The 1153433-nt window shown below is 40.0% G+C and overlaps 10 protein-coding genes, 3 long non-coding RNA genes, 1 other non-coding gene and 5 pseudogenes across 43 annotated transcripts; 11 read left to right on the forward strand and 8 right to left on the reverse strand.

Moving 5' to 3' along the window:
- Positions 1-3918: 3918 nt before the first annotated feature.
- VPS13C (vacuolar protein sorting 13 homolog C) lies at positions 3919-153828 on the reverse strand. Of its 4 annotated transcripts, XM_016126853.2 has the most exons (85): positions 153656-153828; positions 144671-144714; positions 142528-142570; positions 139094-139189; positions 137582-137683; positions 133275-133337; positions 126864-126929; positions 126476-126585; positions 124090-124149; positions 121626-121685; positions 120730-120810; positions 119821-119878; positions 118254-118381; positions 116722-116828; positions 116008-116179; positions 114762-114824; positions 106915-107044; positions 106261-106355; positions 100772-100914; positions 99767-99959; positions 98430-98544; positions 97633-97769; positions 96570-96693; positions 95081-95198; positions 92481-92610; positions 91607-91685; positions 90780-90919; positions 89287-89440; positions 87669-87748; positions 86437-86496; positions 85088-85247; positions 84217-84333; positions 83209-83312; positions 82837-83004; positions 82073-82377; positions 80403-80550; positions 79581-79689; positions 77873-78009; positions 76033-76189; positions 74934-75013; positions 74424-74483; positions 73604-73760; positions 71724-71840; positions 70271-70374; positions 69705-69872; positions 68220-68524; positions 67066-67213; positions 64681-64831; positions 62469-62581; positions 60802-60971; positions 59356-59606; positions 58015-58244; positions 56529-56621; positions 53948-54313; positions 53485-53571; positions 51945-52100; positions 51517-51781; positions 50725-50885; positions 49707-49828; positions 48911-49205; positions 47089-47478; positions 45684-45788; positions 44769-44933; positions 43114-43242; positions 42705-42838; positions 41182-41308; positions 39270-39505; positions 33013-33154; positions 31916-32056; positions 30775-30856; positions 30584-30653; positions 29864-29975; positions 29632-29745; positions 27556-27695; positions 25869-25950; positions 24804-24917; positions 23945-24020; positions 23127-23290; positions 21866-21911; positions 19743-19866; positions 19118-19232; positions 14231-14319; positions 7601-7724; positions 6198-6281; positions 3919-5882 (listed from the first exon to the last, which is right to left on the reverse strand). In XM_016126853.2, the coding sequence occupies exons 1-85, from the start codon at positions 153753-153755 to the stop codon at positions 5781-5783; spliced, it is 11262 nt and encodes a 3753-aa protein (XP_015982339.2). In that variant the 5' UTR covers positions 153756-153828; the 3' UTR covers positions 3919-5780. The 4 variants fall into 4 exon arrangements, with proteins under 4 accessions (XP_015982339.2, XP_015982340.2, XP_015982341.2 ...); XM_016126854.2 differs by lacking the exons at positions 126864-126929; positions 133275-133337; XM_016126855.2 differs by lacking the exons at positions 3919-5882; positions 6198-6281; positions 7601-7724; positions 14231-14319 and adding an exon at positions 16271-18394.
- Positions 153829-159381: 5553 nt separating this feature from the next.
- On the forward strand, positions 159382-161276 carry LOC107501084 (C2 calcium-dependent domain-containing protein 4A). Its single transcript, XM_016126857.2, has 2 exons — positions 159382-159502; positions 159986-161276. The coding sequence occupies exon 2, from the start codon at positions 160034-160036 to the stop codon at positions 161165-161167; it is 1134 nt and encodes a 377-aa protein (XP_015982343.2). The 5' UTR covers positions 159382-159502; positions 159986-160033; the 3' UTR covers positions 161168-161276.
- Positions 161277-164523: 3247 nt separating this feature from the next.
- Positions 164524-164642, reverse strand: LOC118600656 (annotated as a pseudogene).
- A 59516-nt stretch (positions 164643-224158) lies between these two features.
- On the reverse strand, positions 224159-225674 carry LOC107501070 (C2 calcium-dependent domain-containing protein 4A). The gene is made up of 2 exons (XM_016126823.2): positions 225568-225674; positions 224159-225373 (listed from the first exon to the last, which is right to left on the reverse strand). The coding sequence occupies exon 2, from the start codon at positions 225331-225333 to the stop codon at positions 224215-224217; it is 1119 nt and encodes a 372-aa protein (XP_015982309.2). The 5' UTR covers positions 225334-225373; positions 225568-225674; the 3' UTR covers positions 224159-224214.
- A 116028-nt stretch (positions 225675-341702) lies between these two features.
- TLN2 (talin 2) lies at positions 341703-722406 on the forward strand. Its single transcript, XM_036239383.1, has 59 exons — positions 341703-341822; positions 412557-412646; positions 501694-501764; positions 548558-548729; positions 550410-550507; positions 551732-551861; positions 552654-552806; positions 554736-554878; positions 556821-556948; positions 570323-570386; positions 571406-571510; positions 580822-580977; positions 585331-585432; positions 586107-586183; positions 588711-588891; positions 589722-589835; positions 592203-592311; positions 593060-593268; positions 593800-593898; positions 597430-597597; positions 598798-599092; positions 601818-601984; positions 604942-605070; positions 606142-606255; positions 608158-608271; positions 610722-610856; positions 612735-612863; positions 614950-615052; positions 623754-623962; positions 625028-625147; positions 626194-626391; positions 627510-627649; positions 633378-633471; positions 635384-635473; positions 637452-637574; positions 638881-639024; positions 640647-640808; positions 646645-646785; positions 647238-647419; positions 648500-648632; positions 650922-651023; positions 657141-657311; positions 665076-665222; positions 669301-669402; positions 671833-671952; positions 678775-678921; positions 682065-682231; positions 683128-683311; positions 685195-685320; positions 685522-685638; positions 687881-688066; positions 691912-692019; positions 702043-702148; positions 703027-703151; positions 715243-715368; positions 717450-717512; positions 717604-717786; positions 720609-720734; positions 721363-722406. The coding sequence occupies exons 4-59, from the start codon at positions 548594-548596 to the stop codon at positions 721489-721491; spliced, it is 7629 nt and encodes a 2542-aa protein (XP_036095276.1). The 5' UTR covers positions 341703-341822; positions 412557-412646; positions 501694-501764; positions 548558-548593; the 3' UTR covers positions 721492-722406.
- LOC118600661 lies at positions 600214-600332 on the reverse strand (annotated as a pseudogene).
- LOC118601159 lies at positions 654078-654199 on the forward strand. The gene has a single exon (XR_004950244.1). It is a non-coding gene; the product is annotated as a small nucleolar RNA SNORA53 (small nucleolar RNA).
- Positions 722407-728839: 6433 nt separating the features above from the next.
- On the reverse strand, positions 728840-730729 carry LOC118600407. 2 transcript variants are annotated; one of them, XR_004950059.1, is made up of 3 exons: positions 730583-730729; positions 729786-729919; positions 728840-729695 (listed from the first exon to the last, which is right to left on the reverse strand). It is a non-coding gene; the product is annotated as an uncharacterized LOC118600407 (long non-coding RNA). The 2 variants fall into 2 exon arrangements; XR_004950058.1 differs by lacking the exon at positions 730583-730729 and adding an exon at positions 730013-730164.
- A 43-nt stretch (positions 730730-730772) lies between these two features.
- On the forward strand, positions 730773-864132 carry LOC107508998. Its single transcript, XR_001596423.2, has 6 exons — positions 730773-730843; positions 767464-767559; positions 769713-769841; positions 779847-779964; positions 843064-843245; positions 854633-864132. It is a non-coding gene; the product is annotated as an uncharacterized LOC107508998 (long non-coding RNA).
- Positions 755722-755840, forward strand: LOC118600972 (annotated as a pseudogene).
- On the forward strand, positions 771660-771778 carry LOC118600862 (annotated as a pseudogene).
- Positions 864133-871902: 7770 nt separating the features above from the next.
- TPM1 (tropomyosin 1) lies at positions 871903-899371 on the forward strand. 20 transcript variants are annotated; one of them, XM_016141127.2, is made up of 10 exons: positions 871906-872108; positions 872901-873026; positions 884803-884936; positions 886955-887072; positions 888346-888416; positions 889197-889272; positions 889726-889788; positions 890073-890142; positions 891618-891696; positions 893143-893340. In XM_016141127.2, the coding sequence occupies exons 1-10, from the start codon at positions 871995-871997 to the stop codon at positions 893144-893146; spliced, it is 855 nt and encodes a 284-aa protein (XP_015996613.1). In that variant the 5' UTR covers positions 871906-871994; the 3' UTR covers positions 893147-893340. The 20 variants fall into 20 exon arrangements, with proteins under 20 accessions (XP_015996610.1, XP_015996613.1, XP_015996606.1 ...); XM_016141120.2 differs by lacking the exons at positions 872901-873026; positions 889197-889272 and adding exons at positions 873216-873341; positions 888675-888750 and having other exon boundaries at positions 893143-893246; XM_036218056.1 differs by lacking the exons at positions 891618-891696; positions 893143-893340 and adding exons at positions 873216-873341; positions 898029-899371 and having other exon boundaries at positions 871908-872108.
- Positions 899372-932880: 33509 nt separating this feature from the next.
- On the forward strand, positions 932881-941967 carry LACTB (lactamase beta). 3 transcript variants are annotated; one of them, XR_004949978.1, is made up of 6 exons: positions 932882-933297; positions 933724-933790; positions 935279-935469; positions 935736-936084; positions 937291-937452; positions 941136-941273. XR_004949978.1 is itself a non-coding variant. In XM_016141116.2 (6 exons), the coding sequence occupies exons 1-6, from the start codon at positions 932938-932940 to the stop codon at positions 941665-941667; spliced, it is 1665 nt and encodes a 554-aa protein (XP_015996602.2). In that variant the 5' UTR covers positions 932884-932937; the 3' UTR covers positions 941668-941967. The 3 variants fall into 3 exon arrangements, 2 of the variants coding, with proteins under 2 accessions (XP_015996603.2, XP_015996602.2); XM_016141116.2 differs by having other exon boundaries at positions 932884-933297; positions 937287-937452; positions 941136-941967; XM_016141117.2 differs by lacking the exon at positions 941136-941273 and having other exon boundaries at positions 932881-933297; positions 937291-940083.
- Positions 941968-956546: 14579 nt separating this feature from the next.
- Positions 956547-959639, reverse strand: RPS27L (ribosomal protein S27 like). The gene is made up of 4 exons (XM_016141115.2): positions 959516-959639; positions 958519-958627; positions 957759-957869; positions 956547-956741 (listed from the first exon to the last, which is right to left on the reverse strand). Exons 1-4 carry the CDS (start codon positions 959519-959521, stop codon positions 956713-956715), a joined length of 255 nt encoding a protein of 84 aa, XP_015996601.1. The 5' UTR covers positions 959522-959639; the 3' UTR covers positions 956547-956712.
- Positions 959640-967058: 7419 nt separating this feature from the next.
- Positions 967059-981320, forward strand: LOC118600368. Its single transcript, XR_004949969.1, has 3 exons — positions 967059-967196; positions 970463-970594; positions 980280-981320. It is a non-coding gene; the product is annotated as an uncharacterized LOC118600368 (long non-coding RNA).
- A 549-nt stretch (positions 981321-981869) lies between these two features.
- RAB8B (RAB8B, member RAS oncogene family) lies at positions 981870-1036610 on the forward strand. The gene is made up of 8 exons (XM_016141114.2): positions 981870-982075; positions 1022055-1022115; positions 1024889-1024949; positions 1028674-1028751; positions 1029757-1029846; positions 1031077-1031142; positions 1033228-1033278; positions 1034078-1036610. Exons 1-8 carry the CDS (start codon positions 981952-981954, stop codon positions 1034168-1034170), a joined length of 624 nt encoding a protein of 207 aa, XP_015996600.1. The 5' UTR covers positions 981870-981951; the 3' UTR covers positions 1034171-1036610.
- Positions 991569-991687, reverse strand: LOC118601376 (annotated as a pseudogene).
- Positions 1036611-1046374: 9764 nt separating the features above from the next.
- APH1B (aph-1 homolog B, gamma-secretase subunit) lies at positions 1046375-1065453 on the forward strand. Its single transcript, XM_016141112.2, has 6 exons — positions 1046375-1046574; positions 1047989-1048159; positions 1052784-1052854; positions 1053673-1053795; positions 1061056-1061183; positions 1062125-1065453. The coding sequence occupies exons 1-6, from the start codon at positions 1046462-1046464 to the stop codon at positions 1062290-1062292; spliced, it is 774 nt and encodes a 257-aa protein (XP_015996598.1). The 5' UTR covers positions 1046375-1046461; the 3' UTR covers positions 1062293-1065453.
- Positions 1065454-1074127: 8674 nt separating this feature from the next.
- On the reverse strand, positions 1074128-1121414 carry CA12 (carbonic anhydrase 12). Of its 5 annotated transcripts, none has more exons than XM_016141110.2 (11): positions 1121175-1121412; positions 1116934-1116954; positions 1093929-1094108; positions 1092941-1093083; positions 1089747-1089842; positions 1088776-1088839; positions 1088388-1088545; positions 1086922-1087048; positions 1078221-1078253; positions 1077257-1077344; positions 1074128-1076508 (listed from the first exon to the last, which is right to left on the reverse strand). In XM_016141110.2, exons 1-11 carry the CDS (start codon positions 1121257-1121259, stop codon positions 1076433-1076435), a joined length of 1071 nt encoding a protein of 356 aa, XP_015996596.2. In that variant the 5' UTR covers positions 1121260-1121412; the 3' UTR covers positions 1074128-1076432. The 5 variants fall into 5 exon arrangements, with proteins under 5 accessions (XP_015996596.2, XP_036094740.1, XP_015996595.2 ...); XM_016141109.2 differs by lacking the exon at positions 1074128-1076508 and adding an exon at positions 1076907-1077135; XM_036238847.1 differs by lacking the exon at positions 1078221-1078253 and having other exon boundaries at positions 1121175-1121413.
- Positions 1121415-1153433: the final 32019 nt, after the last annotated feature.

Consider the following 1153433-nt stretch of genomic DNA (forward strand, 5'->3'; position numbering starts at 1 on the left):
CTTCTCTCTCTCTCTCTCTCTCTCTCTCTCTCTCTCTCTCTCTCTCTCTCTCTCTCTCTCTCCCCCCCCTCCCTCCCTTTCCTCTCTTCTCTGTCCTCTCCCTTTCCTTCCTTCCTTCCTTCCTTCCTTCCTTCCTTCCTTCCTTCCTTCCTTCCTTCCTTCCTTCCTTCCTTCCTTTCTTCCTTCCTTCCTTTTCTCTTTCTTTCCTTTCAAATTTACTTACCGCCTGGATTTAATAGATGTCAACATTTTGCCTTTTTTTCACCAGCAATCACTTATTTATTTTTAATTAACAAATCATTGTAGATATACCTAAAGTCCATTCTCCTACTATACCATTTCTTCTCTCATTCTCCCTTCCCAGAAGTAATCAGTGTCCTAAAGTTGCTATGTATAATTTTCATGCACCTTAAATTTCTTGCAATTTGTTCTTTTCACTCAAGGTTTTTTAAAGTGTGTGTGTGTGTGTGTGTGTGTGTGTGTGTGTGTGTGTGTGTGGAGAGAGAGAGAGAGAGAGAGAGGGTTCAATTCTTATAGATGCTAGTTTAGTATTTTTTTTGCATGCTTCTTAATCTACTACTGATTTTTTCCATATTTTGATTTTATTTAAAGTATCTCAGTGACTACCCTTGCATATTTACTTATTTTTGACTTTGCTTATTTGAGTTTCTCCAGGTTGGATATGTGGAATGGAACTGCTGTTTCATATGCCTGTGCTCGTCTGTGGTAAGTATCGCCAAGTTGCCCTCTCAAGTGACTTTGATTTCACCAGCAATGTTTCACTGTCTGCATGTCACCGCATCCTGCGAGACATCAGACATACATGTGTTTGACAGTCTGACAGATGTAAAAGGACATCTGTTATGATTTGCATGTTCCTGACTACTTTTCAGATTTCCCTTTCTGTGAATTGTCTGTTCACAGCCTTTGCCCATTTTTCTATTGGGTTGTTGTCTTTTTCTTACTGCAATGAAGTTCATCAGATATTCTCAATAATAACCTTTTGTCAGTTGTACAGGAGAGTCGCAAATATTACTTCTTGTTTTATGGCTTGTCACTTAACTTTTTAATGGCTTTTTCTCTCACAGAAAATTCTACCTTCTCAAGACCACAAAAATATTCCCCTGTATTTTCTTCCATGATGCTATTTTGCCTTTAGATCTCTAATAGTCCTGTTATTTGCTTTTAGTGTGTGGTATCAGGAAATTTAATTTTACATTTTGCCATATGAATACATCAATTTCTCGAGCAATATTTATCGAATAGTTTATTCTTCCTGACTGAAATTGGTGTGTGTGTGTGTTCTGGGTACATTTTTTATGTTTCACCAGTAACATCTATAACTTATTTTCTTTTTAAGGCTCATTTTCAGGGAGAAAAGGTGGCTAATGGCTTTTCCTCCATATGAATGTGGAAATGTCCGGGGGATTTAAAATCAGTGCGGAGAAATAGAACCAGGGAATATGGAAAGAAAATGCCTTTATGTGTGGAAAGAGCAAAGCAATCTTCGCCTAAGTGTTGAGAGGACAAGACGGAGTTAGCTCCTGAGAAATTCATCAGAATGCAGAGATTTAAAATACGGTTCCAGTTTTCAAACTACTACATAATAGAATGTGACTCTGGGTATTTATCCAAGTTTGAAATTAAATTCTGGTCCTTGCTCATGTATAAAGTCCAGATTATTTCATTCAATGAGATAAAGAAGTATTTGGTCTGAACTCTCCTTTCTCCCTTATCTTCTCCCTCCTTCAGATGGTGTCCTGTCCCATGGTGGGTGGGGGCATTTAGTTCCTAGGTCTGTAGTCAGTCTGTCTAATTTGTTCAATTTACCTATTTCTCTGAAAACATCAGTTTCAATTACTACAGCTTCTTTCAGTAAGCTTTAAAGTCTGAAACTTTTAAAGTTTCAGGCTCTCCACTTGACCTTATTCCTCAACCCAACTTGATAATTTCGGGCCTTTCACTCTTCCATGAATTTTTGAAACAGCCTTTCAAGTTCCACGAAAAAATAAATAATGGAATGATTAGAATTGTTTTGAATTTATGGATGAGTTTGACTATGATTACTCTTTAATGAGTCTTACCATTCATGAACATTGTACAGCTTCCCATTTAAAAAAACTTACATTTTGTTTGAATAGGATTTTATGCACATTTGTTGCTATTTAAAGTGGTATTTTAAAGTTTACCAATTTCTTTGTTCCCATGGCTTCTTCTATTTCATCCCTTCTTTCTGAGTTCGACTTCCAGTTTTCTGAAGGTCATCCTTTAGTAATTTTTAAACAAAGGATCTGATTAAAAATAACTTGTCAAATGGTTGGCTTTTTCTCAATAATTTGTAGATACCCCATTGTCTCCAGAGCATGATTTTGGTTGAGAATTCTGCTGTCAATCTAATCGTTGATACTTTGTCAGTAATGTTTTTTTTCCTGGTTGTTTCTCAGTTTTTCTCTTTGTGTTTGCACAACTATCGTTTCAATCAATGTATGTTAGGTTTGGATTTATTTTTATGTATCCTGTTCTGGGCTTACTTTGTTTCCCACATTTATCAAATCATAACTTTCATAAATTCTGGAACACATCAACAATTTCTCTATTCTCTCCTTGTAGGCCCTGGATTAGATGTTAGACATTCTCATTCTGTCTCCTGTGTTGTTTCTCTATTTTCCACCTCTTCTATCTCCGCCGCATTCCAGGAAACGTATTGAGTCAGTTCTATTGTCCAGAATTCGCTAATTCTTACTTCAGCTATTTTTAATTTATTGTGGCTGTCCATTTATTATTTCAATGATATTTTTCATTTCTAGAAGATCTTTTTGATTCTTATTTAAATTTGCCTCTTTTTCATACTATCTTGTATTTACTCCTTTTTAAGCATATCTACTTAATATTTTTATTAGCTATTTCTTTTCCTAATTTCTTGGCATTCTACTCCTAGCAGTGACCTACCTTTTTCTGATTTGGTAAATTAACCCATGCAAATTAATCCACATAGTTAACATTTGCAATCCTTTATTCAAAGCAAAGACTCCAACAACATTTCAGATGACAAGCCTAGCCAGCACGGGAGTCTTTTAGGAGAGGGAGACTGTCTTAGTCCACTTGGGCAGCTATAACAAAAATAACATAAACTATGTGGCCTATAAGCAGCAAACACTTCTCATAGTTCTGGAGTTGGTATTTGTAGTTCTTCAAGAGTTTGATTATTTTAAGTACAGAGTGTTACTTTTTAGTCCTAGCTGTACCTTAGAAACTCATGTGGAACATTAAAAATTCAGATTTAGGTGGCACCAGATCAATACACTTAGAAGCCTAAAGCACCAACAAGATGATAGTGTCCTCCCTCACACACAATTCAAAACAAAAACAATACTAAATCACGAAACACATGTAAGGAAATCTATCCACTGATCTCTCAGTAGAAGGAGACGGGGTCAGACCGAAAAAGAGACACAGAGACAAACTGGGTAGCAGTGCCCCAGACTGCCATGCAGTCTAAGAAAGGTTCTGTAAGGCCACTGTAGAGCCTTCAAGCCAAAGCTAGCTGTCAGCAGAGCTGTGCCTGCCCTGGTATCCTTGCCATTCACGGTCAGTGGCTGACAGAAACCATACAAGGCATGGCCTCAATGCAAATCTACTAGGCTTTCAAAGTGTGGAGCTGGGCTGTTGGTCAGATACTTTCTCTGTATTCTTCCTGTATCGAACATCTGTGCCACAGATCTCTAGGGTGGAAAAGGCGCTCACTATCCCTAGGAAAACCTTTCCCTGACTAGCGCCTTACAAAGCCCTCCACAACTACCAACTACTAATCTAACTTCTCGCTATTATAGGACTGGAAGAAAAAAAGGGGAAGACATAAAAAGCAAAAGTAAACATAACCTGTATATTTAACACAAACCCACAAAGTTTTCACACCTGTAAACAATGCACCAAATGTTTTATTTCTCTCAATAGTTCATATGCAAGTTATTGACCCTCAAAGCATTTTAAAAACACAAAAGACATCACACTTTACCAATGAGTTATTTCTGTCCCAAATGATTATATCAAATTAAAATGTCACAAATATTTTAAAATTTATTTTTCAGTCAACTTGAAATTTCTATAAATTTCCCTTAGTTCAATGTTTTGTACATCCATCAGTACAATATAATTTCTTAAATATTTAGGATATTGTTAATAGTTGTGATTCACCTGAAAATAAAATTAGCTCAAATTCCTGATTAAGTCAGTTTTAAAGACACAAAATACTAGCACACTTGCTATGAAACTGTTGGTAATGTTCCTTTTAATAAACTGCAATTAAACGCTGATGAAATTGTTTAAACCTAGAAGTTTTACATATATTTTTCTTCACAGAAAAAATAATAATGATGTTGAAAAGGCAAAGACCATTCATTATGCAGTAACAGAGATCAAATACTTAGGGGATTAGTTATTGTAGCCCCTTTTTTGTAAACTAGGAAAGTATAGTAAACTAGGAAAAAATTTTCAAGTTTTAAGGCCAGTTTTAAGAAACACGAATAAAGATAGTAGAAATATTACCACATATCAACAAAAACAGCAAACCAAATGTGTCCACATCTTCATTTCACCATTAATTCAATGATTTAAAATAAATGTTATGTTAAGAACCATGAGCAAATTTAAAGATTCATCCAAGGACATTAAGTACTTATGAGAACTTTTTAAAAAGCTTTAGCAGACAATACATCTCTGATCAGCACAAGATGCAGAAAGCACAACAAAAATAATGCTGCACCGAACTAATCCTCGTAGTCCTGCTCCCTCAAAAAACACACCTACCAATTATTTTCCACAATGTTGTTATATATGCCTTATTTAACTTATAGATAAAGCACTAGAGATTTTTCATTCTTCCTAATAAGTATTTAAAATACATTTCTAGGTATGTATTACAATTAAGTGTTAGCTTATGATGCCCTTAAAATTCTTTTGACTTATAAAAAACAATTACTGGGAATATAAAAATATTAAATTTTTCATATTTCTAAGTCTTAAAAATTTAAAGTGCAATATTTTCACATACCAACAAGTTATAATTGTGTCATATAAATTCATCTTGAAAGAACATGTAAATAATTCCTAAAACTTTGTGCATGGTACATTCCAGAAAACTCTAGAGTACTAACATTTTAAGGTGTGACTTTCTATATGTTTTTATACCATAGTGCAAGGAGAATAAATAAGCACCAAAGTAAAACATGTTTTTATGAGAAGAATGTTTTCATGAAAAGAAAATAGGAAATGCCACTTCTCCCTTTAGTGACTTTTCTTGAGTCAATTACCTAGCTTACCAAAAACGTTATCTTAGTTCAGTTATTGAACAAATTGTCTTAAACAAAATATCCAGTATTTGTCCAAAAATTTGTCTAAAACTTCTCAAAAAACATTCCTCATTCTAAGCTCCTTTCTTATTCTTTAGTAAGGACTGTAATTAAAAACCAGCCTATTGCCCTTTGTTTCACACTTTTAGCATTAACAAAAATTCTGTTCTGAGTTTAAAATGATATTTCTTTGAGGGTCTGACCCATTTGGGTGGCACTGTAGAATGGATGACTAACATAAACATGGTTATAAAATTAGAGACAAAACTAAAGAAAAAAAGTGGAAAACCTAATACTAACTATTCTAGACAAAAATTCTAGAATTAAAGGATTGCTTGAAAAATTCTTTTTAGTAAGATAAAAAAGAGCTATTATACACAAGACTGATGATTCGTTTTTCTCCCAGTAGCAGCCCCATCATAGAGTATGTGATTAAAATGGCATTTGTGGCCTGAGAAGTTTCAATGATGATTGCTTCATTAATTTTTGCTGGTGTCTCATTGACTGTGCATCCTCAATGGCACGACGTGCTCTCTGTAAAACAAAATACTTATTATAAGTGGTAAATAAAAGTACAGGCTCATTTGGTGGAGGGAACAAAGGACAAAAGCAAGAGATGGAGCTTTCCACATAGGCCTAAATAGCTAAGGACAAGAATACAGTCTGTACATGTAATGCAAAATAAGACTCTTATAAGTGCACAGTATATTATTATAAGCTCATATAGTCATCCAAATATAAATGGAAGACCTTTGAGGAGAAAAAAATGGGTACTGTTAATTATAACAGATTAAAAAATATATTTCAGCTAAAACACTGAGGGGACATTCTTTAAAATGAATTGTTTACCTCTGCTGTGGTAGCGTTCTGCAGATAAATTTTCCGGAGAAAGGCTTGATTGGCACTGTCTTTTTTGTGGAACAAACTCTGATCCTATTTAAAAAAAAAAAAAAATCGGTGACAGAAAAGAAATTATTCTGAGGAAGGTAAAAAAAACCCGATAATCTTTAATTGGATGCTTAAATGTTAACTCTATCTTATAATCTGTAGACTAACCAAATATATGTAGTCAGGTGTCATAAGAAATAAATCATTTTGCTACAAGAACAGCATTTCCATATGTGAGTTGTTAGAATTTATGAGACTGAATGAGTATACATCTATCTGTATAAAATAATGGCTTTTTGCGGGCTATGATAAATAGCCTACAGAGACACTACTTGATAACTCATCACATTTGACAAATCAAAAAAAAAACCTTCTTTCATTTCCCTGGTTGATAGATAAAATTCTTATATAATGTAAAATATATTGAGTCAATTTCCACCACTGATATGAAAGAAAGGTGATACCTGAGGAAACTGTAATATATATGCATAGTGACACCGGCTTTCCTAGCTTGAAACTATGTTTCATATACTAAGGTACTTTTTAAATTTTGACACTCTACAATGATGTAAGGCTAAAATACGAAATGAAATGGTTTCATGGTAGTTTAGAAAAAAACATAAATTAAAAAAGAACAGTACTTGCATCTCTATTAAATTTAATGATAAATGGTTTTTAGATAGTTTTAGTAATAAAAATAACATCATTACTGTTTAGGAAAAAATATACTATAGAAATTGCTACCTTTAGAATGAAAATTTTGTTTTTTTTAAAGAGGTGAAAACAAATTTATAATATATCATATATAATAAAAATTATATATTTCAAATTTGAGTCTGAGAATTAAGCAATATATGGGGTATCATTTTTGCTAATTACTTCCCATGTAATTAAAAGTTCTTCCTTAGAAAATGATAGGGAAGAAAAACATGAAAGTATTATTATATACTTATGATGTATTAGCATTCTGTAAATGCCAAATATCATAAAACATGAATGTTTTACATATAAAATTTATAATAGTCTCCTAAAAGCCTTAAAAAGAGAATCTTCCAGAAGTATCTAAGATTATAGCAAAATAGGTATCCATATGAATTTAAAAACAACCTTCTATTTACTAATGCTTTATTCAGCCAAAATGGACGTATTAGCATCCAAATTCCTTCAGTGGATAGAAATGATATTCACTTGTACTGCAATTAAAGTGCAGTACAAAAACTGATTACATCTTTCCTTACATTTCAGTTAATAACTATCCTCCAAACACCTTGTGTAGTTAACTGTAAAACACAGAGTCAAATACATCGGTTTCAAACTCATTTGACAAACTCCTGACTCTAAAAATGTGATTCATGCTTTCTTACCTTAACTGAGATGTTTAGCAGATTTCCATTAACACTAGGAGGAGATACGAAATCTTCAAATGGACACTGCCAGTCTATGGACATAAGGTTGAGGATTTCAACTTCCTTTATACACAACACTCGCCTGTTTGGAAAAAGAAACAAAAATATACAGGTAGTGATAAAAATAGTCAATGATTATCTCCAATATTTCACTCTGCTGGATTGCACAGGTAGTACTCAGTAAACAATATAACCTGGCATTAAAAATAATATGCTTCATATAAAAAAAAAAGTCTAGATGGCTGTCAAATAAAGAGCAAACATGGCACCTACCAATTAACAAAGCACACTTTCACAAATTTCGCTTCTGCCAATCTTGCAAAATTCGCGTCTTTTTTTTTTTTTTTTAATTAACCAAAACACTGAAATCATCTTTGAAACACATAGAAACAGGCTGTACTGTCATCTTGGAAGTGATAAAGACAGAAGCTCCTAAAAATGTCTTACTTCGAAAATTATTAATTGCTCTTTACTGTCAATCACTGATGCCTTCCAGTTAAGAAAGAATGTGCAGAAATGTCACAAATCTCAAATGTCAGCAGATTCACATTAGGCCTACTAATAAATATCAGGTTTGAGCACTGTAACACTAATGTAGCATATCACAGAGTAAGTATCCCATTTTACTCACTAGCAACAAAAAAAATTACAGAATCCTTAAAGGGTATCCATATTGATTTCCTAGTGTGTGATTCAGAATAATTACTGATATAACTATACTAGACTAAAGTTTCTCTCACAGAAAGCAAAACTAGGAAAAATAGAACTGTTAATCCTACAGCTATGCAGGGTGCTGGAAAATAAAGAAGAGAGGGCTTCTGCTTGAGGGGCATTCGGCGGGTAGGAGGGGAAATACGCACGTAAATGCTACAGCACAGATAAGCGTGATAGCAGAGTGCCCAGGAACACAGGAGAAGGGAGCTGACTGTGTTGGTAAAGTGGGTGGCATAAGGGCTGATTCTTGAAAGGAAGGCGTTCTCTAGGGGAGAACGGGAAACGACAATCCAGACAAAGGGAATTGTTCAGTGAATACATGGAGGTACAAAGAAGGGAAGATTGAAGGAATGTGGAGGTCTGTAGCTGGAGTACCAGGTATATACGGGGGTGAGAAAATAGCTTAGTGCCAGATCTTGAAGGAGATATTCTTTTTGCCGCTTTAAGGGATTTTGACTTTAACCTATAGTCAACGGGAAATGACGTGATGATGTTCCTTATTTCAGAGTCAGGGCTCCAGTGGTCACGGAGGAGAGGTGGGACAGACAATCAAGGTAGAATGTTATTTTAAAAGTCCTGTCAGGCAACCATGAGAGCCTCAATTAAGGCAGTGGCTGTGAGAAGGAAAAAGCTAGATTCCATATGTTTAGAAGGTAGAATTATATGAACTTGGTGACTAATGGAGTGGGGGGACTGAAATATATTTCTCTATTTCCCAGTAGAGTTGCTATTGAAATTTTGGGCCTGTTTGGGACTGTGTCGTGCACTATAGGAAGTTCTGCATCTCCAGCCCCAGCCTACGCAGTGCCCTCCGATCACTGTGGCAATATCCAACACCCCTCCACATTCCAATCGGTCTCTAGGAATTGGGTTCCACTGCCCCAGTAGAGGATCAGATGATAGAGCTAAGAGTTAAAGATAACTTACAAATCACTCGTGCAAATGTCTAGTGCAAGTCACCATTCCAATTGCTTTAAAACTGTCTCTCCTCTCGACCACACCAATAATATTATTGCTCTTCTACCACCTGAAATCTCTTTCATTTCCTTCTTCCGTGTTTATCAGAGCTCAAATCTTGGTTGTCTTCTGTTCGACACACTCAGGGTGGTCTCCGAAATCTCAACTCCAAATCTTTATTCAAAGATTACTGAAGTATCTTACTTTGATAGCTCAAAGCTACAGAGAAGTCAGTCAATTCAAATACAAAAACAAACAAAAATCATCATCTCTTCCTTCAAATTACTCTAAATCGTAATACCACCTACCTTGGTACTCAAGCCAAACACCAGAAAGTTATCTTGTATTCTAATCTCTTCCACATTCAAGCTGTCACTAAGCCCTGGTCTTTTAAGGTTTCCTCCCTTTATCTATCCTCATGTTTTCAGTTTTGGTCCTCATCACTTCCTATCAGGATAAATGAATTCTAAGATGATCCCCAAGATTCCCCATCCCCTGGTATGTAACTTTGTATAATTCCCAGGACTACAAATATGATGGACTTTACCCTCATGATTAGCTTTTTTATAAGGCACGGATGACTTTAAGAAAAAAGTTTATCTAAGTGGGCCTGCCCCTTTAAATCTGGGTTAGAGGCAGAGAAGTAAAAGATTCAGAGTGCTGTTGCCGGTTTGAAGAGGGAGAGAGCCACATGACAAGGAATGCAGGCAGGCTCCAGGAGCTGAGGGCAGCCACCTGGCTGACAGACAGTGAGGAAACAGGAATCTTGGTCATTCAACTATAAGGAACTGATTATGCTGATAACATTAAATGAGCTTGGAAGGGGAATCTTCCCAAGAGTTTCCAGAAGTTGACGCCTTGATTTCAGCCTTGTAAGACCCTGAGCAGAGAAGCCAGCCCTGCAGCACCTGACTCCAGACCCACAGAAACCGTGAGATAATAAATCTGTGTTGTTTTAAGCTGCTAATTTTAAAGTAATTGGTATGCAGCAATAGAACACTAATATAGTCTTTAACTGGTCCCCTTGCCTCCATTCTGATCCTCCTCCCATCCAGCATCCAAAATGCTGCCAGAGATCTTTCTGGACTACAAACTTCATATTACTCCTTCTTTAAAAGCCTTCTGTGGGAAAGAAAAAAAGAGACATATCTATGTATGATGTGTATATATACCTGTGTGAAAAGCTGCAATACTGAACGATAAAATAAGTCTATACTTTAAACAAAAATAATGAGCTTCCACCACATTAACAATGAAGCCTCAACCCTTCAGATGGTATGAGCAGACACCTATGACTCTGGCCTCATCTCCCAACACTTCTCTATGAATATCCTACTACCCGAGCATTCCAAACTGACCTTACTGTTCGAAGTGCCATACTGTTTTATGCCCCTGCTTGCCTCTTGTTTTCCTGTGTGACAACTCCATACTCTACAAGACTCAGTTCAATTACCTCTTCATGGAGAACGCCTCTGTAAAACCTTCCCCATTATACCTTGGTTCCCACCTTACTGGACCAAAAGTTTTCCGCTGTCTTTGGGGTCTCTCTGTCACTTCATCTTAGCATTTATCGCATTGTGATGTCACTGATAATTTGCAGCTCCCCTCTTTAGATGGGGAGGACAGAGAAGATGTAAATTTCATCTGTGTCCCTATATCTGCCACACACTGATGGTGTAACAGACTGAATGTTTATGTCGCCCCCCCTCCCCAAATACATACATATTCGTATATTGAATCTTAGCCCCCAGTGTGATGGTATTTGGAGGTGGGGCCTTTGGGAAGTGAGTGGGTGGTGGGGGATAGGCCTCTACCAAGGGTAGGCTCTAAGCACCAAAGGGAAGAGGCAATGTGGAGAGGAGAAGCCCAAGTGGAAAGGCTGGGCTTAGAGGTCAGGCACCAGCTCTGCTACTTTTAGCTGTGTGATGTTTATGAGGCACTTCCCTACCCTGACTCTAGTTTCTTCACCTGTTAATTTAGGAGGTTTAATTAGATGTGCTCTGGGATCCTGTTTTATGTTTCTAGGTCTCTTCTGGGTATTTACTCAAAAAATTTAAAAACATTTATCCATAAAGATATATGTACCCTAATGTGCCCTTGATAGATGATTAGATAAAGAAGTTGTGGTACACGTATACAATAGAATATTACTCAGCCATAAGAAAAGATGAAATACTGCCATTTGTGACAACATGGATGGATCTTGAGACTATCATGCTAAGCGAAATAAGTCAGACAGAAAAAGTTGAGAACTGAATGATTTCACTCATATGTGGGATATAAAACTGAAAGCAACAATCATGGCAAACGAACAGAGACTCAACAACAAGAACAACAATTTAGTGGTTACAAGAGGGAAGGAAGGGGGAAAAGGGGGAGGTAGATAGAGGTAAAGGAAATCAAATATATGGTGATGGAAGGGAATTCAACTTTGGGTGGCGAACACACAATGCAATATACATACGATGTATTATTGAATTGTACATTTGATACTTATATGATTTTATTAACCAATGTCACTCCAATAAATTTAATTTAAAAATTTTTCTTCACAACTTTTAAATCAGCAATCACACTGATAAGAATTTATCCTAAGGAAATAATTATAGAAAAAAACATTGAGCTGAAAAGATGTGTTTAAAATACCATACTGGGAAGGAGAAAACTGAGTGTCAAATAGGCAGCATTTAAATAAATTATATAGTACATCCATAAATACAATATTATGCAATCATTAAAAATCATATTGTTAAATAATACTTAATGGTTTGGGAAGATGATCACAATATATTGTTAGGTAAAAAACCTAGGTTAGTTAAATGCACATATTGCATTTTTTGTACATAGTTTTTATAAAATGTATATACTGCAAAAATCTGATAAACCAGCTAATATATATGGATGGCAGGATTGCTGATAAAGGCTATTTTTAGCAGCTATCATATAGCTTATCATTCAAATCAGGACATTTTTAAGAATTAAAGGGATAGCTACTGATAATTACATTGGAACAAAAAGTAAAAACCACCTCTGTCCTAGGCAAACCACAGCTTTAGTTATTTTCATCTTCTTAATTATTATCTATATCAAGAGTGGGCAAACTATGGCCTGTATGCCAAATCCAGCCCATAGCCTGTTCTGGTAAATAAAATTTTACTGGAATACAGCCACCCCATTCATTATTTACATATTGTTTATGGCTGTTTTCCCACTACAAGGGCAGAGTTGAGTAGAGGTGAGAAACAGGAGATGGCCCTTGATGCTAAGTGATTATGATTTGGCCCTTTAAAGAAACTTGTTGACTCCTGATTTAGATTATCTACAATGAATAAGCATAACTTTAGCAATAAAAGTGTAATTTCTTAAATGTTGATTTTGGAAGAAATCCTATTTTATGTAACATTAAAAGTCAAATAGAGCAGCATAAAAACTATCTCAAAGAAATCCCTGTTAGAAAGAATCTACTAAAGCTACAAGGAGACTAAGACATTGTATTGGTCAGGAATATTATTTTTCTAATTACCTCCTGAAAAGCTCTGTAACTGAATAATTTAAAATTACCGTGATTTTTCAATTTACTTGAAGAAAACCTAATGTAAAATGCAGGGGTCCCCAACCTCTGGGCCATGGACCAGCATAGGTCTGTGGCCTGTTAAGAATCAGACTGTACAACAAGAGGTGAGAGGCAAGTGAGCAAGCAAAGCTTCACCTGTATTTGCAGCCAATCCCCAGTACTAGCATCAATGCCTCAGCTCCACCTCAGATCATCAGGCATTAGATTCTCAGAGGAGCACCAGCCCCTGGTGCCAAAAAAGGTTGGGGGCCACTGAATAATGCATTAATGCATCAAGTAATATTCCCCCAAAATGCCTAATCAAACAAGTACTAAAGTATTTATGACCAAAAACAAACAAATAAACCCAAACTCAAAAACCTAACTGATTTCCATGGCACAGTGTTGAATAACATAAAAGGTACACAATTTTAAAATGAATTAAACACGTGGCTATTGCAGCTAAGTACAATATATAATACAAATAAACACTATTTTTAGTTTAATCTAATGGATATAAAGTTACAAGCATTAAAAATAAATGGTTGCATGTCAAATCTGCAAAAATTGCTTTTAGATTGTTTTATGACTATTTTCATTTCTTAATGGGTAAACAGATAACTGGTTAATGCTCTATTTTAAAAAGTGTGTAAGTCTGAATCCTGTCCTTTTAGCTTTCCTTTCTCTCCTTCCCATTCAATGCATTTAAATGTAGTAGTAAAGAACCTAAAGTAGACTTTGCCTACTTTAAAAACTTCGCCTTGGTCCTAGAAAAATACTTAACTTAGAAAGTCTTAAAAATTATTAACCTATAATTGTAATTTTGGATTAAGTGATGTAGGATAAACGTCAGGAAATTAACATGGTTCTTTTATTCGGAAAAATTAGTTAATCGAAGTTCTTTTATTTGGAAAAATTATCTAACACTTCCAAAATGCTTAGAAAAAAATGGAAAAAAAAAAAAAGAAAGAATATCATTCTTTTAAAAAGATATGCTAATCATTCAAAATAAAACCCAGTGAGAAAAAGTGATTCACGAAGTCACCCTCCATAACTGGATTTGTAATTCACATATAATGGTATCTCTACTGCACTTATGAAGTCTATACTAGATCCTATTTCTTAGTTGTGAATCTTGGATAAGCCCCTTAACCATGCTGAGTTTCAGTTTTAGCATTTCCAAAATGAGAGCGTGGGATCAGATGATCTCAAAGAGCTTATCCAGATCTGTGTTTTTGTGATTCTATGATGATAAACATTTTACAGCTGGAGTATAGTTCTCCACATCCTCTGCCATTTTAGTCTCCAAAATTCTTAAGATCTATACAATCTGCAACCAGGAAAATGTCACTCAAAGTTAATACCTATTTGTAATCACAAGGATTGTCCTCTTGCTTCCAGAAATAGCACAGTGGTATTGGTAAGTCTCTCCTTCTAACTTTTTGATATGATTCTGAAAAAACAAACAAAAAACAAGACTCAAGATTTGGGTAGTACATGCATCCAACTAGTATTTCTAATACTCTATGTTAGCTAATTATGATAACAATGTTAGGAAAAATATTATGAGAAACAAAAGCACAAGTCTACATAGTCACACATGAAGCTAGAAGAATATTCATAGCATGATTATAAATTAATTTCTACTGTGCCTTAGAAGACAAATAGATGTACTAAATGCTTACTAAGGGATTTTCTAAAATACATTTTGTTCTCTAGTAACTTAGAAATTTTAGAATATCTCCCAGAAATAATCCCACATTTTTATTCATGAGAAAAAAAAAAAAAACATATACTAGTATTAAACTGGGACATTAACATTACAGGATTTCTTAACCTGGGATCCATGGAAACACACTGGGAGGGCTATGAACCACCTAAAATAGAATATGAAAATTCGGAAAAGTGGTTTTGCAACTTCTTTCAGAAGATGGTTCATATTTTTCATCAGAGTTTTTCAAAGGGTCTGAGAGCCTTCTCTACAGTTAAGAACCACTGATTTTACACACAGGTAGATATAAAAATTCCAAGATAACTAACATTTAATGTTTTTGAATAGCCTTATAGATTAAACATGAATGAGAAGTATATGTATGTAACAAATTACGTTCCTGATAGAAATGAAAATTTAATGATAATAACACAACCATGAAGAATTTTTAAGATTTCAAATCGCTGGTATAATTTATTGCTAAAGACAATTACAAGCATAAAATAATTCAAGTATAAATAGTAGCACATTAAAATATACTTATTAACTATTCCAGCTATCTCAAAACTTTTGTGACTTGAATTAGTAAACACATTAAAAACCAACAAAGTAGTTATTTTTTATAATGAATGCTAATAAAACATTATTGACATTATCTAGAATGCATATATGAAAACAGAACACAAATGTACCTAATTAACAAGACCGTACATTTTATAACAAAAACTACAATGCCAATATTACTAAAAGGATAATATAATCAATAACAGACAAAGCACACTTGTTATTATTTCCATGTTTAAATACATGTTTTTAAAAGGTCCTTCTTTTACAATTATGAACAAAGATGAATACCCAACAAACTGGGGTCTCATTTTCAGAATGAGTCTCAGAAAGAAGTAGAGTTGAATAGTCACCTGTTTTACACCTTGCCTGTGTAAGTTAGCTAAAATCTTAACATTGTTAACTTAATTTCTTTAATAAGAGAAAATGGGAAATGAATATAATAATTCAGCACATTTATTTTCAGCTTTGAAATTTAAATCTGTTAAAATGTTTATATTTAAGATGTATTGTACAAGAAATACTAACCACTTTCCATCTTTAATTAATTTTTATTAGTTAGGCTGTTGTGATCTTTAAACCATTGAAAGCTCTTAAAGTATAATTTATCACCATAATACACGATAGAAACCTTGTTTTCAGTACTACTAACATCCACTATACTCTGAGATTCAGATTAAGATATTCAATCACTGATGGCAGCAGGAAACCAGATTAGTTAATAAAATATTCACTCTTCCTTCCCAAAATACAACTTGAAGAATTTACAATGTTTAGCAAAAGCATTCAATTTTCTCAAATAAATTCTAAGGAAATAATACAAGATATGAAAAAGTAATGTTTAGAATGATGTTTACCACAGAATTATTACTGTTATTAAAATAACAGAAAAAACTTTAATGTGAAGAACTAGGAATGGTTAAATACATAACATAAGGTTACCTCAATAAATGGTAATGCAAGAATTAAGAATGAAACATTTCTATAAACATGAAAAAATATAATTAAAACAAACAAGCAAGAAATAGTATTTTAAATATTAAATGATCATAAGTGAGAAACAAGATGAATATTAAATAAAAATTGGCAAAATATATATACACATATATATGCATATATATCTATATGCAGATACATATACACACATATAAAAAGTAATTGTCCTAGGAGAATAGAAGGTAAACAGAAGAATATAGTCTATAAAAAAACACAGTATATGATTTAGTAACTTTCAAAGCTGAGCATTAAATTAAAGAATACAGAGCAATACTCAGGAGAAAAAGAAAATGGAGGAAATCAAAAGATTCTCAAATAAATTATTTAGGATGTATCCACATCCCAATAAAGGCTAAGAGGATATAATTTTATATTCTAGTGCTCTAGTGTAAAAATATTTACACTTTTTGTTATACTTGGTCTCTTAAGGAAAGAAGTCTTCTTTCTTTTGTATATCCAGAACAGTCTACATAATCAATAAATACATCATACATAACTGAATATAGCAACTTGGGCAAGGGATGAAACAGCTTAAATTTCTTAATTATCCATGCCTACCCTTGTCATCCATAGAAAAAAATTACCAAATCCTCTCATTAATCTACGATCATTCTATTTCTTCTGGTAACTATAATAATGTATTAAAGTTTAAAAGGTTGTATATCTTAAAACAAACTAATAAATCAGACAAGATATATTTAGCTAAAATAATAAGAAGCTTCTTAAAGTTTTGTGCTTAATTACAAGCACTTCTAAAAAAAGAAAAAAACAGAAGGAAAAGGTTAATAACATAAAAGGGGTAAACAAACAAAAGTAGACAATATAAAAGAAAAAAATTTTAACAAGTTATATAATTTCTATATATCCAAGAAAAAAAATCACTACTTTTACCTAAGAGGGAAGAGTAATTATTAGGGATGATTTAAGACAGCATCTTGAATTAGCTATGGTGTTTGATTCGTATAGAAACTATACATGCTGTGACATTTTTGCTAACCTCCAATTATCTAGGCACAAAGAAACATTTGTCAGCTACAATTTTAGGCTGGTCTTTGGATGTCATTCCTTTTTCTTTAAAGGGTTTAGTTTAAATATGAAGCATTTAAATTATTCTTTTAATAACTATGGTTATAAAAAAATATAATCCAACTGACCCACTGTATGTTAAGTTTTATTCTCTTCAAATGTACAAAACATTAAATCTAAGTTTATACCTTGGTTCCCTCTTTGGAGGGAAGAAAGAAAGCTGCTAGATAAGATGCTGCTAAATCAAATTAAAATTTCTGTCATTTATAAAAAAATCAAAACATAACTTGTTTTGAAAATTAACTACAGGCACATTAATTTCAAAATAATAGTTTATAATTATTTTGGTTCTCATTAAGATAATGAATCCTCTCTGAGGACTTAAAAGCAAAAAGGGTTGGCTTTTAAAAATAAAGACATTTATACATTCAAGTGCCATGTAAGAAATTTGCCAATTGCATGTTCGACTTCTATTTACACTATTTAAAACAAATATCATTGTGAAATAAGCATAACCAACAAGATTCAATTTTTGAAAAGCACAAATGTTAAAGGTTGAGAATGTCTATAACTATAAAATTACTGCCATTTATCTAGCAAGAGTACCGAGAGGTTAAAAAAAAAGAGATTAAGGGAACATATTCTCAAAATTCATGTGCCAACTCTTACTTGAGGTTTAAGGACAGACTAAGAGCAACTGAAACTTCAGTTATAAAAACGTGTTCCAGTTGACAGCACTTTAGCTTGAGTAAATTTAGGGTGATTTGTGAAACATGATTATGTAATCCCATCATTAGGACTCACGAAAACAAGAATAAATAATAGATTGGACATAATAGCTTTCTTTTTTTCCCCCATTTTACTTGAAATGTACAAGAAAGGCATTTAAAAGGATAAAATTTTCAAAATAATAAGAGTGTCTGCTTCTGAACTCAATAAAGTTTTTACCAACTCTAGCGAGAAGGGAGTTGATTTCCTGCATCCTCTAATATTTTATATTTATCTCTTATTCCTGTATAATTACCAGGAATACCACCATTTTTATTTGTAGTCAAGCTACTACAATGAAAGTTCAGATACAGGCGAGAGTTATAAAGAAAAAGTCATTAAAATGGACTCTCAATCTAAATAAGTCAAAGACAGTCAATTAATACCACAGTTTGTTTTGATTTTTAAGGATGAAATCAAGTAGTAGTATAGGAGACATTTACTCCTGTATATCCAGTTCTTGCTGTGTAGGCAGAAAAAGAAAGAAAATAAAGTTAGAAGCATGCAGAAAAATAAAATGTAATCACACATAATAAAAGCCACAGGCTAATAACAATGAAGAGTCATTTTATTTTAAAGTCAAAGTAAGAAAACATTAATAAATTTATTTTTTGGGGAAAGCTAGTCATGGAAGCATATTTACATAGGTACATATTATTTAAATACAGTAAAATTAAAACTAAAATAAAAGCCAAAGGAAACCCTTACAATTTTTTTAAGGTTTAAAAAGATTATAATTGAACATAATCTTTTTTTCCTCTCCTCCAGCTTCTGTTTACCTGAATAAATATAGATTTACGGAGTAGTCCAAATAAATTAATTTGGTTGGGAGAAAAGGAAGCAGTGAAATTCCAATAATTAGCTACAAAGCAGGAGACCAAATTTAACAATGTTAACTAAATGAGCTACCACACAAGTAGTAAGAAAGCCTATGACTTCTTTTAACATTATCCTTTCCGTACAAAAAAAAAACCATTGCACCTGTGCAGAAAAAATTTACCAGTTATTCCTATTTAACACGTTACACTAAAATAAATAATCGAATTCTACTCTACGAACCATGTTGCCTGTGTAATCCCTAAGGAAGTTCATGAATCAGGAACTTTAAGAACCACCCATGAAATCCTGATCCTAGAAATCTTTAAAATTGCATTTCATTCATGACCATGAAGAGCAGATTTTATACCTCAAATAAATCATAGCCTTCAGATTCCCGTCTGTCATATGGACGAATGATTCCGTCCTCATGGATCAGGCGAGGGGGACGGAGGCTGGACACTTCCTCAGTTGATTCTGCTGCCCTGTACAAAGCAGCAGAATAAGTATAAGAAATATGTGAGGATCTTTCAAAGTAATACATATATATGTTCACTAAACACTGTACTATATTCCACATTATGTCAATATTTACTGAAAATCAGATTAATTTTAAACAACCTTCCCAAAATAATGCAACTAGTATTAAATCTAAGTCTGTCTGACACCAAGCTCCCTCAACTGTTTTCAAAGAAACATCAAAATAATAAAGGCAGAGACTAGGTCGCCCGCTTTCTATATACTTAGTGTCTAGCACAGTGCCTAGCATATAGCAGGTATCAATAAATATTTGTTGACTAAAAGAGAAATTGAGACATAAAAAATGTCTCTTCTTACTCCTTTCTGGTGGCACTCTTACTTTTGTGAATCTATTGTAGCTTTCAATTAGACTTTAAGATCCTTAAGAGCAGACAAAGTATTTAACCTATTTATGTATCCTTAGAAACAATTAGCACACAGACACATACCTTTCATATAGTATATACTTTAATTACCTCTGAATTCCTTGGAAGGTACTGCTGGCCATATCTATGATTCCTCCAGTGGGAGCAGCCACAGCACCCACAAGTCCTTTTCCAATTCCTTTAAAGAATCCAGCAGCTCCTTCCTTTTTGGCACCTTCATAAAACCAAAGACCGTGAATGTATGAAGATATTTTAAACTTATCAAGTTTGAACACAACAAAGGCCTGAGCTAAATGCTTTACTGTTTTAGCCAGGAGGCTTCTAGTATTTGGCTTTTTAAAGAAGTTAAAATTAATCATAACATGATAAACAGTGGTTCTCAAAGTGTGTTAAAAATTCAAATTATTAGGCCTCATCCCAGACCTACTGAATTAGAAACTGGGAGTGAGGCCCAGCAGCCTGTGTTGTTATAAGCCCTCCAGATACTCCTGCAGCATGCTCAAGTTTTACAACTAATGCTTCAAGTGCTTAGTCAGTACCTGTGACTAGGTATAAGAACTAACCAGAAACTACCTTCTTTTTTTTTTTTAATGCCAACCATCAGGAGATTTTTCATAGTGTACTATTTTTTTAATATAAGAACTTTACTGAAATATAATTAACATGCCATACAATCTACTCATTAAAGTGTATAAATTAAAAGGATTTTAGTATATTCAAAGTTGTGTGACCATCACCAAAATCAATTTTAGAAAACCTGTATCATCTCAAAAGAAAACTTATGCACAATAGCAATCATTCCCCATTTCCCCCTAACCTTTCCCACCCAACCCTATGCAATTTACATTCTTCCTCCCCAACACCAGCCTAGGCAGCCACTAATCTACTTTTACCTCTATGAATTTGTCTACTCTGAACATTTCCTACAAATGGAATCATACGACATGTGGTATGTTTAACCAGCTTTTTCCACCATGTTTCGAACCATGTTTCAAGGTTCATCCACCTTTTATTTGTATCAGTATAAACAGTCCCCAACTTACAATAGTTCGAATTCTGATTTTTTATTTTATGATGGTACAAAAGTAGTACCCACCCATTCAGTAGAAACCATACTTTGAATTTTGATCTTTTCCTGGGTTAGCAATACGCAGCATGAAGCATAATCTCTTATGATGCTGTGCAGCGGCAGTGAGCTGCAGCTCCCACTCAGCCATGTGATCACATGGGTACATAACAGATATGATACTCTACAGTGTAGCACTAAATGCATTTCGACTTGTGATATTTTCAAGTTACAATGGGTTTATCAGGACATAACCCCATAATCAAGTCCAGAAGCATCTATACTTGTTTTCTTTTTATAGTTGGATAATGTCTCATTGTATGAATACACCGCATTTCATTCATGCTTGCATTAGTTGATACACATTTGGGTTATTATTACATTCTGGGTATTATCAATAAAGTTTCTCCATCAAGATTTAAGTACAAGTTTTTGAACAAAATAAGTCTCTTGTGTACATAAGTAGGGGTAGAATTGCTGGATTATACATATAAAGGCTATGTTTATTTCCAGTTATCCCAGTATCATTTGTTAAAAAGGCTATTCTTTCCTTATGGAATTACATTGGTACCCTTGTCAAATGTCAACCGACCATAAATATAAGGTTTCATTTCTGGAATCTCAATTCTATTCCATTTATTTTTATGTCTATCAATATGCCAGTACCCATACTGTCTTAGTTATTGCAACTTTACAGTAAGTTTTTCAAACTGGATAATGTAAGTCCTCCAACTTTGTTCTGTTTTTTCAACATTGTTCTATTTAGAATCCTTTGATTTTCCATATAAATTTTAGAATCAGCTTGTCAATTTCTTCAAAAGAAGCGACTGGGATTTTGATAGACATTGCACTAAATAATGTGTTTTTTAAGATAGGATAAACAATGAGTCAACTGCTATCAAAAGCCCAAAGGAATCTAGTTTTAACTATGGACTTGCTGAAAATAGCATTCAAAGTCTGAATTTCAGTCTACTACTCAACTTCTCTACTTTTCTGAGTAAAGTATATTCATTAAATAACAATTTAGGACTATGAACATAAAATTAGTCAGAAATTTTCTTAAATATTTAGTAGAAGTAACATTTATTATGTTTACCATGCATCAAACCTACAGACTTTGCACAAGAAGGAAACATTCTCAACCTACCTTCCATAGGTTTTGTTATTATTCCAGTCACTCCACCAACCACTCCCTGAAAGAGAAATCATCATAAAGTCAAATCTGAATGGAAGGAGCTAAATTTTAAATCAACCACTAGAGGTCTCTACAGACATACTAGAAGAAAAAAAAAAAGTTCTTATTTAATAATGTGAACATATACACATGTAGGTCAATGCCACGATTTTTAAAATATCGTATCATAGCACCATGTAGAAGTAAAATTTATATTAAAAAGAATAGTAAAGCAGATGAAAAGATTCTACATACAGCTCTAGAACCAGCCATGGGAAGCTGATTTCAATCTTATCTTAGTTTCTGTATCAGCAAAATGAGTGAGCGGAGCCATATAACCCCTAATATCTACTTATAAATTTTAAGGATATTACTTTATAATTTAGTGAAAGTGTGGGAAATTGACAATGAGAAGACCTCCGAAGGATAACAAATAACCTGACGAAGCACTTTAGAGGAGACAATATACATTACAAATCACTGGCACAAACACAGGAGTTAGTTCCCTGAAATTATTTCCAAAATTAAAATAGTAATATGTTTATACATTCTTAATAATTGTTGAGTAATGGTAGTAACTAAAACTACCTGTATATTACATAAACACATAGAAAAAAATCTGAAGGATATACACACTATTGAAATTAGATACCCCTGGGAAGAGGTGAAGGGTAATCAAAGAGTACTTTATAGCCTTACCTGCAGTGATTCCATTATTTACTAAAAGGAGAACTTATAAGTTCTTATAATTACTTATAAGGAGAATATTCATATATTACCTGTATAATTAAACAGTATTCATACACTACCTATATAATTTTTAAAGTACTGAAAAGCAGTGAACAGCAGTTCTTGGTTTATAGCATTTAATTTCTATGCCTCCCTTCACAGAAACGGCGAATTGACAATGACTTGAAGACCTCCTCCTCCCTCTAGTTACATTACCATATTTCTCTGCTTTATTTCTTCCCCTTCTACATTGGTGCCAACCTACCATTATTATGGAGTTTTCATTCCAATTCTGGAGCCAAACTAAGTCTGAATTTTAGGGGACAGATCTAAAGATGATGGGGAAGGAGAGCAAAAAGGAAACAGAAAAGTCCATAATTTATCACTACCATTACTCTTACAGACCTTTACTCAAGCAGTATTCCAAGTTTCCCACAACCAGCTAGAGGACATATCCTAAAGTGCATAGAGAAGTGAGGGTTTCTTGAAGATTCAGGAGACTTACACGCAGGAAGCCCTTTCCTCCTCTGGCCAGGCTGTCTCCAAAATCTTTAGGCTGTCGACCCATCTCTTCTCTTCTTTTTTGCTGATATTCCTTGTCCAGCGTAATTGCTGCCAAACCTTTTCCAACAGAGCCAGTGATTCGAGATACAACTCCCGCTGCACCACCTAACAAAAGGCCCAGAGAAGTCACACTATTTCTTTAAAGAGAATTAGCACTATACCAGCACGCAACTGCTTTAAACTAACAGGTGTTTACAATTCTCTCATATATACAAAAAGGCAGAAATTTATTTTTATCATTTCTCATTTATCAAGAAGAGAAATAAAACTATTTAAAGTACATGGAGGGTGGCTCCATAGTGTAGTGGTTAGCACATCTGCTTTACATGTAGAACGTCCTGGGTTCCCACCCCAGGTGGAACCACAGACCATACCCGAGGTGTGCTAGACCCCGGGTGTGCCAGACCCCAGGTGCTCCAGACCCCAAGTGCACAGTGCGAGCATGTGAGAGGAGATGCCCCACCTTCAGAGATCCAGTTCTTAAAGGGAAACGGCAACGTCCATGGGTCAGGGGTGGAAGTGGAAGGGAGAGGGGGAAAATAAATTTTAAAAAAAGAAAGTACAGGGAGTCAACACACCACAAAGACAAATAAAAAACCCAGCAAGTCAGTGTTAAACTACTGTCCATTAAAGAACAAGAGAACACATCTTCTAAAAGGAAATATCAGAAAAGTGATCTTTTTATAAAATGTTTCATAAAAAATGTATTTTATAATAATTACAATAAAATACACATATATACAAATATGTGATACATACCTACTGTGTGTCCAAAGAGACTTCTTACTCCAATCACTAACCCCTCAGCAAATTCTTCAGAGCCTTGAACAGCACCCTGCCCCCCCCAAAAAAAATTTACTATTTAAAATTTAAATAAGTTTAAGACTTTTAATCTACTATTTCAGGGTTTCCATGAAGATATAGAATCTGTAAAGATCCATAAGCATGATGACAGCTTTTGCCCTCTAACCCAAATACTGATGGAACATCTACTGTGTTTGAAGATATTTTCAACCCACATAATCTCAGCATATCATTTAAGATGACAAAAATTGGATAGAAGTAAATCACTAGCCTCAGTCACAATCTGAAGTTGGCCTCCCAGTACCAAATCGCATTGACTGATAAGGCAAGCTACACTGGTAACAAGACTAAGAACCCACATAGCATTGACTCTCTTGTTCTCCATTTTCTCTTTTGTCCCAAAACCCTCACTACTTTGTGCTCTTGGATCCTTTACATGGAAGAGAAAAAGTTAGAGTAAAGCTTGAATATAAAACAAAGTCAGCTTTAAATGCCCCATTAGTCCTCTCCATTATGGTGAGATAGTCTTGAAATGGTCTTAATCTACCTAGCACCCTTCCTTACAACTACATTAAGTCCTGGAAAATGTGAGCATGTTTTATTGCCCAGACTCTAGAAGTGCTCAAGTAATTCTAAAATAATCTTTTAGTGTCATCTCAAGTAATTTCAAATAGAAATATAAACTAGACATATTTTTGTTATTTGACTATTATCTAGTTCTCAGATACAGTTAGGATATAAATTAATTGGTCATTAAAAGAACAGAACATCTATTTTTCTATAACTACACTTAGAATAAGTGAAAGACCAGTACCTGGAAGGGTTCATAGAACAAAGCTTCGACTCCTTCAGACAGACCTCTAAGTAATCCAAATGGGTTTCCAAGCACGTCTAAGCCCAATACAAGGACATACATCTGTTTTAAGAACTGGAAAAAAAAAAAAAAAAGGTAAATTAAGGCCTTTGCAAGTGTTGGAAAAAAACATCATGATGTAATAGGAAGAAAGGGGGCTAATAATTAAATTAGGTTGTTAAAGAAGAACAATATAGAATAACCACCACTATGTTCCTTCACTATGCACCAGGCATTATACTAGCACTTTATATAGGGCTTTAGATAAATTAGACAGAACTAAGTTGAGGCAGAGTCTGCCAATCAGCAGTTATACAATTATGGACAAATCATTTAGTCTCTAGAGGCCTCAGTCTTGTATCTGTAAAATGAGAGGCATATTAGACTGACTTTGCATGACTGAGGATCATATTAAATTCAGTAATTGTTACTTAACATTGTTATTATCATTATTACTATGAAATTAGATGGGGGAATAATAACCAAAACAAAAAACAAAGAAAATATATGCTTATCTGAACATTTAATAACCACACTGTCTATACACACCATGGCGAAAGGACCTTCCAGCAGAGGAGGGGAAGGCCACCCTGAGTACCAGGGTACAGCATGGTACTCTAGTGCCCTGAACCAACTACTATGTCTCTGTGCACACGGAGTGACTGAGGCGTGGGGAGAAACCTGGCTTAGAATTCCTCTTGCAATTCTACTAGACTGTGCTTAGAAACTATAGTCATTGAAGAGATAAAGTGTAATGACTCTTAAATCACTCTTCTTTCCCAAAGTGGTAAATATGTAATTGCAAAGGGGAAAAGGCACTGGAAGAAACTAAAACTTTAATACATAGGGGGAAAGAATTAAAAAAAAATAGAAATTAACCATTCAAGAAAAATACTAATTAATGAGATTGCAAATTGAAGTAAATTAGGTAAATATTATTGTACACTGTACAATCATATACAAATGGTTTGTTTTGCATTTTATGAAGAAGTATATTCCTTATGAGCTATTATGATAGAAAATTACCTGTTCACTGTAATGTCTAACAACACTCCACATGAGCTGATCTCTCTTGTAAAACTGGTATCGAATTTCATAATAAGCAAGCCTGGGAGGAGAAAGATTCAAAGGTACCAATATTACATTGTGGGGAAAAAAAGACTTAAAATTTCAACAATCAATTGATCATTGCTGATTCTTTCACAATTAAATTTATACATCTGCCACATACAGATATAATTTATGTTTGAGATCTTAATATCATGGTAGCAAATTATTATTAAAATAGTGAATTCTCATACAAGTCTTTCTTAAATATATAAAGAGTAAAAGGTTTTAAAAAGTCAACCATAATCCTACCACACAGATTTTTAAGTTTTTTCTTCTCGTCATTACCACATTGAATCCTTTCTTTTCCACGCAATTGAAAAGTATTTAAAACATTTTGTATGTATTTTTACACTTAACATTGCAGACAAGTATTTCTCTATGCTATTCAAAATTCTACGTAACTGTTTTTAATGGGTGCACAGCAATCCATTATGTGGAAGTGTCATAACAATTTTTTCACTGTCACACATTTTCAAATTTTGGCATAATTAGCTTTGCCATGTGTATCTTGAATACAACTCTTTGGTTGAATTTCAAGATTATTTTTGGACTGAATTCCCCCAGAAAGAATTACTAAGTGAAAGACTATAAAATCATTTAAGACTATTATTTATTTCCCTTTCCACTCAAAGTTTTTTAAAAGTTTCCGTTTCTCAGACCCACTCCCCTAGTACTAGGATTGCTATTTTGAAATCTTTAATAATTTGCTTTAATTTTCATATATTCTTTGATAAGTAATAAAACTGAATATTTCAAATATCTATCAGCCACTGTATCTTCCCTTTTGTAAATTATGACACTGGAATCTTTAGGTTTTTCTTATCAATGTTTAATATTAAGACTCTTTATCCTTGCTTTGTCATATTTATCATTATATTTTCCCAATTCTTTGTGTTTCTGTTTTCATTTATTTCATTGTAAAATATTTAATTGTTATGTAGTCAAATCTATTTTGTATTTTCCATTGGAATTTTTCCCATTGCTTTTAAACTTAGAAAGATTTATTTTATTCAGAGATTTGATAACACTTAACTACTATTTTTTCTTAGTTTTCTTCAATATGAATTATTTAATTCTTTGAGTCTTATAAAATTTGACAGTTTACAAGTGAGGTGAAAAGGATATAAATGATTTTTCCCCCCAAGGTAACTACTTCTTTCAATACCACTGATAAATATTCAATTCCATTAACATTCATGTGTCTGCCACACATAAATATTATAATGTTAAATGTAGCAAAGAGTTATCTATATTTTACCATATGATTATACTGAAATCTCACCCTCTTAATACTTATTTCTAACTATAACTCTGTTTTAAACATGGTCATTGTTAAATACACTACTAAAATAATTCAATTTTATTCTATATTGATATATTATCTAGATATGAATAACTGAAAAGAAAATTACTCTTGCCTTGATGAGGAAAATGTACCAAATAAATGTACCAAAAGAGAATGCTTAGACAGGGACCACACTCAAGTACAAGTAGTAAAAATTATCATTTTTCTAAGCTAACATTCAAGCACAAATGGAGAAAATATTCAAAAACATAACCTTGGTACAAAAAGCCTCCCAATATATTTTAACATAAATCTTACTTGAATATAAGGTCATCCACATCAGTTAGAGTAGCACCTATGCTTTTCAATAGCAGATTGACAGAATGAATTGCAATCATTTCCTGTTTTTCTTTGTCTGACTCTTCACCTCCAGAACTCAAAGACAGACTCAGATGTAACTGAAAGAAAAGTGTTCAATAAATGAAAGCTAAAAACAAAACCAAAAATTTACATATAGGGGAACCAGATCTTTTAGATACAAATGTTGTATCTTTCACTAGAATCCTAGACAAGATATTATTTGTTACTCTGTACATAACATAGAATAGCTCAGTCCTGATTCTCATATTTAATTTTTGATAAAATACAAATGAGTCTGTTCCAAAGTTAAAGCTATAATTTTATTCAAAGTATGTAAATACTATTGTGTTTATATGGAGGGGCCCAAAAACACTGTAAAAATACCATAATCATTTAAGAAGAAAAATATGTCAAATGTCACACAAGTAGTCTACCAGTCAAAATAATAGATTATCATTTATTTTCATCCAATTAAGGTAAATAACATCTGGCAACAATGAAAGATAACAATTTTTATAATTATACAATCATAACAAGTAACAATAACATGACAATTATGGCAACAATTAGCAAGTTGCTAAAGAAAAAAGGTTTTCAGCTGCCATAGACCTCTTCAACTCACTACTTAAATAGGAGATTTTCACATTCCCATTTTGCTGCTTCTACTTTGTGCTGTATCATCATTAGTGCAATGATGCCAGGAGACATGGGCAAAAGTTAATTGGACCTGTGTAAATAGCACTAATAACTCTTTCTCATTTTGCCATTCCGTAGGCATTTTACATAACCAACATAGAGCTCAACAGAGCAGACTTGAGGTAGGGCCAGGAAAAGCCTGGCTGATGTGTTTTTTCTTTGATGTGGACTTTTGACCATGCAGAGTCAAGAGAGTGTTCAGTTCCAGGAAAGATAAGCTCAGGTAGATAGAAATTCAGCCTTTCTCTAGGGCAAAGTCACCAGGAATAAGAAAATCACTATGGTCCATGATCTCAATTATTCAACTTCATGGCACAATTTCTGGTGTGCATAAAAACATGAATAGGTAAATTACCAATTTTTAGTGCCCCCCCCCCAGATTACAAACTCCATGAAGTCGCTTTATACTTCCCACAGCAACTCTGAAAGTAGGCATTCAATAAATATTTGTTGAAGGTATTATTCAACCTCATAAATTACTGATTTTCACTTAATGAAAAAGAAATTGTGTATGACAACGCAAAAAACAATATCCATTTTAAACCTAACACTGAATATGTCTAATACCACCAAACTAATACATCAATTTAAAATAATTCCATTTTATAAATACCTCATTCCATTTTATAAATACCTCACTTAGCTCAATGGATTGGTAAATGCAATTGAAATAAATGTGCTGTAAACAGTTTTTGAGAACGTAAAGGATCATCAATATTTTAAAAGAGTTGTTTAACTGTAAATCTGGCCCATTACACAAGCATAGAGCATTATGGTTGATAGAATCTGTGTATTTCCTAAGCAGTCACCTTCTCTTATAAAAGCTAAAAAGAACAACAAAAGGAGAAGAGGAAATGGGTTCATAAAGTACAAAATCAGGCAAGTGAAAGGTATCCAATTTTCCACTCCTTTAGTTACACTCAAATGCTGAAAGGGTAAAAAACAGCACATCAACAGTATAATACCTACTTCAGCGTTTTTACATTCTGGTAAGGGCACCCATTATAGCTTTCTGTTTAGACAGTGATAGTAGTTACAAAGTGCGCCAAAACATTAAACGTTGGCGAGCACTTCTTTGCTTAATTAAGAAGTGCTTTTGTCAGCTTCTTCCTTGAATAAAAGGGTTATTAATTCAAGACTAGAGAACATGCTCTGGTGGTTTCTCTCTGGGAATTATGGTTGCACATATGTTACAGAGAACTGTCTTAATTATTTCAATTAATCAAACAAAATTCCCACCAAGTATGTGATGCAGCAAATTAAAACCCACGTTTGTACAGACCCTCCAAAAGTGCTATAAAATTCTACCAAATTTTCAAAGTAATAATTATAACAAACCTTAACAGGAGAAATATGGAAATGTTCAAAGAAACTAAGAATTGACATATCAGTCATCGAAGTCTCCATTAATTCTGTGTTTAGAGCATCAATATCTTGCTGAATTAACTTTGTCTGAAAGAAATTAAATCAAGAATTTCTATTTTAATTTTTTTCTCTATTACAATTTTAAAAATGGCTGTTTTTTTTGTTTGTTTGTTTTATAATTTTCCCAAGAAATAAAAATTGTTACCCGTTTTCTTTCTGCTTCAGGGTCAGTTGTTGGGGTAAATAGTGCACTTATAGCTCCCAGAAAGCCCTGATCAACTTTTAAGGCCATTTCCTGAATGAGGACCATAAAATACCTAAGGAAAAAAAAATTTAAGGTAGAAAATGGTTTCTGTCCAACTTAGTAATTTTCAATGTTAAAACTTTGACTTTGGCCAAAAGCCACAGTAAGATCTTGTTCCTTCACCTTTTAAACAGTGTTAATGTTAACAAGATCAAAGTCTCCTTAAACTGAGAATTTTCAATTCAAGTGAAGATTTTACTAAAGGTAATACTGCTGCATTAACACTTAGCATTTAAAGTCCCAAATCCTACAATTATCATGTTATACAAGAGACAAACACAACCAGATGATGTACCATGTATTATCCAACTTTTGAAGTGCATAGCAGTTGCTTTGAAGAACACATCTCACAAATACATGTCATTTATAGTTCACTATTTTGCACTTGTAATTGGAGTTACAAAGGAGAGAAGGCGGTTGAAGGAATTTTATACTTTAAAATATGTAGAAGCTATTATTTAAAAAAGTTTCAACATAGAAAATTATTTGAATAAAAGTACATTACTATGTTCAGCTGGAAATAATTTTTAAATAGAAGTCACTTTCAAAAGAGTAAAATTTATTTTCAAAGTAGATTCTCATTTTAAATTCCTTTAGGTGAACAGGGGAGTATTTACTTACTTGAACTGTAAGACTTTACTGTACTCATTAAATCTTGTGATGATACTCACATCAATAAAAGGTTTGGGCTCTAAGAGGAAGAAGAAAAACAATAAAAAGGCAATCAAGCTGTATACTAGGTCAAAACAATATTTACTTAATTTTTATAAACAGAGAATACCTCAAATTATTTTTGCTTTTTATTTTTTTACCTGAATCCAAAGCAATAGATTTTGGAGGGGCTACAGGATGAAATATAACAGGGAACATTGCACCTGGTAACTGATTATCGACCTGGAAGGGGGAAAAAAACAACTAACTTACAATTTAAAACAATTTACATTTAAACTCTGAGACAATGTTATATAAGATATCACTAATTTCATCATAATTAAGTGGCTGTATGTACATGTGATGCTATTAAAAGTTTTAGTTTAAATCTAAAATTCTTATATACCTCAGCAAGGGCAAAGTTTTTTATATAAAGAAATATATAAATACCATCATAGTTACATTAACATTGTACAGCATGTACACCGCTAATGGAAATACTTGTATCTATGGATCATGTGAGATTTCAACTCTCTGTAATTTAGATAAAATTTAAGTGGAGACTGGATATGAAATCAGAGGATAGGGAGAAAGAAGAAAAAGAATACCAATGCCCTAAATAATATTTAGTACTTAAAAGAAAGATGGGGAAGAAGGGAGCAAGCAAACAACCTCCAATAAAGCCCTGCTCATTCCCATGTAGAATGACGAAAGAAAGTCTTATTTGGGGATCCCAAGACAAATTTAAAGGAGAATCTAAAAATAACAATTCCAGTGCAAGAAAACACTCTTGTGAGTAACTGGTCAAATTAAATAGCCTCAACAGTCACAAAGTCTTTGGACTAGGGTGGTTAAGTATGTTGAATCCACCAGATACATTGAAGGGGAATAAACATACAAACGAAAAGAAAGACATCAATCCCAACACATGCTAAAACCTTGGGGAAAAAAAAATTTCATCCCCAAAGTGCCTAGATACAGATGCTCATTCACTGCTAGGGGGTTATGTCCCAATAAATAGCCTAAGCCGAAAATACATTTAATGCTGCACTGTGGAATATCAGTTGTTTACCCCGATGGCGTGACTGGCAGGGAGCTGTGGTGCATTGTTGCTGGCCAGCACCATGAGAGAGTGCCCTAATGCATATTGCTAGCCTGGGAAAAGATCAAAATTCAAAATATACAGTTTATACTCAATATGTATTGCTTTTGCACCATTGTAAAATCCAAAAATTGTAATTCAAACCATCCAAAATTGGTGACCATCTGTATTATCTATTGAATTGAGGATGACAGTGTTACCTGAAGCCAATACAACCTGGCCCGTAAACTTCTCTGGTGAGGAGACTGCTTAAATTCAATCTGAATTCCTGATAAAAAATCTCGCTTTATAGGACACCGAATAGGGAGGCGCATTTCCATTGGAACTGTATCAAAATTGACCTAGGAAAAAAACCACATGCTTTATTGAGATCTTTGAAGCAGAATTATCACTTTTCTACCAATGTTATGAGGAAAACAAGAAAACGATGGGGAAACTTTTCAATTATATAAACTGTACTTAAGGAAAATAAGTCATGCTATATATTTTTTTTAAATGTCAATAGTAATAAATAATTCTCAACTTTAACAAAGTTAAACAATGAATAGTTGATAGCTTATTTATGTCTGACACTAATGTACAGTTGCTATTGTTTTCATGTAAGCATGGCCAACATTTATGTAGGTGGGTATGAATGTAGGGAGCATATCTGGTGATCAATGTAAACATTTCAACGATGAGATATTAAAAACAGAGTAACCAAAATGGCACGGCTGAACCAGAACGAGTTTAAAATTAGTCCAGCTTCTGGGGTCTTCTTGGAGCAAAAGTCAATTTCAGTTTCAACACTGTAATGGCCTATGTCGAATATATCTTTATTTGGTATGTCCATGTCCAACAGTCATTCATATTTAATGAATTTAATTGAGCAAGTTTTCTATAGACTTTGCATCACTGAAATATACCATTTTTCACAGCATTTAGCAACATACACTGGTATCATTCAAAATATGAGAATATTTTAACTTCTTAACTTCTCCATAATCTTACTCAATACAAGTTTCAATCTTAACTTCTCCATAATCTTACTCAATACAAGTTTCGTGAAACTATCTGCTTTGAAAAAAATTATAAAAATGCACAAGTGAAATATATTTAAATAACATTTCATAATATGATTTAATAATATATTTTAATTTAGAGTGTTAATATTAGTCATGCTATTCCTACTAATAAATGTTTATTTACTAATAAGTTAGTTTCTACATACACATTACTTGTACAGTGAAATTTTACTTACTACCATGACCACAATATATACATATATAAAAACAAAAACAAAAAAATTTTGATATACCTCAAAATTATTGTCTAGTTTAACCCAGCCACGTTCTCTTGCTACTTGATATTTCTTATAGGCTTGTTCAAGTAAGATTATTTGCTTTTGACTAAAAGTCTTCCATTTCTGTTTTGGTTTCATCTCCCAAACAACACCAGAACTAAAATAAAAGAAAATTGAATTCAGAATACATATTTTGGTTTATAGAACTGTCATTCAACTTCAAATTACTGCAACTATCAATTGCCTATGAAAATTATATTTATATGAGAGGTATTTTTAAACATCAAAATATACATGTGTAATAAAAGAACATAAGAAAAGATGGCGAAAATGTTTTTCTATCACAAGCTGACATCAATCAATTAAAGAATTGGCAAACATTTTTGTAAGGGCCATATAGTAAATATTTTAGGCTCTGTGAACTGAAACAAAATGGAGGTTATTATGTAGGTACTTAAATAATAAGAGAAAGGGAAAAAAAGCCTCCCACAAAACTTTAATTGAAACTCAAAATATAAAAATAATAATTGAATATCATTTTAAAAAATACAAGTCTATTAATGAGAAAAACACACATTTTCACATTTTAATTTTTCATTGAAGTATAACTGACATAAAACATGTTCATTTCAAGTATATAACATACTAGGTATTTGTATATACTGTGAAATGATCACCCAATAAGTCAGATTAACATTTGTTACCATATATAGTTACAAAAATTTTTTTTAACACTTCTTTTATGGCATGACATTTTACTTAATTAGGGCCCAAAGTCAGTATTCCCTATTATCAAAATCTATTGCAAATGTTAATGCTGGTCTGCAATGAGCATCTTTAAAACTGTCTTTTCACACAGACTGTACTACCAAATACCGATACTGATCTATAAGAATATTGTTTTCACTGAGTATATATATTGTTTAAAATGCATTTATAAAAGTCTATTTTCTATTAGAAAATTCTAAAGTTCTATTTCCTACTCTATTATATGCTCTTGATAGTTGCCTTTAAGCATGGCAATACATTACAGATCAATCACTTCCATCCAAAATTTAGGCAGAAATTCTTCCATTACACAGTTAAGTGGATTTTGAAATGTGGAAGCCTCCTTTGCTCTTTCATTGAGGTTGGAAAAATGTTGCTGGTACTGTAGTTGCAGGTCATAAAATATATCTGCTCAAAACTTGTGTGGAGATGGAAATCTTACATCTTGTTTCAACTCTGGGCAGCACAGGAAGTATATAAAACATTCTGACATTACCTGTGACATTATAATGTTAGTTATCATCAAAATGACTTACTGCAATGTAAGTTTTGCATATAAGCGATGTTTTATCTTCTGTTTTTACGTTGAATTCATTATCAAGTCTGCAGCAAAAGCTAATTTCTAAAGTCATTCAGTCTTCAACAATAGTGGTTGAGGGTAGTTCTTTTCACTCAGAAATTTTAAATTTTGGCCCAGGACTCAAAAAAGAATAAATAGTATCACTGTTAAGCTATCTGACTATGTGTGGTCAGGACATTCAGCTTGTATTTCTGACAAAAATTCACCAAACTAATGATAGTTAAGTCTATAAGAGTGAATAAAGTTCACTATTTGACACTACTGATTTGATAACACATGATCAATTCAAACGTTTTCCACAAGTGCTGCTGATAAACAATAAAATGAGTAACCATAAGCTTTAAACATTATATTTTCACAAACTTTGTAAATTTGTCCAATTAAGTCTTTTTGTTACACACATTTTTTCCATCATCATTTGTAATATATCTTTAAAAATTCCACTTCACGTTTAATGAATTAATTCCTTCAACTTGTTTAAAAACATTCTCACCTGTGGTTGTTCTATGTCAACTACTCATAGAGGCTCATTCTTCAGTGACTTCACACTCAGCACTGGCTGCTCAAAATACAGCTGAGCAGTATTCGTAACATCTGCTGACTCATCAAGAGACACAGAAAACCCCTCAAAATCACTGGCCTTGTTCTTTAATTGACTATTGATGCTGTTCTGAATGTCCTTAATTCTTCAAGCAACTGTTCTCACCAAAAAGGTAATGGTCCTGAGTTTGTTTTCTATGGATGCATTTCTTTAGCTGTTACAATCATACATTATTCAATTAACTCACTATTGGTAAAAGGCTTTCCTTTGCTTGGCTAACAAATGAGTTACTCAGAAACTAACATTGGTTACACAGTCTCATCTTTAGTTTATTTTTCTGAAGGAAATCTGCCGTGATTAGATATTTTATTTCAAATTTTCTGATTTTTCTGGCCATTGCTTTCCTGTGAGTTGGGTATGCTTAATTTAAAGATGCTTAATTTAAAAATGTCATTGCACAATAAACTGATGCTTTGTCATTTCATTTGATAACTATTGCTTATGAGAGAGACATTCAAAGTTCGCTTTTCTCTTATTTTGACATGATGAGTATGCATTAGTAATAAAAAAATAAATAAGTTACAATACAGTAGTACCCCCCCCCCCACCCCTTATCCACAGGGAAAATGTTCCAAGGCTCCAGCAGATGCCTGAAACCACAGATAGCACTGAACCTTAATCATCTTCAACTCTGCTTGAGTGGCAGCGGCTTCTTCTTTAGGAGATGCAGCCTTCCCGGTAATTTTTATGTTTTTCAGACCAAACCTATTCCTGAATCTGTGTAATTGTCCCTTACTTGCAGCAAGTGGCTTGGTGTCAATCATTTCAGGAGATTCCTTGCTAAAGTCTTCACGTAGGTTCAATATGTTCTGGAGCAAAATGTTGTGGTCATTCAAAAACGTCAACAGAACACATTTTCTGTTCATGTCTTCCTCCTATAAAGTTAAATCCTTGTCCATCTTCACTAAGCATTTATGCACTGGGGCTATAACTTTTGCAGTTTGAGGTACAACAGCAAAACTAGCACAATTTCTTTTTCTTTCTTCAGAATCTCACAGGTAGATGATTCGTTCATAATGTAGCTCTTGGTAACCTTGGCATAGGATTTTTTTGTTTACTTGCTAAGTCAAGAACTTTCACTCTTTCACTTAAAAGCAGCACTTCATGACTTCTCTTTAGCGTAGCAGAATTGGCAGCATCACTATTCTTGTGCTCTGGAGCCATCATTAAGTAAAATAAGGGTGACTTGAGCACAAGCACTGAGATACCATGACAGTTGAACTGGTAACCAAGATGGCTTCTAAGTGACTAACGGGTGGGTAGCATATACAGCTTGGACATGCTGGATGAAAGGATGATTCACATCCAAGTGAGATGGAGTGGACGGTGAGAGATTTCATCGCATTACTCAAATGGCACAGAATTAAAAACTTATGAACTATTTATTTCTAGAATTTTCTATTTAATATTTTCAGACTGATATTGACCACAAGTAACTAAAACTGTAGAAAGCAAAAATGAAGATAAGGGGGCACCATTATATAACTGCATGTGTGGCATTCAAACACTCTCAAGTTATAACTACATCACTGTCATCTGCTGTGCACTGAGCGGCAGTGCCAAAGGAATAAGCAAGACTGTGGTCTAAAAAAGCTTTACTAAAGGGCAACAAACTATGAATCTCATGAATTTTTTGTGTTATGAAATATTCTTTTGATTTTACACAACCATTTAAAAATATTAAAAAATCATTCTTAGATCAAGGGCTCTACAAAAGCAAGCAGCAGGTGAGATTTGGCTCATGGACTATATTTTGCTAATTCCTGATTATACTATTTGCATAATGATAAACTATAACTCCATAATATTTTCATCTACATAGCTTGTTGCTATTAGTTAGTTAATCATATTGTTAACAATGTCCTCACTACATAATGTGTTTAGGGGACACTAGTCAATGAAGGTAATGAAAAAAATATCTACTATAAATTATATAAATCCAACACCTATTCATGACAAAAAAAAAAAAAAAAAACTCTGCAACAAACTAGGAAGAGAGAGGAACTTCCTTAACTTGATAAACAACATCTTCAAAAACCTATAGTTAACATATTTAATGATGAGAACCTAGATGCTTTCTTCCTAAGAACAAAGCAAGGATGTCCACTCTCACCACTCCTTTTCAACATTGTACAGCAAATCCTAGAGAATGCAATAAGACAAGAAAATAAAGTAAAAGGTACAGAGATTGAAAAGGAATAAAGGTGTCTTTATCCATGTTCTCAGATGACATGGATGTTGATGTAGGAAATACCAAAGATCAACCAAAAACTCCTGCAACTAATAAGTTTTAAGAAACTAGGTTATATATAAAAGAAGTCAGTTGCTTTTCTTATACACCAGCAATGAACAACTGCAATGTAAATCAAAAACATAACATTTGCATTAGCACCAAAGATATGAAATACTTAGGTATAAACAAAATCTAACAAATTTGTACAAAATCTATACAAGGAAAACTACAGAAGTCTGCTGAAAGAAATCAAAGATCTAATTAAATAAAAATATTCACGTACATAGATATAAAGACTTACTATTGTTAAGATATTGGTTCTTCCCAAGGTGATCTATAGATATTATGCAATTCCAATCAAAATCCTAGCTAATTATTTTGTGGATATTGACACACTGATTCTAAAGTTCACATGGAATGGCAAAAAACTAAAAATGGCCAATACGATATTGAAGAAGGAAAAAGTTGGAAGACTGACATTATCTGACTATAAAACAACAGAAGTCAAGACAGTGTGGTGTAGATGAAAGAAAAGACACAGATCAAGAGAACAGAATTGAGAGACCAGAAAAAGACTCAAATAGTCAACAGACCTTTGAAAAGAAACAAAGGCAATTTAATGAAGAAAGGATAGTCTTTTCAACAAATGATGATATAACAACTGTGCAAAAAAATGAATCTAGATAGAGATTACACAGATCACAAAAATTAACTCAAAATGGGTTATAGCCCTAAATATCAAACACAAAACTATAAAATTCCTAGAAGATTACATAAGAGAAAATCTAAGTAACTGAGTTTGGCAATGACTTTTCAGACACAACACCAAATGCACAATCTATGAAAGAAAAAAACTGATGTTGGACAAAATACTATAGTAGCATATATAATATTAAAGTAAAAAATAAGTCTTATCAAAGAACGAGAGTACATAAATTTATATGATTTTAAAATAATCTTCATATTTAGTTTTAAAAAACAATCGTGAAATGTATACCCCAGAACATATATTTCTCATATATCCCTAAATGTATTAATATTATATTAATAGTATGTATAAAACTATTTATAGAACCCTTAATCTATCAGGTGTTGTACAAAGTGCATTACAATACATCATCTCTTTATTTACTCAATTTTACTCTACTAAACACATAAATATTTATAGATCCTATGCTTATTATATATAATCATTCTGTTAGCCTCCAAAAAAATAAGTCTTTTACAAAAGTTAGTGTAATTAAAAAATCAAAATAAATAAATGCAAATATTTTTCTTATAGAGATACAAACAGAACTGGGGAAAATAACTGGTTCCATCACTATTAAAAAGTTCTAAGGGTGGCTCCATAGTGTAGCGGTTAGCACATCTTCTTTACATGCAGAAGGTCTTGGGTTCATGCCCCAAGTGGAGCTATAGACCATACCCCGGATGTGCCAGGCCCCAGGGGCACACCACGAGCATGTGGGAGGAGACGCCCTGCCTTTAAAGATTCAATTTCTAAGGGGAAATAGCAACATCCAGAGGTCAGGGATGGATGGAAGTAGGGGGGGAGGGGGAGGCGATTAAAGAAGGGGAAAAAAATAAAGGTTAAAAAAAAAGTTCTAAATAACCACTCATTAAAAATTATGTACCCATGTCAAACACCACCTCCTTTATGAACCTTTCTAATTTATCTACCCACTGTGTTGGCTTTCACTGACCCATGCCAGTTTCTCCAACCTCTACTGCATGAAACAAGTTAGTTGCTTCTACCTCTGTATTTCCATTGCATGTGTGTATACGTCTTTGCAGCATTTTTCAGGTGTTTTTATAATTCACTTAGAAAACTACATAAAACAACAAAGGAGGAAACCTCCTTCTTCCCCACCAACTGAAGATGAGTATCATAGGCAAAGATATTATCTTACTCATCTTTCTATCTTATGAGTTTTTCAACTAACAGTGTAAACAACCGTTCAGTAGTTTTTCTGAAAGAATGTACAGTATATCAAATTCAGAACAGGTATCTGTTCACTCTCATCAAGTTTGATACTATGAATTCAATGTCTTTTAAAGATCTCTGATACTTTATCTTCCTTCTTCCATACCTGGTTATTCCAATATATGAAACTTCCTGCTTTTTTTCATTGTTAACCAGTGAAAGCCCAAGGCTGTGGAGAGACAAGGTTATTTCATGATCAGCCTGCTCCATTTCCTCTGCTTGCAGGGCTTTGGAAACCAAGGCAACATCATCAGTGAAAAGCAAAACTCTCTGGCGCCCGTCTAGGAATGACACCCAGTGTATCTGGATGTTTGCATCATATGGAAACTGTCCACACTCATCCTGAAGAAAAGAGAGACTTTATATTAAAACTGCAAACAGAGAGTTTTTATTGTATAAAGCTCAATTACAGTAACTGAGAAAGTTTAGAAATGTTAAAACTAGAAAAATCTAACCATCAAAATGAAATAAATTAACTAAAGTTATACGCTATTTCAAAACATCTTGTCAATTTTTTCAAACAATAAGAAAGATTGACAGTGCTCCATTTTTTTTATACCTTAGTTTGAGTACCCTTCCATGGCACCAATGCCATACAATGCTTACGAGTCTCAACTGACAACAGAATGGTTCAAAAGTTTATTAGAAAAGTAACCTTAGGTAAAACTAACCTAGCTTATTTTTATGTTTTAATATTTTAGACATTAAAAATGTTTATATAAATCACATTGTTAAATAGTCAAAAAATGATCAGTTTGTACTTGGTTTCACTAAGAATAGCCTTTTTGGCTGAAGGTCTCAGATAGCACTTAAAAATATGAGGCTTGCTTTGGTCAGTGTTTTCAGAAATTAAAATGATTTCTCTTCATTCTGGGCTTAACATAAATATAACCACAGTTAATTTCAACAAAGAGTACAAGTACCTACTATGTGCTTTTCATCTCATGCTTTCTTAAAACAAAACCCGAAAAAAAAAAACAAATAAAGGATGTTACCAAGAGTATAGGAATAGTTGAGTTTTAATGTTGTTTAAAATTTATCTATTGCTTTTAAACATGTATCAAAGTAGCCTATCTGATTTTTTTTTTTACTCTAACATGCAATCAAATTTTGTAAATGTTTTAGAGAGATATTAAAAAGGTGAACTCTTTGTTAACTATAAAATTTGATATATATCTTGGTTCAATCTTACTTATTATTTGAATATTCTCTAATTCTACTTATTTTTTTATCCATTCGATGTGTTAAAAATTAAATGAGCTGTGTTAAAATATCCTTAGGTAATTGTGTTTCAGTTGACTTCCAGCATTTTAAGTTTTAAATTTTGATGCAATGTTATTCTTTGCATAAAGGTTTACTTATAGCTATGGTGCTTTGTCATATTATCATATTCTATTTAATGGTTTTTGCTTTGAATTACAGTTGTTCAGAAATTAATATCAACCACTTTGCTTTCTCTTTATGTGTTTCGGCCTGTTAAATTTTTGCTATCCCTTCATGCTTACAACTTTCCATGTTAGTTTAGTTAAGATAGATCTCTTCTAAGTAGCATATAGTTAGATACTACTGTTAAATTAATCTGAGTGGTTTTTTTCCTTTTAATAAAATAATTTAAATCATTTTCATTTATTGACATAACTGACAAAAAGGAAGGTTTAGTGGGAAAAGTCCATGACTATAAAGTCAGACAGATCTGATATTGAATTCTAACCAGCAGTTCTAAGTTCTAATCATAAGAATTAGTGATAATATATAAAAAACATTAATATGTGATAAATAATCAATAAAAGGTACTTGCCACTTATATATTTCCTTAAATTTGCATCTTCTACTATAAGGGCAAATTTATTTTCATTTTCCTCAATTGTTTTAAAAGTCTTTTATCACCGATTTTAGTTTTATAGTTTTTTTATTAAATCATAATCTTTTATGTATATTTCTCTAATTAAAACTTAAGATTAAATGATGTATATACAGTATGCACACAACACACTGTTTTTTCATGCCCTAAATGATACCTTTAATAGATCATGTTGTCCAATATTTGCTGCATATGTCCATGTAAGTTTTCTGGTACCAGTAGGATCTGCCCAGGCAAAAAGTCGAGCTTGTCTTGGCAGCAATTCTACTTGTTCCTGTGACCCACTGAAAACAACCAATGGAAGATTAAAATATTTTGGAATTGAGAAACCCAGATTTGCAGTTTATTGAGATAAGGACTGGCACAAAAATCTTATAAAACTGCCTTTGTTGATAAAACATAACTCTGCTTAAAAATAAGTATCCTAAAATGTCCAATTAATTAATGATTTTGAAGCTTGTGAAAAGAGAATATTGCCTTTTCTGAAGTTGCAGTAGACAAGATCACACCAATGGAATTCATTATGGTCAACAGAATGGTATGTCAGTGTCCACCTGTAGGAAAGGCTGTGAACAGCACAGAACTTCACTAAGTCCTTAAATTTAAGCTTTTTAATCAAGTGCGATACATAAGAAATATGCATTGAAGAAAAAAAAAAATAGGTCCACGATGTTGCCACTCTAAGTGTGGTCTCTGGACCAGCAGCATCGGCATCATCTGAGGGCTTGCTGGAAATGCAGAATCCTGGGCCCCACCTAAAACCTACTAAATCAGAATCTGCATTGTAATAAGATTTTCAGGAGATTTTAAAATAAAGTTTAAGAAGTATTGGTTCATGTAATATTAAAAAACTTTCCAGAGAATTAAAAAAAAAAAAAAAAGGGAACCCAATTAGGTTTCCATCCCAATTTACGATTTAAGCCATGAAAGAATTGGTATATTTGTAAGGCATTATTTTATATTTATATACATACGTACTTACTTATATATGTAGAAATATTTTATATAAAATGCCTTGCAGATTCGTAATAATAATTCTTTGCAAATATATATTATCTATTGTAAGGGTTTAAAACTATCTGTTATTCTGTTATATCATTATACAATGGCATCATAAAAACCAAATGACAGCACAGGCAAGACCAACAAAATTCCTATCAGCCTGTACTATATATTTGATACCACTATCTACTCAATTCCTCCCAAAAAACCACCCTACTCTACCCCCAAAAAACTAGATATGGATTTATAGGGAGAGGTTCACTGAGGATTATCAGATTACAAAAGAATAATAATGTTTAAACAGGTTTACAATTACTTATTACTTATATGCAATTCTGATGTTTAAAAAAGTCCAAAGATTTTTCTATAATTTTGGCATTAAAGGCACTTGGCAGAAAACCTGATCTGAAATGATATGAGACTGTTAGTAGTTTTTATTTATCCAAATGTGTATGAATATTCATAAGTTTTGCTGCAGAAATATTAATGTGTTTGATAACAGAGTACTATCTCAAAACCTACCGAGGGTATTAGTAATATACGGCATATGCTTCATATTGCCTTTCTAAAATCTGAAAACATTTGGAATGTGAAACACAGCTAGTCTCAAGTATTTCCTAGAAGGGACTGTGGACTAGTAAAAGCAAGTCAGATTATCCATGAACCTTTTTTTCATACCTCTGTTTATATGTGAGAGTGTCCCAAGGTGTATGGTTTATTATTAGGGCAGGTGCAGATCCCTTGTGGTAATCAGAGAAGGTTATGACAGTTGAATGTTCAGCAATGTTTACATCCACCAAGATACCCCCATTCTGTTAAAAGGAAAAAAAGTATGTTTGAAGTACTGGTTTAACCTGCACTTACATTTGAAATTTCAATCAACTATGTAGACATAAAAAGTCTGTTGACTTAAATTCTTACTGAAAAGCACACTGGCTGTGATCTCTTATGAATATCTGTATGACATTATATACTGATATAGTAGGACATTCAAATAACTAGTAGATTTTATGGCATATTTTAATAAAATACTTTTAAGCAAATTTTAAAAATCAAACACATTTTATTTTAAAATATGAAAACTTACCAGATCTTCTAAGCTTAATAAAGTGCCATTATCCTGTCGGTTATAAAAGAATGGTTTCGAGGATCCTTCGCAGCCTACCACTCTCACACAAAGTTTGCCTGACAAATTTTCAGGCCAAAATGGAAGGCACTAAAAATATAAAAGTTACTATCAGTCTTAAAACAATACTGTGGTATAAGCAAGATGGTAGCTAATTAAGTTTTCAATTCTAAATCTGATCATGATTCAAATTATTAGTATATCTTAAAATATTCCCTCCATATCGCATATTAAGATTGTTGACAATATAATGACTATTTATGAAATCAAAGAAACTCTGTCAGAAGAATATAAACATATTAGTCTATATGTCTGTATGGCATAATTACAACTGGAGAAATCGAAGACCTTACTGCTTAAGAATACCTCGAATATTTTAAATGTCTTAACTATTTTAAAACTATATTCTTAATAACATTTGCATTGTGCATACTCCACTTTAATTCCTTAATGCACTATGAATTCTTTCAGAATATCTTATCCAAGATTAAGCAGAAGACAACTGAAGACAGAGAACATTGCTGATTTTGCTGGAAGCACTGACAGTATTTTCCGAGCTCTTTGATGATCTTAATCAAATCGCATACACCGCTTTGGGCCTCAGTTTTCTTATCTGTAAAACTGAGATTTTAGTTCCTAATACAAAATCTCTCTGTTATAGAACAATGGGTAAATTCTATTTCTGAATAAAAATACTACTGTTATCAAACCAATATCAAAGATAAAAAAAAAAAAAAGTAAGCATTTATCTGTTGCGAATCTATGGAGATCACTCCAAGTGCTTTGGAGAGCCCATGTCTCTTAGAACTCTAACTTTGTTTCTATAATAATTGCAATCCTTCCTCTTAAGCTTTTTGCTAAATGTGTTTTAAAATAATTTTAGAATCTTTTTTGAGATGTCTAGAAGAATGGTTCTATCCTTAAGGTCAGCTGGTTTGGTTGAAAACTCAGGCAAATTTAAGCATTAATGCTTGTCTTTACACCTTTTCTCTCTTCAACTCTTTCCCTCATTCTCTTCACCTCCTCAAATCTTTTTGAGCCTGTAAAGATTAGTTCAAATCCCACTTCTTCTATGGAACTCTCCCATCTGATCTAGAAACAACAATGATCTCAACTTCTAACTTTACTAACCTTAGACAAGTGTAAGATTCAATTTACTTCTCTGTAAAGTGAGGGGGCTGAATCTTAGGTAATTTTCAAGGAGACTTCCAGCTCATCTCTTCAGAAATTCTACAATCATTTATAACTTAGCATATATTATCTTCTCCATGTGTTAATTTGAGTCTTAAGCCCTCCAACAAGATTATAAACTTCTTAAATACAAAGACTTTATCTTGAGTACTGAGACAACACACAGCACATTACTGTATGTACTTTTCATAGCACATATCCACATTCTACACATATAGGAAGAAAGAGGGAATTAGGGTTAACCATCGAGAATGGGCTAGGGGTAAATATCAACAATTTTTTAACATATGAAAAATGTCTTTCAAAGTTGGCTGTCATATTTTAACACACAAGTATAGTGACAAAGTGAGTATGAAGTATATACAATTCTTACTTATATGTCTATATTTATTTTAGGAGCCAGTTACAGTAAAGGAAAATTTTACCTCTGAAGAAGCAATATAGTTCCACTTATTCGTTGGCATTGAGCCATCAGATGCAATTTCACCGACTTCTAGTTCTAAAGATGACTTGTTTGCAATGGTACAGAAGGGAGTCAGAGTAACTATTCGTGTAAGATTAAAACTGCTCATTTTGATGCTAACACCAACCTGTGGAAAGGAAACAAACAAGCTTATCCGTTACCAGTATTTTATACAGTTTTTTTAAAGCATGCACACACACATACACACACATGCACATACATATACACATACATCATTCACACAGACGTCTTAAAATATTTTAAAGTAAGACTTCTTAAGTAAAGTAAATACTATGAACCATATTCCACTAATGATTGTCTTCTCACTAATAAAAAAAAAAATCTTGGTTTCTTAGTTTGGTTCCATCAGAAGTCAATTCAAGAAATACTGACTGGTAATTCAACTAATGATGAAATGTAATAATAGATTTCATTTATTTGTATTCTTTACTTTTTAACATAACAAGTTGTTTTGTAATTAGTGTAGAGGCTCAGGTTTTTCTGCTTCATTATCTCTACTGTTAACAAGATAAAAATTTCAAAGTGATACTAAAACAGTTCAACTGGCATCAGATTGTTCAAATTTTCCGTCATATTTAAAATTTAAGAAATGTTTGGCAGGAGTTGGTATGGAATGAGGATTCTAGTATACGCTAAATATTTTACTCAGTTGCTTACTTGGATGGATTCAACTCTCTGTCCTAAACTGTGACAAATTCTGGTTTTGCTTTGATATTAGGGGCCTTAGAGAAATTTGTAGAGATAATAGTCATTCACGTAACACTTTGAATTCAAATTTCTGTACTCCTTAATCCAGCTGGTTTACTGAAAAAAAATGTGAATAAAGCTAAAGGCAAATAAGCAAGCAGAATCTTACCAGGTATTCCATATTGTTAGCAGGACACTTCACACACCCATAACTTCCTACTGTGTCCAATGAGAAACTACTGGACCAACCACTAGTTGAAATTTTTAATTGTACCTACACCAAAGAACACATACCATTACATAAGAAACAAAAAACTTTATTACTTTTATTTGATAGAAAGTTGCTAGACCACTAGAAATTTATTTAGCATCGTGAGACACAGAAAAAACAATCAAGCCATATTGCAAACGGGTAACGGAATCGCAGAAACTCTAGGAGCCAATACCACACTGTTCTCACTTTCCCATTCACCCATGCAAAGAGTATAGTACATTAAAGATTTATACCAATGAGACCTTCTGATGTTTTAAAAAGAATTATAACATAAATGCTCCTGTGTCAGACTTATGATATAGAGCTAAGCTAAGAAATAAAGTTTTAGCACACAGAGAACTTATGCCTTTAACATTATTCAGCAAATGCTACATGAAATGCATTGTGATCAGCAGAAGACAACAGAACACAGCTAATGTCTTCAATGAGCTTCCAAATAAACAGAGAAACAGGAAATACATACTAATGATTATGACACAAGACTCAATGTGATAAGATCCATATAAAAGGTACCAAATGCTGACAAGGAAAGAATAAGTTTACTCCTGGCCATGGAATTTAAAGTTTAAGCTCTATCCACCCAACTAGATTATAAAAAAATCTGAGGACAACCAGATGTTAGATGCATAAACAGGTAATTACAATAACATATGTGAATATTAACCAATACTCTAAGTGGTTCTCAATGTGTGGTTCCTAGACCAACGCCATCAACATCCCCTGGGAATCTATTATAAACGAAAATTATCAGACCCTACTGTACCCAGTACACAGATCTACTAAATCAAACTATGGAAGCATGACCCAGTAATCTGTTTTAAAAGCCCTCTAGGTGATTCTAATGCATGCTGAATCAACATGTAAGTCTGAAAAGGAAAAAAGGGACCAGAGACTAAAGGACCAGGCTTAGGCATTAGATTTCTCTCTCAAAGTCCTGGCCTAGTGCTTCATACATAGAAGGCCTCAGTTAATATATACCAAATTCGAATGTTCTCTCTTTTGAAACGCTATTTCATCACTGGCAAACTACATAAAATCAAGCTTTCTACCTGACACTACTTCAAGAACAAAAGTAATTCTAGGTCACTAGAGAAAAGGGTAACTAATTCAACCTTGGGAAACCGTTGTTAGTTCCTAACATCCCACTTGATTATGTATTCCTTAAAAGTCTCCTTGAACCTAATTCATATCAATGACACTTAGCAAATAGGTAAGCATGGTTCTAGGGAAGGCTAATAACTCCTCAGTTTCCAAATTGGGAATTTATCTATTTTAACTTGTTACATCAACAAAAACGTACCTTATTTTTACTAAAAATGTTCTTCTTCTTGAAAGAGAATAAGATAATATCCCTGAAATCAGCCGGATGTTTCACATGAATATCTTCTGAACGATACTGGAGAACCCGAGAAGTCTTGTTGATTAGCCAATAGGGGCTAAAGACAGATAGCACCATCCGACTACCAATTCGTCTAATGTGTACTGACAGGTCAACTGTCATCACTTCTGCTGAGTCAGAAGAAAAACACACAAGAAAGAATTCGGGAAGTGTATCACATATACGGAAATGTCCACTCCAGTTTTTGCCCTGATATTTCACCAGAACTAATTCCATTATTTCTCCACTGATTCTCGAATGTAGAACATCAGCAGCACTGCCTTCTGCTAGCTCGTGAGTTTCTGCTGTTCCCTAAAAACAAACAAAAACTAAATATGCTTAATGATTTAGTAAAAACCTTTGCAATAGCAACATCATATTTTATACAAATGTTAAATAACCTACCAGATTCAGATCAACTGATAAGTCTTCAATACACTACCATATTTATATATTATGAATGTCCAATAATCACTAGGGACTAAAAAGAAAACATTACATCATAGCCTAAGGCAGAAATTATCTTTTAGCCATTTGTAGGCCAAAGACCATAAATTTTGAGAAAAGTCAGATCTATGCCAAGAATCAAAAGCCAGACTTAGGAATCCTACTGCTGTCCATTAAAAGCTATGTCATTAAATGAACCATTTAGCTCCCGGGGCTTCAGCTTCATCCTCTATTCATATACTATATCTAAGGTTCCCATATACACAGACTAAGGAAAGTGGTATCAAAATCTATTTTGACAAACTAAGATATGATTACTTTCTAAATAAATAATAACATAATAAATTAGGCTTTCTTACTAAATGTTTCTCTTGTATTTTATACAATTTTGTTCATTTAATTAATTTTAGTCTCCAAAAAGTCAGGTTTGGCTCACTGTCAGATAAAGAAAAGAATTAATTTAGGTTCCAAACACTATCAAGACTTTTGTATTTTAAAACATGTGGCACATAGAAATTTAAAAATATTTATCATGCTTCATTGCTAGAAAATGTTCCCTATTATTTCTTAAGATGGACAGTAATTATTATTTTTAAGTTCAATAGAAACTTGGAACAAATAATCATAATACTAACTTTAAAATAAACTTTAGAATAAGTTAAAATAAAATATTTTCTCACTGGCTTTTTTATGACCTTTAGCTAATGGAATTTTACCTAACTATAGTCAATAGTATGTAATAACTGTATGGTGTCAGATAGGTACTAGACTTATTGGAGTAATCACTTCTGAAATTATATAAATGTCTAATCACTATGCTATACATCTAAACTAATATAATATTGTATGTCAATTGTAATTTAAAAATAATTAAATTATAAAAAAGGAAGAGATTATTGTGGTTCTTAATTTATAGCAGATGCAAAAGAGTTAGGTGGTAGGGAGCAAGGAGCCAAAGTAACTGTTCAAATGGCAGCTCTACTACTTATTAGCTGTGGGGTTTTGAGCCTGTCAGTTAACCCCTCCCGGACTCAGTTTCCTCATCTGTAAAATAGGTCTAATAATAGTACCTATTTCAGGAGGTTTTTGTAAGAATTAAATGTATTAATACGTGTACACCACACAGTATGGTGGCTGGTACATAACAGATGCTATACCAGATTTTGTTGCTGCTAATATTACTGAAGCATTATAAGCATGTTACATAAAACACTAACCTCAACTAGAAATACCATAAAAAAAACCTAGAATTCACTCAGTGCAATAATAAAAATCAAACAAAATGCAAGAGACATACCTCAAGTAAATATCTGAGGGAATATGGGAGAAGATTTCGCAAGGTAAGGGTAGGATAAAGATGAATAATATAAGCTGGATCCCAGTCTTCCCCATGTGCATTTATATAGCTTAATTCATCAGGCAGAGCAACTGTATTGACTATGAGAGGTAAGAAGTTGACTTCTACTGATGGACACTGCAGCATGCATCTGACTTCCCTGCTCCTATGGAGTTCTTCCTTCCAGGAAATGTAAGTGGTGGATTCTTTGTACTGATTCTCTAAGATACCAGATGGCTGAATAAACAATTGACATCTACAGAAAAAGAAAACAAGGTAGGAACAAAAGTTTTATTGAGAGCTTAAGAAAAAGAAACTCATCAAATCTTCTTGATAATTTTACAAGGCAAGTACTATTATCCCTATTTTTACAGATGAGGAAACCAAGGCTGAGAAAGGTTAAAAAACTTGTCAAAAGTCACAATGCTAACAGATAGAGGAACTTTGTGGGGGAAAAAAATACTCTGTGAACAATGACAACTTAAAAAAAAGTAATTTCAAATATAATCTAAATAAAACATATCTAAGAAAATTCTAAAACAGCAAATATACAGCAAGAAATTTTTGTCTGGTAAATTCAATGATAATATAAATGTATTTCTCTATAACTAAGCACATGCCTTAAAGCTGGCTTTTATAGATCTTTAGATAATAAAAATATGAGGTTATCTTTTCTAGAATATAAATTGCCAATTCACAGAATTAAAAATATATATTATGAACCTTTAAAGTTTAATATATTCAAAGAAGTATCTACCTATATGAATCTAAAGGAACATGGAACTCCTCTTCAGGTCTTGCTACTCCAATAGGCTCCAGTAGCTTAACATTCTTAACAGATTTATAGATGATGAATGCAATAGAGAAATGGTTTTTAATCTGTTGAACAAAAAGACATACACTATTTGAAAAGATGTAGAAATTCAAAAGAAAAATGTGAGCTGCACACAGTTACTTTTAGATATAGTTTCAAGCCCAATATTGGAAGATATTTTTTATTGGTAATTGAAAATGTTTAGAATATTTAAGTTATATATTTATGAAAATGTTTACATGGCAGTTGAAAATTATTAGGATATTCACCTGCTCTATACATTAAATGTTTATTGTTACTGTATAATGTTATTTTTCAAATAATACATATTAACCTTTGAAGATTTCAGCCATATTATTTTCTCCATTACAACTTTTTCTCAATGCACTACATGACTATACAGAAAAAAGATAGCAAGGGAAATATGGGGAAAAGTAGTACAATTTTCTTTACTACAATGTGATACAGGTTGAAACTAATAGCAAACTGGGAGCTAACAATGGCCAAAATTTGAAATTCTTTCATTTTTATTTGACGTTACAAGCAGGAAGAAATTTCTTTTGCTGACCATAAACTGAAACATGAAAATGGACAAAGCCATAAAGGTGGAAAATAAAATATACAGAATTAGATTTGAAATTTGGGGGGGAGGGCGGGGGGAGATCATGCTAATAGTCATTCTTTCACAAACACTTGAAAAGTTTAATCGCAATTGATATACAAAGAGAATGGAATGTTATCCTATTTTGTAACCAAATAATATAATATTGCTCAGTTCTGAATCTTTAAAGGAATAGATAAAGAGCTTCATTAATTTTAAACCCAGGAGGAAAGAAAAATTGGCTTTAAACTAACAAGATTGTTTTAATCAGACATTTAAAATAAAGAATACTATATTCGGCTAAATAATTTAATACTACTTGATATACTTAAAGGTATACAGTTCACTTTAATGTATTACCTGAAGAGGAGAGCGAAGGGTGATTACTTTATTCCCTTCAGTTGCATCAATCTGTACCAAGACTGAGTCAGAATGACTGGCATTGGGATTCCGTACGTTGTACAATCGCCGACCAGGTCTGGCAACAGGGATTTTTGCAACTTCTGTATATCCATGAGGTACTAATGCACGGCATAAGTGAGAAGCATCCCTAATGTTAATTTAACTATATTTCTCTAAGACAGAATGATCATCAGTGCTTTAAAATAATGACAAGGGTATTCTCCCTCATGCCAAGAAATGATTAAAATGACTATACATTATGCTTGTTTAAGACACTAGAAAAGAAAGGAAACTAGTTATTATTATAAATATTCTAGACCCAAAACAATTTCTCTTGGGCCTCTGAATATATTAAAATGAACCAACAAAATCCAACTTATTCCTTATTCCCTCAACTACATAGGAACTATGTTGCCTTTTCTTTGTAATGATGGTAATTGCTGTCAATATTTTAGGATATCTGATTATAGTTATTTTTCTCTTCTCATTGAACGAGCATCCTTTTTGAAGGATGCTCTGTACTGCTTAAAAACATAAAAATAATGTCATTTTCTAAGGTAATTATTAAATCAATCAAGTTTATTTTCTCAAGTTTAGAGGAAGAAAACAAGATGAGTTTATCATTTCAAGCCTTTAGAAATGTTGTCTCCCATGGAATCTGCAGCAAAAATTTTTTTTCATCTTTTGTCAAAAACAGGCCCACACCAACAGTTCCAAAGATGCCCTCAAAATAAAATAAATACAGCATACCAAAGGTCAGAGCGAAGAAGGAGCTTTCTTGACGGTTCAATATAGATAGTTTCCCTTGACGGGAAGGTTCCATGCTGGCGTATTCCAATTCCAAGTTCTGACCAACATCAACATCATAAATATCACCTTTCTCACAGGAGCCCATTAGTCTGAAATTATGATTGGTCTGTACCTTGACAGGAACACCTAGGGCATTTTTTACTGTAAAAGGAGCCTTGTCTTTTAAAGAGTAGTCAAAAGTAGAAGCAGTGCCCTCTGAAAAACCCTGGAAAGGAACACATCACAATAAAATTTTTGCAAAACACAAATTTAAAAAACTACACTATGACTACACATATCTCAGAAATTTTGATTTTAAACAAAAATAATCCATACGTGTTTCAATTTAAAATATAATTTGAAATATTCTAAGGAAAGACCAAACATACTTTTGCTAAATTGTTGAAAACACTGAGACAGCTTTTGGATATTGTTATATTCATTGTATCTCCTGAAGATATATGAACTGCTGTTTGTGGCTCAGGGAGAAAAATAAAATCATCTCCTGGCATCAAATTTTTATCCTGGACTGGATTCTTCTTTACCTAGGAGGATAAATAACACAACAAATTTTTAAGTTATTAGCCAATTAATAATAAAATTAAAATATTCTCAATAGTTAAATTCTCCTAAACTGGTCACATTTTATTAAGGCTCCCCAAGTATCATTTTCAAATATATTCAGTGCTTCACTTGGATTTAACTCAGATCAGCATTCTTTCTTTCAGTGTGTAGTCACTGTGTAGTAGTGTGGAGTGTGTAGTGTGTAGTGTGTAGTGTGGAGAAAAGTTTATAACTGTATCATGAAAGCACTCGAAGCCAGCTACAATATTTGTCTCATGTGCATTTTTCAGAGCAAGCTATTACTCAGTGTCACCTGACTGACTGGTCATTATGTGTAGATAAGCAATCTACGATGTCCCTGAAATGTAAATTGATCCTTACTGGCATTACTATCTAGAATTCCTTCTACTTTTTACCAGTAACTCCTATAAATAATATAAGCTTTCAACCAGCTGTCAGATTCCATCACAGCTTTCTGTTCTAATAGCATTTGAAAAGCCTTATAAAACATTCTTTGTTAGCGTGCTTATGCCAGAGAGAGGTAGGTCAATATATTACTTCTACTTTACTGAGAGGAAATTGGGACACAGGCTAAGTGAGTTCTCATCTTTAAAATAAGAATCTGTTGAGTCCATTTCAGTGTCTCACACCTCAGTCAGACTGCCTGAGAGAGGTGTGCTGTGATAATTTGTTAATGGTATATAATTCGTGTTCCTATTAATCTAGAAAAATGTACTACAGTATCTAGGATTTTGACATCTCAAGATGTAACATAAAGAGATGACACAAAAGAATTCATCAACCAGAACAGCAGTTCTAAAATTTTTTGGTCTCTTAGTATTAATGAGGATCCCAAAGAGGTTCATTTTATGTAGATTATATTTATCAATATGTACTCTATTATAAACTAAAACTTATTGCTTCTTGGCCTCTTGGTTAAGATCAAGTATAGAAATTAAAACTGAGAAAATTTTAAATATTCACTTAAAAATAAAAATTACAAGTTAACATACATAATATTTTTAACAAAAAATAACTATTAAAAATATATAGTGAGAACAGGGACATTTACATATCTTTTTAGTGCCTGCCTTAAGAAAAGACTGGTGGATTCTCATTTTGCTTCTGTTTTCATTCTGTTGCAATATCACAGAGTCTCTGGAAAATTCCATCATATGCTCATGAGAGAATGAGAATAACAGTTGGTATGTAATGTCTAAGTATCATTATGAAAAGAGTTTTGACCGCATAAACCCCCTAAAAGGGCCTCAAGGATATTAAACATCTTGAGAATCACTTCATTAAAAAATAAAAAGCAATGTGCATAGTACCATTCTGCACAAAAATATTTTACGATTTCCTTACATCAAGCCTTAAATTCCATTGTTTCTTCCCCTCCACTCTCTCAATCAATGGCTCCCAAACGGCATGGATCTCATTGTAATAGTGAACCTGCAAAGGTACAGAATTATCATAAGAGAGTCTTTCAACTTTTACGACATATTTCTATAATCAGTAGGTAAAAATATTAAGTAATTCATGTTATTTTTCAATAGCCATTTTAATAACACACCCAAAGACACAAAGAACATAAAGAGGGTGTATTTTCCTTTAGTCTCTTACTTTACTGCCATAAATAAATTATTTAGCAAAAGAATCTTTAAAAAATAATGACCGAATAACACTACACATAAAAAAATTAAATGTTAGACTCTATTCACATATATACTTGTTGCGGCTGTGAACAAATAAAAAAGGCTCACATCCTAGTTCTGCAATCAAACTTTTGAAAAGTGGATTCTGGAGGTACTAAATGAGGTGCTCATACCTCTAGTGTCATGTCGGCAGCAGCAGCCATTAGGGAAGTCCAATTTTTAATATTTCCTGAAAACTTTGACTCAGCCAATAATAAAGGTACAGTTCGATGCCCAAGTCCACATTCTAAGGTAACCTGAATTGACTCTACAACAATAGCACAATTTTCCTCTATCGATGGGTGTTCAATGTCTTTGAAATTTTCTGTTATTTCTGTTGCCGTGTCAACACCAAGAAACCAAGAGTTATAATCACTAATAGATTTGACACCCCACAGATTTTCCATTTCCTTAGAAGTATCTTTGGATTCATCTTCTTTTGTCTTTGGAGACATAGCAGCCATGATTGTCATCACAGTATTAAGAATTATGGGTGAAATCTTTAAAAAAAGTCAAGAAAAAATTTTAGAATAAAATCTCAGATGAAAATAATACATAATGTAAAAGTTTTAAAGTAGCTAATTAAAAACATTAAATATATTAAATTCACAACTCAGGAAAACAAGAGGGAACACACATAATTTTGTGTCAAATCAACTAACCTCATAATGATTATTTCTGCTCAGGTTAATTTGAACTTAAGTAACTAATGTTCTATGTCAACTGTCAAAACCTGAAGTTACCTTGATCAATTCGGAGTAAACTAATGTTATATGACCAAAAAAATGTAGACATACAATTGAAGTTTTAATTTTTAAAGCAGCTGTATTAACTAAACCACTGTGTGTGATCCTCCTCAAGATTTATATACATGGTTTTCATTTGTTTTATTGAAACGAGAAGCCTGAGAATCACTATGGACCCGCTTTCACTTACCCCGAGATTATAAATTCTACCTTCTATTTTATTTATTTATTACTTTTTTTGGATAGTATCTTTGCTCACCTGTTCATTTCTATCTCTGAGCCTTAGTTTTACACTGATGATGTCTTCTATATCCAGTCAGCAACCCCTCAGTCTGCTCTCCACATTCCCACCAGCATGATTTTTCTAAAACCCATATCTGGGCATGTCATTCCTATACTTAAAATCTTCAACAACCTCCCATAACTTTCAGGATAAACTGAAAACTCCTTTTAGCTTAGGACACAAAGCTCTTTGTGACCTGATATCTAATCAATTAGCTAGTCAGGATTTCCCAAAGTTTGTGTAATACTAGGTTAAATAAGTGAAACAGATTTCTTCATTGTTCATTCTCACAACTCTTTCTTGTTTAATATGCTGAAGAGATAAGATTATATCACCAAAAGAAGGATCTAGTATGCAAACGTACATGTCCAACTCAATTCTTTTTTTCTTTGTCTTATTAATGTCACCTATAATTAGGGCTCTCAATCCTACAACTCCACCACATCATTCCCTCTAGCCACGTGGGCACCCCTCTAAGTCCTTAAAGGATTTTTCGCACTTCTGCCTTCATGCATATACTGTTGGTTCTCTGTGGATAACCCCTTCACTCCCCCTCCATATAACCTCCCTCAGATTTTCAAAACTCTGTTCAAGTAGCCCCACTACAGACGGCTTTCCCTGATGTCCTGGTCTGAGGTAGAGGCCCCTTGCCTGTGCTCCCAACAGCACCTTGTACATGCCTCTAGCACTGAAAACTGGAGTCACTGGTTTACTTCTTTCTCATACATCACTAAGTTTTTTGAAGGCAGGAACATTTTTCATATATAGTAAGAACTCAAAAAATGTTTACTGACTAAATAAATACACTGATATACAAATAAATGAAAAGATAATCCCCCAGCACCTTATCCTAGTGACTTAGACAAAGTGCATGCAAATTCGTTTTACTCTTGTTTACTACTTTTCGTCAAAAAAAAAAAAAAAAGTAAATCTGTTAACAAAATGCAATCTAAATGGTTTAGTATTTTAAAATATCAAGAGAAAACTGCATTTTTATTTACATGATAATTCAAATGATATCAGTTTCAGCACTATTGGCTATTCACCTATATAGTAAAGCTACTATCAGTTGGTATTAGCTATCTCAATTTTGTGTCCTTTAGACAGAGAGAGAAATGAATTTTGGAAACCATTCTCTATCCATTTATAACTGGTCATGAGGTAATAAATAATATGAATGCCACTGGAGGAAAAGAGATTGCTTTTCCAATACTTTGAATGTAAGACATTAAAGAAAAGGCAAATCCTAATAATTTATTTCTAGCATACATTTACCATTACAAATATTTTATAAACCAGTCACATAATTCTTAAGTTCAGTCAAATTATATATAAAAGCCTAAAAATAACTTACTACAAATAAAATAATAAAAATCTCATTTTTCCATCCTTTCTTCCCCTTCCCACGCCATCTCTGCTCTCCCCCTGAAACCCAATGTCCCCACCACACGCACACGAACATAACGGATAAAAATTATCCTGATAATTTGTAGATATTTAAAAGTACTCTTTCAAAGAACAGAGAAGCAAATATTTGCACTAAAGAAAAACATATTTTAATGTCAGAGGTATTTACTGATTACTGAATATATGACTAGCGTAACGGTCTAGTTATGGGAGACATCAAAAGATATCATGAGAAAAATAAGAATTAATTTTCAACCAAATAATATAACAGGCACTAACCTTAATTATAAAGTCACCAAATATAATATTTATATTTTGTTTTCCTGAATCCCATGTACATTTTTCCATAAATAAAGAACAGGGCTGTAAGACCTAGAAACGAATAGATGAAATTCTCATTTCCTTTGTAATAGAACCGTTCTATACATAACACACGCAAGAACATGCCTTACTTAATTTGAAATCTTTAACCATAGCCTACTAAAAGCAGAAAGACAAATTAAATTAGCTGAGAATCTCTTGTCAAGGCTCTTCTAAAATATGACAAGTCTACGAACATTGTTGAAGGACTTTAAGCAGTTCTGATCAATTGCTTTATGTCAGCTTCTTAACTAATGTTGTGCATGAGAAGTTTAAAATGTCTCTTTTTGCTAAAATATCTTTTAAATGATGTCCTCTATAAAACATACTTTTAAGATATCTATAAAAATGAGCTAAGTCTTTTCTACTAAGAAAAGACTATGATAAGTCTTACATTTGTAAAGAGGTACATGAGGAAATGAATTTGGTATGTCATTATAATTTTTATGGCTGCTAAATCACTTCAAATTGTTATTTCAACAAAGAGTTTTGTTAATACCTTAAAAAAAAAAAAAGACTATGATAAGGTAGATAAAGGAACAGTTTCCAGATTGCTTAACAACAGGTCCTTGTTGGAATAAGTTTCAAATCTTCAAACTCAATTTATTAAAACTATGAAGTCTAAATTTTCATATATCATTAAAGAAAGAAAATAACCTGCATAAACTTTCATTTTAAAAACATTAGGATGAGCTTTGAATGGTGTGGTTAATAAAGCTTTGTGATATGTCAAAAGATCATCCTGCTAAAGAACATTTCATGATAATGCATAGACAAAGTCAAGCACTGCATTTCTTTATGCAAGTCACTTTGCTTACAAATATTTTTAGTTCAAAACAACACTGCAAACAAGTCATACAATATAGTGATCTTCTTTAACATAAAATTATCAATTTAACATTAAAAAACAATTGATGTGGTAATTAAATTATTAAATTAGCTAAATAATATTTTTCAGCAATAATGTCAAAATATAATTGAAGATAATGTTTAATACAGCAAAACATAATCTCTTTTGGTCATATGACACCAGCTGAAATTTTGTTACAAGCTTCAAGATTTTAATATTCATTCACTGGATATATCTTGATGAACAAAAGAAAATGATGAAAAGGAATGTCGATTTATATTAAAATTCAAATATGGTTTAACAGAAGATGATATAAAGGAACACACCACACACACACACACACACACACACACACACACACACGTAAGCAGGTAGTCCCTAGCAGCCATGGCTAAATCATTTAACATCTTTGGAACTCAACATCCATATCTGTGAGACCTCAAGTTTATAGTAAATAATCTTTGAAGCCCTACGGAGTTCTCACATTCTAAGACTCTATGAATCAACCATTTCTGCCATTTTTCAATCTAAGCTTAAAAATCAGGTAATTCTTACTGTGGTAATGTTTTTTCTTCTCTTTTCTCTGAGAAAAGGGCAAGCGAGCACTTTAAGATCTTTCACAGAAGCTTCCATCTTCTGTTCAAGTTTGGATGTTGATAGAGAGAGATCACATTGGAATGAGGCTGTCAGAGCAGGAGCATCAGCCTTTGTCAGGTTGGCAACAAATACCACTTCTGGATCGGTGATCTTGGCATTTAAAGTCATATTTGGTCTTATAGAATCATCTGAAGAAACAAAAATAGGAACCAAAAATGCTGCAGTAATATAAATCTTGTCTCTTGATCACACGTTATCGATTATTAAATTGTTTCTAATATCCTGTTTTAAAGGATATGGTAAAATTAATATTGATAATTGATAAATACCAATGATGAATGATTATTAACGAATGTAAATTGTGCAGGATAATGCATACTGACCCCTATCAAAGAAGATCATTGCCACTTTGACCTAGTAGGAATATTATTGAAGTTCTTTCTGTCAGAATTACAGTGAGTGCATGTATATAACATACACGGTGTGTATTAGGTTATGTTGCAGGGGCAAAAAGGGAAAAATAGGAGTATTAGAAGAGGGTAAGTAACCCTGATAAAACAGACAGACCATTATCATTTGTTTACGTTGATTTTGCCATAAAATACATAGTCAATGTCATACAATTTATGGTATAAGTACAGGGATATTAAATATGATTACTGTTTAAGAAAAGTATATGGAAAAATAAAATTTTGACCTTGCCAGTAAATGGTAGTTTCTCAATCTTGCTGAGTTATACATTAGAGAGAGAAATGCCTGACCTTAAAAAATTATAACTTAACACAGAAAATCATGAATCTACTTGAAGAAACAATTTATGGAGCAGGGAAGTGGCTTCAGCATACACCAAGATCAGACGTTTGCAAATGCTCCACTGAGTTAAAGGAGTCTAAGGTGATGTCCAGAAACATTGTGCTGTCCTCCAACATCCCAACTTCTGTTTTTATCTGTTCAAGTACTCTCCAATGTTATAATTCTTGCAAATATTTTCTTTGAATAAAAGATTCCCCTCCTATAAAACCAGCTGCTAACCACAGACCCAGATTAATTCTATTTCTGAATGAGTAAAATAATGTTAATGCAGAGTCAGAGCCAGAGCAGAGGTTTCCCGGCCCCTCATCCTTCATAAATTTCTACTCTACTTCTCTCTTAAAAATCTATGCTTACTAAAATCTTTCTATAAAAAAAGTTTAAATTTGAAATTTTACATTCTTAAAGTCCCCATTTCTTTTTTTTCTACTTGTAATTTTTGTTAAAATATATAAAAATTATCATCTATGACAGATAAACTTTGCTAACCTTTCTCTATCTTGATTTTTGCTGTAGAAGTCTGTCGTAGTGAAACCTGTACTTCTTTTGCTGTATTTTCTGGATGCTGAGGCATTGCTTTGATAAAGAAATCTGCCACAGTCATCAGAAATTCCACACTGGCACAAACATACAGCTTGTCAAGAACAGCATCAATATGACTTCTTCCATTTTTGCCTTGTTTGTAACTTATATCAATCATAGAACTGTTGTTATCTTGGTCATTCTTCTTATCAATCATTCTGAAAAATACATATACATTCATTATTTTATTCCTGTTAAAATAATTAAAGATGAAAAATGTCCTATATATCTTAAAAACCTTTCACCTTTTAGTTTCTAATCTGAACAGAAAACAGGTCAGTGTTAACTGAAGTCTAATTACCTACTTAGCATCCAAGATATGGTCTCTCAAACTCAAGAGCAAGATTCATGTTAAGTAATTTCAGAACATTTTATAATTATAAATGCAATACTATAAAACAAATCAATGACTGCTCAAAGAAATTTAGGCAATTAATAAAACACATTAATGTGGTTCCACAAAATTTAAGACACCCCCTTTACATTATTTTACAAAATAAAACCTCCTTGAAGGAATTTATCTCCAAAGATCATCCTATACAGGTTGAGTCCAAAAGTATTCACTAAATTCTTATCAGTCACTATTTATCAAGTGTCTACAATGAAAGTTACCACACATCTTTACGTGTGCTAAAAAGAGCAGACTACCAAGCAGATGGTGACCTTTAGTTGCCCTTGCCTAGAGAGTTGTAGACAGCTATCTCAAACATGAAGTGTGAAAACTAGAAAAACTGACTGCACTCATTTCTCATTTATTCATCTCTTAAAAAACAAAGGACTCAGAAGTATCCAGGACGTATTCAATGGAGAAGCACAGTTTTTCTCCAAAAAACATCAAGGTCAAAAATATTATGTGTCTCATTATTTGGAAAAGAAATAAAAATATAATTAGGCTATTGAAGTTCTTTCATAAATGGGTTGATAATGTGAAAATGCTAGGGATTCCATTTCTATTAAAACTTTGAAAGAAATTTCAGAGAAGTGTTTATAGACAAAATAGGACAAAGGAAAGATCTATAATTTTAAGGCTTTAAAAAAAAGATTCTGCCAATGGGAACAACTTGGAAAAATATATGATCAATGGGACCAACCACATGTCGACTTAACTTAAAATTCTTACATTCCCTTGGTCATGCTTTTAAGACAGTACTCCATTTTATTATTAAACTCTCCTTTAACTCAAACTTTAAAACAATTAAATCTGACTGTAGCATTACTTCTTAATACTCTTCAAATAGAAGTATGACCAAAGATTTCTTTTGATAATCCTAAGCCTAGCAATCAATGCCTGGCAGCAATGCTAGATGCAATGCCAACCTTAAATAATGTACAGGAAATTCAGTGATGACAAACCTTGATGTTGCTCTCTCTATGCCTTCTCTGAGATCATCAAGGGTGCATGTCCTAAGTTTAACGCCAACATTCATTGAGCCATCCTTAAACATCTGCCCTGAGGAGGCCATAAGATGTAGTCTGAGTTCACCAAGCCGGAAACTGTCATTATGAAATGAAAGTTTGGATTCCTGTAGTAAATTTTTCAAGCAAAAGAATTAATTATCTTTAAATGTAATATAATTACTTATAAATAAATTTCTTAATTAAGAGATTAAAAATAAATCAATATTACAAATTTTTAAAAGTATGTGTTAAAACACAAAAACGGAACAAAAAATAATATGAATGTCTGTGAGTATATATGTACATACAAATGATTGCATATGTATGTGTACTGATCCTCAACAATAGTTAATACATTAAAATTTATCTGATTTACAGTTCAATGCAAATAAAAATAATCAGGACTTTTTTTGGTCAATCTAATAAATATTTAATGACCTCTTTGTAAAAATCACTGTGATAGGAACTATGGTCTTTATGAGAAAGGATCAGGTATGGTAGGTGAGCTTATACCCTAATTGAAAAAAACAAAATAGAGATACATTAGAGGGACCATCACGAGGAGATGCTAGAAATGGAAAATGATCAAGAAATGACATGTAGTCATTTATTTACTCATACTTATATCCTCCCATATTCCACAAAGAATATTAAGTGATTAGGTAAAGAATATAAATAGCAAAAGTTCAGAGAGTTAAAGAGATCACTGTGAGCTGGGGAAAATTCATGAAGAAGGTGAGAACTTAATTGAGCCTTGGAGACTCAGTGGAATCAGATATGCTAAGAGAGGGTAGAAGACATTCCAGATGAGTAAAAAACATGAGCGAGCAATTTCAAGATGCTCTTAAGGCACAAGGTACAGGGTGCTTACTTAGGCTTGACTATTCCAATTGAAGACTAATGGGGAATGAGGGCTGGAAATAAATATAGAAGTCTAATTAAGGTCTCAAATCCTAAACTATTTAAAATTTGATCTATAGGAAAAAGGACCTTAATCTTTATTTCACCAAACACATAAGAGTATTACATGACATAATTAATAACCAAAATATTGATTAAAAGACACTATGTACATAATAAAAAATAGCTTTCTAAAATACCACGGTATATTATTTAGTACAAATCATTAAGCTACTAGACCTTGGCTTTGGCATTCATTAATCAGTATCTTGACTACATATCTACTACATACGAAGTTTATTCAGCAGAAACATAATTAATGCTTATGTATCGTGGATAATCGTGAATTTAAAAATGATCCTCTAAGGTTCCAAAGTCACTACTCAATTGTTCTCCTTAAATAGTTATAAATGCATCTAGCTATGTAATAAAATTATGTAATTAATTACTCATAGATTAGATTCTTCTACTAGTGATGGATCTAAGTGTTTTAGTGCTAATGTTACTTGGAAAAAAAATAAAATCTCTCCTTAGCCTAGCAATATTAGAAACACTAACAAAGTAAAGACAGAGAGCAAGACTGATGTATGTTTTGTAATCCAAATAGAATTCACAGACATATTAATTTTGCAATGAATAGCCACATCAAAAAATGTCAACATTCTAAAACTGAATATTAAGAACTGAGGATTTATTTCTAAATATAGAAATTTACTACATACCTGGCTGACATCATTGTTATAAAGGACAACAGAAAGAGATTCAAAGTGAAAGTCAAACTGGAGAGTGACATTCTGGTCCATAGAAAGCTTTGAGTCTACCGAATCTTCTTGTTCTGATGGTTCAAACATAAATACAAAATTAAAAAGCTTTTAAGTAGGCACACGATTTTATATGTATTTTAAAACCTGAGGTAATAATTATTCTAAGTTTATATCATACTTTCTAGAATTCTTTAAATTATATTATGAGACAACTGATAAAAATGGCAATGATTTATTCCATATCTATTTAGTATAGGGCAAAGTGACAGAGGTAGATCATGTATATAAACAAACAAAAAAACAAACATGAGTGGCCTTGAAAAGAGTATCAAGACAACTTTTTTTAAAAAGCCTTCCAGAGCAAGACCACTTGTTATAGAGAAGTTTATAGTTATCAAAGCATTTTATCTAACTTGTTATAACCCATTGTCAAGCGAATATGAAATTGCAAGCACAGAAAAGTAAAATACTTTGTCTTAGAATACATAGGTAGTCAGTAACAGATCCTCTGCTAGCACAGTGCACTTCCCACTATCTTTAATTACCAAATCACCCAATCTATGATCTTTATAAGAACAGAACTCAACAGCAGAGTCAGACAGAGGTCAAATATAATGTGGGGCAGGGAGCCTTTCAAATTCTGAGGTGAAAAAGACTTCAAGAAGTACTACAGTTTTTTCCTTTATCTTTAGGCTGAAATTTTTTAGGCAGATAAAAATTAATATTGCTTTTGATCTCTCTTACAAAGTGATTCTATAATCTCTTTTGGAGATTGATTCTATTTTTTGGACACTTATAGGAAAGTCTGTTCTTAAAGTGACTGTAACAGTAAACACTGCATAACTTTAATCACATGAAGCCTTCTCCATGTTAGAAAAAAACACTGGGGTTTTGTTTTCTTACTTTTTTGAAAACAATTTACAGTCTAATCTTTACCACCTTTGTAGCTTTTACCTGAACACACAGGTTTTTCAAAGTACCACATAACCAAATAGCCAGAGCTAGATATACAAACGAAACATGAGACCATTAATTACACAAAGCTTGGCTGCTATAGATTACCCATATGAACATGACCAAAACGAAACATGAGACCATTAATTATACAAAGTTTGGCTGCTATAGATTATTCATATGTACATAGTTCTTATCTAATCACAGCAACGGCCTGCTTGAATCTAGCATTTTTCTTTATGGAGGCGCAAACTCAACCTGGGGAGAAGATGCTGGCCTCACCAAGCTCATGCAGCACTCATAACTATCCACCTGGACCAAAAACCTTATTTTATGCACTGCTAGAATCATTTGTTTTGTGATCTCAGAACACATGGGTCCCAACGGTAGCAGAAGCAGTGTTAGTATGCCATATGAACAGGCAATTTTACAGACTGCTGTCAGCAGTAATAGCCGATGATGTGAGCATTATAAAAGCTTGGCACTCTCGGGCCATTTATTCTAAGAGCAAAAAGCAGTTCATCTCTTCTTAGCCATGAAAATACTAATCCATTCCCAGTCTAATAAAACATAATATTCACATCAATGACTTAAAATGAAAAAATGTGAAATTATATTTTATACAACCACTTAATAAAGCCAGAAGGAACTTTATAGTTTAGAAAAGTTATCTTTTAAAAATAGTTGAATTTTAAAAGCTTCAGTGCCTTTAAAAGATTCAATTTTAATAATCTGGAAAATTCCTTATGTGTCTGACCTCATCATTCTCCAATAAAGTCAGATAAGCAAAGCTGTTACTATACAAGAATACTTTCCCTTTCACATGGGCCAGTCATCTGAGTATGATACCAAAGCCTTTGTCTTTCTCAATTATTTAGGGACTTTACTATGCTGCAGGCCTCGTTTTCTTTTTCTCTCAAGGTATACCACCTCTGTGCCTTTTGAGTTCAGCACATTCAGCTTTCACAAATAAAGAGTAAACATGTATCATGCAACCAACAACAGATGGCCTCTCCCCTTAAAACAGACAATGAGCATACCTCTTTCACCGAGGAGCTTCAAGGCAGTGCCAGACCCAACCAATTTTCCACAGTAAATAATACAATCCTGAATCAGTTCATACCACATTATACTAGACAACTAAAAAATACTAAATATAAATATGGCATCAATGCTAATATTTCTCCATAATCATAGCAAAAATCTTCATCAATACCTTTGAGGTGGTCAGGTCCACTCAAAACATCTTTTCTTGCTCTTACAGTCTCCTGGGTAGATTGCATAGCGCTTGGCTGTGAAGAAGCTTCTCCAAGATTTTCCAGCAAAATTTTCATTAACACTGTTAAATCATCTTCACTGAGAGCAACCTAGAAACCAACAATAATTTGTTAATAGAAAGCAATAAAAAAAATGCAGAATGTCATATCTACATCTTAATGTACGGTTCTTCCAATTAACTGTTTATCTAACTTAAAAAGGGGGTGGAGGAGGGGTAGGTAGTTAGGACCATAAATACCAGGAGAGAAGTATTTCATCTTGTGTAATATAAGACATTCTCCCTGTGTGTAAACACACTTCTGACTCCACCCATATACACGACTCTGCACTCCATCACTCTTCTGCCTTATCTGTCATCCTCTATCTCCTCACCGTTCCTAGAACTGTGCTTCTCACCCATCACCTTAGCTCCTCATCTCCATTCTGCCTCTCTCTCCTCACCTACCATCAGCTCCTTCCTCTACATTATTATTTACTTCCCTCCGAACTCAATATAGGAAGAGTGCTGTTCGGTTTCTGAACTCTAAGAAGTAACACAGCTCTTATCCTCAGTACATGTTCATTTGGACATACATAACATTGTTTACTTTATCAAGAATAATGCCTCTTGGAAGAATAACAAATGCATCTACAAAGAATTTTTAAAAGCCAAAACACGGACCAGGAAAGGAGTATCTTGTTCATTTCCTACCTTCATAAAAGGGGATGTGTGGCAAAAAGAAAAAAAGCAAGAACTTCTGAGTCAGGCAGAACTGTACCAATTCTACTACTTTCAAACTGTTGCCGGCCAAATTTCTTAGCCTCCTTAACTCAAGTTTCTTAACCTTTAAAATAGGAATTACATCCTCTTCCTCATAGGTGGCTGCAGAACATGAAGCAGAACAAATGAATCTGCTAAGATCCATTAAACAAATCTGGCTGCTAAGAATCATTAAACCTTTTAATCCTTCTATCTTTTATACATTTTTCCAAAAACAGAGTGGTCCAAAAGGCCTGTTTCATTTACTTAAACACAAATTCACACAAGCATGCAGGCATTCACAGCACTTTGTCCTCTGAATTCCACAGTACCCTTTGTTCACCCAATTATCACCGGGGAAACTGCCTGATTCCCAGACTAAATAAAAATGGGGAGATATTTTAGCATGAGATAATAACTAGGGATTTCTTGTTTGCTCTAAGCCCCAGTCCTTAGATAATAGATGTCATTTTAACTCCTTAGAACTTCCCTGTGTATTCATTCCCACTTGTGATACCAAGGTATCACAGTTGCCTGAAGAGCAGCTAATTTTACCACCTTCTTTGGTTTCCCATTTTCCTGTGCATAGTTCTAGTTCACTCACTTTATCTACTTGTAATGTCTGCTGTATGAATATACCATAATTAGATCCACATTCTCTTACTGATAGACATTTAGGTTTTACTTTCGCTTTCTGCAAACCTATAACCATATAATCTTTGAAAGGAAGGAAAATAGGTCAAATATTAGGCCTGAGATCTAATCTCTTAACAGTAAGAAAGTAAGAGTCCCATACTCTGGAATTTGAGAAGTCTCTATGAATACCCTAAACAGACACTATTCCTCACATATCTACTCGGACTATACACAGGAACCTTCCTACAACAAACTTCAATTTTAACTTCTTCCCTTAGAACTCAGCTCCTTTGATCCATTCTGTTTTATCTTAGAACTAGCTCTGAAATAATCACAGAATTCAAAAATTATTAAATTCCTCAATGTTTATTTGTTTTGTCCGTCTCTCCCATCCTATATACCCTACTGTTTGGCTTCAAAAATTTCACATACAGGCACACGAGAATCATAGGATTCTTACACTTTCATCACCACCTTCAAATCAACTAGTGTCATCCTTTCCTGTACGCCTACACGTAACCTGCTAACTAAAATATTAAAAATGTGTTTGATATGCTTATCAAACACATTCGCCTATTTAACTGTCCACTTTCCTAACTATAAGAGTGCTTTTATGCATTAAAAATACTACTAAGGTGTTCCTAATGTAGTATTTAAATATCACTTTATACTGTCTTAAAATTTAACTGCCTTAAAACTTTAACAGAATCTTTCAGAATTACTAATACTTTCGGTAGACTCCAATAGGTTTTATCTTGGACTTCTGGCTGGCTTTATCAAGTATTTGACTAAAATGAAATAAAGAAAAATATGGGAAACTAGGACGACTTCAGTTGCAGTTAGTTAACAAAGTATTTACTTTTAATGTGTCATCACTTCTGATGTGCACTAGAAATGTGCTATGATCAACAATAAAAGCAATTTTCATATATTTATATAAATACGTACCTGCATAGGTTTTAGTTTTCCTTCTATCTCCATCCCTGGAATTTGCACATACCATGTTGCTGCTAAATTTCGCTGTACGGACAAAAGCATGTTGACTGGTTTTAAAATTTCAATGTCATGCTGTGGCAAGCCAGCCTGCAAGATAGTTCTGAAAGATAAAAGAGAATTTATATTTTTGGAATTTATATTTTAAAGTGAAGACTATCTTATTATGTAACAGTTTCCACATAGCATTTTCTTAAACACTGAAGATGGGTATCAGATTCTTTTAGAACATGTTTCTTTTCATAAACCAATCAAATCAGAATAAATCAAGTTTACACGCAGAGCTACCTAAAACAAAGCCTATATAATGCTAACTTCCAAGATACAAATTTCACAATGTATGACTATTGCTCTATTAACTATCTTTCACAAGAATTATTTAATATTAGCAACTAGTGCAATGTCATGCAAATGAATGTTACATCCTCTTGAAAATGGAGGACAAAGTGATAGTCTAACTCACACTTTAGTTTTATGTTATTGGTATTTCTCCAATAATCAAACCCAGAAGTTAAGCCAACATATGGAAATAAGTCATTTCTAGCTTGCCTGCCAACAACCATTTACACAACCAAGTAAGTACTCTTGTTATTCAACAGAGCCAACACGTTCCCGTTTGGATTCAATAATCTTGTATACACTTCATTGAGAATTCTCAAATGAGACGAGATTTAGAAACGAGAAATAAATCTTAAATTTTGTTACATTTTAAGTTTTCTCCCATTTACATAAAATAAAATAGTTTGTGCAAAGTTAAATAGATAGATAGATAGATAGATAGATAGATAGATAGATAGATAGATAGATAGACAGACAGATAGATTAGATAGATAGATAGATCTGAATTAAGTATTATGAAGTAAACTGTACTTTTCTAATAGGACACTTTATAGACTGGAAAAAATGCATTATAAATGTAGCAAGACAAAATTCAGATTCTATGATGTGGACTGCTATTAACCGCTGACCAAACACCAACAGTCAAGGTTTCATAATTAGAAAAATAAGGAGTGAGAACCACAAATCACTAGAGTATTTTACCTCTAGCAAACGGTCTATGAAAATTTTATTTATAATAAGTAATACACAACTAGATTATATATTTATACCTGGAAAGCTTCAACTGAGTGAGCTGAATATTCATTTTGTCAATGACTGGGGGAAGAGAACAATGTTCCATAGGAACTAAGCTAAATTTGTTTTCAACTCTGATTAAACCCAGATCTGCTATAACAGCATTAGGTGATACTGAAGACTGAGGAATGATAATAACTGGTGCTTTCAAGTTGATATCCATCAAAAGGCGGAAACTCTTTTGAGCCAAGTCTTTCATACTGGAAGCAGCTCTTTCTGCAGCCTGTACTGTGGCTGCACTCAAAGCTTCTTTGGCAGTTTGGAAATTGTTGAGGAAGTTCTGTTGAAAAAGACTGATATTTAGAGTTCCCAAAAAAAACAAGATTTATTTTAAAAAGAGAAAATTTTAAAAATTATTTACTTTAAAAAGAAAAACTAAATAAAAAGTAAAAGACATTATTTACGATTGTGTGTATGGACAGAGTAAAGTCTAGAAAGACACTCTGAGATATTAATGACAATTACTTCGAAGAGTCCTTTAACTTCCATTTTATATACTCAGAATTACTTGTTTCTTATCACAAATTTTGGTAACAAATTTTTTAAAATCGTCTTTTTACTCATGAATGTGATTTTAAACTCAAATTTAAATAAAGAGATTGAAGAGAGCACTTTACTTCTCCCCAAGTAGGTTTAATTTTATAACTCAAGATCATAGGAATAAAATTTATTCTTAGAAACCAAGGTTTTGCTGGCTTATTTCTGAAGATTTTCTTTAAGTGTAGAAGATGCTTCCATGTTTACAATCTCGCAATCATTAGTAAGTGTCAAAACTTCTTTATTTAGAATAAGATGCATTTCATCCCAATTTCAACCAAAAACAAAGATTTTTCCCCATGAAGAAATGTCATTCTTAAAAGTATTATTTTTGATGCTCACCTGTTAATAATACAAAGCAACTTAAACTCTTCCCACTCCAAATAAATTACTTTCCAGTAAAATAAAACACGATAGTTTAGGTAGAAATTCATGACTTGTAAGCTTTGATTTACAGCCCTGCTAAAAGGCACAGGCAGATCCAAACTCTGCAACCCACACTTACATGGAAAGACATAATTAAAAGCAAAGACTTTTATGCCTTGTTGATCACAATTATAATCAAAAACTGTAAGGTCGAATATTAGTCCTTCAAATGCCTGATAAGTTCTTTAAAATTTTCTTTTAGTTCAATACCTTCAAGGGTTTTTTCATAAAACAATACTGAATTGTCTTATTTTTTTAAGTACTTTTAAAATATATAACTATGGAAACATTAAAACATGATAGCTTATATGTTCAAAAACAATAAGAAAATTCACTTGGTTATCCATCATGTAAAGATTTCCTTAACTATATAATATTTTGTTCACCATTTGGGTGTTTATCACACAAGTAAATATTTTGACAATCTAAGTTCAGGATTATAGGCTAAGATATTTAGGCCTCAATGAGAAATAAATATATTTTAAAGATAAACTTACCAAAAGAGACATGAAGAATTTATGAACATAAATAATTTGAATACAACCCACTTTGAGACTAAGTTTGCCATCTACTTTAGACATATCGGCATAGGCCTTGCCTTCTGTGGCATCTGGATAAAGAGTCATTTGGAACCTAAAGACTTCATCTCCCAAAATGGAGACAGCCTAAAAGTATTAAATTAAGTGATTATTACAACAAGACAGCTGTATCAGTGTATTATAAATAAGTTTCCTTATTACAGAATCCTGATATACAAAGAAGCACCATTTAAAATCAACTCTCAATAAATTACTTAAAAACCTTATACTTGGCAGTAAGTTTTTCCTATACCCACAGAAATCATTTTATCAAAGGAGATATCAATCACCTAATTGGTTAGAAATAACTTTTACAAATCACCTAGGCTATATACAATGTGAAAGCAGACTAGGACCATATTTGTGTCCAATCTCTAACAAAGTACCTGACATATGACAATAAATATATACTGAACAAATGAATAAAGGTGTCTCAAGCCCAAAGAACAAAAATAATTTCAATATAGAAACTTATTTTTGATTACCTTTTTGTGAATGGACAGCAAATCAACATTAGTAACTATTATATCCTTAAGTCTGGCAAACATGTCAGTCTGCTTTGGCTTCATAGAAATAGAGGCATCCATTCCTGTAGGAAATATAACATTTACAAACTTTTTACCCAATCCAAGTGAACCAATTCAGTGCTATTTAAGTTCAATAATATACTACCAAAATAGAGAATGAATAAAAATTACTCACTATTAGACATATTAAAGATATCAACTTCTATGTATGAGATACCTAAGATTATATCCTTAAGAACTACAGTGCTTACGGGCATCTCATACATTAAAGTTGTGGAAATTTTAAAACAAAAGGGGGTAAGAGGGAGACAAATAAGGGTAACAGATTATCGAACCATAAACTTGAAACCTAAATAATTTTATTAACCAATGTCACCCCAATAAATTTAATTTAAAAAAAATGATAAAGAAAAAATTTTCAAGGAAAATTAATCATAGATCTCTAAACACAAATATTCTGTGCACTGGCAAGGTCAGAAGTGGGCATTTTGGAAAACAAAATGTTTGTTAAACAGCCACCTCACAAACATTATGAAAACTACTGCTCTCATAACTAAGCATAAATGAATATAATTTGATGAATAAGTACTATATCTAAAATGCATATTCTCAGATTCTCTCCAAAAGTTTTTTGTAATTCTCCTAATTTCTAAAGGCATAATGATTTCTAAAACTGCTTCTCAGTACAGAATGCCTGCAGCTAAGACCTACTAATGACTCCAAACCATTACCATGTCATCCATAAAATACTCGGTAATATTTGTTGAATGGAACTGATTTATATAACCTTCTTTAAAACTATTTACTATGTACCAGGAACTTTTCTAAATATATGTAAATGTGTAAACTTAATCCTTACAACAACCCCATGAAAAGGCATAGAAAGGTTAATTAAGTTGCTCAGAGTAAGCCAGTAAGTTTTAGGGACAAAATTTGAATCTTGATAGGCTGGCTCCAGAACTCATGGTATAATGTAAACTCATCCTTATGCCAAGCTGATGATGGGTAAAGCTTACAAAATTTATTTTGGAAACTCCCTTTCCTGATGCTATATATGCACAAAATATAAGGACAATAGGATAATGACATTTTCTTTACCCAGTGAGATGTTATCATGATATTCATTTAACAGCTGAAAGTTATATTATTCTGAAAATGCAAAAAGAACATAAGAGGTCAAGTCTTAGACTTATTCTGAAATTTTTTTAATGCATAAAGAATGTCTCATGTCAGCTGTGAATCATAATAAATTTACTCATAACACTTTAAAGTACATCTTTGAAAAGTTTGCACAAGTCTTCAATATAAGTAAACCAAAAGGAGACTCAGGATAAATCTGTCATGCACAAGTTCATTCTTCCTGGAAATCTATATAAGGAAACAGAAATACCTATACCGAGAAATTACTCACCATGTATTCTAATATCTGCAACGTTACACTTCTGATCACAGACCAAGATATTAAATGAATTTAATTCAGCTATAATTTTTAAATCAAACACATCATTTTGAGAAGTGTTGCTGGATACTGAAAAGTAACAGAAATATTGTGATTAGCAAAGAGCAAAGATGATATACAAAATAATCTCAAATCCACTAAAAGTCCTTTATAAATTATGAAGAACCAAAAAAGCCTCCACTAAGATTACATATAATTAATATTGATTTTGAATCAATTTTCAAATGCCAATTAGACAAAAACTATCATGTTCCCCTCCAAATTAAGACTAAAGGCAACCTTTAATAGCACTTTGAAAGTCCAATTTCCTAGATGAAAACTTCATTATAATTTTTCTTCTGGGGGAAAAAAAAGTCCCTCTACATTAGAATTTTAAAATTCTGTTGGAACCAAATTTTGATTTTGAATTCCTTTCAATATCATATATTAGATAAAAGAATATTTCATGAAAAACTGAAATAGTGATGGATAATTAATAAAATACATTTAATTAATTGTGCCGCATATAATACATATTAACTATAGAATTAATTTCTCCAGATTGTACTCTGTTTATCCATAAAAAAATCCTAAAATAAATTCCATGAGAAATGAATATAAAGGGCTAAATTTTAAAAGAATACAAAAAAAATTAATTTTTTATAAGTGCATAAGAATCACAATCAAATGGATTCCCTTAAGCTGCTTTAGTCCAGGTTCTCATTGATAAATTTAGGATATGTTTTCCTAGAGATCTGTGTTGCCTAAGAGAAACTGATCCTTTCCTATAAAACTGTAAAAACATGGGGATGTCCATCCCTAACCACCAAGATGATGACAGATTATTTTCCCCATAGGATTTAGAGTAGCATAATCAAACCATAAAAACTGACTACACAGCATAACTGAAAGACTGTTTCTTAGGATTAATTTCTCTGTAGTTTATTGTGAACTTAAACATTGCTTTTTCATTTATTCAATTATGTGTGTATGTACATGTGTATGTATATGTTATATAAATATTTCCATAGATATTAATGAGCAAGTACATTAAAGACAAAGCAAAACTCTTTTACTTGAGTTTATAGCAAAAGTATTTTTCTGCTCCCTAGTTAAAAAAAAACCTGTAATTCTTGTGTCAGATCTAATATTACTAATAGTTTTATACTTTAAAGATTCTAGTAATACAGGTATAAGTTCAACTGGAAAAAGGTCTAGAAATTAAACTACTAAATGTTAGATAGTCACATCATATGATACAAAAGAAAAATAATTAAAATAGTATATGGCTTAAAAACAGGCAGTTGTTTATGTAGTATACATCATTTCTTATATTTCAAAGCACAAGTCATATGCTTGAGGAACATGTTCCCATATCTGTATGTGATTTAAATACAGTTCTAGGTAAAAACCAAAGTGAGTCTGTCTCTCCCATGAGTCTTCCTTTTGTGTCCCCAAAGCACTTAAAATTGTTGAGCACCATGTAGGTTTACTTGACTGACTGACATGGGCCTCTGTTACTACACATGATTGTATTCATATTTTAATTTCTTCCTTTCTCACTTTCATGGAGTGAAGGCTGCAGAGACATCAATGCAAAATATATACAACCTTTCTTATGTAAAAGCTAGACAGTGAAATCAAATAAAAATACATGATTAATATTAAACATTTATTTAAAATCCCTCACTAAATTACCCTATAATACCAAAAGATAAAACTTGCTTTCTTTTAAAACTAGCCTAATCTCTCAGAGCAGCTGTAACATTAAAAGTGCTAAATACTCATCTTAGCTTGAAAATACAAGTTATTACAAGATTATTAAAGTTAGACCATCACTCAAAAGTTAATACCAGTTTTGACAATGATACTTCTGGACTCCCCCACCAGTGGTTTCAGCTCAGATTCCTTCTCAGATGGTTCAGAGGATGGAACAGCAGATGATAGAATACCCATGAGGGACAGTAAAGCTTCCAAATGAAGTACTAAGTCTAAAGATGAAAATGAAACCTAAGGTAAAACAATTAGAGAGACAGATTTCAGATATGGTAACATTTTTATGTTAAGCTTTGACATACACAAGTAACACAAGAATAGTTCAATTAATAACCTTTTTTATTTTTTAAGAAAGAACTCACTGTAACAGTGTCAATCCTTATTGTATTTCTAACCTCAACAGAATTTGATGGGTTTTAATTAAAGATAATAAGAAGTATTATCAGGCCTTAGTTCGGTCACATTACATCTAATTCCAAGACTGACTATATACACTCAAATGGACTGTGGACAATGTCTGTGCTGAACAATGCTTCGGCCTTGTCCTGACATTTATTCTAATCCAATATATAATTCAAATGTTTTATGCTTCCATCAACACTATGCCAAATAACCACAGTAAACACAATTCCCTTAAAAAATGTATTATCTGTGTACTTAACAAGTAATCATTAATTCATATCTGGAAAACAAATAACCTTTAGGAAATCAAATCAACTCTTTTAAGAATTTTATTTCAACTCTACATCCATTTCTTTTATCCACAAGATTAGATCTATTATTATTGCCACCCTTATTTTAATTTTAGAATTTACAATCTCACAAATGAAGATGGCTATGAAGCTAGGTTTACTCATTAATATCACTCAAGCTTACAGGCAATTAGAAAAGATTTACCTTCAGTCTCTGTTTGGTATTGTCATGAATGGTTTTAAATTCCGGTCCATCACTGTCTGCCTACAAATAGTGGAAGGTTAAACCACTTGGTTACAAACACTAAAAATTATGTTTTCTTTATTTTTTATGGTATGCTATGAAAATACTATAAATATATTTCTTAAAGGAAAAAAAGAACATGCCAAAAAAATTGACCACATAAGTATTTTTTCAGACTCTACAGAAGTAAAATCTCAAATGCAAAAGGTAAGGATTCAGAATGCTAGTATATTCAGATTACAATAAACTTTGCTTTGAATTACAATGGAAATTTAGATGCTCCCATTTATTTGAAAATATAAGGTAAACTCAGAAGGTTCTTGAAATTATCCAGGATTGTGATATGCTTAAAAATTCAGAATAATCAACCAGTTTTAGAATTAAAAAATTTAGGGGAGAAAATTGAAATAGTAAGTATGAGGGAATTACATAACTTCACATATAAAGAATGCTAAAAATGAAACTAGGTACCTTTGTCAATAACATTTTCAGAAGGGGTTCATTGGTGACATTAGAAGAGTTGATAATGTGAATAGGTTCTCCTTTAGAGTCTAAAAGAGAAAAGAGAGTGTAAATCCATTAAGTCTTTTAAACATTTCAAACATATTTTAAAACAGAGCAGTCAGTTACACAAATGTATGTTTGCTAAAACTCATACAGCTATATACTAAAAGGGTAAATTTTCTGTATATAAATTGTACCTCAATAAAACAGAATTTGAAAAAAAAAATTCCACAAAAACAAGAACAAAAACAAAACCCAGCACCAGTCAATTACAGCTATTGTAATATTTGGTACTACTGGTATTAGTTATTTGAACAAATCAGAATATAGTAAAGAACAAAGCTATAAAATACATAAAGTAGGGTCATTCTCAATATAAAATTGTTTTTTTATTTCAAGTTACCCCAAAGAGTTCCAATAAACTTTAAGCACCCATAACAAATTGAAAAGTTGGCTTGATCCAATTTAGAAAGCAAACTTGAAAGGTTGAAGATATTCACTAAAGAATAACTTAGTATTTATTTGGGTAAAGAGAGTAAGACTACAAGGAGATGCCTAATTGTCCTCTATACATTTCTGTACTGTTTAATTTCTATTTTTACACATATATCAATGTCATTAAAAACAAAAATCACTGATGTAATTGAAAAATAAATAAAAAACAAAAAGTTACTTCCTAGTAAATTAACTCACTTTTTAAAAAAGGGTCGCTGGGCCCTATATTTGGGTACTATACTTGGGTTGATTTCCTAATATATCAGTTCTCATAGCAGAATTATAACGAAATGTTGCCTTTCACAAGTACTGAAGTGGTATGTATAGACAGTGAAGACAAATGCACTTCATTTTTTAGATATATTCTACTTCATGCTAAATACAGATATATTTAGAAAGAATCTTATTTATGATAACTACATAAATTTTTAAATATCAAATTCCTTTATATTAATGTAATACATTTAAACTAATTATGGTGACTCTAATAAATATGCTTAATACTGGTAAAAAGGTAGGGATCATTTGCCTAATACATAGATAATTTATACAGACAATACTTCACACTTACCAGTAAATTCAAAGCATCGCATACTAATTTTTTTTAAATAAGCTTCAGCTGTTAAGTCATAGGTTTTAACTTTAGCTTCCACTCCAAGCTGGAGAACATTTAATTCATGTAAAGGCCTTCCTTTCTTTTCTGCTTTTTTCATCAAAGTAATCACAACCTAGAAAAAATTACCAGTATTACCACAAACAATATCACTAATTTTCAGTGAAGGTAAGTCAACACTTTAATAACCATGCAGAGTGATATAACCCCAAAATTCATATAATGTAAAGATGTGTATTATACCTAGAAACTGCCTAGTGCTATCTACTCTGGAAGCTACATTTACTTGTTTAGACTTTTAGAGCACAGCCACTATATTCTAGTAGTTTCCAAGGTAAAGTTAAAAAAAAAAAAAGTATTTTTGCTTAATTCCCAGAAGTCCTAGTCTGACAGACAGATGGTCTTTCATCTGAAAGTCTGTGAGATAAAGTTAATTTTTACAGTACTTCTAAGGCAAGGTTTTTCAATCTTGGCACCACTGACATTTTGGCCTGGATAATTTTTTGTAGTGGGGAGCAGTCTTGTGCACTGTAAGATGTTTAGTGGCATCCTAGGCCTCTACCCACTAGTTGTCGGGTGTCTCCCCATATAGTGACAACCAAAAATGTCTTGAGACAATGGCAAATATCAGCCTGAGAGCAAGCGTGCAAATTGCTTTACCCTGCCCCAATTACTCTCCTAAGAAAAGGGAACTACAGTAATATGTATTACAAAAGATTTTAAAAAGGACTTACTGATTTTCTATGTACATATGTTAATGAAGTCCGTTTGCAAACAGAATGATTCATCTATCAATGTTTTAATCATCATTCATCTATCAATGTTTCGAATACCAAAGCTTAAAAATCTTAACTCTAAATATTAACTAGAAAACCAGCAGACATCTAAAATGAAAAAAGTTAGTCTTGAAACATATATTTCTGATCAAAAAAGTAGTATTTATTATTTTTAATTATTAAATTTATTATTTTTAACTCAGAGAAGAACATAACCTCTATACAATTATTTAATTATGAAAGATTTTGGAAGAAGTCTTACAAGCCCCTGTATTTCACATATTTCCATCTTTAGTTCCTCTTTGTACCCTGTCCCAACCCCTGTCTTGATCTCCTTTTCTCAGACTGTATCTTACTCTTTAAAAACTCAGCTCAAATGTCACTTGCTCCAGGGAATCTTCCTTGACCCTCCCAGACTGCTCAGATACCCTCTCCCTACCATCATCGCCACAAGCTCCACTGGGCGCATTTTTACAGGAACTAACAAAAATTTTAATTGCTTCCTTGTTTGACTTCAGAGTCTGTGCCTTTACCTCTGTATCCTTAGCATTTAGCACATGCAACGAATATCTGTTAAACAAGTTATTACAGAAGAGGAAAATAAATTTAATCTTTACTCGAGTTTGCAGATGAAAAGCAGATAATGGTAATGAAACATTTTTAAATATGGACATATTATGTTTTATTCTATTAAGAGTTTTTAAATTTGCAAAGGATTTCTGTCATGTTTCCTTTCCTGCTTTTCCTATATGAAAGCCAAAGCAAGCCACATTCCAACTGTCCTAAAATCCTTTGAAAAGCAGTTTACAAGACATGCTACCATTTTCTCTATGAAATATTATATCCCTCAAATACAACTCATCTTTAACAAACTCTCAAGTTATAAAACAGTACCGATTATAAATAGCCTATGTAAGATTTTTTTCATTCATATCAATAATCGACAAGTTTATTTTAGTGAAGGTAATTCCAAATGTCCATAATTTAGTCACCTTACTTTATGAAAACATGAAATTACAAACCTCTTTGATTTCGAAATTCAGCAGAATATTAATGATGTCTACAGATCTAATTTCTTCTACTCCAGCTGTTGAAGTACCTTGTGAAATATGTGCATCTTGTTGTGATATAGAGATTTCAAGTGGCTCTTTAATTTCACCTACAGGTGTTTAAAAGAAATTTATTCACTTCCATTGACACATTTCTTCCACAAACACTGACTGAGCACTTATATGAGTACTCTGCAGGCACTGAAAATCCATAACTCAGTAATACACAGCTCCAGCCTTTAGAAAGCTCATGGCTTAGTAAGAGAGACATCTACATTTTAAATACAAACAAAATAAGCAGGTTACACTTAATCACGCTAAGCAAACATGTTAATAACCTATATAAAATACGCAGAGAGCACAGAACTAGGCATGATATTGTTATGGGAGGTCAAGAAAAGTTTAATAGGGGAATTATCATTCCAGTAGAGCTGAAGAACCTCTTCATACAGAGGAGAAATTCCAGGAATAAGATAAAAGGCTATGGAAAACCACAGAGATACTATCAGGTAAACAAGATTTTTAGAAGTAAAAATATTCAACGAGATACCATTTTTCATTTAGTGAAATGGCAAAAATTTTTTAAATCTGATAATATGCTATATTGAAAAAGTATATACAAAAAAAAAATCTGGTGGGAGTACAAAATTAATACCAGTGCTATGGGAGAGGTGGTGGCAAATGGAAAGATCTGTCAAAAATAAATTAATTTTATTAAATGTTTTAATAAGCTTTTTAATTAAACACCTTTAATCCAGCAGTTCTGGTATTTTCCCTACACGTATACATGCACTTGTAAAAGTGTATGTACAAAGATATTCTATGTAACAAGAATGAAAGATTGAAAATAACCCAAACTGTGTATCAACAGGGACTTTCTAAATAAATTATAATACTTCCACAGAATTCAATGCCAGGCAGCCATTAAAAAGAATGAGGCAGTTCTATACATAGGATATACATACAGTTACAGATATAGATATATAGATATGAAGCCTGAACACCAAGATATACTGTTAATTAAAAAATAACAGTACAGAAATATATATATACACATACTCACACACACATATACATACATAGGATGGTACCATTTGTTCAAAAAATAAAGATTACATATGTATATGTATGTATACATACATATAAAACAGCTTAAAAAAATAAGTCTAGTAGTTACTTTGCCTTTAAGTCAAACAAGCTGTTATAACTAATTATTTAAATTCTCTTTGCGTTTTTATTGAAGTACACATTTTTCAGTATCTTTGAGTGGAAATCTATCAACCATTTCAATTCTTACCGAGCTTTTACTACTAATCCTTATTTAAAAATCAGAACAATTATTCTGCCATAACTTAGTGCCAACTTAAAATGTTTTTTGCTATACATACAAATTCAATAATTATTCCAGGTATCAACCACCAGTTTAAAACCCTTTTTTATGACCTCTTAATTTATGCGACTTAGAAAAAAGTCTGAAATTGACTACTTGCTTAACTAAAAAAGAAATTATGCCTTTATTCAACAGCATCTTGTTTCCTTGATAATACAATAACAATCTGCAAATAGATGTTTAAAAATAAATATCTTTTACAAAAAAATATCATTTTGTTGACTGGCTCCCCCTACCTAAATTGTAAAATAGACACAACATATACTATGCCATATACCGTCGGCTTCTTACCTGTCTCTTGTATTCTTGGTTTCACTTTATTTAAGTCCTCAGTAGCCTCACCAAGATTTTCTGCTAGTATTCTAAATAAAAGATTAAGATCTTCTTGATTTAGACTGACCTGTAAAATGTTAAATTAAAAATTAAAAATTATTTTAAAATTTTAATAATTTTAAAAATTAAAAATTAATAATTTCATTTTCAAATGAAACAATTTAAATACAGAGGACATTAAAAAACAGAATACTTTGAACACTGACTGAAAAATTACATATTCATCGCCCACTCAAATATTCATTCCTTATTTCATGTTAAAACTTTTATTTTCAAAGATAAGAAAGGATTTAGGGAAAAAATGCGATTTATGAGTCAGTATGAGTTTCATCTACTTAATTTATATGATCTTTAGTGAAAGTTAATGATTAAACAAATCTAATCATTTTTTTAAAAAATGACAAATTAAGAGAAGCATAAATTCTACTTTTTAAGCAATAACCATCTGAATGAAATAGATTACCTTCAATATAAAAACAGGCATTTCCCTCAATGCTATAATGATCTTAGTTGTAGATAGATATCCATAAAAGTGTGCATATACATAGAATGAGATGTAATATATTAATAAATAATTTACATACAGTCTCTGCTAATGTGTACATATAGCAAATTTAAAAATCAAGTAACGACTAAAGATTAAATTCTACTAAAAATAATATTTTGTTGGATAACATACTGAAAATTTTCTTATATCAGTAAAAATTTGACATGTCACTTGGATTTATTTATACTGAATCTAAAATTTCAATAACGAAGTTTCTTCACTCACATACTTACATTCATTGACTCAAGATGTCCTTTAATTTCCACAACAGGCACCTTGTGGTACCAGGATGCAGCTAGATTCCGATTTACAGAAAACCCTAAGTTAATTGGGTGTAACAGTTGAATATCTGGGTGGGAGATGCCAGGCTGGATTACTGTCCTAATGAAAAATATAAATAATAGATATACATAAGCATACAGGGGAAATGCAACACATCATTTAAAAAAAAAACACATCAAAAGTTGTTGCTCTCAACATTGATTTGAAACAACGCTGTTTTCTAAATTCAGAATATAATTAACTTACACTAGCAGAGACATATCAAAATATATGATATATAATTTACAAATAAATCAGCCATTAAGAAACTTTTTTACTTTAAAAATAAGTGGCAATCAATTTTAAAAAGAAATTCATATTGCTGAAGATACAGAGGAAGGAATCATGAAATACAATTGTTCAAAAACTGATATGTGCATGGTACAGAGATAAAAGAAAAAAAAAATGGCCAGATAAACAGCATTTCCTAAGAAGCTCAATAAAGCTTTTTACCAGGATTGTTTTTTGGACCTGCTTTATAATCATTCCTTTTTTATTCAGGATAATTAAATCTCTTTGGATAGGGTAGAAAATGATTTTAAAATGAATCATGTACAGACTTTCAAGTGTTCTCTATTATGAGCCCTACCAATACATTACTTATACAGTATTCCTACTAAATCATGAAGAATCACTAGACAAAATCAAATTGAAAATCATTCCATGAAACAACTAGGCTGTATTCTTTAGAACTGCCATCAATCATAAAATACAAAGAAAGGCTGAAGAGCTATTCCAGAATACGTGTGCATCAGTACAGAAATCCCCTCGGTAGTATAAGACACTATTAAATGCCTTATGTGATCCTAGATTGAGGGAAAATTTATGATAATGGACATCTTTGGAACAACTAGTAAAATCTGAATATTGACTGCAAATTATATAACAGTATTATGTCAATGTTAAATTTCCAAAACTTAGCTGGAATTCACACTGTGATTATGTAAGAAGAGAAATGTCTTCATTCTTAGGAAACACGAGAAAGTATTTAGGGCAAAGGGTAAAGATGTCTATTCTCAAGTGGTTTAGCAAAAAATGTTTCAATTTCATTATAAAAAAGGTAAATCCTGGGGACATAATGTACAGCATAGTGACTGTAGTTAATAACACTGTATTGTATATTTGAAAGTTGCTAAAAGAGTAGATCTTAAAAGTTCTCATTAAAAGAAAAACATTTTATAACTATTGTGGTAATGGATGTTAACTAGACTTACTACATTGATCAATCACGCTGCAATACATACAAATATTGAATCATTATGTTGCACACCTGAAACAAATATGTTGTGTGTATTATAGTCAATAAAAATTTTAGAATTTTTTAAATGTGTTAAATGATAATAATATGTATGTATATAGAGTTAAAGCAAATATAAACAACTGGTTATCTAGGTGAAGAATTGTGGGCACATTCATGGTACTATTTTTGCAGTTTCTATAGATTTGAGATTTTTTAAAATAAAAAGTTGATTTAAAAAACTATTCTGTGCAATAGAAGTATGTTGTGTATGCATTTCGGTGGTCATAAAATTTCATGGAAAACATTAAATAATACTTAAATTCATAATTACTGAAAGTTTACCTAGAAAGCTTAAGCTCTGTTAGCTGCACATCCATTCTATCAATTACTGGAGGGTTTAAGTAGTCTTCCCCAGACACCAGACTGAAGTGGTTTTGAACTCTGATTAACCCAAGATCTACCACTACTGCATTGGTAGAAATGGAAGACTGTGGGATGACTATAACTGGTGCTTTCAAATCAATATTGATAGAAACACGAAAACTCCTCTGGGCAAGATCTTTCACACTTGTGGCAGCCTTTTCTGCAGCCTGGGCAGTGGCAGCACTCAGAGCCTCTTTGGCTGTCTGGAAGTTGTTCAGGAAGTTCTGCGGATACAAAGTACAAAAGGAGAAATTCAGAGGACAAGCACATCATCTGTTTATTTGTACTAATTTTTTTCCAACAGATAACTTTCAGCTGAGTCCTATTTTTCTAGCATTAGAAAGGAATTACTGATTACCATCCATATTTATGAGCCACCTGTGAAGAGCTAATTGTAATTATAGTTATACGATTGAGGGATGGAGAAAAAAACATTTTTAATAGTTTTCTTACTTGAAAACCTGGTTTCATTACGTCCTTACAAAAATAATTTCAGTTTTAGACAAAAATCATTAAATAATTCAACTCAAAGACTGGATTTGATCTCTACATTAATACATAAATACCATCTATAATAAGAACAATACATACTCTACAGTACGGAGTCTGTAAGATTTGCAGTCATAATTATCAGACCTATTTAAGTATTTGTAAGTTGAATAATGAATACATAGTGATTTTACCAGAAGTGACATGAGGAACTTATGAAGATAGACAATCTGAATACAGCCAACGTTCAGTGAAACCACACCATCGACTTTGGACATGTCAGTATAGGAATCCCCTTCGGTAGCATCTGGATACAAATCCAAATTAAAACGGAAAACTTCATTTCCCATTATTGACACCGCCTGAAAAGCAGAGATTTGAATGTACTCCATCCAAGAGGATAATAACAAAATAAATCCCATCTTAAAAGGGTTCATGCTTAAAATCATTAAAGAAACATTTTTCTAACACAGTATATTTCATTAATATTTTTTAAAATAAAGTATATTTCAAAATAACATCTCATTCTCAGTCATCAGAAATAGTAACTATTTATTATCACCTACTTTTTTATGAACTGTCTTAGGATCAACATCTGTGACAATAATATTTTCCAGTCTGGCAAACAGAGACTGTTTTCTTGACTGAAGGGAAAGGGAGGAATCGAGTCCTGAAAGAAAAAAATTTATTATAATTTCTATAGACCTAACAAAGTAAGATCTTAAGATGTTTCCTTCCTTTGCATAATTTTATTTTGGGGGTGACATTTTTATAAATTTAGTAATGTCTGAACTCCCAATTGATAAAGAGGTTGTGATGTTAGATATTTTTAGTTTATAAACAATGGAACCTATAAACTCATTAAAAAATAATTATCTGAATTTTTGACCTTCTAAAATAATTTCATCTAATGCAAACAAATTATCTTGGGATTTCAGCAAATCCTTTACGCATCAGAGCTAGCCATTTATGTGGAAGCTATGAAAGTTTCAAAAATTAAATTCAGACTAACACTGCCAGTTTGGAAAGAACACAGACAAAAATCCTAGTTTTCTGTTTTTTTTTTAAGTTTTTCATAAGTTTTTCAAGAATAAACATATTCTTTACCTTGACCAGATCACATTGAGCTGGTAAAGACAGAGTCAGAGAAAAAGCTGGATTAGTTATAGCAGCTTTTGTCTGAAAGAACAGAATAGGCTTATAGTTTCTGGTTTCATTATAAGGCTTCTTTGCATTTGTACTAAGATAAAGCATATTCATAAACCTTTACCTAAATTTTAGATTGACACTTAATCTTGGTTTACCAATAGCAACCCTACATTGATATTAGTAATTCTTTTCACCTCTGAGACGACCCTCAGAAAAGTGCAAAACATCAGTATGTATGGTTCAATTTGATGGTCAGAGTCTGACCAACAACTACATTCCAAAGAGGTAAGTAAGGACGCAGTCCAATTATATTGTAAAATAAAATTATCCAGTTTTCACAGTTCAGAGCCCTCCATTTGTATATTCTTTATCATTTAAAAAAAGAAAAAAACTTTATCTTTTGAACAACCTGTAAGAACTTTTACCTTGAATTTTGATTTCAGCAATATTGTTCTTCTCTTCACAAACATTGACACAGAAAGCATTCAACTTGGCAAACAGCCTGAAGTTGGTAACATCACTATCTTTAGAGGGTACAAGCACTACAAATAAAACAAAGCATTCTATTACAGTGAAATACTGGTAAATAAATTCTATTAAGGTTTCTTCCCTATATTAAGTGACCCACAGCTGTTTTTTAAAAATTACAAAATTCTCAAGTTCGTAAATATTTCAAATAATTTTTTGGTTTTATATATTCTGTGGAGTTTACATTTTTAACAGTGAGAAGTGTTACTTTTGTAATTTAAAAGCGCAAAAAACGGAACTTAAATATGATAAGGACATTAAAACTTGGAGAAGTTAAATAATGTGCTTAATTAAGGTCATGCTTTCAGTAGCACTCAGGACTTGAACTGAATTATCTCTGATCCAAAATCTGAGCTCTTGAGCAATTAGATGCTGTCTCTGCACTCCTGCCCTCATGTCTATGAATCCTGATTTCCTTATTTGTAAAATGGAAGGGAAGGCTAACCCTCTATCAAGCCCCTTTAAAGAGCCACTAAGAGGGGAGGCAGATCTAGCTTAGTGTAAATACAGGTCTGTTTTCCCTCTTACCTACCTAAAAGGCATCCCCTGCCACTGTCAAAATGAGAACAAAACCAGACATTTTTAAGAACAAAAGTATTAATTACATTTGCCTTACGTATCAGGCACCTGTGTATGATTCAGTTTGAAGAAAAAAACAGAAATAACTAAAATGGCATGTAAATAGCTGAACCAGATGGTCTCTAAGATTGCCCATTTAGCTCTACAATTACTAACAAGAAAAAAAAAAAAAAAACCTGTTTCTCATACCTTTCTGTAGAGCTGAATTTTTCTGCTTTTCAGTTGAAACATGTACTTCTTTGGTTTCATCTGTCTTTTGGCCATCTGATGGAATAATGGTTGTCAGGTAATTAATAGAAGAGAGAAGAGCTTGTGTTTGCAGCAACAGATTTAAAGATGAAAAAGCCACCTAGAAACGTTTAAAAAAGAAAATTAGTCTCCCAGGCCAGTTACACCAGTAGTCTCCACATGAACCCGAAAGACTCCTAGCTAGGCTTGTCATCGCTGCAAGAAAGAGCTAGGAGAAGAAGATTCATAACCCACACTCCTTAAACAGGGATATATAAAGAATAAATTACACTTATACACTTTAGGGGTTCATTCGAGTAACCTAATTACTCCATTTCTCAAGCATAATTATCATGGAGCCTATAATCTACCTGTCATGGCCATCCCAATACTGGGCATACATATGGTTTTTTAGATTTTTCTATTGACTATTTATTACTATTATGTAAAATATATAAGTTACAACATGAAACTCCAGAATCACCTTGTGTAACTACTATGTCAAGAAATGATTTCAAATGTGACATTCGGGAGATTTAAATATAAAAAGTACAATTATAAGTGAGTTCTCAGTAACTAAATAATATTTTAAACTACAATAAAGGTCCCATTGTTCAAAAACAAAGTATATATAACATAGAAAAAAGTATCACATTTTTTAAAACAATGACTCTAGAAAGCTAAGGCAGCAACACAAATGCTTTCAAGAATGTGATTTTCTAAGAGAAAATTAAACATTTTAAAAATCTGTTTATACAAAGAAATTATTTTCATTGCTTCAAAACATTTAAGTGAATATAAAAATTAGAAAAAGGAAGTTTCCCAATAGTCATGATTCTCACATCTCTCAAAAGGGTAGTCTAAAACTCATTTCTCTCATTTTCTTTTTAATGTAACCCACAACTACACTTTGCCTCTTCTTCCTCTGCACAACTACCTAAGTGTGGCTCCAGAAATACTCGACATCTCCCCTTGCTTGTATTTTACATACTTTCTCAATCTTGCATCAAATAATCATAGCTAGTTTGGTGTGTGCAGAACTCTGTTCTTTGTAAATCAAAGTTCCCTCATCTATACAATTCGTTTCTTTAGAAATAATTAGGATGTGATACAATAAGGCAAAACAAAAGCTTTACTACACTGAATCATGAATACAGAGCACGGTAGGTAAATAGGAGTTTAATTTATAACTTTTCTTTGTTCTTGACTCTTTCATCAAATTACCCAGTCAATATTCCTTAAAGGATCCTAGAGACTTCCAAAGTAGGTCATTTTCAAATAAGATATATTCTTTTGATAGAATTGCTTACCTTCACTGTTTGCTCAGTTTTTTCAAAAGTAGTTTGAAAACTAGGTCCATTCTTATCAGCCTAAAAAAAAAGAAATAGAAGTTCTAAAGAAGAAATTAAGACCAAAGTAAATAAATCACTTATTTGTGATCTCTAGTTAATTTATTTACATTGTTATGACTGTATTTTTATATACATTATATATTTAATGTTATTGTCATTTTAATGTTATATCCAAATCATTTATTTATATAATAGTGCAAATATATTCTTCAAACAGAGGAGAGCATGACAACATTCATTTCTGGAAACTGCAGCTAGGGATCAGAATTATAAACCGAAGGTTGGAAGGTTTAGCAGTCAGTCATCTAGCCCACCTATGAACTAATGCTTGAATCCCTCTATAAAGTCTTTGGCAAGTCTATTTTATGATATCTCCAGTGAAAGAAATATAATTTTCTTACAAATTCAATCTTTAGAAAACTATGATTTAATAAGGTTTTCACATAATCCAAAATCTATCTCCCATCATAATTACTCATAGGTCAAGTTCTGTCCCTGGGAATATGCATAGTAAAATCAATGTTTTACCCTGTGTGAGAAGTCTTATGCCTTCTTGTCCCCATCATGCTTTGTGCTCTTCTTTATTAATCAATCACATTATATTTTAATATTATCTCCCTACTAGTCTAGAACTTCCTTGAGAACGGGAAAAAATTTCATCTCTGTATCCCAAGTGCCTAACAGAACCTGACATATAAGACATTCGACAAATAGTTGTTGAATTATTAAACACATCAACCTATCTTAAATGAATCTATATACAATCAGTTCCTACAGCATTCCTCATATGATATATTTTTAAGGCCCTTCCCAATCCTGGCAGTTCTCTATTGAACCCAATCCAATTTGACTTTAATCTTTTTGATGAGGCATACTCAGACAAATGTCGCCTATATATACAATGATGCAGGTAGGTGACTATGCCTCAGAAGTTAGGAGTAGGACCTGCTTCATCCCATGTTTCCATCTTTGGAGACAAGATGTTTAGTGACCTTGTAAAACTCCTAGTCTAGTCCTGTACTTGTATAAAAAAGAAAGAAGGTATATGAATGTAAAGAGAAATAGTAGATATCCCAATGATTAAAAATCTTATGATACACATCTAGAGCCTTTAGTAATCTGTCATCTTTTTCCTTTCAGAGGATAGTTTGGAATATACAATAAATACACCAATATTCTATGACCCTTACCTTAATATACTCTACTTTTAAAAGATCTAATCCAGGTTTGTCAGAAGAGCTAATCAAGTGAAGGGGCTTCTTTTTGGATCCTAGATTTAAAAAAAGAAAAAGTATTTCAAATAAATTGGTCTTTAAGTTTAAAAATTTTTAGATGTCTTCTTTTAAAAAAAATTGTTAATTATGCTTTATAAGACTATCTGTACATATTTTTATGGTTATTAAATACTAAGGTCATCACTAGTGAAGAAATAAATCAATCCAAACCCTGACCCAACCTTTATTATCTGCCTTGCTTAAAAATATAAATATTTGTTTTGATTTTATATCTGTTAAAAAAAATAAGCAAAACTCTAGATATTTTAGTCATATATGTATTTGTAAGACAATGGAAAGACTACAAGTGTACAAATAAGGAAATATGAATTCTAGTTCACCTCCTTTACCAAAAGCTATTTAACTTCAGTGTTCTCAACTATATAATAGGGAGATTGGACTAGAAAAATAAGCAATATCATATAGAGCTCTAAAATTCTATGAGCAAATATTTTATTCCTATTTTTAAAATGTAAATAATTTTTCATTTAGACTAAGACAAGGCTTAGTTAGGACAGATTTTTTAAGGAAGGGGTATTAAATTTCTTTTAATTTAAAAACAACAGGTACTACCAGATGTCTTCTATATCCTTATGTAGATGTACAAAGGAACTGCCTCAAGAAGCTATGGAGGGAGACGTGATTTATCTACCATTTAATCTATCTTTTATTTGTCGTCCCATAACTCCTATTTCTGAAACATTTCAGAATTTTCCCTTGAAATAATTTTCCCTAAAGGAAAAAATAGCCTAGCAGATTTATTAGTGTTTTTGTTCCTTAAGACAATAATATAAACTCCATCTTAACACAGTGCTTTTAGAAACTTACTAACACATAAAACATTTTTCTTCTAAACTCAGATTTTAGTTTCAACTATTTTAAAAAATAACAAAAAAGTAAGTCTTTAACTCATTCCTTTATTCCTTGTATATCTCATGATCACACAAGATGAATACTAAAATAAACTATAAGCACTTCTAAAAGACTGAATTTTATGCCCCACCATTTTGATTTTTATGACCTGGTACTGCTTCTGATATGTGGACACTATTCAACAGAAAGAATAAGAACTTCAATATTATAAACCCAGAAATAAATGTTAGGTTTTGCCATTCATAAGATACATTAACTTGAGTAAACCACTTAATCTCTTTATATAACCTTTGTTTGTAAAATGGGAATAATACACCCTATATAAAGAGGATTTATTTGGAATCTCTGAGGTAGCAGACCATGGTATATAAGTATACAGACCTAGAGCCAGACTTCCAGGATTCAGCCACTAACTAACAGTATGACCTTGGATAAATTACATAAATAATTTTTGCCTTAGTTTCCTCATATATAAATTGGAGACAATAGCATTGGCTTTTTCAAAGCAGTTATAAGGATTAAATGGGTTATTATTTGAAAAATACTTAGAACGGTGCTATTATTTATTATAAATATTATTAAATAAATGAAAGTATTTCAGATACTCATGAATGGTTTTATATTTATTATTAGTTATCATTTCTATTTTTATGGCTATTACCTTGAATTTCATGGTAATCCAAGCTGATTTTCTTTAGGTAAGATACTGCAGTTAAATCAAATGTTCTCACTGTAGCCTCTGTTCCCAATTGAGTGACATTAAATACTAGAATTGTATCTTCTTCTTTCTGTTGTTTAGTAAATTCCAAAATCACCTAAAAGAATCAGGATAAGTAAATTGAATCATACCTTTTTTCATCATGAGTAGAAGTTTGCTGACACTCCTCTACTACCATATCACTATTTACTATGATTGGAAATTATCATCTTAAATCCTATTATTGAGACTATAAATATATGTGTGTGTGTGTGTGTGTGTACATATATATGTATAAATCATGGTTTAATTTTATATCAATAATTTAGATTTTAAAATTTAGTAAAAATAGAATGTATGGATTCTTCTTTAACATGATTTTCTTAAACCTGTATCTCAAAACAAAAGTCACATTTGGTGCTACATGAAACAGAAACATTTGGTCCTATTTAAGTAAAAAGTAAGACAAAGATGTTCATTATTACACTAATATTCAAATTTATTCTAAAAATAATAGCTAGTAAGTATATTTAGCAGATGAAAAATATAACGTATATGTGGCAATTTTTAAAACATGTAAGTTCTTTGATACTCCATTAAGAGAGTATTTAAATCAGGGCAGGCTTGTTATTGCCTTAATTAATAGAGTGCAGAGGAAGTGATACAATAATGACTTCCAAAAAAGACCACGAAACTCCCATCTGGAAATGTTCACTCTGAGAAGCTAGTCGCCATTTTCAACTACCCTGAGAACGCCATGCTTGGGAGTCAATGAGTAGTTATCAGTCAAGAATCCCAGCTAAGCTTCTAGCCAACAGCTAGTATCAACTACCAGCCTCATGAGTGAGTCACCTCTGAGCCCCTCTGACACTTCAGGTCACAGCAGCATCAGTCAAATATGTAGGCATGTGAAAGACTATATGCAAAATTACTAAGCTAGGCCTTTCCAGAATTCCTAACCTACAATATTGTGTTTGTATGATTTCTAAATGGAATCATAATGTCCTTGGTATCATAATCTCCTTTTTTTTTTCAAATAAAGATATATTGTGAACATCTTTGCATGGCAATGTCTCCTTTTATTATATGATTTTTAATGGCTTTAAAAACATTATAAAAATTTAGGTTGTTCACATTTTTCCAAGTTAGAAGTTTGACAATGACTGATATTACTTGGGTTAAAAGTTAAAAAAATGTTATAGAAATTTTCTAAAGACAATCCGAATTAAGAGTCTTGAGCTTTTCCAGAATAGATTACATATACTTTATATCACTCTTATATCAGCTTTTACAAAATAACATTTCATTTTCATGGAACTGTATGTGTGGATGAGTGGAGGGCAGCTAGGGAAGACAGAGTAGTACATTTTTAAATATACCTAATGTTTGGATCTAGCGTGAGATAGTTTGCAAAAACAGTGATAATATATTTGTTTATAGGCAAAAAATGGGCATACCTCTTTAATTTCAAACTTCAGTAGAAGATTAATGAGCTCCTCATTAGGGGCCTCTGAAACTTTCTTTCGTTCTGATCCTTTCATACTTTTACCCATCTGTGTGTCTCCATCTTCAGCATCAAAATACTCATCATCAGATTCTGAAGGAAGAAGACATTCATTTGACTTAAGAGAATATCCACTGTAAGCTGCACAAAACACTGAAACTTAAATCTCTCAAAAGTAAAATTCACTTATCAGATACAAACTTCATATTCAGAATCAGAAGATAGTTTCAATGTGGGACTTTTTCTAAGTCTCACAAAGTGACTCAATCTAGCCAGTGAAAAGCACAAATAAAATTTAACTGCCCTATTTTTAATTCAATAATGCTGTTTTTCACTTTAAATCATTTAATATTCAATAAAATATTTCCTAGGTATCATCTATCATATATCAGTCTGTACCAGCCACTAAGAACACCAGAGTGACAAGGACAGACATAATCTTTGTCCTTGTGACACCTATATTCTAAGGCAAAATTAAAAGAGATCAGTTATGCCAGAGCTAGACAAAAAGATCAGGTAGTAACTACAGCAAAAGAAAAAAAAGTAGCTTATTTAAAATCTTAAGCATTGTCATTCACGAAAATCCTTTTAATCTAATGAAGGAACTTGGGCTTAAAAAAAAAAAAAAGACTCAAAATCACAGTGTTGGTTAGAGCACAACTAGAACGAAAACCAATAAATTACTATAACACTTTCAAAATTCCTTTACTCTCTGAAAATTTTATCTCTACATACTAATTTATAGGCTTGATTTAATAAAGAACTTATTACTTTCCTTACCTGATTCCACTCCATCTAGCAACAGTGATGTACCAAGTAGTTTTTCTGTCTTATCTGAAATAATGGGAATTGAGGATACCTAGCAAATAATACAAAAATTTTCTTAAAATGCTCATTTAGCAGGATTAAATGTACATAAATGAGACATACTGAAAAAGTAATAAGAGAATAGAAAGATGGAAAGACATGTACTCACACAATATACAACTCTTCCATTGAAATACATTATGCAATCTACTAAATAATGGTTGGCTGAAGTTTATTATTAAGACTACCACCTGCAGTTATAAGGGCAGAACTATGTGCAATCTAGTAGATGAGTCTACTTATCATTGTTGCCATTTAGTTGTTATCTACTACATTAACTGTACAGCTTTTTTACAGGTTCATGGAAAATAATATAAGTATTAGTTGGCTCTCTCAAATTTCATTTAGAAATAAATGAAAATCGATCGTTTATTTTAGGTTGTAAAAATCAATTCCAGTTAGTGTTCTAAAATTTTTAAGTCTAATATATAAGTAAATTTTATACTAATCAATATTTCTAAAATTTCTGTCTAGTTTTATTTAAAACACATTTCATAAATTTGAAAGACATTTTTCCTTTCATTTATGTATTTCTGTTCCCTTTATTCCCTAAAACTGATTTCTACCACCACTCTAAAAGAGCAGTAGTGAAATAAGTTACAATCTTTATTTATTCAATGCTGTAAGCAGTTTGTATAGAATCAACATTAAACCTCAAAAGTGTGTCAAATAAGTGAAACTGGCCCTAAAAAATACTGAAAGGTAAAATAGCTCACAGAAAGATGAAAAAGAACTCACCATAAATACAAATGTAAAGAGACTTAGCACTTTTCTTATATCCATTTACCTGTCTCTCAGGAGACTGTACAGATGATTTCTGTGGCAAGGGTATACTGTTAATCAAACATAGCACATCTTTCATCTTCCGATCCGAAATTCTCACATGCATCAAAGGAAGCCCTCCTGATACTTTAAATCTAAAAATACAATTCAACAGTAAGCTTTCAAGGTCCAGCTCCTCTATATTATAGAGGGGGAAAGGGAATGGAGAAGAGGCTACATTATGGGGTTGAAGTTACCATGGACATGTTTTAATTTAATATCTCGTTTAGTCAACGCTATAAGCAATGGGAAATTCTATGTAAGCCAAGTTTCCAGATAATTTAAATACATCCTTCTTAAACAGCCAACCATTCTTAATTAACTAATTTTTATGAAAACATTTTCAAACATAATTGTCTACTTTGTAAAACCAAACACACTATATGCACTTTAACTTTCCTAGTATCAAAGATTTCTCATTATAAACATCAAATAGTATCTGCCCCCATCACTCTATCCCCTTGCCTTGCTTTATTTCCTCTTGTAGAACTTGTCAACATTTGACATGTCATATGCACACTTGTTTATTTTATGTCTCCTCTGATTACAATGTAAGTTCCATACGGACATCTGTTTTACTCACTGCCTAATCACTGTTATGCCTTCTTCAGTTGCTTACTTTTTGGCAGCTGCGTCTATTCTGCTTCCCTCCTCAACCTAACTGCCTAAGTTTGTCTCAACAGCTTTGTGGCAGCTATTTGCTGCTCATAAAGCTCTTTCAGGTTGTTGCGTATCTTTGACTTCCTAACTAAGCTGCAAACAGCTCAAGCTGACAGATGCCTACCAATAAATGAAGAATTTTTCTGTATCATGCATAAACCACTAATGTTCAAAAGAGTCCAGTTAGCTATTCCTACCTCAAAAGACTGAACTTTCTGCCAAAGTACTCTGTAAATTTAAAAGCACCATAAAAATTTATGATGCTTCTTCATTACCTCTGAAATATTACATAAAATTAAAAGTATTACAAATAGAGGGACTAGATTAACCTTCCCACCTAAAGTAACTAAAAAAGTAGACAAGACATATCAAACAATAATTTCAAAGACACTGGACATGAGTAAACAAAGGACAGCTGAAATACGGGAAGCAAATGAGGAAACATCTACAAATACCCAGCTTATTGACTGAAGAGTTAAAAAATGTGTGGGGTACAGTAAAGCAGTATCTCAAGGAAAATTTACAGCACTAAATGCCTACATTAGAAAAGAAGAAAGGTCTCAAATCAATGGTCTTACCTTCTACCTTAATAATCAACAAAACTGACAAACTTCTAGCTAGACTAACCAAGAAAAGGCATAAATTATGAATATCAGGAGTGAGAGAGAGCATCACTATAGAGTCTACATGTACTAAAACAGTGGAAATATGAACAATTTTATAACAATATACTCAACAACTAAGATAAAATGGACAAATTCCTTCTTTAAAGGACAAAATACTAAAAGAAATCGCTCAAAAAAAAAAAAAAATCAGATACTTTGAATAGCCCTATACCAATCGAGAAATTGAATTAGGTAAAATCCTTCCAAAAAAGAAAACTCCAAGACCAGATGGTTTCACTAGAAGAAATAATACCAATTCCACACGACTTCTTCCAGAAAATTCATTCCATGAGGCCAACATTACCTTGATACTCTGGTACCAAAACAAGTAAATAAAAGCACAGACCAGCATCCCTAATAAGATGTAAAACTTCCTAACAAAATTTTAGCAAACCAAATGCAATATCTTAAAAGAATAATACAGCATTACCAACTGAGGTTTAACCAGTAACGCAAGGTTGGTTTAAAATCCATTAGATAAAAAGTTTCAGTGAAGTACTGACATATACAACATGCATCAATCTCAAATTATGCTAAGAAGCCAAGCAAAGAGTTAAAACTGTGATTCTACTTATATAAAAAATTCTAGGAAATTTTAACAAATCTATAGTGTCAGAAAGCAGATTAGTGTTGTCCAGGGATTGAGGAGGGAGGAGTTAGCAGGTAAGGATGGGAGGGAGAGAATATAAAGGAGCATAAGGACTTTGAGGGATGATGGATATGTTCATTATCTTGACTGTGGTGAAGGTTTCGTAGATATATAAATAAGTTAAAACTTATCAATTTGTATACTTTAAACAGACATACCCTACTGAATGTCAATAATACTTCAATAAAGCTGTTTTTAAGAAGGCAAAATATATTTCATAATTACATAAATTTAAAATTCAGTTGCTACTTTTTATTCCCTTAGATTATTCTCAAGAGTTTATATGAGCTCATAATCAAAAGAACCTCTCATTTTTTTGATATTTTATTTTACTGATATTAAACCTTGGATTTGATGCATTCAAAAACAGAGATAATCAACTTTTATAGAATGTAAAAGTCTAAATACTTCTGAAATAAGAGAGGTGATATATAATTGAAATAAACATTTTCTTAAAAATGTATTTCTGCTATAAAACTATCATTTTTTTCTGTCCTTCAGAAAATTAGCTTTGCTTTCTTAAAATCCAATAACTGATACAGATATATTTCACCTTTTTGATTTATAATATAAAGAAAACTCATACATTACCGGGCCATTCTAATGTCTTTTTCTACCATTGCTTTGGCCAATTCAACATGAAAATCCATGGGTTGCAAAATATGGATAGTTGATGGATGCTGAAATCGACACTTTTTCCAGTTTTCCTCTTAAAAAAAACAACTTTTAATTAAACAACTAGTTTTTCTTTATTAAATAATTATTTTTAGATCAGATATGGAAAAGTACTCTAATATATTAGAAAATAGTTAATAAACATATTCAATGAATATCAACTTTTACTTCTTTCAGCATACAAGTTAAATAACCAATATTGTTTTTAATACAGATTGACAGGATTCAAAGACTGTGATGTACAAATAATTTTAAATATTTATTTGGAGAATGTTTATATAACATCTCGCATTTTTACGCAAACAGGAAAAAACTCAGGCATGTGTTACCTCGATAACAGAATTAGAGATCGGGGTGGGTTGTTGAAGTGAAAAAATGAAAATAGAAAAAAATAACAGAAAAAAAGAGGTTTTTGGGGTTCCTAAGTGCAAGTGGTTTAGCACACAATTCTAAAGCAAAAATCACTTTTATCAAGCAAGATTTTATGACGAAAAAAGTGTAATAATCGTTTTCCTTCAAATAAGAAGGTCCCTAAAACAGACTTAGCAATGACTAACAGAATCCTACACAGATTTTAACTAATGGCAATGACTGAACACCATTTATCACTTATAATTCCAGAAATTTTTATTGAGTACATACAAATGGCAATTTTAATGGTCTGTGTAGGTACTTCACTTTAAGGCATTAATAGGCTCCATATATAAAAAATCTATATATTTATATATTTACATTTTAATAAAACTCATCACTCCTGCTAGAGTACACATTCTGTACAGAGATTATGTCTTTTCCTCCAGCAACCTACTATAAAGTGATATACTCAAGAATAGAAGCAAATATTGCTTCTAGAAACTAAACAAGGATAGAAAATCAGCACTCTACTTAAGCAGTAAAAACAAGAAAGTTTCTGGAAAATAATTAAATTAATTACTTTTATGGTTTTAAGACTAATCCACACTTCTCAGATATTTACAAAGGTAGAAGATGTAATACTACTGAAATAACAACTAGGCTAATATAGTAAAATATTTAAAAATGAAGGCAGTAAGGGAAAACAATACAGAAACATCTCAAAACACTACGACAGAGGAACGTGAGCCAACTGCAACTTCTATTTTGTATTCTGGGAAGTTTCACAGTCACATTACAAAAAAAAAAAATAGATAATAACTGGACTTAGATTAAAATGGTGATAAGTACCTTAAGAAAAATAGCCAAATTTTAAATCTCTATTTGTAACTGTGACAAGGATTTGCACTGATAGGCACCTGTTTAGCTTTCTTAAGTGACCAACGGGATATGTGTTCCAATGTCATCAGGTTTGACATACATGCACACACACGCATATTCACCAAAGCTCCTTGACATAATTTCGGGTCCTAAAAGCTGAGCAACATATTACCTGCTCTTGCAAAAAGTAGCTGCACATTTTTTATTTCAACATCAAACTTATCATATGCTTTATCCATGATTTCCTCCAGAGATGAATTATTAGTCTTCTGCAAACCTTGATCTTTACTGTTAAGCTAAAATGGAGAAAAAATTTTTCAATTTTTTAACAGTAAAGTACATACATCAACATACTTCAGTTGTGTCTTCTTAAAACCTAACTGAAATGAAGACATTGCCCTTAATGAATTCACATATTGCTTGATTTTCAGATAACTATTTGTAAATATTTTATTAGGAATGTAATATTTCAGCCCATATCTCTATTATGTTTTGGCAATATGTTACAGCACATCTGCATTAACAAGGAGATTAGCCACACAGCCGCCTATCTCAAAAAACCTGTCTACACATCCAAATCTTTCTGGTTCTCAGGAGTTATTGCCATTTATGGCTCCCTATCCTAAAATCTTTACTATGAAAGAGCAAGTTTTAGTCCTTCTTCTCCCCACTACATCGCTAGGATAATTAGTCCATTAGAATCTAGCCCTCATCTCAATACTTCCTTTTTCCTCTTCCCAAAGAAAGCGAAAATCAATTCAGGACTGTATTTTCTGGAATCTTCACCTTTTTTCAGAGGCTTAGATTTCTACAGATTCATCATCCAAAACCTTAAGAGTTCTCTTACTCTACTTAGTTGCTGACAACAGTTTAACAAACACATATTCATTTCCTATTGTCAAAATATGTAAATGAACAAATAACATTGTGTAATTAAACTCTGAAAGCTATGAGTGCTTGAAAACTAGAAATGCTTCTCTTCAATTAGGAAAAGACAGCAAAAATCTGGTCCTCAATCTTGAATCAAATGCCATTACAAAAAATTTAGTGTTTTTCTTTGTGTGTGTGTTTTTTTAAGAGCCATAAAACATATATAAAATAATCTGAGGGCTTGACAAAATGCTAAGAAGAAATAAATCTAGGTTTAAATAAATTTTAGGGGAAAAAAAACAAACTATCACATAGCTAGCTACCAAGCTGAGCAAAAATGGGCAGACAAATGCTTATACACCTACCTGAAATGTACCAAAATCCAAAATGAGAAGATCTGACTTTTTGTGGTAGAAACCTGTCTGTGGAACTATTAGATAAGATGGTTTCAGATTTATCTTTAAATCAAGGACTTTACGAGTTTCGATAATATGTGTAAGTCCTGAAAGAAGGAAAAGAAATAATGAAAGATCAGAGAGTCAAGTTGAAATATATAATCATATTATTACCGAGAATAAGAACATCACTTTAAAAGTATTATGAAAGAACGTGAGTTCTCACAGATTACATTTTCAATTCAGCATGTAAAGTGAAATGGCATATGGTAAATGAGAAGTGATCAATCATATCATTGCACAGTACAGTAATCTCAGCAGAGCCAGTAGTTTATCCAGAGATAGAAGAATTCATTATTTCTTTAGTTAAGCAACCAGATAAAGTAGTTGGTTTCAGTTCACAGGCCATGTTGTATAAAATTAAGTATCTTATGTATCACATGATATGGTGAATAGGTTCTTAAGAACTGAGACAGGAATGTTTTCCACCTCAAGCTATCTCTGAGACACAGGTAATGTAATGAGACACAGGTAAAGTAATGGCAGACAGAACCATCTATGCTCCATATCATTCTCTTTCTCACCAGCTATAATTTGGTTTTGCGTAAGCCATGTACACACAATTCGACACCACTATATAATATTGCCTGAATTTAAAATAAAGAAAAAAAAAGCAGCCTATACTATTTTAAATACAATATTTACATAAGAATAGAAAAACTTTTGAGAGTTTAGTCGATGCTTAGGCAGACAGGCCAATTCTTTACCTGTAGCTGTTCTCTCTTTAATTTCTTCCAGCTTCATCAATGTAGCTGATGTTATTTGCTCAAGATCTAATCCCTTATTTGATTGAAAGAATTCAACCACTGCATTAATTGTTTTCTATAAAATAATTTAAAATGTAAATGTTATACATAGTACTTTTTACCATAAATTTTAAACTTTAAGCTTAATTTTAAATAACTGAGCTTAGAACTTATGAGGTACCGCCAAAGATATTCTACCCTACTGCATCTACTTCCAGAGTGAAAGAGAACTTGAAAAAAGGAATAGCCCAGGTAAGCTTGCTAAAGAGGCAACAAACGTGTGCATATCAGTAAAGTAATCTTATGTTCTATGGTGTCATGTTGATGTAGCAATGGATATTATTTATAGTTCTGGCCTCCAATTAGCCAGAAGGTAAAACTCTACTTCTTTATACTAAAGTTAAATTCCCCTACACTTTGGAGTTTAGAGAGGAAATTAGAATGCTATTGAGTCCTTACTTACCTTCAAAACAAACTTAAAAAAACAGATATTTTGCAAGATGGAATGAGTTCTGGAGATTAGATGTCAACAACATGCATGTACTTAACACCACTGAACCACACACTTAAAAATGTCTAAGATGGTAAATGTGTATTTTACTACAACTTAAATTTTTTTTTTTTAATCAGAAAATATAATGAGTTCTGGAGCCTTTATACAAGGACTCCTACCCACACGTGAATCCACTTCTAAACTGTAAACTAAAATTAAGTCAGGGATCACACCAGGGTGAAGTCAATTCACAAGTGATGGAATAAGTAGTGACCCATGCCCATCCCGCTTGCTAGCTTGAGATGAGATAAAGAGAGTCTGAATAAAAGATAAAGCTATAGATAAAGAACTTGAGCTAGCCTTTTCAAGAGTATCTAAATGCTGATTTTTTTTCTTGTGGGAACAATATTCAAAATTCTTTCAATTACTTCTTAAGCTCTTGGAACTGGTTCCAAACATTGAGGAGGAAGGGAGAATAAGCAAAAACAAACTACAGTAGGAAGTCAGTGTGTAATGACTGGGAGTAGCTGGTACAGTAAACATATACTTTTTTAACAGTATATTAGACTTTTTAAAATTTGACATAAGCATAAATATAAATACATCTTACAGCAGAAAAAAATCTGTAGCATATAAAAAAATCAAAATTAATTGCTAAACATGTACAGCTTTTAAAACAAGAAAAGTGTTAGTAAACTGGATTGCTAAGTAAATAAATGTGAAATATAAAAGAGAAAAAATAAGAAAACCATTATCAGATGTACAAGAGACGTTTAATAAAAATTCACTTTTTCTTTGCACTTACAGCATCATAGATGACCTCCACAGGCTGAGACTGGACGATCAGAGTCTGGTCAGCAGTGCTATTCTCTGGATTGGTTTCAAATTCAATTTTAAGCAAGGATGATGCAGTATCACCAATTGAAGCCACAAGTGATGGTACAGTATCCTGCTGTCTCAGACCTGTTATATACCAGTGTTCCAATTTTGCTTCAACTCTATGATTCAGTGGGGAAAAAAAGAAGTAATATAAATTAAGATCCTCTGTAATATAATGGTTTAAAATACATATTTTCCTTAAAAAAAAAAAAAACAAAACAAACAACTCTATTGAGAACTAGGAACACGCCCATTATCCAGAGTTGAAGTCCAAACTTCTCAACCTAGTATTTAATTACCTGCAGTCTAGTGTTTCGATTTTTTTTTTTTTTTAATTTTGGTTTGGCTTTTGTTCTCATCTATATGAAAAACCAACTTTGGCCAACTCCAGAACATTGCAGAAGTTCTGATTACGATGGTATGAATACCTCATCCCTGCTTCTCCTAGTCCTTTCCATTCAGTCTAGCATAAGCCGCAATTCTCCTAGACCAAGTTTTCCTCTTGCACAACTGAGCCTGTGTAGCATTAACTAGAAGGTATTTAATTTTACAGCACCTTCTCATTTATGAGCTAATATATTATACAGGTCTTAAATTATTAAATTTTTGAGTATCTTCTTATCAACTACAGCATAAACTTCTTGAAAGCAGACACTTGTTCTTATGGCCTTCACAGTATTAAATCTATAAATTAAACAGTATCCAATAAATAACTATAAAAGAAAGAAAAAAGGGTAAAACTAATGATGAGCTTTTCACATAACTTCATAACAAAACAAACTCAAATATAAAAAGACTATCTTGATACATACACAAAAAAATTAAGAGAAGAACTACTATTAATCTTTTTTTTTCTGCGAAGTAACACTATATTTTCGGGGACTAAAGTTATACAAAGAAATAAAATGGAAATAAGTTTTAAAAAACTTACTTAAGTGCTTGTGCTCCTGGTCGCTGAGATACCTGGGTGCCCAAACCAATTATTTGAATTTTTAGTATTTCTGGAATATTTGTGTTTTCCCTTATTGTAATGGAGGTGCTTACTAACTTCAGTGTCATTATATGAGCAACATACTAAAGAAAAAAATGAATAAAAATCGTTAAAAGTTTAAATAATTATTGCTTTCTTTAGTATTTTTTTCTTATTTAAATTTGTTGAATTGGAGTGATCTAAAAAACAATACGGTAGATTTCTGTATCAATATGCTCACTGTAAAAAAATGATTTTGCTTGCTTAAACAGGGCCTTTACTAAATCCAAAATTAATTTCTCTTAGTTTTAAAAGTCATAAAAACAAAAATTGATAAAATATTTTGTGGCATAACAATTTAAGTCAGCAGCTTTCACTAAAGCAGACCAATCCTTGGGCTCAAAAAACTGGACAAAATATAATGAACATATATGCTTGATGGCTTTGGAGAGTTAATAAGACATTGAGAAGAAAAAAAATCCTGACCCAAAAATTGATGTCAAGACTAGAAGTAGGATAGAGAACTAGGGAGATTATGCTTATTAAACCACACAGGAAGAAAGGAAGAGAAGAAAGGAACAAATTATCTACAAAACAGTTGGAAAACAATCAACAAAATGGTAAGAGTAAGTCCTTACTTATCAATAATTAGTTTGAATGTAGATGGACTAAAATCTCCAATCAAAAGACAAATGGCAGAATGATAAAATTTTTTAGAGAATAAAAGAATTTTGAAAGTGTTATTGTAATTTAAGAAGAGAAAACGAGACTCACTTTAGCTTTAAGGCCGCACACAGACTACAAGTGAAGGTATAGAAAAATATATTTCAAACAAACAGTAACAACAACACCACCAATGAACAGGAATAGCTATACTTATATCAGAAAATATAGACTGTAAGTTATAAATGGTCCAAAGAGATAACGAAGGTCATTATAAGGATAAAGGGGTCAATCTGTCAGGAAAATGTAACAATTGTAAATACTTATGAACTTACTGAAGCACTACAGTAACAGAACTAAAAGGAGAAATAAACAGTAATACAGTATTAGTTGGGGACGTAAAGAGCCCACCCTCGAAAACAGACAGATCATCCAGACGGATCACTAAGAAAACAATGGATGTGCACAAAGGTATAGGTCAAAAGAACCCAACTGACATACACAGAACATTCCTCCCAAAAGCAGAAGAATAAACATTCTTCTCAAGCCCACATGGAACATTTTTTAGACTATATAATATGTTAGGCCACGAAACGAGTCTCAAAAAAATTCAAGAGTAAAATACAAATTATGTACAATATGTTTTCCAAGCAAAATGGAATGAAACTAGAAATCAACCACAGGATGGAAAGCTATAAAATTCACAGATAGGTGGATTTTAAAACAATACTCCCAAACAACCAATGGATCAAAAAAAGAGAAAGAGAAATAAAAAAATGTTGTAAGACAAACAAAAATGAAAACACAACATATCAAAACATATGGGATGCAGCAAAAGTTCAAAGAGGAAAATTTATAGTGATAAAAGCCTAGAGCAAGGAAAAAGAAAGATCTCAAACAAAAACCATAACTTCATTCTAGTTTAAGGAACTAGAAAAAGAGGAACAAACTATGCCCAAAGGTAGAAGAAAAAAGAAAATAATAAAGATTAAAACAGAAATAAATGAAATAGAGAATAGGAAAACAAGATAAAAACAATTAACAAAACCAAAAGTTGGTACTTTGAAAACATAAACAAAACTGACAAACCTTGAGCTAGACTAAACAAGGAAAAAAAGAAAGAAAACTCATATAAATAAAATTTAAAAATGAAAGAAGAGGCATTACAACTGATATCACAAGAAACTATTATGGACAACCAATCCACCAACAAATTAGACAACCTAGAAACATACATTCTACCAGGACTGAATCATGAAGAAATAGAAATTCTGAGTAGACCAGTAATAAGTAAGGAGATTCAATGAGTAATCAAAAGCCTCCCGACAAAGAAAAGCCCATGACTAGATGCATTCACTGGTGAATTCTATCAAATATTTAAAGAAGAATTTATCCCAATTCTTCTCACAGTCTTCCCAAAAAACTGAGTTGGAGGGAACACTCTCAAACTCATTTTACAAGACTAGCATTATGTTGATTCCAAAGCCAGAAAAGGACACTACCAGAAATGCAAACTACAGGCCAATAACACTGATGAACATAAATGAAAAAATTTTCAGTAATATTTCAGCAAACCAAAGTCAGCGGCTCATTAAAAGGATTATACACAATAATTGAGATTCATCTCTGGGATGCAAAGATGGTTCCATATGTGCAAATCAGTAAATGTAATATATCATATGAATAAAATGAAAGATAGAAATCACATGATCATCTCAGTAGATGCAGAAAAAAGCAACTGTCAAAATATAGCATCCATTCATAATAAAAACTCTCTCAATAAATTGAATATACAAGAAATGTACCTTAACATAATAACTGTCATATCTGACAAGCCCAAAGTTAACATCATACTCCATGGTGAAAGATTGAAAGGTTTTCCTCTAAGATCAGGAAAAAGACAAGGGTGCCCATTTTCACCACTTCTATTCAACATAACTTTGGAAGTGATAGCCAGAGCAATGAGGTAAGAAAAAGAAACAAAAGGCATCCAAATTAGAAAGAAAGAAGTAAAAATGTCTCTGCTTACATATGATGTGATCTTACATATAAAATATACTAGACATCACCAAAAGTTAAAATTAATGAACAAATTCAGTAGTTACAGGATGCAAAAAAATCAATATACAAAAATCAGTTGTGTTTCTATTCACTAAAATGAATTAAGAAAGAAAACAATCCCATTTACAATAGCATCAAAAATAATAAAATGCTCAGGAATAAATTTAACCAAGAAGGTAAAAGATCTATACACTGAAACTAAAAGACACGCATGAAAAAATTAAAAACAAAAATAAATGGAAAGCCATCCTGTGTTCATGGCTTGAAAGAATTTAATATTGTTAAAATTTCCATACTACCCAACATAATCTATAGATTCAATGCAATCCCTATCAAGATTCCAATGGTATTTTTTATGGAAATTAAAAAAACAATCCCCATATCTGCATAGAACCACAAAAGACCCCAAATAGCCAAAGCAATCTAGAGAAAGAAGCTGGAGGCATTGCACTTCCTGATTTCAAACTATATTACAAAGATATAGTAATAAAAACAGTATGGTCCTGAAATAAAAACAGATACACAGACCAATGAAACACAATCAAGAGCCCAGGAATAAACCCATGCATATACAGTCAAGGGGAACCAAGAATACCCAATGGAGAAAAGATAGTCTCTTCAATATATGTGTTAAAAAAAAAAATTGGATATTCACATGCAAAAAAATGAAACTGGACCCCTAGCTTATACCACTCACAAAAATTATCTTGAATTAACTAAAGCCTTCAATGTAATACCTGCAACCACAAAGCTCCTAGAAGAAAACAGAGAAAAAGCTCTTTGACACTGGTCTTGGTAATGATATTATGAATATGATAGTGCGAGCACAAGCAACAAAAGCAAAAATAAACAGATGGGACTACATCAAATGAAGAAGATTCTGCACAGCAAAAAAAAAGGGGGGGGGAAGGGAATGAACAAAATAAAAAGGCAACCTACAAAATGGGAAAAAATACCTGCAGACCACATTTGTGATGAGGGGTTAATATACAAAATATATATTTAAAAAAATTTGTGCAACTCAATAGCAAAAAAAAAAAAAAAAAAAATCCAATTAAAAATAAGCAAAGGACCTGAATAGACATTTTTCCAAAGAGGATATTTAAATAGCCAACAGGTACATGAAAAAATATTCAACATCACTAATCATAAGAGAAATGCAAATCAAAACCACAGTGAGGTCTCACCTCACACCTATCAGAATGTCAGAATGGCTATTATCAAAAAGACAAGAGATGACAAGGCAAAGATGTGAATAAAACAGAACTTTTGTACGCTGCTGGTGGGAATGTAAACTGGTATAGTCACTTTAGAAAACAGTATTGAGGTTCCTCAAAAAAATGAAAAGTAGAACTTCCATATGATCCAGCAATTCCACTTCTGGGTATATATTTGAAAGAAATGAAATCACTATCTCAAAGAAGTATGTGTACCCCTAAGTTCACTGCAGCACTATTTGCAATAGCTAAGACCTGGAAACAACCTAAGTGTCCACTGACAGATGAACAGAAAGAAAATGTGAAATATTCTTGCCATTTGCAACAACATGGGTGAAACTTGAGGTAATTATGCTAAGTGAAATAAGTCAAAGAAAGAAAGACAAATACCATATGATCTCACGTATATACAAACTAAAAAGACCAGACCCATCAAAACAGAGAACAGATTGGTGGCTCCCAGGGTGGGGAGCAGGGTATGGAGGTAATAGGTAAAGGTAGTCAAAGGGTACAAAATTCCAGTTATAAGATGAATAATTTCTGTGGATGCAATGTAATGTAATGCATATGTAAAGAGTTCCTACAAACCAATAAAAAAAGACAATCCAATAATGAACAAACTATACTTCACAAAAAAGGATATCTAAGGACCTATAACTATGTGAAAAAGTGAAAAACTTCTTTACTCATCCAGGGTTCACAAATTAAAACCACAATGAAATATCACTATATACTCGCCATTTAGAATGGCTAAATTTAAAAGATTAATAATGCCAAGAGTTACTTAATAATGCCAAGGATACGGAGCAATAAGAATCCTCAAGTACTACTGATGGAAATACTTCCACACTGTAAAATCGTGCAGCAGAATCTATTAAAGTTAAATATATCTATGTCCTATGACACAGCAATTCCACTAACAATATAATTAGCAGAATATATCACATATGCCCACGAAAAGACATCTACAAAAAATTAATAGTAGTATAACAACCAAAAAATAGAAACACCACAAATGCCCATCAACAAAAGTATGAATAAATAAGTTGTGGTATCTTCAAACGAAAATACACAGAAATCAAAATGAGCAAAATACATGCAGTGAAAGAACAGGGATAAATCTCACAACTATGCCACATCTACAGCAAGATCTGGATCTTAACCTTGATGATTACATAGCTGTTCCTTTGGTTTTGCTCACTCTTTTTTTTATTTATAAGTCACATTTCACAATAAAAAAAATTTTTTAAGACAAAAGTTTCAAAAGATTCAATTTTATTTTATAATAAGTACTTTTTATCAGGTTATTTTTAAATTTACTAAAGCAACTAAGTCTAAAGTTGGAGAGAGTTTTAATTGCTAAGGTCTGACTAAAACATTTAACATACAATAGTAAAGCAGAAAGAAATAACATCTCTTTATTACTTTAAAAATCAATAACTTGTTAACCCAATTCAAGATATACAGTAAAAGGAAACAAAATACCTCTTAGACCACCTAAATAATTACCTGCTTGGGTAAAGTTAGGTTATGGGTACTCTCACTATAACCAATAGCCGTGAAGAGTTTATCTTTTTCCTCTGGAGTCATAAGGTCATCAATAGCTACAATGAAAAGACAATATTTTAAGAAATCAACTTCTTCAGTTTTACAGATACAATTGAAAAATCAAACCAAACTAACAAGTGCTCTAAAATCAATATATATAAATGCTAAAGTAAAAGAAGCTAGGCAATTCCCTCCACTATACTACTTGAACTAGTTAAAACAAACATAATGTATGTGCTTGTTTAGGTCAAGAAAAAGCAAAGACACCATTAAGGGAATTCAGGGTCTCATACATGGATTTTAGAAATGCCAAAGTGTTTTAAAAATTAAGTGAAACTTCTAATTAAATATCCATGCAAAGTAACAATGATGAATACTAAATGTGGCAATTTCTGAATTTCAACTTTTTAAATTTCACGAATAATTTTTTTCAAAAAAATCCAAGTTTCATTTTAATTTGATAAACACAGGAATGTGCCAGCTTAATGTATTTACCTATGTTTACTACGCTGAGCTACTTTTATTTCAAAAGTATTATGTAATAAAATTGAATTAACTGGATAAAATACAGTATTGTCTTATCATGTACAATAAATTATCTCACTTGGGACTTACTTTCAGGAATCAAAGATTCTTCATCTTTTTTCTTAGACTCCTTCTTACCCCAAAATCCACTAAACCAACCTCCACGTTTTTCACCTGTGTCGGTAGACTTTTTCCTTAATTTTTGCCCAGACCGAATCACCTAAAAAAAAAAAGTCAAAAAAATGTAATTAAAGAGTATATGCCCTCTTCACTTTTAGGTGTAGTCAGGTAAGAGCAATGATTAAAAAATTTTCAACACTAATTAGGTTAAAAACAGTCAAGAAAACCTTTCCTTCTGAAATGACCCTCAATGTGATGTGGTTAATGTAGTCTCACAATTAACAGAATTTACTTACAACACCAACTGACAGAATTTTGCTGCATTTTGTCAAGAATATAGCTGAGGGTTCAAGCGAAATTTTTCTGAGTAACATCTTCCAAATTGTTAAAGAGCCACTAAGACTGAAAGGAAGATGCTTCCACATTCAAGGTATGTTTAAAACAATCCTATTTCAGAATTCATGTACATCACTGGCTTGCTAATGATGGACATGTTGCAGGGGTGGAATATAAATAAAACTAGATAGTCCTCAACTTTCACTATATCCTCTTTTCTCAAAAAATCCTGCGTGATTTATGCTGCCCCTTGCCTTTGTCGACTTTTCAGTGAAATATAGATGAATAACCAAAAAGTTGAAAACATAATAAAGAGAATAAAAAGAATAATTTAGAATCTATCTTATTCCCTGAATAAGTAAACTTTAATAATTTTACCACTTAAAATTTAAGATATTTTAAATTGGTGCTGAATTGGTAACATATTGCAAGCCTCTGTGTGTACCAAAAAAAAAATGAAATAATCCAAAATGAAAGTTAAAAGTTGAATTCTATAGTAAAGAAAATAAGCTTGATAACTCAGTTTAAACTAAGTTAAATAAATTTTCTTTAATCTATAGACATAAAGAAATAATAATAAATCTGCCCACAAAACTATTAGTTATATCTCAGTTGTAACCATCTTTTGTCAAATTTATGAATATATGTTCAGTAGTCAGAAATGTAATAGGTAAAAAAAATATATATATATATATATGATTGGTTTATATTTTATATGAAATAACATTTAAATTTATTCTCTAGGCACAGAAGATTAGCGTGCTTTTTTATTTTTCATGATAAGTAGAACTTAGATGATTTAATGTCTCTATAACTCAATTTCCTGATATAAACTGAAGATAATTGTCCATTTCTCAGAATTGACAGTACCAGCAAATTACACCAAGAAAATGTTAGCTACTATTTTCATCATTAAACTTTCTACTTAAAAATTCTTATGAATACAAAGCTTCAGCAAAAGCAAATCAATTCTTAGCCACCAATATTTTGAGTTTATTTCAGACAGGCACACTATTGTTCATCCGTGTGCTGCTGTGTTCACCTGTAGTCTTGAGATACTTTTTAAATGGAACTAACACCCATCATGTCCTATAATTATAGAAGTTGTAAGGGCTGAAGGGTTAAGGAGAAGAGGCACTTAAAATAAGAAATGAAGTAAGAAATAATAAAAATTTGAAAGTGGTTTCAAAAAATGTCAAAGGTAGTATTTGGATACAGGCTATATAGTTCAACAGTAGATATGAATCTTTAAGACAAAGAAACCATGCAACCTGTGAAAAGGGCTCTACCTTTCAAAAATGGTAGTGATGAAAGAGCACTATTACACCATTAGTAACTTAGCGACTAGGGTAGTTAGCATTTGAGAATGTAAAGACTAAATATGGGAAACACGTAAAATTTCTGTCACGAGGCCTAGATGAGTGAATACATTCAAGCCCCATTTGAATTTGGAAACTGAAAGGAAATGACAAATGGGCGATAGTGGATAGCGTAGCTCAGTGGCAGTCATTGCTGCACTCAAGAATTATCATAAAGTTAAAAAACAAAAACAAACCAAAAACAATGCCCAAGCCCTACCACACACCAATTAAGTCAAATCTTGACGGAGTGAACTCCAGGCATCAGTATATTTTTAATTCCCTAGGTGAGTCTAATGTGCAGCCAGGATTTGGAACCACTGAGGTGACTATAAAAGAGGTCATCAAGCAGGGAGTTTCACTACTTGAACAGTTCCACAAGTAGATGGAACAGCTCTTTGGAAAAGACACCCAATTACATGTATATCATCTGGGCTTGTAAGCTTTAAAGAGACTCCTAAAAATTATTTTAGGGAAAATTAAACCAGAGGCTGAAAGTTCAAACCACTCTCAGTTACTTAACTTAATAGATGGATTTATGAACCATTCTTATAATATAAATCTAAATACAGGTATAGTCATAGAGTATTTGAGTATTTTATTTAAATATTTTTAACTAAACTGTAAAAAGGGCTGGCATTAAATATTTTTAAATTGTTACCATATTTTTTTATCACCTATAAAAATTTTTATGATAATAGATAACATACATGCTTTTAAAGTTTCAGGGAAAAAAAACACTTTAATTTGAAAAATAAATTTAGTCATTAGGGAATTAACAATGTTGAGACATTAAAAATAATGTAGTGACCAACTCCAACATTCAACTTGGCCTGCTGCCATATTGCTACTTAAATTTCTAAAAATAACTTAAAAAAAATAAAGATAAAGCCATTATCAGGACTGAAATCTTGATAAAAGGTGTGCTCAGTATGTCACTGTCAAGGAATTTCAAAATAACCTGAAAAACTTAGAAAGACCTAATAAAAAGACAAATGAAATAATTAGAAAGAACTAATAGAGAAAAGGCAGAAATTAATTAGAAAGCACGCAAATAAAAATACTAATTTCAAACAGTGATAAAGGCTATGAAGAAAATAAAGTCAAAAATAAAAAATTGAAAAAACTTTCCAATATGCTGACAGTTATCATTTTTAAAATACATCTGAAAATGAGAGCTGACACAGAACTATATACACACATCATATCAATGCCTAATTCTTGGTTTTACATATGTCAGATGTTACCACTGAGGGAACTAAGTGAAGGGTACACAGAATCTCTGTAAACTACATTTGTAACTTCCAGTGACTCTGTAATTAATTCAAAATAAAGAATACATACGCAACCAAAAATTAATAAATTAAAAAATATATAAAACCTAATATGAAGAAGGATGCAGAACTCTCTCTTTTTTCCTAAATACCCTCTCTGCCTTACTTCCTTCACTGTCCAGCTAAGAGTCCATGGTAAATAATTTCAGCCAATCTTCTGCTTATATTTTAAGCGCTAGCCCTGTGGACTTTCCCTTATAATGAAAAAACATCAATCTTGGATGAATATAATTCTCTTCATGTACATCCATCCTTCTTCGTCCACAGCATCTAATAATTAATCCTCTTCAATTTTCAAGCAACTGGTAACTAGTATTAGAAAACATAACTAAACTGAAGCAAATTAATGTAGAGAGGATTGAAATTATCTGTTTCTTCCAGCAAATCATTCCTTTAATTTATAGGGACAATCCTATGAATCATACTGCAAAGTATCATAGTAATGTAAAGTATCATACTGTCTATACTCACTGTTCCATTTCCTACTCTCTCATTCCTATTAGGTTTCTACACACACTATTCTATAAAAACTGTTCTTCAAATGACTTCTTTATTGCTAAATCCAATGATGAACTTTCAGTTCCATTGTGGCATGAGCACTCTACGATCTAACCTTAATGATGATTACAACTAAAAATTTTGGACAAAACAAAAAACATCTACCATAAACTGAAATATAAGCAAAGCAGCAGATAATAGAGGGAAGCCAAAACTTGAAGAGGTGACCTTCACAAGAGTGAGTTTCCCATTTTTCCCCTATGTTGTACCCCACTCTATAATTTCTCCCTCCTGATGTTCATGTCCTTGGGTAGTCCCCCTCTTGTTTCTAACCAAGAGAACATGGCAAAGGTGATAATATATACACAATTATGTGCATAAAATTGTAGTAGCTGTCTTGCTGGTGTTTCTCTCTTCCTTTGAAGAAGCAAGCTACATGTTATGGGTTGTCTGTGTTAGGAGACCCATTTGGCAAGGAACTGAAGTGATATTTGATATTTATGACCTGAGGGCAGCCTTTAACCAATAGCTGGCAAGAAATTGAAGTCCTTCATCCCACAGCCACAAGGAGCTAAATTCTAACAGCAAAAGCAAATCCTTCGCTGATTTTGCCACAGATTAGACCACAGTTGCAGCCAACATCTTGATTGCATTATTTTGAGACCTTAAGCAGATGACTCAAGAAAGCCATTCTTAGACTCATGGTCCACAGAAATTCTGAAATAATAAATGTACATTGTTTTAAGCCCCTAAGTTTTTTATGCAGCTACAGAAAATTATTTCACATGGCTCTACCCTGAGAGGGCCTCGATCATGGAGCAGCACAGAGCCACCGGCAATTAAACCTCTGAGAGAAACTCCAGTCAAGTTATGAAATGAGAAAATGCAGTCCATGAAATCCAAAGTGTCAAGAGGGAAATCCCAGAGTGGAGAGCCAGAAAATAGGGTATCTGTGTATGAACTGGCACACATTTCAGGGTCACATTTCAGGGTAACCCAAGTTCTGTATGTATGAAACTGACCTAAATCAAAGGAGCAAAGGTTTAGAGACCTGAACTGAGATATGACTATCTGCACAAGTCTCAAACTCCTATACTATTCATGTGCAAAATAGACCCAAGCCAACATAAAAAAAGTTGGAAAAACTGAATTGAGATTTGAACCATTATCCACAGAAGGCAAAATACAAAATTAGAACTTAACCAAGTCATGTGCTAAGACAAAGTATCAACATTTTACACAAGATAATAAGATCCAGAGACTACATAATAAATATTCACAATGTCCAAGATACAATCCAAAATTACTTGACGTGTGAAAATAAAACAGGAATATATGACCAATTCTCAAAAGAAAAGATAATCAACAGTTGTCAGTGATCAGATAACCTAGATGTTGAAACTATCAGAAAGACATTGTAACCTGTGTTATATGAGATAAAGGAAAATACACTTAAAAATATTGAAAAGATTAGGATTTTTTAGCAGAGAAATAGAAACTAAAAAGGAACCCAATAGAAATTTTAAACATGAAAAACACAATATCTGAAACAAAATACTCCTGGTGTGGGCTCAATAGTAAAATGGAAATGATAGAGAAAAGAGTAAACTTGAAGATAGATCAATAGAAATTATTCAATCTGAATAATAGGAAAAAACATTGATTAAAAATTCAACAAAGCCTCAGGGACTTGTGGTACAGTATCAAAAGGTCATACTTATGTACTTATTCACATGTGTATCTATGTCTATATCTATCTATATATAATTAAAGTCCGAAAATGAGAGAAGAAATTGGAAACAGAATGTTATTTGAAGAAATAATGGCTTAAAATATCTCGTATTTAGAAAATCTAATGGTCATTCTCAGTCCTCAGCTAAGTTGACCAATCAGACACATATGTCACAGCTATTCACTCTCTCTTCCTTGAAATTCTTTCTCCACTTGGCTTGGAGGATATTACATTCATAGAGCTTCCCACCTACATACATCTCTGGCAACTCCGCCATGGTCACCTTTGCTGGCTCTCATCTCTCTGACCTATAAACAATAGAATGCTTTGGGTCTTTGGCTACTATTCTCTGACTACTCTAACTTCTTAGGTGATTTTACCCAATGTCACAGCTTTAAGTACCATCTCTATGCTGACCCTTCCTAAACTTATATATCCAGCACAGACTTATGAAAATTCCATATTCATGTATTCAACTGCCTACTCCATATCTCTACATTAATGTCCAAAAGATGGCTAAAATGTAATAGTTCTCAAACTGAACTCCTGATCTTCTCCCATCTCACCCAAACTTGTTCCATCTAGTCTTTCCCATCTCACTTCAATTCCTCCCAATTGCTCCAAGCCAAAATCTTTAAAGTCATCTCCTATTTCTTTCTTGTACAATACGTACCTAATCAGTTGGGAAATATTGGCTCTGCCTTCAAAATATATCCAGAATGTGACCCTTTCTCATCACTTCCATTGTAACCATCCTCTCATCTCAAATTATCTCTCGCTTCAAATATTTCAATAGCATCCTAAGTTTTCTCCCTGTTTTCAGCCTTGTCCTCCCTCTTACAGTCTGTTCTCAAAAGAGCAGCCAGAGGGATTTTTAAAACCTAGGTTAGATGACATCAGATGATATCAGGTATTTTCAAAATGGTTCCCTAATTCAAAATAAAAGACAAAATCCACACAATTGTTCAAAAGACTCTACACAGTCTGGCATCCCCCCAACTCTAACAATCACCCCTCCCACTCCACTACCTTACTTCTCCGACCTCATTAACCACACTCTCTCCTTTCTCTCACCATTTTACTTAGTTCCCTCAGTGAGCCAGAGGTGCACCCACCCCACAACCTTTCAATTTCCTATAATCTTTCTGCCTGATACATTTTTCCCTCAGGTATCTTTCTGGTTGGCTCCTCACCTTCATTAGGTCTCTGCTCAAATATATCCTTCTTAGTGAAAAAGTTTCCCCTGACCATCTTATTTAAAACTGCAACTCGTTACCATCACTGCCTAGTCTCGCACTCCTTATATCGTGTTCTGTTTTTATTGATGTTTTTATTATAATTCTTCCTATTACAACGTAGGAGATTTTTGTGTGTTCACTTTTGTATGCTAATACAAATGGTGACTGCGATAAAGAAAAAAGGTCATTTCTTTAGTAATTACTATATCCAGGCACATAATAAACTAAGTGCTTTACATCGATTATCATGCACTCCTCACAACAACCCTATGATGTACATGCTATAAATCTTAGTTTACAAATGAGGAAACTTAGGCACAGAGAGGTTAAAAAGCCAACCTTAGATCACACAAATAATAGTTGGCAAAGCTGGGATTAGAATCCATACCACCTGATTCCCAGGTCCATGTCTTTAACCATAATGTTACTACAAAAGGCACTCAATGAGTATTTGCTAAGTAAACAAATGAACAAGTGTATATGCTTCAATTCTTTCTAAAAACATGAGTATGTGGATGGAGCTTTATGAACATAAAAAAGACTAAAAGAATATACAGAAAGGTACCAAGAACAGTTATGTTTGGTATGATGTAATCGATGTTTCTATTTCCTTTTTTAGTGGATCTATATTTTCAAATTTTTCTATAGTGAGCTGTATTGCATTCGTAATTTATTAATTACCAAAAATGTCATGTTACAAAATAATAGAAATGACATGAAACAGTGTAGATGAGTGAGATAAATCAGCAATTACAAAACATTATAAATAGATTGATTCTAATTTGGGGGAAAATGAAGAGAAGAGAAAAAAGAGGGGAAGGGAGGGGGGAAGGGAGGGGGAGGGGAGGAGAAGAGAGAAGATAGCGAGAGACAGAAGAAAAAAGATGGATGAATGGAAGGCAGAGGAACGAAGGGAAGAGGACAGACACAAAGCAAAAATAAAGTGGAAGAAATGGGGGATAAGAAGCATAAATAAGTAAGTACACATTGATGGGAGAAAGACTAAAGGCGTGTTTGTCAAACTGCTAACAGCATTCTGTGTTATTAGAATTATGGATGACTTTCATTCACTTTCTTTAGGGAGAAGGGTTCAAATTTTTCTTACGAAACTTTTAAAAATGTTTCCCCTTAATGTCACTGTTTTTTTCGCCAATATTACAATATTTTTTTTCTCTAGAGACTAAATTAAGCCATGAAAACTCAACCTTTATTTTTAACTGAGTAAATCTCATCAACTTCCCATGAAGATTTCTTGATCCTAGGCGTAAAGTAGTAGTATTAATATGTTTAAAACACAAAATCGGCTAATAAAAATAATTACCTCAGCTTGTGCTTGTTGCCTTGCTAAAATTATGTTAAAAACATCTAACGTCTTCTCCAAATCCTATAAAACAAAGAAACATTTGTAAACAAGGAACATGATCATTAGATAAGAAAAAAATATTCTTTTCCTATGATTTCTAGGCTTATCTAGTCCACAAACAGTATTTGAGATGCAACAGAAGTTTAAGTATAAATTTGAATTTACACTTGGTTTTTACATTTTTAACTTTTGCAGTATAAGTTTTCTAAAAAAATAAATCCTCACTGAAAGCAAGATAAAAGAAAGAATTTTAATGAGACCATTACAATATACGGATAGCCATATATGAAAACAGAAACAAGACTATTTAGAAGGGAGACTTGTTTTAGGTATTATCCTTATGGTTCTTCTGACTCCCTCTATTCTACATTATTTTATAATCACTGCACTAAAGACACCATTATAAAGCACAAAATTTTAAATGTAAAATTCTGCAAATCATAAGTAATCTCAAGAAGAAATTGATTTGGGGGATTTCCAGAAAAGTATGTAAGAGGAATCTAATAGGTACGGAGTGACCTGTGTGTCAGGTGCTCTACGTGTTATCTCATGCATATCTCACAACTATGTAAGACAGATACTGTTTCCATTTTATATATGAGAACACCGGACCTGAGATGTTGAGAAACCTGATGCTTTTTCTAACATATAATACTAGTGATTAACACATATTTCAGAATAATAGAAATTCAATTAACCATTTACATTACAAATTTGTAACAGAAAGTTATATATAATAAAGATCAGATGATACTAAGCAAGTTATATATTCTGTGTAGTGTTTTTCTATATTTCAAAAGGGGGTAAATAAGACTCCTCCTGTCTTGAGAATAAGAGCTGTTTTTTATAAATAATACTTAGAACTCTCTTTTGAAAAGCTACTAACAAAACCAGTAATATACGCTTAGCTAATATTAAACAGCTCTGATACTGATTTTCTAACCGTTGTTGTAAAAACCAAACACATTTCTCCAAAGAGTTTACAGTAACCTCATTTTATCTGATACTAAGATAAGTGGGAAAGGCTTTTAAAGAAGGAAAAAACTGGGAAAAAATACTGTGCATTTTCTCATTAAATTTTCTCAAAAAGAAATCAGTTCTGTTCTTTCTAAAGTTACATTTTAATTCAAATTAAATTTAGAACAATTAACCCTAACAGATGATTTAACAAACAATACCTTTCATCAATATATGCAAGATATACCTGAATTTGTTTCTGTATTTCTTCAGAAACTTTACTCTGGGTTAGCTTGTTTTTGTAGGCACTTTTATAACTCTTGAGCAACTGCCTGTGCTTTTTTATGTTACTCCATGACCACATCTGTGTATACCTTCTTACGTGAACTTCAAGAACAGAATCAATTGCATATTTCCACCTGCAAATCAAATTTTTTAATACATATTTGAATTTAAATATTAAGTAAAAGCATGAAAATAGCTTTACCTTTTTAGATCTACATTGTTACATTTTTTGGTAACTGTTTTCCTTCAAGATTTCAGCAGTAATATTTTAATTCTCTAGTACAATTCTCTGACTTAAATAGATTATGTAATAAACAAACCACTCAAGGAAGAGGGATTATCAAAGGCATAAAACAACACATCGTGCAAAATTAACAGTACCAATATGGTTATAACGCTGAGTCCATGTAGATGACTAAATTTGGGCAATAAAACCGAAATATGTTCAAAGTCTGGAATGCTAAGTTAAGAATTTGGGAATAATCTAGGAACAGAAGAAAAAAAGAAAGTGTTTATTTTAAAAAGTAACAAAGACACAGTATAAAATATATCCCTCTCATGTCTATGTAAAAGAAATAAGTGACTTCGTTACATGGGTTTAAAGGTGTCTTAACTCTCGGAGTCCCTCCCCATATGATTATACGTTTCTCATTAAAAAAAAAAAATTCTGACTTACCATTGTCTACCATTGGTATGAAGTGGTAAATAAGGTTTAAATTTTCTGTAAGGGACATTTCTAACCATATAATCCACTGACTCCAAAAGGTCAATTATACTTAAGTACTATTAAAACAAAAACAAAGTTACAATGATTATATTGCACACATGAATAAACACCAAATTTTATTATTTTTTAATCTAATTTGACGCCAAATCCCCTAAACAATAAATATCATAGCTGCCTAGTAATGCAATAATATATTTCACTGAATTTAAGATATCATTAATTATAAGCTATAACATAATTTTTAATTTTCACTATGAAAGAGTGCTGCCAATTAAACTGTCATACCACCAATAATAACATACATCCTATTTTCAAATACCTTAAAGTGTGCAATAAATATGCATCTTAGATATAATATACTAATACAATAATACTGACACGATGAAATACTGGATCAGTAACTACTGACATAGAACATACTTGTTCCTAAAACTACACATTTTCCTATGGACAATCATTATAGCAGCAGCTATCTATTAGCTGATTTTCAAACTGCTCCAGAAAATTACTGCATAACTCAAGGAAGATAAGCTACTTAATTACCCATCTTACCATCAATAAAAAAAAAAAAAAATCTGTGTATATCTGGTAAATAGCTCAAATGGAGGAAAACACACACACACATGTAACATAACTATAGATAAGATAAAGAAAGGGACAAATGCAGCTTCTTACTATTTTGCTTAATGCATTTCTACTTAAGGGTTATCATATGGCTATTCAGCACTTAAAATGTGGATAGTATAAACTTAAATGGGTTGTAAGTAAAACATACCTCAGATTTCAAAGACTTAAGAAAAAAGAAAAGTATGTAAAATATCTTAACAATTTTTTATATTGATTACATAGTGAAAAATATATTTTGGATATGTTAGGTTACATAAAATGCTAATAATTTTATTAATTTCATCTTTTCTTTCTACTTTGCTGATGTAGCTACTAGAAAATTTTAAATTACACATATAACTTGCATTATATTTTTATCAGACTGCACTGAGCTAAAAGCTCAATTGGTTAAATCCCCTGTCCTTATATCACCTCCAGTTCTCCAAGTCTATTATCCAAACTCCCTGGGCATATAACCAAACTTGAGAAATAAATGAGAAAAGAAAAAAAAAAAGCTCCTAACACAGCTGTTCTAAAAATATAAGTAAATAATATTTAATATAAAAGTATCTGCCATTAAAATTTAAGAAAAAACACATGAAAATCTCCATTTACAATTTGGAATTAAATGAAAATAATGCCATTCACCGTAATTCATTGTTTTTCTACCAATAAGAAAAAGATCAGATAAAACTATTTCTTAAATTTGATATTCATTTTCTTTTTAAAAAATATATACAGTATATCTATTTTTAGGAGTCAAATCTCAACATAAGAAATCAAAAGAACCACCAGAACACTGGAATAATCACGAAGGACAAAAGCAGTTCAGATTCAAGGTCACTCAAAGTTAGAAATATCCAACTGAATCTTACCTGAGGTTTCGTCAGTTCAATGGCAATATTTTGTACTTCTATGTTCCAATCAAGTTTGGGTGTTTTGAGCTCTGTTTCTGCATAAGGATTCATATAGAGTTTTGCAGAGGCTGATATTGGCTGGAAAACTGTTATTGACATAGGAAGACATAAGATATCTTTATTTGCCCTTATATATGAATAATAGTAAATGATTATTATAAGAATACTGTCACTCTTAAAGAAAAAATGATCAAAAATATATTTTAAAAATCACTACCAAAAAATATTTAGGTATCTATTTATCTGCATAATACTATTTATCTGCATAATACCAACTGTCAAGCTCGTGCGTAAAGTGGAATCTCCAAGAAGGAAATTGGAGTCCCATGCTTCTACGTAAGAAATGTATAAAATAGAGATAATCTACTCTTGGTAATTCATTTTCTGTGTAAAATTAGGCTTCTCCTTGCTACAAGACATTCAATGATTTTGTTAGTCATTAAAAATACTAATACTAGGTAGGAAACAAAATTTGATTAATTTCTTGTTTAATCTGCTTATTTAAACAGAATTCAGAAACAGAACAATGAATGAAATGTATAATATGCAGAAAAAAATTACTATTTTACAATTTTCAAGATGATCATTACATATATAATCCAACAATAAAGAAAATATTCTTGAAATTGAGAAGTAGGAAGAAAAGGTATCTGAGGGAAGATAACAGAGCACAATAGTGTTAAATTTTTACTACGAATAGTATTAAAATTATATAAATTGTGATACCATAAAGTATTTACAATTTGCATAAGATTGTATAAAAATTTTAACTAATTTAGAAGTTATTTATAAGTGGAAGATGCCTCACAGTGAAGACGTAGATTTTTCTGAACTAGTTCTCTCATGAATGAAAATGCTTTCACAAACTAGCAGCACATGAAAACATAATTATAGTGACAAAACAGAAAACCCTTTATTATACTCTCATATAATGGCAATTAGCTATCGAAGGACATGAAGCAAACAATAGTGAATTAGAGTACAATGGAATATGGAAGAACATGAGCATGAAATTTGAGAATAAACATAAAGGAGTATACTAAATATAAATAAACCAATAACTTCTTTAGAATGAATTAGAAATAAAGAAAACAGATGAGGTAAATAAATAAGCAAGTAGCTTTGTTAGAGATCCATTTAAAAATAAATAAAAGTGAGGCTGCCAAGGAAAGCTCACTTAAAAAAATTTCTACAGTGGTTGGTTTCTCTTAACACTATAATAGTGACATGCTAGGGATGACCTGAATACCAAGATCTGAGAATTAGTTATTAAACTAAGCAAAGAAAATCTAATCCCTAAAACACAGAAGATGAAAAGAAGAAAACATGAAAGCTATGGCCACACTGCCCTTCTCTTTCCTACTCTCCAGCAGTGTGCATGTTATAATTCAAATATGCTGTATCATAAAACTAAGGTATAAAATTAATACTTTCTCTTTGTCAAAGTAACTTCACAGAAAAAATATATTAAAGTATTTAATGCCAGACTTTCTATAATAGGAAATAAACTTTTACCATTACTTACTATATTGATGGTTGAGGGGTATGTCGATACTTGTAAGAATTTCACTTTTCAGATGATCCTAAACAAAAAATGTGAATTATACGAAAATGAAAAATAAAATGCACACATATTCAAGCACACATACAAAAAAAAAGTATCTTTATTCCCCTCTTTGTAATTAGTAATCTATTAAAAAACAAACACTGAGCATTATCTGCAGGTCTATTTCTTTATAATAACATATAGAAGTAGATAATTTTAAAAATTCTAAATATCTAAAAACATTATAACATTGTGTTCCCCCCAACTTTAAAAAATATATATCTAACAGAAATATCCATGAACTAAGATCTCAAACACTTTCTAGACAAAGGTAAATTATTTGTTACAGTATCTGAGAAATAAAAGATAGAATCTTCTAATTAATTCAGTTCCAAAAATCCAACTCTCCTTTTCTCCTGTAAGTAAATAAGCAAGACTAAGATTGGCTCAGCACACTGGAGTTTTAAATTAATCTTTCGCTGTTTAGAAAGTCATTATCACAAATGCTTAATACATTTCCTAATGATAGATTCTTTAATTCTGAAAAGTATCATCTTTCTTTATAATAATCTTCAACTAATTGTTCCTATACTAAATACCACAAAGCAACCAGATGCTATCAAAATCAGAGTGTAAAAAACCATAAACACAGTTTTGATTTAATAGTACAGGTTCTTGTCTTGCTGTCTAGTGAATGATTTCACAAAGATCTCCAAAAACAAAATTGCTTTCTTTTAAGAAAGTGGCTCCCAAAACCCATGCTTCGTACTTCTGATTTAATTATATGCAACATGAAAAAGGACTGACATCCTGTTCTCATTAAGGACCTCTTATGGTGAACCAATTTAAAGAGTTCAGTTATAGCTTCCACATATGAACTGAAATTACCAAGATCTGTTCCCTTGACCCCTGGTAGGACATGCTGCAGTTTACGTTCCAGTAGGCACTAAGGCTATCGAGTCGGATAAGCTATAAAAGAAAAATGAAAGAGGTCAAGCAACTAATACATTAAAACTATGAATCAATATTAAAAAATTGTTCTCATGTTCAGTACCCCAAAATTATCCAATTGCCATTTTGAACTTTTAAAGTAAATTAAATAATGCAAAAATGGGGGGAAATACAATCATGTTTTTCACAGAGTTTATTAATCCAACATCTGCTAATTTGTGCTTCTAGGGATAATGTTTCCAAGGAGATTCATTCATTCAATTATCAAATATTTACTGAGAATTCAGTGTTTAACAAACCCTGTGACTATTCCATTAAATAAAAAAGACAATATTCCCCCAGTGGATGTGAACGGCTTTTGAAGGAGGGGTGAGGAGAGAGGAGTCTACAATCAACTAGGTGGGGAAAGATCCCTCTTGAATAGTTACAATTTTTATTAGTATATATAAAGTATTGTTAAGTCCTGTAGTTTAATACAAAGTGAAATATACTTGTTTAACTATATACAGTTTAATACCTTAGTAAGCAATCTTACTTGACCAAAGAATACATTTTCTACGAATCTAATAATAGCTCAATTAGTTAATGCTCCATAAAATACAATATGGAATGTATTAATTTTATCCAGTTTATTTATACGCTAAAAAAGCTAAACCTCAAAATAGGTAAGTGCTTATAAAAGGTCAGACAGATAGTAAGTAGCAGCACCAAAACTAGACCCTAGACATTGAATTCCCACTCCGATGGCATATTCCATCAAAGTTTCTTCAAGAAAATACATTATTTGTACCTAAGAAAATAACAAGAAATTTTTAATCTAGTCTAATTAATACCTTGTATATAATTTTATCTGCTTCATTTAATATGCATGGAGTCCAGTGTTCATTTGCAGTCTAAAAGAAAAAAAGAATAACTGTGAAATGAAGTGTATTATTCTACATATCACAAAACAGTACTCTAATATTTGTAAACTGTAACAAAATAACTTAAGAAGAAAAGACATTTGGCTAATGTTGGTGATTTGTTTCTTTACATATCTATATGACAAAATTGAAGGAATAGTGAAAATAGAATTGAGGAGGTTCTAATTTAACTGAATTTATTCATCCAGAAAGTAATTATTGAGCTACTATCTGTCTGAATCATGGAAGCAATTGAGTATGAATAAAAACAGAAAGCTAGCCTATATGCTACTAAAGAAGTTCTACAGTCTTTAAAAAAAGATCAAATAAATAATTATTGCAAAACGAGAAGAAAACCAGGATATGTAAATCACAACATGAGTATATTTCCAGAAAGTCAGCATGATCAGCAATGTCAAAACGCTGCCATGAAATAAACTAAATTAAACTTATTTAGCAGCCAGGATGTTACTGATGAACTTAAGAACCGTTTCAGTGGAGTAGTAGAGTCAAAGCACCATGAGTAAAGAGCAGCAGAAGGTGGGAAAATAAAGACAGCAAGATAGAACATTGTCACATAAAGTTTAGTTAGAAAGATGAGAAAGAGAAGGCAGGTAGTTAAGTGGGGCCTGGGTGAGGTGGGAGAGGGTTAAGGAGAGGCTTTTTAATTTTGTTATAAAGGACAGACTAGAATGTGTTTAAATGCTTTTAAGGAGTGAGGGAGGGATAGAGTTAAAGATTTAAGAAAGAGAAGGAAATTGATGGAAAAAAAGGAAGAAAGGAAGAGATGAAGGAAGGAAAGCTCCTGAGGACATGAGGGAGGATAGGATCCAGATCAGAGGTGGGAATATTCCCTTAGATATAAAGTTTGATTACAATTGGAAAGATGAAAGAAAGGAATGATATGGATACAAAAAAGAGTAAGTCTGCTCTTGTTATAATAGTCAATGTAATAGCTGAAGCAGGAAATAACTGAGCTGGCCATTGTGCCAAGTGGTTTATACATATAAACTACCTCATTTAATCATCACAAAAGCACTATAATTTATTTTATACTGTATCAGTGAATGAATGGAGGTTAGAGAGAAAGAGACCAATATGGTAATATGTTACAAGTGCTTTGATAAAATATAATGGGGAGCATTAAAGAAGGAATGATAAATTCTAAAAGGGAAATAAAAAAAATAAGAAACACAAGGTAATATCTCACACAAGTACTAAAACCTGAATAGACTGCCAAGCAGACAAAGGAAAGAGCGTAATACAAAAACAGTATGAAGAGTCTGAGCAAAGATACAGAAAATCCAACAACGGCATATACTTAGGAAGCTGTGCATCATTCTCATGCACTAATACACCTGTTATCAGTTAATGGCAGGTATTTTACTATTCTGCATTTTTCATTTTGTCTGCTAGAAGCTCAGCCTTAAACACTGTGCTCACTTATGACTGATGATGTGAGTCTAAAGTTTCTGGAACAGGTATCTCTCTGCTTTTTAAAACACAGATTCTGGTCTCTTTAAAGGTGTTACTGTGTATTTCTTTATTGAAAGCTACTTCAAATTCATTTTGGAAACCCAAAAGGGATAAACAGCATGTTAAACACTAGCTTCCTGACTCCCTATTCTTGTTTCTCTAGTTCTTATTCTTTAATGTTTCTGCTTTGGTCCTCAACTCAATATATATCTATACTTTTCTGTATGCATGTATCATTCTTAAGACCTCCATGAAAATGTCCTTTTTCTGTTTCTCTGACAGTTCGCTTCTCTTTCATTTTTCTTCTTTCCCTACTAAGGCCTTATCCATATAACTAATCATAAGGCAAACATGTACTGAGTATAACAGTAAACTGTCCTTAACTTTAACACATGTTTCATACCACTCAGTTGTCCATAACAGACAAAAAAAATGTCTAACCTGGATATACACATTCTTTATCCTTACAGACTTTTAAGAAAAAAAACAAACTGCATTATGAAATACTTAATTAAAATAAATTACCTTACAGACATCTCAATATGATACACACATGTACATACAAACCTATACACACATAGAAGCTATTTGGAAAGTCTGTCTACCTTATCAAGGATGAGAACATGACTCTATAGAAATTTATCTTTCCCTATTTGCCCACATTTCAGAAACAGCTTTTAATTCTTTCAAAATGTTTGATAGCAATATTTTTATATTATAAAATTCAAAGGTGAATTAAAATAGAGAATATAATAATAGCATTACTAGAAATTTTGCACTTCTATTAAAGCTGTAGAAAGATTATATATAAAAATAAAATAGCTATTTGTAGCAATAGTTGATTTTATACAATTCACCCCGTGACTTGGGAATAATATTTTATAGGTTCTACAAATATTTAGAGTAAGTCAAACATTACCAATAGACTAAGTTCTCCCAGTGTGACACCAAAGGAAAGAGGCCGCTTTGGATCAGTGATCTATCAAAAAAGAAAAGGTGATATTAAAATATAATGATGGTGAGAATGAATTCATGCTCATTCTTTACAATAGGCAACACAGGGCAATTGGATTACAAATAAGTCACACAACCCATATGGGTCTGTGGAAAAGAAAGGGGAGGAAGGAAATAACATGGCTGGGATTATCTATATTTTATAGGCATGACACTAATATGATATTTTCCTAGTGGAACACTTTTCTTACTAGAAGTGAGAAGACTCGCTAATTACAACTAAACAGATTATTGTCTAGATAAGTAAAAAGAGACAATCTCTTTACATATATGATTAAAGATGTTCTTCATAGATAAATAAAACAAGGTGTCACAGATTATAACACTGCCACTCAATTATTTTGAAACAGCTAAGATTTTCACACTTAAGAAATGTGAACTGTCTCTTTAAGCTTTAATTTTCTTGACACTGCAAAAATGCTTTGTTAGGTAATGCCCAAAACTCTTACCATGTAATTTCCTCCATCTCTTAACCCAAAATTTGTAAACTTTTGTTCTATTTCTGATCTTTAACACCTAAGTTAAATTTATACATAGTGCTTAAACTGTACCACAATGTTTTTGTTTTAGACATCTTAAAAATGTCCAGAAGTCATACAGTTTTTTGGTTGTGACAAAATCTATGAAAACTAGAGAGAGGAGAAAACACATAATGGTCTCAATCATCCAACAGAGACTCCAGAGTTTAGCCATATAAACCCTTCTCAAATAGGAAATATGCATGCTCTGGTATAGCTGAAAAGCACAAAAAGCTTTGTGAGCTTCATTTTTAATATCAGCTATATTATAATTGTGGTAATATATTTTCCTTTATTCCTATACTCACCTTTTTATACCTACAGATAACTAGCTCAAAATAATTTGTAGCTCATCAGAAGGAACTTTAATAAAACACAAGTCCTCAGTTGCCAGCGTTCTACCTACAAACTACTGCTATCATCCAATGAGCATCTTTCTGATAAATTATCATCCTTTCCTTACCCCCACTACCTATACTGTATTTTACATTATCCTTCTAGATATAATAATTAAGGTTGAAAAATTAACATGGAATAATAAAACAAAGATCCCTTTGTATTTTTTAATTCTCTTCCTTTTAAATTATGTTAATATATCTTGTCACTGGCACCAATATAAATGATGTTATTTATTCTACTTCTGTGCATTTCTGTATTTCATCATTAAAGAGAGAATAATGTCCCTTTCTAACTGTACTTGTTCAATAAAAAAGTTTAGTTTAAGTTCAAACTGAGGTTCTAATTCATCACCATGCCATTAGTTTTAAGAATAATTCTCTCACTTCCATGATATGTTGGGCAGATTTCATTTTGCTAAGTTTGTTTTAAACAAGGGCATTGATGAGTTAGGTTTTCTTAGACATTTATTTGTTACTAAAATTGAGTTTAAGGACTACATTAAACCAAAAAATAAAGTCAGTATAAGATAGAGATAATATATCTTGAAAAACTACAAGTGTGTCTTACTAAACATCTACATAAGAAATTTATCAGGAAAGTAAATTTTCTATATATCAGTATTGCTTTAATTCAATTCAAATTTAAAGCAAATTAAAAACAAAAAAGATGCTAACTCAGTTTTAGAAGAGACAGAATAACATTTCCAATTTCTTAAATGAAAAAATTCAAGGTTTCTTACATATGTTTCAAACTTTAAAATGAAGCAATATTAGTTCAGCCTATTTGTTACATAAGTAATCAAATTAATTCAATTAATAAAATCAGTAAAAAGTTCTTAATCAACTAATATTTAGCTTTAGGTTATAAATGAAGTTTTTAAACATATTGTTGCACATGTATGCCAGTAGTTTTGGTGTTCAATCCACCTGACAAAACATAAAGAGAATGTGACTAGCAGTCAAGTGACCAGGGTTTTAGCCCCTTCTCTACCATCTACCATTATAATTGATTATTTCATCACCTCTTAGAATAATTGTTCTGTCAGTATAAAAATAAAATTAGTTCCGTAAGGTTATAATAGAATAAGTCTCAAGGCATTAAACAAAATTTAAAGTAAATATAGAAGACAATCTGAAAATCTCTTATATTAGCTTTAGAAAGGAGCACATATGATGCTTTTATAATATATTTATAATCCTAAATGCCCCATAAAAAAGCCTAACACAGGAAAGGAGAAATGGTAGTGTACTCATCAGAAAAAAATCAATCTTGTATTTAAAACTGTGTACAGATAAACACACATAGACAAATCAAAAATTAATATAAAAGACATATTTAATTACAAACTTAATTGAGTAACCTAAAATTACTTACGTCATCTTCGTATTTAATGTGAATGTCTGTGATTTTTACTTGTACATTTTTAATCACTTGAGTTGCTAGTTTTTCCAAAAATGTATCCTTTTTAGCTTCTTTTGGTTTATCTATAAAAAATAGAAAAATATAAGCTCAAGAGTTGAAATTCTCACGCACTTCAAAATCAATGACCAAAGGATAACTAAGTCACCACTCAATGGAAATTACAGCCTTTTCCAATGTCTTTGATTTATTTTAGATTTATTTTAGATTTTAATAAGCATTTCCAACTTAAAATTTACTTTTGAAGTTACACTATAATTTAACATTAATTTTACCTTTGAAGACAGAAATCAAGTAGCAATGTGTATAAATAACACATGGCATAAAAACTACATTTACCTACCTTTTGAGCGATCAAGACCTTTAAAAGGTTTCTTAAAATGTTTTTTGTGCTTTTTACGCTTACGTCCTTCTCAGTGGAAGCATTTTAGTGAGAAAAGGATAAAATTCAAGTTAGCAGACTAGAGGACAGAAAAGAAAACAAGAGAATTCTTCCTGACAGCAAATTTAGGCACAATTCATCTTACTTTATTCTAAGCTGGCCTGTTATTTCAGTATAAACAAATTCACCAACCTTCTTTAGTCTAGAATTACCTTCTTTAATCTAGAAAATAACTTGGCAGATACAATTATATAAAAATTGGGTAAGCTATCCATACACAATACCCTTTGTAATATTTTTGACTTTTCACAACAGAAAGTTTAACTTTAATGTCAATGTTCCCAAAATATTGGAAATGTAATAATGATGGAATATAAAACTTTAAGATAAAAGTTTCAATAAATGTGTGATAGGGACAAAGGAACACACATGAAATGAAAGGGTAGGTTACTGACAATGACTTCCTCTAGATGATACGTCTCACAAGAAAAATACTTTAATGACTTAAGGATATAAAGAATATAAACAAGCGTAAAATGTATACTGAGCTATATACATTGAAACTGGCTTAATAATTTCTTTAAAACCTCATCTTTTACTTGGTACTCCCTCACTTTATGGCATTAACCAACAACTAGCTAATCCAAATTACAAATCTTTACATTCGACTAGACATAAACTCTAGTCTGTACTCTTAAGGTAGTCTCTGCATGGTCTCACCTGCCTCTAGGCTACATTCCACCACAAAATGTCCTTCTATACTACCACCAGACTGATATCTCCTAAAATACTATTCACAGCCTGTTAATTTCCTCCTCAAAACTCTCTGCAGCCTTTCAAAGAAAATAAAAAGTGTTTGCATGACACAAAGGTCCTTTCATGATCTGACCCCATCTCCCTGTCCTGTTCCATCTCCTGCCACTCATCCTTGCATTTGATACTTCGGAAGTACTACTTATACTTTCCAAGACAAAACAAAAATTTCTAATGCCTAAATACCGCTAGACGTGTCATTCCCTGAATTTAGGTTGCCCTTCCTGAAGTTCGTCACCAGGCACACTCCTAGGAGGCATCCAAAACTCAGGTACTACTGCCAAATCTCAGCACTATCGCCTACGTGAGCCTTCTTTATTCCAAACAGCTCCAGGCCATCCACCCCTACACCAGACTTCCGTTAAGTAGTGATGACACTTTATTTAAAGTGTTTGCACAACTGTCTTGCCGCCAGGCAGGAGTTTTCATTAGGAGAGAAATTATCCTAATATCTAGGCACAGAGCACATATCTCTTTAAAAGAACAAACAAATGCACATCTGAACATTATAATGAAATATATAAGCCTACTTAATGTTATATATATTTGGGAGAATATACAAAAAATTTAGCTTGAAATTTACTTGTTTTCCTTGATATTGTAAAAGAAACTGTCCTGCCATTATGAAAGCTAAGAATTAAATCCTGAATCACAAGACTAAAACCTTGTGTTTCTTGAAAAAAAAATATTTAATAAATATATGGTAGAATCTGGACTTTGTTATTACCAGTACTTCTTGCCATAGTGATGGACCCTGAATATTTTTCATTCATAAATGAAACATTTAGAAAAAGACTAAGTTCTCAAAGAAATACCATTAGAAAGAAACAGGTAAGAAAGCTAGAGTGGCCCTGAAAACCATCCCACTAGGCTAGAAAAGCTTCAGAGACAGAGGTTCAGCTGACTGCATTTAGATTCTACCATAACTCACTCTTCTTATTTGACCTCCTATTATATTTTTGATTTCACATTTGTTCTAGCACCGTGTGCTGCCTTTCACCTCAATGTTAGATGTGCCACATTTAAACCTCTCCAAATAATTTCAAAATCTAATCTGAGTGCTACACAATTCTTTAGAGAAAGATTCTATTTGCTCTGATGAATAATAAATGTACGATTCTCAATCACTCTCTAAAGTGATTCTCAAATATTTTGGTCTCAGAGCCCCATTTTAATACATGTAAAATTTTAGAACCTTAAAGATCTTTTTCTCGGTATGGATTAGAAGTACAGATTTTTACCATATTGAAAATCAAAACTAATAATTTTTAAAAATATTAACACATAAAAAAACTACTACATGATATTATAGGTAACATGGATTTATAAAAAATAACTATATTTTCCAAACAAAAAGTTGTAGTGAGAAAAATAACATGGTTTTACATTTTACAAATCCCTTTAATGCCTGACTTAATGTTTGTCTTCTATTAATAGAAGACAGCTGGATATGCACATGAAGAAAATCTGAAGTAACTACATCTATGTAATAGTAAAAAGGAGAAATATCTTTTCATGTGTTATGGATACTTCACCCAAACTCAGCAAGTGGTAGTTCCTTTTTTTTCTTCTTGTTTTCACAACAGCATTAGTAATACAAGTTTATTTGAACAAGTAGCAGTTTCTTAAAAGCTAGTTTCATCTTAGAATCTGAAGCTCTATCAATAAAATTTTCATACAAATTAAAATTAATTGGTCTATTTTGCATTTTAAATGAACTTTTACACACATCTGATTTGTTACCATTCATTGGTAATATGGAAATATTACTTCACTGAATTATGCAGATCTTCCAAATGTTGAATCATTTCATTAGTTAATATCAAAAAAAAAAATCACATTTGTTAATATCACTGCCAATCTCATCAGAAAAGTCTTTAAGTACTGGGAAGCTGTCATGCTCAAGGTGGCAGTATGAGTTTCCCAAAATTCAAATTTTTACTCAAAAGCACAAACCTTATCATGACGACAAACATTATTGGTTGTTTTCCTTGAAGTTGTTTTGTTGAAGTATCTACCAGACATCCAAAACTGAATATATCTGTCAGTCATTCTTCCAAGTAAAATAGTTTTTCATGAAAAAAGCTACTAGTTCAGCTGCTACACAACAAACAACTACACGAGTACTTTTCCTTGAGATGATTATCCTACTTCCATGTGTGAAAGTGCTTTATGTATACTTTTTCTTTGCCACATGAAATATTAATGACACATGTACTCTGTCACCCCAATAATCTTTAGATACGAAAAAAAGAAAAAGAAATAAAGACAGATGGACTTAAGAAGTTAAGTTTAATAAAATATTCCTACTTCATCAAGGACATTCATAAGTAAAACTTATGCTTTTTAAATTTAGTTTTATTTTGTTTTTTTATTGTGAATGCATGGTGGTGGACACTACAACATCTACTAGCTATTTGGTGCCACTGCCTTGATTCATGCTAATAAGGCAGCCAGAAATTTTACACCACATTACTTTTGTACTATTAGTACCAATGTCAACACAGTGAAAAATCAAATCATGTCTTAGTATTACTATGAAAACAGTTCTGACTTTTCGAGAACCGTAGCTTTAGAAGACAAAAGATGACAGAAGGTAAAAAAAAATGAAAGGATCATAAAGTACACATAAAGCTGTAGCCAAATGAATGAAGATAGCCTCAACAAAATTAACTATTCTGATTTCAGAATCATTAATACTCCAGGTCTAGTTTTTTACCCACACTAATGTACCTTTTTTGAAAAACACGGGAAACACTGAGAGAAAATTACAGACTAATATCCCCGATGAACACAGTCACAAAACTCCTCAACGAAATATTAGACCAAATTCAACAATATATTAAGTGGGATTTATTCCAGGCATGCAACAATGGTGCAACATCCACAAATCAATCAACACCTTACATTAACAAAATCAAGAATAAAATTCATATGATCATTTAAATGCGGGAAAGATATTTGACAAAATTTCATATCTATTTATGAAAAAATTCTCAATAAACTGGGTATACTTCAACATAATAAAGGCCATATATGACAAGCCCACAGCTAACATCACAATGATGAAAAATTGAAAGCTTTTCCCTTAAGATCAAGAATAAGATAAAGATGCTCACTCTTGCCAGTTTATTCAACATAGTATTGAAAGTCCTAGCCAGAGCAATTAGGCAAGACATAAAATAAAAAGCATCCCATACTGAAAAGAAAGAAGTAAAACTTGCTAATTACAGAGGACATGTTTTTATAGACAGAAAATCCTAAAGACTCTGCCAAAAAATGTTAAAACTAATAAACAAATTTATTAAAGTTGCAATGTACAAAATCAATACATAAAAAATCTGTTGTTTTTATACACTAAAGACAAATCCCCAGAAAAAGAAATTAAGAAAACAATCCCATTTACTACTGCATATCAAAGAGAATAAAAAATCTAGAAATAAAACTAACCAAGGAGGTGAAAGACCTGTACAATGAAAACTATAAGACACAGAAGATATTCCATGCTCATGGATTGAAAGAATTAACATTGTAAAACTGTCCATATTACCCAAAGCAATCTACAGATTCTACGCAATCCCTATCAAAACTCTGACGCATTTTTCACAGAAATATAACAAACAATACTAAAATGTATATGGAGCTATGAAAGATCCCAAATAGTCAAAGCAATCTTGTAGAAGATGAAGTATCATGTTCCCCGATTTAAAACTATGACAAAGCTATAATAACCAAAACAGTATGGTATTGGCATAAAAACAGACACATAGATCAATGGAACAGAAGAGAGAATCCAGAAATAAATCCAGACACATATGGTCAATTAATTAACAACATAATGGAGAAAGGACAATCTCCAAATCTGGACAGCCACATGTAAAAAAAAAGAAAGAAAAAGAAAGAAATTAACAAGTATCTTACATTATACAGAAAAATTAACTCAAAATGGATTGACTTAAATGTAAGACAGAAACCATAAAACTCCTAGAAAAAAACATAGGTAGTAAGCTCCTTGATACTTTTTGGTGATATTTTTTGGGGGTCTGACTTGAAAAGCAATGGCAACATGAACGAAAATAAAATGGGATTACATCAAATTAAAAAGCTTTTGCACAGTGAAGGAAACCATCAATAAAATAAAAAGGCAAGCTACTAAATAGAAGGAGATATTTGCAAATCATGAATCTGATAAGGGGTTAATATCCAAAATATATATAAAATTCATAGTTCAATAACAAAAAATAAACCATCTGAATAAAAAATGGGCAGAGGATCTGAACAGACATTTTTCCAAAGACATACAGATGGCCAATAAGCATATGCAAAAGTGCTCAGATTCACTAATCATCAGGAAAATGCAAATCGAAACCACAATGAGATATCACCTCACACCTTTCAGAATGGCTATTACCAAAAGGACAAGAAATAACAAGTGTTGGCAAGGATGTGAAGAAAGGAGAACCTTTGTGCACAGTTAGTGGGAAGGTAAATTGGTGCAGCCATTACAGCAAACAATATGAAGGTTCCTTGAAATTAAAAATAGAACTACCAGATGACCTAGAATATTTACCTGAAAAAAAATGAAGACACTAATTTGAAGAGATATATACATCTCTCTGTTCATTTTAACATTATTTACAACAGCCATTTAGATTATATGGAAACAATCTAAATGTCCATCAATGGATGAATGAGTAAAGAAGATGTGATATATACACACAATGGGACACTACTCTGCCATAAAAAGGAATGATATCTTGCCACTTTCAACATGGATGGACCTTGTGGGTATCTTGCTAAGTGAAAGAAATCAGACAAAGAAAAACAAATACAATATGATTTCACTTATATATGGAATCTAAAAAAATAAAAACAAAAGAACAAAACAAAACTCATAGATACAGAGAACATATTGCTGGTTGCCAGAGGGGAAGGGACTGGGAGGGGTGTGAAATGGGTGAAGGGAATCAAGAGGTGTAAACTTTCAGATATAAAATAAACAAGTCATAGGGATATAATGTACAGCATGGTGACTATAATCAACAATACTATACAGCAAATTTGAAAGTTGTTAGGAAAGTAAATCATAAAAGTTCTCTTCACGAGAAAAATAATTTTTTAAAAACTTTGTAAGGTAACAGATGATGCCTATAATTATCATGCACACAAATGTCGAATCACGTTGTACACCTGAAACTAATGGAATGTTGTAGGCCAGTTATACTTCAATAAAAAAGATCAGGAAAAATTTAAAAACAGAAAATTATCTACAGATCAAATTTTAAGCTTCACAAGGTCAGTGGATCACATTTGTTTTAACCCATGAACATTCGGCATCCAGCATAGTGCTTACCACAAGAAGATACTAAATATTTAGTGAATGAATAAAATGGCTGAGGAAGGAAGAGAAAAGGAAATGATGGTAATGAGGGGAAACATGAATTACATTTCCATATTTTTTAAAATGATGGTATGTCATTAAATGGACTCCATTAAAAGCACAAGCATGGAGAATATAACTTTTTACACAGCTGAATGTAATTAACCACGCATACCCACCAGGCTTGATGTCCTTGTAAACAAAGTTTTCCAAGCCACATATGAACTCCCCTGAATGTGCGCCTGCATCCGCATGGCAGCAGTAACCAAAATGCAAAGCATTTAAAAGACATCTTTAATTTCACATGTAATATTTGTCTAAACTTAATTCAAAGAATTAGAAACCATGTAACAAAACAAGTATTATTTAGTGACACCAAAGCAATTTGTTTCTAAAGAAATATTTAGTGACTCCATTGTCATTATTTCAACATATGAACTATTTTCATGAAATTAAAACGAAAACTTTTTAATAATTAAAATCATAACAATAATTTCAAATTAAGTAAAGCAGTCAAATATCAATTATGGCTAATGTATCATTGAATTACTTGACAAATTTTCAAACAGAGCAAAAGTCTGCTATTTGATTCCCTTTTGACTACTGCTTTGCCCATTTTCGGAATGAAATATCGTTGTGATATTTACACTAATTTTAGAGGCAGCTGAAATGAACTCAATTTACTTTAGTCTGATCTGTTCCCTTTAGGTATACAGTCTGAATCCTTTGTATCCATTCTGGCTAATGATAGATAGATAGTACCATCTTCCATTTCCCTCCCAAATCCAGCCTAGACACCACAACAAGTTTAACCTTCCTAAAACAGAACTCTCCCTGGATCAGATAACTCCCTGAATTTTTAAAAAGAGAAAAGAAAAAAGTTACTGTCTCCCCCACTAGCTAAGTTAAAGTCCATTATTCACAGTTAAAAGTATAGGGCCTAGAACTAGACTGGACAAGTTATTTAACTTTCGGCTTTCTCAACTGTTAAATAGGAATAACAGTCCTTATATAAAATTATGATTATTATATGAAACAATTCCTATAAAGCAGGGCCTCCTACCCCCAGGCCATGGACCAGTACCAGTCCAACAGGGCTGCACAGCAGGAGGTGACTAGCGAGCAAGCAAGTGAAGCTTCATCTGTACTTGCAGTGGCTCCCAGTGCTAGCTACCATCACCACCAGCTGCAGCTCACATGATCAGGCATTAGATTCTCATAGGAGAACCGGTCCCTGCTGCCAAAAAGGGACTGCTGCATTTTGAAGAGTGACTGGCAACCAGTAAGTGCTAAATAAATGTTAGCTGCTATCATTGTCATCATTATGACATTCAAATCTCTTAAAATTGACCTAACCAACTAAAATCTAACTACTATCAAATTCCCGATTCTTAGCTATTCCCCATACATGCTCTATACTTTTCCACCTTCATGTCCCTTCTACCTAGAATGTCTTCCTTTCTACATATTCATCCTTCAGATCCAGCTCAAAAAAATCCTTCAGTGTCTGCCCTGATCTCTATAGCTAAACACAAGTCTATTCTGAACTCCCTTAACCCTCTATCTGTACCTCTTTGATGGGACTCAACACTTTCTCCTGTTTATCATTACGCACAACTTATTTTCCCAGCTAAAATGTAAAGTCGTTGACAGGAATTTTCTAATTTTTGTGTTTCCAACAATGTGTTAAGCAGATTGGCATCAGTCTTCTCAAAAGTACCTGCAAGCTAAAAGATATTACCTTCAGAATTCTAATTTTAAAAGATACTACCTTCAAAATTCTAATTTTAAACTTAGAATTCTATCTCCAGCCCAATCAAACAAGTGTGGAAGTAAAATACAAAGACTTTCAAAGTTGAAAGGATTTTTAAAATTATATCCAGCGCATTCTTTCTTAAAAGCTTTCAGTTATGTTTCAACAAAACAACAACAACAAAAAAAACAAAGAACTAAAGGCAAGGGACCAAGGAAACAATAAATTAAACACAGAAGACCAGTCCCAGGATGACAACTGTGTAGCAGGACTAAAAAAACAACCAGTGCAATGGGACATCTCCATGAGAAAAAGAGGCATAGGGGAGGGGACCAACAGATGAATTTGGGCGATTGGAAAATAACATTGACAGTCATAGATAGATTTCAAATAACACATGAAAAGAAAAGTTAACGTAAAGGACTAAGTCAATAAAAAAAGAAACATTTACAAGTTCAAGAAAAACAAAATGTTGCCTAAGAAAATATAATCATAGTACATCATTTGACCTATAAAGTAAATAATAATTTTATTCTCATAAATTGTGACTAGCAATTGGCCAAAAATGATATAATTAAAAATTATGATATAACCATAATATGAGGAGACAAAGAAGGGATTTCATGGTGAAAAGAGATGATGGTAAAAGAGGCAAACTCCTTGTCTGCCGTCAACGGGAAATTCTAGATAATGCCTTACATTAACAAATTAAATAACGACAAAGTGTTAATATTTCTAAAATGATTCCTTCTAAGGAGTAGGTCTAAAAGGTCGAGAAATGTGGAACAGAGAACTGACGTTTTTCATCATAAATCTTTTTGGCAAAACTATTTCATTATAGTGTATATATCACTTTGATAAAATTAACATTTTAAATACAGAATCTATAGTATTTGAGAATCTTTTGGACTAACTAGGAATTGAATCTTTTCCTTTATAATAATAACCTTTCTAGGAAAATAAACTCACAACAATGAAATAAAAGGAAAATATCAAGGGTTTATTTTTACAATTATGCAAATTCTCTAAAAATGATTATTTCAATTTTCTTTTTCTCCTACATCATAGCAGACAGCATTCTATCTATCAAATGAAACCAATTAAGTAAAAAATACTTTTTTAAAGCAGATCAGCATAAGGACTTAGTTTTCATTTTTATCATCTACTACTTAGAATTGAACCACTTCCTCTTCTCATCTGAGTCTATACATGTTTAATGGTGCTTTTGTGCTTTTAAAATCAAGAAGTGGGAAAATAATGTCTGAAAAATAAAGTATGGTAATTAAGTGATGAATATTAATTAATAATGGCAAAATGTAAAGCATCTCAAGGGCCAGGTTTTTTATCACTCACATGAATAATATAGAGGATGTGACCCATATTCATACAAACTAGAGAAAATATTTATATGCACTCAAGATAATTAATGTATTCCCTGACAATGAAGGAAAACCAGTTTCTATTGACATATTCCCCAATTATTAAATTCATCTTTTACATACTTGAACATTTTTCCAACAAACCTAACATAATATAATGTTAAAACTGAGTTTTACTTTCTGAATTTTAGTTCTATCCCAACAAAACCTAAATTTTATCATCTAAGAAACTACGCAGTAATTATTATATTACACGAGCCTCACAGTTCTATCTACACAAACTTAACACTACAGTTGTTCATCTCCTATAGATACATTAAATCACCCTTAAAAGCCCCTCTGCCACACTTAAAAACAAGATTCCTAAGCACTGAAGATTCAGAAGGCAAAATCTCATTGGCACTCAATACAAAATGTAGAGCAGGTATCATTTTACCAATTAAGCTGTTAGCTACTAACACAGGAGAGACAATACCATGTTTTTCTTACAGTTCACTAGAAACACTCAAATATTTATCTAAGTATATGTCGATATACCTATTGATGAATATGTGTAATTACATATGTGTGTTAAGAAAATACATTTAATGTGAACTGTATCAAGAATAATGAATTCTAGTATTCAAGTCTTTCTCCTCATTTTTATACTATTTCCACATATACTAATTAACCAAAAGTGAATAAAAAGAAACATTCACACTGAATTGTCATAAAACAAAAAAACATTCCCACCTTACTTTATCTGGCACATAAAAGTAATAAAAATAAAGAAAACTTTTCGTAAAAATGCAGACTCTTACTTAAGCTTAGCAGAAAGACAAAACATGCTTATGTATGAAAAGAGAAAGGGAAAAAAATGTTTCAGCTTTTTTTATTTCTTCCATTAAGACTGCCTCTGTATTTTAGTAATTTTGTGTAAAAGAATCAATATTTCTGTATAAGAGAAAATCCTTGAGGCAAAGAGAATTAGAATCATTGATAAAAAATTTTAATGAGCAAGCTATTTTTAAGAGATTTCTTATTGATTCAATTAAATGTCGAAAGCTTAAGCTAAGAAAAGAAATCTTATATTTAAATATTTCTGTCATTCCTAACTTAACATTTGCCATATCTTTTAAGAGAGATCAAAGAGAAATGCCTTAGCAGTGAGATAAAACGATTACAGAAAAAGGCAATGATTCCTAAATGTGAGACATTAAAATATTTATAATCAACTTTTAGAGATGATTTTAAAAGAAGATTCTCTTTTTGGAATAGCTTATGAAGGTTTATGAAAGTTTCCTCTTTAGAGTTCATTAAATATATCTAAAATATAGGTAAGTCTAAGTTTATCTAAAACATAAACTTATTGCACCTTTTTCTGCTGCTTTTTGAAGGGCTTCTTCGATTCGGGATAGCTCCTTCTGTTTAATATCCTGCAGAGATTTTTCTTCTTTTTCAGCATCATATTTAATACCTAAAATAGACAGGTATTTGTTAATTCACAAATAAAGAAATGCAAACAATAAATAAACAAATAGGAAAAGTTCAGCCTCATGACTGTGTATGTGTAGGTGATGTGATTCATTTTTTCATAAGTCAAAAATAGATATATTCTTTAGATTAGTTTTACAAAAAGTTTAAACATAAATGATTCCTATTTATTTACAAAGGTTACATCAAAAAGGAAAGAAGGGAAGAAAGGAATTAAAAGGGAGAAAGGAGAATATGAAAGGCTAAGAGGATGAACAGAATGGATAGATGTTAAAGAGGATGAAAAGGATGAACAGAAAAGTAAAGGGAGGAAACAGAGGGATGGCAGAAAATACATCAAAAAATTTCCAGTTATTATATCTATGGTAAAATTTTGAGTAACAAATAAAAGTTTAATCCAATATCAGCTGGTATCCATATAGATTGATTAAAAGATTTTTGAAAGTAATTCAAGTATATTGACAATAATGAAATATACATATCCTTTTATCTAGTAATCTCATTTTAATAATGTATCCTAAGGAAATAACAGCAAAGAATAAAAAAGATATCTATAAGAAGGAGGTATTTATAATGCTCACTATAATCTAAGGAGGTATTTATAATGCTCACGAAAAACAGTAGGCAACCCACAATGGAATCACACAGCCTTTCAAAATTGTCACCATCACCATTAAAACTATGAAACACATCAAAAATATAAGGTGAAAAATATAAGGTGGTAAAGACTCAAAATATAAAAATAAAAACTGTGTTTGTTTTATGGTTGAGAAAATATAAGTAATTTTTCCCTACGACAGTCAAATTTTTCTTAACATTATATTGTTCTTAAAACTGAAAAAACATTGGTAATGAAAAGTATTACTTAAATAAGCATCACTGCTTTAAAACATTCATTAGAAATTAAAATATTATAATTTATAATGAAAAAATTACCTATTTTACACACAGTTTTGAGAGAAAATTAACTCAAAATCAGAAGCAACAAAATGGGGGGGTAGGAGAGTGGAGATTTCCGATCCTGAAATCTGTAGATTAGCACGTCAGTACATTCTTAAAAACTTACTTCATTTCATTCCCCTAAAATAAATCTGCCTAATGCATATCGACTTACTAGGAAGGCTTAGTTTCAAAATAATTATTCATCCAGAATAGAATACATTTAACAAATGGCTGAAATTATTCTTTCCAACAATAACATTAAATATTTTATATACGAATGTGGCAATATATGTGGGTATCTATGTAAAATGTATATGTATGTGCATATACGTATCTGATTAGTTTATTTAAATTATCTTCTATTTCATTGAACATATTAAAATAGTTAACTCAGGTAACAATTTAACTTCACTGTGATAATACTGAATGCTTACAACCTAACATAACATACTTGCTCCAGGAACAACAAGCAGGTATAATCCTTCCAGAGTTGCAACAACTGCTTCTCCATAAAGGTTCTTCCAAGGAATCTTCAAAGTTAATTTATCTGAAGAAACATAATTTCAACCTTAAATTCTTATATGGCTGCTCAAGAAGATATACATTTCTCACTTACTATTAAGAAAAACCCTTCATACATATAGTAGTAGACCACTAAAGAAAAAAACAAAAAAACTCCAACACTAAAATTTACAAAGATCTTTACCATATGATATTACTAGTAGAAGTAACTATTCACATTGTGCTTTATACTTTTCAAATTTTTGGATAACTATTTTTTTATTAAATATTCTCAGACTGTAAGAAAAATGGGACAGCTATATTTCAATTTTTAAAAAAGGAAACTCAGTCCCAGAGAAGTTAAATTAATAGCTTAATTCCACGCAAGTCATCAGTGAGGATACGGGAACCAGAACTGGTACTCTTCCTCACCTAACAGTTAGCTGATGGTCAGAATGCTGCACGTGCTGTTTTATACACACTAACAACTACAACTCTACAGATAATTATAAAATAATATCTGTACAGGATCCCAGGAATTGAAGCAGCAGCACAAAGAAGTCCAAAGGAAAAGAACTTTGACAATATGCCAGTTGCTACATCAGAAAAAGCCAGCTCTTAAAGCAAAGTATACTGTTTATGATTAGTATTATTATATACAGGCAGTTCAGACAAGGTATAGTTCAAATTTCTACTTACACATCACTCAAAAGACAGAATACATTTTCTCTCTTAGAAACAATGGTATCAGATCCTTCAGAGACTAGTCGGCAAAAACTTGTTCACTCATAATATAGATGAACTATAGCCCTAATTGTCACTAAACCAAGTTTGGGGTTTTATGGGAAAAGGCTATGCAGAGCAGGAGAAAGGAGACAAAAAGGGCATACTCTGAGCTAAATTTTGTAATGCCAAAATCTGGCTTTGGTATCGTTCCACATTTCTTCACTCTTTTCCCAATCGCTAGTCTACCCTCTTCCCAGGTCTCCAGGCAGCCAATGTCCCAATCTGCCCTCAATATTACTAGAGCAATTCTATCCAAACCTTTTCTAATCCCTAAAGTTTTCCATGTTCCCAAACAAAATGCTTTCTCTCATCACAATTTAAAAAATAATAACTCTATAAAAGCTATAATTCTCTCGATGATGCTGATCAAGCCTCTTCAGAGAAATAAATCTGATTCAAATAAATCATGCTAGTATGTAAATCACTGAGCTACTTACACCACCGAATTACTGGCACTTTTAAATGAATATGCTCAAAGTTCAAAGAATTGTTAAACAGTATAACAAGCTAACTGAGAAATAAAATAACGCAGTGTAAGGAAAGATAGTTTGATTCACCTAGATGGCTATTTAGGCAAGCCGGTTCTTCCTGGGAATCTATTTCTGGGGTTAAAATCACAAATTACTTCCCCATTTAAATTTTTATTTTTCTTCAGCTTGTAAATCTAATGAATTTCTTAAATGGCTTCCATATCAGGGAGTCTAGAGGTAATGCCAGTAGACCTATGGATCATTCCTAAGTCTGATGATTTTATAGTGAGTATCAACTATATTTATAACAGATACTGTTATATTTATAAGTATCTCATAAACTCCTAAAAAAATTGATTTGATTGCTTTCTTAGTGAGCAATAAACTAAAAAAGTGAGAAATGCCCCTTAATTAGCATACCAAAAAGGAATTGTCTGTTCCCTAAACCTTTTCTTCTCTCCATTTATCCTAACCCATTATCTTCCCATCCTTCATTATCCTGAATTCCACTGGAATCCAGTTAGTTATATTACTGCCTCTCTTATAGATCAGGATTTTTTACATTAATTTTAAAGTAAAAGGAAAATCCAGGAGCACTCACGAATATGTCTAGCTCTTAAAAAAAAAAGCAAAAATTCTTGAGCTTACTTAGCCATACTGATTCTACTAGGTTAGATATAATATTTTAATCTAACGTAAATTTAGTAACTAATGTAAATGCTATATTAATATAAAGAAAATATGTTTTGCATCCAAATATGTGAAGGGTCTCTCATAATTCAATGAGTAACCCTAAAAAAAGCCATAGAGTTCTTATAATACTTTAAAAGCAAAAAGAATAAATTCTGAACCATTAGAAATTCTATTCTAAAATATAAACCTAGCTGTAATATTACAAAGAATAATATAAAAGTTCTTTCGGCAAATCTAAGTCATCCCGTACCCTGGAAATGTGATTTCAATACTGTATCCTAACTTCATATCTCTGTAACTTCCTTGAGGATAAAAATATATTCATCTTTGCCTTTCCAATAGGTACTTGTGTAGTCTCATACAGAGCCTGCGTGCATACTGTATCTCGAAGGTAAACGAATGAACGAATGTCTATAACATCACTCTAGGATTTCAATTAAGCATGTAGGGTCACAACAATATTTCTAGAACACTACTAAACATCACCACCTCACACAGCACGAGACTGTAAAACGGACAGAAAAGGATGATGGGTGTCCTAGGGATGCTTTCAATCTAAGGGAGTTTCTCCTATTTCAAAAGACAAAAACATGAAAATGTTACTTTGTAGTAAAAGGAACATATATAGGTAATATAAGGTGGACTCAAACAGAAGTATTCAAGCAATTGCTAAGAGATGCTAAATAGTGAAAGACAATGCCTTCCTTGGATATGAAATAATGAAGGAAAGCAACGTGGTGAAGTAGCAGGGTGCTGGAGGTGGAAGAAAGGATGGTGATATAAGTAAAAATTTTAAAGTAAGACCACCTAGGGTTGCAATTTATAGTTTAAAAAAAGTAAAAATCAGGTAGTATGGGCTTGCTGTGAGGACTTTGCAGATTAAAATTCCTACTGAAAAATTTCTTCAAAAAAGATGTATGTTTAGTTATGGATGATCTTAGTGTAAGAGTTTAGCTGCAAAGAAGGACTCTCTACTTACCAAAACATATCCTCCATACCACATTGCTGCATAATATATCAAGCGAAATGGTTGAACAAAACATGAGGGAAATAAGCTACACTTAAATTTTATTTACTACAGTTTTCAAATTATATTACTTTCACATATAAAGAAAAAGCACAGAATATTTGGATATCAATTATGAAAATTAAAGATACATTTTGTGCAGTGGAACCAAAACCTGAAAAATATCACTGCAGTTCAATATCCTTCCAATTTAGAGGGTAATTCTCTACCCTCCTGTCAAAAACTCTAAAGTAAATAGGTATTATATATAATATACATTAGATTTAGAACTCTAAAAGCTCTAATCAACACAAGTCAAAAACATCACATTTTTGTTCAAGCTAAAATAGATATTTTAGATTAAATACAACAGAAAAAATAAAAACTAAAAGGACTAAAAATAACTCAAATGAAGAATGAAGTACTTACCAATTTGGCCAGCCTTGACTTTAAAAGGAACATCCAATTCACTCTTTAGAAGGAAGAAAAAATTTAAAGGACATCTGAAATTATTAAGTCCCCCGAAATCGCCCTTGAATCATCATTTAAACACACAATCATCTCTAAGGAAAAACATGAAGCAAATTTTCTGTATTTGAGTAACTTATAAAGGATTATGTTTTATGGCTAAAAATGAGTTTATATTAAATTAAACTTCGACTCTGAAGAAAGAATTCACAAGAGAAGCAAAATTATAAAAAGGAATAACAGAAAAGAGTCTGTAGTTGAAGAAAATAATTAGGATAACTGGTTGTTTTAATAAACCAAATCAAGTTGGATGGAAATTCCATGAATTTTTTAAATAAAAGATGGATACACTTTATATGAAATAAGAAAAGGAAAATTCTTTTCACATAAATAAGTTAAAAACAATAAACAACAATTCTCTCTTAAGTAAAATGTTTAAAATGTTTAGTAAATGAATAAATGAAACACTCTTAAAAGCCAGGTTCCCAATATATTATTTATCATCTGATTACTCAAACATTCAAAATATTAATAGCTTTTGATAAAAACTTTTTTTAGAGCAAAAAAATTAAATTCTCACTGATGATAAGAGAGCAGCTCTGCCCCAGGGAGGGGGAGGTATTAATGCAAGGATCTTCATATTATACAGGATACAAACTATAAACTATAAACTTCTAAAAGTGTAGTCTCATGCTCATCTTGATCTCCATGAAGTAATTTTTTCACACAAAGAACCTATATCAAAGTAAAACCTCACCAGTAGGTTTAATTGTGGTTTGAATTGATGGAAAATATAAATAACAAAATATTTTAACAAAATTTATTATAGTTAATTATAACCAAAGTTTAAATCAGGTTTAAATTATAACACAGAGTTTAAACAATTTGTCTTCTATATATACATTAAATATATATCCCATCACAACTTTATACTGATTTCCTTCTAAAATATTTTCATAAGTAGAGAAAAATAAGCTTTATTCCAATCTCTAGCAACAGAATCTTAAATTCTAAATTTTTGGATAAAATTAAAAAGTTGTAGTTTAACTACATACAAGGAGGGAAAGAAAATTTAAATATTTCAAATGCCCACTACTTGCCAGGCTCTACTTTTTATTTTATTCAAGCCACAGAAGCAGAGATATTATATTGTTTTTTATTATTAACTCCACTTAAAGATGATTAAACTAATGTTCAAATAAATAGAGAAATTTGCCAAAATCGCATAGCTGGTAAAAGGCAGAGCTAGCACTCAATCCTAGATCTACCAGCCTACAAGGTCCATGCCTTTTCCACTATTCCAAACTTTTTTCACTATAACAAAATGAAATGCTACTCCTTGTGACAAAGTTCTACTCCAAGGATCTTCAATATCCAAAATTGGCTTTCCTGTATACAATGCTCTCGTTTTGTGTATAATACTCTCCCTAATGATACAGTTCATCATGCAACAATCCAACCAGAAGTCAAAGGGAGGGTTTTAAAACATACTGTAGGTTAATTAGAAATATGACCTAGTACTTAAGGAATAAACTCATTCTTAAGTGATTTCATAAACTCAAATTAAGTCCAAAATATTGGCCTAAACTTAACAGGGCTTGGAGACAGGGTGAATGGGAAGAGCTGTTTTGTTTTCAGTTCAATAGTAAATGACACAAACTACTTTCTGGAACTAGAGTCCAAAAATATCTGTTCTACCTCCTAATATTACCATAATATTATAAGGTTGGACTGTCAATATATTTGCAAAAATAAAATTATTCATTAGATAAATCATTAAAATCAAGCCCTTATTTACCTGAAAAATATATAAAGATAATTCTGAAGAAAACTTTTTCAGTAAGACAAATGCCTGGTACAAAGCTACAGTCAAATAAAATCAAGGAAAACAATCCATTTCCAAGAGATACTGTTTTTATCATCAAGAAAAATAATTTCTAAATAATTATTCTCAGATTTTCCTGCAGCAAACAGTTAAACAAGTAATCATTCTCTGAGTGACTCAACCACTTTATCTTGTACCTGGTACGGGATAACCTAGTAACCAAGGGTTTCTAAGCACTTACCAAATTAAATGAGTAATCGACAAAGTTTAAAAACTTACCAGAGCATTTTCTTTTATCTGGAGATTATCTAAAGCCACATTACCTTTAAGAAGAAAAAAAGCGAAAAAATATAAAGTTAATATACCAATAAGTAAAACCGGTCATATTGCAGTACACAACGCAATACTAAGTGTTAAGAAGACAATGGTGAGCAAACATCAAGAACTTAAAGAATCTACTGGCATGAAAAAGTTGCATTTCTGGACAAGAATGATTACCTGTAGCATACTTTAGGTGAGCCCAATGCAAAGGAAATTATGAAATATTTAAACTGTCTAACATTTAAATATACAATGAGAAAGAATCTGGAGACTCAGACTGAAGGACTTTAGAACCAAAGAAAGTATCCATCATTTTGAATAATTAAGCCAAAATCTCAAAAGACAGACATAAAGAGATAACTATTAAAACAGATCAATTATCCTATAACCCAGGATTCCTTCCTTAATTATGGTGCAAATGAATGTTTCCTATCAGAATATGATTTTAGTCTTCTAAAACTCCAAACATCCTAACTTCCCAACGGTTGTTTACAGTTCTAATATTCTTTAAGTAATCCAGCTTTTCTTAAATCTATTCAGATGTTAAATTATAAAAACTGAAGCCATAATGATACTGTCACATGACGAAAATTTTAAACATTGTGCCTACATTTGTTGATACACCATATTTAAATATTCTTGCATACATAAAACTTAAGCGAAAATTTTCAATTCACTTGAATTTTCTAAAGGTTAATAAAACTATAGTTTCAACATTAAATGGAATCAGAAATTCTTCAATTATACATTTCTTAATCACTCATGACACATTTATTTTTAAAATCACTGCTTCCTATGTTCTCCATAAATATTTTTCGATCAAGTAATTTTTCCTCGTAGTATTTTGAAGTGAGTTTAAAATGCATATTTAATTTTATTATGCCATGTTAAAGATTTGCTTTTCCGCAGATCTCAGATTTATCCAAACATTTACTAAGCACCTACTATGAGTCAGGTGCTAGAAAGGGAGAAACGATTAAAATGACCACCCTGCTGTCGAGGAATTCACAGGCTAGCAAAAGAGACTAAACTTCCAAAATTTTGGAAATATTCTATCGGCATTCTGACAGAAGAGTACACAAGATGCAAAGGTGTAACCACCTAACTCTGCCTAGGGAGGGAGATCAAGAACTTCACATGAAAGTTCAGGCTAGAAAGCTGAAGAAATATTTACCAGGTTGATAAGAATAGAGGGCAAACAGACATACATGAGTAAGATACATTTTAGAAACCTCATGTAAGGTCTGGTGTGGCTGGAGGGTGTGAGAAAAGAATAGGAGATAAAGTCAGAAATGTTGGAAGGAGCCAGTCGGAGTTTTTAGGATGAAAAGTTCAGACTGGTCACAACAGAGATGAAATATGTATAACGTGGATGACAAAATCAGAGCTGTATTTTAGAACCACTGCTCTACTATCCTATGAAATAACCATGGAACTGTCCAAACAATTTAGCTACAAGAATATTGCAAAATTGGTTATAATAGCAAAAAAAAAACAGGTGGATGAGAAGGAGGGAGGACCTAAAGAACTAAATGTCCAGGAAGAAGACATATATCATAATAAATCCATTATATAGAGGAAAAAAAAAAAAAAACAAGGAGACACACATGGAAACATGTTCACAAAATATTATGTTTTTTAGAAAGGTTAAAGAATGCCCAGATTGATCCAATTTAAAAATTATACATATGCATACATACACAAAAAACAAACTGTAAGACTAGATACCATAACGATCAGAGTGGTTATTTCCAAACAATAAAGTCCATTTCCTATGTATATGTACATTTTAAATTTTCTAAAATAAATTGCTGAAAACTGCAATAAAAGGAGAGGAGATAAGAAGCCTCATAAGTGAGAATAAAATACTACAGAAGGAAAGGGAAATAATACAGGCAGTTAGGCAACTTCTACAATACACTGAATAGAAATAAAAAGCTGAAATAGGCAGTAACTTCAGGGTTGAAGAGGTGGTAAGAGCAAAAAACTATTTTGTAGGTAGAACTGCAATGTCATCACTGACTAAATTTAGAGATAATAAAGTAGTCATGGAAAACTGACATGTGTTTGGGAATTGGAAAAAAATTCCTTGAGAAGTATCATATGTTATAAAAATTACATAAAGTGGAAAAATATTCCTGGATTTAATTCTTTCAGACAGTGAATTATGTAAAAATTACAACTGGGAACTCTATTCAAATCAAAATTAGCGATCAGCACAGACACTAGTGCATATCTAAAGCAATCCAAACTAGTTTAAGATATAAGGCCCATATGGAGACTTGCAAACTTGCTCATAAATTTTGACTGTTCTATCCAGTGATTCTCAACTAGTAGGTCAAGTATCACCAAAAGTGCTCAGACATAATGCACATTAAGTGTGAAGCATTTTTTTAAACAATTGTTCAGGCACTAACATAATGTGCATAAAAATATAAATGTCATTATAGAAAGCGGGCTGTTTCTACCACAGTGGTTCTTTAATGAATAAACCATATTTAAGATGTAAAATACTGAAAACTACCAATATGGCTAAGAGAGTTAAATAAATCTATTTAGAAAGACAGACCAGAAGATAATATTGCTAGGATGTAGGATTAAGGATATTTTGATTAATGTTTTTCAGTATTTTCTAGTTTTTATAATTATTTTTATGTTACAATTACTATATTAATTGTAATAACACAAGAAGAAACAAAGGTAAATTCTAATGTCAATATGACCTCAATATGCTTTTACAAATTTCTTCTGTATCTCACATCTACCTTACCTACAGACCAAAAAAAAAAAAAAAAATCTATTTCTACAACTTAGCACCTAGCAAACCAATGCATACTTCCTCTTTGAAAAATGTGAATGTTATCTAACAGTAAATATAATGATGAAATAATGATGCATTCTATAAATTATTTGCACTGGAGGAGCCATTAGTTCTAATACAAAAAAAGAAGGGGAGGAACAGTTTCATATTTTTGATTACATCAGGGTAAAAGTGCAGTCATTCAACCAGTATCTAGGTAAGGCACTGTGTTAACAAGTACTCACTCTTCCACTAAACTACACGCTTTTCTGCAAACGCATAATGTAGGAGGTTCACTATCCTACAAATGTCAGAAATTCTGGTTAAATAAAAATAACTTATAAACTTAAGATTAAAGCAGACCCCTTCCCAAATACCAACTGGTTAATATTTAACTGAATACTGAGAAAAAGGTTAAGATTTAGTTTTCCACTTCAACATCAACAGAACTACGTAATTCCAAACACATGCAAGTAACTTCACTGCAATAGCCAGATTACCTTGACTAATAACATATAGAGGCCAAAGGAAGTTCCTGCGAAACCAGAGGAAGGGTAAATATTTGTGTCTAATATTAAAAAAAAAAAAAAAAAAAAAAAATGGCGGGGGGAGGAGGGGCGAATGACTAATAATTAGAGATGGATAAACTTAACTCTGCCAGCAAGAAAGGCCTTAAAACCAATCTCGAAATCAGGTATCTCTCATCCCACGAAGTTCCAAAGAGACCAAGGTGACAGGCAAGTAAGGAGGTTCTATGAAGTGATTTCCTTCTATGATGGACTGACAGGCCTAAAGAAGTAAGTTTAGTCTGTGCTTCAGAAGTTTCTGATTCTGACCCTAAATGATTCTCAGTAATAAACCAGAAACATTTTGGATGAACACTCACGGCTAGAGTCACACATAAAGTTTTAAAGCCAACCTTGAGGTATATTTTAATAAGTACCTTACAAGGATAAATTTTGGATCAAAATTAATCTATTAATATCAATTAATGAACCAGAAGATGAAAATCAAAGTAACTTCATTAAATTAGCAAACGACACTAAGGTAAGCAGAGTTGGAGTCATCTCAAAAAATACAATAGAAAAATGGTTGCTAAATTATAGAAAATGATCAAGTTAATGTATTTACAAATAATAATCAAATGCTACTGGCATAATATGGAACAAGCATGCCTACATAATAAAGGTAACAGCCTACATAATAAAGGTAAGATATACAGCAATAAGTTTAAGACAAAAATAATCTAGCTGAACTTTCATTCCTTATTGAGTCTCCTCACAGTAGGTACTCAATAAATATCAACTTAATTGATGTAGAATGCATGTTATACTGGAGTAGAAACAACAACAATATAAACCTTTATATTTTAGAAAACATTCTCAGATGAATTACATTACTTGATCCTCACAGCCTCCTGGTGAAGGAATAAGGACATACAATATTAAGCAAAAGAAACTGAGGCTTAGAGAGGTTAACTGACTAGCCTGAGAAAACTATGTCAGCCTAGTAAGTGATGGAGTCCCCTCTCACTTATACATGAAGAAAGTAAAGCATAAAGAGATTAGGTGGTTTATTCAAAGTTATAAAATTTGCAGTACTGCTAAGAATAGAACCTAGGTATCCTGACTCTCTGATCAATGTTCTTAATACAAAACATTGAGATTAATCCAAAACTGTGATTAAAAACAAAAAAAAATGAGCCAATGAACAAAAATGCCATGTCCTAGCCTTGAAGCTAGCTTTACATATTGTCGAGTAATGAAAAAATAATATGTAATCCTTTGCATTTATTTTTTAAGAGTCCCTATGTGTCTATAACATAAAACACTCATTTATCTGAAAGCATATCAAAATATTCAGAAATTCATTTTCCAAGGAAGTGAGCTAAAGTAAATGATTGATCAGTTTTTTAAAGCATAAATCCAATTATTTTAGTAACTAGTGTTTTAGCAAAGAATACTGAAAAAAAGATTGTAGTGATTCATTTCAATTGAATGCAACTATTCAACCCAAATTAAACACTTTTTAATAATAATTCACGATGACTTTGTCTTGGGAGGGAAAGATAGGGAGGAAACAACTGACTCTCACTCTTTCCATTTCCCTACTAAAACAGGAAGTCTTGGCAAAGAAAGCTGGAAAGCTGCCTTGTTACCACTGAACTTTCTCCCTTTCAAGTACCCTTCAGGGATCTCATAATGACTAGTGACAGAGCTTCCTAGGCAGAATGGTTGCCAAAGTACCAACTTTCAGTTTCGTTTCTAGGAAAGGGCTGAATTTTAAACATATAATGCTATTTTGATATGCAGAAAAATGTTTACGATTTAAATTTTTAAGCATTGCTTTAATTGATAACAACTGGGCCTAAATATATTAACATTAAATATTTAACTTTTTGTTGTTTATTTTACATGCTATAAGACAAGCTAATGAGAAATGTGGCCTTCACTTCACCAAATGTTGGCTGGGAGGAAAGAACTAAAAAAATTCCTCTGTAAGTTTAGAAATACCTCGGTACTGCTGTACTTTATGTGTCGAAGTAAAAAGGCCTGTTTGTTCTTGCATTCTCAAGCTACCCTACAACTAGCTATCTATTAAGACAATGTAATATATTAGATCTGGATTCTCAATTATCAGCAAGAGGCTGGAATTTATCTTCTTTTATCCTGTCATATTTCATGACTGTGGCTCTTTGCTCATCAGCAATGAGTTAAGAAGAAAAAAGAAAGATACATTATTTGACTACCATTTCTCACCAAAAAGGCAGAACAAGTGGCAGTACAACTTACCTACTGAAGGAGTTCATGCTGCTCTAACTTTGTTCACATCACAGAAGCTTAAAGCCAGAAGAGCTGACCTTGTCTAACCCTCTCATTTAAAGATAAGAAACTAGTGGTCACTGGTTAACCTGCCAAAAGCCACACACCTAGGCAGCTAGCTGTTGAGGGTGGAATTAGATCCCAGGTTTTCTCCTTCCTTATGCTGCTCTGCTCAAACAATACCTGATAGCCAATAGAAAAGTGTCAAAGATGAGGTGAAGGATAGTTCTGTAATCAGCATAGGTTCGCCCTGGTTTGAAGAGCTACAAACTCTGACACCTACTCCTGGTCACTGTAGCCACACCCGACACATCATAGCCTCATCGTATCTACCTGTCAAATAGAAATTAGAGCAGCAGAATTCTGATTGGAGGATTTTCCTGCTGACTTTCCACAGTAAATCACTTCAAAAAATCAAACTGACAAAGGTTCTATATAACATTACTACTACTTAAACCAAATTGCAAAAGATCTGATGTTTCAAAACACCTTTTCAAATATTTGTTACTCTTAAAACAATTATATCCTGGACACACCTCAAAATAGCCAAGGGCTGTCCAATTTATCTCCTGTGGTAGTAGTTTGTGGAAAACAAAAACCTAGATAATCCTTCCTATGGGGCCTAATATACCAATCAAAACAGACTTAAACCAGCTAGCAGGTAATGCAAGTATTGGAAGCATACATTCAAATGCAAATAGTTTTGTTTCTTTTAAGAAATTTGTTTGGAAAATAAGAAATGTTTAGCTATGTGGCTTTAACTTTACACAGTTATCACACTACAGAATATAAAAACCTTGAAGTTTATACGAAACATTTATAAAATTTTTAAAAGCATGCTATTTTCCATCACTTAGCTAGGTTTATTATCACTATTCCTATCCATATTAAAATTTAACAATTATAATTACAAAGGATTTTCACAGTATACTTCTTGACTCTAGACATCAAATAATTTCCCCCATCCTTCTCACTTTACAACTTATTGTTTACTGTGCATTTCATTTTGAAATCCACATGCCTATATATGTATGAATGTATGCACAGCACAATCTATTTCAAATTATGTTAACACAGCGTTCTGATTCTTAAAACTATTTTCTGGTATCATCCAAAGATTATGCTATTTTATTGACACAATATCTATCAATCATTTAAGACATGTTTCTCTTAGTTATAAATTTCATGAGGCGTACACTTCCTCTAAGTCCTTTTTTACTTCTCTTTACAACATATTCAGCACGCTGAAGTTTTCCTATAAATGCAAAAGACAATCTCAATATTTTCCTTAGACTAATATTTTAATTCAGCTGTGAAAAAGTTCAAAATCCTCAGGAATTATGTTTTAAATTTTAACAGTAAAAACATTTACATTAGTATCAAAGAGTGTTGGCACTGGAAGGACCCTTAGATGTAACCTAGTCAAACTGCTAATTAAAAAAAAAGAAAAAGGAAAAGATTCAGTAAGGAAAGGAATTTTCCAAGGTATCCATAAACTTTACTTCTCTATTAAAAAAAAAAGTCTGCAGTAACTAGCAAACAATGTTATGAGTGACTCTGAGTAGTGAACATATAGGAATATTATCTGGCATCATTTTTTTTTATTAAAATATAAAATAAGATGAAGAGACTAAGGCCCAGTAAGGTAAATGTCTTGTCCAACACAGCATCCTAGAACCCAGGTTTCCTGTTAGTCTGGTGCCTTTTAGGATTTCAAATATTTACAAACTAGGAAGAATAATTAGACAGTACTATGAAGCAGCACTTAATCTCTTCAGAAGGCACTGGACATTTAACTCCTTAAATGTCTCCTTTACTTTGCTCTCTTGCATTATACTTAGTGTGGGGGGAGGGCATGTAATCAAAGTGTGTACTGTTAGGCAAACCATACTGAACCAATCAAATGATCAGTAACTTATTAAAAGCAGCCTCCTTCATAATTAAGGGCAGCACTCCTGGTTTGATTAGCATTGCCCAATATAAATATACGGGTCACATGCGTAATTAAAGTTGACTCTTGAACAAGGCAGATTTTAAAAATCCACTTATAACAGGACCTGAGTAGTTCAAACCTGTTCAAGGGTCAAATTTTAGGAGCCAGGTGTCTTTTAAAAAAGTAAACCGGAAATAACTCCAATAACATACTGCATTTAACCCAATATAATCAAATATTATTATTTCAACAACTAATCAACATTAAAAATTCTGAGATATTACTCATTCTCCTATTTATTTTCAAAACTCAATGTATATTTTATACTTACAGCACGTCTCGATTCACATTAAACTGTATTTCAAGTGCTCAACAGCCACAGTGGCTAGTGGCTACCCTATTGAACAGCCCTGGTCCGTAACTATTTGTTTTGACTGAATTAAAAGCAGTTCCATTCCATTTGAGCAATTCTTTGGATTTCCATCCAAATTTGACAAAATTCCCGTCTACTGTAAAGTCGGAAAGTACCCCAATGTCCCCCAAACTTAACATGTAGTGAAAATAGAGCTTTTTGAGGAATATGCAAACATATTACTGTCTACTACATACATTTACCCCCTAGGATAGAAATGGTGTAAACTCTTAGGCATGCACCTAATTAATGATGCTTTGAATTCCTTTCTACCACTCCAGAACAAAACTAAAATCCCCCTTCTTGAAAAAAGTAAATGAATGGAAGGAATCACTTTTCTCCGAAACTGGAAGTATTAAAAGTAGCCCTACCGACATGCCTTTGGTAATGATCTTGCCCTGCAAATCCCTTCCTATAGCGAAGGAAGCCAGCCCCGGGTCGTTACAAAATGCCAGAGAAGATAACTGCATAAACCAATTTCCTTTTTCTTTTTCCTTGGTGCCACTTTGAGCCCACTTATTTTGAGCATGTGTGACCACGCAGCCATCCTCACTCCACGCAGTGCGCGAGCAGAAAGGTTTTTTTACGCTGTCAAGCCAAAGGGGCCACGCTGAAGACTGCAAGAGAACCCTCCCCGCCCCCGCCCCCTCGCCCCAAGGTAGGCAAGGCGGGACAGGACAGAGGATTGGGCCTCAGAGACGCGAAAGGTGGGTATATTCAGGCAGCGCGAGCGCGACCCTGCCGCACGTCCCCACCCCCGGCAGGTCCCCGGGACCTAGGGGCGGTAGATGTCGTCACAGGCCCCCCGGCGCCCCGCACCTGCCGCCGGGAGAAGGGGTACGGCCGAGCGCCCTCCCGGGAGGCGGAGTCTCGGGCTGCGAAGGGAGCAGGGCCCGGGTTAAAGCCGGGCGAGGAGCCCGAGGTGTGGGCCCCTGAGCTAGCACCGGCAGCCCGCCGGCCGCGCCCTCTCGCTTACCGCCCCAGATCCCCAGCTTCAGCTGGGACTTGTTCAGGTTTTCCACATAGTCTCCCAGGAAGCGGTTCAGGAGGTCCGCGACCACCGACTCCAGCACCATGGTGGGGCTGAGACGGCGGGAGGAGGAGGAGGAGGAACCGCCCCGCGCAGCTGAGGGCGGCGACCCACGCCGCAAATGACAGCCCCCAGGCGCCGGCACGCCCCCACGCCGCGCGCGTGACTCGGCCAGTGCGCAGGCGCCCCTCCGCCGCCGCCGCCGCCGCCGCCGCCGCCGCCGCCGGGGACAGGGAGCTTGCTGGACCCAGTCCCAGTCTTGCTGTCTTCTGGCTGCTGCAGCCCGGGCCTGCCAAGGGCTGGCGGTGGAGCGGTGGGGAAGCGGTGGGGAAGCCGACCTCAGCAGCCGTGCCCGAGTGTCTTGCACCAAAGGAAAAGGATATTAGAGAAAGGGAGGGCAAGAGTTACAGAGCACAGAGACATCTTTGTGGCTGCGCTGCTTGCCCGCGGTCGCCTTCTGTTGACCTCAGGTCAGCGGAGCGCTACCATCACGGGCTACAGCAGCTCCTTGCCAGGAGCCGACCCGAGGAGCAGGCGCTTCCCACGCGGAGTCCAACCTGAGCATCTCCTAAGCGACCACCCCCCTTCAGGTGGGGAATAGGGGGCCGTGCACCCCTGTTGGGCTATATGTCAACTCTGCCTGGGGCTAAGTGTCCGTTTCTTTTTGCTTCCTGAAAACACTCTAATAAATTAAAAGTGGGAGGCGGGGGAACAGAACCAGATGCCAGACAAAATAAGAACCGAATATGTATTTTGTTCTTAAGTCATTCTTTTACTTCCTTCTGTTTCATTCGCTCTTAACTCAGCCACTTAATCTACCTAATTACAGAAGTAAAGAATGAAACATAGTACTTCCTTTTTTTTTTTTTAAGTTTATATGTGGGTTACCTGTTATTTATACATCACTTTCTTTCATGCTATCATTGGACTGTCTTTGATGTAGCAAGACATTGACAGCGGGACTTTTATAATTAAAGGACTTGCTATATTAGTGAAATTTAATTACCCTTTGACAAAAAGCTGTTGAGATACAGTTAACAAACCTAAGAAATGACGGATTATTTGTTGTCCCACGCATTTATTAAATGCTTTGCTATTCGTCACATCTGAAAAACTGAACTGCTCCTAAACAACTGCTATAGACTGAATATTTACTAAAATTCATAATTGAATTCTAACCTCCAAGGTGACAGTATTAAGAGGTGGAGCCTGTGGGAGGTAAATAGGTAATTAGGCAGAGCCCTCATAAAAGGGAAGTACCCTTAAAAAAGTACCCTAATAAAAGGGACCTTAGCTCCCTTCCTCTTCTGCCATGTGAAAATACCACAAGAAGACTCCGTTTTCTGAACCAGGAAGTGGGCCCTCACCAGACACTGAATTGGTTAGCACCTTGATCTTGGCTCTCCCAGCCTCCAGAACTGAGAGAGAAATCTGTATTGTTTGTAAACCACTCAGTCTATGGTATTTTGTTATAGCAAGCTGAAAGGACTAAAATAGGATCAAAAATAAAAATCATTTCTTAAATTCAAAGTGCACTAGAGAAGAAAAAAGTCAAAATGTCTACAACTGGTATTATGTAAAATGGATATAGAAGAACCAATACTAACTAGTACTATCAATATCCACCTTCATCCTGCATTCCTGCACATAGAAAATAAATTCTTCAATTCTTATTTTTCCTATCTCAGTCACCCTGACAAAATACCTAAGAGGCACTTTGCACTTGTTTCCCCACCATCCACCAACAGCCAAACCTGTCCTGCTTTTGTCATATTTCCTAAATTCTCTGTCTCACCTGGACCATGTAATCAAATCACCTTCTAAGTGGCCTCCTGGCTTTCAGTTTTTCCCTTCTCCATCTATCTACACTGCCACTGAAACTATTTTCCCAAAGCACAGGTGAGCTCTGGTTAGTCACCTGCTCAAAAATACCCAGTAACTTTCCAGTGTTCAGAAAGCCTAGTAGTACTTCTCAGAGATCTTACTGTGAAAGGTTAATGACAAAATAGAAAATCTCAGGGTGGAAAATTCAGCTCAGAATTGTTAGTACAAATAATGCTATTACCATATAGTATTAAAATCTTATAAATTTTATTTTCCTTTTTAAGTATGTTTTGAGGGATTGGTTATGTGCCCCCAAATCTTCCATACTTCTTGAAAATTTAAGAAATGTACAGTCCTAATCCAAAACAAACTATAATGTCAAGAAACACCACTGCACTCAAATGTATAGCATAATACCAAAAGGAATTTGGATACAGGGGTTATCTAAAGAAAATGAACATTCTAGTAATTACAGTTCTTAGACTAATTCTGGCTTAGAACAATGAGAAGAACAATGAAGGCAACTGCAGAACTAAACTGCAGTGAGGGATCGAGCAATAAACAAATGAGCAAAATATTTTTTTCTGTTAAAAGTTAAAATTAGTGACACTTTAAAAAATAACTCTTGCTTAAAAATTGAAAAATAAGAAATTAAACTTCACACTATCCACTACCCACACACAATCCTGCAACCGTGGAGTTTGTCGAGAAAAGCAAAAAGGATTTGGGGGGAAAAAAAGGAAATACAGAAAGCCGGAGAATAAGCATAACACTATGGACTGTCAAAAAAGTTAGGAAGGTTAACTGGGAGAAAGCACAGGAGTGGATCACAGAATATTAGAGCCAGAAGAAAACAAATATCATGTAGTAAATCTAACTTTCTTATTCGACAGATGGAGACACAGAATGCAAGAGAATTAAGGGACTTAGGAAAGTCCCATAACAAATTAGTGATTGTCAGAGCTAAAACCTAAGTGTCATGAATCCCTGGTCTCTGTTCTTTACATTACTCCATACTCTAGTTTTGTTGAATGAGATGGATAAATCAGAACGCCAGTATTTTATTTGGTTGTAAATTCTCTTCTCGCTTTCCTTGATACCCAACCTCCTATATATTATCGTTGAACTCTGCTTTAAATTGTTCTGTTTCTTTCTTCTCCAAGAGCACCTCTGGCCTCAATGATTCATGATCTATTTATGTTTACTTCATAGAATTGTTTGCCAGCTCCATTACCAGCCATTCTCATGGCTATAGGCGTGAGCTTGGAACAGCTACAGACTTTCTCTGGGTAGACCTATGTGTTCCAAGCACAGGGCCTCACCTTATTACACCATCCTTCCAAGTACCACATAGCTCATGCTTCCAAAGTAGGTTATATACATAAGGCTTAATGTGGTCACAGGGGTCCAGCCATCTCTGCTGTTTTGAAGAAATCTTATACAGGAAATGCTTCTAATGTGTTATTGATGAAGGTGAATTGTTAACAAAAACAAAGCAAATCTATTTTGTTTGGCCAAGAAGAGAATTGTTTTTAAAGGAATTCACGAGTGAATCAGCTAAGCCCTGGCCAAGTAAACCTGTATAATAATAATAATAGCTGTTAGCCAGCACTTACTGCGTGAGAGACATTTCATGCAATTTTAACCCTTACAACAATCTTGTGGTAGATAGGTATTATTACTTCTGTTATACAACATGGCCTCAAAGAGGTTAATTAACTTGCCTATACTCCCATAGCTAAACAATTGCATAAAAGATTTGAACCTAGGCCATATTAACTCCAAAGTATATATTTCTTCACCCCTATATTGTTTCTCATGCCCTGGTGCTTTTTTCTTTTTTTCCACCACAACATAGCTTTGCTTAACAACTTCTCAGCCAGCTTCTCTGATTGCAAGCCTCACCATTTTAACCAAGGGCTCTCTGGGCTCTCACTTGCAGAGCTAATAGCATCTTGCCTCCTGAGGAAAGTTGAGTCAAAACACATCCACATGACCCTCGGATACATAACTGGGTAATCATTCTCCCATAGATTTAGCACTGGCCCAAGAATTTTGACCAGTAGTGGACATGGTATAAAGATGAAGTAGCAGCTAGTCAAGGTCATGGTCAACCCAGGCCAACCCAGGAACCCACCAACCCAACCCCCCAGATTAAATATATGAACAGTGTTCAACATTTTCTTCTCACTCTTGCCTTAGCCATGTGGAATTCAAATATTTTACCCTCATCATTTTATTATTCTTCTGATATATGTACACAGCTGATATAATCTTGTACAGCCTGGATCCACTTGCCTAGCAAGTGGCTGGAACTCAGGAAGCATTCAGTAAATACTGCTTTGAACAAATAAATGAATTAATGAACATTTGCTCTCATCTGTCATAACAATAAATATAATATCTGACATTGCATATGTCACACTCTATGCTAAACCCTTTATATGCATTATCTTATTATACACTCAAACAACCCTATAGGTAGATACTATTATGATGATGATGATGGGTCTCTCTTATAAGGTCACTAATCCTATTACCTCCCAAAGGCCCCACCTCCTAATTTTACATTTGATACTGAGGCTTAGAAAGGTTAAGTAACTTGCTTAGGGTCACATAGAGAGTGACATCGTTCTAGAATCAAAACCAGATCTGATTTCAGACCCAATTTTCTTAAACACTACATTCTACAACCTCTGTTCTATTTTTACTAATAATAATGATCACTGCTTCTATTTATTTAGCACTTACCATATTCTAAGCATAGTGCTAAGTATTTTACATTATTAGATTCATTTAATCCCCAAAACAATTTATCTTCTATTTGCATTACTATATGAATGTGGGTAAGTTACTAAAAGTAATCATAATTTGCAGGATTTATGTGACAATTCTAGAGACTATATCAAGCACAGTGCCTGTGTATGACTATCCTGGGGGAAAAACGCACATGCCCCATCCTGAAATCACCTATGCATGTATTCAATTTATTAAATATTGCTTGGAGAAGCAATTAATTTGCAAGGTCATATCTTATGCAAAAATAACATACACACAAATACTGAACAAAATGTCTCAGATATCTTTCAGCCTGAGATGGCTGGAAGTAGCTCTCTCACAGAGTGAACACAGGTCAGTTTCAAAAGGAAGGAAAGGCCAAATGTGGTCAAGGTGCTTCCCAAGAATGATTTCACAGCCTATCTGTATTCAGGAGTATATTTTTCGAATCCGAAATCAGCACACATGGCTTAAAAAATGGGTTGTGATTTTTTAAAACGGAGGTATCAAATACATACAATCTTACATGTAATCTTAAGTGTATGCTAGATGATTTTTTTTTTTTACGTATGGATACACCCCTCTGACCTCACCCAGATCAAGATATGGAATATTTCCAGCGCCCCCCTCCCCAAAAAAAACTTTTAAGATCAGAACAGAAAACCCGAAAGCAAGTCAAGGAATTTCAAAAGCTGGGAATGGAAAGGCTTGTTTGGGGAGAGGGTGTTAGCTAAGAAGACAAACCTGACTTTTATCTTCTTTTAGTGGTGGCTGTACAGTATTGTGCATTCACATTCGTTATATCCATTGATCTTCACAATGACTTTGTGACGTAGTAAAGGCATAACCTTCTTTTGCACCTGTGGAAATAGAAACTTGTTCAGGGTTTCTGAGGATAACATGCCCACCCCAAGCAGGAGAGAAAAATAACTGGGTTTCTTGGGTTTGTGCAGCGGATCCAGCCACGTGGCAGAAGGAAGGCGGGGAAAGGCCTGAGTCAGGTTACCAAGGAGCTTCGCTCCCTTCTGCTTATTGGCGGGAGTTCTAGGTATAAAGGCTCAGGCCAGCTGTCCTGGAACAGCGGAACTAAACCCCACCGCGTGCATTTTGAACTTACCAAAGGCCCCGCTCCGTCCCCGGTGGGTGTTCCAGGAAGAACGGTGCAGAGACTCATCTAACGCTGGACCTCAGGTACAGTAGATGAGCCACATAGCCCTGCTTAAATTCCCTCGGGGACTTATCTTAGGTAAAAAGGAAAACCAAGCCAAAAGTCCCAGAAGGGATAATAATTATTACTTTAATTCTCTCTGAAGACTAGAGTGCAATAACCCAAGGATTCAGGAAACGACTGCACAAGCAAAGTGCCTGTTGGCATCGAAGACAGTGCGAGGCCAACATTTTTGAATATTTCCCTTTGAGAATCTGTCTTAGGCCAACGAGGGCGGATCGAGATTAAAGCAATAGCCCTAAAGTGTACAAGACTACGTAATGAAGACAGGAGAAAAGAAGAGCGATAGTTTTTCATTCGCTGAAACAGAGTTTGCAACAGCGGCGTGAGGGGCAGTTTGCCTTGTCCCAGGGGAGGAGGAGAAAGCTCTACAAAAGTGGAAGAGACGGGATTGCTGCGCCCTGCAGATTTCACTCTGACGATCGTTGTGCGCTTGTGCATTGCAGGCTGACCAGCTCCAGCAGAGGTCGTATAAATTCGCCACCTGCCGCCTGATGTGGTGGCTGGAGAGGCTCTACTTGGGTCCTAAGCGCCTCCTGCGGGGCGTGAACAGGCGTCTCCAGTGTCGGACCCGCCGAACCACTGCCACCACACCCGTTGCGTGCGCAAACGTGCTCACCCCAGACCGCATCCCCGAGTTCTGCATCCCCCCGCGGCTCGCTCCCTGCCCGGCCCTGGCTACACTCAGGGACTTCTGGGATAAAGAAGCAGTGACAGACGACGGCGCGGGGCGTACGGACTCGGACCCGCGCTCGCAGGCCGCGCTCTCGCTGCCGCACCTGCCCCGCGCGCTCACCGCCTACGGCTTCTGCGCGCTGCTGGAGAGCCCGCACACCCGCCGCAAGGAGTCGCTCTTCCTCGGGAGCCCCGGCGCCGCCGCGCTCCTGCAGCCGCCCGCGGCCCAACGCGCGCCCCGCCCCCGGGCCCACACCTACGGCGGCGGCGGCGGAGGCTCCGCTCCCGAGCCCCTGGGCGGAGCCCCCGCCGCCGCCTCCACGGTCCCCGGTGGCCTCTGGCCGCCGCGGAACACTCTCGCCTCGCGTCCCCCTGGATCCCGACTCCTGCGCGCCCCCGAAGGGCTGCTGAGCCGCGCGCTGCGGGCTCGGAGGAGTCGCGGCCTGGCCCGCGCCCGCTCCTTGTCCAGCGGGGACGAGGACGAGGAGCGCGGCGCCGGCTTGGGATCCCCGGCCCGGGCCCCCTCCGCGTCCCCTCAGGCGCCCCCCAGCCCGCGGCCCGACCGCCTGGAGGCCGAGGGCACCGTGACTCTGGACCGCGCCGGCGGCGCCCTGCGCCTGGCCGTCGAGTACAGTCGGGCCAGCGGGCGCCTCCGCATCCGGCTGCTGCGCCCCGAGGGCCAGGCCGGAGGAGACGCCGAGCCCCGCGCCGTCGGCTGCCGCGTCAGCTTCGTCCTGCAGCCGCCGGGCAAGACGCGCCAGCAGCGCGGCGCTGTGGTTCGGCGGAGCCGCAAGGCCGTGTTCGACCAGGACTTCTGGTTCGACGGGCTCTCGGAAGACGAGGTGCGCCGCCTGGCCGTGCGCGTCAAGGCGGAGAACAAGGGCCGCGGGCTGGAGCGGGGCCGCCTGCTGGGCCAGGGCGAGCTGCTGCTGGGCTCCCTCCTGCTGCTCTGAGGGCGCACAGCCCTGCCCCCGGGGAGCTTCCTGCCCGCTGTGGACTCTCAGACAGACAGTCCATTTATACAAAGTAAACGTGGATTTATTATTCTAATGAGGCATTCGTTTCAGCCCAATATTGGTAGAAATGATAAAGGATTAATTATCACACAGAAGTATGAGATATTTTGTGTAGATACTTTCACAGTTCTTTTCAGCAAATGGTATGTTCTGCAGTAGGATTTCCCCCTGTGGGTAGTCTATTGCATTTCATCTGTTCCTCATAGTCAGGTTGGGGGTAATGAATTACATAAAGTGGTAAAACTAGAGGGTGTCTTAGCCATTTGCTTGTGCCAATCTCATTTTGAAGTTTGTTCATTCCACAACATCCATTGAGACCATCTTAGAGTATTTATTAACTTTGAAGCATTGTCTAAAATCCTGGATAAGAAAATGAGGCCAAGAGAAGTAAAGCGACTTTTCCATGGTCAATAGTGAATTATTAGTAAGAACGCCAAGGTGATACTCTTGGCTACATCTTGTTGAAAAAGAATTGGAGGAATTTAAACCATTTTGGTATTCTAAGCTTAAATAATTATAATAGTTTTACAAGTATTGTCATGCTTAACACCACTCTTAAGCTAGCATCACAATCTCATTTTACAGATGAGGATACTGAAGCACAGGATAAAGAGAGTCAAGATTTGCACCTAGGCAATTAGTGCTGTACTCATTGCTCTCTATAAGTAATGCCACAGTGTCCGAAGGGCTGATCTCACTAGGGTGAGAATGCAGTTTATATCTGAAATTGTGAACTCTGAGGTTAGGGTCACCTCATATTCCTCACCATCTGGTGGAAAAGCAAATTGGTTGAAATGAGTAATTTATTATTTCATGCAAATGACTTCAGGCATTGAGATGACCCGGGTCTAAGGCTCTGATAATGAGGAAGCTAACTAGCCTCCACAGGAAAAGGGATGCCAGCTTTATTGGCACCAGGTGAGCTAATGTGCCAGGGCAAGGAATCAAAGATGTACCTGTAACATTGCTATAGCTCTGGCTTCTCATAATAATAATTGGTTAATTATGTTTTAAGGATGATTTTCCTTCGAACATCACATTCCAGCCAGACATATTTCTTCCTCTCTTATGCACATAGGAGGAAAATGTGTCCTAAATGAGGAATGAAAATATTTAAATATGTGGTGCGGTGTTAAATATGACTCCATTGTCAGTCTCAATTCAGAAATGGTTTCTGCTTTCACTAAACTGTTCACAGTTTTATCTGTTGGTGCTCATAAAAAAAATGCTATTTAGAAAAGAGCTTTAGTTTCACTCACAACTCAGGCATACACTGAAAATAGGTTATTGTGGTGGGTATTTACAATGACAATTATTGAACAAATATGAAGAATAACTGTGAATTCATTGACTCAAAATCAACCACATGCAGAAGCTAGTAGTGGTTGACCAAATGAATGATGACAACAGTAGCTCAGACCTATCATGTGCTCTTCTATCCTGTCGCATTCTTTTCGGCATTCAAGCCAACAATTAATTTTTAGAATAATTAACCATGATTTTAAAATTTTGGTAGAGTAATACTGAGTTCACATATGGCATACTTTAAAAGGAAAATAAATTGACAGTGAAAACAACTTGGCTATATATAAGATTATTGTAAGGTTTCAGTTATCTTTTTTTTTTCCCCCCAAATAGAAACGAACCATTCTGATGGCTTGTAAACTTTTATTTCAGAAAACATTGCAATTACTGTTGTCACTAGATTATATACAAGTAATAGTTTGGGGGCAGAAGTATTATTTTATTAAGAAGTAAATCAATGCATTTCAGGGACCTAAATTTTCCATGACATAATGGTGGGTATTTCCAAACAGATCTCCACTAATGTCAAGCTATGGTTGGTCAAATAATGAAAGAGCCTAATCAACATGCTTTTAAAAGGACTAAAATAAAATCATAAATCACAAAACCATGGAATTTTGAAGTTGAAAAAACATTAAGAACCATTTTGTGCAAATCTGTGTATCATAGAAAAAGACTATAGAGGCAAATTGAAGATTGCCTCAAATCATGATTAGTAAAAGAGCTGAGACTAGAACCAATTCTGTTCTCATTTTGCTCTTCAACCTTGGACCAACTACTTCCAAAAAAGGAAAACCATTCGCACATAAGTTATTTTACATCACCGAATTCATTTGGACTTGTTACATTTAAGAAATCTTATTTGCAAAATAAATCTATTTTGTAGCAGTCTTTCTGAGGCAAATTTAAATTTAGTTTACACTTTGCTGCCCTCTAGTGGCTTCCTCGTGTGTTTTGTAAGTGGGTCTCGGACCATTTCAACTAAATAAAGATAGATCTAATGCCAGAACCCAATGACCTTGAAGATGTGTGCTAATATAGCTAAATACAGCTACTTGAGTATAGAAGGTGCCAAAAAATATTTTGTGTAAAAAAAGACAAAAAACTTTTCCCAGCAATAATGAAGCTGGGAGTGTGTGGCAACAGAGCGTTGATTGCTTTAAGAGTTGTCATGTTTCTCATCAGATTTTAGGTGTGCATATCTTTTCCACAAATGAAATGGCACAATCGTGCCTCTTTGTAATTTAAATATATGAACATATTCAAAGAAAAACCCTATACAACAGACCTGCAATGTACCAGTTTAAAAAACTTTGGTTAAGTATGAATTTAAGAATCAAATCAACAGCTTTGTCACTTGGTTTTACAAAGAATGCATTCTACATCTAAAATACTATCTTTAATATGGCTCAAACATGCCTAGAAGATTATTTCTTTAGAATCTAATTTTCTTTTACACACACTTCAGCAATTCACAATTATTTTCCCTATATCCATTCCCAGGACTCAGGTCAAAATACTAATTTTGGCAGATGTTTAAAAGAGCAAAAAGTGGGCACCAATAATATTAAAGCAATAACATACAGTATATAGTATAATATATGATATATGGCATAATATGTGGTAAAAGGGTACAAACTTTTAGCTATAAGATGAATAAGGTCTGAGGCTCTAATATATACCATGGTGATATAGTCGATAATACTATATCATATAATTGATATTTGCTAAAAATAGAACTGAACTGTTCAAAGAAGAAGAAGGAGAGGGAGGAAAAGAAATCTGCGGTGATGGATGTATTAATTAGAACAGGGGAAGCAATATAAATAAGTGGCTAAAAAGGCATTCTCAACGTTCATTTATTTATTTAATTTTAACTTTTTTTTTTTTTTTTTTTTTTTTTTTAGGCAAAGCAACCCTTGGCTGACTTCACAGATTGCAAGGACCTTGTCGGCTCATGATCCCTTATTATTATTATTATTATTTTTTACCTACAGTACCTGGTCTTCCTAGGTGGTCTTCCAGCCAAGTACTAACCAGGCTTGACCCTGCTTACTTTCTGAGATCAGATAGGATCAGGCTTGTTTAGGGTGGCATGGCCGTAGACAAGGTTCATTTAGAACATGTATCATGGGGCAAATGCTGTTCAAGATTACAAACGTATAGCTGTAAATAAAGACACAAAAGCTCCTTGCTCTTATGGAATTAAGTTTTCAAAGGTTGGGAAAGAGACAATAAACAAATAATTTCAGAAGTGTTTCAAAAATATGTAATATTGAGAAAGAGCATGACTAGGGTGAAGGGGCACCTTAGATTGGATGGTTAAGAAAGGCCCATGTGAAGACCTGACTTGACCTCTTCTCTATGTTTACTTATATAGTCCTATTGTGATTCAATCAATGTGCTGATGGGGACTCCTGGCCTCCCAGGTGACCTGGCAAGTACTTTCCTAGGAATTCTACTAGTACCTTCTCATTCTAATGGAAAATACTTCCTGTGTGTGTTAGCCATGATGTGTAGACATTCTTCTGCATCTAGGCTATGAGCTCAACAGATGGAATAGACTTGAGGCAGCCCATGGAATTTAGAAACCCACTTTTTACTATTTTGCATATTAACACAGCAAAATCCCATTAGCTAAGAATTTTATTATGATGCTATAATGGCTCAGCCAGCTCTGAACAGCCTATATCCCAAATTTGGTCCATGAGACAAATACAGTCCTTACTCATTTTAGCCATTGTTGAGTTTTCAAATATATATGAACGCAATCCTAACTGATATAATATTCATGTTACAGAGGACACTTTGATTCAGAAGAGTTAAATAAGTTGCCTAAAATCATGCAGCAAATACATCATAAATTTAACTGCAGACCTCTCAGATCTCCATGCTCACTGCTTTTGTCACAGCTCACTATAAGCTATTTTTTAAAAAAAACTTTCCTTGAGGTATAATTGACATACAATACATTGCACTTACTTAAAGCATAATTTCATGAGTTTTGACATACATATGCACCCATGAAACCATCACCCCAATCAAGACAATGAACACATTCATTGTTCCTAATAGTTTCTTCACGCCCCTTTGTAACCCCTCCTGCTACCCAATCACCTCCCCTCTCTGGTCTCCATATAGCTTTTCTTCTGCTTTCTGTCACTATAGATTAGTTTGCACCTTATAGAATTTTACATAAATGATGAAAGTATATATTCTTTTGGGTGGAGTCTGGCTTCTTTAACTCAGCGTTATTCTGAGATGTATCCATGTTGTTGCCTATATTAATAGTTTCTTCTTTTATATTGCAGAATGGATGGCTATTGAATGGATAAACCACAATTCTTTTATCCATTCACCTGTTTGTAACTGTTCTCTATCCCTTGCATTTGTTATTTGATTCTTTTTCCCCTTTCCCTTCTTTTCTGCCTTGTATGGTTTTAATTGAGCATTTTATATGCTTCTATACTTCTATTTTTCCTTCCATCTTAGCATATCCATTATACTTTTTTTTAAAATTTGTTTTAGTACTTGCTCTAGTATTTGTTGTATACATTTATAATTTATCTAACTCTGCTTTCAGATAACACTATACTATTTCACAGGTAGTTCAGGTAATTTATGAAAGGGTATTCCCAATTTATTCCTCTCATCTTTTATTGCATTGTTTTCATTCCTTTCAATTATTCACATACTATAATTATCCATTATGTTATTACTATTGTTACTTTTAATAGTTACCTATTGAATCAATGAAGACTAAGAAAAGTAAAATACCTCATTTTGCCTTCCTTTATTCCTTCTCTGACATTCTCTCTTTCTTTATGTAAATCCAAGTTTGTGAGCTATATTATTTTTCTTCTGCTTGAAAACTTTCTTTTAAAATGTCTTGCAGGGCATATTTGTCAGCAATACGTTCTCTTTTTTATTTGAGATAGTATTTATTTCTCCTTCATTTTTAAAAATAATTTTATTGGATCTAGAATTCTACTGTAATTGTTTTTTTTCTTTCAATACTTTAAATATTTCACTTCAATTTCTTACTGCTTGCATTTTTTCTAATAAGAAGTTTAATATAATTCTTATTCTTTTTCCTCTATAGGAAATGTGTTTCTTTCAAGATTTTCTTTCTTATTTATTTATTTTTTTGGTTTTCAGTTTGAATGTGATATACCTAGGTATAGATTATTTTTTTTTTTTAGTATTTATTTTGCTTGGCGTTCTCTAAGTTTCTTGGATCCGGTCTTTGGGATCCACCATTCATTTAGGAAAATCTTCGGCCATTTTTACATCAAATATTTCATTTGTTTCATTCTCTCTCTTTTTGACTCCGGATGTCCCAATTAGTCATAAGTTATCCCTTTTGAAATTATCTTACAGTACTTGGGTACGCTGTTCTGGGGTTTTTCTTCATTATTTTTTCTCTTTGCATTTCAATTTGGGAAGTTTCTATGGACATATCATAAAGCTCATTGATTCTTCTGTGGCTGTTCCCAGTCTACTGATGAACTATCAGAAGCTTCTTTCGTTTCCAGGGTTTTAATTCGAGCATTTCCTTTTGTTTTTTTTCTGTCTTTGTGCTTACATTACTCACCTGTTCTTGCATGTTGTCTACGTTTTCCATTGGAACCCTTAACATATTAATCAGCTATTATAAATTTCTTGTCCAATCATTCCAAAATGGGTGTCGTATCTGAGTCTGCTTCTAAATGTTTGTTTTGTCTCTTTTGACAGCTTTTTCTCACCTTTTAGCAGGCCTTGTATTTTTTTTTTAAGTTGGATTTTATGTATTGGATAATGGTAACTGAGTTAAATATACCTTCAGCATAAGAGTTTATTTTGTCTGGTAGAGTTATGCTTTGTTTATTGTTCGTAGCTGTAGGTCTCCGAGGCTTCAATTTCCTTTAATGTCCTTATTTTTGCGTGATCTATAGTCTTTGAATTCCCTAAGAATACTTTCTCAAATGGAGTATCTGCCTTGAAGCTCTTCCAGCTGTTATCCACAGGTATTACGTTGGAGGCCTGTTGGTGTGCTGGAAATAATGGGGAGGGGAAGCATTCTATAAACCTATGATGAAATCTCAGTCTTTTCATGAGCCTTTGTCCATGGGCTGTGACTTTCACAAACATTTTTTGCTTTCAGTTTTTTGTTTGTTTGTTTTTACTTTTTCCTCCCTAGATGAGATGGGAAGGACAGAAAGGTTGGAGTTGGGTAAATTACCCTTCTCCTCAAGATAATGAGACTTTGGTAAAGTCTCTTTCCCTGTAGAGAAGGCTTTGGTATGAAGAATGCACTGGGAGTATTTCAAAATACAGCTAAGGTTTTTGCTTAGCTCTTCGCCATAAGAACCTGTGAAATTCTAGAGGCAAACCTCATGAAAATATTCCACCCACAGCCACCCCACCCATGACCCCACCCAGTAAGACTATTGAATCCAGGAGTATGTCACTCTCATATTAGTCCACACTCAGGTCCAGCAATTTGTCAAAATTACAATTTAAGTATTCCTATCAGTTTATGGTGCTGGCAGCTTCTATACTATACCAGCTGATTTTGGATGTTATTCTTTACATTTTCCCGTTGGGGGGGGGAGAGTAGTTTGTTCTGCTACCACAAATCTCTCATGAATAATTCATTAAGTCATTAATTTTCAGTTTATTTAGCTTTCTTCTTACTGTAAGAGTAACTTCCAAGCTCTTTACATATTGGAACTCATTCCAAGCTAAAGAAAAGAAGCTGACCCAATCATGAAGCTAGACTTCCAGAATCAGTACCATTTACCTATTATTATGTATTTAGGTCATTTCCAATTTTTTACTATTATGAATAAAGCTGCTATGAATATTCATGTATAAGACTTCATGTGGTCATATACTTTCATTCCTCTTGAGTAAACATCTAGAGTAGAATGGCTAGATCATCATGTAATAGGTGTAATTTAACTTTTCAAGAAACTAGTAGACTCTTTTCCAGAGTGGTTGTACCATTTTCTTTCCCACCAAGAGCATATGAGAATTCTGTTTGCTCTATATTCTTGCCAATGCTTGCACATACAAGGACCTTTCAAAGGAAACATATTCAAAGTTACTAACTTTTGTTACCTATGTGTTATTACACCCATGTACTTTGATTCTCAAGAATTTTGACCATCATTTTGCTTTATTAATTAAAAGTAGAAATAATGATCAGGCAAAGGCCACATTTACAACAGCATTTTAAAGCAATGTAATCATTATTTTCTTGTTATAACATGTCCATAAAATTATCTTGGTCATTAAAAAATCCGATATCAGAATTTGAAAATATTCAATGTTTATTATAGCTTTACAGTTCAATAAGAGTCATTGAGTTTCTTTCCCAAAGGCATTAATTCAGTCATTTAAAACCAATATAGATAAAAGAGATTTTTCATGGAGCAGGATCAAATTTTGTGAGTCATTTAAAGGAAATACAATTATATCATCAGAGAAAAATCTGAATATACTTGAGGCTTATAGGTACTCTTGCTTTTCTTCTAGGTAGGTTAATAGGTATCGTCTCTTTTAAGGAGTCAACAGTCTCTCTGTATCACCCTGGCAGCCTGCATCCAGTGGAGCAGAAATATGAGCTCTTAGTGACATCTTTAAAACACTGCTACAGAGCAAGTTTCTAATAGTCATTAGTCAAAAAGCCACGTTATCTACAAATCTGGTATTGGATGATGGGCCCTGGGAATTCTGTAACAACTCTGCAAGTGTTGGTCGTTGATAGGAAATTCATTTTTAAAGACAAATTTATATTTAAACTTAAAGGAATGTGGGTTCCAGATCTCAGCTGCCTTTTCTATCTGTGTCTCTTGGTCATGTCAAATAGCCTTTCTGAATGTCATTTCTTCAGTCATTTCTTCATTAGTAGAGAGGAAGAATTCCACATGAGATTTTTTTTTTTAAGATTAAAGGAGATAAAGTATTCAAAGTCCTCAGCACAGTACCTGGTATGTAGAACAACACAATAAATATTAGTTCTATTTTGAGCTTCCTCATGATGGACGATGTTACTAAACTTTCCCCTAAGCTTCTAACATGTTCATTAGATGCTCCTCCTGTAGCTAGGATCCTACATCTAAGAGATTTAGATGAGGAGTTATACTTGTATGAATCATTTGAGAAACATTACAAAGTACCAAAGTAAGTTACAGACAATGGTACTATAGACAAGGATTCTGATAAGAGGGAATTGGGAAATGAGAAAGGTTCTGAAATTTATTTAATACCAAACTCCCAACATTATAATAGAGTCACATTAAGTGTTAGATCTCTTTGTAACACAGCTCTGAGGAAAGATTATATGAGTAAATCCTGATGCTCAGAGAAGACATATGATCACACAGCTGGTAAAAAGGAAGACAGAGATTTGGAACTGTGTGCAGATGACCACAAAGCCTCTGCTAGACCTTGGGTACCCAAGAGGTGGGCTGGATTTCTCTAAAGAGAAAAGAGAGAAGGGTAGCCTATGAAAAAGAACTAAGTTTTAGATCCAAGATAAGTGAACTATGTCCTGGAAACACTGCTTCTTTTGGCCCCAACAACCCCTGGGATTACCTTTGGTGATCTCTAACTTGCTGGCTTTTTAGTCCATAAAACTAAAATATAGATATCACTGTGCCTTGCAACAATTAGAAGACGGCAGCTCATCCTGTGTCAACAGTCCTGATTTATTTACTTATAATATCACATTGCACTTGGATAACACTATCTTCCCATCTTTTAAAGAAATTTTATTGCATGGTTAACTATGTAATAAGCACCATGTTGGAAGTATGAGCTTTTCTGATAAGTAGATCAAAGCTTTATACTCAAGAAAAAAATGACTACTTTTGAGTCAAGACAGAAATATTACTTTTTATCTTATGTAACTCATTTCTCTAAGCTTGAGACTGAGGCTTGAGAGTTCTTTACCAACACCTTGCAATTTGACAAATATTTACCATTCTTAAACAGTTTAATAAATATTTTCAAACATCAACTTAAATAAAGAAGAAAGTCCATGAAAGATAATAGAATTTAAAACTACAAGTCGACTTACAAAGAAATTGCTCAGTATGCTCATTTTATAGATGAAAAAAGTGAAATCAGAGAATGAAAGATTTTGCTAGGGTCATATTGCCAGTTAGTGACATTTTCTGACTCCCAAACTAGAGCTCCTTCTGCTTTTGTATGCTATTATACTAACTACACTGGGGACCTATTAATTTTTGTGTATTATTAAAGAACATCTTGAAAACTGATCACCACCAAAATAAAACCATTCTCCTGCCGCTCTGATCTAAATTATTTTTTGTCTTTGTCCACAATGTACTATACAGTCTTTGTTCATAAGTATACCTGTATTTACACAGTTCCAAGAACAGCATATAGACACAGATCAGTTTTTTTCTATTTTTTATTTATAATTATAATTTAAGAGGTGTTTGTGTTCCTATTAGCTTTTGGTATCATAACCCTTGAATTATATATATAATAATTAATATATCTATTTCTCAATTTTTGAGACTGTTTCATTCTTCCCAATTTATCTTTTTCTTCTTCTGATTTTTTTTTTCTCAGAATAAATTCTAAGTGATAAGACTTCAGGATCAAAGACTGTGAACATTATTATGACTCTTAACACACAATGGTAAGTTGCTTTTTCTGATTGATTATAATTTCTTTTACAAAGTAAAATGGAGAAAGGCAGGAGTGTGGGGGAAGGGAGAAAAAATTCCTAAATTTAATGGATTGTGTTTAAAGAAGTAAACCTGTTTGTAGAAGGCACAGTATCCCCAGAGATAACACAGCAAGTAAAAAGGAATGAGGCCAGCTTGGTTGCTATGGTAAGTAAGACTATTGTTGTTATATATTAATGGGTATTAGGGACACTTTCTGAAAGATTTGCTGATCTAAGTTGCTTCTGAGCAAGAACCTCCCAGCTCTTCCATATCAGGGTCTAGTTTACACAATAGCTTTCAAAGAGCAAGAGTGCTATTTGCATTGGGTTTAAATAGTAGGTAGGTAGATAGATAGATAGATAGATAGATAGATAGATAGATATTGCTTTTGATTACTATTTTGGTTAAGTACTCACTTAAGTGCCTAGAGCAAGAATCAGGAAGAATAATTAGATCAGGTGCATCAAACTCAGTCTTAAATAATTTGAGGAAAATAAACTAATTCCATGCAAATATGATTTTAGACTTATGCTTTTTAAATCTAATTTCCATCGTAAATGTGACCGATGTATTTTTCCATTGCCATATTTAACTAGGGAGATTTTGTGCAATTACTGACTCTTTCCATTTGTATGAATGGTATAGATTTTGGCAATTGGCGAGTGGGGGGTTGTACTTGAACAAATTTGGGATCTCCTTGGTGGACCTCATCGTAGAAGGAAAAGAGTTTGAAAACTACAAATCTGAACCGAAATGTTAGATAATTCACAATCATGAATTAAGCTTCCCTCCCCCCTAGGCTGACCTGACAATATTAAATTACAATGTCAATAGTGTTGTGCAAAAGCTCTGCTTTGTAAATAGCTGAGTCAACACAGCCCCCAAAAACGATGGTCATAGGTGTTTGCTGAGCTCCCAGCATGAGCTCAGCAACTGTGTCAGGCACCCGTGGGTATACTAACAAAACAACATGTTTAGGGACACTGAAGAAAGAATGGCAACAAGGAATAAAAGACACTGGTTTGAGTTCTGGTTCTGTACTCCATGAGCAAGTCACTCTCTCTTTGGGCCTTAATTTCCTCATGTGGAAAATGACAGAGTTACAGCAGGTCCAGGATAACAAGTATGTTTTACCTCAGATGTAACCTACAGTGAAGGTACAGTGGCTTCCAGGAGCGTGATGGTGGAAAGAATACTAAGATCTGGGCTTGGGGCAGGGAGGGAGAAAGAGCTTTGTGACTGATTAGCTGTGTCTATATACGTTCACACTGGAATGTGGCTACTACTTATTGACCCTAGACTCTTGAGCTCTCTGGCTCTGATATTCCTTGATATTAATGAAGATAAGATTCTTGCCATAAGTACTTTGCATTAGTTTGGGGAAATAAGACCGACGACCAAAATTTACAGTGAATGAATCAAGATAGAATAATTATTAGGGCTAATTTTGTGTGGTATACATGATATTTGTTAAAATCCAGAGAATAGAAAAACCAATAAAGACTTGGGTAATCAAGGATATTTTCTTGGAGGATAGAACATTTGAGTTGGGTCTTGAACAGGGCATGATAGTAATAATATACAGAGGATCTTATAAATATTTAAGATTATATAGTGCTTTAGAATTCACACACCATTTTGGCATCTATTATCAAATTCTGAGAGGATTTTAAGTGCATTTTATGTTGTCAGGATGTCTATAATTTACAGAGCTTTCACAATCATTATAGCATTTAATCTTCACATTTAATAATAATTCACATTTAATAATCCCAAGGAGCCTGAAGTTTAGTAAATTTAAGTGACTTTTTCAAGAAATGTCACAAAGTTAATAAGCAGCATAGTGAGAAATAGACCTATAGTCCAGACCTAGACGAAGGTAGGTGTTATCTCTTAGGGTTGGGCATAAAAAAAAAGGAATTCTCATTAACTTAGGAAAAGACTGATTGTTATGTAACCATGGTAACAAGAGGACACCAAAAGCGGTATTAAACATGTTTAACTGATCAACAACTTGCTCCAAGTGAACATGCTTTTGCAAGTCAACCCAGTCAGTGTCAACTTTCACTTCTGAAAGATGGTCAGTTAGGAATAGACTCACTTTGATAAACATATCTGAGTGACAGTCCATCAACAGTCAGGTGAGTAACCACGCTTCTGCAGATAACTTTGACACATTTATGCCCCTAAAAGTCCTCCGATCCCTGAACTCCACACTTCCCCAGACTCCTATATCATATTAGCAGACTGCTCTACTCAGAGAGAATGTGCCTATTCGGCATAGCTCTCTTTTACTACAGCAAATAGTAAATTCAGCTTTTTTTTTTTTTTTTTTTAAATTTCAGATATCAAGTGGTTCTTCTAGATCCTTTAACATTTCTGGAGATACTGTTAAGATCATTTTGAAAATTGACTTGGCAGTGTTCCGGGGAACCAGCAAATCAACACAGGCACTTACTGGGTCCCCTGTGCCTGAATCCCATTAGTCTTTTAGAATCATTTGCCAGGTGAGCCAGTCTCAGTAACGATCTAAGTGCTGACTAGTTTCATGAGCTCTCATTGCTGATTGTAAACCAAGTAGGTCTGTCTATAAGATCACTAAGCTTAGGTCTTTGTATTAAATAATTAAACCTCTTGGTTTGGAGGTACACCCTATGGTAAATAATCAGACTTAGAGTTTTGTATAAAGTCACGAAACCTTTGCTTTGAAAGTATATCATTTGATTAATATTTTTACCATGAACCTTCTTCCTCTGTTGTTATTTGCATTGTTTTTGCTGATGTGTGTCTACATGCACAGTCTTGTTTCATGTGTTTTTGTTTTGTTCTAGATTATCTTTTTCCATTAAATGTATAGGAAAATGGTCCATGAAGAAGAGATGCAGGTGTTGGCCTGAGAAGTCCATAATACAGGAAAGACCTGAGGACTGTGGCTGGAAGTCCTCCAGATAATTGTCCAGTTTCCAAAAAAGCTATTGGTCAAACTTTGCCTCAGATCCCCTACAAAACCTTTATGCAGACATTCCTTGTGCTGTAAATTCATGAAACAAGGTCACTGTGCTTGGTCTTTATCTGAGACCAATGATTGCTGAGTTGTTGATCATATGGCCCTTGGCACGGTTGGGACACGGAGACACTGGCGACAAACACACACTGTTGGCTTGGCCATAGTGGCCACCCTCTTTTTTTCATGATGAGTTTTTCTATATCAAAGTCTCACTCTCCTCTTGAAAGAGCTTTTGCTTCTTTTATAAAGCTATATTCTTAAGACTCTTACATTTTCCTCAGTAAAGGAAAAACATTTTGACTTAGAGTAACCATGGCTGTCGTGGTGAACTTTTGACAAAAAATCAAATAGTCACTATTTCCTTCTTTAATTGGTATGCTCAGGCCTCAAAACAAAAGCCTAACTTCCAAACTTCTCAAAGCTTTTGTAACTCTCTGAAACCCACATTTGCATTTCCCTCTTTTTCTATTCAACTTTACCTGATATCCTTAATGAACTAAACTTCTTCAGGGTTTTCTCAGGAAAAGAATAATCTCATCCTAAAACTACTAGGCCAGAAACAGATTTATAGAAGACAAATTAAAACCTTTGTCTAGAGCAAAATCAAGGGCTATAATTAAGACGTTTCCTAAACTTCAAAACACAGGCAAAAGAATGCTACAGAATGCAAACATTGTTAGATACTTATTGTCCTGGACTGCAGAACTATATAGACTAATTCAATTAATTTTAGCCCCTTAGGTGGAAAAATATATTTAAAATCCTCAGCGTGAAAAAGAAAAGATATAAATAGCCCAGCTATGTAAAATTTTCAATAAATAGGAAAATATACTAGATAAGGTAGTTTAAGAAGTTTAAATTAGATTAGATTAAAAATTGTAAAGTAATGTAATGTTATGTGTTTGTAACTCTAATTAAAAATTAAAAAAATTGGTAACCTATTAAAGATGGAAATAGAGTGCGCATAATTTTAAACAGTATTCTGGGATAAACAATACTGAAGTAAAAGGGAACTTTGTCCTCTCTTTTTGTAAATAGGCTTAAACATGAATTAAGGGATTTAATCAGATAAAATAAAGTTAAATTGACAATTAAAAAAATTCCTAATATGCGGATAGACATTTCAATAGCCTTATTGAGCAAACAAGAGAGAAACTGATATAATTTACAGATCTCTAGATAAAACAACCAAAAGGGCCTCTCTTCTGTAATATCTGAGCCTATAGATAACAAGACCTAGAAGGAGGGTCACCATTATAATACTGTGTGACCAGCATCATGAGATAGTCTTTTGTGACATTTTTTCCTTTTTCTTTTTTATTTAAAGTTGGAAACAGGATAAAGTTCACTCTTTGGATAGATTGGCCAACTGCTTCCCCTTTAAGATGCTATAATGGAGAAAAGAAGAGGGGGGAAAAAACTTCTGGGGAGGAAAATCCAGAACAGATGGTGATATTTACCACTTCATTCACCTTTGCATATGTGAGAAATGCTTGCGAAATTTCTAGGAACTGGGTGTTACCAGAAAGAAAAAAAAAGAAAGAAAAGCTAATTATCAGTAATAACAGCATCAATAAACCTAATCACACCTGGAGTGGTTGAGCTAGAAATAGAAAACCCCGTTTATCACATACTTGCAAAGTTGTCACTTGTAGTGATCAGAGCCTGTAGAAAGGGAGAGGAACTTTTCAGAGCACAGCTCCTGTTACTATTTCCTAGCAGTGAAACTCTTGATTAGACCAATTGAGAAATGCTGTTTCTCTAAAAGCAGATGTCAAGATTTAAAGCAGGAGTAGGAAGGGTATTTAGGTGCAAATGACGTGTGTGAAACAGACCGAGAAAGGCTGAGACTAAATCAGGAGAGATGGATTTCTGCCAGTTCTGTTCTACCCGGATATATGGCTCCTCTGGGCCCAGGCTCCCCCATCTGTGTAAGAGAGGATTGGACCAGAGCAGTGGTTTCTGAATGGATATTTTTGCTGCTAAACCTTTTATTCAAATGGGATCTTTTGCAGAAGCCTTAACATCACAGTGAATTTTAAAGATGAAGATTCTAAAAGATGAAGTTGTGTGGTTGATGAAGAGGTGATGAACCCAGAAACCCATTCATTCATTTATTCATTCATACACTAATTTAGTAAAATTTTTGAACTCCTATTATGTGCCAGGTGGTGTTCTAATGAGTTGGAAACACCAGTGAACAAAACAGACAAATATCCCTGCCCTTATGGACCTTACTTTTTAGCCCTGGGGGCGGGGTGGGGGGCAGAGAAAGGGGAGAGAAACAATTAACATAGTAAATCAACAAATTATATGGTATGTTAGAAGATGATACATATATCAGAAACAAAGAAAAGTAAACCAGAAAAAAGGAAATCCAGAATGCCGGGTTGGTGTTGGGGAAACCGCTACAGAGAAGGAAGTCAGGGAAGGCCTCACAAGAAAGTGAGGATTGAACAAAGACTTGAAAAGAGAGTGAGGAAACCATGAAGCAAGGAGAAGAGCATCACAGGTAGAGAGCAGCATGAGCAAAGGCTCTCCATGGAAACATACCTGCATGTTGCAGGGATAGTGAAGACAGCAGGGTGGCAAGAGCGCAGTGAGCGAAGAGGTAGGTAGTGGGAGAGGAGGTTGGTGAGGTAATGGGGAGGGCCAGACTGTGCGAGGCCCTGAAGAGTCTGGTCAGGAATGTGGCTTTTATGCTGAGTGAAATGGGGAGCCACCAAAGGGTTTTGAGATAAGGAGAGGCCTGATGTCACTCTGTTTTAATAGGCTCACTCTTGCTGCTGCGTTGCGAAAAGACCAGATGGCAATGGAGAAATGAGCAGAGACCAACTAGGAGGCTATCGCGTAATTCAGGCCAGAAATTCAGTGGCTAAGGCCAGGGCAGTAGCAGTGGAGGTGTTGAGAACTATGCCCAGGTCCCACCCCTCAGTCTCCTTCTCACTCCCACAGTTGCTTCACGGGTATTTCCTGGAACTCCTCCGACTTCTAGGAGCACAGTTTGCAGGTCTATGGGCATTCTGACCTGAAAGGCTCCCTACTGGCTCTGGCCCCCATCTTCAGGGGAGCTAGAACACTAATGTTCAAGCAGATACCTAGAACATGGTATGATCTGCAGCCAACAATTTTTTTCCAGCCCAAACGTTTAAATTTCGGATAAAGAGAAATGTTTTGGCTTATAAGTCATCACCAAAGTCTACCTCAGCCCACCTTCATGCCAGTAGTTCTGGCTTCAAAGACAGTCTCATGTGCCTCACTGCAAGCAAGTGGTCCCCCTTGTGCATGTTCCATCCTTCCTCCTCCTCTGTATGATAGAAAGGAACCAGCATTCACTCGTCACCTCAAAGCCCAGATCCCTCAATAGATTGCCTCTGCGCATTCTGCACTCTTATTTGTGATGTCTGTGTATTACATATAGTGAATTCTGAAAGGAAATTTATTGTAGTGACTCATTCATACCTATAGTTCCACATAATAATATTATAAACAGCAAAATTGCAGCCTCAAGGTAGATGGATGTTTGTTATTGCCCACTTCTGTCAAAACTTATAGGCAGCTAGCTGCTTGTGATATCATCTGAGGAGCATAGAGGGCCCAGATGCCTAAATTATGTACCCCATAGGCTTCTATTATTTGTGGAATTATCAAAATTTAAGCCAGGATATCAAATAGGATTTATCTGAAATACCAAATGTAATCAATATTAAGCCTACCTAGAGCAATGTGTCGAGAAAGATAGAAAAGCCATATCCAGGTTCAAAGACAAGGAAAAAAAGAAGTAATTGATTGGTAATATCTGCCATGGGCACAGGGTGATAAGATATTGTATTGTCACACATTTTATCTCTGTGTTAAGCCTTTCTTTTACATTAAAATCCCTGTATTTAGAAAGCACCAGTTAAAGCACAAACATAAACAGAAAATGTTACCAATAATTAAGCCAATTCAATGTTATGTGTGTTTTTGCAGGGCAAACTCCATTCCTTAGGTATGTATCTGAATCCTTAAATTGAATGTAGCCTGGCCCAAATCTACTTGATTAAAAAATAATTATTGAATGCAACACAGGTGATGCGCAACCCTGCCATTTTGTATATTGCCTTTGACCTCATCTGTTTCATGAAATTTGCTTTTTGAGCACTCAGTATTTGCAAGGCACAGTTTAGGTGCTTTTCGTATATTGTCTCAAATTCGAACAGAAATCTAGAAAAGTAGGTGAGACTTATCTCCATTTCACATGAAAGAGTCTGGAATGTCACACAGGCATGGGTGGCAGATAAAGGTTCTGAACCCAGTTCTGTCCACCTCCAACACTTTGCTCTTTTCCTCTTTTAAAAATTTGGAATTGGCCCTAGAGTTCGTGCACAGCCTCTTGCAGAGGGAAATTACCTACTGATAGATGTCGCCAGCTGACAAAGGAAGCTGTTCATCTCAACAATGACTCTAGTAGCTTAGGCTTGGTGATCTTTGTGATTTCACTAAGCCCAGGAGGCAATTAACACCGATTCAATAAAGGCCACAGAACTTAACCAGTCATTTGTTTGCATCTCTTCAATAAAGTGGAAATGTCAGCTGGATGTGATATGCCTCATTCTGCCCGTGATATTTTGAAAGAGATGACTGTTTTCTCAGAAGTCACATTTCCTCTCTGGCCACCTCCCTTTCCCACTCTTCCCCAAGTCACCTCCTGTTGGAGTGGTTGCTGGGAAAAATGTCAGATTTCCAAATGCTGAGTCGGGAGTATGAAGTTTCCCAGAAAATGTGTCTGATTTTCAAATACACATTTCTGACCTTTATAGGCTAGAAATATTTGTCAGTTTCCACTGACATAGATAATATTTAAGGAGTAAAATGAAAAGGTCCAAATAAGCATTTTTGCTTTATGCACCTTTAATAATGCTTATGAGAGGGGACACTGGATCCAAACATGGCAGGCTTCATCCACAAGCATTTAAGCAAGTGCCTGCTTGTGAGATCCCTACTACACCAGCCTCTTTAGAGGATGCCAGGAGAACATGGGACCCAGTGTTCAAACAGGTTAAACTTTACCTGGGGATGCAACATAGACACCAAAAACATTTGGAGAACATCAGGACAAGAGCTGATGCTTACAGAGCTATTTTTTACATGACAGATCCTACTCTAAATGCCTTATATATATTAACATGTTTAATACTTGCAACAACATCAGGAGCTAGGTAGTATTTTTATTTCCATTTTACAGGTGAGTAAACTGGCATTGAGGTCACACTGTTTGTAGAAGGCCAAGCTAGAATTTGAACCCAGACTCTTGACCATTATTCTGTACAGTTTCTCATGTTAACCACTTGGTGAAGTGGCTGTAAGTATTAATAAAGCTGTGACACAGGGAATTCAATGTAGCAAGGAGGAATTCAAGGAGGAGGTGTGAATTCCTGTGTCTGCATCTCTCTGGCATTGGAAGCTTAGAAACCTGACTGAGGCTCTGGGGTCCAACTTCTTCAATTTGAATCCCAGCTCCACCTCTTACTAGCGTTGTGACTTTGGATATAAAAGACTTCTTAACCTCTCTATACCTGTTTCCTCAACAATAAACTAGGAGTAATGAGTGAGCCTATAAAAAGTCCGGAGTGGTTGTGAGAACAAAATATGACACTGAGAGTAAAGGGCTTAGCAACTTATACAAGCTCAATGAGTATTTACTGTTACTGTTATTACTATTACTATTTATGATTGAGTACAGAGTATGGATAACAGTCGCCATACACTGGCAAAGAGGGTGCACAAGGATATTGTCAAGCAGGTCAGGAACTTGGTTGCCATTGTAATGAACACCATGGTCTATGGCTCTGTCTCTTCATCTTCTCTTCTACTGTGATAAGGCTTTTTCCATACATTATTGGGAAGAGGAGTGGAGACCATGTCTGTCAACATTTCTAGAATATGTCATACTATCCAAGTGACCCCAGAAGAAAGAAGAGCAGCACAATCCCTAGAGAAGACTTTGACTGGCCCAGTTTAGTCATGTGTCCTTCCTGGGACAATCGCTATGACCAAGGGTACAACTGTTGGCAGTGGTACCAAGTGGAGGGGCAGTTCCTCTCAGAAAGAGGATGCTGTTTAGGAAGGAAGAGCACAGGGACGTGAGACAAAAACAACAGATGTTAGTCCTCCAACACCCACCCTTAGTACATAAAAACAAGCTTACTTTGCCACACCTGGGTACATAACTTTAATAACCAAATAGCTTTGTTTGTGGTGAAAGAGAAAGTGCTTCGTATATTAACTCGAAAGCTTAAAATCAAAAGCAACAAAAAAGTAAAGATATTCTGGTGCCTCGATATTGTCTTGGCTTTTTATTTTTAATTGAAGTATAATTGACATACAACATTGTATTAGTATTAGGTGCACAATATAATGATTTGATATATGTATATATTGCAAAATGATTACCACAGTAAAGTTAGTTAACGTCCATCACCACACATACTACAAACTTTTTTCTTATAATGAGAACTTTTGAGATCTACTCTCTTAGCAACTTTCAAATATACAGTACAGTAGTGCTAACTGCAGTCACTGCTGTACAGTTGATGCCTAGGACTTATTTGTCTTACAACTGAAAGTTTGTTCCTTTTGCCCCCCACACATCTCTAGCAACCACCAATCTGTTCTGTTTCTATGAGTTCATTTTTTTTCAGATTCCACATATAAATGAAATCATACAGTATTTTCCTTTCTCTGCCTGATTCATTTCACTTAGTATAATGCCCTCAGGGTCCATCCGTGTTGTCACAAATGTCAGGATTTCCTTCTTTTTATAGTTGAATAATATTCCACCATAAACACACACACACACACACACACACACACACACACACACACACACAGAATGGACTATTATATGTTACATATATATGTTACATTTTCCTTATCCATTTATCCATTGATGGACACTTAAGTTATTTCCATGTCTTGGCTATTGTAAATAATGCTGCAATTAACATGGGAGTGCAGATACCCAGAAGAGGAATTGCTGGATCATGCAGTAATTCTATTTGTAATTTTTTGAGGAAACTCCATACTGTTTTATATAACAGCTGAATGAATTCATATTCCCAGGTCTTGGGGCTTCTTAAGCAAGGAAAATGCTGTTTAGGTGATATGGCCATTTTAACAATGTTAATTCTTCCAATCCATGAACACAGCATGCATTTCCACTTCTTTGTGTCTTCTGTTTCTGTCAACCATGTCTTGTAGTTTTCAGTACACAGATCCTTCACTTTTTTCTTTTTGTCAAGTTTATTTCTAGGTATTTTATCCTTTTTGTTGCAATTGTAAATGAGATCATTTTCTTTTTCTGATATTTCACTGTTAATATTTAGGAATGCAATAGATTTTATGATTTCACTCATACGTGGGATATAAAACAAAAAGCAGCAAATGAATAAATAATACAAGCGAACAAAACAAATTTATACAGACAACAGAATAGTGGTTACTGGGGAGGAAAGGGAGTCAAATACAAGGTAGCAGAAGGAGACTAGACTTCAGGTGGTGGGAACACATTAGAGTGTACAGTACATACACTGATTTTCCAAGAATTACAACTATAATAAAGTTGTACATATCAAATTTATTTATTTTTATTAACTAATGTTATCCCAAGAAATTTAATTGAAAAATAAAATAAGTTTAAAAAGACATTTATTTCCAAACATAAGTTCCTGGTGAAACATAGCCAAAATGCTACTGGGACTTTTAAAATATTTTTTAGAAAAAAAAGGATGAAGATTTTAAAAGAGATGAAGGTTAAAGTAAGATAAAATAAATTCATGTTTCAATAACTCTCCTTAGTCATTCCATGAACAAAATAAATGTTTGTCTGCCTTTCATGGTCTTCCCGTTTCAGAATTCTCTTGCACTTGAGGTTTAGTAGGGTACAGGGCCTATCTGTCATCGCAGAAGCTGAAAAGACCAGACTCATTTTTCCAGCCTCTTTTGTAACTAGAGCAAGAACCCATGACCTTGGTGTGGCCAATCAGACATCTCCAGACATGAACTCAGAGAAGCATGGCCAGGGTAATGGTAGTACAGACTCTCCATGGCACTGGGGGCAGTGGCAGTAGTGCCAGTATTAAGGCTTATAGTGGTGCATCAGCATCTTCATTTATTGGGGCCAACTGAGTGGAAAATGTGCCTGGGCTCTTGTTCTGATTACATAAATTCTCTTTTCCCCACCGAGTTCCAAGCCTGATTTTTCTGCCTTCTTAGAAATCCCATAAGAAATTAATATTCTGTCCATAAATTAAGTTGCTTGCAACCAAGAACTTGACTATTACAGAGAGGGCTCTCATGCCAACCTTCCTAAGGACTTTTGCATGGTTTGCTTGTCTTCCTATGATGGGGACTACTTTATTAGAGTCTTTGAATCATGAAAGCAGTCTTGAAGAGCTCATAAAGGAAAATATGATAGTTGCATTTATGCCAAAAGAGTAATTAAAACCATCAATTTTTTCTTATTACAAGCTTGTAGCTTTCCCCGAGAACGGAACATCCTATTGCATTATCAGCTGAAAAATAAAAGAAACTCACCAGGAAATTACAAGGAGAAAATGCTCGGTAGACACTCTAAAAAGTGATATGTCTTTGAACTGGTCTCAAGATAAAATTGAGTCTCTTAAAAAGCAAGAGGTTATATTTTTCTAGCAAGACTCAGATTCTAAGGCAGTTGTGCGTACGTAGAAGGAAATCACGCCTATTTTCTAAATGTCTAAGTTGCCTACATCGTTCTCTAAATCCTCATATTTCACACAATTACAAAGACATTGGTAGAAGACCTGTTGAATATCTATTGTAAAGCTATTTGCAATGAGGTTAAGAAAATCACCTGACATGAAGTTGCTGACCAAAAGCAGTGGCCAGGGCAATATACAGAACACTTTCTTTTCGCAAACTTAAGTTATGCCTTTCTTAAGGAGTCATGTCGTGATCCCTTTTATATTTACTTCCCAGTGCAGAGCACAGAGCCTTACACATAGTAGGTAATTAATAGGTACTTATTTGTTTAATTCAGAATCAGAACAATTACAATCAGCAGCCATGGCCTGAATCATACAGACAGAAAAGGCCATAGCAACCTCCAGAGCTGGACAGATTTTAGACTGGGTGATGGGCTTGGGGAATATCCACACTACAGACAGTACAGTTCTGTGGATTTATTGTGACAAAATTAGCACATTATGACATTTTCTTACAGAAGTTTCTAGGATGGCTGCCTTATAGGAAGGTGCCATCACCACCACAGTATTATGGGCTGCCAGCAGCCCGGGCAGATCTGGATGGTGGAATTGATGGATAAGCACTGAACCTGAAAGAGATCTCAAACCCTTAAATCACTGGGAGTGGGGGAGGAGCGCAAGCAGAATTCTGCTGAAGAAGCAGTTGTTATATTTGTGGTGCAAAGTTTTGGAGTCAATATATTGCATCATCTCAGTGGGGTACATAATAGAAACCTCTGTTCCTCACTCTCGCTGGCTCACATCCCAGTCAGTGGACTCCATGCCACCTGCTCCTAGAGGGAGGGGGTAGGTGAGAGAGTGGGCCATTAATGACCTGAAGAATCACAGCAGCTGGGTCACATCACAGGAAAGCCACATCGGCCAGGTGCTGGGCAACAGCCAAACAGCCATCAGCTCAGTCCCTGGGGTCCTCCTGGCATGAGACAGATGGGCTCTTTATGGAATAGCTGGAGAACAGGCATATTAGATCATTTTGTGGCTTACAGCAGTGGTTCTCGATGGGGTGCTATCATACCTCAGGGAGCATTTTGGTAATTTGACGGAGGAGTTTTTGGTCAGTCAGTGATTGTAGGAATACTGTCCACATTTGGCAGGTAGACTGGCCATGCTAAAGGCACTGCATTCAGTAGAACAGTTGTCCCATACAACAAAGAATTGCTTCATATCTGGCTTAATTTTTGAATGTTCCACCTGGTAGTCACATAGTGGAAAAGTCTTTTTAGGATTATATGAGCCTAGAACCTAGTTCTGTTTTATGTATAACATGAAATAGCTTCTTCTTTTGGTATATATACTGATTTTCCAGGAATACAACTATTATGCAAATCAGAGGATGTTTGCACTTTGTTTTGTTTGGAAATATACCGAGCAATGATCATCATTGCAGAGAGTCATGCCACATGCTCATTGTGTACTGTACACACCTGGGCTAGTCTGTACTTATAGTTGTCCCATGTAAAAACTATAACAAAAGAGATTTTATATTTAGCAGATTCTTTAGCTGATTTAGATCCAAATATTATTAAAATATGGATATACATTAAGTGTAAGAATCTCATGGCATCTTATTAATAATTTTGTTTAATATTTACAATTTCACCATCGTTTATTTATAATTATTTAGAACAATGATAAGAAATCTAGTATTGAAATTATACATCTATTTCAGGGTTGCCAGTTTTTTGGGTTTTTTTTCCATTTTACACTAATAACCCTCGGTGTCTACTCCTGAATGACTCCTCTTTTTATCCAGGCTCCCCATATTCTCTATCATCTATTGAAGTAGATGGTCCCCAAAGTCTTTTTAAGGAGAGGTGGAATTAAAAAATCAACGACAACTCCACACATGACAAGAGTTCAAGATAGGAAGTTTGTTTTCCATGAAACTCTGTCACTTCTCAGACCATTTCCTATCAAAAGCAATAACTGAATGTATGCTTATAAATAAGTCCCAGCTCATTAGTGACACTCTGTCATACTTCCTTATTTTCTCCACTATGTCAGTATGTAGTTTATCTTGGCATGTTATCTCTATTTCAGTTAAGGTTACTTCCCGCTTTCTCTTATCACAGATAAATAATTCTGGTGTGTATATTATGTATCTTGACAGTAGTTTCTATTTCAGTGTTATTTACTGCTCTTTTACTCTCCTTTACATCTTGACTATTGAGTGGAATCTTATCTGCTTCTCTTAAGGCCTAACTCATTATGCACAAGTACAACCATCTGACCAATTCATTATGTCTTCTAGTGAAATTGACCTTGCATTGACATGTTAAAATACATTTTTATCATTATTGCATTTATTTTATTTTTCAATGTATTATAGTTGTGGTATTATGTTGCTTTTTTTAAAAGTTATAAGCATAGGTAGGTTTTAGTATTTATGAATTTTATTTAAGAATATATTTAATATGTTGTAAAATCAAAAGAAACAAACTGCCAAGGCCAGGTGAAGAATATACTTTGGCTAAAAACTCCGGGGTATCCTAGGTCTCTGTCTTTCTTACAACCAGGCGAGACCTTATTCTGGCCTACGGTCAGTCACTGGATAGGAATTAACATATGTGACAGTAGAGGTGGTGGTAGAGTGCTTTCTTCCTTCTCCATTGTTAGCGAGCCCTGTGCTCCAGGCAGTGATGGGAGTCCACTGCATAGAATTGGAACTGGAGAGCAGTCGTGATGCTGCTGTAGAAATAAGTGATCCAAGATCCAGAGCCTACATTCTCCTTTAAACTAGCATCTTAGTAGTTTCTCTGACACTATATAGAAAGAGCTCCAAGCGTTTAAAACCACATCATTCAAATAAATTTAATTTAAAAAATTATAAATGACAAAGCACAGTGCAACAATAACAACAATAAAAAAAATAAAACCATGTGCTTTAATGCAGGGATCAAATTATACAGGTGTCAGAAAGGCAAGGAGCCAATTTAGTTTGATGAAGGAACTCAGACATTAGCAACAGCAAGCAAGCACCATGACCTCTAGATGAGGGACAAATAGAAGAAACTGGAACTATTATGGGCCTGTCCAATAGGAGCTGGAGCCACAGGAGAAATGCAGCTGTTGCTAGAATGCCCCCTGAGTTAGAGGGAGCTGAAGAAATACTCCAGGTTTTCTCTTCTACCTGTCAATCTTCCTTCACCAGTACCTCCCATTGATAGCAGTCAGCTGATGTGGGAGCTTGAGAAACACACCTGCAAGAGTCAGCTACTTTTGCTGGCCTCCCTACTCTGCAGCTTATGACCCTCTTTCTCCATGATACAGAGGTAGGAAGAGGAAGAGAATGAGTAAAAATTTAAGAGCAAGTAAGTCCAGGGTAGGTAAATCTACCCTGGCATCTCCCTGCATGTATTGACAAGGAGGAAGGGAAAAAATTAGAGCTGGAGATGGTGGTTTATCAACCCTCTAAATTAAGGAATGTATGAGCTAGCAAGGGATACTGCTAGGATTTGCCATGACATAGTACTACTTTCTCAGTAAATAGAGCTACAAGTTGGCCCTGGGTGATTTCATGTACCAGAAATTCCTCCAAGCATACAATGTTAGGGGCACCTTTCTCTGGTTTCGGAGCTGATAAGGAATGTCTCCTATTTTAATCTTCCTTGGATCATTTGAGCCAGTTTTCAGGCAGCTGTACTTCTATTCTTTTGTTTTTGTCTTTTCCAGCATTCTCCCGATAGATCCAGATCTTTGTGTGTGCAGGGCAAATTCCCCAGAAACCAAGTCCAAAGCATTCCTATCTCTGTATCAGTCATGGTCCAACCAGGGTCAACAGATTTTAAGAATGTCTTAATTATTCTTTCATTAAAATGCTGTATTTAATAATATTTCATTAAATTGCCATGCATAAGGTAAAGGAGGTGGGAACTAAAGTGAGATATTTGCAAATGGTGTGATGTTGGACATATCAATGAACAATTTTAAACCTTGGATTCCTCAAAGCTAAAATAGAGATATTAAACCTTACCTTGGAAATAAGTTATGTGAAGCCTCTTCTACACTGTTAGGGGTATAGTATGTATGCATTAAATAGTGGGTATTATTACCAAAATGAGCTGTGACAATATTTAATTTTCACTGAAATATTTGTGGTAATAGATGAAAACAAATATTTGCTATTAACCACCTTAAAAACAGAGAAGTCCTCAAACCCTGTGGCTTTCTATTTTTTTAATCATGACCTACAGTAAGTGATACATTCATATCATAATACATTTCATTTATGAAACTAAAATAAATGTTGCATGGAACATCCCTTACCCTTACTACATGTGATAGATGCTGATATTTTCTATTATATGCCATTCTATTCCATTTACTAAAAAAAATTAAATTTAATCCTGGTCATGACCCAATATGTTCCACATGAATGGAACATCCTCACTCATTAGATTCTTTTTAATAATGTGTTTAGAAAGAAGTCTTCCTAATTCATTGACGTCAGAGGAAGTCATGCAGCCATGGACAACTCAAAAGGAAATGATTGGTCTCCAGGAGCTTAACATAAATGTAAACCTTAACCTTAGCTACAGTTATTGGGTTTTACCACCAGAACACGAGTTCTAAATCATGCTTTACAAGTGCTTGTCATGTAACATTCGGGCAAACTCGGACAAGTCCTATTGACATTGACTTGTTTCTGGCTGTGCCTTTAAAAATGGCATATGTCCCAACATTCTATTTGCATCCTTCAGGAGGGTGTTAGTGATTTTTCTATTTTAAGCAGCGAAAGGTGTGCCTTTGCATTCTGAGGCAATTTCTGAACCCTCTAATTGCCAATGGGTTTGGCGCAATCGGTAGGCACTTAGTGAAGTCACATTATAAAATGAGTTGCTCAAATATTTAATCAGCTGTACGTGGGTTTCTTCTGTATAGTATTCTATCCGCCATGGCTAGGAGTTGCTATGTGTTACAGCTCTCCTGTCAAACAAGAAAAAGCTGGAGTTAGGAGATGAGTTCCATTAATGGCTTCCTCTTGACTGAAGAAAGACTGACACATAAGACTCTTGGCCCAAGAGTCCAAAAGTCATGGATTCTTGTCACATCTATTCTTAATAGTTTTTTGGGAAATCAACAGGTTTTTTTTTTTCCAGCTTTATTCACTCAGAAGAAAAAGCATATATTCTGCACCAAGCATGCGATGGGAGCTTATATAAATGTTAAAATAATTTGTCCAAGGATGTCTATTTCAGCCAGTGAAACAACTGAGATTTCAAACCTAAATCTGTCTAGCTTATTTTAAATGTCCAAGCATTGCTGGGGAAAATGCAATATAAGCAAGGTGTTTTGAAGGAATTTGAAGTCTAGAGGGGAAGATAGATCCATATACATACTTACATAGACTGAGAAAAGGATTACCATGATTGCAATGTGCAAAGTACCATGGGAAATCATAAGGCTGAATGACAGTCTGTCTTCCATTTCCGTGATCTATCTGTGTAGATGGGGACTTCCCCATGGTATGGGAGGTTTGCTAAGTGAGATAAATAAAAATTATAAGTCACTCTCAGGGGTATAGTAGATATGTATTAAATAGTGGGTATTATTATGCAATTAAATAGTGAGTATCAAATCTCATCGAATATGAAATTTGTTCTTTAGTAATGAAATCTGATTATTAACTTTTAAGAAGAGCCCTCCCAACTTAAACATTCTATGCATTAAATGTGGCTTGAAATAGGTCATTGGTTAATATTTATAAACTTTTTTGGCTATAAAGACACGAGGTTGTCTTGCCCTTGGCTGGGCCCATCATTCACTTTTAAAGGTCAAGTATCTGGATCTCTTCCCCTTTCTAAGAGAATTAAATTCAGTTTTTAATTCATCCTCTTCAGTTCCCTCTTAGTATCTTCTTTGGCACTAACCTTGACGTCAGTCAGTTTAACAATGGAACATGAATTCCCTTTCCCCAAATATTACAAAGGTAGGAAAAAAAGGCTAAATTTACCCCAATTTCCTTCCTCTCTTCACAGTAGCTCGCGTAGTCCTGCAACCCCTTGGACACTTTTAACAATTTTTTCAGACCTCACACCTTCTCAGGAAAGAGCAAGTTCCCCTTCCCCAAGTTTCAACAAAAGATTTATTGAATATAGTGGACTCTAAGTCTCATGCCCATCCCAGAGCCAAAAGTGATGGCCAGGAGGAATGCAGTGTATTGCTGGTCTTGGGTATGGGGAAATGTGCTCCAATCCTGAGTTTCAGACGTCGATGCCATTTAACTACATGGACAATAAAGGGGGAGAGGAGAATAGACCAAAAATACTGTCAGTAGAAATAGGGTGAATAGATGCTGAGCGACCCTAAAACAACTACCATGAGTATATAAGACCATACCCAAGTATTCCAGAAACCTTGGGGAAAGCATTTTACATTTTATGAAGTCTGAAACAGGAATTTGAGTCAAAGTCTTATATAGATCTTAAGAGGCAGGGAGACATGATCTAATATGCAGTGTATGTTGGAAAAGGACTGAGATAAGAGGTAGATCTATCATGAAACTAATGAAGCTTAAGCTGTCCATATTTGACAATAATCCTAAAAAGATTATATAACATTACCTCTAATGAGTAATGATGCTGAAACAAGTTTCTCTACACTATCAATAATAAAATATTTTAATCATCCATCCCAAGGGAAAGACTGTCTTTTTGTGCTCTCTATAAAAATGATTTTACTACATTATTGTAATCTTAAAAAAATGATCAAATTGTATGCAGCCAAAAACATGGGAAAAGTACTTTAGAGATGTGTCTGATATTAATTAATAAAAATGTTGTACTGTTTACCTGGATTTTGTGATATTTATGGTGTTTGTCAGGTCTTTCCAATTTATAATTTGTTATGACTTCTTTTCTCATTCTAATTAATTCACATTTAAATTTACTTATGTATTTGTAATCAAGTGTCCACTTTCTTGAAGAGAGCACCAAAATTGTATAAGATGCAGCCTTCGCAGAACCTGCACCCATCCCTACATTCTTTTTTTGGCAGAGTCCAGAGGGCAATCTATTTGTCCCAGCAATTCCTGGCCATCCATCCTCCTACCACCAATCCAAGGAGAAGGAGGTGTCTGCATTCCTGCATTCCCAGTTTAAGTCCCAAGTTACTCTTCTTGAACAAATTTAGTTGTCTACCCCTTGATCCAACCATCTTGTGGAGAAGGGATATGTTGGCTGGTTTAAGCCAATCATGACCCATTTCTGGAGCTGGAGGTAGGATTGATCTCACCCAAACAATATAACTAAGAATAGAGACAGAGGAGTTATTTTCTAAGAAAACTTAGCATACTGGTACCAGGAAGGAAGGGAATAAATTCTGGACAGAAAGCAATAGTTATCCCAGAGCTAAGACTCATCTCAGGTGTGAGATTTACAGGGGCATCAAAAACTCAACAACACGTTCAATAACATTTTATGCAATATTAAAAAAAAATGGAACTGGTAAACTATAGGCTATAGAGCTGCTGTCTGTTTTTATAAATAAACTTATTATGGTGGTTGAATTCCCTCCTTTGGGAGATAGGCTCTGCCTCATCACTGCCTACAAAACTGTTGATGAATTACAAAAAACCGTTTGTGCCCTGGGGCCTCTTTTAACCTAAGAATTGTGGATTTTCTTCTCCTATGACTCTTCTCTAAATTGGCCTCCTGCTTCAGAGAGATGTGGGAAAGCAGAGGATGCTCCATTTCACTAACAGTTAAGATCATCCCCCATATTAATAGCATAAGCTATCCACTAATAAATGATTTTGAAGAAATAGGAATGGCGTGGAGCCTTGGACTTAAGCTAACCCTCTGCTCAATATTTCTAGCCCATTCTCATACTGCTCCACCCCAAGCTGATGAGGTTGGGTTCAGCCAGCTTGCTTGTGAGAGCACATGAGATCTGCTAGAGACGGATGAGCAAAGAGGCAGACCCTATTCAGGTTGCTACCAGCCCAAAGCAGGCCTCGTTATTCTCTGTAGGTACATTTTGGCCTCAGTTACAGGCTCCTCTGTGAGAGCTCATAAAAAAAGTCACCCCACTGTCATGCTGTCAAAAGCTCGATATCTAGAAATAGCCCCAGATTTTGGTGAAAAGGAGAAAAACACCTTCCTTCTGCTTATATGTATGACCAGAAAGTATTTCAGTAACAGGACCAGAGATAACAAGTGGAAATGACTAGTAACTTATACATTATCCAAATCTGTCATTTAAAATAACAGTGTCTAGTTCATTCTAGGAAATGCATCCCTAGAATTGCCAATAACAACCATTTATTTTTCAGCTCTGTGACCCTAGGTGAGTCAACTGGACACTTAACTGTTTGGATGTTCAGTCTCCCCAGGTATGAGGAAAGGGGCCCACCTTGAGTGATCATCTCTGAGGTCCTTTCTAGCTCTGACATACTATAATTCTACCAGATAAGGGTCTTTTCCTTTCCTCCCTTCCCAAGGAAGGCAGCCCCAAAACAGCTCTGGTGCCCAGAGGGTCAGGACAGGAAGTACAGTCAGGTAAGGAAACCTGTCTATACTGGCAAAATTTATTTTGCCAGTATATGTCCAAAATAAATTAGGGCTTATTAAAAAAAAAAAAATCTATCACCTAGTTTCAGAATTTATTTTTAAATAATCTCAGGAATATATTGCATTTCCAAAGAATTTTTTTCTTCACATGTGTGATAATTTTGGTCCTCTTAGATGCAAATGCCAAGATGGGCCTACATATGCAAGCGATTTCTTGAGGGGGACTTCTGTGAGGGAAAGGAGTAGCAGGGAGCCAAAGGAGGTGGAGAGAGCCTTCAGGTCCCAGTGCAGGTCTCCCACCTGTGAAAGGAGAGTGGGGAGGAAGAATATGAGACTGCAACACAGTTCTAAGAACGTTTTCTAGGACTGTCATTACAAAGAACCATGGACTGTGTGGCCTAAGCAACAGAAATTTTCTCACCGTTCCGGAGGCTCAAAGTCTAAGATTAAGATGTTGGAAGAATTGGTCTTATCCTGAAGTTTTTCTCCTTGGCTCTGTAGGTGGCTGTCTACATCCTCTGTCTGCACATTATCGTCTCTCTGTATAGGTCCATCTACTAACCTCCTCTCTGGATAAGGACACCAGTCATATTAGATGAGTACCTACCATAATGACCCCATTTTAACTTAATTACTTCTTTAAAGACCCTATTTCTGAATATAGTCACATACTGAAGTACTGCAGGTTATGAATTTTGGGGGACACAATTCAGCCTATAACAGGCAGGTAGGGAGGGTGTCCTCAAGCCAAAGCCGAGTCCTACATCTCACAGCAGTGGGACTCCACAGAGTACCACTCCTTCCCCTCCCCCCGCCCCCGCTGTGTTCTGTCACTGGCCGGAAGCAGCTCACAAGAAGCGTGGCCTTGTGCAAACACAGGGCGGGGGTTCCAAAGGGGTTGCAGCTGGGCTGCCAGTTAATTAGCTTCCTGCCAGCAGGAGTGGCACATTTCCATGGTCATTGCACATTCAATTTTCATTTACTAAATTGCTCAAGAAAAATAAATTGACCACCTATTAGGTAGTATAGGTAAGTGAATCTAAACCCTGATTATATTACAGCAAAATTACCAGTGGAGATATGGGATTTTTTTGTTGCACTTTTCTGGGCCCCATCTCTGCAGGAAATAACTGTGCTTGAGCACTGATGTGCCAGGTGCTGGGAGTGGGTAGGGTGCTGAATGGGGCAGCCTCTGCCCACCAGGACATGACGTCTTTAAAGCCTAGTATATGGAATAGCAGCTACATAACATTACCACACCCTGGTTCAATCAGTAACTAAAATGAGCTGGATGCAGAAAAGAGTTGTTGTGACTGTTAGCAATCAGTAACAAATATAAAGTTCTGCAAGGATATGGGTTCAGAGACTCAGACTCATCTTGCTTTCTCCCTCAGGTTTTCTTTCTCAGAAGTTTAATCTATACTTCTTCAGGTGAAAACTAGGACATGTGACTAAGATCAGGGTGCAGTGTGATTCCTTGCAAAGGCTGGACCTTAGTACTAACGAGTTCAGTCCTATAGTACATACCTTGCTGCCTCCAATTTCATCTGGTGGCTATCCTTGGCTGTGAGCACAAATCTCCAGTGTCATGGCAAGCACAATTTCCTCTGAATTGCAGCAAAAGGAAGAAATAGGGCTATAGGTTCTGTCCTTTACCCTAACATGGAAGGAATGTGAAGCAAAGACCAGGCTTTTTATCCCCATTTGTCTATCAGGCAGATCTTTTAGAACAAATTATTTCATTTCTCAACATCTCAATTTCCTCATTTATAATTTGAAAATAATAGTAGCTACCTTGCAAAATTATGAGGATTAAGAGATTACACATGTGAGAATGTCCTCTGGCATAAGTTCACAGTTGGTACTCTCTAAATACCAAGCCCCCTCCCCACCCAGATCATGAGGAAATTATCTCCTCTAGAGTTAGAACAAAAATTCTATTGTCAAAACCGTTGAAGAAATCAGAAAACTCCAGTTTCCGTTGTCCTTGAATTTTCCTTTTCTATCTCATTTTCGTACCCAGAGCCTCCATGGCAGTCCAAACGGACTCTAATGTCAATCTTTTGACCTTGTGTGAATTTTTACTTCTCTGGACATTTCTTCCAAAAGCACGGCATGATAACTATTCAGCATCATCATGTAAAAGAAAGGCTTTACTTCTTGGTAAAGAAAATCACATCAATAGCAAGGACCCTTCTGGTGGCCCCAAATCACACCAAACAGGTATCCCCCTCTTACTGGGGTGGCCTCAGCTGAAATGATAGTAGAAGAAGGAAGGCCCATCCTCCTGGAGAATGCAAACATTTTTAGTAGGAAACAACTCTCTTCTTTTAAGCTAAATCTTACCTTGGATCCTGATATTTGTAAAACAGAAACATATCATATTTTATTAATATAAATTTATTTTCCTTTAAACTGATAAGTTTTGCTCATTATAACCTTAAAAAGTATGAACAAGAGACTGTTTGGGAATTGGGACATTAGATGAAAGTTACATTTTCTATCAGCTTCAATAACTTGTTGTTTTGGTTGCTCAGTTTCAAGAAAATCCTGCTGCACAGGTAAGTAACTGTCAATGGTTTCAGTCTTTAAACAGTTCTTCTGTCAATCTTAGGAGATACTTTGATAAAACTGTCCTTAAAGCTTGAAAATTATATGCCAATAAGGACTCAGAAATCGTAATACTGCTTAAATTATCTATAACATAATATTTTCATATTGCAACATGTTTGGCATTCTAATTATTGCACGAGTGAGAATTACTTTGTAATGAGAGTGAGTGCCAAGCAGACGTATCTGAGCTTGACATAGCCTTGAATCCAGGGTGGCACAGAGAAACTTTACTAATGCATATGCACGGCCTTATTTTAAGATAAGACCTGTGAGGACTGGAAACCTTCCAGATCAGTACACACCTACAAGATATTTAAATATATTCATAGGAGCAATGTCTGGGCAAGATTTTTTCTAAAGCCACAGAGTGAGTTGACATGAAATACAAATTAATGTGCTCATATCTCCTATGGATAAAATTAGAATGTAATCTATTTGATTATTCTTGCTATCTTATTAATGATGAAAGACATCTTGATATTTTAATAAGTTTGCAGATTCCCCTGAAGCATCTCTGCAGGATGGTTTGAAAGTCTCCAATCCCTAGCTAATCTCAGCTCAATACAGATGGAGAAATAAGGTCCGGAGAAGCACAGAGTTTTGCCCGGCTCACACAGCCCATTAGTGGCAGAACCGCAAGGAGAAATTTAACCTTCAACCTCATTGGTCAGTGCTCTTACCACTACCCCAAAGTGCCAGGAGGCTCCCCACACACCACACACAGTAAGAGCAGTGACAGACATCAGCATGCAGCCAAGCATGGAATTTTTTCTCATGTGAGAGAGTAAAGTCCCCAAATCACCAGGGGCCCTTATGACTCAGCCTGTGCTGTGGAGCATGGAAAAATAATGATTTGTTTGGTTTTGATTGGTGTTCGAGAAAGAGAGAAGCCAAAATAGATCACGCAAAGGTGTAGAGATCCCAGGTTTGCACCAGAGAAGTCCCTCAGTAAATGTGGGGAAAGAATGGTGCCTGCTATGGCCTGGGGTGAAAGGGGCTGGGTTGGGGGCCAGGCCTGAATTTGGGCCAACAGAACAAGGGCGAGCCCAGGAGGCCTACGGCAGCAATCTCACCATCTGCCAGATAGTTGCAACAGCTATTCAAAGCGCTGGCCCGAGGCCAGCCTTTATTGATTTCAGCAATAAAATTACATGTTCCAAAGCTCATGTGTTTTTGACTGTAAATGACAAAAAGGCCTATTACAGAATGTCAGATTTGTCCCTGTGTTTGGGATAATGTCCTTGGATTATTTGTTTGGTCTCTACAAATGATTCATTTGGGGCAGCAGAATTATCGAGTCATTGTCAGAATAATTTACTCACATTTTTCTCATTATCATTATATGTTCTCTGCTAGAGCCAAACACTATTCATGTTTCCCTTAGTACATGTTAATATTAAAGTCGCCAATGAGCTCTGTTTTCTCTCTGCTAAGCTGAGACATGGTAAACATGAGAATGAAATACAATGCATTACTAATGGTTGCAAAGCCCTGTTTTCAAAGGGTAAGCCCACGTGTTCTAATTATAGGACAAAGGAACAATTATCAGACTTTGAATTAACAAATAAATTCCACCTCCGTCCACACCTCAACTATTTAAAATGTTTTTCTAGTTTTTCAGTGAAACCAATATTCCCTTCCTGTCCAGAGGCACCTACTCACTGCTGCAAACTCAGGAAGCAACTCTGCACCTTCCTCTTTGCTCAGACCTCCCTTTCTTCAGGTAAATGCTATCATCTTATCCCTGTGCAACATAGGGGCCTTAGCTAAGGAACGAAGTAGAGAAACACTCTTCGACTAGCCCAACAAAAAACAAGAACTGTATTAGAAGGAAACTGGGACATTTCTTAGGAAGCTAAGCTCATGAGGAGACTGGACATACCTGGGGAAGCAAGGTGCATCTTTGACAATTTAAGGAGACGTATTGGTAGAAGGGTCATTCAGCTTATGCTAAAAGGCTAGAGGAAGAAGGATGATACAGAGCTTGCTGTGTCTAACAACTGATACACCAGTGGTCAGATCTGTGACTTGTAGAGAAGGTTGTCAAACTGTGACATACAGTGTACATACATCCACCCACCAGTCCTGCCCTCAGCTAGGCCCCAAGCTCCCCATCCAGACACCCAGGGTCAGGATTATTAATGTGTTGATGCTCCCCAGGGTTAGAATGTGGCTATGCTCTTGCTCTAGTAACTCCCAAACTCCCCAGAATTCAGCTTCTCCCTTTGCTTTTCTAAATTATTTCTTAAAAGCTTGCCACATCCTAATAATTGTTGGGGATGATTTTATGGCTTCATGTACAAGTATTCTCGCTCTATATTGCCCGCCAAATAGAAGCCCTAAAGCTTGTATAGGATGAGGAAGAAGCTTTCCGTCACTGACACGATGCATACCAATGCTGCTGTGGTGTGTTCCCTCATGCTGAGAGGACTGACCTCTACATATACACTGGAGTTAAGGTTTTAATTTTTTATCATTTCAAAAGCATGTTTTTTTGAATTTCTAAAAGGTGTGTATGTTTTCCCAAGGCATTCCTAGAAATATAAACCAAGAATGTCCATGAATGAAGGAGAGCAGTATAGATTCCTGTCTACTGGACAGGGGATGTGGGGACAGTCTGACAAGAAAGGGCATGTGGGAAAGGCAGGAAAGTTGGCTCATGTGGTTGCTACCAACAGGAAGATGGCTAATGTCTAGAGACACACCTTTCACTGTGAATAAGAAAGACAGACAAATCTCATTCGAACTGACTCCCTGGTGCTCCAGGTAGTTTCTTTAAGGGGTAAGGAATTGTTCAGTACACCCACAAACTTGCTAGAGACTATATTCCGTCTCTTGGACAAGGGGATAGTCTATTGAAATAATGGTCCTGGAAGGATAGCTGGTGGCCATGACCTTCCAGCCCCAGAGCTGTCAACTCTGGCCCCACCCACTCCATCAGATTTTCTTATAGGATTGTTTATCCCAACCCTGCTTAGAAACAGGGCACTGCATTCAGCTTCGAACAAACGAAAAATAAAAAATGAGAACCCACTATTTCTCTGCACATTCACCTCTTGAGGTAGTGCTATTGTCCCTTTCACAATAGAGAGGATCAAGAATTTAAATAACTTGCCTGAGGACACACGGTTGACTAGTGGCAGGGCCAAGATTCAAACCTGAGTCACTTTGACTTCAATGTTTGTAAACCCTAGTCACTGTCTCTACTCTAGGGATTATCTCATTTCTCTTATCTGACTGTCAAGTGGTAATTAAATTTGCAATTCCCTCGCATCTCACCCTTTCAATTGTCATCACTCTACATGTTAACACAGACCAGGCCCTGCTACCTCGTAGTCAGCAGTCACTCTCTCCCTATATATGTCTGCCCCACTATTTGTCCTTTAACACAGTACACCATCCACGCATCCCACCCATTCAGCCCATAAGGTGTCCCAGACCCTCTCTTGCTCCCATCCACTTTTCCTCTGGTCCCATCTCCACTGAACTCCCAACTCTTGGCTCTATGGCTCCTTGCCCCCATTCCCTCCAGACCGGGTATTCAGACCTGGTGACCTTCCTAGGGTTCGGATCAAGTTCTTCTCGAGACTTCAGTTTGGTACATGCCTCTGGTCCTCGAATCCTTGCTGCCGTGGACCCTGGTCCTGTCATGGTTGCCTGACCAATTCCCTGCCCTGTGAGGAGCGATGCAGCCTGGTTCATCTGATAGCTCCAGTGACAGCGAGCTTACTAAATGCTTCCATTGCCAGATAGCTCTTACCATCAGAACACCCGGTGATGTTGTCTTTTACTTCTAGTCCTGACCTGCCCAGCTTCATGAAAATGTCTCTCATTTTCCCACAGGTCTTCACCTTTACCAGCTAAGCGTTTCCAGGACCTTCGATAATTCCTCATAGAGTGTGTTTGGGGCCTCAGGCCACCCTAGTTTCTGTCTCTGGGATACCCACCAGTGTATCAAAGTCACTTCTAACTCGCAGCACCTAAAACCGAACACAGTGCTCCAAACGTTGTCTGTCTTGCAGAATGAAGGTTGGAATATTTTTTATCTAGACACGATACTCTTATTTTTTAATGTCATTTATTATTTTCTAGTGATTAGATACTAATAACTTTCAACAAGATTCTGAAGTTTAAATTCAGTTATCTCATAGCTAGAACATACTGTTGGCTGTCCCAGAGCTAGTTATCAAGTAAACCCCTAACTCACTTGTACATGGCCTGCTCTTCAGCCTCGTGACTCCCATTCTCTACTAAAACAGTTAATGTTTAAAACCTAAATGCAAGACTTTAAATTTATATCCATGACATTCTACCTGGTTGAAATCAGGCTGCTGTTTCATCTTGATGAAATTATTTTGGGCCCTAACTCTACCGTCAAACTCGCATCATTCATCTTTGTATAAAACTCAAATTTGATAAGACATATAGTGTGCATACAACTAATTGATATGAATATTGAATATGACTGTTCAGATCAAAGCTCTACAGAATTTATCAAGAAATCTTCCAGCCTGTCACTATTCTTTAGTCAATAGTATTTTAGTTTCCACTTTTCAAAAAGTTACAGATTAATCTCTCTCATTCAATCAGCACATCTTCATTTTGTCCCAAAATAATTATGAAAGAGTCTGTTTAATGCCTTCTTACAATCCAGACATACCATGCCTATTGCACACCTCTTATCTGACCTGCCCATAGCCCCATTTAAAAGGGAAATAAAGATCACTGGATATGACTTACAGTGAACCACGTGGGCTCTTGGTGACTTTGAACTCACTGAACTAAGAAAGAGGTCATAAAGCATTCATTTAACAATTAGCTGTTGAGTTTCTAGACACCACCTTCTTTTCTTTTTTGACAAGTAGGGCAGTGTTTTCCTGTCTCCAATCTTGTAGTATTTTCCTGTTTCCCGTAATCCCTCAAAGACGATTGACAGGCATTCTAATCCATTTTCATGTAATTCGTCTGAACCAGGATATGAACTTATTCTAAACAGTTAGGTGCTTTTTTCCCATTCTATCTTGGGCTTTCATTTCCTGGTCCTATGTTTTTCATTCTTCAGATATCATTCTTCAGATATCAAGGTAATCTTGATAGAATGGCAAAGTTAGAAAAACAGCAGTATTTTCTTTTTGTCACCCATAAACATTACATCATCTATCCCAAACAACAGGCTCATGTTTTTACAGTTTTTCCTGCTCTGAACCAAATAAAAACAGCAGTCATTATTATAGCTCTTCAAGCCTAAGTTTATCCTGCACTTAATCATCCTGACTCAATCTTTACAAATTTATTTGTCGATTCATCCATGGTACAAATTTTTATTAGGAAATCTACAATGGACCAAGCCTTGCACTGGAAATACAAAACTGGATAAATTATAGCCCTTTTCTCAAAAAGCACGGAGATAGAGTCTTACATTTAACTTGCTCATAATTCAATCGGCATTTCTCTGTCTTATCCCCAATTAAGATAATTAAGGTAGTTATATCCTAGTGATGCATTCTCCTTTTGCCAAATTTGGGGATTTGCACATTTCCTTCTACACATTTTCTCTGCAACCAGAGAATCACATATTACTTCTTTGGATATACTTAGGGAAAACAAAAAGGTTGCTGGACAAAAAAAGGATGGTAACTCATACGACAGGAATAAAGATATTTACAAAGCACCCTGGGGAGAGGTAAAGAATGACAAGGAAAAATAAACCCTGGCATTATAACTGCATTCCCCCATTTGTGAGAAGGAAGAGAGTTAAGACATGCATTTAAGTGGGTTTCTGGGATAAGATGGGTGCCGATGACAAAAGTCACTAGCTTCAAGCTGTAAAATCAGACAAGGGCAACAAAATATCTCTAGGTTTCTATATAAAGTAAATGTATATGTATATGTATATATATATATATGTATATATATATATATAGACCTCTCATTGAAACTTCATCGGAGGCAGAATCTGAAACATTTCTAAGGAGTTATTACTTAATGTATGTGACACTATTACTGATGGTTTAGTAATGGTATAGCTCTTATTATTTTATTTTGGTTAAGTGTAAAAATAAAAACAAGGTCGTTTTGTCCTGTGACCTCGGCATCTCCAATTCTATGTTTCCCATAAGGTCTTAAGTTATTTAACTGCAGATTTTTCCCATCTCAAGGGTTTCAGTCACCTAGTCCATGGGCTTAAGGAGCCACTGGTGTGTCTACATCCAAGAGATGGGTAGGCACGGTGGTTGGAGGAACTAACAAGGGCTGGGTGAGTGAAGGAGCTGTAGCATTTGAAATAGACCTTCAAGGATAAGTGGGAGATGATGGGTTAGGGGAAAGGGCAATCTGGGCAGAGGCCCTGGATTATGCTAAGGTACAGAGGGTAACATGTATGGCACATGCAGGGAAAGGCTGAGGGCTGAACTGACTGAGGAAAAAAGCTGCAGGAGGGAGGCCAGGCAGTGAGCCGGGCCAATCTTTGAAGGGCCTCCAATGTTACAACAGGGAGCCTAGGATTTCTCCTGAAAGTAGAGAGGAACTAACAGGATTGGTAAGCAGGGTAGTATGCCCTGAACCAACTTTCTACTTCAAAAGACAGGGCAGGAGACGGTTTGCAATATGTGCTCTCTGGGAAGCAGCTTTGGATGAGGTCATCCTCTGTTTTGCTTTTGTGTACCTTTTTTGTGTATTATTTTTAAAATAACATTAACAACCTATTAGGCTAGGCCATTAAACAGGAATTTCTTCAGTTCTGTCTGTTGGAAACCAGGAATCACTCTTTCTGGCTGCAGTTTCTCTGTTCATTCAATCAGGCCACAATAGCTCCCCCAGTTGCCTTCCAGCCAAGATCTACCATATTTTTGACATCTTACTGTGCGCAGGTAGTGCGCACATGCAGTACCTCATTTAATCCTCTTAACAACCTTCGTGGGCATGAACAATTAATATCCCCACTACGAAGATGAGGAAACTGAGATTCAGGGAAAGGATGACTTCCTTTAGGTCTTACAGGTGTAAGTGGCATAGCCGAGACTCATTAGCTATATTACCCAGTAATTGCAGGGGTGATGATTGCGAGGCTCCACACCCGTTGGAGTATAGGTATTATTGTGGTTGTAGGAAGCAGTGCAAAAACTCTTTCATCCTCCCAACAAAAGTTCTCCACTATGTGCTCCTCTTCTTTCTCTTATCAAGCTAGAGCTGCCACGTTATGTTTAAAAACTGGGGTTACAAATTTTAATTGCAGCCCGTCTCAGGTTTCCCCAGAATTCATCAGTTTGGAGAACACAGTTCAGTTCTCACCTTCATCAGTACTGTGACCTCGCTTGCCTTCTTTCCATTTATTCATCACAATGATGATTCAGAAACGTGTCGTTCTTATGGTAATTTGCACTTGTGCTACTATGTACAGGTGTAGGCGCTGACTTCCTGTTATGCACTGCTTTTATATTTACCTGAATTGAGATTAAATGACTGAGCCTATAGCCAAAGTAGAACCAAAAGTCCCTGAACTCTTGGGGCGGAATTGGTCATATGGTTTTGAATTTATGGTGTTTTCCTTTGATGGAAGATAAGGTAACATAATAACATAATTAAGAGGTCACTGCGGTGCATTGGAAAAAATGTAAGTCTCCTTATAGATGACCAAATCTCCTCCCAACTTTCTGCTGAATTTGGGGTTGTTTTTGTTCACCGAGATCTAATTCACATACCATAAAATTTACCCAATTGTTTTTACATATTCACAAAGTTGTGCAACCATCACCACTCTCCGATTCCAGAACATTTGCTCCACCTGCACCCCCCCCCAAAAGTAACTCCATACCCATTAGCAGTCACTCTCTGTGACCTTTACTGTGTGTCAACCTCATCTAGATTTATTTGCTCCTTCTCGCCTTCTCTGTCCTCTCCCTCTGAATCTCCCAGCTGTCACCAGGCTAGTCCCAAATATGAAATCCCTCTGGCTGAGCACAATAGCAGGGTCATTGTCATTTCACTAAACATAAGGATGGCTCTGCCCTGCAGCACAGTATCGTTCCTGACTGAGAAGCCCCATCACGTAGCTACAACTGCTATGGTGAGTAAATAGGTATGTAAGCAGTCAGAGAGGGATGGAAAGCCCTAGATGTGAGCTGCTCCTGACTGCTGCATGGTTCTCTGTGGCCCAGTCGTGCTCAAGAAATGGGCTCTTTAGGATATATAAGGTTAGCCTGAGAGATTAGGACCACTGCAGTGCCCCTCACCCAAGGCACAAGTGCCACCCTGTGATCTCACTCACATTTCCTGCCTCTTGCATTGCTCCTGTGGAAAAGAACAATTAGTCCCCAGTCCCAGTCTTCATGGAGAGGAAAGAATTCATGCTCCAAGCCTAAGGAGTCACAGTGTGTAAGATACACCTCTCTCTAGCCTCTCATTCCCTCCTCCCCGGGAAGAAGACTCAGCACTCCTTAAAAATATGTAAATATAATATGTGATATATTGTATATTATATACTATAATGTATATTATATACTTAAGTCTTTGTTTTTGTCAGTTCCTCTATTAGAACATAGTATCCATGAGAGCAGAGAGTTGGCTTATTGTCTTCACTGTTTCACCTCTGGTGCCTAGAATTGTGCCTAAAACAAAACAGATTCTCTATAAACAAAACAGTGCTGAATAAATGAAGGAGAGAGGGTCAGGGAAGTAGAAAACTGCCATGAAGTCAAAGGCCAAAATTCAATACAGAAGAGTTTGTCACTAATGTGAGAGGCTCTGAATGTCCAAGCTTACATTTCTTTAAAACTTATATTTTCATCATGTTTTAAAATTTTGTCCTTCACAGGCACTTGGCACAACAGAACCACCGTTTGGTGAACCCAGCCATACAGCCAGAGTTGGCTGCTCTTCCATTCTTAGCTCCCGGCTTTCAGTCCTGCCCATCCATACTCAGCTGGCCCTGTAAGCCCTCAGAGGGCCCCTCCTATCTGGCAGCTGAGCCAGCCTGCAGACTCAGAGCAGGCATCCTGGCTTTTTCCTTCTGGCATTAGTGGTTCTCCCCACAGCACAGCAGGAATGAGCCAGCCCCAGAACATGTTGCCCCAGGACAGTCTCTGTAAGGGGCACTGGAGCCCCACCAGAAATGCAATCTAATTACTGCAAGTCCTCTCAGTACTGTATGTAGTTATAAGCTGCTTGATGGAGGGTGTAAAACCCCAAGGGGTGTGCTCTGGTAACAACAGGTAATAAATACATCAGCTGCCTTTGGACTACAAGTTTGGATCAGAGCTGAATTGCCCAGGTCAGAGAAGAGAGGCTCTTATTGGGGACGTACCTGCTTCATTTCTTTTCTCCCAGGCAGGCGGGTTCTTTAAATGAATGCTCAACTACTCTTTGACGGGGCATAAACGGTTATCTTGCCCAGGGTGCCCATGCCCATCAGTCCGCTCCCACCCTCTCCTCCATACTGTACCCTACAATGCACCATTCTTCCTAATCTATCTTAACTTCCAGTTTTGTCCCCAACTCCAAGTGGTTTCGGGCACTAAGAGCTATCACTGGGTAAAATGACATTTGTTTTAGCCAAATATCTTCGAAATAGAAAAAGAGTCCAATCTACCTCTGATACTATCCAAGAATATCTCAGGCTCAGCCACAATTTTATTTCAGGGTTTCCTAATGAGCAATTGGACAATTCATACCAATTCGTTTACCCAATGGGATCTCTTTCTCAGCATTTACAGTAACCCAATCAATCCAACTAGAAAAAGAGAAAGGAAAGGCAATGTGAAAACTGGGTCAGCATTTCTTAATGGTGTTGATTCAACACAGAATCTAGGTCAACGACAGTTTGCCATGCCCACATTGAGGTAGGTCCTTTAATTAGACATGGAGCTCCAGGCAAGTTTGAATGTCTTGACCTTTCTAAATGAACACATTTCCCTTTGTCCCTGCCAAAGGGAGTGGAAAAATCATTTTAGAAGTCAGTCTACCGACATTTATCTTAACACACTGGACAACCTACTTGGCATTGGGTTTCATTAGCCACCAGTTGCCCAAGGGCATTTGGATCATTGGTCTGCAGCCACCATGAGTTCATTTATAATCTGAGGTTTTCAAGATAGAGGCTCCTTATCTTTACCCCTTACCTAAACAACAGAACAGTAACCAGAGTGTATTTAACAACAAAAGAATGAGGGTAAGCAAATTTGATTTTAAGTCTATGACGTCAAACAGGTTAAAGCTTCAGTTTGATCTTGCATGTGGTTTCAAGCAGGTTTGAGTCATATGTGGTTCACCCAGCATCAGACTGTGAACTCCCTGACATCAGTCCTACAGACACACAAGTTGAGTCTGTTATACTAGATATTTGCCCCTTGTGCAAATGTGTAAAATAATCTGCTTCTGAAAATGTGACAGTGGCAAACGTTGCTTTGTTCCACCAGTTTTATAGCAGGTAGCAACATTATCAGGACCTTCCCTTAACAAAACCATGTGGCAATTATAAGCAATTTTTTAAAAAGTAAGTTCAAGTTCACAAATATTTCATCATTCAGAGAAGCAACTTCTGGTTTGCCAGTGATGGTTACTAATATTTTCAAGAATCTCCTGGTTATGAGGTTACTTTTCCCCTGAAGACTCAGGTCAATCGGCCTTTCTGATTCCTGTCCCTCTGGGTAGAATTGAACACTTTGTTCCCTACAGTTCCCTGCAGATGACTCTATTGAAGTGCACACTGCCGATGTGCCCATTTTTGTCAATGTCTGTCTCCCCTACTGTTTTTGAGCTTATTGAGAGTCACTATTATATTTTGATTATCTTATCTTCTTAGTGCTTAGCGTAGTGCCTGGTACAAGGCTGGCATCACATACATGTTTGTTGAATAAGTAAGCAAACAAAATCTCCTTGAATGGTCCAAAATATATGGTTTCTGCAGTTGGCTTAATTGCTTCCATTACCCAGACCATGACCAATAATCAAGACTGAAAAAAGTTAAAATATTGACAAAAACTTCTTATTTCCCATTTTCTTTGACCCACAAATTTTTCTTCCAAGTACCCTTTTCCTTCAAAAAGCATTTATTTTTAGATCCTTTTATGGATTTATATTATTTAATGCTATAAATTATATGGCAATGGGTATGGTCAACAATGCAATAAGAGACTGTATTTTTGTTCAGGTGCTGACACTAATCAATAGTGTCACATTAGGAAAGGATTCTGGAAAGATGCCTGTCATGGGTGCTGGTGAAAAAGAATGATGGAAAATAGGCTAGATATTTTTCATCCTGATATAAATAATCTCCAGCATCCCTTTCAAACTATAAACTTCTTTTAACATAATATGTATGTTATATATGGCCAGGATGCATTCCATGTTTACTAGATCTTGGCACCTTACAAAGTATTTTGCATAGATTGTCTCATTTCATTCTTACAACATTGCTATGGGGCCTATGCTACTATTATTCACATTGTACAGATGAGAAAACTGAGACCCAAAGTTGTATAGCTTGTAAGGTCATATGGCTTTATAAGTGAAATCAGGATCCACACGCCAAGTTTTCTCCAGTAACTGTGTTCTTAATCATTACATTGAGGTAGCTGTTCCACTTAGGCTTCTTTCTGGACAAAAAGATAAAGTCTAACATAAAGTCTGCAATAGAATAAAAATAAACATATTAAAGAGTTAGTAAACTGCTTGTATTTTGCTAAAAAACAATTATTTGCAACTTTAAGTACTACAATGGTAGAACAAATATTGACTATTTCCGAGTCACTAATATTATAGGCAAGCCATTTGAAATACATGCTTCCTTGGGAAAATTCAGACCTATAATCATTTTTTTTTTCCAGTAGTACTAATGGGTTAAAGAATTTGCGATATCTTAAGTAAAATGAAACAGACAATCAATCCTTATCTCTCTATTATATAGAGTGTTTAAAAACTTCAGCTGGGGCCTCGATGCAAATAGGCAATTCTCTCAGGTCAGCAATTTCTCCTGTGACACACCATCTTCAGCCCCTCTCTGTTCCATACTCCCTGACGCTCAGCAGATAATCTCTTGTCTAATGTGTCCATTCTGTTCCTAGTCCCTTAGGTCGAGTAGTCTCACCCATGCATTATACTCCTGCCAGTTGGTAAAGGCAAGGCTAACTTGCTAGTAGATTTTCTAGGCTCATATTAAAAGAAGCTTTGCAGAATTCAGCATGAGGAGTTGCCAGAGATGACTACATAGGACAAGTTTCCCAAATTCAACTGACCAAGGGGTGAGACACGAGAACAGATAACATTCCCTTTCACATTTCCTTTTACTGTAAGTACTCTCCCCTCAACCTTCAACCTGTAAAGGTTAGAAAAAGGCATTCCCATTGATGCCTAGCAGGAAAGGATGGGCAAGCTACTTCACAGAGAAAGATGCTATATTTATACATTTATTTTCTTGCATCCTTACTCATGATTTCCCCACTTATTCCTTTTTTTTTTTACAGGATTAATCCTTGTGTCATCTATGCTCTGGATCTCATAGTTTAAAGGAATTTACTTCTCTTCTATACTGGGGGCCACAGCTTTAAATTCATTTCCAGTTACTCATTCACTACACCAATCAATCCTCTGTTTAAGAAATTAAGATATTACGGATAAGGCTAAAGTCAGATAGATAGGTGAAAATATGGATCTTGAAGGAGAGGTCTGGAAATGGTAGCTTAAGTGGTAATTGAAGTTGTAGTCCTCGATAAGATTCTGGAGATAATTTTCTCCTCTATCATAAACCGTTTTTAAAGTAGTTCCCCCTCCCCCCCCCCCCGTTTCTCATAAATAGCCTTAAATCACTCTCCAGAAACAAAACCAACAAATAAAACAAACAAACAAAAAAAAAACCCTCCCTTTTTCCTAATCCTCCTCTAGTTATCACATTTCTCTATTCCTCTCATTCACTCCTTTTACGATTTTCTCTAAATCGTCTAACTTCTGCAGTTTCACTACAATATATTTTGCTTTCATTTATCTTGGGTTAGACCTAATAACGAAGGGCATTCACTAAGTGGTTCAATAAAACTCAAGCGTACTTTATAACTGGCTTTTACTACCTTTGATTCAGAGAGCTGAGAGTAGGACTAGGGAAGCCAGAGGGAATCTGCACCATTATACCCATCCAGCTGTATTCTCAGCTAGACTGACTGCAGACCCCCTAAAGATGAGGAACAACTTCTTCCCACTAGGGGACATAGAACATTTTCTTCTGGAGTTCTCAGCATAGTCAGCACTCCACTGAGCGGTCAGCACAGCTGGAGAGCTGGTCATTGCTAAGGTAAGTACTTCCTTTGTCAAGTGCTTATCTGGATGTAACTGTGATTACTACCAGAAGTACACAGCAGGCTCACTTCTCTGCATCATTCCAGTCAATCAATCATACTTATGTGTTCACTCTTGCCTCATCACGTAACATGTAAACATAAAATTGTTTATATTTTTAAGCCTAAGATCTTTCTAGTTTATTCTGGTGACCCTCTACAAAGGAGCTTTGACGCATAAGTATTAAGCCAGTAAATCCCACTTGGGAGCACAGAGGAGATTTCAAAGCACTTTTGGGTCATAAAGAGAAAGTTAACAGGTTTAGGAGAAGGGAAGGGTATGTCAGGCAGGGACAAAAGGGATAGAGACATAAAAGGGTATCTGCAAGATCAGGGAATGACGGAGCGAGAAGGGCATGTGGCTGAGGGTACCTGTGAGGTGGTGGGCTAGCTGACGAATGACTGACTTTGGACTGAGACCAGTCAATAAGAGAGGTACAGAGTCTGTGTCTAGAAATTGGCCCTTGAAGCCTTGGGGCCACAGCAAACCCTTACCTGGGCCTTTGATTGGCTGTTGCTGCTAGTTCACTGAAGACTGAAGAGAGGAACATGCCTCTGCCCTGATACTTTCAGGGCTCCTCCTGCTTAGTTTTATCTCAGCAAAAGCCCAACAGAACTGACAGGGCCTCTGCAGCGCCCGAGTAACCTCCTCAAGTGAGTACAATCTGGCCTGAGGGCTTGTTCCCTCTGCAGACTTTAGCACTATAGCGACAATCAGGAGACTTTGGGGATTTTCCTCGGTGTTAAAAACACTTCAGTTTTGCTTAGTGCCAGCACTTGCCAGGTCTCAAAGTCTAGAGCCATCCACAAACAAGTTCCGCTCAGATGCCTGACATGAGCCCCTTGCCTCCCTTAAACTAACAAAAACACTCTTATCTCCCAGCCAAAAAAAATAAAATAAAATCCCCACCAATGTCCAAATGCACCAACTTCCTATTTTTCCTGGCCTGCTACCCCTCCTTCTTCATCACCTCCTCTTGGTTTCCCAGCAGCAACCAACATCCCCTGCAACTTGAGCAGCAGGACAGGCAGGTTCTACCCAGGTGTGCGAAGGACACAAAGCGTGGGAGGAGACGCTGTGGCGGTTCCTCCGAATTCTCCAAGAGCCAGAGGCATTTAGAGGGCTGGCCTGGGGAGTGAGCCTGCTCTAATAAACATTTCGAACCTTGGCTGGAGTCACCGCAAGTCACATGTGTTCAACACTTCAGGATTTACAAAGCTATTTTCATACCTTGTACCTCTGTTCATTCTCATGACAATCCCATGAGGCAGGATCTGATTTTTGCTTTAAAAATGAGGAAACCAAAACTCAGAGAATTTAGCTGGCTTTCCCCAGATCAGCTGGCAGAGTCTGGAATGAAATTTACCACTTCTGACTAAATCCTGTGGGCCCCTCCCTATATTTGGCATCACAGAAAGAAAAAAATAATGGCTTTGAGAAGCCCTAGGCGATGTATTTGAGTGCACACACACGTACAACACACACGCAAACTATCATGATGCCTATTCCACTTTAAACTCCTAGGAATGAACCAAAGCACTTAGCACAGTGCCTGATACCATACAATGCCTCACTAGGAAGAACATCACTTTAGTATCAGGTAGATTGGGATTCTACGTACCAAGTGGAGATGCAAAGGCAATATTGAGACAAAGAGGCATCTTGAAGTGAGTAGGAGAGAGGCCCAAACTGAAAAAGGGCAGAGCTGATGGGCAATGCTAAGAAGGAAGTGGAATGATAGCACCTGGCCTGGAAAAGAAAGAGCTAGGTGATTTGTCCCAATTCATTAAGTTTAATGGGGGCCCTTCCATTGCGGTTTGGTTCTATCTGGTTCCCTCTTACTGCACAGCATCCTGAAGATGTGTGATGAAGCCCTTAGGTAGGAAGGAAGACTGGTATGAAGAGAAAGGACACTACGACTCTTGATAAACCCTTCAAATTGCCTTTTGTATTGTGGTCTGTCCTATCTTCTTATGGAAGTTTTGGAAGCAATCAAGTGAGTGGGAAACTAAACAATTAATTTTTAAAAATAGCCAATTCAGAGCAAAGTAGAATATAAATGAGTCTCACCTTGCTAGGTAACTAGGAAATTCATTACCATTTTTTATCTCATTTTAAGAAAATAGGCCTCTGCTGCTTGCTTGGATAATGAGACATCATGGAGGCATTTGTAATAAGCACCTGAGACAAAGCTTTCTTATCAGCCAGGGACCCAGAAGGGAATAGCCTCTGAGAATTTCTTGCAGAGCACCCAGGAAGGTCCACCTGGTGAGCAGGTGTGCCATTCATCTGGCACAGCCCAGACGAATGTTGGCAATGGAGAAGTGCTGCTGCTAATGTGAAACTGTCAGGACATCCCAACCAGTGAGTGGAGCCTGGGACACATGAGGGCTCAAGTTTGAGACAGGCAGACATCTCTCCTCGAGTTCTGGGTCTAAGTCCCAAGAAGAGAACAGGGTTCTGGGCAGTTTACTATCAGAGAGTTTTAGATCTAGAGTTCAAGGTCAAGTCTCATATGAAAAAGGGGAGGGCACTTTCTCATCAAGAACGTCTCAATGCCCAAAACACAGAGCCGATGCTGGTTGTAAATCACCTACCTCCATTTGAATTGGACCAGATGATGGGAGGTGAAGTGAGTTTTGTGTGGAGGAATTAAGTGATCCTCAACTATGGAAGGAGAAGGAATTATGGAGGCTGGAGCTCAGGTAGGATTTGACATTATTGGATGATTTCATAGTTTCCATTGAGCTAAAACTCATTTGTAAAATTAGGTTAGTGCTGACTTACTTGTCTTCCCAGAATTAAAATTCTCCCATGGAAGCACAGAAGATGGAAATGTAGAGACACTGGAACAACTGCCTCTCACGGTCTCCTTCCCTGAGGCCACCAAAGAGAAATGGAGGCGCTGATAACACCACCTTCCATTGCACCAGAGGAGATGAAAGTCCAAACAAGATTAGACTGAGAAGAGAAACTCACGCACTTTAACTCGAAGATAGTCAGGAGACCAAAGTGTGGTCGAAAATGGACTGGCTTCAGATTACCCAGTCTTACACCTGACTCGTGGGCCAGGAGTGGTGATACACTGATGTCAGTCTCTGTTTTGGCTGAGATTCCAAGACAATAGGTGCTCGTCACTCTCACATTCCAAAATGAAATACTAGACAGCCTATGTAGGGTTTGAGGAAAGAAGATTCAGAGACAAAAGCGTTTAAGAAAGAAAAGAAGTTTATCTTTAAAGAAGTTCCAGGGAGTCAGACTTCAGAAGGACTGGTAGGCAAAAAGAAAAAATGAAACAAAATCCATGATAAATAGTAAAGGAAAAAACCCCTCAGTACTAGCAAGGTTACCTAGTTTACATTAGCCTGCCATGGTAGAAAAGCAATGACTTTCTCACATGATTATCATTTCCTCAAAGTCATAACATACGGTCAGATGTCAGCATTGCCAAAGTCAGGGTAGAGTTCTTGGGAGAGTCAGGTAAAAGTCAAATGGCAGCCCCCACCCACATGGGGAGAGAAAGGGATTACAGAGGCTGGAAACCTAGCCTTGCTGGAGAAGGTCAAGGCTTTGTTTGTTTAGGGAACCAGAACCAGACATTGTGAGTTTAATATTTTTGTTTTACCTCCCAGTTCAATCTGATTTGGATCCCCCATCCACATTGTGACAAAATGATGTACATGTTATTTGAAACACAAAAGGGCAAAGTGTCAATTTTGTTTTCAAAGGAGGTGGCTGAAACTCTGTTACTATTTGCAAACCGAAGAGTTGAAGTCAGAGAACTGGAGGGAATTTGGAGATTAGATTATCTATTTAGAGAACTACCAGTGTGCTGTGAGTCCCAGAGCTCACTCCAAAGAGGAAGGTATTTGTGTGTGGTGTGTGGTGTGGTGTGGTGCGGTGTGGCGTGTGGTGTGGTGTGTGTGTGTGTGTCTGTGTGTGTGTGTTGTGGGGTGTCTTCTTTCCCCGTCAAGCCCCATCAGGGCCAAGGAAGGCTTGCTCAGAGGGTTTTATTTGTGGGGCAGACACTTAAGAGGAGAGGTTAGTGGAAAACAGCCTGGAGCAGCAGAGTGGGCCACAGTTAGGGTATAACTTGCACTGTTGAAGGTCTAAGGATATATTGTTGTTTGCTCAGGACCACATGGGGACCCTGGCAGAAAGAGCTTGCTTGGCAACCTTGAGGTACCACCCCTGGGAGTCACTTTGGAAGAAGGAGAGCTGAAATGCACTGAGAGACAGAGGGGTAGAGGGGGGAGGTACTAAGTAACAGGGCAAAGGTTCATATTCACTCCCAACAAAGGAATGGCAAAAAAAAAAAAAAAAAAAAGGATTTTCATCTACAAAAGAGAAAATCATCCTTAAACACTTTCAGGTCAGAGAAAACTAAAATGAGATAAATGCATTCAGATAAAAAAAAAAAAAGGGTCATTTAAGACCTTTCCTGTCTTTTGCCTTTCCTTCCTCTCTTCACTGCAGCTCTTAAAAATTCTAATATGCCTCAGTTTATCTTTTAATAATGGGTACCTAGTAGATGTTGAATTAGAAAATTGAGGCTCTGACTTTATAGGTTTGGCTCCCGGGCAAAACATGAAGACAATTTTTCGTTTGATTAAGAAGCGATTTGGGGAAAACAAGAATTCCTAGGGGGAAGAGAAAGCTGCCAAAAAATTGCTAAAAAGAGCACAAAAGCTTTGATGTTTGTAGAATTATAATTTTTTCTAAGTGGTGGAGTCTCTAAAATCAATACTTGCTATAATTAAACAGTACGGTTTATATTTTCCCTCCCGAGCTTTGCTTTTTTTCACTTGGCAATATATACTGAATTTTTAAATTTAAAAAAAGAGCTAATAAAGTATTTTTTTTTAATAATGAAGAAATCTGAATATGTTTGTGAGACAAGGGGAAGATGCCAGTGAAGAAAGCAAAAAACAAAATGTGTCCTTTAAAACTATAGTTATGAAGACTGTTACAACGTGAAAATATATACCACTATATGAAGCGCACAACTGTAATTTTGAAAAGTAAGCAAATAGACAAAGATGGAAGGATATATGAAAAGACTCTGTTGTGGGAAAGACATCTCCCCTCGGTTTTGAACTTTCAGAAATGTTAGCATAGTCTTCAAATTAAAATAATTTCAGTAAGTTATTTTTGATAAAACAGTACAGATAAAGGTATATATTTACAATTGGGGACCCAAAACTTCTGATCCCTTTTCTTAAGCTTTTCTACTGGGCATCATTTCCACTATTGCTATCTTAATTCTTAAAATTTTTAGTAGGACTCCTGGTGCTTTTATCAGATTTCTCCCTGGTGTCACACTTAAACTTTTTTCTCATTCAGGTTTACCTATCTCTTTAAGAACTGTTTTTATTTTAATTAGTAGACATCTTCTGTCACTCTTTTCAGCATTTTGACAGTTTGTGATTAAGCCCTTGAAGCCCCTATTTTATCACAAATCCCCACTTTGCTCTAGGTCCATACTGTTAATACTGACTGCACAAACTATGTCATCTGAATTCTTTGAAACCTTTGTAGTTAAAGATACTATTTACAAAATACTAAAGCAGTGGAACCGTAATAAGATTATCAAGATAATTAGCAAAAAATTAATAACAACAGTAACTCCATTTCTCTGGACGAGCAGAAAGATAGTTTGGTTGAGAAATGTGATTCAAGTAGCATGTTATTAAGACCTGGAAAGTCTTTTTTTCTGTTAAAGCACATGTCCATTAATCTCTGGTGGAAATGTAAATATCTTCTCAGGAGACTAGGTTCTGCTCATAGGCTATCAGACATTTCATTGGTGTCTTTCTTTACCTTTTATAATGTAGCCTCAGATGTCCTACTGTTATTGGACCCAAAAGAGAAGAACCAAACAACATGTGAAATAAATTTAAAATATCAGTTTTTTGGATATGACCTGCGTGCTTAACAAACCATCCAAATCCACATCTTTCCATAGTTGTAGAAATAAATAATTATGACCCTCTCTTACAATGATTTTCACCCTTGAGCCTAAGAAATGTCTTTACCTACTTTATTCCACCCAATTCTCACAACATTGAGAATATTGTTATTGTCCTTTTTATAACTACCTAGACTGAGGCTCGGAGAAATAAGTGGCTTTATGGTGAAGAGAAAAGGCCCCTTGAATTCCAGCTGGGATTCTCCATGTCGCCACACTTGGTATAGGTAGATATTATCATGGCAATAACATGGAGGCTGTAAACAGTAAAAGAATCAATGCAGGTGTAAATCTGAAGTGTTTTTTCAGATTCTGCACTGCAACTTTCATACAGCTTCTTTCCACCTACTAATGATAGAAATATTTCAAAAGTGAACCATGATCTTGGCCTTTGATCCAGCCAACTCATCTGATTAACCCCACCCTCCTTTACAACCCTCATACCAATTTTGGTTTGACCTCAGGCTCTGCCTAAGACCCACTCTCATTCTATGATTCCTTCTGCCTCCAGAGGTGCCCATCAGCTCCCCTGGACCTCCACAGCCTGGCTCTGGAATTTCTGGCTGTGGCCCCTACAGGGGCTTCAGAGGGGAGGCCAGCAACAAATCTTTTGGCCTTCCTGGGCCTGAATGGACAATCTATATCTCTCCCATTGTCTCTGAATCATGACAAGCCAAAGTCTAAATCGCCCTTACAATGACAATCATGGAGAATTAAGAAGGATTTCTGGACCTTGTCCTATGCACTCGAGCTGGTGGGATTCAAAAGTTCCAGTGTACATGGAGTGTCCTTGAGCATGGGGTTTCTGAGAGATGAGGCACATGGAGTATTTAGTGAGCAACACCTAAAATGAAAGCTCAGGTGCCATGACTGTAAATGTTGGAGACTTGAAAAGTGGTGCAGAGCCTGGAGTCCAGAGAAACTGTGTGGCAGGGAAGAGTAAGAGCATCTCCAAAGTGTCTCTTATGCTTTCTGACTTGAACACGAACCACCTTGTCTTATATATTTCCCTTCCTCAGTGAGACCTCCTAAATCCTGCTTCCAGCTCCATGATTATACTGGGGGGGGGGACTTCTTTTCATAAAGCAAACTACCTAGAAGGTGATTTTTTTCAATCTTTTTTGTAATTTGAAGGCACCAAGGTCCATCAATGCATAGCATACATTTACTGAGCATCAACCAAAAGATGAGTACAGTATGCTTAATGGAATGAAGTGTGCAACATGCTCCCTACCCAGTCTTGGGGCAATAGGACACAGAGGCATATGGGACTCTTTTATCATATTGTTATATTGCAATTCAAGGCAGGAGATGCTGGTACAGATTCTCGGACCCAGCCTGTTTCCTGGCCAAAGCTGCAGGATCTGCACCAGCAGGATCACTCTTGCTCCTAGTTCCCTGGCCCTATCTTGTCTGATACAAAAAGATTTAACTAGACCAGCCACACCTTGTGGAGTTTAGTGTAAAGTCCTCTTAGCAGTTAGTTTAGCCCTAGGTTTAATAACAGCTAGTGTCAACCAGTTCCCTTTTGGGACACCCCAATTCTTGCTCAGGTCTCATTTCTTGTATATTTATTTCCCATTCAGCTCTGAGGCCTAGAAGTTTCTTTCATCCCTAGACTTCTATTCATGCCACCCAGCTGTCCTTCTGACCTCCTGAGTGTCCCCAAACCCAGATTCCTTGTCAACATGTCTGCCTATAGCTGAACAAGGCATCTTGGGGTGTTCTTGTGGAAAAGCAAGAGCAACAAAATGATAAGGTACAGCAGCTGCTGAGACCCAAGGGTCTCATGTCACCCACGTGAGCATCATAAACCTGCAGCAGCTGCATCTCTTTGCCCTCAAAGTCATAACACTTCCATTGAAAACAAAGCCAGACACTAGCTTATGTAACCCAATCCTAGGTTTTCACCTTGGCCACCTGCTTCTCTAGACACTGCCAGCTCAGACTAAAGTTCGACCCGGTTATAATTCCAACAAGCAGCTGCATTTCTGATAAATAATTAGTTATCAAATTAACTATGACCTTGGCACCTGCTAGGCCAAACCAATTCATAAGATTTTTAGGGAGTACATGTTTTAAGCTTTTATTTTGCTACCCATGTTATTTTTGAAATCACATGATTTTAAAGACTTGACTTTAGATATCATAAATTCTTTTGTTTGGCAGGATTCCTGCAGATATTGTTTTGGGTTTAGGGTAATTCAGTAATTCCATATTTAAATATGGTGAATTCATAGTTTAAATTCAGTCAGTTCAAGATTTTCCACCTTTCTCTACCTTTCATCTTTCTCTCCAATGGGTAAGTGTCTGGCGAGAGCCAGTATCAGGGAGTCTGGCTCTGCTGAGCAGTGTCTTGGTGGCCTTTATCTGTATGAACTGGCCTCACTGCAGTTGGTCATACTTCACCACAGCTTCTGGCCACTGAGCCCCCTCACTCTGTTTCTTCCTAGTTCTGATACCAAGCCTTTCTGGGTGGACCAGCTGACTCTCAGCCACTTCTGAGCCCTTCTTTGGGTGCTATTGGGAATTCTATGATGGTTTCTTGTGCCTCCCAAGGCATGTTACATGTAGTGAGCTTTCCCCAACTCCACAGGCTGGCACTCCTCCGTCAGCCACTGTAGTCCTCCCATGCAGGCCCCACATTCAGGCATTCATTTATCTCTACTTAGTGGATTATCAATGTTGTCAGAGATGTAAAAAGAATGGATCTATATTTAAAGATACATAGATATTATACATAGATAAAGATACATAGACATTGCTTTCCTAAACAGTTTACTTGAAATAATCCGACTACACATTTGTTCATCAGGAAATATTTATTGAGTGCCTACTATGTGCCAAATAATATTCTAGGTACTGAAGATACAGTAATAATAAAGACAAGACATGAATCCTGATCTGGCGGAAATTAGACTGTAGGGTATCAGACAGAAAATAAATAGGATTTTGTTTCACAGTGAAACCTGAGCTTATTTTGATTCTTACATCCAAACAACTCATGAAATATTAAACTTCACCCCAAACAGGATATTCCTGAAAACTTTGTAAGCTCTGAGCAATTCTCACGATATAAGAGTTACAAATTCCCATGATTTTGCTGTGGGTTGTTTATCAGGGTGTGAAAAAGTAGAGAAATGACCTCTGTGAAGACAACATAAATAGTTATCCATTAACGAGTACTTATTATGTGCCAAGCATCATGCCAGGGTCTTTGCATGTATTATCTCTAATTCTTAGTGCAATCCTAAATTAGGTAGGTATTATTGCTATTATTATTAGCCCCATTTTACAATTAAGAAAACTGAGGCTGAAATAATTTAATTACCTGAGGTCACACAGGTAAATGAATGAGCCTATTAAGGACTCAAATGGTCTGAATCACTCTACCTCCCTACAAATAGTAGAGAAATCCATAAAAAGAAAAGCAAGTCATAAGCAGGAATTCTTGGAGTGTTCTTTTAAACAAAATCCTTACCTTTACATTTAAGAGTAATTAGGGAGGAGGTTGGCTTGGGAAAGAGAGGTTAAAATAGAGAAAGTTTATTAAAGCTTAAATTTGTGAAAACAATTGAGGTCCAAGCAGAAATGATGAAACATCTTGCAAAACATAATGTAGCAAGTCATAAAAATAGAATCCACTTTACAAATATTCAGTTCCCATATAATTTTCTGGGAACAGATCTTGAGGAGGCAGGGGAGGAGATAGGGAAGCAGACCTGGTACAACCATTCTGTGGGCTTAAATCCTTCAGTGGGCCTTACCCCGAACCCTCTTCCTCATTAGGCTCTCTTCCTTTGTTCCTCATATCCAGAAACTAAATGTGCCCTCTCCAGCCCCTGGTAAACTAGCCTTCCAACAAGATGGCAACCTCTTTCCTTGCATCCTTGTCTTGGCCTGGGACCTGGCCTCCCAGGCACTTGCAGGTCTCATCAGGTCATTCCATCAGTCCAGGCCTCCCCATGCTCTGAGCAGACCCAGACCTCTGAGTAAACCTCTATGAAAATCAAATTCTCCACCTGTTTCACCTTCCCTTATGGTGCCCTCAATATGTGCAGAAAGGAAGCGCCTGTGAACTGATTTAAAACCCATCAGGGCAAGTCCCAGGTGTTGTGTTCCCAGTCAGGGATCTGGGAGGAGAAGCAGAAGGTAAGAGCAGCAAATCAGCCCATCCCTTCAGGAGGTTCTTGAAAGTCAGATCTAATCAGCCTTCTTCATCTTCACATCTGCCTCTGTTGGACATCTTCCACTTTGTCTTGCCTCGTAGACATGCCTTCTCTTCCATACGAATCTAAGTTCCTTGAAGACAGCACAGGGTAAGTGCTCCATAAACTTCCTCTAATGTTCCATAAACATTTTCTCCTCTTTAGAAGAGGAGGAACCCAATAGTGGCCTGTCGTAAAAGGAAAATTCGGTACAGACTATAAAGTACTTTGTGGTGAACAGAGAGTATCAGAAAACCTCCCCTTCTCTCTCCCTCTACCCTCCCTTATTTTTCTCACCTTTCCCTTTCTGTACCTCAATTCACTGGAACAAAAATGACATTGTGACTACGACCACATTATGGTGAATAGAAACACAAAGAATAGGACCGATTAAGCTGTTTGGAGTTTTCTATCATGTGATTTACATGGAAACAGAAACCACATCAGATGTTCCATTCATGGCTCTTAAAGTTTTTATCCTGTTTCTGCTCATTAGCTCTGTTACTAATTATTGTGATTTGTTCCCTTTCAAAGAATGTGCCTATTTTTTATTTTATTTTTTAAAGTGTCCTTATAATATCTATCTTCAGAAAAATTTTCTGAAAGATGGACATATATTTGATTCCCGGTACAGTTATAGTTCTAATACCTAAGGATGTTCTGCATTAGGATTTTCTCTCTAAGCCTTGATTTGTGCGGAATTTGCTTTTTCAGGCTAGTGTGTGAAAAAAAAAGTTATGAGACGGGGACATTTGTTTTTGAATCCTCTCTCCTTTACTATTCTACTGTCCCTCATTTCCCCAACTTGCCTGTCCTGGCCTTCAGCAGACACCTCAGCCCTCACGTTTGGGGTCTCCTACAGAGAGGAACTAGTATTAAGAGCTTGACCTCTCATGCCAGCCTGCTTGATTTCAAATCTAAGCTCTATCCCTTCCTAGTTATGTGACCTTGGGCAAGTTATTAGATGTCACGGTTGCTCAGTTTACTTATCTGCAAAGTAGGAATAAAAGGTTGTCATGACAATGAACTATCCTAATAAATTAAGAGCATTTAGAACAATGCCTTTTACTCAGAATGAATTGATAAAATTATAGTACCCCACACAGATCAAATCTCCATATATAGTGCCGAGAATTGTCTATCTCAACAGAATCCTGATCTTCCACCCCTAATCACACTTTCTGTTCCTTCTTATTCTCATCCTTTACTCCAATTATACTGTTGGACAGTTGTGCCAAGACATAGCCACTCCCAGACTCCTTTACTCTGCCCATCAGCCCTCCTCTTTTCACTCCCCTGTCCACTTGTATCACCCACTCTTTTGCCAATGCCCTTGGCTCCTTTACCCCTTGCCTTTCTTTACCCCCGAGCAGCTATGGGTATGGGCTATATGTACCAGCTGCAGCTTGGCTCCCCCTGGCTCACTAGGAAGCCTGCAGCCCATCCCAAAAGGTAACTCTCACCTAAGGCCTTTGGCCCTAGGGGAGTTTGACAAGGCTTCCACACAGGCATCCTACCTAGCAAAGGAGAATGAGATGAGCTGTAAGCCCAGTCGTCTGAAGCCAGGGTTGGTTCTGCTCTGGGAGTCAGAGATACCTTGGCACTGCTCTTGTTTTGTTTTCCAGAGGATCTCACTGCCAGCAGCAAAAACTTTGGCCTTTACCTTATGGGACAGAGTCCAAGCCTTCCTCGATGAACTGTTGGAGAGAAACTAACTCATGCCGGTACACAAGGACCCCCGTCACTGATTCTTCTCCCTTGCTTTGAGGAGGGGTACAGCCTAGGATACCTCAAAGGGGCAAATGGTCTCTTATCTCTAAATTACACCCCTCCATGGATGAAAACCTGTCCTTCACCTGGTTTAGGGTTTTTTTCTAGCAACAATCTCTCTTCTAGCATTGCTCCCCAATCCCTCCGCCCCTGAGGTACTGATGCAAACAGCTTGTGGGGCACAAAAATGTTCTCTCCTCATATTTACTACATGGTTGAGACCTGCAGTCCCTGGTATGAGTTGTCACCCCAGGGCCAGAGACTTGACAAGTATGCAGAGTTAACCTCAATATCTTCATGGCAGGTGGGATCAGGCATAGCAGGCCCAGAGTTACCTGAGTCAGGGGTGGGGCCCAGTATCAGGACAATGTCAGGGGCCAGAACGGAAGTCTAACCAGGGCCAGGTCAGCCAGAAGAACCGAGCATCTAGGCATCCAGCTAAGAATGAGACCCCACACTGGTTCTGCGTTCCTCAGACGTCTTTTCGTCTCAGTCCTGGTATAATCGGAGCAACATGACCAGGTGCTTGATATCTATATAAAAATCTGGAATAGGCTATTACTTCACATATTTATTGACTTAATCCTCATGGGAATTAAGTAGTCTCTGAAGTAAATGATATGACATCCTATTTCAAAATGAGAAAACTGAGGCACAGATCAAAAAGTAAATCTCTGAGGGTCACATGGCTCATAAGTAGAATAGACACAGTTTGAGTCCAAATCCATGCTCTTAACCACGACCTTATACAACCTGGGTTATAGGCTCAGCTCTGCAATTGCCTCACTTGAAAATCTAGGCTTTGATTTCTGAGCCTTACTTTTCTCTCCATGCAAATAGCTTGTTTTCTCTTACAGATAGGGGATTGTTGTGAAAAGGAAATAAATCTATGAATGTAAAGTCCTCCACATGACACCTTAATAGGAAACACACAATAAATGTTAGTTATCAACAACATCATCATCATTACTGTTATTAAGTGCCAAATCCCTACAAATCCATGTTGCCAGGATTATCTGCCTTTCACCCTTTCCCTTGTCTGTTTCCTGCTCTAAGGTAGGCCTCTGACAGCTCACAGTTGCCTCCACTTTAGTTTCCAGGAGATTATGGACAGACCTTCATCTCCTTTGATCTTTAAATTAATTTTGTAATGTAAACAGAGCTGAGGCTTATCAGTTTTGTCCAAGGGTGATTCTTTCAGGTTCTAAGGCAGATCTCTGTAAAATTAAGTACAGTGTTTTTATTTTTCTAACTCTAAACTCAACTTTAAAAAATATTATGAATAAAGAAAAAACATGACCCAATCTCATATCCCAACACAGCAATGATATTCATGTTACACATTACTTACCAGGCTCTTTCTATCTCTTTAGAGACTGACTTTCTCCAAATTTACCGCCTGCTTGGAGTAGCTGATGGATTCTAGAACAGCCATGGAATAAATACAGAATGACTCTAATTTGACCCTGGGAGAAGAAAAATATAATTAAATGAGAACAGATAATGAGTTAAACAAGTGTCAATTTACATTTAAAAATGAAAGGGTGCCTACCCCTGTTACTATGAATCTTGCTATGACTAACTGCAATTATCTCATTTAGCCCTTGCCATCTTCATATCCACTATTTTAGAAAAGACAAAACTGAGGTTCAAAGAAGTTAAGCATTTGCCCTAAGATCACACAACTACCTGGTAGCAGAGCCTAGTTTGAAGTTAGATCTTTCTGCTCTAATACTCCACCTCATTTCCCCTTTCTTACTTTCTAATAGCAAGAAGTATCTACCTCAGTAAACACTGATCTCACACTCAGTCACAGAGATAGGCCTCAAAACTCCAAGACTCTCTTTCCCTTTCAGGGAGTGGTTCATGATTGGGACTGCAACTCAATTTGGGCCAATTAAATATAGTAGTCCTCCCTTACTCTTAGGGAGATAGGTTCTGAGGCCCCCTCAGTGGGTGCCTGAAACTGCAAATAGTACTGAACGCTCTATATGCTATGTTTTTTCCTATACATACATACCTTTTTACTTAAAAGAAGCACTTTATAGCTTCTTTTCAGCACATCCGAATTGTCACCATCTCTACTCTGGCACTTTGGGGCCTTTATTAAGTAAAATCAGAGTTACGTGAACGCAAGCATTGCAATACTGTGGCAGTGGATCTGATAACCAAGACAGCTACAAGGCGTCTAACAGGCAAGTGTGTATACAGCATACAGATGCTGGACAAAGGGATGATTCATGTCCTGGATGGAGCAAGACACTGAGAGATGTTATCATGCTCACTGCTCAGGATGGTGTGCAATTTAAAATATATGAATTTTTTATTTCTGGCATTTTCTATTTAATATTTTCAGACCATGGTTGACCGTGGGTAGCTAAAATCATAGAAAGCGAAACCATGGAAAGCAAAACTGCAGATAAGTGGGAGCTACTGTATATAGAGAAATTTGCTGGGGCCTTCTGGGGACATTTTTCCTCAGTCTTACCTGAGAAACAAGGCCTTCTCTCCAGCCTGAACTCTAATGAGAAATCAGAGGGTAGTCACAGCTGTTTCTGGCCAATGTCCTAGAACTATAAGTGGGACCTACCTCAGGATGAAATGATGCTATGGATGGTAGAGTAGAGATATGAAACAAGGTGTAGATCAGGAACATGAGTTCTTCACTGCTTCTACTCATGTACATTCTGGACACTGTTTTGCTTTTCCAAAAACACTGCTTCTACAGTTATTGCTGGTTTTCTTTCTCTTCACTGTCAATATCTCCCTTTATTCTGAATATTCCAAGGGTATTAGATTATTTCATGTTAAAACAACAACAAAAATCTCCTTTGACTCAGTATTCTCTTCCAGCTATAGCCCTTTTTCTCTCCTCCCTTTTCCCAAAACTTTCTGTCTGTACTTTTTTTTTCCTTACCTTCCATTCATGTTTTAACCCATTTTGGTCCAGCTCTTGTTGTCACTATGCTCATAGAATTTCTCTAGTCAAATTCACTGGTAACTTTTATCTTGCCAGTGCCAGTGGGCATTTCTCTGTTCTCATTCTCTCTCTCTCTCTCTCTCTCTCTCTCTCTCTCTCTCTCTCTCTCTTTAAGACAAGGCAGCCCTTGGTTGACCTCATAGATTGCAAGGAACTTGTCAGCTTACAATCTCTTATATTTTAATTTTTTACATCTATGGCCTAACCAGGCCTGACCCTACTTAGCTTCCACGATCAGACGAGATCGAGCTTGTTCAGGGTAGCATGGCCATAGACTGTTCTCGTTTTCTTGAGTTCTCTGCAGGATTTAAATGGGTTGAACATTCCCCTTTCTCGAAATACTTTCCTATCTTGGCTTCCATGTCCCCATACTTCTCTGGTCTTTCCCTTACTCACTGGCTACCTCTTCTTTCTTTTACACTGACTTCCGTATTGAATTTCTTCTTGTCTATTAATTCCATCTCTTCCTATATTTATTCAACACTCAAAATTTTTAGTGTTTACTGTATGTCAGAACCTGTTGTAGGCACCAGAAATAGGGTAATGAATAAGCAAACTTGCTGCCTTTATAAAACATATATTCTAGTGGAGAAGGCAAACAAATAAGCAAAACAAAACAAAATAAGTGCATAATATAATGACAAGTAGTAAGTAATCAGTGCTATGAAGAATAAAGCAGTGGTAGTGATGATGATTTTTTTTTAGATAGGATGGCCAGGGCAGGATGCTTTCAGAAGAAGGTGATATTTACATTTGACGAAAGGGGAATGTGAGAGAGAAAAGTTAAGAATGATTTCAGGTTCTTGGTTCGCATGCAAGGAAGAAAGTGGCAAGTGGCGGAAAAAATAATTAGAGTCTATATATTTCCCCACCCATTGTGCTTTCCACACCATAGATTCCTATAGTTAAGGGCAAACCCTCTTGGGTATAATCGGTTTTCAGTGGACTCAGGTCTATTTATTAAATCAACAAATGAAAATAAATAAGATTAAGAAACCAGTGGGATTAGAACCCAGTGTTCAAAAAACAGACAGTTAACATTTCAACTCATCTGGGAAATCCTATTGCAAAGCCATTAATTACTAGATAACTTTGATAGTTAGGTGGAAATAAAACCACACACAAAAAATTAACTTGTCTACAGGCGCAAGAAAGCCTTCTTTTCTGAAATAACAAGAATTCCCAGGGATCCTTCTGGAGAGGGAAGGGGGGGATGCTAGGAAAATCTATTCTCTACATGACCAGCCATCCACTCACTTTCCCTATTCCTACACAATAATTAAAGACTTTGCTTTCAAAAGAATCTTGTTCTTTCGTAATGGGAAAGGAATTCTTTTCTCACTAAGATATCCTTCTTGAAGGTCTCTCCCTCTGATGCGTGTGTGTGCCCAAATGAGGATATGAACCTAAGCCACATCAAATATGTAAAGCTGTATATATAAATTTTAGAGTTGAGTATGATTCTCAAAGAATAACTTTCGTTTTAAAACTCACAAACCATTAGGCATTAATATAAAGCAAGGAAGAATATCAACGCAGACGGGGTGTAGATCCTTTTGCTTCCAACCACAAGGCAACCTTTTTTGCCTTTGACTGTAAAAAAGGTCTGGAAAAGGGGTTTGGATGCTGTGAATTGAGGTGGGAGTCGTTATTTTTTTCCTTCCCTACCAATAAGCGATGAGAAAGCAGACAGCTTTTGAACTAAAATGTCAATAAATGAAGATCATGCATAGAAAAACGAATAAATAACATTTATTTGTACAAATGGGCTGTCAGTGTCTGAGAGTCCACAGTGGGCAGAAAGCGCCCCGGGGGCAGGGCTGTGCGCCCTCAGAGCAGCAGGAGGGAGCCCAGCAGCAGCTCGCCCTGGCCCAGCAGGCGGCCCCGCTCCAGCCCGCGGCCCTTGTTCTCCGCCTTGACGCGCACGGCCAGGCGGCGCACCTCGTCTTCCGAGAGCCCGTCGAACCAGAAGTCCTGGTCGAACACGGCCTTGCGGCTCCGCCGAACCACAGCGCCGCGCTGCTGGCGCGTCTTGCCCGGCGGCTGCAGGACGAAGCTGACGCGGCAGCCGACGGCGCGGGGCTCGGCGTCTCCTCCGGCCTGGCCCTCGGGGCGCAGCAGCCGGATGCGGAGGCGCCCGCTGGCCCGACTGTACTCGACGGCCAGGCGCAGGGCGCCGCCGGCGCGGTCCAGAGTCACGGTGCCCTCGGCCTCCAGGCGGTCGGGCCGCGGGCTGGGGGGCGCCTGAGGGGACGCGGAGGGGGCCCGGGCCGGGGATCCCAAGCCGGCGCCGCGCTCCTCGTCCTCGTCCCCGCTGGACAAGGAGCGGGCGCGGGCCAGGCCGCGACTCCTCCGAGCCCGCAGCGCGCGGCTCAGCAGCCCTTCGGGGGCGCGCAGGAGTCGGGATCCAGGGGGACGCGAGGCGAGAGTGTTCCGCGGCGGCCAGAGGCCACCAGGGACCGTGGAGGCGGCGGCGGGGGCTCTGCCCAGGGGCTCGGGAGCGGAGCCTCCGCCGCCGCCGCCGTAGGTGTGGGCCCGGGGGCGGGGCGCGCGTTGGGCCGCGGGCGGCTGCAGGAGCGCGGCGGCGCCGGGGCTCCCGAGGAAGAGCGACTCCTTGCGGCGGGTGTGCGGACTCTCCAGCAGCGCGCAGAAGCCGTAGGCGGTGAGCGCGCGGGGCAGGTGCGGCAGCGAGAGCGCGGCCTGCGAGCGCGGGTCCGAGTCCGTACGCCCCGCGCCGTCTTCGGTTCCTCGGGGCCACAGGTCCGGCTCAGCAGCGCACCGCCGGGGCACAGCGGCGGCCGGAGGCGGGGACTCGGGCGCGCAGGGCGCCGGCAGCCGCGGCGGGATGCAGAACTCGGGGATGCGGTCTGGGGTGAGCACGTTGGAGAACGAGGGCTCCAGAGCAACGCTGCCCGCGGCGGAGGCACGGAGTTTCCCGAGGAGCCGCATCCTCGGAGGATGGGGCCAATAGTGACGGGAACAAGCGCTCCTGTTGTGGAGAAAAGATGCTGAGTTTGGGCGCCTGGTCCCTCTAGAGACGTGGCTAGACCCGTCCCCCGAGCCCTCTGAAAGGACCAACGCACCCACTACCCACGCCAGTCCGAGCCGGGTTCTCGGGCACTCAGAAACCTACCCCACCTTCCATTCATTGGTACTAAATAAATAACAAAATAGAAATCAGACCTTTCCCTCTTCCTCAGTCACTCTGGGTCAAGAAGTGCAAGTTTAGTGCCTGTTGTCTCCCGGGACTGGCTGAGGCGCCAACTTCAGCACTGTGGCCAGGACAGTGGCACTCCTCTCTTATACCGGGAGCCTGAATCCCGCCCCCTGGCCGAGAGCTCATCCCCTGTAGGCCCTGGACAGCCCGCTTTCCTGGCCACTCCCTTCCCAGGGCTGGGCGGCCCTGCAATGGGTTTCAGCGTGAACAAAGCTGTCGCGAGAACACCCTCTCGTCATCCCTGGGATTTGCATCTGTTCTGCGTTCCCGGAGTCACTTACACAAGCCTGTGAAAGGTTGCAGGTGAAGAGAGGACACCTCATCGCTCTGCCAAGGGACAATTGACAGCTAAAAATGTGGGCGGCCCCTTGGAGAACGTGAAGCAGGATGAGGAAATAGGAAAGTACTTTTTGCTAGGAGCTAAATCTTGTCACCCTGCATGTGACCTACATCTCCTAAGGACTTCTATTTTACTGCCTCCACCGCACTTGCCACGTATAGACTGATACAGTTTCCATGGTACTCATGTATTAGTTATTTATGCGTCTCCCTCTGCTGGACGTTGGCTTTCTTAATACTTAGGGCTTGGCTCAGTCAATGCCATAAATACTGGTCGAGTGGGTGAATTAATGTATGCAAAAATTTCAGAATGACTTCAGACTCTGCCTGTTATCTTGATTATCACAAAAGATGGGGCTTCTGTCTCATGTCGTAAAAATAACACTATATTTCCCAAACTACTCCTTTTCTCTCTGCTCCAGCATGGAGATACTCAGAAAGAAAGCACGTTAGAGAAAATATAGGTTGCCTCTTTCCACCCCCAACCTTTATTTTCTACGATGAGATAACTGGAAGCACAGAAGGACTTGAGGAAATTCCATAAAGGTTAAAGAAAGCTAGTTAATGGCAGAACCTGGAACTAGCAATTTTCTGTTTATTTGGTTTTGTATGTGGTGCTTCCTGTTATCTGAAATGCTCTTTCTCTACGTATTTTTTTCTTTTTTGGGGGGGGGAGGGGGTAGGAATTCCTGTTTTCTTTTCCATAATTCAGCCAAGCATCATCCCTTGAGAGACCCTTTACCCAACTCCCCTACTACTATTCATCAGCCCCCTCCCTTTTCTCCATAAATAGTCTCTGTACTACCATTGCCTCATTTAGTATGTTGCTTTGGGATTTTTGGGTTACACATTTGTCTCTTTTAATAGACTAAGAGTTTCCTGAGGGCAAGGACAGGGGCAACTCAACCACAGTGGAGTTTGGGGCACCTATTATGAATATATGTAAAATAAAAGTGCTACGATTTGGAACTAGGGTCTGATTCTATCCCAGCTGCCCCATCCAAAGACAAACCTGGCTGTCTTATTCATCTTTTATCCAATTCCAGCACCTGGGAATACAATGCCAGGCAAAGAATAAGTGCTCAGTAAATATTGATAAATTATATTGTTTCGAATTGAGCCCGATCTACAATCCAGGTCCTATGACTGTCAGGTGCTTTTAACCACATATCTCACTATGTTATTCTGTTTTTCTCACTATAAACCAGTGAGGTGGACATTGCTTCCATTGACCAGATGAGAAACTGAGGCTCAGGTTAGAGACTTGTCTAGGGTCAAACTATGAATCGTAGCCCATATATTTTAAGTTCTAATGTTTTGGTCCTTCATCAATCCATTCACTAAGTTAATTATAATTCACTGAGTCTATTGTGTTTCAAGCATGTGTGTGTGACTTGTGTTGCATTTTATACCCAGAATGTTAATTCTCAGTCTACTATTAAGTGTTTTCCGCTATCCTGGCTTTGGAATAAGCACCATTATTTCCAAATAAGATAAGGAGAGTAATTGTTTTCCTGGGCTAGTAACTAATGCTTTCTCTCTTAATTGATCACTGTTCTCTAGCATACTCTTTTTTGGGTGGTGGGGCAAGCAAGGATCAATATGTGGCAAGGGAACAGTAACCATTCCTGCTGAAGCCATACTTGCAAGCAGAGTCCCTGGAGCTCAGACTTCCTCATTTCCCGTTGACTCTTCAGGTCAGTCAGTCTGCAAATCTGTAGGCAAATCATCTCTAAAGCAGAGCACACCTGGTGCATTATGCCCTGATGATGTGTGTCGGCTCATTTCAAATCGGGCCTCAGTGAAAATAGCTTTCACTTTTAAAGGCCTTGTGACATGAACACATAAAATCTTGCCAGTGGGTAAATGCCACTGAAAGCAGTACATGAAATATGAATAATTACACTACCAGTACTTCCATGTTCCTAGAACAAGATAAACATGGCCATAAACACAGTCTCTATTCAGAGGATTTTCCAAAACCAGTAATTTACCATGAATCAATATTCCACAGAAGAGAAAGTAAGAGACAAAAATTAAAATCCTTCTGCGGGAATGCATTTTAGTCACTTATTCACTTTAACCCATAGCGTCAGACTGTATCCAGGAAGCCTGGTTTCCTCTAATTCTGGAATCACGCTGGGAGAAAGTGAAAAACAACCCCTCAGTGGAAACTCTGATCACTCCAGCTTTTTTCATCATCCTGTGCCTCGTCACCATAAAAGGTCCACCATCATCTTGTATTCAAAGCTTTGAAATTGTTATTTCAAAGAAACTATCCCAATGATATTAACTTTTCCTGAACACTCACTATATACTGAATCTTATTTAATCCCTAAGCAACCCTCTAAAGAAGGTCAGGATGTAGAAACTATTATTCTTCGAAGATAAGCAAGTTGTCCAAAGTCTCACATCCAGTAAGAGCAGAGCTGGGACTCAAACTCAGATCTTTATCTCTCCTTATCCTGTGTGCATATAACCACACCCCTATAGTACCTCCCTCAAAGCTGTTTATCCTGAACTTATCTGCTCTCCAGGCAGCTAGGTTAAAGAGAAAAAGACACTTCTTCCAAGGCCTCGCGTTGAAACTATATACCTTATTGTTTACACAAGTACCTAATGGATTAAAGCATGCAATTGTCATGAGCAGGACGTCACTAGTTATGCACAGCAGTACCATGTCATTTGTAAATAGAATCTTTGTCCTCCCAGGAAGTGCATTGATTCATTCTCTTTATCTGTACTATGCCTTGTTCTGAAACAGAATTTTAGGTGATTTACATAACAAAGACCCAGAGAATGTATCAAAGGCTATAGCCAGAAGTGGTGAAAATGAAAATGACCTGTAATGCACTGAGAAAGAATCCTGAATAAACTAGACTTTTGGTGGTGTGCGTGCTACAGTGTGTACAGATATCAAATTATAATTTTGTATACCTGAAACTTCTATAATGTTATCTCAAAAAAAAATTTTGACATGTATCATACCAATGCCCCCGGAATAGGAAGAACAAGGTGTGAAGAGGCTCCAGTGGGAAGACTTGGGATAGTGGAAATTCCTATAGAAGCCTCACAGTCTACTAGCCTTGGAAAACCAGTAAAGGAGTTTAAGTGTCTAGTGGTATGGGAAAGGCCATGTTCCCTTTATATGAAAAAATACAGTCATGGAAAATCATCATCAAGAAGATTGTAGCAACGCCAAAACATGTTTCTGATGGAGCAGTCAATACAACTAGCAATACACTATATATTCCTTAACATCACAGTTGGATAAAGATGTGGTCTCCAAATGCCCAGAACTGGAAAGGAATATAAAATATTGAAATAACTTTTTTGTGTGGATATTGAAATGTTTATCAATGGGCATATTGAAATGTTTTCTGCCCTGGTTCATTGAGAGTCAGTTTGAGCAAGTTTACAAAAATGTGTGCAACTCGATCAGATAAAAATAAAACAAAAGGAAGTAGGTGAATTAGAACAGAAGGTAAAAAGTAGGGAAGATATGATAAAACCAGAAATGAGGTTAGAATGGAAAACGTACAGTGAACATTTATAACTTGCCACAGTGCTGCAGAAAGAGCCCAGGACCTGGCATCCGAAAAGCTGACTTTGAGCTCTAGTTCAGTAATTTACTTTTTATGTGTCCTTGCACAAGTTATTGCACCTCCAAAATGCCTTGTATTCATCTGTAAGGTGGGAAAGACGATAATTTCTTCCAGAAGAGAGAATGGGAATTTTTGCATTAAAGTACTTTTAAGTCATAATGTGCATGCAATCAATCCTTTACTTGCTGTTCCCTGAAAGTATTATACTCCCTCACTTCCATGCCTTTCATATGCCCCGCCTCCTGCCCACCCCCCCACCAGCACACACACATACCTGCCTTCAGGACTCCTATTCATCCTTTTGGGACTATGTTCGAACATCTCTTCCTCTTGAAAGCCCTCTATGAGTACCCATGCTGGGTTATGTGCCCCTTTTCTTTGATATTCAGATCAAAGGTAAGACAGGGGAACGAATCTCGGAATTTTTCAAACTTCGCTTCATAGTGCTGCTCTGCCACTTTCTATGTGTATGACCTTGGCCATGTTAGTAAAACGCTCTAAGCCTGAATGTTATCTACTAAGTGACAGTAATAGTATCACCTTCATTTTGACACAGAAAGCATAAGGTACATAACAGGGCTCAGTAAATTTTGGTTATTATTACTAAAATAACTTCTTTAGAGTAAGTTTCTCATGTTAAACTTTCGAAATTGCTTGATTTGGTTAAGCACAATAAGTCTGTTCACATATGTAGATTTAGCTTTTGAAAACAGTTTATGAAAAACATGTGAAACAACTTTAAAAAACCAAACTAGTTGCTTGTCCACACTGAAAAATCCTCAAAGAACTGCAGACTTTTTAACAGTATTAGAGTTAAATGTTTATCACGCTAACAAATGAAAATCGGGTACATCAAATCAATTTTTCTCCCTGAAGAGTGTCTAGATGCTTCCTAGCATTTGTTTCTTTCATTGTGTTGTTTTCCCCTCTTACATATACAGACATTGGATACTATTTGGTCATTTTTAAGTGCTGTAAATACCTCTCTGTGACTTGTTTTTTATATTTTTATGTCTTTCAAGGAACAGAAGTTTAAACATTTTAATGTAATTTGCTGTATCAAATTTGTGTGTGTGTGTGTGTGTGTGTGTGTGAGACTTTGCTTAATAAGTTCCTGCTCCAAAATCATATATTTTTCTCTATTTTCTTCTGATGTTTCAAAAGTTTTGCTTATTCACATTTAGGCTATTAAGACAACAATGGGCAGAATTTTCAGTGTTCTCTAAAAGTGAAAAGGGCTTCCTTAAGAGGTGATATGCTTTCCGTCTTCGAAAGTGTTCAAGTAGTCTGTACAATCATGAGGTAAGGATGTTACAAGGAGGATGAATATAAACCATATTGTCTGTCTGTTCATAGATCTAAGTGCAACACAGTATTGCTAGAAAATAATCCAACATTTCAAATATTATCTCAGAGTACTTGGTTATCCTCTCTTGACTACACTTACTGATTCTTATTTGAAAGCTACAACCAACTCTACCAAATTATTTGAGGTTATGAACAAGTCAGCAAATGCTGTAAATTGACAGTTTTTGTCATCTGTTGGTTGCTGTGAAGAATCGGATGTAAACAACCTATAGTTTCCTGCCTTGCAACATGACTACACTCTGATTTCATGGGAATAAATGTTACTCACTTTGGTTTTTCAGATTAGTCACAGAAAACACAGACTGCCTGAGCAAGCTCCAACACTATTTAGTTGTGTGAGCCTGGACAAATTTCTTAATTTATTTAAGTTTCATTTTTTGTTTGTTTGTTTTATTCCATGAAGTTATTAGTTGTAGCTATATCCTAAAGTTACGCTGATTAGTAATCCATGTAAAGCCATTATGACAGTGTCTGGAATTTATTCAGTAATCTTATGTTTTGATAATAGTAGTAAAGGTAACAGCAGCATTTTTTCACTATACCCATTGTTATGTCAGGTTAAAATTTTTAGATAGATGAGAACTTATAAAGGAAAAAAAGGCAAATAATTTTAATGGACACCTGGTTCTGAGCCAAGCTCTTTACAAGAGACTTATCTTATCTTTCATTAGTCCTGCAAAGTTACAATTACCTAACTTTTAAATATGAAATTTGGCTCAGAGTTTAAATAACTCCTCCTAAAGTTAGGTACTTGTAGATGGCATCTACATGCTGATGTAAAAGCCTAAAGTCTGTTTATGATGTTAACACTGCCTTTAAGAAGTTACTTGTAGCTCAAAAAAATTGATAGACCTGTTCCCAAAGCCTAGTCACCCTAGGCTGGGCTAGTTACAGTAAACTTACTTCACTTTGAAAGTCGCCCTTTCTTTATAGAAGTGCAGTCAGACATGCCTTGTGTCATATTTTTCTGCTCACAGTTGAAAGTTGACATCATTTGTATGTTTCAAACCAGGCAGGGCAAACCAGCTTGAAGAACCCTACTGTGATTGATTGCATGACAGAGATCCAACAAGACTCTAAGGATGAACTGTCTGAGTTGAATAAAAGGTGGATTCTGGATCCACTGGGATAGTTGGGATTTCCATTTCAGATAGTGATGAATATCATTGTATTCTCATTTGGCATCCCCAAGGCAGAGGCATCTTGGAAAGAAGAAAGTATCATGGTCCCATGGGGGAGGTTATGTACCATGCAAGTAACTATTGAGAGCAGAGGGAGAGTGGAGCCACAGGAGATGTTGCATGAATTTAAAATTTTAGGGCCTAAAAAGAGGCATCTTCAAACTAAACCAATGGATTAAAGAACAAAGCTGTCCACACTCACTGATTCTTTTCTCAGAGTTAAGACTTGGGCTCCTGGTACAGCCTAAATAGTGAAAAACCCTCCAACGATTAATATAGAACGCTTCTTGTTGCCCTTTACAAGCGAGGGCTCTAAAAAAATGACTTTTTTCATCTCAAGTAATGTAAGAAATTCCTATTACAAATAGAACTCAATATTATTTAATTTATATTGCCCTTGAAAGATGTTTATACAAATAAATGCTTTTTTAGTTCATATGTCATCAAAAGTACATTTTATTATAATGCCCTAGTATCACTTTAAAGTATATACATTATGAGAAAGCAGATACCTTAAGGTTTTAATGCAACATTTATATACCTTGGCACTAGGCATATAAGAGCACCATTTGTTGCATGAGTGGAAATGCACAATTTTAAAGAAATCTCTACATGACAGAACCCACCTATCCCATACTTGATCACAAAAACGCACTTGCCCTTCCCATCAAGAGACGGCCAAATATTACATCATGGGGCCTTCGTTCTCAGTGTCTCTAGTTGGTGTCCACTCATCTTCTACGTGAAAATTCTCCTGGAATGGGACCTGTGAATGACAACAGATTTAATAAATTAAAACACATCTATGTGATAGATCATTAAAATCAATATTCTAGAAAAGTATAAGCCCAGAATATTTTTTTAAAAAGTCTGTAAAACAGAATAGTACTAAGAGATCTTATTTCTGGGAAAAAAAAAAGTGCATATATAACAAACACTGTGAGGATATCTACTAAAATGTTACCAGCAAGTTTATTCTAGCTGGTTTGATTACAGGTGATTCTAATTTTTGTCTTATTTATATTTTCTAGATTTACCAAAATGAAGATGTGTTACTTCTAAAGTAGAACACCAAAGTTACTTTAAGTAGACAATAAATTTGAGTCATTAATAGCTGAGGACACCAGGATAGAGATTTTATATGCAGTTAGTGTATTAAAAGATGCTGCTTCAGAATCTGGGAAAGGATAAATCTGGGTAAAAGAAAAAGAGTTTAGACATTCCGCAGGGCATGTGCATTTCCTGAAAGCTCAAAAAAAAAAAAAAAAAAGTGAAAAAGCCGTAGCCTGATAATAACATAGTTTTCCCTGGTGACCTTATATGTCAAACAATGGGCCCCTTGCCAGATGAAAAGAGAGCCACAGTACTTAACCAGTTGTATGTAAAGCCATACAACCACGGGCTTGATAAGAAAGTAATACGTTGATGTAGAAAGGGGAAAACCAAGAGCCATGAACCTCTGGGAGAATCAAATCAGGTCTGGCCCAGGGAAGCATATGGGAACTAGCCACGGTGAGGATCTGTTTGGGACTGAGCATTGGATAGACACTTCCCTGTCCATTCCCTAAGAAGAAAAATCTGTGTCCCTGGTGATGTGCACATTGACAGAGATAATTTTGGGGAGGTAGTTTACAATGAGTGACATGCCATTTTAATATTGGCTATTTCGTTTCTTGTCCTTTAAAAGTCATCAGTGTTAAAATTAATATGCAGTCAATGGTTACCCCAGAGAGGTTCATTTGGAGAAACACAAACTGGTTGAAATTGATCCAAATGAAGCGAATTTAGGAAAAGCTCTTTGACTTCCTCTAAATTTCAAATCTATTTTCAGGTTAGAGGAAAAGAAAAAGGTAGACGTTTCCTAATTCTTAGTTTCACACTTCTTGTCTTTGTCTTCTTCTCTAAAACATTCTGGCTCTCCTCACTCATAAAGTTTTGAATTCTTGAAGAGATAGTAAATCAAGATTTAAATGAAGATTAATAAAGCATTGTTTTGTACCACAAATTAAAATTGAGCACTGCTTTAAAAGTGCTAAAAATCTTGTAGTTCACTAAAAGGGTTGTCGAATGGGACTTTTCATTCATATTTCACTTCCATCAATCTTTGTGGCAGCCTGGAAAACCTGAGGAGGAAGACTGGATGGTAAAAGGAGGAAGCTGAGAAGATAGAACTCAGTGTACTAGAGAAACAGTGTGTTACAGAGTAAAGAGCCAGATTCTTGTTCTGCTACTCTTATGAACATCTTAGATAGGTCACTTACTCACATTTAATCCCTCCAGCAACCCTGTGAAAACTGTATTATTAGTATCATTATCATCTCCGTTTTATAGACAAGGAGATGGACCCAGAGGATAAAACTCTTAGAATAATGTTTGGAATGTAATTACTGTTATATGTGTCAGTTAAGTACACTTAAAGGGGAGAGACTGAAACACTTAGCCAATCAAGACTATACCTTGTTTATTTCCAAGTCTAAGTCAGTGCTGCTTCCAAACCAAGGAGCCAAGTCTTCCAATCTCTGAGAAGTAAAGCACAATAACCATTGATTAATTTTGAGACTAATAAGGAAACTGACATTCTCTGCTGCTTCTTCATACCACCTTTTTTAATATTGATACACTTTTTGAAAAAGTTCCCAGTTTAGGGAGTAGTATTATAGATGAAAAGAAGCTGCCACTCTTGGTTTAATCTAATCTTGGCCATATACTGTATATTAAAATGTAAAATTGTTCCTTTTGAAGTATTTTGTAACAATATTCTAGAATAAAGGGTTGGTCAAGTTTGGTAAAAATTCAGTGGTAGATAATTTGGGCTTTGCTGGCCACATTTTTGTCACTGCTGCTACTTCTTTTTACAACTATATAGCCAACTCTATAATAATGTGAAAAACATTTTTAGCTCAGGTGACCAGAACAAAAAATTTTAATGTAATATAAAAGTGGTTTATTTTTTTTTAAGAATGTTAAAAGAAGAGTGAAAGACCCTTTGTGTTTCGCAAAGCCTAAAATATTAACTATCCGATATATTTACTACAAAAAATACTTACTACAGAAAAAGATTACTGAACTCTATCCTAGAGATTCACAGGGTTAAGTGTATTTAAAAAATTAACCCTTGTTCCCATTTTTTCTGTGGAGCCAGTTTGTTTCTTTAAAACAACAACAACACATAATCATCTCGAAGAATGCAGAAAGGCATTTAACATTTGAAAAAATCCAAATTCATTCTAGATTAAAAATTTTCAGCAAACTAGTAAGAGACCCTCTTTAATCCGATAAAGGACAACTAAAAAAATCTTTGGCTAAAATCATATTTAATTATTTAAGATTGAATGCATTCCTCCTATATTCGGGAAGAAAAAAAAAAAACATGTTGCCTCTCTATTTCTATTCAGCACTGTATTGGAGTTTCTAACCAGTGCAATAAAAGTTATCCAGATCAGAAAGAAAATAAAATTGTCTTTATTCACAGATAATAGGATTGTCTGTGTATAAAATCTTATGGAGTCTTCAAAAAATCTACTAGAACTAGTGAGTTAAGCAAATTTACAAAATACAAGACCAATATACAAAAAATCAGTTGTATTTGTAAAACGTCAGCAACAAACAATTGGAAATTGAAATTAAAGAAGCAATAACATTTATAATAGCATTAAAAATGTAAACTTCCTAGGATAAACATGACAAAAGATGTGAAAGACCTGTAACTGAAACTATAAAACATTGCTGAAAGAAATTACAGAAAATCTAAATAAATGGCAATTCTCCAAAAATTGGGCTATAAATTCAATGTTATCCTAAAAAAATCCCAGCAATAATATTTGCAGAAATTGAAAAACTCATTCTAAAATTCATATTGAAATGCAAAGAACATAGAATAATAGCCCAAACAACTTTGAAAAAGAAATCAGAAGACTAATAAATGCTATATGATTTCAAGACATTAAGAAGCTACAGTAAATAAAACAGTGTGATATTGGCATAAATATCAACAAATAAAACACCATACAAATTCTAAAAATAGAACCACACATATACAAATGATTTTTGAAAAAGTTGCACAGCAGTGGAGAAACAATCTCAATAGTGTTGGATATCCATACGCAAAAAATAAAAAATAAAAAAATAACTGAGCCTTACTATGAAATACCATATACAAATTTTGCTTACCATATACAAAAATTCAATCAAAAGGGATCATAGGCCTAAATGAAAAATCTAAAACTATGAAATTTCTAAATGAAAGCAAAGAAAAACCTTTGTGACTGAGTTAGGTAACGATTTTTTTTTTTTTTTTAGACAGTACACCAAAAACATAATCCTTAAAACAACAAACTGATATACTGGACTTCATTGAAATTGTAAATGTCTGCTCTTTAAAGAACATTGTTAAATAAAAAGGTAAGGCACATACTGGAGAAAATATATGCTTATGACATAGCTGATAAAGAGTTTATATCTAAAATATAGAAAGAACTCTTAAAGCTCAATAATGAAAAATAGTGAAGAGGACAACAGATTTGAACAGACACCTCGCCAAAGAAAATATGTGAATAGCAAATAAATACGAGATGCTCAGCGTCACTAGTCATTAGGGAATTGCAAATTTAAATCATAATGAGATATCTCTAAACCTACTAGAATGGCTAAAATTGAAAATATTATGTTAAGTGTTGGTGAGAATAGAACACTCATGCACTGCTAGTGGAAATACAAAATGGTACTATCAATTTGGAGAACAGTTCAGTAGTTTCTTTGGCAGTTAAATATGCACTTCCCACATGATGAAGCAGTTATTCCATACACACAAATAGCTTCAAATCGGTTTAAAAACAAACAAACAAAAACACAAGTAGTAAACCCTAATGTAAACTATGGACTTTGATAATAGTACTCTAAAAAAAAAAAAAAAAAATTATGCTTAAAATTCTTCACGTGGGGATGGGATTCAGATCCACCCTAAAGTATAAATACCAAGTTCTTGTAATCTCTCCAAACAGCCTCACCACCTCTATGACTTACTTGTGTCTTGAGGCATTTGCAGGGCAGCATTTTCCTGAAGTGGCCAAACCACCTGATGTGAGAAGACTCCAAGCATTAGCTCCTGTGAGAACTGGAAGTTCTATGACTGCAGCGAAGATGATATGTTCGCTTATTGAGAGACATCTTGCGTTCTGGCAAGTTGGTCCCATGGTGAAAGGTGGAGATTAAGTTTCTGGTACATTAGCGACTTGAATCTTGAAGAGACTACCAGCTCTCTTCCAGCTCTGATGACATGGCTCTTCACCTCAGCAGGCTTGAGTTCCCCATCTTTACCAGGGATGGATCTCTTTGGATCCTCTGCCCCTCCTTTTCTCATTCTGACACTCCCCCTTTTTCCTCCTGCACAAAGCCTGATTCATTTCTGCCACAGGTAGGTTCCATCCAAATCCAGCTTTGATCCCACTTTCCTAGAGAATTCAAACTAGTAATTTTGAAAATCTTCAAGGTCAAATTCCTCACTTTACAAGTAAGGTAACAGACTATGAGGTAAGGTGATGTTTATAGGGCCATAGAGTTAAAGATTTTATACTCATGTTCACACTGTAGGCAATTGGATAATCTAATGGCTACTATGACCATATAGCCAAAATTCTCAGTCCCAGTTTCAAATGTTCTGTACAGTTACCAGACATCATTAAGGATTTCTCTTATCTAAACATTGCAACTACTACTGAACACATGTTAAGAGGGACCCTCTGGAAGCAATTTCTGTTACTCAATCCAACTTTTCAATTCTGAAGCATCAGTTTTTTAACTTTTTCAGGTAATGAACTCCCTTTAGGAAACTGATGAAAGCTATAAACCCTTTCCACACAAAAATATTTACATAGAAACATAAAATTTTGCTCCAGCAATTTAACTCTACAGCACATGACGGTGAAAACCCTCGATCTGATGGTAGAAATGTCGACATATCAGCTATGAGTCCAGAGAATATTTTAAAATAGCCCTTAAGTCATAACAAAAATACACAAATATTTATATAGTATGACAGATTACAGAGCACATTTAATCCTCACAACAACCCTGGGAGGTAGGTATTAATATCTCAATTTTACTCATGAGGAAGCCAAAACCCAAAGAAAGCTGCCGATTTGCTGAAGTTCACATGGCTAAGAATGGCAGTGCCACAAGTAAAACATAAGGTTTTTGTTCCTTGTTCCAAATGTCTTCACATCTAACATTTTCCGTTTTGGAATCTGGGTCCTTGCTAGCTACCCAGGGAAAACTCAATGGCAAGCCCTTCCAACGGGCAGTTCTCTTTAAAATTGAACAACCAATGTAAAGAGACCATGAGAGACTAGAAATTGAGCCCATCATGTTATTTATGGTTGCACTATCCAAGCATTACTCCCAGGTAAGGACACCAGAAAGTACGCCATCAGACCTGCAGGCTTTTGAATCCAGAAACTAAACACCATTTAAAGCAAAACCAAACCAAACCAGATGTCTAAAGCAGTGAGACACACAGGTTTTTAAATTTTTGGTGTTTTTTTTTTCTTTTTTCACCATAATTATGAATCATCTGGCCTTTTCTTAAAAAGCAGCTGTAAATTAGTTGGGAGGAGAGCCAAAAACATCTTAGGAAAGGCAGAACATACACCAAAAGGGAAATATAAGAGCCAGAAAGCAAACTTCCAAACTTTATAAAAGACTAATTAATGCTGGGAAATTCGCTAAATGACCATTAAAAAACCACCTCCAGTAGGGGAACACAGGATGAGAATTCCTAATCAATCGATAAACCATAGTTTTCAGAATATCCATAATGTTTCTGATCATATTCTTGACCCAGACCTCCCCACTCGGCCAACTGCTCAAAGAAAAAAGATGGCTGAGCTCTGTGACCTCATGCCATCGTTGCTGAAGTGGTTGAGCTGGGCTTGATCAGTGGAAATTAAATGTCATCGAAACTGTGGCAATTTTGTGAAATTTTTCAGTAGCCTCTAGCAAATGAGAAAAATATAGTGATGCTATTGTTGTTTTATTAGTGATATCTATCCAACTTACAGCACCGTCCATCATTACAGGACCTTGGTACACCAAACACTCCTCAAAACATTGGGTAAAATAATAGAAAAAACAACAACAACAACAATGTCCCTCACCCATTTTCGTCTCTATAGGTTAGAGTGTCTATTTAGCCAGTTACTTAGTTCCAGGTTCTTTTGTGCTCTGGCCAGGCATCTTTAAGCTCCGTCGCCCCTCATCTCCTCCAGTTAGTTTCAATAACAGCAAATACCTTTGAAACAGACCGTGTGGGATAGTTCCTAGACCCAATTCTAAATTATCAACCTTGTTCCTCCCAAAATGAAAACTCATATTCTTCAATGCTTTACAACCCCAAACCTAGATATATAGCAAAACTTGATTCCCTCAGTAGGCCTATATCCTGAGAACTCTATGCCCTGCACTTGTAAGAGTATGGAAGTTTTTAAATACCTTGCACAAAAGCACCTCCCACCAAGAGACTCTTTCATCAAAGGGTGAAAACCTAGGAGCTTTTTGTTCTGTCCTATACTCAGCCTCAGCAAATACCCTTAACCCACACTTAAATACTGGTGGCCTTTCCTCCTACAAGAAAGGTATTTGTTCTCAGGTCCTGGGTCTTCCCGGACAACTTCAAGGACTCATAAATTGGATACCGAAATGTTTTTCTTCAGTTCCTTTTTTGTTATTTTGGGATAAAAGTGTTTCTTCTTCTTTTTTATTTTCCAAATTTCTCACAACTTCCTTTTCCACCCCCACCCCTTTTTGCACATAGCATGAAGGTTAGAGAGAGCCCAAGTTGAGTTGCAGCTGGACAACCCACAGCAGCACACAAGTACTTCAGGGAAAGGAGAGGGGATGACGTTACCCCTCCACTGTGCCAGCGGATATGGCGCCGGCGACAAAGGAAGCATCCTTTCCCTGACTCTGTTCAGACTCCTGTCCAGTACCCTTAATATCTCCCCAGTTACCACCCAAAGAGTAGCCATGAGGAGGGTCTGAATCCTTAGTCCACACATATCAACTGGTCTTCTACCCTTAGGGCAATAACGATTATAAAGGTAACTTGGGAACCCATTCTGGGGCAGTGGGGATCTCCATTTTCTCATTCCCTACTTACTTACACACAGAAAAGGCAGTCCTTGGAAACCCATTCCTCATCCCTGCACCCTAAAGGTAGCCATGACATTATCTCCTCACTACATGTGAGTTCTTCTAGAGCAGGGTATGAGTCTCATTCATCTTTTATCCCTCAGGACCTAGCTGGTACCTGACATGTAGTATGAAGAAAAGGAAGGAGGCAAGAAGAAAAGTGGAGAGGGAAGGTGGTTTAGTGTTTCCTGTTTTTGTCTTACAAGTTTTGCAGGTTTTCTTAGAAATTTCTGCCCTCTCTCTCCTCTTAGCCCTGAATTTTCCTCAATGTTTATCTTTTCTCTTTCAAAACTATATAATCTCTACTTAAATTGATTTTCTCCTACTTACCCTATCTTTGTTGCCTTAGCCTTACTTCTCTAACATTTTAATTCTCTGCCTATAATCTTATCTAGAGTTTTGCGATCCCTTCTCTGCCTCATCTATTTTTCCTTTAATATAAAGATCAACAGACCTAAGGTAAGTGAAAGGCGAAGCAATAGCTAAGAAGAGTATTATCTGACCACCCACAGAGGCAGGGCTCAAAGGTGCATTAAATAGAAGTAATTCATTTCCTTCCCTGCCCCCACCCCCCGCCGTGCCTTATCCCAATGGATGAGAAATTTCCATTCATGTGTTTTTTAACCTATCATCCAGCTTCTTCAAAATCACCTCAAAAGCTCTTCCAATTACCATCAACCTAGGAACTGACACTTTCAAGAGTGTGTATCCTCATCCAACCTGGGAACAACTGGTGCTCATCTTTCAGCACATTGCTCCAAAGAGGCAGCTCCAGTCCTGTTTTGAGTGACGGCAAAGGCCCCTGTTAGCACCCTAAGGCTGGGGAAGAATCCTTGCTCCACATCACTACCACGCTCCTCATGTCCCTTCCCATTTTCTGATTATAATTCAAACACCCACGGGGCTGACACTTTTGCAAGCTCCCTCTTCCCAGCTCTAATTTGGGTCCCAAAAGTTTTTGGTCTCCTCCGATGATCTCACAATTAGAGAAAGGGACAAAACTTAGGATGCTTATGAATTCAACCCCAGGTTCACTAGAATCCAGCACTCTTTTCCACTTAGTCTAGCAATGAAGAGGGCAGGTTTTCAGTGTGGGAACAAATACCCCATGCCAACTTTAGGCACTTTGGTGGTGCTAAAGTGGAGGGGAGAGCTGAGACATAAAAGAAGCAAATCACCAAAAAAGACTTTTCCATTTTAGAACATGGATGTATAACTGACATTATACATCTAGTATTTTTCTATTAGGAAGAAGATCTAAGCAGACCACGGAGATGCCATTTACATCAACTTTGTGCCTAACAATAAATATCAGCCAAAGATGACTCTGCTCTGACACCACTCTCCAGACCTTGAATAATGAAGGGTATCCAGGCTCAAGATTGGATCCCAAATTCTTAACAGCCCTTAAAATTACACTTGGACTGCTGTTAAGTTATCTCTGCAATATTGTTTCTATCTTCCAGGCCCACTTACACAGGGCACTAATTCAGGAGAAAGGAAGAAATAATTTTCTTCTAATTCCACACATGTCCCTGAAATCAATCCAGTGATGTCCCATCCTCTTCTCCTTTGGGACCCTAACAACTGTGGTAAGACTTCTCTTACTGCTGCTACCCTGGATGCAAACACTCATATACAAGCTTAACCTATTTTCAAAGAGGTTTTAAGAGTGTCCCCACCACAGGACCTTAACGGCAGCCTTTCCTACTACCCCAGTTGGTCTCTATTTTATTTTAGAGGTTTTGGCTTTGGCTTCTGGAGGAACAGGCCCCCGTTCCCACAATGCCCAGCAACTCTGGTAAGCACACACCCAGATTCAGTCTAATATCACTTCAGGGTTCCAACTTAGGACCACCACAAATGTTTGCCTCATTAACGAACTAGAGCTGGCTTAACCTACTATCCAGAATGCCTGCCCTAATCAGAAAGCAAAGTGAACTCTCCCACTAGGGAGGGAACTCACTGAGGACAATATTCTTTTGTTAAATTCCTTGACCCTAACAGCACCCCTAACTGTTAAGTGACTCCTCCAATGACATCAAAGTGACTTAAAAGTTATTTTGGAAATTAATTTTCCTTCTACCTAGTACGAAGACTGAAGGGATACATTAGGGTATCATTAAGAGATGAGAGAATCAGAGGGCTTTGATAGGGAAAAGAAAGGAACAGAAGGAAAACCAGTATGTCCTGGATGGTAGAAACCCCTAGGCTTGTCTGGTGATGACACGAATCTGTGAGCTGGATTCAGAGGCTGAGTGGTGAAAACTTAATTGGTTGTAGGCGCCACTAGATTGCTACCTTGGCTCCCAAGGAGATCTCTCAAAGGAAGCATGTCTGCTTCCCTCTCGTAGTCAGAAAATCTGGCTAAAAATCCTCAGCCTTGAACTAGAGTGAAGTTATCTGCCCAGTTGGCAGCTTAGGCTCAGTGTTTATGGATGTAACTACAAATTTCACCCAGTTTAATATCCACTGTATAACCCCCCACTTCCCATGACAAGGTTTAAAATTTTTCTAGAGGGCCACCACATAGCCCAGTTGCATTATTTTAAAAGTTTGTGTAGTTCTGACCTAATTATCCTATAGACAAATTTTTTTTCCTAAGGCCACTGTCACCACAAGAATATATGGCTCTGCTACAGTTCAAGGCCTTGGCAAGTTTAGGTTTTGGGGTCTCCAGCCCTACAGAGCGTCCCAGTGCTGCAGTGTGAGGGCACCTGGTCAACTTTGACTCCTGCCACCGCTGGGCGGGCAGTGAGCCTAACGGAAGGAAGCCAAGCTGGGAGTGGCCAACGCCTTCCAACGGCAGCTAGGGGGCCTTCTATGTCAGGGTTTCCCGTGCAACTGGGCAGGGCTGCCTCCAGGGCTGACGGTTTTATGGAGCTTCTGGGGAGAGGCCCGGCCAATGGCTGGGCTGACAGCCCCCAGTGGCGCATTCCTGGCAGCCCCGCCTCCATGCACTTTTGTGTCCTTGGAGTTCTATACACCGAGCCCTTCTCGTGCCTCTTGCTGGGCTCTGCCCTGCGCTGCGCAGTACAGACGTTAGTGTGCTCTGTGGAAGCTTGACTGGAGGCAGCCAAGGGGCTCTGTCCCGCTGCGCTGTCTTTCAACGGCAGCTACCCCTTCCCCACCCGCATCTCCCCGCACAGCCACATTGGCCTACGTGGGACCTATGGGAGCCAGATTAGCTCCAAACTGGACACGGGGAGGCAGACTCGTACAGCCTTCTGCTACCCTCACCGGCTCTTCAAGCCTCGTTTTCTTAATCCGAGTTGGTTGGACAGTCATATTTTTTCCGTATCGTGGGAAAGGGGCAGGCATCCATTTCTCCTCTCAGTGAAATAATCTCTTTTTCCCCTTCACTCCATTCAGAGGTCCCCCTATCATGCTTGTTCCTGCCCTTGTTCCCAGTCATCCCCTCATCTGGGGATGAGCAAAGGTGGTTGGGGTGCCACTTCCTCTGTGTGTCCCCTTGTTTGAAGCATCCTGAGGCACTTGTTCTACTTCTACTCCTATGTGTCTGGCCCCTCCTAAGTCTTTCCAGCATTTTCTATGCTGTCCTTTGATCTCCCTCCCTCAGGTCTCAATCACTTAGCGTGTATCCTTTATGTGGCTGTTCATGTCCGAATGGCTTCTGCTCCTCAAATGTAGTGCCCACCACTATCTGTATGGTCTTTTGTGCTTGATTCATTAAAATCATACACCTAAACATCATTATAAAACTTTATTGGAGCATTTACTCATTGATTACAAGTTTAATTATTAAACGTCCCCTATCTTACTACTTAAATTACAAAGTTAGTGTGGTTGAGTCTTTTGAACACTTCAGTGGCTTAAACAGCAGACACGATGTAGATTTTTTTTATCAAAACTCTCATAGTTTTATAAACCTCCCCCTCCCCAAAGCAAACAATTAAGTTTTATTTTTTATTATTCTTTCCCATGGTAGAGGGAAGGAAGGATTTTAAAATGGGGACTATGGTTACTTGTGAGGGATGAGATGAATGCTGTCCTCTTTCCCTTTAACTATCTGTATTTTCTACAATGTAGATATATTTTTTAAAGAAATTTTCACTTTAAAAAGGGCCAGAGACATGAAGAGACTGTAGGAACAGAGAAAACCAGACTAAGTCCTTTGACAATTTGACCAAGGGACATTTGTCTGCTCTTTTGGGGACCTCCCCTAATACTCAGGCCTTTTCGTCCCAGTATAGTTCTAACAAAAAGGAGAAGAGGCATTGGAAGTTTAGGGCGGAGATTAGTGGGGATTCCAACCATGGTTTGGGAGACAGAGGAATCTGAGTGATTCATTGTACCTTTTCAAGAGAGAAGCCAGCCAACCCACCTTGCACACTCCTGTATGTGTGTGTGTGTAAGAAAAGCAAGCATCAAAGTGAATTGGGAGCAGATTGCCTTGCCATAAAAGGGCTCTCTTATATTTTATTTGTTCAATCCTTGGGTTACTTCCCCATTTACTGGTAAGTGTAAGGCCAAATTCCAAATTAAGTGTACCTGTTGTGGTGCAATCAAATCTAAGACCCACGAAGCCAATCGAGATGAATTGTGAGCCTTTATTAGCTGGCTGGCGACTGACTCTCTACCAGGCAGGGTTAGAGGAGATCAGTCCTGAGCTCCCAAAAGAGGCAGTTTATAAAGCCTAGAACCACTCTGGTTAACATAAAGCAAGCAGATTACAGAAGCAGAAGTTGGCCCACTTGAAAATTTTCCACCCTTAACATACCAAAGTATTCAGAATAATGTTGGAGAGTCTGGAGGTTAAGATTTGGGCTTCGAAATCAGACAGGACCAGCTTTCATCTACTCTCTCTCACCTATTAGGTGTGTAACTTTGTACAAGCTATCTAAACACAGAGCTTCTAATTTTTCATCTCTAAATAAGTGATAACAATACTTGTTATAAGGATTACCATACATCATGGTGCCCAATGATCAATTAGTGAGAGTTAGAGCCTCTGCCTGCTTTTCCTCCATTGTCTGACCCTAGAGCCTATGACCTCCTCTAGCATGTGTCTTAATCTCATCTGTGTCCCCCCAACTCTTTGCGTAGACTCTGTATGAGATTGTTGCAGGATTCTTGAACAGAGAGGAGAGACATTGAGGCTATAAGCAGGTAGCAGTGTTTATTGATGTCGGCACCAGCTCAGCGGATTCTTATCCAAAGGCTGAGTCCCGACTGTAACATGGCAGGCAGTTTTATACAGTCTCATACTTCTGCACTCCTGTACAAATACAGTTATAAGGAAGGAGAACATTGATTGGTTGGCAAGCTATGAGAAAACTGACGTCAGCCAGAGAGTTCTGGGAAGAGGGTGGAGAGCAGGCAGTCAGGAACCAACTTGATGAAGCAAGAAATAGCCAGGCAGGGTCAGGCTGCCACAAGATAGCTAGGATGTTTTCCTTTTCAAAGGGTCTTTGTAGGCCCTGAGAAAGTGTGCGTCTTGACCCTCAGTTTGTTAGGGTGTGCTGGGATCTAGGGTCTTGGGTCTATGGTGGAATCTCTTTATCTTCCCTCAGGGGGCCCGGATAATCTCACTCAGGCTCTGATCCAACCTCCTAAATGTGCAGTGCCCAACTGAAGAACAAAGGTAAATGGGCCTGCTCATCCCAATCCAAGGCCCTGACGACCTTAGGCTCTTCTTTGTTGAGAGGAAATACTTCAGTGGCAAGACCCCAGGATGTTTTCCTCTTCTCTCTTCTCAAAATCCCTTTTCCTCTATAACAGGAAGGCACAGTCACGGGGCCCAGTCTAGCCTGGACTCCTGCCTCCCCAGTAGGGCCTTGTCATCTACCCTCCACACCCACTGCATCCCCTACGATCCCTCCTTCCCCAGCTGTGATCCCAAGGGGTGCTCTTCTCTTCCTGCCTTTACCCTTGTCTCTGTGGACCCTTAGGCCCACAGCACCCATCCTTCCTAGTGCCCCAACAGGCTTTGGTGTTGAGGAGCTTCTGCAACTGCCTAAAGAGATTCCCTTATCAGGCGAGTGGCCCCTCAGTCAAGTGTTATCCCCTCAACTCCCTGTAGCAAATTTCCCCACTTCTTATAACCTCTCTGGAGCTTTGGGGCAGCCTTTTTATGGCCTCACTTCCAAATCCTCAGGTGGCCTATTCTAAAGGGTTTGATGACAGGTACGTCAAGTCTTTCATTTTAAAAGTGGGGCTTGGGGTATCAGTAACTGGAAACCATTAGATCCGGTCTGTCAGTGGAGACAGGGACTAGAAGGGGCCCCTGGAGTCCTGCTCTCTAGTCGAAGACCACTTTGTTTGCCCGCCTTTCCCCCAATTATTGTGAAATGTGAATGAGCTGAATTTTCCTATTAAAAGATACTATACGATTAGTGTTTTTTTAAACCTAGTATATAGTATTTAACAAGAAATACCCTTAAAACAAAATGCTTTTAAAAAGCTTGAAAATAAATGGACAAATATAAATATATATATGAGGAAGCAGAAGTAGTGGTATTACTATGAGCTAGGTTTGAATAAATTGTCAAAAATTTATATATACCTTGTCATAACAGCAGCTAAGTGCATCAAGTGAAAAAGAGCTGTTAGGTATGCAAGGAGAACTTGATTTTAAAAATATAATTATGGTGGGAGATTTTAAAATACCACCACATGAATCCCTTCATTTGTTGTTTCAGAACTAGATAAGGTGGCCTTGGAATTCATGTGGGAGAGTGAATGCCCAAAATAACTAAGAAAATTATGTAAGGGAAGACTAAATAGGAATCTTGAGATGTGGTTGACATAGTTCCTCAAGAGAGCTACTGAAAGCAAAAGCTTGGAGCATGGGAAAATCGGGTGGAGTAAATCAGTCAGGGCACTGCTGTGCCAGAACGGAGGGCAATTCTGAGCTCTCAGCCCTGGAGAGGTACTGGATCAGCTGTAGGAAGCTGCCTCTGATAGCGGAGAGACCAGGGCAAAGAGGGCCCCGCCTAAGGCTCTCGTTAGTGGTAAAGCCAAGAAGAGAAACTTGGAAGTATACCGTGGTTCAAATTTCCCTCTCTAGGGTTGGGGAACATGCAAAGAAACCAAGCAATGTGAAGTGACTGGACAATGTATGAATATTCATTCAATGAACAGATACTACAGTCAGGGGGTACTGGGGTACCGCTTCCACAAGGAAATGTAGTTTTTCTTTTGCTATAGCTGCTAGAGGAGATGTTTCCCTTTAAGAGATGAAATACACTTCACAGCTCAGATTTAAAGGAGTTCGGAACTGATTTGGGTCCTCTCAGAACCTAGCCCATGGCTCAAACTCACGATTTTTCAGATGCAGCCAGAAAAGTCCCAAAACTTATAACCTCATTTCTATCTCATACTCCTATACATATATACATGTGAATGAAACCTGTTCATGTATAAGAACTCTCCATAGCTACATCTAGATAATGTGTATATATGTACATACATACATATATACATACATACACACACACACACACATATACAGATATATGAAGGAAATATTTCAACGAAGGGATTTTCAGGGCACTGGGAGAGGGAGGTGAAAAATGAGATATGGTGCCTCCCTTGGAGGAATGCATGCTGTTGTTACGGAATATTAGGTAAGGTTTACTCATGTGATTGGTTGCATCTAGGTTTCCTACCTATAAGTGGAGCCACTAAGATGGTTATAAGAAGGACTTATAACCGCAAAACCTCGCCTGAACCTCACTTTCTTCTGTGATTAATAAAAATACAGATTGACATGAGAAGCCTCAGAAGAAACATCCCTAAGGGATCGAAGTCTCTCAAGAATTGAAGAAGAAAGCAGATAGTATTTGGGCTTGAAGCATCTGCAGATTGAGCAGAAATGAGCCAATGTTTCAGAGGATAATGAGGGCAGAGAATAGTTGGTAGGGAAGGATGCCAGAAGCAGCCTTTTTGCTGTATTCTTTTGAAAGGGAGTAAGTCTTAGTAAATCTTTGCCTTTATGGAGCTAAGTCTAATGGGAGAAGCATATAAACAGACAGGCTAATGCAATACACATACTCACTGCTTTCATAGAAAAACAGTGTGGACGCCTGCATGAGAGAGATCCCTCAGTCGGAAAAAGCCTCCCAGAGGAAGAAATATCTGAGGTTGAAGAACAGCGGGAGGTAGCTGAACAGTGTGTTCAGGGTGGTCAAGCCTTTACAGCAGAAGGAATGGTAGTTGAGAAGAGTTGAGCCTGTTGAGGGAAAGAGGAAAGTCCTTTACTCTTGCAGCACCATATTGGAGGGCAGGAGTAGCAAGGGTTGAAGTTGAAGCTGGAGATAGACGCAAAGGCCTGTAAACCATGTTAAAAGAGAATAGATTTGTATCCTGAGATAGTGAGCTCCAGCTCCCCTCTTGTCCCCAACCTGAAATTAAAAAAAAAAAAAAAAAAAAAAAAGGCAATTAAAAAAAACCAGACACAGACATACCTTTAATGAGTAATATGATCAGAAAGAGTAAACTCAGGAAAAAATAGTACAGAGATAAATATGTTGCAAAAAAAGGAAAACACAACAGAGGAAAACAAATAGATACAGCAACAAAAAGGTGGAAGTGGACAATGGATTAGGGTGGGCGCACCAGCGGGCCGGGAGCGCTATAGCAGAGAAAGGAGTAATGAAGTGATGTTTTCGAAGAGCGAGAGGTGAGGGGAAAGGATGTCAGAGATTCCCCCTCCCCACCAAGGAAGCCAGAGACATGGGCAGGTTCAGCCGGTAAAGCTCAGACACTGTTGACCACACATGGGCTCTCTGACCTCGCGGGCGGCTATCTTGTCACGCCAGACATTGCCTCAATTCTCAGCTCCAAGGGAAGGGAAAAAAAGATGTTCGCAAGTCTCCAAATGCATGGAGGGAGAAGCAGCATAAAGGCCAAGTAAGAAGGGGCTGATTAAATAAGCCAGGGATGGAAAAGTGAGAGAAAATTTTGTCCCGGGAAGATTGAGGAGGCCAAGAGTGGTCTTCAGCAGCTAAACTAATGCAATGGAAGAATTTTGAAAGGAAAAAAAAAAAACTGCTGGGGAAATAAATTTTGTCAGAGAGAAATTCTCAGTCACCATGGAGACGTGCAGACATTAGAGTCGAGAGTCTATAGCTAGAGTGCCAGAGGTCAAGTCTTGCAATTATACCAGCTGTGTGACAGTGGGCAAGTTCCTTAAAATCTGTTTCTCAGTTTCCTCAACTGTAAAATGAAAATGAAGTAATAGTACCTACCTCACAGGGATGTTGGGCAGGTTAAATGAGTTCACTACAAGCAGAATGCTTAGTGAAGTTAGCTGTTATACAGCGATCGACGTTAGCTGTGATTATTATTCCTGTATCTGGGCATGGTCTCTCCCAGTGATATGCTGGTACTCTTTGTGATGTCATATACTTTCAAAGACCCCATCAAGGATTTTCTGGTCAGTTGGAGGAAAGAGGTGTGGAGATGAACAAGGAGCAAAGAGGGGTGTCATTATGGGTTTAGGAGATATTGTACTAAATATGTAGACTGGAGAGATGACCTCCTACCCCCTTGGAAGCCTGTGTGCCAGTTGGGCCCTGACATTTCCTGTTTTTGAGAGAGTGTCCTCTGGTTGTAGGTATTACCTATAATACTTGTTTGGACCTTCTTTTCAGGGTTGGCAGAGGGCCAGCTAGCCAGCTACACAATAGAGAAGTTGATTTGGGGTCTTTTCATACCTCTTCAAGCCCTCTCTTCCTCTTAGGTGCCCAATGCCATCTTGTCCTTTATCTCCCTTCCAAATGTCAAAACCTGTTCTCACCTATTTTTACTGAAGGGAGCTGATTGCTCACAGTTGTGAAAGTCTCTAATGGCAACTGGAAGTATTCTGGGGATTTTCATTTAAGTAGGGGGCAGTCTTTAGAATAGAACCATGAAGCTGGGATCTCAGCTGGATGGGAGAAGGTCCTGGCTGAGGAAGGCTCTTGAAGATAGATAGGGTTTAATCCCTCTTACGCTGTGTTTTATTAGAGAATATACTCCTCTTTAAGTGTGGCTGGTGGAATCTACTTCCAGGAATACATTTGAAATGTGCTGGGAAGTGTGGCTATTAGGCCAATGAAAAATGGCTGGGGAGGGCTGGTATTTGAATTCAACAGCCCTTTCAGATTCTTGCTCTTTAAAGAGGCCTGCTGTTGCCTCAGAGTATAGCCAAAGAAGTGCCAGAGGACCCAAGAATCATAATTGGTAGGGTGATAGAGATTTGCTTTTTTAGTGCTCCTCCACAGGAGGTGTTAGTAAACTGTTTAAAAGAGCTTGGAATAAAACTGCTGCCGACAACATAAGTAGCCGGTCCCCAGCGATGCAACTAAAAGATTAACACTGAGCTGTTCAGCTTGGACAGGAATCAAGGCTTAATAGACTAGCTGCCTTGTGGGAGCTGAAGACAGGAACACTTGGTGGCACTGCCCACTAGGAAGAGGGCCTTGGGAGCAGCTGTGTCTGTGAGCTCTTGGAGGTTGATGCTATGTGTCATTAAGTTTGACCCAGCTCAGTGCCTAGGACCTGGGAAATGTACTCTGTTTGCTGAATGAATGAATGAATGAATGAATGAAATGCTGAAGAAAGTATATGCTAGGACTCTCTAGAAACCTCCCTGGTTAATAATAATTGGCTGCTCTTTGAGTCCTTGGAGACACTTCAATGAGCTACCGCCTGAAACTTCTGAATGGCCCATGGAATAAATCGGTGGCCTGTGCCAAGGAGCCCTGTAACTTTTGAGTGGAAGCATTAGAAACTTTGATAAGTCTTATAGTTTCTGCAAGGAATTCCTTGAAACCTTACCATACAATCCTAAAACCTCTAAAAGGAAGTCTGGAAGCCCATCTGAAATCCTTGGGAACCCTTCTGGGAAGCCTCGGGGCCCTGTCTGAAAGCCCTGTAAACACAACTGGGAGTGACAGACAGGCTTTTGGGGTTGAGGCAGCAGCGTGTGTATTGCTGTATCGTCTCTGCCTTTGTAGCGATTCCTACTGGAGTAGGCGTTAGAAATGAAAGTTATTATTTCAATACCAGTGGTTGTGTCTCAGTCACCCAAACCCAGAGGGGCCAGCAAAAAACGAATAGGGTATGGAGTTTCCAAGTATTTGATCAAGATGATGGGCCTTTGAAAAGTTGGCCCTTGACATTGGTCAAGTATAGGGCTTGAAACCACTTCTTGATATTTGGGGTTGAAGGATGGAGATCTTGGCCTGTGTGCATTAGTGTGCTGGGTCAAGATGCAGATTCCCTATAGATGCTTGGTTCATTGCTGAAAATGGAAGAGGTTGCAGGCAGCAAGGTGGGAGCATAGATTTTGACAAGAATGTGTGCTATCTAGACAATCATTTCTGACACCCCACCCCCTCCCACCCCTCACCTCCCCCCTCCCCACGGGCTCAGCAGAGAAAAACAAATTGATCTTTATTCACAAAGAGATCATTCCAGTAGTTCTACTCCTGTGCTCAGTTTCTTTCTCTAGGCTTCCAAGGGGGAGGGGGGGAATTCTTTGAAATGTATTTAGCTGTGACAGAGGAAGACACACAAATACTCCAGTACTGAGATTGTGTCAGAGATAGAGACAGTTTCAGGATCAGCTCCAGAACAAACAAAAAATGTAGATAGATAGTACAGCAGAGGGAAAAGAAAAAACGAATTTAAAAGAAGGATATTAAAGTAAAGAGAGTCAGTAAAGGCTGAGAAATCAAAGCTCACAGTATTGGAAAGCAGCTGTAGAAAGGGCGCTGCTGTTCACTGGAAGATAGTCTCAAGAGTAAACTAAACAACATATCCCAGGCATCTCTGTCATAGTTGGTGGGCTTTCTTAGAATTTCTTTCTGTATAACTGAGAGAAGAAGATACAAGAAAAGATAAGTGGTTTAAGGAGTGTGTCAGAATGTAACAGAAATGAAAAGAGATTGGGGGGCTACATACTAGGATTGAAGAATAGTGTTTCTACATATAAGATCTAATAGAATGAAAGAAAAGGACTAGGTGGTATATTGGGAGTTCCCAAGACCAACCCCAGGTTAGATAAATTGTTAAGAGGACTCCCAGGATTCAGCATATAGTTGCACTCACCCTGTCCTTTATTATAGCAAAAGGATACAAAGCAAAATCAGCTAAAGGTAAAGGTGTATGGAGCACAAAGTCCAGAGTTCTCTCCCAGTAGAGTCACACAGAATGTGTTTAACTCCTCCACCAATGAGTTATGACACTGCATGTAAAGAGTTGTCTACCGGAGAAGCTCCTTAGAGACTCAGTACCCAGGATTTTTACTGGGAGCTAGTCATATAGACATTCTCTGCCTGTCATGTGCCAAACTCTCAGACTCACGGAAGGAAAGCAGGTGTTCAGCAAACCACATTGACTCTTATCAGTTACGGTGGTGGGAACCCTAAATTCAATTCTCAAAACCCAAGTTTCTAGATGCCCATGAAGAGCCAAGCCTGCATGCAGGCCTTGCTGGGATAGAAATCTCAGGCCTGTTATGTTAGCATTTTTCCGCATAAGTTGCTTTGGGTTAATGATTGGTGATGTATTCTCACATGCCTTCCTCTCTAGTCAAGCTGAAAAGTTGAAATCTAGCCCTCACCGTGGGCGCCATTCTAAATGACCTGAAACAGGAGAGGTGCTGTTAAATGGCTCTGCTGTGGGGAAAATGAGGCTTAGTGATTGTCAGGAATGTTCCTAATTAGGCTTAAAATGGAGAGTCCTTGTGCCACCTCTGAAACCCGACACCCCTCCTCACATCGATGACCTGATTGAAACAGGCGTTAGTCTTGGCTGCCTTAGGGAGAGTTTCCTCTGGTTGCTAGTAGTGCCAACCACAAATGACTGAGGGTCTCTTCTTGGTGTCATTGGCATATGGATTGGAGAAATAAGGAATATTATTCTGTCAGTACCCTCCTGCTGGCTCCCTCAGTACCCTCTTCCCACTTCTTCATGACCCATGGTTATCCCTCTCCTCTACATCTCTATTCTCAATCATTTGAAGGGATCTAAAATCACACTGAGGTAGACAAAGTTGAGAGCTGCATGATTTTTTTTTAACACTAAATTAAACTCACACATACCCTACTTTAAGGGCAGGATTCCCAAATAACGAGCTCTAGAAGTGGCACATCTCCTAAACATAGGGATTTGGGCACTCCAGATTTCTATGCGAAGATCACACATGGCAGTGAAATCACATTTGGTTTCCCCATGTCCCCCTGCAGGGATGAATGGTCATTCCGCTGGTTGACAGGGGCTGGGCAAAGATGAAGCCATCATGGCATTTACCATTGAAGTCATCTTTGGGATCAGATCCAATTGTCAGCAGAAAAATGGCTCAGTCACTTAAAATTAGACAAGGAATGGCTACAAATTAGGAGCTAAAGGTAATTTCAAATAGGAAAACTCTATTGAAATAGGACCTTTCTGTTATTTTCTGCAGTTAATGTAATTGGATTAGGGGTCAGTATTTCTCCAAAACGATAATCTTATGAGAACTTGAGAGTTTTGATGAGACCAAGATCAAGTTTTAGTAGAAAAAAAAAATAAGGGACACAAGTTTCTTATAGTAGTCAAATCTGTGGGGGTGTAAAGAGGGACCTAGGATTAGGGACAGAAATTGACTCCCTGGTGGGTTTGTATTGAAAGGTTTAGAACTGGTGGTGCCACAACGTGAGAATTTAGACTCTTGAAAATGCTTTATCCTCCCTTTTCTGCTGAATAAAATTGGGAAAGCCTTAGTATAACTTTTCTGGAACCTGGAAACTAAATTGTCAGTCTTTCGGAAGAGAGATTTTACTAGTGTCCCTTCTGAAACCTATATCTCATCAGCTGTCCTGGACAAGTGGGGGCATTTACCGTCTTTAAAAGGAACTCATAGACTGATTATAGAAGGCAACTTCTGTTTTTTGAATCCTTTTCTAAGAATTCATCCTGGGCCCATTTGCACAATGGAGAAATGTGTTTATAGATTTCCCAACCTACTCTTTTGTATACTCTTCTTCTTTTTTTAGACTCTCTTTCCTTATACCTGTGACCTTCCTGTTCTCTCTCTCCTTCTCAGAACTTGTTCATGAACATTTATAAAGTCTGATGTTTTACCTGCCAGAGTTTTTAATTTCTAAGAAGGTTAAGTCCCTTTGCCTGAGGGAATAAAGCTCTGACTGTATACTCTAATGATTACTAGCAGGGGTTTGTTTAGCTCTTCTAAGGAGTGAGGCTTTCCCAATGCTTCCAAACTTCCCAAAATGTTGTCACATAGACATGTTCTCGTTGGTCAAGGAGACTCTCAGTGGTCCATATCAAGACCCTAAAAATAGTAGCTCTTCTCCTGATTCCTCTAGGGCAGAATCTTGTAAATTTCCAGGAGGATCAGCATTCTTGATCCACAAGGACTGGGCATGGGAAAGATGGACATGGTGACCGCATTTGACTTAGGTTAGGGGATTCTGTTCTTAGTGGTCAGCCAGTGTCCTCCTCCTGAGTCCTTATGCCCTCCATTGCTCATGTGGTTTTAATCTGTCTGTGACAGTGAAATATAGGGCAATTATTCAAGACAATAATAGTAAAACATACAAGTAATAAAAATAAATAGAACAGTGACTAAGAGAGTGACACATGGTGGAAGAAACATGAATTCAGGAATAGTATACCCATATACATCAGGAAATGAATAAGTCAGGAGAAATAGATTCAAGAAATGAAGCAATGAGGAGTAATAAAAGGATATGGGGATTTATGTCAGGAATGGCAAAGTTTTGTCAACAGACACAAATCAATGTAATATACCATATTAATAAAATGAAGGGAGGAAAATACACGATCATCTCAACTGATACAGAAAAAGCATTTGACAAAATCCAACACTCTTTAGTGATGAAAACATTCAGAAAACTAGGAATAGTAGATGAGGATTTCATCAAGATAATAAAAGGCATTTATGAAAAGAAAACATAGGTAACATCATACTCAATAGTAAAAATGGAAATATTTTTCCTAAAGATCAGGGAGACAGAGATGCTCCCTTTTACCACTGCTTTTCAACATTGTACTGTAAGTTCTAGCTAGAGCAATTATGCAAGAAAAAAATAATAAAAACCATCCAAATTGAAAAGGAAGTAAAACTGTCTCTAATCACAGATGACATTATTCTATATAGAGAGAATCCTTAAAAAGTCTACAAAACGAGATAATTATTAGAGCTAATAAATGAAGTAAGCAAAGCTTCAGAGTACAAGATCAAATCTCAATTGTATTTCTATACACTATCAATGGACAATCTGAACAGGAAATTAAGAAAACGATTCCATTTACAATAGTATCAAGAAGAATAAAATACTTGGGAATAAATTTAACCAAAGTGGTACAAGACATGTACACAGAAAAAACCTACAAAACGTTGCTAAAAGAAATTAAAGAAGATACAAAAAAATGGAAACACATCTCATGTTCATGAATTGGAAGACTTAATATTGTCAAGATGGCAATAATATCCAAAGTAATCCACAGATTCAATGCATTCCTTATTAAAAAAAAAAAAAACAGTGATCTTTTATGCAGGAATGGAAAATTTTATCCTAAAATTCATATGGAATTGCAAGGGGCTCCAAATAGCCAAAAACATATATATATATATATATATATATATATATATATATATATATACACACATATACATATATATATATATATATATATATATATATAGAAGAACAAAGTTGGAGGACTACCACTTACTTATTGACTTCAAAACTTACCACAAAGCTATAGTAATTAAAACAATGTGATACTGAATAATATTGACAAATATATCAGTGGAATAGAATTGTGATTCCAGAAATACAGCCATATATTGAAGGTCAACTGAGTTTTGACAAGGATGCCATGACCGTTCAATGGGGAAAGTTAGTCTTTTCAATAAATGTTGCTGGGACAACTGGGTAACAAGCCACATGAAGAAGAGTGATGTTTGACCCTTATTCTGTGTTCAAAAGTTGACTCAAATGTGTTCAATTATCTAAATATAAGAGCTAAAACCATAAAGAAACTCTTAGAAGAAAAGATAGGGGTAATTCATGACTTTAGATTTGACTATGGTTTCTTAGACATGACATCAAAAGTGTAAGAAATAAAAAAAGAAAAAAGAAAAAGAAAAAAGATAGATTGAACTTTATCAAAATTAAAGCTTTTGTGCATCAAAGCACACTATCAAGATAAAAAATGACCTACAGAATAGGATAAAATATTTGAGTTGTATATCTGATAAAGGTCTGTTATGCAAGATATGTAAAGAGCTCTTACAACTCAACAAAAAGACAAAATAAAACTTTTTTAATGGGCAAAGACTTGAATAGACATTTCTCCAAAGGAAATATACAAATGACCAAAAACCAGATGAAAAATTCCTTAACATCATTAGTCATTAGGAAAATACAAATAAAAACCACAATGGTGTATAACTTCATACCAATTAAGATGGCTATAATTAAAAAATAAAAAGCATTGGTGAGGATATGGAGAAAATGGAACCCTCACACATTGATAGTGGGATTGCAAAATGGTGCAGCTACCGTGAAAACAGTTTGGAAATCTCTCAATAAGCTAAAGCTAGAACTACTACATAACTCAGCAATCTCACCCCTAGACTTAAACCTAAAGAATTGAAGACAGATTTTCGCACAAAAATTTGTACACAAATGTTCATAGCATTACCATTCATAATATCCCAAAAGTAGAAACAACCCAAAGGCCCATCAATTGATAAGTGAATAAACAAAATATGGTATATCTATACACTAGAATACTATTAGTCACACAAAAAAATGAAGTAGTGGCAAATGCCACAGCGTGGATGAATCTTGAAAAGATTATGCTAAGTGAAAGAACATATGACAAAAGGTCATATTGCAGGATTCAGTTTCTAAGAAATATCTACAATAAGCAAACCCACAGAGACAAAAAGCAGATTGGTGGTTGCAGGGTGAGGAGGAATGGCAGGAGGCAGGGGAGGGTGGGGGAGTGACTGTTTAATGAGGACTGAGTTTCCTTTTGGGACAATAAAAGTGGTCTGGAACTGGATGGTGATACCTGCATAACGTTTTGAATGCATTAAATGTCACTGATTATAACTTTTATATTATGTGCATTTTACCACAAAAAAAATGAAGATATTGGAACACAGGGCAGGAAAAAGTTAGGCAAGATAGAAACTTAGGGTCCTTTAAAGAGGCACAAAGCATTGTAGACGTTGTGAACTGAAGAAGGAACAGCTTTTAGAATCCGTCTCAAACTGGAGAGAGTCCTGTGGGTGGCTACCAGTGAGGACCATTAGCTCCTAACATTTTGCCCTTTTACGTGCCCACTGCCAACCTCAGGGAGAGGCATGTTGTAGGTATTTTGATACATAATGAATGAAAGAGTAAACTGTTAGAGGGGCTGGGTCTTTCCTTGCTGAATAAACTGCCATGCCCAGAACTCCTGCCTAGAAGCCCTGAGGCCCTAACAGGGAAACTTGGCACTATCACTAGAATATTTCACACCCCCTGACTGGAAACTGCTGAGAAACTGCATATACCCTGACCTCTGACCTTCCATCAGACTTAGGGAGTGGCATCTTCTAGAAATGTCTGTCTGTTACTTTAGTTATATTTGGTTCAAAGGAGATGGTCAAAAAAAAAAAAAAAAACTTTTTTAAGGACCCCAACTGTGAAGAGGATATCTTGGAAAAAATCAAATTGGAAACTCATAAAACTTGGCAGCCAAACACTTGAACTGTTACTGGACCCACACTTTCCTGTGTAGGAGGCAGTCTGAAAGAGAATGGAACCTTAGAGTGAGAGTATGAGCTCAGAGGCATGAGCCTATCAAGCCTATTAATAGGGTCAGTGTTTGGCAGCCTTAAATTAAGCCCCCAAACTCAAACTTTATTATGGAAAAAAGAATTATGTGAAGGACATTCAACTTAGAGAAAATGTGTGATCAAATTTAACAGATGTTGAATGTAAACCACAGAGAGGGCACGTGGTTTGTTTAATTCAATATTGAGGTAATTTTTTTCTTAATAAGTATTTTTCTTAACTATAGTTGTTAGGGAAAATGTACTTCTTGTTCCTTTAGGGATATCCAAGTCACAGATTCCTCTAGTCCCAGATGAAGTTGGGGTCATCAAAAATGAACATTGTGCGCAACTCACACTCTGCTGCAACCATGAGTCTCTTCTGTCCAGGATTCACCCTTTCCCTGTCTCTCCTCTCACTAATCAAATCCCACTCGTTCTATGCTTTGGATCATGTAGCTCCACCATAGGCCTTTTCCTGTATTTCTTACCAAACTCAGATAAAACATAGTAGAAGGTTAGCTTTAATTTTTTCCTTATGTATTTGGAAAAATCACTTCAATCAATTATCGAGCATTCGACATGTGCTGAGCTCACTTTGAGGCATTAGGAATGAAACAATCGTTGGTTCTGGGCCTCAAAGAATTTCCTGTCTAAAGGAGCAACTAACTTTATTGCCCAATAGGGTAAGGGATTTTGGCATTAGGATTCACCTGGTATGAGAACTATGTACAGCTCTGAGGACTGTCTATTTTTAGGGTTAACATCTGACATGGCCTTCAGGCTGATCCTTGAGATGTTTCATACCATGCAGTTCTTTTGCCTTGGGGCAGAGTGAGGGAATCAGTAAAGATGCTAGTCTGCCGAAGTGGGGTTAGGGAGGAGGCTCCTGAAACCAGTGTTGGGGGAAATCACATTGATCTGAGCAGAGGGAGAAAGGGGTGTGTGAGAAAAACAGACTTTAAGTAGCTAGGTCTTATGGGAGCCTTCTAGGATGAAGCCAAAGAGTCTGCTTTAAAGGGCAGTGATGAAGATTACAGTTTCCTAAGATAATAGAGCTTCCATGATGATGAGATTTGGAGAGGACATTTAACAACTTGGTGGGAGCCCAAAAAGACATGAGGATGGAGCATCAACTACAGAATCGATCTGGCTCAAAGAGGCAGCTTATATATTAGAAAGAAACTATTTCCTCCCTCTTGCTGTTTTCTGTTCTTATAGGTGTGGGTCTTGGAGCAATTCAAGAGACCAAGAGAAAGACTGAGAACAAGGGAAATAGGAGGAACTGTAAGCAAGGATGAGAAGGATGAGAAGCATAAAAGAGAGCTGGGAAAGGGCCGACACCAGAAAAGATGGCCAGAGCCACAGATAAGGTTAGAGGTATGAAAAGGCTGAAAATAGGCGACTGAAATAAGCCCAAAAGTAGTTGACCAGGCCCTCTGTTCCCACAGGGCTGTTTCAGCAAACATCTTTATAGCGACAGCTTTAATAGCCAGGAGAGTAGGGTAGAGATAAGGACCATGCGATGTTAGGTACGCTCTCACTCTCTGGGTACCCCTTTGTGTACCTACTGTACTTTAGTCTTTTCTTCCCCCCTTTTAGCCTCAAAACCTACTTTTATCTGCTTTTTTGCCCCTTTTGTTCACTTTCAGCTAAAAGGCAATAGCTTAATTTTGGGAAATTAGTATAATGAAATTTCAGTTACTCAGTCACAGCCCAATAAACTTAGAAGGCCGATTTTTTCGGAAGGACAAAAATTTCGTTGGCTCCCTTAATAGCTCACCATCAAAGCGCATTCACATTCTATCCAGTGCTAAAACTGGATGGATCTCCAAAAGCCAGGATCTAAGAAAAGGTCAGCAAAAGTTTTAGATTCAGCTGACTTGAGAGAAGCAACTACTAGAAAATAACCCCAGTGTGGCTAGACACAGTATGTTGGGGTTCAGAGCCAAGACCAAAATGACTGAAGAATATAGGTGTTTCTTAAAGATAATAGTAAATATGAAGAGGATGGAAATGCAAATGCCACTGAAATTTCAAGAATAAATGACGAGATCTAAATCATAAGGGTCAGAGTCGAAATTGAAGAAATGGTTATATAGTTTCTCCCTACATCTATCTACAAGGTACTGTGGGGCACACCAAGCCCCAGGCCCTACTGAAAAGGAACTTAAAATCTGTGGAATCAATGAGTGACCATCAAAATAACAATGTAAGAATTAAACCTACAAGCATCATTTCAAGAAATTCTCCTGGCAACAAAGCCATTCTAGTTTCTCCTTAGAGTTGGAGGAATTTGGACAGTATTGGAGATTTTTAATTCCCTTCAAGGGGTTGGTGTTTGAGCAGCAAGAGTCTTCGGTTAAGAGTAACATTGTCAGACAGGTGGTGAATGTAGATGGCATTTTGCATGTCTTCCTGGATCCTCTTCCCAGACACAGATCCAGGGTTCTGAAAAGGGGAAAGCCCCCTTTGCATGCTCTCCTCCAGGTCAGATGCATAGAGCTCAGATGCCCAGGCCTCCTCACAGGTACTCACTGACTGCAGTCTGAAAAGTTTCCATCTGAGCCTGCGGGTAAAGCCATGCCTTTTCCACCACCTAAGACTAGTAGCCACAATCTCTGCTTTCCCCTACCTCATTCTGTACAGGAAGCAACTGCTCTTTACTCAAACTTTTGTGTGCATTATAATGCTTTAGAAAATGAACTTTAAATTTTAATATCTGTAGGGGTATTATTTTATTCTTCTAACAGAAAGAACCTGCCAATTATGGCCCTCCCAACGATGCTGAGATTCAAAGATGAATGAGACAGCCCCTACTCTGGGAAGGTTCTTTGGAGTTAGTGTGCTGTGCTTAGGGCAGAGCTGGACTTGGAAGCTGAACCTAGGATTCACCCTTTAATTAGGGGTAGCCTCTGCATGTGTGTCTTACAAAGTGGCCTAGAAACTTCTAAACCAAGGATAGATGTGAGCATGTTGAGAACTCAGATTTCAGCTTCTGGGGAAGCAGACTGTGGAAAAACTAGAGAGTTTTTTTTTTTTTTTCCCACTTTTGTAGAACATGGGTCTCTGTTGCTGCTCAAAAGTAGGACCTGGGCTGGCTGCCCCTTTGAGGTTGTGTGGTAGAAGAAGCGGGATGGTGCCTGGAAGAGTTAGCTCCCCTGTTGATGGTAACTGGTAGATCCGAAGGGTAACAAAAAGAGCCCAGAGGGAGATGGGGGTAGGATGATGTTTGAATGGTCATTTCTAAGTCATTTGGACAAAGCAAGGGAGAGAAGATGAATAACCCTGCTCTTAAGGGAAATTATTAGATGTTCTTTTGTTTAGCTACTCTTTCACCGTTTTGCTCTCCTGAGGAAAGAAAAAGGTTATCAGGTGATAAAATAAGGGATTGAATAGAAAAAAATATATATCAGAGAAACAGAGGAGATGTGCAGAGAATGAAAAAGAGAAAAGTAGAAACGTCTGGGGTAGAAATAAGGGAAATACAGGCAGAGAGTCAGTGATACTAAACATAAAGAACTGGTCACTGGAAGAAGAAAAAGGACAAGAAGAAGAAGAAGGGGTAAAAAAGACCTGAGGTCAGAAAGAGTCCTTCAAGAGGAGAAAGAGAACTGAGCAGTATACTCTCTCCCTTTTGTTCTTTAGACATAAGTATGTTTTCTCCATCTGCTCTCCAAATGCTTCCTCTCCCTCTCCCTCTTCATTCCCTAATTAATAAATATTGAGAGCCTATGCACAAGATTAGAAGCAAGAGAAATAAGATGAATAAAACCGACTCTGTGCTTTTAAATTCGCTTCTAGCCAATTACTTGGCCGGAAGGGCAGGGATGATGCTAATGCACTTGCAGCTGGACCGTGGTTGGGTGCAAGACTGGGTGGGGTCCAGGCATTGCGTGTTTATAGAGAGATTGATTTCAATCACCCCAAATTTGGGTCCGAAGCTGCCTTATTGGTTGAGGCTCTGCTGGGATAGGGAGCCCAGTGAAGTGAGTGGCTAATGATTCAAACCCTTAAAGTTCCTGGCTCCCCTGAAAGAGTTAATTGGGTATTTCAGGGCTGTTGAGCCAGTAGTTGCTATATCCTCACATATGTTTTGGGAGAAATTATGTGATTTCCTCCACTTTTCCTGAATCAGTATCTATTAAGGGGATTAAACAACACACACACACACACACACACACACACACACACACACACACAATGTGCTATCAATGTGTGCTATCAATGTAATCTGATAAGAGAAAAAGACATTTCCACACCAAATCATGGGCCCACATTTCATTGTCTTCAGAACTGGCTAGCCCTGCCATGGATGGCACTGCTAGTGCCTACCGTGGAGCTTTTCCCAAGATGTGCTCTGGTGTCTGTGAAGTTTGGGTATTGCATTTTAGCTCCTCTGCCCCTTCTGATTTTATCAGCATTCTCCATAGCAGGCTCCGCTGAGGTGCCCAGTTCCTTGATGTTCACGTGATCCCCCTGTCTGCATAAGCTCTCAGCCATCCTCAGCAAGAGGCCACATGACTCACAGTAAGTAAAGTAGAATCCTTCCCTGTTGCTGCCTCGCCGAGCTGCCGCTCCAGGGAGGGTACAAGGACAGGAACAGAGGCCTCAGTCTACAAAAAATGCGCCTTCGCCTGTCTTGGGAGTGGTTAGCTGATGTCAACTTCTGAATCTCTGATTTGTGGAAGGTTTCTCATTCTGCCTGGTTTTGGACATACCACCCACTTCTGCTGTTGGCAGCTTGGGCATCTTAGACCATATATACAGAAGAGTTTTTTTTCTCTTGAGCTTCTGTGAAGTGTGGTTGCTTATTTCCTAGTTTTCCCATGTCCTTTTTCAATGCTGAGGCATTTTTAAGGCTGCCTTTTAGTCGACACGTGCCTTCATGTTTTGTCTCTTCTTCCCTTACCAAAACCAAAAGTCAGGTATCCTTTGGCAAGGGCCAAGTATGTCACAACAAGTTCAAAAGGACCCACAGTTTCTCATTTTGACATTCGGCCTACTCTCCCAGGGAGAGTGCATTGGCCAACGGAAATGTTGCCCTGGTTTACATTCCCCTTTTCCATGGAGAAAAGGAACAGATGCATTTCTAAAAGCTCTGAAATGCAGATGGACTGTGGGTCCTTATCTCACTCGCTTTGGGATATGCCATACTGTATCCCTAGATAAGAGTTAGAATCTTTCCCCCCAAGACTTGCCCTCAAGTTTTGTTTTTTTTTTAAATATGTGCAAGTTTGTTTTCTTGCTCTCTTTCACCTCCCCTCTGATCTCTTCCATCATATTACTGGCCTCCTCCCTCATGCCCATTGTCTTGGTGTCGAGACACTAAGCTCAAATCGGTCAAAATATACTTTAAGCGATTTGGATAAGGGGCCAAATAAGTTGCATGGTCAAAGAGATCCATGGGGTTCCATTTTTGCTTGCAACCTGTTTCTCAAAGGAGAATGCTCTGGGGATTGGGGATGTTGCCTGAGGTTTATGGGTATCTACATGTCATCTCCTTTGTAAGAGAGGAGTAACGGGCATCACTTCTGAGAACACTGACTTACAGGTAGATTATGGGTTCTCATGCCCTCTGCTCTGGCACCTACCTGGTGGCTGGTATCTCGAGCAGTCTGTACTGGAAGCATTCATTCCCCGGGGTCTGCTGCAGACTTCTAGGAAGTTTGGGTGTTTGTCCTCGGGCGTCGCCACTGCCCCTGAAGTGGATCTTTCTGAGATCTCGTCTTAGGCACCCGCACCCTTCATATTCTGTCTTTTTCTTCCTTCTTCAAACCAACCCTCAGTTATCCTTTGGGATGCAATCTTACAACTCTCACCAAAGGTGAAAAATACACCTTCATTTTTTTTTTTTTTTTTTGATCAGGATTGTGCCTGGCTTGTTTCCTGTATTTCAGGAGAGGGGCGATGTATTGCTTCTGTTATATCTGGCTCATAGATGGCTTTGGGCTAAATTGAGAGTAAGGATATGGTAGAGAGCAGGAGCTCTTCCAAGATGGCCTTCTTCACACGTGTGTCAGAGGTGGAAGAAGCACTACCGATGACGCACACCACGGAATGAGGCCCAAGTTTATCCTTCTAGGTGCTATAAGTGCCTGGGAAGGATGTCAAGTGACATAAGTGTCACCTACAATGTCAGACCTCCGAAGGTGCTGACATTCCCATTCCCCTCGGTGGGTGGTGGCGGGGGACGGCGATCAGGTTGACTTTGAGGGCTGTTGTGTAAGAGCCTGGAGTAGATGGCGGGGTGATGAATATCTCCTGCTCTCACTCCCATATCTAAAGACAGGCCAGGAGAGGGAACGGAGCTACCTCCTTCCCTTTCTTAATTCTGCCCCCCTCTGCTGGGTGGTCCACAAAGCCCTACGCCTTCTCCAGCCCTTTCTCTTTTGGCCGTTCTATCGTTTGATCTTTCCCGAATGAAAGAGAACAGAAGAGGGAAATTAATAGAAATTATTCTAAAAAGAAAAAAAAAGAAAACATGTATGTGTGTGCATATATATATATATATATATATATATATATATATATATATATATATATTTAGAGCCCCTATGTACAGGCCCTTAAAACTCCTAAGGATATATATGAACCCTTGATAAAGAACTCTTGCTCTTGGAAGTTCTTGCATAGGGTCAGGAATACCCTATTAGGGTGGAGCTTGTGGTGGGATCAAATCAGTTATCCCTGATTTCACCCCTCATGAGAAAAAAATCTTGGGGAACAGGGGTACTATTGAGTGTTTTCCTTGGAGAATTCCACTTAATCTCATGAAGTTGTTTGGGACTGAATGAAGACGGTGTTCAAACAAGTCAGTCTTCTGAGAGAGTCAAATTTTGTGTTATATCTGGATCTAGAGTCAAGATATAGGCCATGTTCAAAGATTGGGGCAGACTAAAGGAGGCACTTTTCAGAAACAAAGTTGTATGAGTTGGGCAGTCAGACCAGGAACTCTTTACTTAGCAATCTCTTGGTGTGACCTGTTCCTATTGACAATATTTAGTGCCTTTAGCCTGGCCTGAGCCCCGGCACAGCTAGGAATGGATCACTCCCTAGATGGTCTCTTCGACCCATGAAGCAGTACCAGGAAGGACAAGATAGGCACCCTTGTACATCAGAGAACTATTCTTCGTGGATAATCAATGCTCCTCATTCCATTGGTTCCTGTTTCCTCTTATTTCAATCTCCATACCATCCTCTGTCTCTGTGAAAGGAGAAAAAAAAATGTTGAGTAGTATCTGTCTACTTCAACATGTCGACTGTAAATAGTGATGTAGGGAAGGTTTGGGGGAATTATTTAGAAACAAGGTGCTGTTCATTGTGGCAAGGGAGGGGAAGAAGTGAGAATCTACTTGGGTGGTCCTCTAGTGGTCCGAAGGACAAGCAGAGGCTTCCAAGCCTGTCCAGTGCCAAGAAAGTCTGTTTGCCACAGGAGGACAAGAAACCAGGGCAGGGCAGACACCTGCTGATACGGGAGTTGTCAAACTTCCCCTGCCTCCACCTCATTCCTTTTTTTGATGTCACTTTAAAAGTCAGCTGAGGATACTGTGACCTAACCCAGTCACTCTCAGACTTAGAGTTCATGGACAAGTGAAATTTAAAAATTATAAAAGAGAATTAATATAAGCTTTAGAACTTTTATTTAGCCTAGTAAGAACATTTTCACAAAAATTCACAAAACAAAGCAGCTTTGTATTACCAAGTTGTTTTATTAAAAAAACAAAACAAAACAAAACAAAAAAACCCAAAAACAAACAAAAATTTGACACCAAAAAAATAGGGAGGACAAACTGTCAGAATACAGAGAAAACCTTCCACAGGAATCATTTGATTTAAAAATTCAGTACGTGGTTTGATTTTTCCCTGTTTTACTTGAACCAGGGAAAGTGTTTCCGAGCTCCTCATCGCCCTTTGCATGGGCATTTGGCATCTGCTCCACTGATCTAGGGCTTGCGCCTCAGAAACCACCTCAATTTCACACAGCCCTCTGTGTCTCTCCAAGCAATCTGCAAGAAAGAGAGTATCAGATTTACAGCAGGTTTACACAGATCTGCTGTTTCTCCTTTCTAGGGGAAAGGTAAGCGATGCCCCGTCAGAAACCTCTGACTTACAGAGTGAATGTTCGGTGTCCTCATCCTGCCCTCCCATGGGACATGTCGTCCTCTCATATTGGGAGGTATTTCTGGGGTGTCTGGTATCTTTTTTCCCATCTCTTTTTTTATTTTTTGTCCCAAAATACAGGAACTTGTTTTCTTGCTCTCCCACTACTGCTGGTTTACTATTTTTTCTACTTTCTTAGCAGTTACCTCCTAGGTGTCCTTTCTCTTGCTATTTTCTCTCATTCACCCGTGCAAAAACAACTCCAAGTCGTCATTTTTCTAAGCGGTTAGAGAATTCACTACAGTGAAGACCATAGCTCCCTCCCTAACCATATGTGATTTGTTGAGCTGTTTCCCAAGGGAGAGGGTAATGTAGCCTGAGGCTCTTGGGAATATGCACCCTTCTCTCATTCTTGGGGTCAGATAATAGGGTCATTTCTGAAGTAACCTGATTTATAAATGGATTACAGGCTCATGTCCTGCAAACTTAAAGCTATGCCATGCTCTGCACAGAACCTCTCTGGGATCTGCAGGGAGCTTTCCTTCAGCCTGCCTTAGACTGTTGAGGGGGTTTGACTATTGGTTTTCCAGGCTCTCCACCTCCCATTTGGATGCTGCACCATTCTTCACCACCCTCTTTCAGGTGCCCAGAGCCTTCACGTTCTGTCTCCCACTATATTAAAACCCACTCTCATCCATCCTTAGAGATAAGTAAAGTGAAGAAAACCCCAAAGTTGCCCACCCTTTTCCTTTCCCCTCTTCCAAGCTGGTGCCCAAGGGAGAGTGCACTCACCAGGAATCTGGCCTGAAGTACACAGGATTCTGTGCCTCTACCCACCCCAGGATAGGGGTACATGGTGTCGTTTCTGAAATCCCTGACTATGGGTAGAGCCTCTAGGGCCTCATCCTCACTGCTTTGGGAACTACCACCCTCTATAGGGGAGGGGAATCTTTAGGTTGACATAGAACTTTTATTCAGGGATGGCTCTTGATCTCTTTATGAAACAAGGAAGCTTGTTTTTTGATCTTCCCCCTCCCAATAAAGCACTGTCTGCCATGTTTTTCACTCTTCTAATGAGTGCTCTAAGTGGATCTTGGTCTGCTTGCCTCCTTCTGATAAAACTAGCTCTCAACTGTCCTTTGGCATAAGGCCAAAATAACTCACACTAAGACGAAAAAGGCATGTAACTCCCGATTTTGTTTATTCAAGCTGTGATGGGTCCAAGTGATGTACAAGTGATGGGTCCAACGATTATAAGCAGTGGGACCTTAGTTTATAAGGGACTTAAATCTCCCCAGTTGCTTGGGGTGGGTGACAAGCATTACAGAAGAGGTCACTGATACCACTTTCGAAATCTCTGACTTGTACATGGACTTCCTGTTGTCCCACTGTCCTGCTTTAGAATCTTTTTTCCCTCACAAAACAATTAAAAGTTTTCTTGCTCTCATACCTCCCTGCTTTAAGATTGTGGCAAGTGTTCTGTCTCTTCTCCACTTTTAAACCCATCTCTCACTTGTCCTTTGGGAAAAAGACCAGATAACTGAGAATAGGATATAAAAAAACATGTTTATTTTTTTTTTTTGAAACAATGGCAGTTCTTAGAATGAAAGTAATACAGTCCTAATGATTGTACGTTAGGCACTATTCTTGGTATAACTCTTGGGTAAGTGCAATTATGAGGAGGCCTCAAAGTCACCTGCCTATGTAGAATCTGCCCTGGTGATTATGAGAACTCATCTGGAGTCATAACCAATCTGTGTTGGGAACTGCTCTGGAATCTTAGAGAAACAGAATCCAGAGGGTAGATACAGGTTAATATTTCTTTGGAGTGTTTTATAAGTTTCTTCCCTGATACTGCTCTTTAAAGATTTTCAAATAAAACCCTAAAGAGAGCTAGCTACATGTAAAACAGGTTGGCATTCAGTTATTCAGGAAGGATTCTGAGACAAAGCTGCAGGTAGTTTAGCCAAGAAAGTGCTAGGTTGGGACAAAGATGATCTGTTTTAGTTCTGGTTCTGTCATTTTCCAGTAAAGTAGAATAGTCCCTGAAATTTTAGATCCTCTATTTCTTCATGGACAAATTTGTTATACTACTACTAACCACATAGTACCGGGAAGTCGAAAGGTTCTTCGTAGGGTGTGAAGTATACAATGTTAATTGTAATTGCAGTATTTATGGCTTGCGTGCTTGCAGCTCACATTTGCATGCCCTCATTGACCATGGGGCTTCCATCCTCTCCAAACCAATACTGAAATTTCTGCTTGTAGGTCGAGTTCTGAATCTATGCTTTGTAGACATCGGTGAGCTTTACGGGGTCTGTAAAACTCTTGGAATTGCATGCAAAACTGTATTTGTATATGTGAGTAGAATTTGGTGGTGTGGGGAAGATTCGCAGATTTCATCAGATTCCCAATGAGATTCCAACATCTAAAAAATAGGTTTCAGATTTGATATTTTAAAGTTAAAACTTTCATTTCATCAACAGATGTCACCCTCATATCATGGGTCTAAGGTCCTAGCAAATTTAATAGTGTTGTCTGATTGTGAGATAGAATATTTGAAATCAAAACTATTAGGGAAAATCTGTGACATATGCTCATTGACATAACATGATCTCATTGCCTGTAAGCTGAAGGTGAGCAAAACAGCCACTCTGACTATGTTACATTATTGTCAGCTGCCTGACACTGAGCAAGACCCTTTCCTTCTCTGATCTTTAGTGACCTCATCTGTAAAATGAAGGGATGAAATCATGATTTTCCACAGTTTCTCGACAATTCTAAAATAATACAATTCTCTTCGAAAGCAGGGTGAAAGCAGATCTGGATCTCTGTACTAAATGAAAGAATTGAGAGAAAAGGTGCTTTGTGCCTAAGGTGTCTAGATTCCAGGGACTTTGTCTCTGATAATGATCTGAGAGTGAGGTCTGCTCTTCGGAATGTCCCAGAATAGAGGAGGTAGGAGAATTGCTCCAAGTAACTCTAATAAACCAGACATTGGACTGTGCCTCCTCTCACCACGCCCCCCACCCCCATTCCAGGGTCTAGGATTGAATTGTCAGGATTACTTCTCTGTAGCGCATGGCTTTTCCTGCCCTGGCTCATCTCACACATCACCATACAAACATCTCCCTGCAAACACATCAGTGCTCATGTAAGTCTAAGGGGACTACTGAACACGACAGGCTGGGAGCTTCTGTCCTTGTATTTCAGATTCTTCCTGGCAGGATCTACCTAGTGCCCCAACTCCCCAGGTTTGGATGAAAGGAAAGCAGAAACCTTTGAGAAAAGTTCAGTCATAATGTATTGAGTCAGTTATAATTTTTAAGAGTAATAATGTTTTACCTCTCTTATTTTATTATTTACCTTCTTAAAATATTCATGGGTTTTTACTATTTCTGAAAAGCTTCAAGGTAGTTTTTGATATATAACACTAGACATTTTCACTTAATTAAAAAATTTTAGGGGAAAAAGATAAGAGCAGATAAATTCTATTAGGAGAACAAGTAGACATATATCTTAGCATAGAGTTTTTTAGATGTGTCTCAAGAACACTAACAATAAAAGAAATTTTTTATAAACTAAGTCTCATCAAAATTTAAAACCTTTACTTTCCAAAAGAGACCATTAAGAAGGTAAAAATAAGTCACCAAACAGGAGAAATTACCTGCAAATCATAACAACAAAATTCTTATATGTAGAATATAAAAAGGACATTTATAACTCAATAAGACAACCCAGTTTTAAAAGTGGGCAAAGGTATGAGAAGATATATAAGTAGCAAATAAGTGTTGGGATACATTCGTTGTGGCATTCTGGCAGCTCAAGGGCAAAGGCTTGAAGCACAGCCTGAGCCCTGGCACAACGCCTCGTGATCCTTCCAGAACAGAAGAGAATGGGAGGCTTGTGCAGAGCTCAAGACAATCTCCGCAGGGAGGATGTTATGAGACGGCCTCTCATCTCCTCCTGGGTTCTGATGGGGTACATATTTCCTGTCTTACCAGCCTCAGAAAGGAGTGGCAGAACATGAAAAATTCTTAGCCGTAGTCTAGAATTGTCTCCTTAGCAATGGGGTTGCCCACATCTCATGTTGCTGTCTCTGCTCCCTGCCCCTTATTTTTCAATATAACCCTTTTGGCTGTATGGGGCAAGGACCATGGGCAGCTAGGACCATTGGCTTACTCTTCTATTCACTGTCTATATACATAATTGTCAAAAACGAAAAGTAGCTTGTTGTATTATCCAGGCCTTGGCTTCATCTTGGATGTGTATGAGCTTGACAATAAAGACATGAAAGATGCCCAAGATCATTAGTTATCAGAGAAATGCAAATTAAAACCATAGTGAGATAACACCATGGTATATAACACTAGACATTTTCACTACACACCTATTAGAAAAGCGTAATTCAAAAAGACTGATCATACCTAGTATCAAGAGAATGTGGTGCAGATGAGCTCAGACACTTTAGGTGGGAATGTAAAATAGTACCTCTATTTTAAAAATATTTTGGCAATTCCTTAAAAGTTAAATTTACAAACCATATGACCCAATCATTCCACTCTCAGATAATTTATCCAAGAGAAATGAAAGCATATGCTCACACAAAAACTTCTACACAAATGCTATAGCAGCTTTACTTGTAATAGCTAAAAAATGAAAATAACCCAAATGTCTATCAGCAAGCAAACAGATAAACAAACAAGTACATTTACATACAGGAATATTACCCAGCACTTAATAGAAAAAAAACATTGATAATAGAAAAAAACCATTAAACCATATGAAAGATAGTACATATTATATAATTCCATTTTTATTCAATTCTAATAAAACTAGTCTATAGTGCAAACTAGTCTATAGTGACAGAAAGCAGATTAGTGGTTACCTGGGGTGGAAAGTGAGAAAGGGAAGGTTGGATTGCAAAGAATGGTAAGGAAATGGTTGGGTGTGATACGTTCATTATTTTGATTGTAGTGATGGATTCCTGGGTGCATACATATGTCAAAACTCAGCCAATTGTACACTTAAACATGTGCAGTTTATTGCATGTCAACAATAAATAAATCCACACAAAAATGCAGCCTGATCTAATTCTTTATCATTAATTACTGTGGCTGCTATAAGAAGGGCCTGCGGGAGGTAAGGGTAGAAGCTGGGAGTCTTTAGGAGGCTGGTGCAGTTATCTGGGTGAGAGATGTTGATGCCTGTGAAACGGCAGACGTGGAGAGGAGTGGAAAGATTAGAAATATATTCTGAGACCTAAACAACATAATTTGCTAGCCGTTTGGTCTCCTCTTCAGGGAATTCTCCCTTGCGTTTCTGATCCAGGTCATATGAGTATGTGATATAATTTCTCATTGCTCCTTGTATTCATCTTCCAAGCACTATCAAAGTTTATAATTGTGTACATATTTGTAATGTTATTTTATTAGTGTTTATCTCCACCACTAGACCTCAAGTATTCTAAGAGCAGGGTTTGTATGACTTCCTACTTTGTCCCAAGTGCCTCATCCAGTGCTTGGCATGCAGAAGAGATATGTGATGGTTTTGCATGTCTGCATATTATTATTATTTTTATTTTTTATTTTTTGGCCATTAAGGAGTGTCATGTATCTCCCGAGGCTGTCTTAAGAGGTAATAAACCCAGCTTATCTCTCTTGGCATACTCACCCTCTTAAACTAGCCACCCTACTGTAAGGGAACCCTGCCCACATGTAGGCTTTCCAGCTGGCAACTCCAGCTGAGGCTCTAACTGTTAATATCAACTGCTAGACATGACACTAAACCTTTGAGATGACTCCAGCACCAGCCACTGTGTGAATGCAACCACGTAAGTGAAATTATAAGTGTAAACCACCTAGTTGAATCCAGTCACCAAAAGAACCATAAGAGATAAAAATAATTGTTCCTATTTTAAGTCATTAAAGTTTAGGGTCATTTGTCATGCAGAAATAAACCATTGGAATGAGTTTGGTATTTTTTTAAATGAATGAATGAATATAGAGGGAGTCTGTTTCAGCTCTTGTCACTGTGTGAATCTTAGCTGGCAAGTCTGTTTCCCCTTTCCCATCAGGTCCTAAAGATCCTGGAAGCCCTGACTCAGGAAAAAAAAAAAAAAAGTCCATGCTTTTTAGATCTATCAAGAGGAGACATGAAAACCCTCTACCCTTTACCTCACAGAGAACATGGCAAGGCCGTTAAAAGTTAGCTCTGGCAAGGATTTAGAAAGCAACTTGTCTGCAAGGTCCTAAACCTGAGTCTGTGAAGAGCATCAGGGGAACAAAAATGCATACATTTTCCTGGAAAGAAGGTCTCCGGGATCTGACTTTCATCATATTTTCAAGTTTGTTCTCAAAATATTAGGACTGTAGACAAAAAAAATGGATTCTACGAAAAGTATCCTCACAAGGTGATCTGATTATAAATTCCTAACTAGGCAGGTGTCATGATGGTAGATAGTCACCCAGGTACATAACTCTTTTAGTAAAAGGTTTATCTTTGTCTTAAGCAAGCCTTGTCCATTGTTTCTTTGCATCTAAGTTAACACCTTTGAAATAAGCTAACCACCCTCAGGAGAGCATGTAACCTTAACAAATCTGGAATCCAATCCCAGTCTTCCTTTCTCTTACCTTCGTGTAATCTTTCTCACATTTCCTCAATTTTAAATGCATAAATAAACTGCAAAACTCATTCTCCAGAGCATTTGAGAACTTGCTGTCTGTCAAGTGTTGTCAGTTTTGGCTCAAACTCTTACAGAAATTCTCTACAAGTTTGGACATTTCTTATATCAACAGGACATTCTTCTCTAATTTAACTATCGCAATTTCTAGGTTAAGAAACAACACTTTTTTGTTGTTGTTAGTAAGGTGGACTAAGTACCCTGGACTAACCTCCTTCTGAAAACAAATTCTAAATAAAATTTTTGATGTCTTAAACACACTGATGAGCTAAGAAGAAAATAAGAAATACTGAGGTCAGCAGCCCAAGACTTTAGAGAGGTAAGCTAAGCACTGACACCGCTTTTGTTTTATGGACTTTGTAAAGCCGGTCAATTAATGATAGACCTCCAAGTCTTGAAAGTGAACTTTAGCTTCATAGCCATATGGAGGTGATGTGATAAGAGAGAAACTAAGGGCACTCAGACCGGAGGATCTAATAAAACCCTACACCCCATAAGAGTTAGAGCCCAAAGGAACTGTACCCTCAGCGAGTAGATGAATCAGAAGCACCACTAACTCCCAACATGCAGCAAAGAAAACTGCCTATCTTAGATTGCCTATTCTCGGGAAGAATAAAATAGCCCTTGAGAATTCATAACGAGCCATACCTCATAAGGGTTTGAAGCCCTGGCGCCGTCCTCCCTGTATCTCATTGTCTCTCCCTTCCTCCCTCTGGCCAGGAGCCTGGGACACTGGGGCTGTGAGTAGATTTCAGAAGAGCAGTGTCTCCAGCAAGCGCCTGTTTTCAACCACAGCTCACCTAAGGAAAACCAGCCGCTTCTTCCCGTGGCCAAAGTCTCCTGTGGGGGCTCTCGTCCCCAGGCCTGCTCTCTGCCCCGTTGAAGAACCTCAGGCCTGGGGAGAATGAGGGCTCTGGCCTCCTCTGGGAAGCTGGACTTTGGCTGAAGCTCCCCTGGCAGGGTCGTGCAGCCCTTACCTTACTCTCCTGGTCTCCAATCTCTACTAGCGCTTCCCATTGGCTAAACTCAGCTAGAATCTCGAGGTCAAGGAAGCATTTTTAGGCAGTCCATATATGGACTTCTGGAGCCTAGAATAGGATCACGAATGTATCCGGAGGGACAAATGAAAGATATCAGACTAGAAAAGAGGTTGAGTGAATTCTCAGGTTTGTGGTAAAGGTCATCTCAGGATGACAGCTCTGCAACAGACCTACAGAACAACCAGTCTAGACTAAAGTTAGAAAATAGAAGAAAACTAAAGCATCTAGGTGGAAGGTCTTCGGGGTGGCAGAGGATTGGTAGAGAGAAGAAAATAAAAAACTGGAGGTGACACCAGAAACATGACAGTGAGAGAGGTTCCCTGGATCTCTCCCCTTGAAATTACAACAAGTTGAAACGCTGTAATTTAACAAAGGATTCCCTGCTCAACACACAAACACATCTGAGGGATCTGCACATTGAAACATCTGACGGTGGGCAGAGCAGAGTGAACAGGGGAAGAAAGGAGGGAGAAGAGCAGAGAGAGGGGCAGGGACACAGCTGAGAGCTCACTGAGGGTATCTCGAAGCAGGGAGGAATCAGGTTTTGGTATGCGGCTCTGCAGCCCCTGAGCATTCCTGCCTGAGTGATCAACATATACTGCGGCTGACCCCAGTGAAGCGGCAGAGATGGAATACAGAGGTGCAACAGCTGTGGTCTAGCAGCCACCATTGTCAGGCATAAAACAAAGCCGCAGAGCCTGGTCGCCTCCCCCCACCATCCCAGAGCTAGCAGTGAGACCCAGAAGAAGCTGTAGCAGTGAGCCTTGGGTTACAGAGCAGAATACCTACAGTCCTGAGAACTGTCGTGACAAAGAGCAGAGGCACGCTACAGTTAATCCCAGTGACAAGTGCGGAGATCCAGAAGCAAGGCAGCTAAGATCTGGTAGTCACCATAACTGAGAGAAGGGCAAAGCCACAAATGCAGTCTCTCCCAGCCCACCCCGCCCCCACCCGTCGTGGCTGATCTCACTGGGGGCACCTGGGACATCCCAGGCAGTGCAGCAGTATGTCTGGTTTCAGGGAACAGCGATGGGGTTTCGCAGGCTTGGAACCCCATCGCCCACCACACTCCCCCACAGGTGGGGCGGGGGCGGGGGAGGTGTCCTGAGACGGAGGCGACCTGGTCACAGAGGAGATGCCCACTTCCCCATGGAATACAAGGCATTTTCCACCACCATCCTGAGACCTGAGAAGCAGGAGCAGTATAAGAAAAAATAAAACACTGGCACTCCAATGTCATCTACTGGAAAACCAAAGAAAGACCTCTTTTTATCAACCTGCTAAAGAGGTATCATTCTTTTTTCTTTTTTTAAAATGATATTTAAAAAAGCAAATTTCGTTCCCAAAAAATGCCTAGGCAGAGAAATAATTCATCAACTACCTTGAACGACAAAAGTAATGAGGCAGCTCAGAAAGAAAAAATCTCCAGAAAATAAAGACATGGCAATATGTGATTTAAATGACAGAATTAAAGATTTCGGTTCTGAAAAAATTCAATAAGATTCAAGAAAATAGGTAGTTTAATGAACTCGGAAATAAAGTAAATAAACAAAAGTACTTTACCAAAAAGATTAAAACTTTAAAAAAGAACCAAATAGAAATTCTGGAGCTGGAGAACTCAATAAAAGAGATGAAGAATGAACTAGTGAGCTTAGGAAATACAGCTGACCGGATGGAGGAAGAAATTAGTGAACTAAATAAAAATTTAGAAATGACACAGATGGAGGAAGAGGGAGACTTGCAATAAAGGAAAAATTGTAATAACCCTGCCTGGTTCAAGATGAACAATATCTATATAATCATAATACCAAAAATGCCGCATATTGATTTAACTAAAAATTGCTATAAAAGTATATTAGAAGAATACAATGTTGGCAGCACCATGTAAGAGAAGCAAATCCTCATATACAGTGATAAAGTGTCATAGAATTTTGCATTAAATCGAGAAATAATAATAGAGACACCGCTTCATGGCACTGTGCTCTGAGACATGCCTGCCATAAACCACTTACTCCAAAACAATGGCTTCTCTTCATTCGAATAGTCTTGTTGCTTTCTGCCTCTCTCTGATCTGAGTGACGTGTTCTAGCACGTGTAATCCTACATTCTGCTATTAGCATTGCTGAAGCATTATCAAATATGTACAGAGTACCTGTTACGACCCACACACTTTTAATTGTATTCCCTTTGGCAGAAAACAGTTAACTCCCTGATGTGTCAGAGTTGAAACATGGTTTTCTTCTCCTCTCCATTCCTTGTCCACTCATCCTCAAACAAGGTTTTAGGGAGCATGTGGAGAGTAGTTGTGGGCAACAGCCCCTGAGTGATTTCCTGCTCAATTCTTCCCAGAGCATCAGTCCTTGTGCCCCATACTCTGGCACCAGTAGTTGAAAGTGGTCTTCGGGGAGTGCCGGAGACCAGCTCCAGCCAATTCCAGGGCTGAAGGAAACGTGGAGTCGGCGAAGGAAAAATGACAAGGAGAGAGCCTTGATGCAAGGCAGTTTTATTTTTTATGACAGTGAAATATAGAGGTACAGGGTTTTTAAGCCCAAAATCCCATTCTTCATTCTGTCTAAACACAAAGGTCTATTTTTCTTCTATTCGTTATCTGTCGACCCACAGGTTGGGTGTGCAAGCGGGGTTACAAAAGCAGAAAGCTTGTTTAGATTGTTATGTTCCTGTAAACAAAGGCCTATGTTCCTATAGCGATAGTCAAACAGTAATTTCCAGTAAGAATCATTATTTCAGCCACTACATTCCCCGCCACCGCCAGCCTTTACGATGTAACAGGGGCCTTCCACGTAAGCACTGACACAGTGGCCCGCTCAGAAAACAAATCTTGCCTTCTCCTTTTATCAAGTTGTTTGATTAATTCCTTATTACTCATATTTCTTTGTGCGCCATTCCTGGAAATGTTGCCTTTCCCTCTAACACTCCCCTCCATTCCCAAGGATGGAACAGCAATCAAAAGCAATGCATAAATTCCCAATATAGACAATACAGAAGAAAGCAACAGGCACAGATGACTCTAGCATCGCTTGCTTTGCAAGCAACGCTTCACCCTAGCTGCGACTATGTCAAACAGCTTGAGGTCTGTGGCCTGCGGCAGGGCAGGCCAACAACCTCATCATCCATTATCAATTCTTAGTTTTGCTGGAATACTGGAACTCTCAGAGTTGTTCCTGTGACGGCCCTAGTGAACCTTCCCCAGCTGGGAAGTCTCCCCACCTCCCCATTTACCCACAAAGCAAAAACTCTATCATATTATATTTTGGTTACACTGGGCTTTACTGTGCTCAAAGGATATTTATATACATGATTCAACAACTCTACAAGGCAGGCAGTGGGGACATTATCCCCATTTTACAGATGGACTAGTGCAGCCATACCAGTTGATAAAATATTGAAATAACTCTAAACCAGGTAAATAGCTGTTACCCCAAGCCTTCTAAGAGCTCTTCTTGCCCCAGCTATCCTAATCCTCCCCCACATCTTCCTGAACATCACCACAACCCACCAGGTAAGGATCAATGCTTAGCACAGCAGGAAGCTTGGGGACCATCCTTTGATAAGTCAGAGCCTACCTCATATCAGTTGAACGTATTTAAATATCATCCCTGTTTATATGGCTGGCCAAGATCACTTGACTAGATAATAGAAATGGTCAAGAAACTTAGACTGAGATAAAAAGTTGCAAAGCTCTCATTTTTAAATCTAAAATATTCATACGGCTTCCTTCGTGATTAAAGGCATAGTTCAAGAATTAGAGCTGGGCTCTGTTATCTTTATCCTATCTGAGTCAAAGGCAATTTTGGTCATAGACCAATCAAACTGGGGGCACTGGGCATCTCTGAACACAGGGGTGCAGGTCAGGGTTGGGCGGGGGATAGATTAACTAAAAATCTTTATCTTATCAATTGATGGAAGGCTCTTGGGAAGACACCTACACATTTAAGCAATTATCCTTGAAGTGAAGATGTCAGGAGATACCAGTTACACTCATAGACATTTCCAGTGCACATAGGCAGGTATGTGTGATAGATTATATGTACCTGCAAGAAGAAAATATCATCAAATGAGACCTGAAAGAACAAATATGTCTGAATTGGAGACAAAGGTCACATCCCCACTTCACTCTCAATAACGCCTCCTTGTTTATCATTGTGTCTAGATTATGATGATGGAAGAGGGAACTTAACTAGGTTGAGATTATGAGAAGTATTCAGTATGGCACATGGGCTTTCAGCTACATTAAGCCTGTGACACAAAATACTCATTTCAGTGAGGCTAGCAATATAGCCAACTATGTAGCCAATAAATTTTCTTAGGCTGTTGAGAATAAGGCTGCAATGAACGTGGGTATATAAACATCTTGATTCTGCTTTCAATTCTTTTGAATATATACCTTAAAGTGGAATTGTTAGATTATATGGTAGTTCTATTTTTAATTTTCTTAGGAACAGTAGTTGTTCATTAATTTTTTATTGCAGAATAATATTCCATTGTCTGGATATGCTAAATTTTGTTATCCATTTATCAACTGATTTTACATTTGGGTTACTTCCACTTTTTGGCCATTATGAGTAATGTAGTTATGAATATTCATGTGCAAGTCTTTGTATGGACATGCTTTCATTTCTTTTCAGTAGATACTTTGAACGGAAATTTCTGGGTTATATGATAAATTTGTTTAACTTTTTAAGAAATAGCCAACTGTTTTCCAAAATGGCTGCATCTTTTTATGTTTCCACCAATAGTGCATAAGGGTTCCTGGTTCTCTGAGTCCCTACCAACACTCCTTGTCTGCCTTTTTCATTACTGGCTAGCAGTCTTTAAGATATAGGCAATACACCAGATTTCTACCCCTAATCAGGCAGAAAACTAAGAGACTAAAGAGGTACTCTCTAGGAGCCAGAGAGACTGTGTAGGGCTATCTCTCGATCTAACTTTGTGGTTTTTAGGAAATATAGGAAGATAGAGGATCAAGTTTTAAGACATCAAGAGGAAACTATCAGATGAATCCAAAGGGTGGGGCATTCCATAATCCGTAAAATAACTGGTATCGTCTTCTTCAAAAGCTATTTTTTTTTTTAAAGGAGACTTCTTGATTAAAAGAGACTAAAGAAACATAACAACCAAATATAATGCATAAGATTTAATTGGTTTCTACTATGAGGGGAAGCGTCTTTAAAAGACATTTTTGGAACACATATAGAAAGACAGAGCAAATGTAATAAATGTTAGCAACTGTTAAACTTTGGTGATGACAAAATGCATATTCCTTATACTATTCATATATATATATATAATTTCAATAATAAAAAATGAAATAAAAGTGCTATTTTGAAAAAGACAAAATATATCTATATCAAATATCATATTCTGCTGGGCAGAAACATCAAGAAAATATATTTGGCCAACCAGGATAGCAGACAACACTTCTGTCATTTATGTTGCCTATGTAACAGTCTTTAAGTCTCTTCAAGTATTACTATCTTCTTGTCAGCGGCATCCTTCTTGGAGCCCTGAGAATAAACAGTGATACAACCACACATCCTTCTCTCCCTCTCTAATTATCTGAGAACTTGTAGATAATTTAAAAGGACAAACAGTGACCAAGCACAGCTAACTCTCTCTAAAATCCTTTAGGAAAGGATTTTAAAGGGCTCTCTTTCCTATTAGAATGTAGGGCCCTTATTTAGAATCTATGGGCTGAAAGTTCCACATTCAGTATACATTCCCTGTCCTGTTGAACTTTTGGCTCATAACCTGCAACTTTTTATGCATTTATCTCACCCCTCCCCAACCTCCATGTCAAGGGAATTCAGCTTCAAATTCCCTATGTGTATATGTGCTTTGCAAAGAATGGGTGCTAAACATTTCGAATGAATGAATGAAGTTGAGAGAGGACTTAGAAAAAGAAAAGAACAGAGTAGGAAACACAGAAAAGGCTGATATAAAGAGACAGATTTTTCCGTAGCTATCTTAAGACATTAGCTATGAACACAGACCTCCTAAGGATTGGTAACCATAAGGATACAGAGAGCCCTTGGAAATCATTAACTCTTTTCGCCTGCCCATGACACACCTCATATGAGCTCTTTCAGCTCAGTGAAAAAATATCCCTTCCTTAGCCTTAAGGACAATAATTATTTTTCCCACTTATTAAAAATGCATACACCTGCGCAAATCAATTCTTTGAAAATAGTGCAATCAGGGTTGGAGCACCTTTGAATTGCTCCTGCTGCTGCCAATTAAAATGAATTCATCAGCACTGAGGGTTGAGCCAGTAGGTTGGGATGCGAAAGAGCTCAGTGCCAACAGTTCTGGCTTCCTGCTTCAACCTCTTTTTGTTCTCAACAATCTAAAAGGAAATGCAAATATAATTAGTTGAAAACAGTGGCTTTGCAGGAAAAGTCTCTTTCCAGATTGTAGGTGCTTTACTCTTCACTGACCTGAAAGAAGAGTCTCCTTCATGAACCCCACAAAAATCCATCCTCAAAATGGAAACTTGGACAGATAACCAGAAGATCCAGAATATTCTTATAACATTCTTCTGAAAACTTTACCTGAGTCAGGTGACATTATTTCTAAGTTAACTCACGTACCCCCCAGTTTTTCTGAATCCTGACCACATCTCATAGCACAGACTCAAATCTTCCCTATACAAGCCCCTCGGCTGCAGAGGTTGGAAAGCACTGGCTGCTGTCTTTTGTAAGACAAGTAGAGCCACCATGTGGTCCATTTGGGAAATTGTGTTTGAAATGAGGATGGCCTTGGAGGGTGGAGACAGAAAAAAAAAAAAAAAAAAACAGAAAGCAGGCAGCATTGCTAAGGAAAGATGGAAAAAGAGATATTGTGTTGAGAAAAAGAATGTAGTGTTCCATTGGCAACCATGTTTAGGAAGTGACGAGTTAAAAGAACTTTCTTCTCTGACCCTCTAAAGGTCTAGAATGTGAATCCCTCAGAGCAGTATATTAGGCAGTATTTTAAAAATTGATTTATCAGGGAACCCTTTTTATGTGAAGCGTCTCAAGTTTTGGTATTCCGTGATAAATTTGATAAACAGTTTAGAGACATGTGGTGAATGACGAAGAAATGACAGCTATCGATATGTGGAAATATTCCTCCAATATTACAGAAATTTAATTATTAAAGAGCAATAATGTTCTTTAATGACAATACTAACCCAAAGGATTAGGGTGTGGAATCTTTCAGCCAGACAGCTCCTTCGAATACATTTGGAATAACTCAAAGCAGGCACTCCCCTCTAAGATTCCTGAAAGATGGTCACAATCAGTATTTGACAAATGCCATGGACCTCACCATGTCTGGAACTCACTAATTTGAGGTAACCCATTCCTTTTCTGTTCAACTCTGTAAGAAAGTATTTTCTTATACTGGGCTAAAGTTAGTCTCTATACCTTACACGAACGATTTGGGCTTAGCTCTGCTATTTGAAGCTCTACAGAATGACTGATCTTTTTTTCTCCATGTCTCTCAAATTTAGAGTTGTTATCCTTTCTCAAAATCTTCTCCAAGAGAAGCGTCCCCAGTACCTCCCACTACCTGGTACCTTGACACGGTTTTCAGACCCCTCGGGCTCAGGGTCATCTTCCTAAACACCCTTTTTTTGTATCAACGTTCTGCTTAAAAAGTGTATAACTTGGAACTGCAAACAGCATTTAAGTGTCATCCGATCAAAGCAATGGGCAGTGTGACTATCTGGATATTATACAGATATAAAAATTATTTATTTTAACAAAATCTAAATATTTATCAAGTTTTGGGGCTTTTTAAACAGTAATATCCTAAGGCAATAAAATCTCTCAGGTCTGTTTCCATTGTTGTTAAACCAGGAATCTCACATTCTAACACTCATGCATGTATTGTTTAATTTCTTATAACATAAATAGCATGCTTAATTTCGTCCTCATACATTTAATTGAGTTGGTGTTAGGCCATCATTTTATTGTTGAGATATTCTTCCCTTCCACTCACCAATTTTTTTTCTTCTTTATTCATTCAATCAAGATTCATTGAACAACTTTTACATATTGATCATTTGTTAGGTTCTGGGGATTCAAAGACATTGTCCCTTTTCCAAGGGAGCTTGACGCCTAATGGGAGATCATTGACAATTGTTTTCGTAATGTGACAGGGCTCTGTAATTGTCACAAGAAACTTTCCTCCAAAATTGGATTGACCCAGACCCCAACATTATTTGGTTGGGACAATTCTATCAGATGAAACTTTCTCTGAAGTTTTCATGAGAAATTTATCAGGTGTCTTGTTGAAAACAAGATAAAGCCTACATTATTAATTCAAGAAAATATCTTCAACATTCAAAAATAAAATTCGAAAGGATGAATGACTCAAACCCTAAAATTAAATACAGACACATCAATTGAACTATATATCAAACTGCTAACATAAGACCAGAGAAAAAATAATTAATTCAAATAATTTTTGAAAATAGTGTAATCTTACTGCATTGAAAACATCTTGAGGACAAAAAAAAAAACTGCAAAAAATCTTGAATTTACTTAGTAGGTTTGTCGTTAGCAAAGCAACCAGGGTTATCATTCTGAAACTATTTTGCATATATTTGTAGAGTAGAACAAATAAGTAGATATATTGATATTTTTGGAATCGAGATTTTCACCATGGGAGAATTTGAAACTCAAGAGGTGAGAAATAACCCTGTGGTAATGGCATTGCATTGGAGCTATCAGTATAAACTCAATATTATCATTATTATTATTTTTTAAGAGTATATATTCCAGGTATGCCTGCTGAACAGGCTTAGAAATAATGATACTCCAGTAGCTAGGATGTCCAGAATTTGTTTTTTGGTTTTTTTTTTTAAACATAATTTCTCACTAACAGGAACAAGGGCTCCTTAGAAAAACTGATGATTGCAGGAAAGTATAAGACAAGCCTGGAAAAATCTTAATTGTGCCAGAAAGCAAGGACATGCTCAAAGACTGGAGACATGTTAAAAGAACACAGAGCCAGCTTGAAAAGCCTCCCATGGTCAAATCCAGGGTAAGTTGAGCATCAAAATTAATAGTGACAATAATGAATTATAATGGACTATATAAAAAAAAGGATCCATTTGTGCAGATGGTATAGTCACTGGAAAACAGTTTGGCAGATGCTCATAAAGCTAACCATACACTTACCATACAACCCAGAAAGACTGAGAGAGGAAAAGGAAGAGAAATTTTTATAGAAGAATATCAGTTAATAAATGTAGAAAAATAATAAAATTTTCTTAAATCATGATTTTATCAATATATTACAAATGCAATAATAATCAATTAATATTATTAATAGATACTAAAACTATTGAGTGAAAGAAAACATGTGCATGATCTCTAAGTACCACCTAATTATTAGCTATTAATGAGAAGGGGAAAAAGAAATATTTACAAGAGAGAGATATGGTAGACACTGCCTTACCACATATTAAATTTACAGTCATACTATCATGCGGTTCTACTGCACATCTACTAGAATAACTAAAATTAAAAAGATTGACAATACCAATCACTACCCAAGATATGATGCAACTAAAATTCCAGTACCTTGCTGGTGGGAGTGCAAAATGGCACAGTCACTCTGTAAAACAGTTTGGCAGATTCTTATAAAGCTAAGCATATACTTACTGTACAAACCAACAGGCCCATTCCTGGGTATTTGCTCAAAAGAAGCATAGACAAGTCCACATGAATGTTCACAGCAGCTTTACTCATAATAGGTAAAATCTAGAAATAACCCATCCATCAACTAGTTAAGGAATAAACAACTTTTGCTATCGTCATACAGTGAGATGCTAACTGACAATAAAAAGAAACAAACTCTTGATACATGCAACAACATGGATAAATCCCAAAAGTATTATGCTAAATGAAAGAAGCCAAATACAAAAGGCTATATACTGTATGATTCCGTTTATTTTATATTCATGAAAAGGCAAAACTATGGTGGTGGAAATCACATCTGTGGTTGCCAGGATTTGGGAGCTGAGAGAAGAGATGGAGTATGTAGAGGTGTGAAGGAACTTTTTGGGATGATGGAAATAGTCTATATCTAGATTGAAATGATAGTTATGAAACTATATACATTTATACAAAACTTACGGCACTATAAAAAGTGAATTGTACTACTTAACAAGCCTAGGCAAGAATTAACATCACCAATAATTGGGGAAAAGAGACATCGTGTCCCTCTTGATGTCAAATATGGGAAGCATCACCTCTTGTAGTAATCTGGCTAAAAATAAACTCAATCTAGCCATGGGATATTCCGTAAGACAACTGGCCTGGACAATTAAAGTGTCAATGTCTTGAACCGCCACCCCCCACTCCCCTCCAAAGTGGGAGACTGGGAGAGGAGAGCTGTTCTAAATAAAAGAGATTGAGGAAATTACAACCAAATACAATGGGAACATTAATTAAATACTGAGAGTGTTAATTTAAAAACAACTACAAAGGACATTTGGGGGTTTAATTTGAGAAATCTGATTATGACTATATATTAGCTGATTCTATTGATTCTATTAAATTTTTAGTTGCCATAATGGTATTGTGGTTCTTGTCCTTAAGAGATGAGTGCTAAAATATATGGATGTGAAGTGTATGATGTTGCAATTTACTTTTCAATGTTTAAACTAAAAAAATATAAGTTGGATGGGGAAAGCGAGTATTACAAAACATTATCAATTGATGAATTTAGAAGATTGTTCATGTTTTATGTGCTCTCGTTATACCTTCTGTCAGATTTATATAGATTTAAAATTTTTCAAAATAAAGGATGAGGAGAGAAAATAGACTATTTAAAAAATGTAGACATTTAATTGACCAGAACTTTAGTTATGGGGAAATCCATATATTCATATAGAACAAGTTATTACAAATGAATGAAATTTTTCTTACCTATTCACCCATTACCTACTTAAAAAAAAAAAAAAGGTTCAATTTAGTCTTCCCCACTTCTTTCCTTTTAAAATAGCCTAGGAGAATTTGAAATGCTGAAGCAATCATTTTCTTGACTTGAACTACATTTTTTAGACCTGACTAATCTTGGCTGACTATATAATGCAAAAATGTATGTATACAGCAAAAATTGACTGCCCAAGAAAAATCGAAAAACTTACCATCATCATGTGAAATCTTAATATCCTGCCCTTAGTAACTGACAGATTAGACACATGAAAAAACAGTAAGTACCACATGGACGATTTGGAGAGGACAATCATATAGAACATTGTAACAGCAAAACTGAAGAAAAGGCTTTTTTTCAAGCATAACTGAAACATTTGTAAAATTTGGCCATGTGGTAAGCTATAGAACAAGTCTCAATAAATTTCAAAGAATCAGTGCCTAAGGGAACACTCCCTCTAATCACAATGTAACTAAAATAGAGATTAAGGACAAAAGGAAAACTTCCAAAATCTATACTTTCGAAAATATAAAGACACTTATAAATAATTCATAGGTCAATGACAAAAAAAAAAAAAGTAGTGAAAATTAGGAAAGTCTTAGAACTCCCCCATCCATCCAAAAAAGATCTGCACATCAAAACGTGTTGAGATACAACTAATGAAAATGCACAGCTGTAAAAGTTTATAATAAAATATAAGTTTCTTAGCCAAATAAAGTACAGCCAAATAAATCAAAGCATTCTTTTGGGAGAGCTTGATCCCAGAGGGGCAAGAGGGAAGGAGGGAATGAAGGAGGAAAGGAGGGAGAGCGATGGGAGTGTGCACTTTGTGCTGCTACTAGAGGTGCTCTGGATCCCTATTTGAGGATTCTTATTTATGAAATGCCTCTCTGATTGTACAGTGAAGAGAAAGGAGAACGTTTATCCATAGGTTTCATCCACCATCAGTCAGAGGCTCACCCCAGAAGGTGCATAATCTTCCACATTTCCAAATTGAGCATCCAGGGCAGGAGGTGCTGTCACAGGCCTTAGGCAAGGCACGGTCAGTTTCACTCACTTGGAACCTGGCTAGAACCCCCACATTGTCTATAAAGTTGAAGATGTACATACCTAGGACCCAGTATTTCTACTCATAATTATACCCCAAAGCAGTTCAAAACTGTGCACTAGGAAAATATTCATAAAAGCCTAATTTGTAATTTTACAAAATCAGAAGCAACATAAATCCCATCAACAGTAGAATAGATTAAAAATGATGATGTAATCTCAATGGAACGAGGTAGTACAGTGAAAACGAATGAAATGCAGCTAACACATCTCAAAAGCAACACTCAAAGAGAAGAGCTGGTAACCAGAAAACACAAGCAATGTGATTCCATTTATATTAAATGTCTACAACATACAAAACTTGATGATATATTATTGAAGACTCCAAATGTGAGTAAAGCCAAAAAGAAAAGCGAAAGAAAGATTGATACAAATTTTAAATTTTAAATTTTAAAGGAGAGGAAAAAATGCAAGGGGGGAGAGGGGAGGAATCAGAGAGTCCTCGAAAGTGCTAGCATGTTCTCTTTCTAATGCCAAGTGCAGTGTACACACTGTATACAGAATTTATTTTTGTTCTTCAAAAATGTGCACATGCATTATATATTCCCTGGTATAATATACTTCACAACAACAATAAAAATAGTTTTTAAAAAGATTTCATGTACTATTAATACCTTTACCTTTTTCCGACCTCACACTGAGCAAAAAAAAAAATTATGAGTAATCATGTACTTTTAGGACTTAAAGTTAAGAGACTAGATTTCCTTATATTTTAAAAACAAAACCCTATATTTTCAGCCCTAGGTATTTACTTAAGATAATACTACATTCTTTGTGCTTTTGTTTCAGACCACTTAATGTAAATGTGAGTTAATTCTATTTATTCAGACTTTTCCATTTCTACCATACTTTCTCACTAGAGCCTGAAGGTATAAATTGTTTACATTTCCTGCCCTGCTCCAGTCAAATGATTTCCCTTTATGTTCAGTAAATGGTGCATGTTCACACATCACTTTTAAAAGGATGTAATGGAGCAATACCTTATTGTTAAGAACAAAACACCTGTGTGCCTAGATGAACAGATCATTTAAAAGGATTTTTTTGTTACTATTATAGGATATGCTTTTGAGATAATGGAAAACATTGCTAAAATCATTAAAATAACACAGCCTCCAACTTCTTCTAATTTGCATTCTCGTTCCAGAGAGAATTGGAGTAGTAGTAAAAACTTGCCAGAAATGTGGGCAGAACCTCTTCTTTGAAATCACAGCCTAGAGCCCTGACAGGCCTGGCAGTCATTCACAGATAATTGACTGAGCCCCTTCTCTGTTCCAGGGAGCCTGCACTGTATTCAATGCTTTTGGGTAGACGTGCCCTAAGCAGAGGTCTCCTCTTGGCCTCCAATCCACAAAGCCAAAACAGCTTTCTGCTGTTCCTGGGCTAGTGCTCCACCCCATTAAGACTTTCGCCAGAGGGTGAGAAGAATACTAAAATTTACATGGATTAAGCTCAGTTGTGTCAAGGACAGCTCTTTAACAGGACTGCTCTTATTAAATAATCAGAGGAAGCTCATTAACAACTTAAAGCACTATTCAGCAAAGCCCTACTCAGGCACTCCTGGATTTTTAAAAACTGCCTATTTTAAGTTGATTTCCAGAGAAGCAGCTGCTGAGTGGAGAATTCAGGTGCAAATGATTTATTAACAAAGTGCTTTACAACAGAAACTGGTAAGGAGATGCGGAAGCAGGACAGGGAATGGAGCAGTAGGGTCCAAGACACACTACCTCGAAATATGGCACCTTGGCATCCTAACTATCTTAAACCGAAGGAGTTTGAGAAACCAACAGAAGCATTAGATGGTCTCTCTGACCTCACCCTTCTTCCCTGCAAGCAGAGGTAAATCTGCCATGTGAAAGGTCCCCTCCAGGTACTAGGAGGATAGAAGGCATCCCCATCACCAGAGGTGGGGAATTTAGGACTGAGAAGACTATATAATCAAACCTTGTTACTTCTTCACCATATTACCACCCCTAGCCCAACCCCCTTTGTCTTGTCAATATTTTACATATTTATTGTTTCATTGTATAAAAGATATAAAAGCTTCCTGCTCTGTTACTTCTTTAAGCCTCATATCTTGGTAGGGCTCCCATATGCATATATGTGCATATGTATTTAAAATTGTTTTTCTCTTGTTAATCTGTCTTTATTATGGGGGAGTGGTAGATGGGTGTCAGCTAAGAACTTAAAAAGCTAGAGAAAAAATTATTTTCCTTGCCTCAGACAAAATCCTACAGAAGTAGCTTCGATCTGATATTGCAGGGGAGCCCTGGAGGGTAGGTTGTGCCTCAGGGTCTGTCCTGACCTGAGGCAAGGGAACTTGGTTTCAGAGTCCTAAGGGCCACACAGAGAGAACGTCGTAGTCCCAGGCGTTTGCCAAGCTCTCTGTGCAATCAGTAGCCAAGCTCTCTGTGCAATCAGTCCTCCAAGGAAGAGTCACTCGTGAGTCACAGTACCAGCAGTCAGAGCACAGGAGGTTTGGGGAGGCGCCAGTAAGGGCAATCACGAGGAGCGAGGCGCGCCAGAGGTGTCCCACCCTGCCCTTCAGGGACTTTCTTGACGTGAGACTTCTAGGTGACTGGGCAGGTACCAATGCTCAGGCAAGTCAACCAGTCAGGACCCTGAGGGCCCAGGTCTGTTCAGCCCGTCCCTCAGTTGCACTGCTGTCCCCAGCTCTCCGGCTTCTCCTCAGAAGCCTTCAGCACATGGCTGTCTGCAACCAGAGCTCGCTCCCTGGGTTGTTCAGCCCTGGGCTACCTGAGCCGAGCACTCAGGCAGAGCTCACCTCTAAGCCTGGGGTGTGTGTGTGTGGTCCATTTACCTCTGGTGGAGTCAATAAAGGTTATCAGGTTTCAGACCCTACTTGGGATTGCAGGATCAGAGAATTTAAGAAAATGACCTAGGTGGCAGATTTTAAAAAGAGAATTATTGTTCGCTTTAACTTCTGCATGAGCCCTCCAGATTCACTGGTGTTAAGTGACTCCAGCAAATCCCTCACAGGAGCCAAAGCCCTCAGGCTAAAGCAGCTGAACCGGCCTTGCCCCACCCTCATTTCTCTCTCCGACTCTAACTCCCACCCCTGTCACTGTGGCTCCCTTTCCCCTACCCCCATTTTTGTCTTTCTGCCCCACTGCCCCTCTCCCAGCCAGATGACCAGTTGTTGGATCTGGCACAACTGAGACACAGGTGGAGCCACCTGCCAGGCCTTTCTGCCCTGCCTGTAGCAGCTGCTAGCTCCTGGGCATGTCAAAGAGCCAAGCAAAGACAGAGAAACGGGAAGAAAGAGAAGCAAGCTCTGCCAGGCTAGCCAGCCGTCCTCATCAGCCTGTCCTGGAAAAGCACATTGAGAATTTTCAGCCAAACCCAAGCCACAGCTCCTGTCAGGGATTATCCAGATTCAAATTCCAAATTTCTGGAGCTTCAGGAAGTGCTAAAGCTTGTTCACACATGAACAAATTAAACAACAACAATAACAAAAACCCTCTTTCCAATATCTGACAACTCAACATCTTTTTTTTTTTTTTTTAAAGAAGAAAACCGTCTTTTCAGTGTCGGTGCTCTGATTTTACAACTTTCACGAAAAATGTTCCAAGGTTCCTGAGATCTGAGTAGAATCTGGCTCAAGTTTGCTTCATACTCTGGAGGCCACTGGGTACACAGGGTCCTTTTCTACTCCACTTATTACCCTGCAGCTCAAAGCACAGAGACACTCGCCTGTGCTTTTCTTCGATTTCCTTGAGGACTCCAGTTATTTTTATTTATCATGTTAAGATGAGTGTCGCATTTAAATACAAGTGTGAGAAGCACCAAAGAATTCTTCATTCCTGCATCTTTCTGTGATTTAATCCCAGGACATTTTGTGAAGAAAAGCAGTTTCTGGGGTAGATGCTGTCTGTCAATCATATTGTATCGTATTGGCTAAGGGATGCCATACACTTGCTATTTATACAATTTATAGTACACAAGGAAATGTTTATAATTAAAATATTGAGAAGTCAAATACATTATAGAGTGAAATGTATAAAGAGATAAGCATAACATGATGACATATTTATCTTTTTACCTAACATTTCTTATCATCTAAAGAACCAGCAATGGCTTTTTCGAGATTGTGATGAAATGTGTGTGTGTGTGCGCTATAAACAATCAACAAATGTATGACCAGGGAGCCAAGAATATTTAATGGGAAAGGATAATGTCTTCAATAAATGGTGCTGGGAAAACTGGATCATCACCTGCAAAAGAATGAAATTGGACGTCTATCTTATACCACTCACAAAAATTAACTCAATATGGATTAAAGACCACTGAGACACAATCTCCAAGAGAAAAATATAGGAGAAAGGCTCCTTTACATGGGTCTTGGCTATAATTTTTAAATATGACACCAAATGCACAAGCAAAAATGCAAAAATGAACAAGTGGGTCTACATCAAACTAAAAACTCATATGTAGAAGCAAGCAACAAAGTAAAAAGGCAACTGACAAAATGAAAGAAAATATTTCCAATCCATCTAACTGATATACAGGGAACTCATACAACTCAGTAGCAATAATAATAATAATCTGAATAAAAAATGCACAGAAGACCTGAATAGATATTTTTCCAAAGGAGATATCCAAAGAGCTGGCTGGCACATGAAGAGATACTCAACATCACTAATCATTAAGGATATACAAACCAAAACCACCATGAGATATCACCTCACTAGTGGTAAAATGACTATCATGAAAAAGGCGGGAAATAATGAGTGTTGGCAAGGAGGTGGAGAAAGGGAACTCTTGTGCACTATTGGTGGCAATGTAAATTGGTACAGCCATGATAGAAAACAATATGGAGGGTCCACAAAAAATTAAAAATAGAACCACCATATGATCCAGCAAACCCACTTCTGAGTATATATCCAAAGGAATGAAATCACAGTCTTGAAGAGTTACACTACAGCATTTTTCACAGTAGCCAAGACATGGAAACAATCTAAGTGTCCATTGACTGAATAAATGGATAAAGAAAATGTGAGATTATATATCTATATAATAGAATATTATTTAACCATGAGAAAGAAGGAAATCCTGCCATTTGCAACAACACAGTTAAGGTTTGAGGAAATAATGTTAAATGAAGTCAGACAGAGGAAGACAAATACTGTATCATCTCACTTACATGTGGAATCTAAAACACCAAACTCCTAAAAACAGAAAGTAGAATGGTGGTTGCCAAGGAAATGAGAGGCAGAGTGATAAGGAGATGTTAGTTAAAGAGTACAAACTTATAGTTATAATAGATTCTGGAGATCTAATGTACAGCATGGTGACCTTAGTTAACAATACTGTATATGTACTTGAAAGTTGGTAAGAAAGTAAGTATTAAATGTTCTCACCACTAAAAGGAAAAATAAAAGCTGATGGAGATGTTAACTAAACTTACTCTGGTTATACCTTAAATTTATACATTGTTACATGGTCAATTATATCTTAATTTAAAAAATAAATATTACATGTTTGTGTATGTGTGTATGCATGTGAAGCAATAGATTAAAGAAAATAATTCTTGAAAAATGCCTGGCCTATAATATGTTTTAAAATATGGTAATTTACTACTGATAGAAAAAATATAGAAAAAAAAAAGAAAAAAAGAAAAATCCCACGGTCAATTACATTTTGGAAAATTTTGTTTCAACAAAATTAAGCAGGTGCCTTTACTGCAGGATGTCTCCGAGCCAATTATATGCTAATTGTTATGATTTGAATGTCTGTGTCTTCTCCAAATTCATATATTAGAATCCCAATGCACAGTGTGATAGTGTTAGGGGGTGGGGCTTTGGGAGGTGATAGGGTCATCAGGGTGAAACCCTCATGAATAGGATTAGTGTTCTCATATAACAGAGCTCCCTAGCCCCTTCCACAAAGCGAGAACACATCAAGAAGTTGGCAGGAGGCGGCTTTAGCCAAAACCTCACCATGCTGGCACCTTGTTTTTGGATTTCCAGCCTCCAGAACTGTGAGAAACAACTTTCTGTTGTTTATAAGTTACCCAGTCTATGGTACTTTGCTATAGCAGCCCAAACGGATTAAGGCATTAATATACATTGTGAATCCTGGAGAGGAGTGGTATTACATGCTCTAAATGCCAGGCTTATATGAACACAGAACCTCTTCTGTCTATGTAAAGACAAATTATTTTGTGGAACAGTCTTTGGGAAACTCTTATTCAACCTATTCAGAAGTGAAACTGTAGACAATTACATTAAATAATAACATTTTCAAAGCCATAATATCCGTTACAACATGTTTTATGAAATACAGATTTCATTTCTATTCACTTACCACCATCAGTTACCATTATTTTATTTGTTTATTTCATTAGTTTATTATTAATAAACTTTGTACAACTTTCAGCAGAGGGAGGTCTTGTCAGTAGATTTTAAAATATATTTTCAAGGGCGATCTTTATTGGATATTAAAATATATGTATTTGTATAAAGTAACATTATATGTATATACAAAATAACATATATATGCATATATACACACAATAGAAACACATACGTAGATATCTATATTTAAATAGGGTGACAATATAGTTTTTCTTAAGAATGGTTTTCTAATGAGTACCTTGCTAGATATTTCAGACAGGATTTAATAAAGGCAACTAGTTATTAGTGTTGAAAGGCCTGAAGGAACAAAGAGGGAAAGATGAAACAACACAAGTATTAGTAATCTGAGGAAATGCTAACACTCCTAGGGCTGCGGAGTTATCAGGTGGTCCCTCTCCACTGTGCTGTTGGGGTGTCCTGTAGAGATCTGGGACCACAAAACCAAGGCCAGAATTGCCACGTCAGAGCCCGGGGCCATGTTGAAACCAAGCCTTGCAGGTCAGAAGCTGGGAGGGAATGGCTCTTCTCAGTCTCTCCTTGGGGCTTCTAGCAGAACCCAACAGAAAGCCACCTAAGAGTGTCTGGGAAATGAAGTTCTGAAAATACACATCAGTAAACAAAAGGAAAGGAACAGGAGCTGAGGATCAACAAATGAACAGCATGTTGGCAGAGAGGAAATTTAAAAGCGATCATATGGGCACATTTTAAAATAGAGTCCTTTCCTTTTCCTCTTAATCACCAGAGAAACTGGTTTCTTTTAACTTTGCAAATTTGAATTAATAATGAAGAGATAGAATTTGCACTGAACTAAGGTAATTTGGGGGGAATAAGGACATTAAAAAAAATCCTTTCAACTCAGATTTGAAAGAATGATAAAATGAAATAAAAATTTCATGACATATTATCGTGAATCTCTTTAAAATATGAGCACTTAATTTGACTAAGCATGAAATTTTAATTGGCACCAAGTACTTCATCTCATGTCTCTCTCTCTCTCTCTTTTTTTTTTTTTTTTTTTTTTTTTAACTTTTTGCAAATTTTACCCCTTGCTCAGGCTGTCAGGGAAAGTCTACAGTCCTTAATATGCACCATGCCACATGGCAAACACTGCAGCCTGGTCATCTGTGTGATACACATGTTTAGTGATTAAGACTACAACCCAGCTGTATACAGCTCAGTGAAAATTGTTGCTCTGTCTTATGAACTTGAGGCACTCAAAATCCCAAAGTGCTTTCAAAATTATTAAAGATCAAATTGTGTCTGGTTATATTTTTGTATATCATTTCCCAGAATACAATGTGCAAAACTTGAGTTTCTTAGGCTATTAACAGGATGGACTATAATAGGGTTTCTTTGGTCGTATAGGTCTGGAAAAACTGGCTTTAGCCAATGCTTCTCAACTCTCTGTGATGAAGAACTAATTTCTTTTTTATTTCCAATTTGTCTCAGACCTTATTTTTTTAGTAAAATATAATTAAAAATTACCAAATAAATGAAATTAAAAGGCACAGAAAAAGACACTCAAATTTTTTATATTAGGTTTGACAAACATTAAATTATTCTGTCAAATTTATCTAAAGCTTCTAAATGCTTACTCACTTACTCAGTTTACCCCAGTACTTATTATAAACACCCCCCCCCCCAAAAAAAAACCACTTCGAATATTCAGCTAACTCTACAGACTATATTTTAAGTTCAAACAAAGTTTAAATATTTCATTACCGAAGTACTTAGAGCTTTCAGCACACTAATGGGCATTATAAATCTATGAGAGGTAGATTCCTCGTGCAACATTTCAGACATTTCCCCAATTAAATGAAAGTGTAGAACTTCTTCCTTTGGTTGGTTGGTTTTACCAGCACATCCTATGGAATGTGTCTTCCACAGGACATACTTTGAGTATGTCCTGAGGACATACTTTTAAGTGTGTTTTGTCAAATTCTGATTCTTTAAAAATTATAGCTCCATGCATGTCATATAGATTAACCTTTGCTTCCCAGCACATCTATATTCTAGGCAATTCCAAATTAGAGATAGGAACAAAGATGGATGGATGGATGGATGGATGGATGGATGGATGGATGGATGGATGAATGGATGGAGAGATAGGAAAGAAGGAAGGAAGGAAGGAAGGAAGGAAGGAAGGAAGGAAGGAAGGAAGGAAGAAGGAAGGAAGGAAGGAAGGAAGGAAGGAAGGAAGGAAGGAAGGGAGGGAGGAAAGAAGGAAGGGAGAAAGAGGGAAGGAAGGAAGGAGGAAGAAAGTAAGAAAGGGAAGGAGGGAAAGTGGAAGGGTGAAAAGGAGGAAGAAAGGAAAGAAGAAGGTCCTCGTATTTATTTTGCATACAGTAGGCACTTAACTGATAATAAAAAAAATAGTCTAAAAGGCTAAAAATATTTAAAAGTTGCTCCTGTCATAAGGCAATTTTTTTCCCCAAGCACTCTCTTTTTTAAATTCTGAAAAGCAATTGCCAGATACCCAGACATGTGATGCTAAACACAGAACCCACTGGAATACCATCAATTATGTCCTGGGTATGTGTTGATTCATAGCAAGTGGAAGCTCTTTAGACTGACTCCTTATGTGCTCAAATTCACAAGACTAAAATGTGGGGGCAGTTAGTCAGCCAGCCTCATGTATGCGTTCTACTTGCCTAAACAACACTGTATGTGCCTTCGCTACCCTCTCTTCCCCTAACTTTCTCACCACTGAGACCTCAGAGGTGGCAGCTGCTGACATCAGCCTGAAAGCAAAGCTTGAGATTGTCTGGTGAAGAGGCCCGACCTCCACCACTGAACAGGCAGCCTGCTTGCTACCCCTTGTGGTCTGTGGGTTCTTCGAAGGTACCCAGGGAAGCTGTTGGTGGGAAAATCAAATATTCTCAATAGAAAATATTTAAGGATGTAGATAGTGGAGAGATACAGTGCCCCGGATTGCCTACACCAATAGATACAGGACCCCGGCCCCATATATCCAGTCCCAGAGCCCTTGGGCAGAGAAGATCTGGATTTTGGCACAGCCTGGATGCTATGTCTCCTTAGACAAGTCAGTCACCCTCTCTGAACCACAGTTCTGTAAAGTGATACTCAATGACCTCCATAGTTCTTTCTGGAACACAATTCTGTAATCTTAAATAAAGAATAAGGCCTAGGGCAAATATAAGAATTGAATTATATTATCTAATCTATAACCCACTACATAGACTGATCAGCCTAGCTTACACATTCTTGATTAAATGAATAATGCACAATTTAATTATGTATTGGGGGCAAATGTGAAAGTGGAGGTTCCATGAAGAGCCATCTTTATATAGAATTTAAGTTGACGACTGACTGTTGATGTGACTTCAAAAGCCAGGAAGTTCTCCTTACACAAAATTGAAAGACACTGTACAATTGTTGCGGAGGCTCCAAGCTCCTTTCAGTGGCTTTCATTTCACAGGGAGAGATCAGGATGGAACTCACGCTATGGTGAAACACCTGAAAGACAATCTTCCCTGTAAGAAGGTTTTACCATGGGTCTCAACTCAGAAAGTACCTACTTAGGAGAATTAACATCCCCTAAGGTCTCACTACTCAGTAGGTTATCCACGGAGGCAACAACAGCATCGGAGTGGGTGCTTGTTAGAAATGCAGACTCTCAGGCCCCAACCCAGACCCACTGAATCAACTCTGCTTGTTTACCAGGTTTATGAGTGATTTGTTTGCACCTTAAAGGTCAAGAAGCCCGAATATAACTGTGTGCTTTGCACGTACAATTGTGAATAAACATTCACGACTCGGCGGTGAAAGATTCTGTTAAACCAAACTGAGCCTGGTTCGGGTGTAAGCCAGTAAATTTAGAGAGGGAGAAAAATGCAGAAAAGGATCCTGAGGGTGAACAGATAACTCATCCGCTATGCCTACGCAAAATTAAATTAGCTCTTTATAATTTCTCTTCAATTTGATTTTTAAATGGAGCCATTATGACTCAGGTCTAAGGGGCTCAGAGTCATTAACCAAAGAGGTAATGAGAATTAAGAAGACATCCCCCCCCCCTTCTTCTCCATGAACATTTTTCTTGTTTTAGAGTGGGGTGTGGGGAAGAGGGAGATGGATAAAGAAATTTCCAAACTGCCCAGATCAGGGGTCCTCGATTGGTGGTCTGAGACCTGGGTGTGGCGTAGGGATGAGGTCTGTTTCCTGGCATCCGACTAGCCTGGGTTCTAATTTGAACTCTGCAGCTGTGTGGTTTTAGGCAATTTAATCTCTGAGAGTCCTTATTTCCTCTTCCATAAAATGAGAATACTGGTACTTATGAAGTTCTCATGAGCAATCCAGACACTTCAAAAGCATCCTTTTTGGGGTAGGCAATAATGTCACAGTAGCAATGTGAATACCTTTCTCAGGCTTAGTGTTTCAGGGAGCCAAAGCCCAATCATGCCTCTGCCCCAATTCTACCCTCACCAGCTTGAACAGTGGCTTGACAAACATATATTGAGCAGCTCAGATGAGCCAGGCAAATCAATACATAACCTCCCCTGGGACAGCTTCCTCTAATAAGAGGTTCCTAGGGAGTTCGATGATTCTGAGACTTTCGGATTTCAAGGGTCATTGAAATTTCAAAACTAATTCAGGGCACTGATATTGAGTGGCCAACTTTGTCTTTTTTGCTATTGTTAAGAAAATAGTTTTTAAACTTTAATTGTTTCTAAAAATAAAACTTTTTAACATCAAAAAGTAAGACATTATAAAAGACAATTCTTTTATCTTGAATAAATTTAACTCTTTGAAAAATATTGCATTGTCCTTCTGTTTTCACTTCAACACGAACAGATGAAAACCTCTCTGTGGACCTGTGGTGTTTGGTAACCATTCCCTCTTTAAACCCCAGAAGGCTAAGGGGATAGGCATCGTTCAGAAGTTGCTTAAAGTTGCCAGAAAGTCCTGAGGTTCACAGGCCACACCTGAAGCCCTACCTCCACCCTCGGGCCAATCGCAGGGTTATAGTGGAGGAGCATGTAACAGGACACGACGACTGAAAGGTTGGACGCTCACTATCTCATGCATCCCCCATCCAAATGTTTCATTTGCATGAAACAAAGCCTTCTCTGGGCCCTGGCTATGGCTGGGCTTTTAGAGGAGGCTGAAGTGGTTGGCAGATGGGAGTAGAAATGCAATTACTTAATGCAATTGTGGTACTTAATGCATTTAGCAAACGTATGTGTTTTTAAAGGAACTAACTAAAGGAACCACATCCAAATTTAGGCAGATGTTATCACTCGTTGGCTGTGGGGATTACAGATGATTTTTATGTGCTTTGGAGTTTTCAGTATTTTCCACATTTCCTCCCAGAAGACAAATTGTTTATATAATAAGAAAGGAGTTTATCTTTAAAAACTAAATACATAAAAACTTAAACTGTTAGGCTAGGATTCCCTGAAGCTGTGCAGCACACTACCTGCATAGCCATATGCAGTGTGCTTGCATGAAATACATTTAGCACCACTGTATGTCCTTTTGTAGCTTTTGAATTTTGTGCCTCACGCACATATTAAGTATTCAAAAAATAATAAATTTGAAAATGTTCAGAAGGCTAGAAGGGGAGACATCACTTTGTACCTCTTTTTTATGCAACTGCGCCCAACCCCTACCCCAACTTTGGGACTTGGGGGGGGGTGCCCAGTGGCCTTGCAGGGGATGAGGATCCCCCTCCCCCACCTCATGGCCACCCAATTGATTATGGCAGAAGATGTGATCATTCTCATCTGGCAGTGTAGCGTTGCCCATCTTGATTGTTACAATTCAGGTTGCAAACCATGAATCAAAACAAAGACCATTTCAAAAACCCATTGTTTACCAAAATGTGAAATTACATGAAAAATTGAGATTTAAAAAGAAGACAAGCTTTGTGAAAATACACTTAGGGTGGACAGAACTCTGTGCTCTTCTGGGGTATGTCTCAGGTCTTTGAGGTTAGATGAATATTCTTACTCATCAGTAAATATTTGAGATGAAAGCTTTTTTTGCTCACCTCCTAATTATTATTTTTCCAAAGCATCTGCTTCTGGGAGAAGATTAATTAGTTGGCTATCCCTAAAGGATGTATTTGAGGAGATCAAAGGCCCTTAACATATAATAGAGAGAGAGGACTAAACTGTGGAAATTTTCTCTTTGGAGGAATAAAGATTGAAATTCACTTGGGGAGTGTCATGGTGAACAAGGATTGCTCTGTTTTTCTTTCTTTTCTTTCAGAAAATAAAAGCTCCTGCCAGGATAGAAATATTTAACTTATACTGCATTTTATTAGCCTTTTCTTTGAAGGGATACCACTTAAAATTTTTCTCTTTTTTCCTCATTGGATAAACACAGTGAAAATATGTTTTATCTAAGACTATACACAGGGATCTATGAGATATTTTGCAGTGAAAAAATGAAAGTAAAGACTCAAGAATGGTTTCCTTACCTGCACCTCAGACATTTCCTCATTTTATTTGTTTTCCTTATAGATTTAAACAATTCAACCAACAAATAGATATTGCTATATCGTGTAAGTTTATCTTATGTCTGTGCAAAACCATGTTGGCTTGGGAACGTGGCTTGCCAATGACCTTGTCCCTACCTCACGTGAGTTTCTGCTTCTCCATAATTTTTCCTTTCCTTTGAAAACAATCATTGATATAGACTGAACAGTTGTGTCCCCCCAAATTCATATGTTGAAATCTAATCTCTGAAGGTAATGATTTTAAAAGGTGAGTCTTTTGGGGAGATGATTAGGTCATGAAGGCAGAGACCTCGTGAATGGGATAAGTGCCTTTATAAAACAGACCCCAGAGAACTTCAATGCCCCTTCTGCCATGTGAGGACACAGTGAGAATGTTAAATTTCCCCAACCATCGACATCATCATGGCTTGATGACCCAGGATCACCTGAAGCAGATGATCTTCCTGATGTATCATCAGGTCAATAGCAGCCTTACAGGGTCACTACGCCTATGCCATTCACCTCACTTTGTCTCATCATGTTAGCATTTTATCACCTCACATTATCTCAAGAAGAAGGGCAGGTACAGTACAATAAAATATTTTGAGAGAAGGAGAGATCACATTCATATAACTTTTATTATAGTATAGTATGATTATCATTCTATCTTATTATTAGTTACTATTGTTAACCTCTTGCTGTACCTAATTTATAAATTAAACTTTATCATAGCTACGCATGCATAGGAAAAAACATAGTATATATAGGGTTCAGTATATATATTCACACATATATACATATATGTATATACACATATATATGTGTGTGTGTGTGTGTGTGTGTGTGTACTTTCAAGCATTTACTAGAGGTCTTGGGATGTATCCCATGGATGGGGGAGACTACTGTGAATATATCTGGTATAATTTTTTTAAAAAATATAGATTAACAAAGAGGAAATTTTAAATTATTCATAAGTCCCACACTCAAAGATAACTGCTGTTAGCATTTCATTATTTAATCTATCCTTCCAGCCTTTTTCTAGTCATAAATAAACTATTCTGCACAAATTTAATATTATAGTACACACTACTCCCTAATTTGTTTTTCCCTCCTCTTTCCTTTTCCACAACACTGTTCTACAAGATAGAGAAGAAAACAACTTTATTCTGACTGAGGTGGATGTTGAAATGGTTCTGATAACACACGCCAATTGCATTTCATCCAACAACTGCTCTGCACTTGCTAGGTGTTTTCATATAAGTTGACCTGCAGAATGACCAATTTAGCCCACTCCGTAAGTCACTGGAACCCTGGCGAGGAACTCCATTGTGGGGTTGCTCTGTTCTAACTCAACACAAACAGGTGCTTAGAGGTGAACTGGACCCCACAGATGGGCCTCCACCTGGGTCCCTGAGGCCATCTAACCAATATGAAGCAGCCTCTCACCCTGGAAGTGGCCTTGGTGTAGTTCATCATTTTGGGAAACAGTGCCTTTCATTTCTTCCCTTACTAGTGAATAAAGGCACAGCTGGCTGGGATACTGGCCCCTTAAACTCAAAATCAAAGGGCTGGGGCTACCTCAACCTTCTCTTCCTCAGCCCTATCCTCCTGGGTCCCCCAAACAGGATCATTTTCAAGGACTTAGTATTCATTGTTCAAGTCACTAGACCCTGCACCTAACCCTCAGCGCTTGCCAATGGGGAGAAATTGGATTCCTGAGGAACTGACATCTGCTCTAATTCCTTCAACTTCATGTTGTGGGGAAAGGCCACCACAGAAATGTTTCCTTTTGTAAAGTATGCATGGCCTTAAACTGTGAAAACTTGCAAGGACTTTAAAGTTAAAGGGACTTTGGGCAAGCCCAGGAACGATCTGTGCAAAGAAGCAAGGTGCATCGGGAGGATGTACTCTAATTAAACCCAGATACAACACTAGGGTAAGTTAAGCCAAGATTGATATTAAAATCAGGGAATTTTTTGAAAAATTAATGAATTACACTTTACTTTTAGGGTTTCCTACCCTGGCTGATGATCAGAATCACCCTGGGGTACTTTTTAAAACTCCATATTCTCGACCAGATTGCCAAGATTCTAATTCAACGAGGCTGAGAAAGGGCACTTTATGTTGTGGGGGGGGGGAGTGCTTTTCCTCTACCCTTCTATGTTCTTTCAGCTGATCTAATCATTCATTAAATTGACATGAGACAGATTAAAAAGAGAAAATAACCAATTTAATTGCATACATATGTACAGGAACCCCACATAAATGATAAAGTCGGAGACCCCTCATACATGAGAGGTTCAGAGACAGAAAGGGAAAATGAGGTATATATGACCTCATAAGCTAAGAAATGAGATACTATACCTGAGGTTTCAGAGGGGAGGAAAGTTCTGGGATTCAAAGCCAGTTGCCTCTGACTCCAGTGTGATGGCTCTTACCCACCCCACAAAGGGCTGCTCTGTAGCTGGCTGAGAGCCTTGGAGAGAAGAGGGACTGGTCTGACCATAGCTGTCTTCATGAACACCTGTTTCAAAAAAAAAAAAAAAAGTCTTTATACTCATTAAAAACAAAAAACTTTTAACAAAAAAAAAATGGCTACTGGAGTGTGGAATGGAAAAATTTATAGTACATTTCAAAAGTGCTTGAGAGTGATTACTTTTAGTGCTCATTAAAGTTCCGGATCCTTGAAATAAGAGTATTTTATATGGGCTAGTGTAGTCATTAGAATGAAGTTAAATTTCAATATTTTGAGGGACTTTATGCTAATGCATGTATTTGTAGTATATTCCAGGTTGTAGTGAGTGCCTTCAGGGGAAATAGCTTCATGCAATATGTAACGAGTATCATACAGTGTATCTAGTCTACACCCAGTTTCTGTACTTTAGAGTAGGGGGAGCCTGGTGCAGAATGGTATATTGGAGAGGAGCTCAAGCTCTTGAATCATCTAGATCTAGACAAGGAGCCCAGTTCTCAGCAAGTCCCGAGCCTGTTTCTTCATCTGTAAATATCGATTTCATAGTATTAAATGTGAAGCCTGTGAGTAAACAACGGCTAAAACAGAGAAGGCATTTGGTATATTGTAGAGTTATTCTGTTCTACACACACACACACACACACACACACACACACACACACACACCCCACACCACACCACACCACACACATACAGCACACCAGGATAACCAAATCTTATTAGAAAGTATGAGTAACATTGAATACCAGGTACAGGATGAGGAGGAGATAAATTATTCTAGAGACGACAACTCTATCGAATTAATTAGAGATTTAATGCAATTCAAATAAAAATTTCAAGGAGTTTTTATAGTACTCAATAATATCATTTTTATGATTATAAAAATAGTACAGGAATGTTTTACATCATTGCCCAAGATGGAAATACATAAAGTAGAAAGAAAGTAAAAAGATCCTCTCTAATCCCATCTGCCAGAGGTCTCCACTGTTGAGATTGGCACATACCCTTCTAGACTTTTCTTGATACATATACAGGTACACCTGTAACCTCAGTATTCTGTAGCTAGTATTTTGAGAGGGAGAGTTTGTTTAGTCTATAACCATAAGCATTAAGTGCATATGCAGCATCCAGAACTATGTGTGCAGTCCTGGATCTGAGCAGGGAGGGAATCCATAAACCTAGAAGAATCTGCACCTCCCCGCCTTAGCCCCCAGCACATGGCACAGTGGCAGCTTTCTACTCCCAGTGGGATATGCCTAGATACTGGGAGTAAAGTAATCGGTCACCAATGTAGGGCCACATTTTGGCTTCCCTGTTCTACTGATAAAAGCCAATGCTTACTAAGTCTATGGTTTCATTTGTACAGTCTCCAGGTAAGAAGTTTTGGGGATAATATTTTCCTCTAAATGCATTGGGTGCCAGTGGCACATATGGTCCCAATAACCCATGTATAGGTCAGGGGCCCAGCAAAGAATAAAAGGCAAGGTGCAAAGGGTATTTAAACAGTGTTTAATGAAAGGACTATCTTCAAAGGTGTGGTCCAAGGTAAAGGGACAATAAGTGATGGTTGGGCACCCCAGGCTTTCTTTTCTTTTCCTCTCACGCTGGCTTCTACACACGTTCTTTCTCACTCCTCCTTCTCCTTCTGCCCTCTACTGCAGTCTCTAGCACAGAAGCTGAATTCGTTGAGTTAAATATACACCTGATATAACTTCATTGCACCTCATAGCCACCCTACTGCTCTCCTTTTAACCTCTCCCTCCACTTCTTGGATTCTGGGGAAGCTCTGAATTGTAAGCTGCGTAGAACCAATTCCCTGACCACTCCCTGTCAGAGAAGATGGTCAGTGGAAGTGTGAAGCTGCCTCTCTTAGCCTGGATCCCACTGTGCCAGCATCCCTGACGAGGTTAGAGACATCGTGCAATGCTGCTCTTGGACTGCTAGACATGAGCTAACACTTGGGTACCAAGCATGGTTGGCTGAGGTGAGAGCTTGGAGCTAGAATCTAGTGATGTCCGTGGATCCCAGACCCTTTTCTCCCCAGTCCCCTACACACCTGCATTTCCCCCAGCACCACTGAGGGTTTCCTCAGGAGGACCCATGGGTTGTCACCTGCCTATCCCACCCACATCCATGAAAAAGGTTGGAGCAATCTGGAAGTTAGGTCTGGATCTCCATGTTCTCTGATGTCTTAGTGCATGGTCAACACTTCACCTGTCTGATTACAGCCTCTTCTGGGTTGGCCTTTGATATGCAATCCCAGGACCAAGAGCAGTCAGCCTGCCTTTTATCATCCTCCTTGTGAGCTAACCGCCTTGGAGGAGAGGATTCCACTGCAGATGAGGCAGCTGAGACACCTGTACAGATCTCCTGCCAACACATTCTAGCCTACAACCAGTTCCACTCCATTCCTCCTTTGTCCCCTGCCTTACTTGTTCAAACATCATTAAATAATTTGAAATAGTTCTACTCACTACTGATCAAGAGCTTGGGATACTTATTTGCTCTTTATCCTCCTAAACATGCCATTCAAAGCCAACCCCAGACACCGTACTAGATCAATGAACCCATACGCCACTCAGCAGAATCTTGTGCATTTTTCAGAGTCCTCAGATGCATTCCACCTCTATAGCTTTTCTTTAATTGAATCTAATTCTTGCCACCTCCCCGGTCTTATGCCAACTCTTCATCTTCCACAGAAGCTTTTTATTTCTGGGAACATCTACTGTGGGCTTCATCACCCGCTCTGTCTCCCGCCTGCACACCTAGAAGTGGCTGCCACAGTAGCCTTTGTCTGTTTTGGTCCTGCCAGGTCTGATACAATGCTCATAGATCTGCTTACCTCTCTAAGAGCAACCAATCCAACTTTCCATGTAGCCTTTGCCTAGAGTCACCAACTGGTAACATTTTGTCTCATTTTGCTGTCTATATTTGACCCTTGAACAATGCTGGGCTTAGGTGCGTATAACTTCTGACTTCCCCAAAACTTAAGCTGTCCCTCCGTATCTATGGGGGATTGGTTCCAGGACCCCTTGTGGCTCAAAAATAGTACAGGTACTTATTGAAAACATTCCACCTATAAGTAAATTCGCACAAACCTGTGTTTTTATAAATTTTTTGATGAACCACTTAAGAGTCAGTTGCAGACATTATACCTCTTTACCTTGAAATACTTCATTGAGTATCTTAACAACAAAGATATTTTCTTGTACAACCCCAGCACAATTAACAAATTGAAGAAATGTAATATTGTTATTATTCTATTGTACAATAGGTAGAGGATATTGAAATTTTAACAATCATCTCAATAGCGTCCTTTCTAGCATTTGTTTTTCTGATCCTGGTTTCAGTTCAAGACCACCACTGCATTTAGATGCTCTGTCTTTCTGAGTCTTCTGTATTTCGGAGCAGATACTGGCCATCTTCCTTCACAACGGCATTTTGAAGAGCACAGGCAGTTGCTTTGTAGACTGTCCATCAATCTGCATTTCTCTGTTTATTCATGGTTAGATTCAGATTAGGGAATATTGGTAGGAATGTTACAGAAGCGTTATAGCTTCTCAGCATTTTCAATGGCAGGAGAAGCTTTGGAAAAATTCATTTATGTTTTTCTCCCTGTATTTTACCTTCCCCTCACTTCATTTGAGCAGGTAGTAGACTGTTTCCTCACCTTGGTGGAGATGTAGGGCAGAACAGTTGGAGGGATTTGAAGAAAGTGTGGAGCAAAAAGGAGAGGAGGAATTGCTTCTCACCCAAAGGAAATTTGAAAGAGAAGAGTCTAGGGTTCCCACTAAGAGACAAGACCAGTGTTCTGCTCCCTGACAGAGCCCAAGGAGGTGGCAGAGCCTCAGAGGGGAGCTTTGCATGGGGCACAGGCAAGCCAGATCCTAGGCCTGGGCAAGGCTTGCTGAAGACTCTTGTGCTCCACCTAGGGCAAGATCATCAGAGCCAGCAGACCAGAAAACATGATACAGACTAGGACAGTGGGTAACTGCTGACAATACCTAGAGAGATCCGCACCAGGAATGACTAAGAACTTTTGCCCTACCATGGGAAAGTATCTGTGGCCTTAGGAATGACCGCCCAGCGAGGGGCAGACTTGGAGGTACAGTCAATTAGTTTTTTCGTTTGTTTGTTTGTTTTTAAGAAAAGCAAAGGAAATGAAATGTTTCTCCTATGCTGAGATTCAGGCCTGAGGAATACCCACCCCCTACCCAGCTACTCTAACATGTGGGCTTAGCTCTCAGTTCTCAAAGACTTTCCTCTTGGAAACTGTACCCCTCCCACACACTTTCCCCTCCTCCCTGCTGCTCCATTTTAGACTATTTATCTCCTCTGCTCCTCCTCCTTTCTAAGGATCCTGCTACTCCTTGGGATCAGTCTCTGAGTGGGTCATTGGTCATTCATCTCTGTCCATCCACTGCTGAATGGGGCCCAAGCTCTGGACTGCAGTAGAGGAAGGAAGGGGAAAGAAGCCCTCGCCTCGCAGGACTCAGAGGAGAATACCTGTATTAGCTATCTATACTGTGTAACAAATTACCCAGCACTCAGAAGCTTACAACATTTATTATCTCACAGTTTCTATATGTCAGCAATCTGGGTATAGCTTAGCTGGGTCCTCTGAAATCAAGATGTCAGCCAGGACTGCAGTTATCTCAAGACTAGACTGGGGAGGTAGCTGCTCCCCAGCTCACTCATAAGGCTGTTGGCAAGATTCAGTTACTTGGTGGCCAATGGCCACCTTTAGTTTTCTGCCACTTGGGTCTCTCCGTAGGGCAGCTCACAAATGGTAGCTGGTATCATCAGAGCCAGCAAGTGAACAGAGCCAGAGAGAGAGGGCACTTAGCAAGATGGAAGTCACAGCCTTATGCAACCTATTCTTGGAAGTGGCATCCTACTACCTTTAGAGCACTCTATTTGTTAGAAGTAAGTCTAGCCTAGTGACAGAGAAACCCCAAGAAAGAAAAGAACTTCTATTTGGCTAACATCGAATTTATAGCCCAAACAAAATTCGAATTTTTAAAAGTCTCATCAAATCTATCTTAACTCTAAGATATTATTGAATTAGAGTGTATTATCAAATCCATCTTAACTCCAACATATGTTCTTAAGTGGTAGCTTGAAATCAATTTTCTCATCATTCTATGCTGAGGCCAGCCCTAAGCCCTGCGGTGGAACGGCAAATGTGTCTTTGGAAATCTGGCCTCACAGCCAGATTTAGCAGGTCTTTCTCATTCACTTGCTGCCCCTGTGTCCTCTCCACTCCTCCCTCCTCCTTCTGGATCTCTTCTCAGGGTACACCTGGAAGTTGCACTGGGTTTGACCTGATACCTGGCCCCCTCGTAGGCCATCAGGCCCTCACTCACTGGCCTGTGAACAGCAGAGGAAGCTTGTTTCAGGTGCTTGCTCTTTGGTCTGACACTTCTTCTACCCAGCATTTCCTCGCTTTTTTGTCCAGTTTGGTTCTGCACCTGAGCCCTTTCTCCTACCCACGGCATCCATGTTTTGGACAGTTTAACTAGCACTTGAATTAGTGTGGCCCAGGTGGGAAATCAGCACCCATTTTACATACTTTATGCAGAGGGATTTCCGGAGGAGAACTGGTTGCAAATGTGTTGTGGGGGATGGGTCAGCATGGGGGAAAAGGGAATAACCCAGACATCAGCCCTCACCACTGGCCTGCTAGAGGCTTCGCCACTGCTGCGGATTGGGTAGCTGGCCATGGAGCCCACCCTCCTGCAGCTGTTGCCACTGCCAGAGATCCTACCAAGGGCAGGGGACAGTGTGGCTGGTTTCTCTTGTTGCTTTTGGCTCCCGCCAGTATCTCGCAGAGGCGGACTCTCACCAGAAGCAGTTGGCAGGAGTCTGGGAAATGTAGTCTAGACACTGTTTCCACCACTGCTACCCCTAGCCCTGCCAGGCTGAGGACCCTATGGAAAGGTAAGACAGGAGCCGATGTCCCCACATAAATCTCCAGCATAAGACCTGCTATCAAGTCCTTGGCCCTGTAGGGTAGGAAAAAATAATTTTCTTTCTACTCTCCTAAGTTCTTCCAGCTGGTCTAATAATCAAACTGACATGAGACAGATAAATAGGAAAAAAGAACCGAATGGGTTCTATAAGAATATGGGACCTCAGGACAAATTGGGCAGTTGAGGCTTATATGCCATCTTAAGCTAAGGAGAAATGTGGGAAGGGGAGTCGTGATTTGGGACTTTAAAGGGGAGAAAGACAATTTAAGGTGAACATGGAAAAGCAAATGTTTGGTAAGCAAATGTTTGCTGGGCCATCTTTAACAATGGGACACAGAGAAGACTTTGATCAAATAGCCTTGTTGGGTTCCTCTCTGTCTACCACACTAGCTCATGTTAAACTATAGTTATCTATGATGATAGCTCCCTTCCTGGAGTGGGTCCTCTATCTAAATTCTTTTAGGTAGTTAGGGGGAAGGTCAAAGTTTTTTCCTGAGAATTTACTTCTTAAAAATAACCACCTTAAAAGAATCAGTATCCCAAAAGGCACATTTTGGGATGGCAAGCTCTGCTCCCCCTCTGCTCTTTCCCTCTTTCCCGTGGCTGCTAGTCAGTCAGTCTCTTACCTGCAGAGGGTTAAAATGTGAACAGAAACCAAAGAAAAAAAATAGAATGAGAGGCCACACCTGCACAGATGCAGGCAGGCTCTGGTCTCATCCTGTGCTCTGCACATGTAAATGCTGGCTTTACTCTGAGACTTGTCACAGAGCAAGGGGTCTGTAGCAAGGAAAACCTGTGCTTCATTTTTATTGCATTAGCAGCTATTCAGTTTGTCTTCCTTACATTTTCCAATTTTGTCTCATTCTGTATTTCCTAGGAGATATGGTAGAAATATTTGACTTCAGCATTACACAAAACAGGAAATTGCATTTCGCAGGGTTTTATTATCTCTGGTTCGCATTTGCTCTTAATGTACTTCTAAGTCAAATGTTGGCCTTTGAATAAGTGGCAAATTTAGTAGTGGTTCCGAGATATTTATTGAAAGTCTGCTACTGGCCTGACACTGAATAAAGAATTAAAAAAGGAAAGGAAAGAAAAGAGTGGCCCAGTCCTTATCTTTAGCTTACAATTTTGTTAAGGAATGAGGCTTGAGCATATACAACTTCAGAAAACGAATAGGGTGTTAAAGTCTGTGGTATACATTCTGAGGATTATAGCTGAGAAAAGAAATGTTTCTCTCGAAAGAAAGGATTATATTTTGAAGGCAAAGGAGGGAAGACATCAGTTCCTAGCATGGAGAACGGTGACAGCAAAGGCAAGAAATGAACGGACAGATGTCGGTAGGCAGGAAGACTGCTTAGCTGCATAGAAAAATATGGGTCATATTATCGAGGGTCTTGAACATGGATTAGAGAAAATCGAACTTGATTCTATAGCAACAAAATGTAGCCATGAAAACGACAATTATAAATCATGTTGTCATCGTTCTGGCTTTATAGAACGTATAAGCAGTTTAAAAGGTGCACTATTTCAATAAACATGACTCGAGTAATAAATTTAGTTCTAAAAGCCTAATAATTCTATTTTTTTGTAAAATACACATTATCAGACAGAAAATATTTTATTTAAGGTATCAGACAGAAAATACTTTTTTATCTTACATGTCGATGCGGTTTTTTTCTCCTCCTAAAATATAAAGTATAAATATCCTCCATAATCCTAATCCGTTTGATTTCTGAGTTTGGAAAGTGAATTTAGATAGAGAGGGATACTGTAGTATTTGAATCTATTTGATTCCTGAATTTGTCAGTTCAGAAAGCAAAGGATTTGAGCCTGACTCAAAAAATGTATCCCAGTATGTTCGTCTCTGATTTTGTACAGAGAGCATTAGGAGAACAAGGGAGGCCTGGAACAGATTTTCCAGTGCTCCCTCCCCCGTTTCCACCCTCACTCTCCTCCCCCTTCCAGGGCTTGCTTCCGCATGCCTGAATAAACACCCAAGGCCCCGAGCCAGGTCAGCAACTTCTACCACCTGCTCTTGGATGAGGATGCTGGGAATCAAACCTTGAAGCCTCTATCTCTCTCCAGCCCCGTCCCTCGTCCCTCCCCTCCCCTCCCCTCCCCCTCTCCCTCGTCCCCTCCCCCTCCCCCTCCTTCCCCTCCCCTCCCCCTCCTTCCCCTCCCCTCCCCTCCCCCCTCCGCTCCCCTCCCCTCCCCCTCCTTCCCCTCCCCTCCCCTCCCCCTCCTTCCCCTCCCCTCCCCTCCCCCCTCCCCTCCCCTTCCCTCCCCGTCTCTTCCCCTCCCCTTCCCTCCCCTCCCCTCTCCTCCCCTCCCCCTCCCCCCTCCCCTCACCCAACACGGGCACTCATTCTAGTTGTTAACTTTGAGAAGGGTCCCTCTAGTGGCCAATTTATACAACACAGTGTGGAAACAGGCTACAGCTGAAAGGCTGATTTGGTACCTCGCAGTGGCTGCGCTTCAGTTTTCTGAGAGAGGTAGGAGACGAAATGAAGAAGTTGGCTTCAGCCAGATTGTGAAGGGGTTTATGGCTGGACTAAGGTCTTTGCTTTTGAGGCACTGTAATATGTTGGGTAACAAAAGATTTACTGTAGTGGGAAAATGACCAGTTCTCGATTTCGTAAAGGCAATGCTTGCTTTCAGTACTTGGGCAACGATCAAAGGATAAACGATGATGATAATGAAAATAGCTGGCTTGAAAAAATAAAAATAATGCAAAATCTCTTTGTAGGTGCCCAGCTCAGTGCTAAGCTGAGAAAAGGTACTGCCGTCATTCTCCTCTGCCAGGCTGAGGAATCTAAGTACAGAAATCTGCTAAAGGGCCCTTAGCAAGCCTGTGTTCTTCACTGCCCTTCTGTACCACCTCCCCAATCCCCAAGGACGGCTGTGCCCCCAACCCCACAGCTTCCCCACGTTTTGCTACAGGGGAAGTCTATTAAAATGAAGGTCAAAAACTATTGGAAAGGGAAGTGTAAATTATCAATAAAAGACATTATGAGGACTATCGAGATTAAGTTTGACTCAGCATAAGAATTCCAAAATAGCTTCAAAAGGCAAGTGGTTTTTTCCTTTTTCCTCCTCATGTAAAAGTCTAAGGTAAGGAGTTCGGGCCTGGAGTGGTAGTTCTGTTCCTCAGAGTCCTTGGGACCCAGCCTACTTCCAGGTCACTGTTCTACCGACCTGAGGAAGTGGTGCTTATCTTCACGGTCCAAAATAGATGCTAGAACTCCAGCTATCTCCCAGGCAACAGGGTTAAGGAGAGAGCCAAGAGGGGGTGAAGAACACGTGCTGGCTGTCTTTAAGAACGTGTTCTGGAAGGTGGTGCAGCTTTTCTGCTTACAGGTCCTTGTCCAGGACTTGATCACACACCTCACTGGATGCAAGGCAGGCTGGGAAGTTCTGGAAGCTGGGTGATGAAGTGTGTCTGCTGCAGAGGATGGTGTGTCTTTCTGAGGCCCAGCTAATGACCTTATTGTCACATATCATGAAACATTATTTTAAAAAAACTTTTTTTCAACCTTTTTGAAATGGAAAAACTGCTCCTATCTCGCAGGCCATACAAAAATGTGGTGGCACAGATTTGGCCCGTCTCCGCCCTAAAAGATGGAGGCGTAGGACAGTCATTATAAATGCTCTATAGATGTCATATAAATAACATGATAAATGCCTATTGGTGGCACTGAGCCACCAATAGGTCACATTATGAGTCCGATATTATAGATGAGGAAACTGAGGCCCAGAGAGGCAAACTAACTTGCCCAAGATCGCATAGCTAGCAAGAGATGCGGCCTCATTCGGAGTCTGTATCAAATCACAGTGCTGTGTCAAACTGACAAGCCATTGGCACCTGCGTGGGGAGACTGGAAAGAAAGAATGGAAAGTACAAGCAGGGAACATCCTGTAAAGTGTAGTTCACTGGCCAGATGCTGCAAGGGGATACAGAGGCCGGTGACTGCCTGGAGGAACATACTGGTAAAGAGTAGACTCTAGTGTCAGAGACCTGGGTTCAAATCCTCACCCCACCATCCGTTAGCTTTGTAGACTTGAGCAAATGATAGGACTTCTCTGAACCTTATTTCTTTCTGTTGAAAATGGGGATAATGACATTACTTGCGTTGTGGAGTTTCTGGGAGGATATATGCGAAGTGTTTAGTCTGTGCCAGGCACAGGATCACATTATTGTCAAATATAGGTCCAGGATTTTACTGTAAGATGAGGGATGAGCAGTGTCTGGACCATAAGGAGGCAGAAGTAAAGAGGCTTTTGAGGATGGCATTGCTACTTCAGGAAGTATTCAAATACTGAGAGAGAAATGCTTTGGCTTTGGCTGGTTGGGAGGAAACGATCGGGAAAAGTGAACTAGCTTTCTCGAGCTCCCACCCCGTGCCCCGTGCTGGAGGTCTGGAGGGTTGCAGAGGAGCAGAGCAAAAGCCTGCCCAGAGAAGCTGCCCATCTGTGGGAGGATAGCATATGGCAGGATTCATCACCTCCAGCCTCCAGCCCTGCTCAGCCACAACCACGAAGACCCTGTTCATGATATGAAACCCCTTAACTATAGCAGGACCCTGGGAGCTTTACCAGATGGGGTGAGAATAATTTTATTAAGCACTTATTATGTGAAGGCACTATTCTAGAAGTGATTTACACACATTTCCTTGTTTAGTTCTATCACCAATTTCCCAGGTAAACACTCTCAGCTACAATTTACAGATGAGAAAACGGGCACAGAGCAGTTAAGTAACTCTTGCAAAGTCACTCAGCAGATCCAGGATTATAACCCAGGCCTCCCAGCCAGAACCCACGCAGTCTCTTGACCCCATAGGTCATTGGTCCGGGCTTGGTTACACAACAACTCCCCCCACCACCCCGCCCCCGGGGTCAACTTGTTAAAAAATATGCATACCTGGGTCCTACCACCCAGAGATTTTGATTCAGCAGGTGTGGTGAGAAGCCCATGAATATGCGTGTTTAACAAGCACCCCAAGTGATTCTGGGGTATGCCAAAGTTTGAGAAGCGCCCCTCTAGGAAACACGGTGGTGAAGGAGACCCTGTGAAGTTGATGCAAACAGGAGTCAGCTGCAGAGGCTTAAACTGTGACGCAGTTTCAGGAGAAGCACAAAACAGATGTTGGCTTTGTTTTTAAACATCCAAACCTCAGTGAAATTCAACAAAATTCAGAGTAAAAGCATCTGTAACGGAAAGGAAACCTGATCTAAACAGGCTCTTGAGCCAGAGGCAGGAACAAGGAGGCCAACAGGACAGCTGTTTGGGCAGGAAGAGGTGCATGCTACTCATTCTTTGCTGTGGGCACCCCGAAGCTCTGAACACGTCCACTGTCTTCAGCTGCAGGAGAGAGGTGAGGAGAGGGCGCAGGACCAGGGAGGGCTCTGGGAGCCCCTGCCTCTGCAGGTGGGAGAGTGAGCCTGCGCAGACAGGGCCTTCACCCCCCAGGCAGGAGGACCTGAAGGGGTTTCTCTAAACCAGCTCATTTGGCTACAGACCTACTCACTAAAGCAAGACTGAGCTCATGAGAATCGCCAAATCTGAGCAACAGATTGCAGTTCACTGGGTTCCCTTTGATCCCTTGCCTTCCTCAGAAACAGTCCTTTGCACCCATAGAATCTGCTCCAGGACCAGGCAGAAAAAGCCCCATTTTATTCCAACTCATCTGCCTCATTTCTTAGCGTCCCCCCAGACTTGCTTATTCGTTACCTCATATGTGCTTAAACACATTTTTAAAAGTTGGCACCATAAGGAAAGTCAACTTCCCTCTGAGGAAGGTTAGAGGTACCTGTCTTTATAAAGATTTATCTGAAAAATCTCTGAAGTTTCTTAACTAGCCAGGTCAGCTTCCAGAGCTGTTTGACTGGTTCCTTGAAAACACCTGGACTCTGTGTGGCATCCAGGTGGGAGGAGCTGCAGAGAGCTGAGGCAGACCTGTTTTTTTTTGTTTTTTTTTTTTTTAAATTTTGGTACCAGGATGGGTGGGGATGGAGAAGTGGGTGTGATGGCTGCGGGTCTCTACAGGAGAAATGTTCAGGGACAAAGGTCATTTTGGCTGGTTTCAGGAATGGGGCCTAGAGCCACTTCAGAGTGATGATGAGAGCAGGAACTCAGGCTATGGCAGCTCGGGGTAAGGATGTGGGCTCCTAAGGGTGACAGGGGCTGGCTTACGGTAACGGGTGAGACGCAGGCCCAGTGGGCACAGGTCTGGGGAAGGTGGGGAGGCACAGCTGAGTTCGCTTGCTTATCCCAAGAGACAGTGCAAGGGAGTAGTAGCTGTTTTCTGCCCTCAGTGGAGGATTGAGTGGTGCCCTTCGCTCTGACTCCTTCTTGGGGCCCCAAGAGCCTATGCTCTCTGGGAGGAAAAAAGGAAGCAATTAAGTGACTGGGGCTAGAAAAGAGTGACAGAGAAACAAATAGAAAAGCATGGATGAAAGGACTGTAAAGGCAGGAGCACAAAGTAAAGGGAGGTGTGAACAGATAAGAGACAAAAAAGGGGATAGCCAGGGTTAGAAAGAGAAAGAAAGTCATCAGAGTCACAAAGAGGCTCCCGATCACAATCTAAGCTGTCAGTCATTGTGGCTTTGCCACAGGCTGTCTGACCTCGCAGGGGCCGTCTTGGGTCCCAGGTCTGAAGTGCGCCTGCTGTGAGGCAGTCTTCCCCAGAAGATGGAGATATGTGGGAAGGCTTTTGAAATGTAGGAACAAGAAGCCAAGGAGAGGGAACTGCCAGGAGCAATGGAGAAAGGGGCTGAGGAGATTCATCTTCTCTCATGGTGGGGGGATGAGGGGAGGGGGCAGTGTACAATAGGGATATCAGCAGCCACCTCTAAGGGAACCAAGGAGGATGTGGGACAGGCCCATGCAGTAGTTACCTCAGCAGGAGCACCCAAAGACTATTACAAGAGTGGTGGTGAGGGACTGTACCATCAGGGAGGCCATGGGGACAGCAAGGAGTCCGCCCTAGAGGCATTCACAAAGCAGAGTCCTTGTGACTTGATTGACCAGTTGTAGAGAGAAAGGGAAAAGGAAGAATCCAAATCTATTCCTGAATTTCTATTTTGAGTAACTGGTGGATGATCGTGCCACCAACAGGGAATAAAGGAAATGCAAATTTTGTGGAGAAAATCGGTTCTATTTTGCACTGTTAAAATGTGTGTCTGTGCAGAAAACTAGAACAGGCCAACAAACATGAAAATATGCTCAACCTCACTATCAACTAAAGAGCAGAAGTTAAAACAAGATCATTTACTTATCAGATTGACTAAGGTATAAGATTGGCAATGATGCTGGTCACCAGGTGCTCTTGTACATTGTAGATGGGGGTATAATTTTTACGATCACTTTTGTGAGCAATTTGAAAAGATCTATGAAAATATTCAGTGTGCTTTCTGCTTGACCCCATCATTCCACTTCAACAAATTTATTCAAGACAGCTTGCAAAAATAAAAGCACAGGGCTACAAACTGGAGCATTGTTTCTATTGGCAAGAACACCTCAGTTCCTCTATTTTCCAGCTGTGCGATTTGGGGAAAATACTTAACCTGCCTGTGCATCAGTTTCCTCACTTGTAAAATTGGTAATAATAGTACCTACATCATTAGTCTGTCAGGAGGATTAAATGCGATAATCCAAGCCAAACACGTAGCATGGTGCCTGAGCTGTGGTGGGTGCCCAGCTAAGGTCAGCAGGTGCATTCTCATTGATAGCGGGGACTCTGATGGCACATTGGAGGAAGGTCTCCTAGCATGAAAGTGGAGTGTCCGGGAGCGGGAGAGCACTGCTGGATGAAGCTGGAAGTCCAGAGCAGGCAGGAAAGGAGACAAGTCTGTTTCTGAGGTGTATGCTTCCATCACAGGAGGGGAGAAAGCAGGAGGCTAAGAGATGGTCTGGGAAAATGTGTAGTAGTGGTTGGTAAGGAGCCTGGGACTCAGTTTTGTGACTGGAGGAATATTTAACCAATGAGCCCGAAGATTCCTGCTGAAAAATTAGCAGCCTGGCATGAGCCCCAGAGTCTCCAAGTAGGTTCTCTCATGCTCCCTTGCTGCAGAAATATTGCTGGGCTTCCAGAACAATAGGATTAGGGTGACGGGGCACAGGATCGGAACCTTACCACCTTGGTTGGCACAGTGCTGGGAATGTGGAATAGTTAGTTCTAGGATGACTCAACAAAGGCAGAGCCTCAGGCTCATCTACAGAAACTGGTCTTCAGCGTGATGCACCCGACATTCTCAGCAGCCGTGTCTCACAGGTTAATTCACTGTCTGTAGAACTGGCCACAGCCCTTTTGCATCCTATCTGCCTACTTTTCTTACTAACATTGCTCATGGGCTCAGAACTTAAATGATGTCCTGGACCCGACAACCTCTCCCCAGGCCCACCTATGCATCTATGCTGTGGGACATCTAGAATAGAATTAAACAGGTAAGCAGAAACCTTACAATATGTTTTGTGTACCCAGAAATAGCTCTTGAAATTCCACCCTTCTAGAGGCCTATGTTTGGGGATGCTAAAGTATCTCTGACAAGCTCATTAAATAATTATTCATTAATTCACATCTATATGCAAATGAATTTGATCCTATCACTTTGCCCTTTGAGCTGTGATCTGTTTAGAAAGAGGAGGGAAGATAGGTCTTAGCTTGCAGATAAGGTAAGAGTTTCCTGGCTATTCAGATGCACTGGGTCTCCAAAGGGGCAGAGAGTCTCCAAGATAAACCTGGCCAGCTCTGCAGTGGTCTAAAGCTGATAGAACGCAGATATCACAGGGCCCAGTATAGGGAGATCTACATTCTTGTCTCAATTTTGCAGTTTAATAGCTATATAAACCCTGAGTTCCTATCCCTAATCCTCCTTCTCTCATCCATAAAGGAGAACCAGTCACGCCTGCCCCAACCTGCTTGTTGGAGTGTGGCCTTGCTTTGAAAAATAGTCCCACTGCCATAAATAAAAATACATAAAACAAGCACAAATTTATTATTGTTACTCTTGGAAATGTCCCATGGGGACTGGCCTCAGGCAGGTCAGTACGAAGCCCCTCCCGGAGGACAGAGGTGAAGGGCTGGCCCTGCAGACACGGCTGCATGTCTCTCAGCACCACGCACAGAAGCACTTAAAGTGAACCATTCATCTTTGCTGCTATCAAAGAACAAGTTCAGCTGATAAGAAGCTTCCTTCAGGGAGTTTCAAATGAACAATTTAGGGCCTGATGCTGATGCTGGGATAACGTGGACAAAGAACTCTGGGCTCCTGTTTCTGGCCTGGGGAACAGAGCCACCAGTGCAGATGGCAGGGGCCCTAAGAGACAGGGAAGCAGGAGCATTTTTTAATTGCTTGCTCCTAGGCCTGTCCACGTAGCCTACTCTAGAGCAGGTATGGGACGTGGCCTGCACCAGAGTGAAGCAAATGTCAGCTGGATGTGGACAGGATGTTGCAGGTACAATAAAGGAAACATGAAGAGCTGAGCCTGCCTATGAGGAAGGGAGGGAAGACTTGGACACACAGCAGGGACACTGCATAGCAGCCTTTCACATGCAGAGTGGTGGTGTGGGTAGAAACGGCCCTCACCAGAAGTCGGACTTGGTGCAGATCCTTGCTCCCACCCTTAAACTTTCTTGGCCTCAGTTTCTTTATCTGTAAAAATAAGGATGAGATTTCCAGTGTTCTCAGCTATTGTGAAGAGTTCTTGGTATTATGGAGTACTGTACAAGGAGGGGATGGAATTTATATAGCAATTTGATCATCATGAAGGCAATTAATAAGTATTTCTAAAGAATTTTGGGTTGCAAATGATGGTTTGGTTTTACTTCAACCTCACAGTAATCACAGAACTCAGAGCTAGGAAAAGATGGATTAATCATCTAATACAAGCATCTTATTTTACAGACAAGCAAAAAGAAGGAGTGGTTCCATCCGATCTCTCTTTGCTTCATGCAAGGATCCTGGCACAAATGAGGTGATTAGCAAGTATTTGTGAGACAGAACTGAATTCATTCCCCTACTGCCACTTTAGTCAGTGTAGGGCTGGGACCCTACTGCACCTCATTGTGAAACGGAAGGAGAAAAATCAAGGACCTGAGAGTCAAGTTTGCACATGGTTTTTCAACAGTCCTCAAGTCTCTGAAATATTTAAGTGACTTTTAGATAACATAATTAAATAGAATTATTCTATAAGTAGAATAATATATATTTTGGTAAGTAGTAGTGGTTAGGAAAGAGTAAGACAATCATAATGCTTGCTGGCAACATATCCTAATTGTGAGTTTTCAGATATTTTGCTTTAGAGCTGGTTCCTTCTCTTGCTGCTGTGGGGTGTGGGGGGCGGGGGGGGGCAGAATCCCTCAATTGAAAATTAAATAATTTCTCACTGAAATATGGTATATGTATGTAATATAGGTATGCATGCATGCATGTATGTTTATAGCTATCCCATATAATTTGCTTTTTTAAAAAATGGCAAAAGACTATCTTTACTAGCTGCAAAATTAACATCAAGTTTTATTGCAGTACTTCAACATCCTCTTGCCTAGCTACTTCCTCAAATGACCTAGATACGTTTTGATCCCTGGATGGGGATAGTATGCTGTCCTGGGGAAGATTCCATATCAGAAATTATTCAGGAGAAATTATTCAGTTGTTAAGAGTCTACTGTTTTTTACTTGTGGACCCTAGTTTTCTCCTGGGGGTTGGGGCAAGCAGAAATATGTAAACTAGAGTTATTTTATGAATGTGTATGTAAGGCTTATTATTCCACAGAAACTTTTAAAGTGCTTATAAGTATTAACTTATCTAATCCTCACAAACCACCCTATGAGTTACTATCATTATCCCTAATTTAGAGATGATGCTAAAAAAATTGAGCAAATTCTATAAGAATTTTGGAACTCTTAAAATAGTCCTCTGCCAGGATTGACATCTCTCTTAAACAAAAATGAAACTCATCTGCTGGCCTTTCTCTATCAGTGGGTGTTCTTAACTTTTAGTGGTTATACACCCCTTTGAGAATCTGATGAAAGCTATAGACTTTTTCCTTGGAAAATACACATATGTTGATAAATTAATTTATATCCTGAAGCCATCAGTGGAGCTCAGGTTACAAACCCTAAATACAGTAGAGAAATACATCAATGCTCTCTGGCGACTTCTCTCAACAGGAGCCCCCACCACACAGAGAGACATTCTGGAATCTTCTCTTGGCTTTTTGTGCCACATGCTCCTTCTTTTTCAGTTTCTCTGGATTAGAAATCACTTAGGCAAACTGATAGTCGCAGTGGTTATTTATGGAGGGTGAGCTTCTTGGGTCTTTCACATTCTGCATGATGTATTTCTGCAATGTTTAAATATTTCAAGCATGTATCACTTCGATAATCAGAAATGATATAAAAGATTATTTAAAGAAAAAAAACACAAATTTTGCATTACGAATATACTGAAAAAATGTGCAAAATTATGTATATGCAAGGATATCCATTGTTGCATTGCTTGCAATCCTCCCAAATGGCTTCAGTTAAGGAAAGGCTAAATAAACTATGGTGTATCCTTTGATGGATTGGTATGTGGCTACTAAAAAGACTGCAAGGTGGTTTTAAAAGCACTAAGACAGTCTCAAAAGCTACCATTTAGAGAAAGAAGTGATATGGGGAATGGTGTACAGGGTGTTACAATTTTGTGGAGGCAAGAAAAGGAAATATTGGTTAATACCTCTAATAATACTTCCAGAAGGACCGACCAGTAAAGCCTGGACATAGCTACTGTCTCTAGAAAGTCAGAGCAGAAAAGAAGACTTACTTTCACTCCATGGCCTTTCCTACCTTTGAACTTTGTTTTATTTATATATCACCCATTCAAGAAATAAATAAAAAATTTAAAAAGAAAGGGACCTTAACGGTCATCAAAGAACACCATTATCTGTGGGGCTTCTTGCCACTATAGGACCTTGGCTTCTTCCTACTATAGGACTTTGCGCTATCTGTCCTGCCTTCTCTACGCTCCCTCACTCTGTGGATCTCAGCCCAGTCGGAAGTTCCTCTTCAAAGTCTTCCCTGACCTTCCCAACAAGTTCAAATACTCTTTTATCTGCTCTTATAGTACCATCTGGCTTTCCATCCATTTTTCCCGGTTGCTGTTTTACATACATTTCTATGATTATTCACATTTGTCTCTTCCCACTAGGCACAAGCTCCTTGATAAAAGGGTCTTTGATTTTGCTCACCAGTCTATCCGTAAACGTTGGGGCATAGTAGTGTGCCTGGAGTACTCGTAGGTACATAGTAGGGTAAATACTGAGTTGGTGAGTCCATGTTCCCATCACTGCCTCCACTATTCCTGCTTTCCTGCTAATTAGGGCATTTCTTAAATACCTGAGAACCTGGAACCCACAATTTCTTTACACCGTCCATTATACTTTCAGATACCTTTCACTGTTGGAAAGTTCAACCTTATATTGTCATATTGTGTTAAAGGGAGTCTTCATGGCTTCTACCCATTGGACTTAATGCTGCCCTTAGTAACACACAGAAGGGAACCAATTCTTCTGTAAGACGACATTTCAAATATTTAAGCACCTAGAGTATTCTTTTTATATAGCTACAAGTCTTCTGTTTTGTTTTGTTTTGTTTTTCTCCAGCGTTACTGTGACCTCCTTGAGGATAGGGAAGGTATCACATTCATTTCTGTAACTCTAGCCCCCATCAGGGCTTGTCTTTGTATATGTTATTTAAATAGAAACAATTTTTTTATATGGTATCTCTTATACTACCTACTTTTGAGTATGCTCCATTTTGCCTACGTACCTCTTACAGTACTGGCCAAAATTATGGACACATATCATAGCTTTGGTCTTCTCAGTGCACCTCCTTCCTTTCATTATATATACCTCTAGTAATGCCAGCTAAGATCTCACTAGCTTTGGGGGCAGCCATTGATGACACGAAATAATTTCCGTTTATGTTGGTTTCCTTTTTTTCTTTTCCTTAGAGCTCCTGTCTCTACTACAGAGGATTACTATATATATGACCTTATTTATTAAAATACTGTACTCAGCTTCTAACTTGTAATGTCGATTTGTTTCTCAAACTCTCCAAAGTCTGATCAGCAGCTTTGTGAAGCACCACATGTTCCATACCTAGAAGGATAATGCCATTTAAAATTAGGTCCACTTGGTGTGGCAAATACTACCTGAGGTAGACCTACAATATAGTCCTTCACACTGCCTTTACTCAGTGAGTATCTTCAGAGAGGAAAGGGATGGTGTTTAAGCTTGAAGCAGGATTTTTAAAAGGCCCACCTCTTTAATCATCAACTCTGATGCTCACAACTGTCACTAAATCCATTCTCGAGGGCTCTCATAATGCTGAATCTAAGCTCTTAGCACCGGTGGACTCCTGGGTAAATGTGAGCATGGGCACATCATTGCTAATGTGCATGGTGCTTGGCAGAATGCCACAGGGCCCATACATCAAATCTAGCTTCTCAGTCTTTTAGCCAAGATCAAGAGGAGAACCAGTTAATCTCCAATATTGTAATAATTCCTCTATGGGGAACGTGTTCTGACCTGGTAAAAGGATGGACAAAATGATTTAGTTTTTTTTTTTTTCATATTCAGCTTTCATGAGCCATATGACAAATGGGTAAAGGATCAGAGCATGCTGAGAACTAATGAACCAGAGGGAGAAATTCATTTAATGACTTAAGTGTGCTTTATCTAATGTGAAATGTAGGTCAATTCACTGTAAATTTATTCACGGGGACTATTTGTCCTTAGCCTGGTTACATGGCATGTATTGTAAGATTTCAGGCCTGTGTAAAACAGAACAGACCCTTTCTGTCCCTCTCCACCGTCACCCCTCCCCCAACACACACATGCACACAGGGGGGCAAGAATCTAGCAACATCCATCAGTGCTCATCTCAGTAGAAAACACTGCATTTCAAACTATTCAAAAAACTGATTTGGGGCTCCTTATTACAGTTTTGGAGACACTTGGACAAATCTAAAAGCTGAACACCTACGCAGAAATTCAGATCTATTGCTGAGTTAGCAGCCAAAATAAAGATTAGGCAAGACGAGGGGTATTTCATCATTCTGTGGTGACACATACCTGGGGCCAGCCAGGTATGTGTCACCACAGAGACAAATTCATCAAACACAGCCACCAGGAAACAAATTTTATGAAGTTTGATTAGCAACTCTTTCTCACCACAAATTTAAGAAACCCAAGATAGCGCTCTTATGGCACTTATTCTTGTTAACATATTATTTTGTAAAATGGAAATTAGTAACCAAACAGGCCAGCTTATATTAAGATTCCATTAGCTTCGTTAGCTTTTCCTCTTATAATTAAAAAGAATGTTCAATCCTTGGTACTGAAAGACAGGCCAATAAAGCAATTTGATTAAAGATTTGAACAAAGGCTTAAGAAAAGATGTTTACTTGTTTAAAATAGATGCTCACAAGATCCATATTTTGAGAGGAACAAATTTGTGAGGACTTTGTTCACCTTAATAAAATCTGTGGTTTAGTGCAACGATGTGAAAATCCTGTGGTTGTCAAAAATCACCTTTCTGACTTGGAAAAGAGAAAAGTGAGATTTACCCTTCGTTCTTTTTCTAATTTAAGTTTAGGATTATTTTGAGAAGGAAGATGTAGGGAAATACCAAGACACATTAACGTGACATTGAGCATTGAGCAAGCAAGCCAAACTGCTCATACTTTCCCCCAAACCAATTTCATCTCCAAGACAAAGAGCAATATGACCTTTTTATGATTCTGTAAATTCCAGTGAATTTTATAGAAAAGAACAGAACATCACTGTTTGGCTTTTTGTCTCTCTCATAAAAGAACAAAACTGTTAAGTGAAATGCCCCCTCCTTGTCTCACCTATGGAGCATTTGCTAAAACACTGAAGAACCTGAGGAAAATATTTAAAGTAACTTCTTAAGCCCCATAAAAAGATGATATTAAACTGCATTGTTCCTGAAAGAACTGGCCTTGGAATATAAGTAATAATAATGTTCTATATTTGAACTTTTATAGTTTATGACATGCTTTTACTCATACTCTTTGATCCTCATACTGTCCTGTGATTCTCGGCAGAGCTTTATCTTTATAGGGGGGTTGAGTTCTATAGGCACCAGGGAAGGTCAATCACATCTATTTAACATTTCCTGACCACAAAGTATAGAACATATGGTTTGGTGCCTATGTGAAAAACTTAGTTTGCCTTTAGAAGCTCGAATGTCTCCAAACCCTCTACAACTTTAAGCCCAATTGGGGGCACTAACTCCTGAGACTGATTGAGTGTCTCATTTCTCCTACCTCACCCTTGTTCCAGGGCACAGGCTTAAGAAGACACATGGCTAGTGGAGTCACCCAGTCTGTTCAGATCGTTACTCTTTCCCTCTTCCTTTTGCTAAGTATTTGGTCAGGGTCCAACCAGGAAAACAGAAGCCACTCGAGGTGTTGAAGTAGAGGAGCTTTAATACAGGGAACTAGTTACACAGGTGATAGAAATACTGAGAAGAGGAGAGTTGAGAAGCCAAACAAAAGACAGGGAAGCAACCCAGAAGTTCCTAATTTCTGGAAGCCTCTGCTACTCCTCAGCTGGAGAAAAACAGAAAGAGGAGGTGTAGCCTCAACGTAGGGGCTGGGATCACCAGAGTTCATCTGGAATGAGATGGGCCAGTTCTGGAGGAAGTGGAGCTATATAGAGATGCCACCCAAGAAGCGAAGGAGAGGGAGAAATACAATAGCCTCTCCTTCCTCCTGCCCTCCAGTCTCCCACTAGTGCTTCCTCTTGGTGGAACACAGCTGAAAGCCAGTTGACAAGGGATCCTGTGGATACAGCCTGTGGGGGTCAGTCCCCTTGCTGGAGACACAGAGTAGGGAGCAAGGAGAACCAGGGTCAGCATCATAACTAAATTTCTCTTTGTGCCATTGTAACCTTGAATTCCTGTGTGTTAAATGTGTATACAATATGATATCACTGCGTGTATTACCACTATCAAACTTGCCCAAGGTTACACAGGTAAAACATGTTGAAGCCAGGTCTTCCGATTCTTACATCTAGTGATTTCACACTACCCCTGGTTCCTTCCATACAAACATGTTGTAAAAGGGTTAGGATAATCTGGGAGGTTAAAAACACTTCTATAGAGTCTTAGAACAGAACTAGCTAAGGGTATTTCAAGCTGTGTGCTTTAGAGAGCTGAGGTCCACAGAATATCCCTGGGATAAAGCCAACAAGATCTCAAACTCTACCCCCCACTTCAAACTTTGTGGCAATTTAATCCATTATGCATTGAGGTTCCACTAAGATTATAAGAAAACGGTTCTGTTGAAAGAATAAGGTAAAATTGTTCTAGTCTAGCTCCCTCAAATAACATAAGGCTCAGAGAAGGTCTAGTTCACAACAGACATAAACCCAGACTCATACCCAGGTGTTCTGGCTTGTCACGCAAGCCATCTGCCCGTAAGCCATGCTGTGTGTTATAATCAGCTAAGAATAAGCAAATGAGGCAAGGGAAAGAGGGAGAAGTGAGAGGGAAAGGCATGAGAAGGTGGAGACCACACAGAAAAAGATGATCCAAGGAAAAAACAGAAAGAAATAAACCCACATTCTCTTGAGGACTTTGCTTAAAGTCTTCAGTGCCTTTGTATTTTTGCACTTGAGGCAAAAACAAGGACGATTCTGTCAGAAATCTGACCCATTCAGGGAGGGGCTAAGAGGAATTAAGGATGATAGCCAAAAAGTGGAAAGAATGCAAATGCCCATCAGTTGGTAAATAGATAAAACGTGCAATAGCCACACAATGGAAGAGCATTTAGCAACAAAAGTATAGATATACACTGCAAACTCTCTGCACTCAAAATGCCAAGTGAAAGAAGCCAGGGATAAATGACCACCTATTGTTTTATTTCATTTATATGAAATGTCCAAAATAGGCAAAATTATTCAGGCAGAAAATAGATGAGTTGTTGCCTAGGACTGAGGGTGTGAACAGGGAAGTGACCACAAATGGGCATGAGGCTTCTTTTAGGGGCGATGGAAAGTGTTCTCAAACTAGATTGTGGTGATAGTTGTACAACTCCGTAAATTTACTAAAAATCATTGTATTGTACACTTAAAATGAGTGAATTTCATGGTGTGTCAATTTTGCTTCAATAAACCAATTTTTTATAAAAAGATAAATCAAGAGCTGACTCCAGCCTATGGTCTTGAGGGCACAAAGTTAATGTAAAAAAATCTCATGAGGGAAAAACAATTTTCAGCAGCTGCTCAGATGGAGGAGGTGTTGCCATTCTACCATGCCTAGTAAGGGCCCCAACGGTTTCCTCACACCCAGTAGTGGGTCCGTCAGGACATGAAACCCTGCCCTGAGGTTGCCCAGCACTTCCATTTCCTGGGTTTATAGATTATGAAAGCTACATAGTTACAGATTTGGGGTGAGTAAAATATGAACCTTAAAAATTTTTTTTCTCCCACCATAGCACTGGGCACTCTTCATTATAACTTCTTGCTTACTAGTCTGTATTCTCCTCTAGGCTATAAACTCCATTAGAGCAAGGACAGTAACCGTTTTGTTCACTGTTGTCTCCCACTACACAGTACAGATCTGGCTCATAGTTCAATAACAATTTGTTGAAAAAATTTAGAAATTATTGGTAACTCTCTGAAAAAGATAGAGACATTGATTCAATAGCCATGGATTAATCCAACAACCATGTATTGGAAACATGCCAAGCGCATTCCCATTTGTCATTGTATTTAATCCTCACAATATTCCTCTTAGGTAGATGTTATAATTCCATTTTTCAGTTGAGGAGCTGTAACTCAGGTTAAGTGATTGGTTCAAGGTGGCAAAGAGGATTTTCAAACTGAGTTCAGGTCAGTTTCATTATACCTGAGTTTCACAAGGGCAGAGTTGAGCTCCTATTTTGTTTTGTTTTGTTTTTATCAGCTATTACTTTAGATTTCTTTCATGATATGTATCAGACACATGTAAATGACTATGTGTTAAAATTTCAATACTTTTAATCAAGATATTTCCATAACCCTGTCTGGAGAACAAAGGGAATATCAACCCCCACCCCCCACCCCCGATTTTATATACTTTTATTTATACAGCCTGAGGTTGCATAGTTTTGAAGTTTTGCTAATGCTTCCTTTATTTTAATCAGGCTGCTAAATATTTCTAAATGTATTATCCAATCAATCATTTCCCCCAAAGTCTTAGTCTCATAAATACTGTCAAGTCCAATTTTCCTACCCTTTGCTTAAATAAATTGGTATTTCATATGCAACAAAGATATTTTATCATTTTGAACTGTTTTATGGTATTATAAATATACTTTCTATTTAACCCTTTGAATCCTAATTGCACTTGCCAACATTATAGTATACTAGCTCTCCCTCTTCACTTTGTATTAACTTCAAAATTGGAAAGTAAAACTATCTAGATTTTTAACCACAAGGCCAAAACTTTTAAACGTTACTTCATGTCTTAATTGTCTTTGGAAGTCTTTGTTATCACATGAATGATAAAGACTGCTATGGAACTTAAAAAAAAAAGTCCATAACTGCTTAGTGATGAAAAATACATAGATAAATAGATAATGCATAGATAAATCAAAAGGTAGAGTGTTCCACAAAGGTCTCAGATGAGCAGCTGTCAAATGAAAGATATTTTTTATATGCCAGAAACCTGTTTTAGGAATAGGTTTTGAACCAAAAAAGACTACATATGGAAGAATGAGCTTTGCTTAGTACCCCTAACATTTTGTTAAAATTTCCTATAGAAAGAAAATAAACTGCACTGGGTACTTTACTGACCAACTTTTAGCAAAAGTGTGTGCAAAATCTTACATTGACCACAGGCACGGGTGAAGAAATGCAGTTTCCTAAAGGGAGTTGTAATTGTTTTGTACATTATTCCTTTTGATTGTCCCCTCTTGGTCTGTAGTCATCACCATGCTGAGCAAAGGAAAGCATCCTTCTTCAGTTCTTTCCATATTCTTACCTCCCAGAGTTACCTGCTTACTCACAGCCAGTGGGTGGATTCTTTCTATAATCCTCCCTTACTTTTCTCCTCATCATTTCCTTCTGTTTGTCTACTGATTCCTTCCAGAGCCTTAAACAGACCCATTCTTTAATCTTCGGGTAAGCTATTCAGGAATAATGGGACCCTTTGATATTATTACTCTTATAAGATACAGAAGAAGAGAAGCATAATCAGCCTATGTTCCTATGGGAAGAGCGAGGCCCATATGTAGTGTCAGGGGCCACATCAGACTAGACCTCTGATCTCCAGAGTGCTAGTCCAAGGTTCTGTTTCCTCCCATGTTCTTTCTTAGCAAAAATAAATAGTTTATTAAAAGCCTAGATGCCCAGGGTTGAGGAAAACAGCATAGTTCTAATCCATTTTGAAATATATTCCTGATATAATAATCCCTCCCTTCGATGTCTTCAATTTCAAAGACTCCAGGGAAATTGTTTTCACAATCATTCAGTCTTGGACCTCAAAACATTTAGGTAAGCCTAGGAGATTATTTATCCAGATATATCACATTGCAGTTTTACATGTAATCCATGTTTCCCTGGAGAACTCAAAAACTCTGCCTTTCCCCTTTGCCGTTAGCCTTTTGTCACAGGGACCAGCAAAGGTAGGAGAAGCAGAGATGCAACTTTTCTGGACTTGACTTTCCTTTTTTTTTTTTTTTTTATTATCTCTAACCGCTTTCCAGTCTGATTGCTGGTAAAAGGTTTTAAAAACCACTATAAATGACCTCAGACCTAGAAATGGAGAAAAGTCTGAGAAAAACTCCCAAGCTACCTCATGTTCCTGATGCTAACTTCGCACCTCTCTGAATGGGCCCTTCCTACTTGTCGCCTGTCCTGGCACTAACCTCGCACAACAAAGGCATCTTTTCCCTTCCGATGCTTTTACTTCTGGTGTTCATACCCATCCCACACTGAACGGGAAATTGCAGAAATGATGGAGTGTGACTTCAGAGGCTAGGTTATAAAAGGCATCATGGCTTCCGTCTTGCCTCTATCACTTGTGTCTCTCTCCCGGGGTGAGGACATGTGGCAAAGACACTCAGGCAAGTCTATGGAGAGGCCAAGTACGAAGGGACTGAGGCTTCCTACCAACGACCAGCACCGCCTTGCCAGTCTGGTGAAGGAACCACTTAAGAGGCAGATTCTTTAGCCACAGCCAAGCCCTCAGAAGAGTGACATTTTGACTGTGACCCCATGATAGACCTTGAGCCAGATCACCCAGCTAAACTACCCTTAGAGTCTTGACGCACAGAAACCGTGAGAAAATAAATATGTTGTTTAATCCACTAAATCCGAGATAACTTACTATGGAACAATAGGTAATCAATACAGAAAGTCATCTGACTATGTGACTAATAATAAGATAGATCTGGTAAAAAAAAAAAAAAATTAACCACTAGATTCCAGTTGCTGAACTCATTCCCAGAATAAGGAGATGGAAGATTGTGGTGAGAAAGGAAAGATCAGTACATTTTACACAAATCATTTGTTTTTTTAAAAAGAATGTAAAGCTGTTCATTGATTTTAGGTATTGTTACTTTCTTTCCATAAACAGGATCTAAGCTAGCCAGTGTTGACTGGAGGATGCCTCACCTGGATTTAGAGCTGCTGAGATATCCCTGGAGAAGTACTTGAGTGTAATGAAGGGCAGAGTCATTTTCTTTCTTTTGACATAAAAAAAAAAAAAAATGAGATTCTAATTCCAGAATCCACCATAGAATAAAATCAGCTTTGTCTTCATAAGGACCTTAATGTCTTAAAAAAAAAAAAAAAAAAGTCTAAATAGTGGTAAGAAATGAGATTCTGTCATGGGATCTTCCTGGATAAAACTAGATACACACACAAACACATTCATAGAGGAAATTAATAGCCAATCTTCCAAGAGGAAAGGTTAATTGTGGAGACTATTTAAAGGATCAGTCCTGGGAATTATGATGTATTGGACAAAAGGAAAATGGGATTATGAGTGAGAAGATAAAATATCTGAGAGTAGCTAATCTGCTTGTAAAATAATAAGGTTCAGGGATTCTTAAATTTCAGTGCACATAAGAATCACTTGACAGGGGGAAGCTTGTCCAAAATTCAGATCCCAAGCTTTCATCCCCAGAGATTCTGACTTAGCAGATCTGGGATTGAGTCCAGGAATCTATGTTTTTAAAGAGCACAATGAATTGTATCTACTGTCAAAGATCTGCAGACTACACTTTTAGAAAAATTGAGTTACTATACATAAGACGCTGTAATCAGCTATTGCATTGGTTAAAACTGTGATTAGTCAAGGAAGTCCAGAAATACTAGGCAAAGGCTGGACAGCAAAGAAGCAAGTGAGATGTTGCTCTGAAAAGTACCTGTCAGACATTTCTACCAGCTGTTGCTCTGAACTCTCCTATGGACTGTCCATTTCCTAACATGGAACTATGTTTGATTTTTAACAGGTCAAAGCCTATTATTGTATGGTAGCAATCAGAAAGGGCATCTTAAAATAATTATGTTATGAAAGAAGATAATAGGAAATGTTTCTATGGGTTTTGATGGAATAATTTGCTCTTATTTCAAAATAGCATTTGATTTGCTAATTCTAAAGTAAAAAGGAGGACTTTTAAAAAATCCAGTTTTAGAAGAAAATTAACTTTATAAATGAACAATTTTAATAGGAAGAACATGTAGGATATAACTAGAAAAATCTCGACTGTTTTTTGTGTGTGATCGACAGAATTAGTGTTACTATTTATTAGTAACACACGCAGTTTGGAGAGGAGAATCCAAAGGCCTCGCAGGCGCAGCACGCCCTTCTCATTCGCAGCACGGGCAATTTCCAGTCGTTTTCCACAGGTGACATGCTGACAACCGGATTTGCGGAGCAGTGACCCAATTCAGTCATTCAGAGAGTGAATAACACAAACATGCCACAACACAGGCGAAAAAAGAGAGAAAATGACAGTATATGAAATACAGTCATGTGAAACGGAAGAACTATAATAAGACTAAAGGGGATCATAGGGGCCCCCAAGTCCAGCCGCTTCATATTTTAGGCAGGACATGGAGTCCTGAACAGATGGAAGCTTGTCTTTAACCTAATGATGTCCCAGCTGGAACTCAGACCTCTCAGCTCCCAGCTCAGTGTGCCCAAGGATTACTTGGCTCATTATGATGAAGTTGGCAGGAACCAGCCCCAGGGACAGCAGCCTCTGGGTGTCATTACTGCCTCTGAGGGCGAGCCTGGCCTCTCTGCTTACAGGGTGCCTCCTTGAGTACTTATCTTTTGAAAATCATATCTGTTATTTTACACTGAACTTATAGGAAAACTTTTGTTATTTTTTAAACATTTTATGATTATAAATCTAAAAAAATAAAAATAAAACACTTTACATTGTAACAATAATGCTTTTTCTCGTAATCTGCTTTTATCATTATATCATGAATATTCCCAGCGCATAAGGTCTAATGGCTCACTGTTTGCCAGGATGGGACCTTGGCTATTTTAATCTTCCTTATAACTTCAGTCTTTAGCACTGTGCCTGGCACACATCAGGACCTCAATAAATATGTGTCGAATGAATAAATTAGTAGACTATATCATAGTTACACTTTCTTTTATTATGGCATGTTGAGATTGAATCCAGGTTTTTCGTAATTATGGGTAATGCTGCAGTGAACGTTCTTTGGTGAATCTTTGTACTTACTCCTTATTATGGCCTTGCGATAAATTCCTGGAGGTGGAATTACTAGATCAAAGGCTTTGAATACATATTGCCAAATCATCCTTTAGGAAAAAATGGTTCATTCTCCCATCTTCCTACCAAATTTTCCTTCCCTCGTTCCCTCCTTCCCTCCTTCCTTCTCTCCTTCCTTCTTTCCTTCCTTCCTTCCTTCCTTCCTTCCTTCCTTCCTTCCTTCCTTCCTTCCTTTCTTTCTTTCTTTCTTTCTTTCTTTCTTTCTTTCTTTCTTTCTTTCCACAAGGAAGATAATTTTCTCTTGAGAACTGAAGTTAGTGCTGGCAAAACATTTTAAAAGCACTCTGCCCATTTTGATTGAATAAAAACAGCTTTCGAACACTTTCCATCTGCATTGTATTAAATCAAACCAGTAATTTATCTGGAGGTGAAAGGTTACTGAAGCCACTGCAAAATTACTTATATTCCTTGGACTTATTCTGTCTTATAAGTTTAATAAAGGGGGGAAATGTGTGAGAGAGAACAAGTGAGCCAAGAGCAGCCGTTGTGGAACCACTGCGGGATGAAGTGACGCAGAGGCAGGGTGATATGGCGGGAACGGCTGTGGCCTTGGAGACCTCGGCAGAGGTCGAAGGCAGTGGGGTAGATGCACATACATGAAACGAAAGTGAGAGGATCTCACAGCACAGCGTCAGGGTGGGGAGGGGGAATACGCATTTTTTAACATTTATAAAAATGATGGACATTGAACACGCTAGGATAGTTGCCTATATGGGAGCAAGGAAGTCCATGGAGATTAAATGCAAGAGGGGTCACAACCAGACCAGCAATGCTGCACATGGGCCACAAATGAGGAGTATAAGTAAGTAAGCTGAGTCCATGCATAGAGAAACAAGAAGGAAGGAAGTGGAGGAGGGGAGGAAAGGAAGGAGGGAGGGAGTTTGGACTGTCACACCCTTTGAGCCCTGACCCTATCACAAATGCTGCTGGTGGACTGCCCTTGAGTCCCTCACCTCTTCTGAGCCTCAGCTGTACCATGCTGGGGGAGGATGATTTCCAAAGTTTCAGCTGTACCATGCTGCGGTTTGAAGCATGAGCACACATGAGTCTGTGGCCTAGGCTCTTGTGTATAAATACAGGTGTAGTGTTTTTCCTATACACCCTGACAAATCCTACAAACAGAAAGCATCGATCGATTTGTAAAATAAACCATGTGCTTTATGTAAGAAGTTCTTCTAGAATAGACTTCCATAATATTATAAGCAGATGTGCGCCGTTTATTAAATTTACAAACAGCAAAGTCCCATAATGACGGACCTCCCCAGGACGGCCAGCTATTCCTTGGCAGAATTCCAGCAGGAAATTTTCTGGTGTCGACTGTTCTTCTTTCCTCTTGGAACCACAGAATTTCAGACAATGTTTTAATTATTTAAATATGCTCTGAGTCTGCGGTGCATTCTCTTATCATTTCAAAGGACTATGCCTCTATAAATCATATTAAATGTCTGAGATTCTAACCCAAACGAGAGAGAAAGAGAGAGAGAAATCAGGCACAGATACTCCTGGCTATCCAAGGAAAGTGGACAGCACAAAGGCAATGATACTGCATAATAAAAACAAGAATTCATTTGAAAGGTTTATGTGAACACGAGATGATATAATGCAGTCAGTTGGCTCCAAAGGTAGAGACATGTGTGTAGATTCTGAATTAATCTAGTTAAAATGATACAACATAAGGACAACAACAAAGCGAGTGGGGAGCCAGGGTTGCCTAAAGCAATTCTCCCCTTTATTATGGAAGGGAATAGCAAGCTTGACTGACCACCTTGACACCACCTATTCTGAAGGATCCCAGACCATCACTGTGGGATCAGTTTCCTCCTGGTTTTCATTTGAAAGAGGAAACAGTTTGAAAATCAAGGTTTGTCTCTGGCTTTAGAATCACAAGGAGACTGGCCAACTTTTAAATATTCTGTTGGTCTTAGTCAAGGTATGTAGGACCCAGTCCCTCCACTCTAGCTGCTGCCAGGAATTAAACACACACATGAAAAGGGATGAGCAGGAACAAAACACTCCCGGTGCTTGCTGATGGAGAACATTTCCTCTGTTCTTGGCTCTGCTGGTAGAGACTTGGACATGGGGAGAAACACTGTCAGTTGCTGTTTGTGTGGAGATAAAGAACAGGGCTTCTCCAGCTTGGGTTTCTCCCCCTCCCCTACCTCTCACTGTGGCCCCTGTGGACTTCAGTTCATTTGAGCCCATTTTGCACAGGGGGAGTGGTGGGTACATGGGAAGAGATGAGAAGACAGAGAGGAACATAGGTATGACCTCCAGAAAACACACTTGGAGACTCAGAGATTTGCATGCAGGAGATTGACTCAGGAATGCTCTCAAGACCCATAACTGTGAGGGGGTGAGGAAAGCAGGATAAACAGAGGGAGATGTGGGACTAAGATGCAGTCAAAAAGAGCCCTCAGGGATCCCAAGGGAAGCTCTGTTGCCGGGGAACTCTTCAGAGTTGTTCTCCCATGGCCCTTATTGCCACCCCCCTGCTCACCCACTGCACCCCACCCTACCGACACACACACACACACACACACACACACACACATTAACCATCGAGTCATTGAATACTGGCTGCGTCCACTCCTTTGACACACACACTCCCCAGGAGGAGTGAAGAGAGTGTCAGATAAGAGCCATGAGCCACAACACTCCCAGCAGTTGGGGCAAGGAGAGACTCAGCGGATGCCCCAGCAACCACTACGAAGTATAAGATGTGATTCAGCCATTAAGGAGCTTACACTCTAGTTGAGAAAACAAGACATGTACATTAACTATTGTACAAGGCAATAGATTATAAGTCTCAGATAAATGGCACTGATTATAGGGCTTACAGGTATGTAGAAAATGATGGAAAGCTAGAAGTGGAATTATGAATTATTGGACTCAACATGCTCAATTTACATATGAGAATTCTCTGGTGTTAAAAATGAAGGGACATGTCCAATGTCACATATCTAATGTGGAGCTCCCTGAAATTTACAATTCCCAATTCAATCCCTGCTCTCCCCCTCAGTAAACTGCCCCCTTTGGAAGTAATTACTTTTGACAGGGCCCATCTGTATAATATTGAGAAAATCAGGTAGGTAAAAGGTAGAAAACAGAAATTTCAAAATAGGTCCTCATTTGCAGAAGTATTAAATTCAAACAAATACCTTTAGTCTTCATCTTAAAATCTGTTGTCAAGACATAGGACTAGAAAGATTCTCCTCAGCTTATAACTAAATATAGGTATTTCACGTTTCATCGCTTATCTGTCTGTTTGCGGCAATGTGGGAGGCCACTATCTCTTCTGGAGGAATGGCCAACGCTGGCTATGCTCATTTTGTGGAAATGAGAAATGGTTTCTGAGTCTGTTACCAAACAACCTTAAAGAACATATAGGTAAGAAACCACCAGAGTCAACACCAGACCACATTGGTGACGTCCAGCCTCTGTCAAGTTTATTTGGTAAGCCATAACTGTAGTCTGTAGTAGTGCTCACTGTCCTCCAAATGACAGCATGACCTGCTAAGGGTCTCCTTTTATTCTAGAATCTTCAGCCCATTTTTTCCCCTGTCCATATAAGTTACTTCTTCAGTCATCAGGGTGCATCGTTGGCCATGGGGAATGGGTGGACAGAGAGGGAAGCTTAGACGACTCTGAACTGAGTCAATATTAAAGATCTAAGTCCTTTGGTAACTTCCAAATTATTTGTTCCTTCACTCATTCCTTTAACAGATATTTGCTCAGCATCCACTTTGTACTAAGTACGATTGTAAGATCTGAGGACTTGAAGTTGAGTAAGACATTATTCATGAGGAACCAAGCCTCCAGGGAGCTTGATCTGGTGGACAAGACAGATGTGTGAATATGAGTTAAGTATAAGTGCTATGATCAAAAACATGGTGGAAACATGAGGGGTGGGATAGTGCTACAGATGACTGTGATACAAAGAGTTTCCGGTCATTTATGCTGTTTGGCATAGCACAACACTTGGCTTGAACCCCACGCATCATTTGTTTTCACTCAGGAAACTTACTGAGAGCTTTCCATGTGCCTAGCACAATGTTAGCTACTAGAAACACATCTGATTGAATGACCGAGCACTGTTCTCTAGAAAGTCCTTAATACTGAAAAGTTTTAATTAAAACATCTATCTATTTTGTCTTGCTTTGTTTTTAGAAGCATACATACGATGAGGGAACCCAAGTGTCCCATCCATTCCATATCATGTCCCATTCCGGATCACCCTGGTAGAATTGAATCTTGGCTTCTTCCTGATCCCAGGTCTCTGCACCTCTTATCCAACATCTCATCTGCCTCTTTGGCATTTCTTACTAGTACACTCTTCCAGTTCTTTGCTCTTGGGTTATTCTAGCGGTCCTTTCAGTCTTCTCGTACATTCCTGGAATCTGAGTTCCTCAATACGCCCTAGAAACAAGAATATTTTTTCCTGGACAATTTTCTTCCACAGCTCTCCTCCATGGCTTAGTCACAAGTTTGTTGCTCTAGCACATCCTAGGGGAAACTGCTATTCCAAGTCTCTTCAGTGTCTCTGTCTGTTTCCTGGTCTCTGCAGAAAAGATGAAGTAGAATGAGTGGGCACATGAATGTATATACTTTTGACACTTTGGAGCTTTTTCCTTCATCAGTGGTTCATTATCCAGCCCAAAGACCAAAACTATTTTGTGGTAAAATGGGGGTGAACTGGGGTAAGGTTGCCTCACTAATGCGGTGCTGAATGAGGTTGGAGGTCAATATTTTCAGCCTCATGCACTGGTGGGTATTCCTCACTTTCTGTTCAATCTCTGAAGTCTCAGGTCTCTCCACTTGTGATCTCTTCTTCCACAATCTACCCCTGATGCTGTACCCCTCAATACCCTTCATCCTCCAGAAAGTCTTCCTCCACCAACCTGTAACCGCCCACTGCTCTTTACCCTCCATTTCCCCAGTCACTTCCTGAGAGACCCTAAAGCCCCTGCATTCTCATTCCCACATGGGCTCTGCCTTTGTGTCTCCACAATGGGTCTTTCACTGTCACTGGCACATTTCATCAGCCATCATGGGTCAAAACTTATCTGGAAAACAAAACAGGGTCATGGTGGAGTAGAAAGCAGTTGTTGAAGGCCATACTCAACTTGATGGCAGGTAGAGTGCTATTCTGCCTGGACCAGGCCCTGCTGCATGTTGCTTATTGTTAAGAGGGTGCTCGCCTTGACTTGTATTAAGAGTATGGAGAGATGCATACATCTTTATGGTGTAGTGTAATGGAGTGTAATTTGTAAGGAAACACTTTAGAGACAAATAGTGCTCTAATAAATCAGCTCTATGAGGCAATGTGCAATGGGCATGGGTGTGAGACTCAACGCTCAACCTCTATGATAGAATTTTCCCAAAAGTGGTCTTTGAGATGCTTCTAAGGAAAGGGTCTCAGTAAATCTGGATCTTTTGGTACAAAGCCTAAGCATTTGAATGAGTGGCCTAGTGAGTCTAGGTTTAAAAACCTCTGCCTAGCGAGAGGCACACCTCCCTTTAGAGAAATGCCTGATGTTATGTGGGACAATATGAAAATGTAGCACCAGCTATAAAGTATGCTTGCCCAAAAGTTAAATTTGAGCCTAATTTAGTTGATATACCAACTTCCAGTTTATAAGAAATTGGGAAATAAATAATCAAGTTAAACAACTCCATGAGGGAGTAATCCATAGATCCAAAGTGTGGAATATTCATAAGGCAGTTGAGCAGTTTTCTTCAAGTCAAAACTGTAGAAACAATAAGGATGCTAGATGTTTAGATGAAAATACAATAAACAAATCTGATGTTTGGCATTTTTAAGATAATTAGGGAAATCTGAGTATAGACTGGGCATTAGATGATACCAAGGAATTATTATTAATTTTATCAGGTGTGATAACGGCATTGTACCTATGTAAAGAAATGTCCATATGACTTAGAGAGCAGAATCTGTTTAGCAAGTACAGGGTGAAATGACATGATGTCTGAGATTTGCTTTAAAATATGCATATACAATAAAAGGTAGATGAGTAGTTTGAGGTGGTAATAGTTTGAAATTACTGAAATTAGGTAATAGTATTTGAAGTGTATTATACACTTCTCTCTACTTTTGTTATGTTTAAAATTTTCCGAAAAGCATGTTAAAATTAAAAAGATTTCTACCTACAAAGAACAACTAAGGAAGCAAGCAGCAGAGTAGTATGTTACCATTCATGAAAAAAAGTGAACATATATTTATTCTCATTCAGACATTAAATCTGCTGGAAGGATACCTAAGAAACTGGTAAAAGTGATTACTTCCAGGGAGAGAAACTGGGTGACTGGGGGACAGGGATGGAGGGAAACTATTCAAATCATTTTTTGAAGAGAGGATGGAGACATTACAAAAGGGAAATTAATTTTTACAAACCTAGAGTTTGGTTTATTTTTCCCCAAACCATGGTCATTTATTGATTGTAAACTGGGCATTTGTGAGCTACATTCAGCTGAAAGAGTTAATTTAGCTAAGTGACAATAGAGAGTTTTATTTCATAAACATGTATTCATGCTTGCTGCTGTGGGTGCTGGGTTTTAGGGACAAAAACATTGAGTCGGGAACTTGTCATTGTCAGAATGATAGGGTTTAACATCAACTTACTAATGCTTTATTTTTGACTTTAGGCACAAAAGGAAGGAACCTCAGGATGATGACTGCTTCATTGATTTTGATTGTCTTTCTGATTCATTAAGAAATCTATTTCACTGTGCCAAGTGATATAGAAAATGAAGAAAAATTTGTCAGTCAGAGGTATGACTGAAGCACAGTGAATGCAGAAAGCTTATGTGTTGGGTACTCTGTACTTAGAGACTATAAGATCATTAAATAAGAGTTAGAATGATATGGAGTGAAATTAGAGAGCTAAGTGATAATAAAATACCACTTTGTCCCACTGATTATGTAAAGAGCCCTATTTTCCATAGTGGACTTGTGATTTTGAGCTACATATAAATACATTAAAAAAGATAAAACTCTGTCAGTTCACAGGGAACCCAAATGAAGTTTTTGCAAATAATATTTCTGATGTTAGGGAAGAGTAAATGTTATGCCCTTATTTCTATATTACCTTTGGGTAGAAAAACTTAAGCTCATTAAGTTGGTGCTGGAGGTTTTGGTTTTATTTTAATTTTATTCAGATTGCATTGGGAAAATATTTAAAGAATAATGTTAAGAGCTGATTTATTACAAATCATCTGAATAGCTATTTCCTTCTTTTTCCTTCTCTTTCCAGCTCTTTTTAACTTACTCTTTACATGGTTCTGTATCATGTCAAGTTTACAGTCTTTGCAAAGGTGGTTCTGACTAATGCTGAAAATTTCGTTTGTCAGAATAAAGAGAGAATAATGTGATAATGCCTGAAGTTTGACAAATCTCAATGGAATCACATTTTGAGGTAAACTGAGGAAAATCAAATTTTCCTAAACTGATGGAGCCCCAGGAGATGAATCTGGCAGGGAGTAAAAATATATTCAAAATGGTGAGACAAATCATGTGTGAGACAGCTCATCAGAAGCCCCTGCATTGTCATTAATCTTAAAATGTCCAGGCCACCCTGAGACATGTGCTTTGGGCTGGTTTGGACAACAGAGCATTGGACTACAAGGACCACAGCTAGCTATTCCACTGTGCCTGGTCTTGGTCAGAAAGAAACGTTTGTGTTTTCTAAACCTCTGGAGGTAACAACTCTGAGGGAAGCAACTAGAGAAAAGGAGACCTTTGAAAACCTCTTATCAACAGAATCAATTTGAATATCTGGTGTGGCCTCTATAATCTTTCCAACCCTCCTAAAGTCAAGGACTATCTTTTATTAAGTTGGATTCTGCACAGCTGGAAGGGAGAGTGTTTTGTTCAAAATGAGTCCTGACACCAGCTCAATAAATATTTTTAAAATTGGCTTAAAGAAATAGGCAAGTAACAGTTGTGCTGGATTTACTTTGTCTTTGATATAGACCCAAAGTCATCATTTTCCTCTCTGGAGTTACATTAAAAATATCTATGTAATTTCTATAAACATTTACTATATTTCAGTTCATCACTTTTAATTATGTAATAAAAACAATTAATGACTTAGACGTGATCTAATCATCTTTGTATAGACCAGATCTATTCCATTTGAGGTAGATTTAGAATGTTTTATACATGATAATAAATATATTATTTTTAAATTAAAGTTGATCTGATGCCTAAATAAAATGTTTTAAAAGAGTTTGTGGCACCTATAATTAAATACAACTCCAGAACCAAAGAAGCCTATCTTATTCAATGTATTTTAATGATAGAGGGGCAATTCACTATAATTGCAGATTTCAAAATAATTTTTCTTAGTTTGAAAGTCTTTTTACAATATCTCAGCATTGTAAAACATTTTGTGAAAATATGTTTATCTACATAACAATTTTTAAAAATGCTGAATAACTAGTCTTAACATTTACATATTTAATAAAAGTTTTGATGATCTACAATAAAAATATTTCAAATACATTTTAAACCATGTTACAATAACTCCTTCACAAATCAATGAGCGAGCAACCAAAATAAAACATCCTGCCTCATATACTGTTTATATTACCATTTGATTTGGATTAATGATAAATCCAATTTAGCAGAATGATTATTGGCATTCTTCTAGACAGCATGTTTCTTATGAGATACTTAAAGAATCTTCCATAATGTGTTCTACATACTATAGGAAAAAAACATTAATCTCAAGCATATCTTGAGATACTAACAATCATTTCCTGAATACAAGGAGCATTTTTCTCTTAAAAAAGTTTCTTACCATCTGGCTCTTTAAAACCAACTAAGAGCTGGTTCGATATTTATAGTCTTAGCTTGTAATTTGAATAGATTCTAGTTCTAGATGATTTTATCAGTGACTTGGAAGATACCTACTTGATTTACATCCCCAAATGCTGCACTCTTTATTCACACAAAACATATATATTTTGAGTTCCTAATGACTTGTTAGACAGGAAGTAGGACAATATAAAGACTTGGTACATTGCTTAGATGAAATGAGTTTTACGTTAGGTATTAAATAAACTGCCATGATATTTTTCTCTGCTGGGTAGAAACAAAGCCCAAGAATGTGAACTTGTTAAAAGAAGTCAGAGTTTTTGCTGGTCTACAATGAACCATGATCATAGTGAGAGACTACTAGGAGCTAACTCTAAATTTAGAAATAACTATCTTTTCAGGCATATGGGAGGAGTCTCAATTTCAGAGCATACACTGTGGGTTACTGGTTAAATCAATTTTACTTTTATTGGGAAAGTTATTTAAAAGGCACTGCTGGGCAGTAGAATGGTTAGAGTTGGTTTTTCTGAAGAAACAGTAAATGGTTTTGAGGTGATAAGAGGGTTTAGAGAAACCGAAGCATAATAAAAATAAGTGAAACATCCAACATCAGTTGGTTAGAATCCAAGACTAGAGCAAAGAGTTCTAAGATTGATGTTCTTTTTCACTGAAGAAAAGGGGTTGACTGATCTCGGAGAGCCACAACATAATACTAATTAGATTAGTAATGCACAGATATTAAGACACCTGCACTTCAATGCTCTGAATATCTTAGGATTTTGCTATTTTGAAAAGAATAAAATTTCTGGGTTAAACCAGAGCTATAACTCTGCAAGCTCTTAGCATCCCAGGATTACACTGACAGGCTAAAGAAGAGAGAACTTTTCAAATATCATAGGGTACTAGCCAAGTAGAAAGTGAACAAATATACTATTTTCATGAAATGAATATTTATTGAGTACCCACTATGTGCCAGGCCCTTTTTAGGCAGGGAGATGCAGATAAGATCCTTGCTGTCATGGAATTTGCCTTCTAACATTAGACAGTATTTCATTGGCAGGTGGGGGAAGAGCGTGGGGATACTTTGAGAAGGGTCAATTAAGTTGGGAAGAAAGAACTGATTTTGAGATGCTTGATGGGCCCTGTGAAGCAAGGACTTAGTGGAAGGGAAAAATGATTTTAGTTGTAACTGATTTTTCTGTTTTGATGAGCTTCTTGTATAAACCTGGCATTTGACTTATAAGAATATGGTTGCTTTGTCCGTAAGTCAGGTGACAATTTAGGTGGCATTAATTTAATGAGCTTACTACCAATCTCTTACAGAAATCAATAAACATTCACTTTTTAACCATCCCTCAGGGTGGCTTGCTGCCACCACCAGTTATTCTGTTAGACTGATGAATGTTTAAAAAGCTGTGGTAAGCAGAAACATTTTACTTGTGCAATTAGAAACAGTCTATCTCCTACAACTTTAGTACTTTCTAAAGTTGCCATTTGATTCTCTGACTGGGCTTTTCACTTACAAAGTTTATTCTCTGCAATAAGTTACAAAGCTGGGCTCTAAGGTTTTAAAGGTCTCTGTGGTCATAATAAAATCAAGCTCTTCCGCCTGGATTGTTCTTAAACACCCTAATTGTTCTTAAAGAATGTTCAGCCTATCCAATGTCCCAATGGACTTCTGCAAAATAGTTTCAATTTACAAAATCAAGTCACTCTCCAGTTTATAGGGATAGTAGTTTCGTGCTCTGAAAAATACTACAAAATTGAAATAGTATCATTTATGAGTAACTGAAAAGATTTGCTACCTATTTCTTAGGATGAGGGGTCTATCTTGGTCATTTTGTATTGGGATGGGAAAAAAAACCCCAGGTCTTTTCTTATATAAAAACTTATATTTTGAAATTACAAAAGTAATGTGTCCCTTATAGAGCAATGAGTAACTAGAACCAAACAGAAAAAAAGAAAAATAATTCCACCTACAATTGAGATACCCAGTTAATATCCTGGTGTTCACCTATCCATTTTTTTCCCCTGCCTCTTTATACATCATAGTTTTAAAAATGGGACCATGTGGTACATAATATTTTGTGATTTGTCTTCTCGCTCCGTTAATAACCTTCACATTGTTCTATCATCCTACAACATTTCCTAAAGATTCTGTAAATTTAAGAGGTATATAAATGGCTTAATTCAAAGGCACAGTACAGAACATGTTTTCTTATTAATTTAATAGTGTACATCCTCTATTCCTAAAGCCTTTCTCGGAAAACGTAAGTGACCTCTGATCAGCATTTTCGGTGTCCGCGTGTGCAACACGTGCAGAGAGAGCCAGTCCTGCCGCCAGTTCCCGCCAGAGGCATCGCTGCAAAATCTCACAGCCCGCCCAGGTCCTCTTGTTGGACCACAACTCGCTTCCTCCCGGGCTTGGACAGTGGTCGCGAGAAGTGCTCTGTGAACTGAGGCTGCATTCCACAAGATGCCGTATCCCCTCCAACGCAACCCAATTTTCTTTTATCCAGCAGAACCCGAATTTGGGGGAGTTTGGGTCACCCTGCGCCCCTACTCCCTGCCAACAGCTCGGCCAGCGCGTCGCTTTCCTCGCGAACCCTCCCAGCTCCCGGCCAGGAGTAGAGACCCAGAAAGGGTCCACGGGTGCCCGTGCTGGCCCAGCTGCGGTGCCGCGCCGCGCCGCCGCCGAACCGGAGCCGCGCGGGGCCACACCGTCCCCGAGTGATGACGCGCTTCCTGCCCTCCCTGCGCTCGCGGGCCGTGCGCTCGCGCTCGCCCTCGGCTCTTGTTCCGCGCCTGGAGCCAGCGGCGGCTGCAGCGGCTGAGGCGGCTGCGGGAGCTGAGCGGTCGCCGGGCGCACGGCGGGAGGCCAGCTGCACTCCCAGGCAGGCGCTCTGCAATGAGACAGTAAATGCATCCCCTGGTAAGGCGCACGGCTCACTCGGGTTTTCCTCTCTCTCCAGCTGCATGCACGTTGCATGAATTTCTCGTGTCTTATCCCTCCCGACAGAAGGAAAATGTGGGTGGTTTTCTCCTCCCTTTTGCATCTCGTGAGTGATGCCAATGCAGAAAAAAACCCCGCAAAGCTCCCAGATTTGATGTTCTAGGAGGGATTTTTGCAGGAAAATAAAAATAAAATAAAATTAATGCACCTGTCTATTGCACATGTATATTTCGCTGCACTCGACCCGGGTGCAGCGGTTTGCAAACAGCCTCGCAGCCGGCGCCCGAAAGCGGATTCCTGGGGGTGGGCAGCGTGTTCCCCCCGGGGCTCCCGCTGGGTTTCCGGTAACTGGGCTTGGAAAAGCAGCTTCGCCTGCCTGGAGTGTCCCCTTGTCCCCGGCCGGGCCCCCGCTCCAGGAGACTTGGCGCGGGCGGAGCGGCTTCATTCCAGTACTGGCCGCCCCGACTCCAGCGGCACTTTGCAAACAAGTCTCTGGCCGAGGCTCCCGGCAAAGACAGCCGGCGGGTGCAGAGCTCCTTCTCCAGTCCCGGACTCTCAGACTTGCCGACTCCACGACTCCTCTTTACTTGGCAATTTTGCCACCAGCAAACTACTGGCCGCTGAGGGACGCGGGCAGCGCCTGACCAAGAGCAAGAGCAGGATTTGGATTCAATGCCGCTGAATTTGGAATCAGTGTCGCACTGGGCGAGCGGCGCTCTCTCCTTCATCGGCCCCACGAGCTGAAATTTCGCGCCCACTGGAGCCGGGGGTCCTGGAGACCGGCATTTCGGGATTCCCTGAGGGGGCCGAGAAACGACGTTCGAGGGCGCCATATTTTTAGTGGGTCTCGGCTGCGGAGGGGAGGGGGCGGACAGTTTCTGGGCCCGGGGGATAGTGCGGCGCCCCCGCAGGAAAGGCAGGAGCGGTTTTCGCCTGGAAAGTTTGGCGAGAAGGCGGTCGCGCAGGGCGAGCCAGGCGGTTGTCCCCGCAAGGGCGCGCGGGCTGCAGCGCGTCGCCAGGCCGGTCCAGCCCGGGTCGAGGGCCCAGAGCCGCCGTCAGGGACAGCGCGCCCCGCTCACCTCCTTCCCCTGTCCCGCGGAGACGCAGCGTTCGGGTTCGGAGGCGCGAGGAACACGCCCCCCTGCTCGCCGCCCCCGCTGCCCCGGCGCTCCGCGGGAGCCGAGCGCTTGGCGGCGTCCCCCGGCCGCGCGCCCGGTGCACAGCGTTCCCCGGGCGCTGGGGATCGCCCGGGCGCTCCGTGGGGCGCGTGAGCTCACTCCCTTTGGGAGAAGAGGCTCCCGGGTTCGCGGGTCAGGGCCTGGCTTGCGGTCGCCCCGGGGCCCCAAACCAGCCGGAGCCTCCTATTGCCGCCTTAGCTGCGGCGGCGACAGCAGCGGCGCCTGCGGCTGCGTGCTCTGCTGTTGCCGCTGTGCCAGCTCGTGGAGGCGAGGTGAGGGGGCGTTTCCAGAAGTTGGGGCTTCACTGCAGCCTTGGGAAACTTGGATTTTTGCTGCCCGTGAAGAGCCGAGGTGACTTGGGGAAGGGAGTTGATCTGGAATCCCTGTGTCTCCGGTTACTTCCAGAAAGTGAGGGAGGAATGAGCTGAAGTGTTGGCGTTGTCCAAGACACAGCGAAGGATAGGAAGGTAGGGATGAGGTCCTGGGAAAATGGATGCTCAAACTACAAGCACTGTGGTGCTCCAGGTACCATCTACTTTGGCTTCTTATGCTACCTGGGTGCGTATTAGGTGCGCGCTGTCCTCCCTTTTCTAGAGCTTGGAGTTGTCCGCTTCTCAGGAGTGGGGCGGTGGGGAATCTTTACTTCTGAAATTGATTGTGATCTTTGCTTCGTGAAGGGTTAGAGGAAGGGCGTGTTTGCTGACCTACAATCAGCTGAGCTCAGGAACGTGCCAGCCTTTCTCCTTGGCGTCTTACTGAAATGATGCCGTAGTATTGGAGATCATGTCAGCACTCTGGGGCTTCATCATTGGAGAGGCTTCAGGGGATCACAGAAGCAGGGGATAGGGTGGGGAAGGGAGGAAAAGCTTTCGTCTCTGAGATGTGCCCTGTGATGTCAGGGATTAAGCTGCTCCTTTCTTGTCCACTTCAGTAAGTGCCTCCAGTGTGAATGTCAACCATTCTTCCTTGATGAATGATTTGAGATACCTACGCAAAAACGGAGGCGGGGCGGTGGATGTGGCAAATGGCTGTGTGAGAGAAGGGATACTTGCATGAATACTGTTTTTTTTTTTTTTTTTCATTGAGCCCTAGAATTGTGGAAAACACTAAGAGCCCAAGGTACATTGATCTAAAATTAGCATAACTAATTTAGGAGAGGCTCAAATCAGTTGCAGAAAGCCTCTGTCGTTTTGTAAAGTTCCTAGTATTTAGAGGTGGTACCTTAAATTACAGAAACACAGAGCTCCTCAGATTGAGGAAGTCACTGGTTTTCCTCTGCCTTTGTACCTGCTGGGGTTATCGAGGAAACGCTAGAGTTCTTAGAGCCTCTAATTTTGGTATTGATGTTGTGCTTCTACCTCTAAGGGGAAAATGAACTTTTTTAGTTGACCCCGTTGAATGAGTTACCCTGGATATTCTTTACAGGAATAGGCCATGTGTGCGTCTTGAATTCAACCTACTGCTAAACATACTTGTTCAGGTATTTCAAACACTTCCCTAGATTATTTTTAAGTAAAGTCAGGTTTTACAAAGAGGTGTGTGTATGTGCATGTGTGTATGTGATTTTCTAATCCAGTTTTTGTCTTTTATATCTAAATTATACGGATTACCCTACTCCTCCACCCCTTCCTCCCAACATATCATTAGTTCGAGTTAAGATGGTTATAGTTGGTAAACAATATAAATTTTTACCAACTATGCTCAGAAAAAAAATCTATACATCTATGTGTTTATTCATTTTAGCATCGTGCTTTATAACTACATATGCCACATATTTTTGTGCATGTGTTAAACATTATGTAATAAAATTAACTTTTGAAAAAGACGTTTTCTCAGGCCAAAAGAAAAAGAGAAGTTTTATTGTAAACCATTTAATCTTCACTCCCAAGTTTTCTACCATAGTATTTATCTATTTAAAAAAAAGTTAATTCAGCTTATTTACCCTCCAAAAGTTCACCCTTTTATCCTCCCAACCCCTGTCTCTTGCAGCTACCAATTTGTTTACTGTGTCTGTGACACAGAATCTTTGAGATTCCACATAGAATAAAGATCAAATGTATTTGCCTTTCTTTGACTTATTTCATTAAGCATAATGCCCCTGAGGTCCATCCATGTTGTCACAAATGGCAAGATTTGATTATTTTTATGGCTGAATAAAATCCTATTGTACATATGTACCACAATTTCTTTTCTTTCATATTTAAAAAAAATTGTTTTGCAATTGCAGCTGGCACATAATACCTCATCAGCTTCAGATATACAACATAGTGACCAGACATCTATATAATTTATAAAGTGATCACTCCGACAAGTCTAGCACCCATCCGATACCACATATAGCCATCATAATACTATTAACCATACTCCCCATGCTGTACTCTATATCCCCATGTCTGCTCTTACAACTGGCATTTTTCATGTGTCAATTTCTCTTCCTTTACCACCTATCCCTCCAACCCCCCTCTCATCTGACAACCATCAGTTCTCTGTATCAATGAGTATTTTTTCTGTTTTGTTTTTTCTTCTATTTTGTTCTTCAGATTCCACATATAAGCGTAATCACATGGCATTTGTCTTTCTCTGTCTGACCGTTTCACTTAGCATAATACTTTCTAGGTCCATTCATGTTGTCACAAATGGCAAGATTTCATTCTTTTTTTTTAATGACTGAGCAATATTCTACTGCTTATGTACCACATCTTCTTTACCCACCTGTTTATTGATGGACACCCAGATCTTTTCTGTATCTTGGTTATTGGAAACAATGCTGCAGTGAACATAGGGGGTGTCTTTTCAAATTAATGGTTCGGATTTCTTTGGTTAAATATCCAGAAGTGGAATTGGTGAATCATATGGTAGTTCTATTTTCAGCTCTTGGAAGAACCTCCATACTATTCTCTATAATGGTTGTACCAATTCACAATCCCACCAATAGTGCATGAGGGCTCCCCCGCTCCACATCCTTGCCAACACCTGTTGTCTGTAGATTTATTGATGATAGCCATTCCAACAGGCGTGAGGTAACGTCTCACTGTGGTTTTAATCTGCACCTCCCTGGTGACCAGCAATGTTGAGCATCTTTTCATATGTCAGTTGGCCATCTGCATGACCTCTCTGGAGAAATGTCCATTCGGATCTACTGCCCATTCAGTTGGACTATTTGTTTGTTTGTTTTTTGGTTTTAAGTTGTATGAGTTCTTCATATATTTTGGAATTTCCATCACAAATGGATGCTAGATTTTGTCAAATGCTTTTTCTGTATCTGTCGATATGATCATATGATTTTTATTCTTCATTTTGTTGATGCAGTATATCATGTTAATTGATTTGCAGGTATTGAACCAACTTTGCATGTCAGGAGTTAATTCCACTTGATCATGGTATATAATCTTTTTAATGTATTGCTGACTTTGGTTTGCTCATATTTTGAGGATTTTATATTTATGCTCATCAAGGATATTGGCCTATAATTTTCTTTTTTAGGTAGTGTCTTTGTCTGGTTTTAGAATCAGGGTAATGCTAGCCTTGTAAAATAAGTTTGGGCACCTTCTTCAATTTTTTGGAATAATTCGAGAAGGATAGGTGTTAAGTTTTCTTTCAATGTTTGGTAAAATTCATCTGTGAAGCAATCTGGTTCAGGACTTTTGTTTGCTGGGAATTTTTTGATTATTTATTCAATATCTTTGGTTGTTATTGGTCTGTTTAGATTTTCTGTTTCTTTCAATTAGTCTTGGAAGATTGTGTGTTTCTAGGAATTTATCTATTCCATCTTTTCCAATTTGTTGGAATATAATTGTTCATGATGTTATAATTATTTGTATTTCTGTGGTGTTGGTTGTCACTTCTCTTTCTTATTTTATTCATTTAGGTCCTCTTTTTCTTGATGAACCTATGTACAACAATTTATCAGTTCATTCATTGACAGACACTTAGATTGTTTCCATATAGTGGCTGTTGTAAGTGATGCTGCAGTGAATATGGAGGTCTATGTATCTTTTCAAATTAGTGCTTTTGTTTTCCTTGGATCAGTATTCAGAATTGGAATTGCTGGATCTTATGGTAATTCTATTTTTAATTGTTTGAGGAGCCTCCATATTGGCTTCCATAGTAGTTGCACCAATTTACATTCCCATCAACAGTGTACAAGAGTTCCCTTTTCTTCATATTCTTGCCAACACTTGTTATTTCTTGTATTTTTTGATAATAGCCATTCTAATAGTTGTGAGGTGATAGCTCATTGTGGTTTTGATTTGCATTTTTCTGATGATTAATGATGTTGAACATCTTTTTCATGTAAAAGTTAGCCATTTGTGTATCTTTTTTGGAAAATGTCTATTTAGATCTGCCTACATTTTAATTGGATTTTTTTTTTTTTTTTTGCTATGGATTTTTGTGAGTTCTTCATGTATTTTGGATATTAGCTCATTATCAGATATATGATTATTTTTTTCCCATTTGTTAGGTTGCCTTTTCATTTCATTGATGGTTTCCTTTGCTATCGAGAAGGCTTTTAGTTTGATGTAGTTCTACTTATTTTTGTTTTTATTGCTGTTGTTTTTGGTGTCAGATTCAAAAAAATCATTTTCAAGACCTGTGCCAAGGAGCTTATTATTGTCTATGTTTTCTTCTATGCGTTTTATGGTTTCAGGTCTTACATTCAAGTCTTTATTCAGTTTGAGTTAATTTTTTGTGTATGGTGTAAGATAGTGGTCCACTTTCATTCTTTTGCATATGGCTGTCCAATTTTCTCAATACCATTTATTGAAGATACTGTTCTTTCCCCATTGCATGTTCTTGGCTCCTTTGTTGTAAATTAATTGACCATGTATGCATGGGCTTATTTCTGGGCTCTCTGTTCTGTTCCATTGATCTATGTGATGTTTTTAGTCAATACAATACTGTTTTAATGATGACAGTTTTGTAACATAGATTAAAGTCAGGAAGTGTGATATTTCCAGCTTTGCTTTTATTTCTCAAGCTTGCCTTGGCTATTTGGGTTCTTTTTGTGGTTATATGCAAATTTTAGGATTGTTTTATTTCTATGAAAAATGCCATTGTAATTTTTATAGGGATTGCATCGAATTCTTATATTGCTTTAGGTAGTATGGACATTTTAACAATATTAATTCTTCCAGTCCATAAGCATGGACTGTCTTTTCATTTATTTGTGTTTTTCTTGATTTTTTTTTTTTCATGAATGTCACTGGTAGTTATCAGTGTACAGGTCTTTTACCTCTTTGGCTAAATCTATCTTAGGTATTTTTTTCTTATTGATGCACTTGTAAGTGGGATTGTTTCCTTAATTTCTTTTTCTGGTAGTTCATTATTAATGTAAAGAAACAAGAGTTTTTTGTGTATTAATATTGTATCCTGGAACATTTCTGAATTCATTTATTAGTGCTAATGGTTTTTTGATGGAGTCTTTAGGGTTTTTTAAAATATAATATGTCATCTGCAGATAGTGACAGTTTTACTTTTTCCTTTCCACTTTGGATACCGTTATTTCTTTTTCTTGCCTAATTGCTCTAGCTGGGACTTTCAATACTATGTTGAACAAAAGGGCAAGAGTGATCATCTTTGTCTTGTTCCTGATCTTAGAGGAAAAGCTTTCAGTTTTTCACCATTGAGTGTGATGTCAGCTGTGGGCTTTCATACATGGCCTCTATTACGTTGAAGTATGTTCCCTCTATACATGCTTTGTTGAGAGTTGCTATCATAAACGGATGTTGAATTTTGGCAACTGCTTTTTTTGCTTCTATCAAGGTATCATATGATTTTTATCCTTCATTTTGTTAATGTGGTGTATTACATTGACTTATTTGTGGATGTTGAATCATCCTTATATCCCTGTCATAAATTCCATTTGATCATGGTGTATGATCTTTTTAAATCTATTGTTGACTTTGGCTTGATAATATTTTGTTGAGGATTTTTGCATCTATATTAATCAGGGATATTGGCCTATAATTTCATGTGCATGTGTACGTGTGTGTGGCTTCTTTATCTGGTTCTGGTATCAGTGTAATGCTGGCCTTTCTCTTATGTTTTTCTGGAAGAGTTTGAGAAGAATTGGTGGTAATTCTTTTTGAATGTTTGGTAGAATTCACCAGTGAAGCCATCTGGTTCTAGAGTTTTTTTTTGGAAAGTTTTTGATTACTGATTCAATCTCTTTGCTAGTAATTGGTCTGTTAAGATTTTCTATTTCATCATGATTCAGTCTTGGTAGGTTGTATGTTCCTAGGAATATATCCACTTCTAGGTTATCCAGTTTTTTGGTGTGTAATTGTTCATAGTGGTCTCATGATCCTTTGTAATAGAGATGTTACAACTGATATCTATCTTTTTTATGCCTTTCTTAACAAAGCGGTATAAATTGGGCTTTGTTGCCTCTTGCCTAATTCTTATTATTCATGGCTTGATCAAAGTTACTGTATTTTTTTTTCCTATTAAGAAGATTTTGTAACTTCAAAAGGTTAGAAAATGCCTATGAATTATGGAGAGTTGCCTTTCAATTTACCAGGACTTGTGTTGTGTGTGTTGTAGTGTATGTGGCATGCCCAGACTCTTGGGACAGTGTCTAAGACTTGTGATCTGTGACATGATTGCTCCAAAACTTTTGAGTCATATGTTTTCTTGGAGATTTTGGGTGGTGTTTGGCCAATACAGGAAGTACTAAAGAAGTGTTAAATAATTCAAAGTTATTTTTATTGGGTACAAAAAATTTTAAAGACAAGAAGGAAAACTTAATAAGCAAGGCCAGAATTACAGCTTAACATACCCTACTGGTGCCTTTTTAATTACAGTACTTTCCCCCAGAACTTTTTAATCCTATTACGTTTATACTTAATAAGGAGACTAGTTAAAACATAAGCCAAAGAGAACTATTACAAGTAATGGGGATAAATGGTGGGTATAACCAGATGTTTTGCCTAAAGTTAAAAGAGTTAAGGAATCTGAACTCTGTCAAACTCGCCTTGCAAGCCCTCCCCACACCTCCTCCAAAAGCAGATTTTGAAATGCAAAAAAAAAAGTCTTGAAGGGAGGTGGGGGTAGAAAACGAAAAAGAAACAAAATGCTTAAGGTAGGCTTCTCTTGTCCATTGTTCATTCTAACAACCCTTGGCTTAGTGGCAGGTGCCATTTGAATGACAACTGGTGAACAAGGCTGGGTGCAAAACATTTCGCTTGTAAGAGTCTTTATTTATGTGTCCCTCTGAGCTATGAATTAAGACTGCCACCCATTTCACAGTGTATCTTCAGAGTCAGTGCCAAGACCATGGTTTTGTTTTTCTTTTAACTAGTAGTTTAATTTCAGCCAAAGTGATACTATTCTGAATATGTAGAACAAGAAATGAATGTTTATATTTCCTTTTTACTCACCTAGCTGCAATCTTAAACAAAATTTTCCTTGTTTACTATTCACTTATTCAACAATTTTTTTGAGGGCTTCATGCTAAGAAGACACCCCCTGCCCTCGCCTCAGACACTGAGTTTTTAGGAGATGATATTTTTTGCACTTTATAAATCTAATAGATGGGGGGAGGGGAGTGATGAGTATGTGATTAAATAGCATTTGAAGGACAACACAATATAAAGAGGATGTGAACAGGCAATTTCCAAAAGAAGAAATGCAAATGAAAAGATTATCAACCTGCATAATGGTCAGAGAAATGCAAATTTAAAAACAAAGGGATGTTAATTTTCTGTCTATCCAATTGATCTACATTTTAAAGGTCGGTAGCATCCTCTGTTGGATGTGTGTGAGGGAGGGGGTAACTCTCTGACTCTTGGTGGGAAAATGAATTGCTGCAGCCTGTAGGGAATGCAGACAGTTTTGATGAAAGTTTGGAACATACCTGCCATAGGACCCAACAATCCCATATTTGGGGTCCTGTCTTACAGAAATAAAAACATCAGTATGTAAGGGTCTGTGTGTGAGGATCTTTATTTCAGGGTTATTAAAGTAAATAAACTAGAAGCAACTTTAATGTCCTTCAGTAGGATGAATAGAATAAGGTATACATATATATCCATACTATGGATTATTTTGTGAGGGATGTTCATGATCTGTTAAACGTAAATAAAATGGAGTTGCAGAGTCTCGCATATAGTATGATCCTACTTCTGATTTAAAAAAGAAGTCCTATGTGTGCAACCTTGGAGAAAGATGTGTAAGGACACACAAAACTTAATATCGTTTAAAATTAGCAGTGGGGAGTGAGGAGTGATTATGTTGCTCTATATACCCCTCAAATGGTTTACCTGCTCAAACACACAAGATTTTCTATATGAAAACACTTTAAAATGTTATTTGGTTAATGAGTAGGAGACTCATCTGGAACCATTTTGGAAACAAAAGCTGGGCTTGCTTTCTCTGATGTTTGCAACAGTCTCATCACTTTGGAAACTTTCAGTGAATTATATTCTAAAATCCGGAGATTTCCCAACTTTTAGTAAATTCTTTCAGTGTAAAAGATGGTTTCAGGAAAAGCTGTTTACCTCAATCCCCCAGGAGAGTAGTGAACATAAAAGACCACAAAAGCTATTAGCAGGCATTCTCCTTTTCCTCGACTTTCTTTGATCCTCTTCTAAGGGAAGACCAGTGTCAGCCCTCGGAGGGGAGATCCTCTGGCCAAATGAAGCAGCAGCATCTCCTCAAACTTGGTTTTCCTATCTGAGGCTAACAGAGGTGCTCTTTAATGGCTGGGCAGGCCTTTGAACCCAGGTCTTCTTCCACACTATCCCTAGACTGGCTAGTTGCTCCACCTGTACCATTTTCAATTCTGCCTCCTAATGTGACTTTCGAAATTTGATAAAATTTATGAATTCTTGGCAGTTACTGTTAAAACCAAACTTTCAAAAGCAGTGGAACCACCATCCACGTTTTAAAAAGTACGTACCACATGACCCCATGAATGCCGGTAGGAGACCCATTGGAAGCTGAGGCTCTGAGGCACCATTCGAAAACCATACTTTAGATTCAATCAGTGGTTCCCAAGCCAGAATGCATCAGAATCACCTGGAGGGCTTGTTAAAACCTAGATTGTTGGGCCGGAGTTTCAGATTCTCTAAAGTCTTGGGTGGGGTCTGATAATTCACTTTTTAAACAAGTTTCCAGGTCTTGCGCATCCTGCTAGTCACAGACCACACTGGTTTAGAGAAACAGCTTCTTCTGTTTTGCAGATCTTGTGTTCTTGTCCAGCCAGTGCTCTGCCCCATCATGGATGAAAGTTGGAATGCCAATCATGGCAAGATAATTCAATTTTATCAATTTCACCAAACAGAAAAAAATAAGTATATGGGTTATATTACTTAACTGTTGTCTGTATCTGTTAAAGGTGTTTGTGAATTTAGTGATGTTTACAGCTAGACGTATATGTTTCATCAACAGTGAAGGTCAGAATTAATGGGTATTATTTTAAACATTCTGTAAGGGATTTTCATAGGAAAGTGGAGAAGACTGTTAGAGATTCTCTGGTTCCAGTTTTTTGCTTTTTGCTTTTTCATCATACATACATACATATTCAAGACTTGATGTCATTGATTTCTTTTAATAAAAAGTTAGCTACATATGAAAAATATTGTGAAGAAAATGGTGACCAGATGATAAATGTTGTTTAAATTGTGTTGTAATCTGATCATTGGCACTTTTTTTTTTCAGAGGAAATTAAGTGCAACAGCCATTAATTTCAGCAGGTGTTTATTACAGTGTCGCCATAGGGGACACATTTCAAATAATGCTTATCAGTGACACATAAGTGCTTGGCTCCCCTGGGGGACCCTTGAGAGGCTTGGATGACCCAAAGCTCAAGAGCAAGATATTCCCTAAAAGGCTCCCCTTCCCACTAGTGGATCCTCTAATTCTAAAATTCTTTAGCAAACAAACACTTGTTCTGTTTTTAGCCACTTAATTTTAGTACGTTTTATTCTTTTCTAATGATTTCTCTTGTAAGTTATAAACAGCAAAGTTGAGCGTGGTAGTGGGGTGTATGAAAAGCAAAATGGGAGGGAAATTTTCACGAAGCGGTCCTTCTTAAGCTGGGCCTTGTAGAATGGGCATCTTCTGTGGGCTTCTCCATCCTGGCTGCACATGGGAGTCACCGGGGGATTCCGATTTAGTTGGTTTGGGTGGGCCCTGGGCATTTGTGGGTAAGTTCTCCAGGTATTTCCAATGTGTGGCCGGGGTAGAGAACACTCATCTATCTACTCGTCCTCTGGGTCACTTTGCTTATTCTTTGAAGAATTTGTTCATCTGGCTCACAGTCCCTCCTCTCATTGACAATTCTGGCGACTTGAACATCTATACAGATTGTCCTGCCAACTCAGTCCCTTGACCAACTCTCTTCCAGTTATCTTTTTCTTTCCCCTACTTTGGCTGTCCTTCTCATGGTTATCTCTACGTGACTGGTTCTCAGCAATTTTGCCATGCAGAGTATATTTGGTAATGTCTAGAGATATTTTTGTCTGTCACGACTTGAGGAGAGGAAGGGACACCACTAGCATTTAGTGAGTAGAGGTGTTCTGGTCAGGACAGCCCCCACAACAAAGAATTATGTGGTCTAAAATGCCAGCAGTGCCAAATTGAGAAACATTGTCCTAGTGTCCTTGAAGTTTTTTTTTAACCCCAGTTTATAGGAGAAATGCATTTTATGTGATGACCCAATACAAACACACATATACAACCAAATCAGGTTTCCTCACCTTTACTTGGCATAATGTAGTAATACTTTTTATTATGTTTCATAAAAAAATTACTGGTCATGACCTGCTAAACTGATTTTACTACCCACAAAACTTGCGACCTATCGTTTGAAAAACACGGTTATAGAACAATCACTGCACCTCCACCAAAACAGTGACAGGCATTCCAGTCTGACCTCACCTTTTCTCTTTCATCTTATTTAGTACTCAGTTCCACCTAGCCTTCACCCTACCAGGGCGTCTAACCTGGTGACCTGTCCACTTTTCCTTTGCTCATCATCCTTCTCTTGTCCTCATCACCCCTCCCTAGCCCCAGCTGAGGCGCTTGCATACACTGTCGACTCCCTTAACCCTTTCTTCCTCTTTCTTTCTTGGGAAAACCCCACCTCTGGCCACTCTGTTGCTGCCTCAGGCTGATGAACCTGGCTGGAGAAAACACGCAGTCATCTGTATTGTCTCACTTTTGATTTATGACCACAAACCTGAAGGACGACTCTTGGCACAGCCGGGTCTACTATGTTTCTATCCCCACCTCACTCCCAGCTGATGACCTGGCTTATTTCACTGAGAAAAGGAAGCAATTAGAAACTATTTCCACCATCTTCCCACGCCAAATCTGCCGTTCTACCTGCACCATAACCACATGTGCAGTGTAACCATATGTGCGCTGGATCCCGTTTTCTGTTGGTGTGCAAGAGTTTCACTCACGTATGTGTCTCCTTTCGCTTCTCTACCAGTTTTCTCTCTCTGATGGATAATCTCCGTGAGAAACATGTTGTAGGTGCTTATATTAAGGGAAAAGCAGCAGCAACAACACTCTTGACCCTGCGTTCCCATCTGCTGTTCTCTCATTCCTCTACTCTGCCTTCCAGTAAATATTTCTGAATCATCCTACTCTTTGCTTCATTTCCTCTCATTCTGTCTTGAACCCACTCCAGTTCAGCTTCTGCCCCATCCTTTCACCAAAGCTGCACAACGACATCCAGGTGGCCCACTCTTTGTTGTCATCTTCTGTGGCCTCCTAGCAGCACTTAGCCAGCTGGTTGCTCTCTCTTGGAGACCCTTCTGCACCTGGTTTTCATGCCATGATCCTCGCTTGGTTCTCCTATATCCTGGCCACTCTCACTCTAGCTCTCCTGCTGGATCTCCTCATTACAGCTTTTGAAGGTTGGAGGTACTCTGTCACATATCACTTCATTTAAGAGTCAGCCTCACTATCACCTCTTCAGAAGTCTCCCTGGCACCCCCTAGCCTCCACTTTCAGCCTCTTCCTATTTTATTTTTATATAATTTATCATTCCCTGATGTTACATATGTGATTTATTTATTGTATGTCAGATGGCACTAGAATGTAAGCTCCATGAGAGAAACCATCTCTGGCACCGTGTCCCCAGGTGCCTGGCACATTGTAGGTATTCAACGAAAAAAAATTTTAATGCATAATCGATGAAGAAAACTTGCTGGTTACAGAGGTTAGTGTTGGGTAAGAAAAAGTAAAATTCAGATTCAAGCTAAGGAAGTGAGTAGTGTTGAGGCGGAAAGCAGTGTCTCATGGGAGCAATATTTTATAGGTCATGTGTTGAGTTAGGGGTTCAAGTATTGAATGAGTGAAACACATCCTTGCTAAATCCTTGCTGAGTGATAGAAGGCACCTGCAGAGGACAGCTACATGGAGACAAATGGTAGCCTCTCTGTTTTTATCTCTGAAGAGGGCACTTAAGCAGTCTGCTTGGTAACTTTTGTCACTGAATTGAAGATGGTAAATTCACTTGTCTGAAGTGTTTATCATGAATTGCTTTTGGTGTATCACTTGTCTCCAGAGTCCACTTGAGCGTACGGAGAGATGTCTCCTTTTTCTTATATGGCAGAGTGAATTCCTGCAGATCCATAAGATGTTCCATGCCTCCCTCAGCACTTTTCTCATGCAGCTAAGTTAGGGAGCCCCAAAGCTTTGTGTGCTTAAATTAAAACTTCTCTCTTTCTCTGTTTGCTTTGCTTCAAGACAGCCCATTTAATTATTTGACACCTTGTCTAGTTTGATGAAAGCGAAGATACTTCCTGAGTTTGGCCTGAGGTCATGCGTGGCAAATCTTCAAGGGGAGCGTGGATTATTCCTGGGTTTGAGAGATTATATCGAGGGCTCTTTAAGAGGCTTAATTTTCTCCTTGAAGGGCTCTCTATTGGGCTCAACACCTGTCACTCTGGGACACTCCTTCACAAGGTTAAAGGAGCTCTCCCTATGGGGAAGGTGTCAGCCAACGTCAGTGTGAGGTGCAGCCATAAAGCAGGTGGGTTTAGTACATCCAGGAAGAAAGGGCAGATATCTTTGTGGGGCATCGTAAAGTGAGTCAAGGAAAGTTTATCTTTAAAAAAGGAGCCCCGAAATGTTCCAGGTCAGCTTCTCCCTTTAACACGGGAAGAACTGAGCTGAGGCTCAGAAAGATGAGGCATATTGGGGTCACTTGGCAAAGATGGCACTGGAATCCCACTTTCCTGACCTTAAGTGGTGCTTTCTCCTTTTCTTGGGATGTTCAGTTGGACCCTGACTTTAATTTGGGGCTGGGTGTGCACGAGAATCGCCAGGAAAGCTCCTTAAAAATGCTGGTTTTTAAACCCCACCTGATTCACTGAATTGGCATCTCAGAGTGGGAGATGAACACCTGTTTCCTGCCCCCCCTCCAAGGTCCCTAGAGCGGTTCCTAGGACAAGTTGCCCCAGAAGGGTTTATAGTGGGTAAAGGCAGCCAGTGCTCTGGGGACAGTCACCCTGTGGGGGAAATGCCTTCTGGCTTTGCATACTAGACAGACATGGCTCCCTTCTAACACAGGACAGCCACCTCAACAGGGTCAGTCTGTTTCTCACTCTCCCACACCTGCCCTGGTTACTGAATAAGACCATGTAGGGTTCCAGCTTTAATACATATCAAAAGGTCATTTTATTTTCTTTGGGAGAACTTTCCCAATGTGTTTTGTTCTACTTTTGTTTTACTATGTAAAAAATGAAAAGCTGCATTCAGTTTAAGAAAATCATCTCCTTGAGGGATTTTCTGGGTCCTCTCGCTTAGGGTCCCTAGGTGTCTGAGTGTTGACGGTGGCTCCCCAGCTCTCAGACCAGCTGGAAGCTAGAAGCTGAGCATGAGTGCTGCTCTGACAACGGAAAGGGAGTCTGAGTTGGCTGTGCAGGGGAGGGTTCGGATAGCTTCACGAGGACAGTAAATCACTTGCTGGTTCTTGCTGGTGAACTTGCATATGTTTTGGATCTCTGATTTTGTGACAGTTGCTGCAGGCTCCAGACTGCACAGAAGAGCCTGCAGTGATACCCTGTACTCCCAGAGCTGGCTCTCTGATGGACCCGACAAGTAGTTCATCCAGAGCTTTACGAATGTACCTGGTGAAGATATTAGAACAAGCCCAGAGGAATCTGAGAAGCATCAGGTGGCCAAGTATTCCTCACAAAAGAAATAGGAGAACACTTTCCTCTTTAATTGAAAACTGACAGATTGTTGGAGTTTGTTATGGAGTTTGTTATAACACAGTATCACAAATTGGTGGCTTAAACAACAGAAATTTATTGTTTCAGTTCTGTAAGCTAAAAGTCTGAGATCAAGGTGTCACCAGAGTTGGTTCCTTCTAAGGACTATGAGGGAAGCATCTGTGCCTGGCCTCTCTCCTTGGCTTGTTGGCTGTCTTCTCCCTATGCATGCCTGTTTCTGTGTCCAAATTTCCCCCTTTTATAAGGACACCAGTCATAATGAATTAAGGTCTACCTTAACATCCTCATTTTAACTTGATCACCTCTGTCAAAACCTTATTTCCAAATAAGGTCACATTCTAGGGTACTGGGGAGTTAGGACTCCAGCATATTTCTGAGGGGACACAATTCAATGAAGAATACAGATTGTTGAACTGACTAGTGTCTCAGAATTGGAATCTTATGTGAAATGCTGTTAGTGAAGTATGGCCCCTTTTTTAAGCTAAGGGAACCATAGTAATAGTTGTGGGATTCTGTACCTGACCTCTACTTGGCACTTTGCATTTTACTGAGGTGCTGCATATGTATTACTATTATAACAACCCTGTGAGGCAGATATTATTATTTCTGCTTTGAGAGAGCTCAGGTGTACCAAGGTTTACATACTAAATACTGGGTAAGTTGGACTCAGGCTCAGATTTTCTACTGCACATCATAAGTTTCTCCCAAAGCAACTGTGATTCTCAGACCTTGACATGCATAAAAATCTCCTGGGAAACTTATAAATATATATTTGAGAGGCCCTCTGGAATACTACTGAATCAGAAGCTGAGGTTCTAACCAAGGAGTTTCTATTTTTTATTTTTTCCTCTGGAGATTTTGATGCACTCCAAAACATGAGAACTATTGCACTCTACCATGGACATGATATAAGGGGGAAATACCCACTAACACCACCAAGTTTCCATTTGAGTTTTTGTCAGCTGGCTTGCATATGAGGCCCTAGGAGGAATCATGGAAGGGTGCTCACTGAAATCAATCAGGGGGCCCTTTGAGCCCAAGGGAATCACCTTCTTATACAGTATCCCTGCCACTGTACTGATGGGCAGGGTCTGAGCTCTCTGGCTCCCCACATCATGCTAACTGTTCCTCTGCTAATGGGAAATAAATCTGGCTTGAACTTTATGTGTTACACAGATGCACCTTGCACCATAGTGGGGATAAATCGGGGTGATGTAGCAAATAAATATCACATGCTTTATCAAAGCAAAAATAAAAGTAAAAATAGCAAGAAGACAAGGCAAGGAAAACATTGTGATTATTAAGTATTTGTTGGTATAAAATGTATTTATATTAAAACATGGTAGAGCTCGCACAGTGCAAAAGAATCTCCGAGATAATTGTTAAAATGGATTTCAGGGCCTCACCCCCAGAGATTTCTTTCTAAGGTGGAACTCAAAAATTCTGAGCTGTTGGTGTGGAGACCACACTTAGAGCAGGCAAATGAACATTAATGAAAGGTTGTCATGTAGTTCATCTGTTGATATTAAAATGACAATCTCTCTGAATAATGCAAAAATTTCCAGGCTTCAGCCATTAGCCCATAGATTATAACCCATATTCAGGATCAATGTTCAAGTTATTTCACCATCTTTATTTTAGTGATTATATAGCAAAAATACATAATCTCTTAGTGAGGGCTGCATTTCTTAGAGTGTGGTCCTTAGGTCGCTCCCATCAGAATGATCTGAGATTAAGGTTCAACACTGTAGCTACTCAGTCTCCAGATATTCTAATTTGTTGTGTCTGTGTAGGGCCCAAGAATGTGTAGTTTTTTTTAATCAGAAGATTCTCAGGTACTGAAGTTTGAATACCACTGAGTGAGGGCTTGAAATTAGTACTGCTTTTTACCAGAAGCTCACCATAAAGTAAGGTTAGAAACACTGTTAAATTGATTGTTTACAGCAGCACTTGTTCCCATTTTCAGGTTTGTAATGCTGTTGTCTTGTCTGAAGTTACCAAGACCTCATTCTGAAGTGTAGACGTAATTTGAATAGATTGTTAGAGTTCTATTTGAATAACCATCCTTCCCTTTTCAACATAAGCTCATGCAATTCATTTAAAGGTAAGTCTTAAAACACAGGATATATTCTTTGTCCAGGTAAATTTTTTTGGAGCATTGTTAGGATATGCGATTTATTAGAGATTTTCGGAGTTAACGGAAGGAGTTTTTGTGGTTTAAACTGCTCAACTGGTTAAGGGTGACCTTTGGTAGAAATATGTCTGTGTTCCTGGGCTCCGTGTACATATTTTTAAAAATTGGTAAATGCTTTCATACGAGAGGGGGAGGATTGGGATGAGGGACTCTGTCCTATTAGTAAGGAGAGTCAATTGCATTGACCAATAGATTTTGAACTCTATACTCCATGCCTTGCAGATGTTTTTGCAAATTGATTTTTTTCCTTCCTGGAGACAAGATTTTCAGTTTTATTTTCTTCCTTCTGGCAGAATGGGACCTTCACTTTTAAAAAGAGGAACGAAAATTAATTTTGTGTCATTGAGCCATATATGTTCACATCACTTTATATAACATATTCTTGAAAAGTTAGAGATAAATTATTTTTAGCACCATAGCAGGAACTGCATGTGTTGTCTGAGTCAGTAGAAATTTACTGTATATAATAATAATTCAATAACTGACTCAAAAAAAAATATCAGGGGAATATGTCACTTTAGCCATCCTTTTTGTGAATCTGTTTGCTAAGTAAATATTCCTTTTGTGATGCAAATAACTCCCCCCTAGGGCTCTCTTTGTTTCATACTTGTTTAAAAACTGTTCTGTGTGCTTTATTTTCGTTGCTGCTTAGTGGGTGGGAGGAGTGGAATTGGCACAGGGCTACTGAGGGACGGAATTGGCCTCTCAATTCATTCCTGCTGATCACTTTTTTCTTAGCACTACATCTAGTACACAGTGGGGGTTCACAAAGTTTTGAGGGATGAATGAAACCATTATGTTAATGGAGAAAGTGAAGTGCAGAGTGGCCCAAGTGGCTTGTCAAGATGCGAGGGCAGCGTGGCAGATATGGGAGAAGAATTCTTCGGGCCTTCTGACTCTACCCGGCCAGTGTACTTTCACTATCCTTTCTCCAAATTATGTCTTGTAAATTCACATTTTATCAGTTGGGATTCTGAAACCAGGGTGCATCCATGTGCTTGTTATGGATTTGGGGGCAGCATGTTATGAGGAGCCCTGGCTTTGGAGTCATTGATCAGCTTGGCAAATCTTTCTCTGCGTGTCTAAAAGATGTTTGGTAGAACACCCTGGAACAAAACAGACCTGAGCCCTGACTCATGGAAAGTCTGGGAGGCTATCCATGGCGTGAGGCAATAAAACAAATCAGAAGAGGAATGAGTATGCAAAGGGTCACATGTGGGAACCTGTCCCACAGCGGCCAGCACAGTGTGACCTTGCGCGAGTCACCCAGCCTCTAAAACCTCCGTGTCCTCATCAGTAAAACGAACATACCATCTTTATGCTGTGGAATTGTTGCAAGGATTCAGCGAGATGATAGATGTAAAGCAGACAGTGCCTGCTTCTGGACACATGGTTATTAGCTATAATTTGTTAGAGACAGTGAATAAATGGCTGTTTATGTTTCTCACCTTTGTGTTGCTTTGACTCTTGTAGACAGACAACCTCGAGAAAGGAGATTGATATGTTTATGTTTTCTTCCCTGTTTTGGATCATCTTAAGAACAGTGAGGAGAGGTATTGAAGGGCTGTGCTGGTTGGTTTTGCTCACTGACTAATGAGGTTGAGGTGGGAGCAGAGCTTTCTAGTCAGAGAGCAGGGTTGTGGTTACCGGTATGCTGAGTTAGTGATGGCCCCAGTCCATCTTCAGTCCTTGGAGGCTGCCAGAGCTCAGGCTCTATAAAGATGATAATTTCCCAAGTGCTCCAGGGCTTGGAAAAGTTTTGGAGAGGTTCAGATCTTTAAAAGAACTCTACAGGGTCCTGTGAATCAGGAGCGAGATTCCTAGATCTAAAGTTCACTGACAAGAACAATGGAAAGAAAGCAAGGACACCCACAGGCTGTGTGGGAGGTTTGAATGAAAGATGCAGATGAACAAGACCAGGTGAAAATTCTCTGATAATAAGACTTACCTGAGAACTTGTTAAATTGCCAGCTCACCAGGCTTTCCCTGGTTTGGGCTGGAGCCTTGGAATCTGTGTATTCAACAGTTTTTCCATGTGATTCTTACCAGGGATGTTTGGGAAACACTGAATTAGATCATAAATCTCTTGTCATTGCCATTTAAAGTTGGTTCATGGACCAGCCATGTCAGCAGCACCTGGGAGCTTGCAGGAAATCTTGGGCTCTGCCCAGACCTACTGATCCAGAATCAGCATTTTAAAGAATCAGCTTCACCATGGCCTTATGAGGTGAATGTGTATGCACAATATATTTGGGGCAGGACTTGCCTAGAGGTTGGGGACACCTGGCAACATTTTAAACCAGGGAGGTGGTGGTAACAGGTTTGATGACCTCTTCTGAGGGACTGGAAGAGATGGTAGACCAGGGATCTGAACTCAGGCTTCTGAGTTTCTGACTCCACATTGAGTGCGCTTGTCCCATATCCTCTTGACTATGGTTCTTTCTGACTCTTAAGGTCTGTCTCCAGTATGATGTCAGGGCCCTCATCATTCTGTTAATGTTGCACCTGGGAAGAAAGATGCTTGGGGACAGTAGAGCACCACTAGGACCATGAAAGAGTGTCATGATTCTTGGCATCCATCAACACTGTGAGGACACCTTCTCACTGTCCCTGGGAGAAGACATAGGTCCAAATGTAAATGTCAGTAAATTTGAATTCTTGGAGACCTGTGGTGGTTTGCGTCATACCAGTGGTGGTTCCCTGAAAAAGTTGTTTTATTTCCATCCAAGGATAGGATCAGATGGAGTGCGATTTTTCTAATGCTCCTCCAGACTTTTAAATCGTCCTTCTCCAAGCACAATGTCAGAGAAAATACCCTGGGAGGCAATTGCCAAATGGCTCGAAATAAGTGTCCATGTACTTTTCCAAAAAGACAATTAGAAGCTTATTTGGGAAACTAAAGAAAGGCCTGCTGTGCTAGACATTAGTTGGAGAGATCTCAGTGCCAACTTGGGAAACTCTCCCTGGGGCTCTTTCTCATCACAGCCCCTGCTCAGAGAAGCTGCACTGGGAGAGTGGAGAGATAGCCAGGCTTGGGAGAATGGAGGATGGGAGGAGGGAAAAGGGAGCAATATGTCCCAGAGGGAGAGGAACAATGGCCGTGTCTCCTCCCAGGAGAATTAGAATCTTTATAAATCAAGGGGAAAAGCAAAGATCATTATAAATTCATCAACACTTGAATCACATTACTAGTTAGCCCTAGGGTTGTGGCCAGGAAGCTTTTTAGGAAACTGAGCCATAGAAAGGGCAAGAACTCTGCCCAAGGTCACACATGGGCTAGTGCAGCAGTCCCCAACCATTTGGGCACCAGGGACTGGTGCTCCAATGAGAATCTAATGGCTGATGATCTGAGATGGAGCTGAGGCGGTGATGCTAGCGCTGGGGAGCGGCTGCAAATACAGATGAAGCTTGGCTTGCCAGCCCACTGCTCACCTCCTGCTGTGCATCCTGGTTCCTAACAGGCCACAGACCAATACTGGTCTGTGACCAGGGGGATGGGGACTCCTGGGCTAGTGGCAAAGCCTGGGTCAGGGTCCAGGGATCTCAGTTCACCCAATGCTCTGTTCCTATACGTATTGCTGCCTTCCCTCTAGAAGGAAGATGCGAAGAATGTGAAACTTTACAATAATTAGATGCAGATGTGCTGGCTCAATCTCTCTTTGAAGCTAACATAGTGGTTTTTTTTTTTTTTAATGAAATGGAATATTTTAATCTGCTGGTTTCATTTGCTAGTCCATTTTATGCATACAATGAATAAAGGTCAGGGTCAAAAAATCACAAGCTGGTAAATAACTCCATTATAGGGGATGCTATTCCAGGCCCGTTTCTCTTTGCTTGAAGCACCTGATTGAGTGACCTATGGGAGACAGGGCAGGGAGAAGCTGTGCACTGCCCATAGCACAATGTTTGTGTTCAAAGTCTGGGTGTGGATTTATATGCTCTTGCCAAGGTCCACAGGGCAGATACATATTACATTTTTAAAATTAAATTGTGAGAATGCCAAACTTTATAACAATTCTTTTAGCTTGAGTAGGGGATCCCAAAGGGCTCCAGTGCAGAAGCATGGGTAGGATGTAGCCAGTCCTGTGATGCCAGATTGCTTGTGTGGAAAATCTAAAGCCTGTACTGTTCATGCCACATGATTTAGCAATAGCTTATACATTGCTTTGGTTAAAAATGGTCTAATGCGTGTCCATTTTATTTTGTCCACAAATGGACTTTTTCATTCGAACAGTTGAAACAAACTCTTTGAGAAGTATTTCCACTGAGTTTCGAAGGCAACCAAGCCCTTCTTTTGTCCAATGGTCTAAGGACATGTTGTTAAATGATTAGTGCATCTGGTTGCAGGGGTCAAAGACGATGCCTCGGGGAGGTTGGGCTTGAGCTAGAGGCCAAGTGCACCGAATTTTGGTATCCTGTGATGTGGTGTTGGCTGTGTCAGCCAGGCCAGAACAACTTCTCAATCACATGTCATATCAGTTGAATGAGTGAAGTCTTTATATATATATATATGTATATATATATATAGATATATATATGTATATATACATATATATATATGTGTGTGTGTGTGTGTGCGTGTATGTATAATTTGTTGAGAAATAAAATCCTTTTAGATTCTGATAGAAGCAAGTAGTCAATGGTGCCGGAGGTTTCATTTGCTTTGAAAACTGGAGGGAAATCTCATGCTTTGAGTTCAGTGGTAGAATACCAACTTTTTAGGGGATTTGGGTTTAAGAACTACTGGGCTTGACCTTGAAACTAGATCAGTCCTGTAAAAAGCCAGGGTCTGGCTCTGTCATTCAATGGGTGGCTGAGGTGCTGTGTTCAGCAGGGCTTCACAGAGTGTGATTCTGGGACCAGTAGCTTCAGCATCACCTGGGAAGCGGCCCCCTTCCCCCCACCCCCCCGTACTGAATCATAACTACAGGCACCTGTGCTTGAACACGTTCTCCAGGGCATTTGGGAGCATGCCAAGGTTTGAGACTGATGCTCTAAGGTTCTTAAGTAGTACAAGCTTTGGGCCTGTGGTCTGGTGGGTCCTTTTCCAAAGTGTTTCATGTGGGATTGGCTTCTGGTTCTGGTAACCCAGGCCAAGCCAATGGGGTAAATAAAGTTAGATTTCCATTAGTGCTCAGTAATATTTAATGACAGCCCTACAATCTGGATGGGTAGGGCAGTCCAGCTCACTTCTGACTGGGCTCTGCAAAAAGCATGCTCTGTTTGTGGCTCAAGAAGGAGTCAGTTTAAGAACATTTCCTCTCTAGGATGTCCTTGACAGTCGTGTCCTATCAGAGATAGACAGAGATGAATGGATCTCAGGGAGGAAAGGGTGGGAGAGGCTAGAACCGGCTGAGGGCCTTGCAGACAGACAGGTTTCTGCTGAAGACGTATCATAGCGAGCAGCAGGGCTAAGACATGGTTATTTCCACCTGTGTTTCCGCTGCCTGTGTGATAGCAATAATGTTTGATAAGCATTCTTCTGTTGAAAAGACTTTTTCATTATAACAATTGAAACAACCTCTTTGTTTGAGAAGTATTTCCTTGCAGGACAAATGTTTCCAACTGAAACAAACTGAATGTTGGAATAGTTTTGGCTTTGAGAGAAAAGAGTTAAAGGTTTCCATTCATTCACGCCTTGCTCTGTGCTGGAGAACATACTGAGCAGAATAAGACCAGGTTCCTGCTCTGATAGTGGTCACCCAGAGGAAGGCTTTCCTGGTAGAGGGCACAGTATGTACTAAAGGTTGGATCCAGAAAGCTCAGGAGCTCGGCGACCTGCCAGGAGTGTTTCCCTTGCTAGAATTTGTGGTCCTTGAGCTGATCTAAGAGACTGGCCCCAAGTGACATTCAGAAGACTAAGTCCCATCCTTTAGGACCTCTGGATGAGTTGTGGGGGTGCCCCTCCCCATTCGTAGGATAAGTTACATCATAAAACCATGATTGTGCCCATTTTAGTTGAAGATGGTTTGAAAATACTTCAAGGAAGTCAGGTCTGGGTGGAGGTTGGGATGATTCTGTGAGGAGTGTTGGGGAAATAAAAAGTAAAGTCTCCCAACGTGGAATACCTCTCTCCACCAAGGTAGAAGAGAAAGAAAACAATTTTATTATGAATAACCATTAAACTCGAATGGAATGCACATCACAGATAGCCTGCTACAAGGATTGCAAAGGTAGAGACTGCAAAGGTGGAAAGAAATTTTACTCTTTAATAGGATACAATGCATTATAGTCATATCTTTAAGACAGAATCACTAACCTTATCATTTCTTTACTACTGGAGGTGGGGGCTCGCAATTTGGAGTCCCATGACAGCTAAAGTTACGCTCACATCCTCTCAGAATACTGAGATAGAGCGTTATCTTCCTTGATTACTGTTCAAAGAAGTGGCTCCTCAGGTGATTGTAGAGATGCTTACTTAACATTTAACCTTACAGGAGCAGCCCTAGTAAGCATGGCTTAAGTATCCAGTAATCAGGGCTTGTTAGCTTATAGGGGCTTCTAGAAGATGGGTCTCTGCATCCCATGTGGACCTTGACTTTAGATGAATATCTCTCCTTTCAGGCTGCAAGATCCTCATCTGAAAAAAGAGGATGGACTAGAATTCTACCTTGGAGGCTCTGTTCCCATCCCATTTCCCCAAGATGTCATTTCTTCTCTTCCCATGCCCAGAACACCATGGCCTGGCAGCAGTTGCAGCCTGCCTCAGAAATCTAAGCAATCCACATACATGCAGATTATCGAGTTACAAACCAGCTTTTGGTTCTCAAGTTGGGGGGCGAGGTGCCTTGGAGATGACATCAGGTCTAAGGGGGTGCCTTGGAGATGACACCTGCTGGCAAGGCCACTTCCTTCTCTCCCGAGGCAAGAAGGTCTCAGGGGATGATTCCGAAACCGATAGTTACCATCTGATCTTGCTCTTCGATGTGGCTCATCCTTCCTCTCTCTATAAATTAAGATCACTTAATTTGTCTCACTCACTCCCAACTTGCTACCTTCAACACCTTTGTCTCTTCTTTCCCCTTCAGTCAGAATCAGGAAGACTATGTTTCTAATGCCCAGAGAAGCTTTAGAAAATGACTTCACTGTGGTCTTATGAAGGACTCTCCAAGAAACTCTGAGTTAAATGATAGTGTTCATATGCAGAGATTTCCTCTCAGATGTTGCTTCAATTACTTGATCACTCTTCAACTAATAACTGGATCAAAAAAGTGTTTTTTCCTGTCTGATTCAGCCCTACTGTGGGAACCTTGGATGTGGCATCCAGGTTCTAGAAGAACTGAATCCAGTCTGGATGGAGGTTTGTGAACTTAGAGCTAAGAAAAGCTTCCTAGGGCTTTAAGCCGTGGTGGTAGAATTTGAGCATCTGACTCTTGGCCACCACAGTGCCAGTGGCCCTGTAAACAGTGAGGTGGCACCATGAGAGGAAGTACCAATTCAGTGGGGAAAAATGTTGAAACTAGGGTTATCAGAACATTACCTCCCTTTTACCTTATCCTTTTTAGACCAGCGTGTGGTTTGTCTGGGTGGCTTAGTTTGGTCATTTCTGGGTTACCTGCATCCTGGCCTGTCTTGGATTCTACCTGGTATTAAATGTAGAGAAACACAGGGTACCTTTTTCTTTCTCCTCTTTCATCCTTGAATCTTGACTGTGACATGGTGAGAAAGGAAGGGTCACTCAGGGAAGTTGTGGCACCTTGGGCAAATTCCTTAGCGTGGTCAGTCTTGGATTCCTTATCTGTTAAATCCATTTAATGATTCATTACCCACCAGATGGTGAGGACCAAGTGGGACAGTGGCCATTCTCTCTATGCTCAGAGCAGTGCTTGATCCACAATAGGTGCTCTAGGAATGCGCTTCCACTCCTTTTCTCTTGAAGAGCCCTCCCTTCTCTGGGTTATACCTGGCAGACTCCCACTCATTCTTTAGAGAGGACATTAAAGTGATACACTATTGTGGAACCAAGAGGACCTTCAGCTATTCACAACAACCAAAAAATAAAAAAATAAAAATCATGTGTTTGTCCTTTGGGGGCCCTCATAACTTCTGATTAAGATAAGAAAGTGTTTGGTACAGAGTAATTTGGAAAGAAGACACCTTAGATATGTCCAGTCTGATGATGGTCAGACTGTAACCTATGGCTTTTGAACACTTGAAATGTGGCTAGTGGGACTGAGGAACTGAATTTCTGATTATATTTAAGTAATTTAAATGTACATTTAAAATAAACTTCTCAGTTTGGTTATTGGAAAACTCTTAAGGGCATTTGGAATAACTTGCATATGTGAATTAGCTTTGTAAGCTGTAAATGATATGAAATCGAGATATCGCTCAAGCATTTCTGATGAAGACTTAGCATCCAAATTGAGATGTTTGCGGTAAATGTAAAACACATTTCAGAGACTTGACATAACAAAAGAATGTAAAATATCTCAATGATTTTTTTATATTGATTATATGTTGAAATGATAATATTTTGGATTATATAAAATATATTATTACTAAAAGCAAGTTTAAAATGTGGCTACTAGAAAATTTAAAATCATATATATGACTCACATCATATTTTATCGGACAGCACTACCTTAGACCTTGGTCTATCTGAAACTGGCTTGAAGGTCACAAGGAAGCTGCTGGTGCCAGAAGTTCCTAGAGAGAGCAATGCTTCCTGGAGTCTTTCTCAGCGGCCTGCATACATAAGAAGCAGAGCTGGCCACTTACAAATACCAAAGGACTGGCACACCCTCCTGATCTTAACACAGAGTCCTCCTGGGGGCAAGCTGGACGGAGCATTCTTTTCTGTAAAGTCTGCAGTGTTTCAGGAGGAAGCCTCAATTCTTTATTTCTTGATAGCTCCAGGAGCTCCTCATAGACATTGGGTTTACTTCACAAAAGATAGGTTTTGACCAAGTCTCTTTAAGGTTCCTTGTTGATCCAACTTTTCTTCATTCTGATTTTGTATGGTAGGCCCCCAGTTTAAGAACAATAAAACTAATCCGCTGTATAAAACTGAGGAATTCAGAACTCCGACTTGATAGCAGACATGCTGAAAACCACATGGTCCAGAATTTAATGCATTCATAGTGAAGTCGTGGGCCAGGGGAAGTACCCTGCCAATCAGTTGAATTGTATTTTTAAAAAATTTTAATGCATATTTTAAAAGGTAATGAAGTTTGAGTTGAATAAATATTTTCAATTGACTGTCATGTCACTTTGGATGATAATGGTTAACCAGTCCTGACTTTGAAAAATTAGTTGAATGTGTGTTAATCAGTCATTCAAAAGAGATGAACATGCAGTGTAAACATATATATGCCTTACTGTTAAAGTGTGCAGCTGAAACTTCCTGGATTTCGTTAACCAATGTTAACAAAACAAAACAAAACAAAACAAAACAAAACAAAACAAAACAAAACAAAACAAAACAGCATCCTCCGAGCCCCTCTGTGTGGGGAGTAGCCTGCTTGGTGTTTTCTGAGCGTAGAGAGGGCTGTAAGGTGCCATCTTACTGGTCGAGGAGGTTCACACTTACACCTGTACCTATATCTGCATAGCAAGGAAAATGACATAAGCTTGTGTATGAAACCTAAAATGAGTATTACTCATTTTAGAGATTTTAGAAGGAGAAGTGATCACTGTGGCCAGGGAAGGTTTTAGGGACTCATTCTGTGCACCAGACTGACTTACTGGGGGTTTCTCAGAGTCCAGGCATCACCTGCATCAGAGGTGAATCACCTGAGATGACTGTTTAAGGTGCAGATGTCTGGGGTAGAAGTGAGGCCCAGGAAGTGAATTTTTAAAACCTCCTCCCCAGATATACTCACTAATGGGTACATGATTTTGCATTGTTTCTTGTCCAAAAAATTGAAAGCAGTTGGTTGCTGTTAATTTAAAACTACAGGTTTTATTGCATTACAGTAATTGTCTCCTTTTGAATTATCAGTCAGATGTTCGCTGTGCAGCTGTTTCAGAGCATCAGAACCAGAGTTAGAAGGAGGCCTGAATCCAAATTGAAGGTACTAGGAATTCCTTCTCTTAAGTGCTATTGTTGCTCTCCCACTATTGTCCTTATCCTGTCCCCTGGCACCTCAGCAACAATGTAGAAGTGCCTTTCACAGGAAAGCCCCCGTATCCCCTTCACATCTTTTATCCAGGCTGAATATAGTCACTTTTATTCAACTCATCTTCAACAAAGCCTCGAATGTGTGGTTTCTGGATTTTTCATGCATTTTTCATCCTTTGGCTACTGATTCTCAACCCAGCTGTAGAAACCTGTCAGCTAGCAGCACCTGGACCATCTTGAGACTGATTTAGAGGGTCTCATGTGGAGCGTGGGCACCAGTATCAAATAACTGCCCATTCCGTCAAACAGACCCAAACAGCTGCCCTCAGAGACTTCGCATGTGGTCTTCCCAGTGCAGCAGCATGGGGAGGGCTTATGCCACAGGGCGAGGTGTCCTCCTGCAGCCGAGGAGCACTTTAACTCTTAGAAAGTCATCCAGAGGTCATCGCCTGTGTCTCCATGTCCCCAGCTCCTAATCTTGTGCCTCATCTACAATAGGTGTCCTGCAGATGTGTATAAGTGAGTGCATGGTCCCTGAATCCACTAGTATTTTCCTCATGAGCTGTCAGTAAAAATCAGTTTCTCCCCATCTATATTGATGAAATCGATATTTGAGACATTAAATTTAGGGCTTTCACGGACTGTTACTTGGTAACTTTCCACAGCTGACCTTGATGTTAATTGTAACTAGATGTTATCTCAGTAGCAGACCCATTAGAAGCACAGACTTAGAGTCACATTACCTGGTATTGAATCTTGGTTCTGACACTACTTGCTGTGAGGCATTGTATAAATTCTTCACTGTCTAAGCCTTCCTTTCCTTGTCTATTAAATGGAAATAATAACAGTAATGGCCTCAGTGGGTTGTGGTGGGGTTAAATGAGACGATGCATGTAAGGCACTCAGCATTCGGCTTGGCACAAAGTGCTCACTATTTCTATTAAACCTGAAGATGTTAGTGACAGGGTGATTGAGGGGAGCCTATTTATGTTGTGATTTGCTATGTCCTATATTCTCTTACTGATGGCTGCGGATTGGGCTTCTCCTTTGGGGGGCGGCTGGAATTGTGAGTGGCTGTAGTAAGGAAACATAAGTGGGAGGCTAAATGGTGAGGGCCTCAGACAGGCTCGGTTTTGTCTTCCTTGAGTGAGGTTGGCAGGGGGTAGGAGGAGTGGACTCCGATGCTGGCAGAATATGGCTGGAGAGCTGTCCTCGGATCCACCACACCAGCAGTCTTAGTCTACCCCTGAGCTCCTCTAGCTGCATAGCTGGCGTCCTCCTGGGGACTAAGAGTTAGTCAATTTTGACTGCTGATTAGGCTCACTGGGAGCTGTTAAGCTATGCCAGTATCCAGCCCCACCTGAAATCAGTTTAATCTGAAATGCCACGCCTGCGGCTCAGGCATTCCTATTTGTCTTAAAAGATCCCCAGGTGATGCTAATGTGCCATCAGGGATAAGTACTCATGGGACAGTGTGAATGTTGCTGGCTTGCAATGCAGTCTCCTGTGCGCTCTCTGTCTGGAGTGTGTGTCCGCCGGGTAGTCTGGTAAGTTCCCTTTTCTTTTGAGGACCCTTGGCCTCCTCTCATAGTAGAAGTAGATGGTATTGACTTTAGTGGCATCCGGTCATGAGACAGCTATTTCTTAGTATCCCAGAGCTGGGTGGTTTTTTTATAAGAGGGTTGGCTTTCACTAGGGACATTTCTCGAGAGGGCTAGAGGAAACTAGCACACAGGTGTCTCAATCTGTTAATGCTGGGATTTAGGGAGTATATCCGCCTGCTCTGGCATTTATCTCCTCCCATAACTAGAACGACATATTCACGCAGTGTTGTATAAGTCGTGTGAGAACACATAGTGTATGTCCTTTTTGGGTTCAGTTAAATCTGGTGAAAGTGCTGGCTCACCGGAGTTGGCGTCTCAGCCTGCCTGCCTTCCCCTGGACCCATTTGGTGTGTAGTTTTTGCCTTATTGCTTTTAGTAATAGTTGCCGTGGTTAACTGGCCATCATTGTCTTTGGGGAGAACTTACTCATTGCCCATCATATAATGAATCATTGTAGAGAGCCTTTAGCCCAGACTTGTATTGGAATTGTTAGGAGGCATTAAAACCATTAACTTCAGTTTTCCTCTAAGGCTTCTTGACTGTGTCTTTATTGAGTGAGGGTGGGGAGACTTGGTTATGGGAACTGCTTTTCTCCAGTGTATGGAAGCCTCTACTAAAACATGACACAGCCAGATACATTCACGTGGAAGTGTTTGTCCTAGGATCCTGCTGGGTGAAGGTCCTGGAGAAGCCTGTGGTGTCTTAGAAGTGACTCCTGGTATCACTTGTATATTCTTTCCGTGTCTTTACATGGGGCTGCCAAGTGCTTGTGGCTTAAAGTAGGGGAAAGGTACAACCCGAAGGTTTACCTTTTCCCCTTTCCTACTTCATTGAACCATTCTATCAACCTCTTATTGGGTCCTGTACCAGGTACCTTGGGAGATACAGGAACAAAGCTGTTGCTGCCCTCCTGGGGCCTCTGACCTAGTCTGGGAGCCTGGTATGTACCTCATGCAGTTCCTTGACTCTGGGAGGGGAGGTGGGCAGCAATTGGTTTAGAAGAGGAAATGTGGACAAGAGCCTTTCAGACCCAGACACACCTCAGCCTGAACTGGCTGGCTAATTCTTTAATAATGGGAACTAAGCCACAAATTGGAAACTTGCCTAAACTCTCGGTCAGATCACTGGCCTCACTGTAGGTAGGGTTGCTGGGAATGAGCTGGTCATTCAGTCCTGTTTTCTGTGGTTTTCAGTTGGTCTGCAGCCTCACGGTTTTTTCCTCAGCAAACATTTTTTTCTGACGGCTCTGACTTGGGAGTGCTGGGGACAGAGTTGACCACAGAGCCAGCTCTCCAGCGGCTGAGAATCCAAAGTCTGCAGGGCTGAGTGTAGTCTGGAAGTGTCTGGCCGGGAACCACCTGTGTGCTTGGTAAAATGAGATTCTTCCTCATCCCCAGATACTAAATCTGCATTCTTAACAAGTCTCCCAGACAGCTTTTCACTCATAGCTTACCAAGAAAGTTTGAAAACATTGCTCTGGAGGTGTTGCCTGCCACTTGGGTAAGAAAGGATGGGGACCCAGGTTAATGGCGGGGATTAAAGGGCTGGAGAGAGGAAGGGAGGGGCTGGTCGAGAGGACTCCTTGAGGCACCACCAGTGGAAGGTGTAATTGGAGGAGCCTAGGAGGACCTGAGGTTGTCGGCTTGGGTGCTTCTGTGGGTGTTATCGGTGATGAGAGGGTTCTGTTCATGTCTGCTCAAGCTAAATCTTGAGGTTTGTGCATGATATGCTGCTGTTCTTGTCCAGATATTAGGGATTAAAGGTCTGAAGAGGTGGGCTGGGATAGTGTCTCCTACGGGTTGGGTGTAATTTGTGGGCCTTGCTCATATTCATGGCTGGGGGCATGAAAAAGTCCTGTCTATGCGGGGTTCCCTTTCATCCTCCTTGGCCAGGCTTCTCATATCTTGGCCTAGCTCCTACTCGGAGGTACCATCCGATTCCTGAGTGACTTAGAGTGAGCTCCTTAGATGGGACTTAAAAGTTGAGGAAGAGGCCACGGAGAGGGCAGAAGTCAGGGTGAGAGGTGGGCAGAATTTGGCTATGTTTGACATTGCCGGGCTGGAGGTGGGTGAGCTCAGCCTGGGACTTCCATCCTCTCCCTCCCCTTCAGGCCCAGCCCTGTTGGTGCTGAGGCTCAGCCCTCCAGGTGTCTTGGAGATGCCTGCCCTGCTGCTCGGGCTAAGTCAGCTGCTGCCAGTGTTCTTAAATTGGCTTATTGACTTAGGGTTTCTTAGCACAACTGACATTTTGGGCAGATTCTTTGTTGGGGGCTAGGAGCGAGGATGTCTTATGCCTTATAGGATATTTAGCAGCATCTGGGGCCTCGACTCACTAGATGTTAATAGCACCATCCTCCCCCAGTATAGACAACCAGAAATGTCTCCAGATGTTGCCAAATGTCCCACGGGAGGCAGAGTCATCCTCACTGAAAACCACCAGTTTAACATTGACCAAGTCCTTGTGTTCTGGGCTCTGGGGGTAGAGCAGTGAGCAGATCCAGCTCTGCTCACTTTCCAGTGGAGACCAAAACTGTTCTGCAGAGACATTGTCAGTGAGGCAAATCTTAGACTTCCAGTCCAGGTGAAATGCAATGGCTGGAGAGTCTTGGTATAAGGTGTGTGGGTCTGTCCATGTGTTCCCTCATTCCCTCTGTCTTTTCCATCCTGGAATCTGATTGTGGCATGTTGAAGCTGTGGAGCTTTTTTTTTTTTTTTTTTGCTGCTGCCTATGTTAACTTTTCAAAGAACAACTTTTTGCTATATTCACAACACAAATCTCTTCTGCAATGTGGCCAAATTACAGTTGTGCGTCAAATCTTTGGGGACTCTTTTCTAACAGAACCAGTCCTCTGCCGTTTGGGCCTAGCCTTTAAGGACAAAAAGACCCGAGCTTCTTGGGGATGGAGCATAGGGAATACAGTTAGCATTAATGTAACAGCTAGCGGGAGAGCCAGGGGAGAGAAAGCAATTAGGGGGATCGTTTCATAAACTATATAATGTCTTACTAATGTACTGCTGTATACATGAAACTAATAAAATTTTTAAAATGTTTAACAAAAACCTTGTCAAAAGTAATATCTAAGTAACAAGATGCAAATCACATAACTAAGAACATGGGGACGTCAGGTAAGTGTTCTTGAATAAATGCCATACTCTTTAATGTGATACTAACGGACAAGATAATTTTGCTCATTCATTCAACAAATATTTACTTGGCGCCTACTATGTACCTGATACCATTCTACATTCTGGAAATAGATCAAAGATCAAAAATAACAAAGCATTGTCCTCATGCTGATCATATTTTAGTGGTAGGGGGTTAAAAAAAAGACCGTGCTGCCTGCCCAGCTGCCCTTTTCATTCCCCTGGTTACTGTTGGGGAGGAGTCTTTGACTTGCCCATTGGGTCAGACCATCCTTTCCTCTCTGGGCAATGTCCTTGGGATCCAGATTCTGGTGAGCCCTGCCCTGCCTCTCTACCCACCCAGTGAATATACAAATAAAATCTCAGGGCTTTGGGGCATCTTAACAGGTCTCTCTGACTTCCTGTCTTGTTACCCACCTGGTTCCCTGTCGTGAAGCTCCCGGAAGATTGTTCTTAGGATTAGACCTGGTGCTGGATACTCAGAAGTCATCGATAAATTCTTGCACAAATGATTGTTGTATATTATACCCTCACTGTAGCATGAGCTTGCTTCTTGGAAGGGAGGATCCCTAGGGCCCGTAAGTGGGGGAGACATCAGAACACCTTCAGCCTCCTCTTGAACATTCATCTCTTCCCATTCCCCCAGTTCCATTCTGATGGACTCTGGTTTCCACAGACTCATTTTCACAGCTTGTTTCCAAGAAAAGATGGGAGATTGATTTGTTACACAAATACTGTTTTTAACTCATGTCACCTTTCCTAGATAGATATGCACTCTTACAGAGAATTTCAGGAATTCAGTGGAGCAATGGGGTGGAGGGAGTCACATCTGGCTGTGGTGGTTTTAACTCTAATGACAACTAACTTGCAACTGAAGTTGGGTTAATGGGAATAGTAAAGGTTTATAACCAGAAACATTTTTTGTCTTCATGGACATACAGACATTTGGTTTCTGTGGTCTGTGTTTAATGTAGACGTGATGTTTGTCTTTAGCATTTAAGAACAATAGTAAGAGAAGGATTGTAAACTTGGTTCATGGAAGAAAGCATGGGAAGCTGGCCTGGCTTGACTGCTGGCCATCTCAAAGGCAATTTCAACCTTTGCCTGGTATATCCAGAGTGGGCTGCTAAGATTTGGCTCTCCATGTTCGCAGGAGAATCTTTAGATTCTTTCCCACTGCTGAATGTGAGAAATGCTTCTGAGAAGAAGAAAGCTCTTTTTAAAGTACTTGTGCTTTTTTCTCTAAAAGGATGGCAATTGGAACTGTCAGGTACCTCTAAGAAAGGCAGTTGTGTGTTGATGAATGTGCCAGGAGTCATATCCTGTGTTAAGTTGCAAGTATGAGAATTCTGAGTGCTGCTATTTCCTGTTCTTGTAGATGAGGCTATAATGGATCCTTTGAGTGAATATGAATTTAGTATGCACTGATTCCTGATCCTGGCTGATCTTTAGGAATCACCTGGGGAAGCTTTGAAAATAGATTTGAGTTGATGGTTGCTAGAGGTGAGCTTGGGGGAGGGGCAGAAAAAGGGAAAGGGATTAAGAAATAAATAACTTCCAGTTGTAAGTCACGGGGATGTAATGTACAGCGTAGGGAATAAAGCCACTAACATAATATAGTGATAGATGGTTACTGGACTTACTGTGATCACTTTGTAAGGTACATAAACTAGTGTAATACTGTATGTTATTAAAAACAAATCAATGAATAAAAATATAGACTTCTGAAACCCATTCAGACTTACTAAATCAGAGCTTCTTGGAGTATGATCTGGAACCTTATTTTTAAAAAACTTTTTAAACTCTTTATTGGGATAATTAAGACTATCCAGCATGATTTCTAAATAATTTGAAGTTGGATGCTCACTCAGTCTTTTTAAAGATGTAATTGACATAATTTGATATTCGTAGTTAGATGTTAACTAGACTTACTGTGATCATTTACCACCACACAATTACAAAAATTTTTCTTGTGAGAACTTTTAGGATCTACTCTCAGCAGCTTTCAAATACAAAATACAAAATTAGTCACCATGCTGTGTAATACATCCTCATGACTTATAACTGGAAGCTTGTACTTTTTTAACCACCTTCACCCATTTCGCCCATCCCCACACCCTGGTAACAGCCAATCTATTCTTTGTATTTATGAGTCTGGTCTATGTGTTAGATTCCATACATAAGATCATGTGGTACTTGTCTTACTCTGACATTCCTTTTAGCAAAATTCCTTCAAGGTCTGTCGATGTCAGAAATAGGAAGATTTCCTTATGGTTGAATAATATTCCATCATATTTATATACCATGTTTTCTTTCTTCATGCAATCCAGGGGAGACTTATATGTGAAGACTGGTATTGGAACAGCTTTCTAATTTTGACAGGTTGCCAGGCTACCCACCCTCATTGCTCTGGCTTAGGATCAGGGTGCATCCTAAGCATCCACTCTGGGGGCTTGGTGATCTGTGATAACAGAGTTTTAGGTAGAAGGTGAAAAGGCCTTGGTGGCAGCAAGCTGAGGGGAGGGCTATGTGGGCTTGATAGTCTTCCCTGGGATATTTGACCTGGCTGTATTGGGAAGCTCGGAGGATGAGCTCATTAATAGGTTTGTGAAACTGCCTGAACCCCTCTCTTAAGGTGCTTAAAAAAATCTGGCCTTACAGTTTACAAGAAGCACGTGTTACTGTGAATAGCGAACTCACTGGGATTTCTGAAGCATGGCTTCATCAACCTCCCCCTTCCCCCACCCTACCATCCAGGGTTTAGTTGCTTTTTAAGTTTTTGGTTATGCCAGGTTCATAGCTCAGCGGGGAACTTAACTCCGAACAGTGTATTTAATTACTAGTGATTTTCAGAAAAGCTAGAGAAAGAAAGCAGCTTGGAAATTAGGAATGTCTAAAACATTGAGCACATGAATATATGAAATACTGGAAACACTCTAGAAGCAAACAACTAAAGGCTAGAATACTTGCACCTCGGTTCAACTTCCTTGGCAAGGATGATTCAGGCCAATAATTGTGATGTTTTCTCGAAGTATCTTATGTCATCCTAGAAGTGAATTATTTAAGATCACTGGTTAGAATTTTTACACAATTTATATAAATGCAGAGATTTCCTGAAATCTGGTACCAACTGATAAAAAAAAAATAGGATTAATTTAGTGACAGTCTAAAAAGCTAACTTACTCTTGTCATGTTTGAACTTTGGGAAATATATGGAAGTATACAGGTTTTAAAAATTTACATTTTTGTGACTGTTTACATATACTGAACATTTTTATTAGATTTCTAGCATAAGCAATGATTTATACTATTGATGTTTCAAAAGGAGAAAATTCTGTTACGGTTTAATTGATGTTAGGAAACATACCATTGTCTCTGGAAAGTTAAACAACTATTTTGTCTAAGTGGAAAGCAAATTTGTATGAATTTGAAAATAGTGTATCTGTTAGGTCATTCCCAGTTCAACTTAAAACTTAGAAAAAGTAATTATAAACCCACTCTAGAACTATTTCCTGTTAAAACTCCCTGTTCAGAGAATGTTAGTCCTAGTTAGGACTTTAGCTTTTATTTTCTTCTCTAGGTTTTTTGTCTTCTAAATGGCACTTAATCAGAATTATGTGGGAGTAGCAGTTTGTGTTGGAAAGTTTAGAACGTATGCGAGTTAATGATTTACACCCACATTTTTGGGCAGGGTGGATTTACTTCCGCAGGAGTTCAGATGTGTACTAGAGAGAACCCATTCCCAAGGTCAACTGAACTAATAAGTATTTATTGAGCATTTACTGGTACTCAACATTGTATATAAACCCACATGGATCATGAATAAAGAACAAAACAGGGCTCTATACTTAAAACCAAGCAATGAGATTGTTAGAGGGAACAATTTCAAGGTAATGTGAGAACATGAATAATTTAGAGTAAATGACTTGGAAGAGATACTGAGTGATAATCAGTTTTAACCACTGGAAAGATCACTTTGGTCTGGAAGTCTCAAGGGTTTCCTAGAGGAGATGGGAAAGGTGGTAAAGTGGGGGGAAATTTTTTCTTAAACTCAAGATAATGGTGGTAATTTGGATTATTAACCACATGGGAAGAACTGAGAGACTGGGTGCCTTGCTCTGAGTTCCTGAGAAATGACCTTGAGTTGCCCGCGGAGCTCCAGGCCCAAAGAGAGCTTGGAGCGAAGCAATTTCTGCAGGTCGACCTCTCTCTGCAGCGCCCCCTGGGTTTGAGCAGAGGGTTATGCCTCCGTAGTCTCCCGAGCCTTGGTCACAAGCGTGGGAGGACATGTGGTGGTATGTGTGTGCAGCTTTCTCCCTTGGAGGAGGCAAGTATGCTTATTTACATATGTGTGTATCTACATTAAAATGAATATTAAAAAACTAGTTCAATAGCATTAGATTTTTGAATATGAGATCACAGCCCTAGGGGCAAACACCTAATTGAGCCCAACACCCTGCCCCACATATTTGTGGGTATAATGTGACTACACACTGATGACACATTAAACATGAAGCTAGATAATTACATAATTAGGTAACCGATACATAGCCACAGGACACCAGAACACCCCCTCCTAGGCTGAGTAGCTACAACTGTGACCGTACTCCTCATGTTTAGTTTTTCAGGGTTCATGCCCAGAAGGACCACATGGAGCCTCAGTCTCTGGAATTTTGAAACCAAACATTGACAAGTGGCTTGTTTGAGTTTGGTTTAAGTTTGGATGCTGAAGGAATCTTTAGAGCTCAGCAAATGTGGATGTTTGCTGCTTTATCTTTCTTCATTTGGAAAAATGTTCTGAGGGGAAAAAGGGAAAGTTGCATCAGTTGGTTCATAAGCAAATATAAGTAAATGAAGCATTTTTAGAAATGGAAGACCTGAGACTTAAGCATATCCAGTTTTATGCCTCTCACTAGCTTTCGTGTTTTTAGGATTTGATTTCTACTGAACCAAGTGTCAAGGGTAAGAGTGTACAGAAGGTAAAGTGACCCAGACCTCAGGCCTGTCCCTTTCTGTGAGTCAGCAAGACATTTAAGGAACAACCTCAGAAAGGGTTACATTGCTGTTTTAGCTGAGGCTATGCAGGTAATGCATTCACTTGCGATTCAGTCCTAGCGAGTTCTTCCTGGTATGATAGCAGCTGGGTTGTGTTCCTTCAGTGTTTATGTGTTGCTACTTAAAAACTAAAAAATAAAGACACAGCATGAAGTGAAAGGTTCGTTTTTTTTTTTTTTTTTTTTTTTTTTTTTTTAATGAGGGAATCTCTGCAAAAGGTACAATCAACACTTCGTTTGAAGAGAATATGCCTTGGTGTGACAGTGGGTGAAATAAATTATACTGAATTAGGAGTTTCTAAGTCTTTAATGTTTCTGAGCTGTGGAGGGCCGGCTGGGATTGCTCTGTGAATGTGAGTGGATTTTTTCATTTAACCATCCTGTATGAAAACAGGTAAGGAGATGTTTGTCTTAATTTTATCTCATTTTTGGAAACCTCACACTCTTCAAAAAGTTTTTTTTTTTTACTCATTTATCCACCACGTATTTAGCAGCTATGTACTGTGCATCATGCTTCGGCCACCCTTGTCTTGAGATTGGAAGTGTATATGGTACCATATACAAGTACTGTATATGTGTGAGAGCATTTTGAAAAACGTGTGGAGTCATGCATCTTTAACTTGTTTTACTTTTAAATGTTTTGAGGTGTTGGTTCTTAGAGGCTAAGAAACTGCAGGAGGTGTTTCGAGCTTCTATGTTCCTGGCAACATACTAGAAATCATTCAGTTCATTTACATAATTGTCTTTAAAACTATGACTTGGCCATGACTAATCTAGTTTACTCACTAGCATGTGTATTTACAGAAACTTGCTGACTCCAGAAATCCCTCATACCACTGGCAGGGGAGAGGGAAGTGTCTGTGTCTATTTCACTAAGTGCCAAGGAGAAACCCTTGCCAGGCAGGCATTTGGGAGTTCTCGTCCAGATGTGTTTGACATAATTTCTGAAATAGAACATAGCTTATGTCACTTGGTTTCTATTTTCAGATAGGTGTGTCGAAAGATGCGTTGGGAAAGAGGCCCCAAATAGAGGAGGGGCAGAAGTGCTGAGAGGTGTACTGCTGGGGTGAAGAACTTTGTATCTCTACCTGGTACTATCGTGAGTTTAAACTTAAGGATAAATAATGGTGTTCTCTAAGATGGTGGCCCTAACAAGGCTGTGGCCTGAGCAGTTCATTCAGAGCTTGTCACTTGTAGCTGTCACAGTTGAGGGCCCAGGGGACAACCTGATACTGAAGCTGAGGGTTTTTGTTTTGTAACTTTTTATTTCTTTATTAAACCAACTCCAGGGCTTGGGTAACTCTGGACTGATGATTTCCTGTGCTCCAGGAGGACCAAGTTCCCTCAAATTTTAAAACCTGATAAGGCCTGCTGAGAACCAGAGGACAAATTCCCTCTCCCAGGTGGCTCTCACCAACGTGGATCTCTGTGGGTACTGCCTCTATTTCTAGTCTTAGGTTAGCAGATGTGAGGTATTTGAAAGTAATGTTTAAGTCCTCTTGACTAGGGACCAGCTTGCTTTGTGTCTTCTTACAGGGTAGGATTTTGTTCTGCTTTTGAGTCAAGATTGTCGCCAGAGTCTGTCCTTACCAATGGCCTCTGTTCTGGTAGAAGGGATATTTTCTTATTATACCCCTCTTGGGTCTAGTCCTGGATATTTGAACTTGAGTGATTGAAATCTCTGGTCTAGTTTCTTTTCCCTCCTCAGTAATTTGTACTTCAGGTTCATGTTTCTTCCTATGTTTTTAACATAATTTAAATTCTTGCGAAGGTAAATTTCACATGTAAACATTTCAAACAGAAGAAAGATGTGTGCACTGAAAAGTCTTCAGCCCCTGTCTCCTAGAAACCAGGGTTTCTTCCTAAATATAAACACTGTTAGTAGTGTCTTGCATATTATAACAAAAGTCTGTGTGAATATTCTTCTCCATTGCCTCCTTTCTGTCCTGCATGAACTGAGTACTCTATACACTCCCAGACACCTTAATTTTTAAAAAACTTAAAATTGTAAATCATGTTATGTCAAATTAGATGAATCAGCCTCATTATTTTTTAACAGCTGTATGATAGTTCGTTAGATCTCTTAACTGGTTTCTTATTGATTAACATTTAGTTCATTTCTAGTCTTTTGCTATTTTACACGATGCCGCTAATGCAAACACACCTTTGTACACAAGCATGAGTACATCTGTGGGATAAATTTCTAGAAGTGGAATGGCTGAGTCAGTGTGTGTACTCATCTTTAATTTGTTATTTACCGAACTGTCCTTCAAAGAAGTTGTATAAATTTTAATTGTTTAACCAACATTGTATGAGAGTTGCTGTTTGGCTAAATCCTTATCACAGTGTATTAAACTTTTTGATATTTGCCAGTCTCCTAGGTAAAAATGGTATCTCATGTCATTTGTGTGTGAAATTGAGCATCTTTTCATATGCTTAAGTCATTTGTACTTTTGTTAACTGTTGTATGCTCTGCCCGTTTGTCTATTGTGTTGGACTATATTGATTTCTATGTACTTTCTACATATTAGGGAAATTAGAATTCTGTAACATGCTGCAAATGCTTTCCACCATTTGACTTTGCTGGTGTTTTTGCCCTGCAGAAAATTTAATTTTTATATGTAGCCACATTTTCTTTATAACATTTGAGTTTTGTATCATGTTCTGCAGTATAGTTTTTGTCTGCTTTCTCCACTCTCTTCACCACTTTCTTGTGCCTAATTGTTTCAAACCTATGTCATAGACACAACTCTTTCCTGACTTCCCATTACCCTGTGCATCACAAATATATACTAAACTCCTATTTGACTTTTAAGTCATCTGCCTTGCCATTTATTCATTCATGCATTTTATCAGTTCACTGATTCATTGTTCCCTACAGGTTCCAGACACTGTGCCATGGATTGGAGATGCAATGGTGAACACGGTGGGCATCTGCGCTGCCTTCACCGAGTGCCTTGAGAGCATAGCAGTGTGTAGGATTCACTCCAAAAGTCATGAGAACTGGGGTGAGGGCTATTACAGAGGACTAGGAGTCCTACCCTAGTTTGGGGTGGAGTAGTCATGAGGATGATCAGGGAAGGCTTCCTGGAGAGAATACATGTAATCAGGAACTTATAGCCTGAGTGGGAGTTGTTCAGACTTTAGGGAATGAGTGGTAGGGCATCAATAGAAAGGGACCAGAGAGCCTTCCACATTGAGGCTGCCCGGGGAAAGCCCTGGGGTAAGAAGGAGCTTGTGTTTGAGAGACCAGCAGAGGCCAGTGTGGCTGGAGCAAGGCCCTGAGAGGAGGCCGAGGGGCTCGGAGGAGCCAATTTGTCTCGGGAGGCTCTCCAGAGCTATGTTACGAATTTGCTCATTCATTCCACAATGCTTTGATTCTAGGACTTCTCTTTTATGTACATCCTATAACATTTCAATAGAATTCCCAACACATTGGTTCAATGGATGCTTACCACTTTGGCTTTTTGTTATTTGTGTGGTTCTGTTTTATCTCTTATTGATCATAAACTGCTTTAGGAAAAATACCAAGACCTCTTAAAAGAGCATCTTCCATGCTGTGTGCAGCCTGTAATAGATCTATGAATTTTTTCTGATGAGTACATTTTTTAAAAGCAGCATGAAATGAGCCGATACACAGTGGATTTTATGTTCGGTTTCACCTCCTGGTGATTGGAGTGGCTTCTGAGAGGTTGGAGGTGAGAGAGATCATGAGGCCAAATCAGCTCCTGCGATCAGGAGTACAGTGATGGATTCCTAATGTCTGTCACAGCATCAGGAGTGTCATTACTGCCATGTTGCTGCCTGTTTGCCATTTTACCTGGAACATTAATTATAAAGAAAAGTGCTCTTTCACCCTGCCCCTAGGTATCTGGCACAGGCATATTTGGGCAAGGGCCACTGTTGCTTTGGAGGCATGTGGAACCATCTCCTTACTGATATGAGCTTTTAATCCCTGCTCCTGCTTAAGTCTACTAGTGCCTCGTTTTAGGTCAGGTTCACTTTTTCTGCAATATAAATATATACTTTCAAAAGGCACCAGGATTCGTGTGTGTTTGTGTCCACCAGCTGGGTGCAGTCACCTCTGTATCCTGAACTATATTTTCCCTCTGAAATGATCAGAGTTAATAGCAGTGTCTGCAAAAATGTATTGATTAACCCAGCTATAAATCATTTATGGTACAACTGGCAGTGCAGTGAATCGATTTACAGGCTTTAGGGTGTAGGAGGAGCACCAGGCATCTGTAGTCCATCGTTTTTCCCAGTCCAACCTCTCTTAGGAGCTGCCTGGGCCTCCCATAGCTCGTGGGGGGAAGGCAGGCATTAGAAAGGATGTGTAGTGGGATGAGTTCTTGGCCAAAAAGCATTGAAAGCCGTCATGAGGCAACTTTGTCATAAAGCCAAACTTACTTTGAGGATGTCTGCTGGGAAACCATTGCTTGCTGCTCTGGAGATTCTCAATGACATGACCTAATCCAATAGTGGTTGTTTCATGGAAAGTAGAGCCAGTGCCCCCTGTTTTCCATTCTGTGCATCTGGAAGGATATGTAAATGGAGATGATTCTACTTTACCCTATGGAAATGTGTATCCTTGCAAGTTAAAGACAGACTTTGCTTTACACACAAGGTTATTTTCAGCTTCATTTCCCTCTAGATGGAAGTGCAGTTTTATGTGCTAAAGTTTTGCTCTAAACACATTTCATCCATTTAAACCATTGAGTTGGTTGTCACCTCACCTTCGGCCTCTTGCGGTGTTTATTTTGTCCCATACAATTTGGCACATAATTGGTCAGCTCCGTGCTGTTTACAGAGGACTTGGGAGTTATGTAGAGCCGGCATTCATTCTCTTTAAATCTGAACTTTGGAATAAGGATGATTATAAGGTTGGGACCACATGAGGCCCCCAAATAGTGCCTTGCAGTAAAATGCTGGCTCCGTAGGTCAATTCTCCTTGCCCTGCTGAGTTTCCTGGTGAAGCACTTGAGCCAAGAAAGGTGCTTAGGTGATCCCGAGGGCTGGGGGAAGAAAGTGCCTTCCTGGACAATCTTCTCTTCATAATGAGACTTCCTCCCTTTGGAGAGGAAGGGATCTCCTGGCTGACCAGGCCCAGCAGTTGGATTCTTTCACCAATAGCTCTACTAGCTAGTACATGTTGGGCCCAGATTAAAGTCATGTTTTCTACTCACATTTTTTTTCTTTATGTTTAGGAGAATATAACAGTATGGCTGCATTTTAGATGTAGTTGTTTGTAATGTTGCTTTTATTTTTTCAAGCTAATCAGAAAAAAGTATACATGGTGCGTATTATGTACATATACACCTGTTTATACAGGCAGTTGTCGATTTGTGCTTAGCTTTATTGTGCTTTAAAGACTGCAATTTTTACAAATTGAAGGTCTGTAGCAACCAGGCTTCCAGCAAGTCTACTGGCTCCATTTGGCCAACAAGCTCAGGTGATGCTTAACATTTTTAACAAAAAAGTATTTTTAAATAAAGGTATGCACATTGTTTTTTAGATACAGTGCTATTGCATACTTAATAGACTACAGTACAGTATAAACATCAATATGTACTGGGAAACCAAAATATCTGTGACTTTATCGTGGTTTGGAAGCGGACCTACAGTATCACCGAGGTATGCCTGTATATAAAATATAAATATATAATCTAAATTGGGATCAGGGATAGTCAATACAAGGCTTATGTGCCATCACCTTGTCCTGTGCCCACAGCGGACATTACTAGAAGGTCAATACACTTTCCCACTGATCCCATGAGAGGCAGCTACTCCCAATCATGGGAATTGCCATGGATGATAAAACCTGTTGTTCATCCTGGACCCAGATGATCCTGAGACACAGGACACTTGACCTATATTACCTAGTTTTTACAGGTTTGTTCAGCATGCCACCAGCCTCTGGAAGCTCCACATGGGATTAAATGTTTATTTCTGGTTAGTGGTGAGAGCCAATGACTCTGATTATGAAAGTCTCTAGCTAGTGTTGGTCTTTTCCCCTTGGGAACAGGTTGTCCTGTGGGAATACTGAGGTTTTTGGTCTTGTTTCCAGTGAACACAGAATTTCAAGAGTTGCTTTGGGATGAAGTCGGAAGCTACTAGTGAGGGGCAAGAAGGTATTTGATGTCTCTCTTGCAGCTGTCCTAGTGTTACCCAGAGTCAAGGTTATTCTAGGAACAGGAACTCCCTGTGCTGGGAAGGGATCTCTGATACCATGCAAGGCAGGACTCTCGGTAGTGACTGGATTTGTGACGTGGGCAGGATAACCTGGATGGTCTCCTCATTCACACAGTACAGACATGTTTATATTCATTCAGCATGTTCTTTGTTGAACAAGATGTTATGAATAAGATAGTCATTAACCTGCTATGTGCCAGACACTTTGTTGTCTGTCCCAGGTTCATTCTCACCTTCATGCCTTTGCACACTCTTCTCAAACTCGTGTGTCTTCTTGTCCTTCAAGTTTGGGCCTCTTGGGAACTTGAGTCTTTCCACCTCTCAGAGGTAGTATGCAACTTATATTTTAGCATTTAATGCCAATTTAAACATTAAATTTATGGCACACCTTGCATTAAACTTGAACTGGAGACCAAACGTCTTGATTCTTGCATATCTTTACCTTTCCTTATCACAGGCCTTTGCATGTGGGTGGGTTCCATTCCTTAGGTGAGGTATATCTTGAACTTTATTAGCATTGTCTCTCTGTAGATCCATAAATATAACTGAATGGTACAGCATTTTTTTCCTGGAAATAGACCCTTAGCCTACTGGGTGATAGAGTAGTGCTCATACCCAAGGACGGGGAGGACAGTGCTGGCTGTCCTCTGCTCCGGGTAGTGTTTCCATGGCAGCCTCTTTATTCTCTCCCCCCCCCCCACCCCCGCAATCTCCGTTTTGCCCTTGGCTGTGGCCTCCTGTATCACCATCATGGGAATTACCACCCCGCTTCTACTCAGGACTGATTCTCCTAAAATGGAGCTGTCATGCAAAGCAGCATGTGATATGGGCGCATATTTCTTATCCCTTCAGCAGTTTCATTCCTTGAGGCAATTCGAACCATTTTTGTGTCCTCTCCATGTGGTGCTCAGCAGCTGTTGAAAGCATGAATGAATGAGTGAATACTCTTGAAGGAAGCAGTCTATAAAGCAAGGCTATTTCTATCTTTTGGAAAATAGCCCATGGAAACAAACCCAGGTTCTGGTTATAGTCATATTGGTGAGGTATAATAGCCTGTTCAAAAACTTTCTCAGTTTCCTGCCCCTTTCACATTTATGATCTAGGACAGTATTTCCTGATGTGTGCTCTGTTGAACTAGTGGTGTGCCAGATGTTGGTAAGGGCAAGAGGGTCCCTGTACATGCAGGGGTGGATTTGCCATGAAGCTGTGAAGTTTAAGCTTTAGGACCCCATTCATGAGGGGTACCTTCTAAGGGCCTGCACCTACTTTTGTATTCTTTCTCCTAAAGAGGTCATTCTAGCTTGGATGAGTTTCAGATGGACCCACCCCAAATACAAGTACAAAACACTGAGCTAAACTGTGAAAATTGTTTTTTTTTTTTGAAACAAACAAACTCCAGGACTTATCAGAGGCTTTAACATGTGACTGTCTGAGAAGAGGGATATAGTACTCTTTTCCCCCAAACTTTTATTTGTACTTTCCTTGCAAAAGAATCTCATAATGCCCCCATCATTTCTCAGAATGAGCATATAGAAATATCCTGTGAATCAGAAAATGATGGAATTAACTGCCTACCTGGCTCACATCAGCACATGTGAGCTGACCACCTCTCTTTTTAACTTGGTATCCAGTGACATCATGTTGGTAGCTTGAATTGGCTGTTGTGAGAGTATTCATGCTATGGAAATCTGCACACAGAAAGGCCCTGCTTTCTACCTTAACTGATCTAAGGAGCAGATAACATTATCAGGTGATGCACATTTACACTAAGGGTGTAAGTGACTTTAGAAATCTTTAAATGACATTCACATGAAAGGCTGACAAGGTAGAACTGTTATTTTAAGTACTTCTGTTCTTCTGAAAAAAGTGATATTTCCTACTTCCCAGAGGAAAAGTCATTTTTTCTTATTGAAAATGAGCTTGAATATTTGATATATACTCAACCTTGAAAGCAAAACATTTTGCTACTATTACAAATTAGCTCAAACTTAGTAGTTTAAAGCAATGCATATTTTCCCTCAGTTCTGGAGGTCAGAGTCCTAAACTCAAGGTGTCAGCAGGGCTGGGTTTCTTCTAGAGGCTCTTGGGAGGTTCTGTTTTCTTGCCTTTTCTAGCCACTGGCATCCTTTGGCTTGTGGCCCTATCTTCCACCTTCAGAGTCAACATCTTCCAAACTCGCTCTCTGACCTCTGCTTCTGAAGTCACATCTCCTTTCTGACCTAGACCCTTCTTTTAAGGACCTCGTGATTACATTGGACCCACCTGGATAACCCAGGATCATCTCACTGTCTCAAGGTCCTTAATCACATCTGCAGAGTCTCTTGCCATATAAGGTAACATATTCGCATGTTTCGGGGATTAGGTTGTAGTCATCTTTGGGGACCAACATTCACTCTACTACAGTAAGTGATTTTTATGTTTATTTTTTACAAGGCCAGTTTAATAAATGACCTTTAGTTAATTTCTTCTGATTGTAATATTTGTTTTTTGTCTTTGCTTTTCTTACTTCCTTAAGTGGTTCTAATATAAAACTGCAGTTTTATCATCAATAATTTCTGTTGGACAGTGACCTTTATTGATAAAAGATCTGCATCCTTTGTTAAAGTGTTAAAACTTGAGCAAAAGGAAAATCCGCTGGGCTATGAATGAACTCTTTGTTGAAGCTGTAAAGGAGGATTTATTTTCCCATTCAGCAGTTTTTTACTCCAAACTCTCTCAAAAGAGAAGTATTCCACTGAAGTTCCTAAATCCCAAACAAAAAAGATTAAGGAGCATCGAAAAGAAAGAATAGTGTATGAATGCACAGCTCTCATTTTCCCTGTTTCATTTACGGTTAGAGGGTCTGGGGATTAGTCTACAGGTGAACTGGTTTCTAGTAGTTCATCCATCGATGTTGACAATTTACCATCCAGTCAAGAAACTTTTGAGCACCTACTGATATGACGCTTGGAGAGACTGTAAGTTAATGGTGGGGTGGAGTAGGGTGAACCTGCAAAAAAGACTAAGAAGGTGTGGCCAGAGACTGCTGGTGGGGGCAGGGAGTGTTGAGAAGGTGGGCTCGGCAAGGTTAGGTGTTGTAGGTGCTGCTGAGAGGACAGGATGAGGGGGTCTGAGAAATGGCTTTTGTCTTTAATGACTTGAGGTCATTGGTTACCTTGGCTGTGTCCTTGGAGGTGACAGATCACATGTGGACCAAGTGTTTAGACGGCATCAGCCCTATGAATTGTGTGGTTCTTGACCATGATATAAGTGATCAGTTCCATACAAGAATCATAAGTAGTGAGTAGTCCTTTGTAAGGCATTTGTCTTGGAGCTTTTGTGGATTACCAAGTTTGAATATTCCATAGTATATAATTTATCTCCTAAAATGCAATAAGGTAGACTTTAAATTATTTCTGCTTTCTAAAGAACCATCATTTCTTAGTCCTCTTCATTTCAAACACCAGCATAAGGCTATTAGTAACAAGTTAAGTCAACAGTTCTTAACCACCGTGTACTGACTCACTCATGTCCAATTGTGAGCCATGTTAAAGTGATGTGCTACTAATTACTAGTTAAGACATTAAACTTTGTGGATGTCCTACTGGAAAATAGGAAGCAAGGTCATTCCTGTAATAAGATCATTTTTTTCTTTGTCTAAAATGCTCCATTGAGTGGGGCAGAAGGGGTAGAAACAGAGCCAGCTGCTTTTGGGGGTGCCCTTGGTGCTGGGTCCTGGAGTGGGGACATGGGGTTGTGCAGCATTGCCTGTCATCTGCAGTGTTTGTGCATGGGCTGGGCCATTGGAACTAAAAAGTACAAAGAATGACAACTTAAGCTTTAACAAGACTCCAGTTACCATGTATCATGGCCGTGGAGTTGCCAAGAGAATGCTCAGTGTCAGCTACATAGGTCAAGAGTGGAGGGAGATACAGGGAATGCCAGGTTTGGGGAAGCCAGGGCATCTGGAAGACCTTGTTGGAGGAACTGACTTTCAGGAGTAATACTGGATCTGTTGAAATGCCCATGAGGCAGCACCTGCAGATGAGAGGTAGCTGATTGCAGGCTTCCAGATTGGTAGTGCTTATCCCTACCTATTGGTTGGAATCACCTGTGGGCTTAGTAAACATGCAGAAACCTTCACCTTTGGAGGTCTGGATCCTGTATTAGCAAATGACACCCCCTTGCCCCAAGTGATACCCATGCTAGGGGTTGATTCTATGTTACTTTGAGGTTAGTGGAGGAATGAGAGGTATCACGATTTCATCACTGGACATCTTTAGGAGCAAGCAGAGGTTCACACACATATATATACACATGCACACAGACACCCTTTCACACTTGTACCCTTAAGGAACATTCGTTTGAATACAATTATACTTTACATGTATAAATGTGGATCTCCAAAAAGTAAATGCTGAAAATTTTAATGTGACGTTCCAATAGAAAACAGTTGAGTGATTTATTTAGCTCTACAAACTGTAAATGTCAGTGTTTTGTTGATAATCTTAATACTAAACTCTGAAGCCTCAAACTCCTACTAGGCATTCTGGAATTTTTAGAGTGCTTAACTGCTGTTTAGTGAGCTCTGGTGTTTCTTGGATCTGCTTTTTGTGTTCTTTGTACTTGGTATTATTGTCATACTGCCTGTGGCATTCAATGCACTAGAGTTTTCTTTATTCCTCTACCTGCTGGAAAACCACCTGGAGGCTTAAAGAAGGGTAAGGCTTACTTATAAGAGGAGTTGGAAGACCTGGGTTCTAGTCACGGTTCTTAAATTTTAGTGACTTTGGATAATCCACTTTACATCTCTGGGCTTCGGTTTTTCTCTTATAAAAGAACAAATGGAATCTTACTTGATCTCAGGTTTTTAAAATCGTGTATTCTTAGATATATGTTCTAAGACACCCAGATATACATAGGATCTAACACTTTCAGACTGAGTATCTGTCCTGCATAGGGGCTTGGCTGGGGCTTCCGAAATTCAAAAGACATGTGAAAAATGCTCCTAACTCTAACAAATATTCTACTTAATATGCAAATGAACACAGCTAAATGACAAAAGATTAAGTAACCATTCAAGTCAATTAAAAGGCAAACTATAAGTAGTTGTTAGATGAATGGGATAGGTCAGCATTTCCCAAACTCTTCTGTGGGTCATCAGTTCTACAAGATAGTGATGGTTTTCCTGGGTTAATAGGTTTCTAGGTCAGTTGAAAACTAAAATTTATTTATTAAAGACCTCAGAATCTTAATTTGCATAATGCACATCTGCATAATCTTTGGTCTACAGACTTTATTGTCCAAGAAGCTTTTAATTTTTCATTTTGTTAGATCATGGTCTATTCACTAATTAAATGGAACACAATTTGGAAAGTTGATATTAATGATAAGTATGTTAGGAGTTTAAGATGGGGAGATGTAGCTTCAAGCTCAGTGGCCGAGGAAAGTCTTAAGGAGATAGCAGGTTTTGGATTGAGTTTTTGAATACTGGAATGGATTTGCATAGCTGCAGAGGATGAGCACGTATGTGGAGGTGGCCTGAGGTTGAGTTAAGACAAGTGAGTGGAATGGTGCAAAGGACCCCTGACACTTCATGTCTGTCAGGCTCAGCTTTCCTTCTCAGAAGTGCTCCTTTGGCAGAGGTAACTCCTCTCAAGTTCCAAATCCCCTGAAGGTATTACAGGAACTTCCCGCCACCCCTCACTTGAGTGCCTTTCTATTTTTACTCCCGCTATATCCAATAGCAACAAGCTGATTTCTCGCCTCACACTTTCCAAATGTGCTCCTGTGTGGAGCTCATGGCACCAAAATAGAATTTGGCTACTTCTTGCCCATAATGGGCCACGCTTGAGCTGCTAAGGCTGGCCCAAGGACTGGCTGCACTGAGCCAGCTGGGGCTGCCCTTCCCCAGGACTACTGAGGCAGAATCCTGGGGAGAGGGGCTCAGAGCTCTGTCTTTTCTATAAAGCCCTAAGGCCATCGATGTAGGAGATGAACAGATCTCGCTCTGGTTGGGCCCAATAAGTCTTCATAGACTCACCTTACATTAGAGTCCACTGGACCCTTTGGGTCAGGAGTTGTCCTGGGGAGGGCCTGGGGGATCTTAGTGCTATAGACTCCAGGCCCGCAGCAGTGAAGAATGGCAGTTCCCAGTTGTTAAGGCTCTGTAATTCCATATAGCTTCTCTCAAACAAGTAACTACATTCCAAGTCTTTATAGAATAAGCTAGCAGTTATTGAATTGAGTCACTCATTTGCAAATGTAGTTATAGAAATGCACAATCAAGTTAGCCCGATCCAGGGAGAGAAGAATCAGGCTTGCATTGAGTGGACTGGAAGGAGTCTCTGATCGCTGTTCTGTAGTGTTTGCTTCTTCTCCCTCTAGTGTCCTCTGTCATGTTTCTTTTCTAAAACTCATGCAGAATTATTCGTTAGGAAGAGATGACAGGTTGATTACTTCTGATTAAGGGCTAGAACACTAGAAATCCATGGGAGGAAAAGACATTTATATTGCAGTCACATGGTGCAACATATTTTTAATCAGAGGTGTTTTTATTTTATTTTTTTCAGGGCAGCAAGCTATTTAGCTGAGATGCAACATATTAGAATTATGCTTTGGTTGTGAGGAATAATAATTTGGGGAGGAGTCTTTAGAGTCACCAATCTGTCATCCCACATTTGACGCGAGAAAGTACTTTAAAAGCCCAACACCAGAACCCAAGTACTGACCTAGTTTGAAATGTTAAAATGCAACTTATCCTATTAGATGACTGAGATAGAGCATTCTCTTTCAATTTCTCCTCCTTTATTTGTCTAGGAGGGCTTCTTTTTTTCTTCAGGGAGAGAGGGCATTATTTGCATATTTGCGGGGCAACTAGCTTCTTATCCTTTTTGCATCCCTTGGTGGTGTCTCAGCTTGGCAGTTTTAGGAGGAAATTGGCTTTTGATGTATAGCAAAAATGATAACCAGTTTTAATATAAAATATTGAATGCCGGTTATTAAACTCTTTGGCAGCAGGAAATATAGTGTCACAGAGCATTGGTTTTTGAGGTCTGAAATGAAGTGGCTTAACTTAAGAGAAGCCCTAGAGGTACACCACCTCTTGAAGGAGGGAGTGTCCAGATGGATGGTGGGTGATAAGTGGAGGTGTGACTGTTGCTAGGTTTTCATGAAAGGACCGGGGAAGTCTTATGCATAACTGGAATCCTTTGCTTCTAAAGAATGGTCTGTGCCAGAGTTTGGTCCTCATGCTGTCATTCTTCCTTGTCACTCCTCCCTCTCCTAGGAGCCTTGGGGCTGAAGCAGGTGCTTGACAGGCCAAAAGTAAGCTGCCAAAAGGCAGGGGAGTATAGAAATCGTAGCTCCACTGCAGGCTGAGAGTGGACTGGGGGCAGTGGAAGTGGCATGGGAATCACTGGTGTGATTCTGAGGCACAGGGAGGTTAGGGAACCTATGCTTCAAACCCACCCACATAGGCAACCATCTACCCCTGGAATCTGCTGGCTACCCCATGAGTCTGGTGTATGGTGGGAGGGGCAATTGTGACCATTTAGCAGTCTAGCCAGGTCAGGGTCAGGTTGGGCAAGAAAGGGCTGAAGAGAATCTGGGTTCCTAAGAGGAGTAGTCTATGCTGCCCTGATCACTGGTCCAGGGACTTACCAGGGCTGAGTGAGGACCCCTTCCCTTTGCCTCCAGCCATCCTTCGGACCATTTCAAGAGCTAGCTGGGCTTCGAGAATTTTTTGTAGCTCTTGGCTCTGTCTTAGTTTTATTTTTCCCCTCTAACATGAGAGCCGTGTCTGAAGTTCCCAAATATTGTTTTGTGCTTAACCACCTCCAAGGCTGGTGACCCACAACTTTAGATCAGATGTTTATTTGACTTTGTCTCTGGGCTGGGATCTCCAGTATTGGGATGCCTGCATGTGTGATATCTTGGACCCAAGAACTCTTCCTGGGTCCAAAAGGAATCAAAATTGTTTTTTTTTTTTTTTTCCATGATCCTTCATCCCTCGTTTGGCTTTTTTTATTTGCCAGAAGGCGAGTTCAGAGCCCTACAGCCTGGTTGCTTCTTCGGAAGAGGGGGTTGTTCCAGTCGTGGAGATGGTGTGTGGCCAGTAAGCCTGAGCTTCCACTGCCCCAGAGGATCCCTGGTGTGTGGAGATGAGCTTCATTGACTAGTGAGTTTTGTTCCTGGAAGGTTTGCAGAGCCTGTTGAGAGCTGAGCATAGGATGATGACAGGGTCCTTAGAACTCGGAGATGGAAAGGCGCAGGTGCTTCTGCAGGGAATCCTGAGGCCCGGATAAATGGAGCTAATCTCCAAGCAGCGAATCTCCTCCTCCCTGGCTTTTTCATCTGTGTCTTGCTGATATAATTTTCTTCTAAATGCTAAGATTCTAAGCAGCAGGTACCTATTCCATGAAGTTAGAGGTGAATGAGACTTCAGAGGGGGACCAAACCTAGCTAAACTGGAAATGAGAAGAAAATTGACTAGTTGTCAGAAAGTTGTAGTAAAATACATAAAATTGAGCACTTCAGCCATTTTAAGCATACAGTTCGGTGGCATTAAGTATACATGCATTGTTTTACAACTGTCACCACCATCCATCTCCATAACATTATCATTAAACCCAAACTCCATACCCATTAAACACTAAGTCCTCATCCTCCACCCTCAGCAGCCAACATTCTATGTCTGATTTTGTATGCTCTGTTCCTTATATAAGTGGAATTATAAAACATTTGTCCTTTTACATCTGGCTTGTGTTTTTAATTTCATATTTTCCTACATGAAGGTTTTAAGTAAGCTCTTTGAGTAGAGGCAAAAGAACTCGACTTTCCTCTCTGGTAGAAGCAATCCTTCCCCCTCTCACTGCTTGTCCTCTTTGTCCCTAGTGGCAAGGCCAGCACACTGCTTCAGTTAATCCTCTGTGTGGAATGAGCTGACAACTGGGGGCCCCTGAAGTTTGCTTCCAGCTGTTCTCAGGCTTCAGAGTTTTCTCTTGAATGCTGAACTAGAGTTGCCAGATAAAATACAGGCAGTCCAATTGAATTTAGATCTCAGATAAACTGAGTAATTTTAGTGTATGTCCCGAATATTGTATGGGATATACTGAGGAATTATTTGTGGTTTCCCTGCAATTCAAATTTAATTAGGTAGCTTTTATTTTTGTTTGCTAAACCTGGGCAATCCAATGGTGGATGAACACAAATGTAAAGTGGCCATAAGTTTGGCTAGAAAGATCTGGGAAGATGGGAAGATTTGATGGTGAGGTGGAGGGAGAGGGGTGATTTGGTGTTGCCAGCCTACTTTTGGTAGAATATTAAAACCTGGATCATAGAAGTAGGATTTCATCTGCAGATAAAGAGACGAAGTATCCGTGTATGGAAATATGACTTGCATGTGGCAGGTGCCCAAAGGAGGAGCCCTGATCCCACGTTGCTGCTTTCCGTGCAGGTACTGGGATGCCTGACTGCTCGCGAGGAACCCTGGACCGGGTTCGAGGGGATCTGCGGATCTGCAGTGCCAGCTGCACGTCTGCGTGGCTGTGGTGTCTGTCTCGTGTTGACTGACGGAGCCAGCTGTGGAGAGGTGGTTTCATGCAGTGTGAGAAATTGAAACTTGACTCTAAGTTTTCCTCTGGTCCTTCCTGTTTAACAGTCAACTGTCCTTAAATTCTTTTTGATGGTACTTTGACTCAGCCTTCTGTATGAGAATTCAACAGAAATGCAGCGGATGCTGAGTGTTTGCCTTGAGTAAGTCAGGCCTGCGCTGAATCATTCTTTCTGTGTGTCTTCTGGGTGGCTGTTTTCACTTTCCCATCCCCCTCGGATTTAGGTTCCTGGGGGCTGGTTTGCTTTCTGTCCATTGTTTTAGAGGATAGAAAATGATAGTTTTCAGGGTTTGCAAACAGTATGACCCCTTCCGGAGCTGCTGGTTGGCAGGTGCAGAAAATCAGTGTTTGGTGCTATTCTCCACGGACCTGGGCCCACCCACAGATGCAATGATTGACCCCCAGCAGCTTTTGGGAGAGCTGAGGGGGCTGCCTGCTGATGAGGCCTCCTGGGGCTCTGAGGACAGGAATATACATGATACAGCAAAGGCATATGCGCTTTATTTGGGGGTTTTGAAGCCCTAGCTGCTTGCGGCTGATTTTGGTCTTTTTCTTCCCCGAGGGAGTGTGCAATATTTAATGACTCAACTCTAATTGTGCTCCGGATGTCTCCGTTCACTGATGTCAGTTTATAGAGTACTTCTCAAGCAGCGTTGGTGCGAGGGGGAGGCAGAAATGGAAGAAGGCAGGCCTCCGGGACCCCAAGACTGGGCTTCAGCTGCTGCCTCCACACACTGGGGAGGCCAGACCCTGACGTTTTAATGCACAATCTTCAGGCTTCCAGGCTTTCTGGAGGAGTCTGGTTAGCAGTGATGAATGGCACCTGGAGGTCTGTTTCCTTCAGGGCTGCTGGTTCTTTGCCTAGGAGCCTGATTCCCTATATTCAGCCCTCTGGAGAATGACCCAGGGTAGTCTTGTAAGGACTGAACTCCTTGTGGAAAAAAGGATCTGAGGACAGGGCTTCCAGAGCATTCTTCCCAAGGCCCCATCTTCCTCTAACCTTGTGAGATGTGGGTGGGTGCAGGAGGCAATAAGAGAATCCGTAGCATCTTCTCTCTCTGCCCCTGCTCCAGTCCCTTTAGACGAGGGCTGTGGACAGGTGGACAGGTACCAGTCAGTGACCTGTTGGGAACTGGGCCGCACAGCAGGATGTGAGTGGTGGGTGAGTGAGCGAAGCTTCACCTATATTTGCAGCTGCTCCTCAGCGCTAGCATCACCGCCTCAGCTCCACTTCAGATCATCAGCATTAGATTCTTGGTCCCTTGTGCCAAAAAGTTTGGGGACCACTGCTCTAGACAGATTCAGTCCCTGCTTTTGTTCTTCTCAAGGAACTGATAGAATCGCACATGCTAGGGAAATGTTTGACATAGGAGTGGTGCATATTACAGTTATGTATTACTAAACACAAAATATTTGAGCAAAAGGAGGGAGGAAAATAACTGTTTTTAAACAAAACAGCCTTATTTACTGATCTCTTTTGAGGGTCTGTCATAGGCAAAGGATTATGGCACCTGGTGAGAGAAATACAGAAGCAGCGGGTCCCCAGCTCTGCTGCAGGAGGTTGTGATAAGACGGGGGACACAGAATTGCTGCCATGTGCAGATCAGGGGAGAGGTCCCCAACGAGGGAAGTTATGGGAGGCCGGGGAGGTCAGGGGATTCATGGACGTGTAGCTTCAGCAGGATCTTGAGAGTTTGGTAAGATGCCAGAAAGCGAATGTGAGGCTTTCTGAAGGGAGAGATGGAACAAAGACAAGAAGGTGGGAAGGCACAGCAGGAGAAAATCGGGTAGCACAAAGGTTGTGAAGACTGGGGCTGTGAGCTGTGTGAGGGCGTGATTTTTTTTTTTCCTGTAGCCTAGTTTCAAGTTAGATGTCAGTTAGCAAACTTTAAAAAAGGGTAACCTATAGCTCTTTCCCCTATACTTCCAGTTACCCTAACTGAAACACCATTCTGGAAAGGCCTCCAATAACCCTTTGGTGGCCGGATCTCACAGCTTGTTCCCAGGTTCCCTTATCCTAGGCTGCCCTGTGCATTTTGCTGTTTATCATCCTCTAACACCTCCTTTCCCTTTTGCCTCTTTTGCTTACAAGCTTTGACCCACCTTCTCCTAGGACTGTTCCTTTTCTCCCGTTCCTCTTGTCTCCTGCACGTATCTACATTCCCCAGCCTTCGTCCTGCAGCCCACTCCCCCTAGTTCCCCGACCCTCCTCCCCGCTTCCTGTGTGGAGGGCTTCTCATGCAGGTCTAGGGGTGTCCTGGCTGGCGCTCTGCTTTTCGACAACTCCATCGTCCATGCCAGCACAGCCAGCCCAGATTCTGGGGGTTAGGATTTGCATTTGTGATCAACTGAAGCCCAGAGGCCTGAGGATCATTCCACAAATATCTGTTAACCCATTTCCTTGTTCAGGAAAAAAAGATGCAGATTGCTGCCAGTGTTAATTTTACATAAACATGCTCTGCGAGGGTGAAGCGAATCTGACTGGTTTTCAATGTGAAAATAAAATATAAAAGCTGTTCTTGGAGTTATTTCTAAACAGAATGTGTCTCTAATCCTAATGTAACAGAAATGTATACATGAATCAGATTCATCAAATGAATCCTGGGCTAACAACTGTTCGAGAACAGTGTTAACATCACACGTAGGAATGCTACGTTTTCTAGGATTTGACATTTTCAGCAGTTGAAAATTATTTTGTAAATGGAAATACTACTACTAAAACCAGAATGCTATAAACAGAATGATGTCACTTGTTTCCAAAGACTATTGATATACTAGAGTGATGCAAACATAATACAAGCAAGGTATTTCGTGGCAAATTTTGGGGGTGAGGTTAGGACTATAATCTGTGTTATCTTTGGGTAAATGGTGCAGCCTCAAGCTCTGCCCATGAGTCGTCTTGGTGCAAATGGGAAGTAGGTTAAACACCCTCTGGATACAAAGCTCCAGGGGAGACAGACCAGCAGTCTGGGATCATATAGTCAATACCTCCTTCTCCTCCAGCCTTCTGTTTCTAAGGGCCTCATCCCTTGAAAGGTCTGAATGTGATCTAAATATCTAGGAGGCTAAAACCCTACTTGTCCTTTTCTATAACTTCAAACTTTGTCCCTTAGCCTCATACTTCCTAGTAATTTGACGAGATAAAGAGCATCTCATCGGATTTCCAGAGCTGCAGTGGCAGCAGCTTTGGCCACACTGGAGGCGGATGTGCTCTTGAGTGGATCCTCCCCATGGTTCAGAATGCAGGGTTGAGCCTGAGGGATTTGTGTGTTTTCTGGGTCTGTGTCTTGCACAGGCGACTTTGAATTTGACACTCCTGTCACATAGCCAGTGCCTGAAAACCCTGAAACTATTCCTGGTATTCATAATTCACATGGGGTAAGCTGAGGTGGTATTTATAGCACTCCCCAAGACAAGTTATTGCCAAAGGAGGTAGTGACACTTATCAGGTGCAGTGCACAGGGTGAGCACACACTTTTTCTGGCTAATTTTAGATTCCCAGAGGTTAGGGATGGGAACGAGGGCTCATCACATAGTGTGCTTTCAGAGGCTCTGATCTCCCTGGGAGACTGGAAGGATAGACGTTTATGGCCATTTCTGTTGCTGGGGCTTGGCATTGCCCAGGATATTGTTGGGGCCAGTGTCTCACTGCCCAGATTCTCCCTAGCTCTGTCCCCTCCTTCTGTCCTCTGGAAGAGGGAGCACAGGGCTCCTTGACATCCTAGCATTAGGTCACGAAGCTATAGGGTGGGGATCTGGAGTGAGGGACAATTTGACAGTTGTCAAGAACAGCATGCCTTACAAACTAAGTCTTACAACCTCTGAACGTTCCAGGCACTGTTTAGCTTGCCCAGGGCACTGTCCACCCTCAGTAAAGGGGGATCTCCTTGGGATTTTCTGGAGATTTTTGAGCTGCAAATTCTTGAAAGCAGAGGCGGATGACTGCAGAGGACTTGAACCCAGGGGGTTAGGCCTTGCTGGCAGAAGAACCTATGAAAATGACCTGCCTTCCTGGGAGAGTTCCTCCTGCAACCAAGGTACACAGAAGTGTGGTGCGGCAGGAAGTTGGCTGGTGTGTGTTGGCACTTTCTACTGTCTCTTGATAAAGCTGCGATAGGCCAAGGGCCTTGACTCAGAGGAGCTGTGTTGGAATTTGTGTAGGCACACACTTGCCTGCACCTTTGTGGGGCCAGTTACCAGGTGAAGGATCCCTAGGTGGGCTGGAGGGAGGGTGCTCAAGTTATATTTTGTCTACTTCACTGCTTGGCTTCAAGCAGCCCTCTAATTTGTCACTTCCTGCTTGGAGCACCTGGGATGGATTCCCTGTTCTTTCCTTTTGTTGGCTTGTAGTGATGTGTGCTACCCATCTTGGTATAAATAGCTATGGTTTGGAAGCAGGTTTACCAGAAAGCTGGAAAAAAAAAATGTTTTCTCAAATGATGGTGATGTGACAGTCATGTCTGGCCCACTGTTCCTCACCAGCAGTTGTCAGGCCTTGGCTTTCTTTTCTCAGGACTTGGAAATAGTCATATGAGGCAACAATGGAGCCTTTATTGGCTGGCAGCTCCCAGAGCAGCTCTGCTGTGGCCGTGTTGGCATCACGGTTGGAACAAGGGTTTGTGTAGGGATGGGGACTGGGGACAAAGCTTGCTCTTGTGCCCAGGGCTTTTTCTAGTTTCTCTTTGTTCTGAGGATTAGGCAGGATCCCCTTCATGCCTTTCCTCTGATTCCTTGAAGTGGGTATTAGAATTGGCAAGTCTGTAATCTTTTACATTGGGGACCTGGATCCTTCTGTGATTCTAACTTTTCTTTCTGAACTAGGCCTAATGAGAAACTGCACACTTTTTAGTTGTCAATAAAGAGAGGGGTCTGGTAGGTCTTGGTCTTTCTGTACCATGTCTGGAGCCTCTCCTAAATTTCTACAGATTTATGTTATCTATCCTTCTGTCCATGGGTATTTGGGTAGTTGCCAGAATTTGGCTCTTATAAATAAAGCCAATGTGAATATTTGTGTGCATGCCTTTTGATATGGCGGGTTTGTAAGTAGGGGTGGTATTTCAGATATGTTTGATTTACTTTTCCTAACATGTCCATTCATTGAGTAGTTACTATGCTCCACTGTGGGGCAAGTTTGCACCAGCTTGGGGTAATAGGGAGCAAGAGGAGCAAGGCTTGGGTGGGGTGGAGAGAGGGGTGCCAGAGAGCCCAGGGAGGGGGCAACTATTTTGGATGGGTATCTAAAGGGGTGACATTTAAGTAGACTTGAAGGACGAAAGCCAGCCAGATGAGCTTCCTGGGGAAAGAGTGCTCTGTGCAGAGGGAAGAGTAGGGACAGAAGCTCTGATGGTGGTTGCTGCCGGCCTAGGGGTGGCCTTGTCAGCATAAACAAGTTTGAGTGTTGGCTAGACCCTATCCAAGCTAATGAAGTAATGGTCTGGGACACTTTGTAGGATTAGGGAGGGAGGGTGGTTTTGTTTTGTTTTTTTAAAAAAACTAAGTGATGGAAGATGGAGCTTGTTTCACAGAAGTCCCCTGTAGAGAGCTAAGTGGCACCACCAGGATTACACTCTGTGCTGTCCATAGCTGGCCCTAAGCCTCAGTCTTTGAAGGGCCCATGGAGGTCCAGTTAAGGGAAGCCACGGAGTTAGCTGGCTGCTTCATGTGTCGTTAGGGGTGTCTGTTTTGGAAACTTGTACTGCCCGTTAGGCTTCTGGTGTTTTGCCAGTGACTCATCTTCCCAGACCTTCAGGGTCTAGCTTCCCAGCTTTGGAGTTTATCAGGCATGGATGAAAGACAGAGGTCAGGCTTCAGGGGTGCAGGGAAGTCTACTTAGGCGGGCAAGTTGGGGGCACTCTACCTATATGAGAAGGGCAGGGTAGTGTGGTAAGCTGAATGAGAGATCTAGCAGGAGGAAATGGCTCTGCACTGTGGGTGTGGCTCTTGCCCCCAGTCCAGGCCTCCCTTCCAGGACTATCCGATACAAAGCCAACTTGGTGCAAGGCGCTGGTGGGAATGGGAACCACATGGAGGCTGCAGCGCTGGATAGCATCCTCTGGTGACTTCTCTTTCTTTCTTGCATTGCCTTGTGTCTCATCTTTAATTAAAATGTCCTTGTTAGGAAATCTTCTGGCTCTGGTGAAAAGATCTCCTGACCACAGAGCAGCCACCCCCATAAAAAGGGAGGATGTGGAAGGAGACACTAAAACAACTTCAGACTCCCAAGAATTCCCTTTGCGTTGTGCAGTACAGCTGATGGCCGTGGCCACAAGAGCCCTGTGGCTGGTTTCCCTGCAGAAGAGGGGTGCCTCTTGCCTTTCCCCCCAGTCCCATGGCTCCGGTAACCCTTTTCTGAACTTCCGTGGACGTTTTTGTAGCATTTCTTTCTACCCTCCAATATTATTAGTGAGTAAAGAAGATAAAAGGCTCTTTATTTAATAAACTACTTAAAACTGCCTCTCTTTTGGAGCAAGACTAAAGCCACCCACTGACTTCCCTTCTTTCGAACCCCACCCCTTGTGGCTGAGGGGAGGTATGAGGCCCTCACCTGGTATTCCCCTCGGGATCCCTCCCTTCTTTCCTCCCTTTCTTCAAAAATTAAATTCCAGTTCTGTTTTTTGGCTGCAAGTGCTAAGAACCAGGGTTATTAATTTACAGGTCCCATGAGTATCAGCAGTCACCTTCCTGGCTGGGTGGCTGCTCGTGGGTTTTCCTACCATTGGGCTCCACGGCCTCAGTGCCCCTCTGTGCCAGTACTTCTTATATTTGGTTGGCACTCTCCACTTCGGTGCTGAATGAAAAGCCTTCAGCTTTCCCAGTGGTTTTCTCTTTAGGTCTCATACAAATCTTCATTTCCTCATACTACTTTCCTTATCAGTGTGAAATTATATAGAAAGCAAAGTTTGATTCATGGGGAGTTCATTCACCTCCAGGGAGGCAGCTTTTATTCTTGTTACTTTTGTTAATATGATTTAACTATATTTTAAAAGTTGTCCGTGTTTGAGTATTTTAAGTTACACCTGACTCGAAAGATGTAATTAGCCAGAGTGTTCTTTAGTCTACTAGGGAACCCAGATTCTTCTGTTGTATTTAAGTAATTAGAAATTTTGTGTTATGGAAGATCACTTATATTCTTGTTAGCAGCCAAGTACCAAGGATTCTTAGAAGGTCTGATGAACTGCTCATTTTAAATGCAAATTCTTTGCACAGTTAGAAGGAAAATGAAATTGTTCTGGCTCCCAGCACTCACTTTGCATTTTTGCCATTCCTTCTCATGGCCGATGGGAGGGCTCATGGCTAAATCCTTCAGCATCTTTATTACAATTTTGGGTTTGTACTTTCTGAGAGGAAGCCTTGCCCCAGCACATTAACCCTCTGCTGCCGTCTGTCAAGTTTTCACTAGTCTTTTTTTTTTCTCTTTTAAGTGATCTTTTGATTTCCTCTCTCATTTGCTTGATGGATGTCCTGGGAAAGTTTTGGTGAGTGGGTGTTGTTTTTCTTTCCTTTTGAGGCAAGTGAAATGTGTTAAACCCTTTAATTTTCAGCAAGGGTGTGTGCTGTTGCTTTTTAACCTTAGGGAAGTTGTGCTTCTCTCTCTCTCTGCTGGGTACCTCTTCTCCCACCTTTCCCATTAGCCCAGGTGGCTGTTCTAGCTGCTTGGAATCTGGAGAATCCGTGGCCTCGTGCACAGTCGAGACAATGGCATTCCTAAGCAGCGTGGCTGGGCAAGTGGTTCCCGCTCCTGGACTCTAAGTGGGAGTGTGCACACCAGGGAGCAATGATGAATTTATGGAGGCAGTATAAGATGTTAATCTTCTCCCCCAGGCAGACAAGTTACTTTGCTTTTCCCCAAGAAAGTGAGAATTTTACTTGTAAAACAATCCTGTGTCCTGTTGATTTAGAGACTGTTGGGTTATTTATAGAGGGGTTCAGCCTGTCACCTAAGCTGGCCCCTTTCATGGCTGTTGTGTATACAGCTGGGGCCAGTAGAGAAGATTTGGGGAATGGCAAGGATAGCATATTTTCTCTATCCATGAAACAATGGCTTTAACGCCAAGTTTCCCCCTAAGCTAGGGTGGTGGGTTGATTTATGTTGCCAGGTAAAAACCTTATACAGTAGTTGCCCCCCCCCCCACCTTATCTGCATGGAATATGCTCCAAGACCCCCAGTAGATGCTTGAAACCATGGATAGCACTGAACCCCTATGTTTTTTCCTCTACATGCATATCTATAATGAAGTTTAATTTATAAATGAAGTATAATAAGAGATTCACAACAACAGCAATAATAAAATAGAACAATCGTAACAATATACTATAATAAACGCTATGTGCAATGTGGACTCTCTCAACATACCTGGGATTTCCCACTCAATATTCTTGGACTGCGGCCGACGGTGGGTAACCGGAGCTGAGGAGAGTGAAACCGCGGGTGAGGGAGGAGGACCGCGCACCGCGCATTGTCGCGTGCAGCTGCAGCCATGCCGTTTTCCTTTTATTGTAAAGCTGTCTTTTTTTTTTCCTTTTAACTCACTTTTGCACAACAGACAACAGAATTCAGAACGAAGTTCTCATTTCTGTCCTAAGTTTGTTGACTGCGTAGAATGAATTTAGTCTTGAGAGAAGATAGTCTGGGGACCCTGCTTTCCATTTCTGAGAACTGAGAGGTCAGCAGGGACTTTTTCGGTGGGTGGTGACATGGAGAAGCAAGTCGCTTCAGCACTGCTCCTCCTCCCAGTGGAAATGTGACAGGGCTGAGAGAGAAGGCTGATGGGAACTGCTCCTGGCCTAGGGTGTTAGGGCTCCGGGCTTGGAGAAATCCCGTGCTGGAGGGCTTCGGGAAGTGATGATTGAATCCAATTTAGAGGCTGTGAAATCTCTGACATAGGCTCACTTGTCTTTAGTGACAGTGAACCAGAAATCCAGAAAATCGGCTGTGGCGTCCAGATCAAGCAGCCCACCAGGGAAGGAATTGGGGCTCATGACTTGGTCCCAGCGTACTTCCTGCTCTCTGTATTTCAAATAAGTGTTCTCAATCTGGGTACCATTGACATTTTGGGCTGGATGATTCTGTGGGCGGGGGCTGACCTGTGCATCATAGGACGTTTAGCATCATTCTTGGCCTCTGCCCTCCCGATGCCAGTAGCACACTCCCCACCCCTTTGGTTGTGATAGCCAAAAATGTCCCCTGAGGGGACACAGTTGCTCCCTCTTGAGAGCACTTTAGATGTGTACAATGCCCTTCGGAATTCATAAACACAACTTTTATATTAGCATGGCCTTCTCCTTTTGCTTTGAAACATGAAATATACAGCTAAAATAGTGTTTACTACCGCTCTTATAGTTGCTAACACTGGCTCAATGGCCATTTATAGGAAAGTGGTCAACACAGTTTTGAACTGACTTGGATTGTGTTGGGGATGACAGTTTTCCCTCAAGTAAACTTGATTTTGGTTTTCTTATTAGATTTTGGGTGCGGTGACTTATCTCCACTAAGTAGCTTGTACTTGTAATTTTAGCCAGTGAATGTGGATAGGGACAATGCAGAGTGAGTGGGGAAGAAGTCAGAATACTCCAAAGACTAAGGAGACTTTGGTAATCTGAAACCAGTGAAGAATTGGGCTCCGATTCCGTGAACTGTGTATTAAGCTCTGAAGAGAACACTCACCAACTTAAACCTAACTAAACATGGGAGATGTGTAGGCAGGTTATAAAGTGGATCGTGACCATAGGACTTAAGGTGTGACAGTGAATCGATGGATGCCAAGGGTAAACAGCCCCAGACTGAGAGGCCGGAGATTCTGTACCTGGGCCTTCCCCCAACTCTTTCGGTCTGTCACCAAATATTCTGGTGGTAGGTTTCTCATCTGGGAGGAAGGGCAGAGCCAAGATTCCTGCTTCCTAAACAGGGTCGAAATGCTGGGAGGTGAACGTGGATAAAACCCGAGACTATTATTATCAGAGTCTTAATTTTACTCAGAGAATTTGAAAGACGAAAGGTTATTTTAGGAGGAAAGGATGCACATATTGAATAAGCACAAAATTTGCATGACATGAATTTAAACTAGAACATAGAACTTCGTAAATAAATGAGGGACTCTCGTGATTGCTGTCAGTGGCTTCCCAGTGCCAGCTGGTCCACCCCCTTCTGTCTAGTGGAATTCTAGCAGGAGCGTTTGCTAAGCCATAAGCCCGGGATCTCCAGAATTCCTTCTACATCTAACATTTCTGCTTAGAGCAAAAAAGATACATCTCTGTAGACTCTTTAGTAAGTTCACACGCCCATCACCCGAAAGGACTTTGGGAAGAATATACAATAATAATAAAGGTTGTCTAGCCTTTAAATATTCAGATACTTTTTTTTCTTCCTTTCGGTTTAAATGGGAAAGCTTTTGGCTTCCATTTTGGAGTGTAAGCCTGTAACCAAAACTGAAAAGAGAATGGGTCTTCTGCTGTTTGGGGACTCTCATGGCTTAAGCATGTTACCTAACAATTTACCTAATCTAAGAAATGTGCCATTTAACTTTCTTTGAAATGCCTCTAACAATGGTGATGATGGGGCGGGGAGGGGGGAGGTTGGGCTGTGGGGTCAATATTAAAATTTAAACTACTGACATTCCTATTACAGCCGGGATTTACTCACCTGAGAAAAGTTAGAATTTTAAGACACTTTATTCCATTTGTTTCTGAAATTAATGTTACGAAGCAGTTTTTTTTTTGAGGTTGATATCCATGAAAGTACTTTAGACACTAATATCAGATAAGACACACATCACAGTGTTGTCCGGCTTCTGTAGAGAAATAAGGCTAGTGCCTGGCAGGCAAGCAAAAGAACACCTACGAATGTAGTCATTCTTGAGTAAAAGGCTCCTGTAATCACTTGTCAACATTACCTATGTGAGGCAACTTTACTATATGATGTAATAAAGATAATTTATGATATCTTCCTGAAAGCAGGAGTAGGTAGTAGTGGGGGTTTTTCTTTGTCTTTTCTTGGCATATGATTGAAACAGAGCTTGAATCAAATGAGAAACATTTGTGTTTGGGGGGAAAAAAAGATTCCAGAGGCGGCTTGACTGGGGTCAAATATTGCTTCCTTCTTTATCTGGAGCATGTAAGTAGACTTCTCAGCTGGGACAAGCATTAAGAACATTGTCATTTCTATCTGTTCATAAGCAAATGCATTTTCTGACCTTAGGGAATTGTCTAAATTCTAGACCCACGTAACACATGCAATGAATCATAAGAAAAAGCATGTGGGTTGATCTGTCTCAAAAGGAATATGTGGCTTTAGAGTGAATTTATAAATTCAGTTCCTTTAACAATGCTACTCATCTAGAAGCTATGTCCTTCATAAAGTGTGCCTGTGCCTTCTAAAGTCACATGCTTTTTTAGTAGGTCCCAGAGGAGTCCTGAGTTTGCAGAGGAAGTCTAGTTGTTTGGCTCTTGGGAAATTGAGTCTGACGGGTGGACTAATACAATTGAATACTTGTATTGGTGGAGTGTGCCAAAAAAAAAAAAACCACCAAAAAAACCCTCAAACAAAATATCTATCCCTTTGTTCAGGCTGTTTGTGTTGCTTGGTTTGATTCTAAAATTGGCAGCCTGAGAGCAACCCCACAAGAACCTTTGAAACACTAAGGTATAGGCATGTCACAAGTATTTGAGTCCTCACTATTTGCCAAGGTTTATGTTGGATGTTAAATAGGGTACAAAGATAAAGGTGGTGGCATCCTTGCCTGCTCGGAACTCAATTTAGGGAGGGAAAGAGGCAAACAGAAGCTAACTCTTTGGTATGAGGTCTCTTACAGTGGGACAAAGGCTCAGGGCATGTAGGGGAAGGAAGGACTAATTTTGATTGAGAGGATCAGGAGTTGTCTTGGAGGCTGGAGGATATGATCTGGGTTTGGGGGGAAGGTAGATTTATTTCAGATGACGGGGTTGGGTTTTCCTGGAAAGAATGACTTGAACACAGACCCTAAAGTGGATGAGCAAAAGACAGGATATGGTGGAGGAGGGAGAATCCTAGACACTCTTGGGACTGGTTTGCAGTTCATGGGTGTGTATGTCGGTGGGAAGGAGGCTGAGTTGGGAAATTAGGTGGGGATCTAAGTGTGCAGGGCCTCATGTCCCCAGATCAGAAATCAGAACTGTATCCTGAATGCACTAGAGAAGGAAGAAAGGAGGTAGAAAAGGGAGTACTGCCAGTAGGACAGAAAGGCACAAAAAAGCAAAAGAAACACCTTCAAGTCTAATTCCCATCTTGCTGTTGCTGTCATACTGATTGATGGGTCAAGCTGGGCTGTGCATGTGGGCTGGGCCTTTGGGAAGACATTGAATTTTTTCTTACATCTTTATTGCAGTCCTAAGTTTTCAAACCCGAATGTGAAATCACTGAGTTATGCTGGACCCCGGAAAAGGTCCAATCACACCCTTCTCTCCAAACTCTATTTGTCTTAGTTACCTGTAGAGTCCTTATAAAGAGTCATCTCTCTTCTCACCCTTTCCTTACTATAAATTGACTGGGTCCTCTGTATAAGATGCTAGGGGTGCCAGCAGGAAAGGATGGGCCTTGCTCTCAAGGAGCTCCAGAACAAGACAGATGAGAGAAGAGAGGTTTCTAGAAACGGATGAGAAATGAGGTGGCGGGGGTTTGCCAGTAGAGAAAATGGCAGGAGAGCTGTATAAGGGGCACTGGTTGGGGGTAGTGGCTGGAGAAGGCCACCCAGCTGTGGGAGGTGACGCAGGTTAGGCTTTAAAGTACTTCCTACCTTCACATGTGACTTAAAAGTTTCTTTGAAACAGCGTAGCCTCTAAGTATGGCAAATGCTTTAGACTTCTTCCTTTTCTTCTTTTTCTTTTTCTTTCTTTTTTTTTTTGGTGATTTTCACCCGCCAACCAGCATCCTAGTACCAGTTTCGGGGTGGAACACAGACTGTCTTGCGCTGAAGTTATTCAAGGGATCCTTAACCTGAATATATCAAGTATTTGCCTATAGAATACATTAATAACACCCTGGACATATTTTTTACTATTTTAAAAATGTTGTAGGGACTATTGGGATTAATTAAAAATTTATTTGAAAGTATTTTTGTCTTCATAGCTCCTCTCTCCAAGGGTACCAGAAATATAACTAGTGTGTGTATGCGTTAGGGTGGGGGGAGGCGGTAGGGGATTTGCAAAATTTTGTAACCTTAAAAGGTACCACCTTTTTCCTCCTCAGGAACTTAGCACAGAGCCTGGCACCTTGGCGTGTAATTAATAAATGACGTGGGGTGAACGATGAGGGGTGCAGGAGCCAAGCTACGTGCAGAGCTCATTCACGCATTCCAGCTGCCCCCTCGGGGTTGCATGCCACACTCCCCTTGCCCTGGTGTGACAGTGGGAGAGGCACCATGAGGCCCGGGGCTTGGGCCTTTTCCTGCCTATGTTTTCCCAGGTGTGTGAGGATCACTAGGAATTAGAGTTTAGCACAGTCTAGTGCCCCAGAGATGCCGGCCTGTCATCAGATGGTCCACAGTTATCCTGGCCCAAGCCCTTGATTTTAAGAAACTGGTTATTGGAAGTAGTGACTAATGCCCTGAGGATAAGCCAGGGTCTCACTTCTCACAGAGGTTCGGCCCCCTCCTTGGCTGAGGAGCCCTGTCTGTAGGTTGTCTGGATTAAACATCAAAAACCTACCTCTGCAATCTGTTTCCTGGCTTGGCCATCCTCCCAAATGGGTCCCATAGGGTTGAAACAGTGACCGTGCCTGTAAGTGAGCACTCCAGATTTGAGAAGGATCCCACTTAGGCATAGTCTCAGTGGGAAAAGGGGCATGAGATCATTTTGTTCCCATGTTTCTGAAACCCTTTTTCCTTCTGGAATTGGCAGGCCTTTGCTTTTCCTGAGCTTTACCGATGGTTTCCCTGTAAGCTATTGTTTTGAGTCAATCAAGAAGAATGTTAGGCTTGCATGTGCGTGAGTCACGCCCGTGAAAACTCATATACACACTTAGATTCACACACTCATTTATACTCAGAATTCACACACATTCACTCTCACACTCACACATAATCTCACACTCTCACATTCTCTCACACCCATGTTCACGCACACATAGGAAAGCCATGCCTGTCTTGGGCTCAGGAAAGAGAGTCGAATCCAGTGGACTGTTTTACTTTAGACGGTGACAGAGTAGGTCTGTATTCTTATTGGGCTTTTGCTTTTCTTTAACCGCACACTCGTAACAGAGTAGAAGAGACTATTGGCAAGAGATAAAGGACTGCAGTATTTCCTTTATTTGTCACATACTACTGTGCATTGTTCCTGCACAGGGTACGGGTACAGGCTATCCGAAACCAGTTTGAAATGTTTGATGTCATGGTGTCAATGTTTGGCTACTGTAACTAAAAAATTAAAGTGACAGCTTTGTCTGCTACTGAGATTACAGAACGGGTTTTTGTTTTTTTGTTTCTTTTTTTTTTTTTTGTGGGGGGATAGCATCCTCTTGCTCAAATTATTAGGAAAGAATACTTATTTGCTCAAGATTATATTGGTAAGTGTGGGAAGAACTGGCAATTGAGACATACTGGTCATGTCTCTATATACTTCACCTGTTTTGATGGCTAATGGGGGACTTGACCACTCACTGAATGAGCATAATTCTCCTAAGGAAGGTAGTAATGAGGGCACCTGAAAGAGAAGATGTAAGGAACCTCGGCCTGTGTATCCACCTGAGGAAGAAGATGGCCAGAAGTTCATCCAAGCTCTGCAGAACTGTGTGGGCCGTCGCTCTTTTCTTAGCTGTTCAGGAACACTTACTGAGATTGTTTATGGTAACAGAATGTGCCACAGGAAATGGCCTGCAGGGCGTGTCTGAGGAAAGACCAATGGATTCGCAGAAATGCAACACTGGCTCTTCCTAGAGTGATGGCCAGCAACAGAGGTCAGTGTGGCCTCAGCCCAGAGCACAGGACTAGCCCTGGGCGTGGACTTTTAAAAACGAAATATATTTATAGATATGCTCTTGGGGCCAGAACTTGTAACCGTTCCCTGTTGGGCCCCACCCCTTGACCAGCATGGAACTCACTTGACGGGGTTATTGGTTTATCTTCAATTGGGGCTGAGAGCTCCTGAAGGTCCCTGTCACTGACATACGTGAACCTATCATTTTTTTTAAATTGCTTTACTCTGACATACATATAGAAGAGTATATAAAATGTATAGGTATAGTTTGAGGAGTAAGATGAACATCTGTGAAGCAAGATTAAGAAAACATTACAAATACCTTAGAAGCTCCTCCACCCCTCAGAGATGACAAGGCATCTCAACTTTTTGTTTTAAAGAAACCTTGATTTTCTTATGTATGTTTGTGTTCTTAAACTATGTATTTTTGTCAATAATTTTTAATTTTGAAAAATTGAGTACCAAGCACAAACATAGCTTTGAGAAGGTCCCTATTGAAACTGTTAAGCAAAGGATCCCAGGAAAAGCTGAGGGTTCCCCAACAGTTGTTGTCATTGCTCGCTGCAGAATCATACTTGTCCACCATAATGTTTCATTAGCCGATTTCCTTCCTGGTCCCTGCCATTGTGTATCAGTTTGTAAATGGGATTGCCATTCCCAACCCCGTTTGTAAAAAGTTAGAATAATAAAAGGGAACTAATAACAGGAGAGAGATTTCAGGGGACTCATGAACCCTTTGAAACCGAGTGCATTCTGTTCTTTTTGGGTGAAGGAGTTGCTATTTCCAGAGGAGTTTGTACACACTCCTTCCCCATAAGGGTAAGGAATGATGTGGCCATTGTGTTGGGTGGTGTGTGTGTGTGTGTTTAAATGAATCCTGGAGCTGTTGAAGACTTCTTGAAATGTGTTTTGTCTGCATTGGCTTTTTATATTTGAGCATGCCTAACTGTTGAAAGGGAAGCGAACAGTAACTTATACCATGGATGTCCAGGGTGGAATCCTGGATCATGCTGTGGGTGGCCTAGCAAGCTTTGCATTTTCTTTGAAACCTACATCTCCTTGACCCAGAGTAACTACAATGCTAAGGGGGGTGGGGCGGGGGGAGGGCGGGGAAGATGGGAATTGTTTTAGTTTCAAAAACAGATGACTTCACTGCCCTAATTCCACTTTTTGCAAAAGAAACCCTTTTGCTTTATAAATAATAATGAACCTTTGGGGAAACAGATCCAAATACCCCTTTACTGAGGGTGGGAGCAGATTTATCACTGTTGAAGCTAACTCCCTGGAAACAAAATACAACCATTGTTACACCAACCTCGTAGTTAATTTCCTAAGTGATATGATATGGCAATTTAAATTTATAATGACTGACATTCACATATGCTTTATATAAGCTGACTTAATGTGAGGTATTGTCAGCTTTATTCCAGTAATGTAAAGGAATTCTAGAATCTTTTAGCTGTAAGACATGTGATTTTTATCCAGTCCATGCTCTTTTTTATAGACAAGCTGACTGAAAGGTCCGAAGGGTTAGGCGTGATCTGCCCAAGGTTGCTTTGATTTGCCACGATCAGCTAGAACTGCAATTCCAGGGGAACAGGTAACTATTTAGATGATGATAGTTTAAATATCTAATTAGATGAAGATTAATTAAAACCATAATCAGAAGACATTTCCTGGAGAATTAGCATTCGATCATTTCATTTTAACAAAATGACCATTAACAACTGTCTTTGCCCACCCATCTTTGAAATGTACGATTTATGATCACCAGGATCTATAAACCTAATATATGGAAAAGGAGTTTTCAGTTCGATTCTATGTTCTTTGTCTCACAAACTCAGAATTTCTAGGTTGTTAGAGTTTTCTCCAAAATTTTTGGATTTTCTTGTACTCAAATGTAAACAGTTCTGTTTTTTTCTTTCTTTCTTTTAATTTTGGTTTTGAAGAAAACCAGAAGTTTCAGTTTGGCTGTTGAAAGTCTTTGGGGATTAAAGGGAGAGAACTAGGAGAACAGTTAAGATTTAGAACTGTGGGCTGCCTCGTCTCCTCTGTTAAGAGCCTGACGGAATAAGAATAACATTTATTTAGAAACTGAGTTTTATTAAGGCAGGTAATTTACAGGTAAATTTAAGCTTTATAGGTTTCATTCTGTAATTCCATTTCTGCACTTGCCGTTACTTGATGCTGATTTTGGATAAGGCCTGTTTTCTTTGAGTCTTGGTTTCTCTCATCTGTAAAGAGAGGTTGGGCCTGTTCATCTCCAAGGGCCCTTTGCAGCCGCAGGTCTGGACTCCACATTGTGGGATTTGCCGAGACAGGCTGCCCTGGAGCTGCCGGTGGCGGCATGCAGCGTCTCCCTAACTGAAGGCAGAGGGTTGGTGGCTGTGTCACTGTCCAGCGAGTGCTCTGAGAACATTTACTCCACGTTAGCATTTTCCTCTGTCACCCTCTTTATAATCTGAACCCCACCAGTGTCATTCAGTGCTGGGAGGACGTTGCTCACCTGCTAACGCGGCTGCCTGCACTGACACGTGTCATTTGTCTCCTTTGCCAGCGTGCTGCTGCAGGGTAACGTCGGGTCTGGGCTCCTGGACCCTTGGATGCTTGGCTGCCCACAAGTTCCTGGACTGACTTGTTGAAAGTAGTGAGTAATCGCCATGCTTCTACTTTATAAGCAACTGTAGACCGGTGGACTAAGAGGGCTGTATGGGTTGTGGCCAGCAGTCACAAAGTCCAACCACATCGGCTGATAGACTGTCTCCCTCAATAGCCAAGCCTCCCTCACACTCAGCTCCAAGGACCTTGGCAATGGCTGCAATGACTAGACACGGCCTTTCTGCTCCCAACAGTCATAATGGCCGCGGGGCCTTCTCAGTCTGCCTCCTTGATGCTTCTTTGTTCTATCACCAGAGCCAAACATAAATGTCTTGATTCTCTATCTTTACTGGCTTACGGGAAGACTCTTGAGGGTGGTAAATGCAGTTGCTCTTCTGCCTAATATCCTCTTCTCCAGCATGTTCTTCCTCGTTCATTACATCTTATACTAATGCTGCCCCTAATGTCAACCCCCTTTAGAGAAGGCTTATCTGACAGCCTCATTTAAAGATGTGATCCCCCCAAGCCCAGGTGTTCTGTCTCTCCCTCAGACTTTTGCTTGCATCTTTCTTTGCACTTAGGATAGACCTCTGCAGTCACTTGGTAGACCACCCATTCATTTGATCAGTGAATATTTGAGCACTATGTGCCAGTGGCTAACGTGTGCATAGTCTGTGCTATCCCATGAAGAAAAAAGATCAAGTAGAAACCTAAGTAAACCATCGCAACCCTATCTGGGTAGATAGGGTTGTAAATACTGTAAAGCAGTGTCACCTGGGGGTCTTATTAAAATGCAGATTCTGATTGTGTAGGTCTGGGTGGGGCCTGAGATTCTGCATTTCTAATAAGTTCCAGGTGATGCCCATGCATCTGGTTTGTAGACCACATTTGGAGAAGGAAGGTCTAAGGTTCTTGATGCAAGTTAAACTTGTTCTTGAGAATGACTCTTAGTGAACTGTCTGAGGTGTGTGTCTGTAAAGCCACCAGAGACCCAGTGAGATTTTGTCTGGCTTCAGCCACGTGAGGCTAAGTGGTCTGGAATAAAGTCTAAGAGCCTGTTACTTTCACCTGTGTCTGTGGGCTTTACCTCATTATTGTAGGCTGCGGTTTTGTCAATGAAATCCTACCTTACACACTTTTCAGATTCATGGAATGAAATCCTGTGGGGGTCTCTGCAGCGTGCCTATTCCATAAGTCAGCATTTCTGAAAAGACTGAGGGTGTTTTTTGTTTGAGAGAGTATGCTGTCTGAGCTGGGCTAATGTGGCACTTAAGTGGAGTGTGGAGAAGAGAGACCGTGTTGGAGGCTGTGAACTGACCACAGAAACCTCAGAGCAGGCAGAGTGAGGCATTCAGGGCAACCCTCCTACAGGCGACATTGTGAGTCCAGGCAGTGAGCTGTTCCTGAGTTTGTTCTCTTGAGATACCGATGAGGTTAGGGATGAAGGAACTCACCTCGGGTCTCATAGCAAGTAGGGTCAGAGGTCCAGTGTCTGTTGGACCCTGGGTTGCTGATTATTTCTGTTCTTCTTCCAAGGTGTTATCAGGACATTCTGTATAGTCTTTCTAACCTTTGTATATGAGAAAACATGTTCTTTTAAAACAAAAAATGTATAACAATGTTCTGTTTAATATATATTAAAAACTAATAACATAGACATTGATTCCATGCTAATATAAATTTACCCCATATTAAAAGATTGCATATTTCTTTGTGTTAATTATTACATATTTTCTTACATGGAAAGTTATGTAAACTTTTATTCTGCTTCTGGCTGGGCATCTTCCCTACTCTCTTTTTTTGGGGGGTGGGGGAGAGAGTGATATTGCAATGAATCTTTTTGTAGTACTTATTTGTAGACCATGTGGGCATTTCTGTAGAATTTCAAGGTCCAAAGATGCGTACTTTTAAAAATCCGCCTTTCAGAAGGTGATATGATTTATGTTCCCAACAACTGTGTAGGGACCCTCACTAGCAGAGAATGTTAATCTTTAAAACTTTTGTTATTTTGAAAGGTAAGTCAATGTATAAAGGTTTCTTTAAAAAATATGGCCCTGCCATGTCTGAGCATTCACAGGGCTTCCAGCAGTCCAGCCAGCAGGGGTTGCCAGGTGTCCTTTCTGGTCCTGTGTCAGCCATCACGAACCTCTGGACTTGGCCAGTTCTGAGGGTGCCTGTTCCTGTTTATGCCCAGCGGAGCCGAGTTGTTGATAGATGCTCAGAAGCAACCACTTCTGTTCAAGCGCGCATGAGAGAGAAGATGTGGCTTAGGCTGGAGGCTGCTTCTTGCTGCCCACAGCAACCTTGGCCTCTCTCTAGTACCTGCCCCCTCCTTTATTGCTCAGAGGGAAGCTCCCTGGCACACTTGCTGTGGCCATGCTGGGCAGTCTGTGGCTAGGGTCTCCTCGGCACCCAGAATTATTCTGTGACAGTTATCAGAAGCACATTTCTCCAAGGCAGAGTCATAGTCCCTCTTTGTCATTTGGCGGACATCTGTGGCAGATCTCATATTTAACAAGAGTAGATGATGACAGGATGATAAAAGGCTGATAAAATTCCCTGTGGGGTGAGCTTTGCCGACCTGCCCACCCTGGAACAGGCTTCTTTTGTTTAGCAGCTGGTGCCCTGTCTGGCAGATTTCTGTACCTGGGTATGTAGAACAGACCTCTTTTGGGCCAGAACTATTTCTAGTGCAAGTCATCGCTTTATATGTATTCTTTCTTTTAAAAGTGTTGTTCTCTGTATCTGGATCGATCTCCTGAGCAGCCTACCTGGTGGGCTTCAGTTTTGAGTATACGCATCAAAAATCATCGAAAGCAATTACAGCTCTTTTCTCCTGAGTCAGCCTTGACCTCCTTACCCTGGATTTGTTCTCGCAGGGGGTACACACTTTCTAACTCTTGGTGGGATGAAGTGGAAACACCAAATAGGCTCTCATCTAAAACCATCTTGACAACAGCCGCAAGGCTTGTCACGGGCCTCCTGAGTAAGACTGAGTAGTAGTTGGGACAGTAGCTGTCTCCCCCAGATGTTTTGTTCAATAGGAATATTTCAATGACGAAGAAAAATATCTTCAAACGCCCATCTGAGAGCAGAGACAATCAGTTAAGCGGCCCCCACTGTGTAGCTGAAGCTCATCCCCCACCCATGGACTACACGTGTTCTTCGGCCAGCTGCACAGCTCCCAGGAGAAGAAAGGGCAATTGCACAGAGAAGATGTTATGGAAGGGAGTGGGGCAGGAGGAGAGGAGGGTGTGACCCTTGCACAGGAGCTGAATTTCTAGGGCAGGGCTTTGCTGCTTTGAGTTCACAATCCAGCTGCTGCTGCTGATGCTTGGACCTGCTATGGTGAGGATGACTCAGAAATCTGGAAAGTGGCCCTGGTGATTTCACTACTGGATCAGAGGCAGCATAATAGCCCTCTGGGGTAGGTGTGGTTGCCGGGGAGTATTTATTGATAACTTAGATAGGATTTGGATGCTAGTGCTCTGGGACACTAGGGCCTGCTAATTACTTGATAACTTCGGACAGATTTTATTTTTATTACTAAAAAAAGAATAGAGCTCTGGGGGCAGATATTGTACAAAAGGAGAGTGAATGATAGCAAATGAGTTCAATCTGACAAGAAGGTCATTCGTTTTATGAATTAATTACCTTTAGAGATCACCTAATCAAGGGTCAAGGCTTTTCCAGGGGTGTCCCAGGGGATTCTGAGAGGGTAAGAGGGTACTCTAGGCTTCACTAACACTACTTCTTAGAAAGGGTAAAAACCCAATTATTTCCAGATGAGGGAAATAAAGTCTGTATTCCTGTTGCTGTCACAAATAGTCACAAACTTAGTGACTTAAAATACCACAAATATATTGTTTTACAATTTTGTACATTAGAAATCTGATGAATCTCAGTGGGCTAGAATCATGGTGTAGGCAGGGCTGGGTTCCTCTGGGGGCTGTAGGGGAAAATTCATTTCCTTTTCTTTTCCCACTTTTAGAGGCCACCTGCTCCTCCATCTTCAGATCCAGCTACATTGCATCTCTCTCTGACCACAGCTGGGAAAGTCTCTGCTTTTAAGGACCTTTTGATTCCACTGGCCCCACCTGGATAATCCAGGAAAATCTCCCCCTTTCAAAGCCCTTAATCACATCTGCAAAGTCAGTTTTGCTATGTAATGTAACATACTCACAGGTTCTGGAGATTAGGCTGGAGACACCTTTGGCTATTCTCTCTACCGCAGGGTCAGACCAGTGTGGACCAGGATTTCAGGGAGATCAGCAGCAGAAGTAGGTCCAGGGTCCCAGGTCTGATTGGCCAGGTCCTCCCCTTCCTGTTGTTCGCTGCACTGCATGATGCTTGGTGGAAGTGGAGTGGTCTCTTCATAGGCGGTACTCTTAAGAGGACTGTGAGTATAAGGAGAATAGAAGGAGCCATCTGTTCCTAATGGGAAAAGGCAGGTGGGGGCTGTGCTCTGAGCTCTACCTTGCTGTGTAATAGCGTATGATGACTGTTTACCTCGTTGTATTGATAGAGGTCTGTCCTTGTCAAGGCTCCTTGTGCTAAGGAACAGACACAGATGAGCTAGGTTAAATAAAGTGGGAGTGGTGTGTGTGCTTGTTTAGTGCAGCTGCTGATCGCAACTAACTTTTATTGAGTGCTTGCTGTATACCTAAAAGAACACCCCAGGGACTCACCAGTGCCCTCTTACTTGCTCTTTCTGCGACAAGCAGCTCTGGGATATTTCTGTACAGCGCCACCACTCTCCTACTTATCAAAACCAGATCAGCTCCTTTGCTTAAACTTCCGGTGAAGACTTCACACCTGAAGCTCTACTCTGTTCTGCCCAGTGCCTCACAGCTTCCTGGCTCAATTTCTAATTCCTGGGAGGTGAATCTGAATTGCTGAGCTTGGGCCAGGTGTCTAGTTGGCTCGGAGGTGGAAGAGGAGCACAGTCACTTGGGTCTGTGAGTAGGTAGATAGATGGTCACGCCTTTTTCAACAGATAGTGCCAGGGAGATGCTTTGCAAATTGAATCTGAATTTGTGCTTTAAAATATTTTGAAATAACTTCCAACTTAAAAGTTGCAAGAAGAATATGAAGAACTTTCGTGTAGCCTGACCTAAATTCATCAGTTGTCCCTATTTTGCCACCTTTGCTTTATCCTCCATATCCTCCATATATGTTGTCTTTTCTGAACCATTTGAAAGTTAAACACATCACGCCCCTTTACCCCTAAATACTTCAACATGGCTTTCCTAAGAACAAGAGCACTTTTTTCATAACTACAAGTCGAGCAGTAAACACAGGACACATAACTTGGATGTACTATTATTGAATATACAGTTCATATCTAAATTTTGCCACTTATCACAATAATATCCTTTATAGCAATTCTTCCCCTGGCCTGGATTCAATCCGAGATTATGCAAATTGTATTCAGTTGTCATGTCTCCTTAGTCCCTTTTACTTGTGAACAGTTTCTGTGTTTTTTTGTTTTTTTTTTTGATCTTATGGTATTGACATTTTTGAAGAGTATAAGCCAGTTGTTTCATAGTAATTTGTGTTTGGTAATTCCTCACAATTAGATGTATTTTTGTCAGGAATGGTATGTAAATGATGATTTGCCTCTTTCTCCATATATCACGTCAAGAGGCACATGATGTCATTTTGTGCCAATACTGGTGATGTTAGCTTCAATTCTCTGGTTAATGTGGTGTTGAACTTGTGGAACTAATCTGTTCTAGAGGAGTTCAGCCTTTAAAACTGAGCTTTTAAAGAGGAAAGACTTCTTTACAGTTATGTCTAGTTTGCAAGGGACTTTTGTACATGGAGTTTTTCTGAAGCAGATGGGCACACTCATTTCCTGCGAGGTGTGCTCTTGAATGTAGTGTAGAAGGACTAGCATCCTCAGAGAATTCATTGTGAGGAATAAATTGCCTGAGGTTAGAGCAGAGCATTATGTGCTTTTGTAGCAAGAGTAGTAAGCTCCATCCCAGAGATAGAGGCAAAACTGTGGCATGAATAGTGGGTGTCCTTTTTGACTGCCTCTGACTGTCCTGGCTGCCTCCGAATTACCTAGGAGTGGAAGAGAGAGATTAGGACTCAGAGAAATCTCTTCCTTGCACAAATTTGACAATTCTATAAATGCTAAAGATGGTCCAGGCTGATGCCACCGAATTTCTTTTTTGTGGATCTCTTCTCTTCTGATATTTACTATTGGGCCAAATTTGGTTGGGTCAGTTTTCATAATGTTTACATACTGGGCTAGTAAGACCCAGGACACGGGTCCTGCATTAGCTATGGGATTCTTTGTAGAGGTCATTGTCAGACCTCAGGAGGTTGCCATGTGGGAAGGATATGCTACTTAGAGCTCTGGAAATTTTCACTTTCGCTGTGTCCAGTATTATCCTGGGCTAATACTTCTCATACTTCTTCTAGTTTGTGAACTATTCTGTTGGACAAATGACTTTCCTGACCCCTAGAATTGCTGTTCCCACTTGTCATTACAGAAGCAAACAAAACGACTGTATGCAATTCGCTTTACGATTAATAGTGCAAATGTGCTCTAAAAACGATATACTATCACAAAAATTAAATACTCATTATGAACAACAGTACATCTTGACGATCCTACCTAGCACACTCTAAAAAGGTGGGAAACATAAAGGAGCCTGACACAGCTTTCAAGGATATGGCCTTTTTTTTTTAAGGGACCATTACTATTAAGTTAATTTGAGGGGTTCATTCGTTTCTCAAGGTTTTTTTTTTTTTTTGCTTCTGGGCAGTTGAAATGCTTGATCTAATTTGTGAGTGTTACCTCTGCGTGACTTGGGACACGTTTGTCTATGTCCTCAGAAGAACTGGCAGTGACAGGAGGCCTTCATATCCCAAAGACAGCTGGTTGAAAAAAAGAAATATGCCTGGGCACATATTCCCAGAGGTTGTGTTCATGCCTGAATTAGAGTAAAATTATAGGCAGCCTCAGGAAAACTAGATTTGGAGACGTTCCACCTTCCCTAAAAAGATGTTAATAATTTAATTCCTTATCCTACTCTGTGGTGTCAGCAAAAGCGTCTCAGGGTTGTATATGGTCTTTCATTTTTAATTTAATTTTTAAATTTATTATTTTTAAAATTTATTTTTAATTCTTTAATGTCACCACATATTCGACCCCTTTTATCCCATCTACCTCCTCCTTGTTCCCACACTCTGGTTGGTCTTTCATTTTTAAAGATACTGATGTCACTTTTCTACCTATGGAATTTTTGCGGGTTTTTGACAATATGAATCACCTTTTTTTATATTGAGTCCTCTGTGGCTACTACAGAAATACTAGGTAGGTGTGGTCTGGTGGTGGCCGTGATGGAGAGCAGATATTGGGGAGAGCATGGGAAGGGAGGCCGAGGTTGATGGAATAGAGCTAAGATGTCCAGGAAATGCAAAGAATAAGGTTTTGAGAAGAGTTAGAATAAGTTAAAAATAATGACAAAAATGCAGTGGTGCCTTCTGGGAAGGAAGAATTCAGAATAAGGGAGTTTTTAAAGTAATTAAAGTTCTCCCCATTTACAGGTGGAACTCTTTTCAGTTTTTCTTGAAAAAGTCTGAAGTACATTATAGACTTTCCCAGTTTAAGAAGTAGATAGGTATGATAATTTTACCTTTTTCTTGTGGCTCAAAATTCTGGGCTGAAACAGTAGCTACCCTCCAGGCCGAGGGTGCCTCTCTGTCTGACATTCCTTCTTCCTTGATCATCTCTGGGTATGCCTGTGCCATTCAAATGGTCCTGTAGCTTCAGGCAGGACTGAAGGTTTCCAGGGTATACCCAGTAACCGAGTTGATAAATGCTGGCCTCAGAAGAATTGTGCCATCCATCTTATGACTTAAAGCACCTGAGTTTAGCTATGACTGCTTAGTCTCTCCTTGGAAGCCTTTTCTGGTTGCTTAGGGTTGGTGCATGTTCTGGGCCCGGCTCTTTATAGAGGTATGACTGAATGATGATAGAAGCCAATGCCATTGAAAGGTGACTTTTATTACGTTTCCCAAGAGTAGGAGCCTTGCCACATAGGAAGCATCAGGGAGGACAGGAGTAAGGAGAAAGCTTAGGTCAGAGCCCTTTTAGGATTTCTAAGGAGGCAGGGCAGGGCGGAGTAAACATCTTAGGCTTCACTATTTGAATAATTCCAGTGGGTTTTGGGCTATAGGAGTGGTCTCAAAATGCCTGGTACTTGGTACCTAGCACCTGGCCCTGGAATAATTTAGTGCAGTGGATATAAAGACTTGGTGTGTGAAAGTTAGAGGTCCTTGGGTGGTGCAGACTCTGGATTGATTTCGGCTTGTATACGAAAGGCATACTTCTGGCTAAGCCCTTGGTGCTAAGAATTGGCTAGTCCTGAGAGGGGCACTCTCTCCCCAGGTTGGGGGTCTGAAAGGCCCCCATATGCCAGAGTCTCAAGAATATAAAAACAAAAAATAGTTAATATAATTGGCCCCGTGATGAATGGATGCCCCATAGACAAATCCAGAATCTAAGACAACACAGAGCAGTGCCCTTACAACAGGTGGGTTGAGGTTGCTGACTGTCCATCTTCCTGCTACCCCTGATTGCCTTGGGGTTAGTACCCCCTTCAGCTCTAACTCTGTGGTGCCTGGAGGCTTTATGACTGTGGGGGCCTGTAACTTTGTGGAGCTTGGGGGCTTTATGACAGTGGGTGCCTTACCTCAAGACTGCTTTTTGCTAGAAAGAGGTGTCTCTATCATCATGGGTGGTGGTTTCCTGTGTTCTTTTCCCTGTTTGGGAATGCGCTTTAAGACAGATAAAGCTTTATTTCACCAAGGGAAAATAATCAAATAAACAGCCTTTAAGAGTTGTAGAAGGGGAAAGCTGGGCTGGTGGCGAATTTGTTTTCCCATTACAATTTCTGGTGTGTATGTATGTATATTTCAATAATTTACTAAATGCCTAACACATAGTCATTTTATGAGCAAACTCAGTTATTCTGGTGCAACTTAAAACTTTTGTCATATATATAGTATGTGCTGTTATGGACACATTAGAAAACTCAGATCTGTAAATGTAAAAATATTACCCTTATAATTCTGTCATCTGGAGATATCATATTATAGAATAACAAATTCTCCTATATGTAAGTTCCCTTTAGTTTTTTTCAAGAGATTTTTCCCCTTAGCTTCAAAATTTCCCCAAGTTACAAAATTCATAAATGAAAATATGCAAATAGTTTCCAAATAAATTGCCTTCCATTATGGTAGAATTCTTATAATCCCAGAGACCTTTGTAAATTCTTAGGTCTCTAATGATCCTTTGGAGATGATCCTGGGGCGGTGCTTTGGAAGGAGCGTGATAGCCCGGAACAAGGTTCTGGCCCTCTTTCCACTGGATACGTGGAGTGTTGGTGTGGCCTTGCCGTGAAGGGCTGGGAAACTGGGAGGACTGGAAAGCTGGAAATAACTACTTGAATTTGATTCGTGTTCCCTGCTGCCACCTTATTTGGGGTGTCGAGTCGGATGTTTGCAGTTCAGAGCTGGAGAGCCAGTAAAGAGCATAAATCATGATCTGGGAAGTCTGGTCCCCGAACAGCTGTCGGCCAGCTGCTGAGCTGGCAACTCAGTGAACAGATTCTCAGATGAAAGTGGACTTTCTGAGAATCCAAATTTGCATCAAACAACAGAGCCGTACTCCCAGACAGTTGTCACATGGACCTACGTTCAAATCATGCCTGTACCATCTACTGGCTTTGTGAGTGCAGATCAGTTATAAGGCTATCAGTTTGTTTCCCTTGTAAAATACTGATAATGTACCCGCCTAGTAGGATTGCTGTGAGAAGGGCATTAAATAACATGCAGGTAAATCACCCAGCACCATGCTCGGCTCATAGTCACTCAAGTTACGGTCACCCCCACCCTCCCTCACTATTATTGTAGGAGGGTTTGAACAAGTTAGTATCAGGAATGACTCTGTTCTATGCAAGACTTAAAAAAGGTCTCCCAAATCTGCACGGCCACAGCTTATTTTACTCTTATAACATGCTGGTTCAACACAGGGCAGGAGAAATCTAATGTAAGTGAATAACACCGAACCTCCTTGTCTATCAGAGGGGGGAGGTACTGGTGAAGGTTGTTTATAGGTCTAAGCAAGGAATGCGGCCCACTTCTGCCTAGGTGATGCCTGGATTCTTTTATTCCTAAGAAGACAGGAAGCCAAAAGATGAGACTGGCTAATCAGTTTCACATGCATTGTTAACCTCGTGCTTTTAGCATCTTCAGTTAGTCTGCTAGGTCCCAAGATCCCCGAGCTAGTGTGTTCCCTAGGAGTTTGGGTAGGCACGGAATGGGTGCCCTGGCCCTGCAGCCCTTTGGGCTGACCTGTCCTCGTCATCCCCTCATTCTCTCACCCGCCCCCCCACCCTCACCCCCTCGGGCTGTGGTTGTTTCCTTAGTGAAATGTAATTACAACCTTAGCTTATGGTAGACCTCAGCTGGCAGAGTCCTGAGGGTTTTAAACAAAAACACGTGTCTCTCCAGTAGATTAGGGAGATGTCTATTCGAGTAGGGGATTTGTACATGTTAATTCTAAGAGCAGATATCTGACTGAGAAAGGACTGTGTGATCTTATTTAGAAAAAAGGCTATACTTTGTTAACCTTTATCCCCTTAAGAAGGAAAAAATCATTACATGGCAGAGGTTCAAACCCCATGGGGAATTTTCTGGATGATTCTCCACTCTGAGTCATGTTTCCACAGAGGTGATACAATTATCAGTAACTTCTGACTGTCCCCACCTCCTGTTCTTCTTAGTTGAAACATCAAATCTCTATTCATATTTTTGCATATCTTAGGTTTTTGTGCCTTCCTAGTCCTAGCAGACAAGGATAAAGATTTTTTTGTAAAGGAAGAGGAAATAGGATATTTACCTGAAAAGACATTTCCCTGCACCCCCATTTCTCCCCATGCTTATTCAATTGAACTGATAATTGGTGAGTGGATTCTAAGCAGATGCTCTCAAAGGTCCCTGAACAAGTGATGTCAGCCCCTTCCAGCCAGTCAGCGCAGATCCTCCTGGCTCAGAAGCTGTTCTTCCCCAGTCACCCCAGCGCAGTTTAGCCCTCCTTCCCATGGGTTCCCTTAAGTCCGTTCATGTTTCTGAGAAGGGAATATGGAGGCAAGGAGAGCACACTGATGTGGCATTGGAAGACCCGAGTCTAAGCACAGCCTTCGCCACCTCTGGGCTTTAGGTCTGAATTTCTTTGACTGTACTTGCAATTATATTGTGCTATGCCTTCTCAGTCTTCCCGACTAGAAAACGACTTCGTGGAGGACAGGATGTTGTTCATCCTGTTATTTCCAGTCTTTTATCTAGTCATTCATTTCTTTTACACAATTACCCTCCTAGGACCCAAGAATAGAGGATAAAGATGATACATTATGGCACGTGGTAGGAATGACAAGCTGCTGCTGCTTTTTTTTTTTTTTTTTTTTTTGAGTGATCCACGTATAGCTGAGAAAGCTTTGGATCTTTCTTCCCAGAGCATTTACTAGAGAGGAGCAGAACATGAACCTGACCGTTGACCCTGACTGCAACACTTCTGAAACTAGTCTTAGGAAAGCCTCTTATGGTAAAGGCATTTCCAGGTTTAGGGGTAAAGCGAAAACTCATTGCTGAAAAATTTCCTGCCCTCTGCCAGCTAAGAGCAGGATAAGGAAAGGGAGAGAAGGAGTAGGGGTCAGGGTGTACAACTTTTAGTGAGGTGGGTACAAATTGGAAGTCAGAGGCTGAAAACGTGCAACAGAATTTGAAGTGCCTTGTTAAATGGAAAGTGGAGATAGAAATTTGAAATCCTAGTGTTTCAAATGGGTTGGGCTCTATCACCTATTCCACCTAGAGAGGGTAAACTATTACCGTCTTTTCCGGAAGCAATTTTGTATGTAAAACCCTGAAGGACCACATTCCACTTGATCCCTTTTATTAACGAAATTGTTACTTTGCAGTGAAGTCAGGGGTGGCTAGAGAGCTCTTTCAAGTTTGGAGCCTGGAGCCATTGGCTAGTTAATTGCATAGTTTGCCTTTTGGCTTCTTTCCAGTCTTTCATTATGGATGACCCCTTATCTATAATTTTTAGGACAAAAAATTTCTTTTTCTTTTCCTCTTTGTGTGTTTTATGAGCTAAGTAGACTATGATAATGATCTAAGCACCGGCTTTGGACAGCAATTATAGTGTATGAGAAGGGTCAAGATGGATTCTGTGACTGATGTCAGCCTCGAGGCTATGATTCCAGGCATCACTATGGTTGAGTCGACCAGTCTGGCCAGCTTAGCTGGGCGTCCTCTTCCTGACTCAGGATCCCCGTGGATGTTTTCCAAAGCAACTGGCTTTATCTGTCTACACAGGGAACTGACCTGTTTCCTTGGGTGAGGTATGCGAGAAGGCCTGTGTGTCAGAATGCCTGCTCGACTGATTTGCTAGCCTGGCTGCACCTCAGAACCACCTGTACAGCTTCAAGAGAAATTAACAGGGAACCCCATCTCTTAAGATTCTGGCTCACTGGATTTCAGACAAGAGAAGAAATTTTTTGTTGTTGTGAAAGAGCCCCATTTGTAACTACAATGATCAATCAGGACTGACGACCATTGTCCCTCCTTACCTTCACTGCTCTGAGTGGGTCACAGGTCCAGCAACATCTGCATCGGCTGGGATCGTATGCAAAATGCAGCCTTTGCATCAACTTGCTGTTTAACAAGGCCTGCAGGTGATTTGTGTGCATGTTAATGTTTGAGAAGCCCCACTCCCCTATGGCATGTGGTACGATTAGTACTTAACTGTTCCTGGAAATGGAATATTGACTATACACTTATGTATGTAGCTTACCAATGCCTTCGCTTTAAAGGATGGGCTCTAATTTGCATAGACCCAATTTTTAAAAATTATAGTGAATCATCTTTTATGGATTGATTACCTTTTAATTGCTTTGCCTTCTATTTAGTACACATACAGTATCATTTAAATACACTTACTCTGTAAGGTGGGCTCTGCTCTATTGCCAAACAAGGAGGGTGTGTGTGTGTGTGTGTGTGTGTGCGTGCGTGCACACACTCTACCTTTATTAGCTCTGCCTTTGTTTCCTGTGCTATGAAGTAGCCTCTGGCTATCTCTCTTGCTATTTGCCCCAGATGGAGGTGCTTTGCTCCTTTTCTGAGTTATGATTTTCCCTTAGTGCGTGACTATTACTGCGCTTACCCAAGCACGCTGGAAATTTTTACTTTTATGGGGGAACACAGCCCTTATTTTTAGCTGCATCTCCTGTGTCTAGGCCACGCTTGATGCCTGGTAGGGATTCAAAAAAATGTTCATTGGGGAATGAATGAGTGACGGATAATTGAGGGCTCCTGCATACTTCTCTGAGTGTGGATGTTGTCAGTGTACTTGTGTTTTCACCATTGCTCGCCCCCCAAAATATCTGAGGATCACTTCATTTCCTATTGGAAATTGTAGTACTTAAGTTTAAATCTACATAGCTAAAACAAAATTGGGCTAAACGGATGGACCTTTAATTAGGTTAAGGATGGCCATTTAGAATACTTCTGGGTGACTTGGTGTTTTTCTAAGCTGCTTCTGGAACTTACCCTTGTATGGATACAGGGCTCCTGCTTCCCCCTAGATGGGAAGAATCCTGTTTGAGTCCAGCAGTATCTTTGGTTGATGGCATTGAAAATAGTTTCTCAGCATTCCATCTTTAAGTCGCAGTCACGCAGACTTAACTAGCCATGGTTCACTCAGGAATAGGAAGTGCCTTGTTATAAAATGATTTTTTCCCCCTATGGATGGTTTTATGCTGAGGGACTCCACAGTCAGCTTAATTCAGCTTAATAGAATTTTAAGCAATTCATGATCAAGAAGACACATGTATCATATTGTTAAATTCTTAGAACGGGACACATGATTTTTTTTTTTTTAAGTTCTTTTCTTGGTGGTGGCATTGTCAGTAATTCTGTTATCCAACTTTTCTATGCTGATACCCACACAGTGACGGTTTTCACTTGCTATTTGAAAACTAAAGGAAGTCCCCCAAGCTTCCTGTTTTAATTGGGAAATTTAAAGTCTAGAATTTTACACCTGTTAAAAATGTAAGTAAGAACTAGATTTTTGTTTTTAAAGTGAATGCTCTAGTTCTATCCAATCTGAACTTGCTTTTCTAAATACCTCTTGTGCAGGCTTATGATTTTTGTTTGAATTTCTTAGACACAGCAGAGCAGCCCCTAGCATCACCCACTGACCCAGTTTGTGATGATGTTAAGACTTTGTGTCCTTGAGGTTGTGTAAAGGCTCGCAAGCTGCTTATTTTTATACTTTCAGTAACTATTTAAAATTTCTTAGAACATCATGGACACGCTGCACGGTTGAGAAGACAGAAAGACATTTTTTGCTTTCCAAGTTGCTGAGATAATGTGAAGGGGTGATGTTCAGTAAGATTACTATGAAGAATAAGCAATATAAGGTAAAAAGCTCAAAGCCATCTCAAAAATACCTCCCTTATCCAGTTTCATTGTGGAATGAGGTATTTCACATTGAATAAACTTTCCAGATAACAGGTTCTTACTCTTGAAAAGCCTTTAAACTAATTTCATTTAAACTACTTTGGAAATCTGTTTAAATATTTCTTGTTTCTATTTCAAAGGGTATGCTAGAACAATGTTTTTCCTAATAATTCAAAATTGTCATTTCATGCTACTGTGGTGTTATATGTGATTTGTGTAGAACTGTTAGATCCTACAAAGCATGGCCCCAAAACTCTTGTGCATTTTTAGTGCTGAATATTTGAGTTTTTTAAAGCTCCCTGTGTCAGCAGCCAGTTCCCCTACTGTCAATTTGCCTATCCTTTCTTGACTTCCTAGTGGATACTTATTATCTGGCAGAAGGGTCACTCGACAGGTTTGTTGGAATTAGGCATATGCAATGATCAAAAGTTTTGAGGTAAGGCAAGGAGGACAGGCTTTCATCGGAAAGCATGGGAGCTGCTGGGCAGTGTCTTCACCTGCAAGAAGAAAATTTTAAGAATGTTTCTGGGTTGGTGATTGTTTCCTGAAGAGCTGGGATTGCCACACATCTGATCTGTATCCAAGTATCTATCACAGGACTGTGAGGTACATCCAGGTGTCAAACGACCCCTCCATACCTGGTGAGATGGTTTTCACAAAACTTGCTTTCTCGGGGGACTTTTTTTCCTGAGTTCTTTTTGTAGATAGAAAGTAATCAGTCAGCAGTCCATTACATTTTAGGAAGAGTGGGGGAAATATGCAGAGTGCATGAAAAATTGTTAAAAGAATTTTGGCAAAGCTATTAAAGGAATCGATACACTCTGGAGACAGCTGTGTGAGGGTTATTGTTAAATGGAGTAGAGAGCTCTGTCGATGGAATGTAGTGGTATCTAAATGTAGTCATTGATTAAATGACCAGAGAAAGACCGAGAGGATTTGATCATTACTACTAGTCCTAGTAAGACAGAATTACAGACATGCCATACTGACTTCATGGAAGATTCTAGGAATAACTTGACAAATTGTTTTTTTCTAGGGCTATGTTTATATTTGTAATCTGATCTTCTGTTCCCTGAGACATTATTTATGACAAAAAATTAAAAAAGAGAATGGCTCAGATATGACTTGAAACCAGGCTTGCTTTAAGCAAGTATATTTTGAAAATGAGGAAAATGTGGTGCAAATGTCCCAACTGATTAAGTGTAGTTTGCCAAAATTTGTCATTCTTTAAGCATTTTTTCCTCAAAAATTCTTTCAAAATTACAGTTCAGGTGAGAGGAAGAGGAATGAACACCTAAAATGGATAGTGGCCATTGGTGGTTTTTCCACGTCTAAAATGAATGCAATAGGACTTGCCCGGCCAAAGCGGCTCCACATGCCACACTGTGGAACAAATAGTCATTGTCTCCAAACTGTATAGGGAGGCATTGTGGCTGGCCTCCACCAAACGAGAGGACACCTTTGCTGTGTATTTGAAATACTTAAACTGGGTTCCAGTTGGGCAAGGACAGTATTTGCCTCTGGACTTCTGGGGCTTATATTGAACTAGCTCTTGTGGCAAGGGAAGAAAGATTTCCTTAAAACTAAATGCCCTTAGAAAAGGTCAAGAAAGACTCAGATCTGCTCTGTTGATCTCAATGCACTTAGAATTGGGCACAATGTGAAATTCCTTCTTGAGGGAGTGCTGTTAGGAAAGGAATTCTTGCCTCAATTGAGTAACTTTTCCCTGCTATTTAATATGCATATTGTTCTCGAGCAGCTAAAGATACAGAAGAAAGGCAGCATTGTTTAAAGATGGTTCTCTCAGGCCGCTCTTGGCCATCCTTTCTGACTGTGCAGGCCCTGCCACGGGCTATATGTCAAGGGGATTTTGCTGTTCAGAATTTGGTAACCTGAGGGGGCTTGCAGCCTTGCCAGAGCACTTCTGTTCCTCATTAATAGTGCCACTGGGAAAGGCATTTTGTGAAAGTTTGGAAATTTAGAAATATTCTGCTTAAAGGTGTAATGTGCTTTGAGGCATGTTATAGACCATCCCAGTGAGCACAAGACAAATGACATTTTTTGAAAGGCTAAAAGAGCTTAGGACAGGTAAGCCTCTGAGTTTTTGAGGAAAAGGGGGAGCTTTTGCCTCTACTCCTTGCTTCCACTTGGCCAAAGGAAGTGTGTTGAGCCATCGATTGGCATACTCAGAGCTGTACAAGTCCCCTTTGTTCTCCTTCCTCCTCAGTGGGTCACATGTGACCCTTTTTGCCTATATTTGTCAAATAAGCCTTCAGCTAAGGCCAAGGGGAAGGCTGGGATGGATATCCATGAATGGCCATAGAGAACGCCCATCAGTTCCATCCCCACTAGGCTTGTACTGAAGGGGCCTCCCATGAAGTTGCTGGAAACCACCCTTACTTGTTTGGCTCTTGAAAAAATGATGCTTGCAGCTTGCACTTGGATTGCTCTGGGAAAACCTTAATTCTTGGTTAGAACTTTTCAGGATTCTGTTACCCTCTGAATCTCGAAGCCACCTGCTGTGGTACAGGACATCTGAATTACAGATGTGACTACAAATTACCCTTGAGAAAGAAGAGGCACAATTGGTGGGATCCAGCCACACTGCTATGAGTGGATCTCTGGAAGTTGTTGCTTTTTCTTTAATTGGACGTAGTTATACCAGCAGGATTTTAAATTGGTAAATGATTTTATGCTATGCCTATGAAGGCTCAGCAGTCTTTTCATACCTTTAATTTTTAAAGATCTAGTTTGAAGACTCTCATAAACCTTATGACTAATTTTTGAAATGATTACTTCCAAGGTAGGGAACTAATGAATAGACCTCATCTCCATGGAGGGTCAGGTACTAAGACATTGGTTGAAAACCAAGTAAGTGTAGTTTTGGCACAGTAGTATCTGTGGGATAGAGAAAGCAAGGCTTATGGCATGGATTTGTGATCTTTATTGCTCTGTCTATGCCTGTGATGGACCTAGTGCGAGGCTCAGTGACAAGTGGCTCTGCTTTCAAGATAATGTATGAATTGAAAGGCTTTGCCACTACTGAGAAAGGCATTTCCTCAGCTGAATAAAACTTTATAGAATTTGGGGGCCTACACGCCTTCATGAAGTTGCTACATCCTTTTTTTTAAAAAAAAAAAAAAAAAGACAAAATAAGCACTGTTTTTCTAGGAAAAGGCATTGTAGTTTGAATTTACTAAGTTTGACAGCTTTTCTTAAATGCCTTCAAAACAGAGTTGCCAGAAACAAATGTTTCAATTGCTGGCTTCTTCTTAAAAGGATATGAAATTAGTTTCTGGGCTTTGAAGTTTCTAAGGAGGAAGACTGCCTTCGTGACAGAATGGGAAAAGAAATGGTAGGCAGTCAGCCAGGATGGCAAGCCTGTGCTACCTAGTGATGCCTGACCTTGGACAAGTTGCTCTGGGCGTTGGTTCATTACCAAAAGCACTGGGCCTGGTGATGCACAGGCTCTCCATAAACTATGAATTTCAGAAAGGAATCAACTGCACTCTTGACTCTAAAGCTGGTTATCACAACTCTGTCGATCCGTAAAAACTCATGTTGTATCATCCGTTGCTTGGCTTCTGGCTTAGCTGGAGAAGACAAGGATTTTATCTGTGGCTCTGGGTCCAGGTTTGGAGATAGAATTTGGAAGCATGAACACATAGGTAGGCTGTGAGAATAGCCACTTGGAAAAATGCAAGTCAGTGTGAAATATAAAAACTGGATGGTAAGTGTTTTGGACTTTTGTTTTTGTATAACCTCTGTCTCCATTTCTTACTCTGGTACTTTTGATAACAACTTTGAGGCTGATCCGTTCATTTTAGCTGTCAGAGTCCAGAGATGTATTGGAGAAAAACAATTTTGTGAAGCCCGGAAGGCTTTCACTTTACAGCTCTGTTTGCTCTATTTTCAAATACTACGTTATTAACTTCTCACTCTTCTAGGGCCAAGTGCTTTGTACCCCATGGCCTGGACACTTCAATCCATAAAACCTGGATTTATGTGGCCGATTTTTGAGCTCTGCTATAATAGAGATAACAAACTTCCATGATAGCCATTTCAAAAGTTATATATATATATTTTAATTTCAGAAGTAATATATTCACTGTAGTAATCTGCAAGATGTAGAAAAATATAGAAAATAAATTTACCTACCAAGAGTAGGAATTGGCCCTAAATTCTATGTCAACAGCACTGAGATTTGGACTAACTACCCACAGACACCTGAGATCAACAGGGACTTAAGCACATATATTAGTACGGTTTGTATTTAATCTACATTGAACTCAAATCCTCCAGTTACTGAAACTTTTAGTACTGAATCCTCTGCTTAACTCAAATGTGCTTTTATATATTGAGAGTCCTTCTTAAGTGATGAGTGGTCTCACTCACTGCCACCACCTTTTCAGTCTTCTTAGGCAAATGATTTGCTTTCTGTGGAGTGAAGAGGAAATTACAATGCCTGCCCGCCTCTTTAGCTTTTCCCTTCTTGGAAATTCCCAGGCATCCCGGTGGCCATGTGTGTACCCTTGGCTGTACTCTCTGGGGCTCCCATAGTATGCTCTGCCCCATTTCCTCTCTTGGCTCTTCTCCAGCTAGGGCCTTCCTAGACAGGGTTTTTTCCTGCTCTGAATTTATTTTTGTCTCCTATTGGTTCTTTCACTTCTGTCCTGTGAGCTTGTCCAAAAACCGGGATGAGTATGGAAGCCTTTCTTAGTTTCTAGGAGCAGGTGGTTGTCCTGGAGCTAAGCTCATACTACTTCCCCAGTTCTTTCTAAACAACCTCCCTTTTATTCTTACTTTTCAGGGAGCTGTTTAGTAGCAAAAACCTTGGGATCTGAATCAGGGGGAAAGAGTACCTGGGTTTGGGTTCCACATCTACCTCTTTCTTGATCTGTGCGTTTTTAAACCTTTATTCATTAGTCGAATCCATTCCATGTAAAACTTATGAAAGAACTGTGTGAAGTTGTAAACTACTCTGCAGAGACTTTCTGGTTTCCAACTATTTTTCCTTTCTTGGCACACGAGGTAGCTCTAGATTTTATGTTGTTTTTCTTTAACTCTGATAGGTCCCTCAAGTACTTGAACATGGATACCATATTTATGTATTGGAAGACTTAACATTGTTAAGATGTCCTTTCCCCAAATTTACTTAAAGGTTCAATGTAATTTTAACTCCAGAAGGGTATTGAAAAAAAATTTTTTTTTTATTACAACATAAAGCCAATTCTAAAATTTACATGGAAATGCAAAGAGCTCAGAGTAGCCAAAACAATTTTGGAAAAAGAACAAAAGATAACAAAACGTAGTTGGAGGATTTATACCACCTGATTTCCAGGTTTACTATGAAGTGGTAGAAATCAAGATACTATAGCATTGGTATATGGTTAGACATATTAGATCCAGATATAGACCTATGCAATGGATTTTCATCACAGGGGCCAAAGTAATTCAATGGGGAGTGGATGGGCTTTCCAATAAAGGATGCTGTAACAATTGGGCATCCATATGGAAAAAAGGGAACCATATGTTAGGTTATATGAAATAAATTGAGATCATAGTAAAAACTGATAGTTCCTTTAGGCTATTTATTTATTGTAATCGGCATGAAGGGCGAGCAGTGTGCTAAGTGCTGAAAGGGTAACAGGAAGAAATAGTCTTTTTATTTTTTTGACTCTGGACCATTCTTGACACCACCTTGTTTTTGTTGGATAATAACACGAAAAAACAAACAAAAGCCATGTTTCTTGGTGATACCTTCAGAGGATAGAATTTGGTTCTCCTCATCTTTTATTTGACAAGCAAATCTTCCTTTAGCTTAATGCACGATACTCATGAAACATTGTCTTAAATCTGGTTTATATTCACTTAAACATATCTATTTTAAAATGTACTAGGAAATCCTGACATTTAAACAATCCCATGATATCATGTCACTTAGCGAGGAATCCTTCTGTTTAGCCAGTGTTCTTCCGGCAGCTCTGTCCTGAGGTTCTGTCCACTGGAGCCCATCTGCCCTCTAATTGGGGTCTGGGTTGGAAAGTACAGCTGGTGGGTGAGTCCCCAGCTCTGTAATTTATCTGGTGGCCCCAGGCTGGAACACTTCCTGTACTTCTCAAAACTACAATGTTGGCTCTGTTTCATTTTAGGCACAAACAGTAGATGTTAGGCGAAACTTCAAGTGCATCTCCCTTTTCCACGTGCTGGTTAAGGATTGCTTTGTAACATCACTGAGGAGCAAATTAAGGAATTTACAACTGATAAGTGAAAAAGAGTGAAAGAAGTTCTCCCTAAACTCAATCTGTGACACAGTTTGGGGCCTTGTCTTTCTCTAGAGGAAGGGAAATCAGCCACTTTAGGTAGCCTGGGCTTGGTCCCTAGGTGAACCAGAGGTCTGTCATTGAATGCCTTGAAGCTAATTATGTGATGGCTAAGGCAGTGACAGATCTAAGATCATTTTCTCCTTTATTCTTTGCTTTTATCAGAGAAATCTCTTACTTTTTGACAGGCCTTGCTCTAGACATGGAGAAAACCATAATGAACAGGAACCAGGAAGATCCAGGCTTAATGGAGTCTGCACTCCAGGAGTACAGGCTTCCTGGTTCTTTCCTTGCTTGTCTCTTTCTTCACATGCTCCACTCAAATCCAACTATCTCCAAGAGGAAGGGATCTCTCTGTCCTCTGAAAACATTTGTGTATGTTGCAGGTTCTGGGTGTGGCATTTGTTAGAACACTTCATACAGTGGCACTTTGTGAAAGGGCTTAAGGCTCCCCTCTAGAAAACGGGACTGTGCCGTACCTTTTGTGGATGTGGTGAGGGGAGAGAAATGAGAAGACTCTACAGTCTGCTTTCTAAGTAGAAAATGTTCAGCAAATATTTATGGAGCAAATTCATATCTGCATGGGATAATTACATGAATTGTACTACAAACATCTAACTGGAATCCAACTCTTCAGACTAACATTTTGAATTCCTAGGAACTTTGCTGAACTTAGGTAAGATCAGAGCCCTCCTGCCAGGAGACCCTTTAGTTTGTTTGTGGAGCATTCTTAATATGAAAGCTCTCCCAAACGTTTTGGAGTCTTAAATTGGCAGTGTGTTTGAAACAAGCGACATTGTCTCATGACCTTTCCCTGGGGTCTCACATACTTCCATATGACAGAAGCAGGCATTGCTCTGTAGTTATAAATAACTATACAACTTGAGAGTTGCACTCTAAGGCCCCAAGTTAAAACAGCTGATTCCACTCCTATTGTAAAGCAGAACAACATCTTTTTGAAATCATGTGTGAGCAGAATGGCATTCAGACAGGAAATTAATCTTCCTAGAAGTTATATCAGGAAAACAGAATGCTTTCTCTTTACTCCCCTACCCCCATTTTTTGGCTTGTGTATGTGTTTGTCACTTTAACATATGTGAAATGAATGAATTACACATTGTTTGTATTTACTGGTGATAAATATCTTTTTAACCTGAAAACATTTGCCGAGCTGTGTTTAAGTGATTCGAGGGCTAGCAGGGACCTTAAAAACCACTAATCCAGTGTTTCCCAAAGGGCGACCTGTGAATTGGTCTAAAAGTCAGCAGGAGAAAAAATATATATTCTATTAAGCTGTTAATTAGAAGAATAGCCTCTTTTTGAAATACATTCTTCCTACTTCTTCAGTTTTAAAGTGGCTGTTTTTAATGAAATGATGGTTTCAGGTGGTTTTCTCAAGAGGGAGGATATTGAAGTTAGCCCAGCTTGGGATGGGGTAGGGCTTTTTTTTTTTTTCTTTTGCTATGGAATACCAAAGTCTGGTAACCACTTATCTAGTGGAAAACCCATTTGATGCTTGAGTTGTCTTCCTCCTATTACCAAGTCCCCATTGAGTATGGGTGTTGGCACTGTGAGCCCTCTGCCCTAAGGCTGGTCCTTCCATGGGCAGCTATGGCTAAGGTTGGAGAAGAATTAGTGTTCTATGAAACCTTCATCATCATAGCCCAGGCAAATGCCTGGGAGACAGAGCACAGGTGGGTGGGGCAATGCAGGGTGGGCTTTGGGTCAACTGTTTGATTTCCGTTGCCAAAGCAGAAATGTCTATGAGCTTGTGTGAGTGCCACGAGTTAATTGTGTGGTAATTAAATGCTAACATGGTTGATCAGAGGAAGTATGTAATTGAAGCATAATAAAATGTGACATGCTTAGTAAGTAATTGAGTTGTCTCCCCAAGGACATGGGCAGCACTGGGCAAAAGAAACACAGATGTCTTTAACAAGTTATTTTTTTATAGAATTTTGCTCTTTTGTTTCTAAAGATATGTAAGGTGTTTCTCTAAAAAAAACCAACCAAACAAACAACCACCCCCAAAACCATAATACCACACTTGAAAACCAGATTAATAATTTTATATGAAAATATTTTATAGTACTTTATTTTTGACATGCAGAATATTGTTATCCTTGGTAAAACTTCAAGGTGTTTTTTATTTTTTTGTTATAAATTTTGGAACTTGCTTTTTATACTTATTAGGGAATCTCAAAGAATAGGATTTCAAAAGTGGATCTCTGAATAAACCTTAATTGATATACTTGGTAGAGATGAATAAACCATTTAATCATGGTAGTAAATCTATGTTTCCTTCTAGGTGAGTGAATTTTTAAGCTCTATAGATGATCATCAAACAAATATTCTTTAAAAAAAGGAATTTGAAACAAAAGTGGCCAAATGGTATCAAGTCGAAAAGAAATTTAGGGAAATAACATTTATTTAAAAAGGTAACTTAACTTTGAATGATGAAGCAAAATTTTAATAACTTATATTACTATCTTAAATTGTTGAAAATATGAGACTTTGAGCATTAATTTTTAGTTAGTACAAAATTATTTTCATGATTAGATTTTTTCTGTCATATTACTTTTAGACCAGTGATGATCTGTGTATAGCCATTGCTTATCCCTTTTCTTCTGTGAATAGAGTAATTTTTACTTCTAATCAGTATTCTTAGTGCTTTTGCACATAAGAAGGTAAGAGTGAACACTTTTGTGCATTGATTTACCATAAACCAGGTTCCAATCACAATGTTTTACTTATTTAGCTTTCCTAAGGATCCTGTAGGCAAGGTTCTGTTCTTACCTCCATTTTATAGATTTTATAGATAGACTAGACTATAGAACATTTTAGCAACTTGCTTAGGATCCCATCACTATTTACTGGTGGAGCAAGGGTTTGAATTGGGGAACTCCGGCTTTAGAATCTGTTCTTAACCATTGCCGTGTACTGCCCACCTGCTGTACTGGTCATGCTGACAGTGATGCCTTTGGAGTGGATCAGGATCTTGGAATGGCTGCTAAATAAAATTTGACTTTTCTGTAAGAATGTAAGAATTACTGTTTTTGAAAAAGTGACCCATGTTTGTTCATCCCTATTTGTTTAGCCAATCATGAATAACGGGATTTGTTTCATGTAATTCCATCGATGGCACTCAATTTGTTATTTTATAAATTTCTATCTTTTGATAATAGTCATATCTGGTTGGCATCTCAAATCTGTGTGACTAACACACTTTCAAAGATCTTCCAATAGAATCCATATTCCAAAGAATGATTTAGCTTTGGGATTCTACTTCCAACACAGTGGTGAGGTGTTGGGTACATCCCCACTCACATCGTTGGCTCATTTTGCCTGGAATGCACATTCTCAGCTAAGACTGGCTCCATCCAGCCCTCTGGGTCCTGCCCTGTTAGCATCTCACTGATCCCACAGAGCCAGGGAGGAAAGGGGCTGGGGGGTGGGTGTGAGTTTGTCAGGTTTTGTCTTTCCACAGCCTCATTTACCAACCGGACCACTGACACAGGTGGGGGGCAGGGTCTGGCTGGCTTGCTAGGCCACCTCCCTGCCCAGAACTCCCACCCTCTATTCTGTCTCTTACTACTTTGGCTCCCGTGAGAGAGAGAATCCAGTGGTTTTTGATCCGGTGTCCACATCCTGTTGTTTCCCCACTCAGAAAAGGAAACATTAAGGCCAGGGTTTGAATAGGAACGTTCATTTTAAATTCTGTATTTAAAAATCTTAGTTTTATTAGCCACGTGAAACAAAATGTTCTTAATGCATAGGAAAAGTTTTAAGGTTGGAATCCTCCCAATAGTCTGTATTTTCTCATTCTTTTTGGTGTTGTCGCTGGCAGCTTTAAATATTTTTCCAAAATGAGACGGTAAGATGTCCCAGGGCCCCAAATGGCCTGTTTCAATGTCCCTGCTCATGACAGGTACTACCAGCCCCTCAGGGTCAGCACTCGGACTCCACCAGGGCTTGCTGCTTCCTCAAGAGCCCAAGGGAGTGAGTCCAGAAGTGCCAGTCCTGAGGTGTAGTGACCTAGAGGGTGGGGGCACAGGGCTTCAGGGTTGGTCAGACTTGGGTGCAGATTCAGTTCCTTAAGCTGTAAAATGGGAATGTACTGAGGCTTATCTTATGCAAGAGTTGACAAACTTAAATGAGATGCTGTAGAAATGGGCATGTGATTATAATACATGGTTAATAAATGGATCTTGCTTGACAGACACACCACTTCTTTGAGCAGGGCCTAGGACTTGGCATGACATTTAATTTTTCAGTTATGCTTTTTGTCATTTGGGGCCCCACATTGAGCCTCTGTTCCTTTTTTCCACTAATCCGTGCCCACCCCAGGGTAGTGCTGTGGTTGGGTGTCTTGCAGCTGCAGTTGCAGGGTAGAGTGTGAGTGCCCGGTCAACAAACAACGCCCTATCTTTGCCCGCTGGATGCCTCTAGGCCCTTGGAACAAAACTCTGATAATAAATAAAATGTGTTTTATGGATGTGAAGGAAGACAGTCTCCAGAGAATCCAAATTGGTGGTATGAAGTGATACCACATGCTCTCCCTAAGTCCAGAAAAGGCAAGTGCATTTAGAATGAAGTGTCAAGGATAAAATGTGGAGATTGTCCCTTGGCTCCTTGGCCCCAGGTATATAGTATTTATAGTTGTAAAGCACTTTGACAACAACTTCCTGCAATGTTAGAGGAATTATTATTTATTGGGTGCTGTCCATATCCTGCTGAGTGCAAGGCTTTGCAGTAAGTCCTCTTTTTGTCCTCAGTTTGGAGCGACTTCCAACCACTGACACCTCTTTGTGGTTGTGCTGTTTCTAGGAGGGTGATTAGGGCATTATGAGGCAGCCACGAGCAGCACTTGCTGTCAATGACATGTGAACATGGTAAAGATACTGGCGTCTGAGGAGTCCGTTAGTCTGTTTTTCATGTTTTGGAGTGTTTCTAAGTGAAAGAAGAAGGGCAAATTAGAATCGCCCTACACTTCTCCATGAAAAATTCAACAGTCACCCCCAAAAGGTTGGGCCTAGCTCCAAAGTGCCCACTGGAGGCTTGTGAAATTTTCTTTGAATTCTCCCCCCACCCCCCACCCCCAAATACTTGGATTTCCCATTCTATCCCATAGTGAATTTTATTTGTTTTAATGTGTAAAAGTACTACTATTTTCCTTTCCAAATATCAGCAGATGATTGACTTGCCTGATAGATACCACATTCAGGGCATAGCTCTCCTAAGTGCCATGGCAGCAGGGGAGAGACACTGTGGGAAAAATAGTCTTTTCTGCCTCTAACAGAAGAATGTTTTGTGGGAGGATGTAGCCATGCTTTGTGCGTTCAACCCTGAATGTTAAGGTTAACCCCAATTTCATCAATTGACCACTGTGGACTTTCTATAGATTAACACATCTAATTTAGGCTATGTTCAAACTGTTCTCTTGAGCCAGAGTAGAATGAGCAGTCCCATTTTCCTAGATTTCTTGTCTTTAGTTAAAACAAAAATGTCTTTAACTTGCCTTCAGGTAGTCTCTTTTGGGTATCTTGCAAAGGTAAGCCTTAGTACGTCCTCGTTATAAACTAGCCACGACCCTGGTTGGTGTTACATCTCTCTGTCGAAGGTTGTGACTGCCATATATCCTCTTGGTTATCTGGGTTTCAGCGTCTGGTCCTGGCTCGTGCCTGCAGGAATATCATTCATTGATTGCCAGACTCTTGTTCTGGATCAGAACTAAAGGCTAAGAAGTCTGAGATTAGCAGTTTGGACAGATTGTTCACACATTTGTCATGTCTTATATTCATACATCCCTTTGATATCTCTGTATGGTCTAAGTCTGTGATAGAAATGAGAAGTATTAGTCTTTTAATAGTGAAATGCCTACATTTCACTGAAAACATTTGTAGGGCCCTCTGAGTTTGTTCTTGCTTCTCTTTGTCTCACTTCTGGGGCCTCTCTTGATGCAGAAATGTCTTTTGGTTGAAATAATTCCTTTTTTTTAAATCTTAAACTTATCTTTATTCTTGATAGCATACTGATATCTTTTAAAACAGACCCCACAAGTGTCATAGAATCATAGAATGCTATAGAGGCCTTTCATTCTTAAATCAACCACTGTGTCTTCCCTGTCAAGGTGTTTGTTGGTCTCCTTAACAGATAGATGATTTGTTTGCTCAGAGCCATGATTTTCTCTTTCAGATTTTCTTCTAATGGATGGCTTTGACGTTCTGGAATTGTATTAGCTTGATAGAGCCAACTACTGATAATTCTTGGGGTCCCCTTGCATTAAAGTAAAATTAGGGGATATTTGTTTACATGTGATTTGTCCACAGTATATCTGTTCCTTGGAATGAAAAATAATCCTACAAAAATCCTTGCTATTGCACTGCTGGGTTGGGTCGGGATGTTTGGGAAAGGGCACTCTGTGGGCATTTGCACACCTAAATTGCTATTATCCCTGCTTGGATTGGTGGTAACATCTGTTTCTCATTCACTTAGCCTGCAAAATTGATCATTTTTTTCTCAGATCTCTCTTTCAACCCTCATTTCAAGACCCAGCATTATGGACTGACTAAATATCTGTGTTTTCTTAAACTTGATATGTTGAAAGCCTAACCTTCAATGTGATGGTACTAGGAGGTGGGGCCTTTGGGAGGTGATTAGGTCAGGAGGGTGGATTCCTCATGGATGAGAGTAGTGCCCTTATAGAAAACCCCCTAGAGAGCTCTCTCTTCTTCCATTGCATGAAGGCACAAGCAAGAAGCTGGCCATTTATGAACTAGGAAGCAGAATTTCACCAGACATCAAATCTTTTGGTACCTTGATCTTGGATTTCCAGCCTCCAGAACTGTGAAAAAAGAGTTTTTGTTTTATAAGCCATTCAGTATTCTTGTTATAGCAGCTAGAACAGACTAAGACTGCCTCTAACTCTCCATTTGTTCCCAAATAGGTGGCATTTAAACCCAGTTGACCATCTGAGCCCTTCTCACAAGGGTGACCTACATCTTCCTATCCTTGCCTCACCGCTGTATGTCATCCCCTGTGAAGTTCAGCCAAGAAATCCTTCTCTTCTGTTGTGTAGGCGCTTGTGCCTTCGCCATGTTTTCTCTTTGCTTGCTATGATTGTTCATCTGTCACTAGGCATAGATGTTCACCTTGTTCCCCAAAGGCCAGCTTCAGTGGTTCTTTTGACCTTTGTCGAGACTCTTTTGGTCCACTAGCTACACGCCTGTTAGGTTGTATCTTCTCTGCTCAAGCTCCTGTGACACGTTGACTCACTATAGTGCTTGTGTCCTTTTGCTTTGTCTTAGAATGCTCTGCTCTATTGTAAATGTTGGATTTCCTTCATCTTCGGGGAGGGGGTGTTGTAGTCTGGGGTCAGTGCGGGCAGTGGAGAGAATGTATCTGATAGCCATATAGATCTGGATTTGCTTCCTGCTTCCACCCCTGAGTTGTGTGCCCTTGAGCAAGTAACTTAATCTCTAGTTACCTCATCTGTGAAACGGCCTATCACTCTTATCTGTAGGGTGATTAGAGAATGACAAAGGAGGTGGGACAGACATGTATGTAAGGGGCCTAGCACAGTGTCCCATACATGAGAAGCACACAGTAAATGTTAGTTTATTCTCTAGTCCTCAGTCCACATGGGATCTAGAAGAAGCTTTGCATGAAATTGATATTCAGTAAATATAGATTGAATTGCAAACCCTCACAGAGCCTATATGGTATTTTGCAACTACCAATTAAAGTGGTACAAAAGCCTATAGCCCAGTCTGTGAGAACTAAGACTCTGGCTCTATTTCACAGACTTCTGTCTTTACTAGGGGTAGAGAATGTTCCATATCTCTTGCATGTTAGCCCCTTCTCTCCTTCCCACCACTGAAGCAAAAGAGAAAGAAAATTCCTTGTTAGGAAGTGGGCAGGAACCCCAATATTACTTTTCCTATACTTCAGAGGACATATCTTTTAACTTTCGTAAGTTATGTGCAAAGCACATGCAGTGACTTGTGCTTTTCCTTCATCACAAATCTCTTAAAGGCTACTAAGCTAATACGTAAACATCTCCAACTTTTTCTCAGTTGCTTTTAGTATTTAATTTCCCAGAGGCTCTCTTTATTACTTGAGAGCAAAACTTTTTAATAGATTTGAAGTTTTGTGTGATTTCATTATGTCAGTAGAAGTATAAAAAAAAGTAACCATAAAGTTCCTCCATTGTCTCAGTGAAATATAATTCTGTTTAAAAGGTCGAATGTATGATGCCTTTGAGAAAACTCCGCAAATGATCGCCCTTTAAAAGTACATATGAAATGTTTGGAACAAAGTTTTAATGTGGCTTTTTTCTCTCAAAGGTCTTTCATAACTTGTAATGGGTAGATGAGGTTGTTTAATTAAGAGTGGTAATTAATTCAGATTAGTCATTAGCATGTAAAGATAATTTGACCTTCAGGTACCCTTGATGAAATTTTAGCAGTTCATGGACACTGAAATGTGACAGAGGGAAAAACACAGAAATTGTACCAGTTAGTTTTATGTATTATTTCAAAATATGGAAATTTTGTGTCAAGTTGTGATTATACTTGAAGTCTTAAAGACTTGGAGAGTTTTAAGTTGCATTTGATCTGTCAGCAGCCCTTGAGTGTTCAAAAGATATCGTCACTAAATAATTGGCATAGCTAATGAGAAGAGTTAAATCAGTTTCTATCTTTGTCCCATTGGGGTGCAGCATTAAACTGGGGAAGCAAAAACTTTCCCTGAAGGAAGTGAATGAGCAAGATTTGTTTTTCTTATATACCACATTTCCTATACACCAAGGAGAGCAGCAATGTAAGTTTGGATTGTTTTTTGTTGTTGTTGTTGTTGTTTTCTGGGGGTGAGGGGAGCAGATGTGCTGCAAAGTGACAGGCATGGGATGTAAGAGCACGTATGACTTTAAAATTCCCGCCTGCCTCTGATTCCTTCTTTCCACTTAAGCTACTGAGCTAGAGAAGATCTAAGGCCCATTCCGATGCTAAGGTTTTTATCATTTCTGTTTCTTTGATTTTTTGTGGCTTTCTATTCAACTATATATGGTAGAAGGCTGTCTTGATTCACCCCCCAATATAACTTTAACCCTTCAAAAAAGGAAATTTTATATGTTAGCTAATGCTATTAGCTCAGCATTGTATAAATGAGGTTCATTTATGTCATTGTTGTATCATGTTTGTTCATTTTTATTGCTGCATAGTAACCAGTTGTGTGAATATACTACAATTTATCCATTTTACTATCAGTGGTAATTCACATAGTTTCCAGACTTTGGCTGTGTCTAAGCCAGCTACTGATCCTGTTTTCTGGTGTACTTGCACACAAGAATTTAAGCTTTCTTGTGCTCTTTTCTTTGAGATCTAACTACTGCAGGGTCCTATTTGTCAAGTTTAGTAAACTTTCTGATGCGTATTCTCACTTAAGGAAGGGGTGATGGAAGGTTTGCAGGATTGCTGCTTACATAGATGTTATCCTTAGGCTTTCTGTGTAGACATGCTACCAGTGACTTAATGATCGGTGCTATACAGAGAACACCACATGGTTTCTGGGTTTTTTTTTATCTTCATTTTCACTACCTAGTACACATGTTTGTTTGTATTTTTATATCAGACTCCCATGAATTCTTTGGCAGCAGAGAGATCCTAGAATATAAATAAATCCAGCAGAGCATACCTGGCATTCCTCTTGTAGGCACTCTGCTTTTCCTTTGTGTACCATGCCAACTATGCTTGTGACATGTCCCTCCCAAACAGTGCCTTACTGAAATCCATGCTGGTAAATTCCTTATTTAACAGGATCCTGAGTGGGGAAGGACAGCTCCAATAGAACATGGCTATAACCCAGAGATTGTTGACAGCTGTGGGTGAATCTCAAAGCTGAAAAGATTTGAGAACGGAACTCCTTGAAGATTGTCCCATCCAATCATCTCTTTTTACAGATGGAGATGTGGATTTATAGAGGCATAGTAATGTGTCCAAGTAGAAATCATGTCTTTTTCTGCTGTTTGTGTTATAGCTTGTCTTAAATTATTTATTGACGAAGGGTAAGACAATATTGAAAGAGGGTTTGCTGTGTTTACAATTTATTATTGGTTTTGGGCAATGAGAGCTTTTAAATTAGTTCCAGAGTAATATGTGATTTTCTGTTCTCTCCTCTTGGCAAATGACACACAGCATCCTGTCCTCCTTGGTTTATGTTCGCAGTGTTTTTATGTGGGTTGTAGGTTTATTTTGGTCTTAATCACATTACACTGACATCTAGTTAGGAGTTGGGCTGCTCTGCATGAGGAGTTCTAAATTTCACTCAAGATTTGTTTTAACTACAAATAAGACACAATTTGTCAGACAAGAGAACACATTCACTGTTTGGATTTGTCAGTGACCTGCAATTATCTTGAGTCCTTTGATTTCAACTTTGGGTGCATTCTTGTTTCTATGCAGCTGCTACAGCCTTGATTTCCCCTTCTGGCTCTTGTTTTGTTTCTTCCCAGTGCTGAAGGCCTGGTGTCCATCTGCCTTCGGTGCAGTTCACCTCTGCCTGCCTCACTTAATTGCACAGAAGCTCTGGTAGGCAGGTGATCAATTGTATCGCTACTCATTTGCCTTGTGCTATACAATCATTCCCAGTAGCTGTGTCTGGCACCATTTGGAAAACAGAAAGATGTTTTTAAGCTGTTTGAGATTTCAGGTAGGAGATAAGGTAAGCGATTGCATGAAAAAGAGACAGAATTGTAATTTGATAAACTTGGCTCTGAGTTTTCTTGCAAAAGCATAAGTTGAACAGAGAGGAGAGAAACATTGCCTTGAACCATCAAGTGATGGTATAGCTCTAACTGATGCTGGAGGTTGGAAGATAGTGTAGGACCAGTCCCTCCCATTCACCACATGGACACATCCTCTCTGGTACTATTTTACTGAAGATCAGTGAATAGGGACGAATGAGCTAATCAGATTTCAGTGGAGAGCGAGCATGTCTGCAGCCAAGCACAGGGAGAGGTTATGTTACTGCCTCAGAGCATACCGAGCCTGCCTTTCCCCCGCCCCTGTTCTGCGCATCCAGTGTTTCCCTCCGCTCTGTTCCTGTGTCCCTCTTTACTGAGCTTTAGGCTCATCCCTCTCTATTTGTCCTGTTCTTTTTCTTCATGTTCCAAACTTTTTAAAAATAGAAATCACAGTAAAGTTTGAAGTAGACGATTTCAAATGAAATGAGAGGTTTTATGTTTTTGTTTCAAAAATGGCTGAGTTAAGTCCTTATAGAAACAAACCCCAAACAAAATTGTCCCTGTTTTTCCTTTTCAATTTGATAGAGATTGTGGCTTGTCCACCCCTACCCACCTCCCTTGTAGGACACTGGAGAAAAATGAGGTGGTGATTGTTTGGTGGCAAATCTGAATAATTATTCTCACTTCAGCATTTTAATTTTGCACTTATTTATTTTTTAGCAATGATACCTTTGCCCTAGAGATTGTTTGAGGACTCATATTCCAGTTTTAAAAAAAGTCAAACATGCTGTTAATGTTAGAACTGGGAATGTCATGTCTTATGACATTGCCCACTCTGAAAAACTCACATGTTGACTCTTTTGTAGACCATAGCAATTTGATGGCACAGAGATTTATTGGACCTGTTAAGCAAATGTTTTCTACCTTCCTCTCTCTTTTTGTTAGTGAAACTATAATGCGAGACTCCACAGATCTGTCCTAGCTCTCCTACTTATTTCATATTTCTGTCTATATTACTTCAACTGTTTAAGCCTTAATTTTCTCATCTGAAAAATGGGAGTTATTTTACTTATCTGTACGGTTGCTATGTGGAGTGAAAGGTCATATGAAGTGCTTCAGGCCTAGCACATAATGAATATTCAAAGACCGTTGGCTAGCAGCCCTCCCTTTTAGTTATTCGTGGCTAAGGGAAGGGAGCGCAGGGCTTGTGGGAGGCAGGAAGAACAAAGCTTTTGAAGACAAATAGCCAGCCTTAGGTTAAGATTTCAGTTTACTAGCCTATGCTGGGAAAAATAGAAGGCAGCTGGAAAAGAAGAGGGCCAAATAGGAGTTGGATTGACGGGGAAAAAAAGAAGCCATGGACGTGAGTTTATAGAGCTGAGCAGTATTGTTGAGGATGGGACATCCTGGGCATCACTCGTTCATAGGGCTGCCATGGTTGGAGCCAGCTCAATGGCATGTAATGTATACAGCATACGATATTGGGTACGATTTTAAATTGTCTGAACCTCAGGTTCTTCAACTGAAATTTAAATTCCTATCTGCTTCATCCGAGTGTTTTGAGAACTAAATGGGATCATGCATGAAAGATTATGGTGCACAGTACAGAGCCACTAACTGCTACTGTTGCATTTTTAGTGTGAGAAGTATAATGCTAAAAGAATAGATAATATTTAAGATTTATTGAGCACTTACATGTTCCACGCAGAGTTAGTTCTAAGTGTGGTTAGACACGTTAACTTATTTAAACTTTATAGCCATTTTAAGGGTAGTTACAGCTATTCCCATTTTATAGGTGAAGAAACTGAAGCACTAGATGGTTAAGCATCTTGGCCAGAGTTGTAGAGTTTAAGTGACAAAGCTGGATGCACTTGGTGTGCAGGCTTCAGAGGCCACAGCACTGATTGCAGAGTTGGGGTTTTTAAGCCAGGTCCACCCTTTCCTCCAGCCTGCACTTAAAGTAGACATCCCATAAACAGCTAGGGTTGGCTGGCCCATTTCTCAGTTAGTAATACCTCGTAAATATTAATAGGAACCAAGTCATGGAAGTCTTGGCCAGGTTGATTTTTCTATTACCACTTACCCCCTGATTTTAAGCTACATCCCAGTGGCTCATAAGAGACACTGAGGGACTTTGCTTCCTGTGCCTTTTCAATATAAATCATTAGTAGGAGATGATGGTAGCATATTCAATCAGTTCTGCCTCTGTGCAAAATGGGAATTGACTCCAGTATTTGACCTTTATAGGCTGATGTAGGGTATGCGAACCTCTAGAATCAGGCCAGAAAGGAGAAGTGATGGAAAGAAGGAAAGTGGGTCTCGTCAGCGGTGCAGAAGGAGTATAATATGTGGCAACTAATTTCTGTTTGATGGTTGAAGACTATAAAAATGTCTGTACAATTTTCAGCAAAGCACAGTCTCCAGAAGGGAGTGAATTGTGTACATGTGGAACTGAAATTGTATTTCTAAGAAAATATTGCTGAAGTTTTTAAAAGGTTTTTAAAAAGCCTTCCAGTTAGCGTCTAAAAAAAAAGAAAAAGAAAACATTTGAGCCAAGAACTGAGGAATATATGCCATCTTTCTTTGGGGATCTGAAATCTTTATCATTATAGAGTTGTATGCCTCCCTAAGTTGGGTTTTTTAATTGGCCATTCTGAAGAGAAATAGCACATGTCTAATACTGCCTGCTTCTTGGAAGAACCTGATATTTGCCCATGAAGTTTGTTGAAGGCGTAAGAACTGAGAAAGGTTATATGTGTGCAAGTATACGCTTATAACAGTCACATGGCTTCCTGAGGTGTATAGAAAAGATAACCTTCATAGTTGCCATCTCTAATTATAGGAGGTATGGAATTGTGAATAGCTTTTATTTCTACTGCTCTGTTGGCAGCGGAACAATAAGTCAAACTTTCCTTTGAAATGTAAGTTGTATCTATAGTGCAGGGACCAAGGAGGTGGATGAAAAGATGACTATATATATCTTTTTAAGTGGGAAAAGGAGCATCAAATTGCAGATTTAAGAGGTGCAGTATTATTCAATTAGTGGGGTCTGGTGGTGCAGTCTTGGACAAATAAGCTGCCATTCTGAGCCTGTCTCCTTGTTGATAAAGTGGGTTAGAAATATTCACATCATAGACAAGTTGCAAAGAATAAGCTCAATGATACAGATGAGGAATTAGAATTGTACCTGGCAAGTGTTCAATTAAGGTAGTTGTGTGCATGGAAAAAGCTTGAAGTAATGTTTAACTGTTCAGTGGGGTTTATTTTGGTGGAAGTAGGGAATGGGGATGAAATTAAATTTGATTTTGTTCCACTAACATGTTATTACCTTAGCTGTAAAACAAAATCAGAAAGATTAAATAAAAATCCGAGGGAAGGAGTGGCTCGATAGTGCAATGGTTAGCACATTTGCTTTACACGCAGAAGGTCCTGGGTGCACCAGGGCCCCATGGCACGCCGTGAGCACTGGGAAGAGATGCCCTGCCTTCAGAGATCCAGTTTTTAAGGGGAAACGCAACATCCAGGGGTGCAAGTGGTGGGAGGGAATTAAAGAGGGGGGAAAAATCTGAGGGAGATAGAATGGTTTATAAAGTAATGTCTTCGATGGTTTCCTTTTCAGTCTTACTATATTGTTTTACTAGAGACATTTTGATTTTGTATGTAGTTGTCTTAATTTTTGAGAAGAGCACATGTTTAATTCCTTATCTACTTGGTCCTTGCCAGGGTGAAGGGCTAAATTAGAGGCTCTTGCCCTGGTGGCTTGCATAGAAGGAAGGAGAGAGAGTATTTTACTTTAAGTCCTCACCTTTTTTCTTGCTGTCATTCCTTTGTCCTTCATGTAGATTGACAGTGAAGTGTGTCTGGTACTTTGAATTCTCGGCCAAATATACTTAAACTAGACATCTGAAGCTCGAAGGGAAAGGTGATCACAAATAGTTTTTTTGGAGCACTGTAGTTCACATCCCAGCCTTGTCTGCCTTTCCTGCAGCTGAGTTTCTCTGTAGTGGTTTTGAAGAAAGCAAAGAATGATCGATATGGAGTCTGGGGTCCTAGAGTCAAGTTAGCGTGGCCTTTTATGGATATGTGACTCGAGTTGTTGACACTGGGCTCTGAAAAATGGTGAGATTCTTAATAATTAAAGAAAACAGGACGAGTGAGTGGCTGGCATCATCTCCCTTTTATTTTAGAGGAAAGACATCAAGAAATAGAGAATCTATGTCAGTACATCCTGGAGAAAAATTTTTCTTCCTGGTTTTGACAAACTACATAGTTGATTGGTTTCTTTGTTTCATCAAGAGACTGGTTTTCAAATAAGGTTTTAGGCTGTAGTATTTCGCTGATCAAGTTCTCATGAAAGAGATATAGGTCAGCTTAACACGGACTGCTGCCCAGCCAGGGCGTGGGCAGGTCTGTGCGGGATCCTGGCAGCTGGACCCAACACCCTCCTGTACACCCTGTTGGGTATCTGCAGCTACCTGTTTCTAAAGAATGTGAAGGTGAAAACCTTTTCATAGGAGTTGCTTTTCAATAGGGGTATATATTTTCTGCTTTCAAAAATTACTTTTTTTATTTTAAAGCAAATCTGACTTGCTAACCCTTGAGGTTCTTCCGTTTGGCAGGTTTCCTTGCTAGTTTATTCTGCCTTTTTTTGTTGTTGTGTTTTCCTGCAGCTGACATTTTCAGGACAGAAGGACTCCCAAGCATCAATTCCAGAGTTCAAAAGCCAGAGAAGAAAATTACATCTTCTCCCTCCGACATGCAATTAACTTTGACTTTGACAAAGATTCACTCACAGCGCTAGGACATGGGAGATTGTTGGAGGGATTTGGAAGCTGCATAATGAAATGAATGATGTGTCCTGATACTGCTTTTACACACACACACTGCCCCACCCCCAAACACATACATGCACACAATTCCATGGATCTCAGGGCTGCGATAAGCCTTCAAAGGTTATCTGCAGTTTAGATACTAACTTCTGCCTGCTTTAATGATGCCAAGTATTTCTCAGAACCAGAAGTTTATAAAGTGTACCATTGTGTAGCTGTTTCAAAAGAGCCTTAAAGCCAGCTACAAGGGGAAATAGATCCCTGAAGGAAGAAGCTAAACTGGACAATTGCAGTTAAGTTGGGGCAGATTGAGTGTTCAGCCATGTTTCTTAGCACTACCGCATGCATACCTCACTGCGAATGCTATTCCCCAAGTGCAAGCCCTAGAAGAAACACTTTTGATACATCTGCCTCTTTCTGCACCCCATCCTGCCATTGACTGAAAAGAGGTCGGAGACTTCTACTTCCATTCTAGTAGAGAGCTGCATGATCTTAGGCAAGTCATGGACCATTCTCTTACCAGGTAGCATCATGTACTGCATCTAATCCCTTCAAGGACCCAAAGAGATTTGAGATCTATCTTTTTTTTTTTTTTATGGATGAGGAAACTGAGGCTTAGAGCTGGTTTTAGAATTAAGACTCACAGCCGAGTTTGTCTAGACTCTGAAGCTGCTTGTAAACTACAAATTTGTAACAAAGTAAATCTGACATGTATGATTCCAAGCTTGTTTGTCCTTAATGTATAGCTTTTTATATATGTAAGTATATATGTAGAGAGAGTAAAAATTGAATCTCAAAGGAAGAAGTTGACAAATCCCTTGGCATACTTGGGATAATTTAATACACTATTCATAGTAATCGATATGTTCAATGGGCAAAGAATAAAACCATAAAAATATAGAAGCTTAATCTAGTGGATAGGCATACAACACAGCTCCCATACTTGGAGCATATTAAACACACGTGGAACATTTATGAAAAGTGACTGTGCATCTTTTGACAAATTTTTTTGAAGAGTCAATATCATATGGACTTTTTTTTTTTTTTTTAATCAAAACTACTTAAGTTAGAAATGAAAAGCAAAAAGGCAAGTAAATTGCCCAATGCTCCGGGATGTTGTGAGATGCTTTTCAATTCTTTTCCTGTATTGAGCATATGGACCCCAGCAGGGAAGGAGCTCACAGTCTTAGGGGACTGACTAAGCAGAGCAGTAGAAGAGTCAGTCTGCTGTGGACAACCCCAGGTTTACTGGGGATTAGATGTTGCTTCTGTTTCTTTTTGAAGGGCTTGGGGTGGAGGTTGTTTGCCATAGGGACTACTCTCTGCTTCTCAGGCCTTTTGTAAAGGTAAATCCCTACCCTTCCACTCTCTTAGGTGGGACAGCCCTGAAAACCAGCTAGGACTCCTTGTTTATGATAATTCTGGGCTTTTCCAGCATTTCTGTGCCCTGATAATCTAGCCTTTTCAAAACTGGGATATTAAAATGTCTTATTGCTACATAAATTAAAATCATTGACTTTTAAAAAGCTGTGAACAGGAGCTTTGTAAATGGAGTATTTTCTACTTCCATTTTTTCTCTTAATGTACCACAATGTCCTGAAGATGGGAAGAGTGTGTGTGTGTGTGTGTGTAGGAGGCAGTTTTGGCTTCCTAGTTGGAGCTCAGGGGTGCTGAGGTAGTGTGAGTAGAAAGACTACCCCCAAGCTTGAGAGCCAGGGAGAGCTGTGTCTCCTGGGATAAAAGCCAGTCGCTTCTCCTCTCTGATGCTCAGATAAGACTTCAGACAGTAGCCCTGAAGTAGATGCATAAAGAATGTATGAAATTGTGTATTTTAGACAGCTCTGAACCTGGCATATAGTATCAGTAAATACCTATTGAGACTATAGTCAACTGTAAGTTCATTAATTCATTCTCATAACTTAGAATTTGTAGTCAATTGGGTTGTATTCATATGTGCATTGTGTTTGCTTTGTATTCATTCAAGATGTTTGAAAAACTGGTAGGACATGGAAGTTGAAGTTGGTTTCTGCTGTCCATAATGAGTCTCCTAAGCAGCTGAATAGAGAGGCGTTTAGAATCCAAGAATTTCAAGTTAGAAAGGATCTTCCTTCATTTTGTATTGTGGGAAGAGCCTACAGAATGCAAATGATTCACTTGAGTCATAAAGTTAGCTAGGTGAGACAAGGATAATGTTGTAATCATTGCTGTAGTCACTGCCATAGCATTAATTCAAGAATGCCACTGCTATTCCAATTTTACATGTTAATAAGAGGCTTAGGAAATGTTTGGCACTTGATCAGGGTCAGGTGGCTCCTGCCCTGTTCTATCTGGCTGCAGATCTCATCCTCCTATCCAGAGCCCTATACTAATTCTTTGGTATTTTTAATTTACGTATTAAAATTAAGTTGCTAAAGCCAGCCATGTTTTTGTTTGTTTTTCAGATGAGGGATCTTCTTGTACAAAATGAGTATGGTATAAAATGTCTCAGAACTCCTGATGATTTAAAACCAGCAAGGGATTAATCTGTGCATACAAATTTATGTGACTTGGTTCTGCTAGAATTTATTGACTACATCCCCATGTTCACTTCTGAAATGGGGTCATTCACTAGGTCCCTGGAGACCTTCCCACCCTGTCCTCTGTCATATTTTCTCAGGCCATTGGCAGAATTGTACTTGAGGTTAGTACAACTTCTTGTCTGAGGTAATTTTAGAATCATTTTATCTTTGGGTATCAGAAATTGGTGAAAATTTACTACAACCTCCCTTTTCTTGCCTATTTTGACTTCCTCTACTTCGTTCCCTTATATTACACCTTCCTTAACAGTGTCATATTCCTTGCAGAAAATGGGACATGGACTTAGACTTGTGGGCTCTTTCATCTGAAATCAGGACCCGTAGGGTAGTTAAAAGCATGGGGGAACTAAGTCCCAGTGTGGTGACGTCCCCACAGATGCTGTTGGTGATGAGCAGAGCTGAGGCCAGTGATGCTGCCCTCATCGCCCAGCTCCACACCACCCCTACCTCTAGTTCAGGCCTTGTCTGTCAGCGTTCCTCCCATGCTGTCCTGCTGAGGCATCCTGATAGTCTGTCAGAACTCCTTGCAGTGCGTTGTTGGATCCATAACTCTGCTGCCAGTGGGAGCTGCTGTAAAAGAAGTTGAAAGAGAAGTGAGCTATTGGCTATAGTTTAGAATTAATGGTGAAAGTATAGGGCATGAAGGGGTGGGTGGGAGTAGCTATGACACAGTTGGTCGTGGAGCGTGTTTGTATATGTTATTTTTTCTTTAAGTGATACACTCAGCAAACAAACCCAAGAAGCAAAATATTTGGGAAACAAATCAGTATTTTTCTAATGACCAGGAAAACACTGACGTGTTTCCTTTAGACATGCACTCATGTTATATATAACCATCATTCCTGGGCACCCCAACTCATTGTTATGCATATATGCATTCCTGGGACTTTGCTTCTCCATCTCCCCAGAGTCCCCTCCAAGGCCCAGTGATGCCAGCACCAGGACTTTGTGCAGGCCTCCACTCTGGGGTGTCCTGGCCAGTCACAGAGGTCCCAGGGGCCCTTCCCAGCAAGAGTCCAGAAGCATTCTCCTCTGCTGGGCAGGATCCCTCTGCGATCTTAAAGATGTTCTGCCTCCAAACAGAAGCAAAAATTTAAGGCCTCATGTCGCTGTCTTCCTTGAGTCCTGGCCCAAATGGGTCTCTCCCAGATCCTGTTCCACGTGATCTCCCTTTCCATTTCGAAATAGTCTGTTTCTGCATGAGAGATAATGGAGGGGTTATAGAAGCCAGTTCTTGCTTTTAGGGAGCTTATCCTGTGTGTGTACAGACAAGCCATGAATAATTGAAAAAGTATGCCATGGCGAATTCATAAGACTTAAGTATATGTGTAGGCATTATAATATGTGTGTATATACACCAATAAATACTTATATGGAGTGCTAAGGTCTATATGTATATCTATAATATACATACTAGCATACATATACAGTAGGTATCAAAGAGACACTGAGCCATGAGCTTCCCTTTGTTTGGGAAGGTCTTAAGGGAAAATTTTAGGGACAGAGATCCTAAAGAGTAGGTTGGATTTTGGACTTCTGGTGAGGAGTGCATACTGCAGCTGGGGACTGTGGAAGCTGTCAGATGTTTGGTGGTGCTAGAACCTGGAGTTTTCTTTGGATTTTTAAAAAAATGGTTGCTTAGTATTTTGTCATAATTTATAGCACCGTGTCCAGTCCCCTATTGATAGACATTTTTGGTCTCTAGTATTTTGCTATTCTTAATGCATATGTATAAACAAATAGCATTTTACATATATGTGAATTTGTAGGATAAATTCCTAAAAGTAGAATTATCGAGTCAAAGGAATATAAGTTTAAAAATGTAGACATTGCCACATATTTATTTCTTGGGAGGAAAGATGTAAGAGATATCCTGTTTCCCCACTTCTATATCTATGTTGTTATACTTTTTGACAGGTGAAAAAGTGTTTTAGTCTTAATTTGCATTTCTTATAAGCGGAGTCGAACACCTTTTCAGTTACTGAAGAACTCATGTCTTTTTCTGATAATTGTTTATACTTTTGTGCCCTTTTTTTGGTTAGGTTGTTGGTCTATTATGCATTTGTTGGATCACTTAATATATTAAGGCAGTCTTGTTAGAGTTTAGAGTAATTTTTCCTAGTTTATCATTGGTTTTTGGGCTTATCTTATAGTGTGTATTGCCACGTATATTTTTTAAAAATTAGATTCAGTCGAATTTATTTATCTTATGTGTGTCACATTGACCTTCCACACTCGAAAACATGGGAGATTCCCCCCCAGTCCTATTATGGATTTGCTCTTCATCCCTGAATCATTATCTCTAAGCATGACTTGCTCAGGAGTCTGTCTATGTTTTAGACAGAGTCTCAAGTGAGCCTCTTGAGGCCAGACTGTTTGGGAATCATTGTCATAGAGTAAGTGTGGGTGTCCTCCAGGTGATTAGTGACTTAGGTTTACATAATGGAGAGAAGAGTCTAAGCTACTTCAATTATTGTTCACTGAGAATAATTTGAACTTACTGGAAACCGAATGAACTTCTTTCAGGCCATTGGGATTATATTTGGTGCCCATACCCAGCTAGCTGCTCAAGACACCCCCTCACATCATGGTGCATGATTGTCTTTGTTGGCCATGGTCTTGGCCTGGGAAATGGGTCACAGAATAGCTCCTGAAATATTTTTTTTTTTTTTTTTTTTTTTTATAAAGCATCGCTTGCCTTATATAGCAAATAATGATTTGGCAGTAGGATCATAACATTCTATTCTTCGGTTTTTGTGAATATGCTGCCTTGATTGAGTTGAAAAGGCCCTGATGTAGTTTCACCCATGGTGTATGACTTCGGGCAAGGTGCTCAACTTCCGTCATCAGTTCTTCCTCAGAAAATTGGGGATCACAATGTTTCACAGTTGTGAAGATAAGATTAAGTAATGAGTCTAATAATTCTCATGTAAATACCATGGTTGAGTGGGCAGTTGGCCTCAAATTTTGTGGGAATCTGTGGGAAAGGGGTTGTTAAACACGTAGATCCTGGGCCTCAAAACGTGCATTTTCATGGTCATCCTTAGTTATTCTGAAGCAGGTAGCCCATGATCTGCACCGAGAGAGAGACAAAACTAACTTGGGCTTTGAGTTAGAGTAAGGGAAAGCTGATGGGGATGTATTCCTTTGGTTCCATTCCCCATCCCTCATCCCTTCTAACAGTGACCCATTTGGATCCAACTAATATTTAGTTGTCAGAGCCCTAATTCAGGTGTTTAGACTCTCAGGGCCTGTATATATGTGTGCATGTATATCCATATGTATGTATATATATGTAGTCAGAGAGAGAGACCAAGATGATTAGCTGCTTTTCTAAGAATAATAGTATTTTTCTTTCTCATTTTATTGGTTGTTTAACAAAGAAGTTTAACTGCTGGGGGTAATGCCAAGAGGGTTTGAATCATGATTATTTATGTCTGTGGGTTTTGTAGATGTTAGTACTAGGCCTAGAAGCTTCCCTGACAGTCTGCCCAGGGAAAAAAGTTGGTCTTTCTTTCCACCAACCTGTGGGCAGCTATTTAGAAAGGTCCAATGCAGCAGGACCTGTGAATTACTGTGAGTTGATGATATGACAAGCACCCCATTCTGGTGGCTTCAAGGCTCAGGTTATTAACTGCAATTTGCTTATGGCACGAACCAAAGATGTTTGTCGATTGTCTTAACCAGTGGGAGCTGGGTCCCTTTGCTGAAGGATAATGCATACAGTGTTTCCCAGACATCAGTGTGGACATCAATTACTAGGGATTAAAATGCAGATTCTGGTTTAGCAGATCCAGGCTAGGGCCTGAGAGTCTGCATTTCCACCCAGCTCCCAGGAGGGAGGTCCAGGGACCTCACTTTGAGTACCAAGGGAATAAGAGTCAGACCTAGATGTAAAGCCTGGCTCTGCCACTTGAGCTGTGCTACCTGTGTGCCTTTGATTACATGATACCTTGTGCAGGCTCAACTTTCTTTGTATGATCAAGACAATATGAGCAGAATAGTCTATGTAAAGCACCCAACTGGACAAATGTTAGCACTCCTCTGACTAAACAATACTTTACAAGATTAGGAAGTAAGAAAAACCAATAATTGGGTTATCATCTAAATTTATCAGAGCAATACATTTTGGACAAATTAGGTGGCTTACTACTTAATCAGATTTTTTCAAGTATCAAAAGAAAGATTTGGAGTATCAGGTAATGCCTGGGGTCAAGATGTTTCTCCTCACAACACTTATTTATTGTTCATTCTGTTTTGAGACCACCTAGAAAAATTTACCAATATGAACACCCTGTGTTGGCTGATATAATATAGTAATGTTAGTTTGGTCAGAGAGTAGATACATGAATTAGATTTCTGATGCTCAGGTTGTATAATTTGATATGTAGAAACTGACTTCAATTTATTTGTCAGTGTGGGGGGGGATTATGTTTGTGATTGTGAGAGAGGCAGTTGCCTGTATGATTTCCACAATTCTAAAAAGAATGAGAAGTTATGGCTTCTAAACTGGTTTCTGCCATTTACTGGCTGTGTGGCCTTGGGCAAGCCCCACAGCTCTGGGCCTTACTTTTATCCTTTGCTCTAGATAAGCTCCAAGAGGGTAAAATCTTATCTGTACTCACTATATCTTATTCACTATTAGATATAGTGCAGAGTAGGTAATCATTCTCTGTTGCATGAATTAGGGAATTGGTCAAGCCAATTTAATGTTCACTTGAATCACCCCAGAATCCTATCAAGACAGTCTCTGACCCAGCAGTTTCATTTTGACGTAAAGCCTGAGTTTCTGCACTTCTAACCAGTTCTAGGCGATGCGAGGTTGGTTTTCATACCACACTTCAAACAGCAAGTCTCTAGATAAGATAAGCTGTTCTGTGATTTGTGGAAATCTTCCTACTCTCTTTCTCAGGGTTGGTGTCTAAACACTAACTTATCATTGAAACTGACCAGTAGTCTTAGGGCTCCAGCTATCTTGACCTAAGGACTGTCTGGTTCAACCTAACCACTGTCTTTCACATTTTTGACCATTTAGTTCAAATTTCTTTAGAGCAATTGCCTTTCAAGCAGCAGCAGCAGTGGCTTCTGGGAACTTGTTAGAAATGCAGATTCTCCAGGGGATTCTGATGATGAGAAGCAGTGTACTGCTTTCAAACTTGTCAACAGGCTTTGAGGCCATTTAGTGTGCCACTCTTGAGTGCCAAGGCACCTCTCTTGTTCAGCTTATGAGTCATGCCGGTATCTTGAAACCAAATGAAAGTTTATAGAAGAAAGAAGGATATTTGGAAACTTGGATAGAGTGTCATATACTTCCCTAGATGAGCGGAAGGTAGGTGTAGATGTGATTCCCTTGGATTTGAGCCACATTTCTATGGTTATGTGTAAGACTGCTTTTGCTTGTGTTCTTCCTATTATTCTGCGGAGAATTAGGAGACATGGCTGCTCATTGGAATCACCTGCAGGGCTTCTGAAACTACTGATGCTCAGGTCCCACTGGAGATTCTGATGTAATTCATCTGGGCTGCAGCCTGGGCACTAGGATTTTTGAAAACTCCCTGGGTGATTCTAGTACTCCGCTAAGTTTGAGAATGTGGATCAAATGAATATATCACTGGATTTTTTTCTTCTCCGTATGCTTTAAATTTATTTTTAATTTCCATGCAATAACTCGTTTGTGTGTATATGTATGGGTTTTGACAAATGTATAGTTATGAAATCATCACCACACTCAAGGTTCCTCGCATTTGGTTTTCATAAATGTACTTTCAGAGTTTTCCTCAAGATGTAAAACTGAAACACATGGCCTTTATTTGATATTTATTTTTACTGTTTTGTTTTTGTTATTGCTACTACTTATCTAAAATTCCATATCTTCAAATAAATGTAAGTTTCAAAACTTTCTTTTTGCTATGCAATACTTTGCAGTGTTAGGGAGCATTTATAACTATAAATGCCCAGGCCACACTCCAGACAAGTTAACCAAAACCTTTAAGTTGGACCCCAGGCATTGTCCTTGTCAAAGCTGACCAGGTGTTACCAATGGACAGTCAAGCCTGAGAACCATTTCTCTGGTTCTTTCATGAAGTACCTCTAGGTCAAAGGTCATAGCCCCTTTTTCAGCTGTAGGTGCTACTGATATTTCATTGTCGATTCTGTGGCACCAATGTGGTTGCATTTTTGAAAAGGATTCAAGGAAAATGACTTATTATGGCGGGTAGTTAAATATTCATAAATTTTGTATTTTTACCTATTTACGGTGAAATACTGTTGATCTGTACAACACATTTTTGTCTTTCCTCTGTGGGCCACATGGCCAGCGTGCCAGTCGTGCAGATGATAATGATGTAGTGTCTGCAGCAGCAGTGGGAAGGTTGTCTCAGTGATGTCCCAGGCTCATTTGTGCCTTTGTTGTGGCAGAGAGGGAAGCTATGGATGGTCACTCTCTGCTAGGGCTTTGTAAATCAGTGGAATGCTTTCCTGACTTACCTGTTTTGGAGAATAAATGCTGTGATTGTAGTTTTTAAAAGGCGTTTTATAAATAAGTGGCATTCAAGGTACACTTTCACCTCCAGGACTAACAACAGCTCCTTGATATTCAGGGGTTAGGGGTTAATCTGGCAGTGTTTATTTAATCCAGAAGCGGAACCAGTTTACCTGGAGGCGCTCTGCTCCTGGAAGTGGAGTAGTCCCATGCTTTATATAAAGTTTCTAAAAATGCTTTAAAGATGATGATCTCATTGGATGCTTAGAACAAACCCATTTTATGCATAAGGAAAATGAGCCCCAAGGGAAGAAGTTGTTATGTGCACAGTCCTTCCACCTGGGTCTTACTCTTAGTCCAGAGTCTTAGATGGTTTACCCAGTGGTTTGGTTCCTCCAAGAGGCTGGATGGTGATGAGAACATTACAAAGAATGGTTTTAAAGAAATAGTTCTATCAAATTCAAGCCTGACTGATTGCCCTGGTCCTCTACTCTAGTTTTGTTCTTAGGAGCCCGGTTCAGACATTGAATCTGGGCACCTGATTCTTTTTATGGTGTTGGGGAGGCTCTTACCTATCCTAACCACTTCCTCTTGTCCCAGCCACTCTCTTTTCCTTAGGTCTTGAACACGGCTTTTCTTTGTTTTTGCTTTTCTAATACTACCTCCATTCTTTTATCAAGAGTTTAAGGATAACATAGTAATTAATGGCCATTTGGTATTCAGCACCTGTCAGCACTCTTTCCCTGTTGGCCCTAATTTTTACAGTACTGCTGAAAAGTATTGTTATTGACGTTCTGCATTTGTCTAAGGCCTCAGAAGTGTTAGATTGGAGTTCATATGTGTCAAATGAATAAATTATTTTCAAGTTTTGGAATGGAAAGGTTTCTTAGTGGTCATGTATTTATGGAAGTAAATTCTTTTTCTAGTGTGTGGGTTTGAGGGGCCCTTAGAACATCCTTCCTCTTTGGTTTTAGATCTTTGATTTTTACATCCATGTGTACTTTCTATGAAGCAAAAAGAGGCTTGTTCTACCTGTAAATTAGAAGGTTAAATTCTCCATTCTAACTTCTTTCTATGTGAAGAAAAATATCCCTACTTGACAGACTTAGGCCATTTGTGAATCGATAAACCTAGGACTGTCATTCTGAAAAATCGTTACAAGTTCTAAGAACAAATTGAATACTTTAAAAAAAAATCTAGGGGAAGATATATCTGATTTGACTTACTCTGGAGAGAGAATGAGCACTTTATAACCTGCTGATTACCATAACAAAACATTTTTATTCTTCAGAGAAGCATAAAGTGACAATAGACCTTAAAGAACAGTATCCTATGCTCACTGTTGGTGGGAGGTTCGGGGTGATTTAGTTGTAATTTGCAATGAGAAAATATCAGTGTAATCTAAATTCTAAGTTTAATCTCAAAGCAGAAACCATATTTTACTTTCAGGGAAAGATTTGATGACCTCCCTGATGCCCCTCACCTTCCCGCCTCTTAGTCAAATTGTAAGCAGAAAAATTTCAAGGCAATGCTATGGAAGACACACCTTCTCAGAAGGATTTTTGTTTTTATATGTGTGTCTGGGATGTTGGGCATGGAGAGGGTTGCCCTATTTTATGATGTCTGTGCCAAGATTGGGTGGTGGGTGGGGTTGGTCGATGCCTTGACCCACTGTGTTTTGACTAGTTCTCATGGTGGTAATGGTGACATTTCTAGCAAATTCATTGCTAAGTGGGCCCAGGTCCAGAAAGGACAGCTCAGGTGATCCGGATGATTGTGTACCTTTAGTGGGAGGAGCATCCTTGATAGATGAGAAGTCTGCTGTCAGTTTCAGACTAGAGCCTGGCAGAGGATTTGACAAAGTCAACATCACCCTTAAGGCAGGTGAGTGCATGCTTGTCTATCAAATACCTGAGCGCTAGGATTAATGGGCTGGAAGAAGAGAGTTTCAGTGCATAGTGGGTAGTTAATCTGAGGGGCTTATTACCTTAGCCGCTCAGTTGGCCATCCAAGGTCATGAAGCTTTCCAGAGATTTAAAGTTTAAAGTGTGTTCTCTGTTATTCATCTGGCCATCATCTTACCCTTTCATTGGCTGGTTTTGTTCAATAAACTGCCTAAAGACTTATATATCAGGCCCTCTGTTGGGCACTGGAGACTAAAAAATGAGAAAAAATATAGACCGCTAACTGCTTATTGTGCAGATACATAAACATTTCCTCAAATTTAGTCCAAATGAATTTATCATTTTGTCCTGGGTTAAAAAAATAAAACAAAACTAAAAAATTAGTAAACATTTCAGCCTTCAAGGAGCACTTGATAAAATTGGAAGTGGGGAGACCTAAGAACCAATTACTCACTATAAAATGATGCGGCAAGTGTCAAAAGATAGATGTGCAAAGCATTCTGGGAATATACAGGTGATGTACCCAGCACAGTTTTGAGGAGGGATAGGTTATCACAACAGGCTTTCTGAAGAAGGTGAGGAAAGGAGTGTTAACCATAGCCAGGATGCTTGGGACCCTGGCTGGTGGTGTAGAGGGAAAGACATTTCAGGCAAAGGGAAGGAGGCGAGAAAATCCTTGCAGTGGGCCAGGAGCTGCACTCGGGAATGCAAGGATGTTCAGTGTTGTTGGGTATTAGGAATGGTGACAGGCTTGAAAGATACAGAAGTGCTGGGATGTGGCAGGTCTTTTAGCCTGGGGACAGCAGTTTGGATATGATTTTGAAGGGGTTTAGGCAAGATTGGAGGTAGTATTCATAGGTCACAATGCATAGTCTAGTTGGAAAGACAAAATTAATATACTAATGGGGAAAATCCCCAAGGAGTTTAGGCAGTAACAGTGCAAAGATACATTTATATGTCCTTAAATCAATTTATGGGGGAAATAGGGGGAAATAGAAATTTTTCCCTAATTTTTTAAGTGGCAATTGGATTCTGCTGTCCCATCGATGTTTGTTACAGTCACTGTTGATGACAGAACCAAGATGGACATTGTTCTTCTTTAGTTGAAAGAATATTCACACACTTTAAGAACCAAGCTATAAGTTTATAAAGTCAAAATTAAGAGGTTGACTCCAGTTTTTCCCCAGGCAAGTTGATGTCACTTGCAGGCTCTTTGCTTGCACTGCTGATGAGGGGCAGTGCTGAGAAGTGGCTGGTGGATACAGAGAAATCAAGAGTCACTCTGAGTAGACCTTTGTAGTTAGCTGTGTTATGGATCACGAGGTTTCCTTGAACTCGTTTTTCTACTTTTGAATATGTTTAAAATTTTCTAAAATAACTTAAAAATGGGGAGCACAGTAGTATTTTTATGAGAATTAAATGAGATCTGACACAAGTGAAGGTCTCACACAGTACTATGCTTGGTGAGTATTGACTATTGCTATTATTGGCTCCTCTCTTGGCCAAATTTCACTTTTCCTTCCGCAGTCTGTTATTTCTTGCTCTTGACTCTCTTGGCCCTTCTTCTGTTTCTGGCCTGGAACTTGCCTTGTGGATTTTGGTCAATCCAGCTTTTCTGGTTTTGATCCTGGACAGTAGTTGCAGGGACATGCCTGTATCTCTTCTTTACTCTGGCTCATCTTGCCCAGGAAACCACCTCTGCTGACCACTGCAGTCCTAGGCCCTACCTCCACATCAGTGCACTTGATGGGAACCATATTCGCCCAGGTCCCCCTTGTGTATTGTGTATGTCGGGACAGGGGAGATGGGAATGAATTGGAGTCGGCACAATTGATAATATCCCCTTTTATACAGTAAATGGCTTCTTGATGTGTTTTATAAAACTTAGATTTTCCTTGCATCGTATTTTTGTTGATACGTGTATATACAGTAGTAAAGTCAGTGACTCCCTGTGCCTGTTGACACTATCATGTTTGTTATAACTTTAAGGATGTCTGTTTCCGTTGTATTAAGCCTTGGTTATCAGTGACTTTCAACCTTTTTATGCCTTTACTTCTGGCTGCTTCAGATGCTTTTCTAAGGTGCGAATTGTTTGTCAACAATTTATTGAGTAATACTAGGGGTATGCAAATTTATACAAGGTGAAAAGACTTTAATAGAACTCTGTGGTGGATCCTTTCATATAAAGCAAAGAATATTTAAATTTGATAAATGTGCCAGACATTGTTCTAGGCCCTTTCTTGTCCTTTGGTAATTTGCAAGATATCTTTTTGAAGTAAATTTTACCTCCATTTTTACTTTTCTAATGTTACACACCTAGTATATATTACGATTCTTTTGGTTGTAAGATAAAGAAAACCTACCCCAGACTGGCTTAAACAATAAAAGGAACTGAGTGGTTCTTGTGACTGAGAAATCCAGCCATGAGATGTGCTTCAGGTATGGTTTGATCCAGATTAAGTTTGGTATTAGGGATCTAGTTCCAAGTCTCTGATGTCCTTTCAGTCCTAGTGTTCTGAGAGATAATGAGGGGTGATGTCAGGTCTCTTTACGTTCTTTCTCTCTCAGAAAGTTATAGAAGTTACCTATAGTCTTCTATATAGTAATTATGTGTGTTCTTAGATTTGGTTAATCTCCACTCGAACCTATTCTTCTATATGTTAAATAATCCAGATTTCAGATTCCTTTAGGATGTTTCTCGATGAATAGATAATGGATAAAAAAAGATGTGTGTGTGTGTGTGTGTGTGTAAAATGGAATACTACTTAGTCATGAGAAAGAAGGAAATCCTGCCATTTGTGACAATATGGGTGGATGAACATGAGGCATTTTGCTAAATGAAATAAGTCAGGGAAGGACAAATGCTGTATGATCTCACTTCTTTGTGGAATATAAAAACACTGAACTCACAGAACTAGAATGTTGGTTGCCAGGGGCGCTAGTAGGTCAGGGGAAATGGGAAGATGTTGGTCGAAGGGCACAAACTCAGTTGTAGGGTATAAGTTTTGGGGATCTAATATACACCATGGTGACTACAGTTAATACTGTATTATAATCGAAAGTTGAAAAAGCAATATTTGTTACTCGGCCTTTAAAACATATTGTGGAAGGTTCTTTCCTATAAAGGTGTGCACTGGGCGGTCCAAGCCCAGTTTGGTGCCTCTTCCCTCACAGCCCTTCCTTCCTTGAGCTCACTTCACCCTTTCTTCTGAATTTTCAGCACTTGTGGTCTCTGCCACCCCTGGGACATCTGTATCTACAGCCATCTCTTCCTGAGTCTTCTAAAAGATTCTAAGCAACGATAACCAGAAATGAAGGCATGGCTTTCATCATGTATTCCTAGAATAGCTTTTCACCACAGATGCCTGGGAGAAAAACCTGCACAGTATGGATAGGAAGGGTCATGTTTTCCTGAAAATGACAGATGTGAATTTCATAGCCTCGCAAAGATTCTAGGATCTGATCTGCTTTCGAACACTCATTCCCTGGAGCACCTTCTTCTGACTAATTCCCATTAGAGCCATCTTACACCTTCCCTTTTCTCCTTTCACCCTCTGATCATTTATTGTTTTGAGGGAGAAAAACCTTTCAAAAGCAGGTTTGAGTAGAATTACCAAAAACAAAAAACAAAACACACACACAATGTTATATTTCCAAGGCGTAATAGAAGGATATGGTGTAACTATAAGTTATTTTTTTCCTATTCATTTTCTCATATTCATTCATATTCATTCTCTCTCTCTCTCTCTCTTTCTCTCTCTCTCTCTCTCTCTCTCTCTCTGCGTGTGTGTGTGTGTGTTGGATTCATGGAATGGATTTAAAAGGGTGGACAGATTTCGTTGGAGTGGTTGGTTGGTTTTTCCCCTGATAGAATAGCAGCTGTTGGGATTCAGCCCTCTGCTTTTGTCATGCTAATTTTGATTATTTCATTTCTTGCCCCTTAGTTATAAACTAGTAAGATGTTTTCGGAAGGAGAAGCAGAAGAGAAGGTGGTATTCTGGGCTGGCTTCTCAGGAGATAGTCTCCCTAGCATCATTTTGTCCTAAGGTTTGCTCTTTCTGTATAGTCACAAGGACAGGATAGAGGGCCCCTCTTAGCATACAGAGCCAATGTGAGAGTCTGAGTAGCTCTTGAGGCCATCCTGGAATTGTGGCTCATGTGGACGGAATAGCAAAACCGGGTTGGTCACTGTTCACAAGGCCAAGGCAGAGTCTCTTAGAGCAGGGGGTACTTTGAGAACTATCTCTAGCTGCCACATGGCTAACAATAAAGCTGAAGTTTGAGAGCATTTACAGACCAGAGCAAGGAAGAGAATGAAATTCCTCACGGTGATGTGATATGCAGAGACCATGAGAAGACATGTAATATTTCAATTGACAAGCTCTTACTGTAATAGTGCAGTTGGTTTACCAACCCTTGCAGACAGTCTGAACCTCTTCAGAACCTATTTAGGACTCAGGAAGAGAATAGTGTTAATCAGAGTAGAAATAGGATAAAGAAGCACTCAGTATTGAAAGGGTGAATCTGGTCATTTATCAAAGAAATCACTTTTCCCTATGTGGGGAAGATTAACTGTTGATAAGCTCTCAATCATTATATTTATACTTGTAAGGTATTGCTTTATATATCATTTAGCATATTGGTGTGAATTTTGTGAGGTAGCCCTTTCATTTCTATAACCTCTTGAAAAGCATGTCTCTTAGTACTAATATAGATTCTCGCCTCAGACATCAAAATCTTTGTGCAGATAGAACTGTTATGCCATACAAAAGTGTTGAACTTCGAATGGCCAGGGTAAATTGATTGAGTGGCTATATTGACATTTTTTCTGCTTTTGTATCAAGATACATAACACACACACACACACACACACACACACACACACACATGTGCTCCCCCCCCCCCCTTCCCATGTTCTTGTCATCTTCAGTGGAAATGGTACTGGCTTCTGACATTTCTTAACGTGCTCATTATTTCCTCACCATCTCTGTGATGGAAATAAATCTGAACCTGTTTATTTCGTGTCCCTCATTTAAATCTTATAGATGTACCCCCCTGAAATGTTCTAATGGGATCTGGGGCCATGATGAAAAGGGATATAAAAGGTTTGGAGGTGATTAGAGCCTTTTGTTCTGTGGATGCATTGGGCTGTGTTTTTACGTCTTCAATTCTGGTGTTGGCCCCAGGATGATTTTATACAGATGTTTGAAAGGTGTAGGACTTTACTTTTTAAAAAAGAATGCACAGAGTTAGTCTGCATTCTCATTGGAAGGACTTCAGTGATCTGCAGACGGGGAGGCAGCCTGATAAATTTCTGATCTTCATCTAGCTGTTACTACCAGTCTGGTTGCAAAATGTGACAGGACCATGGCCAACTGTGTGTGTTGAAATATATTGCATCTGCAAGTCCTTTTCTTTACATTGATATGTGAATTAAGAGAGTATGACTGGGCAATGATCAGTAGACTTAAATCACATTTTGAATTTGCCTAAAGAGGATTTATTGGATTTCTGCTAGTTGCAAAGTCATTGTGCAAGAGGCCATTTACAAGGGGTTGCAAAAATATAGAAAGCTTTCGTTCTAGTTTGAGAATATGTTTGTGAAAGGATAATTAGGAGTATAAGCTGGGGTATAGATGACTGCTAGTATCGATAATGTACCCTAGGTTGGAGCTCGGAAGAGATGGAAAATCCGTGGTCCTGGACATCTGCCCTTAGAGGGATTAGGACTCCAGCCTGAGTCTAGAAGGCTAGACAGGATATGAATAACAGAACAAGGGGAGAGCATGGAGAGCGTTTTAAGCAGCAAAATGACACAAGCGTGGAGGTAGGAATGGATGAGGTATGTTGGGGGACAATGTACAGAGCCTTGAACAGTGGATTTATGTATGTCCTAAGAGAAAAAGGAAAGACCAATTTGAAAGGAAGGAGTGGGTATTTATCGTGATGTTTTGGATAATAGAAAACCCAAATTAGCTTAAACAAAGATAATGCATTGGCTCAGTAATGGGAAAAAAAAAAAAACCCACTTTTCAGTTTGCAGATGTAGTTCTCTTGGGTCTTTTCCTCTCTCTAGATTTCGTCATATTCACAGCAGCAAACAAGGCTATATGCTTCTTGGTTCACATTCATAACTATAAAACTAAAGACCTGAGCTGGGCCAGTCTTAATCATCATGGCAGCCATTTGCTTAGGCCTGGGTTTCTAATCATCCCACAGTTAGAATGAGGATGAGATTGTGCCAACTGGGATATGCCAGTAAGGATCAACCTCTGGAGCTTAGTCTGGATGCAACACCCAAATCCTGTGGCTGCTATGTAGTGATTTCCCAAAGGAAAATCTAGACATGAATAGGAGAGGAGAAGGTGGGTTAACAAAGAAAAATGTTCACTGTAGTTTTGAATTATGCACAGTTTTGAATCCTAGGGTAAACTATCTCAAGTGATTTTCGACTTTATTCTATAGGCAATCCACTTGGGGATGATTACAGTATTAGTCTGGGTCTTTGATATTAATATTTAACCCTGGTCTTAACCATGATCAGCTCATGCCCAGAAAACTTCGTTTACTAATTATCCTTCTCATCTTCATCATCTTTCTTTGCTCTTTCCTGTGACTGCACATATTTAGTCAGTGGGCTGACCTTTTTCGAGATCCTACATGGTGCCAAACTTGACTGGCATTGGAGGACTGCCTCTTCTATTTCTTGTGGAGCTTTCTGAGACCCATCCCCTACTCACTTAAGATTCCCCTGTTGGAGGTTATTCAATTGAATTCTATTGGTTCACATTGCCATTAATCAAAAATCAGGTAAAATTGCTGAATTTTAGTGGTGCCATTCATAAGCAAGCCACCCATCTATCCATTTATTCAATGGATTAATACCTACTGTATGCCAGGAACTGTGCTGGCTTTTGGAAATGAACCCCAGTATGGCACATAGTTCTCACCCTTGAGCTCCCAGTCTGGTTGGGGAAACCAGTAAATCCACAATTCTGATTTGATGTGATGGATATCATATGTAGCATACTATGGATGTTTAGAGAAGCATTTTTCTCCGCTGGAAATGTTAGCAGATTATATTTCTATTCCATATTAGCAGAATACAGATGTTATTCTACAGCTGGGGCTACAGTTCTTAAATAACTGGGAGATGAAATGGAAATGCAGGTTCCCAAGACTTCTGTCTGAGATTCCAATCAGTAGGTCAAGAAATGTGGTCTGGGAATCCCATTTTAATCTCCAGCTCCTTGGGTGGTTCTGATCATGGTGGTCTAATGAGTACTGGCCTGGAATGCAGCATGAGGGTGCAGGGCTGCAAATACAGCCTGGAGTAGGGGAAGAGTGGAAGCCTTGAGAGTGTGGCCAGAGAGGTTGCAGAAAGATAGAGAGTTTCTAGGTCTGAGTGGTCAATAGGATTCTATAGAAAGTTGAAGATATCTGACAGCAGGGCACGTGATTTCCAGCAGAGCATGCTTAGAACAAGAAAGACTATCTTAGCCTTATTTTTGCACAATGGAGCTAAAAAAGAAAAAAAAAAAACTTTCCGGAATAAAAGACTCTTGGAATAATCACTTGGCTCTAAACTCATGCAGCCAAGTGCGGTTCTTAGTCTACTAGTCTGCCTCCAAGTTGGGAATTATTTATCCCTGTTATGTTAGCGCAGTGATTTTTGGAATGCTCTTGAATGACCTGGAAGGCCGCCAAATAAATTGCTTGATTCATTATTTAAAATTAAGATCGATTCAAGACTGAATGTGTAATACTGAATCTGTGTTGGGGATAGTGAAGGAGATGTACAGCATTTATGCAGCTAAGGATTTTGAGCGGGGGACTAAAATTGGGCTTCTTTTCATAGAATCATTAAGATTTAGACATTTTAATTTTCTTACTCAGGCAGGTTAACCGTAAGAACCTTCTCAAAAATTCTTGACTTACTCTGAAAGCTGCTGGGAGTGAGCTGGGTTCTCCACTTTATGGAGAGTACTGTAGACTACACTTCTTCCTGTGCAGTGATGATTTTTATTTATCCGATGTAAAATAGAAACTAGAATTCAAACCAGCTCTATGGTTTGCATTATTTTTGGAGTTACCCCCTCATTGCAACAAGCTTCGTGGAAATGGCTGGAAAAAAAGTCATACTTTTCAATTATAGCTTATGAGTGCTTTGTGTCTTCAGATGCATTTAATAAAACTTATTAGTTGAGTTTGAAAAGAAAGGGTCACCAAGAAATAAAGCATGAGAGCAGCTTTGTCTTTGACATTTAATTATTTATTGTTTTAGGCATTAAAGTGTACATTGATAGAAGGTACAGGAAAAGACACTTAAAAAAATATTGACAGTAGGTCAGTTAGCACAGGATTTCTTAATCTTGGCACCATTGACATTTTGGGCCAAATAATTCTTTGTTGTTGGAGGCTGTCTTGTGCACTGTTGTGTGTTTTCCAGCAACCCTGGCCTCTACACACTGGATCCAATCCTGACAGTCAACATTTGTCTCCAAACATTGCCAAATGTCCCCTGGTTGCAAAATCACACCTGTTTGAGAACCACCGAATTAGAGACAACAAAGCTTTTAATGGGTGTCATTTTACTCCGCTGTTAATCTATCTTTTGAGAATTTTGTTCTGACAAAGTAAAGAGAGTTCATTCTCATTCCGATAGCATGTTTGCAAATTTGTCTACTTGCTACAATCTATAACCCAAAAATCAATACTGTTGGTACATTTGCAGTCATTCCTGTACACACATGTTCAGAGAGGCCAAAAATTTGAGTCATCTGATAGATCAGTTCCCAGCTGAGGTCAAACAAGGTGGTGCTCTGCCTTCTCGTTTCAGCGCTCAGACTATAAACAAGTATCCTCTTCAGGTCTATTTAGTGTCACATTTTTCACATCTTTGTGCTTTTTATTGGTGATTTCACTGTTTAAAATGTTCCCTAAGTATAGTGCTGAAGTACTGTATAGTGTTCCTGAGAACAAGAAAGCTGGAATATGCCTTATGGAGAAAATATGTATGTTAGATGAGCTTTTTTCAGGCATCTGTTATAGTGTTGTTGGCCATAAGTTCATGTCCATCTATCCATCCATCCGCCTGCTTGTGTGCCTTTAAACGGAAGCACAAGTAAAACAAGGTTATACATTGATCAGTCGATGAAAATGTGACTAGAGGCTCAACCTAACCCTGTGTTTCCCCTTGGACCAATGATTCAGTATTCACTAATTCAATGTTGTGGTCACTTTACAGACTGTAACTGCTGCAAATAACAAGAATTAACTCTATTTTTCTAGCCTACATTTCAGAAGCCTCCAATTTAAAGATTAATGTGATATATGTGTTAAGCTAGATTGCTTTTCTTTATAAAAAATAATGTAGCTGCATTATGGAAAACTTGTAAGAAATAATTCCTGAGTCAATGGATTTAAATATTTTTCAAGCCATTGCATACCTCGTGAAAAAGATTTTACCAATCCACAGGGCCAGGAGAAATTTGCTAGAATGCCGTTTTCAGTGCATCTTTGCCAATATTATTTTACATTTTTTATAGTTATGGAGTGACAAAATTGTTAGAGAGTTCAAATTATACAGATTAAAAAAATTACAATGTACAAGTCTCTCACCTTTCCCACTTCAAGTGTTAAGAATTTAGTATGTGTCATTTTAAACCTTTTAAGAAAATGCACATTATAAATGCATTTTATACCCATATTTTAATATGGAAAGGACTGAACATTTGCTTACTATATGCCCTTTGCATTATGCTTGATGTCACTTCATATAATTTAGGTGGAAAAATGCTTCCTCATTATTTATAAAATACGTTGTCAGGAAAAATTCCATAAACGATGCTTCTGTTTAAAAGCTATTTAATTTTTGTGCTAAGTGATTAGCTTTTGATAAATATCTTCTCTTCTAATTTTTTTTTTTTGCCTGTAGCCTAGGTTACAGGACACGACACAAATTCAGTCTCGCAATTTTATTTTCTCTCATTAGGCTTGACAGAGGACTTCAAAGAATTCAATTTCCTTGATTAAAAAAAAAAGAGTGAGTCATTGGATGCAAACGAATAAACATTATCCAGGGTCAGTCAAGATGCTTAATATAAATTAGTACAACAGATGTTTGTGGAATGATTACAATGTGAGCAACACTTTCAAAGTGATTCTCTAACCCCTCCCCTCACCATGGCTGGAGAAAAGAGAACCTGCGAGGGATGGCTGATGCTCACTTGTGTGCTTTATGCACACAGGGACTATGTGGAGAGTGACTAGATGTCTTGTAGATGAAGATCCCCTTAGTCTAGGGTGAGGAAGTAAGACCTTTCTGTACCAGCATTTGATACTAGATACGGAATTTCGATTGCATTTTAAGCACTATTTATGTCAGAAAGCTATAGTTTTCACTTAGGATGACTTATAGGCACATGATTTAAAAAAAAAAAAAATGCTCCCGGGAAAGAGAGACTAAAACAGTAGTAGCTTGACTGATGGAGACATTCAGGAAAATTGCAGACCTTTGAAAGAAGTAGCAAATCAGATGCTATTTCTAGGATGGTGGGAGAGAGAAATTGTGCAGGTTTAGAAAAAAGATAAAATAAAAAGTATGATTTTGCTAAGGCCAGGAAGGACCATTTTCTGGAAAGAATGGAAAATAACAGGGATGGTGCTAATAGCGAGTTTCTTCACCTGACAATGTGACAGGCCTAAAGATTCTATTTTCCAGTAAGACTGTCACTTATGTGATAAATTTGTACCTCGATCCCAAATTCAGCACTCTAGCAAGACCTCCAATAATAGGTCTCTTTGTAAAGATGGAGAAAACTTAAGGATTTGGAGAGCTGTGGGTTTAGAAAAATCTTTTACAATGCATTTGCTATGAAAACCTCACAGAATTTTTGAATTTTGTAAAGTCTATTTAAAAAGAAAAAAGAACACCTTCCCCAGGTTAGAAATTATGTGGTCTCTTTCTCTATGAAATTTTCAGTTTACCCTTGGGATTACGTTTGTTGGTTTACTACTAATACAGGCTTTCAGAAAGATAATCATCAAAAACCTAGAGGCACGCCCTTGGAAGTGCATAGTTCCTCTTGCAGAATATCTATGGGAGGCGGTAAGAATGTTTAAAGGAAAATATTTCAGATAGTTGTCCACATTCTCCTCTTTTATTCCTGAAAAAATAGCAAACTAACTTTTTTTACTCTACTAGTTTTTGAAAGGACATAGTTGAAATGTTTCTTCATATTACCCTTTTTTAGTAAAAAACCGTTCTATATATAAATATATCATTAATATTCGAACTGTCACTTGTGAAAGATTAAAACATAGAAAGCTTTAGAGTAAAAAGCAATCAAGTTACTTTATTATGCAATTCTTTATAAATAATGTCTTTGTTACATGTCTTTGACTTTGTTTATCAAATATAGAAGGTTTAATTGTAATTGCCACATCTGTGAACTTTTGTCTACTGGGTTTTGTGCAAGTAAATTCTTTATATTTTCCTCTGGGTGTGTGTGTATGTGTGTGTGTAAAATTTGGGTTATATTTATATCTCCTATCTACCTGGAATTTGTTTTTGTATCTAAATAGTGGTAAAGCTATAACTTAATTTTTATTTATGTGGATATTTACTTTTTTAATATGATGCATCAAATAGCTTGCTCTTCTGGTACCAGTTTAAAACATTATGTATCACATAGTTTGCTCTTATATCTTTGTTTTCTGTATTTTCTATCCTGTTTAATGATCTGTTTGTCTATTTTTGTAGTGATCTATACTGTTTTAGTTACTGGTACATTACAGTATGGTTAGCTTTGTCAGGATAAGTTTTTCTTCATTCCTTTTTTAAATATTTCTTTAGCCATTCTGAAGTTTTCTCTTCCAATTTAACTTAGAATCAGCTTTGAAAATTCTACAGTATATCCTATTGTAATGTTGGTTGGATTATATTGACTGATTGAGGGAGAATTACTATCTTACAATTTTGAGTCTTATCTGAGAAATGGTAGTTCTCTATTATTTGTCTTCTATGTTCTTTAGTAAAATTTAAAATAAGATTGATTTGACATATTTATAGGTAGATTTATTTCTAGATATTTCCTTTTTTTCTCCTTTCTTCCCCTTTTCTATTATGAATGGAATTTTTAAAGACATTTTCTAAATGGTTATTGTACTGACCATCTACACTCCACTAGATTCTATGTGGACAGGCATATCATCTGCATATCGACTGCCTTCTTCCTAATATGTTATCTTACTGCATTTCTCTGCATCGTTTAGAGGTGTTAACCTAAAAAGGCCAAAGTAAGAGGCAGCAAGCATTTACTTGAGATCAAAAAGACTAGCTATTTGGGAAGCGCTGATTCAGGCAGAAACCCAAATAATGTTTCAATTAGGAAGTGAAGGCAAGGGGTATTTATAAGAAAGGGAAGGGAAATAATTATGTCAATGAAGGAAGGTATTCCTATGGTACAGATAAGCTAACAGTGATGTTAATTCTCAAGAATGTTTTTAATTGTCAGTGATCACTCCCCCATAGTCATAGTATCTACTTTCTTATCTTTGCAAACATTTCTTTCAGACCTTATGTTGCTTTAGGCCCAGTCCAAAGGTTAATTTACCCCATTTAACATTCCAAAGGTTTAGGGCATAAGACATGCAAGGCAGTTCCTCTGGGATGGCACCTCTGACTCCATTTTGACGTAGTTCTATTTATATTTTTACAGAGGGTGAAGTAAAATATTGAGTAGTATAGCAGGCATCCTTGCCATCTTCCTAGGATGTTACTTGTAATTTATCATTGGTTTTTTTTTTTTTTTGCTCATTTCCGTGCATTTGATTTACTTTTTATGAAAAAGTATTTATTTATAAAGACAACATTTGTTATTTATAAGAAAGTATCAAATTAACTATAATCAGAGAAAACGTTTGTCAATGATTATTTCCCAAAGGGCTTGGCAGTGATGTGGGATGTGCTGCACACACACAGAAGAATGTTCCTGCTTCTTTAAGGTTCTATTTGGTTTTTCTTGAAAGAATTCACAATGTACAGGAGCTTGTTGAAGCACCTGCGAACTTCCTGGACCTCTGCACACACTTTGGGCAAAGCTGCCTTACATGAACCTAACCATGTGTCTGATTTTTCTGAAAAGAGTGTGGGTGGAATAGAGGGGAGCTGGCTAGAGGCAGTGACCCAGGCTGGGGTAGAGAGTCTTGGGAGTCTGGAAGTCATGTTTTTCGAAGGCAGATGGAACCACATTCTAAGTGTGTCCTGAGAATAATTGGTAAGGTAGAAATTCAGAAAATCCTTACTGATTTTCTGATCCAATGGGATTGGGGGCTGCTTGAGAGAAGTAAATTTAGAGATATCAGAAGAATGGCACTGTGATAACACAGACTCCTGTACTCTCTCATGCTTGGGAGATTTGGATCTAGTTTGTATCTGAGTTGTCAGAGTATAGGCTGGCAGAGTTAAAGTCAAAGGCTCAAAATGTAACTTTAGCCCTTGTAAACAATCATCCTTTCTTTTTAGTAGAGTCTATCTGGGAACACTTTCATTAGGTAAATTTCAAATCACCAAGTACACCTGAAAGCTATAGGCCCCATACCTTTAAGGAAGGGTTTTCCTACAGTGATTGCTGGAGCACTATGTGTTCTACGGTGGCTCCTATGGGCCTACAACTATGGGGCTCCAGGTCTTGTTGCCCCATTTCAACCAGAGCAGCTCTGCTTTTAGGGACCTACGTTGCTTATTGGGCTTCCAAGAAACATTTAAAGACAACACTTTGCCGCTTTGAAAGCCATCATTGTAATTCATCTTACTAATTTAAATCAGGTTTGTATAGTACTAATGAGCCTATATAACTATGCACATCTTATATTCTAAATAGCATTTCTCAAGGAAAATTTCCTTGCATACAGGATTGAGAAATGATTTCTTCATCCATGCTATGAAGACTTCATAGTGGTTAGGGTATGCATGAGTGCAGTTGGGTCACACATGCACATGTCATATTTCCTCTGAAAAATGGTAAGCTTCTTAAGGACCTGCTTGTGTCGTCATTTTGGTTTTTCTCTCTCCTATCCTCATTTCTGAACTCCTATCACACAAGTTCCAAATGTATATAGTTCCCAGTTCCACTCTGACCTCTGTGAATGAGCCTCCCCTTCCTCTTCTGCTAATGATGTAAACAAGAAGGCAGACAGGCTCAGAGGCTGGAGTTCTCCTGACTTGCCTCTGGTTTTCGTGTAGGAAGGCAAGCTAAAGTTCTAAGCTGCCCCTGGAGATTGCTGTATTTTACTAGGATTACCAAAAATTGACATGGGAGAATTTGCCAGCATAACCTCTCGCAGTTCTGCGTGGGCTACAGTCTTAAGTAACTCAGGCCAGCGGATGTGGCCTGAGCCCAGAGGAATTGTGGTAATGAAGCCCGATTTTGTGCATGGATTATCAATGTTGCTCTCAGTGTTCACCTACACCCTTCTTATGCTTCATGGGCACATTATAGTCTTTTCTCTTCTAAGGAGCTCACCCTGGAAAATCCAGCCCAAAGTGGGCTGTGCTCTCTGCATTCTTTAGCCAGGCCACGTGTATTATATCACTAGCACTTTCTTGCAGCCATGCCACCATATTCTGCAATTATCTAGTATAGAGTTCTGTCCACCACACTAGCTCTGAGGTAGCATTATTGTCACAGCATAAATATTTGGCGCTAATTTCAGGCAAGGGTCTTTGATTGTGTTAGAAACTAACACCAGTTTGGTAAACAAGGGAATATGTGTGTCCCTTTGAAGATATCACAGAATGGGAAATGAAGGGCCCCCAGGGCTCACAAGAACTGGACTGAAATACTCAAGGAGCTTTCCTGGGCTCCTGCATCCTGAGTCTTGTCTTGGGTGTCCTTTATATTCTTGCAGATGAATTTGCAAGGTCTTGATTACTTACCAGTTTGCTGTAGGCTTCTGTAGACTGCCCTAGCCCCAGACTTTCTAACTTCCAAATTTCCAACCTCCCAGCTAGAGTTCCACCTAATAGAATGTCTTAGAATTACTGGGGAGAATCTCGTTGGCCAGAATTGGTTTGTTTGAGCCAGGCCATGTAAGCCTTAGGACCCTCGCCTGATAAGGGATTCACTGCCTCAGGGTATGAGGCCATGTAAGCCTTAGGACCCTCGCCTGATAAGGGATTCACTGCCTCAGGGTATGAGGCCCGCTCCTGCTTGTACAGCTTTGGTGGAGGTGAGGCATGTTCCTGGACCTGAGGTGGCCCCTTTAGGCTGGACAAACCATGATACACTCTCTTATATTGCCTCTAGTATTTGCTAACTAATGAAGTGAGTCATCCTTTTTCCCAATTCTAATATCACTGTTTTGAAATGAAATTTTTCTGTAACCTCTGTCTTTGGATGTAAGAATTATCAACCATCTGGAGTGTCAGTTTTCCAAACCTCTGGAATGATGACCTCTGCCCTGCTCCTCAGCCCTTCTTTGGGTTTGAATCTGAGCTGATTCTAAGCTGAGTTACGTAAGGAAGGCAGCAGATAGCATCTCAGTGCAGCATTGCCTTTCCTGCCGGTGGCAGAGAGTCCAACAGCAGCGTTTGTGTAGATTCCGTGCAAAGATGGGGCTGTCAGGCTTTCTTCACCCCTTCCCGCTAGCTGAGAGCAGAGCGAGGGATCAAGGCCAGGAGGCAGTGAAGGGCTGTACGCGCAGTCTGGGGAGTGTCCCGCTGGCTTGCATGGCTCTTCCCATTTGTACATAATATCCCTGCTTGCCAGTCTTCCTCTACAGAGTAGGAAATGAAAAAGAAATCATTCTAAAACGAGAGAACTAGCTAGCCTCATTCTCAGAACTTCTGACTGTGCTGTGCTTTGCAGCTTCATCAGACCCATGTGTTATTTTGGAGTGGTGGGAATAATAGGGTTTACACCTAATCAAGGAAGAGAATTCCAAACAAAAGCTTGGGTGGGGTTTCCTGGGCAGGAGTGTGATATTGTAGTAAATGGGAAGCAGAGTTCTGCAGTCCAATCTCTGGGCTGATTACACAAATTAGAGCCGGGCCCGGTTTTCAAAGGAATGTAACACACCCCAGCGAGGCCCCTCCTCAGTGGGCGTGTCAGCGTTTCCTCAAGCTCTCTCTTTAACAGTTAATACTTTCTCCAGAGGAGCTGAGAGCCTTGTGCGGAATAATTAGGGTCTCTGCCTTGGGACCATATCACAGGTGAGTTTACCTTAATGTTAAAGTCCATTAGGGAGTCCTATGGCTAAATTCTCCACTTCCTGCATTACTCAACAGAAAATTCTTGCAGGGTTCTGACATTCCAGTAACAATGGCCATTTCTAAGCACTATTGAACCTGCCACTTTATCTGGGGGAGAAGAAAATGTTCAGAGAAAGCTTCTCTTCTTATAAAAGGCGTCATTCTCTGTGACCATGCCAAGTGGCCTACTGCTGTTCTCAGTCTTCAGATCACCACTCCTGCCTCATTTCTGTCCAGAATATTCCCGACCCCCTGGGTTTGGCCTCTCTAAGATGCTTGAGACTTTCCTAATGTGCCAGGTTCCTGCCCTTCTCAGGAACTCTGTCCTTATTGCTTCCTCTTGCGATTTCCCCCCACATCCCTTCCCCTTTTCTCTCCTTTCTTCTCAGTCTTGAGAATTAAACATCATCTCCCTTGAGAAAGCACCCACTAGTCATCTCTCCTGTCTTACCCCCAGTCTCTATTAGATGCCACAAAGTACCCTTTGTTCACCATTTTCCACTCTTACCACCTGCTGTTAAATGATGACTTTGCTTCTTTAATTTATAAGCCCCTTGAGGCCAAAGACTCTCACTTACCTTCAGATTTCCAGTACATGGCACGTAATAGGTACACTTGGATGGTTTGGGGGAAATTCTCTTAAACAAATTATATGTTCTAATTTTTTTTCTCTAGAGCCAATTTATGCCCCATATCAGATGAATGTTTCTATTATACTTTTGTCTATTATCTTAAACATTTTGTTTTTTTTTTTTTTCTTTTCTTAGCCATGTCTCTTGCTGCTGTATTTCATGTTTAATTTTGAAATGCCAGGAGCACACTAACTGGGGCAAGGGGCCGCTGAGACTGACTCTTGGTGTCCAGGTCATGGCCCTCACTGGTCACTTGGGGTTATGGTTACAGCAGATTTAGTGGGGGTGAAATGACACTGGTGGCCATGCCCACTTCATACTTGCTTCTTTGACTGCACCTCCCTCCGCGCTCTCCTGCCCCTTCTACCCTTCCCGAAAAGGTCACATTCTGTTAAAACATCATTCCTTTTCATGCCACTTCTTCCACAATGTACACAATTGCCTTTATCTTCCTCCCATGTCAAGCACAGTGACTTGTCCTTCCACAGGCAGCTCTACGTGACTTCTTGTGGGACGCCTTCTGTAAACCCTGGTTAAGAAAATATTGTACTATTGTGATTCTTTCAGGCTTCTCCACCAGTGTCACCCCAGAACATTTTAGATGATGTCCCCTCCACAATGTGCATCACATTTTATCGTCATTTGTTTGTGGGTCTTTCCTCACACTGAATTGGATTGGGGATGGTTCCATGGCAGAGGTCTGGCCTTACTCCTTTCTGTATTTCCCGGTGCTTATCCCAGTGCCGGGTGCACAATCCCAACTTGCTGAGCTGATAAATTAGTGCATAAGGGACATTGTATTTTATTTTTGATATAAGTTTGCATGTCTTCAGTGATGGTATGTGTCCTATTTTACGGGTGAGGAATGGAGACTCAGACACAAGCCACATGGCTTATAAGAGATGAGACATTGACTCAGACTTGTAGGGGTCTTTGGTGGGCTCTTCCCAGGATAAGACAGATTTCTACAGATTTGATGAAAGTCATATGCTGTTAGGAGTCAGGCAGCCCAGGTTTCTGGTTTCCTCGTGGGGTCGAGAGGCTGGTCTCATAGATAACAGGAAGAACCATCAACATCACCACTGGGATAGTCTGAGCTGGCCCATTCCCAAGGTAGTGCTCATTTCAGTCTGCAAACTAGAAAGATTTGAGACATGGATAAAGAAGTTATGCAGCTGCTACAGAAAATTATGCTAAGGTTAGTCTCTTCTGAAATTATATACCTTATAAATTTTCTTATGAACCACACTTTTGTGTTTCTCCTGAGTGCATTAATTTTCTCATGCTAAGTAAGATACTGCATTCCCTCTCTGACACTCATGTTCTCAGAAATACTTATAAATATCCCCTTGTCCTCTGGGCAATTAGCCCCAAGGAGTAGAGGTGCATGTAGGAGCTGCTAATTTGTGTGTGTCTGCTTGCTAGAGATTCACCAGCAGCAATCCCAGATGAGCTGTTAATAAGTCTTAAGACACTGCAGGTCTGCATGCTGCATGAAATTAGAGCTAATACTCAGGCCACAAACTTTTCCTTGACTTGGCTTCTCTCGATTTCTGAGGGGGAGTGAAGTTCATAATTATTATTTTGAGAAACATTTACAATGCTTTTTCGGTGCAAAAAAAAAAATTGATTAGTTTGGAATCATGGAAAGTCACCTAACGGAGCAATGTAGGGAAAATTTAAAAATATTAGCGTGTATACATAATAAATTGTACCAGGCTGACAGATATGCCTCAAAGAGCTTTTTGAAAAAGTATCTGTGACATAAATTTAAGACATTGTTGCCCAGTAGAGGGTTTTAGGGGATCTATGCTAATGGATATTTAAGAGCAACAATTAACATACCACTTCATAATTAAGTGCTTCTGGATTGCTTGAGGGGCACTCTCTGGCAACTGTCTGCACCCTTAAATTCCTCACATAGCCATTCCTTAAGCTGAATGAACTTGAGCTTACTTTGATTACCCTTGCTTTGCTAAGCAGACCCTTTAAACTTCCAACTGTGTGGGTCTAGGGTTATCTCAAGTGATGAGTCGGTGTGGTCCACAGTAATGCCATTCTCCTGTGGTTCAAATCAGCAAGTGCTGGCCAGCTTTCAGAGTGGCAAAACATATTTCCTGCCCACAGGAAGTTTACAGTTCACTGCAGAGGATAGTCAGAAACTGGCTTTTGTACCCACCCATAGCATTGTCAAGGCCTGGGTTTAGGAGTCAAAGAGTGGCTGCTATACTGGCTGTAGGAGGGAGCATGTTACTTGAACTTTTTAAGCTTCAGTTTCTGCATCTGTAAAATGAAGATGAAGATAATAGTTACCCCCTTATAGTTATTGTGAGGAACAGTGAGATAGCATAAGTAAATCTGAGGCATAAGTGTTCATTGTTTATCTGATGTGGCTGCTGCCCATATGGTAAAGAAATAACTGAAATATAACGTGGCAAGTGTTCTATTAGACCAAGTATGTGTCATATTCTGTGAAAACAAGTGTGAACAGGTTATTGCCCGTGGGAATAAAGAGCCAAGAGATGCTGGTGTCTAGAGAAAATGTTGAGGAGGAGGCTACCTATGAGCAGATCTTCAGTGCTTCTCTATTCCTTTTACCAACACCTCCTGAGTCTGTACGATGTGCTGGAGACTTTGCTGGATACTGGGGTTACAGGAGTGACCAGAAGCAATAAAATTCCATGCCCCCTTTGTGCCTGCATCCCAGTGGGAGAGACAAGGGAAGCACCCAGCGGTGTATGTAAAAGCACTGGGGTGGAGCATGTAAGGCAGATGCTGGGAATACAGAGGAATTCAATGTGGCCACGAGGTAGGGTGCATGGGGTGGAGGGGAAGTTAAGTGCATGTTTGTGAAGGGTCCTAAGTGTCATTCTAAAAAGCAATGGGTAGCCATGGAGGCCTTGATTTTTTTTATATATGACTATTATTTTCCCTCTAATTGTAATACATATTCACTCTAGAAAATATATGACTTAAAAAAGAGGAGTATACCCATAGCTCTACTACTGAGGAAAAATTTGTGTTTTAACTAACTTCCTAACAGAATTTGCCCTCATAGCATTGGTTGGTTAGTTTATTTCTTGAGTTGAGATGGTTGTGATCATGCTATAAATACAATTTTGCTTTCTGTTTTTTCCACTTACTGTAGACTAAGCATTTTCTCAAGTTCTCATTAATAGTATTTTTCTGGTCATGTAATAACCAATCCAGAGAATGAAACAGTTAGCTCAATCAGCCCCATTTGGATCAAGAGTTGTGTCTAAGTTCTTATTAGCATAAAGAATGAATATTTAGCATCCTTATATATGAAAACATTTCTGCATCTAAGATTATTTCCTGATGATAGATTCTTCATTGTGATTAGTGGTTCAAGGGATGGGGCATTTTAAAGATGTTTGAAGCACAGTGTCAAAGTACTTCCCTAAAACAGCACTGATTGAAAATGTTTCTAAACCTTTGTGTGACCTACATATTCTTGGAACCACAGGGGAGGGTGGTTTTGATCAGAAGGAGGTTGGAGTCAGAGTGGTTAGCGATAAGATAATGCCTCCTCTAGGGTAGTGGCACTTCTGATAAAGATGACAGGACCTTGCTTAAATGTGAGATGCCTGCCTTTATGGGAGACTGTTACCGCAGATGAGATGGTTGGTTTAGGACCTGCGGAATTTCTTCTCTTGTTCTCTATAGTTCTACAATGTAACTGTTTGCTTATTTGTCACTGTACCCTGTTGAACTTAGTTCTCTGAGCCTCTAATTTGGGGCATTAGCATTTTTATATACCTAATTATTGTTAAACTCCATAAAATATGGAGGTCAAGGAGAAGGGGGCTGGGCAGCGGCTGAGGCACAGGCAAGGAACAGGGGCTCATCGCAGTAGGGCTGAGGCATGGCTGCCTGGCAGAGAGCATGCTGGAGAGGAGGGGACAGACCTGCCAGCCCAGAGTAGAGTGTGGGCACGAGGCTGAAGACAGGTTCTGGACTCAGCTCTCCATCATCGTTCTGGCTTGTCTGCTGACTGGCTGAGTGATCTGAGGCAAGTGACTTAAGCTCTCTCTGCTTCCGTTTCCTGGCAATCTCTTTTTAGATGTAACACTACAGGATATTTTTAGGCATGTATATGTAAAAGGTGGCAATTTTTTAAAAAAGCAGAGAATGATGGAATCAGAACTCAGAATTAGTTGCCTCAATGTTAAAAGCAATGTGGCCCTTGGAAAGTGCCGAGTAAATTTTGGCAAGGTTGGTTGATGATGACAGCTGCTTATGTTGGGGTTTTTCTCAAAGACCATTTGGGAAGGGTTGTTTTTTGGGGTAGTACTATGCCCTGTGGCAGAGCTGATGAAGGTATCCTGGCCCTTGATGGATGAAACAAAAATAAAGTTTTTGAAGTTGAGACTTAAAAAAAAAAAAAAAAAAAAAAAAAAGACTTTCTCTCTTGACCATGTCCCAGAGCCAGTCCTTTGGAAAACATCCAAGGCCTATTCGTTCACGGCTGGAGAGCTGTCTCCCAGCCTCACTCTCTCGAGCTCTTCAGGGACCGTGGCAAGGAGCACCTGAAAGATGCTCAGGAGAACCCCACCCTATCTGTTCTGGGACACTGAGGGTGGACAGGCCCAGTGTTAGACCATGTAGCAGTTTCCTAGGGTGGTCTTAACAAAGTACCACAAACTGGGTGGCTTGTATAGGGGGAGGAAAACCAATTTTCCCCTCTACCCTTCTGAGTTCTTAGCGAGACCTCCTGTAATAAAAGATCAACAAGAGAAAAAGAAGTTTATCAACATGTATACCTCATGTATACATGGGAGATAGCCCAGAAAGAAGCTACTCTAAAGTAGCTTTGTAATTAGGGCTTAAATACCATCCTAGTAGGGAAAAGGGAGGAGGGTTGTAGGCCTCTTACGGAAGAGTGAGTTTTAGGACCCTCTTATAGAGGAGATGGGAGATTTGATAGTTTATGAAAAAGTCTGTCTGGGTATGGTGGTGGTCTCTAGTCTCTCCAAAGATGAGTCAGTCAGTCTTTCCTGGTTGATAAAACTCCCAGGAAGGTGATTTATACAATTGAGTTTCTTTTGGAGGATTTATCTTTGGGTTGATAAGGGGAGTTCAGAGAAAGCCTCTCCCTGCATTCGCTGTTTTTTCACTTGCCTAGTGATCAAAATCATTATACCAAAATGGCATATTTTGTTACCCTTCATTTATAACAGAAATGTCACCCAATATCATGGTATTGGAAGAGCCATGCTCCCTCTGAAGGCTCTAGGGGGGTCTTTTTTCTGACATCTGTCAACTTCTGGTGTCTCCAAGCATTCCTTGCCTTTGGCTACTTCACTACAAACAGATACCTCTGTCTTCCTGTGGTCTCTTATGGCTCTTATAAGAATATTTCTCATCGGGTTTGGGTAGGGCACACCATATAATCCAGGATGATCTCATCTCAATATCCTTAATATCCAGAAGTAAAATGTAATAATAATTTTTGCCAAATCAGGTCACATTCACAGGTTCCAGGGATTAAGACATGGGCATATCTTTTGAGAGGCCACTGTTCAACCTCTACAGGCCAGAGATTAGGTTTGTATCTTCATGGGAGACTGTCTGCTCTGACACTGCCCTTCATAGCCCAATGTCATTGACACTCGGGGCCTGACCTTCTGGGTCTAACACCTCAGTTCCTTTCTAGAAGATGGGAGACTGAGAACGGTCCCACCATAGGCAGGCCATTAGCCAGGCATTTGGTGTCTGGATAACCAGGACAGTAGTGTGCCATTTTAGACACACTTGGTGCCCAGACTTTCCTGAAGGGATAGCATTTGCAGTTCACATGTGAGGTTGGCAGAGTCTGTAGTCAGAAATCTTTGTGTCTTAATGAAAGCAGGTGAACTTGGTGGTAGTAATTATAGCTATAGTCGAATTTTTGTGGTACAGGGGAATGGCTGTGAAAAAGAAATTCTGTGGCACTTGAGAGAAATTTTGTGATTGCAGAATAGGTGCAGCTGAATTTCAGTTACCAGAATTATTATGTAAACACTCCACATACATGAATTTAACAATAGAATTCAAATGAGAAGCTATTATTGGTTATCGGTAGAGGTCATTGAGTGTTATAATTCAGGGTTAATAATCAAGCTAAAGGTAGTTTCTCCTGGCTTTAAAACTACAGTTGATGGAGCAATAATTACTTGTGAGTTTGTTGTCCCTTCTTCGGGTCAAACAAAGCACTGTTGAATTTTTTTTATGATAATTGTTCTCTCTTCCTTCTTACTTTCCCCTCCATGTGCTTTTTCTCACAACACTGCCTTTCTCTTTTAAGACTTCAGTGCTGTTGAAACTGTTAACAGGATTGCCTTGTTGATATAAACTTGTTTTCAGAGTGCTTCCATCAAATAGCTTACGTGGTTTTCAGAGATTGGTCTTGGACCACATTCCCTCTTTACCACCCATGGGAAAGGGTGCCAGACTATTCCTTGGCTCTATTCCAAGTGTGTCAACAGCCAATTGGTTTCCAGCCCACCAGGAGCAGAATAATCTTGGGTAAACATGGCCGTTAGAATAAAGCAAATATTAGTCTTGGCAGTTATAGTTTCTCAAGTGTCTGGTCCCTCTTATGTTAGTGGGCAAAATAGCTACGCTGTAGAGTATGGCATCGAATACCACATCTGGTTTGAAAATATTGGTAGAAAGAAATATACAAATGAAGGACTTTTAAAAGATAGCGTCAATTCTCCCTCTCTCTCTTCCTCCCTCTCTCTTTCCCTGTCCCCCTGTGAACAAATCCGAATATCCCTTTAGCACTTAATTTGACTTGCTTATTGCTATTGACATTTAGGCTAGATAATTATTTGTTGTGGAGGTTACCCTGTATGTTGGAGGATGTCAGGTGGTGTCCTTGGCCTTAAACCATTGTTGCTAGTAGCAGCTCTCCCTAGTTGTGACAACCAAAAATATCTCCAAACAAGGCCAAATGTCCTCTGGGGATAAAATCACCCCTGGCTGAGGATCACTGGCTTAAGCCAATCCTCCCTCAAGTGGTCTGAGTTTGGTGATTGGGGGCTGCGGTGGTGGTGGTGTGTGTGTGCAGGTAGGAGTGGTAGATGGGTCTCTTAACCTTGGCTTTCTTGGCTCCTACTCCTTGAAATTTACCATCTGACTCAGCTGTGCTCAACATGTTCGCTGTGTGGGTCTCTCGGAAATGAGAGAGGTCGGTGATTACCAAATCAACATGGGCTGTTAACTTTCAGAGCAGATATTAGCTATTTTTTTCCCCTGGCTTGTTGCCATTCCTCTGATGGTTTTAAAATGGGGGTGCCAGTCACACTGAGGGTCCTCTGGAGATGAGCCCGACACCTGGCACCTTTCTATTGTTTTGTCCCTCGGCTGGGCAGCAAAACATGACAGGAGGCTATTGCTTATTTTGCCTGTGAATCAGTCAAACTTCATGTAATCAGACGGAAGGTGTCGACCTTCAATGTCAAGGTGACGTGCTGTTTGGGCAGATGTAGTTCTTGGACCTTCTCAAGCATGACTTTATGTATCTACAGCCAGCTAGAATTGCTTTGTTAGAAAACCTAAAAGACTATCCTTACGGAGCTGTCAATCTGCTTTTTAAAGCCTTAAGCATTTTCATCATTTACACAGTTTCAGAGTTTCGAGTTCATTGCAGTAATGTCATCATACTAACACAGTTAGGTTAAAAACTTTGTACATTACCTTCATGTGTGGCCTCCCTTTTTGTTTTTGGTCTTTAATTGAAAAATGCAAATATATGCAGAAATAGAAAGAATTCAATGATTCAATGATAATAAATGACGCCTTTGATTTCATCAAGAACCCCTTCTCCACTTATTTTGAAATAAATCATCAATATCACATTTCATCTGTATATTTTTTAGTATGCAACTCAAAAATTCTGGGGCTCTTTTTAAAACATAATTATCATCCCTAAAAATAAATGAATCATTATTACATCTAAAAATGCCTTAATATCCATTGCATGTGGTTGATGTGGCTCTTAAGTCTCTAAGTCTACTGTAAACTCCTCTTTGTTTATTCCCAATGCTCAAGGGCAAGACAGATACCGGAGACCATCTTTCATTCTTTTTGTGTTTAACATGTTGCTATGTGTAGGGGCATAATAGGTACCTACTTTTCCTCTAATGTTGTAAGTTATGTTTTTCCTTCCAAGTTCTTTTGCTTGATAAAGGACACAGTCATTTTCTCGAGGGAAAATACTCAGCTGGCAGGTGCCATGAATTACCTGCCACTTTCATCCCACATACCTGCCTTAGGTGGGCTGCTGTCAGCCTTTTATCCTCCCTTCCACTTAATGCCATTTTAATCTACTCTTTTCCAATCTTTCCTGTGCCAGTGTCTGTGGTACCAGCCAGAGGTCTGGAAGTACATGAAAATGTAGTAACTTATGGCTAAGCATTCTATCAGTGACAAAACTCATCCCAGAATACTGCCTCCCAACATTTTCATGCCAAGCATCTTTCATGGCCGCTGCCTTTTTCTTAGTCTCTATTGGCCTGGCCAGCCTCCCTGTGGAGCTGTTCCTTCTCCCCAACTCCCAGGGGCCCTGGGTTCTGGAGGAGGGATCTGTGGGCACCTAAGTCTCTGAAGCCACCCCGTAGCTGCCCTCCCTGTGTGTCCATCACCTCCTCCTGCCACGTCCTCCCTGTCCTGGGACAGGCTCCTCCCTACCCGTGTGCTGTCTCTCCTGGCCAATGCCTGACTTCACTGAGGAGCAGGTACACGGAATCGGGGCCTTCCCGCTCCCTAGGCACTCTTCATAGCTGGCAGCTGCAGCGCTCCTACTGGTGAACCCATTAACAGTCCAGCCTCACAATTGACCTTTGGCTCCCTGTTAAGGCCTTGCCTTCCAGCTTTCGTAACCACTCCTTGAATGAGGTGTAGTTTCCCCAGTAATTGTGCCCCTCTTGACATTTTCTATTCATGCTCAATGCAGCCCTCCATTTGCACCCTCCTCACCTGCTCTTCAACCTCACTAAAACCTCCCTATCGAAACTTTCTTGTCCTCCCACTTTGTTGGGCTGCCCTGCTTTTACTTCCTTCTCTACCCAACATCCTCTGAGGGACCTGAGATCCCCAATGCCCTTGAGAATGAAAGCATGGCCCCCTTCGTGGATGCCATTTAGGGACTGGCGCCCATACACATTGTGACCCACTACCTTGGCTTGGCCCTCTTCTCATGAGACATCCTTTTAGGGGACCCTGGCACACACATGGTCAGGTTCCTCTGGGAAGCATGCAGACTCACCTCACTCCAAGTCCCCTCATTCTATCCCCTTCTCAGCACTCGCTTTTCCTTCCATCTCACACAGAAAACAGAGGTGCCACTTACCCAGCTTCCCCCTCTCCCTGCCAATGTCCAGGCTGAGGGAAGAGCTCTTAGGCGGAAGAACCTCCCCCCACCAATTTTCCCTAAGACCTTTCTCCAGGAATGCCCCTCCTTCCCTGGGTCACTGTTTCTCCTTCCCTTCAGTCTATAATTTGCTCAAATCCCAGAATCTTATAACAAAAACAACCCTCCTAAAAGTTCTGAGGTATGTGTTATTAGCCCTTCTCGTAGACAAGGACATGGGCTTGTAGGGAGGTAGCTGTCCAGCCTCAGAACCTGCTGGTTACTGCTGGGAACCAGGTGGTGATGCAGCTGCCTGGCTCTTCACCCCGGCCCTCAACCTTTGGTCAAGGGTCAGGGCACCAGGAAGGACATAGCTCTCTTAGCAGTCCCTCCATTAACTGGCATAAGGTTAAGAAAAGTTTTGTAACTAACTAACTGAAATGTGGCTGCCATGTGAGTCATTTGACCCTTAGCCTGCTCAACTCTCTACTCTCTGATATTTTGGGTACTGTTTTCCTGTTTTATGGATTCATCAGGGGCTGCCTCTTCATTTTTCTGCACCCGGAACACTCTGTTCATGGTTAGTGCTTACTAATGGGTTCCTTACTCATCTAGAAGTCTTTAGCTTTTAACCTCGACTTGGTAGAAGGCTTTTAAAAAACACAGTTATTTTTCTGTGTGAATATAATGAACACTTGACATTTTTGCTTTGTCGAGATGTAATTATTCGACATATGAACTTTAGTTTGTATATGTTTGAATATTTCTGAAATCAGGACCCATCAATACTATATTATATCACAATGTGGTTTATAATCGATGGTGGTTTATAATTGAAGAAATGTGGTATTGTCGTCATAGATGTAAAGATATTACAGTGTTATAGATTCTAATCCTAGTTATGTCATGGAAATAGTTCTGTTTTACTCACCTCTCCTAAGTGGTTCCTTTTTTCTTTCTAAAAATGTGAAGATGCAGTTCCCTTTCATCTTTTGTTACCTTCTGCCCCCAACTCCTACAAATATGGAATGAGATTACCAGAAAATTGAGGCTCTGGCGAGTCGGTCTAGAGTAGTGTTTCTGAAAGGAAGAACTAGTTCTTTGATTTCTAATCTGTTGGGCTAACATACTTCCGTGAAATTCAATAAAAATGAATTATTCGAAAAAAAGAGAAGATACAAGAACTTTTTAATTTAATCATTATACATAATTTCACATTGCCATTAAAGTTTCCAAATGTGCACTCATATTTTTGTACTCATATTATTACAGATCAGTCACAAACTGGTGTGGGCAGGGCACCCTTCGGGTAGCACTGGCCTTGTTAATGGAGGTTTTACTTAGTTCATTAATTTCGGTGGAGTCCTTTTTTTTTTTTTTTAAACCAAATTATTCCACCTTATTCTGATCCATGTTGACCAGTAGGGAAACACAGCTGGGAAGCACCTTAAAGTCCACTGACCTTTGAGGTCAGATGTAATGTTTGACTTTCCACAAAAAGAAGTATTTAATCCGCAGTTTATCAGATGTTCATTATTTTATCCGTTGGAAAGGAATAGAGACAGGCGAATGGCTCTCCTCCTGGTTTGTGGAGAATGCCCTGCCATCCCTTGCAGCAGAAATGTGGGTTTGACTATTTTCTCAGCTGCATAGAGTGAAATTCTAATACATAACATTGTAACAGCCAGAAGAAATTTTATCATATTCTGATTGCGAGATTAAAAAAGTATGGATAGTGAATTGCTTTTTAAAGAGCACAGCAGTTAAATGTTTTGATTCTCGGTCTGAAGGGGTTTATTTGGTGATTACGTGATGTTTTTTGCTCAAGGTAGTTGTGATTGTCTTACTGGAACACTTAAATATTTAAATCTTAATGGAATTGGCAGGAACTGTTAGGTGAAGTACACAAAATAATTCAAAAAAAAAATCCAAGTGAATTAATTTTGGCTTCAGGGTTGTACTCAAATAACGCTAGTGATGGTAGGTTGACACAAAGCACATTTATGCTGCTGGGAAAAGGAATTAGAATCTAGAGAAGCACTGTGCTGGAAATATAATAGGACAGATATAATTTTAAATTCTCTAGTAGCCACAGTTTAAAAAGATGACATTAGTTTTAATATACTTCTCCCAGCCCCTCCAAAATGTTAACATTTCAGAATTTAAAAATTATTAATTTTTGTACTAAGTCTTTGAAACCTGTGGACATCTCACTTGAACATCTCAATTTGGACTAGAGACATTTCAAATTCTCACTAGTTATACATGGCTACTAGTTGCAATATTGAGTAGTATAGATGTAGAGAATCCAAGTCCACAGTGAGGTAGATAATTTGCACAATTACCTGAATAATTTTATGTTTGAATTATAATGTGGTCCAAAATAATTTTGAATGATTTCACGGTTACCTTAGCGGGGCCAGCAGTAGACCCTCTGGGGAGTCATCCCCTCCCCAAAGGCCTGTGGCCACCTGCAGAGGTGGAACGATTTTTTTACTTTTTAAAATAAGGGTTATATAGAGGAGGAAACTTGTTCCTGGAGAAGACTTTGCTCTTTCAATTTATATTTATTCTTTTTTTTGACAAAGAGCACGTAAAGGCTACGTTAACCTGGGTAGTGATGCATGTGCTGAGAATGACAGAGAAAGTAACGGGGAATTAGAAAGTCATAGTTGTGCCCGAGCGGAGCAGCTGACAGCATCAGTGCCCTCAGGTCCTGGTTTTCTCTTCAGAAGCAGGTGTCTGGGGCAGGGCAGCATCCTGCCCACAGCTACCCAGCTGGCTCCTGTGTCCCCAGGAATCATGACTTAGGCCAGCTGAGTCAGTCTCGGGTCATCTGTGTCCTACTGTATGCAACGGGAAACAGAGGGAGATGGCCGTAACTTAATTTGATAAGCATAGAAGTTTATTTTTCTAAGTGAAAATGGCTATATTCTTTTTCTGACTGAAAATAGTAGCTTTATGAAGTATTTATATTGCAATAATGTAATACCTGGTATTTGCTTCAAAATAATCTCTAGTGAGGGCTGGAAAGGAAGTAAGAGGGAGGTCTGGATGAAATCAGACTGGCCAACAGTTGATAACTGCTGATGCCGAGTGAGTATGTGGGGTTCATTATAATCTAATACATATTTGAACTTTTTAATAGAATATTTTTAGGATTTATTTGGTACATGAAGTTGTAAAGAAAAGTTCTGAAACTCCATCACCTGGCGATAACTTGGCCATTAACTTGAAAACATGATTTTAAAACTGTCTCTTGGTATTCCCTACTGTGAAAAGTGCCTTGAAGTAATACAGGAAAGATGTGAGTCCTGATCTTGCTCTCACAGAGATTTTGTTCTAGTTAGGGAGCCAAAAGATTACATACGGGAAAGAGAAAAAAGTCAGTATTTACTGCAGACATGTTTTACCCCGGGCCTTATGCTTATGTGGTCCTTGTATCAGCCTTTTAGGGAGATTGTCCTCTCGGCCTTTTATGGGGTGAAGTGAGGCTCCGAGGACCTCCGTTACTCATGTTCACTAGCAGGAATGTTAAGGTCACCAGGATGCTATTGGCCTCAGATGACCCAGTACCAGGCTCTGTGCTTGGCACTTGAGTATACTTTATCTGTCATTGTCCTAGAACCCTGCAGATCTGGTATTAGAAGGAATGCAACATACTATGATGAATCAACAAATTCTGCAGAGGAATCTACAAGACCCATGAACATTCAGAGAACAGCAAGAGTAGGGGGAACCACAAGGGAGGGAAGGCTGCTTGGAAAAGAGGGAACTTTGAATGCAGATCGGGGACAGGAAAAGGGAGATACGTGGCTAAGGAGAATTGATTTTTGAAACTTTCTACGAGGAGGAGGAAGTTTCAATGACAAGAACTGCATTTAGGAGGTGTTTTGATTTTGAATGAAATATGCCAAAACCATTGGCTGGATGAGAAGAGAGAAGAGGGATTTAGCCTTTTGGAAAGCATATCAGGTGGCAATTTATGAAGACCAGGTTGCATGTAATAAGAGAGATTAGGGCAGCAAAATTACCTTTGAAATATGAACTTTGAGGGCTGCAATAGCCACTAATCAGAGTCAAATGATGACAGATTGTTATAAAAAAAAAAAGTCCCTGATTTCCACATTATGTATACCTGAGCAGCTAATTTGTTCTTAATTAGTCAAACCATCTTCCCAAATGACCCCATGTTCTTATTTGTGATATCTATTTTAGGTTGCCCAGAGGCTGATAAAATTTCACAGTGCTCCTTGATTCTTTCTTCCCCTCTCTTTTATGTGGTCATGTGTTGGCTCACAGCACCTGGGCAACCAGGCTTTGAAGGCTAGAGGAATGAGCCATTATGCATATTCACAGGAGATTAGCGTGTCTCATAAATAGGATGCCCACTACTTCTGGCTACAGCCCTAGGATATTCCATTACAGTTGATGCGTTTTCCATAGGCCAGGAAAACCAGATGGTTTACCACTTGAGGCAGTCACGTTCACTCCTCATGCCCTTCAGCTGCATTGTTTTACTGTAGAAGCAGTTCTCCAGGTGCTAGTACGGAAATGTAGCCCTCAAATTCAAGGTCGAGGGGGCAGCAAGAATAAAAATGATACAACAACTTCTCAGGGTCAGTTCTAGCAGGTTGGAGCTTTGTGTGGGACATTCCCTGTTCGACCTGACTACTCCGATATTGGCAAGTGATGCCATTGGCCAGGAGGACTCCAGAACTTCCATCTCTGCTTCCTGGGACCAAACTCAACTGTCGCCCTCTGAGACTCTCCTCAGGCTCTGTCCTGCAGTGGAGTGGAGCTCCCATGGGGGTTTCTCTGTCTTGAGTGCCAGGAAGGTATCTGCAGTGCCGCATCTCACCCTTCTCTTCTTGCTCGTGTGTGTGTGTGTTTTTCTTTTAATTAATTTATATTTTCATAGACTTTACTTTTTTAGAGCAGGTTTAGACTCACAACAAAATTGAGCAGAAACTCTGGATAGTTTTCATATACCCGTTCTCCAAATACACGCACAGCTTCCCTCACCGTCAGCATCCTACAGCTGAGTGGTATAACTGACGTCCCTACACTGACACATCATTATCACCCAAAGTCCGCAGTCTACGTTAGAGTTCATTTTCGGTGTGGTATATGTTCTGTGGGGTTGGATAAATGTAGCCACCGTTATAGTAACATACAGAGTAGTTTCATTGCCCTAAAAATCCTCTGTGCTGGTCCTATTTATCCCTCCTCCTTGACCTCTGGCAACCACTGATCTTTAACTATGTCCATAGTTTTTGCCTTTTCTGGAATATCGTATAATTGGAATCATACAGTATGTAGCCTTGTCAGATTGGTTTCTTTCACTTAGTAACATACATTTAACATTCTTCATTTCTTTTCATGGCTTTATAGCTCACTTATTTTTATAGCAGAATAATATTCCACCATATGGATGTACATTCTTGTTCTCTTTATTGCAGCCTCTCACCTTTCTATCCTGAAAGAAATGTTCAGATAGGTGACGAAAAAGATTTGCCTATTTGTGTGCATCATGTTCTACTGTCAGTACTCTGTGTGACTTTGTGCTCTCCTACAGGGTCCAGATTGGATTGAGTGAGTGAGAATACCAGACAGATGGACTTTAGGGGTTAGGAATGGGGGCATAGTTTATAAGGGGAGTCTTTTGGTCCCATTCTTTAATCATTATACATCATAAAGCCTTTATTCGTTTTTGGGATGGGAAAGAAGGCATAAATATGAATTTGTGTGTTTCCCTGTTTGACAACAGACCAAACAGGAGTGATGTCCATTCAAAGACACATGGTTTATGGTGGAAGAGAGGACTGGGTCAGTCCCTGAGACCAGGAGAGAAAAGGGGAGCTTCAGCTGGGACCTTGACCTTCAAGTGTCAGATAGGAAGATCATAGACTGAGGTAGCCCTTTCTCTTCAGTGCATGTCTGCATGTACACACACCCATACACACCCAATCCCATTCTGACTTTGCTCCTGTACCCCAGCCTCTTAAAGCCTCCTACTCTCATCCCCAGTGCCTTGGAGTTATTAAGGATGCAAAATATATTTGTTGATTCTTCACTTTTTGAACACTTAGTGTATTTTAGGAACTGTGAGCTGAGCTGAGGCTAGAGTTATGGGGGAAGCCACAGTTTGTGCCCTCTAGAGCTCATAGTCCAGTGAGGGATAACTTAAATAGATTATTTCAAGATAATATGGTAAATGAAGAAATAAAGATGTCAATGAAGCCTCCCCAGAGCAGATAGAATTTGATGGGCAGCCAGATAAATAGGGCTGTAGTTCATTTTAGGCTTGGAAGGCTGAAGGTCAAAGGCCGCCATAGGGGAAGCAGCTTGGAGTAGGGTTCGAGGAGGAGTGCTGGTCCAGTGGTGCTGGAGCACAGGCTTCTAGGGCAGGTGAGGTCGAGGTATGGAAGCAGGCCCCGGAGATCCCTGTGGCCCGGGAGCTAAGGATGCAACCTAAATAACTGTCTCAGCATGTTAACTCCAGTGGTGGAGGGAGCTGGCACACAGGTGGGCCTGGGCAGGACTGCTGCAACAGATGGGGATAGAGCCCAACCAAAAGTTGGGGACTACAAATAGGGGCACTCTGGTCATCAATTACTTTGTAGGAGGCATGGGGGAGGGCAGGGTCTATTTAATTGAAATTTCTGAATAGAGCAATATTTTCTTGTTCTTTCCACCACTTTTCCCTTACACACAATTGTTAGCTTTTTGAAACTGTATCATCAGTTTTTTTGTCATAGTGAATTGAGGTTAGCAAAGATATTTTTTATTTATTTGAAGATATTGCAACATCTCAGGGTTATTTTAAACATTGTGTTCAGAATATTGAAATTAATGGTATAGGATATTGATATCTATTCCATGCCCAGTTGCTTTATTCCAGCAAATTGGTGATAAAAACTTATTTGTGTATGATTGCCTTCTAGAAGATGAATGTGTTTCTTTTTTCTTCTCCCAAAGGAGAATCTCTACAAAGCTTTGATTAATTGAAATTTCTAGTCTTTGGAATGCTAGTTAATTTGGCTTTTATTGAAAGTAATTGGCTGTAATAATGTATTAAATATAGTACCTGGTCTAGAGACAGCAAGTTCTTTCTAACCAAGAAGTCATAAGAAAGTGTATGTGTCTGTGTGTTTGTGCACATGCCTGTGTAACGAGGATTGTTGCAAAGGATGGGAGATTATGGTGGGAGTGAAATAAGAAAAAATAAGACTTCTTGAGAAAAAAATGTTTTAGAGTGAGCATTCTAAAGTCAAATTAAAATATAAAACTATAGAATGTGTATTTTAGCCAGTTCATAAAATAATGAGTTAATGATACACTTAATGTAAGCTTATTCATTACACTCTTCACATATCAAACATTTATGGAGTTTCCTTGCACCCGCACTGTTTAAGGGCCCGGGGTGTAGTCCTGTACCAAGTAGAGTCTCTGTTCTCATGAAGCTTACGTTCTAGTTACCTCCATTACTATGGAGTTTTATTACAAGCGTGTTTAAAATTTCGAGAGAAGGGAAACAGTTCTAGAACAAGGAGGAATTCATGGCGTCTTGGTTTTTCCCATTGTGAAGAGCATGTTAAGACTGAGTGAAGTAAGTGGTACTGTTATAGCACTTCTCTTGCCCTCCTTGTAAGCTGTGTTTCACACAGCTTTCCCTTAGTATTGTTTGCACCATTAACTGATCTTTTAGGGGCATCATGCTTAGGCATGTAATTGTGACTGTACTGGGGCAGTGAGTCTTCAATAATCATTTACATAAAAGAACTAGTTACAACATTTTTTTCCAGTGTTGTGTGGGATGCTTGTCCCAAGATGTAAGCCACAAAAAAGTGAAGGAATCTGTGTACAAATAAGCCTGGTGCCATTTATATATCATCAACATTAGCATATTAAATTCTCTGAAATGTCCTGTGTTAGAGAAACTCCTTAGTTTTGTTTAAACCAGCATTTCTCGCATTTCTACTGAGAATATTTTTTGCATGGAACACCTCTCATTTGCTGGAGTGCTGCCTTTAGAGGAATGAAAGGGATTTCTAGAGCTCTTCTCAGTTTCTGCAAAGGGCAAGGTAGAGTATTATTTCTCATCTCTGAATGCCTTGGGCATTGATGCCTCAAGCCTATGCTTCGTTGAGAGTCCCTTGTCCCTAGTCCTACTATCTAGCCTCTAGTTGTAAAGTCAAGAAGGGGAAGCCAGCAAAAGAGAATTGGACACTTCCCCTTGGAGTTAAATATCCTCTGACCTACAATAGCTAGACTCTAATTGCTGGGCTGTGCTTTCAATGGAAAAGTCCTCAAGGTTTCAGAGAAAACAAATAAGACAAATCCTTGGCAAGTGGTAGAAGCAGGAGGGGATTGGGAGAATCTTACTTTCAAAATTTCTTTTTTTCTATTTTAGGGCTACTACGGAACTATCTGGTTTATTTTTTTCCTTCTTGGATTTTATAATTTTGAGCAATTACTAATAAATATGTCAAACATTAGTGGTAATTTCAAGCTAAGAGTGGTATACTTAGCTTATCTTCAGCTAAGCCGAGTGGATTTTTTTTTTCTGCTTTGCTTGGTCTTTTATTATAAAAGCACTTTTGTTAACTTTGGGCAGCAAAAACCTTGAGATGGTGTCCACATGGGCCCATCTTCTGATCTTTATGCTTGTGCAGGTGGTATTAGGGCAAAGCTCAAGTGTGGTGTCTCACTATTCCCTGCCTTTTGAAGAAATCTTAGGACAGATGTGTTCTTGGTTGCTTGAGATCTGTACCAGATAGTGTGGTTTCAACCAGAAGCATCATGTCCCATCCTTTATAGCTTGAGACCACCTTACCACTTGAGATCCCCTGCAACTTGGCCCCACATTCCTGTGGGGATTATGCCAAATGAAATGTAGAAAAACAGTTCATAAAAACCTAGCAGTAAAAAACTTCTTTGTATGGTCTTAATCAGATTACTTAATATGTGTTTTTGTTTCTTTAATGCTGGCAAGATGATGGACCATAGTAGATGTTCTATTTACTAGACACTTACTGGGTTCCAGGCACTGTGTTAAGAACTCTACCTGTACTCTCTCATTTCATTTTCACATCTGAAATAGCTAAATATTAACTATCTTGTTCTGATGGTGAATAACCTAGGACTCTGAGAAGTATGTTTAAGCTTCTCTGAACAAGTAGGAAATGGCAAAAGTAGTTAAGTCCTGCCCCAATGTCCCGCTGTTGGTGACAGGCATTTTAGCCAGTAGTTTTTGGTGCTTTTTGGTCACATCTACCTATGTCTCAGGAAATGCTCAAGAAAAGGTATAACCCAGAAGCTGCCAACTGATGTATCCCTTGATGATCTGAAGGTTACTTTATATTTGATTTTTAAATAATTTTTTCCAATTACAATTGACACAATATTAGTTTCAGGTATACAAATTAGTGAGTAGAGAAGTGATCACACCAATAAATCTAGTAGCCTTCTGACACCATACATAGTTATTACAGTATTACTGGCTATACTCCTTATGCTATACTTTACATTCCCATAACTATTTTGTAACTGCCAATTTGTACTTTTTAATCCTTTCTTTTTCACCCACCCACCATTCCCTGTCTCATCTGGCAACCATTAAAATGTTCTCTGTATCTGAGTGTGTTTCTATTTTGTTCTTCAGATTCCACATGTAAGTGAAATCATATGGCATTTGTCTTTCTCTGTCTTACTCCACACAGCATAGTACTCTCTAGGTCCATCCATGTTGTTTCAGATGGCAAGACTTCATTCTTTTTTATGGTTGAGAAATACCCCATTGTATATAGGTACCACCTCTTCTTTATCCATTCATCTGTTGATGGACACCCAGGTTGCCTCCATATCTTGGCTATTGTAAATAATTCTGCAATGAACATGTGGATTCACATGTTCCTTCGAAGTAGTGTTTTGGGTTTATACAGATAAATACCCAGATGTTGGATTACTGGATTCTTCTTTGTCTCTTGTTATAGCCTTTGCTTTAGAGTTGATTTTGTCTGGTATAAGTATTGTTTCCCAAGCTTTTTGTTTTTCTTTCAATTTTCATAAAATATCTTTTTCCATCCCTTTACTTTCAGTCTGTGTGTGTCTTTCAATCTGAAGTGAGTCTCTTGTAAGCAGCACATGCAGGGGTCTGCCTTTACACACACACACACACACACACACACACACACACATTTATTTATATATATATATATATATATATATATCTCCCCTTATTTTTTAATGTCGCACAAGAAATATCATTTTAGCCAAAGAAATCTTTTAGGAAAACTTTTTATTATTATTATTATGACATTGTTAACGAAATTCATAAGTTACAAGTGTACAATTCAACAGTATGGCATATATATATATCGCATTGTGTGTTTACGGCCCATAGTAAGATTTCTTTTTGTCACCACGTATTTGACCCCTTTAACTCCATCTACCTCCCCACTCCTCCCTTACTCCCTAGTAACCACTAGTCTATTGTCCATGAGTCTCTATTTGTCCTGTTTGTTTGTTGCTTTTAGGTTTGTATCCCACATGTAAACGATATCATGTGGTTTTCCACTTTTTCTATCTGACTTATTTCACCTAGTGTGATTATCTCAAGGTCCATCCACATTGTCCCAAATGGCAGTATTTCATCTCTTCTTATGGCCGAAATATCCCACTGTATATATGCACCACAGCTTCTTTATCCAATCATCTGTTGTAGGACACTTCGGTTGTTTCAACATCCTGGCCACCATAAATTGCAAATATTTTTTGTGCAAATATCTTTTTGGATATGTTTTCAAGTCTTTGGGGGTAATTACCCAGTAGAGGGATTGCTGGATCATATGGTAGATCAATTCTTAGTTTCTTGAGGAGCCTCAATACTGTTTTCCATAGTGGCGGTACCAATTTGTAGTCCCACCAGCAGTGTATGAGGGTTTTTTTCCCTGAACATTCTCTCCAACACTTGTTATTACTTGTCCTGTTGATAACAGCTATTCTAACAGATGTGAGATAGTATCTCATTGTGGTTTTGATTTGCATTTCCTTAATATCTACTGATGTTGAACATCTTTTCATATATTTCTTGGCCATTTGTATGTCTTCTTGGGAGAAGAGTCTGTTCAGGTCCTCTCGCACATCTTTTAATTGGATCATTTGCTTTTTTATTATTGAGTAATATGAGTTGTATGTTTTGCATATTAGACTCTTATCAGAAGTGCTGTTTGCAAATACATTTTCTCATTTGGTTGGTTTTCTTATGACCTCATCGACGGTTTCTTTTGCTGTGCAGAAGCTCTGTAGTTTGATGTAGTCCCATTAATTTATTTTGGTTTTACTTCCCTTGCCTTTGAGGTCAAATTTATAAAATCCTCTTTAAGTCCAAAGTCCATGAGTTTATAGTTCCTATGTTTTCTTCTATGCAACTTATTGTTTCAGAGCTTATATTCAGGTCCTTAATCCATTTTGAGTTAATTTTGGTGTGTAGCGATAAACAGCAATCTAGTTTCATTCTTTTGCAGGTGGCTTTCCAGTTTTCCCAGCACTATTTATTGAAGAGGCTTTCTTTTCTAGGGAATCTGATTTTCTTACCCATTCAGCCACCCTGTCTTTGATTGGAACATTTAATCCATTTACATTTAAAGTAGTCGTTAGTAGATATATAGTTATTGTCATTTTATTCACATATACTGGTTTAGTGTTGATGAAGTCCTTTAGCTTTTTCTTGTATGGGAAGCTCTTTATTGGTCCTTCGATTCTAAATGATAGCTTTGCTGGATAGAGTAATCTTGGTTGTAGAGCCTTGCTTTTCATCACTTTGAATATTTTGTGCCAATCCCTTCTGGCCTGCAGAATTTTTCTGTTGAGTAATCAATCAGCTGACAGTCTTATGGGAGCTTCCTTGTAGGTAACTAACTTCTTTTCTCTTGTTGCTTTTAAGATTCTCTTTGTATTTAACCTTTGGCATTTAAATTATGGTGTGTCATGGGTTCATCTTATTTGAGACACTGAGCTTCCTGGGCTTGTATGTCTATTCCTAAAGAAGGTGATTTTAAGTCATAGTTTCTTTAAATAACAAACTCTAGGTATCTTTAGAAGAAGTTTCTATTTAATTGGAAGAGTCTTATCCATTTTTAAAATAAGCATTTTAAACAGGTAACTGTCCTACATAGAGACATGCTCTGTCCCAGTGCTCTCTAGGAACCTTGTTACGATCAGGCAAAAAACAAGAGGTTGTTCCTATCACGGCTCCCACTGAGCTGGAGCCTCAAGCAAGACCATGTTTGACTATTGAGCATTGCTGATTGCTCAGCAGTCCTTTTGCTAGGCGTTAGTACAGAGGAGAAAACAGGTACAGACAGGTTAGGGCTCCCTGAGGCCAAATGACTAAGTAAATGGTAGAACCAGGATCAATCATTTTACTTTTAACCACTGTGCCATTACCTCCCCTAGAAGTAATGTTTTGTCTCATAAATCCTAATCCATCTCAGCCTCATATATGAACTTTTCTCTGTCCCTACATATCCATTTAGAATGATTCCCTTGCACTGAAGAAGAGGGGTCAGAGCAGAGGCCAGTGGTTGGCAGTGGGTGGCCTGTGGATTTGTATGAGTTATGCCACGGAGACAGATACTTAGTTAAGTCTTATGATTGCTTCTCTCTGAAATTGGATAGTGGTTCTTTTTTTCTTTTTCTTTTTCTTTTTGTTTTTGTTTTCTTTCCTTCTTTTTTTCTTTTTTTTTTTGAGTAGTGGTTCTTGTCCATTGTCTACCAGAGGAAAATTTTTTGGGAGAGAGGAAGCCTCCAGGAGATGAAGGGGGATTAACTAGATTTGTACTTTACATCCAACATACCTATAAAGGGATTTGTACGTCTACAAGGGATTATGTTTTTTTTTTTTTTGCCAGGTTTATAATTATGGTATTATGAGGACTGATGTTTTACATGGAACTTCTGAACCTTTAAAAATAGGGCAATGAGAGGAATAAATTTATTTGCTGAAGATGAATATAATGGGCTCATTAAGGGAATACAATTTTGTATTTTATAGTCCAAATAGAAAAAAAAGCTTTTGTATATAAATATAACCCAATAAAAATAAATCTGTGGAGTAGTTAAGTGTATTCATAATAGAGAATATTTTAACCATAGAAATGGCCCATCTGGACAAGTACGTTCCTTTTTTTTTAAATTCTTATTCAAATAGTTTTTCATCAGTTATTTTATTAGTCAGGAATGAATCTACTTGTCTCTTGAAATAGTTTTTTGCCTTTGTTATGCTGGCTTTGAGCTTTGTCCTTTAATTTCTTCAGCTGAAGGTAGTAAACATTATATCACATTGTAAACCTTCGTTAATATAATTATAAGATATATTGTTCGGTTTTCAAATGGGATGGAATGATTGAGAAGATGGAACATAAGCAGCACCGTATTAGTGTGACCTCTTTGGTCCCAAATAACAAAGTCACTTGAGCCAGCTTAATTAAAAATAATTATAATAAGGATACCAATGTGTCTTAGGACCCCGAAGGCAAGGATGAAGTGGCCCTGGGGAATGAACAGAACATAGAGATGCGGGAGGGAACTCTTAGCAGTGTTCACTACAAGCATATGTGTGATACAGACCCCACTAAGAGAAGCAAGCTGGCAGAGACGGAAAGTAGAAATCTGTGGAGTAAGTATATCACTTTACACTTAAGTGTAAGATTTAATAAGAGCTCATTGTCTTCTTTGGGAAATCATACTTATTACGTGAAATTCTAACAGTATAAGCAAAGTAAAAATTGTCTAAACTTCTGATAGTCAAAAATTCTCTAAATTTCTGATAACTATTTTGGTAAGTGTCCTAGACATTTTTTGGGACCTCCAGGAACATGTCTACAGCTGTGCATGGTTTGTTTTAACCTGTTTTATTCACTCAGAAGGATATCATGGGTATTTTTTCATATCAGTAAATAGACTTCCATTATTTTCAGAGTCTGTGTAGTTTATTTAACACATGTCCTATTTGTGTACCTTTAGAGCATTTATTTTTTCCCTCATAAATAAAAGTAATGCTATGTATATACATCTTTCTGCCCACACAATTACCTACTTTGAATAATTTCTCAGAATTAGGATGGCCAAATCAGAGTATGCCATTTTACATGCTGACATAATTGCTACATCATAAGATATATCTATAATATTAGTGATTATCAGTCTTTTGTAAAGATGTCACTTTGACAGGTGAAAAATAATCTGAATTTTCTAAAGTTGCATTTTTTTATTTGTAGTATAGTTGAGTATCCATGTGTTTATTGCTGTTCTGTTATGGAAATTTTATTAATTTACTTTGTCCATTTTGAGGGGAGGACTAATTTCCTTATTTGTTTTTAAAACATTTTTGCATCCTAAAGGATAGTAACCTTTTATAAGTTTTATGTATAGTTCATGTAGTTTCTTATTTTATCTTTGACCAAAATATTGATGTATGTTCTTTTTTAAATTTGTTTTTGCCATTTATGTATTTGACACTTAAAAAATGCAGCCAGCCAAATGCCTTAATTCTTTACAGCTTCAGATTTTGATGTTATGTCATATTTAAAAAGGCTGTTTCTATCCCTATATTATAAAACTGTTAATCTGTATATTCTTCTAGTATTCATTTGAATCTTTTTCGAGTTTTTTATCCCCAGTAGTAGAAAGAGATCTGGATTTTTCCTTCCTTCTAAATAGCAAACCAACACCATTTATTAACTAGTCTCACGTACCTACCAAGATCTGATTACATGTGCTTGGTCTATTTCATATAGATACTTAGTTCTATATCTGGGTATTTATTCTGTTTCACTGATTGATATGAATGTTCTCACTCAGGCTTCTGTTTATTAGCTCTGGCTGACTAATTTTGTTGATTTCTACAATTGATGATGATGCTTCTCTGCTTCACATTTGGTATCCGTGGAATAAAGTGTTAAGTGATTAGTATTCAGTGCCTCAGAGATGAAGTGGGAGCAGTTGAAGCAAGAGGGACTCCTCGCAGACATGTTAAAGAAACCAAGGAGGAAACGAACAAGACAAGTACTCACGTAAACGAATATGCAATTCCTGAGATTTTTGTTTTAAACATTGGTGGAGGCGGGGAAGAGGATATATATATTTGGTCTTTGTTTAAATTCAAAGCCATTAAGCATTCCTACCAGAGGGGAGAAAATGTGTTTTGCCTCTGTGCCAACAGTAACATAATTTTGGTCTTCGAAATCAGTGTCTTGGGACCTCAATTCCCTGTCGGCAAAAAAAATTCCCAGCCCATGCATTGCAGCGGAAATTCATTGTTTCCTGAGTTATTTCCTTTCATGCTTAGTGTGGGGGAAATGACCAAATGTATAGATTGAGTTTTTTTTCCTTCCAAAACCTGACGTCTATAACATTACTTGATTCTGATAGTTTTTATTATTGTCATAGGTATTGCTGAAGGCTTCTCAGATGTTTCAGGATATCTTCAGGGAAATCAACTCAATAAACTGAGAATTTAGGTGAGTCTTTTAAAAAAAAAAATTCATTCTTATCAATTGGCCACCCCCTTCCTCCCCGCATTGGTAAAATTTTATAAAAAGTGTAAAAAAAAAAATCACACTGTCTCGTTTGGTTTCTACCATGGTTCTATGAAGCAGGAGTGTACCTGCCTGGTCTTATTACTTCCATTTCAGTTTGATTCCACCTGATAGTTTGGTGGGGTGGTGGCTGTGGTCTAGAAGAGGGGATGAGTAGCTGTTTTTTCACTTTATTGCATGAATTCTCATTCATTCTCATTTTTTTTTTTTTTTTCATAAACATATTTTTAAGTGCCGGATAAGGGATTAATGTAGAAACATTTAATAGTCTTTGCACTGAAACTGCTTTGTGGTTCCCGGAGCTCTCCAGGGATGCCACACAGTTGCTCTAGCAGGAGATAAAGTGAACTTTAGTTGTAGATTATTAGTTTCCCCTTTGGTTGTCCTGGTTGCGGCTGCGTGATCTCAAGTGCGTATGAGATAACCGGAGCAGGGGAAAATGCCATCTTCTATAGATCTTGGGCATGCCTCGACTGAAGTCTGACAGATAAAAAAGGATTGGTTTATGCTCCTACTCTTAAAACCTGTATCATGGCACACCAGATATATCAGTTCTGTTCTTAACCAGCTGCACAACTAGGGATGGGTTAGTTAATCTCTGCTTGTCTCCATGGTCTTATTTAAATGTAGAGGCTGGCTCAGCCTACTTGTTCCCACACTTTTAGATTTTGTGAATAGGAAAAAAAAAATTTCAGGACCAATTTTTGCTCTATTTTGGGGCTCTATATAAACATAATTGGTAATTATTAAAGCTGGATGAGTACGTGAGGGCTCACTAAATATTTTATGCCATTCTATTTTGCATTTAGAATTTGCCATAATTAAAAGATTTATTTTCAAAATATAACTACCATCCTCATATCATTTTGAGAAGGAATATTTTACTACTAAAATCATAAATTGGTCTTTAGATTGTATAAATTTAGCATTATGAAAATGCTTTTCATTTCCTAACTATCATTTCTCTGCTGACCAGTGACTCTTAGCCATCAATAAGTAAGCACTGGCCTGAGGACTGGCACTTGGGAAATTTTGGGGTATATGACTGTTAAGGGCTCTTTAGCCTCTGAAACTATATCATTCCTCTAAGGCAGGAAAGAAATATACTCCAGTTATATATTGGCTCTTTCCAGAAAATGCCGTGACAGCATACATGAACTAAGAGAGGTTGGAGGTCAAACTGAAGACAAGGGATTGGTCTGTTGGGAAGCTCAAATAAAAGTGACTCATTCATGTGAATGTTAAATGTAGCTGTGAGCCACCTTGTAGTCAATGTGAAAATGAAAACTTCACAGTGTTTAAGTTGTCCAATGAAAGTATACAGAATCTTCCCTTCATACCTTTGTAGGCAGCCTCTGGTGAGGTGGTATTTCACAGATTAGTGACTGTCTGTGGTATGGGGATGTTGAGAGCTAGGGGCGTGCCCAGCTGAATGTTTAACTCCAGGAGACCACTGCAAATACCAAGTACAAAGGAATGCAAGACTGGAGTGTAGGCGTTGAGGCACAGCCAGGAATTCTTAGCTGAAGGCAGTGGGATCAGATGTCTACAGGATATATGGAAAAGTAAAGGAGCTGTTCTGCCCTGAAATCCTCTGGGTACCCTGGCGTGGATGTAGCACTTTGAGGACCTACAGAAGGCACTAGGTGGTCCGACCTGGTTGAAGGACCTGGGCAGAATGAACAGGAAACACCTTTCCAGATACACACCTTTCCCAAGTTTTCAGACCTAAAAGGAGTATGCCAGGTGGATTCCTATGCTATGGGTCTGTATAGAACGGAAACTAGACTTACCATTTCCTTCTTCTTGGGGTGTGGGGATGTATTATAAAGGGTAGGGTAGGTGGAGGACAGAGGAAATAATGGGCTGAATTATTAGGACAGTGAAATGATATGAGGAAAGAACAACAATACCACCTATTTCAAAATAATTCCGGCTGCTTTTGGAAGTTCTGTGAAGTTATACCGTGGTCTTCATTGATTAGAACATGGTAGTTCAGGGCTGTAGACTTCCTCCCTAGGTGACTTCTGGTTTTTGTTTGTTTTAGTTTGCCTATTTTCTGGGAAATACAAATTTCACACTTACCTGGTTGTTTTCCCTCTGTCAACCAACTCTGGGTTTACTACCTGATATATATGCTTCAGCTGGGTTGCTTCACCCTCCCCCACCCCAGGTTATTTATTTCACTGCTCTTTTTTAGGAAGAAGCTATATCAAACAACGACAGAAATATTTGTCTTAAAAAATATATACCTGAAGTCTTAACATTTCCAAAAGTGTCTAAAGCCATGAATAAATGCTAGCAGAAGCTTTTATTTTGACATAAACCAGAGGAAGGAGAATTGCTTTAAGGGATGTGAGCCAGCCCAAGTCTGAATAAAATTTAATGAATGAACAATGTAATCAATCAGTCATGTTCTGAGCCTTTCAAAAGGCCAGACCATGCTGAGCGAGATCTTGTAGGGGTGAACAATTAAGAATTTGAGGCAGTCATACTTCAGGGGAATAAACATGATGCTTTAAAGTATTGTGGGCCTGTCTATGACTCTGTGTGTGTGTGTGAGAGAGAGAGAGAGAGAGAGAGAGAGGGAGAGAGAGAATATGAGTAGATGAGAATGGGGGCATATGATAAATGATTTGTTTAGAATTTTACTTAATGACTCATGGTATATTCCAGATTGGAGAATAAATGCAATATTCCGAACTTATCTCCATTTTCCCTGCAGGCTTGTAAAGAAAATATTAAAAAACAATTTTAAATGAAAAACATTGTTTTTGGCTCTCTGGGAATTTTTAGTTCCCACTGCTGTTTAGGGAGGCTATTGAATCCGTAAAATTCAAACCGAGGATCTACATAGTTATTTGTCTTTCTGCATCAGTCATTTAAGGTAATGACGTCAGTAAAAGATAAGTTGTTCCTATGCTTTTCTTCATTAAAAATGTAATCCATTATACACTTTTGTCTTCCTGCCATGCTCCATTAGCTGGATTCTTTGGATTATACTGCTGGTTGACTAAGCACGGCCACGTGTAACTCACTGCTGGCTCCCTGGGTGGCTGGGAGCCCTAATTACCATCATCTCCTTGATCAAGGTTCCAGGACCTGTGCTGGGGTCTTTTCTCTGCTGTCTGTGCTTAGTAAATGTTTCACAACAACAACAATTTCCAGATTGTTTTTCAGAACTGAATTTACTAATCTACGGGCATAATAGAATGTGTTGTGTCTTTAAGCTTTTTGGTTAATTATGCTTATCAGTTAATTTCTTTTAATGCTAAGATGCCCTTCTAAAGAACTCAAGATTTGAGCCTTTTTAAAGAATTGATTGGATTTCATGGACTCAAAGGCTCTGGAATACTTGCGCCTGCATTTAACTATTCTGCTATGGAGTGTGAATCTTTAAAAATCTTTTTTTGGTCATGAAGCCCCATTTTCTGAAGACCTAGAATGATCATCAAAGCCATTCTCTTTTGTTTACAGCAAATCAGAACTGGACAGCTTTCCAGAACCATTAAATGACTAGTGTACTTGTAGAGTTTAAACAGGACTTTACTAAGATTGAACACACTATAAGGTTAGCTGCAGTGGTCTGAATGCACCACCGTGAGGCCTGGTAAAAAGCTGAGTAGAATCCTACTGCTATGACCTAAACAATGGTTTTATAGAGGGACTTCTATCTTAAAAAAATTTAGTCAAAGTAATATATGAAAATGGCTAAAAATAGAAAATATTACAGAACAGCTTATAATGAAAAACAACCTGTGTTACCCTACCTCCTTCACTTAGTCTGCTTCTCAAAGCAACTACCTTTTTTTTTTTTTCTTCTGTAGATCATCTTTGTTGCTTTTGTGGAGATTTCCATATGTATAAATATTCTTGCATCACTGTTTATAACTTTTTTTTGTTTTAAGGGTGGTGTCTCGATATCTTGTTGTGATCACTGATTAGATAGCTCTGACCATCCTCGACTTCCATCCTCCCAACAGGGCCTCATGCTTTTACTCCTTTCATTTGCCCCTCAGATGACATATTCAGCATCTTGTTCTGTGTCCTAGAGACACTATTTCTTGTGTGCCATCCTCTCCATTTTGGGCAGCTGTATCTTTAGTTTTATATACTCATAGTAATCTTTACATTCTGTACTTTAATCTCAGGAAGAGCTTCCATAATTTACCTGTAACTTGATTTTGAATGTTAAAACCAAGAAGCAGCATTAATCTGTTGCAATTAGGTAGCTGCAGTTCCCCTGGCAGCCAGTGTGTATGGTGGGATTACATTCCTTCCTCTCTGAGCCTGATATCCTCACACTTTGGCCTCTCCATGGAGTGTGTGTGAATAGATTCTCCTTTTCATAGGACACCAGATGTCTTGAATACAGCTTCAAGTTCTCCTAAACTGTCTTCCCATGTTTCCTAGGAACGTGCTTTATTTTTGAAGGTCTCACCCCCACAGCCTCCTATCCTCTACCTTCAGCCAGAACAAATTTGGTCTGAACGTGTGCTGTCTGTCTCTAAGCAAGTGCTGATAGCCAGGAAAAGCTTGTTACTACTGTTGAAAGAATAGCTTCAGGCTCTGGTGTCTCTGAGGGGCAGTATCCTGATCTTTGAAATTACCCATCATTTACTGAGGACCCTGATATGTTAGGCACCTCTGTACTTAAGGCCTGGTGTCTGTTGAAATTCACACACCAGCCCCATGGAACAGATGTTGACATTTTGTACACCAAACATTGAGATCTGAATGAGGGGCCTCTAAGGCCTCTACTGGAAAGTGCTTCTTAGATCCCGGCATAGGCTGGGGGCATGGTGGCCAACTGTGGTCTCATAGGTCAGAAAAGACTTCTGTCTCCAGAGGTCTTGTACGCTTTCTTGCACATACCTCCATCCTCCCCCAGAAAACTGCTGCTGCTCTAGGACGACCAGCTCTGCCTGATTCCCAGCCTCATCCTCCTGTGGCTGTGCCATGTGGCCAAGAACTCATTTGATAGAATTCTGTGACTGGCAGCAGCAGTAGCCTTACCCGCTTAATGTTCCCTTTGTGAATTTGGAGTGAGAAATAGGGCTTCTAACTCAGCCCTGCTGGTAAGTTGGAAAGGTGCTTTGTCAATGGTGGTTGTTGATCTAGGTATTTTCTTAGATTCCCGAAGTATATGTGTGAGTCAGGCACGTTTGATTATCTTAGTATATACTGTGTTTTGATAATTATTTTAGAAGGTTGGGGAAAGTAAACCAGTAAAACAGTAAAGTTTTACTTTTAACACTTCATTTCTCTCATGAACACGGTAGTCTGCATAAATCTTCCGGTATAACTGTATTCAGCATATTAGTATTAAATAGTGACCAGGTGGATGGCAGGTGACCTGGGCATGTGAGTCCCTCACAACAGTGTTGGTGTTCTTCCCTCTCCCGGCTGCTCCCTCCTCACTATGCAGACCCCAGGGGAAGTTTTTGCAGTGGAACCAGTGGTCTGTCCATGAATATGCTATCATTGAGTCGGTGGCTGTGGATGGAGTTCCTCCTTGTTACCTCTGTTAGATCAAGGTGACAGCATTCACATGCACTGCCTCAGTGCAAATACTACTTAGTCTTCAAACATCTGACCTATTTATGTTTGTTCACTCAAGTAAGTATTGATGAAAGGGGAATCTTCACAATGGGTCTCACTTAGGGAGGCAAGATCTGGCCTTAGGGAAGTTGGACTTAATAGAGAGGGATCAGTATTTACCTTATAGCAGTGGTGACTAAGGGTAATTTTTCACATTTAAATTAAATGATAAGCAATACCCTACTATCATCTTATGATGATTAATTCTGACTTGGCATTTTTAATTGTATATTAATTGATTGCAAGGATAGGAAAGAGTGCTAAGTAGAATAGTAATCTGTGTGAGATAATTTGGGTTCCATTATATAAACATCACTAATTGTCACTGTTATACAAGTCTAATGACACTTGGGCAAACGTGTTTGAGATGGACAAATCTGTTCGGACAGTTTCAATCTTGGTCAAAGTTTTATCCCACACCTATATATATGGCTTCTAGAGGACTGGGATAGAACCCAACGCTTCAGGAGAAGAAAATAAGGTTTAAAAAGGCTTTTTTTTTATTACCAGATCCTAAATGTTCACCCAAATACATAATAAATTCTTCTATTTATTTACCTCTAAGGAGTAAAGAATGACTCAATCTCCCCTGCAGGAGAACTTGTAGCTCCAGACGTCTGTGTTGTCCAGGATGCTCGGTTTATTCTGCTGTCCCTTTGGAAAATTTGATGTAGGAACAGGAGACGAGCTGTGTGAAAGTGAGGCTCTTGTCTCTTGGCCACTCTTTTCAGAAATTTGGATTCAGAGGAAGTGTATTTAGTGTTCTGGACTAGGAAGCACAGAAAAAAAAAAACTGGCACTGGAGCATATGACATGGACCTTGTTCTATTTTGTCTACACATTTCCAGAAAGACCATAGTACAGACATGTCTATGACAAATGAGCAGAAGGGAGTCAGTCCAGAGGAATAAGGGGATGTCTCTAATGTGATGCTTTAAAGTAGCATTTATTTTGGGGTTAGTTGATGTAAGTTTTCCTGCTTATAGCGGATAAGACTGTAAACCACAGTAGGTTAAACAAGATAGAAGTTTATTTTCTATTACCGACAGTGAAAGTCTGAGGTGGGCTGTTTAGGGCTAGCAGGGACTCAAGTTCCCTCCAGGATGAGTACATTTTCACATCTTACTCGGGAGTGAACTTCTAAATTAAGAGCTTATAGCAGAAATCTTTTACAGGCAAAATTATCTTTGAACATCCCTTGGGAAGATGTCACATTAGACATGGGTTATCCTATCTCCCCGTCAGTCTGGCACAATGGGCTTTTCTTCCAGCTTTGAAATAGCTTGCTGCTAAGTAGTTGGCTCCTGTGTTTAAGTGTCATGTTGTAAACAATAGGAGTGTTCTCAGCATCCAGATAGGACCCCAAGAGCTACTTAGAAACTGAGCAAGCCCAAAGAACTGTAAATTCTTACTATCCCCTCATGGTCATTCTGGGACTTCCAAGGAATGGGAGGGGAACTGCCTGCCAGATTAATTATTCATACTTTTTTATTATGGAAACTTTCAAACATATCCACAAGTGAAGGGAATTGCCTAGTGAGCTTCGTGCTCATCACCCAGGTTCAATAATGATTAATTCTTAGCCAGTCTTATTCCATTTATACCCTTCTTTCTCCCGCCAATTACTTTGAAACACATCTTTGCTATTTTATTTTTGCTTTGTCAGTTTTTCAATATATTTCAATATATTTTTCTAAAAGGTAAGACTTATTATTCCAAAAACAAAAATTACCAGTACTTCCTTAATATCATTAAATATCAAATTAATGTTCAAATTTCCTCAATTGTTTTATAGTATTTTTTTAAGCTCCTTTGAATTTAGGATCCAAATAAAGATACACATTGTAGTTGAATGATGTGTCTCTAATTTCCCTTTTTTTTTTTTCTTTTTTTAGGCAAGGCAACTTTGATTGACCTCACAGATTACAAGGACCTTGTCAGTTTATAATCCTGTATTTTTTATTTTTTACACCTACAGCACCTGGTCTTCCAAGGTGGTCTCCCATCCATGTACTAACCAGGCCTGACCCTGTCTAGTTTCTGAGATCAGACAGGATTGGGCTTGTTCAGGGTAGCAAGGCCATAGACTCTAACTTCCTTTTAATCTATAGATTCCCTTTCCATCATTTTTACCCACATCCCCACCTTGTGATTTGTTTTTTTGAAGAAACTGGGTTGTTTGTCCTTTCAGAGCAGAGATTCTCAAATGGAGATGATCACCTTCCTTCGTCTAGAAACATTTGGCAATTTCTGGAGACATTTTTTTTTTTTTGTCACAACTGGAGAACACTATTGGCATCTAGTAGTAGACGTCAAAGGTGGCTGCTCAAAAGTGCTGTCGTACTCTACACAGGATAGCCCTGCATAATAAAGGGTTATCTGTCCCAAATGCTGAGGTCGAGAAACTGTGCTATAGTTTTACAGTTTAGATTCTCAAGATTGCTTTTTGGTAACTTTTGACATGTTCCTCTGTTTCTTGTGCTTTCTATGACTTGTTAGTTAAATCTCAAGTTTTAGTCAGATTCAGATCTAGTTTTTTTTTGTGTCCCCTGTCCCCCTCTGCCCCAAAACTATATATATCATAGGCAAGCTGTTTATTTCCATTAAGAAATACATAGTGAGTGGCGGTCTCTCTGCCTATATTCTTTAAATTATTAGTGACTGTAAAATAGTGATATTCCAGTTCTCTCATTCCTTATTTATATACAATAATACTTACATGAAAGTAAATTTACATCAACTGTTTATTTACCCTGAGCTTCAAATAGGAAAGTCAGGATAAATGTTTGTTACTTTCCCTTTATTTTCAAAACAAAAAGTTCCCTAGCAGTGTCTTCTAAAGTGATCACTGCAATTTCGCTAATTTATTTTTTGGCTTGTTTCTTTTTTCAGTGTAAATGTAATTGATGTGTATCAATTTAATATTATTATTGCTACTCATATTTTCCCATATTTACCAGTGGAAACTAATTTAGGTTGACCAGTGGACACTAATGCCTGAGTCCTTTTGACATGACTTGTATCTTTGTATTTTTCTTTCTGGTACAACAAAATATTACAGACATATACATTCCTTACTCCAGACTTACAGCCACCACTCCTTTAAGGGGTCCTGGTTCCTTTTGAGTATTTAGAAGGCACGATGTAGAAATTAGGAATGTTTATTGCTACTTGATTTATCGTCGTTTCTTATCAGTGCACCAAACTAGGGAATATGTGTATGTGTGCTCACGTGTGTGTGTGTGTATGTGTGTAGAGAGAGAAAACTGATCATTAGTTTATGCTAATAATTCCAAGTGAAGTTCAGGTATGTGGTACTGGGTTTTTACTTCACCAGCTTTGTCCGTATTCTTTCATCCACGCAGAATCTTAGTTTGATTATACTGTCTTTTTTCTTTCAATTATCTGCATTATCTCTGCTTACACACACACAACTATTTTAAAAATATTTGGTATAGTTCTTCTCTGTGATTGTGCCACCAACTGTATACATAGTTAAGTTCATTGGTTTCATTTTATTTCCTGTTTTTAGAGATTGCACAATTATTATATTCCCACTTTCAATGTAAAGTGGGAATTGAAAGTGGGAATATAATAATTGTGCAATTTAAATAATTGCACAATATTGCCGAGGTTTCAAAGCCTCCTCTATGACATAAGGCATATCAGAGCATTTTGCTTACCCTAGTCCCCTCTCCATCCTATTTCCTCCATCCCCACATGTAGCAATTGAAAAAAATGTGATTTATCCTTGAACCGTTTTTAAATACAAAAGCAAATGTGAGTGTGCTTTCATATTTGCATCTCCCTGCCTTCTTGGATAAACAATAGTATGCTGTACGTACATCTTTCCACTTTGCTTTTCCCACTTACTCTCTCCTGCCTCCTTTCACAGTGGTGGGCAGGGGTAATCCTCACCCCTTGGCACAGCTGCGTCGTCCTCCACTGTGTGGATTTGCTTGAACTTATTCAGCCTGCCCTTTTGGTAGACATTCGGATGTTTTCCATCTTTTACTATTAGAAATAGTGCTGTAGAGAATAGCCTTGGGCCCTCTTAAAATCATTTTTTAACCTCACGAAAGTTAAATATATATATGATATGACTTCTTTTGTGAAGAGAAAGAAGGATGTCTGCCAGCTGTTGAGATGGAACAGAGCTTTGGAGCAGGCAAGGGAAAGGGAGAGTGGGAGAGGGGAGAAGAGCGTTTCAGTGGAGTAGACGTTATGTCTTCCAGTGGAATGAAATAGGGCTTAGGGAGGTTGGTTAGATCCAGGTTTTCATGACCTGCATTGTCAGGCCAAGAGCTGTGGATTTCACACTTCAGGCCAGGAGTCAGAAATCTTTTCCGGTAAAGGACCAGATTGTGAATATTTTTAGGCTCCCATCTGTGTTGCAACTACTCAACTCTGCTGTTAGAGAGCAAGAGGCAGCCGTAGACAATTTATAAATAAATGAATATTGCTGTGCTTCATACTAAAACTAGATTTATGGACACTGAAATTTGAGTTTTATAATTTTCATGAATGAAATATAATCTTTTTGATTATTTTTTCCTCAACAATTTAAAAATGTAAACATCATTCTTAGCCTGTGGGCCTTAGTTTGCCAAACTCTGCTCTGGGCTTTTGGGAGCCACAGAAAATCCTTGAACACAGGAAAGACACGCTCAATAGGATTATCGACAGTGAATTAAAGAGAGTTTTGTCAGAGGGAAGGAGCCCGGCTTCATGAGGTTCTTGATGGCCATGTAGATACAGTCGAAGGTGGCTATGGTACTAGAAGTGGATTTCTTCCTTTTTATCTTTACTACCTGAGTTTGGAGAATTATTGGAAAGCATATAAAGGAAGCATTGTATCATTTGGTGTGGAATTTATATATACATATACATATTTAAATTTATTTAAATTAGTTTCAAGTATACAGAGAATTTATATTTCTTTTTAAAAGCAGCGCTCTATAATTTCCAGCAAGTTATACACAAAGAGAGAACCAAACCCACCATCTCACAATGTCAGCTTGGGCAAATTGTCTCTTTTCTGCCTCCTCATCTTCTTCTCACCCTCATCCCCCATCAAGAAACTCAGTATTGAACCTCATTTGAACAGCGAATCTTTCGTATCAGCTGGCTTGTACATCTTGTTTTCTACGTTTGCAGGCTAACTGTTGAGAAAACAATATTTTGTTTATGAGAGGAAAATCAAAGATGATATCAATGAAAAATGCATTTTCATAAAACGGAAATTATTAAAGCAACTTTTAAAATGTCACCGCAGATTTCACGCAGACAAGAAGGCGCTGAATACATTAGAAAGTAGGTCAAGTTATCTCATGTTTATGAATGAGGTAAATTATAATGTAGGTTTAGGTTTATAAAATTGTGTGATGCTATAGTTTATATGAATTACCCTAGCCCAAATGATATTATACCAAAATATAATTAAAATAAATTGAGTTTGTTTCTTTGTCTTTTGTGGCTTAAGTACCTTATACCTAATATTTTATGAATTTAATAAACTAGTAAAAGTGATGAGCTTCTTGTTATTGCTCACATTTCCTGTATTAGATACAAAATCTGCTCTAGGGAGTTAAAGCTGAAGTAGATTTAATCCAGGGGGTGAGAGCTTCCAGAATCTTTAGGACATTTGGAAGAGTAGGCTCCAGGCTGAGCCTCCAGGAGACCCCCACCCCCACAACCATTTTCTCTTACCAGAATTGCGAAAGCTGCTGTGGGAAGCTATTGAATTAGGAAGCAAATACTTGAGCTGTTAGCTCCCCCACTATTCCTCCTGCAAAGAGAAATTGCTTCTCCTGGATGCCCAGGCACTCTGCCCCCAACCCCACCCCCACCTCCTACCACTCGGTTCCAATTCACAGTCCCCTTTGAGCCTGTCTCATTGGTAAAGTTTAGGTCACATGGGGCACCATAGCAACAAAGTCATCTGGACAGTATGGAATGTCCAGCCTTTAGCTCTCCAGCCTTTCCATGCTACAAGTGAGCAAACTCACTATGTTTGCCTCAGTTTCTGGTTTTAGTAAATACTGTTTCATATACGCATGCTACCACAGCTCCACATTTGAATAACAGAATATCAGAATATCAGAATTTCCCTTCCTTAGATACATGTGATACATTTTAATAGACTTGTATAGTGACAATAACTGGTGTACACCAGTGTTACTAGTTACCTAGTATTAGTTAGTAGTGTCACTGATGACTTAGGGAAACTAGTAAGTCAACATTTGTGATTTCAAAAAGATCTTTTTTAAAAATTTGGATTATTGTGAATAATACTAAGAAAGGAATCCCTATGGTTTAACAGTAAAAAGTTCGTTCATGGTGGAATCCAGACCTAGAAAACATATTTTCCCCACAAAGATTGGTAAGTCAAAATATTTTTCTGATCATTCATTAGGTGAGCATTTATTGTGCTAATTTAAGTGTTAAGTCGGCGATAAAACATTTGTTCACCTTGACATTGCCAGCTAATTTCCTCACTATCAGATTCTTCTAGGAGTATTTAAGTGGACATTCCCTTTCTGTCTGGATAGGAACAGTCATTCACAAGAGTAAGAGGAAGTGGTACTTCAAACAGAAGTTTGTTGATTTTGAAACTGAGCAGACCAGGGTTCAAGTCCTAATCACACCACTTACCAGATTTGTAAATTGTGGCAAAATTTATATTTCTGTACCTCTGTCTTTTACTAAAGAGAAGGGAGTTAACAGTCCCTGCAGCGTCACATTTGTCTTAAGATGATGCTCAGCACAGGCCAGGCGCTAGCCAGTGCTCCATGGTGGGCTGTGACTGTCGGTGTGGTAGCACCACCATCAGTGACTGGAGGGTCCTCTGTCCCTTTCTCATGTTCTGACGAGTTTTCACTGTGTTTAGGCTGCTTGTGTCTTTTCACAGCGGTGGCTTTCTCGCCCATGGTCCTGGATCCCTTGGAGATTGCTTCTGTGTGTGTGTGTGCGCGCACGCACGCGCTGCGGGCTTTCTCCTGCCCTTCAAACATCCTTGGGTTCCTCTTATACTTTCTCTTCCCTCCGGGGAAGAGATTTCTTTTAATGCTTAATAGGCAACAATGCTGTCATGGGGTCACAGAAGTCATAGTAGCTTTTCATTTGTCATCCAGACATCAAGACCTCCTTCTGAGGCTTGAACGGCTGATGGCAGCCTGCCCTCGTCACCCCTCCTTCCTAATTAGATTACTGATTCCATTTCAGTGATGGTTTTAAGCTAAAATGGCCATAACTCCATTGCCTTTGCATATTTTTCTCTTGACTCCATCTCTTCTTTGACTTTCCAGTGCTACCTAAAGTAAGATGGGTGACAGTCATTAGGAGCATTTGGCCTGAATTCAGCAGGCCTCCAGAATGGCAGTAACTTAGTGAAGTTTTAGGGAAAATGTAAGAAATAATGAAAGGTTCGAAAGATCCTTCCAGATCATTATGTACCAGGTAAGCTTCTTTGGATGTTCCCTGTTTAGGTTTTATGTGTAATTTGGTCCTTATTCCCTAGGGTTTGTTTGACCCCTATGTGGAGCATTGCTGACTCCCCCGGGCCCCAGCTCCTGTGTGTATGTGTTCCTGGGTAGGGCCACTATCCTACTCATGGGCAGTGGGACCCATACATTAAATATGGTGGAATTGAGTCATGCTGTAGCGTGTGACAGAATCACTGCCTACATGGCTGTGAGCAAGTGTATTTTCCTTCTTTCTCTTTAGTATCTAACCTCAAGGTCTTTAACCTTGAGCTAATAATTCTGCATGGAACTCTGACATTTTTGTTAAGCCTTTGCCAAGGATTTGAGTCACATCTCTCATACTTCTGTATGTTTGAAAATTTGAGTTTATGTTAAATTTTAAGTTGATCTACCCCTCCATCTAGTCAACTCATTTATTTATTCTACAGACATTTATCGAACATCTGCAAAGCACCAGGTATTCTGTTGGATGTTAGGAGCATTGTCGTCAGTGAGATAGAAATGGAAAACATTGTACTATTGTTGACACAGAGGGTTTAAGAAAGTTGATAAGAAGATTTTGTGGTAGCTAGTAAAGGATTTAGACTTTTTTCCCTCCTAAGAATAGTGGGTATCCATTAAAGAGTTTAAGTTGAGTGGGATGTAGTCAGATGTGAACTTTAGGAAAACCCTTCCTTGGCTGAGATGTGGAGTGTGTATCTACGGGCAGTGAGAATAGATGTGGGGAGCCCCACTGGGAAGCTGTTGCAGTAATTTGGGCAGGAGACGATGGTATCCTAGAGTAGGAGAAGAGGGCAGATTTGAGAGACACTTATGAATTAAAGTTATTGGGACCTGGGAATTCAGGAGAGGCTCATGTCAAGATGATTCTCCCATTTCTGGTTAGCAGTTGGGTGGATGTTGGTGCCACTGAGATGAACTCAGGAAGGGGAGCAGGTTTGGGAGGGGTGGTGGCAGGGAAGAAGGGATGAGTTCGTTTTTGAATAAGATGAATCTGATATGCTTGTGAAAGATGTTCAGGAGATATGGTGTAGACTTGGATAGGGAGCACAGGGGACAGGCCTGGCCTTTGTCTGCAAATCTAGTGAATGCAGATCCTGAGAGCAGATAAGATCCACCAGGTAAACGTGTGGAGGAGAAAGAGAAGATGGACTGGGGGAGTACTCGGAGACCATGAGGTTTAAGCAAGGAAGAGAGCCTGTGGTGGAGGCTGAGAAGGAGGGGTCCGACAGATTGAGTGAGTCCACTAGGGTGGCTACTGCTGTCTAGTACCTCATGGACAGACAAGGACAAGATAGGACGGACACAAGTAACCTTGGCAGTGCTGGGCAGAAGCCAAATGAGGAACAAAGTGAGTAATTAGAGGTCTGTCAGTGTAGAGAGCTCTTGCAGGAACTGTGGCTGTGTGGGAGAGAACAGAGGCCCTGCAGTAGGCTGGAAGTTATGTGGGCTTGCAGGGGGCGGCCTGGGGGGTTATTTTGCTTTAGGTGTGGGTGAAGAGTTAGTGGTGAGGAATGCTCCTCCTGTGTGTCCTTCCTTGTCATATTTGTGGTTCTGTTATGCATCCTTTTTTCTAAAAAAAAAAAAAAATGCATTTCTGTTTAAAGACACCATATTTAATATATATTGCTCATTAACATTGAACTCAATGGCCGACAGCACAATAACTCACGCCCGAATGAAGCTTATCTAACTACATGCTTGTTTTCTCCATAAGGCGCATCACAGCCTTCCTGTACTTAGGAACACTAGACAACACTGTGCTTGGGGCCATTTTAGACAGCTAAATTCCCCCCCAAAAGCACAAAAATGATAAAATCCTGGCACTAAATAGACTACAAAAAGGGCACTTGATTACAGTCAGAGCTGAAACAAAAAGGCAAAGCATCGTTGTCTTGGACCTTGGCTGGGAATGTGGCATCAGGTGACTGAAATCTTTCGCCTCTCTGCATGTATTCACAAATAACCAGGAAAAATAACCAGGAAAGCACTATAATTATTAATTTTGGGGTTATAAATAAATTTTAGTACATGAATTTGCACATATGGAATCTGTAAATAATGAAGATTGTGTATATTCACATATATTACTACTGCTAAACACACACAGTTATGTTTGTGTGGTTGTCCATCCATCTTGAAAACCATAAATTCACACCAATACTTTAAATTCCAGTTTAATACCATGGGCTTCCTTTTAGTTTAGATTTTTTTTTTTTTTTTATTTCTGGGGCCACCATGGCACCCCTTCCAATACCTCTTGCTGGCATCTACCTTACTTACTCTTTCTCACCTAATGACTAAAGGAAGGCTAGGGGCAAGAAGGGGGAGGGATGTGATTACATCTTATGATCACATTTACAGTCTATTCTCCAATTTAAAATAGGATGATATTAGAATATTTATAACACCTTGTCTTCTAATAATTTGAAATAATGCAGGTTTCATCAAATTTGAGGAAAAAAATTCAAAGTTGATGAAATGCAGGAATTCAAAACCAACTTGTACTATTGACTATGGCAGTGCCATGCCATCTGGTAAAGAAAAACATCTCGTTCTGTTTTAGGCTAGGTGTGAACAGTGGGGTCACAAGTTATGCCAGAGTCTCAGGGATACATTGTGCTTGGAAATCCACTCTCCCCAGACTCTTGGAGGCGTCCACCTCCCTCAGTACAGCAAGTTCCTAGAAGGCAAGGGACCGTGTCTGGCTGATTCATTACTATGTCACTAGAGCCTGGCATGTAAAGTGATTTGTGAACATTCGTGACTTTATTTGTGCACATCCTACTCAAGTGTGAAGGCCTCTCTTTGTCTTGTAATGCTCTTGCCTCTTTCCTGTCAGTTTCTCTAGATGCTCATCTGTCTCCTTCCTGCAGGAAGCCTTCCAGGCTCTCACTGACCAGAGGGATCAGTCTTGAGTTTCTGAAGGCTCTGGAGAGTTTTGACACTAGTAGCTAAGCAGCAGCTTTGGAGCTGAGCAGAACTGCATTGGATTCCTAGCTCTACCACTTACTAGCCACGTGGTTAGGAGCAACTTGCAAAACTTTCCTCCATCAGTTTAATAATCTACAAAATGGAGATGAACAATGCCTGCCTCACATGATTTTTGGGAGGATTAAATGAAGCAGCATTTTGAAGAGACTTGACTAGTGCCTGTACTTAATCAGTGTTAGCAAAGATGTCAGTGGTGAATGACTATTAATCTGAGTGTGTCATGATCTGTTCCAGAAAGTAGGCCCTTTCCCCAACTTGATGATAAACTCCAAATTGGGGTAGAAATCTCCTGTCCTCCTCTTTGACTGTATCTACCCCCCGCCCCCCACACACACATACACACTCGTCCACCTGCCCCTCTCCAGTCTAGCTGTCAGTGCTATGCAAGTGGTAGGTATTACATATCTGTTGACTTGTCATTGAACATCGTCCTTCGCTCTAAGAGCTCTCTACCAGGACATAATCTTGCTAGTAGAGCAGTTTCCTTATGTCAGAGTGGTGGGAAATGCTGATTATTTTTTTCAACCTTTCTTCATTTTTTGATTATGCATCAATATTCTGTATAATGTGATCGATGTCACTGTCTGCTGCTGCTAGGAATTGTTTTCCATGCTTTCTCCTCGGTCCCTGTTGGACTCTTAGGCTTTCCTTAGACAGAGTGGCTGCATGATTACCCTTTGTTTTTATCCTTGAGAATGATAGCAGTGAATGCCAAGAAGTTCTTAAAACTCATTGCTGATCTAGTTGTCTTCCATCCTTTGGTCTTTATGGTAAGGCTTTTTAGAAACTGGATTGGACTTTTTAAAAAAAGTGATCCCAGCCTTTTTGGCCCCATAGACTAGTGCTCCTATGAGAATCTAATGCCCGATGATCTAACATGGGGCTGAGGCAGTGATGCTAGCTCTGGGGAGCGGCTGCAAATATAGATGAAGCTTCACTCGCTGGCCCGCCATTCATCTCCTGCTGTGAGTGAGGCCCAGTTCCTAACAGGCCACAGACTGCTACCTGTCCGTAGCCCAAAGATTCAGGACCCCTGTTGTTAAACCACAGCAGCCTGAGATACAGCAGATAATGAATCTGCTTGTAAGATTTTTTTCTCCTTTCTTTTCACTGGAAAATCACTTTGCTAAAAATAAGCCCTATTCTTTGAAATATCTTCTCATATTTTAGCACTGACTTTTGTATTTAATACTTGACATCCACTGAATTGCTTTAATCAATATCAGTTCTGTCATTGCTGTGATCATTTTGTATTATGTAGAAAGGTTAGCATAGTAATCTCCCCTTACCCATGGGGGATACTTTCCAAGACCCCCAGAAGATGCTTGAAGCTGTGAATAGTACCAAACCCTATCTATACTAAGCTTTTTCCTATATATGCGTACCTATGATGAAGTTTAATTTATAAATTAGGCGAAGTAAGAGATTAACAACAATAATAAAATATAATTATTTTATTATGTGAATGTAGACTCTTCCCCCCTCTTTCTCATAACTTATCTGATAACCAAGATGGCTACTAAGTGACTAACAGGTGGGTAATGCATATAGTGTGGATACGCTGGACAGAGGGATGATTCATGTCCTGGCTGGGATGGAGCATGTAGGCATGAGATTTCATCACACTACTCAGAACAGTGTGGAATTTAAAACCTGCAGATTATTTCTGCTATTTTTCATTTAATATTTTTAGACCGCAATTGACTGCAGGAAGCTGAAACCGTGGAAAGCAAAACTATGGTTAAGGGGGAACTACTGTATTGTAAGGATTCCACTTTGTAAAGTGCTTTGACACTTTAGCTCAAAATGATGTTCTAGGGCTTATTACCTAATCTGTTTTTTGAGGATTTGAAATCAGTTGTCTGGAGTAGAACTGGAAAGAAATATTAGGGATCATAGCTTTGTAAGATAAGTAACCAGTATTCAGGAATGTGTAGGTGGTAGCAGAGGATACAGGTAGTAGTTAGAAGCTAAAGCTTGCGGCTCAGACTTTCTAATTCAAATCCTGGTTCTGCTACTCATTAGCTCCTTGACCATGGGTAATTTGTTCACATTTTCCCTCAGTTTATTTACCTATTAAATGAGTTTAATGGATTTATTTTGTATTTACCTTCATAGAGTTGTTAGAGGGTACCTATAAGATGGAATGCATGGAATCAAGTATATGGTGAACACTCAGTAAATGTATGTTCTTATTGATGTACTTGGCTGCTTTTCATTATAATCTACCAGAGGGAAAGGGTAGAAATTAAAAATCCGCATTTATAATTATTTGGCATGGTCAATGTACACTCTAGACCGTTTAAAGTAGGAAAGCTGTGAATGGTATGTGTTGCATAGCCAAGGGCGGTCTGTGTCCTATGGAACTACGTAACAGCTGGTGTGGAATAAATTGAACTCACACACATGGTTGGTAGGAATGCAAAAGGCTACAACCTCTTTGGCACGTAGTTTGGCAGTTTCATCGGCTTTTCACATCCTGTGCTTTTATTTTAAAAACCTAACTTTTAATTCATATAAATTTTATATGGTATACAGTATGAGGTATGATCTAACTCAATTTTTTTCAGGTAGTTTCCCCACCACTACTTTTTGAATAAACAGAATACCTATCATATGTCCCAGACATTCTACTCCTCTGTATTCACCCAAGAAATGTAAGTTATGTCCTTACAGAGACTTGTACGTGAATGTCAAAGACAGGACAGACAGTAGACACATGTGCCTGTCACTATGGGCTTTATTTATAACAGCCCCAAATTAGAAACTACCCAAATGTTCATGCACACGTGAAAGGATCAATATGTTTTGCTGTATTCATTCAGCTATATGACTCAGCAATAAAAGAAATATATTATTGGTATATGCAACCACATGGGTGACTCTCAAAGTTATTATGCTGAGTGAACAAAGCCAGTAAAAGAAGTATATGCTGCATGATTCCCTTCATGTAAAAATTTTAGACAATACAAACAAATGTGTAGTGGCAGAAAACAGATCATTGATGTCTGAGGACAGTGGAAAGAGAGTTGAGAGGGTTTACCAAGGAGTACAGGAAAATTTGGGAGGAGTAATAAATGTCTATTATCTTAATTGTCATGGTTGTTTTATGTAAAATTTGTGTATTGTAATTGTCAATTATGCCTTAAAAAAAATATTTTTTAAAACCAGGCCTACGATAGCAAAAAACAATACATTTGCTGTGTTGCTATGGCATGACATTTATCAGCTGCTTTAAATGAACACTTGCTAAATTCTTAGCTATTTTGTTTTCTTTTGGAATCCATAGTGGTTTATTAGAATTCTTTGGAACGATATGCCCAAGAAAATTTGAATCAATGAGTTTTTCATCTTTTAAGTTCTCTGTGACAGGTAGAGGCATTTGCATTATTATTTCTAACTTTATAATTAGCCATTAGAGTGTCTAAATATTGTAAAATGTCCTGCACAGACTTCCAATTTTGCTGCTTGGAACTCTAGCCTCTTTTTCAAGTTTTCTCACTCTTTCTCTCCCTTTCCTTCTCTCCACCCAACCACCTTACTGCCTTTCTGCTCAAAAGAACATTTCCTCCTCTATCGTAAAAAGAATGCAAAAGAATCCACCTGATTTAACATGACCAGACTTAAAATTAGTTTTTCAGATTCAGTTTAATTAGACTTGAAATAGTTTGTCAAAAAAAGTCAATTAAAACTGAGAATCGTAAAAAGCTTTAAACTAAAACACACACGTTTAAATTTTGACTTAAAATATATACATATCTCTAATTTCTCTGATGGTGGGTATAATTGGAGTTCTACACCATCTTTCAACCATGAGTCATTCCCATGTTGTGGAGTCTATAATTTTGAGCTTGAGATTCTTTAAAATAGAGTGTGACTTTAAAATATATTCGAGAAGTAGTATGAGTATAGACTCCTTTTATATTGAAAAAAATTCTCCCAATTCGTTGACAGTTATCTGGACCTCACCTCACTTGGCAGCCATTTTCTTCTTTAGCGATTCACCAAAGCATTCTGCTGAGGTTTTATTCAAACAGCAATTCTACTTGTGCTTATGTTTCATTGGTTCATATCATATTTAGACTTATGAAAACATAACCAGTACAGCTGGCTTGAGCAGGTTTAAGAGCAAATAGACTGTAGCCAGCATATCACTCGAAGACTTTTTCATAACTTGACTCAGGTTGCATAAATCTTACTGTTTATGCTTTTATTTTTAAAATCTTAACTTTTAATTTATAAAACTTTGTTGTATATAATATGAAATGTGATCTAAATTTTTTTTTTTCAGATAAACAGTTTTCCCAGCACCATTTTTTGAATATTCTTTCATATCCCTGTGGAGTTCTGATGAAACCTTTATCATATATGAACATGATATGTGCACTAGACATTGGGTCTGTTTCCCATACCGGCATGGGTATATAATTATTTTAGCATTATTGTTGGTTTTACTTTCTGATGAACAAGTTTCCATTTTTTGCAGTATTTTCTTTATTATTTTAAATATATTCTAAAATAACTATTTCTGGATGGACTATAGCCTAGGCTTCTAGGAATGTGTGAACTTCCTCCCCAGTTTTCCTCTTCTTGGATAATTTCATTGGGAATCGCGTATGAATTGGAGGGCCTTTGCTCTCTCACTTGAACATTTGTCTCTTCCATTTTTACCATCATTATACTCAACCTTTATATAAAAAGTGCTTTTTGCTGTTGCTTTCTCATTTAGTCTCAGTTGTCTCAATCTTACTTTCTTAGCACTTAATAGGTAATAATCACTTTTTCAGAAGAACAGTGCAGAGGTTTCATGTTCCTGTGGCCTGTGTGATCCTTGCCATCTGGACTGGCTGCAGCAGAGTAGAAGTGTCACCGGAGTGTGCATCTTCTGGCAGGGTTTCTAACTGCTCAGAAAGGGAGTTATTGCCGTGCAGTACAACATATTCGTAAAATGTCCCTGATAGAGTTTGGAGTTGAATGCAAGGCTTCACGAGGCTCAGATTGGACTATCAACTTACAAATCATAGGGTATAGGTATTATCAGGAGTGGGGTCACCTACTTTATTTTAAGTCTGTCAGCTTAATGCGTTTGGAGGAATTTGTACAGCAGCCGAAATTTGTCTGTGAGCAGAAGGCAGTCATTAACCAGGCCAAGTCCACTTGTCACCTCTATGTAATGGATTAGTCTAGAGGGTCTGCCTGAAGATGACCGCACTGACTTGCAGCCCATCCTTGGCATGTTGTCCCTCTGGAACCATCCCTTGAACTCCTCCTGGTGATAACTTCCTAGTTTTGGCTCCTAAGTATGCCCTCTCCTCTGACTGGTTAAGCAACATTAACATTTTACCTCCCTGACCTAATATCAGAGGTACTATACCACTTACCATTGACTTCACATTTATAAAGAACTATTGGTACACTGGAAGAAAGAAGAAATACGAATGTAACAGAAGCAAGGGGATCCGCTGGTCACTTTCACCCTTTTATCATGCCTCTGTGAAGAATCCTGTTGGGCTGTCACACCTGGATCAGAGAGGCCGCCTGACATGGCCACAGTCCCAGTTGCTACCTCGCACATCTGACTACTGAACCGCCTGCCTCTTTAACATGTCTGTCATACTGATTGGCTCCCATCGGGGTTTCTGTTCATTTTAGTTTTCTGGAGCTTCTAAATCAAATGTGTAGAGCAGGGGAAAGATTTTAGAGCTGAAGATGTAAAGGAAGGAATTTATATCTTCTAGTTAGAGGAAACATACTCTGTAGCATTTAAACATGAGATGAGGAATAGAGTTTGTAGTCTTCTAGATAGAATAAAAGTCCTTTCTGAAAAGAAAGGAAAATCTTGGAGGTTGAGTGATCCAGGCTGATTCATCTCTCAGGTGATTCTTCAGCTACACATTTTGTTTCTCCAATAAGAGTTGTCCAAGATTTTGGGAAATATTTTTAGAGTTAAATTTAATTAGAAACTTGAAGATTTCCTCCCATCCCTTCATCCACATTTTGTTTAGATACTCTGATAGGACTATGTCCAACTTCATTGAGTATTTTCTGGTATAAGATTTAAAAAATTTCTTCTTCCCCCTTCCCAACTCTTTTATCACTGCCCCCATGATAGAAAGGCAGGCAATGACACAGGTGCCTGTTAAACTGAGTTGATAACTGAGACCATGGGCCCCTAATATTGATTGAGGATTCAGTAGGAGTTTCAGGTCAAAGGGCATGGATGTGACCATTGCGTCTGTATACGTTTGCGTGTATAGTATGGGGAGTTGCTGAATGAGGCACAGACTTCCACTGAAGCCCAGTGTGCTGGGTCACGTGCTGCTTGTCACAATAAATGTGTGAGGGAGCCCACGTCTCCATCTGCTCACAGGAGGAACAAGAAAGAGCAGGTGAGGCGGGTGTGTTGTACATTCAATGTAGGTTTCTTCTTGCAGACATTTTTCGTTATTATGAAGGTAATTGTTTCTCAAGCCTAGAGAACTTGCAGGTGTGTAAGGGTTTTCTGAAGCTTTCTGGTTTGTTTCTCCCGTTGTGTTAGTTTTTAGAGTGAAATACTGTGCTGAAGATGTTGAAAACCTTTCCCGATTTATGTGTACAGAAGGTTGAGTTAGAAAACAAACATTAAAATGCCTCTTTCTGGAATTTCTTTTAACCCTACAACTTACACACATGGTGTATAAACTATTTTATAGGATTGAACAGTTGTGCTTTTAATTTTTGCAGAATAACTTCGAAAAATAAAATAGCATTTCTAGCTGTGGCCTATACTATACCCTGTTTTCTGTTCCCAGATTAGATTAGGTTATGTTGCTTGGATTCTGAAATGTTTAATTTTTAGATTAAGTTATGTTGCTTGGATTCTGAAATGTTTAATTTTTAACAGAGCGTAGCAGTGAGTCCAGGTAAAAATGTGGTGTATGTTCTATAAATCTTTCTTGGGTTGGAGGTGTGAAGAGGGAGGTAGTGTGCATGTTTTTCCTCAAAAATTTAATTTAATTTTTATGTTTGGCTCTCATAATACAGCTCTCTTCCTTTAGAGAAGGGTAAGAGAGAAGTGGGGAAGCCATTGGTGCACACTTACTCATAATTGTGGCATTTCTTAGCTCATCTTCAGTTTATCTTTTTAGATGAGGTCATTCACATGTCCTGTTATCCTGTTACGATGGCTATGTATATAATCTATACTTTCCTATTTCAACAGAAGACATTCTTTTATATCAGGGTAATTCTTTTCATAATGTACAACTTGACTTTTTATTAACTGTAGTGAGTTGACGAGTGTCCCCTCCAAATTCATGTCTACCTGAAACCACAGAATGTGACTTTATTTAGAAGTAGTCTTTGCAGATGCAATTACTTAAGGGTGGAGATGAGATCATACTAGATTAAGCTGATGCCTGATGTCCTTATAAGAAGAGGAGAGGACATACCATAGAAGCACAGGGAGAAGAAAGCCATGCGAAGGCAGAGCCCCAAGAAAGCTTAGAGAGACAAGGAACAATTTTCCCTTAGATTCTTTGCAGGGAGTGTGACCCACCAGCTACTCTTGATTCCAAACTTCGAGCTTTTATAACTGAGGGAGAATATGTTTCTGTTGTTTTAAGACACTCATTATATGGTGGTATTTTTGGTGTTTTTTTTTTTTCTTTTTTCTTTTAAAAGGCGCTCTAGAGAACTAACGCAACAACTAATACGAAAGGGCAGAGATTGGAGATTGAAGGTCAGCCTCTTACTGATCTCCAGCTTGAGGTGCTCTGAGTTTAGCAAGGTTTTAAACTGCAGTGTTTATAATCAATTCAGTAAAATGTTTCATGTTCAAGAAGCTCCTATGTCTGGTATACCTTCCATTTTAATTTGGTCAATATATTGTAAAAGGCAATTTACCAGAATCATGTACCACTAGAAGGAGCTTCCGTAGTCTTTTTAATCTTAACTTTTTGGAAGTGGCCTGTGGGGGTAGCTTTCTGTTGCCTTTGTTGTTCCATCAAAGTGAATTTTCAGATTCCTTAAACCTGCTTTCTGTAGCACCTTGGGACTTAAGGAATCGATTGGGTCTCTGAAGTACTGATTTGCTCACACTGTCAAAGCTTGAGGACTCAGGTTAGCCTGCCAACAAACAAGTTGAAAACCCTGTGTCGAATGTTCGGGGGGAAGCATAGCATTTGGGGCACATCGTGCTGCCCCATACTAATAGGATGAAGAGAAAGGAGAGTTGATCGCAGTGACTGAAAGCAAGGAAAACAGTGTCCTTAAGAGGGGAAATGACTCTTGGTCTATAGTTAAAAATGTGGTATCTTGGTAACACTGATTCAACTTCTCTGTGTGCCCCCAGCCCCGACAGTAGTCTCCCCTTATTCGTGGTTTTGCTTTTTGCAGTTTTACTTTTTGTGGTTTCAGTCACCCATGGTCAACCATGGATTGAAAATATTAAGTGGAAAATTCCAGAAATAAGCAATTCGTAAGTTTTAAATTGCATGCTGTTCTGAGTAGCATGATGAAATTTTGCACTATCATGCTCCCTCCTGCCTAAGACGTGAATCATCCCTTTGTCTAGTGTATCCACGCCATATATGCTACCCACCCCTTAGTCACTTAGCTGTCTTGGTTATCAGATCAGGTATCAGAGAGAGAAAGGGATCACATTCACATAACTTTTATTACAGTATATTTTTATAATTCTTCTGTTACTAGTTGTTGTTAATCTTACTGTGCCTCATTTATAAATTAAACTTTGTCACAGATATGTATGTATAGGAAAAAATATAGTATAAAGAGGGTTTGGCACTATCTGCAGTTTCAAGCATACACTGGAGGGTCTTGGAATGTATCCTCATGGATAGAGGGGACTGCTGTATTCTGAGATGTATATGGGAAGCTTAAAGGTAGTTCAGGTCCTCGTGCCGTGAAACCCAATGATGCAGCAGCACCATGTTCACCTGAAGTGGTGGTGGAGGCTTTCACATGTGGGGAAACGTTACGGAGATCCTGCAGTTCTTCTGCGTTTCAACACAATGTACTTTGGTTAGATTTCTTGGACTAGGAGCCCTCTCATTTGCTGTGAAGATCTCCCGAACAGGGCCAGCTGTGCAGAGTACACAGACAGAGACAATGGGCAACATCGATGGAGAATTGGCCCAATGTAACAGAACCTCGTGTTTCCCTTATCAGGTGCTCAAAAGGAGTGGCAAAATCTAGAGATTTTTCCACACAGAATACCTAGCTAAGTCTCGCAAGGGGCCTCCCAACACAGATGGGCTCAGGTCAGAAAGCCCGTTTGGAGTGAAGGATAGCTCTGCTAGTGTTAGATGTCGTGTGTGCACATTCAGGAAAACCTTGCTAGTGTCTGGAAGAAAACAGGTTCTGTCATCCTTCCCGTGAGTTACCACACATGAGCTGGTCTTTTCTTGGTCCAGTGGGACTAGGTGCTGCTAGCGTTGGAGAGGAGGGCAAAGGCAAGCACAAGAACATCTTTCAAATGTGAACTCTACCAGGCATGACTTACTCAATTTAATTTAGGCTTTAGGTTCCTATGACTTGTAGGCATTGATGATCTTAATGTAGAAATGACTATTAGTCTTAATTCGGAAAGTGAGTATCAAAAAGTTAAAATGATTCACTCCAAGTTATACAATTAAATAATTAGTAGGCATAGAAGGAAAGAAATGGGGAAGGTGAGAGAGAGAGAGAGAGAGAGAGAGAGAGAGAGAGAGAGTGTGTGTGTGTGTGTGTGTGTAAGTGTGTAAGTGTGTAAATATAGAGGAATATTTTTTTCTGATGATTTCTATTTCAACTATTTAATTGGAAGGACTCTTTCTGGTCTGGAGGGATGGCGGAGTGTGGGGGTCAGACACCCAGCATCCGGCCTCCATCCAGTCCAGTCTGTAGGGTGAGGGCTGGAGTGTGATCAGTCATTTCCTAATCTTTTAAGCAGGTGGCCCCTGATATGCACCAAGGGGATGCAGAGAAAGCCGTGGCTTTTCCTTCTTCCCTTAAGTAAGGAAATTAATAATATACATTAAATAACATAGATTTAAATTTTTGTTTACTGAAGAATTTTATATATCCTGTTTTTATTTTAAAATGCAAACAAGTAGTATTGTAATTTTCATCTTACATATATACTCACTGAGTTGTCTTTTCTTATTTAATAAACAAATTGATTTCTTTTTCCTGTGATAAAACACAAAAGCTTCTTTAGTCCTGCACTGTATCATGAGTAATCCAACTTTATCTTAATAAAAGGAGATAGAATTTGGGTTTCTCTTGGGCCAGTTCTGTATCCTTAATAATCCTATAAGCTGTCTACATAGCATCCATCACTGCCCAGACCAATTGCTCTGAGGCCATCGATGTTGCCCATTGTCTCTGTCTGTGTACTCTGCACAGCTGGCCCTGAGCGCCAGACAGTCTTTCTTACTTCAGCTGACAGGGCTAATCAGGATGGTCGATATGGCCTCCCCTCCTCATGGCACAGTCACTAAGTGGATTTGCTTTACTTAATATCCATGTGGAGTGACTGGGCCGTGGAGATTTCAACTACGCCTTCTGCTGATAAACCTGTGCTGCAGTGGAAAATAAACGTTACCGTACCAATGGAAGCAAAACTCTTTGGCACAGGGTATCCCAAACCAGGTGAGTCTAGGTAAATAGTATAGCACTTTAGAATTGTTTTCCATGACTAAACGTGAAAGGAGCTATTTGAAAAATGTGAAAAAATCATCTATTCTGTTTTTATTGAAAATCTCATAGCTCATAAATCAAAGGAAAAGTTAGCATCTCTTATACAGATTTAGTGATTCCATTTTACCAAAACCAAGTGTAAATTTGTGAATGAGCTTTAGCTGGCTGTGTTGCTAAGAGTTATAAGTTAACTCTGTGGTGCATATATGAAATATTAGGCCTTTATGGAATGCAAATGTATCTTGCCTTAAGTTTAAATCATAGCTAATCCATGCTAGCACCAACTGAGCTCACCATTTGGTGTAGACAAATCAGATCGGGGGTTATTGCTAATACTAATGTGGGCAAAAATTCAGAGCACACATTTTCTTCTAATCCTTTGTTTCTCAGAAAGTTGACTGTCATCATTAGGAAGTTTTTTATTAGACATGGAACCTTAGGTTTTTGATTTTTCTTTTGAGTTCATGTTTCATTTGGGAGTGAGAATAGTCTGGTAAAGAGTAAAATGTGAGGGAAGGGGCATGTGCACTCTCATTTTTGGAAGATTTGTTGCTTTGTCATTTTCCTGAAGAGTGACCTATCAAGTTCACCACTAATGTGGGTTCTGCACTTAGTTGGTTCTTTGCTTGGGATATTGTTGTAATTTTTACCTTGTCAACTGTGCAGTGGCTGAGATCCAGGATTCCCACTATTTACCTCACTGTAGAGGAGAATGGGGGATCCGATACCTTAACGGGTGGGAATGGAGGTGGGTATACCTTATGGGCCTGACTCCAAGTGGTTTCATGATAGAGCTGCATGTGAGTTTTGTATTCCACTCAGAAAAAAAAAAACATATTGGTATTGGTTTTAGTGGGCAGTTTAACTCTAACCTTCATTGGATCAAGGAAGAGCCGCACCATTTAACCAGCGATTTTGTGTGCTCTTTGCGTGCGGTCATATATTGCCATATTTGTTCCCAGGTTTGAAAAACATTAAATTAGTTTTAGGTGGCTTGCAATATGACTTTTCTGGTGAATTTAAAAGTTACTGTGACACTGCGGGAGGTTTTTTGCTTCTCACCTAATAGAGTAAACCACCTCTGTCCTTCTGAGCTCATCCTTTCTGTGACTCCAGGGATGGGTGGGGTGTTTTGGCCCAGGAAAGGCTTGAAGTGGGAAGATCTCAAGTGAAATAGGGCATGTGAGTGGGCTGTTTTGTAGCTTTGTCTCAAAAGTTGGACTATTGAAAGGCATAAGATTTTCTCTGATGGGGGCAGAGAGGAGAGAAAACAATCACAGTTGAGAGGGAAAAACAGAAACAGTCGGTAAGTTTTGACAGTTTTACTCTGCTGCTTTGTCAGGTTGTCTTAAAGCACTGGAGTGCTGACTTAATTCCTCAGCAGTCCTGCATGTGATTTCAGGAGTGTATGGAGGGGTGTATGTGTCCAATTATGTATATAAGCGCTTGATGGAAATAAAGGCAAGAAGAGGATTTTTTTTTAAAGGTAAGTTTAAAGATGAAAAACATCACATTAATGTGACATCCACTGACCAAATTAAAAGCAAAACAAAACAGTGCAACTGAGAAAGTTCAAGCTCATCTTAATCAAAGGCTATTATTGCCTTGGACCCCTGGAGCACGGTGGCCTGAAAAGTGCTTGTACCAATAACATCTTTTTTTTTTTTTTCTTTTTGACCACCGGAGGGGAATATTTTGGGCTTTGGGGATAGCCGGAAGATGCGTGGGTGTGTATTATTGTGCCAATCATCAAGTCTGATGTGGGGTTATTAGTGGGGTCTGTGACAGGAGGACCCATCCACAAATGTCATTGCTCACATCTTGCAAAGCATGCAGCACTGCGGGGCTTAGCTTTTTACTACTAGCAAATGTGCAGATCGCCCTTCAGACTGTGACTCAGTCCCCTGACCTACTTTTGGGTTACTCATGCCTAAATGAATTCATTAGGAGAGCTCTTCCAAGTTGGAGTCATCCTAATCACAACTGGAACCTTTCAAAGTGCTGGCCTGTGGCCGCACCCCCTACACGGGGGGCATGGCCAGGCTCTGGTGGCTGCATTGCCAGCTGAGGATTCTTTTACTATCAGACCTAATTTTTCATCTGCATAACTGAATTAAAGGTAAGAGGGCATAGGCTATGGTTAGGTCAAGGAACATGAGGAATTGGCTTTTGCCACGAGCTCGTTTTAGAGATTTCAGCGTTCATTTCGTTGGAGTGCAGTGGTGCTGGAGAGCCAAGAGGAAGCCAGCAGCTGCTGAGAACAGCTAGGCTCCTGTGCCCTGACAAGGGCAGGGAGAGGACAGGGACTCCCACAGCATATGTTTTAGGGGTTGCGGGGGGAGCACAGGCTGAAGCTGCTGGGCAGGGAGGAATTTTCAATGGCGCCACCTGTCTTTGTAAAGCATAAGATTCGCTCTCAAATCCAGCCTGTCCGGCCTTCCGTGTCGCCAGCCCAGCTTTCAGATTGTGCTCTTGTGATGTCATTTTGCTGGAGACTGCAGAGATCTGAGTGGGCAGACGGAAAGGGATGCTGGAGACAGGATTGCAGGCCGCTCGCGTGTGAATGTGCAGTAGAGGGAGGCAGGGCACATGGAGGCCTATAGAGTAGGCCTGTAGAGGGAAGCCCTGAGTTCTCTGTGAAATCCATTTGTATTCTGGCCAGAACAGTGGGGCAGATGCCACATTCTCCCACTTGCCAGAGGACAAACTTGAGAGCATGTGTCTTCCCGCAGCCCTCGATTTCAAACCATTCATTTTCAAGAATTTGGGATGATAGTACATATAAAAGTACATGTGAGGCATTAGCACATGTAAGTACATTAAGACATTTAACAGGAATGTCATACATTTGAGGCTTTTTAAATGAATGACACTCAATTGTTCAGAACAACAATTCTCTCTAGTATATGCTAGAATTATGTTCTCTGTCATCAAGGAAAATGCAATAATTTTTTTTTTTTTACTTTTTTATCATTTGAACAAGCAAAATAAGAAAAAAGTGTTTAAAATCTACTTTGATTGAATAACAACATAAATAGCTTGCTGACATCTGCCAAAATGGGTCTGTCATCCCCTGGAAGTTTGTAGTCAAAGACTCAGGCCAAGTCACTGTTGACTGGAGTGTGGGAAATATGTGAACATGCTCACCACTGCCCTTCATTACTCTTTTCGTAATGCTAAAATCCTAAATCTCTTGAGATAACTCAAGAACTTGAGACTGCAGTTAGCTTTCTCCCTACTATGGGCAAGCCAACAGCAAGGATGTATACTCAGACATATGGCTTTGGATGTTGGCACGCCACTCTGAAATCACCTGGTTCTCATCACTTATTTTACATAGGAGGAAAGTGAGATTTAGATGATAAATACCTTGTCCAATGACAACACATCTCTTAGAGGCCAATGTATTGCTGTGTGGGAAGTTATAAATGAGAGCTTTTAGTTAAATCAAGTGTCTGTGGCTGCTGGTGTGATGTTGACATATAGATGAAACTAAAGATGTCATGACTCATCTTTGATACTGGATGGTGGACAAAAAGGGGAGAAAGCTTAAATGTGGGATTAGTTTTAGCACAAGGACAAGAATACCAATGTGTTTCCTCTAGGCAGATTGTCAATTATATTAACATAAGTATTTTAAACTCTGCCCTACTAAAATAGGATTGTGGGCTTATTGTAAGGGTTGAAAGGAAGGACTGAGGTAAGTGCTGGTGGTAAAAGAAGCAAGAAACATCTTGCTTTATGTCTGCTTATGCTAGCCACGCCTTTATTACACATGCCTTTTAAAATTTCATTATCACCGAAGGCTAATGCAGTTCAAGTAGTTAGACCATTTTGTTTCTTGGCAAAAGAGAATTCTTAAGGGTATGATCCATCCCCTTGGATGTACAGGAAGAAAGACTAGATATTCTCTGTATCACTCTGCCTTTTAGTAGGGTAGAGTTGTACCTCAAATACTTCAGTTGCTTTTACCATGAGGAGAATTTATAGGTATGTCTTTTGTCTTGATGTTTCTTTGTCTCTCCTGATGGGGAGGAAGTTGGTGAATTTTGGGAACCAGTCAAGGAGGGAATTAGGTAAGCAAAATCTTTATTTCTGGTTTTACTTCATATTCATAGAATAACAATATTTATAGTTGGGGTTATTCTTGAGATAAGTAAAAAGGTTTACTGTATGCAGAATCATATTATAAAACATTGATTTGTGCTTTTTAGAGGCTTACGCTGAAATTGAACTGCTGTATGTCAGAGACATTATTTTAAAAATAGAAAGTCATGCTGAATGCATGCCAAGAGTTTCATCTCTTAGCTATACTAAATTATATCTATTTGACTTCTTAAAATTGGTTATAATGTTGTTACATTATCGTAGTTAAGTACATTCATTTTCTTTACCTTTTCTAATTTCCCAAAGTTTTTGTTCTTTATGAAAATATTAGGCAATTTTCTGCTTGCTTGTTTTCCCCCTCCCAATTCTTTACAGGTAGGTATGGAGTTGTTTCCCATGTCTCATGCCATTTGGAGTTTTGTAGTATTTAGCACTGAACTTTAATACATTAGGATTCCGATTTTGCTATGACTTTAGTTGTCAACAGATAAAATTACAAAGAGTGAAATCACATATGAACTATCAACATGGAAAGTAAACAGTCTCCTTTTGTACAGTCCTGACATAGAAATCAGAATTTCATAATTGTTTTAACATACTAAATACAGCTCTTTACACTGAGAAGTTAAAGATTAACAATGATGCTAATTGATAGTCATCGCTCTATTTAAACCTCATGTTGCAGTTACTTAGTCTTGGAAACAAGATGAGGACTAATTTTCTTTCTCCTTTACTAATAATTCATTGTGTCATTCTATTGTAAGACTAAAGTGATTGTAGTTTTCACCCACTGAGGCTTCTTTGGCCTTTTAAAGTAACAGACTCAGGTTTTACTGCCTAGTCATCATGGAGTGGCTCATATAGGCAAAATCCCAATTAGATAATGCTATGGAAACAAAGCAAAAGTTGAAATATTAATACTTAAAGCATAGTATGCAGTAGACCTTCAATAAGTATTTGTCGAGGTAAATGGTATTATTCTAATTATCTAAGAATTATTGTAGACACCATATGCTTCCTCTAAGTCTGTCCTACAAGAAAGACATTTTTCAAAGGAAGGTCTGGATATTAAGTAAAGTCATGATAATTGTTCTTCATAATTGAGGTTTAGGATTAGAAGGAGGATTGGATGTTCCAATGTAACATGTATGGGGAGAGAAAGTTTGATGGCTAATGTAAATGGGGTATTGAGTCTCCCTTCGGTAAAGCCGTGCTCAGTGTTAAGTAGGCACTAAGTTAAGTAGACATGTTAAATGACAGAGGGGTCTGCTATTTCAGGAAGAGCTCTTAGGAGGGGTTTTTACTTGAACGTTCCTTGGAGGGCCAGTCCAGTCATAAGACCAAACATTAGAGCAGAAGGTTGCTTTTTGCTGATAGAATCAGCAAAGAGTCCTTATGTCCTTACGGGAATCAGTCAAAATAATCATACCCCTCCCTGCACCTTGTTTCACTACCAAATTCCATGCCCTGATAATTTGCAAGGTTTCCCTGGACAATCCTTGTGACTTACCTTTCTGGTGGTATAACTCTCAGTTTTCCATTTTTTTATCTCAAAAATTTTGATGGTGGACCACAATTTAGGTGGACCTCACCTAGGCTCTACCACTTCCTCAGTGTCACCAAATTTATGTAGTCCCTGGATGGAGTAAATAAGGTAAACATTGTATGCCTGGCATATAATAAGTGAACAATAAATGATGTTCCTCTCTCTGCATGAGATGTTGCTTTCTCATCAGCCACACGTGATGCTTTCTGAGGCTATACGTATTCCAAAGTGATTCTTCTAAGAGAAGAACCCTGAACCGAGCTTCAGGAGGTATCTCTGTGTTACCAGCTGTGATTTTTGTTTTTAAAGCTTTATATTTTTGACCTGCACCTTTGTATTTATATCTATTAGTGCCCCCTCCCCCCTCAAATGAAGCATCTTATGAAGTTTTCCTGACATTCTCAGGTAGGTTCTTGGTGAGGTGAACATTGGAGGACTGTAGTTAAGACATCAAGTCAGGCAACATTTGTCCTCTAGTTTTGTTCTCCTTTAATATTGTATTGGCCGTTCTGGGTCTTCTGCCTCTCCATATAAACTTCAGAACTACTTTCTCAATATCCGTAAAATAACTTGCTGGGATTTATAGATCTTTGTACATGTTTTGTTAGGTTATACCTACGTATTTCATTTTGGGGGGTATGAATGTAAATGGCATTTTGTTTTTTTAATTTAAAATTCCATTCGTTCATTGTTACTATAGAAAAGCAAATGACTTTTGTGTGTTAACTTGAATCCTGCAATTGTGCAATATAATCACTTATTAGTTCTAGGAGTTTTCTTTGCCAGTTCTTTTGGATTTTCTACATAGAGGATCATGTCATCTGCAAACAAAATTTTCTTTCTTCTCAGTCTGTGTACTGTTAATTTCTGTCTCATATTGCATGAGTGAGACATCAAGTGCAATGTTGGAAAGGGGTGATGAGAGGAGCCATCCTTGCCTTTTACCTGATTTAGTAGGAGAGCTTCAAGTTTCTCACCATTAAGTATGACATTAGCTATATGCCTTTTGTAGATAATCTTTATCAAATTGAGAAAGTTTTCCTCTATTTCTAGTTTACTGACAATTTCTATCATGAATGGGTATAGGATTTTCTCAACAAATGATGTTATTTTTTTATATATATTGACATGATTGTGTGATTTTTTTTTCTTTAGTGTGTTGTAATTACATTAATTGGTTTTTGAAAAAAATTTTTAATCAAATTGACAGAGTTACTTGATAATAGTTTCATACACCCCTGTCCTCCTGGACCTTTGTTTATATGATCATCCCAGTACATTTTCACAGTTCACCACTAGCCAGCCCCAGTCAGGCTGGTGGAACTTAGCCTTGCAAGCATGTACCTCAAGGGAAGAATTCCACAGATGTGGAGGCTCTCATCGTTGAAGAAGGTACTTGAGCAACCATTTTCTAGCGGTCCGAGGCTGGGTTTGTTTTGACATTGATTTCTTGTTTCTGTTACTGCTCTCTGGGGATATTATCACAAAGAGATTTAATGATTTTATTTATTTTTTGGTCTGCATTTATTTGGTGCATGACCTGGTGACTTGAATTTTACCATTACCTTTTTTTTTGTTTGTTTGTTTTGCTTTCTGATTTTATGTACCACATAACTAAATCAATAAGAGAATGGAGAAACAGCTCTGTTTAACATTTCAGGGGGGACGGAGTAATGCTATTTATAAGTATTTATATTTTCCTGAGAAGATGCCTTTTTATTTTGACATTTAGACTAGCTCATGGAGAGATTTACCACTAGGAAGGAAAGAGAATGAAAAGGTTTTTTTTCTCTCAGTAAATTTTATACATGTCTTTCAAAGGTAAATGGGGGGTGGGGGGAAACTCAAAAGGATTTTTCAGTATAATAATCATTTTTTTTCCGGGGCACTGAAATTTAGCCAGCCATTTCTCACCCAGGATAGTAACAGTTAGGGGAACATGAATATATAATTGAATGTCCTCCAGAAGGCAAATAGACGAATTTGACTTGCAGCTTCCCTCTCTCATCTTGATCTGGACCCCATCTCTCGATTCCTTATGCCTCCTTTCTCCCAGTCGTGGATTCAGCCCTATATGCCTGGATCCCTGCCTCCTGTGCTCTTGGCTCGACAACCACAGTAACTGAGCTCAGCCCCAGTAGGTGCTCACATGCCTTTCATGGGGAGGGTGGAGGCCTGGGCAGGAAGCTTTGAAGCAGAGTAGTGCTTCCTTGCCTGGGGATCCCTCAAGCATGCTTTCTGCATTTCAGAAATCCTGAAGGCAGATAGACAAGCAAAGGGAAAACTGCGCTCTTTTGCTTGGCTTGAGTTCCTGTAGCTGATGTGGAGAAAGTGGTTATACATTCTGTCAGGGTAGATCTTTGGTGACTAGAAACTGGAAAGTTGATTATTACAAATATGTGCAGTTTGGGGTGTAAAAAATCTTTTTGAAATATGGGGCCATGAAATGTTAAAATTGAGACCAACCCTGAGCAAATGAGGTCCGTGGAAATAATTGAGCAGACTGAGCATTCTTATGTCTGGGGGCCCTTAAGACTATCTCCAGTGGGACTGAGACTTAAAGGCAGTAGTCCCCTGAGGACTTTATGACAAACAATGGGACTCAACATGTGAATTCGTTAGATTGCTTAATGAATTCGTATTTAAGTTAGGATGCCTTCTGTAGCACAAGTAATCATCCATCTAAGGTCTTTTCAAGTTTGAGAGTTTTATAGTGAGTTTTATTTTTTTTACTTTTTTTTTTTACTATAAAACACAGTCTCTTCCATAATTGCTTATAAAAACTCTAAATTCTGCATAAGTTCATTACCGTCTTATGACAGGCATTTTCCATATTGCAATCTAATTTTGTTGGGTGGTATTACAGCAAATCCATGGACCCTGGAGGGAGATATATCTAGGTTAGCATCTCACTCCCCATCGCTTACTAGCTTTGTAACATTGGAAAGAATGTATCTACATATATATAATATATGCATAAAATATGCCTTTGCCTACACCGGTATCTACATCTATGTCTATAGTTACATGTTCATAAACACAGTATGCATATAATTTTCCCCCAGTTTTCTACATATATTTGACTATACAGTTGGCCCTCTATATATGAATTCTGCATCCATGGATTCAGCCAATTACAGATTGAAAATATTTTTTTTAGTTATGTTGTTGCTGATGTGTACTATGTAGTTAGGTCTACAGTGGTCCCATCTGTACTGAACGTGTACAGACTTTTTTTCTTGTCATTATTCTTTAACCAATACAGTATGACAACTATTTTCATAGCATTTACATTGTACTAAGTATTATAAGTAATCTAGAGATGGTTTAAAGTACACAAGAAAATATGCATAGATTATATGCAAGCACCATGCCGTTTTACGTACGGGACTTGCACATCCTCGAATTTTGGGCTTTGCAGGGGTTCCTGGAACCAATCCCTTGCAGGTACCAAGAGATGACTCAAATTAAAATCTGAATTAAACCATAATTAGCCTGGCTAAATGTAGTAATTTACCAAAGCTGCCATATCAAAGAACCACAAGCTTGGTGGGTTAACAGAAATTTATTATTTAACAATTCTGGAGGCTGGAAGTTCAAGATCAAAGTGTCTTTCTAAGGATTGTGAGGTAAGGATCTGTATCAGGCTTCTCTCCTTGGCTTGTAGCTGGCTGTCTTCTTCTGTCTCTTCATATTGTCTCCCTCTATATGTGTCTATGTGTTCAAATTTCCCATTTATAAGGACACCAATCATGTTGGATTAGGGCACACCTAATCTCTGTAAACACATTTCCAAATAAGTTCAGATTTTGAGGTTCTAGGTATTAGGACTTTAACATATGAATTCTAGAGGATACACAATTCAACCAATAACACTGTGTTAGGTATTGTCTTGTAGAGCAAGACGAATATAAATTTTACAAGCAGTACTGAGAGATGATAAAATATTGTAGCATAATTCCTGTAGATGAGGCACTCACACTTGCAAAGGAAGGAAAGTCTTCATTCTGCCATTTCTTTAAGGATTCTTATTCTTTGTCTCCCTCTCTCTTGACTTGTCTCTGCATTTCTTCTACTTTTGTTCCAGCTCTATATTAAGTTTCATACTTGTTTTCATTTTTTTTTCAAGAACTAGTCCAGGTTGTAGAGACAGATAACAAATGTTGACACTATCTTAAAATAATGTTTTAAAATATTAGGATGTACTCAAGTATGCTGTCATGAGTTCATCATTTCATGTCATCTTCCACGGGGACACATTTGTTTCTTCCCTGTGCTCCTAATGAAGTAATTTATGTATATAGACTTAAATTTGATTCAGCTTTGTCATTTAGAAATGTAAATCCATAACTCACTGATGAAATTGGCAAGACTTCTGATTTGGCTTTATTTAGTATAGGGAAATGGTGCTCTACAGTGCTTCAATTTAGTTAAATTTTCTTTTCTTTTTTTTTAATTCTTGTTCTACCTATTAGGCAGTTCTACAAACGTGGGCTTACAGAAGGCAGAGCATTGATACTTACTGTACACGTCCACCTATTTTCTTTAGTAAATTCTGGTCCAAGCCTTTCTTCTGTCTGTGTGTCATTTCTCCTGCTTGTAATAAATTTTAAAATTTGTTTAGCATCTATCTTCCCTCTGTCTCTTTTCTATAAATCTGGTTTATTGCCCATGCCAGATGTTTCCTCCCCATTTCTGCCTTTGTTAACTCCATCTTTTGATATGATTCCTTGCAGCTTGAGCCCTTGCTAGCAGGGTTGTTCTGTGAAATAGATTGAACTATAAAATCTAGATTGATTATTGGCTTTCCCAATTGTTAATGCATATTCATTTAGCTAACCTATAAATCTGACATCTGTACATTCAGATTTTATTTTTTCATGGGGTTTTGATATCTTTAGGATTGCTCTTTAAAATTAGTGATTCCTTTCAAAAGAAGAAATCTAGCCTAAGAAAATCTGAAATTAAAGACAATTTTAAATAGAAAAAAAATCCCTGTCTAGTCTTATTTATATTAGTGAAAACTTATAAATAGCTGATATAAACAAAAACAAAGATTCAGCTAAGTAAGCTATGATGACTTGCATTATGATATTATTTACCTACAAAAACATTTTTAATTAGTTTGTGATACTATGGAAAATGATTATTATGTACTTAGAATGGGAGGAATCAGGATACAGAATTACATAGAGCATGTCACCTCAACTATGTGAAATTATGCATACACACTGGAAGGAGACGTGTCAAAATATTAGCAGAACTTATCTTTGGGTGGGATGGGGCCAGACATGGAAGTCTAGATTCCTGCTGACCTGGATTTAGACCTCTCTTTCCTCTTGTGTGTGTGCCTGATACTTAGGAGACAACCTCTTAAGCCTGATTATCCAAGCTAAATAGCTCCTCTCTCACTGAATCATTAAGTAAAGTGCTTAGTTCAGTGTATGACATGTAATCATGCAACATGCAGAAGTTCAGTTGTTATTTAAAAAAAAAAATCATTAGCTATACATTTTTTACCCATTTTACTGCTCTCCTAAGGAAATCACTACATTTATTTTTACTCTGTTTTAAACAGCACACAATAGGAGGCAGAGCCCCGGTGGGCCTGACCTTTTATTTTTGTCTTATCTATTTTTTGTGAAAAGTGTCAAATCATCTGAGCTAGCGTAAGAAAGAATTCAAAATCGGAATTTGATTTAGATCTTTCTTCCTTCTTTAACTTGTATGAGGAAGAAAGTAGCAGGACTGGAAGGTAGACTCCAAGAGGACGAAGATGGTGTGTGGATGACCACAGTAGGTTCCTAGAAAGCAAGCGCATCCTTCTTAGTGGTCTGACAGGAGACAACAGTATATTCCACACACAGGCCAGGAATTCACCTGTCCTCCCAGATCCTCAGTCTTTATCTGTGAAAAGGGGATGCAAAAAAAATCTATTTTGTAACATGTTGATCACATCCAGGGAAAAGACATCTGTGCAAGCGCCATGGAACTCTTCAGTGCCAAATGAACATGGGGAATAGCAGCTCCTGTTAGTTCCATGGGGACGTTGGCCCAGGAAGGCAGGTGCGGGAGCGAGCGCCACAGATGTGAGTGCACCCAGAGTGTAGAAGAGCAGAGGCAGCCGTGGGGTGGTTAGAAAAACTAGGTGATAGAAGCAAACTTGATGCCGAGATTGAAGGGTGCAAGGACTAGAGAAGCAGGGTGGTGCGTTTCAGATGGAGGTAGGCAGCGTTGGCTAAAACAGAGGCAGTTATGCAGGAATTGAAAATAAATGTTTTGGTAAAATGGAGAGTTCTTACAGCACGAGCAGGAGATGGGAAATGGGTGGAGACAAGGTCCTGACCCTTGGGCTGAGCAGTTTGAACCTGATTGCCCGTATATTTCAAAATGCTATATGCATTAAAATTCACATCCAAGCAATATGATAACATTGTGAACACACAGGTATCTGCTTCCCTTCATTTCTAGCAGGTTTTCTTCTTGGATTTCTCTGCCCTTTCTCAGCAGTGCCAGAGTTCTGGATTGGTCTGCAGTATACTATCCTTTCTCCTAAGAATTTCTTGGTAATTAGGCATCATCTTTAATAAAGGGCAGCTCTCAATTTGTCTGAAAGGTTTTGAAACAAAACATTCTGAGACAGGGATAGTTGATAAATGTAAATATCTGCTTTTACAGTAAGGCTGAGCTAGGAACAAATCTTTATGACCAACAGTATACTTAATGATGGAATTTCAGGTGCAAGTGCCAGGAGCCGACTGTGGATGGGAGGGGAAGTTGGAGTGCTCCTTGGCTGGCTCCAGTCCTACCACACGCACAGCTGACTCTGTTCATGGGCAATGTGGGATGGGCTGCTCATGGATTTCTAGCAGTGTGCCCTTGAGAACATCTCTTGATCTCAAGATTATAGTTTATCCGAAAATGGAAAACAATATCAAAGTTCTTTTCCCATCATTCCCTATTATAGGCACACTTATTGGTTCTCTAAGTGAAGATAGGATTGTTGACTTGCCCTTCATCTAAGTATTAAATAAATACATACCGAGTCCTTCTCTGTGGCAGGTACTGTGGTGAGCAGTACACATGGTCCCTGCCCTCAGGGAGCTTCCAAGTATTTCCTACAGATGGGGCTTTGGATCTTTTTTTGAGTTTCTCATTTGCGAAGCTGGAGAACTTCATCATGTAAGCCATGAGGCTAAGCTTCTGTGGTCCATGAAACAGGTTGTTGATGGGTGGAAACAGTTGTGTCTGCTGGGGATTTGCCCTCTGTTCATCTTTGTTTAATATGAGTCATGATGTTAGTGTGAATAATTCCTAGTGACTGATTTTTGAAAATCTTTTAAAATCTTTCCATAGAGCACATAGTAATTCCACAAACATTTATTATCAGCTGTGTGCTGGGTACTGTTCCAGTGCTTCAAGATTCAAAGGTGGCCATAATGATACAGTCTTTGCTCTCAAAGGAGAGTGGAAATGGGCAATGTATTCCAGGTACTGTGTTGTGTGTATATCTTATTACTGATGTTTTGGGAGCAGACAAAGACAAGAGTATACAGTGGTAGCCCTGTGGGTGAAGGATATATGAAGTTTGCAAAACAGCCCTGGGTGCCAACGCCTTGGCTGGAATTTTTATTGACTTACCTGGACTGCCACTACGTCACACATGTGTGGATGGTCAATCATTTCTCCTGTGCTCCTTTACCAGCTGACCTTTTAATGACTATTATTTCTAGTTGAATTATTCAAATTCAAACAATAGTCTTGGCCTCCTATTCCCCCCTGAGGGAGAACTAATGAGAGATTCTTACATGAGTATTCTCTCTGGTTCTTGGTCTCTGTGCTCTAGTTGCAAAGAGGAACATGATCATTGTGGTCTTTTCCTAAGTAGGCTGTTAGCCACATGGAAAGATCATGTCAGCTGTGTTTACTTACTGTTTTCCTTGAGATGTTCATTAGCTAGAGCTCTCACAAGTTGTGGCTTGGGATTCTATAGGTGTCTTTCCTTGCAGACTCTGCCTTCAGGGCTCTTACTAGTTGGGAAGAGATATAAGGGGCCCAGTAGAGAGGTAAGGTTATTAAGGGAGGCATTTGGCTCCCTGTTAAGCTAAACTGTTGGTGAGACCAAAACGAGACACTTGGCTCTTTCTTCTTCTCCTCCCATCCCTTCCCTTGAATGAAAGATATTTGGCTCCCAGTAAACCATTGACCTGTCTTATATCCTAGACGGTGACAGACAAGCACCCACGTGTGTCTAGTGGGCTCAGTATATGGAGTCTGAATTTTCAAGGCGAGCCCCTAGATACCTGAGCACAGACAACCCAGGAGAGCAAGACTGGAACAAGACTCTGATTTTTGCTTTTGAGGCACTTCTGGATAGCTGTGACTGAATCATTACAGGTTCCTACTTGTCAGATGAGTGTTTTGCCCTCCTTCCCTTTCAGAGGAGCCGGTAAGGGGTGGAGAGAAGGGGAAACTCTTTCCAGGATACTTCTTTGCAAGAGCAGAATCATTCACAGGAGATTGAGATGTAAACACAGATGAATGATAGCTTTTATATAGGCCCATGTTTTATGCTGACGCGGTTATATGATGCATGCTGTTATTGAACAGGGCTGTATTTCACCTGCTGAGAAAGAAGCGAACAAAAAGGGACAGGTAACAGCCATCATAATTGGGTGCAGTCATCTTCCAGTGAGTGGGTCAGAACGGAGTGAGTGGCTAGAGCGAGAGGCTGGGAATTTTTCAGAGTCCCTTTGAAGCATCATGGCTTGCCCCTGTGGTCCTGCCAGCCAAGTGGCACACCTCTGCTCTCTAGGAGTTTGTGCAGAGCAGATGTGCAGATCTGCATAGGGTCCTACTCCGATGCCAGTCTTGCCCCAAAGGCTGTGCTTTTTCCTTTCGTGTTCTTGAGTTGTGGGAATCCAGCTGACCTTGGAGAGAACAGCCCAAGTGCTAGGAGTTACCTGCTCCACAAACACACTCAGCCTCACAGCTCCCCTTTAGATAGTTCTGCGTCTAGAAAAAGCACATAATATAACTTGAGTCAAGATGAACGTGGGAACCGTATAGTGAATAGAGTTGCTAGAGAAGGTGAGCTCCATCTAGACAGGAATCTTATCTATCTGCTCCCTAACACCTATAATATCTGGTATTAACAGATACAAAATAAACAGTAGGATGAATTTTGCAGCCCAGGTGGTAGTTGAATACAGTATGCCATTTCCAGTGTTTCTCTAACTCCCATGAATAATAATAATAATGAACCATGACCTGGCACTTCCTATGTCCCTTTGACATGTATTAACTTATTTAATTCTCTAGCAACCTTATAGGTGGTTCTATTATCTCCCGTTTTATAGAGGAGGAGACGGAGGCAAATTGCACTTAAGTAACCAGCTCAGTGTGGCAACTGGTAAGTCAGGGTGGGGTTTGGAGCACCTCGTCGCCCTCACTTATTAGGGCAGAGATCCAAGGGGTGGTTTTTCCTTTTAACCAATGATACGCATTTCTTTCAGAAAGGAGGAGGCTTTGGCTGAGATGGACTTGTTTGTCCCAGGGCGAACTGGGCGAGGCTCGGCAGCCAGCACTGCTGCCATCATACTGGACTGTTTACAGCTCCCTGGGCCTGAAAGTGTTTGCTTTAAAAATATAGTCTGTGTTTCACCACTGGTTGCATTGGCTCATCTTCACAATGGATGACGCAGAAGGGTTATTGTGTTGGTCCAGGTGACCTTCATTTATACAACTATGGCAAAAATGGAGAGATTATGAAAAGGAAAGCAATGCATCTTATATGAATTTATACCCTGTCTTTTAGCAAAAACAAACCAAAAAAGAAAAAAAAAGGGGGATTTCAGTCCCAACAAGATAGCAGGTATTCAAATTGGGGTAAAATAGAAAAAAAAATAGCAAAGATAGGATCATAAAAAGAGAGGTAGATCAGATTATAACAACACTGCAAGGAACAGTACCTAGACTGGCTCTAAGCCTTCTTGCAGCCAGGCCTGAGAAAGGAAATCTGGTCAGTTCCCTTAGGGTCCCAGCCTGGAGAGGCAGGAATTAGCGGACTGGGTAAGGATACAGAAAGTGGAAGTGAGGGCCAGGTGCAGGCCGTACCAGTGCTTGTGCTGCCCTGAAAATATCACAATGGAGAGGGAGCGCCAGTCTTTATCACAGAATGTTGTCTGAACTGTATGACTTTCTCAGAACTTTAGTGGATGAGTAGTAAGACTTCTCACAGTGTTGAAAATACATACTCATCTTTAGTTGACATTTCTAGATTGCCGTATGCTGTATTCTACTTTCTTTGTGCTATAAGTGAGGACACATAATTCCAACAGGTGTCCATTTTGCAAGTATTTCCTTCTGTTGTGAGTGATGCGAGACACACATCAGTGCCATGTCCCCTGTGGAATGATGAAATCACCTTGCACTTTGATTTCGGCCCTCATTGAGGTTTTCTGATGTGTATTGTCCTGCTGCATGACAATAAAAATACCTTGTCTTTATACCTAATTTTTTAGTTTACAAATTACTTTTTATGTCCATAATTTACTTTTTTTTTTTTTTTAACATTCCCATGAAGGACACTGCTGGGTTTGTTTCATGCTTCTTGCTTGGGAACACTGAGTCATAATAAAACAGATTGCTAAGCGGACGAAGAAGAAGAAATTAGAGGCTTTTAGTGTTTAACTGCTGCATAGTGCTCTTTCAGAGTGACTGGGTTGGTTTTGGTGTTTTGTATAATATGTTGCCGTGGAGTGATATTGATGCTTTTTCCAGTGGTTGTTTTGAGATAGTACAAAAGTTAATACCCATAACGGATCTCTGGTGTCCCTTGGTTTGTTAAACCCTGAACTAAGGATAGTGGCTTCCCTTCTGTAGTCTCCCTGGTGAGACATGATGGTGAGGCAACAATGGGATTCCGTGGGAATGGTTGGCCGAGCATCGAATGTCTGTTGGCAAACTCCTTTCATGGGAGCTGGTGGCTTACTGCTCTCTGAAGAGCAGAAAGAGGAAAAGTAACAGGGCTTACGGGTCCGAGGCATTGGCAGGCCTGGGAATGAACCTGAACCACAGACTGTCCAGCACCCTTTCCTTGAACCTAGACTTGCCCACTTCCGTCCTCACACAGATCCAGGCAGCAGCATGGGCCCAGTCCAGAATGGAGATCATGTGTGGTAAGGCACCTGCCTCCAGGAAGGGCACTTAGCGGTCCTGGGATTCCCTTAAGGGCCATAATTGGGGGAAACCATGTTTATATAGATAATGCGTAGATCTGGAGTTGGCAGTAATCACATGATGCGCGCTTCTGGATAAAAGCCTTAAAAGCATAAATTGGAGCCATGGCTTGTTTCTCTGCCCCTTCCAGCACAGGAGATGAGTCTACTACCTTCTTTGCCAGCCCTCTCCTCATCCCTCTCCTGAACCACTGCTCTGTCCTCACCCCTCCACTAAGCTCTTATCTCAGCTGCCAGACCTCCAGGCTGCCAGATTCAGTTGTTGTGTCTCCGTTATCATCTTCCCTGAACAGCGTCAGCATTTAGCACAGTTGATCTCTCTCTCCTGCTCGGTGTGCTTTCTTCTAGCCCCACCCTGTCTCCATTCTCGTCCCTCACCTATCACTTGGCCTCCTTGCTTGATCCTTCCCCTTGTCCTGATTTTAGAGCATAATTCCAGGATTCAGTCCTTGGGTCTCTCTCTTGCTCAATCCCTAGACGACCTTTCTAGTCCAAAGGATTTAAAATACGAAAGCAGCCTCCCTTGCCCTGTTATAGCTCCTACTTTTTACTTGACTCTGCTCCATCTCTCCACTATATATGTCCCAAAGAAATTCATTAGAGACTTGTGATCCCAAACCCGTGCCTCTAGCAGGTTCCACACCTTTGTCAGTGGCTTCTTCTGGATAGAGATTTTCCTTCACTGTCGTATTTTTAATGCTTCTCTCTTTCACTTCTGCTTCCCAACTCTCTGGGTTTTTCTCCTATGTTTCCCAGGCTCTGTCTTGCAGGCTCCCTGCTTCTGTCTGCTTCCAGCTTCCCTATTTGCCCCTTTCTCCTCATTCCCTTGTGTATCTTCCTTCTGAGTTCCTGTGTTTACTGTCCTGCTATGGCTTCACGTCATGGTTCTGTTTTCCCCTTTGACTGAATCTCATCTGCTTGGCTATAGGAACTATTCATTTGCTCTTCAGAAAGCCCAATTATTAGCCTGGGAAGCGTGACCTTAATGCAGGGACAGTTAATACTACTTCCTATTCCCAGGGAATGGAAGAGATCAATCATCCCATCTTCTCTGGCGCATCCCATAAATGGCATCCATGACATCGAGTCTATGGCCTTCTGTGCTGTCTGTTACCACCAGTCATGTTCAAGGATCTCAGTGGTTCAGGATACCCCAAAATTGTCACCAACCTCAGAGGACAAACTATCTCATGGAGTAATCTGCATTACAGCAAATTTGTCTGTCTCTAGAGTTTAAATTTTGCTTCTCTAAATTGGGGAGTTAGTTGGTTGAATATGCTTGCAAAAAGAAAGTTGGGTAGAGCCTTTTACATAGGGCTTTAAAAGTCCTTGATATTGTAGATGGAAAATCATCAGATATTTTGAACTTCTCTGCTGTGTCAACAATCTAGCCACTACCCAGAATGTAGTAAATTAATTCAGTTTGGGGCAGATTCCCAGTGAACGCTGCTGTTGTTTGTTGGGAAGTGTATCTTAATATTTCTTAAGTAACAAATATTTTCACTTTCACAGATACAATCATTCAGAACTTAAGTGGAGGGCAGAATAACTTTACAGTTGGTTGACCTGAGTGGTTGCTTCATGAGAGTGTGTGTACACCCTGCCCAAGGACAAGAGATCATCTGTTTTAAAATGTCCTCTGTATCCAAGTGATTTAGTCACCTGTTGTTAGGAAGCCAGCAATCAATCAAGCATGCTAAGAAATGATGCCCTAGAGGCACCCACTCCCTAGTCTGGGCCTGGTCAGCCTGTTGTCCTCTCTGCCTGTTGGCCACCTCACTGCGTCTTAGCATTTGCATTCTTAAGTGGGAAAGGGGCATAAAGTGAGCTGGGGTACAGCTTTACTCCCTGTATATTTTCTAATAAAACGTAAGAAAGGAGTATGAGCTTGAAATTTATATAGCTTTATGTTATCCATGTAGCTGTAGGATTCTGATAGCTATTAATGATTAAGTGCCTTACTTTGTTTGCCAGGATGACAGTTAAGAGGGGTAAGTCTGTGTTCTCAGATGCAGGGAAGATACCTCCCTCTTGTGCTCAAGGCATGCATTGATAGAGACTCTCTTAGTCTGGGACAGGGTTTGGAGGTGAGGAGGGGTCAGTTTCTGGCTATAGGATAGAAGGTAGTTGAAATAAACCAGATGTACCAACACAAAGTAAATGACCTAAATTATTGGGTTTGAATTTTAAAAAGTCATTTCTGAATTAATTCACACCTCGCCTAAACCTGCAATATTTTCTAAAGCCATTGAACTGCATCAGAAGCAAAATATCCCAGTAGTTTGAATAAAATAGCAATTGAAATGACGTTTCCTTCACTTGTGACCTCCTAAGAGTGTGTAGCTGTCTGGCACACTGGGGTGTTAAAAATCGGCCATTCTGGTGGCTGCACATTGGCCTGGCCTGGATGTCCTCTTGGGATTTAATTCTTCCATGAATTACACAAGGCTAATATCACTGTAGCCACTTTATTTGTGGCCACAGTACCTCTTGCTCAGATTTACACTCTAGTCTCCTGGTGATGGAATTAGGCCTAGAAGCCAAATCTTCTGGAACATAGCATGGTAGAACTTTTGCCATAGGGAGTACCCCAGAGAGTATTGGTGATTCTTCTCCTGTCCCCAGTAACTAGTGGGGAGGGAGCCTGGGCATTGATGGTGAGGAGAGAGGCATCTTCAGGAGACAGCTGTGGGCTCCCAAGGCTCTCTACCTCTCACCTGAAGAACGGTGACTTGGGAAATGACACTCCAGACAGGACCCCTTTTAGAAAACTCCAAGCAGGGAGCAGCCTTGGAAAAGGAGGTTGGGTGACTTCTGTGTTTTCTCCTCCCAAGAGACTCTGCTTGCCCACACTATGGTAAGGTTCGCTCCAAGACCGTATACTGCTGTCTGATTTTCAATTTTTCAAAGATCTAGTTTTTGTGTGTTTATGCAAAGCACTCTTTTTAATAGCTGTTTTATTCTCTCTTGATTTTTAAAGCTGATTCAGAGTCTAGAGGTTTTTTTCCCCCCTCAAAATGAATAATTATCCTGACTATCAGAGTCTGTCTTTGTGTTTTCTAGGCATTCTAAGTGAGAGTCTTCAAATCATCTAGGAAGATGGTGGCCCTATCCTTAAAGATTTGCGTCCGCCACTGCAATGTGGTGAAGACCATGCAGTTCGAACCATCTACGGCCGTGTACGATGCATGTCGAGTCATTCGGGAACGGGTCCCCGAGGCACAAACTGGCCAAGGTAGCCGTTGGTAATGTGCTGCCTTCTCGAAATATGTTTGTATGTTCTTCATTTAGTAGCGAAAGAAATGGAGGCTCTGGATGGTACACATGCCCACTAGTATGTATGTTTCAACCAAAATGTCTTAGCCTGGACACTACTTGCTTCCTGTGTGAGGCTTCCTGTGTGATGACATCTGCCACTGATGAGCAGAGCCCATCACCGTGACCCTCCCAGCATTGCGCTCTGCAATTTACAAGTCACTTTTTAATACATCATCTCATTTGCCTACAAAGTACAAATGAAGCTGATTATAACAATTACTGGTTTTGTATATCCTGAGCCCTGGTTGTGTGCATGAAAACTTTCCATTGTCAACAGCCTGAAGAAGACCTGAACTGCCCTCAGCACCCAGGCCAAGCCTTATATTTCAAGTACTTCAAAGAGACTTTATAAATTTTATCTCACACCATTTTTTTTAAAAAGACATTTGCAATATATGTTTTGTTTAATATTTCATTAAACCACTAAAAAGACCCCCATTAATCCAAATTTAAACAAAGGCACTCATACCGTTTTTCCATTTCCCTTTTTTCTCTCTCTACATTTCCTTCCTTTATTTAGTGATTATTTGCGTGACACTTGAGAAGTTGGAACTTCTCCCAGACTGATAAACCTTTTTTACGATGGAAGTGGTATAAAACTTAGTTTAAAAATTGGAAGCATGAAAATCAAGGATAATTATAAGTAAAATGGGTCTTCAAAATACTTTTTTTAAATAAAACTGCTGATCTTTTGGTCTAAAGCATGATTTATATTATTTAAAAACACTTACTTCTAGAGTACCCAGAAATAAAATTTGCTTACTTCCCTAACCTTATTCCAAGATCTGGTTGTTACTGTTTTTCTCCCAGGTTTTTCCCTGCTTTGGATTGGATTGCTTTGTAGCTCAAAAAGTATAAAAACCTTTAAAGATCTTGGAATTGTTTTTCTAGGGAACAACAGGAGCTCAGACCCTGACCCGGATTTTTGAGGTTCTTCTGAATCACATTAAGAAAAGAGAGGGGTCCTTATCCAGGAAGCGATCGATACTGCTTTCCCCCTGCTACCACCCTTCGTACTTCCTGGATTTCTATAGAGAACGTGGAACTTAATTATTCAACTTTTTTCATAATTGGTGGCGTGAGAGCCAGAAGCTCCATCTCACAGGGAGCTCCTACTTATCTTCTTTGATACTATGTTGGGATGTTGGAGAAAGTATTCCAAATGTAAAGGCTCCATTGGTCCCTCTGTGCCTAACTGGCCTTGTGTTTAGATGGTCATTTTAATTTTTTCTCCATTTCTATCTTATTATTCTTCATGGATTCTTGGCCTGGTTTTTATAGCAAGTGATAAGGAACAGAGCCAAATTCAGTTAGAAAGAAATTTGGACTGCTTTGTTCCTGATGTTTACCTAAATTTTAACACAATTACTGCCCACTGGTTTTAAGAAAAATGAACCTCGTCTGCGGGTATTGCTTTTGCAACTCAGTTCTTATTCCTCCTCATCTGCTTTAGTCCCAGTGGCTGCTTGTGGTGTCAAAACGAAACATTTCTCTACTGAAGAAGACTCATTTTTGCCAGATCAGCAGACTCAGGGCCTGGAAGTCAGTGATGGCTTCATTACTTTGTCTTCTATTTTTCTTTATATTTATCTTCCAGCTTCTGACTATGGGCTATTTCTCTCTGATGAAGACCCCAGGAAAGGAATTTGGTTGGAAGCAGGCAGAACACTGGATTACTACATGTTGCGAAATGGGGTATGCAACTGATCTCGTTTCTTGTTTTTTTTTTAAATCGCTTTGTCCCTGAGCCTTCCATAGAAGCCCACAGAATTATGCTTCAAAGAAAAGGGGAATCCCAGCAATTTATTTTGATTCAAGGGCATCTTATTAACAGTTTTGACGTAATGTATTTTGTAAGGGCTGTCCTGGTCATCATAGGCAATACCAGTAGTCCAAAATCTTGAAACTCCACAGAGCAATTAAAGCAGCTCCAGGTTAGTATTTAAAGCTGTTCCTACATACCATTATCAGACTTGGTAGTTACGAAATAACGTACATCATTTTCGTGAAGTATCTTGGTGATTGGTGATAAAAAAGTAATGATAGATTTGAGAGAAAACAAAAATATAATCCTCGAGGTAATCAAAGATCGAATTTCAATCTGTGTTTTTTTTTTTAAATGAAAGTTCATATTAGATGTAAGTTTAATAATTCTCCATAATAGTAACAACAACAAAAAAAGATTGTGCTATGGAAGTGGAGAGAGTAAATGTGTATGAGTAAATGAGTAAAAAGTGTTAAATGCTCTGTTCATTTTAACCCCTGAGATACTGGGTTTTGGTATATAAAATGCATGTCAGATTGGTCAGTATTTCATAAACCAAGGCTGTGCTGGTTAATTTTCTCCTCTGTAATTCTATTTTTAAGATGTGTAGTAAAAAGTCTCTATTTAAAGATAACTCCCCAACTTATGACCTTTGATTGGCCTTGCCATTACCAAGAAAACCAGTCCTACTGTGATATCCTATAACTGTGAGGAGTTATGGGGGTATTATTTATGTCCTTCATGACATAGATATTAAGAATTGCTTATAACCATGTAAGAGATAATTGGAGAAGCACACAACTGGCCTTTTAAAAGGCAAGTAGGAATTTTCCTCTGCTAATTCTCATTAGAGCAGATCCTTCCCAGCCTGTCAGGAGGACATATGCTACTTTCACTTTACAGAGGTTAGTTTTCAGTAATTGTGAGCTATAAATAGTATTCTTTGGGTGCAATTTCATTATCAGATTTTTAAAAAATCTTGATGAAAGCTTTTGTTTAACCCTAGAGCTCCTGCATTAGTGGCAAAAACCTGGTGAACGCTTTGAAGGAGAAAATCAGAGTGTGCCGGAAAAATTTTATTTTTTTAAAAAAGGTGTCCAAGTTCATTATCTAGTTTCCTATGCCATATGAATGTTTGTATGGTTCTGTTCTAGGATATTTTGGAATATAAAAAGAAACAGAGACCTCAGAAAATCCGGATGCTGGATGGATCTGTGAAAACAGTGATGGTGGATGACTCCAAGACAGTTGGGGAGCTTCTGGTTACTATTTGCAGTAGGATAGGTGAGTAATCACATGCCTAGGTTCAAGTTTTTGTTATTTTAATTATATGCATCTTTTTTTCACCCCTCTGTTAGTGTCTAGGCAATCTTTAATGTGTCCTAGCACTCTGATTTCTGCCAGTCACAAGAGAGTGTTATCCTTCTCCTGATTTGCAAATGCACTGACTGGTACTGATAACACCTGAACTACTCACTAAGTCAAAATTGAGAGCTTTTACTTCTCTTTCAAAAGCTAAGGAATTTTCATATTGCAAATACTGTTTCTGAGATCATATAATTAATTCTGTCTGCCATCCATTGGTGAGATTCTGTATCTCCTTGAGGACGCATGGGAACAGCCTATACATGATTGATGGCTACATAGCTTTTTTTCTTATAGCTTCCATTAATCTCAGAGAATGAATCTCTTTCCTTTCTATGTAAGGATCTTCAGATCTTTGAAGAAAGTAGCCTGGTCTGTCTTAGTTTACTCTTCATGCAAATGGAGCCCAGCTTCTTCAGCCATTTCTCGTTCGACATTGTCTTGCCTTGTTCTACATGATCTCTACTTTGTACTTCTTGAAAATTAGACAGAAGAACTGCACATGATATTTTAAGCATAAACTAACTGAAAATACTCCTTTTCAGCCAGAGTTATTTGATACGTGCTCCATGGGTGGCCCCTGACCCTCATCTGGGTAAAGCTTCTTTCTGTCCTTTACCACCAAGGACTCCTAGGAGTATTACAGGACCCATACTGTAGGAGGAGATAGCAGTACGTAATCTGATAATATAACCTAATTTTTATTTTTAGGAATAACAAACTATGAAGAATACTCATTAATCCAAGAAACAATTGAAGAAAAGAAAGAGGAAGGGACGGGTACGCTAAAAAAAGATAGGACGCTGTTACGAGATGAAAGGAAAATGGAGAAGTTGAAGGCTAAGCTTCACACAGACGATGACCGTAAGTGTCTGAGAAGGAAATGTGACACAGGCACATGGTTTTGCCAGGCCTCACTCCCCTCCTCTCAACTATGTGACTCAAGGCAGGGTTTTTTGTTTTTTCATTTTATCTGTAAATATTTTATTTAGTCTGTGTCATTAAAAAATTAGGACTATTAAAAAAAAACAACTATTTTACTTCTAAAAACATAATCTCTTAATCAAATATATAAGGCATGTTTAAGTTTTCTCCATTGTCTTCTAAAAAAAATTTTTTTAACAGTTTATTTGAACTGGAGTTCAAATAATGTTGAATGATATGTTGCTTACCTCTTTTAGTTCCGAGGACTTGCCTCCATCTTTTATTAATTTTTTCCTTCAGATTTTTAGGGGAAGAAACCAGATTCTTATTTGTATAGAGTTTTCTATAGTTTGGGTTTTGTGATTGCATACCTGTGAGGTCATATAACATGTTCTTCTAGCTTCCCAGCCCCCTCCTCCTTTTAATTCCTGAGATCTGGAAGCTTGATCAGATTCATGTGTATGTGAATTTTTTTTTTTTTAAATAAAGACTCCTTCATATGTAGTGTTGTGTACAGTAAATCCTCATTTAACATCATAGGTTCTGTGACTTTAAGCAAAATGATGTATAACAAAACCAGTTTTACCATAGGCCAATTGATAGAAATGAGATTTAAGTTTCTACAGCATCTCATCAACATTAAGATGGAACGATGTTATTAAAGAACCTGCTGTACTTCCATTAGGAAGTTGTATCTGGTTGTTTCCTTTTTGTGTTAATAATAGCCATTGATGATCATTGCCTAGGGCCATTATTTCCTTAGGGGTTACAACATGATAATATAATTCTATCATAGGAAAGTAATTTTCTATGACCACACAGTTAATATTTGGAAAAGCTATTAGTACACCCCATGTTTCCCCAAAGCCTGTGCTGTGTGCACCTGGCTTCCTGACACCTCTCCCTCCAGAAGATCTTACTTCATGCACAATTCACTGAGATCTTTCCAGCCTCTTTCTTTCCTCGTTCTTGCTGCTACATTAGGAAAGATGTCATCATCGTCATTATGTTTATTGATCTTCAGTGGGACTTTCCTCTGACCCTTTCTCCATTTTTTCTGCCTCATTTGATTTCCAGTTGTGTGCTTCTTTCCTAGTGAGACTTTAGTAGACAAATCCAGCGAATTTTTAATAATGAGCATGATACTCTCCCTGGTACTATGGGAGATGAGGTCAATCTGACACATTCCCTGTGCTCACGTTGCTTGTAATCTAGTGACTCTTGCAATAAATACTTAGAATGTATATGTTAATCCTAGGGAGGAGTGTAGGAATGAGAGGTGTAGGAATTATAGAGAAGTGATCAATTCCTGTGCACCTTGATATCAGCCAAGCATTTTCTAAATGAGCGAGATTCGAGCTGGGCCATGGTCAGGGTTTTGCCACTCCCACTTCTTAGTGTCCAGTCCTCCCCTCCCCCCAATTACTTTCATTTTCCTCTTCTTTTCTCCTTAGGGTCAGAGATAACTCATTATGCTCAGTTTATAAATTATTTCACCTGACAAGACAAATATCCACTTTTGACTTAAAGGAAAATGCTGACTTGATTGTATTGGCACAAAGCACTAATTTCCTTATTTCTTTTACCCCCTAGAGGGAAGGGGCATATTATAAATTCACTGTGGGGCTTTAACTAACTTTAGAAATGGCTGGCAATTTTCTCTTATTTGCTTCTCAGTATGTCATATGGTACATGATGGTACACATAAAATTACTTTGCAAAATTAAAAAGCGCAGTTCTGACATAAGTAACTATAACTGAATATCAGCATTATAGAAATCCACATCTGTATCATACTGCTGTTTTGATAAATCCCCTTAAATTAAGAGGGAAAATATGCACAGCTCTTTCATCTGTCTTGTGTTGCAGTAAATTGGCTGGATCATAGCCGAACATTCAGAGAACAAGGAGTAGATGAAAATGAAACGTTGCTGCTTAGGCGAAAGTTCTTTTACTCGGATCAGAATGTGGACTCGAGAGACCCTGTGCAGCTGAACTTACTTTATGTTCAGGTACCATATTTGATGCCCAGACATGGAGGTTGGTGAAAGTTCAGGAAGCCTCTGGCTGTGGCTAGTGCTGAGCAAGAGCTGGATTCTGGCTTCCATCGTATGTGTGGCATGCGGTTTCCAGGAGGAAACTTCATTTACAACATGGTAATATAATTCTACTATAGGAAAGTAATTGTCTATACAATTAGTAAATGGCCACACAATTAATATTTAGAAAAGCTATTAGTACACCCCATGTATCCTCAAAGCCTGTGCTATTTCTGGTTCCTCACATGTATTTGGTTATGGTGCAGACTGATATTTGATGTGAGGTGCTGGCCATCAAGAGGAGGGTCTTTATTTGGCCTCCCAGATAAGGACCTGGCGACCTGTACTGTCTCTCTTTCTGACTTTGAGGCACTTAACTGGCTCACCACTTCAAATGCACTAAAGCTTTCTAGCATCTTAAAATATGAGTGAATATTGGTCAGAAAATAAATACTTCTCATTAGCTAAACAGTATCCCCTCAATAACCTTGTTCTTTACCATTAACTAATTAGACTCAGACAAGTCATTTAACTCATTTGAGTTGCAGTTTCCCAATATGTAAGATGTGGGCTTTGTATTAGCCAGCCCCCAAGGTTTCCTTTGGTTCAAGGAGAACAACCATTTTTCACCCATTTTTACTTCTTTCATTCTTTTCTCTCCTTCCATTTACATACCTCTGTGCCTACAGTAGAAACCACAGCATCACCTGTGTTTGTAAAAGAACTTTATTGGAATGCAGCTCATTCGCTTACATATTACACATTGTAAACCCCCCTTTTGTCACATAATTGTTTATATATTGCCCGTGGCTGCTCTCGTATTCCACTGGAAGAGTTCAGTAGCTCTAACAGACAGCATGGCTCACACGGTTTGATATGTTTCCTATCTGGCCTTTTACAGGAAAAGTTTGCTGATTCCCTTAGTAGATGGAAAAATGGCATGGAAGGAGGACTAGGAGAAAAGAGGCTAGGAGGCCAGAAGGGAGATATCAGGGCACTAAGAAGATACTTATTTGGTTTAAGGCTCAGAGCTATAGCTTAGAACAGGGGTTCCCAACACCCCAACCACAGACTGGTAGGACTGGTACTGGTCCCTGGCCTGTTAGGAAATGGGCCTCACAGTAGGAGGGCTAGTGATCCAAGCTTCATCTATCTTCGCAGCCACTCCCCAGCGCTAGCATCACCATCTCAGCTTTACCTCAAATCATCAGGCATTAGATTTTCATAGGAGCACTGGTCTCTGGAGCCAAAAAGGTTGGGGACCGCTGGCTTAGAGTGTTCATCTGAGAATGGTCTGAGGGTCATTTGAGTAGAGAAAGGAAAGACAGAAAAGGAACAAATAGCAATAGCAGTGATGGACCAAGAATTAGGAAGAACTTCAGTGAGTTCCTGAGTCTGGGACTGTGTATTTGCTTATCATTCCCCCTAAATGTCTGCAGTATTGAGTTCTTGTGTCTGCCCGTTCCCCTTCCCTCTTATTTATCTTCGGGTGAGGATGAGTTGATTTTATCTCTAGATAATTTTTCTGTTTGCTTTATGATTTGGGGTCATTAAAAGTATACTGTATTTGTTTCCCCCTCTATGAATCTGGTCATTTCACAAGGCTTTGCCTTTGCCCCTTTACTTTTCATGATTCACTTCTACCTTCCTAGGTTATAGTCAAGCTTTAGTGTTAATACACCAGAAACGGCTGATGCTGTCCATCTATAGGCAACTTTGGGTGAAAACTTTCATTTTTGCCCTAATTCTGCTGTGCTGCAATCGCCTGCCGTGTCCTGCATGCATCACTGTGGGTTGGCTGGTACATTTCCCCTTGCTCCGCAGAGAGGGTGCACCCAGGTACAGAACGTGTCAGTAGACGAAATGTGTTGTTTTCCCAAGCTCCTGATGCTTTTTGCTTCCTCCTGTGTTGCAGGCTCGGGATGATATCCTGAATGGCTCCCACCCGGTCTCCTTCGAGAAAGCTTGTGAGTTTGGTGGATTTCAAGCCCAGATACAATTTGGACCTCATGTGGAGCACAAACACAAACCTGGATTCCTAGAGTAAATGACCTTTTGTTTCCCTTTTTTCTCTTTTCCTCTTTTTTTCACTGTTTATTTTTGAGCTACCTATGTAAAATACATACCATAGTTTCAACCAATTGTGAGATCGTTAGCTTTTCTCAGTTGAGTGTGCAATCAAATTTGTGGGCCTTCGGGAAAGCAAGAGGCCTGCAAATTCGGTGTTGGGATGACCGAAGGTTATCTGCTTCAGAATCTGTAGCACTCTGCTGAGCTATACTGTCTAGCCTGTCCTAGGGTATCTCTGGAGTTAAGGAACGTACTTCTTCCATCTCCTGAAACCTCTACCTATTAGAACATGCCTTCTTCATACGGAGGCAAATTTCATCATCTTTAATTTCTTTTTAAGACTCTTATATGAGAACAACAGAGTATAAAAGACAGAACTTCACATTCTTTATAATCTCACAAATTCTTCATGGCGTCAAAAGGACGATTAAATACTTCCTCCATTCTTTTCACCCATCTGGTCTTCGGTTCCCTGGTTTTTCTTTCTCTGGCTCAATACTTGGAGACTGAAGAGAAAACTAACCCTACAGATTCATCCTGGCCCCATAGAAAATGAGCCTTTGGGTTGGCTTTCTGGAATACCCAGCAGGACAAACCCAGCCATGCATCAGCTGCTATTTGTCTGAGGTAATCTTCCCCTCTCTTTTGATCTGGGCTTCTTCAATGTTTTTGTTTGTTTGTTTCTTCCTCTGTTAACATTCCATTATCTGTCACTCAATCTCCCTTTCTGTTTCTCTTCTGTTTCCTCTTAGGGAAGATGAAACATTTGGCTAAGCCAAAAACAAAACAACAAAAAATCAGAGTCCAGATGTGATCAATATCTTGCTGTCACCTAGAATGCAACTTGTAGAGGCTTTGGAAGTGGGGACCTGATGCTAATGCTGACTGGGGGTGGGCGGCTGTCAGGTTTCCTGCAGGATGTGCCAACATGAAATGTGTTGAGTAATTCATCCATTGTATTGTGCCCAAGTCTGTTGACTCCACTTTCACTTTGGTGGAAAGTAGTAGGGACCAGTAGACACCCTAGAGTAAGAAGAAAATTATCCTAGTGGCTGAGAATGTGGGGCCACCACACTGTTTGGTCTAAACTGAGTTGTTTCGAAAGAACTCTACCCTTGGGTTAATGAATCCCAGGGAGCCTTTCCAGAATGATGCTTTGTCCTACAGTATACCATATGATGACTTTCAGAATGGTTTTGAGCAGGCCTTGTCACTTTTGTTCTGTATTCTCCAAATGAGTCAGATGGCCAAGTGTTCCTCAGGGCCCATTTGTACCCAGTCAGGAGCCACAGGAAGCTTGCCTTTCTTCTCTGTTCTGTGACACCCAGGATGCCTTATAAAAGATGACGTGCACATTCTCTTTTAGCAGTTTCACATTTCCACATTCAAACCTCACAACTGGCCCCTCAGATACATTTGGTATCATAAACCTGTGGATTATGACCATGGAAATTAACAGATAAACACCGAGAACTCATTAAGCCCTGGAGGAAACATCTTTTGTTTCCATATGCTTCTTTGAGTGACTGATGAAGAACAGGAGAAAATGAAGAATAGATTTATGAACTAAAAAATTTTAAGGTATTTGCCCATTTTTAGGCTTTCTTAACTGTAAGCTTATGTGGCCCTGATAAGAAGGTGATCTAAATGTAGCCATTCATCGGGTGCCTGACATGATGCTGCTACCCTGGTCATTTCATGCATGCCTTTTCTGTAAAGTTTTGGGACAGCTAACCTCGGGGCCCCCTTAATTGTGAATTTAGAAGGCAATGCATGTTATGCCATAGATGTAGAAGAGTCACAGAGGAGTAGTGGCTTATTCAGGTACACAGAATTTTTCCACAGGTAGCTTTTGACCACTCACACTGAGTCCTCTCATTTAGAAAGGGAATCCTACTTTCACAGCTGTTCCTTTCACTGGCTCCCAATATGCAGCAGAATTGGGAAAGTGCTTTACAATGTGGTTACAATGTCCTGTGGTCTCTTTCCGAGTGTGACTAGTCCTGCCAACTCCATCAGAGTGAATGTTTTTGTACCACGGACTGCTGGTGTGGGGATCACAAATACTGTTGGAGCATTAGTATTGCTCTTACAGCATCTTTTGCGATTTACAGGCCTATCGAATGCTGCATACCGGCACTCCATTAAAGATGTCCCTTCTCTTAATAATCTGAGGTAGCCAAGGTTAGGTAATTATATTCAGTCAATTTTCTTATTTCTGAGATTATAGTATAAAGCTCATGCCTCTAGTGGCATGCGCATCTACTCAGATTCCAAATTAAACAAGCTCATTATGTCTGGTGGCAATTATTTTTCCTTAGAAATTGATATAGTTTTTAATTAAACCAAACATAGTCTAGATAATGAGGCATTTTTATTTAATGTAAATGTTTCATTTCTTACATTATTCCACATACCATACAGTTAAAACTTCCTGAGTATGTTTGTCTCCTTTTAATTAAAACAGGTCATATTTCTCTAATTGTATCTTGGACAATCAGAGTCTGTTCTGGGATAATATACCTGGGCTGTCTCCAGTGACTGGCTGGGTCATGTTTGTCAGGCTTTATATTTTTCCCCCATCTAGCTTTCCTTCATATATACTGTCTGCTTGAACAATTCAGAGTTTTAAAAATAGCAGAAGGTTGGAAATTTGTGACAGAGACAGGTTGAAGATATAGCCAGGCTGAGATTTCACCCACCTAGCTTCCGAGTAGGGTACATTTAGTAAGTACATTTTTAAAAATTTTTTGAAAAATCGTTTAGCGTTTTTGCTCAAAGTCAGCATACTATGGTATGGACCTTTTCGTGAGATTGTTTTTCACCTTTCTTTAGGCTCGTTAATGATTTTTGGGCTCAATAACACATTGGTAATAGTGTTTATTTAGAATAATGAAAATCAGAAATTATAAGATTTTCAGAGTTTTCATAGATTTAAGGGTCTCCTGTCTGCTCTATAGATGGAGAAAATAGTGCTTTATTTACTTGACACTTTTCTTCAGCTCATCTCCAAAGAGTCCCCAAAAGGGACATTTTATGGGAGCATGAAGTATTAACACAATCCATTAATCATATATATACATTATGCTCTTTCATGTTTAGCAAGTGGCTACAGAAATCATGCCACATGGTATTCGTTAACTCATGGAGGCCATCATACATGTGTTCTATTGTGCCAGGTATAGGGAAGATACAAGGAGATATTATATACTAGTTCTTTGTTCTTTTTGAGGATACACTCTGGCAAATAAAAATATGAAATTGTTACTATGGAGAGCCAAAACTGGACTCTGACTTCAACAAGGTCTAACCTTTATGCTTTGAATGCAAGGTTGTCCATTTAAGATTCCAAAAGTTTCAGTGTGGGCAATGGCAACTATAATGAGTTGTTTCTAGAATGGTGGCAAGAGTATGGTACAAGAAGCAATGTTGGTCAAAGAATTTGGAAAAATAGAAAGTACCTAAGGTAAAGAAGAATTAGCTCTCAAAACAGCAACAACAAAACCTATTATAATAACGATGAACTTCAGGCCCCTTGTAAACGTGGAACACTTTAAGAAGTGGTTAGAATCATAACCTTCTATGGATTTCACTGTATCAAAGGAGATTTAATATGTGATGAAATTTAGGCTTTAGGTCAAATAAATGTGATAAAATTGAAGATAGCTCTAAGCAATGGCTATAAAGTGTTGTATAATTCTTTTAACATTGTGTGTGTTTGAGAGTTTTCATAATAAAATATTGGGGAAATGTCGGTAGCCGAAAAGTGTAAAAGTGTATAACTACCAAACCAGTGAGGGATAGGGAGTGTAGAAGAGATACAAACAACTTGACCAATACAGTAGGGGTTGTACAGGGTAGATTATTGAAACAAAGCAAGAAAAAGTATGGTAAATAGAATATACAAAATAAGATATGAGAAATACTTCTAAAATCATTAGGCGTCACAGCAAATATAGTTGATCCTTGGACAACATGGGTTTGAACTGTACAAGTCTACTCATGTAGATTTTTTTCAACAGTTGGCCTTTTTTACTGCAACTTGCACATCTGTTGATCAACCAACTTTGGATCAAAAAGAGCATTTTCACATTCCCAGCCATAGATTAAAAAAAAACTGTTTTCAAGCCACCGGTGATTGAATCCATAGATGCAAAGATCTGACTATAGTTGAGTTTTGGGGGGAGTCAGAAGTTATACATGGCTTTTCACGTGCTTATACAGTTGTTCAAGGGTCAACTGTCTAAGTAAACAAACTGAATAGGCAGAAGTTCTCATTTCAAATAGAATTTTTGAGAAGTCTAGCTCTATACTATCTCTAAAAAAAATTTAAGGACAGAAGATAGTTCAAAGTAAGGGTGTCAAAAATGCACCAGGAAAATAGTTAAATAAAAACTAGATAAGTATTATTCAGTGTCACACAAAGTAGACTTGTAAGGCAAACGAAACATTAGAGGTGATAAAGGTCATTATAAAGATAGGACTAATTCACTAGGGTGATATGCACCTAATATTACCTATATGCACCTAACATTAACTTAAAATATACAAAAGAAAGATGGTATTTCAAGAAGAATTTTGGGTACACAATTTTAGTAAAATTATTTAACATACCTCCCTCAGGGAGTGATAAGTAGAACAAGATCAAAATAGAAGAAAATATTTTAGCCAAGAGAAAGTAATGAAATAGCAATTATAGAATCAACAAAACCAAAAGCAGCAGCTTTGAAAAAAAAAATGCAAATACATGGAGGACTCACTCAACTATCCCAATTTCTTACGAAACTATAGTAATGAAAACACTGTGTTATCAATGTCAGGTGGTACAAGAGTTCTAAGGGTTGATAAACTTATCTTTATGAAGATTAAAATATTAGGCAAAATACATTACCAAATTAAGAGTGAAGCTTCAGACAGGAATCAGAAATTTGCATACTTGAAACATATACTACAAAGAACAAATTAACATCCAGAAAATATGAAAAGAGAAAAAATAATCTTCTAAGGAAAAAATCACCCATGGTAGCTATAGGCATCTTAGAAAAGAGGAAATTCAACTGACTTTTAAAGATTTGGAAAAATATTCAGCCTCATAAGTAATTCAGAACGTAAAATCAATAATGATATAGCTTTTCATGTTTAACAGGTGGGCACAAATTTAAATGTATGAAAACACCAAAGTACTTTACAGAAAAAAAAAAGACATTTCAGAATATGAATCTGTTGAATTTAAAAATATAAAGAGAAACAGAATATACTCTTTATAGATACAAGGAGATGTAGGAACATAATAAAATATGCATGAAAACTACAAGAAAGTGACTACCATTAGAGGGAGAAGGAAGAATGCTGTGGGATTTAAGCTAAATCTGTAATCTCTCTTTCTAAAAGAGTGAAAGAGGTAGCACTCACAAAGCAAATATAAAATGTTAACATGCTTTTATCCTTGGTGATAGGTATATAAATTATGAGGTATATACTTTTCTGTATATTTCAAATATTTCCACAATTAACATTTCTTTTAAAAAGACAGTTGCAATAGTTGTATGTGAGGTGATAAAAGCTTGTAGTCACTTTAGGTTGGATATATAACATGTGACGGACAGGTTTTATGACTTGTATGTTACAGGAATAAATGGTCCAGTTATTAAGGGGAAGGCAGGTAGGTCACGGGTTAAGGAAACAACTCATCCTTGATTACCAGAGCCCATTCCACCTGTTTGCATGTTCCTCAGAAGTATTTTACTGAGAAAACAAAACAGTCCTGCGTTTGAATCTCTGTAGAGGAAGAATGTAGAGCGGACTTGGAAATTTTTCCCCGCAAACTCAAGATAATTCTACTGTCAACAAGCAAAGCTTTGACACAGTAGGAGGTCTTAAGTCAGTTTTTTCTCTTGGCACCTGTTCAAACATATATTCTTCCTTCAGAATTAGTCTTCTGTGTGCTTTTGTTAGAATAATTTCACTGTACATTCTGTTTTCAAGCTAATAATGAAGCAGGCATTTTTGCTTTTGTTCTTCACCAGCTATATCTTACTTCCTATTCCTCACCACTACCCACTCCACTAGTTTAATTGTTTGCTCTGGCACAGCAGTTCTCAACCTTTTGGGCACCGGGGACCAGTGCTCCTATGAGAATCTAAGGCCTGATGATCTGAGGTGGAACTGAAGAGGTGATGCTAGCGCATACAGAAGTTTTGCTCGCTGGCCTGATGCTCACCTCTTGCTGTGAGGCCTGGCTCCTGACAGGCCATGGACCAGTACTGGTCCACAGCCCAAGGTTTGGGGCCCCATTCCTCTAGAGCCTCCATCAGTCTTGGGAGTGATGACCATTCAGTGGTCCTCCTAGCAGTAGCCTCCTAAGGTTGGTGCCTGCTTCAGACGCCAGAACTTTCAAACCAGGAACGTCTGAATTTATCCAGCCCTGAGCTATCTCCGAACCTCTAGGCAGATTCCCGTCCTTAAACTATAGGGCACTAGGACGGGTTCAGGAACACTGAACTGCTGTGAGACCGACATAGGTCCCCAGACCATTTCCCGTTCTTCTCCCATGCCACCTTCACCTTCAGTTTTTTCCCACCCTAAGTGTTTCCCAGCTCAACCAATGCTTCCTTCTACCTATGTCATTACCTCTGTTAACCAGGACTTAACCAATCCTCTCAATGAGACAGACATTTTCATCTTTGGGTCTGGATTCAAATCCAAGTATGTCTGATTCTCATTAGAGTTTTCGACCCACTGTACCAGTGGTTCTCTAACTTTAGGATACATCGGAATCATCGAGAAGGCTTGCTGAAGGACACACTGCTGGGCTTCCCCTCCAGAGCCTCTTAAGTAGGTTTGGGGTGAAGCCTGAAGATTGACACTTCAAACACATTCCTGGGTGGTGCTGATGCTGCTGGTCCTGGGACCACACTTTGAGAATCTTATGTGATACAAATTTGAGATGTTATGGTTCGTCATTTGGTGATTCAACATAAAAGTTAGACCCAAGAAACCTGAGTGTTGCAGTGTCCTTCGAGTGACACTGTCCCTGCCACACCTCTTTATCTTCCCTCCCCTTCATTCCTCCACCATATGCTGAGCAGACATTGCACTGCTGTGTGTTTGCATTGACGCCCTCATTCGGGAATGAGGGACATCCATTGTTTCAGTTCGGATGAACAACAACACCCCTAAGTAGAGATCTTATCTCCTATTCAGGTGATAAAACCAACTTGGAGAGGCAATGACTTACCTGTGGTCCTGCAACTATGTCATGGAGGTTCTGAGACAGATGAGAAGCAATTAACATTTCCCCAAATCATAGCTACCTCCCATATTCTTGTATACTTATTGCCAGACCAGAGAACATTTTTAGAACAACTCTTTTGGAATTACTTGTAGAAGCAGGTTAAATTTTATGTAAGAAAATGAGATCTTAGTGAACACCTAGACCTGAATTCAGACCTTGCTCCTCTAAATGTGTTTATTAAACTCCCATTCAATGGTTTTTGGGCATTTCTAAAAAATCGCCACCATCATGATCATTGTTATTATTATCAGGTTGGGCGTTTCTGTTATTTTATTCCTCTTTGTCTAAAGGTTCTGAAATACTGTTATGTCTTTTGACTAGGAGGGACTGAGGTATTGAGTGGCTAAGTGCATGGTCTCTTGAGCCTACAGACGAGGCTTAAGTTGTTGGCTATCATTGTGAGTAACTTAGGATTGTTTTTTCCTGAAGGGCTTAGAATTTAATCTATTTATACATGTAAAGCACCTGAAACAGTATTTGACTTTCAATAAATGGTGGCTATTAATAGTGGAAACCCTTTATCAACATGGTTTAGACTGTTGGTTAGATAATCCAAAAAGTAATTTAAAGTTCAGAATCCATGATATCTACCTCTCTGAAACTCTGTATTTTAACTTTCAGCTTATGCATTCATCTGCCAATATTTTGTTTCAGGACCAAGTTTTCTTTTTTGTGAGGATTCTCCTGGTTGGAGTTCTACATTGTTTTTCTTGTATGAACCCCATCACCTAGGAGAGAATTTAAAGACAATTGTGAAGCAATCTGAAGACAGAATATTTTTAGATTTTTATGATTTATTTCTTCTCAGTTATTTCACCTACATCTAATAACTTTTATAAGTATTTACTTTTAGAAAGCATTCACTAGCTCCCTTTTTGTACTATGTTAGCAGTTTATAAGCTTTGCTTTATTACATAATCATACGATATACAGCCAGCAGCAAGATTGGAGAATGAATACAGCTAACTTGGCTAAAGCAGAAGAGGGATGAGAGAGGAGTCTGTGGACTACAAGCTTTCAACATCTCAGGCATCTTACAGAGTAAGAAGAGCTCTGACTTATCTGCCATCTTAGGGAAGCGGGGGATCTTCTATTATTGTACTCAGAAAAGGTGTTACTTAAAAAGCTGGCAGTAGGGTTTTATGGGAGAGTGAAGTCTAATTGCAGGCCTTATTAAGAACTACCCTTTTAAGGTGGGAATGCCTAAGGGGACGGTGGGAGGGACTTGACTTGTCCAGAGCTTGCTTAATTAGAAGAAAAGTTTCCCATCAGGTTCGACAGTCTGCCCCGTTTCCTCGGAGAAGGCTGACAGATTTCACTTGTGTGCATGTCCCGGAGGGTTAGGAACCCACCCAACTCAGGTTTGGTAATCAAAACAACGACCGAGCTGGAACTGCTGCACTGCCCCTGGCAGGCGGTGACGACAGGCTGCCTGCTCCTTCCAGCTTGGTGCTGACATCATGCCCTTTGCCGGTTTACTGGGGAACAATACATGCCACGCATGTGCACACACATTTGCTTAATATTTTAACATACCTTACAATAAGCTCTCCCAAACTGACTCACAGTACCAGGGGTAACACCTCTTAGTGTAAGCTTCTGGATGTCGTTTTCGGTACCTACTAAAGATGGAGAGATTCAGTGCTTAGTAAAGAATGAGAGGGTTAGTTTGCAGAGTTTAAATCAAGGGCAGTTTGCTGCTGCTCAGAACTTTCTTGCCATAAATGCCTAGGATATTCTTCCTCGGCCTGGCCTCCAGGCACCATCTGGTATTCTAGTAACAGTCAATTGTTCTTAGGGGGTTTGGCATGGGAATCTCTTTTGGGTGTGTTTGGTAACTTTCACCAGGTCTCTCTTTTTTTTGAATGCATAGGAGCCACTGTCCAGAGGCCCACAGTAGTGGTCCACTCAGGATGCTGCATCATTGTCATTTTAAGTGTGCTCCTAGGGGAAGCCTACAATGGCTGTGCTAGGTGCATCTGCTCATGGTCTGGGAAGTCAGGAGCTCCCTGCTACTAACAAGTCCTGTGATCTCAGCTAAGTCACCTTACCTCTCTGTGACTCAGCTTCCTCTTTTGTGACATGGGTGTCTTCCAGTTCTCTGAATCATTCATTTTTGTCCACAGAGTTGCTTAATGATAGTCATAACCTCTGCAGTGCTGCTGCTCGACTATTTCTTAGATCCTTCCTGCTGACGGACTTGGGCTCTCTTGGTAGGGTCAGAGTGTTCTACTGGTCCTCAGACCTACATCCATGAATTGCAGGAAAGGTACTTAAAACTTTGGTCCCTAGGTAGTTCACATACTAACCAGACATCATTATTCAAGTCTTAATGTAGCCAGAATCTAGACCTGCCCTGCCCCTCTCCCTCCTACTTTATGCCAGAATATTTTAAGGCAAATCTCAGACAGCATGTCATTTCATCTATACTTAAGTATATTTCTCTGAAAAAAAATTTTTTAAAAAAACATACAATTGCAAATCCATTGTAAAACCCAACAAAATTAGCAACAATTCTTTAATATTCATCTTCAGTATGTATCTAATGCCCAGTCTGTGTTATGTTTTCTCCCACTGTCTCAATGTCATACAAAATTCTTAGTTCAGTATCCAAACAAGGCCTGCATATTCTATATGGTTGATATGAGTTTTTAAACAATTATATTGGGATATAGTTGACATGACATACAATTCACCCATTCAAAGTGTACAATTTAGTGTTTTTAGTATATTCACAAGATTGTGCAACCCTCACCACAATGTAATTTTAGAACATTTTTGTCCTTCCTAAAACCTCAATCCATTAGCAGTCACTCCCCAGTTTCCCATTCCCAGCCTTTGCCACCACTAATCTTTACGTCTCTACAGATTTGCCTATTCTGGACCTTTCATATAAATGGAATCATACAATTTGCGGTCTTGCCTCTTTCACTTAGCACAGATTTTCCATGGTGGAGCATGTGTTATACTTAATTCCCTTTTTCCCAAATAATGTTGCATTTTATGAATAAACCTATTTTAAGATTATTCAGTTAATAGACTGAGTTGTTTCCACATTTTGTCTATTATAATAATACTGTGAACATTCATATGCAAATGTTTATGTAGACGTATATTTTTATTTTTCTTGGATAGATATATGGAAGTATAATTGCTGTTTAATATTCTGGGAGACTACCAAATTGTTTCCAACAGCAGCTGCACCATTTTACATTCCTACCAGAAATGTATGAAGGTTCCAACTTCATACCCTCACCAACACCTGTTATTCCCTATCGTTTTTCTTCATCTCAGTGTGTTTGCAGTGGTGTCTGTCACATTGTGGTTTTTCTTTGCCTTTCCCCGATGGCTACTGATGCTGGCCATGTTTTCATGTGCTTTTTGCTATTTGTGTATCTTTTTTGGAGAAATATCCAAGTCCTTTGTCTATTTTTATATTGGATTGTCTTTTTATTATTTAGTAGCAAGCATTTTTATATATTCTGGATACAAGTCCCTTATCAGTTATATAATTTGCAAATATTTTCTCCTGTGGGTCGCCTTTGCACTTCCCGATGGCATTAATTGCATTTAGAAATGTTTAATTTGTAGTCCAGTTTATCTGTTTTTCTTTTGATTCATATGCTTTTTGTGTTTTACCTAAAATGTCTTTGCCTAACCCAAGATCATATGGATTTACTCCTGTTTTCTTCTATGAGTTTTACAGTTTTAGCTCTTATATTTAGGTCCATGATCCATTCTGAGTTAATTTTTGTGTATGGTGCGAGGAAGAGGGTTCCGATTTCATTATTACATACGTGGATATCCAGTTGTCTCAGCACCATTTGTTAACAAAGACTGTTTTTTTTCCCCTCCACTGAAGTGTTTTGGAACCCTTGTTGAAAATCTGTTATGGTGACAGAGGGGTACTAGACTGGGTGTGGTGAGCACATCGTAAGATATATAAATAAATATCAAACCACAATGTTGTACACTTGAAACTACCATAATATTTTATGTTAACTATAATTTTTAAAAAATAAATTGACTATAAAGGAAATGGTTAATTTTTAGACTCAATTCTATTCCATTGACTTATACGTCTATTATGTCAGTGCTCCACTGTTACTATAGTTTTGTAGTAGATCTGTTTCTTAAAACTCAATCTGTCACTTTCACTTTACTACCAAACCATTTATTTGTGAGGAATCTGGGTCATTTTTATAGAATTTCCTATGTTGAGATTTGGCTGATAGTATGCTGGTGGTATTATTTACCATGTTCTTCTGTCTCTTTTTTTGTAAACTAATATTTAGATCTAGAGTCTTAAATTCAATTTCAATTATATATTTACTTATGCTTTATTGCAAAGGATAATTTCCAGGTGGTGCTGTGTATTTCCTGTTGCATCAGTCAGGAGGCATACGTTGCCTGGTTATTCTACTTTTATTAATATTGAAATTGATCAGTGGGGTTTGGATCAGACTGACTTATATATTGTAAAGTTACTCATTAACATGTCACTTACTGGTTTTAGCAGCCACTCATTCTTGCTTTTATCTATTGCTTATTAGAGTTGTAAAATAATGCTTTTTGATTTCTGTTATTCCTTCTGCATTTATTAGCTTTGTTTCTTTCTCTTTATCGGTTTGCATATGAGTCAGTGCCCTAGCAACCTGTTAAAGTGATCGATGACTATTTTAAAGGATCTTTATAGATTTTTATATATCTATGTTTTTACCCTTTGCAGTGATCATTCTTTCTGATTCTCAAATTGTCCCATCAGGGGTGGGGACATGGGTAAAGGAGTAGATAAGTCATGAATAGTCATAAATTATAATTGTTTAAGCTGGGTTATGGGTCCATTATACTGTTCTCTTTTCTTGTGTATAAGGTTGTAAAAATTGTACTCTTTCGGCCAATGGTTAGTGTTTGGTGTTGGCTCCAGTCATTTTGTTAGCTTCCGTGATCTCAAGCATAAGAAGCCCAGGAAAATTTTATGTGTTTCCTGCCCTAGAGCTAAAAGCAGTCATTTCTCCAAGGATCTCTGATTTCCTTCAGTGGGGATGGTATTTGAAGACCCCCTGACCAAGTTGCTGGGGGTGTTTATTGCCACAAGGTTGTCTTGTCCTTAACCTCCTAAGAGCACACAACTAGAAAATACGTTTATCAAAAAAAAAAAAAAAAAAATGAATCAGATATGCAAGTCAGTACTTTGAAATCAAATGAAAGTTTGCGGGGTTTTAACTTTTTTTGCTTTATATTTTTATTTCTTTTATCCCCCAAAACCTTCGTTACTAACAACTAACAATCTATTCTAATTATATATAACATCTTATATATAACCTAATTTAATATTGTGTGTATATACATATGTAGGAGAAGGGAGGGTATTAATTTTAAAGTAATGATATCAACATTTAACAAGTCTACTATGGTTTATTTTATCTTTCAGACATATCTCACTAGGGATATATAGTGAAAAGACTGTTTTAATGTTACCTGAAGTCATTTTTCCCTCTGTAGTTATGCTGTCAACTTGTACTGTTAAGTTCATTTGTTTTAGTTAGTTTTATATTTTCAGATGTTGCTTTTTCTTCTCTTTGTGAGTTCATGTGGTTCTAAAGTGAAAACTATAATACGAGGAATATTTACAGAGGCTTAGTTTTCATCCTCGTTCCTCTCTCTCTGTTTTTCCCTCTCATATAGAATCATTTTTATTAGTACTAGGCATATCCTTCTGTTGTTTTAAAAATACATATTAACAATATAAAAAGAAAACTGTTTCCTCTTTTTCATACAAAGGATAACATGCTGTACATTCTTGGGCCTTTTGCAGTCACTTTACAATTTCTCCTGGAAGTTCTTTCTTATTTAATAACTATGTTAGTTTGGCCCTTTTTTATCAGACTGGTCTTATATTTGTGTCCTACTTAAGTGCATTGTGAGATGTGGCAGTTTGTTACTAATTATATCAGAAAATACTGGGAGAGTTAGTGACTTATACAAAAAATCTTGTCTTCTCATCATAGAACATAATACATGCCTTAACTTTTTTCCTTTCTCTCTCTCAGTTTAAAGGAATTCTTGCCCAAAGAATATATCAAGCAGAGAGGAGCTGAAAAGAGAATATTTCAGGTATTGGGAATGTAAATTTATTATTCTCCTCACTCCCTTTCCTCATTTATTAATGTGAGATGAGCCTCTGCACATGATCATTTTGTAACCCATACATGTACTCTACTTATATAATAAATGATTAGTGGCTCAAGAGTAAAGAAGCTGACAGTTCTACTTTGGGCAGATTTATTATCTTAATCCATACCTTCTTGCCAAAGGTTACTTAGCTCTTCTGGGAAAAAAAAAAAAAAAGGTGCATACGTTTAATTTTGAGGCATTATCTTTGTAGCATTAAAACAAGGTGATTTGCCATTGAAATGAACTGAAGAAGAAGCTACAAGTTGCTGCTTTGTTCTTAGATTTGCTTTTTGAAGCTAGGATTTGGGAACCTTTTAAAAATCCAGGTTTATTCTAAAAGTTCGAGTTTTCTATTCTAGTCAACCAGTAAGAAAAGCTCTATCATCAATTTTGCCATGAAACGATCACTCAAGTAAATCCCAAACATCAAAGTCTTCTTTAGTGTTGAAATATAAATTGAAATATAAGTTTCATGTATATAAAACATATTTTTTTTTTGCCAGTATTGTTTCCAAGTGCTGTGATATACAAGCATTTGTAAATATTGCTCTTTGGAAAACTATATATTTTGGATGGATGTTAGTATACTGCCTCTCCTAGATAAGACCGTTTTTCTAGCACTCATTTAAAGTGTTGGTTCTGAACCTTTTGGAACATGGAATCTTTTGAAAATTGCATTACAGTTATAGAACCTATTCCTGCCACACTGCAAATGCATGATTTGTTGCATATAGTTGTGAAATCCAGAGGAATATGGGCTGAAATTCTAGTTCAGAAGCCCTGCATTACAGTCTTCTGTGTGCTCTGACACTTAGCAGAAACAAGTGTCATGGAGGGGTCCCCCACACAAATATCAGTTGTAGCCACTGTATGTGCACCACATATAGTGACTACCTCTCGCCAAGTCCACCTCCTGGCAGAGCTGCAATAACTGGTCCTTTTTCCTATCACCTTTGCAGGAGCACAAGAACTGTGGAGAGATGAGTGAAATAGAAGCCAAGGTCAAGTACGTCAAACTTGCTCGGTCTCTCCGGACATACGGTGTGTCCTTTTTCCTGGTGAAGGTGAGTTGGGCACAGTGAAGGGTGTTTGCTTCTGCCATCTCTTTTGCTTTTGGTAAAGTATTTCCTCTTAAGGTCGATTTGTTGTTCCGAGATCCCTAGAATTTGCAAATATAGCATCTGGACAATGGTGACCCAAGTTTAGCTGTGGGCCAGACATGAAGTATAAGCCGTGAGGCTGGTGAGTGAGCCTGGCTGCCCTCCATAGGCAGCTGTGTCTTGGTTTGGCTCACTGCCACTGCTATAAAGTTCCTGAAGGGATATGTTCTCTTTTACTCAGTATGACTTTCTCCTAAGAATGTTTCACTTGAGACTCTCAAGGGTGCCTTGAACTAAGTGAAGGTTGTTGAACACAGGAGACCAAATCAAATTCCTGTGATAAATATGGAACTTATTGTGTATACTTGAAAATGGACTTTGGGATTTCCATGGCATTTAGATATGTTTTCATCAAAATTGTTTGTCTTCCTATTAGAAGGAAAGAGATAGGACTTTTAAACTCAACCTGTGAATTTCAGAAAGAGGCCCTAAATAGATGTGTTCTTACTGACTGATAAACCCTCTCATTAACTTCATTTCTCCTTTGCAAACCCTGAGCTCACATATTCTATTTTATTCCATCTTTTTCTTCAAATAGCTCTCAATTTTATGCCAGAATATCTTAGGCTCTGGCAAATGAAAAAAACATGGGTGAATTACTTTGTTTTTAAGAAAGATAACTTAGAAGTTGAGTCTCATATTTAGGGGGAGTTTTAACCTATCAATGGATTTTTGAATGGTGCTGATGCCTTCTAGGTAATAATAACTCTATTTCCCAATATTAATAATACTATTTAATAATTATATGCCAGACATTTCTCATTATATCTACCAGCAACACAGTGGTAGAACTATTACTATTAACTTCTTTTTAAAAATGACAAAACAGAAGCCCAGGAAGGTGAAATGATCCTGCCAGAGCCAAAAGGACTTGGATTCAGATCTTTCTGACTCCAAAGCCTGTGTTCCCAACCACTGAGCTATGCTACCATAGCTAGGGTGACCTCATTTGACCTGCATTCACCTTCCTAGCTCCCCACTCCCATAAGATCTACTTGTTTTAGAAGAATAAGCTGCTTTTTATTTATTATTTTGAAGGGCAACAGGTGGCAGATGAGTTCTAGCACCTCATAAGGACAGAGATTAAACGAATTTTCAGCATGTCCACTGATATTGGCATCATTTTCCATCTGTTGAGTTTTTTGTAGTCCTTCATGTATGAAATTCATTTGTTGTGTTCACATCTTTTTCCATTAATATCATCAGATTTCACACACAATTCATTTCAGTGATGTGCACGTAGGTAAGTAAATTTAGGAAAATAAGTAGCACATAGCAAGCTACATGTAATTAGAAAGCAAGAGAAATTGAATAGCAAATTGCAGGAAAAAAAAATTGTTCTCAAAAGATGATTTAGCACCTGAGAAAAATTTGTCCATGGCCACTACGATAATTGGAGGTAGAGCACAGATGTTCTGATTATTACAGAGTCTTGAAGATTTGATCAAATGAAGACTTTTCTGTTACAAAAGTATTTAAGAAATAATTGAAATTTCCTTCTTTCCTCTTTCCTTTCTCTCTTTTATAAATTACATGTCTTTGAAGAGAAATCAGGGTCAAGGGGATAGGCGGCTCTCACAACATTCATGTACCTATTAGATATTCAAATCTTAGTTTTTATTTTTTCTCACAAAATAAAAATGAAAACACTGCTCAGTTTAATTCTTTGCTCAATCATCCTGTTTAGTATACATTTTATCTTTAAATTGATTTTGCTATAGCTTACTTGACCATAGTTGCCATATTTTAAAACTAGTACAGCTGAGAATTTAGGAATAGTTCAGTGTTATAAATTAATGATACTAGTAAATCAGATAAATAGGTCTAATAAGATGACTTCATATAGAATGAACTATCTGAGAAAAAATAAAGAAAATCCCATTTATAATAGCATCAAAAAATAAATAAATAAAATTCTTAGGAATAAATTTCACCAAGGAAGTGAAAGATTTGTACATGACAAACTATAAGATGTTGATGAAAGAAATTGAAGACACAAATAAATGGAAAGATATCCCATGTTCATGGATTAAGAGTTAATATTATTAAAATGTCCATATTACCCCAAGCCATATATGGATTCAATGTAATTCTTATCAAAATTCAAATGTCATTTTTCAAAGAAATTTTTTTTTTAAACCCTCAAATTTGTATGGAACCACAAAAGACCTCATATAAATAGCTAAAGCAATCTCAAGAAAGAACAAAGCTAAAAGCATCACACTTCATTTTAAAATGTATTACAAAGCTATAGTAATCAAAAACAGTATGGTACTAGTATAAAAACAGATGCATAGACCAATGAAACAGGATGAAGAACCTCCAAATAAACCCACACAAATCAGCAACTAACATTTGACATAGGGAGCCAAGAATACACAATGGAGAAAGGTAGTCTCTTCAATCAATGGTGTTGGAAAAACTGGACATTCACATACAGAAGAATGAAATTGGACCTTTACACCATTCACAAAAATGGATTAAGGACTTAAAGACCTGAAACCACATATGGAAGAAAACATCGAGGAAAACCCCCTTCACCTTGGTCTTGGCAGTGGTATTTTGGATGTGACATCAAAAGCATAGGCAACAAAAGCAAAAATCACCAAGTGGGACTACTTCAAACTAAAAAGCTTCTGGGCAAGAAAGAAATCATTAATAAATTGAAAAGACAGCCTACGGAATGGGAGAAAACATTTGCAAGCCATCTATCTGATAAAGAAACAATAGGCAAAATATGTAGGAACTCATATAGCTCAATAGCAAACAAGCAATTTGATTAAAAAATGGGCAAGGGACCTGAATAGATATTTTCCCTAAGAAGATATACGAATGGCCAACATAAAAAGATGCTCATCATCACTAATCATCAGGGAAATGCAAATCAAAACTGCAATAAGATTTTGCCTCACACCTGTTAGAATGACTATTATCAAAAAGATAAGAGGTGTAAAATGTGACAATGTGGAGAAAAGGGAGCCCTTGTGCCCATTGTGCACTGTTGGTGGAGATGTAAGTTGGTACAGCCACTTCTGGATATTTATCCAAAGGAAGCAAAGTCACTGTTTCAAAGACATATGCACACCCTCATGTTCCTTACAGCATTATTCACACTAGCCAAGATATAGAAACAACCTAAGTATCCATCAATGAACAAATAAAAATGTGTGTGTGTGTGCACGTATATACACAACACATACATATATATATATTATATACATCACACATATTAATAGTCATAGGAAAGAAGGAAACCCTGACATTTGCAAAACATGGATGAACCTGGAGAGCATTATGTCAAGTGAAATAAGTCAGACAAATACTTTATGATCCTACTTATATGTGGAATTTTTAAAAGCTGAAATCATAGAAACAGTAGATCAGTGGTTGCCAGGGGCTGGGGTGGGGAAAATGAGATGTTGGTCAAAGGGTACAAACTTGTAGTTAAAAGAGGAATGAATTTTAGGGATCTAATGTACAGCATGGCAACTATAGTTAACAGTACTGCATTAAATGCTTGAAAGTTGTTGAGAGAGTAGATCTTAAATGTCCTCAGTGTAATAACAAAAATGCTAATTATGTGAGATGAGGGATATAACTAACCTCATTGTGGTAATGATTTTGCAATATAGATGTATATCAAATCATTACATTATATACCATAAACTTTCAAATGCTATATTTCAATTATATTTCAGTAAAGCTGGCGGCGGGGGGGGGTGGTGGTGGGAGATGGCATTTTATAATCATTTTATATAAAGCCACTGAGGTGTTTTATAAAATTCAGCATGCACTCTTTTAAATTTTTTTTTAAAATGCTAGATTATAAGTGTACTTCTTCAACATGACAGTGTTTCAAACCTGATGTCAATATCCTACTTAATAGAGAAATGTTGGAGAGAAACCTATAAAAATTGGCATCGGAACAAGTTACCCTTTAACAACCTCTTAACCTTCAACATTGCTTTGGAAGTTCTGGAAAATACAGAAAGATATTTAAAAAAATTTTTTTAAGCATACCTAGGAAATGAATGAACACAATTATTTATTGCTATGATTTATAACAAGATACACAGTCATTTTTTTTAACTATTTACTTTGAAATAATTATAGATTCACAGGAAGCTGTGAAAATGCAGAGAATCAAAAAGTCAGATAATTACAAGTATGGATGAGAACATTAAGAAATTGGAGCCCTCCTACACTGCTGGCTGAAATGTAAAATGGTACAGACTCTTTAGAAAATGGTCTGTAAGTTTCTCAAATGATTAAACATAGGAATACCATGTGACCTAACAGTTTCACTCCCAGGTATATATGCCAAAGAGAATTCAGGGCACATGTTCACAAAAAATATTGTCCATGAATGTTTATAGCAGTGTTTATTTTAGCTCCAAGGTGGAAACAACCCAAGCGTTCATCAGCCGATGCATGGATGAACAAAGTGTGGTACATCCATACAGTGCAATATCATTTGGCCATAAAAAAGAAATGATGTGTACTGACCCACGCTACACAATGGGTAACTATGTAAGCATTATGCTAAGTGAAAGCAGCTCATCACAAAATACCATATAGAATATCATTCCACTGATAACGAAATCTCCAGAATAGGCAAATGTATAGAGACAGAAAGTTAGTTGGGAATGAGGTGAAGTAGAAGGGGATAGGAGAGTAATAGCTAAAGGTACAGGATTTTTTTTTTTTTTTTGAGGTGATGAAAATGTTCTAATGCTGACTGTTGTGATAGTTGTACAGAACTGTAAATATATCAAAATCCATTGAATTATATATTTTATCTGGGTGAATTGCATGGTATGTGAATTATATCTCAATAAAGGTGTTAAAAAATATACAGAGAAGTCTTCTGTAACTTCCATCAAGTTTACCCCAATGGTAACTATAGTATAATACCGCATTCAGGAAATTTACATTTATGCAATCTACAGATCTTGCTCAGATTTCATGTTTTACTTGTACTCACTTTGTGTGTGTGTGTGTGTGTGTGTGTGTGTGTGTGTGTGTGTGTTGTGAAATTTTATCACATAGATTCATGTAGCCACTACCATAGCCAAATATTGAATTCTATTCCATCACCACAAAGATCCCTTATGCTACCCTGGTATGGCCATGAACACCTGTCTTTTCCTGCTTCTCCCCACCTATTTCCATCCTCTGGCCCTTAACCTTTGACAACTAATAATCTGTTGTTCATCTCAATTTTATTTCAAGAATGCCCTATACATTTTGATGGTTGTCAGATTAGGGAGTGGGAGGATGGGTGAAGGGGAAAAGGGGGATCAGAGGTACAAATTGGTAGTTACAAAATAGTCATAGGGATATAGACTATAGCATGGGGAATATAGTCAGTAGTATTGTAATAACTATGGTATCAAATGGGTACTGGATTTATCAGGGGGATGACTTTGTAAGATATATAAATATGTAATTGCTGTGGTGTACACCTGAAACTGATATTGTATGTCAACTATAATTGAAAAAAGAAAACAAAATAAAAAAAAGAATGCTTATAAGTGGAATCATACAATATGTAACCTTTTGGGATTCACATTTTTACTTAGTATAATTCCCTTGAGATCCATCCAAGTCATAATATATATCTATTGTCCATCCCTTTAATTACTGGATAGTATTCCATCATATTTTTTTCTATAATTATGTACATTTTGTGCTAATATTCAGTGTTATACATTATATTGTTATATTAGAAAGTGCTCGGGTGTTCAAGTCAGGAAGATTGACCAAGAATCAAGGGTGGCAATATGCACCCGTTTGAGAAATAGCAGAAACGTGTATGATCTAGAGAGACATACCTAGCCTCCTTAAACCTCAGTTTCTTCATCTGGAAAATGGTAGTGATAATTTCTTACAGAGCCCTAATGAAGATTAAGTGAGCTAATGTATATAAACAAGTGTAGTACCTGGAGGGTAAGAATATTTGATAAATTTTAGGTTAGCCCAGCCCCTTAAGTCTTCCTATACCTTCCTAATCCCTGGCTCCTGAGTTCTTTCAACTTTTAATTAGCTCTTAGTGTCCATGATGTAGAGCAGGGATTGACAAACGTTTTTAGTAAAGGGACCAATAGTAAATATCTTAGGCTTTGCCAGCCATACCACTCAGCTCTGCCCTTGTAGTGTGAAAGCAGCCATAGGCATTATGCAAATGAATGAGTGCAGTTATGTTGCTGCGAAGCTTTATTTATGGACTCTGAAATTTAAATTTCATATAATTTTCACATCTCGAAATATTATTCCTCTTTTGCTTTTTTCCAACCATTAAAAAATTTACTCTTGGCTCTCATGCCATTAAAAAATGGGCAAAAAACTTGATTTAGCACTGGCTATAGTTTGCTGACCCAGATATAGAGAATGTCTGTAAGCCCTATAATGAGTCTACAGGGAATAACATTGTGTGGCAGTATTCTCAGTGGCTAGGGACATATGCTTTGAAAAGAAAACTATGGGTTTGGATTCTGCCTTTGCCAGTTAGTTTAACATTGGATAACTCACTTTACCTTCCGTCTCTAAGCTTGTTTGCTCACCTATATAATTGTGACTTTTAATGAGGTTTAAATGAGATAATTTAGAAAAGAGGACTGTTGGATGTAAGCTCTATAAATGGTAGCTATAAATGTCCAGTTTTACTTTTATTGACTTCTGCATCTTATAATCTGCTAATCAAAACCCATAAGCAGTGGTAAGGCAGCTTCCATGACCTGCAGAGGATCTTGTTTCATTCCAAAAAATTCTGTGTAAACCTTTTTACTTCTAAATTTCCCTTTGAACTTTCTCTGTAGCCACAATTAGAGCCTTGAGGTGAGGTTCCTGGGGAGCCGACCCTATTCTCCCCTGAACTGTAAAGTCACGGAGGGCATTTAGAGCATCTCAGAACCATGAGTTAAATCAAATGGATTGCCAAGTGCTTTTAGAGAAAGATGGATAATAGATAGGCTCTTAAACAGCCATCCCTTTCTGCCGTGCCTTTAAAAGAAATAAGAGCGGCACCAACCGCTCTTTGAAGTTTCTCCAGCTAGTCTGCATTTTTTAGGGATAGGTGCTGAAATAATGTTGTCCCTTGATGGTGGTCTCTGCTGTCAAGTTACAGTATTTTCTGAGTTCCTTATTACCCTCCAACTCTGTCCCCCAATTGTGACCTTCTAATGAAATGTCCACTGTAAGTCCTTTACTTTTTCACTGTGGCTTCCTCTCCCAGGCCAGATTGATCTCCACCGGAGTCGAGGCAGTCCCTCACCCCAAAGCTTCTCACTGGGGAGGTGCAGATGGGAAGGAAGGAAGGCAACAGCTACAAATGATATTTTATCACTGATTCCCGTTCCTGGTCCCAGCAGCTGGGCTGGTGCCAAACTTGTGTGACTAAACTGGCTGCCTCGAGTCTCTCCGACTAAGTCTCTATGTGGCTCCTGAAACCAAATTAGACTAACTGGCATCATCCACCTGTATTGATTTCGCCCCTTGTGGAACGGGCCTCTCTTCACAAAGAATCTGACCCACTGTTCTTTGTAAGGACGAGAAGGTTCTTACAGTGCCGTGTTCCCCTCCTCAGATACCCACACAGGTTCCCGAGAGTAATAAGGAACTCAGAAAATACTGTAACTTGATAGCAGAGACCACCATCAAGGGACAAAATTATCTCAGCACCTGTCCCTTCTCCTCCGGAGAGGAAGCGGGAAGTGTGCTGGGACCTTAGCATCTGACGATTTATGAGCTGCTGTGGGGCGGGGGGGAGCTGGAAAGGGATACTTTTTTCATTTTTTCTAATTGCTTCCACTAAAAGAAGTTCACTATGGTAGATACTCTGTTTTTGAGATCAGAGTTGTTTTTGAGCTCAAATTTGTGTCCTAATCGTGCGGCTTTACAACTCAATACTCTCTGCCTTGGGAGTGTTGCTGGTCTCTTCATTTCAAAATGGGCATGATGATAATGATTGCCAACATTTAGGGGATGCTTTGAAAATTAATAGAAAATATTTATTAGTATGCAGCACACTCCTGCCCTGTTTTCAGTGCCTGCTCCTTCGTATACATACCCACTTATACATACACTTCTTGCATGCTAACTTATAATGCATTCCTTGGAGAATAGTGCCATAAGCATTGCTAGAGTTCAGCAAATATTATTTGAAATTTTTTTCTTTTTTCTCTGACAATCGAAATAGATGTGTATTAAATGAAATTTTGGGAACAAGGAAAAGGACAAGGAAATATTACAAATCACTTAATAGGATCATAGTTGCCATTATGTCATGTAATGAAATTTTATTTTTTAATCTTGTTTTATTATTTTAAATTTCAAAATTAATGTTTAAAATTATATTTCATGTAGGATTATGCTGTGCAAACTTTCACATTTTAATATTATAATAATACTGTTATTGCCATGAATCTGATTGTTTTCCTATAATATGATTTTTAATAGTTTCAAGTAGTCTGTATTTGGATATACCATAACTTAGATATAAATTTCCTATTATTTAATATTTGGTTATTTCTAGCTTTTCTACAACAAATTCTAGTTGCACCTTCTTGTGGTATAATTTTCACATCCATTTGTAACTTTTTTGTGCATTTCTAAGAGCAAGGTGTGTCAAAAATAAACACTTATAAAGCTTTCAATCATTATCCGGTAAGTTCTCTGCCAGTTATTTTTGTTGATTTATGAGAACCTTTCACATATATAGTATGACATTTTTTATTATCGTGCTTATTGTAAATGTTCCCCAGGCATTTGCTTTTTAATTCTATTTATGGTATGGTTTATTTTTCTCCTACTTCTCTCTCTCTTTTTTAAAATGTGTCAGTCTCCATATATTTCGTACTTAAAGCTAATTATCTTTTCCTTTAAGGCTTATTTTGGTGTTTATGTTAAAAAGCCATTTCCCACCCAGGAATCAGAAAAATATTCCCCTATATGTTCTTCCTAAATTATTAACTTATCAAGAATTTATTTGACCTTGAGTGGCAGGTAGGAATCAATGCCTTTTAATAGGCATGGTTACTATTTCTTTAAAAAATTATTAAAACTAATAAAAGACTTTTGGAGTCAGTAGTCCCGCTTATTTTGAAACACAATGTATGTGGGTTGATCTCAGATAAAAACTGCAAAAACACGAATTGGTTGGCAAAACCAGATGCATTCAGAGGAAGAGCACTGACCCTTGGTATCTGCTGTTTCAGGAAAAGATGAAAGGCAAGAACAAGCTGGTGCCTCGCCTGCTGGGAATCACCAAGGACTCAGTGATGCGCGTGGATGAGAAGACCAAGGAAGTGCTGCAGGAGTGGCCGCTCACCACAGTCAAGCGCTGGGCAGCCTCACCCAAGAGCTTCACGCTGGTAGGCACTGTCAGAGGGCCACGAGGGGGCCAGCATGGACTTGGGCGATATCGTGGGACAGGAGAAACAATACAATCCCACTGGGCTTCCCTAACGTTAGAGAGAAGCGTGGAGAGAGACAGATGGCAGGAGTCTATGGGGTAGGTGAGGGGACTGGTCCAGAAGTGAGGGAGCTGTCGGCAAGCTGGGTTTCCTTGGCCACGTCTTCCTCTCTGATGCATTAAGTTTGTCTTAGTTCCTCAACTTGAAAAAGCCACTCATGAGATGATTCTCAATCTTCTGTGTCCCTGAAGCCATCCCTAGCATACCTTCAAAGTACACTTTCTAATGCTCCGAGGCCCGTACAAAAGCTTCCTCTTTATTTCTAATTGTTTTTAGAAGTTCCTACAAACTGTGACATCTTGCTGAGGTGATTTTCCCAGCCTGCCTACAAAGAGAGCATGCTGTAATAGTGGATATAACATAAACTTTGGGTAGTATTCAAAACCAGCTTGTCATTTCCTAGCTCTATGACCTGGCTGAATACCTGTCCTCTCTGAGCCTTTATTCCCTCAGCTATAAAATGTGAATAATAATACCTATTTCACAGAGTTTCTAGGGTGATGAGGAAATGCCTAGTGTGAAATATATGGAAAGCAGGGAGAATGTGTGTTTGCTCCAGGCCTTCAGACCTCTGAATTCCTCCTTCCAACCTCAACTGTTGCTCTTAGCAGAGTATAACTGTGCATACCCTTAACTTTAGCCACACTTACATGTAAGAATTGATATAGGCAAGTTGAGCAATAACAGAAATCAAAAATGTTGAAATCTGTCAATTTCTTCACAATTTTGAGATGTACCGTTTTTCAGCTCTAGTGAACATTTAAAATATCAGCTTGCATTGAGGCAAGATCTCATAACAGGGCATCAGAAAAAGGTATAAGAAAGGGGTCTTGGAGAAAGTAAGTAGTCATATAATTTAATCATTGATAGACTTAAGCCAGTTGGGAGGAATCTTCAGAAAACATACTTCCTTTCCTCCTATAGTCGGTAACAGCTGTACCTGGGCGGCTCTTAAAAAGGGTGTTTATACTTAGAGAACTACATTCTCATCTTCTATTGTAGGAAGTTGTGAATAATTTCTACAATAGAAAAATCAAGAAATCAATATAAACATGTTATTTAGAAACATTAGGAGAAATTGCTGAAAGGGTTGAAAGTGGTCGTGGACTTGGGGGAGGATAGAAAGTGAAGGCAGGAATGTATAGTACAGGGAACAGTTATATTTTGTTATACACTGTTCAATACTATTGGTCTTTTAAAATTAGGTCCAAGTACTGCTTTGTTAAAAACAAAAATTTATTTAAAAAATAAGAAAGTTATGAATCTCAGTAACTACCTCAAGCAAAAGAGAGTAAATATTATTTTTTATTAAAGTATAAAGTTGAATTAAAGCCTTAACATGTAATATTTGTTTCCTTTCTATTCCTAGCCTAAATTTAATTTCCAAGTATTTGCACATTTTCCTGTTGCCTGTTATTGATTTTTAGTTTAATTGTATTATGGTCAAAGAATATACTGTAAATGATTTCACTTCTTTTAGAATTTTAAGATTTGTTTATATCCCAGGATATAATCAGACTTGGAGAATGTTCTATGAGTGGTTGAAAGGAATGTGCATTCTGCTATTGAGTGAAGTGTTTATAAATGTCAGCTACAGTCTATTAGTTGATGATGTGGTTCCAGTCTTCTATATCCTTGTTAATTTCCCATCTAGTAATTCTATCAATTTCCGAAAGTGAAGACTCCAACAGTTCTGGATTTTTCTATGTCTCCTTTCATCTCTATTAGTTTTAACTTTATGTGTTGTTTTTGGTGCCTATACATTTAAGATAGAGAAGTTATCTTCTTAATGGAGAAACTGTTTTATTATTACATCCTTTTGTCCCTAGTAATTTGTAGGTCTTATTTTTTTTTTTTTGCTCTGAAATCTTCACCTTATATTAATATAGCCACTCGTGCTTTTTAAATTAATGTTTCCATATTATAGCTTTAATTTTCCATCCTTTTAGTTTCAGCCTAGCTATATCGTACCATTTGAAATGAGTTTCATGTAGAGAACATAGAGTCGGATTGTGTTTTCTTTTAATTAGCATATTTAGACCATTTGTATTTTAAGCTAATTACTGACATGCTAGGGCTTAACTCTACCATTTTATAATTTTTTTCTGTGTATGCCTACTCTTTTTCCTGTTTTTCTTGCCTTCCCGTGGGTTACTTGAACAATTTTTATAGAATTCCATTTTTACTTATTTATAATATTGTAGATCATATATCTTATGTGGTATTCTTAGTGATTTTTCTAGATATTACCATATGCAGATGAAATTAATTACAGCCTATCAGTGTCATTGTTTCACTGCTTCAGGTATAGAAACTTACTTCCACTTAAGTCTCTTTAAACTCCTCACTTTTTGAGTATCATTGTTTAAATATTCCAGACACATTAAACACCATATGTGATGGTGTTACAAAATTTGCTTCAACCATAAAATAAGCTTAAAGAAAACTCATGGGGTAAAGGATATAGTCCATTACATTTCTATTTTTATCCATCCTGTTCTTTCCAAAGTTCTTAGCCTTCTTCTTTTACCACTGTCTTTACATTTGGAGAACGTCATTTAGCCATTCTTTTAAGCCATTCTTTTAACAAATTTTTTTAGTTTTCTTTTATCTTCAAATGTTCTTATTTCCCCTTCATTGATAGAGAGTTTTGCCAGATACAGGATTTGAGATTAACAGTTTTTTCTTCTTTTAGCATTTGAAAAATAGCATGCAACTTCTTTTTAGCTTCCATGGTTTCAGATTAGAACTTTCTGTCATTCAAGATTATTTATAGCTAATGTTGTTTTATAGATGTCACTTTTCGATGGCTGTTTTAAAGATTTTTCTCTGTCTCTAGTTTTCAAAAGTTCTTGTTATGGATTTCATAGAGTTTCTTCTCTCTGAGATTTGCTAAGCTTTTTGAATTTGTAGGTTTATGTCTTTCACTAATTTAGGGAAATTTTCAGCCAATATTTCTTCAAATACTTCTTTGTTCATTTCACATGTTCCTCTCCTCCTGGGATTCTGGCGATAATGAATGTTAGATCTTTTATTGTTGCCTCACAGATTTCTGAAGCTCTGTTTTGTTTTGTCTGTTTCCTTGCTATTGTTCTGATTGACTAAATTCTGTTGATGTTTTCAAGTTTAGTGATTCTATCTTCTGTCATTGCCACACTATTTAGTCTATCCTGTGAGTTTATTTTGGTTATTCATTTTTTAATTCTATAATTTTCATTCAGCCTTTTTTAATGACTTATGTTTATTTTTGAACATTTTTATTTTTTTCATTTGTTTGAGAATTTATAATTAATTTTTGAAACATTGTTTATGACAGCTACTTTAAAATACTTATCAGGCAATTCTACTATCCAGTTCATCTCAGTATTGGCATCAATTGATTCTCTTATTCATATCGTAGTTGTCCTAGTTTTTGATATGAATACTGATTTTTCATTATATTGTAGACCTTTTGGTTGTTAAGAGACTCTTGATCTTATGTAAATCTTCTATTTTAACAGACACTCACCTTGTGTAGGTTTAGTATGTAGAGTTTTGGCCTGCTTTCATGGACTTTAGTCGCAGTGACAGTTCATTTTCTGAACCCTTGCAATGCTATTCTGGATATTTTATTCCTTTGACACCACAAGGATTTCTGCTCAAACTCTGTTGGTGCTGTCTGTGAGGGAAGAAGCACTTCTCTGGGCCACCTGGTATTTCTGGGTGACCTCTTGGAGGAAGAAGGAAGCCACTGGACTTGAGTCTCTTAATGCCACTGGGTGGAGGGCAAGCAGACATAGGACTTCACTGTGACCCCTGCTACAAAAGGATCAGACCACCTACCTGCCTGGGTTGTGAAGCAGGGGCTGGAATGTGAGCCCAGACGGTGGAGCTGGATAGGACTCCCAACTCTGTTGGGCTCTATTCTTCTGATCTTTTGGCTAGAGAGAACAGTCTTTTCAGAAACTGCTTGTTGGAGGTTCCAAGTGCCAGGCCTATCCAGCAGCCAACCTTGTAGGTAATAGGATATACAATAAAACCCAAGAACTCACCAGATGTATTTCTTTGAGTCCTGAGGTCCCCAGCCAGTCCACCTTTTTAGCTTTCAGAGCTCTTTTACCATTGTCTGTTGAATAAGTTTTAGGGTGTTTAGTCTTATTTAGAGGGGAAGAGCAAGGGAAAAGTTGAGTCCATGCCATCTTGAACCTGGGCCTCCTTACCTTTCAAACCGCTAATATATCTGATATTTCTTCTAATGTTATTTTTCCCTAGGATTTTGGGGAGTATCAGGAAAGCTACTATTCAGTACAAACCACTGAGGGAGAGCAAATATCCCAGCTGATTGCAGGCTACATTGACATCATCCTCAAAAAGGTATTTCATACCTGTACAAATTGGAAAAGCAAAGCTTCTTTATTAAGACTCAGTTTAGAAAACCTTTATTTAAAGTACTTTATTCACTGATTTAATATTTGATGTTAAGATTGCTCGTGTGTGGTCTTTGACCTCATGATCCTATGAGAATTTCTGATTTCGTTGCAGCTCATTTGCATTATTAACTGCCAGGTAATTAGCTAATAAATGAACCTAGCTAACCCCTCAACATCTTCCTCTCTAGGTAGTTATGTCATACTTTTCAGTCTCTGTAGAAACCCAGATTGAGGATCTGGAAAATGACCTTTGTGTTTTTCGTGTTGTTGAAATTTTTCCCCCCAAATTTAATAGGGTTATATTCATAATGATATACAGATTTTCTAAGGCTTCTAGATATAGACCACTCAAATAACCAAGTTCTACTAGAATATTAATACTTTCATCTTGATTTTAACTATATAAAATTAGGTCTGTGCAATAAAAAATGTAGAAGACATTATTAAATAATGTATTTCTTTTTTATTGTGATTATTACTTTGTTTACCATCACTTATTAAATATCCAATATAAGAAATATAGTGTAAACCTCAACATTTTTGCTTGCGTAGCTCTTTTTAAAAGGTTCTTGTGTAAATACCTGCTGATTTTCAGTTTTGGTCATGTGTTACTTTCAGAAACAAAGTAAAGATAGATTTGGATTAGAGGGCGATGAGGAATCAACTATGTTGGAAGAGTCCGTTTCCCCAAAAAAGTAAGTATTGTTAAGAGCTCTGAGGAACTGCCTCCTCCCTCCATGGGCAGGTGTCCTCCTGCCAGCTCTGGGGCCTGTTGCTCCAAAGTCCCTCATGTGGAGGAGATGATCGTGGATGATGTAGATGAGTCTTGCTTCTTGAAGTATGGTCCCAGACCGTCAGCATCGGTGTTCAGGGTGTCTGGGGAGGAGGGACTGAGAATTTCAGAGAGAAAATGAACAAGATGTGTTTAACTCCATCATTAGAGGCAGTGAACATTCACGAATCCTATTCTGCATTTCTGATTTAAATTTCATAAACTGCATCATTTTCATCAAAGGGCTGGAGAGTGAGCTGTTCGATTCTGTCCCTTTGGAGGCAGAGATCTAGCCAGTGGGGTTTTCGTGTTATGGACCACTTGCTGCATGCCACACTTGATACACATATTATAACGCAGCTGAGACAAGTGGTTAAGAACATGGACTCTGGAGTCAAACTTTGGGTTCAAATCCGGGGGCTGTTTTTTAATGTGTGGTTTTGTGGACGTTTTGAATTTCTCTGCCCTCTCAATCTCATCTATAAAATAGGAATAACAATACCTCAAGGGTTTCTCTTTTTTTTTTTTTAATGATTAACTTACTAATAAAGCACATAAAGCAATATCTGGCACATAATAAATATTTGCTATTGTTATTTTAAATTTGGAATCATGTCATTTTAGTCCCATTTTATAGATAAGGGAACTGAGATTTGTTAAAATTAAGTAACATCTAATAAGCGATACTTGAATCGAAAACTGGGAAGCCTCCCCCTTTATGTTAAATAGAACCTTGTAATAATAACTTGTATTGTCTTTACTGTGTGTCTCCAACATACTGCCTCATTTGGTCCCAACAACAACCCTCTATGAAAGAGGTACCTAAATATTGTCATCCTTGTTCATGAATGAAGAAACTGAAGCTCATGAAAGTTAGTTGAGGCGCATTATTGTGGCAGAGCCAGGACTCAGATTCAAATCTCATGATATTTCCTATAACACACTGCTAGAAAACTCTAGATTTCCCAGCATTTGAACTTGCTTAATCATAGTAATCGTTTCTCTCACATTGTCACTCTGTGCTATTTTTTAAAAATTTGCTTCAAAATCACCCTGAAGGTGTTTTACCATTTGTCCCCTATTAGTACACAAGTTGGAACCAAACATGATGTGACACATTTCAAGTACTATGCTTGCTACCTCTGGCAAAACACCTTAACTTCTTGGACTTGTTAATGACCATTAGATGGAAATTAGTAAACTAGTGCCTCCTGACAGGGTGAGGCATTCATTTCCGAGTATTCTGCTGCACAGTATTTCACCTAGGAAGAGCTAAGTATCTGGGACCTCCCCTGCCTGGGGCCACCTTAACTCCCTCCCACTGCCTAGAGCATCAGGGTGGGGTCTGATCCAGGCAAACGGGAAGAGTGGTCCAGCATAGTCCCCTTCACCACACCTTACACTTTCTCTGTATTAAACTTTGGCTTAGGTCTCAGCAAAGAGCTGGCCTACAGGAGCCACAGATCAGTGTCACGCCCTACGCTCACCCCTTCCATAGACAACGATGTCTCTTCATGGATGCCTATTGCTTGGTGCCATGGCATTGCTCACAAATTTTGTCCTGGGCAATAGAGAGTGATCTATGATAGCTCGAAAACCCTGGGACAGAAGCCCAGGCCCCATAATGCAGAGACTCACCAACCCTTGCCCCCTCCCCCAAATGCATACAGATTCCCTGAGACTCTCCCTGTGGGTTTGACCACTGGGCTACTGTGGCAAATATGCCACCTCAGACTTCTTAATTTCATATATTCAAAGTCCTTTGCACTCACCATTCATTCAAAGAAAATATCAAGAAGTAAAAATTAATTTTTTTTCTACTGGATACCTATGAGTCTTTTCAGACTTAAGTTGGAGTCGTCTAGAAGTGCCAAAGTCTGTCCCATTGTCAAGGTTCCAAAGGTGTTTAAACATCCTGCATGGTCAGTGGCCTTGGACCTGCTGGACAGGAACTAAGCTATGGGAGATTTTCTTTGAGTTCGTTTCCACACTTCTTTCAAGCTAAGAATAAATTACTTATGTTCCCAATACCTTGAATAGAACCTGGCACACAGTAGACAATTTATTGAATGAATCCATTTCAGGTAGGATTTACCAATAATGACAGATCAGTGTATCCAAAACTTTCACTTATACCTGGAACATAATTTTAATAGGATTATCTGTGTGTGTGCATGTGTGTGTGTTTCTAAGAACAACTAACTGCATAATATCATGACTATTAAATTCATTGGGAGTGGTTATTTATATTAATATTGTAACAAGATTCACCTCACTGTTCTACTGAGCATTTTAGTGCTGTACCTTTATTCATAGTTCTTCCTGTACATTCCTCTCTTAAACTGACCTCCACAGCACAAAGCAGCAAACGTTCATGACACCTATGGTGTCTTCTCATGACACCCCATGTAAGCAGCCCCCTCAGTGACCAAACCACCTATTTCCCGCAGGTCCACCATCTTGCAGCAGCAGTTCAACAGGACCGGGAAGGTGGAGCATGGCTCGGTGGCACTGCCGGCTGTGATGCGCTCGGGCTCCAGCGGGCCCGAGACCTTCAACGTTGGCAGCATGCCCTCACCGCAGCAGCAGGTCATGGTTGGGCAGATGCACCGAGGCCACATGCCCCCCCTGGTGAGGCTTCTGGGCACTTGCTCTGCACACGTCAGTATGATGCCTCTGGTGTGCAGGGAGGGACACCAGCCATGGGGATAGACTGTGTGTCATCTACGCTCTTACTACTAGCATCTGTCTCGACCATGGCTCTTGAGCTGTCCTGATGCTTAACTCCCAGAGTGCTTTCTTTTAATTGGGTGGTTCTGGTAGCTCCTTGTCTAGGATCACAGTTGTCCTCTGGAGCTGGAGGAGAAACAGCAACCTCTCCATGTGACTGGTGACACAGAAGTAGAAACCTGCTTTCCTTTCTTAGCAGCATCAAGCTGCTAATCAGCCCAGATACGCCTCTTAGAAATAGACCAGGTCCACAGTGAGCCACACTCTCCCCCGAGTGGCTCGTTGGTCCCTTCCACCGTGATGGTCTATCAGATACCCTGCCTCTCTCAGGTCTGCTCAGGGCTCCTGTGCTATAGGGGAAGAACTGTTTGAAAGGTGAAGAGCCTGAAAGCTCAGAAGTAATTTAACTGAAGAAGCGTGTTGGCTGTAGGTTTGGGTGGAATCTTTCCTTATGTACCAAGAATGCTATTGTAATACACACATTTCCCATGCCTGAGATCTTTTGTCCTCAGTACTCAAGGACTGGTTCTCTTTAGCTACCCTGCAAGTATTCTTTACGAGCCTACTTGTCAGCTAATTAAATTTTCCAATGGGATGTGGTTCGGGCAGTTGTTGAGATGTACCCTGGTCCACTTTCTGAGCCAGAGTTCAGTTTAACCTTGTTTTGTGTGGAGGGCTTTGTTGGTGCCAGGAACGGGTTATGACCGCCTTATATCCCTGTACCTTTGCAGACCTCTGCCCAGCAGGCCCTCATGGGGACCATCAATACGAGCATGCACGCGGTCCAGCAGGCCCAGGATGACCTCAGTGAGCTTGACTCATTGCCACCTCTTGGCCAGGATATGGTAAGTATTGTTCATGGTTTTCATTCGCTGTTTCTGCCCTGACAGAAAACAAACTTATGCACTCTGTCTGAATTCAGTCAGGCGAATCTCTGTCTCCAGCTAGGTAAAGTTGAAACCCATGTCTTTTTCAAGATGAATCTTTGTCTCTAAATTAGAGGTCCCCAAATCCCCAACCATTTTATTACCAGGGACCAGTGCTCCTATGAGAATCTAATGCCTGATGATCTGAGATGGAGCTGAGGCGGTGATGCTAGCACTGGGGGGCAGCTGCAAATACAGATGAAGCTTCCCTCGCTAGCTTGCTGTTCACCTCCTGCTGTGTGGCCCAGTTCCTAACAGGCCACGGACCAGTACTGGTCCATAGCCCAGGGATTTGGGAACCCTACTCCAGGTTATAGCCACAGGAGAGAATCATGGGGTGATACTGGCTATTGGCAATACCTGGCAAGGACTAAGAACTTGGACTCTAGAGTCACATCCCAGCTCCACTGCTCAGTGGCTGTGTATATCTGGGAAAATTTCTCTAAATAAGCCTCCATTTTGTCATTCATGAGTAGTGTGGTTGTGAAGACTCTATAGTCAAGTACAGAGTTTTTAGCACAGTACCTAACATATGGTGAGAGCTCAATGAGTATTAGCTGCTTTTGTTATTAGCAGTGATTTTCAAACTTCAACGTGCATCAAAATCACCTAGAGGGCTTGTTAAAGCAATTGCTGGGCCTCTCCTGCATTTTTTCTGACTCAGTAAGTCTGGGTGGGGTCTGAGATTTTGCATTTGTAACAAGTTCTCTGGTGATGCTGTTGCTGCATTTTTGGGCACCGTGCTTTGAGAAACACTGGATTACTACATTTAAGCTCTTAGGAGGGCAGGGTAATTAGCTGCCTTCCTATAGCTGTTGCTGCATAAAACCCCTTGCAGCGCAGGATGTGCGTGGTCCATGGCCATCAGCAGTGTCAACACTTGGGATCTTGTGAGAGGTGTACAATCTTAAGGTATCTCCCAAACTTCTGAATCAGAATCTGCATTTTACTAAGTTCTCTGCTGTTTTGTTTACACATTAAAGTTTGGAAAGCACTGGCTAGCACTATCATTCTCAGTTGCACTTTGTGTATTAGATCACCTGAGGAGTACTTAGGACAAAACCTCACACCTTAGGGCTCAAATCAAATAAAACTCTATCACTGGGGATGGGAATTGGGTATCAGTGCTTCTTCACCTTCCCAGGTGATTCTATGGGCAGCCAGAGTTGAAAACCACTGTTTAGGACTGACAAGACCCTCGTAGGGTCCAGAACCAAAATATAGTTTGTAACTCCTCTGAATTTTCCCTGAACACCGTGTTGTTTGTTTGTGTACTTGTATACATGTAGGGTGCTGCTGCCCTTAGTGCTATTTCTCCCAAATACTCAAAATCATTTACCATTCGCTTCAGGGGAACTTCAGGGTGGAAGTACATATGGCAGACACCCAAATCCAACACAATTGTAAGATAGAGTTTTGAAATGTTTGTTCTTCATGTTTCTGTTTCACCAAGTTTCAAAGAATTGGTATACAAAAATTATTATTAGTGCTAGACACATCCTGAGCCTTGATGTATCAAAACCAGCTGGAGGGCCTGAGCCAATATTTTTTTGCAATGTTTTACGAAGCAAATCAGCACCTTCTATTACCCCACGGTTGCCATTATCAATGTAAATGATCATTTATTGGCTAAGTTCAGAAATGCCAAAAAATAGAGAATTTGCTATTCATAGGTTCAAACGAACAGAAAGTATAAGAGCTGGAAAGGCTGTTAAATACCACTGAATGCAAGGCACAGGACCCGGATGTAATTTGCCCAAGATCGTGTCCCTCGTTAGAGCTGCATTCAGAACAGGGGTCTTCACTGGAACAGACTCCCCATATCACGAAAAGTGCCACAACATTCATGTGGTGAACTGAAGACACCCCCACACTGACGGGGAACACTCTTGCGCTGAAACACCCTCATTCTAAACTTGTCCTCTAAAAACAAGGTGAAATTCGCACCAATTTTAGTGCTAATGTGCGATACCATGAGACATCAATTATTCTCATGTTTTTATTGAATTTAGCTGACTAGAACCACATAGAATTTTTCTCTAAGGTCTTAAAGTTAAAAAAAAAAAAATCAGTTTGAGAAACTGTGAATTTTCATATCATTCAGTACCAATAAATGAGCAAGAGGCCTGTTAAGGCCATTGTTTAAGACGATTTAAGGGCCTCCTTGGTGCTGGCCCAGTAAGAAGAGTGTAGCCAAAATACTGGTCTCATTTTCTGGCACAACTTCTCTGGTTTCCTAGGTTATTCTGTGCAATGATTGTGTCACACAGTTGTCTGGTTTTGCAGGCGTCTAGGGTATGGGTTCAGAATAAAGTCGACGAATCCAAACACGAAATTCACTCTCAAGTCGATGCCATCACAGCTGGAACAGCTTCAGTTGTTAACCTCACTGCCGGTAAGACCCTGAGGGGTTTGTGGTGTGTTGTGGTTTTGTTTAAAAAAAAAAAAGATTCTTTGATTGAAACAGATTTTCATATTATGAGATGACAGTCTATTTTTAGGTACCCCAAGTACTTCAGGCATTTTCTCCCACTGACCAAGAAGAACACATTTCATTGTGTCTGTATCATGCGTCATCATTAAAAAGCTCTTCTCATTGTTTCTCAGTAGGTTGGACATACCTCAAAGTATATTGAGGCTAGTTTCTCCCCCCTGGGAGCTTATAATCTAAAAATGGTTTGAAAGACTAGATCTGTCATGTGTCCCTTCTTCTGTATTGTCCAGCAGTAGTGTCTCCTGGCACAGTATGACTCCCCACCTTGCACTGTCAAGTAAGAGCCAGGAAATATCTTGGCTTCAATGGGCAGCATTACGATGTTTCAGGAGCAGAGTTGACCTTCCTAAGTTGCTGACAGTGGCCTAAAGAAAAGGGCCGTGAGATGCTGAGACTTCCTTTGGAATTTTAAAGGTGCTTGTGCTCAGTATTTCAGTGTAGGAGGCCTTAGGGAGAAAGGACCCTGTGGAGAGCAGCACCTTGGAGACAATGCTGTTCATCTCACTGTGAGCATGCCGTGCTTTGTGTCTGACTCCTGCAGAGTGGTGGGTGACAAGCTGCTGCAACGTGGCTATTTACCTCCTGCCCACTGGGCTCTCCTCCCGCTTCACCACTCTCCTTTGATGGAGATGGCTTTTCTCTGTCCCAGGTGACCCTGCAGACACCGACTACACAGCTGTGGGATGTGCAATCACCACCATTTCTTCCAACCTGACGGAGATGTCCAAGGGTGTGAAGCTGTTGGCGGCCCTCATGGATGACGAGGTGGGCAGTGGGGAGGACTTGCTCAGAGCTGCCAGGACCCTCGCTGGGGCAGTGTCGGACTTGCTGAAAGCCGTACAGCCTACTTCTGGAGAGGTGAGCTCTTGGGACAAGCAGTGATTCAGGTTCTGATGAGACAGGTGCAGCTTTTGAGCTGTTCTTTCCATGTCGGTGGGGCATGTTCCCACACTGCAGAGTTTAGAGAATCTGTGGTTCAACCTTCAAAACTGGTTGAGCGCTTAGTAAGAAACTTTCCTTCTCCTTCCTCTCCCAAATTCGATAAGGTGAAACCTCAGAAACCAACACATAGGTCAAAAACATTTAAAGAGGATGTAAGTTTTGCCCCTTAATTTCCAGAAAACATGTATCACCTCCCTACCAACTGAATGAGATTCATTAGTTGAACATTTCAAAACTCTCCACCTGTTGCTGGTTTTTAAGACATGAGGCATTTCCTCACACAGATGTCACCAGGACGCTTCTGCCTCCTGTCTGGAAGGTAATCAGAGACTGTTGTTCAGGTGCAGGAGGAGCTAGTCCGGATTTCTCTCTCTGCACTGCCATGTCTGTTGGCACCGTGGAGGGAGTGCATTTTCTTTCCAACCAGTGTGTGCTCTTTGTTCGTAGCCTCGGCAGACAGTTTTGACCGCCGCTGGAAGCATTGGACAGGCCAGTGGGGACCTTCTGAGACAGATCGGAGAGAATGAGACTGATGAGCGATTCCAAGTAAGATATTTGCTGCCCATAATCTTGGAAGGGAGCCTAAGTGATGGTCTAGACCCAACTAGGGAGGATGGAATGTAAAACCAAACCTTCCTTGTGCTATCAAGAATAAGATTGAGGAGGATTGTCTGGGGGCGAGGGGGCGGTGAGGTCTTTGTGTGTTAATTTAAAAGTTTTTATAACTGAAAAACTCACTTCACTTTTATCATAAAACACTTATTTAGCTATTCTCACTGGTCAATATGCTGGACATTCTTTAAACTTGCAAAATTGGAAGTTTCAAAAGTAGAAGGAGTAATGTCATGAACCCCTTGTTTCTACCACCCAGCCTTTATAGTGATAAACTCATGGCCAATCTTATTTTCTCTATTCAGGGGCAGTTTTAATTGCGTCATGGGGTAGTTCATATATAAAAGTGGAAATGTGTGCACTTTCGTGCATTGCACTTACACACAGCAAAGGCTTTCCTTTACATTCAGAGGTGGGTCTATTGTTTGTGCCATCTAAAGCCACAAGTGTGGTGAGGTCTTTTTTTGTCACCCTTCTTTTTCAATACCAAGGACATGTGCTGTTCTCTGATGAACAGCTGTAGCCACTGCTTGCAGGTAGCTTGATGCACCACTGGCTCAGACAAGACCTTGACTTCTCTGCCTCTGTTGCCAGCCACCACAGATGAGGTGCCGGGTCCTACCAATGAGAGCTTCAGGCTAGGATGAGCTTCTCTTCTCACATACTTGCAGGCAGAAGCTCTTCACTCCTCCTCCTCCTCTTCTTTCTCCTCCTCTTAAGTTCCAATTTTGCAAGTAATACATTACAGTTTGAGCCTGGTTCTCTGGAAGATCCCCTTTTCCCAAATCTCACGTCACATGCACTGTTTGGGAATTCCGTAGAATTCAGAATAAAAATATCATTCAGCTTTTTAAGTTTCTTGCTTCATGGGTGGCAGTTTCATGCCATTTTGTCTAGAACTACCAAACTTCATTAAGATAGCATGCATCAGTTACACTAAGAAAGGATCATGTACGTTGTGCTACATGAAACATGCACTTTCATCCACGGGTATATTTGTTTCTCCTCTACTTTCCACATACCTGCAGTATTGAGGCCACAGGACTCATTCATATTCTGCAATGCAGTAAAACATCTGGTGCTTGAATATTCACATCAGGATGAGTGTGAGATCCATAATCCAGTATCCTAGAAACCATTTCTATGCTGGGATGGCCAGTTATAACTATAAAGGGAATTAACTGCAGACCACATAAATATATTTCACTAAATCCAAATATATTTCACTAATTGTGTCCCCATCCTTATTACTTCTTAGCAGATCCCTAAACTGCCCTTGTACTGGCCTTTGCTTTTTGTATTGGAACAGCTAATTCTTTGTAGGCAGGTACCTACTTACGAACCGTGTAAATATGTGATTCAGCTGTTGGCTTACTAGACTTAATCATTCTCAAGTGGTCAATTTACCTTCCTTAGAAATATTGCTTTCCCCAAAGTGTTTGGGAAGCTTGAAGGAAAAGTCACAATACTTCCCTACGGCATCTCACACATCCTTGTATGTTTGTAGACTTTTCCTTTATTTTTTTCTTCAAGTGTTTTCATCGCGTATAAATGCAAACTCTTCTTTCTAATGTTTGTTTCCATTCAGACATTGTAGGGCAGCCATAGGGTAGGTTCAAGGGGCTTTCTTACTAGGACAATGCTTGAGTTGAGTGTCTTCAGTTTCTGCAAGGTCTCTAGGCAAACAAAACACTGGTACTGTGAGGTGATCCCGCAACCCCGTTCGTTGGGAGCAGGCTTCGGCTTGCTGACAGTGGATTTCTTACTCTGTTTTTCGGATTCTTGAGATCCTATCTCAGAGCTTTTCTTGGGTCCTTAATGTACTGCATGTTCCCAGACTTAACAAAGATTTATTTTACATGGGCTACATAATAGTAGTCTTGTTAAAAAGATTGACAAAGGCCTTGTCAGCATCTATAACTGTAGTATCACGTTCTTTTTCTAACTGTACTTTTTTTTAATTAATAGTATCTGTGTTTCTATAAATGAGTCTAACAAAGCACTTTAGAACAATCATGAGTCTTAGTCCCTGTGTGAAAAGATGGATTCGTTATCAAGTGAAAAAATACAGCCACCTACTTTGGAAAGTTGTTTTCCTAAATCTTCTTACTAATTTGTGACACTCAAGTTATGTTTTCATGTAATACTGAGATACAGGTGTCCAAGAATTGTAACTTTGCAGGCCATGTTGCAAGCAATTGCTAAAAGTTGTATGGTAGACAAGTGCTAGTCAGGTCACAAAGGCATCTTCAACTTTCAGTGCCACGGGCTTTGTTTTTTCCCTGGACATCCAGTAAAGACTGGATTTAACTGTTCCTTTAAGACTGCTTGGTTTTGTCCGTTTACTTGGTGTTTCTGATTTGCCTGGATAGCATATAGTCTTTTCTCTGTATAAAATTACATAGGCTAAACCGTCTTTCCAATTTATCTTCTCATAAGATATCTTGTTGTAAAGACTCTGTGGGTGCCCTTTGCATTCAGATTAAAAAGTGCTTTTCATTATTATCTGATGAATTAATAAAGACTTCTGACCACATGTTCTCTGGAAGAAAGCCTTCACATGTTTGTTCAAAATGAAAATGGCTCATATGTTTGGGAAGGCATTTCCAAACCAAATAAACTACCGTCAGTATTAAAAACAAAAAGGAAATTAAATGTAACAATGGTTATTCTTCAGTTCACACAGATGGGTGACAAACTGGTCGACTGAATCAAAGGATTCTCCATTCTGCAAGCAGAATGCCTTTTTGTTGAGTCGAAGCATAAACTAATCTTTAAAGGCTCAAAGTTCCTCACATCTTTGCTGAGGTCATAGCTTATAGCCAGTTTATTTATGTAGGCTCCCTTCCCATTTTTTATAACAATTTGATCCCTGTGCAGGAGACTACACAACACACCTTCAGAGTATCCCTTAGCTCCTGAGATGTAGGTATTTTCTGTGCATGTCCAACGTTGCCCTCTGGAGGCAAAGATGTGACTGAATTTGTGGTGATTGGGTCCTTGTGCAAAGTAGAAATCCAAAAGATAAATTTTCAAGTTATAGTGGGACATAACTTGCATAGTATTCGTGGTATCTGGATACATTTTCGGCTTCTTCTGATCCACCATATCAACCACATTCAAGAGACATGGTCAGGACTCTTGGTATTAGATAAATGCATGAATGTGAATCAGTGATAAAAGTAAAAACTATTTCCTCAAATTAACCTATTTTAGATTTAAACCTATGCTACCTAATATATAGGAGGCTGCGTTGTTAGGATGTGAATCTCCTTCCTTAATTAGATCAAAAGATAAGTTGACATTTCAGGAAAATAAATGGAAAAAATTATTCTCAAGTACTGAAGGGAAAAGGTTAAAGAGAACAATAAAATGGTCAAGTAGAAACCACATTTTCAGGTTGTGAAGGGTAATTAGGAAAAAAAGCAAATGATGAGTTTTGTTTTTTTTTTTAATTTTTCTTAGGATGTTTTAATGAGCCTGGCCAAAGCTGTTGCCAATGCTGCCGCCATGCTGGTACTAAAGGCAAAGAACGTTGCCCAGGTGGCTGCAGACACAGTCCTGCAGAACAGGGTGATCGCCGCTGCCACCCAGTGTGCCCTCTCCACCTCCCAGCTTGTGGCCTGTGCCAAGGTAAGCCAGCTAGGGCTCCCGGCTTTCTCTACAGAGTGTTACCCACCCTTACCTGCCTCTAGTCATTGGGGCGAAGCTGGAGAAGAATTCGTTAAAACCGACTGAGACAAAGAGCTTGCTTCAGGTGTTTCTTTTTTTGGCAACATGATAGGATTTTAGCATAAACTGCCCAGTTCTACTTTTATCATTTGTTCTTTGCACAAGTCCTCAAGCAGTGGTACTTTTCTGTGTCTAATTGCCATTTCTTCATCCCTTTCATCGTATCTCCCCTTCGGACTTGTCAGTATGTCTTATTTACACCTGCACACAAAAGATTCTCGTATAGTCAGCATTATAAATGGGTTCAGAAATAACCCTCAGAGTTTATGAGAGCCCTTTCTACACCGCACAGTGTTAGAGTGAGGGGAATGAGGATTAGGGTCATTGTTGTCAGTTAGGGTGTGCACTGTGTGTCACGCTCCACCTCATTAAGTACCATCGCCCAGTTTGCTGAAGAAGTAACGGAGGCATTAGAAATAGCTTACAGCCGCAGAAATAGTAAGGGGCAGAACTGAGTTTTTAACACGGGCCTGACTGACTTCATATACCCTTTCTACTCCATGTGTGTCTTCACTGAGATGATGCCTCAGATGGGAGGTGTTCATTTCTCAACTCGATGCTAGAACATGTCGTGCAGACCCATGATCTGGTTCAGCCTGGTGTTTCCTATGCTATGGTAGGATTTGCAGCATCAGTCAAAGGTATACTGGATGGTCTCTCTCCTGCTTTCCTTGTTTTACCCTCCTCGTGTCCACAGATAACTGACAGAATCCCCGTTTGTTTAAGGTCCGTGAAGCAGCGTTCCAGATGTCTCTGATCAAAGAAAATTTTTTTAGATGGTCTTGTTATCCTAGCTCACAAGATTCCATAGGGTTTCTAAAAAGAGAAGATAAGTTGATAAAATACTGGAAACTTCTCTCCATAGAAGTGGTCAGTGGTATAGACTGTTACATATCACTAATGAAGGTAAAATTAGCAGACATCTAAAATCACAAAGATGAAGTGAAATAATGAAGTATGAGAAACCACAGTGATGGCTTAGTTTAATTCCTGGTCCTATAAGAAGGAACAGAGACCCGGAGCAGGAAGTCGATGTGGTAGAAATACTAGCACACACTGGGGGCCAAGAGTTGACCCAGATCTGCTCCTGTCTCGCTTCAGGTGGTGAGCCCCACCATCAGCTCCCCTGTGTGCCAGGAGCAGCTGATCGAAGCAGGGAAGCTCGTAGACCGCTCGGTGGAGAACTGCGTCCGCGCCTGCCAGGCGGCCACTGACGACAGCGAGCTCCTGAAGCAGGTCAGCGCAGCAGCCAGTGTGGTCAGCCAGGCCCTGCACGATCTCCTGCAGCATGTGCGACAGTTTGCCAGCCGAGGCGAGCCCATCGGCCGCTACGACCAGGCCACTGACACCATCATGTGTGTCACCGAGAGCATCTTCAGCTCCATGGGCGATGCTGGTGAGGGGCTAGGCTGGGGGTGGGTGGGCCATTCTGGGGTTCCCAGAGCGTGATGATGGTAAGAAAGGTAACGGCTGCCTGGGTGCCTGTCAAGGGCGAGTTCTCATCGCCCTCACTCAGGTACTTCCTCTCTCAGGCTGGGAAAAGGATGGAAGATACATAACATGTACATCCACAACAACATTTAAAGATTTAAAAGTTAACTAAGATTTTATATATATATAAATATATATAAATTCACAGTAAACGCCTTTTATTTTAAGAATGTCTATGTTGGATGTGGCATAGTAAGTCAGTACAGCCACAGGAGGAAGCAAGAATGAGTCTTGGAAAGAAGTTTATTATACTCACAGATCTTAGAGAGGAAATCACCACATGCCACTCAAGGTCACAAGGGGAAGTGTCAGGTTTTGGTCAGGTCTCAGAAGACAGGATTGAGGGGAGAGTTTAGGCCATAGCCTTCATTCAGGTTTCTATGGGCAAGGCAAGGCAGGGCAGGGTGAACAGTTCAGGATTGGCCAGTTGGAGTAGTTTCAACAGGCTCCACACTATATGGGCTGTCCCTAGTTGCCTGGTACCTGGCTCTGGGATGATTAAGGCAGAGGAGTGTTGCCTCCTGGCCTCTTAGAGGAGGTATGACTCAGGACTGGTTAGTTTCCATATCATAGACACGCTATCGCTAAGAATTGGCGAGCCCAGGAGGGGCAGTCTGTCTCCAGCCAGTAAGGTTTTTATTAAATGTCAAGCATCATCATATACATTAAATTTTAAAATATATACAATATAATTTTTCAGTCTATTAGTTGCAAAGTATGTGTCCCCAGACCCAGCTCTTCTCTATCCCATCTAAATCTCCAGAATTGACTGCCTGACTTCTGTGCAATGTCTGTTTTATCTGTCCAAAAATTTTCGATCTTTCTATAGTTATGTATATGTGCGTGTAACACCCTCTTTTTTAAAATATATAAATGGAATTGTGTTATACAGACTTTTGCAACTGTTTTCACTTAATATATCTTAGACTATTTTTCATGTTGACCTACATGATAATCTTTTTGATAGCAGCATAGTATATACCATAATTTACTTGACCAGTTATCTTTTTTTTTCTCTCTTTTAAACGCCTTCAGTACCTGGTATTCCTAGGTGGTCTCTCATCCAAGTACTAACCAGGCCCAACCCTGCTTGGCTTCTGAGATCAGACGAGATTGGACATGTTCAGGGTGGCATGGCCATAGACTCACCAGTTGGCGTAGTTTATTTTTTAATGGACATTCAAGTGGTTTCCAGTTTTTTTGGTTCGTTAATTTGTTTTGCTCTTACAAAAAGCATGCTTCAGCAAACAAAATAAAAATATCTTAAATTCTTTTTTTTACCTTTGAAGATATATGTCAATTTCTATCAATGGAATTGCTGAGCCAATAGCTGTGTATATTTTTTATTTTAAATGTTTCTATGGAAGTTCTTTCCAGAAAGGTCCCACTGTGTGCAACCCCGCCAGTAGTTTGTGAGAGCTGTTTTTTTTTTTTTACTTCCTCATCAGTACAAACCTTATAACAAGTATTTTTTAAAGAAAATTACCTTGTGCTTTTCTATGTCCTTTTTTCATGATTTAAGAAGATAGCGACGCCCCACAGATTTGGATCTTTTTGTTATTCTTTTGTTTTTGTTTTTTAATAAAATTTGTATTTTGGAACACTTATAGACTTACAGAAAACCTGTGAAACCATACAGGGTTGTTGTCTGCCCTTCCCAGTTTCTCACATTTTTAACGTCTTCATAGTCCATGGCACATTTGCCAGAACAGGAAGATTAGCATTGGTACATTCTGTTAACTAAACTACAGACGTTATTCAGATTTCACCGGTTTTTCCCCTGATGTCCTTTTACTCTCCCAGGATCCAATCCAGGATACCTTGAATTTAGCACATTTCAATTTTCCTGAAAGCTTTTCTTACTCTTAATGTACAGTTCTTCAGCATTCTTCTCAAATGACCTTTAGGAGAGGAAGAAGTCCCTTACATTTAGGTAGCTTTGTTTTTAATGTTGACTCTTATACCCCTCCCACTTCCAAAAGGAACTTAAAATAGATTTAAATGAAATCACGGGTACAATATAATCAAACAATTACTAATTATATCAAAACCAGTATTGGAAAGAATAGGGTGAGCAAAGATAAAATGGATAGGAAAAATTGGACCAAGCATTTGAGCGTGGAAGTAGGGTCTATACTTTTAATTAGTAAAAGCCAAACGACACAAACAGATTATGTGATATTACTTATCTGGTGTTAGGTAGCATGTGAATTAATTCAAAATTTAAAAATAATTTTTTTCTATACACATTATTCTAAGAATTTATTTATAGGAGCTTTTTAGTAAGAAGTTCTTGACGTGAGGTAATATTTTCTATTAAAGTATTTACTAAAGATAAATGTGCATCATAAAACCGCATAATTTTCTTCCTGCTTTCTCTTTATAAAAAGCTCCTCTTTGTTTGTTTAAAGATTCCAGGTGGATATGTTTGGGGCATGCAGTCCTGGCAGCCACAGGGGATATTTTCGTTTCTGAATCTAATTTGACTGCATTGCTTAGAAATAGAGCCACGGGGGCTTGCTTCTCTCCATCCTTAATGTCAGAGTGGAGATGAGGCTGACGAGTACTGAGGTTTCACTTGCACTTTATAAAGCAGGCGAACCAACCACATCCTCAATCCCACCCTCTAGGTGAAATGGTGCGCCAGGCCCGGGTCCTGGCCCAGGCCACCTCAGACCTCGTCAGTGCCATGAGGTCAGATGCAGAAGCTGAAATCGACATGGAGAATTCAAAGAAGCTCCTGGCCGCAGCAAAACTCTTGGCCGACTCTACGGCTCGCATGGTGGAAGCTGCAAAGGTATTACATTGGATTTGTCCAACTGAAAGGTGAACATTATCAAAAGTTAGGATTTAGAAGGTACCTTCAAGATAGAGAAGGGTCAGGCCAAGTGTGCAATTTTGTCTGTTTAAAACCTATATGGTGGTGTAATGTTTCACCTTGTTCGAGTGAGAAAGGGGAAGGCCGTGGAAGATATGGATGAAGCCCTTTAGGTGTCGACTCAGCCATGGGCAGCAAAGGCTCTGCTTAGTGAGTGCACTTTCTCAGCTGAGTCGTCACCACTGGCGTTATTGAAAATAGTGCTTCATCTAAAATTGAGACTTTCAGCAGTAAATTCGCTTACACCTATTTGCTTTCTGCAGCCTTAACGTTACTTGGCCCTCCTCTTGAATTCTCAACGAAACTCTTTATCACGATTTTACATAGTAGAGCGCTTCTGACTCACTGCTCTTCAAATCCCAGTAGCAATTTAATATATTATAGAAGAGTTTGAATAGAGTTAAGGGTCTGTTTTGTGCTTTCTGACAGCTGTGTCGTATGTCCTGATGCTTCTAAAATCCTGTGATTCTTCACCTGGGACTCTCTCAGAGCCCCCTGTGAAACATTCCAAAGCGTGCATGCCTCCATTCCATCCCCAGAGACCCTGATCCACGAGGTCACTGGTGGGACTGTGTGCACGTGTGTGTGTGTATGTGTGTGTGTGTGTGTGTGTAAGCTCCACAGGAGATTCTGATGCCTACCTCTAGGTGAGAACTGTTTAAAATGGATAAGACTATATTCTCTGATGTTGTTTTTATTATGCCATTAGCATATGTTTCTTGTGGAATTAGAAAATGCAGAAAACTGTAAATAAGAAAACAAAAATCACCTTCAACTTCAGACCCTACAAGTAACATGTTTAATGTATTCCTTTGCATTTAAGATTCATTAAACATCTCCACATCTTGTCCTGTCTCCTAGGCCTCCAACAGAATAGTAGCTTATCTCAACCAAGTATGTAAATTGCTTCACTTAGAATGTATTGTGACATGCAGTGAGCCATGTAGACCACCTTTGTTGACTCACCATTGCATTACTTTAGGGACTGAGAGTTCTCCCCACTACATCCCAGGTAGGGCTAAAGAGAAACTTGAGGGGAAGAGTCTGAACTTCCTTTGTCCCCTTATCTCTGTTTCAGGCAAGCAGCTCTGCCTCCTAACCATCTCTTTTTGCAAAAATACACATTAGAGTTTTGTATAGTTAATTTTTTTAATAGTTTTTACTAGTTTCTTTTTTACTCCTTCTAAGTCTAAACAAAGCTATTTCAGGCAAACGCTCATATTCAAAAAAATTATCTGCTAGAACCTTAGTGAAAAATCTCATCCCTTATTTTACAGATGAGGAAATTAAAATTCCTAAAGAACAAGCCAACCATCACATAACCAGGACCAAGCCAGGACCGATGTATACACATTTGTTTCTACATGTATGATGTTCCTCAGACTAATTCACCGAATATACCAAGTTATTTAAAACTTATTTTTAAAGTGTTTATTACTTCCAATTATTTATATTAGATGGGACAACATTAAGTGTTTTCATAAATTCTTTAACTTTTAGTGAAATGTCACTTTGCCTTCATGGCAATATTTTAATTTGCCGAATTGTGTTGAAAGCTAAAGAGTGTACGATGGTTAGACTTCTAAAGAGTATAATGTGCAGAAAAAAATGTTTCATAATCAGTAACTAAGATTTCAGGCCAAGATTAGGACTCTATTTCTAATATACAATCATCAGAAAAAAGACATTGCTACGGAAGGATCTGAACACCCCCATCAATGTAAAATGTGGAAACAGTGGTTTCCTGCTGCTCAAGATATAAAATTAAAGCCAATATGCCGCTTGGGGCATTGATAACGGAGTGGCTTAAAAAATACCTGATGACCAGGAAAAATAACTTTCATAAGCATGCGAAAGAATACAAAAGTAGCCCAACAATCTACCTCACGAGCAAATATTATTCCCCTAAATTATTTGTGGAAAGAAATTTGTTCATCTGTAAACATCGAGCACTAGTCACGAAACATCCTGGCCCTGCAAGAAAAATTTTGAATGCCACTTTTACTTCAGGTGGGAGCGGAAGGCTGGATGTGCTTTAAGTCTTTGTTGAATTACTGTGCAGTAAAATTATATCCTTTCCCTATTACTACCAATAGCCTTTCCCTACTGCAAAATCTCACCCGTCCAATTAAAATCTACTTGCATTTCTAAGACACTTTAACCTACAGCAACACAGTAAAAGGGCCACAAAGTTACACAAGGGAAGTATGGCCACTAGCTGTACATGGCGCCTCCCTCTTTCCCTACCAGGAGGGAGGAATCAGCTTTCTTCCTTTAATTCAGTTACAGTTAGTACGGTTGGGAACCCATTGTACTTTGCTATACTTTCCAACTCAGGCTCACCAGGAATGCAATTTCTAGACATGGACTTTTGTGAACAATATTTCATTACAATATGTTGGATGGCATTCCTGCCCCCCTCCGTGTTACATTGTAATCTTAGCCCATTCAGTGCTAAGGACATGAGAATGTGCTAAGGACATGAGAATCTTTCACGAGTGACATGTGTCTGTCATACCAATCAATATAAAATTCTGAGAGAGATGAGCAGAGGGGCATTTATCTTACCATCTTTTAAATCACGGATTTCTGACTATAAGTTAATTCGTATGGACAGCCAAGGCTATGATCTCATATGTATGTTTATTACCATTGGATTTCTACTGTTTAGCAGTACAGTGTTGAAACATGTAGTAGATATTTTTTGTTATTGTTAAGAGGAAGCATATTTATCATAAAGATACTGCTTGACACATTTGGCTCTCTCTTCCAGATACTTTGAATTACTAGGAAAAAGTAAAATTCAAGCTATGCATTCAGTGTCTGTGGCATGCTGTCCCCTGAACCTCTTGAAATCTTTATTTTCACCTTCTCAGGGTTGGCTGCAGCACCCTGAGAATGAGGACCAGCAGCAAAGACTGAGAGAAGCTGCGGAAGGTCTCCGAGTGGCAACCAACGCTGCTGCCCAGAATGCTATCAAGAAAAAAATTGTCAACCGATTGGAGGTCAGTAAAGAGGCTGATTTTGTGATGCTCATTTTAGACACAAAGAGTTCCCGGCAAGAATAAGCAGATTAATAAGGAAAAGCCTTATAATGTAAAGGAAACTAAAGATTAATGATATAGTTTAATGGTTTAGGTACTAAGCACTATTTGACATGTTAGTTTACATACATTATAAATTTAGGTTCAGTGGTTTAGGCACCTTGACACAATCTGAAAATCGCTTCAGTTCATGATTTCAGAAAGCCAAAATCTTGTCTGAGTGTGGCATTCCTAAATAGAAACTAAATATTCCTTCAGGAGGACCCAGGATTTTTTTTTTTCCTGGCATTATAGGATGTCTACATTCAGGAAGGACCTTTAGCTAAAAATGTGTATATTTTGTTGGAGGCAATCATTCTTTCAGGGCTCCCAATAGAAAATAAAAAGTTTAGTGCAAACTGTGTAAGAAAATAAATTTGTCTCACAAATGTACACAGGAGACTGACACTAAAATTTGGGAGGCTGGAGGCTGAGAAGCTCCCTTTCTAGGGTGTAATCCCTCCGTGTGGAGTCTGCTGGATTCTGGAGGAAAACTGGCCTCCTAACTCCTGGAAGAATATGAGAGCGTAAACACAAGGACTCCTGTGGGAAAGTCTGGGCCTTTCTGAACCATGGCATCCCTGGGGTTGCGAGAAAACAGTCACGAGCACCAACATTGTGCTTGACCCAGAGAGCAGCCTGTGCTGCCGTGGGAGAAGTTTTTTTCCATAACACATTTAGACTTGGTGCTGCTTATCATTACCATCACCATCTTGGAATTGTCCCTTGTCTTTTTGAGAAAGACAAATGAACAATGGGAACTTGAGCTTTCTAGCATGTTTATCACTTGTCCCAGGGAATGTAAACCAAAAGAAGATAACGGGGCACTGTTAGGTCAGGATCATCAGCGGTATTTGAGAGGCAGAGACTGTTCCCTTTCTTACGCGTGCAGCTATCCAATGCCAACACTTTAATGGAAGAGACATATATAAATGCGCGTGTGTATATGTTGGCACATTCAAACCCTGGATCACCTCTCCTTCTCCTCTCCAGGTTGCAGCTAAGCAGGCTGCAGCTGCAGCCACGCAGACCATTGCCGCCTCCCAGAACGCAGCTGTGTCCAACAAGAACCCTGCAGCCCAGCAGCAGCTGGTTCAGAGCTGCAAGGTGAGGATCCTGCTGCCAGAGCCAGGTCTGCTGTCAATAACCCTGATAGCATTAGAACGCCAAGTGCCCTGGTGATTTGGTTAAGACCGATCATCCAGGCCCCTAATCCAGTTTGTTCTGGCTCCCATGTTCCAGGTGTACGCACACACGTACGTCTGGTTTTTGTCTGTTAAGTGGATGACCTATGTGGAGAGAGAGAGTGATATTTTTTCCTTTGTCTAGGTTCTTTTCGAGAGACTGAATCTAAGAGAATCAATGACCAGGCCATTTTCAGGCTCTGAAATAGTAATGAAGCATTGAATTTCCAGAGTGCCTGTCTCCCTTTGTGACATGGGCCATCACAGTCAGTCTGTACTCATTGTAGCAAGGTTGATTTCCTGCTTTACACTGATTACACCTCAAAGATTTATTTCATCCTGTCTGGCTTCAATGACGATGTGCTTTGGCACTTTCTATTTTTGCCTATATGTTCTTCTGAGACCTGGGCCTTGATGCCGTGCTGCAGCCAAAGGGCATAGTGAACACAACTTCTTGTCTTCTCTGAGGACCCAGGGTTGACTCTCCAAGAAGACCCCTGAATGGTGCCAGACACAAAATCTAATTGCATAGCCATTGCCCATGTGTTAGCAGTATGTCTGACTCAGGTCTCCTGAAGGTATTTGCAGTTAGCAGTAGGAGCTGGCCAGAGAGGCATATTGGATTGTGCCTGGGTACTGAGTACAAACTGCCCTCTCCTTTTTCAACTCTCCTCTGTGAAATGATTCACATGTGAGGGGTGTTGCCGCTTCTATTTCAGAAATAGCTTTACTTCCGAGAGGAATCACCCGGGCCCTCCAAGTCCTGATTCTGGGTTCTCTGAGGTCAGCCCCCATGTCTAAGACCAAGTATGCTCTAATACAGTAGTGCAGGAGGGCTCCATCCTCAGAACTGTATGCATAAAGAAGGGGTTTTTCAGAGAGCCAGCCCCTAGTGGAGGGGAGCCTGTTTACTATTCAGGCCTCAATTCAGTGGCCAACAAGAGTAGAAAAATGGCATTTTCCCTTCTCAGAGCAAATGCTTCTTGTGTCTTGGGAAATACTACAGTATGAATCCCCTTCACCACCTCTGTGACGAGACCAAAGATGCTCAGCCTGTGGGTATCACTGTTGAGAAATGAGAGCATTACTAGTTATCAGGTGGGAGAGGGGAAGGGAACCACATTCCTGGAGCCAGAAGTCCTGAGAAAAATCTCAGGGGAAATATTTTTTTTAATCTTTGTTAGAGTGGGATCCTGAAAAAAGTGGCGCCAGGGTGGGATGCACTTGGTGGCTCATTAGCAATGACATCCACTGCACCTCCCTCCTCTACCCTGGGTTTTCCAGTTTGAGAAATAAAAAGGGCTACTTAGAACAGGAAGAGGAGCCATGGTGACGTGAAAGCTGACAGAATGTATACCTGCAAAGTAAGAAATCGAAGTGTTGGAATGTGCCAGTAGTTGAGTACTTCGCTCGCTTTTCTTCTGACCGGGGACCACAAGACTCAAGTTTATCCACCAGTGAATTGTATAGGGTCTTTGATTCTAAAGTTTCAACCCTAATGAGCCAGGGTGGTGTGAGATGAAACTGGGGACATTCGTTTAAGGCCTTATCATGGAGACTCGTCTTGTGCTGAATGTATTGGGATATTTGGGACAACAGGGTAGGTAGAGCACATATGGGAGAAGGGAAGTCAGAGGTTCCTTTGTTAGGTAGGGTTCAGTGTTGGTAAGGACCCAGCTGGCTAAAGGGGCTGTACAAATCCAAGGTCTGGGACAGGCATTCCCAGGAGTGATAGCACAGCCAAAAAGCATCATTGGGTCATTTTCCGCCCTTTTTTGGTAATTCATGCTAGGTGTGCTCAATTTCATTTCTTTGCTTCCTGAAGGCAGTGGCTGATCACATCCCTCAGCTGGTCCAGGGGGTGAGAGGGAGTCAAGCCCAAGCAGAAGACCTCAGCGCCCAGCTGGCTCTCATCATCTCTAGCCAGAACTTTCTCCAGGTAACAAGGGAGCATTCACCTTGGTTTTACTCAGAACTCCCCACTGGGCAGGGGATGCCTTTTATCATTAAGGAAAGGAATTAAGGAATTCCACCGCCACAGCAGTCTTTGCAGTAAGCACACCTTGAAGGCTTCCTCTTTGTAGGTGCAGTTTCAAGGGAGGTAGATTTAACTTGGCAAAGCAAAGTGCTAATAAGCAGGGGAATTACCCCAGGAGATGGCATATAATCCATTTTTCTCAGGAGTATCATCTTTATTTGTCTTCTATCAGAAAAAAAGGTGTAACAAGTTGCAAGTTGTGATGAACAGCCTAGTCCTTAGTGTTGTGTTAGGTCTGCTAGTTTCCAGAGTGGCTAATCCTATTATTCATGGCCTGGGAAACAAGAAATGGTGAACACATCTTCTTCAAAGATGTGATGTTTTCTTGTGGCAACTGCAGAATTAATAAGTATCGTCAGTTTTGGTGAATGAGGAGTAGATTCATTTTAAGGAAAATTAAATAACACGAGGTTATTAAGTTGTAGGAAAACTCCCTTTTTACATACTTCTTGTATTCAGATCTCTCAGAACTTCCTTCCTATGTCTTAAAAGCTGTTCATGTGATTAGGTAATTATCTCCCTTGTCTCTGTCTAGTTGAACCATAGTTATGGGACCCGTGTTACATCTATTTGGTTAATTTTTCAAGTGTCATATATCCAACATACAGAGATAGAAGAAGAAAAGTTTGATGCACTTCTTCATTTTAACTACACATATACACACACACATACATATGTATGTCTGTAATTTTTTAAATTGAGGCTCATTGTATATAGATTGTTTTTCATGTTAACAGTATGAGCACATACGATTTTTAAATAACGTTCTGTCATATGACTGTACTCACTGTTTAACTTCTCATCATTGGACATATAGGTTGTTTTCAATTATTTGCCATCATAAACAACCTGTGATATCATAAAAGTCTTTATGTGTGCTCAAGTCTTTTTACCTTTCTTGATTTCCTTAGGGTAAATTTCTAGAAATAGGATTGCAAGCACCTTGTTTTTATCTTTGGGACATTGAGAACTGTAGCTTGGACAAGGTGTTTCTCTTTTCATTTAGGTGGTTGGAGGACCTGGAACCAGTTGTATTGTCCCTGCTACGGACAAGATTGTAGGATATGATGATAGCAGTGTAGATGTGTCCCAGGGGCCACTCTGTCCCTGCCCTGGTTTTTCTCTTTACTTTCTTTTTTATTTTCCTGTCGTAACATATGTCTTTTCAAGAATAAGGCAGAGTTAGAAATACATAAAAACGGAATTGGCAGATCAGAAAGTTTTTACATTTTAAACTTTCTTCATACCTGTTGTAAAATTGCTCTGCCAGAAAGTTGACTGAGTCTAAATTTACACCTAGCAATTTATGGAGTGAACCTTTTAATACATCTTTTCTAAAGTTGGGGAAAAAAGCATTTAAAAAGATACGTCTTTTTGCCAGTTAAATTGCTAAAATTCTTATTTTTTGATTTTACATTTCCTTGATTTTCTCAATGTTAAATTTTTTCATGTTTCAGTTATTTGTTTTTATTATGTGAAATTGTCTATTCATGATTTTTCTACACTCATGCTGGTTTTTCTTATAAGTTCTAATGAATTCTTTAAATATTAAAAATATTAACTTTTTTCCTTAATGTTTATGATTAAAATTGTTACAACTTTACTAAGAGCATTTATATAGTGTGTATTTTGAAACCCTTAAAAATATATATACTCTTTGTTTCACAAATTCTACTTTAAAAATTTTATACAAAAAAAAAAAATTATGAACATGTACAAAACTTTAGCCACAAAGGTGTTTTTCATATTGGAAAAAAATGGAGCCATACCCAACAATACAGAATTGAGAAATATTAACAGGTCTATACACCGGAATACTACATAGCTATTAAAAAGAAAATGTGAAACAAGAAGTTTAAAAAATAGAATTAATAGTACGGTCTTATTTTTTAAAACATTCTTCACATGCACAGACATTTATTTCATGCATGGTAAAATTATCCTAGGTAATAAGATGTGAGAAGTCATTTTATGTTTCATTTTGTCTGCCTATATTTTTTAAAAAATAATCTATTGGATATACTTGAAGCATACATTAAAAAGCTATTCTAAGAAACACAGCATCATATTTAATAAGAAACTCTCTTTGAAATCTGTTTTAAATGAATTTCAAGCTACTATCCCAATTTTGCCCCTTTCCCGATGACACATTTTTTTTTTAACATTCCTAGAATCTACCGCCCTAGAGCATCTGATTTGGGGTGGCAGTTTGCAGAGGGAATGTAGGTGGTTTTAGTATTCCTTGTTGTAGGGAAAGTAAGTGTTGGCTGATATGCATCCTTGCTATTTGAGTCTGCTCTCTCACTCTTGCCACCCAGGAGCTGTCTTACTTTCTGCTCATCTCTCTACAGCCTGGAAGCAAGATGGTGTCCTCTGCCAAAGCTGCAGTGCCCACCGTAAGCGACCAAGCTGCAGCCATGCAGCTGAGCCAGTGTGCCAAGAACCTTGCCACCAGCTTGGCGGAGCTGCGTACTGCCTCGCAGAAGGCAAGTGGACCCTTGCCACAGCAGTTAGCTTTTAATTCCTTACTGCGGGTGTGACCTTGATGCTGCCCAGGGCCTGGACAATGCTGGGCATATTACTTGTTCATTTCTTTTGCCTGACCATTAAAGATGCCTTACATATACATTGTTTTTTACCGCTTTTAGCCACAGTCTCCTAGACTTCCTCATCACTTTCTAGTTGCAGATGACTTTTGTTAAACTATTTTAAATTGCACCCTCCCCTTCCTCCCATCCCCTGGGACAAATAAGGGTCTATTTTCATAAGGGGAGATTGGTAGTCATCAGTTTCTTCATGCCAGGGTAAATCGTGGACCAAAATAAGTGATCATATCTTTCAGCTATCATTTTGTGAACTTAAAAACAGATTTTTGTGAAACAAATCTATCTCTGGTGTTCAGATATATTATAATTTTTGCCCTGAAAGTTTTTCACATCTTAAATGGGAACAATCACCTTAACAAGGTCTTCAATTGAACAGAATAAGGGGTTAATGAGTTTGTCTCTGGAACTTATTAATTATTAGAAAGCATCATTACTGCACTGTTTGATGTGGCATTAGCGGGATATTCTGGCATGTATTCATTTTTTTTCATTGTAGCAATCCCTTTATAGAAATAGCCAGTGTCATCCATGAGCAAAGGAAGGATAGAAGCTGACTTTAACTCTTACTATGAATAGTACTACATCACCAAAGAAAATATCCATAGCTTTAGATTATATCCAATAAAAAGTACTTTGAGCTGTATTTCTCAAAGAGAGGTGTAAGGACCATCTATCTGTACTGGAGTCACCTGGGGGCACTTAGAATGCGGGCTCCTGGGCCTCTGCACAACCAAATCAGACTCTCTGGTCATAGAACCTGAACATCTACATTTTAACAGGTTTCCTTAGTAAGTCTCAGATACAAAGCCACCTCAAATAACTGCCCTGGAGCAGTGAACCTCAAAGAGGGACTCAAGCAAGACTTTCTGTTGGGTATAAAAAGATACCAAGAGCTTTTAAGTTTTTTGTTTTTTTTTTTTTTTTTTTTTTTTTTTACATAATATAAGGGTTAAGAGTATTGGTTCTGGAATCAGACTACCTGTATTCAAATGCTGGCCTTGCTTTTGACTGATTTTGTGACCTGGGCAAGTTAATTTATTCTCTGTGCCTCGGTTTCCTAGCCATGTAATATTGGCACATAGAAATCCATCAATTAGTATTTACTGCTGCCATTGTTACTATTACCTAAAAAAGGAATGAATTTAAGATTTTCCAGTATTTACTATACTGACCCATAATTATGCATGTATATAATTTATTAGCATGTATAATAGATGTGTGCGATCAAAATATTTGGAGAACAGTATTTTAAGTGATCAAGAAAATGAAGTTTTGTTAAAGCGGATTACTAAGAAAAAGATCTATAGTAATTTTCAGCATGGAAGGAAAATGGTTTGCAATCTAAAAATTGGTAAAGGGAACCAATAAGGTGGATAAAGATTTGGTCCTAGAGTCCTGGATTCATTTGCTCACTCCTTCCTTTCTTCATTTTTTACTCACCACATGTGTTTCAAGCCTCTATGTGCACATACGCTGTGCTGGTTGCCCTGTCTCTAGAACCCAGATACAATGAATAGGATCCTCTTAGTTTGAGAGACAAATGCATTTCAGATAAAAATAGCTTCATGGAGACTAAGTATATCCAGCTATGAGACATACATAATTTATTATTTCAGAAAGTTAAGACTAAGATTCTGACTTGCTTCCAGAGTTGGAGGCTCATTGTGTACATCTAGAAAGGCGCTTCATATGTTGCGAAGAACTAGGAACATTTTTTCCAAGCAGAATGTGTACACATATTCCCGACTCTTTTGACAGGCCCATGAAGCCTGTGGTCCTATGGAAATTGATTCAGCTCTGAGTACTGTGCAGACACTGAAAAATGAACTGCAAGATGCCAAGATGGCTGCCGTGGAGAGTCAGCTGAAACCACTTCCAGGGGAAACGGTAAGATGGTAGAACCAGCTAGCAAGTAGAATGTTGCATTTTATTATCACATTTAGGTGATTTTTTTTTTTTTTACAAGTTGGAGTTAGTGTGCCTGAATATCAAACATTTTGAGCCTTAGAATAGCCACATTTCTTTAGAAACACATTAAGATAGGCACATTAAGATAGGGCAATCTAAGGGGGCCTCTGATGATGGTTCTGTGTGTGCCTTCCTGGGCTTCGGCATGGGATCATCGAGTGTCTATTAATATTCATCCCTCTTTTTCATAAACAAGACACATGTTAGTATTTGAGGCCAGCGTCCCAATCCTGTGGCCTTTTTCTGAAAAGAATGCCCAGTGCAGCTGAAGAACTAGGTCTGGAACTAGAAGTTTTGACTTCTAGATCCAGCTTGTATCATCAGCTAGCTGTGGACAAGTCCCATATCTCCTCTCAGGTATTTTATTTATGAAATAGGTGGCAATGAGGTTATAAAAATAAATACAGGAGATTTTCCCAACAATCATGTTTTTTGAAAAAACATTTACTTCCCAGTACAAAGCACTGAGAAGAACAGTTATGATACCTTCTGATGCTTATGTCAGAGTTTTCTCAGCTAAAGTTTTACCAATCCTTCTCATTTATATGCACCTCCTTTCCCACATTACTGAACATTGCTAATAGAATATCACCATTTATTAAGCACTGTATACACACACAGACAAAATTTATCCTGACAGGTACCTTAATGAGCAAGTTCTGTTAATCCCGTTTTAACAGCTGAGAAGACAGATGCAGAGGTTTTCACTATTCTGTGCAATGTTTACATGCCAGTTAGTGGCAGAACCAAGGTTTGAATCCAGATTCACAGGTGTCCAAAACCCATGCTCTTGATCACTCATGCTGAAAGTGATCTTGTAACTACTGCTGCTCTTTGGATGAACTAAAGACTTTCAGAATATATCGGACTTGTGAAACATCTAATTTACCATAGAACAATACCTGGTATATGATAAGCACTCAGAAAATATTTGTCAAATCAGGCTCGGAGAGGTTAAGTCACTTAACAAGAGTCACCGAGCTAATAAAGTAAAGCTTAGCTCTGGAGCCAGCAGTTTTGCAATGTGGTCCACTTATGTGTCCCTTTGCAAAGTCCTTTATTCCAGAGAGACCAGGAGAGTCTTATGTGACATGAATTCTGCCTTTACATAAAACAACCAATCAGTTAGAATGCAAGAAACACCAAGAAAGTTTCAAGAAATTGTTTGCCCTTAAAGAATGTACTGTTTTATAACATACTGTTGGCTATTATGGACCAGGCTCTATTTTTTATTTGAAGGCACTGCCTCTCTTGTAAAACATGCTGCAGGATTAAAGTGCACACACATTCCCTGATGCCTTTCTGTGCTTGCAGTATGCCTAGAAGTTCTCCAAAATGTTGTCCTCATCTAGTAATCAAGTAATCTATACCTTAGGCCTTTACTGACTTTGTTCTCTGAATTATTTATTCATTTTACAAAGCAAGATGACATCCTGTTTGTGGGAAGCAAGCACTTTGCCCATTTTCATAATCTCATTTGCCACTCCAAACCTCTATTTCTATTGCATGTTCTTCTGGTTAGAGCTCCTCAAAGTATAATGATCAAACAGAACAATGTTAATGGTCTCACAGGCCAGGAAGGTGGTACAGCTAGCTGGATGTCCGCCGACTTCCTGCCAAGGCATAATTAATTCTCACTAAGGATTTGTCGCAAACTTTCTAAATTAGCTTCTAAAGGCATAATACCAATAACTAACATTTCTTGAGTATATACATTAATTCTCTGAAAACCTGAGCTTGGTATTACAATCTCAAGAAGCCGAGGCTTATAGAGATTCAGTAATTCACCCAATCCCTCGTAGCTGGCAGTTGGGAGAAGGGGGCAGAGGGCAGTGGTGTGAACCTAGATTGTTTGTTCTGGAGCTGGGACTCTTTCCCCTCAGTCAGCCCACTTCTTAGTGCCATTGGGGTATTTGGTAGGAAAGATCTGGAAAGAGCTAAGGACCACGATTTGGTCTGTATTATTTTTATGCTAAGACTTCAGTGGATGTTTCTTTTCTTACAGCTGGAAAAATGTGCTCAGGACCTGGGAAGTACATCTAAAGCAGTGGGCTCCTCCATGGCACAGCTCCTGACATGTGCTGCTCAAGGCAATGAGCACTACACAGGTGAGACTCACACCCTTCATGATGCCATTTGGGCTGAGGGTGGGGTTCATTGATTTGACAATGAACCTAACTTTTTTTTTTTTTTCAGCAGTTCAACATATAAGTTTAAGCACTTCCTGTGTGCTTATTACTTGGCTTGATGTTAAGCATACAAAAATATAATAAAATATGATTCCCCCAAAATCTTTGTGATACATGCCTATTAGACTATAATTGAACATAAATTATAGACTTATGGGACTATCTATATGGCTCTTGAAATCCCACTAAAGTAAAAGAGGGAAGGGAAAAAGGTCAAAGAGAATAAGAGAGAAGGTGACAACAAATAAAATGTTAATGGAATTTTCAAAGATGGAAGAAGACAGATGAATGTAACCGATAGAGCCAAATAAATACAAACTGAAAAGTTTGTAGATATAGGGATGGCTTGAGTACCGGAGACACTGAGTACCTTTGAACCGGCGCACACAGTGAGGGACAGATTGTGTAATTATCAACTCTATCAAAGACACCAGGTTCTATAAGAAAGAAAATGTTGTATTAGGTAGTAGACACAGTAGAATATCTATAGCTAAAATGGAAACATCAAGAAGTTTCAGTCTAAGCTCATTACTTGAAAAAGGAAATGAATCAAATAAAAGCATGAAGAACTAAGTGCCTTTAAAAGTAGGACTCTAGAAAGGAGGAGCGGATATGGATCATCTCTTTTGCTATACAGCGGTACTGCCTGACTTTTATTTTTGAAGTTTACATTATTGCTGGAGTATAATATACATACAGAAGAGAGCATAAGTCCTAAATGTATGCCTTCACGATGATCACAAATTGAATGCACACAAAAAACCACCACCAAGATCAAGTAATGGAACCTTTTCAGCATCCTAGTGGAATTGCTGGGTCATAGGCTGTACAGCTATTCAGCTACACTCCTTCCAGCAGCAGTGAAAGTTCCGGTTGTTCTATATCCATGCCATCACTTTGTATTGTCAATGTTAGCCATTTTGTTGAGTGTGTATTAGTATCACATTATGGTTTGCATTTACATTTCCCTTCCAATGTAATTAGGATCTTTTCACATGTTCGTTGGCCATTTGGATATCTTTTTGTGAAGTGTTTTATTTGTTCATGCCTTTTGCCCATTTTTACAATTTTGAGTTTTCTTTTTCTTATTTGTAGGAATTCTTTGTCACATATATATTTCTTGTATCTTGTAGCTTACCTTTTTACTGTCTTAAAGGTGTTTCTTGATGAACAAAGTTTAAATTTTAAAATTGTCCAGTTTACACTTTCCTTTTAAAAATTTTGCCTCTCCAAGATCATGAAAGTATTCTTTTCCATCACATTCTAGAAACTTTGTTTTTTACTTTTCATATTGAGAACTACATACAATCCACCCGGAATTGAGTTTTATATATTTTTAAATAGGGTCTAACTTTAGTTTTTCCACATAGGTGTGCATTTGACCCAGCACCAACTTTTAAAACAATTGTTTTTTCCCCCAAGTATTTAGTGCTATTTTATCATAAATTAAGTGAACATGTATGTGTGAGCTGGTTTCTGATCTTTTGATCCTTTTCCATTGCTTTGTCTATTCTTACCTTAGTACCACATTTTCCTAATCACAGCAACTTTATACTAAGTGTTAAGATCTGACAATGTAAGTCCTCCAACACTGTTATTAGGTTACTGTTGATTATTCTTGGCCCTTCCCCATAAATTCTAGAATCGCCGGTCAATTTCTACCTCCCTCATAAAAATACTGTGTTGGATTTTTTTTAAATCGGGGTTACATGAATCAATTTGGGGATATTTGACGTCTTTCAGTATTGACATTTTATCAGTCTTCCGTGAGATCGTTATGTCCCACCATTTATTTAGATTTTCCTTTCTCTCAATACTGTTGTATAATTTTCTATGTAGAAGCTTTTGTTTTCACTATACTGTGCATGATAAATCTTTACCACGCTTTTACTTTTAACTTTTCTGTGCGCTTACATTTAATATGTATCCTGTGAGTATAATTAATTGTTCTTTTGTGGAAGGAGGAATTATTTGTTGTTGTGACAATCTTTTTCTTTCAATTGGAGTATTTGGTTTATATATAATGTAATTACTGACATTAGGTTTGAATCTGTCATCTTACTATTTCTTTTCTAAATGTACCTATGCTAGCTTTCTTTTTCTGTCCTTTCTTGCCTTCTTTCAGATTGATACGTACCTGTTAATTCTATTTCTCCTTGATTAGCTTATTATTCATCGCCTATTCTTTTACAATTTTTTAAGTCTAAGTTAGTATATTTACCTCTTCCTGGATAGTGCAAGAATCTTGGGGCACTTCATTTATTTTTTCATCTGACTTAATCATTGTTGTGTATTTTAATTCAACGTATATTTTAATATCCTCGATACGGTCTCATTTGTTACCTCATACACTCAGTATTGAATGACTTCCCCGGCCCCAATCTTTACACTTTCATTGATCTTCATTCCTTCCTGCACCTCCATGTGCTTATACCTGGGGTTGTTTCCTTTCTGCCCGAAGATGTCCCTTTATTATTTCCTTTAATGTCTGCTGTGGCCAGTTCCTTCAGTTTTTGTTTGTTTAAAAATATCTTTGTTTAGCCTTTATTTTTGGTGGATAATTTCACTTATTATAAAATTTTAGGTTGGCAGTTATTTTCTTCCAGCATTTGAAGATGTTATTCCATTGTCTTCTGGCTTCCTTTATTTCTGTTGTGAAGTCAGCTGTCAGTTTACTCTTCCAAAGGTAATGTGGTTTTATTTTTCCCCCTCTACTTGCTTTTTTTGAATTTTTTCAGCCTTTGGTTTTCAAGAAATGTGCCTAGAGGAGTTTTCTTGCATATTTATTCTTCTTTGTGTTGTAGTACTCCTTAAAAATAGGATTCATTGTTTTACATCAGTTTTGGAAAATTCAACCATTGTATCTTCAAATACTGCTTCTGCTACATTTTTTTCTCTAGCCCTCTTTGTAGACTTCAGTTACCCCATATGTTTTCACTGTTTTGTGTGCCTCTTATACACCTCTACATTTACCATAAATTTTCTTCTTCATGCTTTATACTCAATTTTTTCTTTTGATCTATCTGTAGCTCACAATTTCTCTATTTAGTTGTTATCTGTTCTGCTTCCAACCCCTTCTATTGAGTTCTTAATTTTAAATGTTCAATTTTATAATAGCCGTTTGATTGTTTTCTTATAGTTTCCATTTCTCTGCTGCAATTCTTTATCTTATTTAATTTCTTCAACATAGTTATAATTATTTAAAGTCCAGGTCCAATAACTTCAATACCAGAATCACCTATGGGCCTGTTTGTATTGTCTGTTTTTGTCTCCTCTTGGTTTTCAGCCGTTGGCCTTATCCCCTGGTGTTTCCAATTATTTTACATTTAATGTTAATCATTGGTAACCACATTGTAGAGATAATTTGAGGCTCCAGCCATTTCTTTCCCTACAGAGGATTATTCTTTGCTTCCAGCAGGTGGTAAAGATAGGGGCAGATCACCATAATATGAGCACAGATTGGAATTTGTGTGGTCTATTTCCAGTTTACCTTTTAGAGTATAGTCCTTTGTGCATCCCATCCAAACATCTTTGATATTTACTAGGACCGTTCTGTTTCTTGGGCTTAGAACTATTTTTTCCCAGACTCATAAGATGTCAGGAAGCTATCCTATGTTAAGCTTCTCGGCTTATGGGCAACAGGTTACAGATTAAGAGCTGCCTTGAGAGGAAAAGCAGTATTGTACTCACCTCACTGTGCTTTCTTTTTTTACCCATCAAGGTAAAACTTTATGCCTTGGTGTCTCTCCAGTGCCTTCAGAGAGATGTTTTGTATATTTTTCCAGTATTTCTAGTTGTTTCTATGAGAGAGAGTTTCATTTGCAATGTTACTCTGCCATTACAACAAGCAAAATCCTTTTTGATTCTTTTAAAAACTATATATCACTTTGAAAATAAGACCATAATAGTTATGGCATAGTATAATATAGGACCTGCAATAATAATAATGTATAATTCTATCCTAATGGAAGGGTAAGGGAAATTTTCAGACTGGAATTGACATCTGATCAGGGTTTTAAAGTTTGTTCAGGACTCATATAGCACTCAGGGAGAAGGAAAAGAATATATAAATTCTCAAAAGCATAGCCCATATGAGAGGTTTAAGTTTCAAGAATTTCTAAACATTCCTGATATCTTGCCAGATTTTGTGTAGAAGGTGAAATTCATATTTAATTGAGGAAAGACTGCTTTACAAGTTACATCATCTGATACTGATAACATCCAGGATGACAGACTGTCTAGTTAGTGTCTGAAAAACAGCCTTAGAAGTAGCACCGTTTCATTTTGGCAGGCATCGAATAAGTGGTTGTGCAAGTGAGAACAGCTTATATAAAGTCCCAAAGGTAAGAAAAAAGAAGGCTGACCAAATAAACTGAGAAGCATTAAAGCAAAAGGGAAGGAGGTGAAAAATAAGAGGATAAGGCTGGAAGGGTAGGCCGGGGTCAGATCCTAAAGGGCCTTAAGCTAGTTTAGGTAATTTGAAATTTAACCTAAGAGCCTATGAAAATATTGCAGAGTTTTCATCCATGCACACATAAAGGTTGCCTTTATATAGATTGTTCTTCCTCCCATGTACAGATAAATTAGAGGGAAATAAAGTAGAAGCCAGAGAGAGCAGTAAGAAGGCTGTGCATTCATCCACCTGAGAGATGGTAGTGGAGATGAAGGGGTAAATTAAAGAGAGAACTGACAGTTGGTGACTGGTTAGAAATGGCAGGGATGGGAGTAGGGAAAATAATACGGACAGCTTTAAGTATTAGGCCTGATAGCGGAATGAAGAGTTATATGAATGTCTGTGATAGAGATGCAGGACCATTGGCAGGTATATTAGATGCCAGGTTCAACTTTAAATGCATCTAGTTGAGGTAACTACAGGACATCCAAATAGAAGTGGCCAGCTGGATATTTGCCTCTGGAACTCAGTAGAGAAGTCCAGGCTAAAGATAAAGATTTTTAAATGTTTAATAAAATGATAATGATTGAAACCATAGAGATAGATAAATTTGTCTCTGGGAGGTAGAGGGTAGGGGGTAGGGTGGGGGGGGTATAGAATGAGAAAGAGGTTGCCAGATGTAATCCTGAGGAATTCAGATATATTTAAGAAGGCCAAGCAATAGACATATTTGAAAGAAATGAGAACATGCGGCCTTGGAGAGAGCAAGGAAACCAAGAGAGAGGGATGTCTCTAGAGCCAGAAAGGTAGTTGCTGCCCAGAAAGTCACCTAGGAGGGACTTACAGAGCATCCATTCGCTTCAGGAAAAAACAAGGTCACTGCTCTCTCAATTTCAGGAATTTAAGAATTGATAGGAAGTGAGGAGAAGAGCACAGTTGTGGACAGCTTCTCCCTGAGGCTCAGTTCCCTTGTCCATAATAACAATATGTGGCATATTCAGAAGTTACACATTAGCTGACACTCAGTTGGATTCTAAACAAAAGATGTGCTTTGTTTAGCCAGTGCAGTATTCAAAATACACTTCTGCTCTGCTGAATACAGTAGACAGGATCCTTTTCAAATCCTTTTGGACAAATTGAAAATATGTCATACCTGGTTTTATCCTTGTGAGTTTGCTATGTGGTCTGATGCTGTCTACACACAATCTACATGAATTCTGATGAAGAATAACTACCAATCCAAAGAATTTCACTATATTTTATATCACTGATGCGTCGTCTTAAGACTCCGTTACTGAATATAATTTAAAATCCAGAAGGCAAGATTACTGGGAAAGTGATCTGTGTCTTCAAAGCATTGTGGTTATTGAAACTGATCTGCTTTAGTATTTCCCACTGGCAGTTCTGGCATTGTAATGCACTCTTGACGATAGGAACAGTTTCATTTGGAGGATGATGTTTACTTGGAAACTTACCCTGATAATTCTCATCATTACTGTTGAGAATACTGCTGTGAATTCAACCATGTACAGCCTTAAATGTTTATTGGGCTCCCAGGCCTCTGGTGGCCTTGTTTCATCCTTTGATCATTTGGCTTTCTCGTTCTGGGAAACCTGATCCCTCCAAAGAGGACCCTTGACATGCCCTGAGATTTCATAGTCCTTAGCAGAAAACACATGGATGGACAAGCCTTGGCTTTTGGAACTCAATTCTTCTGGTTTCTGCCTTTTTTTAAATTGAGTCTACAAAAGGTTTTTCAGTAAATGACTTTTGCATAAACATGACTTACTGTATATGACAAATAGTTTATCCTTTCAGGCATATACAACTCAAATAGAAATAAAAATGGATTCAAACTTCACATGTTAAATAGGAAAGCAAGAAGAAAGGTCTAAATATCACAGCCTAGAATTTTCAGTCAGAGTTGTGATCTCAGCCTCTCCTAAAACCTGTGGGAAACTGAGGCCCTGAGCAAAAGGCAGCAGTCTAGGCCACACAGCTACTGGGCAGCAGAGCCAGAGCTAGGTGAGGTCCTACCTACATCTGGTGCTCTCCTGAGCAAGGACAGCCTTCAACCCTGTGCTGGAGCTTAAATATAAAACAGAATGACCGTTCTAGTCAGCTTGTATCTCTCCTTCACCTTAGCTTTGTCTTTGTGTTTTCTCTTCTGGGCTTCTCCTCTGCTATTAAACGCGCGTGTGCACGCATACACACACACACACACACACACACACACACACACACTTCGTTTAAAATTCTTTGATTCCACATGCTACACTCAAAAGTGCCATGTGAGAAGCAGCAGATTGGCAGTTTTGTAATTTGTCTTGATTAAATGTCCCAGCTGTGTGACTTACTAAATATTTACAGATTAGCAAGGCTAAAACATTGCAAAGCTGTCTTGTTATGTGAATCTGGGGGCCTTTCACCCTCTCTGTTGTAATCCAAGGCCTTGTCCTCAGAAGAGAACCACTTTTTGTGTCTGTGCCCATTTGGCTGAAGCAATGGCTGGTCAAGGTCACACTCAGATCTTCAGGTTGAATGAAGCCTTTAGGAAATAGTCACCTCAAAGTTTTTCTCTCTTAGAGAGAAAAATTGGTTTGTGTATTTTTCATGCCAGATAGATGAAAGATCCCTCATAGTTCTCTATCCCAAAGAGCACTAGACAGTGTTAGAACACATAGACAACTCAAAGGTTAAAACCAGAGTTTCAATTGTTCCAAACAATTTGAAAAGAATTCTGTCTATGTAACTGCAGAGAGTCTGACCCAGAAATGAAGAAACCTCAGATCTAGCTCTGAAAGTGTGTTCATGGGCAGGCGCTGGGTCTCATCTGTGAAATGGTTCTATGAGATGAGCTGTGAGGTTGGCCATTTGGCAGTTTACAGGGTTCTCAGATTCCTTTGTTACGTGCTCTGGTGTATCTAGTCTTCATTCTCTTCTTGAATGTGCCAAGTACTAGATGCCATGTAGGAAGGCTCATGTTCATTCTATAGGAGGCGGTGCTGTAGTTTTTAAGGACTAGTTTATATTTGTAGTTTATCACCAAATCTCATCATCTTTAGAAGTGAATTTAAAGATGAATAAGCACTTCACAAAAAAGGATATCCTAGTACCCATTAAATGTATGAAAGAGTGCTCTATATCATTACTCATTAGGGATATAAATATTAAACCTCACCAAGATGTACCCGCACACCCACCAGAATGCCTAAAATAAGGAATTTGACAATAGCAAGTTTGGCTAGGATGTAGAGCAACTGGAACTCTCCTACATTGCTGGTAGAGTGCATAACGGTAAAACTATTCTGAAAAAAGTTTTGTAGTACCCTCTAAAACTAAATGCATACTTATTCTATGACCCAGCAATTGAGCTTCTATGTTTGCACTTAAAAGCAATTTTATATGTTGACCTAAATGCATATATAAGCATTTTCTTGGTAGCTTTATTCATAATAGCCCAAACAGGAAACATTCCAAATGTCCATCAACAGAAGAATGTATAAACAAATGTTGATGTATTCATGTAATAGAACACTCCACAGCAAGAAAAAGGAGTAAACGGCTGTGGGTAACAACATGGGTGAATCTCACAGCATTATGGACAGGGAAAGAAACCAGACACTGAAGAATACATACTCTGGTTCCATCATCGTGGAACTTAAGAACAGATAAAACTAATCAAAAGTGATAGAAGCTAGAATAGCAATGACTTCTGGTGTGAGAGGATAATGACAGATAAAGACCACAGATGGTGGAAATGTTCTATGTCTCCATCTGAATGGTAGATATGTGGATGTATACATATATAAAAATTCACTGAGCTGCACTCATAGTCTTGTTCACTTATCGTATATAAGTTTATGTCCCGATAAAAACAATTAGGGAATAAAAAAAACAATTGGGAAGAAAAGTGAGTTAGAATGATTCATCTAAGTGTATTTGATCCCATATACTTATCTAGTGACAAGTGTGACAGTGGGAGTGAAGAGAACCAGCGGGAAATAGTTATTAGCATGGCATTTATTATGACATCTCTCTTGGATTGGCCCAGAGCCAGTGGTACCAGTGACTGTCTGAGAAGCACAGCAATGCATATTTTATAAGTAATTTGGAGCCTGCCTGTACCAGACACTGTCAGGATTTTCTTCTTTCTAGGAGTCTAGAGGTTTACTCCCAATTCCGACTTTAGGTGGAGCCTAATAGTCTGCTGGCTTATATCCCCAGGGGTAGCTGCTAGAGAAACAGCCCAAGCTCTGAAAACGCTGGCCCAGGCTGCCCGTGGAGTGGCTGCATCTACGAGTGACCCCATGGCTGCACATGCCATGTTAGACTCTGCTCGAGATGTGATGGAGGGCTCAGCCATGCTCATCCAAGAAGCCAAGCAGGCCCTGATTGCACCGGGAGATGCAGAAAGTCAGCAGAGACTAGCCCAGGTGAGGCCCAGAATTGGCAACTGTGGTCATCATTAAAGTAGAAATGTTGGCAGGCTGTGTCCTGGGCATCTTTATCCTGGTGTGAAAACGTTTACTCAGTGGGTGTTCTCAGAACCTTCCAAAGTATATAACAAGCTGGCCATACACAATACCCACCTTTCTAAGTCTTGCCCGGTAGCCCTCACAATGTGAGATCTACATAATTTAGTCAATAGAGAGTATAGGGGGCTTTGTTGAATTCTGTCCTTGGAACTTTAGGAGCCAGGACACAACCTGTTTGGGGCATATGGATGCTTACGTATATTCCTCTTCCTACCTGGGAGGTAAGGTAGATATACTTGGTCTAGCCGCTCAAAATTTTAAATTCTGACTCTCCGTTGCCTATTAGGATGAGTCTTCAATTGCCTAATGAAACTAGTTGGCTAGAGACCAACTATGCAAAGTTCTGGAAAGGTGTCTGGGGATGAGATGGTTTAGAATAAAGGGAATTACACAGCCCACTTCCTAAGATCTCACCTTTTATCTGAGAACACCAAAGAAGGCAAATAGGGAGCCACCACGTAAGTTTAAAAGTCATCCCTATGGGCATCTCTAGGTTGGTCTGGAAACACTCAGAGCGTCCCACCCACCCTTGGGCAGTGAGGTTCGGGGGTGAAGGCCAAAGAACTCAAGGCCTGCTTTTACCTCGGTGACCTCTGCAGAGATCTCAAGAAGGGAGCAATTTCTATTTCTCTAAGTGTTAGTTATTTTTGTTTTAGAACCTGACATAGTATTGGTGAGTTCTGTGTTCGAATCACAGAGTCATGACTTAGCCTGGCTTTGGGGATCAGGCAGGTTTTACTGTATCACTGTACTGTGTCACCTTTGCCAAGACAGGATGTTAAGCCCAGGGAAAGGCCTAGAAGAGATGATTTAATAGTAAACAGTGTCAGGTAGATGCTGGTGGAAAACTTCCCAACCTTTTTCAGCTCTACATACTACCACTGCTCATTTCTGACTCGCGTGCATGAATGTTTGCACAGAAAACTGCTTTCTCATGGAGCTTTTCTCCCTGTGTGTGTTCAGGTGGCCAAAGCTGTCTCACACTCCCTGAACAACTGCGTGAATTGCCTCCCAGGACAGAAAGATGTGGACGTGGCCTTGAAGAGCATTGGGGAGTCCAGCAAGAAGCTGCTTGTGGACTCGGTAAGAAGTTTGGGATTGGGAAGGAGACTTGGATTGGGCCATCTCAGGTGTGAGTGGCATCTTTTCTCCACCATGGGCTCTCTGGGCAGCTAACCTTCCCTTTAGGAGTCCTGTTTTTCCTGCCACTCTGCATCCTCCTTGTTTGGCTTTCTGACCAGTGAAGTTCTCATGTGGAGCTTTTAAAGTTTGCTTTTTCTTTGAGCCCCTGTTACTGTTTGCTCTTGGGTCATCCCAGTGAGGCAGGAAAGCGGGGAGTACATGATCATCTGGCTTTTTATCAGGGCATCTCAGACAGCGACCGTCAGGTGGTGGAGGCACACATGTGTCCAAGACTCATTGAGAGAGCGTAGTCTGAGGGAATTCACCTGGGACCTGTTCCCCTCTCTGTTTTGTGAGCCCCCTTCAGGGAGGCTTGTGGCTTTTTATCTTTGTTCCTTTTCAGTGTGGTGCCTGGCACTCACCAGGTATGTAAACAATATATGTGGTGTAACTCATAGAATCTAGCTTAACTCTCCGGAACGTTTCATATCCCATTTTAGTTCTGCTAGTGACACTTTCGTAGAAAAACTGTATTATTGGCAAAGCCCACTGATAATAAAAAACCAATGGCTATTAGTTTGGAAGACTAGGGTTTGAAATTTAATAACATCTGCCTTTTAGTTCTAGAGAGCTAAAACTTTGAGAGTTTCCATCTAAGACAACATGGGGATGTGACTCAGAGAGTGGATCCTGGAGTCAGACTGGCCAGATGTGAATCCTGGCTCTGTCACTTAAGAGACCATGGCCCCTGAGGATAGCTGTCCTTTCCATTTTTAGATCCACAGCGTCTAGCATGGAATGGGTGTTCAATAAATTTAAGCAACTGAGTGAATGTATATATGTTGAAGGTCAAACTTAACATGAGCTCAAATCACACAAAGCCTTTTTGAGTCTTGATGACTCAAAAATCCATCCCTGGAGAGTCTGTCCTCCCTCCATAATACCTTCCTCTGTCTTTCCCACACAAAGTGAAACTTCCCATGGGGTGTGCTTTCTGTTCCCTATAGTTACCTCCAAGCACAAAGCCATTCCAGGAAGCCCAGAGCGAACTCAACCAAGCAGCGGCTGACCTGAACCAATCAGCTGGGGAAGTGGTCCATGCTACCCGCGGCCAGAGTGGAGAGCTGGCTGCAGCCTCCGGAAAGTTCAGTGATGATTTCGATGAATTCCTCGATGCTGGCATTGAGATGGCAGGCCAAGCACAGGTGGGTGTGGAGGTGGTTATCTGGAACTAACCCTCGCCTCTTTACTCTGATGGACTGTCCATCCTCGAGGCCAATTGAGCAAATACGAATGAAGAACCTGTCAACAAGCTGCCCTGTTGCATTCTTTGCCACTTAGAAAGCAGGAATGTCATTCCCCAAGATACTGTCAACTTACATGTGAAGTACTTAGCAATGAAGGATAACTTTTCCCACAATCCTCCAGCATAATCCATTGTTTTACTTATGTTTTTTTTTCTTTTTTTGGAGGAAGGGTGGTAAGCGGAGGGAACAAGAATAGAAAAACTTCCAAGAACAGAACAACTCTACGTCCTGTACTCCAAATGTGGCATTGAATAGCAAAAATAAATAAATAAATAAATAGTATCATGCTTTTGTGTTTCAGTGGGCCCCTCTAAAGGGACTGTGTCAAATACTGAGTATTAAAAGATTAAAAATTACCTCTTCCAGATAAGCAGATAAACCTCATGTTTAGGACAAGGGAGCATGACTGTTCTGGTGTCAGCTTGCAGAACTGTTTTTTTCTTAAGCTTCTGTGAACTCCCTCACCAAATACCCAAGATGTTTCTGCATTATCTACAAAGAGTTGTCTCTCAGATGGCAAGCCAGTTGAGAAATGCGTCCTCTCCAGAGTTGTTCTGGGATGCAGTCAGGTCTGAATATCGTGACAGTGCTGGTCATTTGTGCCAGGCTGAGATGTACAAGCTCCTTGACAGCCCCTGCATTGTTGAGCGAGATGCTGGGATTGTGGCCTGTTCTGTGCCCTGGCAGGCGCATGCTCTCTCTCCTTCCCTTCCTCTCCTTCCCCCTCCCCCTCCTTGTGAGATAGCACAGCTCTACTTGTGAGATAGCACAGCTCTGGGCTGACCCACTTGGGGATGGATCTCTGTCCTGTTTTGTGATTCTTGGTTTGGGTATCTGTTTGAGGAAGGATAGACACTGGTCATTATCCCAACAAGTTAGGCATCTGTAAACTAATTGGAGTTAAGGCAGTCTGTACAGATAACTTGCTTCCATTGCAGAATGCTGTTCCTAGCTTTCTGAGTGCTTCCTAGGAGAAATGGAGAGTCCCTAATTACTCGTACCTTTTGACCTTCCAGACCAAAGAAGACCAGATCCAAGTGATAGGGAACCTCAAGAATATCTCTATGGCATCCAGCAAGCTGTTGTTAGCTGCCAAGTCTCTCTCTGTAGATCCAGGAGCCCCCAATGCAAAAAATCTCCTAGCTGCAGCTGCAAGGTAAGAGTGGAACAAAATTGGCTTTCATTTGTTGATAAACAATGTCAACGTTTGAGAGAGATGCCTGACATCCTGCTGCTTATGCCGAGCAATGAATTGGTGCTGTCTTAATGTTGTCAGAGGTAAAGTCAGGGGTGATGGAGACCCTGGTGTTTTATTTAACTGGCTCATTTTCATGTCTTTCTCCACTAAAGATATGTCTTCTCTTATAACTTGGTTTTGTTTGTTTACTCATTTGTGTGTGTGTGTGTGTGTCTGTCTGTCTGTCTATCTATTCTAGGAGCTAGATGGCTGTTTTTTAAGTTGTCGGAGTCAAGAGACCTGAATTCTAGTCTGGGTTTTAATGTTTTACTGCCTGCAAAATGGGAGTGTGTACTACATCATCCTTAAGCTCTTCTCAGTACATAAGATATCATGGTACTTACTAATGGTTAAAACCCGTCTCTGGTTCCTTCTTGTGGTGGTATTTTGGGGGAGGGGGATGGATTAGACAAATCAGGGAAGTTTCTCTGAAAACCCTTGAGTTTATTTGTTCTCCAATATATATTTGAGCTTCAAGCAATAGCCAGAACCACTAGGAGATTGAAAAATAACTTCACATTTCCTCACTTCCATCTTGTTTAGTGATTATTCCAGTGAGTGAGTGCCTCCCCTGGGTGGGGGCAGGCTGGGGGATGGGGTGATATGTGCTGTGTGGGGCAGCCGTTTCTGATATAAACCCCGTTTTGATTGCTCTTTTTTCCCTATTAATAGCCTTTGGATAAGGTAGCTGCCGTTTCCAGGTATCTGAACTCAGATGTTTTTCATAATCTTCAATTTTTTGCATCATTTCAAAATTACAATTTTTAACTTAGAATGTGGTGTTCATTCTCTTAAAATGTGGGAAGAAGGGGAAAATATGAATTGGCCTTTTAAAACCCAGATAAGGAAGTAAACAGACCCAGGAGGCATGTCGCTGGTGTCATGGCTCTGTGGGTATCTGAAGGCCCCCTGTTGGTGACATTTAAGAAAAGACCCGGAGACTTTTAGGTGGAGAAGCTTTCTTTGCCTCTGTCCTGGCTTTCAGCAGTTGATAGGGAGTTCCCACCCTAATGGTTTCATTGCCAAGTAAACACTTAAAAAATCATCACGTGAAATGATTTTATCGGTATGGAGCTATTGCAAGAAGATGCTAGCACATTCCTCCTGGCTTCTTGGCACATGTCAGCAAGCTCTGCTCCCTGGGGTAAAGCTCCAGTAGTTGAAGTGAGTCAGGCAGCTTCCTCTTGGGAGGTAAATCTCTCCCCATAGGGTGCATTTATTCTCTTGTTATTTCATTTGTTCATTACGTACATTTTTATCACATGCCAAATACGGAATAGGGCTAGTGCTGAGTGCTGGGCTCACACTGTGAATAAGAAAGGGGTGGCACTAGTGAAGTTTAGGCAGGCAGCACGCACACACAGCATAAGATTTCTGGGCCTCACAACTGCCCTGCATGTAAGTGAGCTTGGAGTTGAACAGCGGAATCTGACTGCTATTGCCCTCACCTTCAGGCCCACTGCCCTCCCAGTTCTTAAGACAGGCAGTCCTTGCCTTCATATGGCTGTCCCCAAAAACCCAGGGATGCCACTGTGAGGACCCAGGCCTGGATCAACTCGGACCTACCTTGCTCCTGTGTCAGCAGACTTGAACCCATCATTCTTGGTGGTCTTGGTGATCCTTCCTGCTTTGGGAAAAGAGATTTGCTTCTGAAAAAGCAGTGGATATAGTAGGTCTTTTTCCTTTGCTCTCAATTCTGCCTCAGAGCCCAAATACCTTTAAGGAACCCACCCCCTTGGTAGCTGATGCCTAGCGGGGAGGAAGTCATTTTTTGTTGAGTGTCTAGTTTGTTTATCTTCTTCCTTTGTAACTGGTGGGCTCTAGCACTTTTCTGACAAGTTGGAGACCCTCTGTCAGCCATTCTTGAGCATTTCTCCTGCCCAGGGGCTGCTCCAGTGCTCCCAGGACTTAGTCAAGGAAATGGAAAATGAGTTCGCAGTTGCAAAAAAGAGGGCATGTCCTTCATCTGAGCACTTTCCTAAGCTGCTGCTCATACCACAGTCACCCTGGCCAGGACCCCTGAGCCAAAAAAAAACTTCACACATATTGCTGCCAGTATTGGCCCATCCCTGGCGGTTTTCTTTAAGCTGCTTTCTGGTCCCCTGAGGGCACTCCCTAGGACATTGCAGGTGGCCCCTCTTCCCTGTCTATCATCCAGTTTAAGGTTCTTGAGAAGGCTTCCTTCCTCCTGTCTCCAGAGATGTGAAAAAGGATGACCCAGCAAGCAGCACTTTCAAGCTATAAAATAGAAAAATGTAAACTGGGCCTTCTGTCTATGGGTCTCCTCTTGAATGCGCTCTTCTCTTTATCCAAATCAGGATTTACTCAGGCCTGGCTTCAGTCCACGTCGAGCTCTCACTTCCGTGCATAACCTATGCCCACGGTCAAGGCCTTAATTAATTTTCTTTCCTCTCAGAGGTTCAGGATGCAACACATCCCTTCTGGTGTCATACCCCCAACACTGCTTCATTTGGATTACCTTCCTTGTGTCTTGTCTGTCATTGTCTTGCCTCTTCACCTGAACTGCAAGCACCTTGCTGTCCTGGAGAGACTTGAACTATATTATTTTTAAATCCCTAAGCGTTGTGCATAGCAGGACCCAGGAAATACTGTAGGTGGATTTTGTTTACTGATTACTCCCCGCCTAAGCACCTCCTTTCCTGAGGAAGGGAAATAGCTGATGTTACTTGTTTCCCTCCAAGCTCTTTATTGAATAACTTGTGCTCAATACATAATCCAAAGCACAAATTGGTTGATTTTACTTCTCTCACTCCTGGCCTAGTTCCATGTCCAGTTAAAATTTCCTACTAGAGCTTCCAGACTTCAGTTAAATCAGTTCAGTATCTCAACACTAAATGATTTGTTTTAAAAAGACCTTTTTAGTCTCAGGTTGTAGATCCTAACTCTTTCAAAAACTGAGACTGGCTAAATATGCTTAAAGAATAAAGTCTAAGAAAATACTATCTCTGGATGGTGGAATTATGGTTGTTTAACTTTTTTGTATTTTTAAAAATAAACTTGTATAGCTTTGATCACTTTAACAATTCTGGGAAAAAATAACTACAGTTCAGGCCTATTTGGATTTATATAGAACAGAGGGAGAATGCTGCTAATTTTGGCCATACTTTTTATCATCATGTAAGTTAATTCATAATTTTTAGATTTATGGAAGATTTTTAAAAATATATAAAAATCACTGTTAACATTTTTATATACTTATTTTTACAGTCGTATATACTTATTTTTACAGTCGTGGGCTCATACTGTTTATACTGTCTTATAAATTTTATTTTACTTAATTATGTATCATAAATATTCTTTTACAATGTTAGGAATATGCTATGCATTATGACTTTTAATGGGTGCCCAGAATTCTGTTGTGGACTATAAGTTTAGTGAGTCCTTCATCATTGCATATTTGGGTCTCCTCCAAACCTTTACTCATATAAATAAGTGCTGTAGTTTGAAACACAAAAATATTATATTTATAATATATTTATATTATATTTATATAACAAATATTATTTAAAAGATAACCATTTGCCTCTGGACCACTTAGTTTATTATTTAACTATGTAATGAAGACTCTAAATTGAGTTATGGGAATAAATGATACTTAAATAATGCTCCTTAGTCATGGATCACTGTTACCCAAATGACTCATTCAGACATGCAGTGCTGTGCTGGCAACTTTCATGGATTATCTAACTATAAATTCTTAATCTGTTGGGTTTTTTTTTTTAAACCCTAAGTTTTTATTTGAAAAATTTTGACATCTACAAAGTAGTTAAAAGAATAGGACAGTTAACAGTGATATGTCCTCTGGGTTCACCAATTGTAAACAATTAGTTTTTAATGGAAAAATCTTCATAAAAAACCAGGCTTTTAAAAAATACAGATAAACAGGAAACATTGAAAGAAATAAGCTAAATAGATAGCTTGTGTGGATATATGGACTTATTCGCCAAATGATCGTGTCATCACAGTTGAGGACTTTCTCTACCCTTTATCGTGTGGACATATGCCAACCCGTCCACTCAGAAGAGTGTCTTGAAGGCAGCCACACAGAGCACAGTGTCGGACTCTGAGGGCCACTTCAGTAAACACATCATGGATGTGCCCTCCAAGGTGATTGGAACTGGGGATTATCCTGCCATCCCAGTGGTTCTTGTTTTGGTTTCCACCATGGAGGACACCGCGCTTCCCAATGACACCTTAGCATTTTTCCCCAAATAAATACATCGGTACAGTCACTGCTGCAAAAACTATGTGGGGATTTTTTCTTGAGTTCAGGAATGTTTTTCTTCTTCCCATCACCACAATTACATTTAAAATTCAGAGCAGTATCATTTCATCAAATAATTAAGCTGATTGCCTTTGTATAATAGCAACATAATTTCCCATCTAATCTGATATTCTGGAGGAAGCTACAAAACCATTTTAATAAAATGAGATGTCTTTTATATTGGACATTGTTAATGATGAACAGCAACATGTGCCCTATTTTGGTCTTGTTTTAAGTTGTCCGTTAGCTTCAGTAATTAGTAACTGTAAATAGAATTCAGGGCCCTGCCAGAAGTGTGGACCGGTTATGACCCTACAGAAAAGTGTTTGCAAGTCAGTCAGATAGGCATGGATTTAAGTCGCATGTCTGCTCCTTACTCATAGCATCTCCTAGCTAATTATCTTACCTCTCCTGTTTTTTTTGTTTATAAAACACAAGGGTGTTCCATTTTAAGACTTACTATAAAGCTATAGTAAGATGGTGTGGTATTGGCAAAGGGTTAGACACATAGATCAGTGGAACAGAATAAAGTCCGGAAGCAGACCTACACAAATATGGCCAATTGATTGTCAAAAAAATTGCAAAAGCAATTCATTGGAGAAAAAAATAGCCTTTTAAATGAATGGTGCTGAAATAATTGGACTTCCAATTCTCGAAAAAAATATACAGGCTGCCTTTTAAGTCCTAAGAAGAATAGAAACACAAATAAAATTATACAAGGGTCTCTAATTCCTATTAATATTAACAAATAGCTATTTTAAAGAATAATTTTTATATAGCTTCTACAAACTAGTCAATTATGTCGAATTTTATAGAAAAAAAGGATTTTAAAATCATAGGTGAATTAAAACACTTCAAAGATTAGACAAACTATAAATAAATAAATAGATAAATAATAAATAAAATCATAAGTACAGTTTACTGAATGTCACTGTGTCTAAAAATATACAAATAATTCTAAACAATATAAAAGCTATCTAAACTAGTCTTATTCCAATATCTATTCTTAATGGCTGCTAATGAAGGATCTTGAAAACAGTGTTAATGTGATCTTTGCTATTTGCAACATTGTTGTGAACTCTTTCTTATGAATATATTAAAAGATAGTCATACTTTCTTAGGAGAATTTTTAGTACCTTTTAAGGGAAAGTCGAATGAATAATCAGAAGCAAGGTAAGGATTTTCATTCTTTTCCCTGGGTGTGGCTTATTTTTGGTTGTTTAGGGCCTTGTGGAAATGTTCTCCCAGGGTCCCCAGGCTATACAGTGAATTAGTATTTCTAGTGAACCTGCAAAGCATTATTGGGGAAATTACTCTTGATCTCTAAAAACAAGAGCACTGCTTTTTCTGTTTTTGCCACAGAGCTGTGACAGAGAGCATCAATCAACTTATCACTCTGTGTACCCAACAAGCTCCTGGCCAGAAAGAGTGTGACAATGCCTTGCGGGAGCTTGAGGTAGGTCCCTGGGCAGACTGCTGAGGACCTTAGATTGTGTGTCTGTCTGTCTTTTCCCTACAGGGCCAATTCCTTCTCCTCTGTCCTTGCCTTTTACTTTCCTGGGCAACCAATGGGGCAAAAGTTCTAATCCAAGTGGGAAGGAATTGAAGAAAGTTTAGTTTTGGTGGGATTATCATCCCCGCTTTCCCTTTTTCCACTAGGATGAGAGTTATTTTGTTAAAGGATTCTTTATCTCAGACAGGAAGAGGCATATGGTATAGGGTTTAGGCTGAAGATGAGCAACCTCTACCTGAAAAGTTTGGGAGAGATTATTCTGGGGCATTTGAGAGAAGCTGAGATAGATGTGCTTTTTTAGTAAATATGATTTCCCCATACATTTTATTTTATAACACATTAGGGGCACGTAAGAGGATACGCAGGAGTGGCACTGATTACTGTACAACCCAGGTGCCCGTGGAGTCCCTAGTGGCTCAGGACACAGTGTGGGTGCTTTTGCACTTATATTCCTACTTATGATTTATTTGTAATTTAAATTTCATTTGAGCCCATAGAATGTACATGGGTAAACATGTGCCTACTTGTATGTAGTGAGGTCCTAATCAATGTAGTTATGTTGAAACCGCCAAAAGGTTATCTCAGTAGATATGGGTTGGTTGTACCAACTGTAACTTCAGTTTTCTGGATGATTAGCATGGGAATGTCATGGGAGGAACACTTACTATGCCAGAAGAGGGGTTTCATTGCAGCTTTTGAAGGATTTGATTGAGGCCCTGTCTGACAATGGCAATAGGCCATTTTGTGCAGCTGGAAATGAGAAGAGCTCGTTACCATGAACTGGAATGTTCTGGAAACAACAGAGAGTGTTTCCAGCCTTGGGTGAATTACTGCCCTATTCTGGTCTGTTCACATCTGCAAGTATAAATGATATGTGGGTGTTTGATCTAAATGAGCACTGTTGGCCTAAGTACAAATACTCTGTCCCTTAATAGTATCTTTAGTTGCCAAAATTATGACTATTTCAGAATTGCTGTTACTAAAGCAATTTTGATTGTGCAAGGAGTGGAAGGAGGGTCTTTGATGAAATGAACTCTTTTACACAGCCCTCTTTCCCTCAGATCTTTAAGAGAGTAACTCAGCAGTTTCAACCATTACTTCCCGCCAACGCTTTGTAACTCAAATGACCATGTCTTTCTGTTGGCGGTGCTCCAGAGGCTGCCGGGTCCTCCTGTACATTCTCACTCAGTGGGGAAGAGGTGGAGGGCTGTTTCTCCAGGCTCTCCTCTCTCATAAAAGGTAATTGAAGGTCATTACACTATGAAAGCTAACGATGATTTTCAGTGGAGACAAAGACAGAATAGGCAAGCCCCATACCCAGTTCCTCAATGGACATTTTATAACTTTAAAAATAAACCATCCCTGTGCGCAGTTTGGAGGAGTTGCCTTCTTTCATGCTTACCCATTAAAAGGTTCCAGAATTGAAAACTAAGAGTTCTACTAATTATGAAGAAAGGAGTTAATGTGTCCTTGAAATTTAAACTCCTTGGAGTTATCCAGCAGAAACATTGTACTAATTTACCATGAATATGTTGTCTTGCATTAACTTTCAAATTTCTTTAAGAAAAAAATCTCCCCCTTCTGTAGATACCGTTCTTCAAAAATGAAAACCAGAGATTCTCCTCTCTGTGAAAGCTAACCTAAGACACCCACCCCCCTCTTCAATGTATGTTTTTAGCAGGGAATCTGAAGTCATGGATACTCTGATTTAAATTCCTCTCAAGAATCTGAGTAAATGAGTGATCGTGACCAGAATCCTGTATACGGAGGGAAAGTTCATAGTCTGTACTTTATGATGAATTTCTCTTGTTCTATAACACGAGCTTGCTTTCTAAGTTGTGTTCTCCTTCTTCAGACAGTCAAGGGGATGTTGGACAATCCTAATGAACCCGTTAGTGACCTCTCTTACTTTGACTGCATTGAGAGTGTGATGGAAAACTCCAAGGTAAGGCTGTCTATGCTCTTCACATTACTCTTCAGCATAGGGAAAAATCTAGATGTGCTTTGTGTGCATCTGCCATTCTGTATAGCTGCATATATTATAAAGCCTTGTTGTGGATCCCTCTGCTCAGGTGCTGTTCAAACTTGACCGTGCATCAGAATCACCTCGGGGACTTGTTAAACACAGATTGATGAGCCCCACCCCTGAGTTTCTGATTCAGTAGATCTGAGAGGGGACTGAGATGGTGTATTTTTGACAGGTTCCTAGGTCCTGCCCATGTGGTCCAGGAGCCACACTTTGAGAACCACTGCTTATGCCATATCACGGATGGCTCCAATTAAGTATTTTTTGAATCGAGTTATGTATTTTCTTCACTTGGGAATGAACTGCTGGGGAAAGCCCTGCAGTGACCTTGGCTTATATGAGACCCTCTTGTGTCTTCTCTTTACTATCATTCATGGCATGCATTCTCAAAGGGAGTGAAAAATTGCGGTGGCGGGGGGTGGGGGGGGTGCAGGGAGGATTTGGAGGGTGGAAAAATCTAAGGTAATATAATGGTTTGTGGCCTCCCATCTTAAGCTTAATTAACAAAATCTTATTTCTTAGTATTTAATTTGAAATGGGTGGCAATTACTGGGAAAATATTATAAAAAGAGTTTTTAGTGGAGCAGTAATTTTTTAAAGGTTGAGAAATACTGACCTATGATGATAATATCAGTGTTTTTGAGAATGCCTCAAATGAAATGCAAATGAGATGAATGGATGTTGAGCAGTTGCAGTCTGGCTGTGTACTTGGAACGCACATGTATTTTTGTTTATGTCACTTTACACTAGCTTTAAGGAGACTTCTGTATTGGTGATGTCAGGAGGGCCCGTTTTGCACTGGGTAAAGACTAGAGTTTGCTCTGTCCAGCATCCTTTATGGAATTATGAATTATCCGAGGGGAGAATGCATACATTTTATATACGTATAGCTAAAGAAGGATGCAGGATTAGGGAGAGGAAAATACTACATGTAAAAATACCCTCTAACTTCTTTGCTCTGCAGGTCCTCATGTAAGCTAGGTTACTTGGTATATCTAAGCAATTGTAGGAATTTTTTCCCTCGTCCAAGATAGCCTATTGCCAGCTGAGGTACTCTGCTTTGGGTTCTAGACTTAGCGACCCCATATTCCCTTCAAAGGGTCGTGGTGAACAGCTTTCAGTTCTGCCATCCGTGACCCTGGGAAGTGGAAACCTGCCCTCCTGGGGCCTTATGAGACTCCTAGAAGACAGACAGATAAGGGGCAGGCACCTTGCCTCTGCTCATGACTTTCTCTGTGAACTTGTACAGGGTGCTTGACCTCCGAGTTGGATTTTGAATGCTAAAATTCCTTCTAGCTGTTATTTTAAAGACCTCTGAAGAAAGAATATACCTATTTTAAAAATAAGGGGAAATAATTACAAAAAGTTGGAAAACACCTTTTTTAGTGTTTAGATTATCTATTTATATATATATATGCATGTGTGTATACACACACAAACTTGAAAACATTTAAATTTTGCTGTCAATAAGTGTAGAGATCATATAGTATAGAAATCATACCAGGAGGAGTGTATCTTCTGCTTTCTACCATGACACAGTGAATGTGTCTGATTTTTTTTTTTTTTTTTTATTTTGGGAACTAACAGTTCTCAATTCAGACCATTCACCCATGGGATGCCCTGTAAGATTGTACTTTATTGATCTGAGTATATTAACTGTATCTCCTTGAAATATAGATAACTTTTGGATGAAAGGTTTATAGTTTTATTATTCATTTCTGTTTATGGAACAGAAACAATATAACTCTTTGAATCTCTTCTTAATGCAAATAAAGGAAAATAATGGCAAATATTATAAATTAAGTGGCCTTGAATGTTAAATTGTAAATGCAGCCCTTTTGCCCCATGGTTTGAAGGAATGTTGGTCAGAGAATATTGCTGATTGGTTGTTTTGCAGGTTCTGGGTGAGTCGATGGCAGGGATTTCTCAAAATGCCAAGACCGGGGACCTTCCTGCCTTTGGGGAGTGTGTGGGAATTGCATCCAAGGCTCTCTGTGGGCTGACAGAGGCGGCAGCTCAGGTAAGGGATTGGTTAGTCCCCTTGCCCTGTGGTGTAGCCTGTGTCCTGTGCCAGATTGTGAGTACCAACAGCACCAGATCCCTATGGGAGGCCTGAGGAAGCTCCCAGTTTCAGCCCCTTATTCAACTACTACCACAGAAACCATGAAAAAGACAGTGGCTCCTGTGCTGGCTGGGGCATTAAGACAAAATATCAGCCAGTTACCCACCAGGAGCAGGGCAGCCTGAGAAGGACAGTGAGACACTGAACACTGCAAAGCCAGCATAAGGATTCAAAGGCCAGTTTGCTTTTTTCTTTTTTAAGGTCATGGTTACAGATGAGTTTCATGGGGCCAGGGGAATAGGCATTACATAATTCGAATTCCCTCTGAGGTTTTAGAATTGCAAAAATCTTAGTCAAGTTCTTTTTAGCATCAGAGGGAGAAAAATACAAGATGCCGTCATGCAGAAATATGATCAGGTGTGTTCCTCGCCCTTCTCCAACTGTCCTGTGCATTTCTGATAATTATTGGGCTCATGCGACTGAAGCCTCAAAAATGTCAACATTTACCTTAAAGGATTTGTCATTTGAGAATTAATTTGAGCCTAGAAGATTTTATTGAACCCAAGAAAAACACCCCCAGTTTGGGGATGACGTTATCTTCCCTTATCCCACCCCTCAGATCTCAGGGGAAATGAATTAAGATTAAAATTCCTACTCACAGATTCATTTTCTCCCTGTTATTTGGCTAACATATCCAGGGGGGTTAAAGAGAAGACCTCTTGTAGACTCTTGTCCTCTTAGAGACCAAATATTGCATTTTTTTTTTCCTGAGCCATCTTAGTCATTCCTCTTACTTATTATTGGAAATATTGATCTAAACGATAAGGATATGTTAGTCTATGAGATGAGAGATGCTCACAGGGCATGCTCCAGGGCTGGCTGACCCAGCAGCTCCATGCCATTAGACAGCATCCACTTTTTTCTGCCTTGCCCATCTGCCAGCCAGAGTCAGCTTCATGCTGAGACTGGTCCCCTCATAGTCATAAAATGTCTGCCAGAAGCAGTCAAAGTGGCATTTGTCCTTGTTCATGCCCCACAGAAGAGCTTGAGGCTTTCTTAAGAACAAGGAGACTTCATTCTCAGAGGCCTGCAGCCTACTGTCCCTGGCCTGAGCTGGCATTCACAGTCCATCCCTATTGATGAGATTAACCTGACCAACTTGCACTAAGAGTCCCTAAGTATGGCTGCTGCATGTACCATTTTCCCCCACGGGCTCATCTAGGATCACAGAGCTCGAGCTGTGATTTTCCTCCTCCTTTTCCAGGCTGCGTACCTTGTCGGCATCTCTGATCCAAACAGCCAGGCAGGCCACCAAGGCCTTGTGGATCCCATCCAGTTTGCCAGGGCTAACCAGGCTATACAGATGGCATGCCAGAACCTGGTGGACCCCGGCAGCAGCCCATCACAGGTAACCACGGGGTGAGGATATGAGATCTGCGAGTCCTTAAGCTCTTGTAGGTGCGTTATGAAAGAATGGGAGAAATTAGTAAAGAATACTATTTTTACAGAGCTTACAAAGCCAGCTAAATGCAGCACTGTAGATCATGACTTTGGGAGATATTACAAAATGTGAAAGTGGAAATATGTAGGTGCTTTGAAATGGGATGCCGAAAGGCTGTAGGAGTAAAGTAATCGCCATGGGATTCATCAGGAGTTTCATGATTCCATTCAGTTCAGGGGACATACGTGGGAGGGCTTGTTCTGTGCTCAGCACTAAGGGTCATCATGAGTGTGACCTGATTTCCTGCACCCTTGGCTCTTAGTCAGCAGGAAGTTAGGGAAATACAATGATTAGGCTATGATGACAATACCAGGGATGCACAGAGGAAGGTGTGATGAAGTTTCAGAGATGGTAGCACTGAGCCAGGCCTCGAAACTGGTTTATAATCTAAAGTGTATAAAGGAGCCACAGATATTTTAGGACTAGACAGTATGTGATATTTCATGACACTTCTAATACTCGAGTGGCATGGAGTCCCATCCACTTATTAAAGCCATGCGTGTTGAAAGGAATAAGAACTGGCCTACATGGGTTAGTAGAGGCAGCCTGCGAGTGGCACATCTGTCATAAATTCTAGGACTGGCATTCTTGAGGCAGGAGAAGGATTCAAGGAAAGAAGTAAAGGAGACAGTACAAGGATGATCTGGACCTAAAGCAGACCTTAGGGCTCACTTGTAAGTGTCAGTGCACTTGAGATTCCTTACCTGTTAAGGCCAAAGGGATGTAACCAGCCTCAGCAAAGTAGATCTGGTGGATTCAGGAGAGCACTTTGGTGTGTGGGGTAGAGCTTAGAAGATTCCTGAGCCAGACTCTTTAATAAGACACCTACAGCCCACTATGGATGAAGCAGGATCTGTCACACTTTGATGTTTATTTCACTCATCTAGACCTGGACTCTCCACTGTGGTAGCCACTACCTACATGTGGCTATTAAGCACTTGAAATGTAACTGGTCCAAATTGCAATAGGCTGTAAGCATAAAATACATACTAGATTTTGAAGGCTTGCCATGATAAAAGAAAATGAAAAAATCTCATTAATAACATTATTGAATTGATTACATAGTGAAATGAAATATTTTGGATATATCAAGTATAATAAAATATATTATTTAAATTAATTTCTCTTGTTTCTGTACTTATTTTAATGTGGGTGCTAGGAAATGACATGTGGCTCACACTATTTCTGTTGGGCAGTGCTGGCCTATACCCTGGACCAAATACTTCCTTACCGGGGGTTCCAAAGAATGACTGCATCTCCTTTAGGACTGTCTGGAGCCCAGCCCGCTTCCACTGTTACATCAGCACTTCCTTTCCTTTTCTTTGTTTATTCTCTCTTGCTTACTAATTCTTGCCCTCTCCTTTCTTGGAGAGACTTCGGGGACAGCTAGATGCATGTTGTAATTACATGGGCCCTGAACATGTGAGCTGGAGAGAAATCCAGGGCTGGGGACCAGGGTGGACTCCTCTAAGCTGGAATCCTCTGCACTGAAGTGTGGGATGCCCCCAACCCCGTTCCATGCCTTATAGGTTCTGTCAGCCGCCACGATTGTCGCTAAGCATACCTCGGCCTTGTGCAATGCCTGCCGCATCGCTTCGTCCAAGACGGCTAACCCCGTGGCCAAGAGGCACTTTGTCCAGTCAGCCAAGGAAGTCGCCAACAGCACGGCCAACCTGGTGAAGACCATCAAGGTAGGTGTCTGACCTGAGGCCTTGGTAACCCCTGTTAACACCTATCGCAGAGGAGAAAGGATAGGATTTAAGCTCTGCTGTCTTAAGACTTATGTCTACTGAAGTTTAACTTCTAATTAGGTCTTATGACTTAAGTCACTGGAAGGAGCCCTTTACTAATGGAAATGTTTATGATGAAAAACTAACAGCCTTAGTCTCTACTAACCTTCTAGATAGTGAGAGGGACTCCCCAAATTCTGTCTGTGAGAAGCTTAGGGGCAGAAATCTATTTGGAAGGGGTTAGGTAAGGGTCATCTCTTGGTACTATGTTTGGGTAGCAAACACACTGTCTACTTAAACTGTGTGCTTATGTGGGGTGGTTTTGAGGGGGCTGATAGAGGGTTCTACCTTTGTTGGTAGATATGGACCAAGAGAGAAGGTAGACAGAGAAGGGAATGGGAAATTATGGAAAACCACTTTTAAAAAATGAATTTAATCTATCTTATGTCTATTCTGTCTATGCTTATTTAAATGTTTAAAATGAAGCAATGTTTATTACAAGTTCGTCTTTGTGCAAAAGGCCATGGACAGGTCAGGGGGAGACAGGGCCAGGGTGCCCTTGTGAGTAGGGAAGTGCAATAGCTGGAATATAGCATTCGTAGGTAGGCGATAAGACCACAAACTCAGTCTGCCCTAAGCAAGACCAAGCAGGCAGGAGGCAGCAGACCATGTGGTAAAACTGCCCTGGCCTGGTCAGCAGACCACAAGCAGAGTTCAGCACCCTCCTCCAAGCCTCTAAAGGAGCTTGTCATGGGAGGCCAGCTACTAATTCAGTATAAACCTGGATGTGCAGTGGGGAGAGGCATCTGAGGGTTAACACTTTAAGGATTTTCACCTTCCTTGAGGTAGAACAGTCTACTTTGTTGCTGGGCAAGTCCTGGAGTAATAGGACTTTTCCCCATTCACTCCAGAGGATATGGCACTAGACACTTAATTTTCCTTTCACTACACAAAGCCAGTTTAGTCTCAGAGAGACATCAGTCAACAGGCTGAGCCAAGCAGAAGCAAAGAACATGCAGCCCAGCAGCAATTGGCAGCTTGTGAGCGAGAGCCTAGGGCAGGTGCCTCGTCAGCAATTTCTTCACTATTTAAACAGTTTAAAAAAAAAAAAATCTGCCTTTTTGAAAACAATATAGGTTGAAAATGAACAAATTAAAGCCAGGACCCAGGTGCTTCTTGGATCCTGGTGGCAGCTCACCTTAATTTCCATCATAGGTCATTAGAAACTAAAAAAGGTTAACATTTTAAAATGCTTGTGCAAAACCTGTTCCAAGTGTTTTGTGTATGATATTCAGTCCACACAACCACCCTGTGCTTGGCATCCCCACGTTACAGACAGGACTCTTGAGGCACAAGTAGGCTAAGTAACTTCCCCAAGGTGACCCAGCCAATAAGAAAGCCGAGATCCCCTGCCCTTTCCACTGTCCGTCCTGCTCTTGCCCCTGGCAATCCTGTTCAGATCTTCCGCATGGAGAGACTAATTTGTCTCACCATCTTGGGAGGAAATACTTTGAGGTGCCTATAGTGTGTGCAAGTCTGGGGGAGGAGAAGATGGAAAGACAGCAAGAGAATTAAAAGTGGTGATATCATTGTTGGTCGCTTGTGTAATGAACTTATCTCAGTTAAACTTGGCCATTTTCTGATCGTTAAAAAAACAGGCTATAGTTAGATGGACCAAGAAAGAAAATTTAAAAAGAAGCTATTCTTTAGAAATTCCTAGAAACCTTTTTCTGCCTCCTCTTTGGTTTAAAAATCCTGACCTATCACTGTTAAGATCTCACCTTCTTTTCAGATTCTACTTACAGTGTCAAGCCCTCTTTGTAATTCCCTGCAGCAAATGAGCTCTTGTGATGGCCTAAAAGATATACTGGTGCAGAAACATCTGAGGGGGATGAAGGGTGATTGTAATGTGGAGAAGATGAAGGCCTAGTCTCCTGGGAGCATCTTGGGAATCAGTAGCAATGTGCAATGCACAATAAACTGAAATGAACCTGTTGCCCTTATCTTGACGAAACATGCTTGTTTTTCATCTCCCCTTGGGTGGCAGGGTTTGCCAGGGGTGATGAGCTTTGTTTTTTTAATTTCCTATTAGGGAAGTAGTAAAGATCATTTCACCGTAGCACACTGTACTAAATACTGAATAGATTTCCTGTTCTAGGAATGCTTAAGAATTCTGTCAAATAGCAAAACAAATGAATATTTAATTCCCTAAATGCTTACTAGAGCTGCTGTCATAGCTGCATTTTGCTCTAAGTTTAACGCTTCTTGGTACTCTTTTTTTTTTTTCTTTTAATCATGAGGATGTGCCCGAATCCTAGCTGCCACACCCTTGCAGTCACAAAAAAACAGAAGTCAGCAGAGGAGCATTTGGGAGACAGAGCAGTTATATCACAGGGGGTTATCAGCACCCATGTAGAATGTGTGCCTCCAAGAATCTTAAATCTCTGCTGATGGCATTTTTTAAAATGCCAAAGCAAGGCTCAGCAAGAATAAATATCTGCACCGGACTCCCTGCCAGGGCGATAGTTAGAAGCACACAGACCCCTAACCATGATGGCCATCTTTCTACTGGTTACCACATAATGTTGCCTGCTTTTCTCTCTCCAGTCATCTCGTTACCTAGTCTCCAGTCAGATGTGTGGAATGGAATGCTATTTTAAATGTGCAGTCGCTCAGGTTTGGGTGCCAATTAGAAATTGTGCAACAACAGCTTTTGTTTTTCCTAGAAGTTGGAGCATAGCCTTGCCTCTCACACTGGAGTTGAAGCTCAGGGTTTTGCAATTAAGCGTTTCAGGTACCAAAGACACCAGATCCAGCTCTCATTAACCAATCTGACTTAGCTCTAAGTATGTTTTCTTGATCATCTTGCTGTTTGGAATGGCAAAGTAGGTTTCTTCAGAAGGGAAAAAAAAGACTGTTAGACTTCTCTTACTCCTTATTTTCATTGCCCTTGTCTAAGGTCAGTAGGTGAGAAGGGAGCCCGGGGTCTCGAGTTCTAGTTTGAGGCATGACCTTGGCATAGCGTGTCATTTTCTAGGTGTCGATTTTATCATCTGGAACATTGAGGACTTGGGATTACATAGTCTTTAAAGTCCCCCTAACTCCCAAAAGTCATGAATTTTTGAACCTGGTACACATGGAGAAATTGTTTCTCCAAGCCCCCTGTGAGATTCTGCTAAGTGAGAATGTTCAGGAGAGCTGGCCTGGGGGTTGAGAGTGTCCTGCCCCTCTAGGGCTTGGGTGTTTGGCTAAGCGAATTTACCCTTTCGTTGTTACGGCTGGTGTACTGACATTCTGTGACATAGAATGTCTACATGAAAATTGCCATGGCTGCTTAAAATTTCTCCAGTTGGGCACATTTGAGTGAGTATTCAGTGTACTAGGGCGCCTGAGCCGTCTTCAAAGTGAAAGCAGCATTCAGAAGTGAAATAGTATCTGTGTAAGTCATCCTTTTTGATGCTAAGCACTTTCTTGGGAGGAAATAGCTTTTTCTTTTAGAATTAAAAAAAAAGTGGGTGATGTAGCTTGGTGTTCTATTCCACATTATTCAGTGTCCTGTCCTATAAATAGTAATGGGCCACATGACACGTGATCTTAGGACCCATGCTCAAAAAAAAAAAAAAATGAATCTTATTGATGCAGTTTATGAAACTGCACAATTAGGAAAACTATTTCTTAGAATTTCCCTCAGGTAATCATCTTCATTTTGAATAAGTTCAACTAAGGGTTGGTGGCTTGATCAGGTGCCTGCCTGAGAGGGTTGTAGGCTGAGAGGGTTGTGGAAGATAAAAAAGGGGGCAGGAAGAATGTGGAGAGGTGAGAAGCAGGAGGGTGAGTGGCACCTGGGAAGACTTGGCATCTTCCATTGAGCTGGAAGCCATGTCATCCCAGCCAAAGGGGTATGATGGGCCAGTGGAGGTGCTGGGACCGGAGTTCCTTTGAAGCCAGAGTCCACTCCTTCCATGTGCCTGCTTAGCCTGTGCGAGGGCCACTCCTATTATGTGACACTCACCCTGCCTCCCATTGTATTCCCGGATTGCTCTGAAGCCTGGTAAGGCCTGACCTCAAGTAGTCAATAATGTTAATAGTCCAACAAGATTATAATGCCAACTCACTTGTATGTTGGCAGTGCCTTGCACAGTGGAGGTAGCAGGTGCCAAATCAACGTTTATGGAGTAATGAGCGGCAGTTAGAACTGAAGCTGTGTATGTGAGCAAGAAGGAGCAGCATGTAAGGTTTCCATTGGTCCTGAAGAATAGCAGAATCAGAGAGGTTAAAGTAGAGGTCAGTGCCTATCTGGTAGGCAAGGGCAGTAACCAAGGCCAGCCATACATGCATGATATTAGCCAAGAAGGTCAATTAGCCAAGCTCATGGGAATTCCTCTGCAAATGTTACCTTGGCAGATATGTGATTATTGTCCCAAGCTGCCAAGGCTTGATTAGAATGAAGTTGTTACTCAGAAATAGCCTTTAAAGCGATGTGCCTGCCTACTCTTGCCTTAATGAAAAATAGAAATGCTACCATCTCAGATCTGGTTGTTGCATAATGCTGATTCCTCTGGTGTTTTGTTCTCTAATTGTCTAAATTGGCATTTATATATTGCTCATAATGGTTAAATTAAAAGTTTAATTGGTTGTTTAACAAGGAAATTTATGTTCTTCTACAAATATAACTGCCTTCTCAAATATAGTATTTTGTTGGGACACAGGAGAGTTGTCCCTGGGTAACAGGCCATTGGTTCCAACAGTCTTATTCTTGGGGAGGTGGAGTCTAGGGTTAGAGAACCTTGAATCCAAGTGTTAACCCTTTATGAAGCAGCCTGGCATGGATCACAGGCTGCACTCCTGGATTCTCATCCATCCCGGCCATTAATCAGCAATGTAACTAACTGATCCTTCAATGCCATTGTGTTACCTGCTAATTTAAAAAAAGAAGAAAGCTATTGAAAAATAAGACACAAAGACAAAAAACACATATCAAGTGTGTAGAACTCGGTGAGTTTTCTCAAGCTGCACACACCTAGATAACCTTAGCCAGATTAAGAAAAGGAACATAGCCATCCCCAGAAAGCCCCTTGGTGCTTCTCCAGCCATACATGGGCCAAAGGTGACCTGACTGCTAACACCCTAAATTAGCTTCACTCGTTTTTGTACCTTGCACAGTAGGTACCCTTTTTTTGTCAAGCGTCTTTAACTGAATATTATGCTTGTGAGATTTGTCCATGTTGTCAGAAGTAGTTCTAGTCTATTCCTTCCCATTGGATTCCATTTTTTTCATTTCGAAATAGTGGATATGCAAGCCCTACCTCTTTCAGTCATTCAGAGACTTCCAGGTAAAACTTAGAAAAAGTTGAAACTGCTACACAATGTAAAGTATTTTTATAGTCTGGGAGGGAATAGACTTAGTTGGAGTGAAAAGTGAGGGAAGAACACAAGGGTTATAGTGTCAAAAGTGGGGAAGAAAGTGGTTCAGCTACAAGGTTTGGCAAAGTGGCTCATAGGGAGCGAGGAGCGGTGTGCTGTTTGAATCCGTGTTTCTGCCTCATGTGAGTGGGAAGTTGATGGCCTGTGAGCTCAGCTGTCCTGTGAGGCGCACATTCAATTTTATTTCTTGTAATTGCTAACTGAGCCCCTATGCTTAATAGCAGAGATCTCTTTGGTTAATTCTTATTTATGAATTTTCCAAACATTTTGTATTCCCGCTAAACCACCTTCTTTTCCTGGGAGGCAATTACTATGGTCCAGGAGTCATTTGTGCTGCTCAGTGGGATGAAGTCTCCATGCTTCTTCCCATCAGGCTCTGGATGGGGATTTCTCAGAAGACAACCGCAATAAGTGTCGCATTGCCACTGCGCCCTTGATTGAAGCTGTGGAGAACCTGACAGCATTCGCATCTAACCCTGAATTTGTCAGTGTCCCTGCCCAGATCAGCTCCGAGGTAAGGAGTGTCTGCAGCTAAAGTAATGTTGGTATCTTTGGCTAGCTTTATGTAGCACTGAATGGGCACAAAGAGTAAAGAGCTCCAAAAGCTTTCTCTGTCAATATGTAGGGCATTGTGTTTGTTCTCAGTGATGGCACATGCACAGAGTTGATGAAATTCAATGTCTGCACATCTCTTAAGAGGAATGCCTTAGCTTTATGTGATGAGAACAATCTCTACACATAGCTTTGGGGCTGATTCTTAATATGTGTCATACTCAAAAATTATATTTAAGAACATGGACCCATGTCCTCACCATCCAGGCCCTATGTGTGCCATCCTCCATGGTTCCCTACCCACTGCGTCTCCTGTGGACAGAGGTAGTGGCTTGGTAAAGAACAGGACCTTCCAAGGCCCGACTCATTCACTCTGTGCACCGTGCCTTTGACCCTTCTGCTATTTGGTCCCAGGGGTCCCAGGCACAGGAACCAATCCTGATCTCAGCCAAGACTATGCTGGAGAGCTCATCGTACCTCATCCGCACTGCACGCTCACTGGCCATCAACCCCAAAGACCCGCCCACCTGGTCTGTGCTGGCTGGACATTCTCACACTGTGTCTGACTCCATCAAGAGTCTTATCACATCTATCAGGTTAGTTTCTCCTCCAGAAATTGTTAGGGGCCTGTGTCTGAACAGGGAAGGAAGGGAATAAGTATTTAATAGCAATATGTTTGATCATTCTCATCATCTTTTTCTTTTATCTCTTTGGGATCAGTGGTAGCACTAGTCACAATAATAGCTACTTTAAGCACTTACTATATGTTGGATACTATCCCAAGTATTTTACCTATATTATCTCATTTGATTATAACAGCAGCTTTGTCGGGTAGATACTGTCAATGTCTCCCTCTTATTGGTGAGAGAATTGAAGCAGAAAGGATTTAAGTAAATTCTCGAGGTCCTCTCCAGGCCTGTTGGCTCTAGTCCTAGTCTTTATTACCATTGTAACTAGGAGCTTAGGCAGAGCACCACTATTTATTTAGCAGGATTTGGGGTTACCTTGTTTTGCTAATAAGACAAAAAAGAAAAACATTCTAGGTCCCACAGTAATTCAGGGCATCTCTGACCCCCTTGGTGATAGTAAGGGCCTGAAACAATATCCCCTAAGTAGATAAAACATTTTGAAGTTGACCAAAGTTAATAACCAACAGCATGGAATACATCCCTTTTTTTAGATATATTTTTTTTCAATTTTGAAACTCAGGACCACAGTTAATTTTCTTAATGCCTTGCAAAGAAAAATGGGCTAAATATTTTAATGTCTACTGTAACCCAGGAGTTTGTGAATAGTATGCTATATAGAGAACATAATGTGATTGCACTAGAAATAGCACTGACATTTTTTTTTTAAGTAAGGATTCTGTGCTGAAGCCAGTGAGTAGATAATCCAAGTCTGAATTGTTTCATTTGCCATTTCCTGGCATCAGCCTGAGATAGAGGGCGGCACTATATCCTTCTCACCAGAAATAAAAGTTAGCACAAGCGTTAAATTAAGAAATGTATGAGTTATTCAGAGAGGCATTGCCAGGCAAGCATCAGGGATTGACTCCTTAAATAATGCAATCAAGTAGGGTAGAGAGAAGACAGAGTCTCATGGCTCTCCAATGCAGGAGTGGGTTGTAGAACTTGAGCCCCATGGAACCTGTGTTTAACTCCCTCTGTCCCTTCCAGGGACAAGGCACCTGGACAGAGAGAGTGTGACTACTCCATCGATGGCATCAACCGGTGCATTCGGGACATCGAGCAGGCCTCGCTGGCAGCTGTCAGCCAGAGTTTGGCCACGCGGGATGACATCTCTGTGGAGGTAAGCTGGGACTCTGTGGCCAGCTCGGAAGCCTTTGAAAATGCTACAGAATCTCAGCATCAGGCTTTGGGGGATGAGAGAATGGGACCAACATGTTTTTGATGATAGAGTTTTATCACTGAACCACCTTCCCCTGTGGAACCAACCTGGGAAGTTTGCAGAGTAGAAAATGGTGGTTTGGTGAAGGAACACATGTACTACTGGAGGTGGCAAGTTTAAATGCGGCTGAAGCTTAAAAAAAAATTAATGTCAGATAAGAAAATGTCAATAAGATGGGTTTACTGTATTCTTTTTAACATGTCAGTGGAGCAGAACTAAGCATGTTTGAATGTTTCTCTGTTGTCATGTTTCATCAGTGCATTTTTTGACTAATGGGCACATTTAGCATTAAACTCTATACATTCGGTCTATTCAGAGATAAAGGTTTCCTTCCTAAGTTACTCATTATCTAGTATTTGGAGACCTTTAGAATTCTGTTATTAATTCAGAGCCACTTTGCCTTTTCTTACCAGTTTTTCCAAAGTTGAGGATAGAATTTCCCTACTTTGATCCTTTGAGTTTTTTCTGTAACCTGTCCAAAGGCCTCTGATTAATTCATCTTTCTTTGTTGAAAGTGCCTGACACTCAGAAGGTGCTTAATAAATATGGATGGTCTCTTCACTGATGTTTCCCTTACTGCCGCTGAATTCATCAACAATGAACTTTGACCCCGTATCTAAGCAGTGGGCCCAGAGTTGGTATTGCTCATTTTTATTAATAGAGCTGTCTGTTTAACCTCAACTTCACACCATCCTGTGCCCATTTCCAAGAAAGAAGGGATAAACATTCTCATCTTGTGTGGAATGTTAGAATTAAAGTAGAATATGCATACAGAAAAGTGTGCATATCATAGTGTGAAGATGATGAATTTTCACCAACTAAGCACATTCTTCAACCAGCACCTTTTTCAAGAAACAAACATGACCAGCGACTTAGAAGGCCCCCATGCATGCTCCCATCTTGGACCATCCCTCCCCAAGCATATCCTCTGTCTTAATGTCTTCCCTAGGAAGAAAATCCTCCCCTTTAACTGCATGTGCTTCCTGCTTACACCATATTTCATTTAACTAGCTATCTGTAATAAGACAACATTGCTGGAGTATTCTCGTGTTGTAAGTGAGAAGACAGTAATTAGCTAAATAAGACCCTTGGAAACTTGGAGGTTTCTATCCACCCACCTCCATCTCTCTATGTCTCTTTTTTCCTTTTTCCCCCAGGATTTTGTTTAAAGTTTGCATGTTAGACTGCTCCTCTCATTGACTAACATCTTCTCAAACATCCCAGCACGTGTACAGCATTGTTTAGTGGGGAAGTAGCAAAGGCCTAAGTCTCATTTCTAATGACCTGGTCTTTGTCACTTTGTCAGGAATTACGCCATCCATGCTGCTGTGTGCAGACCTAAAATTTCTAGCCTTGTGATGTGTTAGAGCCTGACTTTCCCAAGCGAAGCTCCTATGAAGATTCCTACGAAAGGATCTGGTCTTTCCCACTACTAGCTAACAATCTCCATCTTTGAATTCCCCACCCCCTCACACTCCAGCATCATCCAGATACCTTGCCCTGTCTCTTTACAGCATGAGTGCAGTTCTTTGGGATGGGGAGATTAAACTGTCTCTCAAACCTGAGAAGAAGTGCCTTGAGGATGCCATTTTCAATAACTGTATCCACATCTCCAATAACAAGGAACTGAGAGCCTGAGCTGATGAGCTCGATGAGCATCTCACCAGGCATTTTCACAGTGTGGTGTTTGGGAAATAGTCCTGCTTTCAGAGAACTGATCTCATTTTTATGTCACCCTTCTCTCCCCTCCCCCCTTAAAGAGTTCATAGTTCTGAGGACACAAAGACCTGGATGTTGCCTCAGACTCCATTAGCTCTCTCCTTTTGGACAAAGTTGTGTTTTCTTGGAAAGCTGTGGCCGTTTCACATTTCCAGTAATTATGCTGAATAACCCAAGTTAAAGATACCAATAGCATCATTGGTTACTGTGGTTGGTTGGAGTGAGAAGCCAGTAGAAATAGTGTTGTGTCACTCGCTGCCTTGTATCACTCACAGGTGCAATGGGTCCTAGCCCAGGGATGCTGAGAAGTCCTGGGAAAGGGCAAGGTGAAGTGGCAGCTTGATGGCACAGCTAGGCAGTTTGATGTCCATTTCTTGCGGCCTCCTTTGTCTGTCACATGGGCATTTTTAAATCAGTGCACCTTTGAGGGAACAATTGTGAGGTGAATTTGACAGCTCTCTCCCCTATCAGGCTCTACAGGAGCAGCTGACTTCGGTGGTCCAGGAAATCGGGCATCTCGTAGATCCAATCGCCACAGCGGCTCGGGGAGAAGCAGCTCAGCTGGGACACAAGGTAATGTGCACTGAGGGGATCCTACTGAGAGCACACATGAGAGAGAGGTGCAGGTAGAGGTTTCTATTGGTTTTGCTATTGTTCTCAAAATTCTGAGGCCAGGTATTGTGCCTAAGTTAATGCTGGCTTAAACAATGGAAAACAGAATTCATCTTCTCCAAAAATGATCACCTCAGGATCTGCTTTCACCTGGCATTGCGATAAAAACCACAGAGAAATTTTTCTGGTCATGGTCAGACTTTTCAGCCTATGAGGCATTTACAGTCATCTGTCACTCGACCTTCGCTCAATACACCAGAGACTGAAGTCGACATTCCTAGCCTGGTGTCTGCCATCTTTTGTCGCTGGCTGGCTGGTTTCATTCTGATGTGTTTTAAAGGTACATTGTTTTTCCATGGCTCCTCATGGAAGCAAAGCAAACTTGCAAATTTCACTCTGGACAACTAAAGCCGCCCTGTGTGGTCACCCCTTCAACTGAGAGTTTATACTCACATTGTTGTAAGTGCTGAATAATGTGTTCCCTGTTTGGGGTTTATTTTGCGAATCCTTCAAGGATCATTGGCTTGTCAAGCAGCCCATGGCTCAGCAGAGAGAGGACAGAAATTGGATTTTTAACAACCTTCAGAATTTCCTAGCATTTATCAGAGCAGCCATCAGTATTGACGTGTGTATCTAGAAATCCAGTAGCCAGAATCTTCTCTGCAGGTATTGATTTCAGGAAATCAATATTCTTACTTTTTAAGTTACAAAACAGCTCAGGGGCCTGCTAAGCTTCCTGCTGGTTTTCTAAGGACAGGTTTTTGAGACTTAAAATGGTCAGTGTCACTGCCTTTTTAAGTGTGGCAAACTTCATTTCTCAGCTGAGTTCCTTTAAAATGAGAAAGGGGCTTGTTCACCTGTGTGGAGAGGTTTGCAAGGGTCGAGGGGACTGGTCTGGAGGTCAGAGCCTCTGCCTATATGTGTGCTGTGGGGAAACTGAGTTTGGAAAAGAGGCTGGACTCCGTTTCAGAAGTTACTCTTCATTCCGGTAGGAATTTCATAAGAAAATATTTCCAGACTTCTAGGGCAGCATCCTTGTCTCTGAAGATGTGTTGTTTGTAAGAAACATTAATTCCTATTTCAGTGGGTGACATCAAAAGAAAAATAATATATTTGTATCACTGGAGTTACAAATGTCCTCTTGTCCCTTTAACTAAACCAGTGTGACTTTCTAAAAGGGAGTCTGGACAAAGGCAGTCTAGGGGCCTTCTACCCAGAGGAATTGTGTGCTGAGTTAATACCCACATGGTCCCAGTGCTTTATTTCACCTCTCAGTGGGATCCTAGATCACCTTCAGCTGGAATCAGCTTAACCCAATCACCTGGGATTGCTAAGTGCAAAGTCTGAGACCCCACCTGTATTTTCCCACAGCTGCTAGAACAAATTACTACAAACTGAGTGGCTTAAAACAGAAATTGAATCTCTCACAGTTCTGGAAGCCAAAAGTCCAAAATCAAGGTTTTAGCAGGGTCATACTCTTTCTGGAGGCTCTCAGGGAGAACCTGTTCTTTGCCTCTTCTAACATCTGATGGCTCTTGACATTCCCAGGCATTCCTTGACTGGAACATGCCAATCTGTGCCTCTGTGGTCACATTGTCCCCTGCTCTGTTTGTCTTTCCTTATTCTATCTCTTATAAGAATACTTGTTATCACATTTAGGGCCCACCCAAGTAACCCAGAATGATCTCATCTTAAGACCCTTAAATATTCATGCAAAGATTCTTTTCCCCAGTAAGATCACATTCATAGGTTCTAGAGATTTGGATATGGACATATGTTTTGGGGGCCACCATTCAAACCACTCTGCCACCCAAGGCCTTAGGGAATCAACATCATGTACTAAATACTCAAAATTCTCTGTTAACTTCTGTGCTAACCCAAGTGAGGATGTTTCCTGTTCTGTCATGTCTCTCAAGAGCAGAAGGTGTTAGCTCCCCAAATACAGGAAAAAGCACGTATCTTCAAAAAACTGTGCACACAATAGTTGAGGAATCATGACACCTAGCGTTGAGCGCCTACAATGTGGCAGGCATTATGCTAAGTGCTTTTATGTATACTAATTTAGTCCTGCTAACAATCTTAATGAGCTTAGTGCTATTATTCCCCATTCTGCAAAGAAGGAAACACGTTAAGTAGTAGGAGGGAATTTGCCTAAGATTTTTCAATAAGGAATTGGCAAGGAGGATTCAGATTCAGTGGCTCTAAAACTAGAGCTTACTCTACCAGCCAGCCATAATACCTCCATGAGGAGTTGGCACCAGTTTCATTTATTCTCAGCATGCAGCAACCCTTGACATTTTACAGTTGCATTGATGAAATGTACTTTCAAAATAATAAAAGTAATGTAGAAAACATGTAAGATTCTAATGTATTAAATAAACATTTTGACTTCTTTAGGACATATAGGTTGCATCTTGAGCCCTGACCCCTGAGAAGCTAACATCATACTTAATGGAGAAACACTAAAAACTTTCCAAGATCAGGAATAAGATGAGGCTATCCAATATCACCACTGTTATTCAGTGTAGTATGGGAAGTCCTAGCTAGAGCAATCAGGTAAGAGAGGAAATAAAAGGCATCCACGTAGGGAATGAAGAAATCTTGTCACTTTCTGCAGATGATGTGACTCTCTATATATATATAAAAAAAAAAAAAAACACTGAAGACTCTACTAAAAAACTATTAGAAATAATACAGTAAAGTTTCAGCATACAAAATCAATGTTCCAAAATTCATAGCGTTCTTATACTCTAATAATGAATTTTCAGAAAAGGAAGTGAAAAGAAAAATAAAACTTCTTTTGCAATTGCAACAAAAAGAATAAAATGTCTAGGAGTTAACCTAACAAAACGTGTGAAGGACCTATACACTAAAAAGTATGAGATATTATTAGAAGAAATTGAAAAGGACATAAAGAAATGGAAACATACTCCGTGTTCCTGGATTGGAAAAATCAACAGAGTTAAAATGACCTCATTACCTAAAGCATTATACAGATTTAATGCAATTCCTTATCAAACTCCAGTGGCATGTTTTAAAGAAATACAATATACATGTTAGTCTTAAGTTCTGATTGAAATGACATACATTCGTGCTGCGATTTTTTACTATCAAGACTTGACTGTTGTGTGGACAGTTTTGTTAATGATTGACATTTCTGGTAGATGAATACATGCAACTGAGTAAAATAAGAAATTCAACAAAATATCATCAGATTTGTGTATAAGCACAAAAGACCCCGAATAGCCAAAGCAATCCGAGAGAAAAGAACAAAGCCAGAGGTATCACTCTGCCTGACTTCAAATTATACTACAAAGCGATAATAATCAAAACAGCATGGTATTGGCAGAAAAACAGACACAGACCAGTGGAATAGAATCAAGAGTTCAGACATAAACTCCCTCATATATGGACAAATAATTTTTGACTCCTTAGTTAAAAACCATACAACGAAAAAAGAAAGCTTCTTCAATAAACGGTGCTGGAAAACTGGAAAGCCACATGAAAAGAATGAAACTAGACTGTTGTCTATCACCACCCATCAAAATTAAAATGGATTAAGGACCTGAATATAAGACCTAAGCAATAAGTTGTAAGGAAGAAAACATAGATACTAAACTCATGGACCTTGGACATAGAGAGGATTTTATGACTTTCACCTCAAAGGCAAGGTAAGTAAAACCAAAAATAAATGAATGGGACTGTATCAAACTAAAAAGCTTCTGCTCAGCAAAAAAAAAAAAAAGCCATCAAAAGGCAAAGAGGGAATCATCCTAATGAAAGAATATATTTACAAACAATGCCTCTAGATAAGGGCCTAATATCCAAACTGTATAAAGAATTCATACAACTCAGCAATAAAAAAAGCAAACAATCCAATTAAAAAATGGACAGAGAACCTAAAGAAACACTTCTCCCAAGAAGATATACAAAAGGCCAACAGACATGAAAAGATGCTCACCTTTACTATTAGAGAAATACAAATAACCACAATGAGATACCACTTCACACCTGTTAGAATGGCTGTCATCAACAGAAGTAATAACAAGTGTTAGAGAGATTGTGAAGGGAAAGGAACCCTTATCCTGCTGGTAGGAATGCAAATGAGTACGACCACTACAACCACTATAGAAAATAGTATGGAGGTTCTTCAAAAAACTAAGAATAGAATTACCATATGACCCAGCAATCCCTCTTCTGGGTATTTACCCAAAAAACTTGAAAACATTTATCCGCAAAGATATATGCACCCCGATGTTCAGAGCTGCATTATTCACGGTGGCCAGGATGCAACAATAGGAGCAACCGAAGTGTCCATCAATAGATGATTGGATAAGAAGATGTGGTACTATGTATACAGTGGAATGTTATTCAGCCATAGGAAGAGGCGAAATACTGCCATTTGCAACAACATGGACAGATCTTGAGATAGTCATGCTCAGTGAAATAAAACAGAAAAAGTTGAAAGCCATATATTTTAACTCATATGGATGTAACATAAAGAAACAAACAAACATGACAAACAGGCTCATGGACACGGACTGTGGATTAGTGGTTATCAGAGGGAAGCAGGGAGGGGAGAGGTAGATAGTGGTAAAAGGGGTCAAATATTTGGTGGCAGAATGAAATCTAATTTGGGGTGGTGAAGCACAATACAATATATATATGACATACTATTGAATTGTACATTTGAAACTTACTTGATTTTATTGATGTCACCCCGATTTCTAATTAAAATGGCCTTCCTATCTACATCCCCATCACATTCACTCTTCCTCCTTATGGGAAGAAGCATTAAGGGAATTGATGCCTCAATTTGGAGCTGAAATATACTTGATGGGAATAATTTAGAGTTAGTAATTGTCACACAAAATCAGGAGTTGAATGACAAACATAATCAATCTGATCATGTTTTATCTGAGTGAGAATGGATTATGACACCTGAAGCAAATACAGCAAAATGTTGATATTTGGAATGCTAGGTAAATGGATATTACTGGATTTTTCTCAGATTTTAGTTGAAATACTTTACAAAACAACAAATACCAAACAACACACTTTTAAAATTCAATATTACAACTTATCGGAACTGGAAAAAAAAATGGAAAGTAGCAGACGGTACAGCAGTGGTCGAGAACCTGGGCCGTGGAGTGGGACACCTGGCTCCTGCCCCAGCCCCAGCTCTCTGCCGCACGGGGTTGAGCAGGTTGCTTCACCCGCCTAAGCCTCGGTTTCTTCCTCTGTATCTGCTTTGCATAATTGTTGTAAAGATTACATGAAGAAATGCATGGTAAGCATTTAGCAGAAAGCCTGGCTTATGAGATGCACACAAATGTGACATGTGGCCCTGGGGCACCCAGATGGTGAGTTTTGATGAGCATGTATGTGCCAAATATGATGCTGTCCTACTGGAGATAGTCCTCTGTTGGAACAGTGGTGAGCTGTTGTGATAGGCTTTTTTCTTTCAGGTTTGGCTAATCATAAACAGAACATCTAAGCAGATATGAAATTGTTTTTGCCTTTATTCCAAATCCATGGTTTGCTTAAAAACTCAGAACAGAGGACAGTTGGATTGGCTTCCTAAACACTTTACTCTCAGGCCCCTTTCCTCATCTGCTCTGCTCCCCTGCCCCTCACCTATCCCCCTTCCTTCTGACTTTGTAAGATGCTCATCTTTGGTTCTTTCAAAGGCTTTTCTATTCACAATATTCAAATTTGTAAAAATTATCACTCTTTATACTCTGGATCTCAGAACACATTTCTTAGCATTTCTGCCATGACGAGAGGTGAGAGAAAGAGCTCCTCAGAGGAAGTAAAACTGAAGCAAGAGCTTGTTAATTAGCAAGTACCTACAAAAGTAAAGTTGAGCCGTGAATAAGGTCTAAGGACCTAATGTATAACATAGTGACTAGAATTCATGATACTGGATTGCATAAGAAAAAATAAACTAAAGGTCAGCAAATCTGCCTCTCCCTGCAAGTCATACCATCCTTGTCCCAGCCCCCTCCCTATCAGTAGGGACCCTAAAGGAGATGCACGTATTTACATGATGCATCTGTGGCTTTTTGTCTTTAAAAGGTAACACAGCTGGCGAGCTACTTTGAGCCCTTGATCTTAGCTGCAGTTGGTGTTGCCTCCAAGATTCTGGACCATCAACAACAGATGACAGTGCTGGACCAGACCAAGACACTTGCAGAGTCTGCCTTACAGATGTTGTATGCAGCCAAAGAAGGTGGAGGGAACCCCAAGGTACCGTACAGAATGCTGCTGACTCACCTAGGACCACCGAGAAGCCATCACACATTCCTCTGTATCACGTCCCTTTAGGGAAAACACCTTCAATTCTTAGCTCCTAGCATTTGATTTCCCACTCAGAGGTGGGAAATCTTCTATTGGCCTTCCCAGGGATCTTTAAGAGGAAAAGCAAGAACTATACATAATTAATGCATATTTATAAGTTATTTTTCCATGCCAGATTGTGTAGGCAGGCATCCTTGGGGAAGAAAAACTTAATACCTGCTGGCACCTGCTCAGTATTGACACCCAGCTTGTGCAAAGCACAGCTCTGTTGTTTTCCAGTGTATGTCAGTTCCATTCCTGCTACTCAAGTTCAAAGCAGAATGCGACACAACCCCTGGCATGTGTTGCTATTGCCTTGGAGGCAGTAGTTTGATACGAAAATCTCCCTTACCAACTTGCAAGTGGAACATGCATTCATCCCAATGTGTCACCTAGATACTGTAAGTGGCCGAAGATGGCAGCATGTCATTTTTTCTCAGGGATGATATTTGTATCAGAGCGATTGTTTTACCTGTGAAAGCATTATGCGCCTTAAGTTTCCTCGGGGTTCCGGTTCCTGGAGAGGAGGGTGGGGCTCCCCTTGCTGTTTGTACCTTCTAGCAGCTGCCTGCTGTGATCAATCCCATCTTAATGGGTCCTCACCTCAGCAGAATAACGTGAGGGGAACACTGACTGGAAAAATTTGTGCAGGATACTTCCCTTGAAGCTAAAGGAATCTACATGTGTGTGTGTATTTTTTAATGTGTTCTGTTACATCCGTAAGGTCTTCAAATTGGTAGCATGGTACAGCAGAGAAGACTCGGGATTTAAGAGAATGGCAAAATAGTAATCTCGGAGCTAACAGTTGTCGAGTGCTGACTCTGTCGCCTATTATACCTTATACCATCCTCTTATTTAATAATCTTCATGAATATTCTATGAGGTAGGAAGGTTTCCCATTTATGCATGTGGAAACAGAGACTGAGAGTGCTCAGGTAAGTTGTCTGAGATGACATGAGAGGAATGACATTCAGGGTCGGGACTGAGCCTGCGCCCCATAGACTCACAGGCCAGCTCTGCCCAAAGCAAAGACTGGAGCGGGGTCCAGGAAGCTGCAGAGAAGGAGGGACGTTGGGCTACTTGGTCTCAAAAAAGGAAGTTACCTGGTACAGAAGAGTGGCTGGATGCGTGCTGGGAAAAGGGGATTGCGTATACAAAGGCTTAGCTAGGGTTACAAAAGGATTCCGGTATTTTTAGAAAAGAGCGCTCAATCTGATGTATGAGGAATATGCAGCGTGCAAGGACAATGGGACGTGAGGATAGACTGGGCTGTATTGTGACAGGTCTCCTCTTCCACGCTAAGAAGTTTGGGCTTTATTGGCAGCAGTGGGGACAACGTGACCTATCTATAGTTTAGAACCACCATTCTGGTAACAGCATGAATAGTGTCTGAGACTTGCATTTTCTGTATTCAGGTTTTCATTCATGTAATGTATCTGACAAGTACTAAGAGCCTAATTCTGGGGAAGCTAAAAATATTACGAGCCAGCCCTTTGCCCTCAAGTTGTTCTGAGCCTTCTGAAAAAAAAAATAATAATAAGTCTAGTTGCCAAAGTGGTTGGTAGACCTGTATGGAATAGTTTTCAGCAACTGGCCTGAAGCATTGGGTGATGAACTAAGACATGTGATGAGTGAAGGCCAGACAGGTGTTTATGTCCCTGATGTTATTCAACCGTGCTCTGTCTGCAAATCCTGAAAGGCTTGACACAAAGGATGCCTGGGACACAAGTTGGCTTTTAGGCCCTTTCCTAAGAGGCCTGATGCAGACTTAATCACCTTGGGTGCATTCTTTGGGCAGATATTTACTAGGTGTTATTTGCTGTGTGTTAGGTGATGCATGTATGTGTTAGATGCCCTATGTCCCTGTTTGCAGAGGAAATGTTAAAATGTGACTAAACAGTTAATGGTAGCTTCGATTTACTGAAAAATAACACCTTCCTTTGGGTTTGATGTGATTGGTTTCAAATCCCAGCTCTGCCTCTTGCTAGCAAATTACTTCATTTCTTTGTTTCCTCATCTACACAATGGGGTTCATAATGAATGTCTCTATAGGGTAGTTGGAGAGATTAAATGAGATAAAGCACCTGACACAGTAGGTGTTTTAAAATAAAGTAGCCCCACCACCCTGTGTTACCCACGTGTTAATGAATCAGAGGATTATAAGGCATTGCTGTGTAACCTCACTCACACCCTGCCGAGTGGTTCTAAGCTCATTCTCTATCCCCCAGAGTTTCCTTCTGTGCTCACCACCACCCAGGGCCCCTCTAGCTCTGCCTGCGGCACTCGGCAAATACACAGCCTAGCCACTGCAGGGCAGCTCTAATTACTAGTTGTTGTTTACCTCTACCAAAGTTGAGATCTGTCCCCTGTAGTCATCTCCTGTTTTCCAAACTCCTGCTGTCTGTGCTGTCTGTGCCCGCTATCCTGGGCTTTGTAGTTACAGCACTGTAATGAAGCCAGGCTCCCTTGGAAGTAGACTTCAGATATTTCAAAAAAAGACAGAGGCTGATTTTTCTTCTGTGTTGTGCCGTGAGGAACAGTAACAAAGAGTCCTTCCAGAATCTAAAATAGCAAGCTCATTGTTGGGCCTTCTGACTCCACTTAGAGTTACTGTTGGTCATTTAAACATGCCTTAACTGAGAGCCCACTTTGTCTGTGGATGTCTGAAACTAGTGTGCTCAGCTGGCCCACATGTGTGTGATTGGACCAGGCTGTGTGATCAAGAGGTTTACCATTGAAGTTCCAGGAAACATTCCTAGATGAAGCCTGGAGTAATCGGAGGAGGCTTCACAAAAGAGGTGAACTCTGAGCTGACTCTTTAAGGATCTGTAAAACTTAAACATATGGAGTGGAGGGGAACAGACCTAGAGAATTCCTCAGCACAAGTAGGTGAGAAAGTAATTCATTTCTGGGACAGCCAAGAGCAAGGATGTGTTTTTTGTAGATTTTGGTGCTCCAGTCTGAAGAAAGTGTCCTTTTCATTGTCTTGAGAGTTGAGAGAACAGTTTTTGTGATTTACTGCTGCTACCTCCAAAATGTTCTTCTGACACTCCTGAGACCATATGGGAAAGCAGATACTTGGCAAGCAGCTTTCTCCTCTCCTCACAGATGTGTACTTTGTTTTAACATGCATGTGTAGATTTGCTGGCATTTTTGTGCTACCAGTAGTCACCTCATTCTAAGTGAGATTTAGAGAAATCTACACTCTCTACCTTTTTCATAAATCAGAATGTATATGTATGAGATGCACTCTCTGGAGGGTTATATACAGAAGATGTCACTTCTATCATCGAAATCACACAATCTGTACATCTCTATAGCATGAAATCGGTAATCAACCTAAATTATCGGTTTACTCCATTGCATTCCTAAAATGGAGCTATGCATCCTGACAGTTGCCTCAAAGAGAACCATCTATGATCTGAATATTTCACATCTCATCAGATGTCATATTTGAAGAACTCTTCCAGATTCCCGTGGCTTTTCAATTGCACAGACAGGGCCAATTCCTATGGCTCACATAGCTGCTTCTTAGATTTCTCTTTCATGTAATCGCTCAATAGAGTTTTCATTTACCATCTCTCACTGGTTTCCTTACCATCTCCTCTACCAAAGTAAAAATGCAACTTCTTGGACCTTTTGGAAGGATTGTCTTCCCCTGAGAAGGGTCAGGCAGCCATGATGTTGCCTGGGTAACCCCAATGCCTGTGTGCAATAGGACTGTAACACCGACTACCTGGGATTAGGTCAGATTTCCCAGATTGAGAGCACAGACCCTGACTAGACCACCCTCAATTCACACACTAGCCACAAGCTGCAGGGTTCTCAGGCCACCTTCACTCTGACTGACTAGCTACAAATGCATGGGTTCTTACCCTTAAGTTCCATAATTTGCTAGAATGACTCATAGGACTGAGGAAATTGCTCTACTTACAGATACAGTTTTATTGTAAAGGATACAAACCAGCCAAGAGACCCAGAGGATGAAGTCTGGAAGGGTCCTAAACACGAAACTTTCGTGTCCCCAGGATGTGCCACCCTCCCAGCATATTGATGTGCATCACCACCTCGATGGTGTGCTCATTTAAGCTTCCCTCTCCAGAGTTTTTATTGGGATTTCATTATGTAGGCTTGATGGATTGAGTTCATTCATATGACTAGTGATTTAATCTCCAGTCTCCTGTTTCCCCTAGAGGTCAGAGACTGGGCTGATATTATGTTGCTCAAAGACCCAACCCTCAAGGCACAGGATTGGTCTTTCCAGGCATGACCAGTTCTGAAAATACCTGGAGGCCATACTGATTCACCTTGTTAGCACAAGCTGATGTATAGTCCAAGAGGCCCACCTCGAATAACAGAGACCCTCCTATCGCTTAGGAGATACTAAGGGCTTAGAGCCTCCCCTCTGAGGAGCCTGAGACAAAAAGCCAGCCAAATATTTTACTATTCAGCACTAGGTGAGGTTCCAGGCTTGGGGCTCATCTAGTCGCAAGCTACCAGAAATTGGAAGACATATGCAGAATGGGCCCTGGGGAGCTCCAAAGAACAAATTTGGGGAATGTGAACTGGCAGCAAGTTCATAAGCAACTGTGAAGTCCACAGTGGCAGGGAGACCTGAGAGAGCCGGCGCCAGGTTGGTGCGGAAATGCAATGAACACTGAGCCAACTTCCAGGAGTAGTAGCAGGTCCTAAGGCCCCTCGCCTTTGCCACATGGTACCTGGATGGCTTTGCCTGATTTTGGGGGGACAGGCTGAAGCCTCCCCTTGTAGATGGCATATTCCCTACATGAAGGTTATTTTTTTGGTAGTGCTGATGAATTCGATCTGATCTGGCCATATGCTTGTTTTTCTTTTGACCAGTGGCGTGTAAGTTCAGCAGATGGCCAGCTGGCCGGTGGCTGTTGTCATCTACCAGGTCTGTAAGCTCTAGTGCTTAAGCTCCCATTTTCAGATTGTGACTGCCAGAGGGGTCCCCGGCAGGGATGTCGTCCTATTCTCACCTTCCAGTGGGTCGTGAGGATTAAGGAGAAGTGCACAACAGCGATCAGCATGGTCCCTGGCTCCAAGGAGTTCCTCTTAAATGCTAGCGGCTGCTATTACTTCGGTGTCGTGGTTTGATGTTTATTATTATCCCTGGTTCCCCCTCTGCAAAATGCTACAATACCTGACTCCAGATATAAGAACATAGATTTTTAAGCTGGTATGAAAGTCACAGGTTGGCTTTTGCACTGCCCAAAGTACACTGGAGCCCCTGGTGTCTTGCCAGCATCCACGTGAATGTCATCGGGTGTTCTTGGTCTAGTCAGAGCTAGAGTTTGCCATCGCGAATTGAGTGTGCCTAGTCGGTTGCCTGAGAAATTGTTTGAAGAAAGACCAACCCTGTTCTGACTCCCCGCAAGCCATTTCTATGCCTTCAGCTCTGCCACCCGTGCCTGTGCCACAGCCTATAAACAGATGGTCCCAATTATGTGTAAATCAGCCTCTCCAAAGGAGAAATTTACACCAGCAGCCTGTAAAGGTTAACCTTGTAAAAATTTCTCTGAAAATAAAATTTCTCACTCGTTACTTAGCCCCACCTGGTGACTCTATCAAGCCCTTCACTTCCTGTGAATACTGTGCTTCTAGGGGAAGCAGAGTAAATTGTCTGCAAGGAGCATGCCGTCTAGTTGGAGAGGCTGGGTCGTGTGAGAGATAGCGGGAGGAGGGTTAGGAGCCGTGTGCCAGGTATTTTGTCAGACACTTTACATAGGGTGCTTCGCCTCATCTTCACGATGCACATTCCTTCTCACCTCTGGACCTTTGCACAGGCTGCATCTTCTGCCTGAAAGCCTCCCCCTTCTCCCTCACCCCATCAACTCTGCTAGTGTCTAAAATCTTCTTCCAGGTCTCAGCTTAACCTGGACACCTCCCCCAAGAAGTCTTTGGGCCCCATGGCTGGATTTTTAGCTCTTAGGTACTACTCTAGTTCACTGAAAACAAGCCATCCTAAAATGTAGTTACTTAACACCATTTTAGTATTACCTCTGGTGGCTCTGCAGATCCATGGAGCTCAGAGAGATAGTTCTCACTCAGAGGCCCCCCTGCCATGGAAACCAGACGGTGGTAGAGGCCTGAATGATCTGAGGCTCAGTCACTCCCAGGTCTGGTGCCAAGATTTGGAAGACTGGGGAAGGCAAATGGAACCTGTCACTGCAGACAGAGGGTGAAGTGGGCCTGTGAGGAGTCTAGCCAGGAAGGGAGAGCAAGGCTGCCTCCTGTTGAGGCCCCCACTTCCCACCAGCGGGGAGAGCCTGGGAAGTAGAAAAGGTGGATGCCAATCTGGTAAAGAGTCAAGGAATGTTTGTTGCTTAAGTTATTTTTCATTGTTATCTTTTAAAGTAATTTTAGTTGTAATAAGCAATAATTAACATTTACATCTCGACAAAGTTGCCTCGAAGATACCATATGCGATCAGTTATTTCACATCTTGTCAGATGTCATTTTGGAAGAACTCTTCTTGGATCCCATGGCTTGTCAATACTGCAGAAAGAGCCAGTTCCTATGGCCCACATACCCTCTTCTTGGATTCTTTCTCTTTTATTTAAATCCCTTGAAAGTTGTCATTTACCATCTCTCACTGGCTTCCTTGCCTTCTCATCTACCAAAGTAGAGATGCGATTTCTTCGACCTTTTGAAAGGGTCACATCCCCCTGAGGCTGGGCCAGGGCAGCCATGGTCACTGCATGCAGCTCCTGGGTGCAGTGCATTTCCGACACTACCTACCTGGCACAGGCCCCAGCCAGACTGCTCTTACTATAAATGATAAGGTGCCTGCACCCATACGATCTCATCAGAACTCCCACTTTACTTAGAAAGTCAAGACCACGGCCACTTAGCTAGTTAGCAGTAGAATAGGAACTAGTAGAATAGAAACCAGGTTTTCCTGACCCAAAGTCCATGGCTTTTTCCCCTGCATCTTGCTACCATTCGAGGTATCTTTATTCCATTATTTCATTCTTTCATTCATTCCTTTACTCAGTGCCCTTTCTGTGCTTGACACACAGGTGGAATGCCTGCAGTTAAAGTATCTCCAAGGTACTGACTTAGCGAAACTCATGAGCACTCAGGGCTTTTCCTCCGGAGAGTCTGTCCCCGGAGAATTTTTCTCATTCATTCCTCTAACCTCATGGTGATATAATTTGTAAAATAGTTACAAAGCCTATTAGCTCTTTTACAGATTTATGTCTCCTGTACATACCTACATTTTCATAATCCAGTCTTATTTGGGAATTACAGTATGTTGGGCAGTTTTGATGAGAAATGCATTTGATGTGAACACATATCCCTTTATATTAGTTTCTTTAATTAAATATGTCACCTTGTATATTACCATGCTGAATATCGTAACAAAATGAGTCATGTCATAAGACACTATTTGATATTAGTTATATTTTTTCTTTTGATTGTAAAAAAAAAGATCTTTGTCTTCCTAATTTTTATTCTGGAAACAAATGTACAAACATAATAAAGGAAAAGAAAAATATAGAATACATTGCTGTGCTCCATAATGGGGATATATTTTTGTATTCTGCTTTTTAAGATTATGCTTACAAGAAGCGAAGTGTTTAAGAGACTGAGCAGCCTTTTCTTCTGCTAAAGAGGAGACATTTCGCCATTCTGTTTCCCCCTTCCCAGGCACAGCACACCCACGACGCGATCACAGAGGCCGCACAGCTCATGAAGGAGGCCGTAGACGACATAATGGTGACACTGAATGAAGCCGCCAGTGAAGTAGGGCTGGTGGGAGGCATGGTCGACGCCATCGCAGAAGCCATGAGCAAGGTGGGTCCGGGCTCCCAGACGCTCGCCCTCGCTCCTTGACCCCATTTCCTCCGCGGTTTCCCTCAGGGGCTTTTCTCTAAGGAGCTATCTGTCAAGGCTAATTCCAACAAGCCACCTCTTTCCTTGAGGGTTCCAATTAAAATGCAGGTGTCCTATCATATGTCCAACACAGTATTCATTCTTTGTTTTCATTGATTACTTTGGTAAGCCGGTTGCACCCTGCCTTCCAATTTTAAACAGGGGGGAAATGGAAATGGAAATAATTATCTACATCCCTTGTCTGCCTTATTGAGTTGTTGCGGGCAGCAAACTCCAAAATGAAATGATGAAGCAATTCCCAAGTTCTGGTCTTTGGAATCACCGGGAATACTTTAGAATGCACATTCTGGGCCCTGCTCCAGCCCTACACAGTTGTCATCTCTATGAGGTGGAAGCCAGGTAGCTCTCTTTGTTTTTTTGTTTGTTTGTTTGTTTGTTTTGTTTTAGGTGAGGCAACAGTTGATTGACCTCACAGATTGCAAGGACCTTGTCAGCTTACAATCACTTAGTTTGTTTTTTTTTTCATCTTTTATACCTACAGCACCTGGTCTTCCTAGGTGGTTTCCCATCCAAGTACTAACCAGGCCCAACCCTGCTTAGCTTCCATCTCTTTTGTGTTTTTTAATTCTCCCCATGGTCTGATATCTAGCCAGACGCAGAAGCCACTGAAGTCGCATGCCCATCAGTTGAGTTGGGTCAGTAGGGACATATGCATGGAGACAGTTTCAACTCTGTATCTCCTGCTCTCCCCCCCAAGGAATGCTTCACTAATCGTGTCAGTTTGGTAGTCATGAGAATTAACGATTGTTCATCAACTCTAATTGCCATCTTGTGATAGCATAGCCAATAATTTTAGACTTTGTGTTTTGAAATGTCCATTGTCAGATTATGAATTCATTGTTATGGTTTTTCAACATAATAAGCAGTGTTTAATTGCTAATTTAGAGAAGATTGGTTGGTTTGTATCTCCATAAAGAGATGAGAGCCTGAAACTATAATTAGGATAATTCCCCTTAAACATTGTGCAGTCCTTATTAGACAAGAAAGCCACAAGCCAGGCAGGAATGCTGGAGCTCCCTTTTGAGACCCCAGGCTCTGCCTTGTCAAAGTACTCCAGTAATTTCTGCCTTGGGCTTCTCACAGTTCAAATAGGGACAATTTGGCAGAAAAAGCATTAAAGTTTCCTTGTTTTCTAGGCCCTTGAATAAGTCTCAGTAGATTTGTTTGGTTTTCAGGACATCAGAAAACTAGAGCTTTGAAAATAAGTCCTGTGTCTACCATGGATATTAAATAATGGTGCTCAAGGTTTCTCAGTACAAATTAGAAATCCAAATGATAAAATTTTTTTTTTCCTCAGGAAAAGGGTTTTTTTGTTGCTGTTTTTTTGTTGTTGTTTTTCACAACCACTCTAATAATAGGGAAGAGTTCCATAAATCCCTAAAAGATGGAAGTCAGGTTCCTGAAGTTTTTTTGTTTGTTTGGTTGGTTTTTTTTGGTTTTTTTTTTTTTGATAGCCTCTGAGCCCTGCATGCTGTGACAGAGTTTCAGTAAGGAAAACAGCTCTTGTACAATCTGATGTCAGTGATATAGATTCTTTTGGAAGGGCTGGGAATTAAGTCTGGCTGACCTGATAGCAATAATGAAGAACTGTAAACGACATGAGCCACAGAGGCCAGGAACAAAGTTTTTGTTTCCCTCAGTTCTGTAAAATAGACAACTACGGTTTCATTTGATACCTCAAAGTTCTCATCTACCCCGACCTGACACCCAAGGTGTACCATACCACGCTTTTTCCCCCATTCTCCCTTTACTCAGCCCACCCCAGCCTGCCCATGCCGGTGACTGTATCAAGTGGCACTTCAGGTCCTTTGACCCCCCAAGCAGCAAGGCATTAGAAATCTGGCATTTTCTGAGTTTCAGTTATATGGTTAATATACTGACACACTGTTAGAGTAATTGTTGAAAATTCTCAGTGACAATGACTGGCAGAAAAATACGAATGTACCCAAAGTTGATTCTAACTCGGATGCAATTCTAGTTGATTCTAACTCAGATGCAATTCTTGACCCTTTCGAGGCTTCTGCTGTGGAGGTTGTTCCTCAAGAGTCTCTCTCTGTATCCGAGCCCCAGAAAGTTTGGGGGCTACTAGGTTAATAAGAAATAATCAGCTTTCTGGGTGACCTTAGACAAATCTCTCAAGCTCTCTGAACTCTGGTTTTCCCATTCAGTGATGTTAGTGGTTCTCAACCTTTGGGATTTTGTGATCCAGTAACTTTTCTTTGTATTTGGGGAAGGAAATTGGTGGAGACCAGGGGAAAAAAAAAAAAAAAAAAAACCAAACAACACTGCTATCTATATCACTATCATCTCATAAAACAAAGATCATGTTAACATCTAAAAACAATAGAAAGGCTATTATCTCAAAATAAAGGCAAATACTTTTAACTAAACAAATTTGAAAAATTTAAAAATATACCTCTGTTCTTACTTTTTCATTGTCTTCAAACTAGTAAAAGGTTCCTCCTGGTGGCTGGTGACTCCTGTATTCTAAGCGTCCCTCTAGCTCCAACATCCTGGCTCGCAGTTACTCTACATCTCGCGTGAAGGCTCCCAGCACATTGCCTGACACTCAGAAGATGCCCAATCAGTTTATACTGAGTGTGTGAGTTCACAACTCAGTTCTCATCTGACCAGCAGAGCCTCTGTTGTGTGATAGAGATATTTGGCAGCATCTATCTCCTCGATAAACCTAAAAAAAGTAATCTAGCCTGAAATCTGTGTTTATGGCTTGGCTGTGCAGATACATCACACATAGGTTACAGCGATACATTCCTTCCACTCACATTGTACCTTATGCCTGCTCATGATGTGTAGCTCTTATTGTAAAAACTTCATTTAACATTTTCATCTTGGCCCCTAGTCTCTTCTCTGAATACAAGCTATCTGGCACATCTGACAAAGAGAACTTCTCAAATGTGTCTTTGCCTACCCCAGGTCCCATTATTTTTCCTTACAATTTCCAGGCTCATCATTAAACAGATTCAGGTTTGTGTCCACCATTCTTGACAGCCTCCTTCTGTTCACCATACTCACTCTTTATTTCTCTTCACCTAGTCTCCTCACCTGGAGTCTCATTCGGCAACCAGGGATGACAGTAATAATGATGTTGGTGAAGATGGGTTGCCTCTTCATCACAATCATCATCAACATTATCATCATCATTATCTTCTTCCTCATTCTCATAATCATCATCTTCCTTTGCATAGCTCTTGACCAGGTATAATTTTAGTTGATCTTTGCCTACAACCTTCTGATGCACAGAAGTTTCCAGTGAAGGACCTGAGTCTCAGATTAAACAACCAGCTCGAGGCTTGATCACAAGCCCTTGGAACCAGGTCTTTTTTTGAACCAACACATCCCTAACCCTTCATGGGACAGAGCCATTGTCTCACTTCTCCAACTCTTCTGCATTGTAGTGTTCTCATCCTTCTCTCAATTCCTGTTGCACATAGAGTCAGGTGAGCAATAAATTATATCCAATGCTTCCAATACCTTTTCTTCCCCAATTTAGATCAGAAGTGAGGGTTCCAGGGGATAGACGTCTGTGGGCTATTCCATTCCTACGGAAGCCCTTCACAGTGTTGATTCTGCCTTCCAGTTCATCTCTATCATTCTCACTTCACTAGAAGTGTCCAACTCACACCCACCTTTTTATTCTTGAACACTATTCCCTCTCTTTTCCCACCTTGAGTATGTAGCAGATGCCTCCTTTGGAAAGACTTGACCAAAACATTCCCCTGGAAAGCACTCCCAGCCCTCTCAGGCAAGGCCGGGGGTCTCTCCTCGCCTGTGTACCCCAAGTGCCCCATGTGCACCTCTACTAAAGTCTTTGTCACAGGAACTGGTGGGGATCTGTCGACTTTGGGCCAAAGAAACTCTGAGGGCCTCTCCACTTTTCAAAGGTCCTAATTCTAATAAATACAGTCCACACGTCTAAGGGCCTCTTCTGACCTTTGGGTTCTTTTCCTCTCCTCTGTAGCTGGACGAAGGCACCCCTCCAGAACCAAAGGGAACATTTGTCGACTTTCAGACAACTGTGGTTAAATACTCCAAAGCCATTGCGGTGACAGCTCAGGAAATGGTAAGAAGAAAAAGAACTGCCCCGCCCACCGCCGGTTGCCCTTTTATCCACACCATCACTGAGTCTTCCATTCTGGTGTCACTGTGGGAGAGATTAGTCCGTATTTCTAGTCCTCCTGGGCCCCAGCTTCTGCCCTTTATCTGTGGTCTCTTTGCCTGTGTCTAGAAGCCCCAGCCTGCTGGAATTATCTTGTGAAAAAGCTGGAAGAGGGGATTCAAGATGACTGAGACTTGGGCATGAGGACAAGGGAGCAAAGGAAGGAGAGAAAATGAGAATCAAAGAGGAAATGAGATAGAGGTTGGGAGTTAGAGAAAGAAAAATCCTATTCACCTCAGAAAGGAATTGAGGTGTTTTTATAGATGAAAAAATATTTTTAATCTATAAAACAAGAGACATTTGGAGAGAGAACAGAGATCAGCAGAATCAAATTATAATACTTGAACAATAAGGTATTGCCAGTCTTTCATGCAAAATGAAACAGCAAAGTTTTGTTAAAAATATATTTTTTTTTCCTGACAACAAAAAGCATGTAACTTTTAACTTTTTTTTTTTTTTTTTTTTTTTTGCAAATGTATAATGTCAGAATTGTATTATATGGATCTTTATAACTGGTATTGAGAGATGGATGCTAACTTGATATGTTAAAAAGTTACCCAAAAGATGATAAATGGTGTTCTCAAAGAATTAATAGAAGTTCATAGTAAGAAAGTTCGTCTCACCTTTAAAGACTCAGGTGGTACAGGTCAAAATTTTGAAAGCCTGAGTTGAGAGATCAAGCAGCTTTCCCAGCTGGAGGGGCCGGACTGAGCCACACCACATGGTTCCTGCCCCATCAGGCCTACCGCCTGTCTGGACAGTTTTGTCATGTAGTCGCGTGTCCACTAGAGGTTGAGCTTGGACTACAAAGCCTCCCCTGGCTGCTACTGCTCTTTCTTAGAAACTCTGTGATTGTGCCAGGCTTGTTGTTTAAAAGGATTTGGGCTGGGGAAGGAGGTAGGAACAACCCCAATCTCAGTGACCATGAAAAGGCTGGAATGGGGCCAAGTTAGTCCTGCCTAGGGATGCTCAGGGGCAAGTCACATGTCAAATCAGACAGCACTGCAGTGCCAATTCCTCTGAGCTAGGAGCGCAGTGCAGCAAGGGTTGCAAACATTTCGAGTGGCCTCACGGTGTTTCTGGAATATCCCCAGGCTAGGTTCTTGGCCAGTCTTGACACTGGTGTCCAGTGTTTTGAGCCCGGCCTCAGCTGCATTACTGCTCCTGAGGTAGCTGACCTGGCCCCTGACTTGGCAAGAGTCTCGCTTCAGTGCACTGGGCCAACTCAGAACCATTGCGCTCTGCGTGGCAGGGCTCAAATGCAGCAGCTCTTGGTACAGCCTCACTCTCTTGGGGTTCAGTGTGCATTCCTTGTGACCCCACACCTCATCCTGAAAGCCTGTAACATTTCCTGGCAAACAGGCCCGAGACGGGCTACACATTCTGTCCCTCCTCAATGGGTGTGGAGTCATTTAAAAGGGTTTACCTTTTTAAGCCCTTTAAAATAAAGGTCTTCAAATACCACAGAGAGAGAGAGAGAGAGAGAGTCTTGTCATCTGGAGTGAGAGACAAGGCTGGGCAGGAGGGAGGCCTCTAACTCAGGAGGGACAAGGACCGTGGGTTAAAACTGCTGTTGTGAGAACTAAGACGTTTTTGTCAGAGGAAGAGGAAAAATGAGAAACTAGCATGGTAGCTAGGTAAGATACACAAGGTAAGTTCTTCTATGAACCAGGAGGAAAATATAGTATATCTTGATAATAAAAAGGTAGAATTTGACCATTTAAGCTATAATATACTCTTAAATTAAGGCCAAAATCTTGTCATTCTTTGCCACAAATTTACTACAAAGCTGTGTTCTCTGCGAATTTCTTCCTCCGAAACATTTGTCTCATCCATCGTTTCTCAGTCACGATTTCCTTAACAGCCCTGTCCTCATGCCCTCTGGTGCCTGTGTGGGACCCACTTCTGGGTTCCTGGAGACCAGATGAACTCTCTGCAGAAGCCTGTGACCAGGGGTGTGCACTGCATGGGGACTGTGCCCCCCTGTGGTTTTCCTGGGGAACTCTAGCGACTCACCCACAGGACAGGGCTGGCTGGGCTGCTGCTCTCACCTCCTGGAGTGGAGCCCGAAGGCCCGGCCTCCACACTGCACGGCCTGAGCCTAGCATGTTGTCCATTGGCCCTGTCAGGACTTGCTGGCCTGAGAGGGACCCCAGCCTGTCGTGTGCAATGTAGCATGGGCTTCGCTTGAACTGCCCTCTCCAGTGTCCAGCCCCAAATGCAAGCCAATAGCTTAAAAGTGAATAAAACCCTTTGGCTTCCAGTGGTATTAACACATGGTTCTCATGCTTTTCTCTGTGTGTGTTTTGTGTCTTGCTTGTTTTCTTTTTCCAGATGACTAAGTCGGTTACTAACCCGGAAGAGTTGGGAGGACTGGCTTCACAAATGACCAGTGACTATGGGCACCTGGCTCTCCAGGGCCAGATGGCAGCAGCCACGGCGGAACCAGAGGAGGTCTGCCACCTTAAGCCCCTGTTTTAAGAAGCCAACCCACCTGGGTGCCCACTCTCGGGGGAGCCTCCATAGCTTAGCTCACTCCAAAAGACCCCAGCCTCAGAGCCAGAATCAGGCCTAGTTCTCACTACTGTGCTGCCAGCCCCCAGGTTAAGACCCAGTAACCCCAGGCTGTGCTCAAGGCTCTGTCCCTTGTGAGCTAACTGGCTGAGATCTGGGGACATCTGGGGAGGCGGGCTTTGAGACAGAAGGACTCTTTACGATATGCTGCCAGGTCACCTGTCCCCTGGCCCATCACCCGATGCCAAGGGCAGAACACCCACTGCCATCTACCTCTTGCTTTCTACTCTCACAGAGCAAATTTCCCTTATTTTTTTTGTTTTCCAAAGGCTCATAGAAGTGTTGGCAGAGCCTTGGATGGAGTTTTGCTGCCCCTCTCTTGAGAAATCACTGTGTAGTCTGCTTTTATGAAACAAAGCCTTGCCTGATATTGTTGGTGCCTTTCTAAGAACTGCCCCAGGTCCCCGCCCCTTTACCCCTGTGGACTTCTCTTCATTACCTACCTGCCTTTCCTAAATTCACTTTCCTTCCTGGCCCACACAGACTTTGCCTCAGAATGCCTGCACCATTAAGAGTCTTAAATAGGCAAAAGTTTGGTCCCAAAGTCCACTTTCTAAGAGCTCTTATGAGAAATCAAGTAGTCCTTGGGAAGCACACAGGAAGGGTGGAACTCTGAGGTATCTGACTGCATCTGTATCAGTGTGAACACAGAGAAAGGGCCCAGTCCTCAGCTACTACACGGGTCCTTAGAAAATAGAGCTTAATAGGAAATAAAGAATAATGGAGTGGATTACAGGGACACTGAGAAGATGAAGGTAACTACATTCTGTGAAATTCAGCAAGCTGTGTATTGAGCACAAACCCCATTTGCCACATTCCTAAATGAATCAGGCTGTCAAGGCAGAAGGTTGTGACTGGTCTTTCCTTCCCGCAATAACAGTGTCCTCAAGTTCCTCGGTGCTGCCGTTTCTCCGGGGAGTCACATCTAAACATGTCTTTAAAAAGCCTCCCAGAGAAACTACAGATATGAAGGCCCCAAACAAAGTCACTTTCTAACGTATGTTGTAACAATGCATGTAAATAGGAGTAATATATATATGTACTTGCATACATATATATGTAGCATGGGATGACTTAAGTTCTAACAGTGCCTGTATTTTGAGATTTTAGAATGAGTACTTAAACTGCAGCATGCATAATACTATTTATAATGAGTCTATTAAGTTGCTACCAAGAAAGAAAATTTATCAGAGACCCACATCAGGATTTTGTTGATCCTTTATACAAGCCCATCATTTTTTTTAAAAAACAGACTCCCTGTTTTGGTATGTTAAAGGAAGGAAAAATTGGCTGAACAAAGGGAAGAAGTGTTTGGCTTTGCAGGGAGATTTAAAGAGACTGTGATTGCGAGGGAGGTTTGGATCTGTCTCCAGAAATCTTTAAAAATGGAATCGACAACCATCTGCCTTGGTTAGTTTAAGTGCTGGCCTGCCCGAGTTATTGAGTGAAGACCCAATAATCTATTGGAGCCCTTTCCACATCTGAGTTCCACCCCACGTGTGAAACAAGCAGATTATCTTACTGCAACTCAGACCACTGAGGCAAAATAGAAATACCAAAGCAGCCAGGAAAGAACATGTATTCTAAAGGCACAACAGCTAGTTACTTTAGTTATTCACCCTGCTTTGTAGCAGCTGACATTTTCATTAAGGTTTTCTCTTTTCTCCATCCTGGGATGTATTTTACATTCCAGGCACAAGAGCAGCGTGACCTGGAGTGAAAAGGGGCAGGGAGAATATAAAATTACCAGTGGCTTGCAAAGGAAAATTCTTTGTGTTCATTCGCCAGACAGATATTTGGGGGGAAACTGAGACTGTTAGGAGACCCCTGAAGCAGTAGTTTTTTATTCCAAGACTGTGGAATTATTTGTATACCCAAGAGGGCCCCACATCGCAGTATGTGAAAATATATATGACCAGGGCAAGTAAGAAGCTGCTCCCTTTGCTGCAGTCCTGCAGCGCCGAGTCAGCATTTTGGTCTTTTCCAGAAGGTGACAGTTACAGGAAAAGCCATAGCTCTGCTCTCTGAATATCAAGCAGGGGTTTTATCTTGCTTATTTTTCCATGGAAATTCGAAACTTTTGTTAACATCCCCGTGAAAACTTCTTTCTTCTTCGGAAAAGGTAAAACCCTCAGGCAACTTTGCAATTTAAGATTAGTTTCGTCTTTAAAAAAAAAAAAAAAAATAGACATGCTGGTCCTGTGAGCTACAACTCCTAAGTGTAAATGCTGAGGGAAAGATTTAGTGACTAGTTTTGTCTCTGAGTAACCTCTGCTGTAACCACTGGTAATGCTGGTATCTTCAAAGCTGTCAGGAATATTTATCAAGAACTTGTAGTGAGAACCAAAGCCCTTTTTCCCAAACAAGATATAGATGTCCACTCTCAAATTTGTTAAACTTTCCAGTCCAAGATACACTTTCTATTGGTGGGAAAGTGTTACATTTCTTCTGTTGTACACACTCTTTATTCCTTTTTTTCTCCCCTAAGGAGAAACTGCAAAGTTTGTCACGTAACATCCATTATTGTCTTTTCAACTTTCACAAGCTCTCCTAGGCAAAGCATATTTGAACTCATTTTATACGTGATTGCTTTTAAAGCCTGGGAAAAACCCATATGTTTAGTTTTAGCCAGTAAAGATGATCAGTATTTCTTAGACCACCCTCCCCCCCCTTTGAAATTTGATCCCAAACCTCATAAAGACCAGGCTTCTAATTTCTCTCAAGGCGCAAAACCAGGATGCATTTTTCTCTATTTTACTTTTATTTGGGCAAGAAGGGAATTGAGGGTTTTTCTTGAGGTTCAAGTAATGCTTTACTAAAGCTGCCAATTTAAAACCCCTAGTGGTTGGATCACCATTGGGACTGGTCATATATGCTGAGAAGTTTTATGTTGCTTTGGGAAACTTAGCATTTTTAAAGCCCTTATCTATTTGAATAGTTGTAAAAATATATTCCCTTTCTAGCTGTTCCTCTGGCAGTACAAAATGTGCTGGGAAAGTGTAGTAGAGCAAATGATCGTTTTGATGATATGTTGATTCTGTTGTCCTCTTTCCTTAAATTTCTGAGCCATCCCACATGCCTATGGAAGAGAATAAGAGTATGAGAGTTGTTTGTCAAGTCCATACACCAAGTCAGATGCTGTGCTAGGTGCTGTCCTGTGTACCCTCGGCTACAGCATGTAAGACAATCATTTGTTCTCTCCATTTCACAGGTGAGCAAACCAATGCTTAGGGAGCTTAAATTGTCCAAGACCACCCAGCTACCATAGTGTTGGAGCCATTTGAAATAACTTTTGAGAATAAGTGAAGTTTTAAGTAACTTAAGAAGTAACTATGTGGAAGTCAGGATTTGACGCCAGCTTTGTCGGGCAAGCCTTGCTTTTTCTCCTGCACAAGCTGCCTCTTCACAACAGTGAACATTCATGTGGCGCTTTCTACTCTCTGAGATGTTTTCACATAGACTTTTCATTCTATCTTTCATTTGGCCTCGGGAAGTGGGCAGGGCAGGTTCTGCCCCTCCTGTGCCTTCAGTGAGGGAACAAAGGCCCCAGGAGGTTGGCAGGCTCACCCAGAAAGTCCAGTAGCTAGGAAAAGGCAGATTGGAGACAAGGTTCCTGGTTCTTTTTGCTCCCCATGAGACCCACAAGGGTGAAAGGTTGAGAGCTGGAGTGGGGCTGCGGTTGGGATCCTGAGATCCCTTCCTTTCTGTTACATTCAGCCCTCAGCCTGTGAAAATAAGTGAGTGAAGCCTATTTCAACTTGTCCTTTTTATACTACATCCTTCCTGCATGCTGTCCACATAGGATCACAAACACAAGAATACAGGAGGTTTGCATGGCCAAACCTCAAGGGGGCCTCCAGGCACCTAGAAGGTAACAATGTGACCTAACAGACCCAATTGCCAGGGCCAAGCCCTGGGTTAACTAAGAACCCCAAGGGCGTTTGCAGTTCCCTTATTTGAGTCTCATCCCTTTGCTTTCTGGTAATACTCTTCCCTGGTGCGTCCCAGCTAGAATCTCATCCCTAATGACATTGTGCCAGCTCTCCACTGTTGCATTTCAAGACTTTTGCTGCATACATGATGTCACCTCCAAGAAACAGATGAGCACCAGGACCTTGGGGTGTTTTTATAGCGTGGTCCTTTGAGAGGGGGTTGAGGGAGCCCCGAGTGTCATCGAGGATGTATTCTCGCCATTTAGCGTGTCTGCCCATAGGTTTCAGCTTCGAGGCCGCTCCCTCCCACCCCCAGGGAGATTTGGGAGTGACTTAAGAGGCCCGTTCTTGTCCCTGTGCCCTGTCATGCTATATACTGAGAGCTCAGGCTTGGCTCCCTGCAGGGAGAAGGATTGGGATGGGAGCTGTTCATAGCACAGTGGTTCCACACCGTATTCTTCAGAACCCTGACCCAGGGAGGGGCTTTGAAAGTTCTGCATGTTTGACTCAATTCTCACTTTTTAGACATAATTGGACTATTTTTAAAACTGTCAGGACAAGTTGCATGTACTCTTGAATGTGTTCTAGGATAAATGGTGACCCATTAGGAGCCGCCGGCGGGCGGCTTGCACAGGCCTCAGGCTGATGTAGCCCTGCCAGCTTGGTCAGGAAACCGAGAAAACTGCTTTATTTACACACATAACAGGATTTTCACAACACTGCGCAACCAAAGCAAAATACAGAAATGAGTTGGCAGCTGAGGCTGCGACTGGCCTTCATAACCCCGACTTTTAAACTTGGTTGGGTTCACTCAGTCTCATTGCTGACTTTTTATTAAGTCAAGGATATATATTTTAACTCATAAAGGAAAAGTATACTAATAATAAATTATTTCTATTTTACATGTTGGGGTACCATGAGAGCTTTTATTTGGCGGGGCTAGGGATAGAGAGCTCTGCTGTTAAGTGGCAACAAAAAGCAAAAGTTTGAAAAGCACCGATCTAATGGATAGAGCACTGTGCTGGTGTTAGAGACCCGGATTCCCCAGGGACTGGCCGCATGATCTTGGGCCACTCACATCACTTCTCCAGGCCTCAGTCTCTTCATCTGTAAATGGTCAGGTTGAACTTGTTTTTATCTTGAAATTCTGTGACTCTCCATTTGCCCCGTACCGTACTTTCCCCTCAACACCTGTCCTTTTTAGAGATTTGTGGTCATCCTCAAAAGCAGAGCTCTTGCTTTTGGATTGGCTCCGATCCTTTACTGCTTAGGGTTAAACTATATGGATCTGAAAACCCTTGAGAGCCAGGTTGAATTTAAAACTCGAATGGGGACATCCCCTGCCTCAGCTTGGGCTCGTGCTAAAGCAACAAACATGACAAGCAAATAGCTATATTTAAATGGCTTTACCACTGCGTGGGCTGAATTAAAGTGCCTCTCCCCTCCTCGGTGGCAGCTTTGCTGCTGCACTAGTCCAGACCTGTTAGCAGAGCCGCCAGGTCGTGTAACCCTGGGGTGCTGCTGCTGCTGTGTTTTATGTGGAGATGGTCAACAAGCATCCCTGATTGTGAAGGTTTTGCAGCCCCTTGTGTATAATGGAAGGCACCCCAAGAGCAGAAGGTCAACTTTCTGGATGAGAATTTTCTATTTAACCCTTTGAGGGGTTAAAGGAATTACCTTTTTCCCTAAAAGCAGTATTTCAATAATAGGAGTTGACATTTGCAGCCCCCTTCACTCACTCTGACTAATGGGATATTAGAAGACAGCATCCAGGTGGCCCAAATCTTCCAGGTGTTATCTTAATACCTGAGGTTATTCGGTAACTCTTCATGATAGAGGCTGGAAGGATAAGCCACAGCTTCTTGCTATTGTGGTTTCTTGAAAACTACTAAAGCTTAAAGGGTTCGTTTGTTTTTAGTTGCTTACCTGGGCAGGAGGGCGGATTATTCACGCAGCTGTATCGATCAAACCCAAATGAAAATTGATGTGAAACAGCCAGAGGAATGCGACCTCTGGGAGGTGGCAGTGGAATTTATTGCACCTTAAAGAGACAGCTGGCAGTTTATCCACAGTAGAGCTCATTTGGCCTCTTTTAGGCAAAGTACTTTTATAATCCCACAAGCCAGGGGTCATTAAAAGAATGCGTGCCTGCTGAGCTGTGGAAACCTCAAACCCTGCCTAATAGAAAGGAAGCCTGGGCCCAGCAAGGCCACTCCCCACTGGGTGCAGCTGGGGTTGGGGGGAGGTGTTCTAGTTAGGAAACATATTAATTTACAAGAATCTGAACACTTTACAATATGCCTAATACTAAAGCCATATATTTTAAACTTTTTATTACCTTCTAGGGATGTCGTGAGGAATAAATGAAATTGAATGCATTACCTGCTTAGAAGAGGCCCTGACACACAGTAGGAGTTCAATAAATGCTTATGAGGGAATAACAGTTACCCAGCAGAGCTCATCTAACTGACGTTCTGATCAGGAGGTGCAGGATACAAATAAGCAATACTCCAGTAAAGGCAGAAAGTATCAGGCATTATGCTAAGATGATGGGGTACAGGCTTGCTTACTGGGGACTGTGGGCATTTTACAGTCTAAAAAGGGAATCCAAATCAACCAAATTCCATACTTCACCAAGCACAGACTCCGAATAGCAGTGGAATTTTCCTAGCCAGGCTCCCATAGGACGTAAGAAACTTTCCACATAGGGAGGACCTCGATGGCTCGGTCCGTCACGCTTGTCCTTCTCCACTTTGGGCTGCTTCCACAGATCGGCTTCCAGATTCGCACTCGTGTGCAAGACCTGGGCCATGGCTGCATCTTCCTGGTGCAGAAGGCGGGGGCCCTCCAAGTGTGCCCCACCGACAGCTACACCAAGAGGGAGCTCATCGAGTGTGCCCGCGCAGTCACAGAGAAGGTAAGGAGCAGCCCTGGGATCAGACGCAGCCACAGTGCCCATTGTGACCAGGGCTAAGCGTGGGAAACAGCCAAGGCAGGTCTGGTCATCTTCTCTCCTGCCCAGGGACTGGGCACATCAGGGAGCTGAGGGTGACCTATAAGCCCTGAGAAATTGAAAGCATGAGAGGGACTGTCCCACAAAGGTCAGGTCCACCTCCAAGGGCTCTCCTGCAGACAGCCTGGACAGTCTATCAAAGTCGGGATCAGCACCAGGAGCCTCTCCCTGCAACCCCTTTGATACTTTTGCCCTTTGGGCTTCCTTCTCTGGGGAACGGGGAGGGGACTCCAAAATGCTGTGGGCTGAGTAAGAAGGACCTGAAGTCCCTCTCCTGTCACCTCTTTATCTCCAGATGAGTTGGTGAAGTAGGGGAGGGTTAAGCACCTGTCGGAAGTCGTGTGGCTCCTTGGTGCAAGAGCAGGAGCATGCATGGCTTTTTTGACTCATAGCAGCTATTTGCAGAGTCACATAGTATAACAGATGGGGCTCCAGTATCTCAGCTAAGTGACTTCACCTTTCTAAGCCTCGATTCCTTCATCTGTAAAATGAGGATGAAGAAATGTCGTTCCTGGCCCATAGAATTGTGCAGATTAAATGCAGCGGTACAGTGCCAGACACAGCTCAACGTTTAAGAAACGCCAGCTGCTGTTTGTTTTGTATAAACTCTCTTCCAACTCTGCTCTCCCGGGAAGTTTTTCCTGGTTAACAATGCCCCATTCTGAACATCCCTTATTCCCAGTATCTCCTTTACTCTCCCGCAGCATGCTGATCTTTTGCTTTGTTTATTTCTCTTAGTCATTTTTCAGGGCAGCTGATTTACAGGCCACTAGACGTGCAGGCTGAAGCGTCCATGCTTGGCTGGCTTTCCCTCTCCTTCACTTGGGTTCTTAGGACATAGAGCTCTGCACTGTTTAGAAGCTTGGCAACAAGAATCGAGGGATGAGCAGGGGACCCCCTCACCTGGAAGCTGCCCTACAGAGGCTGCTCTGTACGTGGCCCCTCACCCAGGCCAAGCCGTGGTCTGGCCATCTCCCACAGCCCACAGGACTGTCCAGGCCTCTCTGGACTCCATAGACAAGGAAATAAATCTCTCAGCTCAAGGAAGGCACTCCCCCCTCCTTTCAAAGCCCTTCCTTGTTCTTAAAGTTCCTCTTGCCAAGTTTCCCTGTAGGAGATCTTGTAGCAGGAGCCCAGGGCAAAGGCGGAGGAGCCTGGGTGAGCCTGGCCAAGCAACACGACCTTGCTGAGCTGGCCTGGGTCTTCCCACTTCTCCCAGGAGAGGAGCCCTGAGGTAGGACACCTGGAGAAGGATCAAAGGCAGGACAGTGGCTCATTCAGAGCAACTGGTCTTTTGGGCAGTTTCTTACTAAGGGTCCCTACCCTTCTAATCTCCAGCAGTCCCATTGTCACCTGGGGTGGCCTTCTTACACGTCTTGGTTGTGTCTTTGTGACCCCCGACCATAGGCCCTTTGTTCACTTGTTTTGTCCTCATCCTCTAACGACTAGTAGATGCTCAGTAAACACCTGCTGACTTTTCACAGTGGAGGTGGGGGGGCACTTTCTGGATTCTTTCTTTCACTCTGACCAAGAAAGTCCCTCCCAGACTTCTGGTTATTTGTCTTGGCCTCTGTCACCTGCCCTCTAAGTGTTCTTTCCAGAAACTGGATCCCTCATTTCCAGGCCAGCTTTGTGCTAGCCTGACTCATCTTTTCCTGGTGGGACATAGTGCCTTTTAACTTGGGAAATAGTTGCTTTGGGGCTGGTCTTGGGACATGGCGGGTGCTCAGGAAACAGGCTCTCTGCTCCTCTTGCCTGGCTTTGCTCACAGCCTCTTCTACAATCTGAGCAGCATAGGAGGAAGAAAGCATTCAAAGTCTGTGCCTCTCGCTGATGCTGCAACTCCCCTGTCCTGGTCAGCATGTTTTTAAAAAATGCATTCACAAAATGTTTTCAGACTCCACTTTGGGTAAGCTAGTCAAGGGTAGTGGGTGTGCATACACTGGGATTAATGTGATGGCTCCTGGCCTCATATTACTTCTAGCCAGATGCATGCCGTTTATAACCTATGGTAAACGGGCCATCCTGAGGGCAGGAACAGAGTGTGGTAGAATCCTTGGGTGATCCAGTCATTTCTCTGGAAGAGGAAAAGTGGGGAAGGCATCTCAGTAGGGCCTTTGAGCTGGCTCTTGCAGGATGAGTAGGTCAGTGGCTAGAGAAAGGGGGGAGGGGGAACATTGCAGGCAGATGCACTGAGAGTGGGGAGAATCAGGGTGTTTGGAGAAGTAAGGAGCTGGCACAAATGGAGTCACAGGCTAGAGAAGTTGAACTTGGTTCAACTTGTCTCCACAGCCCAGGGAAAACTGCACACAGGAATGGGGTGGGGTCACGTTTGTGTTAGGAGAGGCCCTAGGAGCAATGAGATTGCACTAGGAGAGGGGGGTGGCAGGTGGCAGTGTAGGGTTTCCGATGTGGAAGACATGGGAACACACACCTTAGCCAACCTGCTGGACTCTCAGGTCACTGGAGTTATATTTGGGGTGATGGCTCAAAGGAGTGTTGGGGTGGAGAAGTAAGATACAGTGATCCCCTCTGGACTCCAGACCCTCTGGAGTCCACTGCGGAGAATTTCTAATCAAGGGAGGGCACGATGAGTGTTAGCAGAGGGGGCTCTTCTACAGAAAACCTGATTGAAGGGGGCAGAAATGGCCACACCCTTCACAAGAGCCTTATCCTTTATCCTACCTTTTGGTTTCAGAAACCTAATAATAACTTTAAAATAGCATTTGCCCCCTACCAAACACTCCTGCCAAGCGCCACGCTAGACATTAGACATGACATTTTCCTGCAGTCAGTCCTCCCAGCAACCCTGACAGACAAAAATCAATAGCCCCACTTTACAGATGAGGAAACAGATTTAGATGAAACCTGCTGCCCAAGGTCAAGTAGCCAGCAAATGACAAAGCTGGTGTTCAGACTGAGGCTCTTGACCCTAAACTGTGCTGTTAACCCCAAAGCTGCCAACTTCTATTTTCAGAGTCTTCGCACGTTTGGGTTACGTTTCCTCTGCTTCCCCGCTCCCCCTGACAGTCTCCCTCTGCCTACAGGTGTCCTTGGTGCTGTCAGCTCTCCAAGCTGGGAACAAGGGGACCCAGGCATGTATCACAGCTGCCACTGCTGTGTCCGGGATCATCGCTGACCTGGACACCACCATCATGTTTGCGACTGCAGGGACCCTGAATGCAGAGAACAACGAGACCTTCGCAGACCACAGGTATGGGCCTCCTGAACAAAGGAGCTGTCCGACTGGACTTTGGAGATGCCACCTGGAAACCAGAAATACGGTTATCTGTCTTGATTTCATCAAGATGCTCAAATGGGGAAAGCGAATCACATAATCCAAATAAGCCCCTTTTGCCAACTGTCAACATGGAAGTTGTGTTCCAGCTTTGCCTCTCTCAGCCTAAATCCAGCCTTCTCTGCAGAGGATGGCTTTTGATCTTTCATTTCCAAGCTGCAGAACTGTGGCTCTGATTTGCTCACCAACCCCAGCGGGATTAGGAGCAGCCACAGTAAGCACAGTGAGCTCCCTGTTTTAGGGAGCAGGGCCCCAAGCCTGCTGTCTCTCCTGGGCTGGCTCTTCAGGCCCCACTCAGAAGGCTGGTGCCAGGGTCTTCGTTTGATGCTGGGGACCACACATTTCATCACGTGACCAGTACCCTCATCTTCTCTCTTCAGTCCCAGGGCTGGCCTGGGAAGAGATTCCCAGTGCCTGGTCACCTCTTCCAGGACCCAACCTGATATGGGCTCTGATGTGCTGGGAGGGTCCCCTGACCCATGTGTTCTCACAGCTCCCTATAGCTGTGAAATATTCTTAGGGAGAATGGGAACCATAGAAAAGAAGCTGACCTCTCGTTTGGCTACAGGCTGGGGGAAGGGGACCAAATGGATAGATCTGAATCTTTAATTGAAATTTTACTAGTAATTGACTATGTAAATACTAGGCTGACTTTCCTCTTATGTCTGTTTCCCCAGTAAGAGAGGGAAAACACGTCGCCTCTCTTCAAAGCCCTTTCACAAAAAGCCCCCTGTGAAGGGTTTCTCCTCTTCCCAACTACTAGTGACCAAATTTGCCCTTTGTTTCTCCTTCTCCCATCGGCCCTCCTTCAGGGAGAACATCCTGAAGACAGCCAAGGCCTTGGTGGAAGACACAAAACTGCTGGTGTCGGGGGCTGCGTCCACTCCAGACAAGCTGGCCCAGGCAGCTCAGTCCTCAGCAGCCACCATCACCCAGCTTGCCGAGGTGGTCAAGCTGGGGGCAGCCAGCCTGGGCTCCGACGACCCCGAGACCCAGGTATGGGTGTGCCTGGGGAATGATCCTCGTAATTCCACAAACGCTGTACACCAGGCCTCAAAGAAGCCAAAGGCAAAGTAGGAGTTTTGAAGTAAACAATGTGTGTGTTGAGTGTGTCCGTGGTTTGGGGGCTGGTAGAAGGCTGTTATCCAGGCCAAATAGTGGCAGGGACCATAGTGGTGGCCATGGGGATGGCAGACAAGCCAGCAGGTTTGAGAGAAGTCTGTAAGGAAGACTCAACCTGGCATAGTGAAAGATTGAACACAGGGAGCATTTGGAGACAAGGGAGAGGAAGGAGGCAAGGACGACTCCGCTTTTCAGGCTCTGTCAGTGAAAAGAAGGTGGCTCTACGCAGGAAGCTGGAGCTCCCTGGAGGGAGAGCCAGCTTGGGCAGGGAGAGAAAGCCGAGTTCAGGTTGGAAGATGCTGAATGAGAAGTGGCAAAGAAACATGCAGGTACAACTAGTGAGTGGGCATAAGCCTACTAAGGTGTGGGGATGTTGCCGTAAAGACCAACTGTGACTGCGGAAGAGGAAAAGTGTGGAGTGAGAGAAGGGGCATGGTTCAAGGCGGAGCCCTGAGGAATCCACTATTTAAGAGCATTTCAGGAGGAAGATGCCTAAGGTGATTGAGAAGCAGATGCAGCTGGTAGGCGGAAAGCCAGGGGACCTCTAGGAGGGAGTCTTTTAACTGAGCAATCCCCAACCTTTATGGCACCAGGGACCGGTGCCCCTGTGAGAATCTAATGCCTGATGATCTGAAGTGGAGCCGAGAGGGTGATGCTGGCGCTGGCCCACCACTCACCTCCTGCTGTGCGGCCTCATTCCTAACAGGCCATGGACCGGTATTGGTCTGCAGCCCAGGGCAGGAGTTGGGGACCCCTGTTTTAACCCACCAGAGATGGCTGAAAAGTCAAGAAAGATGAAGGTCAGAGAGCTGGCCACTGGCCCAGGTGCCGTGGAGAGCAGTGGTGACCCCAAACAGAGCTGTTTGGAGAGACAAGGCTGCTTGGTGAGGATGAAGAAATGCGGCCAGCACCCATGGACACCCTACTTGAAAAGTTTGGAGCAGGAAAGCCTCCATACTCCTATACTCTGCTTCCAATTTGGCAGTTTCATTGAAGTTATCTGCCTGTTCTGTGGTCCCCTGACCTAGACAGTTAGCTCTTCAAGGATAGTAACCATGGCTTATTAATCTTTGGAACCTAAGTGCCCACCCCAGCTCCCAGAACATAGTGGATGCCCCACAAATTTATGTTCAGCTGTTGAACTAACAGCCAACCAGGGCCATGAATAATGGATTCTACCCATTTCCTAGTGCAAAACTTGAAAATTCCTCTGTTCTCTCTATCCCAGCACCATCAGATGGTAAACACTGTTAATTTTATTGCTGAAACTATACTCCGTAAACTAGTCTACTTGTCCCATTTGGACAAAGTTGGATAGAAAGCCCCCTGCCTTTCAGTGCCTGGGTCTATCACAGCTACCATTCTGGTTAACGTAAGAACTCCAGCTTTGCTCCCATGTTGCCATGACCTCCCCTTCCTGACATCCCCCGGTGGAACAGAGCTCAGTGAGGGGGCTCAGCGCTCCTGCTGGATTTCTCTTTGATGATATAAGAGCCCAGATTGGCTGCCCTCTGCAGTTCAAAGTCTTCACAGAAATCTCTGCCTGCAGTGCTGCTGTTGTCCTCATGGAAGAAGGAAAAGCTTCAAAATGCATCAGTAGAGTTGGAACCCACACTCCCTGAGTCTCAGAGCTACAGGATGAGAGCCATTGACTGAGAGACCCAGGCGCCCCCAGCCTACCCATGGGCCATATGTTCTTATGAGGCCAGTAGATGACCCCTGGGGCCCACTCACCTGGGCTGCATGTTCTCTTTCAGGTGGTGTTGATCAATGCCATCAAAGACGTGGCCAAGGCCCTCTCAGATCTCATTGGTGCTACCAAGGGAGCTGCCAGCAAGCCCGCCGATGACCCCTCCATGTACCAGCTCAAGGGGGCTGCCAAGGTAGTGTGGAGCCCCACCTAGGGGTGAGCATGCCGGGAGAGTGCTGGAGAGAGAGACGCACACATGAAAATATTGAGAGAATGCACATCTGAGCTCCTTTCTCACTTAAAGGTGTTTTTGCTCATGGCATTACATCTGGAACTAAAGGAGAAGGGAGTAAATCTCAGAGCATGTTTTCTCTTGGCCTTTCTGCCTATGCAGGTGATGGTGACCAATGTCACCTCCCTCCTCAAGACTGTGAAGGCAGTGGAAGACGAGGCCACGCGGGGCACACGGGCGCTTGAGGCCACAATCGAGTACATGAAGCAGGAGCTCACGGTAAGGAGCCAGGTGTCACCTCCCTTGGGCACCTGTGTTCAACAGCCGACCGCCAGGCTTCCATGAGATTGTCAGCATAAAGAGGTTTTACCCAGAGCACTCAAACTAGGGAGGCCCACTCACCCACCTGCCTGAGATCTTATATGTAACTGACCACCCCAGAGTTTGGCCAGGATCAATTTGTAATTGTAATTAAGGACTCAATTGAAAAGTATCACTTAGGACCATTCAGGTTTAATTCCAGTAAAATTGCAGCATGAACCAAAGCATTACAGAAGATTCCTGGCAAAGGAAAAAGTCAGTATGGCCATTTGCGTTCACCTTGAGCTTCAATCGTGTGTACAGTGTGTGACCACACACAGCCCTCTTGGTTTTCATTGCTCTCAGCACCGCTTCACACTGCTGCCCTTGTGTGGATTTTGGAGTCTGAGACTCACCATTGGAAAAACCTTGATGCCTTCACTTCCCCTTTAAAATCTAGCTCCCTTCTGTGTGAGCTGTCTGATCTCAGAGAAGTCACCCTGTGTTCTTTCTTGCCCTGTTCCGGTGCTGTAGAGAGAGGACATTCTGGTGCTACAGTGACATGTACATTATCTACTGTTTTTCAATCCCATGACAATTATGGATTGACTCATCCTAATTCCTGAAATAGAAATATGCCAGAAATGAGTGGTTTCAAACTGAGATTTCTTTCCAATAGGAGGTCTAATTACAGTTTCACCTTCCTTTTATAAAGGCTGCGTAAAAGACCGGCCTTTGCTGCCAGTCGTTCTGCATCTTTAGAGGGTCGCCATCTTTAGAGGCTCATCTTTAGAAGGCCACAAACCCCTCGGGGGGAGCAGTGGAAATGAGCGGTCCTGTTGGGTTTCGGTAACGGAGCCTGTGTTCTCGTCTCCTGCCTTTAATGCACCCAACCTTGCTTGATGTTGTGCTTAGTTCTCCCACAGAAGAGGAGCTAAGGAATATAGGTGGTGTCCTCAAGCACTGCCGCTTGGCACTCACCTGCCCACCCGGGCTGGAGGTCTCCTGCCAAAGTCTGGGCACATGTTCTGACAGGAGTGGGTGGACCTAATGGTGGCCATGGAAGAGAAGGTTTGAAATTTGGAGTTTTCCTTAGAAATTGCAGACACGTGGTCCATCTGTGTACACCACTTGATTTAGAAGTAACCCAAATTATGTGTTTCTATGGACATACGATGTTTCCAAAAGGGCATGAGCCACAAGGGCCACATCAGTGTGGAGGGCTCTGTGCATGTGGCCTTCATTCCACTGCAGCATTCAGGGGTGGGGCTGGGATTTGGGGTCCTGGGCTACTTAATTGCAGCTGCCCATTTTTAGGGAGATAGTGATGTTTGACACTAGTTGGCACAAGGCAGGGATGCTGGCTGGGTCCTCTTGTCTGCCTCAGGTAAGGCTTCTCTGCTGAAACATGGCTGCCTAGGGCTGAACACAGAGCAGCCCCAACTGGTTTGGGAGTCCTTGCCACATTCAGCACACAACCAGGGCACCTGTCACTCATGCTAGAGGGGCAAGACAGATTGGGCTTGAAGCACATACGGCTGGCTTAACAGGTGGAACTTTGAAGTGGGATATTCATTTACCATGCTTAATTTATTTCAGCTTCTCCAAAGGTGTGTGTGAGAGAGAGAGTGTGTGTGTGTGTTAAGTAATTCACAGTGTCACTGTGGTGCACTCCACATGAACGCCTCCACACAATTATGCAGTTAGATTTGTAAGACAGGCTAAGAATAGAAGAAACCGAATGCTTGCTTCATTTCCCCTAGCCCCACACCCCTTTAAAGAGAGAGGTGACCCCAGAGTGGTTTATCCAGGTCAATCCTGCCCTGGAACCAGCATCAGGAATGCAGAGTTTCTGGGAATTAATGAAGCTCCATCAGGGATGGGGCAAGAGAACAGGAAGCCACAGAACCACCCTGGGATGGATGGTTTACAAATATTGAGTATCCATTTCTGCAGACAAATGGAGAAATGCTGTACATATGCCTCTCTCACCACGCTGTTCCCACAAATGCTGGGGTATGAAAGACTCATCCATGCTAGAATCTTGAAACAAGAATGACATTACTGTACTTAAATTTCTCATTTCCTGTCATTTGACAGTTTCTTCCTGTTGCCGGCTTAGTTTTCAGATACTGAGCTGCAGCTTGGTCAGTGAAGAATAAATTGTTTTTGTTGTTACTTTTTTTTTTTTTGTCCAACCTCTTCTATTTCTAACTTCTAGGTGTTCCAGTCAAAAGAGGTACCTGAAAAGACATCATCACCTGAAGAATCTATAAGGATGACGAAGGGCATCACCATGGCAACAGCCAAAGCAGTAGCAGCTGGGAACTCTTGCAGACAGGAAGATGTTATCGCCACAGCCAATCTGAGCCGGAAAGCCGTGTCTGATATGTTAACGGCTTGCAAGGTAAAGGCTATAGCGTTGTTTTGGATGGACAGATAGGTCTCTGTCAGGATTGAGTTTAGTTTAGTCTGGGTTTGAAGACAGGAGCAGCTCAGTACCTTACACTGTATAATAAAGTGCGTGCTGAAGGCGTATGCACATCAGTCCACAGGAAATGACTCCGTGGGGTAGTTCTGTGTTTGAGAGGGGATGGAGTTGCCCTGCTGACTTGGCCCTCTCACTTTTCCTTCCACTTCTTTATCAGTCAGTAGGATGCCTTCTTATGGAGAGTGTGGTGCCGACCACTGAGTCGTGTGGTATCTTGTTCCAGGCCCTCCAAGTGAAAACCGCGTCCCTCATCCGTGTGCACCCTTTCCTGCTCCATAGATTGTCCATTCTGTGCTAGAAGGGATGTTGCCATAATTGGGTGAGAAAGAATGTTGGGAAACTGACTTTTTGCTCTCTGTGCCAGATGTTTTGGAGAAACTCTTCTGAACCTTGGGTAGATAGCTGGGCAGCTGTCTTGAGCCCATGCATGGTGAGGGAGCTGGGAGACCTGAGCTTTACCACCTTCACTTTATTTTTTTTTTCTGTTAAGAAAGTGAGCCATAAGAGCCTTTCATCCCCTCTATGCATTGAGCACCCCCAGACCTTGACCCTTCTAGGGACAGCCTTGCCCCAAGCACTCTGATGTCTGCTCAATGATTGATTTATGATCCTGCTGCCATGGTGAGCAGGTGGGGATGAACCACAGAAGTTGAAAACTGTCCATTGCCTCTAGCTCAGCTTGGGATCCGAGAGAATAGGGCCACACTCTGGTGAAGTGCCTTCTAGGGGCAGCTGGCGCAATGTTCAACTGATGGCTTTTCAGGGGTTCATTAGAGGGGCGCGATAGTTTTGAGGTAACTGGCTACAGGGTAGGGAGAGGTGGCCAGGACAAAAGAATGGATGTGCAAAAAGCCTGGTGTGGGAAACAGCACTATTTACTGGTCTCCTGGGTGTGATAGAGAGGCGCAGGGAGGGTGGAGAGAAGAGGGTGGCAAAGTGGGGAGGGATTTTGTGTTCTGGAACAGGTTGTTTAGACTCTCTCCTAAGGCCACAAGTATTGCCATTTTGATGTGCTTAATGGAATCTGCCTGCCAGAAGTGATAACTCCCAAAGTGTGGCCCAAATGCCATCGTGTATATGCAGGATACCTCATAGTTTTGGAAGGGTTGTCATGTATGTTCTCATTCTCATCCCAGATGGGAAGAGCAAGGTGGATTATTCTAGTTTGATGACTGGTTAAACAGCTTTGGAGAGATCAAGTGCCATATAACCAAAGTCACACAGCTATTTACTCTCAGAACCAGAAATGAAACCAGGTCTTCTGAGTTCACTGTCTGTTTCTGCTGCCATCCACGGTCTCCCAGCCATACTCCTCAAGGTCACTGTGATTGATGAGTGAAGGCACATTGTCCCCATGTTATAGACCTGAAATAAAAAGTAGAAATTAAACAGGAAGAAAATTATGATAAAAATAAATAGCAGGCAGCTCAGATTTTCAAGTTTCTTCCTTAATACATATTCCCCTGTTTGCAGGGGAGAAGGTTAAGGATTTTAAAGGACAGGTGCCATTGGCCAGCATCAGTTCCTCTCTGTTTTTACACCCCTGGATCAGGCCATCCTGATTTTGCAAGACAAAATAACAGCCAGAGTTTTATACACCAAAGCCAGACTCGATGACAAGTGTCATTGCTGAGCCCCAAGACTCCCATTAGGATATGACTTATTTAGCAGACTGATATTTACATTTCCTTTGCTCTCCTGTATTTACACCTTTTTACAGAAAGGAAGTGAGGTGCATGCAATAAGGAATGTGTAGAATATCAGGGATGTTGAATGGTGTATCAAGAATGAACCTTTATATGCCAAGCAGAGGGCCAAGATGCTATATGTGGTTGAGAAGGGTAGCCAGGGCAAAATGGAAATGCAGTAGGTTACAGACTGGTTTATTTTATCAGAAAGGAAGGATTACACTAATTCTCAGGTGGAGACAGGACTTCCCTACACCCTAAGTTAATTCTAATTTGTTTCTTTTTGGTCTCACCTTTCATATGCATGTGTTTACATTAGACACAATTTTATAGTTAATATTAGATGACTGTTTCTATGTTACTATGAGTCATTATAACTGACTCTTTAATGACCACAAAATACTTTGTTAGCAATCTTTCCCTTGCTATCAGATATTCAAGTTGTCCGGATTTTCTTTTTTTAATTATACATTTTACTGCAAGGGACATCTTTGGGCATATGTTTTTTCTGTGCTCTGGATTATTTCCTTAGGCATGACTCACAAAAGCAGAATTTGTGGGTGAAATGGTATGACATTTTAATTATTGCCAGATTGCTCTCCCCAAAGGTTCTACCAAGGTACAGAGCCACCAGCAGTGGGCAAGAGAACCTCATCCGTAGCTCCCACACAGCTCTAAATGAGGGCCTCGCCCGTTACCTACTGGAGGAGACACTGAGTACCATTAGTGTCTTCCTCCAGGAGTGTCTCATCAGATCTGATGTGGAGCTTTGTCCTCACACTTGGAGACTCAATGGGATAAGGATAAGTCCATCGTGGTGGCAAAGATCATGGTTTTTACCACTGTTAAGCGGTGGTTAAGAGCAGGCCATGGTGCCTACTTCTGAGGCTTATTAGTGCTCAGAGGAGTAAAACTCATAAATGACAAATGCTGCCCACTGGAGTTAGCCCCACTCCTTCGGGGGGATTGGTGGAGCGGGTGGTGTCAGGTAGGGGGGGAGTCTACAGATGTTCCCACCAGCACTCCCCAATCCTAGAGAAAGGGGCTTAAGTGAAAGAAATGTGAAGTCTGGTCACTATTCCCCTCCTGCCTTGACCTCTTATCCTAATGTGTGATTCGTGTATGCCCTGGTTGGTGATTCCTTTGCAGTTTTCTATATATTCTTGTAGCCCCTTTGAGTTCTTTCCAGAGTGAAGCTGTACTAGGAAGAAAGGCTAAATGGGTGGGGTTGCCAGATTTAGCAAATAAAACGTAAGGTGTCCCATACTTATGCTGAAATTTTTTGTCCTTTACCTGAAATTCAAATTAAACTGGGCATTTTGTAGTTAATCTAGCAACTCCATGAATGGGCGTGCCATCTGAAATGATCTATGGTGAGTGACTCAACTTGGCAGGTCACAAGGGCAAGAAAAATAGTTCAAGATGCTATGGTTCATACGTCCTGGTTTGCTTATCTGGAGATGTATAATGTAAGGCGCCTCTGAGGGTCCTGGGGAGCTTGTTGCCTGAAGCTTCCCAGAAGCCAGAGGTCCCTGGTTGGGAGACCGACTCATTGTGACTACAGCATGATCAGGCCATGGAGTGAGGACCTGGGTGTGATTAACATCTGAACTAGAGGGGTCTTCGAGACTCCTCACATTGCTGAGGAGAGGCAGGCTAACACTGGGACAGCATGTCCCCTGCTATAAGCCCTAATCATGAATCTTTCCTGGACCTCTCAGTGCATATGGAATTTCTTACATGTCAGTAAAAGGTGGGAGAGGGAAGAGGGAAGAGAAAAAGGATAAAAAGGAAAGAAGGGCCAGATTCACTTGCTTTTGTTTGGACCCAGGGCAGTAAAAATGTCAAGACACAAACTTGCAGAGAGCTTGCCGTGGAGATAGGGGGAAGGTGCAGGAGAACCACCTCCTCTATCCAGGGAGTCAGAGGTCACTGAGTTAAAGCAGAGGGAGTTCCAGAATCAAGGATCCAGAGCTGCATAGCACTGCTAGCTTGGCTGAGGACCCTACCTGGCCCCCAGGTCCACTCAGCAGCTGGCTCTTCCTGCTTCAAGATGTCGACATTCCTTTGCAGCAAGCATCCTTCCATCCCGATGTCAGTGAGGAGGTGCGTGCCAGAGCCTTGCGGTACGGGACAGAGTGCACCCTCAGCTACCTGGACCTTCTCGAGCACGTCTTGGTGGTGAGTAGGGTGTGGGCCGGGGCTGAGGAAGAGCACATCTGGGTGCAGACTGTCCCCTCCTCAGGACAAACCCTCTTAGAGCACTGTTCAGGCTCCATGTGTGGGGCTGGGACTGGACTGAGCCGAGAAGTGTCATATCACTCTGCCCCAGGACAAAGATATAGTTTAGTCTAGGGGAAGCTGCAGTTAGAATCCAGGAGAGCTCAGTTCTCCTGCTGCACCAAAGAGGCAAGACAAGCATGGAAGAGGGGTGGGCAGAATGAGGGACGAAGCATGTGGGACAAGCAGATTGTCTCAGCTTCTCGGGGATGAGGGGCGGATGGAGAGGGCCCACATGATGGATTACCTCATTAGTATGGACCAAAAAAATCCCAGACAGACCAATTAAGATTACATTCCTGGAGAAGGCTGAAACTGCAGTTATGTCAGATATTGTCTAGATTCAGTGTCATGGGCTTTAGCTCAAGTGATTCCGTTTTGGGTCTGTGGTTTTCTCTTCAACAATCCCCCCGCCCCGCCCCCCACCAACCTTTTGATCAGACTCGCAGCTTGACTAAGAGATGTGATCAAAATTTAATGCATTACTGCCACTCTCACTACTAGTCTGTAGTTCTCATGGCGTTTACTGGTCCTCTGTATGATATTCACAGGTCACGATGTTTGTCCTTAATCCCCGTTGGTACTCATAGGTCACAGCTTTAGGTTCACAATCTGTAAGTCAGTCATTCTCTTAACTCCTTTTCTGATGTTCCAGTCTTAGGCAGATCATTTGTTTGGTGGTTAGAAGCTTTGAACACGCATCTAAAGCTTTTGAGAGAATACAGTCCACCAGGGAGGTGACTATGATAACTATTAACAGGATAATTTCTGATGTTTGGAGTGCTCTTTGGAGCCATGGTCCCCAAGAACCAAACCCATTAAAATCAAGTCAAAGACTGTTGAGGGATTCATCTTTTTAAGCCAAGTGGCTTGTTCAGTGATCTTATGTAACTTGAGTTTCAGCTTCCTGCAGTGTTAATCCAGGTGCAGCTGGTGGTGTTGGCCATAGCACAGACACCTCCTTGCTCATCGAAAAGATAATCAAGGGTTAGCCTAATGTCAAGAACTACCTTGGACAGACAATCTAAGGATTTTTGTTGGGCAGCTATTACTTTAACGGTGGATTCTGCAGTATTTTCTAGAGCTTAGGAGAGATTCCTGATCAGAGCCTTATTTATATTTATTTCTAACTGAGGAAGTAGGGACCTGCCAAAGGAAGTAAATCCTGAGTCATGAAAAATCTTCTGGTAGGTCTTTTAGACAATGTAAGTTTGGGGAAATTGACCAATGAAGTGTCTCTGTTGATGGACAGTTAGGAACACCGGCAGATAACCTAAGAGGTATTGCCTCATTATGCACCAGCAATCTAGGAGAATGATAACCCCCACAGACAAAAATCCCGTGGGGCATAAACCACTTTCACTAAGGCCTTAGGCACTGTCAACGGAAAGATCAGAGTTTCTGATGACAAATACCAAGTCTGAATGGTTACCCCCTTTAGCAATGGCCTGGAAGATATGGATGATGGCAAAACTGAAAATGGGGTTTGCCAAGGAAAGAGAAAAGAAGAAAGGATTTCATATTTAACGTATGAAGTCTTGATCTGGTGTATTAGGTACAAGAAGTCTGTGTTTATATCAGCTACTTCTCTTCCTCATCAGTTTGATTCATAGGTCTCTAGTGCCCGTACAGGACCAGATGTCAGGCGGAACCTTCTTTGACTGTGAGATATGTATCCAAGGCTCAATACCTTCTAGTTTTGCAGCAGTGTCAGTGGTGAGGAGTACTTGGTAAGATCCCCTTCAATTGGCTCAGGGGCTGCCTTCCTTTGATGACGACACTTTCAGAATATCCAGTCACAAGGCTCCAAACAGGATTTTTTGAATTGGGATCCAGGGAAGTGTCTTTAACCTGTTGGTGATAAGCTTGAACATAAGATATTAAAGACCTACAATAGATGGTCATACTAAAATGAGACAACAAGGGATCAGCAGCTTGTATACCGGGTGGACATTGGTCTACCCATGACAGTCTCGTGTGGAGTTACCTTATGTTTCCCAGAGGGGTTCAGCAAATTTAAAGTGTTTAAGTTTGAGGATTCCATTAATCCTTTTGACCTTGCCTGATGATGCAGTGATAGGGACAGTGATAATTCCAAGAAGTTTGTAAGATTTTCATCAAGGTTCACATAATTTTCCCAGTGAAATGGGTGCCTGGATCACTGGAGGTTGTGGAAGGTATACCCCAAGTGGGAAACACATTTTCTAACAGTTCTTTGACACAGGGAGGGCAGGGGGAGGCTTCAACCCATCCAGGAAACATACAGAAAATAACAAGAATATATTGCTTACTCATACTAAGTTGAATGAAGTCCAGTTGAAGTTGTTCAAATGGTCTAGAGGGAACTCTGAGGCCTCTGGGGACAAAAATAGTTTTTCCAGGATTAGGAACCTGGCAGGTCAGACATTCCTGGTAGGCTGTTTTTGCAATTTTATGTAAGTCTTCCTACTAGCGTTTATTCAGAATTTGAGTCATCTTAAATGCCCCATAGTGGGTGAAGAAATGCAAAAACCGAAAAATAGGGTTTGCCAGGGAGCATGAAAGAAGCATGAAAGAACCAAGCGGCCATCTTGGGTTTCTCATAGACTTGACCATTTGTTTAATTTATAGCCAGTGTTTACCCATCTTAATTTCTCTGATTCAGGAGTGGACTTTTGCCGTGTTAAAGATATCAGGATGGCAAAAGTTAAGCAATAAGAGGTTGTTGTTTTTTTTTTTTTTTCAGAAATATCATATATTTCATCCACATGAGCCACAATCTTTACAGATTCTGCCGCTGCTGCCTTTGCATGAAAGTCAGCCAGGCATTTCCCTAGTACTCGTAATTCAGTCCTTTGAGCTGGACTTCAAATTTGATGATAGCAATTCGAGGAGGTAAAAGACGACCAGTAAAAAAGGTTGGTTGTTGCCCATCTTTTATTGGGCTCCCAGAGGACATAAGAACACCTCTTTATTTCCATGACAACCCCAAAGGTATACCAGCTATCAGTATAAATATTTGCAGCATGAGCTTCTGATAACTGGCATTCTTGGGAAAGGGCATAGAGCTACGCTCATTGGGCTAATTTCACTTATGTAAGGTTCCCTTTTGAGTAAGTCATATTGGGTTGTAATAAGATAACCAGCTTAACAATCCCCTTTTAAATTTCTACAATTATGACCCATCAACAAAAACAAGATTAGATCAGGATTAGTTAAAGGTGGACCTCATAAATCAGGATGCAGTGTCACAAAAGGGGATGTTCTTATCTTACAGACATGGTGCTCGCTTTGTCAGTTAGACGTAGTAACGTAGCAGGGTTAAGGGCGTTACAGTGTTTAAAATGTGGATGAGGTGGTGAAAGCAGAAGGATCTCAAAGGAAGGTAGTTTGCTTGCAGAGAAATGTTGAGTCAGTTCAGAATTAAGATGACTTTGGGCAGCATGTGTTGTTTGCCAATATACATCATTTCCCAGATCTCATTTCCCAGATTAACTCTGCTTCCACTAACTTTGCCTCTGCTGGCATAGCCTTAAGACAGCTGAGATAGGCGGAGCACCTGAATCAAGTGGTCTGTGCTGTAATAGACAGAAGGCCTTTGGTTATTACTGTGTTCTCAGGTAAGCATTCCCAGGGCTTGATTATTCCCTTCATGCACAAATAAAGTAAAAGGTTTTAGATAGGTAGCCCTAGGGCAGGCAGTTTTTGCAGTGCTTGGTTCAGTCTTATATAAGCCTACTCATGTTTATCTTCCTAAAAAGGGGGTTCAGGGACTGAAACTTTAGTAAGTTCATAGAGTGGGGATGTAATAGAGAAAAATTAGGAACCCATAGTCTACAGTAACTAGTCATGAGTAGAAAGCTGTTGCTTAGTTGTGGATATAGGAAATTCCTGGCTTAGCTTAATTCCTTTTGAAGACAGGTAAATTCCTTCTAGGCTTCAGTCATGACCTAGGTAATGAACAGTGTCTAAAGATCATTGTAATTTTTCCTTAGAGACATTGCGTCCCTTTTCTGCTAAGATTTGTAGCAAATAAACAGAATCTTTTCTGGACATCTCTTTGATAGCTGAGCACTGGCAAGAGGTCATCTACGTATTGTAAAAGTGTCAGTTTCCCAGGAAACTACAGGATGTCAAAACCTTGGTGAAACACTTGGGAGAAATAAGGAGGGGCCTCTGAACCCTTGAGGCATGACTGTCCAGGTATAATGTCACTTTTCCATGTAAAGGCAAATCAATATTGGCTGTTGATGTCTACAGGAGTGCTGAAAAGCGCTGAACAAAGGTCTACAATGGTGAACCATTCTGAGTCCGGTGGAATTGTGACACAGTGTTCAGGTTTGGAACAACTGGGAAACAAGAAATAACTCTTATTAACAGTTTTCAATAGCTCTCACATCCTGGACAAATTGCCATCCACCTCTATTATATTATCAGTGTGTTGGAGAGACTGGTACAGGTAATAATTAGCCCCTGGCAATTAGATCTCTACTATGGGTGTAAGGTCTTGTATGGCCTCAGGCTTTAAAGTATGAGGTGGTAGTTTAGAAAGAGGTTGATCCTGTCTATCCGAATCTTCATGGGTTCTGCACTTTTTATTTTTATTGTTCCAGCATCAGCTTCAAAGATAGCCACAGATTTTCCATGTACTTCCATTAAATTAAGAGACGTTTGTTGGAATTTTTCCACTTCTATGTCAAGGAGAATCTAGTTAGTAATCAACAAATAATGAGATCAAATTTGAGCAGTTATCTCCTTGCTGCTCAGGGTGCTGCTTTATGAAGCTTTAGACACGGACGTTTTGGCCAGGTTCAGCTTCCTGCATTTGCTGTTTCATCATAGTTTTGTATTACAAGGCAAGAGGCAGCCACTTTGCCCCTGTAGCTGTTACAGTTCAGTATTGCTACAGGACCCCAATATGAGATCTTTGACAGGGCTAAAATTGTTCTTGCTTCCACTAGCAGAACTTTAACTTGATTCTGTCCGTTGCCTGCTGTTAGAAATCATATTGACTTAATAGAATAAAAATAGAACGCCTTTCTTCTGCCTTATCTAAACAGGGTACTTCATCATTGGATTATTCCTTTTCTTGGGAAATCAGCGTTTACAGCATGGTTCTCTTTCTGTCTAGACTCTTTTAAAGACAGACGTCTTCCATCACTTCACTTTGATGATATGTCTTCCCCACCAGATTCTTAACTTTACTTTTCCAGCTTTCGTTGTAACTAATATGCAAGAAACACATTTAAAGTGTACAGTTTGAGTATTGACATATGAATACATCTGTGAAAGCATCACCACAATCAAAATAATTAATATATCCATTGTTCCTCAAAATTTCCAGGTACTAATCTACCTTTTATTATTATTGATTTGTTTGTGTTTTCTAGATTTTTATGTAAATGGAATCATATATAGCATGTGCTCCTTTTTGTCTTCTTTCACTCAGCATCGGTATTTTCCATTCTGTCCATGTTGTGTGTATCAATAATTTGCCACCTTTCATTTCTAAGTAGTATTCCATTATATGGCTATGCTATATAACCTGCTTATTCATCTGTTGATTGGCTTTTGGATTGTTTCTAGGTCTTGATTATTACAAAAATTCAACTGAGTAAATGTGAAGATCTAATTGGCTTTTTTGAACAATTCATGAATCAGGTAGCATCCCATTTAACAAAGAGAAGGGAGCTCCGAGAAAAGTTGTACAGAATGGAAGGTTTTTATAGGCACAAACTAGGCAGGACCAGAAAGTTATTAGCAAAAGAAAAGAGTATTTTAGGGCACCTTTCTTTCAGGAAAAGCATCAGAGATCTTATCAGGAGATTGCAGCTTTATTAGTTTAAGGTCATATTCCTGGGAGGAGCTGAAGCTGCAAGTAAGTCTTGATTTTCCGTCCTGGGAGCAAGCAACTCCACCTTGGGCCAGTTGTTTCTTTTTCTTAACAATATATAAGTCTTTGTGCTTGTATATATTCATTTCCATTGGACAAATACCCTGAACTGGAATATTTATATCATAGGGTAGAAAATTTTTTAACTTTTTAGGAAATTACCAAACCCTTTTAAAGTGGTTCTGCTATTTTACCTTTCCACCAGCAGTGTATGAGAGTTTGCTACACATCCTTGGCAACACTTGGAATGCTCAGTCTTTTTAATGTAGGCATTCTAATGAGTATGTTATGGTATCTCATTGTGGTTTTAATTTATATTGTTTAGTATCTTTTTATGTACCTGGTTGCCTTCCATATATTTTTTTGATGAAGTATCTATTCAGATCTTGTATCCATTTTTTATTGGGTTGTCTTCTTATTATTGAACTATTAATAGTTCTTTATATTTTCTAGATATGAATTCTTTGTCAGATGTATTTACTGCAAATAGTTTCGTGGTGTGTTTTTTCTTTCAGTTTCATAACAATGTCTTGAAGACAAATATGTATTATAAAAAGGAAAAAAGAATTACATGACAGAGAGTTGAGAAAACAAAGAGGAAAGTAATGTGCAGCTAGATTTTGCATAAATATAAAAATAAAAATAAATAAATGTTCTCAAATATAAAACATTTAGAATGAACTGTATGTTTCTGTTTGCAAAGGTCATCAAATTATTCTTAAGGATTATATCTCAATACAGGGGAGGAAAAATAATTTTCCCTCTACTTTTCTCAGTTCTTGCCTGGGACACCCTATAATAAATGATTAACAAGAGAATAACAAGTTTACTAATACATGTACCTCATGGCTACATGGGCGGGACTCAAGAAAAATTAGTAACTCTCGAAGGTGGCCTAAGCTACCAGCTTAAATACCATCTTCAGCTGAAGAAAAGAAAGGTTAGAGGATGAAGGGATATGGAGGATGTCAGTTATGGGAGATTACTAGGGAAAATACGATGAACAATGGTAAGGTTTGTTATATTGTCTTGATTCCTACCACATCTCTATAATGGGTCTTGAAATCAGGTAATTTAAGACAGCAGCCCCCAACCATTTTTGGCACCAGAGGCAGGTGTTTCTATGAGAATCTAATGCCTGATGATCTGAGGTGGAGCTGAGGCAGTGATGCTAGCACTGAGGAGCAGCTACAAATATAGATGAAGCTTCACTGGCTGACCCGCCACTCACCTCCTGTGTGGCCCGGTTCCTAATAGGCCAGAGATTGGTAACTACCCACAGCCCAGGGGGGTAGGGACTCCTGATTTAAGGCTTCCAACTTTGTTCTTTTTCAAACTGGTTTTGGCTATTCTAAGTCTTTGACATTTCATATACATTTTAGAATCTTCTCAGTTTCTAGGAGGAGAAAGCCTGTTGGGATTTGGATTTGGATTATGGGGAAATCTGGGAATAATTAACACTTTGACCATACTGAGTCTTCTGATCCGTGAGCATGGTGTATCTTGCTATTTATTTAGATCTTCTTTAACATTTTCAATAATTTATGTAGTTTTTAGCATTCAAATCTTGCACATCTGTTAAACTTAACATCGTATCTCATAACTATTATTGCTATTATAAATGGTATCTTTTTTTAATTTTAATTTCCAAGTTTTTCTTGTTAGTATACAAAAACATAGTTAATGTTTGTAAATTGACCTTATTTCCTGTGACCTTGTCTATTAGTTCTGTAAGTTTTTTCGAAAAAGATTCCTTTGAATTTTCTACATAGGCGTTCAAGTAGTTTGTGAACAAATACAAATGCTCTTCTTCCTTTCCATCTGGGTACCATTTCTTCTTCTTGCCTCATTTCACTTGCTAGGAAATCTAGTACAATATTGATTGAAGTGTGAGGACACATATCCTTACCTTATCCTTGATCTTGGTGGGAGAACATTCAGTCTCACCATTTACTATGAGTCTCCCCAGTATACCTTTAACTCTTTGTTGTTCATGTTATGTTAGCCACTATAGAGACACCATTTAACAATGCTTGTGGACTGCTTAGCTATTCAGACCCTGAGCCATAACCATTATTCACCTGGTGACCTTACAGCATGTACTGTGTAAGCCTTTTACAATTAAATGGTGTCAAATGCCACCATTTGAGTCTAGAGCAGTAGCTCACAACTTTGGCTGCATACGAGAGTCAGCTGTAGAACTATTACAAATACTGATGCCCAGACTATACACCAGATCAATTCTATCGATAGCCCTGATGGAATTATATATTATATTAAATTACATATTTATGCAATCTTACTACAACTTTATAATTAAAGGAATGTTGTGATCATTTAATAAGTAAGGCTTAGAGTGAAGATAAGTAAGTGGACCAGGGTAACATAGTTAACGTCGACTCTAAAATCTACATGTAATTAAATTGTCTGCCTACCACATGTGTTAGGAAATAAAAGGTACTTAATCCCTTCCTTCCACCTCTCCATGGTTCTAGTGTTGTTTTGGAGCTAGTCTAGGAAGCCACCATATTGGGAATTGTTCTCATAGTGTATTGGCCTGTTTTTCATTCATTCATTCATTCGCTGCTTTGCAGGCCTGTGCTGAGTTCTTAATATTTGCATGGTGATATTTTTCAGTCCTAGGGTAAGAGAATGAGGGTAATAGAGTAACTGAAATCACAGTACAATAACAAAAATAAAATTGTAAAGATTATAAGAGGAAGGAGGATGAGGTTAAATACATGTGAAGCAATGCTCAAAAATTTTTGACTAACCAGTTTGGTATATCTGGGGCGGGTCAAAGTGTAACTGCATTAATTCCTCCAGCTCCAGATTTTTTACCAAGCTTCTCTTATAATTATGATATGAAGGAGTTAAGCTGGGGTCCATACACCATTTTTTCCAGACTTCTGAAAATGAATATAATACCTGACTAGGTAAAATAGAGGACAGGACACCAAGAAGGAATTAACATTCAGTGAACACCTACTGTGTTCCAGGCATTGTGCAAGATACTTCCCATGTGTTAATTCACTTGATCTTTATGGCAGCCCTGAGGGGTAGGCATTACCCCAGTTTACAGCTGAAAAAAGAGGATCTGAGAAGTTCAGTAATCTATGCAATGTCACAAGCCAGTATCAGGCAAAGCCAGGTTTGAACATAGGCCTCATCCCTTGCTCAGAGGCTCCAAAATTGTCCAGAGAGACAGCAGTTGTGCTTTCCCTAAGAATGTCCTAACGTTTCTTAATCTGACGGTTACCACTGGGAATCATGGAGAAGAGATGCAGAAAAGAATGTTGGAAAGGGAATTTTGAAATTAGGAAGGAACAAGATGGTGTAAGTCAGAATGCAGATCCATGGTGAAGCATGGTGAAGACATCTCATTACATTTCTTAGTTCCATTCTTTAATGAATTTGAGAAGAAATCAACCAGGGCGTCCTTTACATTGGATTGGCGGTTGGAGTTCCAATATCGTTTTTTAACACCATAAACACACACACACACACACACACACACACACACACACACACACACTCTTAAGGTGTTTTTGTACCCAGATAGCAAAATCTTGGGGATTTTGTCTCTAAGACCCCACCTGAATCATACTTTTTTTTTCGTAGTCCCACATTTGTTTTGTCACAAGCACTAGCTGACCCTTAGTCTTAGGCCTTCATGTTCACTCAGAGTGTTCTTGGGTAACTGGGTAATTTTTGTGTATGTATATTTGTTTTATGTACAACTAAAAGTACAAATAAAGGTCAATGAAGGTACAAATAAAGGACAGATAAGGATTTTGTGTCCCATATGATCTTAGGGAAGTATGTCAGAAAGAACCTTAGAGAAACCCATGGTTCCCAGCTTTTCATTTCTCACATGAGTAAACTGAAAACCAATGAGTCTTACATGTTTTCCCCAATTTTCTGAAGTTCCTTGGTGACAGAGTTGCAACTTAAAACCAGGATGTCCAACTCTGTGTCCACCAGTAAGTATGTGTTTCCTATCAAAATGGTTGCCATCTTCCTTATGCATTTGTCTTGTTCTTCAACCTTAGATTCTCCAGAAACCAACCCCGGAACTCAAACACCAGCTGGCTACTCTCTCCAAGCGAGTCGCCGGTGCTGTGACTGAGCTCATCCAGGCAGCGGAAGCCATGAAAGGTGGGTTGGATTCTCTCGTGTTCTCTTGTGGGGCACCACTCAGAGGCAGTGCTAGTACAGCAAACTGAGCAGAGAAAATGCTCAGCTAACAGGCCCTTTCTTGGCATATGCAGTCGGGAGGAATACAGCGAGACACGTTGTGTTAAAACAAATGAGAATAGAGTTAGTTTTAAAAAGTAATATCCTCCCGAAGCAAGGCTTTTCTCTAGGGTTTACATTAAGGACTTCTACTTAAATGGCATAATCCATCTAGAACTGCTCACTTCTCTTTTAAGGGTCTCATTGTTTATATTTATCTGTGTGTTCATTCATCAGAATAGTTATTCTCATTCAGATAGTACCCTTCATGTTTCGAAAATGGTGCTATCTGGGTACATTGTAGGCACACTCCCTCATGGTTCCACAGAAGCCATCGACTCACCAGGGAAAGATTTTCTAATCCATTTCCATTTCCCTTTGTTTGAACTGAGGTGAGCGGCTATTCCTCAAGAGGTCCCAGGAGAAGAGCATGGTAAATCTGTGTGCCCAGCATAGTTTGAGTCTCCTGAGAGTACATGCTTACAGTAATGGGCCCTAAGTTAGAAGTCAGAGTAATGTTCAAGCTGGCCTCTGTCCATAAGATCTTGCTTTCTGAAACGATCATTGATGACTGTGCCTGTGGGTAGGGCTGTACACACAACTGATTTAGAAAACCAAGATCAGACATGGCCCCCTGCACCTAGTTGATCTCTGTAAGAGCCAGAAAGATGATCTCTCAGGATGATGCAGCTAGTAGGCTCATGGAGCTTCTCTGCATGCGATCTAGATATTGTTTATAATTAAGCCAGTGCCCTGAGGTTTGTACCTACCAAGAATGACCCTCTTTGGACTGCTTTTAGGAACAGAGTGGGTGGATCCAGAAGACCCAACCGTCATTGCAGAAACAGAATTACTGGGGGCTGCAGCATCCATTGAGGCTGCTGCTAAGAAGTTAGAGCAACTGAAGCCAAGAGCAAAACCAAAAGTGAGTGTCTGGCTGCTTGTCTGATGTCAATAGGTCTTCTGGTGGTTGGCTGTGATGTGGAGCTAGGTGTGCTGCAGGGAGCTTATCTCTTTCCCAGTGGTTAGATTAGCATAGCTGCAAACCTGCTCTACCTGCCCAGCACCTTAGTACAGGGTATGGAAAAAACCCAGTGGGTGGATCTTTCAGGTTAACTACCCGGAAAAATACCTTTGGGTATCCAGAAGAAGAATCCAGGCATTTACAATCTTCATTTAGTTCCATTATACATAAAGCAGGTATTGGATATGTCCTAAAGAATATCCCTATTACTGAATGTGATATCGTCATCTTCCAGTTTTCTGGTTTCCATAATGGTTTTTACCGAGAAAAAGCAATGCTGAGTCTCTTTTTCTAAAAGAGAGCAGTATGAATCTCAAAAGTGCACCCAATAACCAACTTTTTCAGTATGTACTGGAAACTGTGGTTGGATGGTGTGTTTTCTCAATCTGTGTTTGTCATCTAGATCAGCAGTCCCCAACCTTTTTAGCACCAGGGACCGGTGCTCCTATGAGAATCTAATGCCTGAGGAACTGAGATGGAGCTGAGGCGGTGATGCTAGCACTGTGGGGCAGCTGCAAATACAGATGAAGCTTTGCTCACTTGCCTCCTGCGGTGCGGCCTTGTTCCTACCAGGCCACAGACCAGGACTGGTCCACGGCCTGGGGGTTGGGGACCACGATCTAGATAAATGTTTAGAATTTAAGATCGTGAGTATATGTTGAGAGAAACAGCTCTTTAAAGGAAAGAGATAATTTAAGTTTTGGCAGTAGGGAGGACAAGTACTAAGTAAAAAGGTTGGTGAGCTAGTGTTGTCCAGGGTCAAAGCCCAACCCTGTTAAGAAGCTGTAACCTCCCACTCTGCCCCCCATGGCTGTCTTCAATGGAAGAAAGTAAAATCGGAGGCGGCCTCTTTTTCTTTCTATTCAAGCAAATCTCTCCTGACACCTGTAACCGTACCTCCCTTCCAAAGATCCCAGATTTTAGGAAGTAAAATCTGACTTTTCTGCTCAGAAGGAGTTAGATCCCCCAGATTAGGTATGCCTAAAATTCTACCTTTTTTCTAAGACTGAAGGATGTCATCTAAGCACTGGATATACCAAGCTGCTCAAAAGTAGTGCATGGGCCAATGTTGTGTGTAAAATAGACATATGCGTATAGTGAATCTATTAAGCGCGGGAACATTCTTAAAACCATGGGATTCTTAGAACCAACCTCTTAATAGTGGCTCTAGACTTGGTAAAGGCATTTTTCAAAATTTCTCACCAAAGTGTAATTTAAGAATTTTGGCATCTGATGTTTGGGTTTATCTGTGTTCTCTTTACTGGCCTCTAACCTGAGTATCTTGCTTGGGTCGTCTGAGATTGAGTTTTTCTTAAACTTAAGAACTAAATGTGGGTATAGGGGCAGCTCCATTTTCTGGTTATGTCTTTGTTTCTCTTTTGTAAGTCAAAAGACTTAGGGAGCAAGCAGCAACCATTGGCCAAGATTTAGAGGCTTCACGCTTAATTTGTGTTTCCTTTCCCTGACGTGATTTATCACAAGCGACCTCTCGGGGGAAAGCTTTTCTGTCTGCTAAAGCTGAAGTCATGTCAGTTGACACCCAATCTCCTTGAGAACTAGCCTTGTGCTAATTTGCCATTAACACATCACCATATTCTAAGAGCTCCTGTTCCAACCCTACTCCCTTTGTCCTTTTGCCAGGTCTTTCTGAGTTTTTTCTCTGAATCTGAGTTTCTCTCTACAGGCCATTTATTTACCTCATGATTCTTAATCTGAAAACCAAAGTTATTATAGGTTAACCCCATAGGATTGTTATTATAACAAATGAGATCACTTAAGGATACAATTCCTGACATACAGTGAGACTTAGTAAGCAGAAACTGTATCACCATCACCAAAAGTAGGCTTCTGGGACTTTTATCTACTACCTCCTGGGAATGCCTGGAATAAAAATTATTTAATAGACCGTTGAGCTGATGGCCTTAACAAAAGGAAAGAAAAAAAAAAAGAAGAAAATCTAAAAGCTTACATTCATTGGGCACCAAGCATGTGCCAGGCAGTCTTCTTGGTGCTTTATGTGGATTCACTCATCTGATCTTTGCAACAAGTCCCCATACCACCCTGCTCTACCAATGCAGAAGCAGAGGCAGACTGTCTGGCCAGCATTAGATGGCCATGACTGAGCCGAGAGCAGTGTGTATGGATGCTGGGTGGCAGTTCTAATCTGTACCAGCCCTCTCGGCCTACCCAGTGTTTGAGAGGGTGATGCATTCCCACAGGGAAGGTTATTAGTTTGCCTATATCCTTTGACTATTAATCCCACCTCTGAGAATCTTCTGAGGCGGAAATCCAGAAAGGAAGAAAGTTCTGTGTATACAAGAGAGTTGTTCCTTTCAGCCTGTTTGTAACACTGAGAAGTTGGATATGACCTGAGTATCTCCTTGAAGGAAAAGTACACAGTTATTAAACATAATGGTTGATAAAACTGTGTAATATAGAAGATGCTCATGGCATAATATAAAATTTAAGATGGATACAGAATTATATACATTATGCTTACAACTCTATATAAAAAAAAAAAGACCTGCATATAAAGGAGACAGGTAGGCAATGTACAAGAATGATGGTAGAATTGGGGTGATGGGAGGGTCTATGCTTTAAAAATAACAGCACTTAAATTAGTGATGACTGTGGAAGTGGACCAGTGGGTACTTCCTACACTACTCTAGAATCATCTAGTTTTTGTGTTTACAGTGCAGGTTTTTATGAAAAGCTGAAGAATCCTTTGGTTAAGTCATAGTTAATCAAACTGTTAGTTTGACTCTCATTCTTGGGGCTACCTACTTTAGATCTCTCCCATCTTCATATTAGGAAGAGTACTTGGTACTTCTAGAGTTCTTTAGAATGATCTGAAGTCTCTCTCTGCCCAATGACCAGAGGCTTCCACCACCTGGATTACATTATCTAGAAAACTATTTTGAAGAAACCATCAACCAAAACCATAACTTTTGTGCCTGTCAGGGACTGCCATCTGCCTTCTGGTAATATCAGCATGAGATAAAACATCTTTCTTGTCTTTACGAAGTACTTTATCTCCCCAGGGGAAAATAAATAAATAAATAAATAAATAAATAAATAAATAAATAAACAAACCCCATTCTGACACCAAAGTCAACCAGTCTTTTGAGGTTAATTGCTTCTCTCCATCTTCTCCCAGCACTTAAACTAAATATATATATCTCCCCCCTCAGGATACCGTGAATAAGCAATTGTGTCCCTACAGGAATTGGCGTCGCTGTTCCTATGACTGCACACAGCACACAGGCCCTCAGTAGAGAGTGAATGTGCTTTTCCTTCTGTAACTGAGCAGCATTTACCCTGCTTTGAGGGTTAGTGTTGGGGACGGGTGATGTTTTTATTTAAATCGTTTTGCTCACTGCATTCTCAGGTTGCCTGTTTTAAAAGTAGAATGGTCTGTGGTTTATAAAGATGATTCCTGGTTTAATTCCACCTCAGGCCCTTAAAATGTAAGCACCCCTTTTTGCCTGGAATCTCCCAGACATGAATAACGAACACGTTTGCACTGTTGAATCCACCATTTGCTTGGGAAAATGGCATAAAGGCAAAATGAGAATGTCGGCGAGCTCTGATGCATGTGCCTATGATAGATATCACTAACGGCGCCGATTCCACACTTGCAGACAGACTCTGCTCCACAGACAGGTAACGAAGGTGCAGTGATGGCCGCCCCCTGCAGCTGTAGCTTGCAGTATTGTGCCTATTCTCGAGCTCAGTCAGACCTGGATGCCTTTTCTGCAGGCCTCTGTGTGATATGTTTGATATATTAGGTTGTTATTTAATCCAACTATATATCAAACATATTCCTACAGTGTCTTGCCCTGTCTCCGGGGGTTCCTAATACAGTTTCTAAGGCAACAGGAAAGACTATGTTGAAATCACAAGTAGATTTAGAAGACGGAGTGCTCATTGCATTTCATTGTTATGTTCGATTTCTTCTTGTAGCATTTGAGACCTGTATCAGTATTGCTAGATTATTTTGTTAATTACAGAAGCAAATCAAAATTATTGATGTTTCCTAAGAGCTTAAGATATTATGTACAGTTAAGTTTGGTGCAGTGATGATTTCTTAAAGAATATGCTCATTGGGAAAAATGGAAGGTTCCGATCCCATGTTTGTAACATGAAGTAAAGGTCAGGATTATAACCTTCAAGCACATATAGGTTTATATTTAATTTTAGTTCATTTTTATCTTGATCTTTAATTTAGAAATTAGTAATTTTTATCATGAAGTCTTCAGCAAAAATTCAAGCACAAATCAATTATCTGTAACTGTCCTTTCCACCCATAGTAACAAAATGTGTAAACCAAATTGGTCATTCCAACCATATGGATGATGAGTCACCAGGCTTTGTGTAAACCTTGCTTGGGACTAACTATATCAAATAAAGATAATGTAGTATGGACTATACTCTGTCTGTTGAATTTCCTGTTATAGATTAACTTGTCAGTAGAGGCTGATAATATTTAGACTAAGCCGACAATCAGAAAGTAAATCCATAGCCTAATTGGGTGCAACAGGAAGTTCGGGATTATGAAATATTTTTTTCTGGCACATAACTGCCTTCTTTGGTTGCCTTTGACCTCTTCCTCATAGAAGAGCCTGTAAAGTATGTGTGAGTTCATTCTGATCTCTTTCAACAGAAGACTGTGAGCACCGCTTTCTGGAAAAAGAACTGTTGTGCTAATATCTTAGCTTTTTAGAGGGGAAAAGAAGTGTGTTTTTAAAGAGCACCTGGGTGTATATATGTGCAGTACCCCTCACAGGGGGTGAACCAATGGACTGAACAGGTGGCTCAGGGAGGCTTCTTTTGGTTATGTTGAGGAGCCATCTCCAGATTGCTTGTGGTGGATGCATAGAGACAGGCCACAGCAACAGCAGAGAAGTGATGGCTCAGAGGAGGGAAGTGCAGTGTTGAAGTCCTGGCTTCCAGAGTTAAAAAGTGGGACCTGCCCCTGGAAGCCGTTTCCACTGAGAGGTGATCCATGCATGTGTATCAGCAGGAGCTCTTTCAGACAGTTTACAAGATCCTGCTAAAACTCAGTGTCCTCTTTGTGCAGCTAGAGAACATCGTTTTGGGTTTTGAGTTCAGTTAATGTATTTGACTGAAATGACAAATGTTCAGGGAAGAAGGAAAAACACAGTTTTAAGATGACCTTAAGGTGAAGCTCGTTCATTAAAATTGCTGTGATGATTTCTTTTTGGTAATTTTTCTTGTTTCTTTCAGTAATTTTGTTGTTGACAAGCACACTATACTGATTAATTGGGTGAGTGGGAAAAGGCGACCAGGTACTCAGAAAGGAGGAAAAGGAGCAGATATGATATTTTCCAAATGCTAAATTGTGGGCTCTGAGCTTATCTGCCACTATTAGTTTATTCCAGGCCCGAAGATGTATAGGGTGTGAAAAGCAAAAGTATGTGGGGAACTTGGCACATGTTCCCAGGTGACTCCCCACCAGTAGAACCAGTAGGTCCTTATGAGATCCTCCCAGGACACATAGAGAATTCATGTCAAAGTGGCTTATGATATGACAAATGTATCTGATTAAATCTTTGTAGGAAATCTGTTACCTTTTCTTTGTCCATGCTATCTACATGACATTTAAGTGCCTTTTTTTTTGAGAGAGAGAGAGAGAGAAGCATGACAAAATCTTTAAGAATTTTCAACAGAAATAGCAATCACAAAATCTTTTTAGTGGCATGACTTTTAATTAAAAAAAAAAGTAAGAAAGCAATGGATACTATGGGAAAACCACCTCCAAGATGCTACTGATGCAGGCCTTTCCAATGGGAGTCGCATGGACATGCATTTGATTTATTCTACATCTGGATGCAGAAGGTGGAATAAATATTCCTACAGTGTTGCAGACATAAGCATTTGTCTATGCCTTCTGTCTGTCACCTGCTTTGTTTATAGTTTCCCTGGCACTTTTCCTGAGACCAGGCCAGCCTGAGGGGACAGGGAGGGACCAGGCCCACTGTCCAGGTCTGGGCTCCAGTTGTTCTAGAAGGTTTCCCTTTTATTACAGCTACTTGGGGTGGTGGTCCTAAAGGCAGCCCATCCATGGGTCCTCCAAAAGAGAAACTGGTCTGGCTCTTAAATAGCCAGACCTTTGGGTACAGTCTGAGGTCTCACAGCCAAACTCACTGCAAAAAAAAAGAAAAAGAAAAAAAGAAATGTGGCTGCCTGTTCCACTCAGCTTTCAACTTGCAGAAAAATGCTTCACTCGTGTTGTGAGACTACTTGGTGTTGGCTATCTTTTTACCCTTCAAGGACATTTAAATTACATGCAAAATGTTCACACTTTTTAAAAACAATATACCCAAATAATTTTTTTAAGTTTCTGATATGATATGACCTTGTTTTTAATAGAAAGCATTCTGCAAGACTTTTAGTAACCCAGAGCAAAGCATGATCCCTAACTGGGAAGACTGTACCATAAGTTGTAATCTGGTTTTGTAGCTAATCTTAAGAAAAGCCACTGTTGTGTTTATTAGCTCCCAGCAAGGCAGTCCTCCCAGGAGATTTTCAGGAAGGGAGGCAGAGATCAGAGCCGTGACGCTTTGGCCATGTCCTATGGGTAACTTCAGCTCCTTCACCTCGAGTTCATTGGGAGATGGAGCTGCAGGGTTGAAGGGATGTAATTCACGAAGAAAAGATCAAGAAAAAGGACCAAGGATGGGAATGCTCTTCCTTCACTTGGCACGTACACAGGGACCTGTCAGAAGGACAGGCCTGGAGGAGGTTGGTAAAGATGCAGGAAAGAGGCAGAGGTCCTCAAGGGAGGAGGCCGAGAGAGAGAAAAAATAGTCCCTGCTTATTTTAGTCAACACCTTCTAAAAAGGGGTTAACTTGGAACCCTAACATGTCTAAGCTAAAGGAGTTAGCTCTTCAAGTTACAAACAAAACCGATTGGTGGATATTCAGAAACTACAGAGCAGTGACTAAAACCTGAGTTGTCTACTTCCTGGCTAGGTGTTGGGGGAGAAGCTGGAGGCAGTGCTGATCTGTATCATGTGTCACTTGACACTTCATTTATCTTTGATTTGTGTTTATTTGTAATTATTTTAGGTTGTAATTAGAGATGACAGCTAGAACTTTTATTAGAATTATATGTGGAAAGCAGCATTCCAAGAGAGAAAACAGAGTACTTTAGCCCAAAGTCTGGAAAACAATTTTTAAAACCATAAAACTATATACATAATAATAGAAGTAATAACGAAATTCGTTGCTAGTAGCTACTGAGCATTTATGAGTCAGTTATGCTCTGTTATGTTAATAATTTACTTTTAACAAGTCTATCAGATAGGAGGCAAGGTAGGTACAGAACATGATGAATTGTTGCAAAAATTATATTCTCAGAATACCTAAAAGGCCCAAAACAAACAAAAATAAATTAAAAATAAATAAAAATGAAGAAAGGTCTCCCGTTTTCTGTCCCCAGGCCACTCTCCTTTCCTCTCTCCTACCCCAATGGAATCTTGAGCTCCTAAAACTTTAGACTTTAGACCTATCAGAACAAAATGCTTTCAGACGCTGCTCTCCAAGCATGGGGAGCAGGCAGCAAGAGAGCCAACCCACAGTCTTTCCCAAAAGGGATCCCACCAGACCTCTAATGTTTTAAATGGGGAATTCTGCAGTACATCAGTGAACAGGAAAAGTATCAGCAAAAGGGTGCTGAGACCTTACCTGAAGCTACCAAAAACCCAAAGAGAGGAGAAATCCATCATCAGCTGGAGTCTGCTAGACAGTCCAGGATAGACAGTTGCTAAGAGCTCGTGGTGACCTGGCCAATAGGCTTTTCAAGGGAGGGGAGCAGGAAAGAGAATAAGGAGAAGAAGATAGAGTTTACACTCAGAGACTGTGGGTAACACCTTCATTAAGCAAAGTAGATTCTTAGTTTGCACATCAGTTATTCTTTTCCAGAACTATTTTATTAAGAGAGCCTCTTAGTAAAATCCCACTTTATGTTTGTATATGCATGATTAAATGTCACCAACTCTGAAAGCCAGTTGAGGGATGCAGGCAGAGTGTACAATTAACAACCCATGGCCTTAAATGGGACAGGAGCCTGTGTATAGACATATCCGCCTTCATCCTCCAGGAATGGATGGCTGTTGATGTAAATGTTTACTCTTTGCATTTCTCCATCCCTAACTATGTAAATTATCCTCTGGCTGAACTTTAGAACTTGGGAGACTCATTTTGAATGAATACATTCATTCAACAAACCTTTATCACATAGGCTTCTCTGCCTGATTTTGTGTTCTAGAGGCATAAGTTGAATAAAATACGTATGGTCCGTGTGCTGGAGGAGATCACAGGCTTATAAGATTCAATTAACTGGTGTCTGTTTTCCTTAACCCAGGCCAGTATTTCCCACAGAGTAGCCTGTACCACCTCCATTAGAAATACAGATTCTTGGGCCCCACCTCAGACCCACTGAAACACAATCTGCACCTTTAACCAGATCCTCAGGTGATTCTGAGCAAGAGTTATCGGTTTAGCCCACTTAATGAAAACATTGTCTTAGTTCATTGTCTTGCTTGATCCCAGCAGTTGTAAAGAAATACAAATAGCTCCATGCATAGGATTAGTTATAACCTTCAAAAGATTATTTTAGCAATCTTAATGGCTCCAACTGTTGAGGGGAAGGAGACTCGGGAGTGAGGATTTCACTCAGTCTTCCATAACCCAGAGGGACAGATCTGGGAACCTTTGGTCAGGTCAATAAAATATCTCAGCTAAAGAGGATCTTAAGAGACCAACCAGCTGAGCCTGCTGGTGCAGTGGAAGAGCATGAGGGCTCAGTGAGAGGAGCCTCACCTCCCAGTCCGCAGCACCTTGGGTCTCCAGATTCTTCAGATCTCCTTAATGACAGCTCCACGTTGCTGTTCTTATTCTCCCCAATTTCTCAGCTATGACGGGCTTTGTTCTATTAGCAAATTCAGCATTTTAATTGTGATCCTTTTAGTTAGGAAAGTCCTTCAAAGACCAAGCCAATTCCATGCCTCTCTCTTTTTGCAATGTGGTGTAGCCGGTGTCCTCCTCCCTTGTCTTGCTGCCCTCACCACCTCTTTCCCAGGTTCCATCCTCCATGCTGATGGGATCTGAAGCTAATGGGGAGCACTGACTGGGATGCATGGCTTTTCACTGAGTCTTGGCTTAGGGAGATCCTATTTTCTTTGAGGCTAGAAGTTGTATGTTATGAGGAAACATCAAGTGTTGAGGTCTGTTTTCAGCCGGAGAGGTAGGGTGAGGTAAACCTGGCCTACAGAAAGACAGATTCAGCAGACAGAAGGCAGGTCTCTGCCTAACTGTGGCATCTAAGCGTTCACCCTCCACCCCTGTTGCCGTTCCAACCAGCTTCATTAAGCCTTTTTTTGGGAAACTCTCTAGTACTTTTTAATCAGAGCAAGTATCTCCCAGAAATCAGACTTTCTGCCATGTCCACTTTAAAACATAGAGATTTATGGAAAGAAAAGCAAAAATCCATCAAAGGACATTACAGAAGTTGCCATTGTAAGAAAAATCAGTGGGTGTCAAAAATATTTCCAAGTTGAAGATCTATTTCAAGAATGTGTTTAAAAAAAAAAAAAAAAACTCCAGGGCAGCGGAAAACGTGGGAGAGGCCTTTCAAATTGTAGTGAGATGAGTCTATCAAATTTATCCATGCTTAAAGTTAGAACTTAATTTTAAGGAAATTTCATATTTGCAACTTCTAAAATTTCGGAAATCAAAAATCTGCTAATGGGACACTCCACCCTGTAAAGTGGACTCAGTCTCGGAACACATAATGTATCTGAGGCCACCTGAGACGGGAGTGGGTCCAGAAGACTTTGCGGAGACACCATGGGCCTCTATTTTCTCATCCGCAAAATGAGGAGGGGCTCCCTTTGGACTCAAAAATTCTATGATTTCCATAGAGCCTTAATCTGTTATATACTTGACTTTCTCTTGCAGAATGAATTTTCAAAAAAGGTCTTAACTCAAGGTCATTGAATATATGTACCAGAGCCTAATGCCATCTCTTTGGAGCCTGTGTATAGCAGTACCTTTTTATGCCAGAGTTTCTTAATAATGAGTTGTTTTTGTATTTCAGTAAACACATTTTATATTCTACCACTACTGCTCCCCCACTCTCACCCAGTAATGAGGAATCCAAAATGATTCCACTGGAACGGAATCCATTTCTGTCCTGAATGCTCCCAGAGCAAGACTGTCAGAAATAAGAAAGGCTGTAATGCTTCTCTGTCTCAGAATGTCTTACATGCTGCTATCACCCTTCAGAGCCACTAGGTAGATGTGCACCCAAATGTTGTTTTGATAACATAGATTTAAAAAATGAAAACAAGGTTGACAGCTCTCATAGTTCAAGATGTGGCCATATAGAATAGGGAACTGGAGAAAATCATATTTATGTATCCTTCTCTGATGTCTCATAGGAGACCACGAGTGGGCCGGTTTGAGCCTCTGACCAGACGTTATCCCTCACTGATACCCTAAGGAGTGGCCCAGGCTAGTAAAAACATCATTATGGTGTCAGATTTAATTTTAAGTCTGGTTTAGGTTCTTCATGCTGCCACGTGACCTTGGGCCCAGTTCTCCACCTCCCTGAGCCTCAATTTTCTCACTGTAAGTGTAAGGCTATAGATAACTACAGTATAGGATTTTTTTTTGTCTTTTCTAATAAGAAACGCATTAACATATACAGACATGCTTGGCACATAGTAGGCTCTCTTAAAACTGTATTGCTTCATGGGGACGGGGATCACGTGATAGGGGATGCAGTTAGCATTAACATGTTGGCTAGGTGGAAAACCAGAAGGAGCAGTTAGGGGAATTGTTTTATAAACTATATAAATGTCTAACAGTGTACTGTATACGTGAAACTAATTTTTAAAAAACCTATATTGCTAATGTGCAACATTGCAAATGTACTTAATACCACTGACTTGTACACTTAAAATTGGTTCAAAGGGTAAATTTTATATTATTTGCATTTTATCACGTCCATACAAAGTATTGCTATACCCGACCATCATCTCGTAATGCCTAAAAGGTGCCATCCCCATCTTCAACATTCTGGGACCTCTAAGGGGAACTTAACCATATTAACACAGGGTATTAGTGCTGGAGGGAGCCTTGGCAGTGGTCTAGTCTGACCACCCCAAAAGGTGGTGCTCCATCCCACCCGGCCGAGGACCAAGGTCTTTACATTTGCCCCACTTCCCAAGGGCTTTTCTTCAGCTTCCCAGGTGGTTTTGGCAGCATGGGGCATGGTGGCAGTGAGGTTACAGCAGAGACATAAGGACCTGACAACACCTGCGCAGTGGTGGCCAGTGTTCTTCACCAGATGGAGACAGGCCCTGGGTGCCAGGTGACTGCACAAGCTCCACCTGGATGGATTTCCTTTCCATCTCTAGGGGATCTGTGGTTGGTATGTAACTCTCTGTGCTCAGCCACAGAAATGCAAATGCTATTTTGCTTTTGTTTTTACCCCAGAAAAATAAGGCTTTTCACTACTGATAGCCTTCTTTCCATTTTTTCAACCCATTTTTGAGCCTTAGGCCCTGGAAGACTGTGCCACCACCCACCCTTTGGATTTTGGTTATTGATTATTTTGATATAGTTACCCATGCTGATGGAACCATTCAAGTATTTTGATTGATAGCGAATGTAGGTCTCTTTAAAGATTCTAGTCGGGAAAAATAGTCTGCCTTATAATTTCCTGATTTAACATTTGTGTGGAATGTCAGTGGTGGCAGCTTTCACCTTTTAGAGTAGGGGCACAGGGAAGCAGCAGATGCAGGGGACAGCCTGCCAGCTTAGGCTTTTCTACCCTGATGTGGTTTGTCAACAAACTAACAATAGTTGGATAAAGCACCAGGTGACAATCAGTAAGTAGCTTGGCAGAAAGTGACCTTTGTAGATATGAATTGCATGTGATGCTGTTTTCTTTTGGTTATAGCAAGCAGATGAGACCCTGGATTTTGAAGAACAGATCTTGGAAGCTGCTAAATCTATTGCTGCTGCCACAAGTGCCCTGGTCAAATCGGCCTCAGCAGCCCAGAGGGAGCTGGTAGCCCAAGGAAAGGTGGGTAAACCCCACTGACCAAGTGGTGAGACGTTCATGTAATAAGGGCCCATGTGGAAAAGATATGAATGCTTTCAGCCTGAAGAATGCTGTACCTTTCCTCACTGAATTGCCAGTCTTTGCCCCAACTGACTGAAAACTCTTGCTGGCTTTAACCTGACGAACAGAATGAAGGGTTTGGCTGCCGGACCTCTCATCTGCTTCTGGTTAAGGAAAGTATCCCACTCCAGGCAGCGATCTGGACCTGAACAAGACATTTATATTCCCACTGTACATTAGGCTATTTGCAGATGTAGGCTGTCATATTTTCCTAGTGGATGGCTATATAAGCACCACAGTCAGGGACTTTATAATACCGTCTTCCAACTCCAGTGGCTTCATTCATTTTTTAGGGCTGTTTAACTGAATGCTGTCTAACTCTGCAGTTAGCATTTTTCTGAGCCCGTTGGTCAAAAGGCCAGTCTTGTTTTAAATCTGAGATTTCTTAGATCTGCTTCATCTCTAGTTATCCACTTCATCAGCGAAAACATAAAAGCATAGTTCTTTTCCAGTGATCCAAAGAATGAATAGCACATTAGATTTATCCTGGCTGTGGGAAGGTCTTCCAATTTAAAATACTCCATGTGCCCTGTTATCGGTTATTCCATTACAGCATTGAACCACCCCGTCCCAGCTGTGTCCTACAGAGAGCCTTTCAAATATAGAGGCACTACGGAAATCCTGGCAGGTTGTGGTTTGGGGCAACTTGGTCACCACAATTGTCAGTTACTTCCGTTTGATATTAAAAGGACTTTGTTGTCGGCATACAGATTATCAAATATGATTGTGTCTTGACCCAAGAACGTGTAACATAGACAGGAAGTTATGCCCAACTAGTGGCTGTGCATTCTTCCTTCAGGAAGTCTCTTGTGAGCTTAGCCATGCCTTAATCCAACCCATATACTTCGGCTTCTCTTAGCCATGGTGTGGCGTGTTTTTTCAGTATTAACATATGTATGTCTCCCCAAGTGGTATTCAATCTGTCCCTTGATGTTTCTCATTTATTTCCTCTAGATGTAGCATAGTGCCAACCTTACTTATCAAGAACTTGTTGATCAATCAATATGAAAAGACCAAAAATGGATCATTGAAAAGAACATCCTACCTAAAATTTCAGTTTATTGATAAAGGGCCAACTATGTGCCAGACATCACTAGATTCTAGAGAATCTAACTTGAATATGGCAGAACCCCCTCCTCCAAGAGACTCATATGTTCAACCATTTAAAGAGTTGGCAAAGGAGGTTTTGCTCAAGTTGGATGAGGACCTTGAGGTTTTGCCTGACATTCACCAAGCCCTGGTGTGATGCCTATAATTGTTGTCAGATCCCCAATTTCATGTTCAAATTGAGATACTCATCTCTTACTTCTCTAGGCACTTCCCACAAGTGTAAAGGTATTTCCTCCCATAGCTCCTTCCTCTACAGCTGGACAGAAAATATTTCACTTGTTGCCATAATTTCTAAATAGAAACAGAAATCATCTTCCAGCTCTCCCCACCCCTGTAGAATGGTCTGTATTTCCTTAAGGGCCTGCCCTTCATTGTATTTAAGGAGATGTACCACCCCTTTTTGCATCATCTGCCAGAAAATTACAGCGTTGCTTTAGGATCTATAATCGAGAGAGATTTGTTTCCTGTGGCTCTTGAAAGAAGCCACCTCAGGGCTCCTGTGTTCAAAATGAAGAAAGGTCAGCAGAGGAAATAAGCGAGTAAAAGCAGCCCCAATCCATCATTTCTGAGTCGTTCTCCCGGAAACACAATACCTGGCAACTAATGGAGGCCTTTTGGAGCATTTAAGAGTGGCTCCTTGTGGCCCAGGTGGAACCAGCCAGGCTGTGCTAGGGCAGTTGGAGTGGCTAGAGTCCTATGTGGGAAAGGGCGCTCCATTCTCCTGCCGGTGCTCATGCTGGGAGGCCCCGGTGGTGCTGCATGTCTGATGAGATGTTTTTCTCTCTAGTTCCGGACAACTTAGGGTCTGAGAGGCTGCAGGTCTCCCTGAGCCTTCTAGCTCTCACTGCACATTTCTCACCTCCACTCTCTAGGTGGGCTCCATCCCCGCCAATGCCGTGGACGACGGACAGTGGTCACAGGGGCTGATTTCTGCTGTGAGTCACCTTCTCCTTCTACCCTATTTGTTTTTTGGATCCTCCGAGGGAGCTTTGGGCCTTGGGTCACTTCTCTGTCGACTGTCCCCAGGCTCGGATGGTGGCAGCTGCAACCAGCAGTCTCTGTGAGGCGGCCAATGCTTCTGTTCAGGGACATGCCAGTGAAGAGAAGCTCATCTCGTCCGCCAAGCAGGTTGCCGCTTCCACCGCTCAGCTGCTTGTGGCCTGCAAGGTGAAGGCCGATCAGGATTCAGAGGCCATGAGGCGGCTACAGGTAATGGTCACTGATGCTGGTGGGAAAATACTCCTGCTGGAGCGGGTAAGTGTCGCCAGAGGAGACAGTCTCACTTCCTTGGCATGACCACCAGGCCTTTCATCAGCCAACTCTGTCCCACTTTTCTCATTTTCTGTCACGTGCAGCCATGCGTCCTATACCCCGCTGCCCACCAAGCTGACATTCTCCACATGTGCCTTCTGGCCTCATGCCTTGGGACCCTGTCTCACCCAGAGTATTCTGGCCCTCCTCCCCACCAGCCCAGCCTAGTGAACTCCTACTTGTCCTCTGCGACACAACTTGAAAGCCACCTCTCCTGGGAAGCTTTCCCTGACTCCTTTGTCTCAAGCAGCCAGTCCCTCCTCTGTCCTGACAGAGCCCCCAGCCAGAGCTGCCTTCTTATGGCTCCTGTCACCGGTACCACCATATTTATCTTTATGTGTCTTTGACAAGGCTGGGATCTTCTTAGGCACAGGCGCCACATCTTTATCTTTGCATCTCTCACACCTAAGATGGTGCCTGTTTCAGTGGAAGCCCTCGTTCACTGTTTGCTAACGAAGGGAATGAAAGGATTGAGGAATTCATATGAGACTGTTGCTAAGGTTTCCCAGAGCCCAGAGAACATGCCTATGAAGTTAATAATAGACTCCTTGCCAATACATATGTTTTCCTGATTGCTTCAATTGTAGAAGTGTTTTAAACACACTGAAGGAAATGTTTGGATGAAAAAAATCACATAGCCTCAACATCTTCACATGTCAAATGTTATCATTTTTCTCTTCCTGTTTTTATCTGTATACAAAATAATTGTGTCTAGTTGTAATCATATCAAGAGACATTCTGCTTTTTTTCACTTAACATTTATCATGCATATCTTTTTCCTTGAAGAAAAAGCTTCATAACTTCTCTATGCAAAGCTAACTGGTCCATTCTTCATGAGTCTCACTTTTAATGATTGCATGATGTTACATCAACTGATTATGCCAGAATTTTCCTGTACTGTGGACATTTTGTTTCCAATTTTCTACATTTTTATTATGTGTTGTAATACAGACTGTTGGTGTTCTAAAAATATGTTTATATAAGTCATGAATAATTTCATAAATGGCAGAAATATTTGAATAATTCCACCAAAACTCGGAACTCTCAATTTACTTTCCTAAAGTACTTTTCTGTTGGGTTCTCCTGAGTATCTCTCTGACCCTCCTCCCTCACCTTCATTTGACTCCTGGGCTAAAACCAGGGGGAGACTGGGGAGCTGCACACTTGCAAATGCGTGGCTCATGGGTTTGGAGAACACTTCTGAGGAAAACATCCTGAGTTGAGAGATACCTGGGTTCAAGTCCTGCCTCCACCACGTATTAAGTACATGATCTTACACAAATAACTCAGAACTTTTCAGGCTTTGATTTGCCTCATCTATAAAATTGGAATAGGGGTATCTACACCGGCTCTTCACATGTGAAGATAAGGGCCAAGACATAAACATGCTTTTGTAAGTCCTGAGGACTTACACAGACATAACACAGCATCACTCTTATTATCATTGTTGCCGATTTCAACTGGATGCTCCAATGTCATATCTGAGTTACTTACAATGACCCAGAGGTTCTCTGGGGCTAGACAGACCTATGTTCAAATCCCAGCTCTATAACTTTCTAGGTACAGGATCTTAGACAAGTTACTTCAGTTTCTACATCAGAAAAGTAGACTAATGACTTCTGACCTCACGAAGCTATTTTGAGAATAAGCACATGATGACTACTTGTCAAAGATTAATTGGCTTCCCCTTCACTTCTTGTGCAAGCCCGCATTGTCCCTACTGGTCACTTTACCAACCAGATAAGCCAGTTAACTTTGAGAAAAGCTCTCAACTTTCTGATGTCTAACCTTTGACACCGAGTCTTTGACACCGAGGGTGCTAGGCAAGGAATTTGAAAGGTTTAATGAAGCCTTGACCACCATTAGAAGAAGATCCCAAACCTCAGGTGGCAGAAGATAAGTCCTCAGTACCGTGCTTCATTAGGAGTAAGCCAGTGTGGGCTGCAGCCCTTACCGAAGATCTAGACTTCACCCTGCAAAGCTTTTCTTCACCTCCTTGACCATGTGGTATAAAGCCCAGCCGTGACTGTAAAAGCATCTCTGTAAAGCCCTCAGTTACCATGGGGGTCCCTACCCTCTCATGCAGGGGTAGGTTGTGCTTTCATAGCCATTCATTTCCTCAAAAAACATTCAATGACTACCAACACTGGGCAGCCAGTATACCAGGTGCTGGGAATCCAAAGATTCACGTCACAGTCTCTGCTCCCAAGTTACTCCCTATGTGTGGTAAAGGCTGCAGAGAAGCCAGTATGGAGCACTCCAGGAGCACTGGGGGCAGGGTGGATCAAGAAAGCAATGTCCGAGCCAAGTCCTCAAGTGTGTCTAAATTGAATGGGGCAGGGACAGGTGGTTTTCTGGACCAAGGAGGCAGCCCTGAGTATGCTTCTGTTAACACACACATCGCAATGCCATAATCATTTTATTTACAAAATTGTAATGCCCCTCAAAAAATCTGTGTTCCTTAGGGGCCAGGAACTGGATCTCATTCATCTGTGAATGAACTTAAGTTAGGTAGGTGCCAATGTTGGTAGAATCAGTGGATGGATGGATGGACAGATGGACAGACTGACAGAAAAAGGATCCTAACTAGAGAGGACATCTGTGTTATAATTGGATGATAAATTGATTCATAGTCTCATGAACTGTACCTTCATGTCTGTTCTTATTAGATCCAAATGGCTGTTTCTAATGATATCATGTGTGTTTTGTTCCCTCTCCAGGCGGCAGGAAATGCTGTGAAAAGAGCCTCAGACAATCTTGTTCGTGCAGCCCAGAAGGCAGCATTTGGCAAAGCTGATGATGATGATGTTGTAGTGAAAACAAAATTTGTAGGGGGCATTGCTCAGGTTTGTGATCATAGAGATCATTGCATAGTAAAGGCTCTGAAAAGGCCCACAGGAAAGAAATCTATTTGGCTTTCTCGAACGCAAACTTAACTTTTTCACACAATGTCTATTGTCTAATATTCCTCATATTGTTCTTTAGAAGCAAGAAATAAATATGTGAAAATCATCCAGTAGTTAAGGACTCCAGCTTTAGTTTCAAGGATATTTGGGCCAGGTCCTGCTCCACTAGCTGAGGAACTTCAGGGGACTGGGCCCCATCTTTCAGCTTCAGGTTTCTCATTGAAAATAATGTACATTCAGTGAGGAGTACATCACACTGTTGCCACAAAGATGATGTGATGCTCCATGTGAAGTGCGTACGCCAGAGCCTGGTACATAATAGGGATGCAGTAGATGTTTGCTGTTAAATCAGAGGCCAGAGTCCACTTATTTTCTTGGGTCAACTGGGTCATTGATTTCAAAACTCAAACTGTGGACCAGGAGGCTCGTCTCCAGAGCAAAGAATGCTTATTCCTAGTGCATCGCTATAGCAGAGGCTGTGGGAGCTCATGAGACAGGCAGTGGAGTGGGGTGGGGGGCAGTTTCCTGGTGCATTTTAGATCCATCCAGCTTGCTGCTTTTCTCCTAGATTATCGCCGCTCAGGAGGAAATGCTGAAGAAAGAGCGAGAACTGGAAGAAGCAAGGAAAAAACTGGCCCAGATCCGCCAACAGCAGTATAAATTCCTACCCACTGAACTGAGGGAAGACGAAGGCTAAGGCCAGAGCCAAGATGGCGAGCCCCAGGGGAATGGCTCTGCAAGAATTGGACAGACAGTGTTCCTGAGAGACTGGGCACTTACCCGGAAGCTACCCGCCTTCCCCTGGGGCCAGCCCAGAGTCCTGAGTGCTCATTCTCCTGTCTCTGTCCTGTCGGGCACCAGCTGCATGATCGTGATGTCACACGGTACAGTGTCCCACCCACAGCTCCTCTGCCACCTCCCCCTCATGCCTCATCATATCTCAGGAGAGAGGGGCGCACATTTCATGGACTGTTACCAAAAAAGAGAAGTCAGTATTATGTCGTTCTCAGACACTTGTGCTTTTGTTGGTCCTTCTCTAGGCCTGATCCTGGGCCTTTTGTGAAATCGTAATAGGAAAAAAAATAATGGCTTGAAGAAATCACTGATGCCATAGATATTCAAAGATACTCTTCTCCCTCTCAGGAGAAAGTGGAAGTCGGAGTCGAACACGGTTAGTAAACGCCGGAAACATAAACCACTGTGGACTCCAGGAGGGTGACTAGGGTCGTCCTCTGTGTCTCGAGTGCTGGCTCACCCAGAGGGTGAAGAATTCCTGCTCCTGTTTGCACGCCTTCTTCCCTCAGTGTGTAAGCTCTTTGTACAATCTAGTCCTATCTTGTATTATGTGGCCCAGAAAATTGAACAATTATTTTTTTTCCTCCATAATCCAAAGGGCAGAGGTATGGGGGATTGTCAGGGCTTGGTGAGCAGGGGCTGTAATAAAGTATGTGGGCTCCTTACTCTGCACAGGCTGTTTCGGTTCATACAAATTCATACACACAAACCCATGTCTCCCAGATGACAGTCAATACAACACCCTGTTTAAGCCATTCAGGGTGGCGGTTCAGCTGAAATAAAGCAGGTCCTTGGTGACTCTATCTTCCAACTCCCACATTGGCTCCTCTGCTCTTAAACTGGTCAGAATCCAGGACTGGAACATTTGCTTAAAAATCTGTCACCTTTCCTCCCTCCCAAGAGGGACCTTTTCCCTATGTCTTAATATTCCTAAAATCTGGATGCATCCTAAAATCAATATAAACCTTTAACAATATATTTTCCTTATTACATCCGATAGGTGAAGATATATGGTATTTTTCTGGAGGCCACTTTTCCAGATGTCCGCATATCTCCCCCTCTTTTCTCAGGGCCCGCTCCTTGGAAGGACATTTTAAGACCTTGAATTGACCTTTAATCTGAGCCTTGACTCAAGATAGTACGTGAAGGATGAGTGGCTCGTGGGATAGATCCTAATGCCTGGTAGCAAGTATCTTTGAAAGAATTTGTGGAGGGAAGACAGTGGTGATGGAGGTACATGGTTTTCGAAACTCGTAACTGTGGAAGGCAGCAGTCATTCTTCACTTCTCTACACTAATGTGGTATCACATCTCATAGCTCGTCCACAGTATTTTAAGATGCCACCCGGGGGACAGTTGATGCTCTGGTCCTGAAAAGGTGTCACCTTTAGACTCTCTAGTGCATGTCATGCTTTAAAATATATTAAACTTTTAAGAGTTTCCCATTTTTGGAGCCTTGGCGTCTCGGGGAGCTCACACACTTTTGGCCTGTCCTCTGAGTATAGCCAATACGACTCTTCATCTCTACCCTGGGCTGTTCCCCCTCAGACCTCAGGATGAAAACTGAGGGCCCCGTGGACTGGGGGTTCTCCCCTCGAGACACTGTATAGATGGGCACAGGTGCTTCATGAGACTTAAGAATCAGACCCAAAGGCTGAGAGTCAAACTATGTCAGTGCCTCACATCACAGGACTCTGGGTGGCCCCTCCATTGCCCCCCACTTTGTCTTCCAGGCTTTACGGTTGCTCCTCCCCTTCCACCTGTCCCCTGTCCCATCCTGGCATACCAGGAGCCAGACAGGGGCAGGAAGTGAGTTCCGTTTCTTCCTCAGAGTCATGTAAAATCTCTACTGCAATTAATACAGAAAAACCTCTAGAGACAAACTAAATGGAAAGGCCTGTCCTTTACAAGGCCAGAGAACAGGCATGGAGCAAAGTTCATTTTTGTAGGACCTAGATAAGTATCCTCCTGTCTGGAATGTTCTGTCGCTGGGAACTTCTGGAAGTTAGTTCCCAGTTAACGCCTTGTTTGGCGCTGGGTTTTCATCTGTCCCTTCGCGGTCCACTCTGCATACATGTACATGAATGGCCTCTTGGCTGGCTTGGTCTTCCCTCATTTCATGCAATGGCTGAAGGGCTGTGCTTTGGGGCTTATTTGTAGGTGCTAGGGCAGGTGTCCCCATGGCACTGAGGGGCTCTTCTGATTCTTCTTCAAAGGGAAATAACACAGTATGAGTTGCATTTTGGGTGTGAGTTTTCATTTCGGAGCATCTAACAAAAAGATGGGTTTCAGGATAAAATGGTCCCAAGCATGGAGCACAGAAATGCATCTCTGTGTGAAAGGGGAGCAGGTGTGTGTCCCATAAGGGGAGATAACACTGGGCTGTGAAGCCGTGAGCTGCTGATCTCTGTGTTTAGACATGGCTGTCTGTGAACGTGAAAAAAGGAACCTGAACTGGACTCCAGAACTTCCCAGTGATTTGGGAGTTTGGGTTTTGCTTGGTTCTGTCTTTCAAAAGGATGCTAAAGGCACATTCAGTTTAAAAACCAGCCTTTGTTTAAATTCCGCTGGTATCCAGTTGGGTGCGGCCCTAGTGATCTGTGCAAGTAGGTACCTCGAGTCCTGGACAGCCCTCTGGTTGGGCATCGTGGGCCCCCAGGTTCCTCCAGAGGAACCACGTGGCCTCGGATGAGCCACCAGACCGTGTACCTTATCACAGGAAACCGCATGGGGCTTCTCATAAGTTTTCCCTGCCCGCTCTTTGGGGGTTTTATCAGTCAGTGAGTTTGCAGGCAACCAAAGCCTATTTCTAATTTACCAAAATATTATAACCAAAATTCACTACCCCCAAGAAAGTGTACCCTACCACCAAAGTAGTCCCAAGGCCAAAGCCTCACACGGGAATTAGGCAGCAGGGCGATGGCGGTGACAAGCTGTGGTCTCCATGCTCGGGGGAGTCAAGGGCCCCAGCTGATGTGCTTGTTTCCTCCTTGGAGTGGACCCTCGAATCTCCCCCAGCTCTGAGGTTCTGGGCTCTGGCAGGCCCTCTGGGGAATCTGCCCTTAAGACCCCCACAGAATATCAAAATGTTCAGCTCTCAGACTCCTGGAGGAAGCGTTCCCTTTGCTGGCCGAGGCAATGGCCACCTCTGAGAGCCTTATAGGAACCCAAGGAATTGGGAGGAAATGTTCGCTTCAGGCTAGGAGGCAGTGGAGTTCAGAAACCTAAAGACCCTGACAGCTATGCTAAGGGCTCAGGTCCTACCTTCCCACAGTCTCCTCCAAGTGCCAGGCTCAGGAGGTGGCCTCTGGGGGGAAGGTGTCTTCCCCCAGAGTCCTCAAGTATCACATTCAAAAGTCTCTTAGACATCTTTCTGCTGCGTTTTTTTCTTTTTTTATTTATGGTCATTAGTATCAGGCATATGATAGCTATGTCAACTGATTAAGAAACAGACACGATAAAGAGACATTTCTGTAAAAGAGGTTTGGATTTGGCCTTTCTCTGAACGCACCTCCCAGCCCTCCAATAAGCACCCATGTGTGAGTCAGTCCATCGGTACCTCCTGGCTCCAGGAAGCTGAGTATCTCACTCAGCCACCTGCTCGCCAAGCTGCAAAATCCAGAAGCAAACAGAAAAGTTAAACTCTGCTGTGTGTCATGTCTTTAATGATCTGGTCACATAAATTATTTTTTTTTTATTCACCAGAAATAAAATTTTAAAAGAATGAACCTGCGTGTAAGTCTCATGGGAATGAGAGAGAGGTAGAAGAGACAGGAAAATGTGTCTTCATCATGTGAGAGAGATTTTACTGGGTACCAGCGCCGTTGTTACCAGACATGTGTTAGAGGAGGAGAGTGGAGGTGTGTGTGTGTGTGTGTGAGGGGTGGGACAGGGCAGAGCCAAGGGGTACCACTGAATTCCATACAGCTTGGCTAGCTCTGGAGGAAATTCAAAGAAGAAATAGACCATAAGAAGGAAGATGCATATTGTCCTCTGAAAGAAGCCATCTCCCAGGATGAGTAGCTCAGAGCCCACGGACTGTTTGTGTTGCCTGTTGGAAGGTTGCATGGCTCAGTACAGAGTTCATCTTTTCCTCTCCAAAGGATGTGGGCCTGACGCAGAAAAGTGAGCTTTGCCTCTTGACGGCGAAACCAGAAAAGTAGCTTCCAGGATCACAGCGCTCCTTCCTACGGGGAGGCGTGCAGGTTGCTTGCCAGAGCCCTTCTTTGGGAAAAATCACAGAGAAATGAGAGGTGTTTCTAATCTGCAAAAGTGATTTCAAAGAATCACATTAGCAACAGAGAATCAATCTGTCATGTGTCATGGTATGTCTAACAACTAAGAGGATTGTTTTCTCTCATAAAATGATGGCTTGGAATCTCTAAGCCAATTGGTAATGTTTTTCTCTTTGTCTTAACTAGACCAGGGATGGGACTGCCACCAATACAAAGGTGGGAAGCCTGAGGCAGTCCAGGGAGGAGCGAGGGTAGCTAACATTTCTAGCGTTTTCTGGGTGTGCCGGAGCTAACATTTCTAGGCGTTTTCTGGGTGTGCCGGAGCTGGACACACAGCTCCCTCAGCCCTCAGCATCTCGCCTGCAGTGTGAAGGACACTGGGGTCCCTACCTTGTTCCTGGAGAAGGTCACAGTCCAGGGAGAACAAACTTGACCCAGGGCAGAGAAGAAGGCAGAGCCCTGGAGTTGGGAAAGGCTTTTCAGAAGAGGGTATTTGGCCTGACTCCTAATGAACAGTTTTCCTGGCAGAGAAGAGGTGGGGGCTGGCATTCCAGGAAACATGGCTACACGTGCAACGGCCTGGATCTGTGTAGGGCCGGATTGCTTAGGGCAACAGGAATAGTTCAGGGAGGGCAGGGTTTCTGGCATGGGGCATGTGGCATAGAGAGGAAGGCAGCCAGGAACATACCACAAGGGGCCTTGTGTCAGGCCAGGGCACTTGGAAGTGTTACCAGATGAATCACTCTGCAAGTCCACTTGAAGAAATACTCTGTCCTAGGAGATCTCAACTATTGAAGTATGGAGATGTGCTAACAAAGGTTAGCAACTCACGAGTGAGTTAGGTCCCCGGCTGTTGTGCAAAGGAAGTCCAAAGCAAGGAAAGAGCATGTGAGCGGAGCCTCAGGGCCTCCCCAGGGGGAGACATCACAGCAGGAGAGACTGTGCCTGGAGTCAGGGCAGGCTTTATTCACGGGGGAGCAGACACTTCATCTCTAGGTAGCTAATAGTATACCCTTACGATGTGCCAGGCACAGACCTTTATTGCTCCCATTTAATCCCCACAATAATATGTAAAACATAATACATAAGCATTCTTCTTATCTTCGTTTTATAGATGACAGCACTGAGGCACAGAGTGGTTAGGTAACTTGCCCAAGGCCACACAGCAAACAGCTAGGATCTCCCAATCACTGTTAAGATCACACAGCAGTAAGGGGCAAAGCAGAGACTCAACGCCCGATTATTTTCAAAGCTTATGTTTTTAACCAACATTCTATGGAGAACCTGTCTGAGCCTGGCAAATTGGACAGAATTTAAGCAGGCAGAGGAAGGAGAGGGACGTTGGAGCAGAGGGAACCACATGTGCGTGTGGCAGAGCCTGGGGCTCACTAGAGGGGCTGCTGGGCAATTGGGAACAAGGAAAATGGGGGTGGTGGGGCTGCAGGAGAGGATGGCACATCTGCATGTATAAAGTGAGAAGGATGGTGTCCTGAGGGTAGCCAGGCTAAGGGGTTTGTTTAACAGGCGGATTACCAAGAGCCTGGCTTGCCTTTATTCTTACTTGGTGACTCCAAAATCCATGTTTAGGGTCTTTTCCTTCCAGACCACAATTCTACCCCGAGTCTAAAATACCAGTGCTCAAGGGTAACTCCAATGGTTCAGAGAAATTCAACCATGTGTGCTTTTATTTGAGCATTCTCCACCATGATTGCAGCAGTTTTGCTGTTTGAACTTCCTAAAGTAAGAAGCCCTCTCTGCCTGGGGCAGAAATGCCTTGGCCCCTTGGGAGGGGCAGTAACAGGCTCTAGCACTTGAGGCCCTGTTAGGAGCTTCCTGTTTGCTAGGACCCTTCCCTTCCCTTCCCTTCCCTTCCCTTCCCTTCCCTTCCCTTCCCTTCCCTCCCCTCCCCTCCCCTCCCCTTCCCTCCCCTCCCCTCCCCTCCCCTCCCCTCCCCTCCCCTCCCCTCCTCTCTCCTCTCTCCTCTCTCTCTCTTCTCTATGGCTTATTTTTAGGAAAAGAAGTTTGATTCAATTAATCCCAGAACTGAATGTTTAAAAAAGCTCTCTGGTTCACCAGAAGTTGGCCATGTTCTAGTTGGGGCCCAGAGTGAGAAGGGGTTCGGCCAGGCCCTCAGTACTGCGTTCCCAGCACCCTGTTGGTGCAGGGACCTTGAGGGAAGGGGGTGGGGAGATGGGAGGCAGGAAGGGAGAGGCAAACTGGACAGTGGGTATGAGGGAAGATGAAAAGAGAATTAAATGCAAAGTCTTTCCCTTCAAAGATCTTAGAACTTCCGAGAGAAGGCAGTCCCTGCAAAGGAAGCGAGAACAGTACGCATCGCCCACTATTGCACTAAAGCCCGGGAGGGTACGGGGTGTCTGAGAGGGAGCAGCGACTTGGGCTGGTTTCTTGGGGAGTAAGTGGAGCTGGCGCAGGCCCTCTGAGAATGGGAAGCAGTTAGGCTGGAGCTAGTGGATGAGCAGGGAGAACATTTGGGGTCCAGGCTTGCAGGCAAGAAGAAGGGATTGGAAAGAGAGAACCACAAAGAGGCGTGAAACTAAAGGGACAAGTAGTGGCAGAGTCCGCAGCAGTGGCGCTTTGTGGAATCATCTAAAAGGAAGGAGGGAACAGGGAAGTAGAAAGATGCAGTAAACCCTTCAGGCTGGCTGCCACTCTGCCTCAGGGCCACATTCTTCATGCCTGAGGTCTCACCTGACAGATGGGGCATTTGGGTTGGGTACTGTGAATTGTGAAGCAACCTGACAGCCCCAGTATCTGGGTTGCATCCTGGACGGAGCCATGTTTGCTGAGTAGCTGGATCCTGATCCAGCAGCTCTACCAGTCATGGGCTGTTCCTGGGGTACAGGGACGAAGGCCCTTGCACCCAAGTTTGCTGTCCTCATCTTTAAGCAGCCGGGCTTATTTTGACCCCAGGGGGCAGTGTGGTTCCATGGGACACTAATAATAGACCTTTCCAATTTTCCTGGAGGGAAAAGAAGGCATTTTATTGGCAGATAAATGAAAGAATAGCAGTATTAAAGTTAAACAAATTTATTTCTTAAGACATCTCTACGTATAGCTACTCAGATACGTTGGCTATTTCCAAAAGGAGCATGTAGTATATGGTGTTGCCCGATGTTTTTGGCCTTGGAGCACTTTTTTTTTCCTCCAGTTTATTGTGAGAAATAAGTGTTCCAAGGATCATACCTTGGGAAACTCTATTCTAAAATCCTGTTGGAATTTTTGTCTGTCTCCCCTCCCGCCACCCCAGGACACGCAGCACACTGTCTCGTATTACTAGGTAATATTTCGTCTTTGCAGCAACCTCCTCTAGTCGCAGGCAGGGATCACATCTCGTCACATGTAGCTTCACCAGAACCTAAAACCAAGCTGTGGATATATGAGATATTTCATAATGATTGATTGCCTGGATGATACACTTTAGACCATGCAGTTTACACCCAGTGTTTATGACCTGGGGATCAGCTGTTTGGGACTCTGGCTGATTTGAATAGAAAAAAAAGAAAAGAAAAGAAAAAGAAAAGTTTGTTCCAGTCACCGCACACCACAGCTGCTCCCTTCCTTCCCCACCCCTTCACGTGGCCCCACCATGCCACACAGCAATACTCTTGCTAAAATAGTTTCTCTGAAGATTCCTTTCCTGGTATCCACTTTCTAAAACAGTTGCAAAGAAACACAACTTAATCCTAAATATCCTGAGACCTCCTGGTAACACCCTCCATTGTTCAGCAAAATCCAGAAGACTGTGCTCTAGCCAGAAGCAGAATTGTCGATGAGATGTTGAAAGGACCTCAAAAGGTGTGAGCTGGTCCCTCTGAATGGTGCCCATGGTCCAAATCGCATTGGAATGTCACCTGAAAGAAAAGGGAAAAGCTGGGGTGGGGGCGAAGGGTCTTTACAAATTCAGCGATTCCTTCTGCAGCTCCATTGTCTCAAAAGCACACCTGAAATTCAGCTCTTCAATCCTTCCTTCCCTTTTCTCGATTCACAAGGCAGCACAATGAAGTGAAAAAAACATATGCAGAGCCTTTGAACTTTAGATAGACATGACTTCGACCAAATTATTTTGCTTCCAAGCCTGTGGGAATATGTAATGGACATTGCATTTTCCTCCCCAACATCTACATCCTCCTCCCCCAGGAAGACGCAGTGATATTTTAAGGGAGTTGACCTTAAGTCAAGGGCAAGCCTGATCTGTCCAAGGAGCTGCCGGTGATTGGTTCTGGAATGGGCATACGACCTGATCTGGCCAAAGAGCAGGGAGGAAATGTCTGCTGGAAGCATTAGCCTCTCTCTCCCACATACATCAGTGGCGAATGAAGAAGCCTCTCTGACCACAAGCTGAGCCACCCCCAGGATGGCAGAGTGAAGACAATCAAAGAATCTGTATATTTGGTAACATTGCTGATCAGCTTGTCTAACCTAATTCTTCCGGACTTCCCAATCCCTAACCAAATACATTCCTGCCATGTTTAAGTCAGCCTGATTGGATGTGCTGCCAACAACTGTAACTGGCCCTGGACAAGAGCAGCGTGGGGAAAGGCCTGCAAGCATTCGGCTACCTATTAGGCACTCAGTAAAATTTTGCTTCCCCTTTCCCTCACACCAACTTAAAAGCAATCTTGAAAAAATAGCCAAAGAAAACCCCATTTCTTCCACTTTCGAGAGTTAACTCAAGTGCTCTGCTGTGGGCCTAACATGGTGCCAGATTCATAGTAGGTCTCCAGTAAATTCGAAATACCTCTAGAGTGTGACGTTGGTGATGCTTGGATTCCAGTTTACGGCTTGCTTGATGGGGGCAGAAAATGATAACAGACAAACAAATAATAGCAGAGGTCTCAGTCCTGTTTTCAGACTCCAGGAAGAGAAACTGGAGCCCAGGTCCTCCCCCACTTCCTCCACCCCCAGTCTCCATCTCTGCTCTCAGGGAGACATCTGCCTCTGGTAAGCTACGACGTCTGTGGCCAGTCACCTACAAAGCAAACCATCCAGGGAATGTCTGGTATGTAGGGTATGTGTATGGTGTGGGTTTGTTTTTACTGTTCATCACTCGGCAAGAAAATCCTTAACAATTTTGTCTGGAGGCAGTAGCATAAAGCTGAGGACCCCGGGAGTAGAAGGTACCTGGAGGGAGTGGGACAGTTCTGTCTCTTTTCCTGTTCCTGGGACTGCATGATACTATCCTTGGCTTAATGCATTTCGGTCAGACTCTGGCTTTTTCCTCCAGTCCCCCAACAGAAGTGGAGTTTAAATGGAAGCAGCAGTAGCAGCAAGAGAAAGACAGTTCCTTGGGGAGGGGGATCCCTGAAAGCTAGAGGGGAGAATAGGGCAAGGAGAATGCTGAACATAGATCAATGTACTTCACCTTCAGCGTCTAGCTCCTTTGCTTTGTGCAGGGGACAGAATCTGGCCTGGGACTCCTGAGACCTAAGTTCTAGCTCTAGCCATGTGATCTTGGGCACATTTCTTGACTTCTCGGCACCTGTTTGTTTTCTTGATTAAACAAGCTTCCTGCCGTGATTCCATGGGTCTGGATCTTGGACGTCCTTGATATTTGACAGTAACCAACATTTTGAGCATTAATTATATACTAGGAGCTCTGCTAATTAATTTTTAAGTGTTTTCTTCATCACACTGACATTAATTAAGTGCTTACAATATGCTAACCAGTTTTAAAAATGTTATTTATACCGACCCATTTAATCCTCACAACAATGCTACAAGATAGATACTAACCCTTAACCCCATTTTATGGAGGAGGAAACTAAGGCACAATAAAGTTAAATACTTTCCCCAAGTTCACACAGCTAGAAAACAGCCAATCCAAGATGTGAACCCAGTTAGCTCAGAATTATACCCGCAATCATTGTACTCTATTGTTGTACACTGTTATTTATGTTAAAAAAAAAAAATGAATGGGGGTATTATCTTTATTGAAGGGGCGACAAAACTGAGACCGAGTGAAATCATACAATTTAGCCAACTTTTCAGTAGTGGAGCCAAGAGCTAAACCTAGATGGATCATCCAAAATTTTTCTAAAACCTTGGTGGATTATCCTACCCAAAGAGAGGAGCCTTCGAACTCCGAGGTGATCACTATGGCTTGGTAGATTGGACCTTGGAGGCCTCCATTTGTTACCGTAATGAGAGTGTCAAACTATGATTTTCGAAAAAGCTGAAAACATGACGCTTATACAAATATATAATGAACATGTGTCAAAGAACCAGTAGAATGTCAAGATTCATTAAAAATATATATATAAAATGTTAATCATCACTGAAAGAGAGAATGCTGGGATAAGTTTGCTACTTTGCTTATAAAATTGATTACCTCAGAAGGCAACAAAACTATAACACTTAGGTTGTAATCTATTCTCCGGGCAAAATCATGGCTTCTCTGTAAGTCAAGAATCATTTGCATCGCTACCAGTCTCCTATCGAATTTCCCATCTATTTGGAGTAATCCAGTGTCCCAATCACTAGTGACTAGAAGGTCACAACAAAAGAATATGTTCTTAGAAAACTGGATAAGCTTCAAATGGGAGTGTTAGATCATATTCCATGTCGCCATTCTTTTGCCCAACTCTAAGTTTTGGATACTTTTTCTAAACACAGGGCACTGAGCTGATGACTCCCCTACCCCCCGACCACCCCCCACCTGCCCCAGGCTGTTGTAACCTAGAGCATGATATTTATGATTAGAGGATCACCAGGTTCAAACGGTGTTCCCACCATTTCATGTGCTTCTGCAAATCTCTATTCTCTGAGCCATAGTTTCATCACCTATAAAGAAGTTTTGTTTTGTTTTTAATTAGGATAACAATGCCCTCTCTTCAACTTCACAGAATTTTTATGAGGATCAAATAAAAATGAATATAACTGGAGTGGATCAGTCATTGTTCTGGCTTCTGATTTAGGGGAGACTAGCCACTGACCCGGCCCCTGGATGTTAAAGAGGCCCTTGATGAAAATTCCTAACATGGCAGGATAAATTGCCAAGTTAAGGTTCTCTGTGATGCTCTGGCAAACACTAGTATACCCAAATGAACAGGTGCCATCTGCAGGCCGAGCCAGCAAATCAAAAATTGCAAAAGACTTTGAAGACCTAAGTCACATTAAAGATTCAGAACTGCTGTGAACAGTGTTTTTGACAATGAAGCTTTGGAGGGACACAGTGACCCCGAGTCATCTCGCCAGCCATCCCAGTGTGAACTCAGAAGCAGACATATGTCACCATCTTAACCAGGGTTTGACAAACTTTTCCTGTAAAGGGCCAGATGGTAGATAATTTAGACTTGGCAGGCCACATATAGCATCTGTTGTTGCATATTCTTTGTTTTTATTTTTGTCTTTTACAACCTTTTAAAAATGTCAAGACTGTTCTTGGCTCCCTAGACGGACAAAAATAAGCAGCGGGCTCAATCTGGCCTATGGGTGTAGATTGCCAGCCTCGACATTACTGGCTTTGGCATCAAGAAATCTGCCCCTGAATCCTGTTTCCTTCATTTTCCAGCTGTGTGAGCTTGGGCAAGCGTCCTTACCTCTCTGACCCTGAGTGTCCTCACTGGTAAAATTCTTTCGCAAAATACTTGCTGCTCAACAACTACCTTGCCAAGCACAAAATAGTGTTTATGAGGTTGAAAGAAAATGAAAAAGTCCTGGCGTGTGGAAGGAATGCAGCACAAGGCACAGAGGCCATTGCTTGAACCCTAAAGTGGTTTGGGCTGCCTTGAGCGGAGGATCACAAAAGTGTAAGTTCAGTTCCATGAAGATGGCCTGGAATCAGGCAGATCTATGTTGACAACACCCTGAGGACTCTGATTCATTTTGTCCATGGCGGCTCCCAAACATCTATATTTTTTAAAGTCTCCCTTCATGAGTTTGACCTGCAGCCAAGGTTGAGACCCACCCTCCCCCAGAAGTGCCCCACTTCTTGCAGGTGCATGGACATCTGTTGCAGATGGTCTGAAAACTGTTAGCCACACAGATGGCACAGTGCCTCTGGGGGCTTTCTTGCCACCTGTGCCCAGCTAAACCTGGAATCCATCAAAAACGAAGCCTTCAGCCCAGTCCTCTAAGGGTGACACTCATGCTCAAGGCACCAGCTTGGAAGACTGTTTCATGTCAAAATCAATTTTAAGTGTTTTTCTGAGAGAGCAAAAATATTAGCAGTAGTGGAGGCCAGATCTCTTGTTGTGACCACCACTCGGGAGGAAGCTGGCACTTCTGAGCAAGACCTAATGCAAGCCTATTGTCTGACACGTTCATTAGCCCTCTTTACAGATGTAAAGACTGGGGCTCAGAGAGGTCACTCAGATGGCTCAAGGCCACAGAGTTCATCAACAATTTTAAGAAAGAGAGAGAGAGAGAGTGCTGTGAGTCTTCAATGAGCATGGTTTCTCCTGTGAATTACATTCCTATAATGTTCATAACATTTCCCTTTATGGCATTTTCTTTATGGCTATAAGATCTAAACAGTGGACCATTTATGCTGAGAATTTCCAAGGAAATTTTTTTTTTTTTTTTAAATCTCGAAGGCTCTTGATTAACTCCTATTTAAGCAGCAAATTTCTCCTCCCATCAGACCTGGGGCAATTCTGAGCTGGAGATGCTCAGATTGACACAAATTCTTTGCTTTATCAAGTAAATATGTTCCTGGAAAGACTGGATAAGTAAAAGCATTACATGATTTAACCTGATTTAAAGGGACTTTCTCTGTGTGTTTCAGGTTTTTGTATGTTTGTTTTGGGTTTTTTGTTTTGTTTTGCTTTGTTTTTGTAAATAGAATAGATTACCTTTATTTGTTTTGCAAATTTGGATTTTGGCATAATGAGTTTTCTTAATTATGTCTGTAATTTTGGCTACCGTTTCTCTAGTGATGGTTCTTAAATCCCCACAGATGGAGTTTGTACTGTGTGATGAAAGCAGCAAATATTTCTTCAGTACCACTGCGCCAATCCCTGCTAGACCAGATCACATACACTATCTCGTTTACTACTCTCAAAAATTCTGCGACATAGGTTGAATCGTCCCCATTTTATCAAGAAACTGAGGCACAAGCTCTTTATATGGTAAGGGGTGGAAATGGCTTTGTCTGATCCAGGACAAGTGCTCTTACCAAGTCAGTGAGCATAAGGTTTTTCTCATCATTGGAAAACCAAGACAGAGAGACCCCACCCTACACCCCTTTATTTCCTCATCCCAAATGCCTTTAGTAAATCCAAATTCTAGGTTGCTATGACATTTTACATTCACCCAGTACTCTTTTTGTACAGTGCGAAAAGGAGCTGGGTTGGATATAGAGACCACCGCTGTGGCCAGCTGCCCCAAGCAATTGAAGCCTTGACCAATCTGGGCCAGTCAGGTCAGCATCCAAGGCCAGGGAGACTGCAGAAAAGTATGTGTGTGGTCTAGATCTCCTGGCACTGCCCTCTACTAGCTGAGTCTCAGTTTTCTCTTCTGTAGAATGGACCTGCTCCAGTTGCCTGCATAGCACAGTGACCAGAAGGGACACAGCTGTCCTCACCTGTAAGGGGTCCCTCATAATTATGTTTTCTTGATCACTGGACACCATCCAAAGGCACAAATCCCCCTCCACCTCACATGCACCCTGTGAATCTGGAAGAACATTTTTTAAAATGAAATTTCATATCTAGGCTCTTATGGGAACATTTAATGTTGGTCTGAGTTCGATTTCTGTTATTTGTCACCAGATGAATCCTGAGTAATATAGCTAATACAGTTGACCCTCGAACAAAGGAGGTGTCAATCCCCATGCACTCGAACATCTGCGTGTAACTTTTGACTTGCCCAAACTTAACTGCAATTGGTCCTTTACATCGGTGAATTCAACGAACTATGGGTGGGAAACAGTAACCATCGAATGAAAACAGTACTTTCGCTCTGCGGCTGGGACACTATGGCTGGCAATCCACGTTTGGGAATCTGCGGTTGGGAATGCGAAAATAGTTTTCAATCCACCATTAGTTGAATCCTAGGCTGTAAAACTGTGGATACAAGGACCGGCTATATTTATTGAAAAAATTCAACATAAAAGCGGACTCACGCAGCTCCCACCCGTGTTGTCCAAGGATGAACTGTACGTGCTTAGCAAAGAGCCTCGCCTTGCAAACAGTAAGTCCGCACTGGTTGTGTTTGCGGCCATTAATATTGCCTTCATCTGTACTTCCAGTCAGTGAAATGCCTTGGGCAGAGCAGGTGGCTGTAAAGGTTGACCACACTGACCAGCGAGGGGAGGTCGGCAGCACTGACACCCTATGAGGTAACAACGTTGTGGCACTGCTGTAGTCTTCCTAATTTAGCTCCCACCTGGGTACCTGTGGGCCTGATAAACAGGGCGGCGGCCATACTAGAGCCAGCTGAAACCAATGTGGATGGGGTACAGGCCATGTGTTTAGAACCAATCCAGGAAGCAGTTAAGGTTTTCAGGGTGAAGGAAGCTTGGTCAGGACAGGAAGAATCGTGGGGAAGCCTTGCCAGAAAAGTTTGCATATTCATTTAACAAATATTTACAGAACACTTGTCATGTAGCTGGGAAGCTGAGGGTACTTGAAAGAGCGTGGACTTGGAGTCAGGGGACCTGTCTTGATAATCCTGGCTCTGATATCCTCATAGGAGTCTGTGAGTAACTCACTTTCCCTCTCTGAGTCTCAGCCTTCCCAGCTGCAAGGGGGCAGAGGGGGATTTGGCCTAGATTGGTAGTTTTCACACTGAATTTTCTTGGAGTCCAAGGTTTTCAGGGGCTTCCTGGCAGGAATGTGTAAAGGAGAAGCTAAAGCTCATACTCCCCATACCTGCTCCATACCTGCTTCAACAGAGCTGTTTTCATCTGCTTTTTTTTTTTTTTTTTTTTTGTATTGGAACTCCATGTATAATTCCATTTAGAAAAGGGTTCTGCCGCTTTAAAAATGCTTAAAAACCAGGCAATCTCCAGGTCCCTTCCAGCCCTGTCCATTTGGGAATATCTGTGCCAGGCTCTATATTTTCTGCTGGGGAAGCACAAAGTTGGGGACCCTCTTAAAATTAATGATGACCCCAGAGAGCTTTTGCTTATGTGGGTTCTAGCTAGTGACATTTACCATTTTATAAATTAAGACTGAGAAAAACTTAAAAACAAGAATACCCAGCACATATTCTACTAGCTGTCACAGCCAGTAGCCCTTTGGAAAATTCTACTGTACCCTCATGAGAAAATGAGAGTGAAAAGGCAAATAACATCTTAGTATTTTCATGAAAATAGTTTCGACTTCACAGTCCTGACAGAGTTTGCGGGGACTCTCTAAAGCTTCTCTCTGGACCACACTTTGAGAGCTCTTGTGTTAGGCTGTTATATTTAGACCAGCTCATTTCATTGTCTTACCCAGAGATGTATACGATTACAATTCCCATTTTACAGACAAAGAAACTGAGGCTGATAAACATCTAGTAACTTGCCCTAGGTGGCACAGCTACTAAACAACAGACCAGGATCCAACCCTCCTCTCCCTGACTCCAGAGCCTACATTTGAATAGGACTCGCCCGATGGTGGGGCCAGGCCCAGGAGGGGAGTAGCTGGAGCATCTTCAGGCTGGAATGAGGGACCCCATGGTGGGAAGAAGGGTCTTTCCCGTCAGGGAGCTGACTGGCCAAAAGGAGGAGCTGGAGTAAACATGCAAAATGGGCACAAAGCTCTGATAGTCTGGTCCAGGGGAGGGCGGCAACTGGCATGGTGGAAAGAACAGCCCAAGTGGAGACCTGTAAGCTCATCCAGGCTTTGCCATCCGGCCACGTTGAGTGCTTGTCTGGGCACACCCAGGAGGGGCCGGGTGAGGAGAGGCTTCATGGCAAATTCCCACTGTGCAGCCCTCCCAGACCTGCGTTCTTAGTTCCAGGTCCAAATGGGAATCTAGGGGTTGCAGTCAGCTGAAGGTGGAAGATGGGTCTGCACAGCCTGAGAGGAATCTAGCTCTGTTCTCACTAACCCGCATGGGTCAAGGATCGGCACAGAGAATCTTGGGGCCTTTCCCAGAACCATAATAGGTGATTTCACTCCAAAGCCTGACGGAAGTATCAGTGAAATCCCCGGAGAGCTAGAAAGTTTTACATTAGAACAGCATTCCTTAGCCACTGCTGCCTTCCGCTTGGAGCTCTGTTTCCCATCTCAAAGATGTCCAATGATTTTAAAGGCACAGGCCTCAGGTGGCAGGGTTGGAGAAAAGGCAGCCGCAGGCATTCCCACAGCAAATGCTCAACGCAGCCCCACAGCAGTGCCCACCCAGCCGCAGCCTCACGTTCTGGTCCCCACGTCTGCTAGCAGCTTTGAGGTGGGCTAGCAGAACATCTGCCCTGAAATTGGAGGTGCCCAAAGCTACCCAAACCCTTTTGTGGAAGGCGTCCACGCATTCAGACAGCTAGCTCCTGGGCACTGCGTCTAGACTCACAGCCACAGCCAGGTCCCCTGTGGGCTACATTCTCTGCCAGCTGGGCATACTCTGCATGCCACCTCTCAGGCAGGGTTGGCCACACTCAACAGTCAAAAATAACCCCAACAATAGCTCATTGTGCGGCTCTTTACACCTCACCACACATGCCCTGTCTCACTGGAGCTTCAGTGAAGTTTTCAGGTTACAGCCATTGTTCTCTTTTAGAGCTGAGGAAGCCGAGATTTGTTGGGGTCAATGGGAGTGTTTAAGGTCATTCAGGGAGAGTGGCACTGGGTGCCAGGCCTCTCCATCTCAGCCCAGGCTTCTCTGCTGTGGGGTGTTTCGGGGTGGGGCGGGGGCAGCAGGAGAGGTGCAGGGCGTCAGAGCCCACGGCTGTGGGTGGTGGAGGACCTCCCCTCACTGTGTCTCATCTCTGATGGCCCATCAGCCATGAGTCCTCGCAGAATCACTCTTTGAGTTTAGAAACATCTGAGTTAGAAGTTTCAATCAGCGGAGCAGTCTGTTTGATTTTAATTCTCTCTCCTGAAGAAGCCTCCCACTTAAGCAATTTCCCTCTTCCTCCTGCTTTGGGGAGTAAGGGGCCTGCCCTTTGTGATCTCAGGAGCTTTGGTGGCTAGCCTTTGAAATGCTTCTTGCGATAGGATCCCGGCCACTCAGCAGATTATTTAATAACGCCCCCACAGGACGGACTCCTTCTGCCCTTTCATTCATAGTGTTATAGCTCCTGTGTCTGCCCTCCCTGAGGTCAGGTCGTGCGCGAAAGAGAGCTACCCTCACTCTGCAGGCCCAAAAGGAATGCCTTCCCTGGTAAAGCCACCTCTGGGAAATAGCTCTTTGCCCAGACCAGGGCTGGGAGAACTTTGAGGTGGCCCAAAGTGCAGGCTTGGATGACCTCGTGGGTCCCTCCGATCCTGCAGGCATGGGAGGCCAGCCTGGGACTAACCCAGCCCTTCACATTGAACAGGCCCTTCAGCTGTTGCTGGGCAGATGAGGCCCAGCGCAGGCTGCAGCAGCAGGCAGGGAAGCCCCAGGGGCCACACACAGCCTCAGAAGGGGCCCACGTGTGATCCAGCCTCAGCCATCTCTGATACTTTCCTCAGAGGGGTCACATGCAGGCGCAGAAGCTCACCTGAAGCCTGGCTGGCACACTGGCCTCAGTGCCGAGTCCGAGTTGTCAGAAGAGACCAGCTACATGAGTGTCATGGAACAGCAGAAAAGGAGTGACATCACTGTCACTCATGGGGCTCCCTGGCTTGCCCCAGCAGTTATAGGATTCTGGGGCGACTGTGGCACGGAGATGCACTCACATGGACTCTCAGGCTTCCTGCCGCTAGGAAAATATATTTCACTCTACTCAGGTCTTGAGAGTTTCCACTGAGGGGCCTTTGGAGCCACTCCTCCAGGTGGACGTAGAGCAAGCAGATGACTCGAGCCTCGTAGTTCCCCTGCTAGAAAATGTCTCTAAGAATCTATGAAAGACCTTCTACCAAGCACAGTCCTAAAATTTGTTCTAGGAAAGCCATCCTTCTACTTCTAAAGTGCCTCCTCATTGTAGAACGGTGGCTCCTGAGGAGAGTGTGCGAAGAGCACATTTTGTCCTTCATTCTTGGCCATTTCGGTGCCGGGGTCAGCTTAAGGTGTAAGCTGTTTCCTGGGTCACCATTCACTGCTGGCCCACAGCCCTGAGGAGAACAGAGGCAGATGAGACAACATGGGGGTAAACAAACGGCTGTGAGAGAATGTGATTTGTCCTACGTAGGAGGTGAAGAAAAGGTGCTGGGAAAGTGGAGGTGGTCATGACTAATGCCTGTGGGAGCAAAAGAGGCTTTGAGGGCACAGTGCCACCTTAGTCCACCCCAGGGCACTGCCTGATTAGAAGGCTGATGGTATGCCCAATGAGGCCTGGAAGGGTTAATGAGAAGGTGAGGGCTGAAAGGGAGGAGTAAAAAAACTGAGTCCAACATGTTGGTGACTCTTAAGAAGGCTCCCTGGGTGACAGGCCTGGCTCTTACCTGCTCCTGAAAGGGGATTCTTAGACTAGGCTTCCAGCAAAGATGAGTAAATGAGAGTTATTGTGTGCAAGTAACAGAAACTCGTGGACCAACCAAAGCAAAAAAGGAATCTATAGGGAGACCTTTGGGATATTCACAGAATCAGCAGAAAATCTGGAGAAACTGGGCTTAGAAAATAGATAGGAACCAAGAGAGGCAGGACAGCTGCTAAGAGGTCAAGGGCAAGTCACAGAAACACCTACCATTGCCATGAATAATCTCTCAGCAGTCCATGCATCTTGGCATCTTTCCTTCAGGGGTCTCAGTCCCAGATGGTAAAGACTTGCATCTCATTTCTGTATTCTGGCTGCCAGAGGGTGGGGAGCAGGACCCTCTGGCTCTCAGTGTCTGAGGAAGAGAGGCCCCAAGGCTTCAAAGGACAGACACCAGTTCTCTGAGCATCCTTTTCATGGAGAAAGAGCTGCTTCCTGTGGGGAATGGCCAGCAGTTCTTTCAGATGTTTTATCTCTGCCCCTAAGCTATGGGGAAGTTCAGGGACATCCTGGGGGACCAGGATGAGGGGAAGAAAGAGGTCAATTTTCTGGTTTCTGCCTTTTCCAATGTGACTAATTTCTTTCCATGGCTTTTTGAGAAAACGTCTTATCATCTATAATCATGGAGATCCTGCTATGTACTATATGGGATAGTGTAAAGGAATCCTAAACAGAACCTAATGAGGATATCTCTGTGAAGGAATTTTAATGATCATAATTTATTAAATGTCTACTGTATGTCAGGCACTGGGTTAAGTATATTCTTTTATGTAGCAGACAGAAAAACATAAAAGCTTGCTACACAGCTCCTCAAGACAAGGAGACCCCCACAGCCTGGGGCCTCCTCTTTATTTTGGCACAGAAATCATTTAGGGGCATGGTGGGCAAAGGATTTGGAGAGCGGCAGCTGCTATCTGAGACAGAAAGATGCAGGACAACATTTCGTATTTGAATGTTTTTACTGTTTTTAGAATTCAGAGAACTTGTTGGAGGTGGTAGGGTGAGAAGAGCTTCTGTTTATCCAGTAGATTACATGGTAGGGGGTGGTTGTGCTGAGGGCAGCTGCTGACGAGTCTGTGACAACCAGCTAATCTGTGTTGCCTGGGTACTCACTAGGAGAGGCTGTCATCTGGGAGCCCGGGCCCCTGGGTAACTAAGGGTCATGGCTCATCCCTGGCCAGTTCCCTCCAACTGAAGCCTCCCTTCTGCCCTTCCCTGCCCTATTCCCACCTTTCTGGCCAGGGCCTGTTCTCAACCCTATCCATCGATTATTTTAAGAAAACTGTTTACTGTGCAGCACCCAGGCGAAACAAGCTCCACAAATCCAACTTGTATATGATTTAGCAGATTAAACTTGACATTATCTTAAAACACACATGCGCACACACACACACACACACACACACACACACACAGCTTGCTACACACTATTTGTTATAGCTTCAAACTGGAAACTACCCAAATGCCTATCATCATTAGAATAAATAAATTATAGTATATTCAGTTTTGGAATACCATACATACGGCAGTATTCTGTGGGTCCCTGAGATTATTTCTGAATCTACAAGATCAAAACCATTTTCATAATAATTCCAAGACCTTATTTGCCTTTTCACTTTACTGACGTTTGCACCGATGGTGCAAAAGCAGTGGTAGGTAAAACTGCAGGTGAATTAGCACAAGTCAAGGCAGTAACTAACACTCAGTTATATTATTAGTCATCATAGTCTTCATTCACTATCATACCTTCTCAGTAAAAATTTAGCAGTTTCACTTAAAATTACATCTGCATAAAACAGTAAAAATTATTAATTCTATTAAACTTCAGTGCTTGAGTACATGTCTCAAATATTCTGTGTGACGAAACAGGAAGCTAACATGAAGGACTTCTGCTGCACAGCAGGGTACAATGGATTTCTTGAGAAAAAGCATTTGTGTGGTTGTTTGAGTTATAAGCTGAACCAGACACTTTCTTTTACGTGATTCTTGGGTGCACATGTGTAAGAGACTCTTGAACGAGGAATGGAATTGCTGAGCCATGGCATATGTGCATGTTTAACATTAGGAGAAAATTTCCAACAGTTTTCCAAAGCAGTCATATTAAATTGTGTTCCTACAAGAAATGTACATGAGACCTTGTGAATCCACGTTCTTGCCAACACTTGGTATTATCAGACTTTTACATTTTTTGCCCAAATGAGTAGCTATATAGTGTGTCTCATCATGATATTTATTTGTATTTTCCTAACTATTAATGAGGTTGGATGTGTTCACTGGCCTGCCACTGCTAATTTTGAATCGGCCTAGTCAGGCAGTGTCACAGAAAACATGAGCATACATGGTGCCGGCCAAGGATGGGAGAGATGACTTAGTATTACCAAGTTTAGCATATCATAAGATGCCATCAATTGTAAGATGCATCATCACTTTAATAGGTGTTCAGAAAAAAAGAAAATGTCACATCAAGTTATACAATTTTTTAAATGAATAATAGTATACCTTTATTTATTATAATCACGTATTTTCTTCTTTAATATCACTATCTATAATCAACCTTAAATTTTCTTTGCATTTGGTGATCTAAAGATTCTTTCTAATTGGGACAAATACTGTCAAAGAAATGTAGATTTATGAAGCTTGTGCCCATGAACTTGACCTCCTGAGCACACTTCATACAGATAGTTTGTATGCCAGGTTTTCCATGCTCTTCCTATTTGGTCAAACTCATGGTTTAATTTTCCTTGTAATTGAATCACATATCACTGGAAAATTGAAAGTGAGCCAGAAACTTGACAGATGAATGTGTAGTGTCTAGCGGTAATCTTCCACAAGACACCAGTTAGCCACAGCAGCCTCTTGCAGCTCTCAATTCTGTGATCTACTTGGAGAGATTGGTTAAGTTTGCACAGCCCCATAGTGATAACCATGTCACAACCCCTCTTTTTGCTGCTACCAGATTTTGGTTGACATCAATTAAAAGACACGGCCAATCTCAGAAACATTCAGAGATAAAAGAGTGTGTGTCTTATTTTTCTTCTAATTATTAATTAAAATTTAAATATATACATATATCTGTATATGTATGTGTGTGTTTATGAATGTGTGTGTGTAGTTAACATTTCTCGAGCATCTACTAGGCAATAAGTTCCATGTCAAGCACTCTCCATTCACTGTCTCGAATCTTTATAGCTATTTTGTAAGGTAGGTAACATTTTCCTCTTTTTAAAGAAATCTGACATTGAGGGTGGCAAGATAACTTGACCACACTTGTAAGTGGCAGAATCAGGATTCAAGTCCAGTTCTGTCTGGCTTCGAACCCTAAAAACTTCCTACCATGCCTCAAAAGGCACAGATGACGAAGATGAGGAGTCTCTCTTTTTAGGCACCAAACTCTGCGGGCCAGTACAAGGTAAGATCTCAAACAAATTGTTGCCCAGTCTTGCCTGTTACGTCTCTAAAGGTGGATGCCTCCTCCACGAAGAGGTTACTGGCAGGTACAATGGAGACATTTACTAGAGAGCTGAGTTAAAAATAACAACAAGGTATTTACTCCTAATCCTGTTAAGCTTCCTTGAGCTGTGTGCAAGCTGAGCAGGAGAGGGCATGCTAATTGGCCCTAGCTAAGGTTGCTGTTATAATCCCCCACATTTTCCCACCTTAACCAGGGCTTAGTGTCACTTTTTCTAGTGCCGGTTGGTATAAAGCCCTCACTTTTGTTGTAGTTAGGATGAACAATCGTAAAACTGATTTGCTAGTTATCAACGAAGAGGCTCAGGTTTGGCCCTGGAAGTGTCCTTTTCACTGGGTCTATAGTCCAGAGGCAGAAGGTGCACCAGATAGGGGCTGACCCATGGTATCAGAACTCAGGGGTTTGTATTTTTGCCAGTCTTGGGTTTACACACAGGCTGGTTTGGAGATCCTACAGGCCTGAGGAGTTCTGGGGTCGGGGTGGGAGGGATGTTTCCAGGGCAATAGACAGAACAACCCTAAGCTGTCTTGGGCAAGTAAAAGCTTGTTTGGGTTTTTAGACCTTCCCAAAGAAATATGTTCTTTTATTTCCCTCAAATATGTGTCTTAGTCTATCCATTCACAAACTTTTCATCACCAAAAATCCATTTCACTATCTTTCCCCTATGTACCTCTTTATTCAAAGAACTTTTATCCACCAAGCTGAAGTTTGGCTTTTTAAATTCTCTGTGAATTAGATATGATCAGCAGAAAAGAGAATTCTAGCCGAAAGCCAAAGAACTTGAGATTTTACTCAGCCTGTCTGGACAAACTTATCTCAGATAAAATATAATTTTTCTTAGACTTTTTTCTTGAAATGTGGAAAATAACTCCATGCACCTAGTCACTCCCTTTTTTAGATAAATCCCCAGGACTCTGATGACCTGGATTTGGAACCACTGGTCTAATCAAGACAGTTCACTTAACTTTATGGTGGACCTCGAGGAGGAATTACTCTTACCCATCACTCCTATCTTTGGATCAAGATGATCTACATACAAAATAAGATAACACATTCCTTCAATTTAGAAATGCCCTAACAATTTTTAAAATTGAGGTATTATTTATATACAGCAAACTTCACTCTTTTTTATGTACAATTCTATGAGTTTTGACAAATGCATACATTCGTATAACCACCACTACAATCAAGATATAGAGAGCACTTCCATTGCCCCCAAGACTTCCCTTGGGCCACTATGTAGTCATCCTTTCTCTCCACTTCTAGCCCCTGGTAACCACTGATACATTCTTTCTCCCTTTTACAGAATGTCACATAAATAGAATCATCCTGATTGCAGCCTTTTGCGCTTTATTTCTTTCACTTAGTAAAATGCATCTGAAATTTATCTGTGTTGTGTGTCACTATAGATTTTTCCCATTTGTATTGCTGAGTAGTATTCCATTGCATGGATGCATTACAGTCTGTTTATTCATTCACCAATTGGTGGACATTTGGGTTGTTTTACTTTTGATGATTTTGAATAAAACCACTATAAATATTTGTGTACAGGTTTCCATTTCTCTTGGATAAATACCTAGAAGTGAGATTGCTGGGTCATATGAAAAGTGTTTATTTAACTTTGTAAGCTAAAAAATTGTTTTTCCAAGTGGCTGTGCCATTTTGCATTCCCACCAGTAATACATGATAGTTATGGTTGCTCTCCATCTTTACTAGGACTTGATATTGTCAATTTTTTTATTAAATTAGGCATTCTAGTAGGTGTGCAGTGGCTTATATTTGATTTTCCCTAATAACCAATGACGCTGAGTTTATTCACGTGTGCTTATTTTCCCTCTATACATGTTCTTTGGTAAGCTGCCTATTTGAATCTTTTGCCCATTTTTAAAAATTGGGTTGTTTCCTTATTGAACTTTGAGTCTTTTATATATTCTGAATGTAAGTCCTTTGTCAGGTATGTGTTTTGCAATAATAGTCTAGGATGTATCTTGTCTTTTCATTTTCTTAGCTGTGTGTTTTACAGAGCAATTTTTTTTCTTTTTTCGATGAAGTCTAGTTTATTCATTATAATGGATTATGCTTTTGGTGTCATTTCTAAGAAATGTTTGCCCAACCCATTGTCACAAAGATTTTTCTCCTATGTTTTCTTCTAGGAGTTTAATAGTTGGATCAAGGATTAAGGTTCTTTTTTTTTAAATATGGATACCCAGTTGTTTCAATGCAGCTTGTTGAAAAAACTGTCCTTTTCCATTGAATTGCTTTTGTATCTTCATCAAGTATGTGTGGGTCTGTTTCTGGGCTCCCTTCTTTGTTCCATTTATCAATACCACTTGGTCTCAATTACTGTAGTTCCATACTAAATATTGAAATAAGATTGTGCAAACCCTCCAATTTCGTTTTTCTTTTTCAGAGTTGCTCTGATTATTCTAGTCCTTTGTCTTTCCATATAAATTTTAGAATCAGCTTGTCGATTTATACAAAAAGAAAGTCTATTGGGATTTTGATTGGGATTATATTGAATCTATCAATCAATTTGGGGAAATTGACAGACAACAATATCTAGTCCTCCAATCTGTATATTACTTCACTTGTTTAAGTTTTCTTTGATTTCTTTTATTAGTGATTTTTGGTTATCAGCATACAGGTCTTGCATGTATTTGTAAAATTTATACCTAAATATCTCATGTTTTTTGTTGTTTTGGTGCTATAAATGGTACTGCTCTTTAAATTTAAATTTTTAATTATTCATTACTAACATAGAAATAAAATTTGTTTTTGTATATTGACATAATGTCCTCTAAGTTATTAGTTCCAGTAGCATTCTTAAAGATTCTTTGGGATTTTCTATGTAAATATTCATGCCATCTGCAAAACGAGACAGTTTTATATTATCTTTTGCAAACTAATTGTTTTATTTCTTCTTCTTGCTCTATTACATTGGCTAGAGTCTCTAGTACAAAGTTGGATTGACCTTTATATGATAGGCGCTTTGATTTAAGGAAAGGCTTTGTAATTCCTACAAGATGATGGTAGAATTATTATATTCTCCTAAGGAACCTTGTTTCTAAGGAAATAGCTGTTGACATTCAACTCACTAATAATAATACTGAAAAGCTGTTCAGCTGCTGTGTCTAAGACCCAGTTCTCTTCAGTTTACGTAGATTATTTTGTTGGATCCTTACAACAAACAGCCTTATGAGATAGATATTCTTAACCCCATTTTTGAAATGAAGAAACCGAGGCTCAAAGATTTAAGAAACTTGCCTAAGATAACAATTTATTCTTTTTAAATGATGAGTTCAAATCTGTTATTTCATATCTCCAGGTCTATGTTCTTCCCACTACACTATACTTGCTTATGTTCCAAATCATTTTTAGTAGATCTCAATCTTGTCTACACATGAGAGGCCTTTGGAGAGCTGTTAAAAATTATGGGTACATACCCCTCTTCGCCCCCCAACACACACACACACACACACACACACACACACACACACACAATTAAATCTAAATCTCTGGGCCTGGGATCTGGGCCTGGCTACTTTGTTAAGAGCTCCCAGTTGATGCCGAGCTATAGTCAGGGCTGAGAATACTGGACCTGCCACTCCTAAAGACAGCACAGTGGCCGGAGGGGCCTGGTCTTTAGGTTTGGAAGCAATGAGTAATGAATGCTTAGCAGGAGGCAACTGCTACATCTGCTTTGGGCCTGGGAGGCCCAGGGCTATAAAAGGCAAAGCTTTCTCCTTCATTTATTAAATGCTAGTAAATCCAAGGAGTGTGTCATGGTATTTTAGCATCAACTTATCACACATGTTTGTGCTGGCTTACAATTGAAATCTTGATGGAAAACAGGTGGGACTCCTCAGAGCTGCTAAGGACTTAATGGGTTACAAAAGGATGCTAATGAAAAAGTTTGATGAGAGGAATGTTGCTATTTTAGAGGATATCAGAGAACTCCCATTTCTCAGAGGGATTTGGCGTACTGGGACATCTTTCAAAGTAGAAAGCAAAGTTCTTTGCATCACTGTGGGCGGCAAGAACATCCCTAAAATGTGCTGCCTGGAGCAGCATAGTTACTAAGAAATAAAACCGTCTCTCTTACATGGCAGACTGAATCTGAGGCTGCATTATTGGCAGAGTAAAAGGATTGTATTTTTTGGCCAGGTATTGCTAAAACTTTAGGATGCTTTTAGAAATTTTCCCACCCCAGATACACCATCCAATCTGGGTAACATTACTGTGTTTGAAATGTACCTATAACGTGGACCATATTGTTGTCATTATTTTAAATTTACTTTGTCCCATGACAAGGGTAAAATGCCCATCATGGAAAATTTAGAAAATGCAGGACAGTAGCAAACATAAGGCTGAGGAAAGTGCCGGATGACTAGAACCACACTAGAACTTTCAGATACATCACCTCATTTAGTGCTCACAAGAATGCTCAGAGAGGAGAAGCATGATTCCTGTGTTCAGATGAGAACACCGAGGCTCGTGGACCTACAAGGATTTGCTCAGAGCTTGCACGCAGAGGCACGTGGCCTGGCCCCAAAGCTTATTCTCCTCCCACTGCCCTCATAGCCATAGCACATTTTGGAATATTTTCTTCCAGGCTTTATTTTACTTAAGCAAGCATTTTTATTTTTGATGTGACATTCGAGTTCCATACATTTGAATACAAGAAAAATGCAGTTTTGCTTCCAGTTTTGTTTTTTTTTTTAATGTGATTTAATCATAGAGATGGTTTTCCAGGTAGCTTTTAGCCTTTGAGCATTCATTTGGTGGAGAACACACTATTCGAACACCAGGTTTCAAGGGGAGTTCCTCCCAGATAAAAAGTTTGTCCTGGTAGACTGGGCAGTTGATGAAACTCGCTTTACAGAGCACATCACTCTCATAAAAAAGAAGTGGGGTGCTGAGGGAATGAATGCTACATGGCAAAGCCAAAAGGAAGTAAAGACCTGGGTTTTCCCACCACTCAGACTGATTACAGCTCAAATCATTTTTTAGCAAATCACTGTCCTGATTGCCCATAAGAAGAGAAGCAGTTAAAGATTAATGACTTTTTTTTTTTTTAAAGAGACAGGATGACATGGGAAATCGAAATAATGATCTTTCCACAGTTATGTGGAAACCCATAAAGAGGGAGCAGAAGGTCTGTGCCGGCTTCTCTGAGGGAGTGCCTTGCACAGCCCCCATCCTCACTCTGCAGGCTGAGCAGGCTGTGGGAAGCAGAACAAACACATGAGACAGAAACCGGCCCCAGGGAGAAAAGGGCGGGCTGTGGAGAAGAGAGTCAGGCCTGGATTTCTGGCCAAAAGGGCAAAAGAGGAGACCACGTTTGTCTTAGAACCCTATTCAGTTACAAAAATCCCCAATCCAAGATGGTAGAAATCTTTGTAGACTGGCAAATCTCTTTAATAACCTCTGCTTCAGGTTAAAGGAACAAAACCCACATCTGCATTTTCTGGCGAATGCTTTGCCTTGGCTTTCTTTTTTCACAACAGATTCATTGACCCACACTGGAGTCTGTGGGTGGGTGGATGGGTGGGGACCGTAAACATGGACATTAACAAGATAAAGTAAACATTTCTCAATGCAAACTGGATCCCTCTGCTTTCTTTCAACGTAAGGGCTTTGCTACCAGGGCTTCTGGTGGGTGATTGGCTCCAAGCCTCCACCAAATGTCCTGTGTTTTCTCCCTTTCATATTTCTATCCTGTGCTTTTTTGGCTGAAGTATAAAGGAAGGAAAAACCTGAAATGTTTTCTCTGACTCCCAAGGCCCTGATTCCTACAAGGGAGAATTGAAAACAAACCACTCTTGGACTCTTAGCAGAAGTGACAGCAATATCTCTGCTTAGAAATCTGCAGGTGAAGGAGGGAGCGAAAAAGTCTGTTTCTCATTAGAGTTCTTGGCAAAGCATTTTGGGGCGCATCTGGAAAAGAAGGGAGAAAGACTGTCGGTGAGGGTTGTTTAATAAGACCCTTTCTTCGATCACATGTCTGTTGGCTTTTCCCTCTCGGGGTCATCTGGGACCAGGTTTCCCAATCCCTCTGTATCCCCCTCATGCGTCTGAACACAATCAGAGTATATTGCATAGAAAGTGAAGCCTCCAAATAAGGAAAACCCATTTCACTCTCATTTTTCTAAATGTCAATTGAAGTTCTCCTGCAGACAATCTCATTTTCACAGATGCAGTGAATTTCAAGGGCAAGAGTCAATAATATGAATCCCTTATATTTATTTGTGTGGAATTACAGTTTTCAGGGTGCTACCTTAGCCATTGTTTTCATCTAAGCATCACGACATTTGCTTGATGTAGAAGATCTCCAGTTTACACAAAAACAAAACAAACATAAAATAAAACAAAACAAAAAAAAACAAATTAAAAAAAGCCCTAAGGCTCAGAGAAGGTGGGCAACTCACACAAAGTTTCACAGCTAGTGGGAGCCAGAACTGGGACTAGAATGCACCCTGTGTATTTTTTCTTTATGGTACTTACCACAAATTTTAATCAGAGTTTTGTGTGATTATTTGCTTAATATCTCCCTCACTAGTGAGATTGTAAGCCCTTCTACTCAGCACAGTACCTAGGACATGATGGGCACACAAAAAAAAGTTTGTGAAATAAATGAACAATTAATTGAATGAAAAATTGCCCAACACAGTGGTGAAGGCTAAACGGAGACAAGCTTCCTAATTTCCTTGGTTAGCTAGCCAGTGAGGGCTTTCCCAGGGAGATTTCCGAAGATTCTCATTGATGCCGTGTGAAACCCTTTTACTAAATATTGAGAAAGGTTCTAAAAGGTTAGAGGCTGGGGGAGTGTTAATCGTGTAGGATTTCTGCTGGTTGTCAGTCTAGGGAGCGTAAGGGACAAATAGACCAGAGGTATCTACAGAAGTTAGCTCATGCTGCAGGGGTTATTTCCAGCTCCCTGTTCCAGCTGTGCTTTCTGGAGGCCCTTCACTGTTTCTTGGGTGGGTGCCTGAGAGCCTGAATCAGTCTGAGTAATGAGCTCATTCTCCCTGGCCTTGCCCACCAGTCCGGTGGCTGGGAGAACTCCAGAACTTAGCTGCCCAGCATCAAAATGTTGTCATGGCACACATCATCCAATTCACATAGGGAAACTGAGACCAGGGAAAGGGGAAGGACTTGTCTGGTCACAGTGGCAGAGCTGGAACCAGAATCTGGGACTCCTGACTCTTTGTTGTCCGATAGTCTCTCCAGCACCACTGAGAGGGTGTGCTTAACACTTGGCATGCATTCAGCACTGTCTATGCTGGATTCTAAAAAGGGAACAAAGCTTGAATATTAAATACACAAAGATTAAACCTACAAAAATAAGTATAAGTTATGGTCCCATCTTCCAGGAACTTACAGTTTCATTGGAGAATGAAACTAAATTCTTAAAATAGTGACCAATGAAAACTTCCAAGTTTAAGCTATTGCATGCTACGTTGTATACAGAGCAGGATTCAAGCACTGAGAGGTCTAAGGGAAAACTTGATAACTATTAACTACTCTAGAACTCTATCTTGAGTGCAAGTATGGCACAGTGAGAAATTTGAGAAATTTCTGTGAGTCAGGATATCCTTAGGGGTGCAGTGCAGTGACAAAGGGCACAGTCTGTGGAGTTAGACATCCAGTCTCTGCCACTTCCTGGCTCTGTGACCTTGGGCCTTCCTCAGGCTTGATCTCTTCTGTAAAATGAGATAAGGTAATAAAGATACTCCCTCATAGGGTTGTGGTGAGAATTACATCCTGCAACAGTTGTCAGGCATAAGTTGACACACAATAAATCGTATGCATTATTATCTATAAAAATAAAGCTACATGGAGCTAGAATGGGTTCTCTCAGGGAGGCAGTATGTCACCAGTCATCAGTGGTATTCAAACTCTGGCTCAAAATTATAAAAGGAATTCACTTTTAGAAGGGAGTAGATCTTAGAACTAGGTGACATTTGGGTTCCTTCCCAGACCGATCCCAAGGTCAATTTTGAAGACTTTAGCTGGCCCTTGAAAATGACTAGGTGTTGGCCAAGTGGGAAGAGGGAGAGACGGCATCCTAGAAGATGGGAACAGCATGGGCAGAGGCTCGAAGGAAGCCGGGATGTAAAGGCGCCGTTCTGACATTTAGAACTTCATCCTACTCTGGTTTTCTGAGCTTTTAGCGGATAGGTTTTTTATCTACAGCTTTTAGAAGTGCACCCAGAGTTACAACAACTCTGAGGTCTTCCGTTTATGTGTATCTGAGTTTCATGAACAATTCAAGGAGTTTGTGATATGATTTTCACATTCATACAAGTGAATTTTAACCATGATGATTCACTCCTGCTCATCAGGGCAGTTTTCCAATGGGTCTCACTGATTTCCTTATGATCGGCTTATAAATTCAGCTGAAACAACCCTTGTCCCCACCTGAAACGAACCTGTCAGGCTGCTGCACAAACCTTCTTGTGGGGCACCATTATTGGAGGTGGTGCTGGCAAAGGAAAGGCATTTTCCTAAAATGAATTTGCTTTGACATTCACATGAATTTATAAAGTTTAGTAGATATCATATAAGAAAAGTCTGCTATCATACTCAGTTACCCCAAGATCTAATGACATACAACTTGTATCAGCAAAATTAACAGGCGGGAGATAATGATTCTGATTTACCCAGAAATTGAGACTGCCCAGGGGTCCCAACAGAATGTGCTCTGGGCATTCTGTTCAGAGATGCTGATAGTGATGATAACCTAATGTGCAAAGTAGCACTTAAACAATGTCTGATCCCCTGCACCGGACTGCTTTCAAAAGGCTAATTGGAAACAACCCCAGATATTTTATACTCTCTAATTTTAGTTATAACCAGCTGCTTTATCTACAGTTCAGACAGAGTTGGCAGCTGGGAAGGGATGAGAGTGGGGAGATTTTTTCCTGGAGGCCCCCAGCGGGGCCCTTTGCAGAAGGCAGCTATCTCACAGGCCACAACAAAAAGAGCGATGTTTGGGATCCCCCCTCCTCGCCTTCCTTGATGCCTGGGGACCCCCTGAATGAGAAGGAAAACCACCTGCACCTTTGGGGCATCATACCTCTTTCCTACCTGTGGCTTTAGTGATGATTCTCTGCTGTGTCTTTTGGAGCCACTAACAGAGGGAATCAATTCTGCTGCTGCTTCACAGGGGAAGCCAACGGAAGTTTATCACATCCTCACTGCTTCCGGTGGACCCGTTTTTCATAGAAATGTGTCTTTCTGCAACAAGGACCAGCCCAAACTTGGCTTTCAACAATAGTTTGTGTCTGTCTTGTTCACCACTGCATTCCCAGTACCAAGCACAGTCAGTGCCAAGTCCGTAGGAAGCACTCAAGTAGTATGTGTGGTGTGGATGGATGCTCTGTGCTGTGTGTAGGTTAGTTACATGGCTGCCAAGAAGGTGCACTGGGTGTTGCATGTACCTGGGAATAGGGAGGGTTGGGATGAGTTTCGTTCATTTATCCCCCGGAGAAGCAAGTTTACTCAGATAGGGGTACAGGAGAAGTGGTGGTGAGGGCCCTGAGAACCGAACATCCTCTCCCACAAGTCTTCCCCTCTCGACCATGAGCAAAATCACCTTTCCTTTCATTAATCTGTGACTATGTAGTTTCCTCACTTTCTAAAAGGTCAGCAGAACATTCCCTTCCTACCCCAAAGGGTGTTAGGGTCATAAATGGCAAGGACAAGGTGCTACGTAGATGCCAGGCTTCATGCTGATGGCAGAACTAACCCCTTCCAAGGACTACTGTCCTGCAGCTGCCCAGCATCCTCAGTGTCTTAGTCAGCTCAGGGTGCCATAACGAAATACCACAGTCCAGATGGATTAAACAACAGGCGTTGATTTCTCACAGTTCCAGAGGCTGAGAAGCTCAATATCAAGGCATCAGCCAATTCACTTTCTTGTAAGGGTCCTTATAAGGACCCTTGTGGACGCTGAATCATCACATGGTGGATAGAGAGGGAGCTGTGATCTCTTCTTTTTACACTGATCATGATCCCATCATGCCCCCACCCCGACCTAGACCTCATCTAAACCTAATTCCCTCCCAAAGACCCCCCAAATAACATCACATTGGGGGATCAGGGCTTCCATATGCGAATTTGGGGTGGGAAACACACTCCGTCCATGTCACTTAGGAACTCATCTTGGGAAGAGCCAGGCAGTTAACTAACTGCTCACAGGTCAGTGAATAAAATAGTTCCTAAGTTCCCTTGTGTCCCCAATGTGCTCAGGCTTCCGGGAACTAAGAACAGGCCCATACACAGAGGCATACACAAAACCAAGTCTCAGTGTGGTCTTTTACCTTGTACACAGGTGGGCCTGCTAGGCCGAGAAGGTCAGGGACACTTATCACCTTTCCTTTTACAGATTAATACATATGCCTGAGTAAAAGTCAACCCTGAACACTAGGCTTCATTTATTGCCTTTTTCAAGTGAAAGACTAAACAAAACAAAACAAAAAAAACTTAGTGTGCCAAGTTGAATATATAAACTTTTAGGGATATATAGATGGTAAAGTGAAATTCGACTAAGGATATTTAATTCATTATTTACAACAAATTGTGATGTAAAATAACAGAGAAAGCTTGTTCTTTTTCCTCTCTTGCATTTCATGAAACAATTTTGTCCAAACTCCTCATGCTCGTGTTCAATATCACAGTCTTCATCCCGGAGCTACTTCCTGAGTCCTCGCACAGTCCATCATCTTCAATCACTACATTGTTTGAAATTCAGTACTTTTTGAACTCATGTTTCTTCTTGTCACTGGAAGTGTATTCCAAGCCACAAGTACCCCCTTGCATAATCCATTGTAAGACAAACTTTCTAAGCTTTTTTTTAAATGAGTATATACAGGATTTCTATAACATAACCACTTACAGGACCATTTTGAGCAATGATCTTTAAAAAGCTTGTTTATAGTGATAGCCAGTGCTCAAATTTATAAAGCCTTGTCCCAGGAATAACTGGTACATTTCTATCAATTTCTTTGCTTCCTTTTTAACAAATTCTGTCAAGTGAGTTTCTGTTCTCAAAAATACACTTATTGAGAGAATATCCTGTAATTTAGAGCTTGTCTCAGGTCACTCTCTTCTGAAGGATAATTTTAGGGAAGTGGTATATCAACAGTACCTTTAGGAAAGGTGATACTCTGTAATTATTTAAGGCCTTGTTTCCCTCCAAGAGAAGGCTTGATGATGGAAATCCCTGGATGCTCTTAGTCTTTCAGAGGGCATCTTCCGTCAAGGAGCCTAGCTTCTCAACTGATATATATCCTTTCACTGCTAACTCCTGGGTTCAGTCTTTAACCCATTCAATGGCTAAAGAATGTGTTTGTATTTTATACAGAGGAGACTAACCTAGACCAGAGCATTTATTCTTCTGGAATATTATTGGATAATGCAAAACTGTATAAAAATTCATTTCTGAAGTTCTAGGCACAGAGATATCTCTATCTTGGTGTGTCATCGTTGCTTATACAATTTTTACTTTATTCTGAAAAGGAAAGCACTTGTAATTGGAAGGCGATGGGTGGATAACAACACCTGCAATTTCCATTCATTGAGTATCTCCTATTAAGTTTTTATTGTGTGGCAAGCATTATGTGAAGGACTTTAAACATATTATCTCATTCATTTTCTTTGTCTAGCTTCTCGTATCACACTATTAATTTATTTTTAATCTGGTTTCCCAATAAGGTATTTTAATGCTAGAAATATAAGTAATGTGTTATCAGCATCCCACAAGTTTTGTTATGTACTTTTTCATGGTTGTTAAAGTCTTAATATTTTGTAATTTTTACTGACTTTCTCTTTAATACACAATTATTTAAGGCTATGTTTGTTTCTCATTGTGGCTAGAAAACATGATTTCTATACTACAAATCATTTAAAATTTGTTGATGTCTATGGCCATGCTACCCTGAACATGCCCGATCTCGTCTGATCTCAGAAGCTAAGCAGGGTTGGGCCTGATTGGTACTTGGATGGGAGACCACCTAGGAATACCAGATGCTGTAGGCTTAAAAAAATAAAATAAAATAATAAAATAAACTAAAAAAGATTTGTTGAGACTTTTTTTGGTAATATGGTCAACATGTACTTGAAAAAGATATGTGTTCTCTACTTAGATGCAGGCTCCCATACATCTATACCAGATCGGGTTTACTAAATTAGCTCTTCCTCTCTTATATGCCTTTCCTCTTTTTTATCTGTTTAATCTATTGGGTGCTGATAAAATGTATTTAAAATAGTCTACTATGACTATGAATTAATAAACTTCTCTTTATAATTTAGTCATGTTAAGTGCATACAAATTCATAATTGTTATATATTCTTGATGGGATGTTGGTTTTATGATTATGCATTATTCTTATTTATTCCTATAATGCTTTGGCCTTAAATTTTATTTGGTCTCATATAAATATTGCTAGGTATGTATATTAGTTTCCTAGGGCTGCCAGAATGAGTTACCACAGAAATTTATTCTCTCACAGTTCTACAGGCTGAATGTCAGATATCAAAGTATTGGTAGAGCTGACTCCTTTGCATCGTCTAGGAGATGACCCTTCCTTGTCTCTTCTGGGTTCTGGTCGCCCTACGTATTCCTTGGCTTCTGGAAATATAATTCCATCCTTGCCTCCACCATCACATGGCCATCTTTCTATGTGTGAGTGTGTCTCTCCTCTTCTTTTAAGGACACTAGTCACATTGGGTTAAGGGCCCACGCTACTCCAGTATGACCTCGTCTTAACTAATTACATCTGCAATGACTCAGTTTCCCAAGAATGTCACATTCTGAGCTGCTGGAGGTTGAGACTTCAACATGTCATTTTGGGGAACAAAATTCAACCCATAACAATATATTTATTATAGTTTGCATTGGATGGGTAGATCTTTTTCTAACTTTTTACTTTCAATCTCTCTGTGATTTCACTTTAGGTGTATCTCACAAGCTTTATTCATTTGTTTTATTTAATCTGGTTGTTTTTTAATAGGTAATCTTTTTACATTTATTATCATGACTAATGTAACTTTTTTTTCATATTTTGTTTTCTATTAACCACTTTTCCCTCCCTCTTTTATTCGGCCTCACTTTTTTTCTCCTTTCTAGCTATCTTAGCCTAGACTTCCCCCAAAAGCAGAGTCTAAGATAAAAAGCTTGTCTACAGCTTGTTTATTTTAGAAAATGATTCAAGGACTAGAAGGGGAGGTGATGGGAAAAATAAAACAGGGATGACAGGAAAGCTGAACACCCCCATGGGCAAATAGGGCCGCCTCCCAGAAAGGACCCTGAGAAGAGGTATATAGAATTCATTTCAGCCTTGTGCACAGATAATATTGTTTTTTGAATGCAGCTATGTCATTTTAATTTTCTCTTTCTGTATCACATATCACTGTTATCTGTTTGGAGTATATTCTTCATAGTATGAATTGATACTACTTAGCTGTCATTTGACTTTCACATAAGTCCATGAGCCACTTTCTCACTTCCATTTTAGAAATGAAGAAATTGAGGCTCAGAGAGGTGAAGTAACTTGCCTGAAGTCACACAGCTGAAAAGCGATGGAGCCCCAACTCAAATTCTGGTCTGTTTAATTCCAAAGCCATTCCTCTTAATCATAAGCTCAACTGCCTTATGTAGTGCTCGGTGTGAGTCGAAGCCAGCCCACGCTTACTCGAGTTTTAGTGTCACTTCTTATCTCAACCTCATCAGTCCTTGAACAGGGTTCAGTACTTTCATGAAGAGGAACGGCAACAAGACCAGGCTACTAATACCAAGCTACTAAATGGTCTTTGTGTGGGTTTGAGCCGATCTCTGAAAATTACAGAAGCCGAGAGACTTCAGAACCTTTATTCAAGGAAGATTTTGTTTTTGTTTTTTTTTTTTGTTTGTTTTTGGCCCACAGCTGTACTTACCAAAGAGTAAGGATTACTAAGTAAATTGGTAATTATTGACTAAGTTAGAGGCAGCTGTGATTGAGAAATTAACCATGACCGTTTTTCTTCTGTAGGATAACTGGAAAAGAATGTGAGGTATGTTTCCCTCTTCTTCTCCAGGGGCCTGTGTGTCTTAGAGGGCTGAGCTTATCTTGACACAGGGGCAAGTTAGAGGCTGTTCTTAGATTTTCTAAGAGTCTAGAGACTATGCTAATTGTTAGAGATGGAGAGGGCTGGGAAAGGGCTGGGGAGGAACCCAAGGACCAAAGGTCATTAAGGGTTGGCAGGATCCTTAAATGCTGGGCTTGGACCAGACTCCCTGGTGGTGACAGGGCCTTTGGGGAGTGGCTAAGAGTATGGGAGAGAGATGGCTAGGGACTGAACAATTGCCCTGTGGCCACGCATTTGGAGAGGATGCTGTAAGCAGCGGCGGCAGCAGCAGCAGCAGCAGCAGCAACCTTAACTGGTCCACTGGGGCTTACACAATGGGCCACTCAGCAGTGACCACCACTGACCAGTTGCTGTTCCCCAAGATTCTAGAATCCCAAAGGCTTCAGAATTTTGTATGGAAGGAGAATGAATGGGCTCCTGAAAGTGGCTGGGATTGAATTTTCGGAGGTCCCAGAAGGTGGAGGTCTAAGTACGATTTGATTTAGAAAATTTGTGAAATGTGTCATGGAAAACATTCCCAAGTGTCATGGAACAATTTGTATCAGTTATGCTAAATGATGACCAAATCCTGCAGGGAAATTTTCTACCATATTTGGTAAAAATAGGTCTTACTTTTCTTTCTTTCTTTTTTTTTTTTTTTTTTAAATCCTTTGGAAATGGTTGATCAATAACTGACAGGATATAACTATTCCAAACCCTTCTGGTAAAAATATCCTCAATCCAGGTAATTTAAATTCCAAATTACCTCCAGATGAGGCTTTAAAACACCCTGTGATTAAATCTATACCAAGTGGAGTTTCTGTGGGAACATTCACTGACTCTGAGAATGACCTGAGTTTTTGAAAGGCCTGGGGTCTGGACTGGGCTAGAAATTTGACTTGGAGCCCTTGGGCCTTGGATATTTGCCCAGAGCTAAATGATGGACTGGAAGTGCCTTAGGAGAGCAGATCTGGGAACTATCTCAGGGATCCCACGACCCTTTCTCACCTACCTTTATTAGACCAGGGAGGCAGAGCCACAGGGGGTGGCGGGGAGACACTGGAAGGGGCTGAGGGTTGGGAGGCAGCTAGTTCTTGTACGTGTGTGTGTGTGCATCTGTGTGCCTGTGTTTCTTTGTGTGTGGGGAGCAGAGGGGGGAGCTGGTAAGTGTCAGACAGGCTGCATGTGTCTGTGTCTTTATATGTGTCTGTCTTTTTCTGTGTGTGTCTGCATGTGTCTGTGTGTGTCTGTGTGTATCTGTTTGTCTGCCGGTCTTTGTGTGAATCTCTGTGTCTCTCTGTGTATTTTTCTGTGTGTCTGTATGTCTGTGTTTGCATGTTTCTGTTTGTGTTTCTGTGTCTCTATGAGTTTGTCTCTGCACACACGTGCGTGTGGGGGGGAGGAGGGATGAGGGGGTCAGGAATGCATTTGAATCAAGTCTTGGTTCCCTAAGAGAAGGTGGTTCGCAGCACAGGTGGCCTAACTTCTCACACCAGAAGCCCCCTCTGAAACTGCAGACCACCTACCTTGCAGCCCCTGTGGCTGTGGCCTGTGTTTCCAGTAAGGAGCAGGGAAATTCTGTTTGGCTGAGAGGAGTGGGGAAAAGCAGAGAGGAGCCTGAGTGGTGAGGCAATTGGCAAGGGCTCAGGGAAGTCAAGGAACTGACTGCAAAGCTCTCAAAGTACAACTGCTCGATTTCCAGCCGGGTAGTTACGCTCCACGCGTCCCCCTCCCTGCATGGTGTGCACATGCGCCAATGCCGTGACATCCCCCTACACATACACACACCCCCCACCCCCATCCCAGTCCTACCGTGGGGGAATCAGCCTGGGAATGTGGGAGCGAACACCTTTATTTTTGCACCTGCTTTGTTTAGCCACTCCGCTAGGCACTTTCCACTTGCAAGCTCATTAAGTGAGCTTTATCCCTAGTTTACGGATGAGGGAACTGAGGTCCAAAGTTGCTCAAATGAGTTGCTCAAGACAACAAGCCAATGAGTGTCAGAGCTGAGGCAGAACCCCTGTGCCGAAGGCCAAAGTCAATGCCTTTTACCTAACAGTCATCTACCTCTGATTTGCCCTCTCGGTACATTTAGAAGTGCCCTCCTCCCTCCCCCTCTCTGCCCCCAAACCCCCTTTTGGGCCTTTTTTTTGAAGGCCATAGCCCAGACAGCAGGGACTCCCACATTGTGGGAGTCTCTATTTATGATACACACGAGCGACGACAACAACAAAACTGTAGGCCTGGTGACAGCCGTTATTTCACACCCCTCTTCTCTTTCCAGGGATGGAAAAAGAGTCTCCAGGTAGCATAAGCTAGTGACTAAGAGCATGAGCTTTGGAATGAGACAGCCTGAAATTTAAATCTCCACTTATTAGCTCTGTGACCCTGGATGAGTCACCCAACCTCTCTATGTTTCAGTTTCTTCATCTGAAAAAATTGGATTTTTCAGTGGTATTTACTTCATCGGTGGTTGAGTGGATTAGATGAAGCTATACCTATGCATACACAGCGTTTGGCACCCAATAATCGCTCAATAATTGGAAGCTATAATTATTTATAATATAGTCATGGCAGTAAAACCAACCAAAGCATCTAAATGATCACCAAAAAAAAAAAAAAAAAAAAAAAAAACAGGGTAAACCCAGTCTTCTGAAACGACAGAGATGTAATATCTGTGTTGTTGCCAAAAATCTGGAGAGGTGCCAAAACCAGAGGAGGCGGTGAGCCGCAGCTGACTGGCCTGGAAGAAGGAGGGGACAGACAGCAGGGACCCCTAACCTTGAAGACCAAAGTTCTGTGATTGATTTGAATGGGTTTCTCTAACCTCCACCTCTGTCTGTTCTTGGCATTTTAATAGGGCACACTGAGTACTGGGCACATATAGGACAAGTGTGATCCAAAATAAGGGCTGGAGGCCAATAACTGGGAGGGAAAGCAAAGGGGGGCAGCCTGGCACCAGTTGCCAAAAAGCATGTCTGCTGTTTGTCCCCATCACCTGTTGGCCGGGAATTCTTGACATCATCAGTGCAAAGGAGTATGACCAGCCCAGAGTGCATGCTGTTATAGTCCAGCCCCTCCTCTGTCAACACCAGCGTGCCTCACAGGGAATGCTTTTTAATGGTTTTGTTGTCTTGGTTAACAAAAAAGATTCTCGAACATTATAAAAAAGCATATTAAAACAAGAAAAAATACTAAAGTAAAATATTAGATTTTTCAAGCCATACTTATTATAGACATACATACATATAAACTTTTATTATGGGAGTTTTCAAACATATACAAGGGTAGCATGAATAGCATGGTAAAGCCCCAGGTACTCATGATCTTCCTTTAATAACTGTAGAAGTGTGTGCCTGAGAGTCCCAATTAAAGCAACTTGGCATTTAATATCTTGCCAAAATGGTAATGAGCTCCGGTGACTCCATAATGCAAATGTGTTAAATCTCCTGATATCTGAGCACCCAGCACCGGAAATTACTCCTCACCTCATTCTCAAACTGCCTTGGCCACCTATCTAAATGAAAAAAAGAGATGTTAATTAACGCCCCACCTCATATAGGAATCTCAACTAGTGCCTGAAGCATACAAGGGATTCCACAGGAGTTGAAAAATAATAATAGCTGAATAAGAGCTAATGTTCATTGAGCATTCCCTGTGCATTAGCCTCTCTTCCAACTGCTCTACCTGTATGGGCTCATTGAATTTTCACACCAGAACTGTGATATGTATCCTCTTTTTAAACATTTTTTTAATTTTATTTTTCAGTTACTTTCCTCTTTTCATACGTGTTTTACAAATGAGGAAGTTCATCACAAAGAAGTTAAGCCACTTGCCCAACTTCACACAGAGGCAGAGCGAGGATTTAGACTCAAACTTCCCGTCTTCAGAGCCTGTCTTCTAGTCCAGTGCACCAGGGAGGGGCTCTAAAACAGGTGACCCCTGAAACGAAGCCTGACCTGGGCAAAATGTTACCTACTGGGAAAGGTGGGGATGAAAAGTCACTCGTAGTGAACACTGCTGTGGGACCAGGCCCCGTCCGGACTGTGTCCGAACACAGCCTGTAGACCTCCCTGGGAGATAACATTAGCATTCTTCCTGAATACTTCAGTCATGGTTTCCTCTGTGCCGGCCTTGGGTGGGAGTTCATGCTTTGAAAAAATAAATACCTTCTGTGTAAATATGCAGAGAAAGAAGTAGAAGAAAATACCTGCCAAATATTCACAAGTGCCGGTCCTCAACCTACTCGCAGTGGGAGAGGGGTCGTGGGGGTTATAGAGATTTTGTTTTTTGTTCATCTCGATTTTTGAATTTTTCTACAAAGAATTATTTGTGTTACAAAAAAGTAAAGGAAGGAAAGAAGGAGAAAGAAGGAAAAAAATGATACTCTAATGTTGCCCTCGGCAGTTTGGGGAAGGGGTAGGGTCAAGGGCAGCAGGTGGAGAGGTTGGGTGCCATCTGGCCATATGAGATGGGTGGCCCCAGGGACAGTGGGCACCAGTTTAGGTTAGGCTCTGACTGGCTTTAAAGGTCACGGTGCTTGGGGCTCTCACCCCATCCTCTCAGGACCCAGTGGCACTTAGAGTGCACAGCAAGTCAGATCGTATAAAAATACACACTGCCACCCTTCTCTGGTTTCTGCAGAGCCCTGGGGTGAGGGAGCAGCCTCATTGTGACACCTCCAGGCCCACACTCATTTGGCAGGTCTTCCCAGGGTCGGGCTGTTTGTTTCTCAAACACTTCATCTTCAGAATTAAAAATAACCCTCCACTGGGCTTGGCTGTGCTCTCCCTGCCCTGGGGGCAGACATGGGCCGTGCTCCCAGCCTGAGCATTTTCAGCCCGAACAGCTTTTATACCCACCATATTCCTCTGCCCAGCTAGCCACCCTCCAACATGAGCCCTTGATTAAAAAGCGGGGGGAAAAAAAGGGAATTCGCAGTGTCTCCCAGGTAGGAAAGTTATAAAACCTCACCGAAATAGCAACACTGATGCCATTAAAATAGCAACAGCTCACTCTTAAGGGAAAATGACATGCCCTTTATCGACTGTTAATTAAACGCCATACAAATGGAAGTTCTTTGGTAGCATGGGATAGGATTTGAAGAATGCCACAAGGCCTGGCTCGCCCCAAAATATCTATACAAGTTAAAAGTACCATCTGAATCATTCTTTTCAGACAAAAAAGTTGTGCCCCCAAAGTCCCCTGTTAAAACATCTGGGAGGGCTGGTGCTGGTGGTTACAAATAAGACTTTTTTAGGTTGGTAGAAATCATTGCAGTTTTAAAGTCTGACAAGTGCAGGGCCTCACCTCAATTCTGATCTTTATTCGTGTGTCTAAGGATTCACAGGTGGGTATAAATAGTCTCCTCTACAGATGAGAAGACAGCCTCAGACAGAGTCAGCTCCGGAAGTGCGGCTATGCTTAGAGCCTTTTATGGGTTGCCTCCCCCATTATGCCAATCGGTGATCGCATTCGGTGCTTAGCTGCCTGGAACCCTGAGGAGGAGATTGGATGGGACAGAGAGAGGCTGAATGTTGGGAGAGAAACACCTCTAGCAATCTCTGGAGGGGTGGGTGTGGTGGGGGTGGGACTTAGAGACCTGAGACACACTTCACCTCCTCACAGTTTTACCTGGGGCCATCCCACCTCATGGACAATAGGGGAGCCACAGGTGCTGCATTTGGGATGACAAAAGTTTTTCACCTGGAATTTCAACTGCAATTGTGTTAAGCTGCTGCCTGGAGCACTCTATTGAGAAACATGACAATAGAGTATTGATGTCTATCGCTGGTGCCAGGTTTGGGCATGATGAGATGTGTTTCAAGCATTTGCCATCCCTGCGCCATACCCACCTGGAACCCCACTGAAGGGTAATGATGGGAGTGGCCCTGCAGGGTAGGGGATGGCAGAGGTACAGACCACAAAAGCAGACACTGTTTTTTTAGTAGACCACTTTTATTTTTATTTTATTTTTATTTTTAAATTAGAGTTGACATTCAATATTATTTTATGTTAGTTTCAGATGTGCAGCATAGTAGTTAGACATTTATATAACTTATGATGACGTGATCTCCCAATTAGTCTAGTACCCACCTGGCACTATAGTTATTATAATCTTACTATGTTCTCTATGCTATACTTCACATCCCCATCACTATTTTGTAACTGCCAATTTGTACTTCTTAATCCTTTCACTTTTTTCCACCATGTCCCCCAAACTCCCTCTCGTCTGGCAGTCACCAGTTTGTTCTCTATCTGTGAGTCTGTTTTCATTTTGTTTATTTTGTTCTTTAGATTCCACATATAAGTGAAATCATATGATATTTGTCTTTCTCTGACTAATTTTACTTAGTATAATACTCTCTAGGTCCATCCATGCTGTTGCAAATGGTAAGATTTCATTTTTTTATGTCTGAGCATTATTTCATTGTATATTTGTACCACATCTTGATTATCCAACTGTCTATTGATGGGCACTTAGGTTGCTTCCAAATCTTGGCTATTGTAAATAGCACTGCATGGAAAATTAGGCACTTCTTGCCAAGATATCAAGACAACTACTCAAGATGCATCTAGCAGATGATGCAAAACCTGATATAGTCAGCTTTCCCACTGGGAAAATGAAGTTACAGTGCTCAACTGATGCTCACTTAGAGGCCTGTGAGATAACTTGGAAATGCTTTGGAAGTGAGGTATCACATCAATCCAAGAAAGCAGTCTGGACTTTGCAGCCATGCCGCTCCCTAGTCACTGATGTTTTCCTGAGACTCTGTGTGGAGAAGGAATGAGCTATAAAAGATGGGTAGAGAGGCTACAACATTTAAGTCAAAGAATCCTGATGGGGCCATTGGGCAGGCTTCATGTGCTCTTAGAAGATGGTTCTCATGGCCACTGGGAGTTTCTGGAACACTGGACAGGATAAATAATTATTCTTAGGTGTATAGGACAGCCCCCATATCCCCTAGAACTTGGGGTTCTCATGGGAAAACCAGGAGCCTAAGGAGCAGGGTGAGTGGCCTCCCTTACATACTAGTAACTGTCTTCCCGTGCATGACTGGCTGGGCCTGATTTTCTGCCCTCCTTCCCCAGCAGGGCCTCCCGTGGCTCAGTAAGAATTCTTTGCTGCTCTTGCTCTCCTAGCACACCCCACTGAGACTTATTCCAAATCTTGTCTTTCTCGGTCCTCTATGCTTGCTGCCTCATTCCTTTAACTTGATCTCAGTTCCTTTTTTATTATAAAGAAAAGCCGAAACCCCTTCGGCTTTCCTCTTTGCTTCTAAATTATGTCTCTACATTCATCTCCTCTACCCTGCTACTGCTGTGGAAGGCTCATTGACTCTTTTCCAAGGAAAGCCCCCCGCTTATATCTTCCCTTCCATCTACCTGCTGTTCTTCCCCAGGATTTCCAGCTCTTTTTCTCCAGGGACCCAGTCCTGCTCTGAAGAGCCCTCTTGACTAGGCTGAGATGTTTCCTTGCACCTGGGCCCTTTACTTCTCTTTCTTTACTTGCCAAATACAACCTGTCTCTGCTTTGGTGGATTGGTTGGTTGATTGATTTATTGATTGCTGAAAAAGCTGCCTCCGCCTTCCCACCCCCACTGCCCTTACTCTGCCTTAGGGCCTCAGAACAAAGCGATCCTTATCACCAAGACATGGGTTGTGGCCAGCCCTGGTGTCTATCCCCTTCAGCCCACAGACTGCTCATCTGCCTTTCCTCAAAGTTCCCATGCCCCGAATGACCTCAGGCGCCCAGGTGTTCCCTGGATTCTGTGCATGACTCACCTCAGAATCAACAGCTCTGTCATTCCACACTGAGGGACCTCAGCTTGTCACAAAGCCTCTATTTCCTGTGTCAAGTGGTGATAATAATACCTGCCTCACAGGCGTATTGTGAAGACAAAATAGGATAATTAATACAAAGCGCCTAGCATAGTGCTGGACAATATTAAGTGTGTAATAGATCATAGTTATTATTGAATATCTTAGAGCTATTGCGTTCTGTGATACCTCTGGTTACAGGCAGCTCAGTACCTCATTAGGTAGTCAGTTCACTGTTGGCTTGAACATCATTCCATTTCTTAGCAAGTTTTCCTTATTTAACAAATACTGACACAGCACAAAGTATGTGCAAGGTACTCTCTTGAGTACTTTACAAATTTTAACTATTTTAACCCTCATGGCAACACTCCGATGTATCCCTGTTTTACAAAAGAGGAACTTTAGGCACAGAAGTATTAGGTAACGTGCCCAAGGTCACAGAGCTGGTGAGTGGCAGAGCCAGGAACAGGACCTTGGCAGGCTGACTCCAAAATCCTTGTACTTAACACTATACACAGTTGGAGCTTAATTAAAAAGACACAAACTAACAGCTCATGGGAGTGCTCTGGAGTAACGCAGAACAGTCCTCATACTGGTTTCATTAAAGTCCAGACACTCCATCTTGTTTGTTTGTTTCCTCATTCATTCATTAAAAAAAGACTTCTATGGAATATGGGCTGAGGCGCACTGGTGCACAAGACAGGCATGGTCCGGGCTCTCACATTGCTGCAAGTACCTAACAGCAGCTGACAGTGCCTGGCACACAGTAGGATCTCTGGGGACTGGAGTAGGCTAGGTCTCTGCAGAAAAGCCCCAGAAGGGTTACTGCGAGAACACAAAGTTCCACTAGAGGGCACTGTACCATAGAGCTGCCCTGAGAACCAGCTTCCGTGCAAGAGAGGAGATTTGAAGGACAGTGTTGGGGTTGTTCAGGGAATCCTGGAGGGTTTTAGAGTTGGAAGGAATCAGTCACATTTACCAGAGTCACATTCACTTGATCCGGGACCACAGCCAAGTCCCTTGAGTCCAACACACTGGTGGCCACAGCCAACTGCAGGGCCCCAGGTAAACTTCCTGGGAGAAAGACACTCCCCTTGGTTCCCAACTAGCCAGCCCAGCACTGTCCCCTCCCTCACCATGCCTTTCCTGAGAACACTCCTTCCCCATCCCCACAGTCGTCCAGCCAAGGCTAAGACAAAGGTCTGGTGGAAGAAACAACTGGCTTCAGGCTTGGAGCAGTTAAACAGGCAAGGATGAATCAGTACCAGTTGGCCTCAGCGAACTAAACATAGGCTGGGAGAGGGATCCAATGAAGGAAACAGGAAGATTACTTAATGCTGGTTCCAAGAGCATTTGAGGAGTTGAGTGTTTATGGGCATTAGAAAGAAAAAAAAAATACTATAAGATTTCTAGGTTTTATACAAACATGGTTATTGTCTTACAGGATAATAAAACCATAACATTTGGGATAGTCCTTTCTACTGGCTAGAAAACTACAAGTTAACATGTAACTTCCCCATGGCTGAGCTCGATAATCAAATAGCGCATAGGTAAATCAAACACAGGTACCTCCTCTGGAACATTAAGTAATCTTTGGGTGGTGCTGTTAAACAAAGCCACGTACGACTTTGAAAGGACACACTGAACTCTCTTTTGCCTATTTCTAAGTACTATATAATTTTTCCCAACAGAAACATGCATCTCTAAGATTGCCTTGTGTATTTGCTTATTACAGCCTCAACCTATCAAAATATAAGCTCCATGAAGGCATGAACTCCGTCAATCCTAATGACCACCATGTCCCTACATTCTATTCCAGTTCAGGTGCAAAGTAAGTGTTCAATAAATATTTGTTGGTTAAAGAAAACAAGATACTATATAATTGAAAGTTATAATTGGAGACAGAAAGTAAAATAGAGGTTACTAGAGGTTGGGGTGAGGGTGGTAATGGGGAGTTACTGTTTAATGGGGGCAGAACTTCAATTTGGGGTGATACAAAAGTTCTGGAGACGGATAATGGCAATGGTTGCACAACAGTGCAAATGTACTTAATGCCACTGAACCATACACTTAAAATGATTTAAGTGGTAATTTTTATGTTATGTATAATTTATCACAAAAATGTTATGTGATTATAACAGCAGCCTCGTGTCCAGGGCTCCTTCTATGCAAGGTGCTGTTTTGAGCACTTTATGTATGTTAAATCATGTACTTCCCCCAACTCTATGCAATAGGCATTTTCACTGTATAACTAAAGGAATGAGGTAGAGAGAACTAACCCAAAGTCACACATCTAGTGAATCGTAGAGCTGGGATTTGAGGCCAGGCACACTGTATTACTAACTGTGGGTCCACTTATGGTCCAGGCTATCCACGCTGTGCCGGTCTCCAAGGAGTAGTAATCCGTCTTCTCTGGAGAAGTCAAGGAAGGCTTCCTGGAGGAGTTGGAATACGAATCAGACATCCTGTCACACAGGGGTGCCAGATCAATTTTCCCTCTGCTGTGGTTGCTTCACTTGACACATTCCTGGCTCCAATTTGCTGAAGTTGGTGCGCCCCACCCCCAATTGCAGAGCCTACTCAAAGAAATGTGTGTGTATTGTGGGTAGAGTCAGAAAGGACCAGGATCCAGGCACAGCCTGCACCTCTTTCCTTGCCTCTGTTTTAGGGTTAATGAGCAGGCTTTATTGACTTGGAGAGGCCAGCAACTGTAAGGAGAGAGGATTTTGCTGGCTGCACCTGTGCTCAAAATGTGGCCACCACTTCCCTAGCCTCCACAGCTGCTTAATGAGATTGCCCTATGTGCTGCTGGGCCCTGAGGGGCAGGCAACGCTTAAATACTTTATTATACAGACAATGCCCTGCACCTGGTCCAGCCAAGCAGCCCACCAGTGCCACATATGCTACTAGGGCCTGAGCAAGAAATATAGACGTGTGCTCACAAGAGTGGGGTTTTCTTCTCTTACTTTCTGACCCAAGCCAGAGTGGTGACTTCACTGCAAATGGTTCCAAATCGGAGCTCTCAAAATATTTATTCTGCTACTGCAGCAGTTGGACTGCACAGACCTGTCCCCAGAGCATTAGTCAGACAGGTCTAGCCAGGTTCAGCCATAGAGAATGCCGAATATCCTGGGCCCCAAGCATGCATTTGAGAAAACAGGAAAGGATCATGGGAGCGTGGCTTTAATTGCAAGGTATATGGTATTTCCGTGTGGGCAGAGGGACGAGATGTTTATTATGGGCTCCCAGTGCTGAAAGATGATGCACCAGATGCTTCTCAGCTGCCCCAACCCTCACGCAGCAACTCACCCCTCACTGGGCTCCTTGGCCAGCAAAGATTTTCTGCCAAGTAGACGAAGGCTCTCCAGGGATAGAGGAAAATCTCAGAGGTCCCACAAGGTTTTAAAGGAGGAGAATGTTGGCCAAGAAGTTTCCCTGAGGCCAAGTAGGTAAAATGAAATATATGTAGGTCAAATCTTATTTCCTCTTTTCTGATACAATGGCTCTTTCAGTATTTTCAGTAAAAATACTGAAACTGGTGAAGACAAAGGCTATTGTCTCTTTCAATTCACTTTGCTTAAAAGGAGGTGAATCTGCTTTCCGGGAGCTTTTGAATCCCCCTTACAGGAGCAAGGCAATACCTGCATTTCTGGGGTTCACCTGGTCACTCCATGGCCCTGTATACCGTAGTCCTCACAGAGGCTGCAGGGCACTGAATCCCATTCCACAGAGGCAGGAATGGAGGCTGGGGCAGAGCTTGTACAAGGTCCTACAGACGGTTGGTGGCAGAACTGGAATGTAAAAGGACATTATAACCATTACAAGTTAGTCTCCACATTTGATTCCTCACTTGCCCATCTCTGGAAATGTAAAGCATCATTTCCTCAATTTTATGGGTAAGAACTAAGTCACAAAGTCAATGTCCTTATTGGCATCTTTGGAATAGAAAACAAACCCAAGGCCTCTTTACTCTCTTTCCTTTAGGGTTCAAGGAGGAATGGCTATTTGCTCTGTCTGCTGTACCCCTGCCCCAAGGGGCCTGCTGGTCACTCCAGCAGCTCACCAGAAAGACATGAGGCTGGATTGCCAGTAAAATCCCCCCGGAAGCACCAGGTAAGGTGGAGATTTATAAGGAAGGTTCTTCTCTCACCTCTGGAAATCCCAAGGAGGTTGGGATAGGGGAAAGGAGAGGGTCCAGAATGGTCTATAGGCCACCGGGGCTCCCAGATGAGCCCCTCTGAGCTGACAGAGCTGTGATTGGGCCTGGCACAGCTGCTTGGCTCTAGGTGAAGGTGTGGCCAGGTGCTTGCCTGCATGGCTCCACAAGAACCCATGGGCAGTGCGCTTCTTAACACCCCCATGCTGGCAGCTGTGGACGAGACACTTGCTGTATCACATGCTCCCTCTGTCTGTGGGACCCTCACAGGCACTCTATTTGGAGCAACTTGAGAGCAACTATTTCATTTGGAAAGCAAACACTGGGAACAGTTAAGACCTAAATCATGACTTCATTCTTTCCCAGATGTCAGACAGCAATTAAAATAAGGTGGTGTTTATAGAATAAAGCCCAACTATTCCATGTCAGAGGAACAAGACCAAGTCAGTATGCTTGTTTGGGAAGTCAAGCTCCCTTATGTCCTTGAGGAAAATTCTGTGATATAGAACACTAAGGCTGGAAGATGAGATCCATGAGAGCAGGGACCTTGTTGGTTTGCTCACTGCTGTATCTCACATCTGGAACAGAGCCTAGAATGTAGTAGGTGCTCAGTAAATGCTTGTGCCATGAATGAATAGTTGACTTCCACTATTTATAAGTAAAATTAATAAGATATCCAGGTAGGTAGAGAAGGGATCTGCATTGGGAAGCTCCTTCTCTGACTCTGGCATTGGGATCTCATTAATTCTCAGGAAAACACTCTGAGGTGGGGGAGACTTTGTAAGCAGAGAATCTGAGGCTCAGTCTTGCTGAAGGTAACATGATTAATAAAATCAATAACCGGTAGGGTTGGGGCTCAAACCCAGGTATGATTGATTCCAGGCTTCCTCCTTCCTCGCTGAACCACCCCAATAAGACCCTTACAGTTTCACATGTTGACAGTCCTGAGACCTCTTTTACCTGCAAGACATGTCATGCTAACTGGGGTGGCCTCTGTGCCATACCCCAGTGCATCTCAGAAGAGCAATAACTGTAGGTAGGGGTCACAGTTCTGGAAAGGAGGGAGGACAAGTGTGTATGTGGCGGGGAGAGGGGTTTATATGTCAAGTCTGAGTTCCAAAGGCAGATAGAAGTGAATGCCCATTAATTGGTTAACTCATCTGTACACAGCACAAATACAAAGCACTTAAAATTTAGTAAATTTGAAAATAAAAATCATGTAATTTTCATCTTTATATTCTCAGTGGCTAATCCAATTCCTGGCACATAATAGTTTCTTAATATGCATTGGCTGGATGAATTTATTGGTTTTTTCACATCCATCATGTTGAATAGTATTAGAGCTCACAAGAAAGAATAATCCAACATTGACCCTACAGCAAAATAACAATAATCCTATTGTGCTTTAGCTTTTAGCTTTCCTCGGATACTTTTATCTATCTTGACCCCGAGGGGTAGGCAGACATCAATCCCATATCAACAGACAAAAACCCCGAAGCAGGGAAGTGCTATGATCTGGCCAGGACCTGCGCATTGTTCACATCAGAGGCAGAACTAAAACCAGATGCTGGTGTCGTTGGTCCTTTCCAGCACCCCACACTTAGCCCCACGCTCTCCTTTCTTCATTTGCATGTGGTCTGTACCCCTACAATAGGAAAGTTTTGAGCAGACCAAAAAGAGGTCTCCTTTTTGCATCCTCACAGCAAGTACCACACCTACACCCCAGCATACCTTTATAGCTGACACATGGAGGTGACGTTTAAAAATAACACCAGCACTATGGCCATGTCACCCTGAACGTGCCCGATCTCATCTGATCTCAGAAGCTAAGCAGGGTCAGGTCTGGTCCCTACTTGAAGGGGAGACCACCTGGGAATACCAGGTGCTGTAGGCATTAAAAATTAATTAATTGATTGAAATTTTTTTTAAAAAATAGCACCAGCAAGATAGGCTTCCTATAGAGAAGGTTTGGACCCCCAGGGAGATGTCTTCTTTTTAATCAGAAAACAGTTGTTGGATAAGCACAGACTATTCTGTAGTGCTGGAAAAACCTCCTTCTCAAAGGCATTCCTGGCAGAAGGTGACTCCTAGGTCTCAGCAGTACAGTTGGGGAGAGAACTGCAACTGTTAATCTGTGGACCCGGAGAGAGTGTGAATTTGTCACTCTGGAGGGCAGGATGAGAGTGCTCTCTCTCAGCTTATTCCCCAGGCTGCCAATGTTACTAGGGACAACTTACCTCCCGCCTATGATGGACGCCCCTGCCCTACTCTCAGGTATGTGTGAGCCAGAGAGTGGTCCTTTGGCTTTAGTGTTAAATGCCTTTCTAAAATAACCTCACTCAGATTTTATGTGCAAAGCAGCTGGGAAGAGCAGAGCAGACTCTTCCAGCCATCCTTCCAGCATGGAGGCACAAGGCTTCCTGTCAGTGGCATGAAACCCCTTCACAGGAGTAAAAGGCCCCTGTCATCACAAATCCCCAGGGAGGAGAGGTTCCTACCTTGGGTGCTTCCACTGACATAATCACGTCCCAAGTTATGTCCCCTCCCCCACTCCTGCCTTGCTGTCCGCCATAGAAAGCACAGGTTTCAATCACTATAAGGTTTTTGTAAAATGACCTCATTTTCTTGTGCGTCTGCCAAGTCTTATGCATGTCAAAAATTATGGGGCCAAGAATCATTCTAGAAATTATGATGCTCTATCAAAAAGTGAGAATTCTTGCCAGAGAAAGAGGACGGAGGTGTAGAATGAAGGTCTAGAGGCGATACTGACAGAATAAATAGTGATATTTATCTCCCCCATGCCATACATGCACACGGAGAGCCAGAAACATGGCCCTCTCACTTGTGTTTCTAGACCCCCTTGTGCACATTTCAGCCACAGCACTTAACAGAGGGCCAACCGCATAGCCTAGTCTCAGTATATGCCATTCACTGGTCCAGCGGTCTAGGTGGCTGGAACCTGGAGCTGTGGAACAGACAGCCTACCCGGCCATGCCTAGCTCTCTCAGTCTTATCTCGTCGTACCGTCAGCTATTATCCTACCCCGGCTGCAGCCCCCTGCACTTCTACCTGACCTGAGATTGTACCACCGAGCACAGAAATGATTCAATGTCTTACTCATTTTGGAGGTCCACAGCATGTTAAACAGATGTAGGACAGGACAGATTTCCCCGACTTGCTGGGGGGAGATAAAGCCCTGAGCCAAGAGAAGAAGAGGGCCCTTTGGCGGAGAGTAAAGAAAGAATTCAACACACATGCCAAAGTGAGTCAAAAGGAAAGTTTGTTGGAAAAGGGGTAACATGACACAGAGTGTGGTCTCCTCTCAGAGGCAGAGAGTGAGAGGGACAGTCGAGGAGAGAGAGAGAAAGAGAGAGAATGAGAGGGAATTCAGTTTATATGTCATTCTTTAGTTCCCATTTCCTTTGATATAGACATTCATGAGGAATTGGAAGAGTATTTGCATATAAAGGTAAGAATATGTACAGTGAAAGGCCTGCTGGCAGTTTCCAGCCTTTAATCCATAGGTTCCCCATGGTTTTAAACACAGAGTATGACTTGGTTCCTGGTTCCCCTTCACAGGTGTGGGAAATGGGTAGTTAGCAATCCCAGTAGAAATCCTCCTTTGTTCTGCAGGTGTCCCCCTGGCCTGGGTGCTGGGCTGATCAGCATATTGCAGTCTCCATTGTGGCTTGATTAACATTCGAATTCTCTTGCCTCCTCCCTACATTAAAACTGTACCGCTGCATAGCAAATCCTTTCCAAGTCTGCCTTTATCTGCATAGCAAATCCTTCCCAAGTCTGCCTTTGTCTCTATCATAACCAAGGATTTCGCATGCATGCCCTCCAAGTTTTGCTCAATGATTGAGGTTACCCTGTGTCAGCAGGGTCCAACTCAGTTGCCCTAGCAAAGATTGCAGTGGAAGAGTGGATGCTGCTTGAGAAAAGACTGAGTCCTGCCTGCTGAAGCCAGAAATGCTTCTCCCCAACACACAGATCCTGACTTCCTGTCTCCAGCACTGTTTGTCTGGCCTTTCTTTCTTAAGAATGCTTAGATTCATAAGCTCAGTGGAGGAGTATGGATGGTGAGATATAAGAACCCTCTGAAAGACCAAGAGCATACATCCAGGGGCCATGGGGTTTGCTCCATATGCCCCCACACCTGCTTCTTATCCAGATTGTTCTGTGGAAGACCCATAAGGATAAATGACTTTAGGCAGTGTGGAAAGAAAAAATCCATACACATGATGTCATCTATTTTTTTAAAAGGCAATATTGCTTCAATACTAAGTATTGAAATACATGTATAATTCAGTACTAAATTATATGCTTCAAAGATGTCACAAAGAAACCTCTCAGGAGGGGAGGACTGAACTTGAGATGGAAGGTTTCCTGTGCAGTTTGTGCTTGAAATACACTGTAATACTTAAGGAGTCCTCATTTGGGACTAGCCCCTAGACTAGAGAATTTGAATATATTTTCTTATTTCGTTCTCGTCATAACACTATAGGATAAGAAATTATTATTCCCATTTTATGGATGAGAAAATCTTTCCTGGGAGGACATAGCCAGTAGGTAAGGGGAGAAGAAATCAACACCAGATCCTCTGGTTCTAGAGCCAAGCTCCTTCTGTTTCATGATTCTCAAGCTGTACCCCTCCCCGGCACACTCAAGGGGCAGGACAGAGGCCTGTAGGTGACTGCAGACACCCTCAGCACTGAGTCTGCGGTAAAGTGGGTTATGTCTCGCCTGGGCTTTATATCAGTGGTCAGAGTACAGGACCAGAGACCAGTGTGCATCCCTAAGGAAACATGGCCACCAGTGAGGATCTCAGCACCAATCTGCCTCTTCAGGCCAATAGATAGGAAGCAGCCAGTTGGACTGCAGGAAGAGGAAGGCAGAATGCTCTGTGGAGAAAGAGAAGGAGAGAGCATGCTGATGGAGGTTGAGATGCCCACCACAGAAGGACCCATACCTGGCAGGTTCCTGGTGAGCCAGTCAGGGTCCCACCCTACCCTGGATTTGGCCCCCACCATTTCCCCAGCCTGGGCTGTGGTGGCCAGGGGCCTAAATGGACTCCTGTCCAGAGTCTGCCCTGTGTCTCCAGCTCCCTCTCCTTCAAGAGACACAGGGAACAGGCAAGAGTGATGACAGACCAGCTGCCTCCAGGGACAATGCCTTGCTGGCCACATAAAAGCTTTCCTGTGCCTCCTGTCTTTCCAACGTTCTTTCCTACTGCTGTCCCTGGCCCCTGCCCTTTCAAGACATTGATTGCCAGCGTCATCTGCCAGGCCCTTCCTGTCCGAGGCAATCCATTCATTTTGTTCCCCTCACTACCATGGTCTTTGTAGTGTTATTTACCTTTATTATTCTTTAAAACACTTCACAATCTTAAAAGACCTTTTGATGAGACCTTCAGTAAAGATAGGAAACAGGGTTTATTCTTTAGATTCCTAGAGTCTTCAAGTTAACAAACCCTTAAAGGTCATCCAGGACCTTCATTTCCTAGAGGCGGGAACTAATTCCCGGAGGGGTGGGTGGCTTTCCAAGGGCCCCACAGTAAGCTCTTAGCAGCTCAGGACCTGTGATGGGAAATTGCCAGTGATAATGTCTATAAAATAAGATCATTTCCATAAAATACTTAGCAGCTCTATTCCTGTCCCTGACTTCTCTGTGGGGTCAGGCACCGTGGGGCACTCGAAAGCATTTACCCTTGGCAGAGGACAGAGCTGGGTTTGGCTCCCACCAGCTCTGCCCCTTTCCTGGCTGTAGGCAGGTCCACCGCCAACATTCACAGGACCCAGGCAGGAGTGCAAATGAAGGCCTCATGCCATATGCCTCAATATTAAAAAGTTTAAAAATATATGTATAACAGACTTAAATGGATGAGTTCTAGTCTCCAACCTTGATGGATATACCTTCATAATGACCTGGAAGGCCAGTTTTGGTTTTGAATCTCAGACCCCTTGGAGTTCTGCTTTGCTATGATGGAGGGAGAAGACCTGGTCTCCATTCTCCTCCCCGTCCATGCCTGACTCTTCACGTCCCACTTTCTCCCCGCAAATTCTGTCCTATATCCCAAGGAGCCTCACATGCATGTGTGGAGACAACTAGCCCTGGCCAATAGTAGATATCAACATCCCAGCACTCCATCAGCAGTATGCACCCAGGAAAAGAGGTCTATGTGGGCTTTGAAAGAAGGTTTGGGGCCATCTAAGGCAGGGGATTCTGGGGTTCCAGGCACCCAGAGCACTGTCTAGTGGGGGACATACAGGCTTTGGGTAAGCATATCCCCTTGCCCTTGGGACTCTACTCTTACAGGGCAGTGTGGCCAGAAGAGTACCAAAGCAAAGCCCTCTCTGTAGCAGAAGGGGCTGGCCATGTGACTCTGTAGCAGAAGGGGCTGGCCATGTGATTTTAGAAAAGCATTGATTTCCTTGCCCAGAATAGTAGAAATAAAAATACCCATCTTGTAGAGTTACTTTAAGGATTAAATGAGATACTTTATATAAAAAACCTGGCACACAGTAAGTGCTCAGTAAATGTTCATTTTTTTATTTGCATCTGACCTTCTAAGCGCTTCTCCAGTTTTCTCTTCCTTCTTCTCCACCACTCCTCCAACACGATATCCCTACCTTCATCCCCTTTTCTTTCTCTCTGAAGCCCAAATGAGACTGGGTTTGGCACACCTGCCTACAGTAGCCCTGAGAATGGATCACTTTCCTGCTTTCCTGCAGGAGAGCTGTGATATTCCACTTTGTTCATTTAGAAAATATTCTTGGATTTTTCTGATTTTAAGGAAGGGGAGATACTGTGGTTTACAGAGTGGGTTAGCAACCTCATATTACACTCTTGCTTGAGAAGTTTGAAAAAGTCCTTTGGGTCCTGACCAAAAACTCTTGGTTTTTCCTTGGCAGAAATTTGATTTCCTGTGCGATGTCAAAATATGCCACTGAACGTAACTTTCAGAGGTTTATATTTTGTTCTGTCTGGTTTTAAAATGGACGAAAGATGCTTCCTTTGTGTTGCCCTCAGCAGAAATGCGCACATCTGCGTAATTTGCTCTCAGTCTGTTTGGGACTGAGGGTCTGTGGAGAGATGCAGACACTGCCAAGTCCAGATCTTTTTTCAAAGCTCTCCTTTTCTCCAGAAACCCCTTTCAGGAAAAACCTCGGCATCTCATCTTTGTTTCCTGTGACCTAAGCCTGTTTTTATACATGTTGCTGCTTCATAGACAAAAACTCAGCCTTCATTCCTAGAAACTGGAGCCTGTGCCAGAGGTCAGACTCCCCATCACCCCAGGTATTATCTTGAGTCTTTGAGATTGGGGTGCCTTAGAGAGAGATACACTTGTCTTTTGTGTTAATGAAACTTTTTAAATTTTGCTTCTCCCACTGCATCTAGGTTTTGAGGAATAAAGTTTAACCTCCATCCCCACAGACACATCTGTTCTTCAGTTTTGCATTGTTTAGGATCAGAGTGAGAGCTCCAGGATCTCTCTGTCTGGAAGGAATGGCCACGAATTAATAAAACACCTAAGTTGCTTTCTTTATATAAAATGTTTTCCATGAGTTGGATTGATGCATATTTTCCTCCAACTTTTACCCAATTCTACATTCATCTTGTTTTCCCACATCTCAAAATCCATTTGCCTTTGAGTTCTAGGTGATATAAGCAATTCACGGTCATTCTTATCTTGATTCCATTCATTTGGCAAATATTTATTGAACACCTACTATGTGTAAGGCAGTGTGTTAGGTACTGGGAAGGATACAATGGTTCATGAGCCATGATCTCTGCTCTCAAGTTTTTAAACCAGTCTTGGTTCAGTTATTCCTTCTATTGAGACGTTTTCTATCTTTTCTGTGTATTTTTAAGTCAGTGACTCCTCCCTGGAAGGAGAACCATGTCTATGATTTTCTTTGTACATTTGAATAAGAAAGTATTGACATAACAGTTTTTCTAACCCAGCCAATTACCCAGCACCACAGATGTACAAGGGAAGTTCAAGTCATGGGCCTTTCCTCAATGATCTAGCTGAGAAGAGAAGGTATTTATTTAGCAGTAAAAGACAAATGCCGAGATATAAACAAACTCAAATTTTTATAGTTAAGTGATTTTTAAACTTTGACAGCCAAAATTTAAATTTGACAATTATAGTGTCTACTGAAGCTTAGCATACATATTCTAAGACTCAGGCATTCCAGTCCTAAATGCATATCTAACAGAACTGTGTACATATTTTCAACAAAAGCCACCTAAAAGAATCTTTGTGACAGCATTCTTTGTAACATCTCCATATTGGAAACTATTCAAATGCCCTTGGCCTTGGTAGAAGGAATAAATAAATTGTGGTAGAATCAAGTAATGGGATAGTAAACAGCAATGAGACTAAACAACTATCTGAATACGCAGTAATATGGATGAAACTCACAAAACTAATGCGTAGATAAAGTAACCAGAAGCAAAACACAAAACAACAACAACAAAAAACATTTTATTTTTTCCATTTCTAGAAAGGACAAAAATAGGCAAGAGTATTCTATCCTTTTAGAAGATGTTACCTTGTGGAGATAGTGACTAGAAACAGGCAGGAGGGGACCTCTGGGGCTGGGAACATTCTGTTTTTGATTTAAGTGCTAGCTATGTTGACGTGTTCACTTTCCGATCCATTATTTGTTCGCTTTTCTGCCTACATATTATACTTCACTAAAAGTTTCGTAGATCCACCGATTTAAAAATAGCTAGAACTTTAAATCACAAGTCAAGAAGCCTGAGTCTTAGACCTGATTCTAATTATTAGTCATATCCTTGGGCAAATTATTCTCTGTGTGCCTTGGAGTTTTCATTAGTGAAACGGAGATAAGGCTTTCTTCTGTGCTTCCAGCTGGATGCTTTATTTTATATGGAGAAACCCATCATGCCAAGAGGAGGTCGTGGACTTTGTTGTGTTATTTCACTGTATATCTAGGATTCTGCTCTCAATTAAAATTTATTTCATGAAGTATGAACTTTTTAATGTAGACTCTGACTTGGTCTTTGATCATGCCTTCCTTTCATTATGTTTATTCTCTTCAGCTCCTCAGTCTCTCAGAGCAGTTCCTCAATCTGAATGTCTTACCTTATGACATTATGGTATTTGACCCCAAAAATATCCAGTGGAATATGGCATCTTCTGGGAATATGGAAGCTTATTTAATTATGTTCCGGAATAATATACATGAAAATGAAGGTGGAATCTGAAAATGAATTCTAAGAAGGACCCCCTTGCCACTCTTAAGTTCAGTTCTAAGTCTTAGAAATTGTGACTTATTCGAGGCTGGTTTTGCCTCCTCCCACTTCCCCCTGCTCCGCAGTGCTGTCTGACCATGGAGGGTGTCCACCTCCTGCCCAGGACCCTTCCCAGCAACTCTGATCATGGATGCTCCCGACCTATATCTTCCCGTTCCCATCTGTTCTCCTCTAACAGTCCCAACAGAAAGCACATAGTTCACTCTTTAACTTACCACATCTACCTTCAAGTTTAAGTCTACCACTTCACCTAGTGTGAGAGCTTTACAACAGAATGACCCCATGTCTCCACTCCTGGCCTTTGTGCTATTTCATTATGATTCTGATTTTACTTCTACATATTTTATAAACTCTACATTGTTATTATTTTTGCTCAGTCAAATATGTTTTACAGAGGTTTAAATAATTTTGAAATTTTATTATTTAGCCACGAAGTTAACCTTCCTAGTACTGTTAATTCCTTTGCATCGATCCATATTTTTATCTGTGTTATTTTCTTTCTGTCCAAAGAACTTCCTTTAACATCGCTTAACTGTAGTTCTACTGGTGATGGATTCTCTCAGCATTTATATACCTGAAAAGGTTTTTATTTCACCTTCAGTTTAAAAAATATTTTTGCAGGTATAGAATTCTATGTTGACAGGTTTCTTGTTTTGTTTTATTTTGTTTTTAAGCTGGGCAGGAGCCCTGAGCCCCCAGCAGTAAGAAGTGGCCAGTTCCCACAGGCCTGGGCCTTCCCACACCAGCCTGAGCAAAACCCAACATCAGGACTCCCACGAGCCTCTATTACAGGTTTGTTTTTTAATCTCAGTTCTATAAAGATGTTGCTCCACTCTTTACTTTTATTGTTTCCAAAGAAAAATAACTACTGTCATTTTTATCTTTATTCTTCTGTATATAGTTTTTTTTCTTTCTCTAGTTGCTTTGAAGAGTTTCTCTTTATCAATGGTTGAGCAATTTGATTATCATATGCCTTAGTGTAGCTTTCTTCATGTTTCTTGTGCTCAGGGATTATTGCACTTCTTAGATATGTGGTTTGTAGTTTTCATCAAATTTGGAACATTTGGGGCTCTTATTTTCTCAAATAATTTTCTGTTTCCCAGCTTTCTCCCATTTGTATTCAGAGACTCCTATTATATGTATATAAGGCCGTCATCAAGTTCATTAGTCTTTCTTCTGCAATGTCCAGAAAGAATCTTTAACTCAATCTATGACATTGTCAGTTCCATCTCTGTAAGTTTGATTTGAGTCTTCCATGGTAACACTTAACATGTTTAATCTTTCCTTTAGCTTCTTGAACATGTGAAATACAATTATGATGACCATTTTAATGTCCTTCTCTGCTAACTCTAACATCTGTGTCAGTTTTGGGTCAGTTTCAATTGATCGATATATCCTCTCCCCGGCCTTATTTTCCCACTTTTCTACATGTCTGAGAAGTTTTTATTTGATGCCAGGCCTTGTTAGACACTGGATATTTTTGCATTCCTATAAATATGCTGCCATGATTACTTATAAAATCCTAGGTCTGACAATACCCACTCTGGCTTCCAAATATGCTATGGCCAATGTCCAAAATCATTAACAGGCATTCATAGCATGCTCCCCAGTACAGTGTTCACCATCATAATATGAATATCTTGTGTTAAAGTATTCCACATTATTTATAGCTTGTTGAACATTTGTATCTGGTATTTCTTTAAAAGTAGTCTTGTAGCATTTCAGTCTTCTCAATTCCATGGTTATTCAAAGTTTTTCAAAACTCCTACCATAGTTTAACTATTTTTATACTTTGTAAACTTTCAAATCCATGGTTAAAAAAATGAGAAATCAGAATGCACGTAATTCTTCGATTAAGTAAATATACAGTCAGAAATACTGCATTTCATACACTTCCACGTACTATTCAAAAAATTACGTGGAATAGGAATTCTCAGTTTAAATTCAAGAGAGTTAACTACATAAATGATCAGAAATGCATACAATTCTTATAAGCAGCTTTATACTTGTCTGTCACTTCTCAGTGTCAACACTTATAAATTAACAGACATGCTTCTCACATGATCACTGAAGGTTTTGTATTCTTTGGCAGGAGTGATCCAGTCAAAAAAAAACAAAGCACCCAGTTGAACTCTGAGAAAAAGGACACAGTTTTTCCTGTAGCCACATCAGAGCAGGGAGCCTATGTATTTTAGTGATGAAGGGCTCAACCTGTATCCTACCACCCAAATACAGTTGGGGCTTCTGTGGGTGCTCCATAAAGGCTGTGGGGCCATGGAGAGGGGCAGTGCTGATGTTTGAACAGCCAAGCATGTTGTTTCTAACAGTAATAATAAAGCATAGCTCTTTAAAAAGAACAATTACTCTTCCTGACGTAACTTCAAAAGTTTGAGATTTTTCTCCAAACATCTGTCTCCCTTTATAGTTTGGTCATCCAAAAATTTATGTTGTAAGTATTTATATTCTCCAGCCTGCTCCAATACTTGCCACAAGAAACCTGGTAATATGATCAGGTGCTTTCTTTCCTTGGTCCTAGAACTAACTACATCTTTCTATCTTCAGGAAGACTCCTCTAGAATCAATCTCTTGAAGCTGTCAATCAACTCCACCATATCTGCTCCTTCCTGAATAACACCTACACCAGTCTAGCCTGGAAGGATGACATGACTTTCCCCTTTGGACACTATCCCTGGTGCCTAGCACAGCACCTGTCCACTGTAGGCACTCAATTCCTGCTTGTTGAGGAAATGTCTAAATACCAAGTACGTATCCCTGGACTCAATGCAGACCATTTCATGCATGAGCCCCAACTTCCTTAGACCTTCAGAACTCAGCCATGGCTGGGTTAACGACTCTGACTTAGTGACAAGATTCCAAGTTTATGGAGGCAGGATGCAGACTTTCTGCCTGAACCACTAGACCACAAGCTGCCTGTATAACAAAAGACTGACCCTCTGATCTTTCTTCTCCTCATCCTTCCATCCCCTGGGGCCCATGTAGGAGAAAGAAACTGCTATCATCTACCAGGCAGCTGTGTTCAGCAGCTTGATGTTGGGTCATAAGCATAGAACCATATAAACAAACTCTGGAGCTGTTGTCCCTACAGGGACCACTCTAGACAGGAGCTGGCTCCATGTGGGCTCATTTTTCTGACAGCTCTTGCCAAAGACCATCCCATTGAGGATCAGTATGTTGAAAGTTCTAAATGCTAGAGTCACTCAATCATCAGCCATCCAGCTGAGCTGTAATTTCCCACCACAAACTGTCTAATATAATGTAACACGTTGAGAGGAGACCTAGCAGATTCAACTGGATGTGCCCTTCCCCTGCTCAATTCTAATTCCCTAGGTCCTGGGCATGCAGGTGAGGATTGCTGGTTGAGTCCTGCTCTGTCATTCCTGTGTAAAGGTTAAATCAGGCTGTAAAATCAGATGCAATTTCTCAAACTCAGTCTTAACTTTAAATAGTAGCAGGTTACTATTCATTCACTGAAAATTATTGAGTACATACTAAGTGCTCAGCAAGGCTGTAAAATTAGACACGATTCCTGTTCTTGTGTATCTTTTATTATAATGGGGGTTAATTGATAGTTATAAGAAATTATAATCCAGTGATAAACACTGCAATATAAGAAATGTAGAGTGACATATGCCCTGCTTTTTTTCTTCTTTTGGTGGAAGATAACATACAGAAAAGTTCATATACCCTATATACAAACTAACAAATAATTGTTAGGTCTAATTTGAAAATACTTGCCAGTACCCGAGAAGCCCTGATCAAAAAGCAAATTCCTTGATCAAAAGCAAATTCCACTCACTCTCACCCACCATGGGAATCACTCTCCTACCTTTTGAAGTAATCATTTTCTTGCTTTTCTTTTTGTTTTAACTCAACTCCTGTGTGTATATCACTAAAGAAGGTAGCTTAATTTGGCCTGTTCTAGGAGTAGACTCATTCTCTGTACATTCCTTAGTATCTGACATTTTTCAAACTTATGTTTGTGAGATTCATTCACTTTGTTTTGTAATGTCTTGTTCATTTTAATTGCTGTGTGATATTTCATCTTATAAATACACTGCAACATATTCAACTATTGATAGATATTTGTGTTGTTTCCAGTTTTCGCCCATCACAAACACTGCTGTCATATGTGTATGTGTTCAGCTTTAGTAGCTATTACCAAACAGTTTTTCACAGTGGATGTACCAATTTTACACTTTCATACTCAGTCTATGTGAGTTCCTATTGCTCTGCATCCTTGCTATACTTGATGCTGTCTTATTTTTTAAATTTTTGCTAATGTTCGGTATCAAATTAGATTTCATTGATATTTTATTTAACACATCCCTGATTACTAATTAGGTTGAGGGATTTTTTTCCATATATTTCTGGGCCGTTTGAACTTCTTCTATGACAATGTATATCATACATTAGCGTATTTGAGGTTGTTTTTCTTGATGATGCCTAGTTATTCCTGTGTTCTGGTTGCTAACTGGTGAATATATATGTGACACATGTCTTCTATATTTTCATCCTCTTTATGGTGTCGCTTTATGAAGAAGCTTCTAACTTTAATTTAGTTATATTTATTAATCCTTTCCTTCATGGTTTTTGCATCATCTGTTTTCACTAAGAAAGTCTTTTCCACCTTGAGATCGTAAACATATTATATATTGCCTCCTAAACATTTTATAGCTTTTTCTTTCATTTTATTTATTTATTTTTTTACTTTGAAATAATTATAGACTCACTGAAAGTTGCAAAAATAGTTCACAGAGTTCCATGAACCCTTCCCTCAGCTTCCCTCCCGGTGATATTTTATATAACTATAGCATAATATAAAAACCCAGAAACTGATATTGGTAAATACTGTTACCTAGACTACAACCATATTCAGTCTTTACATGCATTTGTGTGTGTGTGTGTGTGTGTGTGTGTGTGTGTGTGTTCATGGTTTTTATAGGATTTAATCCCATGTGTAGATTTGCCCTTCATTGTTTAGTGCTTAATCCAAATGGAATTGCTTTTGTTCATGGTGTGAGGTAGGGATTCAGCGCCCCCACCCCACTTGTTCTGGCATCATTTGCATCAACCAAGTGTTCTAGCATCATTTATTGAGCAGTCCATCCTTTTCCCCACTGACATGCAATAACTGTTTTGTAATAAATCAAATTTCCACATATATTAAGTTCTATTTTTGATCTCTCTATTCTTCTCCATTGCTGCTCCAGCACCACACTTTCTTAATTACTTTATATTAATAATAAATCTTTCTATAAGACGAGATGATTCCCAAGACTTTGTTCTTCTTCAAGAGCGTCTTAGCTACTCTTGGACTTTTTCTCTGCAGTATAAATTTTAGAATAGGTTTTTCAAGTTTCACAAATAATCTTGTTAGGACTTTTATTAGAACTTTATTAAACTGCATTGTGGAGAATTGATGTCTTTGTAATAGTGAATCTTTCCATCCAAGAACATGATTTAGTTCTTAGTTTACACAAGTTTTATTTAATGTCTTTCAGGAAAGGGTTGCAATTTTCTCTATAAAAAGCTTGCACATATTTAGTTAGATTTATTCCTAAGTAAATCTATACTCTGCATGTTTTATTTGTCTTATGAATGGAATCATTTCAATTTATTTTCAAATCGATTGTTGGTGGTGTGTTGAAGTATAATAGAATTTTTGTGTTAACTTTTATCTTTTAACTTTCCTAAAATCTCATAAATTCTAATATATTATTTATAAATTTTGGGAGGTTTTCTAAGAAGACAATCATGCAATCTGTAAGTAATGCCATAGGCTTTTATAGTTGCTTTGGATCACATTAATGAATTTACTTCCCTTCCTCATTTGCTTATTTGCTCATCATTTTTTCTAACATCCCCAAACTTTCTTCTCACATTATTTTTCTTCTTTCCAAAGCATGTTTTTTAGAAATTCCTTTTTTAAAAGTCTGTTGATGATAATCTGTCTTGATTATTTTTATCTGAAAATATCTTTATTTTCGCTCTTGTCTTAAAGGAAAGCTTTAATGGTATACAATTCTATATCTTTTAACTTTTTTGAGGTATAATTTATATATCATAAAATGCACCCATCGAAGGTGCAGTTCAATGGTTTTTAGTGAATTTACCATATTGTACAATGTAATGTGTTACCATAATTAAGTTTTAGAACTTTTATATCATCCCAATAATACCACTTGTACCCATTTATAATTCCTGTTTCTACTCCCAGGCTCAGTCAACCACTAGTCTGTTTTCTATCCCCCAAAATTTGCCTTTTCTGAACATTTCATATAAATGGAATGATATAATATGTGGCCTTTTGTGTCTGGCTTCTTTCACTTAGCATTTCACTTAGTATTCCATTGTATGACTATAACTCACTTGGTTTGTCTGTTCATTAATTGATTGTTTCCACTTTGGGCTATTATGATTAATGATGCCGTGACCATTATGCATGCCTTTGTATGGGCATATTTTCATTTCTCTTTGTTATATACCTAAGAGTAGAATTTCTGGGTCGTATGGCAAATTTATATTTAAGTTTTTCAGAAACTGCCAAACAGTTTTCCAAAGGAGCTTCCCACTAGTAGTAATATTTGAAGATTTTGATTTCTCCGCATTCTAGCCAAAATTTGTTATTGTCTGTCTTTGATTGTAGCCATCATAGTGGGTGTGAAATGGTCTCTCATGGTTTCAATTTACATTTCTCTAATGATTTTGAGCATCTTTTCATGTACTCATTAGCAATTTGGTAATCTTCTTTGGTGAAATGTCTATTCAAATTTTTGCCCATTTTTTAATCGGGCTGTTTATCTTATTACTATTGAATTTTAAGAGTTCTTTATATATTCTAGGTATGAGTCTGTTATGGACTGAATGTTTATGTCTCCCCTAAAATTTGTATGTTGAGTTCCTAACCTCCAATGTGATAGTATTAGGAGGTGGGGCCTTTGGGAAGTAATTAGGTCATGAGGTGGAATCCTCTTGAATGGGATTAGTGGCCTATAAAAGATGCCTCAGAGAGCTCCCTAGCCCTGTCTGCACAATATGAGGATACAAGGAGAAAACAGCCAACACCAGAATCTAACCATGCTGTCATCTTGATCTTGGACTTCCAACTTCTTAAATTGTAAGAAATAAATTTCAGTTGTTTATAAGCCACCCAGTCTACAGTACTTGGTTACAGCAATCCAAACTCACTAAGACAAAGTCCTTTGTTAGATACCGCATGACTTGCAAATATTTTGTCTCACTCCATGACTTGTCTTTTACTGGGAGGATGTATGCCTTGAAACTTTATCCGTGAAATTCTTTGAGGCCTGGGTAGAAATTGCATTGCTCCAGGGTGAATTGTGTTTGCTTCTGCCAGTCACCTGGGGTACTTGCATAAACCAAAATGACTCCTCCGCCAAATTTACTTTTCAGAATTAGGAGAAAGCACGAGGGAGAAGAACAGGACATGCTTCTTCACTTTTAGGGAAGATGAAAAAGTTGCATATTCACTCTGAACCACAATCTCAGAACTCAGTCATATGATTACATACAGCTATAAGGTAGGTTGCAAAATGCAGCTTTTAGCTTGGTGGCTATGTGCCCAGATAAAATTCCTATGCAACATGGTAACACACATTCTAGTAAATAACAGAACCCACATTCGAACTAAGGTCTCTATGATTTGAAAGCCATGCCCTTTCCACTTCATTATGCTGCCTTCCTGGAAAAAAGCCAACAGGAAATTATTTTTTCACAAACCTCTAAGAACCCTCATGTCCCCCAGCAAGTAAGTGTCAGGGCCAGGACTTGAACATGGGTCTTCTCAAAGGATCAGCTTCTTGCCACACCACTCTGCCCTCTGTTCCTGGAAGGGGCATTTTTCATGGTGGCATTGTACTTATTCTTTATTTTTCTGGAGAACCAATAGTTATCCTCTCAAACTTCATCCATTCTCCTCTTTCCAGAGAACTAACTTTACCCTGTGGCCTGGCATCTAGAATTTTTCCAGCCTGTTTTGTGGCACTTATCCCAGTTCAGTGGTGCCTCAAGTATCCTCTGAGCCATTGAGTAGAAAGGCTGGGAGTCAGTCTAGGGCCGCCCTGCCAGGGACAATATTTGGAGGACAGTGCCCCTGATGGAATGCTCACTGCAGTGGCCAGTCAGGAAATGACACTAGCCTCACAGCTGCACACAAAAGCATCTATTTCAGCTTGACAGATGTGGATCTAAAAATCTTATTGAATGAAGTGTGGAATAGATAACTGTAAAAAAAATAAAAGGAGCTTTGTGTAAGTCTAGAAGGATTCTACACTCAAATTGTTTCACTAGTAACTTTAAGTTCTCTCTTCTCTGTATAAAAACAGAAACTGGAAATTATGAGTGCAGCTTTTGTTAGTCAGACAGGGAGAATGCTCATGAGAAAGCAGCTCTTTTTTTAAGGAAAAGGCCTTGGATCCACATCAAAATAAGATTATATGTGCCCTGTTTTATGATTTCCCAGCTCAACCAAAATTTTTGATAAATCAACCAACTACCAGTCCAAGTCACAGAATAAGAAGGCTTCTGTTTGCTATTAATATAAAATAATAACTGTTTTCACATGAATTATGCAGGCTCTGAGCACCATGTCCAGACTCAGGGAGGTGTGTGGTTATGATACTGCGTGCAATGCCACAGAAAGCATTGGGTCTGAATTCCAGCTCCACTCTAACCAATAGCCTTGGGCAAATCATTTTTGCTCTTTGAGCTCAGTTTTCTCACCTGCTAAATTATGGTCTTGGAATTATCGTCTTGATGAAAGGAATGATGTTGGCAAGCACCCATCATGGTGTCAGACCCACTTTGAATGTGAGCTTCCTTTGCTAACTCTAAATGAAAGGAGTAGGGATGAAACAAGCCTTGGTGGAACAATTGGATGTGGTTAAGCAGAAGAGACAGATGACATTCCTTCTCATAGCAAACGAGGCAGCATGTGGAGAGGGGCACGCTCAGACCCTGTGTCCAAAGGCCAAAATAAGGGGATCCTGGGACCAGAACGCTCAGGATCATCCTGGAGCCAAGTAAAAGGGGGGCTTCAGGAGCATGTAAGAGTTGGGAGCTGCCACTCTAACCAGTGTGGGGAGGAGTTATTCTCCAGGGATAGCGCCACCTTGCAGGTATGCTCTGTGGTACTTGGGAGGGAATTCTGGGTCCTGAGATTTACAAGCTATTTTCCCTGGTAGTCAATGTCCTATCCCTTCACCAGCTGCTGACCAAGAATTTAGGCATGCCCCAGCCTCAGTGCTAGAAGAAGCCCCACTCAGTTCCTCGGAATATCTCTCTCTATCTCTGTCTCTATCTGCCTGTCTCTGTCTATCTCTGTATCTTTCTGTGTCTCTGTGTGTCTCTCTCTGTCTCGGTCTTTCCATGTCTCTCTGTATGTGTCTCTCTCTCTCTCTCTCTCTCTCTCTCTCTCTCTCTCTCTCTCTCTCTCTCTCTCTCTCTCTGTTTCTCTGTCTCTGTCTGTCTCTCTCTTTACCCCCCTGGCTCAGTCAGATGGAGGAGTCCTCGTGTTTCACTGGTTGCAGTTTCTGCCTTACCTCTATGCCCATTCCCAGCCCACAAGATGCAGAAAGAGCTGCTGCTAGCATGAGCTATTTTGGTCAGCTGAGTCAACATGCCAGAAAATAAGACATGACCCCATCTTGTGTCTGATCTGAGGGGCTGGAGCTGGTTGGGGCCTCAGGACCACCAAAAGCTCTGACTGAGACATGTTCCATTTAAACCCAGGGTCCAGCCTCTGCCCTTGTGACCCAGCCCCTAACTGGAGAGAGCCAGCCAACCCTTTGCCCCCGGGATGAGGACTCCCAGGATCAGGCGGTGCCCGTCCATCACAGCCCCTCTGCAGCCACTGGGCTTTATGTTGGGACTGCTGTTCCCTGATGCCCCCACTTTGTAGTATGGTTAATGATACCTCGGGACTTGGTCGCCTGCACCACTAGACTCCGCACCCTCTCAGGTGAGGGACCACACCTGTTTTGTCCCTCTGGCACATATCACAGTGACTAAGACACAGTAGATGTTTAATAATCATTCACTTCCTTCCCTTTATTGTTCCTCCACAAGCAAGCTGTGTGAATCTCAGCTCCTTTACCTTCAAGCATCATTCCTGCCTAGAAGGACTTCTCATTTCCTCTTTATATCCAAGTCCAACCCAGGGCCTGGGTCCCAGGTACCACTCTGTCTACACAGTCTGAGCCCCTAATCCCCTAGCATCGCTGTCCCTCTGGCTGCCTCCAGCACTTGCTGCCTCGTATTTGCTGCCTTTCGCTCCCCTGCATCTCCTGAAATCACAGGCAGAAATCATCTGCACTCAGGCACAGGCATCTTCTTCTGGGAAATCTCAAAGGAGTCCTGGATCCCCAAAGGGTTTAGAACCTCTATTGGCAAGAAATGAGGAGGCCTGGAAAGGCTCTGACTAAAGTAACCCTTTAGCAAGGCTGGCCTGGCGGTATGCAGGTGGGTTCCCTGCTACCTTTTTGTAAGGTCCCCATTTTGGGGAGGTTCTTGGTGCCACAAGTGTGGCGGCATGTCGGTGTGTGTGCTTTCTAGTGACAGCATTCAAGTGTGATAAGTAATGGTAGCTATCAGAATAGACTTATAGTTTTTCTTTCTTTCTTCCTTTTTTTTTTTTTTTTTTTTACATTCTGAACATTTTTAAAGCAGAAATCATTTTAACTTGGCTAGAGTTGAAACTAGAGAAGAAATGAATCACCCTGGTCTCATCTAAAATAGATAAGGAGGCCAGGTTTGCTGAGAGCTGTAGTCAGCCATTTGCTTGAACACCACGCACAGCTGCAGGAAATGATACCCCCCTTGTAAATAAATCACCTGCTGGCAGCCTCACCTTGGAATATTTATAAGGAAACAGACCTGGGAAGGAAGGAGTGTAGGTCTGTGCTCCAAAGATGATTGGAACGAGGGCTTAATAGTCTGACTGGAAAGGTTGATTTGTGTTTGCCTACAGGAAGACAGGGGAGAAAGAAAGCAAAGTTGCCAGTTCTATTTGGAGAGAAATGGTGTGTAAAATTTTATGTCATCTTCAACAGTGTCATGTCCTTGTGTATGGATGGCTGAGTCTTTCTCACTGCAGGAGAGGGGGACTTAAAGGAGTATTCTGATTCTCTCCCTTCCTAACCTCCAAGTTCTGGCAGGGCAACCCGGAGCAGAACACCCTCAGGTATCTGAAAGGGGTCCCCAAGTTTGCTCCCAGATTATGCCAAAGCCCCATCTGTGCCATGGGCCACAGGGACACTGACCTGGCCCCCCTTCTCTGGTTCTAATGTTGATGAAGCACTTTGGATGAAAGGGGATCTGCCACTGAGAAGAGATACAGATGGACCTGGTGTAGTATCAGTGTACACTTATCTCAGTGCAGAGCCAGACACTGCAAGGGGACCCCCGAGTTCAATGAGCACAGTGTAACCTTAGGCAAGCTGCCTCCTCTCTGAGTGTCTTCCTCACCTCTATCCCTCCCATGATTCAGTTTGTCTCATCTATTAAATTCCTCCAGGGACAATGGGTTATCACACCCTTCCCCCTTGAGGAAATCCTCAGCGAACCCCAGGAAAGGCATATCATGGTGTAGTGGAAGGAACATTGGACATGGAGCCAGGAACACTGAGCTGCGTGGCCTTGGGCTGTTGATTTAGGTCTCACTGAGCCCTCAGCAGCACCATCTGATTCAACAAGCACCCATGTATTACATCCTTGACCAGCATGCACCACTGTTCTAGGAAGTGAGGTAAAGAGGTACAAAAGGCAAGATCCCATACCTCCAGGGACCAGAGATGTGAAAGAAAGCTGGCAGTATAATAAAGCAAACTACTGCTAGACATGCACGGAAGGTGCTAGGGAGTTGAGTAGGGGGCACACCGCACAGCCTAAGGGGAAGTGGTCGTGACATGAGGTGGCATCTGAGCTGAGTGCTGGAAGATGAGTAGAGGTGAGGCAAGCCAGAGAAGAGTGGGCAGAGGGGACAGTGAAGGTGAAGCCCCAGGGATGGGAAACATCCTGGCACACGGAGAAAAATGAGAGCGTTTTGGTGCTGCTAAAGCGACAAGAAATAGGTCTGGGTCTGTAGAGAGGACCAAAATATAAAGGACTTCAAACCTCAACCTAAGGAGTTTGAATCCTGTAAATGGTCTTTTTAAAATGTACCGCAGAGCATATATCATTCCTCTGCTCACGGCTCTGCCATGACTCCCATTTCCCCCATAGTAAAAGCCAAAGTCCTTCCAGTGGCCCACAGGCCCAGCATGGCCTGGCTCCCAGCAATCTCTCTGACCTCCTCTCCTTCCAGTGCCCCCCCTGCACATTCTCTCTCAAAACCTCCTCCTCCCTAGGCCCCAAACAAGCCAGGCAGCTCCTGGCCCAGGACCTTTGCACTGCTCGTTCTCGCTGCCCTAAATGCTCTGTAAGTCTTATTGAAACGTTACTTCTTGATGAAGCTTGCCCAGACCATCCTTTTCACAACTTCAATACTCTCCTTCCCTCATTCCACACATCTAAACTCCCTTACCCTGATTGATCTTTTTTTTCTTTCAGAGCACTTACCACCTTTTAACATACTGTATGATTTTCTTGCTTTTTATGTCTCTTCCAACTAGAATATAAACTGGACCACAGCAAGTATTTTTAAGTGTCATCTTTAATGCTATATCCCCCAGCACCTAGAACTGTGACTAGCACATAGTAGGCTCTCAATAAATGTTTCTTCATTAATAAGTAACAAAGCCAGGGAGCCATTGACAGGCATTGGGTAGGGGAATGACATATTCAGATTTATAATTTAAAATCGCTATAGCTACACAGTTTAGACTTATGGTGGTTTTCCCACTCCAGTATTTTTTATCACATCCCATATTAATAAATTCATTTAGATTTCGTGACCCAGTACCCACATTATGAACATGCAGATATACAAAAACATCTAATGGGAACAAAAGTTTCTTGAAACAGCAGTTATCTTTTCACTTTGCAATGCTGTGACTTGTTCTCTTTGATATCTGTTCAATGGCTTTGTTTTTTAAAATACACGATGGTTGCTAACTACTAAATTGATTTTGCCACCTACCAACAGATCAAAGATTGTAGTTCAAAAACACTGGTATAATATTCTGAAATCGGATAGTGATGATGGTTGTAAAAAAAATGAAAACATACTAAAAACTACTGAATTGTACACTCTAAAGTGATTTAAATGGTGGATTTTATGTTACCTAAATTTTATCTCGCAAAAAAAAAATTTTTTAATGGTATAAAGGATTAATTTAAAAGAGGCCAATCTGGAGATAGGAAAACCAATTAAAAAATGATTTTAATAAAAATAAACCAAGTAAGAGGTGGACAGAGATAGTCAAAATAGAAGGGCAATTCCAAAACTATTTATGTGTTTGGCCCTGCCCGACTGCATGATTCAGTCACGTTGACATCCGACTCAGGGACTTTCTCTGCTGTTGTAAAGAGCAGCTGGAGCACCCTCTGGAAGGGCAATTCCAGAACTATTTAGAAGGTTACACTGGAAAGCATAAGAAGTAGGAAGAGACTTCTGCTTCTGGTACTAGGGGATGACGGTACCACCATTTGAAATCAGAAACACAGCCAGAGCACAAAGTAGATAGCTTTTTAGTTTAAAAAAATAACCAATGTGCATGCACTCATACATTCGTCAATGCATGAAGAGCTACACGCTCCAAGCTGCACTGCTGGCCAGCCAGGGAAGCCCATGGTCTAAGATGAGACACCCGCCAGCATTCAAGCGGTGGGCAGTGGGAGAGGACAGCACTAAGGAGGCCAGGATGGAAGAGGTACATAGAGACTGGGAGTGTGCCGTGGGGTAGAAACCAGGAGAGCAGAGACTTTTAGAAGAAAGGTGACCAGCCAAGACATCATGAGATACAGGACCTGAAAGTGAATAGACAACCAAGATAAAGGCAGAATGGCAGGCAGCTAGAAGCTTAGGGCCTGCTGGGCCAGTCTCAGATCTTTTCTGGAATAGCTCGCCCAAGAGATTCACAGCCACGGAACCAGCTGGGCCTTGGGCTGTGACAGGCCAACTTGCCCGTCACGGTCTTTGCCCACCTTCTTTCATTCTTTTCTACCCGCAAGCACAGCCAGGCTGTTCCTTGCTCCATCTTAATGTCTTTCCTACATGGACATCCAAGTGGCCTCTGGATACCCCTAATGGAAATTTTCTGTTAACAAGTTTCCTCTCTCTGGATTAGGGAAAGATTGGGTTGTTATAACAACACCAAGGGCTGGGTTGGGTAGAAATAGGAAAATGGACATTTTTCACTCTGGAGGAAAGAAATGCACAATTATTTATTTAGCTAGACTCAGTGTTCACATGATTCTAGCAGTGGAGTCTTCTACCAGCCACCCAGAGAGGTGGCCCAGCTCTGAATCCCTGCCTGAGAGGCAGACTTCTCTTTAGGAGGTAGGGGCCCAGATCTTTCCAGACAAGGTTATGATGTTAGACAGATTTCTTTAATATTTTCAGAGAATTATGCAGCCTCTTCAGAAAAACAAAGTAAATCACTGGAGGAGCCCACAGGGCAGAACTAGAAAAGAGAGCATGAAGACATGACCAGCTTCTACTTGTCAATAGGCTTGAATTGCTATTTTGCACGTATGTTAAAGACATACGTGCAAAATAAGACAATCTCACAAACATTCATGAAGCCCCTGTCACCTGCAAAGCAAAATGCTCCGGTCCTGAGAAAGTACAGACTAGGCCCCTTCTATCCTGTACAGCATCTTTATATGACATAGGAAGAGGAGCCTCTTCCTCTGGACCAATGCAAGCCCTTGTCAGGGAGCTCAGCTTGGTGAGCAATGCTCAGACTATGTCAGATCCCATACTCCCCTACCCCAACCCAAGCTGGGTGCTCTTGTATAGTGTCCAACCTGCACAACCATATGCAGCAACTCCAGATACAGAGGTGAATATGGAAGAGTCTTCAATTCCCCAGAGGCTCATAAACTAGATGGTAAACACACATGCGCACACACACGCATACACACACAGACACAAGCAAATGAACAAAACAGTCTCTGGGAAATGCTAAAACAGAAGTGCAAATAATGGGTGGCTGTGGAGGTGGGGAGCGGGGCTCCTGCAGCAAGAGAGATTTACTCTGTCGGAGAAGGCTGTCTGAGATGGTGGAATTCGAGCGGGGCCTTGAAATGTTGGCAGATGAGGGAGTGGAGTAAGGAGTGCAAGATTTCAAGGTGTCTTCTAGGAAGGGGCGTAGATTGTTATGGCTGGAGGAAAGAGCCCGGGGATGGAAAAGGACCCTATGGAAGATGTTGTGGGAGATAATAAAGGTCAAAATAGTGAGAGCTTTGAGTAACTTATAGAGGAATGCACACTTGGAGAGAGCCAGAGAAGGTTGGAGAATGGGGTTTCCCCCTCCGACCCAGCTATCCTGGGTCTCTCTCAGAGGAGGGTTTGTCTTGCAAGAAGAATTCACGCGGGACTTCCAAAGGGTGCCCCAGCTGCTCTTCACTACAGCCTACAGCAGAGAAAGTCCCTGAGTCAGATGTCAGCATGACTGCATCATGCAGGGGGGCAAGCCAAACATTTGTATAGACTTGATGGGGAAAGTCTGGAGAACACCCATCTGCATCTATTAGAGGTCACCTCAGACCACCCTGACCCTGCTCTAACAATGGAGGGGACACTCCTGCTGTACTTGAGGGCCCCAAGGAAGGCTACCTGGAGAAAGCATGCCTTTCAAAATCTGGGATGGAGCCCAGATTCCAGTGTATCACCTGGTTCAGGCAAACCTGGTCACCATGAGCTGAATTTCCTCAATGCAGGATGGCTCAGTCCCTTCTACTGGGTGCTCCGACATGAGACAAACAGGCATTGCATGGAAAAATCTCATGGCCAACCACTTGAGCCTTCTGAAAGTCCCTCCCTTGACTTCTCTTACACCCTTGCGGTCGAAGCATGGTCTGCAGACCAGTAGCATCAGCATCAGCATCAGCTAGGAGCCTTGTGGAAATGAGGAAACTTGTGCTCCATCCCAGACTTACTGAGCCAGGCCAGTAATCTCAGGTGCTTTGTGTGTACCTTGAAGGCTGAGAAGTTTGTCCTATACCATTCTTTCCTGCTGTTTATGTATCTCTCTGGCTACTTTTTCTTAGTCTTCCTTACCTTTACCTTCACCTGCCCCTTTTAATGCTGAGAGATCCTCTGCCCACCCTCTTCCTTAATTCTCTACCTCCTCCCTGGGTGATCTTAGCCACTCCCATAGCTTCAAATACTATCTGCCTTTCATGGACTCCCTAATCTGCATGATTAGCACCAGAGGTTTAGCCAGCTCACCAGCACAACTATTCTCCAGTGGAAACTCTGCCATCCTTGCAGGGGGCTCTGCCATCTTGTAGCTACTGGAACTGGAATACATAGCCTCCTAGGTTGTTGCTGCAGAAGAAGCGAATGCCAGGAGACCTTGCTTTAGCATTACTCAACATTACTAAGATTCAAAACTTAGGAAAACGTATATAGGGTTCAGTACTATCCAAGGCTTGAGGCATGTATTAAGGAGTCTTGGAGTACATCTCCTATGGATAAGGGGGAACTACTGCATTTGTCTATTTATATAGTTGCCCTACCTCCCCCAACTCCAGCTAAAGAACAGAAGCTTTCTGAGGGCAGAGCATTTGTTTTGTTTATTGCTGTGTTCCCAGTATCTGGAACGGGGTCTGGCACATAGGAAGCATTTAGTGCCTATCCGACGAATGAGTTACTGATATAATAAATAAATGGATGGCCTGGATGGTGTGTGCATATGGGAGCCTGAAAAGTAAGAAAGGGTCACACCACAAAAGGCATTCTAAGTCGTATAAAGAAGACTTGACTTTATCCTGCAAAGTGTAGAGACCCATTGGGGGATTTTAAAAGAGGGGTGATGTTCTGGAGGGTCACTTGGGATGCAGGTCAGTGGATGGGTTGGAAGGGGGCCACACGGGAGACAAGGACACCAGCTGGAAAACAATGGTGGTGGTTTAGGCCTAGATGGTAAAGTTCGCCAATGCAAGGTACTCTGCGAATTAATAAATGAAAGAATGACTGGATATATGAGTGAACGAATAAACAAAAGATGTGAGACTACATTTTTTAGGCTGCAACAGTAATCTATAAACTTTTGGGGTGGTATACCCCTTCTAAAAAATTGAGCATGTATCATGTACACATGCATCCACACATATTGTTGTATTAATATCTTACGTATATTTAAAAATAAACTCAGAGATAGATTTAAAAAGGGTAAACTAAAATAAAAGATTTAATATTTTATTGGCAAAAAAAGTGGAATGAGGATGACTTTAATGGGTTTGCCTTGAGTTTAAGTAGAGGCTGGAAGGATGGAGTTCCCTTTGTTCGTCCTCAAGTGAGGAGGACTGAGAAGTGGAGCATACCTGGGGAGAGTGATAATGGGAATTTGGTTGGGAATGTGAGCTTTGACGTGCCTTTTCAACATGCCCAGGCCCTGCTAAACTGCACGCAACTCCCATATATGTGATGCTCTCCCTGATGACTGAAATTTTGCCTGTGCTCTTTCCTACTCTTAAATAGTGTTCCCTCCCTCTCTTTCAACCACTCCAAGGTCTGACCCCAGAGGAAAAAAAAATCAGAAAGAAAACCCTGAGGAATATGAGTCATTCTTTCCATGTCTGACCAAGAGCTCCCACCTGCCTTGTGAGCACAGAACTGTTCCCCCCGCCCCCATCCCCCAGGTGGGTGTAGAAGTCTCCAGGGCTGGAGGAGAATTGTCAGCTAGGCCCCATGGGGACCAGAATGGGTAGATAGAAACAACGTCCAGGCAGGACCAAGGCAGCCAGTGCAGCCAGCTCTTGTTAGTACAGTTACTCTTCCATGAAACACAGAGTTCCCTGACATGGCTGCTGCCTCTCCTCCCTCCCTGGGTTCTGGGCCCCAACCTTGGCCAAAAACAGTGCCCCTGTCAGTCCTGTTCCTGTCCTGGCCCGGTTCCTCAGGCTGACTTCCCTCCCACATGCCAGTCTTTTCCGAAGTTGTGTCAGATTGAAAGTGATACCCTGTGCCATCACTCAGGGGATGAGACAGAAGCTATGCTGCTATTTCTTTTGGCTTGAGGGAAGGGTGTCAGCTTACTTAATCCAGTGCCTAGGAAATCTTCTTTGGCCACCATTGGAAATAATGTACTGGGAACCAGTCTGGGGCCACCATTCCACTGCAGCCTGACTCTAGCAGCCTCTTGGATGGGAACTGGGTGTGCAGTTAGCTGCTCTCCTGCTCCCAACTGCCACTGGGAGGTGATTAAATATCGCCTCATGCATTAACCATGTACGGGGACAGGGCTGCCAGAGCTTCATTACCCACCCATCCATCTGCGGCCCCCTTCCCTTCATCACAGGCCATCTGGATTGACACCTTGATTGATTGCTGAGGGTTCCATTGTGTGTGAAGTTGCTGCCAGCATTACCTGGTGATGGGGAGGGGAGCAGTGTTGTAGCCAGACTGTCGGTCTATGCGGAGAGCCCCCTTTTGTGGACTTGCGCACATCATCCTGGCATTTTCATGGGAGCTCTCGTTTTGTGCGTGCATAAAAATTTTGTGCTAGGACAGTGTCTTCCAACTCCCCATCTGCTCCAAATCCTATAGAAGGGATGTTGGCCAAAAGAGTCAGAATTCAGCAGTTTTGATAAACCCCCAGAGAAGATCATCCCTGGACTATTTCCAAGGGTGAGAAATAAACACACCACCAGCTCAGTCACAAAATATAAAGTCAGTAGCTTGCAGAGAAATCTCCACAGCTGGGAAAGAGAAAACTGCAGACAATAAATGCCTCCTCTTTCAGTGGGCAAAGAAGAAATGGCAAGCCACTGCGTTCGAAGCCTTTGGAGGAAGGAGAAAATAATTTATAATTTTGCTTTTTGATTGAGGATCTAATGGCTGTGGACTTAATTTCAGCAAGAGGGAAATAAGAAGGAGGCTAATATCTATTGAGTTCCTGTCCTGTGTCAGACATATGTGCAGCGTCATATACAATTTTGTGTACATAACTCACTGAGTCTTTACCACAGCATGATGAGGCAGGTACTTCCGCACTCATTTGTGGGATGAGGTAGCAAGTTCAGAGAGGTGATATAGCATGCTCACGTTCTCACAGCTTGCATATGGCAAAAACCGTGATTCAACCCAAGTTGTCTGATTTCAGGTCTACCCTCTCTCTGTGGTACCTCATGTCCTCCCAGCACACTTCAGGAAAGTGAGAAACCAGAAGGGGTCTTAACTCACATTGTAACAAAATCAGAACAAGGAACTTGAGAGCAGTGTCATTGAATGAAATTAGTTTGAATAATTTATATATAAATAAGGGTCTCATGAGGCATCCATTCAGGAGGGAACATAATTGTGCCTAAATGCACATTATGTTGAATAAACCAATTCCCTTCAAGTACAAGTGTAGTCGTTATTGAACACTCCTACAGTAACTATTGTACTTTAGAGGAATTGGGCAGGGTCTAAAAGGGAGTCTCTGAGGCCTCCCTACCAACATTGGGACATAGAAAGGGCAAGTGGGAAATGGCTTGAGGGACCTGGTGCCCAGAGCTGTGTTAAATCCTCACTTTCATTTCCCCTTTTGAGAAATTACAACTATCGTCATTAATATTAGCAGTGACCATTGCAACAGACTACATATTTGTGCACCCCCCCCCCCGATTCATATGTTGAAATCTTAACCCCCAGAGTGATGGTGTTAAGAGGTGGGGCCTTTGGGGTGATTAGGTCATGATGGTGGAGACCTCATAAATGGGATCAGTGCCTTTGTAACAGACCTAGAGAGCTCCCTCACCTCCTTTCTACCATGGGAGGATACAACAAGAAGTCTGCAGCCTGAAAGAAGGTCCTCGCTGACCGTGCAGGCGTCCTGATCGGACTCACTCCAGAACCATGAGAAATAAATTTCCATTGTTCTGTAGGACTCTGTGACAGCAGCTCAGACAAAGACGGCCATGCAGCTGCTCTAAAAGCAATTCTGAACCCATGCTGGGGATTTCAGCACGGTGGTAGAAGGTAGACAACTCTACCTGTGAGGTAGTAACCTGTGCTGGTGAGGAGCCAGAAGGGGAGGGGTACAGAGAGTCCCAGAACCAGAATGTTCAGAGAATAACAGATGGTATCTGAAGGCCAGAGGTAAGCCGCGGACTTGCCGAAGGAGGAGGCACATGGAGGGAGAACCGGGAAGACATTCTAATACTTTCCCGTCCTGCACGCTCACGTACTGGTCAGATATATTGCCAAGGAATAAAGCTCAGACTAGTTCAGAACAGCATTTATTGTCAGAGAGAACTTCCTGTGATGATGGAAGTGTTCTTTATCCATGCTGTCCTATATGGTGGCTACTAGCCACACATAGCTCTTGAGCACTGGAAGGGTAACTAGTGTGACTGAGGAACTATATTTTTACTTCTTTTTATAATTATTTTCTTAAAATTTAAATAGCCACAAGTGGCTAGTGGTTCCCAGATTGGATGGCACAGGAAAAGAAACTGACCTAAAAGTTTGATGGAAGGAAAAGTAATGGGAAAATTCTGGCATGTAGGTCATGTCTGTAGGGGGTCAGCCTTGATCGGGCACTGCATTGGGGAGTTCCTAAGCAACTCTGGGCATTTAGACAAGGAAAGGAAATCCCACAGGAAGAAGGGTGGCTGAGGATGATGTGAAGATGGCCTTGCCAGTTCAAGTCCTATTCATTTAGCATCTGGGATTTGACCAGATAGACGTGGCTCCTGTAAGTACTCACACTGTAATTTCAAACTTTTTTCTTTTCCTTCCTTCCTTCCTTCCTTCCTTCCTTCCTTCCTTCCTTCCTTCCTTCCTCCCTCCCTCCCTCCCTCCCTCCCTCCCTTCCCTTCCCTTCCCTTCCCTTCCCTTCCCTTCCCTTCCCTTCCCTTCCTTCTTCCTTTTGTAAACAAGTTTTGATGCAATGAAATGGAATTTATTTATAGGCCTGAAATTTTGACCTACGGGTCCTATTATCCTAGCAACTGCCTCTCTCAATTAATGTATCTATCATCTTTGCCTGAGGTTTGCGACTGCAGTTATAGAGACATTTTTTGTTTTCTTCCTAGACTCATATAGGGTGCAATCTTCAGGGCATCTTTAGAAATCACCATGTCCAAACCCCTTATGTTATATATGGAAAGACAAATGTTCAGAGCATAGAGAGACTTGGTGAATGGAAGGAATTAGAAATTGCACATGACACACCCAGGCCTTCCTTAGCCAGGAACCGCTCATCCTCTTGGCCTAGGATGAGTCTTCAATTTTGGTCAGCTACTCATGAGTTTCTGCTGTCTTTAGATTCCTCTGAAAGGTTTTCTTCACCATATGCAGCTTAGATACTTAGAACTTCTAACACAGTCTTCTCTCTCTAGCCCTGATGGAAGTTAGGCCAAAGAAGAGTCACCTTCCCCCACTGCTCTCCTCAGAACTCTCCTACAATCTCCTGCAATGCCGATAATCTAGGACAGCCATTTCAAACTGTAACATGTGTACAAATCTCCTTGGGATCTTGTTAAATTTCAGATGCCCACTCAGTGGGTCTGGCCTGTAGCCTGAGATGGCATCGCTAACAGCCAGTGACAGCGAGGCTTCAAGGTCCTTGGACCACACTTTGAGTAGTGAGGCTCTCAACTCACACTCTGGTCATAGAGGGCAAGAGCTAAAAGGCATTGTCAGAGGTCAGGTTCTCTAGAAGCAGAGTCTGAGCCAGCAATTCCTATAAAGTGATCTTCAGAGAAACCAGTAAGACAGGGAAGTAGGATGAGACAGGGGAAGAAGCTAAGCACAGAGACGATTCAGTTGAAATCTGACCTCAGCCTGATCCCAGGGGCAACTCCGGCACTTAAGTGACACCAGGTTTTTGCCCTAGTATCTGTCCATCTTTGACCCTGTGCTGCCCTGGAGAGAAGGGCATAACTTTCCCAGATGACCCCCCAGGCATTTTCAGGACTGGTGGCTCCCATTTGGTCAAGGACAGGTGTCTACAGACGTATACAGGTGTGATCTATCAGCACCCAACTCTCCCAGCAGCTAGGGACTGGGTTACCCGCCAGTATAGGGGATCGGGGCAGGCCACCAACAGTCTACCACAGAGGTCTAAAACTCACCCAGGCCCGCTGCTTCATCCTCACTGATTTTCATATCAGAAATATTATCTTCGAAAGCTCTGTGTATGTAAGTAGAAAAGAGAGAAATAGAACTACAGACACAAAACTGTTCATAAAGATCTCAGATCGACTTTCTTGTGTTTTTCTGTCTTTCATACTTGCTACAATGAACATGCATTAGCATAAGGCAACAATCAAAGTAAACCACTGACATCCAAGCTCAGGATCTAAGAATCATTTTTCTGTATTTAATAACCATATATCTAGTGCCTATTATTACCACTTACTGCCGTGTGAATCTGATCAGTGTAATACTAATGATAGGGCACAAGTCTGAAACGCAATTTGTAGCAAAGGGAAATTACAAGCTATTCAGTATGGTCATAAGTTTGAATCTATTTTTTTCCCCAATGCTTTGAAAATTATTCATATACATAGCAAATGACCTGGAACTAGAAAAGCCTATTCATCAACCCCTGGTTTAGCAATGTGAAATCCTGTGGTAAACACAGGTCTTGGCAGAAGGGCAAACAGGACTCGACCTCCAATTCCTATTTCTTAGAGACCACACAGCCCGTCTGCATGCCATGAGCAATTTTCATTTCGACAGGCATCCTTCTTTTTTGCACTGCCTAATTATGCAATCAAGTTAATTGAGATTAATGGCTGGGTATTTACTAAAGATTAATAATTTGCCAGAAATCCTTTGAGTTTGGGAACCCAGCTTAGAGGAGCAGAAATGCTCCTTGGAGATGCATTGGTGGAGCTGAGCCTTAGCCCTCTGGCCTCTGTGCTCACTTCTCACTTCTCAGGCCTTCTGGAGACAGCAGGATGCGAGAGGCCAGGGAGGGAGGAAGAGAAACCTGGGGGATTAGCCCTGTCTTCAGTTCTGCTCTCTGAGCTGCAGGGCCCTACAGCTCCCGTCCATGTCTCCACCAGCCTCCTCTATTGAGCAAGGCACAGGTCCCACTATGTCCAGGGGTCAGGTCCCCAGCTCACAACTGTGCCCCTGGGGCCTGGACTCCCAATGAGCACTAAGGCATCTCCCAGTTCTAACTGCTTCTGGTCTCATGGTCTCAACTATGGCTCCTTAGAATCCTTGAAGGAGATGTTTTTTAATGCTGATACCCCAGCTATACCCAAGATCTTGATTTAATTGGTCTGGAATTGGGGGGCCCTTTTTCGTAAAAGTTCCCCAGGCGAGTCTGATATACAGACCTTAATAATGAGATCAAGGAGTATTTTTAAGCCTAGACCTCTCAGGGAGGAGTGAAACAAAGAAATTAAACCACAGCTACTGATAAACTACTGACAAGAGGTTATCAGACTGAGGGGAAACAAGGCAATCAGAGCAAGACAGAGGATATACCAAATGATGGTACCCCTCTCATTGTCTGTGGACTAGGAAAGGATTTTATTGGTTTCTTCTCATCCCTTTTTATTTTAACTGATCCCCTCGACTGTCTTAGCAGAGGCCCCACAGATGTGGGGACATTTGTCTCATGTAACTGCAGCCAGCATGCACACTTTGATACAGGGAAGGCTGTACCAGCTGCCACCTGCCTCCCTCTGAAGGAGGGAGCAGGGATTCTGTCTCTCGGCCTGCAGGTAGGATGTGGGACAAGAGCCAGACTCCTGTCAGGCAATTGGTCTTGCCAGTCAGGTGTTGATGATTCTAGTGTTATGAGACCCTGGCCTTTTCCTCTTCTTCCCTCATCCCAGAACATCGAAAGGCTTCGAGAAACTTAATTGTGTGGCTCTGTGGTCAAAGACCTTTGAAAAGGGGTGGGAGTATGCACCTGTAGAACTCAGTAGGTAGAGAAGGCTGAGTTGATCGTTGGTGGGAGGTGAATGGAAAAGGTGAAGTTCCCTAAGAGTTTGCGGAGATTTTGAGATGGGTGATGGGAGATCTTGGAGCAGCCACCCTCCTCCGATGAGGGAATGGGGGAAGGTATGTGGTAGCACACAATTCCAAAGTTTTGCTATGCTTCATGGATATATAATCCCCTGAGATGTTTTCCAGGAGACAACAGAAAGCAATTTAAATTGCTTTTCAATTATATTTTGATGTAGAACCAGTGTTACTTCTGAATGCAGCACCTGAATGAAAGCTAAAGCTCAAATCAAGAGTCCCAAATTCATTCTGGGACACATATCTACCAGGTGCGGGTTAGGACTGAATTGATGACATATCCGCACAGTGCCTGGTACAAAGCAGGCAGGCGCTAGCTAAGTGCCAGATCTCACTATGCCCTCCTACATCCATCCTTCCCTGCGCTAGTCCCAGAGAACCCTGTTTTAGCCTAATTGCAAGACACAGGCGGGGGCTCTTTAAGGGGTGACTCTGATAGTGGTTCACTCAGGCCCTGGAAGCTGCCGATTTTGTGAGCTCCTGGAAAACAGCTCGAGGGCAATTCAGACCTGGTGGTGGGGGTACACTCAGGTACTGCCAACACGGAAGCATGAGGACCAGGAGCAGTTTACTTTGGGTGCCAACATCCCCTAGCAAGGTCAGACCTCTGACAGCTTCCTCTGAGGTGTGGTCACTCAGGTGATAAGGCACAAGGTGACAAGGCTGACAGTGTGGCCCCTGTCCATCAGCCCACACCCCTGTCCCTGTCCCTGTCTCACTCGGACTCTCAGGCCAGGCTCTGGCCGAGCCTGCAGGGTTGGTGTTGTGGGAGGATGTGGTGAGTTGCCACTGGACGCTCCTAGAACAGTGTCTGTAATTTAGCCTGGAGAAAGTAGCTGTCCAGACGCAAGCAATTGTGACTTTGATGTGAGCAGAATTACAAAGAATCATAAAAAGAGCCTGTGATTTGGGCTGAAACCCTGCCAAAGCAGTCTTGGCAAACCCTCCAAAGCCTGGGTTTTTCTAAAAAGAAATACTTGAGAAGTCAAAATCTTTACCACTAGCTGGCAACAGCCTACGGCAGCGGTCGCCAACATTTTTGGCATCAGGGGTTGATGCTCCTATGAGACTCCAGTGCCTGACGATCTGAGGTGGAGCTGAGGCAGTGATACTGGTGCTAGGGTGTGGCTGCAAATACAGATGAAGCTTCGCTTGCTCACCCACTGCTCACCTTCTGCTGTGCAGCTCAGTTCCTAATAGGTCATGGACTGGTAACCTTGTCCTTTGGGGTCAGGGACCCCTGGCCTTTGGGAGTGACCCCTGCTGAGAGCCCCAGCCTCATACTCCAACCTCACCTTAGTTGGCTTCAGCTCCTCACAGTGGTTAGGCTCCTGCCCCCTCCCAGCCTTTGCCACACGGTGCCTATTCTGCCCGGAAGTCACCCCTCCCAGCACCCACCCTTACAGTGGCCAGCTTGTGTTCTTGTCCAAGTTTCACATTAATGCCACTTCTCCAGGGAAGCCCTCCAGACTACCAGCCTCCAAGGGGCTGGGGGCCCTACTGTCCTGCACCCACCCTTCTCTTTCACTGCACTTAACACCTGTTTAGTTGCATCACTCTGAGTAATCACTTCTCTGCCCTCCCTCCTGTTAGACTGAATGTTCCATGGAGACAAGGACCACAGCTGCCATGCTCACTGCTGCACTGGAGAGCTAGCTACTCAGGGCCAGCACATGGCGGGCACTCAGAGCACATTTGTTGAATAGGTGAATGAATTAAATGGTTTTTCAATGGGACTTTTTGTTACTTAAAGGGTGTGGTCACAGTCCCCAGACAGGGATCTAGGTAGGAAACCTCATTAGCAGAAGAGGATCTAGATTTTGTGAACCCTGAAGCTTATATAATTCGGGAGCCACTTTGAAAAAGAAGAATATAAAATAATTGTACTATAAAGTTTACAAAGACATGATGGGAGAACACCTATCCATGCCAACCCCAGGACTTGCAAGTGAGGGACTCTACAGCTTAAGCTTTGTTAGCTTCCTGGAAAATCCATCCCCCTCTACCTCTAAGTGAGGGTAAGCCTGAGAGACTTCCAGGATACTTCTGCTGATATATAGCTTTGGGGTATAAGGTGCGGGTGAAGAAGACTTTTCCCCCAGCTAACCCTTCCTCCTCCCCCTGCCCTTCCTGAGCCTCAGCCCTTTCGGTTAATTTGGGCCCTGAGAAGTTAGAGGTACAAGGAGCTATTTTCTCACTCTCTTGGAGAGAAAAATAAGCATGTGCTGCCTGTTACACCTATCAGACCCTTGATGAAATGAAGCCATGTGTATACTGAGTGGACTAGTAAATCCAGATCCTCATTCAATTACTGCCCCACAAGCTACTAAAAGTGCCTGAAAGAGAAGCTCTTCATAGCTGAAGAGAGAGGGTAGGGAGGCAGAGAAACCGGTGTCACCATTTTACTTCCGTTTCAAAGATGATCAAATGAAGGTGCCCAGATACGAAAGGACCTGTGACTCCAGGGAAGCCACTGGAAAGCCAGGATTGGGTTTCTTATCATCCTCCTCTTCTCCGCAATTCTGATCTACTTTTTCCACATTTTTCTATTCCTGCATTTTTCCCATTAGTAACATGGATGTTCCTTGGAGCCATGTCCCCTTCAGCTGAGGTTGGTGTGATACTGTGACTAAGAGAGTAGGTGCTTGAATCAAATAGACCTACATTCATATCCAGCCTCTGCCACTTCCTAGCTGAGTGCCCTTGAGAAAGTCACTTAGCCTCTCTGAGCCTCAATTCCTCACCTATAAAAGGTCTAATAACAGTACCTAATCACCAGGTTATTGTAAAAATTGTGCACAATAATGTAGCTGAAGTGCGTAGCATAGTGTCCGCACACTAAACCAGGGGCTAAGTTATTATCGTTGCTTATAATGCTATCACACTTCTGGTAATTCTCGAAAACAGTGGTTGGCAAACTGCTGCTATAGGCCAGATCTGGCCCTTGGCCTGTTTTTGTATGGCCTGCGAGCTAAGAATGGTTTTTATGTTTCAAAAGGGTTGTAAAAAGAATGAGGAAGAGGAGGAGGAGGAAAAAACCGTATTTACTATCTAGTCCTTTATAGAAGCTTGCCAACTCCTGCTCTAGAAGCCCAAAATAGAAAGCTCATGTTCAGATTATTGGAACTCCAACACCACCACCAGTGTCCTCTCAAATTGACCCCAAGTTTAACGTTTCCATCTAAGAATGAAGAATTAAGTCAGACCTGCGTGCCTCCCCTGGGAAACTCTCCCTAAATTCCCCAGGTCTGGGTGGTCCTTTCCTCCTGTGAACTCCAGCTTCTACAATTCTGGGCACCTTCTCCTGACCCCCCCAAGCAGGCATTCAGCTTCCTGAAGACAGGAACCATCTCTTAGACCTCTGTGTCTGTACTACCCCTCGTAACATATTATCCTGAACATAATATATGCTTAATAAATGTTTGCAGGATGGTCAAATTGCTGACTTAACACATACCAACAGTCTACCTACTTTCTGATTCTCCTAAACATGGAAAAATCTCTGTGTATGGTAGACAGGTAGCATTTAGGTCCAAATGTTTATTCCTGGGGTCTCAAGGCAGCACGTCAGTAACAAGTGCTTGATGGTGAAATCTGGGCTCCAGGAGGCAGTAAGCATTTGGGCACCCATTGTCCCCAGTTACCTATGGGTGGAAGACCATGGATTGAGGGCTTTCAACAGGGCAGCCATTAAGTCTGTAAACACAGGAAAAATATGATAAATGATTTGTTGATATTGCATTACAATGCATGACAAACTAATATAACCCATTTCCAGACACAGTGGCCAGCCCATACATGTCTACCACTGAGGTATAAGCATTTTACATATGTTATTTCATTTAATTCTCACAACTGTCTTAAAGAATATCACTAATTTACATATGAAGAAAACAAGGCTCAGAGAATGCCTTTGGCCCACAGTCATACAGCTGGTTGGAGGCAGAGGCAGGGTTTGCACCCAAGAATATCTGACCTCAAAGCGGGTTCTCAGACATTCCCTGAGGACCCACCTGTGTTAGAGACAACTTGCCAGGTGCTAGGGAGACGGGGAGACAGCTTACGCTGGGTTATGAAAACAAGATGCACAGAGAGCCACAAGTCTAGAGAAGCCCTGTCCCTAGGGAGCCCAGGAGCCTTCTTGGAGGAGATGGGCCTGACCCTCTGCAGGGGGCAGGGAAGGGGGCCAGGAATGCCCAGTGCAGGAAACCAGGCAGTATATCCTGAAACACCCTGCTTCTAGGCTGATCATTGCTGGACTGGAGCCAGCAATGAACTCATTTCCCCAGGCCAGTGTAGAGCTGTGTTGAGAAGACATGGCCCAGGGCTTAGGGCTCAGGCTCAGTCCACTCCTCTGGTTTTAGAACAACTGAGTCCTCTGGCAACCCGGCTCTCTCTTGCCCCACCCCGGCTGGCCAGACAAAGCCATCCACCTCGTTAGATATAAAGGGCCCTTCTTCCTGCTTTACCTAGGGCACTAATCTCCTACAGGAAGACACAGCCTCCAGGCATAACAGCCCAGAACCAGGGCTAAGGGCCTGTGGCATTGGCCCAGTGATCCCTTCCTCGGCCTGGGGACTGAAATGTAAAATACAAATAACCCCATAAACATCCCCTGCTGAATAAAAAGAAAGTAGGTTAATTACCTCCCAAGTCCTTCAGCACCACTTAATCAGTGATAATTGTCATGATTGTTGCCATTATCATTGGCCATCTTTGAGGTTCCAAGCTTTCTAGAATGGCTTTCTTCCCCTTTCCTCAACTGCATGCCCTTTCATCTTCCTCGGTAACAGAGCCTCCTTGGATCTATCTCATTCTCCCAGCTTCCCCTCTGCCCACTACCCCAGGCCTCAGAATATACCTCCCCCTCTCTCTTTCCCTCAGAGCCTGAGATGTCCCCAGGAATCAAAGGGGATTTCCTAACAGTTGGGTGGTTCTGTGAGTTAATCTGTTAAACGAGACCGTGCTGACATGTGTGAGGCAGGTGGGTTCCCGCTAGGCTTCTCACATCTTATGGGTGAAGATGCAAGCTTGTACTTTAACACGTGTTTGTTAAGCAACTTTTTAGTGCAAGGCATGGTGAGAGGCTTTGTCAATGTCCCCCAAAGCTGAAAAGGTTCCTTGGGAAGGAGATTGGGAAAGACATTCCCTGGGCCTAGTTCTTCTGTCTGTCTGTCTGTCTGTCTGTGCGATTTTTTCATGTTTTCATGTTTCAGACGTTAGATCTAACTCTTTCCTGGCATCAGAGGCAGAGTCAGGAGGATACAGAAGAAAGGATGGCAGAGGCAAGAGCAAAAAGAGCCCACAGAAACCCGAGCTTTATATGAAAAAAAAAGATATGATGTTGAGCTGTGGCTTTGGGATTCTCTGCTTCCAGCATCAACCATCATGGGGAGGATGAGAGTTAAGAATGTGCTTGACCTCTAGTTACGGCACTGGGGGGAAATTTATAGAAAGGTCCACAGAGATTCAGAGGAGAGCCTGGGTTGTGTTTTCAATATGAGGCAACTGCAAACAGAGTCATGAGCCCACACTCTTCTCAGTTTCATGGCCTCCCCGAAAGCCTCATGCCCAGAGCAGTTTAGAACCTGGAGAGAGAAAAGCCTGAGAAATGATGCCAGCAGAAGGAGAGAGCCTTCTTATCCATCTAGCCCCGTGCCACCATAAACTTTCCTTTTTGATTCTGTGCGAGCCACAGCAGGGCTCAGTTTCCTGGCCTGGCAGGGGACCTGCAAGCTTACTCTGCTGCCTAGACTCTCCTCTTGCTCTCTGTCTCAAAATTGCTGGGAAGAGGCTCAGAGAAGAAGCCAAATCGATGCAGAAGATGCACCATGATATGTTTGGGGCCCAGAAACACCCTGTGGACCAAGGCTGCTTGGGGTCTTTGCAGTTAGTGCTGCTGCTTTCATACTCCAGAGGGGACTCGGGGCCACAGCAGCATAAAGAGGTTGCTTTTTCCCCCTTTTCCCTTCTTCTCAAAAAGTATTCTTCCACAGTGGAAAAACCTATTCTTTTTCTAATTAGGTAAATAACAAATACCCTACATATTTTTTTTTAATCAGACGGCCTAAAAAAGTACAAGAAAAATAATATCACCTGAGGTCTCATGCTGAGCTGTCACCACTAATTGGTGACCATCATTTTATTCATCATTATATGTATCTACATATATATGTGATTAATATAAATGGGATGTCACACATACTGCGTAATCACAGACACTTCGACAGTCGGTTTTTTGTTTAGGTTTGGTTTAGTTTGGTCTGATCTGCTCTGCTCTAGACTTGACTGGTTTGGTTGGTTTTAGTCTGATTTGGTGTGGTCTGGACTGGTCTGGTTTATTCTGGTTTGATTTGGTTTGTTCTGGTCTGATTTGTCTGGGTTTAGTTGGATTTACTATAGTTTGGTTGGGTTTGGTCTGGTCTGTCCTGGTTTGGCTTGGCCTGATCTGATCTGGTCTGGACTTACCTCCCCATTCTCCCGCCTTCAATTCTTATTGAAGGTGTCTTCAAGTACCTTCCCTCATGCTTATCCAGACATAAAGGAGGTGGGAACATAGTTCTTTTTACAGAAACTGGGACTTTGCTATATACATTTCTGTGCACCTTGCCTTTGTTTTTCGTAATATATCTTGGAAGACCTTCCAAGTCAATTGGTGTAGATTTGATTCATTTAATGACTTCTCAATATTCCGCTAAGAGGCTGTGGCTTTGTTTCCTGTGTTTGGCTACTACATACATACATTTCAGTCAGCCAGCGTGTTGCAAACACCTCCAAGGACAGCACTCACATAGCTGCTACCCTGCAGCTCAGGCTGCAATCAATATTACCCTATGGCCAGCCTTACATTCTGATGCTTCTATTACTATGAAATGCACACCAGGTAGTGAGACTGCTGTGTCAGAAGGTATGTATGTTTTTACTTGTAATAGTTGCCAGATTGCATCCCTCTCCAAACATAAAAATAAAAATAAAAAATTGATCACTTACATTTCTATTCGTGGTGTATGAGCAAAAATTCCCACCGTTGCCCAATTCCAGTCATCAGTGACATCTCAGTGTTACTTAATTTTGCATTTTCCAAACTAGCAGTGAAGCTGAACATCTTTTTATATGTTTATCAATCAATTTGGATTTGCTTTTCTGTTTTTCTATTTGGATTTGTTCTGTTTGTCCATTTAGATGTGTTTCTTTTTTTGCTCAATTAATAAGAATTTTCTATTATAGATTTTAATCCTGTATCTGTCATATGTGTTGCAAATCCTGCCCCCCCCCAACTTTAACATTTGCTTTTTAATCTTGTTTCGGGTATCATACATTTATTTCAGATTTAATGTAGCCATTCATGTCTATCTTTTCATTTATAGCTTTGGGTTTATCATCTAAGTTTTAAGGGTATTGATGTTCCTGAGATTATGCATATGTTTTCCTAGATTTCAATATGTTTTATTTTGTTTTTTACATTTAATTGATTTAGAATCTATTTGTAAATATGGTGTAAGGTAGGGATTCAACTTGCTTTTCTTTCAGAAGGATGGCCAGTGATGCTATCATTATATATTAAAGAAACACTTATTATCAACTGATATAAAATGTCACCCTTGTCCTGTATTATAGTCATAAACACTGTGACTATTCTGGTGCTTTCTTTTTGTTCCGGTGTTCTGGTCACCTACTCCTCTGCTGATACTGTGCAGGCTTTGATTGCGGAAGCTCTGTGGTATATTTTAATATCTAAGAAAGCTCTCTAGTCTTGTTTTTCAGAAGACATATGAGCCATTGAGATTCTAATTAGATTCGTATTACATTCTTATTATATTAAGTTTTCTATCCAAGAATATGAGATGTCTTTCCATTTGTTTAGTTCTTGTTTAAGACATTTAATAAGATTTTCTTCATTTAATTCTTGTACTTTTTAAATTTGTTCCTGAGTTTATTATAGCTTTGATGCTCCTACGAGTAAGTTATTTTCCACTTCTTCCTATGGTTATATATTATTAGTATAGGAAAAAACCTTTACTTTAAAATATTTATCACAGTATCAAGTGCCAAATCTCCTTATTAATTTTGGGGTTGGTTGAGTTTGTTTTTATTTTGTTTTGTTCTTTAACTAACTCTAGAATACTTGGGTTTTCTGGGCGCAGTCACAGCAGAAGGATCAGTTGTATCTCTTCCAAAATTTTATGTAAATTATTTTACTTTCTTATCTTATCGTACCCATCAAGCCCTCCAAAACAATGTTGAATGATAATGGAGACTGTGGACACTCCTGCCTTGTTCCTGATTTAAGTGGAAATGTTTTTAATACATCGCCATTTGTAATGTTTGCTGTTTTTGATCAACAGTAGTTATCACATTTAGCTGTTTTCTTTTATTCTTCTTAGGATTTTTATTAGGAAAGACTGCTAAATTCTACTAAGTGCTTTGTCAACCTCTATTGATCTGATCAAATTTTCTCCTTTAATTTGTTATTATATAATTATATAACAAATGTAGAAATAGAAACCAAAATAAAATATTAGTATTATATCAAAAGAATAATACACTTTGGCCCAAAGTGTTTATTCCAAATATGTAAGGATGCTGATTTCTCTATTCACAAGTTAGATGATTTAGGTTTTTCTTTTTTGTATTAAATCTATCAGATTTGGCATGTTTATTGTATCAATCTATTCAGCTTTATAGTGCATCTATTTATGCTTTACCATTTCTTCTAGTTTTTCACATTTGTTGCTATAGAGTTACACCTGCATTTGCCTACAGTTACTCTAATTTCGTCTGCATCTATGATTACACCTTCTTTCCTCAGGCTGGTCTTCTTTGCTTTTGCTCTCTTTTTCTTTTCTTCTTGGTCATATTTTTCCTACTTTTATTGGACTTTTTCAAAATTAGGAAAGATACTTATACTGAAATCTGGTTATCTTACATACATGTTTTTAATAACCGAAAGAATATGGCCACTCTCCCATCTTGACCCGCCTTGATTGACACATTTCTTACTGGTCCTGACTTGCATCTGAAGAGGTGACAGCACCTCTGTGACAAAAGAGTTCATGAGGCTTCTTCCAATGAGGCCTCTGGTTTTTGATTCCCAGCAGAAGGCTAGGCACTGTTGGCACTCCAGAACACTGAGAGGAAGGATGCAAGAAAAAATGAGCTAGTCCCCTAGGATAGTTCTGAAGAAACATAAAAAGAAGACAGACGTTTCAATTGCTCTCCCTCTCTCCCTATCTCATTCACTCTCTCTCCCTCTCTTTCATTCTCTCCCTCTCCCTCTTTATTACAAAGGTAGTATTTATTCATTTAACAAAATTTAGAAAATATGGACAAGCAAGAAGCAAAAATTAAAAACCACCCAACATCCTACCACCCAGAGATTAGAAGTCGTTCAGTGCCCCACCACTGTGGAGGAAGTATTCTACAGCAGCCCGGGCTTAGAGTTAACAGCCAACTTCCATTTCCTACTCCGGTGTGATCTCAGGCAAGCAGTTCCACCTCTTATTATTATTAAATTTATTGAGATGACATTAGTTAATAACATTATATAAGTTTCAGGTATACAGTTCTGTAATACATCATTCATATACTGCACTGTGTGCTCACCACCCAAAGTCTAGTCTCCCTCAATCACTGTATATTTAACCTTCTTTACCCTCTTAATCTTTCCTCCACCCCGTTCCCCTCTGCTAACCATCATACTGTTGTCTGTCTCTATGAATTTGTTCTTTTGTTCTTTCTGTTTTATATCCCACAGATAAGTGAAATAATATGGTTCTTGTCCTTTTCTGACTGACTTATTTTGCTTAGCATGATATTCTCAAGAACCATCGTATTGTCGCAAGTGGCAATATTCCATTGTACATAGGTACCACATCTTTATCGAATCATCCCTTGAAGGACACTTAGGTTATTTCCATGTTTTGGCTACAGTGTATAATGCTGCAGTGAACATAGGGGTACATATATCTTTATGAATAAATGTTTTCAAATTTTGGGGGTAGATATCCAGAAGAGAGACTGCTAGGTCTTAAGGTAGCTCTATTTTTAATTTTTTGAGGAATCTTCATGCTGTTTTCCATACTGGCTGTATTAATTTATATTCCTACCAGTGGTTTATGAGGGTTCCTTTTTCTTCACATCCTCTCCAACACTTGTTATTTCTTGTCTTATTCTTAATAGCCATTCTAACAGTTATGAGGTAGTATCTCATTGTGGTTTTAAATTGCATTCCCTTATAGCTAGTGAAATTGAGCATCTTTTCATATTGATGAAAAGATGTTGGCCATTTGTATGTCTTCTTGGGAAAAGTGTCTGAGTCCTCTGACCATTTTTCAATAAGATCATTTGTTTTGTTGTTATTGGCAACTCTGCCTCTTCATGCCAAATTTTCTTCATCTGTAAAACAGGGAGAATACATAATCACAAAGGTTTGTTATGAAGATTAACTGAAATAATATTTATAAAGTACTTAATACATAGTATGAACTCAGTGGACAAGTATTAACAATAACATTTTGGTATGTATCCTTTCAGTGCTTTTCCTCTGCAAATATGTATTATACAAATACACGCAAGTAGTGAAAATGAAAGCCGAGTCCTAGGACATGTTCAGAATAAGGAGTGCATGCTATTACTTCCACCAGAGCTTGGCTTGCTTTGTGTACCCTCAGTCCCACACACAGCACCACATGCCTCTTCTTGTCTGTCAGACTAGAGCCTTCCTCCCACTTCAAGGTGTGAGCACCTCCTAAACTCATCTGGGGGCTATTAAGTGGACAGGATCAAAGAAAACCTAGTTTATGGCTTTTCATTAAAGGCGACCCACATATACATCCTACATCTTACTCTTTGGTGCAGTGATACTTGTCAGAATGAAGCAGAGTTCACTATTTCCAGTGTCATAGGGTATAAGTAATTTAAAGGCCCTCTGAGGATATTGTTTTAAATTAGACTGCCCAGACAGACTGGACAAAGAGAGGTTGAGACAGACATTCCATCCTGTCTGATCGTGCAACAGTCTGTGAGAGATCTCACAGAACTTCTCTAATATTTATAAAATTATATTATCTAAAATTTATACAATTATTTCATCATTGGGGTATGTTTCTGTCCCACAAGATTTGAGCTCATTATTTAGTTTTTATTGCCTAAAGTTAGACATGGAGTGGATAATTTCGGTGCTCATTGAACAAATGAATAAATGAATGAGTAAGTAGGTAGTGACCTCCTGACTAAGCTAGAAAGTTAAAGGGGCTAAACCCAGGACTAAAACCCATTTCATGACCCCCAGCCCAGCTCTTATATCTCTCTATCCTTTTACTAGGAAAAATTGTATCTTGTACCAAACCCAAACAGCTATTATCAGTCCTGTTCACTATCCATTCATTCATTTAACAAACCGACATTGAGTATCTACTGTGTGCCAGGTGCTTCCCAAAGTAGTTACACATACACAGGGGTGGGTGATGACCTTGACCATTGCTCATTGCTACTATTAGAGTTCAGGTGGTCCGAGCCATGCTGCCCAGGGGAGGAGGCCTGCTTCCCTCCTCACTCTGCTCTAGCCCAGCCTGATATGAGAGTGAGGATTTGGAGGCGAGATGTAGGAGGGAGAAATATTGATCCAAGGACTTCTTGTGCCCTGATCTCTTCTTTGATTGCTGCACCCCAGGTTCTCAGGTCCTTCCTGCCACCTCATCAGCTCCCCTAGGTTTCTAGCTGTTGTACTTCACCCAAGTTGCCCTGCCTCAGACTTATACCTTTTCCTCTCCCTTCCAGGAAGAATCTGAGCCTCCTGTACTCTGTTCATCTAGTCACCTACAGCAAGGCCTCTCTTCCCACGTGTTTCAATTACTTAGTACATCCTACCTTATGTTCTGGTTATCTTATCTCCACTAGGTTATCAGCTCTGCGGGCTTAGGATCCATGTCAAATTCATCTTTGTATCCTCAGCAGTACCTGGCACAGTGCCTCATAATGGATATTACTTAATCCTTGTTGAATAAATGAAAGAATGAATGCGTAATGGAAGGAGAAAATGTTATCTGGTGAGATAGGAGTTAGAGAGAACAGAGATACTCGCTCGGTGTAAGAAATGAACTAGAATTTGGGGGGAACAAAGGAAAGAAAAGAGGAAGAGCCAAACCAATAAATGTGGTGGGAACCTGAGTAAATAGAAATGGCCAAGGACTCTATAAGAGCATAGGAGTTTGATATTTGAACCTGTGGTTTATAGGGTGTGATGGAACCATCTCTCACTGTATCTTCAATCTTCAGTGAGCCATGCTACACTTCTAGATACCTTCTATGAGTCATGTTTTCTGTAGTAAATCAAAAATATGGAGCCGCGTTGCACATTTGGAGTTAAGCCAGAGAGAATAAGTGTGGGGAATTGGTCTATTCACAGAATAAATTTAGCAGAAGCTGACACGCAGAGCCCAAAGTAATGAGGAAAAACTCAAGCCTCCCTCCCAGTCTCCATGGGAAAATTAGGAGTGAGAGGAAAGGGAGAAGGAGGTTCCCACCGTACGTGCAATGAGGTTAAGGCTACTTCATGTTTAAGAGCTGCCTCTTAAAGGCCAGGATAATTGACATCTGACATCTGAATGAATGAATGAATGAATGATAAATTAATTATTGGTAAAATGTTAATGGACAATGGCTTAGTGGCTTGGTATCACCAAAAAAAAAAAAAAAAACATTTTTAGAGACAAGCAGTTTCTTACAGAATGGCCGCATGGTCCGTGAGAGAGAGGCTTTTGAGCCAAGGGAGTTATTTAGGGGCTCTCTAAATTTATAAGCCTTGATTCCAAGGACCTTTTCAGCCCTATCTTACCAAAGAAGTCACTGTCCCAGTGAAGCCAAAGGTGAGTAGCTAGCAGTATCTGATCATTGTCACGTGATTGCCACACCCAGTGAGAATGGCAAGAAAGTGGGCGTGAAAATGATCTGATTGCAGACCCTAGCTGATGGGTTTTGTGTGAGCCTAAGCAAGTCACTTAATATTCTGAGTTCCTGTTCATAGGTCTATCAGACTGTGGAAATGCCCATGTTCACCTACAACATGGTGTCGTCGGGAGCTATACACCAGAAAGCTCTGTAGGAAGCCCAATCAGAGTCGTCTCAGGGCTTATGCACATTATTCTTCCTTGGACACATCATATATTACTTCATTTTAAACACAGCACTTGGTCTCCTTGGCAGCCTTATTTGGTTTCCCCCTAAATTCCAAACAAAAAGTGGGCAAATGCTGGTTTGGCTGCGTGGAGGTTATGGAAATAGACACACAGGCAAATGACTTCAAGAAGCATGACAGAGAACAAAAAAGGTCATAAGGTGAGAATCTGAAAAGAAAAAAAACTCTGAGGACAGAACAGGCTGAACTATTTATAGGGCTATAAAGCTCCATCACCCCATAAAACTTAATAATCCCCAAAGTATCTCTGGTGAGGTAGAAAGCAGCAGAGCAGTTCGGGCCAAGTCAGTGATGGGTCAAGCCGATTACTAGGTCCTTCCCCAGTGTGCAAGCACACACCACAGACAATGGCTTGTCTTCACAGTGATGGCCTTGAGTCAACAAGAAAAGGCTAAATTGTGTTGTGCTATGTTTACTAAGGAAGGCATAGGTGAAGCATATTTTAGAAAGATTTTCATTAAAAATGAAAGCAAGATGAAGTGGGAAGTTCATGCAGACATGGATTCAACTCCAGCTCCATCCTAATGAGGCCACTGAAATGTGCAAAGTCACATCACTGAGCCTCAGTTTTCTTTCATGCACAATGGGAAGAGTAAGAGCCACCTCAGAGAAGTGTTGAGCAGCTTAATGACACAGACTGCAGCCAGCACAGACGTCACCCTTAAGAGATTAGGTTTCAGTGATCAAGGAAGCTTGCAGATCTAAAACCTTGGGTCCCTGCCACTATGCTGGGCAAATTAAGCATTGTCTTGTTGTTATTACTGCCATTGCCACTGCTGCTACTCTCACCGCTGATACTATCATTGTTCCTATTCCATCCCCGCTGAGAGACTGTGGAGCAGCCATTGGTCATGATGGCGGGAAAGCATTTCTGTTCAAGGCTGAGATGAGCTCTCATTTCACAGACCACCTCCTCAGTGAAAATTTCTCTCGCCACTGGCCTCTCCCACACAGAAGGCCCCACCCTCTGCACTCCCAGGCATTTGTCCATACCTCTGTTAGACAGGGTAAAAGTACTCCATTGCATCCAACCTATAGCCTTGGCCAAGATGTTTACCTCTCTGTGCCTCATTTTCCTAATCTATACGTGGGGGGTAGTAAAATACCTACTTCATAGGAATAGTATGAGGATGAGTTATTACATGTACATTTCTTGGAACAGTGCCTACAGACATAGTGTCGGCAAATATTAGCTTATGATGATAATTTGTGTATAATATGTACATATATGTATATATTTATATGTGTGTATAGATGTATATGTATATAACATGGCACCTCATACACATGGACACTGGTGTTTTATGAATGAATGAATGAATGAATGACAGTAGATGGGCAGGGAGAAGTGCTGATTATCTCAACAAATTGCTGGCCTTTCTAATTAACAGGCTTATGGAGTGGGAGAGAGGGTTGTGGGGCAGTGCACACTGAAGCCCTTTCTAGATTCTTCAAGACTCCCTATCCTGTGACAATGCAGAAGAGGAATTCAGAGGATTAGAGACCCTCATCCAACGCTTTCAGGAGAGGAATTCCAGCTGCCATTCTATATAAATAAACAGCACAGCAGGGACTAGTCCCCCCTCTCCACAGGAAACCACTTGTTCCCACATTTTGTTTTTGCCTTCCTCTGCCTTTATAGGATGATAAATCACTAAAACGTGATGTGGCTTCAAACACCAAAGGTGCATTTTTTCTGGCCAACTTGGTAGATCTTCACATCCATGGGAACTTGCAGTTCCATGGATGGGTCCCCATGAGCCTTCCCATCAATTGTCCTCATCAGAGCTAGAGGTCTGAGAGCTACAGCCGCTTGCGTAATTCCCATCTGCTCTGTTCACATGCTGAGAGGGGGCTGGGGAGCCTCTAAATGACCCACTGAGAGCAGAAAGCACCAGTTAGGCCTTAGACCTGGATTGAAATCTCAGAGCTGCCACTTTCTGACTATGAGAAATTGGGCAAGTTGCTTAAATTATCTGAGCCCCTGTGCCTACATCTGGAAATGGGGGCAACGCCCCTACCTCCTAGGACTCTTGTGTGGGTTAAGTGATAGTCAGATGTGAGGCACTTAGCAGATGGTAGAGAGGGCCAATATGTGGAGCTGCCTTTGGCCTGCACAGGAATACATGGTCCCTGGAAAGACTTGTCCTGAGTCAGGAGTCTTCATGCTAATGCTAGCCCATGAATTCATCTTGGAGTTTGTGCACATCATTTAAGCCCTCTGCCTCGGTTTCTTCTCTGCAACATAAGGATAAAAGTAATCATTCAGCTTACTTCCCAAATTTATAAGAAAGTTAAAAAGTTAATGTATTTTGAAAAGTCTTTGAAAAAGTAAAAAGTTTCCTTTTTTTCCCCTTAAAGTACCAAGACCAGAATTTCTTTGAATTAAACAAGATTTTCACTGTGGCCTTTGATTAATTAAAGTAAACCACCTCTTACATATGAGACTTTAACTCAGAGCCACATTTAGAGAGAAAAGGCTTACATAACTTTAATTCTCACTGCAGTGTATATGACTGAATCAGATTCTGTATTGAAAGAGGGTTTTGATAGAGCAGAGGAGGAAGTAAGAACAAGAGTATCTGTGGGTTCAAAATGTGCTCTACAGAGGAGCACCTGAGAACACCAGAAACATTGGCCAACTCATCCATAGCCTTTGGGCTGGTCTGGACACACAGTTGTTCTGAGTCCTGTGTTACATTGTCCTCTCTCAGATCCAGCTGCCTCCATCATTTGTAAATGGAGAAGCGAGAGCTGGTTATTATAAGGTATCTCATTTCAGAAACAAGCGTGCTTGCTACAAATACTCCAGCAACAGGCTGCCTGGTATCCCCAGTCTACCCAAATCCAGGACAAGTGTTTCTGCCAATCTCCAGCTATCCATCTCTCCAGGCTGATCTACAAATCATCATGAAAGTTAAAAGAGCTGCTGGTGGCCACAACAGCATGATCTGGATCCTCCTTCTGGCCTGTCAAATCTCTCTGGCTCTTGAGTCCTATAACAATTCCTGCCTCTTGTCATCAGATCCAGGTGATGAGCTCAGAGAATGACCCAGAGTTAGCCAGGAATGTCTTTGTCTGGCTTGGCAAGTGGCTTCCCTGCCCTACAGTGGCCAGGACGTGGGGGTAGAACATTATTTTTGTTTCCTTCTGGAAGTGCCCACAGTGGCCAGGACCAGGCAAAATCCTTTTGACTGCCCTGAAAAAAATGTGTCTCCATTCAGAGGACAGAGGGAGATCTAGCCCAACCTCTTCTGAGAAACCAAAGTGTCTCCCAACAGCCACATTCTACCCTGAGCCAAAAACAAAACTAAAAGGGCCTAGTACTTGGCACTTTAAAGAAAAAAAAAAAAAAGTGGATGTGTATGGGCCTCACTTTAGTCCCTTCATTAGACCTTTCCTCCGATGCCCAGACACCCCCAAGTCTCTGCTGCCACGTCGTCGTTGACCTGCTTTCCCACTGGTGCTCCATTCACTCACGTAGGCGCTGATCGTGCGCCTGGTCCATTGTGTGCCAGGCACTATGCTCTTGGAGAGGGGAGGGGTCCACGGGAGGAACCCAGTTCCATAACCTCCAGTTTCACTAATCCTTAGCATGAGGAGATGAGAGGGAAAGGGGAGGTTCTACCGTCACATTGGACCCAGGGAAATGCTTTAACTCCTATCAGAAATACTTTTCCTCAGTTCCCTCTGCAGAGGTGGAACAGGTTGAAAACTAAAGGGTTTTTATTAAACCCTAAGAGAACAGCAAGGCGGGGGGGTGGGGGGGAGTTAGAAATGGAATTACTATTTATGCAACAAATATTTAATGAACCAGCATTGTGTGCCAGTTACTGTACCAGCAATGGGGAAACGGGTGTGAAAGAGCTAACCCCTGACTTTAGGGGGTTCAATAGTCCAGATGCTGAATTTAGCTGAATGGCTGGTTCCCATGAAGCGGCACCCCAACTCCTACTCCATCCTTTACTTCTATAACCAGTCACTTTATTAAAAAATGAAACCCTAATATAATTTGCTCTTCCATGTGAGCTAGGAGGACCTAAATTCCCACAGGCTCAAAGTCCACACTAAGAGGCATGATTAATCAGTAGTTGTCTAAGAAATGGAATGTCATTGATTATACAAATTGAAACCATTCAAGTCTACTTCCACTGAAATTACATCCTGGAACTGTGGCATCAGAAAGCCTCCACACATATTTGACTCATATCTGAGTCATATACAACACTTACATGCTAAACATTATCTACAAAATAATCAGTGTTATCAATGTGTGTGTGTGTGTGTGTGCATGTGTATGTGTGTAGGAGAGGTCATGCTCCACACACAAAAGGATGTCTGACCATGTGGCCCGTTATTCAAATAAAACACACAATTGGTCCATCCATCTTGAAGAACAGTTGCATCCAGACTGTTGTCTAGTGGATAAAGCCTCCTGTGCGCCCCATAGAGTATGCAGGGTGGCCGTATTAGTTGTCTATTTTTGCGTGACAAATCACTCCCAAAACATGGCAGCTTAAAACAACAATAATCATTTACTATTTCTCACCATTTCCGTGGGTTGGGAATGTGGGAAAAGCTCAGCTGGAGGTTCTGGCTCAGAGTCTCTCATGAAGTTGTAGTACACAGTCAGCTGGGGCTGCACCTGAAGGCTGGGGCTATAGGAATCACATCCAAAGTGGCTCACTCAGGTGACTGGCAAGTTGGTGCTGGCAACTGGCCAGGGGCCTGTTTCTCTCCAGGTAGGGCTTTCTATCAGACATCCTGACTGTCCTGAAGATGTAGCAGCTGGCTTCCTGCAGAGTGAGCAATACAAGAGACCAGTGCTGAAGTGGACATGTGCCTTGGTCCTAATTGTCATTGTTTCATAGGCGGCCCTGATTCAATGTGGGAAGGGCTTTGATAAAGGCTCGAATACAAGGAGATGTAGATCATTGGTGGGCATGTTAGATGCTGGCAACCACCAGTATGCGTCCTCACTTCAGGCTAAGCCCTCTGCTCTGCAATATAGGCAGGAAAACATTGCTATTCATGAAATCTCTGCATATACAAGTGAAGCTATGTATAAATGGACTCGTTTTAGAGAATGTTGTAGCAATAGAATAGACAATACCAACACTCCATTAAACATCTTTGGGGCTAGTTTGAACATTCAGAGGCCTCTTAATTCCACTACCCACAGGTAACCACTGCTGACATTTTGGCATATGCCCTTCCAGGTCTTTTCTAGGTCCTTTCCACTGGCTTCCCTCTTAACAGCATTTAAAGATGTTTAAGTCTGTCCTATCTTAACAGAACCTTTCCTTATCCGGTTCTCCTTCAGCTATCATCTCTCTTATCTCCTTCACAGCCAAGCTTCTTAAGCTACTTGGCTAGCCCAACTGTTCCTTAAACCACTTGATCTGGCTTCAGTCCCTACTATTCCAAGGAAATCGCCCCCTGCCAAAGTCATCAATGACCTTCTTGTTGCTAAAACCAATAGACTGTTAAGCCTTTTTCTTACCCGACCTATTTAAACAATCTAATGCTGTTGACCACAAATCTCCTTTCCCTGGTTTTTCTCTTCTCTAATGACTCTTTATCAGTCTCGACTCTGTGCTCCTATTCTTATATCCACCCCTTAAATGTTGGGGCTCTTCAAGCCTCTGTCCTAGACTCACTTCTCACTCTCCGCGTGTTGCCAGGGCAATCTCAACCATTTCCACATCTTCATGCCAGTTATAAGCTAGTGCTTTTCAAATCTCCGTCTCTAGCTCAGATGTCTCTTCTGTGCTTCGGACCCATATAACCAACTGTATGATGAATATCTTTAGTCAGGTCTCGAACTCAACTTTTTGAAAACTGGATTTATCATTTCCCCATACATACTGGCTCCTCCAGTATTCTCCCATCTCAACAAATGGCACCTTTATCTACTCAGTTGCCCAAACCAGAAACACAGACATTAATTATCCTTGACACCACCCTGTCCTTTATCTCTCATATCCATCAGTCACTGTGTCCTGGGAATTCTACCTCCAGTATATCTGTAGAACCCATCCACTTTTTCCCGTCCCTACTGTCAGCTCTCTATACCATTCACTGTCATTATCTCAGCAGCTCTTAACTGATCTTCCTGTTCCTAGTCTTATCATGCGATGTTTAGTTTTGTGTACATGATTACACTTAAAAATTTTTTTTGATTATTTGAGTTCTCTGTTAGATTAGATTTTTATTTCATGGCATTAATATAGCTCACTCTAAGGTATGCTTTGCAAATAAAGAATCAGGAATAATCATCGGATTCCCTTCTATACAAAACAAATCTATCTCCAAAGTCTAGATTCCAGGGGAGTGCATTCCAATGTGTTGCTGTGAGTGCACACACCATTCCTCAGCCTGACAATCAGATTCCTCCATTACTCAGTCCCACCACATCCAGCCAGCCTCATTCTCACCCACACACCAGTATTTATCCATTCACTCTTTCATTCTCTTATGCATCGGGTTGTTCCTTCATCAAATATTTATTCAACACTGACTGTGTATAAGGCATCATGCCAAGGAATGCCCTCACTTTGACAGGTTTGTATCCTAGTGGCATGCCCTCCCCCACCTCCCAAACTGCATTTGATTTCTGACTCTGGATCTTTGCTCACCACTACCCTGCCCCCCTGGAATGTCCTCTTTCATCCCTTTCCAAAGCCAAGTCTTCTCCACTCTTCGATGTAAGCCCACCTCCACTGGCCAATTCAATCCACAGCGTTCCCTATAACCTCCTTAGCTCTTCTCTCACTTCAAAAATGTAATCACCTTGTCTTATCTTGCTATTTATTTCTCACATCAATAGTTCTAACTATAGCTATCCTCCGCTACATCAATAGACTTAAACTCCTGGAGAATAAGAATCGTATTCTACATTTCCTCCTTTATAAGGAATTACAGAAGTATTTTGTTGCTTGTTAATAATTGGTTTATTAACTAGTTAATCATTTTACTTCTGTAAGCCTTGAGCTCTTCATACCTAGGACTGGATAATAATTCTAACATTATAGGGTTGTTGTGAGAATTAAATGTGCTAACAGATCAGAAAATGCATCATACTGTGCCCATTAAATGTTAGTTCCCATCCCCCCAACATCTAATCCTGAGCTGAAAACACAGTAACTACAAAGTAATTCTTTGCAAAATGAATGAATGAATGAGTAAATGAATAAATGAATGAAAAAAGACTGAAAGAATGAAACAATGCATTCTGAACACACTAGAGTGGCCCTGTCAGAGGAATAGAAGTCCTTTCTTTGGCTGGCATGGGAGAGCATTCTGCCAGAGAGGAGACCATGGGGGAGATATTTTCTGCTTGACTCTAAGAAATGTTAATTAATGGGAAATAAAGTTCAATTTGGGTATTTCTGCTGGAGCTAGTAGTTTGTAAGTTTGACTTAGTTTGTGATCTGTCAAGATTCCCAGAAGAAAGTAGCAGGCACATGTTTCTCATAAACTGAAAAGAAATTCTTGTGTAAATTAATTTTCATTGGCATAGGTCTGGCTCCAGGGTCTGTAAGAAATGAGAATATGTTGATCTCAGAGCCCAGGCTATAAATATTTATCCTCACACTGTCACTGGTATTTATAGAAACTCCTTTTGCACTAATGGGCATTCCATTTGTTTTGAAAAAAGACATAAAACTGTCCAAAAAGCACTGAAGGTCATGACATAAAAGGCCTTTGTGGTGGGGGGGGGGGGGGTCTAAAAGAATGAGGTGTCATTCCTAGATGCTGACCATTTGGTTTTCTAGTGTCATGCATTGCGTTCATAGTATTAATTTGCATTCTTTGTGAAGGGAATAATTTTGTGGTCAGCTGAGGTCAGCAGTAACAATTAACCTCTCTCCTCCAGTCTTCACCACAGGAAGTAATAGAAGTGACAGAGATTCCTCCAGTATTCCTCTGATCCCCTTTTTCGTTCTCCATTCCTGTCTTCCCTCCCCATTCCTAAGAGACCTCCCCATCGTCCCTACACTGTGTCTTCTTAACTACATGGGATGTTCTTGAAGAAGAGGGATCATGGTTAGGAACTTCAGTCTTGGCACACTGATACTTCACAAATGCTTGAAATTGGAGAAATTTAGTCTATGTGGTCACAACATGGCAAACCTGGAAAGGAATTCACGGATCACCTAATTCAGGGATTCCTCACCAGAGTCCATAGAACTCCAAGGGATCTGTCGACAGACTTCAACGAGTCCATAAATTTGGATAGAAAAAGATTATATCTTTATTTTCATTACTAACTAAAATTTAGCATTTCCTTCAATTATGAATGAAGACAACACACTACAGTAGTGTTGGCAGTATCTTTGACTTTTGCACCAAAGAAATCAGACTTGTTTTTATATCATTATAGCTATTTCAAAATTTTCAAAATACCATTTGAAATATTACTTGCAACCCTATTTCAAAATTACAGTAAAATTATAACATTATAAGTAAAAAAATATCTGCCACCAGATCTTGTTATTTGATGCATTAATAGAGAGCATATATATTATTATGTCAAATATTTATTCTTTGTCGGTTACGTTAAAAGTTATATAACATAATTGGTTTCTTTTATAATCGTTGATATTTTATTGAGGGGAATCCATAGGCTTCACCAGACTGCCAAAGGGGCCACAGCACAAAAAAAGGTTAAGTACTTAGTTCTGGTCCCTGGAAGCACATGGTTTTGTCTCACATACATATTCTGGCATCTCTGAGAAGGATAGTGAAGACACATCAGGGTGCAACAGGAAAGAATACCGATTAGCGGTGTCTGTCAAGGGCACAGTACGGAAAAGTGTAGTGGCATGGAATTGCATACTTTCCAGTCTAGGCCAGTGCTGCAAGTACAGCTTTCTGCAGCTATAGGAAATGTTTTGTCTGCACTGCCTCATACAGAGGCCACTGGCCACACGTGGCTTTTGAACTCTTGAAATGTGGCTGGTGCAATGAAAATTTGTATTTTTAATTCTATTTAATTTTAATTCTGTATAATTTGTATTTTTAATTCTATTTAATTTTAATTCCATTTAAATAGCTTCATGTGGCTAATGGCTGCCACATCGGACAACACAGCTCTAAACTAATCCCACTCAAGTCCCATCCCACCCCACCACCTATCAGAGAGGAGGCACCTGTACCCAGAGAGAGATGGCCTTTGCCAAAGGTCATTGGACTTGTTCCTGACAAACCCAGACCAACATCCCAGATCAGTCTGCCTCCCAGTTTGGAGTTTTCTCAAGATGCAGCATTCCTGAATTATCATTTAGCAGAATGCAGGTTCCCTAAACAATGTGTGGGTATGCCATGAAAAAAGAAAGTTACATATGCCCTCTTAGTGAAACAAGATGCTATCTCTCTTAATTTTAGCAAGGTCTGATTTGATGATTACCTTTTCGTTTTTGTTGGATATGTCAGTTCGAAGGGGAAGGGGTAAAAGTAGGAATTATTTTTCTTTTACTGCTAATTTATTTTAAGAAAACATTTACAGGTATTCTGGATGAAAACATTGTTTGCTGTTTTGCAATCTCCAAACATTTAAGAAACCTGCTCTGAGCCACACTGCTTCTAGGGATGGTTCATGCCCCAAAGCAGGGGCCCACTTTCACTCGGAGTCAGAGAACACCTACGATAAGGCGCCTGTTCTCAGTTCATTGGAGGGGGCCTCTGCTGATGAAAAATTTGTGGCGGAAAGTCCTGGCCTGAGGAAGGGATGCTTCTGATGAGGTCATGGGAAGGGAATGCCTGCCTCAGCAAGAGGTAGGAGCCTGGACAGCTGCCAGGAATGTGGTCTGGGAAGCACCAGCCCTCAGACAGAGGGAAAGGAATCCTGCACTTGCCCTGAGATTGGAAATCTTTGTGTGTGGGGGGGGGGGGGGGGGTCTCAAAGAGTTGCTTCATAGTTTCACCCTCCTGTAGGCTCAAGCCCCAGGCAAAAACAAACAATGGGCTCTTATCCTCTCCTGGTTAGGAGAAGGTTTAACCTTGAGTTAACTTTGAGGATCTGACCACAGCTAAGGCCTGCCACAACTCAAAACATTCATGCACAGCAAAACTACCCAACACAGTGATTATAATGTTTTCTAAAGTTTCAGTGGTTTATAAACAATTTTCAGAGACCTTTTATTGCAGACCAACTGGCCTTACTCCAGACATGCTGAATCAGAAATTTGGAGGATGTGTTCTGAGACACCAGGTTTTAAACAAACTCCCAGTTGATTCTGATGGGCAGTCATGCAGGTTTCAGAACTACTGGAGTAAATAATGACATCCATACCCTTCATCCTGGCATTCCAGGTGTCTGGGAGCTGGCCCTACTCTATGCAAGTGGAGCATCACAGAGGGAAACACACAAACTGTGTACTAATGACATAAATAACAATAGCTAATATTTTTGGGTGCAGGCCAAGGGCCAGATGTCAGACTAAGGGCTTTATGAATCACCATTTAATCTGCACATTGGCTATTATTACCATTTTACAGATAAGAAAATTGAAGTTTAGAATGGTTAAATAATTTGTCTAGGAACACCCAGAAAGTGTAGAAAGGGAACTCAAACTGAGGTCTGTCAAGTTCCAAAGTTCACGCTCTTGACCTAGTGTGACCAACTATTCCAGTTTGCCAGGGACTGAAGGACTCCATAACACATGGGGCTTTCTGTGCTAAAATCAGGAAAGTCCTGGGGCACAGTACAACAAGTTAGTCACCTTTTCTTGACTTGGAGACTTCTGCCTGAGATTGAGGCTCAGCTTCACCGTTTATAGTCATATACCATCAGGAAAGCCTGCCCACCATGGGCCTCCCAGCTTCCTGATCTGGAAACAGGAATTGTCACATCTATCCCAAAAAGTGGTTGTCAGGACAAAATGAGATAGTGCATGTAACAACATCTAGCTATGTACCTGGCACTGACAGGAAAGTTGAGCTCTGCCACAGGTCTACCTGGTGAAGCATTGCTTTGCACTACCCAATTTGTGTTTATTTCAGATCTAGAAAACTCTCAGCCATTATCTCTTCAAATTATTCTTCTCCATTCACTCCATTCTCATCTTATGGAACTCCTATCCAATTAAATATGCATTAGTGTCTCTCAAGCCTAAATTTCTCTGAAGTTCTCTTTCACATTTTAAAAACTTTTTCTGGGTACTTGGGTGAAGTTCTCAGTACTGTCTTCCATCTCATTCACTTTTTCTTCAGCTGTATCCAACTACATGTAATCTTGATTCTTGAGCTTATCAGTGGTGATGTTTTTCATTAACAGGATTTTTAGTTGGTTTTTCTTCATACCCACCTAGTCTTGCCTCATAACAGCCTGCTTTTTGTTTTACACGTCTTGCATTTTCGAGGTTATTTCTTCTCGTATCTTTGAAATGCTTCCCCTGGTTGTCGGTTTTGTTGACCATCTTTCCTGGCATCCTTTTGCCTCCTGCAGGTCCTGCTGGAGCTGGAGCTGGACCTTGTGTTTCACTGTGCATTTTTCCTCCTTCTCTGGCCATCCCTCCCTTCCTCTCTAGCTGTCCCGTTGCCTCCACTCTGACCCAGCAGCTGCACTTCAGAACCAAATCTAATATCGGCAACCCCAAGTTCTCTCTGGGGCTGCCTCTGGTGACATGACAGCTCTAAACAGAATCGGGGCCAGCGTGGCCCAGGCCCCGGCTCCATGGCCACGTCTGCTTCCTCTGCCTCCCTTGGAACACAGCTTCAGGGAAATGGGAGCTCAGGTGGCGACCACTGCTTTGCTCCAGTCTCCTTTCAGGGGTAAGGGAGTCCTCCCTGGTCCCACACAGGGGGCCTGGTTCTTGTCCTTACCTGACTTGAGGTAATTTTACTTCTCATTATGTCAAGAAGAGCTGGAATGGCCAGTTTTCCCTGCCTGCTCCCAGAGCCACATTCCCCAGCCTTGTCTAATCCCTCTCACAGGTTTATGTCTTCTGCTGTTTATTGAATACTGTGATGTTTATCTTGCACTTAAGTGTTCCTGTATTTTTTTGGTTTTCTCTTATTTCTAGTCTTTCTTTATTCAGTATTTAGAGAATGGAAGAGTCCTGAAAGGATCATTCTACAAAGTCCTCTACTTAGGTATTTCCCTGAAATTATTTTAAAAGAAAATTAAAACCAAAGAAGATTCAAAATTCTCAGAAATGTTTCCTTTGGCACTTAAAATAATAGCCATGAATGACCAACGGAAAGAAATAGGAAGCCACACTATGATGGCAGCATCTTTAAGTGACTTTTCCAGACCAATTCAAAGTCACACGGGGTCAGACAGGAAAGATCCCTATGCTGGGCTCTCATTTGAGAATCTACCATTAATTCACTGCATGATCTTGGGTGCCATTTTTTTGGTTCCTGTTCTGTTAAAACTGAGACCTCTTCCAGTTCTTAAAGTCTGTGATTCTCTAACCAAAGGGCATCACTGCCCAGTGTCCCATGATCCAGAAGCTGTGTCCCAAGTGTTTCCTTCTTACTCAGTCCCCTCCCCACCCCATCTCGAATGACCTCCACGGCTACCATTCCAGAAATTATAGAACTTAACAAGTCTTTTTGGGTTTCACAGAGAGAATTACTACTTAAATACTATTTATGCTTTTCATGTTTCTTCTTCCTTTTCCTCTGACCCAAACTTAAATTCCTAGTGTTTCAGGAAGTCCCAATTGTGGGTCAAGGGGAGTTGCTAGAGAAAATAGGGTTTCCTATCTCCATTCCACAAGGGAGGACATTGTAGCCAGCAAAGGTTAAGTAACTTGCACAAAGTCACTCAGCAAGTGGAGAAGGCAGAACTTGAATGCAGGTCTGTCTGCATCTACAGCCTGCCCCCATCAGATGGACGGTGAGCCTCTGAGCAGCTGGCATGGTAACAGGTGATAGAGTTTCTCCGTCTCCATTCTGAGGGCTCCAGGCGCAAACCCTCAGACAGCGGCCCACAGAGTGTTTACCAGCAACCCAGCTCGCACTCCAGGTTTAGGACCAATTTCTACAAATATCCCCTAAACCTTACCAATCTGGGGTTTTATTGAAATCGCAGGATGCCTCTTTTGCAGATCAAGTCTGATAATCTCTCCTTTCTCCACTCACCATCACCTAACACTTGGAGAGGTGTTATAACCTCAGAGCAAAGCTGCTTTGCCAAGGAAAATAGCCCTCAACGTTCTGTTATCTCTTGATTTCATAATTCCCAGCTAAGGGCAAAACTGCAAAGCTGGGAAGTTTTCATCCCTACCTACCACCTCTGATGCCTCTGTACTCTGCACTCTTTTCTCCCTTCAGAGGTCCTATGGCCCTCACCTCCACTCCAGCCCCTCGCTACCTCATCGTTAGGAGAGATTCATATCTTGCTTGGTGTCTATGGCCAGAGTGGCCCAGGTGCACAGCCCAAGGAGGCCAGGGCCTGGCGCAGGGCAGGTACCAACTCAACTGGGGAGCTCATTCAGCCTTCAACAACATCCCCACCCCTCACCCCCAGCCCAACTCAGGCATTTTCTCACAACCCAAAGAAAGAACACCAGTGCTTACAACCTCTCAGAACTCTGCCCAGACACCTGGTGTTATGGGCCTTTGTGGCGGTCAGCCTGACCTGCCCCCAGTCCTTGATGCTTTCCTAGGGAGGAGGCGATTCCCTCCAGCCTGCAGCAACTGGAACATATTCTAGAATTCATCTAGATTCACCAGGAGACATGAGAGGAGGTGGACAGGGACATTGACTGGAGGTCCCAGAACAGTACAGTCCAGCTAACCTGATGCAACCTGATTAAGCCATTGAGAGTGAGGTGTCATAACTTTAGGCTATCATCCTCTTGGTTGGTTATTCCTTTTCTTACCCAATTTACATATTTCCATAGGTGATTTATTGCACTAGATCCCTGTGGCCTTAAGTCAATGGTATAATGTGGAAAGGAACCCTCAGATGAAATCCTGCCTGTGAGTGCACAGTGCTAGACTGTAGATCTCCCAAATGGAGGTGGCTATCCCCAATGCAGTCTGACTATTGATCCTTCTTGGCCTCATTTCTCAAACTGCACTGCCAACCTCAGAGCTGCTCTCTTGGGATGTTATAAAAGTGAATGAGTTATTGACAACAGAGAACTGGCAGTCTCTGACTGAAGAAGCTAATGAATCAAATATGTCTATAATGTCTGTTTCCAATTTCTCCTTTCAATGAACATTTACTCATCGTCTACAGCATGTAACAGCATGTGCCTGCTCCAATAATGCTAATCTTCTGAGTGTCGTAGGTTAAGAACATAACCCTGGCTGCTTAGATTTTAATCCCAACTCTCTACTTTCCAGCTGGGTAAGTAACTTCACTTCTCTGTGCTTCAGTTTCCTCATCTATTAAGTCAAGGTTATAAAAGTACCTACCTCATAAAACTATTATAAAGAACAAATGAGTTAATACATAAATGACTTAAAATTGTGCTGAGCACATAGTAAGTGCTCAATAAATATTCACTGCAAGATGATTACTACGTAGCACTCTCACATAATGAGCTCACAGAAGCTTGTTTGGTTGATTTATTTGGCATCCAAACTCTAACATAGTGTCTCTCTAACTTGCCTGATGGTTTTTTAAAATTATTGAAGGCATTGGTTAAAAATGCAGATTCCAGGCCTCCCCCCCCGCCCCCCGAAGACTCTAATTTAGTACAGACACACCTCAGAGATAATATAAGTTTGGGTCCAAACCCTCGCAATAAAGCAAGTATCGCAATAAAGCAAGTCATAATCTTTTTGCTGCTGGAGGGTCTTGCCTTCAATTGGTAAAAAAATGCAACATCTGTGAAGCACAATAAAGCAAAGCACATTAAAATGACGTATGCCTGTCGGTCCAGAATGGAGCCCAGGAGATGTTTGTTTAACAGCTGGCCCAGGTAGGCCTAATGGGGGGCTTAGGGAAACGCTGCTCCAATGGAACTAAGAGGCATAAACCCTGACTCTGCCAGTTAATCTGAGATGCCAGGGAGGGGAAGTCTGTTGAACGGTGGAGCTTTGGGAAAGCTCACATTGCCTCCCCCATCCCATTTAATCAGGAGAGGCTTCCTAGAGGAGGTGGGGGCATTTCCAGAAGGGCTGAAACAGGGAGACCTGGGCTCACAGACAAGAAGCTGGTAAGTTGTTGCAGGATTGGGGACAGCAGGAAGGGAAGTGGTCATGGAAGGATGAGCCAGGGGTGCCCAGACATCACACATAGCCCAAGCCTGGCACTTCATTGAGAATCATGCACGTGCACAGTCTTGGGCTGCATGGCGTCTGGCCAGTCTCTCCAGGCATCTGACCTGGATAAAATCTTGAGGTCCCCTTAAACTATAGGCCCATTTCCCACAAATTCTGACCTAGTTATTGAATTATGTGTTCATTGATTCAGTTGCATCTCCTGAGTACTCACCAGGCATTGAGTATGAGCCTATGATGGCCTTTCTCGGTGGAGAAGCTCAGAAGCTTTACCTGTCCAGTGGGAAGGACAGGTAAATGACATTAGCAATCCAAAGTGAAAAGCAAGTGCTAGTGGTATGTAAAAAGGGCCATAGGAGCTCTGAGGAGAGAGGATCGCTCCTGGGGAGGGGAAGTATTGCAATCTTCATAGCTTCTCAGTGGAGTTGAGCCTGCTCTTAAAGGACTAGAAAGAGCAATCTGACTGCTGAGCAAGGAAAGGTATTCTAATTTTAAAAAAGAAAGAAAAAAAAAAAAAAGACCAGTTGGAGGAAAGACACCAAGGTGTAAAAGGGCACAGGTGTGGCTGGAATGCAGCGGGCTGGGCATGGGTCTGGGAAGGTAGGTGTGACTGGCTCCCAAGTCCTAGGGTTCCATGCAAAGAAAGAGTCTGGGTTCCACCTTACAGGTGATGGAAAACACTGAAGGACTTGGTGAATTGATTCCATTAACTGAAAGACAAGCAAAAGACAGAAGGATTAGGGATAAACAGTCTGAATCTGGTTTGAGACAAGTTGAGTTTGAGTCACCAGAAGGGCCTTCACGTAGAGATATCCAGGAGGCTGTTAGACATAACAGTCTGGGGCTCTAGCAAGGGGCCCAGGCTAGAAGTGGAGATTGGGGATCCTTATCATAAAGGTGAAAGTTGATGCTGGGGCAGAAAAGGGAACCTCCCTCCTTTCCTAAGGAGAGCAGCAGAGATGAGAAAGCCATAGGATGGCTTCTGTCACCAACAAGGTCTCACACTTCCATGGAAAATCCAGCCCCTCACTCATCTAGGAACAGGTGGCCGTATGCACTGTAACTGAGCGTCTGCAGGGACTTGCTTGACCCGCTATGAAATTCTGACCCAGTCTCTGCCTGAGGCCAAATTAGGCCCTTGTGTCATCTACTGTACTGACACCTTTGCTGAAGGGAGTGTGGCTTCATGATCATTTTGTAACTTCCCAGATGTGTCTTTGAAGCTTTGGAACAGTAAGCAGGACTATCTGCCTTCAGATCACTATGAAGGAAAGAATAACTTAGAGCCATTATCCCTAGAGCTGGGCGGGCAGGAGTGGGGCATTCTGAAATGGACTTCTGCTCCCCGCCATCCCAAGATTCTTCCACCCACCTGTCATAATACTTCAAATTACCCCCACATCTGAGTCACAGTCACAACCCTAGGGAGGTGCGTAGGGCTGTGTTACCTTGGATTAGTCAGCAGGTATTTATTGGTGCTCCAGCTCTCTGCTCCTTAAGCATATCTCTAGCTTTCCACCTGTCACCCCTGTTTAGATAACTGCGAGAGTTGCCTGATGACCAAGCCTCTTAGCTGAGTCCTATATTTCCAATTGCCAGAAGGGCATTTATGGCGGAGATAATATCTTTATTGTTAAGAACGAGCTCTGATGTCTGATTGTCTGAGTTTGGAACCCATTTCCACCTCTTACTACCTATGTGACCTTAACCTTACTTTGCCTCAATTCCTTTATCTGTAAATGGAAATAAGAAAGTACTTACCTCATAGGGCTGTGGTGAAAAAAAAAAAAACGAGCTCATATACATAAGTCTCTACAGCAGGGCCTGGGACACAGTGAATACACCACAAAAATTAGCTATAATTATTATCTCATTTCAGTAGTCTTGCTCTTTCTTCAAATCCATATGTCCAAAGCAGAAACCTGAGTCCTGGTTCTGGCCTGGTTTCTCCCTTAAGAAGCTCTGGAGGCTCCTGTTTAACAGACAAGGAAATAGTACCCAGGGTGGTGAAGTGACGTGTTCAAGGTCACACAGTAAGCCGAAGGGAAGGCTGGGGCTCAGGACTCCTCACGCCATCCCTACTACCCTAGAGGAAGCTTTGGGCACCTGTAGAGAGCCCTTGAAAAATAATTTAGACTCAACACCAAAGTCACCTGGGCCACTCATTGAAAATGCAGATTCCTGGGGTCCCCTATTAGATTCTGAGTCACGAAGTCTAGAGTAGAGCCCCAGTTAGCATTTTCACATGCATACTTGCTCCGCTTTCCACAACCAGATGATTCGGAAACAGGTAGTCCACACTTTGAAAAAATGCTAAGAGCCAGTCTCTCTCATGTGGCTCCATGGGAGATGAAATTCTGAGCAGGCCTCAGTCAAGCCTTTGGGCCAGCCTTGGGCTGCACTCTTCTGAAACTGCCAGAGAAGTTACTGGGCATGGCTGCCGACCCTGAGTGGCATTTCAGAAATTTGGTCACACTCTTTCATACTCTCATCCTGAAAAGGAATGCCACCCTTTCAGACAAAGATGCACCTGTACCCCTGCTGAATGAGCGGGACATTCAAAGACAGGATTATCATTCCACTGGGCATTGTCTGCTGCAATAGGAACTGTGGGAGCAGAGGGCTCATGGGTAATTTCATTCATTGCACCTGCCTCCTCGGTGGGTGGCCTCATCAAAGACTCGCTGAATATTAATCCTGCCTCAGAAACTTTTGTCCTTCCTTTCCTACAACAGTGACTGTGTGGCCCTATATCTCTGCCCCTCACTGATATGGGTCCTCAGCCCCCTTCCAGAGAAAGGAACTCAAAGCAGAGTGACTGACTTGTTTGAAGAAAGAACAAATATTTGAAGAGCAGTGTGTAGAGATAGTGGCAAGAACTACACTGTTCTTTATGTCTGGTTTTTAAGGGGCTCTGGCTGTGGACAGGTATCTGTCAGGGAAAGAAAAAAGCATTCTCAAAGACAGCAGTAAGTAACCAACTCTAAGATGTCATTTTTAAAAAGTTGACAAGAGTCATCCAGCTTGTGGAAGATTTCATTTTTGAAGGGTTTGAAAAGCTTTATTTACTTCTCAGCTTTTGACTTCCTCTTGCTCAGAACTTGTACCCAGACCTGTGTTCTTTCATTTCCATTTCTGAATTATCACTGGGGCACAGAGATAACAAGGTCTGCTGATCAGAATGCGGCTGAGGGGGACTAAGAAACACCGTGATAATTGTCCTTCAGCAATCTGAGGTTGGCTTTTGTCAGTAGTGTGGCCTGAAGTGGAAAATGCATAACCTTCAGGATCACCCAGAATGGGTTCTAATCCCAGATCTGCTGGTCACTGGCTCCGGGCCTTGATCAGGTTACTTAACTCTCCGAGTCTCAATATTCCTGTCTATAAAATGAGGATATTCATACTGAATTTACACGGCCTTTGTGCTGATCAAAGGACATAGCAGACATCTAGCATAATGCCCATCACAAAACGCTCAGTAAATAGTTTCATTATTTTTTTTTTCTGTATTTTCTTCTCAGTAGCACAGAGATGGGAAGTGTTTGCACCATTGTTCAACTAAAGAACAGAAACAGAATCACTTTGAAGCTCGTAGAAAGGGAAATGTAATAAAGCATATTTGAACACATCCAGTAGTAGGCAATAAAGCAGGGGGAAAAAAGAGACAAAACAGTAGTAATTAGAAAACGAAAAGTGATAGAAGTCAGTGAAATAGATCAGTAGTCACAACAAATATAAACAGATTAAACTCATCTGCTAAAGGACACATTTTCAGATTAGATTTAATTTTTTCCATTCACTCATTCAAGAAATAATTATTGAGCGCCTATGATATTCAAGGCCTAGGCACTGGAATTTAGCTAAAAGCTATACACAAAAGACATTTCTAAAACCAAAGATAGGAAAAGGCAAAAAGCAAAAAAATTAGAAAAAAATATATACCAGTATTAACTAAAGTTTGAACTAAAAGCTGATTTAGCAACATTAATTTGAAACAAAATAGACCTTAACACAGAAACTTGGCAATAAAAAAGATCTTGATAAAGGGAACAGTTTACAAAAAGAGACAATTATCCTGAATTTGTATGCACCTTACAACATAGCCTCAAAATATGTAAGGCAAAAACTGACATTATAAGGAGGTATTGACAATCTGCATTCATAGTGGTAGATTTTAATCAGTTCTCATAGAAAGTGTTCGAACAGACAAAAAAAGTTGTGAAAGATATAGAAGATTTGAATCATAATTATTTATGGACTCTTGCATCTCATAAATAAATAATAAATAGCTTTTATAGTACATACTTATAGTAATTAATCCTGTACCATAGGCCACAAGGAAATATGAAAAAGGCAATAAATGATAATATACAGATCACATGCTCTGATGTCAGTGCAATAAAATTATAACTCAGTAACTAAAACATCTCGGCACAAAACTGGTATGTTAAGAAAATTTTAAAATATACTTCTACATAATTTGTGGGTCAAAGAGCAATCATGGAAATTATAAAATATTTTATAACTGAAAGATAGCAAAATATCATATAGCAAAGAACAACATAAAGATGGTTACTGCCCCACAGATACCTCCATAGCACAGGGACGTTTCAGGAAAATGGGGCTAAGACAGCAGATGCGAGCCCTGAAAACTAGGGCAGGTGGACAGAAGGAGTTATAGTAGTGCTGGACAAAATTATTTCTCAAATACATTTTATTCCTCCCTGCTTTTACTTATGTGCTCTCTCTACCTAGAATGTCCTTCCCCTGCATACCCACCCCCAACCTGCCTCTCTACCCCAACCATCATCCGTTGAACTTTTCATATGTTAAGACCCAGTACAGTTGTCATTGTCAGTTGTGACTGACTCGGCTTACCCTTGGCTCCCAAAGCATCTCTTTTCTAGAGCACATTTGATTACAAGTAATTATTGATGTATGTTTCTCCTTTACTACCTATAAAATCCAGAGAGTAAAGGCTATATCCTTGTCATCTTCACCTACATAGTGCCACGCACAGTAGGCACCCAGTAAGTCTTTGTTGAAAGACCTTTGGGATCTCCATCTCTATCATATGTCTTTAATTAGCTGGAACATTTCAGACTGTAGCCGCCTGCCATGGCTGGAGAGAAGACCCCCAACCCTGGTTTGCAGAGGCAGCCCATAAAAGCTCCCACTATTTCTGTGCCAGAGAGAGCCAGGGAGCCCCATTCCTTCCAGATGATGACCCTCCCTCAAATCACAGCTAAAATGCAATGCCACCCCGATGGAGACTACTTTTAAGTCAGAACCCAGGATTTCTAGCAGATTTCATTTCCAGTTTGCTTCCTGAAAATGTGAAAATTTAGACGTTTAGCCCAAATCCTGTCTAGAAATTGGTGTTCACCTGCCTTTGCTGGAAGACGTATGATTTCATTCTGGACAAGGAAAAACCTCATTAAAGCCTCATTTATCTTCCTGGAGAGCTATTTGTCTGACTGGAAATGAATCTTAAAATGCAAATTTTTTCTCGGGGAATGAGTATGGCAAATGATGTTGCAACATCACTCAGAATAATTTGAGAGCAATTCTTTATTATTATTATCATCATTATCATTTCAATCTAGCAATTAGGTTAATATAATTAAGTCAGCATTTTCAGCAAATTGTTCTAGCATGAAGGAGTTGGGTGGGCTGTCATCATTTCTAGCCTGTTTTAGGGGTTAATAATTTAACCACAAATATGTGCTCCAGGCTGAATCTTGATGAGTGAGAGGGAGCCAGGGAGAAAGGGGGCCTCCTACCCATACCTTTTTTTATTAATATGAAGGTAATCAACATGACTACTTAATAATGCATAGCCTGATGAGGCCTCAATAGATCATATGTGTACACATCGGCATCTCAGCACCTCCCATGGACCCTGGCTCCCTACATGGCTGAGCATTGGTGACAGCCCAAAGAAGGCGAAGAAGAACTTGACTTAAGCAAGTGGAAGCAGCGCTTGTGGTTTTTATGCCCCGGGAGTCACTGTTCAATTTATTAGCACATCCCCAACACTTTAACAGACTGGTAGAGTGGGAAGGGGGCAAATAGCATCAGATTCCTTTCATGGAGAGTCAGGGCAGCATCACTGAAAGAGCTGGAGTGTTAGAATCAGCCAGATATGAGTGTGAATCTTAGCTATGTGACCTTGCACAGTTACTAACCTCTCTCAGTCTGTTTCCTCATCCACAAAATGAGGGCTATACCCCTCTCTGCTAGGGAAGTTAGGATTATTAAATGAGATAAAATTCATAAAACATATCATTGTATGCACATGCATTGTAGGCACTCAGAAAAGAGTAGGTATTTTGTTGTAATAGTTATTCTGTTGTCATGTCATCTCAGAATTTGTTTTCTATCTCCCACAGTGCCTAGCTCAGTGCCTGCCTCAGGGCTCCCATGGTACTCGCTGACTGGGACCTTCAGTCACCTTGACAGCCAAAGGGACTCTCCTGAAGACATCCAGGAGGAGGCACCCCACCCCTGGGGAATCTCTCCACTCTCTCCCCTGGCCCTGGGCAGTAATATGAGATGTCAAGCTGGGCGTTTCTCTTAGAGGACAATGTGTTTTCAAGCACTGCCAGGGAAATGGCATGCAGGCAGTGACAGAAGGCTCAGGGACTGTGTTTAGGTCTCCCTTTCCTAGGGACTCCCTGTGTTCCTCAGTAGGCATGCACTTGACATGCTCTGACATGTGTGAGTACGTGTGCATGCACACATGCACACACTGACACACAACATTATGCCTCACCTTTGTGGAGACTTTGGTTCAGACTGAATGACTTGGGGCAATATCTGTCTAGAGAGTGAATAGAAAAGATACTTAAATAATCTTATCAATGGTTTAACCCCCTCACCCGTAAACTTACTTTTTAAAACTTGGAAACAAAAAAGAGATAGACAATAGAGGAAGAAAACTATCTATTGTCCCACTCTCTAAAAACCTTTGCTAACATTTAGCAATATCTCTTGCAAGTCTTTCTTTTATGCATATTGTATTTTATACAGTAATGCTCATCCTACATATTTAATAGCCATTTGTGAATGCCCTACTTCTCTTCACGTAATTTTATAGAGTAATCATTTTAGGAGTTGCATAATATTTTACAAAGAAGGATACATCATGATTTATTTATCTCAATCATTGGAATCTTAGATTACTGCCAAAACATGCATGGAATTATGAAATAAATCAAGAAGTTTCTGCTTTCAGGGTATTATCTCAAGACTTATTTTCTATTAGTATGGAGTTAAATGTTATAAGGCTCCTAATACATATTGCCAAACTGATAGTCAAGAGTTATATCAATGTATAAGCCCCTACACGTTTGCTCCTGATCTTCACTGATATAACCCTCTCCCAAATCCCAGCATCTTCTGAGATGCCTCAGGCAGGAGAACTTTGGCTGCACAACTAAGTCATTACTTACCAAAATGCGGCTCTCATACCACTGAGTATAGGAGATGACATTAGGGTATAAATGAACAACCTTTTCCTATATATTAGAAAAACATGAAACACACAAAATCCATGTTTCTGTAAATATCATTGTTCAGCACCTAGCTAAAATTTGTATTTTTTTTTAAGTATGTTGAGTAATAGGAAAAACTACTATGTAATTAGAGTTCAGACTGTACACTATTATGATAAAAGCTGTAAAAGTAGATCAGGAATCTCTGCCTGGTCAGTTAGGTGGAGCCCAGCCGTGCCCTTGGAAGGAACAGGGGCAAAGGAACTTAAACTGAGTGAAGATAATTGTTTTCCACACACAAAAGACCACAGGCTAATAAAAATACAGAGACCCTTGGAGGATTGGGAGTGAAGTGAGGGCAGCATTTTATGCCGTTATCAGACATGGTTACCTAAGCCACCAACCATCGCAGTTTACAGAGGAAGAAACCCAGTCATGGGAGAGCAGTTACTGTCCACACAAAGAAAAGGAGCAGCTCTACAGGGGCCCGAACCCATGCCCTTGACTCTGTCCAGGGCTCTTCCCTCACTTTGGGGAATCCTCCACATCCTTAGTAAATATCTAGGTTAGGGCCACAGCAAGACCCATTTAGACAGGGCCACTTACCCACTGTGACTGTGTCCTCCCCAGAGAGCACTCAGTGAGTGGAACCCCTTTTCTTGGTAATGACTTACCATTCGGTTCTTGGTAAGAGCTTCAGCTGGTTCCTCATCTTGAAGCTAATGAGTTTGCTTGTTAGTTGGCATGAGAGGAAATGCTAGCAAGCTCCCTCCCACTACTGAAACCAATAGGCAAAAAGGTAATCCCCACAGACCTTGCTGACTACTACATGGTAGGTGCTTCATAATAAATAAAAAATAAAGTTTAAATAGCTGTTGAATCAATATATGTTGTTGGCTAGATATGCCCAGGTAGTCCCTTAATAGAGCACAGAGCATTTTATCCTGCATGTAAATAATTTTCCTCATTTGTTGATCATCTTCTATGGGCCAGGTACTATGCTAAGTCAGGTCCCTCAGGAAGCAAATTGAATACTCAAGTTATGCAAATCAAGTTATTTGAGGAGAGTTGAATAAAGGGGAGTATTTGTAAAAATGTGGGCGGAGTGTGGAGGAACCATGCAGGAGAATGCACTACCCCAGAGATGATGGCCTGGAGCCATGACCACCTGGGCTAAAGGGATAAGAGGTGCGAGACAGAGCTGAGTGGAGACACCATGGCAACATTAGCTGTGACACTGGGTTGAGGGCCACTCCCTGTTGACATGCCCAACAGGGAGGGAGCCAGCCCCAGCCTCCTCATTCTGTACAGGATCCAGAGGGCAAAGAGAAGTTACCCCATCCTCTCAGATTTCACTTGGCTTATGTCATTTCACAATAATCCTGTGAGGTAGGTACCCCTACCCATTTCAGAGATGAGGAAACTAAAGTTAAAAGAAGAAACAATTTCTAATCGTCAGTGGGTCAGAATTTGAATCAAATCTCTCTGACTCCACAGACCATAGAGTACTTCTGTTCTCATGTGTTGTGCCATAATTTGCCATGAAATTAGCATAATTTATCTTTTTTAAAGGTCTTTTCATAAAACTGGATTATCTCTTCAGCTTAGCTTTTTAAATCAAATATATAATTTTCTTTGGGGATAGAAAGACTAGCTCATAAGGTAGCTGGTGAGTAATTTTAAAATGTATTTCATTATTAAAATGTGGGGATCTGGATGTTCTGTGTGGGTGTTCAGAGAGAGAAGAGATAGAGAAAAGATGAAATCAAGCGTGGGCTGTGTGCACCAGAAAGGTTTGGAGGTCAGCAAGCCCAGGCCCCTCGCTGTACAGGGAAGAACTGAGAGGGCAAGTGAGTATGATGTGAAGCAGGACTCTTTGCAGATAAACTAGGAACACTCCTCAGCCACCTCTCCTGCCTCGCCCCAGGTGCACACCATGCTCTCACCACATGGAGCAGCCTGCGCTTTCTTGAATGTGCCTGTCTAGAGTCTCGGCTTTTCTCATATACTTCCTTCTGCTGGTAATAACTGGGAAGGGCAAACAATAACATTGCTTCAGGTGCTGCACACACATCTAATTTCATCTTCAAAACAATCTATTTGATAGGTACCATTATTATCTTTAGTTTATAGCTGTGGGAAACAGAGTCACAGAGCAGTTAAGTAATCTACCCAAGACCACATAGCTAATTAGCAGCAGAGCAGGAATTCAAACCTAAGGAATCTGATCCTAGTCCTTGCTCTTTTGTACTGAATTCTACTTTCTAGAATGCCCTAGCCGTTTCCTCTCCAGCTTCTGTTCAGTTTGTTCTTATGGATATCCCAAGGACCTTTAGATCAAGGCTGCTCACATTTTTCTGCCAAAGGACTTTTAACATCAGAGGAGAATGGGTAAGTACTCCTGCAGTCTGGGGTCCTAGCCTAGAGGAGCCTGTCACAGGAAAAATTTCTTTGCAGTCTTTTGTTTTAATTTAAAAACGTATCTAAAATTTTGTATTCTACATATTATTTTCATGTGTGATTCATCTTTTAAACAATGTTTTTATAGTTACCATTGAGTAAATTAATGCTCAAGAAAGGCACCAGGTTTATCCTCTGCTTCCCCCACCCCATCCCACAAGCCCCACATGCCCCTGGGATGTGAAGTCTGTCTTAGTTCAAGCACCACTTCCTCTGGAAAACCTTCCCTAACCCCACCCCACCAGGGTGAGTTAGACCCTGTGTTCACCCAGCATTCAATGTACACCTCTTATTTCCAGAATTGTCAACTCTCCCATCCCCTGAGATAGTGACTCAGTCTTTCCTTGAGTACTTAAGGCAGCCACCGTTCAGAAATGTTAGCTCCAATAGGCCCCAGGCAGAGCAGGCAAGAAATCAAGTACTACCTTGCAAAATGACATAAGAAAGATGGAGGAGTACAGGACCAACTGAGGAAACTTGGCCTTTCCCCAGCTCAGGCCTCGTACTGGTATATCAACCAGCTGTGAATGGGGGCAGGGACGCCCTGCCTGAGAGTGTTTGCCAATTTCTGTGGAATAAACGCCCTCATCATAGCTGACTTCGGGCTGCTACAATACCACTGAGCATGGAGTTGGATAGCGATGTGCAGTAGGACACATATTGTATTCTACCATATAAATATACTAAATGTAAACTACAAGAACACAAATAACAGTAAAGTGTGATAAAAAATTAGGAAATAATGAATTTTCAGTATTAACTTTGTTTTAATGTAATGTATCTTCACATAATTTACATAATTTACTATTTAATAATGGCAATGTTTAACAACTGGCTTGCAAAGTTCCTGAAAATTTATCAATCAACTGTTGCAAGACCATATGGGCTACCTCCACCACACCACTGAACAGCTAAATTTCTCCTGTGTGACTTGAACAGTACTGTCTCCCAAAATTAATTTACTGTTTGGGGAAGAAGAGTATAGTCATAATTTTATAGCACTATTAGATCATAGAACCCATATGCATGCAGCTCACACTAATGTAGAGACAAAATCCAAAGAGAAAGGTTCATATCCACTTTTGCTCATGGACTGCAGGACTTAGAACTTCTCCCTCCTCAGTCCCTGCTGGTTCCTAGGATTTGAGTGACCGTAAGAGAGATTGGAGATGAGAGGATGATGGAGATTTGAAGACCTGAACCCTTGCTCACGTGTGGGAGTGACTCAGGGTTCCAGGCGGCAGACCCCCAATACTAGGGGAGGCCCTGAGAAGACAGGTGGATAACTCGACCTCTTGCTCACCTCTGTAGATTAGAGGACATTGCTCTGAAAGGAGGAGAAAGGGGTGCCCATTCTGGGTGGCATCCCCAACTCTACCTAGCACAATAATGTCAATATTGTTTCACTTGTCTGCTTCCTCCCCTAGATCTTACACTCTTTGAATGGAAGGGAAAATGTCATTCCCTAGCAGAGGACCTGATATGCAGTAGGTGATCAATAAATGTGTGGAGATGTGAATGAGATCCCAGAAGGAATACGTTCAGTTTCCCCATGAGAAGAAAGCTCAAAGCTGCGGACCAGGACCAGCTCTGATGCAATAATGAGCAGGTGAGAGAGATGCTCCTGGCCCAGGAGCACTCAGCAAAATGCACTTGTCAATGAACCAATGTCACGTTTGGCTTTTAATGAGCTTGAGGCACTAAACTTGATACTGGGAGGAGTTAGAGGAGAGAATCAACCCTGGCCTTCAGGTAAGGAACTATGTACACCTGAGGAGATCAAACAAGTCCAAGGTGAGTTCACGGGCTCCTCTGTGAGGTTGGCTGACTTACCTAAGGTCTTAGTACCAGATGAAGGTGCTGTTCAGGTTCCGTGCTCCTTCCTGGCTGCTCCCTTCCTCTCTGTACCAGACAGAAGGACTAAGGAAGATTGACAGGATCACCTCCAACTGAGAAGAGTTCAGACACATGGGACTGTCAAAGGGCTTCTCAGGAGTGGTGGAGATGACTGATGGGGAGAAATGAGGAAAAGGAAGATGAGGCAGCCCAGGGGAAAAGAGAAGCCATACCTGAGGAAAAGCATCAAGAGTCTGGATGATGCTAGTAGTTAGATGGGAGAGTCACAGGGGACAAAGTTGGAAAGGGTGATAGTCCAGAGCCTGGAGTGCTCAAGTAAGAATCTGACGTTTTCACAAATTGGTTTCTTCTTACATGTTGGGGGAGGAGAGAGTTAACATTTATTTGTGTCATTATTTAGTAATGTCTATCTCCCACACTAAAATGTAAACCCCTTGAGGGAAGAGGCAATTGTGCCTGGTTTAGCTTACCAATGCACCCTGTACACCTGGAAAAGTGCCAGGCATGGAGCAGGCACTTAATAAGTGTTCAGTGAATGAATGATCAGAGATTTTCAGTGTGTATTTTTAGTGTTAGATTCCATGGCAGCCTCAGGAGCCAGCGAGGCCCAGCCAAGAGGCTCTAAACCCTGTAGCTCCTCTTCCTCAGTCTTCTGTATGCAGTGGGGTACCTTTAGTATCTCACTTTAAACAAGAATTCCTTAATTTAAAAAAAAAAAGTTTGCAAACCACTAGAGTAGACGTCCTCTAAGGCCCTCACTGCTGTCATGCTGGGTGTTCCCTAGTGGCCATCTCTCCCAGAGGTCCGTGTGTGAATGAGCCAGGCCCTGGTTCTCTAGGTCAATCTGTGCCCATTGTTGGTTGTACCAGGATGTTTGCCCACTTTGTAGGGCACTTTTCTCTAAGTTCAGGGCCTAATCGCCAAATAGGGCCTTTTCTTTTCTGTTGCCCTAGTCCCCAGGAGAATGACTCAGCAGAACACCCATCTCAGTCTCTGCTCTGTCCTTGTAGGCCCAGTGTACTCACCCCCGCAAGCCAGCAGATGCCCTGACCGTGCAGGAAGGTCACCCCCAGTGGTGCCGGCTCCCCACCAGCTCCCCGGATTTTCCAGACCTAGACTCAGGCCAAGTCAGTTGAAAAGAAAATGTATATATATATATAACCTCCCTCCACGCCCAGACTCCTTACGCTTGATCTGGAAAAGTGCCAACAAAAATAGCATGATGTCATCCCCAACTGATCCTGTTAATCCCTTTTCTGCCGAATATTAAGTCTTGGTTTTTATTTAAAAGCAATTTTATTGTCAGAGGCTGGTTAAAAGCCTCAGAACTGTGCCTGGAAATGTGGTAGTGTCTTTGATGTGCAGAGCGATGCAGGACCCTCAGCCGGTCTGAGCCCCAGCGAGGAAAGAAATAGGATTTGCAGAAGGCTGGGAAGAAGGAGGGATTCTGTTTCAGACCGTGTGCATCACCAGCAGCATCTGGTTTTGCACTTCACATCCAGTGCACCTCAGCAAAAGGGCCTCCGAGCGGATTTCTCAGCCTCTATGGGGCCTGTGAGAAACACCACAGTCCCTCTCCCTCTGAACTGCCACTTTTCCTGTCCCCATTATGGCTAGGGAACACTCTCCCCGCTGCTGGGGTGCCCAGTCCCCTCTCACACCCCCATCACCAAGTATCCACAACTCAACCTATTCTAGAAGGGCTGTCTTCGAGAAAAGGGGTGGACCCGGGGCCGGGAGACATGAGATTGAGGCTCAGCTTGGAACAACCCTGGAAAAAACACTTAACCTCTTGGAGCCTTCATACCTCATCCATAAAAGTATAAATCCCTACCCTGCTACCTGCCCTACATCGTATGTGACCACCCAAGTGTTCAAACAAAACCATGTGTCTTCAGAAGTGTCACAAACACAAGGGCTCTGTACTTGGGCCAAGCATTACTGCCAGAAGGGTAAAATGCAAAGGACAGAAGGGTAAAGTGCAAGGGAGGCTGTGAGGGGCAAGGGAGTTGGAGGTGTGTGCAAGGGGACGATTCCAATGACGGACCATGGAATCTAAAACAAAGAAAAGCGAAGCCAGGAGGACACTAATAGACAGTGAGAAAGGACTGGGTTGGGTATGGCTGACTTCATGATGAGATCAAAGAATTGTTGTGGGGAATCTTGAGGACATAAGCTGGGAAGCCAGGAGATGGCGGCCAGAAAGTGAGATGTTTGGGTTTGGGACTTGAGAGGTTATGCCCTGTTCATGATGGGAAGGGAATGGGTAGCTGAAGTACAAAAGTGTTCTTGGCAATGAGATCAAGATTGGGATCCTAGAAAAGGATCCCAATGAGGATGAGCCCAGAAATGCTAAGGGTTTTGCAGTAGAAAGGATTCCAGGAGCCAAGGTCAGTAAGTTAGGGCCTTGACCAGGAGACTCATGAGAGCATCTGGGATGTGGAGTGGGCTTAATAGTATGAGTCTAAAGGAGTAGGGGCTTTCACAAAATTAAGGGGAGTATAGGCCTGGCCTGGGGGTCCAGGAAGATTGCAAGTTCATCCCCTGACCCTGAGGTGGTGTGTGTGAGAATAGCAGCCCTGACCTGAGAAGACAATGGGCAGAGAAAAAGGAATGTTCCAGGGAAAGGCTGAGGGCGCAGAGGAGTTTGCTGTCGCAGAGCAGGGGTGGGATGGAGGGGAATGTGGGAGGTAGGGAAGGTGAGCTGAGATGAACAGGGAAGTGTGGGGATGGGAACTGGGAGCCTGGGCTCCTGGCCGAGACTGAGGAGAATGGGGACAGATATGACAGATTTCAACCCCGTGGTTTCTAGTAGTGGGGTGAGGCCTTGGAGCTGAAGGCTTCACACAATGGCTTGGCCACAGAGTGGGTTGGGCAGACAAGTCTCAAGCTGGTGGTCATCTAAGGGCTGCTTCCATGGACCTCAAGTGGTGGATGGTGGGTCTTCAGACAACTGCTCAAACAGGGCTCATGAGGAGGGACGGTGGACCCACAGGCCGGAGGGGTGGGCAGATCAGGAACTACATGTGGCCTGAGGTCCATTCCATTTCTGTCATCCTGTGATCACATACTTTGAGGTTGTCACAAGCATTGGCCCCACCTCTAAGCTTGAGACTATTCTGGTTGCTTAGTTTCTAATGTCAGCCAGCTATAACAGGTGTGCAAGTGCCTTGACCACCAGATGCTGAAAAAGGAAACAGATATCCCCAGCCTACCCCAGAGGCCTGAGCACAGCCGCCCAAAGCCAGCCTCAGAGGGAACCAGGAGGAGTCTGAACTGATAAAGGAGGAGGGAGGGTACAAGCCCCTTGTTATCAGGGCTCAGTGTAGATCATGGAATCATAGATCGATTGTAAAGCTCAAGGTGATATCACTACTTTTGCTGCTAATAATGACAGCTAACATTTACTGAGCCTCTTCTATGTGTGCTAGGAATACTACATGTTCTAGCTCATTTATTCCTCATATCAATCTTAAGAGGGAGATGGTATTCTTATCCTCACCTTCACAGGTGAGGACATTGAAGTCCACCAGAGATACGGGAACTACCTAATTGGTAGGGACTGGACCCATATGCCACACTGACCCAAGTTCAAAAGCCTTTCTTATTCATGGTTAAGAAAACTACAGCTCAATAGAGAACGTGACTCATTCATGGACACTCAGGGCATCAGCGACAGAGCCAGGACTGATACCCAGCTGTACTGACTACCACCCCACAGTTTTGTCCATCCCACCATACAGAGATCAGTAAGAGCATCCATCTCTTTCTCTATACAAAGGACACTTTCTGGCATTCATGAGAGCCCTTATTTGCAGTGAGATATGTGGTGTCCAGCCTCTAAGAGGGCCTGTAATGATTCTTGCCTCTAGGTATTTACCCTGCCCACCCACTGGGTAGCCAATAGGTTACAGAAATGATGGTGTGCTTTCTTTCCGGAGACCAGCGACCTATGGAGAAGCCCACATGGGGACTAAAGCCACCTGTCAACTGCCAACACTGACTTGACAGCCATGTTAGACAAGATAAAAACATGGCACCACTTCCTCTGGCTCAAAAAAGGGATGGGAGAAAAAAAAGCTCCTGCTGGAACAGAGCATCTCAGCATGTAGTTTTCCACCTAGTATGTGTCTCTAGCAGCCAGGAGGTTATTTCAAGCAAGGGGGCCACAGTAGGGCTTAAAGTAGTAGTGTCCCTCTTGGATGCTCAGGGCTCTCAGGGCAGGCCACAAAAAGTTCCATTTGCAAAGCATTGCATGAGAGTGTCTCTTAATCATGTTCTAGATTAGTCCCGGGGAGATTTATAGCAAGTTCTTTATTGGAAGAATCTATTCAGCTCCACAAGTATGGCCAGCTTTGAGAATTCTAAAGAGCAATTATTACTGAGAGTCCAGGCCATTCAAGGTGGTTCAAAAGCCTTGTCATCAGATGCGAGTAACTTTGTCTCTTCAAGAAACCCTGAGAAAAGTAAGGAGGAAACACAGCATTTGTCCATCATTGTCATCATCACTGTGATCATTTGTTATATAAGAGCAGTCATTAAGCTCCTACCGTGTGTCAGGCACAGTGCTATGTGCTAATCCTCATAACAATCTTGCAAGCTACATGTTGCTTTCCTCCTTCCACAGGTGAAGCAACTTGTTGCATTAAAGTGGAAGAGCTGGGATTCAAACCTAGGTCTGTCTGACTCTGAAGTCTGTTCTACTTTGGCAACTGTTTCCACAACCATAGATGTAGTGGCTTTAACACCAAGTGAGCTTCCTCTGAGTGTAACTACTACAGATGCAGGACCAGCTGGGGTTCCTGGTTGTAAACAACAGAAAATGAATAGCTAATTTAAACAACAAAGGGGATTATTGAGGAGACATAGGGTAAATTGAATATTGACAGAAAGACAAATGAACCAGGCAGGAACTTACTCCCACTAAGTCTCACACAATGGGAAATTCCTCTTGGAAGGTGTTTGGATGTTGGGAAGCCAAAGCAGAATGACGAACATTTACTGAAGACTCCTCAGAATGGCAGGGCATCAAGGATGGTGGGATTGGAACCCTACTAATGAAAATTTGTGGTCAAATTGTAGTTAAAACAGCATAGGGAATGCAGGCGGCATTAATGTAATGGCTAGGCGGAGAGCCAGAGGAGAGAAAGGACAATTACGGGGCTCATTTTATAAACAATATAAATGTTTAGCTAATGTACTAAATACTTGAAACTAATAATTAAAAAAAAAAAGTGTATTGAATGGAAAAAAAAAAATGTAGCTGAAACTCAGGTCCCTAAGCCTCGAAGCCTTCAAGACTGAGGGCCTGAAAAAACAAGTCACCTATACAGATTTGGGCAAAAAAGAAAGAGTCCCTTCCATTTGCTTCTCCTCACACGACAGCCAAACTTAAGTTGCTAGGCTTTCATAAGGACTATCCCCAGTGTGACACTCATTCTGTGTAGCCTCCTAGATGGCTTCAGTGGTCTGTCTCCTGGTATTGCTCTTGTATAGTCCTTCCCACACTGAATCAACCTATGTGAACAGTAGACTATAGTAGATATGATGATATGTGACTCCCAGAGCTAGGTCTCAGAGGCATTGCAGCTCCTTCCTTGGACCCCTGGATAGACAGCTGCAGGAAAAGCCAGTCACCACGTTCTGACAACACTCAAGCAGCCTCATGAAGAGATTTGTATGGAGAGGAACTGACTTGCCAACCCTGTGAGTGAGCCATTGAGTTTCGGAGTAATTTGCGACACAATGATAACTGGAGGTGGGAAAAAAGTAGGTAACATGTGTAAAGGCAATAACCACTGGAACAGTGCCTGGCACATAGTCCTTCTCAGGGCTGAGAGGGACCTTTCAGCAAGTGTGGCCATTTCCTCAGTGACATCAATGATGGGTGCCCAGGCTGTCAGCAAACCTGGAGCTCCTTTATCTATTCTTTATGAGTAGTTGTATTTGCAAGAGGTGCTAAATATCGTATCCTCCTGGGGCAAGTGTAAGGCAATGCAGGGCCCAGAGTAAGGCAGTTCAGGAACAGCCTCCCCTCTGTAGAAAGTGTCCTCTGGCCCTCTGAGCCATCTGGCCACAGACCTTTCGGTATTGGGTTTTCCCTGTATACAAACCATTGATTAGCTCACTATGGCTCATGAATCATTCACCTGTTTTTATAAATAAAATTTCATTAGAACTCAGCTACGCTCATTTATTTGCATATTATCCAATGATGATTTTGTGCTACAAGGGCAGAGTTCAGTAGTTGTACAGATATTGTATGTGGCCTGCAAAGCCTAAAATGCATATTCTCTGGCCTTCTGAGGAAAAGTGTGCTGACTTGTGGCAGAAACAGTCAAAACATTATTGGCTAGCATAGCTGAGAGCTAAAGAGACAGCATTGGTAGTGTAGTCTCTGTTCCAGCTCTACAGGGGATAGAGAGGCACTGTAGCTGCTCTCTTGCCCTTTTTCAAGAAGAAGGGCTTTCCAACAGGATAGAAAGTAGAAATGTCAAGCGGAGTCTGACCAGTCCTGACACATGAGCCAATAGCTGTCTACCCTCCTGCATTAATTATCTATTGCTATATAACAAATCGCCCCAACACTTGGTGCCTTAAAACAATAAACAACTATTATCTCTAACAGTTTCTGTGAATCAGGAATCTAGTGGTGGCTTAGATTGGTGGTTCTGGCTTGGGATCTTTTATGAGATCAAGATGTTGGCTGGGGCTGTAGTCACCTAAAGACTTAACTGGAGCAGAGAGATGTGATTTCAAGGTGGCTCACTTACATGGCTGCTAAGTCAGTGCTGGTTGTTGACAAGTGGCTTCCGCCTCACTCCAGCAGGAGCTCTGTGTTCTTGAGATGTGATTTGCAAACCTCATCCCAGGCTGCTCTAAGAATTACACTCTCATCCCCGTCTGTGCAGGAGTCTGACACCCCTCCTCCAACCTCATGCTCACCCTCACCCCAAATCCTGGCAGTTTGGCGGTGGCACCTACACTCCTGTGATCACTGCAGATAAATGGGAACTACATGATCAAAGGATCATCCTAATGTGGCAAGAACCCTCACTTGTTCTGAGATGCCCTTTTAAACATCCCAGTCAATTCTATGGGGCCCTCCTTTGCCCTCCAAAACATCAATTTGATACTTAAGACATTCGTTGATTATATTAACAGCTGAGTAGCATCCATATTTTTTCCCAACAAGAGTATAAGCTGCCAGAGTAAAGAGCCTTCTTACTCTCTTCCTGTCCCAACACACCAGGCCCAGTGCCTGGAGAGCTTACGGATTTTTGTCAAATGGCTGCTGCGTTGATGGCATAGAACACAGGCTGCAGACCCTGCCTCCCAGAGTAGCGAATATTGTGGTCAGTGGGACGATGGAAAATAGAGGTGCCTCTCAGAGCCAAGATGATAAAGAAAGTCTGCTAACAAATAGGAACACACCAGCCCACCACAGCCTGTGCATTTTTCTAGATTGCAGAGGCAGGACACAGCCATCCCAGAAGCAGAGCCAAGCCCCGGCAAGTCTGCTGCTCAAAAAGCTGCTGCTATCTCAGCTGAGATTTCAGGCTTGCTGGGGTGAGGTCTCAGGTTACACTCCATTCCATCTCCAGCTTCTCAGCTTTTGATGAAAGCTGCTTCTAAGACAGAACCATCACCACCACCCCATTAATACAAGAAATGTTTGCAGGAGAACAGTCACCCTCTAGAAGAATGACAACTGAAGATCGACATTTCATTTGTTTCAGGACTTTTAGTTTAAATGGATTCCTTAATCCATCCTTCCTCCTTCCCAGTCAGCTCAAAGATGTGCAGACCTTCCACACACTCAGTGCTCCTTTTAAGTTCAGAAATTGACCTAACGATAATGCCTCCTTGCAATATCCTTGCAAGTGCCCTGATGTGTACTCCCTGGTTTATTTGCGTGTCAATGCTGTGAGGCAGGACAAAGAGATACTTCAGTCTGGGTACCTGATGTGTGATTAATAATAGAATAACTACAACAGCTAACATTGTGCTAAACACTTCACAAATGCTATCATAACTAAGCCTCAGAACAACCATATGAGGAGGAAAGGGGGATGTCATGATCCTCATTTCCAGGTGAGTAAACTGCGGTTTAGGTATTTGGAGAAACCCAAAGTCATACAACTAGGAAGTGGTGAGACCAGGATTCAAACTCAGGAATGTCTGGCTCCAAAGCAAGAGCTCTTAATACTCACAGTCTATTTCTGCTCTCGTGACTATGATGCATCAGTCCCTATGCTACATGCAGGAAACATAGGACAATTAAGACACCAAATTGACTCTCAAGTTTTCAGTCTAGCCAGGGAAATAAATATTAATATAGTTTTTAAATTATATATGACAATGTGATATTTGTAATAATAAAAAAAATGTGTATTGGAGTGATTCAAAGCATGGGGATTAATTCTGTCTGTAAGGGAGGAAGAGATTAGGAAAAGCTGCACAAAGGAACACTCAAAATATAGAACTTGCTTTATCTATGGCTCAACTTCTTTTCTATTTTGAAATCTTTAGCCATCCTGCATCCACACTGGCATCGTCAGACTGAGTCGTCCATCATCTGGGCAAGACCCAGGCAAAAGGTGCCCCTTCTCTGAGCCCTTGCTTTACTAGGTGTCACATATCACTAACACAAAATAAGTTAACGTGTTAAAGCACACGTGAGTGCTTCTGTTGCCGGGGATCCAGAGCTCAGCATAGACACAGCACAGCCCATGACCCTAACCATTCACTCACAAGTAACACCATTTAGTCCCTGGGAAACATTTCTCCAAATTTTTTGCCCTGTGTTTATGAATCAAAAGGAAACTGTGTCCAAATGCCATGAAGGTTTGTAGGTCATGCTGCTGCCAGCATTGGAGGTGAACTCCTTCCTTCAGAGGGAGGGCAGGATTTGAGCAAATTAATGAACCTACGATATTCTTCCTCTCAGATATGAAGGCAACAGATTCATGCAAAATGAAATATCTTCTCATTTTGACATTAGTTCTGAATGTCTATTTCTTGCTTTCATGTTCTAATGTCTGGTTCTGGAGGCATTCAAAAATTAATGCTTATTCACGACAGTTACATGTGATGGCTAGGGAATATTTTACAATAGTAAACAAATCATAATACTTTTAACTTGTATATTTGCAGGCTTATCCATAACATACAGGAAGGACACTATTAATGATTTATGTTGACCACAGGCAGACACTGAAAGCTGGAATTGTACATAGTTTTGTTTTTCTAAAAATATTTTTAAAGATTGATTCTTAAAGTTGATATGAATTTATTATAATTTCTATTTTGTCTTTTCATTTCCATAGATTGTTTTGCATATTTATTTGCATAGAATTCATTCATACAAAAACCTTAGCAGGCTCACTCCTCACTCCAGCCACACGTACTATCTCCCCCATGAGCCTTCCTGGGTAGACAGTGGATTGGCCAGGTATGGAGCCTCAGCAGCAGCACCTGGCTCAGCAGGAGGCATGTAAAAGGCTTCCTGGCAGGGACCAGAGGGGCCTCAGTTACAGGCTATTTCAGCTGCTGCTCTGTATACTGCTCAATGCCTCACTCAGTCTTGCTTTGACCTCTGCCTTCTGACAGTCTCCTGGTACCTAACTATTCACCTTGCTTCCTTGTCTGCCTCAGCTGACAGCTTCAGCCACTGTCCTTCTTAGCCAGGTCCTTGTCAACTTAGTTTTAATGATCACAACCTCTGCTTCGTCCCCAATAAGTATCCCTTGACATCCATTGGCCCAGCATGATGCAATTCATTAATGTGAAAATATGCTTTAAAAAGCAGGCCTCTCCCCTCCCTCCAGGAATATGTAGAGAATGGCCTTATCACTTATTTTATATAAATCATTATATAAACTACTTTGATCTTGTCCTCAGCGCGCACCCTTTAAGGGTAATGTAAATCATTAAACCCAGAAAGGAGGTCATCCAATTCACACTTTTTTTTATAATTGGGGAAACTGAGGCGTGAAGAAAAGAAATTACTTGCCCATGATCACCTCGTGAGAAAACTGAAACTAGAGCCAACTCTCCAGGGTTGAAGCCCGACATCCATTCACCATCCATACCACCTGTCTGGATAATTGTGTGGCATTCCAGCAGCACTCCCACCCAACCCCAATAAATCTCTCCAGGACACCCCAAAGAACAGTAATTGCAAATTATGGGAGCCAAAAATTTGATGCTGGGTATACAGAGGAAAGGCAAGAGAGGTTAAATGACACAATGGCACGCCAAAGAAGAGTTTCAGGGATTCTGCTGCCCTGACAGTCTGCATGCCTTTCTGGAGACTAAACATTTTCACAGTTCCTTTGGCCCAAGGGCTATTTTCCTATTGGAAAGATGGAAAATCCCCCTTACAGATGGTAAGAAAAATAACTTCAGCTGGACTAATTCAGAGACAAAGTTTCTTCTGAAACTGAAAAAGGACAGAGGAATCAGGGAGAGCAAGTTTTTTGTTTTTGTTTTTAATAAAATACATAATTTTTCTTCTGGATTCCTTTTTATTGGTTCATGCCTAAGAATTCCCAACTGGCTCGTGAGAGGCTGGGTCACAAAGGTCATAGGAGGAGCTGGGTGGTCATGAGCCTGCAGTAGAAAGAAGCCCAAGCTCACTGGGGTCCCCTGCCTGGCCAAGACAGTTAGGAGCTGCACCCAACATACCCTGGGATGAGAAGGGGACATATTTTCTGGGGGCAGCCTCCCCCACTCAGATGAGCCCCTCTGTAGAGATGGGATTATTGAAAGTCTGAGATCCTATTTATTACTTATCTTCAAAATGAATTATTGCTTTGGGCACTAAAAGTTCTCGTTAGTGTGTTTCTTGTTATCAGAATAATTTATGTCCATTTCATCGATTTCATAATCTTAATTTTTTTATCTGAGTTCTGTCAGTTATTTAGCTAAAGTTACTTTGAGGAAAAATCCAAGTTAGTATCCATATTTAAAATATGCCACCTATGAGACTAATCTGAAAAGAAAAAATGTAACTGTTAGAAAACACTGAAAATGTCAACAACTTCAAGTATCATGGGACAGAGATTTCTCCTGTGAGATTCAGGAAATCAGGTGGACATGACACCCTATGCTGAGAACCGATTGATGTTTTTACAGAATGCTTGCAGCTGCATCATCCTGAGTGACTGTGAATGTTAAACAGCGGGGGTTGTTCAATGAAGTCACAGGTAAGTGGCTTTCTCTTGCCAAAATGTTTGGAATTACTCCAGAAGGGCCCGTGCAAGTAAAAGGCCTTACGTGTCACTAGCTTCACAGTAAATCTGCCCTGTAAACCAAAAGGTGTTGGCCAAGCCTCCCAAGGGTCACTTCACCATCACTTCAAGATACACACCTCACAGTCAATAGGCATGGACGAAGCCTTAGTGAACTGGGGTCACAACACGATCATGTGATCTGAATAGACCATGGAGGAAGGAGCATCAGATTCTAGGCTAAGTGACTTTGGGTAGTGCTTTAAATACCTGAAATAAAGCACTATTAATAATACTATTAATACTTCTATAAAATGGTGTTAATAATACTAGCCCTGTCTAGTATTATTAACACCATTAGTGAAGATCAAATTGTATAAGATCTGGAAAAGTACTTTGTAAACTAAAAAGTACTTCCTGAAAGTAATGTATATTGTTCGCTCAATTGCACATTCACTTTTATCACACGTTCAGTGTTTATTGAGTACCTACTATATGCTAGGCATTGATCCAACACTGGAGATAAAGCATTAAACAAATATTATCCTTTAAGTTAATCAAATCGATTTTCTTCCTGGCCTTTAAGCTGAATAGTTCTTTGGTATGGTGAAAGTCTTCAAGATAGTGCCCAATAATCCTCACCCCCCTTATCTGTGCCCGTATGTTTCCCCTGCCGCATTGAATCTGACCTGTGTGACTTCCAAGCTTAGGTCATAAAAGACATTTCTGCTTCATCTTTGGTCTCTCAGATTACCCTCTTTAAAGGAAGCTAGCTGGCTACCATGTCATGGGGACACTTACGAAGCCATGTAGAGGCTTGTGGGGAGAAATGTGGTGTTCTCTCAGCACCTAGCACCAAATTGTATTACTTTGTAAGTAAATCTTCCAGCACAAACAAACCTTCAGATAACTGCAGTCCAGCTGACGTCTTGGCTACAACCTCATTAGAAGCCCCAAGCCACAGTTGCCCAGCTAAACACTGACCCATAGAAAATGTGAGATAGTTATTTTTGTTTTCAGCCACTAAATTTTGAAATAATTTGTTTTGCAGCACTAGATAACTAATACAATAGTCAAATAATTCTTCCAAAAGGGTAAATGAAGATAATTCCACATTTGGTCTTGTATCACTTACTTGAGGAAACTTGCTCCCATAGCAGCAACCGTATAGTTGGTACTCCACAAAGAATTACTTGTTGGATGAACAATTTTGCAACCCCTGAGCATAGCTATGGCTAAGAGGGCAGGGGACAGATCACAGAAGATTGTCCAAGACACAGAGACACTCATAAAGGCAAGGCAGGTGGTTGAGGATAGCCTCATTAAGATGTGCTCCTTAGGCTGGCCTAAAGGAACGTCGGAGTTAACCAGTGGACGTCCCAATGGTGACTTAAAGCATGCCGTTCAGGCAGATCCAGTCTGGGGGTTCTGGGTTAGTGAGTGGGAAGTACTGGACAAGTATAATTTGAGGGAAGGGCAAAGGACAGGTATTAAGACTCAAGGACGAAACTTCAGACCAAGCAAGAAATGACTGTGATGTGGGGTGTGGAGGGGGCAAGATAGAGGAACCTGGTCTTGGAGGTTTAGGGAATCAAGATGGAAATGGTAAGTAAGTCGGAAGCCCACACCTGGAGCTCAGGCCCCTGTGGAGCTAGGGAGTGCAGCAAGGCCACAGAAGGACCAGTTCCCAGGCCAACTCAGTGGATGTCTGCAGAACTACAGCTCCAAGTTCCTGCCATTTCTTCTAAGATCTAGCTTGATCCTGGAGCCCAAACACATTACAGAGTTCAGAGGAGACGGATAAAAAGTCCCCCTTCCAGTGAAGTAGAGGGAAGAGTGGGCGGAAATCAGAACCATTTGTAACTTCGGAAAGGGCTCTGGCTGGTGTGTACCGTTAGATCTCTTTCTCCAGAGTAGAGGGAGGTGAGGAGACATAGACCAAACCATGAATTGAAATGCATGTTTATGTCACTCTCTGATCTTCCATCAAAACTGTTCTTTTGTTATGGTTAATGGTTGTAAGCAAATAGACTCTTGTAGTTCCTCTGTGCTTCCCTGTCCCTGGCCACTTTGGGATGGACAGATTCAGTCAGTCATAGCAGACTCTAGACAGCAAGATGGTTCAGAAAAGCAGACAGACATGAAGGTGGGTTCCATAGATTCTCAAGGGACTCTGGGGTAAGGGTTCAGCCCTGTTGGCCCCTTAGGATCAGTACTCTCCTCCACAGAGCAACCCACTGGGTGCCAAGTGTGCCCTAGCACCTGATTCCCTTCACAGACCTGTTCCTGTGTTTCAGCCCGACCTCTTCCCCCAGCTCCACCCTCGTTTTTCTGTTCCTTCTCTTCTACCTTAGCCACCTTCTGGATTTAACTGCTACGAGTCCCTTGGTTTCAGTTTGACCTCTTCACCACTATGATTCTTCATCCTCAACCTGTCAAGGCATTCTTAAACTGCTGCCCTAAAGAACACCCTTCCACTTCACCCACACTGGAACCCTCCTCACCAGGCACCCCTCCACTGATAAGCTCCCACTCGACTCAACTCCAAGATTTCTGACTCCTAAGTCTGAATTTACCTCGATTTGGGATGAGGGTGCTGTACCACAATCCTTCTATAACAAAATCTCAGGGGAAGTTGTCTCTCCTTAACCACACCTTCACAGTTTTCCCTTTTTTGAACCCTGAGCTTTTGGGGAAATAAACAATGTCCCTAAAACAAGTAACAGTGAAATTCTACTGATGACACCAAATTGTGAAATTCCAATAGCAAGTAAAGGCAAGAAACTTTGTTGATAAAAAGGACTTAGCACAGGAGCTCTGGGAATAAATAAATGGAAACAAAATACAGAGTGACTAAAATAAGGCCCTTGCTTCCCAAAATATCCTTGCCTTCTCTTAAAGCTGATAATCTAACCACAAAGGTATAACACAATGTGAATAACAAGCTCAAATCCAAATTTCCTCCTAACACTATAGAGACGACCTACAGTGGTTCTGTAGCATCTCCTAGTTATTTAAACATATCAAAGACATAAATTTTCCAGGTATTTGTCCCAAGTGAATTCTCCAGAAAAAAAGTTTATCACCCAAAGATTATGCAGACTGAACACAGAATGTTCAAGTCCCGGGAGAATTTTTCTATAGCAATTTCTCTACACAACATTCACCATTGTTAGCCAAATAAGCAGGAATCTTTGCACCCCACTTGAGCTGTAAGAATTGTTGCTATTGGAAATGTTTCTGAACTAAATCAAATTGGGCTCCATTCCTCACAAAACAAGCTCAGTCATTTTTGTGGCTTTCTTGCCCTCTTCCTGGGGCTTTCATGATGCATAAAAAAATAGAGGCAATTCCTCTAATTGTGGTCCACCACAGTCACTGTTGCAATGCCTGGTCCAGGCTTGTAGGGTACATTCACATATAGACTGCTCCACAAACATACCCATGACTACCATGCCAGGTTCAGCCACAGGACAGAAGCCAAAACTCCAGCCGTATGGTGTTTGTGCCATGGTCCTTAAGCATACAGGCAGCCATCCCACCCTGGGTCTTGCCACCCTCTAGAATGAAGGTCTCCCATCTTCTCCCCCACCCAAGTGCTAAGCCCCTGATCCCTTCTCCTCTAGATCAATCAAGGCTTCCTAGATCAATCTGGCTGGGTCTGGGCCTTCTCAAAAAAGCCCAGATGCTTTTCCTCTTACCACTGGACTCACACAAAAAAGCTGCTCATCATCAGCCCTCTACCCCATCCCCTAGGGCAAGGCATGCAGGACTCAGGAACTGGAGGCCTGGCTGCCCTATCTGGAGAGGCTCAAGGGAGAAGTAATTCCATTCTGCTTATGAGCCTACAGCAGCAGGAAGGACATGACTCTCATTTTTCAATAATTTGATCTTTAAGATCATTAATTTACCATCATCTAATCACATTTCATGATTATAAAATAATCTACTTATTTAGAGCAGAAGGGACAGTAACAGAACTCACTTGTGGCCAGACACACAACAGGGGCTCAATGAAGCTTTGTTTACCAGTATGAAGGACTGTGTGAAGCCCACCATGTTGCTTTCAGCTCACTGAGATCTAGCTCATTACAATTTCAAGAACTGAGGTGAGGCTCCAAAAAACTATACCCAGGTACTAGCTCATTCCATGAGGAGGCCATGCCCAGCTGTTACCCCTGACTGGATTGCTCCCTACCCTCCCTGACCTGCAAACTTCCCAACACACACACACACACACACACACACACACATACTTTGACTCTACCTTATGGAGCAACTGACTCTGCAACAGTTTATAAAAGTTTTATTGTTCCTTCTTTTAGAAACTTGCTGGATCTCCCCAGCACCTATAAATAATAGGGTTCTCCAACTCCTGCTCCTACCCTGTCCTTAACCATAGACACCCAGTGAAGCTGAGGAAACTTGGTCAGGAGATTCTGAGGTCACAGGCTCTTCACTTGTGGGTTGTCAACCCACTGTCCCATCTGCCCCAACTTGTCAAGGAGACAATAACCATGGCCCAGATGAGAGGCACCCTGGTTTTCCAGTCTCATCTCCCATCAATCTCCCCAGTACATCAAAGACTTCCCACTATTTCCTGAATGCTCTGTCTCCCCAGGCTTTGGCTCCTATTGAGCGCTCCTGGAGTGCCCTGCCCTCAAATTATGCTTGTCCAATACTGCCCACCTAAATATCTAAATATTACCTCCTCTTTCAGTCCTTCCTCAATCCTGTATATAACCTCACCAGTCTCTGAAACACCACAATATTTCACCTGGATTGTCTAAAGTAGGGGACTCCAACCCCTAGGCCACAGACCAGTACCAGTATGTGGACTTTTAGTAACCGGGCAACACAGCAGGAGGTAGGCAGCAGATGAGCAAGCAAAGTTTCATCTGTGTTTGCAGCCACTTCCCAGCGTTAGCATCACTGCCTCAGCTCCACCTCAGATCATCAGGCATTAGATTCTCATAGCTGTACCAGTCCCTGGTGCCAGAAAGGTTGGGGACCGCTGGTCTAAAAGCATTTTTCACCATCTGCTTCTTATTACAATTATTTGTGATTTGCCTTAGGGGATTGGAGTCAGAGTTTTGAGTCTATGTCCAACCCCTGCCACTTATGACCTGTGCAAAATCAGGAAACTGAGCCATAAGCTCATCCATAAAATGGGGTTCCTTAAGGTGTAAATAAGGAGGAAAGCATTTTATAAACGATCATGGGCTTTATTTGTGTTATACTTAAACCTCTTCTGACTCAGTTTGTACATTCATAAAAATGAGTAGTAATAGTGTCTCTCTTGGATTTGCAGTGAGGATTAAATGGGCTCCCGGATGTAAAGCAAACTGAGCACAGTCCCATACCACTGTCTGTCCCACATGATATAAGCAGAGCTGGGACTGTAGACACAGCATTGTGCTCTTCACTCTGACCACAAAATTATGCAGGATTCAGGATGCCATTGCAAACACTCCTTCACGCGGGTGACTTTTGGAATCTGGGCAGGAATTCCAACACTCTGCAATAATAATCATCATCATAAACAGTTGGTGGTCCCTGTGTTCAGGAAATTAGTTTTCAGGGGCCAGAACTCTGCTGTGGTGGAACACGCCCCTCCTTCAGAGGGAGAAACTGCAGAGTATGTGTTTCTATAAAACCACAGCTGATTCTCAGAGCCATATGAAAGAGCCGCCATGCAACTCTGAGTTGGAAATGCCCCTCAAATGGCGGTTTGGAAAGCAGTAGCCCTAGTCCTCCAAGAGCCACGTTATCTAATTACTTCAGTTCGAATTTGGTTCGGAGGGTAAATAAGTCAGTTTAGACTTTGAGTCAAGGATTGGAGTCTGAGAAGAAAAAGAAATGGAGCTGGATGAGGCCAGTGTGAACCATGGTACTTGCTGAGAACCTCAAGCCACGCCCCTCTCCCTTCCTCAGCAGCACTCCCTTTTCAGGGCAGGGCTCGGGGAGTGCACGGCCCACTAGCATCACGTGTCCCTAATCCTTTAGCCATAGCTGACATGACCAAGAGTGGACCAAGCCAGGCTAGTTAAATACTCTCTCCTGGAATTCTGGAATTGGAAATCAGATACACTAGTGTGCTTCTGTTGGGATCTTTACCCAGAAAGACTCACTTTCATGGATAAGCTAAAGAGTAGGAGCCAGACAAAAGAGAAGAGTATGGGAAACTCAGACCTCATTCTAGAGAGAAACAGCTCAAGGAGGTGGCTCCACATGAAGATGGCAAAAAAAAAAAAAAAAAAAAAAAAAAAAAAACAAAAAAACCCACTCACCCAAGACATTGAATTTCTTTTGCTTTAATTATTTAACATAATGCCTTGCACAGAGCTGCTGCTGAATAAAAGTTTGTGGACACTTAAATTAATAATCAAAAACAGGGGGAGACCTAACCGCAGTGTAGATTTAGGAGAGAAATATACAGTGAGCTGTTCAAAATCAGGAACCAGATTTATACAAATTTCAAAAATAGGAAACTATCAGGATAGTGGTTACCCTTAGGGGAATAGTATATGGAAGGGGGCACAGGGGTTTCTGGAATGTTCTGATTCCCAATCTGGGTGCTGGTTACATGGGTATGTTGAGTTTGTGAAAATTCCGTAAGCCATATAAGTATGATACATGAATATATCTGAATGTATGGTACATGTCAATTAAAAGTTTAAAAATAAAACAAATAGGGGTTCAGGTCTTGACTGGCGCCAAAACCCACATGATGCAGTTCTGGCAGGGCTTCAAGGTCCCACCTACCTAGCATTTTCATGCAAGAGATATCTAATTAAAATACATAATCAAATTGGACTTGAAGAGAAAAGGAATTAGGGGGCCAAGTCACAGAAGAGCAGCCTTGGTTTAGAGTAGAGAAGAGCTCATTGCAAAGAAAACAACCCAAATGGTGCGATAATAATGTGTTGGGTTAATGTTTTAAACACAGACTCACACACATACATGTGTACACCTGTTTATGTGCTTTGGACCTTTTGATAAATTTATAATAATTATAAAGGTAATAATTATTGAAACTTTCTACATGGCTGGTACTGTGGCTTAGTCATTAAATAGCTTAAGTATCAGAATAACCTGGCGAAGTGGGTACTATTATTTATCCTCATTTCTCAGATGAGGAAACTGAGACACAGAGAGGTTTAGTGATTTGGCTAATGTCACAGAACTAATAAATGGCAAAATCGATTGGTCTAATTTCAAAGCTTGTTTTTAAAATAATTACTTTTCAACTCCCCAAAAAGGTACAAACAGAAGTGTGTATCCTTGATTCCTCTTTGTGAAATATAAGACAAGAATGTTTCAGTTTTATTCATCAATGGATTATACAGAAGACATATCTGGTAGCAAGAAAAGTGAGCTTGTTTGTTTCAAGGGGTAAATAGGAGATAATCTGCTGATCATTTCCCCAAATGTGAAATGTTGGACGGGAAGTAACAGACGCAGTGTTTCTGTTATCACACGTAATCCTCCTAACAATTTTATGACACAAGTATTCTTGTCTCTAGTTTGCAGAAGTAGAAACTGAGGCAGGGAGAGATTGGGCCTTTGTCCCAATTCAGTCTCTAGCCTGGGTGACTCCATAGCCCAAGAAGGCATTTCCCCCCACGAACAAGGCAATCTACATCTTGGTATTGACTTCTGAAACTGGACCCACTCGACTGTTGTGTTGGACAGGATGGCTGGAATACAGCCTGGCCTCACACTGGATCAGGTGTGCTCAGTGACTTCTCAGGCTTCTATTTGTCTCTGGTAATACTAAGGCACTCACACCCCCCAACTTGGCAAGCACGGAAAAGAAATGATGACACTGAGGGGCAAACCCACATTGGCTTCCCTGTAATGGAGGAACCCAGGAACCAGAGAACAACTGCCAGCACTCACTCGTGCCTTGGAGGAATTTGGCTGATGCCTGAGAAGTCACAAGCCATACCAGCTTCTCCAGAGGAGAGAGGGACATGACTAAGAGCTTCCCTGCTGAGCTCACACCTTGGGGAAGCACGTCATTCCCAACCTGTAGCTTACTGTCCTTGTTTAGACTTCAAGGCTGACGGACAAAGAGCAGAGGTGAAAACAGGCTAGAATGACTTTGGCTTTCTTCTATTAACTGAGAAGGTACTGGCTTCTGGCTTTGCTATTGGTATCAATGACATGTAATTATAAGATATTGCAACTAATTTTTAATGCGCACGTGAAACTCAATAAACCTGTGTTGTGGGTCTACTCCCATCAAGCACTGCAAGGGCTGATATAGTCTAGTGGTCAAGAAGATGAAATCTGATACCTGTCTGAATTGGGTTCAAGTACTAGCCTTAGCCTTGCTCGGGCCTATTCTAGTGAGAGTCTACTGCTGTTATTATTTGTTTTACTACTCAGTGGAAGTCCTAAGCTGGGTGCTGGTGGCAGAGGGGTAGTACTCAAGGATTTTTTGTGCTAGGAGAGGCAGGCATTAAGACAAATACACAAATAGCCCATGATTGTCAAATGTGGAATGAGCAGAATATGAAAAGTAACCTAACAGGTAATTCAGAGTCATAAGCCTATCCCTTTCAAAATTATCCCTCAAGAGGCCTCATATTAACATTGTTGCTGATAGTTAAAGGAGTTTTTGAACATGTATTGAATTATCGTGTTAAAAGTAAAATATGGAAAGTACATAAAGTATTTCAGAAATTTCCCATGATTCCATCATCTAAGAAATTATAGTCAATATTTTGCTATGTCCTTTTATTGTTATTTTTTCCAAAAGTACTTTTGAGCTCGACACTTAGAGCCTCTATTTCCTTAAACTCTTGTTGCACATTATTTTGACTTTGTCACAAATCAAATCTTTATCCTTTGAAGGTAGGTTAGTGTTCTGTTAATCACCATTAGCCATCGGGAACTAGGTGTGGCAAATTTGATAAGTGATAAAGCTAGGGACATGCTGCTTTTGGTCCAAACACAGGATGGTAAAGTAATGAAATTACTTATTGCATGGCTTGTAATATGGCACTAATGGCAGTTCCATAGGGTAGCTTGAAATTTTGAGTTTGCCTCAAGCAATGAAATAAAGGACCTCATGGAAGGCCAGAATGCTGGGTTGCTTGTTAAATATCTGGTGCCCAGTGTTATGTCTGACAAATGATAGGTACCTAAAAACAGGCACCCAGGAAGACACCACTTTATTTTTTAATTGATTTTTAATTGCTGTGTGGCTTTGGGTAGTGTATATGCCATAGTGTATTTCCCTTCCTCTAAGAGACTCAGGCAATTATAAGCCCTCCAAAATTTTCTGTAAGATACTCAGGAATATATCTTTAAATAACGGTAAAGAAGAACAAGAGTGTTAACACTTTAATTATGTAATTCATAAAAATTTTCTACTTACACAAATTATACCTTAAAGATGTGGCTATATTCCCTTCTGGCTACAATATTCAATCCTAGTCCCCCTCCTACTTCCTTAGAGGAAGTGAATTCAATTATTGGATTGATGTTCAACTTTCCAAATTTTTTGTTTGTGTGTATATACATATATATATTATATGTGTTTGTGATATATATTATAGCAGACATATAATTTCTGGTATATTGTATCACTGTATGTATGATTCACTGCTTATATTTTTCACCCAACTAAATGAAAACTGACCACTTTAAAGGGACAAAACTCATTTAAACATTTAAGTTCTGGTTCACTTTCTTTTGATATAAGCTCTTGGCATCATAACCAGGTCTTCCACGGCATTTGTAAGAATTAACAGTAGCCAAAGAAACCAGCAGAGGCACTAAGAACTTCCACACACTGCTAGCCCTAGAATTTATCAGCCCAGGATGGTACATCTGACAGCGGCACCAAGGAATGCAGTGGGTACTACGGGCTGATGTCAAACTCCAGGATTAGAGACATCCTAAGACATTCTCATTATCCTTTATGACCCATGATGCATCTGTCCTCCACAGTGTATCAGGCTTCTTGAGGACATATTTCTATTTCCAGCTCGTGCCATCTTTAGGGAATAATAAGTTTAAATGAGTTATATCTGCTATGAGAAAGATGTTTGCATCTCCATTACCATCATTTGATCTAGAACATTCACTGGACTCTGTGTCCCATCTTCACATATTTTCATGGATAGCAAAAGAAAATTTTGCTCCAGGGAAATATGTGTAGACATTTTCTTGCTTCCACCTGGCATAAACTGTGGAAAGGGAAGGCTGAAGTTGGGAGCCAAGAGTAGAAACATCATAACAAACCCTCTGGCATCAAGGGACACAGATCCAGTGGTTTTCTCCAACCTCTTCCCAAGGCAGATGTCATACATCTCAACCAGGATCTGTAACAGCTCCACAGTTTAGGGAGGAACAAGAAAGGGAACAGAGCTAGTAATGAAATGAATCCTGGAAAAAAAAAAAAAGAAAGAGCCTCCCTTGGGTGATATTTTAGGACATTAGCTCAGACTGCCTTGTCCTCAGTCATCTCACTGGCATTTAAGTAGCCCCTTGGGTTACAGATCATGGCAGGTGCTGGTAAGTAAAGAGGGCCATGCTAAAAATACCCAGCCTCTTCTGGAACTCCGCCGGAAGCACCAGACGGAGCTCCCTCCTTGAGCAGTAGGATCTCAGAAAAAGAACTGAGAGCTTCCTCTATCTCAAGTAGTAAGAACTCTGTCTCTAGAAGCAAAAAAAAGGTCTGGCTCCCTTCTCCACGTAAGTTACTGAGGCAGAAATGGTCCCTTGGAGAAACAGCTTTCCTTTTGAGAAATAGCAGTTCCTACTAAACCAAGAAAACAGTAGATGTGGGTAACAGAATGGCGGTTACTAGAAGGGGAAGGGGGCACAAATATATGGTATTAGAAGGAAACTAGACTTCAGGTGGTGAGGACTCAGTAGAGTACACAGATGCTGAATTATGTTATACACCTGAAAATTACATAGTGTTATTAACCAGTGTTACTCCAATACATTTAATACTTAAGAAAAACAAAACAGGCTCTCTAAAGAGAAGCAAGGGTCCCAGGAGAAAGTACTGGGGCGAAGAGTTTTGCTAGTCAGCCAAGAAAGGGCCTTTACAAAAACAGGAAGTCCACTGCCCATTTTCAGTAACCTGGGCTTATCCATAGCCCTCCAAGCCAAATAACAACTGAAAATTAAGCTGTTGGCAGTGAGTATGGCATAGGTGCAGGAACAAAATTTCAGAAATCCCAGTTTTGAATTTCCCTAACACAGTGGCCTTCCCGTAGCCTGGATGTTATAAGCAGGTGTCAGTGCAGGAGGAACTGAGGTTGTCCACATCCGTGGGTGTTTTTACATCAGGTCTCACAGTCTATAAAATAAGAATGGAGCTCTGCTTGCCACTCAGGAGACTGCAAAGGTCACATCCGCATATGTTCCTGTTAAGGACATCAGTGGAAACTTGAGAACCAAGTACAAAAACATAAAAATGAACAGGTGGCATCCAATATAAAAAGAATGTGGGATTTGCAGGGAAGTAATAATTAGAACCACTCCAAAGTTTAGATGTGGCCCCCTGGGGCTGGTTCAGGTCTCTGGACCACAAAGCCTGGGGACGCATTCATTTCTGCACAAGATGTCCTGACTATATATCATTTGTCTTCATTTTCCTGCAGAGGTACTGCCTGGATTGACTGGTGGCTCATTGCTTTACTAACCCAAGGGTTTTGAGGAAAGCAGGTGTGGATTTCTAATGATTACCTTAAACTCTCTTGAAGCTACTAAGAACAAAATTAACATGCTTGCCTTTCTTTGTGAAGATGTCCTTTTTGTCCTACCTTGGGCCATAAACACAAGAGTATAAAAGGAAGGTTTCCTTGTTCCAACCACACTTTCTCACCAAGTTCTCCCATCAGCCAAGTGTGGGGGTGGGTTGAGGAGCCCAGGATGTAGTACTAACTATGCTGGCCTGCACCCAGCCTCATTACTATCACCTTTAAAGTGTGTTCATATGTAGAATAGACTTCTGGCAGCCCCCTCTCCTCTCCCCTTCACATTATAATGTTTCGCTTTTAAATACGAAATCAAATATTAATATTAACACAGGCTGGAGAATGGTTAATAAAAAGAGCACTGTTGCTGGGAGCTGGGACATCTGTGTTCTTGTTCTTGCACTGCCACCTCCCAGCTGAGTGATCTTCAGCCAGTCGCTGCCCTTAGTTTTCTAATCTATAGAGCAGGAATAATAGCACTCATCCTGATGCTGTCATAAGGCGTTGTGAGGAGATAATGAACTTGAAAGTACTTTTTAAATTTTACATACATAGGGATGTTGCCATTCTTGAGATAGCTAAATTCTACCCTAAGTTGGCTTGATTAAATCTCTACATATTTGCTGCTATTGAATGACAGAAGATAAGATGTAAGACAGAAAAACTCAATGCCTGTTTTTGGACTGGAAGAACGATTTTCCTGTGCAAACCTTTCAGGCAGCAAACATACTCAGGGGCCTCACAGCAGAATCAGGACCAGCCATGTGTCACTAAGTAATGAAGAAAGGCATCCACAATGACCTAAAGGCCTTTCTAAGAGTGCCAAGCCCTCCCTAGACACAGAGCACGTTTTCCTTGGGTCCTTGATAGTTGTATCACAAATCCTTGAGAAAGAAAACTCCTTCGTGTATGAAAAGAACATGCTGTATCTTGTTCCATGCGACAATGAGCCATGAGCATAACACTCTGAATTCCAGAACCCAGTGGAAGAAACAATTGTCTCTGGGTTTAATTATAGATTCTTCACTTTCCCTTAATTGCCTGAGTCAGTACTGTTGACTCTGGGGGAGTCTTGAACACAGGTCGAGCTCTTGCTGTTAAACAAGGTGTGACTATCAGGTAATGAGGTTTTTATGTTGTTTTGTTCTAAACAAACAACCCTTGACATACATATTCAAGTGAGTGTTCCTGTTAAAGGTGACACATTAGTAAGCCAAGCTCACGGTGACTCTTCTCTAACCAAATTTTGAGAAATGTAGTATGACGGGTATGGGTGCTCTTATGGGGGAAAGGGGACAATATATTTAATATTAAAAGTCTCCTAGGAAACCTGAGCTATGGGATCCTCATAGCTCCCACAGGGAGACCCAGGCAGCATTGGGACAATAGTAATGGTAATATGGTTGGGATACACATTAAATGGCCCGCAGAGAGATGGTTTTACCTCTCAGTATACACAGATATGTTTCCTGGAGGGAAAGATCCATGTCTCTGATCATCCTTCCTCGAACCCATAAACTCAAGTTCGATGCCTTTCATGCAAAAGCTGTTCAATAAATATTTTTGGGACATTTCTCCTACCTTATCACAATACAGTCATTCTTCAGAAAATAAAACATAGAGTCAATATTTTGATATTTTGAATGGAAATAAGTCTTTCAAGTCTTGTTTTGTTACCGTTCCGTCCCAGATACTGCTTTCTCCTGCTTACTTGTATGGTTAATAGCCAATAAACAGTCATTCAAAAAAAATTTATTGAGAAATGACAATACCAAGCTCTGTAAAAAATCTGGAAATTTCACAGACATTCTTGGTATATGCACAGAACCTCTAGGCCAAGGATGTTATGCAGGCTCCCATAGAACATAGTCTCTCTCATGTAACCGCAGGAGAGAAAGGGGGTTATTATAAGGACCCCTAGAACTGAAATTTGGTCATGGTCCCCCATTTTCTTTCTCTTAATGGTGTTTCTGTTTATTTGCTATGTCTGCTCCATTCTCCATCCTCTATAACCAGACTTCTCTGCTTCCTCATAACTTAGTTGATTCATGGCTTTTTGTGGTTGTATTAGTTAGGAAAAGCTAGTTATGCTTCAGTAACAAACAACCCCCAATTCTCAGTGACCTAAAATAGCAAAGGTTTATATCTCACTCTTGCTACACATCCACCAAGGGGTAGCTGAAGGGAAAGGGGGAGCTCTGCTTATCATAGACACTTGGGAACCCAGAATGACAGAGCAGCAACAATGTTAAAAATGAACATGGCAAGGTACAAGCTAATTCCATGAGCTAACTCCTTAATCATCCACCATAAGTAACTTCTGCTCATATTTCCTCAGCCAAAGCAAGTCAAATGACCACACCTAACTTAACTAGGGTAGGGGGTAGTTATGCAAGCCTACCAAGATCATGATTGGGGAGAAACCCCAAATACTTTTGAATAGCCTTAATCACCCTCATACAGGCATTTCTAGCACAAGATTGCAAACTTTCTTTGTTTCAGAAGCTTAGCTAATGATTCATACTTTCCACATTCCTTAGCTCAAACTACAGTAAAAGAGAAACTGTGTGTTCCAGTCCATCTTTGCCTGATAGGCCACAACACTAGGTCCCTGATCAGCCTATGGATTTGTCCTTGAGTCATAGTCAATCAGCTGGAGAACAGGGATATACACTATTGCACATGGCTGTCCAGCCCACCTCTTCATCCAGAGACCAAGACATATGTCCAGTACGGAAGAAATTGTTGTTTAAGTTAAGTCATGATGTTTTGCTTGTCTTAGCCCTTGGTGACAGAAAGATTGGGTTTGGCTAGCTGTCAGGTTATTCATGGAGCAGAATCTCAAATAACTGAGTCCAAGGACCTGCTGCATTAACCCATCAGTCTAGAGATCAAAGATGTTGTACCAAGGGATTTTAAATTTTGGCTCTGTGCAACTCTAGTTCCATAATTGGACACTACAGTCTTTGACCTCTGAACCTATAGCCCTAGGTGAGAGGGGCAGAGTGGAGACGAGAACTCACACAGGAAGATCTAAACATCTAAACCCAGAATTCAAGTCTCTTCACCATATGCCTCCAATCTACCTTTCCAGCCTCATTTTCCCAGTTTACCTCCAAATAAACCTGTTGTCCGACCACCATCAAACATCCCCTTTTCTTCCATTAGCTTCTCTCTAACTGTATCCCTTCCTCTAAAATCAGTATAAAAACTACCACTTTTCAGAGAAGTCTTTTTCCATCTGCTCTGACCTGGTTATTTCTATTTCTTCCTCCTCCAAATTCTTGTAACTCTGCTCATGCTGAACACCTAAAGGACAGGGATTTATCTTATTCATTTGGTGATCCCAGAGCCCAGGGCTTGCCTGGTACTCACCAATGGTGTGTTTGATGAATTGTCTGTAGCATCAGAAAACTTCCTTTGCTATGTTAGACACAGTGGAAAAAAGTCAGTTAGTATGATCCCTCCAGGAATTTCTCTAGTTTAGTTGCCTAATTTTATAAATGAGAAAACTGAGGCCTAGAGAAATGACTTGCCCTCTGCCACCCAGTTAGCCACAATTTACTGAGCACTTTGCTATGTGCTAGACAAAAAGCTTTTCATTTTCTTATTTCAATCCTTGTAACAACCCTAAGAAGGAAGAATTTTCATACCTACTTTACAGAAGAGAAAACTGAGGCTTAAAGAGGTTGTAACATGGCTAAGGCCACTTTGCAAGGAGGAAATCAGGCCAGATTCAGATCCCGGGGTCTAACTCCTAAGTCCCTACTCTTGCCCCTTATGCTGATCTCCAAGCTGAGGAGTTAGCTCCTTGTGGTCCCTGCAACTATATCTTGCCCTTAGGCCTTGAACTTTTGTCAATGCTCCAGTGGCTGAGTTGACATATGGTGATTAAAGGGTTCTGGTGAGTTACTGTGCCATGCAGCCCCTATGCACACAGATCTACTGTTCTGACCATTAGGTCAGGGTATGTTTTCCCTCCTGGGCAATTGGGTTAGTGGAAGAAACATGATAAAATCCTGGAAAGGAACTTGATCTTTCTCTGAAGGACTTACAAGTTGTTTGGCCTGCCTGATCTGCTCCAGTACCGTCCGGGGAATATTCGGTATCCATGTAGTACAGGTTGTGAATTATTCTGTGGGGACTGTTAACAAGACCCTCACCAACTCAGCCAGTCTCAGGCAGGGCCTTGGGGCAGCCCCCTTGTTGGCCTTCCCACTAAAACTCTGAAAAGAGTGGTCTTTTCCCCATTGGGAGCTGGAAGGAGTAAGAGATGTAGGAAAAAGCTTCCTGTCTCCAACCGGAGAACACTATACAAAGCTGGGCCTGTTCCTTCTCAGAGTTATGGCTGTGGCTACAACAGCTGGGATAACATTTATCCCATGTTTTGGCAACCTGGTCGCTGAACACCTAACATGGAAGGAGGCCAAGTCCCTAAAATCAGTTAGAGAAAAAAGATGAAGTTAGATCTGGAGGAACCTCGGGGATCATCTGCCCCTGGATTTAAAGATGAGAAAACTGCAGCACCAAGGCTAAGTTACTTGTCACGGTCACATGGCTGCTGTTGATAAAGACCAAAGACCAAGAAGCCTCAGTCTAAACTCAATGTTCTTTCAATGTTCTTTTCAACTGCCACCCGCCTACCTACACATTAACATGTAGACAGGCACACAAACCAAAGTAACTAGGTTCTGTGTCCTTAAAGTATTTGACTAGTCCTCCCCTGGGGAGAAGGGCATGCAGAAGACAGATTTTCAGACATTCTGTCCCGCAACATCAGAGAAAGTCTCAGGAGCTGCCCCAGGGTCTTGCTCCCAACACTCCTTTGCTCTTCTCTCATTGAGTTTCCGGAAAGCGAGCTCCCAGGATGACACCTGGCAAGCTGAGAGTGGCGAGGGATGCATTAGGCGAGTGCTGGGTACGCTCAGGCGTGGGTGCCGATGTGGCGGCTGCCGGCAACCTCCGGACCCTGATGCTGAGCACGCCGGGGTCCCGCGGCTCAGTAGGGGCGATGCGCACCAACTACCTGCACTGCCCGCCCCCCCCCCCCCAGGGCCCTGACTCCGCACGGGCTCGGCTGGGGACCCCAAATTCAGGGCGTTGACCCCGGGAGAAAGATGCGCAGGGTAGAGGTTAGCACCGTGCCCTGGCCTCAGCACCAGTGAGGCCCCGGCGCCCTTTCCCTGGTGTGCAGGTTTGGAAACCCGGAGGCCTCTGGCTGCCGCCTCCGCGGCTCTGGTCCCCATATATAGTCATATCCACCGTCAACTGGGAGGCCGGCAGGCGGCAGCGAATGGGCGAGCGGCCCCCGCGGGAGGAACGGGGAGGGCGCAGGGGGAGGAGGGAGAAGGGAAAGGGGGCAGGAGAAAAAAGCTTTTCCAAAAAAGTATTGGCTGTCTTGAGGAATGCGGTCGTCCCCTTGGGAAAGTACATATCTGGGAGCAGCAGGCAGCTCCGTGCTCGCACTCCGGCTCGGCCGTCCCACCGCGCGTTCGCCTCGCCGCTCCCGCCGCAGCCCCCGGGCCTCTCGCCGCCGCCACCATGGACGCCATCAAGAAGAAGATGCAGATGCTGAAGCTCGACAAGGAGAATGCCTTGGATCGAGCGGAGCAGGCGGAGGCCGATAAGAAGGCGGCGGAGGACAGGAGCAAGCAGGTCGGCACCTCCCCGCCCCCGCTGGACGCCCGCCCTGTGCGGGCCCGCCTGGGTGCTCCCGAGCCCTGGGACTCAGCCTTACACCCTTACCTGCCTTTCACCCTTAGGATTCGGGGAGCCACCCCCACCCCCAAACGGCCAGGGATGTGCGTCTGAGGGGAAGCGGGGGAGCAAGACTCGGGCTTGTTCTAACTTTTAAGTAGCATCCGAGGACGCTTATTTCCCTTCTCTGGTTCCCAGAGCCCGTGAAGTCAATTCATTTCCTAGAGGCACTTGATTCTCAGAATCCGGAATCAATTTTGGATCCTTGGGGGAAGGGAGGCGGGGGGCGGCGGGGAGGTGGAGAATTGAAGGCAATCAAGTCCGCAAAGTGTTAGAAGTTCTTGTGGGCATTTGCCTGGAGAGGATACGCCCTTCAACTGGTATAGAAAAGGCGGTAGGGGTAGGGGTGTGTGTCATGGAGTGTTTCCCTAAGAACAAAGATGGGACAGAATAGAGAGTACGGTCCGAAGGCCAGGGGCGTTTTTCTGCACCCTCAAGTTGTGGACTTGAGCCCGCTGAGACCTCGGCAGGAGTCTCGTCCTGGGGGGGCGGGGGGGGGTTGCAGGGCGGGCCACGGTGCACCTCCAGCTCCAGAGAGAGGAGTTTAGTTACCTGAGGACCCTTGAACCCCAACTCGGTGGCGCCCCAAGCCGGAGGGGCCCCAGCCAACCCGGCGCCCGTGTGTTGTGTATGTGTGTCTAACACCCGGTCCGTGCCGGTCGCCCGCGCCCGCCCGCCGCTGCCCCCCAGCTCGAGGAGGACATCGCAGCGAACGAGAAGCTGCTGCGGGCGTCGGAGGACGAGCGGGACCGGGTGCTGGAGGAGCTACACAAGGCGGAGGACAGTCTCCTGGCCGCCGATGAGACCGCCGCCAAGGTACCCGGGGCGCGCGGCTCGGCGCACTAATGGCTAACTCTGTATCTTTCTCTCTCTCTCCCTTCTCTGTCTTTCCCTCTCTCTGTCCCGCTGTCCCTGTGCTTCTGGTTCTGTGCACCTACACCTCTCCCCTGCGGTATCACGCTGCCTGCTGCACCCCTCCCCCTGCCCCCCACGGCCAACTCCCAGCTGGAAGATGAGCTGGTGTCGCTGCAAAAGAAACTCAAGGGCACTGAAGATGAACTGGACAAATACTCCGAGGCTCTCAAAGATGCCCAGGAGAAGCTGGAACTGGCAGAGAAAAAGGCCACCGACGTAAGTGCACGCACACACTGCCTCCCTCACCTCCTGCCCGCGTGGCCGCTCTGGGGTCCACCACAGGGGCCAGAGAGCAACGGAGGAGGGTCACCTCCTCCCACTGGACGCCTGCACATAACCCCGCCATGGCCCAGAGCACTGGATGCTGCCTTGGACTGCTGCTGCACACATTCATTTATATTTCATCCACTCCTCTCTTTCTTGTACTCTTTCTTTGCCCCCACCTCTGGGGTGGAGGTGGGTGGGTGAGAAGCTGGGAGAATAGAGCAGCTGAAATTGGATGCTGAAGGTGAACCTTGCCTTCCTGGTGGCAGAAAACCTCTGAGGTGTCATCACCAAGGTTTGTGCAAACAGAATGCCTAGTTTCTTCACTTTCTTTCTTTTTGCCCTCTCTGGTGAGTGGGTGGGTAGACCTGGTTTTCAAAGGTAGGCCTAGTCAGGATACAGAAGACCTGACCTCTAGAATGAAGGAATGGCATGGAACTACTTTGACTCAGAATGCTAAGCTTGATGGTGGGTGCAGAGACATTGAGGCCTGCTTTCTTACTAGGGAAGTCAATCCAGTCTTTTAAGATCTGCCTGGGAAGATGATACTTGCTTGGGTCTGCAGTCTGAGAGCACTAGATCCAAAAAGTAAGCTGGGAGTTATATATAGCTCAGTGCTTTATATGGTATAGTGAGCTAGCTGCCTCCTCTGTGCTCCCCCTTCTTGCCCCACCCCCACCTGTCAGCCTTCTGACAACTACCACATAGTTTCAGGGTTGATGCACACGGGGCAAAAGCACTCTGTCCACTTCCCTTTGAAGGATTCCTTTTAGCGGAAGAGCTTGCCTCTTCTGCAGCATAATTCAAACCAAACATACTTCCAAAGGACCTTTTTTTCACACCGTTGGATTCCATTCTAGAACCTAATTAAGCCTAGAGGCCCAATTAGGAAAGAATTTCTTGGGAACTTGGGAATAATTCCAAGAATGTATGAGCACCAGAGAGAAACTGCCCAGAAGTTGAACTACCAAGTGCTACAGTAGAAATTTTTTTATCTAAGAGTAAAATGCAAATTGCTGGAGGGTCTTGGGTCTGGAAATCAGTAAAGGCTTTTTGTGGTTTGAAAGGCTTGAAATGTAATCTCCAAGTGTGCTATGTAAATGAGAAATCCAGACATGGGACATTTAGAATCTGACCAAAAAATTTTTCAGTGAAAATCAAGATTCCTGGAAAGGAGGTTCAGGGAAATACTGATTTAGCTAAAATATTTAAATTACAAACTACCTGGCTTTAGAAAAAGGGCCAAAGAACATATATAATTCTTACTTTGTATAATGTAGATCAGATGTCTGTTCTGTATATGGTTAAATGGAGGGTGTCTTTCTCCCTCAAATTCTCCAGGAGGACGTTTATTTAGCTTTTTCAAAAGAGCCGCTGATAGATCAAGGAGAGATATACCTTATAAGGAAAAGAATGCAGAGAATTTGAAAATAGCCCAGTAAGGCTGAAGGCAAGAGAAGGAGAAAAAAGCTACTACAATTCCTAAGGAAAAAAGATCATAATTATTGTGACTATGCAGTGCTACAGGTCTTCCACGAAAAGTCTTGTTTAAGGGAGCCTCCCAATGAGGTGGATTAGAAGTGGAAAAGAGGTTATTTAAAACCAGCTGGGGTGGGGGCGGTGCCAGCAGGGGAAGGAGAATTTTGAAACTGTTTTGATTCTTTTTTTTTTTCCACTGAAAACTGCCCCTAATATGGTACTCTTTTTTTTGCGGAGTATATATTGTTCATCTTCTCTTTAACAATCTAGGTTGTTTGGAACCTATAGGAATATTGAAGAAGTTTGTGAAGAAATACTATATTGAGAGTGATTCTTAACTAGTAAAAATAGTCCACTTGAACAGGGGGAGACAGATGTCACTAGAAAAAGGGGGAGGTGGGAGAGAGGTGAGTTTCCTGAAGTAGTAATATATTTCATTTATGATTAGGACATTTCATTGTCATCACTCACCTCTGTAAAACATTTTTACATTTTTCTTCCACTGAAGATATTTTTCTAATTTACCAACATACTTTACAAATCTTATTCCAGAAGCGGGCTCCTCCTAGCTTAAAAGGTTATAATTCAGGAAGTAGCATCCCTGATGGTTTTGTTTTAAATTTTTTGCTGTCATTCCACCTAACTGAGGCTGAAGGGGATAGATGGCTCCCATTTTCCTTCTGCTCTTCAACCCTTTCCCCAATAACTATGTACCTGATATTTACAGTATGTGAGTTTTTATTACCTACAGGTCTTTGCTTCCTAAATCAGTGAGTCTCTCAACTAATTGAATTGTCTAGAGAGATTTAAAAACCCTTAATCCAGGCTGCCCAGGCCAATTAAGTAAGAATCTCTGGGAGTGGAACCCAGATGTTAGTGTTTTAAATACCCAGGTGATTCCCATGTGCAGCCAAGGCTAAGAACTGTCCTAACTCTTCTATAATGACATCAGCATGAAAATGAACTCACCTGAAACTGACTTTCCCAGGTGTTTGAAAGCAGGCCATTAAGTCACTAGTTGGCTGCTTAGAGCACTTGCCAGTGTCCAGCAATTTCCCTGGCTCCTTCTGAAGGTTCCCAGATGTCCCCTACCCACACCCTCAAAGTTGGAGGCCACGGTTTCTACTCCTTTAGGAGAGGAGTTGTAACCTCCCTCTTGACCAGATAAACTGTGTAGAAACAAAGCGAAAGGCTCCACCTACCGGATATGAGGGTCATTGTTGGGGTTTCGGAGAGAGCCCAGGTTGAGAAAGTACATGGAAAATGAGTCTGGAAAGCAAAGGAGTTTAGTTGTTAGAAGCTGTGGAGGAGAGGGTTGTCAGGTCTGTTTTCTTTTTCTAAATTACTCCTACACTTAAACACATCAGGAACTGACTTGAAAGGTGAGAAAAGAAAGGTGTGAGACTTAGCAGGCATTTAAAAACAAAGCCCCATTGGCAGAGGTGGATTCCCAGAGATTGTGTCCAAGTTGGTTTTCATCCTGCTGTAGCCAGAGGCTCTCCTAGGATTCTGTAGCCTTCTTTGGTGTGCCTTTTAAAGGTAGCCCCATCCAGCCCCAAATTGGTCAGATTCCAGAAAGAGCTCAGAGCCTGATCTAAAAGCAGAAAAGATGGTAACCAGAAGGGACTCGAGATGGCTGTTTTTATGGAAAGGAAAGTGAGCCCCAGAGAGTCTGGTGGGCCTGAGAGCACACAGCTGGTTATGGGCCCCAGCATGACTCTTAAGACAGTGCCTGCCTATTAACTAAAGTTATCATTTGAGTTCTTAACTATGTATGTACAAGATATTGAGCTAAGCGCTTTAATTATTTCATAATCCTCACATCAGTCCAGTGAGAAAAGTACTAATAATCCTACTTTTACAGATGAAGCCCAGAGAATTCAAGTTATTTGTCCAAAGTCACACAGCCAGGAAAGAACTAGGAGCCAGATTCTAACCTGGGAAGACTTTTAGAATAGGTAGGTTTAACCACTGCAATATGTTAGTTTTCATTTCGTGAGTTTTGGAGTGGGAGAAGGGCTGTTGTGGTTAGACTCTTGTGTCCTGGGGTTCTTTACAACGAGGAACAGTCCCTTTGGGGGTACATTCAGGCCCCAAATCCCTCGTTCAGCTTCCCTCCCTTCTGGGCCTGGGAATTCGGGACTCTGGAGCGGCGCTCCCGCCGCCAGTAGGCGGCACCATCGCCCTTAGCAGCCAGTCCCGTTACCCCTGGACTACTCGAACGGGGGAACGGTGCTGGGAGTCGAAGGAAAATCCCTGCTTGGTGGCCTCCTTTTCTGCAGGGCGCAGTCCGCCAGGTGCCCCACAGCGCGCACCCGACGCCAGCCAGACTCGCTGCAACGAGCATGCGCAGCGCCTCCCGCCGTTTACAAATTCCTGGGGTCCGCGGCGCGCGCCCGGCCCCGCCCGCCACGCGCGCTCGCGCACCCGCTTGCGGTTCGCTTGCACCGGCGGTGAGACTGTGACTTCCGGGCCGGTCCTGGGCCGCAGGGGGCGCCGCCGTTGTGCGGCGAGGACTGGGCGGGGCGGCCCGGCTCCGTGAGTGCGGCAGCGGCGGCAGGAGCGGAGCAGCCGGTCTCTCCCACTGCAGCCTGCCCGCCGCCGCCCCGCACGATGGCGGGGAGCAGCTCGCTGGAGGCGGTGCGGAGGAAGATCCGGAGCCTGCAAGAGCAGGCGGACGCCGCGGAGGAGCGCGCGGGCAGCCTGCAGCGCGAGCTGGACTACGAGAGGAAGCTGAGGGAGACCGTAAGGGACCCACCCATCACCCACCCACCCACCCGGAGGCGTCCCCTCCCCAGTCGGCCCCACACCGTGCCTCAGGGCCCTCGGGAGCCCAACTAGCCTGCCCCTGGCCTCATGCTCCGGGGCGCACCTGGCGCACCTGGGCAGCCGGCATGGAACTCTGGGGAGGGGTCCTGCGGGGTTTTTATGCGTTTTGCATCTTTCTGGTTAAAGTAAAAGCTCCAAGGGGAAGTAGGAGTGGTGTTGAGAAGGTTCTGGAAGCAGCCACATTTCTGGGGTGTTTGCGTTTGGCCTGGGTGTCTTGGATCCCCTGGGATGTGTACTTTGCGCTGCTGGCAATTACCCCGAGGGTGGGAAAGGAAAAAGGAAATTCTTTCGGAAATTCGTTCCGTTGGGAAGGGGCGCCAACAGGTCTAGTCTAAGGTAGTGCCGGACTTTGGGACCCGGGGATGCTAAATTCTACCATCCCCGATGGTTTCCCTGGAAGTCTGTTTCTCTGGTGGTTGAGACACTGACAGCTCCGCTTCTAACTTATAAAATTTGCGTTCCGTTGACCCTTTTCTTAGTCATCCTTTTTAATGTACAGATAAATATTTCTTTGTTACCGAATCTTGAAAAAAGTTGGCTAAATGTCAACGATTATTGGGTGTATTTTCTTGCCGCCTTCCCCCTCCCCCACGTTGCGTGTAATACCTGGCTTCCTTTTTCTTAAGGCAAATGTATCCAACAAACAGGAACAGAATTTCAGAGGCAGTTTAGTTTAGGCGTTGAGTTTGGGGAGGGAGAGTAGGGTGTGTGTGTATTTTAAATAAGGATACTCAAACACCTTGGGAATTTTATGACAAGTGATAATATGGTGTCCAGCTGTGCTTAATGCAAGCCTATTCTCAGTTGAGTAAATCCTATTGGTTAAGTGTACAGCTGGCTGCAGAAACTACAGGACCTGTTTTGCATAAAATGCATAGAAGCAAAAGGTTCCTCTTAAGACGAAGTCCTAACGAGGACATTTCAGATAAAATACAGACAGGAATCAGAAAATCAATAAGCAAAAGAGATTTTTTAAGAAAACAAGTCAGCAACGGTCCTATGGATGTCTTTGAATTTGGGTGATAAATTGATTCTGACTCCCTCCCTGAGTGGCTAGTAACTGCCCTTGAACTATTAGAACTAATGGAACGAGATGGATATGAACAAGAATTCTGGAACCAGACTGCCAAGGTTTGAATCTTCCACTACTTAACTACCTGTGAGACATAGGGCAAATTAACTTCTCAGTCTCTCGGTTTGCTAATTATAAATGTGGATAATAATAGCACCCACCTATTGTGAGGGTGAAAGGACTTAGTATGTATAAAGAAATTACAATGGTGCTAGGCACAAGTAGATGTTATGTCAGCCAGTATTAAAACTGCACGGCACTTGGCATAGCTCATTGCTTCTTCACCTTCAATTCTCCACTTATCGAAAGGCCTTGAAAATGGCCTGCTCATTGTATTACATCTTAAAACATTCCATTTAAATGTTTTTAATCAATATATTTTTGTTAGTCTTTGGAACTTGTAGAGAGGGCATGGGCAGGCTGGAAGGAATGTTTGGTGGATTGAAGTGGTATTAGTGGTGGAAGTCAGTAGAATTCCCCTCACCCTGCTGAAAAAGGGAATATGTGGTCCTGTACGGGAGTGCCTTTTATTGACTCCTGGCCTTGTGATTGATGTCAGACACAAGATAATTGCATGACGAGCCCGTTGTTACTTTTATACACACCTTCTCTTTTGTGCATTTTTATAACAGTGATCTTCCTGTGCCAGCTGGCTAAAGACAATACTTTCATTCCTTTCAAAACTTTATATTAAAAGTAGCTTAAATAAGTTCATTTTTTAAAGTAATTTTTGAAAAGTCTATCCAGGTGATTAGACACAGAACCTTTTAAGACAGCTAGCTACTTGAGGATCGAGTCAGACCATGGAGAACTTCAGATTGAAAGTTGTTCCTCACTTCTGAAACTAGACCTTAAAAGATTATAGCTAATTTAAAGTAGTTTCTTGGTAGTTTTCAGACACAGCTATGAGTTAACCTAGCAGTCACAGTTTCTCTTGGTAGCAAAGATGAAAGTTTTGTGACAAAGTCATGAGCCACTGCAAAAAATATTTGGAAAGTTGGCCCTTAATTCAAATTCTCAACAGTTCAGGCAGGCTGTAGTTAATTGGCCCTGTTATACCAGGACTTTCCTTGGAAAAATCAGTCCTCCCTTATTTCTTACTGGTTTGTTTTTCCCAGGTATGTGAGCTCTTTAAATGTTTGGAATGAGGCTACTTTGCTTGATGTAATAGTTGATACCAGGTCCTTTGACCCATGAGGATTTTGTTTGTTTGTTTTTTGTCATTATCAGAGGAAAAAGTAGCAAGAAGGAGCCAATCCTTCCTCCTTTCTGAATAGTACCCAGCAAATAAGGAGACTTAAAGTTGCAGCCTGTAGGTTTTTAATTGGTAACTTTATTAAATCATGAGAAATAACCAATTTACAAAACTCCCAGCCCATTTCCTCTTTAGAGTTGGTAAATATTTCTAAGACTAAGAAACTAAGGGTGCATTTTGTCTCACATTGGCACCCCCAGGGTGGCAGTAACTAGAATATGTACACACTCTCAGTTTCTGCTTTCATATGTAGGCAAGGCAGAGGGACAACAATGCCCTGTTCATGTCCATTCTCCCTCATTATACAAACATGCCTCATAAATTACAGGCTTTGGCACAGTTAGAGGAGGTTGTGTTTATCTGTTATCCATGGGAGTGCCCCTTAATGTCATCAGTGTTTTTTCCCCCTTTTCTTACCATATAAGGGCAGAAGTTTGACTTGGCCGTAGTCACTTGGTCTTACACAGCAAGTTGGGTGAAACCTCTGTATAACTACAGTTTGCATGAAATAAAAAGGCCTGACCTTTGATCATCCCATGCTCCACTCTGGTTTGGGCAGGACTTTGAAAATATATTCCAGAGGATTAATTTTTAGGATATAATATTCTACTACAATTATTTCTTAAGAGCCTTAACTGGAATTCTTTGTTAAGTAAAAATTATTGCTATTTTTATTTATTGATTGATTTAATTTCAGCTCTGTTGGCTACTAAAACATCTAGATGTCCTGAAACTCTAGGCCTTGGAAAAGTTTTTTTCAACTCCGATTTGGAGTAATATTTTGCTATGTTGGGGCAAGCATGCCTCTGAATTCTGTGTAGTACTTTGTTGGGTGTGGAGGGAGTGGGGGAGTGGTGTGCCTGCTTTTCTCTCCGTATAGGTAGCTGATATCTTTGCCAGGGAGGAGGCAGGCCTGACATGTGCAGCTCTAAGGCACCTCACAAGGGTAGAGTGCCTGGTGTGGTTTAACAACAGATCTGTAGGAAGACAATTGGTAGCCTTCACTAATATAGCAGTCTCTTTTCTGAGTAGCTCATTACATGTTAGGACACAATAGCACTTTTGAAATAAAAGAAACTAGCATCCCAAACTGAAAGATTTTGCCAGCAGCATCAACACTTGGGGCCTAGATAGAAGAGGCTAACTCAGCACACTAAGGGTAATTTCCATGCCTGGAAATAATTTGCATCTGGGGTCTTGACCCTTCCCAAACGCGTTGTTATTTATATCTGCTTTTTAAATAACAGAAGGTCACGTGGCTATGGACTTGTACTGGCAGAGGCAACCGCAGGTTAAGTTCTTAAGTAGAGTGTCCCATCCCCTCACACACACACCCCCTCCTTCCCCACCACACCCCCCCCTACTATGATGAAAGAAACCTTAGAAAATGTTTAAATAAGCCTCAGAACGTAGAAAACACATACTGAAAATAAAAAGTTTGCGAAGGTGAAATATGTGGGCCTTTTGAACACAGAACATAATCCCCAAAAATAAGAGAAAGAAAGAAGTGCCCTTAATTTATTAAATTAAACATATCTTGAATTCTAGGGAATCAGACAAAATTGTGATCAGACCAGTATGGTAGGGCCTGAAAAGCCAGTGAGAGTCCAGGCATTTCCCAGGGAAAGCCTGTATAGAGGTAGAGGTACCCCAAACAATGCTTCAAGTCTTGGCTATAACCAAGCAGCGTTGGCTTCTGGTATTGAGAGCAAGTGCTCTGTGTCCTTATGTCAGCTGTTACCCATTAATGTTACTTGATGAAGTTTTCAGTTTTCTACCATAGCTTACTTCAAAAAGGATTGAGAGGACTTGTTTAGTGGATGATATTTAATACAGTAACTGTTCTCCTAGTCCTGGTTAGGTTCTGTTGCTGAAGGCCATTGTATGGATAGGGGAGTTGGGTTGGAGGTGGCTGTAGAGAACCTCCCACTCTGACACAGAAAGAAGGAAGATAACAAAGGTGAGGACCTCTAGTTCCAGGGCTTTCATGAGGTTCCAGGAGGCTGTCAGGAGAAGTGACAGACCCAGCCAGTGAGGAGCAAGATAACTTGGATTTTAGTCTTGTCTCCCACCAATGGCTGTTGACATGAGCATACGTCAGCATTCTGGGTCAGAGATCCCACTATCCTCCTATTTTCTTTTGAATGAAGAGCTAGAAGATCACTTCCCACAGGATTTGCCAGCTTCTTTGGGTAGAGGAGTGGAACAAGTAGCTTATTTATAGTGCAGATTCCCGCCCTCCCCTGTAACCTCCTTAATCAGTATCTCTAGGGATGGAGGCTGGAAGTTTGTATTTTTAATATATCTCTCTCAATGGATTCTGACACTTAGGCAGTTTGGGGAACTGTTTGGTGATGCCTAGGTGGATGTTTAGCCCTTCCAGTTAAACAACTGAGACCCTATTTTGCAGAGCACCCATAGGTTTGCTCTCTATGTGCACCAGTCTTGGCTCCTAGAACAGATCTCTATTCCCAGTCATTGCTTGGGCACCCTATACAAGGTCCTCTTGGCTGGTGTTCCTTAGGACACACCCATAATGTCAAGAAGTATAAGGTCCAACAAAATGTTCCTGGGAGAAAAGTTAGACATTTATAAAACAGTGACCGATAAGAGGGAAGATACAGATTGATGAGGTGGAGTGGGGGGGGACCTCTCAGGTAGGGAGATCTTGTGCACAGAGGCAGAAATGAACATGGGGTCCTCCCTCCTTGCTCTCTCATGTCGCAGGGGCGTGAGAAGCTGGGGACCTAGACTGGCTTGTCACCCGGAAGTTTACTATCCCAGATTGTAACATCTCCTTTCTATGAGTACAAAGTCCTGAAGGCTGGGGCCCAGATGGAAAGCAGAGCAGGGAACTTAAAAAGTGGTAGCTACAAAAAACATCTTTGAAAATCTCACTAACATTTCTCTGACCACCTGTAACAAGGCTACTTGCCTTTATTTTTTAAATAATAATTACAAGGAAAGAAGGGAATATTTTTGAGTGTGTGATCTAGAAACTCTACTGAAGTTTTTTTGTTTGTTTCCTTTTCTCATTTTTGTTTTTAACTTTTGAGGCTGCTTGTTTGTTTCCCCCATGCATAAAAGAATAGAATTTTTACTGGAAATGAAAAATAGAGAAAAGTGAATAAAGCAAACCTGACCCAAAAATATAACCTTAATGTTTTCTCCTCCCGGTTTTTAAAAATAGGACTAAAGATTTTTTGAAAGGCAGTTTCCTCTATTTAAGAAAGGTTGTTGTTATTACCCTTACCCCTTCTCTAAAAAAACCAAGTCATCTATCTGCCTTTTAGACTTAGCGGGGCCCATTACTAGCTGTGCACCAATAACAATGTACTTCATGGGCCAAGACAGTTGTAAACCATCCTCTTCAGATTCATTTGTCATTTCCCCCTGCTCCCCGTCTCTATCAACCAATTACTACTACATGGTTAATTTTCGATGAGATAAAAGTATATTTGAATGGTTTTTTTAAAAAAAAAAAAAAAAAGTCCTTCACCATGGTTGGAAAAGCCCTAATCACCTCTCTTTCCCAAATAAAACTTTGTTCATCTAGATTTGTAAGATTTTAGCTGCTAAGAGCTGAATGTTCTCACATTCCTTTGATTCAGGGCCATAATCACAGCCTCTCTGTCTAACTACATGTGCATTTCAAACTGTGTATATCATGGATTCACAAGCTAAGAAAGTTGTTTTTGTTTAAATTAGATTTTACTATTTCATAGACATTTACTGAGCTCATACTTTGCGGGAAACCATGAGTCCCTGCATGTAGAAGCTTATAGTTGAATAAAGAAGACAAGACTATAGGCAGAGAACTAACATAGGGTCCCTAAGTGTGTATTGTAACTTTTAGAAAACTTTCTGTGTATCCTGAAAACCGCATCACCCCATGATGAGCAGACATTCAAAATGGGCGAGGTTGAAGAAATGGTGTCTGATTACTAAATTCCATCTCTCATTTAAATGCATAATATTTAAACAGCTACCCTTTCAAGCGTATGTTAGGGACCATGGCAGTCTTGCAAACGTTCTGAGGCTCATAGTAACAGATGCTTATAACAGTAGATAATCATTGCATCCCCAAGAAAGAATCATCTACAAATAAAAACAGATCTGAACTGCTTTTCTCCTAAGGAGTTTGAAACTTTTCTTGTAGCAACTTTGACTTGTAAGAAATTCCAGTAGGTTTATGTCGGAAACACTTGGGAAATTTGTCTTGGCCCTGTTCCAGTGTTACCAGTTACTCTAAAGGAGTTACTGAAAAAGTGGGAGGGTACTTAATTTAGTTGTGTCTGTATAGCATATATTTTAGAGCCCCACAACATTTTGAAATATTTTAGTTCCTTTATAAGCCCCCTTTGAGAAAATGGTCTGAAGAAAGGAGGATTGAGACCACTCAAATCTGGTTTCTGGCTCTTTATGTAAAGTCGTATTATCTCTGTCTACACCTCAGGCACCCAGTGAGTGATGTGGCTTTAAGGAAGCTCTCCCGTTGATTAAAGCCAATACGTTGAAATCTATGGAAGAAAGGAACCAGTGGGAGAGCATTTAAGGGTCCATCTTTCCAATGAGAGTGGTGTGTATGGATTTGTATATAAACAAATGTGGACAGTCACTATATAAATCAATGTACGAACGTATCCAAGAACTCCAGAGTTGACCAGGGCTTATAATGCACTCAAAGGTGTTACCACAAGGCCCAGGCTTTCTGTCCTAAAGGCTCTACCCTCACTTTTCTCCCCAGTTCCGAAATGCCTTTCACTCTCTCTGCCTAGGCTGAAGCCGATGTAGCGTCTCTGAATAGGCGCATCCAGCTGGTTGAGGAAGAGTTGGATCGTGCCCAAGAGCGTCTGGCAACAGCTTTGCAGAAATTGGAGGAGGCCGAGAAGGCAGCAGATGAGAGTGAAAGGTGAGGGCACCTCACCCAGCCCAGCTTTCAGCATGGGTCTTTCCTCCTGGTGGAATGGGAGGGCTTATTTGATCTGTGGGGTTCAAGAATTTTGCAGTTCCTTGGGATCATTTCTTCATTTGATCGTAGGTATAATTTTACTGGTTTTAATTTAACTTTAGTGGTTAATTTATTGGTTTTGTTTGTTTAACATGGGTGCTTTTAGGCAAAGTACATAGGGGCTTTAAACCCCACAATTACAAAGAAGACAAAGATCTTTTTCTGTCTTCATAAAGCTCACCGTCCAACAAGAAAATCTGGGGCTGTATAATGGTTCTTTCATTCCTGCTGACCCCAAAGCAATTATGCATTTTTAAAAGATAACTTTGTTTTAAAACATACCAAGGAGGCTTAGGCCTAGTTAAGTGAACTGTGGACTATCAGTTGTCAAATAGCCCAACAAACAGGTGAAAAAGAAAGCACAGATAACACAGAAATATGATCTGCAGAAGTAAATTGCTTTGGACTTAGTAATGCTGATAAGACATGTGCACATAGAAATATAATCAGATACTTGTGTCTTCTGAGCCCGTTCCCACTGACTTAATTGCTCCAAGATTCAGCTTTGTGGTAGTAAAGGAAAACCATGGTCATATAGACCAGCACCACTTCGTGCATCCTGGAAGGCATTGTCTCTTATGCTCAGCTGTTGAAGTTAATGTATTCGTATGGCATAGACTCCATGAGAAGAGGTATGACAAAGCAGTGGGATGGCTCAGGACACCTGGGCAGGTGAATGCAGTCATTCATTTTATCCCTTTCGCCATCTTTGAAGTAACTTTCTGCTCCTTGCCACCATAGATAAAGTGAGATTTCAGACTTTAGGATTAAAGACACTTTCTAGCTCAAGTTTTCAGCTCATTATTCACTGCTGCTTATAGTTTCTTCTCTTACCAAGAGTTTTGGAATTCTTTCAGATGACTCATCATCTCTAACAGTGTACACATACCACAGTGGTTTCGTGGCTGACTTCTTCCTGAAATACACTTGTTAGTGAACCTAAAAGGCAATCTGGCAATGTTAGACTTTGGCGCAAAAAGGCGTTCAGAGATCATTGACTCCAGTCCCCTGGTTTTACAAATGAGAAAACTAGGACTGAGACTGATGTGGCCTGCCCACAGTCTCACAGCCAACTTATGGCTGAGCCAAGACTAGGACTCAAATCTACTAAAATATATTGTAGGGCCTCATCAAAAAATAGTGGTTTATTTACCTTATTGCCTAGTTAGATTTTGGTAAGTGAATACCATTTTAACACGAGTAGTTGTTTCATAAGTTTGCAATTTGGATCAGTTTAATTTTCCAAATCTTAACATTGTGCCATAGAATTCAAACATATACATCAGCATAGAAGGTAGCGTCAATCCTGTCTCTTAACACCCCTCCTGTGAAAGATTTCCATTCAAGGAAAAACACAGTTTATCCAAAGTGTTAGGATGACCCATATGAAACTGCTATTTTTATAGGCCTGACATGATCAAATATCAGCAGTTTCATATGGTTCAATCTTGCATTTACATTTGTGGCAGATGAGGTAAGAACAGCTACCTTCTTTGTAGGAGGAAATATGTCCAGATAAATTTGCTTTTCTAACGTTGGTACATTTTCAAGCTGGAGCTTCCCACTAGGAAAGGGAAGAGATCCCATTATTTACAAAGCAAGTAAGGCATGTTGGCTCTCCTGTTTACCTGCCTCCCAGTTTCAAACAGGATTCTGACATGTTACCTTTCATTCAACATTAGATTCCTGGGCAGTTTCACCAGTACCAAAAGTGTGAAGTTTCGTTGCAATAAACAGAAGTGTGTATCTTTCTGCCTTCAGCTCTGGAAACTCTTGCTTCATGGCTTAGAAAATAAAAGTAGCTCTGTGCTCTGTTTTGGTCTGCTGGTTACACTAAGCCTCACAACTACTGCAGTACAGTGTGGGTTTGTGGAGGTCAGCTCTAAATCTTGGGTCTTGTTACTTGTCTTCCTTTTCAGAGGCATGAAAGTCATTGAAAGCCGAGCCCAAAAAGATGAGGAGAAAATGGAAATTCAGGAGATCCAACTGAAAGAGGCCAAGCACATTGCTGAAGATGCTGACCGCAAGTATGAAGAGGTCAGATCCTGGACCCAGAGCCTCATAGACCCCCAGCAGTGGCGGGGGGACAGGGATCAGTGGATACAGCCTTTTCATTCTTAATTGAAATGATCTGCTTCCTTGGCAGTTATGAGTGGTTTTGAGAAGCAGAATTTCTTGATCTCCAGAAAATGATTCTTATTTGATCCTTTTAGGGGATCCCAGGCTTCATCATGAAGTCAGTAGCACTGGAAAAGACCAAAGCTTCCCCAAAAGACCAGGACAAAAAAGCTATAGCCAGGAGAAGGGAGAATTGGGCCTCTCTATCTGTGGAAGGAGCCTCTCATGCTTTTGCTGTGCAAGCAGTTCTTCGTGGTGTGGTTCATTAGGACGGTCCAGTTCAGACAGTATAGTGATATAGACCATGCACTCGTAGAGATATGACTGCACTTGCTCGGTCGATTCATGGAGGACATTTTTAGTCTGTCGTCCTCTCTCCTCAAGGTGCTAGAATCTCATTATCAGTGCAGGTTCATAGTTGAATCAGCCTCTGGTGATGGCCCCATGAAAACAACTTCCTATGGTAACAGAGCCAATAAGACTTAAAGTTTTAGTTTTGCCATTAGTGTACCATGGCTATCTTGAAATGTCATTGACTTTCCTTTATTATTATTATCATTATTATTACCACTACTACTTGCCAATTACACTATGCCTGCTAATTTTGAAAGACTTTAAAGGATCCCTTCTTTGCTCAGGTCCTTTCTTCACTAAATACAGATTTAACTTCATTAGTCTTTTCACAAGCTCATCTCCTGTTAGTGTCTCTTGCTATCCTGTTGGCATTTTTAACCTCCTCCACAAAAAAAGGAGATTGAGGTACAGAACTCTAAATTGATGGAGTTCTCAGGATTATTTTCAGTGCTATCTTGGCAGCCCCTACCTTTATAGCATAAAATGTGTCATGTCTCATCATACTATTTTTGAGATTGTGAATTTCATATTTCTCCCTCTTTCCACACTTTGGTCTGGCTGCTATGTAATTATACAGAGTTCACCTAGGTCAGACTTAAAACGAGGCTGCCCACTCATAACCAATTTTTCTGGGTCTTTGTGAGCAGAAGCCTCTGGTCTCCTCTCCATTGGCACTCCTGATAGAGACTTGCCTCTCTCCAGTCCATGGGAAAGAGGATGATCTTATGTGTAAACAAGATCTTTTAGGGGCTGATGGATCCAGTCCCCGTCCTCACACCCACTTGTTCAAAGCTTGTAAGCCCCATGGTATGTGTGTAATGTGTTTATCCTGCTGCAGGTGGCCCGGAAACTGGTCATCATTGAGAGTGACCTGGAACGTGCGGAGGAGCGGGCTGAGCTCTCAGAAGGGTAAGCAGGCCTGGCTCCAGGAGGCCGTGTTTGGGGTGCCGCAGAGCAGTGACTAAACAGCATGACCTTCTGGCAGCTACACATTTACCTGTTTCAGCTCCGAGCTTCTTATGTGCTCGTTTGATGTAGATGAGCCATGAGTCTGGAACACGGAGGACTTGTGCGGGATGTCTGTGTATGAATGCGTGTATCACTGCATGCCTTACCTGCACACTGATTTTGAGAATGGCCTTGTGCATTTCCTGTGTCCACTAACAGCCAAGTTCGACAGCTGGAAGAACAATTAAGAATAATGGATCAGACCTTGAAAGCATTAATGGCTGCAGAGGATAAGGTACTGATGACTTGTGTGGTTTTTAGGTTTAACTGCCACCCAGACGTCTTTCAGCTTCCAATACCTACTGGTTCATTTGGTATAACAACTGCACCTTCACCACACCCTCTGCTATCTTATATCTTGCTTTAAGTGCTTTCTTTGGGTCCTTTATACTCCTTTGTTTTCTTTCAGAAATGCTCTTTGGTGCAGCCAAAAAAGAAGCCAAATTATCACACTTCAAAGTTGCTGGATTTTGTCACCCTGCCTTTCTGCTTTTGCAAGGCTGGGGGGGGCCAGTGTCTGTGGCGAAATTGGATGTTTTAGTATTCGATGATTTGGCTACTTTAAGGCAGCCCTTTGTTCTCTAGGACTCAGTTTTCATTTTTTCCCCATCCCTCTCCTTTTTCTCTCCTCCTTCCTTTGGCTTGTCTCCCACCCTTTCTGCCTCTGATCGAAAACATTAGCAAATGTGCCGAGCTTGAAGAAGAGTTGAAAACTGTGACGAACAACCTGAAGTCACTGGAGGCTCAGGCTGAGAAGGTAGGCCAGGAGCATGGTGTGGGGGAGAAGGCATCTTTTAAGAGCTACTCAAAAGACACCGCTTTTTCTCTTCTAAGGTCGTACCAATGAAAGCTGTAGTCCATTAGGCATTTTAATAAACAGCATTGTTTTGAAGTGATTTCTTGATGGTTATTGGATAACAGATTCTTTTTTTTTTTTTTAATAGAGGATATCTTTTGAGTATGCGAGTCATCTGTAACAATTTAATTTAAGCCAAGTGCCAAATGGATGTTATCTTGTTCTTATCCCATGTAAAACAATAGGTAGGAAAACAGAGACTATATTGTAGTATGCCATTTGATCTCAGAGGCTCCATTACCTCCTAAGAGAGCCTCAACATCTGTTGGCTGGGCTGGCATTTTCTTTGTATTAGAAGACATGGGTATAGAGTGAGCTGCAGCCTGACATCTGGAATGTTCTTTCTAATTACAGTACTCTCAAAAGGAAGACAAATACGAGGAAGAGATCAAGGTCCTTTCTGACAAGCTGAAGGAGGTAATATTATGGGTGTTGGGTGAAGCCAACTGAATTCTAAATGAGTTTGTTTTTGTGAAGCAGGTCAGAGCTTTTTCATTTTAAAGTTACTATTCACATCAGGAGATTCAAAGGTGCTCTCGGAGTGCATGTGCTGTGTTAGCTGCCAGCTCTCATTGTACTGACCGACAAGTAGTTTCTGACCCATTTTATGAGTGCTGTGCTTGATTTCCATTCTCTATATTCGTAGCTACTAGAAATTTAAAACTTCCCAATTTTGATTGAAATAAATTAAATCATTACAGGCTGAGACTCGGGCTGAGTTTGCAGAGAGGTCAGTAACTAAGTTGGAGAAAAGCATTGATGACCTAGAAGGTAAGATCTTCAGTTTTGTTTTTAATTTAATCCTTTTGGTTGAATACAGACCTGGCAAAATGATTTTCTAATCCTGATGCTTCCACCTTGGTATACTTCTTTGCTCTTGCACATTCCTCCTGTCTGTCCTTGGGGTTTTCATTCTGTGGCTCCTAAACTCTTGGACCTGAGTCCTCTGCTCACCAGATGACTGTTAGCCACCAGACGGGACACGTCTCTTTTTGTAATGGCAGATGCCATCCGGTTTTGCCTTATGCTCCTCAGAAGTGTGGCAGGGTTATTTTTCATTGCGGGTAAGGTGGTAGAACATGAGAATGACTGGTGTATTTTCTATCGTTAGTAATATTTCCTAATGGTCAGAATGGTGTGGATTTGTTCTTAGACACAACCCATCTTCTTCCAAGTATGAAGAAGGGTTTGGGTTGGGCTTTTTTGTTTTTTGTTTTTGTCATTAGTTATCTTGGCAAATTCTCTGTATTCTGAAAGAGGAATGGGGGATAATAGGGCATCATATTTTGAAATTTTACTTAAAAACATTTTTTCCCTAATTTATGTTTTATTGTAGTAATACCCAGAAATCCTAAATTTGAGAAATCCCGAATGGGTCTCACAAAAATCCAAAACGTTGAGATTGAAGGCTTGTGGTCAGTTTTGAAAAAGAAAGAAAAAAACGCATAAAACATATACATCCAAGGAAGAAGGAGCTAGAGAAGGGACTGGAGATTGGTGCAGGTAGCAGCCAAGCTAGTGGAGAAGAGGGAAGGACAAATGGTTGCAGAACTGTTCAAGTATAGCAAAGTACAGAGTCATCAGTGCAAAAACTAAACTGCAGGCTTGGCACACCACCACCATAAAAAGTGTGGCTGTCCTCATTTGTCAAGCCTCCTGGACCACTAACAGGGGATCTCGAGTGGGAAGACCACAAGGAGAAGTTTAAATGGCACAAAGAAGTCCATATCCCAGTGGTCTCCTTTGGTCAGGAAGTCAGTGGTTTGAAGGCAGAGCCAGATAAGGATTATAGACTATAGTCACAAACTGTTCTTCCAAAACACTGCCCTTGGATATTTTTCCACTGTTTATAGTTGCAGGTGGCTGACTACTCCAGTGTAATTAAAATACAGCTCTAGAAAAGAAAGACATTCTATTATTACCCGGCCAGGAGGCAGCCTTCTGTGGTTTTGTTCAGGACTTAACGTGGTTTACTGATATACCTACCATATTTGTTATGATTTTCATATTGCATCTTTCTTGTTTTATTTTCTAATGGGTTTTGTTCTTTTTGTTTTTGTTTCAATTCATTTAAAAACAAAACGCACGCCTCCTGCATTGGCCACCTGCTGCGGCACCAATTCCTTCATGCATTGCCCTTTTCTTGCTGCTGTGTTGGGATGGCGCCAATGCCACCCTCACTCACCCTCCATCTCTTGATCACTCTCCATGTCCTTGCACCTCTGCCTTCCACTTCCTGGTCATAGACGAGCTGTACGCTCAGAAACTGAAGTACAAAGCCATCAGCGAGGAGCTGGACCACGCTCTCAACGATATGACTTCCATGTAAATGTTCACCCACCCTGCCTGCTCACATTCATGCCTTCGTGCTAATATGATAAACTCACCGCTGCTCCTTTCTGTGCTTCCAGAATCCCCATCTTTACACCTTTCTGCCTACTCTCTTTGCAGAATCTAGGATAGCCATTGTTTTTTCACTTTTTACTAACATAAAGGCCAAGTAAATTAAGTGTCTGTACAAATCGTTTTCCTTTCGGAATTCATTCATTTCCCAATTTGTAGGCTAGATCATTCCCACTGAGCCGTGAACTGGAATAAGAAAGACTGGAGCACTATGCTTTTAGGAAATTAAATTAGGCTCAAGTAAAATTAGAAGATCGTGCAATTGTGCAGGAACTTCCCAAAGAAATATCAAAAATTCCTGAGATTGAATTTACTATGATCATTTTCAAAAAAAAAAAAAAAAAAAGTAAAATTTAAGAACACTGAAGAGTCAGGTTACTGAGGGTCTGAGGGACAGGAAATTGGTGCACTACAGCCTAAAGACTGGTGCTTTAAAAGGTCACCTCTTCCTCACTGTTAAGAATTCTCGAGAGAAATAAACACTCTCCTGAGTAGCCAAGCCTTTAATTTTCTGTGTTTATATAAAGAGAATTAAAGTACCCCCAATAAGTACCACAACTTGTGTCAAAGAAATGGGACATAAAACACAGATTGTACAATATGAGTTTTGGAGTTAATGGCCCAGCTTTTACTACTGTGAGGCACTAAGAGTTGGAGTAAATAGTCCTGTTCTCATGAGAACCTTGAGCGTACACAACTAATTTCTATATTACTAACCAAACCTAAACTTTAAACTTATTTTGTCTCTTTAAATTCTAACCTGGAATGTTTCACAGAGGGTTCTCTTATCCTGATAATGTGGCACTGAATTCCAGATAAGCTGGAAATTTCATTTTCCAGGCCCACCTGCCCTTTCTTTACCCATGCAGAAAAATGGTAACTTGAAGGGTGTGGCCTGTGCCTGCTGCCTTACAGAATCTCCATGTTACCCTAGAGATGGGATGGTCAATATGGAAACTAGAGAAAGCACCCACCCACCCCCTTATTTGTAAATGAGGGGTTGGGTCAGATCATCTATCTCTTGGTCTTTTTCCATGAGACTATAAACATGGTGATTCAATGGGGAAAACTTGTATCAAGTATGAGTAAATATACTAAAAGGTGGGTTAGCTCAAAATTTATTTGTAAAACCTGTTCATGGGTCGTCTTAAGATGGACCCTTACCCTGCGGGGACCATGATACCAGAGGGCGGTCCAGACACTAAGGAGGGCAGGGCCTGACCTCCCCTCCCGCAGGTGCAGCTGGCAGCAGGTTTTGCATGTCTGCTTCTCAGCTCTTTCAAGTGCTGCTGTCATCTGTTAGTCTAGTTTTCCTTTATTCCATTGTGCCACTTTTTTCTTTTTCTCCCACCTTTTCTCTTCATGCAGATAAGTTTCTTTGCTTCACTCCTCCCAAGACCCCTTCATCAAGCTGGATGTTCCGCCTCTCTGAGCTCTGCAGTTTGTCTCTTCCCCAGCTGACCCTGGTTCTTTCTTTTAGCATCCTGCCGTAGGGCCAGGCGCACACTGTGCTTTCTATTGTACAGAAGCTCTTCATTCAGTGTAAAATAAACACTGTGTAAGCTATTTCTGTTTGCTATTCTTTTTACTTCTTATTTATTGACATCTTAGTTTCAACACTGAATAAAACTACAAATCTGCTTCACGCTTATGAGGGTTAATTTTTGGCTGCTGCTGGGTTTTTATTTTTTTCATTCTGAACAATATACATTAATATCAAGAGTTTTTAAGACAGTAGTTTCTTGTGGAACTTTGAGAAAATAAAAATATTCATGCCTGTGTCCCTTTCAGAGTTTTGGTTTCCAGAATTTAGAGTGAGGCCCTGGGCATTTTGGGGTTTTTTTGTTTGTTTTCTTTGTTTTTTGTTTAAGGGATCGTGATGGTTCTAGTATGTAGTCTGGGCTGAGGACCTCTGCATAGGACACACTGCTTGTTGGGGTCTGAAGATCCACCTTGAGCAGTGGCTTCCTCCGCCAGAGATTTTGTCTAGGATGTGGTGAGCCCCCTCTCTGTTGCTACTAAGGTGGCTCTCCTCTGGAGGTTGGGGCTCACCAATGAAGTGCTCATGATGAATGCCATAGCCATCCCACATTACTAGGAGTTTACACACTGGGAAGGGTGAGAAAGAACTTGGATCCAAACCACGTAAGTGTAGGTGATTGTTGATCCTCCTTTTACAACACGAAGAGTTAAAACATTTTAAAAGTGTATTCATTATGCAGCCACCTTCATTATGATCATGAGATGACATCTTAGGTTTTCTAAATATGATTATGTTCAAGTTGAGATTTAATTTCGTGCTCTGAAGCACATCATGTATTCTTTAGGAAAGTTTTGCTTCCATAATCTTTGCAATAATACTTGGTTTTTTAAAAAAATTTGTGGATATGTTTAATGTATAGCCATTAACATTGATTCTTTTTTCCTTCTAAAAAAAGTAGTGGAAATAATTTAAAATATAGTTACATTGTGTTTGGGCTTTGCTATTTCAATTCAAAAACAGCAATTAAGTGATTTGTCAAAAACATTGCAAAATTAGATTAAAATGATGCGGACTTTTGTTTCCTAATTCCCAACATTTCTCTGTCCTTAACAATCTGGCTATATTTCTCCTGTGTTTTAAGTGTGGGTGATCTTCATCTGTTTGCAGTTTTTGTTAGCCTAAGAGATTTGATGTACTACTATTTGATAGATATGATGTACTCAATTTATGCTCAGATAAATTTGGACAAGCTGAAAATAATGCCAAAGACTTCAGAGCAAATGATAAACACACTGCTTACAAGGGCTGTAAATTAGTAGTGCTACAGTAAACTTTTTAAAATTTAAATTCTGGACAATGTCTCTCCCTTGAGAGTATAAAGACTTCTGTAATTTCATGTTCTTTTCCTAAGACTCCTCGGGCCTGTTTTTGAGTATGATTCCTGCCTTGTTCTTTTTCAAATTTAGAGTAGTAGTAGTTGGCCCTTCTCTGAGTGCTTCCTGCAATAGACTAAATGACAAGTCTGAAAGTTCCGCTGAGCATATATTCAATTAATTCTGAAAGTACATCTGTTTTAAAACCCTCCTGGAGACTTTCATACTTTCTATAAGTATATCCTACAAGAGGAAATGGGAAACTAATGGATTGGGAAGGCAAATTTGAATAGCCCAAGAAGGTATATGGGTACACAAGAGGATAAATAGCAAGTTGATCTTACCAAGAAATTGTCAGAGCCCAGGCTTCTAGTTTAGTGTGTTGGGCCATAGCTACAGCTGCTGCAACAACCTAGGTCAGACCAACCCCAAAACATTGCTGAGTCAGGGTACTAGAGGCCCCAGACATCTGGGAGGTAAAATAGAAAGGGAAAATACTTCCAAACATATAACCAGTTCTGGTCCCTGCCCTCAGGCCACCCAGGCATACCAGCTCTATGGCATCTGAAGTGGAGCAGGTCCAAGGGAGGGTGTGTTGGGGACAGCCGTCATTTAAGATGAATTCACACTGATTCTCTGGATTCTCTAGGATTTCTCCAGTTCTTCCATTCCAGCTGGGTCAAACATTGGCTCAGCAAACACATCCTGCCTGCCCGTGGCAGTAGTTATCCCATGCCATACTGTGAATGTATTAGTTGGGTTTAGATTTTGCAGCCCTCAAGCATTTGCCGTATCCAAGACAACTGTAGAAGATAGCGAGGATGTGGTAAAGAGGTGAACCAGAAATGTTCATTGCCCTCAATGAGCTGGCCATCTTATGGGAAGGTAGTCTGAACTAATAGATGGTGTGCATTCAGAATCAAAGAATAAGTCTGACCAGTAGCTACCTGGAGAAGGTAACATTTGACCAAGGTTTTGAATATTCAGAAAATTTGGATGAGCAAAGAGGACAAGGCAGGAGATATTCCAGGCTGGAAAGTGTAATGAACATAATATCTTCTCCATCTTCTACCACTTATAAGAGAAAATTAAAATAATTTGTCAATTCCCCAACAAACCTGGGAGTAGAGACTGGACATTTTCATTTTCCCCAGGAGTAGGACTGTCAGCTTTTCAAGATCACTAAGTAGAATTTCTGGGTCCAGGTTGTCACCATCATTCAAAACAATCATATGTCCATCAGCTTTTTTGTGTCGATGCCAAGCTCTCCTCATTGTATGGGTGTCCCCTGGACCATCGGATAAGACTGACTCTTATGGGTGGCTTCCTTGCCATGTGAGCAGATGACAGTGCCAATGTGTAAAATTTATATCACACTGGTCTCCTTATAGATGTCCAAGATTTTGCTCATTTTATTCATATCCATCTAGCACCAAACATGAATACCATCTTCAAGAAGTAAGCAGGTAAATTTTATGTCAGTTTTAAGTAGGGATAAGTGCTTGTTCTTTGGGCGTTGGAGAGGGTAACACTCACCTTGTATTCAAACCTAGACAAGAGTTCAGAATTTGCACCCTGCATCATGGCAATTGGGCAACAGGGAACTTAGTTCTGCATTTCAAAAAGTTAAGGCAGTAGTGGTGGCCCCCTCGTGGTCCCACCTGAAAGGAAAGCCAGCCCTGGGAGTGGTGATGTAAGGGTTCCCGGAAGAGGTGAGCAGAAGTGGGCCAGTCGAGGCTTCACCGTAAGATCTCCACTGAGCCCCACCACGGAGTAGATGATGTGCTGGGCTCGCCTCCAGCCTTGCCTCAGTTTTTCAGGCTGTTGTCAAAAACTGCATTCATCTCAGTTCACAGTGGTCATAGTGGGGTGCCAGAGGGACGCCCTCTCTCTCTCCTGCTTGTACCCTGTTGCTCCCACATCCCTCTCCCTAATCCCCAAGAAAAAAAATACTGGCTTTTCCTAAGTCTGCCGGGCCTTTGCCATCTACCTTCCTGGACACAGGACAGATGACCACGGGGTAAGGGTAACCTCAGCAAGTGATCACAGTGCCTGAGGTATCTGTGTTCTGTCTGTTAACTCCCTCTCTCCAAGTCCAGCTAACCTCTCTTCTTCTGCCTCTTCTTTCTCTTCTGCTAACCTGCTTGCTGACCTGTACAGATCAACTCTACCAGCAACTTGAGCAAAACCGCCGCCTAACTAACCAACTAAAGCTGGCTCTGAATGAGGATTAAACCTAAGTGGGAAAGAACTTGGGCTGAATTCTAGGAATGAAGCCCATGGGCAGGAAACCTAAAACTCTCTGTCATACCTTCAGTTATAGGATTGAAAACAGTTGCTTTCTGCAGAAATGTACATGAAAGGATTCAGCTGAAAGGCTGGCCTTGGCTGCATTTTCCTCATATCTCGAATATTTCAGTTCTATTTAATCTCCCAAAAAAGCTTTTATGGGAAAATATATATATTATGTATAGGAATAAATATAACAATTAAGCACTCCTCTTTGCGTTGTTAGTTCCTCTTGTTTGAACTGATACATAATGAAGAAAACCCCACCCCCCAAAAAATGTTTTCTATTTCCTACAGGGAACTTTAAGTTAGCCAAAGCAGTGGGGTTTGTATGTGTATAAATATATATATATCATATATATATATGATATATATAATATATATTCCTATTACATATTCATATTCCTGACTTCTTAATATAGTGTTTGAAATATGATTAAATGTACCTATGCTTGGGCGAAATAGCTTTTGAAAACAGCAGCTCATGGCAAGTCCCTGATTGTCTGAAAGGTACGCTTTTATTCAGTCTAACGGTGTTGTTGGAATCTGGTGAGAATGTCATGCTGATGATAAATAGAATGCTATAAAAATAGTAAGAGAATGTCCTACTGAAGTGTGCATGAAACGTTGATAATTTTTTTAATGAGCAACAGAAATAAACCATTTCAAAAGTTGTCAGAAAACCAATTTACGTCATCTTTGTGTTCTATGAGATTGTTACAGCACAACTCCCAGGCCTCAAACTGCCTGCAACTCATAAATGTCTGCTGTTATTAACTTCAGTGCTGCAAGCACCTCTCCCTGTCCCCACAGCACACGACCAGTGGACCTTCACCAAACCCGCCTGCATTTTATTCTCAGAGCGGATTGTTGGTGAAGGTTCTCCTGACTGCTGTGTGAGAACCTGCTGTGCCTGTAGTTCCTTCGGGTCAGAGACAGCTCTCCTCCTTGTAGGTTCTTGTCTGGAGATGAGTAATGTCTTACAAGCATGCCTAGTCCTAATCATCTCATCCTGTGTTTGTGATTGATGTTTGCCTGCCTAAATGTACAAACCACCATTGTGTCCAAAGTGCAGCTATTCATGACTTAATTTTCTAATCCCACCACAGAGAAAGTGGCTCATGCCAAAGAAGAAAACCTTAGTATGCATCAGATGCTGGATCAGACTTTACTGGAGTTAAACAACATGTGAAAACCTCCTTAGCTGCGACCACATTCTTTCATATTGTTTTTGTTGTGATTTGTTTTGTTTTTAAACACCATGCTTATCATGAAACCCCTTAAATGCATTTTTATTTACTTTTACCACTGTCACAGAAATACCCACAAATACCGACTAGATTGAGGGGTGGGGAAAACACACACACACACAGAGACAAGCCCGGTCAGAGCAATAATAATTTAAATGTGCCATTTCCCAAACTGTCGTTGCCACACTTTTATAGAGTTTAGCAACACAGTATACTTAGTCTAGGAACCCTCACTAAAGCAGAAAGATTTCAACTCAAAGTGCCAACGATATGTTCAACAGGAAGATTACTGTTGGAAGCAATCAGGTGTGGACTGGTGCTACTTTAAACAAAAGGCCCACTGTGGTCTTTCATTCAATAGCGTACAATTTTGAATTCTGTCCAACAATAATTTATTTTGTCTTGTGTTTTACTATGAGATGAGAGTATAAATTCTGTGTGCCTGAATTCACTAAAGCCAAGAGTTTTTAAGCCACACTGCTCTTTTAAGACTATTTCCTTCTAACTGGCACATTTTCAGCTCATTACAGCTCATAGGATGGCATTCGATGTGGATTTCCACTCTTCATTTCTCCATGTTAAAGTGAAAGATTTAGGCACTACATAGAAATGGTAAAGAAACAACATTTTCTTAAGAGTTATAACTACAGTAGTCTCCCCTTGCCCGCTGGAGATAGCTCCCAAGACCCCCAGTAGATGCCTGAAACCGCAGATAGAACCCTATATATGCTATCTTCATTCCTATACACACAGCGCTTCACTTGAAGCACTTTACGGCTTCTCTTTGGCATATTCAAATTGAAAGGATCACTACTCTTGCACTTTGGGGCCATTTTTAAGTAAATATAAGGGTTACTTGAGCTCATGCACTGAGATACCATGGCAGTCAATGTGATAATCAAGACAGCTACTAAGTGACCGTTGAGTGGGTGGCGTGTACAGCGTGGAGATGCTGGACCAAAGGATGATGCAGTGCGCAGTGGGACAGTGCAAGATTTTATCACACTACTCAGAATGGCACACAATTTAAGGCTTACAAAAGGTTTATTTCTCAACTTTTCCATTTAATGTTTTCCAACCATGGTTGACCGCAGTTAACTGAAAACGAGGAAAGTGAAACTGCAGATAAGGGGGGACTACTGTATGTGTAAACATTGTATAATGATATGGAATAAAATGCACATTGTAGGCCATTTTCTAAACTTAGTGGTCCTGTCGTTTGTATGTTTTTACTTTATGGACTTGAGATCGTGTGATCGACCTACTTTCCCTCACGAATGATTTAAAGCAAAATAATATTCCAAAGTCCAGGGGAAAACTGGCTTTCATGTGTTATCCTTCCGGAAGTACTCAAGGCAACCTGCCCTTGGTCTGTTAAAGTTGTCACCAAACAGGAAAGACCCTTCCCAAAGGCTCTCCATGTCATTGATATATATCTGCACATATTAGAGGCCTTTTACAGTAGTTTTACTGGTTTGGGTTAGTTTGGTCTCTCCTCCACCCCCCAAATATCAGCTAAGTCTTCAGCAGTGGCGTGCACACACATCAACAAATTGTGGGTTAGTGCACAAAAACTGCTGTCCCCCAGCAGTGTGATTTTACTTAAAGGTATTGCTTTAAGGAGTCTTTGTGATTTTCTGCTTTCTAACTCTTGGTGAGTTCTAAATTCAATACGTCTTCATTTTCTCAGACTTGGAAACCGAAAATATCATAGGTTTCTCTTAAAGACATTTAAGCAAATAAAAATAGATTAGTTGGTCAGACTTGTGCTGCAGGAGAAAAAAGGACATTCTCATGAAAAGTGAACAACACAGTTGAATTGAAATAAACGATAATTCATTTGGATGCATGGGTACTATTGAAAAATATTCAATATCTATAGCTGTTCTAAGCCCTTCGATTAGGTATTTTCCCTCCACAGAAAGAATAGTTGTAAGGCAAAGAACCCACATAAAAGTCTGGAGCCTGGACTTCTAATTTCCGCTTGCGAAAAGCTGTCCCCTGCTCAAGACAAATTAACACTCACCACTCCTAGGCTCACCCTTGCTGGTCCTCAGTAGGCAAGAAATGCCTCTACCTCACTGTAGACACAGAGGCCTTTCTTCACTTCTCTCACCCAGCACTTTCACTTTGAGAGCCAGATCTGGCTTCCTCTTCACTATCTGCCTAGGCTGTCAGGTCCCTAAATCTGAGGTTCTTCATCTATGAAATACAGCAAAGATTAGCACCTAGCTCATAGGTGATTGTTATGGGACTCAAATGTATAACCCATGTAATAAAGTACATAGCACAGCACCTAGGGCATCCTTAATGACCATTAACTGCTGCTCTCCTCAACCTGCTATGTGTGCTCCAGAGACCACCACAGAGGGTATTTTAATATACACCTTGATGCTAGGACAACACTTAACTTTGCCCCAAATTATGATGATGGTGATTAATGCTATCCTCAAATACCATATGCCAGAATGTGTAATAGGCACTGACAAGTGTTACTTCAGCTTCACATCCATCCCCATTGTACTAATATAGAAACAGGCTCAAGGAGGCTGAGTAAACCTCATAGTTCCATAGCTCACAAGTAGTAGGGTAAGGTTCCAAACTCAGGCCTGTGGAACTACAAAGCCCTATTTGGATTCTTCCTCCAGTTGTTTCCAGCATTTTACAGCAGAAGAAAAGCAACTACTAGACATAAGTAGAAACAGATGAAGCAGCAGGTACATCTGGGAGAGGAGGAAACTGGGAAGCTGTAGGTGAAGTTAGCTTGCAACTGACGTGATCACAAGTGGGTGGTTTAACTTCTTCCCTAGGTCCCAGGGGTCAAATGAAACAAATAAGGCATGCCATTTCGAAGAATTATTATTATCTAATCTCTGATAAGTAGAAAAAGGAGACCACCCTGTCTGTCTCCTTGGGTCTGAGCCAGCGTGATAAACCGAACATGCCGCATTGTGAGGTCAGGGGAGATTGATTAGGGCTCTTCAGTATGGCAATGCCAAGCCCGGAAGCCGATATGGTCACCATTTAGAAAACCATGAAGTACAGAGAAAGAATTCAAGACTCACACTCTAAATTCCATTGCTGAAATACAGCAGGCCCAGATTTCAGAATGAGCAGCTGGAAAAGTTGCCCTGTTCAGAGTAAAACCAAAACTCCACAGAGAAAGGCTAAGGGGAAGAATATAAGCATCTTCCAAAAATGTTTAAATTTGTCATGAGAGTTGTACAATCTGTTACTGGGATTCAAAAGAAAGCACTTTGTGGATATATTTTGAACTTTGAGACTGCCATTAAACAGTTCCCCTTCTTACTGCTCCTCAAGATACTGTTAGCAGAAACAAAATCTAATTTTTGTGTGTGCTGGTATGTATCCTCTGGAGTTTAATACTTTGGCCTGGTTTTTTTCTTCTCCAGTAATAAAGAAATGTCTTTTTTTCTACTTGAACAAATATTTGAGTGTATGTTAACCACTTTTTCAACTTGTCAACACGGTTTGTAGATGTGATTTTTTTTCAGTCTGCAGTCAGATATACATACAGAAAAAAAAATCTGAATTCTCCAATTTAAAAAAGCACTGGGGTGCTCAGGAAGCCATCATTTCTAGAATTAGAGACAGGGGTTTGGAAAAGAATGTCAAGCAGTTCAAGAAGTGTTCCTTCTACCATATATATTTTTTGACATTGAGAGTTTTCAGAGCTACATTCCTCCAACAGATGTCATAAATTTTGTGTGTCAAACAATGAATGAAGCTATGTTAATGGTTCACTAATACGAATAAAACTTTTGCCAAATTTTTGACAAATGGGCATTGACCTAGAGGGTAAGACTGGTTCTTGCTGCCTGTGAGAGTTGTATTTCCATCTGTTACCAAGGCCACAGAGAACAAAGAGTCGAGTCAAGGCCTTATCAGGGCCTGCCAGAGCTGATGCTCTAACTGAAATGCTGATTCAGAGCTGGAAGAAGGCTTATACTCACCGAGGCCCAGAGAGGTTTACTGGCTTGCATGCACAAAGTCATTTGGTTAGTTGAGTTCAACCCTATGGAGTTCAGCTCCCATGTGGGGCAAGCAGCCCAGTATGAGTCTTGGAAACCAGAAGGGCCAGCTTCGAATCCTGCTCCACCACTCACTGTGTGCCCCAGGTTAATTTTACCATTAGAGCAGCAATATCGTTATCCTTCAAGGAGAGAGATGGTTTGCCTCTTCACATGCTTGTGTGCTTCCTCACTGGGCTGAGAACTAAACCAGGTGATCTGTGTAGAATGTCGTCCTTCGCTCTTACTCTTCCTCCAGTCCTTTTTCAGTTCAGCCCTGAGCCTTTTCCCACCTCCTTTTGAGTCCTTAGGGAAACTGAAAGTAACACCCCGACCAGGCCATTCATTGCATTACAATGCCACACCATACATAAAAGATAATCGAAATACATTCGTGGATTGGATGAATGGCCCAGACACAAATGCTGAAGTAACGATTCCGAAGTTGACAGTCACCTGTACACAAGAGGTGAAGATTATCTCTAATAGATGCGAATTTCATTTTTAAGCAAAACACTAGCCCTTGAGAATATGTTTCTGTTTCTTAATTCTTGAACTGCATTTGTGTGTGTTGCCAAGTCAGCTCACAGAATATGGAATCCTGCTTGTAGGCCTCGCCACAGACATAAATGAAGGCAGATCAGCCCTTGTTCATTCTTGAGGAACCACTTGGCAACCGCTTCAGTATCCACTGTCTCCAGAGGAAAGCTAATGATGGAAAAGGTAAAGAGTCCTTTGTGTTTGTGACCAAGGGATGATTCTCCCAAGGGGCCAGCTGGGCATGGCTGAGCAGGAAGCATGGTGGAGTCAGCTCCCACTGGGTGGATGCTGAATGGAGATGGGGGAGAGAAAGTTGTGAGTCCTGATCTGTTTTCAACTCAGGAAATAATCAGGATTTGGAATACTGCCTTTCCAGTGGAACTCTTGTTGCTTAGACTCATAAATCAAGTATTAAACTTCCAGGTACATGCAGTGCAATAACATAGGCCCATGGCCTTCCGATGAGCCGGGTTCTGATGGTGACTACATCTCACATCAGCACACCATTCCAAGCCCACTTTCTCCATAAAAACCATGTTTCACAGTAAAAACAAATTGCCAAGTAACTACTTGAATTGCTGTGGTCAAGGACACTTGGGGAAGGAGAAACTTTACCCTTCAAGGTTCTTTTGGCTAGTCTAATAATATACCTACACAAGACAGATTAACAAGAGAGAAGTAACCAAACTTAATTACATATGTATGTATAGGAACTTCACATACATGATGAGAGAGTCAGAGACCCCACATACAGGAGAGGTTCAGGGACAGAAGGTTAAAGTGAGGTATATATGGCATTCTGAGCTAAGAATGAGGTAAGGCACATTAGGGCTTCAGAGGGGTGGAAGGTCATTCGCGGGATGGTAAGAAGAGAAGATGTTTAGTAATTAGATATTTGCCCTGTCTTATAGATAAGTCATAAAAAGTTATCTCTAGTAATAACTCTTATTATGGGAAAGGCCCAAGTTTAAATCCTTTAAGGGAAAGGTAAGTGTCTCATGAGCTCATAGGGTGTCGATTGCCTTCAGTTCAAAATAATTCATGTACAAAGGGTCACATTCTGGGAAGGCCTGTTCTGAACCCCTTCAATACCATTATCTGAAGTGAGCCCTGTCACTGTCCCAAAGCAGTTAAATATCATTGCTAAAAGCCCAGTGATCAGTATATTAGAATTGTGAATCAGCACCCGGGCAGTAGGGTTTTTCATTTTCGTTTTTAAGGTGGGTGCTGGCTTCACAGGGATGACTAGCATAGCTGTATCTCAGAACCCAGCCAGGATGTGATTAACTGGCTTATTCAGCTGTAAGACTGTCATTCTTTGATCCGTCTTCCTGCTATGTTCTCAGAAATTACCCCTGCCTAGAACACTCCAAAATTGGCTGCCTTAGCACCTTCCCAAGAACAATTGGCAGAACAATTGCCCCGGGAATAGGAATGTACCAAATGTAAAGAAAATGTGCCTCAGTGAATTGTTTCTAGTCTCAAATTCTGGCAAAACTGCTCACATCTTTTCAATCACTAATCCTCTACTTGAAAACTCTTATCTGGAATGTCTACTGTTCCTGGCTTGTGTTCTCTCTTCCCACTCTGGCTACAATTTTTTATCACTTGAACCCCTTGCTCTGCTCTCTTTCTCTTAAATACAGAAAGGGCTTTCATATCGTCTCCTAATAGCTAGAGAATATGTGAAAATTAAGATTATACATGAGTTGGCCTATGGGACTAAAAATTAAATCCTATTTCTACTTAAGCACACACATTATTTTAGGGACTATAGGTTGGGGATTGTAGGACAATATAGGAAAAGCATAAAATAGACTTCTTGCCCTCAAGGAGTCTGTAATCTAGAGGAAGCAATGCACACACATTAAAAATAATAGGATGATTGCATGGCAAATTGAGAGTAAATGATACAGGAATGGTTCCAAAACAGACATCATGCCCCTTCCTAGAAGATTTTTTAACTGGAAAAGGCTCACTTAGGCATGCCATATAATTTTCTCAGTACTCAAACTACAAGCAGTTCACAACTCACCTTTATTTCTCAAACCTTAGAAATAAGATCTCTGCTCATTTATAAATGCTTTGGTTTTGCTATTTACTCTGGCCATCAAGTTTTTTGTTCTTTATTGTAGGTATTTTTTTCTGCCGAACTTAATTTTTAAATTCTCCCCTCTAACCCACTCCTCACTCCTTGTCTTATGCCATTTAATTTTTCTTTTTTTAATTTTTGGTCTTACTATACCTTTGCTTTTACCCTAGAGCAGGGAACCCCAATCCCTGAACCATGGACCAGTACTAGTCTGTGGCCTGTTAGGAACTGGGCAGCACAGCAGTAAGTGAGCAGCAGCTGAGCTAGTGAAGCTTCATCTGTATTTGCAGCCGCTCCCCAGTGCTAGCATCACCACCTCAGCTCCACCTCAGATCATCAGGCATTAGATTCTCATAGGAGCACCAGTTCCTGGTACCAAAAATGTTGGGGACCACTGCCCTAGAGCATCTCTCAATCTTTAGAGCAAAGAGTAGAATATAAATAATTACATAGACCCTTAGAGACTATAAAATCTGCTTTCTACTCCACTAGGGAAGTCTGAAAGGAACCTTTAATTTCTGGGAAAGCAAGTGGATGAGTTGCCACCAACATTCATTTCTTCTATGGGAAGCCTCCTCAGTGCTCTTTCTCGTGGTCCTTAGAGAAGACAGTGACCTGATCTGCTGGAGTTGCCAGACTTCGGCCTTCCTAATGGGTTAGGAGCCCTGGGGATCCCCAAGGAATCCATTTTCCAGCCTTCCAGGAAAGCTGAAAACCGAGGCGGTGTGCCAGAGAGAGCTGGGTTTCACTATTGTACCGATAGGAACTGCTGGGGGCTGGGCGCTCTCCTTTTGCTTTTCTAGTTTTGGATCCCACCCAAAGAACATAAAGTATTACTGATAAACAGGCATAACGACCCTAACCTGAAGGATTAATTCCAGTTTGTGTCACAGCAATAAGTATATGTTATGTATTTAAAGGAATATGTAAATTATGTGTAGCAGTTTGTAAATTCAAATGAGAAGCTCATTGCCACAAGTGGATATAGGGTTGCAAGGTAATTAAGCCAAAACACACACTTAAGGTACAAGCCACCATATAACTGTATGCATTTTGAGCTTTTTATTTGTCACAAATGTTATAAAAACAATAGAGAAAATCTATAAAGGAAAAGGTCACTCATAATCTCACCACCACCTAAAATATTTTCCATGTGTTCTGCCTGTGTGTGTATGTACAGATCTTTTTATTCAAATTTGATTTTTTTATTCAGAAACTTTTGCATAACACCTTCCTATGATGCTAAACTAACTTTCATGGTATCATTATATGATATTCATTCTAGTTAATATGCCATAATTTGTTATTCTCCTATTTTCGATCCTTTGAATGGTTTCCTATTTGTTGCACTCACAACGAGGACTGACATAAACTCTTTGTAATTTGGAGATTTTCCGAATCATAGGAAATGAAAATGTACACTTGAAAAAAAAAAAACTATTTCTTTTACATTCAGACATACCCTAGATATCTTGCTAAACTCTTTAACTATGTAGTGATTCCTGCTCCAGCCTGGACTGAACAGCCTATTTGATCTATAGGCTTTGGATTCCTAAAAAAGAAACAGAGAACATTTTCTCCAAACTGGTTGAAATAGAGGCCTTAAGAAGTCTAGTTCCACATGTTATCTCTGTTTCTCCTCCCTTTCCTCCTCCTGACAACAAAAACACATGAACTTTAAGAGACGATTTCACAGCAGCCACCCTGATCTTTCCTGTACCCCATGTCTAGACCTAGAGCTAATAAAAGTGAACAGTGATGTGTGTTACAGCCCAGGGCCTCAGTTTTGAGAAGACCCTTAATTATGGGTAATAAACTGTGATAGAAGGAAGAAAAGATAAAAGAAGCTTAAACTGCACTGTGAAGGACACAGTCTGGGATAGTGGCTAAATTCTCAGGCTTTGTAGTAAAACCAGAGTCTGAAAGCCACTTCTTCCACTTACTTACTGGTCATATAGCTGTGAGTAAGCTACTTAACTTCCTTACTCGACCTGCAAAATGGGGATGATAACAGTATCTCCATTCAGGGCATCATTAAGTTTTGCATATAAAATTTTTAGTACAGTGCCTGGCACAGCAAACTCTCAATGATAGACAACTTCTTTTGTTGTGTTATTGTTTATACATGCCTGAGTCTTGCATCCTTGTAATCAGCCCTGATAGCCACCCTCCCGCGGCTTCAAAGAAAAGGCTTCCCCTTGTCTCATCTATAGTCACCTGTGAGGCTGCCATATGGTGCTGTCTTTGCTTCTTCAAGGCTGTCTCTGATGTTCATTTCATCAGGATGGTTCAAGGCCAGATAGCCAGCCCAGCTGGATCTTCCCCCTGAAATCACAAGGAAGCAAGGCTTCATGACCTTTCAGGACTAAAATCCAGTGTTGGTGAATGGTAATAACAGCCTATCTCCAGTAGAAAGGGGCCTGCATAGATGCTGAATGACGGAGGGAATGACCAACCATCACTGGCTATCTGAGACCTGTCTCCCCATGGCATCCAGTCAAGAGTGCCCAGGTCTGTGTCTCCACCAGTGTATGATGGGCTTTGGCCTCTTGGTTTGGTTTTTCTCAATGACACTATGAACACCCAGCTCACCTGATTATCGATCCTATTCCCAGACACCAGATGGTTACCTGGGTCACTTTTAAGTTTTCTTCAGACAATAATAATATCTTTATCTTCCCTGGCGAGATCTTTAACGTCTGGGGTCCTGCTTCATGGTTTCCTCTGTTGGGATATGGCTCCTGCCTCTGAATCTTGAGCCTTGAAACAAGGGGTCAGCGGGAGGAAGCGAGCTATTGTCAGTCAAAGCAGGTCCTGGATATGCAAGCAGAGGCAGGAGCCGGAGCTTCTAGCTGTGGCTTTTGTCTAGAGAGGTTTGGGTGTGGGGCCAGGCACAGGGACCCAGCCAGCTCCAAGAACAAAAGCCAAGCATGAACAAAAGCCAAGCACCTGCTCTGTGCTTTCAGATCTGGTTGGCCAGGGTATCTGACACCAGGGAACATCTTTCCTTTCACGCTTCATTGTCCTGGGGCTTCAATTACATTCTTGACTCAGAGCCCAGGAATGGGGATAGCAAGCACTCCAAAAATCCTTAGAGCAGTGACTCACTTGAGTTTTCAGCATCCCCACCTCCCTCCCTAACCATGCTGCACCCAGTTGGTCTTACAGATAATCTCACCACCACCTCCATGTAGCTGGGTGAGCATCCCTCAGCCTCAGAGCTGGGTCCGACAGGGCTGTGTACTGAGCGCATCAGCAAAAAGCAGGACACCAGAAGAATGAGAAAAAAAAAAAAGGGGTACCATTTAATATTTTTCCCCAAAAGTGTATTGAAGAAGTCATCACTGGGAAAATCTGAATATCCTTGGTCTTACTTCCACCTATTTCACAGTGAATTTTTAAATTTTATTTTGAATTACAAATGTGTGAAGGATATCTTAAGCAGACTGTGTCATGGCCCACCACCATGAAGTGCTGGGCAACTCTGCAAGTTTCTCGCTTGTGCCCTTGACTCTCCTGAGGACCCCAGCCCACCTATCCGCAACCCACATTCACAGACATCCACACCCAGAGCCTTCATCACCACCACCACTGCTCTCCTGGGGCAAACGCCAACCACAGTTGTACCTTATGCTCCATGTTTTTGTGCGTCTGCAGCACCGATACATCCTGGGTTCAGTCCCTGGTTCTCCTCAGCTAACAGCTGGGGAATCTGAAGCAAGTTACTTGGCATCTCTGAATTTCAGTTTCCTTTTCTGGAAAAGCCTGTTCTTTATGGTTGTTTTAAAGAATAAAAGATATAATATGTCCAGAGCCTGGCATATGGCAGTCCTTCGTTAAATATCAGGATTGTTAATGCATTTTGTTCACTCCTTGCTTCTTCTTAAAGGAAGGCAGAGTAAGTCCCTTCTTTAAAAAAGGACCATCACCATCCCCCATCATCCTATAGTAGCCTGAGGAACTTTGCAGGGAAACTTTATCATTTAAAGTAGCCTCCTGATGCCCCTGACTCCACTGCTCCCAAACTTTTTAAAGGGAAGGGGCCTCAAAAGCGTGGTGGCTTTCATCATTTTCTAAAATGAGTGCTTAATTTTTTTCTAGGGACTAGGTAAGTGTGTCTGAGAAGCCCTGGGCTGAGAAGTCCTCAGGGAGTGAGACCTGTCTGGGAAGGGCAGGGCCAGCCCTGAGCCTCTTTGAGCATGCATTTCCAGGAAAGGACACTTGCCCAGGCCCCTGTGGTCGTGAAGTTCAAGGGCAGCAGCCGTGGACACACAGTGGTAGGAAGGTAGGGGAAAGGTGTCGACTAGTGCTTCCTGCACTTAAGCGAGCACAGGAATTACTTGGACATTTCATCAACATGCAGAGTCTGACTATGGTCTGGGCAGGCTTGTGGTTCTGCATTTCTTACCAGCTCCAGGAAGTGCCGGTGCTGCTGGTCTGTGGGCCGTACTTGGAGTAGCTGGTCTCTGGCTCTGAGGCATGACTTGGTGTTTAACGTTGACATTACTCAGAGAGACTGTGGCCGTCACGCAGGTGGTGGAAGGAACAGAAACCAACTTATTCAGCTCAGGAGTCTCAGTCTAGGAAGGAACATGTGATGCCCACACAAACCTAGGCTCTGGGGGATGAGGCCCGTGGGTAGTTCCACAAGACTATACAGTGAGAAAGAAGTAATTTCTCACCAGCACATAGGGATATCTTAGGAAGGGAACATTAGCACAAAGTAGCCCAAACCCACAGTTGCCCACTCCAGCCCTCCCAAGGCCACAGCAGGCCTTAGAGCTGAGGCACCAGCCAGGACTAGGGGGAAGGAAGCGAAGCAGTGGAGTGCAAAATTCAAGGAGGTGCTCATTCTCAAGGTCATGCAAATACTTAACCTGAATGCCTCCTTTGCACCCTAGAGGCCTCATTCGCCTTGCCCTAGTCCCAGTCCTGCTAAGGCCAATACTAGTCACACTTTGGTTTCCCTCTTCGATATTTCCTCTGGGACAGTCAGCTTGAGCCTCTGTGCCTCTCTTTTTCCCTCAAGAAAACAAGGTAACAAAACAAAAGTGAGAAAGAAAGTCACTTACCAGAAAAGTCTTCAGAATTTATATATCTTGGAATGCCTGGCACCGAACCCAGGACCTGGCATGTACTAGGTGCTTAAAAATGTTTTGTTCAATAAATGGTTGAATCCTGTTACTAAATGGTAAGGACCCATTATTATTTAATAGTAGTTTTCACCTGTCCAGAGGGCAGGGACTGTTTTCATCATCTTTGCACTTAGTGTGTATTCCCGGAATATAATAGAGGTCAGTAAAAGTCTGTTGAATTTGATAAAGGTAAAACTCATTCTGCCTCAAGGTAAAGTCAGTCGTTGTTTACAAGGTGACAATTAGGGACCTTCTTCAAATATTTTCCCTTACCCTTCTTGAAATTCCTGTCTTATAAATTTCTTTGACTTTCATTTTTCTTACCCACTTGTCATACTTTAAAATGCCAGAGCGATAGGGAAAGTATTATATTAACCAGGAACAAAGCTTTGCCTTCATTGCGTATATGCCTGGGGTATTTTCTAAAGCAGGCAAACTATCTCTTACGGGTCAAATTAACCCACAACCTGTTATTATACAATCTGAAAGCTAAGAATGGTTTTACATTTTTTAATGGTTGGCAAAAAACTCAAAAGAAAAATAATAGTTCATGATATGTGAAATTTACATGAAATTCAAATTTCAGTGTTTATAAACAAAGTTGTATTGGAACACAACCACAATCGTTCACTTATGTGATTGATGTCCATGGCTGCTTTTACTGAACTACCATAATATAGTTGAATAGCTATGACAGAGTCTAAAATATTTACTATCTGGCCCTGTACAGAAAAAAGTTTGTTGACTCCCTACTGGAAAAGGAGACTGTTTGTCCTCTTATACTTATCCCATCAACTTATTCCAGTACTTTTTACAAAAATTACTAGATATAATCTAATTATAAGATATAATTTAACTCTCTCTATAGGAGAGTTATACATAAATAGAAATCTTATGACTAAAATTATATTTTAAATATTTTGTATATTTCTACTTAAAATACTTCTTCAGGTTAAAAAATGCAAATGTTCTCTCTCTGAGTTTTTGGGGTCAAGTTTGTCTGAAGCAGGCACTGAATCACCTCCAGAATCCTCTCCTGTTTCTCTTGACTTCTTGCTGCTCATAATTCTTGAGGCTCAGGCCTCGGCACTGGTGCACGCCATGCTTACTCTCAGTCTCAGCTCACTGGAGGCAGACTGTTTGAATTATGATCTAAGCAAGAGAGAGACTTTTCCCAAGGGTGGATAGGGAAGTGATTTACTCTGAGTACTCCCAACAATATGACTGGGAAATCATCTCTCTGCAACTACGTGGTTTCCATACTGCAAGGAGCAGAGGGTGGGAACAGGCAAGGATAGGAATTCCAGAAGTGGTATTTCTTTCATTGCTCCCCTCCTACCCCTTCAAATTTATTGGTAAATGTGGGATAGTCATTTTGGCATCCATTCAGTCCTCCACATGGACTTTCCCCAAACTTCTGGGTTTGCAGCTGGTCTACATCAAGGAAAGTGAAACTTAGGCTAAGTTGGCAGCATATTGATTTTCGAATTAGATGTCACCTCCCAGTAGGGAAAGTTGATGAGATCTGATCTCAGTCTGAAAGTTAGGGTCTCCCTTGGCTCTCTCAATTCTTGATTCTACTGGATTTGTCAGAAGGATTTTGTTGCTCTCACCAGTGTGAGCCTTGAAGCTCCATTTTCCCTTCACACCTTAGTCACAGTGCCACAGCAGGGTCCTGCCAATAGCAGCATGGAAGGCTTTTAGCCACCCTATGAATTACTGGTGAGAAATTTAAAAGTCAACTCTTCCTTCAAGAAGTAAACAGAGGGGAAGTAACACATGGCAGCAGGCTCTCACTCTGCCTGCCCTGGTGAATTTTCCTATCTCCTTATTTTCCTAGTGTATTTAGTGGATGTCATAAAATATCTTTAAACAGAGAATCCCCAATATTTTCCTGATGTAAAGAAACTTTGAATTTCCCTAGAGTCATAAAATCGAAGGACTACCACATTCACAATACTTCTAACACCAGATGTGTGGGCCGTCCACCCATAAAGCACTTCTCTGACATCAGCTGGGTGTCCAACAATTTTAATCAGTTTCGACAGTTGTCTACCTAGAGTTAGCATGAGATCCCACAGATTAAGGACTCAGTCCCACAAGGCTGTCCCCACTTCAGGTACTTTTAACTGACCAACTATAAATCAGGGTTCCCATGATCCCTCCTCGGGTTCAGTAATTTGCTGACATAGCTCACAGAACTCAAGGAAACACATTTGCTGGTTTATTATAAAGGATATAATAAAAGTTATGACCAAACAATCAGATGAAGAGATATGAAGGGCAAGGCCCAGAGGGGTTCCAAGTGCAAGAGTTTCTATGCCTGTGAAGTTGGGGTGTGTCATCCACCCAGCATGTAGATGTCTTCACCAACCCAGAAACTCCCCAAAGCCCGTACTGTTGGGATTATTACAAAGATTTCATCATGTAGGCATGGTCAATTATTAACTTCATTCCCAGGCCCCTGCCCTCACTGGAGGACGGGGGTGGGTCTTAAAGTTCCAAGTTTCTGATCATGGCTTAGTCTTTCTGGTGACCAGCACCAATCCAAAATTTAAGAGTCACCTCAGATTTATGCAAAAAAAAAAGAAGAAGAAGAAGAAGAAGAGTCACCTCATTAGAATGTAAGACCCTCCTGTCGCTCAGGAAATTAAAAAGGCCTTGGTAGATTATTGGTGGATGGCACCAAGCCATTAAAAAGAAGAGAAAAAAACAGCTATACGCCAGACAGAGGAGGCACCAAGAGCTGCACACACTCATCTTTGATACAAGCTCTTGATTTTTTTATATTGTGAAAAGTATGAAAACACATCTTCAAAACTCACGCCCCAGACCCTGCTTTCAGACTGCCAACCCTAAGCTCCAACTAGTGCTACGGACTTTGCATAGGTTATTTTATTCAATACTCACAACAACTATAATTGAATATCCCCGTTTTAATGGATAACAAAATGGGGGCTCTGAAAGGACACATCGCTAGAAAGTAGTAGAGCTGGGACTGGAACACATAGTTGACTGTGTTTTTTGTTGTTGTTGTAGTTGTTTTTTTACCATTTTATGCTGCTTGCCTGCTGAGAATGATAACGAAGAGGAAGAGGAACCCAGTGGAGTAGCCAGTTTGAGGATGAGCCAGGCAAGGCTCCAAAGCCTTCTGATGGACTGCCTATCTGCCCTGCAGGGAGCCCTGGGTTGAACTGTAACTGAGGTGAAAGCCTGAGAGAGAACGGATTCCCCCTCCCCCAGAGCAGGGTCCATGGCTTTACTTCTCTATGATGCTTAGGACAAAGTAGTGTACCCAGGCCCACTGACTTGATATGAGATAAAGAACCGATTTAATCTTAAACTAGGGCTAAGTTTTATGCTGTCGTCCTTTGTCAGGAAGAAAAAAAATAACACATTTTCTGGGTGGTATCTCCTCTTACAGAAAATTCCCCCAGATTGGGTAGTTGGTCCCAATACATGCTGAACCTGATGACAGAATCAGCCTTTTAATTAGTTTGTCTGGTTCACCTGTTGGGAGTGATGATTGCTCATAATCCAGGAGGTGCCAGTTCTTTATACTTCCAGTAGCACAACTGTCCCATTAAATGGGCCCTTGCGTGTAAAGTTCAGTATGGAGAACCCCGCCTACCAGAACTGCGTTATGACTGTTGTGGACCCTGCGTACTCTTGCCTTTGGGGGCCTCCTTCCTCCATAAAATATTATTAAAATTATATTTTAAGTTTGCACTGGTATGAAGACAAACATATTAATATTTTATATGAAAACATTTTCTTTGACCTAAAAGTTTTTTCTTCTGATTTGAAAAGGAATTAAACCATTTTCATGGGCGTCTGAAAGCATCGTGGGCCCTGGGCACTGTGCCTCCTGTGCCTGATGGAGGAGAAGTTGGCCCTGCTGCCCTCCCCTGCACCCTCTGTTCCATCCACCCTCCATGTCCCTGTGTCCCTAAACAAGGAGAGAGTCTGCATTTGCTGACGGAAAATCACAGGGCAGTGCATTTTTTCCCTAAAGAAAGCCAAGCAATAAAAGACACTTGTGGGGAAGTCGAGGTGGGGAGAAGACCCTGAGAAAGCCCAGGACTGACAGCCTAGAGGCCTGAGTCTCAGCTGGGACTTTGCCATTTGACTCCTCAATTGTCCCAGGAAGATACAACTCTGTCTCTCAGTCGTATGTTGAAGATCAAAGGAGTCAGAGGCAAGACCAGGAGCAGGAGTGAAGCTTCAGTGAAGCAAGAATCGAGATTGATCTTATTACTTTTTAAGGGTGAAAACAAACCAAAAGCAAGCCAAAACCTTGACCCGAGAGATGATGGGTTCCTGCCTAAAATGCTCTCAGGGCATCGGTACGTCAGATAATGCCTGTGTAAGGAGATGGAGAAAGTTCTAAGGGGGTGGAGCGTACAGGCATTCCTGGCACATCTGCTGTTTCAGAGAGAAACAGCCAGAAAAGGGAAGGGGACAATGTGACGTAGGCTCTCTGGAGAGCTGCCCAGGACAGGGTGGCCACACTGCTAGCATGGCCAGTTTGGAGGATGTGAAATGAGGAAGCGTGGGCACGGCGGTGGAAAAGGGTGGAGTCAACCAGATGGCAAAAGGTTGCGAGGTTCATGAGTGACCGCTCTCCATGGCCCTCAGAGTCTGTCAAGTTCCCAACTCATCCAGTGTAATTGGATATTTATTAGGAGACATCAAGGAGCTGAGCTTTGTGACTGTTTTGATAGCAGCTGAACCCAAAACATGAGCAGATATGCAGGAGCAAGGAATCAACAAGGCACTGGAAGTGAGGGGAGACCCGGCCAAAATCTTGGGAAGGGCTTTTAACAACCACCAGCAGAGCCATCTGGTCAGCAGGCCCCACTGGCACAGGGCCTCTGGCACATAAGTTTTTTTTTCAAAGGCCTATGAAACCACATGTGATGAGAAAAAATTTTAATGGATCTGAACACAGAGAAAAGTATAAAATTAAAAGTAATACATTTTGGTTAAATGTCTATAAAACATACAATTACGTCAACTTCATTTTTAAATTTAGTATTATAAATATTTTTTATTTGAAAACGATGCTACAGTTTGATTTTCTCACTCTATAAAATTTTCTGTGAATGCCTGATGACAGCCCAGAAATCATAGCCAATCATATAGCAAATGAATGACTGGTAGCTAAATAATTTCAAGGGCAAAATTAATAAAACCCCTTTGATTATTAAATATAATGGCAAAATTTTAAAATATGGATATGTTCAGGTCTGTTTGATGTGATGTGGAGTGTGTACTCCATAATTCAGAGGCCCTGGGGCCCAAAATGGTCTGAAACCAGTCGTGTTTACAGGCCCTGGAATTGGAGTTTAGGGCAAGTCGAGCCAGATCTCTGAGGGGTGAGATGGGGGGTCCAGCTGATAACAGGTAATAACTGAATTAGGTACACTGGGAACTTTCGAATTCAGAGACCATCTGTACACAAGTGCTTTCAACATTGAGGTGCTGTTCAGATGTCCGAGATTTTAAATGTCAGGTCTGAAGCTCTCTGGAAGAAAGAAGCAACTTACAAGCATAGTAAAGTGTTATGTTAAGGCTCCGCGAGAACTAAAATAACTCCTGAAAGAGAAAGTGAATCAAAATGAGTGGGGGATAAATTGCCTCTTGGCCTGTGGCAGTGGCCTGCATAGGTCAGGTGGCCTGGGTGTGAGGCAAGGAGGCACTGGGGGTCTCTCTGGCCTGGACCAGCAGCCCACAACATTGCTTAGCAGTAGGGTCTCCTGATGGCAATTGGGATGTGCCGTCACTCACTCAAACACTAAAAACTGACACTGATTGCCATTTTCTCTTTAAAGAATGTATTTTTTTCCTTGATGACTTCACTCTTCCACTGAAGAAAAGGGAGAAATATAAAACAGTGCTCTCCAGTCATCTCTTTCCTCTCTCTTTTTTTGTCTGTTACTAAACTTATACCATTTCATGCCCATTTCTGTCACACCCCACTGTGTCTTCCCTTTCCCCAGTCAGGTCTCTTTGATTTTGGGTTTCTTTGTGGTAGGCAGCAAAGGTGGCTGGTAGGCAGAACCCTCTCAGGCTGGGTTCAGAGCTGTGAGTGGTGGAGAGGGAAGAGGCCAAACTGAGAAGGACATCACCAGCCTGGCCTTGCAGATCCAGGAGCGACCATGGGAGAATCCAGGCTCCTCTCCTCACCCTCACCTCATGATCTCAGCCCTGAAGTGACCAGTGAGGAGGTGTTGCAAGGCCACTGGTGTTTGACTGCTTCCCATTGACCTTGGAGAGGCTATTGAATTGGTCTGTGTCTGTCTATCATGGGTATCAGTGACCAGAAAGGCAGAGGCCAAAGAGCAAAAGGGAAGAGTGACTCTCCTCACCCTCCTTCCCCAAGGGAGATCCTGTCCTCTCCCAGGATTCCACTCCCTTCACCACAGCCACACACGGTCACTTTGAACCCTGAGGTCTAATAGTTTTCACAATAATGAACTCAAATTCATCTAGCACTTACCTGATCTCAGAGAACATCTACATATATTACTTGATCTGGACAGTGATGCTAGTAACAAGGTGAAACAGGCATCAAAATTATGTTCGGTTTATAGATGAGGAAACAGTTCAGTGGTGAACTGACTGTCCATTCTTCTGCAGCCAGTAAGTGCATGAGCCAGGTGAGACTGGAACCTGGTTCTTCTGAATCCAGGCCCATAGTGAGTGGGCTTTGACCTTTAACGAACAGGAAAGCATGAGCTCTCACTTAACAGCCAACTTGGTCATGAGCATGGATTGCGATTAAGGGTACACACACAGGGAGTATGAGCGATCCTAGAACCAGAATTTCTGCCAAGGCTTTTAAAATGCTGACATCATGTAAAGTAATTGATCTTTAGAAAGAAAGATCATTTTATTTATGGCAAGATTCAATGCATTCATTTATTCATTAATTCATTCGCATATTCATTCACTAAAGTACATATATTGAGCACTATCATATGTCCAATAGATGCTAGCCAATTTGCCAAAAATCAGTGCACCCCAAAACATGATCTGCTGAGTAATCAGTTCACTCAATTTGTCAGTTTAATCAGTTTGTCAAATACGTGCTTTACTGGTTTTACCAAATTTATCCACTGTAATTGTCACCGCCTGAACCCTAGTGTTTCAACAATTAAAATGTTGGCCAAACTGATATGTAGAAATTAATTTTTTTCCCACAAGAAGCATTACTTTTCCAGGCAAAATCCCAAACTTAAACTACATAATAGGATTGTTTTGGCTACATCTGCTTTCTTTATATGCTTTTGAATGTATATATTTCCAAAGCTGAAACATTGAAATATTTTTTCATCAGTTTTTCAAAGGATCCTTAAGCCTGACCGTTGTAGAGGCAGCGTAAGAAGCGGTTAAGCAGACCTGGAGCCAGCCTGCCTGATGTGTAAGCCCAGCTCTGCCACTTTCTTTAGAAGCAACACCTTGGTCAAGTTACTTGTACATTTTTGATGTGACTTCAGCCAGATTATGTACAAACAATGGGGGAGAAAACATATCACAATAATAACAGGGTTATTTCTGGATGGTGGGATTATGAGTAACTTTACTTGCCTTTCTTATAACTTTTCTGTATGTGTCCTATTTTAAGACATTGTTTTAGGAATTTTAAGTGTTCAGTATAAAAGAGAAACTACACCAGATGGCTTTATATATGTTGTTTTATTTAATCCTCGTAATAAATGGACAAGATAGGTAATATTATCACCATTTTACAAAGACACAGAGGCTCCAAAGCATTAAGTAACTTGCATGTATCCCTGACCTCAGGGGAGTCTGACTTCCAGTCTGTCTGACTTCAAAGCTCATGCTAATGTTTACTTCTTCTGGTTCAATTTAAGAGTCCTTCTTTGTTAAATGGGTGTGATACCTAGATCTCAAATTATGAAGGCAGGACGGAATGAGATGGTAGGCATGAAAGCCCACTGCCAATGATAAAGTGGTCTACAAAGACTAATATTAACCAGTAGTGTATGTATTCACTGGGCTGTTCCAAGGCTTTGTGCATATTATGTTCCTTCAAATCATCCCAATAACCTTTGAGGCGGGTAGCCATAATTATCCCCATTTCCAGAAAGAATGTCAAAGAACACAGAAGACAACATGCCAAGGTCAAACAACTGTACCTGATATTAATTAGCTAGATGGGAGCCTTTCCATTGTGAGTGACTTCTACGTCTTCTTTCCTAATCTCCCCAACACATTCCTCAGGGTTACACCCTACTGAAGACAGCCAGCCTGGCTCAGCAGGAATGAGGGGTGGAAGTCTGTTCAGAGATCAGAGGTCAGGCATCAGAGCCACCTCTTTCCAAGAGTGTTATTGGCCTTACTTTCCAGGGACTGTAGGGTGCGACCATGAACTCCAAGGACACTGCTGCCACCTGCTGTTCACACATTCTCCATCCAAGGCCTTCTCCCCAATGCCTGGCAACTTTGGGGCAAGGCCCATTGCTTCTTTGAATCTGTCTTCATCTGTGAAATGAAGACAACAATATCTGTTTCACACAATTGTTTTTATGATGAAATAAGATTCTATTCTCTCTACAGTCTACTTTCCTATCAGAAAAATAGTTAGATATGTAAAAGGCAAGCTAAGATGGGGAACAAACGTCCCTAAATGCCTAAAATCACCTCTGCTTACATTAACATTTTAAACAACTTCAAAATTTCTTTCTTAGTAAAGCATTTCCCTTTATATTTTGCTACTGATTTTGAAGTTTTAAAAATTTAAATTTCAAGTCATTTTCTGTGCATTTTATTAAGAGTGCCTGAACCAGAATATGAAATGGTGAAAAGAGTATCTAATTTTTTTTTAATAGAAAAAGCTTTCATAACTAAAATTGTCCCTTCCATCTGAGACTGTAAGAGTTACTTCCAAAATTCTGGTTCACAAGTTTCACGTCACTTTTTTCAGGCAAGGCATCTAAAAAATGGGCAATAGAAAACAGAAAACTAGAGTGGGCTTTTTCTTCTCAAGTTCCCTTGGGAACTGATGTAAATAACAAAGCTAAGAGGCCTGGCACCCTCTCAGCAACTATAAACATCACACCAGATTCTGTTTGCCTGAAAATTCCTTCTGACTAGGTCTAGATGCCAGTAGCTGGATGGTAATCAACTTTCGTGTTGCCAATCTAATATTCCTGCCTGGAATATTTGCAACTTGTATTGCTGGTTTAGAAGTCTGGGAAAACTGAAACTCTCTCTATTGGCAGGTTCCAGCACGTATATGTAAATTATTTCAGGACTATCCACTCTACTATATACTATAGGCCTGGATGTGATGTGGGTTTGAGGGGCAAACCTGGCTGTTTTCATCTTCTAAAAGGGAGGCTGGGTACCAATTCACTCTCTCACCTCCTTGGTGTGGACAACGTGCTAAATGAAGATACTGTCTACTACTTGGATTTCTCTGGGATATATGCAAATTACATAACGCTTTGCCAAAACTTTCTCCTCTAAAAGACAGCTTTTAAAAATGTCTTTCCTTTCTGGAAATAAAAGCAAAGCAACTCTAAGATATCATTTTACATCTATTAAATTAGTAAAATTTTATAATAAATTGCTGAATCCTGGAATACTTGCAATGAAATCAAGTATGCCTAATGGCATTGCAATTTGTGAAATCCTTTCGGAAAGTAATAGAAATATATTTGCAAGAACCCTAAAGATATTTTCATACCCTTTGAGCTAATAGTTCTATCCTTGAGAATTTATCTTTTGACAAAGGCAAAAAGCTATATTAAAGAAGCTGCTCTCTGCAGCATTATCAATAGTAGCAAAGGAAAGACCTGGAGACAACCTAAATCATGACCCAAAGGGGATTCTGATTAAGTTCATGGAATATTATTTTGCTGTTAAATGATAAATATGGAGGCTATGCATATGGAAATGTTGAGAAATATTTGCTATAATGTTAAGTGGAAAAAGGCAGAATGCCAAATGGTATGTACATTATAACTACAGCCATCATAAGCAACCTGTGCTTTTGGATGACAACTGGGCTATAATGGGCAAAGACACAAAGATTTGTATTCAGATAGTAGAATTCTAGATTATTTTTGTCTTTTTATTTCCAAATTGTCTTTAATAAGGTTACATTATAAAAAGAAAGAAAACTGACCTTTCAGGCTGCAGATATTCTGTCTCCAAGTGGAATCTAGTTACCCTACAGAGCAACTCTTTTTGGAATAGAAAGGCAGTTGTGATCTATTTGGAGAGGATAATGATTTCTCATTTCCTTCAGTTGTAAAAAAAATTCCATCAAGCACCACAATGTTCTAATGCAATATATTACAATCAGAAGAAGCAAATACCATGCAGGAAAAAAATCCTCAACTTAAGAACACTATGGTCCTAAATCTTTTATATGTTGATCTGTACTGACACGACATTCTTATCTAGCCTCAATGGGAAGAATCATAAAGTGACAATAAAATAGATCAATGTCTGTCTTACTACCAACTTGCCTTTGACCAGCACTTTACAGTTTTCAGAATTCTTTCACATCTTTTATCAGATTAGAGCTTCACAATAACTCCATATGGCAGGTAGTGAATGTAGGATTATGACCATTTTATAGATCGGGACATTGAGGTTCAGAGAGCTAAGTGATGTGCCCCAGCTCACTCAGCTAGTAAGTGGAAGTGCTGGAACTAAGTATTTGACAATTGTTTGACATAAGAGAACATGACCAGACTCTTAGTGAGTGTCTACATATCGACTCTGAGGTACAGGGATTATGAAGAAAATACTGATTGACTTTTTAAGAGAGGAAAGGAATGTTTTGTGATACACGAATGTTTACCGTACCTGGGGAAAGGCACATGATGACCTGTTGGTGGTGGAGCCAGAGTGTGAGACAGTTGAAGGAAGATGACTCAGGACATCTGTACCCAGAACAAAGAGTCATCTGCTAAAGAAAGACAAGGCTGATGATGTGCATCCTGATGGAGCCTTTGGGAGGCAGAACTAAGGGTGGATCTGGATTTGGATCTTTGGTTCATTGGTACTCAAGGAAATTGAGAGGAAAACATTTCAAACTGAGACCTGGGACATATAGATAAGAAGAATAACTCTTAAGATGAAATTGGGGTATAGCTCTTAAGAAACTATGAAATAACCACATAATTGGTGAGAAAAATAGCAGCACTGCCAATATCTCTGAGGTTTGTTCAATACATGTCTCTGGGCCGCTGTGCTCAAGCCAGCTAGCTTCGGCTTCTCTAGCTGAGATCTGCAGATTCGCCATCAGGGTTCTGTGAGTGCTCCATGGGGATTTTGGTGTTTCATCTTTTCATTTGATGCCCATTTAAAATAAGATTAATGTTTGCAGATTCTAGGTCATCTGGACAGCCACTGAATACCACAACATGATTTCAGTGTCTACACCGGCATTGTGTTTAGATAGTATTAGGGCCAAATAATACTATTTGAATTGTCACAACTAGAGGGGGAAAAAAAATAGAGATGTATTTAATACATAAACAGGTAGAGGCCAATGGACAGCACAAAACATTGTATGAATAAAATTTTCCCCCCAAAATTTGTGTTCAACCAGAAAACTATGTGCAAAATTATCACATAGCCCAAGAGTTATAGAAGAACTCTGCCAAGAAAAAATATCCAAGAAAGGTCTCCTGTATGTCATACAGGGATGAAGTCTTGCCCACGGATGATCTTTTTAGTTTCAGGATCCATTCACACTCTTAAAATTTGTAGTAATCTCAGTGAACCCAAAGAGCTTTTGTTTGTGTGGGTTAAATATGTTGACCGCAAACCAAAAGTCAGCCAGATAGTTATTCTCCAGCAAAAATGTGTTTATTCAGGAACAACAAGGAATTGCAATTTGGTACATGCAAGCCACATGCAAGCCTGCTAAAATGAAGGGGAGGAAATTTTTTTATACATAGAGGAAGAAGAAGTTGGGAGAGCTAAGATAAAGAGTTCTCCCTTTTGTGTTCTGAGATAGACATAGGACATGAGAGCTCCCCTTTCTGGCCTCCCTACTTCACTTTAAATGAGTTTTCTGTTTATTAATTTTTACATATCTACCAATATTTATGTATTAAAAATTAAAACTGAGAAGTATATTTACTGATTTATTTAACTAACAATGATAAACACATTATATCTTAACATAGCTAACATTTTAATGAAAATATATTTATATGTTGAAGTTCTAACTCCCAAAGTGACTATATTTGGAGACAAGGCCTATAAGGAGGTAATTAAGATTTACTGAGGTCATAGGGTGGGGCCTCGATACCATGGGATTAGTGTCCTTATAAGAAGAGACAGGGGAAACTGCTGTGTGATCAAGCCAAGAAGAGGGTCAGCACCAGACAGACCCTGACCTTGCTAGTACCCTGGTCTCAGACTTCCAACCTTCCAAAATATGAGAAAATAAAATTCTATTGTCAATCCACTCAGTCTATGACATTTTGTTATGGCAGCTAGGGCTGGCTAATACAAAATACTTGAGGTAATATTTAATGCCCACAATTTATTCATTTTACTCCCAATGACCTGAGCCTTATTTATACTATTCTCATTAATTTTACTTCTATATCTCTTTAATCCTCACCATCCAAGTAAGTGAGTAATGATTTTTGGTGTTTTACAGCCAAAATTAGAATGGATTTTTTGGATTATAGAATCAAAAGTAGAAAATCCCAGAGCTGAGTGGTCTTATATGAATCATTGAACTTTTCTGTAGAATTCCTCCAGCTTTAGAATGGGGATTATATTTGTCCCTACTTCACAAATTGCTTGTGAAGATCTAAGTAGCTTCCCAAAACCCCCAATGTGAGCTGTAGGCACTGACCAAGCTGGTCAGAGCCATGATCTGGTTTCTGGAAGCTGGAATTAGGGGAGGCCAGAAAGGAGAACCAGTGAATGTCCATGTTTTTAAACAGTACAAGGTTCCAGTACTAAGACAGGGCATAGGGACTGGTCTCAAACAGGAAACACAGGTGAGTGCCATAAGGAGTGAGCTGAACTTTCAGAGCAGATGACAGAAGAGAACTGAAGTGGCCACAGCTTGCCTTATAGATCATCAGATAAGATACAAAAGGGGTGAGTTAGGGTGATTCACATATCAGGTGGTAATAAATAAAGTGATTACCAAAGGCATCAGTTAGTTTGCTTTTTAACACTCACATCTCCATACCCCTTACCCTCCATCATTCAAAGTACAGACTGAGAATCACAGATGTTAATGATAAAATAGGGAGCGTGGCAGGGGTCAGGGGTTAGGTGTGAACAGATCTCAACTATGAGATGCTGGAGCCTTAGATGTGCATTGGATGCAATCGTTATTATGCATTAATTTGTCTTCCTCTTTTTATAATGTGTAATCAAACAAAAGTAATGGCCCAGTTCAGAGGCCACTGGCCATGCTTCCTGTTTGGGAGCCTTAAGGGCTCATCCCAGGGTTGACACTCCTTTCCCCACTGCCCCTCTGCTGAGCTGGGAGGCCAGGTCTCTGACCTTTGGGTAGCAGAATCTGACAAGATGTGCCAAAGGAATCCATTAACTTTGACCAGTAACTTTAATTAGTACACCCAAGTGGTGCCACCAGGATACTTAGGACGAAAGACTCAAGTTTAAAATCTTGGGAATTCACTCCTATTGAAGCAACCAAATGCCTTATTATAAAAAGCGTGCTGAGAAAAAAATGTTTATGCATAATACCAGAGAATCTGTCCTAACTGAAAAGGGAAAAAGGCGAGGATTCTGAGACATACCCATTAAAGACATTTAATCTGAAACAATGAGACAGATGAGACAGAAATTGTTCTGGACTCTGCCAGCTTTTGCACACCAGAGTTATGTGGTTTGAATGACTGCCAAATCCTAAAGTTCAAAAGACAATTACAAGTGGGGAAAGGGACCTTAGCATTCTTGGGGTTGAATTCCCAGAATTCTTCAATTTATGGTAAGTCACTCTAAGATCAGTCCCTTCTGGCTGGTGGTTTGGTTTTAAAGACAGCTCCTCCTCCTACTTCCCTCCATCCGTCTCTGCCTGGAGCCACATTAACCTCCCAGCTTCTCACTTCTCCCCTCCACCCACCCAATGATGACAGTTCAGATGGCTCATCCTAAGGAAGTGTCCCTTGAGGATCCCCAATCTAGGGCAGATCTCTTTAAGTTTTCATTAACCATGTTTCTTTCCTTAAGAGCAATTACCTCCATTTTTAATTACACATTTATGAGTATAATTTATCTGATTAAGATGCATCTTTCCTACTGGTCTCTAGGCTTCCTGAGAGCAGGGGCAAGTCTGCTCACCATTGTATCCCCAGGACCTTACCCGGTGCCTGGTATATCAATGGAACATTCTTTGAGTGAATTTCAGAGATGTAGACACTGAGTGGGAACACATAGACAACTGTGAATCAGAGGATTTTTTTTTTTAAGGTGGGTACATAAGAGGCTAAGTTAATTTTTCTCAAAACTTTAAGACAAAGTTACTTATAAAAAGCAACATTTAATAAATGAGAGTATCTGTGCACAGAATACAGAGGGAAAAAGTCCTAACTTCTTGTCAAAACCACAGAGAAAGGGCAGATTCTGGAACTTGGAGTATGTAGCCAAAAATCAGTGATAGAAAGAGAAAGACAGGGAGCAGAGAGGTCCTGGGTCAAGTCCTATCTCAAATGCTATCTGGTTTATAACATGGTCTGTCACAGCCATGTTAACAGGCACAGTTCAAGAGGACCCAGGATGAGATGGATCCCATTAAACAACCATAAAAAGGTTGTAAATGTGCCAGGGATGGGGAGTTGGGAGCCACCCAAATCTATAAGAAAAGAGCATGTTTGACTGTCTGATATGTGGTTTACCTGACGAAAGTGCATGTCATCTACAAGAAAAGAGACCCAGATGTCAGAAGTCCCCACTCCCTGTTTGTTGGATGGAGGATTGGTACCCAGCTGGCTCAGAGTTGGCTAATAACCCTGTCCATTGAGAGTATCCACACCCCAATGCTTTGGCTTCAAGGTCCCCAAGCAGCCTCTGATCAGAGACTGGTCCCCCACAAAGCCTTTCCTGCTATAGGGGAAATTTTTAAAAAATGGCTAACTGTGGTAGATTAAACAATGGCCCTCTAAAAATGCTCACATCTTTATCCCTGGGACCTGTGGCTATACTGCCTCACGTGGCAAAAGGGACTTTGCAAATGTGATTAATAAGGATCTGGAGATGGGGAGATTATCCTAGATTAATTAGATAAACCAAATGTAGCCACAAGGGGGAGGCAGGAGTACAGTGAGAGAGAGAGAGAGAGAGAGAGAGAGAGAGAGAGAGAGAGAGAGAGAGAGAGAGAGAGAGAGAGCGAGAGGGAGGAAGAGAGAGGAAGGAAGGGAAGGAAGGAGGGAGGACAGGCTGGCGAGTGAGCAAGTAGGTGAGCCCCTGGAAGATGTGATACTGCTGGCTTTGAAGGTAGATTAAGGAGCCAAGGAATGAGGGAGGTCTCTAGAAGCTGGAAAAGTCAGGGCAACAGATTGTCCTCTATAGCCTCCGGAAGGAATGCAGCCAAGCCCATGCCTTAATTTTAGACCAGTGAAATTGATTTCAGATTTCCGACCTCCAGAACTGTAAAATAAATGTGTTGTTTTAAGCTACTAAATTTGTGGTAATTTGTTGCAGCACCCATAGGAAACTAATACGCCAACTAACATGAATATCTGGTCAACAGATTAGTACTCGGATCATACATGAGTCTCTGGAGAATTTAGTTGTTTTCATTCAGTTCCCCTGGGCCAGATCTCCCCAAGGGTATAAACCAATCAAATTTGTGGATCTGCTGAGAATCAGTGTGGCTGACCTCAACTTCCTTAAGGTCCTTCCACCCTGGGAAGCCTGGCCTGGCCTGAGGAACTGCTGTCTTGTATTCATAAATACCACACATGGTCACTGATGGTTACTCATTATGTGTGGGCTATTAGGTGAGCTCTTGGGAATGGAGTATAGACTTCGGTACTCAGTGAGGGCTGGGTTCAAATCCCTTCTCTGTGCCACTTGATAGTCACATGATCATAAACAAGTTACTTAATTTCCTCCAATCATGGATTCCTAAAATTTAAAATGGGGATAACACTTTCCTAGTTTATAGTGTTATTGTATGGAATGATAGAGATAATGTATGTCTAACATGAAACAAAGGGTCAGGGTGAGAGTAGGCATCCAACTAAGGTTACTCCCTCTCTCCTTTCTGCCCTGTACCCCCATGAGTTGCCCCTGTGCTCATCTTTTTTTAAGCCAGACTCTTCAGCTACTCCCTCGTAGCTGTGTAAGCTCCATGGTGGCCCTGCCTTTTGTTAGCCTGCTGGCTATAAATCAGTGATCACACTCCCAGTGGCTTGATGTCTTAGTTGGAGTTCCCCGCCCCCCCCCCCCCCCGCCCCCAGAAGCAACATCTGAGACAAGGATTCTGGGATAAATGGTTTGTCTGGGTGATGGTCCCAGGAAACACCAGTGGAGAGGTGAGACAAGGGGAGCGAAGATGTGATCATGTAAGCCACCACTGTGCCCATTTGGAGCTTAACCCCCGCTCCTCCCCGGGGAACTCTGGGAGACAGTTATCCCATCCAAGGGGCAAAGGAGCTGAAACATACACCTAGTTCCATTAATCTTTTTTTTCTTTTTGGGGGGTAGGAGGAGAGGGGCTGACAATAATTCTCTGATACATTCTGCCTACAGCACTCATGGTCGGGACAGGCTCCAGCACCAGAGAATCCTTAGACACAGGGATGCAGGTGCTGGCAGCTGAAAGGAGTAGCATGGGGATGTGGACAGGACATTGATGGCACCTGCCTCAAGAGCATCTTGTAAATGCATGGCCTTCCTGATCAGGGCTTCCACTCTGGTTTCGCCCTTTCCTTGACCAATAGAGAGCTCAACACGCCTATTGCATTGCTCAGGACTAATTAATCCTAGTTGCAGGCTCTTTCAATTTGCAGACCGATAAACAAAAAAAATGTTATACCTATCTTTTGATTTGGGATGGGAAGAAACACTATTTCCCAGGCAAACCAGAGGCTGCCTTCTCTGGTATATGCTTTCTATTATACTTTCAAATATCCTACATAACTATCTTCATTTTGGCAAGTGTTAAAGCACCAGTCTGCATATATTAAAGGGTGTTTAAGTCCAAGAAAAATGTTTCATCACCATTAAAATATCTAATTCTTTCCCCCACCTAACACATATATGTTACAGCCACCTGAGGGTTATCATTATGGCTTTGTTCTCATTACCTGAGGATATTTTAAAGCATTCAGATAATCAAGAACCTAATTAATAAAAGTCTGGATAATAGAAAGGTCGCCATATTAAATGCCTGCTGATTATAGGCTGGGTAAAGCACAGAGGAGGAGTTTCGGTTGTCCCCAGCTCTGAAAAGCCAACTCCGATGTTCATTATTAAGCAATACGTATCGAATGCCTACTAGGTACAAAGCACTGAGGTGGGTGCTATGAAGCACAGAGAGGCTTGAGACGGTTTCAGAAAGAAAGAACTCCCCTTTCCCAGAACAACTCTGAGCCTATTCCAACTTCCACTATTAATGTTTTTTTGTTTGTTTGTTTGTTTGTTTTCCAGACCTTATCCAGTATCCTCTTATACATCGAACTTCTCACGGGGAGGAATTGAAGTCTCAAATCATATGACTGAGAGGACCCTGAGTTCCTGTTGGTGTATAGAGATTGGGAAGGGAAATGGTTACAGGTGGTTGAGCTGGGCCTGAATGCCTTGCCTCTTGTGTCTTCTGCCTGCTTTCTTCATATTTTAAGCTGTTATCTGACCTTTGCACTTGAGGGTGAATTAATTAAGGGCTGGGCTCCGGGGCGGCTTCCTCAGAGCATGCACTGCACAGTGGGTTTCACCAGCTGCTTCTACTCCCCGCTTTGCAGCCGGTGATCTTTATTTCAGCAAACCTACCAGATGCTCAGCTGCCTAAACCCTTCTGAATACACCTCAGCACTGTTTCTCCTCTGACCTCTGTATCAAAATCCTACGTGAAAATCATTTTAAGTGTTTGTTCTTGGGCCCTTCTCCAGACTTGCTGAATCAGAACCCATCTCTGGGGCTTGGGCCAAGAAAATTATGTAGACTTATAATAAGCCTTCTGTGTGTTTCAGATCACACTGAAGTTTGAGAAATACCAGCCTGTGAGCCATAGCCCAGAATTCTCCGTTTGGTTTACAAGGGCTGTACCATCTGGCTCTGCCTCCTGCTGGCCTCACGTCCACCAGCCAGGTTGAAACAGGCCTCACGTTGGCAGCCTCTGAATCTTTGCTGGCTCCGTTTCCTCTGTCTTGTTTGCCTTTCTTTCACCAATTCTACAAGGCAAAGTTCTGTTCCTCTTCCAAGGCCCTCTGTCTCTGTCACTCTCCTTAACTCCTTCCCTAGGGACACTCACCTGCTCATCCTCTTTTCCCATAGCTATTGATGTCTGCCTCCATTATAGCACTTATCCTATTGATTAATGAATTCTAAGACTGTACCTCCACCCAGGGCTGCTTGGAACACACACTGCTCCTTTCAGTGTAGTAGAAAAAGGGACCCATTTCTCTGAGCCAGATACATGGGAACAGGAATACAGGCTGAATTTCAGCCCACTGCCCCCTTCCCAGGAACCTTTGTGCAGGACAGAGCTGGCTCGACCATATGTATGGCCTCTCCACCTGTCTTCTCTGCTAACTGTGAGCTCCTGAGGATTTGCTGGCGCTTGTTCATTTTCGTATGGCTGCAGTGTGGAAGCCTGTCCCCATAGTGACTCTGTAAAAGGTTTTATAAGCTGAACTGAATTAAATGCAGCCTGTGAGCATAGGCAGGATGGATAATGTCATCTGTTCTGTTCTCCATGGAATCTGGATATTTTAACATCTGCAGCTGGAAATTGTTTAAAGCTGTGAGACTAAAATAGATGCCTACACCAGTCTGTTATCTCGTTCTTTGCTTTTTGGACCTAAAAAAATTCTTTCCCACTTCCCCAGGAGGCAAATCTGCCTGGGGCTAGTTGTTATTAAGGCCACAGAAGAAATCACCTGACTGAAGGACACTATGTTGGATCCCTTCTGCTGCACAACTTGCTCATCAGTGAGGTGTGGATGCCCATCACACCCGCATGACTAATTCAGGAGACACAGTCAGCTGCAGTGACATTGCTACAGAGAGGTGTTTCAGATTCCATGTTGATCTGCAAAGATGAGACATGGAAGCGCTGCAGGGCTTGGTCCCAGTTTCCAAAAGTTTAAAATTTCCATTACTAGAGTGAGAATGCACTCACATATGATTTGATTACTTTCTTTAAAAAGGTCACTCCGACATTTCAAGACAAGGCTATTTCCATCAGTCCCAATTCAGGGGAAGTATAGGTAGGCTGGCTCTTCAGATGATGGAAATTGAATTTCTATTTTGTTTTTAATCACTGAGGCAGTGACCAAACAATTAAGTTGACAAGTTGAAGAAAAGAGATGTGGGGAGGAAGACAAACTGTACAAGTATAAACTGGAAGATTAGTTCACATGTAGCAGGAAAAGAACTAGGGACTTCGGTAGTTGACATCTTGTTTTTTAACTGAAAATATTATTAGAGAGTTACAATCTACTCCTAATAAACCAGTCTATTTTCCAAAGTTTATATTTTATTTTTTACAGGCTCAAGCAATGTAATCTTTGCAACAAACTTTCAATGTTGTTATTATTATTCGTAACTTACAGATGAAGAGACTGAGGTTCAGAACTCATCACCAAATTCAGACCCATCTGACAACAAACCAAGTCCTGAGCTTCGTATATAAGGGACACAAACATGTATAAGACAAAGTTATACCTTCGATGGCTTTCAATTTAAATCAGAATAAGCGATATGAACAACAATTAGAAAACAAAAGATTGAGATAGAGGAGAGAACATTTAGGACTAAGATTGATCAAAGAACTCTCCATGCAAGACAGGACCTGAGTTGGGCTTTGGAAGTTGTGCAATAATCACATTCATGAAAAGACATGAAAACATTCTGAAGATGACAAGGTTTGTTTTTGTTTTGATTTTTTTTTTACACAGTTAGTACCAGTCCAGTAGTTTGAACTCACTTTAGTACTCATCACTATTTCATTTGCAGCCTACATTTTTAAAAATAAGCTATTTTTAGAGCAGTTTTAGGTTTATGGTAATACTGAGCAGAAAGTACAGAGATTTCTTACATATTCCCTGCCCACACACATGCACAGCCTCCTACACTATAATATCCCCTACCAGAATGATACATTTGTTACAGCTAATGAACTTACATTGACACATCATTATCACCCAAATGACATGTATCCACCATTATAGTATCATACAGAGTAGTTTCACTGCTCTAAAAGTCCTCTGTGCTCCATCTGTTCATCCTTACCTCTACTCCTCTAATCCCTGGCAACCAGTAATCTTTTTACTGTCTCTATAGTTTTGCCTTTTCCAAAATGTCATATACTTGGAAACACTCAACATGTAGCCTTTTCAAATTGGTTTCTTTAACTTAGTAATATGCATTTAAGTTTTCTTTGTGTCTTTTCATAGCTTTATAGCTCATTCTTTTTACCACTGAATAGCATTCCATTATCTGACCACACAATAGTTTATGTATCAATTCACCTACTAAGGTACCTCCTGGTTGCTTCCAAGTTTTGGCAATTATGAATAAAACCTCTGTAAAAATCCATGTGAAGGCTTTTTGTGGATGTAAGTTTTCAACTCCTTTGGGTAAATAAATACCAAGGAGCATGATTGCTGGATCAATGGGAAAAGTATGTTTAGCTTTATAAGAAAACACTAAACTGTCTTCTAAAGTAGCTGCACCATTTTTCATTCCCACCAACAATGGATGAGAGTTCCTGTTGCTCCATAGCCTCACCAGCATTTAGTGTTGTCTTTATTGTCAGTATTCTGGATTTTGACCGTTCTACTAGATACATAGTGTATCTCATTATTGTTTTTTAAAAAACATATTTGTTTTGTTTTCTATCAACCCATCTTTTTAGCCAGGGAATGGCCTCTTTTTTTTCTCTTTTCCTGTAGATTGTTCTACTGTTCTCATTTGTCTAAGGTGATTTCACTTTTTGATTATTGATTTTGTTGCCAGTCTTTCTTAGAAATATTTTTCTTCATATGCTTTGGAAATTTGGTTAGCAGGTTTATTTTTCATGAAAAATTATTTTCCTTTTTACATTTCCTTCTTCTTCTTTTCTTTTCTATTTCTGTCTTCCTACTCCTCTCCCTTTCTAGTGATTTACTTTTCTTCTATCTTGTTTTTGTGGTCCCCAGTCCAGAGCCAGCTAAAATACTGGAGCTCTGGTCTCCTGCTTCATAGTGATAGTAAAGATCCCACCTACTTGACTGTTAGCTGCTTGGTCAGGTTGCCTTCTAGGGACTCTGCTTGCATGGAGAACATTTATTCTATATATCCTTCACAGCAACCATACTTTGGGTGGTCTCTACCTGCTTCTAAACTGGTGGAAGTCCACCCAGACCTTGGTTTTTGTTCTCTATATGACGCTGTGTTTCTGTTTCACTTATGATCCAAGGAGAGGTACAGAAGAATGCATAAAATATATATGTAAAGTTTTTAAAAGAATGAAAAGGTAAGCCCTTATGATCACTACTGGCTGTCTTTTACATTTTTCTCTTTATATTGTTTTTCTCTCACTGTCATGTGCTTGGAGTAGGAACCTCCTGTCTACTCTAACTGCAGGTGACACTCCAGAGACCTCTAGATTCTGTTGCCAGAACCTTCTAGATTCTAGGATACCTTAATCTCTTGGGGTCTGAGGGTTTTGAGAGCAGCCCCAGGACCTTATAATTATTTAGCCCCGGTATCTTCTGACTAGGTGTGGTTACCATTACCTTTTCCTCCTGTTAAACAATTATTAGCTCGAGATGTTCACAGTTTTTTTCTCCTGACCAAAGCTTGTCGGTTTTAAGCCAATGAACTCTATACATATTCCACCTGCAAGAAAAGACAGGATTATTTTATACACAGGGCATATTGCCCCACGACCTAGGGCCAACAATCTTTCAAAAATCTTTCAGAAATGTGTGTGTATCCCAAAGTATAAAAAGAAAATCATAAAATTGGAGTGGATGTTTAATTATTTTCAAAATTAACAGTGTCGTTAATCGTTCAATTAGGATTATACACATTTTACATTTTGTAGCAATGAGGTTAGATTAATTTCACAAGAATATCTGATCATCTACAGATGTTAGAAATCAGCTAACTATAAATTATATGTGTTATTTTTGGATTAAAGTTTTTCAAGTGCAAACTTTTAAAAAATCTTTTTACAGAAAAAAAAATTTAATATAAGGCCTGGATATAGCTATATGTTTGATGTGGTGTGGAGCTAGACCTCCGGAAGAGAGGTTTAAGGGGACTTATGAACTAAAATGAGACAAATAGAGATGGCAAGAGATGGTTGCTAAGGGGTTTGTGTGTGCCAGGTGCTGTTCCAGGAGCAAAAGTCACAGCTCTTCAGAGAGGTCACAGTCTCAGAAGGAACCAGTCCAATGAAACAAAGTGTCAAGTTTTATTAAGAAGGTGTGCGCACTTATGGTGCAGGTGTGGAGAGAACTCCCAAGGCGACAGGAACTAGGGAGACTTCTCTGAGGTGACTCTTGATCTGACAAAAGGTAGACAGGCAAAAGGGGGCGAAGGAGAAAGATTAAAAATATCAAGAGACAGGGCAAAGAGAAAAAGAGGAAGGGAGGAAGAGCTCGATGAGATCTGCGCTCGGGCCATCGGGCGTCGACTGCTAGAGTCTGAGCGCAGTCACCGCCCCTCCCCTCCTTTCCCCTCCCCGGCCGTCCCCTCCCCTTTTTCCCCAGAGCGTCAGCCGCCAGCCCGGCCTGCGCTAACTCCGAGGCTGCGGGCTCTCGGGAGACGCCATGTACCGTCTCCTGTCGGCTGTAACGGCCCGGGCCGCGACCCCTGGGGGCTGGGGCTGCGGGCGGCGCGGGGCTCACCAGCGCGCCGGGCTGCCGCAGCTCGGCGCCGGCTGGGTTGGTGGCCTCGGGCTGGGGCTGGGGCTGGGGCTGGCGCTCGGGGTGAAGCTGGCAGGGACGCTGAGGAGCGCGGTCCCCGCGCCGCCCCCGTCGGACCCCGACCCCGTCGGACCTCCGGCCGAGCCGCAGGCGCCAAAGGAGCAGCGCCTCGCTGCGTGGTCTCCGCAGACCCCGGAGCTGCCCCGCTCCAGGCGCTTCGCCAGAGCCATCGACAGCAGCCGTGACCTGCTGCACAGGATCAAGGTGCGGCGACGAGGGGCGTAGACGGCTGGGAACCCGGTCTCCGGTCCCTGGCGTCACCCCGGAATGGGGCCCCTCAGTGGTCATCTCCCCAGGCCGAGCAGACCCCACTCCAGGCGGTGGGATGCCCGCGGTCGGCTTCCGAGAAAAACTTCCCGTTTTCCGACCTCCCGGCCACGGTCAAGAAGCTCTTGGGGGTTGCCCAAGTCGAGGCGGAGGTTAACGCCCGCAGCGGGCACCGCCCCTTCCCACTTTTGGTGCCGAGCCGGCACACCCCTCACACCCCGCACGGTTAGCGCCGGTTCCGGCGCGGGTGGGCGGGGCCCAGGCAGAGGGGGCGGGGCCATGCACCAGGTGTAAGCTCTGGTGGATGTGCCAGGTGTTTCGGCCTGTCCTTGAGCTGTCTGTTCCTTGCCACTTCGTTCATAGGATGAGGTGGGCGCACCCGGCGTAGTGATTGGAGTCTCTGTAGATGGAAAAGAAGTCTGGTCAGAAGGTAGGCTCAGAAAAGTCTTATTTAGTGCCTTGTTTTGTGCCAGTTGGGGAATGAAAACTTGCCGTTTTACTTCCTGGAAGTGAATACCGTGAAATACCGTTCGGTTTACAGAAAATCATCCATATTGTAGAGAAAACGTATCTAACAAGTATCGGATTTTCTAAAAGAAGGTTTAAAATGTGACTAATGAATAAGTTGGAGTCTTTAAAATGGCTTATTTCGATGCCCATACTTCTATAAAAACTGAATTTGTTGTTCTGAAAGTTGTATATAAAACTTTTAACTGCATATGTGTAGATAACCCTTATCAGTAGATAAAATGTCAGAATTTTGTTTTAAATTTTAAATTCAGTCTACGATTATTGAGTCTCCTATCATGCAAATGCACAATAGTACGTACTGGGGCTGTACACGATTCCTGTCCTTATCGAGTTTACGATCTACTTTGCCTTTTTTTTTTTTTTTTGACTAGGCAGAAGTGTCAGTTATTTTTTAGAACAAAAAGCTAGAAGCCTTGGAAGAGGGATTTCTAATCATTTTATGATACTTTTATGACTTTATTTACTTCTCCGTTCCATACAAATGTGTTCAGCTGGTCATCCAGGTTTTGAGGAACCATGCTTTTAGGAAATGTTTCTGACATCATTTAAGAAAGTAGTACTTCCTTACTACTTACTTTGGGAGCAGTGGAGTCTTGAATTTAAAGAAAAATGATTCTTCCTCCAAGTATAAGTATAGCCTAATCAGTATACCGAATTTATGAAAAATATTGTAATCAAAAATTATACAAACATCAGCTTTATGGGTGAGGACTGTGTTTTTAATGCAAGTATTTTAGCATGATTCATGTTTACAGTTTAAAAACCATCATTTTACACCTTTTTTTTTTCAGATCTCAGTTCTTTATATCTCTTAGATTTCCACACATTCAGCATGTCCGAAAGATGAAACCAAGCTTAAATTTTTTTTCTAGAAAGAGCTTTAAGCTAGTAGTACATTGTTTTCCTTCTCATTTGCAGCTAAATTGAATTGATAGCTGGATTGGGTTTGCAGGATCTCCTTTCACATTTATTTTTATTGGATGGCTATTTTAAGGAATTCAGTGGAAACTCACTCAAAAAATCAAGAATAAGCATAATCTGAAGAACAATGGTGTTTTCTTTAAAGAATTAGAGTAATTTATTTAAGATGTAGACTAACCACATGTTTAGATAAGCTAAGAAAAATTAGTATTTGAATCAGATGGAAAATTGCTATTGTGCACAAGGTACAATTCAGTTTAGTTATGTTTAAATTGTTAGACTTACTATTGTTGGTGTTGTTAAGACTGTCATCTCTTACGTTAAATTTTCATTAACTTATAAAAGTAGAATATCTTCTTTAGATAAATACATAAGATGTTTTAAGGTAGTATTTTTTTTTTCAGTTTTTCAAGACTCCTTTGACCATGAAGCTTATCACTAGTGACTTTTTGCTCATTTTTCAAAGGTTTAGGTTATGCTGATGTTGAGAACCGTGTACCATGCAAACCAGAGACCGTTATGAGAATTGCCAGTATCAGCAAAAGCCTCACCATGGTTGCTCTTGCAAAATTGTGGGAAGCAGGGAAACTAGATCTTGATGTTCCAGTACAACATTATGTTCCTGAATTCCCAGAAAAGGAATATGAAGGTGAAAAGGTAATGAAACACACAGTTCATTTTACAAATGGCATGTTAAATGGTTTAAAAGGTTGTATGGGATTCTTTGGTTTGTTTTTAACTATCACTATTTTTTTTTTTAATCCATAATGAGTATTTTCCTGAAATTTGAGGCTAAAATCTGTATGTGACATTTTTCCAGCAGCAATTTAAAATAGAAGATATTACTGGAGGATTGTTCCAAGGCTACTAACTTTTTGTTATAGTTTAATAATATAATTGAACTTTCATGTTTTTACAATTAGGTTTCTGTCACAACGAGATTATTGATTTCCCATTTAAGTGGAATTCGTCATTATGAAAAGGACATGAAAAAGGTGAAAGAAGAGAAAGCTTATAAAGCCTTGAAAATGAAAGAGACAATGGAATCCGACCAAGAAAAAGAGTTGAAAGAAAAAGGAGGCAAAAGCAATGAAAGGAATGACTTGGCTAAAGCTAAGGTAGAGCAGGATAATGAAGCCAGAGGCCGGAACTCAAAACCTGTCAAGAAAAAAAATGATTTTGAACAAGGTGAATTGTATTTGAAAGAAAAGTTTGAAAATTCAATCGAATCTCTAAGATTATTTAAAAACGACCCTTTGTTCTTTAAACCTGGTGAGTGTTAATTCCTTCTCTTAACAAAGCCATCATTACTGAAGTGTTAATTTTCAGGAAATCCGAAATGATACCATCCTGAGTGTATTTTTGATGTGGTTGATAATGATGCATTGATTTTGTTGTCAGACTAGTGCTTACCTTTTATGTATTTCTTAACAATAAGTAAGAACTTAACATGTAACTCCTACCTAACATTCCAGGCAGCTAGTTGTTTAGATTTAGCCTCACAGTCATTTAGTGGATTCTCAATATCAAGGTATTTGTGGAAAAATTATGCAGAAATGTTGAAGTAAGTGTTCTCCAAACTAAATCTGAACCAAAGTAGACATGATAAAGTATTGCTAGTATCAGTTAGAATTTAAATTACTCAATTATTTTGTGCCTTCATTCCTTGAAGAAATTAGTGTTCATCAGCTTAATTTTATTTCCCAGAAAGCTAATCTATAAAAATTACTGTCTTCGTTTTTGCACATTTTTTGTGCAGTGCCTACTGAAACCACTTAATATCTTTAAATGTACCATAGGCTTATTTACTTTTCTCCCATTTTCATTTTAAAAGTTTTTACCATGAATAGATATTATATAGGTATAATTAATAAAGGAAATGAAATATTATGGATTTTATTTGAAAAAAATAAGATTTTCACCAATTTTTAGTACAGATGATACAATCTACATTTCCAGAATCCAAAATGAAATAAAGGTACATATTTGAAACAGGACATATTTTTGAATATATATTTTTATTTTAATATGTAGTTGAAACAAGGTTTTTGTATCTATATTTTATTAAAATAACTTGTACAATTATTTATGTCTTAAACAATGGGTAGTATATTAACAATAAGACAGGTGACTCATGAATCCAAATTTACTTTTCTTTCCCTTCCAATTTTATTGCCAGTCTGAAGGATTTCTATTATGTTTGAAGTAGGACTTATTTGTTTATATGTTATAGAAAGGAGTAGATTCATATGAAATTTTAGGTATATTGAGAATCATTTTATTCTTAGGGACATGGAATAAGTAGGGCCATTGCAGAGCTAACTGGATTTAATATATCATCCATGTTTTATAAATGCCGAAGTAAAATATTCCAGTTTTAAGGTATACCAGTTTTCAGTGGGAAAATATTTTACGTATTTTTAAATAATAATGAATTATTTTCTTTTTTTTCTTCCATGCAATGATGTCTCAAGGTAGTCAGTTTTTGTATTCAACTTTTGGCTATTCCTTACTGGCAGCCATAGTTGAAAGAGCTTCAGGATATAAATATGTGGACTATATGCAGAAAATATTCCATGACTTGGATATGCTGACAACTGTGCAGGAAGAAAATGAACCAGTGATTTACAATAGAGCAAGGTAAATGAATACCTTTAAATGTATCTAGCTATATCACATCTTAATGCTGTGTTACCAATTTAAAGTCAGGTTCTCCTTGTCTCCATTCTAAAATCAGCTTGCCATTTTTTGGGAGCTTTTCTACATGTCTGTTTTCCCATTTATAAAGTGAGTAAAATAAAATGTATCTGTAAAGTACCCCAAAGATCTTTAGGTGAAAGGCAGCAATAATAATTTAAACATATGAATAATTAAACCAAAATTACACCTATCGGCATCTATAGTTTGCTCTTCAATCATCCCTTATATGTTTTATATACTACTGCTTTCTTTGTTTACTTTTTATTATGTTTTAATTTTTATTTTGAAATGATTTCATACTTATAAAAAAGTTATAAGAATAGTATAAAGAATTTCCATATACTCTTCACCCAGATTCCACAGACGTTATCATTTTACCACATTTATTTTAAGTCTCTATATGTTTTGGGGTTTTTTTCCCTGAACCATTTGGAAATAAGTTGCAGACATGGTATTCCTTTACCCATAAATACTTCACTGTGTATTTTCTAAAACAAGGGCATTCAGGAAATTAACATTGACACAATATTTTTATCAAATCCATAGACCTTATTCAAATTTTTCCAGTTGTTCCAATCATATTCTTTACAGCAGCAGTTTCATGATGTAATTTGTTCCATTATTGGTGATGGTAATTTTAATTGCTTTGTTGAGGTGGTACCTTACCTGCCTTCCACTGTAGAAGTTTGAAAGTCATTTTATTGAAATATATCAAATGAAACATTTATAATTTTTACTAGTAATGTGCAAAAGGGGCATTGGGAGAGAATTTTGAAGCTAATAAGTAGCTTTATGATTATGGATGTTTTCCATTTAAATTTTTTGGTTTGTTAGAAACGTAATATTTAACAAATCAACTGTTGCATATTTCCATCAGTACATGCTTTTATGGTACTTGAAATAGATGAAATGGTGGAATTTTTTTAGCTTTATCTTCCTGTCTTCACTTTAATTTTGTTTAATCTTCTGCTGTACCATTAAATTACCATTTAAAAATTACCAGCTTATTTACATGAATTAAATATGCATTGCTAGTAGCCTAAAAGAGATTTTTTTGGACCTAGAGGAAATTGGGTTAGCAGCAAGCAATGAATTTTAATTTTTTAAATGGCCTATAGTTCTCAACCAGTCAGACTCTTAGTGTTTATTATTTTTAGATCCAACATTATATTTACTGGAAAGCATAAGAAAAATTGACAAATGCCAGTGGTGGTGAATTGAATCTAAAAAAGATTCTCTAATAAAGATGACATAGATGCATGACTTTATTTTGATTTAGATCCAGGCATTTAATGATATAAATGCCTAAACTTATAGTAAGGGAGAAAAGAACATTATGTATCATTGAGCCTCTTTTCTAAACTGAAAATTAAGGCTCTATGAATATACAGACTGCAGAACTGCTATCATTAATTTTCTGTTTTCTTGATGAGAAATTAATTTATGACTTGCGCAAAAATCTAAATATGGCACATAATAGAGAGTTAGTGTTTTCTTTATCTTTCATTCTTTGGAAAAAGGTAGTGGGTTTCCATTTATACTGTAAAACGTTCCTATCTGCTCTAGATTTTTTATTTAGGTTTTGGCAGTACCCAATAGTGCTAAAAGGGTAGTTGATTCATTTTAGTTAGATTAAATGGGCTGCTGAAATAAAATAGAGAACAGAAAACACAAAGGAAATGTTGTTACCTAATGTTCTGTTCATTAGCTTTGTTTTTATTTTACTTAATACAGTATCTATTTGGGCCTCTAAAAGTCAACTTTAATTCTACTCTTCTTTTTTTTTTTTCTGGTAATTATTTTAAAAGAACTTAAAGGGACCACCTTTTTTTGGAGAGTTCAGGTAGTAAAAGGAATCATTTCAAACATTTTTTTTTTTTTTAAAGTAAAGTAAACTTAGTAAATGCATATTTCTATTCACTCAGTTTATGGTACCATTATGCAGGAAATAAAATTTCTAGCAAAAGTTTTCAGCCTTGTTATTTAGTCTGCTGACTCCTTGGTCATAATCATAAATTAAATGTTTATGCTCTCCTGACCAAGCCTTTTTAGAGTTATCATACCCCAAGAGTAAATATTTATTGTCTTATCACTTCTCTGTGTATGTATGCATGTGTTTAAAATAGTACCTTTCATGTCTGTCACCTGTTTAAGGTATTTTCCCAGAATCCCACCCCAAAAGACTACTGACATTTCTTTGGCCGGAATTTTAGCCGCAGGCCACATTTAGCTGTAAAGAATTCAGAGAAACTAGTTTTTAGCTGGATACATTGCCCTTCTGAATAATATTGAGATTTTCTTAAATTGAAGAATAGGAATGTTGATAATGTGTATGTAAATAGATAATATCGATTCTGTGTAGCAGGTATATTTTATATAGGTAAATATCTAGAAGCTGGTGGAATAAATGTTCTTGACACTGAAAGACACTCAGTTTGTTTGGGAATCCTTAGTCAATGCATTGGCTCAATATAAGACCCTTCATATTTTCTATGCATTTGTACAATGCTTGCAACAGAAATCTCTTTATAATTGGATGGAACCAAAACCAATAAATGAATGTTTTCCGAAGTGGTCACTCTGTTTTGACAGTATAGATATGGCCTTTTCCTTCTGTTGTTATTTCTTATTATTTTTTTTATCTTTATTTTCTAGAGTATATTCTAAAATTAAGCATTGTTCCTTATGAAGCTTTTTATATGCCTTTGGCTGACAAACTCTCTTGTAATAGATTCAGTGCAGATGTTAATGCTAAATGTTGAAGTGAGATTGTTTTTTTATACTATACATTTAAAATTTTGAAACTCATAACAATAAAATACAAAGTGCATAATTGCTTCTAAAGGCACTTAAGCATTTATAAAAGTATTTTGAATTTTTAAGTTTGTAGATGTAGATTTCTGTGGTTATATAGTATTCTTGTGCAGAATCTACGGATTCTTAAATAAGTAGAAAGAGGGTGTTTGTCATCTGGCATCATTCAATCAGTTACTCAGTTACAAAGATGTTCCAGTAATTTAAGAACTTGTGTCTACATCTCATTCTTTTTAGAGAAGAAATTCCTTAAGAATTTGAAAGTTATTGTCTTGCTAAAAAAAATCATTTTCATGAAAAATCATTAATTTGTCCTCTGTGAAAAGAGGAAAGAAATCACGAAATTAAAGTCTAGAATTTGCCTATTTAAAGTTTAGAGTTCTAAATTAAAGTCTAGAATTCTCCATAGTTTTATATTTTAAAGGAGGAATGACCGAAGAGTCCTAATTTCTAGCCTTTATGTCAATGGCTTGAAATGCTTTACTATTAAAAGAAAGTTACACAAAGCCGATTATTAGCTAAAATATACTGGTAGTTCTCTCCCAGATGACAAATGTGGAGTTCATTCTGAGAAGTATGTTTCCCAATGAGGAAGTATATTTATGTTATTTGGCTTCTTTTAGATTTGATTGGCTTGGAATTATAAGTATAATCAGTGTTTAGGCAGAAAGTAATGAGAAAGTTTCTGAGAATGTATGATTACTGCATTGAAATATAATCTGTCTTGTGTACATTTTCCTATTCATTTTCATGTGTAAAGTTAATAACAGACTATTAAATTTTTAATGACCATTCTTATTTCATTTTAGATTTTATGTTTACAATAAAAAGAAACGTCTTGTCAACACACCTTACGTGGATAACTCCTATAAATGGGCTGGTGGTGGATTTCTGTCTACAGTGGGTGACCTTCTGAAATTTGGGAATGCAATGCTGTATGGTTACCAAGTTGGGCTGTTTAAGAATTCAAATGAAAATCTTTTACCAGGATATCTAAAACCAGAAACAATGGTTATGATTTGGACACCAGTCCCTAACACAGAAATGTCTTGGGATAAAGAGGGTAAATATGCAATGGCATGGGGTGTTGTGGAAAAGAAGCAAACATATGGTTCTTGTAGGAAGCAACGGCATTATGCCTCACATACTGGAGGTGCAGTGGGTGCCAGTAGTGTCTTGCTGATCCTTCCTGAAGAACTGGATGCAGAATCTATAAATAAGAAAGTCCCCCCAAGAGGAATAGTTGTTTCTATCATATGTAATATGCAGTCTGTTGGCCTCAACAGCACTGCTTTAAAGATTGCTCTGGAATTTGATAAAGACCGATCAGACTTACCTTAATGTCACAGATGGCAAAACAAACTGTTACATTTTTTAAAAACATTAACTAAAGTTCCAAAATACATGAGATTTTTAAGAATAAATTTGCAATAGAATACAATTGAATGCAGAGAATTATATACCTCTAATTGCTTAATTTTGTAATTGTCTTTTATTGTAGGATTAGTTCTTTATACTCAGGGAAGTATAACTATATTGTATTTACTTTTTGGAAAAAATGTTAACTATTGGAATAAAATATTCTGATAAAAGTATGTACTTTTGGAATGTGTAATATAGAGAAATCTCATTCAACAGGAACCTTCACATGTTATCTTTTTTTTCTCCCCCTTTTTTTTAATCCTCCCCTTTGGTAACCAATAGCTTATTTCTACATCTATGGATCTTGTTTTTTTTAGATTCCACATATAAGTGAAATCGTATGATATTTGTCTTTCTCTGTCTGACTTATTTCACTTAGCATAATACCAGCTAGGTCCATGTTGTTGCAAATGGCAAGATTTTATTCTTTTTAACTGCCACATAATATTCCATTGTGTACACACACATACACATACATATATACCACTTCTTTATCCATCTATAGATGGACAGCTAGGTTGCTTCCATATCTCAGATTTTGTAAGTAATGCTGCAATTAACATAGGGATACATATATCTTTTAAAATTAGCTTTTATTTTATTCAGATAAATATCCAGAAATGGAGTTTCTGGGTTGTATGGCAGCTTTAAAAAAATTTTTTTTGAAGGATCCCGTACTGTTTACAAAGTGGCTGCATCAATTTACAATCCTACCAACAGTATATGAAGGTTCTCTTCTCTCTACATACCAGCACTTGTTAATTGATTTTTTAATGATAACCATTCTGATAGATATAAGGCGATACCTCATTGTGGTTTTGATTTTCATTTCCCTGACGATTAGTGATGTTGAGCATCTTTTCAATTGTCTGTTGGCCATCTATTTGTCCTCTTTGGAGAAATGTCTATTTGGTGCCCACTTTTTAATTGGATTGTTTTGGAGGTTTCTGATGTTAAGTTGTATGAGTTCCTTACATATTTTGGATACTAACCCCATAACAGATGTATCATTTGCAAATATCTTTTCCCATTCAGTAGATTGTCCTTTTTTTTTTTTTTTTTTGATGGTTTCCTTTGCTATGCAAAAGCTTTTTATTTTGATGTAATCCCATTTGTTTATTTTTCTGTTTACCTTGCCCTTGCTCTTGCCCTAGGAGACATATTTAAAAAGATATTATTAAGACCAATGCCAAAAAGTTTACTGCCTATATTTTCTTCTCAGAGTTTTATGGTTTTGTGTCTTGCGTTTAAGTTTTTTATTCATTTTGAGTTTATTTTTGTATATAGTATAAAAAAGTGGTTCAATTCCTTTTGCACTATCCAGTTTTTCCAGCACCACTTATTGAAAAGATTACTTTATTGTATATCCTTTTCTCCTTTGTCCTAGATTAGTTAATCGTATAAGGGAGGATTTATTTCTGCACTCTCTATTCCAATTTTTTATGTCAGTATACTATACTGTATTTTGATTGTTGTAGCCTAGTAGTATAGTTTAAAATTGGGGAGTGTGATACCTCTCACTTTGTTCTTTCTCAGGGTTTCTTTGGCTATTCGAGATCTTTGGTGGTTCCATCTTACTTTTAGGATGAGTTGTCTGGTTCTGAGAAGAATGCCATTGGTATTTTGATTGGAACGTCCAGTCCATGAGCATGGTGTATCCTCCTATTTATTTGTAATTTATTTGATTTCTTCAATATCTTGTAATTTTCAGAATACAGGTCTTTCATCTTGGTAGTTAAATTTATTCTTATGTGTTTTGATGCAATTGTAAATGAGATTGTTTTCTTAATTTCTCTTTCTGCTCATTCATCATCGATGTATAGAAATACAACAGATTTTTGTATATTGATTATCCCGAAACTTTACTGAATTCATTTACTAGTTCTAAAGTTTTTTGGTGGAGTCTTTACGGTTTTCTGTACATAGTATTGTGTTATATGCAAATAGTGAGAGTTTTACTTCATTCCTAATTTGGATGCCTTTTGTTTCTTTTTATTGCCTGATTTCTATGGCTAGGACTTCCAATACTGTGTTGAATAGAAGTGGCGAGAATGAGATTCCTTGTCTTATTCCTGATCTTGGAGGAAAAGCTTTCAGATTTTTACCATTGAGTATGATTTTAGCTGTGGGTTTGTCATATATATCCTTTATTATGTTATGTTCCTTCTATACCCATTTATTGAATGCTTTAATTATAAGTGGATGTTTTATCTTGTCAAATGTTTTTTCTGCACCTACTGATATGATTATATGATTTTATCCTTTTATTTTGTTAATGTGATATATCACATTGATCTATTTGTATATGTTGAACCATCCTTGTGCCCCTGGAATGAATCCCACTTGATCATGTATTAAGTAAAAAGATGTATTACCTTTTAAATTTATTATTGAATATGGTTTGCTAATACATGGTTGAGAATTATTACATCGTTATTTATCAGAGATATTGGTTTGCAATTTTCTTTTTTTGTATTGTCCTTGCCAGACTTTGGTATCAGGGTAATTCTGGCTTCATTTAATGAGTTAGGAAGTTATTCCTCCTCTTCAATTTTTTGGAAGAGTTCGAGAAGAGTATATTTTAAGTCATCTTTGAATGTTTGGTAGAATTCACTAGTGAAGCCATCTGGTCCTGAACTTTTTTTTTTTTTTTTTTTTCATATTATACTAATTTATTTATTTATTTATTTTTTTGTTATGGTGACATTGGTTAACGAAATCCGGTTAAGTTTCAGGTGTACAATTCAACAGGAAGGCAAATATATATTGTATTGTGTGTTCACCACCCATAGTTAGACTTCTTTCTGTCACCACACATTTGACCTCATTTACCCCATCTACCTCTCTCCTTCCTCCTCCCCCACCTTTTGGTAACCACTAGTCTATTATCCCATGTCCATGAGAATCTGTTTGTCATGCTCCTTTGTTGATTTTAGGTTTATGTCCCGCATATAAGTGATATCATGTGGTTTTCAACTTTTTCTGTCTTGTTTTGCTTAGCATGATTATCTCGAGGTCCATCCATGTCGTCGTAAATGGCAGTATTTCATCTCTTTTTATTGTATATGTGTATCACAGCTTCTTTATCCAATCAGCTATCATAGGACACTTTGATTGCTTCCATGTCCTGGACACTGTGAATAATGCTGCTATGAATATCGGTGTGCAAATATCTTTTTGGATGGGTTTTCAAGTCTTTGGAGTAAATACCCAGTAAAGAGATTGCCAGATCATATGGTAGATCAATTCTTAGATTTTTGAGGAACCTCCATGCTGCTTTCCATAGTGGCTGTACTAATTCACAGTCCCACCAGCAGTGTATGAGGATTCCTTTTTCTCCGCATCCTCTCCAACGCTTGGTATTACTTGTCCTGTTGATAACAGCTATTCTAACAGGTGTGAGATGGTATCTCATTGTGGTTTTGATTTGCATTTCCCTAATAGCTAGTAATGTTGAACATCTTTTCATAGGTTTGTTGGCCATTTGTATGTCTTCTTGGGAGGAGTGTCTGTTCAGGTCCTCTGCCCTTTTTTTAATTGGATTGTTTGTTTTTATGTTGTTGTTGAGTTGTATGAGTTGTATTCTTTGTATGTTTTGGATAATTAGGCCCTTATCGGAGGTGTTGCTTGCAAATATATTTTTCTACTCAGATGGTTTTCTCTTTATGTTGCTGACAGTTTCTTTTGCTGTGGAGAAGCTTTTTAGTTCGATGTAGTCCTATTCATTTATTTTTGCTTTTACTTCCCTTGCCTTTGAGGTCAAATTCATAAAATTCTCTTTAAGTCCAAGGTACATGAGTTTAGTTCCTATATATTCTTCTATACAATGTATTGTTTCAGGTCTTATATTCAGGTCTTTAATCTATTTTGAGTTAATTTTGGTGTGTGGTGATAACAGTCTAGTTTCATTCTTTTGCAGGCGGCTTTCCAGTTTTCCCAGCACCACTTATTAAAAAGGCTTTCCCTGCTCCACTGTATGTTTTTGGCTCTTTTGTCGAAAATTATTTGCCCATATAAACAAGAGTTGACATCTGGAACTCTCGATCTGTTCTATTAGTCTGTGTGTCTTTCTGCCAGTACCAAGCCATTTTGATTATTTTTGCTTTGTAGTATAATTTGAAGTTGAACAGAGTGATGCCTCCAGCCTTGTTCTTTTTTCCCAGGATGGCTTTGACGATTCAGGGTCTTTTGTTCTTCCAAACACATCTGATGAATTTTTGTTCTATTTAAAAAATGCCGATGAGATTTTGATGGGGATTGTATTAAATCTGTATAATGCTTTAGGTAAAAAGGTCATTTTAATTATGTTGATTCTTCCAATCCAAGAACATGGAATATCTTTCCATTTCTTTGTATCTTCAATTTCTTTTAATAGGGCCTTATAGTTTTCATTTAATAGATCCTTCTCATGTTTCTTTAGTTTATTCCTAGATATTTTATCCTTTTTGTTGAATTGCAGAAGGAATTATTTTTTCTACTTCTTTTTCTGATGGTTCATTATTAGTGTATAGGGACACTATGGATTCTTGAACATTGATTTTATATCTAGAAACTTTACTCTATTTGCTTATTGTTTCTAGTAGTGTTCTTGTGGAGTCTTTAGGGTTTTCTATATAGAGAATCATGTCATCCACAAATAGAGACAGTTCGACTTCTTCATTTCCTAGTCGGATGCCTTTTATATCTTTCTCTTGCCTAATTGCACTCACTAGGACCTCCAATGTTATATTGAATAACAGTGGTGGTAGTGGACAGCCTTGTCTTGTTCTTGATCTTAGAGAAAAGATTTTTAGTTTTTCACCGTTAAGTGTAATGTTGGCTGAGGGTTTGTCCTATATGGCCTTTATTATATTAAGGTACTTTCCTTCTATACTGATTTTATTAAGTGTTTTCATCATAAGTGAATGCTGTATCTTGTCAAAGGCTTTTTCTGCATCTATTGATATGATCAATTGGTATAGAAGGAAAGTACCTTAACTTAATAAAGGCCATATAAGACAAACTTTTACTTTTAGGAAAGGTTTTTATGACTGTTTGAATTTTCTTACTGTTGATCAGTCTATTTTCAGTTCTTCATGATTCAGTCTCAGAAGGTTATAAATTTCTAAGAACTTATCCATTTCTTCTAGGTTATCGAATTCGGTGGCATATAGCCTTTCATACTATTCTTGTGTAGTCCTTTGTATTTCTGTGATGTCTCTTATAACCTGCTCTCTTTCATTTCTGATTTTGAGTCTTTTCTCTTTTTTCCTTAGTGTAGCCAGAGGTTTGTCAATTTTATTAATCTTTTCAAAGAACCAGCTCTTCATTGCATTAATTTTTTCTCTCTGGTCTTTTTTTTCTCCATTTCATTTAATTCTACTCTAATTTTTATCATTTCCTTCCTTCTACTGACTTTGGCTTCGTTTGTTCTTTTAATAGTTCTTTAAGGTGAAATGTTAGATTATATATTTCAGATTTTTCTTCTTTCTTGAGGTAAGCCTGTAATAAACTTCCTTTTTATTACCACTTTTGCCGTACCCTCAAAAATTTAGTATGTTGTATTATCATTTTCATTTGTCTCTATGTATCTTTTGATCTATTTCTTCTTTGACCCAGTCACTGTTTAATAGCATGTTGTTTAATCTTCACATGTTTGTGGTTTTTCCTGCTTTCTTTTTGCAGTTGATTTGCAATTTCACAGCATTATGGTTGGAAAATATGCTTAGTATAATTTCAGTCTTCTTAAATTTGTTGAGGCCAGTTTTGGGTCCCAACATATGGTCTCTCCTTGCGAATGTTCCATATTCACTAGAGAAGAATGTGTATTCTGGTGTTCTGGGATATAAAGCTCTGTAAATATCGATTATGTTCATTTGATCTAATGTGTCATATAAGGCCAATATTTCCTTATTGAGTTTTCTGTCTGGATGATCTATCCATAGCTGTCAATGGGGTATTTCAGTCCCCTGCTATAACTGTATTTTGTCAGTTTCTCCTTGTAGTTCTGTTACTAGTTGCTTTATATATTTTGGTGTCCCCAGGTTGGATGCATATATATATTAATGTGTTATATCTTTTTGATGTATTATCAGTTATAAAATGTCCTTTATCATTACAAAATGTCCATCTTTGTCTCTTGTTACCTTTTTGTCTTGAAATCTATTATGTCAGATGTAAGTATGGCTATACCCGCTTTTCTCTGGATGCCATTTTCTGGAGATTTTTTACTTTCTTCCTGAATTTCCTTGTTATCTTGGTTATTCATTATTCTTAATGGATTATTTCTCTGCCTGGGCATTTGTGGGAATGAAATCTCCTTTTTAATAAATTTGACACTTCACTGTTTAGTAAGCTGGTAAGTAGAGGTCTTTCTTTTGTTTTCTAGTAGGTGGCTCTGAAGCGCAAGTGTTTATTTTCTCTTACCTGCACTGTTGGAGATTCTGGGATCTCTGTGGGGTGGTTTCACTTCGGTGATAGAAAATGCTCCATATTCCCTGAGGAGGTGGGCATCCCTGTTATGACCCAATCATCTCAGTCTCAGGACACCACTCCCATGGATTGGAAGTGATGGGCTATGGATCTCCTTCCTGTAGCCAGAAGCTGCTGGCAAGGCTGCTCTGAGTTGACCCAGCTGCCTCTACCAGGCTATACCACAGTAGGCTGGGGATGAATGTGGGGGAGGGAATGGGTTTGTGCATCCACAGTTCTGCTTTTCCTCATGAATTTATCTGCAATTAGTACAGACCACTTAGGCTGGAAAGTTTTTTCCAGTCTTTCGTAATATGCCAAATGAAGATTTTACTGCCTGGCAGGACACAGTGGGGTGCGGTAGGCGGATTCCTGAATCTGTTGAGTCCTTTGCCAAGTACTGGTGGGCATTGGAGTACCATGATTTTTTTTTTTTTTTTTTTTTTTTTTTTTTTTTTTTTTTGCACCATTTCTCTGCTCCTGACCCTGGACCAAGCCTCAGTGTGTGCCAGCCACCCAAGCCCGACTGCTGTCTCTACACCTTCAGTCTGGTCTGGCCAGTCCTTTACTGCTATCACTTCCGCTAGGGCTACAATGAGTGTGGGGATTCGTGCAGCTCTCTCTCTGTCCTTCTCCCTCCCTGTCCCATCTCTATCTACTGGTCACTCAAATATGTCCGTCTGCAGATGTCTCAATGCATGATGTTTCAGATGTGTTTGTGTGTTGAACATGGAATCCTTTAATTATCGTTGTCCTTCTTGTACCTTCAAGGGGAGAGACCTGGAGGTCCTCTCACTCCACCATGCTGCTGACATAGCCTCATTTTATTTATTTTTTTTTCTTTTTGCTCTTCTGATAGGTTGATTTATACTAGTCTGTCTTCCAGGTCATTGATCAGTTCTTCTATATTAGCTAATCTTCTATTGATTCCTTCTAGTGTATTTTTCATTTCAGTTATTGTATTCTTCAGTTCTGCTTGATTCTTCATTATACTTTATTTGTTGAAGTGCTTCCTAAGTTCTTCTGTTCTACTCTCAAGTTTGGGGAGGATCTTTGTGACTGTTTCATTGAATTCTTTATCAGACGAATCATTTATTTTTGTTTCTTTAGAGTTCTTTTCTGGGAATTTTTCTTGTTCATTCATTTGAGAAGTATTCTTCTGTCTTCATTTTGTTGGACTTTCTATGTTTGTGTATATAAATTAGACAAAAAAAAAAAGATCTCTCCCTGTCTTGAATAAGTAGCCTTATGTAGAAGCAACCACGCTGTATGCTATGTATGCGGATGCTTTTGGCAGGTCAGTTGGAGGTGAGTGGGTGGCCATGGCATCTGGGGTGCTAGCCTACTGAGCAGGAGTGGTTCTGTGTAGGGAGGTCTGCTCCCTTTTAAGGAGCTAACACAGACTCAGGCAATGTATGCAGGAACGTGCTGCTGTCACCTTGCAGATAAGCCAGAGTACCTAAACAGAACTCCCACCCTCCCTAACAATGGCGCTCACCAGTACCCCCAGCCCCAGAGAATCCCTACAGCTCCCGTAGAGCTCCTGTTATTTCCCAGTCTTCTCTGTTCACGTTCTTTCCTTGTTCAGAAGCTGTTTACTTATCCTTCCATTGTCTTTCAGAGGTAATTGCTCTCTATATAGGTGTGTACTTCAGTGTGTTCATGGGAGGGATGAGTTTAGCATCTTATGCCACTGCCGTCTTGGAAACCCTAGTCTTTTAATATGACAGAAATAAGATAATGAGAAATGGTATATTAGTCTATCTATTGCAGTTTAAAAGAGCAAACATTTATTATCTTATGGTTTCTGAGGCCCAGGAATTTGGGAGTAGCTTGGCTGGATGGATCTTGCTCCAGAGTCTCTCATGAGGTTGCAAACAAGATGTTGTTGTCATCTAAAGGCTTCTCTGGAGCTGGAGAAAATGCTTACAAAATGGCTAACTCACTTCTGGGTGGCAAGAATCAGTTTTCTGGCTTGTTGGTAGCAGGAGGCCTCAGTTTCTTACCATGTGGGCCTCTCTGTAGGATTGCTTGAGTATCTTAATGGCATGATGATTGGCTTCCCCCAAAGCAAGTGATTTAAAAGAGAGATTGAGATTAAGAGAGAAAACATCCAGGCAAAAGTCAGAGTATTTTATAACCTAGCCTCAGACAGAAGTCACAAACCATCACATTTGCTATATTCCTTAGATCACACAGATCAATCCTGCTACAGTCTTGGAAGGATTACACAGAGTGTGAATATTTGAAGGTGGAGATCATTGGGGATCATCTTAGAAGTTGGCTACCACAGTCTGACTTCTGGCTCCCAATGAGTCATGTCCTTCCCACATACAAAATACATTTACCTACTCCCAAGTCCTCCAGAAATTTCATTCCATTATAGCATCAGCTCAAAGCACAGAATCTATCATTTAAATCGGGTCTAGATGTGGATGAGGCTCCTTATGGGTAGTTCCTTAAGTATAGCAAAGTAAGTGATCTGAAGACCCGTGTACTAAAGACAAGTTATTTGCTCCCCACATATATGACGTACCATGGCCCAACATATGCAGGATAATTGTTATACACCCTTCTGTTCAAAAACTGGAGAAATGGGAGATATGCAAGAGGCACAGGAATTCTGAAATCCAACCAGATACAGGTTGGCAGCTCCCTCATTAGTACTCAAGGCTTGGGAATAATTCTTGGCTCTTTGGCCGAGTTCTCTGGGCTATGATTTCTGCCCAATGTGGGGTTTTGTATTTTTTTTTTCAGCCCACTTTTTCCTTGTAGAAGCATAAGGGTCCAAAAGTCCTCTTTTTTTTTAATGCTCTCAGTCCTTCCAGTCTAAGTTAGCAGTGTCTCTGCCAAAATAATTTTTTAAAACTTTGTGAATCTCCTACAAATCTCATTGGGATTTATTCTAGCAAACAAAAGCCATACCCAAAAATTTCTTCGAAATAAGCCCCTGCCCACTTGGGATTCTGAAGAAAACACTGTTAAGCTTCTCATAAGCCCTTCTCATATTGTTTAAATAGTTCTCTGAGGCACCATCTTCGTTCTTTCTGCAGTCTTAAAGGATTTTTATAGTTGCACTCTCAATTTCATCTTTAGACCATGTTTTCCTGGTAGTTTGCCTTAGATTTTATCTTTGCCTTGAAGCCATTTCTTAAATTTAGCATCATTTGCCATCAAAGAATGGGAATTTTCAAAAAAAAACAAACAGTTATGGATTCCTTTTTGTTTAGTAGCTCTTCCTTTAACTTATCTCTCTTGCATTTTAAGCAGCAAGAAGAAACCGGGAGGCACATTCAACACTGTCTACAAATCTCCTCACTACTCACCCATTTATCAGTCATTTTCTATGTTCCTACAGGCAACAGTGTTGCTATGCTTTCTGCCACTACATAACAAGAATCCCCTTTCTTCCAATTTTCAATTAAAATTTTTTACCCTCCTTTAAGTCTACACTGCAGCCTCCTCAAAGGCAATCATACTTCTAAACAATTTCTTCAAGGTTCCTTAGGCTTTCGCTAACACTCTCTTCAAAGTCTTCCAACTTCTATTCACTGCTGTGTTCCAAATCCACTCCCACATTTTAGGTTTTGTTACAGCTGCACTCATCTTCCAGGTATCAAAATTGATAATGTGAAAAAGTTATATTTCAGATATAATTCACAATTCAGATACCATAAATTCACCCTTTAAAGTGTATAATATAGTGGGTTTCAGTATATTCACAAGGTTGCGCACCCATTCAAATCTAAAACATCTTCATCCCCAAAAAATCTTACGCTCATTAGCATTTGCTCCCTATTCCTCTCTCCTCTCAGGCCCTGGCAACCACCAGTCTTCTTTTTATCTCTTTGGACTGCCTATATGGGCATTTAATATAAATGGAATCATGCAATATATGGCCATTTGTGTCTGGCTTCTTTAGTATAATGTGCATTAGTTATCTATTGCTGCATAACAAGTCACTCCATCTCACAATTTCTGTTTTTTGTTAAGTTTGAGAACAGCTTGGCTGAGTGATTCTAGCTCAGGGCCTCTCACGTGGTTGCAGGAAAGATGTCAACAGGGAATTCAGTCATTTGAAGGCTGACTGGGCCTAGAGGATCTAGTTCCAAGATGGCTTGCCCAGGTGGCTATAGGCAAGAGGGCTTTGATATTTGTTTGGATTTTGGCAAGAGGTCTTGGTTTCTCACCACATGGCCTCGCCATAGGTATGCTTAACTATCTTATGGCTTCCCTTAGGATGAGTGGAGAGAACAAGGCAAAAGCCACAATGTCCTCTGTAATCTAGTCATATACCATCACTTATGCCAACTCTGTTGGTCACACAGACCAACCTCAATTCATTGAGGGAGAGGACTACCCGAAGGCTAAATACCAGAAGATAGGGATTGATGGGAGCCATTTTGGATGGCTTATTGTAGTGTTTACATATTGGGAAATTTTGTTGCAACAGCTATAGATGGCATATAGTGAAGATTATGTGGAATTCAGGAATATTTTTTTAAAAAGTTTTTATACACTCTTAATAAAAGAAGGGTTTTCTATCATTCTAAACCTCAAGCCTGTTTCTTCACTTTCCACTTTGGTGTATAAAAGTAAATAGATGGATATCTCTGAGTTGGTTGAAATATAGAGAAAGCTTTTCTAAAACAGATTAATTTCATTTCATTTTTTTCTGGCTCCTCCTGATCTCTAGATCTTGTATTTGTAAAATTTTTCAATGTGCTCTCTTTGGTAAACATAAAGTCTTACCTTTCTTTAATGTTATTTAAATTTTTAAACATTAAATATTGTGACTGAAAGCAAATCAAATTTATGGTAATTTTTTAAAAAGCTATTATTAAAATATATATGCTTCTAATTTGGTCATGTGATATCAATGTGTATTTTGGAAATTTGTACAGACCTCAGACTGATCTTGGAGCTGTCAAAGAAGTGATATTTAAATTGAGAGAGAAGGATGAGGAAACATTATTTGAGTGTCAGGTTGAAGTGCAATTTGACTGAACTGTAGGTGCAGGAGGGTCCACAAAGTATGAAAAGCACTGCTGGTGACTATTCTGAAGAAGATATTTGTTTTAGACTAGTGATTTTAATTCTCTTTCTAGGATTCTTGAAGCTCTAAAGAAAGATATGAATCTTAGAATGATGAGCCAATGCATAAATGTGGGTTCACAGACTCCAGATTCTTGTCTTAGATATTTTTGCCATGATAATTTCTATTCTTTTATTACTTAATACTATTAGAAACTGTATCAGTAAGTTCCCACATCATCCAAAGTGGTATCTCTGTTGTGGTTGATTCTTAGGAGAAAGAACTTAAGAAAACTGGACACAAGTTTGTTTTTATTCTTTTTTCTGAAATTTGTCAAAGTAACTACAAATGATTTGCTTTACCATTCTTGTATTAAATTGATCTTTTAGTTTGTGAAATTAAAAAAAATACTAGAAGGAATTGAAAATGTTAACATCGTCAAATTTTCATTTTAAAAATATAAAAAAGCATAAAGTTGAAGTTCCCTTCAACTACCACCCAAAATCCCATTCCTTTTGCCCTACAAGCAACTGCTATCAGGAGCTGTTGTATATCTTACCAGTTCCTTTTTAATACTTTCACAGCCATGTGCATATATCTGTATCTAATACATAATATTAATTTGTGTCATTTATACAAATAGTATCATAGTATACATGTTTTCTACATTCCCTTTCTAACATGTTTTTGTAATCTGGTCAAGTTGATAAATATAAATCCCATTTATTTTAATTGCTTAAAATATTACATTATGACTATATTACCTTATACTGTCCATTTTCTGATTTTTTTTTTTTTACTATTATAGGCAATGCTGCAAAAAAACATACTTTTCTTGGGTTGAATCATATGAAATTGCTGTTTTTTCATCAAAAATGCTTGAAGATGCAGTTTTATGTGGTTGGACCTAATTCCGTTGTTCATATGCCAATACTTTTAACATCCGAGTTTTAATTTTTGACTGTATGATGGATGAGAAATGGTATCTTTTACTTGCATTTATCTATTGTTAGTTAAGTTAGACCTATTTTCATATGTTCAGTGTTCATTCAGATTTCCTCTAACATAAATTTCCTACTTATATTCCATGCTCATCCAGAATAGGGGTAACGAATAAAGCATTTCTTTAAGAATTGATCATGGATATGTTTATAGATTACAGAATGAATAATCTTGAGAAATATTGGAGTTCTCCCAAAGTGTGATAAATTAATGGCCACAAATTCTTCCCATTCCATTGGGCATGCCCCTTTACAATGTGATTTTGCCACTTTTCCCAGCCAAAGGTAGAATGTTGCTCTCCTGCCTTGATTCTGAGCTGACCTTTTGGCTTGGTTGGACCAAAAGAATGTGGTTGAGATGATGTTGTTCAAGTTCCAGAACTTAGGCTTTAAGAGGCCTTCAAGCTTCTGTGTTCACCCTTAGAACAGTGCCCCAGGACGTCCATGTAATACAGAAGCCAAAACAGCTTTCTGGAGCATAGACCACATGGAGGAGAATTGAGATGCCCCAGCTGCCAGACACATGACTGAAGCCATTTTGGACCTTCCAGACCAACTGAGCCTCCATATAAATGCAGCTGTGTAAGTGAGCCCAGGAGAGACCAACCCACAGAACCATGAGAAATAATAATTATTTTAGCCACTAAATTTTGTGACTTGCTTTGCAGCAATAGTTAACACAGCTATGCTCTGGTGTGGTAACAAGGTGGGTAAAGAATTTGGGAGAAAAATAGAACTTGAAAGTAATTGGGCAAGATCCTTTTTATTTAAAAAAATACTATTAACAGAACACTCTGTGTCAGGCATTGTGCTAATAAGCACTTTGTATATGCTGTCTTTTTTTATCTTCAAAATAACCCTATTAAGTAGAAATTATTATCCTTACTTTGCCCAAGGTCCTACAACCATTAACCATTAGAACTCATTTGAAACCCAGATATATCTGACTGTAAAGTCTGTTCTAACCACTATCTTATTTTCCCATAAAAAAAAAGCATTTCTAAAAATTTAGATCCAATAAAAGCTACACTTAGTGGCATGAAATTTTATAGATGCAATGTTTAGTAAAAGTTTTAAATCACGTAAAACGAATACAAATAAATCTATATTGGGATTTTAAATAGTAAATCTGGCTGCAAATAAAAATACACAACTTTCATTACTACACAAATATACAGACAAGGATGACACAGTAGGGTCACGCTTTTACACATCCCCTCAATGTGGAGAAAATGAGAATGGCACTGTCCGGTCTTGAGAAATTGTGTAGTGCATAAAAAGCAAACCCATTCCATTATAGATTGTGGTTAAGAATGACATTGAAATGATCACTTTAGCTTTTAATTTATGTGGTTTTTTTTGTTTTTTTTTTTCAAATGGTTACTGAAGTTAGAACCTAACTACTTAATAAGTGCAACTGTTAGGTATTTCTTTGGGCCATAGGACTCCATGAAAAAATTACTGAGACTCTAAAGATGCCATAAATCAAGAAATTCTGGAACCACTGGGTTAGCTATCCCTCCATATATTAAATACACACCAAACTTTCCATAGTTCTTAAGTTCTTGTGCGAAATTCCTCTATAAATCAGTATGTTAAAGGATCAGTCTCTCAGATTGGGGTATATATGTAGGAAAAAATCTTGCTAAAAAATGCCTGTCTTAAGTTCCTGCTTTAAAGGTAACAAGTAAAATAGAAGCAGTTATCCCAGTCCAAAGGGGAACTGTATAGTGGGGATAGAGAAAGATGCACTCTAGCTCCCCAGGGTCATTTCATAAACTATAAAAATGACAACGAACACCAGAGCCACTCAACATACATGTGTAGTCAAGAGTGCTTACCTGTCTGGACCAGAGAATTCAATACCATCTACCATCCCTAGCCAGGACATGCTAAGGTAAAGCATGTCATCTTGATTCCTCCTATCAAATTTTCTATCCCAAAAGGAGCTTCCTATAACTCAGGTCCTCAAATACAGTTATTGTCCTAATTATGCAGTATATTAGGGCCACATAAATCCAAGGCATTGCACTGCGATTGTTACATTAACTGTGTACTTCTAAAATGTGTTTCCATAGTTACAATAGCAAAGCTGTATTGAGAAGTAATAATGGACTCCTTCCCATTTGTAATTATTTAGCCCCACAGCAATTCAGGGAAGGACTGAATATCAAATATTTGGGGTTTTACCCTTGAAATGAGGCACAAATTAATCAATACATCTTTTAAATGTTTAAAAGAAACTCACAGAGTATACATACATGTATAGCATAAGCACACATACTTTGAAAAATAAAAGGAAAAAGGAGGCATTTGCCCATAATCAAAACTTTATTGAAAAATTCACACCAAAATAGGAGATCACTGTTGTGTACTTACAAAATTAAATGTAATTATATTATCTTGGTAAATTAACTAGAATTACTGAACTGATAAGGCTTTCTGTGATGTAACAAATTCAGGAAGTTGTGTGGATCATTAGTGTTGCTTTCTTCTAAATGAACACCCTACAAAGGAATCACAAGAGCATGTTAAACACAAGTCTATTCTATCTTTGATATAGTTTTAATCGCAAAAAGTACTTAAGTAAAAAACTTAAGTTCTAGGAATATTACGTTAGCATTCTTATAGGTTTATTCTTTTATACCAAAAATTGGCTATAAATAAATCTTTTATATTTGAATTTACTCTAATGTGATGTGACTATAACTGTCACTCCTGTTTCTCAAATGCTATAAGGAATATGTTTAAGACCATGACCCTGAATTCAACAGTTAATGTTGGCATGATTAAAGGTTCTGGAAGTCTTGCAAGTACATTTTTAAATAAGAGCAATACTTCATACTTTTATCTTAGCAGGTCATACCAAATAGATCTTGGATTTGTTGCCAACCCACTTATAACTCTTCCAGTGAAAATAACATGGAATTCACAGCTCCTCAAAATATCACAAGCAAATTTCAAGTATCATCATGGAATTATAACTCTATAAGTAGTAGTATGAAAAACTATAATTATTTTTTCTTACTGCACGAAAGTGAAAGTAGAATTAAAATTAGATTTTCATATTAACCCTTAAGTAGTTACTCATAGAAATCAAACCTCTAGAATTTAAATTTATACATTATCTGTTGCTTAGCTAGCAATGATAAAAACTGTCCTAAGTCTCATGTACCAAATATACAGGACACAAAATATTTACAAGAGATATTTTTAAATCCTATGATTTAAAAAATCCATGTCCTATTGTATGTATTCTTTTGCTCCATTCTGATTTATGTTTAATATTCTAAGTTAAGCAAACTAAGTAACTACAACAGAATTAGGTGTTCCAAACTAAGAAAAATAATATTCAAAGGAGTTCTTTGGAAGGTCAAGAGTATAAACTTATCCAGTTAAACAGGGCATTCTTTACTGAAAGCGCAAAATGAAAGAAAAATTATTTTGGTAATCATGATTTTAAGATAGAGACATTTACAATCATAAAATCTCATCACTGGGTTAGAAAATGCCAAATGATATACCTTCTGTAAGTCTGGCCTTTCCTCCTGTGGGCTGGCACAACACTGTTGAACAACCTACACAAAGAACCACGGTCTGAGCATGGCTGAAAACTGTGGTAATCTTGTAGCAGCCTAAAAAAAAGGTCAACAAAAGCAGAAGAAAATATAGTACTTGTTCAACGTATTTCTAGTAAAGACCTTATATTAAGTACTTTAGTGCTGTGCAATAGCAAGCCACATGTAACTAACTTTCTAATAACCACATAAAAGTTTTTTTTTTTAAAAAAAGTGATATCAATAATATATTTTATTGAAATCAATATTTCCAAAATATTATTTCAACATGTAATCAATGTGTGTGTTGTGTGTGTGTGTACGGTACATCTTCAAAGTCTGTTGTATATTTTACATTTAAAGACTCCCTTCTGACTAGCCACACTTTAAGTGCTCCACATATAGTTAATGGAACCGTATAGAGCAGCACAGCTTTACACTAAAGAATCTACATACCTCTCATTGCATCATGAAAAAGAAAATTCATATTATCAGCTTAAAGTAAATCAAATATCACATCCACTTCAAATATCACATCCCATCTTCAACCTTCCTCCCTGGCAAAAAATGTTTCTATAGTGGTTTGAATACGTTTACTGTGAAAATGTCCAATTCTGTAATCCCGCTTCTACTCTACAGAGGATCCTAATGTAGCTAAATATACACACAACACTAGCAACCCCTACAGAAATTTTCCTTGGGAAAGGAATTAAATTTGAAATTTCACCTGGGCATTTTACATCCATAAAATAAGAATTTGGACTTTGAACTAGCCGTTTCTTTTTGTGTTTTTTCTTTTCCTCTTCCAAGGACGGATGTAGTAAATCTCTAGCCAACTGGATTAAAAAAAAAAAAAAAAAGCATATTATTACTATTAGAATGAGACCACAATCCTGGAAGATTTAACCACATGTGAGCTATACATGCAAAAATAAAAATAAGTCATACTCAGCTGAGGCAACATAAATGCGGGTCGTTATGTTTTAAAGCTTAACTTTCATCAATACTTTTTATAATGCCACGTTCTCCCAGTCCCGGTAAAGGGGCTCCCTGACGATCAGGAAACATATGGTAAGATTAACCGCGTCTTCTTTACTCAGCTGAATAACAATCTCCAATAAAAACAAAACCGTGGTGCCGGGTAAGAAAGTGACCCTGACCCTAGCCCCACTGAGCAGAAATCGCTGAGGCAGGCACCCGGGAGAAGGCCAACGCCGGGGTGATTCCTGCTCCCCCAGGTTTCAAAACCTGATCTGACAGGACCTCGGAGTGGCTGAGGAGTGACCGTCCTTGACGGAGTTACCATGTGAGGCAACTGAGAAGACAGTTTTTAAAAAGGAAACAAGCAAGGAAATCGCTTCCGAAAGAAGGCAGAGGGGGGCAAGAAGACTCCAAGGATCACAGCCTCCCGGGAGCCCACCAAAAGCCGGAGAGCTGATAAGCTACCCGGGGCGCTGTCCCCTCCCAGCCGCCGACTCCAGATCGCAGGTCAGGGCGGCCCCAGCGCCTCCCCGCCCCACACCCATGCCGGCCGGCCCAGCGCGCTGCCCGGGCAAGTCCCGACGAGTCCGCCCCGCGCGAGGAGGCTGCGCGGTCCCAGCGGCGTCGCCGCGTTCGGCAGGGAGCCCCAGGGGCAGGCGCATCGGTCCGGCTAGCCCACCCTCAGCCCCCGGACAGACAGAGAAGCCCGAAACACACGCGAAGCTCGAAAGTAAACAACTCACAGGCATGTTGATCCCTTCGCAAGCCCAGCAGGTCCTGGTCTCCGAGGTGACACCCCTGGCAATCCGCACGCGAACAGGCGCAGCACCAACTTCCGGGATAGAGGAGGCTGGGAGGAGCTGAGGGGCGGGGCGGGCGGGCCGTCCACTCTAGGCGCTCCTCTCGCTGGTGGGAAGGGGGATGGCTTCGGCCCGCGCCGCAAGTCTCTGACCGAGTGGGCTCTGAGCGTTGTACCAATCCGGAGTTCCACCTTCCGCGAACCTAACGGCCTCCAGGGTGGGGGTCGCCGGCCGTAGAGCTCCACAGTGAGCCAGCTGTTCCCAAGGCCCGGTTCAGACGGTGCGTGCCTAGCTGGCAAGCCGCCTTGGGCTCAGGCCGCGGAGAGGGAGCGGCGATGGCCTCGCGGAACCCTGCCGGCCGACCCCGGACGGCTCACTGGGCCGCTCGTCCACGGCCCCGCATTCAAATCCCTCTGCTGTCGGTTCGCTCTGCAGACATGCACACGGGGCGATGCCACTGTTCTCTGTTCTTTCGTGTATTAAAAACAATGTTATTGATTAAGACTATTAACAGGTACCAGCGTGATTATGAAACAGGTGCGTGTACTTGTGCATCCAGCTTCCAAGGTAGTGGTTATTAAGTTCTTTGTGAGGATGCGGCTGTGCCCTTGGGTTCGCTTTGCCCTGAAAAAGTTTTTAAAGAAGCACGGATTCGCTGCCATGCTTAGTTCCCCCCGAGGAGCCTTCCTGTCCTCTGAAGAGTATGCGAACTTTCTAGAGAGGACAACTGGTGCCTGAAAAAATGGGGTGTCACCGATAGCCAGATGTTTTTGATGAGGACAAGCTTGAAGGATGGATATGAGTCAATGTGATCCAAACCTGAGAAACCGGGAAGACACTTGATCAGTCAATTGTCCTGGATAGACGTTCTCAATCACCTTTTATTTCTCTTTGTTTGCAAAAGTAATATAATACACATTTAGGAAAATAGAAGGAAATTTAAATCATCCACAGATTCCAAACATTTTTTTATTCACCTGCATATAGGTTTGTTTTGGGTTTTGTTTAATATAACGTATCATCTTGTTCATATTCCTTTGTAGACTTGATTTTCCCCCTACTTACTGTATAATGCACATTGCTCCATGTTACTACGTATTTTTCTAATTCTAACTTTTAATAGGCTCATAGTACTTATCATATGACTATCCTCCTTGCATCCATAGGCTAAACTGGAATTAGATTTGGGTTTTTTAATATTTAATATTGTAAATATTAACAAATACTAAATATTTTCAGACAGATACATATATAGAATAATATATAAGTAGGCAGAATAATGGTCCCCAAAGTCTTAAATGTTCTAACCTCCAAGATCTGTAATTACATGATAAGGTGAATTAAGGTTACTAATTAGCTTACTTTGAACCAGGAAAATGATCTTGCATTATCTGAGTAGACCCAATGTAATCACAGGGGTCCTTAAAAGTGGAAGAGGAATACAGTAAAAGAGAATCACAGAAAGAGATGTGGTGATAAAGAGGAGTCTGAGATGCTTTGTTGCTGGCTTTGAAGATGGATGAAGGGCGGTGACCCAAGGAATGTGGGCAGCCTGTAGAAGTTGGAAAAGGCGAGGAAATGGATTGTCCCCTAAAGCTTCTAGAAGAAACACATTCCTGCCAGCACCTCAATTTTACTAGGTCAGTAAGACCTAGTTCAGACCAAACTACAGAATTTCAGGGTAATGTATTTGTTTTAAGCCACTAACTTTTGTGGTAATTTATTACAATAGTAGAAACTAATACAATAAGGAAGACCCATGTACACACCACCGAACTCTTGTCTAATCTTAACATTCAATACTCACTCTCCCCAAATTTTCATTGTTAAAATAACACTGTAGTCAGCATTCTTATGCTTGAGTCGTCGTGTACATCTTTGATATTTTCTTAGGATAAATTTCTAGAGGAGGAATTGGTGAATGAAAAGTTATGCACATTTTAAGGTTTTTAATGTAATCTGCCAATTACCCACCAGAAAAGTCAAACCAATTTATATTCCAGATGAAAATGTTTGAGAATGCTCCTTTCTTTACACGCTTGACAATGTTGAATATTATGTTTTCCCCTATCTCAGTCAATCCAGAAAAAGCATATGGTATTCTGTCATATTTTTGCTGTTGTGTTACTTAAAATTTTCCATATGCTTAATGGCCATTAGCACTTTTCTATTGGGATAATCATCTATTTCTTCATTATCTATTCTTTTATATTAAGGATGTTAACCAAATATTTCCCCAACTTATTCTTTCCTATTAATTTTATTTTGGGGTGTTTTAAAAATCATACAGTAAATTTTAATTACATATATGCATATTAATGATGTAGACATATCTCACTTTATTGCATTTCACTTTATTGTGCTTCACAAGTGTTGCATTTTTTACAAATGGAAGGCAAAACCCCCACCACCACCAGCAGCAAAAAGATTATGACTCACTTTTTTGCTGTCCTCACTTTATTATGGTACTCTGGAAACAAACCCACAATATCTTTGAGGTATGCCTATATATTTCAAACCAGTTGTTTTTTTCCTTTTTGCTATTGTGTTTAGACAGGCCTTGGTCACCTTAGGATCAGCTAATTATTTGCCCATACTTTTTTCTGATTCTTTTGTTGTGATATTTATTCTTTAATTTTGGCACTTGATATGTGGGAGTTCATTTTGGCACTTGATATGTGGGAGATCTTGGAACAGCATCTATTAATCAGGCCTCATTACTGCTTCAGTTCCTTAACAATGTCCAGTACAGTGTCAAAACTCTCCAACTTTAGAGACACTGTGGTAGCATGAGAAATAAAATTCTCTAGGTCAAGGAGACCTGAACTCTATTTGTAACTCTGCCACCCTCTCTGGAACTCAGTTTCTCCTAAAATGTCCCCAGGTCCTTGCACTGAGCGCAGATGCAGGGACCCAGAATCCCTTCGCCTTGGCAACCTGTATTCAGGGATCCTGCAGGAGGAGCTTCCACTCAGCTTCCCAAAGAACCTTGACACGTCAGTCAGAATTGTGTTTATTGACTGAAAACTCTCCAGCCGTTCTATCTGGCGAAGTCTGAGAAGGTGCTGCCAAATTCTCCCATTTAGCACCTGGCTCCCTTCACCTCAGAAGTATGCAGCAGTGTCCTTTCTCTTACCCCTTTACCAACTTTAGATACTGGGAAAACTCACAGGTGTTTGGGTTAAGCCAAGAACACAACTGGCGTTAAATTTCAAGCTGGCCAAGACTGGTTCTAAGTAAGTCAGATCTCAGTTTTCCCTAGGTTGGCGTTCCTCAGGCTTGTGCCTTTCTTTCCCCAGAAAGGTAATGAGAGGGGTTTGTTTAGTTTTGTTTTTAAGAAATTTGGGGTATGAGCTAGGGCCCTAAAGATAACTTTTCACACTCCTGCCTTTCTAATTTTTTTTTTCCTGAGAAGCTCAGAGAAATCTGTGTCATCAACAAACTATACCAAGGCTGCATTATTTTGCTCTTCCTTCTATTGTCCACCTATTGGAAGGTTTCAAAGCACATGTGGCTTATTCTCAACACATTCCAGCAATCAGCAGCAACTTCTAAAACTTCTAAAGGTCCACCTCTTCTCTCTACACCAGTTCTCCAACAGGTTCACAACCATTGTCCCCAAAGCTCCATTGTAAGGGTCGAAATTCATTTGTCATTGGTTGCAGATGTTTGACATTCAGATAAGCTCCCATCTATAAGGGGTAAGCGTTTCAGATGCAGACTATGCTGTCATTTTCTTTATTTTCCATACCAACTTAATTTCTGACTGAGGCTGAGCCCCCATTGGGCTGAATATTTATGTCCCCCGAAAATTCATATGTTGAATCCTAACTTTTAGCCCCAATGCGATGGTATTGGAAGGTGGGGTCTTTGGGAGGTGATTAAATCATCAGGGTAGAGCCTTTGCAAATGGGATTAGTGCCCTTACAAAAGAAGCCCCAGAGAGATCCCTTACTCGTTCTGCCATGTTAAGGACACAGTGAGAAGACTGCCATCTATGAACAAGGATGTGGGCTCTCAGCACATACCAGATCTTGATACCCTTGATCTTGGACTTCCCAGCCTCCAGAACTGTGAGATATAAATGTCTGCTGTTTAAGCCACCCAGTCAACAGTATTTTTTTTTTTACTGTAGCCTGAACAGAGTAAGACAGCTGGCCTGGAAGAACATTTTATGTCAGTCTTTGGATTGTGCCAGGTCTTCTGTATGTGTCCCCCCTACCTAATCTGCTCTCCATCCTTCACCCTGTTCTGTGCCAAGGAGGCTGACTTTGATGGGCTGCATCAGCCGGGTTCTTTTGTCCTCTGGTTTCTAGTTGGATTGAGTCAATGGGAGGCATCAGTAGGAAATCACAGAGGGGGAGGAAAGCAGTATTGAGGTATTTACTTTCCTGGATTTATCCTTGATGGGCCATTTTCTCCCAAGTGACTGTGTTTCTCTAAAGATAACAGTTGGTGTTTCTTTCTCACAGTTCTCATGGAATTCCAGTACCACTTCCCCACTTTTTGGCCCTTCTGCCTGAGAGGTAGTGCCTCACAATCTTTTGTTGGTTTCTGTTAACCAACCTTGTAAATAATCCCTATGTAAAGCTATTTTCAGTTATCCCTTTTGATCTGTGATCTGCCAGGACTCCGACATGGGGATCCCCTGTTGGGATGTTCTCCTTTTTGGTTTGAAAGGCTTTGCTTTCTAGTCATCAATCCAACCAAGTCACCACAAGGATGTCTAGTGTCCCCACCTGTAGAACTCTTCAGATTTAACAGGTCATGGCTTGAGATGGTTATCGGAGTCTTAAGGGAAATGGCCTAAAGTCCTAGGCATGTAGATCTTTGCCACTTTGTGGACCAGCAGTATTAGGATCACCTAGGAACTTTTTGGAAATGCAGGTCCCACCCACCTTCTGAGTCAGTCACATTCTGCATTTTAACAAGATCCCGTGGTAATTTGTGTGCACATCGCAGTGTGAGAAACACTGGCTTAGATAAAACATACTGCCATTCTCTCTGGAGTCTGCTTACCGACCCCATGGGGCTGTCAGGGGGCCAGAACCCAGATTCCTACTACTCCAGAGTAACAAATCAAGGCTATTTCTCTAAATTGGAGCAGGGAAGCTCCCTTTTTCTTTAGCTTCTCCAAGATATTTTGTTCATCCTCTCTTGCAGTAAATCTCATTCTCTCTTACTATGTTTAGGAACCCTTTAAATCAATTATACTTTAACTTGGTTGCACATGGGAAGCACCAAAGGAGCATCTTACGTTGTCAATTAGAGTATTTGGGGGTGGGACCCAGATGGCAGTATTTTTTAAAACTCCCCAGGAGATTCCACAAGGAGCTAAGGCTGAGAACACTGCTCTAAGTTGTCTGGAGTGTTCAAAATTTACAAAAGCAAAGCTCAGAGAGAACTACAGTCTATTCCTGCTTAAAGGTAGAAAGAGGGAAAGTACAGAGAGGTAAAAAAAAAATGATGACTATTCAGAATATCCAGACTTGGTAGTTAGGTCAGACTTCCCAGCACTGTCTTGCCTTCCATGATGATTAGGTCTCCAATCTTCTCATCTCTCCATCCTCTCACTATCTGCCTATGTCTCCAAGGAAGAAAGTAACCTACTTAAAGTCCAGGTGCTCTCTCAAACTTCATTGTCTTTCCACAGCTCATAGTAATGATGTTTTACAAAGACACTGAGGTCAGCAAAAAGGTATGCAAATATAAGCTCTCTTTTCTGAATTCCTGTGACACTTATTTCTATATTAATCATTGCTTAATAATCACTGTTATCTTGGGTAGTTTTTCTTTTTATGCTCTTGTACTGCAATTTCACTTTCTATGTGTCTATGCTTTCTCTTCCCTAAGAGTCCATAGGCTTCTTAAGATCAGAATTTGATCTCAGCATCCCATATGCCTAGTACAGTGTGTAATAAGGACAGGAATGTGTCCACGGAGTACTACACTCAATGTCACTGACTTGATGGTCATTCTTTGAGAACTAACTACTGCACCTCTAGTTTACCTAGAACCCTTCTTTTCCAGATGTAACTTTACTAGGTCCTTCTTGATGCATGCCTTTGATTTTTCCTCTGCCTCAATTTGATATTATGAAAAGACCAAAGACCATTGAATTCTGGCTAAGCCTCAGTTAACTTGTTTCTAAAATTGGGAAAATAATTCTAAGTCATTGTAGGGTTGATGAGATATTAAAGTGAGCTCTTCCCTTGGAAAATGCGTATAGGCAAATTAATGAAATCATTCTATTTTCCCATTAAATAAAAGCTGATTAAATGACTAATAGGTTCAAATGGGTTCAAAGTATTAAGAAAGTTGTTACTCTATTCACATTAAACAACTTATTCAACTATTTATGGAATGTCTGTTATCTACAAAGCAGTAAGCAATATAAACTTTGTTTCCTGGAAGCACAGAAACTTTTCAACTCTAATAACCACTTAACCTTTTTATGTTGTTTCCCCATCTGTAAAACGAAAATATTTATACCTATTTTATGAGGTTATATGAATATAAAATGACATAATTCTTGTAAAGGGCCCAGTATACTGAAAGTGCTCAATAAATACCAATTGTAATTGTTAGAGCTTGTTGGTGATATAGAAATCAGTTGGCTCTGGGAATCTTGGGCTGATGGTGATTTCCCTTGTAATGACTTGTAAAATGCAATGTTTTTACAATGGTTCTGCCTTAAGGAAGATTATGAGTTCGTTTCATCTGCAGAAAATACTAGTCTTACTTTTAATAGAAAACTGAGAGATTGTTCTTTCAAAATCCAACAGGTGGCACAAGGAATCACTTGTCCTGCAGGAAAAGCACTGGCCAGCAGAGAGCTTTATGTCCCCATTTCCAGAGGCCCTTTGTTTTGCAGATGTCTTCCTAGTCTATTACCCTTCACTGCCTAAGTAGCTGTGAAGATCATGGTTCTTATGGGTTTTCCTAAAGAAAAAGAGATGTGACCTAGAAGGCAGTGGGTAATGAATCTAGACTTCCCCAAATATTTTCCCCTAAATATTCCGCTCATTTGAAACTAGTTAACTATATTAAACGAAACTAACTACATTAAACTAAATTCCACATTGCCCTTACATGAAAGTCAATACCATTGGCTCTAAATATATATATATTTTTTATAGAAACACACAGTCCAAAAATCTAGCAGAAGGTCTGTTTTCATTATTAATTGTGCCAGCACAGGAGTCATTGGGTAGCATAGACTCGAGAACAATGGAGCAGTAGGCAATAAGCTGAGAGGTGAGTTGTGTTGATGATCTGTAGTGTTCGCTAATTTCCATAAATGTTTCCAGCATGGCCCATGTCAAGTACTAAATAAAGTCACTTTACACAGAGGGAGGAAGAGATGAGTGCAATCTCCTATTCAGGTAATGCCAAAGTCTTATTTTAGGAATATTTCCATTATCATAGAACTGCTAATAAAATATCTATATTGATAATTTTGGGCTTCCTTTTGTCTTTCCTCAGATAAAAAAGCTGAGCGTGGGAATGAAAACCGAGAGAAGGAATGGATTATTAGTCTAACCCAATCTGGATGATTGGCCTTGAATGAAGAGGAATTGGTCTACTGGATCATTTTACCCCCCTGAGCACCACACATAACAGAGTAAGAGCTCTACAAGATGTTGCTCTCTGACTTGCCAATGAAGAGGTAATATAGAATATCAGGTTAAGAAGAGACAATCAGCTCCAATTTAAGACAGCTTTTAATTATTCTTTATAGCATGTCAAAATCTGCTTGCATTTAACTTAAATTCACCTATTGAGTTCTGGCCTAGGAAGGGAACATAGAAAATACATGTCATTTATTTTTAAAATGACACCAGAGTTAATTAAGGATGGTTTTACTTCTTCGGAATGAATATCACATGCTCCTACAAACACTATTTGCAGTTTCTCGTCACCCTTTTTATGTTTCTCTGGACATGCTTCCATTTGTCAATATCCCTCTTAAAACAGGCCCAATGACTGAATACATTGCCAGCTCAGAATAGCAGGGAACCATTACTTGTCTTGTTCTGATGATCATATGTGTATCAATACAACCTAATACCACACTAAGTTTTTTGGTAATGCAATAGCATTGCACTATTGATGTACATAAACTTACAGCTGACTATAATCCTAAGTCTTTTTGACTTCTTAAACTTCATATCCCTAGCCTTCAGCTAGAGATGGGATTTGCCACTAAATCTGGTGCAGGGCCAAAACTATGGATGAGCGACAAGTGGCTCAGCCATGGAGACTGACAGATTGTTAAAAAAGACCAGTGCCTATCCATTGTTTTGTGTTTTTGTTTTTCCTGCAACGTGCATGACCACTTGATAGCCACAGGTACATATACCCGTATAGAAGTATTCAGGGTTAGACAAAGTTCTGAGTGTACCATCTATAATGCCACCTACTTCCCTACTACATAAGAAATTATATCAGGAAGTGACTAAGAGAGAATGTTGTTTCAGGAATAACTATGAATGTGTTCCATTCAATTTTATCATCAGCAAAATTACTTGTGTGCATGTCTGATTTTGGCAGGCCAGTACGATAGGACCACCCAAGTGGTCCTCATCAGGCAGATCCTGCCTGTACAACCAGAATCCCTGGCTTAGCCTCTCTCTCAGTGCCAACTCATTCTCTTAGCCAAGGTTTCTTGTGTTTCACGTAACAGATACATCTCAAGCATGCCTGAGCTAAAATGGAGAGAGTATTGGACATGGGCCAGGGCAGGAAGGGCAGCTTAGCCTCATGGGGGTCAGAACAAAAGCCCTGAGAGGCCACTGGGAATGGAGATGGCTATTCTCTTGCCACCTCCTTTTTTCTCTCAGGCGTGACCTGGTTTCTCATGCCTACTTCTCCCTGTTTCAGTCTCCTTTCTCTATATTCCAGTTTTTTTCTGCCTCCCAGAGCACATAGTGAAAAATGGCCCATTCCCTGTTATATGCTGTCCTAGTTCCAGGGCCAGTAGTGACTGACCAGAAGGTCTGTGTCCCAATTCCTGATGACTTGGAGAAAGAATCTGGTTGTCTCAACTTGGATCAGGAATATCTACTCCAATCATCTGTGAGCACTTAGGGTGATAGTGACTCCTGAGCCTCACCCCTGTGGAAATGGATGGGAGGAACCTCATAGGAATGGAGGTGTAGTTCTGAACAGAGACCCCATAAGGTGACTATTCCCTTCCAACTGTTGTCACTACTGCCTTTGACAAGACAGCAAAGGTCTAAATCCTCACCCATCAAGCTGTCTTGCTGCTGCTCTGTCTTCTCCCTGAAACATTGAACATTAACTAAACATAGTTTGTTAACTAAAAACACCTTCTTGAGTGTCTCCAAATTGGTAATGAATGTGTGCAACAAAAACATTTTTTCATGTAGAATAATCAAATCTAGGGACCACATGTTGAGGGGGAATCCAGTTTAAACTAAAGATGTACTCAGCACATTGGAACTGAGCCTGTTTACAAGGATCCCCATTGCCTAACAATATATTTTACAACCAACAAAATTACTTATGCATAGACATGAATAATTAATTTGTAAAGTGCCTTTTTTAAGTAGCCCTTATTATGTCTGAATGAGAACTGTCTTATTCATAATTCTTTTAGTATCTGAAGAATAAAATTTGAAATCAGGAGCTAAAAGCAGAAAATCTGTAGGTTCTGACCTGAATGGGTTCCTACTTCAGATTTATAAGGTAGCAATAAGGGAACTATGAGGCAGGTTGTTAAATCTGAAGGCTATAGTCTTAGGCTCTGAGAGCAACCAAGTTTCATTCCCCTACAATCTCATGATGATGATGATGATGATGATGATGATGATGACGACGACGACGACGATGATATCTGAGCACTTGGTGCCAGGGAACTCTGCTAAGCACTTCATATGGATTATCTCATTCAATCTTTACAATATCTCTATAACATAGATAGTATTATTACCCCATTTTACAGATGAGAAAACAAAGGCACAGAGCTAGTTAAGTACCATTCCCAAGGTCCCACGAATGGTAACTTACAGAACCAAAATATAAGCCTACCTCTGGCTGAAGACCTTTGATCTTAACCAATAAAATATACTTAGATCTTCACCAATACAATATACTTAGATCTTCTAACAAGACATTTAAATATATATATTTGAAAATGAAGCTCCTAAATGGACATTAGGCTTTCCTATCATTTTTCATCACTCATTAGGTCTTTTCATTTTCAATGCATTTGAACAAGTATTTTTGGTGTGTCTACTATAAGGAAAGCACTGATGTTGAGGGCAATGAGAAAATGATTAAGACTCCTGGTGTTCTCAAGGAGCTCAAGGTTATCTAATATTAAGAAAGAAGCTGTACAAACATAGTTATAATCTGATGCTGAATGTGATACACCATCCTAGAAACACAAAGCCTCCAGGAGATTAAGGGAAGGAGAGATCATGTCTGCTAAGTATATAAAATTTACGATTTGCTGCATATGAATGGTGTTAGATGAATTGTGTGAGAGAGACAGAAATCCCATGTTAAACAAAGTAATCAACAATTCCCATATGTGATTCTCGGCAGGACCAGTATGACTTCTGATGAATCGTGTAGCCATGTCTCTAAATCATCTGTAGAATTCGACCTCTAAGAATAAGACACAAGACTTTAAAGAAAGGAATGGGTCCTAGACAAACTTGGTCCTTGTTGCATGTTCTCAGTAAACACTGTCCCTGGAGAAAAAACTTCTAACGTGAGCTGTCAGCCAGCAAACTGCTCCAGTGACAACAGGAAAAAGCACAAGGAGGTCTTTGGAAAGAGCTCGCCCCTCAGTATGACACTTTAGATCTCAGAGATTTTTCCAAGATGGTCTCGAGTACACCTGTCCTTTGTGCTTTGCAGAAACCAGTACATCATCTGCCACTAGCTGGGCCCAGTGGATATTGGTGCTGCCTGCTGTCCAGACATCTGAACCTTGTCCTGATTACTTGCTCTGCGCTCCACTACTGTTACCAAACCCTGCTTCTTGTTCAGGTAATATGAGTCCAGCTTTGCTTTTCATTACCCCTGAAGTCTGCAGCAGTCTGTGATCATGGCTTAGGAGCTTTACTGTGGCAGTGGAAAGCAAGATGCACTTCAGACTTTGGATAAAATAGCTCAAATGCTCCTTTTCATTTACATACAACTTTACATTACAAAGCCTGCCCCAATCATCATTAATTAAACCTGCCACTTTGAGGTAGGGTTGAATTAGTCCGCTCATTTTACAGCTGACAAAACAGATAGAAAGGCTTAGGGATTTGCTGAAGTGGAAGACGCCTGGCCCAATTCCCTTCCTAGTTCATTCTTTTCTCACTTGGAAGAGGCCTTCAGAGTGCCCAGCTCTTAACTCCAAGCAGCTTAAGGAAGTCAACTGGGAATGGCTGCTTGGCAGGGAAACAGCAGCAATCTAGACCAGAGCAGCAGTGTAGGCTTGAATTATTTGAAAATAGCCAAATCATATTCTTCTGGTTCTCAGTTAATGTTAAATATGTACATGCACACAGGCACGCACACATAAACACACAAATTTTCCTGTCAAGCCAGAGAGTAGGGCCAGGATATTGAGACATAGTTGAAAAGATGCTTGGGAGCAAAGCTACATTTGATCTGGTGGAAAGCAGCCTACCCATTACCCACATTTCAACTTTCTGTTACTAGATCTTTTATATTATAATTTTAAATGAATGCAAAATCAAACCTATTCCAAGGACAGGCTCAGTCCTATATTCGTGGAGCCTGGGACAAGAGTAAAATATGGAGCCCTACATATCATGTGTATAAATGTTTAAAAATTAGAGCTGAAACTAACGAGCCAGTTTCTTCCCTTGACGTCTATGTTTATAATGACCTAGAAGATTGGTTTGAATTTCGAATATTCCAGCTCCACACCAGAATTTGGTGGTTCAGAGAGAGCCTGGACCAATGTCCTTCCTTCCCACCCTGAGGCCTGACCTATATCACGAGGGCCTCACACACACACAATGAGGATCCCAGCCAATACATTCAAGTTCCAGGTACATCATAACCCCCTTTTGGCCACCTCTTGGCTCTGTGGTGCCACGCCGGTGGAACAGTACACCCTCGGAAGGATAGATCAAGAAAAGAGACACACCGGTCTTTAGTCCAGCTTTCACTGACATCATTGTTTCTAACATATAAAGGACATAATAGTTGCATGTTGGTTATATAAACAATTCCTTAACTTTTTTTTTTTTTCTTCTTTTGAAATGGAGGTAAAAATACAGCCCAAATCAGAATGAAAGTCAAGTTACACCATCAGGTAGTAGTCAGTTCTGGGGTGTGGACAGAAATGTCTCCTGCCCCCATAGCCTTCTGCTCCACAGGTCTATTGCTTATTCAGATAGAGACACTCTGCAGAGCCAGGGATAATTTGTGTGCCTATATTGACCCCATTTCTGGTTGTTACTTGATAACTACTACATTGCAACCCACACAAGTATTCAACTCCTGAAAGCATGGGCACAATCTCCCTACCACAGTTCAGGTTCCTGCTTCATTGTGATGCATGTGATTCATCCTCCTCGTCCATCTAGTTCAAGTGAACTAAATGTCCAAAGTAAGTGACCTAGTGGTGATGAATAAGACCTTGCTGGGATGATCCTGTCCTGCCTTCTAATAATAGCTCTCGGATGAAGCTGATAAATGCTAATAAAATCTGTTATCACTGATACCAATGGAGGGATATAACATTCCATTTATCCAGAATAGCTAGGAATTGGGGAGATCTAATATACAGGGTAATCTAAAGTGTAGACTGCCAGTTTCGAAAGAAAAATAAACTAATTTTGAAAGAACTATAAACTAACACAACACATTATTGGTATATGATAATTTTACCTAGCATCGTAATTACGTGCGTGCCTACCTCTCCTGAAAGACTATAGGCTTCATAAGGGATGGTCTATCAATTTCACCTTTATTCCCCTTTTAATACCGAGTGAGTTGCTTTATATATTGTAGGTACTAGAAATATTTTTATTAAATGAATGAAAATATAGAACACAAACTATAATTTACCAACATACTTCATCCTTTTTTGATGACTCAGAAGGCCCTCCAGGATCACACATTTCTTCAGGCTTATTATTACGTGTGATATCTCTGGGGATGTTTAGTATAGGCCAAGAGGCTGAAAAGAGAATTCTACAATAACTGAAAGTTAGGACTCATTATCTACTGACTCATTGCAACTCTAAGTCTATGCATGTGTTGAAAAGTCAAATATAGAGTGATCCCAGTTACTGTTACCTAAAAGTAATATCACATCACAGTGTAATTGTTTATGAAAATAAAAGTTTATACATAAGGAGTTTTAACTACCTTATAAATATTAACCAGGTCAAATAATTTATCTTCGAGATTTGTGAAAAGGTAAGATATCATTGGTACCATTATTTTATTAAAGTGCATTCATTAGTTTATAATTTAATAATTAATGCAAACATATTTATCACGGTGTGCCTAATATATGCCAAGCTCTATGTTAGTCGCTAAGGATACAATGTGAATATAATTCATGCCCTCGAGAAATTTAAATAATTCATTTTTAAAAACATTTTATTGTGTAGATCATTTTACAGAACTTTAGATGTCACCGTAGGAAATTATCCTTGGTGTGATGTGACCATCTAACATACCCTATAACTCATTCAAAATAATACAAAAGAAAGAAAATGAATGTTAGTTTAATTACTTGACATTAGTGTTTTTTTTTTTTGTTTTTTTTTTTTCCTAAAAAACCCCCACAGAATTCAGGACAATCATTTAAGAATCTAGCTTTTTGCACTTTCAGAATTCTGGGTAAATTTACTTCTATATATATGGTGGTTTTCACTTCACTTTAGTATAATATCTGCCAGTCCCCAGGAATTGAGGGTAAAACAGCTGCCCCAGGTAGGGAGGACACACCATCAAAGTGCCCCCGCCTCCTTGGCTGACCTTTCAGTGGCTGTGATAAGCTAAAGCGGAAGCGTAAGGGAGCCTCCTGCCCTGGGATTTAGGAGAAACCTGGGAGGCAGGGAAGGTGTTCTCGGTCTCTGGTAATGGATGCTGCCTCCCTTCCAGACAGCTTCCTGTAAACATGCTGATTTTCATCAGGACAGTAGGACTTTACAATTTAAATCTTCCTATCTAAAACTAAGGGTGTAGATTAAATCATAGTTTCTCAACATATATTCTGCAGGACACAGGTCCCATAAGATGCTCCATCAAAAAGGGGCCTTGGGCAGGAGTGTGGGAAACACTGTGCACCATACTCAGTTGTGGAGAGTCACAGGTACATCAGCATATTAAGAGTTCTGAAAAGCCGTACCGTCAAAACGCCAGGATAGCAGCATTTCTCAAAAGGGTCCGACCATATGAAACCCTTTCTTCTAGTTTCACCAACTACTGGTTCACTTAGTATTCTCAGGTATGAACTTTGGAAACAATACAATAAACTATCTCTATATTTAGTGGGTTTATAGCATCTTAAAGCAGAATCTAGTCTTAGAATTCAGAGGTCTATGAGGTAGGATCTCATAGCTAGTCAGTGGCCAAACCGTGTCCCTTTCATTTGTTAGCTGCCTATATTCTGTATGTTAATAATCCCAATAAATGAAATTTTACTGTGAGGAGGGCTAGTAAAAGCATCAATAATTGAATCTACAGATAATGTCTAAGCTTCAGGGATTCTACTTTTGGTTAAACTCTGTTGGTTAAAGTTACTTCTAATTAAGCAAAACTAATAGTGCATGTTACTGAGCAGAGAATTATCCACAGTTCAAGGGGCTAATGAGAAGGGGAGAAGGAGTAACAAATGGTCCAGAGTCCAAAGCCCAAGTAATTGGCTCCTGGGCAACTAAGACTAAGTTATTTTTTGTTTTTGTTTTTGTTTTGGATACTGAGCTCAGGGAGATCCTTTAATTCTTTTTTTAAAGGTATTGAGTTATATATTTCTTTGGTGTCAGGACTAAGAAAAGAGAACTGATGCTTGCTACACACTGACCTTAAAGTCCAGTGTCCTAGACAGTGTCTCCTTAGTACCAACTTTAAAAAGTCTCATATATCACTTCACCAAGGTCTTTGCATTGAGTTAAAAGGACAAAGATAATTTTAGGCTTCGATTTCTTTTCATGATATTCGCTTGTAAAGAATTCTTCAAGTCGGTGGCTGAGTAAACAACAGTATTCTCCTAGCAGTGAATTGGCTGTCCCATAGTCCCAACTACCTTATAACTGAACCCCAAAGTAATTAAAGAACCAAGCAATTTGCATTCCTTTTCCTACAAAACCACTCTTGAGTAGCAGATGGCAAACACAAATGTTTTGCTCTAGAGACATATGGAAACCTCTGTTTCATAAAAGCCTCAATGAATATTAAATGTCGAATGATGCCATTCATTGCAGAAATAGGATGTGATAATCTCTCAAACAGGCCCAATTAGGCCATATAACTACTTGAGTTTCAGAAAGTAATAGGTGGGAAATTTCTATGTGATTGGGATTTCATTAATGGTTTTTTTAATCTGAATATTCATCCTGGCCCAAAAGAATTACCTATTCAGCCTTATTTCTTCAGTATTTGATTAGGTTGTCACCATCATTTATAATTGTAAATTTTAAAAATGAGTAATCAAACAGTTCTGCTTGATTTCATATTAACTCTTCAGTTCTGCTGAACAGTGAGAGTGAGGAAATTTAAGAAAGATAGTGTGTTTTATCATAGGTACTGGAGCATTCAACATGTTCCCTGTTTAATACTATCTATAAGCCCTTGCTGCTGTTAAATTAGAAAAAAAATGTATGTTTAAGGTTATTCAGGAGGTAATTATCCATATTAAGTAGTAATTAGAGAAAAGAATCTTATTGGATATGATTCAAAATACAAAGCAGAATTTCATTTTTTCCCCTTAACCCTGTAGATTGGCAACCCAATAAATTGTTGCTATCGCAGAGAGGACTGAAACTTTGCATTCCTTGGAAAGAGAGAAGTACTGAGTCATAGGGTGAACTAAATGCTATTTAGAATAAGGAACTAGGTGTCCTGAGCTCCTTTCCTAGCACCACACCCTGCCTGGCCTCCACGGGATCTGCTAGGCTGGGAGGCTGTTGATAAATCCCCTTGATTCACCAGGGCGTTTGATTTGTCTATGAGACCAGAACCCCCAGGACAGATCTGAGGTCATCTGTTATGAGAGCTTAGATTCAAGAGTCAAAGAATTTTAAAGACAGAAAGAGGTTATCTAATCCAGTCCTTCTCAGTTTACATATGAGGAAACTGAGGCACAGAAAGGTGGTTGTTCTTTTTTAAGGTCACAGAGCTAGTCAGTGGCAGAGCTGGGAACAGAACCCAGGTCATCGTATGTTTAGTCCACTCCTCTTTCCATTATAAAATCCCAGGACGGACTTGTCAGAGCCTGAGAAAGAACTTACAAAGTTTAAGGCTGCTGAAGTAGGGTAGAAAAAAGACGAGGTGTTTAAGTGCCTATGTTAATTCTATCTTTGGACCACCTATCCCCTCCTTGTGGAAACAATGCTTCCTTCTTGCCTCTTCTTCCCAGTTCAAAATCTGTTGAAGAGAATGACAACTCAAAATTTTCCTGTATTCAGTTCCATAACTTCTCCAGAAATTCCAACATAACCGACAGCTTGGTGGTACTCAATAAAAATATCAATATGCACTTGACAGTGAAACAGGTGGTAATATTTATTCCCTGTCCCCTCCTGTCTTCTCTATTTCTAACGAAACCCTGTAATTTAGGGTGAGTTTGACCCCACACTCAACTCTAGTGGCTTAAACCAATTGGCCAATGCCATTGTCTTGGACCTGGAAGGTCCACAGAGCTCAGTTCTAGGGTATTTATCTGAAGTCTTGAGGAAAAGGATTCTGTACATTCTGCTCTGTTTGAATCTGGAAGCAAGGAGTCCCAGGAGTTTCAGGAAGACATTTTGCAACATGGGGCTGGCCTGTTAAAAAAAGTGTCACTTTGAGGAAGCACTGCTAAGAAACCAAAAGAAAGAAACCAGGTCCCAGGCATGTCATGTGAGCTGCTGGATTACTCACCTGTCACTAGCTCTAGATCTGATTATTTTAGTATGTAATTAAATAAAGTGTTATTATTTAAGCCATTTAGTGTTCTATTATTCACTACCATAAGCTTCCCAAAGCCTCTTATGATGCTTATTGTGTTTCAGTACATCTTGACTTTGCCATTGGATCAGAGTCCATTTTAAAGTTGGTCCCAAAAGGCTTTCTATAACCACTCAAACTTATAAGAAATTCTACTCAAAACTCCTAGAACTTACTGCATATGTCCTATTTGACACAAAATCCTACATAGCAATGCCTAGGTTAATGAAAGGAATCAATTTTACTAACATACTTTATTGTCAGAAACTTTATCAAAGAAAGAAATAATACAGGATATAATTAGAATAGATTCCTTCCCACCTACCCTTTAGTAGAGTAAGATATTGAGCTGACTCTATGCAGACAAAGCTCTACCTTCCCTTTCTGTGGGTTGGACCCTATCTAGAAATGAAGCTATCTAGGATAGTTGTAACTTGGGTGGCTTTGTCTCTATTCTAGGTGATTAGGTATCTACTTCCAGCTCCCAAAAAAAGAGTTTTGCCTTCATCTGGGCATTGGCCATGGCCCTTGTCTATATTCTTGAATCCTATACCATAGATGTCTTCCTATTCAGTCATGTTCATTAATCCAAGCCTGAGGGATGTGCAGAATCCTCTCATCCTCTCTACATCTTGCTCTCTTTGTTAGAAGAAGCTAGGTTTATAGAAATGTGTTAATCAAAGATACTGCACTTTTATGTAGCAATTTTTTTTGTATTATCATGTCATTTTTATTTAACTTTTGTATTCAGCAATGATAAGCAAAATATTTAACAATCAGTTTGGCATAAACGTTTGACCAATCAGATTGGAAGTCTCACCAATCAGGATGTACATCCAAAAATAAAAAAAATGGACACCCAGCCAATCAGAATGAATGCCTAATAAATCCAAATTAAAACCAACCAATCAGAATGGACATCTGACCCATCGGAGTAAGTGAGGTGCATACCAGCCAAATATCTGCATCCCAGTTATTATTAAACTTTTCACTTGTGGGTTCTCTTTTAAGTAAACTTGTAAGCAAACTGAGGGCAGGGACCACATAATAGATTTTTTTTTTTTTATCCTCCAGGTGGCCTTGCTGAGCTGGTTTTATAGTGTGAGCATAATGAATATTTGTTTGCTCAGAAAACATCAGTGGGTGGAAAGAGTACAGTTTGTCCCTCTCTGATAAAGATAATTATAGAATTATGCCACTGAAATATCATTAAACAAATAGCATGTTTTTGGATGACACACAGGTGATAAAGAGAAATTAGTATTTTTGAGGGATTATCATTCAAAATGATCTTGTCAAGCTAGAGAATAATATATAATTACATTGATTTCTTAAATACAACAATGTATAGTATATTAGAGAATGAGTAACATAAATAAAAGTCAGAGTACAACCAGAAAGATATTAGTGAGGCCAAAAACATCTAGGTCTTAAAACAACTAATAAAATAAAGTTATTCCAGATGTTTTTAAAATACCTAGACTTCTGGAATGGTAGTCAGATGTTCATTCGTTCCACAACTCAGTCGAGTACCTACTAGGTATAAGGCATCATGCTAGACATGCTGGGAAAACAGCAAGAAATTAGCAATGTCCCCTTCCTCAATCAGCTCAAGTTTTAAGGGAGAAGACAAAGAAGTACACAAACTATTAGACAACAGAGACAGAACTTATTCGATGTCTGAGTCATCAGTCAGTGAAAAGAATCACCATGAAGGACATCTTTGTAGCCCACCAGGACAGCTGTGCTCAATAGATGGCAGAGGACCAGACCCCAAGAGTGGTTAGGCAGAAGCATCAACACTGATGGGTGCTAGACTGATGGCCAAAGGCTGCTTTGCCCCTAATTTTTCAGGATCATGTAAGTGCCTAGATTCTTGTAGGATATAATTAAGGAGAATAAAAGCTCCCAAAATGATTGATACCAGTTGTGCTAGTCCTTGACAAGTAGGCATCTTAGCCAAATATAATTTATTTTAAGCAATTAAGAAAGGTGACATTTCTTGCCCTCAAGTGTCATGGAGCAATTTAAACCAGTTATAGAATGCTTCAATTAATTTGAAAATTTGCCTGGAGAACACACATACCCTCGAGAAAATGTAGATTCTTGGGTCTTTGACACCCCCAAGATGAATAAACTACTGTAAGAAGTGAGTTATGCCTTCGGAATTGTACAACATGGCAATCCTGCTAGCTACTATGAAGAAAGTCTGCCTGAGGACAAACTAAACATATAGAGGAGGGCAGTGACAAGAATACAGAAAAATGAACTAGAGCTGTGATCAAAAGCAAAAGTTCACACAGGTCTCATACCAGACTGACTTCCTTTCAGTATCATTAGAAAATTCACAGGGAAGAACTCAATTGACCTAGCCTGGTCATATGCCCACCTCTGTGGCTGTAGTAAAGTACCATGATTCACATCCACCAGTGGGGGAGGAGCAGCTTCCCAAGAGCAAGAAGAGAGTGTTGGCCTGACAAAAACCACAGAGGGTAAACTCCTCAGACATCTAGATTTCTGTAAGTCAAGCTTCCATGTACGTGTTAGCCTTATCAAAGTCTTTAGTAAGCATTTACAGAATCAAATTGAATGTGCTAGTCTGCCTAGTGCTCTGCAGTGATGCAGTGTTTCAAAAATGGTTTTGGGCAACTGTTACTCATGTGGTTTCCTTTAGAAAAGGCTCTATCCATGACACTTGAAGAAAGTAGGAACCAACAACCTGTTACTTGTGGTACCCTCAGATCTACAAATATACTCATTGTCCAGTCCTTTTGAGTAAAATGCTGTTGATGCAATAGTAATGTTACTACCACCAAACTCTCATCTCAAACTAGTGTGTTGTTATAAAATATATGAAATTAATCATGCATAAAGGAAAAAATTGGATTCTTCTTAGTGTTAACATATCAAAATGCTTGAATGGTTCAACAGTGGTGCAGAGATTTACCAGCTAGAAAGTCCCAATGTTATGTACACTTGGTAGCAAAGAAAAACTGGGGAAGTGAAAATAAGGTAGATTTTTTTCCCTACTTCTCATCAATTAACAAAATTCCCCCAAGGAAATTTAGGGACTTTAAAATTCTTAATTCTAGCTTCTCTTCTGAACTTAAGTTCTTTACCACATCAGTGTATTCTTATTCATACAAGAAGAGAATGCCAGTAGTTGCATGCAGATAGTGGGACTAAAAGTTACTTTCATCAACATACACTTCATTAAAGAAGATTTCACTGGTATTTGAGGATTTTTTCCCCCTTATCTTCCAGAATGAAGATGAAGGTGTAGAACTGATCTGTCCATACTTGTTCAGCCCTGGCTGAGGCCAAGTTCAGAGACTTGCCTAAGAACTGGCAGGGGCAAGGAGGCTCAGCCTATGCCAGAGGGTGGAATCCCTTCTCATTTAGCACCAGAAACCGACTTTGATCTCCTTAGAGCTTCATTCCCATCAAATGAGCCCAAGGAATTAGGTATTAGATTAGCACAACCCTCTGGGTACTGTATGATCAATAGGTGTGAATTAATGACACATTTCATCTTCTTTCCACATAGGTGAAGGCTTATACTAAGGCCAACTGAATCTTCTTCCATAACAAGACTAAGAGTGAAATATCACTGTCATTGTACATGAAGTTACAAGGCACTCAAGATGTGTTTTATAAAAGCCTGATGTCTTGTTTAACTAACTGTCCAAATTTTTTCCTTATTCCACTAATGGTTGAGTCCATTGGTTCCCTTAATAACCTCCTCTAACCTTCCAGAAGGTTTCCTTAGATCTAAGGTAAATGCCTAGGCCAGTGGTTCTCAAATTATTTTGGCCTCAGGACCCCTTTATCTGCTTAGAAATTATTGAGGACCCTTAAGTTCTTGTGGGTCTTCTCTTTCCACATTTAACATATTAGAATTAAAACTGAGAAGGGAAGAGATAAGACTGACATCCCTGAGTGGATGGAGCTTCTGCTAGTGACTTGTCCTTCTGCTTTACCTGAGCCAGTAAACATTCCTTTCCCCTGAGAGCTTGATCCCGTTGGGTTTCTGTCACTAGTGAATGAAAGAGGCCTGAACAATACATCCACAAAACAAAAAAAAACTAAGACAGTAAATAAAGGATTAAATTGAGTATGATGGGAATGCTGTTTCCCCTTCATTTGTCACCCATTAAGTGAGAGTCTGCCTACTCTACTAAATTTTCTACAATGCCTTATGAATTCCAAAGTGCTTTCACATTCAGTATCTCATTTAATTTTCCCTACAACTCTATGAAACAGCTTGGGTTATACCTATTTTCCAGATGAGAAAATAAAGATGCAGAGGACCTTTGTGCGGTTAAACAGCCGAGTGAAGACACAATCCCAATCTTAGTCTCTATATTCCCATGGTCATAATTCCTGATTTACACATGGTGCTTGCAGTTTTTAAGGGTACAGACCTGTAGCACAACCCTTAATATTTTCAAGTCCCAGATTTTTTTATCCATCCTTCTGCGGGGGAAGGGGAGCGGTCTGCACAGTAGATCCTCTAAAATACCCATCGTATTTGGCTCGGATCTGGAGGCGTTAGGAAGAGGACAGGAGTGGGGTACAAGTTAGAACGGCAATCATTCTTTTACAGCTCCGTAACTGAGGGGCTGCGGAAGGGGGCTTGGAGGTGGTGCCAGGCAGGAACTGGAGAAGCCAGATAATGCACTCTGCAGATAATCCACAGTCTGCGCCAGAGCGGCAAGAAGGAAAGAAAATATCTCAGCTCCGGGTCCTGGCGGAAGAGATGCAGGAACCGCGGGATTCAGATTCCGAGTTCCTGGATTTCAAAGGCTCCCGCACACAAAGAAAAGACGAAGTTAAGTACCCGGGGCACGACGCCCAGAGTTCGAAACTGAGCATCCGCTTCCACTCTCGGGTGGAAACGCCTAGTCCACTCGATCCCCCGCCCAAAGCAGATCTTCTTTTATCCTCTGGGGCAGTCCGGACCGCCAGAGCTGGGCACGCCCGAAGTTTCTCTCAGGAACTACAAGTCCCATGAAGCCCCGGGGCGCGGGGAGGTGAAGACAAAACCCCCGCGGATTGGCTACACGGGGCGGGGCGCGCAGGCCCTCTCCGAGGGAAGGGGGGCCGCGGGGCGGGGCAAGCGGCGGCGGCTCGGCGGGCACGCCCCCTCGCCCGCGGTCCCCTCCCCGCTTCTCTCCGCCGCTCCTCTCGCTCCCGGGTCAGAGGGCCGGAGCGAGAAGATGGCGAAGACGTACGATTATCTGTTCAAGCTGCTGCTGATCGGCGACTCGGGAGTGGGCAAGACCTGCCTCCTTTTCCGCTTCTCCGAGGACGCCTTCAACACCACCTTCATCTCCACCATCGGTGAGGGAGGGGCCGCGGCCAGGGACGGGAGTGAGAAATAGGGGGCGGGTGTGAGGGGGCCGGAGAGAGTGGGGCGGGGAGGGCTTGGTAGGAAAGGGACCCCGGGGACGGCCGGACGGCGAGGGCAGTGGGAGAGGGTGAAGGCGTGAGGGAGATTGGCGGGCGGGGACGTGAGGCTGGGAGGTGAAGGGGAAACTTGGGGGCAAAGAAAGGGGAAGGAGATCCAGAGGAACAAGGACTGGGGCTATTGGGGGAAATTAGAGGGTTGGGGGATGACAAGGAAGGGTCTTAGAGGGACAAAGTGGGAGGCATAGGATATCTAATGGAGAGAGAGACGGATAGTGAGTGTGCAATGGATTAAAAGGAAAGAGGAAGGAAATGTGAAAAGGGGCAGTGAAGGGTTGGGGGAATGTGAGGGACGTGAAGTAAAGGACCAGGGGACACAGGGACAGGAGTGGTGAGAACCCAGCCATCGGAAGGGAATTTAGGGGAATGAGTGATGAGGAGATGAGGGATGAGGGGCACAAGAGATCTGAGCAGAAATGCCGTGGGAGGGGGGCAGAAGAAGACTAGGTAGGAGAAGAGTTCAGAGGACCACAGGATGAGATGAGGATACTTGGTGGAGAAAGTAAAGGAAAGCTGAATGTGAGATAAAAAGGGAAAAAAAGGAAGCTGAGTATACAGTAGAGAGTTTGAGCTGAGAAGACAGAGAAGGTGGGAAAAGGAGAGGAAAAGGAAAGCAGGACTTTCCTAAGGAACTGGGAGCAGTGGTTACCATTTTCTCTTTTCCTTTGGATCAAGTGCAGGAGAAAGAGAACAAGTGACTAATGATGGAATGAGGGCTATGAACATTAAATTGCTCTGTGAGTGTTAATGGGTGTTAAGAGAATTGGTGACTTTTGAAAATGGTGTGGTCAGGAAAAATATGGTTCACTCCTTTACTACCATTTCCTGAGAGGCAACACTTCTCAATTTTTTAAATTCTTGGGTTTGAATGTTTAATAACTTCTCAGCTGAGGATTCTGCCTGCTTTTTAGTACATTCTGCTTTGATTTTAATTATTATTTGCTTAATGAATCACAACATACAATATACCTCCCTGATTACCTTTAATTGATTTAGGGTTTTTTTGTTTGTTTGTTTGTTTGTTTTTAAATCTTGGCTGGTGGGAGCTGTTCTTCATACTTTTGTACTGGAAGACTTTGTGTTCAGGAGACAAGCTCTCCAACTTCCCATAAACTGAAGTGCCGATTAGAGCTGGTTTTCAGCAGACCTTAACAGCATTTCCCTTGTTAAATAACTGCAGGTTAATTAAGTACCTTAAGAATCTTAGCTTTTGGTTGGGTGATGTTTGTGGCTTCTAATAACAGCTAGGTCACTTAAGCATCTTTCAAATGGTTCTTACAACATATTTCACCATGAATTCCTGAGATTACTAGGGGGCCAGTGCAGTGGTGATAAGTCTATTTGATTATTTGTATGTCTTGATAATTTATCATTTAAAAAAAGAAAATTTGGGTATAGAACGCTCTTTAAGTACTAGGAGAGGCTATGGTTGCTTGGTTGGTTCTGGCTTATTTCATATGTATTAAGTGTTGTGAAACCTCCTGGGTATTATGATATCTGGGCTTAGGGAAGTTTGAGTTGCAAGTTCTTGGCAGTCAGTCTTGAGTGGGACTTTTTCTTTTCTGAGGAAGCAGATTTTAAATGTCATGTCTCAAGTATATTCCTGAGAGATTTGGTGGGAGCTGTTATAGCAACTAAAGGCCGTTAATTTTTGATGCTGGTACTAATTTCAAAACCCTGAGTAACCCTTTTTCATTGTTGAATGCAAGCTGCAGTCCAGTTGGTAAAGGACAATTTCTGACAAGTTGAGTGGGTCGCCTTTTGTCCATTCTATGTGTGACCCTCCCAGAAGCATTCTCCTGCTTTGAGAGTGAGTCTTGCCGCTGCTATTTCTGTTAAGCTCCTTGGATGACCTTTGCTTGTTTGTAATAGTTTTATTAGTTTTGTCTCTTTTTTTTTTTTGCCTTAATTTTTGTCTTATATTTCCTGTAAGGTTCACCGCTTCCTTTTACAATAGTAGCTTTTAAAAATTATTTTTCATTCTGAAGGATTAGAATCTTTCTTGCATAGATTTTTTTTTTTTTATGTTAGAAATTAAGTTCATTGGAGGAGTGCAGCTATGAAGACATAAAAAACTGTCCTGAAACTCTTTAGAACAGGTGGTAGATGTTAAATGGGGTGAATCTCATGAATAATGTTGGTCTTTCTATTTTCTGTGGGGTGGATGTGGTAAAAAGAGGCTCTGAGCTTTGTTTTCAGTTAACTTGGAGGAGGGGGAAATCTTCCATGCCTCTTAACCCCAGAGCCCTGACAGGAAGTGGTAGCGCAGTGCCTTCAAACAGCAGAAGAATGTACATACCTGAAACCTAATGCTTTGCAGTTGAAATTAAGTTAAGAATATAAAGTGAATGTTAATAACTATCCTAGGAAAAATTTCCACACACTCTCTACTGACCACAAACATAGGCTTGTGGTATCCATGTCTCTAGCAGCGATACCCTCCTCCCCATTCCGCCCAGGTGATCTGAAGTTGTTGAGGTGAGAGTTAATGCTCCATCTCCTCCCAGTGATAATTATTTCTTGAAGTCCTTGGATTTTTCTGACTGGTTTTTGACAAGGTCTGCCACAGCATTGCTGACAAAAACTTGATAAGGTCTACACCACAGGAAAGATCCATTTCTTAATGCCTGGATGGATGTGTGTGTATGTTTTGGTTGATATGTATACTACGTGCCTGTTTCTTTTGAAGGTGCACTTTAAGTCTTAATTTTGCTAGTTTACGTAGTTTTTTAAAAAGGCATCTTGCCATCTTTAGACATTGTTTAACAGGGGTTCTGCCATCATGAAAGGAAGGAGACAATTAGTCATTTTGATTACAGATACAGTTGTTTCACAGACATTCTTCTTAATTCTCTAAGGTTCTGTTATCTTCTCTGGTATCCTGGCTCCCTTTTCCACTCTTGGGGTGGTAGAGGGTACATTTTCGTTCAGCTGACTTATTGGGAATCTTCCAGTATATCGGTCAGATAATATTCGTCAACTATTGAGTACGGATATTTTGTGCATTTGAAATTATAGGCCCAGTACCCAGGAACACTAGCCTTTCAGTTCAGATGTTTGATAATTGAAAAAAGTTTTTGATTGGCTTCTTCAAACCCCTTACATAATCAGAATTAGTGTTTAATTAAATGTCTATGAAATGTAATGTTAAGGTGACTAGGAAACAGCAATACAGTTAGCTATGTATTATATTTCCTATGGGAGGTGAGTACATTTTAATATTGATATGAGAGCATATTATGTCTTGGAATGGCCTGTACTGAACAAGGTACTGGTAGAACAAAAAGAAAACTCAGCCTTGTCCTCTAACAGGATAATCTAAGTTTCTTCTCTTTGCTGTCTTTCCCTTGCCCTGCCCCCTTCTTCCTGTTAGGGTATTTCCTGAGTGGTTTCATTTTAGTATTGTCATAGTTTGACAGTAGAAAAGAGTCTTAGAAATTATCTACATTATGCCCCTGCCCCAATTTTATAAATAAGAAAACTAGGATTAACTTGACGCTGTCAAGATCATAGAAGTTGGTTGTAGCAAAGCCTCCCAGTGATCCCTAAATTCAAGTCTGTGTTACTTTTCACAGTCAAGCTGCTGCCATTTCTGACCATCTCCATAAATTTGAAGTCACCATCTTTTCCAGGCAGGGATTAGATTTTGCATGTATACTTTTATGTTAGGAAAGTTAAGATGGTCCTAGTTTGTTTAGCCAAATCTGTTCAGGGAAATAGTAAATGCTCATGCAATGACTCAGTGCTATAGTAGTTGATACTGGCATAGCTCAGCATACTATAGCTGTCCTTTGCCCTTTCTATCTGTAGTTTCAAGTTAGGCCATCTTGTCATTAAAATTCCTTCCATGTGCAAAATAACTAATGAAATCATGTTAATAGTGGTATGCAGGTTTTGTTTCACCAGAGCACTTTTTAGACATTTTATTCTGTAACATTGCATTCTTTTTCTTGGATTCAGTTTCCTCAAAATCAGAGATTGACAAACCATTGCCCACAGGCCAAATGTGGCCTGCAGCCTGTTTTTGTAGTTCACAAGCTAAGAATGGTTTTTACATTTTTTAAGGGCTATTAAAAAAATCGAAACAAAAAGAATATGCAGCAGAGACCATATGTGTCCTACAAAGCTTAAAAATATTTACTAACTTTATAGAAAACGTTCCTTTATAGAAAACATTTGCCAACACAGCTCAAAATTAAAAACCGTTTTTGGTTGGTAGCAATTCAAAGCTTTTATCAAGACTTATTGACTGAAAAACAAACTTTGTCATGTTTACATTTTTATCCAAGATGATATCAACATTTGGCTGAACATAATCCAGATATGTAGAGCAAGTTGATTTTAATTTTCAAAATTGTTTTTGTTGGTTTCATCCTTGCAAATAAAAGTATGCAGGAAACATGAAACTTCAAATTGAACATTTTGTACGTAAACCCTTATTTTCATGTCATTGTGTTCTTTCAAAGCTGTCAGTAGACTTTTCATTGAAGCGATAGCTTTGAAATTAATTTTCAACATTATTTCAGAAAGAGTAGAATTTAATACTTGATAATAAAGGGTTAAATTCATCTCTACTCAGTGGTCTAGTGAATGAAAAAAAGCCATTCAACAAATTAAGGATGGGGTGGGGAAACTGAGTCTTGGATACAGATATGGATATGTCTTAAGCATAAGTACTTTAATAAAGAGCTTGGCCAGCTGTTCTGCATGGCAGCAAATCAGAGGGGAGATTCTCTTGGCAGCAGCACCAAGATTGTTTGGATCCACTGAGAAAAGCTAGAGGGAAATAGGTTTGCGTATTGTCTTAAAGGGAAATAAGTCTAGTGTTCGAAGACAAGGAAAATTTTAGCAGTTGATTTTTCAATTGGATCTGATAACTGAATTTGAAAAGAACCGTGGAAGACCAGGGAGCTGCTGGCATGGCCTGAAGCTCGTTCTAGCTTAGGTTTGCCTGCCTACACACAGAGCTTTCCTGGAGACCATTTGAAAAAATTTTGCAGTTTTTATAGCAGGATGAGAAGAAGGCTGGAGTGGGGATGGGGAGGTAGAATTTAAGTGGTGAGTAATAATATTGTGGAACATAACATAATATGACATATAAGTAGCTGGTAAAATCTACTAGTTCCTGTTTGGTGTGAGGGAGATAGCATGGTGAATTAAGTAGAGCAGTGGGTCTGGAGTCAGATCTGGGTTTATGTCCTGGCATCTGCCGTTTGTAGTTTTTTGGGCTTCGAGTCAGTTGTCTTTCTTGGACCTCAGTTTCTTGACATACAGTAACGTGTAATAATATAGTACCAACTTTTTAGGGTTGCTGCGAATTCCCTAGGGCAGGAATTAAGTCTTATTCACCTTTTAAATCTCCAAAACCTGTGTTAAATGACCACTCAACTGGGTGAATGAATGGCTGGGTGGATGAATTGTGAAAGCACTGTATAAGCTCTAAAGTATTGCTTTGATTTGAGTTATTATCTTTTATAGTATAGATGATTAGATGATAACTGAAATAAGATTAAAAGTGCTTAATTTGAATTCTTTACACACAAGAATGATATTTCCCCCAGTGTAAAATGCTGCATATTTTTCAATAACCACTTTTAAAGGGATTTTTAAAATACAAAAGATATTTCACTTATCTTTCAGATTCCATAATAAGCTGTTTAACACTCTGCTTCCACCCCCCACCTCCCCACGAATATAAATACCAAAGAGAAAATGAGTGAAATCACTGAATTTGCTTTAGAAGAGCCATTTCAGCTTTGTCTCTGCCCATTAGATTCAAACAATGCAACAGATGCCTGTTAACAGTTTCGAGCCCAGTTTTAATTAGCAGATGGAGCTGTGTTTGTGTCTGTGTTCTACCCAGCCCTTGTTTGAGTGACAGGGTAGTGAGTGGATTGGAAATGGGTTGAGTATTTGGGTTAAATAAAGCCAAATCCTATTTTTAAAAACATGAATATAAACCTTTATTATACAGAACCGCTTACATATCTCACTGCAGTACCATAGTGTCTGGAATAAAACTAGTGTTTGCAGTTATGTTCTCTGCTCTATTACAGGGGGAGAAATTGCCATTTTATAGCTTAAATGAAGGTTTTACTGTAGTCTTGGAAACTATCAGAAAGTGGCTTTCTTTAAAGAGTCATTTCAATATTTTGGCATAGTATATTGAGGAATATGCATATTGAAACTGGCTGCAGTATGCATATATGCCAATAGTAACGGATTGCTAGGGGCTACCTGGAATGCTTTTGTTGTATAGAGTTCTGAGGTCCTATCTGAGCTCAGCAAGCCCGAGGGGCAGGGATGGATTTCTGATGTGTGCCATGGCAATGGAAGGAGACAGTGGGTGGCAACGTAGTATACATATGCTTTTTTTCTAAAGTGAATAGGTAGCCATAAGCTATCCAATGCATTATGTATAAATTTTAGTATTAAAAATATTGTTGGTGAGTGATTATTGACTATATTGTGTTCAGAGTTGTGTCTTTTTCTCATTTTCCAATTGAACATAGGAAAGTCCCAACATTGGTGTTTTGGGACTTTTCCTATTTTAACTTGAATTAATAAGAGCCTTAAAGAAAGGATTGTCGAGGAAGAAATAAGCCTGCTTTTTATTTTTTATTTTATTTTTGATTACTTAAGTTACTCAGGACTTCCTTTGGTAAGCCACATACAGTGGTGGAAACAATTTGGAAACAAGTCTTTGCAGCAGCCTGGTTACTTGGCTGTGATAAGTACTTTCTTGCTGTCCTACTTGTAGCATTCCTCATCACTTTAATTAGGTGCTTTGATATTTACCTGTTGCTGAACCTTCAGCCATGCATTTTAATTCTTGGCTCCCAGAAAAAATGCTAAAGCTCTGCCTGTCCTCACCTTCATCAAATTTAGGCTTGCTATCACTTAAATAGACTGGATGACAGTGCGACTTGCAGTGTCATGACAGCATTGCAGGATTTCAGAGCACTTTGTGAAAGCTGTGTTAGGCATGGAATCCCACCTCATCATGATACAAACTAACCACAAAGCAGTTAAGCAATGTGTAGTGTTGCACAGCTTTCTGCTGGCAGAGATGGGACTGACTTGACTTCCCTCACAACACATGATTTTGCCTATTTTGGCAAAGAACTTGGCAGTAATTATTTTAACAACTCTTAGACATTTTCCTGGTGGTTAAAGTGGAAGGCAGTCTCTAAAATATATGATCAAGTTTTGCCATGAAATATAAGATAATCCATTTAAAAGCTGAATTTTAAAAGTTTGTTTCTTATGACCCGATGCAACATTGGTTTATCTGGAATAGGTATTGCAAAATATTCTAACCTCATGTACACTGACAAGAAAAAAAATATTGAGATGTTCTAAATTAAATTACAGTGGGCCTAAGAGTGAGAGAGAGCAGTTAGGCTGTTAGTAGCTGGGGTGGGGGTGGGGTAGCTAACAAGACTGCTCACATTCCTGAGTGTATGTTGGAACTTTGAATTAACTTCCAGGTGGCTGTTATCTAAAAGAGGATAGCCAGGTAGGTGCCATCAAACCCTTGGAGCCTCTGCATCTTGTTTACATAAGAACTTTCTAGACTTGCCCACAACCAATCCAAAGGAGCAAACACTTCTTCCTGTAGCTCTGCTTCACTTTCTCTCACCCCTTTATCTATAGCCTATGTAAATTCTTTTGAAACAACTTATATCTTTCTCCCTCCTGTTCGATGTACAAAAAACAGCTCACCAACTCTAGGACTGCAGACATGTTGCCTTTTTCACCTAGAGCTGCTGTTGATGGTTTGGACTTCATGCCCAAGGACCTGGTCTTTTTTTTTTTTTTTTCTTGCTAGCATGGCCCAGTAAACCTTTTCTTTTAAAAAGACTTTCAGCTGTAGAAGTTAAAATTTTTGTTTAACAACACAAATACACAAAAAACATTACCAAAAAAGAATTGGGTTGTGAGATGTCACTAATTAATCCTACTGTGATATGGTCATTGCTTATGAATTTGGTTGGGGTAGCTGTTTATAAAGGCTATCAATAAGGAATTTTTAACTTTTTCTTTTAAAGGTCTCTGAATAAAATCTTGAGATGGCATGAAAAGCAGTTCTTCATTGAGAACTTCCATTTTCGGAATGATTCAGACCACTTTCTCTTTTCACTTTCCTTTAACACCTCACCCATACCAAGATTTGGGGAGAGAGGATTGGAAAGAGAAGGAAAACAACATTCTACTCTCCTCTGCTATCGATTTCTTTGGCTACTTGTTCAGCCTCTCTTGCTTTCGTTAGCAGTTGGAATAAACTGTTGGGTTTAGAGACTTCTGCCTAAAATAGTTTGAGAATTAATAATTATTTTTGTCTGTACTTATATTGTTTAGAACTAGATGATAAAAAATTGGTGCTTGTCTCAGTCACCACCAGTAAGGAACAGTGACACAGATTAGGATGGCACCCACAAAGTAACCTGAGTGAGTGTATTTCCTATTTTCTCTACTTACTATTGTTCTGAAAATTTCCAGGTTTATAGAAGCATGAAAAATTTCTGGAACAAGTGAAGTAATTTCTTTCACTTTCACAAAATTCTATTATAATTAAAATTTAAAAACATGCCTGTGTAATATAATCAGGGGTGTGTCTCTATCTTGGCCCTCAAGCCTTCAACTTCGATAAACACCATTACATTTTAAATTTATGTTGTGTTTCATCATAATTTACCACATTTGTGTTTAAATTATCTCTTTATTACAAAATAGAGTATATAGTACTCTAAAAAACAATTGGTGTGTGTTTCCAATCAGTTATGGTACAAGCCCCTCCCAAGGACATGAGACTAGGTCTGTTTTCTCATGGTGAGAGGCAAGTGCAGGCTTCCATGGTCTTCAGCGTCTCTTCTGGCTGCAGCATTCTGTGAGTCTATGAAGTCAGGTAGTGTCTAAAGAAAGAAGAATTTGTCCTTTTTGTTCTTCAGTTAGGCAAGGGTTCTTTTTGCAGTACACTAGTGTTTTGTTGACATGGAGACAGAAGGAAGACGTAGTAGCATTAGTTCATTCAAGCCCAGCCTGTGTTGGTCTTATCAGTTAAACTTTTTGTAGTACTGAAGAAATTACTTAATGTTTTTGAATCCCATATTTAAAAATACTTTGATATAAATAATAAAGCTAAATGTCACCAGAAAAATAACTACTTGAAAGTTTAAAAATACTTTTTTGAGAGAAAATATATAAAGTATTTTTAAAATTTTCTCATTTCTTCATATAAAGCTCGGTGAAGTGGGTGAAATATAATCTATTTATTTATTTATTTTTTTAGGCGAGGCAACCCTTGGTTGACCTCACAGAGTGCAAGGACCTTGTCAGTTTATAATCCCTTATTTTTTATTTTTTACGCCTACAGCACCTGGTCTTTCTAGGTGGTCTCCCATCCAAGTACTAACTAGGCCCAACCCTACTTAGGTTCCGAGATCCGATGAGATTGGGCTTGTTCAGGGTGGCATGGCCGTAGATGGTGAAATATAATCTAAAATAATAGGTATACTTGTGATAAATTTCAATGTGACAGATAAATTTCCATGTGCTCAGAGGCATGGCGATTGCTCACACAGAGCCTAGTTTTCTGATTCCAGGTCTCTTTTCTCTTACATTGGGACCATAGCATAAAATCTGAACATAGCATATTGTGGGAGAAAAGTCAGAGGCTGATCTAGGAGATGTAGGGTCCACATACATTTTTGCTAGTTAGACATTTGCCTTTAGACAAGTCTTTAAGGTTCTCTTGGCCTTTTTTTTTTTTTTTTTTTACTCATTAAAAAAGAGAAACTGGGGGAGGGAGTGCAGTAATTGTTAGTAGGCTTCTAATGTTACACTGTAAGTCATTTTTACTAAATTTACTCGTTCAGTGAACAACATTATTTAGTCTACAAAATTTTGAGAGGGGGAAAGAGTAACGAGTATCCAGACAATTTTAACAATAAAAAGGGCTACAAAGAAATAAATAGAAGATGTTATGAAAGCACAGAAGAGAGGTAGAGGAGAGCTTCTAGGAGGACATGACATCTAAGCTAAAGTCAGAACCCAAAGCAGGAGTTAGTTGAGTAGAATGGGAGAGGTGGAGTGTGGGGGGTGGGGTCGGGGGTCTCTCCTGCAGGTGTGAGATAGTACAGCCACCTGGAGGAACTTGAAGTCCTGTGTGGCTGAAGCCACAAGTGAAGTGAGTAGGGAGTGTAACAAGAGGTAACGTTGAAGAGGGCAGATTGTAAAGGGATTTTAAACTTGTTCAAGGGTCTGGACTTTATCCTGAGAGGAGTAGGGAGTCACTGGGGATTTTACACACAGAGACTAGTTAGGAAATTAACAGACAGAAACAGTTGCCCGTTACCTTCACTCTGGGACCTTTACCGCTTGCAGAGTACTTTCTTTCCCTTATATCACTATCTGTGGACAGAGATTATTATCTCTATGTTCTAGACAAGGAAGCCAAAGTTCTGAGAGGGCAGTTGACTTGATCAATCAAGTAAGTGGTAGAAGAACCGAGACTTGAGCCTCATTTCAGTTCTGGACCACAGTCTGTCCATGACAACCTGTTCCTCTCAGGTCCTGGAGTTTTCCATGGGACTCAGTACATTGGCACTTAGTATTAGCGATCACTTCCAGTGGTCTGTAAACTGACCAGCAAACCCTTGAGAAGTGTGTCGAGTGGAAAGATGAAATCAACCTCTCCCTGGACAGGCCCCAGTAACAGCTAATGCAAACATATATCACATTGCCTTTTGGCCCTGGGAGGTCAGTAGACTTGTGGTTTCGGGTGTCTCTTAGGCTCTAATCCAAGTCCCTTAGGAAGCAATCAAATATATACACGGCAGAATGTGGGCAGGAGGGGACAGTGTTTAATTATGAATCTAACTCTTTTGTGTAAAGGAAACTAATTATATCAGAAATCTCAGCATTGCCTCTCTCCATGAGGCTGTTGTACGTTGTTGGCTTTAGACTAGCATGCTGGGAACAGCTACTCTAATTGTGAGCTTCCTTTGACAAATTGGGTTTAAATCTCATGTTAGCCTGTCCCTTCCTTTCCTCTCCTCTCCTCTCCTCTCCTCTCCTCTCCTCCCCTCCCCTCCCCTCCCCTCCCCTTCCTCTTTCTTTCCTTTCCTTTCCTTTCCTTTCCTTTCCTTTCCTTTCCTTTCCTTTCCTTTCCCTTTCCCTTTCCCTTTCCCTTTCCCTTTCCTTTCCTTTCCTTTCCTTTCCTTTCCTTTCCTTTCCTTTCCTTTCTTTTCTTTTCTTTTCTTTACTTTTTTTTCCAGGTGAAATTGTTTCTACTTGGTTTTGTTTATAAAGACCTGATTGGCGAAGTTTTCCTCAGAATCACAGTGCATTGTAGACTAGGCTTACTCCTGATTTGTTTGCTAACCCTGAGTTGCCATAATGCTGCGGTGAGCCAGAAAGCAGAAAGGCCCAAGGAGCTAAACTTGATATAATAAAGTCCATCTGCTAAAATTCATGTACTCGCCTCATAGGGGAGCCCTTGGGTCCTCACTTAGCCATTGCATTCTTAATTTGTACTGTGATCTTTGGTTTCTCTGAGCCCCTAAAAAATTAGGAGCAAGTCTGAGGGGCCTCCCAGAGGCCGGCCACCAACATCCCAGAAGAATAATTGGTAGTGCGATACCCGGCAATGGCATTCATTTTATCACATTTTATCAATAGTAAATGTCCTGGGCTTCCATTTCTTCATAAGCAAAAAGGGAATGTTGTCCCTTCCAAAACTGCTCCTAAATGACAACCTATTATGGACTCCCTGACAAAACAGAAAAAGTAAACATAAGATCTCAAAATAACATTGTGTAGATTAAAGTGCTTGGGCTTTTGAGACAGAAACTCTCAAATTTGAATCCTGATTCAGCTACTTCCTCTTTGAGAGACTTGGGCAAATTATGTAATAATTTCCTAATTGATAAAGGAAGGATAGTAGCTCCCTTGCAGAATTTTTGTTTTATTTTGAGAAGGAAATGCATTATTGTGTATATAATATCTTTGGCACATGGGAGACACAAACAATGGTGTGTGTGTGAGTGAACTCAGTCCAGTTAGTTCACTGAGGGTAGGTCCTGACAGCAGTGAGAACCTTAGAATCCCTGTGGGCTTCATTTTCATAACACTTTTCATGATAACAGCTAACCTTTATTGAGTGCTTACTGTATACCAGGTACAGTTCTGGACATTTTATATGAATTAACATTTTTCATGGATTGACCCATTCTCACAACTTCTTAAGTGCGTTCTGTTATTTCCATTTTCCTAATAAGATAATTGAGGCACAGAATGGTTGAAAAACGTCTCAAGGTCACACAGCTACTAAGTGGTAGAACCAACCCAAATTTGAATCCAGGCAGTCTTATTCCAGAGTGTATGTTTTTAACCACTATGCTTTCTGTCCCAACAGTGACTCAGAATGAGAGAGAGAGTGTGAGTGAGTTGAGTGAGTGAGAGAGAAAGAGAGAGAGAGAATATGAGTTATTTTTAAGGAGATGATGTGCTGCAAGGTGAACTGTGGTAGCGCTTCTTACTGGTGATGTCACCAGTTAGTTACTTTAACCTCCTTGGTCCCAGTCCCCTCCTGCAGGGGATTGTTGCAAGGTGGCTTAAATGAAGCACTGTAATAAAACATATAGCACAGGGCCTAGTACACAGGCTCAGTAAATTGTGAAGAGTTGTTGCTTTTTTTTCCTGGTAACTTGTTAGAACAAGTTCCATAAAAAAATATGAACAGGAACATTTCGGTTAATGTATTGTGTTTCAGTTTTCTATAAAATTAATTCTTAAAATTTAAGACCACGTGCATTTTACAAAGCTAGAATGAGAAATAGTTGTTTAAATTCATTCTCTGAGTGAAGGTGATTGTTCCTGGCTTCCCCTGGCATAAGGAAATATCCAAGAGCAGCCCTTGACCTCCGGTGCAGAATGTCAGTGTAATGTAAGGAGCAAGTTTGTCGCAGCCTTCCAGTTGCTGCAAACTCTCAGGGCATCTTGAATTCTTACTTCTGGTGAAAACAAAAACAAAAACCAAGTCAGTGTAGAATGCCCTGTCTAGAAAGGACAAATGTTTCAATTAAAATATTCCAGCCCAAAGTCCTGTTAGGGCCCTGAATTTTAAGTGCAGTGGAGTTTCTGAGTGAAGTCTCCTGAATTTTAATGAGTTTGTTTGCATACATGAATTTGAACAATACATTAAATCTTGAAACACCATAGCAGGTTTTAATGGAGTAAATTACCAAACTTGAAAGTTTATAGGCTTTTCTTTATCTAATAATCAAGATGATGATACTTTAATCTCCAAAAATCATTAATCATATTTTTATAATATTGATACATGCTATTTCTTTTTAATCATTAAACTGTCTCATCAAGAGAATTAAGGAAGTAAATGTCAGTATGAGCATGAAGCACATGAGTGTAAAGCACAGTTTTTCTCTTTTAACACTTCTTCATTGTGCTATTTAGTAGATGATGATGACTATGCACATAGTATGATGATTTATGTGCACAGTAGATATAAATCAGAAATTGGGTTTGGTTTTGTACAGTACTAGTTTTGGACCAGGGAAAGTGGGATGAGATGCTTTTCACTAGTTTAAAAATGGTTTTAAACATTAAAAAATATATATATATACAAGGCTAGTGCGAGAGGTAATATGGATGAGGTCCTGAAGGGCTCAAACGCCAGTGTAAGGAAGATAGATTTTATTCTGATTGTAGTTGAAAGGACATATGCAGGGAAGTGACACATTTGATTTATAATTTTAAAAGTTGCAGTGGTTTTAAGAGAGTTCATTTTGGGGTTTAATGGCACTGAAACACTATGTCACAGAACTCTGTGGTCCAGACCATTCCCCCAAATTATGTTGCTTCCAGAAAAGTATCTTGTTAAAAATGTTCACATGGCCAGAGTCTTGCCTTCTAATGAAGCACGAAGATTGTGATAGTGGGTTCAGTTAATGCTCCAAGCAATGCAGTGTGCCAAAATGGTGGAAAGAGCAGAAGCTTTCAGGATATCACATCTGATTGTTGACCTTCTGGAAGACAGGAACCATGGCTTGCCTCCTCAGAGCTCATTTATCTTGATGCTCGGGCATATAATATCTCTTTGTGGAATAAATGAACTAACACCATATTTTCTTCTGAGGAATGGATTTTGGGTTCCTGGAATAGTGATATCTCACCCATTAGCACATATAGAAGCTTCAAAGGATGTGTAATTATCACCTGTTATTGCTTATGGTCTTTTTCTAGATGTGAGGATGATGAAGTCAATCTGTTTCTCTTTTACCCAGAGTATTCATCTATAGTAACAAATGCCTATGTATAGTGCCAGGTGGGTACTAGACTTATTGGGGATCCCTTTGTAAATTACACAAATGTCTAACCACTATGCTATACACCTGAAACTAATATAAAATAATATTGAATGTCAACTGTAATTGGGAAAAAAAAACAAATCCAACCTTCTAACTGCTTTTATGCCCAGACATGAATGCATAATTTCTGGGGCATGGAAAGCCCTCGGTAATGGTTTGTTGATTGAATGTACACTTGACAGTCAGTGGTGCTCTCTTCAAGTCCAGCTGTTCACGTCTCACTCAGATCACAGCAAATGACTCCCCTCTGCACCTGTTTTCCAGAAAAGACCCCACAACTCCCTAAGCATCAGCTTCCTCAACATTCTTTTTTACTATCTCTAACCTGGGGCGTTTTCACTTTCCCTTCTCTCCAAGGAGCCAGTGCTGACCTGTTGGTTGATGTTCTGGCACCTGGCCCTGGCAGTTTCCCCCTCCTCTCTTTTTCTTCTGTCTTCTCTTTCTTTGCTGGTACTTTCTGCTCTGCTTTCAATCCTGTTGAAATAATCCTCATTTGAATAAGGAGATCCCTAAAATTTGCTACTTCCTCAAGTCATCTGTCTCCTCATTTCCTTTCTTTGTTTAACTTTTTGAAAGAGAAGTCTTGTCACCTGTACTTTTCTATAATCTCCTTACTCTTTAACCCCTTAAAATCCTGCTCTGCCTTCTTAAACACTGGACCCAGGTCATCCAGTCCTCCTCATTGAACGGACTAGTGGCCCTTTCTAAGTCCTCATCCCCGCCCCCCGCCCCCCCCCCCCCCCCCCAGCCTCTCAGCAGCAGTTGGCACTGTTTATTGTTTGCTCTTTGAAACTTATTCCACCACCAGCTTCCAGGAATTGTCTGCTCTGATTTGCTTCCTAATCTTCTAAATTTGCCTTCTGTTTCCATTGGTAGTCTCATTTGCCTTTTAATTGAAGTCATTTTCCAAGTATCTGTTCTCTGTTTTTTTCCTTTTCTCTCTTTTGGAAATAAGGCACTTTGATACAATTTGTCATCACACCTACCTGTGTAATTACTGCATTAGTGCCTATCTTCCCTCCCAGATTGCAACTCCATGAGCGTGGGTACCAGATTTGTCATTCTTTAATGTATTTTAGCACCTAGTACAGTGCCCGGCATGTACTAAGAGTTCAGAAATCCCCAAGTGACGAAGGAAGTAAGCTTGCCCCCGCCTTCAAGCACCCTTTCACATGTGACTCCCTAGCCTTTCCCAAACTATGGCCCTCTATATACCACCCCAAAATGATTTCATTTCCTCATCTCATCTAGTACCTTTTAATGAATTTTCATATGTCTGTTAACACTACCATTATTTAAAAAAATTAATCTAGGTTCAAAACCCAGAAGTCATCATTGACTCTGTCCTTTTCCTCAAATCCTACGCGTAATTTGTTGGCAATTTCATTCTATTATCACCCTAATTTAGGCCCTCAACAACTCTCACCTGGTCTTTGCAGTATCCTCCTAGATGGCCTGAGCACTTCCAATTTCATTTGAGCATCACTCCCCACATTCTGTCCTATATATTTTGATCAAATTATTTGTAGAGCATAGCTCTGATTATATAGCATGTCGATTCCTTACCCCTCCCCTTAAAAGTCTTATTTTTTACTTTGCCTACTTAAATATACCTTCCTCAGTCTACCATTCCAAGCTTTCTACCATGTAGCTTTAGCTGTATTTCCTTCTGCTCTTTACAGGAGTTCTAGACACTGACCGAGGGACTCATATAAACATGCGGGCTGTGGCCAGGGTTTCACCTGACCAGAGTAAGGTTACCAGCTGCCCTTTCATGAGAAGGAATGCCATTTTTAAGTTTCTGAGATGATCTGCTTCCTACATTTTTTAGAATTAAAATGCTTCTTATAAAGTGATGGCGATTATTTAGCTCACTATCATTTACCAAAAAACAGGTTGCAATAGAATTTTTGTTGTTACATTTCTCTAAGGGAGAAAAGGTAGCACAGTTTTCTGCCCAAGCAAATTTTATGGAATATACAGTTCCTAGCTTAGTATATTTCTTCTTTTAGATTCTTTCATTCTCTTTACCACAACAAACTTTTTGTTTGTTTCTGGAAATTTTACTAATTCATAGAATTTAAAAGTCTAGGAATCACTGCATTACTCAGAATGGATGGTTCCATGAACACACATTGTTTGCCTGTTGACATCCTGCCTTTCCTTCCTGATACTCCGTAGATATTACTTTCATTGTGGTGCCACATAAGAGCTTTCTTCTTGTCCTCTCCCCATATCAAAAGATGCTTTCTCTTTTCTCAGTGGTACTTTGACCCCTGCAGTAGTTTGGACTTTGCGTGGCAATTCCTATGTTTTTCCTGTGTTGGAAGTAGAACTGTCTTTTTCCTTCTCCAGCTACCCAACTCCTCCCCATTTCTTTAATCACTTTCTTTAGGACAGAAGCTTGTTTTATCTTTGTGTTCTTTTCATTGCAAAACATTGTACTTGACACATGTTTGGTGCTAGAAAAAAAAATGTCATTGAACTGAAATTTCAGGGTGATACTGAAGAAATAATTTGATTAACTAGAGTTCTCATCTTTGGGGAAGGAGTCTTTTAAAAGGTACTCACTTAGATTTTTTTCTGATGATACCGAAATTAGACTTAAAATTGTTTACTAAAACGTGTTAAGAATGCCCATTTATCTTTTAAAGATAAAATAATCTTGGACTGCAACTCTAGATATCTCAGCAAGGGATTTAAGGTCTGTTGTGGTTGAGGTGGTTAAACTGAAAAATTCCGCATTTCATTTGACATTCTACTTTGAAACTTTTGTCAAAAAGCGATTTCATTTTGACAGAGGAGGTCTTGAAAATCTTCCCCCCTCCACCCCCTTAGGTGATAGACTATAATTTCTTTACCTCTAGGCCCTTCTCTAGAGCTGTCAGCACCCTGCGAACATTGGCTTGATCTAGAAAAAGAGGCTTTCTCTACGTCTATGAGAAAGCCATCTTTGAGTTATATACAGCCTGTTATTTTCATTCTTTTTAAATATAAAAAATTAAAAAAAAAAAAGAATTTAGTTTTTCTTGCTGCTTTGTCTACCTCTAGCCTCTCTGCCAAAATCTTTTCTTCCTGAGTTTGAATTGTGCAAAAGAAAACCTAGATGGGGATAGGTAGTACCACAGCTAGGCCTCCGAGGATAAACTTTCCTTCAGTACTTTTTACCTTTAAATTCCTGACCTGTGGTGGAGCTATTTTTCAACTTTTCCCACTGAAGTGCCACAATTATTTTGGACTTGGGGAAAATGGCAAGGTTTCTAACATGGAAGACCCTGAATGGAAAAGAAAGAGTGTGCTACTACCTCTTCTATCTTACCTTTTCTACTGAAAAAAAGGGGAGGTGGGGTAGGGTGGCGAGTAGTGGTGGCAGTGGTGGCTGCTGCAACTGCGGGCAGTGACCAGTGGGCCAGTTCTTAGTCTTTTCTAAACTACAGGCTGATTTTGTGTTATGAGTGACTGGTATTTAAATAAAAAATGAGAAATCGAATTGTCTCTCGATGAGAATGAAAGCGTAACATCATACACAGGCATTCTCTAGCAGCATACTAATAATACTGTGTGTTATGGTTCTAATTAGCTTTGCAAAAACAGGCTTTAACCTGAAAAAAGCTTTTGCCAAATGATGCCACTACACAATGACTCATTGAAGCCTTTGCAATATCGAAAGATAAAAGCAGGAAAAGAGTTTGGGGGAGGATTCTGAGGTTGGTTTGAGATGTACGCTTTATCTGCAAAAGTTCAAATGAAAGTGAGTAATCAACTCTGCTTTCATTGGCTTATGCATTTTGCATTAAAATCTCTTGGTTTCTGGCCTAATTTTTCTTTTTTGACAGGGTAACAAATAATACGGTATCTATTGGAAATCAGAAGTATAGGAATTACTGAGATTACAAGGAAATGTTTCACAGATGTTCCCGAAACTATAGCCAAGTTGAGTGAATTCTTGCCCCTTTTTGTGTTGGGAGGTTGGGAGATTATTGTGTTACTACCTGGAATATTACTGCTCTGCTCCAGGCTGAATACACTCACTGTATCTCTCATTGACAAACTTATTTAACCCTATCATACCTTAACTATGATGGCCATTTGAAAAGGAAAGAATGTTTAAGACTTTAGAGAGAGCCTTGGTTTGAAATTTTCTTTATAAAGTTTCTTGGTACTTCCTTTAAATACATCTTGTTAAAAGTAAACATGAATGTGGTAGAGTTCAAAATTAATCTCCAGTTAAATCCAGTTATGTTTTCTGTGGGTTTTTGTTTTGTTTTTGCCAGTCACCACATTTTTCTAGTATTGCCATGTGTTGACTGACCAGTATAGCACATTCGCATCTGATCCGAAGGTGAAATGCTCCTAGTTTGCTCAAATCACTCAGAGCCCTGTCTTCTTAGCACAATGCATTGTGATCCTACCTCTGAGTTGGTGTAGTTGGTGTAAAAACATTCTTGATACATAACAAGGAGAACATGCTAAACGAGTTCATAGCAAAAAAACAAACAGCAACAAAAACTTGATATCCAGGTTGTCATTGCAAAGGTCACTGTGTTTATCATTTTTAAATATCCGGGGTCATGAGATAAAGTTTTTGAGAGAGATTTCACTAGCACATTTTCTGTTTCAGTTTATGTTCAGCTGTGACTCATGTTTATTCTAGTCCAACCCCATTTTGCTTGGAAATTTTTTGTACTAGAAAATGTCACTTTCAATTAAGGGAGGGGAAATTCTGATTGAGGAGGATCAGAAGAGTTGAGATATTGTAGTGATAATTTGGCATCACTTTTGACTCAGGAAAAAATAGAGAATTCTTACAAAGAAAAGTGTTGTAAAGTACAAAGTGATTCTTATAAACAGATGGGGGAAAGGAAATGTCACCTTTGAACTTTACTGTCGGAAGGAGGGTGGGAGATCAGGGAAATTATAAAATTCTGATATGTGGTGGGGAGATAGCCCCTGGACTTTCCCACATGTTTCCCTATTCACTAAAACAGCTCTAGTGAATTACCTCATGATTGGTGTATGAATAGAAAGAAAGACACTACAACTCTTAAACTTGATCTTGAAAGGCCCATCTTCATTTATAATCATCCACAGATGTCTGTATGTGATTATATATTCCCATAGTGAGGGAATGATAAATATAAATGAGAACCATGATATAATTTTGCCTTGCTCGCTTGCATATTTTCAGAATATAATTAAAAGCACATGCCACTGTCAGTAGTTAACTGTGAGGTTTGTGTTAGGTTTTTATAAGACTTTGGCAGAAACCAAAGGCATGTTTTAGTGTCTTAAATCTTCCCTCCCTCCCCCCTTTTTCTTCCTCTCCTCCCCTTTGGAATCAAAAGGGAACTCTCTAGGTTCTGACCGATCTCTTCAAAACTAGGGACAGTTTCAACCTGTACACATTTATTTTCATTTTTCTGCTTCCTAGCTGGTACCTGAAATTATAGCTAAGTTATGCTAGTTAATTGCTTTTTGACTTATTTCTTCAAATACAATCTCATGAGGATAAATGTCTTCTAGGCACTGTTTCACCAAAATCTGGTGGATATGTATGGAGGTGGCATGTGGGAACGGAGCCAGAGGGTAGGTTAGGGGAACAATCATAACATGACTTAGGTCAGTGGATTGGTGCTTAATAAATTATGGTCCTCCAAATAATTGCAAATGCCCAGAAAAGCCACTGTAGTGCCTGAAGAATTTCTTGTTCATTTAATCATTCTGCTTATACTTAAAACTGTAATGTGTGCCTCTTAAATTCAGTAGGCTGCAGCAGCTTTCATATTAAAAATAATAGTAAAAGCTTAAGTTGTACATTTAAGTTGTAATTCAACACTTTAAAAAAAAACAGTCTTTTTCTGGTTAAGGGGAATTTTTACTTGAGTTCTTTCCAGCTGCTTTTGTTTATGAATATGGAAACTTAAAATGGGTACATTCTGTCTTCCAAATAGCATTCTCCATTTTCCATTTATTCCCCTCATGTCTGTTAAGAAGAACAAAGTAGCTTCCTTCTCTCCACCAACTTTGTAAAATACAGAAATTTCCAGTGCATAAAAATTCAAATTGGTCATTCTTTTCCAGGTATTACAGTGTAGGAGGTAAAGGATCTGTCTTAATGCAGTTATTCAAGAGCTTAATTTCAGTTTGAAAAAAATTCTACAGCGGTGTTGAATTCCTTGAAAAAAATGGGTGTGCTCAATTTCTAACAGTTTACGTAGCTTGTGCCTCTGACAGTGGATTTGACAAGTGTGTGGTCTCCTGCCTCCAGTTTCAGCAGGAATTCATTTCTCTTATGTAACTCTTGAGATGTGAGTTTCTGCTTTAAAATTTTCACTTTTCTGGTTTTTTCTTCCTAATTTAAAAACTGCATATATCAGTTTTTGTTTTTTAAGGAAAAAAATATTTTCTATGGAATACATATATAGTATTTACATTTTTTTCTCCTTTATTAAGGTTTTTAAAACTGGTATGGTATCTAGAGCTCTTATATCCTCATACCTTCCACCTCATTGTCATAGAATCAGGTGTCTGCAATTTCTATAGGAGTCTGAGCCCCTTCCCCATATCAAACACTGCAGATACCTTCTGTTGTTTGTGACCAAATACTGTGTTTGTCCCAAAGCACCAACTGGGGCCCAGGGAATCTGGAAGTTGAAGATTGATGTCTGCCTAATTCAGTCCCAGGGCCCTTCCTTTCTCATATCCATCCTTCCTCCAATCTCTTATTCAGATTTTTGCCTTCCTCAGTTTCCTCTTGTGTAAAACAGGGATAATAGCTCCCATACAGGTTTATAATGAGATTAATGATAAGGTATATTAAGCACCTAGCACATTGCTTGGCACTAAGTAGGCTCTTGAGAAGTGATAGCTATTTTTATTAATGATGACCTACCCCATTATAGCTGTCAGCATCATCTGTTAAGGGGATGAGGGGTCTCAGAAGAGTATCTTGAGGGAAATATTTGATTCCATTGTACAGAGTTATCTGATCTTATACAGAATTTGTCTACATTTTGTTCTCTGATATAGTTTGTGCTCTAGTCATTCTGGACTGATTTAAGCTAGAGTCCTTGATTTTGCAAGCGATTATTCCCTCATTCAAAAGGTATAGTCTCATTTCATTCATTTGAAATAAGATTAGTTAACAAACCACGTTGAACTCTTCTGCCCTTTTGTGATAGACCTTTTTCTCTTTTGCTTCTTGGTCTTAGGCATCTCAGGTAATAGAGGGAGGAAAACCTCTGGCGATGTCATGCTCAAAAAATTGGGCATGTTGTCCAGACAGTATTTCCATGATTGGAATTCTCCTTTTCTCCTTTAGGTCTTAGCCCTCCTGCTCCTTTCTGTTACTTTACCCACAAAACAGAAATACAGACACACACACATTTTTTAATGGCTTCTTAAACTTAATAGATATTTTAGTGCTTACTATATGCAAGGCCCTGAAGTTGTCATTTTTTCCTCTCTCTCATTAAAAAGTGAAGATAGAGTGGCCTTTTTGTTTGTTTGTTTAATCAGCAATGAGTTTTTTTAAAAAGAAAGACAAACCATATGACCTTTGGTTTACTTCTAGGATGTTCTTTAGGCCAATGTTTTTCAGTGTGGATTGCAACCCATTTTAGGTCGTGAAGTCAATTTACTGTGTCCAGATCAACTTTTTTTTTTTTTTTTTTTTTAATGGAGTGGAAGAGAATAGACCAGAACCTAAGAGAACAGAAAAGAAAGTACAGAATTCATTGCATGTCCTGAGAGTAAGGGACAAGTGCTATTTTTTTTTTTTTTTGAAACTTGTTTCTGTTATATAAGTATGTATATATGGGTAATGTGCTGTGATATAAAAAGTATTTCTTAAATATGGGTCAAAACTAGAAAATTACTGCTGTGTCTGGATTTGCTACTGAAGACATAAAAAAAAAAATCTTTTTTAAAAGCCAATTCTATGGAAGCTGTATTTAATTGGACAAATCCCTTTTTTTCTGTGAAAGAAAACTGAACCTTTTAACTGTCAGGCCTTTGTTGATGGAGAGCATCTGCTGCTGGTTTGACTTGGCTATCTTTGGGGGTAATGAACCTATTGTCCCTCTCTTTTTTTGGTTTTCTGTTTTTTTCTCTAAGTGGACCCTGGAAGCCATTCTAATTGTTGGAGCAATAACAGAAGTTCCCACCAAGCAGAGACAACTGCAACATATGGTTTTGTGATAATTGCCAAAATTTTAAGAAAATTACACTTCCTAAAAAAAGTAAAACTCTCTAACCAACATGAAATAGTCAATTCTTTTTCTCCTTAGTGGTAGCATTTATGTTGGTCCTCCTAATATAATTACAGAATTGGTATTTATTTCATCGTGGGTGGATTTTTAAAAATCACTCAGACTCCTAAACCTGTCTAAATTAACATGTGATTTTAAGGATTAGATTTAAAACAGTGGTAAAAGAAACTTTAATTCAATACTATGTCTCTGTAAGAGACTACTACTCTGTTGTTTTTTCTCCATTCTAAAATAAAAGACATCTCTTTTATGTCTGCCTAATACTGTGTTTTCTGATTTGTTCTTTTCTCAATAATTTAAATATTTTAGTGTTTGTATGCTTTTTTCTTTTTCGTTTGCATTTGTTGCCTAAAGTTATCCAGAGATGTAACTTAATTTGTCAGTCATTAAGATGCATCATTGCAGCAGGATCAGTTTGGAGATGCATGAATCTGATTGTATTCAGAAGTAATTAATCAATGTCAGTAAGTGTTCACCACTGCCTGTGATAAACGGAAGAGAGTTTCCAAAGGAAGTGCTGTAGGTAAAAGATGAGGCTTCTGCTTCTAAAGGGTTTATCTTTCATTCATCCCTTTAAACATTATTGAACACTTAATCAGCTGCAAACTGTGCTAGATTCTCTAAGTCAAATTGAAAAGGCAAAACATATGAAACAGGAATAGTTAAATGCCATGTTTAATGATATTTGCTAAATTCTGCAGAAACAGGGTAGAAAGTGAGCAAAGTCGACTTACTGGAATTTCTGGAAGACACGGGAAGCAGAGTTACTGAGTTTTGAACCATTGTCAGAATTCCAGTGGGAAGGATAGAGTATATTCCAGACAGTGGGGGAATATTGAAAAATGCTTAGAGGGAAGGCATATCAGAGTGGAACATGAAGGTAGCATTTCCGAGGGTGTGCACTGAGGAATTGTGAAAAGTAGGGTTGGATATGTTGGGTGGGGCCATGTATTTTAAGATGGGTAATTGTAGAGTTCAATAAGCTAAAAAGCACCCATATCCTGTGGGTGCTTCCAGTCTACTTTGGGACAAGGGAGGGATTACAATTAACTTACAATGCTGTACTGTGAGTACAGTGATGGAAGTGTAAGCAAAAATCTTGAAGTCATGTCATTGGCTACCCTTGAGCTATATTGACACTGCTCTAGCTTAGGGCTTGGCAACACTGCTGACTCAGTGACAAACTTCCTTTTTGGAACGCCTGGCTTCTGACTTGCCAGCATATGACACTCCCAGTTCACCAGGTCATCCTGTCCCAAACTGCCCAGTTGATTATGAAGCTGTAAGATAGTAATGGCCAGGGCTACTTTCTACCTCCACCGGGGATCCTGCCGCATTCCTAGACAAGTTCTTAAATGTGCTTCTTCAGGACCAGGGCATGTTTGGGGATCAGTATGGACACTTGCCCTCTGCCCCAAGTTCACAAATTAATGGTGGAAATGTTTTCTTCAAAGCAATTATTGAAAATAATTATTAATATTATTTCACATTTGATTCTTCATTTATCTGATTTTTCTGTCAGCTTGTTTATTTATCTACTTGATTTTGTTCATGGCAGTATCTGCCAGTCAGCTTTTACTGTTACCCAGCCCCCAAATATCAGTGACTTCCAAGTAACACATGTTTAATTCTTGCAGCTGAGGGTTCATCATGTCCTTAGTCAGCTTTCCCTCAGATTTGCTCTTCCCTCTTCCCCTGCCCAGGCTCTTGGGTCAGGTGGCTACAGACTGGGTTCAGCCATTTATAGATACTGGCAGGAGATTGGAGGGGAGGAGAAGAGGAGAAACCAAGATATTTCTCCTTCTCCCTTTTTGCCTTGGGCGGCTTCCCTGGGGCTCTGGCTCCCACTGGACAGACCCACCATGTGTCTACCCTCTTGTCAAGTGACTCTAGGCCTTCAGCTCTAGTGACACCAACTCCTTTTGTGTCTCTGGCTTGGGGGTGGTAGTAGCTTCCTGCTGTCGCTAAACTTTTACTGTCTCCTGTTGGCTCTCAGTAGCCTCATGGCTGTGTAACTAATTCCTTGTATTAAATTTCTTTGTTGTAAATTCTTGAAGTGGTTTCTTTTTCCTAATGAGACCCTGACTGATACACTGTTCCAAAAAAGAAGTTTTCTTTTGTCTTATATGTTGTTTTTTCCTGTGGTACCACCTCAGAATTGGTATAAAACAACCCATTTTATTATCCCACAAAATGTCTCTTAATGAGGCAGTGTGATATAGTAAAAAGAGAATTGGGTTTGGAGCCCCAGTGATGTCACAGAACAGTCTACCAGCTGATTATTAATTTTTATGAGTATTTGTAGTTATTTCCAGTATTGTTTCATTCTCATAAACTCAGAATCGGAAGATGCAACTATGATTAGATAGAGAAAAGTTATATAAAGCATTTATCTCATGTTCAAAGAAATTTATATGTATTTAAACAGTATCTTCCAAATGGCCAAGAAGTGCATTTGACCGCTGCTAATACCCTACATATCACAAACGTTTTTGGTTCTTCCTTGCTTTCCTATAGAACCAAGAGCATGTTCCCTGAGGCAGCATGAATGTCACAATCCCTGTCTTGCAGGCTAACACAGGATGGATTTCACCTGAACTTCTCTTAATTTTGGGCCTTGCCCTGACAGATTTACTTTGGTTCAAAACAGACTTGCAGTGATGGAGTCTTTTCCAGTTTGAAAGATGCCAGTGATCAGATCTATTTCAAATTAATCTAGAATAAGAATTTTTATGGACTGGCTATACTAAGCATACTCAGAAGGCCCAAAGAACTAGTGCCTAATATTTAGGTCCACCCAGAGTGGACCCATTCTCTTTTCATGATCTGGAGATGACCTGGAGCTAGATTCAGCTTTCTGTGCTCTGTTAGAAACTGGTTTCTCACAAATTCTTTATAATCTGAGTTAGTAACTCCAGGGAGAACTCTATAAGGAGATTCCCCTGTTAATGCCACTTGAGTCACAAAATTCTCCTCTGCAAAGTGTATAGCCTAATGAAGGGAGCTAGACAGACATGAGTAAATATCCCAGCTCTGCCGCTTGCTAGCTTGTCACTATGGACAAGTTTCTTAACTTCTTGGAGCCTCAGGTTCTTTATTGGTGAAATGGGGAGTAATGATAGCTATTTCCCAGGGTTATACCTGGCACATAGTAGGTGCAACATAAATGGTAGCTCCTTTATAAAATTTCATCATGTTCATCAGACAAAAGACTTTGGAGTCTTGGACTCAAGACTACAGCTGAGCTGCAGAGGTTTGCTGCGCTCCCTGGCCTTTGCTAATAACTTAGAACTGACAGAGTTTTTAATATGACCGTTCTTTGTAAGTCATCATATTTTCAAAGCTCTTAGAGTTCAGAGAAAATTTCAAACTTGACCAAGACTATAGTTTATATACTGGAGTGCTGGGATGGAATGTGAAGGTATGCTATAGTACCTTTTTTTTTTTAAACTATCTTAAATCTTAAGCCAAATTGGTTTCTCAACAATGATAAAAAATTGCTGTTACCATTTTGCCATCTGTGATAGATAGATGCCACTTGTTTACTCTCAGCAAGATAATTATATGCTTACTTGTGGGACTTACGGAATTAAAGCAGGCAGTTTCATATCTTAGGAAGTCATATTTTCTGTTGGGTGGTTCATCATCTGTAGTTACTTCCTGCTCCTGAAGAGGAGGCCTTACACTATTATCTTAACGAAAGACACAAGTATGGTGTAGGATTTTTAACATGAAATTTTAGTGACTGGTAGCCTAGGAACTCCCTGATGCCCCTGAGGTTTCTTTTTTGTATCCCTCAGTCCTTACTACAGTGTCAAGCTCATGTTGGGCTTATTATTCCTTGTCAAATTAAATATTAAAAGTTGCCCTTTCATTAGTCAACTGGATTTTTATTAAGTGTGACTTACATTTGACTAAGCTAAACCTTGGTATCTTTCATATGTGTTTGAAAAATCTTTAGCCATATCTTTCATATAGCCTAAATAAAGCAGTCTCAGTCAGTTTCTATTCTATAATTTGAGCAATAGATTATACTCATGCATAGGCTGAAGAATTGATCGCAAAGCCTGAAAGGGGTCCACGTCTGCCACTTCTCTGCTTTCGGTATCATAATCACCAGGCATAGACTTCAGTCCTGAGGCCTACAGTCTTATCTAAAGTAGATTACATATCAGTGTTTCTGAATGTACATTTTTCCCCCCACTTTCTTCTGTCACCTTCAGAAATTCACGCAAAGAACAGTGGTGTAATGGTGGTTATCTCTTCTGTTTGCATATCAGTTTTTCTGAATGGCCAGTGACATTTTTTTCTCACCTTCTTCCTCATTCTGCTGACAGACCATTTGGGGTTAAAAGTACACAATCATTGTGTATCGTATTTCTTATATGTTTCCTGACCTAATGACTACACTGTCCAAACTGGGAGTGTAACGTTGTGACCACCAGATGTGGAAAGCCTGTCCCAGGTTTGCCTGAGGACATCCTTAAAATGACAGTGTGTCAGTAAGATCATCATGTGAGTGGCTAGTTCTGTTTTTGTTTTTCTTATTAGTAACTAAGAGTTACGGTTAGGGTGCTGCCAGTGTGCTTTTAGATCAGTCAAAAACTGGGTAGATGAATGTAACATTGTAAAATACCACCTTTTCAGTTGCAGAGGTAAATTTTTCAGCTTGATGGTCATTTGTTTAGTTTTTTTTCTTAACTGTTTATATATGGCAACACTCTGGCTCCATCCACCGCCTACACACCCAAGAGTCCAGAATTCTTTCCCCTCTGTACCCCTGAGTTTACTTTTAAAATAATCTGTACATGCCTGCCTTTTTTCTTTTTTCTAATCTACATTGTAATATGGGGCCTTATGAGTAGAAATATGAGTTAAAAATAGACAAAGCAAATTATTCACCAAGGCTGCTTTTGCCCTTTGAGTATGAGGGAATTCACCATGAGCCCCAGCTGAGCAGCTTCTAAAGTCCAATGAGCTCACTTTATTAAAGCTTGCACTGTTGCCCTCTCCTGTTTTACAACTAATTAGATTAATTGAATACGATTAATAAATTATAGTATGGCAAACTCAGAATTATCTGTTTTAATTAGAGACAGGGATAGCATGGAAGAATAAAATCTGCAGATGATGCCTTCTTGGTTCGTTTCTACAGATGCCACAAAGACATCATGTGAAAGCAATCTCGCATTTCTTTATCCTTTTGTCTTCCCACACATTCTCTTGCAGGTGACAGCAAATAAACTGGAACTGTAGGAATTAGAGAAAGAGGGGAAGATTTGTCCAAGCTATTTGGTAAATGATGCTTGCATTTTTCAGTTAACATGAGCTCTTTCACATGGAGTGTGTGAACTGGTTATTTGGTGTACTTTTTATGCTTTCCCCCACCCCAGTAGAAACAGCATTATATTTAATGGTAAGGTTTTTGCAAGAGCAGCCTCCCAAAGTTTCTTTAATCTAGAATCTGAAGTATAGTTCTAGTGAGTACTAGCTCAGCTATAGCATGTGTAACATTTTCTTCAAGATTGCTTAATGCAAAGATAAAAGAAGAGTATGTGAAATTTTTTAGTTCATAATTTTGAAAATCACAGTAACAATACATACCTTAACATAACTACTTTACTGTTTTGCATGTTGCTTTCCATGTGCACATGTTGTTTACATAGTTACAGACATAGTACCTTTTATATTTTGCTAGTTTTATGACATAAGTACTTTTCAACTTTCTAGATAATCTTGATTATGATCAAGGATTACTTTTAATAACTTCATAATATTCTTTCTTGGTGAAAAAGACCCAAAGCCTTTGGTGGCTACTCTGGCATTGGAAAGTAAAGGGAAGGGATGGGATATTTTTTGGCATATTTTCAGGGATGTGTATCTGTACCTGCCTAACAACTCTTGGTCACTCATTCCCAAGGATTCTGTTGAAGCAATAGGGGGCATTGTCCTATAGGACCCAAGGTCAAGCTAGAGACTTCCAAATGGGTCTTTTGTATCTTATATGACTGTCAGTTGGGGCAAACTGCCTGATTGTGACCTGTTTAAAAGACATATTTTGTTTTTGTAACTTTGAAAAACTTGCCTGAGAAAGATAGGTGCTAATAAACATTCAATGATCCTTAATGTGATTCTCTAGGATTTGGGACGGTGGGGTGGGGCTCTTAAAAGAAGTAGGTAGAAGGAAACATAAAGTGCATCATTCTATCCAAGATTGAGGGCCAGTCTTTGGAAACTGTTTAGTTTCTTGCTCCAACCCCTGAGGCCTATTCCTTAGTATCGGAGGTGGGTGAGGGGCCTTGAATAAGATGTCCCATTTTGAACTTGGTTTTATAAAAACAAAGTGATAATTGAAATAATTTTTGGTCAATTTTAGAGAAATTGTTTTGCGATACTGGATGTTTTTCTGAGCCATTAAAAAGTCAGGGTAGCTTTTTAAAAAATGGTCTCATGTCAATATCGTTGAGGTTTTCTTTCCACCTACCCCCCACCCCCCAAACACTGGGATTGGAAGCAGGGAGAATAATGGTCGAATGTGAAGTCCGCTGTAGCATATTTTGAAAACCCACTCATTTTATGCTTTGAATATAATTATTACTCATCCTTTGTGTATTTGAAGTTTAAAGTGGCAATTAGCTGGGAGACAATGGAGACAAAAGAAAATATGACATGTTCTAACTCCTTCATTAGTCCGACCGCATCTGAAGCTAAGGTTAGAGAAGATCATGGGTTTCCCAGCCCAGTTGTAACATTGTGTTCTGTTTTAAAAGCCAAGCCAAGGAAGTAGTAGGTGGTACAATCTTTTATCACCCTATAAAGTTAGAAAAATGTCTTATTTAGAGGTGGATGGCTATATATAGGAGAGATGCATAATTGGCTCGTGGAGATATTAACTGTACATGTGAAAGTTATGATGTATTGTCAGTTTTAAACTTATATTATAGGGAATTGTGTTTACAGATCAGGATGGTATCATCAGTAGAAATTTTTCATTTTTTATTAGGAAAAACTACAGAATCTGTTTGCCATTTTTACTATTTTTTTGTCTCATCCTTGCATCTGTTTGTTTTAGCAATAGCTTATTAGCAATAGCTTATTATAATTATCCATCTGTAAACCTGGTGTAGTGAGCTGTAAATGCTGCTTAATTTTGCTATACTTTTGTGGCAGTGATGTTGGTTTTGATCAAGAAGATGCTTTTTTGCTGACTAGATTCAGAGCACTGTGAGTTTGCTGTTATTATTATTTATGTTATAATCTCCGATCACTTTCCTTTTATCTAGAGAAAAGTCTGTGGGAGAAGAGGATGGGAAGGGGTGAGGTGGATATGGCAGGAGAATATGACTAGATGATTCTTCTCTTCAGCCTTCAGTAATTTGGTACAGACACCCCACATACCCCTAAAAATGTTGATTTGTATTAAGTGGGTAAGGAAAATTACTAAATTTTATATTTTGCACTAATATAAGAAGAAATCTTTCTTTATAAATAATTTGGAAATTTTCCTGGAAGGTAGTAAAATTGTAGCTAAAGTTTATTTCAACTCTAGTTGCTAACTGATATATTACATTGGTAACAATCTTTTGTTTTTCTTCTTTTAAGAGCTCATTCCCAAAGGGGAAAAAATATATCATTTGTTTTTAGTTAGTCACACCATGTAGTATTGTCACTTAATTCTATTACTTTATAATTTTGTTCTTTTTAGCTTTTGTTTGTCTCCAAATGAATGGAAAATATGATACATGGTCAATACTTGGAATGATCTAAGGAATCAGTTTCACTGCATCTTTGGTGCAACATCACTGGAATGTAGTTGTAATTTTTTCCAGTGATAATTCCAGTGATTTGGCAGTATGGTTTTCCCAGAGCAATAGTATGTAAAATCAGGGATTTGCTATTTTATCTTCATCTTTTGAATAACCACAACATTTCCTTTACCCTTAAATGAAGCAGAACTGACCTTGAGTTGTCGAAGAGCAAACTAGGAAATTCCAGGTTTGGGAAAGTGGTAGTGACTCATATTGGAGGAGTTTGCCTGCCATAAAGGTACACTTTCTCAGAAACAGTAGATGGAGCCAAGGAGTTGTAACTGGCTTCATTTAGGAGCAGGTTGGTTCTTGGAATGCTCATGACTTAATAACAGGAAGGGGATGGAAATCTCAGAAGCATTCTGAACTTTTATTCTTCAAGAAAGTTTAATTCATAAATTAGGCTCTTTATGAAAGAGATTTTATTGAAGGTAAAAACATCCATTCATTGAGAACCTCTAAAATCCACATTTTGACAACTTCAAGCACATTGCTGCTTCCAGATTGAGTAACACTTAAAACACATTTCCTTTTGAAAGTGCAAGATTTGCAAAGGAGACTTGTCATGCACACATTTGGGCATTCTCAAATTGTGAGCTGAATGCTGGGTAATCTCTGTTGGCTCCTTAATCAGATTTAAAATTCTTAATCCTTCCTTGTAGCCGTGTTATCACACTTTGCTGTTTCTGTTTTTCTCAACATTTTGGTTGGTCTAGCATTGAGAAACTTTTTATTTGTGATTCAACACATAGTTTCATTTTAGTAGTTTTTATTTGGTGTATAGTGATCTATAATTTTGCCCTTTTATTTCCCAAAGATATATAAAAGATGAATTAGATCTTTATATTTGAATCTATAAAGGCCTGGGACTCTCAAATATAGACATTACTTAAAACTATTTTTAACTGTACTATTTTTATATGTCATGCATGTTTATAGCTCAAAGAAAAATTAGTAATAAATCCTTCCTAATTTCTAGAATTAGTTTATGAGTTTATCTTTTGTTGATGCGATTAGATTTTATGGGTACAGCTGTCTTATGAAGAATGCCAAGAATTGAGTTTAATTCAGTGACAAGTAGGAAATTCTAAAACAGTGAAAAGATGTGCAGCTTTTTCAGCCGAAAGTGGTAATGTGTGCCACTGTTGATTTACACCACAAATGGGGTTTTAATTTATAACTTCCACAGAATGGAAGAACCAAATCTGAAAAATTCTAGTCTATCTTATTTTTATCATTTTTTAAATTAGATATCATTTTTAATGGAAAATTATATATTCTTAGACTACTTGTTAAGTCCACTTAAAAAAAATCCCCCTTGTCCTTTGTTGGATTTAACAAAACTAACATATTTGGCTACCAGTGATCATTTCAAACTGTTGTTAAAATGTCTTCTAAACTTACTTTTAAAGAGTTTTTCCTCCTAAACTATAGACTTTCTAATTTTCAAACAAGAAACCAGATTGTAAATTTGAATATGAATGAAACAAAAATTAAATGGACCAAAATATATGCCCAGAATTGGTACTTGGTGAGAGTATGCTTTTATGAACTTACAGAATATATATATTTACAAAAGAAAAATGCCTCAATCTTCTCTTTCAATCTAAGTAACATTCTTGGCTTTATTGCTACTTTTACATATTTTCTCCAAAATATCATTTGTTTTTAGTTGTACCATGTAGTGTTACTTAATTCTATTACTTTATACATTTTTTCTTTTTAACTTTCACTGTCCGTCTTTTGAGGAAAAAAATGTAAATCTTTAATCTATGACTCATATTTTTTCCTATTTCAAGAATCTGTTTTTTTCTAATTAGAGATTTTAACTAATTATCCTAAAGTCAGCTATTCTAAAATTTCATTAGACTCCATGTTTAAAAGTCCACACACACATGCAGACACACAAAAGCATGAGCAAAATGTGGTTGTCAGAAGTTTCAAAACTAGCAGGTTCCGTCTACACTGTATCGTCATCATTAATAATAAAAATCTGAGTAAAGAAGTTAATGTAGTATTTCTTTAAAGTAGATTTCGATATTTGGGAAACTTTTTTTTCTATTTCTGGAATATCTCTGAAATGTAAATAGACAGACCGCATAACCCATATTCAGATAGGCTGGGATCACAGATGTTGTTTCCAAATGTACTTTTGAAACAAAGTACATGTTTTTCTTTTTAATAGTACAAGTGCACTGTTAAATTTCTGCGTCTTAAAGTGGGTCAAACAGGATAGATAACTCAAGTTTTTTCTCCGTTGATGTTAAATCCAGCATTGCTATTATTCCTTGAAAAGCTAAATGCCCCAGAAATCAGAAGATTTTTTCCATGGCTCTCCTGACTGCAGCCAAATTGGATTTTTGAAAGAACTTCAGTGGGAATTAGGTATTCGAAACCTCAGTTGAAGGTCCCTGCTGTTTCTCCACCCCTGATTTTCCTGAGCCAGACAGCAGACTTCTTCAAGTAAGCTGAGATAGTACTCCAGATAGAAGAGAGAGCTGTGTGTGCGCTACACCACCCACAGGGCAAAAATGCATCAAGTCACAGCTTATGCCAAAGGTCAGGACAACTGGCTGACCCCAGAACTAGTTCTGAAGGCCAGGAAAAGTCCTTCTTCTTACTTTTTCCCATACTTCAGCAATGGTATCCTTTCAAAAACCCAGGGGCAGTGTCCCTATTCTCTTGAAACAGAAAAGGTTATGTTATTAATATCTGTCGGCTGACTGATTTGACTTTAATATAAAAGAACTTTGTCAATCTGTTCCCTTTCCATGTTAAATTATACCTAATGTTTGGACCAAAATGTGGCCCAGTACTGATCATTCCAAGTTCCTTTTCCCTGTTAGGTCTTTTAACCATGGGCTTTAACCATTGGCCAAGTTCAAATTTTCCTTCCCTCTGTACTGCTGGTCAAGCTCTCCCTCCAGCTGCCACCAGTTGTACCGCTGGTTTCTGAGAAATACCTGATAAGCAGCAGTGCTTTGGGCAAATACTGACTTATAGCCCTCACAAGAACCTCACTGCCAGGTCTCTGCCAGTGAGTAGCCTGACAGTACAAAGGCCTCAAGTACAACCTTACCTTCTCAGAGGGGCTGGGCAGAGCCCCTCTCCCCCAGCCTCCCTCCTTCCAGCCACTGGAACAGAAAATCGGAACTCTTTATGCTTCTCCTAGAATGCCACTCCTAATAGTGACCAAATGTGTATTCTTCCTATTGCCCTTGGCCCAAATGGAAGCTCCTTTTCCTCTAGGCAGAGAAGGAGATGTCCCTGAACCCCCTGCTTGAAATCTGAATAGCCAGCATTCCTTGCTACCCCAAGACCCTGATCTGCCCCATTAGTTTCTGAACTTGATCCAATCTTGCTGTCACCTCATACTTGGTTACCATGGGTTTACAAGGCCCTCTTTATATTGAGCAAAAGGGGAAAGGGATAGTGCCTGCTCCCCCACCCTCACCCCCACCCCCACCAAATCTTCTGGAAATGGCTTTCATCTCTAAAATTTGTTTTGATTTTTCTACTGCCATGCATGAATGAGTGCCTCCATTTGTCATTTTTCCAGATAACTAATCATTGCTTTTTTAAAATTATAATTTTTGGTATACAAAAGTATACCTAATATAAAGCACTTCCATGTCCATACACATTATAATAAATGATAAATAGAATTGAAGTCCCTGTGAACCCCTCCCTAATCCTTCTTGCATTTCTCTCCAGTGATAAACAGCTAACCTGATTTTGTTGATAATCATTCTTTGCATGTTTTTAATACTTAAATACACTTGGATATATGTAAAAATGCTATCTAGTTGGTTTTGGTATTTTTGAAATTTTACAGAGATGATTTAACTCTGTAAATTTCTGCAGTGTCTCTTCACTTAATGTTTTTAAATTCACTTATGTTGATACACGTGGCTCTTATTCACTGTTTGTGACTATTCCCTCATATACCACGGCATTCTACTGTAGACACTTCCATTGTTGGTAGGGTTTTGCTGTGACCCTCAAAGATAAAGAGGCCTCCTCAGGAGACGTGGGCATTCTTGGACATGTCTTTTTGCTTAGGCCTGATCTTCAAATGCCAGAATTCGATATTAACCCCTTTTTGAATTGGTCTTTGTGAATCTGGGTAAGTTCAGAGTCTGTCTCCCTGGGCCTTTGTTATCTTAGGCACAAAGGGAGGATTGGACTCAACAATCTCTAAGGTACTTTCCAGGTCTAGAATTCTGTGATTCCTTTTAAAACAGTGCTTACCTGCCTCCGTGTAGTGTATAATATGTATCAGTTATGAGCAACTGTTCAGCATGAGAAGGAATTCAGAAAAAATAAAAATTTCTGTGCATGTGTATTCAAAATGAAAATGGCTTCAAGTCCCTGGGGAATATTTTCTTATATTTTAGATTTCCTATTTTATTGACTAGATAAATATTAATCAGAAAACTGGCACTGCTTTCAAGTCATAAAAAAATTAATATCAGGGCATATTCAAGCAACATGGAAGGAATGTTGAGGTCTTGTCTCCTGAACATAGATGTTGGGCCATGTCGTGAGTTGGGCAGACCATATGCAGCCTGGAGCTTCATGGATTGCTCATGAGTTGGGATAACTTAGGTCATCATTTTGAACATGAATTATTGTATGATGTGCTGCCAAAAAATGTTGCTTTCTAAAAGGCTACTGAAATATATGAAGGATGTTTTAACCCAAAATGTAATGCCTTTCAGAAACTGTTTTTTGAGATTGTATAGTCTCTGTAAATGAGAAAAAAAACTTGTTTCCTTAATGCAGGACGAGCTGTGGTTCTTGTTGCTGTTGACATGGCCACCCCTTCCTGTGTAGTCTCTAATCATTTGCGGCTAGAGCGCAAGTCAGGTCTTTGGAACTGTGGACTCAGGGACTCTCCTGGCAGTGACAATCACAGTTTAGCACAGAGACATCATGGCAGCTGGGTTGCTCATTATCCCTTTTTTGCCTTCATATTTTCTGGTTCATGGCAGAATACTAGACAAAATTACCTTCAGAGAAGTACTATAATTATCATGAAACTTAATAACATTCATGCCAGGATAGTAGGGATAACCGATTTGTCTGTGTCATATAGCTATGAATATAAAATTTTATTACATACATTTGAATATTATTCTAACAGATATGATTGATTCAGCAGCTTTTCCACTTTCTTATTTTTAGCAGACCTGTGGATCTGGGGAAGTGACCAAGCTCCAGGGATGGGCCTTGATTAATCTAAATTTAAGGATAGGCTTAGATTAATTCAGTCTTGGTAATTGCTCATGGCAGTGATTGGTTCATGAACTCAGCTGTAGCACCCAGAACATGACAATACCATGCCTATAAACTAAAAAGTGAGACATGAAGGAAAGGTTGCTGGAGGTTTGGGGGAAATATTTTCTCACTTTTAAGAGAGAGGCACAGGAAGATGATCTCTTTTCTCCTCTGTATTACTGTTGTGGTCAGGAACTGCTATCAGTCAGAGGATGAAATTGATACTCCCAGGAGGGTAGAGCCAAAGACAGTACAGAGAAATGAGCTGGAACTACTGGACTGAGCCATCTCTGAACCTCAGCTCACCACTGGGCTTGTTATATGAGTCAACAAATTCCCTTAAGCTAGTTTGACGTGGGGTTTCTGTTATTTGCAGCAGAAAGCATCATAATTGATATAATTGTATTATTGTTCTTATGACTGGTTGTTCTTTTAATCTTGGAGTAGCCTCAGGAAGTTACCTTTCCTTTAAATCTCAAAGTGAATATTAATCTACTGTATAGTCTACTGATATTGTTATGAAACTACTTGTAACATGAAGATCTTCATTTTTTTTACTGTAGTAATATTTCTCAGCATCTTTACTGTTGTTACTGTAGTATATATACTAAGAAAACTTTGAATTTACATGGTTTCATAGCTCTCTCCATGCTTAGTAGAATTTAACCTTTACATAATTACATAGGAGTATTAAACCTTTTATTTTGTGTCTACTGTATACATGTTTTTATGTGCAACATAACTGGCAGAAAGGACGGAGCCCTTGCCTGATGTGAGAGCAATTCAGAGGAATATGTTAAACCAAACAACACGGGATTGACTTACTATGCAAAAGCCAGGCCTTGAAGTAGGCATAGACGTGATTGAGTGGAGAGCTAAGGAAGGAAGGAGGGAGAGGATTATATGGGTAGAGTGGCATTCTCAGAGAAGTCTGCCAAGGGAGGTGGCACATGCAAAGAGGAGGAGGTTTGGGGTCCACATAGAGAAACAGAAAGCCAAAGTTGGGTAGAGGTTCTGAGAATTACAAGCTTCAGGAGAGCGGTGTATCTGGTGGGAAATTCCTTGCCAGGCTGAGGAATTTGGAAGTTGGATCCACAGCTTCTTAGTGAGGTGACATTATCACAGGGGTTGTTGAAAGTTATTCTCACAGTGGCTTTCAGGGGACTTAGACCAAGAAGGAAGGTTGCCAGAGCCTCCTAGGAAGCTATTACATAATCCGTGCATGAAGTGACAAGAGCTGCAGGATAATAAAATCAGGATAATAAATACCTGATATGTATATGAAATTTCAGAGTTCCCATAGCACAATCATACGTATTATCTAATTTATCTAATTAAATCCTCTCAACCTTTTTTACAGTTGGAAATATAGAACTTCAGAGCAGTTAAGCAACCTCCCAAAAGTTGATAATGACAGAACCCAACCTATAATCTATATCTTTTAACTTCCAGGACCGGCTTTTTAATAATAATAATAAAACGATTTTTCCACTTTTAGTGAAATTAACATTGTGCTAATTTGACTGTGTTCAGCAGCATTTGTCTATAAACTGGCTGCTGATAGCCATATTTAAAAAAAGTTAAAATACAAGTTCTCAACTCATAAACATTGAAAACCTCTGAATAGCGAAAAGATGGTTAAGTATCCCAGATAATGGTAGTACCTTCTCAAGTAACAGAAAGGTAATCCTTGTAACAGCTACAAAAACGAAACAAAAGAAAACACAAAAAACTAGGTCAGTAGAAAGTTTCCTAAATGTTTTTATTGAATAGAGAGTAACTGAGACTTTAAGGAGCCTCAAAATGGCTTTGTTGAAGGTGGAAAATTTGCCCACGACTCCCAACTATAGGCAAAAACAACCTTGAAAGAACAGAAGTTACAATCTTAGTGAGCCAGAATAAGGAAAGCATACATTTAGATAGGCATTTTGACATACATAGTCTCTTATTTAAAATGTGAATGAACTACTAAATGATGGAATGTTAGATATTAGCCTTCCAATTGAGAAAGCTAATTTTCCAAATATATAGTTGGTATTTTGAAAGTCATGGATCTTTTTCTTTTTCATTGTGATTTTAAAAAACCATAAAATTTACCATCTTAATCATTTTTAAGTATATAGTTCATTAATGTTAAGTATATTCACATTGTTATCAAACAGATCTTCAGAACTTTATCTTTTGCAAATCCGAAACTATACCCATTGAACAACAACTCTCCTTTTCCCCCTCTCTCCAGCCCCTGGTAACCACCATTCTATTTTCCGTTTCTATGAATTTGGAACATTATAAATTTTTTTTAAATGTTAATATCAAGGAACACTTATTGGGTGCCCGTTGGGCATTGCTCTTGGTGCTTGGGCCAAAAAGGAATATAGGATAGCGGAGAATCCCTAGAGGGTCTTTGTTACACTGGAGACGTATAAAAAGATACATCACAATAAAAATTAGTGTGTATTAAGTCTAAAATGAGCGATGGCCTCAGTAAATTTTGTGTGACACCAGCAGTAATATTCATGCTGTGTTGCTAAATTTTGCTTTTGCCACCACACACCCTGCAATACTGAGGTGCCCTGGAAGAAACATGAGCCAGATGACCTGGGGATATTGGATCTCAGATTGTATTTGTTAACAATAACAGTGGTTATTAGGGGAGAAGCTGTCCTGCTAGATTAGCTGGGATGTGATTGTTGTCTATTTCAAGACGCACAGAAGTACCTAAAAAGGGTCCCTGTGGGGAAAAGGGGGGAAACCCGCTTGGTTAATGCCTAGGCATTATATGAAGCTGGAGCTGGCAAGCAAGCCTTTTGGGATGATCTCAATGCTGATATGTAGAAACATTGTGGTAACATAGCTGTTGAAGGCTTTCTTCTACACCAAATAACTACTGTTAACGTTTAAGTCAATTTAGAGGATACATAATTGACATTTTTTTTTTTTTGAAATGTCTTGGAAACCACTGTACAGGGTCCTGTATAGAATGCAAAAGAATTGAAAAACCTGAAACAAAGCCGAGTAGCCAGATGATGAGGATTTAGCAAATGCAGTAGAATTGTATTCACTGACTGGTCCCTTCAGAAAGAGTAGCAGCAGCTTGTTCCTGAAAAATGACAGAGCATGCTGATATTTGCCCAGGACTTTATGGTTTGCAGTTGAATTTCTAAATAAGTTTCAAGCTACCTTAGTCTGGGAAAATAGGTGAGGGAGGGGTTGAACTTGGAGTGCCAGAGTCCCAAATGACTTTCAGTGCTACCTCTCAGGCACAATTGAGTGCTTCTTATCTTTGGTTTCAGGCTAGAATTACCTAGGGAGCTTTGAAAATTACAAGTGCACAGATTCTGCTCTTGACCAATTAAGTCAGAATCTCAGAATTTTGGGACAGGAGCAGGCCTAGTTATGAGTATTTTTTTTTTTTTAAGTTTCCCAGGTAATTCTCAAGTGCAGCCCGAACTAAAAACCATTTTAGCTATTTCAGCTCTAGCCAGTAAGATGGTGGGAACATTTATTAAAATGTATGCAAAATACTTGCTAACTGTATAAAATACAGGCTTTCCCATCCATGCATTCAAATAGACAGGTTTTTGTTTGTTTTGTTTTGGGTTGTGTGTGTGTGTGTGCGTGTGTGTGTGCGCGCGCGCACATGCGCGCACACACACACAAACACACACGTGCATGGTTAGCCAGTTGCAGATTCTGAGGAAACAAATAGATGGAGATGGAGGAAGACATTATGAAGAGGTCCCATGGCCTTCTTCCAGAAAAGATGGGGTACGAAGGGTAGAAAACATTGTTTATATGTATTTCAAAAAATAGAAAATATAGCTCATTCTCAGTTTGTCTAAATTAATGTAACTGTGAGGGATATGATCCATTTATGTCAAAATAATACGTTGCATTTAACGTGTGCAATTCTTTGCAGAGTAATTAGCATTCTTTTCTTCAGCCTGTATGCAGAGGAAACATACCATTCACACCCTCTCTGTGTTCACATTTTCCAGTGCGTTGGAGAGCTTTTTTTTTTTTTTCAATAGGAATCTTTGTCCATTTTCTATTAAAACTTGAATTATATTTGAAGAAATTTTTCACATCTTTATTTTTCTGGCAGGAATTGATTTTAAAATCAGAACGATAGAACTAGATGGAAAGAAAATTAAGCTTCAGATATGGTAAGTAAATATATATATATATTTATACACATATACAAATACATGTATACACACAATTTTGACTTTAGTCAAGAATTAAAATGTGCATTGTGATAAGTTTGAGGTATCTCGCGATAGCTAAAACATCTTTTGTTTATCAGAACCAAGAGGAAATGGGTAAGAAGTATTCAAAGGTCTTTCTACCAAGAGTGGGACGGTAGGGAATGATACCACTAACCCGCAGCCAGAAGAGATCTGAGAGCGCATTCTTCCAAAATGCTAATTTTATAGGGGAGGAAACTAAATTCTAGAGTATAAACTACTTTTTCATTGTACTTATTGCAGCTGCGAAATCAGATAAGGCAAAATAGTAGTTAAGTGTTAGGAACCCTGAACAGGATGTGCACATCTAAGCTGTAGCCAAGACGTCCTCAGTTGAGGACCTGGAGCCAGTTGCTTCTCTTCTTAGGGCCTACTTTCCCTCATTTGTAAATTGTTTGGTTAGACTTATGATAGCTGAGTTCCCATTCAGCTCTGATGCATATTTCTTCTCATTAAATAAAAAAAAAAAAAAAATGGGGAACACTGGACTGGGAAATAAAAAAGAAAAAAGTCATGCCTCTCATCTTTCATGTTGCAGTATGCAAGGCAAAGCTCTCTTTATGCTCACCCAACTCTGACTGGTTAATTCCTGAGGAATTTGTCAAACTGCAATGAATAAATATGGTTCTCCCAGATTGCCAGTTTGAATATTTTTGGCTTGAACTCTGAAACACTTCATAGATTTTTTTTTTAACCTCATATAAGCTGGTTTAATTTATTTCAGTATAGGGCCTTCCATGGAGCCCTATAGATTTGGAGCTTTGAAGAAGGTTTTTAATGATCTAATATATGATGACAGCAGTAGATAAAACATAGAAATTTAAAGCTACACAGGGCAAATGGTCAAGTTAATATATATGAACTTTTTTCTCAGGCTGTTTTTCCTCTTCGAATCTCAAAACGGGGATAGAACTTTAAATTCACTAGCCCTTCTTTTGCAGTGGAAGAAACTAGCACTTAGAGCGGTTAAATTTATCTGAGGGCGTATGTCTGGGTCAGTGATAAAGCTCAGACAAGCATCCATTGTGTCAGCCTCATATATTAGCCTGGTGTGGTGAGTCCCAGTGTACGCTGTCACATTGCGAAGGTTACCACAGGCTGCCCTTTTTCTCTATTGGTGTTTAGTAAGAGGCCAAATATTTTAAAGATACAGAAAAAATTTTAAGGGGCAAGCAAAGAGAATTTCTGATTCTATCATATACAGTGCTGGTTATAATGAATAAGGGGGTGTTTCTAGGATCCTGTGGGTGATCAGCTAATTAGAATGTGATATAACATCATGACACTACTTATGGCTTCTCTCAGCAGCAAAGTAGTCTCTATTTAGTCTTCACGACCTACGTTTAATATGGTAGGGTTTCCCCTTCAGCCTATTGCTTAACCGGTTCTAAATCAAGTAGTGTGTTAGAATCAAAATATAGTTAACCTGCTCAAAGGTGCTTGGCTTGTATTTTTCCCATGATTTGTTTGCTATGTACCAAACAAGTGCCCTAAGTAGCTAATGCTGATCAGTGAGAAAAGAGTAGGATAAGATGACTGTGGTGTGAGGCCTGGCCCTGCGTTTAATAGCCGAGACCTAGGTGGCTTGAGTCTCATTTTAAAGGTATGAGCTGTTTAGTGGCAAAACTGGGGACCACAGCCCACCCAAACCTGTTTCTTCTGCAGAATGAGGATGATGAATGATAATACCACATACTGGGCTATGGTAGGCATCATGTGAGCACCATGTGAGAATTTTTTGTAAGGTATACATAAGTGTTAGGATTTTAGTAATGTTTTTAATTTACTGTATTTCTCGTGAGCCTTCATCTCTCTTTTGGGTTTGGCATATATTAGATTTCTAGTATACTTTCACAAAAGCCTCCTTCTTCCCTATAATTAAATTGTACAATTTAGTTTGTCTTAGTAGGGAATGAATTAGTACTGGTGGTAAGAGACAAATTGAGGAATATTGGTTTTCCCAGATATCAAGGAAATTTGACCCTCTATATAGGGATTGCTTCAATAAATGTAATTATAAACTTATATTTTTTAGATTGTATTCTAATGGTATGCTATCAGCTAAAAAGCAAGAATATGTGAAAGTTTATGTAATTTTGAGGTGTTTTTCATATTTTAAAGTCTTTGGAGACATTGTCAACAATTATGTATTGAACTCTAGGTTCCCATTTAATCACAGGTTCCATAGCTGAGAAAGTTCTTGAGGAGATCCATTTTAGTGTGCTCTGCTGGGCAGAATTTACACAGTAGTAAGTCTAGCCCAATTGCTTCTTTGTACACTTTCCATTCAAGAGAGCAAAATGCCTTAATCATTAGGCATTTATAAAAAGGATTATAACTGCCTCTGGGAGTCCAAGAATTTAAAACTATTCTCTGTTTTCTCCCACATGGGTTTGACTAATACAGCATGCCAGATCCTAGCAGGCCATGGCTTTTCCTGTTGATGCTTTTATCGTCAAGGTCCAAGTTTTTCACCCAAGTCATTGTGAGCTCTTGACAGGCTCCCATGGCCACCACCGCCTCCAACTCATAGATACACCACAGGCCCCCTTTGTATCACATTCCACCTTGTCGCCTGAAACCATTGCATTTGTGAGCAGACCAGAATTATATCTCCTACAGCTTAATGTCTCTCCTCAGTCAAGCTGGTGACAACTTTTAAAACCATTCTCTCCTTTGTTTCAAATTTTAGGGACACAGCAGGTCAGGAAAGATTTCGAACCATCACGACAGCATATTATAGAGGAGCCATGGTGAGTGTGTTTTAGGGCTTTGTAATTCTTCAGGTGAAAGTAAAACATGAGTATTCATTTATCAGGTTTATAGGATTCAAACTGAAGTCTATTGCAAAGGGGGAAATAAATTCTTTATATGAAAACAAAATGTTTAAAGAGATTTTTATGTTTTGTGTTTAGTAACTGTATACTTTGCCTTTGGTCTTGATAATATATATTAATTAATTAGCTTATAGATGTTTTAGAACTCCTCACACATTCTGAGTGACTATATTTTTGTGATTTTTCCTTTTATTAATACCTTTGCCAAATCTCAGTAAACCGCAAGCTCTGTGACTTATTCTTGCTCTTTCTCATCATTTAGCCCTGGCACCATCATTCCTTATCTTACCACATCCACACCATCCACTCTTAATGGCTCAGGTCTCTGGAGTCTCCTCCACCAGTATCCTACCAGCAGGCCAGGAAGTAGCTGAATGGTCTGTGACTCTTTGAGGCTTAGAATCTGGTGAAATTTGATTACTAGGTCCTTTCTTGCTACATTCTAGCATTAGCCTTGTTAGTATAACCTCATCACTTGGTTATTTTCCATCCTAAGGTGCTTCATCTGTATAAGCCATTTATATTGCTTGTTGGCTCGGGGCAGCTTCTGTGTGGTACTGCGAGTACTATAGTGAATAAGGCAGCTTAAAAGTGCTGTCCTGAACCATGCCGAAAACATAAAGTCCAGACCAGGGCTTTATCTTTGGCTTTTAGGCCTAATTCAAGCACTGGGTGGAGCTTCGAATTATGGTGAAACCCTGTGTGCCCAGAGCATCTCGGAAGGCTGAGCAGTTGAGATCATAAAGCTCACTCAACCTACAAGATTGTGGGATACCAGCTACCCCAGCTCATCGCTTAAAAGACTTGTGCTCCTGGGAGTGGTGTCAGGGTGACAGAACTGTAGGGGTGATAGCTATCCCCTAGCCTTCAGGAAGATATGATCAGAATCCATAGATTCCTTCATTATTATGCTGCCCTCCCTTCCTCCTCCACTGCTACTCTCTATTATTTGAGTACCAATTATTCATCGCCACAGAAATATTGGGCATTCCTTCTCAAAGCCATATCACCTTAGCACTATACACCACTAAGCATTTTATATGTATATGTTCTCCACATTTTATCCTATAATACTTTTAAGATTGTGAAAGGCCATCATTTTAAGAAAGATATTTGTCAGCTACTCTTTATTTTGCTTAGACCGAAATCAAAGGCAAGGGACGTATCTGTGAGCTGGTAAGAAGTTTGTTTGTTGGTTGGTTGTTTCCCCCAGGAAAGATTTTAGGATAAATAAGAACATCTTAACAGGGATGATTTGGAATAGCTTATAAGTAATTTTGATTAGAGACATCATATAAACATACCGTTTCTATAGGCCAGTTTTTTATTTTCCAGGAGTGATGTATTGATAGCACTTGAGTGCTTGTTTTCACCAGAGAATTGTCAGAAACATTTAGAATATGGAGCACAGTTCCCTTGGATGTCTAGCTCTAGTTCACGGTCCAAGGAAAGAGGTCATTGAAATGCGTTATTTAATTTAGATTTGAGGGTTATCTGTCTTTTTTATTTATCCACTTCCTAGTCTTACTTCATATTACTTCAAATAATTAGAAATTGCTGCCATTCTAAGATAATATTGTCTTTTCACTTTAAAGATAGGGGTTCCTGTCTCTTTTGTTCTGTTGTAATGCCAGTGCCTGACACAGAGTAGATTCTCAATAAATACTTGCTGTAGGGGTGAATTGGTGGAAATTTCAGACCTAGAGACAATCTTAGACGAGTCTTCAGGAAACCCTGCTCTACTTGAGTCTTGGATCTTGGAGGTCATCTGTTCCAGTTGGATATGGGGCCATCGCTTTCTTGTTGGGGCGAGTTCTCATTTCAGATTTAGTGGTTCTGGCAGGTTTAGTTTGGTTGGCTCAGTCATGCAGCATGTTAATAAGTACTGTACTGGAGTCTGCCAGCATGGTAGAGTTCTTTGGTCTATTTCAAACTGTTCAGCAACATTTGTAGACATAGTGGTAACCTTGATGGACAGTCGGGCTTTGGGGAAAAAGGACTATATCCCTGCTTTATCAACATTTCTCATAGATGAACACTGTCTTATAAACTCTAAGGAAGCTGTTGTTGTTATAGGTAATACCAGATTTATAAAATTTTAACTAGTATACTTGAGTGTATTTCCAACTGATTCATATGTTAGTTTACACAGTAAATGGGCAAAGGGTATTTGCTATTGAAGCCGAAGATATAAATTTATGTGGAGAGAGGATCAGATTCTAGAAATATTGAGGTCGTTGGGCCTACAGGACTTAGTGATTAACTGCCTGCCTGCCTGACTGTGGAGAAGATTACTTCTAGGGGTCTGCTGGGGCTGACTGGCAGGTTTGTATTGCCCATCATCAAAGCAAGAGGATAAGAAGGAAGGAAAGATTTAGAGGGGAGGAAGACAACCTGGTGTTTTACTTAATTGAGTTTTTATGACCATAGGGGACATCTGGGAGCCTAAGGCCAGTCAGTGGCCTCCAAGGCACATCTCTGACTTCTATCTCTGGCCTCATCGTGTCCTCTTCTCCCATTGGATATGTGCATTCTTGCCAAGCTGATAACTTTCTTTCACTCAGTACAGTGGGTTCTGGGCCTTCCTGGTCAGCAAGATATTTGTGACATTTCTGCTATGTACCAGGGGCTATAGGCTTCCCCTCTTTACTCTTGCCTCAACCCCCTTTCCCAGTTCAGGTCTACTTAGTACTCAAGCCTTGACTTTATGTCATTTTCTCAGGGAAGCCTTCCCTGACCACCCCAGCCCCTCAGCCGGATTAGATTAGCATTCGTACACAGAGCTACTCATGCTTCTTCAGAGCAATTGTCAAAAATATAATTAATTGTAGAATTATTGATTCATTGTTTTCTTTGTTAGCCATCCATGAGGGGAAGGGGCCTTGTCCATCTTGTTCACTGATGGTAGTACTTAGTATAGTATCGGGCACACAGTAGGTGCTCACTAAGTATTTGTGGAGTGGCTGGACAGGTGGGTGAATCTAGCACTTAATACAGAAGGGTGGTCTGGTAATACAGATTTTGGAATAGTTAGCATACAGGTGTCAGTTGAAACATTTAGAATATAGACCCTTTAGAAATACCAGCCATGGGACCTTTAAAAATATGATGCCAATGCCTTTCATTAAACTCATAGAACAAATACATTATATTTTAAGTGTCTGTGATGTACTTAGACAGATGATGACATTTTAATCAGCCCATATAAAAAGAAATAATTTTAAAGCAGTATGGTTACAATCTTAGTATAGGTAAGAAGCAAGACACTTTCTACTTGGAATAAACACATGCACAACAGAAGTGATTGCCTCTTACTCTCATTGTTACCTTTAACTTAAACATGCTTTCACCTCTAGTTGGTGCCAGTTCTTATCATGTGAGGTCAGGTAGAAAGGGTGTATCACCTTTACCATAATCACTAATTCATTAAAGGTTAACAGTGAAAATGTTAACAGTGTTTACGTGGTGAGACAGTGGAAGAATTTATTATTTTTGCTTCTGTTCACTTTAAAATATTATGAATCCTTTTTATAAAGATCAATAAAAGGATTTGGTTTCTAATGAGGGAGGAGTACGTTACATTTTATTTTATAACTTTAAATATATAAAGTACTAAATAAAGATCTTTTTTCTCCTATAGGGAATTATGCTGGTCTATGACATCACAAATGAAAAGTCCTTTGACAATATTAAAAATTGGATAAGAAACATTGAAGAGGTATATATATAAAGAGAATGATACTGGAGACCATCATGATGATACTGGAATGATGATACTTGCCTGGAGCTTGTAAAGGGCTCCTTTTGTCTCTCAAAGAGGCAGCTGAGCTGCTGAGAAGTTGGGCATGGGCAGGTCAGGCCCTGACTCTGAGGGGCGTGTGGAGAGCAAAATCTCCACTCCAGTCTGCCAGTATGACTGCCCTGCTGGACTTGGGTGGGGGTGGGTGGGGCAGCCAGGAGCAGTTTCACAGAATTTTATACTTAGGTGAGATCTTGAAAATAATTTAATACAAGTCTTCACTTTATACATGAGAAAACCGAGGCCAGAAAGAAATTACTTACCCATAATTCTTATAGCCTTAAAAAGGAGAGCCAGGATTAAAACGTCCAATTCCCAGGTCCTATCTGTTCCACCATTTGGTTTGACTGGCAAAAATATGTCTTTATTCTAACAATTGATCATTTTGTCTTTCAAACATTTTTTTGTATCTTAGATATTTGAAACTTGGTTTAATTTCAGATTGATAAGAATCATGATTTTTATTTATGTCTCTGACATTTCAGAAAGAAATCTGACTCAGAAATAATTTCGTATACATTTATATTAACCTACATGAATTTATTTTTTAAGTAGTTCAGAATCCAGAATACCTTCCCCACTAGCTCACTCAATACCGAGGTTTTTTTTTCTTTTTTGACCCAAACTAATATTTGGAAGTTGTTAGATAACCATAAGTTTTATTTCTGTTTGTTCATGTACCAAAAAATGACATGAGAATGACCAAAAGCTTTCGGGAAAATGTTTGCATAGCCTCTTATTGCTGTAGCTTTTCCCTTCCTCCTAGCTTTTAAATTGTTCTCTGAATCATGCCTTGTATTGAGTGAAAGATCATTTGTCTTCTTATTAGATTCATGGATGTGTTTCTGACAGGTTAGGATTTGTCTATTGAATAACCGTGCTTTTCTCAGGCTGTTTTTATAGCGTACTGTTTTCTCCTTGCAGCATGCCTCTTCAGATGTTGAAAGAATGATCTTGGGTAACAAATGTGATATGAATGACAAAAGACAAGTGTCAAAAGAAAGAGGGGAGAAGGTAAATTTGAACTGAATGCATAAAGATTGGAATCTACTTACATTAAGCAGTTATTTTTCTTAGTGTACTTATTAAGTTTTTTAAGTGTCTATATTTTAATCCTTTAACAGACAACAAAGAGATGTAATCCATACTTCAATGGTATGAATTAGTATTCGAGAGCCAACTCTATATACTGTGTAGTCATGACTGACTCATTCCTAAAGAATTCGCTGTTTTCTGGGAGATACAAACTGATTCTTTTTCAGATTCCTGCAGTTTAGAGTTCAGGCTATTTCTTCCATATCTGTGTGAAAATGTCTGGTTTTTAAGTTAGTTTATTCTCTTTGGAAAAAAGTAATAGGATAGGTGAAGTTCAACATTAATCATTTTGCAATTTATTATTTTTTCCTAAGAATATTGTACTACACATTAGATTTAGGTCATTATGGATAAACTCCTTATAACTCATCAAGCTATGGATGTCATTTATAGGCCATTTATAAGCATTTCTCTGTTTTGTATCCTGAAAAGCAAAGGCATTTATTATATCTATATATTCACTTTTATGACATTTTCTAAATAGATTTTCGAGGCTTTAATTTTTAAGTCTTGGAATTTTGGTTTAGTCTTTTTTATTTTTCAAGTGATACATGCAAAATGCATTTTGGTTTTCAGTCTGACTGCAGACTTTTTCCCCTAAAAACATTCTCTTAATCTTGGTATTATAAATGAACTGAGAACTCTTTGGGAGTAGATAGAAACATGGAGAAGTTCACATTTGTTACAATCAATAGAAACCAAAGCAATGAATACTTAGTATGTTAGGCTTCTGTTGAGCACCAATTTATCAAAAAATAATGAAAAATCAGTATAGTAACATTTGGAGAATTATACTTTCAGAGCAGATAAAAGGAGAAATGAATCCAAGTTAATGGTAGGGGTGATCGTCTGTCATAGTTTTCATAGTTTTTTTTTTTTTTTAAGTGTATTAGAGAACTAAATGTATAATAGAAAAAAAGAGAAGTACTTAAATTGTGTTTTAAGTATAAGTAGTGCCTTGTTACTTATGGCGATTAATTTAGACATCTAAATTTCAAACACAATAGAAGGAAGTACAGAGATTTGAGAACTTCAGGAATTCTAAACTAGATACTCTACCTTTGGGACTTTGAAAAACGTAGAAAATACCAATGCTTTATATGTTCAAACAACTCTCTCTGAATTTAAATGTTTCTTTTTGCCTTTCAGTTAGCAATTGACTATGGAATTAAATTCTTGGAGACAAGTGCAAAATCCAGTACAAATGTAGAAGAGGTAAGAAAGAAATGTTTGATATTGTGTTATATAGTAGCACGAGTGCTTAGGTGCCTATGCTCAAATTCTCAAAGCCTTTTTTCTGACTTAGTGAATGTCTTTGGTGAAGTTTACCTCCATTTTGTGAACTTCTGTGCTTCTTACTTTTATGTGGACCCTGCTTTTTGAATTTCCACATGGGATATATTAGATTGCTTGATTAAGATTCACTGAACAGAAGATCAAGTTTAGTTTAAGTTCAGTTTTGCCCTTCGTTTGGGAAGCTGGAAATCCTGTATTAGCCAACCAAGCAGTATCCTCTCCTCATTATTCATCGTTCATGTCATTCTGTAGTAGCCTGTAGCAGGAGAGTTGTAATTACTTTGATGTCTATACTCTCTCAAGAGAGAATTAAACTGTTAGCTTTTTGAACAGATTCCCTTAGTGTACATGTTTGAAGTAGATTAAGCACGATACATTGTAACACAGTGGCATTTAGTAATAAGAAAGTGTGTTTATCAAAGAGTGGTTTAATAATTTTCAGGAAGATAACTGTTAAAGAAAACCAAATCATCCAAAGTCTTCTAAGAATAGATTTTTTTTTTTTTTTTACCAAGAGGGGAATTATTGATAATATTTTCTTTTTTAAAACCATTTAAAAAACTGATCATAAAAATAATACATGCAATATGTGTTAATACATATAATTCATTTAACAATAATACCAATGGTTTTATAAACATATAATTTCTTAGACTACTCATTGTTCACCATATCATGGCTAAAAATTGAGACTTAAAATGACTATTGGTTAATGGACACTAATCAGAATTTTTTCTTTGTTTAAATAACTAAAACTCATTTTTTTTCAGGTTGACTCATGGGCATTAGGAAATAGGAAGCCTCTGCTGATATATTTATACAAGCATAGATAAGCAGAAAAGTGCTTCCTTTTGCTTGCCACAAAAGGATTTTCTTCCATCAGGAAGAGGGGAGCCTCTTGTCAGCTTTAATGGTAGAGACAGGCAAAAAGCTTGCTCACTCACGTGGTCCACATAGGATGGCGCCCACAGAAAGGACTCGGTAACCTGGCTTAACGGAGTAGACTTAGGTCTCTGTTAGTACCTGCACCCTGGTCACACCTCTGGCCTAGAGAGAGCATGGAGTTATAGAAATATAGAACTAGGAATTGCCCGAACTGCTTATTCTGGCCAATTAAGCACTTTCCCCAGAGCTTTAACTTAGTGTGGTTATCCTCATAAAGCCTGAGATGGGCTTATTTAGAAACTTAGATTCACAGGTAACCAGTGTGACAGTGAGACACGAACAGCGAGTGATAATAGTAGTTACCGTATTGTTTTGTTTGACTTGATTGGGAATAATCCTTTCGCTGAACTTTTTTTGAGCATCAGGCATGGTTGGGAACAAAGAGACTGACACCATAGTCTCTTTGGGTTTAGCATGGAGACAACAGAAGAAGCTTTAAGAATTTTGGCTCTATGGAAACAAAGTAAGGATGATAGATTTTTAAAAATATTTAGTTTGGGTCAGGAGACACGAGGCATAAAATGTCACAGACTAATCAAATTTGTCCTGCTTGCATTTGATCTGATTTCCACAGTGGGGAATTTAGCTGAGCTATAGGAACTATCAGGATTTGGGAATGTTAAGACAAGGAAGATTATATATTCTCAGGTATAGTGAAAACAATTTGAAAGAGAAGACCTTGGGAATAAAAAGCACAGATTTTTATATAAACAGGTTTTAGACCTATAGGGCAATACGTATTTATTCATTCACTTATTAAACATACTCAGCATCTTCTAGATCAGGCAGTGTGTCCCACTTTGGGGAGAGAGGAGTGACTTAGACAGAGCCTTTGCCCCCCAGGTGCTCTTGGTATACTGAGGAACTACCCATAATTCAACAAGTGTCATATTATATAATCATAAGATACAATCTTCCTGTGTATACTATAATTTCAATTCTGTCCTCTCAATTAAAAACTTTAATATACTTATATTTCATAATGAAATAATGAAAACATTCTATATTTCAATTTTAAAATAGAAATATATAATAATAAAATTTTTGGTTTACCTTTAGGCATTTTTTACTCTTGCACGAGATATAATGACAAAACTCAACAGAAAAATGGTTTGTATCACTTACAATTTTTATTTTCACTATTCTGTTTTAAAATTTCTTTTATTTCTTCTGTTTATTTGATTGAAAGGATAGGCCTGATTATAATACATTCACATTAACTCATTTTTTCCCGACTCACATATTTACCTGGTTGAACTTTAATTCTTATCTCTGTTCCTTCAGGTTTCTTATTTCTGAACTATAGCCATTTCAGTTCTTTTATCTGACTTTTTAAGTGGACTTTCATTGAATTTTGATCTGAATAATTAAAATAATAATGGCACAAATTGAATTTTTGCCATAAAATTATCTAGTTCAGTTTTCATGTGACATATTTATATCTGTATATAATTATTACCTTGAAATTGCTAAAGTTTATCTTAGTGATAAATTATTAAGACAAGCTTGAAAGTTTATTTTAACCTGAATTCTGAGTATAATTGTATACTTTGTATTACCAACTCTTCTTACCTCTAACAGCATAATTGACTACCAATATCTTTACATTATTTCCATCATTACCCTTAAACTTTATACAACCTTGGCTATAATTTCTTTGAATTGGAAATAGGAGCTTCCTAACTAATATATTATTAATATAAAAGTTATCCTTAAAACATTTTTCTCATTTTAATCCACTATTTCCAAAGAATCCAACAATGTTGGAACTTAACTAGTTTCCTTTCTAATAAAATACTCCACTGAATATACATTTATGGTATGGTTTGATGTTTTTGTTTTTTTTAGACAATTGGGGTCAAGCCATGAAACTCTTATTTCCTTGGTAACTTTATCTTCTGTTTTTTAGAATGACAGCAATTCATCAGGGGCAGGTGGACCAGTGAAAATAACAGAAAACCGATCAAAGAAGACCAGTTTGTTTCGTTGTTCGCTACTTTGATGAACTTTTTCTGAGAGACTGCAGCACATCTAGAGGACCCTTTCCTGCTTCTCTGAAAGCACAGGTCACCCAGCCTCAGAATCACACCGCCAGGCTGCCACTGAGAGCACCACTGAACCTAGACCTCTTGACACAGAATGCCAAGTGGATTCCAGCCTCATGGCCTATCAAGATAACAGGCTCCTTTTTCAGACATGGAAGCAATGAAATGGAGACACATGCAAGACTTGTTTTTTCTTTGTTTTATTGCCTGTTGCAGAAGCTGCTATCTTTCTTTTTCACTTTGCACATCAGTGTTAGCCTTTTCCTGTTATAGCACAATCTTAGACTCATATTTGCACACTTTTGTCTCGTGAAGTTCTAGACAAATTTGTGCTTTTGAGGATGTTTAAAAAGTAAAACACTTTAAAGCAAAGGTTAATGTACTAAAAGGACATTTGGTCTGGTTCATATACCCAGATATTACTGCATTGATAGCACTTATTTAAGGGCTCTGATTTGTGACTTTCTTAAATAAGAATCATTAAATTCTGATAAAATTTATCTTAAAAATTTATGAAAATGTCCATCTATTCATCAGAGGCTACAATTTCTTTATTTCTTCAGATTGTTTAGAGCTTTGCTTCATTCCTGACTTTTTTGCCAGAGAGCCTGGGTAGCTGAATAAATCTCTTCTCAGTTGATTCCCTCTGCCTAATCTGTGGAAACTGCATTTGAAATTACCTTACTGTCACTTTTCCTAGGGTTCGCATTTACTGTTTTTTCCTCTGTTTGGCCTATTGTAATCATTTAGTTACCTAAAACAATGTATTTCAACGTTGTTGTCCGTTTCTGGTTGTGAACTTTCTGAGCTAAAATTTTACATAGGCAGAGAGATGTATCATTTAGGGTTTTATTTCAGCATCTAATTGTGGTTCTGTCACATTAGCATATGTAATATAATTTTTCTTAAATTCATTCCTTAGCTTGTTGGTTTAGTTGTAATACTCAATTTTACATAATCCCATCTTCAAGTTAACAAGAGTTAAATTTAGATTTCCATTCACAGAAAGCTTACCTATAGGGAGAGAGTAACTTGTTAATATAAATTTAGTAGAGATAGCTCTTGGTAATGATGAAAATAAAGATTTTTGCTCTTTTATTTGGCCTTTTTTTAAAAAAAGTAATTAGACCTACTGCAGCCTCTAGAAAAAGTCTTGCCTTTTATTAGAGAGAAAATGTGAGCAAGGTTTCAGTTTTAAAATAGCTATTGTTGAATGTGTGGAACCCATTTCCACCTGTTCCAAGTTTATTGTTAGAGAACTTGATCTAGTCATTTGGGCCAAAACCAATCAATAGTTTAGCTGCCTTTCTCACCAAGCACTGGTACTGGCATACCTTTTATAAATGAAACCATAGAAAAAAAGGTATTTAGGGTTAACTTCTGTGCCAAATTCAGATTATTATGTCATTACTGTTATTCTACCCTTCGGTGTCATAACACAGAAGGAATTAATAAAGAGGTGATTATTAATTATGAGGAAAATGAGTTCTGTTCATAATTATTCTTTCTGTTAGGCTATTGTTTCACAAAGGTTACTATCAGTTAAGAATGGGAAATGAAAGTAGAAATGGATTGCTTGTTACCACAGAGAATTCTGCTTCAAATTAAGATGTATCATTAGAATGCTTGGACCAGTCAACCTTTACTACTTATTTGAAAACTTATGCACAATTTAGCTGCAGCAAATATCTCAGAGCTATTTTTGATGGATGCACTAAACTTATTGTTGACAAATTTCAGCCTACTTGATTTTTTTTGTACTTAGAGGTACCTGTTGGTGTCCCAGTATAATCAAGTGGTTCTTTGATTGAAAGTTGAGTGTAGGTCTACCATCTTAAAATTATATACATTTTTGGAACGAAAAAATAGTTTCTTAGAAACATCTTGACCACTAATTTTCTGAAAAATCCAAGTAGTTAAACTTTCTGGATGGTAACAAAGTCATTTCTAAAAGGCAAGTGCTATGACACCATGTATGAATGTAATTCTCTTAATAATTTACCTCTGACTATTTGGTGTCTTAACACTTTGGTTTATATCTCAGGGGTTGTCTGCAAACCAAAACTGACATGTTCTATGGTTAGCCTTTTTTTTTTTAATAGAATGCTTTGCTTTTGTTTTATTCTTTCTCTCTCTTTTTGTCTTATATGGATTAGTAACTAGTCTCCATGAACTTCCCTTTGAAAGAGCCTATAAAAGTTAGATGAGTCTAAAAGTGCTCCTTGAAGTAGCAGCAAATTGGGGGTATGTACTCTGTTATATAGAAATAAATCGTCCTTGCTATTTTCTTACATTTAGTCTTGCAAAATTGTATATAATTTGAGCTAAGACCATAGGAAATTCACTTTCTGCATGGTAAAATGACCCAATAAATACTCCACCTTGCTTAATAATGTACATATAGTGCATTATTTTTTCTATTTGTAGATGAATTTAGTGACGGATAATTGTCTGTTCCCTGCTGAAACTGAAGAAATCTAGTTTTATGTGAACATTTTTGTCTTCTGCAGATAAGGTACATGAAGATTTTTGCAGCAGTATTAGTGGTTCAGTGGCTGCACTTTATTATCAGTGTGCTAATTTTTGCCAATAATTGGACTAGACCTTTTCGAATAGTGTCTAAGGATATCAGACAATAAAAATGTGCTGTAACTAAGTAGCATGTGAATCAGTTAATTGTAAAATGTTTCACTGGGAACTTATTTTCGCTATATTTTACTTCAGACAAATTATGAGAAATAACTCACCTGTGCATCAGTTAGGAGGTGCTGCAGGGTTTCTTACTATTTACATAAACATTTTGTGCAGTCTTTGTTATAAATTTTCAGAAAACTATACTCTTTACTTTGAAGGACTATTTTTTAATTATACCTCATTTAGCTAATTAGTATTCTAATACCTGGTAGAGAAGTAGCGAGCCAGCCTTTAAGAATCCAACACAATTTACATTATATGTTTTGTTTTTAACTAAAGGCGTCATTGGGAAAGGTAGGATGTAGTTTAGTTTAGAATAGAACATACATGTCATATCCGATAGTGCAAAAAGAAGTATTATCTTCCTGTCTCCATTAATAAATATAGCTGTGCAATATAGATAAATGTTTGCAGAAATTTCTAAGAGATTGTAACTCCATCTGACAGGTTCTAATGCTGAGAATCTGTATAAAAGCTTACATTAAGGGTTTCCTGTGGACAGTAAGTGATACATTTAAGCAGACTTTCTTTGGTAGTTTATGACTTAGATTTTTTTATAAATATAGTTCTTAATCTTTAAAGATGAGCATCTAAGCTTAAAAATTTTTAAACAGTACTTCATTATTTAGTTTACTTATCTCAGATTTTTGTGCAGTCATTTCTGCTGTCAGGTTTTTTAGAATTTTTCTTTTCATAGAAAGGATATTCCTTTATCCTTCTTGTTGTATCTAAAGAAGAGGGGAATGTAAAAATGAAATTCCTTGTCCTAAAGGGACCTAGAGAGGCAGGATATGCTAATAAAATTTCAGATGCTAGCACAATTTTACAGTAGAATCGGTTTTTTTTTAGACTAATAAAATCAATTGGGTGTCATGTTCACTATGAAAAACATCTTAATGACTTAAATGTACAAAAATGAAAATTAGCAAATAATTATTTTAGGGATGTTTTGAAATTCTACTTCATTTTTTGAAATGCTTGTGCCATATGCAATTGCATTTCTTATTGCCAAGAACTAACAGAACTTCTCGTTTCATTTTCCTACCTTTTTTAAAAATGTGAATTTAATTATTGTAATTCATTCCTATGGCCTTACAGATGGGTTTTATTTTGTTTGCAGCTGACACTGCAGTTCCTTTAATGCAAAATACTATATACTATTTGACTAAAATCATGCTCCTCATGGGAAACACATAATTTTTCCATAGAATTATCCTGTGTATGTTTCAGCATATTTTATTTTTGCTCCAATGGCTTAATGTGAAAAGCTCCTGCAGATAACGTGGACCTGTCTTGTGGTAATTTTGTTTAGCCAATTCATTAACTGTGTACTGATACTGATACTGTTTTTTTTTTTTAATGGATTTTATTCCAGGTGAACTTTTTTTTACAATAATGTTCGTCTAAAATAAAAACTACATAATGAAAATACTCATGACTCTCTGAAGTGGAATGCATGTTTTAAAAATCTTTCTTCGAGTTGGTAGGTGTGCGTGACTCAAACCGTGGTAGACTCAGGATAGCAAGCTATATCTGACTTAGAGTTGTTTAAAAACTTAGAAAAATGGCCAGATATCCTGCTCATCTTTAGTTTAGAATACATCGAGGTTATTCTGTCGTGGAACTGCAGTCTCGTATTGATCATCCTTCCCTTCTTAGTCCTTGCAAATGTAGTTTCTTTTGTTTTCACTGCCAAGTCACAGGGTTTGAGGGCCCCAGCCCTATTGATATTCTACCACCATTCTTGTGCATGTTTCCAGTCATAGGTTTTCCCATTCATCCTCATGACCATTTTGAACCTTCAATATTTTTCTCAAGCTTCCTACTTCTTTCCTTTTACTCTTGGTAGACAGATCTTTCATCTCCTGCCTCACAGAGAAAAGCATCAGTCTAAAACTGCCTTAGCCGCCACTCCCTCCCCAACCTCCATGGGCTGGCTTAACTGCATCAACCTCATCCTTACCTCCTTCCTCTTGTAGCAGAGGCATTCCTCTTAGTTCAGGCTATCTCTCTGCCTCTTCTCTGGAGTCATCCTCCCCGCTCTGGCCTACTTCTTGGGGGAACTCACGGCTCTTTCTCTTCTACTTTCAAACTCTTATCCTGTGTGATCCTTTGCCCCTTAGCATGTAAGTATATATAATTAATCCTCCCACCCCTTTGCCTCCTGTCCCTTTCATCTATTGTTTTTTCCTGTTCTTGTCATAGCTAAGCTTCTTTAAAAAGTTGCCTATAAATACTGTCTTCACTTTTTCATTTTTGATTTATTCTCAACCTGTTTGGCTTCCTTCCTATCACTTTATTGACATCATGTTTACAGTTGCCTAGTTGCTAAAGTAGACAGTTTTCTGTCCTTATCTTGGTGAACTTCTTGGCAGCATTTGACCAGTATATATCTCTCCCTCCCAGAAATGGCTCTCTTCCCTTAGCTTCTGTGACAGTATTCCCCACTTTCCCAAAAATTGATTTCATCCCTTTTTATGGTTCTTAAATGCTCTTAACTTCTGTAGTAGGTTGAATAACAGCCCCCAAGGATGTCCATGTTCTAACCCCCCAAACCTGTGAATGGTACCTTATGTAGCTAAAGGTACCTTGCAGATGTGATCAAGCTAAGGATCTTGAGTTGGGAGATTATCCTGGATTATCCAGGAGGGCCCTATATAATCCCAAGGGTCTTTATGACAAGGGCATAGGAGGAGTCAGAATTAAAAGGAAATGACATGATGATGGAAACGGAGAAAAAGTGGGATGCAGGGTGGTGAGCCAAGGAATGTAGGTAGCCTCTAGGACCTAAAAAAGGTAAGGGAAGAGATTTTCCTCTAAAGCCTCCAGCAGGAACCAGTCCTGCTCGGACACCTGATCCCTTGATTTTAGCCGGGTGTAAGACTCATTTCATGATTCTGACCTCTAGAACTCTAAAAGAATAAATTTGTGTTGCTGTAAATCACTAAATTTGTGGTAATTGTTTATAGCAACAACAGAAAACTAATACAGCTTTCAAATTTATCTCTAGCCCCAACTTCTTTCCAGAGGGCCAGACTTCAAAGTCTATCTGCCTACTGGACATCTGCCCTTGGATCTGCTACAAGTACATCAAACAACACATACAAAACTCAAACTCAAGCTCTGCATCTTTTTCCCCTCCCCCACAGTATCCACCAACAATCCTCAATCTCAGGAGGAGAAACTTATTCTTCTCTTTCCCCCAATAGTGTCATCAGCTACCTAGATCCTCAATCAATCTTCAAGTCTTAGGGGTCCTAACTCCTTAATCTCTTTCTTATCTATCCACTTAAACATTATTTTGGCTTCCGTCTTTGTTTAGGTCTCCTCATCTTTTGCCTAGATTTCTGCAGCCTCTCCTACCCAGTCTTCCAGTGTCTTTTTCTGCTCCAATCCAGTTTTCACATGCTGACAGGTTTTTAAAGCTGGAATCCTATGCCACTGCCAAATTTAATCATTAAGTGGCACCTCATAAATTTGGGGTAAAGCCTAAACTTTTTAGTCTGGCATATAAAGTTGTTTGCCATCCACACCTTTCTCTCCACCTTTAGATTTTGTCACCGTCTTAACTCATACCCATGTTTTAAACTTTACCAGTAATTGCAGTTTCCCTAACACATGCTTTGTCATTCGTTTGCTCATGCTGCTCCTTCTGACTTCTTACCCTTTTTCTGCCTGACTTCTCCTTATCTCTCAAGACTCAGTAAGGGTTTTTCTGGGAAGACTTCAGTTACAACCCATCCCCGGTTTGCCCCCTCCTACATATGCCCAAAGTGTCACTCACTGCACTGAATTTGAATGGTCTATTTATTTTCCTTCCTTACTAGACTCTTTAAGTTCCTACAGGGCAAGGACTGTGTCTTTCATTTGTGTGTCCACAGTACCCAGTAAGGAGCCTGGCACATAGTTGCCGTTTAATAAATGTTGAATCGGTAAACTTCAGCAGTCATCAAAATTAATATGTTGCTGAAGAAAGCTAAGTGTAATTTAGGAGCTGTTTTGTTCTCCATTTACTTCTGAAGTACATTCATTAATGCCTTAGTAAGTACAGCAATAAAAAGAGAAGCTCCATTCTCTGGTTTTTATTCCAGCCCTCACACTACTTTAGTCTTTGTTAAATATCTTACTTAGGCTTTTTAAATCTTTATTAAATACAGAAAAAATTTCTTTTAAATAAGATAAATCACCCAGAATGCTGTTTATGTATTGATAAGTTGTGTAAACCCTCTCTCCCTCTTTCTTCATGTTTCCTACCTTCCAAAAATAGATTTCCAATTTAGTTTTAGGGATATACGAAAATGCCCCAGAGCAAATAAAGTTAATTAATATAAAAATATGTAGACTTCTAGTCAAGGTGGTAGAATAGGTAAATGCTTTGTTTGCCTCCTCCTCTTATGACTACATCAAAATTACAACTAAATTACAGACCAACCACCCTTGAGAAGCATCTAAAATCTAGCTAAACTGAACTATAACTAAGGATATAAAGAAGTAATGTTGAGACTGGTAGGAGAGGTGGAGATGTAGAACAGGCTGGTCCCATAGCCATGTGTGGCAGTTAAGAATCTGGAGGGATATCTTGGCTTCAGCGGTCCCCACTGAAGAGTGAGGGGTCTCAGCCCCACACCGGGCTTCCCAATTCAAATCACCAGTGCCAGGAAAAGGAATCCCCACAACAGCTGGCTGTGAAAATCGGAAGGGACTCAGTCCAGGTGAGATGGAGAGTTGTTGTAGACCCAGGTGTCCTCTTAAGGACACCAAGCACAGACTCATCTGAATTGAAGGAAAGATAAAAAGCTTCCTAGACAGAAAAAGCTGAAGAAGTTCATCACCAAACTAGTATTACAAAAAAATGTTTATCTTTAAGAAGAATAAATAAATAAATAAATAAAATGAATAAATGACTAAGAAAATATCACAAAAAAAGAATTCTAAAAAAAAAAAAATGAAAAGAGAATTCTTACTGACAGAGTCACACACATAAGAAAAGCAATGGATCAACCAACACTAAAGCTAGTACAAAAGTTAAAAGGCAAAAGTAGGAAAATCGTGTAATTTTAACAGTAAATTAAGAGATACATATAAAAACACAAAAGAAGTAAAACATAATGACAAAAACAAATGTGAAGGGGGTAAGTAAAAATGGTAGTGATTCTAGAATGTCTTCCAACTTAAGCGAGCATCAGCATGAAGTAGACTGCTCTAAACAGATATGTATATATGAAGCACATGGTAACTACAAACCAAAAATCTACAAGAGATAAATGAGAAATAAAGGGAAAGGAATTCAAACATAACACTACAGAAAGTCAACATACAAGTTGTGGGTCCCAGGCATGGCTGGTCCCAGGTCTGGCTGTGATCCAGGCTTACAACTAGGAATAGGACACGGAATTTAGAATGTTACATTAGTGTAGTAGGGTGCCTGCATCTAAAATATGTAAACGTAATTCAGCTTATTGTATCATGCATGTGTGGCCGAACGCCGCTATTATATTCTGAAAAGTGTGGAGCCCATGTGGTCCCCTGGGGAGAAGTGGAGCACAAGAAGGGGAGCAGAAGAAGAGCGGAAGAATGCTCCCCACAATATAACTGAACTTCCAACAGAAACAATAAAGTTGGTGCCTGCCATTTCATTCTCATGTAGTCTCTTGTGCATTCTTCCAATTGGGCGTCTCACTACCAGAACCTTCCCTTCTCGATCAGCTCAGCGCTGACACAAGAGAGTAAAAGAATACGAAAGGAACAGAGAACTAAAAAACAATAAGAAAATAAAATAGCAATTAACTACATACCTATCAATAATTACTTTAAATATAAATGAATAAAATGCTCCAATCAAAAAATGAATGGATAAAGATGTGGTACATACATACAATGGAAAATTACTTAGCCACAAAAAGGAATGACATCTTACCATTTGCAACAACATGAGTGGACCTGGAAGGTAGTATGCTAAGTGAAGCCAGTCAGATAGGGAAAGACCAGTACCACCTGATCTCACTCATATATGGAATCTAAAAAACAAAATAAATGAACAAACAAAACAATTCAAACAGAGAATAAACTGATGGTTATGGGACTGGGTGAAAAGGTGAAAGGATTAAGAAGTACAAATTAGTAGTTAAAAAATAAACACTGGGATATAAAGTACAGCTTTGGGAATATAGTATTGCAATAACTAAAAATGGTGTCAGGTGGGTGCAAGACTAACCACTATACACCTGAAACTAATATAATATTGAATGTCAACTGTAATTGAAAAATAAAAAAATTTTAAATATATATTATTTTTAAAATTATATGTGTACATATATATATCTTTCCTTGATTTTCCCCTCTCCCTCACTCTATATATCTCATCGGTCACGAAATTGTTTGCACAATTCCTAAATCTCTCTTCAGTTTGTCTGCTTCTCTCCAAGCTCCTGCGCTCTCCCTGACTCAGGCCACCAGCATCTCATGCCTGCAGTATGCCAAATATGTCCTATCTGGAATCCTATTTTCCATATCTGTACAAAGGAGATCTGATCATGTCACTCTCCTAAATAAACCCAGGACTTGTAGATGTAACCTGCTGGCTTATCCAGTCTTATCTCTCATTCCTCTCTTCACATTCCTGGCATATTCTGACCTACTTTCTGTCCCTCAGAAATATCCTCCTTTCTTTCACTTTAAAGCCTTTCCATTTGCCCTTCCATTTCTTCCCTATTTCCTAGCTTTGCTGACTTCAAAGCCAAGAACTGAATGGGTGAATTATGGTTACCAAAATCTCACAAGTTTGGATTGTGTATCCTTCCTCCTTCCAGTATTTTCTCATGGCACCCTATTAGACTGTAAGCTCCATAGAGACAGGAGCATGTTTCAGTGGTGTATTCTGTGTCTGGTACTGTGCCTGATAACTTAGTAGGCATTCAATAGGCATTTTGAATGTAAATCTATCAGCACTACCAGAAAACAAAGCTCAAGTGAATTCATTAGCATATTGTGAATTACTGGTAACTACGTCAAAGCCTTACTTGATAAATTGCTAAAAATGTGATATTGTTTTTTTGTAGTATCTATTTTAATAATTCAATTACCCCAATTTTGACCAAGATCTGTGTGTCCAGGTTAAAATTGCTTCGAATACCACACCCAGTTCAGAGGAATTCTCACCAGTCTACATTCCTATCCATAGTGTGTGTGTGCTTGCCTCCTTCCCCCAATCATATTTTAGGGATTTAACTCCCAACATCATTTAGTACCTTATATTTTTAAGTCTTTGGGGGGAAACTAATGCTAAGCTCACAAAAACTTAAGGAGTCAATAGCACTGCTACTTAGCCTCAAATTTCTCACTGATATACAATATTATTGAAATCAGTGTAAAAGTGCTTTTTAAACAGCAACACATAAATGTAAGATACCAATTTCCAGAGAAAACTTGAAGGTTTTTCTAATAAATAACCATGAATGCTGAAGATGTCTATTTTATTAGTGATTTTGCCAATTTGATCTAGTTGCTTCCTTCTTTTCTATTACAACAGACATAAGCTAAAGATGTCTTCACAGATTTGGGGGGAGGGAAGACTCGTTACATTTTGCATTGCCTTCTCGTTTTTTCACTGAACTTAGGGAGTAAGATTTAACTGAAATAGGTCAAGAAACCATGAATACAAATGCACCTGACTTACAGCCCCCTGATTTCCCAAAACATTTGAGGCGGTTTTAACCAAGACACATAGGTCTTGGTTAAAATTGGAGTAAGCGAATTATTAAAATAGGGACAAAAGAATAAATCACATTCTGAAGTCATGGCAGTAATTATAATTTTTAAAAAGCAATAATTGCTATTATTGACTATTAAGTTTAGTTCCAAGCTCTCTGGGAGTCAAGGTAAAGCCTGTTTATGATGAGTTAGCTCTCAAGCTGGGCATATGCATTTTGTCAGGAAAAACAAATTTTTTCTAGTCCTGAACTTGTATAGTAAAGCATGGATCTTTTAGAGATATTGAACAATGATAATGAAAGTTTTATAGATACAGGCAGCAAAAATGTAGATGGCCACTTCTTGTATAAAAATCTTAATTTATGCCAAGGACATGAGTATATTATTATGCTTCTGTGAAAGCATTCTGCTGGAGCTAAAATGATGGAATTGCATTTGATAACTTCGATTCAGGATAAAACCAAAAGAATCTGTCTAATGATGAGTCACTCTATCACTTTGAACTGTCATCTCAACCTGAGTTACCATGGGTGCTGGATGTTTTAAGATGAAGAAGTATTCTCCGGAGTAAATGGAAAATATATATGTCTGTTTTATATGGGGAAAGGTGATATTTTACCATAAGAATTAAATACTTGTAGTTATATTATTTGAAGGCTCATTTTCAGAGGTGAGACATGAAACATCTTCATTTAGACCCCAACTTTTTCTACTGCTGTTTGTCTTTTCATTGTTTATTTCCAAGAGCTTAATTCATGATAGACATTAAAGAATGAGTAGGAATGACTAACACTTATACAGTATTTTACTGTGCAGGCACAATTCTCAAAATAATCCGTGAAGTGTTATTATTATTCCATTAAACATGAAGAAAAATCTTAGATGCGAATGATAAAGGAAATTAACCTTCTGGTTTTCTTTAAATCTCTCAAAAAACGTGAAATTAATATAAAGCATTATATAAATTACACTTTTTAAATTATTTCATTCATTAAACAGAATTTTAGTGAGCACTTTCTAGGTGCTGAGGAAACAACAAAGAACAAAACAAAGCCCCTGCCTTCCAAATGTTATTTTTAATGGGAGAGAGAAATGAGCAAGTAAAAAAAGAGCAGGGAGATGTGACCATTACTACAGAGTGATCAGAAAATGCCTTCAGAAACAACTTTTTGGAAGACTTGGGTGTGTGTTGGAAAACAAATAAAACTAGCTCGTCAAAACAACCCTGAGAAGGACAGCTTGGTCCATCACTATATCATCCTTTTGCTGTTTGTGAATTTTCGCCTGGGTCACTTCTATCCCAGCTTGGGTTTTATATACGATGGAGCATAAAGTTCCCGCAACTATGCAAATGAAAAAATTGGCTTTAAAAAAAGACTCCTTCCTTTAGAAATGGAATCTTGTCTCTGTTCTGCCCTGCTCCTCTTGAGTTGATGTGGAATCCCCAGTTCTGGCTTCATAGGGAACTGGGGACCTCCCCACTCCTTTTAGCCACATCGCAGCCAGCACCAGTGGCCCGATCAATGTGTCTGTATTGTGATGAGAGGAAGGGGGACACTACGCTTCCGGCCCTAAAATCGCCAGCTAACGCCGCCTCTGGATCAGGCACTACAGCTCCGCCCGGGGATGCCCCGAATCCCGGTGGAACGCAGGGCTCGCCGCGGCCCCGCCCCGCCCCGCCCCGCCCCGCCCCGCCCCGCCCCACCCGCTCCGCCCCGCCCCCTGCCTCGACCCCGCCCCCTGCCTCGACCCCGCCGCCGCGCTCTCTCCAGCCCCGCGTCCAGTCGGCCGCGCCCGGCGCACGTCGCGTCTTCGCAGGCGCCGGGCCGGCTCCCGCGGTCGCCATGACGGCGGCCGTGTTCTTCGGCTGCGCCTTCGTTGCCTTCGGGCCTGCGCTCGCCCTCTACATCTTCACCATCGCCGCGGAGCCGTTGCGCATCATCTTCCTCATCGTCGGGTGAGGCGCCTGCGCCGGGGAACCCGGACCTGGGGCTCCTTTCCCCCGGTGACCCCCGGCGTCTCCACCAAACGGCTCCACCGGGTTGGGCTTTGGAGGGGAGAGAAGGGTCGTGAAGGGGAGGGCCGAGGCCCCGCTTCCCTGGGACTCCTCACCCTCCGAGGGTTGGTGAGAAAACTAGAGCCCCCCCCCCCCGACCCCAGAGGGCGAGCACTGGGAAAGGAGCCCACGCCGTGGGTTTTAGAAAACCCAGGTGCTTGGCTCCGGAGTTTCTGCTTACGGTCCGCGGTGGGCTATAATGAGTCGTGAAGCCACTTAAATTGTATGAAAATATTGTGGGTAAGTTAAAATATGCATCTTTTTTTTTTTTTTTTTTCTGGAGAGGGGGGTCCCTAGGTTCCCTCAGATTTTCTCAGGTGGCCGTAATCCCAAAGGGGTTAAGAGCCATTAGCACCTGGGCATCAGGAGCTTTAAAACATAGCCGACCCTTACCCCAGATCAGCTGAATCGGATGTCTATGGGGTGCGATTCGGGCTACAGATTTTTTTTTTTTAAGCGCCCGAGGTGATTCAGGTATACAGTCAAAGGGTGCCTGTGTAAAACCCGAAGCACCTGTCAGGGCGTTTCCTGGAAGGAGTTCGTTATCTGGTGGTGAATGTGGTCATAATCCTGGTTTTCATCTGTCTGGCATCTTTTAGTGGGCTCCTCCCCACAATCCCCTCCACCCTTGAGTCTCACTTGACACCAGGAGAAACAGCCATGGTGGGTCAGTGATGTCCACCTTTTTGAGCTTCTTTACCTCTCACAGCTATATTGAAAGTGCTGCATCACATGTGGCATTTTAAAAGCAATGAGAGTTTTGGGCAAAAGGTTTGTAAAGCTTGTTATAATCATTAAAGTCCACAAGAATGTTATAATATCCAGGCCTGGAAAACTAACTGATCTAGGTTAGAGCTCAGGCTTTTATCTTCTGGATTTTATACTAATCATTACTCTGTTAATAGAGATGTAAACATTTCCTAGAAAAGACGCACATTTACATATCAACAGACAAAGCACTAACTAGGAAGAGTAGCAAATAATCAAGTTTCCAGCTAGATGGTTCTTGACGGGTATTCTGCAGATGTACTTAAAAATAGCAGAGTCACTAAAAAAAGCATGATTATTAGGAAAAGTCCAAGTTCCTTTTGGAGTGCATGTTCATCTCACCAGGGAAAATTCACCACTGATTAAGAACAGTTGATTCAGAGCATCACATGGTTCAGAGCATATTTTTTTATTTTTCCTTATTAAAGAGTCAGGAACTCTTTTCCTTCTCAAGTGGGTTCCCCCCTCCCACACACACACTTTAATATCATTATTAATCCTGTATTTATGTTTACTTATAACTTTTGTTTTTTTTCTTAATTTTCAGAGCTTTCTTCTGGTTGCTTTCTCTACTGCTTTCCTCCCTTGTCTGGTTCATGGCAGGAAGCATTACTGACAGCAAAGATGGACCAGTACAGAAACATCTACTGATATTTGGCGTGTTAGTCTCAGTCCTTATCCAAGAAATGTTTCGGTTTGCATATTATAGACTTTTAAAGTAAGTTAAATATTTTTTTACCTTTTTTCCACTATGTTTGAATTATATTTTAGTAGTTTGAATCATTAACGTAGTGTGGTATTCGGGGACCCATGCCTCATACCTAGTTTGAAGCCAAGGGATTGGTAAATTTCCAGCCTGAAAATATTGAGTATTTTAACTTGTAAACATTCCCTTCTTTATTTACTCATTCAGAAAGTATTTCTTGAGAATTTACTTAATGCCAGGCATTATTCTAGACAGTGGGTATATATCATTATTAAAAGTTTCTGTCTACATGGAGGTTATAGCAGAAAGAGACAGACAATGAGTGAACAAGAAAACGCATCATATATTAGAAGATAATAAGTGCCATGAAGAATAATAAAGAAATAGTCAATGAAACAACAAAAAGCATTCTACCTTAGAATTTATATCAGCTTCTTTTTGACTAAAATAAATAATTCTTATAGAAATTATGTCTACCATTCTTTTGACTGTAATAGGAAAAACGGGGTTCATTTTGTGATATTTCATGGGATTTCACATCTATACTAGAAAAACACATTTTTAAAAAAGCCGTGGGCATGAGTTCCCTTTAGGGACTTTAGGCCAGAAAGTAGGTCATCAGTAGGATCCATGAGGAACTCACATGAAACCACTGATTTGAAACACAGCTTGAACTTGGAACCATATTTTCTTTCAGGCAGTCATGTAAATGGCTTTGATTACATAGTGAGACAGTAGAATGATAAATGTGCTCTTTTCCTTTTTGGCAAATGAGATAATTAAGCCACTCCCTGAGTTTCATGGATGTAACAAGATAGAACCTCAACAGTAGCTCTTATAATAAACTGTTAATTTGTTCTGGCCAATATGCTAGTCTTTCAATATTTTTACATGTTGCTTTTAATAACAGGTACTGAAATTTAATGATGAAGTAATTTAAATTACAATTGAAAACCATGAAGTCACTGCTTACAAGTGAAAGTCATGTCTTAGAAAAAGTTTAAAAATGAAATTTCCATTAGTTCTTAGAAATATTAAAAAGCAACTAACAAATATAAAAACATATAAATTTCCACAGAAATACAATATCCTTAACAGATGGACATATATCTGTGATTGAATTTCTGTAGAATGTGGCAGCTGTTACCATTCCAGATTTTAATTAAGGTAATCAAAATCTCCCTCTTTCTGACCTCTGCCCCACTGTAGAGCCACACTGTCAAATGATAGTCATCCTGTGTCTCTCATGGCTAAACATTGCTCATTTCTTCACCTGGCCCCTAGAAGTTTTTCCAGTCTCTGTGTTCTTTTATGTCAGTAAACATGTCCTTTCTGTCAGTGCCTAGAGTTTGCCTGTACTCAGAGTATCCGCTGTGATTGAAGTAGTGCCGAGCAGAGCCCTTCCCACCCAACTCATGACTGGGCACTGTACTCTTCACCAGTGGTCCCCAACCTTTTTGGCACCAGAGAATGGTGCCTCTATGAGAATCTAATGCCCGATGGTCTGCAGTGGAGCTGAGGCAGTGATGCTAGTGCTGGGGAGCAGCTGCAAATACAGAAAGAAGAACTTCGCTCACCTACCGCTCACCTCCTGCTGTGCAGCCCGGTTCCTAACAGGCCAAGTATAAGTACAGATCTGTGGCCTGGGATTTGGGGACTCCTTCTCTTAACAACTCAGTCTCAGGTTGCTCCGGGTTTTCCTGTCAGCGATATCATTGGCTTGTGTTGGTTTTGCATTTTCACATATGATGGTTCTAATTTTGAAACAAATTTAATTTTGAATAGATTTTCACAGTTTAGAACATGGGTTTAGTAACCCTTTAGTACTTTAGGTTCTAAAACCAGACATCTGGAGTGGCTTCCTGGGTATCTGCTTGTTTCTTCATGGATCCCAACTGCAAAGCAACTTTTATTGGCACTAACCTGTGATTCCAAAGGGCTACACACTGAACTTTGGTTGACATTTTTAATGAGGACAATGAGAGAATGCGGCCGCATGCAGAAGGAATTACAGCTTTCAGTCTGCAGTCTTTCATGCTAGTTAGTTCAGAGTAGCCTTTTTGGCTTTCTGGGAAAACCATGTTTGTACATCCAAAAGGACCTTTGGAAATTGGCAGACAGTATAGTGGGACACATTTGTATTAACAGGTGTCTTTGGTTGCCTCTGCAAAATGCACCTTTAACAGGCCTTTGGAATATTGTACAATATTTTCTGACAAATTTTAGAAATGTTGGATGTTAAGTAAGTATATGATATGTTAAAACAAGTCATTATGTCTAACATTCATAGAGATACATTTAAATTCCTCTTTTATGCTACACTACATTCAAATATAGGCACTTTGGTTTAATCAATATTTTAACTATTCTACTGCCAAAGTAGGTTTTGGATTTTTAAGTTTAAAGTACTAATCAAACTTTTGCTATCTAAATTTGATGCCAAGATTAAAATGTGGAATGTTTGCACCAGTATTTTTTTTTACATATATGGATTTGAATCGAAATATTTATTATCGCAGTCTAATATAAATTTGTTTTATGGGTCATATCTTAGGAATAGTAGTTCATCCTGAATGAATGAATGAATTGTAAGTTTCAGCCTAGCAAAGAGTTGTGCTATGAGAAATAGTCCAGTAGCTACAGTGGTAGCCCTTTCTACATTAATTTCTTTTTAAAAACCCTAGTTATGGTCTTGTACATTGCCTAGAACATACATTAGAATTTTTTTGGCTGGGATTGAAGCTTTTGCAATTATATTCAATTTTGTCTTATAATGCCGATATGATAAATATTTGGTAATTTTAGAAAATCTTCTGGTTTAGAAAAAATGTCACAATAATCATTGCTATTATTTATTAAAAGGAATGCTTATTTTCTTAAATTTCTAAAATGGTATATTTATATGCATTTTCTTTAGTAGTATCCCTCTTACATATACATACAAAAAAGAATCATAACAAATGAGAAAGATGGTATGATTTATCAGTAGTTTTTCAGAGTTTATTTTAAATTGGGCTTTTGCTTTTTTGTTCTTGGGAACTTTAATAAATGCAAATAAAGAATTTTCCACTTCAGTAAAATGGCCATGTTAAAAACACTGTTCCTTACATTATCAGTCATATGCTCTTTCAGGAACCCAGAAACTGATGGTATTTTGTGCTTTTTCACTTCCTAATGTTAGCATGGAGAACTATTAGTGCCATAGACCTTTCCTCCCACAAACTTGTAATGTAGAATGAGGAAGTTTATTAACTATTGAGTTTATGTATTTAATATATTTGTGATAGCAGCACTTCGCTATACCAAATAACCAACATCTTTTATTTCTTGCTGAGCAATTTATACGAAACAGAAATCCTTCAAAACTTACTGATTCTGTTATACCATTATATCCATTTGTTGATGAAGATTATGACTATTATCTATACTTTTAAGGTTTAATTAGCCTTTAACCACATTCCTGTGACAGGTAAGTTGATTTTTTAGGAAAATTGGACATTTTAGTTGATGACTGCTCTAAAGAAAGAAGACGGACAGTCACTTAACTTTTGGCTCATGTTCTTTCTACCAAATGATGCTACCAAATGGAGAGCACCAAAATGGCAAATTGTTTCTTTTGAATCTAGAAAAATAAAAGACGTTTTTCATTCTGCTTATTACTATTTTGGTTGAACTCTGCATTGCCTTTAATGATAGTTATATTTGTAGTAAATATAATATATATATCCTTTGAGTCAAGGTCATTGTTGCAGAATTTCTAGTCAACAAGGGTTAGGGATAGTGATGATAGTAGAACCGACCAGCCACACCTTGCATTTCTAACACATTTGCATGGGGGCCAGGGACTCTTGGTAAGTTTGTGACTTGTCCACAACAGAAGTACAGATAAGATCACTCTGAAGATCACATCTTATTAAGCAGTATTCTAATGTTTCATTTGGGTATTCATTTATCTCCTTTTCTGAGGGTAGAATTTTATTCTCCCCTGATTATTTCTCCTTCAATGCATGATTGGGGATATAAAACAAATGCATAAAATATTTTAGAATCAGAAGACCATATGCATATGTACCCATATGAGAGTTCAGACCATCAGTATTGTAGGATTTAAGTGTAAGGAGAGATTAGTAGTTACCAGTCATTGGTAAAGGTGGTTTATTTGAGAAGGTGCTGCCTGAAGTACACTTCAAAGGATGAATACAATTGAGGTTCTACAGAGTAGAAGCTAGAAGGGAGGGTGGCAGTATAGCCCAGGGGAAGATAAAATAACAGTGGGATTGAAGATATAGCTCTTTAGAAAGAGAAAAAAAATCAGAATGATAGCTGCCACTGGATATTAAGTATTGTGCTCAGAAAGTAGTCAGAATGTTGCTTTTATTCCCCCTGATGACGTGTTTACTAATATTTTTCTTTATTGTTCTTTCTTAAGTGAAAGTCAGATAGGCAAAAGGCAAAATTGAGTTGGAAATTTGGGTTGAATTTAGGTAATTGAAAATTTGCTGGGTTTTTGTTTAAGTGGATCTTAGGTTTAGAGTATAACCTAATCAAAGCCTCAATAAGTGTCTTGAGTTAGAAATAATCTTGTGTCTTTTCTTGATATATTACGTTTTTAAAAAATTGTGTGGTTTTATTTTAGAAAAGCCAATGAGGGTTTGAAGGTTATAAACCCAGATGAGACAGCACCCTCTATGCGATTGTTGGCCTATGGTAAGTTAAAATTGCATGGTGTCATTAAGAAAAAAATCAGACATAAAAGTTATTTTTATCTTTTATATCTTTATAGATATCAAATAGTATGTTATTACTGTCTTGGTCTATTGGTATACATTGTTTATTTTTCTAGCTTTCCAGGACCCTTATGTAAAAGGAAGTGATTGCATCTGTATGTCTATATTAAATATTAGCCAGGTTTGAAAGTTGAGTTTTTACACTCCAGTTAACTAACAGTTTCTAAGTGAGGTTACTGTTACCTTCTCTGGGTGGTTACCATGACTTTGGATGTACTAGGAAGACTTTTCATATTGATATAGTTAATACCTCTGCATATTTTTCTTTCAGAATTATGTTTGAAATAGTGGATCTAGGGCTTTAAGTTGAGTCACCCCAGTTTGGCCCAGGGATCACTCCTTAAAATGCACAGTCTCCCCTCAAGTGCAGTTCCCAGTTCTAAGCCTTCAAACTTAAGTTTGTAGATTCTTTTATCATAAACTAAAGTCAGAATTTCAGCATTATATCGTTTTCTGTCTCACCTATTGCTTCTGTGCCTTTCTAGAACTTTTTCTGTCCTTTTTCATTTCTCTGCTACATTCCACTATTCATTTCCTTTCCTCTTCCCTTCTTCTCACTTGATTCATCTTAAGCCAAGCACTTGACTTTTCTGAGCCAGTTTTTCACCATTTCTCCTAACAGCATGTTCACCCTTTCCCCTTTAACAAAATAGTATTCCTTAGTCCTTGGAAATTTGATTTGAAGATAAACCATAACATGAAAAGTACGGTGTAACAGTGTTTGTCTTCCTTTTTTAGTTTCTGGCTTGGGCTTTGGAATCATGAGTGGAGTATTTTCCTTTGTAAATACCCTGTCTAACTCATTGGGGCCAGGCACGGTGGGCATTCATGGAGACTCTCCCCAGTTCTTCCTAAATTCAGGTATGTGCTTGGTAGCTGTGAGTGTTCAGGCTTCCATGTGAATGACCACTCTTATTGGAGTTCCCTGGCTCAGGAATTCAAGTGAATAGAAATTTATGTTATACCTTCTAAAGGCAAAATGCTGTTTTATACCTCAAAGTAGAGGGCCTAGGAAAATAAAAGGTTTGGTTAGAGTATTTTAGGATTTAAAGTGGAATTTAACTTGTATAAAATTTATTTTCTTTTTATTTTATTGTGCTAACAATGTGCTGTACAGTTGATATATTTATTACAAGTGAATTTTTGTAGGCCATATGTTCTTTTTTGTTTTTATTAGTTTATTTTTAGTATAAATCCTAATTAACTTGTCATGTTGGCCCCTTTGGGGGATAGGCAGTATGATTTAATCTTGAAATTGAGAGGGGGAAAATGGTTCTTGTTTAATGTGAAGTAATGTCATACAGCAGGAGCTTAGAGTCCCTTGTTCCTTATCACGCCTCCCGTCACAGGTAAACTGTAGCCCTAATACTGTGTTATTAATTTCCTAGGTTAGCCAGGTTTGAAAGGTTTTTAATACACACACACACACACACACACACACACACACACACACACGCACACGTTTTATTTTGAAGGGAAAACATGAAGATTTTACCTTCATATGTGAATCTGAATGAAAATATTTTTCTTACTTTTGAAGATCTATCAATAGACCATGTTATATTCATTTAAAAAGAAATCGAGAGGAAAAAATGATAATAGATGAGATGATGTTTTTTTATCCAAAGATGCAGTATAAAAGGACCAACTCATTTCAAAGTGCTTTTTCATCCACCAGGTAAATATTGTCATCATGATCCAATGATCACACAGTTGAGAATTGGTAATGTACATAATTAACAAGATTTCTCCTAAATTCCACAAGAATCTTAAAAGTAGTTTTTAAAAACCCCACTATATATTGTTATTTGTATAAGTTATATCGTTGAAATAAGTGACCCCCATGCACATATTCTTTTAATGACATCATTTATTTAGATCCATACTGGCTTCCATCCTCAAGGAGCTTACCTGCTAGTAGGGGGGAAGAAGACAAAAAAAGTGATTGTTTCAAGACAGTTTAAGATAATAACAGAAAAGAAATAAGAAGGTATGACCAAATTAGAAAAAAATGGCTCCATAGGTTTAGAGGCGTTTTGTATGTTTTAGTGATCCCCAAACCCACTGGACACTTGTTCACCATTTCACTTCAGGCCTTTATCTCTTGTCTAGATTACTACTGTCAACCCCCAACTGGTTAGTCTTTCCTCAACACACTTTCCCTGTGACTCCATCCTATATGCAGCCACCAAAACTAATCTTCCCTATACAAAAATGTGTAATGGCTTTCCAACGTCTATAGAACGAAGTCTAGGCTCTTTACATCTGGCTACAAGCTAGAGGACAGAAAAGTGTATTAATGGGCCGCACTTCCTTAGTGGTGCTCCCAACATATCAAATTATCTTCCTTTTAAATGTTCCATAATTAGAATATTTCTAGCAATTTTTTCAATGATTATAATAGTGTCACATTTTTAGAAGAAATATAATATTAATAGCCAAATTCTGTTAGAGTCCCATATAAGTGAACAAAACAATCAGGAGGGGTTATTACTGCTATTTTCTCCATTTTCTTAAATTGGTCAATAATAACTGCTACATCAGCAATTTCCTTTTGGTTCTGAGGTAGCATTCTCCCAATGGAACTTAATTTTTTGCCAGCTTCTTTCACTAGATGGTGCTAACTCTCTTTAGTGCGCTAGGCTCTTTTCATAAGACTAATTTAAAATGATTCTTTGAAAGAAAGTGAAAGATATGCTAGCAATTTGAGGATTGGTTTTGTAATTTCTACAAATTCATGAGGAAATTTAAATAAAATAAAATATTTTAATGTATTTAGCTAGGTTAGGATGGCAGGCTAACTGTGCTATGAATGTGTACCTATAGATCAAAGAACAGCTGTTACTATATCATGTGTAAGACTTTCTTATTTGTTATAACATCATTCTTTGGAGCATAAACTTTGAATTATACATTAAAGAAATTACTTTTTATTGCATTTAAAAATCACCCCTAATTTTGATATATTTGTGTTTGTTATTTATAACTGCTATTATTACCATTTATGTATGAGCTCATTTTTAATTTTTCAGTTAAATCTAAAAGTTTATATGTTTAACATATTTCCATTATGAATGCCTAAGTAATCAAAATAATAAATATTGAAGTCACTAGTATATCTATGTTAGTGTAAGATGTACACTGTATGCACAGGGGTTTTCTTGTTACAGGTTAGGCATAGTTTATAAATAATATGTATATAAATTCATAGTTTTTTATTTGTAGTTATGTAGTAAGCTAGCATTAACTTTTATTAGTGTCATTATCATTTCTTGGTAACATTATATAAAGACACAAATATGGAAATTATAGTCATAAGTTTAAGTGTTACCCTGGCTCATTAATTTAGTATTTGATCAATTCCACTTGCTCATTTAATCATTTATTCCACAGTTAATTATTAAACATTTTTATTCAATAAGAGTTATACCAAGCTATGAAAATACAGCACAGTTAAGATCTATACCTTCCACTCGTAGTATGGAATAAAGACAACAGCTAATTACAGTAAAGCATGATAAATGCTATGATGAGGAAGAGCCGTGAGCACACAAAAGACAAATTAACCCATGCTCAGTTGGTATTGTCCTTCTCCTTTGTAGTGCTTGCTGCAGTTGTAATTAATTGGCCAACTGTGTAGTTGTTTATGTCTTTCTTGCCAGCTAGATGCTAAGCCCTATAAATGCAAGGACTGTGTTGTTCACTGTAATATCCCCAGCACCTTGTGGAGTATTTGTTTTTAGATAGACATAAATATTTATTTTAAAAAATGAAAGCTAGGTACAGCTTATGGAGGAAGTACTATTTGAGTAGATACTTAAAGAATACAATCATAAACCACTTAGGGAAATATGTTCTAAGCAACATGTCACTAGGAGATTTCATCATTGTGCGAAGATCACAGAGAGCACTTACACAAACCTAGATGGTGTAGTCTGCTACACACCTAGGCTATGTGGTATAGCCTATTGCTCCTAGGCTACAAGCCAGTATAGCATGTTACTGTACAAAACAACATGAGATTTAATCAAGCACAGAGAAAAATTATGCAGTCAAGAGATGCAGTAAGTATGAGAGGTCCGAGGCTGCTGCTGGTGTAACTCAGCACAGAAATATTACTAAGCCTTTCTCTAGGAAAGATCGGTACAGGTCAGACCACATGTAGAGTATTATGTTTAGTTCTGAACATTGCAGCTTAACAGGAATATGGAAGAACTAAAATTGGTATAGAACATCGTTAGTATGGTGAAAGAACTAGAAGCTGTGTCCTATGGGGTTAGATTTCAGGAAAGGAATACTGAGCTTGAAAAAAAATAAAAGGAATGTGGAAGATTCCATTTTTGTCCCAATTATCATTCCTCTGCAATAGAATTATACATCCACACACTTGCATGGCCTCATGGTGGCCAGGATGTACTTCCCTGCCCCTGACTTTGAGCTCAGTCATGTGACTTGAATTGGCCAATTAATGGACATGGTATAAGTCAGAGGCTTAAAAAGCAGTTGTGGTTGCCCTGCCCTCTTGGGCTTTGGTCATGTGCCATGAGAATGTACCTCACATAGTTGACGCCCACTTAGCCTGGACCCCAGGATGAACATGTGTAGAGCAGACCTTGGCCCAGCCTGCTGTGAAGAGCCAAACCCAGCTGTACCAGCCACCTGCAGCAGAGACACCCAGTTAAACCCAACCTTAGTTAACCAAAGCACAACCTTTAGACCTGTGAGTGTGAAAAGAAATCCTTGTAACCCAGTGAGCTTCATTTTTTATTTATTCACTTCCCCCTCCCTACAATATTTTAAAGTGTAATCTCTGTAATGTGGCAGTTTGTTAAATGTTTGGACTTTTAAATGACAGCTCTTTATAAGCAAGACTATCTCATAATTACCAGCTGCAGTAGTAGAGAAAATATAATAACACTTATTAATCACACAGAGAAAATGATAGACAATAGAGATTAATCTGCAGTTCTTATCCTTTTCTGAATTTATTAGAATCCTAATCTTATCACAACTAACTATATTGCTTATGACCCAAGGATGCTCCATATGATATCATATGTCATCATTTTTGTCATTAAGTGCATTTTAATGATAAACAGAATACTCTTACATTTTTTAAAGCAAAAGTTTAAAGTTAAATCCCTATTATAAGAAAGTCATTTTTAAAAACATTAATTTAGTTCTACGGCCTGACTCCTAGTTGTTTTGGGTCATGGAAGATCTCTCAGGAATCCAGAGGATTTCTTCAGCCAAGAAGAATGCAGAAATTCACAGAATCTTGATACTTTAGCTCCTTCTGTTACATGGAAAAAGAAGCCAGAAGCCCATTGGTAATCACACTTTGCCTCTGAGCAGCTGCAGCTGAGCTTTGGCTTTGGGAAGTCCTCCTCTGTCTGTTGCTGTCACCACCCAGCAGCAAGCACTTGGCTCTCTGGCATGGCTAGAGATACTGTGAAATTATCAGGGAAAGCCATATAATAGCAATTTCCAGGTTGGCAGAATCCAATATTGGAATTAGTTGCTATCTTAGGCTGTTTCCAGGGACAGAAAAGTAGATACCAGGAATGGGGGAGAGAGGGACAGATGTGAAAATGAGGATATTTATGAATCTTTGTACTAGAGCACTTGGGATATATTCAGGAAGGATAAAAGAACCAAACAGTAAACGTAGTCTCTTAAAGATAACACTGAAACATTTTGCTCAGAAATAGGTTAGATTGAAACATTCTGTACCAACAGAATTTGATTTAAAAGATTATTAGAAGAGGAAATCCGTTATCAAACTAGACAGCTACAATTTCACAAAAGGAGATGTAGTACTTAATAGAATTGTTCAGCTTTCTGATTAATGTTCCAAAACATTAGAAATTATGGAAGCTCCTTGTATTAATCAGGATTATAAACTAATTTTGATATTCTTATGGTTAATTTAGAGAAGTTTTCTTTTTCTACTTTTAAGAATGTTAGAACAAAACAAATTTTAGGGTTCAATTCACTGAAGAACTGTTTGAATTTTATATTTAGGAACATGAAATGAGAAAGGTTTTGTAATTAAAAGATAGTACCCTAGAGATACTATAAACAAATCTTGATTTGTAGTTGGAGTTCATTCCATTTATTAGAAGTATCAAAATGTATGTATGTAGAAGTATCATGTATGTAGCTCTAGCTACATGTACGTGGCAGGATAGTTTAGAAATCCGTGTCTTAGGTTATCTTGGACCTCTAACCAGTTGCAGAGGGAATAAAGAATAAATTTGAGTATTCTGAATAGTACATTGTAGTAGTAAAAGCTTATGATGGCCATGGAAGTCAGCCAGAAACTGGTGTTAGCTGACTAAATAGACAATCAAGTAGAAATGTACAGTGTTTTAATAAATGTGCATGGGATCTCTTTTAGATACTGTGTTAATAAGACAGTAAACTAAAAGGATTGGGCAGAGTTCCATTAGACTGTGTTTCACCCACCATAGAGAGAAGGGCAAACATAAGCTGACAAATAACTGACACCTTAATGTTGTTATTTTTTTCCCTTGACATTTGATTGAAACCTAGGTGTTAGAAACACCTTAGAGTGTGAACATTTGAGCCTGTGTAGATTGCAGTTTCTACCCTGGTCTTTTCTGATGTTAACTCCTGAGTGTCTCCAGTGGTCTCGACTCTATACCATCACATCACCAGGCATCTGTCTTCAGGGCAGGTTCCCTTTCCAAGACTATCACTGGGATTAACATAAATCCTTTTAGTTTAGTCTATCATTGTCCCAGAGTTTAAAAAAAATCCTTCTACTTTGTGCACAAAGTGTTTACCATCATTTACTGACATGATGGCATGCTATTACTAGGTGTAACAGCTTGCTTTCCTCCAACCACAACAGTTAATGTCTTTTTAATATTGTTTTACATGTTTTTGACTTTGTATAAGTTTAACAATAGTCATTTTTCCACAGTATGCTTTCCCCCCCTGCATTCAACATTATGTTCTTAAGATCATTTATATTGTAGATCCATGTGTATATACACTACAGTTCATCCATTCTGGTAATGATGGACATTTATTTTGCTATTACAAATAGTGCTGATATAAATATTCTTCTATGTATCTCCTTGTGCAATAATAAAAATTTTTCTAGAGCAGTGGTTCTCAAATTTGTGCCTCAGAATCAACCGGAGGGCTATTTAAACAGATTTGCTAGGCTTGTGTCTTATTCTGAAATTCTAGGGTGGGTCCCAAGAATTTGCATTTCTGACGAGTTTTTAAGTGCTAATTTTTTGTTGATCCAAGAACTAAGGCTTCACCATATAGATCTAGCTGTGGAATTGCTGGAGTGAAATAGAGCATGAAAATTTTTAACTTTCCTAGGTAATGCTAGATTGTTTTCCTACCAGCAGTGTGAAAGAGGATAGTCAGACTTAAATTTTTGCCAGACTGGTGGTTAATGATACCGTATTATATGGCCAAAAAGGGAAATCTGTATGCCTTTTTTTTTTCCCATGTTAAAACTCTCAGAATATATAGAACTTAACCATTTTAAATAAAAAATGTTATCCAGGACATAACACAGGCACATGCATGCGCGCACACACACACACTATTTCACTGGAAAACCTGTGTGTGCTAATCAAATTCAGTTTCAGTTGCCTAAGAAGAATCTTAGATAATTATTGTAGTGTTTAATATTTTTATTCCACTACCTTTAAAGAAAAAAATCCAAGGAGAAATTTCACTTTAGCGAAGACTTGTTTAAACCAAAGATATTCCTTTTAATTGAGAAAAGTCTTAGTGCAGAAGGCTAATTTACCAACAGGTGATTAGAAATCACAATAATTTTATTGCTCTCCTCAGAGAAACTCCTTGAAAGCCAGATTCAAGTTGACTTTTTGTTTAACAGGTTCACATTCTAGTGAAACTGCTACAGAGCTGACTCCTTGTTTAGAAATGTTACTTCAGAATTTAACATTTGAGCAAGTGTGTGTCAGGGTCTTGCTTCTGTCAGATGGTAGTTAAGCTCTCACAGTGGTATTGTGTACCCCAAGAGCCTGTGTGTCATGACCAAGTGTTTAGTGGGCCTTGGCGTCTGTTGTCCGTATGACTGACCACTAACGAATGACTGTCTTTCAGCTTTCATGACTCTAGTTATCATGTTGCTGCACATGTTCTGGGGCATTGTGTTTTTTGATGGCTGTGAGAAGAAAAAGTGGTATGTTCTTCTTGTAGTTCTTCTGACCCATCTGCTGGTGTCGGCCTTGGTGAGTATTGCCACAATGCTCAAACTGTTTTCTGGAACTTAAGTCCACATATGTGAAATGGTAGATTCTACTCTAAATGAAGTGCAAGCTCATGGGAAAATGAGGAAATTCAGAAAAGTTGTTTAAATGAATAAAAAATAGTTAAGTAACCTAAGTCTTACTACAGAAAGACAATTATTAACTAGTTGGTTGGTCTTATTTGACTTTTTTTCCAGTGTCTGTCTTTTAATGGGTATTGTCAAACCTGAAGTCATTTCGCATTACGCTGATGTTATATAATATAGCTTAAACAAATTTCATGTACTTATAAATCCTTTTAATATATAAATTTTAATGGCTTTATGCCATTACATAAAAATTATAGTTTGCTTAACTGATTGATCACATCTGTTTCTACTCTTAGTAATTAAAATGCTCTCTTGTACATCTTTGAACATGAAACTTTTTCAATATGTTGTTTAGATTCCAAGGAATGGAATTATGAAGTCAAATGGTATAAAAATTTTTAAAGCTCTTGTTATAAATTGCTGAAATACTCTCCACAAGGGTTTACTCTATCTGATCAATAACAAGAATACCCATTTCACGCTTTCTAACATTATAATATAACAATGCCAGTTTTCAGAATAATGTTTAAAAAGAAAACCTGACGAGATATATTTTTAAGTACCACTGAATGCTCTGGGTCTGACTTTTGTTACAGTTTGTCAGATATTTACATCAGCATTATCCCCACCGCTTGCCTTGTCCAGATCCTTGTCGTTTCTCATCTAAAGTATTTAAAACGTTTCTTCTGATGGTGTCCTGCCTCATGTTTCTCTCCTCCCCATCCATTTAGCGCCTCTCCTACCTAAACCCTTTCAGCAATTGTGAAGGTAATAATTGGTTACTCCACGTGTTTAATAAGCCATTACCCAAGCGGATTTATTTTTCTTTTGCAGACTTTCATTAGTCCTCATTATGGAATAAATCTGGTGTCAGCATATATGATCATGGTGTTCATGGGTATCTGGGCATTCTTTGTTGCTGGAGGCAGCTACCGAAACCTCAAACTATGCCTGCTCTGTCAAGATGAGGACTTCCTCCTCTTCAACCAGCGCTCCAGATAACCCCTGAGAGCCAGCACCTCTCAAACAGTAAGCTGCATCTTTAGAGGAAGCACATCTGTGCCTTTTTCTAAAAAAAAGTGTTTTTCTGGTGGAATTTAGAAAAAAAAACAAAACTACAATATGGCTTTCATGGTTGCTCTCTAAAAGGGATACATCAGTAGTTTGCCTCCTGGCCGAGCATGAGAATCACCTGTGGAAGCATAAAGAATACTCATTTCTGGCCTCCACCTTTCAGATCTCATTGGTCTTGGCATTTGGTATTTTTTAAAAAGCTTCCTAGATGACTCAAGTGTGCAGCCAGGTCCAGAATCATCAGTGTCCAAATAGGAAATTCATGAGAACACTGTAAGTGAATCAGAATATGATGTTTAGCTGTCTCCTGACTCACCTTGTAGTGAGCAAGTAAATATCTGAATGTCAAATCCTGTTTAGCCGTTGTCGTTTTCAGTTCTGGTTAAAAAATGCTAAAGGGCTAGCATCTCTGTGAACTGTTTTCATGTACTTCACTATACCCTATTTTATGAGAACAAGATAGGCAGTGCTTCTAAATACAATAATAAATTACACTAACTTAATATGATAATTTAGCCAGAATAAGCTATTGATTAGCAAACTGAATTTGTAGTTTTTTAATTCTGGATTTTGCTTTTTGAGGTATTACATTGTTCTTGAGCATAGATTCAGTTTCTTTAACTAAAAACTAATTATTTTCCGACTTCCTAGGAAGATATTATAAAACCAAGAATTTTTGTTCAGTTCTATAAGAATTTCCTAGGTTAAAGGCTTTTCATGCATGGGCTCTGCCCCACAGTAGTGTTTATCAGCTGAGTGCTAGTTGCTGGGCTAGTCGAGGTGAATCCCATTGTTCTATCTTCGGGCAGCTCTGCAGGCTGTTGAGTGATATACCCTGGGACAGGCTTTGCTGGAACTGGAAGAGGTTTATGAGGAAAACAAGCCAAAAGGGTGGTTTTGACATTTCTAATTTGCTCCTGTAATACTAACCAGCACTTCCTCACCAAATGGTATAGTATAAAATTGGAACTATGTCTTAAACTGCCAAATTCATGCTTTTCATAGTCCATATATTTTATAGAGCTAGTAAAATGTCCCTGGGTTTTGGTAGCAGATACAGAATTCCTTTTATAGGAATACCCGAGGTATTTGTTCAGCTGAACAACCCTTTTGATTTCCTTTATAAAGCGGAAATGCCAGTGAATTGTGCCTTTATTCAGTAGAAATTGTTCCCAGTTGATAGCTTTTAGGAAGCTGATGGTATGAAATGGAAATTTCCTACACATGCAAGTGGTAACCTCAGTGAATCCGTATGTGTAGTAGGACATCCAAAAGAAATGGGAGCGGCAATGGGAAAACTCACTGGTGATATGACAGAAGAATTTGACAGTACTATAGTGGAGGAGAGTCATGAACGTGTTCCAAATGGAAACATAGTCAGTATTTTGGGCTAGCCACTGTTCATCATTCCAGGGACCAGAACCTTACATATGAATTAGACCATTCTCAATGAAATTCCCTCCCATGTTTAAATTACTCAATCTAAGGATTTAAGAGCAGCAGTAGGGTTTCTAGCAAGGCTGTAAACAGTCTCATAAGCAATTATAGTTATTCCCCTAGTCTACTTCAATACTAATTACCAATGCTTCAGCTGGAGTTTGCAGTTCTCTACCTTTATACAAGATTTTTGTTAGACTAGAAGAATCATAAGAAAAATCAAGGACATTAGAGACTAAACAATGAGATTTACTGTGTAGAGTTGAGGGGAACAAGATACCTACTGAACTGGGCTTTATTCCTATTGAGATATGATATTCTTTGATGACCAGAATAAGAAAAATACATTGTTGATTATTATTATTGACTTAAAATCTCTTAAATGGGTAGTCTGATAAAATATTTGCTGGTCTGTAAAGTGTAGAAAATCCCATAATATTATTCATACTTGAGATCCAAGGATGTTCTCTGTGCATTAATAGTGTGCATTAATAGCTTAATGTTAAGTACAGAAGCTGGAATATTGTAAAATCTCATAAAAACTCAGGTGAGAAGAAAATTTTCTTTGATGGTGAGAGCATAGTCTTAGTTCAGGAAATTATTTAATAATCCATGATTACCTATGAATAAAAGAAGTTTGTAATCCTGATTTCTCTTAGAATGTGACATGACAATAGTTAGCTTAGCTCTGTTGTTGCAAATAGCCTTATTGCCTTGCTTCGCCTGATGCCGAGGAAGCCCAGAGGGAGAGTATATTCTTCCTTTGTTGTTGTATATATATTGAGATGCAATTTTTTGTTGTTGTTATCTATAATGGGCTTTCTGAACCCTGATAGTATTGGGAGAGGAGGAGGTGGTGTTCACGTTGTACGCACTCTTCCCAACAAGGCTTTCTCAGTGGGGGGAGATATGTGTACAATAAAGCTGACCTTGGAATGTGAAAATAGTTGCAGCACTTAAATATGTTGCCTTATGAATCATAGAGATTGATTTTGTTGCTCTCTAATGAATTTGTATTTATTTTTAGTTCATTTGAATTGGTAGTTGTAACTGAAGGAAATTTTGTTACTTTGAATCTGGCCTGCCTGACTGGGGACAAAACCTCTTTTAGTGCATCTTAATGAAAACATGGCTGAAAGGAATAACTGATGATATCTGCAGACTGCATAGATAATGGTTTTTATTTCTAATGTTAATGTCTTTATTCTCAAGCACATTTCACTGTTTGCTGAGAGGGGCTGATTCATTTAAAAATGCTAGATGTTCTTATCCAAAGAGTTGATAGCACTTACAAGAAGTTCTTGAGAGTACTAACTTTTTGTTAGCTAAGTTTTTCCTGGGCCCCACCATTCTTAACTCCAGGTAGACAGAGTAGATGTCACAACAAAATAATTTTAAAGTGCTTTGCTTAGAGCACTTTGTTTATGATTGCAATGTTTACGTTTCTCATTTAATAAAAGACTTTTTACGTTCTATTAAATTTTAGTGTTTAGAGACTGAGTGCTGTCTCTGTGTACAATGTGTATCATTTTATATGTTATACTGTTATGCCATGTATACTTGCAATATCAGGTCTTGCATTCAATACACAATGCAATAGTCTCTTTACAGACCTGTATTTTTCAGTGAACAATAAAATTGTTTGGCACCAATTTCCCGTGTTTTCTCTTCTTTGGAATAATGTATCCTTCACTATCTGTTATTACAGGTTTTGTCTCATAAAACTTGGCCATACATATTGTTGTTTATGACTAGTCAGCTCTGAGACCTTTTTCACAGAGAAATCTGTTAACCAACTTAAAATAATAAGGCCTATTTCATTTCTGTGTGTTCAGAAACAGTTCGGTGCAGAGAGGTTCTTTGAGGTCTCTTAAACCAAGTGGAACAGAATCCTCAAAGATCCTGGAACCTCACCTTGAAAAGTCTAAGTAATTTAAAATAGCAGATTTATAAAGCATCATATAATAGTGGCTAAAGTTGGGAGTTAGCTAACAAGGTGACACCGGGTGACCCTGAGCAGCCTATCAAGTCCTTTTGCTTTTCTTCCCCTCTGTGAGGAGACAGTGCAGCTAATTGGTTAAGCTTGGCCTCTGCCGTTAGGCTACACAGAGAAAAACCTGTTCACTCTGGTTTGAAATGAGGCTCCTCTAGGATTATGTTGACTGTTTCATTAGATGGAATATCCACAGGAACCGAGTGCTCTTTGCTCCTAATTTGTAAGCCAGTGGAAAAGGTGTGTGTTCCCCAGGTAATAGCCCAGATTCGTGTACAATTTTGTCAGCCCTTCCACACTGTGGCTCTAGATTGTTGTTTGTTTGATACTTAATTGGAAGAGGGATTTTTCTGTGACCAGCCTCAACACATGAGAAACCTCCAATGGTAAGAAGTATATTTTTTATGTTCACCTCACTGAAAATGATGAATAGAAGGAACCACTCAGCTAGCTTATGGTCTCAGTCTCAATAAAAGAATTGGAGGTTTGACACCTTCTAAGGTGACCATAATAGGTTATGAGCCCTGCGCAGCTCCTGGCTTTAGGGCTCAATAATTTGTAGGTGGTGCTTGTTGTATAAAACAACAAGTGTAGACCACTGTAAACCTTGCTTCTACCTAGTAATACAACCATACATTTTTCTAATGCTTGAGCAAAATCAGAGTTTACAGTGTTTAATCTGGGCTTTCCATGACACTGTGGTAGATACTTTAAAAGGATGGAAAATAAGATGGTGGGGATCTTTGTCCTCAGGAAACATAAGATAATTAAAATTTTTCGAGTGGATGAAGGGCTCCTGGGTAATGGATATAGACTAAGAGGAAAAGGTGGGGACCGAGGACTGAACTCTCAGCAACTCCAATTGAAAGGTTGGAAGGAGGAGGTGGAGTCATCACCAAGGAAAGAAGGAAAACCAGGAGAGTGTGGTGGCCTAAGAGCCAGGAGAAAGTATGTCAAATGCTGACATAAGATGAGTAAGAATTGATCTTTGCATGTAGGGAGATGGAATTTGCTAGGTGACCTTGATAAAAAGCAATTTCAATGTAGGGGTGAATATCTACATGGAGTGTATTGATTGTAGAGATTGGGAGATGAAGATAATCTTAAAATTAAATCTCAGTTTTTTAGTGGACTTACATACCTCAACTAAATGTCTCTTAGTCAGCTGTTTTCCCCTCTTGAGACAGCAAAGTTCAAGGGGGCTGGAATGAGAGAAACACTCTGCCCCCAGATGGGATAAGGCTCTGTTTTTTTTCCCCTGGAATGCAGGCTTTTATCATAGAGAAGCTCTGGGTGGATTTTACAATGATTACTCTTCCCTCTTCACCACAAGAGTCTGGTAAGGTTCTGGGAGGTAAAACCCACAAAAATGTGAGGCTCCGAAGACTGTGTACTAACTAGTCTTAGTAGTTTCTCCCTATTCCACACTCAGGCTCCAGCAGTCTGTCAAAATTAGCATTTAAGTGTCCCTACCAGTGATGGCTCAAGTGACTCTTGCTCTAGGTAAGCAAATCTTAGCTGTGACTCTCTGGATTCACCTTTCTCCCCAGATTTGAATCATAGCTTGTCCTGAGACCTTTCTTCTAATGGGTACAAGAAAAATTGTTGATTTTCAGTTTGGTGTTTTCTTACAAGCATTGAGAGTGATAACTCCCAAGCTTTTTACATGTTGGAGCTAACCAGAAATTCCCCCATACTATTACATAAATTGAATTTGTAATTTTCATAAAGAAAATTCCTAGAAGGCTTTATGGGAGAATTATACCAAGCATTAAAAAAGAGAGAGAAAGAAACAATACCAATTCTACAAAGAGTCTTCTAGAAAATAGAAGCAATGGCAGTTTCCAATTTATTCTATGAGCATTATTAAGCATTACCTTGATAACAAAACCAAAGATATTATAAAGGAAAATAAAAAAACAACTACATACCAATATATATCATGAACATGCATGCAAAAATCCTCAACAATATTTTAGCAAATTGAATCCAGTAATATATAAAAAGTATAATCCACGTGCAAGTAGAGTTTACCCCAGCAATACAAGATTGGTTTAACATACAAATACCATTTAGTCCACCAATGTTAACAGACTAAAACAAACAATCACATCAATAGATGCAAAAAAGAAGGCCTTAACAAAATCTAATGCTCATTTTTGATTAAAAAAATAACAAACTAGGAATAGAATAAAAATGAACTTATCTAACCTAAAAGAGGTTATCTATGTAACTGTGATCATCTATGTAAAACCTACAGATAGGGCTATACTTAAAAATACAATGCTTTCTCCACTGAGATTGGAAACAAGGCAAGGATGTTCATTCTTACCACTTTTATTCAACATTATACTGGAGGCCCTAGTCAGTGCAAAAAGAAAAGAAATGTCATTGATTGGAAAGGAAGAAAGAAAACCCTTTATTTTCGGATTAAATGATTGTTAGTGTAGAAAATGCTAAGGAAGCTACAAAAAGTGACTAGAACTAATTAGTGAATTTAGCAAGGTCATAGGATTCAAAGTCAACACAAAAAATGTTTATACAAGCAGCAAAGAATTGGAAATAGAAATTGATTGGCTCTCTAGAACTTGTTTGCTTCTCAAACTATCTGTAGTGAAGGGCTATGCTATAACAAAGTATAGACCATTCTTCCTTTCAACAAATATTTCCCATGCCAAACATTGTGCTCGATACTGAGAATAAAAGAGTGAAAATAGACAAGTATGATCCTGGCCCTTATAGAGCACACAATATATATCCTATTTGTCCATTTTATTAAAAAATTTTAATTATTAAAATATGCACATGCACATTAAGTCTGCAAAGAAAACTAAACTGTTGGCAATGACTATTTGGGGAGTTAGGATTATGGAGGACTTTTGGCTTTATACATAATTATTTGTATTTGTATTTTTTTCAGTGAGCATATATTATTTATGGAATCAGACAAAACCATAATCTAGGGACTTTTATGATTCCTTGTTCTCTTTATTAGAAAGCGTATGTCATTCCAAGTCTTCCACAGTTTGATCCCAACCATTCTTTCCTGCCTCCCACCATTCCCTATCCCCCTTCCCACACATCCTCAAACATATCCCTGAGGCCTCTACTTATAATGCACCGTAGACTCTAATACCTCCACATTTTTGCTCTTGTTTTTTAGTTCCAACCAGGAAATAGCCTTTTCCTCCAAGTTCTTGCTCAAATGTCACCCTTCATGAAGTCTTTTCTGATTAGACTCAGAAAAGTAAATGGCTTTCTCCACTGTGATCCCTTAGCACTTTTTAAAAATTAAAGTGTAATTACATACAGTAAAATGTACAGATTTGAAGTATACAATTGGATAAGTTTTGACAAATATATGCACCCATGTAACCACTACCGCAATCAAGATATAGACCACTTCCTTTTCCCCAGACGGTTCCCTCATGATCCTTTGTAATCAATCCCTCCTCACCTTCCACAGAGGTAAACACCGCTTCCAACTTCTACCACTGTAGTATTGCTTGTTTTGAACTTCATAAATGGAATAACACAAAATGTACTCTTTTGTGTCTGACTTCTTTCACCCAATGTTATTTTCTGAGATTCATCCATGTTTTTTTTGTATATCAAAAATTTGCAACTTTTTGCTGAATAACATTTTATCTTATGGATATACAGTTAGTTTAGCCATTCTGTTGATGGACATCTAGCATTCTCCTCATACCGCTCTTCTGTATATTATGGTTAGTGGTTTCTGTCTATCTTGCCAAATGAGATTGTGATACCAGTTATCGCTGAATATGGGAACTCTATCTGAATCATGGTTGAACTCTCATCACTTAATCTATGCTTAAGAGACAGTAGTTGTTCATTAAATCTTTGCTTTTGAATAAGGAAGTATGAGAAAGTCAATTGGAAACTACTTTTAATGATAGAATGAGATAAAGGAAAATGCCTTTTCCTTAATTCATAACATTTCTGATACCAGATGTGTGGATTTTTCCACACCAAGCAATTCTCCAGTTCTCATTGGACACCAACTGTGGATGTTCTACAGTTTAACTCAGTTCTGACGCTAACTGCCCAGAGTTAGTGCAGACCCCACAGGTAAGGGCTCAATCCCACAAGACTGCTCCCTTGTCAGATATTAATTGCAAGTCCCAGGTTGTCACCTGTACTTCTGACCATCCAGCTTTAACTCGCAGGTTCCCGTGACTCCCTCCTCAGATCTGATAATTTGCTAGAACAGTTTGCAAAACTTAGGGAAACATTTACTTACATTTACTGGTTTATTATAAAGGGTATTACAAAGGATACAGATGAACAGCCAGATAAAGAGGTACATAGGTCAAGGTATGCGAAGGAGCACAGAGCTTCCATGACCTCTCCAGGCACAACAGCCTCCCAGCACCTCCATCTGCTGCAAGCTCTTTGAACCCATAGTTTAAGATTTTACAGAGTTTCCTTTGATTGATTAAATCATTGGCCAGGGGTGCTTGACCTCAATTCCCAGCCCCTCTCCCCTCCCTGGAGGTCAGGGGGTGGGGCTGAAACTTTCAACCAACTAATCACACGGTTAGTTCCTCTGGAAACCAGACCCCATCCTACAGGCGTCATCTCTTTAGCATAAATTTAGATATGGCTTAGGGACTTGTTATGAGTAATATTCTATGTCAGAAATTGGGGACCAAATATATATGTCTTAGTATATCACAATATCACAGAAGATTAACCCAGATTTCACCCTCTGGCTAAGGGGGAATAATAAGCTCCTGACCATGTACCGCGTTCAAGAAAACTTTTCAGATGGTTATGTGTTGGGTAGTTGGGAAGGAGAGAAACTAAGATGCATGAGAGTTGGATATCTAGGTAGCTAGGGAAACTCGTTTCAGCTGATAAACTAACTGGTTATGTTACCTGCCACACCAGAAGAGTCTCTGCTTCTTCCAGAGAAGCCAGTTGACTGTCATCACTGACATAGAGTTGCTGTAGACGTCTCAGTCTGCCCTTGAACCCGTAGGCCCTGTGTTTGTTGTCTTCATTGCAGGTAATTAAAAGTTAATGAGAGAACTCAAGCAGAAATAATGACTTCGACTTCAAGTATCAAGAGGTCATATCCAGACATGTAAATAGAGATCATGCTCCTTCCTAGGCTCCCACAGGGCCAAGTCTCAGGGAAATGTGCCATCTTGGCCTGGTCTCTCCTTCCGGATGGACCAGGAGAATAAGCTCTGAATGGAAATGCCAGGATGGGGCAGGGTGTCATTGTGTGGTTGTGTTGTTTTGTTTGTTTGTTTTCCCAGCTTTATTGAGATATCATTGGTCTAGAATAAATGGCACATACCTAAAGTAGAATTTGAACAGTTTTGACATATGTGAAGAAATCATCACCACAGCCAAGATAATGAACATATTCATCGCCTCAACGATTTTTTGTAATCCCTCATCCCACACTTTCCACCCCCAGAGAACCGCTGATCTGTGTTATCACTATAGTTTAGTTTTCTTTTTTGAGAATTTTACGCAAAAGGAATTATATTCTCTCTGTGTGTGTATGTTTATTCTCTCCAGTTCAGCTTTGGGGAAAGAGAAAGTGCAATGATTGTGTCCTTGGGAATTTGTCTTGCTGAATTAAGAGGTAAAGAGAATATCCTAGGAGCAGAGCTGACTCCTTTGCTTCCTTGCAGTTGGCATTCCTTGGTCAAACTCTTCCTGAACAGAGGCCAGGATTTAATGTTACCAATCAGATAGGAGGGAGGAGGTTGTTGTTGACTTTCTGGAAATCATTGGCACAGCTACCTTGAGTGCCTTTAACCTGTGGGGTTTTTGAGGTTGGTTGCGGCATGATTGAGATCAGCATGGTAAAATCTGTTACAAAAAGGTGTTTGCATGTTACCGGAGCTCTGCAATGTGGACCCCACACTGTTGTTGAAGATCCTAACACTGCAGGATCTGTGTGACCTTGGCTTAGCCCAGAGCCCTTGATTAGTTTCCCACTTATACGGTAAGGGCAGTGTTGTTCCCTGTTTCCCTGGGTTGTTGGAGAATGAAGTGAAGGTGCATTGAAAGAGTCAAGGGTATAGGGAGGCATTACCGAATCCCTGGCTGATGTGCAGTCATAATGATATGTTGACCTGGTTGCAATTATTCTTTACAGTGAATAATCCCATACCACAAGGCACTTTGGCCTCTGTCTCTACCCAGTCCTTCTGTAATGAAAGGACACTGGTGAGGAATGGAGACCTTCTCTGGCATTGTCACACCTTCCACCCTGAGACAGTTGAATTGGAGCCAGAAGGCCGTGTCCCCACCAAGCCGTGTCCAGTGTGGACGTGGATGGTGATGCCATAATGATGCCCACTGCGCAGGTGGTGCCTCCGCTTTCCAGCAGGCAGCCCCAGAGTTCTCATTTCCTCTCGTAAATGACTTTCAAGATTTCTCCCCACACCTGGAAAGAAGGCCACTTGTTCTAACAGGGGCACAGTTAACAATTCAAGAGACTCAGGTTTCAGGCTCTCACCCGCTTGGTGCTGGCTAGCTCTGGAAGAGTGGAGACACCTTGTCTGGTGAAAGAATGTGAGGACTCCCGGAAGATGGAGTCGGGGGCAGGGATGGGCAGTTAGTACCTGTCGTCTGGCCAGGATCCTGCAGTGAGGCCCCCCACAGTTGACCAGACACCCTTGTGCCCACAGCCCAAGCTACTACAAAAGCACTGGGACATCTCATGCTGGAGTCTCCACTGAGCAGCTAGACCCCAGGCATGGCAGCGGGGCATGGCCAAGGGGTGTGGTGAGGGTACGGAGGCCTGGGGCGTGCCTACAGGAGCGAGGGAAAGGGGTGTGAAGAGAGAGAAGGAGCAGGCTTGAGGTCTGCTGGTCTGTTCGCCTTGACAAGATTTTATGTCTCCCTTCTTGTCTACCTAGGTCTTCCATATCATCCTCCCTGGATAACCCCATCCTCGATCTCCCATTTCTCATCCTTTATTTGCAAAGCTTTCTGACAGGGTCTAGTTTTGTGTGGAAGTCCTCTAGGTTTAACCCTCCCAAACAGTATGTCAAAGGGAAAGATGAGTGTTTCATATCCGTGCTGTCCCCTGGCCACGTGGCTGCTGAACACTTGGAACATGGTTAGTGAAGCTGAAAGACTCAACTTATTTTAATAAATTTAAATGTAAAAGCCGATAATTGATTCAGTTATTTGGAAAACTTCTAAGTGTATTTGGAGCAAGTATGTGAATTTGCTTTTCCAACTGTAAATTTTATGGGGTCTGAATATAGATCAAATATTTTCAGTGAAAACTTAGCATTTGAATCGAGATGTGCTAGAAGTGTAAAATACACACCAGATTTCAGACTACAGAAAAAAGAATGAAAATATCTCACATCAAAATATTGATTACATGTTGAAATTATAGTATTTTGGATCTATTGGGTTATATAAAATATGTTAAAATTAAGGTCACTGCTTTCGGTTACTTTTTTTTTGGTGTGGCTACTAGAACTTTAAAATTTTATATGTCTTGCATTATAGTCTATTGTATTTCTCCTGGACTGTACACTCTAGTTCATCCATTTAGCTGGATTTCAGTGAGGTGGTAATGGCCAAGCTGAAAGAGGACTTGAGTCCTTGCCAGCCCATGGCTTTCACCACCACACTTTCTGATCATCAGCCCCAATGAATGTTGATTTTAGGGAATGAGAAGAAAGGCTGCAGAGAGAGAAGGGAGATGACCTATCTCAGTCCTAGGGCAACTGACGTGAAAACTGGGAGCTTTTCTATATAATTTGAACAAACAGTGATGGTGCTCATTTGTAACCTTTGCAGGACTGCCTCCTTTAGCAAACCAGAATGTGAAATTTTAGATTTAGACAAAAGATTATATGGGGGGGGGTGATAGCATATTTTGCAAAAAGTATCCAAAATAAGGTAACAGGCAACAGAAAGAGGCTACCAACTTACTAGTAAAGAGACATAAGGCCAGTTTTCTGTATTTGTGGAACTGAGGTTAAGAACGTTTCCCTCTTGTCCGTTCATCTGTTCAAATCTAACTTATTCTTCAGGGCCCAGGTCAGATTCTCCCCTTCTCCCTGACTGAGCCTTTCCCTGATCATTCTGGATTTCCCAGCTCCACTGAATAAGCAGCTGTGACCCTGGGGCGTACACTCCACAGGCCTCCATCCTCAGCAAAATGATTAAGTGCTTCTGTGTGTTTTCCTTTGGAACCAGTTTCTGCCACCTGGCTGTGGTGATATTATTATTCACTCTGATTGGTTTCCTAGCACTGTAGACAGGGAAGAACAAAGTGCTTTGCCAATAGTAGTGCTTTAACCTCACCTTCAAAAAATCAGTCTGATGTGAAAAACATTTTATTTATAATTCCTCGTATTTACAGTGTATGTCTTCATTATATTCATTCTTACAATAAATACAGAAGTGCTAAATGGACCGTCATCACAGTGGCCTATGGGCCATCCGAGGCACAGGGGCAGAGGGTGCTGCAGACCCCTGTGCTCTCCAAGGACCAGCCAGAAGGCTTTCAGAGAGTCTCGTGAAGAAGAGAAGAATGAAAGGTCTGAACTTGAAATGGGATTGGTCATCAGTGCAGCAAAACCCTAGAATAACTATTAAAGAAACAGGTATAGGTTTTTACTATTTTCATCAGATGATGTTAAAGAAACCAAACGGAAAGACTCAAGACGCTCCACTAGTGAGAGGCAAACAAGCCAAGGCCTTCCGCGTGTCCCTGCCCCAGCCTGGGCCTTGTTTCCGTTCTGCCCGCTTGCTTCCATTCTCCAGGGGTGGGTTGTGAGGCAGAGGTGCTTCCCCACTCACAGCACTGGTTTCCTCTGGTGGCAACTGGCGTCAGTGGAACGAGTGAGACCCCGAGGAAAGCTTCCCCACTTCCAAAGGAGGATCCTCAGGAGTCCCATAAGGATTAGCAAGGAAGTCAACTACTGATTCTTGGAGCCTTCTCTCTGCCTCCCTGGCTTTGGTCTCAGCCATGAGGGCCAAGAGCCTGGGCTGTGCTAAGGGAGAAGAGGGTGGCGGAAATGCCACTGTTGTCACCACCCAGTGTATCTCCCTTTTTATGAACAGCTATTGTTCCAGGTATGATGATCCCTCTGTTCTCTCACAAAAGTCCATGGAAGGTATAGGGAGCTTTCTGAGTTGGTCTCACAGCTCTGGAGTAGTGTATGTTGGTTTCTGATTGGCAACTTTGGGCCGAGTCTAAGAAAGCATTACCTAATTCACATTGTTCAGACATAAGGGTTGTCCCTGCTGTCATTTGGTCAGCATCGGATGTGCTAATGGCAAGGTCAGGAAGCCACCCCAGGCTCCAGGGCTGTGGGAGGTCTCACGCACACACACGTATCCAAGTTTCACTGGGTCATTTGTAACTCTGCCCAGCAAACAAGCGACAGAGACATAGGGCTTGCTTTCACTACAGAAAGTTGTGACAGTAGAGAAGGGAGAAGACTTCTCAGAATCAGAGGGAGGAGCAGAAGGAAAAAGAAGCTATGAAGAAAACTGTGCTCTGAGGACATTCTGTGCTGTCAGAATGAGACTGGGAATCAAAGTTCCCGTGAACTGAGAGGTGCCGGCCTGGAGAGGTTGCTGGTGGAGGGAGGCTCCTCCTCAGTCATGGAACTATCGTCATGGGGCTCTTACATCGATGGGAAGAGAGTGAAGGCGTTAAGTCTCCCCAGAAACTGTCTTTGTGACTTGGGGGGAAGACCATGAAGAAACTTTGTAACATTCCATTATTTTGGTCCTTAAGGGCCACACTGCCAGCCCCTGCACTGATAACTTCCTGCTTTTATAGCTTGAAAGTATATGTTCACTAAGCTATGACCCAGCACCCTCAGAGTCAGAGGAGGAGACAGGTCCCAAGTCCAGGCTGACAGCAGGGACGCCACAGAGGTAGCAGGAATGAAGTTTGGGTAGAAGAGACAGAGCTCTTCAGTCATTTTGCTTCTGCCTATTTTCTGTAGACTGAAAAGCAGTTTGGGTCATGTCAGAACTCACATCTGCTCTAGGAGTGGGAAGGCAACAGCACATTTTCAAGCCTAAATTATAGAATCTGTGGAGTCTAAAACATAACTGCCCCACTGACAGAGGAGGTTGGGCTTGGGCTTCTCACACCTTCTGGCTTGACAAACAACTTCTAATTCCAAAATGAGACACTTCCAGATCTTAAGTGTCTTTTCATTCTCTAAGGTCCATTCTGATCTAAAGGACATAATTTAGAAGATGCCTCTACAGTCTTTCAAAGAATTCTTCATTTTCTTTTTGTCTTGAACACCTTGACCCTTCCTATATCAGTGCTTTCTACCACCCCTCAACCTTCCCAGTCGTAAAGTCAAACTAAAGATTTCATCACAGTAGAAGGAAATTAGAAAAAGACAACAATGCATCCCCTGAGGAAACACATTGAGTCTCAAACGGAGGGTACACACTCTTCCTATTCGCAATTGCACTGGGGATGACCATGGCATCAAGATGGTGAGGCGCCCAGCCAGAGGCTCTCAGAGGGTCTGGGGTGTTTGCAGGTTGAGCTCCAGAGAACCCTCAGGTATTTCAAGTGCCCAGGGAGCCACAATGTGTAGAATCCAAGCAAAGTCCTTCCCTGGACATGCCTGGAGTGCCAGGGCCTCAGGCGTGGGCCTCTGTCTCCTTCTTGATGGCCGGTTTGTAAATGACTCCTTTATTGTTGTCATCTTTTTTGCAACTGGGACGAGAAGAACATGAGTCTTATTAGTCAGTCCAAGAGGACAGAGAGGCAGAGAGCAGCCTGACTCAGCTATGGAATCAGGCAAGTTTTAGGGATCAGATTCCTCTCTTGAAAACCGTTCTCCAATTCTATTGGTCTTAGGAGGGAATGACTGAAAATGAAATATTAGCCAAAGTGCAACTTGTTTATTTTCCAACTGTTCTCTTTTAACATCTGACAGTACTAGACCTATATTTTGAAGTTCTCATTATTGCCCCTGCTTCTAACCTTTGATTCCATAACAGGGTACCTGGGAACTTTTTTTTTTTTTCATACCAGGAAAAATAAATTAGGTTTTAGGAAAAAAACAAAACAAAACAAAAACCATGACAATAAAAACATGAACAAAAGGCTAATGTGAGTAAAATCAAGTTTTCCTTTACTTTTTGTTTTGGATTCAGACAAGAAAAAACAGATATAAAGATCTTGGAAGATATCCTTGCTGCTGATATTTAGGTAAATGAGTCTCTTGCCCCAAATCAAGAGACTCATCCAAGGTTTTAGCAATGGCAGCAAGGCTGGTAGACACAGCTCCAGCGTCGTTCAAAGGAGGCCTGAGTCAGTGGTATTTGGGAACCAGCACTCCTAGGGTAGGTGTTGGTACAGGTAACAGGGGTTCTTCATTCTGCAGGCTGCCTTCCCAGGCAGATCAGTCCTCATGGACACATAAGCCACCCACTCCCATTTCAAAGCAAAAACAGTTTACCTTTTCTTTCTTCTGAAAAGCCAAACGGATACTGCCAGGACAATACAGATGCCAAGGATGCCGGCTAGGGTCACTGAAAGGATGATGCCTGGTGAAGAGGCAGTGGAGGCATGTTACAGTCCAACCTCCCCCGTCATCACACCGCATGGCATGTGGGTGCGAAGTCAAGTGACAGCTGCATAATCATTCATAGAAAGGTATAATTTCCCCATATCTGTTCTTAAGTTCTGGTCTTTGGCTTAGCAGGACTGGCTGGAGTACTTAGAGGGGGCCATTTGCAAATTATAGTCATTCTCCAATAGAGGTTCTCAGACCGGCACCAGGATCATCCGAAAGAGCTTATCTAAAATGTAGACTTCCTTTGAGCCCAACCTTTAGAAACTCTGATTCAATCTGGAGGGGCCCAGGAATCTGCATTTTTACCAAACACCTCTATCCGATACTGATGTATGTGGTCCATATACCACACTTTGAGAAACCCTGGGCTCAGAATAAGAATTGACTCCATCTTTGCTTTCTTGTTTTAAGGCCCATTGGGTTGCCTCTTTATCAGAGTTGCCCCCCCCCAAGTTCCATTGCACAGTCCTAAGCAATCCAAACAACCAGAGGCCCATTCCCAAGATCACCTAGCCAGTCACCCAACCGCCCCATTGGGCTTAGGCATGTTTTTAGGCAATGGCTTCCCACCATGGCCAACAGAAGGTCTTGGATAGGCTCTTTGAATGCACACATGCTATATATAGAGTGATTAGGTCTTTCATTAGGGAAGCATTTGATTGGCAGTTCATCTTTGAATCAGAGAGTGACTTGAAGGTAAAACCCACAGTGAGAGGGATCCAAGAGCCAGAGCGACAGCACAGTGAAGCATAGAGGATGGGCTGGAGATATCACAGGCCCAGATTACACTGAGAATCACAGTGATCACCCAGCTGCAGCATGCACGGCCGGCCGGCTGGCCACATACCCAGACTCAGTCCTGCGTAGGTAAGGTCTTGCTCTTCAAAGAGGGAGGAAAAATTGGAAATTAACCGAGTCAAATCGTGATGGATTTGACCAGTATGTTAAAGCTCTATATTTTGTTTAGTTGGAGATACTTGGCTTATGCAGACTTCCTGGGGGTGTTCGTTCTTGACTCAGGTGTCTGATGGGGTGGAGGGAATTGCTCACCTAAAGGGTTCACACTGTGATCCCTCCCTCTGATGTTCCTTAGTCATAGCAGTTTCTGCGCTAGGGCAAGACTTCAGCTTTTAATACAAAGCAGCCGAGGTGGAAGATGAGGAAGCCTAGGGCAGGCTGTTTTCTGCTTCTTCGGTACCTACCCCTCTTCCTCAGTGAGGAACCTGCCATGTTCTGGCTGGCTGGGGCTGGCAGAGCTTAGTTGGAACCTGTCACCAGACTTCTGCCTGTCCCCATCCAGTCTGGTGGTTTTCTGACCTTAGTAAAAACTTCTAGCATGTGCATGTGCGTGTGCGTGTGTGTGTGTGTGTTGGGGGGGATGTTTGTCCAGTTCACATCGGAAGCCAGAGTTATGGAGAAGGTGGCCACCCAGCCCAACACTCAGGAGAGCCGGTGCCCATAGAGCCTACTATGGTGACTGAGACCGTAGGTGAGCCCTGACCAGGTACGAGATGCCAACAGAGGGTCAGGGACTCACCCTTGGGTCACTTGACACCCCAGGGAACCAGACTTGAGCCTACAGCATGAGGTTTCATTCACCTCCTCCTCCTGTTGTGTAGCCAGAGTCTGGCTGATTCCCTTGGAGCCATCAGCTGTGTATTTTTCCCCTATTGTCCTTTTCTAATCTCACATTGAGCCTGCAGCCTTTCTGGTCCAATGCTGGACCCTAGGAGTCTCTGGTTTTGCTTCCCCAGGTGGCCTTGGGCTGTTATAAGGATAAATGGAGCAGGTATGAAGAAGAGCTGTCCACAAGGATAAGAGTGGCCAGTTCTCTTGGCTCTTGTTGGCCACCATCAATGGCCTACGGCCTCCCAAGTGGCAGAGAGAGTGGCTCCCCTGGCTTGATTCTCTGCCGCAGGCCTCTTCTTGTAACCTGAACATCAAGATTAGTCTGTGGCTTAGGGAGATGCTCAGGGCATGAGTCTCCCCCTGGGGAGAGTGTCAAGTGTTTGCATAACATGCTCTAATCCCTCATGGCTGTGGCCTCTGTACACTATAATTTGGTATTTGAGGTTTTTTGTTTGTTTGTTTGTTTAATTTTTATTTTTTTCATTTTAAGGTACCTAGAGGTGACCAAGGCCTCTAGGATATTAAAAACAACAACATCCCCAAATCCTAACTAGTCATAGTTTCCTTTCCAAGCCTTTTAATGAAATACACTTTTGTTCTTTGTTCCTAAAACTCCAGATATCTGTGGTACCAAAAAAGTTTTCGCCACATAAGACTATTACTAGTAAGCTGAGCCACTTGGCTAAGCTGTCCATAAGTGGACAGTTTCTAAAGTTGCTTTCGCAGTCACCTCAAACATTCTGAGAACCACAAGGCCCCCAGACAGCTGAGCAGCCCCATGGCCTAAGGGAGCTAAGTGAAGTCTGAGGAAGGGAGGCCCCTAGGAATGGGACTTTTCTCAAGAAAACATGGCCCACTTTGGTGGCTTATCTAGGGAGAGGGTCTGGCTTGCCTTGTTCACTGAGCAAAGCCCTTGGCTGTGTTAGGGCCTAGAAACAACAGCCTAATTTAATTCAGGGCTCTAGCCCAGGTTCCTTGCATGCCTCCTCAGGGCCTAGATTGCCTCTCCTTAGAAACAATGAAAGGAGACCAAGCAGCCACAAAGACAAGGAACATCTCAGAGACTGGGACAGAGGCTTTCATCCAAGACTCTGATGGAACAAAAACAAAGCAGCTTGACTGAGCAAGCAAAGAGAATAAGCCACTACAGAAGAGGAATGGCGGTAGGGGCGTCACCTAAGATTTCTACCCCACAAGAAGCCCAGGGCAGGAAGATGTGGGGATGCTATCCCCTTGCCTGTAGAGACGGCACCAACCACCAAGGAAGCAGGGCCTCTCCCAGGGAATGTGCTAACTAAAGGGTGAGGCAAAGTCAGGGAGACTTTGGGGTGCAAGGAGAGCTGTTGAGGCGACTGGAGAATTAGAGCCTAAAGAGAGAAGCCAAAGCCTGCATCACAGCAGAGCCTCTGGGATGTCGTAAAGAATAAGCACCAAGGATGGTACAGGGAGGGGCAGAGCCAGAGAAACTCATCTGCAGAGCAAACAAAGAAATTGTTTGTTTCAGAACGGCCAACAAGACAAGCAGTTTCCGCTGAAGAACAATGGGACAGACAGGAGAAATAGTAACGGGATGGTTGACAGAGATGGCGCATGAGAGCTGAAGAACAATGGGACAGACAGGAGAAATAGTAACGGGATGGTTGACAGAGATGGCGCACGAGAGCCACTGGACGGGAACCCTATGAAGGAGCTCCTCAGCTGGCTGGTACAAGGGTGCACTCTGTACAGATGTGGGGGAGCCGTTCGCTCTCCATAAACTGCTCCTGTACATGTCCCGGTGAGCAGGGATGGGGCAATACGACACACACAAGGAAACTACGCAGATACAGAAGAACTCGACTGTTGCATGCCTCGCCCAGGAAGGTACAGACCCCCAGAGAAGATATGCAACCTACTTGCCACAGGGGCATTGCTACCTGGTCTGGCTGGCTCAGGAGCTGCGTCTTCCACTGGCATCTTGTTGGAACGAGGGATGCTGGTTAACTGCTTTTGAGGTCTTCTGAAGCCTCAAGTGCAAACGCAAAGTCCAGCGGGAGGAACAAGCACCTCATTGACACAGCTTGCAGTTCCTGGAACAAGTCTAGCATTTTCTAGGTCTATTTGCAATTCTGTTTCTTCAAACAGAATTTCAAATAAAAAGGAATGCAATCTTTTTTTAAAAAAAATATATTATAAAGTATGGACCGTTTTGGTAGGTGACATAAAGCAATTTATGTATATATAGGTATATGTCGTTAGCAGTCTCTGGTCTTATAAAAGAGGCAGGGCGAGTCGGTAATCCAATTTCAAATGGTAAAAACTCTTATTGTCACGCTTAATACAAGTCATAGATTTGAGTAACTGAAGTGCTAGTCCTCTCTTTGGATGATGCTCCGGTAAAATAAGCAAGGAAGATGCCCTCGATAACCACAGAACATAACTATCTTTAGAGGGTTTATTTACCTGGAGAGTTTCCCTTATTAACACTATAAAGAAATAACCCAACAAAGAAATAATTTCTACAAATAAATCTGCCAAAAAGATACCACCACATTACATGAGGGAACTGGTTTTCTAAAACCATAATAGGGACGGAGGGCTTTGCCTCTTGTATTGTAGAAAGCCAGCCCAGAAGAGAGAGAGAGCCACAGTGCCCTGAGGGGCCTAAATCGCGGGGCAGTAGGTACAGGTTACAGTGCCAGCACAGGGTGCTTAGTCCCCTCGGCTCCCTTTCGTGGCCAGACTGTCTGTGCCGAAGCATGATGAGCGGCAGGGCTGGGCCTTTTATCCCTGTCGGTTCAGAGCAATGGGGAGCCGGCAGCATCTCCAGGCAACACCCCCACCCCACCTTCCCCCAGACCTTCAAACCTTGGCAGCTAAGTTCTAATATTTAATTTTTCTTAAGCAAATGGATTTATTTCAGTGCTGCTGGCAATTCGATAACAAAACAACAAAATAAAGACTTAATAAAACTAAAATTTGACAATCAGTCAGGCTGTATATTCCAGTCATTTTGCAAAAAAGTCACTGGTGAAGGGGAGAGGAAGGGAAGAGGGTCAGTTACTTTCCTTCAGGCTTGTAATGAGCACCAGGCACAACACCCGGCACAAAAAGTGAGTAAAATGCTAACTGTCCCTGTGCTTAAAGGGCCTGTAGTGTGTGGATAACATAGACATTTTTTTTTTCTATATGATAATAAACCTTTACCCTGTGATGCGCTAAGAACCATGACAGAGATGACTATGTTGCTCCGGCCACAGTAAAGCCCACACTGTAAGTCACCTTCAGGGGAATGGGGAGCATGTGATTGGAACTGGGTCTTGAAAGAATGTGGAAGAGGTGACGGCCACCCCAGGCAAAGGGAATAGTGTGGGCAAAATAGTGTGCACGCATGAACGCTCCTGCCGTGTTCAGGGAGGCCTACGGGGTGTGGGGAGGGGCCAGGATGAGACGATGCTGGAAAGATCAGCTGGGGCCGCCTCACAAAGGGTGGTTCCAGCCTTCTGCCTGACCCGCTTTTCCCACACTCCTTCCTGAACATGATCTGCTGTGTGCCAGAGACTTGGTGTTAGGAGCGAGAGAGCATCCATGGCGGGGCTTCTGGTCCCCACGGTGCTTCTCCTTCCTGGGGTGTGCTCGGGAAACTTGTGGCGTGCTGAGTTCCATTTGATGAAGGACTTCACTGCTCAGCATGTTTGATGATTACTCCTGACTATTCAGTGCCCTATATCCAGGGGGAATTGGACGGTAGGAATTCCTCCGGTCTTTCATTTGGATTCTTTGGAAGAATTGATATCTTTCCATCTGATAGGTTTTATTTATAAATAGGAACTTTTAGAAACACAAGGTCAATAACCACAAAGCATACATTCTAGTCTCCAAAAATTAGATAATTAGCCATCTTAGCTTTGCAAGACTTTTTTCCATCTCTTTTTTACAGGTTTTATAAAGCTGCCCAGTTCCCTCCGAGTCAGGCAGATTCTAATTGTGCTACTCCACAGATTTCCTGGGAGTGAGAGCCCTACCCCTCTACTGTCCAGCGCTCTTGTCTAACTGTGCCTTAGCTGGCTGCGGGCTCTATGGCGGTGACAAGCAGTTGCTCAGAGCAAACCTACTAAAAACATGATTATAGAAACTCTTCGACTTCCTCTTGTCCCTTAAGTTTCCCTTGCCCTGACGTGTTGAAAATAGAGTTAGATAACACTAGTATTTAGGTTTGATGGGCTCTTGCTTTATTACCCACCATCTGGACCCCACATTGGGTGTCTTTGGCTAGAAAGAGGTCAACCTGAAGGAACCAGGAATTGGGCCCCTGGACTATACATCTGCCTCTGCCTCTGCCATTTTTCCCCTTCCTCACATCAGTCACCTGACTTCTCAGGAGACCTAGAATGGTCCCAGGATGTGTTCCCCATTTCCCACCTTGAGGACAGTGACTCTCGTTCCCTTTCTTCAGCTCAAGTTTTTCATGTATACCACTCAGAAGAGATACTTTTTAAGAGCTAAAAAAAAGTGTCAGTCATGGCTTTCACCTCTCCATAAAGAGTGTGCATTTTAACCAACGGCAACAAAAAACATAACATTTATGAGATAAAAGCTCATACAAAAGGGAGGGAGAAGAAGAATGATAAGGGGATTCTGAAGAAAATTGCTGCCTCAGAGGCATCTGGACCCCTAATAAGGGATTTGTAATCTTGGGGGTGAATAGTTCTCTCTCATCCACTTCTTTTAGCCTTGGACATATACCCAATTATATAAAAAGAATATATATTCAGGTTCTAAAGGAAGATGGGGACTAGAGTGTCTCTTGGGTTTGGTCATTCTACCTTAGTAACCCCAACGATATTGTTTCAGGGTTAACTATTACCAGACTGAAAATGTCATACTGTAATAGAATAAAGACCAGGGCATGTGGTATAAACCCCTAGAATCCTGTGATATGAGTGGAAAAGTCAGTCTGGGCCTAGGAAAGTCATTGTACGAACCCTGGAGCAGTGGTTCTCAATCAGGGGCAATTTGGCCATGTATAGAAACATCTTTGGTGGTCACAAGTGGGGGGATGCTACTGGCATCTAGTGAATGGAGGCCAAGGATGCTGCTAACACTACAATGCACAGGACAGCACCCCACAACAAGAATTATCCAACCCCCAAATACGCGGGTTGAGAAACCTTGCGTGCGGGCTCAATCATAGTCAGACTATATACCTCTTGAGGACAGAAACCAGGTCCTGTACTCCTTTTCTAAGCACAGGTGAGGGAAAAGCAGGGTCAAGGTAAATGAATCAGTCCCAATCGTTTAAATTTGATTAAACCTCAGATCCTCCTCTCAAAAGTCCATGTACTTTCTCTCCCGGAGGATTTCCTTAACATTACTTTTCACCAGGCAAAATTTTCCAGCACCATAGTTCCTGGTAATGTCTAAAGAATACCCTGAGTAAAGCGGACCCTGTAACAAACATGCCAAATTGCTCAGGGTTCACGCCGACAGACAGGCTCACCCCATAAATCTGAAATGGCAAGTCCCAGGCCTGCTTCGAGTTGGTGTGAGAGGGCCCTCGTAAGTGCAGGTGCCCCTGGGGGCAGCGAGGTTTGGGGCTTTACTCCTTGGCGGCTGCCTCGTCATTGCTCCTGGGTAACAGCCCTGTTTGCTGCCTCCATCTTTTGGAAATGAGATGGAGGAGAGAGTTCTGGCTAAGTTTCTATAATCAGCCTCCAAATGAACAGGTTTGCCTTGGACTGCCATGGATTCTCACTCTAAGGAGAGAGCTGAGCCCACCCTGGGCTCTTGAGAGCATCGGTTCTGGGTGAGCTGTGCAGGAGGGGCAGTGGCAAAGCTGCATTTGGGCTTTGATCTTGATGTCCCTAAGCCAGGAGGTGGTCTGCGGGCTTCTGACTAAAGTCCCCTCAAGCTTCTTTAGCCAGACCGGGAGTGTCTACTGAAGCGCTCTGCTGTACCCCTGACTGCACTGCCCACTCTATTGCGCCAACTTAGACCTGAGCTGGTCTAAGAAGATGGCTAATTATTCCCAATGCCGCAGTCCATTATTACAAGTGGGGGTTACTTTGGGATGTCATATTCAAGTTCCTGCACGGTTTCTTCTGATCCTCTGTAACTGCCCTCAAATACTCTCCCTGCAATGTAAAGTCAGGATGGGCAGTTGTTAGTGTCCACTTAAATGCATAACATGTTAGCACTAAAAAGACGTTAGCTCATCTTGTCCAACCTGTCATTCTATGGCTGAGGAAACCAAGGCCAAAGAAGGGACATAGTTTGCCCACATAATACATCCAAGAGGAGACAAGGTGTGGCCTTGAACCTAGATCTCCTAACAATGGGGGAATATTTGTCCTGCTTTCCCCTGTGACTTGTGTAGACTAGCCCAGAAAACAGAGCTGATAATTATCCTCAAATCACAAGCAAAATTCTACCTGATTCATGTGGGGAAGATTCTACGTCCAGGCAGAGTTTTTATGTTTTCTACTTTATTTAAGAGTTGAAGCGTTTCCATTTAACTTTGACTACTACATACTCCATTTAGAGGAATAGGAAAAAAGGAAGTTATATTTGGAGTAGATCACAAAGGGGTACTGCTCTATATTTGCAGTGTTCCCTAGGAAAGAAGTTTTCATAGTCATCATCATACACATTCTCAATTTTTAGGAAGGTCCATTGTTCACAGATTCACTTTTCAGACCAGAAAATTGAGAAACAGAGGGAAATCACCTTGACTAGTTGTATCTGGAGAGGGCAAAAAGGATAAATTCTTGGGCAGCTCTTGATTAAGTAACTGACAGAGAAGAACAGAATTCCAACCACATGTACATGTCGATTCAGACGGGCATGTTTCTAAAGCTTTCTGGCAAGGGCTTTGAAATGCAATCTTCATACGTTCAAAGAAGCTTAGTAGGTGATACTTATAATCTCACAGAAAAGAAAGGAACAAAAAAAAAGGTGCACCGGATGAGATGAGGAGAGCTGATTCTCTGACAAGTAGGTTAATGGGACCATTTTTAAATATGAACACCTGGCCCAGTTCAGTCACGTGGTGTGTAAGTGGGTAAAGTGGTACTTCCACGGACCTACCCTGCTTCTGACCACTCAAAACTCCCAAGTTGGGAGCAGCTCAAGCATCTATAGTGAGAAAGTAAACTTGGAGGTTTAAAGAAGGGTGGGGGTCCTGAGTGCTCCCTACCCCTTTACCTGAACACCTAGCTTCCAACACTATTGATGTAGGTACTGAGCAAGTAAAGATGTTAAATGTCCTTCTGGAGAGTTATGGTTATGAAGTTAAAAGGAAGAATTGAGATTTTATAGCATTAAGAATAAACCAAACTATTAAGTTTCACTCAGTACAGATCCTGTGTGCCTGCACCTAGGCAAACTTCAAGGAGCTGAGACAAAAAGGCAGTGAATGCAGATGCTTCCTTCCCTGCTGGGCCCTGCTGCATTGGACCATGAGCCACTTGTGACCACAGACGTGACTCCTTACAAAGGAGCATCCTGGTGGCGCTGCTGGTGCCATGAGTCACCTGGCAGGGCTGAAGACAGGCCTCAATGCCAAGAAAGCCCAAGATAAGATGCTAGAAGTGTGATCTCTTGGAAGAGGACCTATTTGTGTCTTAGGAGAAGGGGTCATTCTCCAGAGCAGAGAGGTCCCCCAGAACACCCTCTTTTCCCCATCTGTGGGTGACTTCCAGATTTAATGAGGGCTCTGGTTTGTGCTTCGCTGCAAAGGCTCAGGAAAGTCAAGAGCAGTGAAGGGAGACTTCAGTAAATCCATATACGGTAGCTTCTCACATACACTGGTTCCCTTGGCAGCCAGGCTACTCTTAACCCACCTAAGGGCACTGGGGGCAAAGCCTGAGGGAGGGCACCCAACTTCACACTAAACAGATGTCTTGGTACCATACTCCGCCTCGCACACTGCAGCTTCTTACCTTGTCGGAAGGAGATGTACACCAACCTCTCATCAAACTTCTGGACGTGCCGGAAGTTGTTGATCATCTCTCTGGGGGATGGGTCATTCTCACGTGTGCAGTACAGAGCTGTCTCCAAAGCCAGGAGCTGTGGTGAGAAGAGCAGAAACACCCCCTGCAGGCAGAGTGACAGCTCCCTTGCCTGACCTCAGTGGGGAAGAGACTGCCAGCCCTCAGCTCCAAGGCTTTGGTGGGAGACAAGGTAGAAAGCAGTGGGAAAGCCAGAGAACTGCTCTTCTCCCCTGCAGGCATCTGGGTGACTGGGCGCCGGCTGAGCTGCTCTGCCTCCCCACATTCCCAGGTTTGGGCTAGGTCAGTGCTGAAATCTGCCCTGCAGAAAGGAAACCTGGGGTGCTGCAGGGGTTCCTCAGCCTCCCACAGAGACCGCACTCCTCTCCTGAGCCTGATTTGGCATCCAACCCTAAATCAGAGGGGAATTTGGGCTTATTCCGATGTTCCCATCAAAAGGAACAAAAAGAGAGAGGCAAGAGTTTCACAGGTTCTCTGACTGCTAGATCCATGGAATTTTCCTACACCCACGTGGATTATATAATCTGCTTCCAAGGCAGTTTCTGGGTTAGGATGTTACTGCTTCCTAGCATGTCGCACCTCTTGATTCATCTCATCTTTATTCCTATCTGCCTACTTGCTGTCCTTTATCTAGGTTACTCAGATCAGGAGCTCATAGTAAAAAAGAAGGAGCAACAATGAGGGCTGTACTGGACTCATGAAAGAGGGCAAGGGTGAGGCGGGCGGTGAGCCAGTGGACAGCACTGTCCTGGCCTCAGCTCCTGGCAGCCCTTTTTCCTTCTTAATGAATTGAAGCTGTAGAATAAAGGGACAGGCAGCAACCGGGAGCTCAGAAGATCTGACTTTGGGTCTTAGCAATGTCACTAACCCGTGGTGATCCTGCAAGTTTCCTCAATTCTCTAACCTTCACTTCCATCACCTATAAGATGAGAGGGTTAGAGATGATTGCTAAGGAGTCTGTTCCCCAGTTTTGCACTAGACTGTGAGCTTCTTGAGGACAGAGACCTTCACTCATTGCCATAATCCCAGCTTCCCAGATTGTTAAATGATTCAACCTAATCCTGTCTTTATTCTGCTCCTGTAAAGCAACCATGCTCTTCCGGTCTGGGAGGTGAACACCATCCACTAAGGGATATATTAGGAAATGCAGCTTAACAACTCTTTTTTAAATTCTAAATCAGAGGAACATTGGGGCTTAAGGAACTGTGGAGACAGATTTATTTTCTTAGCTTGACTTGATGGCTCAGGCTGAAATTTCTGCAGCATTCCAGGCACCTGCGCTATTTGGAAAGGTTCTGAATAGTTGCCAGTGAAACTCTTAAGTGAGGAAGCCGAGTCGCTGATTATGATATGGGTGGTACCACGTGGTCCTTGACTTAGAGAGGCGTGACAGTTACCTGCTCCTGGGAAATTTGCACAGGGTTTCTGAAAACTGTCCAGAGCACCGTGGGATGGCAAGGAGGTGTGGTCAGGGACCCTTTGTAGCGATAGTATTCAGCAGGCTTCTCAGGAAGCAGCTCTTCAATGCTGAAGCCTGGAATGGGCACTTCTTGGCCTGGAGAGACATGTTGGGAAGATGGTGTCAGCGTCGCTCCCCATGGCAGAGGTGCAGCAGAGTGTATGACTGAGCCTAGAAATATAAACTAGTCCCTTTCTGGGCCATGTGACCCAAGGGTCTGCTCACTGACAGCACTCACCCCCTACATTTGTTTTTCTTTAGGTCACATGGGAATGACTACATCCTTTTCCAACAGAGGGTGAATTAGCATCTCAGGACCCCCTCACCTTGGTACTTTACTTCTTGAAGGTGACTGAAGATCTTGTCATAGGATGGATTGAAGGAGCCCATCTGCAACAGAGACAGGGCATTTGAACCAGGACAAAATTCTATAGGTTGAACCTGGGTTGACAACTGCTAACAGGGGGGCTGGGCTAGGGGTATGTGGCCACCGCTGCCAGGCCCTTTCTGAAGAAGCTCTTTACTAAGACAATTATGATGGGTCACTAGGCTGGTAGGGGCTTGGTGTAATGGTTTTGCCCTCTTGTGTCTCAGTACATCCTTTTTCCAGCTCAAGGCACTGGGACTTTATTGTCCCAGGGCAAGGGAGATAGCTTGTTGTCCTGATTATCTGGCTATGAGCCTGAAGGCCACAACTAGCATATTCTCTAACCAGAACTTAAAGGAGCTTGAGTTCATTCATGCAAACCAGTTTAGGCAAGTAAGCATGTTGAGAAACAAGGTACATGCTTCCTCTAGGCAAAAATAATACAAGTGAATCAGGAGACATTCCTATTTTCTGGAATTAAGGAAAGAACTCATCCCGGGGTCCATATAAAGGATGGAACTTGGATACCAGGAGTTGTATCAAGGGTTCAGGCATCTAACACACCTAATGGGGCAGCGCTAAATGACCACCCAACCCTTACACACACACACACACACACACACACACACACACACACACACACACACACCATATCCAAATGGGTAATTCCATGCCTTATGCAACTGGACTAGGGACTAGGGTTCATTTTTCCAATGGCACAAAGGACACACCTATTTCTGCTACCCAGCCACAGAAAGTGCTGCCTCCACGCCCCCTATCGGGGAACAGCCCCTGCTCTAGAGGCAAGACATAGCCAGAACAGGAATGAGCCCCACACAGCCAATAGACAGGCATGCATGGAACCAAATGCTGACTCTGATATAATCCCGCCTTCAAATTTAATGTAAAATCCCTTTAAACATGTCTTACCTCTATGAGAACAGCTAGGACGGCGAGGCCTTCTGACTTGTTACTGGCAGTGCTGGCGTTGGGGTACAGGTCCGAGTTATAATGGACAATATGCAGCTGCAACGGGCAAGAAGCCTCTCATAAGGGGATGGGCGACTCGTGGGAACCTTTCACTTTTGCAGGAGACTGGAATCCAATGGGGATGACAGACCCCCCTCCCAGGTAGGTTAGGCCCCTCAGATCCTCCACTCATGGCCTCCCCAGTTTCCCTTTTCCTTCAGTCCTCTAGACCAGAGGTCCCCAACCTTTTTGGCACCAGGGACTGGTGCTCCTATGAGAATCTGTTTCCTGATGATCTGAGGTGGAGCTGAGGTGGTGATGCTAGCACTGGGGAGTAGCTGCAAATACAAATGAAGCTTTGCTCCCTCACCTGCTGCTCACCTCCTGCTGTGTGCCTGGCTCCTAACAGGCCACAAACCTGTACCTGTCAGCAGCCTGGGGGTTGGGGACCCCTGCTCCAGACTGCAGACTCCGCCAGGGCAGACTGTCCATTTATTTGCTCATTGTGTCCCATTGTCTGATATGGTGCTTGGAAAGTAACAAGTGCACAACAGATGTTGAATGAATGAATGAGTAAATGAATAAATGGGTTTTTATACCAGCCATGAAAAAGCCTGAGTATTTTGGAGCACTTCTGGACCCTTCTGATTTTTCTTACTTGTTTTGGAGCCTGGGGTAAAATTGTCTCATGTGGTTCATCCAGCCTCAGCCTGGCCACTCTCCACTTGATCTGGAAGCAGTGGGGGCTGGGGTGGTAAATCTCCAACTGTAACTTAATCGTATTTATATCGAGAGTAGGACACATATTTATCTCAGGTGGAGAAAATCACAGCATGGCTTTTATAAAGTTTTATCAATCATATTTTAAAAGGCCATGAAACAAGAATGTTACTTCATGAATGTAGACTTTTACCTTTACAAAATAAAATTCTAAACTCGTCTTTTCAAAGCAGAATTTTGTCATTATTAAAGTGAAAAGAGTTTTCAAGAAATTTTAGGTTTAAGAAGTTTAGGTAAGCATTAAGACATTATTATGACAAATTCTGAAGCTAAGCAGAGTTAGGCCTGGTTGGTACTTGGATGAGAGACCCCCTAGGAAGGCCAGGTGCTGTAGGCATAAAAAATAGAATAAAAAAATAAGGGATTGTAAACTGACAAGGTCCTTATAATCTGTGAGGTCAATCAAGGGTTGCCTCACCTAATATATATGTGTATGTATATGTATGTATGTGTGTGTGTGTGTATGTATATATATATTCTGACAATATTAAACCTGATTTTTAATCCTAAAGGTGATGTCACTTGTTCTCCAAAACACTGTGCAAGTAGATAGTTCTGTAGATATGACACATGCATTTTTGTTGATTCTTTGCCTCTTGGGACGATGACACATTGAGATTTTATCCCTCTTTTCTTTTTTATTCAACTCTTTTTCTTCCTTGTGTATTTATAAATAGAATTCAAGAATATTTAAACATAATAAAAACGAATATTTTATTGAGCACAGGTGAATGCTCCCCACTTTCCAAGTCGTCCTTTCTAATTTTTAAAAATTATATAAAATTACTGCTTCCTTTAGGTGGTCCTCTATTAAGGATGTCTCAGGGGCTCCTACTTCACCATCTTTCCCCCGAAGGACATAGACTCCCACGTTGCCCCACGCCGTCTTGGCCTGGCATTGGTTTCACAAATGGAGCAAAATTCTGTATGGCTAAAACCCCAGAGGTGCTAGATCCTTATTTCTTTTTATAACTGACCTTTGAGTGTATGGCCTGTCTTAGCACTTTTCTCACTGTGTTAAGATTAAATCTAGAGGGAGGTAAAGACTAATAGAAACAGAAGGGTATTCCCTATGAGAGGATTAAGAGAGTCTTCTGAGTCTTCTTATATAGACTCAATTTGGAAGAACCTCTACATTCTCAAAGACCCTCCATAGAGAATCCACCACTTTAGGGTTAATTTGACATATTTCCTCTATTTTTGACATTTATGGTCCATTTTCGCCAGGTTCTTGGTCTGATGATGTGGCTTAATATCAGAAAATACAAAAACTAGAAATATTTTTAAATGTCCAACCCCTCCTAGCCTATACCATAACTCCTTTATTCTCCATGGGCAAGTAAAAACCTCCACGTTGCAATTAGGCTGGAAGAAATCACAGTCCTGGAGTTTCAGAGAGGGGCCTAGTCTGAAATATGGGCACCTGCAGTAGTGCCATCACATTGGGCCAGAATTATAGTCCCTCCACCCTTGTAACTCAACCTATAATTAGCCTGAGACATTAAGCTGTTCAGCAATTAAGAACAGAAGAGAAAGGTCATGTCATTATTTACTATGGGCTCCACTGGTTGATCAATAGCATTTATCTTCCTATAATGCCCTGTAAATATGTAGAACCACACCCGCAAGGTCAAGCCCATGGGAGCTCTGAAATGGAACAGCTCAGTTCTCCACCCCCATTGCCTACTTGTAGTGCAGGAAAAATGTTCTGCATCTCATCCTGTTTTCCTTTAGCATTTTGGGTTAGCATTTCAGGGCGATGTTACACAATGCTGTGCTGACATCCTGAGCTACCCTTGGTCAGTCGCTGGTTGCCATGATGCCCTGTACATTATAATGCCAGTCATTCTTTGATTTGTGACCAAGTAGAAGAGTAGCCCTGGACCCAGGTCCCTAAGTTCCAAGGACAATCTCTGTCCAGGGAAAGGAAAGACAGGATGAAAAAATGTAAACAGCATAGCATGTGAAGAAAGGCTGAATTTGGGGGAGCAATTAGCCCACTATGATTCAACAGTGGAGTGCATCAGGGAGACAAGCTGGTGGGATCTTAATCTGTGCAAGTAGACGGGGGATATCTAGAACAGGAATATGTACATCCCACTGTGCCCGCTGGGAGCGCTGCCTTCAGTAAAAAACATAGAGACAAAATCAGCATGTTCAGGAGAGGAAGAGGATCAGGACACCATAGGAGCTGCAGGGTGGCCAGAGTGGCTATACCTTCCTGTGTTACTGACAGGCCTGGGTGTGGGTGTGGAGAGCAGCGCCCCCACCCCCACCTCTCCAGTGCTCTGATCTTATCTACACACCAACCAAGTGGGAGGATGCCAGCCTGCCCACTGCCAGGCAGTTACTGACAGCCTGACAACCGCACTCACCTCGGCAGCAAAGTGCTTCCCGCCAACCGTGTGCTCGGAGCCGTGGGGGTCATTCCGGTTCCCCCAATGCAGGTGCAGCTGTGTGGCACTGTAGCGGGAAGGGAGGCCCTGGATGTGCATGGCTGGGGGCAGCTTCAGCTTCACTGCAGGGAGTGGAGGGGCAATCTTCAGAGTCAGGGAGACAGCACTTGCCCGGGGCCCAGACAGGGTGCAGGTGGATGCAGCAAGGTAGGGACCAGAGGGAACATAGTCTGCAGGCCAGAAATCTGGCCTCTTTCCCTGGGAACATCCCTATTTCACTAAAGCAATTCTAGCAGCACCGGGACCTTCTTGGTTCCCTCTGGAAAATGATGGCAGGAACACTAATACTAGACCCAGGGATGGATGTTTGTTAATATATCCACGCATCACACTCCTGGCTATGAAGATGGAAACTTTAAAGAAGTACCTGCCAAGATGTAGAATCCTATAGCAAGAACAATAATAACAATTGCTATTTATGAAGTATTTACTCTATGCCAGATCCCAACATACATAATCTCTAGTCTTGATAATACCCACCAATATGCCCATTTTCCAGATGAAAGTTCTTACCCAGAGGCTCAAGACTCATCAGTGGTCAAGCTGAGATTCAAATCCAGGTTTGTCTGATTCCAAAACCTGGGTGTGCGCCTGCCACGAACTGCATGGCTCCTTGAGTTCATGATACCAAAGAATTCATTTTCCTACCACAGCCAATGCGCCAAGGGGCTCATGCTTGTCCCCCTCTCCCATCCCAAGACATGTGCTTCTTCTGAGAGGTGCTACCCTGGCAGAACAGCAGGAGCCCAGGGCCTCTAGCATACCCTAAAGAGAGTGGCCCGGGCCTCCCTTGAGAGCTCCCCTCTGCCCTTCCCCCTGGTACCTCAACGGAGCCCCCTCCCTGGCAAGCAAGGAGCTGAGAGGAAGCTCAGACATCCCCTGCAGGTTTCTGAGGTCTCTTCCTCACCTGAATGGCCATTGTTGGTCAGGATAAATTGCTCATTGGAAGACACGTTGTAGCCTTGGAAGTCAAGGGGCACAAGGCTGGCATCGTACTGGAGGATGTCACTGTGCAGGTCTATTGGGGACTGCAGCAGACCTCCACATGATGGGTAGTTTTTGGACCAGCTCATCTCCCCATCAGGACCTAGAAGGAGAGATTCAAGCCCAAAATTTAATCAATTTTCCACAGACATTGTTTCCTTACCATCTAGTTCTGTATTCAATACAATTACTCCTTTTCTCTCCTTTTCTTAATCTGCATTGGTGTATTCTTCAAGGTCCAGAGATTTTAGCCTAGGGAATCAGGCCGCGCAAGTGCCTCAAGACCACTTACTCTTGAAGTGAGGTGGGGAAAGGATTAGAACAGCCCCATACGAGGGACTAGGGCCCGACGAGCTCTGCTTCATTTTGTGCATCATTCGTATTTTGATACAATACATACCCTCCCCATGTGGAAGACCTGTCAACTTTTGGCAATTTGGCATCTGTTTATTAAACACCTATCACGGTCTTTGGTCCACTAAATTGAACACAACACCAGGGCCCCTGCTGGCCCATACTTGTATTCTAGTGGGGAAGAATTTAATGAATCTGCTGGGATGCTTCAGATTGGAAAATTTGGTGTATGACTATAGCTCCAGGTAGGTGTTTGAGGCTAATGGATTTACAGGTATGACCTTCCAGAGAGGAAACCCTAGAGGACACTGACTCTTGATATCCATGTCTGGGGTAAGTATAGAACCCAACCTGATAGGGATGCTTGAGAAACATCAAGTAATTATGGACCTGGAGTCACAGAGCTAAGTGCAAGGTTTACACTTAGTATGACAATACTACAAAAAAAGAAAAAGTATGATAATACTACAAACTCATTATTACAATATAATTGACAAACTATTAGTAAGGAGGAACAAATTTTAAAAATAAATCCTCCAGGGCTCAGGCTTCTTGCTAAATATCAGGTAATAGTCCTTCCTCTGGAAATGAAAATAAACAATTCAATCCCATGTTCAGATTAACTTTCTTACTCCAACAGGGAAAAGTCTTTAAAGAATGTAAAGCTATATTTAAAAGATTATCTCCCATGGTAATTAAACGGATTTTCAGGCTGAGGTTTCTCCAGAAAAGCAAATAATTGGCATGTCATGGCTCGTTAGAGAACCCTGTGGGTTCTCTCAGAATTGGGACCCAAGCATTGCCATCTAGGGTCCATTCCTCAGTATCTTAGCACAAGGAAGGGTGTTCACTAGAGCAGAGGTAAAAGGAACACTACTTCTCCTGGGGACCCTTCCACAGACAATAGCATCATTTCACCAGGATGTAAGCGTGTATATCGGCCCACAGAATCTTGATTCCCTACACCTTATTCTTTAAACTAGGGGACCTCAGCTGTGAGTAGCAAGAGTTAGAAGTGAAACTTGGTGCCTACATTCATTTAAAATGTTGTGAGGAGTTGAACACACACAGTAGAACTCCACTAGTTGTTCATGCTGTCAACTTTTGGATATACCTTTTCAGAAATGGTAGAGTGTGAAGGGATTTCAGAATCTCCAGTCCAGCTTTTCATTGGACACCAGTTTTCTCAGTTGCACACATCAGAGTTTCCACTGGACGATATCGCTTTTATTTCCAAGGCCTCAAAGCCCTGGATTCAAGGCAACTCAACTACACCAAGATGGCAACTGAGGGAGAAGAAGGCTGGAGAAAACTGAAGAAGTCAAAGTGAAGGAAGACGGTTATTCAGCTGAGGGCAAAACCAAGTTCTGTAGGGATAGCAGTTAGCAGAGATGAAGCAATCCTGAGGTATCAGGCAAACCCTAAAGATCAGAAAGAGGCACATCTACCGGGCAGCAAGGCTTCCAGAGTAAGGCTGCCAGCCTTTTCTTGGCTCATAGTACCACGAGGCCCACAGTCAAGGTGGCAGAAGCTGCCAGACAGGCATGGATGGAAATAATCAGGAAGTAAAGAGGTGTAGCAATGAGAAGATTTCTTCTTGCACATATTACTGAAGGGAATTGGATTAGAAGGACTTTGTTTTCCCAGAGCAGAGGCTCTAAAAGTTTTCATGAAGAGAACATTTTAGTGATAACCACACCAAGAGCTCCTTGGGGACTGGGACATCTCATTTTCTTTGTGAAGCCATGTTGTGATGAGGGTCACATGCCTAATAGGCATTTAGGAAACATTTTCCCAAAGAATGAAAGACCCCAAGGAACGAAGAGCTTGGGGAAAGGTTATCAGGAGAATTTTTCTCTTTTATTTTGCCCTAAATACTCTTTCTTGGATCTTAGACTGAATTATGTATTTGGGGACAGGAAAGACTAAGGTTATAAAAGACAACAGACTCAGTGATGGCAAAACCGTCCTGGGAAAGAGAAGCAGCTGTATTGGACCAGGAGAGTCAAGAGAACAAGATTCCAGCACCAGCTGTCCTACCACCTCAGTGAGCAATGGCAATCAGGTGACATTCCCTTTGCCCTTTGTACAAATGGGAGGATTGGACACTATGTTCCAGAACATCTCTCTGGCTCTCAAGTTCCAAGATTTATTAAGATTACTAGGATTAAGCCCCTTCACCTCTGAATCAGGCGAGTTTGAATGAGCTGGGGAGAGTTGCTCATGCCCAGGCAGCTCCTGGACATGTGATAAGATGCCCAGTGGGAACTAGCTGTGGGAATGAGGGCACAGGGCACCACTGCTCCTGGGGCTGGCTGGAGAGTGGGCAGCGTGTGCATCAGGACCTTGCCATGGGTCTTGGCTGCCATCCACAAGGGGTGCTGGTCCTTGAGCACAGGTCATAGGCACGTAGGGCAGAGGATCTGAAAAGCCTTTCTAATCCTCCTCCTGCAGCTGCTGATGCTTCTTTTATTTCTTCTTCTTCTTCTTCTTCTTCTTCTTCTTCTTCTTCTTCTTCTTCTTCTTCTTCTTCTTCTTCTTCTTCTTCTTCTTCTTCTTCTTCTTCTTCTTCTTCTGCTGCTTCTTCTTATTATTACTTTAGTAGTCTTGATCCTTACAACTCTACAACTCCATAGGTTCAGCAAGGCGAAAAATTGAGATTAACTGATTTGCCCAAAGGTAGATTTTGGCTTAGTAACAGAGTTACCTTGCCTGGGCCACAGGTTACATCACTTTCTGTTTCCATGTTTACCCAAGAGAGTTTGGGCACCTGTCTCCTCCCTTTCCCACACTCTCTTTGAAGGCAAGGACTATATATATCTCATTCATCCCTGCCTAGCCCACAATGTCTGACACAGAGCAGGCCCTCACATGGTTACCAACCTGGATTCTCATGCTAATTTTTGCTTGTTCCTCTCTAGGGAAGCACACACCTATATTAATTCTCCTAGTCTCCCATTCCCTGATATAATTTTGCCCCTCAAAAAAGAAAAAAAGAAAATAGTATCACTTACACAAGTTCAAATTTTACCTTTCTAGCTTTCTGATTTACCTGCATAAGACTTTGAGTGCTTGGGACCACTCATTGCAAAAGAAATCTGGTTGCTTCCCTGTAGACCAGGAGATGGCATGCCAAGCATGGGGCTTCATGGCAGTTCATATGACCCTCCACCCACATGTAATGGCTGGTGTCTCCTTCTGGCATGGCTGGGGACATTGTCAGAGCAGGCTCCATCTTCGTGGCTTGTAAACGAAAGAGAGAGGTGCCATGTGGGTGGGCACCAGGACAACCAGTACCAGGGCATCAGCAGCAGACTTCTTTCTGCCTCAGACACTGCCTGGGCAATGTGAGACTTGCCACCACCGTTAACACTGGCCTCTTCACTGGCAGCTACAGATCACGCTGTAATTTTTTAGCTTAGTCTCAGCTTTCACACTCATGCCACGTTCTCTGCTGCCAGAAGATGCCCCTTAGGACTGACTTTTCCCAAAGAATCATTTATTTCTAGCTACCGTAAAAATGTGACTTTTCTCTTGAGTTTTGAATTTGCTTCTCCAAAGCAAAATCTTGGTTGGATTCTTCCCATGATCATGATAAAAGAGATCATGTATATCTCCCAGTTTGTTTTTCTACATAAAAATTAGGGCATTATGGCTTTCCAGTTCATGAATTTTTCTGCTTTAGGCAAAACAGAAATGGACCAAATTTCTGCTTTGAAATGTAATGAAGAGATTAACATGGCACAGCTTCAAAAGGCCTCTAGTGATTTCTGATTGGGAATTATGAGGCCCAGAGTGCAATACTTGCACTACCCAAGGACCAGAACTTTTTCATGGAAAATTTCAAATGTATACAGCAGTAGAGAGAGGAGCAAATGAACCTCCACCTCCAACCTACCTTCAACAACTAAAATTCACAACCAGTCCAGCCTTATCTATCCTGTACTCACTCTCCCCTATCCCTGGATAATTCTGAAGTAAATCCAAATATATTTCATCTGTTTATATTTTAGTATGTCTCTCTAAAACATAAGGACTCTGGAAACAAAACTATAATACCATTACTACACTTAAAATGTGAACAATTAATCTCTTAATATTATCAAATCCAGACAGAATTCAAAATTTTCTAATTATCTCATAACTTTTTAATGGCTTATTTGTAAAATTTGGGGTTCAAATAAGGTCCACATATGGCAGTTAGTTGATGTGTTATGGCCTTGATAGCAATTTAATGGGGCAATGCCTCATAAAAGAACAACCACACCACTCTTCCAAGACTCAAAATCTCAGAGCCGGTCTGGCTCAGTCCATTCTTTGCCTTCATTCAGTCATGGAGGCCTAAGTTTCCGGCACAACCACCACCCCCACTACCCCAGGTGAGGCCCTTGCTGTGTCACGCTGCAAAGGCCCCCTGCAGAGTGCCCACCTCAGCCTTTACCCTTGGCTACCAGGCTCCTTTCTTGTTTAACCAGGTGTAGCCCTGCTTCTGTGGCACTGCCACATGCCTCCATCCTTTCTCTACACCATGTCCTGCTCCACCCCAATAAAACAGTGAAACCATAGCCACATTTCATGGCCTAAAATGCCTCAGCTTGTCAAGGCCTTCAGAGGCCCTTGCACCCCAGTCAAGGCCCATGGTCAGGCCAGCTACCCTATCCACAAAACAAGCTATGCCTACCAACCTTCACAAATATTCTTACGCTAAAAATTTGCTTAAAATGCCTTCTCCTTTCTTCTTTACCTTTCCAAATCTTGTCCACTCCTCAAGTTCAGCTCACATCCTGCCAAAGCTACTCAGTGCTTTTTCCCTGCCCTGAACTCCTTAGCCAGCCTACTCAGGATTTGTGTAAGGGTACAGTGACTTGAATTGTTGTTTAATCTGTCTCACTTGTGACTGTTTTCTCTACACTAGCACCTAAACCTGTTTCAGATTTAAACTCTGTCTAAAAGTTTCAAAGAAGACTTTCAAAGACTAGAATTTTTTGTCACATCTCTCCCCCATGTCTGAACACATAGTGGCACTTACTAAACACATAATGAATTAATTTGAAGGGTTACTTAAGCTCATTTCAGAAATCTAGCCATAAAGGGATGAGAGAAGAGAGAGAAGACAGAGAGAGAGACAGAGACAGACAGAGACAGAGACAGAGAGGGGCAGCGAGAGAGAGAGAGAGAGAGAGAGAGAGAGAGAGAGAGAGAGAAAGAGAGAGAGCACGCATGTGTATTAAGTTAGTTATAGGAAGATGAAGGCAACAAGAAGGCTTTTGTTTTTAATAGAGAGGTCTGTGCATATTTCCATGCAGAAGAAAAGGGGAGTAGAGAAGGAAGGTTGATCCAGGAGAAAGAGCACCTCATTCATGGACTGTGGCGCTGAGAATGCAATGGGAGAGGATCCAGCAGAGGTAGACATTAACTCTGGGCTGATGGAGGCACTCAATAAACGTTTGCTGAATGGATCAGACCAGAACACTGACACCTGCCTGGAAAGGAAATGCAAAGAGTGAAAAACCCAAGCAGAAATCCTGGAACTCAGGAGACCCGCAAAGGTGATCAGAGGAAGGTTGGCTATGGGAAGACCAGCAGTCTCAGCTTCTCATATTCTGAGATGGATGCAGCCAGAATATACATACACCAAAGGCCCTAAAAATGTGTATGTAATTTTTTTTAATGAACTTATATTTGGCTATTTTTAAAATATACCTGTGTCTTATTTTAAAATTTAATTACAGAAAATTTTAAAGCAGATTTATTACATATCTGTAATTTTCTGTAAAGAGTATGGTATAATGGCCCCAAGTACCCATCTGTTCATGACTAGTTAATTTTTGTCTATCCCCTCTCCCACCTTATCCATTTCCCCCTCCACTGGATTACTTTGAAGAAAATATATGAATACTTATGTGTAACTATGAAAAAAACTCTTAAAAAAAAAACCATAATATCATTTTCACATTTAAAACTTATTAATAATAATTTCTTAATGTCATCAAAGATCCAGTGAATGACCACATTTCCCCAGTATTCTCATGAATTTATTTAACATTTTGAACCAGGGTCCAAATACAGGGTCCCTGTATTGTGACTGGTTAGTAAGTCTCTTAAATTTCTTTTTATCTATAGGTCCCCTTTTCATCTCTCCCCAACATGGTTGTATTTACTCTGTAAATATATATGTACTGACTCATCACTGCCTTGGGAAAATAATTTATGCAAGTAAATGAAGGATGATTTTATTATTTTGTAACCTTTTTTGCAAAAAAAAAAAAAAGGAGGTTAGTATGATATGGGGGTAAGTAAAAATTTTTTTAAATTTGTTTTTCAATTACGGTTGACATATAATATATTAGTTTCAGATAATAAAAATGTTTATGGGTTGGGTAATTTATCATGTTTATACATCTGTCACATCTATATTATAGCATATATAGTATATAATAAAAGCACATAGAGCTCCTCAGAAGATGAGAACTATATAATTACTGGTGCAGTTTGATTACTATTTCTCACTGATTATTCTATCTCACTGACTGCATCCTATGTGCTCAAGAATAATAAAAATGTTAATGAAAATAAATATTGTTTGTAACTTGAACTGTATCTGATGAGTCAGGACCAAAATCAAAAAGTACATTTATGATTATCCTATTTTGAGGTTTGTCTTTTGGGTCTTTCTAATAAGTCAGTCTCAGACCTACTTGCAGCCTGTGACATTTCTTGGTGGTCATACTCTTTGAGGTGGGTCTCCATCAGTGTCTGTGTGAATGCTCCTGCAAGCAGCTGCCTAGGGAGCCAGTCCTGGGCCACTGACTCCAGAGCATGACTCTTTGGCTTGGCCACCAAAACATAGTCAGGTCAAAACCTGCCCCGATGGATAAAACTGTAGTAGCAAGATTTTCATATTCTGGAATTCGACACACCTTTAGTCAAAATTTCTGTACAATAAAAGCTTTTGGTTAGCCCCAAAATTTTGTTTTGTAAGGGGATCTGATATAGTAAAAATGTACCTGGTCCTAGCATGTATGTGAAAGTGATCACAGATTGTGTCTCAGATTTGAATACATATTTAATAAGATATATTATATTTGCAATAAAATGAGTATTCAAATGTTGAATGGAGAAAATCACGAAATACCCTTCTTGGAGTGCTAGTTTTGGAGTTAATTCATTTCTTTAACAAATGTGCCAACTATGTGCCAAGCCCTGTATAATGTGTTGAAGATACAACAGAGAACACAACAGATCTGACCTCTGTCCTCACGGAGCTTACATTTCAGTGGAAGGGCCTGATAAATTATAAATAAGCAAAAAATCAAACCAATACATTAATAAAATAAGTACAGTCTGCAATCGGTACTATGAAGGAAATAAGCAAAGGCCATGATGGAGAAAAATGGAGGGACCGCAATGGATCTTATGGTGTAGGCAGGCTTCTCAGAGGAGGTGCCATTAAAGCTGAGACTTAAAGGATGAAATTGAGCCAATCATGAACAAAACCCAAGGAATGGCACTCCAGAGAGAGAGCACAGCAGCTCAGAGGCCTTTTAGCAGCAGAGAACTTGGATATTCTATGTGTACGTGATGTGAAGACTCAGAAAGAACCTAGGATTCCTCTGGCTTCCGCTTAGCCAGGCTGGGTGCTGCTCTACGACAAGGCTGAGCAGGAATCATCCAGCACCTGCTCATGTACACTCCTCTGTCTGTTAGAAAGGTCCTCCTTTCAGGGGACTGGTATACACCTCTCTGCGAGGAGTCATCCATCAGTTGTGGTCCTGTGGCTAGTGCCACAGAGAACAAGGTTAAGGTGCAGGACTCCAGAGGTGAAGGCAGCCTTTGTGCCCTCTCTAAATCCACCTCAATACTACACCTCTGCAGGATGTCATTGGAATGTGGAGGCCACATTTTCAAAGTACATTTAACACATGCTTTATAGCTCCTGAAGTTCACTTTCTAAGTTGATTAGAAGATATACAGTTTCTCATAAAAGTCCAGTGGGTTCAACTTTTCAGTGGTATAGATCTCACGTAGCATCCACCTTAGCTGGATTCTGGCCCCCATGCAAAAGGCTTCATTCTGCTGACTGCCTGTTTTCCCACGGGTCCAGTGGAAAGGCATGGTTGTATAGCCCAGGATTCTGCCCAGAAAGAAAGAAGGCTAGCAGAAGTGTTAGTTAATGATTGATGGATGAGGTCTTATGATTTGATCATAAATAAACAGAGGCCGAGGAATCAAACATGTTGAATCTTTTCCTTTGTTAATGTTACAAACGAATCCAAGCCAGAGCAATGAGCAAGAGCTAGAGGATCGGGATTACTTTTTATTTATAAAGCTTCAAACTGGACTGCTGCCGCAGGCCCATTCTTCTTCCTTGGATTTTATGTCACAGAGCAATACAAATAAGAAAGTTTTCTAAAGATGCTTTAATCCATACTTTATATCAAAATTTTCTCTCTATTATTTCAGGTTTTGTTTGGGTCAACTTGAGAGGAAGGACTGAGACAGGGACTGGGTAAAGTCTTCTCAAGCCACTCTTGGCATTTCCGGTTTAGCCGTGGCAGAGGAAGGCAATCGTGCAGGCTGGAGGTGAGGAGGTAAACCACAGGACTGTAAGGCAGCTTTGCTCACTACTGTACCACCAACGCCGTAAGCTGCATGGCTAGGCCACCAGCTCAACTCTCTGTGAGGCCTTGGAAAATCCTCCCCCTCCACTTTGCCATACCTAGGGGGCCCCTCCCTCTCCAATAATCCCTCTGCAATTGCTGGGAAGGAATGTGGAATTGAGTAGGATACTGACTTTGTCAGGTTCTTTCTGGATGGAAGGCTTTCACAGGGAGAAGGGTGGGGTTTCCAGGCTGCCAAAAGTAAATGGCTGACAACTCTTTGCTTCTGATTCTCTCTCTCTGCCATCCTCTTAGGTGCTGTTGCCTTAAAGAGTATTCATTGTGGAGAACCTCTACCCACCTCTCTAGACTTCTCTGAGCCTGGTCTCACCTTGGTATTTTACTGCAGCAATGCTGAGCTGCTGACATTCTTCAGACACGCCAAGCTGCTTCCCATCTTCCTCAAACACCCTCTCACTGCTGCTCTCACTCCCTAAGGCAAGACAAAGTGTCTCTCTCTCCTCAGTGCTCATTTAGAGCCCTTTGCATTTCTTTTTCCTAGCAGCACTTATATTTATGAAAAAAGTATTTTAGATCTTTCTACCCTAGTAGATAGTGGCTCGCCAAGCGTAGTCCCTGGGGAAGCTACATCATCATTACCAATTTAGATCTTGTTAGAAAGGCAGATTCCCAGGTCCCACCTCAGACCTGTAAATCAGACACTCTGGAGGTGGCTGGCACCAGGCATCTGTCATTGAACAAGCCCATCAAGTGATTCTGATGCTTGCGGAAGGTTGAGAACCACTGCACTAGGCTCTCAGCTCATTCATTCTTGTATTTCTGTCTCTTACCGCAGAGCCTGGCACAGCAAAGTGTTCAACAAATGGTTCTGGAACAACAACAACAACAAACCACTAATAAGTTAGGCAATTTCTAAAGTGGTTACAGCCTAACCTTGAGAATGAAACCTAGCCAGGCCCAAGGCACCACCTGTCTGGGCTCAGTACATGTCATTCTCTTTGATCTTCTTTGACTCATTCATGAAGGAATCATGGTAGACATGAAAATGCTAAGTCCACAATAGAGCCAAACGTCCTGCTCTACCCTCCTGAACAAGAATTTTATTTGGTGTCGACCATGAGGAACATAATTTTTTTTTCTAAACCTGTTCTCATGGCTCATTTCATTAATCTTTTTTCATTTGGGTAAAATATACATACAATTTACTATTTTAACAATTTTTAAGTGAAATCAGTGGTTTTAAATACATTCACACTGTTACACAACCATCTTCACTATTTCGAGAGCTTTCCCATCATCCCTTTTGTTCACCCACAAAAGGTTCATCTCAGTTTACAAGTTATTTTCAAGAATCTGATCCACTAGATGTAGAGAAGAGTAGAGGTAGGTCTGTATATTTTCACAGAACCAAACTTATGGTAGATGCTCAGTGAACACTCATTGGTTGAGGAAAACAGAACAATGGTTGTCAGGCATTTCAGTATAGATGGGAATCCCTTTCAGGCTTGTTAAAACAGATTGTTGGGCCCCACCCTCAGAGTGGCTGATTCAGCAGGTTTTAGATGGAGCCTCAGAGTCTGCGTTCCTAACAAGTTCCCAAGTGATACAGATGCTGCCAATCCGGGACCACACTCAGAACCACTAGTCCTGAGCACTATTTTCTCAACCGTGGCTGTACACTGGAATCTCCAAAAACATCTAGCTTTGCTTCTGACCCAGGCCCAAGATCTGGTATGATTGTCTTGGATGGGGCCCAGACACAGCAGGCTTTAAAAAGCTGCCCAGGTGATTCTAATGTGCAGCCAAAGTTAAGAGGAGCTGGTGGAAAGCCCAGCTCATCAGATCAGTGGTGAGGTGGTTGGAGCCAGGCCTTTAAACTCCCCATTGTCAGGTAAGGTTGTCTTTTTTTTTTTTTTTTAAAAATTATAACTTACTCTCAACCAATGTGGGGATTAGGAGTGCCGAATGCCCCACCCCATGCACAGTTGAAAATCCTCATATAACTTTTAACTCCCCCAAAACAATCATCCCTGGGTATCCACAGGGGATTGGTTCCGAGATACCCCTTCCTATACCAAAATCCCAGATGCTCAAGTCCTTTATATAAAATGATGTGGCACAATACATACAATTGGCCCTCTGTATCTGTGGATCAAAAATACTGTCTTTGATCCATGGTTGGTTGAATTTGTGGATTTGGAACCCAGGGATATGGAGGGCTGACTATACATTTATTAAAAAAAAATCTAACTATCAATGGATCTATACAGTTTAAACCTATGTTGTTCAAGGGTCAACTGTAATTAATTTTTAAGGTGGCAGTATATATATGACACAAATTTACCATTAGCGACCTTGAGAAGATTCACAGTGTCGTGCAAGCATCACCACTATTCAGCTCCGGAACATTTCCATAGCTCCAAAAGGAGACCTCATACCCACATCCCCCCCTTCCCTCAGCCCCTGACCACCACTAATCTTTCTGTCTCAAAAGATTTGCCTATTCTGGATATTTCATTTAGATGGAATCATACAATTTTTGTCTGGGTTCTTTCACACAGTATAATGTTTTCAAGGCTCATCATGTTGTAGCCTGTACAGAGCTTCATTCCTCTTTGTGGCTGAGTAATATCTCATTGTATGGATATACCACAATTTGTTTATCCGTTCGTAGGTTTGCTTTTCAGTGTAGTTTAAGTATTTGACTCTGGTTAAATTGTCGTTTCCTTCTGCAAAATAGTTGCTGACTGAGATAAAGCATTGGTGTTTCTACTGTGTGGATTTTAGAAAATAAGCTGTGAATAGAGCTGGCATAAAAGGAAGATGGAGAAAATACAGTCTGGTTTCCTAGAAATAAGAGTCTCGGGATCGACGAGGCTATTCTTTGTAACAAGTTTCTAAAGCAAAAAGGGAAATTCGTAATAATGATGATAAGGGCATATTGCATACAAGGTGATGTGGCAATGTGCTCTAGCACTAAAAGGAAATTGGTGGGTGAGCAAATAGTGTGGGCAGAGGCTGCCTTGTGACAGGTTCCTTCTCTGGCAAAGAGATTTGAAAATGTCATAGGTTCTTTTAATCATTGGTATGACTATCTTTTCCAACTGCCCATCTCTCCCCATCCACCTTCTTAGTACTCATCCTTGTTAAAATGTGAATCTGGCTGTGGATGAGAAGCCGTGACTTGATTCTTAGATGGTGGGTCAGGGACGATCCTGGATATCTAAGTTGAATGTGGCCCCAGACTGAAAATAACAGAAAGAGGGGCTCTGATAAAAGACAAACTTCCTTAGGCGCTGTTTTCCAACCTTTCAGAGCAAGTTCCCCCTTTCACCTCACTGGAATACAAATCTAGGGTTCCCTGCGTGTCTCCTTTTACTTCTAATGAGAAATGCATGGCATTTTGTGTCAGACTGGTTTTGCATCTGAAATCCTACCATCCCTGATCAAGTGCCACCTTCTCCCGGGTGCCTTCCCTGACTCCCAGAGGAACAAACCATTCTTTCCTCATTCACTCAAGAAATGTCTCCCAAGCCCCTCTCCTGGGCCAGGTTCTGTGCAGCTGCCCAAGCAGTCCCTATAGGAAGGGTGTCACTCCCCACGTGCCGTGCATTATGTCCTCCTAGATAATTCTCCCTGAGGCTCAAAGTGGCTCCTTGCTCACCCCTGTCCCCCTCAGAGGTCCTAGAACACTGCCCTGCTTGCAGCAGGCTCATGCTCAAAAACCACTATGGAGGGAAAAAAAATCTCCAGCCATAATTTGACAAGTTAGCCTTAGCCGGAAAGCAAGCACTTCATTATTAGCCCAAGGCATCTGTACTTTGTGAGGCAGTTATGTGAAAGAGCATTAAATTACTGCGGCTCTCAATTTTTTTCCAGGGTGTAACAAATTTTCTGATCAGACATCTTTGCATACTCAGTCTTACTTGCACACTTTGCACACTGAGTTTTACTCAGTGATGGGACATTCCCTACTTTTATCCTTGCTGATAGAAAAGTTTCATCCTTACATCAAAAGGTTTATCAAAAGCTGGGGAGATTCTGGGGAACTGCTGGGCACATGACTTGCAGTGTGCTGCACTGACATACTTGCTGGCTAAGTGCTACTTCCTGCCCCCGCAGTCCAGCCCACTTACTTTAATCTGATTTTCTGGCATGCTTCTTCATGTATGTCTGTCCGCTACTCCCTGTTCTCCCTTCCAACACTAATCTTTCCAACTCCAATCTCCACACTCCTTCATCTGTCTGTCCTCTTCCTAAGAATCAGAGAAGGGTTTTGATTCAGGATTGTCCCTAAAGGAATCCTGACATGTGTCCCAGCTGTCTAACAACATTAACAGTGACTGGATTCTATTGATTTTTTTTCCCCCTAGCGACCACACTGGTCTTTGATCCACATTTCCCATGGTTGTATTGCAAGGAACAATATCAAATGTTAATGTCAACAGGTACTAAGTCCATTGTGTTTTTTTTAACCACTAAGACTTTAATCCTGATGTGGAAAGATATCAGCAAGTTACTTTGGCATAATTTGTTCCTGGCAAATCTAAATTATTTCCTTTAAAAAAAAAAACGACTGCATTTCCTGGATGGCTTTTATACAACCTGTGATATGTAGTGTGGAGCACGCAATGACTGGCATAAAGCAAGCATTTGCCAAAGGACCAGAGAAACACATGAGGTGGGAGTCAGGAGACACAGTTCTGGTCCTGGCATGTTTCCTCGTGCTCTGTTTGGGCCACTTGACAACCCTGAATTTCCCGTCTCATTTATAAGTCAGGGGCTTGGCTTCATCAGCACTCCCCTCTGGGGTTGCACGTAGGCACTAATGATTGCTGACTTAAATACTTCTGAATACTTAGCCAAGCCCAACAGAGGCAGGGCACTCATTTTCAATCAGGTGCACTAGCCAATTACAACATTAAGTTTGTACGTTTCTGGCTGAATTATACCAACAAGTCAGGCCCCTCGCTGCCCACCCCTTTATTCAGATCCTTGACATTCCCCCCGCCCCCATTCCTTCACACCCCTCTGGTCTCCCTTTTCCAGTGTTTCACATACTCTTCACCCTGCAGCAAGGATGATCCTTCAAAAGTGCTTATGTGATCATCTCAATTTTCTACTTAGAATGCTCCAACAGTTCCCTGTTGCCTCCAAAATGAGATCACAACTCAGCTGGCTCATGAGCTCCTCACACTCTGACCCTGGCCCATCTCCCAAGCCCCCTCCTTCCTCAGTGAGGTCTTTGGTAGTCCCCAGAATGTACCAACCTACGTGATCATTGCACAATCTGTCCTGCTGCCTGGTCAGCTCTTACGTGTCTTCCAGGTCTTAGTTGGATATCACCTCTACCAGGAAGCTGTTCCTAGCCCTTTCCAAAAACACTGGGTGTGGTCTCTCTCTTCTATGCTTCATCTCTCTGTATTGAAAGGCTCTAATTCACTGTGTCCTCCCAGATTCTCAGGCTCATAACGGGGAGGAACATGCCTTAGTCATCATTTCCTTAGCATCTAATCCAACATTTGGCACTTCGTATTTACTCAATAAATATTCATGGAATGAATATAAACCAGCTATCCTGGGATAACTGAAAACTTAGATTGAGTTTTATATCTGTCTTTGATTAATAACAAATGGAAAGAATTAACTATTTCGTTAATATATTAATTTTTTAAAACAAATCTCTTAAACAATATTATCCATGGAGGGGTCAGAATAAAAGTAAAATAAAAATGTAGGGTGCTACTTCTATAGAAAAAAAAAAAACCCTAAAAGCTATTTATTATAATACTTTGGCTCAGGATTAGGGAAATATCTATAAACTAGAAGGGCAATATCAAAGGAGAATCTTTAGATTTATGAGTCATAGAACAGACAGTTACTCAAGTCGAAACAACCGGTTTGCCCCTGAGCTTCCTGGTGTCCAAAGCCAAAAGGGAAACAGTCCTTCGTATGACTGCCTCAGACTTGCTACAGAACGTCGTTGTTCCATGACCTTCAGAGTCACCTCTTCTCCTTTCTCCGCATCTCATACAATTCCCAGAAGATTGGGCACCAAGAAGGGACCACCCTACGCAAGTACCAGGCACCATTTACTAATGTCACTGTTCCCTGCTGTAAGTAAATCTCACTCTCATAGTAATCAAGGAGACTTTCCTGAGCCACCTGTCCCAGACGATGGGGTCAGCATGAACCATTGGTTCTAAACCTGTAAGCATCCTTATGAAATATGGATGGGCCCCAGCCAGTTCACCCAGAAGTCACGCAACTGATCTAGTCACAAGTTAATGATTGCAGAATAATTTAAAAAGTTAAGATGAGCTGAATGAACCATTTTATTTATATCTGTCTTTGTTACACCAGTTCTGAGTCAACTTTCATAGGTACAAGGAGGTGGCAGCTAGTCTTTGTTCCTTCCTGCTTGGCTTAAATCAAATGCTTGTCAGGTAATTAGAAAGTTTGCTCCTTAAAGGAATAGTTTTGTTAGGTAAAAAAAAAAAAAAAAAAAAAAAAAAGTGCCTAGATTACTTTTTTAATGAATACTTATACTAATGGAACACCACCAAAAAGTATATGTGAACTGTGAATTGACTGAAAATTGTAAAAAGTTATAGTTCAAAAACTAATATGATTCCCCATCATTCCTATATGCTATGTTGGACAGCACGCAAACTAGCCATTATTTTTATACTCTTTCGCTCTCACTGTTTTCACTATTTAATTGCTGAAATTAGTCATTTTGGCTCCTTTCTCTGTGTTCTTAACATCTAACGGGGTGCTTTTCAGTGAGTGTTTGTGGGATAACCACCATATTTCATGGCTTCTAGATGCCATTGATGATAAGATATATCCCAATTACAGAGATGCTAAAATGTAGGGGAAAACATGTATCTGAGAATCAGTGAAATAAGGTCTTTGTCTGTGGCAGGCGCTCTTTCTTGGCATGTGGCATGGCCCCTAGAAGTGTCTGGCTGAGCCCCTGGGCTCCACAGTGGTACGTGCGCCCTTCATCCTCCTAACCCCCGTGGCTGCCACTGCAGAGGAAGACAGTAACAGACCAAGAAAGAAGGCCCTTGCTCCCTCTGAGGAGACGGTGGGATCTTGCTGAAATAATCTATGATATTTTCTTCCTCACGGAAAACCAGCCTTTCTAGTCCCTGTCTGGAGCTGCCTCACCCACCTGCTTTGAATTCAGCCTCTGCCTTAAATCTTTTCTTTGAGGTGGTTTACTCCGCAGGCTCCTCTCTCTCAGTGCTGGGGCTGCCAAGGGCTTTTTAACCAGCTCTTGGAGGGTTATGGCATGCCCTCATCTGAATGCCCGGGGCTCCAAACCAGCAGGAAGCAGAAGGGGCAAGTGCCAGCACAGCAAGAAGCTTAGCAGGGCCCCTTGCAGGACCCACTCCTAGCTTTCCCAACCAGATCTCGCCCTGCAGTTCCAGGATTTGAGTCTGACTCAGGTTGGTGCCAGTCTCTGCATGGGCCTGGGCTTATGTAGCTCAGAGCCCCAGGTTTCTTCCCACATTCAGGCCTAAGTCAAGGCTCAGCCCAGAGACTCAGGTGCAAGTGGGGCCCAGCTCCCACGGACTGGGTGGGAAGGTAGGAGATACAGACACTCTCCTATGACTACAGCTGCATGGCAAAGGTGGCCATCGCTATGGAACCAGATATTTGGTCCCTGGAGGCCAGGAAAGGACAAAGGAGATTAGATCTGACTTTATCCTGGTCTGAAGGTCAAGGCTAGAAAGACCATTTTGGCCTTTGAGGCCCTTGTGAGGGTTGAAGCCCTTGTGTTTTTGTTCAATCCATTTCTTTCTCAAAGGAAATGCCCTTTGTGTATTCAGAGTATAGAAAGAGAACCTCGTTGCTATTAAAAACTTGGGCAATTCAGAAAAGCAGGAGAAGCAGATCCTTTCTGACAACTCACATTTGTTTGGTATTACGGAGTGTACAAGGCATTTTCCCACATATTAGCTAATGTAATTCCACCATAACTCTGCGAGGCGAAGGGGAAAACTTATTAGCTTTACCAAATGCTTACTATGTGCCAGGCATCGCTAGCTTTTTTCTATACACAGAAGTCCTCACTTAACATTATCGGTATGTTCTGTGACTTCAAGCAAAATAATGTATAATGAAACCAATGTTTACCATAGGTTAATTGATAGAAACAAGAGTTAAGTTGCTATGGCATCTTATTCAATGTATCTCTTCCCTAATCCTGCAGTATTATCTTATTTAATCCTAACCACAACTCTATGAAGCAGAGCAGTAGGTCTCAAATTTGAGAAGGTATTGAAATCACCTGGTGGGCTCGTTGAACTAGATTTCCCAGTCCCAGAGTTGGTAAATCATAGGTAGACCTGGGATGGGTAGAGAATTCGCATTTCAAGCTTAAGTCACATATGGCGCTTTCATTGCTGCTAAAGAACAGCAGGTGGAGGTTTTTTCCCCTCCCAGCCTCCTTCCACAGGTTTCAGTTCCAGCTCTTAATGTTCAGGAAGGGCATCCCAAGCCCAAGGTGATGCTGATGCTGCTGGTCTGGGGACCCCACTTTGAGAACCACTGAGGTAGATGCTATTTCTCCCATTTTGTAGTTGAGAAAACCAAGGCTCAGAGAGGTTCAGTTACTTTCCTAAGGTCACTCGGCCAGAAAGTGGCCCTGCAGATATTCCCATGGAGGTCTGCCTGTTTTGGGTCTTTACAATTTCCACTTCTTCCTCCGGTTTTCTGCCTCACCCTGCCCCTCATGACACTATGCCTGCCTTTAGGAACTACTGCTAGCTTCCCTATCTTTTTACCCAGCCGGTAAAACTAGCTGCGAATACTAAAATGTAGTAGCTTCAGGCCAAGATCTTCCAGAACACACAAACCTCAATGCTGCAACTCAGGAAAGGTGAGAAATAATTACCAGTGAGATAATCATACCATATCTAATCAGATCTGAGACGTCACAACTTCAATTAGAAGTAACTGAAACTATAGCTCAGAGTTAATAAATGGTAGTGGGTTGGATTGCTAGCCTCAAGGGAAATTCCCAAGACACAGGGGTAGGGTAGGGATTTCCTGGTATGAAAAATATATTCTGGCCTTTTCTTACTCTCCTAAGAGTGCTTTGTGCCCTTCTCCTCGTCCTCAGGAGGGCAGCTGGAGGTGGGGAGAAGTTGCTGGGGCATTTTGAGTTGGCTAAGCCTCTCTACTTTTGGTTAAAACAAGAGCTTTCCCTAATTCAATCAGCCTTTTAATTACATATGCTCCCTAACTGCCATTTTAAGTTCTCCCTTTAGCTCTTAGTCAGTTTTTCATACTGCATTTGAGTGTGATGTCACATGGGCCTATAATATCACTACTAAAGAATAGAAAGTAAAGAGTCTTTCCTCCTAGCCTCTTTCCATGTGTTTCATGCCTAGTTTTTAGAGTATGGGAAGGTTTGGGGAAGGATGTCTTGAGCCCCAGGGAAAGATCATTTTTACCAATTTAGTATTCCAGCAGATTTAAGACAGAAGGTGGGTAGAAGTGGGATCCTGTAGAATCAATGAGGTTTGCCCGATGGAGGTGCCCTTCCTGATTCCCAAAGGCAATTTTTTAAGGCAGAGAATCTAAACAAGGGACAGCAGCATGAGGAATGCTGTGGCATTCCTGGGTCACATGGAGTCCTTCCAGAGCTGAGGGCTGTCCAGCTACTGGGGAGAAGATGGGCAGGAGAGCCTGTGAGCAGCTGCAGCCTGCTGCCCCGCAACCTCAGGCCAAGCCACCATCGATCATTCTAGAGTTCCCTGCACCAGGGTGGAGGGGCTGGTCTGGTGGTTGCCTCCCCAGACACTGACTAGGGGAAAGGTGGGACTCACTCATCCTCTAGGAGGCAGGCTTGGCTACCATGTTCCCCTTCTATCTCCTTGGAAGGTTTGTGTTATTTCTCCCAAATCTCTAGCTAACAGTGGTACTTGTCAATTTCTGAACTAGCTCGCATTGGAGGAACACCCAAGCGATGTCTGGTTATCCTCAGGATGGAGCATGGTGCCCACATGCTGGGCTCACATGAAGTGTTCTTGGGTCATTAGTTCCAATACAGTCATTCTTTTTGGTTGCTCTGTTGTTTAGAACACATTGAGGGTTTGGGGGTTTTGGTTTTGGGGAGTGTTTTGGTTTTTCTTGGGGGAGGGTTAAGAAACTACCAAGGTACCAGGGTAAGGATATAGCTTTCCCAGCCAGCTGGAATTTTTTAACTCTTGAATATAATATGCATACATAAAAGTGCCTTATCATAAAAGAATTTTCACAAAAAGAACACAGTACCCACTTCAAAGAACTAAACATGACCTGCACCCTGCCTCCTGCTTCCTTCCAGTCACCTCCAGCCCCTGAGGGCACCCCATTTCCTGACTTCTAAGAACACAGACCCTGCCTAGCAGGCTGGAGCTTATCCTTAGCTCACATGACAACCTGACTTGCAGCTGCCATCCAGTTCAGAGATGGTGAAGTTGCTGGGGCTCGGCAGGACTGATTTGGAACAGACTTCTAGCAAGAGGGCCCACTCAGCAATTCCAAGCCCAGCACATATCTAGCTGCTGCTTCGGCCACCCAGGAGGAGTGCACAGGGGATAGGTTGGCCCCATCTTGGCTGTCAGATGGTCTTCCTGTCTCCAGGGGGGATGTCTGGGAGGTCCGCCTGGTGACTCAGTGTGGAGGGGGATGGAGGTAGAGTTCTCCTTTCCCATGCTTCTAGAAGTCTTGCCATGTGTTCCAGGCAGTGGGAGGCCCCTGGATCAAGATGACTCAGCAGCATCTACGTGCAAAGTAGCTGAGATCTGTGCCTTGATAAAACCACGTGGCATTTGGTTGGACTTGCCCCATTCTGTGCAGCCCTCACTGTTTGGAAACCGTTTTCCCCCAGCACTTATGTCAGGTCCTCTGTTTACCTGTGTGACTCTAGGCCCAGGTGCCAGCTGCCAGCCTGGATCTATTAGCCTCCTCAGCTGACCTCCATCTGTCTTCCTTCACGGGCCCCCACTGAAAGCTGACTCCATATTATTAATGAAAAGCCAGACTCGCCTTTGTGCTCACCTCCCCAACCCCCCCATACATGGCATGCATCATTAGACTCTGGCCTCTGCTTCCTCAGCAAAGAGCTGCTCTAATTATGCAAGACAGAGGGTCCAAGTGCTGGCCAGAGCTAGTAGTCAGGAAGAAATGCTTCTGTACTGGTCAATGTGGCTGGACAAAAAAGCCCTCCCTCTGGGAAGACCATGTCATGACTAAGGGGCAGTTAGATTTTCCTTCCAAATCTTTTGGACACAGAGCTTCTCTGTTCTCTACACCCATCTCAGTATGTCCTGGGTGGGCTGTCACACAGAGGCAGGGAGCCCTGGAGAGACTCAAGTTGTGTTTCTACTTTTCCCTTGGAGACGAGTAGAAGAGATGGGGCAAGTGCCCTCTGACTCAGGCTGGAAAGGTCTTGGAAACAATCTGGTCAGCATTTCTCTAACAAAATGTATGTAAAAAAATCTTGGGAGGTACATGAAATAGACAGTTTTTCAGGTTCCCTCCCTCTTCCGGGTCTAGGCTGAGGCCCAGAAATATGCATATTTGGGAAGCATTCCGGGTGCTTCTGATGTAGCAGACCCTAAGCTATAGTTTGAGAGACATTAAGCTAGACAACCCCTTGCCCAGGTTACAGATGGGGAGACAGCAAGAACCAGAGGCCTCTCATGGCTTACTCAAGGTTGTATGGAATAAGGCCCAGAACCTGAGTCCTGCCTTCTTTCCTGCTCTTGTCACCTCCCATACACTGAACCCGCCAATGGAGCCCCAAGGCCCTGGCCCTATTTCTTCCATGTTGGGCCTTTTGACCTGCCTTTCCTTCCCTCTTACTGCCATGTTAAGACACAGAATGGGATTTCTACGAAGGCCAAACACCTTCTTGCCTCACTCCAATCCTTCCCCTCCCCCCACAACCATGTTACTCTCCCTAAAACACAGATTACTCCCTGCCCTGCCCCTCCACCTATGAGATGAGGTGGGAAGGGCTTGGCCTGCCCCTCCAAGCCTCTCCCGTCTGACCCAACCAATTTTTTTGACCTTAGACTCCATCACGTCCATATAACTCCTTCTCCACACTATTTCCCTCAAATACCATCTTGTTCTTTCTTGCCTCTGCTCAAGTGATGCCATCATCATCTTGGCCAACAGTGCTTCCTCCCTGCCACACAGAATCCTATGCATCCTCCAAGGTCCAGGTGAAAGCCTTCCTCCTCCAGGAAACCTTCCTTAACCATCCAGCCGTAGCACTCTCGTCTCCCTCTGAAATATCATTTATTATGTTGTTATTACCTATTGTATTCTGTTTTGAATTGTGAGCTTTAAGTAATTCCCAGTTACGGACCACAGCCTATCCTTCCAATTACCTACTCACTTAGCAATGTGCCTTGCGCATAAGTACATAAGGGATGCTCGTAATGACAGAGCCATACAATGTCAGAGCCAAGGAGACCTTGGCCTGTAGGTAGCTAGCTGGTCGATGAGTTCAATGGCTTTTCTGTGCTGCCAGGGCTAACAAACATCCAAAGGTAATTTCTCTGGATTCTACTTCTACTGTAGTAATCAACTTTCCTGCTCGTCGCCACCCCTCCTGTGCCAATGAGGCCAATTCCACCCTCTTGCACAACCCTTGTGACTCTGTCCCTAACAGGATATTGTAGAATCCATGGGGGATATGTTTCAAGACCTCCAGTAGATGCCTGAAACTTCAGATCGTACCAAACCCTATATTTAGCATGCTTTTTCCTATACACACATAACTATGATAAAGTTTAATTTACTAATGAAGCACAGTGAGATATTCACAACAAAAATAGTAAGACAGAATAATGATAGTAAACTATATTAAAAGTTATGTGAATGTGGTCTCCCCTACCCCCTTCTTCGATAACTGAGACAGTTACAAAGTGACTAATGGGTGGGTAGCATATGCAGTGTGGATGTACTCAACAAAGGGATGATTCACACCCTGGAGGGATTGAGAGAGAGGGCTCCAGATTTCATCATGCTGCTCAGAATGGTGCAAGCTTTAAAATGAATGAATAGTTAAATCTGGAATTTTCCAGCTAATCTTTTCAAATAATGGATGACCTTGGGTAACAGAAACCACAGAAAGTGAAACCAAAGATAAGGAGGGATAACTGTATTAACATCACTGTACTTGCCAGTGATGGGTCCAGGTACTTGGCCTCCCATTCTCACTCCAGCTAATGGCCAAATTTCCAATTCAGCACAACACACCAGCCATGCCGATTTCAAGCTGCTTATCTTGCAGGCCTGCCAGGATGGCTAATGTTGTTCTTAACCCAATCCCGCAGAAGCTCTGTTATCCACTTGGTGTACCTCTCTCCCCATTCAAGACAAGAATCCCTCTTTTATTAAGGATCAATCATCACTACTTCGTCCATTGCGTGCTTATGAACCGGGCAAGAAGACGTTAATTCTAGATGCACTGACAGGTTACCTTCCAGGGCCTGAGCCAAGCTTTCAGAAAAGAGCTCTTTATTCTTTGTTTATTGTAGGATAAATGTCTTACAGAGGAGAAAGGCTCTTTCCTGCCCGGGGCCCTTGCCCTTGGAAGTGCCCTGGACATCTTTACCTGGGAGGCTTGGTAGAAATCCTTGCAGGAATCTGGAAGCCTTAACACTATGACTCACAGTTCAAATGCACACAGCAGGCGCATCAGCTTGGAGAAAGCACTGCATGCAACTTGGGTGGAGTGACTCTTGACAGAGGCCTTTGTGCTCTGTTTTAGCAATGCCAGAACGGCTCCTCTCAACCCCCAAAATAATCACCACAGATCATGACATTTCTGGCTTTCCCATTCAACACACCTCCTCAAAAAAATAAATAAAATAAAATAAAATTAAATTAAATTAATTTAAATTAAATTTAAAAAAATTTAAGATCTCTACTTACCAGAATAGGTCCACTCGGATCCTGCAAAGAACAAAACAAAGCAAGTAAGTACAACGGAGCTTGAACAAGTTAGAGAAAATATTACCAATTTTATTTTGAAATGGATAAGATTGAAAAGGTAGTGGTTGCCCAGAACTAAAAATTGTTCCAGAGTCTCTGTCAGAACAACTGCTTCCCAGAGCAACTGTGCTCACGAGGGAGGCTCAAGGCAGCGAGTTCGTGCAGGGTTTATGGATTAGGGAGGAGGCTCCCCAGACATAGTAGAGAAGCGAAATTTTATTATCTGAACAGGTAATTAATTTACAAGGCTCAATAGGCAAGAGCTGCCAGAGCGTGTACCATGAAAACTCTCCTGCAACTGGCTCTCCCTGCTTCCTTTAGACACAGCCGGTTTCACCAGACGATGGGAACGTGACCGCAGCATGACCGCACACACGGGGAGTTAGTTGTACTCGTTCCCCTTGTTTTCACACAAATGTTTGCACACTAGAAGCACAGTTTTGCAGCTTGCTTTTTCCCACTTAGCAACATACTAGAGAGCAGTTCACATGAATACATAAAGAAGAGACAACTACACTCAAAAGGAATGTTTCTCTTTGGGGGAGCTGCCACGCTCATTGGAGTGAGAATTCCAGGGGTGGTAGGAATGAGTGGGAGAAGTTCTGCCAGGAATATAAGGAAAGTCATCTACCGCTTCCCACTCCACACCCTTCACACATAAAAGTCCTTCATTCGTATCTCAAACACATTTTTAAGTCAATGCGGAGCTGTGTTCTCATTACCCAGCCTGACACCTCCCTCTTCACCTCCATAAGGAAACTGAGACCCTGAATTGAAATTTAGGGTATCTCAGGGGACAGACACATCACAATGAGGGGACTATTCGACTCCTAAGTCACTCTCTCCTAGCTTCTCGTAATGCTCCTGTGTTCTTGGCCCACAGAATACGGCTGGAAACAGAAGCCTCTCACATCTCATTTCTCTCTTGAAAACTGATTTGCCATAAAACTTAACTGACCAGCAATCTTGTCACTTATCACAACTGGGCATTTCCTACTAAAGCCAATAAAAAAAAAAAAAAGCTGGTTTAATCTCATGTTTTTTGTTATTCTAATTCATTTATTTGCCTCAGTGCCTTTAATTAATTTTGTTTTTAATTTTCAAAATTAGTAATTTTATCAAATTATAAGTGGTTTAAAAAGGCAGATGGTTCTACAAGACTTTTTATTAAAAGACAAAAAAATCAGTTCCCTGATACCCCTAGTCATCTTTCTGCTTTCTAGGGCATTCACTTTGAATACGCTAAATAATTCTTTTGGTGTTATCTCCGTACCTCTGTAAAACATACCTATATTGCTCTTTCATGATTCGTTTAAGTTTAAGCATTTATTGACACCCCACCCCTAAGTTCCCATGGATTTAGGGCATCTTAGAGTCCAATCTTTAGAGTAGTGTGTGTGTGTGTGTGTGTGTGTGTGTGGTAAACACCGCTGAGAATTTCTGTTGAGTACTATGAACCTTTTCCTCATAATAATACCCCTAAACTTAGACACACAAAAGTTCATATTCAATTAATGTCAGGAGGCCCACAGAACCTCTGAAACCTGCTACGGATCCCACAGGAGCTAACCTCCCCTGAACTAGTTATTGGATGAAGACATTCAGAACCATGTGGAAACCAAACTTGTATGTGACCCTTAAGTTTAGCCCTTTCATGGAAACAACAACAAACAGGGACAAGATTCGGTGCTTTGAGTATAAGTAGCAGTGTCTGGAGAGGCTCAGGAGCTGGACTCTGGGCAGCAGAAGCAATGTAAAATGAAGAAGAGAGTGATCTGAGTCAGGAGGTTCATCAGTGAAGGTCAGGGCCCGGCGCCTGGTGCACCGTCGGCTCAGAAATGACCTCAGAAAGGCTTTATAAAGGTGGTATGTGTGTGTGTGTGCTCCCTGTGTCTTGTTCAGGGGCAGGAGTCTTAACAGGACTAAACTAACTCCACAAGGCAGGCCAGGCCAAGGCCCAGCAGCTAAACTTTGGTAGCTTCCCGAGGGAGTAGGCCCCTTCAGCAGGGAGACTGTTCCCTTCCCCAGAAGGTCAGAAACTAGGGAGGCCAAGCTGGATGTCTGTTAGAACCTGCAGGCCCAATGTGTATGGGCAGGGAGAAAGCCCTGGGCGCTCACTGGGGAGGTGATATTTACAAAGATCCAGGTCAGGGGTTCAGGGCCCTGCCTGCTTTCTGTCCTGGGTGCTAGATCCTTCCCTAAATTCTTGAGACTGCCCAGCTTGTCACACCAGGTTCAGGCAGAGCAGGCTCTGCAGAATTCATTGAAATGTTCCCCCCAACTAAGAATTACAAGGTTTTCTCCAGAAAACATTTGACTTCACCTTATTTTGCTCCCTCCTTCCCCAACACCAGACATTTTTTTTTTCTTTCTGACGTTCACCAGTGCCAACTGCTAAAAGTTTAAAGGCTCCAGGCAAAGGGCAAACTACACTTTGACCCCGTTACCCAGCTTACCCCCACTACCTCCAACCTTGGGTTTAATACTGACACTCTACACCTCAGTGATTTTTCTGTTGACACCAAGGCAGTTAAAAAAGCCAAGAATCTCATGAGGAATAACAAAATTAAAACTGGGTACTTAGAATCTAGGGGTAGGCAGGCTGGCTACTCAGTGTGGGTTGAAAGTGGATTTTTCACTGCAAGCTTCCCCCACCCTAATTTGGAGAATGGGGGTGAGGGGAGCAAAAGAGAGAAAGAGTAGGAGGTGGAAGGGCAAGGAGGAGAGGGCATGGAGGGTGAACCTGGCAGGGAAAGATCGAGAAGGGAGGGGGAGCGGCTGCTAGAGTGAGGGGAGTGCCGGCTTTCAGAAGAAAGAGCCAATGAATGGCTGTTTCTTTTGTCTTAGAGCAGCTTGAAAGTAGAAGGGGGGAGATTGCTAGTGGAACATCAGGTCTCGGCGCAGCTTTCTCTAGAGGGGAATACATGTCAAAGTTTGCAGTTTTAAAAATTAATTTCCACTTATATGTAACTCCTTTCTCCTACCTACCTTCTATTTCTCCCCAAGAAAGATAATATCAAACATATCATGGAACCAGTGGATTGGAATCGAATTCCAAGTAATGCCTGAGCTGCGAACAGCAGGGCTCCCCTGCTTCCCCCGCCCTACCCCACGGGCACAATGACCTCCAAGAGAGAAGGGGGCTCTGAGCTTTCACTCTGCTGAACAGGACAAATTTCTCACCACCACTGCCTAGCCAGGGAGTTTAGATTTTCAGCCATTATGGCTACTTTGGGCCCTTCTTTAAGTCTTACAGCCTAACCTGGGTCCAGGAATTATAGCACCCACCAATGTCTCTATGACTTGGGGCAAACTCTGTCAAGGGCAGGAACTACCATCAGTTACCCAGAAAGTTTCCAGAAATGTCACCATTTGCTCTCCCAGAAAACCACTCACCCAGCTGTTGGAGAGGTAAGCAAAAGCTTGGCATCCTTCTCTTGTTACAAAGGATTGACTAACCTGACCTTGGCTACTCACCGCAACTCACTGTACAGACCTGAGTCTACATTTCAGGTCCCTCCACTTCCTCCTCACTCTGCACCCTCACTCTGTACCCTCAGCCTCCAGTCCTTTCAGAGTTAAGGGCACTAGTTAAACTCAGAAATAAGGTGTATACATTCATCTGAGTGCACACATGTGTACGTTCAGAATAGAAGAACACTTCTGGAGAAAAACAATCATTAAGAATGGGATGCATCATCCCTTTGACTTGCAAGTAAAACAATGGTAAGGAGCATCTCCTCCAAAGAAAAGCACCCACGCCTGTCAGAGGGTTCTGCACTGGGGCGACTGCAAATTCTTGCTGGTAATGACACTGCTCAGAATGCCACAGTTACTTCTCTACTGCCTGCACGTGGATCTGGGTACAATGTTTTGAATCTCGGTTTCCTTTCTCCTCCGTAGTTAGCAAGTTCCCAAACAACCTTTCTAGAGCTGGGGATGCTCTGAGAATATGCAAACATATTTTAATACAAAGACAACGAGCTTCCCCCAAGCACAGCAGATAATACATTCTAAAGGAAAACGGATCATCCCTTATTTTTGATACTATGCATGTCCTTTCCTGCTCCCCCCAAATAATTTTACTTTATCGTTTAAAAAAAAAAAAAAAACGCAGGAAATCTTTCCATCCAGGTGTGGCTGAGCACTCATGGCTATTAGGAAAGAGACAAAAACTTTACCGCTGAGTGAGGCTGGGCTGGAAGTGTGTTCCTTTAAGATCACGAGCAGGAGGATGGCTACTGCGAGCAGGCTGCGGTGGGGCATCTTCGGGTGGCTTCTGTGGTGCAAGCTCAGGCTGCGCGGGGCTCCAGCTCCGTCTCAATCCAGTCTGGTGCTGAGGCCAGCAGGGCGCGCACCGGGACCACGTGCGCGCAGCCGGGTGCCTTGGAGCACGTCTGTTCTTTAGGCTCTTGGCTCCCCCGCGAGCTGCTTTTATAGAGCGACTCAGCCCCAAACACATGATGTCATCATGGGGGGAAGGACGCCCTGCCTCCAGGAGATCTGGCGCCCCACTTCCAAGGTAAACCGTGGCTCAGACTTCAGCCGCGTTCCGTGGGGCAGTGGCTCTGAGCGCTCCGCCAGAACAGGGCTGACCTGGAAAGCCAGCTTTGCGTGAGCACAGTGGACAGGCGTGGGGGAGGCCCACCTGCGTTGGCCGCATCAGGAAGGCTGAGTCTAGGGACTCCCTTTAGTGGCAGTGGTCTTGGTCTGTTACTGCCCTTCTCAAGAAGCACCCTAAGTAAAATGCCATATGGGACAAGAGCCTCCTTCAAGGCTGAAATGTGTGCCTGCCTGAACTGGGCACTGCTTAGGGACTAAACAAGGTAGCAGGGAGGCTGCATTCAAATTCAGAATTTCTGTAGCTCATACAGTACTTCATGATATCTTTGAAATTAAGATACAAAGAAATTTAGGTCAATAGCATGACTAGGTACAAATGAACAGCTTTACTAAGCAATTAGACGGTATCCTGCTAACAAACAGGTAAGTATACAAGGCTGAAGCTAGTTCATAATATCCATCCATTCTCTAGGAAAAGGGAAGAATCCCTTTCTCTGGGTAGCTGTGGAAGAATGGGACTTACATTATGTATCGAGAGCTTACTATGTGTCAAGCATTGTACTAGGCATTTTGCATCTTGGTCTAGATCAGTGTCTGAGTTCTGTTTCCAGCACATATTATCATCACCTGTTGTTCATTTCTGCCTACTTTTCTCACATATTTGTATTCATTTAAATATGTGTATACTTACATTTAGTCATGTTACATGCGGTTCTGATCCCCTTTGTATGTAGTCCCTATTCAGTTAAGTCAGGGTCTAATTAACCTGCTCACTCCAATACTCTTTAAATCTTCCTGTTGCTGTTACTACCCTTGCTATTCCCGCCACCCTTGTTGTTTGTGTTTCTGACTTCTCTGGGCTCTCTGAGTGTCTCTGCACTGCTTCTGGTGCTGAGCTTGGTTTCTTACCCGCTCTGTGATCTTACCTGCTCTCTTGGCTCCCTGCTGCCTACAGTCATTGCTCAGAGCACATGTCTGCTGGAAGGTGCCCATCCCAAGCCCTGGTTCATGACCCCTGGTTCTGTGGCCTCTTCTCTTGGCCACAGCAGCCTGACTGGCCCTTACTTCTCCCAGGTCTGTGCTGGCCCTCAGCCTAAGTGGACTCTCAGGCTAGCCTTGGTGACTAGTGAAGCCACTTGTCCATGGTGGTTTTAGAAGAATAGAGTAGCTTCTCTGCTGAGGACCATCAGAAAGTACATGCTACCAACATATCAAGAGATGTAACTATTCTGTCCCTATCAGTTCAACCTTTGTTTGGGTTAATAAAGGGCTTTGGAGTCTTGTTAAGGAAGTAGTTACAGAGAAGTCTTCTTGCAAGTACTTCCAGACCACAGTAGGCTTAAGAATGACTTTTTCTGCCTGAAACTCCTGATAAAGAGCCTTGAGTAAACTCCCAAGTGGTGTGTGAACACTTCACTTGTGGTTAAGATGTTCATGTCTCTGATTTGTCATCGGGAGCTTTAGAAGATGAAATGTACTAAAGGAACACAAGAGGTCGAGATGGAGCTACTACAGTTCAGAGATGCACATACTAACCCATGGAGGTGAAATCACTCTCCTCACATATCAAGGCAAGTTACAGGTAAACCAGGCCGTAAACGTGCATTTTGTTACTCGCGTCCCAGGTGTTGTCCTGTTATGTCTGGCTAAACATTAATTCAATTTCTTCTTAAACATGCACCTCTAAGTGTTCTCCAGGGATCCCCGTTGACGGAGAAGTTTTTTAAAAGTGGGATGGAAATTAGTAGAACATAAAGCAAGATTGTGAGCTGGGTTTGATGTAAAGAAAGGGGAGGGTTGGGATGTTTACTACATGTCTAGATCAGAGACCTGGTTAATTAGGAAGAATGGGTAGCAATTAAAAGAGAATTGAAACTATAAACTGAGACCCATTGCCCTAAGTGCTTTGGGTGGATTTTTTTTTTATTTTTTATTTTAGGGGATCAGAGGTGAAGGGGAAGCAAACAGAAATGGATGAAATGACCAAAGTATTGAAACTGAATGTTAAGAGCCACCCCCCACCCCAACAAAACTAACCAGCTCTGGGAAACTTCCCTGCTAGAAGCTTCCTGAAGCCTATGTGGCTAAATGTATACCGACTTGCTTTCTCATTATCAGATGGGGCTATTGCCAACCAATAAATAGCCCATTACTCAACACGTTAGGGTGGAAAGTGGACCTTCAGCAAGCAAATGCGGCAGTTGGTCACCAAATGACATGCCCAGACAGAGGGCTCCAGGGGGCAGGGCTCTTCTAAACCATCACCATCTGATTGGAAATTAAAATTGTCTATACTATGCAAAGTAATCTACAGATTCAATGCATTCTCTATCAAAATTCCAAAGACATTTTTCACAGAAATAGAACAAACAATCCTAAAATGTTTATGGAACTACAAAAGATCCCAAATAGCTAAAGCAATCTTAAAAAAGAAAAACAAAGATGGCAGCATCATACTCCTGACTTCAAACTATGTTACAAAGTTAGAGTAATCAGAACAGTATTGTATTAGCATAAAAACAGACACATAGATCAATGGAACAGAATAGATATCATGAAAATAAACTTACATATATATAGTCAATTAATTTACGATAAAGAAGGCAAGAATATACAATCGGGAAAGGACAATCTGTTCAATGGTGTTGAGAAAACTGGACAGCCACATACAAAAGAATGAAACTATATTATTATCTTATACTAAAAATTAACTCAAAATGGATTAAAGATTTAAATATAAAACCTGAATCCATAAAAAACACAGGCATTAAGCTCCTTGATATCAGTCCTGGAGATGATTTTTGGATTTGACTCCAAAAAACAAAAGCAAAAATAATAAATGGGACCACATCAAACTAAAAGGCTTCTGTACAGCAAAGGGAAACAAACATTTCAACAAAATGCAAAAGCAAACTACTGAATGGTAGAAAATATTTGCAAATTATATATCTGATAAGGGTTAATATTTAACATATATTAAGTACTCATATAATTCAATAGCAAAAACAAAAAACAAACAATACAATTTAAAAATGGGCAGAGGATTAAAATAGACATTTTTTCCAAAGAAGATCTACAGATGGCCAACAGGCTCATGGAAAGATACTCAGCATTAGTAATCATTAAATCAAAACCACAATGAGTGACCATCTCACACCTGTTAGAATGGTCATTATCAAAAAGACAAGAAGTAAGAAAAGTTGGCGAGGGAACCCTCATTGAGAAAAGGGGACCTATGTGCACTACTGGTAGGAAAGTAAATTAGTGCAGGCACTATAGAAAACAATATGGAGGGTCCTCAAAAATTAAAAATAGAACTATAATATGATTTAGATATTTATCTGAAGAAAATAAAAACAGTAATTGAAAAGATATATGTATATAAATATGTATATATGTATATATATATACCCCTGTTCATTGCAGCATTATTTACAATAGCCAAGATATGGAAATAACTCAACTGTCCATCAATGGAAGAATAGATAAAGAAGATATGGTGTACATACATATACCTACACACAAATGGAATACTAGTCAGCCATAAAAAAGAATGAATCTTGCCATTTGTAATATGGATAGACTTTGAGGAAATTATGCTAAGTGAAATAAGTCAGACAGAGAAAGACAAATACTGTATGATCTCACTTACATGTGGACTCTAAAAAAGAAAAACAAACAAAACTCATAGATAAAGAGAATAGAACAGTGGTTACTAGAAGGGAGTTAGGAAGTGGGTAAAATGGGCAAAGAGAGTCAAGAAGGACAAACTTCCAATTATGAAATAAGTCACGAGGATGTAATTTACAGCATAGTGACTATTGTCAATAACACTGTGGTACATACTTGAAAGTTAACAGGGAGTAAATCCTGAAAGTTCTCATCATAAGAAAAAAAATATTTTTAGACTTCTGTTTGGTGATCAATGGTAACTAGATTTATGATGGTGATCATTTTGCAGTGTACTCAAATATTGAATCTTTATGTTATATACCCAACACTAATATAATGTTATATATCAGTTATACCTTAATTTTAAAAAAGTCACCATCTGAATTGACATGACAGTGAGGCTGATGAGTCAAAGGGCAAAGAAGCACACGGGCAAGAAATGTGGGGCTTGATGTCAGAAGGTCTGGGCTGAAGCACCTGCTCCACCACTTACTAGATGGCCTTGACAGTGTGCAATCACTGAACTCCAGTTTTCTCATCTGTAAAATGCTGGCTCTAATCCTGGTCACTAACAGAAATGACATATGGCTGGAATGAGATAAGGCAAGTGAAATCTTTTCTGTTCATTCATTCATTTACCCTCTGTGTGCCAGGCACTGTGCTAGGCATAGTCCTTGTTCTTGGTGAGTATACAAACAGAAAACAAATAATCTCATAAGTAACTCTATAATTATGATTATAATAAATGTGACAGAAGATAGACATATAATCAGGAGGGACTCATTCTGTCCTGGGGCAGTGAGGGAAGACATCAGTGTAAGAATTAGATTCTGTGACTTCATAAAACTTTTAAAACATACGACTAATACCAGGCTCTTCTTTCTCAAAGATGGTGCCACTGGGCAGCATTTGCCTTTTGCACAGGCCAACTTTTGGCCTTTAGGCATAAGGGTTAGAGCACAGAAAATTTTATTTAAGGTAAGAATTAGCTCTTTAAATAATGTGACTCAATTGGGAATTCAGCCTTGTATGGGACTAAAGAAAGGACTTGTGAGAGCAGAGCTAACATTTATTGGTTACCTACTATTTGCCTGACGCTGTGCTTGGCACTTAATTCTTACAACAACCTGAGGGAATGGTGTTAGGTTTGTTTTTTTATAGATGAGGAATCTGAGGCTTGAAGAAGTTAAAACCTTTTCTCGCACAAGTTCATGAGGCTTTTGAGTGGCACAGACTGAATTCTCAGCCAGATGATTCTGTCTCCACGGCCCAGGCAGGCTCTTTCTAAAACTGTCCTAATTATTGCCTCAAATGGAGACGTTTTGTTTCTGGATCCCTCTGTGATATGAATTCTCCAGTTTTCTAGAAGGTATGATTGGTTATTTGTTGATCAGGAGCACAATGTGCCAATTCTGGTACTTGCATAATGCTCAGCACAGGACATGACTGTGTCCTCCTCCCCAAGCTCCATGGGGTTACTGAGGGACCCTGCACTTCGATCAATGCTTAGAGCATCTGCCAAAATGTGATAAGAAGAACCTGAGCCACAGAGATTTGAGTTAATACAGCTCTCCAGTAAAGGAGAAGGAAAATATGAGCCCAACCACATAGTTTTATGTTATATTAATAACATGCTTTGACCAAGGAAAGGGGATATGGATGGATAGATGGAAGGAAGGAAGGAAGGAAGAAATGAAGGGGGTCAGGGGAGGGAGGAGGAAAAGGCCAAGGGTATTCTTTGACTAGGCGGTGGCTCTAGGCCAAGACTTGCATGGACCAATTGATCCCAGTAAGAATGTCTAAGTCTTTGAAAGTACAGTCAGTTTTTTTTTTTTTAGATGATGCATATTTTTTTATTGTTTATTGGGGTAACATTGGTGACGCAATTCTGTAATTTTCAGGTGTACACTATAATTTAACATATATGTATTCTATTGTGTGATTACCACCCAAAGTCCAGTTTCCTTCAGCTATCATATATTTGATCCCCTTTACTCACTTCACCCTCCCCCTACCCCCTATATTTGACCCCCTTTACTGAGTTTAACTCCCCCTTCCCCCGTTTTTACCCTCTGGTAACCACTAGTCCATTGTCCATGTCCCTGAGTCTGTTTATCCTGTTCATTTGTTGCTTTTAGGTTGATATCCACATAGAAGTGATACATGTGATTTTCAACTTTTTCAGTCTGGCTTATTTTGCTTAGGATGATTACCTTGAGGTTCGTCCATTTGTTGCAAATAGCAGTATTTTCATCTCTTCTTATGGCTGAGTAATATTCCATTGAAATACAGTCAGTTTTGTAGCTTTTTTCACAACTACTTCTGCAGTGTAGCTTGGAGTCATAACCTCTGTGTGAACCCTAGCTACCCTGCTCAGTTTCAGCAGTATCATTTGAAAGGCAGAAAAGAATGCCAGACTCGTGTCTCTGCCAGAAGCCAGTTCTGGGCTCTTAGCAGATCTCTTGCCCAGTATAGGCCTCAATTTTCTGATTTGTAAGTCGAAATAAAAATGTCTAACTTCACACAGGGTTGTAGGTATGGGACGAGACCACATGAAAATGCTTCAGAAAATAAAATAAAAGCATTTGACATACGTGAGATATTCCTAAGAGTGGGCTTGAAACAAGGCTTGGTTTACTAATGTAAGAAAATGAAAGCTGGATTCCAACAAGGGATTGAGATTTTTCATCTAGCCCCTGCCACCAGTGACCATGGTAACTGTGACTCTGGTCCAATTACTTAGCCACTGAATCCTTCAACTGCTGCTTCTGTCAAGTGAGAAATAACGGCTCATCATTGGAACTTTTATAAGGTACTCTGCATGATTAATAAAAATAACAATAATTCAAAATTTTATACACAGGAAAAGTTATAAGTGAAAATAAACTTTATTGCAATGTTTTGCCTTTTTTCCAGGTAAATTTTTCTGAAAACCATAGTTTTAGCTGACATTGAGACTGCTCAAGAGATATCATTAGAATATAATAGCTTAAAGGTTTCTCAGAACCATCTCTCCTTTAATGTAAACTGGTTGGATCCACATTCTTCTAACCGCAGGGGTTTGATGCAGATCCTGTTCATCTTGTTCTCAGTCTGAAGCACTGTCTTCTCTCACCCCTGTCTTTTAAACCAAAATGTAGTCACAGACCACATTCCAGCAAGTTCATAGGTGCCAACCTAAAGTGAATAGTCCTAATACGAATTCTGACAACTTCTGCCCAGGGTTAGGGAGACCAAGTGGTATAGGGCAAAGAGCTTTGTCATCACATGAACCTGTGCTTTGAAACTCGGCTCCACCACTCAATGCCTATGTGAACTTTGTTTGGCAAGTCAGTTAACCTCTCTGAGTCTCAGTTTCCTACTTTTTAAAGCAACATCCCAAAGAGCAATAAGAAGGAACAAATATGATAAGCTAGACCTGTAAAGAACTTAGCACAGTGGCACATAATGAACACTGTATAAATGGTAGTTCTGTGCTGTGGCAAGGTCTTGACTGGTTGAGGGGGGATTGTTTCACCCATGGTTCCTAGTGTGGGCAACCCCACCAAAATCCATGATGAATGAATGAAGATTATCAGATATCTCTTTCCCACATAATTCTATACATTGGCCTTGTAAAGAATGTAGCTTTTGTCTTTACAAACTAGTCTCCTTACTGAAGCAATAGTGCCTTTTAAACAAGTAAACTTAGAACTACTTTACTACAGGAAATGCCTCCTTACTACAGAGCTGGAAGGTATTCCTGAGCTCAGAGATGCCACATACTATTGGAATAAGCTGGTAATTTCCTCTTGCTTGGGTACTCGAGTTCTCTATAATTGCAGGAATTTGTGAGCTGATCCTTCATTTCAATTCTTTCAACAACAACAAAAAAAAACTGGCAAGCAACCCTTAGTTCCTTGCATTTCAGTTTGCATTCATCTCCATTGGTTATAGAGTACTGGGAACATGCAGTGTGACACTTCTGCTTCTCAGCCAGCTGGAGTTTGCACTGTGAGCTGGGCCACCTTTTTACAGTGACTAAAAAAGCTCAGTAGGCTAGAAGCCTGGTTCAGTTAACATTGCTGGCTTCGTGGCATGGGCAAGTGAAGACCAGGGAACTTCCCAATAGATCATTCAAGTTGAGTTTCCTCTCTGTCCAGATGCCAGCCCTGGAAAAGATGCAGTTTCCTGCCAAGCCCTGAGAAAGGGCTCAGGTATATCCAGTGGCTAGCAAAGCAGGTAGGGAGCCAAGGCTTCACTGTTCTCTCACCCAAGGAAACAAAGCCAGAAAACCAGAGATACTTCCGTGAGGAGAGGCTGCATGGTGAGCTCACTGAGCCCAGTCAAGAAATTTACTTATGGAGCTAACTTCTTTCTGCCCATCCCACTCCCCATCTTAAAATGAGTTTGGGCTTACTTTTTAGTAGAATAAATCATAACTAGATTACTTATGTCTATATCTCAGTTTTTTAACACCGATAGGTCTTATTTTTGATATTACCTATCCCTTTTTACTTGACAGGATTTTGTGAGTGACAGAAATGATGGCAAGATAGTGAGTCCTTAGAGGAAGCTCAAAGAACCAGAGGATTAGAACTCAGAAACTTGAGTTCTCTCATCAAATTCTATTTCCCCTGTGAAACAGGAAGGGAAAATCCCTCCAATACCTCAGCTATTCCACTTTTATAATAGAGACTATGCCACTTAATTCCAGTGAAAATTTGTAAAATTCTTTTCAGTAGTTTAGGAAGGGCACCATAATCCATAATTACAAAGTATATCGACGCTTATAACCAGAGTTGTTTGTTTTTAGTGGAGAAATTAGACCTGCCTCTGATAAGAAGGATCCTGGGCTCTTAACACTGAAAGAAAACACAAGTTAACACAGGCCCAGTTCATAGGAAAGAAATCAATTCAGAGACAGTAAGAAAAATCTCATCATATAACCCGCTGTCAGCAGAAATGGTAAGAACTGAGAAAGAGGACAGAGAAAAACTTTGAAAGGAACAGTGCTAATTTGTAGCCAGTGTCCAGAAAAAAAGGGGCGGTACAGGGAGGTGGGAGATAACTCCGAGGTCTCCCACCGGGGGCATGAGCAACATGGTGACTGTGAAGATTCAACAGAATCTAATGTGAGACAAAGCATGCCTGGGCGAGACTGAAAACCGAACTTTAAACATTGGACTAGAACAGGGAAATATCTCCGCCAAGTGATTTTTATGTACAAAATTACCTAGAGGGAATTCATAAAAGAAAAACAATTGCCCACTAATCCTGTTTTTCCTCTGACAATAACTTTGTTCTTGAATGTTCCATTCTTGTTCTTGTCCATGTCAACAAAAAATATTTATAAGACAAGGCTACTATCAAGTGAACATTCCCTATTTTGTGTACTACTTTCTTTAATACCTGACGTTAGATCATAAGTGCTTCCCCACATCTCTACATAGTCTTAATAATTTTAACATGGACATAGTAAGTAAGACAAGTTTCAAGAACTCATGAAATTGGGGAAGATTAACAATTCAAAACAGGGAGTCAAGTTTCTGGAGTGATTTGCTCAGGAAACTCCTAGAAGAGCAACAAAGATACAATTTGACGGATTTAGATAAATATGACAACGGGTAGATTGTCAATCAGTAAATGGCTTGGTGGCTTTGGGAGCCACTAGAAAAGTGAGTGCATACCTAGTGCTGGCCACATGGGGGAAGTGAGTCCACTAGGATGGGTCCAAGTTCACAGCCAGGGTAGAAGCCGCCACAGTGTATGACAAGGAATCTTTATTTTAAGTTTACATGCTGAACAGTATTTTGTCAATAGACCCTCTAAGAACTTTCTGGGACTCAGAGCTCCTAAAAGAGCCTGAGAGCCATTATATGAGCCAGACACACTCAATGAAGGGAAAGTTTTGGGGAGTCATCAGAGCTGAACATCTACGAAGGACATTTAATTCCTTGTCCCACTTCCAGGTGGCTGTCAGCCATCCTCATACTCACTCAGACTCTGCCTTTGTTTTCTTTCATTGACTCCTTCCCCCTTGACCTTTCTCCATCCTTCCTCCTGAAGAATCAATGAGCTGTGGTCTTCCAGTTCCCTAGAGTTACATGCTGTCCCGGGAAAACTAAGGCAGAAGTCTGGGATGAGCTCAGACCTGGTGGAGGAATTAGCCAGGGCCAGAGGAAGTAATTCTAAAGATAGTGTCCCAGGAAACAAGGTGACATTTTTGCTTGTTACACTTCTATATTGTTTGGATTTTTTAAAATAGCAAATCCGTTGCAAATTTAAACAGTCATATGAGTTAATTTTTTTTTTTTAATTGGAAGAGGCGAATGATTTCTTCTTTAAGAGGAAATAAAAAGAAGCAACAGACTACCTAAGGAGAAGAGGGCATCACCGGCCAACAAAAGCAGCAGAAGGATCACCAATGGCGTGTGTAGAGAAAAGGTCTTGGTGCCTCCAAGAAATCTGGTTCTGCTAACAGAGTGAATGGAAACTAGAGTGTGTCATGAAAAAGAATGCTGAGAGGAGAGAAATGGTGACCGATGATGAGAGCTGAGAGATGTGTCATTTAAAAACTTTAGCAGAAGGAGCCCCGAAGTTTTGGAAAACTTGAGGCAAGTGAAGAGAATAAGGAAACTGGCATTTCTGAAGCCAGAAGGGAATGTTACAGATGGAGGAGAGGAGGAAAGGAAGAGACCAAGAGGAATGAGGAGAGAGCAGTTAAGGGGCACTGTAGAGAAAATGGTCTGGTTTTTTATATTATTATTATTATGGAAAAGTTTCAAACACATATAAAAGTAGAGAGTATGGTTATAATGAACCTCCAGGGACCCATCGCCCAGCTTCAACAGTTACCAACTCATGACCAACCTCATCTTGTCTATACCCCCGCCAACCCATTACCTCTTCTTTGGGTTATTTTGAAACAAATTCAACTCATCACTATTTTAGTGATTCTCAAACATCAGAATTTCCAGGAGGGCTTGTGAAAACACAGATTGCTGGGCCCCATTCTCAGAGTTTCCAGTTTAGCAGGTCTGGAATCAGGGTCAGAATCTGTATTTCTAACAATTCTCCAGGTGGTACTGATGCTGCAGATCTGAGAGCAACATGTTGAGAACCACTGTATTATTTCTTCTGTGCATATTTCTCTTTTAAAAGAACTCTTGTATTTAAAATATAATCACAATGTAACTGCCACTCACAAAACTCTTTAATAATGATTGATTAATATCATGTTTCCCCAATTGTCCTCTCCGTGGTTTTATTAACCATTTGTCGGAATTGGTCTCCAAACAAGGTCCATACCTTGCAATCGGTTAATATGTCTCTTTAGTCCTTTTTAATCTATAAGTAGAGTTTGAATTAGAGCATGAGGAATAGTTTGAGTAGTATCACAGATGTGTAGATGTGTATGTTAAAAGCAGACTTTGGGTTTGAAGCCCACCCTACCACTTATCAGCTGAGAGAGGTTGGGCTAGCACTCCAAGTGCTCTAAGCCTCACTTCTATTTGCAAAAATAAAAATAATAAGCCTACCTCATGGAATACTTGTGAGAATTATATGAAAATTAAACCTGTGCCATAGGGCCAAGGAATTAGAGGACATGGGTTCAAAGAACCTCTGTGACCTTGGGCACATACTTAACTTCTCTGAGCTTTAGTTTTCTAATCAACAGAGTGGAGATAATAATGGTACCTATCTAGTATGAAATAAGCACTCAAATTTTTTGTTGTTATGAAAATAACCAATTATTATTAAGAACACAATACATGCCACATCTCTTTCCCCCTGAGTAGGAATGCCTCCTTAGAATCTTGATTTTCAAAGTGATGCATTGGGCGATCCCAAGCCATGAATTTATGTCTTTCCCACCTTACTTCTTTCTTAGTTTGGTTAATGGCACCATCATCCTCCTAGTTGCCCATGTTAGAAACTTTGGAGGCCAACTTGGACTCTACCCCACATTCAGTATATCATCCATAATAAATGTTTCTACCCTCGGGGAATTTCTAAGATCCATTGCCAACGGGAATGAAAGAACAGCTCCAGGAACATAGTAAGTAGGCCCTTAGAAACACCATTTTTGTTATTGTTTTTATTTCCATTGCCTCTGCTCTACTTGTGACCACTCTCTGCTCCTACCTGCACCATCCCATCAACTCTCCCCTGGCCCCGCCCACCCTAGCCTCTCATTCGTCTTCTTTGCTGCCAGGGTGACACACCTTCTGTCTGTTTCCTTCATCCTCTCTCTCTCTCTCTCTCTCTGTCTCTCTTTCTCACTGAAGCGTACGTAGTGGGTAGAGTTTATGTCCCTTCATCTGTCTGTCTGAGCTGCTTTTGTTTTATTTTTCTCTCACGTTTTTGATAATATGTTCTTAGGTATGTAGGTGAACTTATAAATACATTATGCTATTTTGTGTGGTTTCTGTTTTTGAATGTAGCTACCACCTTTATTTATCCATTCCCCCTAGAAAACATCATTAACTCCCTACTCAGTGCTACAGTGAGATGAATATCTTTGTTCATGATCCTTTAGGACCTGTGCAGGAGTTCTCTGAAGCATATGCCTAGGAGTGGAATTACTAGATCAAAATATCTATGCAGATTGGCTTTTACAAAGCACTGCCAGGTTGTACCTCTGACCTGTAGAACTCTGGGCATCTAGAGACTCCATCACTAAGAAGCCTGACCAAATTTGGCTTCTAGCAGCTTAAGGTCACATCCCTCAGGTGACCCCAGCCCCCTCAAAGTGTCTGCCTGGAAGATTTACTATTTGTTTTAGCCAAAACCTGCTAATAAGCAGGTAGGCCCCTTAACCCCCTCTTAGAGCAGTTACTTTAGAATGTTTGCAATTATAAATCCTTTCTCTGTTCTTTGAGATGTCAGTCAACCACCCCAAAATATTCTCCCCAGGACCCGAGAGTCTTCTCTTTGAAATGTAAACATTAGAGAGGTAATTGTCCCAGTCCCTGCTGGAAGATAAGGACCTAACTGCTAGGTGCCTTGTTTCAATTTACAACACTGTCCTAAAGGAAATGTTTGTTTCTCCTCTGAATAAGCATCAATTAACAAACCCGGAGGAGCGGGGTATGGGGTGGGGGCGGGTCTAGTCACATGGACTAACCCCTCTTAACACTCCTCTGTGCCTTTCCCTTAGCATATCCTAGCCTTTAAAATGTCTCCAGCCCTTTGTTTTGAGAAAGTTCAGTTCAGTCCGCTCTGCGCTCATTTTCCTTGTTATAATAGATACTGAATAAAACCTGTCCTCACTGCTTTAACCAGTGCCCAGCTTTGTTTATCTTTGTCAGGCCCTAGAATAGCTCTACCAGTTTACTTTCCCACATGCAAGCAGAAGAGTTTGTTCTTGCCAGAGTTTGGTGTCATCCAATCTCCTAATTTTTGCCAACTTCATCGGTAATAAGAGATATCTTATGACTGTTTTCATTTTCATTTATCTAATAACTTCTGGGGTTGAACGAAACTAGTGGATTTTCTTGTGTGAGTCACATATTCATATTCTTTGCCCATTTTTCTATCTGGTTCTCTGCCTTTTTTCTGATTGATTTGTGGTAATTGCTTATATGCTCTAGGTAATAATCCCTTGCTGGTCTTAAAAGTCTCAAATGTTTTTTCCTAGTCTGTCACCTGTCAGTTAATTTTGATAATTATATCCACCATTATAATTAATTTTTATACAGTTAAATTCATCAAAAAAATGTTTTGGCCTATGCTTACTTTTTTAGGTCTTTTTTTTTTTTAAATCCTTTCTCATCTTTAAGATCATACATATGTATATTTATTTATATTTATTTGTCTTGTAGGGTTGCCTTTTATATTCATATCTTTAATGCATCTAAGGTTCACCTTTGTTTGTGGTGTCAGGGATCCAACTTAATTTTTCTCCATGTGGTATGCCAGCTTTCCCTGCATTATCTATCTCCTGAGAAACTCACCCTGTCCCCACTGACTGGTGGTATCTTCTTTCCATACACCAGGTACACTCACACCCAAATGCATGAACACACACAGATACATTTCTGAGCACTTTCTGACCCTTGGTCTATGTGCATGTTTCTGCATCAGTACCATAGTGTTTTATTATACAGTATTGGATCATAATGGGGCAAGTCCTTTCTCTTTGCTCTTTTTAAATAATTGACTCAATTAATTGTGGACTTTGGCTTTATTCTTTCCCATACATTTTTTCTGGTTTTATTTATATAAAAATTGACATACAGTACTGTGTAAGTTATGTATACAACATATGCTATATATGGATACAACATAACTTGACTTATACATGTTGTGAGATAATTACCATGATGTTTAAACAACATCCATCATCTCATATAGATACAAAAACAATAATTATTTTCCTTATGATGAAACTCTTAGGATCAACTCCCTTAACTTTCATGTATACCATCCAGCAGGGTTAACTACAGTTGTCATGTTGTACATCACATCCCTGGTACTTATATATCTTATAACCCAACATTTGTACTTTTTGACCACCTTTATCTAATTCCCCCTCCCTGACATTCTCCATATTTTTCATTCCCTCAGAAAAATTGTTGGAAGTGTATTGAAATTGCCTTGAATTTTTAGGTTAGCTTTGGGAGAATACATAACTACATGTTAAGGAGTTTTGTCCACCAACGTGGCACATCTCATTGCTTATTAAAGTCTTATATTATGTTCTTTAATAGTTTTACATTATTCTCCAAAACTTTATTTTGAACTTTTGCTTAAGTTAATTTTTAGGTACTTTATAGTTTTGTTGCTCTTGTGAAAGGTATTTTATTTTCTATTATATTTTCTGTTGAATATTACTGATGTAGAAGAATGTTGGTTCTTATAAATAGATCTTGTTCCTGACATCCTTGTCAAGTATAAGTCATAATTCTAAAGGTTTTTCTATTATTTCTGTGAGGTTCTCTATGTAGATAATCAGATCATCTACAACTAATGACAGTTTTGTCATTTCCTTTCAAATTCTTATACCTATTACTTATTTTTCATATCTTATCACATTGGCCAAGAACCCCAATGCTCTGTTCAATAGTAGTAGTTTCTGTTCTTGGAAGAAATGTGGCTATGTCTGCACCTGTTACCCCCTTCCTATCTCCAGGGGTTAAGACTGCCCTGATGTAGCTATAAGCTCCATCTCTTGTTGGTATAAAACTGGTGATTCTGTTTTGTCTTGTAGTGCAGTTAGAGTAAACTGTAATCTATCCATGAAAATACGGGGGAGAAAAAGATCCCAAGATAAAAGCTTCCCTACCTGTGCCACCTTTCCTCTTCCCCTATAGATTGCAGTCACATACACATATACCCGGGGACCCAACTATTTGCTGTACCTCTAGAGGCTTCTCACAGTTGTTACATTAGATACTCAGATTCACCAACTGCCTCATTTCTGAGGCACTCCAGGGCTAGATTGAGGGAGTAGTCAGTAGCCTAAAACGGGTTGCCATTTGTCAGGATCCAAGGGACAGTGACATTTCTCAAATAATTACAATCATGAGAATGCTTTAATCATAGGCCATTGGAGGGCCTTGTTGTAATCTTTTTTAATAAGAACATTCTTGACAATCTGGCCTCACTTCCTTTTCCACTTACCACAACGTAGCCCACACTCAGTCCACCCTAGGTGACAGCCTTTCCCTGAATATGTTGTATACATTAAATCTTACCTATTTTCAGTACAGTTCCCTCTCCATGGAATTCTCTCACACTTTCTCCACATTGAGAAATTCTACTTATTCTTCAAGGTTCAGCGCAAAAGTCATCATTCTTATAAAGCCTTCTCAAGTTCATCCCATTGATGTAAATCATTCCTTCCCTATAGCGCTATTCTGTCAGGTTTGCCCTATAGTTTCTTGATAGTTATTTAACTATCCCATTAGATAGTGACCTCCAGAAGGGCAAGAACTGTGTTTTATTCATTTCTATCTCTGTAGCAGTTCTTCACACATGAATAGATGGTCAACAAATGTTTATCAAATTAAACGATAGAGGTGTGGTTATCTTCAGTAATACTCAGCAACATGCAAATAGAAATGAGAACAGACACAGTAAACTCCTAGTCATTCTCTTTATGATCAGATGCACTTTTCAAGTGCCATAGTAACGGATGTTCAACCTGCACAGTGCTGAGCAACTATTTAGTACAAAATGTACTTGCAAAGTCTGACATATAGGGGCAATGGTGGAAGTTAGTATGTGGCCAGAAGCACCTGGGTTTTTGTTTCTGAATAATGCTCCTAATTACACCATTAGGTGGGTGTCCCTACTTGCAGCCCTCGAAATTTACCGATTTACAGCCAAAGATTATGAGACAAATGGAAATTTCTTTTGAAAATATTATCTTTATTCTCTATAGGCATTTCCAATAAGTGGATAGATTATTCATGTTGTAGAGGAGATACAAAAAAGGTAAATGAAGAAACTGACATAAAATTAATGTTTGTAGGGTCCCTTTTCTTTGAATGATGTACAGAAGTTTCTTCTGCATGTTTATTCTTTTGCATCCCTGGACAATAGGTAAAGAAAGTATTATTATCATTTTGGTGAAAACTGATATAAGGAGGAATGAGGTTAAATTAATGTTCTTCAGTAGACTGTTGCAATAATGACTCTCAATGTGTTTCTGCATCCACAGCCTTGGGTAATACCTTTCACAGTAACTCCAGTCTTGGCCATGTGACTTGCTTTGGCCAATGAGACAAGAGCAAGTGTGACACAAGCAGAAATTTAAAAGTGTTTGCATATTGCAGCTTGCCCTCTCTTACTGCTCTTTGGTAACCTGAGACCACCATGTGAAGCCTGGGGTTAGCCTGTTAGAGAATGAGAGATCACATGGAACAGAGACAAGCCACCCCAGCTGAGTCCCCTTGATCAAATAGCCTGTCAATCTCCAGGTATGTGAGTGAGGCCAGCCAACTCTGGATGAGCCACCTACAGACCTGAGTTCTGCCACACCAACCTAGTTCAGAGGAACTGTCCAAATGACTGGCAAAATCATGAGAAATAATAAATGTTTGTTATTTTGAGCCACTGTTTTGAGGTGATTTGTGACACAGCAGAACCTAATTAGTACACTCCCCAAGAAAACCTACTCTGGGTAGAGTCTAGAGGTCTTGATTCCTAGGTTCATGTTCAATTGCTACTACTCTTCTGTCAAGGTCAGGCTCAGATATGCAAAACTTAAGGATGCTGTTTTGTATCTTAAGTGTGATCAAGCCTCTTGAATTTCTCAAGAGCAAAGGCCATGACTTGATTTTTCCCTGCAGACTTTGTACCTTGCTTTAATTATAAGATATGCTCATTGAAAAGAAACAAAGGTTTAGTTTTTATGAGGAAAGAAGGTAAAGCAACATGTGGTATGTATTACTTTCAAAATTTATACAGGGTGCATATATTTCTAATTGCAAAGAAGATTTTAGATTAATGATCTTTTCCTAAAAGAAAAAACAGAGAGGAAGGACAAAGCAGCGACCATATTTCTGCCCCATGGCCCAGGCCAGAATCTTGCAGAGCCACTGAACTGAACAATTTCAGGGAGCACCATTCACGTTGAGGTGTGTGTAAGCAGTGACCCCCCGGAATTGTTCAGGGTACAACTTACACAGACGTATGTGAGGCCCCCCGCCTGGCACATGGTAAATGTTTAATGAATGAGCAAGCAAGTGAGCGAACGTGTATGCTTGCACACACATCATATTTGTGGCATTTGGCAGAATTTTAACTGGAAAGAAAAATAAACCAAATTAGAATGAGTTTCCCTGTTTAGTGGACTCTCAAAGCACAAACCACTTTGCTTTTGGTGCGACAAAGTGAGAAAATAGCCCAATAAATTATGTAGATTTTGTATAGATTCAAGGAAGAAACTTATACCAAATGCAAGTTAAAAAATAAAATAAAAAATAAAAAATCATTTTAGTTAATGGTGACACCTAGTGGTGTATCAAATCTGTGGGTTTTTGTTGTAGTCAACTATTTTATTTTATATACTAGGGTAGAGGAGTTCTTGGGATTGTGGATCCTTCCGATTAGGCAGTTAAGGCCCATAGGCTTCCCAAGGTCAGCATGGGTGGGATGTTGCTCCAGAACTTAGCTCTCCAGAGGCCCGTGCAGGGCTGCTGTCGCAAAGACCTCAGAACAAATGCCAGAGTGGTGGTGGGAAACTCCCTTCCAGAGGTACAGGGCTGCTCCTTGTCACTTAAGGCAGTTGTTTTCAGCTGTTGGTGCCATTCCATTGTTTCTTTCTCTTTTCCCATGTCCTTTCCTTGCTTCTTTTAGTTGTCCATTTCTTTTATTCTCTTCTCTTCTCTTCTCTTCTCTTCCTCTGGCAAGGCCCCACGACTTCTCTCTCTTCTCATTCTTCACCTCTTTCCCTTCCTTCTTTCTTCTTCTGCTTTTACTTTCCCCTCATTTATTCTCTCCCTGATATTTCTTTCTCCTCTCTCTGTGCTCACTGATGCTCCCTAAGATACTGTGAGTCCCAGAGCTGTACTGTCTACTATGATAACCACTAACCCAGGTGGCTATTCCAATTCAAGTGAATTAAAACTAAATGGAATGAAAAAGCCTATCCATCTGTCACACTGGTCACATTTCAAGTGCTCAGTAGCACCAGTGGCTACCGAATAGGGCAGTGCAGAGTGTGGTCATTTCCATCAGGGCAGAAAATCCTACAGAAAAGCATTGGGCTGGAACTACCTCTCCAGTCTTTCATCTCTTTTCCTTCTCGACACCTCTTCTCTGAGTAGATAGTCTGCTTTCTGCTCCTCCCCTTCCCTCCCTGCTCACTCCAGTTTAGTCCGTGGCTTCTGTTTTCTGTATGTTATTATGTAAACTCATTAAGATGACCTTGCCAAGTGAACACAAAAATATATAATCATACTGGACAGTTTATTTGAGACAGTCCATGATTCATGGCATCTTGTTTTCCATGATTTGGAACACATAAAAATATTTTTAAACTCAACACATCAACACATCATTTAAAAGAATTATACCTCAGGCCTTTTTTTTTTTTTTTTTCCATCCATAGCTTTCTACCTTTCTCTCTCATCTTGAGTTACAGTAGCTTTAAAATTAAAGAGTACTTCTTTTTATTAATGCCTGAATATATATATCATATATGTGCATTTTATGTATAGAATTACATGTATGTATTTTATGTATAGACTAGCTTTGAAACAACCCACAAGAAACTAGTTATGGATTAGTATTTGGCTTAGATGGAATGGACATTTACTTTTTGTTTGATACCTTTTTATAGTATTTAAGTTTTTACCAGATTTGTGTGTGTGTATGTCTGTGTGAGTATAACTTTTTAAATTTAATTGAATTCTAAATTACTTTTAAAGTTAAAATAAATGTCACCACCCCGAGAGGACTAAACCAAAGGCAGTCCAGGAAAATGAGCTCTCAGAAAGAAGATAATTTTTGAATTTATGAGCCCACGAGCTTTGGGAGATAATGTGTCTATTTAAACAGATAATGCAGGCAGATGTAGCACTGAATTAACTTTAGATTTGTGTCCAGTGGCAATTTGCCAAGAATCCAAATGCCCAGACTGTTGATAGAGATTTACATTTGAAAGAGCCTTCCTTTCCCTCCCCACCCATGATTAAAGACCAATGACTGAGAGCTTGTCCCTTTGGTGCCCACCTCAAAAGGAATGGAAATTGCTAGCAGCCAAGAGCAGATCCTCTCTTCTGGGGACATACTCACCCATCTCTCTTTCAATAAAGGCTTGATGAATAAAATGAAAGTTACCATTTCTTTTCCTTTTCCTCGAAGGCTGCCCCAGGCTAATCGTGGCTGCATGTCCCCCATATTACCACTGGATTGTTGAAAAGAAAAGAGCATGGAGCCTGAGATCTCACCTCACTTCAAAGCTGGTTTCAGGCCAGCTTTGGCTTTAGGTTGCATTTACAGTAAAGGCTCAGGTTTCTTTAAAAAGGGATTTGGGGACCAGGATAGAACTGTCATAGCATAAATAACAGTTATATTGCCAATTTGAGAAAAAGAGAAACTGAGGCAGGCAGAGCACAGTACATTTGGTGTGAGCTGGGATTGGCAGTCAGTGTTCTTGACTTCCCATAAGACCACACGGCATGAAAACCATATAATCATATGCCCAGACTGAACTGTAGCATCTCTGTGTGCATTCATCTAAATAAAGCGCCGCCTGGACCATGCCACCCAGGAGAGTTGGTTTGTGGTTCTTTCTGACTGTGGACATCTATGGTGCCAGCCTGGCCCAGGGTGGAATCATAGTTCTCCTAAAAGGTTTATACTTTGGCCTCATGGAACATGAAGGAGTCCATTTCTAATGAAAAGCTCTCGGGTACTCTCTGTTGCAAAGACAAACAGCTGCCCATCCCTTCAGCAGAAGACCAGCCACTGTCCTTACTCCAAGAAAAACCGGCCATGGGAGATGGAAAGCTCAGGGCCATCAGGCTACAAGGACCCTTAAAATGATTCCAGTTCATCCTTGCATTTTATAGAGAAGTAATTATAGAGACATAACGATTCCACTGTCCTTTTGGGTGGTCCTGATCCTGATGCTCAACTCTTGTAGTAAATACCTCACTTCTCCAAGAGTAGAGCCCAGTGTTTTTCCACCTGAGCCAATATGGATAATCCTTGGAAACATGACATTGAACAAAGAAAGCAAGTGGCAGGTGCATAGAGCTGGTTCACTTTACGTAAAATTGTAACACTGCAAAGCTATATATTAAACATGGACGTGTGTGGGAATGATAAACATCAACAAGAACAGTGATTACCTCTGGGGGGAGGGAGGGAGGAGAATATAAATGGGGAGGGGCTTTCGTTGCATCTACGGTGCTCTTTCTTTAGCTGGGTGGTGGCATACAGCTGTTCGATACTTAGAACAGACATATTTTATAATAATAGTACTTTAAGATGCATATTTTCACACACTGATTAGGTGCTAGGAGAGGCAGCATATATTTTTGATGTATGTGTGTTTTATTTGCATGATATTGCTATTGCAAATGCCTAGCCTCTACTTTTTATCCCCTTAAAAATCCCATTTCTAATCTGCACCCAGCATATAGAGGGACAAAAAGCAATTATCTTGAAGGTCTAAGCAACTGCTTTTCCTTTAAAATATACATGTGTGGATTTACGAAACCTGTCCTCAATATGCGAGACTGTATTCAGTTCAAGAAAATATGTCCTAGAAATGATTGTACACTCAAGCATCAGGAAAAGTCACTGATAAAATTTTGGGAGTATATGATTTTCTTGAGAAGAAAATGACTGATAACCATGGTGATTCAAAGAGCATCAAGTAAAATCATGAGCTCAAAAAGTCAGACTGAAAACCAGGGAAAAAGTATATAAACCAGGTGAAAATCTGAGTTGCGGGCTCTGTAAAAAGGCGATATCTGTACGTGCAAAAATCTACCTGCTCCCTTCCCATCGTCACCCTGGAAAAATGTTGAGTGGCCTTCTGAAAATGAGAAAAAGGAAAAAGAGAAAAGAAAAAGGCAGATTCATCCTGGACAAATAGCCAAAATGGGGCTGTTTAGAGTGAGTTGCAAGCCATGCTGTGTAGTGTCCTGCTGTGGCTGCCTTGGGGTCCTGACCCACCCGCCCCTCACTAGCTATTTGACTTTGGGTAAATCATATAATAGCTCCGATCTTGAATTTTTTATCTGTAAAATGGGAGCCTAACATGATATGCATATCATGACTGGCACTCAGTAAAACCTGGGTACTTAAAAATAGTTCCTTGGCAAATTCCTGTTCTTCTCTTTGGGAGAGATAAACTTCCTTCTTTTTATTACATTTCCTGTCCCCTCAATAACCCTGACATTTAGGCTTATACAAGACAGACCCTGACTTAGGGCACAGGAGCTTTGGGGCTCCCAGTAGGTGTGGTGAATAGTTTTCCTTCTGGCTGGGATCCACTTCGCCCCGAGGGGCAAACCTCAACATGGCTTCAATTTTTAAACATCTTATTGCCTTAGGAGGCACAGGTGAATACTTCCCAAGAGCCCCAGTAGATTTCCAAGCATTGCCTGCATTGGTACATCTGTGTTTCACTCCAGATGTAAAATAACTTTTTACATGTGAATTTTCCTTCCCAGGAAGCCTTTAAAAATAATATAAGTATCTATTTATCTGAGTGCGTCTCTGCTAAGAGACAAGAGAGTAGAGAGAGTGATCTGTTGAGTTTTATTTTTAAACATAATATAATCTGTAGCAGTGGTTGAATTCGCTTAATAAATATTTATTGAACATTTACTGTATGCCAGGCAAACACAAGTGCTCAGGCGAGACAAAGAAAAGTGAAACATAGCCTCTGTCCTTGAAGAGTTTTATCAGCTAAAGGGAGTTATAGAATACTAGAGCACTATAATTATTACATTCAAAGCATAATATAGTAATGACCACAAACCAGAAAGGAATAAAGTGAATTGGGAATTTGAAGAAAAGGTAGCATTCTCACAGGAGATTTTTATTGCATCAACTACATTCTAATAAAAATAATATCCTAATAAGTAGTGATTCTCCTTTCTCTGGGTTTCTTTATGCATCCTCATTCATACATTTATGTGCTTTTATAGTCTAATCGCAATACAATTTCGTGCTCTCCTAAGCATTATGTTATAAGCATTTCCTTTTGCTAAATGGTTTCCATCATAATCTCCATCTGTTAGTGAATGTAATTTCCTTTGCAGTCCCTGTTGTAGGATAGTTGAGCTACTTCCAGTTTTTTCACAGTTAAAAATTATGGTGTAAGTGGTACTTTTCTGTATGTAGCTTTTTCCTACTTTAATATCTTTTTCTTTAGTTTATCTCTGCAAAGTAAGATTGATGGGCATGAACATTTCTATCGCTCCTGAAATATATTGATCTATCATTCCCTGCAAAAGGTTGGACCCGTTAACAGTGTCATCAGCAATAGATGTACCTGTTTAATCAAAACTGTGTCAACACTGAGCAGTTTTGTAGTTTTTGGTTTTTTAATCTGTTGATTTCATAGCCATGTGTGATGCCTTGCTATTTTAATTTATATTTCTCTGATAAGTATGTTTCCAATATCCTTCCTGGTTGGACTTCTTATTTGACTTGCCTGTTCAGGTCAGATGAGCAGGATTTCCATAGGCAGAGAGCCAGAGAATGGCCACTCGTGGAGACCAAATGGCTTAGTCAGGCACAGAGGCAAGAGAGTCCAGTGTATGAAGGAACACAGACTTTTTGTCTAGATGTAGAGTATACAAAAAAAGAGAACTGGTGAAGGTGAGACTGGCAAGGAAAGTGGAGGCAGTGTGTACAAAGGTTTGTTTTGAATTCTATACTATATGGTTTTTAGCTTAACTTATACAATATGCCTCACAGGAGAGAGCAATCAGGATGGTCTGTCTTTCTCTTGAAACTCTGGTGAACATACGGACCCAGCAACCGGGAATAGCCAGCTCCACTTTCCTATCACCTCTAGCCAAACTCCTGCCCCTCTTGCTTCTTTTCCACTTGGGGCCTGCTAACTGCCATGGCTCCTGCTCCACCTGGCTCCTTCCTAGTTGCCTCACCTTCTCATCCTCAGCTGTACCCTCCTGCAGCCCTGGCCCCTTCTCTCTCAGATGCCATCTGACACTCACTCTCTGTGCATGGTGTGGCTCACTGACTCCTACACACTCCATCCACCTGGCCCAGCCCAGGACTCAACAGCAGTCTCAGGCATTGGACCCCCTGTTCTGCATTCCCACAGGCCCACCCTGACCCCCTCAGGGATGTGTTCTCTCTGACTTCTAAGAGGGTTAAAAACCACCAGGCCTGAGAGGGAACCTTCAACCATGTCCTTCCTCTTCTACCAGGAAAAAGTGGGGCATCCTAAAACAACTACAGAGGAGAGAGGTGTGTTATCTTTTGAGAAAACATCTAGGCCTTGATTCCCTAGAGCTGCTAATCCCCAGGGGGTTGTTTCTGCCCCACAGAGCTGATAGATAGGCTTTTCTAAGAATCGTATTTCTTCTGGCATGTTCCCAGCTGGAGCCCCATGTGCTGCTGAAAGAGCCAAGAGCTGACAAACAGCATGGGACACTTTCCAGGCTGTTTTGGTGGCCACAAGAGAGGCTTCCAGAAAGTGTGAAGGAGGCCCTGAACCAGAGACCTAGACTGTATGAGTGAGTGATGCCAAGACATGCAGTGCCTTTAGGGGCCTGGAACACAGGCCATTTTGTGGAATCTTATGTGATAGAGATTGCAAGTATGAGAACCCCAGATGTGAAATAAGGCTCCCTAGACAATCCCCTGGGAGCATCCTCTGACTCCAGGGTTTACTTCTGACTTTCTACAAGCATTCTTTGATTGAAGCCCTTAATCCCACCACTACCAGCTGCATGCCTTTTGGGGAAATTCTTCACTTCACTAGGCATCAGTTTCCTTATCTGTGAAAGGGGAATAATAAAACCAATGCAAGGTGCCATGAGGATTAAATGAGATAATGTATATAGAGTACTTAGTGCCTGGAGTCAGACATTGTATAGAGGGTAAGGGTGATAATCTGGGTTGATATGGCAGGCTGCCTGCTTTTGCGCCTCCTCTGCATGCACCAGCCTGAGCATCCTGATGAACTTGTTGAGCATCTGACCCCAATCCCTGAGAGGTAGCACCCTTAGGACCATTCCCTCTGACCAGATCTATAGACCAGAGCTCCCTTTTAGACATCTGTGGCTCAAAACATGGGTCTCTTGGTGCCCACTCATGTTTGAAGCAACTGTTCCTCCAGGGCAAGCAAAGGACAGATAAAATTCCATATCCATGGGCACAAGCACAACCTCCCCCTTAGCTGAGCCTGGATGAGAAGGGCTGTACCCAGGGGCCCTGGGTGGGGGTTTCCCTGAAGGCATTGTGGCTTCCACAGTGGTTAGGTGCCTTGCAAAGGGTGGCATAGCAGAATCCCAGGGGCCACTGATAGGCTACTTACTGAACACACAGTGCTCTGCCCAACCCCAAAGCCAATGTCATACTCTCCAAAAGCTCTCCAAATCAGAGTTTTAGGAATGCTGAGGGTTCTGTCCCCAGGAGCTCTGTGGGACAAGCGCCGCCATCTCCATCGGAAGGTGGCATGAAATCATGTCTGTGGCAGCCCTGTGGAAACAACAAAGTGCTACACAGTGTGATTTCTGGCATGAGCCGCATACCCTACAACTTCACTGGCCTTTGAAGGGTTCCCGCAGGTAGTGCATTTTGACATTTAAATAGATTGTATGGCTCATCAGCATGGCTTTACAGGATAGGTGCCCCCAGCTAGGGTCTGTGTGAGCTGTGACAATGATATCACTCAGACTCTAAGCTTGACCCTACAGTTGCCTGGTGCATACCCCTGAGGGAATTCTGGCAGCTTTGAAAAATAGAAAAATAACTGCTTTTGATCCTGGACTACAGCTTGCTCTCGTATTGTGGAGAGCAAATACTAACTTGTGTTAACTTGACATTTAAAAAACATCTTAGTATCTGTTTTTCATTAACGCTATCCCACCAGACAGTATGAAACAAATGAAGGAAAAGGTAAAGCTTTGAACACTATCTTAGAGACCAGCTGGAGGAAAATAGAAAAATTATATTTGCATTTATTAACTACCTCCTTCCACTAGATACTTCCTGCATTCTCATTTTATCCTCACAATAGCATGGGGACCTACTATTGCCATTTTAAAATGGATCTCAGTTATAGGAGTAATCAATATTTTATCTGATTTTAAAAATAAAATATAGATTAGGCTTTAAGCCCAGGTTTATCAATGCAGTAACTTTGGGGATACTTACTTATCTCTCTATAGTGAAACAGGAATTTTGGCAAATGTGTTAATTTCATGATTCTTGTATTTCCTCTGGATGTGTCCCATCTGCTCATACTTGGCAGGCCTACTGCTAATATTTTCAGGGGCCAAGGCAAGAATTTAAATGAGAGTGCCCTGGTCCACGGCTTATGCTGCTTCTCTATGCACCCCCCATTCTGTTCCTTATTACAGAGGCCCTTGCATGCATGTGTGCAAACAACCCAAACTTTAGTTACATGCCCACCAGAGTACCCTTTGCCCACTTCTTGGGCCCCTGGGTATGCACATCAGACACACCACCCATCTTTGGGAGAGTGGATTTGGAGAAGATTTCATCAAAGGCCCTAGAAGAGGGCATTTCAGCAGAGAATTTCAGGGCCTCAGAGCCTGATCTGGAAGGCCTTCCTTGTCCTTGGCTTCCCTTCACTCCTTGTGTTTACTCAATGCAGAGGGGCCCAGCCAAAGGAAGGCCTGAGCAGACAGTCCTAGGAAGCAGAAGGTATAGGGCCAAGGACTTTGACTGCCCTGATCTAAAGGCATACTGCTTTTGTATTTACTACTGGGTGCCAGGGCTAACCTATGCCAGCTGGGGAACCAAGGGGAAAAGCTCTGGACCCAGGGGACCAATTAGCGCATCCCTTAACCCAGTGAGAGACCTCAAAGAGGAACTTAGAGAGATTGGATGACCTCTCCACCTGAAAATTCTTCCTGTGATGCTAAAACTTTGTATATGTTTTGTTTTCAAAATTGTTTTTTAAGTCTGAAATCCCCCAGTTCTTGATTCTCACTAACAAAGCAACATTTAATTGGAAAATCTCAAAACAACTAAGAACAATTTTACGAGCAGACAAACCAGTAACCAAAAAGGTACTCTAAGTTCAGAGGTAGGGAAGAGGGACAAATGGCCTTAATGCGAGATGTCCCTGTTTTGGCCTCTTCCTCTGATGACAAGGCCTCACTCTATGGAAAGGCAGAATAGTAATGGTGATGTGTAGGTATATGGTGAGCTCTGGGCCTAGAAGAGCTAAGATCAGATCTTGGATTTATGAAGGCCTGAATTTCCAAGCAAAAATCAGCCCTGCTTTAGAGAGAGCACACTCATCAGTTGGCACACTGATGAGTACTTTTAAAAAATAACTATAGCCCAGCTTGAAAAGCTGGGAATTATTGAGTCTCAGAATCAACAAAGGAAACAGTCTCCCAAGTAAAGAATTGATAACTAGTGAATTTAAATGTGTGCGTGTGTGTGTGTGTGGGGGGGGTGCATTTGCTAGAAACCATTAACTTCTGGTCTTTTCTTTTTCACTCCTTGCCCTTTCCTCCACCCAAATGTTACAAAGCCTTGAAATATCTTCCACATCTACCCCTTTCATTCTATTCCCCATCATCAGCCAGTTTCAGGCCTTAGCACAGCTCATCCCTAGACCATTTCCATAGCCTCTAATCTTCTTCCTCTCCCTCCTACAATTGCCAAATTAATTTATCTAAAATGGTGTTGTTGTTCCCTTCCTTTGATAACTGCTCGCTGCCTGCAGCAAGAATTTCAAGCCTGTCAGACATCAGAATAACTTGTTAAAATTTAGATGCTCAGACTGCCATAGACTCTGATTCTGTAGAACTGGCCTTGGACTCCATCCAGACTATGTGCTTTTGAAAGCTTGGTCATAGATGGTTCTGAGACACAGCCAAGGTTAAAACTACTGGTCTACATGACATGATTCAAACTCCTTAACTTGACTCAACCTACTCCTCCCAACTTGTTCCCAGAACTTTTCTAATTAAGGATTAACCCCCTCCCTCCTGTAAAAGGGTCTATGACTGATGCAGCTACCGTAAGAGGCTTTACCTAGAGTTCCCACTACAGAACACAGAACCAACAAAATAGAGTGACCAGAGACAAGATCAGCTCAAAGACAAGACAGAAAAACAGACAAGAAATGAATGCCTGGCCCTCACTTCTATTTCTAAGTATAATACCTGGAGAAAGGTATAGATCTAACATTCAGTAGGTATATGGGGGCAGGACTACAAACTTAAGTCACTTCCACTTAAGTCATTTAAGTCTGAGCCTCAGTTTCTCCACTATAAAACAAAAATAATTATATCTCATTACAAGGATATCATAAGGCTTACATGGGATAATGAGAATGAAAACATTTTATGCTATAAAGTGCACCACAAATGTTAAGGGAGCACTACTGGGTAATCTAGATACCTACTCGTCACTTTTTAAAAATGGTTTTAATAGGGTATAATTTGTATATCATAAAATTTACCCATTTTAAGAGTACAGTTTAGTGGGCTTTTTTGTAAATAAATAGTTGTGCAACCCTCACCACAATCCAGTTTTAGAGTATTTCCATCACCCTGAAGACAGCCCTCATGCCCATTTGCCATAGATCCCTATTCCCACCCCAGCCTGAGGCAGCCACTGCTCTGTCTTCTGTGTCATTAGATTTGCCCTTCCTGAACATTTCATATGTGTCATATGGTCTGGAGCCTTTTACATTCAAGTTACTTTTTACAACATGTTCTCTGTTGTCTTTTCCTTTTCCACTGTGCAGTTCCCAATTCACCAAACTTTTAGTCTAAAAGTTCATTCCTTGAATTTCCAACAGAAATAATGTTATAAGTCATGGTTAAGTGCCCAGGCCAACTCCCAATGCCAATTCAGCCCCCAAACAGAGGTGAACTAGAGTATAAATAGTTCCAGCCTGAATTCTGGGTCATGGGAGGAGGAAGCCCCAAGTTACACGAAGGACAAGGTAGGAACAGGGGGTTTCCTCCTCCTTTTCCCTGTACAAGATGCCCCTAGTAACATCGTTGAGATGAGCAAAGCTTCTGACTGCCCCTCTCCGTAGATCAAAGTATGGTCCTTGGATTACCTGCGTTAGAATTCATTCGATCATTCAACAGAAATGTATTGAGAGCTCCTGTGGGCCATGCATCTATTCTTGGCCCCTGTCCCACATGCGGAAACAGAGTCTCTAGGGGTAGGCCCCAGAAATATATCATATTTAACAAGCTCTCCAAGAGATCAGGATGCATGAGGACATCTGTGACTTCTGTGCTGCACTGACTTTCTCTGAATTTAGGATGCCCTAAGCCCTCCAGGCACAAAGTATCTATTATCTATCTCTCCTCCAGCCAACAGAATTCTGCTTCCTTCAGTGTAGCTTTTGTCTGCTAGATAATAAAACAAACATAAACCGCCCTGCATTGCCTGTGTACTTCTCTATATTTTCCAAATTTTCTTATTTGACAGTTTAAAATTAAAAAGAGGTGAAATACAAACAGCACCTAGGCAAAGCTGAATTCTGTGACCCCCATACTTTCCTGTTTAGGACCCTATTATATCTGCACTTAATGACTTGATTATTGTCTTTCTCCCTTTTGCTGGGCTACAAGCACACAGGGGGCAGTTGCCTTTATCTACAATATTCCTAATGCCTGGCACATAGTGGGTGCTCAACAAGAATCTGCAGAAAGATTGTAAAATATAACAGAAATCTGATTGAACAACTCCGTACCTGGAGGTTAAATTTCCATATATTTGCAAGTAGTGAAATAGTTCAGAGATTGCCTCTAAGCCCCTGATGGATACCTGATGATTCCCTGCAGTTTCTGACAGAGAAATTAAGAGAATGTAAGAGTCCCCAGAAGTAATGGCCCTGGGAACAACCCCTCAACAGGCTTCTGCTTTTCACTTCCCAGTCTGTGGTCCTTTGTTATGAGAGCGCTAGTAAACCAACTAAACCAACGCAGGGCCTCACCTCATTTCCATTCTTCCTTCACTCTTCTGTGCTCTGGAATTGTATCCATCCAGGAAGTGTTAGTGCATAAGCTTTGCCTTAGGCTCTGTTGTCTAAGGCAGTTAAAAAGATTTTATACTTGTGTGTATATATAAATAAAGATATATTTATGTGTGCATTTCTGTGATACATTTATATTTGTGTACATGTATGTATTTTGTGTGTGTATATATATGATAAAATTTGATCAGTGAGAGATAGGAGATGATTTTATATATATATATATATTAAGTGATTATAAGAGATGGTATTATACATATCCATATATATGCACTCATAAGTACATAAATTATTATTCAAAAAATACATTAAAAAATGTAAAAATGGTTGCCTCTAGAGAGGAGTGTCTGAGGGACAAGGATGAGAGACAGAATTTTCTGTTTTTCTTTGTGTATTTTCTGTGTGTTGAATAGTGTGACTTTTTTTAAAAGGTAAATTTAAAATATTTTAAAGATAGCATCCTAGGAGGGCCTGAGGCCCCACTAAGGACAAGAAGAATGTAGAGTGGCTTGTGCAGGACTGCCCCAAAGACCAGATAACAGATGAGGGATAACAGATTGCAGCACATTCTGGAACAAAGGCTAGTCAAGATGAATCACATTAGGGGAGTGAATGAGGGCAGTTGTCTTCCTCCACTGTGGTGTTAACACTTAAGCCCCCAAGGATGAAGGAAAACAAATGCCCCAGAAGAGAGGAGAAAATACTGACTTGACTGAGCTTAAAATTGAAATGACCAAGAAACATCCTCAAATGTCTGATTTTGCCTGAATTGACTATTTTCTTGTTATTGTTGTTTGTTTATATTTAACTGAGAGGCAAAACGGGAGCTCAGGATAGTGTTTAAAGTTAAATGACAGAAAAATAAAATTAGATATTCTTTTTTAGATACCTAAGGTTGTAGCCCGGAAAATATAATACCCACAAATATCTGCTTTAGTCCTCTTAACTGCTCCTACAAGGTTGGTATCATTCCCATTTTACAGATGGGAAAACTAAGACTTAGAGAAGTTAAATGACTTAAGATTATACGAGTTCTAAGTGTTGGGATTTGAACCTAGATTCCAAAACTGATGGCGTCTTCAGGATTCCAAATTCCCTTTTAAATGGGGTTTGCTTTAGAACCTCTAAGAGAGGTTGGCACATCTGCCAACTGGTTGGCTCTTGAGGACCAAATTATGCTCTTGTATGGAGGTAGGAGAGACAGAAACAGGGGAGAAATAGGGGAAATAGAGGGAAAGAAGTGACCCTACACACACACTCCCACCCATCTTTGTTTCCCTTTTTGGAGAAGGGACTTTTATCTGACTGGTTCCTTCTCCCTTCAACACAATTTGATGTAGGTGTCTCCCACGCTATCCAATTCCTGATAACCCAATGCTCTGGGGGCCTGATTTGACAGGATCGGTCATGGTTTCATGCAACAGTGTATCTGTTTTTGCCAGTGACTCCCAAGGCACAGTGATGATCTGGGTGTGCTTTGATGATAATTTCTTCTAAAGGCAAATGAGATATAAAGTCTCAGTTTCTCCTGAATAGGACCAAGGGTCAGGGAGCCACAAGGGAAACTGTGCCCCCACTTCATGAGCCAGGGTATTAGTGACTACTTAGCATATGAATGGGTGAATGGATAGATGCATATATAAATGAAGAATAAATGATAAAGGGTGGATAAATAGAGAGGAAGGAGGGAAGGAAGGAGGGAACGAAGGAAGGAAGGAAGGAAGGAAGGAAGGAAGGAAGGAAGGAAGGAAGGAAGGAAGGAAGGTGAGTAAACAGATCAATTCTCTTCTCAATAGCTCTGCCCATCCTTCACTATCTTCTAATTATGGTGGCTTACATCATCTCCTTGTTTCAGTCTACTAAGCTTGGAGTCACTCAGAGTGCACCCAGGACTAGGCTAAAAATCAAGTCTCCTTTCTGTCATAGACTGTCCCCTTAGTTTGACTTCATAAAATCAAAAGATTCTGCTGTAGACCAGTTCTGTGTGATCAAAGAGCAGCAATATTCCTGGGGCAAAACCTTATAGATTGTTTATACACAAATAAGAAGGATGGCTGAGACTTTGGAAACTGGAAATCTTCTGACCTAATTATGGTTAGTAATCAGAGAGCTTCATGTTTACCAAACACCTTCTTTCCCTTGGCTCCAGAGTTACTGAGTTCATCTTCTCTGTCCTCATGTTTTGGTCTTTTATCTGCCCTCTGGGACGGTTTCCTTCTCATTTCTTTCCCATGTCTTCCATTTTGTTGAACTAAACCACTTGGGTCTGATTTTTCTATTTACTTCTCCTATTAGTTATTGAGAAAGAAGTTTTAAAATCTCAAACAATAGTTATGGATTTGTCTATAACTCCTTGCAGTTCTATCACTTTTTGCATCATGTATTTTGAAGCTCGATTATGAGATACACAGATGGTTAAGATTATTATGTCATCTTGATGAATCGTCATTATTAAATTGCCCTCTTTACCTCTGGTAATATTCTCTCTAAAATCTGCTTTGTCTGATATTAATATAACCACTCCAGTTTTCTTTTTCACTAGTGTTAACCATGGTATATTTTTTCCATCCTT

This window comes from Rousettus aegyptiacus, unplaced genomic scaffold (genome assembly GCF_014176215.1).
Source record: "Rousettus aegyptiacus isolate mRouAeg1 unplaced genomic scaffold, mRouAeg1.p scaffold_m13_p_3, whole genome shotgun sequence".
Taxonomy (NCBI): Eukaryota; Metazoa; Chordata; class Mammalia; order Chiroptera; family Pteropodidae; genus Rousettus; species Rousettus aegyptiacus.

What these genes read in the sequence shown, in the direction of transcription:
- VPS13C (XM_016126853.2), bottom strand. Translation starts at nt 153,755, where the DNA reads ATGGTGCTGGAGTCGGTGGTCGCGGACCTCCTGAACCGCTTCCTGGGA. An exon ending in GGTCAAGGGAACAGATCTTG is followed by an intron (nt 119,879 to 120,729) that starts GTAATTTCAGTT and finishes TTTTTTGTTTAG; the next exon opens with GATCATCTGAAAAGTGAAAT. An exon ending in TCCATATTTCTCCTGTTAAG is followed by an intron (nt 27,696 to 29,631) that starts GTTTGTTATAAT and finishes CTTTTCTTTCAG; the next exon opens with TTACATCTGAGTCTGTCTTT.
- LOC107501084 (XM_016126857.2), top strand. Translation starts at nt 160,034, where the DNA reads ATGTGGTGGCTGGAGAGGCTCTACTTGGGTCCTAAGCGCCTCCTGCGG.
- LOC107501070 (XM_016126823.2), bottom strand. Translation starts at nt 225,333, where the DNA reads ATGCGGCTCCTCGGGAAACTCCGTGCCTCCGCCGCGGGCAGCGTTGCT.
- TLN2 (XM_036239383.1), top strand. Translation starts at nt 548,594, where the DNA reads ATGGTGGCCCTATCCTTAAAGATTTGCGTCCGCCACTGCAATGTGGTG. An exon ending in TGAACTTACTTTATGTTCAG is followed by an intron (nt 554,879 to 556,820) that starts GTACCATATTTG and finishes CCTGTGTTGCAG; the next exon opens with GCTCGGGATGATATCCTGAA. An exon ending in TGCGTACTGCCTCGCAGAAG is followed by an intron (nt 610,857 to 612,734) that starts GCAAGTGGACCC and finishes CTCTTTTGACAG; the next exon opens with GCCCATGAAGCCTGTGGTCC.
- TPM1 (XM_036218056.1), top strand. Translation starts at nt 871,995, where the DNA reads ATGGACGCCATCAAGAAGAAGATGCAGATGCTGAAGCTCGACAAGGAG. An exon ending in CGGAGGACAGGAGCAAGCAG is followed by an intron (nt 872,109 to 872,900) that starts GTCGGCACCTCC and finishes GCTGCCCCCCAG; the next exon opens with CTCGAGGAGGACATCGCAGC. An exon ending in TTTCTGACAAGCTGAAGGAG is followed by an intron (nt 889,789 to 890,072) that starts GTAATATTATGG and finishes AAATCATTACAG; the next exon opens with GCTGAGACTCGGGCTGAGTT.
- LACTB (XM_016141116.2), top strand. Translation starts at nt 932,938, where the DNA reads ATGTACCGTCTCCTGTCGGCTGTAACGGCCCGGGCCGCGACCCCTGGG. An exon ending in CCCTTTGTTCTTTAAACCTG is followed by an intron (nt 936,085 to 937,286) that starts GTGAGTGTTAAT and finishes TGATGTCTCAAG; the next exon opens with GTAGTCAGTTTTTGTATTCA. An exon ending in GTGATTTACAATAGAGCAAG is followed by an intron (nt 937,453 to 941,135) that starts GTAAATGAATAC and finishes ATTTCATTTTAG; the next exon opens with ATTTTATGTTTACAATAAAA.
- RPS27L (XM_016141115.2), bottom strand. An exon ending in TATGGATGTAAAATGCCCAG is followed by an intron (nt 957,870 to 958,518) that starts GTGAAATTTCAA and finishes CCTTTTTTTTAG; the next exon opens with GCTGCTACAAGATTACCACA. An exon ending in AAAGGCCAGACTTACAGAAG is followed by an intron (nt 956,742 to 957,758) that starts GTATATCATTTG and finishes ATTCCTTTGTAG; the next exon opens with GGTGTTCATTTAGAAGAAAG.
- RAB8B (XM_016141114.2), top strand. Translation starts at nt 981,952, where the DNA reads ATGGCGAAGACGTACGATTATCTGTTCAAGCTGCTGCTGATCGGCGAC. An exon ending in AAAATTAAGCTTCAGATATG is followed by an intron (nt 1,022,116 to 1,024,888) that starts GTAAGTAAATAT and finishes TTCAAATTTTAG; the next exon opens with GGACACAGCAGGTCAGGAAA. An exon ending in CCAGTACAAATGTAGAAGAG is followed by an intron (nt 1,031,143 to 1,033,227) that starts GTAAGAAAGAAA and finishes GTTTACCTTTAG; the next exon opens with GCATTTTTTACTCTTGCACG.
- APH1B (XM_016141112.2), top strand. Translation starts at nt 1,046,462, where the DNA reads ATGACGGCGGCCGTGTTCTTCGGCTGCGCCTTCGTTGCCTTCGGGCCT. An exon ending in GCATATTATAGACTTTTAAA is followed by an intron (nt 1,048,160 to 1,052,783) that starts GTAAGTTAAATA and finishes GTTTTATTTTAG; the next exon opens with AAAAGCCAATGAGGGTTTGA. An exon ending in ATCTGCTGGTGTCGGCCTTG is followed by an intron (nt 1,061,184 to 1,062,124) that starts GTGAGTATTGCC and finishes TTTCTTTTGCAG; the next exon opens with ACTTTCATTAGTCCTCATTA.
- CA12 (XM_016141109.2), bottom strand. Translation starts at nt 1,121,259, where the DNA reads ATGCCCCACCGCAGCCTGCTCGCAGTAGCCATCCTCCTGCTCGTGATC. An exon ending in GGAAGCACTTTGCTGCCGAG is followed by an intron (nt 1,089,843 to 1,092,940) that starts GTGAGTGCGGTT and finishes TGCCCGTTGCAG; the next exon opens with CTGCATATTGTCCATTATAA. An exon ending in TGCAAATTTCCCAGGAGCAG is followed by an intron (nt 1,087,049 to 1,088,387) that starts GTAACTGTCACG and finishes TTCTCACCACAG; the next exon opens with CTCCTGGCTTTGGAGACAGC.